The sequence below is a fragment of the Lissotriton vulgaris genome, chromosome 1_1 (assembly GCF_964263255.1).
Source record: "Lissotriton vulgaris chromosome 1_1, aLisVul1.2, whole genome shotgun sequence".
Classification (NCBI taxonomy): Eukaryota; Metazoa; Chordata; class Amphibia; order Caudata; family Salamandridae; genus Lissotriton; species Lissotriton vulgaris.
Window position 1 is genome coordinate 41687780 of NC_141685.1, and position 1153433 is coordinate 42841212.

General features: G+C 47.3%; 6 protein-coding genes, 2 long non-coding RNA genes and 1 pseudogene across 11 annotated transcripts; 6 read left to right on the forward strand and 3 right to left on the reverse strand.

Moving 5' to 3' along the window:
- Positions 1 to 134195: 134195 nt before the first annotated feature.
- Positions 134196 to 145357, forward strand: LOC147737123 (uncharacterized). The gene is made up of 3 exons (XR_015299300.1): positions 134196 to 134229; positions 137376 to 137493; positions 144622 to 145357. It is a non-coding gene; the product is annotated as an uncharacterized LOC147737123 (long non-coding RNA).
- A 171-nt stretch (positions 145358 to 145528) lies between these two features.
- On the forward strand, positions 145529 to 148223 carry LOC147737124 (uncharacterized; annotated as a pseudogene).
- A 77805-nt stretch (positions 148224 to 226028) lies between these two features.
- Positions 226029 to 317635, forward strand: LOC147737125 (uncharacterized). The gene is made up of 4 exons (XM_086934413.1): positions 226029 to 226169; positions 233873 to 233991; positions 265337 to 265406; positions 313861 to 317635. The coding sequence occupies exon 4, from the start codon at positions 315455 to 315457 to the stop codon at positions 316646 to 316648; it is 1194 nt and encodes a 397-aa protein (XP_086790539.1). The 5' UTR covers positions 226029 to 226169; positions 233873 to 233991; positions 265337 to 265406; positions 313861 to 315454; the 3' UTR covers positions 316649 to 317635.
- A 49462-nt stretch (positions 317636 to 367097) lies between these two features.
- On the reverse strand, positions 367098 to 748210 carry LOC147737126 (uncharacterized). Of its 3 annotated transcripts, XM_086965561.1 has the most exons (7): positions 747784 to 748210; positions 744329 to 744421; positions 707419 to 707510; positions 664327 to 664398; positions 663618 to 663670; positions 439442 to 439533; positions 367098 to 371069 (listed from the first exon to the last, which is right to left on the reverse strand). In XM_086965561.1, exon 7 carries the CDS (start codon positions 370348 to 370350, stop codon positions 369421 to 369423), a length of 930 nt encoding a protein of 309 aa, XP_086821687.1. In that variant the 5' UTR covers positions 370351 to 371069; positions 439442 to 439533; positions 663618 to 663670; positions 664327 to 664398; positions 707419 to 707510; positions 744329 to 744421; positions 747784 to 748210; the 3' UTR covers positions 367098 to 369420. The 3 variants fall into 3 exon arrangements, with proteins under 3 accessions (XP_086821687.1, XP_086821509.1, XP_086821592.1); XM_086965383.1 differs by lacking the exons at positions 367098 to 371069; positions 439442 to 439533 and adding an exon at positions 659350 to 663088; XM_086965466.1 differs by lacking the exons at positions 367098 to 371069; positions 439442 to 439533; positions 707419 to 707510 and adding an exon at positions 659350 to 663088 and having other exon boundaries at positions 747784 to 747913.
- Positions 487199 to 512525, reverse strand: LOC147737127 (uncharacterized). Its single transcript, XM_086964802.1, has 2 exons — positions 512336 to 512525; positions 487199 to 492557 (listed from the first exon to the last, which is right to left on the reverse strand). Exon 2 carries the CDS (start codon positions 491939 to 491941, stop codon positions 490745 to 490747), a length of 1197 nt encoding a protein of 398 aa, XP_086820928.1. The 5' UTR covers positions 491942 to 492557; positions 512336 to 512525; the 3' UTR covers positions 487199 to 490744.
- On the reverse strand, positions 550823 to 595839 carry LOC147737128 (uncharacterized). Its single transcript, XM_086965264.1, has 3 exons — positions 595668 to 595839; positions 561265 to 561329; positions 550823 to 554657 (listed from the first exon to the last, which is right to left on the reverse strand). Exon 3 carries the CDS (start codon positions 553939 to 553941, stop codon positions 552439 to 552441), a length of 1503 nt encoding a protein of 500 aa, XP_086821390.1. The 5' UTR covers positions 553942 to 554657; positions 561265 to 561329; positions 595668 to 595839; the 3' UTR covers positions 550823 to 552438.
- Positions 748211 to 748403: 193 nt separating the features above from the next.
- On the forward strand, positions 748404 to 954371 carry LOC147737129 (uncharacterized). Of its 2 annotated transcripts, XM_086965020.1 has the most exons (7): positions 748497 to 748568; positions 794856 to 794906; positions 802645 to 802762; positions 901901 to 901971; positions 933608 to 933677; positions 941686 to 941854; positions 942004 to 954371. In XM_086965020.1, the coding sequence occupies exon 7, from the start codon at positions 942913 to 942915 to the stop codon at positions 944911 to 944913; it is 2001 nt and encodes a 666-aa protein (XP_086821146.1). In that variant the 5' UTR covers positions 748497 to 748568; positions 794856 to 794906; positions 802645 to 802762; positions 901901 to 901971; positions 933608 to 933677; positions 941686 to 941854; positions 942004 to 942912; the 3' UTR covers positions 944914 to 954371. The 2 variants fall into 2 exon arrangements, with proteins under 2 accessions (XP_086821061.1, XP_086821146.1); XM_086964935.1 differs by lacking the exon at positions 901901 to 901971 and having other exon boundaries at positions 748404 to 748568.
- A 93838-nt stretch (positions 954372 to 1048209) lies between these two features.
- LOC147737130 (uncharacterized) lies at positions 1048210 to 1075269 on the forward strand. Its single transcript, XR_015309907.1, has 4 exons — positions 1048210 to 1048277; positions 1061065 to 1061115; positions 1064825 to 1064942; positions 1074543 to 1075269. It is a non-coding gene; the product is annotated as an uncharacterized LOC147737130 (long non-coding RNA).
- A 751-nt stretch (positions 1075270 to 1076020) lies between these two features.
- LOC147737131 (uncharacterized) lies at positions 1076021 to 1078512 on the forward strand. Its single transcript, XM_086965144.1, has one exon. The coding sequence runs from the start codon at positions 1076092 to 1076094 to the stop codon at positions 1077889 to 1077891; it is 1800 nt and encodes a 599-aa protein (XP_086821270.1). The 5' UTR covers positions 1076021 to 1076091; the 3' UTR covers positions 1077892 to 1078512.
- Positions 1078513 to 1153433: the final 74921 nt, after the last annotated feature.

A 1153433-nucleotide genomic window follows, 5' to 3' on the forward strand; every position in this document is an offset into this window, starting at 1 on the left:
GCGGTTGTTGAGGTACTTTGGGCCCATGTCGTGGAGAGCCTTGTGTGCGTGGGTGAGGAGTCTGAATGTGATCCTCTTGTTGACGTGTAGCCAGTGCAGGTCTCTCCGGTGGGTCGAGATGTGGCTGTGGCGAGGGATGTCCAGGCTGAGTCGTGCGGAGGCGTTCTGTTTGCGCTGGAGTCTTTTCTGTAGTTTGGCATTGGTTCCCGCGTAGAGGGTGTTCCCGTAGTCCAGTCGGCTATTGACGAGTGTCTGGGTGACTGTCTTCCTGGTTTCGGTGGGGATCCATCGGAAGATCTTGCGGAGCATGCGCAGGGTGTTAAAGCACGATGATGATACGGCGTTGACTTGTCTGGTCATCGAGAGGGAGGAGTCCAGGATGAAGCCCAGGTTTCGTGCATGGTCCGTTGGCTTGGGGGTGGTGCCCAGGGCAGGGGGCCACCAGGAGTCATCCCAGGCGGCGGGCGATGATCCCAGGATGAGGACTTCCGTCTTGTCTGAGTTCAGTTTTCAGGCGGCTGTTCTTCATCCACTCGGCGACGTCTTTCATCCCTTCGTGAAGGCTGGCTCTGGCGGTGGTGGGGTGGTTGGTGAGGGAGAGTTTCAGCTGGGTGTTGTCGGCGTAGGAGATGATGTTGAGGTTGTGTTGGCGTGTGATGGCTGCGAGGGGGCTCATGGAGACGTTGAAGAGGGTGGGGCTGAGTGAGGATCCTTGTGGTACGCCGCAGATGACTTCGGTGGCCTCGGATCTGAACGGGGGAGGCGGACTCTCTGGGTTCTTCCGGCGAGGAACGAGATGATCCACTCCAGAGCCTTCCCTTGGCTTCCGATGTTGCTGAGGCGCTGTACTAGGGTACGGTGGCAGACAGAGTCGAACGCCGCAGATAGGTCCAGGAGGATGAGGGCCACTGTTTCCCCATTGTCGAGCAGGGATCTGATGTCGTCGGTGGCTGCGATGCTTGCGGTCTTGGTGCTGCGGTTGGCTCGGAAGCTGGACTGCGAAGGGTCGAGGGATCCGTTTGTCTCGAGGAAGGCGGCGAGCTGTCTGTTGACGATCTTCTCGATGACTTTGGCAGGAAAAGGGAGGAGCGAGATGGGGCGGAAGTTCTTGAGGTCGGTGGGGTCCGCTGTTGGTTTCTTCAGGAGGGCGCTGAGCTCGGCGTGCTTCCAGCTCTCTGGGAAGGTGGCGGTGTTGAAGGAGATGTTGATGATGTCCCGGAGTTGGGGTGCGATGATGGAGTCGGCTTTGTTGAAGATGTGGTGGGGGCAGGGGTCGGTTGGTGATCCGGAGTGGATGGTGTTCATCATGCGGGTGGTGTCTTCGGTGCTGACCGTGGTCCAGTTGCAGAGGGTTGTTGTGGGGGCGTTGGTTCGGTGGTTGGGTGCGTGGTCTGTGCGCCGAAGCTGTTGTGTATGTTGGCGATCTTGCGGTGGAAGAAGGTGGCGAGTGAGTCGCAGAGGTCTTGCGAGGGTGTGATGTCATGGTTTCCGGCATTGGGGATGGAGAACTCTTTGACGATGCTGAAGAGTTCCTTGCTGTTGTAGGTGTTGTTGTCCAGTCGTTCTTTGAATGTTGTCCTTTTGGTGGTGCGGATCAGCTGGTGGAGTTTGCGGGTGGCGTTCTTGAGGGCAGTCATGTTTTCTGTGGTCTGGTCGTGGCGCCAGGCTTTCTCGAGAGTGCGGCAGTTTTTCTTGGATGTTTTGAGTTCGTCGGTGAACCAGGAGGCTTTCTTGCTGCCGGGTCTGCTGGGAGGGTTCTTCAGTGGTGTGAGGTCGTCGGCGCAGATGGTGAGCCACTGTGTGAAGGTGCTGGCTGCTTCGTTTGGGTCCGTTGCACTGGCAGGAGGGTTCAGGCTGAGGGATGTGGTAAGCTGGTCGGCGGTGATCTTGCTCCAGCTCCTGTGAGGAACCTGTTGTGGGTGGTGGTGGGTCGTGGTTCTTTTGAAGCTGAAGTGGACGCAGCTGTGAAAATAGGTGAAATAGGTGAAAATAAGCTGCATGTGGTCTGCGTAGTTGAAGATTTTCACACCCATCTGACGTAGACCTGAAATCAGGAGGCGTATATAGATATTAAATAAAATTGGCGAGAGGGAGGAACCCTGAGGAACGCCACAGTTCAGGTTTACCATTCTAGGTTTGAAGGGTGAGAGCCACACTGACTGTTTGCGGGCTTCCAGAAATGAGCTGAACCAGGCAAGGGCAGAGCCCCCGAGACCTTGCGCTCCAACAAGATTTTGTGGTTCAGGGTGTCAAATGCCGCAGACAGGTCAAGGAGGATCAGAGCCTGAGTATGGCCCATGTCGACCTGTCCCTTGAGGTCGTCCAGTACTGATAGAATCGCTGCTTCAGTTGAGTGTGCGGGACAAAAACCTGCCTGATGGTTGTCCAAGAATGTAGTGGTTTCCAGAAAAGAGCTGAGTCAAGTAGCCACATGGGTCTCCAGCACTTTCGCCGGGAAAGGGAGGAGAGAGATGGGTCTGTAGTTCTCCAATTTATTGGGGTCTCTGCCTTGCTTTTTCTGAAGTGGACCGACCACTGCTTCTTTAAAAGTAAGTGGAACAATGCCAAGGGACAGTGAATGGTTCAGTAGTTTAAGAAAGATATCGGGAAGGACCAATAGATTGCTTTGGAGACATAGATGGGGCAATCCTCCTTGGGTGAGCCTGATTTGCTCTTAGCTACAAGGTCCAGGAAACCGTTATTGTCCCTTAAGGGAAGGGAGTGGAGAACACAAGGATTGGAAGTCTCCCTGTTGTTTCGAGGGTCACAGTTAGTCGGAGCAATGGAATTTAGAATTTTCTTTATTTTGTCTAAGAAAAAGTAGTTCAGGTCATCGCAAAGTACCTGACTAGGCACAAACGATGGAGTGACACAGCTGGGGTTAGAGAGTTCTTTTACTATCTTGAAGATTTCTTTTGAGCCATTGTCGGAGTCGAGTACCCAGTTCGTAAAGAAGGCTCTCTTGGGCTCCAGTATAGCTGCCTTATACTGATGAAGAATGGTGGTGTAATCAAGTTTATCTGGTGCTTTGTAGGTTTTCCTCCACTTCCGCTCGGCTTGGTGTACTTGGAGTTTAATGTTTTTTAGATCTTTGTTAAACCATTTGGCGGCTTCATGCTGCCTAGGGCGGTAGGTTTTGGTCTGTAGAGGTGCATGGAGATCGAAAGCCTTCCTTTGCCAATCGATAATCTCACTCTCCCAGTTATCAGGATTGCCTTTTGGTACCAGCTGCTCCCTAGACAGAGTTTCTACTAGTTTATCCCACAACCTGATTCCAGTTTGTAAAAGTGCTTTTTGAGTGTGAGGGATTAGAGTTCAGTGGGGGGGGGGAGCAGATTAAAACTAATGATATAGTGATCAGACCAAGCGTAGGGTAGTACTGCCAGGTTATTCAAGTTAATATTGATTGACCTTAATTGATCAAGGGTGTGGCCCTTAATGTGCATAGGGGTATCAATATGTTGAGTAAGGTTTAGACAGGCAAGGGACTCAGAAAGCTCTCTGGAAGATTTTCCCTCAGTCTCATTGGCCCAGTAGTTCAGGTCACCGATAATCATTACTTTGTCATAGTGAATGATCAAAGATGCAATGTGATTAGCAAGGGTCTTGGCTTGGGGAAGTCAGGCATTGTTGCGGGGGGTCTGTATAATATCAAAAAAATAAGTGTGCTACTGTATAAAGTAAATGTAATTGCAAGAGAGTCTACTGATGAAATTACCAGGTGAGACAGGGCAGAGGGGGGAAGTTCTTTTTTCATAATTGCAGCCACTCCTCCCGCTCTCTTCCCTAGCGGCCTGTCTCTACGTAGGATATAGTAATTGTCGGGGAGGACTGCCAGGATGTCAGGTGACGACTCCTCTGTGAGCCAAGTCTCAATAAGTAGCAGGCAATCTGGTGCGTTCGTGTCTAAAGTATTACAAATTTCTAACTCGTGTTTGACCATGGAACGTGTATTAAGGTACATGATAGTGAGGTCTTTAACCAAGCCTCAGTCTGTGCCTAATGGGGATGACATCAGACGACTCACAGATCGTACACCCGGGGGTTGGATATCGTCAGCAGTCAGGGGCTTGGAGTTTAAAAGCCCAAAGGACTGTAGCTTTTGCCGTAAATGATCCTCAATCGTATAAAGTTTCTTGGGTGCCATATGTAGGAAACTGGCTATAGAATAGATGAATTTTTGGGCAGGGTGGCATGCCCCGTGTCCTGTACCGGCGCGGACGGGCGCAGACTGGCTTGCATTTGGGAAACCCACTGCGCCCGTCCGCTACGCATCTGCCCCAGCTTTGACTAAAAAGGCTGGCCGGCGCGGGAAGAGTGCCCGAGCTCCACCCACCAGGCCGGAAGTAAGAGCTAGCAGGAGGTGTGTCCGCCTCCCTTTGAGCAAAAATGCCAAGCCGCGTCAGACCGGGGAGGTGGAGACAGGAGATCAAGGCAGTGGAGTCAACATGTAAATAACAATGTGTAAAATGCAAACGAAATAAAAACACATCAATCAGCAAAATAATTAAAGGTTCTTGGCAGCCATTGCAAGATGAAATTAAGGCAGGCAGTAAGAATAATGCCGGTTCAGAACATAGGTTAAAAAGATTAAAAACTGTCTTCTAGCGCAGCAGAACCCGGTACTCACGTTTCTAAGCGCGTCCGCCTCAGGTTTGACTAAAAAGGCTGGCCGGGGCGGGAAGGGTGCCAGAGCTCTGCCCACCAGGCCAGAATGTGGGGATGGTTGCTAGGCCGTGGGCTGGAATAGAGACATTTGTCAGTCGGTCTTAGCTTGATGATGGATGGGGTCTCTGTAGCTGTGATGCTTGATTAAACATTTCTTGACCCCGTATGATCTACTCTGCTTTCTGGAGGGACACACTTCCACAGACGTACATGTTAAATCTAGCAGCGCACAACTGTTATGGCTGTCTTTTTGCTAGCTCTTTGGAGAAGGAGAATGATGGAGAGTGACTCCAGCCTATCACCCCCATAGCATAGGGATTAGGCCGATAGACAGGGACCCTGTCTTACATATATAAGGGCATTTTCGTATTATTTTCCTTAGAGTAAGGCTTATGAATTTAAGTTAGGGGATAGATATATAAATATTAGTCATGATTCGCTCATTTGCTAACATGCTGAGCTGTTTTTCATGGAGCTATGCATATTATGGGCTCCGTAGGCCTTAAACGAGACAGACTCCATTTTGCTTTCTGCCCGGTAGCTCGAGAAGGCCTTCTAGGTCAAGTGTAATGTTTTAGTTTCAAGCTGTTGTTCGCTTGGAGAGAACCGGTTCAGGCTGACCCTTATCGAAGGAATGTATTTTTCTCCACTCCGAAGACACAACTTCAGGCCGGCCGGCTGGGAAAGTGTCCTTGGTACGGGGAGGTACAAGAATTTGGTGGGCGGCAGGTTACTGGCCGTGAATTTCCATGAAGGAACGGGCTTTGATATTAGCGAAGGTGTTAGTCAGTTTGTCAGTTAGTCCGTAGGCGGCATCTAGCCGTTAGCATCTCCGCTATTATTCATCTTATGGTGGACAGTCGCCATCTTTGAAGTCCGAGAAAGATTTAAGACTGAAACTCTCTGAGAAAGACTGAACGAGAAGTAGCGCGGAGCGCACTGATACCGAGAGAGAGAGAGACGGTAGCTAATAATCAGCAAGGTTCCGGTGCCCTGGAAGCAAGCAGACGAGGTTGAGCCTAGCGGTGCAGACGTGTACTTGTGACGGCTGGGGTGTGACTGCAAGGAGAGCCAGGACACAGAGACGAGAAGGGAACCTAGATGACTGCCGAGTCCAGATTTCATATTAACCAGGTGATGTCCGTCCATTGCTCATAGATTGTGCACTCTAATCTTTACCTTTTTCTTTGCAAAAGTTATGCCGCATAGTAATGTGATGTGTGTTTATTGTTAATAAATACCCTAATTCATATAGAATTATCGTGTACCTGGTGCTTATGTTCAATCTTGGTAAACCGCACTTCTAGTCAGGAACTGTTTGGGTGAACGGATGAGAAATCCCGATCAGGTAAATGGTGATTGAATAAGGAGGGAGTGGGTGGACCTTCGATGCCAAGAGCAGGGAGTACACTATACAATCTGGAACCCTATTCAAAGTTATTATTGTAGTCCTATTCCAAGTAGACCACTGAGATAATACCCCAAATAATGGTTCATAGGAATGCGGTCGTCGTTGATATGCGGCGTTAGTGACAGCACTGGGTGGGAGACCAGTGTTAATACCCACTGGATTGTGGCTTGAGTAAGTGAGAGCGTTAGGAGGTCGAACTAACGTGTAGTTTCGCAGGATTGCGAACAGTTTGGAAAAGGGAGCATTGGGTTCTGCAGGCCCATGTGTAGACGCACCGGATTGTGTGTCAGATCTGCCCTAGGGTAGAACGGTCTGGGTCGGGGTGACCGCGAGACCAACTGATGTGAATAAGATATTGTAGAAAATCTGTACATACATATATTGTCATTCCCCATCCTTAGGTGCGACCTGTATATTTACCTGTATATCTACTCATTGTGAATACGATCTGAGGAGGGAAGGTGAGTACGTTTTGGCTGGGTCATAGGGGCCCCTGGGGGCTGATCCCATCTAAACAGAAAATCCAGCCATTACATCTGGCGTCACGAACTGTTTACGAAGCCTGTGTGCATTGTATTGTTTTAATCTTGTTGGTTTGCGCTCGGCTTGTACGTATAAAATTTGTTTATAAATTGTGTATATAATTTTTTTTTTGTGTCATTATGTTTGCGAAAAAATCATCGTCGGTTTTCAAGTTACCGATTCAGATTCCCGGCTGGGAATGTACGCCTTACGAGGCTTTGGCCCGTGAGTGGGCTGATTCTACTGGTTTAAGTGAAAATTTGTCTTCATGCTTGGAGCAGGCGGAGCCTGCTGATGTGGTTTCATGCCTACAGAAAGCGCCAGTAGTGAAGGGTGATGAGCTTCCTATTTTAGGACGCAGAGGGTGGATTGTTCTTAATGCATACAGAATATTGCATGAGAGGTTTGTTCAACTACAGAAACAGTTTAAAGATTCGGAAGGACAGTGTGTTGAGTTGCAAAATGCGCACACTTTGTTGCGTTGTCAAAATAAATTGCTTGCCGATAAACTTGAAACATATCAGACCATTGCCGAAAGAGCTGCGGTCCGTATTGCACGATACAAATATAAACATCGTCGTGGACGTGTGTCTTCCCGCAAAGTGCGTATGGTTGTAGCAAAAGCTGGAATGGATTGGAACCCCGATGAGTGGGATGGTAATATCTGGGATTCTCATACTTCTGACTCCTCGGCAGAGGAGGGTGACAAGCGCGAGTCTTCTCGCTCCGGACGTGATTGTAAATCTGCTTCATGTATTGATTCGACTCCTGATTGTGACCGTGCTCGTTCTTCCCGTGCGGATGACGTAGCTTGCCCTGATTGTGCTGTTAAATCTAAGATGCGGGCTTCCTCGGAAGCTCTTCCCGCAGTTTCCGCTCACCCGATTTTTCGACGAAAATTACAACAGGCCCCTGGTAATCCGGGTGGTATACCTCTTGATTGTATTGAAGATTTTACTCAGCAGGAGGTTAGTGACATTCTGCAACGATTTCGACAACGGCCTGGTGAGGCCTTGCTTACCTGGATGGTGCGTCTTTATGAGCTTGGCGCTGCTGGTATTATGCTCGATGCTGTTGATTGCTTACGATTTTGCTCTTTGAGTTCTGATTCTACGATTCAGGATCATTTTCGGAATTACAATGGTGCTGGTCAAATTTCTTTGCTCCAGCTTGCGTCTGATGGCTGTAATCATAAATATCCAACTGAATCTGATTGGCCTACTGATGAAAAACCGTGGTACACTCTGCGCGATGCGTCGCAACGTTTAAAAGAGGAAGTCATGAAAACGTGTATCTTTCTTAGTACTGCTGACAAGTTATTGGATGGTCTTTTAACATCTTCTGTGCGTAATCGCATAATCCGTGCTTCTCCTGTTGCTTACAAGCAGGTCATGATGACATTATTGATTAACCAAACTGGCAACCCTTTGTCTGTTGTGCTTGAGTCTGTTCGTCAGCTTGGTGAGCTGGGTGAATGGTTTAAACCTGAAAGACAATCTCGACCTGAGGGTCGTACTGGTGGGGACTATAAGTTCTCTAGACGTGACATGTTTCTTGCTCTCATTGCTGATGGTGTCAAAAGAGAAGACATTGATGGCGAGCCTAATAATCGCTTATGGGACATGTTTCGTAAGCGTGGTTTGGATCGAAAGGAGGGTGCCCGTCGTGTGCGAAAGAATGAGTATGATCGTGGTTCGGATGACAGTGGTGATGAGAGACGACGTGTGAATTCTGATCGCCGTGATGATCGGCGCCATGAACGTGATGGATCCCCTCGTCGTCATGATGGGAGGGGGAGAGAGGATGATCGTGAGAGGGGAAGAGATGATCGTGGTTCTAGCAGACGACGAGATGCAAGGAGTTATTCCCCTGACGTAAGAAATAGGGAGGATCGTAACAGACTCCCTGACCGCAACTCACAACTTTTTGAACCTGACACTAATCCGTTTCGTACTGGAGACGGATATGAACAAGACATTCTACTACCAAAGAAAACTGAGAACATTTACCCTGATTTGTCTTGGTTGACAGAACGCAGAAAAATGACTAGGAAATAGGTCAAGCTCCGGTACGCAAGTGGGCCCACAGAGATTACAGACCCTATGTAGATATTGAGATTTTTTGGAAACATCGTAATATCCAAAGGGCCCGAGCGTTGGTTGATACTGGGGCGGAGGCCACTTTAATTCATGGTAAGTCGAGAAAATTTAATGGACAGTCTTTTACAATTACCGGTCTGGGTGGTAAAGAGACACCCGCAGTTCAAACTGCACTCGAAATTAAAATTGGTAGAATTCCTCGTAGAGAATACTCTGTGTTGGTTGTGCCACTTTTGGAATACATTATTGGAATTGACATTTTGAAAGGTATGACTTTGCATTTGGATGATGGGTACTATCAATTTGGTACACGACAGTACATTTCGACCAGACCCGTACGGGTTGGCCGTTTACGCATGCCACCTATTAAAATACCTTTAGCAACGAAAGTGATTTCTCAAAAGCAATATTGCATCCCAGGTGAACATGAAGAAATTACCGCTACGATTCAGGATTTGGTTGACGCAGGAGTCATTACTCCGGTCACATCTGCTTGGAATAATCCCGTTTGGCCCGTGCGCAAAAGTGACAACTCTTGGCGCATGACTGTTGATTATCGAGAATTGAATAAACATACACCTAAATTGACTGTTGCAGTGCCTGACATTGTCACACTGATTCAGAGAATTCAAAAGCATCCAGGTACATGGTATGCTTCCATTGATACTGCTAATGCGTTCTTTTCAATACCAATTGCCCCCGAATGTCAGGAACAGTTCAGTTTTACATGGAATGGACGTCAAATGACGTTCCGGAGTCTTCCTCAAGGCTATGTACATAGTCCTACAATCTGTCACCGGCTGGTGGCGGAGCATTTGTCTGAAGTACCCACGAATCCACAAGTTCAGATTTGTCATTATATTGACGACATTTTGATTCAAGGTGAAACGCAAGACCAGGTACAGTCCCATTTAGATCAAATCATTGACTGTTTGCGAGCGAAAGGCTGGGAAATCAATCCTGATAAATTACAAACTCCATCCCAAGCTGTAAAATTTCTAGGAATTAATTGGCATGAGGGTCACAGAGAAGTGATTCCACAGGTTAAACGAAAAATTCTTGATTTTGCTGTTCCCAGGAACAGGAAAGAAGCGCAATGCTTTATTGGATTGTTTGGATTTTGGCGTCAGCATATTCCCCATTTGAGTCAAATCTTGGCTCCACTGTATCGAGTTACTCGTAAAAAGAATGCGTTTGAATGGGGTGAACCTCAACAGACTGCTTTTAATTTGGCTAAAGAAGCTATTCAGTATGCTTTGGATTTGTGGCCCGTGAGTGAAGGTGATGTGGATTTGAATGTGTCCGTGGAAGGCCTGTATGCCAATTGGAGTTTGTGGCAGAAGCAGGGCAGACAAAAAGTGCCATTAGGTTTTTGGACCAAAAAGTTACCCGAGGCTGGTGAGCGTTACTCACCTTTTGAAAAACAATTGCTTGCTTGTTATTGGGCTCTGGTGGATACCGAGCAATTGACCCTAGGCCATGCTGTGATTTTGAGGCCTGAAATTCCCATTATGCAGTGGGTTTTGAGTTCACCTAAGTCCCATCGAATTGGACATGCTCAGGAGGCTAGTGTGATTAAATGGAAATGGTACATTCAGGACAGGGCACGTGTGGGTCCGAAAGGTGTGGCGGTTTTACATGAGCGAGTGGCGCAGGCGCCCTCCAATGAGGCTGAAAGTGAGTGTTCGGTTCCCGTAGTGCAGGAGTCTCCCGTGAAGTGGGGTAAATCATTTGATGATCTGTCCGCGGAGGATAGAAAACATGTGTGGTTTACGGATGGTTCTGCGAAATTCATTGGTGACAAAAGACATTGGAAAGCTGTTTCATATAACCCGATTACACAGAAATTGTTGAGTACAACTGGAGATGGTAAGAGTAGCCAATATGCTGAACTCTATGCAGTTTACCAAGTTTTGAAACAGGAACTACCAGGTACATGTCATATTTTCACTGATTCCTGGTCCACTGCAAATGGACTAGCGGTGTGGTTACCTACGTGGCATTCTCATAATTGGGAATTGCATTCAAAGGAATTGTGGGGAAAAGAATTGTGGCAAGAAATTTGGGAGTTGCTCCCGCAGAGTACTGTAACAATCTTTCACGTGGATGCTCATACTCCGATAGACTCCCTTGACAAATTTTTTCATAATATTGCAGATGAACAGTCTAAAATTTCTGAGGCAGTGGTTGACATGCAAGATTCTGATTTGGCGGGATTGGCGAAGTGGGCCCATCAGAAAGCAGGACATTTTGGAGAGAAAGCCACTAGCAGGTGGGCTGCCGATAGAGGAATTCATATTCCCTTTTCTTTAATTAAAGATGTCATTCTACATTGTCCCATTTGCCAACATTCTAGGAAAAAAGAGGTGCCTCAGATTGTTCGAGGCCACTTACATCGAGGTAAATTGCCCGCCCAAATTTGGCAGATTGATTATATTGGTCCGCTCCCTATGAGCAGGAATTGTCAATATATTTGCACAGTGGTTGATACTTATAGTGGCCTTTTGGTCGCTTTCCCTTGTAAGAACGCTACCCAAGTGAACACAATTAAAACCCTGGAGCTCATTATTCTGTATTATGGTGTCCCATTCCAGATTTAATCAGACAATGCATCCCACTTTCGTGGAAGATTGGTGCAGGAATTCTGTACGGAAAATAATATTGATTGGGTGTTTCATATTCCATATTATCCACAAGCTTCAGGATTGATTGAGAGAATGAATGGCTTGTTGAAAGAACAGTTGCGCAAGTTGACTGATGATCGTTACAGCCAGTGGAGAGATGTCCTACTTCAAGCTTTGTTAATTTTAAATAATCGTCCTTTGTTACATGCTGAATCTCCTTTAATGCGTTTGTTTCCTCCACATGTTGATGCAAAACCAAATTCTATAGCGAACACTGTCATGTATTGGGAAATTACCCCCGGTGCTTTGGCTCCATGTAGAGCAACCCCAGGTTCTGCTGGCCTCGACCTGCATGCATTAAATGATGCACAATTTCCAGGAAAAGATCGAATCATTGTTGAAACTGGCATTGGTGTTTCTATACCTGCCGGTAGTTTTGGATTAATTGCCCCTAGATCTGGCCTGGCCCTGAAAGGTGTACAAGTACTCGGAGGAGTGATTGACAGTGATTATCAGGGAGAGATTAAGATTCTCCTGCTTAATAGCAGTGAGACGGATTTGTTCATCAAAAAGTCTGACCGTGTTGCTCAGTTACTGATTATGCCTGTCTTCAGTGGTGAGATCAAAAAAGGCTCTGCTCCAACGTTGCTAACTGTGCGAGGACAAAAAGGCTTCGGATCGTCTGATCTTCCTGGAGCTAAAATATGGGTGCAATCGCCTAAAAATCCTCCTGAACAGGCTGATATTATTGCGACCGGTCATGACAACACCGTTTTGGTGATGAAGCCAGGGAAAGATGGCTGGGAAGCTGTCCCAGCTGATAAATGTTATTTACGAGAATGATTAAGGCCTGTGTTTGTATTCTTCTAGATCATTCTTTGGATTGCTGCTGCAGGATGTGTCGGCGCTGGACTCCTTTTGGCCTGTTACGCCGGGAGAGGAGAGGATCTACCGACGCCGGTTGATGGGATAATACGAGCCCCGCGGTCTGCGTGGGCTGCTTCGTCTAACTTTTGGATCACACTCGCGAAGCGGGTGACGAACTCTCCGCATTTTTGCCTTACCCCCATGAAGAGCGTTACTGACATTTTAGCGACCTGTCTGGTAGCTGTCCCTGCATCCACTGAGACGCTTCACCATATTTTTAATTTTTCTAATGCCCGACCTAATGTGATTCTGGGTGACTTTGCAGCACACGAATTTTGTCCCTCATGTACTTTTATTCCAGACCTTGATGTCTCTATTAATTCCAGAATTACTACTTTTAATATTACCCCTGGAGATCTTTGCTTCATAATGACCTGTAACCCTAAAGCTATTACCGAGTGCCTGCGGCTGAAGCTCCAAGCCGCTACTACCTTTTCATTTCATCAACGCTTGTTATGTTCAAAGAGACTTCCGGATTCATGTCTTTCAGTTAAAAATAATATGACCTGTAAACGTTTAGTAGTAGCCACTAGCCATTATCGTCCAATGTTATTGCCAGCTGGATGGCTCTTTTCCTGTGGGAATTCATCTTGGCCCTATATTCCCGCGAATATTTCTGGTGGCCCATGTGCCATCACTAGATTAAGTTTGCTAATGTTTTCCTCACATCCTACTTCACATTCCCGTATTGTACGTGATTCGATGTCATTGCATGAAGATTGTGACTCCTCTGTTCATCTCTATTCTAGATCAGAGTACCTTGGTTTAGCTTTTTCTATTATTGGAGTGCCTGCATTGGCCGTTTATAATGCCAAAACAATCGGCAAAATGGCCTGCTGGATGGTCAAATCGATTAATCAAACGTCTACTGTTTTATCAGATTTATTATTAGACTCCCAAGGTGAACGTAGAGCTATTTTGCAGAATCGTGCGGCTATCGAATACTTATTGTTGAAACATGGACATGATTGTTCTGATTTTGAAGGTCTATGCTGTTTTAATTTGTCTGACCATTCTAAAGCTATCCAATCCCACATTAACAAACTCCACGACTTGACTGCAGAAATTAGAGAACATATAGATCAGGGTTTTTTTGACTGGCTTTTTAACTGGCTCCCTGACATGCATTTAATACGACAAATTTTAGGGGGGGTTATTCTTACTATTTGTATACTCATAGCTATTTGTTGCTTTATTCAGTGTATCCCTTCCCTGCTACAATTTCTTAGACTTAGTAAGGGTCGTAGATCAGTTAATTTTGTTTCATATTATTCGTCTACTGACGTTAGCTCCATTTAGTTTGTGGTTAATAGACTGGAGTCAAGGGGTGTAATGTTATGGCTGTCTTTTTGCTAGCTCTTTGGAGAAGGAGAATGATGGAGAGTGACTCCAGCCTATCACCCCCATAGCATAGGGATTAGGCCGATAGACAGGGACCCTGTCTTACATATATAAGGGCATTTTCGTATTATTTTCCTTAGAGTAAGGCTTATGAATTTAAGTTAGGGGATAGATATATAAATATTAGTCATGATTCGCTCATTTGCTAACATGCTGAGCTGTTTTTCATGGAGCTATGCATATTATGGGCTCCGTAGGCCTTAAACGAGACAGACTCCATTTTGCTTTCTGCCCGGTAGCTCGAGAAGGCCTTCTAGGTCAAGTGTAATGTTTTAGTTTCAAGCTGTTGTTCGCTTGGAGAGAACCGAATCAGGCTGACCCTTATCGAAGGAATGTATTTTTCTCCACTCCGAAGACACAACTTCAGGCCGGCCGGCTGGGAAAGTGTCCTTGGTACGGGGAGGTACAAGAATTTGGTGGGCGGCAGGTTACTGGCCGTGAATTTCCATGAAGGAACGGGCTTTGATATTAGCGAAGGTGTTAGTCAGTTTGTCAGTTAGTCCGTAGGCGGCATCTAGCCGTTAGCATCTCCGCTATTATTCATCTTATGGTGGACAGTCGCCATCTTTGAAGTCCGAGAAAGATTTAAGACCGAAACTCTCTGAGAAAGACTGAACGAGAAGTAGCGCGGAGCGCACTGATACCGAGAGAGAGAGAGACGGTAGCTAATAATCAGCAAGGTTCCGGTGCCCTGGAAGCAAGCAGACGAGGTTGAGCCTAGCGGTGCAGACGTGTACTTGTGACGGCTGGGGTGTGACTGCAAGGAGAGCCAGGACACAGAGACGAGAAGGGAACCTAGATGACTGCCGAGTCCAGATTTCATATTAACCAGGTGATGTCCGTCCATTGCTCATAGATTGTGCACTCTAATCTTTACCTTTTTCTTTGCAAAAGTTATGCCGCATAGTAATGTGATGTGTGTTTATTGTTAATAAATACCCTAATTCATATAGAATTATCGTGTACCTGGTGCTTATGTTCAATCTTGGTAAACCGCACTTCTAGTCAGGAACTGCTTGGGTGAACGGATGAGAAATCCCGATCAGGTAAATGGTGATTGAATAAGGAGGGAGTGGGTGGACCTTCGATGCCAAGAGCAGGGAGTACACTATACAATCTGGAACCCTATTCAAAGTTATTATTGTAGTCCTATTCCAAGTAGACCACTGAGATAATACCCCAAATAATGGTTCATAGGAATGTGGTCGTCGTTGATATGCGGCGTTATTGACAGCACTGGGTGGGAGACCAGTGTTAATACCCACTGGATTGTGGCTTGAGTAAGTGAGAGCGTTAGGAGGTCGAACTAACGTGTAGTTTCGCAGGATTGCGAACAGTTTGGAAAAGGGAGCATTGGGTTCTGCAGGCCCATGTGTAGACGCACCGGATTGTGTGTCAGATCTGCCCTAGGGTAGAACGGTCTGGGTCGGGGTGACCGCGAGACCAACTGATGTGAATAAGATATTGTAGAAAATCTGTACATACATATATTGTAATTCCCCATCCTTAGGTGCGACCTGTATATTTACCTGTATATCTACTCATTGTGAATACGATCTGAGGAGGGAAGGTGAGTACGTTTTGGCTGGGTCATAGGGGCCCCTGGGGGCTGATCCCATCTAAACAGAAAATCCAGCCATTACAACAACCCACTGAGCAATTCTTGCAGGTGTGATACTTGATGGCAAAGGTTTATTGTCACTGGTTTATGTCATAACGCCTAAAACATTGATATTTACAGCACATAATAAAACAATCACAATTCTGGTTCACTTAAAACGACTTAAGTACAGTACATATAAATACTAAACTTTGCGCATAATCCATGATCTGATGTAAATGCTAGTGCAAATGGATGACGTACATCACTATTAAAACCAATCAATTAGATAGCGCGGTCATTAGATCTTACAAAGCGTACCAGCTAACAAGCGCGTACCTAGGTGCAGATACCAGCACCTCCGTCTGCTTGTTGCCTACTTAGAGCAAGTAAACCCCTAGCAAGCCTAACAGCTGTCTTATAAACATCAGAAATAAAAGAAGAGCACAAACCTGCTGCGCAGACGTTACCTAATGTGTTAAAAAAACGAGGATTGACCAAATAATTACAGTTTTGCTGACAGCCCGATGGAAATTAAACCCTCAGATATGGGCCATAGCCAGCCAACACCTAAGCGAACATTTTATAAAGTGCAGGTACACGTAGAAATGTGCAACAATACCTCTGGATGCTCTGTCCAGTCAATAAGGTTCTCCAGGTTGTCCATTGTGCCCTAGTGCCTTTAATGCCAGAGTCGAGCCACGCTCCATTTTATGAGGGCCGATATATCAAAGGACGACCACAGCCCCCAGAGACAAAGGGAAAATGGCAAAACCATCACTACAGTTGGTTTATGGTTTGAACCCACTTCCTTCGCTGCTGTCTTTAGCAGGTCTGCATATACGAAGCAACTGCCTTACGATAAGTTCTATAACATAAGAGAAGTACCGCACTGCAGCATCTCAGATTACGTGTTAGAAAAAGTGAACGTGGGTAGTATCTTTGTATTTTAAGCAGCATATCACAGAGCAGCATAAAATGCATAAATGACTCGGGCCCCCTTATGTACGGTGACACGTGTCCGGTCCGCCTCCAGGGCCTTTACCCATGATTTAGTAAAGGTCCGCACCTGAAGAGTTACTAAACTGAACATGAGATATAAAGCCATTTTCTCAGCAGGGAACCGCAATTCCAAGAACTGCTCCAGGCGCGGTTCACATTTTACTTTCTAGTAATTAGTCGGAAGGATGCCTTTCCTGGCTTCTCGCTTGCTCCACATGAATGTCCAATATTTCTTTTTAACCAGTTCTAGGGTTGCATTTTTCATCAGTTTTAGATTATTCTATTGCTCTACTCAACTAGTGTATGTTAGAATGTTCTCAGCGTGCTTGAACCAGGGTAAACTATTGTAATTCTGCATCGTCGCAGTTCCTGCGGGACCATTCTATATGAGGCAAGAGATAGAGTCCACCACACTCGCACCCGGTGTCTTATGGGGTGAGATCCTCCAGGGAACCCCAGCTCAGCTCTTAATACTGTCATTGGGGTTCGAGGACCCAGGTTTAGTACATGTCACAAGAAGATGTTTCCCAGCTTAAGAAGAGCCTGAACTTTTGTAAAATCCCACAGTTCAGCACCATAAGGGCAGGCCACACGTGCATTTTTCTTGAATGCATCTGTGCTAGTTTTATTGGTCTCTCGCTGCTTGAGTTAGCAAAATGTAGAATAGTGGCGTCCAGTTTGTTTCCGCCTTCGCCACATGAGCTTTCCAATAGAAATGGTCATCCATTCGTATGCCGAGGTAGTCATGTTTTAAGTCGCTTAGTTGGTTTACCATTAATCCTGAATGTCAACAATAACTTTGATTTAGGAATAATTATCATATATTTTTCTCTTTATTGATTATTAACTTCCGTTCCTTACAGAATAGCTCGAAGCCTTCCAAAAGTTGATGCATTGATTTTACAGTACGCACTAATATTACTGCATCATCTGCAACCAGTGGGATCGGAATATTCACCTTCTCCAATAGCGGAACATCAAGACGAAGATTCCCGAAAGAATCAGGTCCATTGATGTGAATGTTGAATAAAGCTGGGGCAAGTACGCAACCCTGCACAACGCCAATGTTTATATTCAAACTCTCCGTGCATTCTCCTTTTACACCGACTCTTACTCTGGAATGATTGCTGCGGGGCAGATCCTTTCGGATACTCAAATAGTTGCTTGGGAACTTCCTTCCTCCAGAAGACTACGAAGGACGGAGCGGCGACAGAATAGAATGCTGTTTTTGTGTCTCTGAATACCAAGAAGAGCAGGGAGTTTCCAGGGACATGTACTTCATACAGATCATGTACAACCTCAGAGCCTGGTCGATTCTACTTTGGCCTTTTCAGGATCCGGCCTGAAGGTTAGAGGCAATATTGTTCTCCTCTGTCCAGGTCTCGAGTCGTGACTGTAAGAGTTTCCCAAAGTTTTTCCTGATGTTGCCTAATTGGTAAATTAACCGATGTAAATGTAAATGTATTGGCATTTATATAGCGCACTACTTACCCGTAGGGTCCCAAGGCGCTTCGACCGCTGCGAAACCCTTCCTGGCTTCCCTGAGAGATGGTCCCTTAATGGGATACCTTTTCCAAAATTGATTTTATCCACACTATGTGTGGGAGGGTATACTCAGACGTGAGTCCCTAGCTCATTGCACCATCAGGATTCAAGCAAGCCGGGCCGACGAGGCTGAAATGCCAGAAACCGGTCCCCGGTAGCTTGTCTCCTTCCCAGTTAAAGAATTGGCTTGGTAGTTTGGTTTGCCCTGTTCCCATCATGCACTGGGACAGGAACAGACTAATTTGCATATAGCCAGGTTCTGAAGCTGGGATGGTGCAGTGAGCTAAAAAACGGTGATGGATCAAGCCCTGATCTCTTGACTGGGTAGGAGTATTCTGCATCATTCAGAAACTCTGTCCATCACCTTTTCCAAAATTGATTTTATCCACACTATGTGTGGGAGGGTATACTCAGACGTGAGTCCCTAGCTCATTGCACCATCAGGATTCAAGCAAGCCGGGCCGACGAGGCTGAAATGCCAGAAACCGGTCCCCGGTAGCTTGTCTCCTTCCCAGTTAAAGAATTGGCTTGGTAGTTTGGTTTGCCCTGTTCCCATCATGCACTGGGACAGGAACAGACTAATTTGCATATAGCCAGGTTCTGAAGCTGGGATGGTGCAGTGAGCTAAAAAACGGTGATGGATCAAGCCCTGATCTCTTGACTGGGTAGGAGTATTCTGCATCATTCAGAAACTCTGTCCATCACCTTTTCCAAAATTGATTTTATCCACACTATGTGTGGGAGGGTATACTCAGACGTGAGTCCCTAGCTCATTGCACCATCAGGATTCAAGCAAGCCGGGCCGACGAGGCTGAAATGCCAGAAACCGGTCCCCGGTAGCTTGTCTCCTTCCCAGTTAAAGAATTGGCTTGGTAGTTTGGTTTGCCCTGTTCCCATCATGCACTGGGACAGGAACAGACTAATTTGCATATAGCCAGGTTCTGAAGCTGGGATGGTGCAGTGAGCTAAAAAACGGTGATGGATCAAGCCCTGATCTCTTGACTGGGTAGGAGTATTCTGCATCATTCAGAAACTCTGTCCATCACCTTTTCCAAAATTGATTTTATCCACACTATGTGTGGGTGGGTATACTCAGACGTGAGTCCCTAGCTCATTGCACCATCAGGATTCAAGCAAGCCGGGCCGACGAGGCTGAAATGCCAGAAACCGGTCCCCGGTAGCTTGTCTCCTTCCCAGTTAAAGAATTGGCTTGGTAGTTTGGTTTGCCCTGTTCCCATCATGCACTGGGACAGGAACAGACTAATTTGCATATAGCCAGGTTCTGAAGCTGGGATGGTGCAGTGAGCTAAAAAACGGTGATGGATCAAGCCCTGATCTCTTGACTGGGTAAGAGTATTCTGCATCATTCAGAAACTCTGTCCATCACCTTTTCCAAAATTGATTTTATCCACACTATGTGTGGGAGGGTATACTCAGACGTGAGTCCCTAGCTCATTGCACCATCAGGATTCAAGCAAGCCGGGCCGACGAGGCTGAAATGCCAGAAACCGGTCCCCGGTAGCTTGTCTCCTTCCCAGTTAAAGAATTGGCTTGGTAGTTTGGTTTGCCCTGTTCCCATCATGCACTGGGACAGGAACAGACTAATTTGCATATAGCCAGGTTCTGAAGCTGGGATGGTGCAGTGAGCTAAAAAACGGTGATGGATCAAGCCCTGATCTCTTGACTGGGTAGGAGTATTCTGCATCATTCAGAAACTCTGTCCATCACCTTTTCCAAAATTGATTTTATCCACACTATGTGTGGGAGGGTATACTCAGACGTGAGTCCCTAGCTCATTGCACCATCAGGATTCAAGCAAGCCGGGCCGACGAGGCTGAAATGCCAGAAACCGGTCCCCGGTAGCTTGTCTCCTTCCCAGTTAAAGAATTGGCTTGGTAGTTTGGTTTGCCCTGTTCCCATCATGCACTGGGACAGGAACAGACTAATTTGCATATAGCCAGGTTCTGAAGCTGGGATGGTGCAGTGAGCTAAAAAACGGTGATGGATCAAGCCCTGATCTCTTGACTGGGTAGGAGTATTCTGCATCATTCAGAAACTCTGTCCATCACCTTTTCCAAAATTGATTTTATCCACACTATGTGTGGGAGGGTATACTCAGACGTGAGTCCCTAGCTCATTGCACCATCAGGATTCAAGCAAGCCGGGCCGACGAGGCTGAAATGCCAGAAACCGGTCCCCGGTAGCTTGTCTCCTTCCCAGTTAAAGAATTGGCTTGGTAGTTTGGTTTGCCCTGTTCCCATCATGCACTGGGACAGGAACAGACTAATTTGCATATAGCCAGGTTCTGAAGCTGGGATGGTGCAGTGAGCTAAAAAACGGTGATGGATCAAGCCCTGATCTCTTGACTGGGTAGGAGTATTCTGCATCATTCAGAAACTCTGTCCATCACCTTTTCCAAAATTGATTTTATCCACACTATGTGTGGGAGGGTATACTCAGACGTGAGTCCCTAGCTCATTGAACCATCAGGATTCAAGCAAGCCGGGCCGACGAGGCTGAAATGCCAGAAACCGGTCCCCGGTAGCTTGTCTCCTTCCCAGTTAAAGAATTGGCTTGGTAGTTTGGTTTGCCCTGTTCCCATCATGCACTGGGACAGGAACAGACTAATTTGCATATAGCCAGGTTCTGAAGCTGGGATGGTGCAGTGAGCTAAAAAACGGTGATGGATCAAGCCCTGATCTCTTGACTGGGTAGGAGTATTCTGCATCATTCAGAAACTCTGTCCATCACCTTTTCCAAAATTAATCTCCAGGGTGAGACCAGGCATCCCCGGCGGTCTGGTGGGGCCGTTAGTGAAGATGAGGCAAGCTAATGCCCAGAGTTGCCGAGTGTGAACGCTGATCAGAGTGGGCACCGAGGCGAGAGAATTATCGAGTCCGCTGACCCTGGTCCAGAAACCTGCCGCGCTGGGGATCGAACCCTGGTCCCGGACCGTCCTCTGCTCTCGGGTCTGCCGCCTCTAACCAGTGAGCCACACTACCGATACACACACAACCGATAGTTGGAGGGGTCATCTCTCCCCCCTTTCTTGTGAACCACCACAGTTATGGAAGACTTCCATGATTCTGGAACCACACCAAGAGTCATTCCGGTGTTAAATAACGCTGTTAAAGACCCTGAAGCACTGAACGTCTTAACTGGCCCTCCCTCCTCTCCTCTGAATCCATGCAATAACGCTTAGTGAAGGTGTGGAGGAGGGAAGCCCATGTCACTGCACAGTAAATCTCAGCCACAGGAACACCCCTGACAAGTGCTGAAGCAGAGGGCTCTGCTCTGCAGGACTGAGCGCAGATTCCCTCAGTCAGTCCCTTTGTGATGCACAAGATGATGCAATGAGACATGGTCCTCTTCTGGGCAGAGGTGCCCTTCTTGCAGCCTCTACAGTCCGCACCTAGGGTCAATATAAAAATAGACTTCCTTTTGGGGTTCTTACTGATATGATCTCGCCTCTTTTGGGGGTAGAAGGTGGGAAAGGTGACAGATCGCCTAAGATGGAATGAGGTCACCACCTTGGGAAGGAGAGGCGATGTAGTTCTGAGGAATAATTCCTCCGAGATGAAGCATGTGAAGGGCGGCCGCAAGCTCAGTGCCTGTAACTCACTGATGTGCCACAACGAAGTGATGCTATAAAGAGAACAAAGGTATGCCCAAACTGCTAGAGCAGGAACCTGGGGGAACAGCAGATAACAAGTAGCAATGCTTCGCTGTAGACTGATTACTGAAAAATACCATCTCGATAATTGTGCGGATGTCGCTGCTCTCCACGAGCGGTCCATTTACCAGAAATGCACAGTTTTAACATTTGCTGACATGACTTCGACAATTTGGAAAGTACATTTGAAAAACAACAATAGAACAATCACACTTGGTTCATTCTATTCACGGAATTTAGCAAATGAAATCAGCCATAATAGTGAAATAAAGTGCTCAAGATGTGAACAGCTGCTCATGTGAATAAAGAAGTGAGGGTTGCATCGAGACAAAGTGAAGACGTATGACTCGACTCCTCGAGTGACTTCCAGGCACTATAGACACTCCACTTAATTGTGGACAATGGGCGTTATCACAAGTTGCAAATCGGTCACCTGAGGGGGTCCCAGAGGGCTAACATGTTCTTCACCAGAATCCAAAAGGAGATGCCGCTCGTGGTTGGCAAGATGAAGCCAACTCAGGCTGAGAGCTGACCAGATGGTTGGTACCTAGCCAGGTCCCATGCTGGTGCAAGTAGAACCCAGAGACTGGCACTTTTGTGCCGCCAAAACTTCACTTTTTTGATGTTCCAGTGGCACAATGTGCCACTGCATATTTATAAGGCCACGTAAAGCTTTTCATGGCCTTATGAATATGTGCCCCTTTCACGCAGAACACTGCATGAAACGGGCGTTACTGTGGGTGTTCCCAGACAACACTCCTGGAACCTGACGCATTCCCAGATTTACGAGAGATTGTGAACCCGGGAATACGTCGGAATCTAACGCCACCCCAGGGGTGGCGTTAGGGAGGCACAACTAGGAGGTTTATTATTACTTCCCCTCGTGCTTTGCTTTTTCTATTAGTGCTTCATTCCGCAGCACACATAGAAATAGGAAATAGCCTCTTGTGATTGACTTTGTGCAGGAAGGTCATCCTTTCTGCACAAAATCAATCAACCCTGCAACGCAGGCCCCCTTGCATTGCACCATGGAGAAAGGCTGCCTGTGTTGGCGCATGGCAGCCAATTGTGCGCCTGCGCTGGGGAAAAGGACAGGAATGCGCAGCATCACGTAGATACGGCACACTCCTGCCCTTTTGTTCTGACGTAGAGCAGTGCAGCAAGATTCCTTCTGGTGCTGCCTTACCCAAAACCTCATAAATGAGGCCCAGAGTCTGGGCTTCCAGAATGAGGAGGAGAGACCTGCAGCAGGACGGCATTGGATTGTTTTTTTTTATTTTTTTTTTTATTGGAGTTCATGGTGCAATAAGGAAATACATAAATACATTACCATATGCAAGGTTTAAGAACATCTGATACATATATGAACAATTAAAGAACACAGTATTGTAATGTAATGTGGAGGTAAAAAATTGAATAAAAATCAATCAATAAATATAGCAATACAGTACATTTCAGATTCTTATTCTATCATCCATCCACTTCTTAACCGGGGCCCATAATCGTCTTCCCATTTCTCTTTTTTTAGCGCCTTTAAATTCATAAAGGCTAGACTCAATATTATAAATAGCCAAGAATCTAGAGATCCACATCTGAAAAGACGGGGCTGTTACATCCTTCCAACCGGCCGAAATAATAATTCTAAGTACGGCAACTGACATAAAAACCAATGCGGCCTCGTCATCTGTTAAAACCAGTTTAGAATCTGAGCCAAATAGCATTAGTGTTGGGGATAGATCGATCTTATGACCTAGCAGCCCCTCCCAGTATTTTGTTATTCCATCCAGGACAGGGGTCAATCGTTCACATGTAAAGAACATATGTATTAGGTCTGCTTGTCCCTTATCGCATCTTGGGCAACAATCATCATTCTTGACACCCCAGGCAAATAATTTAGCCGGTGTATGGTATAGATTAAAGACTGTTTTGAAGTGTTGTGCTCGTAGATTGGATGCCCGAAAAATCTTTTTGTTCAAGATTAATGCTAGGTCCAAATCTACATCCGGGTTTCCCAATTTAATTGCCCAATCACTTTCCACTTTTCCTACATCGTCCTGTAATCTGGACACAAACAGATTGTACATATCTTTAATCTTCCTACATCTTCTTCTCATACCTTCAACCACAGGAAAATCTACAAGGGGTTTAAGCTTTGGTCTACAAGCATGTAAAATGCCGGAGATTTGGCCATATATAAGCCAATGATTTGAGGGGAGGCCATATCTCCTTTGCATGTCCTCAAACCCGCTTATCCTATCTCCTACCATTAGATCTCCAATAGTCTTAACCCCTAAATCCTTCCAGACTTGCAGTATCCCGTCATTGTTTAAATGAGAAAAGAGGCTAGAGTTAAACAAGAGAAGAGACGGATTGACTGTAGGAATATGAAAAAATTTTAAAATTGATTTCCAAACATACCATGCACCAAGCAGGACCTTAAATCGTGCCTTTCTATAAAACCTATATTCCAGTTCGGTTAACAGTAATCCCAAAGCTTTCTCCCCCATTAGTAATCGAAAGATGGAAGGGGGACCCTGGTTGTCTACAATAATTACATCAGTGTCAGATTGAAACAGAATTGGCATCTGGGTTAGGAGACAGGTCCAATGATATAGTCTCAAGTTCGGAAGTGCCATCCCACCCCTTTCCCATGGAAGAGACATAAGGGTCGTTGAGCGTCGAATCTTGCCATACTGCCATATGAACTTGATAAAGACAGACTCTAGTTGCTTCAGAATTTTCTCCTCAATATATAGTGGAATTGCTCTAAAAAGATAAAGCACCCTTGGGAACATCGCCATTTTTACAGCATTTACTCTCCCGCCCAGCGAAAGATGAAGGGCATCCATCCTTTTTAGTTCTACCTCTATGGATTTAATAAGGGGAGGGTAGTTCTCTTCCACTATCTTACCTACTGTAGCATTTATCTTAACCCCTAAATATAAAGCAGAATCAACATACCTAGGGTCGGGTCTTGATATGTTTCTAGAGCAAATTATCTGGGTTTTAGATTCATTCAGGAGATATCCTGAGCCTTTACCAAAACGTTTAGCCATCTGTACCAGTTCTGGGAGTGCTTGCTGCGGGTCTGTTGTGATAACCGCCAGGTCATCGGCATAGGCTAAAATCTTGTTTTCATAACCATTGTAGATCACAGGGGATATTCTGGGGTTCTCTAGAATCTTCTGAATAAGCGGATCGATATATAAAGCAAATAATATGGGGGAGCAGGGACAGCCCTGCCGTGTCCCTCTACTTATCTTAAACTTGTCTGTTTTCTCTCCCATTACCGTAATTGTCGCTTCTGGGTCAGTATACATAGCTTTAATAGCCCTAGCAATATTTGGACCAAACCCCCTCCCAGCCATAATCTTCCAGAGGAAGCTCCACTCCACCCGGTCAAAAGCTTTTTCTGCGTCGAGCAGAATCATGGCCATCCCATCCCCCATGACTTCCTGGGCATCAAACAGGGTTATTGCTCTAGATATGTGATCTGTCGTGCCACGCCCAGGGACAAAACCATGTTGCCATGGAGAGACAAGATCGCCTGGTTCACACTTGACTGGATTCAGTCAATCCAAGGACGGCATTGGATTGACTGAATCCAGTCAAGTGTGAACCAGAAAAAGATCGGATCACATTCTTTGGCCACATCTACACCAACACAAGATGTTTGGAAGAAAGAGTCAGACCACCCGGAGGATCATGAGACCACCATGATCTAGATCACCCATAGGATCATGAGACCACCATGAGCCAGACCACCCATAGGATCATGTGACCACCATGAGCCAGAATAGATTACCCCAGCCTTAGGGTCATGAGACCACCATGAGCCAGACCAGATTACCCCCACTCCCTACCATATGATCATGAGAACACCGTGAGCCAGACCTGATTACCCCACTCGTAGGATCATGAGACCACCATGTGTCAGACCAGATTAACCCCCCGCCCGTAGGATCATGAGACCACCATGAGCCAGACCATATTACCCCACCTGTAGGATCATGAGTCAACCATGAGCCAGACCAGATTACCCCACCCATAGGATCATGAGACCACTATGACCCAGAGCAGATTACCCCAACCATAGCATTATGAGACCCCCATGAGCCAGACCATATTACCCCACCTGTAGGATCATGAGTCAACCATGAGCCAGACCAGATTACCCCACCCATAGGATCATGAGACCACTATGACCCAGAGCAGATTACCCCAACCATAGCATCATGAGACCCCCATGAGCCAGACCAGATTACCCCCACAATCATAGGATCATGAGACCACCATGTGCCAGACCAGATTACTCCCCCACCGGCCGTAGAATCATGAGACCACCATGAGCCAGACCAGATTACCCCACCGAGAGGATCATGAGACCACCATGTGCCAGACCACCCATAGGATCATGAGACCAACATGAGACAGAACAGAACCCCACCCATAGGATCATGAGACCACCATGAGCCAGACCAGATTACCCCACCGAGAGGATCATGAGACCACCATGTGCCAGACCACCCATAGGATCATGAGACCAACATGAGACATAACAGAACCCCACCCATAGGATCATGAGACCACCATGAGGCAGACCAGATTACCCCCATAGGATCATGAGACCACCATGAGCCAGACCAGAGTACCCCCCTCCTGTAGGATCATGAGACCACCATGAGCCAGACCAGATTACCCCCCACCCGTAGGATCATGAACCACCATGAGCCAGACCTGAATACCCCCCACCCATGGGATCATGAGACCACCGTGAGCCAAACCAGATTACCCCCTCACCCATAGGATCCTGAGACCACCGTGAGCCAGACCTGATTACCCCCCCACCCATAGGATCATGAGACCACAGTGAGCCAGACCAGATTACCCCCAACCCATAGGATCATGAGACCACCATGAGCCAGACCAGATTACCCTGTAAAAATGTAAAACGACATAGATGAACATTACCGCGCCATCTTGCTTAGCGAGAGCCTCTGTGTGCGCGTAAGCGGCAACAATCTTAGACATTGCGGCCATTTCATACTCTGTTGGTCACCTATGTTTCACCCTGACCTCGCTGTCATCCCCTACACCGCATCATCAGTGCCAGTTGCTGCACTTTCATCCCTGATAACTCATCTTCCGTTTACAAGGCAATTGAACATCTTCACAGGCTGACATCAGAGATCCATCAGGAGCCAGAGACTTGGACACTTGGAAGCTGGTTTTGGGGCATTTTGAAAGAATGGGGTTGGAAAATAATGATGATCCTCTTAGTCCCAATCTTTGCAATATGTGTCTGCTGTTTGGGGATACACTGTATACCGCCCTTGTGTCTGAACTCTTTGTGCCCTAAGACTGTGGGCATTCAACTCACAAAAATGAGAGTAATGTATGACAGAGAGATAAAGGACATTGAAGTAAACTGACAAGCTGGCTAGGATATGTTCAAAGGGGCGACTGTAAAACGACATACATGAACATTACCGGTGCCATCTTGCTTAGCGAGAGCCTCTGCGTGCGCGTAAGCGGCAACCATCTTAGACATCGCGGCCATTTCATACTCTGCTGGTCACCTATGTTTCACCCTGACCTCGCTGTCATCCCCTTCGCCCTGACTAAGCACGGACAAGTATACTGGGGTTCTAAAACCTTGTCATTATGACATGGCCCCGGAGTCACTTTCCGCCCTACACCTGTTCATCCTTTCATCCTCTGTACACGGGCAAGCCCTTCTCATAACCTCCCTCACCGCACCTGGCTGCTCAATCCGGTCCCAGTAACTAACTGACCCTTGCGGACATAGTTTATTGCCCACACGCAGCAGGACTTGTTGCACCAACAAAGAGGCCTGATTTAATCAAAGGCGCGAGCCCTTAGACCTGGCCGATCCCACATGATTTTTGATTCTGGCAAAATATCCATCTGCGAGATAGCGATCATCTGTTAGATCTGGGTGGGGGAGGATTGCTGCTGGGTTTGAGTGGGAACCTGCTTGGGGCGGCGGAAAATCCGAGGATGTTTAACCTACCAATAAACTGATGTAAATGTGTATAAAAGACCGAGCCACGGAGATGCAGTTAGAGCACCTCCCGAAGACATTTCGGTGTCCGAGTTGATGTGTGCTCCTCTGGAGAAATAAACCTGTTTTTTGCCTTCCAAGTGCCAGCGCCTGCCTCGTTATTTGGATAGAAAAAGATAGTGAATCAAAGGTGTTTCGCGCCGAGCAGCATTGGTGGCCTTAGGAGAGTTGCTGCTTTTCACAATTGGTGTCCCAACGCGGGGCCCATCAGCGACACGTGGGTCCGGTAGAGAGGTCCTAACGACGGAGTGAACATCTAAACGATTGGCGTGCACCTGCCCGAGAAAGACCCTCCTCTGGATGCCGATCAACTGAACTTCACTGGTTCCGAACGGACCTCTCTCGAGTGACCTACGGTCCTGACTGAGACCTCACAGGAGTGCCCCAGTAAAATCGGAGTAGGAGGACAATCGGGCGCTGGAAGGGGAAGACGAAGAACTGTCCATAAGGTCTGGGTAAGGTCGTGAAAAACGACTGTTATTTAATTGTTTGATTGATTGTCTTGGAATTATTTTGATTGAATACTAGTATTCCGTTTTGAGTTATTTGAGACATTCCCTGCTTGCAAACAACAATGAATAGGAATATTCTCTCTCTATGCAGACAGCGAAGGATAGGTAGTGCAGACTTTTGTCTACTTGAGTTTGAGATATTCATTTTGACCGCAAATATACGTCATGCCTATCTTCTCTGGATTATTTGATAATTGGTTCGGCCCGGACCGTTTATTAGAGGTCAGTCATCCAGCACCACCGGAGGGCACCCCTAATAAGGACATGTATGTAAAATATGGATCAACCACTGTAGCTTATAGCAAACTGTGGCATAAACGCACTAGGAAGGACCGAGTACATCAGTGGCCACTGACGGAATCTTTCGACCCCGCTAAAATAAAAGCGCTAGAAATAGCCCTTCACAAAAGGAAAACTACACCAACTATGCTTGATAGCTTCGGTTTGTGGCAAAGAGAAGCAGCCCAACGAAAGAAAAGATACGAAGTTAGATTAGATAAGGAAATGCGAAAATCTGCCCACCTAGCTTGCAAAAAGTTAGAAGAAGACATAAAAGAAAGATAAAACCGCTAGAAAATAACAAGAGTCAAAGATTTCAGGTCAATACCCTGTTAGAGCACCCGTGACTCTTTACCCTGCGCTACCAGCGAAACAAAGAGTAGATGATGATTTGTTATTAGGCCTACCGATCATCTACATGCCACCTCCTTATGCCCCTACTCATCCTGACCTGTAGTACAACGCCAGGAATCCCAAAGCATAGCCGAAGGTAGCACCATTGCCTCGGTCTCCACGGCCTCTGCGCCAACCGAGCCTCTTATGCCTAATGCGTCATCAAAAGACACGTCAGTAGGAGTCAAATCAAAAGAGAAAGGGTTGACAAGGGTCCCACGATTGAGTAAGGACGAACGAGCAGGCATTGAGAAAATAGTTAAATCCCTCGTAGATAGAAAGGAGACAGAAGAGTACATAACCGACATATGCAATACCTATGTTGAGAATCACAAGCGACATTTTGTTGTACGTCTCTGTTACCACACTCTCACTGCTTACGAAGAAAAATACAAGGATGTAGGGCCCGAATGACTCATGGCTTTTTATAGGAAAGTAGATACGGGAGATGGAAATGACCGTGATGTGGCGGATCTCTTCTCGTACACACTAGAGGTATTCTGCCACCTCATGGAACAAGGACGGGTTGTTAAGGACAGGACATCTATAATGGCAGGGCCCCTGATAGAAAAACCAGATAACATGATGATGATAAAGGAAGCTGCCCCTTATTGGGTATCCCCTAGAGGGCAAGGGAATAACGATATAAACCACCAGGACGCTAAAGGAAGGGTGGTCTACAATTGGGTATATCAACCCTGGGACAGACAGTACATTCTGACGTTCCGTAAATCGATACCGGATTTACGAAAGAATCCCACCGCATTTTATACCGAGTTAGGTACCGCTCTGGGATTAACCATCATGACACTTGCCGACATCGACTTATTCTTTGGGCTATGTCTGCCAGCAGATGTGTGGAAACAAATTAGACCACACAGAGCTGCTCGGTCACACCTGGGAACAACTCGGTGTACTAGACAAACAACGAAACCCTGGTCAGAAACCGGTAAAAGCTATATTAGACCTCCCCGACAAGATAGTACAAAAAATTAAAACTATGATCCCGGAGAAAAAGATAGACTGGTCCATAGTAACTGCGTGCCGCCAGAACCCACAAGAAGATGTTTCGGAGTATTTCTCCTGATTCAAAACGGTGTTCTCCGATTACAGTGGACAAGACATGTCCACCGCAACCGGACACCATTTGTTCGTGCAGAATTATGTTAAAGGGCTGCTGCCGGAAGTATCACAGAAGCTACAGACCAGCGAAAGCAGTTGGGCAGCCTCTAAACCAGCGGCCATCCTCCAGATGGCCCAGTACTACGAACACCAGAAAAATGAAAATGATAGGGCTACAAAAAGAAAAAGAAAGACTTGAAGGAAAGAGTTATGATAGCGCAGCTTCAAGGGGTGAATACAGGAAGGGAGCAATACAAGGGAGGATATCCGAAGAATGCCTCTAGTGCGCAGCCACCCGGAAATGATTCATCGATGCCATACACAGGATGTAGGGACCTAGGACAGGATCAATGCGCGTTTTGTAAAGAATATGGACACTAGAAGTCCCAATGCCCGGTTCTGTTAGGAACTGGTAGGGGCAGAGGGGCGAGGGAAATAGTAAATGGACAGAGAGGAAGAGGACGCGGGAGAGGGTACATAAATGACGCTAGCGAAGAAAGGCCAGGAAGAACGAATGCATTTGATCATCCCAGACAGAATCAGTACCAACAGTCAGATTACGACCACACGTACGATTTTGCATAGGACAGCCAAGGGCAAGGGAGGGATACAGTCCAGCTCTATGTTGATCAGCAAGGCCCTTATGTTATCGCAAAGGTCCTGGGCACAAAGTCGCCATTTCTGGTAGACACAGGAGCAACACGTAGTGCACTATCCAAACAACGGATTCCAAGGGCACCCTTGTCTGGCTCACATGTGACCTCAATAGGATTTCCACCAACCCTTTGTCCGAACAGATCCCTTTTAATCTCGAAAATAATGTTATCGACACGACATTCCTTCTCTCCTCCAACACTACAGACGCCATTATGGGTCTCGATTTGTTGAAGCATTTCCGTGCGACTGTCAGATGTTCACCGGATGGGGTACGAGTCATCTTATATGACAACCACCAACACCAGAGAGATAATCCTTCCCAGCATATGTATCCCATTTCTGAGACAGACACATCCCTACTAGACACTCTGCCATCACACTTGTGGGCTAGGGCTGATTCAGACGTAGGACGAATGATGATTGACCCAGTACACGTGACAATACCACAAGACACAACACTACCGAAAGTACTGCAGTACAAGATATCACCAGAGGGTGAGAAAGCACTGACAGAAATCATACACTCACTGGTAGAGGCAGGGGTGGTAGAAGAGGTAGTGAGCAATGTGTGTAACAGTCCTATTTTGCTGATCATAAAGAGACAGAGATAGGGAGATGGGGAAACCTATCGCTTTATCATCGACCTGCGGGAGATAAACAAGATTGTAGTGCCTCAGTATCCAGTCGTTTCCGACATCACCACCATTCTGACCCTAATTCCGTCCACTGCTACCACCTTCACCGTCATCGATCTCAAAAACGCATTCTTTTCCAAACCTATTCACAAGGACAGCCGCTATCTTTTCGGATTTACCCTAAGACCACTCTCATATAGATTTTGTAGAGCACCCCAGGGGTACACAGAAAGCCAGAGCATCTATTGCCAGGCGCTCAAAAGACAGTTGGATGCCATACAATTACCAGACAGGGTAGCATTGATACAGTATGTAGATGATATCCTGCTAGCAGCAGACACCACTCCAATAGCTGTCGCAGCTACCATCCAACTACTACATTTCCTTGCCGAGAATAGTCACAACGTTTCCCGAAAGAAATTGCAGTTCTGAAAACCACAAGTGAAATATTTGGGTCACCTTTTATCGAAGGAAGGTAGGACACTCACGCCCGACAGGATCCAGACAATTCTAGACACTCCTGTTCCCAAGAATCAGAAATAAGTACGCTCTTTGATAGGCCTCACCTCATTCTGTCGACAATGGTTGCCGAACTTTAGCCCCATTGTCAAACCCCTTCTCTCCCTCCTAGCCAAAGACATCCTATTACCACTCCCATGGACACCCGAATGCCAGACGGCGATCAAAGAATTACGAGATGCCCTTTGTTCAGCTCCCGTTCTAGGAACCCCAGACTACTCCAAACCATTCTCCCTCTACACACACGAAAGGGAGGGATGCGCATTGTCCGTCTTAACACAGTCAATTGGCCCCTGTGCATATTTCTCGACCCTGTAGCTAGAGCGCTGCCGGCGTGCGTGCGCGCTGTAGCAGCTGCAGCAGTATCGATACGCCAGAGCGAAGGAATAGTGCTCTCCAACCCAATCACAGTCTTAGTGCCTCATGCAGTCGACACACTACTGAACCAGACCAAAACACAACACTTGACTAGCGCCCGACTGACAGGATACGAGTTGACCCTACTAGCACCACACATCACTCTGAAGCGATGCACCACCCTCAATCCAGCCACATTGCTACCCCTACCAGGGAATGACCCTGGTATATCTCCATTGCACAACTGTGTGACACTGACTGACGAACAAACAAAGAGCAGGGTAGATCTCCAAGACACAGCCTTTTCAGAACCAGATGGAGAACTATGGGTGGATGGCTCGTGCATCAAACTCCCCGATGGCACCACCTCCGCTGCATATGCTGTCACCACAGCCCGAACCATTCTAGAGACAGTCCGCATTGCCCAATGATCCGCCCAAGCAGCAGAGCTCATTGCCCTCACACGAGCATGTATTTTGGCCGCTGGAATGACAGTAAACATATACACCGACAGCCAGTACGCCTTCGGGGTGGTTCACCATTTTGGGCTCCTGCGGAGAGAGAGAGGGTTCTTTTTTTTTCCCAAAGACCTTTATTGCACAGTTATGTATTAACACAGCGTAGAGCCCCCTTAGGGCCGGCTGCATTATGTACAGATACCCATTACCATTATCGGAGTAACACAGCCCTTCAGCCGACATCCCGGAGGTCCGGCGGCGTGGTAAAGCAGGGTGTACACAGATTAGCCAGACTCATGTGTCGGATAGCTTATAGGTCTATGTTTTTTTTTCCTTATAAAACAAACGTTATTGTTCGAAGCAGAGGAAATATTTATAAAAACAATCACAGTTATAATCTCATCATAGAGCACGCACAGTACAGCAATAACGACAGTCACAATTACTGAGGGATAGTAGGCCTGGTCATTTCCATGTCTGCTGAGGGGGAAGTGCACAATTCGCCTCTATAGGTATTCCATCGACCCCATTTCGTATCCCAAACTTTGGGGCATCCCCTAGTTTTGTAAACCGTTTTTTCAGACAGCATGCACACGTCCATTGCGGCCACCCATCTAATCAGGAGCGGTTTGTGCGGTGAGCCCCACTGCATGGCTATTTCACGCTTCAATAAGAGGAAGCTTAGGGCTGCCCATCTTTGTTCTATCGCAGTTAAATCCGTGGGGTCCCACTCATTAAGAAGAGCACAGTTGGGGGTCAGAGGGACCGGCTTCCCTAAAGCATCAGTCATTTTCTGAACGGCGCGGTTCCAAAGATCTTGGACCGCTGGGCATTCCCACAGAATGTGATAGAAGGTACCTGTGAGGCCACAATTTCGAATGCAGAGGTCAGATGGGCGTCGGCCTATTCTGGCTAGAAGGGGACCGGACATGAATGTTCTGTGCAATATTTTTAGCTGTATTAACCTGAATCTATGATTGATGGCTGATTCGCGCGGGGACATCAATGCTGACTGCCACTCAACTTCATCTAGGACTCCAATGTCAATCTGCCATTTATCTCGCAGGAGGTGATAAGTGTTTGGCATATTGTTGCACAATTTACGGTAAGTGTAGGATATCGCTTTGGCCTGAAGGGGTTCTGACAAGAGTCTGTCCTCGAGGGGCGAGGACTGTGGGAGGGAAGCGAGGTCCGGGATATTGGAGAGTACGGCGTGTTTAATTTGGAGGTATCGGAAAGTCTCGGATTGTGCCAGGTCGTATGTAGTTTGCAGCTCCTTGAATGTCAGTAATTTGCCCTTTTGAAGCAAGTCGCTAATAGTGGAAATGCCTAGTGTGTCCCATTTATCAAAGCCTCTATAGTGACAAAGGGTGCCGAGTTTGTATGAGGTCCAGAGTGGGGTAGATAGTGTGAGGGTGTTGGCCCATCTGAGTCTTTTGTTTGTGCGGCGCCAAATGGATAACGTGTGGGACATCGGGCCGATATATTGGGTACGGGAGTGTTTGCCATAAAGAGCCTCGAGGTAGCCACCACGGGCTGTCTGGTATTTCTCTAAGTGAAAGGCAGAGTTTGTGGGCGATCCGTAAATCCATGAGTTGATGGCGACCAACTGAGTGGCCCAATAATAGAGGCGGACATTGGGGAGGGCAATACCTCCATCGTACCACCTTTGCATGAGTGAGATGAGTTCAATGCGAGGAGAGCCGCCATCCCATAAAAGGAGGCGGAGGTCTCCTTTGATTAGGTTGAAATACGAGTCAGCTATGGGGAACGGGCAATTTTGTAGGGCATATAGGAATCGAGGGAGTGCAAGCATCTTAAATAGGGCAGCTCTACCTGGAAGAGAGAGGGGGAGCGTTCTCCAATATGAGACGTCAGTATGGAGTCTCTGGAGTGGGCCTTTGAGGTTACATTCGTAAAACAATTGGGGGTCTGGAGTGACAAAGATTCCCAAATATTTAAAACCGTCTCGGGCGATTTCGATGGAGTAGCCTCGCAGGAGGGACGGGGGAGGACCATGCAGAACATAGAGCACTGATTTAGACCAATTAATAGAGAAGCCCGAATATTTGCCAAAGTTGGTGACTACGTGTAGCAGGCTGTTGAGGGAGGACTTGGGGGAGGAGATATAGACAAGGATGTCATCTACATACAGTGAGAATTTGTCGACCGTGTCAGCATTCCATCGAAGGCCTCGGATGGAATTGTCGGTTCTAATCCAATGGGCCAGGGGTTCGAGAGTGAGAGTGAACAACAAGGGGGACAGAGGGCATCCCTGTCTTGTTCCTCTGTGCAAGGGAAAGCGCCTGGACGTATGCCCGTTGACATAAACCTGCCCCCAGAGATCAGGGTAGAGTAGTCGGATCCACTGTATAAATTTGGGGCCAAAGCCATAACGGAGGAGTACCTCAAAGAGGTAAGACCATTCGATAGAATCGAAGGCAAGTGTTGCATCAAGGGAAAGGATAGATGCATCTTCTTGGAGATGTGGTATCCTACTCATGACATTGTGGACGCGGCGGAGATTAAGCGCACTGTTGCGGCCTGGTAAAAAGCCAGATTGGTCTTTGTGTATTAGGGCGGGGAGAACTGTCATGAGTCTGGTGGCGAGGAGCTTGGCAAGGACTTTTACTTCAGTGTTAATGAGAGAGATAGGTCGGTAAGAGCCGCAGTCAGCAGCTGGCTTATTGGGCTTACGAATAACTACTATCGAGGCCAACCGTTGATCTTGCGGCAAGCATCCAACATCTCGGCTTTCTTCGAACATTGCTTTAAGGTGTGGGAGAATCTCACCCGCCATACCCTTCAGGAACTCAATTGGGACGCCATTGGGGCCCATGGCTTTGCCTGATTGAATGGCAAACAAGGCATTTCCAACTTCCTCCGTCGTGAGGTCAGCCTCCAACTCTTGTATCTCGGGCTCGGAGAGAGTAGGAAGCCTCATTTCGTCTAGGAGCAGTTTGGATTCTTCCGAGTTGTAGTGGTCTCTGGCGGTGTAGACCCCTTCTAGGTGTGTGGCAAAGGCCTCCGCTATATCGCCCGGGTCTGTGACAGTAGATCGATCTGGCAGGGTCAATTCTGGGATCCAACGGGAGCCTTTTCGCGTCTTTCGAGCCACGCGAGCATTTTGCCTGCTCTGTCTCCTAGCTCGTAGACGCGATGGTGGGTGTTCAAGAGCTTGGCCTGCACCTTTTCAAGAGACAGTGCTCTATATTCTAACTGTTTCGCGCGAAGGCGAGCTGTTATGTCGTCTGTGAGGTTCGTGCTGTGGAGGGATTCCAAGTTAATAAGGTCTGTTTCTACTTGTATCAAGTGTTCGTTCTGCTTGTAGATGTATCCGTTCTTGAGGGCTAGCGCTTTACCCTTGATCCCATATTGTTATGGCCGAAGCCACGGAGCCCACGTTTTCGGCAAAGTAGTATTCGGTGTGTTCAAACAAGCAATCTTTTATATCAGGGATTTTTAGGAGCCAGGGTGTGATTATTATTGGGCCACGTGTCTTTTGACAGTGGTGCGTGAATTCCACAGTGAGTGGGGAGTGGTCGGAGATCCCACTAGGGAGCCCCTTTGGGTGGCGAAAGAATTCCAAGTCAGCTGTGGGAGAGAAAAGGTAATCTAAGCGGGAGCTGCTGTTATGAGCGTTGGAGTAGTGTGTATAGTAAGAAGTGTTCGGGTGGGATAGACGCCATAGGTCTTCGAGCCCCATTGTTTGTGTGAAGTCAGAGAGGTCCGAACTCGATTTGTGTGAAGGACGTTGGGGGTGCCGATCTCTGGCATCATCCATTGTCATATTAAAATCACCGCCGATAAGCAGGGGTCCCTGTGGAAGGTCAAGCATTAGCCGTTGTAGGGTCTGTAGTGTGGCTGTGCCTAGGGCTGGAGGGATGTAGACTGAAATGATGTTAAGTGGCTTGCCCTCCCAGGTGGCCTCCATCACGGCGAAGCGACCCAGGGGATCGGCCCATGTTTTGGTACACGTCAAGGCCACACCTCTCCGCACCAGAATACCGGTGCCCCTAGAACTAGAGGTGAAACCTGCGTGCACGAGTAGTTTATATCCACCTCGGTGTAGCGCTTGGCACGCATTGCCCATTAGGTGCGTCTCCTGGAGGAGAACCAGGTCTGGAGAATGGCATTTGAGATATTGCATGACCACCCCTCTTTTTATCCTATTGCCAAGACCGTTGATGTTCCACGTCATGATGGCAAGGGACATTATCGAGGGGGGTGTCATGGTGGCTTAAAGAAGTGAAATTGTGCGCGGATCAATGGATTGTGCTGTATTGAATGCAGTGTGTAGGAAATTACTTTAAGGGAGGGGGACTACTGTGGAGCTCTCGCGAGGTCTAGCAGAACTAAAGTCCAGGCAGTAAGTGTGTCGTGACGGCATGTGGTGTCGTAGAACTGGGTTTGCAATGAAGAAGTCGCAATAGGCAGCGCGTGAGGTCGCGGCGTGCTGCATAGCACGCTCCATGATCAAGAATTCTCTGCAACTAGTAAGCAATAACAAAAACAGAGACCAAAGTAGTCCCTTTAGGAACTTTCCAACATTTCCCAACCCTCCCAAACCCACCCCTTTACTGTTTCCCCCCAACAACCCCCCTCCCTGCGTCCCTGCCCGCGGACTTGAAACTATCCACTCCCCAACCAGGCAGAGTGCCTGTCGCCCCCCTGAACATTGATGAGGTGTTTGGAGAGCCGAAGGTGCCCTCGTCAGCTAGTGAAAGGATGATGTCGTCTAGTGCATGTAGAAACAACTGAGGTCAGCAGTAATAGTCACATAGTAGTAAGTAATAATAACACATAAGCGTAGGCTAGGCCTGTGCCCAGAGGCACATGGAGATCAGCCCAAGCGGAGGGCATCGTCATAAAACACCGCTTGGCATATTCTTGTGGTATTCAACAATTAACATTAGAGTGAGGGTCAGAATTTGGAACCATTTACATCGTTTGTAAGTCAATCACCTATCACCTCATAACATCTGAAAAGTGGCTTCCGGGGATAAGTGCCCCCCCCCCCCCTCCATACAGGTACTAGGGGATTGAGTGTCCCACCTAAGAGTGGTCAGTGAAACAGCGACATGCATAGGGCAATCAACAAACAATAGGTGTAGTGACCCATATTGGAAGAAAATCAGCAAAGGATACAGAAGAGTCAAGGCGTGATTCAGGTAAGAGGTGGATTGTGCTCCAGTCAAATGGGCCTCTGAGCAACAGGGTCCGATATGAAGCTTCAATCCAGGAGTAAAGTCTGAGGGCCGAAATAGAGAGCTCAAGGAGAGATGGTCTACCAGTCCGATCCAACTTGGGTTCTTGGGCCGTTACTCTTCCTGCACATTGTCTGTGAACAGTTCTTGACTCTCCGGTGGTACCACTTCGTCAGAGCGGTCAGCGGATTTCTTGCGCGGATTTTGGGTGGAAGTCGACTGGCGCCACCCCTCGAGCCAATCCCAAACATCAGCGGGGGATTCGAAAAACCAGGTTTTCCCATCCGATTCAATGCGGAGCTTCGCAGGAAATAACATAGAGTACTTGATGGATTGTGCACGGAGTGCCTTCTTCACTTCCAAAAAGCTGCGTCGACGGGCTTGTACTTTCATGGTGAAGTCCGGGAAGATCGTGATCTGTGCATTGTCTATTCTTAAAGGAGGTCCCGCTTGTGCCGTTTGAAGGATGACATCACGGTCACGGAAGTTGAATACACGGGCCACGATGGGGCGAGGGGGAGCGCCCGGCTTCGGTCTGCCCCCCGGGACTCTGTGGGCCCTTTCTATGGAAAAATAGTTGGAGAGGTGCTTTGGTTGGAGATGCTGTAGGACCAGTTTCTCCGCAAAGAGGTCAGTAGCCGGCTCCTCAAGGCGCTCGGGAACACCCAGGATGCGGAGGTTGTTGCGTCGAGCGCGTCCTTCGTAATCGTCTAGGAGCACCTCCGTCTGGTGATGTTGTTTCTGCAGTTGGGTCACCTGTTGTTGCAGCGTGGAGGTATCATCAACGAGCGCCTGGGTTTTGATTTCAATGACTTTCACCTTGGAGTCTATTTTCCGAAGGTCAGCACGTAGCAATGTCACTTCTATGTTTACCGAATCAATGCGGGTTTCCAGTGAGGAGCGGACCCCCGCAATTGCTTCCATGACATCGTCCAGCATGGGGGAGGGCCTCCCCTGTGGAGGGGGGGTCGCCGCTTTAAGGGTAGCATCTGGAGCCGTGTCTTTAGGTTCCCCCTTAGAACCCCACAATAGTTTATTGAGTTGCCTTTGAGTGGAAGGCCGATTTCCTTTATTGGAGGCCATCGTGGAGTTAGGCCTCACCGGGGGTCGTGATGGCTGCGGATTATGAGGCGTACTCGCTGGAGAAGGACAGGGGGGGGAGAGGGAGCCTCTCGCTGATGATCCGAGGGGAGACAGGGAAGCGCTCCCCACTATACTGTGACCTCAGATCCGGAAGGGGTCGTGGTTCCCAAGGCCTGGGTGGAGGTGACCATGCGGAACTGTGGGGTCAAGAGGAATCCCCCTCTGTGGGATCGGCAGGCTGGATGTAGGCCAACAGCAAGTGCCCCCCTGGGCAATTTGCAGGGTCGTCGAGGGGATCAAGCACCACAAAGTCTGGCCTCAGCCCCCATTAGGCTTCCCTGGCAATGCAATCAAGTCGTAATTGCAATGGATTAGGGGGGATCAGCGTCCGTTGTAGCGTGCCCCGGTAGGCCCCCGGTGAGAAGTTGTAGTGTCTTTGTGGGCTCTTGCAACTCACTGACCTGTCCACGTCGTAGCCTCTCGGACCAGGGCAAGGCGTGGATCAGGTGTGGATCCAGTCTTGGTCGTCTCGCCCGAGGGCGAAAGAAAACAGCGCTACCCGGTGCACATCAAGGGTTTCCGGCAGTAGGCCCAAAGCTGGGGGCTCGCCTAGGTGCTGGTGCCGGGCGGGTGGGGGAGATCAGTGTGTGCCGTCTCGCTCCCTACTCGTGGGGGCCACTGGCGCGTGGGCAGGCTGTACTGGTGGGCAATCGCCTCCCCTAAACTTGTCTAGGTGATTTGCAGGCGCCAGGGGTCCGCCGTTATGTGTGGCGGCCCCGGAGTTTCACTCGGGGGTTCGGCGAGTTGCGGCCGCCATTTTGGGCCGACACGAGCTAGGCGCCGGAATCTGGGCACGGCTGTCGGGAAGATCTAGCGGGCATGTGAGGGCGGCCGGGAGCTCCCGGAGGGGCAGTGGTGTGTGTCCAGTTGACCCCGGGCCAGGCAGCAGCACTAGCGGATGTCTGGAGGCCGGTTAGCTTCACAGGCCGAGGAGCCGCCTCACAGTGCGACCATCCTCTTCGGCTTCAAGCCACGCCCCCCGAGAGAGAGGATTCTTGACTTCACACGGTACACCCATCCTACATGAAGATCTAGTCTACGCCTTGACAGAAGCAGTCCTCCTCCCTAAGCAACTAGCAGTGATTAAATGCCAAGCACATAAGAAAGTGACAGATCTCATTGGACAAGGAAATGCACTAGCCGACGTTACTGCCCGAGCCACAGCCGTGGACAGAACCACGACGCAAATGTACATGACCAGGTCACAAGCAGAACAATGGACTGACACTAGAACCACTGTAAGAGAGATACAAATGACAGGCACACAAGATGAACTGACTGAGTGGACACGGGTGGGACTAAAAGACGAGGAAGGCTGCTGGAGGACTAAAGATGGGAACAAATGGCTATTACCCAATGCGTATCTGATCCTCATATTGACCATGGTACATTTACCTGCACACATAGGATCTGCCCCCATGACGGAACTAATCCTCAGAGTATGGCATAACGGCAGGATAGCAGGATCAACAAAATGCCTAGTGCAGTGATGCATAGTATGCCTACAACACAACCCAGGGACAGGGACAGTAGTACCACGGGGAGGGTTTGGAGTCCCCCACCACCTCTTCAAAATCCTCCAAATGGATTACATCCAACTAGAAAGGTGCCATGGTCTAAAATATGTTCTAGTGATCGTGTGCGCCTTTAGCAAATGGATGGAGGCATACCCCACCCGCGACAATACCGCCTTAGCTACTGTAAAGGTATTACTGAAGGAGTTTTTCCCCCGATTCGGCCTTTGTAGAATTTTATGGAGCGACAATGGCCCCCACTTCATAGCAGAAGTAATACAGAACATACTGAGGGGGTTGGGGATGAAACAAAAGTTCCATGCCGTCTTCCACCCCCAGTCGGCGGGCCTGGTAAAAATACACAATGCCACGCTAAAATTGAAACTGGCAAAGATAGTAGCAACGACTGGGTTGAAATGGCCCGACGCCCTCCCATTGGCATTGCTGTCAATGCGCTCCACCCCAACCAAACACCGATTGACCCCGTATGAGGTGATCTTCGGCAGGCCTATGAACATTTGGGCGGCAGCAAAACCAACCTCCATTAAAGATGTCCCGGACATATTAATGTCCAATTACTTGTATAAATTGATGAACGAACTAACACTTATCCACCAACAGGTGCAGCAAGCCATACCAGACGTATCCAGGTGCCCGGGACATAATATCAGACCTGGAGATTTCGTACTGATAAAGAACTTCCAGCGGACGAAGAGTCTGGAACCCAGGTGGACGGGCCCCTGGCAAGTCTTGATCACCATCCGAACTGCTCTTCGAGTGGAAGGAAAGCAAAACTGGCTTCATGCACATCAATGTACGGAGATCTCCCCGACACTGACAACCCGCGAGGAAGTGGACGTCCAAGAAGAGATCCTGACGAAAGATCGACCAGCCCTGAGTTGCTACCCACAAGCAGAGACACTTGAACTGGCAGAGTTTCCCGACCCCACAGTACTATCCAAGAAAGGGTGAAACTTGAGATCAACGAAAGGAGGGTGCCTCGACAAGCAGGCCACTAACTGAGTCAAAAGTCTCAGATCGGTAGCTAAATCTACAAATGCTACCAGAAGAATCGCTAGACAAAAGTATGTGTCCTACCAGTCTTCAAGCCCCCTTGAAGATGATGGAAGCACCCGGACGACCGGAGAACCACCGCAAAGACTCCAAAACTGCCAAATTGCACAGCACAAAGACAATCACACTTGTAGCAGCATCTCTCACCTTTCCATTGCTAATGGTCACAGTCTGGATCATTGAAGAGAGTGCTCCTGCATACAGAACAATCTCACCTACCCTGCAACCCACCACTAAGAAAGAACACTATCTGGTATCACTGTCACCACGCCTCCGAGAACGACGCAAAGAATTCTGTAATCATTATTTCGTACAGCTCTTGCACCAACACAATCTTGCCGCAAATGCCACCAATTGTTGGGTCTGTGGGCTGCTGCCACTGAACATTCCATTCCTTTCATCCCTCACCCTTTTCTGTTCATGGGTCCTGCCTCGCATGGTTAATGCTCCTGCAAGAGAGCTACAAAGACAATGCCGTATCCGATGGGACAATCAAGCAATTCTACGACGAGTTTTGGCTGAACAAAACAAGAAGAACGATCGCTCCCTTTTGCCCTCTCACTTCAAATGCAAAGTCAAAGTCAAAGTCAAAAAGCTTTATTTCGATAAAACAATTATCATAAAAGCAGCACAGTAGGTCAAATCGTACATGTAAAAACAGTAATAGATTAAAATAAAGATTTTGTTGTCTATGTGCATAACATTAAAAGTGACAGTGATTTCGGTAATAATTGTTTGTACAATCAAAAAAAACACTAGCCAATTAATTGGTTAGATTTTCACAGATTTCTTAATCAAGAAGAAAAAAGATGGCAGTTCATTCAGTTAAAACATTTTAGGTTTAAAGTATTTTATTAAGGCATAAAAAACACGGGGAGGGGAGCAGGAGGTCAGGCAAACATACAATACAAGAAGCAAAACGTTGCAGCGAGTCAGAAGAAGAAGAGGGAGGCAGGGTGCCCCAGAGGGTAACAAGGCAAAAAACATAAGGCAGTAAGGCACTGTAAACAACCCCCCGTAGGCCCCCACTCCCTAGGCAAGGCCAAGCCAGAATAGCACTCTGCGACACAGCAAAAGAGAAGCATACCATACCACCAGCCCCTCGACCCCAGAAAAGGAGAAGAAAGAAAAGCAAGGAGGAAAGAAAAGAAAACAACACCCCAACATCCCCGTCCGAAAAGCAGCATTAGAAGCATATAACCCCACTTCCCACCCCCAGCCCCCGGTCCCCAATCCGCACAATCACTCCGCCGCTGGCGCCGGCGGTGTCAGCCTAAGGAGGCGCAAGTACCGTGGGCACGTTAGCTCGCGAAATTCCGTGGACAGCAGTGCCAAAAAGGGATGCCAGAGCTCCTCAAACTGGTCAACATTCCCAGCCACCGTTAGCGATATCTTCTCCATACCCAGTACCTGCCAGAGCCTATGCAACCAACCAGTGATAGAGGGGGCATTGGGGGTGCGCCAAAGGACAAGTATGTTCTGAACGGCTGAGCCCAGCGCAATCGCAATCTGCCTGCCCCTGCGGGATTTCAGCGGGTACATCAAGTCATTGGGGAGGCCAAGCAAGACATACGCGGGGAAGCGCGGGAGCTCAATCTCAAAATGCCTATCCACCTCATCTAAGACTTCCTTCCAGTAGGCCGACAGCACCGGGCACTCCCAGAGAATGTGCGTGAGGGTGCCCTCCTGTCCGCAGCCGCGCCAACAACCCTTATCGCCTAGTTTGCGCATCTCGTAGAGCCGCTCCGGGGTGTAGTACCAATAGGTGGACACTTTAGTGAAGGTTTCCGTCAGCCCAGTGTGGTACGCAGAGTGCCTCGCCCGATACGCAATCTTGTCCCATTCCTTGTGGCTCAGGGTCCTGCCCAGTTCCCTGTGCCAGCGCTCCCTCCCTGGGTTATGGTAGTGAAACGGCGGGGGTTGGAGAAATTTATACAAATCAGTGATGAGTTTGGCATCCGAGGCCCGGGTCACCAACCATCGCTCATAGGGCGTAATTGTACGGGCGGCGACGTCACGCACTGAGGGTTGAAGAGCCCAGTGGCGGACTTGCATGTAACGCAGTCTGTCCCCCTCCGTCAGGCCAAACTCCTGCCGGAGCTGCTGGAAGGGGAGCACGCCCTCCGGCCCGTAGATCTGGAAAAGCGCTCTACATCCCGCACTCACCCAGTGGGAAAAGGCCCCCGGCTCCAGGCCCGGAGTGAAGTCCGGGTTGCCAGCGATGGGAGAGAACGGCGACGGAAAAGTGGTGAGCTCCCGTAGCTCACACACCGCGTCCCACACTCTTAGCGGGACCCGGGTGATAAAGGAGGCGTAGAGATTAGGCGGGCGGTGAACGCGCCGTAGGAACGGGACCTCCTGGAGGGTACGGCCCGCAACTGCCTGGTCTTGAAAGAGCCAGTGTTTGTCCGATTCCCACCGGCTCCACTCCACCAGGTACCGGAGCTGCGCCGCCTGAAAGTACTTCCGGAGGTCCGGGACCCCGAGACCTCCCGCCTCCGGGGCAAGCATGGAGAGGACCCGCTTCATCCGAGGCTTACGGCCTTGCCACACAAAGCGGGAGATGTCTGCCTGCGCCTGCCGTATCCAGCCCACGGGGGGCTGAAGAGGTAGAGCGCGGAAAAGATACAGGATCTGGGGCAGTATCGTCATCTTCACCGCCGCAATACGGCCCAGCCACGAGAGTAGGCCCTTGTTCCATCGGCCGAGTTCCTCCTTTATCTTTTTGCCTAGAGAGGAATAGTTAGCTGCGACCATGGCAGGCAGGGTGGGAGCAAGCAAAATGCCCAAGTAAGGCACCGTGGAGGAGGACCACTGCAAAGGGAAGAGACTTTGAAGGTCCCGTCTGGTGTCGGCAGAGAGCGACACATCCAGTGCAGCCGACTTAGTCATGTTCATTTTAAAGCCCGCAACGCGGGCAAAAGCGTTCAGCTCCTGGACACAGGCAGGGAGCGACCGCCTGGGGTCATCTAGGGTCAACAAGACATCGTCCGCGTATAGGCTGACAGTGTGTGTGTATTGCCCCATCTTCACCCCAATAGCGTCCGGGTTGTCGCGGATCCTCTGCGCAAACGGCTCCATATAAAGGGCGAAGAGGAGCGGCGAGAGAGGGCAACCCTGTCTCGTGCCGCGCTCAATGGTGAAGCTGCTGGAGCTGTGTCCATTGACACGCACTGACGCCGACGGTCTCCTATAGCAGTTAAAGACCATAGTGCGGAACTTCTCGCCGATCCCTAGTTTCCCAAGGACCAGCTCGAGGTATGGCCAATGAACCCTATCAAAGGCCTTCTCCGCGTCGACCGATAGCAGCATCCGCTCCCCCGGGACGCGTGAGGCCTTTTCCAGGACGTGCGTCACTCTCTTCGTGTTGTCGACCGTCTGCCTACCGGGTACAAAACCGGCCTGATCTGCCTCCATCAAACCTGGTAAGTGTAGACCCAGTCTGGCCGCCAAGATTCCGGTGTAAAGCTTGAGGTCCACATTTAGAAGCGAAATGGGCCGGTACGAGCCGCACAAGGTCCGGTCCTTCCCCGGCTTGGGGATAACCGACACAGTCGCCGAGAGGAGGTCCGGTGGGATGGCGCCCGGTTCGGAGAAGGAGTTGAACAAGCGAGCCAGGAGAGGAGCGACAGTGGGACAGAAGGTCTTGTAGAACAAGGCCGTGTAGCCATCCGGGCCCGGGGCTTTGCCATGCTTCAGCCGTGCGATCGCGGAGATGACCTCCTCCACGTGAATGTCCCTCTCTAGGTGGTCCGCCTGGGAGGGGTCCAAGACCGGGAGGGTCACGGATTCCAGATAGGCCTCAGCCTCTCCCGGTGGGGAAGATTCTGAAGCGTACAGTGCCTCGTAAAAGGATCGAAAGGTATCTGCCACCTCCGCGTCACCGGAAACCGGGATCCCATCCACTCCCACCAGCTCCTTCACCACATTGCGTTGCTGCGCAACCCTAAGCCTATGGGCCAGGAGCTTACCGCACCTGTCTCCGCCAGTGTAAAAGGCATGTTTCAGGCGCAGCGCTGCGTACTCCGCTCGATCTAGATCCAACGCAGAGAGGAGTTTTCGTGCCGCCTTCAGTTGCTTCCAAACCCGAGGTGCCCCCGTCCGGCGGTGGACCTGCTCAAGCTCCCTAACCTGCGCCGTCAGTTCTTCCCTCTTGCGCTGGCGTTCCTTATTTTCAGCCGAGGAAATGGAGATAAACTCTCCCCTGACGACTGTTTTCAAAGCCGCCCACTGTGTAGCCAGGGACGTGTCAGAGTTGTTATTGTGGGTCAGGTAGTCCTGGATGACCTCCTCCACTCGTTTCACCACCGATTTCTTATGGAGAAGCGTGTCCCGAAGCCGCCACATCCCTCTCGAGGGGGGGGGCGCCGGCCACGCAAAAACTCCGGAGACCGGCGCATGATCGGACAGAGACAAGACCCCGATGTCCGCCGCCGTGGCGGCCGAGCGAAGTGGGCCGCTCACCAAAAGATAATCCAACCGCGAATAAGTGCGGTGTGCGTGGGAAAAGTAGGAGTAGTCCCTATCGGTGGGATGCATGGTGCGCCAGAGGTCATGCAGGTCCATCTCTGCAATCTGGTCCCGCACCGCTTTAGAAAGCTCCCCTGTCTGCGGAAAACGCTGGGCAGACCTATCTAGAGTGGAGTCGAAGACCATATTCAGGTCTCCCCCCAGGATGACATGGCGATCGGGCGAGGCAGTAACGTCCACCAACACCGAGTCCAGGAAACGATCCTGGTGATCGTTTGGGCTGTAAACCGAACCAACCGTAAAGGTAACACCTCCTAAGCGCATGCGATACACTAGGAGCCTCCCCTTCTGCTCGGCATGTTTATACAGCACCTCCCCCCTAAAGGAGCTGGCTAGAAGAATGGCCACCCCAGCGGTCTTAGTCGCAGCAGAGGAAAAAAGTTGAGTGGGGAACTTGGCAGAGCGCAACCTATGGCAATCTCTGGAGAGTAAATGGGTCTCCTGCAGGAGGCAAATATCCGCCTGCGACCCCTCCAATAGGGAGAGGATCGCCCTACGCTTTACGGGGTTATTCAGACCCTTGACATTAAGGGTCACTACTTTCAGGGGTGGCATCGCCTCCAGGGAAACAGCGCGCTATGCAGCAGGCGGGGGATCAGCGGAGGGGGCGCGCGGGGCAGGGGCGCAGGGAAGGCCAGAGGCGGCATCGTACTCGTTCGGACAGCTTCGGACGGGACCCCCCCCACAACAAACCAACAATGAAACCCCCCCAAAAACCATTGATGGCAACCGGCCAAAACAAAAAGCAAAAAACAACACCCCATAGTCTCAGTCTAGCCCAAATGGGCGAGTCTGCAGAAAACAGTCAAGTGGACGTCCAGCCACACACCACCCCCCCCGCCCCCCCAACCCCCAGCCCAGCATCGTGAAAGCTAAGAGCCTCTCCCCCCGGAGAAAAATTAGGCCGTCAAGGCCACACCAGTAGATTCAGGCAAGTTCCTGGCCGCAGTCCTCAGGGCCTCCGCCATGTCAGCTCTGATGGTGGGCGAGTCCGGGCGACTCCCTGGCGCTGACGATGGGCGCCTTCTCGACCTCCGTCGGCCCCGCCGCTCGGGGCGCCTCCATGCGGGTGTAGCCCCGTCCTCCTCCGTAGCAGTAAGACCCAGCACCCCGCAGACATCTTGTAAGGAGCGCAGCTGATGCAGTACCCCATTCCATCGAAAGATAAGACGGAAGGGGTGACCCCAGGAGTAGGCTGTCTCGTGCTCTCGCAGAAAGTCCGTAGCGATGCGGAAAGACCTGCGCTTTTGCAGTGTGATGGCAGACAGGTCCTGATAGAGCGCCACAGGTCTTTCGCGGAAGGTCAATGGTTGCTTCCTACGGGCCTCAGTCATGATGCGCTCCTTTAGAGGGAAATCCGGCAAGAATGCCAGGATATCAGGCGGGGGTGCTGATGACTGGCGCTGGCGGCCCACCCTGTGTGCCCTGTCGATGCGGATGGGGAAATCCGCTCCCTCCTCCAAGATGTCACGGAACAGGTCCTGCAGATAAGCCACTAGGTCCGCACCTTCATCGGCGGATGGAACACCCCGGACCCGGATGTTGTTCCTCCTGGACCTGTTCTCGAGGTCCTCCGAGTGGGCCTGGAGCTCGACACATTGCTCCCGGAGGCGGAGGACGTCCTGTTGGAGATGGGTTATCTCCTCATCGCGGCGTTGAGCCGCCGTCTCCACAGTATCGACCCGTTCGCCCAGGCCCTCGACTTCCCTGCGCACCTCCCGGACCTCTCCAGCCACTTCGGTCTTAAGAGTCTGAAATTCCTCCTTGAGGGAGGTGAATAAGTCCTCCATGAAGGACCGCGTGACCGGCGGCTCGCCCGCAGTTGCGTCCGTTGATGCCCGGGAGGCCCCCGGGGACGGCTGCGTCCTGTCGCGTAGTTGCTGGGACCTGCCGAGCATTTCCGGCAAGGTGCGATCACCCCGTGCCGCGCCACGTCTTCCAGTCATCTTGGGGCCCGGCAAAGCCCAGGATTAGTTGCTGTAGGCGAGCGCCACCGCTCGCGGGCACCAGATGTGAGGCCTTCGCCGAGGACAAGGATAGTGCGTCACAGGCGACAAAATGGCGGTCCGGGCATGGGCAAGACGGCCCTCGGGCCAGCAGGGCAGGCAGCAATGTCCGAAGAGTAGGCCTCCCGTCTCGTGTTCCCAGGGAGGGCAGTAGATGAGCTGGCGCCAGAACGAGTCGAGGCTCCCGTGTGAGAAGGGCGCGGGCAGGGGCCACCGGGCTCAGCCACACAAAGACAAGATGGCGGGAGGGTGGGACCCAAGAAGGCAGCCCGGGCCAGCAAGTCCGTGGGCAACTCTCAAATGATAACGGGTCCGGAAAGTGCGAAACCGGTGCCTCCTCCCATCACCAGTCGATTGCCCGGCTCGGGCACTGCTCGAACTCCGCCATCCAGCGCCTCCGGGCGCGGAGTTCGCAAGGCGTCGCCCCTCGAGACCCCGGGTAGTGGGGGGATCGCCGGTACAGGGCTAAAGTCCGTCGCCCAGCAATGGTGCTTGCCACCAGGGCACCGCCAGGAAGCCACCTCGCTCCGCGGAGTCCTTCTAGTCCGCTCCTTCGGGATCTCCGGCGTTCCGCTTTTCAGCACTCGGGCCAGCCAAGGCGCGCGGACAGCGCCGCACTACGCTCCGCCTCCAGGCTCCTCTCCTCGGGGCGACCCGGGCTCTAGTCCTCGGAGCGATCTCCGAATAAACTTTTCGGGAACTTCCCCCGGGGCTCCAGAAGTCAAAGTGGCACCAAAATGTGCCCCAGGAACTCCGGCACAGTTCTCTCACCCGCAGTGCAGCCGCGGGGGGAGAGAGGCGCAGGAATCGGGGCTCAAGCTGAGCCGGGCCGGAGGAGCTACGGGAGGAAGCGTCCGCTCACCCCGCCATCTTGGCCACGCCCCCCCAGTTAAAACATTTTATAAAAATAGAATTAAACAGTTGATTTCAGCCTTTTGGCTCGAATAGCCCAAGCCCATGAGAGAAATTTGGCTAGGGCACAAGCATAGGGTACACTACTATCGGATATGAGTATCCTAATTGCCATGTCATGGCTCCTAGTCCCCAGCTGGCGGCATAAGTTTTTGAGCCAGACCCTCCTTGGAGTTGCGTACTCGCTGCACTCGAACATGAAATGTGCCAGTGACTCCGGTTTGGCAAGGCAGGCTGGGCATAGCTCGGACATTTCCATGTGGGATTTCCATCTTGCAGTAAAATTATTAAGTGGAAGGGTTCCCACTCTGAACCTAAAGTACAAGGCCCTATCAAAGGGTTTTCCAATTGCATCAAGGTACAATTCCCGTCTAGGACAATCTTTGAACTTCAAGAAATCCTCTGTGAGCCTGCCCAGGGTGGTACTAGAATTCCTTTGTGAACAGATCCAGTCCCAGTAAAGCTTTTTGAGGACTAGCTTCGGGGGTGATGTTCTACTTGACCATGATTCAATATGGCCCAACTTTGTTAGTAAGCTCTTCATGTCTCTCAGCCATTTGATTTTGTGCCAACTTGGCGATGACATGATTTCTGCTAGACCTCTGGCATATCCACTTAGTTCTTCCACCCGCCAGATGCGTGCCCATAGCAATAATGGACGGAATTTGGCAATATCGTCAATCTGGGGGCAGCCTAAGTCCAGCATTAGAGGAAGTGTAGGGGTGCCTTGAGGGAGGGACATAATTGCTCTGCAGAATTTGTTTTCAGATCTCTGCAGAGCATCAGTTGTAGATGAACCCCACCTTTAGCTGAATAAATCTCGAGGACTGTAGCTATAGGCCTTGTTGTACAGGATCGTTGCTCTTTCAAAAGGGCTCCTGTAATCCTTTTGTGACTCATCAGCATTTTATCTAAGTGTGGGGTCCAGTCCATTTTGTGCGATAGGCGTATCCCAAGATAGTCAAAGACCTTTACCCTTTCCAAGAGCTCGGCATTCAGAGTGGGAGAGCGCACATGTTGCTTCGGTGGATTCAGCACGAGGTACTTCGTTTTGTTTGTGTTTATTACCAGACCTCGTTTGGTGCAAAAGGATTGAAAATTGTCCAAAAGTCTCTGGAGTCCCATTGGGGATTTAGAAATTAAAAGCGTATCATCCGCGAAGAGGAGGGTCGGTATGCGTTCACCAGCCAGGGATGGTTCATCAGAAGGATGTTCGAGGAGATGCTCAACCACCCCATTGATGTAAAGAGAGAAAAGGGTGGGAGCCAGAACACATCCCTGGCGGACACCTCTCTCAACCGGAATACTACCCGTTTTCTCCCCTCCAGGGCCCCACCTGACTTGGGCAAAGCTATCTTGGTGCAACCTAACTAGTAGGGACAGCAAATAGTGTGGCAGCCCCATGTCAGCGATTACTTTCCATAGTGATTCCCTAGGTATAAGGTCAAAGGCAGTCTTTAAATCGATAAACGCGAGATAAAGACTGCCCTTGCCTATAACCACCACCTTCCAGTACACCATCATGAGCCTAAAAGCTTGCTCAATCGTCCCAGTGCTCACTCTGAAACCTGCCTGAAAGTCAGAAAGAATTTTGTTTTCTTTTACCCAATTTAGGATTCTAACTAACAGGACTTTACCGACAACTTTTTGGCCAATGTCCAACAAGCTGATCGGCCTATAGTTGGATGGATCAGCCCTCAATCCTTTCTTGTAGATAGGGACCACCTCGGCCCCTTTCCACGATGAGGGAATAGGGGCACCTTTACAAATGGCAACAAGGAGAGAATGGATCAATTTACCCCATTTTGCACTATCAGCCTTTAAGAGGTCACCAGGAATGCCATCCGGACCAGCCGCTTTTTGTGGAATAATAGTGCTTATTGCATATTTCACTTCCTTAACCGTAAAATCAAGGTCAATATGCCAAATTTCATGATTTAGAGTGAACGAAGGTAGGACCACCCCACCCTCATCAAGATCATCATGGCAAGTATAAAGTTTAGAGAAGTGATCGACCCACGCCTGGCTTGGGATATTACAAGTTATCAGATCACTATCTGGTCTATTGCGGGCTCTTATGGTATCCCAGAACCATTTTGAGTCTTTTTTAGAGCTAGCTTCTTTGAGAGTTGACCAATAGGCGTCTTCCCACTCCCTTTTCGCTAGCTCCAAAGCTCTTTTATGTTCTCGCCTAGCCGTCTGTATTAGTGGTTGAGACTTTCCTTTGACCGCCTCAATTAGGCGTGCTTTAGCTTTCCTACATGATGCAGAGTACCAGTCGTGTCTCCCTTTAGTTTTGTTTTGGGGCATGGTTTTCCCTGCAGTCCCTTTTACCCAAAAAACATCCCCTATTGTTTTTACGGCTGCTTCATAAATAGGAGTTACCCTGTCAGCTGCCATGAGTGGGTCTATGGAACTGATTTCCTCTTGTGAGCCTTTGAGCACTTCTTCGATAGTGGAGAGTTTGTCAACATTACCCGAGATTTTATTCCACTTAAGGCGTCTTCCACAAGAGGAAACAGTGATCCCCTGGGGACAGCTCGGAGGTACTAACGGCACTCCGGGGGACCAGGGATTCATTATGGATAAAGAAAGTGAATTATGGTCACTCTCTATGGTCGGAATAATAGCCATATCAATGACCGAACTCCAGAGCCCCCGATCCAACAGAATATAGTCAATCCTCGAGGAATGACCAACTCTGTTGAATGTTGGGGCACCCATCTGGTCAGAGGATGTGCGGCCATTAGCTGCCCTTAATCCGAACTCTAGAGTCAATGCATTAAGCTGTATTGCACTACGAGTCCAGCGCTTAATAGGAGGGATAGAGAGCGTAGGAATACCCCATCTACTATCCTCTTCTCCTAGATCAGGTATTCCTTCTAGGGGAAGTGGCTCATATGTGCAGTTAAAATCTCCTGCTATTATAATATGATCAGAATCTGTATGATCCCCAAGTTGGGCCTCAAGCTCGGATATTACGGGTGAAGTACACCCATTTTTGGAACCTCTAGCATAGACATCGTAGAGATCTACTGTTAATCCCCCACGATGGCCAGATAGAGAAATGCCAAGAATATCTGGGTTACCTGTCCGCTTAATGGTTATTCGGCAATTGAGCGAGATGCTTACCCAGATGATAAGCCCCCCTGATGGACGCCCCTTCCTATGCTTAGGTTTGTCAGCTGGTGCAAAGATGGTAACATACCCAACTCGATACAGTGGCTCAGTGCTCCAGGTCTCCTGGAATACACAGATCTTGTGAGCTTCAATCAGGACATTCCACTCAGGCAGACCTAATTTCCTAGTAATCCCCGCAAGGTTCCAACTAAGGATTTTTATTTCACCATGTGTTAGATTACCTCTAATGTTGGTGGTACTTTTGGGGTTAGTTAGGTCTTCACAATCCCTGGTTGGAGCATCGGATAGTGGTATAACAGCTGCCACTGTTGGAGATTCGGGACAAATAGGGTGAGGGATGGCTGAGGGAACATCCTCCATATCCCTATTGGTGTCAAAGTTTAGGGCTGGAGCTTCCGTGAGGTTAAGTCAATCTACCTCATCTAATACACAGAATCTATTTGGGTGAGCAAACTGTGAAAACAAGGGATCGAAGGGGGGGGGGGGGCAAATCTTGCCACAGCTGTTGCCACTGGTGGTTTGCAAGTTGTGTGGACTGTAGGGGTTGCTGCCACTGCTGAGCAGGATGATGAAGGGGTTGCGGAGGTTGGAAAGGTTGTTGCCACTGAAGAGTAGTATGCTGTGGAAATTGTGGGAAATGTAGAGGTTGCTGCCATTGTTTGGTGGTATGTTGTGGAGGATAAATAAACCCTCTGCTATTTGGGAAAACAGGCCGATGAGAGTTTAGTCTTGGGGGCATGGGAAGAAAATAGGACAAGGGGAGTGGATTGATTTGGGTAGCAGGTCCACTGTTGGGTGTGTTACATATATAGCTTGCTGCCCCTATATCCCTGAAGTTAACTGTGATTACATCGCCTGCTATAGTTTTCGTATTCCTGCCCACCCAATCCCCTCTACGCACAGAGAGAATTTCCCCACTCATATGGCTAGGTAGAGGCTTGTGTAACTGGAGCCACTGGGCGCATTTATTTCTTAACTCTACAAAAGTTTCTTTTACGCCCTCCTTCAGTGGCGGAACGGCCGTCAACACTACCACAAAGGGAGAGACTTCTGGTGGCAGGCTAATTGTCTTAAAGCGCGACCGTTTTGGCTTAGAACCTTGAGGCTTGTTTGAAGAAGAAGGTACTGTTGGGTTGGTGGAATTCCCATTTGAGTCTTTGGCTTGTAAATTGTCTGCTTTGATTAGACCAGTAGATGTTTGTGATGCTGGAGCAGAGCCCACCACATTAGGGGTAGGTAGGGATAAAGGTAAAGCAGGATTATTTCCTGTTAGGGTCGAGTGTAGTGTAGCTGGATCCTTACTGGCTAATGGGATATTAGCCTTGCTGGATGGGTCTTTTACGTGCTTAGTGCAAGGTGCGTTCTTGGAAAGTGCTTCTTTTGTCCCTTGCGGCTGAGTGGGCCCAACCCCACTCGTCTTATTAGCACATTTCGAGTTTATTAGCGACGTAAGTCTATCAAGTTTAGAAATTAAAGGCTTGATTTGCGCTGCTATTGTAGCTTCAAGGTCCAGTTTAAGATCTATTACCATATTTTCGACCCAACAGGGTATGCCTGATGCAGAATGCGGGGTGGGCGATACCAGGTTGTGATTCCTAGCTTTAGTCTTGGGTTTATCCTTGGTCTTAGTCTTAGGCGCAACCTTTGTAGGAATAGTGGCCCTTCTCCCTGAGTCGATCAATACAGGAGCCGCTCCTATGTCAGGTTGCCAATCAGCACTCAGATCTGGCTTATCAGATAGCTGGCAGGCTTCTAAATCTGGGGTGGCCTCCAGGTCAACATAGGACGGATCGGAGTCAGATTGAGTCACTGATAGATCGACAGCGTTCGGGACTGTGAACGTGCCAGCGGTAGTTAGGGGTAAGGGTAAAGAACAATGGTTCGAGGCTTGTTGGGAGGGAGATTTTGCAGTTGCAAGAGAGCCCAAAGACAAGCGCTTAGCGTTCATGAGATCCAAGGAAACTCTTTTTTCCAGCAGAATGATGCTCTTGTCGATGGTTTCATTTACCCGTGAAATGAAATGATCTATAGGACCAGTCACTTGTGCCAGGGCCATAGCTTTTTTTGTGCAACTTCTGGTTCCATTGCGCATGGTTGACATCTGCGCTGCGGGGCCTAATACAGCAAAGTGGTCCTCAGAAACAGTAAATATTAGGTTTAGTAGCCGGCCACTATATGCTGGAAGAAAGGGATGAGAATCACAATCACATTGCCGCCTACCTTGCCGATAGATAGCAGGCAGTGATGCAGGGGTTCAGGGCCAGGGCCGTCCTCTGCCGTCCTCGAACGGCCTCAAACGGCCCGCTCTTAGCCCGGTCTTCGCCCCGAGGCTGCGTCCCGCGCTGCGGGAGAGCAAGCAGTGTTTATAGTGTTTGAGAAAGGGCGTGGGGGCGGAGCTCCAGGGAGAGCGGACCGGAAGCTGACCACGGTCTCGCAGGGACACCTGGGTAAGGTAGTCCCTGCACGCTCGCAGCCCTGGGGTTCCCGAGTTCACCAGAAGTCACCCCCACCGAAGGCGGGCAGAGTCAGCACCAGCAGGAGATCCCTCGGCGAAGCGGCACCCGCGGAGCGGGTGCGGCGAGCAGCACAGCAGGAAACAAACGGTGAGGTGAGCGCTGATCCACAAGTGCGCTTGACAGCAAAACGATGTGCCCAAAGGTCAGGAGCAAGCCCAGGTGATTTTAACTGCCTTCTGATGGGCGGGGGGCGGAGCTCCAGGCAGAGCGGACCGGAAGCTGACCACGGTCTCGCAGGGACACCTGGGTAAGGTAGTCCCTGCACGCTCGCAGCCCTGGGGTTCCCGAGTTCACCAGAAGTCACCCCCACCGAAGGCGGGCAGAGTCAGCACCAGCAGGAGATCCCTCGGCGAAGCGGCACTTCAAATGCAACCTTCCCAATGAACATCCCCGCCAAAGAGCGAGTAGAAATGCAAGTGTTCAACAACCCAGCCAGTCCTACCTTTTCCTATCTAAAGAAAGGAACTGCCGCAACCATGACAGTGGGCCTATCTCTGGTGAACGTCTCAGGCCTTGTCTGCATCGAAGGCCACGTGGGTCACAGCACTTGCCAAATAATGAGAACTCTGAACACTGCCAACCCACCTTAATTTGTTGCATCACCACACATGTACTTCGTCTGTGGTACCAAAGCCTACACCTGGCTCCCAAAAGGCTGGGGGGCACATGCTACATCGACTTTGTTCTGCCTCCAACCTACACAGCACCTGCAGGACACCACCGAGAAAGGCGGTCCAAAGACACAGACCAAGCGGACTCTGCCGCATCCCAGTTCCTCGATGCACCAAAAGGACTTTTCCCGTTCTGGGGTCCAATGGCAAACAGCCGTGCCATCCGACATCTGTCTCAAGCAGTAGAGGCAGCCCTGAACATCACAGCTGGCATCCTCACCAACAACACTGCTGCTTTACAGAACCGCCTTGTTCTGGACGTGGTACTAGCAGACCCGGGAGGAGCATGTCGCATCATCAGTGCCAGTTGCTGCACTTTCATCCCTGATAACTCATCTTCCGTTTACAAGGCAATTGAACATCTTCACAGGCTGACATCAGAGATCCATCAGGAGCCAGAGACTTGGACACTTGGAAGCTGGTTTTGGGGCATTTTGAAAGAATGGGGTTGGAAAATAATGATGATCCTCTTAGTCCCAATCTTTGCAATATGTGGCTGCTGTTTGGGGATACACTGTATACCGCCCTTGTGTTCTCTTTGTCTGAACTCTTTGTGCCCTAAGACTGTGGACATTCAACTCACAAAAATGAGAGTAATGTATGACAGAGAGATAAAGGACATTATGGACATTGAAGTAAACTGACAAGCTGGCTAGGATATGTTCAAAGGGGCGACTGTAAAACGACATACATGAACATTACCGGTGCCATCTTGCTTAGCGAGAGCCTCTGCGTGCGCGTAAGCGGCAACCATCTTAGACATCGCGGCCATTTCATACTCTGCTGGTCACCTATGTTTCACCCTGACCTCACTGTCATCCCCTACGCCCTGACTAAGCACGGACAAATGTACTGGGGTTGTAAAACCTTGTCATTATGACATGGCCCCGGACTGGAGTCACTTTCCGCCCTACACCTGTTCATCCTTTCATCCTCCGTACACGGGCAAGCCCTTCTCATAACCTCCCTCACTGCACCTGGATGCTCAATCCGGTCCCAGTAACTAACTGACCCTTGCGGACATAGTTTATTGCCCACACGCAGCAGGACTTGTTGCACTAACAAAGAGGCCTGATTTAATCAATGGCCGAGCCCTTAGACCTGACCGATCCCACATGATTTTTGATTCTGGCGAAATATCCAGCTGCGAGATAGCGATCATCTGTTAGATCTGGGTGGGGGACGATTGCTGCTGGGTTTGAGTGGGAACCTGCTTGGGGCGGCGGAAAATCCGAGGATGTTTAACCTACCAATAAACTGATGTAAATGTGTATAAAAGACCGAGCCACGGAGATGCAGTTAGAGCACCTCCCGAAGACATTCCGGTGTCCGAGTTGATGTGTGCTCCTCTGGAGAAATAAACCTGTTTCTTGCCTTCCAAGTCCCAGCGCCTGCCTCGTTATTTGGATAGAAAAAGATAGTGAATCAAAGGTGTTTTGCGCCGAGCAGCATTGGTGGCCCTAGGAGAGTTGCTGCTTTTCACAACCCCACCCATAGGATCATGAGACCAGCATGAGCTAGACCAGATTACCCCCGTAGGATCATGAGACCACCATGAGCCAGACCAGATTACCCCCAGCCCATAGGATCATGAGACCACCATGCGCCAGGCCAGATTACCCCCCCTCCTGAAGGATCATGGGACCACCATGAGCCAGACCAGATTACCCCCGTAGGATCATGAGAACACCATGAGCCAGACCAGATTACCCCCCAGCCCGTAGGATCATGAGACCACCATGAGCTAGGCCTGATTAGCCCCCTCCCGAAGGATCATGAGACCACCATGAGCCACACCAGATTACCCCCTACTCGTAGGATCATGAGACCACCATAGCATTTGAGCAAGAAGCAACAGCTAAGACGCAGACATTCGCTGTATCAGAAGTCCACAGTGATGGATCGAGAAGATGCGGTCATGGAGTGACTCGCGTGTATTCTCTTCCTCAGTATTCTCTTTTTTGTGTTTTCTTTCCTTTAATTCTTCTCTTTCCTGTCTGTTTTTCTTCTTTCCCACCCTGCCTGATTGCCCTAAATTCTTTCATTTATAATAAACCAAGAGGTAAGATGTTGATTAAAGCTTAATTTGAGCCGGTGGTCGCAGGTGGGGCCCATCAGCACTCTCCTTTTGAGGGCCGGCATTTGTTTTTCCTCGTCAGACTTTGACACATAACAAGGGAGTGAAAAACACACAAGGGGGAAGATAGAGGAAGAGAAATATGAAAACAAGTGACAAAGGGAGAAAGCAGGAACCATTCAAGTGAGATAAAGGAGCCGAGAGTGTCTGGGGTTGGATTAAAGAGCCATTAGGTGGAATCAAGAGTGAGATAAAGTAGCCAAGAGTGTCTGGGGGTGGATTAAAGAGTCATGAGGTGGAATCAAGAGTGAGATAAAGGTGCCGAGAGTGTCTGGGGGTGGATTAAAGAGCCATGAGGTGGAATCAAGAGTGAGATAAAGGAGCTGAGAGTGTCTGAGGGTGGTTTAAAGAGCCACGTGGTGGAACCAAGAGTGAGATAAAGGAGCTGGGATAATCTGAGGGTGGATTAAAGAGTCATGAGGTGGATTAAAGAGTGAGATAAAGGAGCCAAGAGTGTCTGGGGGTGGATTAAAGAGCCATGAGGTGGAATCAAGACAGAGATGAAGAAGCCAAGAGTGTCTGGGGGTGGATTAAAGAGCCATGAGGTGGAATCAAGAGTGAGATAAAGGAGCCAGGAGTGTCTGGGGTGGATTAAAGAGCCACAAGGTGGAATCAAGAGTGAGATAAAGAACCCAGGAGTGGCTGATGGTGGATTAAAGCACCATGAGGTAGGATCAAGAGTGATATAAAAAAGCCGAGAGTGTCTGGGGGTGGAGTAAAGAGCCATGAGGTGGAACCAAGAGTGAGATAAAGGAGCTGGGAGTATCTGGGGGTGGATTAAAGTGTCATGAGGTGGAAGGAGCCGAGAGTGGCTGGTGGTGGATTAAAGAGCCATGAATCAAGAGTGAGATAAAGGAGTGACCCTTGACCCTGATCCAGGCAGGTTGCTCCCCACGCCACACAGCTCAACCTGTATGTGCCCATGTCCCTGCTCCCTGATCTCGCTGCTGCCGCGAGTTCAAGGCCCTCCTCCACCCACAGGCTCCCGCCTGCGCCTCATCCCTGCTGGTCCAGTGGTGAGTCGTAAGTATCTGTGTGCTTGCTCTGTCCCTTTTTGCCTGTTATTTGTCTGCTGTTGTATTACTTTTTGCGGTATCTGTTACCCACTGTTGTATTACTTTTTTGTATTCTGCTGCTGTATTATTTAGTGCCCACTGTTGTATTACTTTTCTTTGTATTTTGTACATCGTTCCAGCCTTCGTCTCCCTTCACGCCACTGCATCCCCTGCGGCTCCTCCCCCCGCTCACACATTCATCCCGCTCCCGCATCACAGCTGCTCCTCTCTCCCACCTCCCCTTCTTATGGCGGCCGCGCCGAAAGCTCCCAAATGCAAGCCCGCCTGCGCTCGTCCGCGCCTGGACCGTGCCAAGCACCAGACCACTGGCCCGCGCAAACGCCACGACGCCCGCCGCTATCATGATGCCAGCACCCTCCATGCACTCAATGCCGGCCGATCATACACCTGCTTCCTGGCCACCCCGAAGCGCACCCAAGGACCCTTTGTCCTTCCAGAGCTGCAGCTTCACCAGCCTCCAAGCCGCAACCTCGCCCACCGGGGTAGGACGCCACCACCTGAGATGCATACTCATTGAACTCTGGGACCTACCTGACTCATCCGCTCCGGACGTCGCCTTCCTGATGGAGATATGGATGAACCCATCCTCGTCACCCGACATCACCATAGCCATCCCGAACTGCTTCAAGATCACCCGCGGGGACCGTACCAACCGAGCAGGGGGAGGAATCACCATCGTCCACAGGAACACCCTCAAAAGCTCGACCAGCAGAGACGACACTCTCAGCGCCGCCGAACACCAGCACTTCCAGATCCACATCGACCCCAACACCACCCTCAGGGGAACTCTCGTCTACAGACCCCGGCCACAGTGCAGCGACTCCATCCCCGACTTCGTCAGCACGCACGCCCTTTCATCCACGGACTACATCCTCCTCAGAGAACTGAACTTCCACCTCAACAGCAACTCTACCACCCTGCTCGACAACCTCAGACTCAAACAGTTAGTCACGACTCCCACCCACTACGCAGGACACATGTTCAACCACATCTTCTCAGCCAGCCTCTACGTCCCCTTCAGCCACACCGTCCAACTCTGGGACCTACTCGACACTACAGAACCGGACCTCGCCTTCCTCACAGAAACCTGGATGAACGCCTCTTCAGCTCCTGACATCACCACAGCCATCCCGGACGGCTACAAGATCATCCGAAAAGACCGCACTAACGAAAAGGGAGGAGGCATCGCCATCGTCCATAAGAACACCATCCGCGTCTCAACAAGCTCAGACGACAACTTCACTATCGCCGAACATCTCCACTTCCAGATCCACATCGACCCCAAGACCACACTCAGAGGCACCCTCCTCTACAGACCACCAGGACCCCGCACACAATTCAGTGAAGACATAACTGACTTCATCAGCCCACACGCCCTCCACTCCGAGGACTACATTCTACTGGGAGACCTCAATTTCCACCTGGAAAAGAACAACAACAGCAACACCACCACCCTTCTGGACAATCTCGCTAACCTCGAACTCAAACAAATCATAAACACCCCCACCCACTACGCAGGACACACTCTTGACCCTATCTTCACCTCCAGCAAGCACATCTCCTTCAATCACACCACAGCTCTCCCCTGGACGGACCACAGCTGCGTCTACTTTGAGTACAAAAAAACCACAATCCACAACCACCCTCAACCAACACTGCGAAGAAACTGGAACAAAATCACCATCGACCAGATCTCCACATCGCTTCTTCAAAACCCCCCTGCCTATTCGTCGAACCCTAACCAAGCAGCCATCAACCTCACTCAATGGCTAACCCCCAGCGCAGACAACCTAGCACCCTTGAAAAAACGTCAAATCAAACCAGGCAGCAAAAACGCCCCCTGGTTCAACGATGACCTTAAGAAATCAAAGAAACTCTGTCGTTCCCTGGAGAAAGCCTGGAAAAAGAACCAAACATTAGGACTAGAGACGCCTTCAAAAACGCCACCCGTAAACACCACCAACTTATCAGATCAGCCAAGAAATCCGCATTTAAAGACCGACTAGACAACAACGCCCACAACAGCAAGGAACTATTCAACATCGTCAAAGAGTTTACCAACCCCACTGCCAACTCCAACGACATCACTCCCTCTCAAATCCTCTGCGACTCCCTAGCTTCATTCTTCCACAACAAAATCGCCGACATCCACAACAGCTTCGACAACCATCCCGGAAACCAACCTACCCAACCTACCCCCGATCCTAAACCCCCCCTGAACATCCTTCATGACTGGAACCCAATCTCAACTGAGGACACCATTCGCCTGATGAACTCCATCCACTCAGGATCCCCCACAGACCCATGTCCCCACCACATCTTCAACAAAGCAGACTCCATCATCGCACCCCACCTCTGAGACATCATCAACTGCTCACTCAACTCCGCCACATTCCCGGAAAGCTGGAAACACGCTGAGCTCAGCGCCCTTCTGAAAAAACCCACAGCAGACCCCTCCGAACTCAAAAACTACCGCCCCATCTCGCTCCTACCATTCCCGGCCAAAGTCATTGAGAAAGCCGTCAACAACCAGCTCGCCGCCTTCCTCGAAACCAATTAATCCCTCGACTCACAGTCCGGCTTCCGAGCCAAACATAGCACCGAAACAGCCCTCATCGCAGCAACTGACGACATTCGAACACTACTGGACAATGGAGACACAGTCGCCCTCATCCTCCTTGACCTATCCGCAGCATTCGACACAGTTTGTCATAGCACCCTTATACAACGTCTCAGCAACATCGGAATTCAAGGAAAAGCACTGGACTGGATCACCTCGTTCCTTACCGGAAGAACTCAAAGAGTCCGCCTCCCACCGTTTAAGTCAGAGGCCACCGAAGTCATCTGCGGCATGCCGCAAGGATCATCACTCAGTCCCACACTCTTCAACATATATATGAGCCCCCTTGCGGCCATCGCACGCCATCACAACCTTAACATCATCTCCTACGCCGATGACACTCAACTAATCCTTTCACTCACCAAAGACCCAAACACCGCCAAAACTAACCTACATGAAGGGATGCAAGAAGTAGCCGAATGGATGAAGCATAGCCGTCTAAAACTGAACTCGGATAAGACAGAAGTCCTCATCTTAGGTACTTCACCTTCCGCCTGGGACGACTCCTGGTGGCCAACGGCCCTAGGTAAAGCACCCATCCCAACGGACCACGCAAGGAACCTGGGCGTCATCCTGGACTCCTCACTCTCGATGACCAGACAAGTCAACGCTGTCTCATCATCATGCTTCAACATACTTCGCATGCTCAAAAAAACATTTCGCTGGTTCCCCACCGATACTAGAAAAACGGTAACCCACGCACTGGTTACAAGCCGCCTGGACTACGGAAACACCCTGTACGCCGGTACCACCGCAAAACGTCAGAAAAAACTACAACGCATCCAAAATGCATCAGCCAGACTCATACTAGACATCCCGCGCAAAGACCACATCTCCGGTCACCTGAAAGACCTCCACTGGCTTCCCGTCAATAAAAGGATAACGTTCCGCCTCCTCACCCACGCACACAAAGCCCTCTACGAACTTGGACCCGAATGCATCAACACACGACTATCCTTCTACACTCCCCCCCGCCAGCTTCGTTCTTCCAACCTTGCCCTCGCTGCTGTTCCACGCATCAACAAAACCACCATGGGGGGAAGATCCTTCTCCTACCTAGCGGCTAAGACCTGGAACTCCATTCCCATTCACCTCCGCCTTACCCAAGACCACCTAGCCTTCAGAAAACAGCTTAAAACATGGATATTCGACAAGTAATCCTGCACCCTTCCTCAAGCGCCTTGAGACCCTCTGGGTGTGTAGTGCGCTATATAAATTATTTGACTTGACTTGACTTGACACCACCGAACTCCACTGGACTGACCACCGCTGCATCCACTTCACCTTCGAGAAACCCACCATGCACCACCACACACAACAGACCCCCGCTGCAGCTGGAGCAAAGTCACCGAAGACCAGCTAATCGCCACCCTTGCCTGAAACCCACCAACTTGTGGTAAATTTAAATTACCTATTCTTAATTTATGCGGTAAAGTTCAATAAGAATAACTCAGTCAAAAATAAGAGGCAGAGTCCGTGGCATCTGAGTTTTATGAAGGTTTTATTCCTTAAAAAGGAATTGGTTCGAACCAGGTATCATGTTCCATCACCACAAGGGTTCAGGAAGGGAATGGACATGGACATGTACAATGCTTGATTAACAGAACATCATATATATAGTCAATGCATTACAGTAGTGATAGATGCAGAAGGCGTAACAGCTGAGAGAAACGAGATAAGAACACATGTACGTAATAAAGAGGCGTAACAGAAGGCGTGCACAGGGGCGTACACGAAGGTGTGTGCTAGACAACGTCATAGAGAAGAGTCACAGGTGGGTGGATCCATAGAAGAATCCTGCAGTGTCAGCAGAAATACATGGCAGAGATGCGCGCGCAGCAGCATGACGTGTGATTGACATGAAACTGGAGGGTGAAGGGGACTTGACATTTAGCCCTACATGAGGAGACAGAAGTCTGGGGTGTCAGAACAACCTAATCCCAAATCATATCTAATATCTTGTGTTTGAGGAACTGTATTATCTAGAAGGAAAGGTCTCTCGGGCAGAGGCTATTCTATACTGGCTGCTAGTGCGTGCATATGTGACTACGTGTCTGCATGAGATGCGAGGGGCCATGGGCCTACCATGGTAACAGGAGCAATGAATTACTTGCACTTGCACGGAGACAGTGAGGCCGGGCCCTTTGCTCTGCAGCTGGGAAGGATGTTTTCCTAAACTACTAGACAGGAATGTATTTTCGAGGAGCGGAGCAGATAACTTGAAGGCTGAATACAGTCTTGGCAGGCAAGCAGGCCGAGCCAGGCACCGCTCGCCGCACAGGGAGTAAGGCAGAGGTCAGGAAGCAGCAGACTGTAGTTTCAGAAACAGAAGGCAGAAAGGGCTCGATGGCAGGAATCAGGGCCTAACTCGCCAGAGCTAGTAAAACATGAAAGTGCACCATGTAAAGACGTTGGCAAGGCACACTTAGGAACCGAATATCCGACCCATTCATGGTGGATCTGAAAGAGGACATGTTAACGTTGGACGCAAATGTATTTGCGTCTTCATAGCTGGTTGTGGAGGGAACATACATGTACTTGAAGCACGTACATGGAGCCGTTGGGGTCTACGTTAGGGGACACAATTGACCATGAAAATTCATATTACCTCAAACTGACACCCCCGACACCGACACTGCTGCCCGCAACCTCAGGCAATGGATCAACGACTGTGCCAACACTCTTGCCCCGATCAAGAAACCCTCAAACAGACGTACTGACAGAATAGCCATCTGGTTCACCACCGACCTCCAGGCATCCAAGCAGACCTGCTGAAGGCTCGAGATGAAGTGGCCCCACGAACAGACACTGAACAGCAATGCCGCAGACACCACCAACTCACCCGAACTGCCAAAAGGACTTCCTTCAAGGAACGCTTTACAACAACGCACACAACAGCAAAGAGCTCTTCAACCACAGCTCCAACTCCAACTACATCCTGCCATCGCAAGACCTCTGTGACTCCCTAGCCACCTTCTTCCACCGTAAAATCGCAGACATCCACGACAGCTTCAACAACCAGGCCCCCCCGGCAGCCACCAACACCTCAGACTCACCGCCCACCAGGCACACAAACCCCCTGCTCTCCAGTACCCATGTCAACGACGACAACACCATCAAAATCATGAATACCATCCACTCCGGCTCACCATTAGACCCCTAGCCCGCACCACATCTTTAACAAAGCAAGCTCCACCATTGCACCCCATCTCTGCAAGATCAACAACAACTCCTTCGAGACCGCCACCTTCCCGAAGAGATGGAAGCACGCAGAGATCAACGCCCTACTCAAGAAACCCAAGGTGAACCCTAAGGATCTCAAGTACTTCCGGCCCATCTCCCTACTCCCGTTCCCGGTGAAAGGCTTCGAGAAGATTGTCAACAGGCAACTGACCCTCTTCCTCAGGAAAAACATTATCCTGGACCCATCCCAATCCGGATTCCGCAGCAACCACAGCACCGAAAGTGCCCTCATCGACGCCACCGATGACATTAGGAACCTGCTGGACAAATGAGAAACCACGGCCCTCATCCTCCTGGACCTTTTGGCTGCCTTCGACACCATCTGCCACCACACCCTACGCACACGCCTCTACAACACACGGATTCACGACTAAGCCCTGGACTGGACCACCTCCTTCCTCTCTGACCGAACCCATAGTGTCTGCCTCCCTCCGTTCCGAACTAAAGCCACCAAGATCATCTGCGGCATACCCCAAGGAACATCCCTCAGCCCGATACTCTTCAACGTCTACATGGCACCGCTCACCCACATAGCCCTGTTGCATGACCTCAACATCATCTCATATGCCGACGACACCCAGCTGATCCTCTACCTCACCAAGGCCCCCACCACCGCCAAAACCAACCTCCACGAAGAAATGAAGGCCGTCATCGAAGGGATGAAGAACAGCCACCTAAAACTGAACTCGGACAAGACGGCTACACCTCGTCTGCCTGGGACGACTCCTGATGGCCAGCCATGCTGGGAACTGCACCGACTCCCACCGACCACGCACGCAATCTGGGGTCCATCCTGGACTCATCACTGTCCATGACCCAGCAAGTCAACGCTGTATCCTCCTCCTGCTTCAACACCCTCTGCATGCTCCGCAAGATCTACAGATGGATCACCACCAGAACCAGAAGGACAGTCACCCAGGCCCTCGTCACCTACCAGGCCTGGTAGGACTACGCCAAAGCCCTCTACGCAGGAACCTCGGCCAAACTCCAGAAATGACTATAACGCATACAGAATGCCTTTGCATTCCTCATCCTCGACATCCCCGCCACAGCCACATCACATCCCACCTAAGAGACCTGCACTGGCTTCCCGTCAACAAGAGGATCACCTTTAAGCTCCTCACTCATGCTCACAAAGCTCTCCACAACAACGGACCAGCATACCTCAACAACCGTCCCTGTGTAGGTGAAATACCACCTCCGTCCTCAGACCCCATCCACTGAATGAGAGGCCCCTGTGTGGGTGAAATACCCCCTCCATCCGCAGACCCCATCCATGGAGTGAGAGACCCCTATGTGGGTGAAATACCCCCTTCATCAGAACCCATCCACTGAGTGAGAGACCCCTGTGTGGTGAAATACTCCCTCCGTTCTCAGACCCCATCCACTGAGTGAGAGACCCATGAGAGGGTGAAATACCCCCTCCGTCCTCAGACCCCATCCACTGAGTGAGAGACTCCTGTGTGGGTGAAATACCCCCTCCGTCCTCAGACCCCATCCACTGAGTGAGAGACCCCTGTGTGAGTGAAATACCCCCTCCGTCCTCAGACCCTATCACTGAGTGAGAGACCCATGAGTGGGTGAAATACCCCCTCCGTCCTCAGACCCCATCCACTGAGTGAGAGACCCCTGTGTGAGTGAAATACCCCCTCCGTCCTCAGACCCTATCACTGAGTGAGAGACCCATGAGTGGGTGAAATACCCCCTCCGTCCTCAGACCCCATCCACTGATTGAGAGACCCCTGTGTGGGTAAAATACCCCTCCATCCTCAGACCCCATCAACTGAGTGAGAGACCCCAGTGTGGCTGAAATACCCCCTCCATCAGACCCCATCCACTGAGTGAGTGACCCCTGTGTGGGTGAAATACTCCCTCTGTCCTCAGACCCCATTCACTGAGTGAGAGACCCTGTGTGGGTGAAATACCCCCTCCGTCCTCAGACCCCATCCACTGAGTGAGAGACCCCTGTGTGGGTGAAATACCCCCTCCATCCTCAGACCCCATCCACTGAGTGAGAGACCCCTGTGTGGGTGAAATACCCCCTCCGTCCTCAGAGCCCATCCACTAAATGAGAGTCCCCTGTGTGGGTGAAATACCCCCTCCATCCTCAGACCCCATCCATTGAGTGATAGACCCCTGTGTGGCTGAAATACCCCCTCCATCAGACCCCATCCACTGAGTGAGTGACCCCTGTGTGGGTGAAATACTCCCTCTGTCCTCAGACCCCATTCACTGAGTGAGAGACCCTGTGTGGGTGAAATACCCCCTCCGTCCTCAGACCCCATCCACTGAGTGAGAGACCCCTGTGTGGGTGAAATACCCCCTCCGTCCTCAGACCCCATCCACTGAGTGAGAGACCACTGTGTGGGTGAAATACCCCCTCCGTCCTCAGACCCTATCACTGAGTGAGAGACCCATGAGAGGGTGAAATACCCCCTCCATCCTCAGACCCCATCCACTGAGTGAGAGACCCCTGTGAGGGTGAAATACCCCCTCCGTCCTCAGACCCCATCCACTGAGTGAGAGACCCCTGTGTGGGTGAAATACCCCCTCCGTCCTCAGACCCTATCACTGAGTGAGAGACCCCTGTGTGCGTGAAATACCCCCTCCGTCCTCAGATCCCATCCACTGAGTGAGAGACCCCTGTGTGGGTAAAATACCCCTCCATCCTCAGACCCCATCAACTGAGTGAGAGACCCCAGTGTGGCTAAAATACCCCCTCCGTCCTCAGACCCCATCCACTGAGTGAGAGACCCCTGTGTGGGTGAAATACCCCCTCCGTCCTCAGACCCTATCACTGAGTGAGAGACCCATGAGAGGGTGAAATACCCCCTCCGTCCTCAGACCCCATCCACTGAGTGAGAGACCCATGAGTGGGTGAAATACCCCCTCCGTCCTCAGACCCCATCCACTGAGTGAGAGACCCCTGTGTGGGTGAAATACCCCCTCCATCAGACCCCATCCACTGAGTGAGAGACCCCAGTCTGGGTGAAATAATAATAATAATAATAGTACGGAATTTTCTAAAGCGCGATCAGCTACCTCACGAGGAGGTGTCCCGGCGCTATATGAACAAGATATTTTTGACCATGAGGCCTAGGGATGGTGACGTCTAGCGTGGTTGGGCAAACAGCCAGGTTTTCAGCAAACGCTTAAAGCATAATTCGGAGGGGGCCTCGTGAAGAGCAGGGTGCAGGAAGTTCCAAAGTTCCAAATACCCTCTCCATCAGACCCCATCCACTGAGTGAGAGACCACTGTGTGGGTGAAATACACTGTCCATCAGACCCCATCCACTGAGTGAAAGACCCCTGTGTGGGTGAAATACCCCCTCCATCCTCAGACCCCCTCCACTGAGTGAGAGATCCCTGTGTGGGTGAAATACCCCCTCCATCCTCAGACCCCATCCACTGAGTGAGAGACCACTGTGTGGGTGAAATACACTGTCCATCAGACCCCATCCACTGAGTGAGAGACCCCTGTGTGGGTGAAATACCTCCTCCATCAGACACATCCACTGAGTGAGAGACCCCTGTGTGGGTGAAATACCTCCTCCATCAGACCCCCTCCAAAGAGTGAGAGACCCCTGTGTGGGTGAAATACCTCCTCCATCAGACACATCCACTGAGTGAGAGACCCCTGTGTGGGTGAAATACCCCCTCCATCAGACCCCATCCACTGAGTGAGAGACCCCTGTGTGGGTGAAATATCCCCTTCATCCTCAGACCCCGTCCACTGAGTGAGAGACCACTGTGTGGGTGAAATACCCCTTCTGTCCTCAGACCCCATCCACTGAGTGAGAGACCCCTGTGTGGGTGAAATACCCCCTCCATCAGACCCCATCCACTGAGTGAGAGACCCCTGTGTGGGTGAAATATCCCCTTCATCCTCAGACCCCGTCCACTGAGTGAGAGACCCCCGTGTGGGTCACACCTGATTGTCAGTGTTTTGACTTTATTGTGACTACAACCTGCTTCTTTCCTTGTTTTATGGGTGATCCCCTGAAGGGGGAGGTGGACAGGAAAGAATCAGAGAAATGCAAACCCTGATGTGGTGCAAAGCAGCGGGAGAGAGTTGATTGTCGGAGGTAGTCATTGCGGCGAGGTCCGGCCCTTACAATTGCTGCTCCTCGAGAGGTATGTTTTCTTCAAAATGTACTTTACATTTTATTAATAGCGCTAGCGCGCTGCCAGTGCTGCCGTTCCTAATACTTTCAGTGCCAGTTTGTGACCTGAGTTGTTTGTACTAAATAGTAAAAGGTTGTGCTGCTTATTCACAGCGAAACACTCTTCTATGCAGCCCCGGCTATGTTTTTGCTTCCTGGAGGGGCATCGTTCAATAAGAATGGAAAATATCTTCGATTTGTAGCGTTCCTTAAAAAGTAAAAATGTCTTTAATTGCAAATTGTCCTTGATTTATGTGTGGTACAACGTTCTATCATCATCATAACTAGCGTGTGTGTGTGTGAGAATTGTCTAAGCTATTCAGCTAAGTTGTGCCAATGTATCGTTGTCTTTAGACTGAATTAATCTATTTAGTAAACAGGTTCTCTTGGTTTCTTCTAGCGAACTTAATTCAGCGCAGCTCACATGCTCAGTATCTATGTGGTAGCTCTCCGTGACAGCAACTTCTGAAAACAAATGTGTCCAGGGCCCTTCTGTTCATCCGGGCAGTGTGCGGGCTCTGCATTCACATATTAATGTTATGCATTTATTTCATAACCTGTTGCAGAGGCCTGCTTGGAAATTGTTTACAAGTGATACGAGTGTATTTAATACCGAACCTCTCTTGTTTTGCACATACTCCGGTTCTTAGCTACATGACTGCGTTTTTGTCTAAACAATTGCATTTTTTCCCATGGGCTGTTTCTTTAGTACATTGTGGCGTCTTGAGGTCACCTTATAGGGATTATGGGAGTTCTGTGCTTTGTCTTCATGTTACACCTGACCTAGCGCTGTCATCCGTACTGGAGTGTGCACGTGCCCTGCTCTGCACATGCGGTGCACATCTGTGTGCAATTTATATCCCATGAAGTTTTAAAACATATGCCTTCTGCTAGCAGGCCCCCTTCCTGTAACATTCATCATAGAAAGGGGCTGTAGGTTAGTAAGTTTGCAATTCAGGGGCTATGCAGAAGCCCCTTTAAGAACCTCTTTCCAAAGCTTATTACTGTTTCAAAGGGCGTCATTTTTGATACTATGCTTTTTCCATGGACTTATGTGTTTGGTTTTATTTCAGGGGGAAATGTCTCTGTCACTGAGAGCTGCAGTCATGCAGTCTGTCTCTGTCACTGAGAGCTTCAGTCATGCTGTCTCTATCTCTGAAAGCTGCAGTCATGTAGTGTGTCTCTGAGAGCTGCGGTCATGCTGTCTGTCACTGAGAGCTGCAGTCATGCAGTCTGTCTCTGAGAGCTGCAGTCATGCAGTCTGTCTCTGAGAGCTGCAGTCATGCAGTCCGTCTCTGAGAGCTGCAGTCATGCAGTCTGTCTCTGAGAGCTGCAGTCATGCAGTCTGTCTCTGAGAGCTGCAGTCATGCAGTCTGTCTCTGAGAGCTGCAGTCATGCAGTCTGTCTCTGAGAGCTGCAGTCATGCAGTCTGTCTCTGAGAGCTGCAGTCATGCAGTCTGTCTCTGAGAGCTGCAGTCATGCAGTCTGTCACTGGGAGCTGCAGTCACGCAGTCTGTCTCTGAGAGCTGCAGTCATGCAGTCTGTCTCTGAGAGCTGCAGTCATGCTGCTGTCTCCGGTTAGGGCCCTTCCTTCCATTTCTGCTGCTTTGCTGCAGTTTTGAGACCTTGTTAGAGTTTCTTTTTGCTCAAATGGGGGTCATTTCTGATATTTATCTGTTTCCCTCATCTTCATTACTTGATTTTGCCCGCCGCAAGAGAGTGTCACTCATAGTCATTGAAATGTCACTCATAATGTCACTGAAATGATGAAAATGTCACACATGGCAATCTGAAGCCTTGGCAGCAGTGGGCCCTCGTCACGTCCTGGAGTAGCCAAGACGAAGTGAGGTAAGGTGGTGGTCAGGCCAGAGAAACAGCGGGGGATTCAAGTGTTGGCGAGTCCTGCTAGTGGTTCACTGCTCCCTGCCCAAGAAAACCCGCGTTAGATCAGAGGTGCAAACAATGAAACTCGTGGCAGCGCTGCTCGCAGCATGACAAACGACCAGCGGCTCAGCAAACACGCCCGCACAGACCGGGGCAGCCCCCCATCATGCCCAGGCCGGGGTTTGCTGGGGCCCGTATGAAGAATCAATCGTGTCAGCAAAGTTTGTAAGTAGCGCCTCGAGAAGCATCTCTATGCTGCAAATTGCTTTATTAATGACGCGCCGCGGCGCTGCTTGTGCTAATATGATTGAGCTTGGATATTAACTACATGCAGCAATAGAGCAGGTCTAGGAACAACCAGGCCGGTTTAAACTTGATGAATTGCAGAGAAGGGCGGCACCATAAGAGTGGCTGTTCGCCCTCTGTCTCCAGAATGCAGCAGTAGGGGCTGCAAGGTCTGCATTGAGCAGGGGTTGCTGAGGTCAGACAGCAGCAGAGAAGGTACTGAGCAGCTCGTTTTCTGTGTTTTCGTGCAGTGCATGTTTCAGCTTTGGGCCGAATTTAACTGTGCGTCTTTATTTTTCTTGTTTCTGTTCATGTGCGCAGGCCTGCGCGCCAATACCCTCGATAACTGACTGTACATCCCATAGCAGTCTGTCTTCTCACTGACTGTAAGCTGTGTTAGTAGTGGCTGGCACCTGGGGCAGGTGATTGTGAGAGCCACTGTGGTGCTTGCCAACGTACCTTCTCAGCGCCCCAAGCATCACTGAGTCAGCAGAGCTTGTAGTGTATCTCTGTGTGACAAACTGCGAGTGGGGTGACGGTGCCACCAGCAGGGTTTGGCAGGTGCCGCCAGCAGGGCCAGGGCACACGGCTCGATAATACAGCTCGTGGATTATGATGTGACTCGTCTTAGAGGTCCTCGTTGCTCAAATGGGTGTAATTTCTGTCATTTATATATTTTTCATGTTTTCATTGCTAGATTTTGCTCGTGAGAAAGTGTCACTCATATTTGTTGAAATGTCACTCATAATTACAATGAATTTAAGAAAATGTCACACATAGCAATCTGAAACCTTTACAGCTATGGAGAGTGTCTACATTTTACATTTGAATTCACTCCTGAATGTCATGTCTGTTCCTTTGCCGAAGTTTAAAAAATGAACAAGTTGCTGGTATTTCACTGAGGGAGGGGGCAGAGCTGGCATGAGGGGCTGAATCTGAGGCTCCTCAAGAGCACACCATGCAGGGGTGAAGCCTGTCCTTGGACTGTGAGTGTTAGAAACACACATGTCTGTGACTTTACAGGCGCCAATGCTTGTTTCGCATTATGAGAATCTCTCATGGACTGCAAGTGTCTTACCCATGTCTGTGTCTTTGCAGGCACCAGTGCTTGTTTCCCTGCTGGAGGCGGTGGTTCCGTCAGCGGCCACCAGAGGGCGCTCCTCGCCTGCTGATGAAACCACTGAGCTGCACATTGGATGAAAGGGAGAAGGGTTTCCTCTTCCGGGTCAGCGGTGGCAGAGACAGCAGCAGCAGCTCTGGTGACATCAATTCCAGCCTCTGAAGAGGAGGGAGGACCCTGTGAGTCTGTGCAGTTATCTTCATCTTCAGACCCTCACAGACACCCCCTCAGACCCCAGATTTGCCCCCCTCAGACCCCAGATCTGCCCCTGCCCCTGCCCCCCTCAGACTCCAGGTCTGCCCCCCTCAGACCCCAGATCTGCCCCCCTCAGATCCCAGATCTGCCCCCCCCCAGCCCCAGGGGGAGGAGAGAGCCTGGACACGTCTGCACAGGTCTCTGCTCAGGTAGGAGATTGTCTGCACCTTCGGCTGCGTTTGTAGAAATAGACTGAATAATCCTGGAGGGAATCTCTGCAGGAGCCGGGCTGAGCTGGGCTCTTGTATCCGGGGCCCCTGGGGCTGAGCTGGGCTCTTCTATCCGGCGGCCCCTGGGGCTGAGCTGGGCTCTTCTATCCGGGGGCCCTGGGGCTAAGCTGGGCTCTTCTCTCCGGGGGCCCCTGGGGCTGAGCTGGGCTCTTCTATCCGGGGGCCCCTGGGGTTGAGCTGGGCTCTTCTATCCGGGGGCCCCTGGGGCTGAGCTGGGCTCTTCTATCCGGGGGCCCCTGGGGCTGAGCTGGGCTCTTCTATCCGGGGGCCCCTGGGGTTGAGCTGGGCTCTTCTATCCGGGGGCCCCTGGGGCTGAGCTGGGCTATTCTATCCGGGGGCCCTTGGGGCTGAGCTGGGCTCTTCTATCCAGGGGTCCCTGGAGATGAGCTGGGCTCTTCTATCCGGGGGCCCTGGGGCGGAGCTGGGCTCTTCTAACTGGGGCCCCTGGGGCTGAGCTGGGCTCTTCTATCCAGGGTTCCTGGGGGGCTGAGCTGGGCTCTTCTATCTGGGGCCCCTGGGGCTGAGCTGCGCTCTTCTATCCGGGGCCCTGGGGCGGAGCTGGGCTCTTCTATCTGGGGCCCCTGGGGCTGAGCTGGGCTCTTCTATCCAGGGTTCCTGGGGGGCTGAGCTGGGCTCTTCTATCTGGGGCCCCTGGGGCTGAGCTGCGCTCTTCTATCCGGGGGCCCTGGGGCGGAGCTGGGCTCCTCTATCCGGGGCCCCTGGGGCTGACCTGGGCTCTTCTATCCGGGGGCCTTTGGGGGGCTGAGCTGGGGTCTTCTATTCGGGGGCCGCTGGGGGGCTGAGCTGGGCTCTTCTATCCAGGGGTCTATCCGGGATCTGTGCGCTGCACTGCATCTTAGTGCACTATGAGGAAACTGTGTACTGCACTGCAGCTTACTGCATTATGAGGGATCTGGGCACTGCATCTTACTGCACTAGGTGGAATCTGTGCATTGCATCTTGCTGCACCATGAGGGATCTGTGCACTGCACTGCATCTTACTGCACTGTGAGGAATCTGCACTGCACTGCATCTTACTGCACTGTGAGAGATCTGTGCACTGCATCTGACTGTATTGTGAGGGATCTGTGCACTGCAGTGCATCTTACTGTACTATGAGGAATCTGTGCAGTGCAGTGCATCCTACTGCACTGCGAGGAATCTGTGCACTGCAGTGCATCTTAGGACACTATGAGTCTGTGCGCTGCAACTCATCTTACTTCCCTATGAGTAATCTATGTACAGGAGCTGCCTGTGAAGTAAAGGTGATGGGGTGGGATGGGGAGGGAGTCAACAGCCGACGACGAGGGAAAATTAAAATTTTAAAAAAGAAAACCGCTTACCTTGCGCTTGCTTATTTTAAATGGGTTTCCTTTTTAAATGTCTGGTACCTTTCAAATGCCATAGTGCTAAATTGACATTGTACCCTTGCACACAGAAGGATGCATCTGACACTATCAGTCTGGGAATGGATGGATCAGCCTTCTGTCATGTGAGCAATTATGCGTGAATATCTGTGAGCTGTGCAGTGCGGTCACCAAAGGTTTTAATTAAGTCTATAGTGGTTTGCATTTGCCATTTTCACATTTTCCCTGCATGCAGCACATGTCACGGAGTATTTCTGTGTCATAACAACCACAGGACGTGCAGAGCCATCTGTATAGAAGACTCTCTTATAGTCCTCAGTGGGTAAGATATTAGGAGCTCGTGGTATATTTTGTGTATAGTGCAGAAATTCTTGAATGCCGAGAGTCAGATCATACTTAAATGTTACATCAACTCCACTTAAAGATGCAAGCCATTGCGTCATCATCTTTTGTGGCCAGTATTATTCCTATACACTCCGCCCTGGTCATGTGTCGTTCCACATCATCATCTGTTGTGGCCAGTATTGTCACTGTACACTCCCCCCTGGTAGAGTGTTGTTCCGCGTCATCATCTGTTGCTGCCAGTATTGTCACTGTCCAGTCTGTCCTAGTCAGGTGTCGTTCTGCATCATCATCCCGTTGTGGCCAGTATTATTACTTTACATTCTGCCCTGGTTGGGAGTCGTTCCACGTCATCATCTGTTGTGTAAATGTTGTCAATGTAAGATGGCGCCTCTGGATCTTTCTGTAAGAGCTCCATAATGGGCTGCAAATAAACTAGGACTATTCTTGTAGCCACTGGCAATCATGTATAACAGAACTGAGAAAGAGCTTAGACACTCCCTTTCAGGCGCTATATTTTGTCTGAAAAGTCGATTGTACAGCTTATGAGAGTGTGTGTGACTTTAATCTAAAACTATTCTGTATGTTCAATCAGGTTTTAAAACTGGAAAAAGGGGATTATTCAATGTACAACCACAAGGCATTATAATGCTGTGATCTTCAGCTGACCCCAGATAGCTTTAATGTTGTGTTTGCTTCTGGCTTCGGAGGATATTGAGCCTGTGTTTGGGCTCAACCATGACCTGTAGAATAGATTCTTTATCCCACCCTTCTTGGTTTCCATACAGCGCTCGAGCCTGCTTTAAAGCTCACTCACACGCATACTTTTCCCTCAGGTCCCCGGGTTTGTAGGAGGAAAATGCTGACAATTTTACCTCCTCTTCTCCTGACGGCGCATCCCTTATAAACACTGGATGACTGTGACCCTCTGCAATAAGGATGTTGTCAGCAGCTGATAAATGCAGGTAGAATATTGCTTTAAACGTGCGTATATATCGCACTCAATTAGTATTTTTACAATCTGAACACTATCTGGAGGATTTACATGTCCATCAGAGTTTCAGACTGTATGTATTCTTCAGTCTGATTCGCCAACAGAAGTTCTCGAAGAGTCTGGTGCACTATTTTCACTTCAGCTGGGCTGTCCACCAGCGCCGTCACCCAAGTCCTGTTCCACAGAAGTATCCGTAGTTTGCAGGTCATTTTCTTTAGTTAATCAAGTTCCTTTCTTTCTTTTCAAAGTGAGTAATAGAGTTCAACCTTTCTCTTCCTTCTTTACACTAACCTCAGCGTCTTGGCCTGATTCGCCTTTCTGATTAGTACACTCACTTTTTCTGTGGTATTCGGTCCGTCAAGTCCTCTTGGCCCAAAAAGAATGAGAACTAATGCTATTAGAATACAGATGCCAGTCTGCCTTTTATATTTTTGTACGGCCCGTCAAATTGCATCCACCTTGGCTGGACTTCTGAGTTGGTGCAGTCTTGTACTCATTCGTTCTTTCCTTAGTTCATCAGGTAGTACCACCAATGACGGCGTGCCATGGGTAGTACGGTTGATACTTCATCTCATTCCTAGATCTAGGGAGGGTGCAGCCTTGTACTCATTTGTTCTTGCCTTAGTACATCGGGTAGTACCACCTATGACGGCGTGCCATGGGTAGTACGGTTGATACTTCAACTCATTCCTAGATCTAGGGAGGGTGCAGCCTTGTACTCATTTGAACTTTCCTTAGTACATCAGGTAGTACCGCCCATGACGGCGTGCCATGGGTAGTACGGTGGATACTTCATCTCATTCCTAGATCTGGGAGGGTGCAGCCTTGTACTCATTTGTACTTACCTTCGTTCATCAGGTAGTACCGCCAAATAGGGTGGGCCATGGGTAGTACGGTTGATACTTCATCTCCTTCCTAGATCTAGGGCTGGTGCAGCCTTGTACTCGTTTGTTCTTGCCTTAGTACATCGGGTAGTACCGCCCATGACGGCGTGCCAAGGGTAGTACGGTTGATACTTCATCTCATTCCTAGATCTAGGGAGGGTGCAGCCTAGTACTCATTTGTTCTTGCCTTAGTACATCGGGTGTACCACCAATGACGGCGTGCCATGGATTGTACGATTGATACCTCATCTCATTCCTAGACCTAGGGAGGGTGCAGCCCTGTACTCATTTGTTCTTGCCTTAGTACATCGGGTAGTACCGCCTATGACGGCGTGCCATGGGTAGTACGGTTGATACCTCATCTCATTCCTAGATCTAGGGAGTGTGCAGCCTTGTACTCATTTGTTCTTTCCTTAGTTCATCAGGTAGTACCACCAATGAGAGTGTGCCATGGGTAGTACAGTTAATACTTCATCTTATTCCTAGATCTAGGGAGGGTGCAGTCTTGTACTCATTCGTTCTTTCCTTAGTTCATCAGGTAGTACCACCAATGAGGGTGTGCCATGGGTAGTACAGTTAATACTTCCTCTCATTCCTAGATCTCGGGAGGGTGCAGCCATGTACTCATTTGTTCTTGCGTTACTACATCGGGTAGTACCGCCCATGATGGCGTGCCATGGGTAGTACGGTTGATACTTCAACTCATTCCTAGATCTAGGGAGGGTGCAGCCTTGTACTGATTTGTTCTTGCCTTAGTACATCGGGTAGAACCACAAATGAGGGTGTGCCATGGGTAGTACGGTTGATACTTCATCTCATTCCTAGATCTGGGAGGGTGCAGCCTTGTACTCATTTGTACTTACCTTCGTTCATCAGGTAGTACCGCCAAATAGGGTGGGCCATGGGTAGTACGGTTGATACTTCATCTCATTCCTAGATCTAGGGCTGGTGCAGCCTTGTACTCTTTTGTTCTTGCCTTAGTACATCGGGTAGTACCCCCCATGACGGCGTGCCATGGGTAGTACGGTTGATACTTCAACTCATTCCTAGATCTAGGGAGGGTGCAGCCTTGTACTGATTTGTTCTTGCCTTAGTACATCGGGTAGTACCGCCCATGACGGCGTGCCATGGGTAGTACGGTGGATACTTCATCTCATTCCTAGATCTAGGGCTGGTGCAGCCTTGTACTCTTTTGTTCTTGCCTTAGTACATCGGGTAGTACCCCCCATGACGGCGTGCCATGGGTAGTACGGTTGATACTTCAACTCATTCCTAGATCTAGGGAGGGTGCAGCCTTGTACTGATTTGTTCTTGCCTTAGTACATCGGGTAGAACCACAAATGAGGGTGTGCCATGGGTAGTACGGTTGATACCTCATCTCATTCCTAGATCTAGGGAAGGTACAGCCTTGTACTCATCTGTTCTTGCCTTAGTACATCGGGTAGTACCGCTCATGACGGCGTGCCATGGGTAGTACGGTTGATACTTCATATCATTCCTAGATCTAGGGAGGGTGCAGCCTTGTACTCATTTGTACTTTCCTTAGTTCATCAGGTAGTACCGCCAATGAGGGTGTGCCAAGGGTAGTACGGTTGATACTTCATCTCATTCCTAGATCTGGGAGGGTGCAGCCTTGTACTCATTTGTACTTACCTTAGTTCATCAGGTAGTACTGCCAAATAGGGTGGGCCATGAGTAGTATGGTTGATACTTCATCTCATTCCTAGATCTAGGGAGGGTGCAGACTTGTACTCATTTGTACTTTCCTTAGTTCATCGGGTAGTACCGCCCATGACGGCGTGCCATTGGGAGTACGGTTGATACTTCATCTCATTCCTAGATCTAGGGAGGGTGCAGCCTAGTACTCGTTTGTTCTTGCCTTAGTACATCGGGTAGTACCGCCCATGACGGCGTGCCATGGGTAGTACGGTTGATACTTCGTCTCATTCCTAGACCTAGGGAGGGTGCAGCCTTGTACTCATTTGTTCTTTCCTTAGTACATCGGGTAGTACCGCGCATGACGGCGTGCCATGGGGAGTACGGTTGATACTTCATCTCATTCCTAGATCTAGGGAGGGTGCAGCCTTGTACTGATTTGTACTTTCCTTAGTTCATCAGGTATTACTGCCAATGATGGTGTGCCATGGGTAGTACGTTTGATACTTCATCTCATTCCTAGATCTGGGAGGGTGCAGCCTTGTACTCATTTGTACTTACCTTAGTTCATCAGGTAGTACCGCCAAATAGGGTGGGCCATGGGTAGTACGTTTGATACTTCATCTCCTTCCTAGATCTAGGGAAGGTGCATCCTGGTACTCATTTGTACTTTCCTTAGTTCATCTGGTAGTACCGCCCATGACGGCGTGCATTGGGGAGTACGGTTGATACTTCATCTCATTCCTAGATCTAGGGAGGGTGAAGCCTAGTACTTGTTTGTTCTTGCCTTAGTACATCGGGTAGTACCACCCATGACGGCGTGCCATGGGTAGTACAGTTAATACTTCATCTTATTCCTAGATCTAGGGAGGGGGCAGCCTTGTACTCATTTGTACTTTCCTTAGTTCATCAGGTAGTACCGCCAAATAGGGTGGGCCATGGGTAGGACGGTTGATACTTCATCTCATTCCTAGATCTGGGAGGGTGCAGCCTTGTACTCATTTGTACTTACCTTAGTTCATCAGGTAGTACCGCCAAATAGGGTGGGCCATGGGTAGGACGGTTGATACTTCATCTCATTCCTAGATCTGGGAGGGTGCAGCCTTGTACTCATTTGTACTTTCCTTAGTTCATCGGGTAGTACCACCCATGACGGCGTGCCATGGGTAGTACGGTTGATACCTCATCTCATTCCCATATCTAGAGAGGGTGCAGCCTAGTACTCGTTTGTTCTTGCCTTAGTACATCGGGCAGTACCGCCCATGACGGCATACCATGGGTAGTACGTTTGATACCCATCTCATTCCTAGATCTCGGGAGGGTGCAGCCTAGTACTCATTTGTTCTTGCCTTAGTACATCGGGTAGTACCACCCATGAAGGTGTGCCATGGGTAGTACGGTTCATACCTCATCTCATTCCTATATCTAGGGAGGGTGCAGTTGTACTTTCCTTAGTTCATCAGGTAGTATCGCCAATGAAGGCATGCCATGGGTAGTACGGTTGATACTTCATCTCATTCCTAGATCTAGGGAGGGTGCAGCCTAGTACTCATTTGTTCTTGCCTTAGTACATCGGGTAGTACCACCCATGACGGCGTGCCATGGGTAGTACGGTTGATTCTTCATCTCATTCCTAGATCTAGGGAGGGTGCAGCCTAGTACTCATTTGTTCTTGCCTTAGTACATCGGGTAGTACCGCCCATGAGGGTGTGCCATGGGTAGTACGGTTGATACTTCATCTCATTCCCAGATCTAAGGAGGGTGCAGCCTTGTACTCATTTGTTCTTGCTTTAGTACATCGGGTAGTACCACCCATGAAGGTGTGCCATGGGTAGTACGGTTCATACCTCATCTCATTCCTATATCTAGGGAGGGTGCAGTTGTACTTTCCTTAGTTCATCAGGTAGTATCGCCAATGAAGGCATGCCATGGGTAGTACGGTTGATACTTCATCTCATTCCTAGATCTAGGGAGGGTGCAGCCTTGTACTCATTTGTACTTTCCTTAGTACATCAGGTGGTACCACCAATGAGGGTATGCCGTGCGTAGCAGTGTAGATACTTTCCCAGGTGTTGTACGCCTCTGAAGATGGCACCATTCCAAGGGGACGTCTCATCGCCACAATGCTGCTCCTCTGGTTGGTGTTGGAAGAGATCCAGAAGGCAGTCTTGTTGCTTTTACGGGCACTTTGCCCGTAGTGGCGCTTATAGTCCGTGGACAGATTGCTTGTATGGAACCCTGTGTCTGTGGTACAGGCCCCACTCGACCCGCTCTGCCTGCTTTGTTCTGCAATACCTACTGTCTGAATCACCTATATAGGACACTGTGTGTACTGAGCCAGTACGGTATCAGGTGCCTTCCGATTTAGGGAACCCTGACTGACATTCTGATGTATGTGGGGGGTAAGAGACCAACAAACCAATCTTGTGAACTGGATGGGTGAAAGGGTCCTCTGGCTATAATATGCTTGGGGCTGAGTAGGAACGACTGCATCTTTGTAGGAGTGGAAAGCGGAGAACCGGCATCTATAGGATCAAAGTTCACCCATGAATAAAACATTTCAAACGCATACACTGCATGTGCAAGTACAACAAATGTTACTGCACCCCTGTTTTCAGAGTTGCCTCTGTCTTCACAATGTTGTGTAACTTCTCCCCTAATTGACTCCTATCAAACCAGGAGGTCCATGTTTAAAGAACCATTTCAACTAACGAAAGATCCAATGTGCAAATACCACAGATTTGTTTGGATTACTAGTTTTGTGCTGAAAAATTCCCCTAATGGTCTGCTCTGGAAAATCTACCTGAAATGTCTGTTGACTGCTCACATACACCCCTTAAATGGTGGCCTTTCTCGCTCCCCCTCCCCCATGTGCTGAGCACTTTTTGGGCTATTTGGGGTAGCTCGTGCTTAGGGTCCATAAGTTATTTCCACAAAAGGTACCCAAAGCAAATTTGTGCCCTTTTTTTCTAACTCCCTGGGGAATTTAAAAGTACTGAGAATTGGGGGGGGGGCGTGGCTAGCCGTGCAGCGAGCTGGCCGCTCCGTGAGCGAGCTCCGCCGACCAGGGGAAAAATCCTGCCTTTATCCTGCACCTAAGCCTCTGCTGCCGTGCTCCTCCCGTGAAATGTCGGAGGAGACGTGGGTGCGTTGCTCGCTGGTGGTGCCGGGGACAAACAAGCTGTGCAGCCTTGGTATCCGGCGGCCGAAGTGGAAGCCGGGAGTGACTCTGTGCGCCGAGACAGGAGGGAGTGTGCCACTGAAATACTCGAGCCCGAGGTCGCGGTGTGCTCTGCAGGCCGCGACTGCTGGAGATGACGCCCGAGACCAGAAAACCCAGTACGAGCCGGTGAGGAGGTCGGCAAGACCCGGCGACGTACAGGGTTGCTAGTGGCAGCATGAAGGGATAGGACGGCAGAGTCAGCGGCCGGAGATATGCGGAGAGCGACAAGATGGCGCACCCCCAGAGGGGAAGAGAGCTGCAACGAGGCTGATTGCTGGTCGTGTGAGGCAGGAGGCAGATAGAGGAGGCGGCGGACACTCCTGGGGCCCTTAGCGCACATCCAAATGGAGAGGAGATTTACATGCGGCGCCCTAGACAGCGAGCTGGTGAGGTGAAGTGCTGACACTACCAGTTTATATGAGCAGCTGAAGTTTGAAGCAGGTACTGGAGGTGGAGGTGGGAGGCCGGCCATGTCCTGCTGCGTAGCTGGAAGCTGAGCCCCCCATGTGAGCCTCACTGAGCGGTGGAGTTGGTGCCAGGTGCAAGTGGAGGGAGATGGTGAACGCGTAGGGGCACATCCGTGGAAGGCGCCACTGCCAGCAACCAAGCGTCTGTGCCATTGAAGTGGCTTGTGGGTTGCGGACTGACTGCTGGGGGGTACCCACTGGGCGATTGACCGCACAACTGCACTGTCTTTGCCCAGGGTGCAGGAGGGCACCTAGTGATTGGACTGCAAGTTGACGAGACCTGTGTTGCTGGCACGAGGCGATTGACTATTGCTGCCACAGCCCAGACGGTGGTGGTCCGAGTGAGAAGTTGGCCTGATATATGATCTTCACTAATTCTAGTGATCACCTTGTATCAGTCCAAACAACCCTTATGGTGATTGGTTGTAAGTCAACCTTATAGACCAGCTATTCTAATGGTAGCATGGACAAAGCAGTCTTAGGCTAAACTCTTTTGGCATGTGAAGCCAGCTGTATTACCACATATAACCCCTTGAATACCAAATGAAAGGACACCACACAGGTAGTTATGAAAATAAACAAGATATTTATTAACTAACAAACACCTCTGAACTTTTTATGAGATCAGAGGGCTAAGCACATGACAAGACTCTTAAGAAAAATACGTTAAGTTGCACGAGTTACAATGTTGCCCTAGGGGCGCAAAAAACCATATACTAAACAAGTGGTATAAGGAAGTCAATAGAAGGAATGGAGCTGTCCAGAGGCCGTAGGATCGCTGGGACTACACTATCCTAACTTTAGGTAAGTAATAGGAGGCCCACGGAACGCGTGTGCAGAGTGTGAACTCACACGCGAGATGCGTAACAACATCTATGGACAGTACAGTTCAAGAAAAAGGTGAGTACGGACAATCCTGACTAGTTAGGACTAAAACGACTGGAAATCTGGACACTAGGAGAGTCAATCTACCCTTGAGCACCGAAATGCTCTTGTTACCTCACCCACGGGCTGCGGGTGCATAGGTGTCAAAGTGTGTCAGGTTTCCGCGTCGGAGTCTATTGAGCCTTGAAGAAAGATGCTGCAGGCGACCAGGAGGAAGATGTCCGGTGCGACCCAAGGGTGGATCGAGGAAGAAGAGGACCTGAAAGCAGAGGGGACAATGTTCAAAGTCACTGGCCAGTGACTGGAGTGGAACCAGGAAGGAACCAGATGCTGTCGTCGCGATCAGGTGAAGAGTGGACGCTTGACTCTGCAGCCACGTGGACCAGGGGGCGTATTCGACGACCAGGATGGAGGCACGAGCTGTCCCACGCAGGCTCTCGCTGTCGGCGGTGTTGGTTCTGGATTGGACGTCAACAGGCCTTGGCAAAGGCAACCCACGCGGAGGATGGAAAAGGCGTCTGGTGCGGACCAGGAGGGTCCGGGGTGCTTCTCCTTTGCAGGGAAGCAAGGGCCAGTCTTGAGCAACCAGACCAGCAGTGAAGTTTTCAAGGATCGTCGTCTAGGAGGCCACTAGCCTGCCGGCAAGTGACCAGACAACGCGTCGAGCAACAAACAGGCAGAAGGGCCCCACGCAGATCTCGTGGATGCTGGTGGGCTGGTCTTTGGTGCAGGAGCTGCTCGGGGCTGGGGCTTCTCAGTCCCCAAAGCACTTCGTAGAGGATACCTCAGAAGTCGTGCTGGAAGCGAAGTGCAGTTTCTTCAAGATGCCAGTCCCACGTGTCTCGTCGCATCCACGGATCTCAGCTGTGCTGCAGATGTAGGTAGAGGTCGGAGAGGTCTGGGAATCCGGGTCTCGTCGGGCTCTGAAGTCTGGATCCTCGAGGGAAGACGACAAAGTGAAGCCGCTGGACGCTTGATGGTGCCTGCTTGTGCAGGGTGGACACTCCTTGCCCACAAGGGAGATTTATTCAGTCTTCTGTAGCAGAAAGTCGAAGTCCAGAGTTTCTTCTTGTAGAGTTTCAAGTCAGGATTAATCTAATCTGGAATGGGACCAGCTCCTACCTTTATCCTGCTAAAGGGGGCTGTACTATCACTAGGTCCCTCCAATGGGAGGGACCTAGTGATATATGCCCTGACCTATATGCCCTGACTTCGTCAGATACGGTCGCTCCCACGCTCCCTGGCTCCTGACGGTATCGTTACCCTTACCTCAAACCATCTGTGTACCTGTGCATCTACATTTGTGATTTGTTTTGTGCATTAGCGCTTGTGATTTGAGATTGGCGATTTGTTATTCTGCATTAGCGCTTGTAATCGTGAATCTGTTTCAGCGCTAGTGATTTACTGCTCAGTCCGCTCAGTGTGTGGCACGTTTCAGGCATTCTGCAGCGCAACATAATTCAGGCCATTTAATTAGCGCGACGGAAACGGAGCTGCGCTCTACCTGGTTACTTCAATCTCAATCTGCTTGTTTAAAGCGCCTGTGACCTTTTTCTGTGCCCCAGCCTCACTCGACTTGTCTCTACCTCCATTTTGTTTGTTGTTGTTGCCCTGAGCCCTTCCTCCTCGCACCGCTCCCACCTCCCTGCTGCCCCTCCCACGCCCCTCCCCCCTCAAAGTGTATTAATGACAGATGGTCCCACGCGCAGCGTCCACGCCGAAGGTGCGCCAAAGGTAAGCCCGTCTACACCCGTCCGCGCCTGGACCGCGCCCAGCGCCAGAGCCCCTGGTCCTCGTAATGTCCACCCCTCCCGCATTACTTACGACGCCTCCACCCTCCTAGCCCTTAACCCCGGCCGTTCCCCCAACTGCGTCCAAGCCACTCCTGGACACACCCATGGACCTGAAGGACTGGGTTCTGTAAGACCCAGCGGTGCCAGGGCACAACACCTGAAACCTTCGTGGGTAACCTGCTCCGGCGTACAAGTCACAGAGACACGGGACACTTCCTTCGGCGTCAAAGATTCAAGGTTTATTTGCTGCAGGGAACACAGAGATCACGACAAGTACACAGCGTGCAACTTGGGGAGACTGCTTCAAATTGGTTCTGTAGATCGCTCCTTTTATACAGTTTTTACCCATAAGACAACATTGAACACAAAAGTTTACAACCCGGTTCCCACAATTATCCCCCAGAGGGGTCGCTTTGGTCACTTTGAAACACATGAGGTCCGAAACATAAGTGCGGAAACATTTGGCGGTTCCCAACTGTAATAACCCATCTTCCCACCATTAGCAAATTCCAATCAGCAGTAAAACAGATCGAAATTGGAACAAGGACAGGTGTAGAGGAAGACGGAGACAGTGGGGAGATCGGAAAGGGTGTAAAAGGGGAGGTAAAGGGAAACACGAGATGCAGGCATCAAAGGGACGTGCCTAATGAGATGCACGGCTGAGACAATAAGCCCGTGCGGCAAGATGAGCCTCAAGCGGCGTCATCTGCCTTACAGTAGCATCCCCTTCGTCATAAAGACACTTACAAAGAACATGTGGCTTCCGCAAATATCTTGGGAGTCCCAGGGTCGCGAAGCGGACAACGTCCGTTCGCTGGCTACTTGAGGGCAAGAGACAAAATGGATGCCGTATCTAAGATGGAACCCGTGGGTACAGATGAAAAACCCACATAACAAATGAACGGTTTAAGCTAGCACAGCGAAACTGCGCACACTTACTAAACTCGTCATTTGCGGTTCATAGATACCAGACTCGACCATATTCGTACGAGTCGAAAGCACCACTTACAATTGTCACGGAACCTCAGACCCTTCTCTTGCAACTCCTGCAAGTTCGACGGCACCAAGAACAACTCCTCATCTACGAACACACAAAAGCTATCCGACCCCAACCACCTACAATGCATCCTGCTCAACACCCGCTCGGTCCACAAACACGCCATTGACCTCTGGAAACTACTAGACACCATCTCGCCGGACGTCGCCTTCTTAACAGAAACATGGATGAACGCCTCCTCAGCCCCAGACATCACCATTGTCATCCCGGAAGGCTATAAGATCATTCGCAAGGACCGTACAGGCCACACAGGAGGAGGCATCGCTATCGTCCATAAGAAATCCATCCGCATCTCAACCAGCTCAGACGTCAATCTCGCCAACTCTGAACACCTTCACTTCCAGATCCACACCGACCCCAAGACCACACTCAGAGGCACCCTCCTTTACAGGCCACCAGGACCCCGCGCACAATTTAGGGAAGACATCACGGACTTCATCACTCCACACGCGCTCCCCTCCGAGGATTACATCCTTTTGGGAGACCTCAACTTTCACCTTGAAAAGAATAACGACCGCAACACCACCACCCTTCTGGACAACCTCGCCAACCTCGGACTTAAACAACTTGTCACTACCCCCACCCACATCGCAGGTCACACACTCGACCCTATCTTCACCTCCAGCAAACATGTCTCCTTCAGCCACACCACAGCTCTCCTTTGGACTGACCACAGCTGCGTTCACTTTACCTACAACAAGCCCACATCCAACAACCACCCCCAACCCACTCTGCAAAGAAACTGGAACAAAGTCACCATCGACCAGATCTCCTCATCGCTTCTTCAAAACCCCCCAGCCCACTCCTCAAACCCAGACCAAGCAGCCACCAACCTCACCCAATGGTTATCCAACAGCGCCGACATCCTAGCACCACTGAAAAAACGACAAATGAAACTAGGCAGCAAGAGGACCTCCTGGTTCAACGATGTGCTTAAGAAATACAAGAAACTCTGTCGATCCCTTGAGAAGGCCTGGAAAAAAGATCCAACCATCAGCACCAAGGACGCCTTCAAAAACGCCACCCGATTACACCACCAACTGATCCGGAATGCCAAGAAAGCCGCTTTTAAGGACCGACTAGATAACAACGCCCACAACAGCAAGGAATTATTCAACATCGTCAAGGAATTTACCAACCCCTCTGCCAACTCCAACGACATCACCCCCTCTCAAGCCCTCTGTGACTCCCTAGCCTCATTCTTCCACAACAAAATTGCAGACATCCACAACAGCTTCAACAACCGACCCGAAGACCAACCCACCCAACCCCCTGCTGGACCCCCACGCCCCCTGAACATCCTCAATGACTGGAAGCCAATCTCCACTGAGGACACCATCCGTCTGATGAACTCTATCCACTCAGGATCCCCCACAGACCCATGCCCTCACCACATCTTTAACAAAGCAGACTCCACTATAGCACCGCACCTCCGAGACGTCGTCAACTGCTCCCTCAACTCCGCTACCTTCCCGGAAAGCTGGAAACACGCCGAACTCAGCGCCCTCCTGAAGAAACCCACAGCTGACCCCACCGAACTCAAAAACTACCGCCCTATCTCACTCCTTCCATTCCGGGCCAAAGTCATCGAGAAAGCGGTCAACAACCAGCTCGCTGCATTCCTCGAAACCAACAAATCCCTCGACTCCTCACAATCCGGCTTCCGAGCCAAGCACAGCACTGAAACCGCCCTCATCGCAGCAACAGACGACATTCGAACTCTACTGGACAATGGTGACACAGTCGCCCTCATCCTCCTCGACCTCTCCGCAGCCTTCGACACGGTCTGTCATAGCACCCTTTTACAACGCCCCAGAAACGTCGGAATCCAAGGAAAAGCACTGGAATGGATCACCTCGTTCCTCACCGGAAGAACCCAGAGAGTCCGCCTCCCACCATTCAAGTCAGAGGCCACTGAAGTCATCTGCGGCATACCACAAGGATCGTCACTCAGCCCCACCCTCTTCAACGTATACATGAGCCCCCTTGCGGCCATCGCTCGCCAACACAACCTCAACATCATCTCCTACGCTGACGACACTCAACTGATCCTATCACTCACCAGAGACCCTAACACTGCCAAAACCAATCTGCATGAAGGAATGAAAGAAGTAGCCGAATGGATGAAGCACAGCCGTCTGAAACTGAACTTAGACAAAACTGAAGTCTTCATCCTAGGCACCTCCCCCTCCGCCTGGGACGACTCCTGGTGGCCAGAGGCCCTCGGAAAAGCACCTATCCCGACGGACCACGCACGGAACCTGGGCGTCATCCTGGATTCCTCACTCTCGATGAACAGACAAGTCAACGCCGTTTCTTCATCTTGCTTCAACATTCTTCGCATGCTCAAAAAAACGTAACGCTGGATCCCCACCGAAACTAGAAAAACAGTCACCCACGCTCTGGTCACGAGCCGACTGGACTATGGAAACACCCTCTACGCCGGTACCACCGCAAAACTCCACAATAAACTCCAACGCATCCAGAACGCCTCAGCCAGGCTCATATTAGACATCCCGCGTAAAGAACACATCTCTGGTCACCTGAAAAACCTCCACTGGCTCCCCGTCAATAAGAGGATTACTTTCCGGCTCCTAACCCACGCACACAAATCACTCTATGAAATCGGACCCGAATGCCTCAACACACGACTGTCCTTCTACACCCGCTCCCGCCAGCTACGATCCTCCAACCAAGCCCTTGCCACTGTACCTCGCATCAACAAAACCACCATGGGAGGTAGATCCTTCTCCTACCTGGCAGCTAAGACCTGGAACTCACTTCCCACTCACCTTCGCCTTACTCAGAACCACCTAGCATTCAGAAAGCAACTTAAAACGTGGATATTTGACAAGTAATTCCCCACCCTTCTTTAAGCGCCTTGAGACCCTCTGGGTATGTAGCGCGCTATATAAATGATCTGACTTGACTTGACTTGACATGGGTGGGACCAGGAAGGGGCGTGGTTACACCCCCTATCCTTTGTCCGGTTTCGCGCCAGAGCTGGGGCTGGAGTGCCCCAGCAACTGGTTTGAGCCGGTGTATGCACAGGGCACCTTGTGTGCCCCAGGCATGTCTCATTCCTTTCAGCCCTGTCCTACCTAATACACAAAATCCTGTCTGGGGTAGTGCTAGCACCTCCCAAGGCAGGAAACCCTTTGTCCCAGCCTCCCTCGCTGGAAGGACTCCCAGCAGCAGGAGGTCAGACTTGTGTCTGGCGTGGCAGCATCCATTTTGTGATGCTGAGGCTCAGGTTAACTTTAACTGGGGTTCACAGTTAGGTACATGTCGTGTCCCTCTAAAAGGGTGGCATGCTACCCCCGTCGCCAGAATTGGCGAGGGGGTAGTATTCCAATTCGTATGACACCTTACTCAACATGTTTTGATAATGCTATGCCAAAGTTAGCAATAACCGCAAGGATTATAATGCACTTAAGAGTATATGGTATAGCATTATCATGGAAACAGCTAAAGGACTTGGTTCCGAAAGCTGTAGGCAGGCTCAGCTCATGCCAGAGCACTATCTCACATAATTCCAAGCACTCTGCCTCCAGGATTGTTAAGGCCTGCCATAGGAGTGACTTATAGGAGGATATGTGTCCATTTTAGGGTTAGATATAGATATACTATATCTAAAGCAAAGGGTGATTACACCACCTTGCCCCACCTGATTGATCAGCCAGTTGTGTCAGATTTGGATGGCCAGGCAGGGGTGGCATAATACATGCTGCAGCCCCTGGTAGGCCCTGGGTGCACCTATGCCCTGGGTACCTAAGGTACACTGTACAGGGGCTGATAAGGTGACTCAGTATCCAATTAGATATGTACTTAAGGTACATGGAGTCCATTTTAACAGAGAGAGCAGGAAGACTGGGGTCCTGAATAGCAGGATCCCAGGCTAACTAAGTCGAAAATCAGCAAAACACTAGGCAAAAAGTTGGGGGCAACCATAGTCAGATATCAACCTTCCTACATAACCCCCCTCCCCCAAACGAAAGGAGATAAGGCTATCCTTGACCAGGTAAGCCTATATTGCCTGATTGACCATATGAGGAGGTGCATGCACTGGCATGGTTAACCCCTTTCTCATGGTCTACTAAGCAACCCCTCACCCTAAGGGTATCTGAGGGTCTCCCCCATAGGGAATCTCTACCTGTGGTGTGTTTTGGCAAAGTAAAAGGCTGGTGCTTCGATGGAGTACTGAAGTGAGGCTCTACTAATGTTCGGCTCAACTGCCTCCAATCACTATCCACCATATATGCCTTTCTTTCCAGGACTGAGTTGCTGTGAGCTCTCAGGGTCAACCTCTGGCTACCTAAAGCTGGAGGCTGAGTCCCTCTGTTTGGCTTACTGGAGGGACAGGTCAGGTTTGGGGCCCTTAGGTCCCAGGTTTGGCTGTACCCAACAGTGTCCATCTGTGGGAGGTCCCTAACTATGTTTAAGGGGGATCCCTCAGGAGTGTGTTTTATTTTCACTTGGCTAGGACTGCTAGCTTCAGTGCCTTTAATCTGCTGATTGTGGAGTTCTTTTGAACAGGGAGCCCTTTGGGGTCCACCACTGGCCTCCCTGACCTCTACAGCCCTGGGCTGACTGAGGCAGGGTAGAGAGGGGCAGGTTACCTGCTCCAGACTGGGTCCCACCTTGGAAGGGTCCACTGACATCAGGGGTTCTGCCAGGCTAGGCCTGACTACCTCTGGGGCAGTTTCTTCACAAGGGGTCAGATCAGTTCCCTGAGGAGGCTGATCCTTTCCTAAAGTCTGGTGGGAGGGAGATTTCTCTTCCTCCTCAATGCTCTCTGTTTGAGTGGAGTGATCCATAGTTTCAGGCTTCACAACACTATTATCTGTCTGAGTTTGGGCTGTGGCCATCACAACCCCACCAACCTTTTCAGGAAGGGACTCAGTTTGGGTATGGGCTGTTACCATCACAGCCCTGCTAACCTTTTCAGGGAAGGAATCTGTCTGAGATTGGGCTGAGACTGGCACAGCCCTCCTGACCTGTTCAGGGTGGACATCTTGGACTGGGGCTGTGGCCATCACAGCCTCACTAACCTTTCCATGGAGATTTACCATTTTAGAATGGGTTTCTTGCTCTACCTAAGCCCAGGCTGAGATCTCTAAATCATTCCCCAGTAGACAATCTACAGGCAAGTTTGGTGACACTGCCACTCTCTTGGGACCAGCGACACCTCCCCAGTTGAGATTGACCACTGCCATGGGATGATCTCTCTGTGCTCCATCAATGTTGGTCACCTGGTATGTGGCTCCAGGTAAAAGTTGCCTTGAGGGGACTAGGCTCTCAGTCACCATAGTGATGCTAGCCCCTGTGTCTCTATAGGCCTCAACTTTCAGACCATTGATGAGGGGCTCCTGTCTGTACTTGTCCAAAGTGTTGGGACAAGCAGTGAAGTTAGCAAACCCCATGCCAGTTTCACAGACAAGAGTATCTGTGGTAGGGGACCTGGTTAGGCGAGAGTCCACCTCAGTTCCCCAAGTAAACCCAGCCAAATTCTTAGGGGCACTCCCACCACCTGGGGGATTACTACTAGTAGTAACAGGAGGTGTTGGAGTATTACCTGGAGGAATATTATCCTTATTGTTGGCCTTTGGGCAACTGCTGTCAGTTTTCCAATGGCCTACCTGTTTGCAGGCATGGCAATAAGGTTTCTTTTGAGTGTTGGAAGGATTCTGGGACCCACCCTTTTCAGAGGATTTTTGGGGCCCTGATGTGGTTTGATCTGAAGATTTATTCCCACCCTTCTCTTGAGGCTTGGTTGATTCTTTCTTTTGGTCACCTCCCTGGTTCTTAGCCCTAATCCTGGTTCTGACCCATTTGTCTGCCTTCTTACCCAATTCTTGTGGAGAGGTCAGATCAGAGTCTACCAGATGCTGGTGTAATAACTGGTTCTGACAATTATTTAAGACTTGCTCTCTCATAATAAGATTGTACAATCCTGTGAAGTCAGTAACTTTACTTCCCAGTAGCCAGCCTTCCAAAGCCTTAGTGGCACAATCAACAAAGTCAGCCCAATCCTGAGACTGAGTTTTCTGGGTGTCTCTGAACATCAACCTGTACTGTTCAGTTGTTAAGCCAAACCCATCAATCGGTGCATTTTTCAGGACTGGGTAATCATTAGCATCCTCATCTCTAACAGTGAGGAGCTTATCTCTACCTTTACCTTCAAAGGAGAGCCACAAGGTAGCTGCCCACTGACTCTGGGGTACCTGCTGTACTTTGCAGGCCCTCTCCAAAGCAGTCATCCATTTGTGGATGTCATCCCCTACCTTAAAGGGGGCACTATTTTAATCAGGTGTCTATTATCAAAACTCCTGTCTTTATCTCTAGGGATAATGCTGCCACCAGTGGGTTCTAACCCACTCAATTTCTGCTCTCTGGCAAAGGCAAGTTTCTCTTTGGCAAGGGCAAATTCTTCCCTCTCAATCCTCAGATTCACTTACTTCATTTTTGCTTCATGTTCTCTTCTCTGAGGGGATGCCATCCCTCTCTGAGAAGATGCCTGAGAGACATGGGTGTGAATAGATCTGTTAGAGCCTCTGGAGGGAGACCTAACTCGTCTATTCCCAAGGTTAGGCCTGCTTGAGGATGGATATGGGGCTCCCGCAGTACCATCCCCATGTAGGCTTAAGTTGGCCCTGGTAAGTCTACTGACTCTAACTGGACCAGTGTCTACCTCTCCTTCAGATGATTATCCATCCTCCTCCTCTACATCTTCTGTTTCAGGGAGGTTAGAGTCATCTTCTACTGGGGGTATGCTTCCATCTGTTGGATTAGAGGGGCCTGGATTAGAAGCCCTTCTAGCATCATATGTCTCTAAGAGACCTATCAGAAAAGGAAGGTTAGGGTTAGAACCCTGTTTCAGTTTCCTGGAGGTACACAATTGTCTCATCTCCTGGAAGCTGAGGGCTGCATATCTTGAAATGACCTGTGGAGGGTCAATACCAACAAGGGGAGCCACTGTGTTCTCTCCTGTGATGGACATGCTTTCTAGTGAGGTGTAAGTGGTGCACTTACCTACACTACGGGTTTTCCTACTGATCCCTTGCTAAGAGTTGTAGTCAGGGTGTGCTACTCCCTTTCTACTAAAACAGCTGGTTCAGTAGAACTCAGAGCATTTCTAAGCTTTGTTATATGTACCTATGGTACCTTATGTGATCTTTCAAATGATATCTCAAGATTATATTTGGTAAAAACAACAGCAAGCTCAAATCCCAACCGCTGCACACGAATGTGAGAAGTTGGCCTGATATATGATGTTCACTAATTCTAGTGATCACCTTGTATAAGTCCAAACAACCCTTATGGTGATTGGTTGTAAGTCAACCTTATAGACCAGCTATCCTAATGGTAGCATGGACAAAGCAGTCTTAGGCTAAACTCTTTTGGCATGTGAAGCAAGTAGTTTTACCACATATAACCCCTTGAATACCAAATGAAAGGACACCACACAGGTAGTTATGAAAATAAACAAGATATTTATTAACTAACAAACACCTCTGAACTCTTTATGAGATCAGAGGGCTGAGCTCATGACAAGACTCTTAAGAAAAATACGTTAAGTTGCATGAGTTACAATGTTGCCCTAGGGGCGCAACAAACCATATACTAAACAAGTGGTATAAGGAAGTCGATAGAAGGAATGGAGCTGTCCAGAGGCCGTAGGATCGCTGGGACTACACTATCCTAACTTTAGGTAAGGAATAGGAGGCCCACGGAATGCGCGTGCAGAGTGTGAACTCACACGCGAGATGCGTAACAACGTCTATGGACAGTACAGTTTAAGAAAAAGGTGAGTACGGACAATCCTGACTAGTTAGGACTAAAACGACTGGAAATCTGGACACTAGGAGAGTCAATCTACCCTTGAGCACCGAAATGCTCTTGTTACCTCACCCACGGGCTGCGGGTGCATAGGTGTCAAAGTGTGTCGGGTTTCCGCGTCGAAGTCTATGGAGCCTTGAAGAAAGATGCTGCAGGTGACCAGGAGGAAGATGTCCGGTACGACCCAAGGGTGGATCGAGGAAGAAGAGGACCTGAAAGCAGAGGGGACAATGTTCAAAGTCACCAGCCAGTGACTGGAGTTGAACCAGATGCTGTCGTCGCGATCAGGTGAAGAGTGGACGCTTGACTCTGCAGCCACGTGGACCAGGAGGCGTCTTCGAAGACCAGGATGGAGGCACGAGCTGTCCCACGCAGGCTCTCGCTATCGGCGGTGTTGGTTCCGGATTCGGCGTCAACAGGCCTTGGCAAAGGCAACCAACGCAGTGGATGGAAAAGGCGTCTGGTGTGGACCAGGAGGGTCAGGGGTGCTTCTCCTTTGCCAGTTGTGTCAGATTTGGATGGCCAGCCAGGGGTGGCATAATACATGCTGCAGCCCCTGGTAGGCCCTGGGTGCACCTATGCCCTGGGTACCTAAGGTACACTGTACCATTTTAACAGAGAGAGCAGGAAGCCTGGGGTCCTGAATAGCAGGATCCCAGGCTAACTAAGTCGAAAACCAGCAAAACACTAGGCAAAAAGTTGGGGGCAACCATAGTCAGATATCCACCTTCCTACAGTCCGCGCTTTGGGTGTTCCCATCTCATTGGGGTAACAATGGGCAAACAAGACCCTAAACAGCCTAAGATCACGTTTGACCCCAGAAGGTCCATGAGGAACACAGAAGGAGGTACGGAGACGCAGGGGGGCGCTATTATGGAGATGGCACCTGGTGAAACTGGTGAGGACGTCAAAACACTGCTTCTTGAAATGGGCTCAAGCCTCAAGAGCATAGATTCCAAACTTGATACGTTAACTCAGCAATTGGACTCGGTCAAGACCCAGGTAGCTGTGCATGAAACGCGGTTATATGGGGTGGAGAATCGCCAGGTTGAGTTTCATGAATTCCAGACAGAAACCAAGGAGCAGATACTGCACATGGACAACCTATTGCGTGTTATTCGCGAAAAAAATTATGATTTAGAAGCCCGCTCTCGAAGGAGCAACCTACGGGTGACAGGTATTCCGGAGACGACGGCAATGTCTAAAATGGAAACCTACATGTCGGAATTGCTGCACACGCGGTTCGACCCGCACTTGTCGGCGGTATTTGTTGTGGAACGGGCTCATAGGACGCTAGGCCCGAAACCGCCTGTGGGAGGCACACCACGGCCCATTCTGATAAAGCTGCTCAACTACCGGGACAGGGACACTATCACTCATCAAGGGAACTCCATATCCTTTTACCCAGATTTCACTCCATTGGTGCAGGCGGCCAGGAAGGAATTTCTGCCGGCCAAGAAAGTGCTGTTGCAGGCGCAAATCCCGTATTCCCTGCTGTACCCAGCAAAATTGAAGGTGTCCCATGATGGCTCAGCGCACTACTTTATGGACGCAAAATCTGCTTTGAAATTTGCCAAACATTTTGCAGGCAAGGGTCCTAAAAAGAAAGGAACTGAAGTTGGGTACCAGTCTGGGAGACTAAGTGACAATGATTAAGATGTATACTGGGTCCTGGTCATGTTTCTATGTTTCCATAACTGGTTGTGAATGATGAGTGCTGAGAATTCCAAGGGTGCTCTCTGGCGTGAAGGTTAATTGTGGGCTAGGTGGGATGAGTGCTCGCTGATGTCGCTCCCTTTCCGGCACTGTATTTTATAGATTTAAGTTGATGTGCCACTGAGGTTGTGGATGTGCAGAGGCTGTTCGACCCTGGTCACCCGGCGAAAGTGGGGGAGTATGCCGGTATACCCTCGCCCCCAGGGGGAATTTCCCTATGCATCTCTTGCAGTTTCCAATTGTTGTGGGAGGGGGGTTACACTACAACCTGATTGGGGGGTTGGTGTGGGTGGTGGGTGGGGGTTATAGGTTTGGTCTGGTCACTGTGTCCTTGCTGTGCGCATAGCAAAGTAGCGCTGCTGTTTTTCTATTTGGTTTCGTGGAGTACATTCCTGGTTGATTGACGAATGGACGTGAGGTCAGGCAAAAGGACTTTGAACATCCTTACATGGAATGTCAGGGAACTAAATGATGGCCGAAAGGCGGGACTGACACATGCTTACTTGGTTAGACATGAGGTGGACGTTTGTTTCCTGCAAGAAATGCATCTTAATGTTTTACCCTCGCCCAGATGGACACATGGCCGCTGGGGAGAAGTCTATTCAGCTGTTTATTCAAGCTATGCTAGGGGGGTGGCAATTTCAATTAAGAGGGGTTCGGATTGGAAATGTGAAGATAAATGTGGGGATCAAGAAGGCCATTTTGTTCTGTTGCGGGGGAGGTTGGGTGGTGTGGTACTGACACTTGCTGCTGTTTACGGTACTAATACAGACCCCCCCGGATTTCTTTCATTCTTTATGGTCCAAGATCAGGCTCATGGGGGGCCAAACTGTGATATGGGGGGGGACGGACTTTAATGCTGTATTGTCAGATGAGGAAGACAGGCAAGGTTCTGCTACAGCACTGCACCCACAGACGCGAGCTGCATTGCATGACATAATGTTGGATGGTGGATTGGTGGATGTGTGGAGAGATCGACTCCCGGGATTGAGGGAGGGGACATGCATATCAGCTCAACATCGGGCCTGGTCCAGGCTTGATTTCTGGTTGGTGACTAGGGATGTGGCGAATTGGATGGTGGATGTGACTCACAAGGCGCGCTCCTTATCGGATCATGCACCCTGTATGCTGCGCTTGGCGGTGCCCCGAGCCCCATCTAGGGCTTTCACTTGGCGGCTGCCACAGAATGCGCTACTAGATGAGGCATTCAAAGAAGAGATAAGGAAAGACATAGACATGTATTTTGACATAAATGAGGGTACAGTGGAGTCGGAGGCAGTCCTGTGGGATGCTTTCAAAGCGGTCATCAGAGGGCAGTGCAATGCTAGGCAGTTCAAGTTCAGAAATTTGTATAGCGCACTACTCACCCAGAGGGTCTCAAGGCGCTTGAGAGAGGGGGGGGGGGTACTTATCAAATATCCAAGGTTTTAGTTGCTTTCTGAAGGAGAGGTGGTTCTGTGTAAGGCGGAGGTGGGTGGGGAGAGAATTCCAGGTCTTGGCCGCTAAGTAGGAGAAGGATCTTCCCCCCATGGTGGACCTATGGATGTGCAGAATTGCGGCGAGGGCTTGATTGGACGATCGTAGTTGGCGGGAGGGGGTGTAGAAGGACAGTCGTGTGTTGAGGCATTCGGGTCCTAGGTCGTAGAGGGCTTTGTGTGCGTGGCTGAGGAGACAGAACGTTATTCTCTTGTTGACGGGGAGCCAATGGAGGTCTTTCAGGTGGCCGGAAATGTGAGCTTGCCGAGGGATGCCCAATATGAGTCTGGCTGAGGCGTTTTGGATGCGTTGGAGTTTTTTCTGTAGTTTGGCTGTGGTTCCGGCGTAGAGGGAGTTTCCGTAATCCAGTCGGCTGGTGACCAGTGCATGGGTGACCGTCTTTCTTGTTTCGGTGGGGATCCAACTGAAGATTTTTTTGAGCATGCGTAGGATGTTGAAGCATGATGATGAGACGGCGTTGGCTTGTCTGGTCATCGAGAGGGAGGAGTCCAGGATGAAGCCCAGGTTACGTGCGTGATCCGTAGGTATGGGTGCGGTTCCCAGTACCGGTGGCCACCAAGAGTCGTCCCAGGCAGAGGGGGATGACCCTAAGATGAGGACTTCCGTTTTGTCCGAGTTTAGTTTTAAACGGCTGTTCTTCATCCACTCGGCTACTTCTTTCATTCCTTCGTGTAGGTTGGTTTTGGCGGTGTTTGGGTCTTTGGTGAGGGAGAGGATCAGCTGGGTGTCGTCTGCGTAAGAGATGATGTTGAGGTTGTGTTGGCGCGCGATGGATGCAAGGGGACTCATGTATACGTTGAAGAGGGTGGGACTGAGTGATGATCCTTGTGGTACGCCGTAGATGACTTCGGTGGCCTCTGATCTAAAAGGGGGGAGGCGGACTCTTTGGGTTCTTCCGGCGAGGAACGAGATGATCCAATCCAATGCTTTTCCTTGTATTCCGACGTTGGTGAGGCGTTGTATGAGGGTGCTATGACAAACTGTGTTGAAGGCTGCGGAGAGGTCAAGTAGGATGAGGGCAGCTGTTTCTTCGTTGTCCAGTAGAGTTCGAATGTCGTCAGTTGCTGCGATGAGGGCGGTTTTGATGCTGTGTTTGGCTCGGAAGCCGGACTGTGAGGGGTCGAGGGATTTGTTGGATTCAAGGAAGGCGGCGAGCTGATTATTGACGGCTTTCTCAATGACTTTGGCAGGGAATGGGAGGAGCGAGATGGGGCGGTAGTTCTTAAGTTCAGTGGGGTCTGCTGTGGGTTTCTTCAGAAGGGCGCTGAGTTCGGCATGTTTCCAGCTTTCCGGGAAGGTAGCGGAGTTGAAGGAACAGTTGATGACATAGCGGAGATGGGGTGCGATGATGGAGTCTGCTTTGTTGAAAATGATCATCAGGCGGATGGTGTCTTCGGTGGTGATTGGGTTCCAGGCGCAAAGGTTGTTAGAGTGCGGTTTTGGTTCGGAGGTGGGTGGAGTGGACTGGTCTTCGGACTGGTTTTCAAAGCTGTTATGTATGTCGGCGATTTTGTTGTGGAAGAATGAGGATAGATAGTCGCAGAGGTCTGTGAGGGAGTGATGTCGTTGGTGCCGGCGGTAGGGTTGGTAAATTCTTTGACGATGTTGAATAGTTCCTTGCTGTTTTGGGCGTTGTTGTCAAGTCGATCCTTGAATGCGGATTTCTTGGTGGATCGGATCAGTTGGTGGTGTTTGCGGGTGGCGTTCTTGAAGGTGGTCAGGTTGTCAGTGGTTGGGTTTTTTCTCCAGGCTTTCTCTAGAGTGCGACAGTACTTCTTGGATTTCTTAAGGTAATCGTTGAACCAGGGGGCTTTTTTGCTACCTTGCTTGATTAGATGGTTTTTCAAGGGTGCTAGTTCGTCGGCGCTGTGGGTGATCCATTGTGTGAGATTGGTGGCTGCTTGGTTTGGGTCCGATGATTTGGCGGGAGGGTTTTGGTGAAGCGATGTGAAGAGCTGGTCGGTGGTGATTTTGTTCCAGTTTCTTCGAGGAATAGGTTGTGGGGGGTTGTGGGTCGTGGTCTTTTTGTAGTTGAAGTGAACGCAGCTGTGGTCCGTCCAATGGAGAGCTGTGGTGTGATCGAAGGAGATGTGCTTGCTGGAGGTGAAGATTGGGTCGAGCGTGTGTCCGGCAAAGTGGGTGGGGGTGTTTACAAGTTGTTTGAGTCAGAGATTAGCGAGGTTGTCCAGAAGGGTGGTGGTGTTGCTGTCGTTGTTCTTTTCCAGGTGGAAGTTGAGGTCTCCCAGTAGAATGTAGTTCTCGGAGTGGAGGGCATGTGGGCTGATGAAGTCAGTGATGTCTTCGCAGAATTGTGTACGTGGTCCTGGTGGTCTGTAGATGAGGGTGCCTCTGAGTGTGGTTTTGGGGGCGGTGTGGATCTGGAAGTGAAGGTGTTCGGCGGTAGTGAGGTTATCGTCGGAACTGGTCCTGATGCGGATGGTGTTTTTATGGACGATGGCGATGCCTCCTCCTGTTTGGTTGGTGCGATCTTTTCGGATGATCTTGTAGGCGTCCGGGATGGCTATGGCGATGTCGGGCGCTGATGAGGCGTTCATCCAGGTTTCTGTAAGGAAGGCGACGTCCGGCGATGTAGTGTCGAGTAGGTTCCAGAGTTCAATGGAGTGTCTGTGGACCGAGCGGGTGTTGAGCAGGATGCACTTTAGGTGGTTAGTGTCGGAGCTCTGTTTGGAGTTTGTGGATTTGGAGTGGGTCCTGATGCAGACGAACTTGCAGGAGTGGCAGGTGAAGGGCCCATAGGTGTGTCCTGGGGCAGCTTGGTAGCATTGTGGTGTGAGGCCGGGGTTAAGTGCTGAGAGGGTAGCGGCGTCGTACGTTATGCGGGTGGAGTGGATTTTGCAGGGAACAGGGGGTCTGGCGCTGGGCGCGGTCCGGGCGCGGACGGGCGTAGATGGGCTTACCTTTGGCGCACCTTTGGCGCCCATGGGGCGTGACCGCTGCGCGTGAACGCTGCGCGCAAACGCATCTGTCATATGTAGATAGTGAGGGGGGAGGGGCGAGGGAGGAGCAGCTGGGAGGCGGGAGCGGGGCGGAGAGCTGGGCAGGGAGGCACAACAACAAACAACAAAATGGCTGCAAGCCAAAAGCGAAACAGGATTGGGGCACAATGTAAATAAACGCGATGAAAACAGCAGTGGCACCGGCACAGTCAGGCACAAATGATTTATTCAGGCAAAGGCAGCACAGCACAATGGAAATATTGTGAAAGCGCACTTACGCAATATAGTGCTGCAATACAAATATACTAAGCAATCAGGCACTAATAATTGTGGGAGCAATGCGAGCAAGCAGATAGCAATTTGGCAGTATAGCGCTACGATACCACAAGCGCCAAGCAGAGCAGGGAGCAGCGTGAGGAGCGACCGCTTCTGAAGGGATCAGGACGGTCACAGCGCTACAATTGGAGAGCAGAGCCTAAACTATCAGTGGGAGGGAAGAGCAGCTGGGAGGCGGGAGCGGGGTGGAGAGCCGGGCAGGGAGGCACAACAACAAACAATAAAATGGCTGCAAGCCAAAAGCGAAACAGGATTGGGGCACAATGTAAATAAACGCGATGAAAACAGCAGTGGCACCGGCACAGTCAGGCACAAATGATTTATTCAGGCAAAGGCAGCACAGCACAATGGAAATATTGTGAAAGTGCACTTACGCAATATAGCGCTGCAATACAAATATACTAAGCAATCAGGCACTAATAATTGTGGGAGCAATGCGAGCAAGCAGATAGCAATTTGGCAGTATAGTGCTACGATACCCCAAGCGCCAAGCAGAGCAGGGAGCAGCGTGAGGAACGACCGCTTCTGAAGGGATCAGGACGGGGTACTTAAGGCTATAAGGGGGACACTGGTCAGATTAGAAGCCGGCATCACAGCTCTGGAACAACAACTGTGTGTGAATAGTGACCGTCATACAGCGGGTCTGCTGAAGGGCAAGCTGCTGGAGTTTGAGGAAGAAGCTAATAGGGAGGTGAAATTTCTCGGGAAATATGCGGAGGCTAGGAAATATGGAGAAGGTGATAGGCCGGGGCGTACTCTGGCATCTATGGTTCGACCACTGAAGGGGGCGACGTACATACATGAGATCACCGACATCAAGGGGGAAGAAGTTCGGGGCCAAGAGGAGGTGGTGTGAGCCTTTCAGGAGTTCTATTCGACCCTGTATACTACAACTGGTGTAGAGAGTACAGCTAACATGTCAGACTTCCTAGATTCCATAGCTCTAGCGTGGTTCAATGACACCCATAGACGATATATGGATTTACCCATAACCAGGGAGGACGTAGCACAAGTGATTAAAAGTCTCCCTTTGAACAAGGCGCCTAGGCTGGACGGCCTCACTGCGGCCTTCTACAAGGCGTAGGTGGAAGAGTTAACCCCGAGACTGCTAGCGGTGTTCGAGGAGGCGATGGAGACTGAGGCCTTGCCTCAGTCGATGACGGAAGCAATGATTATTGCATTGTTGAAGCCTGATAAAGATGACACTCTTTTAGATTCATATAGACCGCTGTCTATGATAAATATTGATGCAAAGATATACGCCAAGCTTTTGGCCAAGCGGCTGAAGCCGCTACTGCCGTTGATCACCCTGCCTGATCAGTCGGGCTTCATACCGGGAAGGTCAACGGTGCATAATTTGCGCACGCTCTTCTCTGTTATACATTATCTGCACCCCAGTGTCCAGGCTGTGGTGATATTCCTAGATGCTACGAAGGCATTTGATTCCTTGGAGTGGCCTTATCTGTTTCTGATCCTGTATCGGATGGGCTTCAGCCCTCTATTTATCAAGCGTATCAAACTTTTGTATGAGAAGCCGGGTGCACGTGTCTGAGTTAATGGCTTAATATCGAGCCCCTTTGGCATATCCAGGGGTACAAGGCAGGGATGTCCCCTGTCGCCGTTGTTATTTGCGATAGCTATGGAGTTGCTGGCGGCACGAATACGACAGCACCACACGGCTAGAGGAATTGAATTCAGCGCCCGCAGCCTGGTTATCTCTCTCCATGCCGACGACGTCACAGTGTACATTATTGACTCTGCGGTAAATCTCGATCCAGTGTTAAGAGAATTCATCAGATTTGGGGGATTTGCCGGAATTACTATCAACTGGTCCAAATCAGTGATCTTCCCATTAACCGATGGCACGGAGGCGGTTTCTTCTGAATTCCCCCTTCGATGGGAGCCCTCTGAGGTCAAATAACTGGGGGTGTGGTTGAGCAGGAACCTACAGAACATATGGTGCCTTAATTTTGGGAGGGCCTACGAGTGGCTGACCGGGTAGGTAGCCTTGTGGTCCAAATTGCTTATTTCAGTAGCGGGCAGGGTGGCACTGTCGAAAATGATCATATTGCCCACATTTCTTTATTTGTTTGTAAATGTACCAATACCGCTCACCAAACATTTCTTTGGGCTACTGCGTTCACAACTGTTGTCCTGGGTGTGGGCGGAAGGGCAGGCCAGAGTGTCGTTGGATCTGTTGACTTTGCCTTTGAGGCAGGGCAGGCTGGGGGCCCCAGATATGGACTTATATGCATTATGCGCGCAGGCCCAGTTTCTTCATTTCAGCCGCATGTGGGGTTGAGAGAGATGCGGAGGCGCTGCACCGACCTGAAAACAGGCCCAGGGCAGACATCGACACTGCTGGCACGCTTGCTGGGTCTGGCATGAGCTGCTGAAGCGAGCGGGCTTGAAAATGTTCTATGCGCCGTCAATGCTGATGGCGGACAACCCCATGCTAGCGTGTATGGAGAAAGGAGTTAGCAAAAAGCTGACTGCTACATGGAAGCTCAATACATTTGCAGACCTGTACCCAGAGGAAACGTTCAAGTCCCCCCCCCTCTGGACACTGAGGATGCTGCACGGTTTCTATGTCACCAGATACGTACTGGCGGGATGGGGCGACCTTCCCGCATGTGGCCTGGGATTGCCCAAGACTCCAAACATTCAAGTGAACAAGATGGTAGGTAGGAGCGACCCACCCCGCTTTTGGGGCTACTTGGATATGTGCGAGATACTGTACCTCAGAGGAGGAAATGACATGCCCTCCTGTCGTTGTATGCCCGACACGTGGCTGTGCGATGGGACAGACGCTGTGTGCTCACCTTTGAGGCTTGGTTGATAGATGTGACATATGGCCATACCCAGCGGAAGCTTTCCTGGGAGCAGATGCCCTCTGCGTCACGCCCGAAAGATATATGGCAACCCTTTGTAGAATGGGCACGGGCTGTGGAGGACCAGGAGGTGCGGGCTGAGGAGGACCAGGAGGTGCGGGCTGAGGAGGACCAGGAGGTGCGGGCTGAGGAGGACCAAGAGGCGTGGGCTGAGGAGGACCAGGAGGTGCGGGCTGAGGAGGACCAGGAGGTGCGGGCTGAGGAGGACCAGGAGGTGCGGGCTGAGGAGGACCAAGAGGCGCGGGCTGAGGAGGACCAGGAGGTGCGGGCTGAGGAGGACCAGGAGGTGCGGGCTGAGGAGGACCAGGAGGCGCGGGCTGAGGAGGACCAAGAGGCGCGGGCTGAGGAGGACCAGGAGGTGAGGGCTGAGGAGGACCAGGAGGTGCGGGCTGGGGAGGATGGGGGAGGCTGGCCAGGGCAGGCATGTTATTCTTTTTATTGAGCTCCAGATGGACGGGGCAGGCTGACAATACAGGTCCCTCATTTCGAAATATTGTGAATTCAAGTGAGTAATAAACAGGAATGCATTGTAATGGAGGAGGTACTTGGAATAGAAAAGCCCCTGACAATTTGTAAAGTGCAGATGCCTGCCATGATGAAGGTACTCGGCTATCGACTGTGAACTGTACTATGCTGTGACATGCTATGCTATTATTTTTCTTGTGTGACTTATGAAATGTCTTTGATGTGACCGGCTATGTGTTGGCACTCTGTACCCAATTTGTTTTATGTTTGGAAAACAATAAATAAAAATTTAAAAGAACCCAGAATTTGTGGATTCCCTTGGCAAATAGGCAAAATATAGCCACATTTATAGGCGTTTTTTAAACTGGAAAAAAAATGATCCGGATAAAAATTTCTATTTTATTTCCTAAAAATGTCATCAACGAACATTTGCTGTGCTAAGGTCACCATCCTCCCAACTATTATGGACACAAACTAATTGTTACCACAGTCTCAGTCTATATGTCCTATATTTTGTTCTCACAGCCCACCGTTTTTGGTGGAAACCAGTGTGATACCCATGGTTGATCCAGGAAGGCTGCAGATTTCTGAAAGTTAGACAAAATTCGGAATTCAGAAAGGGTCATATGTGTAAATCCCTCAAGGTTTTCCCAAAGATGCTAACAGTTGAAATAAAGAAGTACTAAATATGAGTGTAAACATTTTTTACTACATTTTCATCTGTGAATTTCTGTCACAATGGCCAATTTACAAAAGTGTTATTTGTACATCTCTGAATTTGGGGGTGCCCATACGAGTATATGATTAGAAGGTATTTTTCCAAATGTCTGCTTTCTTAGACGCTGGCTGTTTTGGAAGGTACAAAATGTAGTGAAATTCAATTGTTAATAACAAATGTTTGACTATTCTATTCTCCCACATGTCTTCCCAAAACACAATGGATACATCACATTTTATCACTCAAACTGACCCTTTCGTTGCAATGTGCCTGGCTGTGGATTTTGAACCCCAGCTCAGCCAGCACCCAGGCAAACTTAGCAAATTAGACATTCTGGGGAACCCAGGATGGGGTGACTTGCATGGATCTCACCAGGTTGTTTTACCCAGAATCCCTTACAACTTCAAATGTTAACTAACACAACATGTAATCCTCACATTTCTGTGATGGAAAGTTCTGCAGTTTGTGGGGAGCCACACACCTCCTTCTACCCAACATTCCCCCAAGGCTCCTGATAAAAATGGTACCTCGGTTGTGTGGGTGGGGCTAGTGCCCACAACGGGAAATGGCCCAAAACCGAACATGAATACATTACATTTATTCAATCAAAACTGACCCATTTTGCTCTAAAGTGGGTAGCTGTAGGTTTTGGGGCCTAGCTCAGCATGTACCTAGGGAATCCTAGATACCGAGGGGTATCCAGGGTGGGGTGACTTGGTCAATTGGAGTCCCCTCACAAGGGCTCCCATTAACCCTGGTTTGATCCGTTTCTGCCTTGGGCACTAGGCCGAGCCACGCAGGAGACACACCGCTTTATCAGCACAAGTAGGGTATCGCTGGGTGCTAGGAATTTTGTGGAATCCTGCAGATTCCAGATGCTTCCATCAGAGAAATTTAATGAAAATGCGTAATTTCAGGCAAAGTATGAGGTTTGGAGGGCATTTTGGGTAAGAAAACGTATAGGATCCATACAAGACGAACCGCCTTGGAATTCCCTTGTTGTCTAGTTTTTGAATATTTCTGTAGTTTGTTGGTTTCATGGATGGCACCACAGCTGAGCCTCAAATACCACAGATAACCCTATTGCTTATCCATCAACGTAGCGCTTTTGTGCATTTGGTGTCATGGTTTCTTGACCCACCCAGACAAGTGGGGTACCGTTCTTATCGGGGACATGTGGGAACTCATGGTGGTTGGAAATTTGTGGTTTCCCGTGGACTTTTCCAGGCGGCAGCCTACCCATCCCAAAAAGTGCAGCCGTTCACCATTGCAAGTGGGATAATTTTGGGAGTTAGCCACACTCTTCTGGCCCACATGTAAAAACGACACCGGAAAGGATCAGATGCCCTCCCGCCTGCCATTGGGATGGGACGCTTCAGTCCGCAGTGGAGCAGAAAGACTGTTGAGCCTTTAGGGGTGAGGGTGGGGCCTGATGTTAGGATGGGCCAGTCCCAGGCCATTATTTTATTAAAAATATATATTCCTGTCATACATTGGGCTTTCTACGCCCCCCAGAGGCAAACTGGGGCAAACCTATCTGCCCCTAGTTGGGGGGGGGGGGGGGGGCAGAAAGGCTTGTGTGTGCCATTTGGGGTGGGGTTGTGTCTAATGCCAGTGTGCAAGACCTGCAACAGGTTCCTTCATCCTAATGTCAAAATCCCAGGCATCAGATGGACTTTCTACCTCTATATATCCACATATCTGGGGGATCCTTCTCAATTGGAACACACCTCTTACCTGCCCGCATGGAAACAGAAAGACACTGTTGCCCCTTATGGGGCAGGGTATGGCTCCATGCAAGGGTAGGCCGCCCCTTCCTTTTGTTTGTTTTGACTCTGTTTTGAATTGCCCCGTGTTTAGTGGGCCTTCTGCCCCTGGGGGCAGCAGATTGGGGTGAATACCCATATCATCCCACCATGGGGGAGCAGAAAGTAATTTGGGCTGTGGCATAGCAGATAGCACAGGCTCAAGCCTCCGGGTGGCAGAAAGCCCACATGGTATGGTATGGGTGACATGGTAATCACCCTCATCAGCCCCCAAGCCAGGACAAAATGACAGTACTTTTTTTGGGTGGGGGCATGGCCATGCCCATGGGGGGCTTCCACCACCCCTCAACATTTGTTTTCTTTCCAAAATGTTTCCTGTTGTTTTCTGCCCCCTCCCCCCCCCCGGGGCAGTTTGGAGGTAATCACCCCCATTCCTCCCCCAGGGCAGAAAAACTCATGCTGTAGTTTTTGGGGTGATGGCATGGCCATGCCCATGGTAGGCAGCCCCAACCCCTGCAAAAAAAAAATCCCAGGTGTCTAGTGGACTTTCTGCCCTCCTGGGTGAGCATATTGGGGATAATCACCTCCATCTGCCTGAGGGGCAGGAAAACGGATGCCATATGTTTTAGGTTAGGGGCATGGTCATGCCCATGGGGAGGTTCCATCACCCTAAATTTTCTTCCCCCCGCCCCCGGTGTCTAGTGGGCTATCTGACCCCCCTCACCATTAGAGGGAAGATCGGGGGTAATCGCCTATCCGCTACCCATGGGGCAGAAATATCAAGATATTTGGGGGTCGTAGGAGAGCACAATCACTTGCTTAATGGGCCGCTCCCAATGTCCCTGGGGCCTAGTCGATGTATCCCTGCTTGGGTATGGCTCTCCTGTGGCGATTCCCAAGGATGGATCCACTGGTCAGAGATATCAGTGGAAAGGGGAGGTTCTCTACTTTCCAACAACATCCCTCCCAAGTAGTCATTGCTCAGCAGGCTGATATATGCACCCTCTCTCTCCCCCCAAGCACTGATGCAGTGAAAGTTAAATGAGCCCATCGGCTTGAGTTACTTTCACTTTGCTGTAATGATGTCAGACCTCGTGATTGTGATGTAAAATTCACAAATTAGCATATGAATTCTGTTGCACACCTATTTAAACTTAATATGGATCCAAATCAAACCACTAAGATAAATGATATGACCTCTTTGTTGTAGCATCAAACGTATACGTTTTATGTTATGTTGTGCAGATATATAGAGCGCACTGTCACCTGGCAGTGTATCCTGGGGCTGCGCAGGTGTGGGCTTAGCCAAGCCTGGGGCCTCCTGGGACTACTCCAAAAGCCAGGTCAAGTGAGGAGGAGGCTCTTATGTGGAGTGACGGGTCGTTCCAGGCTTTAGGAGTAATGTACGAGAAGGCTCGACAGCTGGCTCTGGTCTTTTGTATGCGTGGGATGTCTGCAAGTAGGAGTCCGGATGGACTGAGCTGTCCGGAAGGTTTGTGAAAGCAGTTGTTATTGTTGAGGTATGCTGGGCCAGTAATATGTAGCGCCTTGAAAGTGTGGGTTAGGGGTTTGAATCATGGTAGTTTGTGTATGGGGAGTCAGTGAAGCTCCTTCAGGTGTGGTGAGTCAGCGGAGCTCCTTTATGTGTGGTGAGTCAGTGGAGCTCCTTCAGGTGTGGTGAGTCAGTGGAGCTCCTTCAGGTGTGGTGAGTCAGTGGAGCTCCTTTAGGTGTGGTGAGTCAGTGGAGCTCCTTCAGGTGTGGTGAGTCAGTGGAGCTCCTTTAGGTGTCGTGAGTCAGTGAAGCTCCTTTAGGTGTGGTGAGTCCTTCAGGTGGAGCTGCTCTAGGTGTGGGAGGCAGTGGAGCTCCTTCAGGTGTGAGTCAGTGGAGCTCCTTCAGGTGTGAGTCAGTGGAGCCCCTTCAGGTGTGAGTCAGTGGAGCTCCTTTAGTCAAAAAAAGTCAAACATTTTATTGTATGATTAATTAAAATCTTTACAATCATCCCAAAAAATAAAAGAATAGAAATATCTTTACAGTCACAATTAACACCAAAGAACGTTAAAAGTTACCCATCAGTTGTATAACTTGGGTCCATATGATTAGCTAGCGTATAAAATGTTATAAATACAATAATTAAGATTTAGATCTAGTCTAGCTTCTATGCTCCTGCCTACTAAGTAAACTCTCAATCTGTGTTACATTCAGTCCATATGTTGCGCGGTTGGTCCGTGGGGTCCATGCCTGGAGATCATTCTTCTCTGGGGTGTGTGTGTGGTTGTGTGTGTGGTTGTGGGTGTGGTTGTGAGTGTGTGTGTGGTTGTGGATAGTTTATAGTATACATTCTCTTAAACATATACAGTGCTGACCATTTGAGTGACTTAGAGGTCCCAAGATTAACTGGGCAGACGTCCCTTAAGCAGGACCCTGTGCCACTCTGCTCACATGTACCACCTAGTGAGTTTTACAATTCAAGACAACATATGCCACGAGCTCCTTCAAAACTGTTGCTCTTTTTTGAAGGTTGCTACTCATAAGAGTTTTCAGTCTACCTGAGATGAAATAGTATCCAACATTTCTTACAACATGGGCAACTACTGTCGCGGTGTAAGGCTGTGGCAACAAGTGAGAGGCGCTTTAAGGGTCCGTAATTTGATTTCCAACTTTGACCTTGAAATGAAACATCTTGGTAGTCTTTCTATGAAGCCCAACGCGTTTTAACGCTCTAGTCTATCATCATGACCCCCCTCTGCTTACGTGGGACCATCTATTTCTGCCTGTCCCTAGACGGTTCAGTATTACACCAGGAAGGGATGGTTGTGACGGAAGTACAGGAAAGACCACCATACGAGACCATGGGATGTCCGGACAAGCACCGAAGGATCTGGGGCAAGTGGTTTTGCCAGGTGGAATGGAAAATGCTACTTATCAGTATGCATCTGTTCTTGGCATGTAGAGCTGCAGAGTCACACACTGTGCATAGATCGCCATCTGGTGTTGGGCCCGGATGTTAGCACTTTAATATTGTCCTGGAAAAGTCTTTGGAAGTCACAAGATAGGTGACCCCTCCTTTGGACCATAATGCGCATGGGCATCGGCTAAACTGAGCCTGTCAGCGGATGGGTATGGGTAACAACGTATGCCTGTCCATAACTGGTGATATTAGTTCATAAATGTATCAAACAAAAAATGCATATCAGTGCTGTGTCGTTATTCCTGTTTTCCAAAATCAATCAAATTAGTTATCAAAAAAGGATTTTCCTGCAGTAAAACATCAGTTGGCAAACTCCTTCACGAAGACATCAGACCTCAGCATCCAAAATCATGCTGTAGTCAAACAAAAGCGTGGGAATCAAAGGATGAATTTACAGAACCTTGAAGCAAAATAAAGACACCATGAAGTTGCTAAACTCCTGTGGGTCTGTTCTACCTCAATCCAGTTCTGGACAGGCCAGCAGTTTTGAAAATAATTGAGAAGTTTTTTTCAAATAGACAATAAATGCACTGTAGCACTCTCCAGACAACCTTGAAATGTCTCCTATGAACATGGAGAGCTGTATTGTATAGAGCTCTTCTGGAGGCCAAACTTTAATCAAGTCTCCTTGGAGGGCAGCAGTTTTAAACAATTATACCAAGGAAAAGTTGTAGAATTAACTCCAATATTATCTAGAACGAAGAGAGATGACGGATTAGAATGTATTCTTAATCCAAATAGAAAAGAATATGGTGCCTTAGGGCCTTATTCAGTTTGGCAGACACCATCATAAACACGGCAGATGTAATATTATGTGCGCATTATTGTTAATGGCACTTCAAACATGGGCGGTGGGACACCCACCACATTTAGGAAGGAGTCCCCTGTCCTCCAAACTCTAAATAAGGCACTTGCTCAGCATTGGAAGCGTCTATTTTAAGTCTAGCTCTGAGTAGCTGATAGTTACCTGTGGTCGGCAAAATGTTATACAAGCTGCAAAGTTACACAGATCTCTGTTGAAACCAATAGTACAGACAGTGGAGGTAATAAAGAAACTGTACGGGCAGAGGGCAGGATTGAAATGAAATTAAATGAAATGAAAAAGGCCTTTATATAGCGCCTGGCTTCCCAGAGGCAGGAATAAAAGGGGTGGGAGGGGACCCTTAGGGGAAAAGCCAGGTCGTCAGCTGCGTCCGGAAAGCCAGGTGGTTAGATTCTTTCTGGAGAGAGATTGGTAGGGCATTCCAAAGTTTGCCCGAATTGTATGAGAAGAGGCAGCCACCTGATCTGGCCCTCATTATTCTAGGAACCTCTGCCAGGTGGCGCTCGTCAGAGCGAAGTCTTCTGGAGGCCTTGAGTGAGGAGAAGCAACCACCTGATCTGGCCCTCATTATTCTAGGAACCTCTGCCAGGTGGAGCTCGTCAGAGCGAAGTCTTCTGGAGGCCTTGAGTGAGGAGAGACAACCACCTGATCTGGCCCTCATTATTCTAGGAACCTCTGCCAGGTGGAGCTCGTCAGGGCGAAGTCTTCTGGAGGCCTTGAGTGAGGAGAGGCAACCACCTGATCTGGCCCTCATTATTCTAGGAACCTCGGACCAGGTGGCGCTCGTCAGAGCGAAGGCTTCTGGAGGCCTTGAGTGAGGAGAGGCAGCCACCTGATCTGGCCCTCATTATTCTAGGAACCTCTGCAAGGTGGAGCTCGTCAGAGCGAAGTCTTCTGGAGGCCTTGAGTGAGGAGAGGCAGCCACCTGATCTGGCCCTCATTATTCTAGGAACATCTGCCAGGTGGCGCTCGTCAGAGCGAAGTCTTCTGGAGGCCTTGAGTGAGGAGAGGCAGCCACCTGATCTGGCCCTCATTATTCTAGGAACCTCTGCCAGGTGGCGCTCGTCAGAGCGAAGTCTTCTGGAGGCCTTGAGTGAGAAAAGCCAACCACCTGATCTGGCTCACATTATTCTAGGAAACTCTGCCAGGTGGAGCTCATCAGAGCAAAGTCTTCTGGAGGCCTTGAGTGAGGAGAGGCAGCCACCTGATCTGGCCCTCATTATTCTAGGAAGCTCTGCCAGGTGGAGCTCGTCAGAGCGAAGTCTTCTGGAGGCCTTGAGTGAGGAGAGGCAGCCACCTGACCTGGCCCTCATTATTCTAGGAACCTCTGCCAGGTGGAGCTCGTCAGAGCGAAGTCTTCTGGAGGCCTTGAGTGAGGAGAGGCAGCCACCTGATCGGGCCCTCATTATTCTAGGAACCTCTGCCAGGTGGAGCTCGTCAGAGCGAAGTCTTCTGGAGGCCTTGAGTGAGGAGAGGCAGCCACCTGATCTGGCCGTCATTATTCTAGGAAGCTCTGCCAGGTGGAGCTCGTCAGAGCGAAGTCTTCTGGAGGCCTTGTGTGGTCTAACCAGGGCCTTGATGAGGGGTGGACCGTTTCCCTTCAGAGATTTATGGGCGACGCATAGAGCCTTAAAGTGGATTCTCTCCTGTACCGGGATTGGTATGTTACTGACCAAACTCACTGGAGAAAAGAGAGGATTAAAAAATAGGATCTACCATATGGGATGGACCAATCAAAAAGTGATTTAGATCTGCGTTTGACATAATCAGTAAACAGAACCAGATGAGCTGACAACCTGCTCATGCCAGAGTGAAAACAGAATCATGCGTAGGCTACTGCACATGCAGCAAATGAATATGGCCTACTCCAGACCACTATCAATTTCTATATTCATTCTATTGACCTCCCTACAAATTAAACAAGAAAATCTTGCCACAAACATAAATGCACTAAACACACAGTCTCTAGCTGCTGCTAATATCAAGTGCACATACTTTCAGTTTTGGCATTTTCTACAGCGGCTTTCACCAAGGCAGAGTAGAGTAGAGTAGCTTGGTCACATCACCCCGGTTGCTATTTGTAACGAACCCTACTTCTCTAAGGTCCTCTGTGCCAATGCTGCTGGAGCTTGCACATTTTGACATGGAGAATAGAAGTTGGGATCGATTTACTGCCTACCCCCTCCTGTTCTCCACCAATCAGCCTAACTAATGCCAACATTAACCCTCTGATTTGTGTCAACTCGCTCAACATTGCTTTTGACTGCTCCCCCTGGAACATTCTTGGCGAAGAGGACAGCCGTGGATTCAAAGAAACCCCAGAGATGTTAAATATGGTCTGGTTTGGGGAGGCTAGACCAACCTCGCCCATGGACTCAGAGGTTGGGTAGGCCACGGCACTTGACTCCTTGTCCGTCACATCCTTCCCCTTGAAATGTCTTCCCAAAAAGTCTTTGATTGAGTTAGACACTGATGAACTACCTTTTGCTATTTTTGGTTTTGCTGATTGCAGTGTTAGCATCAAGGATTGTACATTCCTTGCTACTTGTTTTTTACTTTCAGTTGGCTCACTCAGCGCCCCTTTTGATTTACCTACTCCGCTCCCTTCACCTACCACTGGAATGTTCATCTCATTCTTTTTCCCAGTTTTTATAGTCTTACGGGTTCTTGCTTTGGCCAGTGCCATCTTTTAGATTTCCTTCTTCGTTACTCGCACTCTGGTCTCAGGTCACTAATCCTATAGCCTGTTTGAAATGCTACTTCCCTATTCCAATCCTCCGCTGGGATTAGATCACGAGGCCCCTTTTGCCAATACCAATTCAATAACCTGTACCCATGTGACTAGCGCCGTTGCATTTGGGTTAGGTTTAATGTCCTTGATTATTAAGAGAAACAATTACAGCCCTTCCATATTAGAAACTTATTGTTGGACCTGGCAGATGGTGCCTACAGCACTTCATAGGGCCTACATTTTATTTTAAGTTTAATTTTAAGGTTAATGTACCGGTGCCGGGTGCCAGGGTTTCGCCGCCTCAAGCTACTCAGCTAAACTATGGACCTCCCCCCTGGTCTCCGGCTACAATTTTCGGCCTCCATCAGGGCGCCACGGCCCCCAGGTCCTCTATTCACTCAACGTTCTGCTCGACGTTCGCTCGGCGTTCAGCAAGAGCGGAGCGGGTGGAGGTACAGGATCCCCGGGACAAACGGTCACACGAACACAAGCGCATGCGCGTGAGATCCAATACGTCAGCTTCAGGCGTCCAGCGTCGAATGCTTCCTGGAGCTTCCTGGGGCGAGAGCAGGTACGATTGTGCGCGCGGTAACTGGAACAGAATGTATGGGGAGGGAACATGATCAGCTCTCTATGCCTCAGTACCTTATCCCAAATATTTAGTGTTAGGGCCACCGGAGTACTTTGGTGTACTTTTGGTGAGACACACACAACCACAACCTCACACACAACTGCACACACAACCACACACCCAACCACACAACCAACCACACACACAACCACGCATACACAACCACCCACACAACACCACACAAAACACCACACACACAACCACACACAAACAACCATACACACAATCACACACAACCACACACAACCACAACCACACATACAACCACACATACAACCACACACACAACCACAACCACACACGCACAACCACAACCACATACACAACCACACACACACAACCACACACACAACCTCACACACAACCACACACACAACCACACACACAACCACACACACAACCACACACAACCACACACACACAACCACACACAATCACAACCACACACACACAACCACACACACACACACACGCACACACACATAACCACACACAACCACAAGCACACACACAACACACAAGCACAACTCCCACAACCACAAACACAACCACACACACAACCACAAACACACACAACCACACATACAACCACACACACAACCACACACACAAACACAATCACACACACACAACCACACACACACAACCACACACACACCCACACACCACCACACACACAACCACAAACACACACAACCACACACACAACCACACACACAACCACACAGACACAACCACAACCACACATACAACGCACATACAACCACACATACAACCACACACACAACCTCACACACACCCACCACACACAACCACACACACAACCACACATACAACCACTCAACCATTGACCCCACCAGGTAGGTCGCTCACCCTCCGCACAGCACCGCCTGTCTTTCTGCCCCAGCTGTCGCTGCTGAGGAAGTTTGAGGCCCTTCACCACCTACAGGCTACCACCTGCGCCTCATCCCTGGTGGCCAGTGGTAGGCCATATGTAGGTTGTTCATCCTCCGCTTTATTGCTTTTATTGTATTGCCAATATTTTCATTGGTGTGTCTGTGACTGCTGTTGTCTCTCTTCCCCTGCTACCTGTACGTGGTCAGTGCCTCTTTTCTAGGTGTCGCCCAGCGATGCAGCGCCATGCGCTGCTCGCGAAGCGAGACTTATTGTCGCTGTGTAGCTATCGCAGTGGGACATAAGATGTGCACGAGCTTACCAACGCTATTGCATACAATGGCTGTGACCGCGCGCTTTAGGAGACATGGGCTGTGAACGTGCCCGTCTCCTCTCGCGCTCTTCGCTCTGACACGCTTACACTTTTGCGAGGGCGCCTGGACAGGCCAAAGTGTTGGGGCGATGAGAAGCTGTTAAAAGACATGGCTTGGCAGTTCGGGCTGGACTGTTCCCATGAGGCACAGGGTCAGACTGATTTGCATATGGCCATGTCTGAACTGGGGTGGCAGAGTGGGCTAAAGAACGGTGATGGATCAAACCCTGATCTGTTGACTGGGTGTGAGTGTTTGATTGGTTCAGATGCTCCGTCCATCACCACCCCCTTTTGTACCGCTTTGTTCGCCATAAGTTTGGCAGGGTATGGGAAGACATGGCTTGGCAGTTCGGGCTGGACTGTTCCCATGAGGCACAGGGTCAGACTGATTTGCATATGGCCATGTCTGAACTGGGGTGGCAGAGTGGGCTAAAGAACGGTGATGGATCAAACCCTGATCTGTTGACTGGGTGTGAGTGTTTGATTGGTTCAGATGCTCCGTCCATCACCACCCCCTTTTGTACCGCTTTGTTCGCCATAAGTTTGGCAGGGTATGCTCAGACGTGAGTCCCTTGCTCACTTTGCCACTGGATTCAAGCAAGCCTGGCTGAAGACGGCTGAAATGCCAGAAACCGGTCCTAGGAAGCTTGATTCCGGTCCAGGGAAGACATGGCTTGGCAGTTCGGGCAGGACTGTTTCCATGAGGCACAGGGTCAGACTGATTTGCAAATGGCCATGTCTGAACTTGGGTGGCAGAGTGGGCTAAAGAACGGTGATGGATCAAACCCTGATCTTTTGACTGGGTGTGAGTGTTTGATTGGTTCAGATGCTCCGTCCATCACCACCCCCTTTTGTACCGTTAAAAGACGCAGCACGTTGAAGCATATATGTGCACTCTGTTTTAACTACCTACTAGATGTGTGATCTTGGAGGGTGTAGTTTAAGCTCAGCATCTGTCGCTTCTTCGGCTCGCGTCTTACTTAACCGAGCCCTTCTTTCTAAGTTTCCACACTCTTCTTGCCAATTCTTCCTCTCATAAATTCTCCCTCTTTGCATTCCTCTCCTCGAATGTCTGTCTCTCCTCTAAACATACTCCATTGCTCAGACTCCATTCATTTTATAGCTACTAACAATGTCATGCGGCCACTTTCTCTGTCCTTTCTTCTTTCCACTTTCCTCTATCATACACTCCTCTCTTCGCGGCAGTTCTCTCATTTCCTGATTGATTTTTATTTTCCATTGGTGCCCCTCTCCCTCACGTTGAAGCCTCGGCTCACCTCTTGTCCCTCTCCCTCAGTCTCTTGTCCCAGCGGTTCACTGCATCCCTTGCCTTCGCGCACATCTCCTCTCGCCCGTCTCCTCTCACTCTCTGCGATGTTAGGAGATATGGGCTGTGAACGCGCCCGTCTCCTCTCTCGCTCTGACTCGCTTTCACTTTCGCACTTTCGCGATGGTGCCTGGACAGCCCATGTGCATGCTACATCGCACACCCGATACGAGCAGCCACAACCATTGTGCCCTGAAGACAGGGACTGCCCCCAGGGGCCCAATGAGACAACACGCTGGCAAGCGGGCAATGTACGGGCCGGCGCTGTGATCCTGCGGGGAGCTACAGATTTAGGAGCGGCCGGCGGAGGCTGGGGAAAACGCGCATGAAAGGCAGGAGCGGATATGTGAGGCGTGGTTGACTTCTTTCAGTGATCTTTGGTTTCATCTTGATATATTGCTGTTGTTTGATAAGCGAGGCAGTGTTATAACTTTTGGTTTCCTTCAGAATATACTATTAAGGGGGATCATCTCTTTTTATACTGCTCTATTTTTAGTTTCTTGTTTTCAACAGTTGTCCAGTGCGACTCGCTCCATATTTAGACAACTCTCCGTGTTTTTAAGGAATCTACTGTTTAATGCACTGTAAATGTAAATTAAAACCAGGAGCCATTGGACTGCTCGTACCGTTTGTCAAATACATATATTCAACCACATCCACCACCACCACCAGGTCCACCACCACCATGTCCACCTTCATGTCCACCACCACCACGTCCATCAACACTACCACTTCCACCACTACCACGTCCACCACCACCACGTCCACCACTACCACATCCACCACTACCACGTCCACCACCACCACATCCACCACCACCGCGTCCACATCCACCACCACGTCCACCACCACCGCGTCCACATCTACCACTACCACCATGTCCACCACCAACACCACCACATCCACCACGTCCACCCCCAACCACCACATCCACCACCACCGCGTCCACCACCACCGCGTCCACCACCACAATGTCCACCACCACCAACACCACCACATCCACTACCACACATGTCTGCTTATAACAAGCATTTGCAATGCAATAGGTCTCGCGTTACTGAATGTTTGAGCTATTGGTGTTGCATTATTATTAGCAATGCCAATAGCTCAAACTTTAATAATGCGAGACCTATTGCATTGCAAATGCTTGTCCTCCCTCTGTTCCCCTCGCTGTCCCCGTGCTCTCTCTGCCCGGTCTTTCCTACTGTACCCCTCGCTGCCCCCGTGTCTCTGCCCGGTTTTCCCATCAGTACCCCTTGCTGCCCCCGTGCCTCTCTGCCTTCTGTTATTAGCTGCGCCTGTACTTCTGTATTCTGGATTTTGCCTCTCTGCCACTCGTTTTTCCGGTATTTCTGTGCCCTTTTTGCCTTCTGTGCCACTTGTTTTACCCTTATTTTTGTGCCCCTTTTGCCTCTGTTCCACTACTTTTTGTGCCCTTCTGCCCTCAGTTCCTCTCGTTTTTGTGCCCTTCTGCCCTCTGTTCCACTCGTTTTATTTTGCCCTCCTGCCCTCTGTGCCACTAGTTTTTCCCTAGTTTCTGTGCTCCTTTTGCCTTCTGTTCCACTTGTTTTTTGTGCCCTTTTGCCTTCTGTGCCACTTGTTTTTCTCTCAATTTTGGGCCCCTTTTTCCTTCTGTTACCTTCGTTGTCCCTCACCGCCCCCGCCGCTGCGGCCCCGCTCTCCTGCCCACTGCCCATTCGCTACCCCCGCCTCTCGCCTCCCAGCTGCTCCTCCATCCCACCTCCCCATATATGCCGGCTGCTGGGTGGCCGTGCAGCTGGCGCGGCGAAGGCGCTCCTAAGTCAAGCCCATCTGTGTCCGTCCGCCCCTGGACCACGCCCAGCACCAGAACCCCTGGCCCTCGCACCCGCCTCGATGACCGCCGCCATTATGACGCCGGCACTCTGCACGCTCACAACTCCGTACGGAGCCACACCTGCTTTAAGGACGCCCCGAAATGCACACATGGCCCCTTCACCTGCTGGAATTGCAGCTACACCGGCCTCAGAGCCGGCGAACCACCCGCTAAGAAAGACCCCAACCACCTCCGATGCATACTCCTGAAAACTCGCTCCACACGCAAGCATGCCATCGAGCTCTGAGACCTGCTCGACACAACATCCCCGGACTTCGCCTTCTTGACAGAGACCTAGTTTAACAACTCCTCCGCACCCGACATCGCCATAGCCATCCAAGACAGCAACAAGATCACCCGCAGGGACCGCACCAACAAAGTCGGCGGAGGAAATCGCCATCGTCCACAAGAACAGCATCAGGGTCTCGACTAGCACCGACGACGCGCCCGGCACCTCCGAACACATACATTCCAGATCCACACAGACCCTAACTCCATCCTCAGAGGCACCCTCCTAAACTTCCCCCGGACCACACCCCCAGTTCAGCGACTCCATCGCCGACTTGATCAGCACACACGCCCTGACCTCCACCGACTACATCCTCCTCGGAGACCTGAAATGTCACCTTGAGAATGACAACAACTCCACAACCCTGATCAATAACCTCGCCAACCTCGGACTGAAGCAACTCGTCACAACGCCCACCCACTCCGCCGGCCACACGCTCGATCCCGTCTTCTCCTCAAGCCTGCACGTCTCCGTCAGCCACACCACAGAATTCCTCTGGACCGACCACCGCTGCATCCACTTCGCCTTCCAGAAACCCACCACACCTCACTGCACCCAACAGATCTCCCGTCGCTGCTGGAGCAAAATCACCAAAGATCAACTACAAGCAAAGCTTGCTCTCAGCCCACCCACCGAACCCTCCAACACCGACGATGCTGCCCACAGCCTCAGACGCTGGATCGAGGACTGCGCCAACACCTGTGCCCCGCTGAAGAAACCCCACCCCCACAGAGACAACAGCAAGAGCGCCAGCACTCATAGCCTTCAAGCAAGCCTGCCGGAAACTAGAGAAGAAATGGTACAGTGAACAAACTCCGGACAGCCACGCAGCATACAAGGACGTCATCCGCAACCACCACCACCTCATCAGGGCGGCCAAGAGGACCTCCTTCAAAGACCGCCTCGACAACAATGCACACAATAGCAAGGAGCTCTTCAACATCGTGAAGGAACTCTCCAACCCCAGCTCCAACACCAACGGCATCCCGCCGTCGCAAGCCCTGTGCGACACCCTCGCCATCTTCTTCTACCGCAAGATAGCAGACATCCACGGCAGCCCCAACAGACAGCAATAGAACACCATCGACCACAACCCCATGCTAGCCTGGGCCAGCATGAGCATCGATGACACCATCAAGACCATGCGGACAATCCACTCCGGCTCTCCGTCAGATCCATTCCCGCATCACGTCTTTAACAGAGCAAGCATCTCCATCGCACCCCACCTGCGCAACGTCACCAATCTCTCCCTCGAGACGTGAGCTTCCCAGAGATCTGGAAACAATTCGAGATCAACACCCTACTCAAAAAACCTAAGGCAAACCCAAGAGACCTCAATACCTTCCAGCCCATCTCTCTGCTCCCCTTCCCGGCCAAGGTCATCAAGAAAACCGTCAACAGACAGCTAACCCGATACCTCGAAGAAAACCAAATCCTGGACTCTTCCCAGTCAGGGTTCCGCAGCAACCACAGCACCGAGACTGCCCTCATCGCCGCCACCGATGACATCAGGACCCTGCTGGACAACGGTGAGACTGCAGCACTCATCCTCCTAGACCTCTTTGCCTCCTTCTACACCATCTGCCACTGCATACTACGCGTACGCCTCCACACCGCAGGGATCAGAGACAAGGCTCTGGACTGAACCACCTCCTTCCTCTCAGGCAGAACCCAGAGCGTCCGCCTCCCCCATTCCAAAGCCTCCGAGATCACCTGCGGCGTACCCCAGGGATCCTCCCTCAGCCCAACGCTGTTCACATTTATGTGGCTCTGCTCGCACACGTAGCCCAACAGGACGACCTCAACATAATCTCCTACGCCGACCACACTCAGCTGATCCTCTCCCTCACCAAGGACCCCATCACCGACAAAGCCATCCACCACAAAGGAATAAAGGCCGTCGCCGACTGGATGAAGACCAGCCATCTGAAGCTGAACTCGGACAAGACGGAGGTCCTCATCCTTGGCTCCAACCCTTTAACCTGGGACGACTCCTGGTGGCCGACGGCACTGGGGGCAGTCCCGACACCCACTGACCACACACGCACCCTGGGAATCATCCTCGACTCAACGCTCTCAATGACCAAGCAAGTCAACGCCTTCTCCTCCTCCTGCTTCAGCACCCTCTGCATGCTCCGCAAGATCTACAGATGGATCCCGACAGATACAAGAAAGACAGTCACCCAGGCCCTCGTCAGCAGAAGACTTGACTACGGAAACGCCCTCTATGCAGGAGCCCCGACCAAGCTCATCAAACGACTACAACGCATCCAAAACGCCTCAGCACGACTGATCCTTGACGTACCACATCACCCCCCACCTGAGAAACCTGCACTGGCTCCTCGTCAACAAGAGGATATCCTTCAAGATCCTCAGCCAGGCACACAAGGCACTCCACAAGACCGGCCCAGCCTACCTCAACGGACGGCTCTCTTTCTACATCCCCAACCGCCAGCTATGCTCCGCCAACCTCTCACTCGCCACCATCCCGCACATCCGAAGAACAACCACCGGTGGGAGATCCTACTCCCACCTCGCCGCCAAGACATGGAACACACTCCCACTGAGCCTACGACAGACCCAAGACCTGCTGACCTTCAGGAGGATACTCAAGACCTGGCTGTTCGATGTAGTGCGCTCTACAAATGATTGATTGATACAACCACACACATACACAACCACACATACACACAACCACACACACAGACAACCACACACACAACCATAAACACAGAACCACACACACAAAACAACAATCACACAACCACACACACAACCACACATACAACCACACACACACAACCCCACACTACCACACTCACACAACCACACACACACATTCACACACACACACACAACCACACACACACACAACCACACACATACACACACACAATCACACATTCTGTCAGAATTCGAAAACTTATATCAAGGCTTACCAAATCTTGCACAGTAACAGAGATGCTAGATACGTAATCCCTCTTGGCAATGCTAGGAGGTCTATTAACAGAACCTCCAAATCATTACCTTAAGGGACGGGGAATTGGATAAAATAATAAACAGAGAAGAGACTGGTCCAGAATAGGCTCCTTCCGTCTGCTACCTGCAGTTTCACCCTTTTTCTGCTGGCGTAATGGAACCTGAAAATTAATGTATAATTAAACTATACATTCCTACTTGTTCCTATCTCTAACTCTATTAAGAATGTGTACACTTATGTATCTTACCCAACCTTTTTAGGTTGGACCCTTGCCACTCTTCTTTTATTTTTTGATTTAGTGCTATCCTCCTTCTCTGGTTAGTCGTGTCTGGTTGAAAATAATAATGACTGTTATTATACCTTTTAATTCTTCCTTACGCTATTCAATTAATCTATTGTGCAATAAGTGCACTTACTTCACTAACTAGTAGAAGGTTCTTTTAAATGGGTTCTGTTGTCAATCTTTTTCTTTTGTGAATACTAAATATCTGCGACCGTTTCTAATGATGTTCTTTTCTGTTTTGCAGGGTTAAAGGTTGTCTCCAGTTTTCCAGTCACTGGTAAGTCTTACTTTTATATACACATATTTACATTGTTATTTTCTGAATACATTGTCTCTTGTAGTGCTTATCTTATTTTCCTTATTTTACTGCACAGTTCAGTCTCTCAAATTGACTTCTCACTCAGTATTGTGCTCTAACTCTCTTGCCTCAAAAAACGTCTTTTATTTCATTTGCATTTTCAACAAGCAGAGTTTTACTTAGCTCTGGAATTACTTCTTTTCTTCAAGCTGCACGAAGTCTTTCACTACTGAGATTTTCTTGCTCAAACTCCTCAGCGTCACCGAAGAACTCTCACTCTGTGGAAAGCGTCGGCTTTTCAGTTTCCGACACGAACTTCAAAAGGAAAAGCCGCCGCTTCTGTAAATGCAGAAAAAGACAAGCCGGTCTTCACTTTCATCTCATACCCGACTCCGGCTGCCTTAAACTTATTTCTAGGATTACTCAAGGACACTTCTCTCAGGAAAAGGGGAAAAAGGTAACTGGAACTCTAAGGAACATGTCCTCTACAGCTAGGGGCTTTAGTGAAGTGCGCAATCTGCCGGGCGCTCGCGCTTCACTTAGCCTTCAGCACAGCTGTGCATTAGAAGACATGGGCATTAATTCCATTTGGAATAACAAGAATCAGTCCTGATGAAGGTGTACTAAAGAAAGCCGAAACGCCGCGTCGACCTTTTGATTCTGTGATTTTATCAAAAATTATTGTGATGATCATGTCTATTGCTAAATGTTTTTAAAGTTGTTTTTAAGATAAACTGTAAATTTATGAAGTGTAATAAAATTTTTATATTGTTACCAAACACATGTGGTGATAAGTTTTAATTAAATTTGTAATACTTGTTAAAAAGTCGTAATCAGTTTTGTAATACTTGTTGAAGGTATCTGAAGCAACTGCGTAGAATCTGTCATTTACCCGTGTCTATTCTAGAGACTATAGTGCGCATTTTCTATAACTAATCATACAAGCTTGTACCTTTACCTTTCCCACGGAATTTACGCCCGTCCCATTTGACAAATATTATATCCTACAATTACCATGCCCATTTGACCAACACTAAAATAGGACACAATCCTTTCTGTCCACCGACTTGGGACGTTTGTTGTTTTTAAAGTCTGTTTTCCCCACGGTCCTTCATAATTCAGTGTGGGGTCCCCCTTATTTTTTTCCATCTCTGCACTAACGCTGCCCAAGAGCAAGCGTGTTGAGGGGCATGGCACATGTTAGCACTCTTGGTGCTACATATAGTACGAGCTGGAATTAGGGTTCTGACAGTACCCCCCAACAAAACAGTCTCTTTCTCCTTGGGTTTCATAGTGAAACGATGGTGGAAAGAGTTGATCAATCTAGGAGCGTGAACATCCTCACTTAGCTCCCAAGATCGCTCCTCAGGACCATAGCCCTCCCAGTCAATTAAGTAATACAATCTCCCTCTAGATCTTTTAGAATCCAGAATTTCCTTTACTTCAAATTCTGTTCCAGTTTCTAATTGAATTGGTTTTGGGGGGGATTGAACCCTCAAATTCGGAGAGGCTTTTTTTAACAAGGAAACATGGAAGACTGGATGAATCTTCAATCTAGAGGGTAACTTCAATCTGTAAGTCACTTGATTAATCTTTTCTTCCACAGGATATGGGCCAATAAAGCGAGGTTGAAACTTTCTGTTTCCTCTCAACCTTAAATTTTTTGTACTTAGCCAAACTCGTTCTCCTGCATTCAAGATAGGCCCTTCTCTTCTTTTTCGATCAGCATAACTCTTGTATTTTTCTTTAGCTGTTTGGAGATTCTCTCCTGCCTTCAGTTGAATTTGGCATAGATGTGATACTAAATCTTGAACTGCAGGGACTGAGAGATCAGATTGTCGAATAGTAGCATTCGGGTGTCTGCCATAATTTAAGAAAAAGGGGGAGTAGCCAGTAGAACGGTTCTTCGCATTATTATGGGCAAATTCTGCAGTCCACAAATAATCTGACCAATCACCCTCTTCCTTCAAAAGAATCAGTCGCAGATATTGTTCTAATTCTTGGTTTACCCTCTCGGTCTGACCATCGGTCTCGGGGTGATAACTAGTCGAAAATCTAACCTCTGTACCTAAACCTTCCATAAAGGCCTTCCAGAAATGTGACACAAACTGAGGGCCTCTGTTCGAAATCACAATTTTGGGTATTCCATGTATTTTAACTATCTGAGAACTGAAGTGGGCCGCTAGTTGTTTAGCTGTTGGAACCCCTTTTAATGCTGTAAAATGAGCCATTTTAGAAAAGGAATCAACAACTACTAGGATGGTATTAAAACCCTGACTGCCTGGTAAATCTGTGATAAGATCTAAGGTTACTGTGTGCCCTGGGTATGGGGGAGTGGGCAAAGGTTGCAAAAGACCCTTTGCGGCCTGCCGTTCCGACTTTCCCTGAGCGCAGACCTCACATGACTTAACATACCTCTCAATATCTGAATTCATTCCTGGCCACCAATAATGTCTCTTAATCAACTCCTCAGTCTTTGCTTCCCCTTTGTGCCCTGCCATTTTTTCATCATGACATTCGTGCATCACTTGTTGTTGCAACTCTTTAGTGGGAAGGTACAAGGCTCCTTGGTGATAGGGTAGTTGTGCTATAATTTCTCTTGTTGGATCTTCTTTCACCTACTCCTTCATTACTTCCATAGTCATGGCTTCTGTGACTCCTTTTTCCAAACTGATTGAAGTTGTGGCTCCAATAATTCGGGTGCTAGGTATGATGGGTTGGTTTTCTATGAAAGTTTTCTGTGTCTCTGTGCCAATTCTGGATAAGGCATCCGCCTTCCCATTTTGAGCTCCGGGGCGGTACGTGATCACGAAATCGTAATCTGCAAAATACAGGGACCATCTCAATTGTCTGGGTGTGAGGGTTCTAGCAGTTTTCAGGAACTTTAAATTGCGATGGTCCGTGAACACCGTCACTTGATGCTGAGCTCCTAACAAATAATGCCGCCATTCCTTAAAAGCATCCTTTATCGCCAATAACTCCTTCTCAGTGATGGTATAATTGATCTCAGCCGGGGTTAGTTTCCTGGAGCGATAAGCTACCGGGCAACTGGCCAGTGGTTTTGTGTCGCTGAGATCATACTCCTCCCACGGCTTGATCTGACGCATCGGTCTCGACATAGAAGGGTTCAGTAGGGTCAGCATGTAACAGAACTGGCGCTGTGGTGAAATCCCTTTTTAGGGACTGAAAGGCTTCCTCCGTTTCCTTAGTCCATTCGAACTTGATTCCCTTTCTCAGTAGCTTAGTAAGAGGAAGGATCTTCCTGGAGAATTCATTAATAAATCTTCGATAAAAATTGGCAAATCCAATGAAGCTTTGGACTTCTCTTACGCTCGTTGGGGATTTCCAGTCTGTAACCGCTTCTACTTTGCGCTGATCCATCAAGATTCCAGTTGGTGAAATAACGAAGCCCAAAAATTCCACTTGCGAGACATCAAAGGCACATTTCTCCAGCTTTACAAACAACTGATTCTCTTGCAGCTTTCTCAAAACTCCTTTCACCTGCTCATGATGTTTTGTCACATCGGATGAGTATACTAAGATGTCGTCGATATATACAATTGCACATTGATCGATAAATTCTTTCAAGACATCGTTAATGAAATGCTGAAAGGCAGCGGGCGCATTACACAATCCATAGGGCATAACCTGATATTCAAAAAGCCCAAATCTAGTCCGGAATGCCGTCTTCCACTCATCTCCCTCTCGCATCCGAACTAGATGGTAGGCACCCCTCAGATCCAATTTTGTGTAGACTTGAGCTCCCTTTACTTGATCCAGGAGTACTGAAATCAATGGTAAGGGATACCTGTTCTTCTTGGTGATTTTATTTATTGCCCTATAGTCGATACACAAGCGTAAATCCCCTTCCTTCTTTGGCACGAAAAACAATGGAGACAAGACCGGGGACTGAGAGGGTCGGATAAACCCATTGGCCAGATATTTTTCCAAATACTCCTTCAAATGATGATTCTCTTTTTCCGTCAAAGCGTAAACCCGACTACAAGGTAGATTCGAACCTGGTTCCAGCTCAATCTTACAGTCATAGATCCGGTGAGGAGGTAATTGTCCCGCCTCAACTTCATTAAACACCTCCACGAACTCCTTATATTCTTCTGGTATTTCTTGGTTGTTTATCACGCACATGGAATGCTCTGTTGTACATAAGGACAAGGCCAGATTGCTCTCTATGATTCTTTCTTCAGTTCCAAAACAATTTTCTCGACAATAACCGGACTCCATAGTCACTGTCCTAGAGCTCCAGTCGATGGTAGGAATATGCTCTGTAAGCTACGGAAGACCTAGAATTAACTGAAACTGGGGAGCATCAATTAAGTTAAACTGAATCTCTTCCTTATGTCCATCTGTCAAAGTCAGTTGAATTACTTCGGTATGGCTCACAATAGGTCCCGAAGACAGGTTTGTTCCGTCTACAGCCCGGACAGGCTCACTCTTTATCTTCTTGATGGCTTGAATGCCCACCTTAGTTGCAAATCTCAAATCGCAAAAATTTCCCGTGGCTCCGGAATCTATCATGACTGTCACATCCGTCAGAATCGTCTGCCTGAACCTCACTTCCATGGACAGGTTCAGATGTGGAGCCGCCGATTACAAGGTGTTCGCTACCAAGTGTTCTTGTGGAGTCTTCTCAGAGGTCGCACCCACCCGCTCCTCTCCATCCACGGGTGGTGCTGCTAGTTTTCCTTCGGCTTGTAGGTATTCTTGGGTTTCTTCGGACAGATTCTAACAAAGTGTCCACTTGCTCCGCAGTACAAACACAAATTGCTCGCCCTCCTCTTGTCTTTCTCTTCTTTAGATAGGGGACCTCGTATTGTTCCAATCTGCATTGGTTCCGTACCAAGTTGTTGATCTGAACTCCTGGTACCTTCAGATCGAACTCTATCAAACCTTGGTGCGATGGGTCTAAAATCTTTTTTCTTCTCACCTCTTCTTTCTCCCTGGCGAAAATCGATTTCTAAAACCAAATCTATCAAGGCTGATATTTCGGTGGGTCAATTGGGAATTTGAGCTAAGGTATCTTTCAGTTCATCTTTTAACCCACGATAAAACACTGCTGCCCTCTTGCTCTCTGGCCAATCAGTTTCCACCACCAACTTGTTGAACTGGGCTAAATACGCTATTAGGTCACGATTCCCTTGTCGCAGGTCGAGTAACTCATTATCCACCACTTGAGATATCCGTTGTCTATCGAATATCCGAAGAAATTCTTGTTTGAATGCCTCAAAGTTCCTTAACAAAGGATTGTTCCGAGTGACCAAAGGCATAGACCAAGGATCTGCGTCCCCGCTCAGATATGAGAGTATGAAAGCCACTCTGGACTGCGCATCTGGGAATATCGCAGGGCGACACATAAAGTGTAACGAGCATTGGGAGAGAAATATCTGCGCCTTCTGGGGATCCCCGTTAAATCTTTCTGGGGCTGCTAGTGGTATGACTGGGGAAAGAGAGTGAATAACTTGTGTGGTAGATCTATTAGTGATCTCTAGTGTGGGATTCATCGCTTCTCTATCTAAACTACTGGGGTGTCTTAACCTTATTGCTAAGTCGGCAGTCTCCTTCCTGGCACTAATTACTTCTTGCCTAAGGTTGTGATTCTCTTCCCTGACTGCTCCTAATTCTTTTTGTATTGCATCCAATATAGTTCCTAAAGATTGCAGATCAATTCCCTCCACCATCTCTGTTCGGGTGCGAAGGAAACTTGGGCACTTCACTCTGTCAGAACTCGAAAACTTATATCAAGGCTTACCAAATCTTGCACAGGAACAGAGATGCTAGATCCCTAATCCCTCTTGGCAATGCTAGGAGGTCTATTAACAGAACCTCCAAATCATTACCTTAAGGGACGGGGGAATTGGATAAAATAATAAACAGAGAAGAGACTGGTCCAGAATAGGCTCCTTCCGTCTGCTACCTGCAGTTTCACCCTTTTTCTGTTGGCGTAATGGAACCCGAAAATTAATGTATAATTAAACTATAACTCTATTAAGAATGTGTACACTTATGTATCTTACCCACCCTTTTTAGGTTGGACCCTTGCCACTCTTCTTTTATTTTTTGATTGAGTGCTATCCTCCTTCTCTGGTTAGTCGTGTCTGGTTGAAAATAATAATGACTGTTATTATACCTTTTAATTCTTCCTTACGCTATTCAATTAATCTATTGTACAATAAGTGCACTTACTTCACTAACTAGTAGAAGGCTCTTTTAAATGGGTTCTGTTGTCAATCTTTTTCTCTTGTGAATACTAAATATCTGCGACCGTTTCTAATGATGTTCTTTTCTGTTTTGCAGGGTTAAAGGTTGTCTCCAGTTTTCCAGTCACTGGTAAGTCTTACTTTTATATACACATATTTACATTGTTATTTTCTGAATACATTGTCTCTTGTAGTGCTTATCTTATTTTCCTTATTTTACTGCACAGTTCAGTCTCTCAAATTGACTTCTCACTCAGTATTGTGCTCTAACTCTCTTGCCTCAAAAAACTTCTTTTATTTCATTGGCATTTTCAACAAGCAGAGTTTTACTTAGCTCTGGAATTACTTCTTTTCTTCAAGCTGCACAAAGTCTTTCACTACTGAGATTTTCTTGCTCAAACTCCTCAGCGTCACCGAAGAACTCTCACTCTGTGGAAAGCGTCGGCTTTTCAGTTTCCGACACGAACTTCAAAAGGAAAAGCCGCTGCTTCTGTAAATGCAGAAAAAGACAAGCCGGTCTTCACTTTCATCTCATACCCGACTCCGGCTGCCTTAAACTTATTTCTAGGGTTACTCAAGGACACTTCTCTCAGGAAAAGGGGAAAAAGGTAACTGGAACTCTAAGGAACACGTCCTCTACAGCTAGGGGCTTTAGTGAAGTGCGCAATCTGCCGGGCGCTCGCGCTTCACTTAGCCTTCAGCACAGCTGTGCATTAGAAGACTAGCGCACCTATTTGCACAGCGCTTCGGGCGCTGTGGGGGCCATCTTAAGTCTCCATCTCTGCACTTTAAAAACAACAAAGGTCCCAAGTCGGTGGACAGAAAGGATTGTGTCCTATTTTAGTGTTGGTCAAATGGGCATGGTAATTGTAGGATATAATATTTGTCAAATGGGACGGGCGTAAATTCCCTGGGAAAGGCAAAGGTACAAGCTTGTATGATTAGTTATAGAAAATGCGCACTAAAGTCTCTAGAATAGACATGGGTAAATGACAGATTCTACGCAGTTGCTTCAGATACCTTCAACAAGTATTACAAAACTGATTACGACTTTTTAACAAGTATTACAAATTTAATTAAAACTTATCACCACATGTATTTGGTAACCATATAAAATTTTTATTACACTTCATAAATTTACAGTTTATCTTAAAAACAACTTTAAAAACATTTAGCAATAGACATGATCATCACAATAATTTTTGATAAAATCACAGAATCAAAAGGTCGATGCGGCGTTTCGGCTTTCTTTAGTACACCATCATCAGGACTGATTCTTGTTATTCCAAATGGAATTAATGCCCATGTGGAAGGAACTAGTTGGTTCAATGGAGAGTCCTTTTTAAATACGAACGGTTGGTAGGTCGCAATTTGCTGGTAATATTGTGCAAAATTGCGCTGTCTCTAGTATCAGAGGGGTAAATTCAATTTCCTCTAGTTTGAGAACGTTTTATTTATGCATTTCATAGGGGACTTGATTACCACTTTCTGTCCCTTTATATAGGCTACGGTCCTGCCGTATTAAGCTGCCAGAAGGAGCCACCGTTTTGTATATATTTTCGGCAATGTTCTCCCATAGGACCCGGGTGAACGGTTGCTGAGATCCAAACCCACTTTCAATTAGGTCAGGATGTGTCAGATACACGATCAATATGTTCGGGATTAGCCTCCTCAGGTTGTTGATCTCAATCTTACTGGTTACGGCCTCCCTGCTCCTTTCTTCCTGGCAGCCCGTCCTTGTTTTCACCTCACGGCGTTTAATAGTATTAAACCTTTTGATTCTGTGATTTTATCAAAAATTATTGTGATGATCATGTCTATTGCTAAATGTTTTTAAAGTTGTTTTTAAGATAAACTGTAAATTTATGAAGTGTAATAAAATTTTTATATTGTTACCAAACACATGTGGTGATAAGTTTTAATTAAATTTGTAATACTTGTTAAAAAGTCGTAATCAGTTTTGTAATACTTGTTGAAGGTATCTGAAGCAACTGCGTAGAATCTGTCATTTACCCGTGTCTATTCTAGAGACTATAGTGCGCATTTTCTATAACTAATCATACAAGCTTGTACCTTTACCTTTCCCACGGAATTTACGCCCGTCCCATTTGACAAATATTATATCCTACAATTACCATGCCCATTTGACCAACACTAAAATAGGACACAATCCTTTCTGTCCATGGACTTGGGACGTTTGTTGTTTTTAAAGTCTGTTTTCCCCACGGTCCTTCATAATTCAGTGTGAGGTCCTCCTTATTTTTTTCCATCTCTGCACTAACGCTGCCCAAGAGCAAGCGTGTTGAGGGGCATGGCACATGTTAGCACTCTTGGTGCTACATATAGTACGAGCTGGAATTAGGGTTCTGACAGTACCCCCCAACCAAACAGTCTCTTTCTCCTTGGGTTTCATAGTGAAACGATGGTGGAAAGAGTTGATCAATCTAGGAGCGTGAACATCCTCACTTAGCTCCCAAGATCGCTCCTCAGGACCATAGCCCTCCCAGTCAATTAAGTAATACAATCTCCCTCTAGATCTTTTAGAATCCAGAATTTCCTTTACTTCAAATTCTGTTCCAGTTTCTAATTGAATTGGTTTTGGGGGGGATTGAACCCTCAAATTCGGAGAGGCTTTTTTTAACAAGGAAACATGGAAGACTGGATGAATCTTCAATCTAGAGGGTAACTTCAATCTGTAAGTCACTTGATTAATCTTTTCTTCCACAGGATATGGGCCAATAAAGCGAGGTTGAAACTTTCTGTTTCCTCTCAACCTTAAATATTTTGTACTTAGCCAAACTCGTTCTCCTGCATTCAAGATAGGCCCTTCTCTTCTTTTTCGATCAGCATAATTCTTGTATTTTTCTTTAGCTGTTTGGAGATTCTCTCCTGCCTTCAGTTGAATTTGGCGTAGATGTGATACTAAATCTTGAACTGCAGGGACTGAGAGATCAGATTGTCGAATAGTAGCATTCGGGTGTCTGCCATAATTTAAGAAAAAGGGGGAGTAGCCAGTAGAACGGTTCTTCGCATTATTATGGGCAAATTCTGCAGTCCACAAATAATCCGACCAATCACCCTCTTCCTTCAAAAGAATCAGTCGCAGATATTGTTCTAATTCTTGGTTTACCCTCTCGGTCTGACCATCGGTCTCGGGGTGATAACTAGTCGAAAATCTAACCTCTGTACCTAAACCTTCCATAAAGGCCTTCCAGAAATGTGACACAAACTGAGGGCCTCTGTTCGAAATCACAATTTTGGGTATTCCATGTATTTTAACTATCTGAGAACTGAAGTGGGCCGCTAGTTGTTTAGCTGTTGGAACCCCTTTTAATGCTGTAAAATGAGCCATTTTAGAAAAGGAATCAACAACTACTAGGATGGTATTAAAACCCTGACTGCCTGGTAAATCTGTGATAAGATCTAAGGTTACTGTGTGCCATGGGTATGGGGGAGTGGGCAAAGGTTGCAAAAGACCCTTTGCGGCCTGCCGTTCCGACTTTCCCTGAGCGCAGACCTCACATGACTTAACATACCTCTCAAAATCTGAATTCATTCCTGGCCACCAATAATGTCTCTTAATCAACTCCTCAGTCTTTGCTTCCCCTTTGTGCCCTGCCATTTTTTCATCATGACATTCGTGCATCACTTGTTGTTGCAACTCTTTAGTGGGAAGGTACAAGGCTCCTTGGTGATAGGGTAGTTGTGCTATAATTTCTCTTGTTGGATCTTCTTTCACCTACTCCTTCATTACTTCCATAGTCATGGCTTCTGTGACTCCTTTTTCCAAACTGATTGAAGTTGTGGCTCCAATAATTCGGGTGCTAGGTATGATGGGTTGGTTTTCTATGAAAGTTTTCTGTGTCTCTGTGCCAATTCTGGATAAGGCATCCGCCTTCCCATTTTGAGCTCCGGGGCGGTACATGATCACGAAATCGTAATCTGCAAAATACAGGGACCATCTCAATTGTCTGGGTGTGAGGGTTCTAGCAGTTTTCAGGAACTTTAAATTGCGATGGTCCGTGAACACCGTCACTTGATGCTGAGCTCCTAACAAATAATGCCGCCATTCCTTAAAAGCATCCTTTATCGCCAATAACTCCTTCTCAGTGATGGTATAATTGATCTCAGCCGGGGTTAGTTTCCTGGAGCGATAAGCTACTGGATGCAACTGGCCAGTGGTTTTGTGTCGCTGAGATCATACTCCTCCCACGGCTTGATCTGACGCATCGGTCTCGACATAGAAGGGTTCAGTAGGGTCAGCATGTAACAGAACTGCCGCTGTGGTGAAATCCTTTTTTAGGGACTGAAAGGCTTCCTCCGTTTCCTTAGTCCATTCGAACTTGATTCCCTTTCTCAGTAGCTTAGTAAGAGGAAGGATCTTCCTGGAGAATTCATTAATAAATCTTCGATAAAAATTGGCAAATCCAATGAAGCTTTGGACTTCTCTTACGCTCGTTGGGGATTTCCAGTCTGTAACCGCTTCTACTTTGCGCTGATCCATCAAGATTCCAGTTGGTGAAATAACGAAGCCCAAAAATTCCACTTGCGAGACATCAAAGGCACATTTCTCCAGCTTTACAAACAACTGATTCTCTTGCAGCTTTCTCAAAACTCCTTTCACCTGCTCATGATGTTTTGTCACATCGGATGAGTATACTAAGATGTCGTCGATATATACAATTGCACATTGATCGATAAATTCTTTCTAGACATCGTTAATGAAGTGCTGAAAGGCAGCGGGCGCATTGCACAATCCATAGGGCATAACCTGATATTCAAAAAGCCCAAATCTAGTCCGGAATGCCGTCTTCCACTCATCTCCCTCTCGCATCCGAACTAGATGGTAGGCACCCCTCAGATCCAATTTTGTGTAGACTTGAGCTCCCTTTACTTGATCCAGGAGTACTGAAATCAATGGTAGGGGATACCTGTTCTTCTTGGTGATTTTATTTATTGCCCTATAGTCGATACACAAGCGTAAATCCCCTTCTTTCTTTGGCACGAAAAACAATGGAGACGAGACCGGGGACTGAGAGCGTCGGATAAACCCATTGGCCAGATATTTTTCCAAATACTCCTTCAAATGATGATTCTCTTTTTCCGTCAAAGCGTAAACCCGACTACAAGGTAGTTTCGAACCTGGTTCCAGCTCAATCTTACAGTCATAGATCCGGTGAGGAGGTAATTGTCCCGCCTCAACTTCATTAAACACCTCCACGAACTCCTTATATTCTTCTGGTATTTCTTGGTTGTTTATCACGCACATGGAATGCTCTGTTGTACATAAGGACAAGGCCAGATTGCTCTTTATGATTCTTTCTTCAGTTCCAAAACAATTTTCTCGACAATAACCGGACTCCATAGTCACTGTCCTAGAGCTCCAGTCGATGGTAGGAATATGCTCTGTAAGCTACGGAAGACCTAGAATTAACTGAAACTGGGGAGCATCAATTAAGTTAAACTGAATCTCTTCCTTATGTCCATCTGTCAAAGTCAGTTGAATTACTTCGGTATGGCTCACAATAGGTCCCGAAGACAGGTTTGTTCCGTCTACAGCCCGGACAGGCTCACTCTTTATCTTCTTGATGGCTTGAATGCCCACCTTAGTTGCAAATCTCAAATCGCAAAAATTTCCCGTGGCTCCGGAATCTATCATGACTGTCACATCCGTCAGAATCGTCTGCCTGAACCTCACTTCCATGGACAGGTTCAGATGTGGAGCCGCCGATTACAAGGTGTTCGCTACCAAGTGTTCTTGTGGAGTCTTCTCAGAGGTCGCACCCACCCGCTCCCCTCCATCCACGGGTGGTGCTGCTAGTTTTCCTTCGGCTTGTAGGTATTCTTGGGTTTCTTCGGACAGATTCTAACAAAGTGTCCACTTGCTCCGCAGTACAAACACAAATTGCTCGCCCTCCTCTTGTCTTTCTCTTCTTTAGATAGGGGACCTCGTATTGTTCCAATCTGCATTGGTTCCGTACCAAGTTGTTGATCTGAACTCCTGGTACCTTCAGATCGAACTCTATCAAACCTTGGTGCGATGGGTCTAAAATCTTTTTTCTTCTCACCTCTTCTTTCTCCCTGGCGAAAATCGATTTCTAAAACCAAATCTATCAAGGCTGATATTTCGGTGGGTCAATTGGGAATTTGAGCTAAGGTATCTTTCAGTTCATCTTTTAACCCACGATAAAACACTGCTGCCCTCTTGCTCTCTGGCCAATCAGTTTCCACCACCAACTTGTTGAACTGGGCTAAATACGCTATTAGGTCCCGATTCCCTTGTCGCAGGTCGAGTAACTCATTATCCACCACTTGAGATATCCGTCGTCTATCGAATATCCGAAGAAATTCTTGTTTGAATGCCTCAAAGTTCCTTAACAAAGGATTGTTCCGAGTGACCAAAGGCATAGACCAAGAATCTGCGTCCCCGCTCAGATATGAGAGTATGAAAGCCACTCTGGACTGCGCATCTGGGAATATCGCAGGGCGACACATAAAGTGTAACAAGCATTGGGAGAGAAATATCTGCGTCTTCTGGGGATCCCCGTTAAATCTTTCTGGGGCTGCTAGTGGTATGACTGGGGAAAGAGAGTGAATAACTTGTGTAGTAGATCTATTAGTGATCTCTAGTGTGGGATTCATCGCTTCTCTATCTAAACTACTGGGGTGTCTTAACCTTATTGCTAAGTCGGCAGTCTCCTTCCTGGCACTAATTACTTCTTGCCTAAGGTTGTGATTCTCTTCCCTGACTGCTCCTAATTCTTTTTGTATTGCATCCAATATAGTTCCTAAAGATTGCAGATCAATTCCCTCCGCCATCTCTGTTCGGGTGCGAAGGAAACTTGGGCACTTCACTCTGTCAGAACTCGAAAACTTATATCAAGGCTTACCAAATCTTGCACAGGAACAGAGATGCTAGACCCCTAATCCCTCTTGGCAATGCTAGGAGGTCTATTAACAGAACCTCCAAATCATTACCTTAAGGGACGGGGGAATTGGATAAAATAATAAACAGAGAAGAGACTGGTCCAGAATAGGCTCCTTCCGTCTGCTACCTGCAGTTTCACCCTTTTTCTGTTGGCGTAATGGAACCCGAAAATTAATGTATAATTAAACTATACATTCCTACTTGTTCCTATCTCTAACTCTATTAAGAATGTGTACACTTATGTATCTTACCCACCCTTTTTAGGTTGGACCCTTGCCACTCTTCTTTTATTTTTTGATTTAGTGCTATCCTCCTTCTCTGGTTAGTCGTCTCTGGTTGAAAATAATAATGACTGTTATCATACCTTTTAATTCTTCCTTACGCTATTCAATTAATCTATTGTACAATAAGTGCACTTACTTCACTAACTAGTAGAAGGTTCTTTTAAATGGGTTCTGTTGTCAATCTTTTTCTCTTGTGAATACTAAATATCTGCGACCGTTTCTAATTATGTTCTTTTCTGTTTTGCAGGGTTAAAGGTTGTCTCCAGTTTTCCAGTCACTGGTAAGTCTTACTTTTATATACATTGTTATTTTCTGAATACATTGTCTCTTGTAGTGCTTATCTTAATTTCCTTATTTTACTGCACAGTTCAGTCTCTCAAATTGACTCCTCACTCAGTATTGTGCTCTAACTCTCTTGCCTCAAAAAACGTCTTTTATTTCATTTGCATTTTCAACAAGCAGAGTTTTACTTAGCTCTGGAATGACTTCTTTTCTTCAAGCTGCACGAAGTCTTTCACTACTGAGATTTTCTTGCTCAAACTCCTCAGCGTCACCGAAGAACTCTCACTCTGTGGAAAGCGTCGGCTTTTCAGTTTCCGACACGAACTTCAAAAGGAAAAGCCGCCGCTTCTGTAAATGCAGAAAAAGACAAGCCGGTCTTCACTTTCATCTCATACCCGACTCCGGCTGCCTTAAACTTATTTCTAGGATTACTCAAGGACACTTCTCTCAGGAAAAGGGGAAAAAGGTAACTGGAACTCTAAGGAACACGTCCTCTACAGCTAGGGGCTTTAGTGAAGTGCGCAATCTGCCGGGCGCTCGCGCTTCACTTAGCCTTCAGCACAGCTGTGCATTAGAAGACTAGAGCACCTATTTGCACAGCGCTTCGGGCGCTGTGGGGGCCATCTTAAGTCTCCATCTCTGCACTAACGCTGCCCAAGAGCAAGCGTGTACAGGGGCATGGCACATGTTAGCACTCGTAGTGCTACATATAGTGCGAGCTGGAATTAGGGTTCTGACACATACCCAACCGCACATCCACACACACACCGCACCCACACACACAACCACACACAATCACAACCACACATACAACCACACACACAACCACACACATAACCACACACACAACCACACACAACCACACACACACAACCACACACGCAAGCACGAACACAAACACACACACAACCACACACACACACAACCACAACACCCACAACCACATGCACACAACCACACACACAACCACAACCACACACACACAAACACCGCACCCAACCACACAAAACCACACACAACCACACAGAAACACACACACAACCACACACACAACCACATATACAACCACACACACACAACCAGACTTCCACACAAGCACACACACAACCACTCATACAACCACACATACAACCACACATACAGCCACACACACAACAACAAACAGCCACAATCACACAACCACTCAACCACACACACACAACCACACACGCACACAACCACACACACACACACACAACCACACACAACCACAAACACAACCACACACACAACCACACCAAGCACTGGCATAGCCAATAGGTCTCGCCTTTGGGACCTTATAGTGTTTAGCCATGCAACAGTTGATGTGGTTGCACCAAGGAAATTGTGCTACATAACTAAATACTTAGAAGGTCCCAAAAGCGAGACCTATTGGCTATGCCAATGCTTGTTCTTGTAGGCTGTTACCTTTGGTTTAAAGGGAAAGATGTTGTAGTGTGTGACCTTAATGCTGCAGTTTGCATTTCATTACCATCATTTGCTTACCCTGGAGAATCGCCAGGGTGCAGGAGGGTTGCTGTTCCAGAGTTCTTTCCTCAGCTTCTGGGCAGTTGTCGCTCTGTGGCGATCTGTGGTCCTGTTTCTCTTCTCTTCTTGTAGTAGCTCCGATCAGAGCATTTTCCATCCGCCAACAATAATAACCAGCACACAACACAGTCTGTGATGGCTACGTATGTCTGCTCGGCGCAGTTAGAGCGTGGATAAAGTTCTCCGGATCTAACAGGCTTTGACTGTAACCTAAGGGCTTAAGATGAAATGTAGAGCTTACCTCCTTCCCGAGTGGCTCCAGACTGCTGTGTGCAGACCCTATAGCTGGCAGCACCCTGGAGTATGTATGTATAAATCAGATTATGTTGGAAGTGACCTGCGATGTAGTGGCAGGCAGCACCCTGCCAACAAGTAGGATTTCTCATAGTATTTTATTTCCTGGTGTATTAATGGAGATTGTCTTTTAACTGGCAGAAGAACAACACTGACCATACATTTTCCTGGGTTTGTCTTTAAAATGACGTACACATTAGGAATGGCATTTCGTTCTGCTGCAATAATAACACAAGTTATCTTGCACTCTGCTGTGATGTTGCATAGGTTGTTGGCTGCAATGCATTCCATGTTTCATTCAAACATGCTTTCTACAGGGCACATATATGATTTGCTGCTGTAGAGAAATAATGCTCCTGTGTACTGTGGCAGACTCAGAAATATTGAAAAACTTCATGTTTTCTCTTTCAGCACTTCATGTAAAATCTTTCACTTTTTGACTCCTACATTTAGCAGAAACTTAACTTAGTACCATTAAAATAGTTGTGATGGGGAACATCCATGTGGGGTTAGGACTGCCTCGACCAGAGAGCATGCTGACTTGGAGGAGTATGGAGTTGACCACCTTGCCTGGTCTGGTGTGGAACCAAGCCAGCGATGCTTTGCTGCAGGCTCATTTGCCCAGATAGCTGGTCAACAGCTTGAGGAGGAGGAGGTGAAGAGCTGGCTAAGTGTGCCATGAGGCTGGCATTTCAGTACATCCCAGAGAAGTGAGCTTTGAGTCGATGTAGTGTTTCTCTCATACCACATGCAATTCATCCTCTCTAAAGCCTCAAGAATTCCTGGGTGTGAAGGGCGGCTGATTGATAGTTTTCCAGAAACCCATGTTCTTGATTGTTCATGTTTGTCAGTAGTTAATTAAACACGTCCAGGGTTTTATCTCTTCAGTTGGCTCAAGCTGCAATAAAGGTTTCTTTGTCATTGCAAAAAAATATGAACGGCTGACGAGCCTCTATCTGTCAAAGAATGGAAGGGCTGAGGAACTGTCATTCATCTCACTGCTAAGCAGATCAGTGTCATGCTTCACCCTCACTCAGGCCTCTGATTTTAACTAACATCGCTTAGAACACTGGGACCTTAGAGACCATCCTTTTAATGAGAAAAACAAAACTACAAGTCCCATAAGCAATAGTGATGGAAGGTGTCACGCATGACCTGGGGCAACATCGATTCAGCACATCCAGTTCCATTTTTTAAGTTTTTGACATAATATTGAATTTATAACATTTGTTTTTTGTGGTCATGAGTCACCAGAATACTAAAAATTTGTCTTTTATTTTCTAGGTCAATTAAGGAATGGTCACCAGCTTGGAAGCTCCGTTAATTCTTCAGTATTTTTCATTGATCTCCACATGTGGCTGTATTGGGTCTGCCCCTGCATCGTTCCAGATAACTCGCACAGGTAAGGACACCTTGTAGAACCATCATGCTAACCCCATACTCGTCTGCAAGAAGTGCGCTCTGAGGCAGGTATCCGATCATTTTTGTGAAACAAGCAAGCAACAATATCTGCTATGTACATTTGTTAAAATAAAACAGTCAAATCACAGTATACTGTTCCGGAGGTTAGGTCCCAGAGACATTATCTGTAACTGAACGCAGACACCCTAGGAAGCATGTGCTTTTAAGACAAGTAGCGTTCACTCACCGACATCATTGGATTACACTCCTCACCAGGCCGGCGCTACAATAACTGGCGGGCACCACCAGAGGGCACTTTTTCAGAGATCTTTTATTAAGTATGCCGGATAAGCATAGTAGGACAGAGGATGGTGTGTATAAGATGTGAGATTGGTGAAAGTCTCAATATAAGATCAACTATCGACCAGTTGCAGCAATATAGTTAATGTGATCATCCTGGTCCATGTTGATATTAAAAACAGTGGCAGAGAAATTGAGGAACTAATGGCCCCTATCACTGTGTGAAAGTATCGATCACCTATGGACCTGCTGGTAAGCTGGGGTCTATACTTCAGGCCAACTTTTTTCATGCCTTGTGTAGTCATGGAGAAATCTGTTGGCATTTCATCAGGACCAAATATGGGAAAATGGGTAAATGTGACCTAATCTTCTCCAACGTGTGAGGAGCTCTGTAACTCAAAGCCCTGCACCGTGCATAGGTGATAAGGTGCCTATTAACATCTTACTACCACTGGTGAGCACTCTCTAACAGAGTGCACTAGTTACGGTAACCCTCCTAAAATTCAGGACATACTGACTTATCCAATAGCGAGGACGCCGCATCAGAGGGCAACTGGTTTGAAAAGCACATGCTTCCTAGGGTGCTCAGTTAGAGATAATGTCTGTGGGACTGAACCTCCAGAACAGTATACTGTGAGTTGATTTATATGAAGAATGTGTATACTGGACTGTTATTTTCCTCATCATCTCTTATGATATGTAAAATAAAACACAACACACCGGGAGGCCAACAAATCTATCATACATTTAATGCAAAAATAGCAAAAGGCCAAGCAAACTAACATGTGACAATTGTCTTTGCAATAGACGAGAGCATCCACCCTAAAGCAAGTTGGAGTATATAACGCTAATGCTCCCCATGTATTTTTATACACTTTTCTCCTAATACAAGTCAATGAAACATGAACACGTGATAGAAACTGTTACTGAAACAACACTAATGAGTAGGAGGCAGGATCTTCTTTCGAGAGGAATGTGAGGAGTCCGTGAGGTGCAGATAAAAGATACAGAGAACAGCTGCAGAATTCACTGTTTCTGGAAATAACACTTCTGTTTGTCAATATTCAATTTACTACAAGCTGCAGGAAAGTGTGCAGATGGACATCACTAAATAAAATGGTTCTCGGCCCTAATAGAATCATATAACTTTGCAGGCATATTAAGGCGAATAGACACATCAAATTATATAAGAATATTGTAATTTGGTAATGTAATATATCAATGCACGTTGTGGCATTCATGTGTAACCAATTTTCGGTATTAAAGAAACCAGTATATCCAGTTATGCTTTCTCAATTCCTTCTTCCTAGAGGCCACCACTGCTGCTATCCAGCTGTATTCAGCAGTGCCTCCTGTGACCTGGAATCCTGCATTTAATACCAAAGGTCGTCAATGCTTCTAGCCAGCTATGGTTACAGGTGACACTCACACCCGACTCCCCTGCACCTGTTATTCTTAGAGCCTGCTCCAGTCAGTAGTGGCCCCTTGGACTTGTATGTAAGCCTACTAGCCAGCTCCTGTTAGTACTGGCCCCTGAGACCTGTTATCATTCTAGCCAACTTGAGTCATTAGTAGCACCTTGGGACTAGTGATCATACTAACCAGCTTCAGTCAGTATTGGCCCCCTGAGATCTATTATCCTGCTTAGTAACTCCAGTCAGTAGTGACCCCTACCTTAAATCCTACAAATATTCAAAACCAGAGGTCAACTCTACTGCCAACCAGTTCCAGTCAATATTGACATGTATTGTTACCCTGTTTGTAATGAATACCAGAGGCCAGCGTTGTTGCTAGCCAACTCAGTCACCAGTGCCCGTCACATATTATCCTCAATAGGATCAATGCCCAAGGCCTGTGCAGCTGCTAACCTGCTCTAGTCAGTAGTGACCTCCCAGACCTGTTATTCTGCATATAATCAGCAAGGCTTCGGCCATAATAACACTCACCTCACATCCTTATGGTATATTAGCAATGTAATTTATTTACATCATACGGTAGGTGCTGCACTATATCACACGATCCCAAAAACAAAGAAATTCAAAATTTGCCTAACCGTTCAGCACGCCACTTTGTCAAAAATGACCAAATCACACCAAGCACTATAGCCTGCCACATCACATGGCACACTCAGCCACAACATGACCAGATACCACGGCAGGGATTTGGGGCCATTAATCCTCTGTTTGAGGCATGTGTGCTGTAGATGCACATGCTTTGCATACTCCTGCCATCTTGTGTTGGGTCCGGACGTTTGCAAGTTATTTCATTATTACCCTTAGATTTATATTCCGGCGTAAAAATTACCTGCTCCACTTAACAAATCTCTATTCATTTCATCCCCTCTGATACTCTCACTCTTTGCTCTATTTGTTTCCAATTGTGATGGCTTATTTTCCACCTGTTTATTACTTTCCTCCACTTGCAGCATTTCTAAGGACTGAATTTTCCCATTCTCTATCATTTTTATACTATCAGCTTGATTGTTTAGGCATTTATTTTTCATAACTGCTTGTACCTCCGATAGATCCTTATTAAATAGAGGGTAGAAGGGTTTTGTTGGAGACATTTGTTTACCCTCACCTTCACAATATGATATTTGGTCATGGTTGTTTCCAGTGTTCAATCTCACTATATCTGATGCATTTGTATTTTTTAGGTTTTGCCTGGCGTCCGCTGCACAGCAGCGTTCGCGCAGGCGAAATCTTATGTTACAACAGTACGGCTGTTGTCCCTCCTCTCTCTTCCATTGGCTAGCCTCATAAATGGAGGCTAGCCATTGGAAGAGAGATCTGCCCGTCATTGTCGGAGCAGATTTGTGGGCGTTCCCGAGATTTTTTCCCTCTCTGCCCCTTTGTGAACGTCATTCCGGCCAAAAACGCCCCCGAATACAAACATTTCACTCCCTTGCGGCTGCAATTTTGCTGGTCGAGCAGCGTCTTAACAGGACATGAGGTAAGCCTCTGCCCCCCCTGTTTGTGCCGTTCTTTTATCTGCTCTTATTTAATTCCTACTAATCTTTCATTCACCTCTTCATTGCCGATACCCGTCCCATCTGCTATGTGTCTCACTCGATCTCTGCTCTCAGGCCTCATCTGCCCCCGTCTCCCTTTGTTTTTGTTGACTCTCGCTTTCCTTCTGTCTCGGCTCTGTCTCTTCCCCTGGCCTTCCCTGTCTCCGCTCTCAGCACTCCTCCATCCCTGTTGTCCGTCTCCTCTCTCTCTGTGCTCCCAGCCTCCCTCTCCCCTGGCCCTGCTCTCCTCTCTACTGCCCAGCACCCTCCTCCCACTCTCTGTTATGGAGACGGTAAACGTGCCATTTGACCTATAACTCCGCACAAGGCTAATCTACTGACAGCCCCACGGGATGCTCGAGCCAGCGCTTGAAGTTTGCTAACCTAGTTTTAAATTTTGCTTTACAGTTTGTTGGCAAGCTTGTGCTTTTATTTGCGTGCAGATTAGCAAGCAAGCTGGGTGTGCCCTTACCGTTTTAACACCCAAGTACACAAAATTTGAAAATGAGGCCAATATATTCTGCTGCTTTTGTCAGAAACAACTAAGTGTTTAATTTAGAATTGCTGCAGTAACAGGGTCCCTTCTGAAGCAGTCTTTTCATTCATTAGCAACGGGTTCTGCAGTAGACAGTATTCTGTTTTGCTGCTCTCTTCACTCAGCTGTGACACTACCTATTAGCGTGCCGTTCGGATCACTCACTGAGCTGAATTTCATTTCTTGAAAGGCAGCATGACACGAGTTTGAGTCCCCTGGCAAACTCAGCTTCCCCCTCTCCCGTAGGTCTGTAAATTCAGCGCCATAATAACTGTGACAAGCTGTTACTTACAGTGCATGAAAAATTAGCGCTTTGTAAAATACAATGTTGCGTGTGTGAGGAAATGCCCCTCCCGTGCCGGTGACACCCGCCAAAGGCAGATGAGTTGACCGGTATGATTTCAACCTGTGTCTCTTTCCCCTCTTTCATATCTCTCATCTTCCATTATTTTTTCCTTTTTTTTTTTTACTTAATTCCTACTAATCTTTAATTCACCTCTTCATTGCCTATACCCGTCCCATCTGCTCTGTGTCTCTCTCGATCTATGCTCTCAGGCCTCATCTGCCCCGTCTCCCTTTGTTTTTTTTGACTCTCACTTTCCTTCTGTCTCGGCTCTGTCTCTTCCCCTGGCCTCCCCCTCAGTGCTCCTCTGTCCCTGCTGTCCGTCTCCTCTCTCTCTCTGCTCCTAGCCTCCCTCTCCCCTGGCCCTCCTCTCCTCGCTACTGCCCAGCACCTTCCTCCCACTCTTTATTATGGAGACGGTAAACGTGCCATTTGACCTATAACTCCGCACAAGGCTAATCTACCGACGGCCCCACGGGATGCTCGAGCCAGCGCTTGAAGTCTGCTAACCTAGTTTTCAATTTTGCTTTACAGTTTGTTGGCAAGCTTGTGCTTTTATTTGCGTTCAGATTAGCAAGCAAGCTGGGTGTGCCCTTACCGTTTTAACGCTTCCCTCCACTCTTCTGCTCAGCTCTGTTCTGCTCAATGATTGGTGTATACGTAAAATCAGGCAGCAGATCCCTGAGTTCTGAGGAATGATTGAAGCGTGCAATGTCGTACCATAGATGCGTCCATTCCTCATCGGAAATAAAATGGTGAATTAAGTCTTCCCACTTAAACATATACCGGGGGTGTAGGGAAAGCACTGTTTTAAGGAGGAAGCTATAGATAAATGAGATCACCCCTTTCATGTTAGCAGTCTTGGTGGAAAGGCCTCAAATTGTGTGAGAGGTCGAGGAGCAGCCTTCCGTATCTGAGGTGTGAGGGCCCAGGGTATCAATTGGATATACTGATATCTTTCCGTGTTCTTCCATTCAAAGTCCCTTTGACATTGATCAAAAGTAAGGGGATCAAAATTGTGGAACAAATGTATTATAGCTAAGCAGCCTCCCCTTCTCCAGGCATCAAAGGGTCCCTCATGCTGGGCCGGGGAGAAAGCTGGATTGAAATAGATTGGAGTGAATGGGGATGGAAAAGAAGTCCACCTGTCGTCGCCCGAAATTGAGTCCCATACTTTAAGAGTGGTGCGTGTGGGGCAGCTAAGGTCACCTTGGCAGCCGCCTGGAAGAGAAGGGAAGCTCCAGCTATTTCCCTATGGCACTCTCGTCTTTGGAGACTGCTTAGCCTAGAACGTATGGCTGATATTTTCAGGGATAATTATAAGAATTTCGAATTTAAATGGGGCCCCCTGGTCTCCATCCTCTCCCAGGGCCGTCCGTCTGCGGTGTGTCCCTCCACCATCAGAGCCCGCCATCTCTTCCAGTTTTGATCACAATCCCAGTGTCGATCAACCTCTCGTTAGTATGAACACACAGCCACCACGGGTGGGGGTGGATTTTTTTTGTGGTTTTTTTCTTTGTTCCTTGTTAGATTCATAATTACTTATCCCATGTTAGGATGAGTTTGTCCACGCTTTTTGGGTATTCCGCATACAACACCTCGGTGGAGCAACCTGGAGAAATTACCGTTACAGAAGGCTGTTAAGTTTCTTTAGACCTATCTGCTGGCTTAGCAAAGTTGCATGATTTTCTTCTTTTTTTTCTTTTTTATCTCTCTGTCTCAGCTCTGGGGCACTTAGAAGCTGTATCTTTCATTTGGCTGATGTAGTAAGAGGAGGAGCTGGTTTATATTGATCAATGCACTTTGTCCACCTGTTATAATTCTGTTGAGGCTTTCTGATCCCCTGCGTGGGACCAAGTGAGGATGTAATTTTTGCCTGTGGAATTAATGAACACATTTTTGACATAAATCAGGTGGCAGGCCAAGGCTCCTCTGTGCCTTGCAGCAGCTGCCACACGAGCAGCAACACAAGCGCCTTAGCACCGCGGTGCCGGCAGCGTCCGTTTCTGCCCCCAAAGCAGATTTGTAGAACTTAAAGCGCCCGTATAATAGGACGCGGGTGAAGCAGGAACCGGTCACAAAACAAACCCTGGCAGTCGTCCCAGGCTCTGCTCCGCTTGCTCGTCAACTCCTCCTCGGCTCTACCCCTCGGCTCTAATCGATACGCTCTGCACTCAACGCCGAATCACAGGCCGACAACAACTGTGAACACCAGCAGAGGGAAGAATTGTGTGTTTCCCCCAATTAGTGAAAAAAAACGGCATAAGTCTTGGCTGCTTCTGCTGCACCCAGAGTCTTGTGCGTCTTTTCAGTCAAATTTTTCAGTCTGGAAAAAGATTGTGTCCTGGTTTTCTGCACCCAGTAAATCCAGGTGCAGGAAAACCTAACAACTGATAATCAAGTGGAATAAAATGAACAAATGAAAGCACGCCTTAATTTCATTGCCCTTGATTCATACTCTGGACCATAGTTGAGGGATTGGTCTAGGCATAGTCCTCGCAGCACACAATAGGTTTGCTTGAGGCAGAGCCCAAAACTCAAAAGTCAGGAAACCAGATACAAGTAGGTGGTAACTCAGGGCAGGGGAAAACGCCTGTTGTCCGTGGAGGAGTCATTCCCTTCCCAGAAATCTGCATTACAAATTAATTAATAGAATATATTTTTTTAATATCTGTTTGGTGCCAGTCCATATGACTTTCATATCTGCCTTTGGGATTCTATGTTGCAACTCCATAGGGTACATGTATCCTTTGTGAGCTTAATAAAATGTTGAAAATTCTACAAATCCTCACTCCTACATCCAATTACTCTCATGCTACCATTCTACACTCTGCTCTGTCTGAAAAACAGCTCAGCATTTTCAAAATTCTGCATTGATTTGGCTTGTAAATTATATTTTTGGAAATGCACATGTATTAACTATTTCATTTTAATACTATAGGTGATTGAAATTACGGACGAAGAAAGCAAGATTTGAATGTCAGTGCCAGAAGAAGGATTATTTTGAAAAACTGAAGGACATCCAGCATTCTACGTTTAAACAATTTCCAAAAATCTAAGTGTGGCGAGGAAAGTACTATACCTGTAAGTGAAGTCTCTAATTTTGCATTTCATTAACCCAGAGCAAAGCCATATCTGTGCACACAGCATCAGAAATAATGTAGAAAGACCGCTTCAGCATCCTCATCTGAAATATTATCAGAAAGACAAATTGCCTCAGCATGACAGAATAACGTTCATCTAAAGCATCATGTAATTCTAGAGAGGAAGCACACACTGCATAAAAAGTTACAACTAAAGGTTTCTTCTGCATACCATCAAAGAAAAGACACTGAAAGAAGACTCCGAAGCTGACACGTTAACAACTAAGAGATTGGAAAATCGCCTTTGTTCAACAACCGTTTTAACCAGTTACGCAAGTTTGAGACTATCTGCCTCTGGATATAACACCTCGACCCACTCTGCTCACTCTTGCGAAAACCTTAAAAATTCACCACTTTATTGTGTTAATGACCATCTCAGTTTGTTTCCTTTTTATTATGTACTGTTCTGTAATTCTATGTAAATCGCCTCAACATTATCTGTTGTGCAGTAGTGATATGTAAAACTGTTAAATATAAAAATGGATTAAAGGAGCACAGTTGCGCTATAGCTAATGTAAATAAATCCTCATCTTCAGAACTACAAACCTTAACCTTACACCAAACATAGAAAGGGTAGAATGAACTGATGTTCTGCGACTAATGATCCACAATAGTACTCTGCACGTTCAAACGCCCTCAGTTACTGCCATTACATCAGTGCAAAAAGGTACTTATCAGTTTAATCATTAAATATCAGACTAACACCTTATTATTGCATTGCTAAGAACCCATACAAATCGATTTGAGAAAAACTTCAGTCACAAATTAAGTTGCTGCCGGAGAGGCTATAACCTAAAGACTATTATCTGCTAGGAAAATTTCAACAGGTGTTACAGGATTGTTCCCGACATTTTTTGCTCAATTCAAGTGTTGAGAAATTTACACACAATTTCTTTTAGAGATGAGTGCTGAACATTATCTAAACAAGCACGACTCTAAAATCGAGGCAAAATAACCGAAGTTGGGGAAAAAAGTTACCTGTGTCAAAAAGATACAGCCATAAATCTTATCTCACAGAATTTGACAGAATGCACACAGGGGTAAACCACTTTCAGTGCAAAGTATGCCAAAAAAGTTTCAGGCGTAAATCTTATCTCACTGAGCATATGAGAATCCACACTGGGGAAAAACCTTTTCAGTGCTCTGAATGTCAGAAAAGGTTTAGTTTCAAACTGAGTCTATATCGACATGCATTAACCCACTCTGTGGAAAAACCTTACCAGTGCGCTGAATGCCAAAAAAGATTCAACCAAAAATCTCATCTCACTGAACATATGAGAATCCACTCTAGTGAAAAACCTTACCAGTGCTCTGAATGCCCAAAAGATTTCAAACTTAAATCACTACTAACGGCACATGTGAGGTTCCACACTGGGGAAAAACCTTATCAGTGCTCTGAATGCCAGAGATGTTTTATTGACAAATGGAGACTCACTAAACATACAAGGACCCACTCTTGGGTAAAACGTTATCGGTGCACTGAATGTGACAAATGTTTCAGTGAAAAAAGCAGTCTCACTCAGCATATAAGAACCCACACTGGGGAAAAACCTTATCAGTGCTCTGAATGTTACAAATGTTTCAGCCAAAAAAGCAGTCTCACTGAGCATATAAGAATCCACACTGGGGAAAAACCTTATCAGTGCTCCGAATGCCAAAAATGTTTCAGCCGTAAATCTTATTACACTGATCATATGAGAATCCACTCTGGGGGCAAACCTTACCAGTGCTCTGAATGCCAGAAACGGTTTTTGTAAGAAACAGAGTCTATCTCGACATGCAATAACCCACTCTGTGGACAAACCTTATCAGTGCCCGGTTTGTCAGAAATGTTTCAAAGAAAAAAGCAGTCTCACTCAGCATACAAGCTACCACTCTAAGACTAAGGAAAAACGTTATCAGTGCTCTGAATGCCAGAAATGCTTCGGTAATCAAAGCACTCTGACTCAGCATACAAGAACCCACACTGGGGAAAAACCTCATCAGTGCACAGAATGCCAGAAATGTTTCATTGACAAAAACAGTCTCACTCGGCATACAATAACCCACACTGGAGAGAAACCATATCAGTGCACGGAATGCCAGAAATGTTTCAATGAAAAACGCGATCTCACAGTGCATATAAGAACCCACACTGGGGAAAAACCTTATCAGTGCTCTGAATGCCAGAAAAGGTTTTGTTACAGACAAAGTCTTTCTCAGCATGCAATGACCCATTCTGTGGAGCAACCTTATCAGTGCTCTGAATGCCAGAAATGTTTCGGTAATCAAAGCACTCTGACTCAGCATATAAGAACCCACACTGGGGAAAAACCTTATCAGTGCTCTGAATGCCAGAAATGTTTCAGTTTAAAAAGTAGTCTCACAAAGCACATAAGCACCCATACTGGGGAAAAACCTTATCAGTGCTCTGAATGCCCAAAACATTTCAACCGTAAATCACTTCTAACTGTACATGTGAGATTCCACACTGGGGAAAAACCTTATCAGTGCTCTGAATGCCAGAGAAGTTTCAGTGACAAAATGAGACTCACTACACATACAAGGACCCACACTTGGGTAAAACGTTATCGGTGCACTGAATGCGACAAATGTTTCAGTGAAAAAAGCTGTCTGACTCAGCACATAAGAACTCACACTGGGGAAAAACCTTATCAGTGCTCTGAATGCCAGAAATGTTTCAGGGGAAAAAGTAGTCTCACACGGCACATAAGAACCCACACTGGGGAAAAACCTTATCAGTGCTCTGAATGTCCAAAAGATTTCAAACTAAAATCACTTCTAACTGCACATGTGAGATTTCACACTGGGGAGAACCCTTATCAGTGCTCTGAATGCCACAAATGTTTCATCCATAAAAGCCATCTCACTCAGCATATAAGAATCCACACTGGGGAAAAACCTAATCAGTGCTCTGAATGCCTGAAATGTTTCAGTGAAAAAAGTAGTCTCACACGGCACATAAGAACCCACACTGGGGAAAAACCTTATCAGTGCTCTGAATGCCCAAAAGATTTCAAACTAAAATCACTTCTAACTGCACATGTGAGATTTCACACTGGGGAAAAACCTTATCAGTGCTCCGAATGCCAAAAATGTTTCAGCCAAAAATCTCATCTCACTGAACATGTGAGAATCCACACTGGTGAATAAAATTATCAGTGCTCTAAATGTCAGAAAAGATTCAGAGGTAGAGATGGTTACAAGTGCCATAAGAAAACACACTGTAGGAAGGTGGATATCTGACTATGGTTACCCCCAACTTTTTGCCTAGTGTTTAGCTGGTTTTCGACTTAGTTGGCCTGGGATCCTGCTATTCAGGGCCCCAGGCTATCGGCTCTCTCCTTAAAATGGACTCCATGTACCTTAGGTACATACACAATTGGATATTGGTTCACCTTATGAGTCCCTGTATAGTGTACCCTAGGTACTCCGGGCATAGGTGCAACCAAGGCCTACCAGGGGCTGCAGCATGTTTTATGCCACCCCTGGCTGGCCACCCAAATAGACACAACTGGCTGATCACTCAGCTGGGGCAAGGTCGTGTAATTACCCCTTGCTTAGGTGTAGTATTCCTATACCTACATACATATAGATACATAGTAACCTATAAGTCACTCCTATGGCAGGCCTTAACAATCCTGAAGGCAGAGTGCTTGGTTATATGTGAGATGGTGCTCTAGCATGAGCTGAGCCTGTCTGCAGCGTTCGGAACTACTTCCTTATAGCTGTTCTATGATATTGCCATACTATATACTCTTAAGTGCATTATAATCCTCGAGGTTAATGCTAACTTTGGTCTGGCTTTATCGAAACATGTCGTGTAAGGTGTCATACGCTTTGGAATACTACCCCCTCGCCAATTCTGGAGACGGGGGTAGCATTCCACTCTTCTAGACAGAGAAGACATGTTAGTTCTGACGATCACGGTTAAAGTTAACCAGAGCCCCGGCGTTACAAAATGAACGCTGCTGCCCCAGACACAAGTCTGGCCTCCTGCTGCTGGGAGTCCTTCCAGCTAGGGATGCCTGGACAATAAGTTTACTGCCTGGAGAGGTGCGAGCGCCGCCCCATACAGGAGTTTGTGTATTAGGACAGGGAGGGTTGAAAAGAAACACACTGTCTGGAGCACTCTAGGTGCTCCATGCATACCCCAGTTCAAACCGGTTGCTGGGGCAAGCCTGCCCCAGCTCTGGCGCGAAACTGGAGAAAGGAAAGGGTGGTTAACCACCCCCCTTCCTGGTCCCACCAATAGGAGGGACCTAGTAGGTAAACCAGCCCACTTTAGTTGTATAAAGATAGGAGCTGACCCAGGAGACTTTGGATTAATCCTGGAATCGAACTGAAGAAGAAACTCTGGACCCTTCGACATTCACCTGAGCTGAAGACTGAAGAATCTCCCTTGTGGCCAAGGAGTGACCACCCTGGGCAACCAGGCACCATCCAGCAACTTGAAGGCTTGCTTTGCCCCCGTTCCCGCCGGAACCCGAGCGCAGCGCCTGACAAGATCCTGACTCCCTGAGCCCTCTGACCCCACTGCACGACTCCAGCACAGCTGAGCACTGTGGACGGCGTTAGACCTTGTGGACCGGACATCTTGAAAAGTCCTTCTTCTTGCTACCAGCGCAGCTCCTGAGGCATCCTCGAAGCTGTGCACTGGGGACTGAGACACCCCGAGACTGAGCACCACCTGCACCGAAGATCAGCCCTCCGCATTCCATGTGTTCTGCGTGGGGCCCTCCTGTTTGTGTTCTACTCGATGCGTTGTCCCGGTTGCTGGCCAGTTGGCTAGTAGCCCTGAGACGACTATCCTTTAAGAAATCCATCGCTGGTCTGGTTGCTCCAGACTGGCACTTGCTTCCCTGAAAAGGTGAAGTACCTCAGACCCTCCTGGTCTGCACCAGAAGCCTTTTGTGTATCCTGGGTGGGTTACCTTTGCTTAGGCTTGTTGGCTCCGATCTTGAAGTCGACCCCTCCTTCTGCGAGAACCTTCGTGGGACAGCTCCTTGCTAGCGCCTGGTCGTCCTCGACCCCTCCTGGTCCGTGTGGCTGCAGAGACCAGCTTCAGAACAGCACCTGATTGCTCCTCGACGACGTCTGGTTTCTTCCTGGTTTCACCCGGTCACTGGCTAGTGACCTAGACTCGTCCCCTCTGCTTTTAGGTCCTTTTTCAACTTCGATCCACCCTTGGATCCACCCGGACATCTTCCTCCTGGTCGCCTGCAGCATCTTTCTTCACGGCTCCATTGGAATCAACGGCGAAACCCGACACACTTTGACACCTATGCACCCGCAGCCCGTGGGTGAGGTAAAGCGAGTACTTCGGTGCTCCTGCAGGGATTGACTATCCTAGTGTCCAGATTTGCTTGTAGTTTCCTCCTATCTAAACCGGAAGTGTCCTAAAACTATATTTACTTACCTTTTAAGTTCCCATAGACTTTCTATTGACTCCCGCGTGAGTGTTCCGACTCTGCACGCGCCGCCTGTGGGCCTCCTACTCCTAACCTAAGGGTCAGATAGTGTAGCCCCAGCGATGCCCTAGGCCTTCTCCTTTCACAAGTCGTGGTTCTTATACCACTTACTTAGTATATGGTTTTACGCGCCCCTAGGGCCTAACTGTAAATTGTGCTATTTAAAGTATTTCTAAGTGTAACTTGTTATGTGCTTTTGCTTCTGTCCTCATAAAGAGTTCAGAGGAGTGTGTTAGTGAATAAATACATATATATTTTATATATATCCTGTGTGGTGTCCTTTCATTTGGTATTCAAGGGGTTACGTATGGTAAAACAGCTGGCTTTACACGCCCTCTAGAGTTATAGCCTAAGACTGCTCTGTCCATGCTAGCCCTAGGATAGCTGGTCTATAAGGTGTCACGTGTTTGTAATTATACCTTCACACTGTGTTAAGTTAGCATGAGCGTTTTACAAGTTTAAAAGCCATTTTCCTTTTCTGCTGCCTCTGCACAAGGCACATTATGTTATTACAGCTTTTCGCCTAGTTGCATATTTTGTTTTACGCGAGAATAACAAGGTTTGCTTGATAATCTATGTCTGTACAGTGAGTGCCGAGGCCTTCAAGGTTTTTCAACACAGTGCTTGTTGTTCGAGTTGATCAGCGCACGGTCTAGACATAACACATTTGCAGCTGTGGCCAACTTTGGGTTTGAGCGGATTTAATAATGCACTGCACAGAGAAGTAAAACACACTTGATGGAGATTCGTATGCTGAGTGTTGGTGCCGGAGATGATGTGATCCGTTTCTGCTAAGCACAAGAGGTATGGGTCTGCCCTTCTAAACCCAAAAGAGACCTTCTTTAGATATAATATAATATACTGGCTAGGGAAGGTAAACTTACGTTTAATGTAACCTTTTACTATTAGCATTTTGACATGCTTTCTCCTTTTGTATTTTATGGAATAGTAACAATGCTGATAACCTTGTTCTTGATCATGTTTCCTTGTATTATCTAAGACACTGCGCTTAAGAACACGGCATTAGAAATAAACATTTCAAAATTGCACGTGTCTTCATTTACTCCTCGTTCTGGACTGATATGTTGGTATGACGAAAGAGTGTTCATGTATTCCACTTTACCTGAGGTGTTCTGAGTTCATGTTCTGGGTTGTCTTATCATTGGGGATGAGAAAGAACCAATGAGACACTGGTTGCTAGTCTGGTAGGGGATTTTGGATACTGAGGTGAGTTTTTGGCACACCCTCATTCACTGAGGTTCTGGGTCTCTATGCACAGTTCTGTATAGGTACGGAATCCCTGCTACAAAGGTTGAGTTTACAACCATCACCATAAGGGTTGTTTGGACTTGTGCAAGGTGCTCACTAGAAGAGTGAACATCATTTATGTGTATTCTGAATGTCAGATAAGGTTTAGTCTTGAATACAATGTCATTTCACATGAGAATTCACACTGGACTAAAGCTGTATACAGGAGGGGAAAGCCAGAAACGTTTTACTCAGAAAGGAGATCTCACTAAACATGAGAAATGCATCCACACCAGGTGAAAAGTAAGGTGTATCTTGAGTTGCAGAAAAGCTTCTAACAACCTTACTTTACATGAGAGAGCACATATTGTGGTTGCAATAGAATTCATCAAGAAACTCTGCATGATAACTTAGGCTGCCCACATGCAACCTCCAAAGAAATTTCAGGCCTGGAAATATTTTTAATTGCAACAGAATCCACAATTTGAGTATCTGAAAGTTACAAAACTCTCAAGGTCTTTACTTTACACAGAGAAGTGTTAGTGCTTGCAAAAATCAACTAATTGCCCCAAAAATCACAATAATAATGACTTACATTTTACTCCATCCAAAAGGTTTCGACTCACCCTTGTTTCTTAACATATGACTGATATCTATTTTTTCATGATAAGATTAAGCCTATGCGGAGTTCCTCAGTGAGAAAAAAACTCTGGTGGTGTACGCGGAGTTCCGCAAGCAGCGGAGTGCGTAAGGGTCATGCAGTTTGTGGTGATTTCATCCCATGTCGGAGGATCATTTGGCCTTTCAATTCCAGGAAGTTATGGATCTCTTTGTCAAGGGAGCTATCAAACGCATCCCTGTGCCAGAAGTAGGTCGGCATTGCTACTCCCACTACTTCTTGGTACCCAAGAAGGACAAAGGCCTGCGTCCTATCTTTTTCCTCAGGGACATCAACCGCTTCCTCCGAAAGGAGAAGTTCAAGATGTTAACCTTGGCTCATGTCTTGTCTGCCTTCGACCCTGGAGATTTGATGGTAGCGTTGGACTTGCAGGACACTTAATTTCACATCCCCGTCTTGCCTGCCCACCGGCATTACCTACGGTTCACGGTAGGCCACACGCATTTTCAGTTTACCACGCTCCCCTTTGGCCTTACCAGCCCCCCCCCCCCCCGGGTGTTCACGGAAGGGATGGCGGTGGTCGCAGCTCATCTGCGCAGATCAGGGGTTCCAGTCTTCCCCTCTCTCGACGACTGGCTGTTGAAGGTGAGCTCACCCAGGCTGTCGTCTCCCACCTCCAGACTACGACGGACTTCCTGCATTTGCTGGGGTTCACAGTTAACGTGCTGATGTCGCACCTGATTCCCTCCTATAAGCTCCTTTTCATCAGAGCGGTTCTGGACACAGCACAGTTTTGGGTCTATCCTCCCTAGCAGCAAGTCCAGGATATTCGGGCTATGATACCGATGTTTCAGCCTCCATCCCGGTGTTCTGTGAGAATGACCCTGAGGCTGCTGGGCCTCATGGCCTCCTGCATCCTGCTGGTGCATCATGCCAGATGGCATATACGTGCTCTGCAGTGGGACCTGAAGTTCAAGTGGGCGCAGCACCAAGGGAATCTTTCTGATGACTTTCAGATTTCGGAGGGGACTGCAAGTTAGTTGCAGTGGTGGTTCACGAACCAGGATTGGGTCAACGGCAGATCCCTCTCCCTTCCCCAACCTGAGTTCACAGTAGTAATGGATGCGTCACTCCTGGGTTGGGGCAGCCATATGGGAATGGCGGAGATCAAAGACCTCTGGTCTCTGGCGGAGTCCAGGCACCACATCAACCTTCTGGAGCTCCGGGCGATTTGTCTTGCACTGAAGGCATTCCTTCTTTCTGTCAAAGGAAGAGTGGTGCAGGTGTTCACGGACAACACCACCGCCATGTGAGACTGCAACAAACAGGGCAGGGTGGGGTCGTGGACCCTATGTCAAGAGGCTCTTCGCCTTTAGACATGGCTGGCACATCAGGGCATATCTCTGGTGGTTCAACGCCTAACAGGTTCACTGAATGCCAGGACGGACAAACTCAGCCTCCAGTGCATGATGGATCACAAATGGCATCTTCACTCGAAGGTGATGCTAGGTCTCTTTCAGTAGTGGGGAGAGCCTTGGTTAGATCTATTCGCCACCGAAGAGAACGCTCAATGTCAGCAGTTCTGCGTGTTAGAGTTTCCAAGACGGCTTTCGCTCTGCGACCCTTTTCGTTGCGAGTGGAGTTGCGGCCTCCTGTACCACTTCTGCCAAGATTGCTGAAGAAGATCAAACGCGTTCAGTCCCAAGTCTGGTACCCCGAGCCCTTGAGCATGGTCAACGATCCTATTGTTAACAGATTTTTGAAGTGCATTACTCTTCTCTTTCCTCCTTCTCCTTTCGTAATGCCCTAGTGGGAGTTGAATCTTGTCCTCACTTATCTTATGTTTGCTCCCTTTGAGCGCCTACATAATTGTCCTCTTCGCCTCCTTTGAAGACTGCTTTTTTGCTTGCCATCACCTCTGCTTGCAGGATGGGTGAGCTTCAGGCTTATCTTCCAGACCTCCCTTTCTTGCTGTCCATCCGAACAAAGTAGTCCTCCGTGTAAGCCCTCTTTTCTCCCCAAAGTGATTGCCTCTTTCCACATAGGTCTGACCATCAGATTACCTACCTTCTTCCCACCTCTGCTGTGTTTTTCTCTGCCAGGCGCACAACATATAGACTGTTCACACACTTTCTGTAGTATGCTTTGTTCTGGGCAGATAAACTCTAATCCCCACTCTACTTCTATCCTCGTGTTAGTGCAGCCCGATGTAAACAGTAATTGTAATGTATTTAGATTTACATAACACTTACTACCCCATACGAACTTTGAAGCGCTTTTTCGGCGAGTAGCACACTACTACTAGGATCCAAAAATGATTAGTGGTGAATTAGTGTAGGGAAATATAAAATGTATTTGAGAGCTGGACATGTTGGTCTGTTAGTTGGGTTGAAAAAGATAGTGGAGGGATAGAAGAGGGAAGGTTTTGCATTTATATAGCGCTTGCTGTGAGAAGTTGGCCTGGTATATGATGCTCACTAGTTCTAGTGATCACCTTGTACCATGCCAAGCAACCCTTATGATGATTGGTTGTAAGTCAACCTTATAGACCAGCTATCCTAGAGGTAGCGTGGACAAAGCAGTCTTAGGCTAAACTCTGTAAAGGCATGTGAAGCAAGCTGTTTTACCATATACAATCCCCTTGAATACCAAATGAAAGGACACCACACAGATATGTATTGAAAATATATATATATTTCTTTACTACAAGTATCCCCTATACTCTTTATGAGCACAGAAGCAAATGCGTTAAAACAAAACACTGTTTAAATATACAAAAGTTGCACAATATGGATAGGCCCTAGGGGCCACTCAACTCATATACTAAAATAGTGGTATAAATATCACTAATCGAAAAGGAAGTAGGCCTAGGGCCTTGGGAATCGCTGGAGCTATGCGGGAGTAGCATTGATGAAGTCGGGAAAGGCCCGCGGGACTCGGGTGCAGCACTTAAAGCACACGCATGCACCAATGCAAAGTCAATGGTGCGTAAAAAGTACAAAGTTACTGCAAAGGGAACCTTCCGGATGACCTAGAACCTAGCAACTTGGAACAAAGACACTAGAGGTGTATTGCTACACAGGAGCACCGGAGTGCCAGGGTTACCTCACCCACAGGAAGCGGGTGCATATGTCTCAAAGTGTGTCGGGTTTCGTCGCGCTGGTCTATGGAGCCTGTAGATGAAGATGCTGCAGGCGGGTCGTCGAGAAGAGTTCCGGTGGATCCAAGGGTGGATCTGAAGAGGTGAAGACCTGAAAGCAGAGGGGACAATGTTCAAAGCCACTAGCCAGTGACTACCGTGTAACCAGGAGGGAACCAGGCGATGTCGGGTGCAAACAGGTGAAGAAGTGAAGATTGTCTCTGGCGCCACGTGGACACAAAGAGGTCGAGGATGTCCAGGAGTCGATCACGAGCTGTCCCACGAAGGCTCTAGCTGATGGCGGTGTCGGCTTCTTGATCGGAGCAAACAGGCCTTGGCTAATGCAACCCACGCAGGAAACGATGCAAGCTTCTCACTCGGACCAGCAAGGTCAGAGGGGCTGCTCCTTTTTACAGGAGTGAGGGCCAGTCTGGAGCAACCAGACCAGTGGTGTTAATTTCGGATTTTTTTGCCAAGATGTCCACTAGCCAACGGGCCAGTAACCGGGATGACGCGTCAAGTGGCAAAATGCAAAAGGGCCCCACACAGATCGTGGAGATGCTGGGGGGCTGATCTTCAGTGCAGATGCTGCTCGGTGGCAGGGCTTCTCAAACCCCAAAGCACAGCATCGAGGGTGCCTCAGGTGCTGCGCAGTCAGCTCCTCGTGGATCTTCCAAGATGGCCGGTCCCACATCTCTCGGTGCCTCCACGGGTCTCTTCTTTTCAGGGACTGTGGATCGGGCTCTGAGATGTCTGAGAATCCAGGTCTTGTCGGGCTCTGGGCTCGGGCTCTGGCGGGGGGCGGCGGCAAAGCAGACGTCGAGTTGCTTGATGGTGCCTGTATTCACAGGGTGGTCACTCCTTGGCCACAAGGGAGATGCTCTTCAGTCTTCTGTGCAGCAGAATGTCGAAGTCCAGTATTCTCCTTAGTTTCAAGTTGAGTTCTGGATGATCTGAAGTCTTGGGACACAGCTCCTACTCTTATTCCAAATCTAGGGGCCGGATCACCTGCTAGGTCCCTCCTCTGGGTGGGACCAGGAAGCGGGGTGGTTACACCCCCTTTCCTTTGTCCAGTTATGCACCAGGACTGGGGCTGGAAAGCCCCAGCACCGGTTTGAACCGGCATATGCACAGGGACACCTTGTGTGCCCCAGGCATGTCTCAATCTATTCAGCCCTGTCCTACCTAATACACAAAATCCTGTCTGGGGTGGTGCTAGCACCTCCCAAGGCAGGAAACTCTTTGTCCAAGCCTCCCTCGCTGGAAGGACTCCCAGCAGCAGGTCAGACTTGTGTCTGTGGTGGCAGCATCCATTTTGTGATGCTGAGGCTCGAGTTAACTTTAACCGGGGTTCAGGTTATGTATATGTCGTGTCCCTCTAGAAGGGTGGAATGCTACCCCCGTCGCCAGAATTGGCGAGGGGGTAGTATTCCAATTCGTATGACACCTTACTCGACATGTTTTGATAAACCCAAACCAAAGTTAGCAAGTAACCGCGAGGATTATAATGCACTTAAGAGTATATGGTATGGCAATATCCCGGAACAGCTAAGGGAGTTGTTCCCGACAGCTGCAGACAGGCTCAGCTCGTGCCAGAGCACCATCTCACATGAAACCAAGCACTCAGCCTCCAGGATTGTTAAGGCCTGCCATAGGAGTGACTTATAGGTTACCATGTGTCCATATATGTTAGATATAGATATACTATATCTAAGTAAGAGGTGATTACACCAACTTACCCCAGCTGAGTGATCAGCCAGTTGTGTCAAATATGGAGGCCAGGCCAGGGGTGGCACAATACATGCTGCAGCCGCTGGTAGGCCTTGGAAACACCTATGCCCTGGGTACCTAGGGTACAATGTTACAGGGGCCAATAAGGTGAACCAGTTCCAATTGGTAATGTACCTAAGGTACATGGAGTCCATTTTCAGGAGAGAGCAATTAGCCTGGGGCCCTGAATAGCAGGATCCCAGGCAAACTGAGTCAAAAACCAGCTAAACACCAGGGAAAAAGTTTGGGGGTAATCATAGTCGGGTATCCACCTTCCTACACTTGCTACCCCTGATGAAGTGTTGAAGTGCTTTTCGGCGAGTAGCATGCTACTCCAGATCCCAAAAAGATGAATAGACAGATCAATTATGGTGGGGAGGCTGTTTTATTGTATACACACAACTGTACACAAATTAATAAAATTCTGTTGTAAAGTTTTATCCAAGAAGCAAGTATAGTCTCTGATAATAATGTATACAATACTGATAAGTTTTAAAGTGGCTTGCCATCAAGACTGATGCCCCGTAATGTTGATGCAAAGTCATCTGTGCTGGAGTATCTTAGACTCTTGTTTAATTGTAACATCCACCTTGTAGGTACTGCTATTCGTATCAGGTCCACGTTGTAGGCAGACACAAACGCCTAAATTGTGCACTATTTATATTAAGCATAATGTAAGTGAGCAGATGACAGTAACCACTGTACAAGCTGTATTAGGTGCTTAGAAGTAGAGTGACATAGAGGGCAATAAACACTCACTAAATCTTTTTTATTATTAATAACAGTCCTCATAAGACCATACAATTCATTACGATGTACAAATAGCCCATTGGGGAACAGTTCAGGCATCCTCTGGGGATTACACATCCGAGAAACACAAGTGTCTTTTAATGAATACAAATTGACTACTCCTCCAAGAACTGCACTGTATTATTGACACGGGCGAAGAGGCAAACAAGCAGTCAGGAGGCGCATTTATGTATACCCCCACCTGACAGGATGGTGACAGACCCCAACCACCTACAGGGAAAACGTGCCACCTCACTTAATAGCTGCCAGACGCTTTACTATGTAAGCAGACTGGTGGTTTACAACTGCGCCTACGTTGGGGCATCACATGTTTTTTCCATCATAATCTGGTGTGCTCCCCCTGTGTGGAATGATAGCACCCACTGAAAACTGCACCGTTGTGTAGTCTGGGACAGTGCATCTTCCATGTAATTCAGAACTGGGCCTTTAAATACGGTACTATTTTGTGTGCCTATTTAATTCAGGTATACAAAGAATGCGGTACTACTTGTATACTAGGGTAGGACAAGGAAGATTGAATTTCTAAGGTGGCAGAAATGTTTTTGTCAAAGTGCTTTAAGCCCTAAACTCTCTCCCGTACCCTGAACATAATGAGATTACGTAGAATACACCTCTGCGTGCCTAATACTGCCATTTGCATTTCAAGACCAGTGATTAATGTGGCTCTATCAAGTTCAAAGCCGTTAGGCGTTTCCGACCTGTCTGATATTTGCATATGGAAAAGATGGGTCATTTGAACCTAAAGATAGATAAACATATTCATAGGTCACGATTTATGTCTGCATCTAATATAAAAATGTACATTAGGAGAGGTGATAAGTTAGAAGTTAAAGGCAGCTGCTAATCGAGTTGCATTTGTACATAGGCCTTCCTATATTATGATATCTATTCCTGCTACAGTCTTTAATTGTAATGAGTACTTTAATACCCAGGCATGAAGTCATCGTCGAGCTGTTTAGATAATCCACCTGTCTCATCACTTCTTCCCGACTGCATCCTTAACCAGTGGCCTAGCCAGTGTGCCCTGGGCCCCAAGGCAAGAAAGGAAATGTGACCTCTCTGTGGAAAATAGCAATAATCATTGTTCTGTGGGCCCCTCAGGCCTCTGTTTGAACTGTGACAAACAGCAGTTATCAAGGTTCAGTGGGCCTTTAAGGCATCTGGGACCTGGTGCCACTGCACCTGCTGCACCAATGGGAAGCTAAGTCCCTGCCCTTAACAGCTTTTATTCTAGCCCCACTGGAGAACCAAAACAGCCAAGTACTGATCTGGCCATATATGCAGGCATGCAGCCGCCTCTTTTCACTGAAGGGATTTAAGTCGCATGAAAGCAGCATGCGGGAAACAACCATTTTCTGAGGTAAAGTCAACCAACACCTCGTCTGTTCCAACCTGAATCCATTTAAAACCAGGGACGAAAAAACGGTTCATCGTCATCCCTTGCTTTTGAGAAGGGTAAAACAGATTCATCTAACATTACAGTGTACCACATAACAAATTGTGATTCTGTTTACAAATTAAAACTAGCATGCATATAGGAGGGGGAGCCTTTGGCCAAAATAGCTTTTTTCCCAACCCATACTTTTAACAAATCTTATACAAAAAATGCTAATTACATTCTCATCCGGAAATAGTCATTAGCGCCTACTCATAACCAAATGTCACTTAGAATTGTCTTTCAATTCAAGCTTTCAAAGGTAAATTGATATAAAAGCAGTATTTAAATTTTTGACATTGTGTACTCTTATCAAAATTTAGAGCATCAATTTTATATGACACACCACAGAAAAAAGGAGTTGTTTATATATACTAAACCTCCAGAAACGTTTGATTAACCAGTTATAAAGTCATATCTAGCTTAGTTAGTTTATAGTCTTCTTTTTTTTCATAGTAATTATTTCACATTGTTACTGAATATGCATGGCTAAACACTTATAAGGTCCCAAAGGCGAGACCTATTGGCTATGACAATGCTTGTTATTGATTGAGTACATTGAGCGACAGAACCTTTGATTACGTCCTGATGAATGCCCCAAACACCTCTTTGGAGGGTTAATAGGCTGAAACATGTTGACCTCTTATTGACTCTAACAGTGCATATATATTTCTCCCACAGTGTCCTGCTTTTAATCCTGGCCCAGGGGCGTACAAATAATGCAAACCACATACCCTTTATCAAGTTTTAACTTTCACTCTGCTGCCCCCACTACCCTGAGCTCATTATTGTGGTATTTAGTATACCTTTCTCTATAACAAAATATGCCTGAACTCCTCTCTCTCCGTGAGGGGGTTGTTTCACGGTGCAAGGAGATTCCTAATAAGGAAGCATGCCAACTAAGGTGGGTGAGGGAAATTGTCCTTTTAAATGGATATTTCATCTTAGCTAGGTTTTCATTTGCAACAGTAATCCTCAGAGATCCAAGGGGATTCTTGATTGTGGTAGAAATGCATTTTTACTCCTTCATTGTACGTTCAAGCACAGACCATTGCATGAAATGTTGTGATCTATGTAGGGAAAATACTCTGTGCACTGACAAAATGTGTTAAAATAATAGAAAGTTGATAATCGCATTTAATAACTTCTCATACCTGGATTTATCTAAAAGAGAAGTCTGTTAATTCTAACAGATCTTTGATACCACAAGGTATAAGAAATTTGTGGATCATTATCTGATATCTTTATCAGTAAATTATCTGAAATTATTGAACATAAACTTTTCCAAGTATTATTTCTAAAGATTTAGGAATTGATCTTTTCTAAACTAACCCCAGTGTGTATGATTACAATAACCACCTCTCTCAAATCAATATTGTTCTTTGTTTAGTGAGAAAGCTAAATGATCTAGGAGAAACCAGGAACTGCGCGTCAGAATTATTCTTAGGAAGCTTCAAGTTAGAGAGTGAAAAAACATTTTAGAATGCCCCAAAAATTGTGATAAAGATATTTCAATATGTTTGACAAAAAGAATAGGTACATTTCATGACAATATTGAAAGGGAAACTAACTGGAACAAATATTTACACAACTATTAGAGACTAAATTTCAGCAATATAGGAAATACTGAGGTTCATGTACTAATAATCCATTTGGTAAAAAGTGGTTGCTTGTAGAGTCAGCACACTACTTTGTCTGTGATAGCTTTTAAATAAAGGCATTTTTAATGCACCCCATTTTACTTTCAGATTCACAAATGTCCCCTTGGGTTACTACCTCCTGCTACTGTTTTTCAGTCCACATATGGTTTCAAAGCTCAATACATACCTTAACAATGTATTAAATATTCAGAAGGGAAACTATTAACATTCCCCTTCCAAATTCTGAATTGTTAAGTGGGCTTAGTACATTTCAAAAAGGGGTTTAGCACTTGCAAACTCTGTGAATTACTGAAACAGTGGATTTTTTTAACAATAAAACATGAGGCCATTTTTCTCAATTCCCTCCAAATTAAGTTTGCTAAAAATGTTAGTTGGATGATAACCGGTGCATGTACCTATTTAGTGTTAGTGTTGCTTCAGATCAAATAAAAACCCTCACACATAACCCTTACACAATACTTAAAGACCGAATTTCTGACATCCAGCGTTAATGTTTTGTTAAATATAATTGCAAATGTCACTTAAACAGGAAACTAGCTAAAGCAGTCTCTGGACATAAAATAGGATGTAATCATAATCTTTAGATACATTTTCTGAGTTTCAGGAACAATGTGTGTCTTCCTGGTTTACTCTAAACCACTATAATAAACATATTCAATGATTTTAGATTTGATCTGTTTGTACTGGTTTCTATTGCAGACAATAATCTAGATTTAGACCAAGGATCAATTCCACCCATGGCTTTTAAAATCTATTTATCAATGATCTCTATTAGTGTTATCGCAACTAAAACTGTACTAGAACTGATCTGAGAGATGGACCTTCAAGTATTATGCTCAGTCAATTTATTGAACAAACTATGGAGTTAAAATATGAATAGATTAGATCCACAAGCATTGCCTGACCACTGTATTTTACATCAATAGATTACTTATCAGCACATTTTCTCTAAGTACAATTCAGTCATCTTCTATTTTTCGGTGAGCTCGTGCTGGGTCTGTTAGAACTCTTTCAAAAATACGACATTTAAATGTCCCAAAAATCAGGAATTCTAGTTTAAAGCCTCGTCCAACCTTAATGAATGCTACACCAAAATATGCCCTTGTGTTCCTACATTTTATTGTGCACCATGATTCAGAAATGGCATGTTTTTGCTTTCGGAGGTAAAATTCTAAATATATTTATTGTTGTTGCCAGCCGAAACATTATCACTAATTGGGAAGATAACAACAAGTGGTCTTGTGATGCTTGCTGGAATGGGAAGTGTTTAATCAAAAAGTGGATGGAATTCAAGTTTAGGAGACAATTTTACAAACGTGTATGGATGCTGTATATATTTCAAACTGTTGATCTCCAAAATGGCCTAAATCAATTAATTGAATTGAAATTCAAGTTTATCATTTGAATCCTATTGTTGGAAAAGATGTGATTTTGAACCCCATGAGGTGGTTCCTTTCCAGAAAGCATTCAGGTTGTAATCATGAGTCAAATAATGCTTAGAAGGATACAATATTCAAATTGAATTCTAATTACATATGAAATGTTCATTGTTCAATATATTTCTCTTAGTATTTTAATGTGAGGACTTTATTGCCTAAGCAAAATAATTAGTATTTGTTTTTCTATATGTAGGAAGCATTACATTAATGAAATCACTGTTTCCTACCTTCTTTGTTTTCTTTCCTGTTCTTTATGAACGTTTCTATTGTTGAACTTTAAGGATTGCCCGAAATTAGGAATTGTGCTCTACATAACTTTACTGTGTTACAGTATGTTGATTTTTATGTACTACTTTTGTCTCTTATGTGTATGGCAACTGATGTTTTGTTTTGCTTTAATAATCAGCTTATGTTTATTAGGTTTTATTATTCAATAAAATGTTTCAAACACAACAAATGGTAGTTGATATGTATTTACAACTGCAGCATTTTTATTGTATGGGCAGTTTCAAAGGGGCCAAAAATATGGTCTGTGGGATGACGGAGGACCACATTGGCATCAGCAGGGAGAGGTTTGGGCAGATTATTGGGGTATATGTAAGGTTGGAAGTAGGGGGAACAAAGCATGTACATTGTGTGGACTGTGACTCCTGGAGTTATTGTGAGGGATACCATGCTACCCTGTAAATGAATCCCCTAGTGATTATTATCAACAAACTTTATTCGGTTATATAAAAGAAAAACATCTTCCAAGTTACAGATTGATAAATATAATATGTCCAAGTTAATCAGAACACAAGTTAAAAATTCATGAATTACGGTAGTAGCATTTTGCGTCTGTGAGATCTCACTGAATGCCGTCATCCGTATCGGTAGCCGCTGGGGACAACATAGTGCATGGGCCGTTACTGGCTCAAGCAAAGTATCAACATCCGTTGGCATGACTGATGGGAGTGTGAGACATTTGTCTAACACTCATTCTTCTCCGCATAGCAGGCAGCGTAGAACAGGTAGGATGCAATCTTGCCAAATTGGCCTGAATGACAGAAACCATGTGGTATTTAATTCTCTTAGACGAGGTAGTCCCAACATTTGGACGATGCGCTCACGACACTTCATTGCTAGTAGAGTTGTCTCCAGGGAGAACTAGGTGTCGTTTGTGAAATTACTTGCCATATCGCAGCGATAGGAGCAAAAATAGTATTCCTGCAGCGAGTCCCAAAATGAGAGGCAATCCGCCAAACACTGAGTGCGCAAAGTTTGGAAATATTACTAGGACTGCTTCAAAAGGTGCTAACAGTCCAGAAATTACGGTCTTAAATACATGTAGAATACAACTCGTAACAGACATATTTAAGATACGACTTAACATTTCTGAGAAATGTATAGGGCAATTTGTAGTTAAGAGGGCATGTAACTCTGCAGAAGTCCTTGCGACTTGCAGATCATAGGTTTCTTTGGCCGAGGTCAGTCACACAGTTTTTAAAAAAAGAATGGCTTTCATTCTGCTTTAAAGATTGCCCGAAATTAGGAATTGTGCTCTACATAACTTTGCTGTGTTACAGCATGTTGACTTTTATGTACTAATTTTGTCTCTTATGTGTATGGCAACTGATGTTTTGTTTTGCTTTAATAATTAGCTTATGTTTATTAGGTTTTATTATTCAATAAAATGTTTCAAACACAACAAATGGTAGTTGATATGTATTTACAACTGCAGCATTTTTATTTTATCAATTTATTTTATCAATTTGTATAGAAGAGATGTTCAGTGAAGGCCAAAGTGGCGACTCCCGGCTGTCTTGGTTTTAGGAAACAATACTTGCATACAGCAAGTGACCCTGGCTGACACAGTTACTAGATATGGTAATCCTGGCAACATGCCACAGCAGCTGCGATCATTCAACGTAAGGTAACTCCCATTCGAGAGTTGTCTAAAAATTGGATCAATCACCGCGGCTGGTGAACCTTGCAGGTGGCAGGATAAGTTTTTAGAGGAACTATTGCAGGCCTGTGTAAGTTTATACCCTGACATAGGAGAGAACCGCTTGGTACATTTTCACAATTTTCCCCGCTAAGAAACACTTCACTACCCCCACTCCAACATCTGTATGTGTACGGCAATTCCCAGGATGTCTTGATGTATACTTTACCCAACCTTTTATATGTGCCTGCTGGTATATGTTGTAGGCAATTTTGAAAATAGAAAATTGTAATAGGCAGGGTGATTGTTCCATGTATAATCCATTCCATAACTGGCTTTTCAGTGACAGTAAATGACAATCTTTCCAGTTTTTCAATGCTCAGCACCGTATTGTCTGCTCCCCTTTGTGCCAATTTGATCTGTTTATCAGTGAGATTGAATTCTGAAAACAGTGACGTAGTATTGATTAAACGTCACGGCACATAGCCTGAATTATGATTTAGCAACGTCCAGCCTAATAGCATGATAGAACGTAAATGCGACTGACCATGTTGCAATATGACCAAGTCCTGTTCCATGATGTCTATGGCAGAAGACACTATGCTACATAAAAAATATATCCTGGACCACAGAGTCGTTAACCCATTGTCAACCACAGAGAGAGATTTTTCAAAATTAATACGATCAATTTCTCGTATTCGTTCTGCAGTCTCTGCTTGCGTAATTTTCCATGCTTCATTATAAGCAGCAAAGATACCGGCATATATAAAATGTTTATGACGTGATGTTCTTGGTCCTAGCAACAATTCCCTAAGATCAGCGCCATATTTAAGTAAAGATAAGTGTTGCTTTACATCCTTAAGTATAGATCTATGTATCCAATCAAGGCAAAGTTTCCCTACACTGTATGTTGTTACTATTCGTGGATGCTGTCTTTGAACATATCTTGGTTCTGGCCTAATGAATGTGAACCCCTTTGTTTTATTCAGGAATCTATCTTGACAGTTGTTTGTGTCTGTGGGCCAGATCAACCATTTATTCCAATCTGGATCTATTCTGTTGTGATGCAAAATAGTATGTACGTCGACTCCCCCCTCTGAAGTGTTATCACTAACAGGTGTAGGAATAGGTATAGACGGATTGTTCAAGCTTTTATCTTGGCTAACCCAAGACAAGACATCTGTTGGACAGTGTCATTCAAAAACATAATTTTCTCAGGGATGATGTGTAGGAGAGTAGGGTCTGCTATCCTATGGTCACCCCATTTTTTTTGCTTTTTGCTTCACTGGTTTTCGACTTAATGTGGCTGTGGGCCTGCTAATCAGACCCACAGCCCTGCTGTTCTCTCTCTAAATTCACAACCATGTACTTTAGGTACATCACCAATTGGGATTAGGTCACCTTATGAGCTCCTGTACAGAGTACTATAGGTACCCAGGGCATAGGTGCATCAAAGGCCTGCCAGGGGCTGCATCATATCTTTTGCCACCCCTGGCTGGCCATCCAAACTGACACAACTGGCTGATCACTCAGCTGGGGCAAGGTTGTGTAATCACCCCTTGCTTAGATATAGTATACCTATGTCTAACCTTATATCTGGACACATATACACCTATAAGTCACACCTATGGCCGGCCTTAACAATCCTGGAGGCAGAGTGCTTGGGTTTATGTGAGATGGTAGTTAGTCCGGAACAAGGGCAGGGAAGGTAGGGCATCTGTACACTTCAAAGTTATGCCTCTAGAAGTTTCTTCCACTTCAAAGGCACAACTGTGTATGAAAGAAGGACATTGGACGCCACCACTTCAGTACACTTCTGGATCTGGGGACCCTGCCAGGAAGAAGGACTACTGTGCTGCTACAAGGAGTGCCACTATGCTGGACTGATGCTCTATAAGTAACTGCGCCCTGCTATACTGACCTGCTGCACTCTTGTCTGGGGAAGAATATCTAGGTCTGCAACTCTATCTTGAACCCAGGACCCCCGAGTGACTCAGTGGGCTAGTCTTTTGGCCTCCTGATCTGAGCCTCAGGGACAAAACAAGCCCCAAAGCAAATTCTGGACCAGTCTTCAGCGCGTTCCTTGCTCCCAAATGATGATTCTCAGACCCTAGATCCTTGATGTGGTTCAGTGGGCTCCTAAAACAAGCTTTTGAACTCTTCATGACTGCAAATGAGCCTATTCGCACTGGAATCCCACTGCTCGCACGGAGCTTCAGCATGAGCCCCTGCCGCCTATCTCCTTGCACAGCAAGCATCAATCGATCTGGAAGACCACTAACGCAAAGCTCCAGTCCGACCGTCTGAAACACCCGGCCTGCTCTTCGTGCCATGTCCTCCACCGTCATCGATACTCTCCTTACTCCCTGCAACACTCTCCAATGGCGCAATAAGGCTATTAATGTGAGACGGCTATTGCGAATTCTGGAGAACTGCCAAGATTTGGCACTCTCGGCCTTGATTCGCTCGGTAGAGATAGAGAAAGAATTTGATTGTCTGGAATGGTAGTTGCTCTTCTAGGTTATGCGCAAGATGGGACTGGGAGCTGAGTTCGTGAGATGGACTTAAATACTATATAACTCAGCGACGCCCCAGATGCGAACGGGAAGGACGGTATTGGTGCCATGTTCAGTGGGACGGGGACGCAGCAGGGTTGTTCGCTTTCTCCGCTGCTGTTCGCATTGGTGGTTGAGCCCCTGGCGGTGTAAGCTAGATCGGGAGGCATTATACCGGGCTGGAGATGCGGGGAGACATGCATTATATCGCTCTACGCAGATGACCTGCTGATGTTTCTGGCAGCCCCTAGTGAGGACTTAACGGGGGCAATAGCACTGTTACATGTGTTTGGGGCAGCATCGGAGCTGTGCGTGAACTGGGAGAAGACTAACCTGTTCCCGGTGCGGCGAGCTCTGGGAGCTCCTGATAGACTGAACGGAATAAGATAGGAACCCAGCTTGCTTCCGTATCTGGGAACTAACATTTATCACGAGCAGGCGGACCTTTTGGAGGGTAATGTGAATAGGGCAGTGAGAGGGATCAAAGGGAGCATGGCATTCTGGAGTACTCTGCCACTCTCAGTGGCAGGAAGAGTAGCGCTTCTGAAAATGGTGGCTCTACCCCGACTATTATATTATTTCCGGACGCTGCCGATTTGGATCCCAGGCTTGGTGTTCAAGACGATTAGAACTATGATAGTGGGATTTCTCTGGGAAAGCGGCAGGAGGCGGGTGGCTTTGACCACGATGATGAGGCCTAGAGCAGAGGGGGGATTGGCAGTCCCAGACTTTGAACTGTACAATCTGGCGGCCCAGCTACAGTGGCTCACGCAGGAGGTTGCTCGAGAGTTCAGGGGGCCAAACGGCCCAGAGGACGAATAGTTTCCAAGACATGTTTTATCCTTTGTGATCTTGGGTCAGCAGTTGTGGGCCGATTCATTGACCTATGAGGAGAAAGCGATGAGGGTAAGCTGGAATAGAAGCAGGCGTAGGGTGGGTGGTATTCGCCCGTACGTACCGGAGATACCTCTTGCAATGTGCACAGCCTTCCTGCACGGAGGAGACTGGTCGGCACTGGCAGAGTGGGAAGGACTGGGGTTGCAGATGGTCGGGGACCTGTACAAGGAGGGAGCTGTCTTGCCTTATCAGACACTGCAAGAGAGATACTGCTTGCCCAGGGGTGACTTCCTGCAGCACGCCGCCCTGGGGTCAGCGATTCAGAAATACTGGGGGGAAGGGCTGCTGGAACCACAAACATCCCTGACATGCCAATATGTAATAATGACAGCAGGGACGATAAAGGCAGTAACGTGCCTGTGTAGGCGAATGGTAGAGGAGGGACTTCAGCCGCTGACTCAGAGGTGGACCTGGGTAAAGATATACCTGAATCGACTTGGGCTAAACTGGTGGAAAGGGCGTGGAAGGGTACGCGGAATGCTAGATTCCAGCTTATCCATTTCTATATCATATACAGGGCATACAGAGCAGATAAATAAATACTTTAATGTGGATTTGCCATGTTGCAGCAGACTTCCAGCATATGATGTGGAGCAGTCCGCAGCTTGGAACCTACTGGGAAGAGGTGGTTGAGGTCCTCTGCGGGTTGACGGATAGGCAGATGGAACCCACCCTGGGGGCATGCATACTGCACTGGTTTCCTCATACAGTGCGAACTAAGGTAACATGCAAATTCATAGATCAGGGGTTGCTGCTGGCCAAACGGAAACCAACGAGAAAGTGGAAATCCAAACAGGGCCCTAGTGTGGAGCGATGGAAAGTAGAATTCATGAGCTAGGTGGCCAGTGAGAGTATGGTCAGGATCCAACAGGCCAGAAGAGCGAACAACAAAAAGGCGATGGAAACTGCATAGGCATGGGAGGCCCTGGTGGCACTGTTGACATTGCCAGAACTGGACTAGGACTCTGACTCCATGGAGGCTAAGCAGGAAAATGTCAGAACACACCGAATATAGATAAGCTTGGGGTGGCTGTTGGGGAAAGGAAGCAAGTTCGAGCTTGGCAGAATTGGGAAACACCACACATGCAATAGGACACTGGCATACTCTGGCACGATGCTGATGATTGAAAATCCTGGTTTTGAATACTTGGAGCACACCGGTAGAAGTGGTTGGGGGGGGGGGGGAGGCAAATGACTGCGGGAGCACCAAGTTGAGCTCCCATTATATTGTGGGGTATTTTGGATACTTGCAATGGTGTTGACTGGTAAAAGGAGTGGAGGCTGGGAAGCTTATTGTGATACTGACTCTGAAACGACTGCAAAGCTCCACAGTAGAAGTTGACTCTATATATAATGTATCCAGTAAAGAGCCCATGCTGATGATGAACCTTGTATGGGGGGTTATGTATGGGTTGTAAATCAATAAAATACCGTTAAAAAAAATCACTCAGACCACTCATCACTCATACCAATCATCACTCATCACTCATACCAATCATCACTCATCACTCAGGCCAATCCTCACTCATCGCTCATACCAATCCTCACTCATCGCTCAGACCAATCATCAATCATCGCTCATACCAATCATCACTCATCACTCAGACCAATCCTCACTCATCACTCATACCAATCATCACTCATCGTTCAGACCAATCATCACTAATCGCTCAGACCAATCATCACTCATGGCTCATACCAATCATCACTCATCGCTCATTCCAATCATCACTCATCACTCATTCCAATCATCACTCATCACTCATACCAATCATCACTCATACCAATCATCACTCATCGCTCATACCAATCATCACTCATCGCTCATTCTAATCATCACTCATCGCTCAGACTAATCATCACTCATTCCACATTCCAATCATCACTCATCGCTCAGACAATCATCACTCATCGCTCATATCAATCATCACTCATACCATTCATCACTCGTCGCTCATTCCAATCATCACTCATGGCTCAGACCAATCATCGCTCATACTAATCATCACTCATCGCTCATTCCAATCATCACTCATCACTTATACCAATCATCACTCATACCAATCCTCACTCATCGCTCATACCAATCATCACTCATCGCTCAGACCAATCATCACTCATTCCACATTCCAATCATCACTCATCGCTCAGACCAATCATCACTCATCGCTCATATCAATCATCACACATACCATCCATCACTCAGCGCTCATACCAATCATCAATTATCGCTCATACCAATCATCACTCATCGCTCAGACCAATCCTCACTCATCGCTCATATCAATCATCACTCATACCATTCATCACTCAGCGCTCATACCAATCATCACTAATCACTCATACCAATCATCACTCATCGCTCAGACCAATCAACACCCATCGCTCGGACCAATCCTCACTCAGCGCTCATACCAATCTTCAATCATCGCTCATACCAATCATCAATCATTGTACATAGCATTCATTACTCAGCGTTCATACCAATCATCACTCTGCTCTCGGACCAATCATGATTCATCACTCATACCAATCATCACTCATCGGTCCTGCCAATCATCAATCATCGCTCAGACCAATCTCACTCAGCTCTCGGACCAATCATGATTCATCACTCATACCAATCATCACTCATCGGTCCTACCAATCATCAATCATCGCTCATACCAATCATCACTCAGCGTCATACCAATCATCACTCATCGCTCATACCATTCATCACTCAGCGCTCATACCAATCATCACTCAGCCCTCATACCATTCATCAATCATCGCTCATACCATTCATCACTCGGCCCTCATACCAATCATCAATAATCGCTCATACCATTCATCACTCAGCGCTCATACCATTCATCACTCAGCCCTCATACCAATCATCAATCATCGCTCATACCAATCATCAATCATCGCACATAGCATTCATCACTCAGCGTTCATACCAATCATCACTCAGCTCTCAGACCAATCATGACTCATCACTCATACCAATCATCACTCATCGCTCATACCAATCATCAATCATCGCTCATACCAATCATCAATCATCGCTCATACCAATCATCACTCAGCGCTCATACCAATCATCACTCATCGCTCATACCATTCATCACTCAGCGCTCATACCAATCATCACTCAGCCCTCATACCAATCATCAATCATCTCTCATAACATTCATCACTCAGCCCTAATACCAATCATCAATCATCGCTCATACCAATCATCAATCATCGCACATAGGATTCATCACTCAGCGTTCATAATAATCATCACTCAGCTCTCAGACCAATCATGACTCAACACTCATCTCATACCAATCATCACTCATCACTCATACCAGTCATCAATCATCGCTCAGACCAATCATCAATCATCGCACATAGCATTCATCACTCAGCGTTCATAATAATCATCACTCAGCTCTCAGACCAATCATGACTCAACACTCATCTCATACCAATCATCAATCATCGCTCAGACCAATCATCAATCATCGCTCATACTAATCATCACTCATCGCTCATACCAATCATCAATCATCGCTCAGACCAATCATCAATCATCGCTCAGACCAATCATCAATCATCGCTCATACCAATCATCACTCAGCACTCATACCAATCATCACTCAGCGCTCATACCAATCATCACTCTTCGCTCATACCAATCATCAATCATCGCTCATACCAATCATCACTCGTCGCTCAGACCAATCATCAATCATCGCTCATACTAATCATCACTCATCGCTCATACCAATCATCAATCATCGCTCAGACCAATCATCAATCATCGCTCAGACCAATCATCAATCATCGCTCATACCAATCATCACTCAGCACTCATACCAATCATCACTCAGCGCTCATACCAATCATCACTCTTCGCTCATACCAATCATCAATCATCGCTCATACCAATCATCACTCGTCGCTCAGACCAATCATCACTCATCGCTCATACCAATCATCACTCAGCACTCATACCAATCATCAATCATCGCTCATACCAATCATCAATCATCGCACATAGCATTCATCACTCAGCGTTCATACCAATCATCACTCAGCTCTCAGACCAATCATGATTCATCACTCATACCAATCATCTCTCATCGCTCATACCAATCATCAATCATCGCTCAGACCAATCATCAATCATCGCTCATACCAATCATCACTCAGCGCTCATACCAATCATCACTCATCGCTCATACCATTCATCACTCAGCGCTCATACCAATCATCACTCAGCCCTCATACCAATCATCAATCATCTCTCATACCATTCATCACTCAGCCCTCATACCAATCATCAATCATCGCTCATACCATTCATCAATCATCGCACATAGCATTCATCACTCAGCGTTCATAATAATCATCACTCAGCTCTCAGACCAATCATGACTCAACACTCATCTCATACCAATCATCACTCATCACTCATACCAGTCATCAATCATCGCTCATACCAATCATCAATCATCGCACGTAGCATTCATCACTCAGCGTTCATAATAATCATCACTCAGCTCTCAGACCAATCATGACTCAACACTCATCTCATACCAATCATCACTCATCACTCATACCAGTCATCAATCATCGCTCATACCAATCATCAATCATCGCACGTAGCATTCATCACTCAGCGTTCATAATAATCATCACTCAGCTCTCAGACCAATCATGACTCAACACTCATCTCATACCAATCATCACTCATCGCTCATACCAATCATCAATCATCGCACATAGCATTCATCACTCAGCGTTCATAATAATCATCACTCAGCTCTCAGACCAATCATGACTCAACACTCATCTCATACCAATCATCACTCATCACTCATACCAGTCATCAATCATCGCTCAGACCAATCATCAATCATCGCTCATACTAATCATCACTCATCGCTCATACCAATCATCAATCATCGCTCAGACCAATCATCAATCATCGCTCAGACCAATCATCAATCATCGCTCATACCAATCATCACTCAGCAGTCATACCAATCATCACTCAGCGCTCATACCAATCATCACTCTTCGCTCATACCAATCATCAATCATCGCTCATACCAATCATCACTCGTGGCTCAGACCAATCATCACTCATCGCTCATACCAATCATCACTCAGCGCTCATACCAATCATCAATCATCGCTCATACCAATCATCAATCATCAATCATCGCACATAGCATTCATCACTCAGCGTTCATACAAATCATCACTCAGCTCTCAGACCAATCATGATTCATCACTCATACCAATCATCACTCATCGCTCATACCAATCATCAATCATCGCTCAGACCAATCATCAATCATCGCTCATACCAATCATCACTCAGCGCTCATACCAATCATCACTCATCGCTTATACCATTCATCACTCAGCGCTCATACCAATCATCACTCAGCCCTCATACCAATCATCAATCATCGCTCATACCATTCATCACTCAGCCCTCATTCCAATCATCAATCATCGCTCATACCATTCATCACTCAGCGCTCATACCAATCATCATTCATCGCTCATACCAATCATCAATCATCGCACATAGCATTCATCACTCAGCGTTCATACCAATCATCACTCAGCTCTCAGACCAATCATGACTCATCACTCATACCAATCATCACTCATCACTCATACCAGTCATTAATCATTGCTCAGACCAATCTTCAATCATCGCTCATACTAATCATCACTCATCGCTCATACCAATCATCACTCAGCACTCATACCAATCATCACTCAGCGCTCATACCAATCATCACTCTTCGCTCATACCAATCATCAATCATCACTCATACCAATCATCACTCATCGCTCAGACCAATCATCACTCATCGCTCATACTAATCATCACTCAGCGCTCATACCAATCATCAATCATCACTCATACCAATCATTACTCATCGCTCAGACCAATCATCACTCATCACTCATACCAATCATCACTCTTCGCTCATACCAATCATCACCCATCGCTCATACCAATCATCAATCATCGCTCAGACCAATCATCAATCATCGCTCATACCAATCATCACTCATCGCTCAGACCAATCATCAATCATCGCTCAGACCAATCATCACTCATCGCTCAGACCAATCATCACTCATCGCTCAGACCAATCATCACTCATCGTTCAGACCAATCATCACTTATCGTTCAGACCAATCATCACTCATCGTTCAGACCAATCATCACTCAGCGCTCATACCAATCATCTCTCATCACTCATACCAATCATCAATCATGGCTCAGACAAATGACTCATCACTCATACCAACCATAACTCATCGCTCAGATCAATCATCAATCATCGTTCAGACCAATTATCACTCATCGCTCATACCAATCATCACTCATCGCTCATACCAATCTTCACTCATCGCTCATACCAATCATCACTCATCGCCCATACCAATCCTCACTCATCCCTCATTCCAATCATGTATGTATGTATGTATGTATAGGCATTTATATAGCGCACTACTTACCCGGAGGGTCCCAAGGCGCTTCGACCGCTTCGAAACCCTTCCTGGCTTCCCTGAGAGATGGTCCCTTAATGGGTATCTCCAGGGTGAGACCAGGCATCCCCGGCGGTCTGGTGGGGCCGTTAGTGAGGATGAGGCAAGCTAATGCCCAGAGATGCCGAGTGTGATCGCTGATCAGAGTGGGCACCAAGGCGAGAGAATTATCGAGTCCGCTGACCCTGGTCCAGAAACCTGCCGCGCCGGGAATCGAACCCTGGTCCCGGGCCGTCCTCTGCTCTCGGGTCTGCCGCCTCTAACCAGTGAGCCACACTACCTCACCTACCATCACTCATCGCTCATCCCTCATACCAATCATCACTCATACTAATCATCAATCATCGCTCAGACCAATCATCACTCATCGTTCATACCAATCATCACTCATCGCTCAGACCAATCATCACTCAGCGCTCATACCAATCATCACGCAGAGCTCATACCAATCATCATTCATTGCTCATACCAATCATCAATCATCGCTTATACCAATCATCACTCCGCTCTCATACCAATCATCACTCAGCTCTCATAACAATCATGACTTATCACTCTGATCAATCATTACTCATCGCTCAGACCAATCATCACTCATCGCTCAGACCAATCATCACTCATCATTCAGACCAATCATTACTTATCGTTCAGACCAATCATCACTTATCGTTCAGACCAATCATCACTCATCGTTCAGACCAATCATCACTCAGCGCTCAAACCATTCACTCATCGCTCATTCCAACCATAACTCATCGCTCAGACCAATCATCGTTCAGACCAATCATCACTAATCGCTAAGACTAATCATCACTCATTGCTCAGACCAATCATCACTCATACCAATCATCACTCATCGTTCAGACCAATCATCACTCAGCGCTCATACAAATCATCAATCATCGCTCAGACCAATCACTCATCGCTCATACCAACCATAACTCATCGCTCAGGCCAATCATTGTTTAGACCAATCATCACTAATCGCTCAGACCAATCGTCACTCATTGCTCAGACCAATCATCACTCATACCAATCATCACTCATCGTTCAGACCAATCATCACTCAGCGCTCATACAAATCATCAATCATCGCTCAGACCAATCACTCATCGCTCATACCAACCATAACTCATCGCTCAGACCAATCATCGTTTAGACCAATCATCACTTATCGCTCAAACCAATCATCACTCATTGCTCAGAACAATCATCACTCATCGCTCATACCAATCATCACTCATCGCTCACATACCTTCATATGTGCTTTCTCAAAATAACCAATACCATCAGGGATAGTTTACTCATGTGTCTCCTGTGTCGCTGCTACGCTGTGAATCAGTGGCACCGATATAATAAGACAGTATCTAAGAGGATACCAGCGCAGCCATTGACGTCTCAGCCTCAGCGCCCTCATCCACACTCACAAATAGCAGATGCAACTGAGAGCTCCTGACCGAACCGCTTTACCAATTTACACAATGTATAGTACCTTTGCTGTCATACTGCTGACAGCATGCACCTGGCTCCCAGGCCAGAACGTCACAAGAACGAGCACAATCAGATGGTTTAATGTACTCAGGCGCTAATCAGAGTGAAAAAAAGAGTACATTTATGCCCAAGTGTAAGTTTATCCTGGTGAATAGAGCCCATAATATCTGCTCTTTCACCGGCAGTTGTGTAAACAGTGAAGTTTTCTTGAAATTCGACCACTGGCCAGATTGTGCTTAAGTCCTATGCGTAACCAGTAGCTGGGTGAATAGTAATGCTTCTTTGCCGCCGCATGTCCGCCATCCAGATAGGATTCAATATCTGCCCCTCAGCCAGCGTTAATTATTGATAAGGAGCAGGTCCACAGTGCAGACGCTCCTGATAGCCAGCAGCCAGGAAAATTGTGAAGTTCTTTGCAGTTTCCACTGCCTCTGGCTAAGCCATGCATAACTTCTTATATTTAGCAGGCAGCTGGGTAAAAACTTACATGTATATGCTGTTTGCACAGTGCTGGTAAATAATGAAGCTTGTTTGCTATTTGCAAAACCACCAGTATAATTGTAAATAATCTCTGCTGTTCGTACAGTTGGCAGATGAATACCAGAGAAAATTAAATACATACCACTTATAGACAAGCATTGAAAATGCAACAGGTCTCGCCTTTGATTAAGTTAAAGCCATTTGCTTTTCTGATGGAACAGTATAGCAAAGCAAATGGCTTTAACTTAATGTAAGGCGAGACCTATCACATTTCTAATGCTTGTTCTTTCTATGTTTTAGGTGAGGTTATTTTACTGAGACTTTGGTTTTTTCATTTCCTTGGGCGGTGACAAGTGATGTAAGCCGCTTGTTTACCGGTGTCAGGCGCAATCGTATTGGGAGGATAGCTGAGTGCGGTGCGTGATTATTTTTCTGGAGGAAGTTAGTTTATCCACGTGCCTCAGAAGTGCTGTCCTACAAGAGTAAACAAAACTAAAAGGAACCGCGAACATGCAGAAATGAAGTCTGCACCGCAGAAAATCAAAACGCTTATGACAGACTACGTTTGCCCGTCAAAAGGTGAAAGAATGTCAGAGCTCAGATAACTATTCAGAGGGTTGTGGCTGCAGAGTCCAGATGTAACAAAGACACCGCACCCACCTGGGTCTCTCCTTGGTTATATGAGGCTATAACCACCAAGGCCACTGGAATTATGCGGCAGTGAAGGGAATCTTATGTGGCACGGTTGAGTAAATTATGCAGCAAGAAAAGACAAATTATGCGGCGCATTTTGTGACCGTATTACTTCATTATTTTATCATTTTTACACCTGTTAACACTGCGTGGCCATTGGTTGCACATCATTATTACCAGTCTAACACTCAAATATAATAGTAATAAGCAACATAAAGGTGACCAGTGAAGCTTTGCAAGAATCCTTCCACTGCGTAGTAGCTCGTACTGCTATGTTTATAGGAACTTTTGAACCATTTGAGCTGAAACTTTTTTTGTTAAAATTTGCAGGGGGTGGAATATATGGCAAATGCAGCAAATCTATAACTGTGGAAAACACAGTGGTTGAACAATCGTATAATTCCAGTGGTGCGAACCAATCAAAAAGATGGGCGGGACATCAACTACGCCTTCGAGAACTTTGAATTTGTATTGATGCCAAGAAGGTGAGACCTAAAATGTGCAGAAAGGACTTATAGAGCGAACGCCATCAAGCATTGGAACCTCCACTAGAGGGCACGAAAGGCACCTTTTCAGGAGGTCGAAGGTCTGAATGGATAGCTCTGGACCCTCGCAGTAGAGTAAGTGCACCTCACACGTGACAGGAGTCGCAATCCACAGCCTGATGGCCGCACCTTTCCAGACTGGGCCTTATGGAGAGTTAATCAACACTTCTATTGAGTCTGCGCAGGGTGGGCGTCTCGAGATGCTCAGCGCAGCCCGGCCCCACCCCCAGAGCGCCTTTGAAAAGTGCCTGGTTTGGGGAATATTTTGTGACATTGTACAGAAGGGGCTGCAGTGATGCTACTGTGTAGTGGCTTTTAATGCAACGCTGGTAGGAAGAATCTAGCAGCAGCTGGCACTGTGCCCAGCTGCCCGGTCACCTTCTATTTCCGGTCACCTCCTGACAGGGACTTTTATTAGAAAGGACTTTCTTTTTGGGAGCTCATGGTAATCGTAATCCGCAGATAAAAGCGGTGTCAGTGGATGGAGCCTGATGGTGTTGGTCAGTGTGGGCAGCTTTGCACCTGCATCAATGTAGCGCCTCAACCTTCCTTGCAGAGGCCGCGGCGCCTTCGATGCTCTGCAGAGACCGGAGCTTGAACTGGAGTTTACATCCATTCTGTGTAAGGCCATGTGCATTGCACATCAGGCCTTCTGGGATACGGGCCCCAGGATTACCTGGGATCTAATTACCCACTACCTCCCCAGCAGAAACCTCCGCTCCAGCCAGACTTTCTTGGCCACGATACCAAGAATAAAAAGATCCAGATCCGGCGGCAGGACGTTCGCCTACAACGCATCCATGGCATGGAACAACCTCCCCTGCACCTGAGAGCCAATTGCAATCTGCCCACATTCCGGAAACAGTTAAAAACTTTTCTTTTTAATCTGCCCCACTAATCCCAGTTAGCCCCCTCCGCAGGTCCCTGGTTATTCTAGCGCTTGGACGCCTTCTGCCAGCAATTTGCGCTCTATAAATCCACATCCATTCCATTCCATTCCATCCACGCCTGGTTTTATCAAAGGGTTGTTTTCTATGTCCCTCAATAAATAAACAAATCCCTCGACCCCTCACAGTCCGGCTTCCGAGCCAAACACAGCACCGAAACCGCCCTCATCGCAGCAACAGACGACATTCGAACTCTACTGGACAACGGAGAAACAGCTGCCCTCATCCTACTTGACCTCTCCGCAGCCTTCAACACAGTCTGTCATAGCACCCTCATACAACGCCGCAGCAACGTCGGAATACAAGGAAAAGCATTCGACTGGATCATCTAGTTCCTCGCCGGAAGAACCCAGAGAGTCCACCTCCCCCCTTTTAGATAAGAGGCCACCGAAGTCATCTGCGGCGTACCACAAGGATCATCACTCAGTCCCACCCTCTTCAACATATACATGAATCCCCTTGCATCCATCGTACGCCAACACAACCTCAACATCATCTCCTACGCAGACGACACCCAGCTGATCCTCTCCCTCACCAAAGACCCAAACACCGCCAAAACCAACTTACACGAAGGAATGAAAGAAGTAGCCGAGTGGATGAAGAACAACCATTTAAAACTGAACTCGGACAAAACGGAAGTCCTCATCTTAGGTTCATCCCCCGCTGCCTGGGACGACTCATGGTGGCCACAGGCCCTGGGAACCGCACCCATACCTACGGACAACGCATGTAACCTGGGCTTCATCCTGGACTCCTCCCTCTCGATGACCAGACAAGTCAATGCCGTCTCATCATCATGCTTCAACATCCTACGCATGCTCAAAAAAATCTTCCGCTGGTCACCCGCGCACTGGTCACAAGCCGACTGGATTACGGAAACACCCTTTACGCCGGAACCACAGCCAAACTACAGAAAAAACTCCAATGCATCCAAAACGCCTCAGCCAGACTCATACTGGACATCCCCCGTCAAGCTCACATTTCCGGTCACCTGAAAGACCTCCCCGTCAACAAGAGAATAATGTTCCGTCTCCTCACCCACGCACACAAAGCCCTCTACGACCTAGGACCCGAATGCCTCAACATGCGACTGTCCTTCTACACCCCCACCCACCAACTACGATCATCCAATCAAGCCCTCGCCGCAATTCCACGCATCCTTTGATCCACCATGGGGGGAAGATCCTTCTCCTACTTAGCGGCCAAAACCTGGAATTCTCTCCCCACCCACCTCTGCATTGCACAGAACCACCTCTCCTTCAGAAAGCAACTAAAAACTTGGATATTCGATAAGTAAAGTACCCCCCCCCCCCACCCCCAAGCGCCTTGAGACCCTCTGGGTGAGTAGTGCGCTATACAAATTTTTGAACTTGAACTTGAGCCGGGTTTGTATCGAAAGGAGCTGGATAGAGAATCTCTCAACACATTAAAGTGATATTTTCTGAAAATGCTTCCTGCGAAGTCTCCGATGATGAGCAGAGGGTGAGCTCCCATTGAAGGCTCCTGTAGATCTACAGGGGGTGGGGGTGCTCTGTCCGAGTCTCCCTCCCTGCAGTGGTGTCAGCAGCGCCAGGGGCGTAGGAGACACTACAATTCTGGGGGGGACAGGGACAACCTTGTGGACTTTCCGTTGACCCCATAAAAATCACCGCCCGTTAAACAAATACAGTTGCATAGATTTGAAGTGAAATATTGAGAAAAGCAGGCATGTTGTCATAGTTTGCATGTACGCTTTATTGTTATTTACATTCACATAGTAATCAGACCACATGTTAAAAAAACATGGTCTTGCATCTTCACGCACCAAGCAAGCAAAGGTCGCTGACTTCGGGTGGGGCGTCGTGTTTGTAAGTGCATTATGATTTGAAAAGTACCTGCTGCTGCATTCCTGGTCTCCAGCAATTTTCAGGCAACAGGAAAAATGTGAAGATAACTTTGGTGATTAATGTTTTTTATTGAGAGAGATCAGAGGTCTGATTACTGGAAGTTTTGACTCTTGGTAAGGTAGCCACACTGGGTTAAGATGGCTGCTGCATAGAATATGTAGCACGCAGATCACAAAATGCATATCATGTAAATTGGTCAGTGAGTTACTGCTTTTGTCTGAGAGATTATTTTGGTATTTGCAGTTTATAAGTTAAAATCCTAACATTGAACAGTGTGCTATTAACCGTCATCAAAGAGCTGCATGAAAACTGCAAGGTATAGATTAGAACGTTATGATTTTTCCCCAGTGTTTCCTTATCCTAAAGTTGGAAAATGGGTTCATTAGGATAGAAATCAATTCTGATTATTAAAGAGAACCCCCAACCATGGTGTTATGTTTTAAATTCTGAGTTTGTGCTTCTTTAGTGTTGCAAAGCCCTCCTGTGCCCTCCCCAACGTTTTGCTAACTGGTACTGGTGGTACCTGACTCAGACTGACCATGGCCTCTGCCTGAACAGGCACAGGGCCAATGCTATTCTGAAAGAGACACTTAAAGATACTGTGAAACACCTACATACACTAGGTTGCACTATGGATTAGGGAGACAGGGAGGGAGACAGAGACAGGGACAGACAGAGACAGATAGAGGCAGGGACAGGAACAGACAGATAGCTGCAGAGTGACAGGGAGATGGAGAGGTAGACGGAGGCAGACAGAGGGAGACGGGGGGATGGAAAAGGAGGGAAAGGGAGACAGAGGGTGACAGAGGGAGGGGGGAAGAGAGGGAGACAGAAAGGGAGGGGGAGGGAGACAGAGGGAGAGAGAGAGGCAGACAGAGAGAGGGAGATGGAGGGAGTCAGGGGGAGACAGAGGGTGAAGGACCAGGTTTTAGAACCTAGCGGCGCCAGGGAAAACGCCAGATGCCTTCGAGTTCCCCTGCCTCGGCAAACAGAGACACGTGATGCTTCTTGATGACGTCAAAGACCAAAGTGTATTGGCTGCAACCAGGAACAGAGGTCTACGAAGCACAACACGGGTGGTTCGCTAGAGACTGCACAAATTCAATGAGCGGAGCATGGTCTTTTATGCCAAAAATCACATTCCAAAGGTGGCATTGGTTACATACAAACTAACCAATCACTGAGAGTGACATTTCAAACATATCGCATGACGACAATCCCACTTTCCGTTGTCCAGCCCACCAGAAATGACCAAGCAAATTCCAATATCCTGTTTGGTCAGGCCAGACAAACCCATCATAAAACCTCAACCCAAATCAGTAATCATGTTGTAAAGGAAGGAGCAGAAACAGAATGGAAGCAAGATAGAAAGGTGGGTGCAGTGTACTGTAAGCTCCGGCACGTCCTGCTCTTTGATCTTTATCTGACCAGCGGCTTAACAAGGAACTGGCTCAGCGAGGTCAGCCTCGAGCAAGGAGTCAGTACGGCCAGGTCATTCAGAAGTCAGCTAAGGTGTACGTGTCTCAAAGACTCATTCGGCCGTAGTCATCGGCCTATGTGAGGGCAACCACACAAAATGGCTGCCGCACACAAAATGGAACCCAAAGGCTCAAATGAAATCCCTAAATACATAGTGTTCTCATAGATCGATTAATGCGTACATACCGCACTCGTGATTTGCGGTCCGCTGATGCCAAAATCGTCTATTTCCGACGACCTTTATTGAACGGGTTCGGAACCACCAAACCAGACCCTCAAACTACAGAACTACAAGGGAGGGAGACAGAGGGAGGGAGACAGAGGGAGGGACATAGAGGGAGGGAGACAGAGGGAGGGAGACAGAGGAAGGGAGGAAGCTAGAGGGAGGGAGCTAGAGGGAGGGAGATAGAGGGAGGGAGACAGACAGAAGGGCAATAGAGGGAGGGAGGGCGATAGAGGGAGGGAGGAAGGTAAAGGGAGGGAGGCAGATAGAGGGAGGGAGGAAGATAGAAGGAGGGAGGATTATAGAGGAAGGGAGGAAGATAGAGGGAGGAAGATAGAGGGAGGGAGATAGAGGGAGAGAGACAGAGGGTGACAGACAGATGAAGGGAGGCAGACAGAAGGAGGGAGACAGACAGAGGGAGAGAGACAGACAGTGGGAAGGAGGGAGACAAACAGACAGTGGGAGGGAGACAGACAGACAGACGGTGGGAGGAAGGGAGACAGACAGACGGAGGGAGGGAGACAGACAGACAGAGGGAGGGAGAAACACAGACAGACAGAGGGAGGGAGACAGACAGACAGACAGAGGGAGGAAGACAGACAGGGAGAGGGAGGGAGAGGGAGGGAGAGAGGAGACAGAGGGAGGGAGGAGACAGAGGGAGTGAAGGAGACAGAGGGAGAGAGACAGAGGGAGAGAGACACAGGGAGGGAGACACAGGGTGACAGAGGGTGACAGACAGGCAGAGGGTGACAGGCATGCAGACAGAGGGAGGGATACAGACAGACAGAGGGAGGGACACAGACAGAGGGAGGGATGGAGACAGACAGAGGGAGGTAGACAGACAGTGGGACACAGATAGAGGGAAACAGATGGAGGGAGACGGAGAGAGGGAAGGAAAGAGAAGGAGGGAGATGGAGAGAGAGAAGGAAAGAGAGGGAGGGAGACGGAGAGAGAACGAGGGGAGAGTCAGAGAGGCAGAGGGAGACAGAGTGAGACAGAGAGAGAGGGAAGGAGGGAGCGAGAGATAGAGGGAGGGGGACAGAGAGAGGGAAGGAGACAAAGAGAAGGAAGGAGACAAAGAGAGGGAGGGAGACAAAGAGAGGGAGGGAGAGAGAGAGAGAGAGAGAGAGAGAGAGAGAGAAAGAAAGAGAGATGTGTGTGTATGCTGGTCTGTTGGTTCAGTGGATGAAGGCGTCCGCTGCAGGGGCCTGAGTTCAACTTCATGGTCACAGTTTTTTTCCATCTAACCCCTCCCCCACTGACCCTGCCTCCACCGGTGCGGCCCTCGGCCACAAACCACACTGTAAATTCGGCCCGAGAGAAAGTTTGTGAGTACCCATGATCTAGGGTGTGCTTCTTCGTATGCCTGCTCGCAAGACTGGAGGTGAATTGCAGTATGGATTGTGGTGGACAGGCCTTCAAGGTTAACTCACACTTGCCACCATTAGGGTCCACCTGCGGGTGCTAAGACACCAGGGCTTCTAAGGTCTATCGGTCCTTCTAAGGTGTAGCATCGGAATGAACTCGGTCAGGAGTGCGGTCTGGTGGACTGGTCATGAAGGCTGAAAACGGTGCGCCAGTTCCAAATTCAGCAGCTCTGGCCAGAGTGCCACATCCTCTCCCACACTGAACACCATAGTGCCCCACTGAGAGAAACTCGCACTGCCTTCAGCTACAACTCAATTGTGCTGCAACTAAATTCAAATTATGCACTAGACAACAGTAAAATGCTGCCTGAAAAAAAAATGAAGAACACCTTGAAAAAAGCAAACACTCATAAGGAATGCAAGAATAAGCAAATCATGTGAAATGTATTCAGGAACAACATGGTTACCTTAACAGTTTTAAACTCATTATTCAGAAATGTAAGGGATTTTTCCTGAAAAATTCAGGACATGGCTACAGGACCAGGAAGGAACCCGTTTTAATGTCCATTGCTTATAGCCTTTCAAAATGTAAGCAGTTTGGTTTAAAAAAAATCACATCCCGGAACACAGAGCCACAGTACACATTTTATAAGCTAAAATAATTAAAACAGTTGAAAACGATTGTATTAAACATTTCCACTTCACCCATCAACCAGGTATTGCAGTCCCTTTATGAATGGTGCACTTCCCCACTCTGGGAAAACAATCTTGTTCAAAGAAAGAAGAAAAAAAGAAAGCGCTTTCACTGGAAAACTCTGTAAAGTGGTTCTAATATGTGTGGATGTAAATAATAATCTGGCCTGTCTGCTGACCACTCTGTATTGCTTAATTTAGGTATTTCATTTTTTTTCTCTCCGTCCCGAGGTTTTTCTTTGGATTATAAAACGGTCAGTATGAGGAAATATGAATTTTTATGGTCAATTATGTCCCCTATCGTAGACCCCAACGGCTCCATGTACGTGCTTCAAGTACATGTATGTTCCCTCCACTTCCAGCTATGAAGACGCAAATACATTTGCGTCCAACGTTAACATGTCCTCTTTCAGATCCACCATGAATGGGTCGAATATTCCGTTCCTAAGTGTGCCTTGCCAACGTCTTTACATGGTGCACTTTTCACGTTTCCCCTGGCTCTGGCGAGTTAGGCCCTGATTTCTGCCATCGAATCTTTTCCTGCCTTCTGTCTCTGGATGCTACAGCCTGGACCTGCATCTGTATCCCTGACCTTTGTCTTACTCCCTGCGCGGCTAGCGGTGCCTGGCTCGGCCTGCTTGCCTGCCAAGACTGTATTTTGCCTTCAAGTTATCTGCTCCGCTCCTCGAAAATACATTCCTGTCTAGTAGTTTAGGTAAACATCCTTCCCAGCTGCAGAGCAAAGGGCCCTGCCTTTCTGTCTCCATGCAAGTTATTCATTGCTCTTGTTACCATGGTAGGCCCATGGCCCCCACACTACATGTAGACATGTAGACGCATATACACGCACTAGCAGTCAGTATAGAATAGCCTCTGCCCGAGAGACCTTTCCCTCTAGATAATACAGTTCCTCAAACACCAGATATTAGATATGATTTGGGATTAGGTTGTTCTGACACCCCAGACTTCTGTCTCCTCATGTAAGGCTAAATGTCAAGTCCCCTTCACCCTCCAGTTCCACGTCAATTGCACGTCATGCTGCTGCGCGCGCATCTCTGCCATGTATTTCTGCTGACACTGCAGGATTCTCTTATGGATCCACCCACTTGTGACACATCTATGTGACGTTTCTAGTACACGCCCTTGTGCACACCTTCTGTTCCGCCTTTTTCATTACGTATATGTTTTCTTATCTCTTCTCTCAGCTGTTACGCCTTCTACATCCATCACCACTGTAATGCATTGACTATATATATGATATTCTGTCAATAAAGTATTGTCTATCCCTTCCTGAACCTTCATGGTGATGGAATATGATTGCCTGGTTCGAACCAATTCCTTTTTAAGGAATAAAACCCCTTTTAAAACCTCAGATGCCACGGACTCTGCCTCTTATTTTTTCTGAATTATTCTTATTGAACTTTACCGCATAAATTAAGTATAGGTAATTTAAATTTACCACATATTTGGCGCCCGAACAAGGACCCCTCCCCCACCTTACGCGCCGGCGGTGCGTTGCAGGCCCGGTCCCCTGCCACAGCCGGACGGACAACTACGCGTACCCGCAGGATTTCCTGTATCTCCCTCAGGCCAACGGAGGTGACTGAGGCTGCGATCGACACCCAGACGAGGCGGTGAGGAGTGCGGAGGATCCCGACCAGAGCCTAGCTGAGAGAGCAAGGTCCGAGGTATTCAGAGGCCCGCCAGGTTCCGAAGTCCCGAAGTACCTACGTCACGAGTCCAGTCCAGTCCGGTCCAGTCCAGTGTCAAGTTTCCGAGGCCTTCCGTTCCGTGCTTCCCGGTGAGTACCGTTGCTGGGGACGCATCTAGACGAGCGCATTAATTTGTGCCGGTCAAGACGGGTTTGGGTACACAGACCCGGTCTGCACTGTTTTAGCGGTGTATCTGTACTGTTTAGCAGTATATCCGGTCTGCACTGTTTTAGCGGTGTATCTGTACTGTTTAGCAGTATATCCAGTATGCAGTTAGCTAGTTTCATTCTAATTATTATTGTTCGTTTTTAAAAAAAATATTTCAGTGTGTTTTAAATGTCGTGGTATGAGTGATTGTTCGATCTTCATTACTGTGTTTATTGTATTTACTGTGTTCAAGTTCGAGTAAGTATCAAGTAGCACGGTTCAAGATGCCTTTATTTTCCAAACTAAGACAAATAAAAACTAGAAAAGGGATACTCGAGGAAGCTGTTCCCATCCCACCCAGGGACACTCCCGGATATTTTATGTACCATAAGCACGGCCTAGATGCCGTATTATACCTTGACTTGTGGGTGGATTACACCAAAGATTTAGAAGAGAATCAGAAATGGCCCGCTACGGGGACATGGGATGCCGACTGCATCATGAGAGTAGAAGAAGCATTATGGAAAAAGAAAGCCAGACAGTCACAGAAGGATGCCATTGAATTATGGCGTAAGGAATCACATAGACGCACAGAGAAAGCACTTAGAAAAGCAGAGAAAAGTAGAGAGGATTCAGACAAAGCCCGAGAAAACGTATTAGTGGAGGAAGGTATACGAGTTAAAGCAGAACAAGTAGACAGACAACGAAATACTCTTATGAATGGTATGTATCCTCTTCTGGCCGAGGGTTTACCTAAGGCCACCCCGGAAGTACCAAAAGATCTGCCACCTCCATTACTCCCGACTAAATTACACCACAAGACCGCAAAAGACATATTCCTTTCTTCCTATTTAGACGATGTAGCCCCCGAATATGTTAATATTCCGCCGCCACGCACACCACCTGCTGACGGCACCCCACCCCGAGATAATCTGCACCCACTTCCGCAACAACAAACTCCTCCTCCCGTTCCACATCCTGCGCCTGTTCCCCCAGCCCCAACCCTTCCTGCACCTATTATTCCTGGCATGAATCCACTAAATCCTTTTTTACCTGGCACCTCAGGAGGTGCGGCAGGAGGTTTCCAGACCCCGCCACAAACACATCGATTGACTTATAGGGATTTAGCACAACAACGTACACCTTAAACAGCGAGTTACGACATACTTAAAGAGCCTCTTACAGACTGTAGATATGATCCAGTACCCGGTAAAGACGACAGAATGATGCTATCATCAGTACGTCTACGACGAGTTGCAAACTATTTAATGTTACTACCAGGAATGATTGAGCATCTAGACAGAATATATCTTTTTGTCCAAACGGGGCAAGGCCCTGAAAGTATTGGCGAGGCCATGGCACACCAGAAAGTTGACACTCAAAGAATGATATTACGTTTCTTCATAAACTGCTTGATAAGAGACCAAGATAGGCCTGGTGTAGACCAGGAAGAAATGAAAGCACTTAACAAATGGGGTCAGAATATAGCAGACGGAAAACATGATAAACAGAGTTGTATAGAAAATATGTACCGAAGGATCCGAAAAGCAGTAGAACAAATATACGAAAGAAGACAGCCTGAAAGGGAAATAGATACAGACAAGAATGAATCCTCGGAGGAGGAACAACCAGAAACAACAACAGGAGCATTGCAGTTACCAGCTAATGATAGCATATGTAGGTAAGGGAAGACCCTTTAATAATTCAATACGTCCGGTACGTCCAGAAAGTAAGAGACTTTTTCAAGCAGCCATGTCAAACCCGAAGACCCCTGAACATCTGTTTCAGGCTACCGATAAAATACTTCAAGAACGAATGGGCTACCATGTACTCGATTCCATGGATGAACAAGAATTAGCCAGGTCAGCAGTACAATGGGCTGACAGTCCTGATAAATATAGTGATGACGCGTTAGCGCAAACGTTTTTGAATCTTTCCCCAGATGAACAGCGTCTAGCTGGTATGTACATGATACAACACCTCCTTATATTGTACAAAAGCCAACACTCTGATCCTGGTCCCCTACCTGATATATTAATAGAACTACTCATGAATAAATGGAGAGGCCTAGGTACCGATTTAATTAAAGTAATTCTAGAACATCGGCACAGATATAGTGCCTTCCTGTGTCCACAGTTTGATCCAGCTCCACCCATAGAAAGAAAAACGTATTACATAGACAGACAGAATCCCTTACGAGAAGTGCACCCAGTCCGGAATGATGATAATACTTTTAGACGCGTGTTTGTGTACACGCCCATAACTAAAATAGAACTATTGGAAATGAAGAAATTAGTGCCCAGCCATGACAAATATCCAGCAGGTTTTCACCGTGAAATAAAAGACATGTTACTCATGGGTGATTATACCTATCCCGACATCATGAAAATATTGAAAGTATTATTGCCTGCCGGTATTTACGAGAAACTCAAAGAAAAAGAATGGGAGGTGGGAGAGCAAAATATTGATTGGGCTGCATTAGAAAACGAAGAAAACACTCGAACTCCAGGCCTAGGGCTTGGGGACAAAACTAAAGCATTACCAGGATTGTTAGTACAAGTATTGCCACGATTATTAGCAACGAAAAAGGAAGACTGGGGTGCAATCTCAGCCTGCAAACAGAAACCCGATGAAGACACTAGTGATTTTTATTCCCGATTTGAGAAATGTTTTGGTATTAATAGCGGCCTGAAAGCAAGTAGCGAGTCATATCCGCATCTTTTTGTAACAAAATTAGTCGAGAATTCCCTGCCCCAGGTTAAGAACAGAGTACTGAAAGTCGAGAGCACCTGGCAAGCTAATACCCCTTCACAAATGTTACAAATGTTACAGTACCACCAGAATAGAATTAGAGAAGAACAAGAACACGAACAAAGACGTATGAAAGACACGAAAATGAAAATGCTAGTTGCTCAGTCAGTTCCAGCTGACGGTCAGAAAAAGGGTATGACACAGTCCAATAATTCAGCAGCTCCTGTTAAAGGGACATGCAACTACTGTAAACAGCCAGGTCACTATATAAACGATTGTGCAGTTTTGAAACACAATATCTCTACGGGTAAAACTAAAGAGAGACCGCGTCCACCTAGACAAGATCAGGCCCAACAACAAGTACCCCAGAATGTACAGCCTATGCATGCTTCACAACAGACAGTACAGACCGTAGCAGTACCACAGCCACAGCCCATTGCCGCAACACAAAACACGACACAACAGATGTACCAGTATGCACAAAATGATTATCCCGATTATCAGCGATACACATGAAACAGCCTAGAGAGGGAGGTTGGCTTGCCTCTTATTGAGGTTCCTGTAGATCAAGAGGGTCCTTATGTACATAGTCAAGTATTAGGGAAAGACAGAAAGTTTTTAATTGATACAGGGGCAAGCAGGACAACTATAAGTCACGACGAGGTTCCAGGGGCACCCCTCTCAGGCTCACAGAATGTTTCCCTTGGATTTTCAGGAAAGCCTATTGTTAATGAAGTATCGCAACCACTTCCCCTTGCAGTTGGTCCATTGACACGTACTATTTATTTATTTATTTATTTACGTTATTTTTATAGCGCAACAAATACCCTGGGGTGTCTCGGCGCTGTGGAGCTACTGGGGTCAGTCATCCTCTCACTGGTTAAATAACCACGTTTTTAAGAGCCTGCGGAAGCTCATCAGGTTCGGGGCAGTTTTGATGGAATGTGGCAGAAGATTCCAGAGTTTGGGGTGGCCACCAAGAAACGTCTATATCCCCAGGTGGCCGTTCTTGTGCGTGGCACAGTGAGGAGGTTGGTATTGGCCGATCTTAATTGCCGTCTAGGAGTGTATGGCTGAAAGGCTTCCGTCAGGAACCTGGGTCCTATGCCGTGTACTGCCCTATATGCAATGCAGAGGGCCTTGAATTTAATGCGGCTCTCTACTCTCAGCCAGTGGAGTTGACGAATGCCAAGAGTGGTGGAGTTGCGGCGAGGAATGCTCAGGAGAATCCTGGCTGCCGCATTCTGGATGGATTGCAGCTTTGTTATAACACGCTTCTGGGTATGGAGAAAGAGAGCGTTTCCAGATTTACTACTTACAAAATCATGTCCAGAAAACTTGTTAGGTATAAAGACACTGAAAGCTCTAGGAGCCGTTATTTGCTGTTCTCCGGAAGGAGTGAGATTGTTCCTACGTGACTTTAAGGGTCACTATGTGTTGAGAGATATTGATCCCAGATTACAGAATGTTCCTGCCCATTTATGGGCACAAGGCCCCACTGATGTAGGTTGTATGCACATTACACCATATCGAGTCACACTCAAGCCAGGAGTGGTATTACCACGAATTCGACAATACAAGTTACCCCCAGATGCTGTAGTGGCTTTACTGAAAATCATTGACGAGCTCATTGCACAAGGAGTGGTTGTGGAAACCGATTCCAATCTCTGTAATTCCCCCATCATTCCGATTCTTAAACGTACTGATCCAAATGCACCTCCAGTTTATCGATTAGTCATCGATTTACGCGAATTGAATAAATGCATTGTACCACAGTATCCCGTGGTCCCAGATATCTCTTCATTATTGACTGCCATTGATTCAGAAGCAACGTTCTTTACTGTAATTGACCTCAAGAACGCCTTCTTTAGTGTCCCGATCGATCCGGAAAGCCAATATCTTTTCGGATTCTGTTTAAATGGACGAAGCTTCAAATTTGCACGCGCACCTCAAGGATTCACAGAAAGCCCCAGCATCTATAGCCAAGCACTGAAAAGACAACTTGACAGTATTCACATGCCTGAAAACACTGCCCTGCTTCAGTATGTCGATGATCTACTGATCACCGCCCGAAGCGAACCTGAATGTGAACGAGCATCACTGACGGTTTTACATTTTCTGGCCGACAAGGGGCACAAGGTGTCCCCTTCGAAGCTGCAATTCTGTGTTCAGCAAGTTGTGTACCTTGGGCACTTGCTGTCCAAAGGGGGGAGACAGCTCACACCTGACCGCATCCAGTTAATTGTAAACATGTCACCGCCCAAGACACAAAAGGAGGTGCGGGCTTTCATAGGCCTCACTTCTTACTGTAGACAATGGATTCCCCAGTACGCATTTCTAGCAAAGCCACTCATACAGTTGACAACTCAGGAGGCAGCGTCTTCGACTGTCCTCCCTTGGACTCGGGAACATACACAAGCTTTTGAAGACTTAAAGAAAGCTTTATGCCAAGCACCTGTTTTAGCAACACCATGTTACAGCAAGCCTTTTACACTTTTTGTTACAGAACGTGAAGGTACTGCATTGTCAGTGCTCACTCAGGAACAAGCAGGTTCACACAAACCGTGTGCTTACTTTTCTAGTACATTAGATCCAGTAGCCCAGGCTCTGCCTGCGTGCTTGAAATCAGTAGCAGCAACAGCTCTAGCAATCAGACAAAGTGATTCCATAGTGTTAGGACACCAATTGACAGTGCAAGTTCCACATTCCGTGGAAGTTCTTTTAAATCGAACACAGACCCAGCACTTGACTATAGCACGACTGACAGGTTATGAATTGACATTGTTTCAGCCACATATAGAAATCAGACGCTGTAATACATTGAATCCCGCTACACTTCTGCCAGTAAGTGAGACAGACCCATTGGCACATGATTGTATTGAAATCATTACTAATATGACGAAACCCAGACAAGACTTGACAGACACTCCATTACCAGATCCAGACCTGACACTTTATGTGGATGGTTCATGCATGAGAACAAGTACAGGAGAGTTAGTGGCCGCCTACGCAGTCACAACAGAAACTGACGTTATAGAAACGAATTGTATTGACACCCTGTCAGCTCAAGCAGCAGAGCTCATCGCTCTGACACAAGCCTGTATTCAAGCCAGAAATAAGAGAGTTAACATATATACAGATTCACGTTATGCATTCGGAGTCGTACACGACTTCGGTGTCCTCTGGCGAGAGAGAGGTTATTTGACTTCTCACGGTGGCAAAATTCAGCACGGTCCCCTCATTCAAGCACTGTTAGATGCAATACATCTGCCTACAGCCATATCCATCATGAAGTGCAAAGCACATACGAAAGGCACCGATATCATTTCCCAGGGTAACGACCTGGCAGACCGAACAGCCAAGCAGACAGCTGAGAATCAGACTTACGCAACTGACTTGACAAAGACAATAGTTCCGACACACTGCATGACAGTTAGGGATCCCGCCCTTGATGTAATTGACATACAGACACATGCTACACCAGATGAAATCAAGAAATGGACTGAACTAGGAGGGATCCAAACAGATCAGGGATGGATGACGAAGGGAAAATCTACATGGTTTCTCCCCGACTCTATGGTTCAAGTTATCATTAATACAGTACATAGTCCAGCACATCTAGGAGAAAAAGCCATGTTAGACAGTATTCAAAACCTCTGGTTCAATAAACATTTACGAGCAGCAGCCAAACAGAAAGTGCGTACTTGCATGATTTGTTGTCAGTTCAACCCAGGTAAAAGCATCCCTGTAGAGCAAGGTGGATTTCATCCTCCCGATCACCCTTTTGAAGTCCTCCAGATGGATTATATCCAGATGGAACGTTGTCGAGGATTCAAATATGTCCTCGTAGTTGTATGTGCACTTTCCCGTTGGACAGAAGCATATCCAGTCCCAGATTACACTGCTCCGACCACTGCCAAGCAGCTGGTACGTGAATTCTTCCCCAGGTATGGTTTGCCCCGTATCGTATACTCAGATAACGGTCAGCCATTCTCGTCCGAGCTTGTGAAACAGGTTACACTCCTGCTCGGCTATCAGTGGAAGTTCCATTGTGTCCGACATCCCGAGGCAGCAGGTCTCGTGGAACAGCATAATCAGACTCTGAAAATTCGTCTTGCCAAAATCTGTAGAGAGAAAGGCGTCGACTGGATAGTAGCTCTACCAGTCGCACTCTTTTACATGAGAATGATCGCACACTCCAGAACAGGGCTATCCCCGTACGAGGTGGTCTTCGGTAGGCCACCAAATATGTGGGGGACGCCTCTGCCTCGAAAAATTACCGATGTTGACTGTAATATGCTGACAGATTACCTTGCCTCCTTGATGTCTGCACTACAATCATGTCGTTCACAGGTCGCTGCAGCCTTTCCCGACAACACCGAGGTGAAGCCCCATGAAGTTGTTCCAGGAGATTTCGTCTTCGTAAGGAATTTCGACAGGAGGAGTCCGCTGGAGCCCCGTTGGCAGACGCTGAAGCTAGTACTTTTGACCACAAGGACTGCTATAAAAGTGGAGGGCCGCAAGGGCTGGCTTCACTCGAGTCATATCAAAAAGTTCCATGGACTGCCGCCAGATTTGAACTCTCAGCCCTGCCCTCCTCCACAGACTGATTCAAAACTCCCCCTGGTCGAGAAAACTTCTTCCCAAGAATATAAGTTGAAATTGAGGTCTAGCAAGTCAGACAGTTTAATTGTTTAAGTCCTCCCCTAGGTGAATCGGTTAGACGAGTCTCTGACATGTATCCCCTAGACCCCAACAGAGAGAGAGATAGACAGAAACAGCTCAAGAAACGTGAATATTGTAAATCACTTCGTAGTCACTGTATTGTGACACTATTGATTATGTTTTTTCTGAGTCTTTTGATTATTGCTGCAAGTATACTGTTGCATATATACTACCCTATTTTCAAGCGTGCACATTCTCCCTTCAATGTTACTGCAGAGCACTCTTTCAGTGAATTACCCCCGCATGAATTATCTTACCGACTTGCGCTGCGCAACAACACATTCATTAGTATGTTACATCATTCCCATCAGACCAGCAACGCTACAAATTGTTGGATATGTGGCCGACTCCCTCCCTATCAGAAATACAAGGGAGTTCTGCCCCTCTTTCCGTACCCGTTCACATACAATGGTTCGTGTGGTGCATGGTTTAGTTTGATTAACTCCTTAGATTCCAATTCCGTAGTTTACCAGGGCAACTGGGTATGGGGAAATCTGAACACCGTTTTGCATAAAGTATGTTTCCCTGACAAGGAGGGTCTCCCCAAAAGGACAGGGACTGATCTAGAAAATGAAGTATATGGATTAGGTAACTTCACACTTAACCTCATGATTCTGAATGTAGAATCTGAAACCGCACCAGTCTTGCCTGCTATGTCCGTATTACCAGTCAAAGGTGAATTATGTGTTAGAAAGAAAGGTTCAGTACACCTGGGTCATAGTAAATGTACTACTGTGATCGAATTCAGTGATAAAGGCAAGTCTACGTTTAAAGCTTCCCGTCATTCCTATTTCATTTGTGGTCATACCGCATACATACGCTTACCTCCAGATTGGGATGGCACCTCTTACATTGCATTCCTTCTGCCACCTGTTTTCCTAGCCCCTCCTGATTATCATAGGAATACTCATCTAGTACACAATAGACCCCAGAGAGATCTCCCGATTGTCGACTACACTGAAACGGCATGGGAGCAATACACAGACTTCAATAAGGGTTTCTTTCCCTACTTAGGTGCTGTCTTTAATAGTAAACTGATACAAAAATTAACCAGAACCCTCGAAGCAGTAGTGAATGAAACTACTTCCGCCCTAGGCAACTTAACGGAGGAGCAGTCTGCGATGCGGATTGTTGTTCTTCAAAATCGTCTTGTCCTTGACGTCATCCTGGCCGATAGGGGCGGAGCCTGTAGGGTCATCGGATCGAGCTGCTGTGTTTTCATTCCAGAAAACGCGCCATCAGTATATAGAGCCATAACCCGTCTTCACAAGATTGCAAGTCAGATACACCAGAATCCAGGCACCTGGACTTGGTCCGGTTGGTTCTGGAGCGTGTTGTCAGCCTGGGGATGGAAGGTCCTATCCTTCCTAGGTATTGCCCTTCTCATAGTATTCAGTTGCTGCCTATGTTTACAATGTGGGCCAGCGATTTGCGGTCTGTGCGCCACATCATGTATTCCTCATTCAAGTCCACGTTCAAAACACCGTAAGAAGAAAGAAGAGCAAATGATGTTACATGAACAGATTGATAGATTAATGAGGATTGATATATCATGAAGGGTCCGTAGGGGACAAGGAGGGAATGAGGAAATATGAATTTTTATGGTCAATTATGTCCCCTATCGTAGACCCCAACGGCTCCATGTACGTGCTTCAAGTACATGTATGTTCCCTCCACTTCCAGCTATGAAGACGCAAATACATTTGCGTCCAACGTTAACATGTCCTCTTTCAGATCCACCATGAATGGGTCGAATATTCCGTTCCTAAGTGTGCCTTGCCAACGTCTTTACATGGTGCACTTTTCACGTTTCCCCTGGCTCTGGCGAGTTAGGCCCTGATTTCTGCCATCGAGTCTTTTCCTGCCTTCTGTCTCTGGATGCTACAGCCTGGACCTGCATCTGTATCCCTGACATTTGTCTTACTCCCTGCGCGGCTAGCGGTGCCTGGCTCGGCCTGCTTGCCTGCCAAGACTGTATTTTGCCTTCAAGTTATCTGCTCCGCTCCTCGAAAATACATTCCTGTCTAGTAGTTTAGGTAAACATCCTTCCCAGCTGCAGAGCAAAGGGCCCGGCCTTTCTGTCTCCATGCAAGTTATTCATTGCTCTTGTTACCATGGTAGGCCCATGGCCCCCACACTACATGTAGACACGTAGACGCATATACACGCACTAGCAGTCTGTATAGAATAGCCTCTGCCCGAGAGACCTTTCCCTCTAGATAATACAGTTCCTCAAACACCAGATATTAGATATGATTTGGGATTAGGTTGTTCTGACACCCCAGACTTCTGTCTCCTCATGTAAGGCTAAATGTCAAGTCCCCTTCACCCTCCAGTTCCACGTCAATTGCACGTCATGCTGCTGCGCGCGCATCTCTGCCATGTATTTCTGCTGACACTGCAGGATTCTCTTATGGATCCACCCACTTGTGACACCTCTATGTGACGTTTCTAGTACACGCCCTTGTGCACACCTTCTGTTCCGCCTTTTTCATTACGTATATGTTTTCTTATCTCTTCTCTCAGCTGTTACGCCTTCTACATCCATCACCACTGTAATGCATTGACTATATATATGATATTCTGTCAATAAAGTATTGTCTATCCCTTCCTGAACCTTCGTGGTGATGGAATATGATTGCCTGGTTCGAACCAATTCCTTTTTAAGGAATAAAACCCCTTTTAAAACCTCAGATGCCACGGACTCTGCCTCTTATTTTTTCTGAGTTATTCTTATTGAACTTTACCGTATAAATTAAGTATAGGTAATTTAAATTTACCACAAGTAAATGAGGAAATATCCAGCCAAAGTGTCAGCCTATTTCGGATCCATTTAACAGAGAAACAAATAAAGAAAGGGTGATGCAAGACAGAGAACATAAGGGCTCTTGAAGTCAGAACCTAAGCAGGAGCGAGACAGAGACAGAAATGGGTATGAAGGAAAAGACTGCATCATTCTGGGACACTAATAAGCGCCCCAAACCATGGCACAGTGGCTGCTGCTTATGCAATTCTCGTTATACATAGTCATCCATATTTATCCGTTTTCATCACTTTTACTCCATAGTTTAACTTTTTCATCCATCTTTACTCCGTATGCAAGGAAATGCCATTTCCTGTGTTTCTCATATTCAAGCTGGGCCTTCCGAACCTCTTCATGCAAGAATACGTACAAAAGCCAAGTTCATCTAAAAGCAGTTTATTCAAAACCCAATGCATTTCTGGGCTCCAAGGCCCCTTCGTCAGGGGTAACTGTAAAGTTAATTAAACAAGCATTGATTAGCAATCCGCCTCTTTGTATACTGAATAACATTATTATTAGATGCAATTCATATGAAACCTACATGTGATTTAATGATGTTGTGTGAATTAAAAAACGTGCTAATATCTCCCTCTTAGTGTAATCACTACTATAAAGTACATGCTTTTTTAATTTTTTAAAACTTTCCTTAGTAATCACCAGATCGCCTACACATTTTTGTGCTCTCGTGTCTATGAAATTCACCCCTCCCTTTATCCCCGTCATCAACAACCCGCTTCGACAAGCTCCCTCTCCTAACAATTCGCATTTCTATGCCTTTCTCTCCTAACCGCTATCGGAAACATGCTGTTCATTCTCTCTCTTAACACACCCACACATACCCCAATCATACTAGTTCACTACTAAATCCCCCGTTCATCTTACACTCTTCAGCTCAAGCCGTCCGTATCTAAATCCCAATTCAGCAGACATAATTACAAAATGTTTACAAATCCCTGCTTTCATAACACTTTCTCCCGCATCTCAACTTTCAAAACCGCCACACGTACCTGCTCAAAAAATATCTGTCTTCCTCACTGCGTGACAAAAGAGAGTATTCTCGGCATTCGAAACGCCCAACCTTTAAACCTTTAAACCTTTAAGGAAAAGAGACAGCATAACAAAGGGCAGAGGGCGGGTGGCCTCTTTGACTCCAGGCAGATCAAGTACAGGGCCATTAGGTAGCGCTTTCACGCGATAATGGACCTGCCACAGACAGGAGAGAGAGGGGAAATTCTTTTGTCCCCTCGTCCCCCCCACCCTTGTCCCCCGTGTCCCCCCCACTCCAAAATCTGGGGGGGGATACATCCCCTGCATCCCCCACACTTCCTACGCCCAGGAGCAGCGCCCCCCGGCCCCCCTGCTCTCCGCGTGGCCCCCCTCCTCTGTGACCTCAGACAGACCCGAGCCCCTCCACCCCCTGCAGACGCTGCTTCATTTCTGGCCCCCCCCCCGCGGGCATCATAGGAATCACATGACCCCGAGTGACGCACTCAGGCGCGGGGGAGGAAGTGACACGGACGCGACCCCAAGGCTCGGACCCGGGTCTGCAGCACCAGCATCGGAAGCTCTGGCCCACGCGCCACACCCGCTTGCTGACTCAAGGCTGCGACCAGCGTCCACGAGCACGGGGAGGGAGGCAGCTCTGCCTCCCAGGACACTCCGTCACATCCTGAGCCTCCTTAGACCCGCGGAGACCCCGACCGAGAGAGGACAAGACCCCGTCAAACAACACCATGAACACCCTCCCCAACTGTGGAACCGCACTCACTAAACAACCCCTCAGACACTGAAAGCACCGCCGACACCATCACACTACTGCGCTCAAGGCGCTATACTTGCACCCACATTGTTCAATCTCTATTTAGAACCACTGGGAGATCTCCTAAGTAAATCCGGGATCCACTATCATCTCTATGCAGACGACACTCAAATCTACCTCAAGGTCGCCTCCACTCACGATCTCTCCGTCCTAAGCTCTACTCTGGACTCCATTCAAAACTGGATGTCAACTCATCAACTGATTCTGAATCCCTCCAAAACTGAATTCCTCCTCTTCTCCTCCTCACTCTCTCCTCCCCCGGTGCAATCATGGATGGATCAGATGAATCTACTTAACAATAAACCCATCATTGTTGACAGCGCAAAATCCCTTGGTGTCATACTTGACAAAAAACTCAATATAATCTCCCACATCAATTCCATTGCAATGTCTGCACGATACCAACTGCGCCTTCTTTGGGGAATCCGTCGCTTCTTCCCGGAGCAGGACCTTATAACCCTGGTGCAATCGCTGGTCCTCTCCAGACTGGACTACTGCAATTCTCTTCTTACTGGCCTCCCCAAATCCCACTTGTCCCCCCTTAAATCTGTTCTCCATTCAAAAGCTCGTTTCATTTATGGGGCCAAAAGAAGCGACCACATCACACCAATGTTATCCACCCTCCGCTGGTTTCCCATCGAGGCTAGAGCTATCTACAAGACTGCTTGTATCACCCTCAAAGCCTTGCACTCCTCCTCTTCTCGCTACCTAGTGAATAAACTGAAACTCTTTGGAGGCTCTAGACCATGGGTACTCACAAACTTTCTCTCGGGGGCCAAATTTACATTGTGGTTTGTGTCTGAGGGCCGCACCGGTGGGGGAGGGGGCAGTGGGCAGGGCTAGAGCAACAAAAAAACTGTGACCGTGAGGTTGAACACAGGTCCCTGCAGCGGACGCCTTCGTCCACTGAGCCACCAGACCCGGCACACACACATCTCCCTCCCTCTCTCTCTCTCCCTCTCTCTGTCTCCCTCCCTCTATCTCTCTCTCTCTCTCTCTCTCTCCCTCCCTGTCTCCCTCTGTCTCACTCACTCTGACTGTCTCACTCCCTCTCCCTATCTCCTTCGCTCTCCTTCCCTCTCCCTCCCTCTCCTACCTCCCTCTCCCTTCCCTCTCCTTTCATCTCCTTTCCTCAGTCACCCTCACTCCCCTTCCCCCTCACTCCCCTTCCCCCTCATCCCCCTCTCCCTTCCTCATTCCCCTTCCCTCACTCCCTCCCTCCCCTTCCCTCATTCCCTACCTCCTTCACTCCCCTTCCCTCACCCCCTTCCCTCATTCCCTGCCTCCCCTTCCCTCACTCCCCTTCCCTCACTCCCCTTCCCTCACTCCCCTTCCCTCACTCCCGGCCTCCCCTTCCCTCACTCCCACCCTCACTCACTTCCTGCCTCCCCTTCCCTCACTCCCTGCCTCCCCTTCCCTCACTCCCTGCCTCTCTTCCCTCACTCCCCTTCCCTCACTTCGTTTCCCTCACTCCCTTTCCCTCACTCACCTTCCCTCACTCACTTTCCCTCACTCCCTTTCCCTCACTCCCTTTCCCTCACTCCCTTTCCCTCACTCCCTTTCCCTCACTCACCTTCCCTCACTCACCTTCCCTCACTCCCTTTCCCTCACTCCCTTTCCCTCACTCCCTTTCCCTCACTCCCTTTCCCTCACTCCCTTTCCCTATGCCTTCACTCTCCCACGAAATGTCTCTTGCTGTCGAGAATCCCTCCCCATCCAGGACATAGTTCTTTCTCGCTGTTGCCCTTCCTGTGAGGGTCTTCGGAAGATGAAACCGCCCCTCCAAGGAAAAGTTTCTCCCCTGAGCTTTTCTAGGGAGGGGTTCAGCAGCCCCCTCTCCCCCCACTTGTATTCACCATTAATGTTGTGACGAGAACCCCGCTCCCTCCACGGGGGTGGTCTCTCCGGCTCACCTCGGGTGGCTGTCTTCACCTCAGAGCCCTCCCCCTCTTGATATGTTCTCTGCGCAGTTCCATCATGTGAGGGTCTCGGGCTCCTCCAGTGAAAGAGCTCTCTATCATTCAAGTGCCTCACATGATTTTGGGCCTCCGAGGAGACTGCTGCTGCTTTTTCATGTTTATTTAAATCTAGATATATGTCTTCCTTAGCTGCTCCCGACACCTTTCAAACACCTCACTTCACTTCACGAGCTATTTATAATTCCTGCTTCTGTGTGACAGTTTTGTGGCCACGCTTCCAGGACGTTGCACAAACACAGACATCACTATTACTTAATAGGCTGCTTCCTCCATTCTAACCCTGCCTTCTGGACACAATCAGTAATTAAAATGCATAGAAGTGGAGCCCCGAGTTAGAAAAAAAACCAATAGTTAAATACTGGAGGAAAGCACTCTGTCACTCTCTGTCTCCCTCCCACCTGTCTGCCTCTCTCACCCCCTTCCCTCTCCCCCCCTCTCCCTCCCTCTGCCTCCTCGCCTGGCGTGCGTGTGCGTCAGTGGGGCTGAGACAGCTTCCCACCGCACCCGAGTACTTAACAGGTCTTTAAAAGACCACTTACTTGTTAATGAGGCTTTGTTGATCTTTAGCCCCTTCTTAGAGCCCCTGCAGCTCCACTCTGACCTTCGCTGGAATCGCCCGGCCCCATAGAGCGCTGCTGCAACCGGCAGTGTTTGCAGACACAGGACACTCTTACATTTTTCTTAATAACACTGGTAGGATGTCTCCATGGTCCGCGGGCCAGTGGCGGCCCGGCAAGCCTTCCCTGGCGGCCCGCGGACCATGGAGACATCCTACTATGAGTACCCCTGCTCTAGACCATCACGTAATGTGGAAAATCTACTGCTTGAACCTCCCACTTTCAAGAAGGAAAGAACGATGGCTCAATCCTTTTCAGGCAACGCAGTGAGAATCTGGAACTCACTTCCACCTCAGCTCCGGACCACCACCTGCTCCCAGGCCTTCAAAAGGTACCTCAAAGTTCTCCTCCTTCAAAGACACCTCCAAAAGTAATTCACGTCCTCTCTATTATCTGAAGGAAGACCTCCCATTACTGAAAATTCTATTCTCCATGACTATGGAAGTGCCTTCCCAGTGTGTTCTTGTGGTTGGAGTGTTTGCCATTTATTGCAGTATTATCCTTGTACTTGTGTTTGGTTCTCTTTTGTAATGTGCACACACCACTTTTCCCCTGTAACACACGGTTTGCTACCTCTCACATTTTGTTTGCCTTTGATACTTGCACAAGTGCCACCGTTGCCTACGTAGCGATTGTTTCTGTGCCTGAGTGTCTAGCATATATTGCATTATTATACCTCTAATTGTACTTTGTTTTCTCTTGTAACCTGCACACTTGTCACTTTGTCCTCATGTGCACTTTTTGCTACCTCATGTATTTTGTTTGCTCACAATTGTCACTTTACCTTATGTAACTTAACGTCTGCTTTTGTAATCTGTTCACGTGTAATTTTCTCCTCATGTATCAGTTCTGTTCCTATTGTGAAGCGCTCTGACGCCTTCGGGTAAAGTCAGCGCTATATAAAAATGCATAAATAAAATAAAATAAAATAACACCTTACAGGCGCCAATGCTTGTTTCCCTGCTGGAGCCTGGAGGCAGCGGTTCACCAGAGGGCGTTCCTCGCCTGCTGATGAACTCCACTGAGCATATATTGGATGAGAGGGAGAAGGGTTTCCTCTTCCGGGTCAGCAACGGTAGAGACAGCACCAGCAGCGGCGGTGACATCACTTCCGGCCTCTCCTGATGTGTCCAGCCTGCTGCAGAGGAGGAAGGACCTTCATCTTCAGACCCTCATAGACCCCCCCTCAGACCCCAGATCTGCCCCCCCAGCCCCAGGGGGAGGAGAGAGCCTGGACATGTCTGCACAGGTCTCTGCTCAGGTAGGAGATTGTCAGCACCTTCTGCTGTGTTTGTAGAAATAGTCCTGGAGGGAATCTCTGCAGGAGCCGGGCTGAGCTGGGCTCTTCTATCCGGGGCCCCGGGGGCTGAGCTGGGCTCTTCTATCCGGGGCCCCGGGGGCTGAGTGGCCTCTTCTATCCGGGCCCCTGGGGGCTGAGCTGGGCTCTTCTATCCGGGGGGCCCCTGGGGCTGAGCTGGGCTCTTCTATCTGGGGCCCCTGGGGGCTTTCCTTCCGGCCCTGGGGGTGTTTGTGGGCATCATGTTTGTTAAAGAGGAGATCTGTGCACTGCATCTTACTGCACTGTGATGACTCTGTGCACACTGAATTGCTGTCTATTGTACTATGATAAATCTGCATTGCACTGCATCTTACTATACTGTGAGAGGTCTACATCTCCAATCCACTCAACGACACTGTGATCCTTCGCTCCACATTACAAGACTTTTCTCCAACAAATCTTCTCTATGGCACTCTACTCCCCCACTTCACCCTACGACATTGTGATCCTTCACTCCACACTGCAACACTTTACTCCAACAAATCCTCTCCACTGTACTCTACTCCCCCACTCCACTCTACGACACTGTGATCCTTCATTCCATTCTACAACACGGTACTCCAACAAATCCTCTCTACGGCACTCTACTCCCCCACTCCACTCTATAACACTGATCCTTCGCTCCACACCACGACACTGTACTCCACCAAATCCTCTCTACGGCACTCTACTCCCCCACTCCACTCTATAACACTGATCCTTCGCTCCACACCACGACACTGTACTCCACCAAATCCTCTCTACAGCACTCTATTCCTTCACTCTACGACACTATGATCCTTCGCTCCACTCCACGACACTGTACTCCACCAAATCCTCTCTACAGCACTCTATTCCTTCACTCTACGACACTATGATCCTTCGCTCCACTCCACGACACTGTACTCCACCAAATCCTCTCTACGGCACTCTACTCCCCCAACTCCACTCTATGACACTGTGATCCTTCATTCAATTCTAGAACACTGTACTCCAACAAATCCTCTGTACAGCACTCTATTCCTTCACTCTACGACACTGTGATCCTGCGCTCTACTCTACGACACTGTACTCCAACAAATCCTCTCTACGGCACTCTACTCCCCCAACTCCACTCTATAACACTGATCCTTCGCTCCACACCACGACACTGTACTCCACCAAATCCTCTCTACAGCACTCTATTCCTTCACTCTACGACACTATGATCCTTCGCTCCACTCCACGACACTGTACTCCACCAAATCCTCTCTACAGCACTCTATTCCTTCACTCTACGACACTATGATCCTTCGCTCCACTCCACGACACTGTACTCCACCAAATCCTCTCTACGGCACTCTACTCCCCCAACTCCACTCTATGACACTGTGATCCTTCATTCCATTCTAGAACACTGTACTCCAACAAATCCTCTGTACAGCACTCTATTCCTTCACTCTACGACACTGTGATCCTGCGCTCTACTCTACGACACTGTACTCCAACAAATCCTCTCTACGGCACTCTACTCCCCCAACTCCACTCTATAACACTGATCCTTCGCTCCACACCACGACACTGTACTCCACCAAATCCTCTCTACTGCACTCTACTCCCCCAACTCCACTCTATGACACTGTGATCCTTCATTCCATTCTAGAACACTGTACTCCAACAAATCCTCTGTACAGCACTCTATTCCTTCACTCTACGACACTGTGATCCTGCGCTCTACTCTACGACACTGTACTCCAACAAATCCTCTCTACGGCACTCTACTCCCCCAACTCCACTCTATAACACTGATCCTTCGCTCCACACCACGACACTGTCGTCCAACAAATCCTCTCTACGGCACTCTACTCCCCCAACTCCACTCTATAACACTGATCCTTCGCTCCACACCACGACACTGTCGTCCAACAAATCCTCTCTACTGCACTCTACTCCCCCAACTCCACTCTATGACACTGTGATCCTTCATTCCATTCTAGAACACTGTACTCCAACAAATCCTCTGTACAGCACTCTATTCCTTCACTCTACGACACTGTGATCCTGCGCTCTACTCTACGACACTGTACTCCAACAAATCCTCTCTACGGCACTCTACTCCCCCAACTCCACTCTATAACACTGATCCTTCGCTCCACACCACGACACTGTACTCCAACAAATCCTCTCTACGGCACTCTACTCCCCCAACTCCACTCTATAACACTGATCCTTCGCTCCACACCACGACACTGTACTCCAACAAATCCTCTCTACGGCACTCTACTCCCCCAACTCCACTCTATAACACTGATCCTTCGCTCCACACCACGACACTGTCGTCCAACAAATCCTCTCTACGGCACTCTACTCCCCCAACTCCACTCTATAACACTGATCCTTCGCTCCACACCACGACACTGTACTCCAACAAATCCTCTCTACGGCACTCTACTCCCCCAACTCCACTCTATAACACTGATCCTTCGCTCCACACCACGACACTGTACTCCAACAAATCCTCTCTACGGCACTCTACTCCCCCAACTCCACTCTATAACACTGATCCTTCGCTCCACACCACGACACTGTCGTCCAACAAATCCTCTCTACGGCACTCTACTCCCCCACTCCACTCTATAACACTGTGATCCTTCACTCCACACTACGACACTCCACAGCACTAACTTTTAGACATCCTGAACAGCTGCCACAATGGTGCACAACATCACAAAGATGCATTGCCAAAGCCAATAGCTCTTATTCAGGCGAGACCGTTTGGCTTTGCCAATGCTTGCTACAAAGAGCAGTCGTAGCCATCCTTGTTGCTTATGCACGAGCGCATAGCAAATACAAACGATACGCAGCAGAGATTCGAGTTTGCAGTTGCACAAACTCCATCGCTTTGAGCGATCTTTAAGAGCCGCCATGAGGGTCTAAACTCCATTAAGGAAGAACATAGAGAGCGAATTTCAATAAATCGCGGTCTCACTGATCCGGCCAGGGGAGAAGAAAGGGGGACAATGTCTCACCACTGGAGCTGTCTGTCATGTAACCTGCGTAGTTCCTGCCTGACAATGCTTCTGTGCGCTTCATGGATGAAAGGGCTTTAACCTGTTATTTGTTTAAATAGAGGAGCAGCGGTATCTCTGGCCCATAGCAAGAAAGGTGTTTTTAAGATTGCCAGGGTCAATAGTGTAGATTAGAAGCTGTAGGAGCACACCAAAGTGGTCTAGGTGGGTTTGTTTATTGGAGTTACACCAGTCCAGCCATGGAACTCTGATGTTTGGAAAAGGGGGCAAGGTGCGGAACCCCTACAGCCCGATGCACAGCACATGTTATTGTGGGGTCAAAGGGCAACAAGTTTTCATGTTTATTTTCTCTAGTGAAAAAGTAGGTCTGACCCACAGCACCACAAACCCTTTAGAGGCCAGTTTACAGACCTGTTAAAGGAAGTCTGCCACTAGAGGTTGAGTTTATATGAATACGTTCTTTAAATTTGCATATATGAATAATTAAAATCAAAGCATTCGTTTCCAGTGTAAGCGCTCAAAAGACGTACATTGGGTCCAGTATTAAAACTTGTGCGCATGTTTCTATACTTTTTCTAATTCTTCGAGAAGTTCCCTCATTATATGGAAATACATCCATAAGCATAAAAGGAGGGGTTGTAATTGTTCACTTAAAAAAAACATACATAAAAAAGTTGCACTTTGAGAGACAATGTTTTCCTAAACTGCTGAGCAACTTTAAATACAATTCTGTGAGTAATCAATCATTCAGTAAAATATATGCATGCCAGTATAGAACAAGCATTGGCAAAGTCAATGGGTTTCACCTATGCAAGACTGATCGGCATATTCCAAGTTTTTTAAAGAGGTAAAACACGTTTATAACGCAACTTTTTGTCCGCATACATTCACTCCGCATACCATTATAACTACGCTACCATTACTCCGCAATACTTTTATAACGCATACCATTATACCTTTTATGCTTTTACCACGCATGCTTTTACAACGAAATTCGATGTAAAAGCATGAATGGTAAAAGTATATGCTTTTAATGTTTAAGTTTAAGGTAAGTATATGGTTTTATTTTGGGGGTGTTGGGGTATATGTTTTAGGGGTTTAGGGGTATTTTCAGGGTGTGTTTGGATTATGGGGTGCACAGTGTATTTTTAGAGTATGGTATTTTTAAATTATAGGGTTGGTTTTGGGCTACAGGGGTATTTTTAGGGTTCAGGGCTAGGTATGGGTTTTGGGGTACAGGGGTATTTTTAGGGTTCTGGGCTAGGTATGGGTTTTGGGGTATAGGGGTATTTTTAGGGTTCAGGGATAGGTTTGGGTTTTGGGGTACAGGGTATTTTTAGGGTTCAGGGCTAGGTATGGGTTTTGGGGTACAGGGGTATTTTTAGGGTTTAGGGCTAGGAATGGGTTTTAGGGTACAGGGGTATTTTAGGGTTCAGAGGTAGGTTTGGGTTTTGGGGTACAGGGGTATTTTTAGGGTTCAGGGGTAGGTTTGGAATTGGGGTACAATGGTATTTTTAGGCTTGAGGGATAGGTTTGGGTTTTGGGGTACAGTGGTATTTTAGGGTTCAGGGGTAGGTTTGGGTTTTGGGGTACAGGGGTATTTTTAGGGTTGAGGGATAGGTTTGGGTTTTGGGGCACAGGGGTATTTTTTAGGTTGAGGGGTAGGTTTGGGTTTTGGGGTACAGGGGTATTTTAGGGCTCTGGGGTAGGTTTGGGTTTTGGGGTACAGGGGTATTTTAGTGTTCAGGGGTAGGTTTGGGTTTTGGGGTACAGGGGTTTTTTTAGGGTTCAGGGCTATGTTTGGGTTTTGGACAGGGTATTTTTAGGGTTCAGGGCTAGGTTTGGGTTTTGGGGTACAAGGGTATTTTTAGGGTTCAGGGCTTTGTTTGGGTTTTGGGGTGCAGGGGTATTTTTAGGGTTCAGGGCTAGGTTTGGGTTTTGGGGTACAGGGGTATTTTTAGGGTTCAAGGAAAGGTTTGGGTTTTGGGGTACAGGGGGATTTTTAGGGTTCAGGGCTAGGTTTGGGTATTGGGGTACAGGGGTATTAATAGGGAACAGGGGTAGGTTTGGGTTTTGGGGTACAGGGTTATTTTTAGGGTCAGGATGGGTTAGTGTTTAAGGGTGCTGGGGTATTTAAAGTGACTAGGGTGGGATTAGTTTTTAGGGTGTAAAGGGTAATTAATACATTTAAAAAAATGAATATATATGAAAATATATATATATGTAATATTCACTGACAAAACCATAGATTTCACACCATTTATAGTTAGCTGGAAATTTTACTGACATAAAACCATTGAAATTCCCACGTTATAGTTAGTTGGACTCACTATAACTTGCGCGCCTGTAATGCACTGCTGATGACGTCACATATTACATCACTCATGACATGGTCAGTGACATCACTCATGACATCACTGATGACACCATCCAGTGAATGTGTGTCTTTCTGAAAAATAAATTTGTTTTATATATGTATTTGTAAAGGTCGATGGAAGAATAAATGTTTAAATAAGTGTGTAAATGGATGTTTTTTTTAAAAAAAATTGGTTGGGTAACTGGCTTATTACGTGTATCTTAGTGAATACATATATTAGCGAGTATTGTTTAAATATTTAAATGTTTGTATCAGTGTTTCTCTTTGTGTATAAGTGGCTGCAGGGGTTGGTGACTGACTCACTGTTTGTATGTGTTTTGAAGACAGCATATGTGCAGGACTGTATGGGTGGATGAGTGTGTATATGTGTGTGTTAGTGAGTGAATGACTGTCTCACTAGTGTCTTCATTAGTAACGACATATGTTTTAATCTAGTATATGTGAGTATTGATGTATATAAGTGAGTATAGTATATATAGTGAGAGATTGTAGGAGTTCCTGTTTAAATAAGTATGTGTTTCTATAAGTGATTGTTTAAGAGAGTAAGTATGGGTAAGTTTCCTTAGAAGTAAGGTGGTAGTGTGTGTATAAATGTATATGGAAATAAATGGATGTTCAATAGTTTATTTGCATGTGTGAGTATGTGTGTGAGTAACTTTTGGATGACTGCTGATGTGTAACAGGATGTATAGGTGTATCACTACATATGATGAGTGAGTATATATATGAGTGACTATATAGAACTGTTGGTGAATGAGTGGATGTGTATATAGATGGTGGAATTACTGAATTGGTTGTTGTTACTGGTTTGGGTATCTCCATTTTTTTGAAAATGTTTGTTTCTATTTTTGAATATGTGTTTCAAGCGTTACATTACACTGAAATTAGGTCTGTCACTCTGTCACAAGGATGGTGTCATCAGTGATGTCATGAGTGATGTCACTGACCATGTCATGAGTGATGTAATATGTGACGTCATCAGCAGTGCATTACAGGCGCGCAAGTTATAGTGAGTCCAACTAACTATAACGTGGGAATTTCAATGGTTTTATGTCAGTAAAATTTCCAGCTAACTATAAATGGTGTGAAATCTATGGTTTTGTCAGTGAATTTAATAGGTTTTTTAAATGCTAATTCCTAACTATAACTGGTGTGAAACCTATGGTTTTTTCAGTGAATTTCAAAGGTTTTTTAAATGCTAATTCCTAACTATAACTGGTGTGAAACCTATGGTTTTTTCAGTGAATTTCAAAGGTTTTTTTAATGCTAATTCCTAACTATATAAGACCTGAAAGCCCACCAGGAATCTCCAGTATGCGCCAGGGGACTGCATTGCAGAGAGGTGTAATGAAGCCACAACCCTTTTTACACCTCTCTGCAACGCAGCCCCCGTGCATGTTTGAAGAGGGGGAACTAATTCCCCTTGCATACTGGGGGCCCCTGGGGGCCAATTAGCCCACCAGGAACCTCCAGTATGCGCCAGGGGCTGCATTGCAGAGGTGTAATGAGACTATGCCCCTTGTTACACCTCTCTGCAACGCAGCCCACTGCCGCGTTTGCAGAGGGGGAACTAATTCCCCTTGCATACTGGGGGTCCCTGGGGTCAACTGGTCCACCAGGAGCCTCCAGTATGCGCGAGGGAGCTGCATTGCAGAGAAGTGTAATGAGGCCACACCCTTGTTACACCTCTCTGCAATGCAGGCCGCTGGCGCGTTTGTAGAGGGGGGACTAATTCCCCTTGCATACTGGGGGTCCCTGGATCATATCTGCCCAAACACCGATATTCCGAACTATTGTAAATTACTTTTCTTGAGAAACATTTGAATTTGGATTATCATGTCCTATACTTTGGAATTTTTGAAAGACTGACTTTGAGGATGCTATAAATTACTCAAGTCTGCCCGAATTGTGTGGGTAAAATTGATACCTAGTCACTTTGAATAAGAATATACTTATGTCTCGTCTAACATTTGGAAGAAATATCTAGTTATATGACAACTGGATACCGACATAACTTGAAGGAAATAAGAACGCCCTGAAGAAGTTCTGTTGTACAGAACGAAACCTTTCGGCTGGCTGTGGTACATAAACTTAAGGAAAATAAAAGCATTTGAATATACACCAAGATTCAGCGCTTCAATAAGGACTCTAAGTGATATGATTTGATTGGACTCATTGTGAAAGTGGTGCTGTGCCAAACTTTGGAATATTCTCCACTACTCTCTACTACTTACTCTCTCCTACTCCACTACTCTCAAATACTCACTGTCTACTACTCATTCTCTACTACTCTACTACTCTCTCTCTACTACTCACTCCCTACTACTCGCTACTCACTACTCCCTACTACTCACTATCTACTACTCTCTACTACTCACTCTCTACTACTCTCTCTACTACTCACTCTTTACTACTCACTACTACTCTCTACTACTCACTCTCTACTTCTCACTCTCTACTACTGTCTACTACTCACTCTCTACTACTCTCTCTCTACTAGTCTCTACTACTCACTCTACTACTCACTCTCTACTACTCACTACTATTCTCTCTGCTACTCATTCTCTACTACTCTCTACTACTCACTCTCTACTACTCACTCTCTACTACTCACTCTTTACTACTCTCTACTACTCACTTTCTACTGCTCTCTACTACTCACTCTACTACTTACTCTCTACTACTGTCTACTACTCACTCTCTACTACTCACTCTCTACTACTCTCTACTACTCACTCTACTATTCACTCTACTACTCTCTACTACTCACTCTCTGCTACTCTCTCTACTGCTCTCTACTACTCTCTACTACTCACTCTCTACTCTCTATTACTCACTCTCTACTCTCTACCTCTCTCTTCTTCTCTCTCTACTAATCTCTACCTCTCTACCGCTACCTCTCTACCTCTCTACCTCTACACCTCTACCTCTCTACCTCTCTCTACACGCACACATATACACATATATGCATATATATATATGCATATGCATTTATATATATATGTATGTGTATGTATAAAAAAAAACAACAAAACATTTTTTTTTTAAACAGCTACTTTTAAAACTGTCATTCTTTTTCCCCATGGTACACTCCCCGGTACGCTTACCGGTGCGCGTACCGGTGCGCGTACCGGGCGCTCACCCAGCGAAAATCAAAATTCTTTTTTATTTTTTTTTTGCTCCGCGGGGCCCTTTTATGGCCCCCACATCAAACCTAGGGGGTCAAGGGGGGTCTACTCTGCCCCCTTATGGTCATTTCCCTCTTTGTTTTGGCCACCTCTCGTGTCTCGATCCTACCGAGACACAAGATGGCGGCCGCTCCGGACTGTTTAGAATGTTTACAGACATCCCAGAGCCAATCAGCTTTCTGCGCGCAAGTCGCGGTAAGCGCCCGGTGCGCGTACCGGTGCGCGTACCGGAGCGCGGCTATAGATATATATATTTTTTTGAACCTTAATTACTCAAAATCCACTGGAGCACATATCTTGAGACATAGCAAAGGCACATCGGGCTACCAGTCCCTACAATTTTGCCAAGTTTGGTGGAAATCCATTCAGCCGTTCGGGCTAAAAGTGAAATCGACCGCCCTATGGAAATTAACATGGGGAAAACGCGTTTTGGGACCCCCCTTTTATCTCGGCCCCCGCTTGACGAATCCCCCCCAAACTTTCAGGGAAGGACCGGAACGCCGCGAGGCCATTTTGAGGAAATTTTCAGGCAGATTCGTCAACCGGCGCCAAAGTTATTCCAAATAGAATTTTCAGATTTAACATTGAAAAAAATCCTAACTATAACTACCTACTGGCGACCGCCAGTAGGTAATTAATATAGATATACATATAATACAATCTAAAAGAAATAATGTTTTATTTTAAATATATATATATATCTATACTACTATTATAAAGGAAGAACTTTGAGGCTTTGAGGCGGGTAAACCACAGCGCCAATCCATACATCGTTGTAATCCTCGGGGTGTGCAGATGGACATAGGCTATATAAAGTTAAAAAATACGTTATATTTAAAAAATTTCCATTATAAAAAAAGTAGTTCCCCCGAAGTAGCGCTGGCCGGGACCTGCGTGCTGACGTCAGGAGCGCCGGGAGGTGCGGCGTCCAGGAGCGCGAGGAGGAGTGGCGGACATGGCGCGGGGGAGGAGCGGTGGACATGGCGCGAGGGAGGAGGTGAGGAGCAGCGGACCGGCGGGAGGAGCGGTGCCCAGCGGTGAGGAGCGGTGAACTGAGAAGCGGCAGCTGAGGTAAGGCTCCGGGGGACAATGTCGGGCAGGCGGGGGTCAGGGCAGGCGGGGGACGGGGCTTACACCAAAACAGAAGGATAGAATTTAGATCGGCTGAGGTAAGGCTCCGGGGGACAATGTCGGGCCAGGCGAGGGTCGGGGCAGGTGGGGGACGGGGAGTTACAACAAAACAGAAGGGTACAATTTATATCGGCTGAGGAAAGGCTCCGGTGGACAATGTCGGGGCAGGCGGGGGTCGGGGCAGGTGGGGGACGGAGCGGCCGGGGACCGGGCTACTGGGCAATGTCGGGGCAGGCGGCGGTCGGGGAAGCCTGATTGCTCCCGGACAAGGTCGGGACGAGCTGCTAGTATATATATATATATATATATATTTTAATAAAGTACTTTTACAAAGTATATGACTTCACCACACATGCATTTGCGTTGCAATGGCATGCGTAATGAAGTCATACGCGTTGTAAAAGTTTGAGGAATTATGGCTTGCGGATTAATGCGGTATGAAAGAATGCGGGATATCATCATATATTCTTTTAAAGATGTTGCACAAGAAGGTGGGCTGCTGTGCAACATGGCTCAAAGCAAATGAAAATACAGTGCTAGGGTGCGGCAGCATTGGCCCCGTCATGGCGCATACTTAGTTTTTTTAGCCATGTTGCACAGCATCCCTTTCTATTGTGTAACTTCTTTAAAAACATTAACAAATCTAAATAGCTCAGCAGAAGCTCTTTGGTTTTGTTATTGTTTTTAAAGATGTTGCACAGCAGAGCAGTATGCTGTGCAATATGCCTTACAGCAGTGCTGGGTGGTAGGGGGAGTGGGTGGGAAGCAACCCTCTCCTTTGGGGAGAGGAGGTGGCATTGGAAATTCCCTTTACCTACACTCCATTTATGCCCACCCTGTAAAAAGTCTCACTCATGCACTTGTTAAGACATAGCATAATCAGAGAGCCTATTATTGGAGTCCTGGCATAAGAACACTGTCACAGCTTGTCACCTTACTGCATAAATCCAAAAGGGACCCGTGAATTAATAAATGAGACGAGTATATTTCTAAAGCGTCACATCCCAAGGACAAATGGATTTTTCATAACATTCCACACCCTTGACTGAATTGAGGGAACCTTGCTCCTGCAATGGAAAGGATGTGGATGCGTCTCACCACCAACAGGGTAAGTTAATCCTCAGGTGGGAAGCCTTAAACAAGAGGACAGGCAGGCTCTGGGGTCTGCAATAGACAAATCACAATCTAGAGGAAACCCACCATCTTGAGCAGTCATGCACAGAGAGTCCTGAATGGGCACACACCGTCCTTCCTACAGTCTTAAGAAGACAAGTGGAGCATGCTGCCACTCATGCATGCACACACCGTCCTTCCTACAGTCTTAAGAAGACAAGTGGAGCATGCAGACACTCATGCATGCACACACCGTCCTTCCTACAGTCTTAAGAAGACAAGTGGAGCATGCAGACACTCATGCATGCACACACCATCCTTCCTACAGTCTGAAGAAGACAAGTGGAGCATGCTGACACTCATGTTTGCACACACCATCCTTCCTACAGTCTTAAGAAGACAAGTGGAGCATGCAGACACTCATGCATGCATACACCACCCTTCCTACAGTCTTATGAAGACAAGTGGAGCATGCAGACACTCATGCATGCACACACCATCCTTCCTACAGTCTTAAGAAGAGAGGTGGAGCATGCAGACACTCATGCATGCACACACCATCCTTCCTACAGTCTGAAGAAGACAAGTGGAGCATGCTGCCACTCATGCATTCACACACCATCCTTTCTACAGTCTTAAGAAGACAAGTGGAGCATGCTGCCACTCATGCATGCACACACCATCCTTCCTACAGTCTGAAGAAGACAAGTGGAGCATGCTGCCACTCATGCATGCACACACCGTCCTTCCTACAGTCTTAAGAAGACAAGTGGAGCACGCAGACACACATACTTGGGCATGTGTACTTAATAAACGTGTATAGATGGACGGGGCAGCAGACTTTGTTCCAGTACTGTGGTAAAAAGCAGTGCAGGGAGCTTTAATTTTCTCTTTAGGCTGTAAATACCCTTCGTAGTTTACTCAAAAGCAGTACAGTTTGCACACCTTTCTCACTGTAGTTAGACGCAGTGCAGTTCCCACAGATCTGTGCAGTAAAAAGCACTGCAGTGTGCACAGATTTCCTGCAGTGCAGTGTGCCCAGATTTCCTGCAGTGCAGCACCCAGCAGTGCAGTGTGCACAGATTTCTTGCAGTGCAGCACCCAGCAGTGCAGTGTGCACATATGACTTGCAGTGCAACACCCAGCACTGCAGTGTGCCCAGATTGCCTGCAGTGCAGCACCCAGCAGTGCGGTGTGCACAGATTTCCTGCAGTGCAGCCCTCAGCAGTGCCGTGTGCACAGATTTCCTGCAGTGCAGCACCCAGCAGTGTGGTGTGCACAGATTCCCTGCAGTGCAGTGTGCCCAGATTTCCTGCAGTGCAGCACCCAGCAGTGCAGTGTGCACAGATATCTTGCAGTGCAGCACCCAGCTGTGCGGTGTGCAGATTTTCTGCAGTGCAGCACCCAGCAGTGCGGTGTGCACAGATTTCCTGCAGTGCAGCACCCAGCAGTGCAGTGTGCACAGATGTCTTGCAGTGCAGCACCCAGCAGTGCGGTGTGCACAGATTTCTTGCCGTGCAGCACCCAGCAGTGCAGTGTTCACAGATTTCCTGCAGTGCAGCACCCAGCAGTGCAGTGTGCACAGATGACTTACAGTGCAGCACCCAGCAGTGCGGTGTGCAGATTTCCTGCAGTGCAGCACCCAGCAGTGCGGTGTGCACAGATTTTCTACAGTGCAGCACCCAGCAGTGCAGTGTGCACAGATTTCCTGCACTGCAGCACCCAGCAGTGCGGTGTGTCCAGATTTCCTGCACTGCAGCACCCAGCATTGCGGTGTGCACAGATTTCTTGCCGTGCAGCACCCAGCAGTGCAGTGTTCACAGATTTCCTGCAGTGCAGCACCCAGCAGTGCGGTGTGCACAGATTTAAGTAAAAACCATTGCAGTTCATACAGATTTCTCAAGATTCATCATCCTCGTCTGCATTAAAAAACACTGCACTGATTACCGGTGCCTAAAGAATCCCTTTTAAATCTCTCTGTATTGGGCACTGGGCTGTTTATAACGTATGTAAATCAATCAATCAATCAGGGTTTTTTGAGAGTGCACTACTCACCCGTGAGGGTCTCAAGGAGCGGGAGATGGCTGCGAGAAGTGCGTTGGTCATTGGCACCAAGGGCAGTGCCCGAACGGTGGAGCTGCGCGGGGGGAGAGCAGTGACTCCGACCAGGAGGTCAGAGGTCCAGAGTATTTGTGCAAAAAGTCCTCTAGTGCTGCCATGGTGGTCTGCCGCGGTCTGCAGAAGCTAGTCTTCAGACTCTCCTGCCGTGGGGGAGGGCGTTCGTGGTACAAGGGGTGCATCTCTGGGACAGTTTTCCTGCCCGCGGAGCTTGGACAGTTTAGGAGGTTGCTATAAACCTGCTTGCTTACTCTGGAAGTGTTGGCAGTAGGAATGCCCTTCTTTTTCAGACAATAGAGAGCTTTAGAAATGAAGTAATAATAATAATAATTAGTGTAGTAAAAGCCAGTGAAGTGTGCACTGATTTTTCAGAGTGTAGTAAAAATCCCTGGAGTGTGCACAGACTTCTCGTAGGATAGTGATCAGAAATGCAGTTCACAGTTATTCTCAAAGTGTTGTAAACTGCCGTACAATGTGCAAAGATTCCTCACAGGGCAGTAATATGCAGTGCAGTGCACAGATCCCTCATAGTGCAGTAAAACGCAGAATAGTGTGCATAAACTCCTCATAGTGCAGTAAGATGCAGCGCACACACCTCTCATTGTGTAGTAAGATGCAGTGCACAGATGCCGACTTCTCACAGTGCAGTAAGATGAAGGGCAGTGTGCACAGATTCCTCACAGTACAGTAATAAGAAGTGAAGTGTGCACATACTCATCAGAGTGCAGTAAGATGCAGTGCACAGATCCCGTCTTTAACACAAATGATGCCCACAAACACCCCCAGGGCGGAAGGAAAGCCCCCCAGGCCTTCCGGATAGAGGAGCCCAGCTCAGCCCCAGAGCCCCCCGGATAGAAGAGCCAAGCTCAGCCCCAGGGGCCCTGGATAGAAGTGCCAAGCTCAGCCCCAGGGGCCCCCGGATAGAAGAGCCCAGCTCAGTCCCCAGGTTTCCCGGATAGAAGAGCCCAGCTCAGCCCCAGGGGCCCCCGGATAGAAGAGCCCAGCTCAGCCCCAGGGGCCCCCGGATAGAAGAGCCCAGCTCAGCCCCAGGGGCCCCCGGATAGAAGAGCCCAGCTCAGCCCCAGGGCCCCTGGATAGAAGTGCCCAGCTCAGCCCCAGGGGCCCTGGATAGAAGTGCCAAGCTCAGCCCAGGGGCCCCCGGATAGAAGAGCCCAGCTCAGTCCCCAAGTTTCCCGGATAGAAGAGCCCAGCTCAGCCCCAGGGCCCCGGGATAGAAGAGTCCAGCTCAGCATCCGTATCACGCATCAGGCGTTAGACTAACTCATTTCAGTGTGGTGGTCCGCATCACCGAACTGAAATGCATTGTCGCTCATAATAGCGCCTCCTGAGTTGTCACGCAGGAGCCCTAGTAATCATACACCACTGAGCAGTATTGAAACTAAAGATGAAGGGAGGAGTAGCAGCGCGCCCTGCACTCTGCTCCCGGGGCCGGCTCAGAGTCTACAGCTATAGCTGCTACTCTGTTACCATATAACATGAATGATGTACACGAAGATTTGCCACCAGCAGCGCAATTTGTTACATTGATGCTTCCGTGACTCAAAGTCAGGAGGTTAGGAAAAGTATTGTTGTAGCACACACCTCCTGCTGCCGCCAGTGGCTGGAGTGAAAGTTTCAGCATGCTGGCACCACGGTTAATTTAAATTAATTAATCACGCACTGGAGGGAGCCGACTCACCGCACCAGGGCGCGCCAGCAGTTGAGTGACCTGTCCGCCCGTGGCAGGGCGTAGCGCAGGAGTTGAGTGACCTGTCCGCCCGTGGCAGGGCGTAGCGCAGGAGTTGAGAGATCTGTCCGCCCATGGCAGGGCGTAGCGCAGGAGTTGTTTAGCACATAGGAGCACACCAGTCTCTCCACGCAGCTGCTGATTCTCCGAGGGTGGAGTCGTTGAAGCCACGGCGAGGGCAAAGTGAGTGTAGCCTGGAGAGTGAACTCTCTTTACTCTGCTTCATTATAAATATGCTTTCACTGTTATAAAGCGCTTGCCGCAACCTGTCTTCCTACTTCAACCGATCTGGGTTTTTATGATCCCTGCCTTCCTCCTTCACCCCCCTGTGTTGATCCCCATGTCCGCGCACCTCTCGCTTAAGTATTGTGCTTAACAGTGGATACAGGCCATCTCAAGGCTCCTTGCTAAGCCACGGTGCAATAGTCGGTGAATACCGGCACTCGTACAATGGTGCTTCCCCGTGCCTGGCCTCTGCTCTTCCCCGCATTTGCGGTTATTAATGGCAGGACCGACCCAGCGGCCAGCCTTCAGAGCCGCACCCTGAACTAAGACATCTGGGGACTGAGTCCTTGCATCTTGGAAATGCTGGGCTCAGCTACAGGTAGAGTGGGGATAGGGGGAGCAGGGTTTGGGGAGAGCAGGGTGTGAGTCCTTGCATCTTGGAAATGGTGGGCTCAGCTACAGGTAGAGTGGGGACAGGGGGGCGGGGTTTGGGGGAGAGCAGGGTGTGAGTCCTTGCATCTTGGAAATCCTGGGCTCAGCTAAGGGTAGAGTGGGGACAGGGGGAGCAGGGTTTGGGGGAGAGCAGGGTGTGAGTCCTTGCATCTTGGAAATGCTGGGCTCAGCCACAGGTAGAGTGGGGACAGGGGGAGCAGGCTTTGGGGGAGAGCAGGGTGTGAGTCCTTGCATCTTGGAAATGCTGGGCTCAGCTACTGGTAGAGTGGGGACAGGGGGGCGGGGTTTGGGGGAGAGGAGGGTGTGAGTCCTTGCATCTTGGAAATGCTGGGCTCAGCCACAGGTAGAGTGGGGACAGGGGGAGCAGGATTTGGGGGAGAGCAGCGTGTGAGTCCTTGCATCTAGGAAATGCTGGGCTCAGTCACAGGTAGAGTGGGGACAGGGGGAGCAGGGTTTGGTGGAGAGCAGGATGTGAGTCCTTGCATCTTGGAAATGCTGGGCTCAGCTACAGGTACAGTGGGGACAGGGGGGGCAGGGTTTGGGGGAGAGCAGGGTGTGAGTCCTTGCATCTTGGAAATGCTGGGCTCAGCTACACTTAGAGTGGGGACAGGGGAAGCAGGGTTTGGGGGAGAGCAGGGTGTGAGTCCTTGCATCTTGGAAATGCTGGGCTCAGCCACAGGTAGAGTGGGGACAGGGGGAGCAGGCTTTGGGGGAGAGCAGGTTGTGAGTCCTTGCATCTTGGAAATGCTGGACTCAGCTACTGGTAGAGTGGGGACAGGGGGGCGGGGTTTGGGGGTGAGCAGGGTGTGAGTCCTTGCATCTTGGAAATGCTGGGCTCAGCCACAGGTAGAGTGGGGACAGGGGGAGCAGGGTTTGGGGGAGAGCAGGGTGTGAGTCCTTGTATCTTGGAAATGCTGGACTCAGCTACAGGTAGAGTGGGGACAGGGGGAGCAGGGTTTGGGGGAGAGCAGGGTGTGAGTCCTTGCATCTTGGAAATGCTGGGCTCAGCTACAGGTAGAGTGGGGACAGGGGGAGCAGGGTTTGGGGGAGAGCAGGGTGTGAGTCCATGCATCTTGGAAATGCTGGGCTCAGCCACAGGTAGAGTGGGGACAGGGGGAGCAGGGTTTGGGGGAGAGCAGGGTGTGAGTCCTTGCATCTAGGAAATGCTGGGCTCAGCTACAGGTAGAGTGGGGACAGAGGGAGCAGGGTTTGGGGGAGAGCAGGGTGTGAGTCCTTGCATCTTGGAAATGCTGGGCTCAGCTACAGGTAGAGTGGGGACAGGGGGAGCAGGGTTTGGGGGAGAGCAGGGTGTGAGTCCTTGCATCTTGGAAATGCTGGGCTCAGCTACAGGTAGAGTGGGGACAGAGGGAGCAGGGTTTGGTGGAGAGCAGGGTGTGAGTCCTTGCATCTTGGAAATGCCGGGCTCAGCTACAGGTACAGTGGGGACAGGGGAGCAGGGTTTGGGGGAGAGCAGGGTGTGAGTCCCTGTATCTTGGAAATGCTGGGCTCAGCTACAGGTAGAGTGGGGACAGGGGGAGCAGGGTTTGGGGGAGAGCAGGGTGTGAGTCCTTGCATCATGGGAAATGCTGGGCTCAGCTACAGGTAGAGTGGGGACAGGGGGAGCAGGGTTTTGGGAGAGCAGGGTGTGAGTCCTTGCATCTTGGAAATGCTGGGCTCGGCTACAGGTAGAGTGGGGACAGGGGGAGCAGGGTTTGGGGGAGAGCAGGGTGTGAGTCCTTGCATCTTGGAAATGCTGAGCTCAGCTACAGGTAGAGTGGGGACAGGGGGAGCAGGGTTTGGGGGAGAGCAGGGTGTGAGTCCTTGCATCTTGGAAATGCTGGGCTCAGCTACACTTAGAGTGGGGACAGGGGAAGCAGGATTTGGGGGAGAGCAGGGTGTGAGTCCTTGCATCTTGGAAATGCTGGGCTCAGCCACAGGTAGAGTGGGGACAGGGGGAGCAGGCTTTGGGGGAGAGCAGGGTGTGAGTCCTTGCATCTTGGAAATGCTGGGCTCAGCTACAGGTAGAATGGGGACAGGGGGAGCAGGGTTTGGGGGAGAGCAGGGTGTGAGTCCTTGCATCTTGGAAATGCTGGGCTCGGCTACAGGTAGAGTGGGGACAGGGGGAGCAGGGTTTGGGGGAGAGCAGGGTGTGGGAGAACAGCGACCAGGGGTGATGCCGTTAGGTGTGGGTCAGGTGTGCGGGTTGAGAGGGAGGACTCAGCTGTGTAATTTAAGCGATGAGCCGTCCAACGCGTCTTGTAATAACAATTATAGCGCCTGTTGCGGTGCCTCAGCATTAGGCTTGCCTAATCAATCCCCGGAGGTGCTGCTGTCGAGTTAGCGTGTTTGGTACTGACTTTTGGGTGTTGATTCTATGTTATAAGATACGTTGCTGAGACCCAAGCACATCTGTGCTGCTGGCGGCATTGCGTGCAGGCCTAGGAAAGTATCCACTTTGGGCTAATGATTTATTTCGTTTTGGCCCGAGAGAGTAGTCATAGTTTTTATAAATAACTACACTTCCTGGCTGCCGACTCAGCTGTGACCCACCAATGTCACTAGTATGCATGACTAAGCCTTGCTTAGTCATGCATACTAGTGACATGCAAATAGAAGTGATGCAACATGTTTAGGTGCCATTCCCAGAGAACAGGAAGAATCACAATTTTGCAGCGTGCATTGATAATCTGTAGCATGGAAGCGGATCCATGTTGCTCTTTCTCACCCAGGCTCCCTCTTGCTGTCGTTCGTTTGAATGCTCCTCCCGATCCCACAGTATTCCTCTCCCTTGAGTGCTGCTCCCCCCTTCACCCCCACCTCAGTCCTATGTATTTTAATTACTGCTTTTTAATTTTATACTTGAAATAAAAAATTCGGGGAAAGCGCTTTTAAAAACATAGCGATTTACCGATTCCTCTCGTAACAAAATGTCAAAAAGAGGCTCTTTAGTCAATTTGGAAACATGGTCATGCACAAGGCCCTTGCATGATGGCACATATATAAGATCACGTCATGTGATCAAGACTGTGGAGACAGTCGAAACGCGTCATGGCGGCATGCTGAGCAGAATTATGCACAAATAAAGGCACCTTTGTTCTGGCACCAGATTGGGTTCTACTCATCGTCATCTTTTCCGGTTGAAACGATAACTGGAGGCGCTGCTAGCATCTGGCGAGGCTTTGTTCATATAAAGGATCACGTAGGCTCTATCACGCCTTTATTTCCTCTTTGTGCTGATGCTGTAAAGAGTACAGCATGATGGATTGGTAGAGCCAACAAGCCTCATAGACAAGACCGATTGCATTTGATGGGTTCCCTGAGGGGATCCAGTGGGGCCCAGTGGGCAAAGGCGGGCTGAGGGAGGAATCAAGTTGTTTTTCTTCTGCCCATCCTGCAACACTACTGAGGGCTGAGATGAGAATGTTGTTGGGGCCTTGCATCCTGTTTGGGCCGGGTCCCACGTGGGACAGAAAGGCCCTGGAGTCCACACTGTGATGATCTGCAACTGCACACCATAAATAGCCAGGGAGGAGTCAGGGGCCTAGTTGTCAAAGCCTGGCTATGGCAATATGTTGGTAATTGGCTTTTTTGTCGATCTGTCTGCTAACACATCAATCATTCCAACCAGGCAGATCTGGTGTCTGTGAGGGACGAAAGATGAAGGTAACTGCTCACCAGACATGGCTCCTTCCTCCACTGCAGCAGGCTGAACACACCAGGAGAGGCCGGAAGTAATGTCAGCACCGCTGCTGGTGTTGTATCTGCCGCCGCTGACCCGGAAGAGGAAACCATTCTCCCTTTCATCCAATGTGCAGCTCAGTGGGTTTCATCAGCAGGCGAGGAGCACTCTCTAGTGGCCACTGACGGAACCGCCGCCTCCAGCAGTGAATACATTTCACAAAAACAAGCACTTATACCTGTAAAGACCTGGAACTTCAGATGTAAGGGAGTGCAGCAGTCTGAGCCACCTGAGGCCTACCAAGCCACTGCTCACGTCAATCACAGACCCGTCCAAAGTCAGGCATGGCGGGGCCTCAGAGACAGACAGGGTTGAGAGTCTAGAACCCACTCTACCCCATGACTGAGAACTCATATAGCGCTTATGCCGTGATGCTGCTCTCATCGATCGTCTTCGCCGTGGGCATCATCGCAACCTGTCCATCATTTGCATTGTGTGGCATAACTAGTCCAGGTGCACTGCTGACCGGACGGTCCAGGACCAGGAAGAGACAGCAGTCTGAACTCGTCTAGTCCAAGTAAGTGTTACTTAAGTTACATCAGCCCAACGGGCAAAGTGATGTACGTCAGGCAGAGCCGTGACTGACTTAGAACTGTACAGTCAGTTTATTATTGTACTTTTGTGTCAGTACAGCTGCGGAGCGACAAGTCTGTCTGATCAACAGAAAAAATTATTTCACAAACAATAGCATCTGGATGCAGTTACGTGATTGCTGTTTAAACGCTGCCACCCGGCCCTCTGCATCCAGCACGCTCCCTCCTCACTTACTCTACTTAGACACTTACACACAGTCACACAGCAGAAGTGCTTCTGACTCCCCTCCCCCCCTTGGCCTCCCACTCGTAAATAATAATCGCATAAACTAACTTTGCCCGTCTGTGATTTAAATTGTCAGGAAATCCCTCAGCCCACTTGACCAATGTGCAAAAATTCCTTACTTAGTATTTACTTCATGGCAATGTCATTTTTGGTAAAGCCTCATGTTAGCCACAATTTCGTACCTTGACAATTGATGGGCAATTAATTATTACGTCATTTGCAGAGAAAATAAGAGTCTGTGTTTTAGAATAGGGCGGTTGAAATGAACCATCATTCTTTTCTGCACCAATAATAACACTCTCTGTGCAGCCGAGTACATGGGTGTCCGCAGGGGGGGGGCAATAGGGGGCGCTTACCCCTCCCCCCCTGGATTCTGGCCCGGTTCTAGAGGATGGGCCCACATACCTGGGTCGATTTTCCTTCCTGAAAGGCTGCTACAGCGCCGAGTGTGACTCTCAGCAGGTCACAGAGTGAGGCCGGTTCATTGTCATGGGCAGAATGGCAATGGGCCGGCAGAGGAGGCACAGCATGGAGCATCTCCGCCCATCCCAGGCCTCAGGAGGTAAGCAGCACAATTAGCAAGTCTTAGGCAGGGGACGGGAGCTTTAGTCTCTACTAGCAAGCCACAACAATCAGATAAAAAGTTACGGGGCGCGGGTGGGGGCGTTTGGGGAGCGGGGTTAGTGCAAACATTCGCAGTCTTAAAACTGTGAAGTGACAGACCGGATTTAAATTTAAACTTTATTATTAAATTCCATCCGTTTGTGCAATGGGGAGAATGCTGTATACAGCTGACAGTGAAAAAACTCTGCAAAAAAACACTAAGGACTGAAATAACTACATTTAAAGAACAATATGACTTAAAATGGAAAAAATATGAAAATTCGATTTTGATAATGTTGTAGTGAAAAATGTAATTTCTCCTCAAAGTTGTGGCCAAGGGAGATGAAGAGCAGAGGAGAGATAAAGAGAGAGACAGAGCCAAAAAGAAAAATAAGAGACGTAGTGGGGAGTAGAGACAAACGGAGAGGGGGAAAGGAAAGAGGGAGAAATGATTGATGAGAGAAGATAGGAAAAGAGGCGAGAGGGGGTGACATAATTATAGATAAACACAATGAGCGAAGGAGACAGAGGGAGATAGAGGGTGACAGACAGAGGGAGTAAGACAGAGGGAAGGGGGCGACAGAGGGAGGGAGACAGGTAGAGGGAGATACAGGGTGGGATACAGACAGAGACAGACAGAGGGAGGGAGACAGAGAGAGAAGAAAAGAGAGTGAGACAGAGAGAGAGGGAGACAGAGAGAGCGAGGGAGACCAAGAGAGAGGGAGACCGAGAGAGAGGGAGACCGAGAGAGAGGGAGACCGAGAGAGAGGGAGACAGAGGGAGGGAGACCGAGGGAGGGAGACAGAGGAAGGGAGACAGAGGAAGGGAGACAGAGGGAGGGAGACAGAGGGAGGGAGACCGAGGGAGGGAGACTGAGGGAGGGAGACAGAGAGAGAGGGAGACAGAGAGAGAGGGAGACAGAGAGAGAGGGAGATAGATAAGGCGGGAGACAGAGGGAGGGAGACAGAGGGAGGGAGACAGAGGGAGGGAGACAGAGGAAGAGAGACAGACAGAGGGAGAGAGACAGACAGAGGGAGGGAGACAGAGGGAGAGAGAGGGAGGGAGACAGAGCGAGACAGACAGACAGAGTGAGTGAGACAAATGGAGACAGAGAGAGGGAAAGGGAGGGAGACAGAGAGATAGAGAGAGAGGGAGGGAGCCAGTGAAACGGAGAGGGAGACAGGGAGAGAGAGAGGGAGACAGAGGGAGGGAGACAGACAGAGGGCGACAGACAAAGGGCGACAGACAGAGGGAGACAGACAGAGGGAGGAGGGCGACAGAGGGAGGTAGACTGAAAGAGGGAGAGAGACAGACAAAGGTAGGGAGGTGAGACAGAGGGGGGAGACAGAGGGAGAGATACAGAGGGAGAGAGAGGGAGGGTGACATGTGAGAGAGAGGGGGAGGGAGACAGAGAAAGAGCGAGGGAGAGATAGACAGAGTGAGGGAGACAGAGGGAGACAGGGAGAGGGAGGGAGACAGGGAGAGGGAGGGAGGGAGAGAGACAAAGAGAGAGGGAGGGAGTCAGTGAGAGAGAGAGACAGAGAGAGAGAGAGAGAGAGAGAGAGAGAGAGATAGAGAGAGAAAGAAAGAAAGATGTGTGTATGCCGGGTCTGGTGGCTACGTGGACGAAGGTGTCCGCTGCAGGGACCTGTGTTCAACCTCATGGTCATAGTTGTTTTTGTTGCTCTAGCCTCTCCCCCCTCCCCCACTGACCCCGCCTCCACCGGTGCAGCCCTCGGCCACAAACCACACTTTAAATTTGGCCCCTGAGAGAAAGTTTGTGAGTTCCCATGCTCTAGAACCGCATCAACCTTATTTAAAATGTTTTTGTTTTTTTCTGGTCATTTTTAGTTTTTTCCTCTGTTTTATTGTAGTTGCCAGGTCGTCTGCTGTGGCGCCTCACAATATGTTTTTCTTCCTCCTAAGGGTTTCTTTGATAATTTAAGCTCTTTGTCTTATTAGATTTTTTTTAATGTATTTAATACTTGTGCTCAATCATGTCGGAGGATGTTGATGAAGTTAAAATGTTGCCCCCCCCGGAAACATTTCTGCGGATGCCCATGAGCCGAGATTGAGATTTGTATAACTGTACCGAGCGCACATTTGCAAAAGTGATTCAGAATAACTGCCTCGTCTATATTTCTTGACGCACTGGCCTCTAAAACTTCCTTTTTGTCTGCTGCACAGTGTGCAAGTGTCTCTCCCAGACATGCCAACCCTCCCGATTCAGACGTGAGCCTACCGATTTGAAGGCTAGTCTCCCGCCTCCCGATTCGTACAAGCAAAAACCCGATTCGTCTAGGGTTTCAGCTGACAAGGCTTGGTATTGTGTAAAGTGCTAATTCTTCCAACAAAGAGTGGTGAGGCAGGGGCTCTCTAAGGGGTGAAAAACAAACAAAGCATCATTAACTTGGGGATCGTCTTTCAAAAACCTGCGAAGTACTTGGGGGGGGGGGGGAGGGGGGTGGTAAGAGCTGTTTTAGCCCGGGCTGCAACAGGGGGGTGGGGTGTGCATGCACTACCAACAATCTGCCAGGCCAGTGCCCAACACTTACATCGCCCTCTCTCTGCCTGCCATTATGCTCCATGGTTCCGGAAGGTAAGAAAAAAACGTGCATTTACGTTTCAAATGTCCGATCCTGCAGCAGCCACTTCCAAAGCCCATACATGCCAGTAACCCGATTCAAAGCCACATTCTCCCGATTAATTTTTTTAAATCTCCCACTTTGCTCTCCTGAAATGTTGGCATGTATGCTCTCAGCCCCATCACACTTCCTTCTCAGGTGTCTTCTTTGCCGCAATTAGTTTAAAAATGTAGTTATATTACAAAGAGGTTGTAGGTTAGTGACCTTTCATTACAGTAGTTTCCCATTATTTTCAAAATATGTTTAGAGCTTTTCATTGTTCAAAATATAGAAATTTCTGATATTTATTTCTTCCAATGCACTTCATTCGATGACTTCTCGAGCTCCGGTACAGGGGGGCAGTGTCTGTCCTCCACGCATGCTCAGCTGTTAACATAGGGCCCAAGAGCAGTGTCTGTCCTCCGCGCATGCTCGGCTATTACTATAGGGCCTGACAGCTGTGTCTGTCCTCCGCGTATGCGCAGTGGTTCACCCAACTCAGTAACCCTCCTTCGGGTGCTGCGCAGAGGGATCGTAGTGTCAGTACTCCGCGCATGACCAGTTGTTAATCAATAGACAATCTTCAACCCGCACTCGTGGCCGTCTCTGTCCTCAGCGCATGCTCAGGTGGTTTATCCAACAGACCCTCAGAAACCCTCGCTCGGGTGCTGCGCAGTGGAACGAAATGACGGAACTCCGCGCCTGCGCAGTTGTTAATCAATAGGCAATGTTCAGGCCTGGTCAGTCCTCCGAGCATGCGCAGTTGTTAATCAATAGGCAATTTTCAGGTTTGTCTATCCTCAGCGCGTGCGCAGTTAATGCAAAGCCTCTAACCTGCGCTGATAGGTTGGTTCACACAGGCGCCATTGACAGGTCACTGGGCGTCCAGGTGGGTCTGGGACAAGGTGTCTAAGTTTCTAGTTGCCCAGGGGGCCCCATGGCGGGTGTTTGAAGAGTGGATACTGTTAAACGGAATTTCAACGCACCTGGCTTCTTGTTCCAGGTATAGTTGAGTGCATTCGGTCTTCTCATTTTTTCTGCTAAATGTAACACAATGTTTACAGTAGGAACTGATTCTAGTGTTATTTCTTACAGAAAGTCGTTATAAAAAATAGCTCGATGTTTCCACAAAGCAAATGGTGCAAGCACATTAGTTGTGACAGTGTTCACAGCTCTGGGGCCTATTTCCTTTAAGTGCTTAACTCTACAAGATGTTTACACTGCATAGTTATCAACATTATTTAGATTCTAATGGTAGAACTGTGAAAGTAGTATGTTCTGCCTGGTATTTTCTCACTGGTGCATTGCCCCAACCCCGAGAAAGATGTGTGTTCACGTCCTTGGATTTGTAAGCGCTGGACATGTGTATTGACCCTTCAATCCGCCACCTTTTCAGGGCAGAGGTTGGGGCAGAGGAAGAGGGCGAAAGCGAGGAGGACAAAAGGGTGTCCAGTGGCAGGACCAGACGCCGGCACCGACAGCAATGGAGACCAGGAGCTCAACATCCAGAGGGAAACGAGCCTGATCGTCAATCTATCGAAGAGATCTCTTTCCCCATTGGAGATTAACGTCCTGGAAAGAGGCCTTGGCTTCGTGCCTACCCCCATACCAGACACTTTCCAGGAAATGATTGAGCTTAAGCAGTTCTTTAGGAAGATACGCCTTCGAGCATTTTTTGCCAATCATCCAGAACCCCCCAGTGAGGATACAGGTCTCAGGAAACCTTCTACTTTTACTCCCACTGATGGGATGATACCACCCGAAGTTTTGACCTTTGAGAGAGCGGTCCTGAGGAACTTGCAGAATAAACCATTCATAAAACCGTTCAATAATCTTTCTAATGCGGAAAGATTGGCAGCCAATACTCTGGGCAAGGACGCCTCGATTGTCATAAAACAGGCAGATAAAGGGGGAGCCACGGTCATACAGGACTACTACGACTATGACCTAGAATGTAAACGCCAATTGGCCAACACCACACACTACAGACCATTGACGGAGGACCCCACTAAACGATTGATCACTACCATCATGGCTCTGGTCATCGAAGCTGAAACCAATGAGTGGATCAGTAGGAAAGAGGCAGAATTTCTAGTAACAACAGACCCGGTAACTCCATACTTTTACACCCTCCCAAAAATACATAAGGGAACCACCCCGGTCCCTGGGAGACCAATCGTGTCGGGCATTGGTTCAGTGTTGGAACCCCTTTCCCAATTCTGCGATGCCTTCTTTCAACCCTTGGTCAAACTCATCCCGTCTTACCTCCAAGACACCAGAGATGTGTTACGCCTGATCTCCGACATGGATGGAAGGGAAGACATCGACCTCCTCCTGACACTTGACGTTGAAGCGTTGTACACAAACATCCCCCAACAAGCAACGCTGGAGGCAGTCGACTCTCTGCTGCGAGAAGAGGAATGGGTGTCACCTACCCCGATAGCCTTCATTATGGAGTTGGCACACATTGCACTCACTGAAAACTTTTTCAGATATGAGTCCAAACTATACCATCAAATACGTGGAACGTCGATGGGCTCGACTTTTGCACCGAGCCTAGCATGTATCTACATGGCGACATTTGAGAAGAATTGTATCTACCCCCCGGAACGAAATCCTTTCCGTGACAATCTAACCTGCTGGCGACGTTACATCGACGATATCCTGGTCTTTTGGAAGGGGGATCGGCCTTCCTGTGAGGCATTTTGTGTCTGGATTAATCAACAAGATCCTTTCTTGAAATTCACGGGCACCATACTCCGAAAAATCCATACCATTTTTGGATCTGACCATCACTCTTGAGCCAACAACTATCAGCACTACCCTCTTTAAAAAGGAGACTGATAGGAATAGTCTACTTCCTTATACTAGCCACCATACGAGGGCCCTTAGGGACAATTTACCCTTCGGCCAATTTCTTCGCCTCCGGCGAAACTGCAGTTCCATTGAAAATTTCAAGCAAGAAGCACAAACACTACAACACAAGCTAAGGGACAGGGGTTATCCTACACGATTACTGAAAACGTCAACCAAAAGAGCACTAAACAACAACAGAGAAGCTCTGCTTGAGGTTCACCCTAAAGAACAAGATGAGATGATCACGTGTGTAACCTCCTTTACCAAGCACTCAACATTCATTAAAAAGACTATCAATTCCCAATGGGGCATTCTCAACTCTGCAGGGCTTGAGCTCCCACGCCCGCGATTTGCATTCAAAAGGACAGCCAATTTAAAGGATACTCTGATCCATACCCGCCCCAAGAAGACCAGTACCCAACCAGGAAATACCCTTTGGGACCTTCCTCCGGTAACCGGGCATTACCGTTGTGGCTCCTGTGTGGTGTGCCCCCAGACCATCCAAGGAAAAACTATTACACTACAAAGAGATTTCACTTGGACATATAACAAGCACACCAACTGCAACAGCTCTAAATGTATCTACGCTCTCATATGCCCATGTGAGAAACTTTATATTGGGATGACAATGCGCCCTGTTAAACAGCGCATAATGGAGCATAATAGTAATATACGTTGCCTGAAAACCCACACCCGACTATATGAACATTGTAAAGAGCTAAACCATTCCATAGAAAGTATCCGATGGACTGTCATTGAAAGCCTACCATCAGTCAATCAGCACACCCTTTTTAGACTCGAACAAAGATGGATACACCGTCTCCATACAGATGACCTGGGCCTCAACGATGCGGTGCCATGGATGAGTTTAGCCAGATAGTATCTGTTTTTGGACTATATTGCCCTTCTCTAGCTATATTCATTTCACCTGTTATGTCCAATATGCCTTTTCCAAGATGGCGCCCGTATTTACAAAGTTCGTCCTAATACAGACTTCCTCGCTTTTTAACATTGAGACTGGGCTTCTATGCACCCAGTATTCATCCTAGTACCTCCATCCTCCAAGGGTTCCCTGTCTAAGATGGCGCTCAAGTTCAACCCATGAGCAGAGCGCCGGCTTCTTCGCTTTCTTGTAATTCTCTGAGTCTGTTGGGTGTTGCTATAGCGACTTTAGAGAAACGCCCCCTTATGCGCGCGCAACCCACGCTTATCTTCACCGCCGGAAGCCCCTTGGTGTTACCGGCTGTCCTGCACTCGGCAGTGACGTGGGAGGGGTAGGTGCCTAGAGGCTCTCCTCTAGCAACATACGAGGTAAGACAGGGGAAACTCTGCTCAAACGCTGTCCCCCTTGTTTCCCCCTCCCCTCTTCTCCCGCCCTGTCCCTAGACCAAGACGAGCGCTGGGCTTTACTCCCGGCGCCCGGTCTTTGACACGGCGCGTTTGCCGGCAGCAAGCAGCGCTTTGGAGTAATTGATTTCTCTCCCGCACTCCCTGTTAATTTGGTTTCAGGCTCTCCTCGATGGTTGTTGGCCCCACTAGGTCAGCCGAGGTGGCCTTCTCCCAGGGATTATCGGGTAAGTCTGTTAGATGTGCCACCTCCCACTCGGCAAGCATGACCAGTCGGCACCGATTATGTAAATACACCACGTCGCCAGTCAGTTATTGACGTTTTCCCAAAGAGTGTTTATCTGTCACGGTGTTTTCTGCGCTTGAGTGATTTACTTAGATTGGCTTTTATGACCACATTCCCTTCACTTCGCTACTATGCTGGGAATAGTAATAAGTAAATTTTGCTTTTTTAACAGGATAATTGACACATCAACATCTGATGTAGCGATCGGACATGGTACATTTAGACACCATGAAGCATGCCACCTACTTAGTAAGCATGCCACTTACAGGACGTAGCCACCCACGTTCTGTCCTTTGATCTGACTTTCTCTCACTCACGGACACACTTTTAATAAACAGGGGTTCCTGCCTGCCACACCCCTAGACCACTCAAGGACACCCCGCTCTCGGGATCATGTGTTGTCAACCAGCCCTAGAGTGAACAAAGTGAGTAACCACTTGTTTTGTTTCTTTCCCAGTTCCTGAGAGGTCCCCAAGGAATACATTAACTCTGCGACAACATACAGGTCGTATCTCCGATCTCTCTGAAATCAGAGGGACCGCCAGCAATTTATGAGCTTTATAGGTCCTGATGAATTGCCGTCCTGGCAAGAAACATGTTGACCAGCTTCACATTAAGGGTTGAATAAGGTTTGATCAGATTACCCATCACTCCTTAATACCCCTTATTCCCTTTTAACAAAGCAGTGAGCCACACTATTAAAAATTGCTTAATGGACTCAACTGACTTTTTTTAAAATTCACACTCACGCTCACAATTGCACTACACTTAGGCCCCTTACACTCACACACCCGTTGGCAGGGAAAAAAAGATCTCCACCAAAGTGTAGCCCTCCTGGGCTACCCGACGGGCATTGCACCGCCAGCCTGCCGTAGGAGCAGGATGCCAATGATGACGCTGGACGGTCACCGGATGGGATGACAGCTGTTGCCGGTTACTTGTGTGAGGTATCCTAAATTTTCCAACAAGGGTTCACACCATGCACTTTTGTGTTCTTAATTAGTGAGAGAATTGTCATTCTGAGCCACTTCTTTGGCCCCTTCTGGGAACTCTGCACAATTTTTTTGTTGACTACCATGTGTATTGACCTGCCATTTGCACATTTGAGTCTAGATGACCAACCTGTGGCCTGCTGAGTTATGTGCCACCCTCTTTGTTTTATCAAAAATATATGTATTGCTTTAGCACGAAAATGCAAAAGGTGCACCTGGAAAAGAGTTTGTTTGAAAAAGGTCGATATTGCTCATGGTAAATTGAAACTAGCATTTGCAATGCAATAGGTCTTGCATTTACCAGAGTTTCTTAAATACGACACCTATTGCATTGCAAATGCCTGTTTGTAAAAACGTAATGTTGGCCGGGCCCCTTTTCTTAGACGAGCCGTCTCTAAAGGGGTGGGCCGCCATTAAAGTGAAAGAGCAGTATGGGGCGCTTTTACAAAACAATCATTTGCAATGCAATAGGTCTCGCATTTACACGAGTTTGAGCTATTAACATTACAAATAACAATGCCTTTTATTTTTGATTCGTTTTTAAAACATAAATAAAAGGTATTGTCATTTACAATATTTATTTATTTATTTATTTAGCATACTTATAGAGCGCAGACCTGTCACCCAGAGGGCATCCTGGCGCTTTGATCAGAGAACCCCCACACTAAACAAGCACAAACGCACAACCATTACTTGGGAAAGAGATAGGTCTTTAAAGCCTTCCTGAATGGAAGATAGTCCTGGTAGCTCCTAAGAGTGAGTGGGAGAGAATTCCACAATTTGGCTGCCGCCACTCTGAATGAGCTGCCGCCCATCCTCACTCTTTGAAACCTAGGCACCACCAGAAGGTGAGCCGATGACGACCGCAAAAGACGTGGGGCAGAATACCATGCAAACATGTTTTGTAGCGGGATAGGGCCTAGGAGGTGTACCGCTCTGAACACCAAACAGGCCGCTTTAAATTGGACCCGTAGATCTACCGGGAGCCAATGTAGATCGCGAAGCGCAAGAGTAGAAGAGCTAGATCTGGGTCGTGAGAGGGCCAGTTTAGCAGCCATATTCTGCACCCTCTGCAGCTTCCCTATCAAGTTTTTTGGGGCCCCCAGGAGAAGACCATTACAGTAATCAAGCCGGCTTAGAATAGTCCCCCGGACTATTTCTGGCCTGGACTGGGCGGGGAGCAGAGGCAAAACTCTGCGTAGCATACGGAGCAGCATCATACATGTTCCCCAATAGCTTAAACTTGTGTAATTGCGAGACCTATTGCATTACAAATGCTTGTACATAGATTGGTAAACAGAAACAGGCTGTCTTTTACTCAATGCAAACCTGGAATGGAAGACAGATGTACTGATACAAAAACAGTCACACACATCAACACAGCTCCCATTTAACGTCACAGCTACACCTGCCAACATTTGGAATAGCGGTATTTCATTTATTTCTTTTACCAATCAAGTGGCATAACGTATGCAAAAAATGAAGCCGCATCTACTGTAGTTAACCCTATCCATGCTGATAACGGAACCGCTCCGTCATCAGCTGCGGTGGCGCTGTGCTGATGACGGAGCGGTTCCGTCATGGCCCGGCCGCCGCGCCTGTGCGGCGCTGATTTTTGCGCCTGCGCGGCGCGTTCTATTGAGCAGGTGGGGCCATGACGGAACCGCTCCGTTATTAGCACAGCTCAACAGCGGCTGGTGACGGAGCAGTTCCGTCACTAGCATGCGCCCGCTGCGCGGCCGCCCCGCCCCCTTAGCACTGCGGCGGAATAGCCACCGCAGTGAAGGCGTTAAATGAAGTAAGCCATCCCTTTGCTCGGGGCAGGAAAACAATGCAGCAGAAGAGAAATGCGCACATGCTGCTGCTGTTAACCTGCTGCTCGCGGGTGTCTCCGCTCCAGATACAAGCTTCCTAGGACTGGTTTCTGGCATTTCAGCCGTCTTTAGCCAGGCTTGCTCGAATCCAGTGGCAAAGTGAGCAAGGGACTCACGTCCGAGCATACCCTGCCAACTTATGGCGAACAAAGCGGTACAAAAGGGGGTGGTGATGGACCGCTTTGTTCAGCTGAAATGCCAGAAACCGGTCCTAGGAAGCTTGTTTCCGGTCCAGGGAAGGCATGGCTTGGCAGTTCGGGCTGGACTGTTCCCATGAGGCACAGGGTCAGACTGATTTGCATATGGCCATGTCTGAACTGGGGTGGCAGAGTGGGCTAAAGAACAGTGATGGATTAAATCCAGATCTGTTGACTGGGTATGAGTGTTTGATTGGTTTAGATGCTCCGTCCATCACCACCCCCTTTTGTACCCATTTGAAACCAGGCCTTTTTTCCCTTTATTACGCCACTCCCTTCATGGTGACATCACTCTTTCCGCATTTGCTTCCAGGGCGAGCAATATTCCTCGCCCCGGCCAGCACATGCGCAGGAGGTCTCTGACCTGCTGTGCCCTCGACATCGTCCGTCCCTTGACGAAAAAAAACAAAACAGTCAGAGTCAGACTGACTGAATTTAATTTGTGACACACAGGGCAGTGAGCAGTTCATTGATTTGACGCTGCTGCATTGCGTGCGTGTGGTACGTGTCTCTCTTGTCTTCCTCCCCGTCCCGACTCCCGAGGCTAGTGGGGCAACGCCCCATTCGCCCCTATGTACCAACGGCCACTGCTTATACCACGTGCAATTCATCCTCTCCAAAGCCAAGCCTCAAGAATTCCTGGGTGTGAAGGGCGGCTGATTCTGATTGAGTGCTTGATAGTTTTCCAGAAACTCATGTTCTTGATTGTTCATGTTTGTCAGTAGTTAATTAAACATGCCCAGGGGTTTTATCTCTTCAGTTGACAGAAGCTACAATAAAGGTTTCTTTGTCATTGCAAAAAAATATGAATGGCAAATGAGCCTCTGTCTGTCAAAGAATGGAACTGGGGAACTGTCATTCATCTCACTGCTAAGCAGAGCCATGTCATGCTTCATCCTCCGTCAGGCCTCTGATTTTGACCAACATAGCTTAGAACACTGGGACTTTAGAGCCCATCCTTTTAATGAGAAAAACAAAACTACACGTCCCATAAGCGATAGTGGTGGAAGGTGTCACGCATGACCTGGGACAACTTCCGATTCAGCACATCCAGTTCCATTTTTTAAGTATTTGACACAATATTGAATTTATAACCTTTGTTTTTTATGGTCATGACTCACCAGGATACTAAAAACGTGTCTTTTATTTTCAAGGTCAATTAAGTAATGGTCATCAGCTTGGAAGCTCAGTTAATTCTTCAGTATTTGTCATTGATCTCCATGTGTGGCTGGTTTGGGTCTGCCCCCTGCATCGTTCCCGATAACTCACACAGGTAAGGACCTTGTAGCAGCAACATGATACCCCCATACTTGTCTGTAAGAAGTGCGCTCCGAGGCTGGTATCCGATCATTTTTGTGAAACAAGCAAGCACCAATATCTGCTATGTACATTTGTTAAAATAAAACACAATCAAGTCAATTCAAAATATACTTTATTTGGCATAAACGAATACCATAAAAGTACAGTGTTAAAAAACAATATCTCATACATTATACAAGCACTGGCATTGCCAATAAGTCTCGCAGTAGGAAAGTTGGAGCTATTACAATTGCAAATAACAATGCCTTTTTTTTTGTTTTCATTTAAAAAACATAAAGGGCTTTGTCATTTACAAAACCAATAGCTCCAACTTTCCTACTGCGAGACCTATTGGCAACGCCAGTGCTCGTTTATTACAGTATTGAAAACCTGTGGTAGAATAGTAGTAAATGGTGGGCGTCATTCATCCATGGCAGAAGGGATGGTGATAGAGTGGAATTGTAGATTTTGATTTCGAGTTACCTTCCATACTAACATTGCCATGTAAGTGGAGCAAGTTATTAGCCAAAGACTCATCTGGGTTTTTTCCCAAATGGATACCTGTATTGTGCACAGACCTCTGTTACTTGGTTTCTAGTTCATAGACTTTTTGCGTTCCTAAATTCAAAAGTAGGAATGATTTCCCAAATCCCGATTCACAGAATCGAGAACTGAAGGTATCTGCTCCAGTAAGTGGAGATTGTGAAAGGAGAATCCACTAATATAACTGATTCTCTGAAGTTTGGAATTTTAGGACCGGGTAAACAGGGTCGTCCTCGTTGTAAGGGAGGGGTGGGGGCAGATTAGTTTTCAGGCATAATTCTTGGAAAATCCACTAAGTTAGGCTTTGTGACAATTCACAAACATTTGGCTTTACCATTCTCAACCTGTAAGTGCTCTTTAATCCACTCAATAAAAATATTGAAAATTGTATGTTTCTGAAGAGGAAATGCGAAGGGGTACACCCCCAGAGTATTTATTGACGGTTAGACCAAGTAGTCGCTTAATCGGAAACTCTGATCTGCATCTGTTTTCCAGTTGATATAAAGAAAAAAAGTGAAATGTGCAAGCGCACGTTTCTACTTAATGCATTTCTGTGGATAGCCCGCACAGCTGACAGTAGGTTGGAGTATGTTTAGTGGATGCATACCAGGGGCAGAGTCAGCACTAGGCACGAAATCCGGGCCGCATGGAGTGAACCTCCTGGCGCGACTCCGAGTCCCTGTTGATGCCAAAAAACTCAATCATAAAGCTTGGAAATTCCATGCCATCAGCAACCAATACCACGCAAATATTGTGTGTATTTCCTTGTAAATTTGTTTCTTGTCCTTGTCCTGACGAAAGCTCCCCTGACCCTGCAGGGCCCCGAGAGCTGAAACATGTCGACACCTTTTTTGAATACGATATAGTAGTTCATTAACTCGACTACTTAATATCACAACGTTTTTTAGTTTAGTGATTAGACTTTGTAAATAAAATTCACTCTTTTGATCTACTCACTATTTTTAACAGTTTTTTCTACCCACTTTTTATTTCTGGACACTTCTGCAAATACCAGAAGTAGCCTCTGGTGAGGCAGGCACCCTGCACGTTAATCGTTAACCCAATGACTATGCCATGACTCCTGAGGGGGCGGATAAAAGATATACCGCTACGACACGATTCCAGGAAGTCTATGAGGGTTCTCGATAAAAAACTATTTGGTTTTTGCGGATACCAGTGTCCATTCTCCTTTTGATTACTAGTTACTCACGTAGGGGAACTGAATGGACTCCGTTTCCTCTTCCCTCCCTTGTTGATTACGAATGCATGGAAATATACAGCCTCTAATGATTTATGCGGTGATTACTGTACATGTTCTTAATAGCCTAAATGGTAGAACTGTATTGAAATCGTAATTTTTTTTTTTTTGAAGTTCAACAAGATTTTTATTGTCGTATCTTAGGCATAGTTGACAAAGCCTTTGGCCTACAACCCTGGGGCCGGCCGCGAGGTGGAAAATCCCAGCTTCAGTAAACAACACAGCCTTACAGCTGGCAACCCGGGGGTCCAGCGGCGTATCTTTAGCAATATAGCAGCAATATATTGCATTCATTCGGAACTAGCTGACTGCTACTGGACATGCAACTTCATTTTTTGGGGGGGGGGTATTGAGCCCCCTTTTTACAGAACATGTATATAAACATCAACCTGAGAACCCCTGGGCAATTCTACACTCCGACCTCCTCCGTGTGCAGCATGGTGTAAGTGTGTGGAATGCAGGTCTAGGACATTGAGCTGTGCGAAGAAAAACATATCAGACTCGGTGCCTCAGGAGGTCAGTCACAGAAAGTCAAGCCGTGTCATACCTCCTCTTCATCCCCCCCAATGGTCAATAGATAGTCAGTCAGATAACACCAATAGTTCTTGGAGCGTGAGCGTCTGGGCAATTCCTCTTCGTAAGTTTGCAGCATGTCCCTGCAATAAGTCAGGTCCGTTAGCCATGTTTTAGAATCTGGAACCTTCTTCCCTTCCCAGCACTTGGATACTTGTCTCTTAGCAATTAGCAATGCCACAGTGCAAAACTTACGTTTCCCCGCTTTAACCCCGGGTAACAGACCCAACAAACAGTTTTTCATTGTACATTCCAATTCGATTCCCACCATATCACTCAGAATGGTCATGATCGTGTTCCAAAATGTATTAATCCTCAGACAGTGCCAAGCTAAATGGGCAAAGTCCGTCCCATCGTATCCACATCGCCTACACCTGGCGTCTTCCCGAAGCCCATATCTATGCAACCGGTGCGGTGTGTGATATGTTTGATGCAAGTACTTCAGGTGTGTAATGCGTAGGTTGCCATTTGAAGTAAGCAATTTAAGGAGCGTACAGGCGACAGACCATTCACGGTCAGTGAGGGCTTCCGGCAGCGAGTCGTTCCACCTTTGCCGGGCTTTGTCAGTATTTGTGGGAGCTCACTCTGCGCCACTTTGTACAGTCTAGAAACCATATGGGAAGTGTTCGATGTGGTAATTACAAATTGTAACGATTGCAAGGTGGGGGGTTCTTCTGGGTAGTAAGGGTACAGTTCCTGAATCGCCTTCTGCAGTCTAAAGTGCGTGAACCGGAAAAGGAGGGTCGGGTTGCTGATATATGTCAGATCATCGGCTGTGCAGAATACCCCCTCTTGATAAAGATCCCCAAAAGTGTCCATGCCTATAGATTTCAGTATGTCCATTCCCACTTTTTCGTTGGTTACAGATATGCGCGGGTGAAAATGCAATGGGAGTGCCGGGGCATAAAGCGGCAGCTTATGTGCCATCCTCCCTAGTGTTTCTATTTTCTATTTCTATTTAGGGGGTTTTATAGAGCGCTTGGTGACGCACAGCGGCGTGTCCCCGCGCTAAGGAGCTAATACCTGCTGGAACTTACAAGTGTGGAAAGAACTACTGTGTAAATAAAGCAGTCTTCAGCTTGGCTCTAAAGATTGATTCTGAAGGTTCTAATCGCAGGGCCATAGATAGTTTGTTCCATCTTGATGCTGCGAGGAACCTAAAAGATCTTCCACCCATCCGGGCTCTGGACACCTTAGGAATTGCCAGGAGTCCTGAGCCGGAAGATCTCAAGGATCGAGACGGCTCATAGGGTGTCAGCAGTCCTTTCAAAGGGAGCGGAGATCTCCCGTTGATGATCCGGTGGCACGTGCAAAGGGCTTTGAATACCACCCTGCTTCGGATCGGGAGCCAGTGCAGAGACCGGAGGGCCGCTGTGGATCCTGCTCTTCTGGGTAGTCTAAGCACTAATCTGGCAGCGGCATTCTGGAGAACCTGTAGACGGCTCAGATTCTTCTCCAGAGTTCCTAAGTAGAGAAGATTGCCGTAATCCATCTTTGACGTGACTAGTGAATGTACCAGGGTTTGGCGGGCTCTGATAGGTAAGAATTTTAATACCTTCCTGAGACTTTTGAGGGTCCCGAAGCATGATCCAACCACCTGATTGATCTGGGGGCCAAAGGTAAGGTCAGAGTCAAACCAGATACCCAAGTTCTTTGCTTTCTGGCAAGGGGTGGGTGCTGGACCTAAACACTGTGGCCACCACGCCGACGTCCACGCCGATCGGTCTCCCCCCACCACCAGCACCTCGGTCTTGCCTCCGTTGAGCTTGAGGCAGTTGGCGGACATCCAGGCCGCTAGGTCTTGCATGCAAGCTCTGAAGATGTCCGCCGAGGGACCGGGCGCACGTGACAGGGAGATGACCAACTGCGTGTCGTCCGCATATGACACCATTCGAAGGCCGTAACTCTCTACTAAGGTAGCGATCGGGGCAACATAAAGATTAAAAAGGGTTGGGCTAAGGGATGAGCCCTGCGGCACCCCTTGATCCAAAGAGATGCGCTCAGAGTACTGATCACCTTGCCTTACTTGGAAGCCTCGGCCTGCAAGAAATGAATAAATCCATTTCAGTGCTGCCCCTCTTACCCCACCTTTGCTCAGACACTGTACCAAGATGGAATGTGCTACAGTGTCGAACGCCGCACTTAGGTCCAGGAGGATTAAGGCCATGGTTTGTCCCTCATCAGCACCTTGCCTAAGGGTTTCGGTGGCCCTAAGAAGGGCAGACTCCGTAGAGTGACGAGGCCGAAACCCGAATTGCGTAGGATGAAGGAGGTTGTTTTCTTCCACAAATTTCATTAGCTGCTTATTTACCACCTTCTCCGCTACCTTAGAGAAATAAGGCAGCAAGGAGATGGGACGAAGGTTATCTAACTTCTCAAAGCTAATGTTGGGCTTCTTACGTAGGGGGAGCACCACGGCCTGTTTCCAGTCCTCTGGTATGGAGCTGGATAAGAAGGAGATATCTAACAAGTGTCTGATATAGGGTTCTAGTGTTTCCAGACTGTCTCCCAACCTTTTAGGGGAGGCGGGATCCCGAGGGGAGCCAGATTTAACAGATCTGCAGATTTTAATTAAATCCAGCGGTGAAGGAGTGGTGAAATTAAGTAGCAGATTTTGGTCGGCTTCATCATTCAATAAGTCTGCTGGCATTTCCGCTGCAGGAGGTATGTGGGGGAAAGCAGAGTAAATTTTGGACACTTTGTCCCCAAAGTAGTTCGCAATGCGGTTACATGCTGCTACTGAGTGATCTTCCTCTAAGGTAGAGGTTATTGGGGTGGCCAGAGTTTTATATATGCTGAACAGTTCCCTAGCCGAGTTCTCTGCCTCGTGGATTCTGTCAGCATAATATGTGGCCTTCTCTATCCGGATCTTGTTGTGATAGGTGCGTCTCTTAGCAAGATAGGCCTCTTTCATCCGGTCGTCATATGCCACTCTCCACTGCCTTTCTGCACGTTTACAGTCCCTTTTGGCGCAATGCAGCGCCTCGCCAAACCAGGGAGCCGTTCTTTGTCTCTGAACCCCTTTGGTAGGACGTCCCAGTGGGGCTGTGCAGTCCAGAGCAGCAGTAATACGGTCATTGAGCAACCTATTCGCTGTATTCACATCATTGCCTCCTGGGGGACCTTCCGCGGTGAGGGCCGTATTAAACTTTTGCAGGGAGAATCTTGCCCACCTACGCCGAGGATAGATGAGAGGGGTGGGGGCGTTAGCTTTATATTTTGGCAGGAAGATGGTAAATGGGACCAAGAAATGATCTGTCCAAGGCAGGGGCACTGTGGGAGCAACTGAGACGTCCTCCCAGTTAGCAAATATTGGGTCAAGCAAGTGCCCACGATTGTGTGTGGGAAGCAGCCCCTTTAGTTCCAGCTGTAGGGTGTGAAGTTCATCCCGGAACTCCACCGCTCCTTTATCTAAGGAGTCATCCAGATGTGTGTTTAAGTCTCCTAACAACAGAAACTTGTCCCTCCTGATCGCTGATTCAGTAACACACTCTAAAAGGTTGCCTTTGAATCTGGACATAGGTCCTGGAGAGCGATAAACTAGCAGACCCTTGATCGTCGTGCTCCCATCGATGTTTATGCTGAAAACACCTGCCTCGCAACCTGCCAAATTGACTCGTTCGAGTTTGCAAGCCCATTGCTGTTTGAAGGCGATCGCAATTCCCCCTCCTCTACCTACTGGTCTGTCCAGGCGCACCATTTGATAGTCGTCTGGTAAGGCCTGGACAACATCAGGATCAGAATTGGCATCTAGCCAAGTTTCAGTGATGAACAGCAGATCGAGATGTTTGTCAGTGAGGAGGTCATAAACATCGTGCTTATGGCAACTGAGCGACCTGGCATTAATCAGGCCGCAAGACAGCAAGGAGGTGCCAGCCCTGGAGTCAGCAAGCGTTGTACTAAAGTGGAATTGGCAGTGTTTACACCCTTCAATCTCCCCAACCCTTATACTGTGGAGGCCCGGGGTGCAAGTGTGTGAGGAGAAACTTACTAAGTCACTCCTACTCCAGGTAATTCTGCCATCAGGGACAGGGGTTGTGGCCCTGGGCCGTGTCCGGTCGCGGACGGGCGCAGACGGGCTTGGCTTTGGCGCGGCTTCGGCGCGCATCCGGCGCGCCCGCTGCGCCGTCTGGCCATGATGCACATTATATAGGAAATAGGGAGGGTGGGAGGCCAGCGCGACTAGAGCGCACCCCCAGCCACACCTAAAATGGCGCCCACCGCCGCCAGCACCGATACACAAAAGCGGCAAGGCGAGGTTAGGAAGAAGAATACAAGCGTGTGGAGGAAATGTCAGTGTTCCTAAATCAATGACCCATTTTAAAATTCAATTTAAAAGCCCCCAGAGTGAAAATAAAAATTCGATCTTTCTGCTTCCTAAAATATTTATTCTGCAAGTGTTCTTCCAACAATGATAGTTCCAGTAAAATGAGCTCGCAGCCCTAGTGTCTCTCGCTAGGGAGAGCTCCTAATAGGCAGCGTGCTCGAGAATTAACAGTCCTAAATAGCCAGGGAGGGCGGGGGGCCAGCGCGACTAGAGCGCACCCCCAGCCACACCTAAAATGGCGCCCACCGCCGCCAGCACCGATACACAAAAGCGGCAAGGCGAGGTTAGGAAGAAGAATACAAGCGTGTGGAGGAAATGTCAGTGTTCCTAAATCAATGACCCATTTTAAAATTCAATTTAAAAGCCCCCAGAGTGAAAATAAAAAATCGATCTTTCTGCTTCCTAAAATAGTTATTCTGCAAGTGTTCTTCCAACAATGATAGTTTCAGTAAAATGAGCTCGCAGCCCTAGTGTCTCTCGCTAGGGAGAGCTCCTAATAGGCAGCGTGCTTGAGAATTAACAGCCCTAAATAGCCTGGGAGGGCGGGAGGCCAGCGCGACTAGAGCGCACCCCCAGCCACACCTAAAATGGCGCCCACCGCCGCCAGCACCGATACACAAAAGCGGCAAGGCGAGGTTAGGAAGAAGAATACAAGCGTGTGGAGGAAATGTCAGTGTTCCTAAATCAATGACCCATTTTAAAACTCAATTTAAAAGCCCCCAGAGTGAAAATAAAAATTCGATCTTTCTGCTTCCTAAAATAGTTATTCTGCAAGTGTTCTTCCAACAATGATAGTTCCAGTAAAATGAGCTCGCAGCCCTAGTGTCTCTCGCTAGGGAGAGCTCCTAATAGGCTCCTAATGGTTCTCCATGCGCAAGCTGTGGTGTCAACCGTGTTGATATCTTTTGAGTGTAACGGCGGACGTTTGTGTGATACTATCGCATTCAAAGGGACCGGTGCTGCATCGCCCTCCTCTACCGCTGTATGGGTGAGGTAAGGGGTGGGGTGATACCAGTGCACTGCGTATTGGGCTTGCGCACATAAATAGTAAAGTCTAAAGTCTGGCACACAAAACCCTCCCTTTTCATAGGGTAGTGTTAACGTGTGCAGGTCAATGCGTGCCTGCTTACCCGCCCACGAGAGCTTGAGCACTAGGGATGTTATGTGCTTGAAGACTGTTTTGGGTGGTGTGATTGGTATATTATTGAATAAATACAAAAACTTTGGTAGTATATTCATCTTGACTATTGCAATTCTGTCTGCCAAGGATAGCGGTAGCTGTATCCATCTAGCCACTTTACTCTCCAATTCCGTAATCGCCCTTCCATAGTTCGTCCTGATCACTTCTTCGGGGTCCCGGCTGAACCATATGCCCAGATAGCGCGTGGGGTCTGTCTGCCAGTCTAATGGAAAATCAGGGGAATGTGGTGTAGTGGAATCAGTAAGTGGGATGATTAGTGACTTCTGCCAGTTAATCTGTAGTCCAGAATGGCTTCCAAATTTTACATATTCACGTAACAGTGGGCTAAGATTTTGTTCCGGGTCCCTCACATAGAGCAGCATGTCATCTGCATACAATGAAATGTGCAGTGGCCTCCCGGGGAAATGCAGAGCAGAGTGGTTGTGTGTCTGCCTAATTGTGCATGCGAGTGGTTCTAGGGCTAAAGCAAATATTAAAGGCGACAGTGGACAACCCTGTCTGGTCCCTCTAGCAATAGGGAAAGGCGTTGAAATATATCCATTCACCCGCACTCTCGCCACAGGTCTCGTGTATAGTAGAGTCACCCAAGATATATACCGCGCTGGAAATCCCATTCTCTGTAATATTGTGTGTACGTAGGACCATTCGATGGAGTCGAAAGCTTTGGCTGCGTCAAGCATGACGGCCACCTCTCTCGTCCGGGGGTTGAGATAGTGCGATAGTGCAAACAAAGTTCTTGTATTGTGGGATGTGGCACGTGTTGGTATAAACCCTGCCTGATCTGGGAGTATCAGGTTCGTCATTAGGGGCTGTAAGCGTTCAGCTAACAGTTTCGCTAATATTTTGGAGTCGACATTCAACAGGGATAGGGGGCGGTATGACTCACAAATGTCTGGTTGCTTGCCAGGCTTTAGGAGAGTGATAATCACCGCCTCGCGTAGAGATGGTGGTAGCACCCCCTGGTCAAAGGCTGCGCCATACATCTCAACCATGTGATGGGCAAGGATGTCAACAAAAGCTTTGTAAAACTCACATGTATAGCCATCAGGCCCCGGAGCTTTCCCATTTGGCAATGCATGTATAATGGCAGTAACCTCCTCTACTGTGATCGGTTGGGCCAGGTATTCACGTTGGTTGTCGGACAACCATGCTATCGCTATATCGTGCAGGTAGTCCCGTGTTTCCTGTGGTGGAGCAGGCTGGCGGGAAGTGTATAGGTCTGCATAGTGACGTACAAAGCTATCAAGTATTTCCCCGGGATGTGTGTGTAGGACGCCATCGCCGTCTTGTACTTGTGTGATGAACTGTGAGTCTCTCCCCATACATATTTTCTTCGCTAGCATCCTGCCCGGCCTACCACCCTCCCCGAACCGCCTGGCTAATGGCCGTTTATTCACGTATTTCAGTTCATCCTCTGCATATCTCTGATGGTCAATGAGGAGAAGCTTGATTTTCCCCAGCAGTTCCACATTGCCAGTAAGTGTGTATTCCCTCTCCAGAGCTGAGACCTCCTGTTCAAGCCTGGTTATCTGTGTCCATATGTCTTTAATTATCCCAGCTGTCGTACCAATGCAAGTGCCCCTAATCGTCGCCTTAAAGGCCTCCCATAGGATACATGGGTCGTCAACTGAGCCCTCATTTAACTGGAAGAATTCCTTTATAGCCTTCGTTATAGTAGTCACGTATAAGGGGTCCAGTAGTGTCTGTGCTCGGAAACGCCAGCTGAATGGAGGGGGAGTGTAGTGTGGTAGTGTAAGTTCTACTGGGTTGTGATCAGACAGCGTTCGCGGGAGCGCTTTTACCTGTGCAGACCACAACACTGCGCTGTCCGACCCCAACCAATAATCGATCCTAGACCAGCTACCGTGTGCCATGTTCACATGTGTCGCACCTGGTGTTGACGGATGCTGGACCCTCCAGATATCTTTGAGCGCAAGTTCGACCAATATGTCTCCCAGCTTGTCTCTGGCTTTCCTGTGTGGTTCTATGGAAGCAGTGGAACGATCAACAGCGTCCTGCAGTGCCACATTAAAATCCCCTCCCCAGATTATCGTTGTGTCAATAAACTCCAACAGTTGGTCCCACAATTCCTGAAAAAATTCTGGAGCATTTATGTTGGGCCCATACACATTTACAATCGTCACAACTTGCCCTCTCAACATGCCCAACACAATTACATATCTTCCATTCCTGTCTACAATGGAACGTGCTATTCTATAATTAGTGCCTTTTCTGTCCAGCGTCATAACTCCTCTGGAATAGGAGGAGTAAGCTGCCGAGTAGTTCGACTCTGCCCAGCGCGTGCCAATAGGTCTATGCACTCTGGGGTCGACGTGAGTCTCTTGAAGCAGTGCTATGTCTATATGATGCCTATCAAGACACGCAAAGACCTGTCGGACTTTCTTGGGGTTGGTGAGGCCCCTGACATTCCACGTTATTAACTTCAAGCGACTTCTATCTATGTTCACCCCGAGGCACTCCGCCTGCAACACATGAAATCCACCCCCCCACACTGTGCAGCTCAAGATCACGCAACATCATGAAGCAGATTATTGACCAATGAACAATATCCACACAACGGCGTGTGGCAGTGCATCTCGATCGCCCAGGTAGTTCAAAAACCAGAAACCCCAACAATCCCCATACCCACCCACTTCAGCAACCCAATTCTGCCGAAGCCATTGTACCCTGAGAACCAAGATTAACATCATAACTTGTCGGGGACTGCCCTAGTGGAGGTCCGCCGAGGACGCATTGCTCCACCCTAGTGAAAGGATGTGGGCGAATCCGTGTTGTGAGAATAGATCGCCTGGGCTTTAATGCAACACCAGCCTAAGTGCACATCCCTGGAACAATTGGTACTTAGAACAGGTCTGTAGCATAAATCAAATGGTACGTATATGACCCCTCCCGCTCACTCATATCATATAGAACAGCACAGCAGTGTAGGGCATGGTTAGACAGTTCATCATGGTCCACTGCCGAGCGCGTCGCGCCGGAATGTCTAATAAATGTCTAAATCACGCCAATTCACTGCATAGTGTCTCCAGCTTCCATTGTCTCTCTATACATTATAGTCTGCATTTATAGGAGTCACATGCTGGGAGCCGTGAGTCGCACAGAGTCTGGTCCTCCCTTTCCACGACCATATGTAGCGCAGGCTGGCACAGTCAATGCAGAGTTTAACAACAAGTCTTACCTTTCAATCTGACTCGTAGTGTCTGTCTCTACGATTGGACCGTTTACCTTTTGCAAACGTGGTCTTGATGAAGGCCATAGCAGCTTTTGGCGTCGAGAAGAACAGTGGCTTATCCTCCCAAGTGACTCGCAGGCGAGCTGGGTATAACATGGCATACGGGATCTGCAACTCTCGAAGTTTGGCTTTAACCTCGTTGAACTCTTTGCGTGCCTGTTGCACCGTGACAGTGAAGTCTGGGAAGAATTCAAGTTTATTCCCCTGATGGTGGATCTCGCCTTTTTCCCTTGCCAGCCTGAGCACGGTGTCCCTGTCGCGGTAATTCAGGACTCTTGCCACAATCGGTCTAGGCGCGGCCCCAGGCTTCGGCTTTGGCGCCAAGGAGCGATGCGCTCTCTCAATGATGAAGATTAATGAGAGGTGTTCGGGGCCAAACAGGTCTTTGCACAATTGCTCCACATAGGTCTCCATACGGCCAGTGTTTGTTGATTCCGGCAGACCCGAAATGCGTATGTTGTTACGCCTCGACCTGGCTTCCAACTCCTCAGCCTTGGCTTTGATAACATCAAGTACTTTCTCCATTCCCGTACATTTGGCCACCGTGGTGCGCGATTCGTCCTCTACCGCTGAGATCCTGTTCTCCGCCGTAGCCGAGCGTTCGCCCTGTTTGTCGAGTTTGGACGCCATGCTGTCCACACGGCCCGTCAAGTGGTCAAGTTTACTGTTTATGTCCTGCAGATTGGCCTGTATGGATTTTAGTATGGCTTCCATGACATTCCCATCTTGCGAGTCAGCTTCCGGGTCTTCCTCCGCAGCTCCGGTCTGGTTCTTCTGCGTCTTCCGCGTCTCAAACGTTAGTTTGGGCTGTTGTTTGTCCGGTTGCCCATGCTGTGTTATAGGGGGGTGTTGAGCTGGCGTTTCCCTGGGTCCCGTGTCACCAGAAGTACGTGTGCAGCGCCTGGGATCGAGAGGAGGGATCCTGGCCTCTATCTCCTGTTAATGGTACCAAGTGGGTAGATTTGGCCACTACATGTACGTGCTCGATTAGCATCGATGTCTCAGCATTGCCCCCAGGTGTCATTGATTGTTACTCTGGAATTGGCGAGGCGCATAAACACACTGTCACTACGCGCCAGAACCGGAATGCGTGTCGCCGATAATAGAGGTATGGAAAGGGAACCGGTCTGCAGCTGGGGACTCCCTCCCGTACTGTTAACGAGATTGGGGCGACGACAGCCACCCGTGAGAGGGCTCAGTGCAGAGCGATCAATGCCAGGAGGACCTTCGGAGGCAAATACTCAATGTTGAGGGATATTAAGTACACTCACAGCTTCATGTCATGCAGGGACGCCAGGCAGCAGGGACCGTGGTTTCCGGCGCGTAGAACAGCTCCCCAGCATCCGAGTCCGATTACGTCGCGTTGCGATCTCTTTCATGCCCTGGCGCCGCCATTTTGTGTCACAGTAGATATCAGTGTCCCCAGAGCCATCAGAGGGAAACCGCCGCCGGTGCTAGCATTGCGACGTCACATTCGGTATCCGAAATACCTGTTTGGTGCTAGGCTGCCAGTGAGTATGAACAGGGTGACCCGTGTTTATGTTTTGGACGCTCTCTGAGGCTCCCCAGCCCGGCAATGCACGCCGCCGCCGTTCCGCGCCTGCAATGCCGCCTCTGCACGTCCGGGTTATGCCGCTGATTTTGCCAGATAGTCAGCGTGGGCAGCACCCGCATAGCATGGGCGCCTCTGTCCCCAACTCACCCCGCAGTGATGGTCGCCCCTCCGGACGGCTCCGGCTCGCTCAGACCCCGAGTGGCGCCGGCCGAGCGCCACCCGCCATGGTGGACTCGGAGGTCATCGGGTCCCACTGACCTTGCGGCGTGTTCGGTGCTGTCTGGGTCCTCGGCAATTACTCTGTGCACGCCCGACCTGTTCCCATGCTGTCTGGTGTGCTCTTTGCCCCACGGCGATCCGATTTACTGCATTATGTCGGCGATTTTTTAATTCGCCCGGCGGAGCTGCACAGCTAGGCAGCCATTCCGCTGTGCGCCCACTAGCGTCTCTTGAAATCGTAAATTTATGTCTAGGATTCATAGATTTTTGACTAATAAGAAATCTAAAACTCGCTCTGAAGGGGATTGTTGAACCCTCGTTGAGAATTAAAAAACTCGATTCGCTCTAATTTGACAACAGCCTCTTTCCTTATGTGACCAGATGGCTGAGGGTAAGTGGATAGTGCTATTGAGTGTTAAAGGAAACTGGCCAGGCATGTTGCATTGTTTTAATTATGCTCCACGTGTGTGGTCAGGAGATTATTTGGTCTGGTGATCTTTGCCTGAAGCCCGAGCTCTCATTAATGTTACCATGGCCACATCCTGCCTGAGTGATCATTGGCTCTAATACACTGCCTCACAAGGGAGGGGGCGGGGCTGCCCACACCACTACACGAGGAAACGTGATAGCTGTGCCCTGTCTGTACTCTTCTCCTTGCTAATTGTGAAATACTTCCGTCGTAACTGTGATCACAGCGTTTATTTCCTGTTTTAGTAGCACCGTATTGTATCGCACATTACTTTAAAAAGTACATTTCTATACGTAGAAGGTGACAGTAAGGTATAAAAGCGTGTCTCTTACTGTAACTTTTTATTTTCTCAAGGCAGTTGAGCGCATAAACTTTTAATGTGGTCTTGCCTGTCGCTAATAACAATGGAGAAGGAGGCCTGGTGGGGGGCGGGAATGCCAGCGAGGGGAGGAGAAGTGTGGCAGGCAGATGCGCGGAGGGAAGCCGGATGGGGGCGGGCTTGGGAAACTGAAAGTACGGCCGGCCTGCGGCCGGCCATGAAGCAACAACAACAGAAACAAAAAACTGAGTCTCACATATTTTAGTGATGGGTAGTTCCTGCACAGCTGTGATCCCCTCTAATCGCATTAGGATGCCGAACAATACGAGTGGTGGGAAAGGCCGGCCTGCGGCCGGCCATGAAGGAACAGCAACAGAAACAAAAAAACTGAGTCTCACATATTTTAGTGATGGGTAGTTCATGCACAGCTGTGATCCCCTCTAATCGCATTAGGATGCCGAACAACACGAGTGGTGGGAAACTGAAATTACGGCCAGCCTGTGGCCGGCCATACATAATTAGGGGAGGAGAAGCTGCAGAGCACACGCTGGGCGAAGCCCTTTGATGTGCTGTGCGGCCGTGAATGCGCGTGCTTGTTTGGTCACGTGATTCACGCGAACTCTAAGAAAACCGCAGCGCAAGAAGCCCTTGGTTTGACGAGGATTTCGAGCACTTGAATTCTCGCTCCCTCAATGCGCTTGCGCGCATTGTAGGTCACAAGACCTAAAAAACCATACTAAAAACCTGTTTAACATCAATACATAAAATATAAATGATTCGGCAGGGGGGTCATCTTATAGAAATGACAAGGAGGTACCCGGTTAAAAATGTTTCATCCATAGTATAGTGCAAATCCGAGCAAATATTGAACACACATGACCATTATTCCTCCCCTCTACTGGTTCTGAGTTTCATCGCTAAACTTAGAAAATTTACTACACAGAAAAGCGTTAAAGGTTCTACTGACAATTTCAGAAACAGTAGGACCACCTTAGCTTGTTTGAACTTGGCCTTCCTTAAAATACCTTTTAAAAATAGTCGCCTAGGGTAAGCGTAAAATGGGCACAGTAGGACCAAATGGAGCGTATCCTGTGGAGACCGTTGGTCGCAGCCACAGGAGCCCTTACTCTCCAAATGCTTTGTATACCCTGCTGGAACCGCCAAAGTATGGTGTAACAAATCTAGCCTGAAATGGGTCATAAGAAATCTGTCTTGAGGATTGTAAATAAGACACAAATAAGGTTCCACGCCCAGGCACGACTTTGTTAACTGATGAGTTCTTACTGATGATTAGTCAGCTCTCTTGCTTCCCTATTTGACTTGGCTCTGTTTAAAAATTCTGACTTAATACGGCCCTTATCCTTAGATATCAATTTGGTCGGGTGGGTAAAATATTCAACACAACCCATGGCTAACAGGTTATCCTTGATGTGTCTGATCCAAGGAATATTGTAACCCCGTGCCCGTGCAATGCAGTCTGATATTATTTGTTGACTTAACGCCGCCTCTGGGTTTGTCCATACCTTAATCCAGCATGCGAGGGGCTTCCATTGCAGCCTATCGCACAGATGGGTTATACCCAGTTCCTCATGAACCATGTAGGAGGAAATGCTTTGTGGGACTTTCAGTACCCGCCTCCAATATTTGTTTCCTTCTATTTGTAACTTAAGCAGGTCTATAAAGCCCCAGACCTCACTCCCATTTAAAACATTGGCACAGCTTACAGAACTGTAGAAGTTCAGGATTTGTTCCGGAGCCCATCGGCCTAGCCTCTTTGCAAAATTCATAGTTGCCCCTGTTGAGTTAATTAGTTTATTGCATTTCTCCACCACAAGGGCTTTAAAACTAAGGCGACTGTCGAACATGATCCCCAGATATAAAAATGACTTGACCTTTTCCAGTCCCTGTGTGCCTATTGTATACTTAGTTTTGCTGGATGGTGCTTTCCTACCTCCATAACATATGATTTGGTGAGGTTCGGTGACAAATCTAAGCTATCCATAAAATGGACAAAGCCTTCTATGAGGCGCTGTAGTCCACGCGCAGTGTGGGCCAAGAGTACTGCGTCATCTGCATACAGTAACTCCGGTATCCCGCTCCTACCTATCTGCGGGCAGTCCACCCCTAGAGCTAACAGCGCCTGGGTCAAACCATTTATATATATATGTAAAGAGGAAGGGCGCCAAAATACATCCCTGCCTCACTCCCCTTGAGCATGGGACGTGGTCTGTGACATTTCCCTCCTTATCATATCTGACCTGGGCAGAAGTATTCTGATGCAGTGTCCGTAATATATTTACCAGACCAGGGTCAATTAATCAATAATAACATTTGTATAGCGCACTACTCACCCGGAAGGGTCTCAAGGCGCTTGGGGGAGGGGGTCCGCTATTGCTCGAACAGCCAGGTCTTGAGTTGTCTCCTGAAGGCGAGATGGTCCTGGGTCAGCCGAAGGTGGATGGGGAGGGAGTTCCATGTCTTGGCCGCCAGGTAGGAGAAGGATCTTCCTCCGGCGGTGGCTCTTTGGATGCGTGGTACGGTGGCGAGGGCGAGGCTTGTAGAACGTAGCTGGCGGGTGGGCGTGTAGAAGGTCAGGCGGTCGTTGAGGTACTTGGGGCCCAGTTCGTGGAGAGACTTGTGTGCGTGGGTGAGGAGCCTGAACGTAATCCTCTTGCTGACGGGGAGCCAGTGCAGGTCCCTCAGGTGGCCGGAGATGTGGCTGCGTCGGGGGATGTCCGGGATGAGTCGGGCGGAGACGTTCTGGATGCGTTGGAGTCTTTTCTGTAGCTTGGCTGTGGTTCCGGTGTAGAGGGTGTTTCCGTAGTCCAGTCAGCTGGTGACGAGTGCCTGGGTGACCGTCTTCCTGGTTTCGGTCGGGATCCATCGGAAGATCTTGCGGAGCATGCGTAGGGTGTTGAAGCATGATGAGGAGACGGCGTTGACTTGTTTGGTCATCGAGAGGGAGGAGTCCAGGATGAAGCCCAGGGTGCGTGCGTGGTCTGTTGGCTTGGGAGTGGTGCCCAGGGCGGGGGGCCACCAGGAGTCGTCCCAGGCGGAGGGCGATGGTCCCAGGATGAGGACTTCCATCTTGTCTGAGTTCAGTTTCAGGCGGCTGTTCTTCATCCACTCGGCGACGTCTTTCATCCCTTCGTGTAGGCTAGTTCTGGCGGTGGCGGGGTCTCTGGTGAGGGAGAGGATCAGTTGGGTGTCGTCAGCGTAGGAGATGATGTTGAGGTTGTGTTGGCGTGCGATGGCTGCAAGAGGTCTCATGTAGACGTTGAAGAGAGTGGGGCTGAGTGATGATCCTTGCGGTACGCCGCAGATGACTTCGGTGGCCTCGGATCAAAACGGGGGGAGGCGGACTCTCTGTGTTCTTCCGGCGAGGAACGAGATGATCCACTCCAGTGCCTTCTCTTGGATACCGATGTTACTGAGGCGTTGAACTAGGGTGCGGTGGCAGACAGTGTTGAACGCTGCAGAGAGGTCCAGGAGGATGAGGGCCGCTGTTTCCCCGTTGTCGAGCAGGGTTCTGATGTCATCGGTGGCTGCGATGAGGGTGGTCTCGGTGCTGTGGTTGGCTCGGAACCCGGACTGCGAGGGGTCGAGGGATCCGTTTGTCTCGAGGAAGGCGGCAAGCTGTCTGTTTACGGTCTTATCGATGACTTTGGCAGAAAAAGGGAGGAGCGAGATGGGGCGAAAGTTCTTGAGGTCGGTGGGGTCCGCTGTTGGTTTCTTCAGTAGGGCGCTGAGCTTGGCATGCTTCCAGCTCTCCGGGAAGGTGGCGGTGTTGAAGGAGGTGTTGATGATGTTCCGGAGTTGGGGTGTGATGGTGGAGTCGGCCTTATTGAAGACGTGGTGGGGGCAGGGGTCGGTTGGAGATCCGGAGTGGATGGTGTTCATCGTGCGGGCTGTGTCTTCGGTGGTCACCGTGGTCCAGGTGCAGAGGGTGGTGGTGGGGGGCGTTGGTTCGACGGTTGGGTGCGTGGATGGTGCGCCGAAGCTGTTGTGGATGTCGGCGAACTTGCGGTGGAAGAAATAGGCGAGAGGGTTGCAGAGATCTTGTGAAGGAGTGATGTCGTTGTTGCCGGTGCTGGGGTTAGAGAACTCCTTGACGATGCTGAAGAGTTCCTTGCTGTCATGGGCGTTGTTGTCCAGTCGTTCCTTCAGTGATTTCTTCTTGGTGGTGCTGATAAGCTGGTGGTGCTTGCGGGTGGCTTGTTTGAGGGTGGTTATGTTGTCTGTGGTCTGGTCGAGGAGCCAGGTTTTCTCGAGAGTGCAGCAGTTCTTCTTGGAGTCCTTGAGTTCGTCGGTGAACCAGGAGGCTTTCTTGCTTCTGGATCTGCTGGGAGGGTTCTTCAGTGGCGCGAGGTCGTCGGCGCAGGCGGTCAGCCACTGTGTGAAGTTGCAGGCTGCTTCGTTGGGGTCCGTTGTGCTGGCGGGTGGGTTCTGGCTGAGGGAGGTGGTGAGCTGCTCTGCGGTGATCTTGCTCCAGTTCCTGTGAGGAACCTGTTGCGGGTGGTGGTGGGTCGTGGTTCTTCTGAAGCTGAAGTGGACGCAGCTGTGGTCGGTCCAGTGAAGTCCGGTGGAGTGGCTGAAGGTGATGTGCTTGCTGGATGACAAGACGGGATCAAGCGTGTGGCCGGCGTAGTGGATGGGGGTGTTGACCAGTTGCTTGAGTCCAAGGTTGGCGAGGTTGTCCAGCAGGGCGGCGGTGTTGCGGTCCTTGTTGTTCTCCAGGTGGAAGTTGAGGTCCCCCAGGAGGATGTAGTCAACGGAGGGGAGTGCGTGCGGGCTGATTAAGTCCGTGATGTCTTCGCTGAAATGTGTGCGTGGTCCCGGGGGTCGGTAGACGAGGGTGCCTCTGAGGGTCAGTTTTGGGTCGGTGTGTATCTGGAAGTGGAGGTGCTCGGCGGCGGAGAAGGTGTCGTTGTCGTTGTGATGCGGATGGTGTTCTTGTGTACAATGGCGATGACCCCTCCAGTCTGGTTGGCGCGGTACCTTCGGGTGATCTTGTACCCATCTGGGATGGCGATGGCGATGGCGATGTCGGGTGCAGAGGAGGCGTTCATCCAGGTTTCTGTGAGGAAGGCGACGTCTGGTGAAGTTGTGTCGAGCAGGTTCCAAAGTTCGATGGCGTGTCTGAATGGAGCGGGTGTTGAGCAGGATGCACTTGAGGTGGCTGTTGTTGGTGCTCGGCTTGGTGGGTGCGGTGCAGGTCCGGAGGCAGGTGAACTTGCAGGCTTGACAGGTGAAGGGTCCGTGGGTGCGTCTCGGGGAGGCTCGGTGGCAGGCTCTCGTCGGGGGCCAGGGGTCCTGGCGCTGGGCGCTGTCCAGGCGTAGACGGGCTTGCCTGTGGCGCGCCTTTGCCGCACAATCGGCGCGCACGCTACGTGTGCCCGCTGCGCATACGCGTGCCCGCTGCGCATACGCGTGCACTCCGCCATAAATGGCGAAGTGGGAGGGAGGAGCAGCTGGGAGGCGGGAGCGGGCGGCGATTGGGAAGGGACACAAAAAAGAAGGGGGCGGGCAGCAGGGGAGCAGCGGCGGGGAGCCGGGAAAGGGCGGGAAACGCAGCAGGGGCTGGGCACAGCAAGTGGGGCAAGCACACGCTGGGCAACACAGGTAATCAACAAGAAAAGGCAAGATACAAAATACAAAACAAAAGTGTCAAGGCACAGAATACAAATGATCGGGGCACAGCTGCGAGCAGCGGCGGCACTTGGCGGGATCGGGGGCAGCTTGGGCTCACTCACGGGGAGAGTGCGCGGTGCGTGGGGTGACCAGCCCAGAGGGTCAAGGGTCAACTCCCAAGGCCCCCAATAGTCCCCACAATTTCTTCCAATTTACCCGATCAAATGCCGCGGTGAGGTCCATGAAAGCCATGTACACCGTCCCCTCACTGGCTACGGTGTACTTGGCTGCCAGAAGATATAAATTAAGGCATTGATCTGTGGTGGAGTGGCCGTACCTAAACCCATACTGGGTATCCGTAATGATCTCATGTTCCTCTGCCCAATCAATCAATCGGTTAAGAATGGCCCTACCTAGCACTTTCACGGTAACAACAATTAATGAAATAGGCCTATAGCATTGAGGGCTATTTCTGTCCCCTTTTTTAAATATGGGGACTATTGTGGCCGTAGACAAGGATATTGGCATCATTGTTTTCACTGCGGTATTTATTACTCTGGTAAGTATGGGCACCCAGAGTTCTTTCTGGCTTAAGAGGAGATCTGGTGGAATCCCATCAGGTCCTGGTGCCTTATTACTGGTTTACCCCTCAATCCCGCCTTTATTTCTCCCATGAAAAAGGTAATCTGGGGTGGGTTCACACTTTCCAGTTCTCAATGCTACAATGCTCAAGCCAAGTTTCTGGGAGGGTGTGGCAGGCCAGCTTGGGTTTATTTGAATCCTGAAAGCACGGTTCATTAACAACTCTCCAAAAAGCAGTCGAGCCCTTTGTCTCGGCAGCTTCTCTCAAGTTTTCCCATGCCTGGTTCTGCAATACGGTTCTGCAGCATCTTAGTGTTTTATTGTATCTAGCAATGCAGCTTGATACCTTCCCTCTGTCCCTAGGTACGCATTTCAGAGCCGATTTCAGGTCCCTCAAGGCGAGGGTGCAGTCATGATCAAACCACCTTGGTGCACTGTGTTCCTTGTTGACCTTCCTGCCCCTAAGTAAGCCATCTATTTCTTTGGCTGCTCCCTCAGATGCCTTGTTCAGGTCTGCCCCCTCAACCTCCAAGTCCAAACACTTCCAAACATTGGACTCGGCCTGTGTCAGTAAGATTCTGTAAAATGCCTCACTGTCCGTGTTGACCCACCTTAGTCTCCTCCATTGGTCAGTGGCTTTTATCAAATCTCCACCCCCTCTACGTTGTGATAGAATTACCTCATTTGGATCTATGATGCACAGGAGAAGCGGGTTATGGTCGCTGAAAATGCTAGCCTCTATCTCAAACTTTGTAAGGTGACACTTTAACATGGGTGTAACGAAAATAAAATCAATTATAGTGCCCTTCGCCCTACCTTTGAAAGTAGGGGTGACCGTGCTATTGCCCTCCCCACCAATCAAATCCATGGTATATGTTAGGGCATGCCTGCCCAGGATCTTATTCAGCGCTCCTCCTTCCCTTGTGTGATTCAGGTGCCACCCCTCTACAATCGGGCAAGCCGACCAGTTCCCCTCATTTATTCTTAGGAAGGGGCATGGGTGACAATTGAAATCCCCTGCTAATAATAGCTGGGAGCACAGTGCCCCTTGCTCCTCCATGCCTGCCAGCCGAGCCCCTAATTCATTTAGGCTTTGGAGAGTTCGTCCTGGAGTAATGGCATTATAGAAATTTACAACAGTTAAAGTAAAACCCTTATTACGATATGTGAGTCCCAGTGTTCAGTCAGAGGCCCATCTAAGTTCACTCCACCTTCCTGAGAGTCTGAGATCGACATAAATAGTCAGACCCCCCCTTTGACCTCCCCGGCGCTGACTTACGTGCTGGGACGAAAAACATTTTGTAGCCTTCTATTGCCTGGGTGTTACTATGTACCTCCCATGTTTCTTGTAGGAGGATTATTTGATGTTTCTTAATATACGTTAGCCAGTTTTGATTTTGAGGCTAAGCTCGCTACATTCCTGGATATGATCTTAATCTCTCCCACTATTTGATTGCCTGCCTTGACAGTTGTAGGGTTAGTGGGCATTACAGGAACTTCACCCAAATTCCCTGCATCTTTCTCCACATTTCTCCCACCGGGCTCTATAACTCTCACATTGGCATTGGAATCATCTGACTGTGTGCGCCCTGGACCTTCATTGTCTCCTATTATGAGTAACCCCTCCCCCCTCGTGCTTTCTCGTCTTTCAACCCCCCCACCAGTCAATCTATTTCATATAGGGATGAAGCACAGTGGAGAGGTGCAAATCGGTTAATGAGTGAAACTAGCTGCCCCCTCCCATCTGATTCAACCCTATTCCTCCTATGGTCACCTTGCACATTCCTATGGGCCTTATCCCTATAGAAAGAAGCCAAGGGGAGCAGTCTGATACTGGCCCCTCCATCCCCTTGGTATTGACCCCTGGATTGACTATGGAGGAGCTCATTGACTAACTCTGAATATCTGAAATTCAAAATCACACAATCACCCGCAAAGCTCTTTCTGCTACTTCCGATCCAAGCCACCCTCCTTGTCATCAGAATATGTCTGTGTTGTGTGATATTGAAACCCGTGTTTTTGACTAGCCAATGTGCTGTCTTGTTAATTAGAGTGCGCGGGGATTCCTCCCTCTATCTCCGTTAGTAGGAACCCCTACAAGGGCCACTGTGTAGGGGCTTGAGGCTGGGGGGAGATCCAATGTCGGTAAACCTCTAGTGCTCTGCACAGCGTCCGCTATTGTTAACTCCTCTTCACTGACTATTGCCCTTCTCCCCTCCGAGCCCCTCTGGGCTGTGTCAGGACAAACCGTATAAGGTGGCCCCATTCTGTTTATGCTTAGGGTAGTCCCACTCGTTTTACCCGCCAAGGCACCCTTGTTGGTGCCCTCACTGTCTTTGCCCAACCGCCCGCCTTCGCTGTGCCCCCCTCCTTTTTTTTTTTTTAAAAAAAACCTTTATTATATTTATGCACAGTACACAGCTGTCAGCCTACAACCCGGCGGGCCGGCCGCTATGACATTTGAACAGTATGACGTCTCGCAATGAGGCTCCCCAGTACCTTGTGTGGGGGTTAAGCGACCCGCCATATATTCATGTACATAACGTAGAATCAAAGGACAAGTCTTGTAGGTTTAGTTTTATACTTTTGATGAACTAAACTAACAACATAAAACACACACACATGGGAGTGAGCAATTACAGGGAATCAAAGGGAGAGGGCGGAGGAGTCCAACTAGCATACGATAATGAAGCATATGTCTCGGGATGAAGGGCGGTGAGGGGGTCGATGGAAACATACTATTACAAACATAAGTCCGGAACACCAACTAAGGGGACAGCGAGATATCAATGGTGTAGTCCTGTGGGGGAGTGCAAACATTTCCCCGGTAAGTGTTCCATTGGGACCAAATTCTACCCCATTTCCTAGGTCGGCCTCGGGCCACATAGACCGTCTTTTCTCTGAACATACACCAGTCCATGTTCTCCTTCCAAGCCGCTATCATGGGTGGTCTGTGGGAACCCCAAAGTTGTGCCATATCCCTCTTGGCAACCATGTTACCAAGAGTCGCCCAAAAAGTCTGGGCCGTGTTGTAGTCCGTCGGTTCCCAAACATTAAGAAGGCATCGTCTGGCCTCAGGCAATAGAGAGACTCCGGTGACTCTTTCCATTATCGCATGCACTCTAGACCAGAAGGCAGCCACCTCAGGGCACTCCCAAATGATGTGCAGGAAGGTACCACTCATACCGCAGCCGCGCTTACAGAGCCCATCAAGAGAGTAACCCATTTGCACCAGACGCGTGCTAGTTACATATACACGATGGAGGATCTTCAACTGCGGGTATGGCCACCTCCTTAGGAGAGGAGACGGCGGTTTGCCAATCCTCGTCATCTAGTTCCAAGCCGTCAGCGATCCACGACGCCCTGAGGCGCTCAAGCAAATCAGCCCTGTTATTGATGAGTTTTTTGTAAATCAGGGATATGGTACTGTCCGGCACATGGCCGTCAAGGATACGGTCCTCCAGCGGCGAGGATTGGGGAATCTCCGTCCCCGGGGGGAAAACGGAGGTCAAAGCATGTCGCACTTGAATGTACCTGAAGAGCTCCTTGTCGCCAAGCTCATATTCAAGTTTGAGCCCCTCAAAAGTCTTAATACTACCTTTGGACCAGAGATCCTCCACCTTGCTTATACCAATCATGTCCCATTTATCGAATCCTTTCGTTCTCCACAAATTGCCCAGACGGTCAGAATCATACAACGGTGTCACTCGGGTTAATCTATCACTCCACCCCATAGCAGCATTCGCGTCTCGCCACACTCTCATAGCACTTTTCGTGGGGCCAGTCAGGGCGTTAAATGGTTTCTTAGAATACAGTGCCCTGTTATATGCCCCCCTCCTTGACCCTCATAACTAGTTGTGGGCTTTGAGTATGATGAGGCTTCTGCTCCCTCCTCCTCCGGTCCCCTAATTATACCTGGCACACTATTCCCCTGATCGCATAGCCAAAATAGTTTTTCCTCAATAACCTTCATTCTCTCTAGCACCGGTCCCAAATGGGTGGAATAAAGGACCTCTAAGTTTGACCTTAATAGATCTTCCATTCCTTGTCCACTCCCCATCTTCCCACAGTTTGAACATTGCGTGCTACAAATGGGTCCCACGGCAGTGTTCACTCTGCTGATCTTTACGTCACCCTTCTGTTTTGATTTTGGCTTTGAAACAATCGGCCCCCTCCCCCCCGATCGTGTGCGCCGGGTCCTTGCGTCAGCTAGAGGTGATACCAACTGCGTAGTAGCTGTGTCTTTTATTGCACCTTTTGATCTTGTGATCACTTCTCCGCCCCCCTTACTATGGTTCCTATACCTGAGTTGGCCCTAGAGGCTACCAACTCTGATGGCCCTTTTTCTGGCCTGTCAATCACTGGAGTGGACGCGCTGGAATTCTTCTCCACCTCTTCAATACTAATGTGAGACCGGTCAGGGTCAGAATCCGTTATAAGTGGGTCATCAGGGTACATAAGTGACCCTCCCTCCTGTGTCATATGGGGAACATGAACCATAGCACTAGTGATGCTGCCACTATCTTGCTTTGATTGACCTTGGAGGATACTTTTACTTGGTGTTTTAGACCTTGCTATGGGGCCCATTGATGATCGCTTATGTTCTAGCAGTGTATCTAGGGACAATCATTTTTCTGTGAGCTGAATTTCGTGGACTAATAGGGATTCTGCTCTTTGAAGAAATGCATCAACGGTCCCCTTAACCCCGCCCCTACCCCAGGAATCACCTTCCGCTTACTAAGTGGTGTTCGATACTCCCACCGGTTACAGCGCAGATGTGCTATAGAACTATGGTCAGGTCCTACGTTACATACAATACGAAAGGCACTAAAAATTAAATAGAGTCCACAAAGCACAAGTCGCTGCCTCCCTAACTGCTAAAATTGATGTAATCAGCTATTACTTCCACTCATTCACTGGAGGACGTGTCCACAATGTGTATCCGGCGGTTCACTCACTGCCACTCTCGATCTAGCATCCGTCCCTATGGGAGGTGTCCTGTTTTCAGACTCAAGGGGGGTGGCCCTGCTCGGCCTCCACCGACCTTTGACGGGCCCGCCCTTGTCCTGTGCCGCGGGAGCCCCGACGCTAATTTATCCTCGCTTGCCCGATGGAAATGTCGTGAGAGCGCACTGCCTCCTGGGAACTGGAGTCCCGGCAGTCCAGCGCTCCGCGATGTAGATGGGGCGAAGTCCGTCAAAGAAGGCAGCCACAAACAACAAGCAGGTCCCTGCGCAGCACAGAGCAGCAAAGGGCAGGCAGAAATGGCCAGTAGGTCAGAATGGCAATCAAATCACAGTATACTGTTCCAGAGGTTCAGTCCCAGAGACATTATCTGTAACTGAACGCAGACACCCTAGGAAGCATGTGCTTTTAAGACAAGATGCGTTCACTCACCTGAAGGTGACATGCTTCATCATTGGGCTATACTCCTCACCAGGCCGGCGCTACAATGCCTGGCGTGCACCACAAGAGGACACTTTGTCGGAGATCTTTTATTAAGTACTCCGGATGAGCATAGTACGACAGAGGATGTTGTGTCATAAGATGTGAGATTGGTGAAAGTATGAATTTAAGATCAACTATCGGCCAGTTGCCACAATATAGTTAATGTGATCTTCCTGGTCCATGTTGAGATTAAAAACAGTGGCAGAGAAAATGAGGAACTAATGGCCCCTATCACTGTGTGAAAGTGTCGATCACCTATGGACCTGCTGGTAACCTGGGTTCTATACTTCAGGTCAACTTTTTTCATGCCTTGTGTAGTCATGGAGCAATCTGTTGGCATTTCATCAGGACCAAATATGGGAAAATGGGTAAATGTGACCTAATCTTCTCCACAGCGTGAGGAGCTCTGTAACTCAAAGCCCTGCAACGTGCATAGGTGATAAGGTGCCTATTAACTTCTTACTACCACAGGTGAGCACTGTCTAACAGAGTGCACTAGATACGGTAACCCTCCTAAAATTCAGGACATTTTGACTTATCCAATAGTACCGCATCAGAGGGCAACTGGTTTGAAAAGCACATGCTTTCTAGGGTGCCTGCGTTTAGTTAGAGATAATGTCTGTGGGGCTGAACCTCCAGAACAGTATACTGTGATTTGATTTATATGAAGAATGTGTATACTGGACTGTCATTTTCCTCGTCCTCTCTTGTGATATGTAAAATAAAACACAGCACACCTGGAGGCCAACAAATCTATCATACATTTAATGCAAAAAAAAAATTATTTTTTTCTTTTTTTTTAAAGTTTTCAAAAACCTTTATTGAGGAACAAAATCATGGCAGACACAATACACCGAGCAATGCCGCAGCTCACATCAGCAAGATACAATTCAAGTCAGTCATTTAGTAACAGGCAGATTACATTGAATACATTTAATGCAAAAATAGAAAAAGGCCAAGCAAACTAACAAGTGACAATTGACTTTGCAATGGACGAGAGCATCCACCCTAAAGCAATTTGAGTATATAATGCTAATGCTACACAATGTATTTTTACACACTTTTCTCCTAATGCAAGTCAATGAAACATGAACACATGATAGAAACAGTTACTGAAACTACACTTATGAGTAGGAGGTATGATCTTCTCTCGAGAGGAATGTGAGGCGTCTGTGAGGTGCAGATAAAAGATACACAGACAAGCTACAGAACTCACTGTTTCTGGAAGTAACACTTCTGTTTGTCAATATTCAATTTACTACAAGATGCAGGAAAGTGTGCAGATGGACATCACTAAATAAAATGGTTCTGGGCCCTAATAGAATCAGGTAGAAGAGGAGTTGAAGGGTAGTAGAGAGGTAGAGGGGTAGTAGAGGGTAATAGAGGAGTAGAGGGGTAGAAGAAAGGGAAGAGGTGTAAAGGGTTAGAAGAGGAGTATAGGGGTAGTAGAGGGATAGAGCGGTTGTAGAGGGGTAGAAGGGTAGAAGAGGTGTAGAGGTGTAGAAGAGGGGTAGAGGTATAGAAGAGAGGTAGAGGGGCAGAAGAGAGGTAGTGTAGAGGTAGAGGGGTAGAAGAGAGGTAGAGGCGTAGAAGAGAGGTAGAGGGGTAGAAGAGAGGTAGAGTAGAGGTAGAGGGGTAGAAGAGAGGTGGTGTGGTAGAAGAGAGGTAGTGGGGTAGAAGGGGTAGAAGAGAAGTAGAGGGGTAAAAGAGACTTAGAGGGGTACGCGGAGGGGTAGAGGAGTGGTACAGGGGTAGAAGAGGGATGGTAGAGAGGTAGAAGGGTAGTAGAGGGGTAGAAGGTTAGAAGAGGGGTAGAAGAGGGGTAGTAGAAGGGAAGAGAGGTGGTAGAGGGGTAGAAAAGAGGTAGAGTGGTAGAAGAGTAGAAGAGATGTTGAGGGATAGAAGAAAGGTAGAGGGGTAGAAGAGAGGTAGAGGGATAGAAGAGAGGTAGAGTGGTAGAAGAGAGGTAGTGGGGTAGAAGAGAGATAGAGGGGCACTAGAGGGGTAGTAGGTTACAGGGGTAGTAGGTTTGAGGGGTTGTAGAGGTGTTGAGGTGTAGGGGGTAGAAGAGGGGTAGAGAGGTAGAAGAGAGGTAAGAGGGGTAGAAGAGAGGTAGAGGCATAGAAGAGAGGTAGAGGGGTAGAAGAGAGGTAGAGGGGTAGAAGATAGGTAGTGTGGTAGAAGAGAGGTAGTGGGGTAGAAGAGGGGTAGAAGGGAAGTAGAGGGGTAAAAGAGAAGTAGAGGGGTAAAAGAGGGGTACAGGGGTAGAAGAGTGGTACAGGGGTAGGAAAGGGGTAGAGCGGTAGAAGAGAGGTAGTAGAGGGGTAGGCGAGCAGTGGTAGAGGGGTAATAGAGGGGTTGAGGTATAGTAGAGGGGTATAAGAGGGGTAGAGGGATAGAAGAGGGGTAGTAGAGGGTAGAGAGGTAGAAGAGAGGTAGAGGGGTATCAGAGGGGTAGTAGTGGGTTGTAGAGCAGTAGTAGAGGGGTTGCAGGGTAGTAGAGGGGTAGTGGGGGGTAGTAGAGGGGTAGACGAGGGGTAGTAGTGGGGTAGAGGGGTAGTAGAGTGGTAGAGGAGGGGTAGAAAAGGAGAAGAGGGGTAGTAGAGTGGTAGAGTGATAGGAGAGCGGTGGTATAGGGGTAGTAGAGGGGTTGAGGTATAGTAGAGGGGTATAAGAGGGGTAGAGGGGTGGGAGAGGGATAGACGAAGGGTAGAGGGGTAGAAGAGAGGTAGAGGGGTAGAAGAGGGGTAGAGGGTTAGAAGAGAGATAGAGTAGAGGTAGAGGGGTTGAAGAGAGGTAGAGGGGTAGAAGAGAGGTAGAGTAGAGGTTGAGGGGTAGTGTAGAGGTAGTGTAGAGGTAGGAGAGGGGTAGTAGAGGGGTAGTGGAGGGGTAGAATAGTAAAAAAGGGTTAGAGGGTTATTAGAGGGTTAGAGGGGTAGAAGAGGGGTAGAAGAGGGGTAGAGCTGTAGAAGAGGGGTAGAGGGGTAAAAAGGGGGTAGAAGAGGGGTAGAAGGGTAGTAGAGGGGTAGAAAAGGGTAGCAGTTTAGAGGGGTATAAGAGGGATAGAGGTGTAGAGGGGTAGAAGGGTAGAAGAGAGGTCGAGGGATAGAAGAGAGGTAGAGTAGAGGTAGAGGGGTAGAAGAGAGGTAGATGGGTAGATGGGTAGAAGGATAGAAGAGCAGTAGAGGGGTAGAAGAGAGGTAGAGTAGAGGTAGAGGGGTAGAAGAGAGGTAGAGGGGTAGAAGAGAGGTAGAGTAAATGTAGAGGGGTATAGGGGTAGAAGAGAGGTAGAGTAGAGGTAGAGGGGTAGAAGAGAGGTAGAGGGGTAATAGAGGGGTAGTAGGGTAGAGGGGTAGTAGGGTAGAGGGGTAGTAGAGGGGTACAAGTTGTGTAGAGGGGTCGAAGAGGGAAATTAGAGGGGTAGTAGAGGTGTAGAGGGGTAGAAGAGGGTTAGAGGGGTAGAAGAGAGGCAGAGTAGAGATAAAAGGGTAGAGGAGAGGTAGAGGAGTAGAGGAGAGGTAGAGGGCTAGAAGAGAGGTAGAGCAATAGAAGAGTAGAAGAGAGGTAGAGGGGTAGAGGAGAGGTAGAGGGATAGAAGAGAGGTAGAGGGATAGAAGAGAGGTAGAGGGATAGAAGAGCGGTAGAGGGGTAGAAGAGAGGTAGAGTAGAGGTAGAGGGGTAAAAGAGAGGTAGAGGGGTAGAGGAGAGGGAGCGGGATAGAAGAGAGGTAGAGGAATGAAGAGAGGTAGAGCGGTAGAAGAGAGGTAGAGTAGAGGTAGAGAGGTAGAGGGGTAGAAGAGAGGTAGGGATATATAGGCAAATGAAAAGGAAGCTATCAACTTCAGGAATGTGAAAGAAAACTCTCGTATTTTGAAAGCAGATGACCCATGAGGAAAGAGGAAAGCCAGAGAGCTCCTCTGCTCGTGAGCGCGCGCCCAAGCGCGTAACCGCAAGCTCTAGGCCACAGTGGTAGAATTTTCTGAAGCTCACTTACTTAAAGTCTCGCCAGTGCAGGGCATACGCTGGCTCAGGTGAGACCTAAAAAGGTTGCTTTCTGACCAAAGCACTACCTTTTTGCCAAATTTGGGGTAATTCCGTTCAGTAGTTTCGGCTGTAGCCTTGCACAAATTTTCCTATGGGAAATTGATTTATTTACTCTTATTTTTTGATTTTCTCAAAAACTACTGAACGGATTTACACCATTTTAAAAAAGGTCGTGTTCTGAACCAAGCTCTACCTTTTTTCCAAATTTCGGGTAATTCCTTTCAGCAGTTCGGGCTGTAGCTTGTCGCAAAATTTCCTATGGAAATTAACATGGAGAAAACGCTTTTGCTTACGCTTTTCCGCCCCTCCTGCTAATTCCATTTATAGTTTGGAAGCTCAGACAAATGTCCTTCACTGATCTTAATAGCCCCCACATGTTCTCGTCAACCTTGGTACTCTCATCCTTAGAACTCTCTGTGGTTCCACATCAAAAGCTACATCTCACATCTTGTCTCCTCACTCCGAGCCATTGAGAAATCAGACATCCAATTCCCAGAGAACTCAACCTAGCGATTTGGCTCCTGAAGTCATAGAGTTTGGTTATTTACAACTACAACCAGACTGTATGAATATTTTCAAGGAAGCTAGAAAGCCTACTACTAGAGCATGTTATGCAGCAAATGGAAACATTTTGTTGCCTTTTTTAACAACAACAATATCAATCATCTTGATGCGTTTGTGCAGAACATCATTTGATATCTGTTGCATTTACAGCAATGTGTATTCACTTACACATCCATTTGTTTTCACCTGGGAGTCGTAGCTGCACACTTGCAAAATAGACAACACCTATCTCTCTTCAGAGTACCAGTGATTAAAGTCTTCATGGAAGGATTAAAAAGGGTTATACCGCCAAGTATTCCCCCTGCTCCAGAGTGGAACTTAACAATAGTTCTTACAAGGCTAATGGGCCCGCCTTCTGAACCAATGCACAAATGTCCGTTACAATTCCTGTCATGGAAAGTTGTTTTCCTCATAACGATAACCTCACTAAGGAGAGTTGATGAACTTCAGGCAAGAGGTTCTACGTACCAATCCTAAATTTCTCCTTAAAGTAGTTTCTGTTTAGTGGTAATTCAAGTGCAATATCACATTAAAATAACATATCATTAGCATTTTCATTATTAATTTAACCATCGTAATTCTTGTATAGAATTTATGTGCTGCAATGATAATAGAGCAAAAGACACACAATTGATGGACGGAATGCAGAACAAATCAAAACATTCACCCCCAGTCAAGAAATCTTGGTTAAATCCATCATTATTTTGCTCACCATGCCACCCCAGTTTAGACCTGGCCATATGCAAATCAGTCTTGACCCTGTGCCTCATGGGAACAGTCCAGTCCGAACTGCAATGATAATAGAAGCAGATAAAAGTAATTAGCAAAATAAGCACATTGAACAGAATAAATAGTTCCACCATCTTTCTAAAACAATGTGCATATGCAAGCATATAAAACTGTATATAGCATTTTCCTACTATGCTTTCCTGTGTGTGTGTGTCTATGTGTGTCTGTTGGTCTCTGTGTTTCTGTCTCCCATTCCCTGTAGGCAAAGTATGTAGCTCCCCGTTGTAGAAGAGTCGGTCAAGAAGGAGCTCACTGCATTGATTAATTTCTTGGTATGCACTTTTTATTAGTATTACAAGCATATAAAAACTGTATATAGCATTTTCCTACTATGCTTTCCAGTGTGTGTGTGTCTATGTGTGTCTGTTGGTCTCTGTGTTTCTGTCTCCCATTCCCTGTAGGCAAAGTATGAAGCTCCCCGTTGTAGAAGAGTCAGTCAAGAAGGAGCACACTGCATTGATTCATTTCTTGGTGTGCACTTTTTATTAGTATTACAGGAAATCCTAATGATTGATTGTCTCTTTTGTATTCTTCTTTCCCACAGGTTCTTCCACTTCAGTCCCTCTGGTGAGCCTCGGCCGCCGTCGTCCCTCGGACAGAAGGAAAAGACTCAGGTAAGTGTTTTTGCTTTATGGTTTAGTCAAGGGAGGATGTGAGGGATAAATAATAGATATGCATAAATGTGAAGGGAGGGGATAGAGGTTGGAGCAACCAAAAGAAATAGAGTAGCCGATGATTTCTGCTCTTGTCTTTGTTTCCGTCTCACTTATTTCCTTTTCCCTGGGTCCCTTTCACCCCTCAGCCTCCCCTCCCGTCCCTCACTTACTCAGTTCCTTTCCAAAAACCCCGTAGACGCCCATGCACCTGGAAGAGCCACGTCTCTCCAGGGCCATGGCGTGGTGACTCAGCGTCCTTCAGTGAGGTCTGGTCATCTGTTTCGGCTTTCCCTTCTCCGCCAGGTTCGGGTGTTCTGCTCGCCGACAAGCTGTGACCTCCCCTGGGCTCGGTTCTCTCTCTCGTAAGGCTGTTAGTCCTTCTCTGTCTTTCCGGTCTTCCCCTGCTGATTTCTCCGCCTCGTGTTCCCATTCCGCGTGTAGCTGCACCAACTACTGACCAACCTGACATGCTCTCTGCCCCCGCCTTCTTCAAGTGTATATCCTCTGATGTCAGGCCTTAGCTCCGGCTGAAAGGGGCCGCCTGCCGATTCCCCTCTCTCCACTTCTTGATGACAGCAAAGCGGGCAACTGGCAAAAGGGGACTGTGAATATAGGAGGGGAGAAATATATGAAGGGATGGCATGGCACTCCTTATCCTCTATCCCATCGTCTACCACAGGGGCTACCTGACACACCCCAGCCCCAGACACACCCAAAAATAGCTTATCCTAAAAACCCACCTCCCAAAAACAAGATACCAAACAAAAGGAAAATCTTAGGAGCTTCAGGTGATGTCCCTAGTGTCTGATTACTGGTGTTTGTTTAGGTTTACAGGAGTCCAGATGTTACATAGCAAACCTTGTCCATGCATGCCGTGTATTTTTCATTCATTATTGTAGTATTTATGAAATCCACTCATCGCGTACCAGAAGGTAGATGTATTTGGCTACAGTTGTTTATATAGATCCAGACTAGATCAGGTCTGTGTCTCCTGCTCCATAGCTTGTACCCGTAAAAGTGCATCAATGTTTCCTTCCCTTGGAAGCAAATCCACTTGTGTTCCAGTTTAAGCATATTTATTCTCATAGAATCACTTTCAAAATCCACTGTTCCGCAAGTAAATTTAAATTCAGTCTGCCCAATACATTTTGGGGGTTCTTCCTTCATCAGGGGGCGCTCGTGAGGAATCTATGTTGTATGTTGTGTGCGGAAAATAGTGACATAAGAATTAACTTGCAATTCAATCTAATCCTACATATACATAAATTAATAGTTTACTACATGTCCTGGTAGAGCCGAACCGCATGTCTGCGTTTGTGTTATACCAGGGACTTCACCTTTTCGATAGTGAGAGCTACTTCTAATCGAGGAGAATCATCCTGATCTACTGCCTTTATCACGTGGCTTAGCTAAGGGTAGATAAATACCAAGCAACTTAATTGCTGCCCTAGAGCGCCCAGTCCTGCTGCAGTGAGCACATAGCATTTGTAGCACTGGGTTAGGAAAGGTTTACCTGTAGGGCCGTAAGCCTTTGTAGCACTGTTAGGTCTACCTGCGGAACCCCAAGCATTTATGGTACTGGTAGGAACGGTGTATCTGTGGGGTCCCCAGGGACGCGTTATGTTCATTTTATTTTTATTATCGAATCCCATCTGAGAGGTGAGTGTTTCGCTGAGGGTTGTGGTCTCTTTCTCATGCAATGCACGGGATGGCATTGTTCTCTCTAAGTGAGTGGGAAGACAGAAGACTTCTATTATCTGGTGAGTTGCCTTCCTGTTCATTGGCTCCTGTCTAGATCCTGGCCCTGCTTTAACAATTCAAGATTAATGTTCAGTAGTGGCAGTCACAGTATAAGGACTGTGAGCAAGACCTGCTGTAGAGTTTTCGCTGTTGTAGGAAACATGTCTCAATGTAGGAAAGGGTCTGTTTTGGACATGGTTAGCCTTCACTTTTTACCTGGAAAATGATATAGTATTTACTGGAAGTGGACAGGGTCCCTGCCAACCAGGTCCCCTGAGCCAGATCTCCTCCCCTAAAGTGTACCTGTCGTTTCCACGATTGGCACCGCATTATCTCACATATAAGTCCCTTGTAAAATATACCTCTGGTACCAAGGGCCTTGTTGTTAAAGAGGGTCTGCTGCAGCACACATTATGCCACGCTAAGGGACCCCTCACCAAGCACATACATACATACATACATACTGCCACTGCAGCTGTGTGTCTTGGTGCAGACAAAACTGAAGAGTCAACATGGCACACACCCCTGTATGCGATGCCCATAGGGACTGTCTGAGATATAGGTAAGACACCCCTCTAGCAGGCCTTATAGTGCACGCTGCTTTAGGGATATCTCCTGTGAGGGCATATGTGCAGGAGCAGATATGCCCCAGCAATATCCTTGTCGATTCCGGGATATTGCAAGTGACAAGGGAAGCTCTATAGCAAGTACATTGGCTGCACACTTGTCATTACGAGTTCCACAGCTCCATGAAGGTTTCACTGAAATATGGGATGTTTGCTACCAAACATCTCAGCATAATAAACCTGTGCCGATTGCAGTGTCCGATTTATTTAAAAATTGTACACAGAGTGCCCCATAGAGGGGTCCCCTAAGATCTACCAATCCTTAGTGTGATCATCGACTGACCTGAGCCAGCCTGCTACCACCAGACAGTGTTCTGTCCTCATGGAGACAGTGCCTGTGCACTCTGAGGTCGAGAACAATGCCTTTCCTGGGTGGAGGTGTTCACTCCTCCCTTGGTCAGGAAGAGCTATCTGTGGCAGGGATTTTCAAAGGACTTGCCGCCTTTGTAATGTGACCCCAGCCTCTCCTGTTAAAGGGAGCAAGCAATCTTCCTGTCCTCACACCCTTTTTGGCACGAGGACAGGTGGAAAACCTTAGATAAAAGATGGTGGGACTTATCCAATCAGGGCTAGGACTATGTCCCCTTCCCACAGGAGGTGGGCATGATAAGAGGGTGTAGACACCCCTGGAAAGTGGCCAATTGGCCACTACCTTTTACTCCCTTGTTTCACCGTTAAATCAAGATTTTAGGTGGCATCCTCAGACCCTAAATTTCAGTTCCTGGCGACCTAAGAAGAGCCGGGCACTGCAGCCTTCTCTGCTGGTGAGGCTCGGTAGAGAACTACGGACATGGTCCCAGCCCTACTGGCCTGCCTGCATCCCTGGATGATCCTGAACCAAAAGTCAACTCGTCTTGCAGCCCAGCAACCTCCAGAACCTTGGGAGGACTGCCTGCCTTCGATAAAGACCAAGGTCTCCAGAGAAAAGCAGACCTATTCACAAAGCAACCCTCTTCAAAGTAAAGACTCTGTGACCTGAAGAACTGTGCAGCCTGCCCCCCGCGGTTTTACCTCTGCACTCGATGCCACCAGCCCGAGTCCAAGTGGCCTACCAGTTCAGCAAGGTTTCCCTGCTCTCAAGAGCCCAACTCCACCATGAGCTGACCTCTCCTGGACTCCTAGAAGTTGCCTGAAGCTTCTGCAAGAAGACCCCTCAACCGCGACCTGCACTAGTTAGTCATTTCTGACACCAAAAGACACCCTTTCACTCGTCCATCCTGGGCCTTGCTGAAGAGGACAAAAGGTGGTCCTACGTTCCTGAGCATCATAACTTACCTCAATGGCTGTTGGTTTCTGTTACATTCTGCACTGTATACATGTATCCTTCTTACTTCCCCTTTAATGGCATGAGCCTTTCTCCCTGGTGTTCTGGTTCTCAGAACTTTCCTAGTGATGCATTCTGCATCTTAATGTCAGTTGTACTTGGACTTGAAGCTGTCTACATGATGCTGTGCTGCTCAATAAACCTACTTGGATTTTAACCTGTTTCTTGGATTATTACATATTTTGGCGACGAGGACTCCAGCCATCTACAGCACAGGAGCGGAGTGAACCCCATTTTATCTCTTTTGGAATTGTTTTGGGACTTTTATGCTACTTTCTTCTTTCTTCAGTTAAAGAAAACTGGAATCTTGCTTCTGCGCCCTTTTGGATTTACTTCTCTACCTGCTCCACTTGCTGTGTGCGTTTTTCCGTGTTTTTACTACAAATTTCATCGTTTTTAGACTTGTGCATCTTTCAAGTCTTTCACTGGCTTAGCGCGTTAAACCTGCTGCCTGCATTCCATTACGCGGAGCCATCAGCTGTACAGGCATTCTTGTTGCCTGGAAACGTCGACGCTTAACCCAGCTCAACTAACCGAGCGTCTCTGTGAACGCTGCCCAGCAACCAAGCAAACGGAGCTTCGCAACGCGTCATCGCCTAACAACATCGTTGCCCAGCAACCGAGCCTTCTGGGGAACGCGTCATCTCCTTTCTGATTCTACGCGTCTCAAACCCAGCAACGCGGCTCTTCAAGATACACGCAGCGTGATTAGCGTCTCACGTCACGCTGCGTGCAACGTGCCGCCATTTTGTTTATTTTGTTTATCTCATCGCCTAGCAACTATCGTAAGATTTTCTCCCTGCCGTTCTTAAACGAAGGAACCATTTCACGCGCTGATGTTTACCGCTGATGTTCTGACTTCCCGATTGCTGTTCAACGACGGAAAAACACAATTCTGACTGCCAATTACTGCTGTATGGTATTTACAGCGTACTCTTCAATATCCAGCTAACTATTCATTTCGTTTATTTTATTTATTTTTTTTGTTGTCTTCTTATGCAAAACCTCAATACCTGTTGCTTTCTATATATGATATTTTAGTGCATTTCAAAATTTTATTTGCTATTATTTCATATTTCACTGTCATTGAATTAACTAATATGCAGTTTGATCCTCCTGCTAAATTTTTGCAAGTCAAGGGTGATCCTCCTTTGCCTTGGGCAAGGTGGAAAGAAGAGTTCTTCAATTATATGAAGGCTATTGATGGGGAACGAATGGGGGCAGAAAGAAAAAAAAGTATTTTATTACATTGTCTTGGCTCAGAAGGGCAGGAAATTTTTAGAACTTTGCCTATTATTGTGCTACCTTCTGGGAGTGGTGATAATCTTAATGTTTACTCTGAAGCACTTGCCAGATTGGAAAAAAGATTTAAACCCACTGCAAATATTGCCCTTAATCGTTTCAAATTTTATACCAGGGCACAGAAACAAGATGAATCATTTGATGATTTTCTCACTGCTTTGAGGGCGTTAACTTTACGTTGTAATTTTGGCACAATGGCAGATGAAATGATTCGTGACCAAAGTATTGCTATTGCTAAGTCTACAGAAATGTCTGAAAAATGGATGAATATTGTAGAGAAACAAAGTACTAATCCTAGTAAAAGTAGTGTTGAGGAGGAAGTATGCCTTATTAAGCCTAAAAATGAAGGAAAGAATTTTAGCACTACACATTTAAGCGCAAAGAATGTATCATTTAGTAACTTCAAGAAACCTGATTTTAACAACAGTTCAGTTTCTTGTTTTAGATGTGGAAGTAGATCTCACATTGCTTCTTTCCAAGCTTGTCCTGCTCTTAATAGGACCTGCAATATATGCGGCAAAATGGGACATTTTGGGAATGTGTGTAGAGAAAGACGTTTCAATCCTCAAGGGCGAACAAGTCTTCCACGTCCTAGTTCCAATTTTTCTACTCCTGCAAAAGTTTCCTCTGTTAATGATGCTGAGATCTCTACACAAGAGCTCAACAGAGGCTATGTTGTCTCTATCATTCAAAGTAGTACTGTTGTTTCTATCAAAAAAAAATCACCTAAGTGCATGTTTAACATTTTGGGTATTGAAATAGAATTGATGGTGGATTCTGGATCCCCATGGACCATTATTACAAAGCAATATTTTGATGAAAAGTTACAGAATGTATGTGATTTATCTAAATTACAACCATCTGATATCCTAGCAGAAAGTTTTAATGGAGGAAATATTTCAATTGAAGGATTTTTGTGTGTTCCTCTAGCTTTCAGAGGTAGATTAGCCCACATTAAATTATATATTGCTATTAAAGGTGTGAATGTTCTAGGGTGGCAAGATCAGTGGGAACTTGGCATCAAATTAAATCCACGAGCCAAGGATCCTATTGAGCTTTGCAGTGATCAAGAAATGATTAATTCCATCACTGATGGGGAGGAGGATGTTACCTCATTGTGGAGCAGTAAATTCGACAAAGTATTTTGTGATCAACTAGGAAAGTTGAAAGGGTTTGCACACAAAATAGTACTAAAAGATGGAGCTATTCCGGTTAAGCAAAAATTAAGAGGTGTACCTATCAATGTCAGGTCCGAGTTGAAAGATATGCTGGATGATTTATTGAAAGATGACATCATTGAACCCATAGAGTCTTCAGAATGGGTTTTGCCCATTGTTCTGGTACGGAAACCGGATCAAAAGTTGAGAGTCTGTATTGATTTGAGGGCTCTTAATTCAAATATTGTCATAGATTGCCATCCGCTTCCAAATATTAATGAGCTTGTTTCCTTATTTGATGGTGCGCAGATTTTTTCTACTTTAGATCTTAGGTCAGCGTACCACCAAATTGAGTTGACAGAAGATTCTAAGAAATTCACTGCTTTCATTACTCCCATGGGTCTCTTTCAATATAAAAGAATGCCTTTTGGTTTGGCTTCAGCCGCTTCCGTTTTCCAGCGTGTAATGTTTCAAATGTTCAGGGATCTTGATTCATTCGTTAAATGCTTTCAAGATGATATTCTGATCTTTTCTAAAAATGTTATGGAACATTCTGTACATCTAGATGAAGTATGTGCCAGATTGCAAAACCATGGGCTTACCCTTAAAGCACATAAGTGCAATTTGTTCAAGAAGTCGGTAGAGTATTTGGGACACACTCTGTCAGGGGAAGGTTTGATCCCAAAGAAATCTAATGTTGAGGCAATTCTCAATGCTCCAGCTCCCAATAATAAGGAACAGCTTTTGTCCTTTTCAGGAATGTGCGAGTATTACAGCAAATTTGTTGCTAACTTTGCCACAAAAATGGAGCCTTTAAGGAAGCTGTTGAGACAGAAGAATGAGTTTGTGTGGACCATAGAGCAAGAAAAGGCTTTTACAGAGATTAAAAAGGATATTGTAAATTCTCCAACTTTAGGACCTTTCAGAATGGGCAAAAAGTGTATTATCACTACGGATGCGAGTTTGTATGGTCTGGGGTGTGTGTTGTCTCAGACAGATGGTGTGTCAGAGTGGAATGTTGCCTTCTCATCTAGGACCTTGAGTGAGACAGAACGCAGGTATGCTGTGATCGAGCGTGAATTACTTTCATGTGTGTGGGCAATTGAACACTATAGGATCTACATTTGGGGAAGCAAGTTTGTGTTAAGAACTGATCACAAGCCTCTTGTTCATATTCTTTCGGTGGGAGGAGGTTGGAACTCAACAGCGAGAATTGCGCGACTTACATCCAGATTACAGGAGTATAGTTTCACAGTAGAGTATATACCAGGAAAAAAAAATGTTACAGCCGACTGTCTATCACGTCTTCCATGTCTTAGTGTAATGGATGGTACTTCTGGGTGTAAGGATGTTGATTTTGTCTCTGGATTGCAAGATTTCGTTGGTACTCAATATCAAGATATTACTGAACAATTTTGGCTTAATTGTTAGGAGAAGGATGATAGGTTGAATACTTTAAGGAAATATTTGTTGGAAGGTTGGCCCAACAAAGCCAATGTCAGAGAGGATTTAGTTCCTTTTTTTAATGTTGCGGATGAATTGTTTTGCGAAGGGAACTTAGTCTTTAAAGGTGACAAGTGTATCCCACCTGTTGGCATTCAGGACCTGATACTTAAGTTAGCTCACAAGACCCATCCGGGAATTTCTGCTATGAAGTGCCTTATTAGGTTGAACTTTTGGTGGCCAGGTTTGGACAGATTTGTGGATCGTGTTGTCAGAGAATGCAATGAGTGTTGTGACAAGGATAAAATGTTGAAAGTTGTTGTTCCTCCCCTTAAGTCAGTAGTCTGGCCTGAATTTCCATGGAATAAGATTGCTTTTGACATCTCTGGCCCGTTCAGTATGTTACCTGAGTCTTCTCGTTTTGCACTAGTCATTGTTGATTATCATTCTAAATGGCCAGAGGTAAAGTTTGTTTCCAAAATTACTTCTGAGGTCATTATCATGTTTTTCCAGGAAGTGTTCGCTAGAGAGGGTTGTCCCTCCGTTTTGGTATCAGACAACGGTGTCCAATTGGTCTCGTCAGAGATGCAGTCATTTTTACAATCCTGTAATATTAAACATCTCAGAACTTCTCTCTATGAACCGCACGAGAATGGTCAGGTTGAGCGTTTCAACCGTGTATTAAAAATTTTTGTTATTGACTCCATCAAGGAAAAAGATAACTGGTTAAATGCTCTCAGAGAGAAACTTTGGAACTACCGTATAACTCCCCATACCACTACTGAAGTCAGTCCATTCAAACTACTAAAGGGAAGAGATCCAGCATCCGTCATATGCCCTTGGTGGTTCAAAGAGAAGTGCAAAGGTTTGGGTGAAGATACTGTTGATGTTAAGAGTCTTGCGGACAGAGTTTTATGCAAACAAAAGAAATCGGCTGAATGGTATAACAGGAGGTGGAAAGCAAGAGAGCATGGTTTGGCTGTTGGGGATTGGGTCAAGATCATGAGACCTTCTTTTATTGGCAAGGGCACGAGCAAATATAGCAGACCCATTCAGATCAAAAATGTTTTTAACAACACTGTTATCACGCAAGATGGAAAGGTCTGGAATGTGAGCAAAGTTGCAAAGTGCCCTGTCCAACATGATGTGAATACTCATGATGTGCTTCCTTCTCGTCTTGTGCTCCCTTCTGACACTATTGCCTCTAGGGTCAAGGAGGACTCCCGTTCTCGTAAGAAACCCATGTCTTTACGGGACTTTGTATGATATTTTTCTTCTGTTAACTTCTTGATTTTGTACATATGTTTTTCCTTGTTTTCCTTAGGGGGGGGATGTGTTACATTCTGCACTGTATACATGTATCCTTCTTACTTCCCCTTTATTGGCATGAGCCTTTCTCCCTGGTGTTCTGGTTCTCAGAACTTTCCTAGTGATGCATTCTGCATCTTAATGTCAGTTGTACTTGGACTTGAAGCTGTCTACATGATGCTGTGCTGCTCAATAAACCTACTTGGATTTTAACCTGTTTCTTGGATTATTACAGTTTCCTTCGATCGGCCTCCTGGCTGGAGCCTGCAGCCCTTTTCAGATTTGGCCTGCCTCCATTGCTTTTCATTGGGCACCCGATGCTGTGTTGGCACCCTGCATCCAGCCGCCCCTGTGCCGCTAGTGTTGTAGTGTTGGTGCTGTATTGGCCCCTGCTCAGTGTTAGCCTCAGCCCCGGCGACTGTTCCTCCAGGCCGCTGCTTCTTACCTGTAAGCACCCTCTGTCCGATTGCCCCAGTCTCCTTTAATTTGTATTCAGTGACTGACCTTGAACTTTCACCATGTACCCGCCCACCCCTTTGTCGCTTGTGGTGCACTGTTGGTGCTGAACTGAACCTTGCCCTGTACTGACCTTAACTTCCGAAGACTGGTCTTGTAAGTCAATGTTGCGTATACGTATGTTTAATGTTTTTCCTCCCATTGCTTAACATTGCAAAGTCTGAAAATTGCAGTGTGTCCACTTTTTATATTGAAAATGTATTCCTATTGCAAAAAATATTTACCTAAGACAAAGTTCTGTGGTTCTGCAAAATAAATCCAACCAAGTGTCATTTTTATGAATTGGTCTCAGATTTAATCATTGCGTGTGTGTCTCTTTTATTGCCACTGTGTGTACAACAAATGCTTACGACTACCCTCGGATAAGCCTAACTGCTCTTTCAAAAGGGAGCATTAGTATTATCTACTTGAGCCTCTGTAAAGCCTTTGGGGATCCACTGGACTCTCTGCACACGCTACCTCTTTTTGGTATAGTATATAGAGAGCCAGCGTCCTACACTGGTGGCGCCGCGGTAGGGTACACGACACACTCTGCCTCTTTCTGGTATAGTATATAGAGAGCCAGCTTCCTACACTGGTGGCGCAGCGGTAGGGTACACAACACACTCTACCTCTTTTTGGTATAGTATATAGAGAGCCAGCTTCCTACACTGGTGGCGCAGCGGGAAGGTACACGACACACTCTACCTCTTTTTGGTATAGTATATAGAGAGCCAGCTTCCTACACTGGGGGCGCAGCGGTAGGGTACACGACACACTCTACCTCTTTTTGGTATAGTATATAGAGAGCCAGCTTCCTACACTGGTGGCGCAGTGGTAGGGTACACGACACACTCTACCTCTTTTTGATATAGTATACAAAGAGCCAGCTTCCTACACTGGTGGCGCAGCGGTAGGGTACACGACACACTCTACCTCTTTTTGGTATAGTATATAGAGAGCCAGCTTCCTACACTGGTGGCGCAGCGGTAGGGTACACGGCACACTCTACCTCTTTTTGGTATAGTATATAGAGAGCCCGCTTCCTACACTGGGGGCGCAGCGGTAGGGTACACGACACACTCTACCTCTTTTTGGTATAGTATATAGAGAGCCAGCTTCCTACACTGGTGGCGCAGCGGTAGGGTACACGACACACTCTACCTCTTTTTGGTATAGTTTATAGAGAGCCAGCTTCCTACACTGGTGGCGCAGCGGTAGGGTACACGACACACTCTACCTCTTTTTGGTATAGTATATAGAGAGCCAGCTTCCTACACTGGTGTCGCAGCGGTAGGGTACACGACACACTCTACCTCTTTTTGGTATAGTTTATAGAGAGCCAGCTTCCTACACTGGTGGCGCAGCGGTAGGGTACACGACACACTCTACCTCTTTTTGGTATAGTATATAGAGAGCCAGCTTCCTACACTGGTGGCGCAGCGGTAGGGTACACGACACACTCTACCTCTTTTTGGTATAGTTTATAGAGAGCCAGCTTCCTACACTGGTGGCGCAGCGGTAGGGTACACGACACACTCTACCTCTTTTTGGTATAGTATATAGAGAGCCCGCTTCCTACACTGGGGGCGCAGCGGTAGGGTACACGACACACTCTACCTCTTTTTGGTATAGTATATAGAGAGCCAGCTTCCTACACTGGTGGCGCAGCGGTAGGGTACACGACACACTCTACCTCTTTTTGGTATAGTTTATAGAGAGCCAGCTTCCTACACTGGTGGCGCAGCGGTAGGGTACACGACACGCTCTACCTCTTTTTGGTATAGTATATAGAGAGCCAGCTTCCTACACTGGTGTCGCAGCGGTAGGGTACACGGCACACTCTACCTCTTTTTGGTATAGTATATAGAGAGCCAGCTTCCTACACTGGTGTCGCAGCGGTAGGGTACACGGCACACTCTACCTCTTTTTGGTATAGTATATAGAGAGCCAGCTTCCTACACTGGTGGCGCAGCGGTGGGGTACACGACACACTCTACCTCTTTTTGGTATAGTATTTAGAGAGCCAGCTTCCTACACTGGTGGCGCAGCGGGAGGGTACACGACACACTCTGCCTCTTTTTGGTATAGTATTTAGAGAGCCAGATTCCCACACTGGTGGCGCAGCGGTAGGGTACACGACACACCCTGCCTCTTTTTGGTATAGTATTTAGAGAGCCAGCTTCCTACACTGGTGGCGCAGCGGTGGGGTACACGACACACTCTACCTCTTTTTGGTATAGTATTTAGAGAGCCAGCTTCCTACACTGGTGGCGCAACGGGAGGGTACACGACACACTCTGCCACTTTTTGGTATAGTATTTAGAGAGCCAGCTTCCTACACTGGTGGCGCAGCGGGAGGGTACACGACACACTCTGCCTCTTTTTGGTATAGTATATAGAGAGCCAGCTTCCTACACTGGTGGCGCAGAGATTTGGTACACGACACACTCTACCTCTTTTTGGTATAGTATATAGAGAGCCAGCTTCCTACACTGGTGGCGCAGAGGTAGGGTACACGACACACTCTACCTCTTTTTGGTATAGTATATAGAGAGCCAGCTTCCTACACTGGTGGCGCTGCGGTAGGGTACACGACACACTCTACCTCTTTTTGGTATAGTATATAGAGAGCCAGCTTCCTACACTGGTGGCGCAGCGGGAGGGTACACGACACACTCAACCTCTTTTTGGTATAGTATATAGAGAGCCAGCTTCCTACACTGGTGGCGCAGCGGTAGGGTACACAACACAGTCTACCTCTTTTTGGTATAGTATATAGAGAGCCAGCTTCCTACACTGGTGGCGCAGCGGTGGGGTACACGACACACTCTACCTCTTTTTGGTATAGTATATAGAGAGCCAGCTTCCTACACTGGTGGCGCAGCGGGAGGGTACACGGCACACTCTACCTCTTTTTGGTATAGTATTTAGAGAGCCAGCTTCCTACACTGGTGGCGCAGCGGTGGGGTACACGGCACACTCTACCTCTTTTTGGTATAGTATTTAGAGAGCCAGCTTCCTACACTGGTGGCGCAGCGGTAGGGTACACAACACACTCTACCTCTTTTTGGTATAGTATATAGAGAGCCAGCTTCCTACACTGGTGGCGCAGCGGTAGGGTACACGACTTTGCGTTTGCTGGACCACTCTGACAATAAGTGACAACAAGATTCAATCTAGAAATCGCCTTTCGTTAAATTGTAGTTTTGCAAATTGACTATTTTTCCAAATTTTGAAATATGTCAGGGCCCTGGATCGGTCCCCTTGAGTACAGCTGTTTAAAAAGTCAAACTCTTGCTGTACTTAGGAAACCAGTATTAGGGTTTTTTCCTTTCCAAAAAGGTTCCCAACTTTGTAAAGACAATGAGAGCTAGAAGTAGTCACCCGGAAGAGCTGATACAGGTGGAGGAAATCAACCTCACACCTTATGTCTTTAAATATAAAATAGCTCAGAGGCTTGGGTAAAACCTATAGGCTCAGGACTGGGTCAAACCCTACCAAAGCAAAGCTCCAGGATCTTTTGGCAGAATATGACAAAGAACATCCAGAGAATGACTCTGATCTCACAGATCAAAATACTGACAGTAGGAGTGACCGTGTGACACCCCAAGACAAAGAAGCTTCTTCAGACGAAGAGCTTGCTCTGCAGAGACTAGCCAGGAGGGCAGCTCTAGAAGCCCAACTCCTAGCTACAGAAGAGAGAGAAAGGAGATTGGCCGAGGACCCATCTTTGGTGGCATCACAATCATAAATAAGGAGAAAGTAGATTAATTTGACCCTAAAAAACCCAAAGGGATTATTTATGTGATGATATCACCAAGTGGTTCATTGCTTTTGAACAGGCCTGTCTTAGCAGGCAGGTCCACAGGAAGCCGTGGAGTGCTATCCTGTGGGAAATGTTCTCAGAAAACTGCAGGGATAGACTCCTGACACTCAGTGAGAAAGAGGCTGAATCCTATGACCTCATGAAGGTTACCCTAAGTGAGGGCTTTGGATTCAGTACGGAGTATAGCACCAGTTTCAGGGAGGCTCGAAAAACCCAAAGCCAGGCCTGGGTAGGTTTTGTAGACTATTCACTGAAATCAGTAGGAGGTTGGTTAGTAGCTAAGAATGTGCATGCCTTTGAAGGGCTTTATCATTTGGTAATGAAGGAGCATCTGTTAAGTAATTGTTACCAAGCGATGCTAGATCAATTCCTGGTAGACCTTGGTCCACTTTCTCCTCAAGAGTTGGGGAAGAAGGCAGACCACTGGGTCAAAACAAGGGTGACCAAGACTCCTGCTGGTGGGGGGAGACCAAAAGAAAGAGGCCAGAAAGCGACCCTAGAGAAATGGGGGAACCCAAAAAAGAAAGATTCGACTTCAGGGCCCCAAAAACCTGTTCAAGAGAGTGGGCCCAGAGACTCTTGACAGCCAAAGGGTGGGTACCAGGGTAAGAACTGGGATCCTAAGATGGGCTTGGTGCCATGGCTGTAGATCACTTGGGCACTGACCTTGAGACTCTGGCTGTAAAAACAAGAAATATACCTCTGGACCACCTGCAGTACCTGCAGCTGCCAATCTCCAGATAGGATCTCAGGAGAGCAATGGCCATGCCAATGAGCTCTCTTAGGCGACTCAAGTAGGGATGTGGCCTTAACCACCTTAGCTGCCTGGCCCACTAACATGCACATGGGGTTAGGGTGGAGGCCTTGAGAGACACTGATGCCAGCATCACCATGGTGACTGAACAGATAGTTTCCTTGGAACAGTATCTGCCTGGAAGGACCTTTCCAGTCATCAATGCTGAAAATGTGACAAAAACCCATCCCGCAGGCGAGGGTGTTTTTTGATTTGGGAGTAGTTGCTGGCAACGAAGAGGTAGCGGTGTCTTCATCCATACTAGTTGAATGTTTTCTTGGCAATGATTTGGAGTCCTTAGCCTGGGCTGAGGCAGAACTGAGGATCCATGCAGAAATGCTTGGAACCTCACACTGGGTGTGTGTGTGAAAACCATAGCACAGAGCAGAGCCCGGGTGTAAAAGAGGTGCTGAAGTCTGGAATAATGCCCCAGTCCTCCAGGAGAAAAAGGCAGGAAAACTGGAGAACCAGCTTCTAGTCAGACACCAGACCGTTCTCCTCAGGAGGAAGAAGGGTCAGCCCCAGAGACAACTGAGCCTCAGGAGCTGAGGTTTTACCAGGATGAGATTTTGGCCCTGGGGCGACCCTCTAGGGAAGGTCTGTGCCAGGGACAGAAAACATGTCCCACTCTTGAAAACCTGTGACGGCAAGCTGCAGCACAGGAAGGAGGTGATGGCAGTGGTGCCCACAGGACGTATTGGGAGGAATCCTTTACACTGAGGCCAAAGACCCCAAACCTAGTGCCACTAGGAGAGTCGTAGAGCCTCAGGCATTTGGGGAGTTCCTGCACCTCCATTTGTGCATTATAAGCAGCCACATATACGACTTATTCTGTCCAGACTCTTTGAGATTATCAAAGAACGGACTGTTCTTCTCTGCTTTCCATGACAGAACTTCGGGTCAGAGTTGTATATGACGAATTGTTTGGCGTCTGTGCAGCCACATCTGCTTTAAGATCAGTGAAAGCAGCCACAAAGCATATCTGGATGAGAGTCTTGAAGGTAAGTAACTCTCAGAAGCTCTTGTTAAGCCATCTTCCCTTCAGTGGGGTAAACTTGTTTGTATCTTTCCTAGAGGACCTGGTTGTGGCATCCCCGTAGCTGGACACCTTGACCAGACCAGAACTAAAGGCCAGGGATGCACCAGGAGGTGAAGGAGATTTGTAACTCCTGGCCCATCTGTCAAGCCAGTGGCACGACAGGTGGGCACCCACAGGCCCCCTTAATCCTGCTTCCAGTTGTTGGCGTTCCCTTTGAAAGGGCAATGATTGACATTGCTGGTCCCCTTGAACCCCCTACAGCATCAGGGAACAGTTCTGCTGGTAGTAGATCATGCCTCCAGGTATTCCGAGGCTATTCCCCTCAGGACTACCACTGCCCCTGCAGTGGCTAGAGCCCTCATTAGCATCTTTACCAGGGTGGGCTTCCCTAAGGAGGTGGTGTCATACAGAGGTACCAACTTCATGTCTGGCTACTTGAAACACATGTCGAAGGAGTGTGGCGTGAATTACCGGTTCACTACCCTCTGCCACCCACAATGTAATGGCTTTGTTTTGTTTTTTTAGAACTTTATTTTAATTTTAACAACATACAACCTGGCAGTCAGAGTATACATAGGCATATCATACCAATATGTTCTACGTAAGTAGGTTAATCAAGAAGCAGTCAATAATTACACATGTACTAATCTGCTTTCCGATTCTCCAGGTGATCAATAAGTGTCCCATTCCCCTAATTGCAGTAGATCCCTCCTAAACTTCCGCTTGAGTTTTGGCCAACATCCCCTGCTACTCCATTGGCTCCTAGTAGCGCGGTACGTAATCTGGAAGTCATGGTTGACAACAAATTGACATTAGAAAACTGTCAACAAAACAGCTGGAAGTTGTTTTACTCTGATCAGAGCATTTCGGAAATTCCTTCCCATGTTCTCTTAAAAGAACAGAGCGCTGATAGTCCGGAGCACCATCCTCAGTAAGCTGGACTATTGTAATGCCCTGTTACTAGAATCCTCCCAATATCTGATTGAGAGATTGAAGAGAGTACAGACCATGGCGGACAAACTGGTACTACTGCAACCACTCTGTTCCTCCGCCTCCCGGGCACTCTCAGATTTACACTGGCTGCCAGTCTCGCAGAGGATACGATTTAAGGCACTATGTATAGTATTTAAGGCTCTACATGGTCAAGGGCACAAATCTCTGCAGGAGAAACTGACATGGTATGTCCCTTCATGAGCACTGCACTCCTCATCGGCTAATCTGGTGAGGGTGCCTAGAGTAGGAAAGTCAAATCAGGAGGTAGGGTCTTCAGTGCGGCAGCGTCCCACCTTTGGAATACTCTTTCATTTGATACGAGACAAATAGACAACATCCTGCAGTTTAGAAAAAGGTTAAAAACATCTCTACCCTCAAGTAGGCTCCTTGGCATCCTGTTAACACCTTCCGGGCAGGGGACATAGTCTCTCGGCCCTAAGCTAATCGCCTGTATCACAGCGCCAGGTTACCCGTAGGGTGTCAGTTGCGCTTTACAAATAATGATAAAATAAATAAATAAATAAATGTTCACCCTGTTCACTCTACACCAGAGCTGCTTCTGCCTTTTTTCTTACAAGTAGCAAAATCCGGCCTCTCTCACTCTACCCTGAAGGTTTTTATGGCCGCAATTTCCAGATTCCGGCAGGATGGCTCCAATTCTCTTTATTCTTCAAGAATTATTCAACAATTTTTCAAAGGCTCATTTCAGATGTTCCCTCCAATTCGACACCCGCCTCCGCCTTGGCATCTGAACATTGTGTTGGCACAACTCATCAAGTCCCCATTTGAGCCCATTCGTAGGGCTGATCTTAAATTCATCTCCTGGAAGACATCGCTGCTTTTAGCTCTTACTTCGAGTCAGCGAGATACAGGCTTTTACTATCAAACCACCTTTTCTTCAATTCACCAAAGACGCTGTGGTGCTCCGCACTAATCAGGCCTTAATTCCTAAAGTTCCATCTGATTTCAACCTGAATGAGCCAGTCATCTGAAAGACTTTTTTCCCTAATCCACAGTCGGCAGCAGAAAAGACTTTACATTCTCTAGATGTTAAGATATGTTTGAAATTTTATTTGCAAAGAACAACCAGTAACCGTAAAACTGATAAGCTCTTCATAGCCTACGGCAGGATGCATAAAGAACATCCAATTGCTATACATACTATTGCACGTTGGATATCTAGAGAAATTTCCTTTTGCCATCAGTAAGCAGGCAAGACACTTCATGCAACGATTAAAGCGGACTCTACTTGAGCAGTCTCCTCTTCTACTTCTCTCTTTGCTGGTGTGCCTCTTCATCAGATTTGCAGAGCTGCGACCAAGCATTACTGTCTGGAAGCTGCCAACAATCCTGACACTGCTGTGGGGCAAGCGGTGCTACGTAATCTTTTTAAGTAAGGTGAGCCTCTGTTTCTTATCTCCTCCTGCACACAATGTATATATGTATATATTTCTGCTTTTGCAGATGTGCCCATGTTTACTGCTATACTGTAATATACGTATATGTTTTTTCTCGTACTCTGTTTACGATTTACCATCCACATTTCTCGAATTACTTCTATCTACCCTGATTCAGGCATGTGAATCTATGAAAGATACCCCAAAACTGGAGAAGAACATAAGTTACTTACCTGAAAACTGCGGTTCTCCAGTATTGGTATCTTTCATAGATTCACATGCGACCCACCCACCTCCCCTCAGAGGCTCCCCTCTTCTCCTTGGCTCTTATGCCACACTTGTGCTTGGAAATCTGAGAGCGTGAGCCTCTGAGGAGAAGGTTCCAGAGGGTGCTGTCGCCTGATTGGCTGGAGTTTGGACCATATCTAATGACTTGGACAAGTTATTAAAGTGACAAGTTTTTTCCTATTAACATCCATGTTACAATACTTCCTATTGCTCTTTTAGCTATGCTTTCGCTATACTATTGCTATATTGCTATTCTATGTACCATGGGACTCCCACTTCGACGACGGGGATTGATTCAAGCATGTGAATCTATCAAAGATACCAATACTGGAGAACCACAGTTTACAGGTAAGTAACTTATGTTCATCTTCCTGATCTTCCGGAGCGGAAAAAAGCAGGTAGAGACCACCGTCCCAATCTGGGTTTAATCCATCACCATTCTTTAGCCCACTCTGCCACCCAAAAAGAACGGTGATGGATTAAGCCCAGATCTTTTGTACCGCTTTTGGCCGCCATAAGTGTGGCAGGGTATGCTCAGACGTGAGTCCCTTGCTCACTTTGCCACTGGATTCAAGCAAGCCGGGCTGAAGACGGCTGGAATGCCAGAAACCGGTCCTCGGAAGCTTGTTTCTGGTCCAGGGAAGACATGGCTTGTCAGTTCGGGCTGGACTGTTCCCATGAGGCACAGGGTCAGACTGATTTGCATATAGCCATGTCTGAACTGGGGTGGCAGAGTGGGCTAAAGAACGGTGATGGATTAAACCCAGATCTTTTGACTGGGTGTGAGTGTTTGATTGATTCAGATGCTCCGTCCATCACCACCCCTTTTGTACCGTTACTTACCTGTAAGCAGCTTCTGTCCGATTGCCCCACTCCCCCTTAGTTTGTATTGGGTTTCCAACCTTGAACTTGCACCTGCACCTGGGCGCCCCATTGCCGCTGGTGGTGCACTGTTGGTTCTGAACTGAACCTTGTCCAATACTAACCTTAACTTCCGAAGAATGGTCTTGTAAGGAGATTTTCCCTGTATGTACGTTGAATGTTTTCTTCACCCCATAGGTTAACATTGCAAAGTCTGGAAATTGCACTAATTGTCCACTTTTTATATTGAACAGAATTTCTATTGCAAAACGTATTTACTCTAGATGAAATTCTGTGGTTCCACAAAAGAAATGTAACCAAGTGTCATTTTATAAATTGGTCTCAAATTTATTCATGAGTGTGTGTTATTTATTGCCCCTTTGTGTACAACACTGTGTGTCATGTATTGCCACTGTGTTTACAACAAATGCTTAACACTACCCTCGGATACGTCTAACTGCTCCCCCACACTACCACAAAAGAGCATTAGTATTATCTACTTGAGCCTCTGTAAAGCCTCTGGGGATCGACTGGACGCTCTGCACACTAAACCTCTTTTGGCATAGTATAGTGAGAGCCGACTCCCCACGCTCAAGTACTCACACTCAGACATAGACAGACAGACACACACACACTCTCTCTCCTACACACACATTCTCACACATACCCTCCCTACCTCACATAAGAAACATATGTTTAGCTTCTGCATGACACCTTCAACTAGGACCATTAGTAAATAGGTTCATGCAGAATGCAGAAGATCCTACGAGTAAGGAGATCTGTGCAGTCATCCCCGTGACAGGAAAGAAGAAATGGAAATGAATAAATAAAATGCTTTAGGAGGCTAAGCATTCTTAAACTAAGAAATGAATGAAAGATAAACCAGGAATAGAGAGAAACAGAAAAAGAAATAAGAAAGAGAAGAAAGAGTAAAATAAAGATAATGAAAACAAGGGAGATAGAAAGTACGAAAGAAAGAAATGAGGCTCCCATATATTATATTCAGTAGTGCTTGTAATATGGCGGCCAAGATATCCGTCACGTTTGTGTCTGAGTAACCCGGCCAGCGAACTCTAAATCAGGCTCTTGACACTTTGCAATGTTGCTGCTGTTAACTGTGCACCATTACTTCCTCAGAAGTCACGGGCAAGAGGCTCCTGGTCGCCTGTAACATACTTTTTATAATTACAAGGGTGTGACAACACCACATAACACTGCATAAACAACAAGTGCAGATTAAACCACAGGGTTCAAATAAACCCCCACACACACCGTAAGATTAAACCACACAAGCCTCAGTAACAGGTAGATAATACAAAGACTGATGGACATAATGAAGCAGACCTAGAGATACATGCATAGCACAGAAAGGAAAAAGGTCTTGATTTAGAGTTTGATGAGCAGGGTACTCCTTCACAAGCGTGGTGGAGTATCCTGTCCAACAAATGGACGGTCTGCCTGATCTAGTGCAAGTCAGGTGGATTGTCATGTGTCCAGCCTTTCTTGGGTGGCGTCGGTGTAAATACATCGGACGCCATTCCTTTTCAGATCACGCAGTCTGAAGTATTTTTTCTTTTATTCAGGACCACCAGGGAATACTTGGCAGTCGTGATGAGAATTTCTTTTTAAATGAACCCCACTTCCTGGGGGAAAATTAATCAGGGAGAAAGTTCCAAGGGTGTGAGGGTGATAAGTTATTGGTTTTTAAAAACAAACTCCAGCTTTGGAAGCTTGTTTTTGAAAAACACAAAAGTTGGTGAATAGTCGCCTGAAACATGGCAGCCGCTCACCACCCCTGCTGTGCCTTCAGAGGAGCCACCATGGCTGCTGCTCCTCTGAAGGGCCAGAGAGCGCCACAGGGCCAGCAGAGATCTCTAACAAGTCGGGTGACCCTTTGGACTTTAAATCAAACCCATAGCCTTGACAAATGACAAATAGAGGAGTGGAGAAAATAGAGAGTTAATTAGAATGCTGCCTATATGTGATTTCTTATATGTGAATAAGTAAATGACAATGCGCTGCTGTGTTTCTTACCTTAACAATGCCTTTTTAAAAACAAATCTGCTATATAAGTCGCATTGGTTTATCTCTGCAATGTCAGCTTAACAAGTTACTGGTTATGTTAAATCATGTCATACTGGAAAAAGATAAAAAGCAAATAAAAGAATTGTTGTCTAGAAAACATAAAAGGACCAAACTTCAGCTTGACAAAGCAAGCGAGTTTCAGTCCCGCCTCTATATTCAATCCAGTTCCGGGGCCAAGGGATGGGCGGGGGCTACTGGATTGAGGTCACTTTCCTTTGATGTTACAAGACCTGACCAAGTAAACCCTTATCTGAAAGAAACAGGTTAGTGTTAGATTCCTTTCCTTAGAATATCCCCAGGCGTAAGGCTGGATCTGGAAAGTTTTCCTCAGCAGTACCCCTGCACATCGCTAAGCGCCGTCTGCGGCTCCGCGTCCGTCGTCGGCGTCGTGATCGCCAGGATGACGTCGTCGGAGTACTTAGACGCCGCTCTCGCGCGCTGACGTCAGTTCTTCTTTTTGCCACGCCAGCATGCGCAGATCTGGGAAGAGCAGTACTCTAGTAATTTTTTTACTAACTTTTTGATCTGTTTTGATCACTTTTTCGAGTAGACTTCGACTCGCAGTGCCAATAGGGATGCCTGGGTTTAAGCCTTGTGACACCTGTCACCGCCTGATGTCGGTGACCGACCCACACCGTCGGTGCCATTACTGCCTCGGGCCCGACCACGATGACAAGTCGTGCCCCGACTGCCGGGCCTTGACCTCGAAGGCTAAACGGGAGTGGTCCTGTAAGCTGCTCGAGCTCCTGTTGTCGGCTCCACGCCGCTCGAGGTCCCGGTCGAGGAGGAAGTCGAGGGACTGGTCGCGGAGCCGCAGTCATCGCCGCTCGTCGAGTTACCACTACTCGTCGGGCTCCAAGTCCTCCGGTAAGTCGAGGCATTCGAAAAAGAAGTCGAAGAGACGTCATCGCTCTTCCGACTCCCCCCGACGCTCGCGTGACGCGGCTTGGGGTTCGGGCGACACCCCCCCGCGTGGCTCCACCGGAGCCGTAGGCGCAGCGTCCAGCTTCATACCCTCCGGTCCCTGGGCTGCATGCGACGTCGGAGGAGATACCTGATTTCATCGTGGCCATGAGGACACACTTCCCTCCGTCGGACTCTGTCGAGGCACCTTCGGGTCCCGCGGATCTGACTGGGGGACCTAGAATGGCAGGTGGCTCTGGCGCCGTCAGGTGCTTCGGCCCCGGTGCCGTCGTCGACTCCGGTCCCGACGCCGCAGGGCCCCGCATGATCCAGGCCTGAATCCGCGTCGTCACCAGTCGACCTCACTACTCCTCCGCTGGCGCCGAACCCGAGGGTGTCGCTCCCGGTGCCGTCTTCGGACAACACCATCCACGGTTTTAGCCCCGGTCCGGGTGCGATGCCGGAGCGGCGCCGTCTCCGGCACCGATGGGTGACCAAATCACCTACAACCCGGCTCCATAATTTTTGCCTGGTTTCCAGGACATGGATGACGGGGAGGACTGGGAGGGGTCTGAGGACCCTCTGGCACGGCAGTGCCAGTTAAGCCAGGACTGGGCAGATAAGCTAGGGGAGGCCAGTGGTCTAGACACTTCACCTGACACTGGATTTGTCTCTCCTCCCTCCGTGGCCTCGGAGGAGGCTTCTACTTATAGCGTGGTATTGAACAGGGCAGCTAAGGCCTTGGCTCATGAGCTCCCTGTCGCGGCCGTGAGGACTAACCTCCTCACTGAGGTGCTCAAACCGCAGGCAAGCTCCTCGGAGCCTCTGCTGCCGTTTAACGAAGCCCTCACCGATGTTCTGATGGGCACCTGGTCCAAGCCCTTTACAGGTCTCCCTGTGGATCGGAACGTGGTCCGACACCACCGCCGGGCTCCGGGCGACCCCTGCTTTCTGTCCTCCGGATCGGGAATCCAAAAGGTATGATCAGTTTGGAAAGAAATTGTTCTCCTCTCTGAGTTTGGGGCTGCGGTCTGTCAACACCGCCTGCCTTTTGGGGCGTTACACCCACTCTCTGTGCGATATGGTTGCGGACGTGCTGCCACAGTGTCCGGAGGAGGCCCGGACACGGCTCGCCCAAGCCCTGGCGGGTGGGTGGGATGCGGCACGGTACTCCATCAGGTGTGGATTTGACACCATGAACTCGCTGGGCAGGGCGATTTCCATTGAATAGAAAAGGAGAGTACCCTGCCTCAAGATATAAAGGCCCTAGTTAGAGGGTCCAAGAGATATACATAGAGGGGTGATTGACCTAGGGATTGACACTGAACATCACAATCACATGGTCAAATCAAATGGACTAAACAGTTCATATTGAAAAATATATATTTTTTATTTTTTGTTTTCTGATCACACAGATATAAAAAGTTTCTTCTTAGAGTATAGAAATATATTTTTTAGTATATCAATAGTGCATATATATCATAAATAAAACAAACATATACATAGAGACAATGACAGAGGGGAAATTTGTCCTGCCCAGTAACGGCCAATACTTAACACACACCATATCATTCACACTCAATCCTTCCTTACTCTAACTAGTCTAGTATCATACATCATTCATTCTACCAATCAATTTTCTACTCCTTGCAGGTATAGCACAACGATGGTTCATGTGCTGAATATGTCAAGGTGTTAATCCAGATAGGTGGTTTTAACTACGGGTCCTGATGTAGTGTGGACAATAACCGTATTCCTGGAGACATACGCCGACGCGCGTTTCGGTGACAGGCCAATAAGGCCGCACCTTCGTCAGGGCAAGGGGCAGTATACTGGGACGGGCACAAAGATAAAATTCTGCAAAATAAGGAGTAAAACACGCATTTTACTTTCATATATGTACATATACTTTTCAGATTACAGTTCAGTGCTAACATTTAACATTCATCATCCTAAATGGGTTACTACATATTTCAGACATTTAAAGAGACTTTAGCCTGTTATTTTGTCCATCTGATAAACATTGGAGCAATGCTCCTACACCTGACCGTAGGTTGCCATGCAGTGTCAAACCTTCTAGAGACACTCCCTAGGATAGATTCCCCGAAAGGTGGAACCTAAAAGGCATCATGATAGCCTTGACTGTATGGACCAAAGAGCACATTCAATACCACACAGATTCTTTACTCACACGTAAGTCTATACCTTTCAAGACAGTTCATAGTCTCTCTCAGCACTCCTCTCTTTTGTACACGCATGATTCTGTAGTATAAATCAAGGACCGAGTCCAGAGTCAACAGGTAGTTCAGCTAGTCATTATATGTTAGTATAAATCCCAGCTAAGACCAGGTAGTCTAGTATAACCATGCCCACAGTTGTTTAATTATTTCTAGGCTTTTCACTTCTTTGTTTTATCTGATCTTGGCTTTATTATTCAAGAATATCAGGCATCAGGCAGTGGTTTTAATTATTTCTAGGCCTTTCACTTCTTTGTTTTACCTGATTTTAGCTTTGTTATTCAAGAATATCAGGCATCAGGCGACTTCTTAGCAGGTATAGGGGCGCCGATGCTGCTGGTAATATCCGAAGCCAGGCTTCAGGCCGTTCAGATTCTGTCAGGGGGATAATTAGATTACCTCTTATGTCAACATTTAGGGGTGCTTCTAAACAGGTCAGATTTTTATGGTTAGCCCATATCCTTTATAGTATCTGTGCTTATAGCCATAGGGCATCAAAGAGGTCTTTCAGGTGTCCATCTCTACAGTTCTCTTGTTTACGGAGATCGTGATTACCGGGTTAGAATAATTTAAAAGAGCTTGTTATAGCCTAACAGACCTAGTGCTATAAGTTTAAGAGATACCTACCAGAATCGGTCGGCACCTTGGCGTGGTAATTTTATTCCCCTTTCCTGTTTAGGCGGTCCTATCAGGTCTGAATGATAATAGACAACAATGGAGCCTGTCAAAGAGAGCGAGGCTAAATCAGTAACATATCATGGCCAAGACAGTAGTTAATTAATCTTCCTATAGGGAAATAACATGTTTCAGAAGTGTTGGACCCGGCCCTTTGGGCAGGTTCACCCCTAGACTTTTTGCTTTTTCCTAGCCTGTTTCTGGAACCTGGTGTTGGTGATTCTAGGCCTCTGCGCACTTTTTTCACTGTGGTACAGTGTAAAGTGCTTGAGCTCTCTGTATGAAGAGTGAGTGACCTGCCCTCCCATAGGAATGAATGGGAATATGTATGCCCATGGTAGTTCCTGTTGTGTGGGGAGTGCAGGGGTCGAGTTTGATATGTGTGAACTCTTGAGAATGAATGCTGCAAAATGATGTATGCAGCATGACTGTGTCTAGTCTAGAAGTACCACTTTTGGAAGTTGGCATAATTGTGTAAGTTGGTGCTAGCGTGTGATTGGCTGGTGAGTCTGCCCAGGAGTGCCTGGACCTGCTGGTGGATGGACTGTCCGGTTTGAGTAGGACAGGGTCTGCAGGGTCTGCAAGGCCCCAGAGGAGGGGGTCTGAGTCAGCCGTGGATGAAAGGCCCCTCTGCTGTCAGGGATGGGAGGAAAGAGCGTCTGGTGGTGCCGGGCCGTGCCTGTCACCCACCCTGCTAGCTCTCCTTCCTGACGGCCCACTGTCACCTCTGGCCCTGAAGCTGTCAGGAAGACGAAAACCGGAAGCATTCCAGCACTCAGGGTCCCTTGCACGAAGTACTTCAAAGGCATTTCTGGCTATAAGAAGGGGATGAGTCTCCTTCCAAGTTGTTCTTGTTCTAGCTCTTGTGGCTGACTTGGATCTACCAGGGGTGGGCGCTGCCCAGCCCCTGGGTGCCTGGATTCCTGGACTCCTGGGGGACCCTTCTGCCCTGCCTGGGCTGAAGGGGGGACTTGGCTTTGCCCCTGGGGAAGCTCTGGGACCTTGGCAGCATGGAGAAGCTGCCTTTTCCTATGGAGAGCGCTGGAGTTGATTTCTAGCGCCTGGAGGCGCTGTGCTTCGCCTTGAGCTCCTGGGAGCGCTCTGCCTGTTGCCATAGCGCTTGGGAGCGCTGGATCTGGCCTCCTTAGCGCTTGGGAGCGCTTTTTGCTTTATGGAAGCGCTTTATCCTGCTGGGAGCGCTCTATTTTCACTTATAGCGCTGAGAGCGCTTCATGTGCCTCTATAGCGCCTGGGAGCGCGTTGCTGCGGGAGGCCGGCGGATCGGCGCGGGAGCCCACTCCGCTGATGGTGCCGACTTGGACTTGCCCAGTTTTCTCTGTAACTAGCGAGTGTCCACCTCGCGATCTCTGCCCGCCTGCCTACCTAAGGAGAAGGGCCGCTGCGCTGCCCGCAGCGACCCGGAAGTACCTGGCCGGCCGGCCAATCCCAGCGCGGCCGGCCGGAAGTCCCGCCCCGCAGCCTGGGAGGCGGAGAGAGGAGGAAGAAGGCGCGCGGGAGATGGCGGATGGTGGTGCCGGTGCCGGGCTCCCATGCGGAGGGAGCCCTGGAGGAGCGGAGCGGTAGCGGAGGGGGCGGGAGGCACAGAGTCGGTGCCAGCCCCCACCGCGAGCGAGGAAGAGCCGCCGCCCGGAAGAGCCCCGCCCCGAGAACAGCCCGGTGAGTCAAGAGGGCCGGGGGGGGGCTCCGCGATGTTGCTGCTCCGCGAGGGAGCAGATGAGTCCTGTTGGTGCCGGTCGAGGCACTGAGGAAGGGCGGCCCCGAATGGCAGTGGGTCGCCCCACCGTGACTAAGGAGCCCGCGAGGGGCTCTTGCGAGCGCGCCTGTTGTCAGCACGAAGCCACGAGGGCTTCAAGGACGGCCCCAGTTGGCAGTGGGTCGCCCCAACGTGCATGAGCCTAGAGAGGCTCGGAGGAGCCATGTGATACCTACAAGCCCGTTTAGCTCCAGAGAGGGCCATATTCGAGAGGGAGGGCTTCGGGGCATATTTTCGGTGCTCGTCCCCCCCTGCCCCGAGTGTGGGGGCATCATTGTTTTAAGAGCCTGTGTGGCTCCAACGGTTGGCATGGTGCTTTAGAGCCTCGGTGGCTCCAACGTCTGGGGCATGTGTGTTATGCCCAGAGCCTGTGTGGCTCCAGCAGTGGCACAGTTGGCGCCTAAGGGCCAGTGAGGGCCCTGGCGCAGTTCTGTTGTTCTCCGGGTGCCCAGCACTTAGTGGGCACCTGCCACGTTTAGGCTTTTTGAACTTTGAGACTGGCACCCTGACACTGAGACTCAGGGCGTCTGAGCCCCAACAAGGCCGTTGGCCTAGGGACTGCCACAGGTGGTGGCTTATGTGAGTTTGCGCAATGGTATGGTTATTGCACCTCTGAATGTTTTGCATCATGTGTTATTCCTGCACCTCTGAAGGTTTTTAGGCCTCATGTGATTTTTGCGCTATTGCTTTACTCTTGACACCTCTGAATGTTTGATGCATTATGTGTCTTTCTTTTCATGCGCTGCACCTCTGAATGTTTAGTCATCATGTGTCTTCTTGCGCTGCACCCCTGAATGTATTGTGATTACATCATGTGCTCTGTCCTTAACACCGCTGAATGTGTAGGTCTATACATCATGTGTTTTCTTTCTTTACTGCTCCTCGGAATGTATATTCATGCATCATGGGTAGTGTGTTCTGAGTTATACCCCTAAGTGGATTTCATCCTTAGGTGGTTGTTCTTTCTAGTACAGGTGGTCCTAGTGAGGTCCTGGGTACCGGCGTGACATGCTCCTAAGGTGTTTAGGGTTGCGTAGTGTGAACTTACCTGTTCCCAGTAGTTACTGGATGTGATTCATAACTGTTACTTTGTGCTACAGTGATTTTATATGCTTATTCTAAGTTCTGACAGTATTTCGTTTCTACTAAGTGCTGATTGTGACGGTGGCCCTGGTGGCCCTGTCTTGTGAATAATCCCATGTGAATATTGCCCGTGCCAATTGGCACCATGTATATGTGTGATTTTATCTGATGTGCTTTTACAATACAAAAGGTATTTTTATAATAACCTTGTGTGGAGTCTCTTTTGTGGTGTACCGAGTATGTTGTTGCTGTTGTGCGCTGACGCAAATGCTTTACACATTGCCTCCGAGTTTAGCCTAGACTGCTCGTGCCAAGCTACCAAGGGGGTTAGCAGGGGTTATCTTGGCGTGTGACTTCCTTGCCCTGACTAGATTGGTGGTTTCTGCCTGGCTTTGGCGTCAGCCTTAGCCTACCAGAAATAGCCAGTTCTAACAAGAAGGTTACTTAACACCACGCCTCGCTGTTCCACCGTGCTATTGTAGCTACCAATACATACCGGGGAGGTTGGCTCGTAGGGCTGGAGTTCTCCTTTTTAGTATTAAACCGGCACTGGATGGCACATTAGCCTCTGGTGTTCCTACAGATAAAGATGGCACTTCGGTAAAGCTACAGAGCCCAACTCCTGCAGTTTCATGTTACATATCTATTTTCCACCGTTATTTACCTTTTATAAAAAGAATTCTTTTTGTTCTTAACAGGGGGTTCCAGTAGTGCTGTACTATGTCATTTTCCTAGTATAGGTATACGAAGTGGTCCCAGAAGGATAGAGCTGCCTCAGTGATTTGCTGGCTGCTGCTGTACCTGGAGCACGGGGACATAGAGAATGCTAAGAAACTGGTCTCTCTAAACAGGTTTCGTAATTATGGAGCGCTCGATTTTCAATGCTTACCTTCGTCTCGCGGGCAGTCTTCCTTAAGATGGGATTCCGCCGACCCGGTCTGTCGGCCGATGAACGGAGATTAGATTCTCAGAGGTAGTTTCCGGCGTCCTTATCACGGATCGTCGTTTTCGCGCCCACTATACCAAATCGGCTGTTCCTGATTTCGTAAAAAGGATAGACGGACTATTTTGTCCCCCCTGTATTCAGTCGCCATCTTGGGTATGCCAAACAGTAGATGGAAACGCTGTTTAAGATTTCATTTGAGGTGCTGTGGCGGCCATCTTACTAAAACCGATCGTCAATTCTCATTTTCTTCATCGAGATACGATTTTTTAAGGCATGAAGTGTATAATATAGATATAATATGATAGTATATATATTTATAGATAGGCAATTTAAGATTTTCATCGTTTATTTATATATATAATAATAGTTAGATCTTCCTTCAGGAAGTCGGTGGTGGACCATAGAGTGATGTCGAGTCATAAATAGTTACAGTTGATATATAGGCTTTTTTCACTCACCGAGAAGGAAAGAGGTTAGGTGCATCCCCTATATTGGACGTCGGTGCACATTCTTCCAAGGATCAAGTTATTCAGATAGATTCACAGCCATTTAAGTTCACTCCCAGTTAGTATATTCAGATAGATTGACAGCCATTTAAGTTCACTCCCAGTTGGTATATTCTGAATCAGACTCCACTCGATGGCCCCGGAGTCTCCCCTTTTGATCGGGTAAAACACTTTCCCCATAGCTGTTAGTCATACTTTTGCCACTAATCATGTCAGTATTAAAGGGGAAAGTGACCCTAGATTAGCTTAGCCGAATTTTGAGAAGTAGATTCATCATTTTTTGGCATAGAGGTCCCATACTGTTGTTACAAAAAAGCCTGATGCCAGGGGCATTCCTCGTTCAGTCCTTTTTCTACAGAGTCAAGGAAAAAGATCCAAAAGACCTCCCGTTTTTTTCGGAGGCATGTTGGGTCAGTTCCAGGGTTGGCCTTTATCTTTTTCCAAGATGAACCAGCGAATTTCTGTATCTTTGTGGTTTTTCTCTAGCCAGTGGGCCACAATAGGGGCTGTCATTTTTTTATTTCTTATGTTTGACTTGTGCTCTCCTATCCGTACCCGGCATTCCCTTCCAGTTTCTCCAACATATGGGAGATTGCACGGGCACAGTATGAGGTAGATGATATTGCTGGTGCGACAATTAGTTAGCGTGGTATTCCTGCTAACTGAGATCGTACGCGTGTTGGTGATGACAGTATCACCTATAATGGCTTGGGGGCAAATATGGCATGTTCCACACTTGTGATTGCCATATATTGGATCCATTCCTGTCATGGTGGTCTGTTTATTCATTGAGGGTTCTTGCATTCTCCCCTTTACCAGATGATTTTTCAAATTCTGGTTTTTTTTTTAAGCAAAGATAGGTCGTCTTAGGTGTGTTTTTTCGCTTTCCAGATTTAGGATGTGCCAGCTTGAATTCACAGCCTGTCTGATCTTATGATTCATCTCGGAATGACTAGTTACACAAACCAGTTGGTTTGGTTTCTCCGATTCTTTTTCCGTGAACATTGCTTCCCTGTTGGTGTATCTGGCTCGTTTAAAAGACTCTCTGATCAATCTCGGGGGGTATCCTCGGAACCGCAGTTTTTTCTGAAGTATGTCAGCCTGGGTTAAAAAATCTTGAAGGTCAGTACAGTTCCTCCTAATCCGAAGGAACTGACTGTAAGGGATACTGTCCCTCTGGCTGCGTGGATGGAAGCTGGCATATTGCAGCAAGGTGTTGCGAGCTGTCGGTTTGGTGTACAGGGATACTTTGATGGTGTTATTCTGATGTTCAATCCAGATGTCTAGAAATTCGATTCTAGATCTGCTGGTGTGGCTAGTAAATTTAAGATTGTTGTCTGCCAAATTGAGCCATTCAATGAATTCAGTCAGTTGTTCTTCTGCCCCCTTCCAAATAAAAAAGATATCGTCGATGAACCGTTTCCAGTTCATGACGTTCTCGAAAAAGGGGGCCATCTCATTAAATATATTTGTCCTTTCGAATTCCGGGGAATCTATCCTAGGGAGTGTCTCTAGAAGGTTTGACACTGCATGGCAACCTACGGTCAGGTGTAGGAGCATTGCTCCAATGTTTATCAGATGGACAAAATAACAGGCTAAAGTCTCTTTAAATGTCTGAAATATTTAGTAACCCATTTAGGATGATGAATGTTAAATGTTAGCACTGAACTGTAATCTGAAAAGTATATGTACATATATGAAAGTAAAATGCGTGTTTTACTCCTTATTTTGCAGAATTTTATCTTTGTGCCCGTCCCAGTATACTGCCCCTTGCCCTGACGAAGGTGCGGCCTTATTGGCCTGTCACCGAAACGCGCGTCGGCGTATGTCTCCAGGAATACGGTTATTGTCCACACTACATCAGGACCCGTAGTTAAAACCACCTATCTGGATTAACACCTTGACATATTCAGCACATGAACCATCGTTGTGCTATACCTGCTAGGAGTAGAAAATTGATTGGTAGAATGAATGATGTATGATACTAGACTAGTTAGAGTAAGGAAGGATTGAGTGTGAATGATATGGTGTGTGTTAAGTATTGGCCGTTACTGGGCAGGACAAATTTCCCCTCTGTCATTGTCTCTATGTATATGTTTGTTTTATTTATGATATATATGCACTATTGATATACTAAAAAATATATTTCTATACTCTAAGAAGAAACTTTTTATATCTGTGTGATCAGAAAACAAAAAATAAAAAATATATATTTTTCAATATGAACTGTTTAGTCCATTTGATTTGACCATGTGATTGTGATGTTCAGTGTCAATCCCTAGGTCAATCACCCCTCTATGTATATCTCTTGGACCCTCTAACTAGGGCCTTTATATCTTGAGGCAGGGTACTCTCCTTTTCTATTCAATGGTTTTTTCCCCCCTATTTCCTGCCATATCCTTAAGCTACCCACGGGGAACCCCCTTCTTTGTTCACTTGATTCCCAGCCTTGAGCTGTGGGGGTTAGTCGGGTTCTTCTGACTGAATGGACCTAGAGAAAGTGTATCTGAAGTATGATTGGTTGTGGATGAGTGTCAGGATAGTATATATGGGTTTGAAGATTGATACATGCATGACCTATATCTAAAAAAATAACTGTGCCTTAATAAACTGCATAGAAAGAATAAAATAAGTATCAGATTTACTACCTAAAGTCCACCTAAAGCTGCTTTACATCTATTCCCTCCGTAATAAAAATTAAAAAGAAGAAGAATGGAGTCTATAAAAACGTTTGGCTTTACGGACGATGACTTCGCTAAAATGCTTGGCCTCCCAGTGGATGGCAATCAAGATTTTACTGTACCAAAAGGACTACAATAACAGATGAAAGTCTAAAGCAGCAGGGGCCCTGATGGGAAATAGGGGAGGTGGGAGCATTCACTAACCAACACCGGCGGCCGCCGCCGACCCAGGGCCGACGGGGAGCACGGTAGAGGTAGCGCCGCTGGGGTGGGAGCGGAAAAGGAGACAGACAACCAGGGGGGCCCAAATGTCGACAGGGCGGGACCTGGCAGGCATTAAATCCCAAAACTCAGAGAGGAGTCTGGCATCGAGAGACATCCTGCAACCAACTCTCGACCCTAGGAGCAGGCCGCCGACCCCAACACATGGCCACCCTACGTCTGGTGAGGACCAAAAGCATTGAAACCAGGCGGCGGGAAGCATCAGGGAAAAACTTAACAAAGCCAAGAAGGCACAGGGGAGGGTCTGGGCGCACTGCAGTACCGGTGATGTCAGAGACGGTGGAGCACACCGCCTGCCAGAACTCAGAGATCTTGGGGCAGAGCCAAGCTAAATGGAGCAGCGCAACGTATACAAGTATCTCCAGGGGTGAGCCCGAACCGGTGGAGCAGCAATGGGGTGCGGTACAGTCTGTGCAAGTACTTGAAGTGGATCAGGCGGAGCCGGTAATTAGGGGACAACTTTTTGGTTTGATTACAGCAATACAACCAGTCGGCCTCCGAAATGTCAATTCCAAAGTCTGCGCACTCCGATGAGATAGGGACAGACCCCAAGGACAAAGCGTACAGTTTGGTGACTAACTTGTGCGGCGACGTGGAAGTATGAATGAAGTCCAGAGCCGGGAGAGTGGGCGGGGGCTGAGGCAATGTGGAGTGCCATTTGCGGCAAGTGGCACGTAACTGATAAAATAGTAGCGTGTCCTGCAACCCCGGAGACTCTGGAAGAGTGTAAAAGGAATTCTCCGGGTAAAGATCCGCCACCGTTCTCAGGCCCAAGCGTGCAGCGTGTCGGGACATGCTGGAAGACTGGAGTGAAGGGAAATCTAGGTGATCCGAAAGTCAGGCGCATCCATCCCACCGGCAGACATAGGGAGGGTGAGGATATCGTAGGCCACCCTGGGTTGTTCACCTGCCCAGATAAGCGAAATGACTAGAGAGCGAAGTTTGCGAAACAAATGAGAGGTGAGGGGGATAGGTATGTTCAAGAAGAGATAGAGGAATTTAGGCAGGACCACCATTTTTGGTATGGCGATACGGCCAGCCAAGGATAGCGGCAGTCGGCTCCACAAAGGGATTCTGGATTCAAGCCAATCAACAGCACGCCCTAAGTTTGACCTCCACAATTCATCCAAATCCCTAATTAACCAGATGCCCAAATAGTGTGTGGGGCCAGATGCCCACACGAATGGAAAGTCCGGTGGGAAGGGGACAGTAGCATCAGTCAGGGGAAATAGGACCGACTTACTCCAGTTCATCTGGATGCCCGAAAGCCCGCCAAAACGTATGATTTCCCGAACCAGGGGGCTAAGGTTTTCCTGGGGGTGGCTGACATATAGGGTGACGTCATCCACATACATTTAGACCAGGAGAGAGCGGGAAGAGAAACCAATGCCCCTGTGTGTATGGTGCTGCCGTAGCCTGGCAGCCAGGCGCTCCATGGCGATGGCAAAAAGCATGGGCGATAACGGACACCCCAGGCGAGTGCCACGGGCAATGTTGATCGGGTCGGATACCTGACCATTAATGCGGAGACGTGCGGAGGAACTGGTGTAAAGGAGATTGATATTACGCAGAAAGTGAGCACTGAAACCCATACGCGGTAGAATGCTGAACGGCCACTCCAACGTATCGAATGCCTTGGTGGCGTCGAGCAGTGTGGCCACGGGCGGCAAGTTAGGGTTAATTTGATGCCGGACAGAGAAAATGGTACGAAGATTATGTGAGGTTGACCTGCCAGGTATTAAGCCAGATTGATCCGGGAGATTTGGCAAAGGTTTTATTATCTATGTTTGTTAGGGAAAGAGGACGGGAGGAGTCATGACGGTCGGCAGGAATGTCAGATTTAAGGAGCAAATTTATCAATGCTTCGTGCAGGGACTGCGGGAATAGCCCGTGTCGAAAGACTCATTATACATGGCCTCCAGATGCGGTTCCAGGATGTCAGCGAACGTTTTGTAGAACGAGGCAGGCAGGCCATCCAGGCCAGAGGCCTTGTCACTAGGTAAGCTGTTGATGGCTGCCAATATTTCTTCCCTGGAGAATGGCTCAACAAGAAATTTTCAATGGTAGTCTTCGAGCCAGACGAGGGCGAAGGACTCAAAATATTGGTCGAACTCCTCCCGTGGCAAGGGAGTGCCGACACAATAGAGGTGAGAGTAAAAGTCGAGAAAACGGGATTTAATATCTTCCGGAGAGGTGGTCCTGTCCAGGCTTTATCACTGAGAGCAGTTATATAGGAGGCAGCGAGCAGTGGATGTAGGAGGTTAGCAAGGGTACACCCCGGTCGGTCTCCCTCCCCAAACCGGCGCGCTTGACCCTCTCTACCAAGGAAGGACAGTTCATCCGAGAATTCGGTGTGCTTTTGGCAAAGCAGCGCCAGCGTCTCAGGGCTGGGGCACGCCGCCTGGGCGGCATCAAGCCACAAGTTTTTCACTTCCATATACGGTTCGGGGGCAATTTTGCTTTTATTACTTTTATTAATGGGGTATAAGTTGGGCCTCCCAAGAAGCTATAAAGTAGGCGAAAAGCCCCTTGTAGACTTTTGGCTCTTTCCTTCATCTCCATTTTATGGTATGAAAAAGATCCTTTCTCGTCATACAGTATCCCAAGATATTTATAACATTGAACTTTTTCTAGCTCTCGCTTTTTGTGTGACCATTTGTATTGACTGCCCTTCCGATTCTTGGTACTGACTTCCATTACTTTTGTTTTGGTTTTGTTTATTGTCATTTTGTTCTCAATTGAATACATTGATGTTTTGTTTATTAATTGCTGCAGTCCCACCCTTGTTTGGCTTACCAGGACGACATCATCAGCGTATAATAAGTTCATTGCAAGGGTAAAGTCTGATAAAAATAGATTAAATAAATAGGGAGCTAAAACACACCCTTGCTTTAGGCCTTGAGTTTTTTTTATTTTCCTCGAAAGCTTTGAACCATTCCCTAGCCGGACTCTTGTCCAGGTATCAGTATATAACAATTGTATTGCATTTAAAAGGCTGGAGCTAATGCCATAACGATCCAGTTTCCTCCATAAAATCTGCCTATTTACGCAGTCAAAGGCAGTTTTAAAATCAACGAAACATAAATATAATGGCTGTTTTCTTGTTTTATATTTTTCCATTAAAATTCCCAGTGTTAACACATTTGTTGTTGTACCTTGACCGTGTACAAATCCTGATTGGTTCGGTGGAATTAAATTGTTTTCATTAGCCCAATCAATTAACTCCTTAAGTAGAACGGATGCAACTAATTTAGCTACAATATCTTGGAGCGTAATTAATCTGTAATTGGAAGGGAGGGACCAGTCCCCACTTTTTTATATAGGAGAAATTATAGATCCGTTCCATGCCTCGGGGACTGTTCTTTATTGGAGAGCATGATGAAATACTGGTGTTCGATAGCTCGACCAATATGATGCTTTCTCCTTATACAACACAGCGGGAATCCCATGTGGGCCTGGGGCACCATTGGATCTCTGATTCTTTATTAATTTACATACTTGGTTTTCTGTTATCTCTGTTCAGTTATTATTCTTTTCTCCTCCTATTCTATTTGTAGCCCAATCACTAGAATTCACAGCCAAGTTAGGAGTAGGATTCAAATGCATATCTATAAACAATACCCATTCAGATTCAGTTACTGTTGATGAAGTAGATTTCCTACTAGATCTACTCAGTTTGTTTACTAGAATCCAGAAGCCTCTTGACTTACTCCTTTTGCAAGCATATAGAGCTTTTGCCCACAACTATTGCGTTTCTTGCATTTTGTCCTTCCAGACCATTTTCCTTACACCTGTATTTATCTTTTTAAGTTTTACTCTGTAAATTAAATTAACTGGGAACTTTTTTACCAATCTCAGGATTCTGTTACGTCCTTTTTTTAATTGATGGCTTTCAAATGAAATTTTCACCAATGAACATGCTGTTTTTTTCATCCACTGACCTTTATTAGCATATTATTGAGATTGTGGTAATTAATTGCTTTGTGAAGACAGACCATTTTTCGACAGCATTCGAATAATCTCCTTCGAAGTGAAAATCCACAATTGCCTGCGCAGTGTTTGTAATAGAATCTTTGGTGTTATCTGACCAATAAAGTTTCTTATAATTTACTGTCGTTATTTCTCCCGGAAGTGTCCTATAGTTTTCAAATCTTAGGTCATTTAGGTTTAACTCAATTATTTGTTGATCGTGGTCGTTTATATATATTCCCTCTTTCCGATAAGACAACATTTTATGAAATAGATTCAACGATGCTATAGTATAATCTATTCTAGCACTATGATCCCCTGCTTGAAAAGTCCATGCTGGTGGCGAATCTTGAGGAAATCGCCCATTTTGCCATCTTAGACCTATGGTTCCTAGTTCTTATACAAGAGCCTTGCCGATGTTTTCATTCTTTTGTTCCCTCATACCCATTGTTGATGAAAAACTTGGAATTGACCATAAGTAATTTTGCCATTGTATTTCAACATCTCTACCGTAAGACCATAGCATATTCATGTTACAATCACCGGTAATAATAATCTCAGGTTGGGTGTCATTGTCCAGTTGCTGCAATATCATAATTATCAAATTATCAAATTGGTCGCCATTGTTCTTCGTAATTCTATACGTTGATTACTACCAGTGATGTAATTATATTTTGTTCCTTGTATCTTATTTTGACAATTAGATAATCCTTAGATAATCCTTTTGACTTGGGACGTCCATTTCACTTTCCATTTTTAGCTCAGTTGATATAAAAATATCCGAACCCCCAAAAGGTATGCCATAGTTAATTGTTCTCTTAGCTAATGAGTAATAACCCTATACCCTTCCAATCTAAAAGGAACTAAAGCCCAAGTCTCTTGTAAACAAATGATTTGAAAACAGCACAAATTAGCGAGTTGGTTATTCTGAATCTTTGCTTGAACCCCATTTATATTCCACGAACATAATCTGACCCTTTTATTCATAATTGTTGACCCCCTTAAAGGAACTTCAGATTGTAGATGTCAATCCTGCCTGACATTATGGAGGGCTGCTGTTAGCCAACCTAATTTGACAGTGTCAAATAATAGGTCTACTTTTTTTACCACTAATAATTTTAAAAGATGCCCGTTGGTCATACCTGTGGGATTTTTAATATTGAGTATTTCTTATTAATATCGGTTCTCATTGGTTATGATTTTGTAATTTTGTTAAAACAAAAGGGCTAGGATAGGAAAGTTGCAGGGGAGTTGTTATTTTTATTCCCCAGTCCTGAAAGAGATTATGTTCTTGCATAATAAGGCTGGCGGCAGTAGAAGATGTCCAAATTACTAATGTTGATTTGCGATTATTATTCTTGATGTGTGGAATTTAATTGATTCTATGTCGGTACATTTAATTTCATTAATGAGGGTACTGCATTACACAATTTTAATATGTTCCCAGGAGTCATGATATCATTATTACCCCTAGATTTATATTCCGGCGTAGAAATTACCTGTACCACTCCTTCTTTTTAATTTAATTTGTTGCAGGCTATTTTCACCTTGAGCATGCTCAATTAACCTTCCATTATGATTATTAACAATTTGAGACCATGATTGCCGATGTTTATGTAAATGCTTCGTTTCGGTTCCCAGATCTTGTGGTAATTTAATATCCTTCCAGGTTTTTAACAAATCTCTATTTGTTTCATCCCCTCTGATATCCTCACTCTATGCTCTATTTGTTTCCAATTGTGATGGCTTATTCTCCCCCTGTTTATTACATTCCTCCACTTGCAGCATTTCTAAGGACTGAATTTTCCCATACTCTATCATTTTTATACTATCAGCTTGCTTGTTTAGGCATTTATTTTTATAACTGCTTGTACCTCCGATAGATCTTTAATAAATAGAGGGTAAAAGGGTTTTGTTGGAGACATTTGTTTACCCTCACCTTCACAATATGATATTTGGTCATGGTTGTTTCCAGTGGTCAATCTCACTATATCTGATGCATTTGTATTTTTTTGTACTTTTATAAGCTTTATTTCTTGCTTTTCATAGTTTTTTCCTCTGATTTTTTGATAGTTAAACTTCCAGAGCGGCGTCTGTCATTGTTGATTGTGTCGAGTATAGGTTTATCACTTCTTGATCTTTTTTTTAAATCATCTATTTTATCTTTAACAACAACATTATTGTCTTTACATTATATTGTATCTTTAGAGGGGCAGTCGGTCTTGATGGGTTGAATTCCCACATTAGGAAAATTCCCTTTTTACATCGTCAATTATTGTTTTTAAAATATCCGGAATGGTAGCCAGTTTGTTAATTAGTGGGGCACAACTACACTCTGCATATGTAGATATTGGCTGAGATTGTGCCCTTACTATTAGATTATTTTGTGTTATCTTCTGCTCAGTTCCGGAAACAGAGGATGCCGTAGCACTTAAGAGATCTATTTGGACCTCTTTTTTGTTGGACTTATATGTTAAAGCTTCCAGAGTTAATTGCGAGGTTTTGAAGAATAAATCCCAAATTGCTCCTGCGTTACCACTTCCTGGTACCTGAGTACCTGGGTTATGGTGTTGCCCATTTATGAATGATAGGTCCTTATACTCCTCTTTTGGTGGTCCTTGAAAATCATGTCCCTCGTCACAAGAATTAATGAATTGTTGACTACTATTCAAAACGTCTTTTTGATACGGAGTACTCCAACGCTGCAGAGTTTCTGGGTTGCTGTTGTATTCGTCCTCATTAATTTGAGATCCGTTATTTTGATTACATTTCGGCTGGTCCTGTTTTTTTTGTTTTTTTTTAAAAACCTTTATTATACCTTCACAGTTTTACACAGCTTGTCGCCTACAACCCTAATGGGCCGGCCGCTAATCAAGGTGTCAAAGAAAAACGTTCTTTACAATACATTTGTGCAGGTAGTTGCCGAAGTCATGAAGGTAAAGATCGGTAAACAAGTGGTGAAGGTTAAATACAAATGGTCCATGCTTGGTGAACGAGGTTTTCATTTTCTGTTTTGTACCTAAAGAAAGAACATTCAAAACTTTGGGAAGTCACAGCACGATCAATGAGTATGCTTATTGCCAGTTAGACGTGAGTTTACTCCCGAGTTGAAACCAACCTCATGCACGCCCACAAGGCAAGGTAGGGTGCGAGCGAACCATCTTTACCCCCCCATCCCCCCCGGAAGTACCCCCCCACACTAATCAGCCCTCCTCATCCCAACCCGTCTTCCTCGTCTGAGTCCAGTGGGTCATCTTCAGGTAGCGGATCGCAGATGTCGCCCCGGTATGCGTTCCATGGGGACCACACCTTGTTCCATTTGGCCGGACAAGCCCTGTTCAAGTAAACTGCCCGTTCTGTGATCATGGCCCTGTCCATATTTACGCACCATTGTGAGGCCGTCGGGGGGTCCGCCACCCCCCAGCGCTGCGCGATGTCTCTCTTGGCCATCATCATCCCCAATGTTACCCAGAGGCGGCCATGCCGGGACAAGTCAGTTGGCTCCCACACATTGAGGAGGCATCGCCGCGGCTCCGGCAGCACCGAGACCTCCAGCACCTGTGACACAGTGCGCATGACCTGACGCCAATAGGCGTGTATAACTGAACAATCCCAGAATGTGTGGAAGAGTGTGCCCTCCTCCCCGCAGCCTCGCAAGCAGAAGGGGTCAGGGGATCGTTGTATGCGGTGAAGCAGAGTCCTGGTGTAATATGTTCTGTGTAGAACTTTGAGTTGGACGAGCCTCATTCTAGTCGATATGCCCGCTTCCTTAGGGAACGCCAGTGCCTCGTTCCATTCATGTTCGTCTAGCACGCCCACCTCCTGCTCCCACTTCTCCTTAAGAGGCACTAGCGGGTCTGGGGAATTGTTAAGGAGTTTTCGGTAAGTGAGGGAAGTGGCCTTTTCTATCATGTAATCCGTCAGAAGGCGATCTTCTAGCGGGGAGGACTCGGGGAGAGTCGATCCCGCCGGGATAGCTGCCAGTAATGCATGACGGATTTGGACATACCGGTAGGTTTCATGCGGCCCTAGGTCATAGATTTCCTTCAGACGGGCGAAGGTAATGACTTCCCCACGCTCCCACATGTCCCCCACCGTAGAGATGCCGATATCGTCCCAACTGGAGAACCCCTTACTGGTCCGAAGATTGCCTAGGGCTCGTGTGTCCCAGAGTGGAGTGAGCTTAGTGAGTGTGTCTTTCCACCCTAGCGCAGCGGTGGCTGCGTGCCAGGTGGCCACTGTGAGCCTAGTAGGGCCCTTCAGCGGTCTGAGTTTCCGTCTATCATAAAGCGGTGCCAGCAGGTTATTGGTGCCCAGTTGGGCCCTGTCTGCCTGGAACGCTGGATCCGATTGCGATGCATGCAGCCACTGGTTGATCGGTCTGAGCTGTGCCGCCCAGTAGTAGAGATAAAGGTTGGGGAGTGCGATGCCGCCCTCGTACCAGCTCCTACATAGCTTGGCGTGTGCTATACGCGCCGGGCGGTTGCCCCACAGCAGACCAGAGACCACTGCCGCCACTCTCTTGAAGTATTTTTGGGGTACAGCAAATGGGGTATTGTCTAGGATATATAGGAAGCGGGGCAGGGATTTCATCTTAAACAGGGCTGCTTTCCCTAGCATCGTCAACGGTAATCCCGCCCAGAAGCTTGCATCTTGTTTGAGGCGGTCCAGCGGTGGCATGAGGTTCAGTTTTTCGTGTTCTGCCGGGTCACCCGTGACTTGGATACCAAGGTACTTGAATGAGGAGCCGGCCAACCGCAGAGGGCAGTCCGGACCAAGCGTTGGGTGACCACCCGTCAGGGCGTACAATTCTGATTTACTCCAATTAATCGTGTAGCCTGACATCTCTCCGTGGTCATTACAGAGGCGCAAGAGGGCCGGTATGCCTTGATCGGGGTCCGTCAGATATACCAGCATATCGTCCGCGTAAAGCGATATGCGGTCCTCCCAGCCCTCCCTCCATTTAATCCCTTTAAGTAAAGGGGTAGTCCTGATGCGGATAGCCAGAGGCTCCAGTGAGAGTGCAAAAAGAAGGGGGGAAAGAGGGCATCCCTGTCGGGTGCCACGCCTGAGTGGGAAGGAGCGTGAGATGTGGCCGTTCGCTACCACGTGTGCTACCGGTGCAGTGTACAGCAATTTGATCCAGGAGATGAAGACGGGTCCGAATCCCATATATTGAAGAACCTCAAAGAGATAGGCCCACTCCACCATGTCGAAGGCCATTTTCGCGTCAAGCGCCAATATAGCTGCAGGTTCGCCTATGTCATCCGCTTTAGCTAGCACCCCGTGCACCCGTCTGAGATTGAGCGAGGTGTTCCTGTGGGGCATGAACCCTGACTGGTCCGGGTGAATAAGATCGGACAGATGAGGCATGAGACGATTTGCCAGAAGCTTTGCTAGAATTTTACTTTCTGCATTGAGCAAAGATATAGGGCGGTACGAGGAGCATTCCCCAGGGGGCTTACCGGGCTTAGGAATAGCCACGATCGTGGCCGTCCGTTGGTCCAATGGGAGCATCCCCTTATCATGACACTCTTCATACATTTGGAGCAGGTACGGGCTAAGAACGTCTGTGCGCGCTTGGAACCATTCGACTGGGATGCCGTTTGGCCCCAGCGCTTTGCCCGTACGGAGGGCCCCAATGGCTATCTGCAGTTCGTCGGCGGTAAATGGTGCCTCCAGCTCGGTTACGGCCTCCGGTGGCAGTGTTGGGATGTTTATGTCATATAGTGCGCTTTGGGCTGCAATCGCGGTGATGTCCCGTTCCGGAGTGTATACTTTTTCAAAATGGGTAGCCAGTGCCTCTACCACGCGATCCGGGTCTGTCTGAGTGCTTCCCCCCTCGTCTTTCACCTGCTGGATCCCTCTGGAGCTACCCCCTCTCTTGTCGAGCCAGGCCAACATCTTTCCCGCTTTGTCTCCAACATCATATATTCGATTCTGTGTATCTGAGATGTGGCCTTGTGTGATGAGCCGAGCGTGGTCTGTATATAGGCGCTGAGCAAGTGCGAGTGCATGTGTTGTGTCATCCGTGGGGTCTGCTTCATGGGCAGTGGTGGCTTCACGCAGTCGGAGCTCAAGGGCCGCGTGTTCAGCTGCCTGTTCTCTTCTATGTGACGTTATAGAACTGATAGCTTGCCCCCTCAAGACTGTCTTGTAGGCCTCCCAGAGGACCTCAGCCGAGGCTGCGGTCGGTTCGTTTTCCATGAAGTAATGTGTCGTGGCGGTCTGCAGGGCCTTCCTGACCTTAGGGACCTTAAGATAAGAGGCGTGTATAGGGAAGACGCGGCGGCGTGTTCGTGTCCGTGAGGTGATGGTGAGAGTCAGTGGTGAGTGATCTGAGATGCCCCTAGGGTGTATGAGCACCTCCTCTACGCGCTGCAACCCATCCCCTAACGCCAGGAAGTGATCAATGCGGGATAGACTATTGTGGACGGTGGAGTGGAATGTATACTGTCGCAGTGTAGGGTGAACATGGCGCCATACCTCTACCAGCCCTAGTGCCTCTGTGAAGCGCTGAAACCTGGAGGGACCCCCCGGGAGGGCAGTTGCTGGGAACCTGTCGAGTTGTGGGTCTGCAGTTGCGTTGAAGTCCCCGCCTAGAAGCATGTCTCCCTCGGGGAGGGACAGTAAGAAGTCACCCAGGGCTGGTAACATCACCGAGTGTAATGAAGGTGGGATGTAAACTGAGACTATTGTTAAGGGGCGCCCGTCCCATTGTCCTGCCACTGCCGCAAAACAGCCCTGTGTGTCAGTCCTAGTGCTAAGGGTGATGAAGTTGGAAGATTTTCTGAGTAGGATACCTGTACCCCGGGACCCAGTGGAGAATTCCGAGTGGGCTAACATTTTATACCCCCTTCTGTCCAGGGCCTTAGTAGCGCTACCCATTAGGTGGGTCTCTTGGAGGAGTATTAAGTCAGGTTTGTGACGTTTCACCTCGGACAGAACGAGGCCGCGTTTCACTTTATCACCTAGGCCGCGCACGTTCCAGGCAAGAAGTTTGAGGGCGGAGCCGCCCATTCGCGTCTCCTCCGCTCTTATTACGTTAGGCTGTACATCCACCATCAGTAAACATCAGAAACATAGACCATCGGAATAGACTCCACCTCCCCAGCAACATTTCAATAAGCATCATAGCACTTTGTACAGTTTGTGATCGATTCTGTGAATGTCCCATAAAAACGAACAAACCCCCCCCCCCAACCCCCCCCACCCTGCCTCCCTGCCAAACGGACTCAGAACTGCCCGCCACCCCAACTTAGCAGAGCGCTTATCCCATGCCAAAAACAGAGTACTTGCGCGTCAGGGGAGAGTGTCCCTCAAAGCAGGCGGTCCCTCTGCTGTCCTCGGGCTGTCCGGGCCAGCGTCCAAGAACGACTTGATGAACGATCGTAGTGGGAGTAAAGCCCAGGTCACACATTCAGTCCCTCATGGTAGTGTCATTCGCCTCCAGCGGCCCCCACGTGGTCCTGCGATGGCGATCCATTTGCGCTGCCCCTGGTCGACGATCGCGAGCCCGGCCGGCTCTCCTCTCCCGTCCTGTTGCGTCATCGGTTGGAAGCGCGGTCCACCGTGCGCCATCCATCCAGCCATTCTCTTGCGGACTCCGCCGAGTCAAAGAACCAGACCTTCTTATCTGCCACCACTCTCAATCGGGCCGGAAACAACATGGAGTACGGCAGTTCTTGGTCGCGGAGTGATTTTTTAACCTCAAGGAAGGTCCTCCTTCTGCGGGTGACCTCCGCTGTGTAGTCCGGGAAGAAGGATATCCGTGAATTTTGGATTTGGATGGGCGGTGCCACCCTGGCTGCCTGGAGGACTACATCGCGGTCTCTAAAGTTAAAGAGTCTTGCCAGGATGGGGCGCGGGGCGGCCCCCGGCGCAGGTGTCCCTCCAGGGACCCGGTGGGCCCGCTCTACTGTAAAGAAGTTGGAGAGTCCCTTCGGGGCCAGCTTTGTCTTTATAAGGTCTTCAACATACAGATCCATGGCTCCCTTTGTTTCCGACTCCGGAACTCCCAAGATACGGACATTGTTGCGTCTGGAACGCCCTTCCTGGTCGTCCAGCTTGCTTTTAAGAAGTTTATTGTCCGCCTGCAGTCTCTCCATTGCCACTTGTAGGTCGGAAACGTCCTCTATCAATGATTTAGTCACCACCTCCACCTGCTTCACCCTTTCGCTCATTTTCTGGAGGTCGGATCTAATAAGGGTAACCTCGGCCGCAGTCGAACCCACCGTGGCCTGTACCTGCTCCAGTGCTTTCAGTACATCGTCCAGCGTGGCTTTTTTTGTCCCGTCGTTGTCCGCGCCCTTTCCCAGTGATTTGCGCTGCTCAGGTTGAGTGGACGTCTGGTTGTCATAAGCATATTTTCCGAGCTTCGCCCGAGCGGCGGTCTGTCGTGGCCCCTTCCCCGCCATTTTTCCTTTGCGGCGAGACACCGTTTATGATGGAGCGGGCCGGACGCCCGTAGCCGTCTGCTTGGGGGGAGGGGGGGGCGGTTATGTAGAAGGTTCAGACTGGGTACAGGCCAGGGGTCGCTGACGATGGCAAGGTGCTGCCGACGGCCGCGGAGCTGTTGCGGTCTCGGCAAGTTCAGGCAAGATGGCGACTGGTGCCCCGCAAGTCCCACGGTGTATGTCGAGTGCAGCAAAGGGGGCACCACGGCGTAGCGCCACTGGATATGCCGCGTGAAGGGTGAAGTGGTCGGCGGGAAGGATTGCCAGCCGGTGGTGTCGAGTGCTGTCGTCAGCGGCTACTTCCGGTTGGTCGTGCCGGGGAGGGTAGACTTCCGCCCGGCCCAAGGTTCCACTCGACACCGGTGCTCGCCTCGTGCCACCAGGCCTTTCGTCCGTGAGGGGCGCGGACGAAGTTTCGTCCCGTTGCTGGGGTCTGAGCGCTCCCAAATTTCCCTTGCGTGCGCCGTTCGGTCACCGCACCCAGAACACCCCTTCTGGAATGATCAGTGAGCGGATAGGCATGCGGATTGTTGCGGGATGCCGCCTTGCTACGGGAGCCTCTCTAGGTTGCTGCCGCCATCATCGGCTGCTAGCCACGCCCCCCCCTGGTCCTGTTTTTTAACTGAATTTATTTTAGACAGAGTAAGATCCGATTTCAGTGGGGTATTGGCTTCCCTTATGATTTTCACCCCACCATTTAGTTCATTTGGAGCTTCTTGCTCTCGTTGATTTATTTGTCCCAAATTAGATGGCTCCCGTATCCCGTTAGCTGTTCTGATTTTTACTTGCACTTCTATTGGCATTGGATGCCTAGTTGGTAGTAATTGCTGAGTATCTCCCGTTGTTAGATTTGTGCATTTTGCGTCCTCTTGTTGTGAACGACCAGTAAGTGGAATAGTTAACATCTCTAGGTCTGTTATTTGACCCCAATGGTTGACTTGGTCCTTAGTTGAATTTGACATTCGTTCGACTTCAGCTTCAGACTCAGGGTGGCCTGGTTCACTTACTCCTTGCTTTGGGGATATAGTATTTGTTCTTCTCAGTGGTTTAATCGGAGTTTGAAGATCACATGGGTTAGTTAGCAATGTTAGCATAGCACCAGTTGGATCTTTCATAAAATCAAACTTTGACGGCAACTTTCCCAGTTTCCCAAATGTATGGACCTTAGATGATTTAAAGGACTATACGTCACCTGTCTGTTTTATTTTAAACATATCTAATATTAGTGTTTGTTGTATTTTTCTTTTCCTTTTGATAGGAGGGAAAGGTGGCCGCTCCTTTCCTGACCTCATAATACACCTTCTAAGGTGAAGAAGTCTTGCTTCTTTCATGGAATCAAACGGAGCAGTGACAAGACCAAATGGTGCTTTGATTGGATAAAAACACCTCCTAACACCTCCAAGGGAAAACACCCCCAAAGCACACCTCAGTACAGAATCCGCCGGTGCTGCTGGTTACTTATTTAATTAACTAATTAATTATTCAATTGATTAATATCCGGGCTCCGGGTAGGGCTGTTGTCTAGGCATGCAGATTAATTCAGGGGTCGAGGGGTGCTTCATCTGGGTCAAAGTCGATTGTCACTTTCCCCTTTGCATAATTTCTCAGATTTTGTATTACAGGCTTATTACAGACTGAAATGGCTCAGCGACTTACGGACCGATTAACCTTAACTACTCGCCATATGCCACACAACGCTTGGCACTTGTCACTCACCACTCACTGTTCATTGCTTGTTCGTTGCTATTCATTGCTGTCAAGAGTACAAGTGAGAATGCTGGCAATCGTTCAGGAGCAGGAGCGGGATCCAGAGCCAGTCCACCTACAGACGGCAGATGTAGGCACTTCCCTCCACTCCTCTGCTCAGCTCTGCTCTGCTCAATGCTTGGTGTATACGTAAAATCAGGCAGCAGTTCCCTGAGATCTGAGGAATGATTGAAGCGTGCGATGTCGGACCATAGATGCGTCCATTCCTCATCGGAAATAGGACGGTGAATTAAGTCTTTCCACATAGACAGATACCGGGGGCATGTGCAAAGCACTGTTTTAAGGAGGAAGCTATAGATAAATGAGATCACCCCTTTCATGTTAGCCGTCTTGGTGAGAAAGGCCTCAAATTTTGTGAGAGGTCGAGTAGCAGCCTCCCGTATCTGAGGTGTGAGGGCCCAGTGCATTAATTGGATATACTGATATCTTTCTGTGTTCTTTAATACAAAGTCCCTTTGACATTGATCAAAAGTAAGGGGATCAAAATTGTGGAACAAATGTATTAGAGCTAAGCAGCCTCCTCTTCTCCAGGCATCAAAGGGTCCCTCATGTTTGGCCGGGTGGACAGCTGGATTGAAATGGATTGGAGTGAATGGGCATGGAAAAGAAGTCCACCTGTCGTCGCCCAAAATTGAGTCCCATACTTTAAGAGTGGTGCGTGTGGGGCATCTAAGGTCACCCTGGCAGCCGCCTGGAAGAGAAGGGAGGCTCCAGCTATTTCCCTATGGCACTCTCGTCTTTGGAGACTGCTTAGCCTAGAACGTATGGCTGATATTTTCAGGGATAATGATAAGAATTTCGAATTTAAATGGGGCCCCCTTGTCTCCTTCCTCTCCCAGGGCCGTCCGTCTGCGGTGTGTCCCTCCACCATCATAGCCCGCCATCTCTTCCAGTTTTGATCACAATCCCAGTGTCGACCAACCTCTCGTTAGTATGAACATGCCGCCACCATGGGTGGGGTGGGAAGTGTTTTTTTATTCGTTTTTTTTCTTTGTTCCTTGTTAGATTCATAATAACTTATCCCATGTTAGGATGAGTTTGTCCACGCTTTTTGGCTATTCCGCATACAACACCTCGGTGGAGCAACCTGGAGAAATTACCGTTACGGAAGGCCGTTGAGTTTTCTTTAGACCTATCTGCTGTCTTAGCAAAGTTGCATGATCTTCTTCTTTTTTTTCTTTTTTATCTCTCTCTCTCTCTAAGCTCCGGGGCACTTAGAAGCTGTATCTTTCATTTGGCTTATCTAATAAGAGGAGGAGCTGGTTTATTTTGATCAATGCACTTTGTCCACCTGTTATAATTCTGTTGAGGCTTTCTGATCCCCTGCGTGGGACCAAGTGATGAAGTAATTTTTGCCTGTGGACTGTGGAAAAAAAATGTATAAACACATTTTTGACATATAAGGTGGCAGGCCAAGGCTCCTCTGGGCTCCTCTGTGCTCCTCTGTGCCCTGCAGCAGCCGCCGCACGAGCAGCACCAACAGTGCCTTAGCACCGCGGTGCCGGCAGCGGCCGTTCCTGCCCCCATCGCAGATCCGTAGAACTTAAAGCACCTGTATAACAGGACGCGGGTGAAGCGGGAACCGGTCACAAAACAAACCCTGGCAGTCGTCCCAGGCTCTGCTCCGCTTGCTCGTCAACTCCTCCTCGGCTCGGCCCCTCGGCTCTAATCGATACGCTCTGCACTCAACACCGAATCAAAGGCCGACAACAACTGTGAACACCAACAGAGGGAAGAATTGTGTGTTTCCCCCAGTTAGTGAAAAAAAACAGCATAAGTCTTGGCTGTTTCTGCTGCACCCAGAGTCTTATGTGTCTTTTCAGTCTAATTTTTCTGTCTGGAAAAAGATTGTGTCCTGGTTTTCTGCACCCAGTAAATCCAGGTGCAGAAAAACCTAACAACTGATAATCAGGTGGAATAAAATGAACACATGAAAGTACGCCTTAATTTCATTGCCCTTGATTCACACTCTGGACCATAGTTGAGGGATAGGTCTAGGCATAGTCCTCGGAGGCACACAATAGATTTGCTTGAGGCAGAGGCCAAAACTCAAAAGTCAGGAAACCCGATACAAGTAGGTGGTAACTCAGGGCAGGGGAAAACGCCTGTTGTCCATGGAGGAGTCATTCCCTTCCCAGAAATCTGCATTACAAATTAATTAATAGTATATATTTTTTTAATATCTGTTTGGTGCCAGTCCATATGACTTTCATATCTGCCTTTGGGATTCTATGTTGCAACTCTATAGGGTACATGTATCCTTTGTGAGCTTAATAAAATGTTGACAATTCTACAAATCCTCACTCCTACATCCAAGTACTCTCATGCTACCATTCTACACTCTGCTCTGTCTGAAAAACAGCTCAGCATATTCAAAATTCTGCATTGATTTGGCTTGTAAATTATATTTTTGGAAATGTACATGTATTAACTATTTAATTTTAATACTATAGGTGATTGAAATTACAGACGAAGAAAGCAAGATTTAGCACTAAGCAACTGAATGTCAGTGCCATAAGAAGGATTATTTTGAAAAACTGAAGGACATCCAGCATTCTACGTTTAAACAATTTCCAAAAATCTAACTGTGGCGAGGAAAGTACTATACCTGTAAGTGAAGTCTCTAATTTTGCATTTCATTAACCCAGAGCAAAGCCATATCTGTGCACACAGCATCAGAAATAATGTAGAAAGACCGCTTCATCATCCTCATCTGAAATATTATCAGAAAGACAAATTGCCTCAGCATGACAGAATAACGTTCATCTAAAGCATCATGTAATTCTAGAGAGGAAGCACACACTACATAAAAGAAAGTTACAACTAAAGGTTTCTACTGGATACCATCAAAGAAAAGACGCTGAAAGAAGACTCCGAAGCTAACACGTTAACAACCAAAAGATTGGAAAATCACCTTTGCTCAACAACCATTTTTAACGAGTTTCGCAAGTTTGAGACTATCTGCCTCGGGATATAACACCTTGACCCACTCTGCTCACTCTTGCGAAAACCTTAAAAATTCACCACTTTATTGTGTTAATGACCATCTCAGATTGTTTCCTTTTTATTGTGTACTGTTCTGTAATTCTATGTAAATCGCCTCAACATTATCTGTTGTGCAGGAGTGATATGTAAAACTGTTAAATATAAAAATGGATTAAAGGAGCACCGTTGCGCTATATCTAATGTAAATAAATCCTCATCCTCAGAACTACAAACCTTTAAACTTACCCCAAACATAGAAAGGGTAGAAGGAACTGATGTTTTGCGACTAATGATCCACAATAGTACTCTGCACGTTCTAACGCCCTCAGTTACTGCCATTACATTGTGGAGAAGTGTGGCTCAGGGGTTAGAGGCGGCAGACCTGGAAGCTGAGATCGGCCCTGGACCAGGGTTCAATTCCCCGCCCCGACGGGGGTTGGGCTCAATAATTCCACGGACTCGATAATTCTCACTCCGGTGCCTACTCGACTCACGGGTTCACACTCTGCGACTCTGGGCAATAGCTTGCTTAATCTCCACAACGGCCCCTCGCGGCGGGATGCCTGGCTTTCACCTTGTGGATACCCTGCCGGGGTATCTCACAGGGGAATACCAGGACGGGTTCCCTAAGCAAAGCGCATAGATGCCTGCGATGTGGGCGATTTGCGCTATATAAATACATGTACATTTACATTTACATTTACTTATCAGTTTAATCATTAAATATCAGACTAACACCTTATTACTGCATTGCTAAGAACCTATACAAATAGATTCGAGAAAAACTTCAGTCACAAATTAAGTTGCTGCCGGAGAGGCTATGACCTAAAGACTATTATTGTTAGAAAAATCTCAACAGGTGTTACAGAACTGCTTCCCGACATTTTTTGCTCAATTCAAGTGTTGAGAAGATTACACACAATTTCTTTTAGAGATAAGTGCTGAACATTATCTAAACAAGCCCGACACTAAAATCGAGGCAAAATAACCGAAGTTAGGGAAAAAAGTTACCTGTGCCCAAAAAGATACAGCCATAAATCTTATCTCACAGAATTTGACAGAATGCATACAGGGGGAAACCACTCTCAGTGCAAAGTATGCCAAAAAAATTTCAGGCGTAAATCTTATCTGACTGAGCATATGAGAATCCACACTGGGGGAAAACACTCTCCGTGCAAAGTATGCCAAAAAAGTTTCAGGCGTAAATCTTATCTCACTGAGCATATGAGAATCCACACTGGGGAAAAACCTTTTCAGTGCTCTGAATGTCAGAAAAGGTTTAGAATCAAACTGAGTCTATATCGACATGAATTAACCCACTCTGTGGAAAAACGTTATCAGTGCTCTGAATGCCAGAAATGTTTCAATGAAAAAAGACATCTCACGCTGCATACAAGAACCCACACTGGGGAAAAACCTTATCAGTGCTCTGAATGCCAGAGATCTTTCAGTGACAAAAGGAGACTCACTAAACATACAAGGACCCACACTTGGGTAAAACGTTATCGGTGCACTGAATGCGACAAATGTTTCAGTGAAAAAAGCCATCTCACTCGGCACATAAGAACCCACACTGGGGAAAAACCTTATCAGTGCTCTGAATGCCACAAATGTTTCAGTCATAAAAGCAGTCTCACTGAGCATATAAGAATCCACACTGGGGAAAAACCTTATCAGTGCTCTGAATGCCAGATAGGTTTCATTCAAAAAAGCAGTCTCACTCAGCATATAAGAATCCACACTGGGGAAAAACCTTATCAGTGCTCTGAATGCCAGATATGTTTCAGTAAAAAAAGCCATCTCACTGAGCATATAAGAATCCACACTGGGGAAAAACCTTATCAGTGCTCTGAATGCCAGAGATGTTTCAGTGAAAAAATGAGACTCACTAAACATACACGGACCCACTCTTGGGTAAAACCTTATCGGTGCACTGAATGCGACAAATGTTTCAGTGAAAAAAGCAATCTCACTCAGCACGTAAGAACCCACACTGGGGAAAAACCTTATCAGTGCTCTGAATGCAACATATGTTTCAGTGAAAAAAGCAGTCTCACTAGGCATATAAGAATCCACACTGGGGAAAAACCTTATCAGTGCTCCGAATGCCAGATATGTTTCAGTGTAAAAAGCCGTCTCACTCAGCATATAAGAACCCACACTGGGGAAAAACCTTATCAGTGCTCCGAATGCCAAAAATGTTTCAGACAAAAATCTCATCTCACTGAACATGTGAGAATCCACACTGGTGAATAAAATGATCAGTGCTCTAAATGTCAGAAAAGATTCAGAGGTAGAGATGGTTACAAGCGTCATAAGAAAAGACACACTATCAAAATAATCAGTTCTCCGAATGCCAGAAAAGCATACATTTTAAACTCAATCTCACTCTACATGAGCAGACGCACACAGGGGGGAAAACATTACCAATTTCTGTGAATGCCAGAAATTCCTATTTGATAGGCACATCCTCACTAACCATAAGCGACTCCGTACTGATGAAAAACCTTATGAGTGCTCTGAATGCCAGAAAAGCTGAAGAGAAAAACGCTATTTCACCATGAGAAACTCCACACTAGAGAAAATCCTTATGCCATAAAAGGTTGAATCTGAAAGACAGTGTTATGCTTCATGAGCGATCTCACTCTGGGGAAAAACCTTATGAGTGCTCGAAATGCAAGCAATGGTTTGGGTACAAATTACTTCTCACTTGACATAAGCGAACTCACTCGGGGGAAAAAAGCCTTATGTGTATTCTAAATGTCAGATAAGGTTTAGTCTTGAATACAATGACATTTCACATGAGAGAATTCACACTGGACTAAAGCCATATACAGGAGGGGAAAGCCAGAAACGTTATACTCAGAAAGGAGATATCACTAAACATGAGAAATACATCCACACCAGGTGAAAAGTAAGGCGTATCTTAAGTTGCAGAAAATCTTCTAACAACCTGACTTCACATGAGAGAGAGCACATATTGTAGTTGCAATAGAATTCATCAAGAAACTCTTGCAGGATAACTTAGGCTGCCCGCATGCAACCTCCAAAGAAATTTCAGGCCTGGAAATATTTTTACTTACAACAGAATCCACAATTTGAATATCTGAAAGTTACAAAACTCTCAAGGTCTTTACTTTACACAGAGAAGTGTTAGTGCTTTCAAAAATCAACTAACTGCCCAAAAAATCACAATAATAATGTCTTAAATTTTACTCCACCCAAAAGGTTTCTACTCACCCTTGTTTCTTAACATATGACTTATATCTATTTTTTCATGATAAGATTAAGCCTATGCGGAGTTCCTCGGTGAGAAACTCCGCAAAGTGACAAAAAAACTCTGGCGGTCTACGCGGAGTTCCGCAAGCAGCGGAGTGCGTAAGGGTCATGCAGTTTGTGGTAATTTCATCCCATGTCGGAGGATCATTTGGCCCTTCTCTTCCAGGAAGTTATGGATCTCTTTGTCAAACGCGTCCCTGTGCCAGAAGTAGGTTGGGGATTCCTACTCCCACTACTTCTTGGTACCCAAGAAGGACAAAGGACTGCATCCTAGCTTAGTCCTCAGGGACATCAACCGCTTCCTCCTAAAGAAGAAGTTCAATATGTTAACCTTGGCTCAGATCTTGTCTGCCTTCGACCCTGGAGATTTGATGGTAGCGTTGGACACTTACTTTCACATCCCCGTCTTACCTGCCCACCGGCATTACCTACGGTTCACGGTAGGCCACACGGATTTTCAGTTTACCACGCTCCCCTTTGACCTTACCAGCCCCCCCCCCTCCTCCGGGTGTTCACGAAAGTGATGGTGCTGGTCGCAGCTCATCTGCGCAGATCAGGGGTTCCAGTCTTCCCCTCTCTCGACGACTGGCTGTTGAAGGTGAGCTCGCCCAGCCTGTCGTCTCCCACCTCCAGACTACGACGGACTTCCTGCATTTGCTGGGGTTCTCAGTTAACGTGCTGAAGTCGCACCTGATTCCATCCGATAAGCTCCTTTTCATCAGAGCGGTTCTGGACACAGCACAGTTTTTGGTCTATCCTCCCTAGCAGCAAGTCCAGGATATTCGGGCTATGATACCGATGTTTCAGCCTCCATCCCGGTGTTCATGAGAATGACCCTGAGGCTGCTGGGCCTCATGGCCTTCTGCATCCTGCTGGTGCATCATGCCAGATGGCATATACGTGCTCTGCAGTGGGACCTGAAGTTCCAGTGGGCGCAGCACCAGGGGAATCTTTCCGATGACGTTCAGATTTCGGAGGGGACTGCAAGTCAGTTGCAGTGGTGGTTCACGAACCAGGATTGGGTCAACAGCAGATCCCTCTACCTTCCCTAACCTGAATACTTTAATACCCAGGCATGAAGTCATCGTCGAGCTGTTTAGATAATCCACCTGTCTCGCCACCTCTTTCCCACTGCATCCTTAACCAGTGGCCTAGCCAATGTGCCCTGGGCCTCAAGGCAAGAAAGGAAATGTGACCTCTGCCCTTTATTTGGAGTGTGGAAAAGAGCAATAATCATTGTTCTGTGGGCCCGTCAGGACTCTGTTTGAACTGTGACAAACAGCCGTTATCAGGATTCAGTGTGCCTTTAAGGCATCTGGGACCTGGTGCCACTGCACCTGCTGCACCAATGGGAAGCTAAGCCCCTGCCATTAACAGCTTCTATTCTAGCCCCACTGGAGAACCGAAACAGCCAAGTACTGATCTGGCCATATATGCCGGCATGCAGCCGCCTCTTCCACGGAAGGGATTTAAGTCGCATGAAGCAGCATGCGGGAAAAAAACATTTTCTGAAGTAAAGTCAACCAACACCTCGTCTGTTCCAACCTTAATCCATTTAAAACCAGGGACGAAAAAACGGTTCATCGTCAACCCTTGCTTATCAGAAGGGTAAAACAGATTCATCTAACATTACAGTATACCACATAACAAATTGTGATTCTGTTCACAAATTAAAACTAGCATGCATATAGAAAGGGGAGCCTTTGACCAAAATAGCCATTTTCCCTACCCATACTTTTAACACATCTTATACAAAAAATGGTAATTACATTGTCATCCGGAAATAGTCATTAGCGCCTACTCATAATCAAATGCCACCTAGAATTGTCTTTCACTTCAAGCTTTCAAAGGCAAATTGATATAAAAGGAGTATTGAATTTTTTGACGTTGTGTACTCGTACCAAAATTTAGAGCATCAATTTTATATGACACACCATAGAAAAAAGGAGTTGTTTATATATACTAAACCTCCAGAAACGTTCGATTAACCAGTTATAAGTCACGTCTAGCTTAGTTAGTTTATAGTCTTCTTTTTTTTTTATAGAAATTATTTCACATTGTTACTGAATCAGCATGGCTAAACACTTATAAGGTCCCAACGGCGAGACCTATTGGCTATGAAAATGCTTGTTATTGATTGAGTACATTGAGCGGCAGAACTTTTGATTAAGTCCTGAAGAATGCCGCAAACACCTCTTTGGAGGGTTAATAGGCTGAAACATGTTGACCTCTTATTGACTCTAACAGTGCATGTGTATTTCTCCCACAGTGTCCTGTTTTTAATCCTGGCTCAGGGGCGTACAAATAATGGAAATCACTTACCCTTTAGCACGTTTTAACTTTCATTCTGCTGCCCCCACTACCCTGAGCTCATTATTGTGGTATTTAGTATACCTTTCTCTATAACAAAATATGCCTGAACTCCTCCCTCTCAGTGACGGGTTGTTTCATGGTGCAAGGAGATTCCCAATAAGGAAGCATGCCAACTATGGTGAGTGAGGGAAATCGTCCTTTTAAAGGGATATTTCATCTTAGCTAGGTCTTCATTTGCAACAGTAACCCAAGGGTTTCTTGATTTGGTAGAAATGCATTTTTACCCCTTCATTGTACGTTCAAGCACAGACCATTGCATGAAATGTTGTGATCTATGTAGGGAAAATACTCTGTGCACTGAGAAAATGTGTTAAAATAACAGAAAGTTGATAATCGCATTTAATAACTTCTCATACCTGGATTTATCTAGAAGAGAAGTCTGTTAATTCTAGCATATTTTTGATACCACAAGGTATAAGAAATTAGGGGATCTTTATCCGATATCTTTATCAGTAAATTATCTGAAATTATTGAACATAAACTTTTCCAAGTAATATTTCTAAAGATTAAGGAATTGGTCTTTTCTAAACTAACCCCAGTGTGTATGACTACAATACCCACCTCTCTCAAATCAATATTGTGCTTGTTTTAGTGAGAAAGCTAAATGATCTAGGAAAAACCAGGACCTGGTGTCAGTATTTTTCTTAGGAAGCTTCAAGTTAGAGTGAAAACACTTTTAGAATGCCCCAAAAATTGTGATAAAGATATTTCAATATGTTTGACAAAAAGAATAGGTACATTTCATGACAATATTGAAATGGGAACTAACAGGAACAAATATTCACACAACATTACAAAAATATTAGAGACTAAATTTCAGCAATATAGGAAATACTGAGGTTCATGGACCAATAATCCATTTGGTAAAAAGTGGTTGCTTGTAGAGTCAGCACACTACTTTGTCTGTGATAGCTTTTAAATAAAGGCATTTTTTAATGCACCCCTTTTTACTTTCAGATTCACAAATGTCCCCTTGGGTTACTACCTCCTGTTACTGTTTTTTAGCCCACATATGGTTTCAAAGCTCAATACATACCTTAACAATGTGTTAAATATTCAGAAGGGAAACTATTAACATTCCCCTTCCAAATTCTAAATTGTTAAATGGGCTTAGTACATTTCAAAAAAGGGTATAGCATTTGCAAACTGTGTGAAATTTTTTAACAATAAAACATGAGGCCATTTTTCTCAATTCCCTCCAAATTAAGTTTGCTAATAATGTTAGTTGAATGATAACCGGTGCATGTGCCTATTTAGTGTTAGTGTTGCTTCAGATCAAATATTGACCATTACACATAACTCTTACACAATACTTAAAGCCAGAATTTCTGACATCCAGCTTAATGTTTTGTTAAATATATTTGCAAATGTTGTCACTTAAACAGGAAATCAGCTAAAGCAGTCTCTGGCTTTAGATACATTTTCTGAGTTTCAGAAACAATGTGTGCCTTCTGGGTTTACTCTAAACCACTATAATAAACATATTCAATGCTTTTAGATTTGATCTGTTTGTACTGGTTTCTATTACTGACAATAATCTAGATTTAGACCAAGGATCAATTCCACCCATGGCTTTTAAAATCTATTTATCAATGATCTCTATTAGTGTTAGCGCAACTAAAACTGTAATAGAACTGATCTGAGAGATGGACCTTCAAGTATTATGCTCAGTCAATTTATTGAACAAACTATGGAGTTAAAATCTGAATAGATTAGATCCACAAGCATTGCCTGACCACTGTATTTTACATCAATAGATTACTTATCAGCACATTTTCTCTAAGTACAATTCAGTCATCTTCTATTTTTCGCGGAGCTCGTGCTGGGTCTGTTAGAACTCTTTTAAAATATGATATTTAAACGTCCAAAAATCAGGAATTCTAGTTTCAAGCCTGGTCAAACCTTAATGAATGCTACACCAATAGATGCCCTTCTGTTCCTACATTTTATTGTGCACCATGATTCAGAAATGGCATGTTTTTGCTTTCGGAGGTAAAATTCTAAACATATTTATTGTTGTTGCCAGCCAAAACATTATCACTAATTGGGAAGATAACAACAAGTGGTCTTGTGATGCTTGATGGAATGGGAAGTGTTTAATCAAAAAGTTGATGGAATTCAAGTTTAGGAGACAATTTTACAAAAGTGTATGGATTTTGTATATATTGCAAATTGTTGATCTCCAAAATGGCCTGAATCAATAAATTGAATTGAAATTCAAGTTTATCATTTAAATCCTATTGTTCGAAAATATGTGATTTTGAACCCCATGAGGTGGTTCCTTTCCAGAAAGCATTCAGGTTGTAATCATGTGTCAAATAATGCAGAGGAGGTTAAAATATTCAAATTGAATTCTAATTACATATGAAATGTTCATTGTTCAATATATTTCTAATAGTATTTTAATGTAAGGACTTTATTGCTTAAGGAAAATAATGAGTATTTGTTTTCCTATATGTAGGAAGCATTACATTAATGATATCACTTTCTTTGTTTCCATTCCTGTTCTTTATGAACGTTTCTATTGTTGAACTTTAAAGATTGCCCGAAATTAGGAATTGTGCTCTACATAACTTTGCTGTGTTACAGTATGTTGATTTTTATGTACTACTTTTGTCTCTTATGTGTATGGCAACTGATGTTTTGTTTTGCTTTAATAAAATCAGCATATGTTTATTAGGTTTTATTATTCAATACCATTTTTCAAACACAACAAAAGGTAGTTGATATGTATTTACAACTGCAGCATTTTTATTGTAGGGGCACTTACAAAGGGTCCAAAAATATGGTCTGCGGGGTGACGGAGGACCACATTGGCATCAGCAGAGAGAGTTTTGGGCAGGTGATTAGGGGTACATGTAAGGTTGGAAGTAGGGGGAACAAAGCATGTACATTGTGTGGACTGTGACTCCTGGAGTTATTGTGAGGGATACCATGCTACCCTGTAAATGAATCCCCTAGTGATTATTATCAACAAACTTTATTCGGTTTTATAAAAGAAAACCATAAAAGTCATACATAAAATGATAAAACATCTTCCAAGTTACAGATTGACAAATATAATATGTCCAAGTTAATTAGAACACTAGATAAAAATTCATGAATTACAGTACAGAAGTTAATCGCAGCTTGACCTGAGTCTAACAGCGACCGATAGAAAGTTAAGTGTATGCAAAACAGTGTCATTACAGAGCAGTTGTAAAAAGATAAGAGCTGGTCTCACCCGCCTAAAACCCACTTTTTTGAGAATGGGAATAATAAATAACTTTCTAGGGACAGCATAAAAACTACAAAACATAAAAAAAAGTACATCATATCCTGAGGAGACTCACCATTGCAGCCACAGGGCATGAGGCACTGGCCTCTGTGGAAGCCGCGAGGGTGTACCATGAGGTAATGGAAGAGGTTGAGCCAAATCCGGGTCAATAGAAAATGATCATGGATGCTTTTAAGCCCTAGAAGATAAGGTTCGGTGGTTGGTACAGTTTTTAACACAATGTACTTACACACACTAGGCTTACACAGCTCATTTCCCTCTCTATCACAGCAGCTCATTCTTTAAAAAACAGAAAGGGCCCATCGCAGGAAAGAGTTTGCAGCACTTTGCACTGCCCCTACCCCAATGTGGCCCCATATCTCACTTCCGTAACTAACCTTTGAGATATATATTTTTTTGCAGAGTTTTATATAGCGCGAACTTGACCCGAACCGAACCGGGTATCATAGCGCTTTACATAGTACCAGTTACATTACATGAGGACACACATTCATTTTGTTAGGCATGGGGACATTAAGTGATTTCCCCAGAATCACAGGAGGTTTAGCGACATTACCGAGACTCGAACCTGGTTCCCCAGGTACGAGGTCGAGCGCCCTAGCCGTTAGTCCAAATCCTCTCCCCTAAATTTGTTTTCATGTGTCTTCAAAAGAGCCCCTATTGACTTCCCTCCTACTCTGCTGGCAAAATTAAAAACAGCTGCAAAAGCTTTCACTAGATCCCCTTTCTTCCAAATAAGCAAAGGCCACCAACTCAAGGAATCGTCAAACACAACTCCCAAATAGGAAAAAACATTGGTCTTCGGTATTGACGAAAGTTCGAATTTAAAAGTGAACTGCTTAGCTTTACGAGGTCCCACCTGCATAATGAACGACTTGGAATGATTAAACGAAAGGTCCAAGTCCTTCATAAAAAGGGCAAAAGAATTCAGAAGAAGCTGTAGGCACCTAGATGTCCTCGCCCAAGGACTGCGTCGTCTGCGTATAGGAGGACTGGCAGGCTACGCTTGTCTACCCTGGGGACAATCAGCATTTGTGGCCAAAAGGGTCTTCTCTAAAGAATTAATATATAGGTTAAAATGAAATGGTGCTAAAATGCATCCCTGACACACCTCTCTCTTGATGTCAAGCTGACTAGACACTTTCAGGTCCTTTGAATAGCAGACAACAGCAGTTGAATCACGGTGAAGATCCCAAAAAAATAAAACGATATTACTATCAATGCCAATGGAGGACATCAACTGCCACAGCTTGGACCAATTGACACAGTCGAAAGCTGAGGACTGGTCCATGAAGGCTAGGTATATGGGGCTGGAACAAGCCACAGTGTATTTGTTCAGAACCATGTACAGGTTTAAAACACGGCTCCACAGTGGAACGACCTGGGCGAAAGCCTTATTGGATATCGGATAAAAAGTTGTTTTCATCAACCCAAGATACAAGTGTGTCAAGTACCATGTGGGCCACCACCTTCACCACAGAGTCCAGAAGAGAAATGAGCCTATAACAATAGGTACTGTACCGATCTCCCTTTTTAAATACCGGGACTATAATCGATAAAGCCCAAGAATCTGGCCAACCTGGACTGCAGCATTGCTAACAGCTGTGAGGACAAGCACCCAGGTTTCTACGTGGGCGACGTAGAGATCTGGCGGGATCCCATCTGGCGCGGGGGCCTTGTTTTTAGACAGACCCAGAATACCGGCTCTCACCTCTTGCGTGGTGAAAATAAGTTCTGACTTGCCTTCCAACCTTTCCTGCCCCTCAGTTGACGGGGTATCCGACTTTGAGGTGCCGGGTTTTAGAGACCCGGTGGTGCCAGGGGAACACACCCGAAGACCTCTAGGTTCTCCCTGTTCTGGCCTACAGAAACACAGAGTCTTCTAGTTGAAGTCAGAGATCAAGGTTTATTGGTTGCAACCAAGTAACATGCGTCCTAGAATTACAACAACACGGGCTGTAAGTTCTCAGGAGACTGTTCGTTTTTACAGAACCAGCCTTCTCCTTATATACATAAATAACAGCTGCGGGCAAGAATTCTTGAGTTTATGATATGGTTATACACATATTTTCACAACAATACAATGAGCGAAGTCATGCTGGTCAGCACATATTTTAGATGTCCGGATCGTGATGGATTACCCCGCCAGACCCAGAATTCCCATCAGATATCGATGAAACACCAATAAGGTCGGGCACCCTCCCATCGTAAAACTGGTCATAAACAAGAATCATGGACAGGTGTATGTGTATGGAAAACATGGTCTGTATGTAGTGAATGGTTTATGGCATGTTGAGCCTTGATGATATCTTACTCGGCCACTGGGCGAGGAGCTGCCCAAACAGGTTTGGCTGGAGGCAGGGGAGTCAGCTCGGCCAGGTCATGGGGAAGTCAGCTACGGTGGACGTGTCCTTTCAGATCAAACTCGGCCTTAATCAATTGACTATATGAGGGCAAGTCATAAGATGGATGCCGTTTCAAAATGGAGTCTGAGGGTTCCGAACGGAAACCACGATTTAAGGGTGTTAGCATCACTCGATCATGACGCAAATGCATAGGGATAATGTCCTAATTATTACCGGTCCGTCGATACCAAATTCGTCATGGTACGACGATATTTTGTGATACGAGTGTGTGGACCCCGATACTGGTGGAACGGCAGGGTCCGGAATTGCAGTACCACAACTTGAAGATACCCTCGAAATGATGTACTCAATTGTCCTCAGTGATATGGGCTTCCAGTAAATTAGCATTGTTTCCAGATAGAAATGGGCTGTTAATAATGCCCCAGAACTTTGAGCTATTACGTAGTGTACTCGCCGCCACTAAATCGATCCAGGGCTCCATCTTCAGGGCCAACTCACGAGTTGCTAGAGCAGCCTTATATGCTCTTCATGAGCTTTGAGAGCCACCCGGTCTCGGGGCTTAACATCCAAGACCTGTCTTAAGTTCCTGGAAGCCTGGGAGCACGCCGAACCATCGTGGACCTGGTGCATATAGCCCCCACCTGAGGCCCGTAATAACTTCCTTATGACAGTAGACATGGATCCAAATGCACCCATGATGTCCATCGAGACAGGTTGCAAACTTCCTGCAACACTGGGTTAAAAAGGACTCGTGGAGTAGCTCTGGGACAATACACACCCACTTTATGCTCTTTCCCGCTTCCACCACTTTAAGAGGGAAACCAGTATCCCCGCCCACCCCCCACCCACCTCAGTATGTCCGAGTGTTCGGGTCTAGCCTGTTAAGACACAAATGGGGTTGTGGTCACTACATTCTCTCACCTTCACAGACAAATCGGTAACCAGAGAATAAGGGGGGTAGATACAAAGGTGAATTCAATAAAGGTCTCACACCCTCTCCCAATAAAGGTGGGAGTAATGTCTGTTTTCCCCGGAGGCAGCTTAAGCTCAATACCCTGGGGAGTATGTTCCATGTGTAAGCCTGCTTGTTGTGCACGACCCATAGCTTCCACTTCTCTTTGCCTGATGTCCCCACACATGAGTTAAAATCCCCTGTTAGAAAAATGTAGTGATAACTCTGACCTTTCAAGATGCTATCCTGAACCCCAGCAGAGTTATATAGCCCTCATCCAGGTGTGTAACTCCCACGTTGTAAAAGTTTAACAGAAGTAGCTTGCTCTATCCACTGGACAACAACATCACATGTAAATTGGGAGAGACCTTTAGTGAGGTAGCGGAGATGCCAAGGACAGCTAGATAAACAAAGGTGATAAGCCTCCCCTTGGCTCTCCCTGTCCTGGATGGGGTAGCTGTAATGAAGAGGGTTTTGTAGCCATCCAGGTGATAATTATTGTCTACAGCCCAAGTTTCCTGGAGGCATATCCCATCAAAACTCTTAACAAGTGCCAACCATTCGGTGTTCTCAATCTCGCTATCCAGCCCGCGATATTCCAAGAAAGAAATTTACACCCTCCATTCACACTCAATACCTGTTCTGGGGGCGATACATTACCCTGGGATGCAGGTGACACAGGGTCCGAGAGACCCACACATCATCAATCGCAATCTTCCAATGAGCTCAGAGGAGTAAACCTATTTGCTGTGCTTACCCCTATCATCCCCTCTGCACAACCCCTATGGCCCACCTCTTGGAGCCACTCGTTCTGGGACCGTAGTTGGTAATAATTCGGTCTGTAGAAGTGTCGAGATTGCTGAGTTCCAACACCTGTAGTTAGACTGGGCAACCGTGCTTGAGATGCGGCTTACCATGACTGGATTGTTAAAATTGATGATAATGCAGTCCCCCCAGCCAGGATTTCTTGGCGCTACCAACCCACAGTGTCTAGCGCACCATGAGAATTTGGTTTTCCACCCTAAGTCCAGGGGCAATGTTGAAATTGAGCCAGTGCACCACCTTAATGTTCAGCTGGTAAAAGTATTCCTTGGTCCCGGGGTTGAGGCATGGTACTCTAGCTACCACCACAACAAGCGTAGTGGACTCAGGTAGGAGATGAACAGAGCCCAAACTAGGAGAATAGTTATTCTAGTCCCCGGGGGCATGGCTTCCAGCCCTTCCCACCTATCATCGGAACTGTACAATCCGCCCACTTTGAAACCCTGAGATTGCAGAGACTCAAAAGATACTGAGTTCTTGGTGACCCCTGCCCCCCTCCGGTTGGCTGTACGGTCTTTAGGGTCAGTCCTGGGCATAATAGGTGCCGTTGTATCTCCTACCATGTGACTAGGCAGCTTCGTGATAGACACTGCTCTGTCTCCTGCCCCCGTGCCACTACCACTGGGACTAGAAATGGTGGTCGAGATCGTAGGCCTTGTAGGAGGGATACTTGTGGAGAGAAGGGCACGGTCCCTTTGCAAGTAGCTATCAGTGCAGACAGGTTGCTTTCCAGTGCAGAAAGTTGTAGCAGGATGGGGTCCAATTTAGTTCCAAGTGCTGACAGCAAGGCTGCTTTGAGCATGTCTAACGAAATATCATCCAGGTTAGGCACTACTGGGTGGACTGCTGAAGATGACTGTGATCCAATGTTCTTTCTGTGTTTACAAGGGCCCCCAACCAAAGGGTGCTTCCTCTTAGCGCCTCCTGGGCCCAACCCATTGCCAGGGGTCATGTCAGTAGCTGACCTAAAAATTGGCGACTGGGCACCGACTCACGTGACAACAACTGGTGTAAGGGGGGGGCGATACCCCCAGCCTGGTCTTGAGGCATATTTTGTGGTATGTCCACCAAGCCTACTTGAGGGGACTGAGGCTGAGTATGGGAACCGGCATATGGAGCAACAGAAGAAACCACTAGGGAAGGGTGGGAAGGTGAGCGAGATAATCGTCTAATAGCCAATTCAATATCCTTGTCCAGACCCCAGCAGGCTGCTGCAAAAAAGCATCCTATGTATGACTTTTATGTTTTTTTTCTTTTTTTAAACCAGATACATTTTGTTGAATCCCCTAATGTTTAGAGGAAACATAGATTAGACAGTACTGGATCTTAAAGTAAGCGTTTTCTGTCTGCTATTGCTGCATTTGGGGAGCCAAGTTTACACAGGCTGTAACTTGATTGGTATGAAATACAATCTTAGGCATCGCTATCACCTTATTCCTTGACAGCTAGATTCATGAAGAACACATTTTGCGATTCCTTAATAGCGAAATTTACCGATTCACTACTAAGGAATAGCAAAATGCTATTCATCAAGAAATCACTCAAGAAATAGCGATTTCTAATTATTCCTTAATTGAGACTCGCAAATTGCGAGTTGCAATTAAGGAATATCTCCCCATTCATTCCTATGGGCCTAGAGGCCCATAGGATTGAATGGGAAGACACTCGCAATTTGCTAATCGCAAATAGCGATTCGCAAAATAAAATTGCGATTTCAAGGGTGCAGGGGTGTCCAAAGGACACCCTGTAGCACCCCTGAAATGTGAATTTACACTGATGTTGTGCACACACATGTCCAAAGGACATGTGTGTGTGTGTAACATGCAACTTAGAAAAATGCATTTAAAAGTTTTCGCTATTTACCACAAGGTTTGACTTCGTGGTAAATAGCGGTCCTAAATTGCGAATTCGCAATTTTTAAATGTTTCATGATTAGCATTTAAGGAATCTCTAATAGAGATTCCTTAAATGCTAATCCTTGCAAATTTGCGAATTCTTTATTAGCGATTTTTGCATTTGGGATGATGAATCCCAAATGCAAAAATTGCACTCGCAAAGGGCCAGATTCTCAGAATCTGGCCCTTTTGCGAGCGCATTTCGCTTGATGAATCTGGCAGTTAGTCTCTTATCTGTAAACACTTTGAGTGCTTGGAAACGGGCTCTGTTAAAGTACAGAGTGCTTTAAAAAATCCAGAGTTGGGCAGCCACAAACCTCACCCATTTATTCCTGGCTTGACCTCTTTGCCAAAATATTGTGGTTGAGAACTCTCTATTAGAGGTCTGGGCAGCTCGCACTCAGTGTCATTTCATTGATAAGAACAGTCCCGGTCTCACCATCACAGACAGTGACATCCACGTTGTGTAACAAACAAGATGGAATCTATAAAACCAGGAGATTTGTTTTTACAGCCTCCCCTTGTGACAAATTGTGTTCTCAAGATCTATCTCTTCGTTTTTAACAGTTACAGGAATAACTTAAATCAAAGAAAACATTTGAAGTAAGATTGTGATAGAAAAACAGGACTGTAACCTTGGGTAGTCTTAGATGCATACTTCGTATCATCCCACTTGTACCATACAGCAAGCGGCAGCTAAACCGACACTCAACTGATTGACCATCTTTAAACACTGTAAAAACGTGCATGTACACGCTGGGGCTGCCAGCTGCATCCCGCTTATGTTGTAGGTCTTCTCTGCCGTGTTTCGTTAACCAGAAGCGCGGAGAGAAGCCACAATGATTTATTTGTTCCTCAGAAATCGAACGTGGAGTTTTGAAACTTCTAATGAATATATGAATCTTTTACTTATACTTTAGGTTATTAGACTCTAAGGGCCAGATGTAGGTAAATAGTATTTACCAATTCTAAAATACCGACTCTAAGTTCCCTGACTAATTGTAACAAAATGTAAATTTTAGCAAGGACAAGTGGATACTGTCCTTATAGAATCCCTTTGGGATCATAAAGAAGTGCCACACTCAGCGCAACTCCCGGCAAATTCGTTTTTCTACTGCCCTGCACTGAAAAACTAGGAAAGATTGCATCAAAGATGGCATTATGAACTTTGCCACTATATCTTGTATAGCGATCCTAATTTTTTTTTTTTTTTTAATTTTTGTAAACCTTTATTGTGCATGTAAGGATAACAAATACGGGCCTACAACCATCAGGCCGGCCACAAGACTGTTGAGCACAGAAGCAAGCAATATAATTTCCCAGCGGCAGCAGGGTTGATAAGCAACAATCAATTAACCGTACACTGAGTAAATTAGTGTCGCCGAGAAACAGTAGTAATGAAGGTTTGTTTTAAATTTTTTTGGACGTAAATATAATGCAATAAAGAATAGAAGCCAAGGAGAACTGAGTCCGTACGATTATCACACAGCATGATCAGGCAGGAGCATAACGTGAAACCATCCGTGAAAGTTACTACCCAGGCAGTATGGCGGTCAGAGGAAAACAACAAGATCATCATGCAGTGATTTTACGCCATTTACAGCTCAGCCCAGTCCCTCCTAATCCCTATATCAGACCCAGAACAGAAATTAGATAAGAAAGCGCAGAGAGATGAAAAAAATAAGGCCCATAGAAACCAATGTATAAAACTAAAAGTCTCCCCCCACCCTACACCATTGCGGAGGCTACGGCCTACCCCCCCCCAGCAAAGTGTCTGTCGCCCGCTAAAGAACCCGAAATATAGACAAAGAAAAAGAAAAAGAGGGAATAGTCCCTGATAAAGAAAAAGGAAAAATGAAGTATAACTCCTGTGATATAGGGAGGAAGAATAGAGAAATCTAATCTATACCTCCCAATGAAGAGAAAATGGGGGGAGGAGCCAAACGAATCCTAAGTCTTCCGGACACCCCAACCATACAGGAAGTCCCTCCCTTTATATCTCAAAGCAAGTAAAGAATATGTAATTAATTCATTTTCCCAATTAGGTTACCTTGCCCCGTGGACAAAACATTGATCCACAGTTTTCATCTCATCCCGGCTGGGAAGTGAGTCTTAACATGCTTTCTACATTTGACTACCCTCCAGATTTAAATAACATTAGGCTAAGAGGGCCTTTTTTTCCCATTCAGAGGCCTTTTTAGGTCTCGCTTAGGTAGCGCTTGCGTTGTCCCTTTGAGACATGCTGTATTCAGGATATGGGAGTGTAGCTCCTCTCTCTTTCTGCCCTCTCTTTTTTATTGTCTCCTTTTACTGTCAATTGTAAATGGTGGCTTTTCATTGGTCAATCGAATTCACCCAGTGTATGGAACGCACTCCCTAGAGTCCTCCGATGCCACTGCTCCTTCTCCTGCTTTAAAGGGAACCTGAAACTCCTCCTCAACAAATACCTCCCACACATGCCAACTGAACTAGTGCAATAGCTCACTCTCTCCATGACTCGGCCGTTTGGGATAGTTAGTTATTTGATTGTTTCAGCTGTCTAGTATGTCATTCACTTCTATAATTTATGCTCTTCTAATTAGTCTGCTCACTGTAAACACTCCTTTTTTTGCCTTATTCTCTTTATCTCTATTTATGCTTGCTCGTTAATCTAAGTATATAGCATCCTACACAGAACTACTATTCTATTTCTCATTGTATGCATCCTATGTAAAGCTGCAATATGCTATTTCTTTTTATCTAAAGCGCTCTGATACCTTTACGTCTAGCTTACACTATATAACATTTATAAATAAATAGGATTAGTACTCCTTTAGAGCCACCTTTTCTCATGTTGTAACCTCCCATTGGGACTGCCCCCTTACATGTGTTGCTGCGCTGTATGTTTTATTTACAATCTGGAGCACTATTTCCCTAAAAGACTTTCCCCAACCTGCTGTTGCAGGTATGACACGCTCACCCTCAATGTAATGACTTTTTTTTTACAATGCAGCATGCCCTGCTTGGACTTTAATAATGGCGGCCGCTCGACTTTTCTTTTGTTGTGCGTGTCTCACCCAACTTCTTTTTTGAAACATTGTACAACTTTTTTCTCCCAGCGCGGCATAATGCTAATGGAGCCCATGTGTCTTCTTTTCAAAATGTGCGGCTCTACTGACTTGCCCCTCTCATGAAACTTGATACTTTATCAAAAAACAAATATATTATATATTTTTTTTTCTTCGTAAAACGTGTCTGTCAGTAAGTGGGGGGTCTGCACCAATAAAGTATTTCATACTTTGAAAATTGCTCCTGTGAGATCTTTCCGTATGGTATTAAGATATCAATCGTACCTTGTTGGAGCATATATATATATATTCACTGAAAAAAACATAGGTTTCACACCAGTTATAGTTAGGAACTAGCATTTAAAAAACCTAGTAAATTCACTGAAAAAACCATAGGTTTCACACCAGTTATAGTTAGCTGGAAATTTTACTGACATAAAACCATTGAAATTCCACGTTATAGTTAGTTGGACTCACTATAACTTGCGCGCCTGCAATGCACTGCTGATGACGTCACATATTACATCACTCATGACATGGTCAGTGACATCACTCATGACATCACTGATGACACCATCCTTGTGACAGAGTGACAGACCTCCTTTCAGTATAATGTAACCCTTGAAACACATATTCAAAAATAGAAACTAAAATGTTCAAAAAAATAGAGATACCCATACCAGTTACAACAACCAATTCAGTAATACCACCATCTATATACACATCCACTCATTCACCAACAGTTCTATATAGTCACTCATATATATATTCACTCATCATGTGTAGTGATACACCTATACATCCTGTTACACACCGACAGTCATCCAAAAGTTACTCACACACATACTCACACATGCAAATAAACTATTGAACATCCATTAATTTGCATTTACAGCTATACACACACTACCACCTTACTTCTAAGGAAACTTACACATACTTACTCTCTTAAACAATCACTTATAGAAACACAAACTTATTTAAACAGGAACTCTTACAATCTCTCACTCTCACATATACTCACTTATATACATCAATACTCACATATACTAGAATAAAACATATGTTGTTACTGATAAAGACAATAGTGAGATGGTCATTCACTCACTAACACACACATATACACACTCATCCACCCATACAGTCCTGCACATATGCTGTCTTCAAAACACATACAAACAGTGAGTCAGTCACCAACCCATGCAGCCACTGATACACAAAGTGAAACACTGATACATACATTTCAATATTCAAAAGTTACTCGCTAATATATGTATTCACTAAAATACACTTAATAAGGTAGTGAACCAAACAATTTATTTATAAAAAACATAATAGACATAAACATCCATTTAGACACATATTTTACCATTTATTCTTCCATCAACCTTTACAAATACATATATAAAACATATTTATTTTTCAGAAAGACACACATTCACTGGATGGTGTCATCAGTGATGTCATGAGTGATGTCACTGACCATGTCATGAGTGATGTAATATGTGACGTCATCAGCAGTGCATTGCAGGCGCGCAAGTTATAGTGAGTCCAACTAACTATAACGTGGAATTTCAATGAAAATGAAATGAAATGAAAATGGGATTTGTGGAGCGCTACAGTTGCCCTGAGGCGTCCAGGCGCTGAAACTCAAACAGAAGAAGCCCTCCAGAGGTTACTACTTACTGAATAAAAAGGTTTTGAGTTGTTTCCGGAAACTAGTTAGGTTGGAGTTATCTCGTATCTGCAGAGGGAGGGTGTTCCACAATTTAGAGACATTGTACGAGAACGAACGTCCTCCTGCTCTGGCTCTAAAAATTCTAGGGATTTTGGCTAGCGATGCAGATGAGGAGCGAAGTGCTTTGTTGGGCAGATATGGAGAGATCAGGGAGCGGTTGATCTCTGGACCCATTTTCCAGAAGGTCTGGTGGGCAATGCATAGAGCTTTAAACTTCACTCTGTCCCTAACAGGTAACCAGTGTAGAGTTCTTAGGCCAGTTTTTATTGAGGTCCTCCGCGGGACTCCCAATAGCGCACGGGCAGCACCATTTTGAGCGCGCTGGAGTTTCTGTAGAGTGTAGTCTGGTGCTCCAAGATAGAGGGCATTATTAAAATCCAGACGGGACTGGACAAGGCCCTGTATAATTATTTGTCTGGCCTCAAATGGGAGAAGGGGAAGATTTTTTTTAATCACCCTGAGGAGGCCAAAACAAGTGACCGACACCTTAGTAGCCTGAGTGTTAAGGCTCAGTGATTTATCGAGCCATACTCCCAGACTTTTGATGTTTTCTCTCGGGGGTGGGGCCGCACCCATGCTTATGGGCCATATCAGCTCCAGAGTGGGGGGGGCGCTGGGCCAAGGAGCATGAGCTCGGTTTTGTCGTCGTTGAGCTTCAGACATGAGCTCATCATCCAACTTTTTACATCCTCCAGGCATGCTGCTAGATTGGGCGGTGACTGGAGGCCGCTCTTCTGTGCAAGGGAGACCACCAGCTGGGTGTCGTCCGCATAGGAGATGATGTTGACACCATGCGGACGAACGATCTCAGCCAGCGGCCTCATATATGCGTTGAAGAGTGTGGGGCTCAGGGAAGGCCCTGCGGGACTCCGCACCCCAACGGCCTACTGGATGATACGGATGTGCCATCAAAGACCCGGAAGGTTCTGTTCGATAGTAAAGACTCGAACCAAACTAGGGCTTCTCCGGACACCCCTAGGTCGGCGAGACGGCTCAGCAGGATTTTGTGATGTACTGTGTCAAACGCGGCACTCAGATCGAGGAGGATCACTGCCACTGACCCCCCCCCCCCCGATCCAAGATCCGTCTCGCCTCCTCAGTTACGGCCAGTAGAGCGGTCTCTGTCCCATGTTTTGGGCAAAAGCCCGTCTGGGAGTCATCAAGAAGATGGTTTTCCTCGAAGAATTTCGTCAGAGTGTTATTGACGTGCTTCTCCAGGATCTTAGATGCCCATGGGAGCAGAGAAATCAGGCGGTAATTGCCTGGGTTTGCTGGGTCAAGGGACAGTTTTTTTAGTAGGGCCCGCACCATTGCCTGTTACCAGGTCACTGGTACCATCCCACTCAGTATGGAGGAGTTCAGCAAGTCCAGAAGGGTAGGGAGGATGGTTTTGCTGACCAGCCCTAGTGAGCCTGGTGGGGCCGGGTCACATGGAGAGCCGGTTTTTATTTTTTGAGCTAGACTCTCTAGTGTGTCCAGTTTCAACAGCGGAATAGACTCCAGTCTATTGTTCCTGTCCAAGGCTGAATCCAGACATTGAGGGGGTGGATTAGTAGATGGATTTGGGAAGGAGAGGTAGATTTTGTTCACTTTTTGAAAAAAGAAGTCCACCAACTCGTTGCATTTGGATGGTGAACTGCTGTTATCTGTGGCCGGCAGTGAGGGTTTTATCAGGGAGTTTTCTATGCGATATATTTCTTTTGGCTTAGATTTTGCCGATGTTATTTTATCATTGTAGTAGGCTGCTTGCGAAGTTTTTATGGCCAGTTTGTAGTTCCTAATGGATTCCCTATAGGTAGTTTTATCAAGAGGGTTATAGGTCATGCGCCATTTCCTCTCTTGTCTCTTACAGAGACGCTTTTGATTTCTGAGGTCTTCTGTATACCAGGGGGCAGATTTGCTTTGCCTCTTTGACCTAGATGGGTGTGAAGGGAGGACCAAGTCGAGAGAGGTGGTTATCCACTCGTCATATTTAGTGTTGTTTACCATCGGGTCATGGGAAAGTGTAGGTCTGGTAGTGCTAAGAGCATTTATCCAGTTGTCGATAGGAAGTTTGGACCAGTTTCGGGTGTTCCGTGATGTAAAAGAGAATGGGGGGGGTTTGCTCGTGGTCCAGGTGAAGGCCATCAGGAAATGATCCGACCATGGAAGACTACTCATGGTGCCCACTTTAAGCTGGTCGCTGTTGCTAAAGATCGGGTCTAAGAGATGGCCCTTTTCATGCGTGGCAGAGGGGACTCGTTGCTCCAGTTGAATGGCAGCCAGGCTTGATATCATATCTAGTGCCGTGGAGTCCAACAGGTTGTCAAAATGGATGTTAAAATCTCCCAGTAAGGTAAAGTTAGAGGGGGAGACAACCAGTTGGGATGCCACCGATAGAAGAGAGGTGTTAAATTGTCCGATAGAACCAGGGGGGCGGTAAATGAGTATGCCAGTAAAGCTGGAATTAGGGGACAGCTCGATCTCAAAAGAGAGATTTTCGCAGTCCTCAATCTCCTCCAAAAGATAGCGGCAGATGTAGCTCTCCTTGTGAATAATCGCAAGGCCGCCACCTCTGCCCAATGGTCTTTCAGCTCGCGCTATCTGATATCCCGGAATAATGGCCTGTGCCAAATCCGGTTGAGAGTCTTGATTTAACCAAGTCTCTGTCAAAAAGATTACGTCCGGTGAGTGTTCCTCTAGTAGCATGGAGATTTCTAAACAATGTTTCACTAGAGATCTACAGTTAAGCAGAAACATAGAATAGTCCTTTACCTCAGGTCTGTCAGTGGTGGTTTTGATAGGTAGCTCAGATTTACAATGTGTGCAGCAGCGCGGGATCTCCAGGGGGTGTCTAGGAGGGCCACAACTGAGTGTAGCCGGAGGACGCAGCTGATGTAGGAGGCTTGAGCTGTATATATGTCTTTCATCCCCGGGAGAGCCAGGGGGCATGGCCCCTGGGCCCGGGCGAGCGCGGACGAGCGGAGGCGAGCTTGCCTTATGCGCGCCTTCGGCACGCAATCGTCGCGCCCGCTGCGCTCGTCCGCTGCGCTTCCGGAACATGCACATATTTGTAGGGAGGAGACAGTGCAAGAGGTGTGGCCTCGAAGTGGGCGTGTCCCAGTCAGGGAGAGGGGAATGAAGTTGGCGGGAAAACTGCGATTTTGCCCTTACCAATGCTCGTTTTTCAGCAGGAAAGGGTGCCTGCACACTGTAGTGATGTGACAGGGAAGGTGAGTGATTTTAAAAGCAAAGTGAAATTTTACAGTTTTAAAACAAAGTTGTGCTCAGTTTTCCTTGCTACTCCCGGCTGTGCCTCAGGAGGGTTCAAAAGTTATCTAAAGCGCTAGTAGTCAGCGCGTCTTTTATAACTTTGAAGAGGGGGGCGTGGCCTCGAAGTGGGCGTGTCCCAGTCAGGGAGAGGGGAATGAAGTTGGCGGGAAAACGGCGATTTTGCCCTTACCAATGCTCGTTTTTCAGCAGGAATGGGTGCCTGCACACTGCAGTGATGTGACAGGTAAGGTGAGTGATTTTAAAAGCAAAGTGAAATTTAACAGTTTTAAAACAAAGTTGTGCTCAGTTTTCCTTGCTACTCCCGGCTGTGCCTCAGGAGGGTTCAAAAGTTATCTAAAGCGCTAGTAGTCAGCGCGTCTTTTATAACTTTGATGGGGGGGCGTGGCCTCGAAGTAGGCGTGTCCGAGTCAGGGAGAGGGGAATGAAGTTGGCAGGAAAACGGCGATTTTGCCCTTACCAATGCTTGTTTTTCAGCAGGAAAGGGTGCCTGCACACTGTAGTGATGTGACAGGGAAGGTGAGTGATTTTAAAAGCAAAGTGAAATTTTACAGTTTTAAAACAAAGTTGTGCTCAGTTTTCGTTGCTACTCCCGGCTGTGCCTCAGGAGGGTTCATAAGAAGCCCAACATCGTTCCTGCTTGGTTTGCCATTGCCGAGGCTTGTTTGCTCCAATTCTGAAGCCAACTCCGCCGACAGCTAGAATCTTCGTGGTACAGCTGATGCCTGGCTCCTGGTTATCGTAGACGTCCTCGTGTCCACGTGGCTGAAGAGACAAGACTTCTATCTTCACCTGTTGCAACTCGACATCGCCTGGTTCCTTCCTGGTTCCACGTCGGTCACTGGCTAGTGACTTTGAACACTGTCCCCTCTGCTTTCAGTTCTTCACCAACTTCGATCCAGCCTTGGATTCACCGGAACTCTTCTCGTCTTGTCGCCTGCAGCATCTTCATCTCCAGGCTCCATTGAACTGCTCCAAGAAACTCGACACACTTTGGCACCACTGCACCCGCTTCCTGTGGGTGAGGTAACGCTGACACTCTGGTGCTCCCGTGTAGGCAGACACTCCTAGTGTCCTAGTTTTAAGGGACTAAGTCCTAGTACATCCGGAAGACTCCCATTTCTTAAACTTTGTAACTTTTACGCACCCATTGTTTCCAATAGGTGTACGTGTGTTGCTTTAGACACTGCAACCAGATCCCGTGGGCCTCCTAGTTCCTAATACTTGCTATCACAGCTTAGCCCCAGCGATTCCCAATGCTCTGGGCCTTACCATTGTTCGACTCGTGGTTCTCATACCACTTACTTAGTATATGGTTTTAGGGGCCACCAGGGCCTATCCATATTTTGAGCAACTTTGTATATCTATCGATCAATTCAATATCCTTGTCCAGACCCCAGCAGGCTGCTGCAAAAAAGCATCCTATGTATGACTTTTATGTTTTTTTTCTTTTTTTAAACCAGATACATTTTGTTGAATCCCCTAATGTTTAGAGGAAACATAGATTAGACAGTACTGGATCTTAAAGTAAGCGTTTTCTGTCTGCTATTGCTGCATTTGGGGAGCCAAGTTTACACAGGCTGTAACTTGATTGGTATGAAATACAATCTTAGGCATCGCTATCACCTTATTCCTTGACAGCTAGATTCATGAAGAACACATTTTGCGATTCCTTAATAGCAAAATTTACCGATTCACTACTAAGGAATAGCAAAATGCTATTCATCAAGAAATCACTCAAGAAATAGCGATTTCTAATTATTCCTTAATTGAGACTCGCAAATTGCGAGTTGCAATTAAGGAATATCTCCCCATTCATTCCTATGGGCCTAGAGGCCCATAGGATTGAATGGGAAGACACTCGCAATTTGCTAATCGCAAATAGCGATTCGCAAAATAAAATTGCGATTTCAAGGGTGCAGGGGTGTCCAAAGGACACCCTGTAGCACCCCTGAAATGTGAATTTACACTGATGTTGTGCACACACATGTCCAAAGGACATGTGTGTGTGTGTAACATGCAACTTAGAAAAATGCATTTAAAAGTTTTCGCTATTTACCACAAGGTTTGACTTCGTGGTAAATAGCGGTCCTAAATTGCGAATTCGCAATTTTTAAATGTTTCATGATTAGCATTTAAGGAATCTCTAATAGAGATTCCTTAAATGCTAATCCTTGCAAATTTGCGAATTCTTTATTAGCGATTTTTGCATTTGGGATGATGAATCCCAAATGCAAAAATTGCACTCGCAAAGGGCCAGATTCTCAGAATCTGGCCCTTTTGCGAGCGCATTTCGCTTGATGAATCTGGCAGTTAGTCTCTTATCTGTAAACACTTTGAGTGCTTGGAAACGGGCTCTGTTAAAGTACAGAGTGCTTTAAAAAATCCAGAGTTGGGCAGCCACAAACCTCACCCATTTATTCCTGGCTTGACCTCTTTGCCAAAATATTGTGGTTGAGAACTCTCTATTAGAGGTCTGGGCAGCTCGCACTCAGTGTCATTTCATTGATAAGAACAGTCCCGGTCTCACCATCACAGACAGTGACATCCACGTTGTGTAACAAACAAGATGGAATCTATAAAACCAGGAGATTTGTTTTTACAGCCTCCCCTTGTGACAAATTGTGTTCTCAAGATCTATCTCTTCGTTTTTAACAGTTACAGGAATAACTTAAATCAAAGTAAACATTTGAAGTAAGATTGTGATAGAAAAACAGGACTGTAACCTTGGGTAGTCTTAGATGCATACTTCGTATCATCCCACTTGTACCATACAGCAAGCGGCAGCTAAACCGACACTCAACTGATTGACCATCTTTAAACACTGTAAAAACGTGCATGTACACGCTGGGGCTGCCAGCTGCATCCCGCTTATGTTGTAGGTCTTCTCTGCCGTGTTTCGTTAACCAGAAGCGCGGAGAGAAGCCACAATGATTTATTTGTTCCTCAGAAATCGAACGTGGAGTTTTGAAACTTCTAATGAATATATGAATCTTTTACTTATACTTTAGGTTATTAGACTCTAAGGGCCAGATGTAGGTAAATAGTATTTACCAATTCTAAAATACCGACTCTAAGTTCCCTGACTAATTGTAACAAAATGTAAATTTTAGCAAGGACAAGTGGATACTGTCCTTATAAAATCCCTTTGGGATCATAAAGAAGTGCCACACTCAGCGCAACTCCTGGCAAATTCGTTTTTCTACTGCCCTGCACTGAAAAACTAGGAAAGATTGCATCAAAGATGGCATTATGAACTGTGCCACTATATCTTGTATAGCGATCCTAATTTTATTTTATTTTTTAAATTTTTGTAAACCTTTATTGTGCATGTAAGGATAACAAATACGGGCCTACAACCATCAGGCCGGCCACAAGACTGTTGAGCACAGAAGCAAGCAATATAATTTCCCAGCGGCAGCAGGGTTGATAAGCAACAATCAATTAACCGTACACTGAGTAAATTAGTGTCGCCGAGAAACAGTAGTAATGAAGGTTTGTTTTAAATTTTTTTGGACGTAAATATAATGCAATAAAGAATAGAAGCCAAGGAGAACTGAGTCCGTACGATTATCACACAGCATGATCAGGCAGGAGCATAACGTGAAACCATCCGTGAAAGTTACTACCCAGGCAGTATGGCGATCAGAGGAAAACAACAAGATCATCATGCAGTGATTTTACGCCATTTACAGCTCAGCCCAGTCCCTCCTAATCCCTATATCAGACCCAGAACAGAAATTAGATAAGAAAGCGCAGAGAGATGAAAAAAATAAGGCCCATAGAAACCAATGTATAAAACTAAAAGTCTCCCCCCACCCTACACCATTGCGGAGGCTACGGCCTACCCCCCCCCAGCAAAGTGTCTGTCGCCCGCTAAAGAACCCGAAATATAGACAAAGAAAAAGAAAAAGAGGGAATAGTCCCTGATAAAGAAAAAGGAAAAATGAAGTATAACTCCTGTGATATAGGGAGGAAGAATAGAGAAATCTAATCTATACCTCCCAATGAAGAGAAAATGGGGGGAGGAGCCAAACGAATCCTAAGTCTTCCGGACACCCCAACCATACAGGAAGTCCCTCCATTTATATCTCAAAGCAAGTAAAGAATATGTAATTAATTCATTTTCCCAATTAGGTTACCTTGCCCCGTGGACAAAACATTGATCCACAGTTTTCATCTCATCCCGGCTGGGAAGTGAGTCTTAACATGCTTTCTACATTTGACTACCCTCCAGATTTAAATAACATTAGGCTAAGAGGGCCTTTTTTTCCCATTCAGAGGCCTTTTTAGGTCTCGCTTAGGTAGCGCTTGCGTTGTCCCTTTGAGACATGCTGTATTCAGGATATGGGAGTGTAGCTCCTCTCTCTTTCTGCCCTCTCTTTTTTATTGTCTCCTTTTACTGTCAATTGTAAATGGTGGCTTTTCATTGGTCAATCGAATTCACCCAGTGTATGGAACGCACTCCCTAGAGTCCTCCGATGCCACTGCTCCTTCTCCTGCTTTAAAGGGAACCTGAAACTCCTCCTCAACAAATACCTCCCACACATGCCAACTGAACTAGTGCAATAGCTCACTCTCTCCATGACTCGGCCGTTTGGGATAGTTAGTTATTTGATTGTTTCAGCTGTCTAGTATGTCATTCACTTCTATAATTTATGCTCTTCTAATTAGTCTGCTCACTGTAAACACTCCTTTTTTTGCCTTATTCTCTTTATCTCTATTTATGCTTGCTCGTTAATCTAAGTATATAGCATCCTACACAGAACTACTATTCTATTTCTCATTGTATGCATCCTATGTAAAGCTGCAATATGCTATTTCTTTTTATCTAAAGCGCTCTGATACCTTTACGTCTAGCTTACACTATATAACATTTATAAATAAATAGGATTAGTACTCCTTTAGAGCCACCTTTTCTCATGTTGTAACCTCCCATTGGGACTGCCCCCTTACATGTGTTGCTGCGCTGTATGTTTTATTTACAATCTGGAGCACTATTTCCCTAAAAGACTTTCCCCAACCTGCTGTTGCAGGTATGACACGCTCACCCTCAATGTAATGACTTTTTTTTTACAATGCAGCATGCCCTGCTTGGACTTTAATAATGGCGGCCGCTCGACTTTTCTTTTGTTGTGCGTGTCTCACCCAACTTCTTTTTTGAAACATTGTACAACTTTTTTCTCCCAGCGCGGCATAATGCTAATGGAGCCCATGTGTCTTCTTTTCAAAATGTGCGGCTCTACTGACTTGCCCCTCTCATGAAACTTGATACTTTATCAAAAAACAAATATATTATATATTTTTTTTTCTTCGTAAAACGTGTCTGTCAGTAAGTGGGGGGTCTGCACCAATAAAGTATTTCATACTTTGAAAATTGCTCCTGTGAGATCTTTCCGTATGGTATTAAGATATCAATCGTACCTTGTTGGAGCATATATATATATATTCACTGAAAAAAACATAGGTTTCACACCAGTTATAGTTAGGAACTAGCATTTAAAAAACCTAGTAAATTCACTGAAAAAAACCATAGGTTTCACACCAGTTATAGTTAGCTGGAAATTTTACTGACATAAAACCATTGAAATTCCACGTTATAGTTAGTTGGACTCACTATAACTTGCGCGCCTGCAATGCACTGCTGATGACGTCACATATTACATCACTCATGACATGGTCAGTGACATCACTCATGACATCACTGATGACACCATCCTTGTGACAGAGTGACAGACCTCCTTTCAGTGTAATGTAACCCTTGAAACACATATTCAAAAATAGAAACTAAAATGTTCAAAAAAATAGAGATACCCATACCAGTTACAACAACCAATTCAGTAATACCACCATCTATATACACATCCACTCATTCACCAACAGTTCTATATAGTCACTCATATATATATTCACTCATCATGTGTAGTGATACACCTATACATCCTGTTACACACCGACAGTCATCCAAAAGTTACTCACACACATACTCACACATGCAAATAAACTATTGAACATCCATTAATTTGCATTTACAGCTATACACACACTACCACCTTACTTCTAAGGAAACTTACACATACTTACTCTCTTAAACAATCACTTATAGAAACACAAACTTATTTAAACAGGAACTCTTACAATCTCTCACTCTCACATATACTCACTTATATACATCAATACTCACATATACTAGATTAAAACATATGTCGTTACTGATAAAGACAATAGTGAGATGGTCATTCACTCACTAACACACACATATACACACTCATCCACCCATACAGTCCTGCACATATGCTGTCTTCAAAACACATACAAACAGTGAGTCAGTCACCAACCCATGCAGCCACTGATACACAAAGTGAAACACTGATACATACATTTCAATATTCAAAAGTTACTCGCTAATATATGTATTCACTAAAATACACTTAATAAGGTAGTGAACCAAACAATTTATTTATAAAAAACATAATAGACATAAACATCCATTTGGACACATATTTTACCATTTATTCTTCCATCAACCTTTACAAATACATATATAAAACATATTTATTTTTCAGAAAGACACACATTCACTGGATGGTGTCATCAGTGATGTCATGAGTGATGTCACTGACCATGTCATGAGTGATGTAATATGTGACGTCATCAGCAGTGCATTGCAGGCGCGCAAGTTATAGTGAGTCCAACTAACTATAACGTGGAATTTCAATGGAAATGAAATGAAATGAAAATGGGATTTGTGGAGCGCTACAGTTGCCCTGAGGCGTCCAGGCGCTGAAACTCAAACAGAAGAAGCCCTCCAGAGGTTACTACTTACTGAATAAAAAGGTTTTGAGTTGTTTCCGGAAACTAGTTAGGTTGGAGTTATCTCGTATTGGCAGAGGGAGGGTGTTCCACAATTTAGAGACATTGTACGAGAACGAACGTCCTCCTGCTCTGGCTCTAAAAATTCTAGGGATTTTGGCTAGCGATGCAGATGAGGAGCGAAGTGCTTTGTTGGGCAGATATGGAGAGATCAGGGAGCGGTTGATCTCTGGACCCATTTTCCAGAAGGTCTGGTGGGCAATGCATAGAGCTTTAAACTTCACTCTGTCCCTAACAGGTAACCAGTGTAGAGTTCTTAGGCCAGTTTTTATTGAGGTCCTCCGCGGGACTCCCAATAGCGCACGGGCAGCACCATTTTGAGCGCGCTGGAGTTTCTGTAGAGTGTAGTCTGGTGCTCCAAGATAGAGGGCATTATTAAAATCCAGACGGGACTGGACAAGGCCCTGTATAATTATTTGTCTGGCCTCAAATGGGAGAAGGGGAAGATTTTTTTTAATCACCCTGAGGAGGCCAAAACAAGTGACCGACACCTTAGTAGCCTGAGTGTTAAGGCTCAGTGATTTATCGAGCCATACTCCCAGACTTTTGATGTTTTCTCTCGGGGGTGGGGCCGCACCCATGCTTATGGGCCATATCAGCTCCAGAGTGGGGGGGGCCGCTGGGCCAAGGAGCATGAGCTCGGTTTTGTCGTCGTTGAGCTTCAGACATGAGCTCATCATCCAACTTTTTACATCCTCCAGGCATGCTGCTAGATTGGGCGGTGACTGGAGGCCGCTCTTCTGTGCAAGGGAGACCACCAGCTGGGTGTCGTCCGCATAGGAGATGATGTTGACACCATGCGGACGAACGATCCCAGCCAGCGGCCTCATATATGCGTTGAAGAGTGTGGGGCTCAGGGAAGGCCCTGCGGGACTCCGCACCCCAACGGCCTACTGGATGATACGGATGTGCCATCAAAGACCCGGAAGGTTCTGTTCGATAGTAAAGACTCGAACCAAACTAGGGCTTCTCCGGACACCCCTAGGTCGGCGAGACGGCTCAGCAGGATTTTGTGATGTACTGTGTCAAACGCGGCACTCAGATCGAGGAGGATCACTGCCACTGACCCCCCCCCCCCGATCCAAGATCCGTCTCGCCTCCTCAGTTACGGCCAGTAGAGCGGTCTCTGTCCCATGTTTTGGGCAAAAGCCCGTCTGGGAGTCATCAAGAAGATGGTTTTCCTCGAAGAATTTCATCAGAGTGTTATTGACGTGCTTCTCCAGGATCTTAGATGCCCATGGGAGCAGAGAAATCAGGCGGTAATTGCCTGGGTTTGCTGGGTCAAGGGACAGTTTTTTTAGTAGGGCCCGCACCATTGCCTGTTTCCAGGTCACTGGTACCATCCCACTCAGTATGGAGGAGTTCAGCAAGTCCAGAAGGGTAGGGAGGATGGTTTTGCTGACCAGCCCTAGTGAGCCTGGTGGGGCCGGGTCACATGGAGAGCCGGTTTTTATTTTTTGAGCTAGACTCTCTAGTGTGTCCAGTTTCAACAGCGGAATAGACTCCAGTCTATTGTTCCTGTCCAAGGCTGAATCCAGACATTGAGGGGGTGGATTAGTAGATGGATTTGGGAAGGAGAGGTAGATTTTGTTCACTTTTTGAAAAAAGAAGTCCACCAACTCGTTGCATTTGGATGGTGAACTGCTGTTATCTGTGGCCGGCAGTGAGGGTTTTATCAGGGAGTTTTCTATGCGATATATTTCTTTTGGCTTAGATTTTGCCGATGTTATTTTATCATTGTAGTAGGCTGCTTGCGAAGTTTTTATGGCCAGTTTGTAGTTCCTAATGGATTCCCTATAGGTAGTTTTATCAAGAGGGTTATAGGTCATGCGCCATTTCCTCTCTTGTCTCTTACAGAGACGCTTTTGATTTCTGAGGTCTTCTGTATACCAGGGGGCAGATTTGCTTTGCCTCTTTGACCTAGATGGGTGTGAAGGGAGGACCAAGTCGAGAGAGGTGGTTATCCACTCGTCATATTTAGTGTTGTTTACCATCGGGTCATGGGAAAGTGTAGGTCTGGTAGTGCTAAGAGCATTTATCCAGTTGTCGATAGGAAGTTTGGACCAGTTTCGGGTGTTCCGTGATGTAAAAGAGAATGGGGGGGGTTTGCTCGTGGTCCAGGTGAAGGCCATCAGGAAATGATCCGACCATGGAAGACTACTCATGGTGCCCACTTTAAGCTGGTCGCTGTTGCTAAAGATCGGGTCTAAGAGATGGCCCTTTTCATGCGTGGCAGAGGGGACTCGTTGCTCCAGTTGAATGGCAGCCAGGCTTGATATCATATCTAGTGCCGTGGAGTCCAACAGGTTGTCAAAATGGATGTTAAAATCTCCCAGTAAGGTAAAGTTAGAGGGGGAGACAACCAGTTGGGATGCCACCGATAGAAGAGAGGTGTTAAATTGTCCGATAGAACCAGGGGGGCGGTAAATGAGTATGCCAGTAAAGCTGGAAATAGGGGACAGCTCGATCGCAAAAGAGAGATTTTCGCAGTCCTCAATCTCCTCCAAAAGATAGCGGCAGATGTAGCTCTCCTTGTGAATAATCGCAAGGCCGCCACCTCTGCCCAATGGTCTTTCAGCTCGCGCTATCTGATATCCCGGAATAATGGCCTGTGCCAAATCCGGTTGAGAGTCTTGATTTAACCAAGTCTCTGTCAAAAAGATTACGTCCGGTGAGTGTTCCTCTAGTAGCATGGAGATTTCTAAACAATGTTTCACTAGAGATCTACAGTTAAGCAGAAACATAGAATAGTCCTTTACCTCAGGTCTGTCAGTGGTGGTTTTGATAGGTAGCTCAGATTTACAATGTGTGCAGCAGCGCGGGATCTCCAGGGGGTGTAGCCGGAGGACGCAGCTGATGTAGGAGGCTTGAGCTGTATATATGTCTTTCATCCCCGGGAGAGCCAGGGGGCATGGCCCCTGGGCCCGGGCGAGCGCGGATGAGCGGAGGCGAGCTTGCCTTATGCGCGCCTTCGGCACGCAATCGTCGCGCCCGCTGCGCTCGTCCGCTGCGCTTCCGGAACATGCACATATTTGTCGGGAGGAGACAGTGCAAGAGGTGTGGCCTCGAAGTGGGCGTGTCCCAGTCAGGGAGAGGGGAATGAAGTTGGCGGGAAAACTGCGATTTTGCCCTTACCAATGCTCGTTTTTCAGCAGGAAAGGGTGCCTGCACACTGTAGTGATGTGACAGGGAAGGTGAGTGATTTTAAAAGCAAAGTGAAATTTTACAGTTTTAAAACAAAGTTGTGCTCAGTTTTCCTTGCTACTCCCGGCTGTGCCTCAGGAGGGTTCAAAAGTTATCTAAAGCGCTAGTAGTCAGCGCGTCTTTTATAACTTTGAAGAGGGGGGCGTGGCCTCGAAGTGGGCGTGTCCCAGTCAGGGAGAGGGGAATGAAGTTGGCGGGAAAACGGCGATTTTGCCCTTACCAATGCTCGTTTTTCAGCAGGAATGGGTGCCTGCACACTGCAGTGATGTGACAGGTAAGGTGAGTGATTTTAAAAGCAAAGTGAAATTTAACAGTTTTAAAACAAAGTTGTGCTCAGTTTTCCTTGCTACTCCCGGCTGTGCCTCAGGAGGGTTCAAAAGTTATCTAAAGCGCTAGTAGTCAGCGCGTCTTTTATAACTTTGATGGGGGGGGCGTGGCCTCGAAGTGGGCGTGTCCGAGTCAGGGAGAGGGGAATGAAGTTGGCAGGAAAACTGCGATTTTGCCCTTACCAATGCTTGTTTTTCAGCAGGAAAGGGTGCCTGCACACTGTAGTGATGTGACAGGGAAGGTGAGTGATTTTAAAAGCAAAGTGAAATTTTACAGTTTTAAAACAAAGTTGTGCTCAGTTTTCGTTGCTACTCCCGGCTGTGCCTCAGGAGGGTTCAAAAGAAGCCCAACATCGTTCCTGCTTGGTTTGCCATTGCCGAGGCTTGTTTGCTCCAATTCTGAAGCCAACTCCGCCGACAGCTAGAATCTTCGTGGTACAGCTGATGCCTGGCTCCTGGTTATCGTAGACGTCCTCGTGTCCACGTGGCTGAAGAGACAAGACTTCTATCTTCACCTGTTGCAACTCGACATCGCCTGGTTCCTTCCTGGTTCCACGTCGGTCACTGGCTAGTGACTTTGAACACTGTCCCCTCTGCTTTCAGTTCTTCACCAACTTCGATCCAGCCTTGGATTCACCGGAACTCTTCTCGTCTGGTCGCCTGCAGCATCTTCATCTCCAGGCTCCATTGAACTGCTCCAAGAAACTCGACACACTTTGGCACCACTGCACCCGCTTCCTGTGGGTGAGGTAACGCTGACACTCTGGTGCTCCCGTGTAGGCAGACACTCCTAGTGTCCTAGTTTTAAGGGACTAAGTCCTAGTACATCCGGAAGACTCCCATTTCTTAAACTTTGTAACTTTTACGCACCCATTGTTTCCAATAGGTGTACGTGTGTTGCTTTAGACACTGCAACCAGATCCCGTGGGCCTCCTAGTTCCTAATACTTGCTATCACAGCTTAGCCCCAGCGATTCCCAATGCTCTGGGCCTTACCATTGTTCGACTCGTGGTTCTCATACCACTTACTTAGTATATGGTTTTAGGGGCCACCAGGGCCTATCCATATTTTGTGCAACTTTGTATATCTATCGATTGAATTGTTTTAACGTGTTTGCTCCTGTGCTCATAAAGAGTTCAGGGGACTATTTGTAGTGATAAATACATATATATTTTCAATATATATACTGTGTGGTGTTCTTTCACTTGGTGTTCAAGGGGTTACATATGGTAATACAGCCGGCTTCACATGCCAAAAGAGTTTAGCCTAAGACTGCTTTGTCCACGCTACCATTAGGATAGCTGGTCTATAAGGTTGACTTACAACCAATCACCATAAGGCTTGTTTGGACTGATACAAGGTGGTCACTAGAACTAGTGAACATCATATATCAGGCCAACTTCTCACACTGGTGAGCAGCGGTTGAGATTTGAGCTTGCTGTTGTTTTACCATTGTAATCGTTGCCAATACCTTGTGAAAGATCATACAGGTACATATAGGTACATATAAAACAAGATAGTATATTTAAGTTCTACTGAACTTAGTGTTGTAGAGGATAGGGCTTAGCACACCTTGACTACAACTACTAGAGAGGGTTCAGTAGGAAGAACACTTAGAGTAGGTAGATTGCAACATATCCACCTCACTAGAGCAAATGGCTGGCACAGAAGGATCCAGTGGACTTCCAACTGTGGAGAGTGACCTACCCAAGGCACCATCCAGATTTGCTATGCTCACCTTTCAGGAGTTGAGAAACTTGTGTTCTACCAGGAAGCTGAAACAAGGGTCTAACCCTACCACTCAGCATCTCTTAGAGCTTTTAGAAGAGTCTGAAGCTCTAAAAACCTCTGACCCATCCCCTACAGGGGATGATGAAGAGGTCCTGACTCCAACAGATGATACCAGGGGTCCCAAGTCCTCATTGACGATGATGATGACATTCCTGATGATGAAGATTCAGATGAGGGGAAGGATGATTCTGAGGGAGAAGGGCATAGCCATGTCCAAGTCAGGAGGCTTAGCCAGGCTAACCTAAGTCACCTTGGAGCTGAGAATGGGACAGCCCCATTCAGGCCCCCAAGTGGACTTAACCAGGGATACAGGAGAATCCCAGCACTCCAATGCCTCTAATGGCCCTCAGGTGCCTACTCAGAGGAGGATGACTTCCCCTCAGAGGAAAGTGCATGAGGCCAAGATGAGAGAGGCTCAACTTAGGATTGAGAGGTAAGAAATAGAAGTTGCCTTAGCTAAGGAGAAGCTTGCTCGTGCTAGAGAGCATAGAGAGAGTGGATTAGATTCCACTGGTGGCAGCAATATCCCTAAGGATAAAGACAGGTCCTATGACAATAGACACCTGAGTAAGATTGTGCCCCCCTACAAGATAGAGGATGACACCCACAAGTGAATAACTGCTTTGGAGAGGGCCTGCAAAGTACAGCAGGTACCCCAAAGTCAGTGGGCAGCAATCCTGTGGCTCTTCTTTTCAGAAAAAGGCAGAGATAAGCTCCTCACAGTCAGTGATAAGGATGCTAATAACTACACAGTCCTGAAGAGTGCTCTGATTGATGGGTTTGGCCTAACCACTGAACAGTACAGGTTTATGTTCAGGGATACCCAGAAGACACAGACTCAGGACTGGACTGATTTTGTAGATTGTGCTACTAAGGCTCTGGAGGGCTGGTTGTTGGGCAGTAAAGTTAAGGACTATACAGAATTGTATAATTTGATGACGAGAGCGCAAATACTTAATAACTGTCAAAACCAGGTTCTACACCAGCACCTGGTGGACTCAGATCTGACCTCTCCACATGAATTGGGTAAGAGGGCAGACAAATGGGTCAGAACCAGGATTAGGCTTAAACATCAGGGTGGTGACCAGAAGAAAGATTCTACCAAGCCTCGAGAGAAAGGTGGGGATACATCTAAAGAGAAGACTTCCCCAGGGCCCCAAAACTCCAATGAGGGGGGTGGGTCCCAAAACACTTCCTCTAACCAGAAGAAACCCTATTGCCATGTCTGCAAACAGGTAGGCCATTGGAAAACTGACAGCAGTTGCCCAAAGGCCAACAATAAGGAGAACATACCCCCAAGTAATACTCCCAAACCTCCTGTTACTATTAGTAGTAATCCCCCAGGTGGTGGGAGTGCCCCCAAGAATTTGGCTGGGTTTACTTTGGGAGTTCATGGAGACTCTGGCCTAACCAGGTCCCCTAACTTAGCTACTCTTGTCAGTGAAAATGGAATGGGGTTTGCCAACTTCACCAATTGTCCCAACACTTTGGGAAAGTACAGACAGGAGCCCCCTATCAATGGCCAGAAAGTTGAAGCCTACAGAGACACAGGGGCTAGCATCACTATGGTAACTAACAGTCTAGTCCCCTCAGGACAACTTTTACCTTGGTTCACCTATCAGGTGACCTATCAGAACATTGAAGGAGTGAAGGTAGATCATCCCATGGCAGTAGTCAATCTTAGCTGGGGAGGTGTCACTGGCCCAAAGAGAGTGGCAGTGGCAGCAAACTTGCCTGTAGATTGCCTACTGGGGAATGATCTAGAGATCTCAGCCTGGGCTGAGGTAGAGCAAGAAACCCATTCTAAAATGGTAGGCCTTCCCCAAAAGGTTAGTGGGGCAGTGGTAGCCATAGCCCCAGCCCAAGAAGAATTCCTTCCTGACAAGGTTGGAAGGGCTGTGATGGTCACAGCTCAAACTCAGGCAGACTTCCCAGAAAAGGTTGGCAGGGCTGTGATGGTCACAGCCCACACCCAAACTGAGTTCCTTCCTGAAAAGGTTGGTAAGGCTGTGATGGTCACAGTTCAAACTCAGACTTATTTTTGTGTTGTGAAGCCTGAAACTATGGATCACTCCACTCAGACAGAGAGCACTGGGGAGGAAGAAAAGTCTCCCTCCTCCCAGACATTAGGTGAGAGCCAGCCTCCTCAGGGAACTGATCCTACCCCTTGTGAAGGAACTGCCCCAGAGGCAGTCAACCCTAGCCTGGCAGAGCCCCTGATGTCAGTGGACCCTTCCAAGGTGGGACCCAGTCTGGAGCAGGTAACCTGCCCCTCTCTACCCTGCCTCAGTCAGCGAGCTGTAGAGGTCAGGGAGGCTGGTGGACCCCAAAGGGCCCCCTGTCCACAGGAACCCCCCCATCAGCAGATTAGGGGCACCAAATCTAGAAACCCTAGCCAGGTGAAAATTCCAAGAACTCCTGAGGGATCTCCCTTACAACTAGTTAGGAACCTCCCCCAGATGGACTCTGTTGGGCACAGCCAAACCTGGGACCCAAGGGCCCCAAACCTGACCTGTCCCTCCAGTGAGCCAACAGAAGGGACTCAGCCTCCAGCTGTAGGTAGCCAGGGGTTGACCCTGAGAGCACAGTGCAACTCAGTCATGGAAAGGCATATATGGTGGATAGTGATTGGAGGAAGTTGAGCCCAACATTAGTGGAGCCTCACTTCAGTACTCCAACCCAGCACCAGCCTTTTACTTTGCCAATACACACCACAAGTAGAGATTCCTTATGGTGGAGACCCTCTGATACCCTTAGTGTGAGGGGTTGCTTAGTGGACCATGAGACAGGGGGTAACCATGCCAGTGCAGGTACTTCCTTATATGGCCACTTAGGCAATATAGGCTTACCTGGTCAAAGATAGCCTTATCTCCTTTCGTTTGGGGAGGGGGGGGGCTTTGCGTAGGAAGGTGGATACCCGACTATGGTTACCCCCAACTTTTTGCCTAGTGTTTAGCTGGTTTCGACTTAGTTGGCCTGGGATCCTGCTATTGAGGACCCCAGGCTATCTGCTCTCTCTGTAAAATGGACTCCATGTACTGTAGGTATATACCAAATTGGATATTGGGTCACCCCTGTGAGTCCCTGTATAGTGTACCATAGGTACCCAGGGCATAGGTGCACCCAAGGCCTACCAGGGGCTGCAGCATATATTATGCCACCCCTGCCTGGCCACCTAAATTGACACAACTGGCTGATCACTCAGCTGGGACAAGGTCGTGTAATCACCCCTTGCTTAGGTATAGTATCCCTATACCTACCTTATATATAGACACATAGTAACCTATAAGTCACTCCTATGGCAGGCCTTAACAATCCTGGAGGCAGAGTGCTTGGTTACGTGTGAGATGGTGCTCTAGCATGAGCTGAGCCTGTCTGCAGCTTTCGGAACCATGTCCTTATAGCTGTTCTATGATATTGCCATACCATATACTTTTAAGTGCATTATAATCCTCGCGGTTAATGCTAACTTCGGTTTGGCTTTATCCAAACATGTCGTGTAAGGTGTCATACGCTTTGGAATACTACCCCCTAATCAATTCTGGCGACGGAGGTAGCATTCCAACCTTCTAGAGGGAGAAGACATGTTAAAACTACTGTACCCGATTAAAGTTAACCAGATCCACAGCATCACAAAATGGATGCTGCTGCCACAGACACAAGTCTGACCTCCTGTTGCTGGGAGTCCTTCCAGTCAGGGAGGCTTGGACAATAGGTTTCCTGCCTGGGGAGGTGCGAGCACCACCCCAGACAGGACTTTGTGTATTGGGACAGGGAGGGCTGAATAGGTTGAGACACTGCCTGAGGCACACTAGGTGCTTCATGCACACCCCAGTTCAAACCGGTTGCTGGGGCACTCCAGCCCCAGCTCTGGCACGAAACTGGACAAAGGAGAGGGGGTGTAACTGTGAGAAGTTGGCCTGGTATATAATGCTCACTAATTCTTAGTGATCACTTTGTACCATGCCAAGCAACCCTTATGATGATGGTTGTAATTCAACCTTGTAGACCAGTTATCCTAGTGGTAACGTGGACAAAGCAGTCTTAGGCTAAACTCTGAAAGGCATGTGAAGCCAGCTGTTATACCATACACAACCCCCTTGAATACCAAATGAAAGGGACACCACACAGATATATATTGAAAATATATATTGATTTATTAACTATAAAATCCCCTGGACTCTTTATGAGCACAGAAGCACAAGCGTTAAATCACAAGACAGTTTAAAATACACAAAAGTTGCACAATATGGATGAGCCCTAGGGGCCACCTAAACCATATACTAAGAAAGTGGTATAAGAGATACCAATAGGAAAGGGAAGAGGCCTAGGGCCTTGGGAATCGCTGGAGCTATTCGAGACTAGCAGTAACTAAGTCGGGAGAGGCCCACGGGACTCGGGTGCAGTGTTCAAAGTGCACGCACTTTCCAATACAAAGTCTATGGTGCGTAAAAAGTACAAAGTTAGAAAGTTAGGAACCTTCCGAGTGACCTACGGAGTTAAAATTTAAGACACAGGCCCTTGAGATGTGTACCAGTGCAGGAGCACCGGCGGAGCTGAGTTACCTCACCCACAGGAAGCGGGTGCACAGGGTCGAAGTAGTGTCGGGTTTCGTCACGCTGGTCGATGGTGCTTGGAGCTGAAGATGCTGCAGGCGGCTCGATGTGAAGAGTTCCGGTGGATCCAAGGGTGGATCTGAAGATGTGAAGACCTGAAAGCAGAGGGGACAGTGTTCAAAGTCACTAGCCAGTGACTACCGTGGAACCAGATTGGAACCAGGCGATGTCGGGTGCAAACAGGCGTTGTCGGGTAGCTTCTTTCTGCAGCCACGTGGATACCCGGGGTCAAGGACGTCCAGGAGTCGGTCACGAGCTGTCCCACGCAGGCTTCTCGCTGTTGGCGGTGTCGGCACCTTGATCGGAGCAAACAGGCCTTGGCAAAGGCAAGCCAGGCAGAAGTTGAAAGATGCTTAACACTCGGACCAGCAAGGTCAGAGCGGGTGCTCCTTTTCACAGGAGCTTGGGTAGGTCTGGAGCAACCAGACCTGCTGTGTAAATCTTCGGGTTCGTCGCCAAGATGGCCGCTGACCACGTGGCTAGTGGCCGGGATGGCGCGTCGAGTGGCACAATGCAAAAGGGCCCCACGCAGATCGTGGAGATGCTGGAGGGCTGATCTTCGGTGCAAGGGCTGCTCGGTGGTGGGGGTTCTCAGTCCCCAAAGCACAACGTCGAGGATGCCTCAGAAGCTGCGCAGTCAGCTTTTCGAGTGTCTTCCAAGAGGTCCGGTCCCACGTCACTCGGTGCCTCCACGGGTCCCTTCTTTGCAGGGACTGTGGATCGGGCTCGGAGAGGTCTGGGAGTCTGGTTCTTGTCGGGCTCTGGGCTCGGGCTCCGGCGGGAGGCGGCGGCAAAGCAGACTTCGAGTTGCTGGTTGGTACCTGTGTTCACAGGGTGGCCACTCCTAGGCCACAAGGTAGATTCTCTTCAGTCTTCTGTGCAGCAGAATGTCGAAGTCCAGTCTTCTTCTTCGTGTAAAGTTGATTCAGGATGATCTGCTGTGCAATGGCACTGCTCCCACTCTTATTCCAATCTGAGGGGTGGATCTCCTGCTAGGTCCCTCCCCTATGGGTGGGACCAGGAAGGGGGGTGGTTACACCCCCTCTCCTTTGTCCAGCTCCTCGCCAGGACTGGGGCTGGAAAGCCCCAGAACCGGTTTGGGCTGGCTTATGCACAGGGACACCTTGTGTGCCCCCGGCATGTCTCAATCTATTCAGCCCTGTCCTACCCAATACACAAAACCCTGTCTGGGGTGGTGCTCGCACCTCCCCAGGCAGGAAACCCTTTGTCCAGGCCCTCCTTGCTGGAAGCATTCCCAGCAGCAGGAGGTCAGACATGTGTCTGTGGTGGCAGCATCCATTTTGTGATGCTGAGGCTCTGTTTAACTTTAACCGGGGTTACGGCTACACACATGTCGTGTCCCTCTAGAAGGGTGGAATGCTATCCCCGTCGCCAGAACTGGCGAGGGGATAGTATTCCAATTTGTATGACACCTTACTCGACATGTTTTGATAAAGCCAAACCAGAGATAGCAAATAACCGCGAGGATTATAATGCACTTAAGAGTATATGGTATGGCAATATCCCGGAACAGCTTAGGGAGTGGTTCCCGACAGCTGCAGACAGGCTCAGCTCATGCTAGAGCACCATCTCACATATTTCCAAGCACTCTGCCTCCAGGATTGATGAGGCCTTCCATAGGAGTGGCTGATAGGAACATATGTGTCCAGTTTAGGGTTAGGCACAGGCATACTGTACCTAAGTAAGAGGTGATTACACCAACTTACCCCAGCTGAGTGATCAGCCAGTTGTGTCAAATATGGAGGCCAGGCCAGGGGTGGCACAATACATGCTGCAGCCCCTGGTAGGCCTTGGATACACCTATGCCCTGGGTACCTAGGGTACACTACTACAGGGGCTCATAAGGTGAACCAGTTCCAATTCGTAATGCACCTAAGGTACATGGAGTCCATTTTAAGGAGAGAGCAATTAGCCTGGGGCCCTGAATAGCAGGATCCCAGGCCAACTAAGTCAAAAACCAGCTAAACACCAGGCAAAAAGTTTGGGGGTAACCATAGTCAGATATCCACCTTCCTACATAACCCCCCCCCCAAACGAAAGGAGATAAGGCTATCCTTGACCAGGTAAGCCTATATTGCCTAAGTGGCCATATAAGGAAGTACCAGCTCTGGCTTGGTAACCCCCTGTTTCATGGTCCACTAAGCAATCCCTCACCCTAAGGGTATCTGAGGGTCTCCACCATAGGGAATCTCTACCTGTGGTGTGTCTTTGCAAAGTCAAAGGCTGGTGTTGAGATGGAGTACTGAAGTGAGTTTCCTCTGTAGGGCTCAGCTTCCTCCAATCACTCTCCACCATGTGTGCCTTTCTTTCTCTGACTGAGTTGCACTGTGCTCTCAGGGTCAACCTCTGGCTACCTAAAGCTGGAGGCTGGGTCCCTTTGTTTGGCTTACTGGAGGGACAGGTCAGGTTTGGGCCCTTAGGGTCCCAGGTTTGGCTGTGCCCAACAATATCCATCTGGGGGAGGTCCCTAACTACTTTTAAGGGGGATCCCTCAGGAGTTTTTAAAGTTTTCACCTCACTAGGGCTACTAGTTTCGGTGCCCCTAATCTGTTGATGGGGGTGCTTTCTTTGACAGGGGGCCCTTTGGGGTTCACTGTCCTTCTTGTCCTCTGCAGCCCTGGGCTGAGTAAGGCAAGGTAGAGAGGGGCAGGTTACCTGCTCCAGACTGGGTCCCACCTGAGAAGGGTCCACTGCCATCAGAGGCTCTGTCAGGCCAGGCCTAACAACCTCTGGGGCAGTTCCTTCATCAGGGGTAAGATCAGTTCCCTGAGGAGGCTGATCCTTTCCTAATGTCTGGGGGGAGGGAGATTTCTCTTCCTCCTCAATTCTCTCTGTTTGGGTTGAGTGATCCATCATTTCAGGCTTCACTACCCATGTATCAGTTTGAGTTTGGGCTGTGGCCATCACAGCCCCACCAACCTTTTCAGGAGGAGACTCAGTTTGGGTATGGGCTGTTACTAGCACAGCCCTGCTACTCTTTTCAGGAGGGAGGTTATCTAAAGATGGGGCTGAGGTTTGCTCAGCCCTCCCAACCTTTTCAGGAAGGACATCTTGGATTGGGGCTGTAGCCATCACACCCCCACTAACCTTTCCATGGAGATTTACCATTCTAGAATGGGTTTGCTGTTCAACCTCAGCCCAGGCTGAGATTTCCAAATCATTACCCAGTAGACAATCTACAGGCAAGTTTGCTGACACTGCCACTCTCTTTGGGCCAGTGACACCTCCCCAGCTAAGATTGACTACTGCCATGGGATGATTGGTTTCTATGCCATCAATGTTTGTCACCTGATATCTGGCATCAGGTAAAAGTTGCCTTGAGGGGACTAGACATTCAGCCACCATGGTGATGCTAGCCCCTGTGTCTCTGAAGGCCTCAACTTTCAAGCCATTGATGAGGGGCTCCTGTCTATACTTGCTCAAAGTGTTTGGGCAAGCAGTGAAATTGGCAAACCCCATGCCAGTCTCATAGACAAGAGTATCTGAGTTAGGGGACCTGGATAGGCCAGAGTCCACCTGTCCTCCAAAAGTAAACCCACCCAAATTCTTGGGGGTGCTCCCACCACCTGGGGGACCACTGCTAACAGTGACAGGAGGTGTTGGAGCCTTACCTGGAGGTATATTCTCTTTATTGCCATTCTTGGGACAACAGCTATCTGTTTTGTAATGCCCCACCTGTTTACAGGCATGACAATAAGGCTTTTTCTGGGTTGTAGAAGTGTCTTGGGACCCACCCCCATTCTTGGAGTTTTGGGGCCCTGGGGAAGTCTTTTCCCTACTTTTATCCCCACCCTTCTCTTGAGGCTTGGTAGTCTCTTTCTTTTGGTCACCACCCTGGTTCTTAGGCCTGATCCTGGTTCTGACCCATTTGTCTGCCCTCCTACCCAATTCTTGTGGGGAGGTCAGATCAGAGTCAACCAGGTGCTGATGTAGAAGCTGATTTTGACAATTACTTAAGATTTGCTCTCTCATAATTAAATTATACAATCCTGTATAGTCAGTAACCTTACTTCCCAGCAACCAGCCCTCCAGAGCCTTAGTGGCACATTCAACAAATTCAGACCAGTCCTGAGTCTGTGTCTTCTGGGTATCTCTGAACATTAACCTGTACTGTTCAGTGGTTAAGCCTAACCCATCAATCAGAGCACTCTTCAGGACCATGTAGTTTCTAGAATCCTCATCACTAACTGTGAGGAGTCTGTCTCTGCCTCTACCTTCAAAGGAGAGCCACAAGATTGCTGCCCACTGCTCCTGAGGGATCTGCTGTACCATGCAGGCTCTCTCCATTGCAGTAATCCATTTATGGATATCATCCCCAGCTTTGTAGGGGGGCACAACCTTACTCAGGTTTCTGTTATCAAAAGACCTGTCTTTATCCTTGTGGATATTGCTGCCACCAGTGGGTTCTATTACCCCACTCTCTCTAGGCTGTCTTGCTCTAGCAAGTTTCTCCTTGGCCAGGGCAACCTCTAACTCTTGCCTCTGGATCCTAAGCTCAGCCTCTCTCATCTTGGCCTCATGTTCCCTTCTCTGAGGGCTAGTCATCTCCTTCCTGGAGTGACCATGAGAGCCTCTAGAGACATGGGAGGTATTGGATTCACCTGAGTGACTCCTCCTCCTCCTATGTCCCTGGTTAAGTCCACCTGGGGGTCTGAATGGGTTGTTACCTGATTCATTCCCAAGTAAGCTTAAGTTAGCCTGGTTCAGTCTACTGACCAGCACCTGACTATCTCTGTCATCATCTGACTCACTGCTTTCCACCTCCTCCTCCTCTTCTTCTTCCTCTACATCTACCTGAGGAGCTCCAGTGGTGGAGGCCTCCTCATCTACCAGGATGATAGGGGCAGGGGTGTCTACAGTGTCATCCTCGGAAGGATGGCCTCCTTCAGCATTCCCTGTGGGGTTTGCCTTAGAGGGCTTTAGAGTCTCAGACTGGTCTAAGAGCTCTCTTAGGTGGTCTGTAGTAGGGGAAGGCCCTGTCTTCAGACCCCTTAAGACACAAAGCTGTCTTAATTCCTTAAAGGAAAAAATAGCAAATTTGGATGGTGCCCTTGGAGGGTCACTCTCAACAGGAGTAAGTCCACTGGACCCCTCTGCTCCAGACATTGCTCTAGTGTGGGTGGATGTGTTGCAATCTACCTACACTGGTGTTTACCTACTAAACCTATCTAGTAGTTGTAGCTAGGGTGTGCTACTCCCTTTGCTCTACAACAACTAAGTTCAGTAGAACTTATGTATACTAGTCTTGTTTTATATGTACCTAGCAGGTACCTGTATGATCTTTCAAATGATAATCTCAAAGATTGTAATGGTAAAACAACAGCAAGCTCAGATCCCAATCCACTGCTCACCAATGTGAGAAGTTGGCCTGGTATATAATGCTCACTAATTCTTAGTGATCACTTTGTACCATGCCAAGCAACCCTTATGATGATGGTTGTAATTCAACCTTGTAGACCAGTTATCCTAGTGGTAACGTGGACAAAGCAGTCTTAGGCTAAACTCTGAAAGGCATGTGAAGCCAGCTGTTATACCATACACAACCCCCTTGAATACCAAATGAAAGGGACACCACACAGATATATATTGAAAATATATATTGATTTATTAACTATAAAATCCCCTGGACTCTTTATGAGCACAGAAGCACAAGCGTTAAATCACAAGACAGTTTAAAATACACAAAAGTTGCACAATATGGATGAGCCCTAGGGGCCACCTAAACCATATACTAAGAAAGTGGTATAAGAGATACCAATAGGAAAGGGAAGAGGCCTAGGGCCTTGGGAATCGCTGGAGCTATTCGAGACTAGCAGTAACTAAGTCGGGAGAGGCCCACGGGACTCGGGTGCAGTGTTCAAAGTGCACGCACTTTCCAATACAAAGTCTATGGTGCGTAAAAAGTACAAAGTTAGAAAGTTAGGAACCTTCCGAGTGACCTACGGAGTTAAAATTTAAGACACAGGCCCTTGAGATGTGTACCAGTGCAGGAGCACCGGCGGAGCTGAGTTACCTCACCCACAGGAAGCGGGTGCACAGGGTCGAAGTAGTGTCGGGTTTCGTCACGCTGGTCGATGGTGCTTGGAGCTGAAGATGCTGCAGGCGGCTCGATGTGAAGAGTTCCGGTGGATCCAAGGGTGGATCTGAAGATGTGAAGACCTGAAAGCAGAGGGGACAGTGTTCAAAGTCACTAGCCAGTGACTACCGTGGAACCAGATTGGAACCAGGCGATGTCGGGTGCAAACAGGCGTTGTCGGGTAGCTTCTTTCTGCAGCCACGTGGATACCCGGGGTCGAGGACGTCCAGGAGTCGGTCACGAGCTGTCCCACGCAGGCTTCTCGCTGTTGGCGGTGTCGGCACCTTGATCGGAGCAAACAGGCCTTGGCAAAGGCAAGCCAGGCAGAAGTTGAAAGATGCTTAACACTCGGACCAGCAAGGTCAGAGCGGGTGCTCCTTTTCACAGGAGCTTGGGTAGGTCTGGAGCAACCAGACCTGCTGTGTAAATCTTCGGGTTCGTCGCCAAGATGGCCGCTGACCACGTGGCTAGTGGCCGGGATGGCGCGTTGAGTGGCACAATGCAAAAGGGCCCCACGCAGATCATGGAGATGCTGGAGGGCTGATCTTCGGTGCAAGAGCTGCTCGGTGGTGGGGGTTCTCAGTCCCCAAAGCACAACGTCGAGGATGCCTCAGAAGCTGCGCAGTCAGCTTTTCGAGTGTCTTCCAAGAGGTCCGGTCCCACGTCACTCGGTGCCTCCACGGGTCCCTTCTTTGCAGGGACTGTGGATCGGGCTCGGAGAGGTCTGGGAGTCTGGTTCTTGTCGGGCTCTGGGCTCGGGCTCCGGCGGGAGGCGGCGGCAAAGCAGACGTCGAGTTGCTGGTTGGTACCTGTGTTCACAGGGTGGCCACTCCTAGGCCACAAGGGAGATTCTCTTCAGTCTTCTGTGCAGCAGAATGTCGAAGTCCAGTCTTCTTCTTCGTGTAAAGTTGATTCAGGATGATCTGCTGTGCAATGGCACTGCTCCCACTCTTATTCCAATCTGAGGGGTGGATCTCCTGCTAGGTCCCTCCCCTATGGGTGGGACCAGGAAGGGGGGTGGTTACACCCCCTCTCCTTTGTCCAGCTCCTCGCCAGGACTGGGGCTGGAAAGCCCCAGAACCGGTTTGGGCTGGCTTATGCACAGGGACACCTTGTGTGCCCCAGGCATGTCTCAATCTATTCAGCCCTGTCCTACCCAATACACAAAACCCTGTCTGGGGTGGTGCTCGCACCTCCCCAGGCAGGAAACCCTTTGTCCAGGCCCTCCTTGCTGGAAGCACTCCCAGCAGCAGGAGGTCAGACATGTGTCTGTGGTGGCAGCATCCATTTTGTGATGCTGAGGCTCTGTTTAACTTTAACCGGGGTTAAGGCTACACACATGTCGTGTCCCTCTAGAAGGGTGGAATGCTATCCCCGTCGCCAGAACTGGCGAGGGGATAGTATTCCAATTCGTATGACACCTTACTCGACATGTTTTGATAAAGCCAAACCAGAGATAGCAAATAACCGCGAGGATTATAATGCACTTAAGAGTATATGGTATGGCAATATCCCGGAACAGCTTAGGGAGTGGTTCCCGACAGCTGCAGACAGGCTCAGCTCATGCTAGAGCACCATCTCACATATTTCCAAGCACTCTGCCTCCAGGATTGATGAGGCCTTCCATAGGAGTGGCTGATAGGAACATATGTGTCCAGTTTAGGGTTAGGCACAGGCATACTGTACCTAAGTAAGAGGTGATTACTCCAACTTACCCCAGCTGAGTGATCAGCCAGTTGTGTCAAATATGGAGGCCAGGCCAGGGGTGGCACAATACATGCTGCAGCCCCTGGTAGGCCTTGGATACACCTATGCCCTGGGTACCTAGGGTACACTACTACAGGGGCTCATAAGGTGAACCAGTTCCAATTCGTAATGCACCTAAGGTACATGGAGTCCATTTTAAGGAGAGAGCAATCAGCCTGGGGCCCTGAATAGCAGGATCCCAGGCCAACTAAGTCAAAAACCAGCTAAACACCAGGCAAAAAGTTTGGGGGTAACCATAGTCAGATATCCACCTTCCTACAGTAACCACCCCCCTTCCTGGTCCCACCCATAGGAGGGACCTAGAAAGTAAACCAGCCCCTTTTAGTTGTATAAAGGTAGGAGCGGAGTCCTTAGCTTTTAGATTAATCCTGAACTGAAACTTGAAACAAAACTCTGGACCTTCGACATTCTGCTGAAGCTGAAGACTGAAGAATCTCCCTTGTGGCCAAGGAGTGACCACCCTGGGCAACCAGGCACCATCCAGTAAATCAACGGCTTGCTTTGTCAACGTTCCCACTGGAACCCGAGCACACAGCCTGACAAGACCCAGACTTCCAGACCTCTCTTCACGACTGCAGCACAGCTGAGCTCCGTGGAGGCGACGAGACACGTGGGACCGGACATCTTGAAAAGCCTGCAACTTGCTAACAGCGCAGCTCCTGAGGCATCCTCAAAGCTGTGCACTGGGGATTGAGAAACCCCAAAACTGAACTCCACCTGCACCGAGGACCAGTCCTCCACACTCCATGAGTTCTGCGTGGGGCCCTTCTGCTTGTGTTCTGCTCGACGCGTTGTCCGGTTGCTGGCCCGTTGCCTAGCGACCTCTGTGACGACAATCCTTTTTATCTACATCGCTGGTCTGGTTGCTCCAGACTGGCCCTTGCTTCCCTGCAAAGGTGATGTACCTAAGACCTTGCTGGTCTGCACCAGAAGCCTTTTGTGTATCCTGCGTGGGTTGCCTTTGCCAAGGCTTGTTGACTCCAATCCAGCAGTCGACCCCTCCATCTGCGAGAACCTTCGTGGGACACCTCCTCTCCAGCACCTGGTCGTCCTCAACGCCTCCTGGTCCGCGTGGCTGCAAAGACAAGCTTCAAGACAGCACCTGATTGCTCCTCAACATCGTCTGGTTCCTTCCTGGTTCCACCCGGTCACTGGCTAGTGACCTAGACTCTGTCCCTTCTGCTTTCAGGTCTTCTACATCTTCGATCTACCCGCACATCTTCCTCCTGGTCGCCTGCAGCATCTTTCTTCAAAGGCCCCATAGGAATCAACGACGAAACCCAACACATCTTCACACCTATACACCCGCCGTCCGTGGGTGAGGTATCGCGAGTACTTCGGTGCTCTCAAGGGTATTGACTATCCAGGTGTCTAGGTTTCTAGTTGTTTCCTCCTAGCTAGACCGGAAGTGATCTAAATCCTTTTAAATCTAACTTCGAGATTCCCATTGACTTTGTATTGACTCCCGCGTGTGTGTAAAGACACTGCACGCGCCGCCTGTGGGCCTCCTACTTCTAAACTAAGGTTTAGATTGTGTAGCCCCAGCGATTCTCTAGGCCCTAGGCCTTTCCTTTTCTCATGACGTGTTACTTATACCACTTTCTTAATATATGGTTTCGCGTGCCCCTAGGGCCTAGCTGTAAATTGTGCTATTTAAAGTATTTCTTCTAAGTAATTTGTTGTGTGCTTTGACCTCTGATCTTATAAAGAGTTCAGAGGAGTGTGTTAGTAAATAAATACATATATATTTTATATATATCCTGTGTGGTGTCCTTTCATTTGGTATTCAAGGGGTTACATATGGTAAAACAGCTGGCTTTACACGCCCTCAAGAGTCTTTTAGTCTAAGACTGTTCTGTCCACGCTACCACTAGGATAGCTGGTCTATAAGGTTGACTTACAACCATCACCATAAGGGTTGTTTGGACTGGTGCAAGGTGATCACTAGAATAGTGAACATCATATACCAGGCCAACTTTTCACACTGGCTCCTTGAACGCCTCCATCCCCTGAGCCATGACACTCTCTAGCATTGGGAGATACTAACTCCTGGTCTGTGTGGGGAGTAGGGTCTCGAATAAAAATTCAGATTTCTGCTTTTCCTCGTCCAGCTTGACCCCCAATGCCGTTGCCGCGTTCTTCATGACTATATTGTATGCCCCAATGTCGTCTGGCGGCGAAGGACTCTAAGGGTACGTGTCTACGCCCTCTTCTGGACTTTCGGTGTCGTGGTCCTGCCATTCCAGGTCCTGTGTCCCGAGGATGCCGACCCAAGGATTGTCCGTTGGTCGTCGTCACCCTCCTCCTCATAGTAGAACTCCTCATCCTCCTGGTGTTCTTGAGCTTCAGGGCTTTTCGGCGGCTCTTCTGCCTCGAAATCCTCCTCCTCTTCTTCCTCTTCGACGATTACTGTTGGTGTTTTTTACGGAATCGTGAATTGTTTGAGCCTTTCGTCGAACTCCCTTTTCCTTTGTAGGATGTTATCCATTTCAGCCTCGAGCCTTCTCTTCTTTCTTTCCAGTTCGGCGGCCTGTTCGGCGTTGGAGTGTTCGGCTGGTCTTTCCGTCGAAAATTTCGACGTCGACGTCGAAATGGGCTTCGGGTCCTGTGTCGATGCCGAGGCGGTCTTTGGGGCCCTTTCTTTCGAAGTCGAACGTTCCTTCTCGGGGACGTGCTTCGACGACCTTGGCTTTTCGCTGGTCTTCGCCGACTGGGAGTCCTTCTCGAAGGATCCGCTGGGCTCTTTGTCCTTGGATGCAGCTGCGGCCGTGGAGGTTTTCGGCGCCAGTGCTCCCTCCGAGGACTTTGACTCATTTTTTCGACAGTCTGATGCAGACCTTCGATGGTCTGTCGGGGGTTTAGGGGTCGACGACTCTCCTACCTCTTTAGAAGTTTTCTTATTGTTCTCTACGACCGTGTAGTCATAGTCTTCTACGGTGACGTTATCTTCTTCGTCGGTCGATAGTCCCAGGTCTCAAAGGGACGGCGGTTGGCCCTTCCCCTGCATGGTGTAGTTGGCCCTTCTCTGTCGTTCTCAGACGTGGAGGGTCTTCGGTGTGAAGGCAGAGCAAGCTTTGCAATCCTTGCTTTCGTTGTCGACCGGTAGGCAGAGGTTGCAAACCGGGTGCTGGTCCTTCTGCGCGTACTTGTGGTGGCAGTTACGGCAGAATTTAAAAGGTGTGTTGTCCATTTCTTGCGTTCAGGGGGCCCCCCGAGTCCGCATTCTCCGTTGGACATCAAAGTTTTCGAAGTTCTCCTTCCTCTTCGTCGTCCCGGCTTAAGTTTGTTCTTTCCTCGTCGTCTTCTCAGTCTTTTCCTGCAAGTTTGACTCTTCTCTCGTCTTTTCCCGTCCAAAACTCTGGAGCCTCTCGGGAACGATCCAGACCCAACGGCGGAAAAAAGAGTCTGAAGATGGCGCCCAAGGGTGGGAGCTTCCGCAGGAAGCATGCCGAAGTCACGGAAGGACACCAAAAGGTGGGATGTCGACGCCCACCTGGGCTACGAAAGAAAAAAAAAAAAAAGAAGGAGACTACCATTCCACACCCAACCACTAGACCGCGGAATAATGCACAGCATAGTGAATCCAGAAAGAGTCACACTGCAAAATCCTTATTAATGAGTATGTAGTCTATGGGACTACACCTCAACCCACTTCTATAAGTGGGGGAGCCATGCTTGTCAGATTTCGCCCTCCCATGGACCGCCCTTAATCCATGCTCCAAGCAGAGCACGGATTCGGACCGAGTAAGGAAGGCATCCAAAGTCCCTGCCACTCCCACCCCCTCTTTGCGTGTGTTCTTACTCATTTCCAAACTGAATATGTAGTGCCAATTATATTAAAAGAGTCTGCTTGTTTGCATATATTGATGCTGCGGGAGGCACGAAGGTCTTTTAAACGCCTCCTGGCACTTTGTAGTGATGCTGGTGGCGTGCGCCACTGAGGGATGCCGGGAGATGTAGTTCTCGGCCGTCCGCGTCTGGGCCAGCAGGGCCAGCGGTACGGCCGCCAGGTCCAGGTGATACAGGCAGCAGTACGGGATCCAGGGGTGAGTGCCAAGTAAGTCAAGACCCAACAGTATTATGACCAACAAGTGAAAAACACGTCCCGATATTTGTTTACATATAATATCATATATGTCTGATTTATTATTCCTATTACAGCGCCTTCTACCTTGAGAAGGCCCATCCTAGACCAGTGTGTGGAAAAACCCATGCCGACAAATCAAAGACAAAGGGATTGGGACATGGTCTAGGGACACTAACAACAAATCCTACATCAAACCTCACATTTAACTGATGGAGAGCTATGAGCGACCTGAAGTGTAATACTGAGAAAAAGTAACCTGTAGAATTGTTGCAAATTAAAGTAAATTAAAAAAAAGTAATAAAGAACTTATATCCACCGCTGTGTGACATGGAAGCCGATTATTTCTCAATACAGCCCTTGTTTGTGATTACCTTACAGTGCTTACATTATCATCCACGCTGGAAGAGATGGGAGCCTGGGATGTCTGGTCACAGAAGCTCATTTACATACAAAGGGGGGTGACAGCCTGTTCACAACGCACAGCACAACTTGTTTACGTAAAGTGCTTGTACACAGAACAGGGTAAAGTCTTGTGTCTCTTTTTTCATTTTCTTTAATATATCCTGCACCTCGCTCTCTTCTCCTCTTTCTCTCATTTCAATTCATCATAAATTACTCAAATTCACTATTGCTTTATCAGCACGGCACAAGTCGGGGGTAGCCACAGTTTAAGGGGTCCTCCCACTATTATCTAGAAACAGGACTCAGTTCCACCTAGCTCCTTAGCCTGCGACTGATAATTGTTACTTTGTGCCACAGCACTGCAGACACAGGCATCTGAGTGTTTGTTTGTGTTAGTGGTGCAAGAGACGAACAGAGAACATGACAAAATTAGCCCTTCTATTGCTTAATACATTGTAAATGTGAAACACTTTGGGGCTTAGGGGCTGGATAAAGAATAACGTCAGGAAACAAACGCAAATTAAAAGCATATTTTATTTATTCGCTGAAAACTGTTTAAAAATTTAATTTATAAGTTCCACATATCTATTTAAAAATATTTATACTTTCAGTCATTTCCGAGTTTAGTTACAAACTAATTGTGGGAAAACACATGATGTATAAAAACTGAAACCAAAAACTTATTTTTACATTATTTTATGTTTCTTGTTTTTACAACAGGCCCTCAACCTTTCACGTGAAAATTATTATAAGGGCCTGACATCACTTCTTGTGATGTCACTACATGTGACGTCACTGTGATTTGCATATGATAATGGGCTCCTTCACTATTTTCCTTACTTGTGCCCTGTTTATTGGCATGACATGGGTCTAGAGGTATTAAAAATAAACATATAAATTCATAGGTGTTCAGCCCATTTCTCTGGTGATGTCACACATTGACATGTATTCGGCTGCTTCTTCTATTTTTAGGTAAGTACAAATAACGTGTCGTTCCCCCTCCTTCCATTTCTCTCTTTTTCTCCCCCTTTCTTTGTCTATCTCGCTCTCTTTATCTCTCCCCCTCTCTATTCCGACACACTCCTGTTAGCATTAGCTTCATGAATCTCACTGCCACTTCTGGCATTCATACGACAAATCCTTCAGAACATTTGAGAACAAGGGACAATCAGTGTGGAAGACGAGTTGCTGGGAGTGCAACTGATTGTCCTGGCACATATATGCTTTTGATGTGAAATTTCACTATTTCACCACATTCTTCAAACAGAGTCTACTGCTTACAATGGCTCAATTCTGGTAAAAAGTAGAGTTTGGCAAGTCACAAAATGAATAGGGAGAGCCAAGTCGGGGAGGAGCCACGGGTTACACTTAGCTATAAGGCCCGAGGCACGAGCTGATCCAACAACCGATAACAGTCTGTGAAAGATGCACCAAACGTTACTTAAAAACAAGGTATATGCTCTTTTATATCTAAAAATAGGTTATTTCTTGAACACTTGTGCTTCACTTTAGTTCATTATATATGCTGCTGTGGCATTTGTTAATAGTAATACATGCATTTTACGAATGAAGCTTCCCATCGCCAGAGCCCTGACGACATGTCCACTCTGGGTGTGTTGCGTTTATAGGTTTTATCACTAATCCGACAGGTTAGCTGAAAATACCATTGTTAGTCCCAGTATTGTTCAGTGTTGCTTTTACAGGTAGTGTGGTCAGGTGCGATTGAATATTTTTCTTTTTATCTCTTCTTCACCAAATAAAAATCAACAATGTTTCTTTTCTTTTAATCCACATTGTGCTTGTCTCCCACTGTGTTTTCCGGTACAGCATGTCACTTTGCTATGTGTACGGAAGTGAACAATCACTGGAAACAAATACTTTTATAATTCTGCAAATACTGTTATCTGTTTTTCTTCTTTACTGCTATTAGGGCCTTCTATCATCTGGCATTTCATGTCCCACAGTTTGAATGTTATCTTTTTTCCGTAATTCATTCTTCTCACAATAACTGCACTGTTTAGCTCTTGTCTATGTCCTCAGATGGGTCAATATTATTTTTGATGTTCTTAAGTTCTTTCCGGAATCTCTGCATCTCTAGGATTATTTCCATGTGAGTTAAATGAAGGAGTGTATTGACTGAGGGCTGTGTGGGATCGAAAATTGACAAAAGCCCTTCTCACTTTCAGTGCCCTTCTATGTTTTCCCCGTGTGTTTGCTGATGACTTTGTAGCTCTAATCGTCGACTAAAGCTCTTCCCACATTCATTGCACTTGAGTAGCTTTCCCCCTGTGTGTGTTTGTTGATGTTTTCGTAGGGTTGATAACTGACTAAAGCTCTTCAAACATTCACAGCAATCATATGGTTTTTCCCCTGTGTGTATTCGCTGATGTCTTTGTAGGTCTGATAATTTACTAAAGCACTTCCCACGTTCATTGCACTTGAATGGTTTTTCTCCTGTGTGAGTTTGCTATGATACCTTAATACTGAAGTGAAGCAAAAACTACTGTCACATTCACTACAATGATAGGGTTTTTCCCCCGTGTGTGTTCGCTATGTGTTTGGAGGTTTGATAATAGATTAAAGCTATTCCCACATTCACTGCACTTGAATGGTTTTTCTCCTATGTGTGTTCGCTGATGTCTTTGTTGGTCTGATATTTGACTAATGCTCTTCCCACATTCATTGCACTTGAATGGTTTTTCTACTGTGTGTGTTCGCGGATGATAACTTAATGCTGAAGAGCTGCAAAAACTACTGTCACGTTCACTACAATGATAGGGTTTTCCTCCCATGTGTGTTTGTTGATGACTTTTTAGGTCTGATAACTGACTAAAGCTCTTTACACATTAATTGCACTTGAATGGTTTTTCACCTGTGTATGTTCGCTTATGTCTTTGAAGGTGTGATAACCGACTAAAACACTTTGCACATTCACTGCACTTGAATGGTTTTTCCCCTGTGTGTGTTTGTTGATGCTTTTGGAGGGTTGATAAGTGACTAAAGCACTTTGCACATTCACTGCACTTGATTGCTTTTCCCCCCGTGTGTGTTCGATTATGACTTTGAAGGTGTGATAACTGACTAAAGCACTTTGCACATTCACTGCACTTGAATGGTTTTTCCCCTGTGTGTATTCGCTTATGTTTTTGGAGGTTTGATAAGTGACTAAAGCACTTTGCACATTCACTGCACTTGAATGGTTTTTCCCCTGTGTGTATTCGCTTATGTTTTTGGAGGTTTGATAAGTGACTAAAGCACTTTGCACATTCACTGCACTTGAATGGTTTTTCCCCCGTGTGTGTTCGCTGATGACTTCTTAGGGTTGATAAGTCACTAAAGCTCTTTTCACATTCACTGCACTTGAATGGTTTTTCTCCTGTGTGTGTTCGTTGATGACTTTTTAGGTGTGATAACCGATTAAAGCACTTTTCACATTCACTGCACTTGAATGGTTTTTCCCCTGTGTGTATTCGCTTATGTTTTTGGAGGTTTGATAAGTGACTAAAGCACTTTGCACATTCAATGCAATGATATAGCTTTTCCCCTGTGTGTGTTCGCTGATGACTTTGAAGGCTTGATAAGTGACTAAAGCTCTTTACACATTCACTGCACTTGAATGGTTTTTGTCCTGTGTACGTGTGCTGATGAAGCTGGAGCAGTGATGACAAACTAAAGCTCTTGCTGCATGTGTAAGATTCTTTTTTCTTGGTTAGTGTCTGTGGGTCGGGTATACATTTGCCTACATCACATGACTGCATTTCCTGATGGGCCAACATGACTGATAAAGCGCTTGTGTTTTTTCTCACACACTTTATATGTGTGCAGTATTTTGCACATTTGATTTCTGTTTGAATAACAAAATGCGATAGCCACCAAATATTTGCCTCACTCCTAATATGTAGAAGGTGTCTATGTAGCCGATTGTGCCTTTAGATTGGATTATGGCAATGCACACTTGTGGGTAAAGATGTATCTTCCTTCTGGCAGGTGCAAATAGGGACAGTCTGTTGTATTTTAGATAGAAGAACTCCTCTTTCATTTACCTGTCAATTGTCTGGCTCCGTTCTGTTGTGCTTTTCTCTGGTTTCTGTGGTTTGGCCAGAAAGAGTTTAAAATTCACCTAGAGCACTGAATGATGGCTTGTCGTCATTTTTTAAAACAGAGCACTGCGGTAATCACACTATATCGATCCCATGATCAAATCTGGTGTTGGACACTTGTTTATACAGGATGCGGTTTGTTATTGTTGTTGCCTTAATTTTCCGAAGGTCATTTCTTCATCTTGTGGCATGCAGGTGCACAGCTCAGCCTCTTGCAATCACTGAACTGCCCTTGATGCTTCATCCAAGATCTGTCAGTTTGTGTGCAGGTTCCTCTGTCGCCGACTGCGCTGATGTTTTCCTGAATACTGTAGCTCAATATTTCTGCTATTATTGAACATTTACAGCATTAGCTTTGTTATTGATGGTCATTTCATACATTCAAGGCTTGTTTTCTGTTGGATGTAAAGATATTGAAAATTACAAAATTGAAACATAATGTAATGAGAATTCACAATGTTTAACTGGTTGTAAAAGACATTTCAGGGGAGATTTACCAAATCTCCACACAATGCAGTGCAGCCCTCCCCCCGCGAGGCTGCGCTGCGCAACAAAGAGGGAACAGGAGAGCACCATATTTTCAAAGATATGGCTCTCTCCTTCCCTTTCCCTTGCACCGGCACTGATTACAGCGGCCCTGTGACATGCACACACCTTAGCACCAGAGCGCTAGGGTGTGCGAGTCCAGCATAGGTTTTGTACAGGAAGGACACCGTTCCTGTACAAATTACTATGCCTAGACATGATGGAAAGCTTTTACCATATTGAATACGTGTTGCACAGTGCAGCACATATGCAAAGTCAGAAAAGGAAGGAGAAATGAAAGCATTTCTCCTTCCTTGCACCTAGTTTTGTGGTTGCACGGGAACGCCCTTGCACCACCCTTGGTAGGCACCCATGGCACAAAGTAATGCGACACAATGCTATGCGCAGTGTCACATTACTTTAACGCTATTTCCAGCACTAAACAAGTTTAGCAATGGAAAGTAAATTAGGAAAAAAAGATTTTGCGCCATTTTGTGCACTTTTGTGCCGCAAATACAGCGCAAATTCTTAGTAAATCTCCCCCTTCTTCTTTATCGCTTTTGACGCTTAGCAAGGAATATTTCATCATACACAGATATTTAACTAAAAGTTTGGTTGATCAGGTGACATCTTATTACATTTACAGAGTAACTTAGCAAAGTAAGGGCGCTCACGGAGCACCCAAGTGCTTGAGGTATAGCTTAAGATAGAGGCATATGGCGAAGATTTCATTTAAACAACGATAGAGTTTAGAAAAAGAGATGGATCAGGCTGGGCTGCAAAATTTCCAGTAACTCTGCACGAAGTATACAACAAAAGTAACTACATTCATACACTTCTTCTCGTTCTTCCCTATTCACTTAAGATCATCTCAAATACCAACTCCTGTCTTTACCTCACTGTTCATAAGTCACCTTTGACACTTTCAACAGCTCCCTTGGTTTAAGCATTTCTGGTTTCTTCTAACCTGGAAGATTGGAACATTATTGTGGGTTGAGGGGGGTTTCCTATCGCCATAACATCTGTCCATCGTCCTGAAACTAGTGCAGCTTACAGCACCCGGTTCTGGCCCTGAAAGATAACTTTAAAAAGCAAGTCTTTAGTTCTTCCTAAGGTGGATAAAGTTCTGTAAGATGCACCTCCTTCCAGAGCTTTTGTGTAAAACAGAGCAAGGGGTTCACTGTAAGGCCCGTCCTTTACATTATAAGCGCAGATAAGGTAAACAAATATTGATTCATATAATTTAATATTCAATGATATCAGTCATTTAGTACTTATAGAGAATCCATCACAACCAATAATTTACCTGACATATCCCTGCAGCAGATGTGCGCCTATTACTCTTTCCCCCCCCTTTTCCAACATTACATAGCATCTGGCATGATATTGTCCTTTTGGGGCCCAGGATGCCATTTGTGACCGGATGGGCATTTGGAAGAATGGGAGGAGGTGTCAGTTATCCAAAGGTGATGCGGCATTTCTACCTTTCCATATTTCTCATATTCAAGTTTACCTAATTTCATGGCCTTCGGCCCCCCTACTGCCCACTGTCAGCACACTCTGTGGGGTTCATCAGAAGTCAGATAACTGCCTCATGCTCACAAGGCCAAGGATCTCACTTCTTCTACAACACTTATTGCAGACATAGGGCCTAGTTAGGAGTTTGTCCAACAGATTATTGCCCCAAAACTAGGGGTGGGTGAAGAATTCCGCTCTGCCAGCGGAGCTCGTGAAGTTTTGCCCACTCTGGTCCAAAAAACTCCATGCAAAACGGAGTTTTTTTCTCCAGCGGTTCGCCAACGGTAAAGTGGTGAGCACTTGTGAGAAAATATAATGCGCTAGACCTCCTACTGGAGAGATTTCTCATTGCAGGAGGTCACAGCAGGTCGCGACCACTCGAGTGTTAAAATCTGCCATTCTCGTTGATGAAGCTACCATTCGATTAGAATATCAATTAGAGCGGCAGAAAGCATCATCGCCCTCTGACACGACGCATAGTGCTGTCCTTGCTGTTCGTGCTGATTTTACAGTGGGGGTTAAACTCCTGGCACTAAACATCTGTGAGTGCAGTGCAACTTAACAAACTCTGCCACTTGTGGAAGTCTGCAGAGTGCGGCGGAGTTTCCCTGGCGCTTTGTGGAGTTCAGCGGAGTAAAACGCTGCAAACTGCACCAAGGCATTATCAAAACATGACAGATATCCTGTCTGCCTTATTATAATTGCTATAGGATGCAATGCATTTTTAATGGGGCGGGCAGGATACATGTCACATTTGTGATGGAATAAACCATCTGCTGAAACCTAAATCAGGCCTTTGGTGTACATTGCGTCCGGTGTGGCTAGCTGGGCTTGACGGATCTTGTGGTTTGTGGGTCTCTCACTGCTTTGAGGTCACCGCCAGGCAGACCTTCTGTCAGCTGTGCCCTGTGCAGATCTTCCTTCCAGGCAGGACCTCCATCAGCTGCACCTTGTGCAGATCTTCCTTCCAGGCAGGGGCCTCAGTTAGCTGTGCCCTGTGCAGATCTTCCTTCAGGCAGGACCTCTGTTAGCTGCATCTTGTGCAGATCTTACTTCCAGGCAGGGGCTTCTTTCAGCTGCGCCTTGTGCAGATCTTCCTGCCCAGCTGGACTTCTGTCAGCTGTGCCCTGTGCAGATCTTCCATCCGGGCAGTACTTCAGTCAGCTGTGTCTCGTGCAGATCTTCCTTCTAGGCTGCACGTCTGTCAGAGGTGCCCTGTGCAGATCTTCCTTCGAGACTGGACTTCTGTCAGCTGAGTTTTGTGCAGATCTAAATTTCAGTCAGGACCTCTGTCAGCTGTGCCTCGTGCAGATTTTCCTTCCAGGTAGGGCTTCGGTCAGCTGCACCTTGTGTAGATCTTTTCCAGACAGGGGCTTCTTTCCTCAATGATCAGTTCAAAGGTCAGAAGAGGTAGAACTGGTCCAGGTCATCTTCTTTATTACAGTTCTACTGGTCAAGCCACAGACCTCGTGCTCTGAGAGGACAGAGAGTCTGGATTTTCTGAGCTCCGTAGAACATTAAGACAGTTCTACCCCATCCAACACATACTACAAGACTCCAAGAGTCAACGCTACAAGTGCTGCTCCAAGGTTTAATTCAACCACTGTATCTGAACATCCCCTGGCAAATGCCAACTAGAGAATAAACATCCTGCCTGCACCAGCAGACTGCAGAAAGCTTTTCAAGAATATCGAGGTACCTTGACTTTCTCCATCTGTCGTAACTGAAGATGTTAAACCTTGGTAACATCTATCGCCTTTGGACAAGGTCCTCCATTTTGCTATCAGAATGTAACTCATCCTGCGCCGACACAAATCCTCTAGTCCGTATTGCATGAAGCTGGGTGGTTCTCACCCAAAAGAAGGCCCTCCACAAATTGCTGACATTTCTTACACCCCCTGGACAGCCGTGGCAACACACAGACTAACTACACCCCCTCAGGGATCACCAGTCTATCTGATAGGATCAAGACTCAGATCTTTCAACCTTCTCTGTTACCGTCTTTAGAACGGCCTGTCTCTGGGATTCGTGGAAGCTCCACACTCAGTGAGCTCAGAGTTGCCTTGTAAAACCATCTCATGAGAGTGGAAGAAAAGCGCACTGCACAGAAGTGTAAATAAATCTACTATTATCGTTCCATGTACCGTTGTCCTACTGCTGTTGTTTTGACATGGATGTTTTGCCGTCTATCACAGCAGCTTCTTCATTTAAAATCTTACTCAGTTTGTTTTGCATCATACCTACTTACCTATTACTGTTTCTGACCCTACGACATCTCTGGCTGACATGCTGTGCTTTCTGTTGCTACATAAATAGGAAGTAGATTGCTACTGCAGGGAGAGTGCAGTGTCCTTTCAGTCAGATGCACTTGATTGGGATAAGAGGTACCATGTTTGTTAGAAAAGCTGCAACTATTAGAATAATAACATACCAAAAGCAACACATATAATGCAATAACAGACCAGGTACTAGAAAAACGTGACGCAAACAATGCAATAACACTGGCTAGGCACAAGGAAAACATGATGCAAACAATGCAATAACACAGGCCAGGCATTAGGAGAATCTGGTTCAAACAGTGCAATAACACAGGTCAGGCACAAGGAGAAACTGATGTAAACACTGCAATATCACAGGCCAGGCACGAGGAGAATCTGATGTAAACAATGCAATAACACAAGCCAGGCGTTGGGAGAATCTGACGCAAACAATGCAATAACACGGGCCAGACACTAGGAGAATCTGATGTACAAAATGCAATAACACAGGCCAGGCATGAGGAGAATCTGACGCAAACAATGCAATAACACAGGAAAGACACTAGGAGAATCTGATGTAAACAATGCAATAACACAGGCCAGGCACGAGGAGAATCTGACGCAAACAATGCAATTACAAAGGCCAGGCTGGGCGGAGCTAGCTCGCAACCAAGATGGCTGCTTGAGCCGTGAGCTCCCCCGTCTCGTGTAACTATCCTACATCAATCCTGCGTGCTATTCCACTATCAGCTGCCCTGACTAGACGGACCGAGCCCCAGGACTGCTGTGGTCCACGAACGGTATGGGTCCGGATCCCGCCCCCCCTTCACGCTGAGCGAGCCGCGTGGGCCTGCGACGCCGGCTGCAGCGGGAGCTGCAGCGGAGGAATTAACTGCAAGGGGCGGATGCTCTGACAAGGCCACTGTACAGCAGCGGCTGTCGATCCCGCGTTTGGCGGGAAACGTGAAGAGCGATAACCCCGCCTATTGAGATCATGAGTCAGCCCGGGTGGTGTGTGGACTGAGGAGCGGTGCAGGAGGCGGCGCTACCAGGCGGGGAGGTGAGCACGCACCAGTGAGGCCTTCAGGTGGACTCTGGCGCGGAGGCTGAGCCCGGGGCCGCGAGTGCCAACACCGTGACTGCGGGGGGCAGAGTGTGCTGTGTAGCGGCTGGAAAAGTAAGGAGCGAGTGCCCCCCCTTGCCGCTGGAGACCGCAAGTCTGCCCGGGTAGAGCTTGGTCCCGAGGAGCGGCGCGGGAGACGGCGAAACCAGGTGGGGAGGTGAGGGCAGCCCAGTGGGGCCTAAAGAGCGGCCCCCGCTGGGGACTGGGCCCGGGCCGTGAGAGCCAACACAGAGACTGAGGGGGGCAGAGTGTGCTGTGTAGCGGCGGAGGTCGATTCCACGGTCGGCAGGAAATGTGAGGTGCGAGTGCCCCCCTTGCTGTTGGAGACCGCGCGTCTGCCCGGGTAGAGCGCAGTTCCGAGGAGCGGCGGGGGAGATGGCGGAACAAGGCGGGGAGGTGAGCGTGGCCCAGTGGGGCCTAAAGAGCGGCCCCAAGTGGGGACTGGGCCCGGGCCGTGAGAGCCAACACAGAGCCGGAGGGGGGCAGTGTGTGCGGCCGGGAGAGGCCCCCACGGTGTACTGTGCCCCGGTGATGGGCTGGACTGGGATCCCCCTTGTGGGGGGCTCCTCGGCCCCCTTCCCCCTGAGGAAAATTTAATTTTGCCCTGCTATGTGTCCCCTACGTGTATCCCATTGTATAGTATATGTGCATGACCTCCATGCATTTTCCCTCCATGGCCGAAAATAAAGACGCATTTGCATTTGCGTCCAACGTTAACATGTCAGTTATCCAGTCCTCCGTGAAAGCAACGTGAATTAGGCTTCTAGGCCTATGTTGCCAGCGTGTTTACATGCTGCACGTTAAATTATCGAGATGCACTCGTTTCTAAGGCTCCACAGGGCCCGGACACAAATCCAGGCCTCAAGCCTCCTGAAACACTCCGAAAGATGCAGCCCCGCCTGCATCCCTGACCCTTCCCTTACTTCCTGCCAAGCAACGCGGTGCCCGGCTCAGCCCGGCCTGCCTGCCAAGATGGTGTTATGCCTACAGTTATCTGTTCAGCTCCTCGGATCCACATTCCTAGCTAACGAACAGGATAAACATATCCTGCCTGCAAAAGATATAGTCTAGTCTTTCTGTCTCCATGCAAGTGATTTACTGAACCAGTTTCCATAGAAGACTCACAGCCCCATGCAATACATAAAGAAATATATGCATACACTAGTCTTTAGTGACAAGCAGCCTTTGCCCTGATGGCCTTTAGAATCAAGCAACATGTACTCCAAACACAAGATATCAGATATGCTATAGGTACAGGTCGTTCTGACATCCCAGACTTCAGTCTCCTCTACTCATGTTAGAAGTCAGCGCCCCCCAGCTCTCCTCAGTCACACGTCATGATCAGTTTTGCGCGCACAAGTAGGTTAAAGGTTCCAGATGCCCATGTAACCCCCTCCATGTGTCCACCCACTTATGACACTTCTGTGACGTCTACATCACACACCTCCGTGCACGCCCTGTGCACGCCTTCTTTTACGCCCATATGTTCTTATCTTTTCTTTTTACTTGTTACGCCTACTGTATTCAATGCAACTGTACAGTTTTACTATATATATTGTATGATGTTAATGAAATGTTGAATATCCCTTCCTGAACCTCAGTGGTGATGGAACCCGATGTCCATTGGCTCGAGCCACTTAATTAAAGCCCGTAAGACTCAGATACCACGGACTCTGCCTCTCATTTTATTGAGCTATCTTTATTGTTATTTAATGCCCAGAAAAATAGTCCCGGTAATTTTATTTACCACACCCCAACGGCAATTAGGAGCAGAGGTGCCCGCTGCAGGAGAGGAGGTGCAGCGGGGGAGGTGGCCATAGAGCAGTACGGCGGAGGAGAAGGACACAGCAGCTATGCGCGGAGGCAGGACTACATTGGGATGCGGAGGCCCCTCTAGACCCTAATCGGCTCCCCCAGCCTCCAGAGTAAACGGTTGGAAGTGCTGCCAGCAGGGTTGAGGCACGTAGGGGTGCGACAGCTGGGGCTACACAGTGCGGGAAGCTGGTCGCCTCTCCTCACAGGCACAGAGGCGCCAAGGGGCCCTGCACTGCTGCCTTTGAGAGTATCCTAGCAGAGACTGAAAAGGGTCTAGAGCGAGGCGAATGATGGGCCAGATTAAAAAGTTGTGGTGGCTGTAACCCAGGTGATCCGCAAAGTTACAAGCTCCCCCGAGGGACAAGGCACGCTGTATCTGTGTGGTTGCCTGCGGTGCTCGCCACATTTCTGCGCAAAGGCTTACCACGGGGTGGGAGCTGCGGCAACCCCGGCACTTGGACACTAAGGCCCTGACTATACCCGCTGTGATAGGGGGACACACAGCGACAACAAGATGGGACGGACGGACCGGAACCAGCCTAAGCTGATGTTTGACCCGAAGAGGCCCAAGACTGGCGAGACCACACCGGGAAGAGGGCCTCGGAGAGTTGGAACCTATCGAAGAGCCCCCGCAGCAGGATATCCACAGCCTTTTGCTCGCCATGGAGAAGAGCCTGCATGGGGGGGATTGCATCCTTGGGATCCAAGATGGACGTGCTCGCCTATCGAATAGACCGCATGGCGGAGAGTCTCGATAAACAGGCGGAACGAATAGACATGTCCAAACGTCGCCTGATGAAAGTAGAAGAGGCACAAACGACCCGGGACTCGGAGCACAAACAACTGGGCAGAGTGATTTTACAGGACAAGACGGAGGATTTAGGGGCGATGCAATCTCCGTAGTACGGGTCTCCCGGAAACCACGCAAACGGGGAATATGGAGGTGTTTGTGGAAAGCCTACTGAAGAAGATACTAGGGGACACAGCCTTCTCTGGAATGTTTGTGGTTGAGAGGGCCCACCGATCTCTGGGCTCGAGGCCGAAACCTGGGGTGCCTCATAGACCTATAATTGCAAAGTTGCTAGATTACAGAGAACGTGACGTGGCGCTGAAGCTCGCCAGAGAGAAACAGCCGCTACATTACGAGGGTCCGGAGATCTCATTGTTCCCGGATTTTACAACAAAAGTTCAGGAAGCAAGGAGGCAGTTTGTACCGTTGAAACGACAGATGCGTGAGTTGGGAACTGACTCTGCGATGCTGTACCCTGCAAAACTGCGGGTCAACAGACAGGGGAAGTCTATGATTTTCACTGACCCTAAGGCGCTCCAGAAGGCCCTCAGAGAATGGTGCAAGGACATGCGGTCCTCCCTGAACAGAGAGCTACAGGACGAAGCAGCGGGAAGCCCCCTGGATGAATAGGACTAACTAAGATGCACAGCTGCGGGTGGCTGAGTATGTGTTCTGACTGTTGGACGTCCTGGGGCGGTGGTGCCAAAGAGTAGGTGGAATGATCTGGCCCTTGTGTGCCCTTTTCCTGAGGTTGCCCTTAAATGGCTTTGTGTTGCGGGATGGGGGGGTTGAGGGGATGGGAGGGGTGAAGTTCAGCCTGATTCTCAATGGGTTACGGTCCTGAAGTACATTGTGTCACAAAGTTATGATAAACAGTCGCACAATGAGGTGGGGCTATGTGCAAGTATATTAATTATGAGTCAATGGAGGAGGAGGGGCCCTGTGGATAAAGGAGTTAGAGCTACTGCAGAATGTATGGTCCCGTAGGAGTGTGCATGGCACAGACTTGGTTCAGGGGTACACATATGCAAGATGCTGTTACACGCGAACTATACTTGATATGAGACGGGGATGGGTGGTCACTAGGCATAGTACTGTACTGTGATTTTTCTGCTGGATACCTACGTCCCCGCGTGAATTACACTTTTCTACATTTTTTGTTTGCTGTTATTGGGGGATGTGGAGGGGAGAGTGTGTGGTCTTGCAGGGGTGGGGGATTTCAGCAGGCTATTTGGGGTAGGGCAGGCATGGGAGGGCGAAGGATAGGGGAGTTGCAGCACTTTCGAGTGCCACTTGAACAGGGGTGGGACACTGTGCTGTTGTTTGGTGGTTTTTGTTTTTTGGCACAGATGTGCCAAGGCATGGCGGGATCGTATACGTCCAGGACACATCGCTGGGGCCCATACACCGGCCGCTTACATACAGATGACACCAATCAGGGAGCCCCCAAATACACTGACGCTGATGACCTGGAATGTCAGAGGTCTCAATGACCATCGTAAGGTCAGGAAGGTCCTACAATATCATTCCAGACATAGAGGTGATGTTGCGCACTTACAGGAGATGCACCTCCTCCCAGGCAGTCCTATATTATGATCCAGGGGTTTAATGGGTAATGTACACACCGCGGGATTCACATCACATGCTAGGGAGGTTCTGACGTGGATTAACCCTACTGATGTTGACACCACTGGAGACAGACAGGGAGGGACGGTACACTATCTCGAAATGCTGTGAGAAAGGCATGGAGATCTGTATAGTTAATACCTACTGCCCTAACTACGACCACCCTGCCTTTTATTCAGATCTGACAGATAAGGTTCTGGCGAGCTCGGGGGGCTACGTCCTTTGGGGGCGCGATTTTAATATGACAAGACAACCCAATATAGACAGATTGGACGGCCCTGATAGACGCCCCTCGGCTTCTGCTAGGGCGCTAGAGGCATCAATGACACAACTGGACCTGAGAGACATGTGGAGATACTGATACCCAACTCAGGGAGGCTATACTCACTACTCAGCACCACATAATATACACACTAGGATTGACTATTGGCTAGCCTCTACTCAAATAACTCACCATGTGCAGGGTTGCACGATATTGCCACGCATATATACGGACCATTCACCTCTGTTGTTGACAATTTCCACACCTAAGAAGCGCCTTACACCATTTGCTTGGCGCTTCCCTCCTTATTCCCTGCTGGGCGACTCCTTTAAGGAGGAGCTGGCCGCGTACATCGAGCTGTTTTTTTACACCAACGTGGGTACAGTCAACTCATTCCATAAGTCTGGGAGGCCTTTAAGGCATATATGAGGGGGGTCGCCAAATCCAAAAATGCTGGGGTGCTCAAATCGATCCGGGGTCGGCTGGAGACCCTGGAGAAAAAGCTTAAAGAGCTGGCGGCTCGGCACCTAACAGACTGTAGTGATGCCCTCACGCAGGAACTTGCCCGAACACTGCGCGAATTTCACAAAGAGGTGGACTCTGAAGTAAAACACCTGGGAAAGTATGCCATTGTGAGAACCTATGGTGGGGGGAGCGCACCGGGTCGGTTCCGGCGCAGATAGCCAAACAATGGAGGAACAGAGTAGTGATACTGGACATGAGGTCCTCACCGACAGACGACCCGCTCTCTGAGGATCAGGTAGCAGAAAAGCTCTGTGAGTATTACACAGCTCTGTATGCCTCCCGAGGGCCCGCCCCGGAGGAATGCATACTAGATTATCTTTCCCACATTGAGCTGCCTTGGCTGTCTAACCTACACTGGGAATTTTTGGTTCGTCCGATCGAGCGAGAGGAAGTCGTATGGGCTCTGTCTCCTTCTATAAGGCATTTGCGGATCTTTTGATACCTCGGTTGCTCTCGCTGTTTGAGGACATAGCGGACTCCGGAGCAATGCCGCCCACTAGGAGCGAGAACATACTAGTTACAATTCTTAAACCGGGGAAACCCCCGGGAGATTGCGCCTCGTACCGACCGCTGTCGTTACTGAACGTCGATGTGAAGATATTCGCCAAGTTGATAGCAAACCGTCTCAGTCCCATGGTTAACTTGGTGGTTGCCCGTGAACAGGCAGGCTTCGTGCCCAGTAGCAACCTCAATTATAATCTCAGGACGGTGTTCGCAGCTCTCCAACATACGCGCCCGGAGGTCCCTGCAGTAGCAGTATTTTTAGATAGCGAAAAGGCCTTCGACTCAGTCGAGTGGCCTTTCATGAGACAGGTCTTAAGCCGAATGGGTGTGGGTGCGCCGTTCCTTCAGCTTTTAGCGACACTGTACACTTCACCCACGGCCCGCATCCTGATTGGAACTTTGACCACAGACCCTATACAAATCAGCCGGGGCACGAGACAAGGATGCTCAATATCCCCTATACTTTATGCACTCACGGCCGAGCCTCTTTCATGCGCCCTACGGGGATACCACAGGCACAGGGGCATACGATTCCCCACATACAATCTGATTGTGTCCACGTATGCGGACAATACCTTCTTATATGTTCGGGACCCGGAGACGCACCTTTCTGCGGTGCTACGCGAGGTGCTCTTGTTCAGATCTCTTTCGGGTATCCATATGAATTGGAACAAATCTATTATGTTCCCACTAACACCGGCTACGAGGAGGGTAGTTCCGGAATACCCACTTCAGTGGACTACTGAAGCGGTGCGATACCTAGGGATTCGTCTGCATACAGACTCGGAGGTAGTACTGAGGGATAACTACGGCGTGGTCATCTCCAAACTGGAGGATGATATTGAAAAGTGGATCGCTCCGCCATTGTCACTGATGGGACAGGTCTCTCATAAAAATTATGGTATTACCTCGCTTCCTGTTCCTGTTTAGCAATATTCCTAAGGTGCTGTCCAATTCATTTTTCCTGCAACTCCACTCGTTAATGATTTGTCTGGCTTGGGCCGGGACACAGCCCAGGGTGGCACGGAAAATTCTCACTCGGCCGTATGCAGAGGGCGGCCTGAATGCCCCGGACCTGGAACTTTATTATCGGGCTGCACAAAGCGCGCATGCCTACCACTGGATCCATGGCCAGCGGACATCGCGCATATACGCATAGAATCTATTGTTGCAGCCCCTGTCCCCATCCCTGCGTTGTGGTCCTGACCTCGGGATCGCCGTACTGGTATTCTAGACTCGCTGAATACGGTCACACACGCTTGGCGCCATATGATGGACGTACAGGCTTGCAGCCTGTTGTATGCCCCGAAGGCTCCCCTCGCCTGGTGCTCTTGGCTGGCCCCATGTAGGGACAAGGGGGTGCTGGCTGCGATGGGTTCATTGAATATACACAATATGGGGGATCTTTTCTCGTAAGGCACCGCACGCTCATGGGAAGAGTTTGAGACGAGGGACGTTCCCCATCCGCTGTTGCCGTGTTTTCAGTTCCACAGGGTGACGCATGCGCTTAAGGAACTTCTAGGGGAGGATATGACAGAGCCCCGGGTGGTTACGGCATTAGCTTACATTATTAACGCTAAGTCCCCCGCTAAATTGGTAACCAATCTGTATCGCATTGCCCTCTCAGAAAGGACGGTGGAATATGCTAAACCTCGCTTGGCATGGCAGAGCGACTTGGCTATATACCTGACAGACGTGAAATGGCAATACTGCTGCTCAAGCACGAAGAGAATATCACTCACCGGCCGTCACAGGTTGATACATTTTAACTTCCTAAACAGGGTTTACTATACCCCGGAAAGACTTCACAGATACGGTCTGCGAGAGAGCCCTCACTGTGATAGATGTAGAGCGCGGGTGGCGGATTTCCTACATGTGGCATGGTCTTGCCCGGGGATCTCATCCTTTTGGTGCAAGGTATATGAGGAAGTGAATAGGGTCACTGATTTAACTCTGTCTCCGGATCCCCTGTTGGCTATTCTGGGTTACTCTAAACCTCTCCAGAAGGATCGTAGAAGGCTGGTTGATATGGCCTTCCTCCTAGCCAGAAGGTTGTAGCGCTCTCTTGGGTGCGAGGCCCTGTACTGACACTGTCACAATGGACTAACGAAATGATATATTGCAGCACGCAAACCGAACTATACATCGAAATGTTGCCCCAACGCAACAGACATAAGAACGTTTGGTCACTGTTTCTAGACAAGAGGCCCACACAGGACACTTCAGATGAGGAGGGTGCAGACACATATACACGGGTTGAGGTTTTAACTGGGGACACATAATTCCTTTCGAGGAGGAACTACACCAAGCGCTCCATACGCCATGTGGACAGGCTGCATACTTGAGGATTGACTGTGCAGGCCCCGGGTAGGGTCCAACGACCGAGATGCTCTGACCTCTGTGGGTCTTTCATTGCCATGCTATGATGGTCTACACTCTTACTGTGTTTATGCAATGGGTGTTATCTGTTGAAGGTTTGCTTTGATACTCAAACGATGTATGCATTATCCAATGTCACTATTTGATGCCAATGTCTTCTGTTCCTGTTTATTTTCTGAAATGCCAATAAATAAATTTACAACAACAAAAAAAACAAAGGCCAGGCGTTGGGAGAATCTGACGGAAACAATGCTAATAGCACAGGCCAGGCACAAGGAGAATATTTCACAAACAATGCAATAACACAGGCCAGGCAAGAGGAGAATCTTATGTACCCCTACAGCCCCTAATTGTGATCACTGAAAGGACCCTGGGGTGTGAGATCCATCCCCGCAGCAGGGGTGCCTTTGCGATTGGAGCCCTCGGCTGACTGAGGACTCCGAGACCGGGAAATGTGCATGGGAACGGGCTCTCCGCGGGGCCCCGCCCCTTCGGGAGTAGCTGTGCACAAAAGCGTCGATTCCACATTCAGCGCTCACATCGTAGGTAATGATTCAAAGAATGATACACGCAGCGCCAAGGTTCTGAACCAGCACTTCCCTCTACCTCCCTCTACTTCCAATGGGTCGCACGATGTAACCTGCAACTTTGTCTTTATTTGTTTCAATCGAACTCCAGAGACGGCATAGCGCTCTGCACAAAGGTACCTTTGGATTTGTTTATTTACTACCTCTCTTGAATGTCTCCCTTTTATGTAACTAAGCATTTTCCACGTTGGCAGTGGCACAAAATGGCTGGGTTCATAAACTACAACCCCAACCACTGACCGGTACTAAGCAGGGTAATAGCTTTGTTTTTGACCTGTGCCCCCCAAAACGGAAATAGTACTTGACTCCTCTTCTTCTTGACCTTATCATCCAAACTGAAATAGGACTTATCTCCTCACCCCCAGGATAGGAAGCGAAACAGGACAACACTCTATCGCATATCTCATGGAAACAAACAGAGGACTACATAGCCATTCTGTAGCTCTCCTAAGGAGTCGGCCATCTTCAGCTACCGACCTCACCTCCTGTACATATTAGATCATAACCTCAGTGCATTCCACTCCTATTTTGGCTCAACCTGTCCCTGCTGGTATTCAGGAATGCCCGTACTTTAGATTGACTCAACCACTTTCATATCGCTATTACATTAGCCCCTATTCAACACTGACCCCAGATCCCCCCACTTTTGGCTCAATCTGTCCCTGCTGGTATTCAGGAATGCCCATATTATAGACTGACTCAACCACTTCCACATCCCTATTACATTTGCCCCGACTCAACACTTACCCCAGCCAGCCTTGACTCTCTAGCCTACACCACAACACACACCACAACACACTCCCCTCACCTCCCCACAGCTCAAAGCATGGAATACAGTCACTCACACCTACAAAATCATTTACCTCCCCAAATTCACTAAAAAATCTGCCAAACGCTTCAAGCACAACTTTTTAAAATCTCACCCAGAAACGCCCTTTGCTGACCCATATTTCTCACTACACAATGGGATCACGACCACCGATATCATTTTCTACACTAAACGTAGAGCTCAATGGAGGAAAGCCTTCTTAGTCTTATTCTCGATTTCCTCCAGTAGGAAATCCGCACATGGTCTAATGATCTACACTGCACCATCATAACTCTTCCATGCGACTGCAACCATCACCATTTACAACAATGGAACTATTCTCATTCAGTCCACGGACCGTAGTCTATACCTATTTGATAACATCTTCCCGATTATTAAAGAGCATGTATCTAACCCACCGACTGCCACCCAACAGACCCTCACACCTAGCACCCCAGACACCACAACTCCTACCCCCTATTCCACCCTCCCACCCCTTACCCTCCTGCCACAAAAGAGCTCTGAGCCTTACACCTCCCTCAACCAGTCGACCCTACCCTGCAACACACGTCTCCGCTCTTCACCTAACCCTCACATACTTCCAACTTGCACGACCCTAACAACAAACTCACCCCTTACCCAATCTGTTATATCCCCCACAACGACCATAGCCCCACACCTCTAGTCCCTCCTCCTCTGTCACCATCCTTCCCCCTACCTCCGCCCAGCCTCACAACAACACCTTCTTCCTCCCCCAACCCAGTACTGAACCTACTCATTCACCAACTATACAAGTTGTTCCCCCACCGGTTCCAATCAGAGATCTCTTCCCCTCTAACAGCTCTCCCACCTTAACTCTCTCTTCCTCTAGTCCTTCCTTATTCCACTTGGTCACCTCAAACTCTGAACCCTCCCATCCCAATCAACACCCTTGTGTTCACCAGGTGGTTTATAAAAACTCTCCCCACCACGACCACTCAATGATCGTCCCACCACCCTCTAACCCTCCTCTAGAACATATCCCATCCCCTATTACTCCTCCCACGCTCCCTACCAAACGCAACCACTACCCAGTTAGCTGCAACTACAACTCTCTTAATCACACACGCTACACCCTCTCATACATTTCCACTAACTCATACACCAGAGCATACTACACTCCAGGACACTTCCACCACACCCCTTCTCCCACCACCAATCACTCCAACTACCCATACATCCATGCCTACGATATGCCTAACCCTCTCCTCATCACCCCCCCTTCTTCCTCCTCGCCTTCATCAGATCTCACACCGAACCGAGCCAAACCCCCTCAACTCACACCTTAGTCCAACTCCACTACCATTCCAAACACCACTTTGGACACTCTTCTCCAAATTTAAGACGAACTGCAAACCTTCAAAGAGTTGATCTCGAATCAACCCAGGCACCCCACACCCCCCAAAACCCTCCCACCCAACAAGCCCACTACCCTTCCTCTACTTCCACACAAACATAATCCTCCTTACTGGACCTCAATTCCCTCCCGTAATTCTGCCACTCGTCCTCTGCATCAATCCACTCTTGGTGTACGACATACGCTCCCTCCTGCACTCTTATGATCCCACTCTCACGACCCACATAGTCCCCACACACCTTCCCATCTCTACTATCCACCCCAACCCTCACCGTTCCTCCACACAAAACGACAGAGGTATCGTTGCCAATAATCTTAAAAAAGTTACACTCACTCTAGACCCCTCCTCCTCCCTTGTCACTCCCCGGCTTAAATGCACACCCCTGAACTGTAGATCGGCCCCCAGACACGCATCAGACATTGCCGACCTCATTATCGCACATGACCTAGACCTGACCATACTCACCAAAACCTGGTTAACAGAATCTTCCTCGCCACTCAGTGACATTCTAGTACCCCCTAATTATCACTTCATCAGACTGGATAGGAGTGGCAAGACAGGGGGGGGAATCGCATGTATTCACTGGAGCAACCTCTCAGTAATTAGAGCCATATCCCCTATATTCTCCTCCTGTGAACACTTCTGCCTCGACATCAACAGCGTTGGCAATCCTGTATGCTCCCTACATATTATCTACCACCCACCAGGGGACAACCTCACCTTTACTGAACACCTCATGGACATGATCACAACGAATTCTGGACGGCAACACACACAAATATTCCTTGCCGATTTCAATCACCACTGGAACGATCACAACGACTCTGTGGTCATTAGTCTCAAAAACTTCCTCAGCGCTCTAGACCTCACCCAAATTTGCAACAGCCCTACTCACAATAAAGGCTCTATCCTGGATCAAATCATTTCCAAAGACAACTCCATTCAACTCGAGTCAATCCAACCCTGTTACTGGTATGACCACCACATTATCACATTCTTCATCAATGAAAACGTAAAATCTAACCCGGTAAACCAAATATCTGGAAGCGAGACCTGAAGAAACTCAATCTCAACTCATTACCTTCTCCCAGCTACAATCTTTTCCTACCTGCGCCTCTGACGTACAGGTTCTCACCGACCACTACCTCAAGTCGATGACCTCCATTATCAACGAGGGTACCCCCCTTCAATTAAAGAGAGTTTCCTCTAAAAACATTAAACCATGGTACGACAGGCTGCTTAACGAAGACAGACGAGCTATGAGATTGGCGGAACGCAATTGGAGATCAGTCCCTTCGGCTATGCACCTCAAAACACTAAAGAAAAAAAGAAACGCTTACTTTAGAAAAATCAAATGCTCGAAAGCAGATTGCTTTAGCCACCAGCTTGACCAAGCGAGAAACCGACCAAAAAAACTGTTTGAGCTTATCAAAACTCAATCCAAGGATGAACCTCAACGACTACAAAAAAATTCTTGCACACTACCAACCTATGAAGAATTCGCCACTTTCTTTAATCTAAAGACAGACAACATCAAGAAAGACCTCCTCACTGATCTAAGCCTACACTCTAGCCCACACAGCAAAACGCCCCTCAATCTAAAAAACAATGCTACATGATCTTCCTTCGAAACTTACTCGGAAAAATATATAGGCAAGATTCTCAGCACATTGAAGCCCTCCAATCACCTCTACCCGCAAACGCTGTAAAAGACTAAATCCCACTGCTCCTCCCGCTCTGGACCAAAATCATTAATAGCTCACTTCAACAAGGATGCATCCCGGACTCCCTCAAAGTGGGATAAGTATCGCCCATACTAAAGAAACCCACAGCAGACCCCACAGATCTGAACAACTTTCGCCCTATCTCCAATATCCCTACCCTTGCTAAATTGTTAGAAAAATGTGTACACATCCAACTGACAAAACACATCGAGCACTTTGACCTCCTCAAATCACACCAATCAGGCTTCCGATCAAGCCACAGTACGGAATCAGCAGTGACACACATAATTGATGACACGCTTCAAATTCTTGATCAGAACGGTACTTGCCTCCTCATCCTACTCTATCCCTCATCAGCCTTTGATACGGTCAAACACTAGAACTTACTCGATCTGCTGAGTCTCAGGATGGGTCTATCAGGGACAGTACTCAAGTGGTTTACCTCCTTTCTACATAATCGGACTCAGAAATGTAAGATTAACAATACTATGTCCATACCCGTTCCAGTAACACTAGGTGTTCCACAAGGATCCTCCCTATCCCAAACATTGTTCAACCTAGTCATGGCACCACTCACCGCACTACTTCAAGCATCTAATGTGCAATATCACATGTATGCATACGATACCCAACGCTACCTTAAAATACACATCCCTGAAGACATCAAACTACTCAACACAACACTTAGGAACACACAGACTTGGCTGGCAGAGAATCATCTCAAACTTAGCGCTCTAAAAACAGAATTCCTCCTAATAGCACCTCCCACCAAAGTCCACATCACTCAGGCTTGGCTGAATCATCTCACTGCATTCAACGTGCAACCAACCATTGTGGACTCAGCGAAATCTTTAGGCATAACCCTCGACTGCAATCTCAATATGTAGCATCATATCAGCATTGCAACGAAGGGAGCTAATTTCCAAATCAACACATTGAGGAAGCTGAAACCCTTCCTTCCAGCCAATGACTTCAGGACTACAGTCCAAGCCCTAATTATCCCTCGAGTAGATTATGGAAGTATCGCCCTCTGTGGCCTCCCTACATCGACAACCGCACCCCTAGGAGCCTCTATTAATGCTGCAGCGAGACTCATCACTGGCTCAAAAAAACACTCTCACATCACTCCCGACCGAAAATCCTTGAACTGGCTGCCATAAGAAGCTAGAATACACCTGAAAATCGCATGCATGACACACAAGGCTATACACCACAACTCACCCAGTTACCTCACTCGGAAACTGACAATCTTGGGTGGCTCAAGAATAAGCATGGGCGAATTTTGCGAATCTCGCGTTCGCGAATTTTGCGGATTTGCAAACTCGCAATCCGCAAAATCCGCAAATTCTTGCGGATTTTTTTTTTTGTGTTCGCAAGGATTTCTGCCAGTTCGCGAGGGTTTCGTACCAGTTCGCAATTGCGAACTTACATTTTGGCGCGCAACGGTCGCGATTATGTTGTTTCTACGTCTGGTTCATCATCACAGGTTCCCAGCACCCTCTGTTTCACCACTGCAACCCTCTGTTACATCAATGCCACCCTCTGGTTCATCATTACTGTAGATTATGGGGGGGAAAAGCAAGCACACCAGCCCTGCTTCAACTGAGATGAATTAATTTGGGGTTAGTTTATTAATGTGTCACTGTTTTAAAATTCCAGTCTGGCACCTGCTTCCTTATCTGTAATTTTGCTTTCTGTTGCAGTGCATTTTTTTCCCCAGGACCTTTGTGGCCTACTTGTAGCTATTCTATGAGCCTGCTGTGAGGGTCAGAGCAGGGTCATACAATTGTTGCAACTAGCAACTGAATTCTGGAGGGGCCCCAGTCAGGAAGCACTACAGGGAATTGTTACTAATGAGGAGTTTGAACTCTTGCCCCTGCCGAGTGCTTTCAGTTTTGAAAAACTCGTTTTTCTGCAATTTCGCGGGGTTCGCGGGGCGCGAACACGCGCAAGATCGGATTCGGAAGCCGCAAATTTGTGCGAATATGCAATTTGTTTTTTTTGCGGCGTGTTAGTTGGCAAGGTTTTGTGCGTTTTTGCGAGCCGCTCGTAGCGCAAGGCGCGAAGTTACCCTCGCGGTCGTTCAAGGGCGCAGCCATCTTGTTTGCCTGACGTATTTCCGTTTCCGGGCGCGAAGTGTAATCTCGCAAAGTCTGCGGCTTGCCAGTACAGTTTCGCGCGTGTTCGCAAGGAAAATCTTGCGCGAACTTACCCGCGCGGACGTGAACGGGCGCGGCCATCTTGTTTCTCATTCATTGCTATGGTTCTGGGCATGGTCTTTGTATCCTCTGTCAATCTCTGCCATCCTTTGCTTGTTTGAAGTTTTTTTTAATCTATTTTACTTATTATCTATCCCTCTATTTTTCTAGCCCTATATTTTTGTGTTTACTGCTACTTTTGGTTAATTTTAAACTACTTTTGTAAACTCTTTTCTTTTCTTCTCTTCCCTATTCTATTTTCTTTATTCCTTTCCGCCCAGACCATGGTGAAGGGAGCCGGGAAGCATCCCGAGAAGGGGAAGGGTCCCGCACCCCGTGTCCGGCTCCCGTGCGGGCGTTTGAGGGGGGAGCTAGTGATGCCACGGGAGATCTTTACCCCGGAGGAAGTGGGCCAACTCGTTTTTTATGTTCAGCGCCGCCTCCCCAGGACCATCATGGGAGGCGGCAAGATCAGTGCCGGGTACGGGGCCCGGGAGCGCCGGAAGCGGTGGGAGAAGGTGTGCCAGGCCATTTACCACCACTCTCGGGTCTGGCGCACCTACAACCAGGCCACCCACCGCTGGACGGATGTCCTGACCCGTGAGCAAGATCTGCTCGACCTCCTTGGCCTTGAGATCCCCGGGCTTGGTGAGTAGTAGTAGCTATGTCTTTACTACTATGTTTTCTCCTGCTGTGTTATTATATTGCAAATTTTTGTTTTTTACCAAGAGCAATAATGCTGCTCATTACATTGTAGGTAAATTATATTTCAAAATCTTCTGTGCATTTCAGGTACACTGCTCTCCTTCTTCTCAGTAGTGTTGCTACTATGCTTATTTGTTTTAGATTTTGTGTTAATTTCATTGGCCTGTGAAATTATGTATGAGTGTAGTTTAAAGAACTGCATAATGCTACACCCTAAGGTTCAGATTTTTAATTACCGGCGCATCCCTGCAAAGTAGCAGGGATGCGCCAGTAATTGTGCGTCACGCCACCATCACCCATGGTGCGCCGTATTTACAATGCGGCGCACCATGGGCCCAAAACGTCACCAAAGCGTTACGCATCTGTGCCGTAAAGGCGGCGCATTGCTGGAGTTGCGTCGCAACGATGGTGCAGCTCCATCAATGCTCTGGGGTGCCCTATCTCCCCAATGCTGCGTCAAGCCGTACGTGTGCTTCAAGCAGGCGCAGGGTTTGAGTCACGCATCATTGTCCTCAAAGTGACTGATTGAAATCTTGTAGATTTCCCTCAGCCACTTTTAGGATGCGTTCCTGCGCAGGAACGCCCTCCCTTGCGCCGGAACGCCCCCTATTGGCGCAGGGCTTTACAACGTGATGCATCTCCCATATGCGTCACGTTGTTAATCTACGCCGCACCATTGCGCCTCTTTTGTGCTGTCGCCGCGTCACAAAAGTCACGCAACAATGGAGCAAAAGAGCCGCAAGGGCCTTCTAAATCAGCCCCTACAGACTCAAGTCCAGTCCTTCCTTTGTACACATGGCGATAAGAAGAAATAGTGGTGGTGGATTAATAGTTTGTGTATTTTAATGACTGGTTAATGTAGTAGGAAACTTTAGTGTTGTCGCTGATCTTCAATCACGATGGACTTTGGCTGTCACTTTGCGTGCTGCGGACTGCTGCCTGCCAATCCTAGGCAAACCTGTTTAGTACTTTGTTTAGTGAGTTACATAGGGTAGTTTCCAATTCGACGGTCCGCAAATCAAGCAATACTAAAGTAATGACGTAGTCGACCACATGAGATTGGTCAATAATATATCCCGTGGAGTCGTTCCCTATTTGCTATTTCGCAAAAATATTTTGTTACTTTGTTAGTTCTTTTGAAATGTTTGATTTGGTTGAGAAATATCATCCATGTTTTCTGTTTTTCTTTCTTTCATGTTGTACATCAGCTTCCCCCAGGGGCAAGAGGAGGACACAGGAGGAGGAGGAGGAGGGTGCTGTTGACGATGCAGGCCAGGACCGGGCAGGCGAGGGCTCCTTTGCTGGCCCCAGTAAGTTTTAATTTTAATATAGAGTACTTATTTTTTCCTAGCGTTCCTCTTTCGATTTTTTCTAAATCGTCTTTGATCTTCTTGTAGACAGGATCTAAATTCTTATCCTGCCTCGACTATGACTCCGTGTGGTATTACTAGATTATTCTTATTAGTCTGTCTGTGTAGCTAACTAAGATTGCACATTTGGCATTTCCATTGGACTCCCATTCTACTCAGCAATAGCTCTATGCACTGAGTGCAGTCCTCTGGGATTGTCCATAATGTCTTTTCAAGTATTCTAAATGTTTATGCTTTGACCATTGCCAACAATAAAAAGGTGAATGACCACCAAGAAAGAATAAGATACTACTTTACTTTTGGTTTGGATAGGAGGACAATCCATTCTACTACTGTTGCAGGGACAAATCTGCACAAACAGAACTATGGACACTAAATAATGCATCGCTTAGCTTATCAATTATAATAGGTGCTGTATTATAATTGATAAGCTAAGCGATGCATTATTTAGTGTCCATAGTTCTGTTTGTGCAGATTTGGGGGCTGGCGGATCCAAGATGGCGGAGTGAGGATCCGCGTTGGTGGATACACCCGTGAGCTCCGCTCTCCTTCACTAAACTTTGCAGAAAGAGCGACCTTTATGGATTAATCTTCGCCTTCTTCAGCTTTGAGCCTTAAAGAACTCTCGAGACCCCCTTCGAAGACGACCGGTTCTGACATTTTGAGACAAGCTGATGCCGGCGCTTTCTATCTCGGTAACCACCCGACTACTGCAGCGGCTGCTACGAGGACGGGTCGGCAGCTCCGGGATCGGTTGGTTGGGTCTTGCAGTCAGTCAGCGTCTGAGCGCCGGTGTCCTTTGGCTACGGAGGATGTCCCCTAAAAATCCTAACCCGTTGCCGCCGAGACAGACCCGGAACAGCAAACAGGCGGTGGCCACAGCAGCGGCGGCCACGACGACAGCAGCGGCAGCGCCAGCACCCCCGGTAACTTTCTTTCCCGTCTCTGCTCCTACCGCTGCTACTATTGCTGATGCACCCCAAGTTACGGCGCCAACCATAGCGACGGCAGCGGCCGCTCCCCCACAGATTTTGGAGTTGTCAGAGAACAATGGGAGCAATGAGGCGATTGTGTGCACCTTTACTCAAGCGCCTGCTTCAGCTCCTGTTTCAGCTCCTGCGGGGGAGAGGAAGACTACCAGCACCAGCACCGTCGCATCGAAACAGGTACTGAGACCTTCTGTTTTTCCAGCTGGGCCGCAGAATAAGGCAGACAGAAAGGGGGCTAAAGCATCAGCAGCAGCAGCTTTGAGGGGGGCACCGGGAGAGATAGCCCTACAACCCCCACAAGCCTTAAAGAATACTTCCACTAATCCGATACAACAGACGGAAGGAATAACAATGCCCCTATGCTACCAAGGTGCGGAGTCAAATTTAAGCCCCGAAATAAGTAGGGACGCAGACTCTAGCGACTCCTTAAGTGTACAGAATTTGATCATGGAGCCCGATGTTAGTAAAATAAACAAAATCTGTCCCAAGTCACCTTCTAAGATAATACTAAAGATACCCCCCCTAATGACATTAATCCAAGTAATCTGGTGGATTTAACAGAAGCCCATGGGGGCGAACTTGAGGTGCCTGAGGCGACTGAGGAGACGGAGGAGAACCCAACACATATTCTGCTACCCGTAGATAACGAGATTGATTCTTACGAGGATTGGGAGGCGGAATCTGAAGCTGAAGAAGACAAGACCCCAAAAAATAAAGGAAAGGGCAAGCAGAAGGTTAAGAAAAACAACAGGGGCGGTGCTATCTCTAAACGACCAAAATTAAAGACTGGTAGTAACCCACCCTTGAGAAAACACACATTGGAAAAAAGCCCGCTAAGAAGCTGGATTGTTACAAAGGGTCTGGTTAAAACTATGACACTGCGGCTATCTGGCGGGAGCCCTACAGACACTCTTTCAGTAACGATACCCCCGGGGAATAGCTCTCCAATTGATCTAGATAACTTACCCATGGTGGAACAGACCGAAGGGCAACAACCTCAAGGACAAGTACAGGAACAAGATCAAGACCAAGACCAAGACCAAGACCAAGACCAAGACCAAGACCAAGACCAAGATCAAGAGCTGGTGAAGGAGCCTTATAATGGGTTGGAATCAAGCTTATCGGATGAGGCGAGCACTAACTACTTGAACATCGACCCCACCGCTCTACATTCAACTACTCATTTATCTACTCATTTATCTACCCAACTGCACAACCATGCAGCAGGTAACCCCTCTCCTACAACCGAGATATGTGGGGATTCTCCCTCGACCCCCCAAACTACCGACCCAACTAGAGAAAGAGCCGGAGTTGGTACATCCTCTCTAGACGAAATACTTATCACGCTGAGCAAACAATTGAGCAACCAGCGGGCAGAGGCACAGGAACACTACCTTCAGCTTAGGGAGGATAACAACAAGATGCAATCTTCCTTACAGGACCTTACCACCAAAATCGGGGGGGGTTTCCCAAGAAACCATAGAACTGCAGGAACGTGTGGTTCAGGTGGAGGAAATAAACATCAAACTTGAAGGAGCAGTAGGAAAACACGATGACCAGCTGAAGGCACTGCAGCTAAAGGTCGAAGATTTGGAGAATAGACAAAGACGATCCAATCTACGACTTTTTGGTATCCCGGAGAGATCAGAGGGCGCGGACCCCAGAGCTTACATAGTGGGGGTATTTCAGAAGGCCTTCCCAGACCTAGCGGACTGGGACTGGGACTCGCAAATCCAGAGAGCCCATCGCTTGCCCCTGTTCCAGAGGAATAAAGGAAACCAATTCCCTCGCCCTTTTCTCATATATTTTGGCAACTTCCTTCTACGACAAGCGGTTTGGCAGAGAGCTCGCCCTAACTCCCCGATTGCGGTAGGAGAGCTATCGCTTTTTGCACGCTCAGATCTTAGCAGGGATACTATGGAAAGGAGGTGGCAACTCCGGAAACTCATGGACCCAATTAAAGATCACGGAGGGCAGGTATTTCTTCAAGAGCCCGCACGCCTCAAGGTTATAAGAAACGGACATACGTATTCCTTTAACGATGTAAAAGAGGCAGAGAACTATCTCTCTAGTATTAGCTCTAATCAGAGCTAAAAACGCAATATAACAGCATTGTCACTATTGATGAATTGGGTACATGAGGGTACATGAGGGAGGCCGAGGGGGGTTAAACACACGGTATACACACGTGGGGGTGGAGGGGGGGGGGGGGGGGGGGGGAAAGGGAAGGGGAAAAAACAAAACAAAAAAAAAAGGTGTGGGGGGGGGGGAAAAATTCACGCAAATTTTTACAGTTTGTATCATGAAGTTTGCTTATGGAAGTGGGGGGGGCGGGAAGACTCATGGGTGTGTCACCATACGTGCTGCCTCACCAACGGCGGCAGTTACTGGAGGGTGGTTCTTCCCCGGCTGGGGAGAGAGCCAGGGGGAGGGGGATGGGAGGGGGGTGGGGCCCCTTCTCCGCAGGTTGGGGGCAAGGGGAAGGGAAGGGGGGGGGTTATAGTAAAAACTGTTGGCAGGATGACAGGGGGAATCAATTCGATAAAGTTTGCAACCTTTTACTGATTTCTGATGGTATCATTTTGTGTTATAGAGGCTCTAGAGAACTAGCTTTCTTACATGGTTATTTGAAGAGGAGCGTAGTATTTTCACTGGCATTAAAATGCATTTTATAAAATGTTTAGCTTGGAACGTGGCAGGGCTGAATAGCAAAAATAAAAGATCCTTAGTAGCAGAAGAGCTGAAACTACATAACCCCCATTTTTGTTTATTAACAGAAACTCATATTATTTGGAAAGATAGGAAAATCCTAAACCAATTAGGGTATGATGTTTTGGTTTGTTCCACTTTTGTGAATTCTACGAGAGGAGTGGCTATACTTAAGGATAAACGTTTTAGGGTACAAGTACTCCAAACTGCTCACGATAAGGACGGCAGATGGGCTATAGCGCAAATCAGCTATGCAAACGTTAAATATGTCCTATGTGCTGTTTATGGCTCAAATGTAGACGAACCAAAGTATTTTGACCAACTAAACGTGAAACTTCTGGATTGGGCGGGGGAGATAATTGTAATGGGAGATTTTAATTGCATTCTAGACTACAAAATTGATACAACTAAACCTCACGTACATCAAAGGATGCATAGGACTAGATCATCAATATTAGATTTATGTCAGATACATAACATTAAAGACGCTTGGAGGTATTTATATCCAACCCTACCAGGATATACGTACTATTCTGCTCCCCATAAGATGTGTAGCAGATTAGACATGGCTCTAGTGAGCGATAATTTATTACGGACAGGTTATTTGATCCTCTGTCCCCGGATCACATCTGACCATAACGCGCTAATATTGACATTTAATACACAAAGTACCAGGACACCACCTAGGCCATTTTCTTTTCCAAGATATCTAATTTCAGACACTACTTATGTGACACAACTTAAGACTCATATAAATGAATTTATTAACATCAATAGGAATTCAACCGGGTGCTGTATGGTTTGGGATGCTTGCAAGGCAAGCATTAGGGGCTTTACCCAGGCGTATGTTTTTAGGCAAAACGCAGAACAAAAGCAACATAAGATTACAGTACTAGAGAACATAACCAACCAAGAAGACTTATTAGCTAAAGCTTTACAGATCAATTCTCCATCGGCAATGGAAATTAACATAAAACTTAGCGCACTGAAAAATGATATAAAAGCCAATCTTATTCGTAAAAACAGTGCAAGGATCCAGAAATTTAAATTTGCCCAATATGAGGGTGGAGACAAGATTGGTAGAATTTTAGCCTACAAGGTGGCGGAAAAAAGAGCTGACACACTAATTCCTAACATTCGAGGACTGGGGAACAAGATATATAACCGACCACAAGACATACTAGACCAATTTGCATCATATTACGAAAACTTATATACCCCGGACAGCCCCGTAAATATAGATCAAATTAAGGAATATTTGAACGACTACACAGTAAACACAGAGAATTTATTAGGTTTGGATGCACTCTCCAACGACATACAACTGATCGAACTTCAACAGGCTATCAATACATTACCAGCAGGAAAAGCGGCAGGGGAAGATTCGATACCTCTAGAACTGTATAAAATCTGTAGACTAGAACTAGAACCACTTCTTTTAGAAGTAATTCAATCAATCGGAATAAATGGAACAACCCCTAAATCCTGGAACCGGACCAAAATAATTTTTTTTTTTTAAAAAGGGAAGCCTAAAGAGGAGAGAGGGTCATATCGACCCATCTCTCTAATAAATACGGATGCCAAAATATTCGCCAAGATCATCGCACACAGACTTGCCCCACACATGCCTAGAATTGTAAACCCGCAACAACACGGCTTTATCTCAGGGAGAGACACAACGATACACGTAAATATGGCAATAACGGCATTTGATATTGCGGAGATTGAATCCACCCCACTCGGTATGATACTATTAGATGCTGAAAAGGCTTTCGACCGGGTGGGGTGGACTTATCTCTGGTGCGTACTGTCTAAAATGGGCTTTGGGGGCAGCTTCTTAAAGGGTATAAAAGCGCTCTATGATAAACCTACCGCCTGTATTAGTTATGGGGGCCTGACCTCATCAGAATTCCCAATAAAGCGGGGGACCCGGCAGGGGTGCCCTCTTTCTCCCCTTTTATTTGCTCTTACACTGGAACCTTTCTTATCTGCCCTTAACTCCCAAATATTGATTGCTCCATTTAGCTCCAGTTCACAGGAACTGAAAATGACAGCTTACGCTGACGACATTGCAGTATACACCACAGATGTGGCCAAGGCATTGAAGGGGATATATATTGAGGCTGAGAAATTTGGGAAGGTGTCAGGCTATAAGCTTAACCAGCAGAAGACGCAAGTTATAGCCAATTATTCTCCTACCGCACCTATTCCTGAGATATGTAAAGAGGCCACTTATTTAGGGGTGAAACTAACAGCCAGAATACAAGACATCAATAAGATAAACTATAATGACTTGACTAAAAAGACTACTCTCATATTGAAAAAATGGAACAAACTCCCTTTGAATATGATTAGCAGGATAAACCTTATAAAAATGAAAATACTCCCTAAATATGTTTATTTATTCCGATCGATTCCACTGGCATTAAATAATAAATTCTTCCAACATTTAGATGGGATTTTTAGTAGCTTTATTTGGGGTTACAAAAAAGTCAGAAGGTCACTAAAAATGCTGAAAAACAATATAAATAAGGGAGGGTTGAATGCCCCAGACTTCAAACTATATTTTTGGTCTTCATTTATTACACGCATACGCTCTTTACTGCATGGGGGTAGTACACTTTTTTTTCATTATTTTATGCTAAAACAAGACTCATTATCCTTTTTGTTCAGAATCAACGACCCAAATTACTACAAAAGGGTAAGATTTAAGACTGCTAGAGATATCATTAAAATATGGGAAAACATATTAAAATTTTGTAAAACAACTTTTTTCCACCCAAAATTACCATTGTGGGGCAACCCAGGTCTCCCGGCTATATTTACAGATTCCACCATCAACAGCTGGGCTTCTTCAGGGATTAATATTTTAATGGACTTATATGGCGGGCAAGGGTTTCTAGATTTTAACATGCTTAAACAAATATATGATTTACCTGAAACTTCAAGATTTAAATATATGCAAATCCACGATTATTTGATTAATAAAAAAAAGATACAAACTTTGTCTGAATGCGATATATGGGCATGTCTTTATACAAATAGGAACAAATCCACTATCAGTGAAGCTTATCGAATATTCAGCACATTCAAAACAAATGATAATGACAAACTGGCTTTGAAATGGAGCATACAATTAAATCTAAATGTTACGCCCAAGCAGATAGAGAACTCTCTTACTAACATTAATAAACTGGTACGCTCATCTAGCCTTAGGCTCCAACAATATCGAACGACTTGTATGCTCTACTACACACCTGAAAGGATCGCTAGATGGTCTTCGAACCCTACTTTTAGTAGCCGTACCAAATGTCCCAAATGTTCGGCTGTAGCAGCTAATCTAGTTCATATCTTGTACTCATGCCCCAAACTTAAGAGCTTTTGGGATGATATACTGAGGGTTTTAAGAATAAAAAATATCCCACTGCCCACCATCACGGCCGCTTCGGTTCTGATAGATTTTAATTTATCTACATCTCCACTATCTCCTTTAACGACTATATTGTTTTCATGTGCTAAATTAACTTTAGCTAGGGCTTGGATAGATCTAGATACTCCGACGGTCTGGAAGTGGTGGACATTGGTAACAGAGGTACATGCTATGGAACTGGCTCTAGCTAATCTCAGGGGAGCACGATCTTTAAAAAAATTCGATAGAATCTGGGGTAGCTTCATAGATTAAAATCAGGAATTTGTTTTCATACTGTTGAAATGTGAAACTCTCATGTATTAAAAATGTAACTGCAACTTTAATTAAGATGACCACACACCATAACTAATCTGTTTTTTTTTTTTTTTTAAATATTTAATTTCGCTAGCTTCCTTTTTGTAAACAATTTATGATTGTCTTACGAATGTTTGCTGATTTTTGCTTTCTTGCTTTTTTTCTGTCACCCTGTCAACATCAATAAAAATAAAAAAATAAAAAATATATATAATAGGTGCTGTAACTGTTAGACTTTCCACATACCTCAGTGATAACAGACTTTGTAGTTGAACCCCCAATCTCCTTACTGACTAGATAGTGTGGCAGAGTCATTTAGCTCCCAAAGTCACCGATGGCAGAGGCACGGACTCATGCTTGCAAAAATTCGAAAACCTTTAGCTCATCCACTCTAGTCTGGAGGACCAAAAACCACAGAGTCTATTTAAGTTTAAAAGCTTTATTACAAGTAAACACATTTATTAAATTCAAGTTTGTCATAAAAGTGAACGTGTAACTGAAAATGGAAAAGTGCTTAGTGCTGACGATTAATTGGACACATTTCTTGTGGGCGAGCCGAGCTCTCACCTGGTTTGAACTTGATCCTGCTCGTGTTCTTAGAAGTCAAGCTTCTGTCTGTTAGGAGAAAAAGTGGTGCACTTGCTGGGGAGGATAAGGTGATAGCAACAGGCTGGTGAAGAAATCCGAGGATATATTCTTACTCTGATTGACAAAGACCAATGGCTAATGTCAAAGAACTTCAACCGAATTGGTTATACTTTAACATTTGTTAGGCTACAATGTGGCACTGTTCTAGTGTACTTCTGTCACCTGCTATATTCTCTATTGTACCGTTGTATTGCTAAGGAGGACAAACCAGATTTCATTTTCTTTTTTTTCATAGGCATGCAACTGCCACTGTGTCACACCACTAGTACCACTGCTATGAGGAAATTTTATCCGCCCAGGATTGCCAACCTTATTCGCTGTTTCCCGTGGAGCCAGCCCTGGGCCTAGCCCTACTTGCAAACATAAATTACAGGTAAGATAGGCGTTTGGTTGGAGGTAGTATAATGGAGTATTAGGAGAGACGAGAGATTGGATTGACGGTAGTACTACTAAAGTCCTAGGACTATTCAGGAAAACAAACTTACTGTTAAACCCCCACCCACCAGACTCAAAAGCAGTAAAAAACAGGTATGGTCAGATAAAGTTTCAAAAAGTATATTTTTATAGCCCTAGCAAAAGAATCTCCCGCAAGACCCTCCCTAACCCCAACGATTGTCCTTCAAAAGTCCCCAAAAATCCCAACTCCCAATTACCACCCCCCAAAAGTCTCTAAAAAAGGGGCAAGGGACACTATGGCAGGGTGCTGTTGGAATTAGCAGCCAGGGCATCATGCTCCTTGCGGAGGGTGGCAAGTTCGAAGCAGAGGCCCTCCACCACGTTCTTATAGTTATGAACCTCCTGCTCCAGGTAGGACAGTCTGAGGGATAAGCGGCGCCGGTGTGCCTTGCAAATCCTGTGAGGGGCAGCTGCTTTCTTTGCTGCTCGGCGGTGGCGTTTGGCTTTGGTAGCCCGGCTCCGTACCGCTGGAGCACTGCGCTGGCTGGCAGCCCGCACGGAGGAGGATGCAACTGTCCCAGTGGACGTTGTTGTACCAGACTGCGTCTCCTCCTCCTCCAGGGCCACCAGCCGCCGATATTCAGCGACAGTGGCATCCAGCCTCCTTTGCCGGGCCATTCGAGCCAGCTCCTTCCTCCTTGATGGTGTCTTGGATTTGGAAGGAGCAACTACATGAAAAAAGAAAGACATAGTCTGTAACCAATGCTCCTTAAGATTAACACAAAATGATTGAGCAGAAAGTTGTCACAGTACAAGTAGCAAATTGAAAGCACAGTACATAACTATTGAGGACAGTATCTATGTAACCTCCGACTTCTTCATCCTTGCTCTAACATTAGTGGGAGTTTCAGGAACAAATTCTACGAGCACTATGGACTTCCATTACAGTCGACTATGACAGTACACCACTCTTATTCTTCTTCTTCTCTCTTGTTTAGGAAAATTGGTACGCTATCGTATGCAAGCCGGCATAATGCCAGCGCAGTGAACTTGCACCCGAGAAAAACAGACGCACACCATGGTGAGTGAGACAGACTTGCGTTACTGTACCGGTCCAGTACATGCAGGTGGTGAAGCTCTTACTTTTCTATTACGGGTGGCACTGAGAATACTCTGTTAAAAGGGCTACTGCTTAATTAATTTAGCTTTCACCCTACAGTGCAAATGAGTATTAGAAAAGGAAAATGAAGAAGCTAAATTATCTGATTATCTATCACTTCACATGGGATGTATTTGATGACATATGGGATGACTTTAGGTGCTTTGCTTATTATTGAGTGAACAGTGATACCCCCACACATGAATGACGTACTACTACTAAACTAAAGTTATTAAGAGAGGTAGAAGGTGTCCACCGTAATAACCGGATATATGCTGTGCTTGCAGTTGCAATACAAACTACTGCTACTATTCATGGTAGTATTTGGACAACGTTACAACTTCTTTTCCTTGCCTTTCCTACACTGGAACGGACGTGCGGGTGCGGTGTTACATGCTCTTCAAAGTAACACTTAGTTCATCCAGTGACCGTCTACTCTCTCTAGATACACATATGCTATCTAAGAGTCAGATAGTACCATGAATGATCCAGGCATCCATCCATTCAAAGTATATGCACACATACAGTTTCTGTCTCACCCACCCAGGCTGTTCTCCTTCCACCCATCCTTGCTTCATCATTCACCCAGCCATGCACCATACCATTTTCTTACCTTCCCAGCCACCTCGGGGACCAAGCAAACACATATCATTCTTCTTTGCCAGTCATCATTACATTTCTCGTGCCTCCACACTTACTTACACCCTTCTTTCGCTTTTCGTTCATCCCATCCATCAAGTTCACCTCAGATCTGATTGGGATTCTTCTCGCCAAAAACTTCACAGCTAAGTCGAAGTACATTTAGAGGTGGCTACTACCTGCTTTTTTTATAATACACCCGTGCAGAAAGCACACTCTGCAGTCTTCAATCTCAATGACTAAGGAATGTATAGCTTACCTCTGCCCGCCACCACCGTGTGAACCCTCACAGGCATGTCCTTGTCCGGCACTTGCACCGCCTCCTCCCCAGAGTTGTCCTCCTCGTCCAATGCCACCACCACCTCCGCGCTGGCCCCGTCTCCAGATGTTCCACCTACAAAGTACATTTAATAATGTTAGAATACACCACTCACTACTATATAATATTTGGTCTAGGAGGAAGAAAGAAATGTGAAAAAAACAGTATAAAATTTAATAATTTATGACTGTGTACTCTACAGTAAAAATGCCCCTTTTTCCAGGGAAGGCTGTTGTCTTGCTGCACTTTTTGGCACAACTGATGAATGTTTGCTTTTTACTTTTTAACAATCGTTGGGGTTAGGGAGGGTCTGTTGCTATCACCTTATCCTCCCCAGCAAGTGTGTGGATTTATTGCTGTAATTTAGTCACACATCAATGAAAACCACACAGCCCGGGGGAAGAGGGTTAGGGTTTGAAAAATGGATGGGTACGGGGGGTTTTGGGAAAGGTTTTGGGAGACAAGAAAAAATAGCACAGCATGGACAAACAATTGTGAACATAAAGAAATCTTTGGGTACAAACCTATCCATCAATCTTTGTAAGTGCATGCACTACTGGATGTATGTCAGTGAAAAGTAAGTAGTACTTTCGACAACTGTGGAAGAAAGAATGCGACAGTACAGGGCGTGTGTGGAATTATTGATAACTATCTTTAACATAAGGTCTCTGTTGCCAGATACCTGATAGCCTTGCTGGTCACTATAAATCCATTCACAACACTCAATGGGGTTGGTCTGGAAGGTATAGTAGATAGAAAAGGAGAAATTGCTATTTTTCTAGGTGTCCCCTCACTCACCAGGGTTGCCCCTTGGTGACATGCTTCATCATTGGGGCCATCCCAGTCCTCTACGGGCTGGGGCGTGCTGCGCCTTGCGAATTACGTAGGAGCACTTACAAATGACTATGTGTGGTGCAGATGTGATAGTGGAGTGGACTAAGTGATGTGTTAAGGGACCAATTTAGAAGCAGAGAGAGATCCAAGAAATGCAGTCACAGTCAGAGAAAAAGACAAAGGATACTGTATCTGTATGTTGTTGTAGTTGTCCTGTTGAATTTGGTAAGTAAGTTGCCTGCAGAAAAAAATCCTCTTATTAGCGGCACTCCTCCATTGCAGCCGACGCTTCGTCCATCGATGTTGGTCACCACCAGAAGACACCCTGTAAAAAAAGCACAGCATGGACAAACAATTGAACATAAACAAATCTTTGGGTACAAACCTATCCATCAATCTTTGAAAGTGCATGCACTACTGGATGCATGTCAGTGAAAAGTAAGTAGTACTTTCGACAACTGTGGAAGAAAGAATGCGACAGTACAGGGCGTGTGTGGAATTATTGATAACTATCTTCAACATAAGGTCTCTGTTGCCAGATACCTGAGAGCCTTGCTGGTCACTATAAATCCATTCACAACACTCAATGGGGTTGGTCTGGAAGGTATAGTAGATAGAAAAGGAGAAATTGCTCTTTTTCTAGGTGTCCCCTCACTCACCAGGGTTGCCCCTTGGTGACATGCTTCATCATTGGGGCCATCCCAGTCCTCTACGGGCTGGGGCGTGCTGCGACTTGCGAATTACGTAGGAGCACTTACAAATGACTATGTGTGGTGCAGATGTGATAGTGGAGTGGACTAAGTGATGTGTTAAGGGACCAATTTAGAAGCAGAGAGAGATCCAAGAAATGCAGTCACAATCAGAGAAAAAGACAAAGGATACTGTATCTGTATGTTGTTGTAGTTGTCCTGTTGAATTTGGTAAGTAAGTTGCCTGCAGAAAAAAAATCCTCTTATTAGCGGCACTCCTCCATTGCAGCCGACGCTTCGTCCATCGATGTTGGTGACCAGAAGACACCCTGTCCACTGCCTGCCTGATGCTGAATTGTGGCTCGCTAATGTGAAGCCTGACTCCATCCTTTTTTCCCCATTGCACAGACTGAAACCCGGCCTGTAATTATTCAACGAAAAACAGGAAGTGATATAATATTACAACACCACTGATAAATAAATATAAGGTATGTAGGCTGTGTAGTGCAAAAAGTCACACTTTGATTTTCCTAGTAGACAGTACAATATTTTTGAAAGTGCGTACTCTGTCAGAGTCACCTTTTGAAGGATAAATAAGTATGGGCAAATTAATGTAGCGGATCTTTCCCCTCAAGCTAGGTGTCCTGTAAACTGTGTTTTAGAACAAAATTAGATCTTCCCAGCAGTGCTCCCACCCAGACCCTTACTAAAGCCAGTCGCAAAAATGTAGAAGACCCCCAATCAAATCTCAAAAAACTAGGCCTAGCAGAAAACTGGTGACAAAACGTACTTTGAAAGTAAAAGTAGGCCCAAGTACCCCCTTACCCACCGTGGATTGCATTCAAACCACTTGCAAGCAACCAAGCAAAAGTATCCATAGCCAGCATCGCTCCAAGACTAGAAACCCCCCCCCCACCCAAACACATGCAATAGAAATACTGCTAACCCTAACGAACCCTAAGTTAAGAATAGTGGCAAAGGCTTTCTTTAACTATGCCAAATCCCCCCTTTCCCACCATGGATTTTCTTCAAATGACTTTCAACCAAAATTACACATTCTCACGAGTGCTCTAAGACCCCATAACTCAGTTGCAAAAATCTAGAACACCCCAAAACACATGCAATCCTGCTGCTAGGGCTAACCCTAATGAACCCTAAGTTACAAAAAGTGCCAAAAGGCTTTTCCGCGAGGATTTTGTCCCAACCACTTCTACCCGGTATTAGACCTTCCCAGGAATGCCCCAAGACCGGCCAACCCACCCGCCAAGAAGCATAACAACCCCAAACAGGCCAAAAGCAAAATCTCATACTTGCAATATTTCTCGGCCTTCGGTCCAAACGCGCTGCGTAGCTAGGCCATAAGTCGGGGTTGCCACCACGGATTTCCTGAAAAGCAAATGCAATCAAGATTAGAGTGTCCCAGCATTGCTCCCAGACCCCGAAACTCACCCACAAACACCAGGAAGCCCCCCAAACAGGCCCCCGAAAACGCTACATTGAGCAAAATGTCAGAAATAGCAAAAAAAAAATCGGCCTGGATTTTGTCCCAACCACTTCTACCCGGTATTAGACCTTCCCAGGAATGCCCCAAGACCCGCCAACCCACCCGCCAAGAAGCATAACACCCCCAAACAGGCCAAAAGCAAAATCTCATACTTGCAATATTTCTCGGCCTTCGGTCCAAACGTGCTGCGTAGCTAGGCCATAAGTCGGGGTTGCCACCACGGATTTCCTGAAAAGCAAATGCAATCAAGATTAGAGTGTCCCAGCAGTGCTCCCAGACCACGAAACTCACCCACAAACAGACGGAACCCCCCCTAAAAGCACCTCAAAGGCAAGCAAGTCATCAAAAACACAAAAAAATTTCCGCCTGGGATTTGGTCCAAACCACTTTTATCCGGTATTAGAGCTTCCCAGCAATGGCCCCAGCGCCGTCAACCCAGGAGAAAACGAGTAGAAGACCCCCAAACAGCCAAAGAGCAAAAGTACAAAAATGGGGACTTAGTCAGTTTTTCCCAAATTTCCCAAATCACTCCGCGCGCGCTCTGCAGCTAGGCCCTAACTCCCCTCTGCCACCATGGATTTGCTTCAAACCTCTTGCAAAGTAAAGTATATATAGCCAGCAGTGCGCCCAGACCCCGAAACCCACCCACAAACACCAGGAAGCCCCCCAAACAGGCCCCCGAAAACGCTACATTGAGCAAAATGTCAGAAATAGCACAAAAAAAATCGGCCTGGATTTTGTCCCAACCACTTCTACCCGGTATTAGACCTTCCCAGGAATGCCCCAAGACCCGCCAACCCACCCGCCAAGAAGCATAACACCCCCAAACAGGCCAAAAGCATAATCTCATACTTGCCATATTTCTCGGCCTTCGGTCCAAACGCGCTGCGTAGCTAGGCCATAAGTCGGGGTTGCCACCACGGATTTCCTGAAAAGCAAATGCAATCAAGATTAGAGTGTCCCAGCAGTGCTCCCAGACCACGAAACTCACCCACAAACAGATTGAACCCCCCCTAAAAGCACCTCAAAGGCAAGCAAGTCATCAAAAACACAAAAAAAATTCCGCCTGGGATTTGGTCCAAACCACTTTTATCCGGTATTAGAGCTTCCCAGCAATGGCCCCAGCGCTGTCAACCCAGGAGAAAACGAGTAGAAGACCCCCAAACAGCCAAAGAGCAAAAGTACAAAAATGGGGACTGTCAGTTTTTCCCAAATTTCCCAAATCACTCCGTGCGCGCTCTGCAGCTAGGCCCTAACTCCCCTCTGCCACCATGGATTTGCTTCAAACCTCTTGCAAAGTAAAGTATATATAGCCAGCAGTGCGCCCAGACCCCGAAACCCACCCACAAACACCAGGAAGCCCCCCAAACAGGCCCCCGAAAACGCTACATTGAGCAAAATGTCAGAAATAGCAAAAAAAAAATCGGCCTGGATTTTGTCCCAACCACTTCTACCCGGTATTAGACCTTCCCAGGAATGCCCCAAGACCCGTCAACCCACCCGCCAAGAAGCATAACACCCCCAAACAGGCCAAAAGCAAAATCTCATACTTGCAATATTTCTCGGCCTTCGGTCCAAACGCGCTGCGTAGCTAGGCCATAAGTCGGGGTTGCCACCACGGATTTCCTGAAAAGCAAATGCAATCAAGATTAGAGTGTCCCAGCAGTGCTCCCAGACCACGAAACTCACCCACAAACAGACGGAACCCCCCCTAAAAGCACCTCAAAGGCAAGCAAGTCATCAAAAACACAAAAAAATTTCCGCCTGGGATTTGGTCCAAACCACTTTTATCCGGTATTAGAGCTTCCCAGCAATGGCCCCAGCGCCGTCAACTCACCTGCAAAGAGGTAGAACAACACCCCCACACGTGCTGAGTCTTTCTTCATTGGGCGTAAACCAGCCCTCTGGTTTGATGGAAATAGGAGTCTGGAGGAGGAGGATAGAGGAGCATGTTCTTCTGAACTTTTGAACCTGAGGAATGCAGACTGCGGCAACGTCAAATCAATTAGCAAACCAGTGAAGACAGTTCTGCTGATGGGCTTGTTTTTGTGATTATCTGATTAAAGTTTGAAATATATTAACTGTGCACAACAAAGAAAGACAGACACACAGGAATAAAAGTGAATAAGGACGAAAAAGAAAGTTATTGATTCGTTGTCTCATTTTCAGGGCTCGGTATCACGGTCCAGGAATGAGAATAAGGCTTCGTCAGCATACTCTGCGAATTCAGGCAGGGTGAGCTCAGTGTCACCTGACAGAGTAGAAATTCCCTCATATATGTTGCTGGCCACCTCGTCTTCATCCGGCGCGCTTTCTCGTACTCTGAAATCTGGTGGTATGAGGTGCTGATTCATCTTGATCATTGTTAACCTCTCCACATTTTTGGGCGAGAGGCGGCTCCGTTTGGGAGTTACAATGCCACCAGCAGCACTGAAAACACGTTCAGAAGACACGCTTGCGAGTGGGCAAGACAAGTAGTTTAAAGCCAGGTTGGTGAGCTGTGGCCACAATTCTTTTTTCCCATGCCAATACGCCAATGGGTCAGAATTAACATAGACCTCTGTTGAGTCATTCAGATAGTCCTTCACCATCGACTCAAGGTCCTCATCCAAGGTTCCTCCACTTTGCTTAGCTCTTGCTGTGCCTCTGACCTTTTGAGAACCAAACCCACGCAGAGCTAGCCAATCCTCTACAGCCTCCAATGTTTCTGTTGTGTCTGGTGCAGATGATCCGGTTGCCGGTGTCTTTAACGGCTGAGAGGTCACTTGTGCCACAGCCACAGGTGCAGAAGTGGATTGTTTTGACTGGGGATGGCCTGCTGATGTACTGTCATTTCCTTCAATTTCCAGCCATTCTCTTTCAAACCTCTTGGCTGACAAGGCTAGCCAATGTTTGTACTTTGGAACATGTTCATCATCAAAAGGAAAGAATGCTTGGCCTGCCAGCGCCTTTTTGTAGCGTGGATCCAGAATAGTAGCACAAATGTAATGCTCTTCTGAGTGGATCTTTTTAAGACGTTCATCACCTTGTAGGAGCTCTAATAATTTTGCAGCCAGAACAAAAGAGTCTTGGTTTTTTACATCTTTTTCAAATACAGAACACACCTCCTTCAGTTGGTCCTCCAGCATGTACAACAATGGGATAGCTTTTCCCAAATTACAGTCCTCCTTGCTGACTGCACGCGTGAAGAACTCAAAAGGACGAAGCATGCGTGTCAGGCTTTGAACTATGTTCCATTGCGCCGCACCCATCCTCAGGTCCTCTGTACCCTCTGTAAAGAAATATTGATTGAGTACCGTATACTGCTCATACAGACGCTCAAGCATGTAGAAGGTTGAGTTCCAACGTGTTACCACCTCCTGGATGAGTGCTTTCACTGGCAATTGACGTTGATATAGCAGGGTCCTCAGCTGCTTCCGGGCCTTAAAAGAATGGCTGAAATGGTTGCACATTTTTCGGCAGGTGTCCAATACTCTGTACGCTGCACTGGCTTTATTACCCAAGAATTTTTGGACAACCAGGTTTATACAGTACGCCAAACACGGCACTCTGAAATAGTAACCATCCTTCATGGCCTTAACTATATTGGCGCCATTGTCCGTGGAAACATAACCAACCTGGCGTTTTTTTGGGGACAGCCAGTTAAGGACCTTTGTGTTAAAGACCTCCAAAATGTTTTCTGCTGTGTGACGTTTCTCCAAACCAAACATGGCTAGTGTTGCATGTTTCCGAGCAGCTTTAAAAACAATGTCCGCGTCAACACCTGAGTTTAGCTTTGCTTTAGCCCCTGAAAAAGAGACCCAGTGTGCAGTGATGCACATGTAATCAGCGCCTGCGCCACTGGTCCACATGTCTGTTGTCAGATGTATAGTGTGAACAGCACTCTTCTGCAAAGCTGCCCCAATCACCTTCAGAACATCTTCATGTAGTGCTGGAACCGCAACTCGGGCAAAATAGAACCGGCTAGGAACCTTCCATTTAGGGCAGAGCGCTGCCACTAATTCTAGAAAACCAACCCCTTCTACAAAAGAAAAAGGGAGAAGGTCCAGAGCTAGCATTTTAGCCAGCTTAGTGTTATACAGACGCGTCAGTAGGTGGTTGCGTTCATATTGCGCTTCTGTAAACAACATCTTTTTAATGTTGCCCTGGACCAAGGATTTACGGGATGATGATATCTTCGACCCAGTTACGCTCGCTGATGAACTTTTCCGCATTGATGTCTCACTCTCTCCCACACTCTTAGTGTGGCTCACATGGGGTGTGCTGCTGACAGGGGTACTGGGTGTAAGTGAAGTGTTTGAATCGCCTTCTTCCTCCTCGTCATCATCAGATGAAAAATCAACGTTTTCATTACGTGCAATTCGGGCTTCCTTGACCGCATCTAGGTGCGCAAACCATTGGAAAGCGTGCGTTCTCCTAAGATGACCTCTCTGGCCTCCGGTACCATAGTTGGTACCAAACTTACCACGACTAACTCGAAGCTTACAAATGCTACAAATGGCTAAGTTTTCCTTTTTTGGGCAAACACTAAAGAAGTCCCAAACTGGAGACTTGAAATGTCTTTGGGGGCCGGAGGAGGCGGCGATACTGGTGGTGGTGGTCCTGCTGCTAATGCCAGATGAAGTGGAGGATGTGGATTGCCGAACTTCAGTACGTTTTGCACTTTCACCACCACTAATTGAGGTCGAGGTGGATGGAAGTCCCTTCTTGCGAGGAAGAAATATGGAAGCGGTAGGTGTTGGTGTACTAGTTAACTCCAAATCCAATGATTGTTGTGTTTCTATTGACTCCTCGTCGACATCATCATCACGCTCAGCAGCTTCTCGGGATAGGGTCAAAATGTCTCTTTGCTGCATGCCTGCTGGGGCTGCAGTGACCATTGTGATGACTGGATCGTCGTCGTGAAGGGCTTCATCAGCAGCAGTATGCATCCCTTCTTGTTGAGCCTCACCACACTCCATAGCTATGAGTTTTTCGACGACCTTCCTTTTACGCTTAGGTATCTTTGTCAGATCATGGTGTGCCTCACTCTCAGGCTGCCGTGGTGGTAGTGGTGGTACCCATTCGTCATCCAGATCATCAGTAGGAGGTGAGCTTGAAGAAGATGTAGACACCCCCCTTGATCTTTTCCTTGCTAGGGATGTGGAAGACAGTGAATGATCATCAGGAGGAGTGGCTTCCTCAAATGATACCTCGGTCTGATTGTCAATTTCCTGATGTGCCCCTATTTCGGGAGGAACAACTATTGTGGGCACTTGTGACCCTCCATGCACCTCTGCTTGCGCATCTCCTTGCGCTGCCTCTCCTTCCACATGTACTTGGGCTTGTACTACTTCCACATGTTGTTGTTGCGGCTGTGGTTGTTCCACACTTGTCAGATGAGTTACAACAACCTGTGTTGATTCAGGGACATTGCTGCTACTTTCTTGCGATGAGCCAACATCACTGGTCGATGGTGATTGGACAACTATACTGGCTGCCTCTGCAGCACTCAAGGGCTTGGACTTAAGTTGGCGTGGTGGTGGAGGCACTGAACCCAATGGAGCGGGGGTGCTGCTCCCAGCTTGGTCCCCAGCAGATCCTGCTGCTGCAGGCGTACTTTTTTTTTTGCTCCCAAAAAACATGGCGGTTGGCACACCAGCCTCCTTGGTAACTTGCTTCTTCTGCTCCTTACTAGCAACTTTCTTGCTAGAGGAGCTACGGAGACCTTTTTTTGGGGCCATCTTCTTCAGAGCAGGTCAGACAGCAGGCCGCAGTTGCACGAATTGTAGAGTTGTCTGAGGCCAGACGTGACGTCGCGTGACGTTATGCTGCACACACACACCGCTGCAGGACTTCTTCCTGGCACTGGTGGTTCTCTGTCTTGTGCACCTAAAAACAATGGAAGACAGAGGAACATCAGTTCAGTTATACACCCCAAAAAAATCGAAAAAAACCGCTGCAAAATCAGCACAATCCTATTCCATCCATGCCCTCCATGATGTTTAAGTTCAAGACACCCCACAGAAAGACTAGGCCCATGCAAGACTCAATACCCCTGGTGAAAAGGCCACAAGTACAGCCCCAAAAAACGAAAATCACTGAAAAATCAGCACAATCCCATTCGATCCATGATGTTTAAGTTCAAGACACCCCACAGAAAGACTAGGCCCATGCTAGACTCAAATACCCCTAGTGAAAAGGCCACAAGTACAGCCCCCAAAAACGAAAATCACTGAAAAATCTGCACAATCCCATTCCATCCATGCCCTCCATGATGTTTAAATTCAAGGCACCCCACAGAAAGACTAGGCCCATGCAAGACTCACTACCCCTGGGCATAAAGGTTGAAAAGTAGGCAAAATGGTTGCAGGACTAACAACAATGCCTACATTCAAAATGGCCACTTGCCTCCCAGCACATGGCCAGGGCCTGTAGCAGCACTCAAAATGGCCCCCAGCCACATGCCCTGTCCCTCCCCATGAACACCCCCAAAAATCGAAAAACACTGCAAAATCAGCACAATCCCATTCTATCCATGCCCTCCATGATGTTTAAGTTCAAGACACCCCACAGAAAGACTAGGCCCATGCTAGACTCAAATACCCCTAGTGAAAAGGCCACAAGTACAGCCCCCAAAAACGAAAATCACTGAAAAATCTGCACAAACCCATTCCATCCATGCCCTCCATGATGTTTAAATTCAAGGCACCCCACAGAAAGACTAGGCCCATGCAAGACTCACTACCCCTGGGCATAAAGGTTGAAAAGTAGGCAAAATGGTTGCAGGCCTAACAACAATGCCTGCATTCAAAATGGCCACTTGCCTCCCAGCACATGGCCAGGGCCTGTAGCAGCACTCAAAATGGCCCCCAGCCACATGCCCTGTCCCTCCCCATGAACACCCCCAAAAATCGAAAAACACTGCAAAATCAGCACAATCCCATTCCATCCATGCCCTCCATGATGTTTAAGTTCAAGACACCCCACAAAAAGACTAGGCTCATGCTAGACTCAATACCCCTGGTGAAAAGGCCACAAGTACAGCCCCAAAAAACGAAAATCACTGAAAAATCTGCACAATCCCAATCCATCCATGCCCTCCATGATGTTTAAGTTCAAGACTCCCCACAGAAAGACTCAGTCCACCCACCACTGAGTACCCCTGGGCAAAAGGGCCCAAAACAGCCCAAAAATCGAAAATTCCAAAATAGTAGTTGCAGCAACTGTAATGCCCCAAACAAACTTACTTGTAAAATTTCTAATCCAAAAGTGATCCAAAGAAAGTCAAAAAGGCCTCAAATCCAAATATCCAGGAGCATCCACAAAAAGTAATCCTTCCAGCTCCAGATCCAGATGAAAAGTGACCAGGAGATGGACAAAGCACTGGGAGGAGCCTGCTGGACAGGAACAGGAAGTTGAAGACTGTGGGGCACTTCCTTCCTCCTCCCCCCCTCCCCAAAATGGACTCCTCGCTAAAAAAGTGCAGGCAAATGTCAACCTAAGGAGTTATTCAGATAAAAATCATCATTTCAAGAAGGTTTATGCTGCTTGCTGGTGGATTTCTTGTGCAGAATTGCAAATTTTATATTTTCGCTTGTGCGAGATTGTTGCTGCTCGCCGCATCTCAAATCTCGCAATTGCGAAGTACCGCGAGACGTGATCTCGCCGTACTCGCGTTGACAAACTCTCGCTGTGCAAGTTGGCAAGCCGCGATGACGTAATCGCGCTCGCCAAATTCCCGCGGGATCCCACAGCAAGATCCAAAATGGCACAGCACTCGCAAAATACCGAGAAAAACAACTCGGCAAACGATGATAAACGCCGCGCGCCGCAAAAATTGTATCACCAACGCCGCGCGCCGCAAAAAAAATCCGCTTCGTGCGAATTTGCGGATTTTGCGGGAAATTCGCAAATCTCGCGGATTGCGAATTTACCGAAAATCCGCAAAATACGCGAGCGTAACGGATTTTCCGCCCATACTTACTCAAGAACCACAAGAAGCCCAGAAAATCTTCTTTTGAAACCTCAAAGATTCCACAAGAAAAATACATATAAACGCTCCTTCTCAGGGATGGCGCCCAGGATCTGGAACGCCCTCCCTCCAGAAATCAGACTTATCTCATCCACGGCATCCTTCAAAAAAATCACTCCTCTTAGCTAAACTCACCTGAATATAGACTAAAGAAATCTCTGTAAGGATCTTGTTTGCGCTCTATAAAACTTTGCAAATAAATAAATAAAATAAATAAACAATGCAATGACACAGGCCAGGCGTTAGGAGAATCTGACGCAAACAATGCAATAACAGGTCAGACACTAGGTGAATCTGATGCAAACAATGCAATAACACAGGCCAGGCACTAGGAGAATCTGATGTAAACAAAGCAATAACACAGGCCAGGCCCGAGGAGAATCTGATGTAAACAATGCAATAACACAGGCCAGGCGTTGGGAGAATCTGACGCAAACAATGCAATAACACGGGCCAGACACTAGGAGAATCTGATGTAAACAATGCAATAACACAGGCCAGGCACGAGGAGAATCTGATGTAAACAATGCAATAACACAGGCCAGGCGTTGGGAGAATCTGACACAAACAATGCAATAACATAGGCCGGGCACGAGGAGAATCTGATGTAAGCAATGCAATAACACAGGCCAGGCTTTGGGAGAATCTGATGCAAACAATGCTAATAACACAGGCCAGGTACAAGGAGAATCCGACGCAAACAATGCAATAACACAGGCCAGGCGTTGGGAGAATCTGACGCAAACAATGCAATAACAGGTCAGACACTAGGTGAATCTGATGCAAACAATGCAATAACACAGGCCAGGCACAAGGAGAATCTGATTAAAACAATGCAATAATGCAGAGCAGGCACTAGGAGAGTCTGACGAAACACTGCAATAACACAGGCACAAGGAGAATCTGATGCACACAATGCAATAACACAGGCCAGGCACAAGGAGAGTCTGACGAAACACTGCAATAGCACAGGCCAGGCACTTGGGTTGAAGCAAATAATGCAATAACACAGGCCAGGCACGAGGAGAATCTTATGCAAACAATGCAATAACACAGTCCAGGCACGAGAAGAATCTGATGCAAACAATGCAATAACACAGGCCAGGCACGAGGAGAATCTTATGCAAACAATGCAATAACACAGGCCAGGCACGAAAAGAATCTTATGCAAACAATGCAATAACACAGTCCAGGCACGAGGAGAATCTTATGCAAACAATGCAATAACACAGGCCAGGCACGAAAAGAATCTTATGCAAACAATGCAATAACACAGGCCAGGCACGAAAAGAATCTTATGCAAACAATGCAATAACACAGTCCAGGCATGAAAACAATCTTATGCAAACAATGCAATAACACAGTCCAGGCACGAGAAGAATCTGATGCAAACAATGCAATAACACAGGCCAGGCACGAGGAGAATCTTATGCAAACAATGCAATAACACAGGACAGGCACCAATGGGTTTGCACCCAGTGGACTTGCTAACAGAAAGTGTTCAGTGTCTACTAGCAGAAAAACCTCTATTCTGTCTGTAACTTCTCTTGACAGGTGAGCATGTAATAGCTGGCGGGTTCCAGGGTACTGTGTGGACAAGAGGGTGAGAAAGCAAAGACTAGTTTCATATGGACTGAAGCATGGGCAAAATGAGCAATATTTCAAGGAAGTATCACCATATAGTAAATAATGCAGTCTTTGGTTTTTTGGAGGTCCAAGTTTGGGATATTACGTACCAAGGAATGTCAGAGAGATTATAATCTTCCCTACAAGGGTAATCTGCTTTACAAATAATTTTAATACGAAGAGTGACTCTAAAAAGCAGCAGCGGGACATGCAGTGAGAGGAGAGAACGCAGATTGTCACTAACGTTATGGAACAGCACACAACTTTAGAGGCTATGTAGATACAAGGGAGATACCTGAAATGGGCTCTGTACCTCACATGAATCCAGTACACGAAAGCGCCTTTACACAGAGACCAATCATCCTTGGTGGGTCCGAGGGGAGGAGGAGGGGCTCAGAACACAAACATAGAAGGAAGAGCTAGTAGGTGTTCAGGGACACGTTAGTGGAAACTGACTACTCTAGTTAGTAGTGTCATGGACTGGTTGTGGAGACAGTAGTCCCCGAAAACAATCAGCTTTGCTCCACGACGAAAGGATAAGGTCTCAACCCTCTTACATGAAAATATTGGTAGACAGTCACTTATAAATATGCTCAATACATCTACCAAATGCTGTAAAAAAAAACTTGACAACCCTTAACGAGGTAGACAATTCACTGGTGTGTGCACATACCATGTAAGTCTAGAGAAAATCCCTGGAATAGTCTTAGAGATTACAGCAAGTAAGGGACAAAAGTACTTACTACATTCACACAGCCCTTAGGTCTAATATAAAGGGACACACCAATTATCAAAGTATAGCGTTTACAATATTTTATTAAAAAGAAAAAAAAATTTTGACTGTCTAATGTTAAAAATTTCAGAGGAGAATCAGGCAGTTCTTCTGAACGCATACAATCCGTTTAAAAAGAATTATACAGTGTCAACAAAGTAAATTACATTTCATACTAAAACCGTTTTTGTTAAAAAACACATATATAACATATTCAAAATTTAAAAAGAAGAACATATAGAAATCTGGACATGAATCATATGTATTACAGTACAGAAATAGCACTGACACAGAATAAACAAGACAAAAGAACAACAACCCCACTAGTAACACTAGTACGAATCTTGTGTCAACTGATCTAAGGGATCCAATAGCCTTATTAATTTGCAAAGTTATACCACAGTTATTAAATTTTGTATACGACTGGTATCTTCTAGGCTTTCTTGGATTCTCAGTGTTTTCCGGGCGTCAACGCGTTTCGGTGTTAGTACCCCTGATACGGTTACACCTTCCTCAGGACAATTATTATTGGAGTCCAGGGTTTCATAAGGTAAAAGTGGATTTCCCTGTATTAAAGAGATATCTATCATTATTGTTCACCTAGAAAGATTACATATTCTATACAAAAATACCAATTGCCTCTGCATTTTTGTACTAACATGCATTTACTCTTTCCATGCTACAAGAGAACTGTTATCTGTATGCGATTTCAAATCTCTATAGGCATCACATGTGTCCATTTCACATTTTGTACGGGTTCCTTAACTCTCCACATTGTACTTATCTACATCACAACATTGGAAGAGAAGGGCAGTTCAAAAATACCATTCGCTTGTATACTTTCCCACTCTGCAGAATGTTTATAAATGCATGCAATCTTACAGAGGACCATCCCTTTATGGGTATCCTCACTGTACGCAATACTTTGATCAATGGTATCGGTGGGTGGAATTTGTAGGGGAAGCCTTAGACCCAGACTTAATGATGGTCCAAGTATCTCCATAGTTCATTGGTGCTAAGTATTGACAGCAGCGCACTATTGGCTATCTGATTTCTGATATCTTGGTATAGTGCATATAACATACTGACCTATCGGGATTTTGGCCGAAAGGCCCGCCGAAAGGCCCGCTGGTGTCTTGACGTTTTCCCTCAAATGCAAGATTCTCTGGGTTACTCTGATCTGGAATCGCTTTGGGAGGTATTGATCATTACTGTCTGTCAAGTACAATAATTACGCCAGTTAAGTTTACGTTTTCTTTGACCTATTATTCTACTTATTAGTGTATCCTTATACCTAGCTTACCTTCTGTGGAAGAATTTAGTAGGCTAAATTTGGTTCAGATGGTGGTAGATTAAATGGTGATTCATCCTTTTCTTCGGGATCCACGCCTGGCTAATTCGTGGGCATCTGTTGTTTAAAATTCAATATAAATCTGACTTATTTCCTATTTCTATATACGATCCGTATACAGCCCCATTCCCCTTAATTAATACCATTTTGCTCAGTGGCTTACCTGTTTTTAAATTTTGATACGTTAGCCCACAGAAAAAGCCTTGATTACAGGGGGTGGCTGGTATTAGCGTTTGTCTGCGGATTCAGTACCTGATGTGGTCTAAAGAAGGGAGAGGAAGAGGGATAGTAGTATCTCAATTCATTATGACGGTGCACATATTGTGTCTCATATTCCTCAACTGCTACGTGAAAAGACCTCTCTCATGTTCCCCTATTACATAGTGACATGTTTAATGCTTCCTGATACTGGATTAGAGAGTTCTGTCATTAGGGATTAAGTAATTGTAACCCCTCCTACTGCAACCTCGTTCCACACGCTTGAGTTTAAACTTGCTCCAAAGCCTCCAAGTTAAAGAGGGGGCATTTCCTTTCTTATATCAGTATGCTCCCTTCGCGCTGCCGTACATTACACCTAACCTGAGGGCGCCGGTAGGGTGTTAGTTGTCACTGATCAATATTACCCACTTAAATAAAGCCCATAGCTCCTAGTACAAGGGTCTCGCTCTGACTTTAAATCCACCCACGGCCTCGTTTTTCCCGTTCATAAACTCACCTGCCGTCTTCTGTTGTGTGCTTCCCCTCCTGTATGCCGGTGTTTGAGAAATGACCCGACTCGTCGATTTACCTCTATTTAAACCGCAAAGCATAACGCGGTTCAGCTGGGCTATGCTCGGGAACTCTTTACTACATTACCGCGCATGCGCGAGGGTTGTGCACTGCTTTACCGCTCATGTGTGGTGCTTCTACACTACACTTTTGCGCATGCGTATTGTCCGTCCTGGGGCGCATTTTTATATTGCGACCGTCTTGTAAAGGCGTTCGATTGTGATGTTATCACGTGATCGTTTCTATTACAAGGCGATCTTTATGTTCATGACATTTAATTGTATTAACTATCTTTTACAGATACGGACTCGCAATTTGTAAATTTTGTTTACGTGCTAGTGTCATTGATTGCCCGTGTAGCTCGAAACAGTAGATCTTTTTTTGTGGACATTCCCACACTAGGGCAATCTTAAAAAGGGTTTTTTAGTATGGTTTGCGGTGATTTTAACTCCATTAGTTTATTTTATCTCCTGCTTTCTCTTACCTTGCAATACAGCAGTGTTATGGCTTACATCCTATTTATACATGATCGGATCATATTAACAGACTAGATTTTGTGCTTCTGTGCAACTTGAACTCCACCATTTATTAGCAGTAATGCTTTAAACTCTGGAGGCGTTTGTACCTACAGTTTGAGATTATCTCATCTATATGATAGCTAAAATTTATACCCATAATTATATGATATTCGCTTACAGAAAGCCCGAATTCTGCAATTATGTTGGGAACTTCGGACTTTCGTAAATTTCTATTCCGAGGCCGCCTATCATAGTCTTTCAACCAGTTATGAATTGGAAGGCCTGGAGGTAATTCATTTACACTGTCCTCTACTCTATCAGCCCCTTTTATTTACAGATGGTTAATATTTATATATTTACTTTGTATCCATCTATGTGCAAGGGTGCGGAGGGTTAAATTATATACACCTGATATTCTAGTCTTGTCTAGGTTTGGTTATTTCTTTCTTATGTCTATACATCTACCAAATGCTGTAAAAAAAAAACTTGACAACCCTTAACGAGGTAGAGAATTCACTGGTGTGTGCACACACCACCACTAGACATAACATCTAATCCCGGCTTTACCACTTTACCTAAAGATGCTGGAAATAAACACCAAATGGTACTTCTCAACAGGGCCCCTGTACAGGCCATTATCCTGGGATAGTAGTCCCTCAGCTGCTCCCTCACAATCTCCACCACCCCACGTGTGGTTTACTGCACTAGGAAACTGTGCAATCAGGAGACTCTGTGTTTAAACCTGACCTACCAATTTGTGAAATAGTGCGCTTCGGGAATCACTAAGTAAATTTATGCTTCTCTTCCCATTTTTGTCCAAGATCAGGGGTATTTACAACCATGTAAAGTTGAAAAATACATATAAACGCTCCTTCTCAGGGATGGCGCCCAGGATCTGGAACGCCCTCCCTCCAGAAATCAGACTTATCTCATCCACGGCATCCTTAAAAAAAGAAGTAAAATCACTCCTCTTAGCTAAACTCACCTGAATATAGACTAAAGAAATCTCTGTAAGGATCTTTTTTGCGCTCTATAAAACTTTGCAAATAAATAAATAAAATAAATAAACAATGCAATAACACAGGCCAGGCGTTGGGAGAATCTGACGCAAACAATGCAATAACAGGTCAGACACTAGGTGAATCTGATGCAAACAATGCAATAACACAGGCCAGGCACGAGGAGAATCTGATGTAAACAATGCAATAACACAGGCCAGGCACGAGGAGAATCTGATGTAAACAATGCAATAACACAGGCCAGGCGTTGGGAGAATCTGACGCAAACAATGCAATAACACGGGGCAGACACTAGGAGAATCTGATGTAAACAATGCAATAACACAGGCCAGGCACGAGGAGAATCTGATGTAAACAATGCAATAACACAGGCCAGGCGTTTGGAGAATCCGACGCAAACAATGCAATAACATAGGCCGGGCACGAGGAGAATCTGATGTAAACAATGCAATAACACAGGCCAGGCTTTGGGAGAATCTGACGCAAGCATTGCTAATAACACAGGCCAGGTATAAGGAGAATCCGACGCAAACAATGCAATAACGCAGGCAAGGCACTAGGAGAATCTGACACAAACAATGCAAGAACACAGGCCAGGCACGAGGAGAATCTGATGCAAACAAGGCATTAACACAGGCCAGGCACAAAAAGAATATGATGGAAAAAATGCAATACCACAGGCCAGGCACGAGGAGAATCTGATGCAAACAATGCAATAACACAGGCCAGGCACTAGGAGAATCTGATGCAATCAATGCAAGAACGCACGTAAGGTGAGAATCTTGGATAAGGGCAAAGGTGCTCCTTGGTTCAATGATGCTCTTAGGTTACTGAAACAATCTCTCCGCCAGAGCGAGAGAGCCTGGCGTAAAGATTATGAACCTAGCACCCAGATTGCCTACGCAACAGCGTTCACCACCTATAAACAGGCCATCATGTTACGGAAGGCTGAATTCTATGAGGACAGAATTGCTGCTGCTAGCAAACCCCAGAAAGAAACTTTTAAGGTCCTGAATGAGTTAAGGAAAAATAAGGGGCACCCAGGAAGACTGCCACACATTTCAGTCTTTTTTTACTAAGAAAATAAAGGATCTCCTGTTGGAAGTTCATCGCACCCCGAGCCTCCCCTGTCCCACAAGCCCCACCCCCTCACCCCCTATGATTGCCCATCCTTTAACCACCTTGCCACTACTCACTAAAGAGTCGCTGGCAGTCCTGACCAGGCTGGTGAAATCAGGGTCACCAGTGGATCCCTGCCCACCCTTGATTTTCAAGATGGCCCTTCCAGGAATCGATGAAGACGTAATCACTCCCTGGAAACAGGACTTGTCCCTGCCAATTTCAAGGAGGCTCGTGTTATCCTGCTCATAAAGAAACCAGGCGCTGACACTAAGACTCTGAAAAATGTTAGACCAATATCGCAGCTGCCTTTCCTTGCCAAAGTAATTGAACAGCATGTTCTCCCTTTTCTCTCCCGTCATCTTGAAGACAAACACCTCCTCAAACTCAATCAGGCTGGTTTCAGTGCCCATCACAGCATGGAATTGGTCATGCTTTCCGTACTGGATGAACTGAGACTCAGGGCAGACAAAAAAATGCCTTGTCCCTGGTGCTGTTAGACCCCTTTGCGGCATTTGACACAGTCAAGCACGACCAACTACTGTTGCGGTTGGGGGACCTTCCCATTCAGGGCACAGCCCATGCCTGGCTCACTTCATTTCTAAAAAAAACCGCTCAGAGAGTTTAACTGGTAAATCTGGTATCCAACCCAGCAGCCCTTCCATGCAGAGTCCCCCAAGGATCATCACTTTCACCCCTCCTCTTTAACGCTTATCTACAGCCCTTGATCTCTGCACTAAACCAGATGGAATGTCGGATCTACAACCATGCCGACGACACTCAAATCATTATCCAAATCGACAGCTCTCCAACAGCACATGTAAGAATTCAAAACATACTAAAACTCATTGTCAGCCAACTCATTAAAAATAAACTTTTATAAAACAGATGTACTTGCGGTTACCTCAGCTTCCAGTCCATGTAATGACCTCTTCTGGCCAAAAGAACTTGGCCCTTTTCCTGAACCGGCAGTGGCCGTGAAAAGCCTGGAAATCAAAATCAATGACAAACTTTCTATGACACAACAAGTCTCAGCAGTCATAGGTACTTGTGTTGGCCTCCTGAGACAACTGCGAAAACTGTCTCCACTCCTCACCTTGGCCACGCTCAGACGAGCGGTCTCAGCAATGATCCTGTCGCGTCTGGACTACAGAAACTCCCTGTACGCTGGTCTCCCCCAACAACTGTTGGACAGACTACAAATCATCTCGAACGATGCAGCAAGACTAATTTTTAAAAAACCAAGATGGATGCACGCCACACCCCTGCTACGCGATCTCCATTGGCTCCTAATCAGGCAGAGAATTACATTTAAGGGTCTCTGCATTACACACAAAACCCTGTACGGCAAAACCCCACGTTATATCAAGGACTGCATTGTCCCCTAGGTCCCCAGTAGGATACTGCAGTCAGCAGAGGCCAACCTTCTGGTCTGCCCCCGCTTCAAACTGTCCTCCGGGGGAGGGCGAGCGTTCTCAGCCGCAATCCCCCTGACCTGGAATAGCCTTCCAGTGAGCCTACACAAGGAAGTGAATCTCCTTCCCTTCAGGAAGAAGCTCAAAACCGTGCTCTTCCTGGAAGCATGGGGTACGACTTAGCAGCCTTACCTCCCCTCTCTCCACCTAGTCCAGTGGTTCCCAAACTTTTTTGACCACCGGCTCCATTGATCAACTGGCCATTGACCGCGGCTCCCCATTAAATGTTTTGTGTGTGTGTGCGTGTAATCCCGGCCTCAGTAGCACTTACATTTTAATCCCTGAAAGTAATTGGGATGAAGGTAGGGAGAATAGTGCATGCAATGCAAAGATATGTCTACTCTCACTTTTCACAATACTTGTGCGCCCTCTAGCCATACAGTGGCTGCATCTGTTTGCGATTAAACTGAAGCTGGACACTTCCAGCTGAATCCAGGGGCACTGGGGGCTGCGGGCACAGTTTGGAAACCACTGCTATAGTTCCTTACATGTGCGAGTTAATGATCTGTATAGTATACAATGAGGAATTGCAAAGGCTTGTTCGCTTTGTAATTTTCCTTTCACATTATGCCAGGTCAGTAACCTACCACTGAGGTTCATTTGGACGCGGAGTCCACTCAGATGGCTTACATGTGTCCAGTTCAATTCCAGTAGTAAAGGACTCTCTAATCATGTCAAGAAATACAAAGCCTATTTTTGTAGCCAAGGCATTCAGAGTACTGCTGGTGCTATACCTCCAGTTAAGGAAGTTAGTGCTGTTAAATACTGTCTGCCTATTCAAACCACTGTAATTAGCAGCAAAACATCAGCAATAACCACATTATGGAGTACTTTTGTCATCAAGGAGAGCGACTGGATTCGAATTACACAGGATTGTATTCAGTGCTAAGAAAGTCAAACAGTGAAGGTATCAGATGGCAAGATGGCCGCGGACGGGTTGTGCTGAAAGGTCGCACTGAGACCTCTCTCCCATTATCACCTATGCATATCGACTTATGAGTCGATATGACCCCTGATGGCTTCCGAGTGGTTGTGGCAGATACAAGCCTTTTCTTCTGTTAGCGGCATACTAAAAGTCCGGTTTTTGGAAGAGTATCTCTGGCTGAAAGTAAAACTTACCGCTCTGATGAGCTCCCTTGGCGCTAAAAAAGCTCCGCAGCAGCAGCTGCCTAAAATGCCCCCGCGCCCTGCTAAGACGGACAAAGTGAAAGATAAAACAAAAGAGCAACCAGACGCAGGGGAGAGCATTTCGACCGAAGAAGTCACCCTTCCTGCCAAGAACCCTGGGGCAATTAGGAAGACAACGGCCCCACAACAGAAGAGGAAGATCGAGCAGCGGGGAAAACCCAGCATGAACTCCGGTCCTGACTTGAGCAGCCCAGCAGAGACGCGCTCAACGTTACTTGGAAAGGCGACTGATAGAGCGGAAGGAAGGCAATCAAAGGAGACTTCATTCCGACAGCCTACCCTGTCCGAGGTTTTCTCCGCTTGTTCCACGGGGCAAAGTGAGGACGCTCCAAGCAGGATCAGCGATAACAAGTCGGGAGGTCTGGGCAATAGCGGAGGCATCCTCGAGGTCGCTGCAGACGCAGTGAACGCATCCCTGGTTGTTGCTAGGCAACCGCCCAGCCGGAGCATGGCGTGCGGTGAGATCAGCGCTTCTGGGCCCCAGGAAGCAGGTCATCTACAGAAGCAGGAAGAAGTAGCTCCTGTCTCAAATTCAGGGGGCGCGGTGCCAGCGCTGGTAGGGAGCACACTCAAAGGTGAGAGTGGGAATGCGGATATGCTGAGTGCTATTATGTCACTCGAGGAAGAGCTGCGGGCAACAAAAAACACTAAGGCCACTTGGGGGAGCTCAGTTAGTCTTGCAAACAGTGATCTCTGTACTGCTGAGAGATTAGGAACCCATGTAATAGAGAAGAAAGGGGATGTCGGCTCAGCTGAAGGGGAGCACTTTTTTTCACTAAATGAAGATTCTGACTCGGTACAGCCTAGTGAAGAGCCCTCTGAAGAGGAGGATGACGCTGAGGTAGATATATTGTCAGACTCCAGTTCTTCAGGCACAGACAAGGGCAATGACACCACCCAAAAGAGAAGGCAGACCAAACCGAGCAGACGAATGATGGGTTCCCCAGGGGGTACCGAGAAGCGGCTCCTCTGGGATTATTCAGCAACCTCTCAGACATACCAGGAGGAGGACTTAGCGGGCTCCTCTAAGCACAATGCTCCATTTGATCTCTTGTTTAACATGCTGAAGCAAATGCAGGCTGAGGCTAGAACAGTCAGCCGGAAAGCAAGACAGGACTCTAAAAAAATTCAATTGACCCTAAAGAAAACAAATAAACTCTATGATGACTTAGTGGGGAGAGTAACAGAGGTTGAAGAGAGAACGGGCAAGCTTGAAGATGATCTGGGGAACTGGCAATCCTTTAAGTCAACACAGGAAAAGCTCTCAGAAGACCTCCAGTGGAAAATGGAGGACTTCGAAAATCGCCAGAGGCGTAACAATGTTAGACTGCTGGGTGTGGCTGAGGGGCTGGAGGGGCAAGACACCAGGCGCTATGTGGTAAATTTACTTGAGGGGGCATTTTCGGAGTCCCAGTGGCAGTGGGACAAGGAGATTCAGAGGGCACATAGGTTCCTCTTCGTGCAAAGGAAAGCGCAAGGAGCAGGAGGAGGTAGTCAAGCATCGCTCCCCAGAGCTATTCTAGTTTATGTAGGGAATTGTTTGTTACGACAAGAAATTATTGACAAGGCAAGGCCCGATAGGAAGAGATCTTTTGAGGGTACTACATTTTTTGCCAGGCCAGATTTTTGTCACGTGACAATCGAAAGAAGGTGGAGGCTGAGGCAGCTGATTTCGCAATTTCAAGCCCTGGGATCAGAGGCCTACTTACTATTTCCTTCTAAACTGAAAGTAGTAACGAATGGGAGAGTCAGAATGCTTCTATCAGAGATCAAAGCAATGCAATACATGGAAGAACTGAAAAAATAGGTAGTATAAGGAATAGGGCAGTAACAAGAGTAGTACTTGGGGCTTGGTAGGATACCTAGAGTGGATCAGGCTGGGGGGTGCTACGAGTTGATGTGTGGTGATGGGGGAGGGGTGCGACTGTTGCAACCCAGAAGCGGTCACACATAGGTCATTTCTGACCTATTTGCATGTAGTGGGGGGGTGGGCACACAGGGGAGGGAAAGGCATGGGCGGGGGAGGGGGCTGGGGGTTTTAAAATGGTTTATTATGTTGGTTTTTCTGTTGTTATAACGCACATTTTCACTGAGTTTTGGTTACAATATAAGCAGTATAGGCAATGCATAAAGAAAGTAGAACGTTGTTTGGACATCTTTTACATCTTTTCTATTCTAGGAGTAGAGACATGTTTGATGTTTTTTAATGTCTTGCAAGATTCTTTCAATTAATGTATGCGGTCTTAACGATGCAAATAAGAGAGTAAAAGTTGCAGGATTGTTAAGAGCTCTCCAACTGGATTTGGTATGTCTCCAGGAGACCCATATTGAGGCTAAGCAAGTATACCTTCTGGACCAGTTGGGTTTTGCAGTCTTAGCAGCCAGTAAACAAGGTATGAGGACAAGAGGGGTGGCAATTCTGGGGAGGAATAGAGATGTGGTGGTACACAGGAAGAAGGAGAATCAATGGGGTAGATGGACGATAGTGGAAATATGTTTGAAAGGGGTGAGGTTTACTTTGGTCACAATATATGGCTCTACTGATGATGATCCTGATGTTTGGCAGTGGCCAGAACCCATTGTATGCTGTGGGGATTTCAACATTCATGATCCCGAAAGTTCCTTCACAAGGCCGGGTGGTAGATATGTAGGGAGGAAGAAAAAGACATACTGCGCCTTAGCCAATATGGTGCAACATAATTCTTTAATTGACCCATGGGTAAAACAACACCCCTTTGTGGATGGTAGTACCTTTTTTTCTGCCCCTCATAAGACTTTGGTTAGATTGGATTATTTTTTAGTTTCTAATTGTTTAAGTTCTACTGTACAAGTCGAAAAACATCCTAGGATTACTTCAGACCACAGCCCCCTGGTGTTAATATTTAATATTCCTAGGGCTCACACACAGTGGACTTTTGAACGTGTTCTACTAAAAGATGGGGCTTACCTGAAGCATATGGAAGCTTGGATAAAGTTTTTTTGGGATATAAATAGAGGCTCGGCATCCCCAGGGGCGGTCTGGGACTGTTTTAAGGCCGGCATAAGAGGGGAGACAATGAGTTATGTGCTGGCGAAACGAAAAAGGGAAAGAAATAAGATTGAAGAAACTCGACAAAGGCTAATTGTAGAGGAAGGAAAATTAGTTATAGCCATAAGACAGAATGCATCTTTAGAGCCCTTCCTGCTTAAAATTATAGCCCTCAAAGGGGATGCTATAGAAGGCCTCAGTAGCAAAGCAGCTGAGAATTATCTGGTAAAAAAACAGGAAGTATATGAACTGAGCGAGAGGGTCAGCCACATCTTGGCAGTGAGAACCAGGCAGCGGACAGCTGCAACCGATATAAAGGAGATCTTAGATTTACAGGGGACTTCTGTTACAGAGTCAGACCAGATAAGGGAAGTCTTTAGGAAACAAACAATGCATTAACACAGGCCTGGCACAAGGAGAATCTGGTGAAAACAATGCAATAATGCAGAGCAGGTACTAGGGGAGTGACGAAACACTGCAATAACACAGGTCAGGCACGAAAAGAATCTGGTGCAAACAATGCAATAACACAAGCCAGGCAAAAGGAGAATCTGATGCAAACAATGCAATAACACGGGCCAGGCACGGGGAGAATCTGATGCAAATGATGCAATAACACAGTCCAGGCATAGGAGAATCTAAGTCGAGCAATGCAGTAACACAGACCAGGCATGAGGAGAATCTGAAGCAACAATACAATAACACAGGCCAGGCACCCGGAGAATCTGATGCAAACAATGCAATAACACAGGCCAGGAACTAGGAGAGTCTGATGAAACACTGCAATAACACAGGCAAGGAATGAGGAGAATATGATGTAAACAATGCAATAACACAGGCCAGGCACTTGGATTGAAGCAAATAATGCAATAACACAGGCCATGCACGAGGAGAATCTGATGCAAACAACGCAATAACAAAGGCCAGGCACGAGGAGAATCCGATGCAAACAATGCAATAACACAGGACAGGCACCAATGGGTTTGCACCCAGTGGAGTTACTAACAGAAAGTGTTCAGTGTCTACTAGCAGAAAAACTTCTATTCTGTCTGTAAGTTCTCTTGACAGGTGAGCATGTAATAGCTGGCGGGTTCCAGGGTACTGTGTGGACAAGAGGGTGGGAAAGCAAAGACTAGTTTCATATGGACTGAAGCATGGGCAAAATGAGCAATATTTCAAGGAAGTGTCACCATATAGTAAATCATGCAGTCTTTGTTTTTTTGGAGGTCCAGGTTTGGGATATTACGTACCAAGGAGTGTCAGAGAGATTATAATCTTCCCTACAAGGGTTATCTGCTTTACAAAGAATTTCAATACGAGGAGTGACTCTAAAAAGCAGCGGAAGGACATGCAGTGAGAGGAGAGAACGCAGATTGTCACTAACGTTATGGAACAGCACACAACTTTAGAGGCTATGTAGATACAAGGGAGACACCTGAAATGGGCTCTGCACCTCACATGAATCCAGTACACGAAAGCGCCTTTACACAGAGACCAATCATCCTTGGTGGGTCCAAGGGGAGGAGGAGGGGCTCAGAACACAAACATAGAAGGAAGAGCTAGTAGGTGTTCAGGGACACGTTAGTGGAAACTGACTTCTCTAGTTAGTAGTGTCATGGACTGGTTGTGGAGACAGTAGTCCCCTAAAACAAGCAGCTTTGGTCCACGACGAAAGGATAAGGTCTCAACCCTCTTACATGAAAATATTGGTAGACAGTCACTTATAAATATAATACATCTACCAAATGCTGTAAAAAAAAACTTGACAACCCTTAACGAGGTAGATAATTCACTGGTGTGTGCACACACCACCACTAGACATAACATCTAATCCCGGCTTTACCACTTTACCTAAAGATGCTGGAAATAAACACCAAATGGTACTTCTCAACAGGGCCACTGTACAGGCCATTATCCTGGGATAGTAGCCCCTCAGCTTCTCCCTCACAATCTCCACCACCCCACGTGTGGCTTACTGCACTAGGAAACTGTGCAACCAGGAGACTCTGTGTTTAAACCTGACCTACCAATTTGTGAAATAGTGCGCTTCAGGAATCACTAAGTAAATTTATGCTTCTCTTCCCATTTTTGTCCAAGATCGGGGGTATTTACAACCATCCGAAAGTTGTGCTTTAGGATGCTTTTTAAAATGGACCCAGACTGTGGTGATGCGTCTTTAACTAAACATTCATTCCTGCGGCTCCTGGACGGTTGTCGATGCATTGCCAGGAGTGTTGTTGATGCGCTGCCAGGAGTGTTCCCGAAAATTATGTTCCTGGTGCAGTTGGATGAGTGTTGAATAAATCTTACCCTTAGCCTACCGATGACACGAGAGTTTGATTACCACATAGACATTGCCTAGAGGGGGGGGGGGGGGGGGGGGGATGCACATCGCCCACTCTCATGGACTATTCACCAGAATGTAACATGTCCAAGTAATAACCTTTGGAAAAAGTTGTTCTGTGTTCATCCAACTTAAACTGTTTAGTACTAGGTGAATCCTACTCTTTCTGTGCCTCTGTCCCCTTAGATGGATGGAAGAAATAAACATGAAAGGCATGTTCCCAGCACAAACCACCAGCATGGATTTCATTCACTCGTTCAGAGCTGCTTAACTGCAGGTGTCCACACTCCATATCAGCATCTCTAAAGGCAAACACTGTTGAAGCAAAGGGAGGGAGAGAGCCCGTATAATCCTATAGAGCCTAGGCCGCTCACTAGAAAACGACGACGATGGACAGGACAACAGGATAAACCAATCCAACTCAAATATGAGGTCAACGTATTATTTATCGCCTTAATGGTGCAAAAGTCACTCTGGAATTAAATCAATACTATTCGAATAATCAAGGTTCGATTTAGAATAGAGACATTGCTGTGCTGCAATAAAAGAAATCACCGGGAACAATAGCTATTCTCACAACAAAGTGTACTTATTTCAAGTTTGGTTGCATATTTTACAAGAAGGGGATAAAGCGACAACTGATAGACAACATTATAAAGCTTACCGACTTGCCTTATAAAGGTTACTGGTACTTTTAGAACAACACAAAGGTTAAGGAAAAGCAGAAGTATCAATATAGACAGAGTATACGCAATGACGGACAATAACCCCTTATTAATAGGGACCACATAACAACCGTCTCCAGGTAGGAGCGCCTAATTACAAAAGACCTGCTAATACGGTGAACGACTACAGTGACTATGACATTGGTCTATCAAAACATTTGAGTTCTGCGCTTGTTCTTTTCGTTAGGTGTTGATCCTGGTATGATGGGTTTCGGGCTTGTGCTTTATGCACGCTTCAGGAATTTGCGGTAGGAATTTCACCCAAACATTGTACCATTTGAGGAGGCCATTGGGGTGAAAGTTAGTTGTGTAAAATGGAGCGCTACAGGGGTTACTAGCTTCTCAAAAGTGCATGGCCTCTGTTTCGATAGCTGTCCAGAGTGCCAGAGACCTGGGTGGGGCCATAAATGTAAGCAATGGCCTAGAGCCGCCATGGTTAATTTGTAACTCCTGGGTCAGTTTGCTTGTGTGGTGGCAGCAAAGATTCGTAGTATGCTGAAATGGTTGGGTTGCGAACACGGTTGACAAACTGGCATGTGGACACTCACTACAGGATCCTTACTGCCTGGCAGCTCCTGCCACCCAGCACCAAACAAGCAGGACTTTTATAGCTGAGCTGTGTGCGCCCTCCAGGCTGTTCCAGTTGTGCTGGGATCACCGAGCTGCACTAAATGAGTGCAGGCAATGGAGCAGACCACCCGAGGGCACGATAAACCTGAAGAGTCACAATAACAAAAAGAAATTATTTTTAAGATTACTGTGAGGGTGTTCCCAGTACTTCTTTAATGCAGTATTTTCATGGAAACCTTAAAAAAGGTTAACTCTAGCTACAGTATGATTGTGTTTACTAAAAATGTAACATCTGATAGCACAGTAAGCATTTACACGTTCTCTTTTTTTGCAAATTATGCTCGACTGATCTTACTCTGTACAGCTCATCCTATAATTTGTGTAGCGTATTGTATATTTAGTTTAATTCCTTCTTTAAACTATTGGCTTTCATATTCAAAGTGCTGTCTGTCACGGGCAGGGACGACATAGCACTGTAAATATACAAGTCACTATTCCCTTGTGCACCAACCAGGATTCAAATTAGAGACCCTCCAGTTTGAGACAAAGACATCAGAAATTCTAACACTAAGCCCAGTGCCCCAGGCGATCTGAATAATGTCTGAGTTGAGCCCATTTACGTAAACGCAGGCCATCGGCTGTGTGTCCAGCAGCTTCATACGTGATCTCAAACTCCCTGACATAGCAAGCCGCCTAAACGTCTCGATCATAAAAGACTCCAGGGAGTCAAAAGCCTTATCGCCATCAGCTGACTTCATGTCTGGGTTTACCCGATGCAGCACTGCGAATGCTGCGAATACGGTCTGTAGATGAACCGCTGTAGATCTACATCGGACAAATACCGACTGTACTGGGGAGACTATTTTCTCTAGTAGGAGGGATAGCCGAGTCGCATCACCTCAGGCAGAAATGTATTGTCATTGTTACCCAGTGGCAGAGGGCAATAAGATAATCACTTAAAGGGTCTTTTCCAGGCTTAGGGGGCACTGATATGACTGCATTACTTATAGGCGACACACCGCCCTTCAATGCCTCAGGTATGCGGCTGGTATTTGTTTGTAAAACTCTACACCAAACCTTCAGATCCCAGAGCCTTTCCTCCTCCTACGGCGTCTATAACGGCAACAATCTGTGGCCCAGAGAGCGATGGCTTATGATGGGATGTGAGAGCCAATTTATATAGCGCTACACAGCTAGTTCGGAAAAGAAGTGTCATGGCGCTAGTATGAGCACATAAGTATCAAAATCCCACAGCCCCTGAACACGAACAGAAAGGTTTTGATTTGTTTCCTGAAAGAACTCATGTTTTCTTGGTTGCACAGGGCAGGTGGGAGGGCATTCCATTCCAGGTACCTGCAGTCACCACAGGCAGAGAGCAGCCATCTATTCTGATTTTTATAAACTTAGAGACTTTACGCAGCAAAGCATGATGGGATCTCACCCTTCGGCCAGCTGATACCAGGCAAAAAGAAAGGACAAATAAGAATGAACCCTCTGACTGTAGAGCGTTTATGACATTTAGGGGCATATGTATGAACAAGCCCTTCTGCGATTCCTTAATTGCAATTTTTAGCGAATTGCTATTACGGAATCGCAAAATGCTATGTATGTAGGAATCACAATAATAATTGCGATTCCTTAATATTCCTTAATTGCGAATCGCGATTCGCAATTAAGGAATATCTTCCCATTCATTCCTATGCGCTAGGAGGCCCATAGGAATGGATTGGAAGACATTCTCAATTTAATATTCGCAATTAGAGAATCGCAAATTGAGAATGCAATTTCAAGGGTGCCAGGGTGTCAAGAGGATACACTGTTGCACCCCTGAAATATGTATGTGTACACATGTGACGCTCATACATGCCCCAACGGCATGTATGTGCGCCACATGGCACTTTCAAAATTCAAAAAAGTGCATTTGTCAAAGAAATCGCAAATTACCACCAACTTTAAGTTGGTGGTAATGGCGATTTCTTAAGGGCAAATTGCACTTTTGCAAAAACAACAGTTGATGGACAGAATGCAGAACAATGTCATACATTCACCCCAGTACAGAGATCTGGGCCTAAATCCATCGGTTTTTTTGCACTTCACACCACCCCAGTTCAGACATGGCCATATGCAAATCAGCCTTGACCCTGTGCCTCATGGGAACAGTCCAGCCCGAACTGCCAAGCAATGTCTTTCCTGGACCAGAATCAAGCATCCTAGGACCGGTTTCTGGCTATCAGCCATCTTCAGCCAGGATAGCTTGACTCCAGTGGTGTGGAGAGCATGGGACTCACGTCTGAGCATACCCATCCCACTCGGGGTGACAAATGCAAAAACAACAGTTGATGGACAGAATGCAGAACAATGTCATACATTCACCCCAGTACAGAGATCTGGGCCTAAATCCATCGTTTTTTTGCACTCCACACCACCCCAGTTCAGACATGGCCATATGCAAATCGGCCTTGACGCTGTGCCTCATGGGAACAGTCCAGCCCGAACTGCCAAGCCATGTCTTTCCTGGACCGGAATCAGGCATCCTAGGACCGGTTTCTGCTATCACCCGTCTTCAGCCAGGATAGCTTGACTCCAGTGGTGTAGAGAGCATGGTACTCACGTCTGAGCATACCCATCCCACTCGGGGTTACAAATGCAAAAACAACAGTTGATGGACAGAATGCAGAACAATGTCATACATTCACCCCAGTACAGAGATCTGGGCCTAAATCCATCGTTTTTTTGCACTCCACACCACCCCAGTTCAGACATGGCCATATGCAAATCAGCCTTGACCCTGTGCCTCATGGGAACAGTCCAGCCCGAACTGCCAAGCATGTCTTTCCTGGACCAGAATCAAGCATCCTAGGACCGGTTTCTGGCTATCAGCCGTCTTCAGCCAGGATAGCTTGACTCCAGTTGTGTGGAGAGCATGGGACTCACGTCTGAGCATACCCATCCAACTCGGGGTGACAAATGCAAAAACAACAGTTGATGGACAGAATGCAGAACAATGTCATACATTCACCCCAGTACAGAGATCTAGGCCTAAATCCATCGTTTTTTTGCACTCCACACCACCCCAGTTCAGACATGGCCATATGCAAATCAGCCTTGACCCTGTGCCTCATGGGAACAGTCCAGCCTGAACTGCCAAGCCATGTCTTTCCTAGACCAGAATCAAGCATCCTAGGACCGGTTTCTGGCTATCAGCTGTCTTCAGCCAGGATAGCTTGACTCCAGTGGTGTGGAGAGCATGGGACTCACGTCTGAGCATACCCATCCCACTCGGGGTGACAAATGCAAAAACAACAGTTGATGGACAGAATGCAGAACAATGTCATACATTCACCCCAGTACAGAAATCTGGGCCTAAATCCATCGTTTTTTTGCACTCCACACCACCCCAGTTCAGACATGGCCATATGCAAATCAGCCTTGACCCTGTGCCTCATGGGAACAGTCCAGCCTGAACTGCCAAGCCATGTCTTTCCTAGACCAGAATCAAGCATCCTAGGACCGGTTTCTGGCTATCAGCTGTCTTCAGCCAGGATAGCTTGACTCCAGTGGTGTGGAGAGCATGGGACTCACGTCTGAGCATACCCATCCAACTCGGGGTGACAAATGCAAAAACAACAGTTGATGGACAGAATGCAGAACAATGTCATACATTCACCCCAGTACAGAGATCTAGGCCTAAATCCATCGTTTTTTTGCACTCCACACCACCCCAGTTCAGACATGGCCATATGCAAATCAGCCTTGACCCTGTGCCTCATGGGAACAGTCCAGCCTGAACTGCCAAGCCATGTCTTTCCTAGACCAGAATCAAGCATCCTAGGACCGGTTTCTGGCTATCAGCTGTCTTCAACCAGGATAGCTTGACTCCAGTGGTGTGGAGAGCATGGGACTCACGTCTGAGCATACCCATCCCACTCGGGGTGACAAATGCAAAAACAACAGTTGATGGACAGAATGCAGAACAATGTCATACATTCACCCCAGTACAGAAATCTGGGCCTAAATCCATCGTTTTTTTGCACTCCACACCACCCCAGTTCAGACATGGCCATATGCAAATCAGCCTTGACCCTGTGCCTCATGGGAACAGTCCAGCCTGAACTGCCAAGCCATGTCTTTCCTAGACCAGAATCAAGCATCCTAGGACCGGTTTCTGGCTATCAGCTGTCTTCAGCCAGGATAGCTTGACTCCAGTGGTGTGGAGAGCATGGGACTCACGTCTGAGCATACCCATCCCACTCGGGGTGACAAATGCAAAAACAACAGTTGATGGACAGAATGCAGAACAATGTCATACATTCACCCCAGTACAGAGATCTGGGCCTAAATCCATCGTTTTTTTGCACTCCACACCACCCCAGTTCAGACATGGCCATATGCAAATCAGCCTTGACCCTGTGCCTCATGGGAACAGTCCAGCCCGAACTGCCAAGCCATGTCTTTCCTGGACCAGAATCAAGCATCCTAGGACCGGTTTCTGGCTATCAGCCGTCTTCAGCCAGGATAGCTTGACTCCATGTAGAGCGGGTGCAGGCCAAGATCTCTCAGAAATAAAACATTTATAGCTCAGTAATATTCAAAGATATAGAAGCGGAAAGTAGGATGCTGGCTTCCAATAACACAGCACTGAGCACTCCACCTCAGCCAATCTTAATGACTGTTTGAAGAACAGGGCAACAGGAAGGTGTTTTAAATGCCGACCATTAACCTTTCACCAGCTGCACATGGGGGCCAGGATTGGCTAGATGAACGCTGTGCTCCTGGATCCCTCGATTCCAATTCACTCAATTTAACTACACACATTACAGTTAACACTCCCCCCACCGTATCAAGAGCGCGTTTCCTGATTCGACACTAGAGTGTCCGTGCTGTAAACTGGCTGATGCTGGTTTCTAACATATGGTGTGGGAGTGCCCACCACTACAGGTGTCATGGCTCGAGGTTTCAGCCACCATAGCAGAACTTGCAGACCATATACTGTCAACTACCCCTGAATCCTGCCTGCTAGGCATTAACCCTAAAGCAAAGAGGGGGCAAACACTTACACAGGTTCAAAGACCTTGCATACGTACTTTTCAAGTGACGAATAGCAATTTCTTGGAAAGCGACCTCTGTGCCGGACACTAAGAGGTGGCTGCATACTCCCCTGCACTGTGCACGAGCAGAGGACAACACACTACACATGCTACTCTCTAGAGGAGTGGGGAGAAGGGGTGGGGGTGTGGGAAAGTAGGATCTGCTTTCATGGTTAATAGGGGTAGGGGTAATAACCCTATCTGCCCCTGGCAGGGACAGATCGATTGTCCCTTTTGTTTTGGGGAGTAGAGACATTAGCATGCCCATTCTGGAAATCACCCACTCCTCTTTCAGAGAGGAAATAAAATCCCTGGCGTCTAGTAGGGTTTCTGCCCCCGGGGAGACTGATCGGGGGTAATAACACCCATCTACCTCCCAGAGGGGCAGACAGACTGTCCCTGTTGTGGTTGGGGCATGGGCATACACAAAGCAAGAAGGGTGTTCCTACAGTGGCCGTATCATTCAATAATGTGCGTACATCTCTGAGTAATCAAAAAGGCAGTGACAGAAGGAGGTAAAGTGCAAACAAAGTTCATTCAAAAAAATATTTATTTGTTCTTTTTTTATAGGTATAAATTCATATAAATACTATTGTTGATCAAAAAATCTTTTTTTATATAATGGGTGATCCATATATTAATTGAAAAAGTGGAGAAGTGTGGCTCAGGGGTTAGAGGCGGCAGACCCGGAACCTGAGATCGGTCCTGGACCAGGGTTCAATTCCCCGCCTCGGCGGGTCTTGGGCTAAAAATTCCACGGACTCGATAATTCTCGCTCCGGTGCCTTCTCAGCTCACGGGTTCACACTCTGCGACTCTGGGCAATAGCTTGCTTAATCTCCACAACGGCCCCTCGCGGCGGGATGCCTGACTTTCACCTTGTGGATACCTGCTGGGGCTATCACACAGGGGAATATCAGGACGGGTTCCCTAAGCAAGCGCTGGGACACCCACTGCGGGTAGCTGTGCGCTATATAAGCTCAACTACATAAAGAGCACAAAACAGTCATAAAAACAGCAGCAAATTAGCAGGTCCCCTGAAAAACAATCATACACAGCAACTCGCTCACGTGCTAACAGTCATTCTACATTCACACCACATACAAAGATGGAGAAGGAACTGGATTCCAAATAGCAAGATGACTACGCTAATGTGATCCAAGGGCACCAAGGTGTAATTGTTGGCCCTTGTGGCGGGTCTACGCGCGTTTCGGTGGATCAAGCCACCTTCATCAGGACCTTGTTCATCAAATTGTGCAGATAACAGGGGATCAGACAAAAGGAAAAATGGCCTAAAAAGAAAAAACAAATCTGTCACTATCACATACACAAAAAATTATTTACAAGAGAGCATTAATACATTCACTGTTGGGTTGGAACCCGGGGTTCATCACTGTGGCTAGAGAAAGTAAATCTACATTATGGAGTGGCAGACAGGAGAGTCTAGTCATGAGAGAGCAAGGTGCTGACGCTAGGTGACTAGTCACTCTGAGAGTTAATGATGCAGGGACCAAATGTACAAAGAGATTCCTATTTTGCATAAGATGTTATCTAAGAGGGTACTACATTTGGGGTATGGGCATAAACATAGCCATTGTGGGCAGCCTCCACCCCTCTTTTATTTAAAAAAAACAATAATCCCTGGTGCCTAGTGGGCTTTCTGTGACGGTTGGGGAGCATTATAGTGCCCATTTGGGCAGCCCGCATCCCTAAGTAAAAAGAAAAAAATAAACACTTGGTCTATAGAGTGCCTTCCGCCCCACCTCCCCGGGGAGGAGTGGGGGAGGCGAAAGACTAAATTTGGCCAAATTATTATGGGGGAGTAAAGCCCCTTGCCCAAGGGGCTGCTCCCCCCTCCCTGGTGTCTAGTGATGGACCCCTGATTGGGGATTGCCCTCTTACGGTGATGCACAAGCTGAGATCCACTGGATTCTCCCCTTTCCAATGATACCTCTCCTGTCGGGCCTACGTGCTTGGGGGTGAGATAGCCCGAGGAGCATGTAGGCAGTGAAAGTGAAATGAGCCGATCGGCTTATTTCACTTTCACTATAGTGAAGTCAGCACGCCATGCGCGCCGATTGTCCGCACACTGGAAAAAAAGTGCCTCGGGCAGCTGGAGTTCAAAATAGTGGGCCTTGGATGTAATGGTTACATCCTTGGCACCGGAGCGCCACAACCTTGGACGTAACCGTTATGTCCAAGGCATGGAAGGGGTTAGTAGATCTTGCTCTGACACTGATGTAATTAGCAATGCTTCCCAACCATGAGGTGCTCTACATATGCCACATATATTTGTAGTGAGGGTGGGGTTCTACTTGCACACATTGCTATGTTAGCATAAGCGTTTTAGAAGTTAAACGCCATTTCGTCACTTTTCCGCTTTTTGCACACAACACTGTAGGTTGCTGTTGTTGCAAATTAGAATGCTTTATTTTTCTTCATATGAGAATGGTCTGCTTTCCACATCCTTAGACTTACACTGCGACCTTAGTCTGCACACTGCGTGCAGAGGTCTTCAAGGTCAGAACAACAATGTCTGCTGTGATTCAGGTTGATCAGCCCACAGTTCTAGACATAACATGCACACAGGTGCACTCAACTGAAATCCTAGTGCTTTAATATTGCAATGCATGCACGATTCAAGCACTTGGAAGAATATCGTTTCCAGAGTCAGAGAGCTTTGCTGATCCTGATGTGATCCTGCGGTTTCTTTTCAGCGCCGGGACACCTCCTCGCGAGGTAGCTGTTCGCGCTTTACAAGAATCAGTATTATTATTATTATTATTCACCTCTGCTGGTCTTGGAGGTATGGGGTTCCTCATTTAAGCCTAAGAGACCTTCTATTATTATAAAACCTAGTTCTTAGCAGGGGTGGGTGGTACACAAGGCGCTATAGGACCTGTTTCAACTATCATTGTAATATGATTTCTCCCTTTCTGTTTTATGGAATTGTAACAATGCTGACTGTTTAATTTCAGTTCATATGCCTGCTTACGTTAGCCAAAGTACTGTATCTTAGAGCACGTAGTTCAAAATAAACATTTTAAACTTTTCTGTGTCTCTAATTACTCACGTTGTGGACTGGTATGAGAACAAAACGAAAGAGTGTTCTTGATTCCCACCATTCCTGAGAGTACCCTAAGTTGCATGTTCTGGGTTGTCTAATCATTGGTAGCTTCGCTCTAGGACGGAGAGCTAATGAGACACTGATGCTAGTCGGATAGGGGTTCTGGGTTCTGAGGTGAGTTTCTGGTCCACCACAATTCACTAAGGTCCTGGTTTCCTATGCATAGTTCTGTGTATAAACAGAATCCCTGCAACATATTATGTTATTGATGTTCCCTGCAACCTGTATCACTCAAAGAGTTTCCACTTGTTGATGTTTTACAAGAATAAAAAATGCAATCAATTATTGATGAAACAATGAGATGCAAACATACCTCCACCCTGCACATCCTGGGACAAGACTGCTGGAAAGAGATCGATGGGAAATGAGAAAGGTTTGGAGGTGAGCAAAACACTGAAACATTACCTGAAAGAACAAATAAAAAAAAATGAAAGAAGATAGATGGATATTTGAAATTACAATAGGGACAAGCAAGAGAAGGAAATAAACTCACTAGCCCTGTGATTTTTTACAGAGCAAAAACAAGTAAAAAAATATTTTAAAAGTTTGCAAAACACTGAAAAAAAACCACAATTTAGAACCCATAGAAACTGAAAACAGAAGCGCCTATGAATCTTATTTTCAATGCCTATGATCAGAGAAGAGGACTTATTGCATGTATGGGAGTATTAACAACGAGACCTAGTGTGTCATGACGGTGCACCAGGTGTGGTTTTCTGTAGTCATGCATTCCAATGGGCTCTGGGAAGTGCAGTCTTTTTGTAACTGTGTTTAACTTGGAAGCTGATAAAGCTATGGATGAAGTGCATAATTGTCGAGACTTTCTGAATCTGTACACTTAGGAAAACCTAGGTTTTGAGCATGCATACAACACATAATGTGAAGTGTGCATTTGGATTAGAACACACAGATGGCAGACAAAAATAAGTGAGAGAAAGAATCACATTAGTCCTGGCATTAGGCAGGGCCATCCCCTTTCACCCATACTCTTCCTGATAGCCCCAGAGCCCCTCACATTCAGCATATGCTGCTCAGAAGACATTTGGGGAACTGAAACCAATGCCGGCAACCTGGAAATTAAGCTGTATACGGACAACATACTCCTCACTTTACCCTCTCCAGAACGTTCGCTGTCAGCACCGACGTTCACCATATCAGACTTTACAGCATTTTTCAGGTACAGAAGGAAATGGACCAAAAGTGAAGTCTTACCCTTGATGGTCTATACAACGAGGGAAGCCCTCCATGCACATCCATTTCGGTAAATCGCCACCAAGATGAAATATTACGAGTATTGATTATTGATTACTACCGATTTCCCAACTATGATCAAAGTCAATATGACTGCACTGACTGATCAAATGCACAGGGGTTTCAGTAAATGGATCAAACCGCAATTGTCGCTGTGAGGACAAGTCCAAACTGTGAACATGGTGGTAGCCCGAGGTTTAACTACATTTTCTGCATGCTGCCTATACTGGTCCCGGCATCAGAACTATGCCTAATAGACGCAGCCATTAAAACATACTTGTGGCAAAGTGAGACATGCGGACTGGCCATGTCCAAACTCCGAGCCACTACTACAGGCGGACTGAGACTTCCAAAGATGCAAATATACCATATGGCCCATCAACTCTCACAGGAAGCATATCATTCTGCCACAGATCTCGAACGCACCAATTGGGTACTCCTGAAACAACAACTGTGGGTGGGCACAGGGACCGCAGGTGATATAGCTGCATCATCCCTCACATATACCTCAAACAGAACTGCTTTGGGGGCCTCAAGCTGCAGAAGCGATGAAGGGGGAAATCTTCACCTTCATCTACTCTGCCATTGGTGAGGGGTGCTAGTTTTTATCCTTCCTTCCCTGTTTCTCTCACAGATCGAGATCATAAACCCAGAAGGTCGCAATGTGATATTAGCAGGCAAACTAGATGGCAAAGATATAGCCTGTGTGAACACTCATGCCCCCAATGTGGGCCAAACTATCATCCTATTCTCCCTAATTTTCTCGTCACCCGAATACATCATTACCCTATGTTACTCGGAGGAGATTACAATTGCATGGCTGATGTCACTTTAGATAGATCACACCCCCACTGCCCACATCCCCGCTACATAAAACTGCCCACGCATTTCGATGATGGATTAACGATTGAGGATTTGTTGATATCTGGAGAACCTCAACTTCGGAGGGCGGCTTAGACTCTTATTACTCGGGTACGCACAAGCTATCGGTGCACTTAAATACTTTCTTATGCTCGGCCAGGGTACATGCGAGAGCTAGAATGGTCGAATATCGGGTGAAAAATACTGCGACAACCACCCGTTATTACAGATTCTGGCCTGGGCGCTGTCCAGACCCCGCACTGCGACATGGAAGCTCAATACTGCAAAGCTGATGACCCAGTCTTCAGACCTACCCTAGGGAACGTGATCAGTAATTACTTTATGGAAAAAAAAAGGGTACGACTTCCTCCCCACTAGCGGAGTGGGAGGCATTCAAACTAGCGGTACGTGGTTAAGGCATCTCAGCAGTAGTAAGGACTCAGTCCCAACTTCATACTGAGATCAATCACTTGGAGCACCTCTTAATAAAACCGGATCTACCGACGGAGGGAGCACAGGTGCTGCATGACACACTGAGAGCAGAAAAGGAAAAACTCCTCAAACTAGTGGAGCGACTCCCGGCATACGATCATCGAGCATATATAAAACTAGGGCACACATAGAATGTTATAAATCCGGCAGATTACTAGTGTGGTTGGCCAATCCTGATAGACAGGGTTCCCAAATACTGCAGATGCAAAACAAGGGGAAGGTGACCTTGTTTACAGGTATGCCGCGATTAATACGGTCTTTGCTGTCTATTATTCTAACATCTATGGGTGCTCTGATGTGGCCCCACCCAGCCCATGCAGGATTATGTTCTATCAGCAAGTACGAAGCAAATGACACAGGCAGTAGCTGCATCCGTAGGAGGTGACATCACAATCCAGGAGGTGAGGGGGCGAGTAAAGCCCTGGGCAAGGTACCAGGCTCAGATGGCTTGACCCTGGAATTTTATGCATTTTGTGCAGACTCGCTTGCCCCAGTCTTGGCTACATTGTATAATGCAGGAAGAGCAGCGGGGGTCTCCCACCAACCATGGGCGAGTTCCTGTTTGTTCCACTCCACAAAAAGGGTAGAGTGACAAGGTAACATCCTAAAGACTGCTCTCCATATTAAATGTAGATTATAAACTGCTTAGATAAAATGTTGGTGACTGGGCCGCCATCTAGGTGATCTTATTCACACGGATCAAATGGGTTTCATACCTAAACCCAGTTTGATCCCTAACATTCGCCTAATGTTCCATACCCCATTAGTGGACTATCCTAAAGCACTAGTGATCGGCACTGACACAGAGACAGCATGTGACTATTGACGCTGAGACTTTCTTGATGCTACTCTGGCCAGCATGGGACTGCGGAATAGCTTCCTCACCTGGACACGTCTGCTATATTTGCCCCTGATGTCTCCGGTCCGAAATGGGGTGTGATATCAGCACCCTGTAGGGTAGAGGCTGATGCCACACAGGGTTGCCCGCTGTCGCCAGTGCCATTTGACTTGGCTGTTGAGCCCCTGGTCCTGATGCTCTGCACCACCCATCATTATCAAGGAATAGTGATTGACGAACACCCTATCTATACATCCCTATACGGGGATGATCTATAAGTGTACCAGTGTGGGGAACACGCAAATGTGGATCACGCATTTAGCGCTTTGGATGATTTTAGCCAGACGTCGGGAGTCCAGGTGAATTGGGATAAGTCAAATGCATTCCTGATACACGTCCGAAAACAGCCACCATTCTGCCAGAAATGGGGCAGGATCTCTGCTCGGAACCAGTCACATTATTCTACCTGGGCATTCATATTTACTACAATTTGGCCGATCTTGGTCAATCTTCAACTGGCACTGATTTTTGCAGACATCCATACATTTCTGGCTAATACTTCCTCTATCAGTCGCAGGCAGGGTGATACTGCGAAGATAGTTTTCCTTCCCAGTCTCTTGCTTTACTTTGCAGCTCGCCCAATTTGGCTCACAAAATCCATCTTTTGGGAGATTAACAGCCTATTGATATACCTCATATAAGGCACAGGACGTCGTAGACTGGCATTAACCAAAATCCGGCTCTCCACTGATGGAGGTGGGTTAGCGGTCATTGACTTGGAGCTTTATTGCCTGGCGGCGCACCCGAAATGGGCATCTTACTGAAGACATTGTTGATGGGGGAGGAGGGGCGTGATAGTGACTGGCGTACACTTTCTCTCCACCAGTACCATGCTATAGGCCAGATTGATTTGTCATAATGCTCAAACAAGCGTTAAATATTCTGGTCTCTTCCTGGATACCCTGCAATTTCAATGGGCTGGGTCTTGCACCGAACACAAATGATGGTTCCGTATGTGAAGTACCTCACACTGTAGACATTACTACAACTCTCGCATGAGGGATATTGGTCAGGGTTGCTGGAGAGAATGGGTAGGAATATGCTATGGAACTAGTAACAGGTGGAGAACCAAGGAACTTTGTGGAACTCGCAAACAAATATACCCTACCCTCGCATCAGTGTTTACTGTATGGGGCAGTGGCAGCAAACATGTGGAGGAAATGGCAGGGGACAGGTAAGAACCCCCGAAACAGAGGGGAGAAACCATGTGGAAGTAACGCCAATCCACAAGGTGGGGGTGGGGGGATAGAGTTCTGAGAAGGTCCTGAAGAGCCAGTTACACAGCTGTAAAAGGCCCAGTGGATCCTTGCATCTATAACACTATTCAAACCATCAACTAAGAAATTCCATAACAGAACACAACATGACCAATGTCTGTACACTGCTATATTACATCAAAGAACAATAAACAGTAAAGGCATCCTATCTACAGAGGCTACACATCTTCTCATTTTTTAACACCACACACACACACACACACACACACACCCACACACACACGGTGAACCACACACCCTAAATATCGATTCCAAAATATAGACTGCCCAAAATATCGAATCAAAAATATAGACTGCCTAGAATATCAAATTACCACAATATAGTAAGTCAGAATATCGAATTTGGGGTATGAAATATCGAATTCCATAATATCGAATTTAAAATATCGATTTCCATAATATCGAATTTTTTTAGTGTATGGTAGTATATGTATTCAAATTATGTATTAAATTTGTAATGTATGTTTAATTTTGTTATAGTTAATTTTTGCGTGATTTAATTCCGTCGCGGGTTGTGGGGTTATAGGGGAATAGGTTGGGAAGTGATTTAATTATAGTAAATTAAATATCAATTTTTATTTATATGTATTGATAATTAATTGATAATTAATTAATAATTAGTAATTAATTGTAATTAATTGGAAATTATTTTTTTTAATTTGTATTACATTTTTATTAATTCATAATTAATTTTTTTAATTGGTAAGTCATTTTTATTTATTGGTAAATATCTTTTATTAATTGATTAATTGATAATTGTGTTAATTTTATTAATTTTTGGGAGCGGGTTGTGGGTTTATAGGGGAATAGGGTGGGAAGTCATTTAATTGTAATAAAGTAAATATTTATTTGTATTTATATAATAATAATAATAATAATAAAATCTTTATTCGGCTTGTTCACAATGGAAAAACCATAAAAGTACACAAAATAGCAAACACAGTAAAAATACACATGTTACATATATTTCTAATAAAATTCATTTCATGGTTAAAAAGAGAAAAGTTAATCAAAAATTGTGCAAAGTACCGCTTATTCTCAAACTGACAAGGTTTTTAAAGATTCGTTCTGTGTTTCATGATACACTTTAAGAAGCTACTAATAAAATAACAGACGTTTGGTGTTTCCAACATTTGCAGTCTTAAAAGGGCGGGTCTGCATTGTCGCAATCCCCAGGATTTTAGTATCGGTAAAAGCCAGATCTTTCTGTGGGCTTGGTGGTATTTACAAAGCAAGATCACGTGCAAATTCGACTGCATTGATATACCGTCACAAGGACAGGGCGGGAGTATAGCATCCCAACAGTTTTGTGACGGGAAGGTGACCATTCTGAAGAAAATATTTAGCCTAAATCTTGTGATGAGCATTCTCTCGTAAATTGGTATTTGGAGTTCTAAGTACGGGTGAATGACAAAGGCTACTTGGATCATATTTGAATGGATCACTGCCGTTTTTGTCGAGTTGGATGCGAGTCTTAACGACTCCAAATGGCATAGTGCTTGGCGTTTAAGAACTTTTTTTGGAATGTCCGTTATGGATGTCGGGTCTGAATAGTACTTCTCAAGGCCTAAATCAGTAAAGAAGTTCCTAACATATAGGAGCCACTTTATTTTTGCAGAGTTGTCCATATTCATTGAATCTGTGATGATGGCTTGAGTCAGAGCATTTTTGTTTGATTTCCAAATGCGGCGCCACAGCATCAGAGGTTCAATTTTAATTAAATCCTCTAGATAGGGTATGGCCAATTCTAGGTGCATTGCGTAAATTGAGGTGCCTTTGGGGGTAGCTAGCAAGAATCTTAAGAAGGTGTTTTCCACCCTCTGAATAGGGCTAACATCAGTATACCCCCAGACTCCTGCACCATATGTTGCTATTGCCTGGTATTTGGCGTTGTAAATCTTAAGGAGCTCTACTGGAGGCCTCTTGCCTAATTTCTGAGAGAAAGCTGTTAGTGCTGCAATTGATCTCCTGAATAAAAGTGCCCTTGTGCTCACTGCTTGCTTCCAACAGAGTTGGTCATCTATCATAACCCCCAAGTATGGATAGTGTGGGGTAGGTTCAAGCTTTTGGTTATTAAGGACTATAGGATAGGTACTTTTTCGGTGTCTGCCAACAGTCATTACGAACGTTTTTTTTACGTTCACTTTTAGGTCTAAATTGCCCATGAAGGACGTGTATCTGTTCACCGCTTTCTGCAGTTCTTTGGGTGTTCGCGCTAGGATGACGGCGTCATCCGCGTAGAGCAGGGCTGGGATCAGGCGGCGGTTTATGCGTGGGAGGTCCTGGGCCCCCCTCAACATCTCCCCCTCCAAGCCGTTGGTGTAGAGTGAGAAGAGGAAGGGGGCCAGGACGCATCCCTGCCTGACCCCACGCCCTACTCTAAACGGGGACGTCAGCTCACCATTGACGCCAAAGCGTACTCTGGCTGTGGCCCCAGTGTAAAGCTCTTTGAGAAAATCTAGAAGGGGTGGATCTACTCCCAGTTGAGCTAGGACCCTCCACAGCTTTCTGTGCGAAACGCAGTCGAAAGCTGCGGAGAGGTCAACAAAGACCATATATATCTTGGTAGGGATGGCCTGTGTATATTTCCCCATGATTAGGGTAAGGTTGAGGACCTGCTCTAGGGTACCAAAACCTTCTCGGAATCCGAATTGGATATCCGAAATTATGCCCCGGTCCTCAGTCCACTGCTGGAGGCGCTCTAGAATCACTCTCCCCACTACTTTCCCGAGAGAATCCAGCAGTGATATGGGCCGGTAGCATTTTACATCTTGTCGGTCCCCCTTTTTAAAAATGGGGACCATTATTGATTTTGTCCAAGATGTTAAGATTCCCTCACTTGCTGCTGCTGTACATACTCTAGTTAAGATGGGGGCCCAGAGGTCTTGGTTACTTTTAAAAAGGTCCACCGGGACCCCGTCGGGTCCTGGTGCCTTGCCTGTTTTACTACTCTGCAGAGCGTCTATAAGATCTGAAATGTCAAAAGGGACCAGGATAGGGTAATTTACCTTGGGGAGAGGGGATTCTGTTGGAAGGGTATTCTTAAAAATTTCCTCAAAGTGGGAGACCCAGGTGTTTTCGTCGATAGCGACTTCTATTTTTGGGGTATCTCTTTCTGTGAGGTATGGGGCTCTGACCGTGCGCCAGAAAAGCTCACTGTTTTGTGAGACTGCACCATGGTGGAGATCATCCCAAAGCTTTTGCTTTAGTTGTGCAGTTCGCAGCTTTCTTTCCCCTGTGTATTGGCGCCTAAGCAACTGGATCTGAGCCGCATCACGTGGATTATTTTTGAGGGCGGATTTCAATTTTGATAAGGCCGCTGTGCAGTTATGATTAAACCACTTTGGTTTTGAGGGGCGGTTTATTTTAGGTTTTGTGGTGAGCAAGTCTTTTATAACGTCTAATATTAAGTTAAAATTTCTCAAGACTTCTTTATGGCTAGTTGTAAGATCCAGGCATTTCATTATGTTCGAGTAGGACTGCGTTACTAATTTTTTCATTATGTCAGATGGGTTAATTTTAGCCCATCTGATTGTTAGTCCATTACGTTTGCTGACCTCTATCTTGTTCTGCCTGAGAGTGGTCGCCATCTCTGATTTATGTGAAAGGTTGGCAGGCATGGGCATAGTTAGTATTAGGGCTGCATGATCGCTATAGGGAGTGACAATGACTTCAAAGTTTTTAAATTTCGACATTAGGGTTTGGGAAAGAAAAATGAAGTCTACTGTTGTCTTGTGTCCTCTACCCACATAGGTCGGTATGAATTCGTTTGGATCTGCTTTTACGTGATTGGCAATCTGGAGATCCAGATCTGATAGGGCGATGTTAATTATGTTTCCCAGTTTAGAGTGTGCGAGGTGTGCTAGTGGAACATTAAAGTCGTCCACGATCCCACAACACAGTAAATTGGGAGCTGTGCAAGGATGAAGATTGAAATCGCCTCCCCAAATTAAATGGGTTGCTTTATTTGCAGGGCTCTGATTGAGTGCTTGTTTTAATTTATCGGTTATAGTAGTGAGGAGAATTATAAAGTTTTCTTCTGACAGATTATTATATGTGTTGGTCAGAATGATAATATCTTTGTTGGGAAGGGTAAGTGATAAGATTTGATGATTGGCGTCCTGAGAAAGTGTGGTCACTTTATTAAGGGGTAGAGAATTTGAGATATAGATTGCTAACCCACCTTTTGGTCTGCCCATTGTACTGGTTAGGGCTGGAACATTGTAAGTTTTGTAGCCTTGTAGATGAAGTTCTTCTACGGACCATGTCTCCTGGAGACAAATTATTTGGCATGAGGCTAGAAACTTCTGCGCAGAGCCATCCTCGATTTTATTTCGGAGGCCCGCGATGTTCCAATAAGAGGCTATGAGAAGTGAAGGATCATCGGTAGATTCTACTTCTGGGGTTATCGTGTTCTTGCTACTGGTAAGCGAGGCGGTAGTATTGGGCTGCAAAGGGGGAGATAGTTGGGTGTCAATGGGAGGAATTTCTATTGATGGTCAGTCGACCATTTCTAGGCCGCTAAACCTATTGCTTAGTGGGATGTTTTGCCATGGGTCCCATCGTGATTGCTCTCTATGTGGGGGCCAATGTGTATAAGGTCTTCTGTCGTCCCACCTTCCTCCTTGGCGGCGTTGTCTCACTGGGTGCCAGGAGTAGTCTGGCTCATATTGATTATGAGGGCCGTTATAAGTGGTGTTTGGAAAGTCATCCTGCCTGGGAAATGGGACGGACCAAGGGGGCTCCTGCTCCTGTGTATAACTGTCTATTTGCCTGAAGGGGTAAAAAAAGGGGAGGGACTTGATCTTGATTCCTCCATTTGGGGTGATGTCTTCCCAGGCACAGACATAATCCGCTATTCGAGGGTCCTCGAAAGTGATAGTGATACAATCCCCGGGAATGGTTTTTCGGGTGTTGCCCACCCATGGTACCCTGGCTACAGATCTAATTCTACCGCGCCAAGAGGATGGAATTGGGCGATTGGTCTGGAGCCAATGCTGAACTTTATTTTTTAGGGACCAGACCGGTTCTGGAGTAAGGTCTGTTAGTTCTGGCACTCCAGCCATGACTGCCACATAGGGTGAGGCCTCTGGAGGGAAGTCTGCTGAGAATCTTGGAGGACCAGGATTCCCCGCAGTGTTTCTCTTGGGCCTGCCCGCAGGTGTTTTTGGTGGTACGGATGGGGGGGGTAAGGTTTTTATTGTTGCATTATGCGTGGTTTTCCCTGAGGTTTTATTGGCTGTACTGCTCGGTGCCGTCGGAATTGCGGCAGTAGTAGCAGACACAGTTGTCGCAGGCACAGCTGGGGAAGTCAAAACAGTGGTCTGTTGTGGGTTACTAGTAGAGCTTTGAGCTGCTACAGTTTTTGTTGTTTTGGTTGAATTTGAGGTGTTTTTATTGGTCGACGGATTTGGAGTAGTTATCCTGAGGGTCTTTTGTTGTGGATTGGGTAAAGATGGGTTGGCGATTGATGCATTGGAACTTATTGGTTTTTTGCTATTATTTTGTGATGGTTTTTGAGGACATTGTGGTAGAAGTGACTGCTGGTTTTTTAGAAGCTTGGAAATTTGCAATTCTAAGGTTGCTAACTGATGTTCTAAGGGTTGTAGCGCATGTTTGACTACATTGGCTATGCTAGAGAGTGTTAGTTCCTGAGCCTCAACAGCGTTCAGATCCACCGGGGTTTGTTTTGTGGGGTAGGGGTCCAAAACTATCAGGGAGGGTGGCTCCTTCTCTGCCTGATGGACTGACGCTAGGATCTCAACATGTGTCGCCCTATCATCCTGAATGTGTGGGATACTAGATGATATTACCAAGTTTTCTAGGGTAGTTGGATTTCTTGATGCCCTTTTCTTACTAATTGCTCCCTCCCTCCTACCCCTTTCTAATCTTTTTTCTGACGAGGAGATTTCTGGAGGAGTTGTTGGAAGCAATTCGGGGGTTTTTTCTAAGTCAAAGCTGAGTTGAGAGTCCGCTAGCTGAGATACCGACAGGTCTACTGTGTTTGGTAGGCTGCGTCTCTCTCTAGTTGGGACCAACTCAGCATTTAGGACTCCTAGCGCTGGAGATCTGGCTTCTGCCAGGATACCTAATGAGGATCTTTTCGCAAATGCTAGATCTAGAGAGACCCTTTCTTCAATGAGTGTTATGCTTTCGTCTATGAGTGTGTTCGCCTTCGCTAGGAAGTCGTCCATGGGACCAAGCAATTTACCTGCAGCGCTGGGGGCTTTAACTTTAGTTGTATTCCCTCTCGTAAGAACCATTGCTATTCTTGTTAGGTTGTGGGGGTGAGGTGAGTCGTGAGAATATTGCTATAAAAGGCGATAAATCGGATAATAATGTTGGGGTCAGGGGGGGTGGCCCAGTCCAGTCTCTACCAGCCTCTAACGGCCTAAAACGGCCCGGTCTTTGCCCGGGTCTTCGCCCCGGGCTGCGACCCGCGGCGCGACCCGCGGCGCGTTAGAGACTGGCTAGATATGGAGGAAGAAGGGGGGCGTGGCCGCCGGGGGAAGAGGCGCCGGCTGCAAGGAGCGGTGGTTTCTGGGCCTCGCAGTCCCCCGGTGGGCTGTTCCTGGACACAACCAATGCACTGCTACCTGGGCGGGTCGCGCTGAGAGCGAGATGGTGAACTGCCGATTGCAGTGACGCTCCCACCAGCCGACCTCTGCTCCAGGGAGTACGGTTCAAGATTTGGGCGGTAAAGCAGTTCCTCGTTTGTGGCACAGAGAAGCAGGTCAGTGAGCGGCACCCGCGCAGCGGGTGTCGCGAAAGGTTATGAAGCAGCGTTCCAATCAGTGGGCGTGGCCGCCGGGGGAAGAGGCGCCGGCTGCAAGGAGCGGTGGTTTCTGGGCCTCGCAGTCCCCCGGTGGGCTGTTCCTGGACACAACCAATGCACTGCTACCTGGGCGGGTCGCGCTGAGAGCGAGATGGTGAACTGCCGATTGCAGTGACGCTCCCACCAGCCGACCTCTGCTCCAGGGAGTACGGTTCAAGATTTGGGCGGTAAAGCAGTTCCTCGTTTGTGGCACAGAGAAGCAGGTCAGTGAGCGGCACCCGCGCAGCGGGTGTCGCGAAAGGTTATGAAGCAGCGTTCCAATCAGTGGGCGTGGCCGCCGGGGGAAGAGGCGCCGGCTGCAAGGAGCGGTGGTTTCTGGGCCTCGCAGTCCCCCGGTGGGCTGTTCCTGGACACAACCAATGCACTGCTACCTGGGCGGGTCGCGCTGAGAGCGAGATGGTGAACTGCCGATTGCAGTGACGCTCCCACAAGCCGACCTCTGCTCCAGGGAGTACGGTTCAAGATTTGGGCGGTAAAGCAGTTCCTCGTTTGTGGCACAGAGAAGCAGGTCAGTGAGCGGCACCCGCGCAGCGGGTGTCGCGAAAGGTTATGAAGCAGCGTTCCAATCAGTGGGCGTGGCCGCCGGGGGAAGAGGCGCCGGCTGCAAGGAGCGGTGGTTTCTGGGCCTCGCAGTCCCCCGGTGGGCTGTTCCTGGACACAACCAATGCACTGCTACCTGGGCGGGTCGCGCTGAGAGCGAGATGGTGAACTGCCGATTGCAGTGACGCTCCCACCAGCCGACCTCTGCTCCAGGGAGTACGGTTCAAGATTTGGGCGGTAAAGCAGTTCCTCGTTTGTGGCACAGAGAAGCAGGTCAGTGAGCGGCACCCGCGCAGCGGGTGTCGCGAAAGGTTATGAAGCAGCGTTCCCATCAGTGGGCGTGGCCGCCGGGGGAAGAGGCGCCGGCTGCAAGGAGCGGTGGTTTCTGGGCCTCGCAGTCCCCCGGTGGGCTGTTCCTGGACACAACCAATGCACTGCTACCTGGGCGGGTCGCGCTGAGAGCGAGATGGTGAACTGCCGATTGCAGTGACGCTCCCACCAGCCGACCTCTGCTCCAGGGAGTACGGTTCAAGATTTGGGCGGTAAAGCAGTTCCTCGTTTGTGGCACAGAGAAGCAGGTCAGTGAGCGGCACCCGCGCAGCGGGTGTCGCGAAAGGTTATGAAGCAGCGTTCCAATCAGTGGGCGTGGCCGCCGGGGGAAGAGGCGCCGGCTGCAAGGAGCGGTGGTTTCTGGGCCTCGCAGTCCCCCGGTGGGCTGTTCCTGGACACAACCAATGCACTGCTACCTGGGCGGGTCGCGCTGAGAGCGAGATGGTGAACTGCCGATTGCAGTGACGCTCCCACCAGCCGACCTCTGCTCCAGGGAGTACGGTTCAAGATTTGGGCGGTAAAGCAGTTCCTCGTTTGTGGCACAGAGAAGCAGGTCAGTATTTATATGTATTGATACTTAATTGATAATTAATTATTAATTGGTAATTAATTTTTAATAATTTGTAAATAATGTTTGTATTTGGTAATACATTTTTATTAATTGGTAATTATTTTTAAATACCAACAACAAGGATAGCAATGGGTCAAAAAACTAAAAACAATCTGTGTGTCTATAGGGTACAGCCGTGAAATCCACTTAAAGTATTTCGTGGTGAGAAAATTATTCCCATCAGATTTCCGACCTACATCATTTGGGATCCTTCACCATGAAGGCAAGTGGTTTTACCCACAGTAGATTTGGCAGGTTGTAGCCTAATCTGATGGATATGTCTCAAATGTGAGTGTGGTATACTGTAGTATCAGGTGGTAATCTGACTAGCAGTGCTAACTGTGATAAACTAATATGTGCATAATGTGAGAGAATCTTAAAATTGGGTAGTGAAAGTGGAGAAAAAGAGCAATTTTAATGGGTTCCTATCCACTCCCAAAATAAAATCAGTGCATAGTAGTGTAAACAAATAACTACTAAAATAGATGTTTGGTCGATATGTTTCTGCAGTAAGGGCGGAGCCAGTTGGTCTCCTACTGCTTCTTCAGGACCTTAACCTATGCTACTGCTTAGTGTAAATTAAATCAGTGGAAATAGTGAAAAATAAAGGAGATATTTTATATCACCTGAAATTCGCCTGTTGTGATGGTCCGAATGTCACCCAATATCAACAAACAAAAATACACAGAAAGACACACAGAAGATTGAATTATGAACATACATCAAAAACATATGTATTACATTGTAATTTTAGTGCCAACTCGTTATGCTGGTCACTGCATGCAGTATTGATGAGTTCTATCAGAGTAACCCAGTAGATGTCATGTTTACTGATTAGTAGTAGATTAGAATTTTCACTCACCTAGGTTTTAGGGAATGTATGCCCCACCTCACCTGGCCACAGCGCAGGTAAAACGGAGCACCACTCTATTGAGGGGAAGAGAAGGTAAGTAAGGGAAGGACTTATATGCTGCATTGTTTATATTAGATGAAAAGCCCTGATGTCGGGGTCATCAAATATTTGATAGTAATTAGCGCGAAAAACGCCTCTTAGCTCCGTATTCTTTGCCATTAATACAACCCCGAAATCGGGCATTGACGTAGTCGTCACATATATGATATGAAATTGAAATTGATATGAAAATAGTGCCAAAAGCAGCTTGTGGCGCCGTGTTTGTAGCAATTACTGCAAATCCTTTGTAGTTGTTAGGTCAGGGATTGCTTGCTGTGCTACCCAGTAATCATTACGTAAGGAATAAATTTTAAAAAAATGAAACGCGTGGTTAAAATTAAGCAATCAGCGCGTTGCACTCAACAAAGCCCACTGGTAATGGGCACGGACCTACTGGACAGAACCTTTGCCTAGAGCCGGGTAGGTCGAGTTAAATACTCAGTCTGCGAGTAAAATATCGGTGTTAGAGCTAGGTGCTTAGCAGTCCGTCGGTACCCCGGACGTCCGTCTACGCTGTCTATGGGGAGGTACCTGACAGGACAGGAAGCTATCATTAGTACACGCTGCAATGTGACAACGTGACACCCGCTGCACGTGATCTTGCATGCGGATGTAAGGGACACCTGGAAATTGTAGTTTGTTTTCCTGCGGCTTCGTAGTAAACCAACTACTTAGTCGCTGTTTGCCGGTCGCCATTACAGAATGTGTAAACGCTCAAGGAACAATGATGATGCCTCTATTAATGTACTCTTTGCATCATGTTGCTTCTATGGCCATTTATTCCCTGTTCTCAAAACTAATAATCAATAATAATGGAATGTGTGTGCAATTCGGAATAAGTACGCTTTCGACTGGAATTGCATATGCAAGTCTCCATGGGACGGCTACTACCAACTCATAGAATATTCTTAAAGTAACCGTGGTAATCGAACTACTTAGTCACAGTTAGCCAGTCGCCGTTGGTGAATGTCTGATTACTTGGAGAACAGTGGTGATGCCTCTATTATCTCGCTCTCTTACGTATATTGGCTAGAATCCCATATATAGTTTTACAAGGGACAGCTACTGCCAAATCTGTCAAATCTGCAGATACTCATAAGCCAGTACGTAAAAATGGCCTCTATAGATTTTGCCCACCATTAATAAGGTAATGCTAATCAGAATGTCAAATGTTGGTGGCATTGATGTAATGGTATCATCAGTGACTGTATACAGAGGTCAGCAGACGACTAGATAACATATATAGTGCAATTTTATCCTTGAAGGAAGAAGTCTATTTTGCGGGATGACTGTCTGGGTGATACAGAAGCTAATATTATAGCGACATCCACGGAATGTCCTCATTTAATCCCGTCTTGTCTGTCTGTAATCTGTAGACCCATTTCTGTTCTCGTTTAAATAAAATGGCACTGATATCCGTAATGTGAGGCGATATCATTGGCTGTTCTAGTACAGTCCAGCGCAAATCTGTTGGCAGATGTTGTGCCTGAATGAAGTGGTTAGTGAGTCTTGTGGCTTGTCTCGAGCATCGTATAGAGCTTTTATGCTCAGATATCCGTAGCTTGACTTTCCGAGTCGTCATTCCCACATACTTCCTATTGCACGGACATGTGATCAGGTAGATGAGGTTCATACTATTGCAGTTGGTGAACCTGCGCTGCTGCCATGGTCGATCTGTCCCGATGTCGATGGTCACCGTTTTTGATGTTTGTGGGCAGGCGGCACAGTGGCCACATGGGCGGTGACCTGTTACTGCGGGCATGTCCCATAAGGTTCCCACAGCTCGTGGGATCTCACTTTTTGGTCTTGTGTGGACCAACCGGTCCTTTAAATTCTGTCCCCTTTTGAAAGCAAATAGTGGGAAGGGCAAAGTATCCTTGCCTGTGTTCAAAATGCCCCAGTGTTTCTTTACAACCTTTTGGATTTGGTTGGACTGTACACTAAAGGTACTGGCACAGGTTATGCGATCTGATTTTGGAGGCAAGATTTCTAACAGACTAGCTCTATTGTTATTTGCAGCTCTTTTCTTCAATTGCCAAATCAACTTTTTAGGATACTCTTTGTCAGCTAGATCTTGTGCCAAGCTATTGGCATGGACTTCAAAAGTTGTTTTCGTTGAGCAATTTCTTTGAATATGTAAAAATTGCCCATAGGGCAAATTGTCACGTAGTGACTTCGGGTGACAGCTGTTATAGTTGAGCAAGAAATTCCGTGCCATTGGCTTGCGGTATAGTTCTGAGGCAAGACCAGACGGAGAACTTGAAATTAGCAGGTCCAGGAATGCCAGTCTGTTATTATTATATTCCATGGTGAATTTGAGGAATTGATTCCTTTGGTTGAGCCAGTCGTGGAAGTCTTTCAGTTGGTTCTCTGTACCTCGCCACACAACGAAAATATCAGCTATGTAGCGCTTCCACGTTCGCAGACACCTAAGATGTGGGTTGGTGTCTGCGAAGATGTGCTCTTGCTCAAACCTGTGTACGTACAGATTAGCGAGACTAGGGGCAAAATGCTAGTCCCGCTAATCTGCAAATACAGAGAATCTTCGAACTGGAAGAAATTCTCAGTCATCGCCAGAGTGGCAAATGTCATAATCAGTCTGACTGGGGTTATTGAATTGAGCTCTCTTGTTGCTAGAAGCCCCTCGACAACCTCTAAGGTCTCCATTTGTGGTATCGATGTATACAAACTTTCAACATCGAATGACACCAAGATGTCAGTTTGTATGTTGTATTCAATGTCAGGCAACAGCCTGAGAACATCTTTGGTGTCCTTTATGAATGTTGGGATTTCTATTACCATGGGCTTTAAAAAGAAGTCGACAAATGTCGACAGGGGCTCCAATAGAGACCCCATCCCTGATATTATGGGACGTCCTGGAGGGGGGCGCTGTGTTTTGTGTATTTTAGCGAAAGCATACCGTAAACTTACATCAGATCCTACTGAAAGACTAACAACTGAAATTGGACATATTGTTGAGGAGGCGCTAACAGAAGGGTGGATCACAACCAAAGAAGGGCAATATCTTCGTACATCAAACACTAAGACACCCTATTTTTATCAATTGGTGAAGGATCCCAAATGATATAGGGCGGTACAGGTCGGTAATCTGATGGGAATAATTTTCTCACCACGAAATACTCTAAGTGGATTTCACGGCTGTACTGTATAGACACACAGATAGATTTTAGTTTTTTGACCCATTGCTATCCTTGTTGTTGGTATTTATAGTTGTTAGGGGTGATAGTAATGCTCGGTCGGTAAATATCCCCTAGGACCCTCCTCCGTTTTTTGTAATTATTTTTAATAAATTTTTTATTGGTATTGATAATTAATTTAATTTTATTTTAATATTGAATCATTACTTTCCCTACTGTTGCACTCTCTGGAGTGGGAATAGTATTTTTACCCCTACGCTAATCAACGCTTTCCCTACTGTTGCACTCACTAGAGTGGGAACAATAATTTTTATCCTCCCGCTATCTAACGCTTTCCCTACTGTTGCACTCTCTGGAGTGGAAATAGTAAATTTACCCCCAGCTATCCAACGCTTTTCCCACTGCTGCACTCTCTGTAGTGGAAATAGTAATTTGTATCCCCACGCTATCCAATGCTCTCCCTACTGTTGCACTCTCTGGAGTGGGAATAGTAATTTGTACCTCCCCCCCGCTATCCAATGCTTTCCCTACTGTTGCACTCTTTGGAGTGGGAATAGTAATTTTTACCCCCCACTATCCAACGCTTTCCCTACTGTTGCACTCTCTGGAGTGGAAATAGTAATTTTTACCCCTACGCTATCCAACGCTTTCCCTACTGTTGCACTCTCTTGAGTGGGAGTAGTAAATTTTACCCCTACACTATCAACTCTTTCCCTACTGTTGCACTCACTGGAGTGAGAATAGTAATTTTTACCCTTCCGCTATCCAATGCTTTCCCTACTGTTGCACTCTCTGGAGTGGGAATAGTAACTTGTACCCCCCCCCGCTATCCAACGCTTTCCCTACTGTTGCACTCACTGGAGTGGGAATTGTAATTTCTAACACCCCCCCCCCCCCCCCCCCCCCCCACTATCCACCGGTTTCCCTACTGTTGCACTCTTTGGAGTGGGAATAGTAATTTTGTACCTACGCTATCCAATGTTTTCCCTACTGTTGCACTGACTGGAGTGGGAATAGTAATTATTACCCCTACGCTAACCAGCGCTTTCCCTACTGTTGCACTTACTGGAGTGGAAATAGTAATTTTTCCCTCTCACTATCCAACAAATTCTCTAATTTGTTTTCTCCCTCTCATGAGTTTAAAATGTGCTTTATCAGAGACCAATTGAGAGACACAACGAGGACACCACTTTTCTACCTCTCATTAGTTTAAAAGGTGCTTTACCAGAGATCGAAAGAGGGACACAACGAGCACACCTCTTTTCTCCCCATCCTGAGTTTAAAAAGTGCTTTACCAGTGATCGGATGAGGGATACAATGAGGACACCACTTTTCTACCTCTCATGAGTTCAAAAGGTGATTTACCGGTGATCGAAAGAGGGACACAACGAGCACACCTCTTTTCTAACTCTCATGAGTTTAAAAGGTGCTTTACCAGAGATCGAAAGAGGGACACAACGAGGACACCTCTTTTCTCCCCGTCATGAGTTTAAAAGGTGCTTTAGCAGAGATCGAATGAGGTGTAGATCTATTAACGCACACTAAATCGCTGGTTGTTACTTCACAGTCAACTCTGGATGTCACCATGCTCTGAATACACTCCACTAGAAACCTGTTGAATCTCTCCACTTTTCGTTGGCCTGAGTGTGGTACAATGGCGTGCGAAAATGTTTCACTCCACATTTGCCTAAAATCTCTATCATGGTGGAAGAAGTAAATTGAACTCCATTGTCAGTGAGCAGCTCCTCGGGAGTCCGTTCTTTAGCAAACACTTCACAAACAAAAGGAATCAAAGAGTTTGTGTTGGGTTCAGCTATACCACGTACTTCCACCCGCCTGGAAAGATGATCCATCATGACAATAAAGTGTCTCATATTGGAAGGTAATACATGAAAAGGGTCGAAAAAAAATCAACCACAACTCTCTGCCACACCTTACCAGGACATGAAACAGGCACAGCAGTGTACACAGAGATCACCAAATGTTTATCACTCAAACAGCATGGTGCACAATTTCTCACTAAACCTTATACCTCCACATCCACTCCAGGGCACCAGAAATCATTTCTTATCCTACGCTTAGTGGCACTCAAACCCAGATGGCCTACATGAGCTGTCTCCAAAATCTTTTGGTTGAAACATCCTGGGGGAATTAACTTATCACCTGGGGAGACGTTGTTGATACTTGCCTGGAGACTTCCTGCCCACTAAGGATCTTTGCCCCGCTGCTTGCTTCGCGCTGTGAGTGCGCGGACACCTCGGCTGTTGGTCCCCCCGCTGCTGCCCATAGCACCATTGCGCGGCCGCCGAGCGGGGGGACTACAGCCCCCAGAATCCTCTGCGGGATTTCCCCGCCCACTCACGCCCACTTCCACGCCCGGAGGCGCTGAAAACACCGGCGCTCCCTCGGTGGAGCAGGAGACGTTGTTGATACTTGCCTGGAGACTTCCTGCCACTAAGGATCTCTGCCCAGCTGCTGCTTCGCGCTGCGAGCGCGCGGACACCTCAGCTGCTGGTCCCCCGCGCTGCCGCCCATAGCACCATCACGCGGCCGCCGAGCGGGGGGACTACAGCCCCCAGAATCCTCTGCGGGATCTCCCCGCCCACTCATGCCAACTTCCTCGCCTGGAGGCGCTGAAAACAACGGCGCTCCCTCGGTGGAGCGGGAGACGTTGTTGATACTTGCCTGGAGACTTCCTGCCACTAAGGATCTTTGCCCAGCTGCTTGCTTCGCGCTGTGAGCGCGCGGACACCTCGGCTGTTGGTCCCCCCCGCTGCCGCCCATAGCATTAACACGCAACCGCCGAGCGGGGGGACTACAGCCCCCAGAATCCTCTGCGGAATCTCCCCACCCACTCACGCCCACTTCTGCGCCCAGAGGCGCTGAAAACACCAGCGCTTCCTCCGCGTCGCGGGACCCACGCGGGCGGCGCCGGGCTAACCCCGGGACAAGGGCGGGACCGTCTGTGGCCGTCCAAGGCCAGACGAGGCTGGGCTGGGACACCCCCTTTACATCTGCTCTTCGGGACACTAACAGTAAGACTCTAATAGTGACATTATTTACTAGACTCATAATAGTTCGAACTGTGTAACAATACTGCTATAATTACCTCTCCGCTATCTTGAGATTTTTGTTGTATCTGATTCTAGCCCTGTACACACACGTCACAGAAAGATGAATTCACGTCCCAGCAAAGGCAGGAAATCCTTGGTGGGAGGGTCTGTTAGAGGGACATTAGACCAGTTTATAACCAGGGCCGCCTCAGTGTTAGAACGCGAGATAGCTATCACTGAGTGTCGTCTGTCTTCAGAACTCCTGTATAATAAACGTTCGTCCCTGTGTCCGATCCAGCTAGCGACCACCCCACCAAATGAAAGTATGGAAAAAGATTTAATTAGTGACATCAGTGTCCCTTTACAGTTACAAGATCTAACAGCATCAACTGAATTAAACAGGGAACATAACACCAATGATTTAAATATAGAACCACCATTAGAAATTACAGCAGAGGAGCTCATATCAATAACACCTCTTAAGCCCACCCCAAGAAAGAAAAAACAAAACAAATCATCGGGCCAAGGGCTTGGAAAAAAAATAAAGCGCAGGGGGAATTGTCAAAATGGTAGGTGCGCAAAAACACCTAAAATACTCCTGAGCCCCTTAAAGGGCCCAGGAACAGCTGTAAGGAAGACCCTGCCTGACCATTTTGCCCCACATTCTTATCCCACGCAAGATCTAATGGGAAATATTGAGCAACTCGTTAAATCCCTATTATTACCACTTGTGGAGAGGGTGAAAAGAATGGCAGAACAATTAGGGTCCATAGAAGAGGCAATTATAAGCAATACCGAACGAACTAGGGAACTGACAACTCACAGGCAGAAACAGCCCACATGTGCTGTATCTACAGGGCTGAAACCAACTAACGTAGCAAACAGCGAGGATTTATTACCCGTACCAAAAGAAAACATACTGGCATCCTCGATATTAGATAAAGGTCATAAGATCCATAGGGGTGAAAGAGCGGGTGGTCAAGTCATCAACTCAGATAATACCCATGGAAACACTGTCAGGATGCTCCCCTCTGATAAGAACACAAGGGAAAATCCACAACACATAGATTTGCCGGAGGCGGCACCCTATGTTGTGGTACTTACCAGGGTCCCGGAACTAGTAGCCGGGAAAACAGAAGGATATCTAGAACTCAAAAATAAAGTAGTACACTGGCTGAGAAAGAATAGGCCATTACCCCCCAATATTGATGGTGAAATCCTGCACGTAAGAAGACTAGGCTGGGTGGGGCACAGACCGAAGGACATACAAGGGGATGCTATTATTATCAACTTTAGGGATCGCAGGGTAATTACACATATTGGATATTGGTATACTGAGAGAGGTGGGGGAGGAATTTCGACACATGACTTAAGTTACTTCTACCCCCAATCCTTATTGACTAATCCTTCAAGACACCGGACCCCATACATGTCCAATATAGCAGGCCCCAGTTTTAACATTCCTACCTTTAATCGTTTTGCTACGTCTTCCGGACTGGAAGGAGTAGATTGACTCTCTAGTCTGGCGCCCAGGGATTGCTATGCACCCAAATATTCAGAAATGCTAGCGGCCCCAAACGGTGGACTTGAAGGTGAACAGATCAATCCAATGGATCCCAGTAAATTCCATATGGAAACAAAAGCCATTGAATGGGATGGCTTAAAGGGAGGGAGCATATAAGGGAAGAACACATAAGCCATAAAGATACCAACTTGGCAACGATCTCAGGCACTTATGACGTACTTGTAGGAAAAATCAATCTGAGAGAGACAAGTAAGATGGCACAACAACCTATACGGTTTAATCAGACACTGACTGAATCAAACGAGCTGAAGGGAAAGGACCCTGTAAACATCAAGGACTCAGATATGGCTACTATCATCTCCCCTCTAATCTGTGAGTTTATTAATCCGAATACCCTACCGTCAGTTAACACCCCATTAATTAAGTCCGTAACACACCATAAGGAGCACAAATTGCACCTTAGCTCCCCACTACCCCCGGGCACAATGGAGGGTTTAACAGTAAGGGCGGATAGCCCCGTTTCCATCACAGAGGCTCAAACTACTAACAACTTATTATGTTGGAACGTGGCGGGTCTATCTGACAAAATCTCTAATCCTCGATGGCTGGAAACCGTGACCCAATACAGTATCGTTTGTATACAAGAAACATGGACAATCAATGAGATTCACCTCCTGGGTTACAAGACTTTCCATACTCCAGCCATGCCTAGTTTGAATGGCAGAAATAAGTGGGGATTATGTGCACATATTTCAACCAATATAGGACCCACAGATGTAAAGTTCACATCCACAGAGTTTCACCAAATTATTGTCACCTCTTGGGGGGCTTTAAACAATCTTACATTGGTAAACTTCTATAACAATATTCCAACTTTATTAGCTGAAACAGTTGGTAATAACCTTAGGGTAAACCTATCGAAAATAGAGGAGCAGACGGACGGAGACATGGCCCTTTTATGGGTAGGGGACTTTAATTGCCCTTTGTGTCCCCGGGGCAAGGCGGGCATTTGTGGATTAGGAGATAAGAAGGAAGATGCTCCCACGCATTTCTGTCACTATAAATTCGGGGACCTTTTGAATAGTCTAATCTCCCATTTTGTTTTGTCATATGTTAACGAACTTTGCTCCCCAGTTAAGCTCTTCCGTCCCACCTTTAATGGGAGAGGTTGCAATTCAACCGTTGATTATATACTTTTATTATCAAGGTACTCAGGGACAATACTCAATTGGAATACACTAGATATCGCCCTAAGTGACCATTATCCCATTGATGTGATTTTAAAATTAAACGATTCACCAAATAAAATGAATAGTTTTTTACATAGTCCGCAACTAAAACTTGCTAGTACCAATGGGTACTACATAAAATGGGACAAAGTGGTGCCTGCGGACTTTTTACAAACTCTAGTTAAAAATACTTATGAGGCTATCCAGACTTGCCGCTCGACCAAAGACGACCACCAGCTAGTTATGAACTCGTTTACTAAAATCCTATTAGAGATAAAAAGACTTTTGACAAGGGCACCTAGACACGCCTCTCAAAACAGACAAGGCTGGTTTAATGAGAGTTGCACTAAGGCACTTTATGCACTTAAAGAGGCCTTACACATCATCCCAAGATCACAGGTAAAAATCCGGACAGCCAGGCAATCTTACCGTGCTGCCTTAACAAGCAGGAAAAACAACTCAAGAAGGATGCATGGCTGGTACTTCAGGAGGCAACCGACAGGAGGGACAATACAGCCTTTTGGAAGGCAGTAAATGCTCCCTTCCTGCAAAGCAAACAGGCTGCTAAAATAGATCTAGTAATACCTGGTGACACCTGGGTCACACACTTTAGTAGCTTATATGATAAAGCGGAACCTATGGATCCTGGGAAAGTACAGAGAACTGACTATAGTGCATCTACAGGGCAAAAAATACCCAGTCCATTTCCGTTAGGTATTACATTTGAATGCGAGGAAGTCCTTATGGCATTGAAGGAAAGTCCTTCATGGAAGGCCCACAGCCCGGACTGTGTCCCCTTAGATGAATACAAATCAATGATTGATCTGTGGGCACCCCTGCTCACTAACGTGCTAAACTCTTTAAATACCTCCGGCTTTATCTCAACCTGGCCAGAGGCTATTTTAGTGCAGATTTTCAAGAAAGGTGACAGGAATGACCCTTCCTGTTACCGTCCAATTTCACTACTCGATGCCCTGATGAAGGTTCCCAGGAGGATTATTTTAAACAGAATACAGGAGTGGACAGAGGAGAACGATGTAATCTCGAATTTACAATATGGTTTTAGAGCAGGCAAAGTAACCATAGAACAAGGCTTAAACCTAGCCTTAATAATAGGCAAATACACTCAGGCAAAAAAAGGAAACCTCTTTGTGACCTTCGTGGACTTAAGTTCCGCATTTGATTGCGTAGACCATGAGCTGCTCTGGGCGATACTTTCTGGGATCGGCTTAGATAATCACATCCTCCTGTTCATTAAAGAACTCTACAGGGGGGCAGGAGCACGAGTCAGATACGGAAGGGGGGATGAGTGCTCTGATAAGTTCCAGATCCGCAGAGGAGTAAGACAGGGGTGCATCTTAGCACCCCTGCTCTTTATCCTATACATAAAGGCAGTTGGCCAACATCTTAACGGAGCCTACCACGACTACCCTACCATTAACGGGATTTCAATCCCCATACTACTATATGCGGATGATGCCGCTATAATGTCACAAACAAGGGTAGGACTACAAAGGGCAGTAGGGAAGTTCACAGAGTTCATGAAAAATAGAGGTCTACATGTAAATGTATCAAAATCTTTTACCATGTCCTGTGGAACTGGGACTAGAAAGAAACAATGCCCAATTTTCCTGGACGGTAGAAAAGTGGAGAACACAGATAGGTTTTCATACTTTGGCATCAATTTTGGTAGAAGGGGCACTTGGCAGGCAGCCGTAATGGCAAGGGGCCTAGCGTTCTCCAGGGCTACGGGCGCACTGACTAATTATGTGAAAAAATTGGGTGGATGGCTGGTTAAAGCCCTCTTACAGATCTATAAAGCCAAATGTATATCAACTGGTACTTATGGCGCTGGGACCTGGGGGATCGAGCATGCAGACAGTCTGCAACGTTCCGAGAACTTTTTCCTTCGTTACCTCCTAGCTGCTCCTCGGGGGAACAGCAACATATGTGGCCTACAGTGAATTAGGTCTTACATATATCACGGACACCATCAATTCCTCACCTATTTCACTGTGGCACAATGTCTGGGCAAAGCAGGAGACTAGCTTGAACAGGGAAGTTATAAAAGATTGTCTCAGCTTAGCCGGTGCTGATAATATCAAGTGGCTTAAATACGTGAGAAATACGCTCAATGACATTGGGCACCCGGAATTCTTTACTAATCCGGCAACCATGAACACCCTGCCCAGAGCTACCCTAAAACATTGGTCTTACAGTACCTGGATAACAACAGATGTTCTGTAGAAAAGGGTAAGCGTATGGTCGCAGAGCATCAATTGACCATTAACACTGAAGGGGTACAAGTATTTAACCTTAGAACCATCCCCCTTCACTCGTATGCTCTTGACCCGCTTTCGTACCGATACTTTTTTTAGATTAGTCACTTTCCCACAATGTAACAATTGGACTAAAAATATAGAAAACTGTCCGTGTGAGAACATCTCACCCCAGTCTAACATCCACTGCATATTATTCTGCAGGTTCTATTTGCTCCCGAGGGAAATTTTCTTGAAACCCCTACTGAAGTTTCGGGGCATACGAACCTGCAGAGTGGCCTATTACAAACTGAAAACCCTAGAAAATGCATATGTCATTAAAGTTGTATCTACTTACCTAAAAGCGGTTGTCAGGGTCAGGACCTCGATGCAACCTTAGAACAACCGGTAAATAACTAGATTAGCAAATGTTATTATCTGTTTTAAACATCAATTTATTCTGTTTTTGTGAGTAAGTGTCCCGAGTACTGTATTACTTTTTAGCTATTTTTAATGTATCTATTTTTATATGCCAATCGCATTTTATCATGCTGTTCTTAATCTGTATGCTTTTATGATTCTGTCTTTACAAATCGAATAAAGCTTTATGAATTTGAATTTGAACTTATCACCTCTTACCAACAATCCACCTTTCAAAGATAACTCATCCGCCACCTTGCAATAAGATTGCAAAGAAGTCTCCAAAGTTTTTTCCCTCGGCCCCCCAAATTTCCCAAAATTCATGACCTTGTTCAATACAGTATCCTTCCTCAACCGATCACACAATTCCATTAAATTGGAACAAATTACCAAATCTTCAACTAATGCAATGATACATGCTTCAATTTCTTCCTGTAAATCTACTGAACACAAATCTAATGGTAACCAGGACAGAAAGTCTATTCTAATGTTCTTTCCTCCTGTAATATGAAGCACACTAAAACTCCAATAATTTGATAGATAATCTGGCCGAAGATCTTAATCTGGATCCTAGACAAAATAGCAACGAGTGGTCTGTGATCGGTCCTAAAGCTAAATTTTCTTTTCAAGAGATATGCCTTACACTTGCCGTCACCCCAAACTCATTCCAACATATCACTTTCTATTACATATATTGTGTTTCCAAATCTTTCATGCTTCTGGAAGCAAACCTTACAGAGACTTCCATCCCAGCCATTACTTGTAGCAAAAAAGCTCAATGCTATATTGTAGGAAACTGGCTATAAATATACTACATAAAAATGAGTTATAGTGTGTATAGAGACCAAGTGAACACAGAGGTAGGATGAGGTTAAAGTTAGATAGAACCTTACTCTCTAAAGTGGTAGCTTGGTCGAGCAGTAAGGCAGTATCAGAGGACAGTGTTAAGCATTTGATGTACACACTCAGCAGATGACAAATAAACATGGCACAGCTATGCATTAAATACTTTTCAGTAATAAGTTACTGGATATAGAACAGTTTGAAAATGCAATAGAAATTGTACTTTGATTGATTTACAGGGTATGCAGAAGGATGCAACAGTTAGCAAATACAGTACATTGAAATGAATATGCTTTTTCAGTAAATTACAGGTAAGTTACTTTCTACGTTACTTTTCTTACTCAAAGCTGGATACCTAGATTCAGCACATGGACATTTCCTGGAAACAGGTACGTAAATACGTTTTGGTTATTCACATGATTTTTAAAGAATATTTTTATGTTTCAAAACTTCACACTTAGAAACTTTTTGGAGAAAAAGTGTCAATGTTATCCTATGGAGAGAAAACAGGTTAACAGTCCATAGGTAAGTAATCGACTGTGGGAGTTAAGGTTCTGGGGTTAGACGCAGGGGTCCCCCATGGTCAGTGTTGTACTGTTGTTACACCCTCGGCACTGGGGCGGCGGGGTGCAGAGTGTTGAGGCCCACTGTTATCCAAAGGGGGATAGGGGGTCTCCGGTTGGTGGCTGCTGGCAAGCAGGTCAATGGGTTGTGAGAGCAAAGCTCCTAGGGTTAAGGTCAGAGCAAATGGGGAAACAAAGTAGCACAAAAGGTGCACCCTCAGCGGCACTGGGGCGGCCAGGTGCAGAGTGCTGATTCGACATTGGGCACCCTGTTTTTTTCTATGGAGAACCTCAGGCAGGGAGACGAAGGACTTCTGAGTGCGACCACCACTGGGAGAGGTAAGTTGGGAAGTTAAGGATTGGTTAGGCACTGTCGGTTTGTGCACACAAGGCCGCGGGGCGTCGGGTGCAGGGGTGACTTCTGTGGTCGGATCTTCTTACCAGCTCTTGGTCGCGTTTAAGGGGGGCTTCTGGATTTAGGCTGCATTCATCAGCTGGAGGCTTGAGGCAGGTCAGGGGTCACCGGATCTCGGGTCAGGATCGCCGGGGTGACCTCCTTGTGGTATTTTTCCACTTGAATTCGGGCCTGGTTCGGCGGGTGCAGAGTGGGCTGTATTTACGGTCCCTGACTGCTGCCAGGGGTTGCTGTTTGAACAAGTCCAGTGTTCACGGGAGATTCAGTCTTTGAAGTGTAAGCAGGTCCTCCATGGTTTTGAGGTTGCTGGCTGCAGGACACACCGGGATTTTGCAGGAGCAGGTTCGAGGGGAGACAGGCCTGTAGGACTGGGGCAAGTTAGTGGGCGCTGTCCTCTTGTTAGCTCTGAACGGCTCTTCAGTCCTTCTTCTTATCTTCTTTTCTTGTCGTTTCTGGATCTGAGGAAGCAAGGTTCAGGGTGCCCCCTTAATACTAGATTTAGGGATATTACAGGTAGGTAAAGGTCATGGACCATTGGGTCCATTCCCTGGGGTGGGAACATAGGGTACACCCCCTATTCTGCTACTCTCCAGTGGGAGGGCGGCTGAAGCCTGTCCCTGGTTGGCTGGGTCCCTCATCCTCAAGATGTCGGGGACTCGAGGCTGTGCTTCAACCCGCTTCCCCCACCTGAGGGGTAGAGATGGCAACACCCCTCTTCCTCACTTGTTTTTCCCGTCCAACGTGGGGGGTAGAACCACTAGGGACCAGTTGCTGAAAGCAGCAAATTGTCTGGAGAGGCTCACAAAGGCGATATGCCTTTGAATCTTCTCCTTCGTGAACCCTGCCCATCCTGGGGGAGGAGGCTTGGTACCTCGTCTCAGGATGTGCATTGTTTCAGGTCCCCGAGAGCAGCAAGCTCTCGACCCAGGGGTCCCGAAACATGCCAGTTGGTGGCAGCCTAAGCAGCCACTCAGTCAGGTCACTAGGAGTTGGTCGAGTTTCAGGGACATCTCTAGGATTCCCTCTTTAAGGCATTTTACATTAAATCCCACACTGGCATCAGTGTGGGTTTTATGTGCTGAGAAGTTTGGTAACAAACTTCTCAGTCTTTAGCGTAGCCATTATGGTGTTGTAGATTTCATGATGACAAACTCCCAGCACCATATACTCTTAATGGCACTGGGTACCGTAGGGGCACAGGGCTCATGCACTAGTACCCTCACCACTGGCATAGGGCAGCCAGCTAGAGGGGTGACTGATCTACGCCAGGGCAGTGGATTGTGGGCATGGCACACAGGGATGTGTGCCATATCGACTCTTCACTTTGTTCTGCACCAAGACACGCAGCCTGCAAGGGCAGTGTGTGAGTGTCAGGGTACAGGGTCCCTAAGGGTGGCACAATAAGTGCTGCAGCCCTTAGGGGTCTTCGCTGGTCACAGTTCCCTGGGTACCTGTGGTACCATTTACAAGGGGCTGACATGTGGCCAGAGATGCCAATTGGGGTTAGGCTTCAAAACAGTTTTAGGGAAGAAACATAGGCCCTGAGAACCTGATTAGCAGGAGCCCAAGGCACACTCAGTCAAATACCATCAGCAATTCATCAAAAAGTGGGGGCATACCATGCAAGAAAGAGGGCACGTTCTCACACAACCCCCCCCCCCCCAAACGAAAGAAGATTAGACTAACCTTTCCCTAGAAAGTCTTCATTGTGTAAGTGGAAGAACCTGGAAAGTCCATCTGCATTGGCATTGGCAGTCCCCGGTCTGTGTTCCACTTCAAATTCCATTCCCTGTAGGGAGATGAACCACGTCAACATTTTAGGATTTTCTCCTTTTATTTGCATTAGCCATCTGAGAGGTCTGTGATCAGTTTGAACTAGGAAGTGAGTACCAAACAAGAATGGTCTCAGGGACCACACCACAGCAAAGGCCTCCCTCTCAAAGGCACTCCAACGCTGCTCCCTGGGGAGACGCCTTCTACTTATAAAAGCAACAGGTTGGTCTTGGCCTTCATCAATGGTCTGGGATAGGACCGCTCCTTTCCCTAGCTCAGAGGCATCAGTCTGCACTATGAACTGCGTAGCATAATCTGGAGCCTTCAGAATTGGTGCTGAGCACATTGCTTCTTTCAGGGTGTCAAAAGCCTTTTGGCAACTAACTGTCCAGTTTACCTTTATGGGCATTTTCTTGGAGGTGAGTTCTGTGAGGGGAGCCACAATGGACCCATATCCCTTCACAACCCTCCTGCAGTACCCAGTCAAGCCAAGGAATGCCCTGACTTGGGCCTGGGTTGTTGGAGATGCCCAGTCCAGGATTACCTGGCTCATGGGCTGTAAGGGTTGTACCTGGCCTCCACCAACAAGGTGGCCCAACTACACCACAGTGCCCTGCCCTAGCTGGCATTCGGATGCCTTGATGGTTACACCTGCAGTTTGCAGGGCTTTTAAAACCTTCCCAAGGTGGATCAGGTGATCCTGCCAGATGGAACTAAAGATAGCAATATCATCAATATAAGCTGCACTAAAGGACTCCAACCCAGTCAGGACTTGATTCACCAACCTCTGGAAGATGACAAGGGCATTTTTTAAACCAAAGGGCATAACAGATTTCTCATAGTGCTAATAGTGCTCCAACAGTGTAGCAGACAAGCAGTGAGGTACGCACACATTACTAATTGATCAGGTCAAATCTCAGTAGTGTTAAAAGATTTTTCAAAGAGGGGCGTGATCTGGACGCCGAGCAAGATGGCCGGCTAGCTGCAGAGCTCCGCCGCACCATCGGACCTCCTCACAGATTCCCGCATGTAACGGGAACCGCTTCTCATGCGGTTTGCCATTTTTAGGCGTCGGACATCACGGAGAGCCGAGGGGTGATCTTTGCAGCCATTCTCAAGTCTCCCTGTGCAGGAATTCGCGACGCGAACATCGCGCATCCGACGGCCGCCATTTCATGACGTGCCGCGGCTGATTGCAGAGCAGCGGCTTCCTCACGGGCATATCGGCGCCTCCTCAAAGGTTGATCCTCCGCACCGACGGCGCTCCCTGTGGCTCTCCCAAGGTAATACCTCGACCTATGAGGTGAATATGACCTGCAACGCCTATCCCCATTGCACCCTATTATGGTGAGCCTTTCTTTCTTCACAAACTGCGCAGTATTTTAACAAATACCTCTCCTGCCATCCTACACTATGTTTCTTCAACAGTAATTCCAGAGACTTCCATTTACTTACCTTGTGATGGTTTGTTGGGCCCTTCTATAACCCTCAATTATATTTTTCATTGAGTTCATGACGCATCCTCAATATTGTCATAGCGCCTTGGTGGAATGGCAGCATTTTTCCATTTGTGAGGGCTGTTGCTTTGTGTGGTGGCCCCCAGCCTCTCAGAGTGACGGAGCTCTACAGTGTTGGCGTTTTGTTCCTCTCATGGCGGTCCGTGCCTCCCCCATTTTATGACTCTTCTTTACGCTTCGCACTGCTGCTCTCTTCTACACCTCAACGTCATACGTTGTGCTCTGTTTCTGGCTGGACTTTCTTAAGGGCCCCATCATCATCCTCGGACAGCTGTCTCTTCTGTGGTGGTTTGAGCTTATAGCGGCTAATTTGGACTGGATTTTCCTGGACGAAGTGTCACTTCCACACTTCTAATTCTCGTTCCATCACTGAATTGGTCTCTCACTCATGGTCAGACTCCGCAAACCAAAATTTGTCTCCCTCTACGAGTGTTCTTCAAAGTCCTTCTACTAGGCTGGACACACCCTCACAAGTTGTCACAATGGCGACCTCTGCTCCCCATCGTTCCTCTACTGTGCAGTCCACTTCAAGCAAATCTTCACCTCATGCATCCTCTTCCAAGAGACTAAAGCAGGATCCTCTTTCACCATATAAGTCTTCTTCTCCAACCTCCATTGACTTGATTTTGGAAGAAATCCGCGCATTGCGGCCATTTATTGAGGAAACGAGTAAAGACATGCAACTCCTAAAGGACAAATGGTCGATCATGGACGTCCGAATCTCCTCACTCGGACGGCAAATTCCTGACGTACAAGCCAACTCACAACGTATTGCTTCTTTGGAAAAAACTGTTCTATCTCTTCAACAACATACGGAGGACTTGCAAAATCGCAACAGGAGGAACAACCTCCGTATTTATGGCCTTCCTGAATCACTTGAGGGCGACGATCCAGTCACCTTCTTCACATCATTTCTCCCCAAACTTTTGGACATGCCGCCATCTACGTCCATCAGCATCCAAAGAGCCCACAGATTGGGTCCACGCACAACTACCTCGACGAAACCTCGTGGTGTCATCATCCTCTTTTTGAAATTCACGGACCTTCTCTCCATACTTACTGCAGCTAGAGCCAAGCGTCAGCTTTCCTGGCTTGGTCAACGTGTATTCCTGACCCAGGATGTCTCTAATGCTACTGCCTCTAGACGAAAGGAATTCCTAGCTCTTCGTCCCTCCTTGCGCTCCATTGGAGCACGTTATGGCTTGTTCCACACTTGTACTTTTAGAGTCCCCCACCAGAACAAGACTTGGACATTTCACAATCCTGATGAACTACGAAACTTCATCCTCTTGCAAAATAACGGAGGAATGGAAACTTCCCCTTCTACTAGTTGCTGACCGAACTTGAAGAAATCTTGATTTCAGTTTTGGATGCTCTTTTAATCCTTGTGTTTGTTTTATCTTTATATGCTCCCATTATCTTTCATTAGTTCCTGTTGCATTATTTATTTATTTTTTCTCAATAGCTCCTGTTGTTGCATTTCTACTCACCTTTCTTTAATATTTTGTTATTGTGTGTCTTTAGTTCAAATGCTGTATAATGTATTGTTTTATTGTACCTAACCGTCCTCTTTATTCCCTCTTGTAGGTATCTCCGACCGACCCCTGCCCTCACCACGTCTTCAACAAGGCCGACGCTGTCATCGCACCCCACCTGCGGGACATTATCAACACCTCCTTCGACACCGCCACCTTCCCCGAGAGCTGGAAGCACGCCGAACTCAGCGCTCTACTCAAGAAACCTACAGCAGACCCCACCGAACTCAAGAATTACCGCCCCATCTCGCTACTCCCGTTTCCAGCCAAAGTCATCGAGAAGACCGTCAACAAACAGCTGGCCACCTTCATCGAGACGAACGGATCCCTTGACCCCTCACAGTCCGGCTTCCGAGCCAACCACAGCACCCAGACCGCCCTCATCGCCGCCACCGACGACATCCGAGCCCTGATGGACAACGGAGAAACAGCGGCCCTCATCCTCCTAGACCTCTCCGCGGCCTTCGACACGGTCTGCCACCGCACCCTAGTGCAGCGCCTCAGCAATGTCGGAATCCAGGAGAAGGCACTGGAATGGATCGTCTCCTTCCTCGACGGAAGAACACAGAGAGTCCGCCTACCACCGTACAAGTCAGAGGCCACCAAAGTCATCTGCGGCGTCCCTCAAGGATCCTCGCTGAGCCCTACCCTCTTCAACGTCTACATGAGCCCCCTCGCGGCCATCGCACGCCAGCACAACCTCAACATAATCTCCTACGCCGACGACACCCAGCTGATCCTCTCCCTGACCAACGACCCCGCCACCGCCAGAGCCAACCTGCACGAAGGGATGAAAGAGGTAGCCGAGTGGATGACGACCAGCCGCCTGAAACTGAACTCAGACAAGACGGAGGTACTCATCCTGGGCTCCTCGCCCTCCGCCTGGGACGACTCCTGGTGGCCCCCCGCCCTGGGCACCGCACCCAAACCGACGAACCACGCACGCAACCTGGGCTTCATCCTGGACTCCTCCCTCTCCATGACCAGACAAGTCAACGCCGTCTCCTCGTCGTGCTTCAACATCCTGCGCATGCTACGGAAGATCTTCTGGTGGATCCCCACGGAGACCAGGAAGACCGTCACCCAGGCCCTCGTCACCAGCCGACTGGACTACGGCAACGCCCTCTACGCCGGAACCACCGCCAAGCTCCAGAAGAGACTCCAGCGGATCCAGAACACCTCAGCCAGACTCATCCTCGACATCCCACGAAACAGCCACATCGCCGGACACCTGAGAGACCTGCACTGGCTCCCCGTCAACAAAAGAATCACCTTCCGTCTCCTCACCCACGCACACAAAGCCCTACACGATCAAGGCCCGAGCTACCTCAACAACCGGATCAACTTCTACGCTCCCAAACGCCACCTCCGATCTGCCAGCCACGCCCTCGCCGCCGTCCCACGCATCCGTAGAGCGACTACAGGAGGAAGGTCCTTCTCCTACCTGGCCGTCAAGACCTGGAACTCCCTCCCGGCCGACCTGCGCCTGACCCAAGACCACCTCTCCTTCAGGAAGAAGCTCAAGACCTGGCTGTTCGAGCAGTAACGGCACCCCCCCCCCCCCTAAGCGCCTTGAGACCCTACGGGTAAGTAGTGCGCTCTATAAATGTCTTTGATTGATTGATTGATATTCCTTGTTCCCATCATCCTGTACCATTCCTGTCTGTGGTTCTGTGGGATCCCGGTGCGGTTGTGTCTCTGCTCCTGGCCTGACTCGTCTTGTTACGCGTCACCACTTCCCCATCTTGCTTGTGTACTCCCCTTTCAGGTATGTTCCTTGCAGTCATCCTGATGGATTTGTACTGTCTTCTTTGGCTTTTTCCTCTCATTTCCCTCGCTAGTTCTATTTCCTTTCCTTTATCCCGTCTCTCCCTTTCCCCTTTTTCATTCATCTTCCATCTTTCTTCTTTTCTAGCCTTTTAATGATGTGTTCGTTATTATTAAAGTATTGTTTGCACTTTCTGAATTTAACATGTATACCCAGTTTTAATATTTAGAGTTGTTTCATGGAATGTGAAAGGTTTTAATAACCCCATTAAGCGGCAGAGAGTACTTTCCCATCTGTCTTCTTATAATCCCGATGTTGCCCTTCTCCAAGAAACCCACCTCTCTGACCTCAAATCCCTGAAGTTGAAAAGGAATTGGGTTGGTACTGTTTTATTTTCTCCGGCGCCTCATAAAAAGAATGGGGTTGCTGTTTTAATTCATAAAAGACTTAAATGTAAGATTGTACTAGAAGAAAAAGATACCGAAGGTCGTTGGGTTTTAGCTAAATTACTTATTAATGCAATGCCAATTACTGTGTTTAATGTTTATGGTCCCACCAATTTTGATCCTTCCTTTTGGCCCTCAATCACTGCCAAATGCATTCAATATAAAGATGGCTGTTTTCTTCTAGGTGGAGACTGCAATCAGATAGTTGACCCTTTTTTAGATCGCAAGTCCTCTGTCCGCTTTGTTCCCCATAAACCGCATAAGCAGTTTTTGGACACTATCTCCCAAACACACATTGTAGATTCTTGGAGACTCACTCACCCAGACACTTTAGACTTTTCTTTCTTCTCTCCTCCCCATGCTTCTTTTTCTCGTCTAGATTACATCTTTCTATCCTCTTCCTTATCTCAAAATCTTTTGTCCTCCTCTATTGAACCTATTGTAATTTCAGACCATGCTCCTATTATTACAGATTTTGACTTGCTTCCTCCTCTCCCTAAATCCTCTCGTTGGCGATTCAATTCCTCCCTGCTTACTGATCCCAAGTTTTCCTCTTCCTTCCGTTCTTTCACTAATGAGTTCTTCCATCTCAACTCTGATCCTCACATTTCCCCCATGTCCTTTGGGATTCTTTTAAGGCCACAGCTCGAGGTTTCATTATAGATTTCGTTCCTAAGAAGAAGAAACAGTTTCTTCAAAAGCGGAAGGTTGCCTTATCCCATATCAAAATCTTGGAACATCGCTTCTATACCTCTTCCTCCAATCACATGTCCCCGGAGCTTCTTCGAGCCAAACTTGCCTTCAACAAACTTTCCACTGACTCGGCCTCCTCCTTTCTCCTTTGAAGTAGTGCGCTCTACTACGGTGGTCGTAACAGATCGGGCAAACTACTTGCTAATTACCTTAAATCTCGTAAAGAACGTACCTTTATCGAATCTATCTATTCCCCCACGAATACTCTCCTACATACAGATAAAGATATTCTAGATCAATTTCAAGCCTTTTATCAATCTTTATACACTCCAGAACACCCCCTACTCCTGCTCTTCTCCAGTTCTACCTTGATAGTTTACAGAAGCCTGAAACATCTCAACTTCATTTCTCAGACATCGAAACTGATTTTTCCCTCCATGAACTTTCCACTGCTTTGTCCTCCCTTACAAAAGGCAAAACACCAGGTCCTGATGGATTTCCGGTAGAATTCTATTTGCATATCTCTGACCTCCTTTTACCTAAACGTCTTTGTCTTTTCCAATCATTTTGTTCTTCTGGTCTTGCTCAGGGTTCTTTTCAAGACGCTACCATTTGCCTAATTCCAAAAGAAGGTCGCGATCCCAAGTTTTGTAAAAATTACCGACCAATATCCTTAGTTAATGTCGACTATAAACTCTTTGCTAAATTGCTCGCACTACGTCTCAATCCATTCATGTCACATCTTATTGGGAAAGAGCAATGTGGTTTTGATAAGGGTCGCCTTACCTCAGACAATTCTAGACTGTTCCTCAATGTTCTAAACAAAGCCGTTTCTCTTTCTATTCCCCGAGCGGCTATTTCAGTAGACGCTGAAAAAACTTTTGATCGGGTGGATTGGTCTTTTTTGCTTGCCTCCCTGAAATGGCATGGTTTTGGCCCTAAGTTTATTTCCTTTATTTATTTGATATATACCATGCCCAAAGCTTCAGTTCTTGTCAATGGTCAACTCACCTCCTCTTTCACGCTCCAGCGTGGAGTTCGTCAGGGGTGTCCCCTCTCCCCTCTTCTTTTCGTATTAGCTCTTGAACCTTTCCTTTCCTCTATTCGCAATAACTCCTCTATTTCTGGTTTTCCATACGGAGAACAGCAACTCAAACGATCTGCTTATGCTGACGATATTCTTTTATTTATCTCAGATCCAGTCTCCTCTGTTCCTGCATTGTTAGCAGAATTCGAGAAGTTTTCTCTAGTCTCAGGTTAGAAGATTAATTCTGATAAAACGGAGATTCTCCCATTAACTAAGTTTTGTCTCCCGCACTTTTTCACGTCTACTGGTTTTACTTGGCATAACACTAAAATAAAATATCTTGGTGTTCTATTCTCTTACTCTATTTCGTCTTCTATCAGACTTAACATGAATGCAGTTATTTCTAGAATTGAACATTTGGGTTCTTCCTGGAATCCTCTATTCCTTTCTTGGTGGGGTCGTCTTGATTCTGTCAAGATGATGATTGCTCCCATTTTGATTTATTTACTCTCCATGCTCCCCGTTCATATTCCAGCTCTTTATTTTAATCGTATTGACTCTGTTTTATCCAAATTTCTTTGGAAACAGAAAAAAGCTCGGATATTCCTCTCAGCCCTTCGCAGGGCCAAATCAAATGGAGGGGTCAATTTTCCTGACTTTCGTCTCTATCATAAATCCTTTTCTTTGCGTCAAGCCTCTCGCTGGTTATCGCCAGAGTTGTCGCCCTTTTCCCCCCTTTGGCTCCATATTGAACGTTCTTTAATATTACCTTTTTCATTTCAAGATGTACTCTGCTTTACTTCTAAATCCCCTTATACTGTTCCTCCACTATTTAAGCATACTTCCTCTCTTTTGAAACCCTTGCTTTCCCCATCTACTGTCTCCCGGGAATCCTTCCTACTCTTGCCCATTTGGTATATCTCCCTTATTTTAATAAAGAATAGGCCAATCGCTTGTTCTTCATGGAGGTCGAAAGGCATTATCTGGGTCCAGCAGCTTTTTGATGGTTCGTCGCCTTGCTCTTTCCCTCAATTTCAGGCACAATTTCATTGCCCTCATTAGTTTGCGCAGAAGTATTATATGCGTAGGGAAATTGTCCTCGACCGTTATTACTCTCTCCCATCTTCTGAATCGCCTCTTCCCTCTTCACCTCTCCTCGCCATTCTTACCACTCTTCCTAAAGCTTCTCTCGTTTATCGCTTCTTTTCGGCCCCCGATCCGGCACGGTCCAAGACTAAATTGGAGCTCTCTTGGGAGTCAGATCTTGGCTGTTCCTGGTCTGTTCTTCTCTGGGACAAATTATGGTCTAAATCCCTGAAGGCTTCTCGTTCTGCTTCCCTCACTCAATCCTTATTTTTCCTCTATCATAAACTTTATCTCTCTCCCCTTTCTCTCTCTCGCTTTCTTTCTTCTTCCAACTCTAACTGCTGGACATGTAGCGCCCCTGATGCTGATCTCCTTTATCTTCTTTTTCTCTGTCCTTCTGTAGCCACTTTTTGGAAGCAGGTTTGGTCTTACATTTCACGTATTTTTGCACTCTCTGTACCTTACTCCAACTCCCTTGTGTTTTTGGGGAGTCTGTCGGACTCTTTGAATCTCCAATCACTCACTTGGTCTCTTTGGCCTTATGTTGGCCCTTGCTTTTCAGCACATTGCCTCTAATTGGAAGTGCCTTACTAAACTTTCCAGCCGATGTTGGTGGAACTTACTGTGTAACTTCCATAGACTTGATGTGGCCTTTGCGTCCTCCTGTAAGCCTTCTCGCAATGTTGAACTTTATTGGTTACCCCTTACCTTGTTTTTAGATCAATCTGTCAAAAGAAGCTACACCCCCCTTTCCTCTGACAACTTTAAACCCCCCTGAATGCTGGTACTCTTGCCTTTAGTTTTACTTCTTAGTATTCACAGTTATAGTTTTTTGGGTTTGGTTCCGTTATACACCTTTATCTAGGATGTATCTCTTTTCGGTCTTGTGCATTTATCGATCTGCCAACAATTGTTCTTATATATTTATATACTCAGATATTAATATGACTTGTTTAACATGATTCCTTTCCCTTTCCTCCCTCTCCCTACCCCCCCTTAAAATTAGAAAATGCTTTGATTCTTAATGTTGACATCAGTAGTCTACAATTATATTTCCTCGTGCATTTTGTTTCTCTTTTCTGCTGGTGCCGCCTTGATGTTGTATATCTTTTTATTCCAATAAAGCTTTCAAACAGAAAAAAAAAAAGATTTTTCAAAGTGTATTAAACAGCAGTTCAGAATGCACAATCCATTGTGCACATATTTCTCATACAGCAGCATAGTGTGTACAGATTCCAGAGTACAGTAAACATCACAGAAGTGTACACAGATTTCTCCTCGAGTAGCGTCCTATTATTTCTCAAGGTGTAGCAAACAGTAGTGCAGTGCGCACATATATCTCATTGTGTGGTAAACTACTGCATGCAATGCTTTATCATAGTCAATTACAAGTAATGAAGTGTGTACACAGAGCATAGTAAAAAGCAGTGCAGTCTGCACAGATTCGTCAGTACAACAAAAAGCAGTGCAGCCCATATATTGCCGTCACACAGAAAAAACAGTGTGGTGTGAACAGATTACTCAGTGTAGTAAATGCAGTGCAGTGTGCACAGATCCCTCATATTGCAGTATGATGGAGTGCAGTGTGCACAGATTTCTTAAAGTGTAGTATGATGCAGTGCAGTGTGCACAGATCCCTCATATTGCAGTACGATGCAGTGCAGCGTGCACAGATTTCTTAAAGTGTAGTAAGATGCAGTGCAGCGTGCACAGATCCCTCATATTGCAGTATGATGCACTGCAGCGTGCACAGATTTCGTAAAGTGTAGTAAGATGCAGTGCAGTGTGCACAGATCCCTCATATTGCAGTATGATGGAGTGCAGCGTGCACAGATTTCTTAAAGTGTAGTAAGATGCAGTGCAGCGTGCACAGATCCCTCATATTGCAGTACGATGCACTGCAGCGTGCACAGATTTCGTAAAGTGTAGTAAGATGCAGCACAGTGTGCACAGATCCCTCATATTGCAGTATAATGCACCGCAGCGTGCTCATATTTCGTAAAGTGTAGTAAAAGCAGGGTGGATAGATTCCTCAATGCAGTAAAAAGCAGTGCAGCCTGCACAGGTGTCTCTCAGTGCAGTAGGATGCGGTGTAAAATGCATGGATAGTGCAGTCCAGATCAGTGCAGTGGCACTGATTCCTCACAGTGCAGTAGTATGGCGAGTAGTGTGCACAGTTTCCTCACAGTGCAGTAAGATGCAATACTGTGCACAGATTCCTCATAGTGCAGTAAAATGCAGTGCAACATTGCAAGGATCCCCTCTTTAACAGAAATGATGCCCACAAACACCCCCAGGGCCGGAAGGAAAGTCCCCAGGGCCCCCCGGATAGAAGAGCCCAGCTCAGTCCCATGAGCCCTGGATGGAAGAGCCCAGCTCAGCCCCAGTGGCCCCCGGATAGAAGAGCCCAGCTCAGCCCCAGGGGCCCCCGGATAGATGAGCCCAGCTCAACCCCAGGGGCCCCCGCATAGAAGAGCCGAGCTCAGCCCTTGGGGCCCCTGGATAGAAGAGCCCAGCTCAGCCCTCCAGGGCCCCCGGATAGAAGAGCCCAGCTCAGCCCCAGTGGCCCCCGGATAGAAGAGCCCAGCTTAGCCCCATGAGCCCTGGATAGAAGAGCCCAGCTCAGCCCTCCAGGGCCCTCGGATAGAAGAGCCCAGCTCAGCCCCAGGGGCCCCCGGATAGAAGAGCCCAGCTTAGCCCCAGGGGCCCCTGGATAGATGAGCCTAGCTCAACCCCAGGGGCCCCCGGATAGAAGAGCCCAGCTCAGCCCAGGGGTCTCGGATAGAAGAGCCCAGCTCAGACCCTGGGGCCCCTGGATAGACGAGCCCAGCTCAGCCCCATGGGCCCCTGATAGATGAGCCCAGCTCAGCCCCAGGTGCCCCCAGATAGAAGAGCCCAGCTCAGCCCCAGGTTCTCCGGATGGACTGCCCCGCTCAGCCCCAGGGGCCCCCAGGTAGAAGAACCCAGCTCAGCCACAGAGGCCCCCAGATAGAAGAGCCCAGCTTAGCCCCAGGGGCCCCCGGATAGAAGAGCCCAGCTCAGCCTCAGGGCCCCCCCGGATAGAAGAGCCCAGCTCAACCCCAGGGCCCCCAGATAGAAGAGCCCAGCTCAGCCCCACGGCCCCCGGATAGAAGAGCTCAGCTCAGCCCCAGGGACCCACTGATAAAAGAGCCCAGATCAGCCCCCAGGGGCCCCGGATAGAAGAGCCCAGCTCAGCCCCCAGGGGCCCCCAGATAGAAGAGCCCATCTCAGCCCGGCTCCTGCAGAGATTCCCTCCAGGATTATTCAGTCTATTTCTACAAACACAGCAGAAGGTGCTGACCATCTCCTACCTGAGCAGAGACCTGTGCAGACGTGTCCAGGCTCTCCCCTCCCCCCTGGGGCTTGGGGGGGTAATGAAGATATCTGCCCACCAGACAGGGCTCCTTCCTCCTCTGCAGCAGGCTGCACACACAGTGAGAGGCCGGAAGTGATGTCAGCACCGCTGCTGGTGCTGTCTCTGCCACCGCTGACCCGGAAGAGGAAACCCTTCTGCTTTCATCCAATGTGCAGCTCAGTGGATTCATCAGCAGGCGAGGAGCGCCCTCTGGTGGCCGCTGACGGAACCGCCGCCTCCAGGCTCCAGCAGTGAATACATTTCACACAAACAAGCATTTATACCTGTAAAGACCTGGATGTTTTAGATTTCTAGATGTGACAAACAGGGTTGACACCTAAAACCATCTGAGATGGCAACCCTAGTCACAGACATGGATGGTCTTAAGACACACAATACAAATACGGCATTTGCAATCCAGCGCGCTACACAGATGTGGCATTACTAGGCTGCCAGGGCGATGGATATGCAGTTTGTTTTAATTGCAGGAATTATTTATTTTAGGGAATCTCGGTTGTTTTAATGTATTTTTATAATTGCGTTGGCTGGTCTGTTTTAAAGCGGGTTTGAGTGGGAGCCTGACTCGTGCACAAGCTAATATTTAAACACAGAGTTACATAATATTTGTGTTGGGTGAGTGTCCCAGATGGTATTTATGTATTATGTATGTACAACGTGATTATGAGAATGCTTGCATTAATTCAGGATTGGAGTTTTAAGTGTGATTGTATATTTCATGGCGTAAAAGATTTGTTTCAAAAGGATTGAACATTTCTGAATCAAATACCAATTGTGAGGATGGATTTTGGATGGAACTGACCAGGATTTAACTACTTGGATGTTTCATAGGTGGGGACATTTCCACAGGTACACTGGACAGCTTGTGGTGTTCTCCATGCCCAGGGGCTCCAGGTGTTGTACACTTTTTGGGGTGTCTTTTTAGGTCTCGCCTATGCAGCGCACATGCGCTGCATAGGAGACCTTTAGCCGTCGTTCAGCTCTTTTATAAGCACTGCACTCGTGCTTGTGGCGGCATACACCTTGCGGGAGCACGTAGGGGCACGCCACAAGCACGAGTGTGTCCTTCGAAAAAGAGCAGACTACTCTCCAAAGTGCGCACCTCGCTCCGCCTCTCCATCTTGCTCACGCTTCTTGCTTCACTTTCCCTTTGTTTGCACTTTAAGGTTTATTCTTTGCGGATGCATGTTTCATATGCTTAAATTATTCTTTGACGTTTGCAGATTGAGATATTTCAGATTTCAGATAGAGGTGCTGGAGCCTTCAGATGTTGGGGACTAGCTTCAGGTGAATGATTATTCCCCCCCGGATGGGTTGTTGTTCCCGGGACTTGTGTTAGTTAGAGCGAAAGATGCCTCTGCGCGTGCATGGAGGAATTCCAGTCAACTTTAGTTGGATCCTCAAGTGGATGGCATGCACAGCTGCCTATCGCTTTACCCTCTGTCGCACTTTGAAGGACCGTGTTCAACATTTTTGCCATTCCCTGGCATTTGAATGGACTATTCCGTGTTTCTGGCATTGCTGTTGCGAACTGTACAGTGTTGTTCTGACTGTCAGGGTTTTGGTCATGGATAATTGTTCCTATGGTTTTATTTGGCGATGATCCATTCGCTGTCATTGTAGAATGTAGTTCGATAGCTTTTGTGGCCCTAGGTGCTCCCTGTGTTGGTATCCCGGGCTGTTCACTGGAGTCCTTTGAACCCAGGGAAGTCGTGTTTGTCTCGATGGTTTTCATTTTGGGTTTTGAAGACGGGTTGAAGATGGGAAAATAAGGGGGGCCCCTTGATTTAATGGCTAGCATACTGGATACCACTGACCCTTCAAGCCCCACTCTCCTTTTCGCTAAGCGTTGTTTTTTTGATTGTTTTTTAAATTTCTTTCTCTCCCTCCTTGACAATGAAGGTTTCATTGGAAGATTGGTGGAACTGTCGGTCGAATCATTGTGGTGAGTGTCATTGCAGTCCGGTTGCGTGGTTACTAACTGCGCTGTTGTTAAACAGCTAGTGTCCGTGAGTTCTGAGCCCACAATGGGGTGGCCGGGGCTCGTTGCCGATAGCAAACAGTCCGAATTTGTAGTGGCTGTGTCGGCAAAGGGGGGAGTATTTTTTCTCCCTAGTGGTGGACCGGCTGGTGTAGTGGAGCTTAAAGGCTCTTCAAAGGTGAATGGAATTTGAGTCTCTTGCGTGGACTTAGGTGATCCATTTCCGTTAATGTGACACTTCACGCTTTTCATGATTGCGCCCAAGATTTCGGGGAGAGACGAAAGTTTATTGATTATTGGAGAGCAAGAACAGGAAGTCAAGTTATCCATTGGCCCCGCCGAGCCCTCAAGAGAGCTTATCCTGGAACCCAAGTCCGACAGCGCTGAAGCCAGAGTTTGCATTAGATCGATCTGCAGTTCCATTTTCTGCGACTACAATAGCGTGGCTTTAGCGATTGCATCTTGCTTTGCATGAAGAGATGTCAGTGAGACCAAAATAGAGTTTGTGTGATCCAAAGAGGCAAACACAGGTGATTCCTGATCCTCTAATAAAGTTCTAAAGGAATTTGAATGCAGGTCAAAGCCCGGAGAGTGAGCGAGTGATTCTTCCATTCGGGTTTCTAAGGAAGCCAAGAATCGATTGGATAATTTATTAGGTGACAAAGGGCGTTCATAGTTTGGGCTCTTATTTTAGGATGAAGGGTCATTGGGGCTGATTGAGGGTGCCCCTGGACGTAAACATAGGCTATGTTGTGATGGGGGCTTCGGTGATAAATCAACCGCGTTGCAATTGTCTGAGTGTTCTGACGGTATAGACAAGACGCTGCCATGGACTTGAGCTTGGACTTGGAGCTTCATTGCGGTGTTTAGTGCGGTGATGTTTAAGGAATCAGAGCCGGAGACTCGTGAGGGAGGGAGGATTTCCCAGGGCTGTAGTGGAGGCACTTAATGAGACGAAAAAACTGTCCTGGGTCATAGTCACGTTTTCCTGGGAGAGCGTATGCAGCTGGTGAGACTCATGTAAAGCAGAGGATTTTGGCGAGGGTAGAAGGGGATTATCCGGGGTTGGGCTTTTAATGTAGGCAGGGTTGGGAGAGCAATGATTGTCAATCTGGATATCAGCATTTGAGTCCACATCGTGCTGTATTATTTGGGCAGAGGGAGAGCGATTTTGGAAATCAGGTTTACCAAAGAAGTTGCTGATCCGAGGTTGCGATGTTGGACCACCAGAGTAGGACGTTTTGTCTTGAGGTGGTGGTGGTGACTCCTGTTGACCCCCCCCCTCCCCCCCCCCCCCCCGGGGGAGGCGGAACGGAGAGTAGTGCCCTTTCTCCGTGGTAGTTTTCTAAGTTGCTTGGAGGTATCAATGGTGGGCAGACGAGGTATTATTTGCGGGCTTAACCGGGGCTGGGGCGGGGCGTACACACCCCCTGTCCCCTCTCAAGAGTGATGGAAGCCCAGAAATGATGGCAGGGAACTGCAAAAACAGCGACAGCCCAAGAACAGTCTTAACTGGGTTCCATCTCGCAGCGCAATTAAGAATTGCCAGTTGTCGCTCTTTCTTCCAGCCCTATAAATGCCTACCCACTCAGCAATGGTAACCGCAGCTCGGACCCTCTATTCGCACAGCCGTACAGCACCTCCCCAATAGCACCGTCCTCTCTGAGTCTCTGAGCGGTGCAAGGGAGTAGACCAGTTGAGGGCTGAAGGTCCTGTGAGCTGCCTCGGCTCGGCTCAGCTCGCCGAAGCAATGGCGATCTAGCGTTCTGGCGTCTGGCGTTCTAGCGACCTACGTTGTGCTCTCTCTGCTGCGCTCTAGTAGTCCAACTCAACAGCGCTGAGTATCGAGCTGGCAGTAGTGAAAAGGATAATGCAAAATGTTTGGTGTGATTAGTTGGTGTGATTTGTTGGTGAGCCTGGTTAGGGCGAGGAGAAGGCTGTTGTTGATGTACCTTGTTACAGCCCTCCTCGCATCTCGCAGTCACTTAATCACTGCTCCCCCTCTGCCTGTGGTCACGGGGGGTGGGCAGCGCTGTCAGGGAGAGTTGCTGCAGTGTGGTGAGGCGAGATAGTACAGGGGCAGTATGACAGGGTGGCTCACCTTGCTTCCCTTGCTTCCCTTGCAGCACTCGTCTGGAGGAGCCTGAAGGAGCCCCGTGGGGTAGCGGACCAAAGATACCACAGCTCTCGCCTCCTCGCATGAACGCCGCTCGAGTGCTGCGCTCTCCGCCGTGCTCCTCCGTTTTCCGATTTCAACGCACCAAACGCCAAGCTCTCATCCGCACTCTCCGACTGCACGCCGGTGCTAGTGCCACTGACTGTTTTTGGTTGTGGTTACTCTATTAATAGTACTTTTGGTAGATTTTGTTGGTAACTTTTTTATATGATGCATGGTTTTCCAGCACCAATGAATTTGTATCAAGAAAAAACACGTGTTGTCTAGAGGTCTAATAAAGAAGAATTTGAACATCAACAGTGACTTGACTATCATACATCGACCTACTGTAGACTTGGAGTGCTCGAAGGATAATTGCTGAACTTTAAGAAACATTATGGTTAGGCTTGAGAATATTATCTTACTTTACGTTAAAAAAACTAGGAAATTCACTGTGCAAAAACTATAGGTTAAATTAATAGTTAGATGATAATGCCAGTTATAATGTTACATTTGAAACTTAGAAATCACTGAAATTCACCAGGTATAGTTTACTGAGCTAACTATAACTCTCGCCCCTACCAATCACTGCTTAAGATCTCAGATATTACATCACTTATAACATGTTAAATGACATCATTGATGACATCTAAAATAATGAATCCACATTTTTTTAATTAACTTTTCACCAGGCGTTGGAATAAGTTTAGAGTATCCCTAACCTGCCCCTTATGTACTTTATTTTATGACATGCAGGGCACAGGAACCGAGTCTCTATGTCCTGTAAGTGCGGCCGCAACATTTCTCTTGATGTTGAGTCCAGACAGTCACATCGCTCACCCCCACGGGACCAGTCTCAAGTTGACCAACAAGAAAAAAAAGCCATCTCAGCCAATTAGAATACTTTTTTAACATTCCCAGTAGATCAGGATTCCCCCCAAACCAAATGTCCCGATATCAAAATTACCCAACAAATTTGCACCAAATCACAACATGCTTTGACAAAGCAGACCGGTCATGCTTGCATTGTGTGTCCTGGCTCATAAATTTAAGAAAAGCCTGCTGAAGTGAAAAAAACGAAATAACAATGATTGCGTTCAGTACACAATGCATTTATGAGATTTAAAAAAAAATATTTGAAAATTAAATATACTTTTCAGATGGTGAAATAGTCCGCCAAGCATTGCAAGGAAATATTCCATAGGAGGAAGAATAAACACACTAAAGAGCCAATAGCATGAGGTGAAAAGGATATTCTCCTTTGGGTGGAGCCAAAGCTCACTCAACAACAGGTGCAGCCGCGGTCCGTGCAGGTAACAACGGTGGGCGGTGAGATCAGGTTGGGGGGGATTTCGAGGGACGATGCTGAGGGAAAATTAAATAAATAACGAATTTTCCTTCAGCAACGTCCCTCAAAACCCCCCCAACCCGGCCTCACCGCCCCAACGCTGTTACCTGCATGGCCCGCGGCTGAACAGGTGTGCACAAACCAGCACCATCAAGCTAGACCTAAAAAGCATAAGACACCATCATGGGTAGTTGTTCAGGGGACTTATGTCTGGGTAAAACAAACCCTAATTGAAGAACTTTATTATAAATAACACATATAACAAATTATTATAACTCATTCACCTCCATACAGAGTGTATTCAGTAGCCAAGCTACTCTAACTATAACTTGCCACTCTACCATACACTCTGTTCTCACAAAAGATTTGATCTGCAATGTCATTACTGTTCTTGTAAACACTATTATTTTAGACAGTATAAGTGAGATAATATAAAACAGTAGAAGTAGTTCATGGAGAAGGCAGGAGGTATAGTTACTGTAGTGTGTCTACTGAATCAAATACTCTGGGCCCGATTCACACAGGTAATCCGAGACAAAATTCTAACTTTACGACTTTTGGTATTCACGGAGGTAATTTACGAGTCGTATCTTTTCGTCCGCAGTTGGTCAGGAACAGCGTACAACAGCAGGGTTTATGTAAAATGAGGGTTCCGTTTTGCTCATAAACAAAACACTGAATATTATTTGTGTCAGAAATACATATCATTCATGCTCCTTCGATTCTGAATCCAGATTTCAGTTCTAAGCCAAGGGACCAGAACTGTAAAGCAGAGAGCCAGTAGTTCTGCATTCCAGCTTCTAAGCACTGGAATTCTTTACTGTTCAAGATTCAATTTTTACCTAGCCGTCAAGCTTTCAGAAACCTGTAAATAACAAAAATTTTTCAACATCTCCGTGTCCTCGGATTTGATTGAATGATGATGGAAGGGTTCTACATCAGAGCTTCAGAGGTAAATGTCATGCACTGCAAGGGTTAACCCAGAGAGCTGCAGCTCACATTTTTCTGCTTTCACTTCTTCTGCTTTCTACACTGTTCTCTAGCCACTGTCACAGAATCATCAATGATGAATAAAATTAACAAACACCACAATCCGATCTGAATATTCTCCATTAGGAGCTTGTTAAATTGGCATGAGTGCGTTGGGCGTTTGTGTTTTATCACTAATCTCTCAAATTAGCTGAAAATACCCTTTTAAATCCAAGCATTGTTCATAGTGTTGCTTTTACAAGTAACACAATCAGGTGTGCTTGGATTTTTATTTTGTCATAACTCTCTCACAGAATAAAAACCAACAATGTTTCTTTCCATATAGGCTCCCAAATGTTTTCTGGTATTCCATATTTTACCCCCAAAAGTAGGGAAATGATCAACAGCAGAGAAAATACTCTTTTACAATTTTTTTATATATTTGTTGTTCTTCTTTCTTACTAGTTCAGTCTTCTAATATCTGCTTGTTTCAGCTAGTATGTGAATGTCCCAGATAATTGTAATGATATAATTTTCTATAATGCCTTTATTGGAACTGGAGGTCCCTATCGCCTAGAGCCGACACCAAATGCTGGAGGCGTGCGTGTCCGGACCCTTGCTTCATCGTTAGGCTAAGTAAGGACACCATCTGAGATAGCCCTGCTCACCCCCTTAGAAGCTTGGTAGGAGCAGCCAGGCTTACCTCCATGGCACGAGTGTTCAGTATGCGCAACCAAGCTCACAGTAACCCCGTGATGTCATCGCAAATAGACTCCACACGAGTATTGATGAAAAGGAGTATAATCTTTATATAAGCAATTATACGCTCCAACCACATGATACAAAATCAACATATAAGAATGGGTAGTATTCTTTCCGGTGGGTGGGTACGTTCTAATCCCAACCACCGCTTCTTAACCAACAGTTAAGCTCACTTCTAACCGTTTCGCAAAAGGTTATGCAAGTCGTATTGCTAGAATCACACACGTTGCAAAAGGAAACAATACTGCAATGAGTGACGATATTCTCTTATACAGTGCAACAGAGAAACAATGCCATACGTAGCACCACAGTCATGTACTTGCAAATTAAGGAATAATGCAATGTGTATCACCATCAGCATGCCCTGTACCAGGAAGAAACAAAGCAATGCGTCATGCTACAATCCTGTACAGTGCAATATAGAAATAATACTCTGTGCCACGTTATACTCAGATACTGTGCACTGAAGAAATAATGCAATTCGCCACATTACAATCAGGTAATATGCAAGGGAGAAATAACGTAGTGCGTAGCGCACCAAGCATAAAGTTTGTCATGCACAAATGTGGTCAGGCGTCATACGACGGTTCGATAGTTCGTTAGCAGCAATTAGGTAAAGTGTAATACAGCGGTTTTACGTGCTCCGTTAACAGTGCCCCCGCTATGGATCAAATGTTGACACAAAAAGTACTGCTTCCCACTCCGGTCCCAGTACTGCCCCATCCTGGGTCAGCCCGGGCCAGGATCAGAGCCGAAGCAATGGCTCGCGCAGCTGACTGAAGTGGGAGGCCAGGAGAGTGTCCCTCCGGGCCCACACCCCACCCCTGGTGTTAATCCACGTTACCTGAGGGGGCGCAATCCCATTCTCCTCCCCGACGTCAGCGACTTAGGCCGTGATCCAGAACTCCTTCACGGGTTGTGGCGGACTCGGGCCAGTGGCTCAGTTCTTTTGTGGCTGCCGGTTTGGGCTGCTGCTGATTGACTCTGAGGACCCCAATGACTTGGTCCTCACTCCGGCAGTCTCAGTTCACACGAAGACCCACCCTCAGCACTGTGGAGACTTTACTTCAATTCGGGGCACACTCGAACCCGGCACTCCTCGCTAGCACCTCAACACGCACACCGTACATCCGAGACTCGCCTTTTCTTTGGTGCTCACAGCGATCCAGCACTCTTCACCAAGGCTCCGCTTGCACATCAACACGCACCCTGTGCGTTCGAGCCTCTCCTCTTCTCCCGGTGCACACAATGTCCAGGCACTCTTCACCAATGCCTTGGCAGCACCACGACACGCACTCCTGCACGTCAGAGATTCACTTCTTCTTTTGGTGCCTCTGAGACCCAGGCGCTCCTCACCAACACCCGGGCTGCACCACAACACGCGACCAGCGCGTCTGTTTTTCCCTTGGAACTCCAGGTGCCCACGATCACAGGGCACAACTTGCGAAGGTCTCAGGCTAGACAGTGCACCCACACCCACGCTGTATCTGAGAGTCTTCTCTAGAAACTTTTATATTCCTGAGTTTCCAAAACAGGGTGCCCGCTCACCTCGGGCCCTTGGGATTTCAAGACACAGCACAAACTATAGTCTTTTTTTCAAGCAGGGGGACCCAGCACCTTTAAACACTGTCCCAACAGCATCTTCCTTAGTTAGAAAAGCAAACTGCAGACCAGCCCCAGATCACGAAACAAGGATTAGACTTTCCCCTGCAGTCTCTTCAGTTGCTCCTTCTTTAGCAGAGGGTCCTCTTGACAACAAAATGGGTCCAAGCCTTTTCAGTCTCAATCCATATCAGTTTCATTCCAACGGTCAGGGGTTTTAGCTCTCATAGTTATACCCCTAACTGTCTTTGAAGTTTGTATGCGCTCAGGGGTCCCTGACCCCTTCCCTAAATCAGTTCTGGGTGTGTCCCTCCCAGTGTCACCTCTCTCCCTTTGGTACTGGGGGTCTGGAGCCTTAATCCTTCAGCAGGAGATGGGTCAATTGGTTTACAACACCAGCCAGGCCTTTTCACCTCCAGGGCTTCTCCTCCCCCTACTCTCCAGATGCAGGGCAGCCTGGTGCCAGCTAAACCCCTCCCTGGGTCAAGGCCTCTCCCAGCTCCTCTCAACTTTCAATTCCAGACAGACAATCCACATTTCAGAGACACACAGAAATGCTCAGACTACAAACTCAGACACTTTCTAAAAGAGTGGCTTTAAACACACAGTGACAAAACCACCTACACAGAAAGATGCATTATTACACTGTGAGTCCATACAAAACAAACTTCACATCTCCATTATAAACTGACTGAAAACTAGGCTAACAAACACAAGACCCAGCCTCCCCCATTCTGTCCTATGGGCAGAATGGCCTTTCAACAGTGAAAAACGAAATGGTGAGATTTTCAGTTTCAGAAAATAACACACACACAGTTTATGTTCTGCCTTTTACCTACACTGCACCCTACCCAGGGGTGCCCATGTGTATGTAAAAGGGAAAGGCAGGCCTGACAAGTGGTTACATTTGTCAGGACTAAATGCTAACTTAGCATTCTGCACGCAGGCCCTACACTAAAGGCCTGAGTTCCCTTCTCTGCGCACCCTTGCATTACTAGCCCTTTCACACACAGTGCACATCACTAGGGACTTTTACTAGTAAGGCAAGATACCCATCATGGCCAACCAATCACCATTACAGTTTACATAGGGAACGCCTGTACTTTGAAACTGATCAGCAGTGGCAAAGTACCCAAAGCATCTAAATTGGCAACTCTATGTCAGGAAAATAGTCTAGGGGGAAAGCAAAGAGTTTTGGGAACCAAAAAGGCCAAGTCCTACAGCCTTCATACCACAATAACTGCACTTTATTTGCTTCAGTGTACGTCCACAGAAGGGTTAGTATTATTGTTGAAGTACTTAAATTCCTTACCAAATTCACTGCATCTCTATGTTTTTTTCCATGCGTGTTGAGTGATGGTGAGTATTTGCTGATGCCTTTGTAGGGTTCAAAATTGGCAAAAGCTCTTCACACATTCACTGCTATGCTATGGCTTTTCATCTGTGGCTGTTCACTAATGTCTATGTAGGTTTGATAAGAAATAAAAGCTCTTCACAAATTCACAGCACTTGAAAAGATTTTCTCGTGGATGTGTTCACTGAGGATACCTCAATGCTGAATAGTAACTAAAACTACTTTGACTTTCAGTGCATTAGAATGATTTTTCCTCCAGTGTGTGTTCTCTGATGCGGTTTTAGGTGTGATTATTGACTAAAGCGCTTCCCACATTCACTGCACTTGAATAGTTTTCCCCAGTGTGTGTTCACTGATAACTTAATGCTGAAGAGTAACTAAAACAATTTACACATTCACAGCAATTGTATGTTTCTTCCCCTGTGTGTGTTTGCTGATTAATCCTTAATGTTGAAGATTCACTAAAACTACTTCCACATTCGCTGCACTTGAACGATTTTTCCCCTTTGTGTGTTCTCTGATGCTGTGTTAGTCTTGACAAGTACATAAATCTCTTCCCGCATTCACTGCAATTATATGGTTTTTCTCCAGTGTGTGTTCTCTGATGCTGTTTTAGGTGTGATAATCGACTAAAGCTCTTCAGACATTCATTGCACTTGAATGTTTTTTCCCCGGTGTGCGTTTGCTGATGAATCCTTAATGTTGAAGATTCACTAAAACGACTTCCAGATTCACTGAACTTGAATGATTTTCCCCTGTGTGCGTTCTCTGATGCCGTTTTGTGTCTGATGATTGAACAAACTTCTTCTTACATTCACTGCACTGGTATGGTTTTTCTCCGGTGTGTGTTCGCTGATGAATCCTTAATGTTGAAGATCGACTAAAACTACTTTCACATTCAGTGCACTTGAATGATTTTTCCCCTGTGTGTGTTCGATGATGAATCCTTAATGTTGAAGATTCACTAAAACTACTTCCACATTCGCTGCACTTGAATGATTTTTCCCCTTTGTGTGTTCTCTGATGCTGTTTTAGTCTTGATAAGTACATAAATCTCTTCCCACATTCACTGCAATTATATGGTTTTTCTCCAGTGTGTGTTCTCTGATGCTCTTTTAGGTGTGATAATCGACTAAACCTCTTCACACATTCACTGCAATGATATGGTTTTTCCCCTGTGTGTGTTCTCTGATGGTGTTTTAGGTCTGATGATTGACTAAAGCTCCTCAGACATTCACTGCACTTGAATGGTTTTTCCCCTGTGTGTGTTCGCTGATGCTTCCTTAATGTTGAAGAATCCCTAAAACTATTTCCACATTCACTGCAATGAAAGGGTTTTTCCCCAGTGTGTGTTGCCTGATGCCGTTTTAGGTGTGCCGATTGACTAAAGCTCTTCACACATTCACTGCATTTGGATGGCTTTTCCCCTGTGTGTGTTTGTTGATGCTTCCTTAATGTTGACGAATACATAAAACTACTTTCACATTCACTGCAATCATATGGTTTTTCCCCTGTGTGTGTTTGCTGATGTTTTTGGCAAGATGATAACTGACTAAAACTCTTTACACATTCAGTGCAATGATATGGTTTTTCCCCGGTGTGTGTTCGCTGATGTCTTTGTAGGACTGATAATTTCTTAAAGCTCTTTACACATTCAGTGCATTTGAATTGTTTTTCTCCTGTGTGCATTTGCTGAGGGTGCATTAGTTCTGATGACCAACTAAAGCACGCACAGCATGTGTCTGATACTTCTCTCTTGGTTAGTGTCTCTGAGTTGGGTATATATTTGTTTACATACCATGACTGTACTTCCTTATGGGCCAACATAGCTGATAAAGCATGTGTATTATTCTCGCATTCCCTGTATATGTGTGATATTTTGCACATTTGCATTTCAATTTAACAAAAAAGTTTAATGGTCATCAACTACTTGCCACACTTATAATGTGTGTAAGGCTTCTTTGTGGGCAATTGTGTCTTTAGATATGTTCTCCTTCTGGTCGGTGAAAATTGGGACAGTACTCTGTATTTTAGACAGAATAACTCCTCTTTACTTTAACTTTCAGTTGTTTGGCTCCACTCCATTGTGCTTTTCTGTGGTTGCTATGGAACGGCCTGAAATAATTTATAATACACCTCTAGCACTGAATAGTGGTTTGATATCACTTTAGAAATTAAAGCAGTGCTGTAATCACATCCTACATTCGCACAATCAGAGCTGGCATTGGACAAGTTTCCAAAGGAGGTGGTTTATCAGGGTTGTCTTAATTTTCTAGAGGTAATTTCTTCATCTTGAGGCATGGAGGTGCACAGCTGAGACTCGTAGAATCACGGAATTGCCCTTGTCTGCTTCATCCAGGATCTGTCCGTTTATGTTCAGAATCGGCTGTCTCCGGTGGCACTTATGTTTTCCTGAACAATGGAACTCAAAATTTTGGACTGCGTTTTTGCAGCTTTACAGTATTATCTTCATTGGTCTTAAAAATTTTGTAAATTCAAGGATTGTTTTCTGTTGGATGTAAAGAGAGTTAACATTACTTCAATGGAAACATATTGGAACGTGCATAGACATTTTAATTGTAAAAGCATCTCTTCATTGCCATCTCTGAAACATATGAAGGCACACAGTACCTTCGTACGTATACCGTACACAGATATTTAACTAAAAATTCTGTTGAACATGCCACATCTTATTTATTTCAGCAAAGGTGGTCATTTACCAGTGTTAATGGAGCAACTTAGTAAAAAAAAACTAAGATGTATTTATTTTAATTTAGTAAAACACTGGAAAAAAACAATTTAGAACCCAGAGATACTGAAAACAGAAAAGCCTGTGCATCTTGTTTTTAATGTTCATTATCAGAGAAGAGGACTTGCTTCATAACATAACACAACATAACATAACATAAAAGGTGTATTTGTAAAGCGCACGATTACCCGAAGGTTTCCTGGTGCTGAATAACAGATGTTTGTTGTTACCCAACTCAATGGTACTCATTGCACGGGAGGATTAACTATGAGACCTAGTGTGCCATGACAGTGCACCAGGTGCAGTTTTCTGTAGTCTTGCATTCCAATGGGTTCTGGGAAGTGCAGTCTTTTTGTAACTGTGTTTAACGTGGATGCTGATAAAGCTAGGAATGAAATGCATAATAGTCTAGACTTTCTGACTCTTTAGACTTAAGATAATCTCAATTCTGAGCATGCATACAATACGTATGTCAAGTGTGCACTTGGAGTGTTTTTTCAGATAATGAAGGCGGTTCCCCTAGCACATGTGGAGTTTGATGAGAAGCTGCTGTGGGAAGTCCAAATGTCTCCATGGGCCTACGGTGAGCAGACACAGGCGACCAATACGTTGTGAAATGCATCACGTAAAATAGTAACCCCAACCCAATCCCACCCCCTCCCACAACATGAGCCCAAACCCACTACAGACAATCACTCTACCCTCACACGCCCCCCAAAACACCCCAACGTCGGCATAAAACCCTATGACTCAAACCACAAGTATAGTTACAGAGTAGGCGGAAGAGATGAGAAGATAATACGAAGAAAGACAGAAGGCAGAGGATCAGCAGAGGTAGAGGTTGCGAGTAGTCGAGCCATTGCACCTTAGTGAGGCCTCGGATACAGGAGGAGAGCAAGTAGGGAACAGTAAACACAAGAGGAAGGCGGTAGAGGAGAAGGAAGAGTAATAAAGTAGTCTCTAATGGGTATCCTTCCGGGGTATCACAAAAGGGCAGTGTTGGTCCTCCTTCAGTTAACAAGGGCGTCCAGGACAGTTGTTTGAGGCCCCAGCCGGATGGCCTGGAATGCAGCAAATCAGCTTCTGCTGCATTAGCAGTAGAGCATCCATGTCTGGCCATATGTGGAGCACGATTCAGATTTCCTTAAGTGATATGTGCATGGGAAACGCTCGCAGAACTGGAGGCAGTAGCAGTGTTTTGAAGCAGCAGAGGGGCACACGAACACGGGAGAACCACGCTCCCCAGAAGACAGCGGGGCCACGACCAGCTACACCGCCACGCCCATGCACAGGTGCCTAAATACTTCTTGCGTGTCCCGCTTCGCGGCAAACGCTTGCAGACCTGGAGGCAGTAGCAGTGTTTTGAAACAGCAGAGGGGCACACGAATCCGGGAGAACCACGCTCCCCAGAAGACAGCAGTGCCACGACCAGCTACACCGCCACCCCCACGCATAGGTGTATTTAACGAGCATCCTATTTACGTCCCACGGAAGGCGTGCGGGCGCGTGCCGGGCGCATTCCGGGCCAAGGGCGGGCCTGTTTGAGCCCGCTCGAGGCCGGGTGAGGACGGGACGGGCCCACCCTCTTTCATCTTCACCGCAAAAGTCCAAGCCAAGGTTGGTGTGATTTAATTTTGATTGTTTCAGCCCTCAACCCTCGGCAGAGTTTTGTAGTGCCCGCTTTATTTCATTGCCCTTGATTAAAAGTACTGTGGCTTCCAAATCGGTTATGGCGGGCACAAAAGTGGGAAAGGGTAGAAAATCGATCCCTGGTGGGTCGTTTTTTGGAACTCTTGACCAATTTCTCACTAGGGCATCATCTATGCTGGCCCAACAGATAGACATTACTGAAAAAAGGCTATCTCTGGATCCCAATTTCGACAAGCGGTCTCCTCTGGGTCGGTTGGCACAGGTCCCGTCACCTATTAGGTTGGCATCACCTGAAACATCTAACAGGGAGGGCGGTGGAGAGGGTCCTCCTCACCAGGTGCAAATAGAAATAAGACATCAGGTATCCTTAGTTGAGGAGGACGCTCTATCTTCTGTGCAGGATACATTGGCGACCAGGATTGAAGCCCCGGATCCTACCTCCAGGAACCTCCAAACTCGCTCCGCAACCAGTCAGAAGAGAGGTGCAGAGGCTGCGGTAGCATCAGCCAAAAGGAAGCGGGGGGCGCACCCATGAACAAAAGGAAGGCAAAAATGCAAAAATTTAATGGCGGGGGAAAGGACCAATTGCCAACGGTCGTTGTGAGTCCATCAGCGGACCAGCGGCCAGATCATGCATCTAGGGCATCCTCAGACTTTAATGATGCCTGCCAAACAGACTTGGGTGAAGATTTCTGGGCCAAAATGGAAAATATATTTGTCAAGACTTGTGGCCCTTTGCACGATAGACTGAATGCCAATGAAAATAGACTCACATGCTTGGAACAATTGCACTCTGTCGTCCTAGGGGAGGGGAAGGTTTTTGATTCATTAGCAACTAAGGACATTCCATTGAGGCCATCTGGGTTGAATAATGCGTCCTGTAACCCCCCGGTACTGCCAAAAGACAAGCCCATAGACCTGCTACCCCAGAGACTCCAGGTGCGTAGTCAGGAGGATCTAGCTGGGGAGGGCACCGTTGGGCATACAGAGGGGCATAGACCCCTTGAGCAGGCGAGGGGTGGTGTGCTCGCCAATCCCCATACTATTCCTTCCAGGAGTGTAACTCTGAATCCCCCATCCTTTATTTTAGAAACTAATTGTCTGGATCTTCCACCTGAGTCCGCCCCGTATGTGGTTGTCCTTTCTGGAGTGCCAGCCCTGGGCCAAGAGAGCAGGGAGGATTATGCCATCCTTAAGAATACATGTATACATTGGCTCAACTATAATAGGCCATTGCCACTGCACGTATCGAGTGAAATTCTTTTTGCACAACGTGTAAGTTGGGTAGGGCCACGGGTGAAAAACATAGAGGGAGACTGTATAGTCATAAATTTCAGGGATAGTAGGGTGGTGGACTATATCTATAACTGGGCCTCAGGGTGTCCCGAATCACAAGTTCAATCTCTTCACCTGACTTATTTCTATCCCACGTCAAACAGGGTGAGAGGGTCACAGAACAGGGGTGACCAGGGTATTCTGGACCCTAGTCCACATGATACCCGTATCCCCTGGATGAGGAATAATAACAACAGCCCTAGGAGTGATCTGCTCGCCCTCACCAATAGATTTAGTGTGTTAGACCAACATGATTGACGCCCCTCTAGGGGGCGCAGGGCGGCCCCCTTCGGGCGGAGTGGAGGGCCAGTCTATTGCCGCCTCGGAGGCTGAGGATGGGCCCATAGACAGTGAGCCACCTAAGGCAGGGCAATCACTCCCTACAAACACACCAGAGGAGGGACCTGTTTGGGGAGACACCTTAAACCTAGTGGTCTCCGAAAACAGGGAGGGGTTGGGAAAAGATTCTATTAAAATTCTCTCCTGGAATGTGGCTGGAATTAAAACAAACTGTTGTGCCCAGACTGGGGAGCTTTTGTGGAAAGTAATGATGTCTGCCTATTCCAGGAAACTTGGGCACTGGTAGGCGAACAAAGTTGCGGGTACTCAACCCTTAGCGAACCAGCAGTTAAGAAGGGGAGGGGTAGACCTTCTGGGGGCCTCAGCATTTGGGACGACACACACCTGGGGGCACAGGCTGTCCAGGTTCCCACTGAGCCCCGAGATGTGCAATGTGTGTTACTTACACTCCCTTGAAACAGGCAAGCTGCGCTAATTAATAGCTACTGGAGACCCACTGTAAGTGGGAAAGAGTCTCCAACTATAGATCAACTTGTGCAGTTCATTCCAACTCTGGACCCAGCAGTAACGCTAATTGTGATTGTGAGTGGTGATTTTAATTGCCAGTTCGAGCCACTCACTGACTCATCCCACGACGGCCCAGACCACTCTCAGAGCCTATAATGGGAGGACCAACTCAGATAGACCAGCCCAAATGACATTTAATAGGGAGGGCCAAAATTCCCTTCTGGATTATATCCTGGTGGAAGCTAGAACCTGGGGTATGGTCTCAGACTTCAAAATCTTTCCTAGGAAAGACAGTGACCACAATCCCCTGGTCATGTATCTGAAACCTGGGAGCCTGGGCCTGTCTAACCCAGGTTCCGATCCAAATTTAATCGCCCCTCCGCTATCCTTAACTAATAACAGGCGGAGAGTTAAGTGGCCATATATATTGAGTTCTCCTAACAAACTGGCTGATGTCTATCAAAGGGCCCTGCCCCACCTTTGCGGTATGGCGGAGGTGGAGGAAATTCCAGTAGTCAGCATGGAGCCCCTAATTATCCACCAGGGGCTCATGTGGGACCTTGGTGATGTGGTCTACCCAGAGGGGAGATCTAGGGCAAAAACAGCTACAGTCCAACCATGGTACAACGCCAACTGTAGGAAAGCTAAAAATGAACTGGTCTGATAGGTCAGGCTCCAGGATAAAGACAAGATCAAGCTTTACCGGCGTTTGTACAAGTTGGCTATAATGAGGGCCAGGAAGGAGTGGGAGGTGGACAATTGGGAAGACTTAAGAACTGCACTCAAGGCCAAAGACTCTAAATCCTTTTGGTCAATTGTTAGTTGTGGGAGCAAGGAAGGAAAACTGACGAATGAACCCAACATAGCTGCTTCGGCTTGGGAGATACATTTTAGGGGGTTATACTCCCTCGACTGAATGGGGCCTGGGAGATAACACCTGCGGAGGTTGAGTCTGCCATTCTGAACCTGTCCCCAAATAAAGTCCCTGGCTTGGACAAGCTACCGGGTGACCTGTACCGCTCAGAGCCGAACATATGGGCCCCCTATCTCTGTATGTTATATAATGTATTTTATATAATGCCATTCTAAAAGGCATGGATCCTCCGGACTCATGGCGGGGTGCCGAAATCGTCCCTATTTATAAAAAAGGTTGCCCTTTGAAACCGTCCAACTATAGGCCAATCAACCTTATAGACGTCACCCAAAAACTGATGGGACGCATCATCCTGGGTAGAATATAGACTTGGATGGAGGAACATGAGGTCTTGTCTACCTATCAGGCTGGTTTCAGGCAGGGAACATCAACTGTGGACCAGTATTTAGACTCCAGGTTCTATACTGGAGAACAGTGACTGTAGAGGGTGGCAGCTTCTACATGATCTTTGTAGACTTGCGGTCAGCGTTTGACTTGGTGCCCAGAGCTAAACTTTGGAAGGTGTTACATGAGTTGTGTTTACCAGGTTACCTCCTCAATGTTCTAGCTAGGCTCCACACTGATAACTTCGCCCAGGTGAGGTGCGGAAGGCAGGGTAAACTGTCTCCACGTTTCCCGGTCAGGCAAGGGGTCCGCCAGGGCTGTGTACTGGTGCCCACCCTTTTTTGCCTGTACATCAACGGCCTGGTCGATAACCTGCTTGGGATCGGAAACATAGATGCCCCGAGGCTAGTCACAGGCCGGGTGCCCGCTTTGATGTTCGCGGACAACACTTTGCTGTTGTCCAAGACATCGACGGGCATCCAGCACATCTTGGATGGCTTCGCGGACTTTTGTGTATTGCTGGGATTGGAGATAAACCTGGACAAAACCAAGTTTATGATCTTCAATCCCCCGAGGCAGACACGCCCGAACCCTCTGTTGGGAGGAACTCCTCTAGAGAGAGTTAAAATCTTTGAATATTTAGGCATTACACTGGGTGAACACTTCCAGTGGGATCCGCAGTTGGCCAAAGCTACACTTAAACTAAAAAGAGAGGTGGGGGGATGCAGCAGCTCCATAGAGAGTCTGAGTTCAAACCGGTGGCCCCAGTCATAGAAATTTATAGTGTGCAGGCCAGAGCAGCAGCCCTTTTTGGGGCCGAACTCTGGGGGCATCAAAACTCCCCCAGTTTAACGAAGGTTGAACACACCTTTCTAAGGAACATATTGGGCCTCCCTGTGAGCTCTCCACTCGTCCCACTTCGTCTGGACCTAGGGTTGCCCCCCATTGAAGAGGTTATGTCATCACACCTCTAACATTTTGGAAAAGATAATGGTCCATCCCGGAACTTGTGTCCTATAGAAATGAATTCAGGGATATATGGGATGCCTTGAGTCGCAAGAACATTAGTTAGCTATACAATTATATCATCGAGCAATCAAAGTCCATAAATTTATTTCAAGGTCCATAAATTTATTTTTCAGATAGAGTAGTTATTTATATTAATTTTCCTTGAGATATTTCAATTTTCATCTTCATTGAAACAATCTTCAAATACATTCTTCAACATACGTGCAGCCAACACTTGTTTTGTCTGGTCTATTCTGACCCAAGACTTCCTCAGGGCTGCAACCCAAACAAAGTATAGTAAAATATTACATCCTTATTAAGCCAAATTAAGTTTTATATATGGCAAAAAAGTTCAAGTTGGAATCTGGTATCTAAGGGACACATCCCCGAAACACACCTGTGCCCAATAGTGAAAAAGAGCTAAAAGGTGTCTGCTCACCACCAATTTCATAACTTGAAACACCCAGTAAATTACTATTGTCAGATGAAATATGTAGCTTCTACCTAGTTTGTTCGTTTTTTATCCAAAAAGTATAGTAATGTAGTAAAGATTAGTACAAAGTAACACGATGCAGCTAGACTGCGAGGCATCCTACCTATATTCCTCCACGATGGTCAATTCAGCTTAATATATTTCCAATATCCGTAATGCACAAGAAGTCTGTAATAATATTTTAAACATTAATACCTTACTCAATAAGTGTTATCAGTTCACACTCAATATTAGGTGTGGCATAATTTATATATGCTTGCAGTAAGCAGGTTAGTTCTCTTACCTCTACCTATAAGTGTGAGTCTCCCAAAAGGTATCGAGCTGTAGCTTCTAGGTGCCGCTGTCTGTCACCTAAAAAGCCGGGGACTCGTATTAAAAAAGAGCATAATCTAAACTCAGTCTTTTTAAGTGATTAAATAATCTCAAGTTATTATCGCAGTTGTACAGATGTTTCTCACAGAGTAAAAAGTATCACATACATCGGATCGCGTTTCTCCGTGTCAGCATCCTGTTTGCGCGTAATCTTGCTTATTCTTCTTATACACACATGAAGGCAGGGGGCGCCATCTTGGTATAGTCCGTAAAGTAAATTTAAATTGAATTATGTCTAATCTTCGCGACTATATAGACAATATCTCCTCTCTATTTATAATATATATTACTGTAATATTAGAGAATAGCGATGAATACATGTAAATATACATATATGATTATCAGTACTAGCGAGCAGTAATAAACTACATATGTATCTAATGATTTTAAATTTAACAATGTTAGAATCCACAATCAACTGTTATTATTATTTACCTCAGTAAAGAGGCACATATCAATAGTTGTGAGGTAATGCACGCATCCGAAAATTCAGGTCCTAGCTGTCTTATATAAAGTACATTAGTAGTAGGATAGGCTTACCTGAGCTTTGGGAGACCCTGGATGTTGCCATTATAAGAACTACAATCTAGCCACCCTTTAGGCGAGCTCTGGAGTGGGAAGACTGCCCACAGAGTTCCTTGAGGTCAAGGCAGAATATAAAAGAGAAGAATTCTTGGATGTGGTATTCCCTGCACCAGCAAGAAAACTCCATATGCAATTCAGATTGGGCACCTTGCCTCTTAGATTTTTCTCCGGTAAATGGGACAAAAACAACCAGAAAGAATGCCCCGTTTGTGGATATTCCTTGGGAAATGACATACATGTCTTTTTCTATTGCCCAGGGTATCAGGGCGCACGCAAGTACTGGCTAATCCCTATTTGTAGAAACATGGGATTTCGCCAGTGCTCACGCGCAATGAGAGTCCTAAAATACGACACCCACCCCCCTTATTGTCTTTGCTGTGTCGTGTTTCCTGAATGCAATGTGGCATCGGTGTAGGAAATTGATTAGCGGCTAGTATGTACTCCTGCCACAATCAAATGTAAGTTCGATAATGAAATATAGTTTAATCTTATTTTACTATGTATTGATTCTATTGTATACTTATTTTAGAAGCATTTCATATTTATGGTCTTAATATTTGTATTGTACATATTTCTATGCGCTTTGAGGCTGAAATAAAGTTATCGAGCGATATGTCCATGCAGAAGCAATGATTCAGGGCTAATTAAGTAGATGATGTTTTAAGCGTTTAATCTGGTGTGTGGTCTGCCAATTCGTTTCCCCTCCCCTGCCAGGTTATAGTTCATCTTCAAAGGTGAAGCAGCTTGACCTGGTTCTGATATAGGGGATGTGGATCTGATCCCAGGCAACTCCAATGTGGTCGGAGGCGAATTGCAAGGAATAGGTCGTAAGAAATTTGTGACATGCTGTGAGTTGGTGACAAAATGCTGCTTCCCCTGGTGGGTAATTTCAAGGCAAGCAGAGTACGGCATTGCATAAGTGATGTTGGTTGTTGAAGTTTTCTTTTGACCGGGAAGAACTTTTTTCGGGCTTCCTGGACTGCCAAAGTAAAGTCAGGGTATATGGTTATTGTGTTGCCTTCAAAGGTGAGTGTGCGCCACTCCTTGGCTAAACGGAAGGCTGAGTCACGATCGTTTAAAAATCTAGCCACAATGGGCCGTGGGGTGGTGCCCGGAGGAGGACGGGCCATCAGCAAGTGATGAGTCCTTTCCACCACCAACAGTGGAGAGAAAGCGTCAGTTTCAAAAGGAGTGGTGAGCAAGCGTTCCATGTACTTCTCCATTTTAGCTGTATTGATGGACTCTTGAATCACTAGAATTTGTATATTTTTTCTGCACGACCAAGCCTCCAGGTCCTCATTCTTTGCTGCTATAGCTTTTAGTATAAGTTCCATATTAAGGACTTGGTCTTCTCTCTGCGAAGAGGAGTCTCCCAATTCCGTTACTCTGTGCCCTGCCCCCCCAAGCCATTGGTTGTTTTTTTTTAGGGTTTTATATAGCGCGAACTAGACCCGAGAGATTGGGTATCAGAGCGCTTTACATGAGCACCAATTTTCTTACATGAGGACACATTCATTTTTGTTAGGCACAGGGAGATTAAGGGATTTACCCAGAGTCACAGGATGTTGAGAGTCGCTGCCAAGACGCGAACCCTGTTCCCCAGCTTCGAGGCCGCTGCTCTAGCCAGAAGGCTACATCCTCTCCACAACTCTTGGGTGATAAAGTCTATGCATGTTCACATGGAGTCCATCTTGGATTCTATAGAGGTGAGGCTATGCTTCATCATGATGAGGAGTAATTTCATGAGATCCTCGCTGGATTATTGGCCCGTCCACATCCACTCGGCCATTGTGGGGTCTGCATCGTTGCTATGATTCTGGATGATTTGCAGGACTTAAAAGGTAGCTTTGATTGTTTCCCCTCCATTCTGCTCATCTCGGAAGGGTGTGTAGCAAGTTGCCCCGCGATACGGGAGGCCAGGGCCGGCGAGGCAGGTGCAATCCTGATCTGAGCCCCCATGCTACTAGTATCGGTGATCCTCAGTTTATAGTCCCCAGGTTCCGCCTCACCCTGTCAAACCCTCCAGAGGGGGCACAAGCAGACCCACACACTTGATGTGGTCTTCATATGTGCAGGAAGGCCTACAACAGCACTGGAGCGTAGGCCGGTCACACTACAGGCAAATGGGAGGGGGACAGGGTGGCTGAGGGTAGTATGTTTAAGTACGCCACAGGTATGTAGGCCCCTCCACTCACGCAAGGTGCTGGGGTGGTATAGCACTCGTCCCTGGTCTGGGCCACAAGCTATGCGACTGGGGTTAAGGATGTCTTGTGGGCCTGCAAAGTCTTTTGGTCTTGTAGAAATGCAGCAGCTTCGCCCTTCTCTCACCTCCGGGCTGCAGCAGCCTCCGCAACTCGTTCCCACATCCAAGCCATCAGCCAGCCCGCCCTCTCCTCAGGCAGAGCCCCGCATTGAGATCTCAGCAGTCTGCAGCAAACCCCCAGCGCAAGGATCATCCAGCTCTCACCACCCACATCTGCCAGGCAACCTGGCACTCACTCAGTGGAGCGGTCGCGGCATCTCATTGTCCCGCTCCTGCGGCCGCCATCTCAGGATTCATGAAGGCACCACAAGTTCGGAGGCCTCTCTGATCGTCAGGCTCTCCGCCTGAGGTTCCACAGATAAGAAGCCAACCAGGTACATTGCGGCACCTTACAATGTGCAGCATGTTAGCAGGCTATATGGCCAGTGTGATCACAGTGATGTTTAGTCCCATGCAGCAGGAGCCTTACTCGAGTGCGGCCATGTTGCTAGTCCGCCCTCTGGCTCTCCAGTACCCGACAGGGTTGCCCCCTGTCGCCGGTGCCATTTGCAATGGCTGTTAAACCTCTAGACCTGATGCTCTGCACCACCCATCATTATTGAGGAATGGTGATTGACGAACACCCCATTGATATCTCCCTATATGCGGATGATCTATAAGCGTACCACAGAGGGCTAAGCTCAGATTTGGAGGGTGCGTTTAAGGCTTTTGATGATTTTAGCCAGATGTAAGGACTGTGTGAATTGGGATAAATCAAATGACTTCCTGATAGATGCTCCGACAACAGCTTTTTTTCCCGTTTTGGGGAAGGATCCAGTAGATAGACCTTGGAGTCTCAGAGACCCCTCTGAGAGGGTCCAAAGCGTAAAGGGAGCCTCTAGCAATGGAGATGGGGGAATGATACAACTTCCCCTGGGATCACAGCTTACTGGACTTTGGACGCAGCTATTACTCGTCTACCGGTTTGTGCCCCCATCACCCTCCTCCTCCTCTTTCAGGTTTTGTCTCATACTACCCCCCTTTCCCTCCTTTGTTCTCTGTCTACATCCCCTGCTCCTACCCCCTCTCCCTATAATCTCTCCCTTTGCCTGCTTTTTCCCTTACGTGTTTGTCTCGACCTAACATGTAACTATGTAGCTATGCTCTAAAACTGTGTAAACTTCGTAACGATGTAACCTTAAACTATGGTCTGATACTCATGTAAAGCGCTCTGATACCCCCTGGTCTAGCCAGCGCCATATAAAACTTTTCAAATAAAACAGCTAATATTGGGTATTATTTTCTCTGCCGCAACTGTCCTCATGAGGCCTAATTGATTAATGTCGAAACGTGCCAACCCAAAGATACAGAGGAGTCCGCCAAATGTGGATTAACATAAAATAATTGTGTACATGTTCTTGATAAAGAAGTGAGGGTGAAAAATTCCCTTGAATGTGTTTTGGATTTATTCTAGTGACGGATGGTACAGAAATGTCTTGGTTTGGTAGATTTCCAAAGATGGTCGCTGAGCCCGGGACTAAAAATGCAGGTGACTGCCTAGCAAAACCAGGTAGTTTTGCGAGAGATAAGTTTGAGGTCTCCATAGTACGTTTTGGGCCATTACCTGTAGCGGGTACCAGGCCTACCCACACAAGTGAGGTACCATTTTCATTGGGAGACCTGGGAGAATGCTGGGTGGTAGAAAATTTGTAGCAGGCCTGTTATCCGACAACTTGAACACATAGAAAAGCGAAGAAAATGTGATAGTTTTAGCTAAATTTTAGGTTTGCAGACGATTGTGGGTACGAAAATATTAGGCGATCCACGCAAGTTGCACCTCCCTAGACCCCCTGGGTGCCTAGTTTCCAGAACTGTTGGGTTTTGGTAGGTGTCCTAGATGGGCTTTTACCTACATCTGCCTCCTGGAGGGTGGGGGCTCTGAAGAGCTGTGAAAAATGTTTTAGAGGGTGAAGGCATTGGCATGCCCATTCTGGGCTGCCCTCACCCTTCAGCTATAAAACAACTGTCCATGACTGCCTAGTGGGTTTTCTGCCCCCAAGGGGGAGGCAGATCAGGGGTACTAGCCCCCATTCCCCTCCCCCCAGGGCTGAAAGAGGGAGAAGATTGTTTGGGGGTGTGGGGGCATTGGCATGCCCATTTGGGCAGCCCCCACCCCTATATACACAGATATCAAATCCCTGGTGCCTAGTGTACTTTCTGCCCCCCGGGGGCAGATTGGGGGCTATTGCCCCACCGTTCCCCCAGGGGGGCAGAAAGACTGACTGTATTTAAAACTTTTGGAGGGAGCAAAAGTCCTTGCCCAAGGGCCTGCTTCCCCCTCCCTGGTGCTTAGTGGGTAGATCCTTGCTTGGGGAACACCCTCCTGCAGCAATCCAAAGCAGGGATCAACTGGGGAGGGGTACCGTTGGAAAGGGGAGATTCTCCCCCGTCTCCCGAGCCAAAAAAAGGGAAATCCCCCTACTGTTTACAGCAGAGGGATTTAGTACTCGTTTGCACATGTTGCGCATGACAGTGACCATTCCGTCATGTACACGGAAAGGGTTAACCCGGAACTTTGACCATTCCCTGCAACAGACACTTGCCTGTCACATACTGACATTTGTTTTTCACTTTCATTTGTCACATTTTCCATTTCTAGCAGCTCTTGCCATATTCCACCATTGCCCATTTGAAACACGAACAGCTTTGCCTCTAACATTGATGACTCTAAAGGGATCTTTACATTTCGAAGAGCCCTTTCTTAACAAAAGGTGCTTTATCAGTGATCGAATGAGGTGCAGATCTATAAGCCAACACCAAATCGCGGAGAGCTACTTCACAATACTCTGTATTTCACAGCACTTTAGATAAACCTTTCAAATAAAACAGCTAATATTATGTCAGGAACGGGCCAGGATCTCTGCTGGGAACCAGTCACATTTTGCTTCCTGAGCGTTTGCATTTATTAAAACTTGACTGATCTCATTGAGGGCAATTTTCAAATGGCAGTGACTTACCTGAGGACTCCAATACATTTCTGGCTAACACTTCCTCTATCCGTCGCGGGCAAGGTCTGTGGGTAACTTAAGCAACCCTTTTAAGTCCCTGGTAAATGGTACCCCTTTTACCTAGAACAAGGAGCCTGAAGAGGGTCCTCTAGGGTTCCAGCACCAGCTGTGCCAACACAGACACCCCTCATTAATAATACATGAGCTGCCACTGCAGCCTGCATGTCTTGGTGCAGAGAAAACTGAAGAGTCGACATGGCACACATCCCTGTGCGCCATGCCCACAGACCGGAGCTCAGCACGGAAGACGCTGTAGGATTCCTTTTCCTGAGCAGTGGAATACGGAGGCAGGAACCCGTATTTCCAGAGGACCTTAAGAGATTTCCTTTACCCACAACTGGAGACGTACGCTCTAGGTTGACAGAAGATCTTCTCAGACCTTTTTGGCAGCTACGTGCAGTTGAATCAGTCGTTACGATGCTAGTGCATAGTAAGATTATGGGCAACAGGAGGAAGGTTTCACCACCCACTTTGAACCCAGTTTTCCTTGTGCATACCAATTGGATAATATTTTCTCTGCCGCAACTGTCCTGATGAAGCCTAATTGATTAAGGTTGAAACGCGTCAACCCCAAGATACAGAGGAGTCCGCCAAATGTGGATTAACATAAAATAAATGTGTACATGTTCTTGATAAAGAAGTGAGGGTGAAAAATTCCCTTGAATGTGTACAGGACTTCCTCGTTTTGGATTTATTCTACTGACAGAAGGTACAGAAATGTCTGGGTTTGGTAGATCTCCAAAGATGGTCGCTGAGCCCGGGACCAAAAACGCAGGTGACTCCCTAGCAAAACCAGGTAGTTTTGCGAGAGATAATTTTTAAGTCTCCGTAGTACGTTTTGGGCCATTACCTGCCGCGGGTACCAGGCCTACCCACAGAAGTGAGGTACCATTTTCATTGGGAGACCTGGGAGAATGCTGGGTGATAGAAAATTTGTAGCAGGCCTGTGATCGGACAACTTTGCCACATAGAAAAGTGAGGAAAATGTGATATTTTTAGCTAAATTTGAGGTTTGCAGACGATTGTGGGTAGGAAAATATTAGGCGATCCACGCAAGTCTCACCTCCCTAGTCCTCCCTAAACCCACCTGGGTGCCTAGTTTCCAGAACTGTTGGGGTTTGGTAGGTTTCCCTAGATTGGCTTTTGCCTCCATCTTCCTCCTGGGGGGGAAGGGAAGAGGCTCTGAAGAGCTGTGAAAAATGTTTTAGAGGGTGGGGGCTTTGGCATGCCCATTCTGGGCTGCCCTCAACCTTCAACTATAAAACAACTGTCCATGACTGCCTAGTGGACTTTCTGCACACAAGGGGGAGGCAGATCAGGGGTACTAGCCCCCATTCCCCCTCGTGGTCTGAAAGAGTGAGAAGGTTGTTTGGGGGTGTGGGGGCATTGGCATGCCCATTTGGATAGCCCCCACCCCTATATACACAAATAACAAAGCCCTGGTGCCTTATGTACTTTCTCCCCCCCCCCGTGGGGCAGATTGGGGGCTATACCATATGCCACCATTGCCCATTTGAAACACGAACAGCTTTGCCTCTAACATTGATGACTCTAATGGGAATTCTACATTTCGAAGAGCCCTTTCTTAACAAAAGGTGCTTTACCAGTGAACGAATGAGGTGCAGATCTATAAGCCAACACCAAATCACGGATAGCTACTTCACAATACTCTGTATTTCACAGCACTTTGGATAAACTCCACTAGAAATGTGTTGAATCTCTCCATATTTTTGTTTGCCTGAGGATGTGTAAATGTTTCACTCCACACTTGTCTTAAAAATTCTGTCACGGTGGAAGAAGTGATTTGAACTCCATTGTCCATGACCAGCTCCTCAGGAGTCACTTCTCTAGCAAAAACTTCACACAAAAAAACAAATCACAGAGTCAGTGTTGAGTTCTGCTACACCACCCACCTGGAAAAACTATCCATGTTGAAAATTAACTTTCTCATATTGGAATGTAATATATGAATAGATCTCAAAAATAAGAACCACAATTCTCTGCCACACCATACCAGGACTTAAAACAGGCACACCAGTAAGCACTGTGGTCACCAAATGTCACCAAATGTTTATCACTCAAACAGCATGGTGCACAATTTCTCACTTATCCTTCTACCTCCACATTGACTCTAGGCTACAAGAAATCCTTTCTTATCCCATGCTTAGTGGCGCTCATAGCCAGATGGCCAATACGAGCCGTCTCCAAACTCTTTTGGTGGAAAACTCCTGGTGGAATAAACTCATCACCTCTTACCAATAATCCTCCTTTCACAGATAACTCACCCGCCACCTTGCGATGAGATTGCTGAGATGTAGCATACGTTTTTTCCCTTGCTGACCAAAATTTCACAAAATTCGTATTCTTGTTGAATACAGAATCCTCCCTCAACCGATCCCACAATACCATCATATCGGAACAAATGACCAAATCTTCAACTTTGGCAATGAAACATTCCTTGATTTCTTCCTGTACATCCACCCCACAAAAATCTCCATCAACTAGTAAACGAGACAGAAAGTCCGTTTTAACACTCTTTCCTCCCACAATGTGAATCACACTAAAAATTGAACTCCACTAATTTAATAATCTGGCTGTGGCTTTCTTAATTTTTTTTCCAGGCAAAATATCAACGAGTGATCGCTGATCTGTCCGTAAACAATATTTTCTTCCCAGAGATATGGATTAAACTTGCCAACACCCCAAACACATGCCAACATTTCTTTTTCCATTACAGAATATCTTGTTTCCAATCCTGTCATCCTTCTGGAAGCAAACCTAGAGTGACTTCCTTCCATCGTTCACTTGTGGCAAAACAGCCCCCATGCCATATGCTCTAAAAGCACAATCACAAAAATATTGCGTCCTTCCACATAAGGCTGTAGTGCAGGAGCAGCGTCAATACTTTGTTTGATGAGATCAAAACTTTATTGACATTTTGCAGCCCATTCAAATTCTACATTTTCTTTAAAATAAATGCCTAAAGCACCAGTCAAGTCCGCAAAGTTGTTTTAGAAACTTTGCACAGAATTCACAAAGAACTAAAAAAAAGCCAAAGTTGCTCCTTATCAGTGGGATGGGGTACATTTACATTACGATCAACAATGCACGGTTTGGATTTGACCCATCAGATATCAACACATGGCCTGGGTGCTCTACTTAATTTACTCCAAAGATACATTTTGTCTTCTCTGATAGTAACCCCACTGGATTCGAAGGTGGACAACACTCTTTCAACATATTTGTCATGAACTTCTTTCAAATTAGCAAATCTTAAGATATCATCCTGAAATATTACTACCTTTGAGAAGTTCTCGAACATTTTCCTCATGACCTTTTGAAACACAAATTCAGGGAGGCCAGAGGAGAATGGAGTGATGAAGGCACCTGATGACGCGCTGCTCTAGGGTCCATTTGGACTGACCTGTGCACATACTTCCTTTTTTGTAAGCTACACATATGAAGTGAGTAGAAAGCAGTGCATTGTATACAGATTTCTCATAATATGGTAAAAAGCAGTACAGTCAACATATGTACTTTGTGTATTTCCCTTGTAGTATAGTAAAAAGCAGTACAGTGTAGAGATTTTTAAGTGTGGTAAAAAGTAGTGTTGTGTGCACATATCCTGGTTAAGCTGTAAATACCTCTCATGCAGTAAAAAGCAATACAAGAGTTACAGTCTGTACAGCAAAAAGCAATGCAGTGTGTTATTAGTGTTCTAACAGTGTAGCAGAAAGGCAGTGAGGTATGCACACATTTTGACTGTGCAGAAAAAATCTAGGTGGCGTTAAAAAGATTTTTCACTGTGTATTAAACAGCACTTCAGAATGCACAATCCATTGTGCATATATTTTTCACACTAAACAGCAGCGTAGTGTGTACAGAATCCTCAGAGTACAGTGAACAGCACTGAAGTGTACGCTGATTTCTCTTCGTGTAGTAAAAAGCAGCGCAGCGGCCCCTTATTTCTCAAGGTGTATTAAACAGTAGTGCAATATGCACATATTTCTCAGTGCACTAAACAGCAGCATGCAACGCTTTATCATAGTCTCGTAAAAGTAATGAAGTGTGTACACAGAGTGCAGTAAACAACAGTGCAGTGTGCAAAAATTCATTAGTGCAGCAAAAAGTAGTGCAGCCAACATATTGCTGTCACACAGAAAAAACAGAGTGTTGTGAATGGATTACTCTGTTTAGCAAGATGCAGTGTGTTCAGAGTTTTCATTATGTAGTAGAAAGCAGTGCAGAGTACAGATTTCTCAGGGGAGTAAGAATTAGTGCAGTGTGCACAGATCCCCCATATTGTACTATGATGCAGTGCACTATGCGCAGATTTATTACAGTATAGTCAACAGCAGTGCTTTATGTACAGATTCCTCAGTGCAATAAAAAACAGTGCAGCGACTCCTCATTGTGCAGTAAGATGCAGTGCACAGATTCCCTCTTTAACACAAGTGATGATCTCAAACACCCCCAGGGCCGGAAGGAAAGCCGCCAGGGGCCCCGGAAAGAAGAGCTTAACTCAGCCCCAGGGGCCCCGGAGAGAAGAGCCCAGCTCAGCCCCAGGAGCCCCGGATAGAAGACCCAGCTCAGCCTCAGGGGCCCCGGAGAGAAGAGCCCAGCTCAACCCCGGGGGCCCCTGGATAGAAGAGACCAGCTCAGCCCCAGGGGCCCCCGGATAGAAGAGCCCAGCTCAGCCCCAGGGCCCCCCGGATAGAAGAGCCCAGCTCAGCCCCAGGAGCCCCGGATAGAAGACCCAGCTCAGCCTCAGGGGCCCCGGAGAGAAGAGCCCAGCTCAACCCCGGGGGCCCCTGGATAGAAGAGCCCAGCTCAGCCCCAGGGGCTCCCCGGATAGAAAAGCCCAGCTCAGCCCCTGGGGCCCCCTGATAGAAGAGCCCAGCTCAGCCCCAGGGGCCCCGGATAGAAGAGCCCAGGTGCCCTGGATAGAAGAGCCCAGCTCAGCCCCAGGGGTCCCGAATAGAAGAGCCCAGCTCATCCCAAGGGGCCCCCAGATAGAAGAGCTTAGCTCAGCCCCAGGGGCCCCTGGATAGAAGAGCCCAGCTCAGCCCCAGGGGCCCCCAGATAGAAGAGCCCAGCTCAGCCCCCAGGGCCCCCAGATAGAAGAGCCCAGTTCAGCCCCAGGGGGCCCGGATAGAAGAGTCCAGTTCAGCCCCAGGGGGCCCCGGATAGAAGAGCCCAGCTCATCCCAAGGGGCCCCCAGATAGAAGAGCTTAGCTCAGCCCCAGGCGCCCCTGGATAGAAGAGCCCAGCTCAGCCCCAGGGGCCCCGGATAGAAGAGCCCAGTTCAGCCCCAGGGGCCCCCGGATAGAACAGCCCAGCTCATCCCAAGGGGCCCCCAGATAGAAGAGCCCAGCTCAGCCCCAGGGGCCCCGGAGAGAAGAGCCCAGCTGAGCCCCAGGGCCCCCGGATAGAAGAGCCCAGCTCAGCCCAAGGGGCCCCCCGGATAGAAGAGCCCAGCACAGCCCCAGGGGCCCCCCGGATAGAAGAGCCCAGCTCAGCCCCAGGAGCCCCCGGATAGAAGAGCCCAGCTCAGCCCCAGGGGCCCCGGAGAGAAGAACCCAGCTCAGCCCCAGGAGCCCCGGATAAAAGACCCCAGCTCAGCCCCAGGGGCCCCGGATAGAAGAGCCCAGGTGCCCTGGATAGAAGAGCACAGCTCAGCCCCAGGGGTCCCCGGATAGAAGAGCCCAGCTCAGCCCCAGGGTCCCCTGGATAGAAGAGCACAGCTCAGCCTCCAGGGCCCCCAGATAGAAGAGCCCAGTTCAGCCCCAGGGGCCCCGGATAGAAGAGCCCAGTTCAGCCCCAGGGGCCCCCAGATAGAAGAGCCCAGCTCATCCCAAGGGGCCCCCAGATAGAAGAGCTTAGCTCAGCCCCAGGGGCCCCTGGATAGAAGAGCCCAGCTCAGCCCCAGGGCCCCTCCAGATAGAAGAGCCCAGCTCAGCCCCCAGGGCCCCCAGATAGAAGAGCCCAGTTCAGCCCCAGGGGCCCCGGATAGAAGAGCCCAGTTCAGCCCCATGGGCCCCGGATAGAAGAGCCCAGCTCATCCCAAGGGGCCCCCAGATAGAAGAGCTTAGCTCAGCCCCAGGGGCTCCTGGATAGAAGAGCCCAGCTCAGCCCCCGGAGCCCCTGGATAGAAGAGCCCAGTTCAGCCCTAGGGGCCCCTGATAGAAGAGCCCAGTTCAGCCCCAGGGGCCCCCAGATAGAAGAGCCCAGCTCATCCCAAGGGGCCCTCAGATAGAAGAGCCCACCTCAGTGCCAGGGGCGCCGGATAGAAGAGCCCAGGTGCCCTGGATAGAAGAGTGCAGCTCAGCCCCAGGGGCCCTGGATAGAAGAGCCCAGCTCAGCCCCAGGGGGCCCTGGATAGAAGAGCCCAGCTCATCCCTAGGGCCCCAGGATAGAAGAGCCCAGCCCCCTCCCAGATGCCCCCGGATAGAAGAGCCCAGGTCAGCCCCAGGGGCCTCCCAGATAGAAGAGCCCAGCTCAGCCCCCAGGGCCCCCGCATAGAAGAGCCCAGCTCAGCCCCAGGGCCCCCGGATAGAAGAGCCCAGCTCAGCCCCCAGGGCCCCCGCATAGAAGAGCCCAGCTCAGCCCCAGGGCCCCCGGATAGAAGAGCCCAGCTCAGCCCGGCTCCTGCAGAGATTCCCTCTAGGATTGTTCAGTCTATTTCTACAAACACAGCTGAAGGTGCTGACAATCTCCTACCTGAGCAAAGACCTGTGCAGACATGTCCAGGCTCTCTCCCCCTCCTGGTGCTGGGGGTGGGAGAGGGGCAGATCTGGGGGCAGAGGGGGCAGATCTGGGGTCTGTGAGGGTCTGAAGATGAAGGTAACTGGCCACCAGACAGGGCTTCTTCCTCCTCTGCAGCAGGCTGGACACACCAGGAGAGGCCGAAAGTAATTTCACCACTGCTGCTTGTGCTGTCTCTGCCGCTGCTGACCCGGAAAAGGAAACCCTTTCATCCAATGTGCTGCTCAGTGGATTTCATGAGCAGGCGAGGAGCGCCCTCTGGTGGTCACTGAAGGAACCGCATCCTTCAAGCTCCAGCAGAGAATACATTTTACACCAATAAGCATTTATACCTGTTAAGACCTGGGGGTTTTAGGTTTTTAGATGTTACAGACAGGGTTGACACCTAAAACCAGCTGAGATGGCAACACTAGTCACAGACATGGATGGTCTTAAGACACACAATACAAATACAGCATTTACAATCCTGCACGCCACACAGATGTAGCATTACTAGGTAGATGGTGCCTCAGTACATATGTTGCAGGAATGGATCCGGAAAGATATGCAGGTTGTTTTAATTTAAGGAATTATAATTTTAAGGAATCTCAGTTGTGTTAATGTATTTTTATAAATGGGTTGGTTTGTTCTTTTATATCAGATTTGTAGGGTAGCCGACACGTGCACAAGCTAATATTTAAACACAGAGTTAAGGTAATAATGTCAGTTATAATGAAACATTTAAAACGTATAACCCATTAAAATTCACCAGGTATAATTTACTGAGCAATAATTCTCAGCCCCCACCAATCACTGCTTAAGACCTTTGCATATTACATCGCTTACAACATGTTGAATGGCATCATGGATGGCATATCAAATAACACCCCACTATTTAATTTTTTATTAACTGGGCACTGGGCAGGGGGGGATTAGGGTATCCCTACCCTGCCTCCATATGTACTAGTTTTTGTGGAATGCAGGACACAGGGTTCGAGTCTCTATGTCCTGTAAAGGCGGCGGAACATTTCTCTTGATGTTGCGGCCAGCCACTCAATTCGCTCACTCCCATGGGAGCAATCTCAAGTTGACCAACAGAAAAAAAGCCTTGTCGGCCAATTAGAATGTGTTTTTTTTGTTTCCCAGTGTTGTGGGACTCCCACCAGACCAACCGTACAGATATTACAAATTTTTGAATTTGAGAAGAGTGGAGGGAAGTATCATAGAGTAGAGTGGGCTGGCAAAGTGTACAGTGGAGTATATTGTTATACAGTATAGTGGCATTATGTATGGTACAGTCGCCTGGGGTGCGATAGAGTGGACAGGCATAGCATAGAGGTGAGTAAATTGTTATATACTGGAGTGGCATTTTTTGCAGTACAGCGGAGTGGTGTGTCATAGAGTGTTGGAAAGTGTCATAGAGTGGAATAGAGTGTTGTACAATGGGTTATAAGGGCATACAGTGGAATAGATGATTGTACAGAGTAGTGTTGTGTAGGGTCATACAGTAGAATACAGTGGAGTGCAGTGTTGCATGACCAGGCAAGTCAATGCCGTCTCCTCGTCCTGCTTCAACACCCTCCGAATGCTCCGCAGGATCTTCAAATGGATCCCGCCCCACGCGAGAAAAACCGGCACCCAGGCCCTCGTCACCAGCAGACTCGACTACAGGAACGCCCTCTACTCAGGAACAACAACCAAGCTCCTGAGACGACTACAATGAATCCAGAACACCTCAGCACGACTGATCCTCGATGTCCCCCGACGCAGCCACATCACACCCCACCTGAGAGGCCTGCACTGGCTCCCCATCAACAAGAGGGTCACCTTCAAGCTCCTCATCCACGCACACAAAGCACTACACAACACCAGACCATCCTACCTGAACAGCAGACTCAGCTTTCACACCCGCCAGCTCCTTGAGACCCTAACGGGTATGTAGTGCGCTTTAGAAATGCAGTGATTGATTGATTGATTGAGTGGCACAGAGTGGAGTTGGGTCTTGTAGAGCGGGGATGCATTGGATAGATTAGAGTGTGCTATAGTGGAGTGTTGTACAGTGCCATAGAGTGGGATAAAGTGCCGTACAGTGAAGTATAGTGTTATAGAGTCCAGTGGAGTGGTGTAGCATAGAGGGGACTAGTGTGTTCTAGAGCACAGTGGCATGGAGTTGTGTACACTTAGTGGCATAGTATAAGGTGGAGTAAAGTGCTGCAGAGTGGAGTGGTGTTTGGTATAGTGGAGTGGGCTGGTGTGCTGTAGAGTGTCTAAAAGTGTCATAGAGGGGGAGCAGAGTAGAGTGTCACAGCGAGGATTAAAGTGTTGTACAGTGAAGTGACATCGAGTAGAGTGCGGTACAGTATGTAGAGTTGAGTGGCATAGAATAGTGTACAGTGAAGTGGTGTAGAGTAGAGTGCGGTACAGTATGTAGAGTGGAGTGCAATAGACTGTAGAAGAGTTGAGTGGCATAGAGTAGCATACAGTGCAGTGACGTAGAGTACAGTAGTGGAGTGGAGTGGATTACACTGAAGTAGTGTCTCATAGAATAGCGTCTATTAACTGGGGTGGAGTGGTGAAGAGGGAGTTGCACAGAGTGTCAGAGTTGAGTAGACTGTCCTAAAGTGCAATAGCATAAATTAGAGTGCTGTACAGCAGCACTGAGAGGAGTTCATTGTTGTACAGTGTAGTGGTATACAGGGAAGTATAATGTGGCACACAGTGCAGTAGAAGTGCAATGATGAGGAGTGGAATAAACTAGAGTACAGGGGCGTGGTGTAGAGTGGAGTGGAGCGGTGTACAAAGGCATAGATTAGAATTTAGTGACAGCCAGTGGATTAGCGTACAGTATAGTAGTATACACTGAAATGGGGTACAGTGGAGCACAGTAGAGTGGTGTGGTGTACACTCGAGTGCCTTAGAGTGCAGTGGCATATAGTGGAAGAGGGTACACTGGAGGGGAATAGAGTGGAGTGGCAGAAGGGTGGAGTGGGGTAGAGTTGATTGGCATAGAGTGTGGTAGCGTACACTGGAGTGTGGTAAAGTAGAGTAAGGTACAAGATAGTGGCGTACAGTGGAATAATGTACACCAGGGTGGAATAAAGGAGAGTGGGGTAGCGTGGAATAGCATAGAGTGGTGCACAGTGTGGTGAAGTGTTGTACAGGGGAGTGGGGTAGACTATAGTGCCACCTAGAGTAATAGCGTACTGTGGAGCGGCATACAGTGGAATAGCGTACAGTGGCGTGGTTAAGAGGAAAGTGGTATTGAGTGGAGTGTCACACAGTGAAATAGCGAACAGTCCAGTGTTGTACATTGAAGTGGCGTAGAATGGCACAGAGTGGACAAGCGTAGAGTTAAGGGTCATAGAGTGGAGTTGCCTAGAGTAGAATATTGTACAGTGGAGAGTTGTGGAGAGGAGTGGGGTAAAGTGGAGGGTGGTACAGTAGAATAGCGTACAGTGGGGTGGTCAAGAGGAGAGTGGCGTAGAGTGGAGTGTCACACAGTGAAATAGCGTAGAGCCCATTGTTGTACATTGAAGGGGCGTAGAGTATAGGGGCATAGCGTGGACATGTTTAGAGTGTTAGATCGTAGAATGGAGTTGCATTGAGTAGAATAGCATACTGCGGAGAGTGGAGTAGTGTAGAGTGTAGTGGGGTAGAGTGGAGTACAGTTGAATAGCATGGAGTGGAGAAGGGTATAGTGTATTAGCATACATTGAGGTGGCAAAGCGTAGAGATGAGGAAACTTATGAATTAGAGTGGCGTCTCATACAGAAGAGAGGAATGCTGTGTTGTACAGTGTCGGAAACTGTTGTAGAGTGTAGAGGAGTGTTGTACCATGTATGGGGAAATAGTTGAGTACAAATTTGGACAGTGGAGTGTACAGGAATAGAGTGGAGTACGGTCTCATAGAGTGGCATAGAGTGTAATAGAGTTGTGTAGAGTGGAGGAGAGTACACTGGGGTGACAAAGAATGGAGTACAGTATAGTGGAGTGGCATACAGTCGAATTGCGTACACTGGAGTGTCGTAGAGTGGAGGAATGCTGTGTTGTACAGTGTCGGAAACTGTTGTAGACTGTAGAGGAGTGTTGTACAATGTATGGGGAAATAGTTGAGTACAAATTTGGACAGTGGAGTGTACAGGAATAGAGTGGAGTACGGTCTTATAGAGTTGCATAGAGTGTAATAGAGTTGTGTAGAGTGGAGGAGAGTACACTGGAGTGACAAAGAATGGAGTACAGTATAGTGGAGCGGCATAGAGTAGAATGGCGTACACTGGAGTGTTGTAGAGTGGCGAAGCATACAGCGGAGTAGCGTACAGTAGAGTGGAATATAGTGAAGTGGCATAGAGTGGACAGTTGTAAAGTGGAGTGGCATACAGTGTAATAGTGCATAGTGTTGTAGCAAACAGTGGAGAGGTGTACAGTGAAATGACTTCCAATGGAATACCATAGAATAGAGTAGCGTAAAGTGGAGAGGTGTCGAGTGAAGTGGCGTCCAATGGATCAGCATATAATGGAGTGGTGTAGAGCGGAGAGGGGCACAGTGGAGTGGAGTTCCATACAGTGCTATAACGTAGAGTGGAGGGGCATATCATTGAGTAGAATAATGAATACTGTAATCTTCAGAGATTCCACAAAGTGCTCTATCAGTTGTCCTTTTAGGGTTGACCCAAGGACATTGAGTAGGAGCTTCTTGGCCTAAACCTGTGGGACATACCTGTGCCTGCTCCTCCGACCATGCCTGACCCATGCAGACCTCGCTCCTTCGCGTTGCGGGGCTCCCTATCTCCTCTCCTCCTGTTTCTCTCCGCTGTCGCTCTAACACCTCTCTCACTCTTGCTCTGCTCACTCTCCATTTTCTGGTGCTTGCTGCTGTTTCTCTCTTAGTGTCTCACTTTTGTTTTTGTTTTGTCTTTCCTTTGACTCTGTTCCATCTGCCTGTGTTTGCGCTTCTACCTCGCTTATTTTTTTAATCTTAAAGCTTTACCTTTATCTTTTTTGAATTTATTGCATGGTTTTCGGCCTCTCTGTGCCCTTTTTGCTCCTCTTTCCCTGGTTTTGCTGTGGCTATCACTCTTTTTCTAAATCTCTTTTTTGCTCATCTCGCTTGTTTTCCACTCATTATTTTCTCCAATTTCGCTCCCCTCACCCTGGACGCAAGCCCCTTCATCCTCCTTAGAGACCTACATTTCCACCTGGAAGACAACATCAATCTGAACACGTCTTTGCTGGAGGACTTGGCCAACCACAGCCTCCCCAGACATGTGGAAGGGCCCACTCAGGCCCCTGGACACCTAGTGCACCCAATATTCACCACCTTTAGTGACATCACGATAAACAAGCCTACTATGATCACCTAGTCTGAATCTCCCTTGTCACCTTCAGCCCATTTCCACATATAAATGTAAATGTAGTGCATTTATATAGCGCTCCGAATCACCCCCGAAGGGGTCTCTCAAGCGCTGTGCACATACCGCTGTGGAACCCTTCCTGGCCTTTCCCTGTGAAGTGCCCACTCCTGGGCACCCCCAAGGTGAAGCCAGGCATCCTAGAGCTGTTGGGGCCATTGTGGAGATTAAGCAAGCTATTGCCCAGAGTTGCAGAATGGGACCCATGATTAGAATAAGCACCGAGACGAGAATTATCAGGTCTGGGGAAATTGAGTCCAAGAGCCGCAGAGGCGGGAATTGAACCCTGGTCCGGGCCAGACCTCTGCCTCAGGGTCTCCCGCTCTAACCATTGAGCCACACTTCTCCACATACAAATGCTGCCGCCAAATCCATATATACCAAGACTATAATAAGGTCTCAAAAGAATCCTGGATGTCTAAGCTCCAACTTCAATGACGACCACGCATGTGCTGATAACTTTGCACCTCTCAAACCAAACATAAAAGGAGCAGCTGCAAAGCAGCTGTACATGCAAGAGGTCAGGATGAGTGAGCGCCACAGCCAGCAATGAGAATCAGCTCTCTGACTTCCACCGGCGATACAGCCAGCAATGAGAATCAGCTCTCTGACTACCACCGGCGATACAGCCAGCAATGAGAATCAGCTCTCTGACTACCACCAGCGATACAGCCAGCAATGAGAATCAGCCCTTTGACTACCACCAGCGATACAGCCAGCAATGAGAATCAGCCCTCTGACTACCACCAGCGATACAGCCAGCAATGAGAATCAGCCCTTTGACTACCACCAGCGATACAGCCAGCAATGAGAATCAGCCCTCTGACTACCACCAGCGATACAGCCAGCAATGAGAATCAGCCCTCTGACTACCACCAGCGATACAGCCAGCAATGAGAATCAGCTCTCTGACTACCACCGGCGATACAGCCAGCAATGAGAATCAGCTCTCTGACTACCACCGGCGATACAGCCAGCAATGAGAATCAGCTCTCTGACTACCACCAGCGATACAGCCAGCAATGAGAATCAGCCCTTTGACTACCACCAGCGATACAGCCAGCAATGAGAATCAGCCCTCTGACTACCACCAGCGATACAGCCAGCAATGAGAATCAGCCCTTTGACTACCACCAGCGATACAGCCAGCAATGAGAATCAGCCCTCTGGCTACCACCAGCGATACAGCCAGCAATGAGAATCAGCCCTCTGACTACCACCAGCGATACAGCCAGCAATGAGAATCAGCCCTCTGACTACCACCCGCGATACAGCCAAGTCAAGTCAAGTCAGAGAATTTATATAGCGCACTACATACCCAGAGGGTCTCAAGGCGCTTAGGGAGGAGAGGACGCTTACTTGTCAAATATCCAAGTTTTAAGTTGCTTTCTAAAAGCTAGGTGGTTCTGGGTAAGGCGAAGGTAGGTGGGGAGTGAGTTCCATGTTTTAGCTGCCAGGTATGAGAAGGATCTGCCTCCCATGGTGGTCTTGTTGATGCGGGGAACAGTGGCGAGGGCTTGGCTGGAAGAACGTAGTTGGCGGGAGGGTGTGTAGAAGGACAGTCGTGAGTTGAGGCATTCTGGGCCGATGTCGTAGAGTGATTTGTGTGCGTGGGTTAGCAGTCGGAAAGTGATCCTCTTATTGACGGGTAGCCAGTGGAGGTCTTTCAGGTGGCCAGAGATGTGTTTGTTACGTAGGATGTCTAATATGATCCTGGCTGAGGCGTTTTGGATTCGTTGGAGTTTCTTCTGGAGTTTAGCGGTAGTACCTGCGTAGAGAGTGTTTCCGTAGTCCAGTCGGCTCGTGACCAGAGCATGGGTGACTGTTTTTCTGGTTTCGGTGGGGATCCAGCGAAATGTTTTTTTGAGCATGCGAAGAATGTTGAAGCAGGATGAGGATACGGCGTTGACTTGTCTGTTCATTGAGAGTGAAGAGTCCAGGATAACGCCTAGGTTCCGTGCGTGGTCTGTCGGGATGGGTGCTTTTCCAAGGGCTTCCGGCCACCAAGAGTCGTCCCAAGCAGAGGGGGATGTACCTAAGATGAGGACTTCTGTTTTATCTGAGTTCAGTTTCAGACGGCTTTGTTTCATCCATTCGGCAACTTCTTTCATTCCTTCGTGTAGGTTTGTTTTGGCGGTGCTGGGGTCATTGGTGAGAGAAAGGATCAATTGAGTGTCATCCACGTAGGAGATGATGTTGAGGTTGTGTTGGCGAGCGATGGCCGCAAGGGGGCTCATGTATACGTTGAAGAGGGTGGGACTGAGTGAGGATCCTTGTGGTACGCCACAGATTACTTCAGTGGCTTCGGATTTGAATGGTGGAACTAAGGCGGACTCTCTGGGTTCTTCCGGTGAGGAACGAGGTGATCCATTCGAGTGCTTTTCCTTGTATTCCGATGTTTCTGAGGCGTTGTAAAAGGGTACTGTGGCAGACTGTGTCGAAGGCTGCAGAGAGGTCGAGGAGGATGAGGGCGACTGTGTCTCCATTGTCCAGTAGAGTTCGAATGTCGTCTGTTGCTGCGATGAGGGCGGTCTCAGTGCTGTGTTTTGCTCGGAAGCCAGATTGTGAGGAATCGAGGGATTTGTTGGCTTCGAGGAAGGCGGCGAGTTGGTTGTTGACAGCTTTCTCGATGACTTTGGCTGGGAATGGAAGAAGCGATATGGGGCGGTAATTTTTGAGTTTGGTGGGGTCCGCTGTGGGTTTTTTCAGAAGGGCGGTGAGTTCAGCGTGTTTCCAGCTTTCTGGGAAGGTGGCGGAGTTGAAGGAGCAGTTGATGACGTCTCGGAGGTGCGGTGCTATGACGGAGTCTGCTTTGTTGAAGATGTGGTGAGGACATGGGTCTGTGGGGGATCCTGAGTGGATAGAGTTCATCAGGCGGATGGTGTCCTCAGTGGAGATTGGGTTCCAGTCGTTAAGAGCGTTCAAGGGGGGAGAATGTTCAGCATATGGTTGGGTGGGTTGGTCTCCGGGTTGGTTGTCGAAGCTGATGTGGATGTCTGCAATTTTGTTGTGGAAGAATATAGCCAGGGAGTCGCAGAGGGCTTGGGAAGGGGTGATGTCGTTGGAGTTGGCCGAGGGGTTGGTAAATTCCTTGACGATGTTGAAAAGTTCCTTGCTGTTGTGGGCGTTGTTGTCTAGTCGATCCAGCCAGCAATGAGAATCAGCCCTCTGACTACCACCGGCGATACAGCCAGCAATGAGAATCAGCCCTCTGACTACCACCAGCGATACAGCCAGCAATGAGAATCAGCCCTCTGACTACCACCGGCGATACAGCCAGCAATGAGAATGAGCCCTCTGACTACCACCGGCGATACAGCCAGCAATGAGAATCAGCCCTCTGACTACCACCAGCGATACCTCCAGCAATGAGAATCAGCCCTCTGACTACCACCGGCGATACAGCCAGCAATGAGAATCAGCCCTCTGACTACCACCGGGGATACAGCCAGCAATGAGAATCAGCCCTCTGACTACCACCAGCGATACAGCCAGCAAAGAGAATCAGCCCTCTGACTACCACCGGCGATACAGCCAGCAATGAGAATCAGCCCTCTGACTACCACCAGCGATACAGCCAGCAATGAGAATCAGCCCTCTGACTACCACCAGCGATACAGCCAGCAATGAGAATCAGCCCTCTGACTACCACCAGCGATACAGCCAGCAATGAGAATCAGCCCTCTGACTACCACCGGCGATACAGCCAGCAATGAGAATCAGCCCTCTGACTACCACCAGCGATACAGCCAGCAATGAGATTCAGCCCTCTGACTACAACCAGCGAAACAGCCAGCAATGAGAATCAGCCCTCTGACTACCACCGGCGATACAGCCAGCAATGAGAATCAGCCCTCTGACTACCACCAGCGATACAGCCAGCAATGAGAATCAGCCCTCTGACTACCACCAGCGATACAGCCAGCAATGAGAATCAGCCCTCTGACTACCACCGGCGATACAACCAGGAATGAGAATCAGCCCTCTGACTACCACCAGCGATACAGCCAGCAATGAGAATCAGCCCTCTGACTACCACCGGCGATACAGCCAGCAATGAGAATCAGCCCTCTGACTACCACCGGCGATACAGCCAGCAATGAGAATCAGCCCTCTGACTACCACCAGTGATCTGAGCAACCAAACGCTGCCCGCCTGCAGACCGGAGGAAGTAACTAAGTACAGTTATTATGCATGATTAATTAAAACCGTTGCATACACACGATAATAAGATTTCATAATAATACATTAAATAAAATAGTGCTTCAAAGATCATCAAAGTGTATTATTTTTAAAGCTCGCATTTGGAGGTGGCTCTCTTTGACTATTCCAAAGTGCAGGGGCTGTACCAATTTTAGCGGTCATAGTTTTATGTCCTATGAAAGGATGCGTTTCTTGTGCTTACAGTCTTCGCCGAGTCGGTTATGGTCATATGTCCATGAGGTGCAGTGGTGGGAGCTGACTAGGACAAGGGGCGATGACCGACCAGCCCATCTCTTTTTCATTAAGGCAAGGGCCACTTGCGATGCATGTTTGAGTCTCACAGTTCATATGTCAAAGAATGTTGTGAGCCGGCAGTTTAGCTGCGTCTCAGCTGGATAAAAGCATTGTTTTACTTCCTGCCTATACGTCCTGATTCCATTCTGCTTGAATATTGGTCCAAGTAGGATTCTTCTTATGTCCTTTAGGTTGGGGCAAATGCAGATGACGTGCACCAGATCTTCATCTCCTCTTGCGCATAAACTGCAGGATTGCGGTCCTGAGCGCCTTTCCCATGGCGGACGGTGCAGGAGAATCGGATAATTGTCCAGTCGCAACTTTAGGATTTTTCTTTTGTCCTTGCTTTGATTCCCACTTTCAAGTAAGGTTGTGGTTTGAGAACTTCGCAGTCACTAAGCACTATCCAACCATGTGCCTTGTCTTCTAGAAAAGATCCGTTCTTTGTTACCTTTGTCACAATCTTTTTATACGCTGGTGATCTGTGGGCGTATCCCAGAGGTTGATCAGTCCCAGTAGCTTTAGGGAGTCAAATAGGAACGTCCTAGCAGGTAATTTTTTTGTGATGAGATAGCTCGCTCCAAAGGTGCAAGTTTAATAACCTGCCCCTGCGCTACATATATTGTGCCAACTTTTTATGTATGCGCCTCTCCTTTACACAATTTTTTTTTCTCCAAAACAAATTTTATTAAGTTTGCATGGTACCCCCGCCCTGCATATAATAATAATAATACGGAATTTTGTAAAGCGCGAACAGCTACCTCGCGAGGAGGTGTCCCGGCGCTAGATGAACAAGGTAGATTTTGACCATGCGGACTAGAAGTGGCAACGTCTAGCGCGGTTGGGCAAATAGCCAGGTTTTCACCAGGTATACACATTACCACATCGGATAAGTCAAGAGTACAAAGTTCGCATACCTGATCAATGTCATTGGGAGGGATGTTCCCTTCCATAGTTGTGCCACATACCTCTTAGCTACGGTCAGGGTCAGGGATAATAAATGTTGCTTATACTGATTTACCGCAATCCCATTGGTGCTGTGCAATAAAAATAACTTGGGTTCGAATGAGAGATCCCAGGACAACACCTCACCCAAGCAGGCCACAACCTTATGCCAGAAATGCTGTAATGCGGTATTGCTGTACAGTCTCATACTGTTTGAAAAAACGTCCCCTCATCTCTGCCGCAATGCAGACATTGGGCGATTGGATGACTCCCATCGTCTTAAGGCGGAGACGGGTATAATGCACTCGATGTACGTATTTAATTTGTATGAGGCAGTATTGAGAGGAGACAGCGGTGCCCCGCAGACTAGCAATAGCCTCTTTGGGATCTGTGACCCCGAGATCCACGGGTGAGTCATAAACAAGCATTTACAATGCAATAGGTCTTGCAATTACATTGTTTTGAGCTATTGGCATTGATTTTGTTTCCCCTTCGTAAAGCATTAATCAAGAAATGGCGTTGTAAATGACAATGTCTTTTACCCCCTTTGACAATGTTCAATTGTACATCCAATCAGGTTACCTACCACTGACGTCAGTCTGGAGACCACTAGGTTTTACTAGCTAGCAACAGCCACACAGGTTGCAAAAATCCTTTCCACTGGGAGCAAGCGCATCACGGAATAGGGTTCAGTGTACGGTGTCCGTGAAAGAAATGAGTCCCTGCCTGCAATAAAGGCGAGGTGTGAAAATGCGCCCCTGTGCCCTTAAGTATCAATCACGGGCGACGCAGAGCAAAGATGAACCCGCATTATCACATCACATCGACGGACACTCGCACCAAGAGTGCGCGGCCAGCCTTGGGTTTGCGGGGCTTTTCATATCCAATGTTCACAGATGGACACTGCCCGCTGATCTCCGCAGGGTAGCTGATGCCACGGTCTACATATAACAGACGCAAGAGTGCACACACTGCGTCGATTCATATCAACAAATGATGCTTTCATCCGTCTCTTTCGCGGGGGTCTCAAAAATGGGGTCAGTTGGGTTTTCTGCATTCCGCTACCTACCAAACATTGCTGGCAGCTCACGCCCGTGCAATGAAAGTGTTTTTTATTGTTGTCCCTGACGGGTTATATGCTAAATGCTGCGGGTCCAAATGTTTTGTGACACTGCTGTTTTCTGCCATTAAAACAGTGCAATATCAGGGCACATTATACTTGAAAACCAGCAAAAACACTTATAGTTTTCTAAGTGTGCATATGGGGACCCCTAGTGGTCATGTCAGGGTCATGCATTGCTCTTACCTGAAGCTGCGTCGTAGGATGCTTGTTCTCAGAGGCTTTGCTGTTTCTGCGGGGTCCCTGCCGCAGCAGTGACAGACATCACTCAGGTGTCTGCGGTGAGGGGCTGCTGCGGGGTCCCTGCCGCAGCAGTGACAGGCATCACTCAGGTGTCTGCGGTGAGGGGCTGCTGCGGGGTCCCTGCCGCAGCAGTGACAGGCATCACTCAGCTGTCTGCAGTGACGGGCATCACTCAGGTGTCTGCGGTGAGGGGCTGCTGCGGGGTCCCTGCCGCAGCAGTGACAGACATCACTCAGCTGTCTGCGGTGAGGGGCTGCTGCGGGGTCCCTGCGGCAGCAGTGACAGGCATCACTCAGGTGTCTGCGGTGAGGGGCTGCTGCGGGGTCCCTGCCGCAGCAGTGACAGGCATCACTCAGGTGTCTGCGGTGAGGGGCTGCTGCGGGGTCCCTGCCGCAGCAGTGACAGGCATCACTCAGGTGTCTGAAGTGAGGGGCTGCTGCGGGGTCCCTGCCGCAGCAGTGACAGACATCACTCAGGTGTCTGTGGTGAGGGGCTGCTGCTGGGTCCCTGCCGCAGCAGTGACAGACATCACTCAGCTGTCTGCGGTGAGGGGCTGCTGCGGGGTCCCTGCCGCAGCAGTGACAGGCATCACTCAGGTGTCTGCGGTGAGGGGCTGCTGCGGGGTCCCTGCCGCAGCAGTGACAGGCATCACTCAGCTGTCTGCAGTGACGGGCATCACTCAGGTGTCTGCGGTGAGGGGCTGCTGCGGGGTCCCTGCCGCAGCAGTGACAGACATCACTCAGCTGTCTGCGGTGAGGGGCTGCTGCGGGGTCCCTGCCGCAGCAGTGACAGGCATCACTCAGGTGTCTGCGGTGAGGGGCTGCTGTGGGGTCCCTGCCGCAGCAGTGACAGGCATCACTCAGGTGTCTGCGGTGAGGGGCTCTTTCAGGTGTCTTCGGTGAGGGGCTGCTGCAGGGTCCCTGCCGCAGCAGTGACAGGCATCACTCAGGTGTCTGCGGTGAGGGGCTGCTGCGGGGTCCCTGCCGCAGCAGTGACAGGCATCACTCAGGTGTCTGCGGTGAGGGGCTGCTGCGGGGTCCCTGCCGCAGCAGTGACAGGCATCACTCAGCTGTCTGCAGTGACGGGCATCACTCAGGTGTCTGCGGTGAGGGGCTGCTGCGGGGTCCCTGCCGCAGCAGTGACAGACATCACTCAGCTGTCTGCGGTGAGGGGCTGCTGCGGGGTCCCTGCCGCAGCAGTGACAGGCATCACTCAGGTGTCTGCGGTGAGGGGCTGCTGCGGGGTCCCTGCCGCAGCAGTGACAGGCATCACTCAGGTGTCTGCGGTGAGGAGCTCCTTCAGGTGTCTTCGGTGAGGGGCTGCTGCAGGGTCCCTGCCGCAGCAGTGACAGGCATCACTCAGGTGTCTGTGGTGAGGGGCTGCTGCGGGGTCCCTTCTGCAGCAGTGACAGGCATCACTCAGGTGTCTGTGGTGAGGGGCTGCTGCGGGGTCCCTGCTGCAGCAGTGACAGACATTACTCAGGTGTCTGTGGTGAGGGGCTGCTGCGGGGTCCCTGCTGCAGCAGTGACAGACATCACTCAGGTGTCTGCGGTGAGGGGCTGCTGCGGGGTCCCTGCTGCAGCAGTGACAGACATCACTCAGGTGTCTGCGGTGAGGGGCTGCTGCGGGGTCCCTGCCGCAGCAGTGACAGACATCACTCAGCTGTCTGCGGTGAGGGGCTGCTGTGGGGTCCCTGCTGCAGCAGTGACGGGCATCAATCAGGTGTCTGCGGTGAGGGGCTGCTGCGGGGTCCCTGCCGCAGCAGTGACGGGCATCACTCAGGTGACTGCGGTGAGGGGCTGCTGCGGGGACCCTGCCGCAGCAGTGACAGACATCACTAAGGTGTCTGCGGTGAGGGGCTGCTGCGGGGTCCCTGCCGCAGCAGTGACAGACATCACTCAGGTGTCTGCGGTGAGGGGCTGCTGTGGGGTCCCTGCCGCAGCAGTGACAGGCATCACTCAGGTGTCTGCGGTGAGGGGCTGTTGCGGGGTCCCTGCTGCAGCAGTGACAGGCATCACTCAGGTGTCTGCGGTGAGGGGCTCCTTCAGGTGTCTTCGGTGAGGGGCTGCTGCAGGGTCCCTGCCGCAGCAGTGACAGGCATCACTCAGGTGTCTGTGGTGAGGGGCTGCTGCGGGGTCCCTGCCGCAGCAGTGACAGACATCACTCAGGTGTCTGTGGTGAGGGGCTGCTGCGGGGTCCCTGCCGCAGCAGTGACAGACATTACTCAGGTGTCTGCGGTGAGGGGCTGCTGCGGGGTCCCTGCTGCAGCAGTGACAGACATCACTCAGGTGTCTGCGGTGAGGGGCTGCTGCGGGGTCCCTGCCGCAGCAGTGACAGACATCACTCAGCTGTCTGCGGTGAGGGGGTGCTGTGGGGTCCCTGCTGCAGCAGTGACGGGCATCAATCAGGGTCTGCGGTGAGGGGCTGCTGCGGGGTCCCTGCCGCAGCAGTGACGGGCATCACTCAGGTGACTGCGGTGAGGGGCTGCTGCGGGGACCCTGCCGCAGCAGTGACAGACATCAGTAAGGTGTCTGCGGTGGGGGGCTGCTGCGGGGTCCCTGCCGCAGCAGTGACAGACATCACTCAGCTGTCTGCAATGAGGGGCTGCTTCAGGTGTCTGCGGTGAGGGGCTGCTGCGGGGTCCCTGCTGCAGCAGTGACAGACATCACTCAGCTGTCTGCTGTGAGGGGCTGCTGCGGGGTCCCTGCCGCAGCAGTGACAGACATCACTCAGCTGTCTGCTGTGAGGGGCTGCTGCGGGGTCCCTGCCGCAGCAGTGACGGGCATCACTCAGGTATCTGCGGGAGGGGCTGCTGCGGGGTCCCTGCGGCAGCAGTGACAGACATCACTCAGGTGTCTGTGGTGAGGGGCTGCTGCTGGGTCCCTGCCGCAGCAGTGACAGACAACACTCAGCTGTCTGCGGTGAGGGGCTGCTGCGGGGTCCCTGCTGCAGCAGTGACAGGCATCACTCAGCTGTCTGCGGTGAGGGGCTGCTGCGGGGTCCCTGCCGCAGCAGTGACAGACATCACTCAGCTGTCTGCGGTGAGGGGCTGCTGTGGGGTCCCTGCTGCAGCAGTGATGGGCATCAATCAGGTGTCTGCGGTGAGGGGCTGCTGCGGGGTCTCTGCCGCAGCAGTGACGGGCATCACTCAGGTGACTGCGGTGAGGGGCTGCTGCGGGGACCCTGCCGCAGCAGTGACAGACATCACTAAGGTGTCTGCGGTGAGGGGCTGCTGCGGGGTCCCTGCCGCAGCAGTGACAGACATCACTCAGCTGTCTGCAATGAGGGGCTGCTTCAGGTGTCTGCGGTGAGGGGCTGCTGCGGGGTCCCTGCTGCAGCAGTGACAGACATCACTCAGCTGTCTGCTGTGAGGGGCTGCTGCGGGGTCCCTGCCGCAGCAGTGACAGACATCACTCAGCTGTCTGCTGTGAGGGGCTGCTGCGGGGTCCCTGCCGCAGCAGTGACGGGCATCACTCAGGTATCTGCGGGAGGGGCTGCTGCGGGGTCCCTGCGGCAGCAGTGACAGACATCACTCAGCTGTCTGCGGTGAGGGGCTGCTGCGGGGTCCCTGCTGCAGCAGTGATAGGCATCACTCAGCTGTCTGCGGTGAGGGGCTGCTGCGGGGTCCCTGCTGCAGCAGTGACAGGCATCACTCAGGTGTCTGCGGGAGGGGCTGCTGCGGGGTCCCTGCTGCAGCAGTGACAGTCATCACTCAGGTGTCTGCGGTGAGGGGCTGCTGCAGGGTCCATGCCGCAGCAGTGACGGGCATCACTCAGGTGTCTGCGGTGAGGGGCTGCTGCGGGATCCCTGCCGCAGCAGTGAGAGACAACACTCAGGTGTCTGCGGTGAGGGGCTGCTGCGGGGTCCCTGCTGCAGCAGTGATGGGCATCACACAGGTATCTGCGGTCAGGGGCTGCTGCAGGGTCCCTGCCGCAGCAGTGACGGGCATCACTCAGGTGTCTGCGGTAAGGGGCTGCTTCAGGTGTCTGCGGTGAGGGGCTGCTGCGGGGTCCCTGCTTCAGCAGTGACGGGAATCACTCAGGTGTCTGCGGTGAGGGGCTGCTGCAGGGTCCCTGCCGCAGCAGTGACAGACATCACTCAGGTGTCTATGGTGAGGGGCTGCTGCGGGGTCCCTGCCGCAGCAGTGACAGACATCACTCAGGTGTCTGCGGTGAGGGGCTGCTGCGGGATCCCTGCCGCAGCAGTGACAGACATCACTCAGGTGTCTGCGGTGAGGGGCTGCTGCGGTGTCCCTGCCGCAGCAGTGACAGACATCACTCAGCTGTCTGCGGTGAGGGGCTAATGTGGGGTCCCTGCTGCAGCAGTGACGGGCATCAATCAGGTGTCTGCGGTGAGGGGCTGCTGCGGGGTCCCTGCCGCAGCAGTGACGGGCATCACTCAGGTGACTGCTGTGAGGGGCTGCTGCGGGGACCCTGCCGCAGCAGTGACAGACATCACTAAGGTGTCTGCGGTGAGGGGCTGCTGCGGGGTCCCTGCCGCAGCAGTGACAGACATCACTCAGCTGTCTGCAATGAGGGGCTGTTTCAGGTGTCTGCGGTGAGGGGCTGCTGCGGGGTCCCTGTTGCAGCAGTGACAGACATCACTCTGCTGTCTGCTGTGAGGGGCTGCTGCGGGGTCCCTGCCGCAGCAGTGACAGACATCACTCAGCTGTCTGCTGTGAGGGGCTGCTGCGGGGTCCCTGCCGCAGCAGTGACGGGCATCACTCAGGTATCTGCGGGAGGGGCTGCTGTGGGGTCCCTGCGGCAGCAGTGACAGACATCACTCAGGTGTCTGTGGTGAGGGGCTGCTGCTGGGTCCCTGCCGCAGCAGTGACAGACATCACTCAGCTGTCTGCGGTGAGGGGCTGCTGCGGGGTCCCTGCTGCAGCAGTGACAGGCATCGCTCAGCTGTCTGCGGTGAGGGGCTGCTGCGGGGTCCCTGCTGCAGCAGTGACAGGCATCACTCAGGTGTCTGCGGGAGGGGCTGCTGCAGGGTCCCTGCTGCAGCAGTGACAGTCATCACTCAGGTGTCTGCGGTGAGGGGCTGCTGCAGGGTCCCTGCCGCAGCAGTGACGGGCATCACTCAGGTGTCTGCGGTGAGGGGCTGCTGCGGGATCCCTGCCGCAGCAGTGAGAGACAACACTCAGGTGTCTGCGGTGAGGGGCTGCTGCGGGGTCCCTGCTGCAGCAGTGATGGGCATCACACAGGTGTCTGCGGTGAGGGGCTGCTGCAGGGTCCCTGCCGCAGCAGTGACGGGCATCACTCAGGTGTCTGCGGTAAGGGGCTGCTTCAGGTGTCTGCGGTGAGGGGCTGCTGCGGGGTCCCTGCTTCAGCAGTGATGGGAATCACTCAGGTGTCTGCGGTGAGGGGCTGCTGTGGGGTCCCTGCCGCAGCAGTGACAGGCATCACTCAGGTGTCTGCAGTGAAGGGCTGCTGCCGGGTCCCTGCCGTGGCAGTGACGGGAATCACTCAGGTGTCTGCGGTGAGGGGCTGCTGTGGGGTCCCTGCCGCAGAAAAGACAGGCATCACTCAGGTGTCTGCGGTGAGGGGCTGCTGCGGGGTCCCTGCCGCAGCAGTGACGGGCATCACTCAGGTGTCTGCGGTGAGGGGCTGCTGCGGGGTCCCTGCGGCAGCAGTGACAGACATCACTCAGGTGTCTGTGGTGAGGGGCTGCTGCGGGGTCCCTGCCGCAGCAGTGACAGGCATCACTAAGGTGTCTGCGGTGAGGGGCTGCTGCGGGGTTCCTGCCACAGCAGTGACAGACATCACTCAGGTGTCTGCGGTGAGGGGCTGCTTCAGGTGTCTGCGGTGAGGGGCTGCTGCGGGGTCCCTGCCGCAGCAGTGACAGACATCACTCAGCTGTCTGCGGTGAGGGGCTGCTGCGGGGTCCCTGCCGCAGCAGTGACAGGCATCACTCAGGTGTCTGCGGTGAGGGGCTCCTTCAGGTGTCTTCGGTGAGGGGCTGCTGCAGGGTCCCTGCCGCAGCAGTGACAGGCATCACTCAGGTGTCTGTGGTGAGGGGCTGCTGCGGGGTCCCTTCTGCAGCAGTGACAGGCATCACTCAGGTGTCTGTGGTGAGGGGCTGCTGCGGGGTCCCTGCCGCAGCAGTGACAGACATCACTCAGGTGTCTGTGGTGAGGGGCTGCTGCGGGGTCCCTGCTGCAGCAGTGACAGACATCACTCAGGTGTCTGCGGTGAGGGGCTGCTGCGGGGTCCCTGCTGCAGCAGTGACAGACATCACTCAGGTGTCTGCGGTGAGGGGCTGCTGCGGGGTCCCTGCCGCAGCAGTGACAGACATCACTCAGCTGTCTGCGGTGAGGGGCTGCTGCGGGGTCCCTGCCGCAGCAGTGACGGGCATCAATCAGGTGTCTGCGGTGAGGGGCTGCTGCGGGGTCCCTGCCGCAGCAGTGACGGGCATCACTCAGGTGACTGCGGTGAGGGGCTGCTGCGGGGACCCTGCCGCAGCAGTGACAGACATCACTAAGGTGTCTGCGGTGAGGGGCTGCTGCGGGGTCCCTGCCACAGCAGTGACAGGCATCACTCAGGTGTCTGCGGTGAGGGGCTGTTGCGGGGTCCCTGCTGCAGCAGTGACAGGCATCACTCAGGTGTCTGCGGTGAGGGGCTCCTTCAGGTGTCTTCGGTGAGGGGCTGCTGCAGGGTCCCTGCCGCAGCAGTGACAGGCATCACTCAGGTGTCTGTGGTGAGGGGCTGCTGCGGGGTCCCTGCCGCAGCAGTGACAGACATCACTCAGGTGTCTGTGGTGAGGGGCTGCTGCGGGGTCCCTGCTGCAGCAGTGACAGACATTACTCAGGTGTCTGCGGTGAGGGGCTGCTGCGGGGTCCCTGCTGCAGCAGTGACAGACATCACTCAGGTGTCTGCGGTGAGGGGCTGCTGCGGGGTCCCTGCCGCAGCAGTGACAGACATCACTCAGCTGTCTGCGGTGAGGGGGTGCTGTGGGGTCCCTGCTGCAGCAGTGACGGGCATCAATCAGGTGTCTGCGGTGAGGGGCTGCTGCGGGGTCCCTGCCGCAGCAGTGACGGGCATCACTCAGGTGACTGCGGTGAGGGGCTGCTGCGGGGACCCTGCTGCAGCAGTGACAGACATCAGTAAGGTGTCTGCGGTGGGGGGCTGCTGCGGGGTCCCTGCCGCAGCAGTGACAGACATCACTCAGCTGTCTGCAATGAGGGGCTGCTTCAGGTGTCTGCGGTGAGGGGCTGCTGCGGGGTCCCTGCTGCAGCAGTGACAGACATCACTCAGCTGTCTGCTGTGAGGGGCTGCTGCGGGGTCCCTGCCGCAGCAGTGACAGACATCACTCAGCTGTCTGCTGTGAGGGGCTGCTGCGGGGTCCCTGCCGCAGCAGTGACGGGCATCACTCAGGTATCTGCGGGAGGGGCTGCTGCGGGGTCCCTGCGGCAGCAGTGACAGACATCACTCAGGTGTCTGTGGTGAGGGGCTGCTGCTGGGTCCCTGCCGCAGCAGTGACAGACATCACTCAGCTGTCTGCGGTGAGGGGCTGCTGCGGGGTCCCTGCTGCAGCAGTGACAGGCATCACTCAGCTGTCTGCGGTGAGGGGCTGCTGCGGGGTCCCTGCCGCAGCAGTGACAGACATCACTCAGCTGTCTGCGGTGAGGGGCTGCTGTGGGGTCCCTGCTGCAGCAGTGACGGGCATCAATCAGGTGTCTGCGGTGAGGGGCTGCTGCGGGGTCTCTGCCGCAGCAGTGACGGGCATCACTCAGGTGACTGCGGTGAGGGGCTGCTGCGGGGACCCTGCCGCAGCAGTGACAGACATCACTAAGGTGTCTGCGGTGAGGGGCTGCTGCGGGGTCCCTGCCGCAGCAGTGACAGACATCACTCAGCTGTCTGCAATGAGGGGCTGCTTCAGGTGTCTGCGGTGAGGGGCTGCTGCGGGGTCCCTGCTGCAGCAGTGACAGACATCACTCAGCTGTCTGCTGTGAGGGGCTGCTGCGGGGTCCCTGCCGCAGCAGTGACAGACATCACTCAGCTGTCTGCTGTGAGGGGCTGCTGCGGGGTCCCTGCCGCAGCAGTGACGGGCATCACTCAGGTATCTGCGGGAGGGGCTGCTGCGGGGTCCCTGCGGCAGCAGTGACAGACATCACTCAGGTGTCTGTGGTGAGGGGCTGCTGCTGGGTCCCTGCCGCAGCAGTGACAGACATCACTCAGCTGTCTGCGGTGAGGGGCTGCTGCGGGGTCCCTGCTGCAGCAGTGATAGGCATCACTCAGCTGTCTGCGGTGAGGGGCTGCTGCGGGGTCCCTGCTGCAGCAGTGACAGGCATCACTCAGGTGTCTGCGGGAGGGGCTGCTGCGGGGTCCCTGCTGCAGCAGTGACAGTCATCACTCAGGTGTCTGCGGTGAGGGGCTGCTGCAGGGTCCATGCCGCAGCAGTGACGGGCATCACTCAGGTGTCTGCGGTGAGGGGCTGCTGCGGGATCCCTGCCGCAGCAGTGAGAGACAACACTCAGGTGTCTGCGGTGAGGGGCTGCTGCGGGGTCCCTGCTGCAGCAGTGATGGGCATCACACAGGTATCTGCGGTCAGGGGCTGCTGCAGGGTCCCTGCCGCAGCAGTGACGGGCATCACTCAGGTGTCTGCGGTAAGGGGCTGCTTCAGGTGTCTGCGGTGAGGGGCTGCTGCGGGGTCCCTGCTTCAGCAGTGACGGGAATCACTCAGGTGTCTGCGGTGAGGGGCTGCTGCAGGGTCCCTGCCGCAGCAGTGACAGACATCACTCAGGTGTCTGTGGTGAGGGGCTGCTGCGGGGTCCCTGCCGCAGCAGTGACAGACATCACTCAGGTGTCTGCGGTGAGGGGCTGCTGCGGGGTCCCTGCCGCAGCAGTGACAGACATCACTCAGGTGTCTGCGGTGAGGGGCTGCTGCGGTGTCCCTGCCGCAGCAGTGACAGACATCACTCAGCTGTCTGCGGTGAGGGGCTAATGTGGGGTCCCTGCTGCAGCAGTGACGGGCATCAATCAGGTGTCTGCGGTGAGGGGCTGCTGCGGGGTCCCTGCCGCAGCAGTGACGGGCATCACTCAGGTGACTGCGGTGAGGGGCTGCTGCGGGGACCCTGCCGCAGCAGTGACAGACATCACTAAGGTGTCTGCGGTGAGGGGCTGCTGCGGGGTCCCTGCCGCAGCAGTGACAGACATCACTCAGCTGTCTGCAATGAGGGGCTGCTTCAGGTGTCTGCGGTGAGGGGCTGCTGCGGGGTCCCTGTTGCAGCAGTGACAGACATCACTCAGCTGTCTGCTGTGAGGGGCTGCTGCGGGGTCCCTGCCGCAGCAGTGACAGACATCACTCAGCTGTCTGCTGTGAGGGGCTGCTGCGGGGTCCCTGCCGCAGCAGTGACGGGCATCACTCAGGTATCTGCGGGAGGGGCTGCTGTGGGGTCCCTGCGGCAGCAGTGACAGACATCACTCAGGTGTCTGTGGTGAGGGGCTGCTGCTGGGTCCCTGCCGCAGCAGTGACAGACATCACTCAGCTGTCTGCGGTGAGGGGCTGCTGCGGGGTCCCTGCTGCAGCAGTGACAGGCATCACTCAGGTGTCTGCGGGAGGGGCTGCTGCAGGGTCCCTGCTGCAGCAGTGACAGTCATCACTCAGGTGTCTGCGGTGAGGGGCTGCTGCAGGGTCCCTGCCGCAGCAGTGACGGGCATCACTCAGGTGTCTGCGGTGAGGGGCTGCTGCGGGATCCCTGCCGCAGCAGTGAGAGACAACACTCAGGTGTCTGCGGTGAGGGGCTGCTGCGGGGTCCCTGCTGCAGCAGTGATGGGCATCACACAGGTGTCTGCGGTGAGGGGCTGCTGCAGGGTCCCTGCCGCAGCAGTGACGGGCATCACTCAGGTGTCTGCGGTAAGGGGCTGCTTCAGGTGTCTGCGGTGAGGGGCTGCTGCGGGGTCCCTGCTTCAGCAGTGATGGGAATCACTCAGGTGTCTGCGGTGAGGGGCTGCTGTGGGGTCCCTGCCGCAGCAGTGACAGGCATCACTCAGGTGTCTGCAGTGAAGGGCTGCTGCCGGGTCCCTGCCGTGGCAGTGACGGGAATCACTCAGGTGTCTGCGGTGAGGGGCTGCTGTGGGGTCCCTGCCGCAGAAAAGACAGGCATCACTCAGGTGTCTGCGGTGAGGGGCTGCTGCGGGGTCCCTGCCGCAGCAGTGACGGGCATCACTCAGGTGTCTGCGGTGAGGGGCTGCTGCGGGGTCCCTGCCGCAGCAGTGACAGGCATCACTAAGGTGTCTGCGGTGAGGGGCTGCTGCGGGGTTCCTGCCACAGCAGTGACAGACATCACTCAGGTGTCTGCGGTGAGGGGCTGCTTCAGGTGTCTGCGGTGAGGGGCTGCTGCGGGGTCCCTGCTGCAGCAGTGACAAGCATCACTCAGGTGTCTGCAGTGAGGGGCTGCTGCGGGGTCCCTGCCGCAGCAGTGACAGACATCATCAGGTGTCTGCGGTGAGGGGCTGCTGTGGGTGCCCTGTCCCGGCTCGGACTCCTCTCTGTTGGTACCGGCCCCAGCGTCACCTCAGCCGCTATTCCGTGCTCCGTGCAAGGGGGTGTGTGCGCTCCCCCCACCCACCTGCACTTTAACGTCTTGTGCTCCGCTGAGCCGTCACCAGCGGCCTCTCTACCTACACTCAGGCCACCTCACTAACCACGTAGTAAACACAGGCACCTGTTTTAAAGTGGAGGAGGTGATGAGGAGGAGGAGCAGGAGGAGGAAGGCTGACGCAGCCTCCGGACAACCCGATCCGAGGTGTTACATCAAGAGAAGAGAGTGAGGGAAGAGATTGGTTTATCTCTCACACATAAAAGGGTCCCTTGGAGCATTTACTTTTAAGCTAACAGAGTTTGAGAGTCGATACACACCTGTCGCATGGATCTCTGCTCACATAGAGACCTGTGTACAGAGCATTAGGACATTAGTGAATTATGGTGCGCCAAAAACTCACCTCCGTGCCTAACAAAACCCTTACCAGCTAGCTATCAGTGTCACATTAGAACTTTGTCCTATAGCAAAGAAACTAATGATTAGACTATCCAGAACATGCAACTCAGGACTATCTCGGAAATAGTGGGAAGTGAAGACACCTTTAGGTTACACTCACAAAGGTTCGCAACGAAAGGAATAAAAGGACACTGTAAGGTTAAATTCTTTAATTTAACGTTGTGTTCTCATGCGCAGTACTTTAGATAACACAAGCAAACATATTACTAATAATATTGTAATAAGCAGGGTTACAATTCCATAAAACACAAAAGTTGGAACCATATTACAATAGTCATGCAAACAGGTAAAATATACTGCCTAGTTTTACACCTTCCCTATCTCTATCGTTTCTATATTAAAAGATAGAAGGGCTCATGGGTATTTCGGGGGACCCCATTTACCTCGCCTCTCAGTAAGTGTAAATTACATCGGGTTCAGCTAGGTCTCTCTGCATCCCTGGATTCTTCCAAGTGTGTGAGATCATGCTCTGTGTGCTAAGATAAACTCAGCAGTATCTCACTCAGCTCGCAGCTGCCAGATATTGTGTCTAGAAAGTTACATGGCCATGCTGAAAAACAGGCTCATACATTATGATGTCCTTGACGGACTAGCACTCACTGTACAGACTGTGGATATGTTGTATGTCTGGGGAAAGGGAAAACAAACTCTCTCCCCTGTGAGAACCTTCTGAAATGCTAACTTGCAAAACACTCAGCATTTGTAACGTGCGCAAAAAAGCAAGCAAGGAAAAAGATGGCGTTTAAACCAGAAAAGCCATGCTAATACAACATACACTCATAAGATGGCCCGAATCCACACAACACACCTTGCCTGGTGTGTGTAGGATGGAACAATGAAATCTCAATAGTCCAATAACAAAGTCACAAGGAAAGCAAACAGCCTGAGGTTCATGGCTGTCAATCATTTCCAGCGGAGAATCGCACTATCCACCCATCTGAAGGGGCAGCACACCCCGGGCACATGGCACACTCTACTTCTGAGAATGCAGCATTTCACAAATGCCTCAAAAGTGTAAGCCTCGTTTTTTTTAAAACCTCGATAAATAAACGCAGTTTGGAAAAATGCGATTTCTATAATGAACATACAGTAGGAAATGTAAAGACACAAACATTCAACAGTACACAATTCTATAGGCTTCACCCCCTTCACTATGCAGTGCATGTAGAGCACTATAAGTAAAATGCTTCTTATCTTTATGGGGTCATATGTTTGGCCCCATAAAGATAAGAAACCATTTACGGCAGAAGGAAGTCAGACGAGCCCATCCAAGTGGACCGTCTGTGAAAGAGAAAAGTGTACGTCACACTAGCCTCTTTCCCAATGGCTGGCCACCGTTTAGCATTAACAGTGACGCTGGCCAATGGGAAAGAGGGGCGGGGCTTAAAGCACAATACTCAAAGCCCCTCTAAATCATAAAATCTCGCCAGCGATTCTGCGCATGCGCAGCCTACGCAGGCGAGACCTAAAAAAAGAACGTTGTCCTCATAAGGTGCAGTCTGATCAGATTGTGACCGAGGCCACTCGAATCCCCCTAGCACCGGATCTCTGCGTACCTAGACCGCCAAAGGTACAATCGCCAAGTTGAAAAAAAGAAGGGACAGAGACCAACCCTGTCTCATGCCCAGACAAATGGAGAAGGGGACCGAAAGGTGACCTGCAAAACGCACTGAGGCAGTTATTTGTGTATAAAGTAGATGGGTATATGCTACGAACCATGGGTCGAGGTTGACCGCTTCCAGGTGTTGAAAAGGGTACTCCCAGCTAAGGCAGTCAAATGCCTTATCAATGTCGGCAAGCAGTATGGCTGCGGGTCATGCCAGTTCCGGGGCCTCCACTAATTGTTTTTGAAGCCCAAACTCTAGGCGTATTTGGGCAGGTGAGACGTATTTTGGGAGTTGAAAAATAGCTCTGTATGTGTAGGGTATTATTTTGTCCAATACCGCAGCGTCTCTCCCTTTTAACGATTCACTCCCATACATTAGTGTTGGTTGCAATTATGCAATTATCACCTGCAGTAAGGGATCAAAGGTTAGGTCGGGCAGCATCTTTTTCAGGGGCACAGCATTCATGACCAGAGCATCTGTAGTTTGGATTATGTTGTTTATCTTAAATTGATCTCTACGAATGTGGGGGGTATTTCTCGAATACTGTCGCCCACCATAGGCGTTAATGGAAAAACATCTTCATGGGTACCCTGCTGCACGGGCAAAAGATTTGGTATAAACCACTGCTTTGACCAAGTCACATTCTTGACTTGGGTAGGTTTCAGCCAAGTGCAACAAGCATTATTCCCTCTCATTTCTCTGTTTGATTGAAGCCTGCAAGTGAACTTGGCTTTATGAACAATACTAGAGGGAAAGGGTAATATAAGGAGCAGAGCAGGTGGAAGGGAATGCAGCTAATGCTTCACTAATCACAGACCCCATTCAGGGGGAGGGGAATAGAGCCAGCAGGGCTACTGGGCTCAGCTATGGGCCCGGAGGTGTTTGCTCTGATATCCCTGAGTCCATCCTGCAATGAGTCTGCAAACTTGGCCACGTCGCACACCTCCAGCATTTGAGTCTCGTGGAAGTGTAGACGAAGAGTCACAGGCTTCTAAGGGAGAGAGTATGGGGGCAGGCTTCTAAGGGAGAGAGTATGGGGGAAGGCTTCTAAGGGAGAGTATGGGGTGCAGGCTTCTAAGGGAGAGAGTATGGGGGGCAGGCTTTAAGGGAGAGAGTATGGGGGCAGGCTTCTAAGGGTGAGTATGGGGTGCAGGCTTCTAAGGGAGAGAGTATGGGGGGCAGGCTTTAAGGGAGAGAGTATGGGAGTGCAGGCTTCAAAGGGAGAGAGTTTGGGGGCAGGCTTCTAAGGGAGAGAGTATGGGAGTGCAGGCTTCAAAGGGAGAGAGTTTGGGGGCAGGCTTCTAAGGGAGAGAGTATGGGGGGCAGGCTTTAAGGGAGAGGGTATGGGGGCAGGCTTCTAAGGGTGAGTATGGGGTGCAGGCTTCTAAGGGAGAGAGTATGGGGGCAGGCTTCTAAGGGAGGAGTATGGGGTGCAGGCTTCTAAGGGAGAGAGTATGGAGGGCAGGCTTCTAAGGGAGAGAGTATGGGGGCAGGGTTCTAAGGGAGAGTATTGGGTGCAGGCTTCTAAGGGAGAGAGTATGGGGGCAGGCTTTAAGGGAGAGAGTATGGGGCAGGCTTCTAAGGGAGAGTATGGGGTGCAGGCTTCTAAGGGAGAGTATGGGGTGCAGGCTTCTAAGGGAGAGAGTATGGGGGCAGGCTTTAAGGGAGAGAGTATGGGGCAGGCTTCTAAGGGAGAGTATGGGGTGCAGGCTTCTAAGGGAGAGAGTATGGGGGCAGGCTTCTAAGGGAGAGAGTATGGGCTGCAGGCTTCTAAGGGAGAGAGTATGGGGTGCAGGCTTATAAGGGAGAGAGTATGGGAGGTAGGCTTCTAGGGGAGAGTATAGAGTGCAGGCATCTAAGGGAGAGAGTATGGGGCAGGCTTTAAGGGAGAGAGTTTGGGGGCAGGCTTCTAAGGGAGAGTATGGGGTGCAGGCTTCTAAGGGAGAGAGTATGGGGGCAGGCTTCTAAGGGAGAGAGTATGGGGTGCAGGCTTCTAAGGGAGAGAGAATGGGGTGCGGGCTTCTAAGGGAGAGAGTATGGGGGCAGGCTTCTAAGGGAGAGTATGGAGTGCAGGCTTCTAAGGGACAGAGTATGGGGGTACAGGCTTCTAAGGGAGAGAGTATGGGGTGCAGGCTTCTAAGGGAGAGAGTATGGGTGCAGGCTTCTAAGGGAGAGAGTATGGGTGCAGGCTTTTAAGGGAGAGTATGGGGTGCAGGCTTCCAAGGGAGAGAGTATGGGGGCAGGCTTCTAAGGGAGAGTATGGGGGCAGGCTTCTAAGGGAGAGAGTATGGGGTGCAGGCTTCTAAGGGAGAGAGTATGGGGGCAGGCTTCTAAGGGTGAGTATGGGGTGCAGGCTTCTAAGGGAGAGAGTATGGCGGTACAGGCTTCTAAGGGAGAGAGTATGGGGACAGGCTTCTAAGGGAGAGAGTATGGGGTGCAGGCTTCAAGGGAGAGAGTATGGGTGCAGGCTTCTAAGGGAGAGAGTATGGGGGCAGGCTTCTAAGGGAGAGAGTATGGGGTGCAGGCTTCTAAGGGAGAGAGTATGGGGGCAGGCTTCTAAGGGAGAGAGTATGGGGTGCAGGCTTCTAAGGGAGAGAGTATGGGGTGCAGGCCTCTAAGGGAGAGAGTATGGGGGGCAGGCTTTTAAGGGAGAGAGTATGGGGGGCTCAATCTCTGAACTCAACAACCACCCGGCACCAATTGATTGATCAACTCAGTGCTTATCTTTAGTAAAAAGACAGATCTTCATTACACTAAGAAAACACAATACTACAAATTGCAACATGCAGATCTGGGTATCTCCCTGGTGAGGGTTCACTGGACCCTGGCGGCGGAGAGCCCTGCTAAGGTATAAGTAGGGCTTCAGGTTTTATAGTATTCCGTTTTTTAAACAATTACGTTTGCATTTATCCATATTTATTTTTCACTCATCTTGTTGGTACTAATCCATATTAAGTTTGTTTTAAGAACAAGCAGAGTGATAAATGGTATATTTATAACATTTATTTAACTGATAAACATGTGCTCATACTTTGATGCCGGTTGAGTTTTAGAAAATTAAGTAGAAATATAGAAAAACATTACATCCACATATATATTTGAGCTTATAATGCAAATATATGTTAAGAAATGTTTGTATTTAAGGAAATCTCATCCTGTTTTGTGACTCCCTGTGCTGTCTGTCTGCTCAGGTATTGGCCTGGAATCCACAAAAGACAGCATGGCGAGTCATTCACAAGTAGCACAATTTTCAGTATTTTTCCGCTTTTACAAATAAATACAGATAGGAAACACTTTGTTTTCTGTCTGTATTTATCTGTGTGAATCAGTAAAAACAGAAAACTGGAAGCCCTAGGTTTAAGGCACAGGTGCAGCGTTATCCCCTCCACTTAAACCTGTGCAATCAGTCACTTATCTCAGTCTCCATGCTCTTATATCTCACTGATGCAAAGCTCCATGGAGGGGCCATTCCAGGGCTTTGGCAGACATGCCATAAGTCTTGCTTTTGACAGCCAGTCTTTCTCCTGTGTCAATCTCAAGAAGAAAAACTGTTGGTGATCTTGGAGTCAATGAGAACGCTTTGGAAAATCATCCCATGTACCTCCCACATTATCTTTGCTGCTCAGGTGTGCACTCAGGTGTGCACTCAAGGGTGCACTCAGTGGTGCACTCACGTGTGCAATCAGGGGTGCACTCACATGTACACTCAGGGGTGCACTCAGGGGTGCACTCACATGTACACTCAGGGGTGCACTCAGGTGTGCACTCAGGTGTGCACTCCGGGGTGCACTCACATGTGCACTCAGGGGTGCACTCAGGTGTGCACTCACGTGTGCACTCAGGGGTACACTCACATGTACACTCAGGGGTGCACTCAGGGGTGCACTCACATGTACACTCAGGGGTGCACTCAGGGGTGCACTCAGGTGTGCACTCACGTGTGCACTCAGGTGTACACTCAGGGGTGCACTCAGGGGTGCACTCAGGTGTGCACTCAGGGGTGCACTCAGGTGTGCACTCAGGGGTGCACTCAGGTGTGCACTCAGGGGTGCACTCAGGGGTGCACTCACATGTACACTCAGGGGTGCACTCAGGGGTGCACTCACATGTGCACTCAGGGGTGCACTCAGGTGTACACTCAGGGGTGCACTCAGGGGTGCACTCACGTGTGCACTCAGGTGTACACTCAGGGGTGCACTCAGGGGTGCACTCAGGTGTGCACTCAGGGGTGCACTCAGGTGTACACTCAGGGGTGCACTCAGGGGTGCACTCGGGGGTGCACTCAGGGGAATGCTGTACTCATTCCATAGATCCATCCTTTATAACATTATGCAGTATAAGGTTCTGGAAGAGGCTTGCTGTCTTCTTCATATTACTCTGCCCAAGCATAATGTTCACTGCGCTATTTCTCCAGGAGTAGGTCTTCAGCCGGTTCACATGGAGCACCCTTTGAGGTTAGAGTGTGTTACCTGTGTCCAGTAAACAGTTCACATCAGACACTTTCCTCTTCCCTTTGTATGTTCCACACCCCTTATCCTCCAAAGCTTTCAGATATATGAGCTTTCACACCAACACCGCCAGACCCTCCTAATACCCAATCAGCATTGCTTTCTTGAAATATCATTCCTTTTATTAGCTCCTGACTAGCCTGAAGGTTTTTCATCGCCTGATCCATGTATTGCCCCATCAAACTTCTGAGGCCAATCCCATAGTCGACCACATCATTTTGTAAGAACTTGGAAGTTCCTTCCACCCTCTGCTGTTCAACCTGTGTGGACCCCAGACTGGGTGCTCACACAGAAGTCAAAGTGACTGAAATCCATGCCCTTGTCGGGAATCTCCTCGTTAGTGAATAAGAGACATGGCAGGAGAAGATCCAACTTCCACCTTAAAGTTCTATTTACAATTTGAAGGGTTCTGTTACATCTCTCCCCTATACCCTTCATTTGGGGATGGTATGCAGCGGCGAAATGATGTCACAGCAACTTGCTATCATATATGAGAGAATATGAAATGGGTTCCCTGGTTGAAATTCACAGACTTCGAAAATATGGCATAGAAAAGATGACTAGGACAGACCTAGCAACCACCTATGCAGTTGTGTTTTTCAAAGGTGCCAATTCTTGACACTTGGTGCCATGATCCACCGCAACCAAAATATACCGATGCTGAGGGGAGGTGTATGGAGCCTCTACCCGGGGCTGCTGGGTAGTTCATCAGAGTGCAGAGAGCTGAAGGGGACAGACCTGTGTAATCAGCTCTACTCGAGTGGGGTGAAGTGGAGAGCCATCTCAATGGAAACCTTGGGGTTTGCCTTAAGGTTTCAAGAGTAATCATAGCACTTTGCTCTTGCTGTTCCCTACACCCCAGGGCAGAACTAGAGTGACCAGCCTTGTGGTAAATTAATTCAATATTACCTCAGCTCAGAATTTCTATACTTAATAATCATAATTTCAGTCAAAGCAAAGAGAGGAGTCCGTGGTGCTCGAGTACAAAAAAAAAGGTCCAGTAACTCGAGTTAAGGGGAGAGCTCCAGCACCAAGCGGGTACAGGAGTGGTCTGCAGCTTTATTCACACATCAGAATATTTATACAGTTTTCAGTCAATAGGAAAAAGAAGAAAGGAGAAGTGACAAGAAAAAGGGAAGTGACAAGCAGTAATTTCCAACAGAATTGTCAAGGTAGGGGCGTGTCTTGTGTCTCATGAGAGGGCATGTGATGTGTGGAAATGTGTTCTCTTTCAGTTGAGGGCACATCCTCATTCAGGGGTTTATCTCTAGCTTAGAGTCAAGAACAGGAACCATCTTGTGTAAAACAGGAACTATCTTGCTGGTTCTGGGATTTGGCTGAACCACAAGAGTCAAAAAGAGGAACTATCTTGTGTAAAGCAGAGACCATCTGCTCTCTGGCTTGCAGTCAAGAACAGGAACTATTTCTTAAAACAGGAACTATCTGCTGGTTCTGGGAATTGGCTGAAGCACATGAAGGGGTGGTCAATGAACTAAGATGCCAGGTGCAGTATGTCTTACAGCTAAGGACAGGAACTATCTGCTGCTAGTTCCCAGAATTGGCAGAACCACAGAAATGTGTGGTCAATGAACAGGGATGCCAGAGGCAGGGTGTCTTGCTTGTGGGTCTGAAGACAAAATGGATGTCACACACAAAATGTGTGCTTGTCTGAATGAGAAAAATGGCTGTCAGGCAGAAACAGGGAAATGATGGGGCACAATTGTCAATTTTATTTCCACATTCCCTCCTTGCGCTGTACCTACATTATATCTCAATTTGCATGAGATCATCTATACATTCTTGTAGCATAATTCTTTCCCTTTCTCTCTGCTGGACAAGTGGTTTAGGAATGCAGTTTGCAGCGCATAGACCGCACAGGGCAGGACCACATTGGATGCAAAGGCAGCATCCAGTTATTATCAGGAAAAATATACCTGCTGCTGACAGCAGTTGCCATCTCCAGGACGATATTATCTTCCAGAACCAATCAGACCACGTCCAAGTGCCAGGTTCTTGATGTAAACTTACGGCTATCTTGTGTAATTTTGTTATGGCCGTGTAAACAGATGGGGAATTATCAGGAATAAATATACAGCAGCTAGAGCCTATAATTTTACAGGCTCCGCCTCTGTCAGCCAGGATGATGTCAAGAACAAGGCGATTTTGGAGAGTAACCAATCGTATGGCGGACTGCTCCTGGGTTAAGCTCCCTAGGGCAGACGCCATCTGGTTTACAACAGCCTCTAAGGTCCTTGCCAACCTGCGTATAAGCTTGCTGTTCTGTACAGGGCCAACAAAGAAGAAGAACCCTTTGTTAAAATCTGTATACTGTTCCCATGAGGTTTCTGTTTGGTCAACCAAGGAGGTATCGACCGTTCTTATTTGTCTGACATGGGGCACTAGGAGGTCTCAGTGGTAAGTGGATGGGGCCACAAAGACAGGGGGTAACAGGAATGCTATATAGCAAGTTCCCCCCCAGTTCAAGGGCAGCTGCACATAGGCTGTTTAGCCACAGACGAAATAAGTATGGCGAGATGCTAGAAATGAGGACTTTCCTCTGTCTTTAAAGCTTATAGTGATAAGACAGTCACTGTGTCCTAATGGAACAGAGCCATTTTTCTGGATGCACAGGTGTCCTTTTACTGGTGAGACCGAGATGGAAGGGGGACCAGCATTCTTTTTAGGTTTGGTATTTAACATCTTGTGGGACATGGTCATGTTCCCTTGCTTGTATTCTTCACTTTCTAGGACCGTACCTGTCGCCTGAGAATTTCCATCCTCATTTGGGTAACAGGCAGCATTAAGTACCTTGTTTAAGTCCCCCCAAGGCCACCTATTCTTGCATGAATTATTTCCGTCAGGGCAGGAGGTGGGGGTAGTATCGTCAGCTGTTATTAGGGCGAACCAGGCTTCATAAGTCCCATTATAGGAAAATGGAAAGGGGAAAAGAGTCATCCCTCCCTTTTTCTGATGAGGTGAGAGAAGTCAGAGGAGCTCAGGCTGAACATGGAACAATGCGGGCACAGTAGGATGAGCTAACACCTCACCAGATGGGCACACTATCAGGGGTTCAAGGCCATGGTGCTGGGTCTCAGCATCTCCTTAACGTGGGAGCAGAAACCTCCCTACAGATAAACATTACACACCGAATGACTTATTCATAAGTACATTAGAAAGCGGCCTTGGAAAGGCAGGCAGAAATAATAATGAAATGCAGTATTCTGCTGAGGCAAGCAACGCAAACATTTTGCGGCCTACTTCGGGTCTAGTTAAAGCAACCTAATAAGAACTGCAAAAGCTAATGGAATCACAAGTATACATAGGGGCCTACTCATTACTCAGATAGCTCAGTGGGTTTTACAACATGAAATGCAAATTATATCTATTTGGCCACGCAATGCTAACCTAACATACTTATGGCATCATGTGACAGGAAGCATTACACAAATAGGGATTTTGAGACTAAAAGGACCAGTAGCCTGTTCCCTAAAAACCATGGGTTGCGTCCAGGACTTCAATATCCTGTCACAACCCGCACATTCAGCACATTAGCGTACCAACCTCTCTACATGTACATCTGTTGTAAACAAATCTCTGACCCTAGTATAAATTTCCCGATTCATGCCCTTATATAGGTATACTTTATCATATCCTTATAGAGGCATAGAAATCATTACCATATTTGGCCCAAACCATACAGCCCAAATACGGCAGGGACACTTCCACTAAGCTCCAAGAATTAACAACGTTTTCTTGGAAAAACGCGCCTTCAGCAGCTAGGTACTTCCCCCTGCTTGAATATTAAGTTCTCCTTGAACTCTCGGCCTTTTCCAAGAATTGAGACTTGAGTGACGTTATTAAGTCCAAATAGGCGTCAAACTCGGCACCTTCAAAGTATAAATATGCCTTGATTTGCCCAAGCAAACACACGGTGGTTTGGAGCAGATTGACTATCTACTTGCCCGATGCCCTGCAGCAGCAAGTGCCAAAGGAAGCCGACCCTCCAGCAGACGCACTGCGAGAGACTGTCATTTCTCTTGCCGAGAAATCCAGCTCCAGTGTTTCCAGGCTACCCTTGCGGGTATCTGGGAAATTGAGTCCCGAGAACGAGATACAATACCTCCTTCATTCTAAAACCAAAGTACAGAGCTGATGAGCCCTCTTAGAGAATTCTTGGAATTAGATTCCTGGCAGAAAAAACCCTAGACTTAAACTCCTCCTCGTACTAGACTTAGGTTAGGTACACCGGGGTAGGCGTATTTCAGAAGCACCAGTTGAGTACTTTTAGGCATCTTTTATTACTGTATGTATTTTATACATTTTATACTTTTTATGCACTTTATGGCTTAACACCCATATCATACTTTTACAGTACTATTTTATAATACTGTTCGTATTATATGCATTGTACTTCATAGTAAGCTTTACTATTGTAGCAGTTCATTTTCAATGCGTGAGAAAGAAGACTGTTCTATAAATAACCTCTTTTATTGAAAACGCCCGTCTCTCTATTTTCTAAGCCGCTCTGGTGAAACGAAGCATGCATGATTGACTGAGTGAATTAGCTATCTATTGTTTCCGCGACTCTAGAAATTTGATTTCTTATTCTTGGGAAACAAAGTTGTCATGTTTATGTGGTTGTCAGAAACGAATCCCTTCTTGTGAATACAAGAAAGTTTCTAGTGACCTCAGAGCTAGATGGCACTCACAATTAAGTTTAATATATTCGGTAGAGACCTAGTAGACCTCAGTCCTACGTCTAAACTACAGTATATATTATTCCAATGCACAGAGCCTATTGGGAATATAGGAACTACACTACACATCCATGGCAGCCCACCAATATGCTTCCCTGATCCTTTCCTTTGTCATGGCAATGCTCATGTGCGAGGTGTGAGCATTCTTTACTAGCTTATCCCTTACTGCAAGGGGTGCAACCAACTTACTACCACGCATGAGGAGACCATCCTCCACCGTCAGATCTTCCCTAACTCGCCAAAAGCCTTTGAGGACCTCTTCACAGTCCATCTTCTAACACTAGCCACCTGTAACCATAGTTAGGACTTTCTGCAAGTCTAAATTGATCATGTGATGTTCCCTCCACTCTCTCTCGGAAATCAACCCTTCAATAATCAAACACACATTAATTTCTTCCCCCAGTTCTTAACCTAAACCAGTCAACATCATCTGTCGTTTCACACTCCACACCCCGAGTCTTGACAGACAGTCTGCCAGAACTGTGGAGCCACAACCCACTTCCGTATCCCACGGGAGACAAAGTTAATGCCTTTCTTGGAGAAGACCTCCCTAAGAGGTTTGCGGTCAGTATGAATTCTGAATCTTTTCCCCCACAAATCCTTTCTCAGCTTGCGCACTGCCCAGGAAAAACCCAGAGCTTTTTTCTCCACAACAGAACAGTTGCATTCAGCACCCCTCAAGGGCCTAGAGACGAAAATAATCATTTTAACCTCCCCATCAACCTTTTGCAAAAGAACTGCTCCTAACCCCTTTGAGCTGGCATCAGTGATGAGATAAGATTCCTTTGTGGGGTCAAAACTTCCTAGACAAGGTGCTTCATTCAGATGTTTCTTAATGCACTCAAACTCTTCCTCACAGCCCTTGGACCAAACAAATGTGCCTCCCTTCTTGAGGAGAGACCTCAAACAAGAGATTTTCCCTGCAAAGTTCGGAACAAACTTGTGATAAAATTCAGCCATGCTTAGAAACTTTACAAACTCTTCTTTGTTCAAAGGGTTGTGCAAATTACAAAAGGTGTTTACCCATGAGTGTTTAGGTTTGATGCCTGCAGCGGACACAAAATGCCCAAGGTAGTCTAATTCTTTGACATCAAATTTGCACTGCTCAGCCCTAAGGGTGAGGTCAGCATCACATAACTTCTTCAATACTGACCTCAGCCTCCCATTATGTTCCTCAAAATCCACACCAAAGATGAGCACATCATCTGGGTACACCTTGACACCCTGAAGGCTTCCAAGAATGCCCTTCATCGCCCTCTGAAAAACTGAGGCCGCAGAAATCAGTCGAAAGGCATTCTTAGAAACCTAAAGGTACCAAAGGGTGTTACCCAGGAGGTAAGGCCCTGTGAAGAGGAGTGAATGCTCTGAATGTTCTGAAGAGGAGTGAAGGCCTGCCTGAGGAGGTAAGGCCCTGGGAAGAGGAGTGAATGCTCTGAATGTTCTGAAGAGGAGTGAAGGCCGGCCTGGTGATAGGCGGAGGTCAACTCCAAGGAAGAAAAATGCCTTGCCCACTCAAGAGAACACAGCATTTTAGTTATGTGGGTGAAAGCATAATGATCAACAATAACTGCTTTGTCGAGCTCCCTCGAGCCGACACAGAGCCTAGCCTCCCCATTGGTTTTGCGGGCCATTAAAACAGGAGAGACCCACTCCGTTGCTTCAACTTCTTGAATGATAAACTTGGCTAAGAGATTGCCTAATTCAACTTTCATGCTCTCCCTTACTTACAGAGGGGCATTTCTGACCTTTGCTGTTTTTGGAACAGAGTTAGATTTGACCTTTATCCAATGTACATAGTTTTTTAAACAAACACAGTCCACCAGCAAAGACCTCAAGGAATTCCTTGATCCAGTCTCGATTAGCATTACTAACAACCCTAACTGGTGGTAATTCGATTAGGCAGACAGATCTCATTGGGATAAAGGCAGATATGTAGATCACGTTGATGGAAGCAACTTATGAGCGAGTCCCGCTTCATCAAGACATAGATTTTACCAGGGATGATTCTCCCTTTGAATTCAATTGTGCCCCAGAAATAACCCAGCAACTCAATAGTCACTGTACCTTAACCTTTTGGTCTAATGTCTGGCTTCAACAGGGTGAGTTTGCCCAGCAGATTACACTCATAAAATGTTTTGGGGACCCAAAGTCGAAGAGCATGCTCACTGGAGCATCATTGATAAAAACTAGCTCCTGAGGGCAATCTCTAGCATTCCCTGTGACAGGGAGAACATTGATTCCTTCCAAATCTTCTTCATAAAGATAAACTTCCCTGACTTTTTTATGCCCGTGGCCCATTCTGCAGCTCTTTGAGATGTAACCTTTTCTCTCACAAGTTTTGCACATGGCCTTCCACCCTGGGCAGTCCTTAACCCGTTGACTGTGGCACGAATTTCACTGCTGTGCGGGCATAATAATGAGTGGGTGCAGTTCGGACAGCCCCTAGTCGTCCTCCGCACATGCCCCCTGTGACGTTAGGGGGTCGTCTGATGCACGCAACGGGTTAAAGTTGGCCATATGGCCAGAGTTGCCACACCTGAAGCACTTCACCTGAAAATTATTTGTGTTAAAGGGCTTTGAAGTGGGGCTCAATTTGGGTTTAACAAATCTATCCACCACCACCTTGACATTAATGTTCTCCTTTTTATCACCTGAACTGTCTTTGGGTATAATATCAACACAAGCTTTTGAATGCTAGTGACTTTTGGCTAAGGTCAGCATTTCTGGAAGTGATGGTGTGTCTTTTTGCCACAGGGCATGTCTCGTTTTGTCGAGGGCGCATCCTAACATAAACTAATCTCTTAAGCAATCCTCTAAAGCGGCACCAAAATTGCACGTGGAAACCAATTTGCGCAAGGTAGTTATGTACTGTTTGACCGACACATCCTGCCTTTGCATCCTTCTCCCGAAGTGATATCGTTCAAGGACAGTACTCACTTTGGGGAGGTGGTGCAAGTCCAACTTTTTGAAGCAGATCTCGTATTCATTAAGAATGGCAGAGTCACTATCAGAGAGTTCTGGAAGGTGTTCAAAGAATTCTTGTCCCTCAGAGCCCAAACAAGGCTTTCCTCTCTGCTTAAGGAAGTGCCACAGACACGAGCATAATGTGCGGAAACCTTCTTCCACAAGAGAGGAGGAACTTCTGGAGATGTCAACAAGAAGGGAGGGGCAGTGACTTTTTGCATGATGTACGATGTTTTGACCTAGTTACTACTTAAGGGTGAACTTCAGTGATCTTTGTACAGTGCACAATATCCACAAACCTTATAAGCCGTGCGCATCAGCGGAACTGCGTGAAACTTTAGCAATTAAAATTTAGGCCAATGCGCACAATGCCAGAAACTGTATTTGCTGTGAGCATCAGTAGAACGATCAGCCCGATTACTGATGGCACATATTTATACAGGGAGGAGTCACTTTAGTCTGGTGCTCAATTACATGTGTAGATGTGAGTCTGGTGATGCCTGATAACTGAAAGGCACACATTTGTTTACATACAATTTCATATATGTCTGATTTATTATTCCTATTACAGAGCCTTCTACCTTGAGAAGGCCCATCCGAGACCAGTGTGTGGACAAAACCCATGCCGACAAATCGAGGACAAAGGGATTGGAACATGGTCTAGGGACACTAACAACAAATCCTACATCAAACCTCACGTTTAACTGATGGAGAGCAAAGAGCGACCTGAAGCATAATACTCAGAAAAAGTAACCTGGAGAATTGCTGCAAATTAAAGTAAATAAAAAAACTAATACAGAACTACATAACCACAGCTGTGTGACCTGGAAGCCGATTGTTTCTCAATAAAGCCCTAGTTTGTGATTACCTTACAGTGCTCACATTATCATCCGCGCTAGAAGAGAGGGGAGTCTGGGGTGTCTGGTCACAGAAGCTCATTTACATACAAAGGGGGTGACAGGCTGTTCACAACGCACAGCACAACTTGCTTACGTAAAGTGCTAGTACACAGAACAGGGTAAAGTCTTGTGTCTCTTTTTCTCATTTTCTTTAATATATCCTGCACCGCGTTCTCTTTCTCTCATTTCAATTCATCATAAATTACTCAATTTCACTATTGATTTATCAGCACGGCACAAGTGGGGGGGGTGGTAGCCACAGTTTAAGGGGTCCCCCCACTATTATCTAGAAACGAGACTCAGTTCCACCTAGATCCTTAGTCTGCAACTGGTAATTGTTACTTTGTGCCCCAGCACTGCAGACACAGGCCTCTGAGTGTTTGTTTGTGTGAGTGGCGTAAGAGAGAGACAGAGAACTTGACAAAATTAGTCCTTCTATTGCTTAATACATTGTAAATGTGAAACACTTTGGGGCTTAGGGGCTGGATAAAGAATAACGTCAGGAAACAAGCGCAAATTAAAAGCAAATTTTATTTATTCACTGAAAACTGTTTAAAAATTAAATTTCCAAGTTCCACATATCTGTTTAAAAATATTTACACTTTCAGTCATTTCCGAGTTTAGTTACAAACTAAAAGCGGGAAAAACACATGATGTATAAAAACTGAAACCAAAAACTTACTTTTACATTATTTTATGTTTCTTGTCTTTTGTTTTTAAAACAGGCCGTCAACCTTTCACGTGAAGATTATTATAAGGGCCTGACATCACTTCTTGTGATGTCACTACATGTGACGTCTCTGTGATTTGCATATGATAATGGGCTCCTTCACTATTTTCCTTACTTGTGCCCTGTTTATTGGCATGACATGGGTCTATAGGTATTAAAAATAAACTATATTCACATATAAAATAAATTCACAGGTGTTCAGCCCATTTCTCTGGTGATGTCACACTTTGGCATGTATTCGGCTGCTTCTTCTATTTTTAGGTGAGTACAAATAACGTGCTGTTCCCCCCTTCCATTTCTCTCTTTTTCTCCCCCTTTCTTTGTCTCTCTCGCTCTCTTTATCTCTCCCCCTCTCTATCTCACACACACTCCTGTTAGCGTTAGCTTCATGAATGTCACTGCCACTTCAGGCATTCATACGACAAATCCTTCAGAACATTTGAGGACAAGGGACAATCAAGTGTGGAAGATGAGTTGATGGGAGTGCAACTGATTGTCCTGGCACATATATGCTTTTGATGTGGGATTTCGCTATTTCACCACATCGCCAAGTCGGAGAGGAGCCACGGGTCGCACTTAGTAATAAGGCGCGAGGCACGAGCTGAACCATCAACCGATAACAGTGTGTAAAAATGCACCAAACGTTACTTAAAACAAGGTATATGCTCTTTTATATCTGAAAATAGGTTATTTCTTGAACACCTGTGCTTCGCTTTAGTTCATTACATATACTGCAGTGGCATTTGTTAATAGTAATACATGCATTTTACCAATGAAGCTTCCATCTCCAGAGCTCTGACAACATGTCCACTCTGGGTATGTTGGGTTTATAGGTTTTATCACTAATCCGACAAGTTAGCTGAAAATACCGCTGTTAGTCCCAGTATTGTCCAGTGTTGCTTTTACAGGTAGTGTGGTCAGGTGCGATTGAATGTTTTTCTTTGTATCTCTTCTTCACCAAATAAAAATCAACAATGTTTCTTTTCTTTTAATCCACATTGTGCTTGTCTCCCACTGTGTATCCTGGTACATCAAGTCACTTTGCTATGTGTACGGAAGTGAACAATCACTGGAAACAAACACTTTTATAATTCTGCAAATACTGTTATCTGTTTTTCTTCTTTACTGCTATTCAGGTCTTCTATCATTGGTATTTCAATGTCCTACATAATTTGAATTTGATCTTTTTCCGTAATTAATTCCTCTCACAATAACTGCACTGTTCTGCTCTTGTCTATGTCCTTAGACGGGTCAATATTATTTTTGATGTTCTTAAGTTCTTTCCGGAATCTCTGCATCTCTAGGATTATTTCCATGTGAGTTAAATAAAGGAGTGTATTCACTGAGGGCTGTGTGGGATCGAAAATTGACAAAAGCCCTTTTCACTTTCAGTGCCCTTCTATGTTTTCCCCCTGTGTGTTCGCTGATGACTTTGTAGCTCTGATCGTCGACTAAAGCTCTTCCCACATTCATTGCACTTGAGTGGCTTTCCCCCTGTGTGTGTTTGTAGATGTTTTCGTAGGGCTGATAACTGACTAAAGCTCTTCAAACATTCACAGCAATCATATAGTTTTTCCCCTGTGTGTGTTCGATGATGTCTTTGAAGGTGTGATAACTGACTAAAGCACTTTGCACATTCACTGCACTTGAATGGTTTTTCCCCTGTGTGTGTTCGCTGATGTCTTTGAAGGTGTGATAACTGACTAAAGCACTTTGCACATTCACTGCACTTGAATGGTTTTTCCCCTGTGTGTGTTCGCTGATGGCTTTGAAGGTTTGATAAATGACTAAAGCTCTTCCCACATTCATTGTACTCGAATGATTTTTCTCCTGTGTGAGTTCGCTGATGATACCTTAATGCTGTAGTGAAGCGAAAACTACTGTCACATTCAGTACAATTATAGTGTTTTCCCCCTGTGTGTATTTGCTGATGTCTTTGTAGTACTGATAATCGACAAAAGCTCTTGACACATTCACTGCACTTGAATGGTTTTTCCCCTGTGTGTGTTCGCTGATGATCCTTTAATGCTGCAGAGAAGCGAAAACTACTGTCACATTCACTACAATGATAGGGTTTTTCCCCTGTGTGTGTTCGCTGATGTCTTTGAAGGTTGGATAACCAACTAAAGCTCTTCCCACATTCACTACACTTGAATGGTTTTTCCCCTGTGTGTGTTCGCTGATGACTTTGGAGGTTTGATAACTGACTAAAGCACTTCCCACATTCACTGCACTTGAATGGTTTTTCCCCTGGGTGTATTCGCTGATGTGTTTTAAGGCTTGATAACTGACTAAAGCACTTCCCACATTCACTGCACTTGAATGGCTTTTCCCTTGTGTGTGTTCGCTGGTGTCTTTGTAGTTCTGATAACCTACTAAAGCACTTTGCACATTCACTGCACTTGAATGGTTTTTCCCCTGTGTGTATTCGCTGATGACTTTGAAGGCTTGATAAGTGACTAAAGCACTTTGCACATTCACTGCACTTGAATGGCTTTTCCCCTGTGTGTGTTCGCTGATGACTTTGTAGTTCTGATAACCTACTAAAGCACTTTGCACATTCACTGCACTTGAATGGTTTTTCCCCTGTGTGTATTCGCTGATGACTTTGAAGGCTTGATAAGTGACTAAAGCACTTTGCACATTCACTGCACTTGAATGGCTTTTCCCCTGTGTGTGTTCGCTGATGACTTTGTAGTTCTGATAACCTACTAAAGCTCTTGACACATTCACTGCACTTGAATGGTTTTTGTCCTGTGTACGTGTGCTGATGAAGCTTGCGTAGTGATGACAAATTAAAGCTCTTGCTGCATGTGTATGATTCTTCTTTCTTGGTTAGTGTCTGTGGGTCGGGTATATATTTGTCTACATCCCATGACTGCATTTCCTGATGGGCCGACATGGCTGATAAAGCACTTGTGTTTTTCTCACACACTTTATATGTGTGCAGTATTTTACACGTTTGATTTCTGTTTTAACAATAAAATGCAATAGCCACCAAATATTTGCCACACTCCTAATATGTAGAAGGTGTCTTTGTAGGCGATTGTGCCTTCAGATTGGATTATGGCTATGCACGCTTGCGGGTAAAGATGTATCTTCCTTCTGGCCGGTGCAAATTAGGACAGTCTATTGTATTGTAGATACAAGAACTCCTCTTTCATTTACCTGTCAGTTGTCTGGCTCCGCTCTGTTTTGCTCTTCTCTGGTTACTGGTTTGTCCAGAAAGAGTTTACAATTCTCCTAGAGCACGGAATGATGGCTTGTCATCATTTTATAAAACAGAGCACTGCAGTAATCACATCATACCGATCCCATGATCAAAGCTGGTGTTGGACACTTGTTTATACAGGAGGCGGTTTGTTATTGTTGTTGCCTTAATTTTCCTAAGGTCATATCTTCGTCTTGTGCCGTGGAGGTGCACAGCTAAGCCTCTTGCAATCACTGAAATGCCCTTGATGCTTCATCCGGGGTCTGTCAGTTTCTGTGCAGGTTCCTCTGTCGCCGACTGCGCTGATGTTCTCCTGAATACTGTAGCTCATTATTTCTGCTATGATTGAAGATTTACAGCATTCGCTTCATTATTGATGGTCATTTCATACATTCAAGGCTTGTTTTCTGTTGGATGTAAAGATATTTAAAATTACTAAATTGAAACATAATGGAATGAGAATTCACAATGTTTAACTAATTGTAAAAGACATTTCGGGGGAGAGTTACCAAATCTCCACACAATGCAGCGCAGCCCTCCCCCCGCGAGGCTGCGCTGCGTTGCGCGACAGGAAGGGAACAGGAGAGCACCACATTTTCAAAGATATGGCTCTCACCTTCCCTTTCCCTTGCGAGATTACAGCGGCCCTGCATCACGCACACACCTTAGCACCAGAGCGCTAGGGTGTGTGTGTATGTGAGTCCAGCATCGGTTTTGTACAGGAAGGACAACCTTCCTGTATAAAATATTGTGTCAGACACGAGGGAAGGCTTTTCCCACTTTGTATGTGTGTTGTGCAGTGCAGCACGCATGCAAAGTCAGAAAAGGAAGGAGAAATTAAATCATTTCTCCTTCCTTGTGTCTAGTTTAAAAGGGTGCAGTTTTCACACGATAAACGCAATCTACTATATTTGGTAAAATTAAAAATACCTTCACCAAACTTAGTGTATTATTTATTCCTTCATACCGACTGTTGGTTATTCCTACTATTTCTGATATCCAGATTTAGAAGGGTTATTTGGGTATATCCCTGTTGGTTTTGAACTACTGTAGTGTAGTTCCTATATTCCCAATAGGTTCTGCGCATTGGAATAATATATCCTATAGATTAGACGTAGGACTGAGGTCGACTAGGTCTCTATTGAATATACTAAACTTAATGGTGAGTGCCAGCTAGCTCAGAGGTCACTAGAAACTTTCTCGAATTCCCAAGAAGGGATTAGTTTCTGACAACCGCATAAACATGACAACTTTGTTTCCCAAGAATAAGAAACATATCTCTAGAGTCATGGAAACAATAGATAGGTATTTCACTCAGTCAATCTTGCATGCTTCGTTTCAACAGAGATTGAAGAGAAATAGAGAGATGGGCATTTTCAATAAAAAGGTTTATTGAACAGTCTTCTTTCTCATACAAGAGAAGTAAACTGCTACAATCGTTAAGCAGACTGCAAAGTATAATGCGTACAGCGAGAATAGTAATATCAAATAATACTGTAAGAGCATTGTATGGTTTCTGAGCTATTTAAAAATACATACATAAATACAGAGACTAAAATACTCAACTGGTGCTTCTAAAATACGCCTACCCCGATGTACCTAGCCTAAGTCTAGTACAAGGGAAGAAGTAAGTATTGTGTAGCATAGGTTGAGTTTTCTTTGCCAAGAATCTATCCAAGATTTCTCTAGGTTCTAATCAGCTCCATACCTTAGTTAAAATGAAGGAGGTCTGGTATCTCTGTCTCGGGACTCGATTTCCTAACACCCCGCAAGGGGAGCTTGGAAACACTGGAGCTGGATTCTCGGCAGGAGAAGAGACAGCTTCATGATCAGTGCTGGAGGGTCGGCTTTCTTCGGCACTTGCTGTAGCGAGCTCCGTCGTGCAAGTAGATAGTCGAACTGCTCCAAACCACTGTGTCTTGCTAGAGCAAGTGGAGGTATATTTATACCTTGAAGGTGTATAGGAATGCCATAGTTTGACATAAAGTCGGGCATAATAACGTCAGAAAAGAACCCCTAGGGAATAGTTGTTCTTTGGAAAGTACATGAGTTCTTGGACAAATCAATATTCGAGCAAGGGGAAGTTCTCTAACTGCTTAAGCCGATTTTCCAAAAAATCGTTGTGACGTTTGGTACGGGTAGAAATAGCCATGCCTGTATTTGGTCTGCATGGGCTATGTCTAAATAAGGACTTGATTTCTATGCCTATATAAGGGCAATGTGAATCGTACCTATATAAGGGCAAAAATCGGGAAAATTCACTCGGAGCCTAAAACGCCACACAACACCCACTCCACTTTATTATGTACGACATTACTAAGTTCTAATCACATAAAACATATCTAAACATGATGTGTTAAAACCCACCCAAAAAACATAAAATTTCATTGGCTGTACATGAAATAGAGCATTTGTGCTGTACGCATTTTAAAGCAATGTTTCATTCAAAGCATATATTTTTGACATTTGAAAATGCTATCCGAATGAATCATGAAAATACATTTATGAAATGGCTCTTCAATACAGAAAAGAAGTCGAGCAGATTATATGAACTGTTTGTATGAGGACAAGGTCAAATATTGTCTCTTGGAAGTCTATCAAAGAAATCTAGTTCTCTATGAATAGTTCTTCTTTAAGCAGATTACTTGGTGCCAAAAAATGAAAAAATAAGAATTTGGAAAAACAAAAATTATTCACAGAAAAAATAGAGTCCCAAAGTTAGAACTTTGTTTTGAAAAATGAAGGTCAAATTCAGAGTCTCTCAGAACACTGCCTGCCAAATCAAAAGTCAGTGTTAGGGCTTGGAGAAAACATCAAGTCTTCTAAGTCTGTAAAGAATTTGTCTACCATTGTAGGTGAAAGTTGTATTACCTCATTAAGCAGATTAACTGCACATAGATGTGAACCATCACCGTCAGCGTCGGTCGCTTTAGCAATGTTCAAAGTAGATGGTACCTGTGCGCCTGTTGTTCCTCGTACCTCACCTTTAGCATGTTGCATCTGTGAGATCTCAATGAATGCCTTCATCAGGATTGGTAGCCGCTGGGGATAACACAGTGCATGAGCCGTTACTGGTCCAAGCAAAGTATCAACTTCAATTAGCATGACTGATGGGAGTGTCAGACAGATGTCTAGCACCCATTCCTCTCCACATAACAGGCATCGTAGAACAGGTAAGATGCAATCTTGCCATATTGGTCTGAATGATAGAAACCATGTGGTACTCAATTCTCTTAAACAAGTTAATCCCATAATTTGGATATGCGCTCACAACACCTCATCGCCAGAAGAGTGTTCTCCAAGGTGATCTGGGCATCGTTGGTGAGTTGGCTTGCCATATCGGAGCAGAAGGAGCAAAAATAGTATCCCTGCTGCGAGCCCCAAAACGAGAGGCAGTCTGGCAAACACCGAGGGCACGAAGTTTGGAAATATGCTTAGGACAGCTTGAAAAAGTGCTAACAGTCCCGAAAAAAACTGTCTTAAATACATGTACAATACCACTCACATCAGACATGTTTAAGATATGACCTAACATTTCCGAGAAATGTTTAGGGCAGTTTGTTGTTAAAAGGGCATGTATATCTGCAGAAGTCCTTGCAACTTGCAGATTATACGTCTCTTTGGCCGAGGTCAGTGGCACAGTTTTCTGTAAAAGAATGGGTTTCAGTCTGGTTAAAGTATCAATTCGTATAGAAGAGATGTTCAGTGACGGCCATAACGGCGACTCCCCGTCTGTCTTTGTTTTAGGAAATAATACTTGCATACAGCAAGTGACCCTGTCTGACACAGTTACGAGATAGGCTATTCCTGGCAACATGCCACAGCAGCTGTGATCATTCAACACAATATAACTTCCATTAGAAAGTTGCCTAAAAATTGGATCAATCACCGAAGCTGGTGAACCTTGCAGGTGGCAGGATAAGTTATTTGTGGAACCATCGCAGGCCCTGTGCAAATTAATATCCCGACATATAAGTGAACCGCATAGTGCATTTTCCCAACCTGGGTGTATGGGTAGACTCGGACCTTACGTTCGAACCTCAGATCATACGTGTGGTGGGGACTTGCTTTGGTGTCCTCAAAGGTCTACGCAAAACTATGGACCTTCTCCCTATAGAAGCTGGAGGACGCTGGTGCACGCTTTTGTCACCTCGCGATTAGATTATAGCAACTTACTGTATTTAGGTGCCAGGGTCAGGAGTCTTGACCGGTTGCAGGTGTTGCAAAATGCAGCGGCTCGTTTGGTACTTAGGCTCCCTAGAAGGGCGGCTTCAAAAAGGGCCCTGGTTGCTCTTCACTGACTTCCTGTCAGGAAGAGAATTGTGTTTAAGGCCCTCTGTACGTGCCACCGGATCATTCAAGGCATGGGGCCTAGGCACCTGCAGAACCTCATCACTATCTACAGGCCCGTCCGGTCCCTTAGATCCACTGGAACTGGCCTGCTGGTGATCTCTAAAGTCAAGAAGGCCCGAATGGGTGGCAGATCTTTCCGACTCTTGGCAGCTAGGAGCTGGAACGAACTCCCGCCTGAGCTTCGGTTGGAACCCTCTGAGACCAGGTTCAGAAGAGAGCTCAAAACACACCTGTTCCTTCACTAAAGAGCCTGGGCGCCTGAGTCTGGGTAGGGGGCTCTGGGATTCTCACTCACCACAGCGCGGGGACACGCCGGTGGGCATAACCAGGCGCTTTACAAGCTTCCCTATTATTATTAATATTATTTGTACCACTAAGAAACACTTCTTTCCCCCACTCCAACATCTGTGTGTATAAGGTAAATCCTAGGATGTCTTGATATATTCTTTATTCAACCTTTCATATAGTCCTGCTGGTATATGTTTTAAGCAATACTGAAAATGGAAAATCGTCATAGGCAGAGTAATTGTACCATGTATTATCCATTCTGTCGCTGGTTTCTCAGAAACAGTTAATAGCAATCTTTCCAGTTTTTCAATGCTCAGCACCGTATTTTCTGTGCCCCTCTGTGCCAGTGTGATTCGTTTATCTGTAAGGTCAAATTCAGAAAACAATGACGTGGTGTTGATTCGACGCCAAGGCACATAGCCTGAACAAAGGTTTTGCAACGTCCAGCCCAGTAGCATTATAGAACGCAATTGTGATTGACCAAGTTGCAACATGACTAAGTCCTGTTCTATTATGTCTATGGCAGAGGATAGTATGCAGTCCAAAGAATATATACTGGATGACAGAGTCATTAACCCATTGTCAACTACAGAGAGAGATTTCTCTAAGATAATACGATCAATTTCTGGAATACGTTCTGCAGACTCTGCTTGCGTAATCTTCCATGCTTCATTATCAGCAGCATAGATACCGGCGTATATGAAACATTTATGACACAGTTTAGTAGGTCCTTGTAAGAAGTCCCTTATATCAATGCCATCTTTAAGTAAAGATAAGTGTTGTTTCACTTCCTTTAGTGTAGATCTGTGTAGCCAGTCAAGGCGCAGTTTTCCCACACTGTACGATGTTACTATCCCTGGATGTTGTCTCTGGATATATCTTGGATCTGGCCTAGTGAATGCGAACCCTTGTGTCTTTTTCTGAAATCTATCTTGACAGTTGTTTGTGTCTGTGGGCCAGATTACCCATTTTTTTCCAAGTAGGATCTGTTCGGTTTTGAAGAAAAATAGTATGTACGTCGACCACCCCTTCTGTAGTGTTTTTACTATCAGGTGTCAGTGTAGGTATGAACAGATTGTTTAAATCTTTTATCTTGGCTAACCCAAGACAAGATGTCCCTGAAAGGGAAGTCATCTGCAAACAAATAGCCACACAATTCAATCAAAGTGTTATTAAGATACATGGCATTCCAAAGGTTTTGATCACAGATCGTGGATCTCAAATTCTATCCTATTTTTGGAAGGCTTACACAAGGGGTTTGGGAATTGAGACACGTTATTCAACGAGTTTTCATTCATAAACAGATGGTCAAACTGAAAGGGCCAATCAAGAGTTAGAAAAGTATCTCAGACTGTTTCTCTTGGATCAAAAGGGAGAGTGGCTTGATCGAGTTTTCACATAATAATGCTAAGAATGCCTCTACTGGTTTTTCCCCTTTCTACTTGTATTATGGAAGGCATCCAAATACTATGGCTTCCTCTCAAGAAGTGTCGGTGCCTGTAGCACAAAACTTTGTACAGCATCTTAGCAAGGTACACGAGTCTGCCACCAAGAACTTAATGAAAGCTAAGGAACGCTACAAGCAAAGTGCAGATAAAAAAAGAAGGCCAGAACTAGATTTAAGTAAAGGGGACAGGGTTTGTTTAAGCACAAGAAACCTAAAGCTTAAAGGAAATAGAAAGTTTCAACCCCGATTTATAGATCCATTTCTTGTGGAGCAAGTAGTGAATCCAATGACTTTCAAACTAAAACTACCACCACAGCTACAAATACACCCAGGGTTTAATTTTTCTCCTCTTAAAAAGGTTTCACCCCATTTGAAAGAATTGAGAAACAGAGACCCTATTTTAGTGGAAGGACAAGAAGAATTTGAAGTTAAAACAATCCTAGTTTCAAAGTCCATTTAAGGGAAAATCTTCTATCTTGTAGACTGGAAGGGTTTTGGCCCAGAGGATAGGTCAAGGGTGGAACAATCAGATGCTCATGCTCCCCGATTAACTAAGATTTTTCGCTCGTAAACTCCTCACAAACCTCAGCCCGGAGGCTAAACCTTGCGAGGGGTTACTGTCAGGGTGCAGGAAAAAGGAATCAAAGCTCTTCATTGTCCCGCAGTTGCTGGTCTAGTCCTGTTGTCCTGGACACGGGCGCGAGGTCTAGACAAGCTGTGAAGTGCGCCGGTTGATTTTAGAACCACGCACTCACCAACGGATTTTCTGTGGTCTAGTTAGATACAAATAGTGCAGTTTTGTGCCAGGCTTTGGCGCAGGTTAGAGCGCTTTGGTGCCCCAGTTAGTTAGGTAATTTAGAACTAAAAAGAAATACCAATTTAAAGTAAATAGAAAAAAATATATAAATAGAAGAATTAATACTTACCCATTGAATACTTCAGTTCCTGATTTCTTCGTTGCTTGGTTGAGGGCAGAGCCTCCAGAAGGTTCCTAAAGGAGAAGTAACAAGAATTCAGAAGATAAGAAAGTAAGAAAGTAAGAAAGTAAGGCAGAGAGTGAATGAATGAATGAGTGAAAAAGAATAAATGAACTCACAGAGTTAAAGGGTGCTAAAATGTTATTTATAATGCAGGTTCCCAAAGGATAAAATACTTATATTGTAGAATAGAAGAGGAGCAAAAGCCATAGGCACTCTGGGTAAGGAAATAGAGAGAGAGTATGAAAGTGGAGAAGGAATTGAAGGAAAATAGTAATGGTGTGCTTTTCTTTTACAGTGTTTCCACTCATGTTTAAAGAAAGAGAGGGAGTAAGAGTCAAGTCAAGTCAAGTCAGAGAATTTGTATAGCGCACTACATACCCAGAGGGTCTCAAGGCGCTTAGATAGAGGAGGAGGTTTACTTGTCAAATATCCACGTTTTAAGTTGCTTTCTGAATGCTAGGTGGTTCTGGGTAAGGCGAAGGTAAGCGGGGAGTGAGTTCCATGTTTTAGCAGCCAGGTATGAGAAGGATCTGCCTCCCATGGTGGTCTTGTTGATGCGAGGTACAGTGGCGAGGGCTTGGCTGGAAGAACGTAGTTGGCGGGAGGGGGTGTAGAAGGACAGTCGTGAGTTGAGGCATTCTGGTCTGATGTCGTAGAGTGATTTGTGTGCGTGGGTTAGCAGTCGGAAAGTGATCCTCTTATTGACGGGTAGCCAGTGGAGGTCTTTAAGGTGACCAGAGATGTGTTCGTTGCGTGGGATATCTAATATGATCCTGGCTGAGGCGTTTTGGATTCGTTGGAGTTTCTTCTGGAGTTTAGCGGTAGTGCCTGCGTAGAGGGTGTTTCCGTAGTCCAGTCGGCTCGTGACCAGAGCATGGGTGACTGTTTTCCTTGTTTCGGTGGGGATCCAGCGAAATGTTTTTCTGAGCATGCGAAGAATGTTGAAGCAGGAAGAGGATACGGCGCTGACTTGTCTGTTCATTGAGAGTGAAGAATCCAGGATGACGCCCAGGTTCCGTGCGTGGTCTGTCGGGATGGGTGCTTTTCCGAGGGCTTCCGGCCACCAGGAGTCGTCCCATGCAGAGGGGGATGTCCCTAAGATGAGGACTTCTGTTTTGTCTGAGTTAAGTTTCAGACGGCTTTGTTTCATCCATTCGGCAACTTCTTTCATTCCTTCGTGTAGGTTAGTTTTGGCGGTGCTGGGGTCATTGGTGAGAGAGAGGATTAGTTGAGTGTCATCCGCGTAAGAGATGATATTGAGGTTGTGTTGGCGGGCGATGGCCGCGAGGGGGCTCATGTATACGTTGAAGAGGGTGGGGCTGAGTGAGGATCCTTGTGGTACGCCACAGATGACTTCAGTGGCCTCGGACTTGAATGGTGGGAGGCGGACTCTCTGGGTTCTTCCGGTGAGGAACGAGGTGATCCATTCAAGTGCTTTTCCTTGGATTCCGATGTTTCTGAGTCGTTGTAGAAGGGTGCTATGGCAGACTGTGTCAAAGGCTGCGGAGAGGTCGAGGAGGATGAGGGCGACTGTGTCTCCATTGTCCAGTAGAGTTCGAATGTCGTCTGTTGCTGCGATGAGGGCGGTCTCAGTGCTGTGTTTTGCTCGGAAGCCAGATTGTGAGGAGTCGAGGGATTTGTTGGCTTCGAGGAAGGCGGCGAGCTGGTTGTTGACAGCTTTCTCGATGACTTTGGCCGGGAATGGAAGGAGCGAGATGGGGCGGTAATTTTTGAGTTCGGTGGGGTCCGCTGTGGGTTTTTTCAGAAGGGCGGTGAGTTCGGCGTGTTTCCAGTCTTCCGGGAAGGTGGCGGAGTTGAAGGAGCAGTTGATGACGTCTCGGAGGTGCGGTGCTATTATGGAGTCTGCTTTGTTGAAGATGTGGTGAGGACATGGGTCTGTGGGGGATCCTGAGTGGATGGAATTCATCAGGCGGATTGTGTCCTCAGTGGAGATTGGGTTCCAGTTGTTAAGGGTGTTCACGGGGGGAGAATGTTCAGCAAATGGTCGGGTGGGTTGGTCTCCGGGTTGGTTGTCGAAGCTGTTGTGGATGTCTGCAATCTTGTTGTGGAAGAATGAGGCTAGGGAGTCGCAGAGGGCTTGAGAGGGGGTGATGTCGTTGGAGTTGGCTGAGGGGTTGGTAAATTCCTTGACGATGTTGAAAAGTTCCTTGCTGTTGTGGGCGTTGTTGTCAAGTCGATCCTTGAATGCTGTTTTCTTGGCCTTTCGGATTAGTTGGTGGTGAGTGCGGGTGGCGTTTTTGAAGGCGTCCTTGGTGCTAGTGGTTGGGTCTTTTTTCCAGGCCTTTTCAAGGGAGCGGCAGAGTTTCTTGGACTTCTTAAGATCATCGTTGAACCATGAGGCCTTTTTGCTGCCAGGTTTGCTTTGACGTTTTTTCAGTGGTGCTAAGGTGTCGGCGGTGTTGGATAACCAAAGGGTGAGGTTGGCGGCGGCTTCGTTTGCGTTAGAAGAGTGGGCTGGGGTGTTTAGAAGGAGCGATGCGGAAATCTGGTCCGTGGTAATTTTGTTCCAGTTTCTTTGCAGAGTTGGTTGGAGGTGGTTGATGGGTTTCGGCTTGTTGTAGGTGAAGTGAACGCAGCTGTGGTCAGTCCAGAGGAGATCCGTAGTGTGGCTGAAGGAGACATGATTGCTGGAGGTGAAGATGGGGTCGAGTGTGTGACCTGCGATGTGGGTGGGGGAAGTGACTAGTTGTTTAAGTCCGAGGTTGGCGAGGTTGTCTAAGAGGGTGGCGGTGTTGCGGTCGTTGATCTTTTCAAGGTGAAAGTTGAGGTCTCCCAGAAGGATGTAGTCTTTGGAGGGGAGCGCGTGTGGGGTGATGAAGTCCGTGATGTCTTCACTGAATTTTGCGCGGGGTCCTGGTGGTCTGTAGAGGAGGGTGCCTCTGAGAGTGGTCTTGGGGTCGATGTGGATCTGGAAGTGAAGGTGTTCGGAGTTGGCGAGGTTGGCGTCAGAGCTGGTTGAGATGCGGATGGATTTCTTATGGACGATAGCGATTCCTCCTCCTGTATGGTTGGTGCGGTCCTTGCGTGTGATCTTATAGTCTTCAGGGATGGCAATGGAGATGTCTGGGGCGGAGGAAGCGTTCATCCAAGTTTCTGTTAGGAAGGCGACGTCTGGAGAGATGGTGTCTAGTAGATTCCATAGGTCAATGGCGTGTCTGTGGATCGAGCGGGTGTTGAGGAGGATGCACTGTAGGTGGTTGGGGTCAGGAATCTGTGTTGTGGTCGTGGCGGAGATGTTGTCGGTGCCGATGAATTTGCAGGAGTAGCAGGAGAAAGGTCCATGGGTGTGACCAGGAGCGGCTTGGACGCAGTTGGGGACGCGACCGGGGTTAAGGGCTAGGAGGGTGGCGGCATCGTAGGTAAAGCGGGGGGGCTGGGAGGCGCGAGTGGCAGGGGGTCTGGCGCTGGGCGCGGTCCAGGCGCGGACGGGCGTAGACGGGCTTACCTTTGGCGCACCTTCGGCGGGGTTGGGTGCGGACGCTGCGCGTGAACGCTGCGCGCGGGAACAACTGTCATATATGGATAGTGGAGGGGGAGGGGCGAGGGCGTCTCAGCTGGGAGGTGGGGCGGGCTCCAGAGGGCGAGCACAACAACCAAAATGGCAGCGGAGGGGTCAGCGGAGCGGAGCGCTTGGGGCGAAATGCGCAGATACAGATAAAATAACTATAGCGCTTTTGAAATGCAATTAAGAAAAGCGGCAAGCAGGGCAGACTGCAGAACAACAATAGGAGGCAGTTCAATGAGAAAAAGCGGAGCAACGAAATGCGCAGATACAGATACAATAACTATAGCGCTTTTGAAATGCAATTAAGAAAAGCGGAAAGCAGGGCAGACTGCAGAACAACAATAGGAGGCAGTTCAATGAGAAAAAGCGGAGCAACGGTACCACTGTTCGCCAGGGAGGCAGGGGAGCGACCACTCAGCTTGGGAGCAAAGCGAGTCACAGCGCGTTTAGCTCACGGAGCGCTGTTTGTAGGCAGTGGGAGGGCGTCTCAGCTGGGAGGCGGGGAGGGCTCCAGAGGGCGAGCACAACAACCAAAATGGCAGCAGAGGGGTCAGCGGAGCGGAGCGCTTGGGGCGAAATGCGCAGATACAGATAAAATAACTATAGCGCTTTTGAAATACAATTTAGAAAAGTGGCAAGCAGGGCAGACTGCAGAACAACAATAGGAGGCAGTTCAATGAGAAAAAGCGGAGCAACGAAATGCGCAGATACAGATACAATAACTATAGCGCTTTTGAAATGCAATTAAGAAAAGCGGCAAGCAGGGCAGACTGCAGAACAACAATAGGAGGCAGTTCAATGAGAAAAAGCGGAGCAACGATACCACTGTTCGCCAGGGAGGCAGGGGAGCGACCACTCAGCTTGGGAGCAAAGAAAGAAAGGAATTAATCGGAGTATGGCGGAAAGGAAGAAGTAGAGTGGAAGAGCCAGAAGGTCAGGCAGTCTCTTCTCTGTCCCATTACCCTTTCCTCCAGCTGGGTTCGCACCGCCACTAGTTAACTCTTCAGTTGGTGGCTGTGGGAAAACCAGTGGTGGAATTTGGAAAATCTCATTGTTCTGCTCCTGGGAGTGTCTGCACTGTCAGTAAACACAGCCCTTGACAACAGGCCTCACCTCCTCTGCACCCCCTGGACAGGCCTCACCTCCTCTGCACCCCTTTAGACAGGATTCATCTCCTCTGAACCACCTTGGACAGGACTCTCCTCCTCTGCAACACCTTAAACAGGCTCACCTCCTAATGCTCAGCTCCTCTTCTCCTGACTGGCCTCACCTCCTCTGCACACCTAGACTGGCCTCACCAACTCTGGACCCCCTGGACAGGCTAACCTCATCTGCACCCCCTGTACAGGCCTCACCAAATCTGGACCCCCTGGACAGGCCTAACCTTGTCTGCACCCCCTGGATAGGCCTCACCTCCCCAGCTCCCGCTGGAGAGGCATCTTCCCTGCACCCCTCAGGACAGGCCTCACCTCCTCTGCACACCTAGACTGGCCTCACCAACTCTGGACCCCCTGGACAGGCTAACCTCATATGCACCCCCTGGATAGGCTTCACCTCCCCAGCTCCCTCTGGAGAGGCATCTTCCCTGCACCCCTGGACAGGCCTCTCCTCCTCTGTACCCCAGGACAGGCCTAACTCCTGTGAACCCTGATGGAGCGAGCTGGAGTTACAAAATTTTGTATACCCCTTGTGAAGTCATTACCTCATAATAGTAATCTTTATTAATTGTGTGAAGTGGTTTAACTAATCAACAAGAGTATAATGTGCAAACACAAATACACGTGGGAGTACTAATCTGCTTGAATGGCAAGATATAACTGGCTAATCAATGTTGTTGTCATGTTGTGAGACTAATGCAAAACTTTTGAAATAATAAAAACGGCATGAATGTGCTTTTGTCTATGTAATTGTGGCATCGAGAAAAAGGATAAGTGAGTATAAAACGCGTACATGTCGCTTATTTGCTAGGTAACAATTAACAGGGAAACCTTAGTAAGGGGGAGGTAAACAGAAAGGCTAAATTTCTATAATTAACGTTTATTTGTGTTTATTTCTATGATAGTTCCCGTTTTGGCCTGTGAGGCCTACAAACAAAATCGCTGCAGTACCAAACTGCGAGTGAGAGCCGGAATGCGCATGTGCGCTTTGACAAATATAAGACCCGCCTGCTGTGTGTTATATACCCTTGTTTATAAAAAGTCTGAATTTATTCGGTGCGCTGAGGCTAAAGTTTATCGCGGTGTGATCGTGGACACTAGACCGCGTAGTGTGATAACACACCGAATTTGATGTTTGTATACGATAAAATCATTCCATGCACACTGCTTACCTATCCGTCGGTGTCTCCCGACAGTCATCCGAGCTGTCTGGGGGGGCACCGATTGTGCGACTCGCTTTGTGTTTTATGCAGTTGTTTCTGAGGACCGAGTCACATGACCGGCTACAATCACGTGGTCACTAATAATGCCGGGAATTGTAGTTCTGGGTACGGGTTGTTGTAGTTCTGGTAAATCTAGTATAACCTAGCATTAGTACCTATTATACGTGATCAATATAGTGTGTCGGGTATAAACAGTGATGACAGCAAGGAATATTCTAGGTATATATCTTGAAAACTGAAAGGTGCTTTAGTTATTAAAGGGACATCCACGGTATTGGCTCATTAAGTCCCGCCTTATCGCTGTTCAGTCTGTAAACCCATTTCTGTTCAATTTTGAACAGAAAACGGCTGGCATCTGGACAGGATTCTGGAATGGGTGGTTGTTCTAAAACTGTCCAATGGAAGTCATTGGGACTATGTCCCTTTTCAAGGAAGTGTGCGGTTAGGCGGGTCGCTTGTTTACGGCACCGCACTGTGCTTTTATGCTCTTGGATTCTCGTCCTGACCTTCCTAGCCGTCATGCTAACGTATTGGAGTTTACATGGGCAGGTAATCAGATAGATCAAGTTGCTGCTATTGCAATTTGTGAACTTGGTCTGGATCCATGGTCGGTTGGTGCCTATGTCTACACTTGTGGATTTACAGGTTTGGGGACATACAGTACATGCCCCACAGGGGTGATGGCCTTGAACCGGTGGTAAGTCCCATAGAGTGCCCACTTGTCTGGGTTCTTTATTGCGTGGGCGTGTATGGACTAGCTGGTCCTTTAGGTTTTTTCCTCTTTTATAAGCAAAAAGAGGTAAAGGAATGCCGTCTCCACCAGTTTTTAAGATCGACCAATGTTTTTTCACGATCTTTTGGACTTGATTAGATCTGGTATTGAAAGTATTTACAAAGGTCATGCGGTTGGTTTTCTCTTTCGGTGGCTGGATCTCAAGAAGAGATTCTCGATTGTTATTCGAAGCCCTCTTTTTGGATTGACGAATTATTTTCTTGGGGTAGTCTTTTACAATCAGTTGTTGTTCCAAGTTATTTGAATGGTTTTTGAAGGCTTCTTTGTTCAAGCAGTTCCTTTGTACTCTCAAAAATTGGCCAAACGGTAAATTATCTCTTAGGGCACGAGGATGACAGCTATCATATCTTAGGAGGGCATTGCGCGCCATGGGCTTACGATAGAGTTCAGACTCCAGACCGTTGGGAGTTGCGTTGATTCTCAAGTCCAGGAAGGCCAGTGATGTACGACTGGACTCAATGGTGAACCTTAGATATGTATTTCAGGTGTTCAGCCATGCATGTAAGGAAATTAGATCTTCTTCAGTCCCCCGCCACACCACCAGAATATCATCGATATATCGCTTCCACACATGTAGCGACTGTAGGTAGGGGTTGTCAGGCGTGAAGACCTCCTGTTGTTCGAAGATATGAACATACAGATTCGCTAGGCTCGGCGCAAAGACACTGCCCATGCTGGTCTCAGATGTTTGTAGGTAGGTAGTGTCTTCAAAGCGAAAGTAATTTTCTTTCATAGCGATTTCTGCAAGGGTCATGATGAACCGTATTGGTGTAATCGATTGATGGTCACTTTGTTCAAGTAGACTCCCTACAACCTCCAGTGTCTTGGTCTGTGGGATTGAGGTGTAGAGTGACTCTACATCAAACTATACCAGTATATCGGTATCGATATTGAACAATATGTTCGGAAGGAGTCTCAAAACGTCCTTCGTATCCTGAAGGTACGTGGGCATGGCCTTTACCATAGGATTTAGAAAATGGTCAACAAAGGTCGACAATGGCTCGAGTATTGACCCAATCCCCGAGATGATAGGCCTCCCTGGTGGCGGTCTCTGTGGCTTATGAACCTTCGGTGGACAGTAGAAGTAAGGTATGGTAGGATGGTTCGTGAGGAGATATTGTCCCTCTTGTGGAGTGATCCAACCTTCGGCAGTCGCTTCTTCTACTAAATTGGCTATTTTCACCTTTAGTCTCTCAGTTGGATCCTCATTTAGAGGCAGGTAGGATCTACGATCGCTCAGTTGTCTAAGGCACTCGTTTCTGTATGTCTCGGTGTCTAGGATCACAATAGCCCCGCCCTTATCGGCTGGTTTGATGATTATTTGTTCATTGGAGGATAATGAGCGCAGAGCCGATTGTTCGTCTCTTGAGAGGTTCATGAAAGGTCTGTTTTCGGTTTGGTAGAGATGCTTAATGTCATTTTCTACTGCTGTTTCAAAAGTTAGAACTTTTGGCGGTAAACCAACACTTGGTGGGTTGAATGTGGATGGTTTTTTTAGGCCTGTGTTCTTGTCCAACACAAGAGATTCCGTGTTTGCTGGTTTCAAGAAAAAATGATGTAATCTTATTTTCCTGAATAGTTTAGCCAGTTCCACCTGTGCTACGAAAGGATCTCCTTTTTGGGTTGCCACAAAACCAAGACCTTTGTTTAAGAGACGTTCCTCATTAGGGGATAGGGCGTAGGAGCTAAGGTTCATTACGAGGCTGTTGTGTTGCTCGTCCCTGCGGTTTCTTGTGGGACTTTCTTCCCGCTGCGAAGATCCATCCTGGATTGCGGCGTAGTGTTCCAATGGACTTGAGGTGTTGTTCCTTGTCTCCTCCTGCCCCTGCCTCGACTCTGGCCAAACCCTAAAAAAGGAAAAGCTCCGGGGCCTTGTTGTAGTTGGGGTTGACCGAAAGGACCCATTTGAGGGGGGTACGACGGCCCAAACATCCAGGGGTTAGCCGGCCACCATGGTTGATAGCTGTGAAAGTTTTGAGGATGTTGTCCACCCCTCCAGTTTCTGCGATTCCCACGTCCTCTCGGAGTGTTGTTTGTAGACCCATTGATTGAAGAGTCTGAGTCACTGGATGCTCCTTCTGAGCTGGATGTTCCATATGTCGAGCCACCTTTCTTGCCACCTCGATTGAATGTGGGTGCTGTGTATGACTCACTAGTATAAGGGTATACTTTCTCAGTTGAAAATTTGGCTAGGTCCTTTTTAAATTTTTCTAATTTCGTGAAAAGAATCGATTCCTTGATGATAAGGGTTTTCTCAAGGATTGGTCGATGATTGCCTGGAGGTGCACAAGGGACTGGCTGGTCCTTATTATTAAACCTGCAAAAAGAGTAGCAGACAACATACTCATTGAAATCCAAGTACTAGAGGGCCAGATTAAAGCCACATTAAAAAGTGGCCTTTTCAAGAAAGGACAGGACGATAGTGATAAGAATAATAAGGATTTTAAGGAATCGATTCTTTTCACGAAATTAGAAAAATTTAAAAAGGACCTAGCCAAATTTTCAACTGAGAAAGTATACCCTTATACTAGTGAGTCATACACAGCACCCACATTCAATCGAGGTGGCAAGAAAGGTGGCTCGACATATGGAACATCCAGCTCAGAAGGAGCATCCAGTGACTCAGACTCTTCAATCAATGGGTCTACAAACAACACTCCGAGAGGACGTGGGAATCGCAGAAACTGGAGGGGTGGACAACATCCTCAAAACTTTCACAGCTATCAACCATGGTGGCCGGCTAACCCCTGGATGTTTGGGCCGTCGTACCCCCCTCAAATGGGTCCTTTCGGTCAACCCCAACTACAACAAGGCCCCGGAGCTTTTCCTTTTTTACGGTTTGGCCAGAGTCGAGGCAGGGGCAGGAGGAGACAAGGAACAACACCTCAAGTCCATTGGAACACGACGCCGCAATCCAGGATGGATCTTCGCAGCGGGAAGAAAGTCCCACAAGAAACCGCAGGGACGAGCAACACAACAGCCTCGTAATGAACCTTAGCTCCTACGCCCTATCCCCTAATGAGGAACGTCTCTTAAACAAAGGTCTTGGTTTTGTGGCAACCCAAAAAGGAGATCCTTTCGTAGCACAGGTGGAACTGGCTAAACTATTCAGGAAAATAAGATTACATTATTTTTTCTTGAAACCAGCAAACACGGAATCTCTTGTGTTGGACAAGAACACAGGCCTAAAAAAACCATCCACATTCAACCCACCAAGTGTTGGTTTACCGCCAAAAGTTCTAACTTTTGAAACAGCATTAGAAAATGACATTAAGCATCTCTACCAAACCGAAAACAGACCTTTCATGAACCTCTCAAAAGACGAACAATCGGCTCTGCGCTCATTATCCTCCAATGAACAAATAATCATCAAACCAGCCGATAAGGGCGGGGCTATTGTGATCCTAGACACCGAGACAGACAGAAACGAGTGCCTTAGACAACTGAGCGATCGTAGATCCTACCTGCCTCTAAATGAGGATCCAACTGAGAGACTAAAGGTGAAAATAGCCAATTTAGTAGAAGAAGCGACTGCCGAAGGTTGGATCACTCCACAAGAGGGACAATATCTCCTCATGAACCATCCTACCATACCTTACTTCTACTGTCTACCGAAGGTTCATAAGCCACAGAGACCGCCACAAGGGAGGCCTATCATCTCGGGGATTGGGTCAATACTCGAGCCATTGTCGACCTTTGTTGACCATTTTCTAAATCCTATGGTAAAGGCCATGCCCACGTACCTTCAGGATACGAAGGACGTTTTGAGACTCCTTCCGAACATATTGTTCAATATCGATACCGATATACTGGTATCGTTTGATGTAGAGTCACTCTACACCTCAATCCCACAGACCGAGACACTGGAGGTTGTAGGGAGTCTACTTGAACAAAGTGACCATCAATCGATTACACCAATACGGTTCATCATGACCCTTGCAGAAATCGCTTTGAAAGAAAATTACTTTCGCTTTGAAGACACTACCTACCTACAAACATCTGGGACCAGCATGGGTAGTGTCTTTGCGCCGAGCCTAGCGAATCTGTATGTTCATAACTTCGAACAACAGGAGGTCTTCACGCCTGACAACCCCTACCTACAGTCGCTACATGTGTGGAAGCGATATATCGATGATATTCTGGTGGTGTGGCGGGGGACTGAAGAAGATCTAATTTCCTTCCATGCATGGCTGAACACCAGAAATACATATCTAAGGTTCACCATTGAGTCCAGTCGTACATCACTGGCCTTCCTGGACTTGAGAATCAACGCAACTCCCAACGGTCTGGAGTCTGAACTCTATCGTAAGCCCATGGCGCGCAATGCCCTCCTAAGATATGATAGCTGTCATCTTCGTGCCCTAAGAGATAATTTACCGTTTGGCCAATTTTTGAGAGTACAAAGGAACTGCTCGAACAAAGAAGCCTTCAAAAACCATTCAAATAACTTGGAACAACAACTGATTGTAAAAGACTACCCCAAGAAAATAATTCGTCAATCCAAAAAGAGGGCTTCGAATAACAATCGAGAATCTCTTCTTGAGATCCAGCCACCGAAAGAGAAAACCAACCGCATAACCTTTGTAAATACTTTCAATACCAGATCTAATCAAGTCCAAAAGATCGTGAAAAAACATTGGTCGATCTTAAAAACTGGTGGAGACGGCATTCCTTTACCTCTTTTTGCTTATAAAAGAGGAAAAAACCTAAAGGACCAGCTAGTCCATACACGCCCACGCAATAAAGAACCCAGACAAGTGGGCACTCTATGGGACTTACCATCGGTTCAAGGCCATCACCCCTGTGGGGCATGTACTGTATGTCCCCAAACCTGTAAATCCACAAGTGTAGACATAGGCACCAACCGACCACGGATCCAGACCAAGTTCACAAATTGCAATAGCAGCAACTTGATCTATCTGATTACCTGCCCATGTAAACTCCAATACGTTGGCATGACGACTAGGAAGGTCAGGACGAGAATCCAAGAGCATAAAAGCACAGTGCGGTGCCGTAAACAAGCGACTCGCCTAACCGCACACTTTCTTGAAAAGGGACATAGTCCCAATGACTTCCATTGGACAGTTTTAGAACAACCACCCATTCCAGAATCCTGTCCAGATGCCAGCCGTTTTCTGTTCAAAATTGAACAGAAATGGGTTTACAGACTGAACAGCGATAAGGCGGGACTTAATGAGCCAATACCGTGGATGTCCCTTTAATAACTAAAGCACCTTTCAGTTTTCAAGATATATACCTAGAATATTCCTTGCTGTCATCACTGTTTATACCCGACACACTATATTGATCACGTATTATAGGTACTAACGCTAGGTTATACTAGATTTACCAGAACTACAACAACCCGTACCCAGAACTACAATTCCCGGCATTATTAGTGACCACGTGATTGTAGCCGGTCATGTGACTCGGTCCTCAGAAACAACTGCATAAAACACAAAGCGAGTCGCACAATCGGTGCCCCCCCAGACAGCTCGGATGACTGTCGGGAGACACCGACGGATAGGTAAGCAGTGTGCATGGAATGATTTTATCGTATACAAACATCAAATTCGGTGTGTTATCACACTACGCGGTGTAGTGTCCACGATCACACCGTGATAAACTTTAGCCTCAGCGCACCGAATAAATTCAGACTTTTTATAAACAAGGGTATATAACACACAGCAGGCGGGTCTTATATTTGTCAGTAGCGTAATTCCCAAACATAATCGGCAAAGACAGTGATTGTCCTTAGATAAAATCCATTCACCATCGATGGATTCTGAATGAGCGATGATTGTCTCTTTTCTTTCATTTTAACACTCCCTCTGTAGAGCGGTGCTCCTCATACCTGAGCCGCAGCCAGGTGGGGTGAAGCTCCTCAACCATCATTTATGGGTGAGTGTTGATAATGGAATCTGTTTTCCTTCTATATATATAAACAACAACAAAGGAGTTTATAAAGCCCCTGGTGACGCCATCACGGCGTGTCCCCGCGCTGTGGAAAGAAGTCAAGTACAGAGTGGGGAGTTACAGGGAAAACAGGTGGGTTTTTAAGCTTTTCCTGAAGGCGGTCTCCGAGTCCGCTAGTCTGATCTCCATAGGGAGAGCGTTCCATTCCCTGGCGGCCATAACCCGAAAAGAGCGGCCACCCATTCTGGCCTTCCTGATACGAGGTACAGTGAGAAAGCCAGTTCCCCCAGAGCGAAGAGTTCTATTGGGCTCATAGGGAATGGCTAAGTCATTCATATAGGGAGGAGCTTTTTGGGAGATGATCCTATGGCACATTAATAGTGCTTTAAACAGAACTCTTTTTTTTATGGGTAGCCAGTGGAGGGTATCTAGAGCAGGTTTGGATGGAGCTCTCTTGGGAAGTCTGAGGACTAGACGTGCTGCTGTGTTCTGTAGGACTTGAAGTCTCCTGATGTTATTTTGATGGATTTGGTACCGTATTTTGCAGGTTGTATATGGCATTGTCTCAGAAAACCGCGGGAAAATGAAATACTGATGTTCTCCCATTTTTGTTGTTTGTTTGTCTTTCTCTGTGGATCCTATGTTCTGATGCGATGCGATAACAGTCCTTGGTTGAGCATAACCTGATCTTTGCAGGTGATATATTTTACTTTTCACTAAAAGCAGTAGTTTTAAAATCTTGGTCCTGAGGAATGCATGAAAAATCTTTTTCAACTAATGCAGAAACATGTCGACCACTACTCAACGCGGCTATTATTTCTAAAACCGCATTTGCACTTATCTTTTAAACTTTAGGGACTGGGAGACACTAATAAATGTTGTATTCTCTACCCAGTTCACCTAATTTTATACTCACTTTCTCTTCTTTTCACTCTACACTGCTTTTCTCCATAAAATTCTTGTGTTACTCTCCTCTCACATCTCCATTTCGGCACAGGTAATGTCTGACCGGCCGTTTTGTTTTGTCTCCTGGGCAAGGAGATCCCAAATGATGTAAAAGAGGGCAGTACAGTTTGGCTTCTGATGGGAATTTTTCCATATGTCCTTGAGTCCTAACTTGGCCAATTCTACACTTTAAGAAGCAGGTGTGTTGTGTTCCTTTGGGTGTTATCTGCACTGCACTTACGTTGTGATTCCGGATGATTGACTCCCTTGACCACTAAGTACCATTGGGTGTTTAGATATTGCTTTCTGGGGCATGTACCTTGGTGGTCGTTAAACTTGCCCTTGGGCCCTCCTCAAAATTTTGTTGTGTATGGAATTAACTTATCACCTCTTACCAACAATCCTCCTTGCAAAGATAACTCATCCACCACCTTGCAATAAGATTGCAAAGAATTCTCCAAAGTTTTTTCCCTCTGCCCCCAATATTCCCAAAATTCATGACCTTGGTCAACACAGTATCCTCCCTCAACCGATCAAACAATTCCATTAAATTGGAACAAATGACCAAATCTTCAATTTATGCAATGATACATGCCTCAATTTCTTCCTGTAAATCTACTGAACACAAATATAATGGTAACCAAGACAGAAAGTCCACTCTAATGTCCTCTCCTCCTGTAATATGAAGCACACTAAAACTCCAATAATTTGATAAATAATCTGGCTGAGGATCTTAATTTGGATTCTAGACAAAATAGCAACGAGTGGTCTGTGATCGGTCCTCAAGGTAAATTTTCTTTTCAAGAGATATGGCTTACACTTGCCGACACCCCAAACGCATTCCAACATATCACTTTCTATCACAGAATATTGTGTTTCCAAATGTTTCATTCTTCTGAAAGCAAACCCTACAGAGACTTCCGTCCCATCCATTACTTGTAGCAAAAAAACTCAATGCCATATTGTAGGAAACTGGCTATATATATACTACACAAAAATGATGTATAGTGTATATAGAGACCAAGTGAACGCAGAGGTAGGCAGAGGTTAAAGTTAGATAGAACCTTACTCTCTAAAGTGGTAGCTTGGTCGAGCAGTAAGGCAGTATCAGAGGACAGTGTTAAGCATTTGATGTACACACTCAGTCAGCAAATGACAAATAAACATGGCACAGATATTCATTAAATACTTTTCAGTAATAAGTTACTGGATATAGAACAGTTTGAAAATGCAATAGAAATTGTACTTTGTTTGATTTACAGGGTATGCAGAAGGATGCAACAGTTAGCAAATACAGTACATTGAAATGAATATGCTTTTTCAGTAAATTACAAGTAAGTTACTTTCTACGTTACTTATCTTACTCAGTGCTGGATACCTAGATTCAGCACTGGGACATTTCCTGGAAACAGGTACATAAATTCGTTTTGGTTATTCACATGATTTTTAAAGAATATTTTTAGGTTTCAAAACTCCACACTTCGAAACTTTTTTGAGAAAAGTGTCAATGTTATCCCATGGAGAGAAAACAGGTTAACAGTCCATAGGTAAATAATCGACTGTGGGAGTTAAGGTTCTGGGGTTAGACGCAGGGGTCCCCCATGGTCAGTGTTGCACTGTTGTTACACCCTCGGCAATGGGGCGGTAGGGTGCAGAGTGTTGAGGCCCACTGTTATCCAAAGGGGGACAGGGGGTCTCCGGATGGTGGCTGCTGGCAAGCAGGTCACTGGGTTGTGAGAGCAAAGCTCCTAGTGTTAAGGTCAGGGCAAATGGGGAAACAAAGTAGCACAAAAGGTGCACCCTCAGCGGCACTGGGGTGGCCGGGTGCAAAGTGCTGTTTCAACGTCGGGCGCCCTGTTGTTTTTTATGGAGAACCTCAGGCAGGGAGACGAAGGACTTCTGGGTGTGACCACCACTGGGAGAGGTAAGTTGGGAAGTTAAGGATTGGTTAGGCACCGTCGGTTTGGGCACACAAGGCCGCGGGTCGTCGGGAGGAGGGGTGACTTCTGGGGTCGGATCTTCTTTCCAGCTCCTGGTCGCGTTTAAGGGGGCCTTCTGGATTTAGGCTGCATTCGTCAGCTTGAGGCTTGAGGCAGGTCAGGGGTCACCGGATCTCGGGTCAGGATCGCCGGGGTGACCTCTTTGTGGTATGTTTCCACTCGAGTTTGGGCCTGGTTCGGCGGGTGCAGAGTGGGCTGTATTTACAGTCCCTGACTGCTGCCAGGGGTTGCTGTTTGAACAAGTCCAGTGTTCACATGAGATTCAGTCTTTGAAGTGTAGGCAGGCAGGTCCTCCATGGTTTTGAGGTTGCTGGCTGCAGGACACACCGGGATTTTGCAGGAGCAGGTTCAAGGGGAGACAGGCCTGTAGGACTGGGGCAAGTTAGTGGGCGCTGTCCTCTTGTTAGCTCTGCACGGCTCTTTGGTCCTTCTTCTTATCTTCTTTTCTTCTCGTTTCTGGATCTGAGGAAGCAAGGTTCCGGGTGCCCCCTTAGTACTAGATTTAGGAATATTACAGGTAGGTAAAGGGCATGGACCATTGGGTCCATTCCCTGGGGTGGGTACACCCCACATTCTGCCACTCTCCAGTGGGAGGGTGGCTGGAGCCTGCCCCTGGTTGGCTGGGTCCCCATCCTCAAGATGGCGGGGACTCAAGGCTGTGCTTCAACCCGCTTCCCCCACCTGAGAGGTGGAGTTGGCAACACCCCTCTTCCTCACTTGTTTTTCCCACCCAAAGTGGGGGGTAGTCAAGTCAAAGTCAAGTCAAAGAATTTATATAGCGCGCTACATACCCAGAGGGTCTCAAGGCGCTTGAGGAGGGGTGGGGAATTACTTGTCAAATATCCACGTTTTAAGTTGCTTTCTGAATGCTAGGTGGTTCTGGGTAAGGCGAAGGTAAGTGGGAAGTGAGTTCCAGGTTTTAGCTGCCAGGTAGGAGAAGGATCTACCTCCCATGGTGGTTTTGTTGATGCGAGGTACAGTGGCAAGGGCTTGGTTGGATGATCGTAGCTGGCGGGAGGGGGTGTAGAAGGACAGTCGTGTGTTGAGGCATTCTGGTCCGATTTCGTAGAGTGCTTTGTGTGCGTGGGTTAGGAGCCGGAAAGTGATCCTCTTATTGACGGGAAGCCAGTGGAGGTTTTTCAGGTGGCTAGAGATATGTACTTTACGCGGGATGTCTAATATGAGCCTGGCTGAGGCGTTTTGGATTCGTTGGAGTTTTTTCTAGAGTTTAGCGGTAGTACTGGCGTAGAGGGTGTTTCCATAGTCCAGTCGGCTCGTGACCAGAGCGTGGGTGACCGTTTTCCTAGTTTCGGTGGGGATCCAACGAAATGTTTTTTTGAGCATGCGAAGAATGTTGAAGCAGGATGAAGAGACGGCGTTGACTTGCCTGTTCATCGAAAGTGAGGAATCCAGGATGACGCCCAGGTTCCGTGCGTGGTCTGTTTGGATGGGTGCTTTTCCAAGGGCTTCTGGCCACCAAGAGTCGTCCCATGCAGAGGGGGAGGTACCTAAGATAAGGACTTCTGTTTTATCTGAGTTCAGTTTCAGACGGCTGTGTTTCATCCATTCGGCTACTTCTTTCATTCCTTCGTGTAGGTTAGTTTTGGCGGTGCTAGGGTCATTGGTGAGTGATAGGATCAGTTGAGTGTCATCCGCGTAGGAGATGATGTTGAGGTTGTGTTGGCGGGCGATGGCCGCGAGGGGGCTCATGTATATGTTGAAAAGGGTGGGGCTGAGTGAAGATCCTTGTGGTACGCCGCAGATGACTTCAGTGGCCTCTGACTTGAATGGTGGAAGGCGGACTCTCTGGGTTCTTCCGGTGAGGAACGAGGTGATCCATTCTAGTGCTTTTCCTTGGATTCCGATGTTTCTGAGGCGCTGTAGAAGGGTGCTATGGCAGACTGTGTCGAAGGCTGCGGAGAGGTCGAGGAGGATGAGGGCGGTTGTGTCCCCATTGTCCAGCAGGGTTCGAATGTCGTCTGTTGCTGCGATGAGGGCGGTCTCAGTGCTGTGTTTTGCTCGGAAGCCGGACTGTGAGGAGTCGAGGGATTTGTTGGCTTCGAGGAAGGCGGCGAGCTGGTTGTTGACAGCTTTCTCGATGACTTTGGCCGGGAATGGAAGGAGCGAGATGGGGCGGTAGTTTTTTAGTTCGGTGGGGTCCGCTGTGGGTTTTTTCAGAAGGGCGCTGAGTTCAGCGTGTTTCCAGCTTTCCGGGAAGGTGGCGGAGTAGAAGGAGCAGTTGATGACGTCTCGGAGGTGCGGTGCTATGATGGAGTCTGCTTTGTTGAAGATGTGGTGAGGGCATGGGTCTGTGGGGGATCCTGAGTGGATGGAGTTCATCAGGCGGATGGTGTCCTCAGTGGAGATTGGGTTCCAGTCATTAAGGATGTTCGAGGGGGGTGAAGGTCCAGCAGATGGTTGGATGGGTTGGTCTCTGGGTTGGTTGTGGAAGCTGTTGTGGATGTCTGCAATTTTGTTGTGGAAGAATGAGGCTAGGGAGTCGCAGGGGGCTTGAGAGGGGGTGATGTTGTTAGAGTTGGCCGAGGGATTGGTAAATTACTTGACGATGTTGAAAAGTTCCTTGCTGTTGTGGGCGTTGTTATCTAGTCGGTCCTTGAAGGCGGTTTTCTTGGCCTTTCGGATCAGTTGGTGGTGTATGCGGGTGGCGTTTTTGAAGGCGTCCTTGGTGCTGGTGGTTGGGTCTTTTTTCCAGGCCTTCTCAAGGGAGCGGCAGAGTTTCTTGGATTTCTTAAGATCATCGTTGAACCAGGAGGCCTTCTTGCTGCTAAGTTTGCTTTGTCGTTTTTTCAGTGGTGCTAGGATGTCGGCGCTGTTGGATAACCATAGGGTGAGGTTGGTGGCGGCTTGGTCGGGGTTTGAGGAGTGGGCTGGGGGGTTTAGAAGAAGCGATGAGGAGATCTGGTCGATGGTGATTTTGTTCCAGTTTCTTTGCAGAGTTGGTTGGGAGTGGTTGTTGGGTTTGGGCTTGTTGTAGGTAAAGTGAACGCAGCTGTGGTCAGTCCAGAGGAGAGCCGTAGTGTGGCTGAAGGAGACATGATTGCTGGAGGTGAAGATAGGGTCGAGTGTGTGACCTGCGATGTGGGTGGGGGAAGTGACCAGTTGTTTAAGTCCGAGGTTGGCGAGGTTGTCCAGAAGGGTGGTGGAGTTGTGGTCGTTGTTCTTTTCAAGGTGAAAATTGAGGTCTCCCAGAAGGATGTAATCTTTGGAGGGGAGTGCGTGTGGAGTGTTGAAGTCCGTGATGTCCTCACTAAATTGTGCGCGGGGTCCTGGAGGTCTGTAAAGGAGGGTGCCTCTGAGTGTGGTCTTGGGGTCGATGAGGATCTGGAAGTGAAGGTGTTCAGAGTTGGCGAGATTGACGTCAGAGCTGGTTGAGATGTGGATGGATTTCTTATGGACGATAGCGATTCCTCCTCCTGTGTGGCCGGTATGGTCCATGCGTATGATCTTATAATCATCTGGGATGGCAATGGTGATGTCTGGGGCGGAAGAGGCGTTCATCCATGTTTCTGTTAGGAAGGCGACGTCCGGAGAGATGGTGTCTAGTAGATTCCATAGGTCAATGGCGTGCCTGTGGACCGATCGGGTGTTGAGCAAGATGCATTGTAGGTGGTTGGGGTCGGGAATCTGTGGTGTGGTCGTAGCGGAGTTGATGTCGGTGCCGATGAATTTGCAGGAGTTGCATGAGAAGGGTCCATGGGTGTGTCCAGGAGCGGCTTGGACGCAGTTGGGGGAGCGGCCGGGGTTAAGGGCTAGGAGGGTGGTGGCATCGTAGGTAATGCGGGAGGGCTGGGCAATGCGAGGGCCAGGGGGTCTGGCGCTGGGCGCGGTCCAGGCGCGGACGGGTGTAGACGGGCTTACCTTTGGCGCACCTTCGGCGCGGATTGGGCGCGAACGCTGCGCGTAAACGCTGCGCACGGGAACAACTGTCATATATGGATAGTGGAGGGGGAGGGGCGAGGGCGGCTCAGCTGGGAGGCAGGGCGGGCTACAGAGGACGACAACAACAAACAAAATGGAGACGGAGGGGGGAGCACAGCGGAGCGCTTGGGGCAAACGTGCAAACAGAGTGAAAGCAACAGTTTTAAATTAGAAAAGTGCAAATAAAGCAAAGCGGCAACCAGGCGGACAGCAGGCAATAATAATTAGGCAGTTTTAGATAGCAATGCAGCACAACGATACCGAATGTCTCAAAGGGACACTGGGGAGCGACCACTCAGCCCGAGAGAGCGGAGCGAGTCACGGCGCCTTCAGGTAAGGGAGCGCTGTTTCTAGTCAGTGGGAGGGCGGCTCAGCTGGGAGGCGGGGCGGGCTACAGAGGACGACAACAACAAACAAAATGGAGGCGGAGGGGGGAGCACAGCGGAGCGCTTGGGGCAAACGCGCAAACAGAGTGAAAGCAACAGTTTTAAATTAGAAAAGTGCAAATAAAGCAAAGCGGCAACCAGGCAGACAGCAGGCAATAATAATTAGGCAGTTTTAGATAGCAATGCAGCACAACGATACCGAATGTCTCAAAGGGACACTGGGGAGCGACCACTCAGCCCGAGAGAGAGGAACCAATAGGGACTAGTTGCTGAAAGCTGCAAATTGTCTGGAGAGGCTCACAAAGGCGGTATGCCTTTGAATCTTCTCCTGACCTTCGTGAACCCTGCCCATCCTGGGGGAGGAGTCTTGGTACTTAGTCCCAGGATGTGCATTGTTTCAGGTCCCCGAGAGCAGCAAGCTCTCGACCCAGGGGTCCCGAAACATGTCAATTGGTGGCAGCCAAGCAGCCACTCAGTCAGGTCACTAGGAGTTGGTCGAATTTCAGGGTCATCTCTAGGATTCCCTCTTGGTGCATTTTACATTAAATCCCACACTGGCATCAGTGTGGCTTTTATGTGCTGAGAAGTTTGGTAACAACCTCTCAGTCTTTAGTGAAGCCATTATGGTGTTGTGGATTTTGTGATGACAAACTCCTAGCACCATATACTCTTAATGGCAGCACTGCACTTACAGTGCCCTGGAATGGCCCTGGGTACTGTAGGGGCACAGGGCTCATGCACTTGTACCCTCACCACGGGCATAGGGCAGCCAGCTAGAGGGGTGACTGATCTATGCCAGGGCAGTGATTTGTGTGCAGGGCATACAGGGATGTGTGCCATATCGACTCTTCAATTTGTTCTGCACCAAGACATGTAGCCTGCAAGGGCAGTGTGTGAGTGTCAGGGTACAGGGCCTCTAAGGGTGGCACAATAAGTGCTGCAGCCCTTAGGGGCCTTCTCTGGTCACAGTGCCCTGGGTACCGGTGGTACCATTTACAAGGGGCTGACATGTGGCCAGAGATGCCAATTGGGGTTAGGCTCCAAAATAGTTTTAGGGAAGAAGCATAGGCCCTGGGTACCTGATTAGAAGGAGCCCATTGCTTCTTTCAGGGTGTCAAAAGCCTTTTGGCAGCTAACAGTCCAGTTTACCTTTATGGGCATTTACTTGGAGGTGGGTTCTGTAAGGGGAGCCACAATGGACCCATATCCCTTCACAACCCTCCTGCAGTACCCAGTCAAGCCAAGGAATGCCCTGACTCCGGCCTGGGTTGTTGGAGATGCCCAGTCCAGGATAACCTGGCTCTTGGGCTCTAAGGGTTGTACCTGGCCTCCACCAACAAGGTGGCCCAACTACACCACAGTGCCCTGCCCTAGCTGGCATTTGGATGACTTTATGGTTAGACCTGCAGTTTGCAGACCTTTTAAAACCGTCCCAAGGTGGATCAGGTGATCCTGCCAGGTGGAACTAAAGACAGCAATACCATCAAGATAAGCTGCACTAAAGGACTCCAACCCAGTCAGGACTTGATTCACCAACCACTGGAAGGTGACAGGGGCATTTTTTTAAACCAAAGGGCATAACAGATTTCTCATAGTGCTAATAGTGCTCCTACAGTGTAGCAGAAAAGCAGTGAGGTACGCACACATTACTAATTGAGCAGAACAAATCTCAGTAGCGTTAAAAGATTTTTCAAAGTGTATTAAACAGCAGTTCAGAATGCACAATCCATTGTGCACATATTTCTCATACAGCAGCTTAGTGTGTACAGATTCCAGAGTACAGTAAACATCACTGAAGTGTACACTGATTTCTCCTCGAGTAGTAAAAGGCTTTGCAGCGTCCCATTATTTCTCAAGGTGTAGCAAATAGTAGTGCAGTATGCACATTTATCTCATTGTTTGGTAAACTACTGCATGCAATGCTTTATCATAGTCAATTACAAGAAATGAAGCGTATACACCGAGCATAGTAAAAAGCAGTGCAGTGTGCACAGATTCGTCAGTACAACAAAAAGCAGTGCAGCCCATATATAGTATTCACACTGAAAAAACAGTGTGGTGTGAACAGATTACTCAGTGTAGTAAGATGCAGAACAGTGTGCACAGATTTCTTATAGTGCAGTAAGATGCAGAACAGTGTGCACAGATCCCTCATATTGCAGTATAAGGCGGGGCGGAGCTAGCCGGCGTCGATGGCGGATGTGTGAGCTTTCGGCTCCTCGCAAAGCCCCGGAATAATCCTGTTAAATTATCCTTAATTGTGCCGAACATGCCATAGCGGGCTCTCGAACATCTGCTGGCACCCCCAGCTGCCTTTGAGGAACTTTTGGACCGATTGCGGGCGAGCCTGCCCAACCATTCGAGGGTGCTGTCCCCGACGGCACGGCAGTGGAGAACTAGGCCGGCAGCCGCGCACTATCCTGGAGAGGCGGCCGGGCGACGTCACCGGACGTGCGGCCTCAGCGCTGGAAGTGGTCGGGCTGAGCGCGGACCGACTCGCAGTTTTGATCTGTCACTGACCGAGGCGTCCTCTCCTTCCTAGTCGGCGACCGCCCCATGAGAGAAGGGCCTGGAGGCTCTGCGGCGTGGGGAAGCGAACAACACTGAACTCCTGCGTCACGAGGTGGAGTGCCCGTCAGCTTGGAGCCATAGCCTATCTGATTCCCCGCAGCGCCGTACCGCTATCCCGACGTCCCCCAGCCAAGATGGGGCGAGGTTGACCGGGGCTGGAACTGTGGTCCTGACTGCCTCCTGGGCTATGAGGTTGCGAGACTTGCTGAAGTGAAAGGAAGACCTTCGTCCGCCATTGCAGACACCATCTTGGGCGCGTCGGACACCCGGAGTCTGGTGGCAGTACTTCGATTACCTACGGAGACCTGGGGTTGCATGTGCGACCTGCTCCCCTGTTCTGAACTATTACACATTAGAGACTGCGATGGGGAAGAACGACACGGCCCAGGGGAAGCTCTCCTTTGAACGGCGCCGGCCGAAAGGGTCGGAGGTGGCGGCGCCGGACACATCGCCGAAGGGAGCCGCGGCGACGGCCCCGGCATCCACGGAGCTCCGAGACATGTTAGCCGCAATGGAGAAGGGCATTCAGGATAGCATTGCATCTGTGGGCACCAAGATAGACGCTCTGTCCTACCGCATGGATCGAATGGCGGAGCGTGTGGACAAACATGCAGAGCACCTAGACATGGCGGAGCGCCGTCTCACCGAAGCTGAGGAGGCTCAAACGGAGTGGGACAAAGAAAGAAAGCAGTTCGATAGACTCCTACATGTTATCAGAGACAAGACAGAGGATTTGGAGGCGCGCTCCCGCAGATCCAACCTCCGTATCACAGGAGTAGCGGAAACTACACAAACGGGGAAGATGGAGTTATACGTAGAGAAACTGCTGAAACTGCTACTGGGTGAGGAGGTGTTTTCCCCATGTTCATTGTGGAACGCGCGCACCGCACGTTGGGCCCACAACCTCAGCCTGGCGCGCCTCCTCGCCCCATTATTGCGAAGCTACTTAACTATCGCGACAGAGACACAGCTTTGCGAGTGGCGAGGGAGAAGGGCAAACTACAACATGAGAGTATGGATATCTCCATCTACCCGGACTTCACAGCCAGGGTGCAGGAAGAAAGGCGACAGTTTGCGCCATATAAGAAACAACTCCGAACTCTGGGCCTGGACTACGCGATGTTGTATCCCGCCAAGCTCCGTATAAACACCGGTGGGAGGTCGTATTATTTCACGGACCCTAAGGAACTTCATAAGTCCCTGAAGACTTGGACGCAGAAGCGGAAAGAGGCCCAGCGAGGCCAAGAAGACGAAGCCGGCTCGACATCAAACCTGGAAGAACAAGACTAGAGGCTACTATGGCGTGGTTTGAAACTCTTTACTGAAGGTAGTCACCTGACCCTGGCACCACGAGGACTCCATGTTTGCAGAGGCGCAAGAGGCCTACATTCGCTTCACTAGGGCCTTTTTTGTTGCGGGTGGAGACACTGATCGGACGCTGGCCTCGCGCACTGCTGGTAAGGTAGTAGTTGAAGCGGGGGAGAGTAACCTGGACAAATGCGGCAGACTTGGGGGGGCCAGTATGGGTGGGAGAGGGCTGTAACACTTGATATTCGAGGGGCACTGCCAAACAAGTGGGGCCGGACTGAGGCGCTGATCAGACATTCCTTCGGAACAGTTAGTGGTGCTCTATTTTGGCGCGCTCTGCCCTGGTGCCTTTGGTTGTGTTACTCTCTGAGGGGCTAGTGCTGGACTATTGAACACTACACTTATTGAGGGTTGATGGGGGGGGTTCTTGGGGCCTGTCTGACCAGGTTGGGGGAGGTCGGCTGTGGGTGGGTTGGAGCTCTAGGGGTGGGGACTAGGATTTGGTAGAGTTGTTGCCTGGGGTTGTTTGTGGGGTTTGATTGCGCGGAGTGTGAACTGCAGTGTGGCGCTGTACCTGTTCGGAAACGCCGGCTGGCGATTTTGAGATTATGTGAACTGCTGTGTCCTGATTTGCTTATCCTAGATAATTATGCACAAGTGAATCCTGGTAATGTCTAATGTTGCACCGAATTTGCTTACACATGCCCCGGATAAGCTGAAACTGATGACTTGGAATGTGCGGGGCCTGAACGACTTCCATAAATTAAGGAAGGTCCTCACTATCTTAGTAGACATCACGTAGACCTCGCCCTGCTACAGGAAACGCACTTACCACACTCCAGTAGAATGTCTAAAATCTAGGGGTCTGGCTGGGAACATAGTCGCCGCGGGCTTCACAACGCATGCCCGTGGGGTGTTAATCTGGGCCAATCCCTCGTCACAGCTGAGGCTCATTCCAGTGCACTCTGACCCGGAAGGCAGGTACGTCCTGGCAAGATGTGTGGGTAAGGGCCTGGACCTATTGGTGGTGAATGTTTATGGCCCCAATTATGACCACCCTGAATTCTACGCGACTCTGTCTGCTCTTGCCAGATCATATGCACAGCCTTGGACGTTATGGGGCGGGGACTTTAACTTTGTATTCGACCCAACTATGGACCGTTCTGCGGGCACTGTTTGGCGCCCTGTGGCTTCGGCCTCATATATGACAGCTGAAATGACCAAATCTGACTTGGCGGATGTTTGGAGGGAGAGGCACCCAACGAAGGGCGGTTTTACACATTACTCGGCATTCCACGATGTCCACACTAGGATAGATTACTGGTTGGCGTCCCCCCTGGTACTTGGTAACATTAGCGCATGCGAGGTCCTTCCACGCACACTCTCGGACCACTCCCCTATTCTCCTACACCTCTTAACAGCCAGGAAGGGGATCCCGGCCTTCACTTGGAGGTTCCCCCCTTTTGCGCTGTTGGATGACGCATTCAGGGGGGAGCTCGCAGAAGACATAGAACAATACTTTGTGACAAACATAGGTACAGTAGACGACTTCTTTACGGTCTGGGAAGCTTTTAAGGTATACATCAGGGGGGTGGCAATGTCAAAGCACTCGAGTGTGTTACGCGCCATCAGACGGGACCTCACCACTCTGGAGAATAGGATAGCGGAGCTGGAGGCTAGGCGACTGCAGTCAGGCGGCGATACTGAGGGACCAGCGATCACCCAACTTCTGTCCGAGTTTCAGGCTCTGGCGGACAGGGAGGTCCTTTATATGGGCAAATATGCCACAGCCAGACAGTACGGGGAAGGGGAAAGGCCTGGCGCGTTACTAGCGCGCATGGTCCGAAGCACTAGACGCCCACTGGTCGTTGAGGAGCTGAGGACTCCGGAGGGAGACACAGTCACAGATGAGGAGCAGATACTAGAGACCTTCAGGAGATACTACGCAGAGTTATATCAGTCCAAGACGCAGGGAGTAGAGGACGAAATGGAGGACTATTTAGATCATATTGCTATGCGGTTCCTCAAGAACTCGGATAGGGAATTCTTGATGGCCCCCTTCCACCAGGACGAAATTCTGGAGGCTCTAGCGAGTATGAGATCGGGCAGTGCGCCGGGCTCGGATGGCCTCACGGTTAGTTTTTATAAAGCCTTTAAGGACTTACTGCTGCCACACTTGGTTGCCCTCTTTGATGCCATTTGTGAGAATGGCGAAATGCCGACTACTATGTGCGAAGCGCTTCTCATCACTATACCCAAACCGGGGAAACCGCCTGAACTTTGCGGCTCGTACAGACCAGTCAGCCTGCTGAATGTCGATGCTAAGATTTATGCAAAGGTCATAGCCACTCGACTGGCCTTACTGGTCCCTGAACTGGTCGCTCCGGAGCAATCCGGATTTGTCCCGTGCAGAAATTTAACCTACAACATACGCACGGTACTGGGCACTATGCAGCATGTCAAGCAGGAGAACAGCGCGCTGGCAATCTTCCTTGACATGGAAAAGGCGTTTGACTCGGTTGAGTGGCCCTTCATGGTACGTGTACTGCGAAAGTTGGGTCTGGGCGAGCCGTTCCTGCAGCAGATTGGGGCGCTGTACCATCAGCCCTCTGCCAGGCTACGTCTGGGCGATAGGGTGATGGAGCCGATATACATTGGAAGGGGTACGCGACAGGGGTGCCCCCTGTCGCCGTTGCTCTATGCACTGGTGGCGGAACCCCTGGCGTGTGCCATACGGGAGTACCACAGCCTAGAGGGTATTAGCTTCCCCACCTATAAAATAGGGATATCGACTTATGCAGATGATACGTTATTGTATGTTAGATACCCGGAAGCCAACTTGGCCGCGGTGCTTCGCGAGGTGGTCCGCTTCGGCTCACTGTCGGGCCTGAAGGTGAACTGGGATAAGTCGATTGCTTTCCCGCTCACCCCGGTGACACGGCCGTTCGCTATGGAGTACCCGCTGCAGTGGTCCTCCGACTCGGTTCGGTACCTGGGCATTCGCCTTCATACAGATCCTGAGATCCTAATTCGGGACAATTACGGGGTGGCTTATAGCAAATTGGTCGACGACGTTGATAACTGGATCAGGCTTCCGCTCTCCCTTTCGGGCAGAATCGCTTTAATGAAAATGGTGGTGCTTCCCCGATTCCTGTTTCTCTTCCTGAATTTGCCTGTGGTATTGTCGAAGGTCTTCTTTAGGCAACTAACCAAAGTAATGGTGCGGCTAGCTTGGGGTGGCAAGCAGCCTAGAGTCCGATGGACGACCCTGATTCTCCCCTGCGAGATGGGGGGACTGGGGGCACCGGACCTAGAACGCTACTATAGGGTTGCACAGGCATCGCATTTACACTCGTGGATACATGGTGATGCTCGGACCCCGCACCTCATATTGGAGCGGTTGTTTGCGGACCCGCTTCCTCTGCCTGCCACTGTTTGCCTGCCCACGGATCACACGGTTGGCCAGATGGACTCGCTTAAAGCGACCAACCATGCCTGGAACTACTTGGTGAGCTCTCGTGTCTGTACATTACTATACTCCCCACTGTTGCCTGTTGAGTGGGCCCTTTGGCTTGACCCGCTGGGGGAAAAAGGAGTGATTAAAGCCCTGCGGACTCTTGGCATAGTAAGAATGGACGACCTATTCGCGGATGGCATACTTAAAACCTGGGACCAGTTGACTACCACCGAGTCAGGCCACACCGTGCTACAAAAGTTCCAATATCACAGACTCCGCTCTGCGTTCCGTGAGATATTGGGCCCAGACCTGGAGGAACCGGAGGAGGTCCTGGAACTGACCTATGTACTCAAATCCACCTCGTCGGCGAAGCTCATTTCGCAGGTTAATAAGTTGGGTGTAGCGCAGCAGCGCCTGCGGCCTTCTAAGGCCAGGGAGGCCTGGCAGGTTGATTTTCAGTCCCCCATAGATGATGTAATGTGGCGATACTGCTGCTCCAGCACGCGTAAGATTTCCTTGAACGGCAGGCACCGGCTGTTGCATTTCAAATATCTACCGCGGGTGTACTATACACCTGAGCGTCTGCACCGCTATGGCCTCCGTCCCACAGCTGAATGCGAGCGCTGCCGGACAATGGTGGCGGACTTTTTCCATTTGGCGTGGTTATGTCCTGGGGTGCAGGCATTCTGGGGGAAGGTATTTGCCGAACTAGACCAGATTCTGGGGGAGCCTCTGCCCCGCACTCCGGCGCTCGCGCTTATTGGTTATTCTAAGCCACTGGCCCAATCTCTGCGTCGTCTGGTGGACATGGCGCTGCTGTTGGCGAGGAGGCTGGTGGCGGCTTGCTGGATGCGAGGGCCCCTGCCAACCAAAACAAGATGGATGCGAGACCTACAGTACTGCTGCACCCAGACAGAACTATACAGCGACCTGCTACCGCCCAGGAGTTGGCCCAAGAATTTCTGGGATCTTTATAAAGAGCACTTACAGAAAGGGGAGGAGGACAGCTCTGACACATCCGAGGCGGTGGAACTACAGGATAGGGTGGAGGAGTAAGGTTCTGACTGTGTTCATCGCGAAACAGAAGAGGGAAGGGCTGGGAGTGCTCCGAGTTAAGTGGGGGCTGCTGTGAGGACTCCGAGTAGAGGTAGAGTGGGAGTTGCCGGGGGAGGACCGTTCACTACGGGGGGATAGGCACTGGACACAGAGTAGGTACACATGGGGACATGATAGCTGGGGCTGGGTTGGCAGACACACAGACACACTCTAGAGGGTGGGGTGGGAGTTTAGTGGGGGTTGTTTTTCTTGAACTTGTCTCGATACTAGATCTGTTGACCGCAATTGCAGAAGTAGATTGCCAGTTGCCACACCGCACCAACAAGTAGCTTGTGACATAACACTTTTAATGGCACAGTTATACAATTGCTGCATTACCACGCCGCCGGGCCTCCGGGATGCCGGCTAAAAGGCTGTGTACGAACTAATACTTTGCTGCTCATGTGATTATCGTAATGTATGAGGAGGTACACTGTGCTCGTGTACATTTGGTGATGTCAATGGCTTTGCTATTAATAAAGGTCTTTTTAATAAAAAAATAAAAAAAATATTGCAGTATAAGGCACCGCAGCGTGCTCATATTTCGTAAAGTGTAGTAAAAGCAGGGTGGACAGATTCCTCAATGCAGTAAAAAGCAGCGCAGCATGCACAGGTGTCTCCCAGCGCAGTAGGATGCGGTGTAGAATGCATGGATAGTGCAGTACAGATCAGTGCAGTGGCACTAATTCCTCACAGTGCAGTAGTATGTAGAGCAGCATGCACAGATTCCTCACAGTGCAGTAAGATGGAGAGTAGTGTGCACAGTTTCCTCACAGTGCAGTAAGATGCAGTGCAACAGTGGATCTCCTCTTTTACACAAATGATGCCCACAAACACCCCCAGGGCCGGAAGGAAAGCCCCCCAGGGCCCCCAGATAGAAGAGCCCACCTCAGCCCCAGGGGCCCGGATAGAAGAGCCCAGCTCAGCCCCAGGAGCCCCAGGATAGAAGAGCCCAGCTCATCCCCAGGGGCCCCCAGATAGAAGAGTCCAGCTCAGCCCCCGGGGCCCCGGATAGAAGAGCCCTGCTCAGCCAGGGGGCCCCAGATAGAAGAGCCCAGCGCAGCCCCTGGGGGCCGGATAGAAGAGCCCAGCTCAGCCCCAGGGGTCCCAGATAGAAGAGCCCAGCCCCAGGGGGCCCCAGAGAGAAGTCAAGTCAAGTCAAGTCAAAAAGATTTATATAGCGCGCTACATACCCATAGGGTCTCAAGGCGCTTGCGGAGGGGTGGGGAATTACTTGTCGAATATCCAAGTTTTAAGTTGCTTTCTGAATGTTAGGTGGTTCTGAGTAAGGCGAAGGTGAGTGGGAAGGGAGTTCCACGTTTTAGCTGCCAGGTAGGAGAAGGATCTGCCTCCCATGGTGGTTTTATTGATGTGAGGTACAGTGGCAAGAGCTTGGTTGGAGGATCGTAACTGACGGGAGGGGGTGTAGAAGGACAGTCGTGTGTTGAGGCATTCAGGTCCAAGTTCGTAAAGTGCTTTGTGTGCGTGGGTTAGGAGGCGGAGAGTAATCCTCTTATTTACGGGGAGCCAGTGGAGGGTTTTCAGATGACCAGAGATGTGTTCTTTACGCGGGATGTCTAGTATGAGCCTGGCAGAGGCGTTCTGGATGCGTTGGAGTTTTTTCTGGAGTTTTGCGGTGGTGCCGGCGTAGAGGGTGTTTCCGTAGTCCAGTCGGCTAGTGACCAGTGCGTGGGTGACCGTTTTACGAGTTTCGGTGGGGATCCAGTGAAATTTTTTTTGAGCATGCGAAGAATGTTGAAACAAGATGATGAAACGGCGTTGACTTGTCTGGTCATCGAGAGTGAGGAGTCCAGGATGATACCCAGGTTCCGTGCGTGGTCTGTCGGGATGGGTGCCTTTCCAAGGGCCTCTGGCCACCAAGAGTCATCCCAGGCGGAGGGGGAGGTGCCTAAGATGAGGACTTCTGTTTTGTCGGAGTTCAGTTTCAGACGGCTGTGCTTCATCCACTTGGCTACTTCTTTCATTCCTTCGTGTAGGTTGGTTTTGGCGATGTTAGGGTCTTTGGTGAGTGAGAGGATCAGTTGAGTGTCGTCAGCGTAGGAGATGATGTTGAGGTTGTGTTGGCGAGCGATGGTTGCAAGGGGGCTCATGTATACGTTGAAGAGGGTGGGGCTGAGAGAAGATCCTTGTGGTACGCCACAAATGACTTCAGTGGCCTCTGACTTGAATGGTGGGAGGCGGACTCTCTGGGTTCTTCCGGTGAGGAACGAAGTGATCCATTCCAGTGCTTTTCCTTGGATTCCGAGGTTTCTGAGGCGCTGTAGAAGGGTGCTGTGACAGACTGTGTCGAAGGCTGCGGAGAGGTCGAGAAGGATGAGGGCGACTGTGTCTCCGTTGTCCAGAAGAGATCGAATGTCGTCAGTTGCAGCGATGAGTGCGGTCTCAGTGCTGTGTTTGGCTCGGAAGCCGGATTGTTAGGAGTCGAGAGATTTGTTGGTTTCGAGGAAGGCGGCGAGTTGATTGTTGACAGCATTCTCGATGACTTTGGCAGGGAATGGAAGGAGTGAGATAGGGCGGTAGTTTTTGAGTTCGGTGGGGTCAGCTGTGGGTTTCTTCAGGAGGGCGCTGAGTTCGGCATGCTTCCAGCTTTCCGGGAAGGTGGCGGAGTTGAGGGAGCAGTTGATGACGTCTCGGAGGTGCGGTGCTATAATGGAGTCTGCTTTGTTAAAGATGTGGTGAGGGCATGGGTCTGTGGGGGATCCTGAGTGGATAGAGTTCATCAGGCGGATGGTGTCCTCAGTGGAGATAGGGTTCCAGTCATTGAGGATGTTCAAGGGGGGTGGGGGTCCTGCAGAGGGTTGTGTGGGTTGGTCTTTGGGTCGGTTGACGAAGCTGTTGTGGATGTCTGTGACTTTGTTGTGGAAGAATGAGGCTAGGGAGTCGCAGAGGGCTTGAGAGGGGGTGATGTCGTTGGAGTTAGCCGAGGGGTTGGTAAATTCCTTGACGATGTTGAATAATTCCTTGCTGTTGTGGGCGTTGTTATCTAGTCGGTCCTTGAAAGCGGCTTTTTTGGCGGTCCGGATCAGTTGGTGGTGTATGCGGGTGGCGTTTTTTAAGGCGTCCTTGGAGCTGGTGGTTGGGTCTTTTTTCCAGGCCTTCTCAAGGGAGCTGCAGAGTTTCTTGGATTTCTTAAGATCATCGTTGAACCAGGAGGCCTTCTTGCTGCCTAGTTTGATTTGTCGTTTTTTCAGTGGTGCTAAGATGTCGGCGCTGTTGGATAACCATTGGGTGAGGTTGGTGGCTGCTTGGTCTGGGTTAGAAGACTGTGCTGGGGGGTTTAGAAGAAGCGATGAGGAGATCTGGTCGATGGTGATTTTGTTCCAGTTTCTTTGCAGGGTGGGTTGGGGGTGGTTGTTAGAAGTGGGCTTGTTGTAGGTGAAGTGAACGCAGCTCTGGTCAGTCCAAAGGAGATCTGTGGTGTGGCTGAAGGAGACATGTTTGCTGGAGGTGAAGATAGGGTCGAGTGTGTGACCTGCGGTGTGGGTGGAGGTGGTGACAAGTTGTTTAAGTCCGAGGTTGGCGAGGTTGTCCAAAAGGGTGGAGGTGTTGCGGTCGTTGTTCTTTTCAAGGTGAAAGTTGAGGTCTCCCAAAAGGATGTAGTCCTTGGAGGGGAGCGCGTGTGGAGTGATGAAGTCCGTGATGTCTTCGCTAAACTGTGCGCGGGGTTCTGGTGGCCTGTAAAGGAGGGTGCATCTGAGTGTGGTTTTGGGGTCGATGTGGATCTGGAAGTGAAGGTGTTCAGAGTTGGCGAGATTGACGTCTGAGCTGGTTGATATGCGGAAGGATTTCTTATGGACTATAGAGATACCTCCTCCTGTGTGGCCGGTACGGTCCTTGCGTATGATCTTATAGTCTTCCGGGATGGCAATGGTGATGTCTGGAGCTGAGGTGGCGTTCATCCATGTTTCTGTTAGGAAGGCGACGTCCGGAGAGATGGTGTCTAGTAGGTTCCAAAGTTCGATGGCGTGTCTGTGGACCGAGCGGGTGTTGAGCAGGATGCATTTAAGGTGGTTGGTGTCGGATCTCTGTTTGGTATTAGTGGATGAGGAGTTGGTCTTGGTGCCGTCATACTTGCAGGAGTTGCATGAGAAGGGACCGTGGGTGTGTCCAGGAGCGGCTTGGACGCAGTTGGGGGAACGGCCGGGGTTAAAGGCTAGGAGGGTAGTGGCATTGTAAGTAATGCGGGAGGGGTGGGCATTACGTGGACCAGGGGGTCTGGCGCTGGGCGCGGTCCAGGCGCGGACGGGCGTAGACGGGCTTACCTTTGGCGCACCTTCGGCGGGGTTGGGCATGGACGCTGCGCGTGTGGACATCTGACATAAATGGAGAGTGGAGGGGGCGGAGCGTGGGAGGGGCAGCAGCTGGGAGGCGGTAGCGGGGAGGAGGGGCGGGTCAGGGAGCTGCTACAGACAAAATGGAGGGTCAAAGGGAAGGTGAGGCAGGGGCAGCAAATGGACCAGCGCTCCTACTGTTCTGTTAAAGCGCCAGCAGGCACAGAGAGCAAATGTCGTGCTACAGAAGATAGAGCTGAGAGAGCGGCGCTAGTCAATTACAATTATAGTGGCACTTGGAAGACGAGCTGAACGAGCACAGCGCTAGTCAATTACAGTGGCACTTGGAAGACAAGCGAGTCAAAAGCAAAGTCCCTCGCACAGCGCTATTCAATTACAAATATAGTGGCACTTGGAAGACAAGCGAGTCAAAAGCAAAGTCCCTCGCACAGCGCTATTCAATTACAAATATAGTGGCTTTTGAAAAACAAGCGAGTTAATTACCAAGCCCCTCGCACAGCGCTATTCAAATATAGAGGCTCTTGGAAGGCAATCGAGTCAGTTTCTGAATCAAGGTAACGATACCAAATGAAATCAGCAGCGTCCACAGTGCGTGAGACCACCGGGGGAGGGAGGGAGCGACCGTTCAGGAACAAGTCCGGGCGGTCACAAGAGCCCAACTCAGCCCCAGGGCCCCTGGATAGACTAGCCCAACTCAACCCCAAAGGCCCCCGGATAGAAGAGCCCAGCTCAGCCCCAGAGGCCCCCGGATAGAAGAGCCCAGCTCAGCCCCAGGGCCCCCGGATAGAAGAGCCCAGCTCAGCCCCAGGGCCCCCAGATAGAAAAGCCCAGCTCAGCCCCAGGGCCCTCGGATAGAAGAGCCCAGCTCAGCCCCAGGGGCCCCGGATAGAAGGGCCCAGCTCAGCCACCCAGGGCCCCGTGGATAGAAGAGCCCAGCTCAGCTCCAGGGGCCCCCGGATAGAAGAGCCCAGCTCAGCCCCCCCAGGTTCCCCAGATAGAAGAGCCCAGCTCAGCCCCAGGGCCCCGGATGGAAGAGCCCATCTCAGCCCCAGGGGCCCCCGGATAAAAGAGCCCAGCTCAGCCCCAGAGGCCTTCGGATAGAAGAGCCCAGCTCAGCCCCAGGGGCCCCCGGATAAAAGAGCCCAGCTCAGCCCCAGGGCCCTCGGACAGAAGAGCCCAGCTCAGCCCCAGGGGCCCCGGATAGAAGGGCCCAGCTCAGCCGCCCAGGGCCCCGTGGATAGAAGAGCCCAGCTCAGCTCCAGGGGCCCCCGGATAGAAGAGCCCAGCTCAGCCCCCCCAGGTTCCCCAGATAGAAGAGCCCAGCTCAGCCCCAGGGCCCCGGATGGAAGAGCCCATCTCAGCCCCAGGGGCCCCCGGATAAAAGAGCCCAGCTCAGCCCCAGAGGCCTTCGGATAGAAGAGCCCAGCTCAGCCCCAGGGGCCCCCGGATAAAAGAGCCCAGCTCAGCCCCAGGGGTCCCCGGATAGAAGAGCCCAGCTCAGCGCCCCCAGGTTCCCCAGATAGAAGAGCCCAGCTCAGCAAAAGGGGCCCCAGATAGAAGAGCCCAGCTCAGCCCCAGGGGCCCCCAGATAGAAGAGCCCAGCTCAGCCCCATGGGCCCCGATAGAAGAGCCCAGCTCAGCCGGGCTCCTGCAGAGATTCCCCCCAGGATTATTCAGTCTATTTCTTCAAACACAGCAGAAGGTGCTGACAATCTCCTACCTGAGCAGAGACCTGTGCAGCCATGTCCAGGCTCTCTCCTCCCCCTGGGGCTGGGGTGATGGGGGGGGCAGATCTGGGGTCTGAGGGAGGTCTGTGGAGGTCTGAAGATGAAGGTATCAGCCCACCAGACAGACAGGGCTCCTTCCTCCTCTGCAGCAAGCTGGACACACCAGGAGAGGCCAGAAGTGATGTCACCACCGCTGCTGGTGCTGTCTCTGCCGCCGCTGACCCGGAAGAGGAAACCCTTCTCTCTTTCATCCAATGAGAGCTCAGTGGGTTTCATCTGCAGGCGAGGAGCGCCCTCTGGTGGCCGCTGACGGAACCGCCGCCTCCAGGCTCCAGCAGTGAATACATTTCACACAAACAAGCATTTATGCCTGTAAAGATCTGGATTTCAGATGTCACAGGAGTGAATGTTTTTAAGGGTCAGACAGTTCAAGTACAGGCCTCACACTTGGCTGCTGCTGTAAAAAGGTATTTGTAGCTTTACTTCATATGAGCATCTTCCAAACGCTGATGTAAAGGACTAAAGAGTATTTACAGAAAGGTGACAACTGGAAGTGATAGTTTGTATTTCAATGAATATATCTGTATTTCAATGAATATATCAGTATTTCAATGAATATATAAGTATTTTGGGGAGTTTTGCAATTAAACTGGACAGCGTATTCATTTTTTTACATTATTTATTTGCAGTTTTCTTCAAATCCACAGCGTGGTACGTAGGAAAGTAAACAGAGGAAAATACCAAGGAGTTTTAAACACCAGATCAGTGACAATGCAGCACAGGTCATGTATCAAAGCGACAATTAAAGAACATAGCTGCCAAGGTTTCATATTGCTATGTGTGACATTTTCATATTTTCAGTGTGATTATGAGTGACATTTCAATGACAATGAGTGACACTTTTTTCGCGAGAAAAAATCAAGCAATGAAGACGAGGGGAACATATTTAATTAAATTAAATTTGAGCAACAAAAAAATCTTTAAACTGCTGCAAAGCACTTGAAACGCATTAAGCCTCAGGCTGAGGCGCAGAGAAGTCTCAGGCAAAGCCAACAGCTAGTGCGCTGTAGTGTTTATAATTTTATAAATGAGTCTCCCTCAACATTTACACATCTGTTTCGAAGTATTTCAAGGAAGGGCTTGTTCAACTCAAGGCAGCTCAGCACGAATTAGTAAATATACAAAATAAACTACCTGTTCTATTTTCCATCCACATGCTCCAATAATTGGTGTATTTTTGCTGCACTTTAGATTAGCTAGCATTCATGTACCACACGTATACTTCCGGGTACGAGCTGCCTCACAAACATGGGCACTACCTTCGAGAGACACCTACCAGCCTCTTGAGAGCGCTGAATTTAATTTCCTATCATCACCCAAGTAAAGCACAATTTGCTGTTGGCTCACCAGGATAAAGTCAAGTGAAAACTAAGGGGGGGACAGACTGGAGCAGTAGCACGCACCCCAGGCATTTTGGTCGAGGCAGCCTCAGGCTCTTTGAAGCACACACTCAGAGGCTCATTATGATAGCGGCAGGATTGCCACCTCCGGGACGACAGTAGCGATCCTTCCGCCTTCAAATATTGATTTACCCACCGCCAAATTATGATGGCGATGGGTACCGTGGTGGACGGAAAGTCCGTCCGCTGCATTTCTGCTGGTGGCAGTCATCACAATTGTCTGGCAGACAGAGCAGGGGCACTAATATGATGGCACTCCCTATGAGGCACCGTCCGCCGTATTAGGATGTGGGATATTAAAGGCCTTCCCATGGCGGCATCGGGGATTGGGTCTTGGGGCCCGTTGAGGGCCCCCCATGTATCTGGGGGAGGTGGGGTGCCCTTGGGGGTATCTTTAGTACCCCCCTACATTTCGCTGCACCTGGTGCCAGGCACCGTGTGGTGCCTGCAATGTGGTGCAGGGAAATGTTAGACATGCGATTTTAACATCGCAGTGGGTACTGCTGTCAGCAGCACCAGCTGCAATGTTAAATTGGGGAATGCAACCGCCAAGGTGGTGGTCGCAAACTAATTTGCGGTGCGGGACCGCCGCAGGTCTGGCGGCCAGTCCCAAAACCGCAGGGATGGCTGGCAGACTCAGGTCAGCACGCCATCCTAATGACCCCCTTAGTCACAGCCTCGTGGAGCCAGTGGGCAATTATGTGGAAGATGATAGATCAGGTGTAGTGGCATTAGTAAACAGTGTCAAGTGAGCATTCGGGCCAGAGAAATCATGTTAAATCAGCCGGCCTGAGAAAGATGTTCTGCCATACATGTTGTGTGTGCGTGTCACTGACTGGCTGCTAGGTGAAAGTTTGTGTTTGACTGCAAGTTTGGGTGTGACTCGTGTGTGTGTGGCACATGGAGGTCAGAAGGCAAGTCAAGCACAGATTTGCAAATTGGTTACTGGCAGCAATTGTTATTTTATGGCCCTCACTGACTCCTAGCAGGGTTAAGTAAACACTTACTTGAAATTAATTCAGTGGTGGCCAGCTCAGGAGCAGCTGCATTTCACGTGATGCCTGCCACCTGGCTTCCCTCTCTCGGGCAGTGGACTCAACTTCGCAGTCATAGGTCCCAGTGATCTGGGACAGCGAACTAACCACTCCATCAACTGCAGTCAGTCAGTCAGTTCTAAGTGACTCCACCACCACCCAGGGATGTGGTGAGACCGGCTGAGAGTTGGTCAATCGCAATGCAGCGAGCCGCTGAGTTTCATTACCACACCAGCAGCAGAGAGCACGTTTCACGGGAGGCAGCCCACGACAAGTGAAAGTAAGCTGCGTTACTGCGCAGTTATTCAAACCAGTCTGTACATTGTATCAAGCAGGCAGCTCAGAGCCCAGCTCCCAAGCAGTCTTCTGAATAGCGCGGGCTGCCTGCCTCGCCCACTAACACTAGTATTATTAAAAGACCAGCCTCCACTCGGTCCACGGCGCTTGACTGGCACATGCGCTTTATGCGTGACTTCACATTTCAGTGCGGGGATGCGGACCACCACACTGAAATGCGTTAGTCTAGCGCCTGCTGCGTGGTACTTGGCAGGACTGAAAGGAACAGCTTATTTCTAATTTTCTGTCAATGTGGCTTATTCCTTATATTTGATATGATTTTATATCTTTGCACAAGACTGACATTTAGGCCCTAATTAGGTTTTGAGTTTCTGATTTAAGAGCACAACTGTCTCCTAAAATATTAAGATAGCGGACTCTTCCAGGCTTTGGTGTTTTGTTTACAGTAACCACCATCCTCTCTCAAAAAAGATTCACTGACAAACAATAAAGTAATTTATCTTTGAAACAATTAATTCCTAAGATAGTGATATCAAGTATGAACCAGAAGTTTCTGACACAGTTTGCATTGTATCATAAAAATGAGTGGGTGTTACTGGTCTGAATGTGTAAATGTAAATGTATAGGCATTTATATAGCGCACTACTTACCCGTAGGGTCCCAAGGCGCTTCGACCGCTGCGAAACCCTTCCTGGCTTCCCTGAGAGATGGTCCCTTAATGGGTATCTCCAGGGTGAGACCAGGCATCCCCGGCGGTCTGGTGGGGCCGTTAGTGAAGATGAGGCAAGCTAATGCCCAGAGTTGCCGAGTGTGATCGCTGATCAGAGTGGGCACCGAGGCGAGAGAATTATCGAGTCCGCTGACCCTGGTCCAGAAACCTGCCGCGCCGGGAAATCGAACCCTGGTCCCGGGCCGTCCTCTGCTCTCAGGTCTGCCGCCTCTAACCAGCGAGCCACACTACTTCACTAGAAGAACAGGGGAGGGGCATTTCACTACTCAAAAATATTCTACTCCTTCACATAGGCCCCTATATCATAGTACGCTCGTCATCAATACACCGCTGATTAGTGAGTGCGTCAACTCTTTGTAGCATTGTCATGCAAGCAACCTTGAGAGCCTCGACAGTGACATTAGTTTGGACGTGCATACATCAGAGCCCTGAAGCATCATCCATCATGAGTGACACTCACACATTTGGAGGTCGGTCTGAAGTCTCACTCAAACCTAGCCCATTCTTCAAAACTATGGGGTTTAACAAGAACTTCACACGTAACTACGCAGCACGGAGCAGACCCTCTGTCCTACATTTTGTTGGCAAAACTTTTCTCATATTTCACCATGAGTACTGCACACAGTTCAGTGGAATGTTACATTGAATCTCTATTTTAGTGAGACTTGGTTGTCAATCTTATCGCTTTGCATGTGTTCTGATCATGTCTATAAATTCAGTAATGTCTCTTCCTTTGGTATTGTCAAAGTCAAATGTTAAGTGACAGCACTCCCTTCGTCTATTTTTTATACCTCATTTCATTATTGATTTTTCATATACAATGAGCATATAACAGGTATGAAAGTTTAATCGATTCAGCAGAGTCCAAGATACTGTGTAAACTAGAACTTGTGAGAAGACATTGATAACCGGAAAAACAATAAATGAAATAACCCCCCTAGATAGAGGTGATGTGGCTCAGAAGATCCCGCAGATGATCAGGGAAGGAGGATGAGGGGGAACACAAGGGAATGCACATGGCAACAGGAAAATAAAATGTCAGGGTGCCGGGCCGCATGGTCGCCCCCCAAAAAGACAACTCCCACTACGAAGGCCATAGACAGCTAACTCTTCCAATGGTGGGTTTAAATACTGGAATATTTACATTTTGTGAAGCAAGGTCAGACGGGCCATGAATTGTGGTGCCACCCCTAGGTTGATGATTAAGGTATCCAAAATGGAGCCCCAGTAACACAAAGTACCGTACAGTCCGCAGGAAATGTAAAATGTCACAGGCAACTGTGCCACACCGTCAGCACCTCCAGCACTTGGAATCGTCTGCCGTATGTGCTTTATAGATCCCCTCCGGCGTCCAGTTCCAGTGGTGTAGGAACTTGAAATAACTGAATTTCAACCTGACCTCCTGGAGGAAACTTCCATGGTCTTTCCAAAGGTCGTGCCCATCCTGCTCAGACAGTGAGAGGCACAGCCTCTTCTCCCACAAACAGCATCAATTGCGGGCAATGGTGCTCGAGAAAAGGCTGTCTACAGCTGTAACTTACAATCCCACCATGGGGTCCTTATATCCTTTTCACATCAGGATATAATGCAACATTGGGTCAGTCTGTGCTGCAAATTTGATGAACTATCAATTCCTGATTGTGAAGCTGCAACTTTTAAACGAACTCTGACACCACAGTTCACTCTGTCTGTGCTACTAGCGTATCGCCCTCCAAGCCCTGCTGGTTCATGGGCTTCTAATTTCCCTGACGTTGTCGCCCCGCTTCTGTTACGCTCAGCTAATTTCACAATCATTGGTCTACGGCTCCCCACTGATGGAGGTGGGTTAGCGGTCCCTGACTTGGAGCTTTATTGCCTGGCGGCGCACCTGAAATGGGCAGCTTACGGACGACATTGTCGATGGGGGAGAGGGGCATGATAGAGACTGGCGTACACTTTCTCTACGCCAGTACCATGCTATGGGCCAGATTGATTAGCCCTAATGCTCAAACAAGCAAATATCTGATCTTTTGCTGGACATCCTGCAATTTCAATGGGCCTGGGTCTTGCAGCGAACACAAATGAGGGTTCCGTGTGCGAAGTACCTTACACTGTCGGCATTACTACATCTCTCGCTTGAGGGATATTGGTCTAGGTTGTTGGATAGAAAGGGTATGATAGTGGTATGGAGTGGGTAATAGGTGGAAAACTAAGGAACTTTGTGGAACTCGCAAACAAATATACTCTACCTTCCCACCACTATTTACTGTATGGGTCAGTGGCGGCAAACATGCGGAGGCCATGGGGAGGACAGGCAAGAACCCCCGAAACAGAGGGGAAGAAACCATGTGGAAATAATGCCAATCCACAATGTGGGGGGCGGGTGGGGGTAGAGATCTGAGAAGTTCCTGAAGAGCCAGTTGTTACACAGCTGTAGAAGGCCCAGCAAATCCTTGCATCTGTAACACTATTCAAAGCATCACATAACAAAATTCCATAACAGAACACAACATGACCAATGTCTGTACACTGCCGTATTACATCATATAACAATAAACAGTAAAGGCATCCTATCTGCAGAGGCGACACATCTTTGCCCCTTTTTAACACCACACACAGACATATACACACACAGAACCACAGTGACACTACCACACACAAAATAGGACAATAAATCACCACAGTGACACTACCACACACAAAACAGGACAATAAATCAACTCAGAGAACCAGAAAAAAGCAATACCCAAGGAAAATATGAAAAACTAACCAGATGCCACTCAGTCAACATGTAAGAGGAGCTTATCTTTTAGGCACTTTGATAACACGAGAACTCCTTCTTAACCAAGAACTCTGCACCATTCCCTGCAACAGACACTTGGTTGTCACTTACATGTTTTTCACTTTCATTCTCACATTTTCCATTTCTAGCCACTCTTGTCATATTTCACCATTGTCCATTCGAACCACGAACAGCATTGCCTCTAACCTCGAAGACTCTAACAGGATCTCTAGATTTCGAAGATGCATCTCTTAGCAAAATGGTGTCTTCCTGACACGTGCCAAATCAATCATTGCGATTTTGACCTCCTGGACATATTTTTCCTTACACCTCACGTCCCTTTGACACCGAGCAACACTGTTTGTCACTCAATTTCCCGGCATCATCACTTGCTGTAGACATTCATCACATCCTTGATCCATCACCTCCATCTTCAAAAAGGACACAATGAGGACACCTCTTTCCTCCCCGTCATGAGTGTGAAAGGTGCTTTACCAGAGATCGAAATAGGGACACAACGAGAACACCTCTTTTCTCCAAGTCATGAGTTTAAAAGTTGCTTTACCAGAGATCAAATGAGGGAAACACAGGGGACACCTCTTTTCTCCACGTCATGAGTTTAAAAGGTGCTTTACCAGAGATCAAATGAGGGACACAACAAGGACACCTCTTTTCTCCCTCTCATGAGTGTAAAAGATGCTTTACCAGAGATCGAGTGAGGTGTACAGCTATAATCCCTCCCTAAATATCTGGTAGTTACTTCACAGTCAACTCTAGATGTCACCGCGCTCCGGATACACTCCACTAGAAACCTGTTGAAGCTCTCCACTTTTAGTTGGCCTAAGGGTGGTACAATGGCGTGCATAAATGTTTCACTCCACATTTGCCTAAAATCTCTGTCATGGTGGAAGAAGTAAATTGAACTCCATTGTCAGTGAGCAGCTCCTCGGGAGTCCGTTCTTTAGCAAACACTTCACAAACAAAAGGAATCACAGAGTTTGTGTTGGGTTCGGCTATACCACGTACTTCCACCCGCCTGAAAAGATGATCCATCATGACAATAAAGTGTCTCATATTGGAAGGTAATACATGAAAAGGGTCGGAAAAAAAAATCAACCACAACTCTCTGCCACACCTTACCAGGACATGAAACAGGCACAGCAGTGCACACAGAGGTCACCAAATGTTTATCACTCAAACAGCATGGTGCACAATTTCTCACTAATCCTTCTACCTCCACATCCACTCCAGGGCACCAGAAATCATTTGTTATCCTACGCTTAGTGGCACTCATACCCAGATGGCCTACATGAGCTGTCTCCAAAATCTTTTGGTGGAAACATCCTGGGGGAATTAACTTATTACCTCTTACCAACAATCCTCCTTCCAAAGATAACTCATCCGCCACCTTGCAATAAGATTACAAAGAATTCTCCAAAGTTTTTTCCCTCTGCCCCCCAAATTTCCCAAAAATCATGACCTTGGTCAATACAGTATCCTCCCTCAACCGATCACACAATTCCATTAAATTGGAACAAATGACCAAATCTTCAACTTATGCAATGATACATGCCTCAATTTCTTCCTGTAAATCTACTGAACACAAATCTAATGGTAACCAAGACAGAAAGTCCACTCTAATGTTCTTTCCTCCTGTAATATGAAGCACACTAAAACTCCAATAATTTGATAGATACTCTGGCTGAGGATCTTAATTTGGATCCTAGACAAAATAGCAACGAGTGGTCTGTGATCGGTCCACAAGCGAAATTTTCTTTTCAAGAGATATGGCTTACACTTGCCGACACCCCAAACGCATTCCAACATATCACTTTCTATTACAGAATATTGTGTTTCCAAATCTTTCATGCTTCTGGAAGCAAACCCTACAGAGACTTCCGTCCCATCCATTACTTGTAGCAAAAAAAATCAATGCCCTATTGTAGAAAACTGGCTATATATATACTACACAAAAATGAGGTATAGTGTGTAGAGACCAAGTGAACCCAGAGGTAGGAAGAGGTTAAAGTTAGATAGCACCTTACTCTCTAAATTGGTAGCTTGGTCGAGCAGTAAGGCAGTATCAGAGGACAGTGTTAAGCATTTGATGTACACACTCAGCAGATGGCAAATAAACATGGCACAGGTATGCATTAAATATTTTTCAGCAATAAGTTACTGGATATAGAACAGTTTGAAAATGCAATAGAAATTGTACTTTGTTTGATTTACAGGGTATGCAGAAGGATGCAACAGTTAGCAAATACAGTACATTGAAATGAATATGCTTTTATAGTAAATTACAGGTAAGTTACTTTCTACGTTACTTTTCTTACTCAAAGCAGGATACTTAGATTCAGCACTGGGACATTTCCTGGAAACAGGTACGTAAATAAGTTTTGGTTATTCACATGATTTTTAAAGAATATTTTTAGGTTTCAAAACTCCACACTTGGAAAGTTTTTGGAGAAAAAGTGTCAATGCTATCCTATGGAGAGAAAACAGGTTAACAGTCCATAGGTAAGTAATTGACTGTGGGAGTTAAGGTTCTGGGGTTAGACTCAGGGGTCCCCCAGGGTCAGTGTTGCACTGTTGTTACACCCTTAGCGGCACTGGGGCGGCGGGGTGCAGAGTGTTGAGGCCCACTGTTATCCAAAGGGGGACAGGGGGTCTCCGGATGGTGGCTGCTGGCAAGCAGGTCACTGGTTTGTGAGAGCAAAGCTCCTAGGGTTAAGGTCAGGGCAAATGGGGAAACAAAGTAGCACAAAAGGTGCACCCTCAGCGGCACTGGGGTGGCCGGGTGCAGAGTGCTGATTCGACGTTGGGCGCCCAGTTTTTTTCTATGGAGAACCTCAGGCAGGGAGACAAAGGACTTCTGGGTGCGACCACCACTGGGAGAGGTAAGTTGGGAAGTTAAGGATTGGTTAGGCACCGTCGGTTTGGGCACACAAGGCCGCGGGGCGTCGGGTGCAGGGGTGACTTCTGGGGTCGGATCTTCTTACCAGCTCCTGGTCGCGTTTAAGGGGGCCTTCTGGATTTAGGCTGCATTCGTCAGCTGGAGGCTTGAGGCAGGTCAGGGTGTCACCTGATCTCGGGTCAGGCTCGCCATGATGACCTCCATGTGGTATATTTCCACTCGAGTTCGGGCCTGGTTCGGCGGGTGCAGAGTGGGCTGTATTTACGGTCCTTGACTGCTGCCAGGGGTTGCTGTTTGAACAAGTCCAGTGTTCACAAGAGGTTCAGTCTTTAAAGTGAAGGCAGGCAGGTCTTCCGTAGTTTTGAGGTTACTGGCTGCAGGACACACCGGGATTTTGCAGGAGCAGGTTCGAGGGGTGACAGGCCTGTAGGACTGGGGCAAGTTAGTGGGCGCTTTCCTCTTGTTAGCTCTGCATGGCTCTTCGGTCCTTCTCCTTATCTTCTTTTCTTGTCGTTTCTGGATCTGAGGAATCGAGGCTCAGGGTGACCCCTTAATACTAGATTTAGGGATATTACAGGTAGGTAAAGGGCATGGACCATTGGGTCCATTCCCTGGGGTGGGTACACCCCCTATTCTGCCACTCTCCAGTGGGAGGGTGGCTGGAGCCTGTCCCTGGTTGGCTGGGTCCCCCATCCTCAAGATGGCGGGGACTCGAGGCTGTGCTTCAACCCGCTTCCCCCACCTGAGAGGTGGAGTTGGCAACACCCCTCTTCCTCACTTGTTTTTCCCACCCAAAGTGGGGGGTAGAACCACTAGGGACCAGTTGCTGAAAGCAGCAAATTATCTGGAGAGGTTCACAAAGGCAGTATGCCTTTGAATCTTCTCCTTCGTGAACCCTGCCCATCCTGGGGGAGGAGGCTTGGTACCTCGTCCCAGCATGTGCATTGTTTCAGGTCCCCGAGAGCAGCAAGCTCTCGACCCAGGGGTCCTGAAACATGTCAATTGGTGGCAGCCTAAGCAGCCACTCAGTCAGGTCACTAGGAGTTGGTTGAGTTTCAGGGGCATCGCTAGGATTCCCTCTTTGGTGCATTTTACATTAAATACCAAACTGGCATCAGTGTGGGGTTTATGTGCTGAGAAGTTTGGTAACAACCTCTCAGTCTTTAGTGAAGCCATTATGGGGTTGTGGATTTCGTGATGACAAACTCCTAGCACCATATACTCTTAATGGCAGCACTGCACTTACAGTGCCCTGGAATGGCCCTGGGTACTGTAGGGGCACAGGGCTCATGCACTTGTACCCTCACCACTGGCATAGGGCAGCCAGCTAGAGGGGTGACTGATCTATGCCAGGGCAGTGGTTTGTGAGCAGGGCACACAGAGATGTTTGCCATATCGACTCTTCACTTTGTTCTGTACCAAGACACACAGCCTGCAAGGGCAGTGTGTGAGTGTCAGGGTACAGGGCCTCTAAGGGTGGCACAATAAGTGGTGCCGCCCTTAGGGGTCTTTTCTGGTCACAGTGCCCTTGGTACATGTGGTACCATTTACTAGGGGCTGACATGTGGCCAGAGATGCCAATTGGGGTTAGGCTTCATAACAGTTTTAGGGAAGAAACATAGGCCCTGGGTACCTGATTAGAAGGAGCCCATTGCTTCTTTCAGGGTGTCTAAAGCCTTTTGACAACTAACTGTCCAGTTTACCTTTATGGGCATTTACTTGGAGGTGGGTTCTGTGAGGGGAGACACAATGGACCCATATCCCTTCACAACCCTCCTGTAGTACCCAGTCAAGCCAAGGAATGCCCTGACTTGGGCCTGGGTTGTTGGAGATGCCTAGTCCAGGATAACCTGGCTCTTGGGCTCTAAGGGATGTACCTGGCCTCCACCAACAAGGTGGCCCTAGTACACCACAGATGCCCTGTCCTAGCTGGCATTTGGATGACTTGATGGTTAGGCCTGCAGTTTGCAGGCCTTTTAAAACCGTCCCAAGGTGGATCAGGTGATCCTGCCAGGTGGAACTAAAGACAGCAATACCATCAAGATAGGCTGTACTAAAGGACTCCAACCCAGTCAGGACTTGATTCACCAACCACTGGAAGGTGACATGGGCATTTTTTAAACCAAAGGGCATAACAGATTTCTCATAGTGCTAATAGTGCTCCAACAGTTTAGCATAAAAGCAGTGAGGTACGCACACATTACTAATTGATCAGAACAAATCTCAGTAGCGTTAAAAGATGTTTCAAAGTGTATTAAACAGCAGTTCAGAATGCACAATCCATTGTGCACATATTTCTCATACAGCAGCATAGTGTGTACAGATTCCAGAGTACAGTAAACATCACTGAAGTGTACACTGATTTCTCCTCAAGTAGTAAAAGACTTTGCAGCGTCCCATTATTTCTCAAGGTGTAGCAAACAGTAGTGCAGTGTGCACATATATCTCATTGTTTGGTAAACTACTGCATGCAATGCTTTATCATAGTCAATTACAAGTAATGAAGTGTATACACAGAGCATAGTAAAAAGCAGTGCAGTGTGCACAGATTCGTCAGTCCAACAAAAAGCAGTGCAGCCCATATATTGCCGTCACACAGAAAAAATAGCGAGGTGTGAACAGATTACTCAGTGTAGTAAATACAGCACAGTGTGCACAGATTTCTTAAAGTGCAGTAAGATGCAGTGCAGTGTGCACAGATTTCTTAAAGAGTAGTAAGATGCAGTGCAGTGTGCACAGATTCTTCACATTGTAGTAAGATGCAGTGCAGCGTGCACAGATTTCTTAAAGTGTAGTAAGATGCAGTACAGTGTGCACAGATCCGTCATATTGCGGTATAATGCACCGCAGCGTGCTCAAATTTCGTAAAGTGTAATAAAAAGCAGTGTGCACAGATTCCTCAATGCTGTAAAAAGCAGTGAAGCATGCACAGGTGTCTCACAGTGCAGTAGGATACGGGTAGAATGCATGTGCAGTACAGATAAGTGCAGTGGTACTGATTCCTCACAGTGCAGTAGTATGTAGAGCAGCATGCACAGATTCCTCACAGTACAGGAAGGTGCAGTGGAACATATTTACCATAGTGCAGTAATATACAGTCCAGTATGCCGAGATTCATCAGAGTGCATTAGGAGGCAGTGCACACAGATAACTTACAGTGCAGTGAAATACAGTGCAGCACGCACAGACTCCTCACAGCGCAGTAAGATGCAGTGCAGCAGTGCAGGGCTCTTTAACACACATGATGCCCACAAACACCCCCAGGGCTGGAAGGAAAGCCCCCTAGGGGCCCCGGATAGAAGAGCCCAGCTCAGCCCCAGGGGCACCGGACGGAAGATCCCAGCTCAGCCCAGGGGCCCCCGGATAGAAGAGCCCAGCTCAGCCCCATGGCCCCTGGATAGAAGAGCCCAGCTCAGCCTCAGGGCCCCTGGATAGAAGAGCCCAGCTCAGCCCCAGGGGTCCTCAGATAGAAGAGCCCAGCTCAGCCCCAGGGGCCCCCGGATAGAAGAGCCCAGCTCAGCCCCAGAGGCTCCGGATAGAAGAGCCCAGCTCAGCCCCAGGGCCCTTGGATAGGAGAGCCCAGCTCAGCCCCAGGGGCCCCCGGATAGAAGAGCCCAGCTCAGCCCCAGGGCCCCCGAATAGAAGAGCGCAACTGAGCCCCAGGGCCCCCGAATAGAAGAGCCCAGCTCAGCCCCAGGGGCCCCTGCATAGAAGAGCCCAGCTCAGCCCCAGGGGCCCCCGGATAGAAGAGCCCAGCTCTGCCCCAGGGCCCCTGGATAGAAGAGCCCAGCTCAGCCCCAGGGGCCCCCGATAGAAGAGCCCAGCTCAGCCCCAGGGGCCCCGGATAGAAGAGACTAGCTCAGCCCCAGGGGCCCCTGGATAGAAGGGCCCAGCTCAGCCTCTGGGCCCCCGGATAGAAGAGCCCAGTTCAGCCCCAGGGGCCCGGATAGAAGAGCCCAGCTCAGCCCCAGGGGCCCTTGGAAAGAAGAGCCCAGCTTAGCCCCAGAGGCCCCCAGATAGAAGATCCCAGCTCAGCCCCAGGGCCCCCAAATAGAAGGGCCCAGCTCAGCACCAGGGGCCCCGGATAAAAGAGCCCAGCTCAGCCCCAGGGGCCCCCGGATAGAAGGGCCCTGCTCAGCCTCAGGGCCCCCGGACAGAAGAGCCCAGCTCAGCCCCAGGGGCCCCCAAATAGAAGAGCCCAGCTCAGCCCCAGGGGCCCCTGGATAGAAGTGCCCAGCTTAGCCCCAGAGGCCCCCGGATAGAAGAGCCCAGCTCAGCCCCAGGGGCCCCCAGATAGAAGAGCCCATCTCAGCCCGGCTCCTGCAGAGATTCCCTCCAGGATTATTCAGTCTATTTCTACAAACACAGCAGAAGGTGCTAACAATCTCCTACCTGAGCAGAGACCTGAGCAGAAACCTGTCCAGGCTCTCTCCTCCCCCTGGGGCTTGGGGGGAGGGGCAGATATGAGGTCTGGGAGGGGGCTGATCTGGGATCTGAGGGGGGGGGCAGATCTGGGGTCTGAGAGGGTCGGAAGATGAAGGTAACTGCCCACCAGACAGGGGTGATTTTCCAGCTCTGGAGCAGGCTGAACACACCAGGAGAGGCCGGAAGTGATGTCAGCATCGCTGCTGGTGCTGTTTTTGCCACCGCTGACCCGGAAGAGGAAACCCTTCTCCTTTCATCCAATATGCAGTTCAGTGGGTTTCATCAGCAGGCGAGGAGCGCCCTCTGGTGGCCGCTGATGGAACAGCTGCCTCCAGGCTCCAGCATTGAATATTTCACATAAGCAAGCATTTATACCTATAAAGAACTGGGGTTTTAGATTTTTAGATGTTACAGACAGGGTTGACACCTAAAACCAGCTGAGATGGCAACACTAGTCACAGACATGGATGGTCTTAAGACACACAATACAAAAATGGCATTTACAATCCAGCACGCCACACACATGCAGCATTACTAGGCTGTCAGGGCGATGGATATGCAGTTTGTATTAACTTCAGGGATTATTCATTTTGGGGAATCTTGGTTGTGTTAATGTATTTTTATTATTGCATTGGCTGGTCTCTTTTAAAGCGGGTTTGAGTGGGAGCCTGACTCATGCACAATCTAATATTTAAACACAGGGTTATATAATATTTGTTTTGGGTGAGTGTCCCAGCGTGATTGCGAGAGTGCTTGCATTAATTCAGGAGTGGAGTTTTAAGTGTGATTATATATTGACATTTTCTGTATGAAATACAGATTGTGAGGATGGATTTTGGATAAAACTGACCAGGATTCAACCACTTGGAAGTTTCATAGTTGGGGACTTTTCCACAGGTTTCTTGCAAAATAGGACCGGCTGGGTACCTTCCATTTAGGGGAGATGGCTGACACAAATTTAAGGAAACCCACCCCTTCCATAAATGAAAAAGGGAGAAGGTCCATTGCTAACATTTTAGCAAGCTTCACATTGTACAACCGTGCCTTTGGGTGGTTGCGTTGGAACTGCCCCTCCAACCTAAGCATGCTGTTAATGGTAGGATGGATTACTTTCCTTTGTGGTGCTGTTGTTTTCATTAACCCACTTAGGCTCATGCTTCAAAAGAAACTGAGATCTCTGCCTGTCTGGATGCGGGCCAGCGTGTTGGTGTAGAGGAGATTTATCCAGTGCAGTATTTATGAACCTAGTTTCACGCACATCAGCACTTTCGTTAAGTAAAACTACCCCAACTCAACCCATTGAAGTTGGGCATGAAGAATCAGGGGACGATATTATTGCGGTAGAAGGTGAAGAAGAGGGAGGCATTTCTAGACCTGTCCCCAGTAGTGTAGTGGTACCGCCCACATCCTCCTCAGCAACATCTGAGTGGCACCGCAGTAAGAGCCATACTCAGGCTGAGACACTACCCTTAGTCATGGACCTGTTCGCTGGCCTGTTTCGTTCGCAGGACCCAGCAGTCGGTATACGGAGTGGGCCAAATTGAGAGGCCATATCAATGTATGCTGATGATGCATTTGTGTACCTCAGGAATGTGCAGGCGATCTACCACAGGTGATGGATGTTCTAGACGTTTTTGGTAGGACTTCTGGACTGAGGCTAAATTGGACCAAATCCAACTTATGTTCAATGTGCAAACTCACAACTTAGAACAGGAAGTGCTGCCCCAATTAGCACTGGGTTGGCACCCTGACATCTTCAGGTATTTAGGGGTGAACTTACCACACCGATGATGAACTTATACTGGGCAATTTAGGTGATGTCCAATGTTAGCAGCTCCCTGTCGTTTTGGGGCTCCCTGCCACTATCGACCCATGGGTAGAGTGGAAGTTGCAAAAATGCTGTTAATACATTTATACTGATTTTCGACACCTCTAGTTTACCCGCCTCGGCGCTTCTTCAGGACATTGGACTCTGTTTCTGTTCTTATGGACTTAATCTGGGGAATGGGCCACAAGAGAGTCGTGCTTCGCAAACTATACTCTACCTTGGAAGGGAATGGGGGAATGTACATATAAAAGACAAATAAAGAACTACAAACTACTGTGTGACGGAAGACAATTATTTCTCAATACAGCCCTTGATGGTGATCTTGTTACAGTTCTTACATTATCATCCGCACTAGAAGAGATGGGAGTGTAGTGTAGTTCCTATTTTCCCAATAGGCCCTGCACATTGGAATAACATAAACAGTAGTATGGACGTAGAAGTGCGGATCTTCCAGGTCTCCACTGACTATGCTAAACTTAATTGGATTTGTTACCAACTAGCTCAGAGGTCACTGGAAACTTTCTTGACTGAATAGGAAGTGATCAGCTTCCCTGGTACAGACAAGAAGGGATTCAGTTTTCCAACAACCGCATAAACATGACAACTTTGCTCCTCAGAATAAGAGTCAATCTCTAGAGTCGTGTGATACAATAGACAGTTATTTTACTCAGTCAGTTTTGTGCAGATTATTTTCACCAAAGTGCAGAGAATAGAGAGACGGGCGTTTTCAATAAAAATGTATTATTTATTGAACAGTCTTTCTTCTCATACAAGAGAAATGAATTGCCACAATTGCAAGACTAGTTATTATAAAAAGTGCGTACAGTAAAATGAGTATTGCGAAATAATACTGTAAAAACATTGATATGGTTTCTTAGCCATACAATGGTTTAAAATTAATAAAACATATATACATTCATATATACATACATTCATATATACATACATTCATATATTCTAACTACGCCTACCCCAGTGTACCTGACCTAAGCCTAATACTTGGGAGGGAGTAAGTAAGTAGCAGTTTTAGTTAAGTTGGTTTTGCCAAGGTTTGCTTCAAGAATTCTCTCTAAGGGTTTAGTCAACACCATACCTCTGGAATAGAATGTTGGAGGTCTTGTATCTCCTTCCAGGACTCGATATCCCAGTCACTCGCAAGAGTGGGCTGGAAACGCCGGAGCTGGATTTCTCGGCAGGAGAAAAGACAGCGTCTCTCTCAGCGCATCAAGGAAGAGGAGGAGGGGCAGCGTCTGTGGGCAGCTAGTATCTGCTGGGCTCTGCAGGGGGACAGCTGTTCTGCTCCTATGTTTATCACACCATCGCTATCATCGATGTCGTTGAGGCAGCGATAGCATCAGCATCAGCGTTTGCTTAAGGCAACGTTGGTAATATTTATACCTGAAAGGTGCCTGGTTTGACGTAAGTTTTTGGACATAAGACGTCAATAAAGATGTCACTAGGAAGTGATCGTCTCTTCGTGCTCATTAGAGTTCTATTACTAATCAAAACATAGCAAGCGGGGCTTTCCCAGGTTGCTGAGTTTTTATCTTGTTGAAGAACTCGGAGTGCAATCTAGGAATCTTAGATAGTGGCTTCTGCTGTGTCATTTGCTCTAATGAGCTGCAGAGGAAGCTGCAGAGGAAGTGATTCTGAAATGTGGCTCTGATCGTGTGAGGCCGGAGACGAGTTTCTGAATATTGCATTTGATCGTTTATGCCAATATCGGGGAATAAATGGATTATTGCCGTATAGGGGCATAAGGTCACAGTATTGATCAGGGTCCTAGATTAGAACGCGACACCCACTCCACGAATTTATGCCCGTCAATTTACTAAAACTATAGCAAAAGATGCATGTGTAACATTACCCACCCCAAAATACATATATGCATTTGAAATGGCGTATTTGAAATACATGGAATGTACTGTACGTCTTTAAGCATAGAAATCATTCAAAATTATAGCATATGTAATCAGTGAACGATTTTGCGAAAAAATGACACATGAAATATCTCTGAATACAGAAAAGAAAGGCAAGATAATTTCATCACATATAAATGCATTTGTTATAAAATGAGCTAAAGGCTGATGTAAAGTTATTATGTCTCTAGATTTATCTAAAAATAGAAGCTTCTGTTCTTTATGAATAGGTCTACTTTAAGCAAAGAATATCGTGCCAGAAAAAGGTAAATATATATTTTTTTAAAAGTGTTCAATTCAAAAAAGTTCTTGTTGAACGGGGGAATAGAGTTCCAACGCTTTTCAGCAGTTTTTGTTGATCAAAACTGAAGGCCGAATTCAGAGTTCATGGGAACGCTGTGTGTCGGAATGCTTTTCAAAATTATTGTTTCTGTTCGGGGGAGAACATCATATCAGACAGGCTCTCAAAGAGTTGGTCTACAAAATCAGGTGACAGTTCGACCAAGTTCGATAGTGCTGTAACTTGGCAGGTGTGAGAATGATTGCTATCATCAAAGTCTGGATCAGCAATGCTCACAGAAGGTCGTACCTGGGTGATGTTGCTTTTATTTCTCGCTCCACTGTTACCACCTAGTCGTAGCACAGGAGTCTCAACGAATGCGGTCATCAGGATTGGTAGCCGCTGGGGACAACACAATGCATGAGCCGTTATAGGACTTAGCAAAGTATTGATATCCATTGGTACTGCTGATGGAAGTGCAAGACAGATGTCCAACACGCACTCATCTCCGCATAGCATACATCGAAGCACAGGTAAGATGCACGTCTGCCATATCGGTCTGAACGAAAGAAACCAGGTAATGTTTAGATCTCTCAGCCTGGCCAATCCAAGGACTCTAGTTATTCTGTCCCAGTAGCGGATTGCTAGGATCGTTTCTTCCATCCCTGTCGGAGTCATGTCTGAGTTTTGGCTTGCCATATCGGAGCAGGAAGGTCAAAAATAAAATGCCTGCTACAAGTCCCAACAATAGGGGTATGCCGCCAAAGACTGAATGGACAAAATTAGGAATGATTCCCAGAATTGCTTGAAATGGTGTTAGCAGTCCCGTAAAAATTGTCTTAAATATGCCTTGGATGCCTGTGGCACTAGACATGTTAAGGAGTTGGCTAAGCATTTCTGTGAAATGCACGGGGCAATTTGTCCATAAAAGGTCATGAATCTCTGATGTTGTCCTTGCAACTTGGAGTTCATACGTCTCTTTTGATGACGTGATGGGCACTGTTGTCTGTAAAAGCACTGACTTCATTCTGCTTAAAGTATCAATTTGTATAGAAGAGAAATTCAGACAAGGCCATATGGGAGTCTCAGTGTCTCCAGGGCCGTTTGGAAACAATGCTTGCATACAGCATCTGACCATGGATGTTACGCTTACGAGATAGGCTTTTCCTGGCAAAGGCCACAACAGCTGTGATCCGTTATTAGAATGTAACTCCCATTTGCGAGTTGCATAAAGAAAGGCTCTATCTGCGTTGCAGGTGTGACATGTTGGTGGCATGAAAGGTTGTTTGAATTACCTTCACAGGCTCCGTGTAAATTAATACCCTGGCACAAAAGTATACCGCTTAGTAAATGTTTACAGTTTTCACCACTAAGAAATACATTTTTGTTGCTGTCACTATAGCATGTGTGTGTGTATGGTAATTTCCATGTTGACTTAATGTATCCTTTACCCAATCGTTTATACTGGCCAGTAGGTATGTATTCAAGGCAATTTTTAAATTGGAAAGTTGTTATCGGAATTGTGATAATCCCGAGTATTATCCATTCAATGACAGGGCTTTCTGACATTGTCAAAGGTAATCTCTCACGTTTTTCGATGCTCAGGATTGTATATTCTGCTCCTTTCTGTGCCAAGCTGATTTGTTTATCAGTAAGGTTAAAGATGGAAAACAATGACGTTGTGTTGATTAAACGCCAAGGCACATAGCCTGAACGAAGATTTTGCAGCGTCCAGCCTAACTGTAAAATAGAACGCAATTGTGACTGGCCATGCTGTAACATTAGCAAGTCTTTGTCTATTATATCTATGGCAGATGATACAATACTGTCCAGTGAATATATTCTGGAGGACAGAGTCATTAACCCATTGTCCACTACAGAAAGTGATTTTTCCAAATTAATACGATCAATTTCTCGAATTTTTTCAGCTGTTTCAATTTGTGTGACTTTCCAAGCCTCGTTGTATGCTGCATAGATGCTGGTCGCTATGAAACGCTTTTGACGCTGTTTGCGTGGTCCCAGAATGAAATCGCGCAAATCAGCACCATCTTTAAGTAAAGATAAGTGTTGCTTAATTTCAGCCAGTGTGGATGATTCTAGCCATTCCAGGCACAGCTTCCCTACACTGTATGTTGTTACTATCCCTGGATGTTGTCTCTGGGAGTATCTAGGGTCTTGTCTGGTCATTGTTAACCCCTGTGTTTTATTCAGGAATCTATCTTGACAGTTGTTTGTGTCAGTAGGCCAGATTAACCACTTTTTCCAATCAGGATGTGTTCTGTTTAGATGTAAAATTTTAGATACGTCTATCTCAATATCTATTGTTGCATTATCAGGTATTGGCTTCGGAATAGACGGTTTGTTAAGGTCTTTGATCTTAGCTAGGCCAAGACAGGTTGTTTGTTGAATTGTTTCATTTAAAAACATTATTTGCTCTGGGATCATGCAGGCTCGAAATAGTGCTTCTAGGCCTTGTACCTGCCAATCTTTTGTACCCCATATTGTTTTTGTTTCAATGTTATTTTTCCAATAATCAAAACCAAACGTCATCATTTTTTCATAAAATGCTTCTGAATATATCAATTTAGTATTTGTCAGCATTGTTTTCAATCCTGTTTTATCTAACAGTTTATAATAAAACGTTTCTGCATCACTGGTGTTAAACCCTGAGAAGTACTGGAATTTCTCATAGAATGTTTTAGAACTGCTTTTAGGTGGTGTAGCACAATGTTCCCATTGGTTATACTTAAAAACATTTCTAGGTTGTGCAGATTTATGCAAGTAATGATCACCATAGTGTGTGTAGCAGAACATCTGTTCATTACTAGACGAACCTTGTAAATAATCATGATCTGTAAAACTTGCTGACATTACTAAATCAGACATCATATTATTAATACCTTCAAAGTCCCAATCATCAGAGAATGTACTAGGTTTTACAAAGTCACTTAAGGAAACCTTGAATTGATGAGGATACTTCAGGATTTCGACCGGACCATATATTTCATAGTCAGTTTTGTCCCATACTACCCCACCGGGTATTGGGATGGCTGTGACATTTACTGTTGACAGTTCTCTTTTCTTCACGTGGGATGATCTGTGTGGTTTGAGGACTAAGTTGATGTTCTGACTTGCTGTGTCCATTGTATTGTATTTTCCTTCAATAAATTTTCCCAAACAAAGTACCATGATGAGCCAAAGCAGAAGGAAAAATATACCTAGACCAAACCAGAAGTCTAACCATGGAGAAATAAGATAAATTTCCTTGAGTTGATGAAAGAGTTCTGTTGCTTTTTCTTTAAAAGTCTTTTTTGTTTCTGGCATCACCTCTGGGTTGCTTTGATCCTCAGAAAAGTTATCGAAGTTGATGAAGTAGCCAGAGGCAGTTCTGTCAATTGTTGGAATTGTTCTTTCAATTTGTCTTTCGGTAGCACATTCTAATGCCGCATCATTGTAGACTGGTGTTTCTTGACGAACTGTTTCAATCTGTGTCTCAAGAGGCACGAGTTCCATGGCATTATTGCGTAGTCCCTCTCTGTGCACTGCAGTGTGGTTCTGAAAATTATGGGCTCTGCTATAATATGGTATCGAGGTCCAACACCCGTGTCAGAAAATATCATCATACCATGACGAATTTGGTATCGGCAGACCGGTAATGATCAGGTCATTATGCCTGTGCATTTGTGTCACGGTTGAGTGACGCAAACACCCCTAAATCACACTTCCTGTGTTGAACCCTCGGGTTCCATTTTGTGAGCGGCATCCATCTTGTGGATTGCCCTTACATAGTCAATTGATCTGAAAGGACACGTCCACCTCTGCTGACTTCCCCATGACCTGGCCGAGCTGCCTCCACTGCCTCCAGCCAAACCTGTTCGGGCAGTACCTCGCCCAGTGGCCGAGTAAGATAGCATCAAGGCACAACATGTCATAAACCAATCACTGCATACAAGCCATGCTCTATCATACACACACCTGTCCCTATTTCTTGTTTATGACTAGTTTTATGATGGGGAGGTGCCCGATTTTATTGGGGTTTCATCGATATCTGATGGGAGTTCTGGGCCTGGCTGGGTGATCCATCACGAACTGGACATACGAAATGTGGGTTTGCCATCATGACTTCGCTTTTTCATTGTTTTGGAAATATGTATATGACCGTACCATAAAGTAAAGAATTTTTGCCCGCAGCTAATATTTTTGTATAAAAGGACAAGGCTGGTTCTGTAAAAACGAACAGTCTCCTGAGAATATACGACCCGTGCTGTTGTACTTCTAGGACGCTTGTTACTTGGTTGCAGCCAATAAAACTCGATCTTTGACATCACCTAGAAGACTCCGTGTTTCTGTGTTCCAGAACAGGAAGAATCAAGAGCTCTCTGGGTGTTGTTCCCCTGACACCACCGTGTTCCTAAAAACCCGGTACCTCAGTTTGGCGCCCAACTCGGGGCGGTATCAAGCGGTGTCGGTCCAAGCCAGATGTTCGTGAGGAGCTTCTTGTGAAAATTCCAGAGGACGGCCAGCCACTTCAGCGACCCCTGTTTGTCGACGTAGTTCCGAAGGTCTTTGCTGCGAGGTTCCCCGCGTCCCGACGGCTACGAAGGACTGCTGCCCTGACTATCGCCCTGTTTTGGACCCATCGATACTTGGTAGAGCGAAACGATAGACGAGTCTTCTAATGATGTCATCGATCATCAATACTTCAGTTAAGTATAAGTGGAGCGTCTCCCAGTCCTTAGTTTTGTTCTTAGTTTTGGTATCCTTGTGATACGCCTTGATTTGGAACTTTCAAGCGCCAAAGCCGAGGGACTCGTGTATTCACGAGAATATCGTATTCGATAATCCTTTGAAGTTTGAAGCTAGACTAGTGAGCGAAGATGCCTGGTCTTAGCAGACTTGGAAACTTGTTTTGTCTTGGTTGTAATAAGGACTCCCGATTGGAGGATTCGTGTCCGGTTCCTCCAATTGGAACTCCAACATATGAGCTCTATATCAAGCACGGAGTAGGCCCCATCAAGTACAATGACGTGTGGCTAAAATACACCAGAAAAGATGGTGTTGTAAAATGGCCCCAATATGGTAGCTTTGACACAGAAATCTTAGATAATCTCGAGATCAAATTGTTCAAGAAGAAAGCCAGGCCGGCGATGTTTGACTCTTTTCGCTTATGGCGCAAAGAAGCCAAACAGAAAGAAATGAAATTAGCAAAGAAAAATAAAAGAGGTATGTCAATGGTACAAGCTGCCGTTGCATACAGGGATAATGAGGAAGAGCAAGAGAGTGAACAAATGCTTAGAAGCAAGAAGTTAGCAGTACATAAATGCTACCCAATGTTGCCACGTAGAGGACAAGGATCAACGGAGAAAATTGATAGCGATCCTCTAATGTCCCACTTGTTGAGTTCACCACCCCCCTATGCACAAGATGCTACTGCACCCCCGCGGCGGTTTGTTATACCGCGCCCCGGTGCACGAACGCCAGTTCTTACACAAGCACCAGCTCCTCTTCAGCTGGTTTCTACTCCTCCGGCGCAGCCCTCTCAAGGGCCGCCGCCTTTGCTACATACTCTATCTACTTTTTCTACGACTTTGCCTACTGCTCCAACAATTTCTCCTGATACTTCTTCTGCTATTGCCTCGACTTCTGCTTTCCATCAGCCTGGTTATTCTGACGTTTCTGCCTTTCCACCTGCTTCCCCTTCTGTTAGACACAGAGTGACAAACACTGTCACTGGTCTTTTCTCCCCTTTCTTTGGGTCGCCTAAGACGACCCCTAAAACTGGACGTAGACAGCTACGAAGTCGACTGCCTGATTATCAGGAAAGAGAAGTGCTGAATGAGTTAGCACGTAAATGGGTTACTGATACTGTAAAGTATGATGTTGAGTCTGTTATGGAAGTTTTCAGTCAGTGGGAAGCACCTACACAGAGATATGTATTCGAAGAGATGTGTGTATATCTCTGCGAAGATTTGCAGACAAATGATCCAGAACGCAACATGAAGGAATTATTCCGTATGCGTTTCAAGTTCTATGAAGGCATGATTGTAGGAGCCGATGTTGAACGAGCAATAGATCTGTTGTATCTTACAGGAGTAAGGGGAACAATTCTAGGTCATTGTATGAGGATGACATTCCAGGTAGGAAAAAGGCACGACAGTATCCCATGAGAGAGGTTCCTCCAGTTTGGAGGGAAGGTGATGCGAATGCGAATCCAGCGATTCCCCCGCATTTCCAGTGTGTATGGGTACATGTTCCATGGAAAAGATCTGAAGTTCTAGCGCTAAAACAGACATTGCCTGATCCTCGCAAAAATCGGCAGGATATTATAAGGAGTTATCACAGACTGCCAGCTCATGTATAATGAATTTAGCGGATGTAGACATGTTGTTTGGAAATGTTGTCCCACAGCCTTTATGGAGTAAGATTCGTCATACAGATCATGACCAAGAATTAGGTGACACATGGGCTCATATCACTGCTGCTGATGCTAGACAAGTTGGTGGCTCTAAGCCTGAGCCTTTAGTAGCGGAACATCCTGGCAGGATTATCACATATATGAAGACTTTAATGCCTGAATTACGTGTGAATTGGGACAAGTTGTCTGCGTGCAAGCAGAAGAAAGATGAGAATGTGTCTGACTTTTTCACGAGGTTTGAGGAGACTTTCGTCGATCATAGTGGTCAGGATATGGCTACCGAGGGTGGCCAAAGATTGTTTGTAGACAAATTCGTACATAATCTGCTTCCCGAACTGTGTAATAAATTGAAAGATTCAGAGTGCTTGGGCTGTTTCCATGTCAGTGCAGATTCTAGCCACAGCCCAGTACTATGAAAATAGGCGCAAAGACGAGCTAGAAAAGGCAGACAAAAAGACTAAAGATTTGAAAACTAAGGTCCTTCATCCAGCAAACTTATCCACCTCGTAATAATAATCAGCAAGATTATCAGCAACCACAGCAGTATTCGAGAAGCTCGCAAAGAAATTAGTCTTCTCAGCAGCGTTTACCGTATGGTCCGAATCAGTGTGCGTATTGCAAAGAAGAGGGTCATTTCAAGAGTAGTTGTCCAGCTTTATCGCGACGTTTGAATGGTGTTTCTGGTGCAAGAGGTAGAGGTGTTCAGCAGGCTCCTAGGGGTAGGGGTCGTGGAAATTTCCCCAAGAATGCTACTTCTTTTCCGTCTCAAAATTCCATGAACAGCTTTGATCAACAGAATAATGCGCCTTCTAGGACAGCTCAGTACTATGTTGATGACTACTATGCAGAGAACGAAAATGAGGGTAATAATTGCTAGGACAGCCATAGACAAAGAGAGGGAGTTGTTTCAGTTCCAGTAGATCAGAATGGACCTTATGTTGAGGTGATTACATCAGGTGTGTTAGAACCCCTTCTGCTGGATACTGCTGCTACAAAAAGTTCTATTATGCACTCGAAACTTCATGGCGCACCTTTGTCTGGTGAAATGAATGTTTCAGTAGGTTTTTCTGGCGCCCCGGTTAGGAACCCGATTTCTAGTCCTATGTCACTTTCTGTTGGGCCATGCGAATTGGAAGCACCCCTCATTCTTACAACAGGTTGTGGTGAAAATTTGTTGGGATTGGATCTGTTAAAGAGATTATATGCAACCTTGTACTGTTCTCCTTCGGGAGTACAACTTACCCTAGGTAAGGAAGTGGTTTCTCCAATGTATTTGTCGAGAGAGAATATCCCAACAGAATTGTCGTTTCTTCCAGATATACTTTGGGCTACTGGTTCTAATGATGTGGGTCTTCTGGAGATAGCGCCATATGTCATAACATTGAAAGCCAATGTTAGGTTGCCACGTATTCCCCAATACAAGATCTCTAGCGAAGGTGAAAAAGCGTTGTTAGCTATCATTTACGACCTGATTGAGAAAGATGTCATTGAAGAGACAACAGGCAACATTTGTAACAGTCCTGTTTTGCCTGTCTTAAAGCGTACTGACCCTTCACAGCCACCTGTCTATAGATTCGTGATTGATCTTAGAGAAGTGAACAAGATTGTTGTGCCACAGTTTCCAGTTGTTCCTGATATCACTGCGCTATTAACAATGGTCCCAGCTTCAGCCACTTGGTTCTCGGTAATTGACCTGAAGAATGCTTTCTTCAGCATCCCTATTGCCGAGGGAGTGCAGAGATATTTTTGGGTTCAATTTAGGAGGACGAAGCTTCCGCTTCAAACGCGCTCCTCAGGGCTACTGTGAAAGCCCATCTATATTCAGTCAAGCTCTGAAATCACAACTTGACACGATTGTCCTACCAGATGGTGCAACTCTCATTCAGTATGTAGACGATTTGCTAGTCGCTGCAGATACTGAGGAGATTTGAAAGCAAGCCACATTGTCATTGTTGCGTCATTTATGTGACATGAAGCACAAAGTCTCTCTTTCAAAATTGCAATTTTGTCGACAAGAAGTGACCTACTTAGGTCACATCTTATTGAAGGAGGGAAGGAGATTGACCCCAGAGAGAATACAGGCAATTGCAAAATTGGGTGTCCCAAGGACACAGAGAGAAGTGCGTGCGTTCTTGGGCATTACATCATATTGCAGGCAATGGATACCAAATTTTTCATTGTTGGCAAAACCTTTGGTGGCATTAACTTGCAAGGATACACCGGAACCCATTCCATGGTCTGACGATTGTCAGAAAAGCTTTCACGAGTTGCCTGATGCGTTGTGTTCGGATCCTGTGTTGGGCACCCCTGACTACAGTAAGCCTTTCACATTATATGTGCATGAGAAGGAAGGTTGCGCATTATCAGTCCTGACACAATCCTTTGGGGACAAACAGCGTCCATGCGCGTACTTTTCAACAACTCTAGATCCCGTAGCTAAGGCATTGCCAAGTTGCTTGAGGGCCACTGCGGCAGCAGCTGTCTGTATTCGACAGTCTGCTGGGATAGTAATGAACAATACACTAGTCGTTATGGTCCCACATGCTGTAGACATTTTGCTAAACAGAACAAGGACACAGCGCTTAACTAGTGCTCGACTGTCAAGCTATGAGCTGACACTGTTAGCGAGTCACGTACTCATAAAGAGGTGTGATACTCTCAACCGAGCCACGTTATTGCCCATTCCAGCAGAGACAGATGAGGTTGAACGACATGATTGCTGTTTTAGGACAGAAGAAGAGACAAAAGGGAGAGTAGACTTACAGGGCACTCCCCTTCCTGAATGTAATGATGCTTTATGGGTTGATGGTTCATGTTTCAAGTTGCCGAATGGTGATACGACTGCAGCATATGCTGTAACGACTTTGCACACGATTGTTGAAACTGAGCGTATACCACATAATTCTGCGCAAGCAGCAGAGTTAATTGCACTTCCAAGAGCATGTGTGTTGGCAAAAGGGAAACGGGTGAATGTGTACACGGACAGCCAATACGCCTTTGGCGTGGCTCACAGCTTTGGGCGATTGTGCATGAACGTGGGTTCTTGACATCGCATGGCACGAAAATCCAACATGGTCAGCTGGTAAATGAGCTTCTCGAGTCACTGACATTGCCACTACAAGTACGATTGTGAAGTGCAGTGCACACAGAAAGATTCAAGATGATGTTGGTCGTGGGAATGCATTTGCAGACGAAGTTGCGAAAGAGACTGCAAGGAACGTGATGAGCCGAATGTATGTTGCACGTCCTGCGAGATGGGTTGATGATGTTGGAATGTGTGAGGACACAATTGAGAGTGTGAAGTCCATACAATCCGAGGCCACTGAGAAAGAGGTGAATGAATGGAGAGAAAGCAAGGGAAGATTGGATGCGAATGGTTGTTGGGTCGAATTGTCAGAACATCAGAAATGGTTGCTACCCGATGCATACGTGCTTGCAGTTGTGACAATGGCTAATGGAATGGCTCATATCAGCGTGAAAGGGATTTGTAAGTTGTTGGCTCCAGTGTGGCAGAATAGTGGCATCCCAAAATGTGCAGAGAATGTAGTCAAAAACTGTATGGTGTGTCTGAAATACAATCCTGGTAGGGGAACCCCAACTCCAGCTGGTCATTTTGCGCCTCCAACGTATCCGTTCGAGGTCTTGCAGCTAGACTTCATCCACATGGAAAGGTGCACCAATCTGAAATACGTACTTGTTGTTTGTGCCTTCTCCAGGTGGGTGGAAGCGTACTCTCTTAAGGACAATACTGCCTTGTCAACAGCCAAAGCCCTGGTCAAAGAATTCTTTCCCCGGTTTGGAATGCCTCGAGTGATCTGGAGTGATAATGGGAGTGAATTCGTGGGACGAGTGATGAAGAGAGTGTGTGAGAGTGTAGGCATACACCAAAAGTTCCACGCTGCAAATCACCCCCAATCAGCTGGATTAGTAGAGTGCTACAACGGCACCATAAAACAAAAATTAGCCAAGATTCAAGCCAGCACAGGTCTTAAATGGCCAGACGCCCTGCCTTTGGCACTCCTATCTACCAGAATGACTGTCTATTCCAGACTGGGACTTAGCCCACACGAAATCGTGTTTGGCCGCCCGGCCAACATATGGGGAGTGCCAAGGCCCAAGAAGCTCAGTGAGATAGAGCACCCTGTACTGCTTGACTATTTGCACAAATTGACAACTAAATTGCGTGTTTTACACCAACAGGTCCACAGTTCCTCTCCGCCAGCGTCTGATGATCCAGGCCACGCAATTGAGCCCGGCACCTGGGTTCTCGTGCGGAATTTCCAACGAACAAAGAACGAGCAGTCTCGCTGGTCCGGACCCTTTCAGGTGTTGCTGGCTACCCGCTCTGCAGTACGTATCCACGGAAAGAAGAACTGGGTGCACGGCACCCATTGTAAAAGGGTCCCGTTACCCCTCCCTTATGACCGGTGGGTCCAGAAGGGAATTGCTGACTCAGAGACCGAGACCGTCCCTCGCTTCTTACCTTTCAGTGATGCCCGTTTGAAAGGAACTGCTACAGAAAAGGAGAGTGACAATATTCTGCAAGGATTTGTGCCACCGTCAATGCAGTTGGACACTACAGAACCTGAAATCTTGTTTGAAGACCACACCATACCAGGGAAACAACGATATAATCTAAGGCCAAGAAAAACGAACTAATAAAGTTTTCCTTTCCCCCAAGAACTATTTTTGATTATGCAGCTCTCTCATCCAGGAAATTTGCTCATTTTTGATTTTCGAACCGCCATCTGGTTCTGCTGCTAGGGTCGCGGTTGCCGAAGTCTAGGGAGTGCAGCTGGAGACGGTTAGGTCAACAGTTCTGGTTTGTCTAAGGGAATTACCCTGGAGTGAACAGAAGCACTCTTTAGCAGAATCAATCTCCCACCGCGGGCAGCAACATAGAGGATGGAGTTTCCAAAGATGGAGAGACCTGCTAGATCTACGAATTTTGAAAAGACAATATGCACTGTGATGGCAAGGAAAAGATTTTTATTAATATGCATTTTAATGTTGTGTAGCATAATGATGTTTTTGGTGGGTTATGCTCTGTTCACCTTTCGAGTCACATTTGCATACACTGCGCAGCCCCCACCTCCTCCTACTATTTCCCCACACTCCTTTCACCCTCTGCCTGAACACGAGTCTGCCAGAAGATTAGAATTCGGAAATAACTCATTCGTCCAGCTCTTACACCAGCACCAGTCTGTAATGAACACCACGAATTGCTGGGTATGTGGCCTCATGCCACACACAACAGACAAGGGTATACCGTATTTTGTCCTGCCATTTGGCTACCATGGTTCTCTGTGGGCATTTCGAGCGATGTTCCTGTTTGCCCTCGAACCATATGTCCCAGAAAAAAACTCAAGCAACAAGGCACTAGTAGCGGGAATTAGAAATATGAGTAGGGATGTCGACACCTATAAAACGATTCCCAGAGATGAATTGACGCCCTACAGCAGATGGAATGTAACCCAATATGGAATTTCCTTGGCTGAGAGTCAGAAATCAAAGAAATCCTCCCCCATCTGGATAGTACCCCATCAGGGTCACCTGTGTCTGCAGGGAAATGGTAGAAGAGCTCAGTTGGGGAAGAGTGTCTGCACTGAGACTTATGTTTTCTCGTCTCAGACCTCCCCCTCATTCCTAGCAGCTAAAGGCACCTACTTTGTCTGCCACGATAGAGCGTATACATGGTTACCCCCTGACTTCTCGGGCACATGTTTTATTTCGTTTCTGCTGCCACCCACCTACACGGCCGAGGCAGATTTCCACGGGACAAGGATAGTTAGGGGCGTCGTGAGTAAAGACGACACTGCGGAACAGGAGTTTGGAGATTTCGCAAAAGGTTTTCTGCCATTTTGGAGGCCTATGGTGAACAGCAGGAACATTCGCCAACTGACGAGGGTAGTTGAATCCGCTGTGATTGAAACGGCTGGTGCCCTTAGCAACTTGACTGCAGAGCTCCAGTCGGACCGCCTTATGACTCTTCAAAATAGGGTTGCCCTGGATGTCATACTTGCAGACCGTGGTGGGGTATGTAGAGTGATCCAATCCAGTTGCTGTATTTTCATCCCTGATAATGCTCCGACAGTAAACCAGACCATCTCCAAACTGCACAAGATCTCTGAGTCCATCCACGTGGATAAAGGGGACTGGTCATTATTGGGGTGGTTCTGGGAACTGATATCTGCCTGGGGGTGGAAAATTCTGATATTCATTGGAGTGATCTTAGCCATTCTGTTCTTATTCTGCCTGTGTGTACAGTGCGCTCCTGCAATATGTGGCCTCTGTGCTACATGATGTGTAAGGAAGCCTGTGTCCAGGGACGAACTGAGCAACAGGATGATGCTACAGCAGCATCTCCATGACTTCATGAATATAGATTTGGACTCAGATTAGCATGAGTTATTGCCTATATAAGGGCAAAAGGAGGGTCTGTGGTTCTGAAAATTATGGGCCCTGCTATAATATGGTATCGAGGTCCAACACCCGTGTCAGAAAATATCATAATACCATGACGAATTTGGTATCGGCAGACCAGTAATGATCAGGTCATTATGCCTGTGCATTTGCGTCACGATTGAGTGATGCAAACACCCCTAAATCACACTTCCTGTGTTGAACCCTCAGGTTCCATTTTGTGAGCGGCATCCATCTTGTGGATTGCTCTTACATAGTCAATTGATCCAGGCCGAATTTGATCTGAAAGGACACGTCCACCTCTGCTGACTTCCCCATGACCTGGCCGAGCTGCCTCCAGCCAAACCTGTTCGGGCAGTACCTCGCCCAGTGGCCGAGTAAGATAGCATCAAGGCACAACATGTCATAAACCATTCACTGCATACAAACCATGCTCTATCATACACACACCTGTCCCTATTTCTTGTTTATGACTAGTTTTACGATGGGGAGGTGCCCGATTTTATTGGGGTTTCATCGATATCTGGTGGGAGTTCTGGGCCTGGCTGGGTGATCCATCACAAACTGGACATACGAAATGTGGGTTTGCCATCATGACTTCGCTTTTTCATTGTTTTGGAAATATGTACCGTATTTTCCGGCGTATAAGACGACTTTTTAACCCCGTAAAATGTTCTGGAAAGTCGGGGGTCGTCTTATACGCCGGGTACCAAATTTTATGGTATGTTTTCATGCGCTTTTTCATAGCGAGGACTTCACTCGAAGGTGTCAGACCGCTTCACAATACAAAATAACAAGAAACAACAAATTAAAAAATACAGCCACCGGCACTGGCAACGTCCCCTCCCAGGCCCCGCGCCATGAACTGTGCAAGTATCGAAAGCGAGCGTTTTTTTTCATAGCGAGGACTTCACTCGAAGGTGTCAGACCGCTTCACAATAGGAAATATGTAACAAGAAACAACACACCTTATGTTAAAAAATACATCCACCGGCCCTGGCAACGTCCACACCCAGGCCCCGCGCCATGAACTGTGCAAGTATCGAAAGCGAGCGTTTTTTTCATTGCGAGGACTTCACTCGAATGTGTCAAACCGCTTCACAAGCGAGCAAATGGCGCCATGAGTCATACCTCGACTGCCGCTGCCGCTGTACATGCGCCTCCAACAGCTTGCACATCCCCAGGCAGACGAGGCAGCAGGACGAGGCAGCAGGACGTCCGAAATACGGTATATGGTAACGGGCAGCCAGCGCCGAAGATGGCAGCGCCCGGTGTGTTGACACGTTTGGCACGTTTGGCACGTTTGGCACGCGCTCCTCTCTCCTTGACATGGGCTTGGGCATAGAAAGGGGACTGTAGAATGTTCCCGAATGTTCCCGAAGGCAGTAGAGCACTTGCCGCGATTGGCTGGTTGTTGCGAAGAGGAAAGGCAGTCTGGTGAGCAGATACCGTATTTGCCGTACCGTACATGTGGTGGTGAAGACAGTACAGCACAGCACCAGTCTATGCACCTGTTCATACTGTACATCACCAGTGCATCCAGTGCAAATGGCTGACAGTCAAGAACCCGGCAAGGCTCCAGCAGCACATCTAGTGCAAATGGCAGACAGTGAAGAACCCGGCAAGGCTCCAGCAGTACATCCAGTGCAAATGGCTGGCAGTTTAGAACCCAGCAAGGCTCCAGCAGTGGCAAGAAGAAGGAAATATGAAGCCAGTTACAAACTTAAAGTTGTGGATTTTGCCATGGAACATAATAACTGTGCTGCTGCAAGACAATATGGAGTGACAGAAAAGATGGTTCGGGCCTGGAGAGCAAATGAGAAAGCATTACGGAGTATGCCAAGGGGCAAGTGTGCATTAAGAAGAGGCACCCCACATTGGCCAGAACTGGAAAAGCATGTAGCAGACATGGTGGCCGAGCATCGGCAAAGCGGTTATGTCGTGACCCGAAATAAAACCCGATTGGTTGCACTTCAGTGGGCCAAATCTAACCCAGATCTCAGCAACAGATTTAAGGCCACTGTATCCTGGTGTACCAGATTCTTGGGAAGGCATAATCTGGTATTGCGGCAAAAGACAAAAATTGCCCAAAAATTACCTGCGGATCTTGATGCCAAAATGCATAGCTTCCATCACTACGTTATTAGGCTGGGCAATGAACATGGCTATGCGCTAAGTAGCATCGGAAATATGGATGAAACTACAATGAATTTCGATATGATTGCCAATAAAACTGTCCATCAAAAAGGTGAAAAGACAATCTTAATAAAAACAACAGGACATGAGAAGTCCAGTTTCACAGTGGTACTAGCATGCACAGCTGATGGCGCAAAGCTGAGACCAATGGTTATTTTCAAAAGAAAAACAATGCCGAAACTCAAATTTCCTGTTGGTTGTTTTGTGCATGTGAATGAGAAAGGATGGATGGATGAAGAAGGGGTAAAGCTATGGCTTGATAATGTATGGAGCAGGCGACCAGGTGGACTTCTACAAAGACGTAGTCTACTGGTGTGGGATATGTTCAGGGCTCATTTAACTCCAAGCACCAAGCAAAGGCTGGCAAGACTAAAAACAGATGCTGCAGTTATACCTGGAGGATTGACATTGTTGGTGCAGCCACTGGATGTGTGCCTAAACAAGCCATTTAAAGATCGAATCCGAGAACAGTGGAATGAGTGGATGGTTAGCGGTGAAAAAACATTCACAAAAGGAGGAAACATGCGTGCTCCACAGTTGGATGTTTTGTGCACCTTTGTTATAAAGGCCTGGAACGACATTGATGCAGAAACTGTAATAAAGTCTTTCAAGAAGTGTGGCATATCAAATTCATTAGATGGTATGGAGGACGACTATTTGTGGCAAGATGAAGAGGATGCCGAAGAAGAGACCACATCATCTGATACGGAATTGGTACCAGATCCATACGATGACTGCCTTACAGATGTACCACAAGATCTCATTGACTTACTTATGAGATCAGATGACGAAGAGGAAGATTTTGAAGGCTTTTAAAGGGAACGTTGTAAATCCTGTAGAAATCGCTTGGATTTATGAAAAGTTATGGAAAGTTTAATCCACTTGCACTTTTTCATGCACTAATTTATGTTTACCGTACCGTACAGTTTTTCATATGGTTCTAAATAAAAATATTGCGAGTAAAGCAAGATTGTTTATACAACCAATTTGTTTGAGTTCAGTCTTTGAGTTTGTAAAATAAACGCTTAGGTAACACTGTCCACTGATAAAGCCTTACTGCTCACCCACAGGGAGGAGGATTAGAATCACTAATACGGTAAGTTCAAAATACATTCTCGGAATGGCTATGCAGGACTGCCTTGGACTGCGCTGGAAGTGGGGGTCGTCTTATACGGCGAGTATAGCACAAAACCTAAATTTTATCAAGCAAAGTAGGGGGTCGTCTTATACGCCGGGTCGTCTTATACGCCGGAAAATACGGTATATGACCGTACCATAAAGTAAAGAATTCTTGCCCGCAGCTAATATTTTTGTATAAAAGGACAAGGCTGGTTCTGTAAAAACGAACAGTCTCCTGAGAATATACGACCCGTGCTGTTGTACTTCTAGGACGCTTGTTACTTGGTTGCAGCCAATAAAACTCGATCTTTGACATCACCTAGAAGACTCCGTGTTTCTGTGGTCCAGAACAGGAAGACTCAAGAGGTCTCTGGGTGTTGTTCCCCTGACACCACCGGGTTCCTAAAAACCCGGTACCTCAGTTTGGCGCCCAACTCGGGGCGGTATCAAGCGGTGTCGGTCCAAGCCAGATGTTCGTGAGGAGCTTCTTGTGAAAATTCCAGAGGACGGCCAGCCACTTCAGAGACCCCTGTATGTCGACGTGGTTCCGAAGGTCTTTGCTGCGAGGTTCCCCGCGTCCCGACGGCTACGAAGGACTGCTGCCCTGACTATCGCCCTGTTTTGGACCCATCGATACTTGGTAGAGCGAAACGATAGACGAGTCTTCTAATGACGTCATCGATCATCAATACTTCAGTTAAGTATAAGTGGAGCGTCTCCCAGTCCTTAGTTTTGTTCTTAGTTTTGGTATCCTTGTGATACGCCTTGATTTGGAACTTGCAAGCGCCAAAGCCGAGGGACTCGTGTATTCACGAGAATATCGTATTCGATAATCCTTTGAAGTTTGAAGCTAGACTAGTGAGCGAAGATGCCTGGTCTTAGCAGACTTGGAAACTTGTTTTGTCTTGGTTGTAATAAGGACTCCCGATTGGAGGATTCGTGTCCGGTTCCTCCAATTGGAACTCCAACATATGAGCTCTATATCAAGCAAAGAGTAGGCCCCATCAAGTACAATGACGTGTGGATAAAATACACCAGAAAAGATGGTGGTGTAAAATGGCCCCAATATGGTAGCTTTGACACAGAAATCTTAGATAATCTCGAGGTCAAATTGTTCAAGAAGAAAGCCAGGCCGGCGATGTTTGACTCTTTTCGCTTATGGCGCAAATAAGCCAAACAGAAAGAAATGAAATTAGCAAAGAAAAATAAAAGAGGTATGTCAATGGTACAAGCTGCCGTTGCATACAGGGATAATGAGGAAGAGCAAGAGAGTGAACAAATGCTTAGAAGCAAGAAGTTAGCAGTAGATAAATGCTACCCAATGTTGCCACGTAGAGGACAAGGATCAACGGAGAAAATTGATAGCGATCCTCTAATGTCCCACTTGTTGAGTTCACCACCCCCCTATGCACAAGATGCTACTGCACCCCCGCGGCGGTTTGTTATACCGCGCCCCGGTGCACGAACGCCAGTTCTTACACAAGCACCAGCTCCTCTTCAGCTGGTTTCTACTCCTCCGGCGCAGCCCTCTCAAGGGCCGCCGCCTTTGCTACATACTCTATCTACTTTTCCTACGACTTTGCCTACTGCTCCAACAATTTCTCCTGATACTTCTTCTGCTATTGCCTCGACTTCTGCTTTCCATCAGCCTGGTTTTTCTGACGTTTCTGCCTTTCCACCTGCATCCCCTTCTGTTAGACACAGAGTGACAAACACTGTCACTGGTCTTTTCTCCCCTTTCTTTGGGTCGCCTAAGACGACCCCTAAAACTGGACGTAGACAGCTACGAAGTCGACTGCCTGATTATCAGGAAAGAGAAGTGCTGAATGAGTTAGCACGTAAATGGGTTACTGATACTGTAAAGTATGATGTTGAGTCTGTTATGGAAGTTTTCAGTCAGTGGGAAGCACCTACACAGAGATATGTATTCGAAGAGATGTGTGTATATCTCTGCGAAGATTTGCAGACAAATGATCCAGAACGCAACATGAAGGAATTATTCCGTATGCGTTTCAAGTTCTATGAAGGCATGATTGTAGGAGCCGATGTTGAACGAGCAATAGATCTGTTGTTATCTTACAGGAGTAAGGGGAACAATTCTAGGTCATTGTATGAGGATGACATTCCAGGTAGGAAAAAGGCATGACAGTATCCCATGAGAGAGGTTCCTCCAGTTTGGAGGGAAGGTGATGCGAATGCGAATCCAGCGATTCCCCCGCATTTCCAGCGTGTATGGGTACATGTTCCATGGAAAAGATCTGAAGTTCTAGCGCTAAAACAGACATTGCCTGATCCTCGCAAAAATCCGGCAGGATATTATAAGGAGTTATCACAGACTGCCAGCTCATGTATAATGAATTTAGCGGATGTAGACATGTTGTTTGGAAATGTTGTCCCACAGCTTTTATGGAGTAAGATTCGTCATACAGATCATGACCAAGAATTAGGTGACACATGGGCTCATATCACTGCTGCTGATGCTAGACAAGTTGGTGGCTCTAAGCCTGAGCCTTTAGTAGTGGAACATCCTGGCAGGATTATCATATATATGAAGACTTTAATGCCTGAATTACGTGTGAATTGGGACAAGTTGTCTGCGTGCAAGCAGAAGAAAGATGAGAATGTGTCTGACTTTTTCACGAGGTTTGAGGAGACTTTCGTCGATCATAGTGGTCAGGATATGGCTACCGAGGGTGGCCAAAGATTGTTTGTAGACAAATTCGTACATAATCTGCTTCCCGAACTGTGTAATAAATTGAAAGATTCAGAGAGTGCTTGGGCTGTTTCCACGTCAGTGCAGATTCTAGCCACAGCCCAGTACTATGAAAATAGGTGCAAAGACGAGCTAGAAAAGGCAGACAAAAAGACTAAAGATTTGAAAACTAAGGTCCTTCTCCAGCAAGCTTATCCACCTCGTAATAATAATCAGCAAGATTATCAGCAACCACAGCAGTATTTGAGAAGCTCGCAAAGAAATGAGTCTTCTCAGCAGCGTTTACCGTATGGTCCGAATCAGTGTGCGTATTGCAAAGAAGAGGGTCATTTCAAGAGTAGTTGTCCAGCTTTATCGCGACGTTTGAATGGTGTTTCTGGTGCAAGAGGTAGAGGTGTTCAGCAGGATCCTAGGGGTAGGGGTCGTGGAAATTTCCCCAAGAATGCTACTTCTTTTCCGTCTCAAAATTCCATGAACAGCTTTGATCAACAGAATAATGCGCCTTCTAGGACAGCTCAGTACTATGTTGATGACTACTATGCAGAGAACGAAAATGAGGGTAATAATTGCTAGGACAGCCATAGACAAAGAGAGGGAGTTGTTTCAGTTCCAGTAGATCAGAATGGACCTTATGTTGAGGTGATTACATCAGGTGTGTCAGAACCCCTTCTGCTGGATACTGGTGCTACAAAAAGTTCTATTATGCACTCGAAACTTCATGGCGCACCTTTGTCTGGCGAAATGAATGTTTCAGTAGGTTTTTCTGGCGCCCCGGTTAGGAACCCGATTTCTAGTCCTATGTCACTTTCTGTTGGGCCATGTGAATTGGAAGCACCCCTCATTCTTACAACAGGTTGTGGTGAAAATTTGTTGGGATTGGATCTGTTAAAGAGATTATATGCGACCTTGTACTGTTCTCCTTCGGGAGTACAACTTACCCTAGGTAAGAAAGTGGTTTCTCCAATGTATTTGTCGAGAGAGAATATCCCAACAGAATTGTCGTTTCTTCCAGATATACTTTGGGCTACTGGTTCTAATGATGTGGGTCTTCTGGAAATAGCGCCATATGTCATAACATTGAAAGCCAATGTTAGGTTGCCACGTATTCCCCAATACAAGATCTCTAGCGAAGGTGAAAAAGCGTTGTTAGCTATCATTTAGGACCTGATTGAGAAAGATGTCATTGAAGAGACAACAGGCAACATTTGTAACAGTCCTGTTTTGCCTGTCTTAAAGCGTACTGACCCTTCACAGCCACCTGTCTATAGATTCGTGATTGATCTTAGAGAAGTGAACAAGATTGGTGTGCCACAGTTTCCAGTTGTTCCTGATATCACTGCGCTATTAACAATGGTCCCAGCTTCAGCCACTTGGTTCTCGGTAATTGACCTAAAGAATGCTTTCTTCAGCATCCCTATTGCCGAGGAGTGCAGAGATATTTTTGGGTTCAATTTAGGAGGACGAAGCTTCCGCTTCAAACGCGCTCCTCAGGGCTACTGTGAAAGCCCATCTATATTCAGTCAAGCTCTGAAATCACAACTTGACACGATTGTCCTACCAGATGGTGCAACTCTCATTCAGTATGTAGACGATTTGCTAGTCGCTGCAGATACTGAGGAGATTTGAAAGCAAGCCACATTGTCATTGTTGCATCATTTATGTGACATGAAGCACAAAGTCTCTCTTTCGAAATTGCAATTTTGTCGACAAGAAGTGACCTACTTAGGTCACATCTTATCGAAGGAGGGAAGGAGATTGACCCCAGAGAGAATACAGGCAATTGCAAAATTGGGTGTCCCAAGGACACAGAGAGAAGTGCGTGCGTTCTTGGGCATTACATCATATTGCAGGCAATGGATACCAAATTTTTCATTGTTGGCAAAACCTTTGGTGGCATTAACTTGCAAGGATACACCGGAACCCATTCCATGGTCTGACGATTGTCAGAAAAGCTTTCACGAGTTGCCTGATGCGTTGTGTTCGGATCCTGTGGCACCCATGACTACAGTAAGCCTTTCACATTATATGTGCATGAGAAGGAAGGTTGCGCATTATCAGTCCTGACACAATCCTTTGGGGACAAACAGCGTCCATGCGAGTACTTTTCAACAACTCTAGATCCCGTAGCTAAGGCATTGCCAAGTTGCTTGAGGGCCACTGCGGCAGCAGCTGTCTGTATTCGACAGTCTGCTGGGATAGTAATGAACAATACACTAGTCGTTATGGTCCCACATGCTGTAGACATTTTGCTAAACAGAACAAGGACACAGCGCTTAACTAGTGCTCGACTGTCAAGCTATGAGCTGACACTGTTAGCGAGTCACGTACACATAAAGAGGTGTGATACTCTCAACCCAGCCACGTTATTGCCCATTCCAGCAGAGACAGATGAGGTTGAACGACATGATTGCTGTTTTAGGACAGAAGAAGAGACAAAAGGGAGAGTAGACTTACAGGACACTCCCCTTCCTGAATGTAATGATGCTTTATGGGTTGATGGTTCATGTTTCAAGTTGCCGAATGGTGATCCGACTGCAGCATATGCTGTAACGACTTTGCACACGATTGTTGAAACTGAGCGTATACCACATAATTCTGCGCAAGCAGCAGAGTTAATTGCACTTCCAAGAGCATGTGTGTTGGCAAAAGGGAAACGGGTGAATGTGTACACGGACAGCCAATACGCCTTTGGCGTGGCTCACAGCTTTGGGCGATTGTGCGTGAACGTGGGTTCTTGACATCGCATGGCACGAAAATCCAACATGGTCAGCTGGTAAATGAGCTTCTCGAGTCACTGACATTGCCACTACAAGTCGCGATTGTGAAGTGCAGTGCACACAGAAAGATTCAAGATGATGTTGGTCGTGGGAATGCATTTGCAGACGAAGTTGCGAAAGAGACTGCAAGGAACGTGATGAGCCGAATGTATGTTGCACGTCCTGCGAGATGGGTTGATGATGTTGGAATGTGTGAGAACACAATTGAGAGTGTGAAGTCCATACAATCCGAGGCCACTGAGAAAGAGGTGAATGAATGGAGAGAAAGCAAGGGAAGATTGGATGCGAATGGTTGTTGGGTCGAATTGTCAGAACATCAGAAATGGTTGCTGCCCGATGCATACGTGCTTGCAGTTGTGACAATGGCTCATGGAATGGCTCATATCAGCGTGAAAGGGATTTGTAAGTTGTTGGCTCCAGTGTGGCAGAATAGTGGCATCCCAAAATGTGCAGAGAATGTTGTCAAAAACTGTATGGTGTGTCTGAAATACAATCCTGGTAGGGGAACCCCAACTCCAGCTGGTCATTTTGCGCCTCCAACGTATCCGTTCGAGGTCTTGCAGCTAGACTTCATCCACATGGAAAGGTGCACCAATCTGAAATACGTACTTGTTGTTTGTGCCTTCTCCAGGTGGGTGGAAGCGTACCCTCCTAAGGACAATACTGCCTTGTCAACAGCCAAAGCCCTGGTCAAAGAATTCTTTCCCCGGTTTGGAATGCCTCGAGTGGTCTGGAGTGATAATGGGAGTGAATTTGTGGGACGAGTGATGAAGAGAGTGTGTGAGAGTGTAGGCATACACCAAAAGTTCCACGCTGCAAATCACCCCCAATCAGCTGGATTAGTAGAGTGCTACAACGGCACCATAAAACTAAAATTAGCCAAGATTCAAGCCAGCACAGGTCTTAAATGGCCAGACGCCCTGCCTTTGGCACTCCTATCTACCAGAATGACTGTCCATTCCAGACTGGGACTTAGCCCACACGAAATCGTGTTTGGACGCCCGGCCAACATATGGGGAGTGCCAAGGCCCAAGAAGCTCAGTGAGATAGAGCACCCTGTACTGCTTGACTATTTGCACAAATTGACAACTAAATTGCGTGTTTTACACCAACAGGTCCACAGTTCCTCTCCGCCAGCGTCTGATGATCCAGGCCACGCAATTGAGCCCGGCACCTGGGTTCTCGTGCGGAATTTCCAACGAACAAAGAACGAGCAGTCTCGCTGGTCCGGACCCTTTCAGGTGTTGCTGGCTACCCGCTCTGCAGTACGTATCCACGGAAAGAAGAACTGGGTGCACGGCACCCATTGTAAAAGGGTCCCGTTACCCCTCCCTTATGACCGGTGGGTCCAGAAGGGAATTGCTGACTCAGAGACCGAGACCGTCCCTCGCTTCTTACCTTTCAGTGATGCCCGTTTGAAAGGAACTGCTACAGAAAAGGAGAGTGACAATATTCTGCAAGGATTTGTGCCACCGTCAATGCAGTTGGACACTACAGAACCTGAAATCTTGTTTGAAGACCACACCATACCAGGGAAACAATGATATAATCTAAGGCCAAAAAAACCGAAATAATAAAGTTTTCCTTTCCCCCAAGAACTATTTTTGATTATGCAGCTCTCTCATCCAGGAAACTTGCTAATTTTTGATTTTCGAACCGCCATCCGGTTCTGCTGCTAGGGTCGCGGTTGCCACAGTCTAGGGAGTGCAGCTGGAGACGGTTAGGTCAACAGTTCTGGTTGGTCTAAGGGAATTACCCTGGACTGAACAGAAGCACTCTTTAGCAGAATCAATCTCCCACCGCGGGCAGAAACATAGAGGATGGAGTTTCCAAAGATGGAGAGACCTGCTAGATCTACGAATTTTGAAAAGACAATATGCACTGTGATGGCAAGAAAAAGATTTCTAGTAATATGCATTTTAATGTTGTGTAGCATAATGATGTTTTTGGTGGATTATGCTCTGTTCACCTTTCGAGTCACATTTGCATACACTGCGCAGCCCCCACCTCCTCCTACTATTTCCCCACACTCCTTTCACCCTCTGCCTGAACACGAGTCTGCCAGAAGATTAGAATTCGGAAATAACTCATTCGTCCAGCTCTTACACCAGCACCAGTCTGTAATGAACACCACGAATTGCTGGGTATGTGGCCTCATGCCACACACAACAGACAAGGGTATACCGTATTTTGTCCTGCCATTTGGCTACCATGGTTCTCTGTGGGCATTTCGAGCGATGTTCCTGTTTGCCCTCGAACCATATGTCCCAGAAAAAAACTCAAGCAACAAGGCACTAGTAGCGGGAATTAGAAATATGAGTAGGGATGTCGACACCTATAAAACGATTCCCAGAGATGAATTGACGCCCTACAGCAGATGGAATGTAACCCAATATGGAATTTCCTTGGCTGAGAGTCAGAAATCAAAGAAATCCTCCCCCATCTGGATAGTACCCCATCAGGGTCACCTGTGTCTGCAGGGAAATGGTAGAAGAGCTCAGTTGGGGAAGAGTGTCTGCACTGAGACTTATGTTTTCTCGTCTCAGACCTCCCCCTCATTCCTAGCAGCTAAAGGCACCTACTTCGTCTGCCACGATAGAGCGTATACATGGTTACCCCCTGACTTCTCGGGCACATGTTTTATTTCGTTTCTGCTGCCACCCACCTACACGGCCAAGGCAGATTACCACGGGACAAGGATAGTTAGGGGCGTCGTGAGTAAAGACGACACTGCGGAACAGGAGTTTGGAGATTTCGCAAAAGGTTTTCTGCCATTTTGGAGGCCTATGGTGAACAGCAGGAACATTCGCCAACTGACGAGGGTAGTTGAATCCGCCGTGATTGAAACGGCTGGTGCCCTTAGCAACTTGACTGCAGAGCTCCAGTCGGACCGCCTTATGACTCTTCAAAATAGGGTTGCCCTGGATGTCATACTTGCAGACCGTGGTGGGGTATGTAGAGTGATCCAATCCAGTTGCTGTATTTTCATCCCTGATAATGCTCCGACAGTAAACCAGACCATCTCCAAACTGCACAAGATCTCTGAGTCCATCCACGTGGATAAAGGGGACTGGTCATTATTGGGGTGGTTCTGGGAACTGATATCTGCCTGGGGTGGAAATTTCTGATATTCATTGGAGTGATCTTAGCCATTCTGTTCTTATTCTGCCTGTGTGTACAGTGCGCTCCTGCAATATGTGGCCTCTGTGCTACATGATGTGTAAGGAAGCCTGTGTCCAGGGACGAACTGAGCAACAGGATGATGCTACAGCAGCATCTCCATGACTTCATGAATATAGATTTGGACTCAGATTAGCATGAGTTATTGCCTATATAAGGGCAAAAGGAGGGTCTGTGGTTCTGAAAATTAAGGGCCCTGCTATAATATGGTATCGAGGTCCAACACCCGTGTCAGAAAATATCCTAATACCATGACGAATTTGGTATCGGCAGACCAGTAATGATCAGGTCATTATGCCTGTGCATTTGCGTCAAGATTGAGTGACGCAAACACCCCTAAATCGCACTTCCTGTGTTGAACCCTCGGGTTCTATTTTGTGAGCGGCATCCATCTTGTGGATTGCCCTTACATAGTCAATTGATCCAGGCCGAATTTGATCTGAAAGGACACGTCCACCTCTGCTGACTTCCCCATGACCTGGCCGAGCTGCCTCCAGCCAAACCTGTTCGGGCAGTACCTCGCCCAGTGGCCGAGTAAGATAGCATCAAGGCACAACATGTCATAAACCATTCACTGCATACAAACCATGCTCTATCATACACACACCTGTCCCTATTTCTTGTTTATGACTAGTTTTACGATGGGGAGGTGCCCGATTTTATTGGGGTTTCATCGATATCTGGTGGGAGTTCTGGGCCTGGCTGGGTGATCCATCACGAACTGGACATACGAAATGTGGGTTTGCCATCATGACTTCGCTTTTTCATTGTTTTGGAAATATGTACCGTATTTTCCGGCGTATAAGACGACTTTTTAACCCCGTAAAATGTTCTGGAAAGTCGGGGGTCGTCTTATACGCCGGGTACCAAATTTTATGGTATGTTTTCATGCGCTTTTTCATAGCGAAGACTTCACTCGAAGGTGTCAGACCGCTTCACAATACGAAATAACAAGAAACAACAAATTAAAAAATACAGCCACCGGCACTGGCAACGTCCACACCCAGGCCCCGCGCCATGAACTGTGCAAGTATCGAAAGCGAGCGTTTTTTTTCATAGCGAGGACTTCACTCGAAGGTGTCAGACCGCTTCACAATAGGAAATATGTAACAAGAAACAACACACCTTATGTTAAAAAATACATCCACCGGCCCTGGCAACGTCCACACCCAGGCCCCGCGCCATGAACTGTGCAAGTATCGAAAGCGAGCGTTTTTTTCATAGCGAGGACTTCACTCGAAGGTGTCAAACCGCTTCACAAGCGAGCAAATGGCGCCATGAGTCTTACCTCGACTGCCGCTGCCGCTGTACACGCGCCTCCAACCGCTTGCACATCCCCAGGCAGACGAGGCAGCAGGACGAGGCAGCAGGACGTCCGAAATACGGTATATGGTAACGGGCAGCCAGCGCCGAAGATGGCAGCGCCCGGTGTGTTGACACGTTTGGCACGTTTGGCACGCGCTCCTCTCTCCTTGACATGGGCGTGGGCATAGAAAGGGGACTGTAGAATGTTCCCGAATGTTCCCGAAGGCAGTAGAGCACTTGCCGTGATTGGCTGGTTGTTGCGAAGAGGAAAGGCAGTCTGGTGAGCAGATACCGTATTTGCCGTACCGTACATGTGGTGGTGAAGACAGTACAGCACAGCACCAGTCTCTGCACCTGTTCATACTGTACAGCACCAGTGCATCCAGTGCAAATGGCTGACAGTCAAGAACCCGGCAAGGCTCCAGCAGCACATCTAGTGCAAATGGCAGACAGTGAAGAACCCGGCAAGGCTCCAGCAGTACATCCAGTGCAAATGGCTGGCAGTCTAGAACCCAGCAAGGCTCCAGCAGTGGCAAGAAGAAGGAAATATGAAGCCAGTTACAAACTTAAAGTTGTGGATTTTGCCACGGAACATAATAACTGTGCTGCTGCAAGACAATATGGAGTGACAGAAAAGATGGTTCGGGCCTGGAGAGCAAATGAGAAAGCATTACGGAGTATGCCAAGGGGTAAGTGTGCATTAAGAAGAGGCACCCCACATTGGCCAGAACTAGAAAAGCATGTAGCAGACATGGTGACCGAGCATCGGCAAAGCGGTTATGTCGTGACCCGAAATAAAATCCGATTGGTTGTACTTCAGTGGGCCAAATCTAACCCAGATCTCAGCAACAGATTTAAGGCCACTGTAACCTGGTGTACCAGATTCTTGGGAAGGCATAATCTGGTATTGCGGCAAAAGACAAAAATTGCCCAAAAATTACCTGCGGATCTTGATGCCAAAATGCATAGCTTCCATCGCTACGTTATTAGGCTGCGCAATGAACATGGCTATGCGCTAAGTAGCATCGGAAATGTGGATGAAACTACAATGAATTTCGATATGATTGCCAACAAAACTGTCCATCAAAAAGGTGAAAAGACAATCTTAATAAAAACAACAGGACATGAGAAGTCCAGTTTCACAGTGGTACTAGCATGCACAGCTGATGGCGCAAAGCTGAGACCAATGGTTATTTTCAAAAGAAAAACAATGACGAAACTCAAGTTTCCTGTTGGTTGTTTTGTGCATGTGAATGAGAAAGGATGGATGGATGAAGAAGGGGTAAAGCTATGGCTTGATAATGTATGGAGCAGGCGACCAGGTGGACTTCTACAAAGACGTAGTCTACTGGTGTGGGATATGTTCAGGGCTCATTTAACTCCAAGCACCAAGCAAAGGCTGGCAAGACTAAAAACAGATGCTGCAGTTATACCTGGAGGATTGACATTGTTGGTGCAGCCACTGGATGTGTGCCTAAACAAGCCATTTAAAGATCGAATCCGAGAACAGTGGAATGAGTGGATGGTTAGCGGTGAAAAAACATTCACAAAAGGAGGAAACATGCGTGCTCCACAGTTGGATGTTTTGTGCACCTTTGTTATAAAGGCCTGGAACGACATTGATGCAGAAACTGTAATAAAGTCTTTCAAGAAGTGTGGCATATCAAATTCATTAGATGGTATGGAGGACGACTATTTGTGGCAAGATGAAGAGGATGCCGAAGAAGAGACCACATCATCTGATACGGAATTGGTACCAGATCCATACGATGACTGCCTTACAGATGTACCACAAGATCTCATTGACTTACTTATGAGATCAGATGACGAAGAGGAGGATTTTGAAGGCTTTTAAAGGGAACGTTGTAAATCCTGTAGAAATCGCTTGGATTTATGAAAAGTTATGGAAAGTTTAATCCACTTGTACTGTTTCATGAACTAATTTATGTTTACCGTACCGTACAGTTTTTCATATGGTTCTAAATAAAAATATTGCGAGTAAAGCAAGATTGTTTATACAACCAATTTGTTTGAGTTCAGTCTTTGAGTTTGTAAAATAAACGCTTAGGTAACACTGTCCACTGATAAAGCCTTACTGCTCACCCATAGGGAGGAGGATTAGAATCACTAATACGGTAAGTTCAAAATACATTCTCGGAATGGCTATGCAGGACTGCCTTGGACTGCGCTGGAAGTGGGGGTCGTCTTATACGGCGAGTATAGCACAAAACCTAAATTTTATCAAGCAAAGTAGGGGGTCGTCTTATACGCCGGGTCGTCTTATACGCCGGAAAATACGGTATATGACCGTACCATAAAGTAAAGAATTCTTGCCCGCAGCTAATATTTTTGTATAAAAGGACAAGGCTGGTTCTGTAAAAACGAACAGTCTCCTGAGAATATACGACCCGTGCTGTTGTACTTCTAGGACGCTTGTTACTTGGTTGCAGCCAATAAAACTCGATCTTTGACATCACCTAGAAGACTCCGTGTTTCTGTGGTCCAGAACAGGAAGAATCAAGAGGTCTCTGGGTGTTGTTCCCCTGGCACCACCGGGTTCCTAAAAACCCGGTACCTCAGCAGGCTGATCGAATGTGATTAGTCTTTCAGTTTGAACCTCTTGGATTGTTGCAAGTTTGGGTATTTTGTTGTTTCTCGGGAGTCCACTGGGCCTACTGTTGATTATAGGCCACATGCTTGTGGTTTTACCAGGTCGATTGATACAACTCTGTTCTCCTTTTTACCAGCAAGGGGCAGTAGTACTACTGATCTTGTTCCATTGTTTGCTAAGACAGGTACTGCTTTTCTGTAAGAAGGCCCAAATTCCTTCTTCACCGCTATTTTTTCTCTGACTAGATCCCCAATCTTTGGAATCCAGACAGGCCTTGCTGGGGCTGGTGGTGCCTCGTCAGTGGTAGCTGGCTGTTGCTTTAACTTTATGTTGCTTAAGGATTTTCTTGTTTCGTTCAAGTCCTGTAAAACAGCAAAACGATCTTTGATGTCAAAGTCTGTTTTCTTATCTTTTACCACTGATACCTGACTATCTAAGTCCTGAATTCGCATTCTAGTTCCGAACAATAGTTCGTATGGGCTGAAACCTTTTAGAGAATTTCTTGGCAAGTTGTTTAGGCTTAACTTAACTCTTATTAAATGTTTGACCCACCCAGCACCTGAACCTAATACCTTCGCTGTTATAGATTGCTTTATGTCCCGTTTTTTTCTTACTACCACACTGTTCCCTTCGGGGTGTGTCGGACAAGAATACCGCAAGCCAACGCCCATGCCGGCCATGGCCTCCTTATAAGCTTGAGAGCTGAAAGCAGGACCTTGGTCAGAATGGAACATGGCAATTGGTATGTGCCGATAAAGACTCGCAGATCTTTTATAACCGTTCTGGCGTCAGCCGAGCGCTGGGGCCACATTTTTTTAAGTGGATTTAGCCTTAATGATTAATAGGACGCTGGGTGGCATGTAGACAGCATTACGCTGTTTCTAATTGGTAGCCGGGCAACAGACTGGACCAGTTCACTACTGCGATCCCTGTCACAATTTGGACAGTTCTTTACATATATTTGATGTTGCACGCTCATTCCCGGCTACCAGTATACTGATTGTAATTCAGTCAGAGATTCCTTGATCTTCTTGTGCCTAGGACCTTCACCCATGTGTGTGTCTGCTATTAATAACTTTCTCCGGTTCATGTTTGGAATTACTCTATCCCCCACTCCAGGGATTCGAGCAAAAGGAACGGAGTTTGCATCAATTACGTATGCATAATTGAGTGGATAGTTAACGGGTAGTGCTGCACAGTCGCCTTTTACGGACGTTTTGACTGCCAGCATGGTTTCCCCGTCTATGTGTTTTTCTGAACCCTTTTTTGTGGCTACGGAAGCCGGTTTAGTTGCTTCCGCTGTGGCTGTATAAGCCAATGAATTCCCTGCAACGTGAACGCCATCACGTTGATGACTCAGAGTGTGTATCACGTGAGTCTTTTGTAGTTCTTTCTGTAAAAGAGCTACCCGTTTCCAAAGCATTTTATCCTTTATTGTGGCACCTGTGTCATCTTTGTAATCATTTTCAATCCAGCTCTGCAACTTATTATTGTAAGAGTTGACGCAAAAATGAGAATCGCACACGATTAGTGTCGGGAATTCACGTTCTGCATTTTCAAGCGCCATCTTTAAAGATCTGATTTCAGCTCGCTGAGCCGAACAGTACCTCACTGATTCAGTTTTTGTTATTTTCGGTCTGAATTTACCGCACAGCCAGCGACCTTTAATAATCGCGTATGCTGCATCGTAGGATTTGTTCTCTACGTTGAAATGCTGTACAAATCTATCTGTATAGATTATACAGGCGTACTGTGGGAGAGGCAGAAGTTCGATTGGCAGAGGATATTCTTCTTCATATTCTAAATCATTCAGTTTTTCGAATTGCGGGGCGGAATAGTATTTCACATATTCCGCTCCAAGAGAATCTACACACTGTATCCATTTCGGATCCAGTGACACTGTAGGCAGGTTTACTGGGCTGAATAGCGCCTCGAAGGCGGATTCCGCTGTGAGGATATTGATCCTTCTACCATGTGCTAGTTCTCGTTCATTCGCTAATGCAGTTTCTACTGCTTTCACTGTATTTTCTGTTGGACTGAATGTTTTTTCTGCTTGTGTGTACAAGTGAGATTTAATTGAAATTGGTACCCTTTCTCCCTCATTAGAGGTCAGGTACGTGAATCCGCATCTTCCTGGGATGACTCGGATTACAAGATTGCGTGTGTTGTCACGTGTATCTAATTTTGTTTTTGCTAACATGTCTGTTTGCAGTGATCTCACAATTTCTGTGTGTTTTTGAGTCCAAGTGATTGCTTTAAAATCAGGTTTAATTAATTCGTAGAGAGGCTTAACCCTCTCCGCGTAATTTAGAATGTAAGTTCTTCCGAAATTCAGAAAGCCTAGAATCGATTGTAAGTTTTTCAGCGTTTTTGGAGCTTGGAGTACAGCGCACTTCTCTAAGAAGTTGTCCGCTAGGCTTTTTCCTTCACTTGATAATTCGTATCCTAAAAATAATACTGTCAGATGGGCAATTTGAGACTTTTTAAAGTTGAATTTGTAACCCTATGCTGCGAACCCAAGTATAATGGTGTTCACTCTTTTCAAGTGAGTCTCCAAGTCGTCGTCTGTGAGATAGATATCATCTACGTAAGATAATGCCTCATCATCATATATTTGTAGTAACTCTGTTACTCTGGCTGAGAATAGTCCTGGGCTGTTCTTGAATCCCTGTGGGAGCCTACAGACATTTTTCTGAGACCACATTACTGAGAAAGCGGTCAAGTATCTGCTTTCTGGTGCAATGTTTTGACAAAAGAAACCATTAGATATGTCTAATGTCGTTTTATATTTTTTCCTAACTATGTTGTTCATTAGTGCAGCACTATGCGAATTTTGTACTGCAAATGTTTTGCAACATGCGTTAAGGTGTCTGTAATCCAAAACTAGACGATATGAATTGTCTGGCTTGGAGACAGGAAACAAAGGATTGTTCATTTGAGAGGTGCATGTTTCAATCACCCCCTGGTATTCAAGTTGATCTAAAATCTCCCTGACTTGTTTTTTAGCTTCTTGCTTAATGGGATACTGCCTTTGTGCAGTCGGTTGACTTTTTAACTGGATTTTGTGAGGAGGAGAATCCTCATCCCATCCTACATGATTTTTATATAATGCTGGTGCCTGGGCTACTGCCCATTTCCTTGCATAAGTATATTTTTTGTGAATCGGAATGTGATTCGAGAAGGCAGGCATAATCATTTCTTCGCCACGAGGGCACTCCCTGACAAACTCTGGGGGCCAATCTTTTTCAGCTAACAGAATGTCATAGCCTTTTGAGAGTTTATCCCAAAATAGACCCCTTATTTTCCTAGTCTTATCACCCTCTATACGCAGTGTTATTTCGTATATCTTATGGGGCTTGCTAAGTCTGGTGTCGGCAGTTTCAACCTGAATGTATTCATTCGTGTCCACTGTCTCCAGATGACTCATCAGGATCTTGCGGGCTATACTGATTTCTGCTGCACTGTCTAGCATTGGCTGTGCCCACTCCCCGTTTTTCAACTGTGTCCTCAGTATTCTCGGCATGTTCGATTACTCTAATACTGGCTACCTTCTTTTTTGGAAATTGTGATTTTTTACTATGAACAGGTTCCTTGTCTTTGGACTTGGTGTGCTCTCCTGGGTCTGACCGTCCTCTTCTTTCTGATTTCTGCGAAAAAGATCGAAAGGGACGTGTATTAATACTTTGATATCTATCAGGCTTCTTCAAATTATCCCTATTTCTAAGGTTATATCTTTTCTCAGAGGGCTCCCTCTGGGGAGACTGGTGTTTTCGAGTCGGAGTTCTTTCCCTCCGTCGAGGAGCCCTTCCTCTGGACTGGAAAACTTTTTCCTTGGGAGTGGATTGTTTATTTCCATCCCAGCTCTTTTTAGGAGTGTTTGAATTATTTTTTTTTTTCAAAACCAATTTTATTGAGCAGAAGAGTATCAAGAATGTGGTATCTTCACATACCAAGATCCCCACAACAGTATCAATGCACAGTGGTATACTCGTCAATCTATGAATCAAATGATGAAGCTCAGTTTTAAAGACGTCCCAACTGCCCACCCCAACCCCAACTACTCCCCCACCCCTACCCAACACCCCCCCCCCCACCACACACGTACAGAGGCAACATAAAGACGGTACACATAAAAGAATCAGGTATGACGCAACCAGGGCTTTGCCATTCGGGCCAGGAGTGTCACTGCGATCAAATGTCCTCCTCCTGTTCCACTGGGGGTTCCAAGGACAGGCCGCGGTAGTCGGCCCACCGCTTCCAGATTTTGAAATGTTTGCGCGGGCAACCTCGCGCTTCAAAGACTGGTTTCTCAAGGCCCATGAAGTAGTCCAGCCCAGCCTTCCATGCAGACAGGGGGGGGGGCCTCACAGATTTCCAGGCCCGAGCCAGGTCACGCTTAGCCACGACCAGGCCCAGGAGCAACAAGTGGCGCTTATAAACGTTACCTCCTACCCCTTCCATAACGTGCAGCAGGCCTAATCGGTGGGTACGAGGAAGATCCCATCCCAGGACCTCAGCCAGACAACTCCACACTCCCCTCCAGAATCCAGCCAGGCGACCACACGACCACACCGTATGCAACAGGGAGCCAGGCACCTCCCCACAACGCAGGCACTCCGAGGACGCAATCAAACCAGCCTTCCACAGGCGTTCACGTGTGTAATAGGCACGATGCAGGTATTTGAATTGTATCAGGCGGAGCCGAACCGCAACAGCGGTGCCACGTGGGGACTCCAGTGCCTCCCTCCAATCATCCTCGTCTAGGGCGCCCACATCCACCTCCCACGCCTCCCGAAGGGAGCTGAGAGTGGAGGAGCAGTGTGTAACAAGGGACTGATAGATCCTAGAGACCTTCTTGTCTCCCAAGTCGCCCATAAACACTTTCGCCTCAATGGGGCTGAACTCTGGCAGGGAGGCGAGGCCGGCGATACTCGGGGCCAGGGCATGCCGCAGCTGGAGGTAGCGGAAGAATTGGGAGTGAGGCATCTGGAACTCCGCACGGAGGTCCTCAAAGGACTTGAGGGTGGTGCCCGACATGACCTGGCCCAGTTGTGTAATGCCAATCGTCTCCCAGCCCTCAAACCCGGCCAAAGCCGCCAATTCCGGGAGCATGCCATTGTGCCACAGCGGCGTTTCGGCTGTCAGTTTGCCCCACCAACCCATACGGCGCAGGGACTGCCGCCACACGGCAAAGACTACTTTAGTGACCGACGGCAACCCACGGCGTATACGAGCTGAATAAAGAATGGTGTGAAGCGTGCGATCACCCATGAGGTGTCTCTCTAGGGCGTAGGCCGGATCACTCCTATCTCCATACCACCAGTCATTGAGGACAAGGAGATGCGACGCCTGATAGTAGGAGAGGAGGTCGGACGTGGCCAAGCCCCCACAGTACGTGGACAGAAAGCACGTTCTCAGGGCCACCCTGGCTGCTCCGCCATCCCACAGGAAGCGGCTCAGCACAGAGTTCACCTGACGGAACCACTCCATGCCAATAGGGTGTGGGAAGTTCTGGAGTTGGTACAGCAGCCTCGGCAGCGCCACCATCTTAAAGATGGCCGACCTCCCATAGATCGTAATGGGCATCCTGGACCATGTTTTGACATCGGTTTGGACTCGGTCCCATACCGGTAAGACACTGCGTGTCCAGGCCACGGCCCGCGAGGTCGAGAGGAAGACGCCCAGGTATTTCAGGCCATTTGTCGCCACGCGCAAGTCGGCGGCCCAAGGATCGGCAACCACTCCGCCACGCAGAACCCACAGGGTTGATTTAGACAAGTTAAGATGAAGCCCCGAGACCTCGCCAAACCCACGCATGATCTCCAGGACCCGGGGACCCGAGCGCCGCAAATCCGTAAGGAACAGGAGGACGTCGTCAGCATAGAGTGCAATCCTATCAGTTAGATGGTCGTTCCAGACAAAGCCACGTAGATGGGCATCCATTCGGACCCGCGCCGCCAGGGGCTCCATGGCCAGGGCAAACAAGTAGGGGGAAAGTGGACAACCCTGTCGGGTCCCACGACCGATCCGGAAGCGCCCAGAGACCGCGCCGGCGACACGGACCGAGGCCGTGACATTGGTATACAGGAGGCGAATGTAGGACAGGAAGACCGGCCCTAGATTGAGGCGGGCCAGCAAGGTGAACAAATATGGCCAACTCACCGAGTCGAAGGCTCGGTCCATGTCCGCAAGAAGGAGTGCAGCCTGTTCATCCCTGGCTCCCATAGCGTCAATCGCTGCCTGTGCCCGGCGGATATTATGCCGGGTAGCCCTGCGCGGCATGAACCCGGCCTGATCAGGGTGGACCAGGTCGGCAATGTGGGGCAGCAAGCGATTCGCAAGGGCTTTCGCCAACACCTTGGCCTCGATGTTGAGGAGGGAGATCGGCCTGTAAGAGTCGTGCCGATCCGGTGCCCTGCCCGGTTTCAAAAAGACCACAATCTCGGCGTGGCGCCAGTCAGGTGGCAGCTCGCCCCGAGACCTCGCCGCCTCCAGAGCGTTGCGGAAATGGGGACCCAGTTGAACGTGGAACTTCTTGTAGAATTCGGCAGGATAGCCACTCGGGCCGGGCACCTTCCCGGTGTTCAGCTGGCCAAGGGCCTCGCCAAGCTCCTCGGAGGTGAGCGGGGCCTCCAGGGCCGTTCTAGTCTCATCCGGGACCGCCCGTGGGAGCAGGTCATCCAAATATGAGGCTATGTCGCTCTCCACCACCGGGTCTCGGGGAGCATACTGTGCCGCGTAGTAGCGGGCAAAGCTCGCCGCCAGTAAACCCGGGTCGGACATGACCGACCCGTCCTCCGCCGCAAGGCCGGGCAGTTCTAGGGGCTGGAAGGTCGCCTGGCAAAGCCTATGTAACATTGTGCAGGACTTGTCGCCCCACTGGTACACCCTGCTACGTGTGGCGAGCCACGCCTGTCGGGCCTCCTCGTATAGAACCGAGGCATACGTCTGCTGGGCCTGCAGGAGCCGTCGCACGACGCCCTCGTCGCCCCCGAGTCGGCTACGCTGCTCCAGGTCCTCCACTCGGGCCGCGGCAGTAACAATGGCCTCCCGATGCTCCCGCCGAGCGGCCGCACACCAAGCTATATCAATGCCCCGTATGGTAGGCTTTAGCGCTTCCCACACAACAATGGCATCGACACCCCCCACCAGGTTCTCGCGCCAAAAATGATCGATCTCTTGGCGTATATGCGTCACGTATTCCGGCCTCTGTAGCTGCCAGGCGGACATGCGCCATCGAAATGGCGGCCGTTGAGAGGGAAGGGTCACGGTGGCCAGGACAGGGGAATGATCCGAGAGGCCCCTGGGGAGTATCGCTGCATCCCTGACACGGCTCAGACAGGCACCCGGCACAAACAAATAGTCGAGCCTAGAGAAGGACCCATGCACCGCCGATACATACGTGTAGGCCCGCTCCGCGGGGTGGAAATGCCGCCACACATCAATCCAGCCCAGACTACGCACTGTCGCACACAACCGGGTGGGGGCAGCCGCGGGAGGGGGGTCAGGCACCACAGGCACCCGTCGCTGGCGGTCCAGGCTCACATCCATGACTTCATTCCAGTCACCCCCCACCATGGTCAGGACCTCGGGGATTTCGTCCCACAGCGCAAACAACCGCTCAGACAGTGCCCACTGCAGGGGGGGAGGGGCGTAAACACTTCCAAAAACCACCGGCTCGGAGCCCAGCAGGCCTTGAATAAAAACAAATCTACCCTGAGGATCAATCCACTGTTTCACATGAACATAGGCCACCCTACGATGAACTAATATGGCCACCCCCCGTGAACCCCTCGCAAAGCCAGCATGGTAAACCTGTTGATAGCCGAACCTTTGGAGGCTGAGGGCCTTGGAGCCCAGCATATGAGTCTCCTGGAGCATGAGTACATCCACCATCTCCCTCTTCCCCCATCGCAGCACAGCCCCACGCTTGATCTTGTCCAGGATACCCCGCACATTCCATGTCACCACCCGCAGGGTTTTCGAAGGAGACATAAGCGCAGTATCAGCCATTGTCGATATCCAGTCCAAAACCTGGCCCTCCCTCCCACCCAGGTGCAACCCGCAAACCGACAAAAATCAAAGCCTCAGACATGTGTGGACCCTCCCCCCCAACCCACAAACACAGCGCCCCCTTCCCGACCCTGAACCCCCCCAACCAGTACAACTCCAAAACTCCCCCCCACACCCCACACCCACCACCCCAATACCTCAGAAAACATTGAAGTATCTGTCGCGGCATGGAGAGACCCGGGCCCCAAACAGAGGACCCAGGACCCACCATACCAATGGATCCCAACAACCCCACAATGACACACACACCCCCCCCCCAACAACACTCACAGCTGTGAGGGTCTGAGGCCCACAAGTGGTACCCCCCACGCCCCACTGCACCCCCATGACAACAACTGAAGTCTTCACAAGGGAAGCAACCGGCACATCAAGGACAGTATGAAGCAGTCTCACCGGCCAAAGCAGGGCAGTTCAGGATGGAACCTACAAAGTGCGTGCAGATCTAGCAATGTTCAGCTGCCTGCGTCGGAGTGCTCCGAGTCCCGGGCATCACCCGGCCGCGTCGCGCTGGCAGAGGCCGATCTCTTCTTGGAGCGGGACCTCCGATGGCGGCCCTTCCTGTTCGGGCGATCTGTGCGCTCCGGCGACGAACCCTGGGACCTGCCTGGATCCAGCCCCGGCTGGGCATGGGGCCTGAGCCGCACCGATTCATCAGTCCAGCGGAACACCTCCTCCGGCGAATCGAAGAAATGGGTCCGAGACTGATATATGACTCGCAGGCGAGCTGGATACAGAAGCGAGTATTGAATCTTGAGGCCCCTAAGTTTAGCCTTTGCGTCCATGAAGGATTGCCGCTGTTGCTGAACCATCTTCGTGTAGTCCGGGAAAATCATGATAGTGTGATTCTCAAAGGCGAGGGAGCCCTTGTTCCTTGCCTCCCGGAGGATAACATCACGGTCATGGTAGTTCAGCAGCCGAGCGATAACAGGCCGTGGGCGCTCGCCTTCCGGTGGTCGCTGGGTCAGAGCCCTGTGTGCCCTCTCAACCACGAAGCACGTAGACAGTGCCCCTTCGGGGAGCCAGCTCTCCAACCACCCGGTCAGGAACCGCTCCATGTTGTCCTTCTCACATCGTTCAGGAAAGCCGATGAAGCGGAGGTTGTTGCGCCGCGCGCGCCCTTCTGCGTCTTCCACACGGGCCGCCAGCGTCTTCTGAATGCTCTCCACCTCCGCCAGTCGCTTCTTGAGGCCACTAATGTCCGCTTCAGTCTCCGTTATACGGGTCTCAGCCCCGGCAATCCGTTCCACAGCGTTGCGGAGGTCTTGGCGCAGGAGCGTGACATCCGCCCCAACCGCCCCAATCTTGGCATCGAGCGTGTCTCGGGATTGGGTGATGGCCGCCAGTAGAGCTGCATTGTCCGGCCCAGGGCCACCGCTGCCACCAGCCGCCCCGGCGCCACCACTCGGCCCAGTGAATTTGTCGATAGGGCCATGTTTAGGCGGGCCACCTCCCCTATCCCTGGTCATGGCACACGCCAGGCAGGGCGGACACTACCTCCGAGTCTTCGGACACTGTCACAAGGCGCTAGCGGAATGGCCCAGATGAGGCCCCAGAGAGGAAAGCGTGCCGGCCACAGTAATCGGGCGTCTCGAAAATCGAGGCCCCGGCGTCACCCAGGCGGGACAGGCCGCACCCGCGCTCGTCCCCACGGGCAGCTGTCCAAAGTACCTATTGAAGGATCTGCGAGTCCGTGGTCTGTGGGCCGCCGCAGCAATGGGCCAGGCCAGGATGGGCAGATCCGATGCCACTGCCGTCTGCCAGGTCGTCACCGGCCGCCTCGGGGCTCAGGGACCTCCGCCACCAGACTGTCGCGGGGCCACGCCTCGCCGCCTCCGCTCGTCGGCCTCACAGGGAAAGAACCGATGGGTAGGATCCGATGGCCCGTCTCGATCCTTCAGGCGAGTGCAGTCAATGAGATGAGCCAAGGCCGGCGCGGCGGATGCCACCCGCACCCGTTAGATCGCCACCACCGCCAGGCGTCGCGAAACTCGAGGACCCCGGCCTCCGGCCGGCCACCAGGCCGCACTTCGCCGCCGCCTCCCGCCGATCACAGGAAGGGTAGAAATGCAGGATCAGCGCACCAAAGTAGGCAGGAGACCCCACCAGATCTAAAGCAAGCACTGGGTACCAGTAGCGGGCTCGGGGGTCAGGATAAATGATCGGATTAAGTCCGGGCCGGCGGGAGCTCTACAAGGCTGCGACCGCCATCTTCGCCCGCCAAGCCACGCCCGTTTGAATTATTTTTAATAAATAATTTTTCAGGATTTTCGAGCAGTTGGGGCTTTACTGGTTTTCCACCCAAGCTGTCTTCATATCATTTTTCTATAATTCTGGTAAGCTCAATTGGTTGATCTGTTATATCTGTTTCCTTCAACTTCTGGCGGATCGCCACAGATGCTGCTTCTCCTTTTATATTGGCTAGTAATATAGCCGAGACCTGCTTGAAGTCTTTCAGTAATTTCATACCAAGAGTTAAAGCAGGTTCTGGTCCGTATTCATTTTGAATCTGTTTTAGCACTTCTGGTATTACCACCATTGATGGAACACCATGTGTTTTTGAGTAAATGGAAGCAAAGACTGTACCCCAAGTGTCACAGTCCTCCACGTGTGGTGCGACCCCCATTGGAAGGCAGATGGTCAGGATCCTGTGTTTCTCAATAGGGGCAGTATTCGGAAATACTGCCTCTATTTGAGTAATTTTCTGCACTAACCAAAAAGGAATTTGTTCCCTTTTTATGGGTGTTTTACCAAGACATGACTGTATGTTCTGTGGTGTAATTTTATTGGTGTTCCCCTGATGAGGGGTCAGCTGTGGTACATTAACAGCTGATTGGACTGTAGCAGTCCGCATTACATATTGGACTAATTGCCCATGTATTTTAATTAATGTTTTTAACTGTGCTAAAAGTTCTTCTCTAGACATTTTTGCAATGTCTGGATGTGGTGTGTAGCTGGCTAGAACCGGCCACATTGCTCCTGGTCTACCTAGTGGACCGAGCCTGGTAATATGATCATTGTGTTTTAGGGCGCCTTTAAACCAGAGCAAATGCTCTTGGAATTTTAATGGGATTTCAATCTCCTCGAAAGGAGCGTACTCTTCCGGTGGATCCCCTACTATATAGTAGTGGAACTCGTGTGTTGCAGCGTTTGCCACTGGAAATTTTATCCAAGAATAGAATACCTCTGTCTGCCGATATTTGTGTGCCTCTATCACGAAGACGACTGTGCCACCTTGTGTGGTCAGTCCATTTTCTATCAATTTTGACGTTATAGATTTTCTTAAATGTGCCGGGATGATTATCGCACCCGGTTCAGTAGTCCCGTCGGGACCCTGCTGAGTCGCATCTACTGCGGTATCAGTTCCGTTGTTTTCTACTGACATTTTATAAATGTAGGTTTTGCAGAGCAGGTCTCCAAGGAGACAAAGATTAGGTGCACAATATTTTGGAACACTGTATCCTTCAACGTTGAATAAACCAGAGCTTTACATAGGAATCTCTTCCTACTAAGGTCGGGCGGATTTTAACCTTTCACCCACTCCAGACGTCTATTGGAGTATTTACGGGAGAAAGGGGTCTGTGTGAAAAATGCACGACTGAGTTACTCTAACGTCTTGCGTTAGTTTTATCGCCTTACCAAACGTTGGGCGCCATGTAGTGTAGTTCCTATTTTCCCAATAGGCCCTGCGCATTGGAATAACATAAACAGTAGTATGGACGTAGAAGTGCGGATCTTCCAGGTCTCCACTGACTATGCTAAACTTAATTGGGTTTGTTACCAACTAGCTCAGAGGTCACTGGAAACTTTCTTGACTGAATAGGAAGTGATCAGCTTCCCTGGTACAGACAAGAAGGGATTCAGTTTTCCAACAACCGCATAAACATGACAACTTTGCTCCTAAGAATAAGAGTCAATCTCTAGAGTCGTGTGAAACAATAGACAGTTATTTTACTCAGTCAGTTTTGTGCAGATTACTTTCACCAAAGTGCAGAGAATAGAGAGACGGGCGTTTTCAATAAAAAGGTATTATTTATTGAACAGTCTTTCTTCTCATACAAGAGAAATGAATTGCCACAATTGCAAGACTAGTTATTATAAAAAGTGCGTACAGTAAAATGAGTATTGCGAAATAATACCGTAAAAACATTGATATGGTTTCTTAGCCATACAATGGTTTAAAATGAATAAAACATATATACATTCATATATACATTAGGCTAACGTACTCAACTGGTGCTTCTAACTACGCCTACCCCAGTGTACCTGACCTAAGCCTAATACTTGGGAGGGAGTAAGTAAGTAGCAGTTTTAGTTAAGTTGGTTTTGCCAAGGTTTGCTTCAAGAATTCTCTCTAAGGGTTTAGTCAACACCATACCTCTGGAATAGAATGTTGGAGGTCTTGTATCTCCTTCCAGGACTCGATATCCCAGTCACTCGCAAGAGTGGGCTGGAAACGCCGGAGCTGGATTTCTCGGCAGGAGAAAAGACAGCGTCTCTCTCAGCGCGTCGAGGAAGAGGAGGAGGGGCAGCGTCCGTGGGCAGCTAGTATCTGCTGGGCTCTGCAGGGGGACAGCTGTTCTGCTCCTATGTTCACCACACCATCTCTATCATCGATGTCGTTAAATTTGAATTTTGAATTTAAAAACATTTATTCAGCGCTCTTTTACCAGGCGGTTTCATGGCGCTATGTGTGATGCAGTGGACAGCGGCAGCTGGAAGAGGCTAGGCAGTGTAGGCTCGCACAAATAGGAAGGTTTTAAGATCCTTCCGGAACTGTAAATAGGAAGGCGATGTGCGAAGGGCAGCAGGGAGGGAGTTCCAGAAGACTGGAGCAAGAACAGCGAATTTCGCTCCACCAGCCTTCTGTTTTTTAAAACGGGGGGTAGCTAAAAGAGCCATATGAGTGGAGCGAAGTTCTCTGCCCGGAAGGTAGGGCTTGATAGCTGAGCATATGAACTCGGGGGCAGTACCCGACCTGGCCTGAAAAGTGAGGCAGCCAAGTTTGAAGAGGGCGCGCTCTCTCACTGGGAGCCAATGTAGTGCTTTGAGCAGTGGAGTGGCCCGATGGTACTTAGGTAGGCCATGAATCAGGCGGGCAGCCTGGTTCTGTACCAACTGCAGGCGGTGGATCGCATAGGCAGGGGCCCCATTATAGATTATGTTGCCATAACCAATGCACGATAGTACCATGGCCACCACGATAATTTTTAAAGCAGAGGGGGAAAAAAAACGGGAGACTTTCCTAATTATTCTGAGGGAAAAGAAACAAGAAGAGACCACTGAACCAACTTGTGAATGAACAGAAAGTTGTGAGTTAAGGAGAATCCCAAGAGTTTTAACTTTAGGTACAGGGAGTGGAGGGACACCAAGTGATGAGGGCCAGAAAGAGGGGGACCACGGACTGCAACCACCTCCGGTCAAGACCAGCTCGGTCTTGTCCGGGTTGAGTTTGAGGTGGTTGCAGTTCATCCAGTCCTGAATGAACGTCATGACTGTCTGGACATTCTGGGCGGATGAAGATGAGTGGGAAAGGTTGAAGATTAGCTGGAGGTCATCGGCGTAATTAAACACCGTGACCTCCAGCTGCTGTAGCATAAAAATAAGGGGGTAAATGTATAAGTTAAACAAAAGAGGGGAAGTGATGAACCCTGGGGGACCCCGCACTCCACTTTGCGGGAGGCCGCGGTGAAGCCAGCCAGTTGGACCGCTTGAGCTCTCCAGGCTAAGAAGGACTCAAGCCATGAGAAGGCCAAGCCCTCTATGCCCGCCGCCCTGACACGGTTGAGGAGGATGGAGTGGTCCACTGTGTCAAAAGCGGCGGACAGGTCCAGGAGGATCAGGGCTTGCGGAAGGTTGATGTCAATACCTTCACGCAGCTCGTCCATTACTGAAATCACCACCTTCTCCGTAGAGTGCAGGGGGCGGAAGCCGGCTTGGCAGGGAGAGAGGCAACGGTTTGCCTCTACGTGGGTACTCAGGGTGGTCGTGACGTGGGTTTCGAGAACTTTTGTTAAGTAGGGCAGGAGGGAGATAGGGCGGTAGTTGGAAGGGGAGGATGGATCTGCGTCAGGTTTTTTTATGATAGGGATGACAACCACTGATTTGTGTGGACTGGGGACAATGCCATTTCTAAGCGAGTCGTTGAGAAGAGTCAGGGGTGGGGTAGGGCAGGCCAGATAGATTTCCCTAAGGATATGAGCTGGGGCAAAGTCCAGGGGGGAGCCCGATTTAACCCGATGGAGCAACGGGGGAAGCGTGTCGTTGGTTAACAGCAGAATAGTGTTCAATTTAAGGGCCGTAGGGGGTGGAGAGGGATTGACAAATGTAGGGAGGGCGGAGGAATATTGAGTTTGATTTTGACAACTTTGTCAATGATGAACTCGTTAAGCGAGTTGCAGAGGGACTGGGAAGGGGGGATAGTGGCCGTAGTTCTGCTAGATGATGCCAGTTCGTGGACAGTAGAGAAGATTTCCTTCGAGTGTGACTCTGCTGCCATTATTCTGCTCGTATAGAACTCTGTTTTGGCCTCAAGGATACCCTTTTTATAAATTTGTAGAACAGACAAGTAAATTGTCTTTTGCGCAGGGCTATAGGTTCTTCTCCAAGCCCGCTCGGCTCTCTTTGCAGCTAGTTTCTTTTCTTTTAGGTCAGGGGTAAACCACTGATTAGCTGCATGGGCCCGCTTGACTGTGAGCCGCCTCAGGGGAGCGAATTCGTCACCCGCCAGGGTCAGCCAGTTGTTAATAGCGGCCAGCTGGGAAGTAGCTGCAAGGCCTGAAAGGTCAGGGCTAGTATTGGCCAAGGTCGAGCAGAGAGAAGGCATGTCAGTTTTGCCCCATTTCCTGACCCAGGTGTTCTTGGGGAGCTGAGGTTTGCCCATCAGGGCTAAAGCAAGGGAAAAAGTGATGTTGGAATGATCTGACCAGGTGCACGGGGATATTGTAGGGGATGTGGACGGGACATTCAACACCCAGATTTGGTCTAACGTGTGGCCGTGTATGTGGGTGGAACTGTGGATGAGTGATGAGAAGTTCAGACTGATCATGAGGTCGGTGAACTCTTTGGATTGAAGACTCTCAGCAGGGTCATTAGGCCAAAAGTTGAGGTCCCCTAGGACTAGTACTGATGAGTTGTTGATCACCAGAGTAGCCAGGAGAGTCTGAATGCTTGAGAGAAAAGAAGGAGTTGGTTGGGGAGGACGGTAAATTAAAACAAAAGTAAGGGGTACCTGGTGGGAAGTCGAACGGGCTACAAGGTAGTCTACGTCGGGGTTTGGGGGGAGGGGAGAATCTGAAAACTGAAATCAGTACGGGCTATTAGGGCCACTCCACCGCCTCGCTTACCCTCTGGGCGGTCCGCCCGAATGGCGGAATATGAAGGGGGTAATGCGGCTAGCACATTGGGCAGGGAGTCAGCCTTGAACCAGGTCTCAGTTAGGAATAAGAGATCTGGTTCATGGGTGTCGATGTAATCGAATAGCTCGTACTGATGGTTGACTGCAGACCTAGTGTTAAGGAGTGTGGCCGAAGTGTTAAATACCGGGACAAGGGGGACAAATGGTGGTAGGGGAGTGAGGAGAGGAGTAGTAGGTAACGAGGCTAAGTGTGAAACGATCCAGGGAGGGAGACAAGGGGAGGGGGTGAACAGACCAAGATGTATCAAATGAGTAGTTGCTGAGGGGGAAATGGTACCTGAGGCCCAATACGAGCAAAGCTGTGATGGTGAGTACATAATTGGACGGGCAGCATCTCGTGCCCCTAGCCCCGGGCGGACGGGCTTAACTCAGGCGCAATTCCGGCGCGCCTACGTCGCGCCCGCTGCACTCGTCCGCTGCGCTGACTCATACTGCCCGTTTAAATAGGGGCGGAGCGGTGGGGGAGTGGCAGGGCTGGGATAGGAAATCAGCCCAACAGAAGATGGCGCCCGCTGCCGCTGGGAGCCCGCAAACACGATCAGCCCCAGCCGGCAGCTCACCTCTGGGAACAGAAATCAAGTCTGAACCTGCATAAGTTTAAAAAAGGTTAGTTACAGTTTAAAATACAGTGCGCGATGTTGTAGCGCCTCCGCTCGCATTCAGCGGGGCGAAATGCAGGGAAGTGCAGGCAAAGCTCTCCAAGCGTTCACCGGTCAGCCCACTGCCACCGGTCCACTGGCAAACACAAGGGGAGAGAGGATCGCGCTCCTAAATAGGGGCGGAGCGGTGGGGGAGTGGCAGGGCTGGGATAGGAAATCAGCCCAACCGAAGATGGCGCCCGCTGCCGCTGGGAGCCCGCAAACACGATCAGCCCCAGCCGGCAGCTCACCTCTGGGAACAGAAATCAAGTCTGAACCTGCATAAGTTTAAAAAAGGTTAGTTACAGTTTAAAATACAGTGCGCGATGTTGTAGCGCCTCCGCTCGCATTCAGCGGGGCGAAATGCAGGGAAGTGCAGGCAAAGCTCTCCAAGCGTTCACCGGTCAGCCCACTGCCACCGGTCCACTGGCAAACACAAGGGGAGAGAGGATCGCGCTCCTAAATAGGGGCGGAGCGGTGGGGGAGTGGCAGGGCTGGGATAGGAAATCAGCCCAACCGAAGATGGCGCCCGCTGCCGCTGGGAGCCCGCAAACACGATCAGCCCCAGCCGGCAGCTCACCTCTGGGAACAGAAATCAAGTCTGAACCTGCATAAGTTTAAAAAAGGTTAGTTACAGTTTAAAATACAGTGCGCGATATTGTAGCAGCGATAGCATCAGCATCAGCGTTTGCTTAAGGCAACGTTGGTAATATTTATACCTGAAAGGTGCCTGGTTTGACTTAAGTTTTTGGACATAAGACGTTAATAAAGATGTCACTAGGAAGTGATAGTTATCAGTTGCTCATTAGAGTTCTATTACTAATCAAAACATAGCAAGCAGGGCTTTCCCAGGTTGCTGAGTTTTTATCTTGTTGAAGAACTCAGAGTGTAATCTAGGAATCTTAGATAGTGGCTTCTGCTGTGTCATTTGCTCTAATGAGCTGCAGAGGAAGCTGCAGAGGAAGTGATTCTGAAATGTGGCTCTGATCGTGTGAGGACAGAGACGAGTTTCTGAATATTGCATTTGATCGTTTATGCCAATATAGGGGAATAAATGGATTATAGCCGTATAGGGGCATAAGGTCACAGTATTGATCGGGGTCCTAGATTAGAACGCGACAGGACCATGGTGTGTAGGTAGAGCAAAACAGTGGAAGTCACACATTTCAATACAGTTTATTAAAAATGGACAAGGAACTTTAAGATTAAAACCAAGTTTAGATCAAAAAGAATATTTAATAATTATTCAGAAGCAAAATCTAAAGGTGGGCTGTGATGTAAGAATCATTAATTAGCAAAAACAACTGTCAAAACCAAACAAAAAGGTAAATGAATAAAAAACAAGCAGATCCATTGAATCAATCAGGAAGTCACCTACAAAATTGTAAATGACTTCGGTAGCTATGCTCGAGAGGGCAAAGATAAGTTTAGTCTATGGTGACGATTAACACTGGAATTTGATGCAAGGTTTTTGGCTGAATCAGTCTCAGAAGGTGATGAGCTGCACAGAAGTGGCTTGAAGTGCAAAATTCCCACAGAGTAGAGTTGGGTCATCAAGTTGAACCTGAATCCACGGCCATCAAAATGTGTCAAACTTCAAGCAATTACAACAGCTGCCAAGTTATGGAGATGGTTCAAGGTTGATGATAAGAGCCAAAGCATGGAACGTGGCAGGCCTGAGGCATGGTTAAAGGGATAGCAGGTTCTATTTGAAATAAAAATAAGATGGAAAGAGGCCAATCATGTGGATCTTTGTAATACGAGGCCTTGTCCCATTGGAACTGAAATCATTAGGACTATTTAGGGCGGGCCACGAATGGTTTGGATATGGTTGGCCTTGTCTTTAGTGGCACAGAGAATAGAAAATGATGTGGCGGGATGTTGCCAAGATTAACTACCAGTCCATCCATCACCTTTAGTTTTTCTCAATGATCAGCCCTACGTGTTACAGGCATGAACAGATATTGGTCCCATAGAGACCTACGACAAAGGGACTTCTGCTGCAGCCCCCTGGTGAGGCTCGTTAACACTGGAAACAGTTTGAAGTTACTTGCATTCCAGATCCTAGCAGCATGGCCTCAAAGTTCAGGATCGAATGGCCTTTGTGGGTCAGTCATTGCTTACAAACACTCAGGGAACAAAACACACTGAATGGAATGAGGCCACAAATAGTTACAAAAGAATGAGGTTAATTCAAGCATTTCCATCCCTCGCTGTGCGCTGTTCTCAGTACACAGTTTGTTGGACAATCAATGGATTGATGTCTTTGTGGCTGCTTCATGTAAATGTTTTGCAATGCTGAAAGCTCCTCCTCAGGGTTGACAGTGAGCACCTTTTATTCTCCCACATTGTCTCTCTTATGTGGAAAGTTACATTTACAGCTGAAGTTTTTGTCACATTGAGAGCACGGGTCATTTTCTTTCACGTTGTGGGTTCTCTCTTGTTGAATGAAACTGAATCTCCATCAGACCCTTCCCTGGCATTTAGAACAATTACAAGGATTTTTCCAGGTAAGTTCTCACAGGTTGAGTGGGACCAGATTTCCGACTGAAACTTTTCCAGCATTCAGAGAGCTAAGAAAGTTTTTCCCCAGTGTGAGTTCTCTCATGTCTAGTGAGAGTTGTTTTCAATCTGAAGCTTTTGTGGCATTCAGGGCACTGATATGGTTTATGCCCAGTGTGGGTCCTTTCATGCACAGTAAGGTTGGATTTCTGACCAAAGCTTTTTTGGCATTCAGAGCACTGATACTGTTTGAGCCCAGTATGGATTCTCTCATGTAGAGTTAAACCGGATTTGTGATAGAAACCTTTTTGGCATTCAGAACACTGATACCGTTTATGCCCAGTGTGGGTTGTTTCATGTACAGTAAGGTTGTATTTCTGACTGAAGCTTTTGCAGCATTCAGAGCACTGATAAGGTTTTTGTCCAGAGTGGGTCCTTTCATGTGCAGTAAGGCTGGATTTATGACTGAAGCTTTTACAGCATTCAGAGCACTGATAAGGTTTTTGCCCAGTGTGAGTTCTCTCATGGTAAGTGAGAGTAATTTTCCGACTGAAGCTTTTCTGGCATTTAGAGCACTGATAGGGTTTGAGCCCAGTATGGATTCTCTCATGTTGAGTTAAACCGCGTTTGTGATAGAAACCTTTTTGGCATTCAGAACACTGATACGGTTTCTGCCCAGTGTGGGTTCTTTCATGTGCAGTAAGGCTGTATTTTTGACTGAAGCTTTTATAGCATTCAGAGCATTGATAAGGTTTTTGTCCAGTGTGGGTCCTTTCATGTACAGTAAGGCTGGCTTTATGACTGAAGCTTTTATAGCATTTAGAGCACTGATAAGGTTTTTGTCCAGTGTGGGTTCTTTCATGTGCAGTAAGTCTGGATTTACGATTGAAGCTTTTCTTACACTCAGAGCACTGATAAGGTTTTTGGCCAGTGTGAGTTCCCTGATGGTGAATCAGACTGCAACTAAAGCTGAAGCTTTTTTGGCATGTGGAGCACTGATACGGTTTATGCCCAGTGTGGGTTCTTTCATGAGAAGTGAGATTGGATTTGGTACTGAAGCTTTTACAGCATTCAGAGCACTGATATGGTTTAAGCCCAGTGTGGGTTATTTCATGTACCGTAAGTCTGGATTTGTGATTGAAGACTTTCTGGCATTCGGGACACTGATAGGGTTTTCGTCCAACGATAGTTTTCTCATCTTTAGTGAGGTAGGATTGATGACTAAAGCTGGTCTCACATTCATTGCTCTTATTAGAGTTGTTTGTTTCTTTAAGTTGGGTTTGTTCCTGGGAACATGCCATCTTAAGACTAAATTTGATTTCTGATTGTGTACTTGTTTATGTTACAACTCAGCATTAACTTCTAAAATACATTTCAGATGCTCTTCTTAACATATGTATTCAACTAATTATAGTTTTTACCTGGAGATCATGTTCCTACCTTTAAAGGCACCTATCTCACTTGTCTTATTAACTTTCACTGAGGAGCCCCTTGTATTGATTAAGAGACCTCTCATGGATTCATTTTCTCCAAGTTATGCCTGGGTGAATTCTCTCAAGTTTAATTAGTCTCATTTAGTGATTCTAGTTTATCACATTTGATTTCATGAGTTTTAAAAGCACTGATAAGGTCTTTGGGCTTTAGTGTTTGACTGTTAGGTATGTTTTTTCATACAACTAGGGACAGATGCTTAGGGCATGCCAGGGTGGGTTATGAATTATCAATAGCGTAACACTGGCCCCTTTTATACTTTCTGTTAGTATATGCTTTTTTGCTCAGTGACTAAGACAGGTACATGATCCACTTTGGAGTTACAGGACCCTTTGAAACCACTGGGATCAACCTCAAGAGACAGAGTTGGTGGGGGAAAATCTTCCTATATTGGAAATGGTAAGCCAGCATCTTTGGTGAATTGACATCTGAGAAAGCGTATTTACAATGACTTTCTTTTAAACAACCTTTTCTCTCCTCTCATCTTCAGGAGACAGAGACAAAAGATTGCTCTTGTAAACCGAGGATATTAGTCTTTTTGACGGTTCTGTCACATCACAACACGTCTACGGATGCTGATCTGTTGTGGAGGGTTTGCGTCTCCAAAGCATTTCTCATAAACCATCAAACAGAATTTACAACACTGAGTATTCCCATGCGCACTGCGTGGGCATCAATTGTGGCCAATGTTCTCCTCAATCTCAGTTACTGACACTTGCTAAACATTTATGGTCATTTTCCTTTAGGGATTTGACAACTTTCACATTCACCAGTTTCTTCTGCTCCAACATCCTCACCATTCCTGGTACATAGAATGTGTTTCTTCTCAAGAGCTCAAGAATGTTTTAACTTTCCTTGTGTTTCTCTAAATTTAAAATTTCTTTTTTCTGTTCATGCTTCAGTCACCTGTAGAAACGGAGTCAGAAATTGTAAATGAACACAAAGAAAAAATATTCATGACCTTATACTTTGCACAAAGAATATATTGACAAAAACAAGCCAGGAAATCAGTTGAGTATCATTTCTGATAGTGGTGAAACAGCTCGGGGACACTGTAAATCGGGAGCTTCGGATCACTGGAGCTCATGGATGTGAGAGAAAACGTAATTACTATTTAAGAAAGAAACACAAGTTGCACATATATTGTGACACAGATTCTCAGCAGCAGCCAACACTATCAATTTACAATTTCTGTGGCAAAGGCTGGCATCACAATGAGATATTTGTAATACTTTTAATCAATTATCTCCTGTCCACCTAGACTGTTAATCTATTCCTTTTTCCAGTGCTCTAGGAAGGGACATTTTATTGAAGAAAAGAATTCGCTTTGTTGTTATCACTTCTTTAAATGCCACTGTAGACTGACGCTGTGTCCAGTTAGCTCAGTGGAATATCATCCGCACTATTTCAAATTGTGCGGATGATAAGGACTTACTTGGTGCCCAGAACTCATCACACTCCTCCGACAGGACCCAGGCACTGCAACACCTGAAAAAGAGAAAAAAACAGCACAACAGTAAAGGAAACAAAAAAGGGTCTAGAAAAGAAAAACACAAAAGAGAAGGAAGAGATAAAAGGCTATCTTCCACTCTCACCACATGTTCCTGCGCAGGAAACTGTGCAGCAGATGCTTGTAAACCCATAAGTTACTTCTAAAGACAGTGCCCCCAAGGTCAGCACTAGGTGCAGCTCCACCGGTTGTATCACCCTAAAGTAAGCCTTGTGTGCATGTGTCTTCACACACATATACTGTGTCTTTTGCTTGTAGTAGATAAGACAGAAAAGGATAGTTTAGGAGGACATAAAGAGATGGAAGTTAGATCAAGAGAGAAAAGACGCCGAAAGAACAGTCAGGGGGGAGAGTATCACGTGGTGTAGAGGAGGAGACAAATATGCCAATAGTTAAGGAACTGCTGGGCAAAACCAACCTAAAAAGGAATCGGACCTGCACTACACCCCCAACATTTCCAGGAGGAATGTGGCTCCATCATATTATTATCAGAAGTTTGATAACAACAAGAATAGTGTACAGAGGGAGTCAAATGTTGAAGCTGAAGAGACAAAATCAAAACAGAGATCAAGAAAGGGAATAGAGAAAGAAGAAACCGGGGACAAGGAAACGTAAGAGTTATAGGAATCCTTACCTGACAGTTATATTATATTTTGTTCCTTCAAGGGTGGCAGCCACGCTGCACTGCCTGGTCATCCCGGAATACCTTGAAAGGAAGTAAAGAAATAGTTTTGCATCAGACGACTATCACACTTCATCACATTTTACAAATAACCGTCCTGAACTTACAACACAAAAGAATCTCTTGTTCTCTGGAGGCCATTGTGAAGCAAATATGGGTATGAATAAATACTTTTTTGGTTCACCAAGAACCATGATCCCTTGCTGGAAAAGGTCTCTGTGAATATGGAGTGCACCCACAGTCTCAGAGAACAAACCCCAACAACACAGTCCACGTCTTCATAACCCCCATCTTTCCATTTACAGACCATGAAACTTGCAAATCAAAACAATCTGGTTTGCAAAGGTATGTTAAAGTCCTTGAACATAATTCTGCCCACACTTCATAAATCAACCAGACTCTTATATTTATTCAAACCATGCTCTCTGAGCATCTGCAATTCAAGGTCAAACTGATGCAGAGTTTGAATGCCAAGCAATGGAAGTAACAAAGCATCAATGTGTTGGCGCTTTTTATCTATAACTTATCTGAAGGGATGATGCGGAGGGTCAGCATAAATAAATCCTTCACGAGACAAAACTTGGAACATTGAAATGTTTAGATCTCCATTGAAGACAACAAAGCAGCAGCAGCCTATACAACCTGATATAGGCCAGCTGCTCTCAACATTACAATGTCCTAATACACAGCCTCTGCCTCTCTGAAATATATGGATTGGACAGGAGAAAGCAGAAGATAGAGCCTGCAGCAGGGCACACAGGAGCCTCCCCCCTTCCTCCTCCCGTAGCTCGCAGTGTCACTGGCATCTCGGAAGGAGGGGGGGTTCTGCTCATCTCCCGTATCGCCTGACTCACCTGAATGATGAAAAGCAGTTTAGCCAAGCCCAGGGAGAACCAGGGGCTGACTTCAGCCTCCTTTCACAGCGATTGCTGTGATTGTTCAACAATTAACCCCTGTGATCCAGCATGCGGCTGTTAACTGTTCAACATTCACGCTTACAGCAGTTCGGAGTACCGAAGGTGTTTCAACCCCCTGGGTCTCTGGGACACCGTTGTTTTATTAAGTAACACATTCTGCAGTCACAGGTCAAACAGTGTAAAGACCTTATAGTCAGCCGTAGCAGGCAATACTGCCCATTAAAGGACTGCTCTCTTGGTAAAGGCCCTTGCCTTTGGAGCTACAACAAGCTACAAAGCTATATTAAAGGTTTCAAATAATTACTGAAGGCATAAACATGGTTACTCAATCAGAGAAATAATTATCATAATATTTGCAGGAGGATCACATAAAGGTAACCTCTAAAGTATATCAAAAGACAGACTCAGAAATAGCTCTAGCTGTAAAGTCAGTAGACAGACCAGCACAACAAATGTGTGCTAAGAAATAAGAAAACTTTTTTTATAATATCAAATAGCAAACTGACTAGAACCTGCTTAGTTAGAAATCAAGGAAACGTTCTTACGTTTTTAGACAGAGAGAACACATTATTAACATGGTTCATGATGAGGTAAAAATGACAGCAATCAATGAATGTTCATGAAAACATGGCACAACAAAATGTAATTTAATAAACCACACCCACAAAATGAATAATGAATTGTGACTCTTCACCTAAAAGTCACCCATCATTTTACAAGGTTTTTCCCTAACATAATAACTAGATCTTAATCACAGTTTAAGTTTGTGGCCATTCATCAATGACTTAATTTGTATGGGAACATTTGCTGACAGCTTATTAGTTGTTTATTAGAAATGCCTACAACTTGGATTTGTTTCCCAAGAGGGGTGGGTTGGGAGCTCCCGTCAGTCTGACTGTGGAACGGGAGGCACATTTATTGATTAAAAGAGATGCTGGATTCCCATTTACTTATTCTACAAAAGGGCCCTCTAGGTGACCTCTAGGACTGCACCAAGCACGCAATCCTTCTTCCATCTCAGGCGCCGTCATTGTGTCTGATTCAGTCCAGTAGAAACTCCTAGTGTAGATGCAAGTTGTGGAAAATCCTTATTAATCACTAAAGGATTTTGTTGAAATCTTACATTTGTTGAGAATTTAGCGTTCTATTCTGCACTGGGCTGCGGGGCCATCGGGACTGAAGGCATGTTCCAATTATCTGCCTTTGATTCTCCATGCTCGGCACACAGGCCAGTTGGGCTGGGACCACTGACTGTGACATCCCATTCTGTGTCATCTGATTCATGTTCCATTTTCCCAGGTTCCTGCAAACATCGCAAGGATCATGTCTTATTCTGCACATTATTAGTGTTTGAATTATTTAAATTGCCACTGTCAGTAAAACCTACACCCCGAGCAGGGCCGGACTGGCCGTAACGGGCTTCCAGTGGTTCCCCGGTAGGCTGAAAGAGTGGGGGCAGATTCTTCAATGCTGGGAAACATATTTCTTACTGGGGGCGGTTTTGCTGTGGTGCTGCTATATCGCCCCCAGCAACAAAAGAGGCAGGGAGCTGGTCCGTCAAAATTGTCAGGCCTGGTTTGGGTTCTCAGTCCGGCCCTGACCCAGAGGAACAACATTTCCTCTTTGCACATACTGAACATCATTACTCTGCACACCAACGCCGTGCATATCCAAATTCACACCAGCAACAAACCCAGAATCAAAACGAGAATACAATCGGTGAGAACCACTTTTGTCACCCTTCTGGATAATTTTTGACTGAGCCATCATTATTATTATTTTGATCTTCTTCTGCTTAGTAATAGAATTGTCACTGGAGTACTTTGGTTACAACAAAATCTCATCCAGAATATTAGTCTGCAGCCCCTCACATTAAGCACTAACATCTGGATGCATAGCTAAAAGATGCGCCCTCTTTTACCCGGTCTTCGACTTTGCAATATTGTCTGTAAATCTGCATTAATCTCTTGTATATATAACAAAGTATTCTGAGGCGCTTCACTCTGTGGCTCTTCAATTGGCCAGTTTACAAACAACTTACACTCATTCCACAAATCTCTTGGGACAACAATTAACAAACTTAAACTCAGCTCTCGACCACCCCGCCTGGACGAACATGCCTCATCTCCACTGCATCCCTCCTGGACAGGCCCACCTTCTATGAACCACCCAAACACAGGACAGGCCTCACCTCATCTGCACCCCTGGAGAGGCCTCACTTCCTCTGCACCCCTGGACAGGCCTCACCCCTCTGCACCCCTGGACAGGCCTCACCCCCTCTGCACCCCTGGACAGGCCTCACCCCCTCTGTACCCCTGGACAGGCCTCACCTCTTCTGCACCCCTGGACAGGCCTCACTTCCTCTGTACCCCTGGACAGGCCTCACCTCCTCTGACCCCTGGAGAGGCCTCACCTCCTCGGACCCCTGGACAGGCCTCACCTCCTCTGCACCCCTGGACAGGTCTCACATCCTCTGACCGCTGGACAGGCCTCACTTTCTCTGCACCCCTGGACAGGCCTCACCTCCTCTGACCCCTGGACAGGCCTCACCTCTTCTGCCCCTCCTCTGGACAGGCCTCTCCTCCTCTGCCCCCCTGGACAGGCCTTTCCTCCTCTGCCCCCTGGACAGGCCTCAACTCGTCTGCCCCTCCTCTGGACAGGCCTCTCCTCCTCTGCCCCCCTGGACAGGCCTCATCTCCTCTGACCCCTGGACAGGCCTCTTCTCCTCTACCCCTCCTCTGGACAGGCCTCTCCTCCCCTGCACCTCTGGACAGGCCTCTCCTCCTCTGCACCCTTGGACAGGCCTCTCAGTGAAGGATTCTCATTAAGGACAGAGGAGCCCAGAGTTCATTCCACACCATACAGCGCCTCTGACTCCGCCCTGAGCCTCGGGGCGCTATCCACAGGCCCCAAAGAGAGACACTGCTCCCCTGGACCTGCCCAGAGGCGCCCCCGGGGGCAGGACTGTGGCTCGGACCGAGGCGCTTTAATACCACACACCAGACACGAGGCGCTACACACGAGGCACGTGTTCATCACTCAGAATGAGGAAAATGAAGGAAATGTCCTGATCCATTTCCATCTTTCAGCCCCGGGGCCTGGTTCGGGTGATGCTGCTGCCCCCCCCAACACCCCTCAATGATCCGTCCCCAAAAAGTGACTTTTAACCATGAAATGTCCTCTCCGGAGGGGGTAGATATCTTGGGTATTTCTGACTTGTGTTGATGATCGTGTCTTGTGCAGCTGACACTGCACCCCACTGTGCCCCACTCCTGATGTCTGTCCCTCTGGGGGTGTTATACTGTGTGTATCTCTTCTTGTCACAACTTGTGATAATAAATGTTTAATCCGAGGCGGCTTGGCTCCCCCCCCCCCCCGTTCACGCTTTATAAAGATCCTAAAATAAAGACAGAATAATCCCTTCCCTGAGCGACTTCTGCTGCCTCCCCCTGGGGACCCCTGTAGAAGGATAGGAGGGGCCCCTCTGCTTCTCCATATGGGAGGGGCCCCTCGGCTTCTGCTTATAGGAGGGGCCCCTCTGCTTCTGGGAGGGGGTCCTCTGCTTCTCTTCTGGGGGTGGGAGGTAGAAATTAGATGGATGGAAAGAGAGGAAGAGGAGGGGGAGGCTGGTATATCCTAAGGATTGTGAGGGCCCTGGGCCAAACATTTTGGGGCCCCTGCACAGACCAGTTGTGGGTTCCTGATCCAATCAGACTGCTCCAGAAGTGTGTCCAATGACCCAGCAGCAGCTCACTGACACTGCGCACAATCCCTGCCACCCACCTGTAATACAAATGTATGAAAACAAACTGTGTTTAAAAACCATTCAAGGTCATCAGGGCAGGGCTGTGTGGAGAACAGAGCCAGGTCTATCAGGGGCCCCTAAAAGGCCGGGCCCAGGGCCAGAGCCCACTTTGCCAAGGCGGTCAGAGATGGAGGAAAGAAGCGGAGATGGATGGATGGGTGGGTAGATGTGTCAGTGGGTGGATGGATGGGTGAAATGGATGTGTCAGGGTGGATGGATGATTAGATGGATGGATGGTTAGATGGATGGGTCAGTGGCTGTGTGGGTGGGTGGATGGATGGTTGGGTGGGTGGATGGATGGGTGGGTGGATGGATGGATGGATGGGTGGGTGGAAGGATGGATGGATGGGTGGGTGGAAGGATGGATGTGTTGGTGGGTGGATGGATGGGTGGATGGATGTGTGAATGGAAGTGTCAGTGGGTGGTTGGATGGTTGGGTGGGTGGATCGATGGGTTGGTGGATGAGTGGGTAGATGGATGGATGGTGGATGGGTGGGTGGATGGGCGGATGGATGTGTGTTGGTGGATGGATGGGTGAGTGGATGGATGGGTGGGTGGATGGATGGGTAGATAGATGGATGGATTGATGGGTAAAAGTCTGATGAGGAAAAATAAGTGCCAGCCCCCAAAAAGAGAGTGCTGAAGGGCCCCACCTCCGACCACCGGCTCAAACTAAGCTCTAATCTACATCTTACCACTTGGTTGACAAATGAAAGAATTTTGGGCCATAAGGTGGGGTGAGGGGAAGAAAATCTGAAAGGAAGGAGAAGAATGAAAGAAAAGAAAACACGAAAAAGAGAATGCTTGAGGAAGAGAATACACGCGAGTCACTCCATGACCACATCTTCTCGACCCATCTCTGTGGACTTCTGATACAGCGAATGTCTTCGTCTTAGCTGTTGCTTTTTGCTCAAACGCTATGGTGGTCTCATGATCCTATGGGTGGGGTGGGGGGGGTAATCAGGTCTGGCTCATGGTGGCCTCATGATCCTACGGAAGGGGGGTAATCTGGTCTGGCTCATGGTGGTCTAATGATCCTATGGGTGGTCTGGCTCATGGTGGTCTAATGATCCTACGGGTGGTCTGGCTCATGGTGGTCTCATGATCCTATGGGTGGGGTGGGGGGGGTAATCAGGTCTGGCTCATGGTGGCCTCATGATCCTACGGAAGGGGGGTAATCTGGTCTGGCTCATGGTGGTCTAATGATCCTATGGGTGGTCTGGCTCATGGTGGTCTAATGATCCTACGGGTGGTCTGGCTCATGGTGGTCTCATGATCCTATGGGTGGTCTGGCTCCTGGTGGTCTCATGATCCTACCGGTGGTCTGGCTCATGGTGGTCTCATGACCCTCCGGGTGGTCTGGCTCTTTCGTCCAAACATCTTGTGTCGGTGTAGATGTGGCCAAAGAATGTGATCTCTTCTTTTTCTAGTTCACGCTCGACTGGATTTAGTCAATCCAATGTCTTCCTGCTGGAGGTCTCTCCTCCTCAGTCAGGAAGCCCAGAGACTCTGGGCCTAATTTATGAGGTTTTGGGTAGGGCAGCACCACAAGGAATCTTGCTGCACTGTCCTACGTCAGAACAAAAGGGTATGAATGCACCGTATCTATGTGATTCAGCGCATTCCTGTCCTTTTCCCCAGCGCAGGTGTAATGCAAGGGTGCCTGCGTTACAGGGTTGATTGATTGTAGGGAGACGTTCTTGCACAAAGTCAATCACAAGAGGCGATTTCCTATTACTATAGGTGTGTAGCAGAATGCAGCACAAATAGAAAAAGGAAAGCCCGAGGAGAAATAAAAAAAAACATCTTCTGGTTGTGCCTCCCTAATGCCACCCACAGTAACAACTATGGATCACCCGTTCCATGCAGTGCTCTGCGTGCAAGGGGCACATATTTATAAGGCTATGAAAAGCCATGTAAGGTGGCTTCACGTGGCCTGATAAATATGCAGTGGCACATTGCGCCACTGGAGCTTAAAAAAAGTGAAGTTCCTGCGCCGCAAAAGTGCCAGTCTCTGGGTTCTACGTGCACCAGCATGGGACCTGGCTAGGTGCCAACCATCTGGTCAGCTCTCAGCTTGAGTTGGCTTCATCTTGCCAGGCACGAACGGCATCTCCTTTAGGATTCTGGTGTAGAACATGTTAGCCCTGTGGGACCCCGATTTGCAACTTGTGATAACGCCCACTGTCCACAATTGTGTGTCCTTCAGTTTACACTGTGGGAAATGTTGGGGAACACATTTCGGTTGAGGTGGGGTTTTCCGCTTCACTACACCTTTCTTCCCATATCCTTAATCCCTCCCGCTCTCAGGAATATTCACCATGACTGTTCTGAAGCAATTTTTACCACCCATCACTGGTCAGAAAGGTGTGGTACATGGCCTGCCTGCGCCTCTCCATGTACCACCTGCCACATCTGCCTCGAGTGGACCTTCTTTCCCAATTGGAAAGTCTGGAGATCGAGAGGGGGAGGAAAGGCACCTCGGTCTCCAGAGCCTCCACCTTCATGTCTGGAGTTTGAAAGGGGCATCGGAGCTCCTTCCAGCTGCCAATGGAGGCGGTCGATCTAATTTTATCAGCTTGTTGCCCCTCCACCTAATTAGTATCTTCTGGAAGATAAAAATCATACATCGTCTGGCGTGTTGATCATAACGTGGACTCTTTGAAAGCTCTCCTTTCAGAAGGTTTCCAATGTGCTCTGTCGCTGGTCCTGCAGGGTTGAGCAGTAGACAAAGGATACTTTGATTCCCTGTCCAGCATGCCTCATGCAATCTCCAATCATAGATATTTGAGGGGAGAAAAATATTGTCTCTAACCTTCAGGCCGGAATCTGAAAAGGCCAAAGTAGAATCGACCAGGCTCTGAGGTGTCCCTGGAAGCTCAAGGCAAGTCCCTGGGCTATGTACTCACTTAGGAACCCTAGTATAGTTCGCGTGTACCAAAAACGCTATGCCCCAATGTTTAAATATACATTCGTGATTACACCATATTACACCATATTTGTACACATTATAAAGCAGAAATGCGAAAATAAGAACCTTAAATGTTGTTTTGTCATAAAAAATGTACAGTTTATTACAATATTCTCAAGGTTAAAAACATCATTATGCACAGATAAAAATTAATAAAATATCGCAATTAAATTAAAAACAATGAGTTTTCAGGAGTCACAGTTTGTTTTCGTTTGTTTGTTTCGACAACGAAAACAAACTGTGACTCCTGAAAACTCATTGTTTTTAATTTAATTGCGATATTTTATTAATTTTTATCTGTGCATAATGATGTTTTTAACCTTGAGAATATTGTAATAAACTGTACATTTTTTATGACAAAACAACATTTAAGGTTCTTATTTTCGCATTTCTGCTTTATAATTTGTACAAATATGGTGTAATATGGTGTAATCACGAATGTATATTTAAACATTGGGGCATAGCGTTTTTGGTACACGCGAACTATACTAGGGTTCCTAAGTGAGTACATAGCCCAGGGACTTGCCTTGTGTTTTCCTACTCAGTCCTCCTTGTCCCTTATCACCACACAAAGGAGGCCTCCCTTTCTTTTTTGCATTTGTCCCTGGAAGCTCCCCACATACCCGGGCAGACCATTTATATTGGAAAACTCATCGGGCGAAGTTGGAAACAAACTTGACGCCACAATTCTACATTTTGCTAACTCAAGCAGCAAGAGACCAATAAAAGGAGCACTGACGCATTCAAGACAAACGCACGGGTGGCTTGTTCTTCTGGTGCTAACTGTGAGATTTTACGAAAGTTCAGGCTCTTCATAAACTGGGAAACATCTTCTTGTGAATTTTACTGAACCTGGGTCCTGGTACCCCAATGGCAGCATTAACAGCTGACCTGAGGTTCACCACACTGAAGGATCTCGACCCCGTAAGACACCGGGGGCGAGTGTGGTCGACTCCAGCTCTTGCCTGATATAGAATGGAGCTGCAGGAACTGCGATGATGCAGGAACTGTAATAGTTTACCCTGGTTCAAGCATGTTAAGAACATTTTAACATCCACTTGTAGGGTGGAGCAATATAATAACTTGGGACTGATGAGTAAGGTAACCCTAGAACTGGTTACAAAGACATATTGGTCATTCATGTGGAGCAAGCAAGGAGCTGGGAGAGGCATCCTTCCGACTAATTACCAGAAAGTAACATGTGAACGTCACTGGGGACCGTCTTAGACTTGCTGTTCCCTGCTGAGAAAATGGCTTTATATCTCATGTTCAGATTAGGAACTCCTTAGGTGCGGGCCTTTACTATATCACGGGTAAAGCCCCTGGAGGAGGATCTGACACGTGCCCCCCGAACATAAGGGGGACCCGAGTCATTTATGCGTGTTATGCTCTTGTATGATATGTCGCTTAAAATCCGAAGGTACTACCTACGTCCCCTTTTGCTGGCACGTAAACTGAGATGCTGCAGTGCAGCACTATCATTATGTTATAGAACTGATCGTATGGAGATTTACCAGGCAGTTCCTTTGTATATGCAGACCTGCTACAGACAGCAGCGAAGGAAGTGGGCTCAAACAATAAACCAACTGCCATTTTCGGTTTGTCTCTGGGGACTGTGGTCGTTCTTTGACATATCTGCCCTCATAAAATGGAGCGTGGCTCGACTCCGGCATTAAAGGCACTAGGGCACTATGGACGACCTGGAGCCTCTTATTGACTGAACAGAGCATCGAGAGGTATTGTTGCACATTTCTACTTGCACCTGCACTTTATAAAATGCTCGCTTAGGTGTTGGCCGTCTATTGGCCCATATCTGAGGGTTTAATTTCCACCCGGCTGTCAGCAAAACTGTAATTATTTGGTCAATCCTCGTTTTTTTACCACACTAGGTAACATCTGCGCCACAAGCTTGTGCTCTTCTTTTATTTCTGTTGTTTATAAGACAGCTTTCAGGCTTCCTCGCAGGTTTACTTGCTCTGAGTAGGCAACGAGCAGACGGAGATGCCGGTATCTGCACCTAGGTACGCGCTTGTGAGCTGGTACGCTTTGTAAGATCTAATGACCGCTCTATCTAATTGATTGGTTTTAATAGTGATGTACGTCATCCGTTTGCACTTGCACTTAACGTCAGATCATGGACGATGCGCAAGATGTAGTATTTATATCAACTGTGCTTAAGTTGTTTTAAGTGAATAAGAATTGTGATTGTTTTATTATGTGCTGTAAATATTAATGTTTTAGGCGTTATGGCATAAACCGCTGACAATAAACGTTTGCCATCAAGTACCACACCTGCAGGAATGCTCAGTGGGTTGTGCGCTTCTAGATTTAAAATGGACTTCTGTGGAAGTGTGTCCCTCCAGAAAGCAGAGTAGAACATACAGTGGAAGTCAAGAAAGGTTTATTTAAGTATCACAGCTACAGAGACCCCATCCATCATCAAGCTAAGACCGACCGACAAATGTCTCTATTCCAGCCCACCACCTAGCGACCATCCCCACATTCCAGAGTATCTTGACACAGGACGTCACCCCTTCTCCCCCCCTTACACATTCTAAACTTGAAGAAAATAAAAGGAAACTTAACTATGAATGCAAAGAATGCTGAGAACATAATAGAGAATGCAGTTACAATCTTTGAAGAACTCAACAAAGCGATTTCATAGGCAAAGAGAAAACTGGGGTGCATGGCAAATGGGAAAGCAATCACTTTAAGAAACACAATCGTGCAAACATCGGGGAATACCTTTCTCGTGCAACAGGCTCTTCCACCTCAGAGCCCGAATCAGGCCCACCAGTTGCGATGCTAGTATCAAAACTAGAACTAGCCTGACACTTTGCCACGCAACTCAAATTCCAAATTCTATGGTCCCTGGTCTTTATTGCAATTTTGAAAACCTTGATAACGTTAAATGGAAGAGTGAATTTGGATCTGCCTCCGCCTTTCCTGGGAGACTTAATCTTGCCCTAGTCTCCCACGTCGACCACTGTTCTCTTCACAGCCATCCTTTTATCACACAAGATCCTTCTTTTTTTCATCACCTCTTTCTCTCTTTCCAGCCCTCCATGCTGCTCACCTTTTTATCCACTAAGGTTCTTTTGGTCGTTACCCACAACCGAGTGACCTCCGTGTTGGGGACCCTTCCTTTAAATAAACGAAAGGGAATTTCAACAGTGGACGATCAAGAAGTGTACCTATACTCGCGAACCTTCTTCCTCATGACTGCAGGTCAAGGAAGTCACCCGCCAAAGATAACCCCTGCTCACCCCCTTGGTAGCTTGGCACGAGCAGTCAGGCTTATCCCGGAGGCAATGTGTGAAGCGTTTGCGAGTGCACCCAGCAACAACACCCAAGGCCCACCACAAAGGAAACTCGACACAAGGTTATATATAAAAATAGCCTTTGTATTATACCAAACACATTAGATAATAAACACACAATTTACACTGTGCCAACTGGCACGGGCAGAATTTACAGGGGATTATATACACGGGACAGGGCCACGTGAACCACTGTCAGAAAATAAGAACTTTCAGGACTAGCACTTGGTAGAAATAGCACTTTGTAGGAATAACACTTAGAACATAGAATAATTGTAGCACCAAATAGCACATGTAGCACACAACCAGTAAACACTGGTAAAAGGTAAGTACACACTACGCAACCCTAACCACGGTAGGCATATATCACGCAGGACACCATGAATTCACTAGTATAACTATACTAGGTAAAACAACCTCCTAGGCATACAAATACATTTAGGGGTACAGGCAAAAAGCATTGCATATTATGCAGAAATCACAGTAGGTAAGTAATCACACATTTGCGCAGAAAACCATATATCTGACCCCAGGCCAGCTTGGCCTCTCAGCGGTTCACAGGCCCAATGTCCAGAATGTCTGGGCTGGCTGCGCAGGCAGCCAAAGAAGATTGCACAAGGCCTAAACGATGCAGCTGCCCACTAAGTGCTGGGCAGCTGGTGAACTGAGCCTGGCTCTCCTCTGGGGCTCTGAATATAGGAATGTGACCAAACACGACGTGGGAGCCACGCAGGCTCTAAGCTCCAAAATGCCCCCTAATACAACGTGGGGCCTCGTGGGCTCTGAATACAAAATGCTCGCTGAAGCCTCGTGGGCTCGAAATGAACGGGGCCCCAACATGTTGGAGCCTCTTGGGCTCTGAAACAAAATGTGCCCGGGTTACGTTGGAGCCACGTGGGCTCTAAAACAAAGGTGTGCCCAAGTCACGGTGGAGCCTTTCAGGCTCGAAACCACAATACCCCCAGGAGCCTCTCGGGCTCTAACTAAAACAATGCCCCGAAATCAGGTGGAGCCTCGTGGGCTCTAAACAAATGCCTCCTTTAGCAGAGGAGCGACTCGCCGAGACGCCCGCACTCACCGGCTGTTGGGAGGTGGCGTCTCCGCTGGCTTCCCTTCTCCTTCCTGCGGCGGTTCTGCGGGGCTGCAGGCGGTGTCCCGGAGAGCCTCCCGGACTCCGTGGGGGCTCTCCGGTCTCTCCATTTCCGCCGCGGGTCACAGGCAGTGCAGCCTCACCTAGGGGAAGCACCCCCTGGATCGAGGTACAGGCTGGCTGGGCGGCCAATCACTGCGCGCCCCTTCCGACGAGCCTCTAGGCTCCGGGGCACTTGAACCCATGGCAGCGCGGCCCGGGAGACGAACCTTCAGGCTCTGGGGCGCGCTAGCCAATGGCGGTGCAGCCCTCTCGATGAGGCCCCGGGCTGCGGCGGTGAGTCCCTTGGCAAGATACGGTGTAGGCTCCAGTTTAGAGGCAAAAGTCCCTGGGGGGTGGGCACCCGCTAGGGATTTCAAATCAACAGATGCGCGGAGGAATCCTGGTCTATCTCCGATGCGGCTGGTAAGATGGGGTGGACTCCCGTGCCGTAATTAAGCTGCCAGTCACCACCCACGCGGGGTAGGCACCCGCTTGAGACACAGGAAGCGGGGTGGCACCCGCAAAGAAGCGCCAAGTCTCTGGCGGGGTGGGCACCCGTCAGGGGCACAAGACGGCACAAAGGCAGGGGGTCCCCATGCCGGGGACTCCCTCTGCAGGACGATCGCAGCTCCGTGCTGCAGTAAAAAGCAGAAGCACTCCCTGGAGGAAAACAAAGCGCTGTAAAGAAATAAAGGCAAAGTGCACCCAGGCGCTTGAGGTGCACAAAAGTCCAGGGCATTTTACATGGGGTCACAGCCCCCTTTTATACACATAACTCCTTTGTCTGAGGCTGCAGGGTTAAGGGAAAATCAGACGCAGCTGGTTTCGGAGCACTTTGTTGTGCTCAGCCCCTCTCCCCATTCACTAGTCAGGCTAGGGACATCAGGCGCTCCACAGGGGGTGAAGCCAGCATTGTGTAGGGAAGGCCCAGCCCTATTCAGGTCCCAGGTGCACTCCTCACACCCATCTGGCTGTCAATCTCTCTATTCACCACCGGGGCAGACCCATCCCGACTCCTGGAGCCAGCCAATCACAAGCCAGACAGTCAATTCATCTTTATTACACAGACCTGCCAACTTCTAGTTGATCACACGAGTCCGCACATATCAACTCGACCCTGCACTCCCCACACATCAGGAACTAACATGGACACACACATTCCCCTTGCATTCCTCTGGGAGGGCAGGCCAATCTCACCACACGCACTCAAGAGTGCTCACGCACGTTACACTGGGACACAGTGAAAGTGCGCAGAAGCCCAAAAAATCTAACACCAGGTCACAATTAAAAGCAAAAAGTTTAGGGGTAAACCTGCCAGAAGGGCCAAGTCCAACAATGGCCCAGTCCCAACTTTCACCACAGGCAACAGCTTGTTGCATAGTCTCTTTAAGAACCTTGACAAACCTTTCCACCACACTATTGCTTTGTGGATGGTACAGGGCCGCGTTCTTATGCTTGATCCCCCTGGAACTTAGAAACTCTTCCATGACTAAGGATGTGAACTGAACACCATTGTCAGACAAGAGTGTTAACGGGAAACTCTAGAAACTCAATCACTACACCAGACTCAACGGAATTAACAATATTGATATCAGGCCAAACGGAAAACATATCAATACACACGATCAAATAGCAATCCTGAGTCTTCAACTTCACAGGTCCCAAAATATCGATTGAAAGGTCCGTCCACAGACCAGAAGCCTGTTCTCTAATAACCATGTGTTGCATCCTGCACTTCAATATCCTGTCACACCACGCACATTCAACACATTCACGCACCAACCTCTCTACATGTACATCCATGGCAGGCCACCAATATGCTTACTTGATCCTTTCCTTTGGCATGGCAATGCCCATGTGCGAGGTGTGAGCACTCTTTACTAGCTTATCCCTTAGTGCAAGAGGTGCAACCAATATACTACCGCGCATGAGGAGACCATCCTCCACCGTCAGATCTTCCCTAACTTGCCAAAAGCCTTCGAGGACCTCTTCACAGTCCTTCTTTTCACACCAACCACCTTGTGACCATGGTTAGAACTGTCTGCAAGTCTAAATCGTTCATCTGAGGTTCCCTGTACTCACTCTCAGGAACCAACCCTTCACTAATCAGACACAAATTAATTCCTTCATCCAGTTATTCACCTCCAAACCACTCAACATCATCCGTCGTTTCACACTCCTCACCCCGAGTCTTGACAGATAGTCTGCCAGAACTGTAGAGCCACAACCCACTTCAGTATCCTACGGGAGACGAAGTCAATGTCTTTCTTGGAGAAGACCTCCCTAAGAGGATTGTGGCCAGTAAGATTTCTGAACCTTTTCCCCCACAAAACCTTTCTTAGCTTGAGTACCGCCCAGAAAACACCCAGAGCTTCTTTCTCCACAACAGAACAGTTGCATTCAGCACCTCTCAAGGGCCTAGAGACAAAAAGAATGGCTTTATCCTCCCTATCAAGCATCTGCAAAATAAGTGATCCTAACCCCTTCGAGCTGACATCAGTGATGAGATAAGATGCCTTTGTGGAGTCAAAACTTGCTAAACAAGGTGTTTCATTCAGATGTTTCTTAATGCACTCAAACACTTTCTCACAGCCCTTGGACCCAACAAATGTGCTTCGCTTCTGGAGGAGAAACCTCAAACAAGAGGTTTTCTCTGCAAAGTCCGGAACGAACTTTTGATAAAATTCAGCTATGGCCGGAAACTTTACAAACTCTTCCTTGTTTAAAGGGGTGTGCAAATTACAAAGGGTATTTACCAATGACACTTTGGATTCGATGCCTGCAGCGGACAAAAAGTGCCCTAAGCTGTAAAATTTGCACTTGTCAGCCCTGAGAGTGCGGTAAGCATCATGTAACTTCTTCAATACTGACCTCAGCCTCCCATCATGCTCCTCAAGATCCACACCAAAGATGAGCACATCATCTGGGTACACCTTGACACCCTGAAGGCCATCAGGAATGCCCTTCATCGCCCACTAAAAAACTGAGGCTGCAGAAATCAGTCCAAAAGGCATTCTTAGAAATCTAAAGGTACTAAAGGGTGTTTCAAAGGAGGTAAAGTCCTGGGAAGAGGAGTGAATTTTCTGAATGTTCTGAAGAGGAGTGAAGCCTGGCCTGGTGAAAGGGAGAGGTCAAGTCCAAGGAAGAAAAATGCCTTTCCCCCTCAAGAGAACACAGCATTTTAGTTATGTTGTGTAAAGGGCAATGATCAACAATAACTGCTTCGTTGAGCTCCCTCGAGCCGTCACAGAGCCTTTCCTCCCCATTGGCTTTGCGGGCCATAACAACAGGAAAGGCCCACTCCGTTGCTTCAACTTCTTGAAGGTTTCCCTTGGCTAAGAGATTGTCTAGTTCAACTTTCATGCTCTCCCTTACTAACAGACGTGCATTCCTGACCTTAGCTCCTTAGCTGTTTTTAGAACAGCGTTAGATTTGACCTTTATCCGATGTACACAATCTCGATTATCATTTCATTTCATAAATCTTTATTTCAGTAATTTTATCACCATAAAAGATACACAAGATACAATTCATAATTATTAAAATGATAAAACATTTAAAAACATCACAATTCATCCGGATGCATAAAAGTTTTACGATATACAAAGTTTCAAGTTTTATGGTAGAGTCAGAGAGTGATCAGTAACCAGCCTTAAGGCACTGTATCCTCAGGGACCACATTGCACCTAAATATTTGGCCACAGCAAAGACAATGTGATCAGTCATGTCTGTTTTCAGTACTCTGAATGCGGCCAAGCACTCCACAAACCCCAGGCACCTGCATATGGGAACAATTCATTTCTTGCGGGGAGCTTTATAGGCCGGGCAGAAAAAGATCATGTGGAGCTCTGATTCATTGGCCACTCTACAAGCCGGGCATAAACTGATTGTTGAATCACTCCACCTACTAGTTAGAGCTCGTAGTGGAAGGGACCCATGCCTCCATTGCAAGTAGAGTTTTCTGAGTAGAACAGGATATATTTTATCCAGGGCTGGTTCAAAACTATAATAGTCCTTAATACATAAAAATGATTCCGTAAGTGTCCCCAGAGTTGCCTGGCGACAGAGTGCCGCTAGTTTGCTGTTGGGGTAGACCTTTGACAGCCTTTTTTTGGAAATTAATGGGCATGCGGTCGAGGGATCAGACCAGAGTGTCGATAGGCCTAGGCCCTCTAGCTCAGTTTTGATAAATTTTAGCCATTTAATTTTCCCAGCATTAGGCATGGCTAGGACCTCTTGTAGACCCTGTCTATAACTGATCAGTTCCGGGACTACCCACAGCCTCCGCCAATAGACCAAGGGACGCAGTGCCAGTTCTTCGCTTAGAGGTCGCAGCCCTAGATCTAACCTTAGTGGGACAAGGGGCGTACTGGGCGGAAGTCGAGCCACCTGCCTAATGAACTTGTTCTCCTCTCTCACCAGGTCTAGGGAGGCTACGTGACCCTGTCGTAATTTGACGATGGCTGGGTTAGCGCTTAGCTGTGCTACACGTTATTCTCCTTAACTTGACCATACTAGAAAACGCCATGTTGTACGTTACGGCGGCCATCTTAGATCATGAGCGGCCTCGTGGCCAGCGTGCCCTTTAGTCCGTTGTCCGTACCACTGACCACTCGAGTTTGCCCAGCAACAGGCTATTTTTAGTAACGGTCAAGCCTGTACATGCGCAGTCCCAACTGACCAGCCGTCCCTCAGGAATGTGCCGCCAAACTGACCAGTGGGGTTGTAACCCCTCCCATGAGCTGGCTGTGTTCCAAAAATGACCATATATGTACATAAAGCTCTGTAACTTTGTACCGCCTATCTTTTTATTACCTGTAAATTGTATAAAAGAACGAGTCACATCGATGTTCGGTGTGATACTTCTTGCATTACCGAAGGGTGCTGTAGGAATGTACCACCACCCCATGGGGTCTTAATAAACTTGTTCTTTGTACTTTTCAGTTTCCGTGCCAACAGTTCTTTCAGTGTAAGTGGGTTATCTACGGAGCATGTAGGCCTTGGGAACCCGATACCACAAATTGGCGACCACGAAGGGACTCATTGGCGACTCGGATGCCCGAAGGAGAGGTCGTGACGAAGGATTGGACACTCGCCATGGACGCGTACGCTGCCACCGAGTGACCCGAGTCTTGGCACCCACGGTGTTTCTTCCTTTCCTTCTGATCTGACCTTCCAGGTGGCGCCGGTCTCCGACTGAGTTCTTGATCGTCTGCGTTGCTGGATAGGTGCCGTTTGGCTGATTCGATTAAAGACCTTGGCAGTTGGAATCTGGACCTTTTGAGATTTGGGTAAGATTTGTGATCGGTAAGGTAGTCTGCGGACGCTTACTGAGGTTCTATGATTTGTGATCGGTAAGGTAGTCTACGGACGCTTGCCGAAGTTCTGCGACTGTGACTTTGATTTGAGTTAGCTAACATTTGTGAATTTGTGAACTTTGAATTTATATGTGTAGTGCACTTCACATAGGCAGGCATGTAGAGATGTTTCTCTAATCTTGTTTTCTATTTTGAGCGGCACATTGGTGTGAAGTACTGTTAGTGCCATTTTGTACGGTATCACGCTTTCGTGATACTTTTTGAACATGCCTGTTTTAAGCACACTCCGAGGGATGTGCTGTCTTGGGAATGGTACCACAATTAGGTTAGCGGAATCACAGCCGGCTCCCCCAGAAGGAACTCCAAACCGTGAAATGTACATCAAATTCGGCCTTCCCCCTATAATGTACAGTAAATTATGGCATAAATACACCAAAACCGATCCTGAATTGCAATGGCCACTACATGGGTCGTTCGATTTGCGAAAGGTTCAGTTTGTGTAGCAGTGTTTGTTTCAACAAAGGTCTAGACAAAATATGTTTGATTGTGTGCGAATGTGGGAGAAAGCGGTGCGTGAGCGAATGAAACGTGAGGTTGCCTTGGCGGACAAAGAGCAGCGCAAGGCTGCTCGTGATAAGGCTTTACAGCTTGAGGAAAAGGAGGCTCAGGAAAAGAGAGAGAGGGAGGAACGGGAACGTAAATTGCAAACGACTGGTCAATTCCCTATTCGTCGACCGCTTTATCCTGTCCTTAATAATGAAATTGATGATTTTTCGTTACTAGATCGATCGCCGCCTCCGTACGTTCCACCTACGGCTCCGACAGTGGACTCGGACGATGACGGACAGGATAAGTCGGGAAAAGGGAGCAAGTCGAGTGTCAGGTTATCTGCGGAAAGATCCGCGGATTTGCGTAGTTGGGCCCGTAAATTGAATACAAATTTTGTAACTGTGGTTGAAGTTATTGCCGAGAGGGGTAACTGGACAGAACAAGAATTGATGTGTTTTTTGTCTACTCTGGCTGATGAAGTTGTTATCGCATTTCGTAAATATTCGGATACATTAGAACCTAAGGCTGTATCGGTTCATCATGAGAATCTAGATAAAGGTATATTTGTTCTTGCAGATGTTGATACATTTTTCAAGCAACTGATCCAGCTGCGGGATGAGACTTCCAGATTACGGGACGAGCGGAAAAAGAATAAGGAGTCCGGGCCGGAGTCCACTGGGCAGTCTAAGGAGTGTTCTCTCCGGGGTTCAGATAAGAGTTCTAAAATGCATGTCATGCCTATGCGTGAAGCTGCGCCTTTGTATGTTCCACCTAAAGGGGATGGTACAGACGATGATAAAACATCGAAGGATGGGAAGGGGTATTTTATATATAATTGGGTGTATACGCCTTGGAATAGAGCAGATGTTATGGCGTTGAAAAATTCTTTGCCTGACCTTCGTAAAATTCCGGCAGCATTCTATGAAGGGGTGGAAGGGGCTATTTCGTCCTGTGTGATGACTCTTGTCGATATAGATTTGTTTTTTGGGTTAATTCTTCCGCCTGATATGTGGAGATTAATTCGTAAAAATAATGATGAAACAATACTTGGGGGAACGTGGAAAGAGATAAACGAAGCAGATTTAGAAAGGGAACCAGCATGTAAGCCATGTCAGTTGATTCTAGACCTCCCGGCGGCTATTTTGATTAAATTAAAAACGCTCGTTCCTTCTAAAAAGATCGATTGGACCATGTTAGCTTCGTGCAAACAAAAGTCAGATTAAACGGTTTCAAACTTCTTTACACGCTTCGAAGAAGCGTTTCACGATTACAGTGGTCAATCATTAACAGATGATACGGGTAGGCATTTGTTTGTAGATAAGTATGTGGCTAATCTCCTACCGGAGATTGCAAAACGATTAAAATCGAGTGAAAGTTCCTGGGCCACGGCGACCCCTGCGTCTTTGTTAACTATGGCTCAGTATTATGAGCGGCAGGAATTGGAGGCTAAAGAAAGTGTTGATAAGAAAGCGAAGGAATTGAAAACGAAGGTGATGTTGGCACAGGTTCATGGAACACAATCTAGAGGGAATGATAGAGGCAGACGAGGTGGAAGTAATACGTCGTATGGTCGTACGGATATAGCGGAGGATCAATGTGCCTATTGTAAAGAGTTTGGGCATTGGGCTGAAGATTGTCCGGTACTTCGCGAACAACGTAGTCAGCGTGGTCGAGGAGGTGGAAGGTCGAGGAGCAGTTATTCGGGGGCGAGAGGTGGCGGAGGTGATCGTGGTAGGGTTGAAGAGAGGGGCCGTGGCCAGGATGAACGAAATACTTTTGATAGACAAAATCAATATCAGATATCGGAGGGCGAGAATGTGGAGCATCAGGATTATGTGCATGCATAGGACTGCGTAGGATGGGGTACGGAATCAGTTGAGGTGCCGGTAGATCAGAGAGGTCCATATGTGTCAGCGGGCATTTTGGGTTCTACTGATCAGTTTTTAGTCGACACAGGAGCTACTCGTAGCGCTTTGTCAAAAAACTTGGTTCCGAGGGCTCCCCTGTCTGGCGAAATGATAACATGTGTAGGGTTTGATGGCACACCCTCCCCTAGCCCACTGTCAAAACCCCTCGCACTTTGTCTTGACAAATTTTTTAGTTTTGGTCAATTTTTGCTGTCGCCCTATACACCAGATAACATCTTGGGCATTGATTTGCTTAAATATTTTCGAGCAACGATACGTTGCGCTCCCGAGGGAGTGCGGGTTATTTTGAATGACAATTACCCTGAATCGGACAGGTTTTGCACTATACAAGACACTGCAGCTTTGGCCTCTCTCCCGCACACGTTATGGGCGATCTCAGATACGGATGTGGGAGAGATGCGTATTCCACCTATTCGAATTACTGTAAAGGAGGGAGTACCTTTGCCACGTGTGCCACAGTATAAGATTTCCAGGGAAGGTGAAATTGCCCTGACACACATTGTCCAAGATTTGATAACTGCAGGAGTAGTGGAGGAGGTTCCTTACAATGTTTGCAACAGCCCTATTCTCCCGATCCTTAAGAAAGATACTGACGACAAGGTCTATCGTTTTATTATTGATTTGAGAGAAATTAACAAGATTGTCATTCCCCAATATCCGGTGGAGTCTGACATCACAACATTGCTTACACTGGTGCCACCAACGGCAACAACATTTAGTGTTATTGACTTGAAAAATGTGTTCTTTTCTATCCCTGTCCACCCTGATAGTAGATATTTGTTTGGCTTCACGTTAAATAATAAATCGTATAGATTTTGTCGTGTTCCTCAAGGTTACACTGAAAGCCCTAGCATCTACAGCCAGGCTTTGAAAAGACAGCTTGATTCCTTTGAGTTACAGTCTGGGGTTGTCCTTATCCAGTATGTCGATGACCTTTTGCTAGCTGCAGACTCTTATGCACAATGTGAGGAGAGTACAATTGCTTTGCTTTCCTTTTTGGCACAGAACAATCATAAGGTTTCCAAGAAAAAGCTTCAATACTGTAGACCCAAGGTGACCTACCTCGGTCATCTTTTGTCTAAGGAGGGGCGTGCATTAACATCAGATCGGATTCAGGCGATTTTGGACACACCAATTCCCCGCACTCAGAGAGATGTACGTGCTTTCATAAGTTTGACGTCCTTTTGCAGACAGTGGATCATGGGGTTTTCGCACATTATAAAACCTTTGTTAGCGTTACTGTCCAAAGCAACACCAATGCCCCTTGAATGGACAGATGAATGTCAAAATGCCTTAGAACAATTGAGACAAGCCCTTTGTTCTGCACCCGTGTTAGGTACACCAGATTATACAAAGATTTTCACGTTGTACGTGCACGAGAAAGATGGGTGCGCGTTATCAGTGTTAGTGCAAGCACACGGGGACAAACAAAGGCCATGCGCATACTTCTCGGCGGTTCTTGACCCTGTAGCACGAGGGTTACCAGGGTGTTTTCGAGCAGTTGCAGCAACAGCGGTAGCTATACGACAGAGTGAGGGAATAGTTCTGTCGCACAAATTGTTGGTGTTAGTTCCCCATGCAGTTGATGCCCTGTTGAATCAGACGAAAACTCAGTATCTCACGAGTGCACGTTTGACAGGATATGAGCTCACACTTCTGGCCCCACATATCACACTGAAAAGATGCGCTACCCTGAACCCTGCCACTTTATTGCCCTATCCGGTTGAGGAGGGTCAGGAAGAAAAACATCATGATTGTGTTTTCCTGACCGAGGAACAGACAAAGGGTCGTGTCGACTTACAGGAATTGCCACTTCCAGATGTGGATGGGGAACTGTGGGTTGATGGATCGTGTTTGAGGCTGCCAGATGGTACGACTTCCGCAGCATACGCGATCACGACACTTAAGACAGTGGTAGAAACAGCTAGAATACCACAGAAATCGGCTCAAGCAGCAGAGCTGATAGCCTTGACAAGAGCCTGCGAATTGAGCGCTGGCCTATGTGTGAATATATACACAGACAGCCGGTACGCCTTCGGAGTAGCGCATGACTTCGGGCTACTCTGGAGAGAGCGTGGGTTTTTGACTTCTCATGGAGTACACATTATGCACGGAGAACTAGTGCGTGATCTCTTAAACACGTTGCTTTGTCCAAAGAAAGTAGCGATAATTAAATGCAGTGCCCATAAAAAGATCACTGATAAAGTGGGTCAAGGAAATGCTTTTGCAGACAGCATAGCGAGACAAACGGCTATGTCTCGAACTGACTCCCCCATGTACGTAACACAATCACAGGCTGAGCGATGGTATGATGCTAGAGCAGAGATACTAGATATTCAGAAATCAGCTACTGAATCAGAACTTGCGGCATGGGCAGCAGAAGGGGTGCTAGATGATGAGGGTTGTTGGAGAAGCAAGGATATGGAGAGATGGAAATTGCCCGCAGCTTACTTGCAGGCGATGGTTCAAATGACACATGGATTGGCGCACATGGGAGCTCTTGCAATCACTCGATTGTTAACACGAGTTTGGGAGCATCCCGAGATTGCCAATACTGCCAAGAGAGTAGTGCAGACCTGCCTGATATGTTTACAGCACAATCCTGCAAAGGGGACCCATACTCCGAAAGGAAGGTTCGTTCCACCGTCTGCACCATTCGAGGTACTCCAAATGGATTATATCCAGCTTGAGCGCTGCAATAACCTTAAGTATGCCTTAGTGGTGGTGTGTGCCTTTAGCAAATGGGTTGAGGCCTTCCCCACGAAAGATAATACAGCTTTGACAACGGCTAAGGTGTTGCTCAAGGAGTACTTCCCTCGATTTGGAGTTTGCAAATTTTTGTGGAGCGATAATGGGCCTCATTTTGTCGGGAAAATTGTGGAGTATGTGCTGAAGGGGTTGGGGATCCAGCAGAAGTTTCATGCTGTGTTCCACCCTCAGTCAGCAGGTCTTGTCGAGCGGTATAATGCCACGTTGAAACTAAAACTGGCTAAGATTGTAGCATCTACGTCATTGAAGTGGCCGGATGCTTTACCGCTAGCATTGCTCTCTCTCAGATCAGTGCCCCACTCTCGAACAGGCCTCACACCGTATGAAGTGGTGTTTGGAAGGCCTATGAATATTTGGGGAGTGCCTAAGCCGCGATTGATACATGATGTGCCTTGTATAATGATGAACGATTATTTGGCACGATTAACAAATGATTTGCTTTCTATTCATCAACAGGTTCGAGAAGCGCTCCCCGAAAATTCTACTGGAGAGGCTCACAATCTTCGTCCTGGAGATTTTGTGATGATCCGGTCGTTTGAGAGGGCGAACAGCTTGGAACCGAGGTGGCGTGGCCCCGAGCAGGTCCTCCTGGCTACTCGAACAGCTGTACGAGTGACCAATAGAAAGCAGTGGGTGCACTCAACTCACTGCCGTCGTGTTTCTCCTGATCTGGTGAATCCTGCCGTGCTGACTGACTACAAGGAGATTCTGGATAAAGAAAAGAGCCCAGCTGTGACATCGGCCGAAGTCGAGGGAGCCTTCCCGGACCACACTGTTTCTGGACGACAGCGTTACGATCTGCGGCCACGATAAGGAGAAGATTTTTTTTTGGTTTTCGAGACTGGTTGGTTACCGCTCTGGGGTTTGTGAAACGGAAGCCGGGAATCTCAAGGGGGGGGGATCAGTTCTGCCAAGAGTAGCGACACCCGTCTTGACCCCGGAGAAGAAAACAACGGCTACCTCGGAGCTCAGCACCGTATTTTTCCTTTTTAGGTATACATATATGTACATTTGAGACTTTGTGAACTCTTTGGACTATTTGAGACTTTGCGAACTCTTTTGAACTATGGCGTCCACTGCAGCGCGAGACAAAAGAATACTTGGTGCCATCTTATTCGTCTTGACAATTGTGGTAATAGCAGTGATAGCTTGGGTAGTTGAACTCGTGGTGCCTGCACGTGAACATTTGCTGCCGACTACCCCGGCTCCATCTGAACATTTTCACTTCACCTTGCCCTACCATGAAGAACGGCACCGACAGACTTATTTGAACAATAGCTTTATTCAGATCCTGCATCATACTCATAACATGACGAATACTTCCAATTGCTGGGTGTGTAGGATGTTGCCTGGGCATCAGAAGAAAGGGGGCACTCCACTCATTCCACTCCCGTTTTCACAATAATGGATCCTGCAATGCCTGGTACACTCTTCTATTCACTTAGCGATGGCCAACGAAAGGGGGGGTGCTTTTCCGTTTGAATAAGATTTGCTACCATGACCGGGATGGGTATCAACGAGCTGAGGGTACTCGATTTGAATGGGAGGAATATCGCCCCGACAATGCATCTGCACCCCGTGTTTACAGCAACCAAAGGAACATCAATGTATCCAGTTCACATGTTATTAATGTTATTGCCACTAAAGCTGATTTGTGCATACGTAATAAAGGTACAATCCCGGTTGGGAAAAGTGAATGCAACACTACACTTACATTTGACAGCCCGAATGGCATATCGTTTGTAGCATCTCGTAATACTTATTTTATTTGTGGAACGAAAGGCTATCATCAGCTCCCGTTGGGATGGTTAGGCACTTGTTATGTATCCTTTGTATTGCCCCCTGTATTCATTGCCCCACCAATGTATCATAATGACTATGTACTTTATCACGACTTCGTGTTGAATCGTGTTAAACGTACTGTTGTTCTGGACGACATCGACCAGACTGATACTGCTTTGCAACAATATGTGGACTTTTATTTGGGACAGTTCTCCTTTGTGGGGGCTGCTTTAAATAGTCGGAAAATACGACGATTGACCCGTGTTGTTGAGGCTGTAGCCAATGATACTGCTATTGCACTAGGGAATATTACTGAAGAACTTCAGATTTCTAGGATTGTTACGCTCCAGAACAGAATGGTCCTAGATGTGGTTCTAGCTGACAGTGGGGGGGCATGTAGAATCATCGGAAGCAGCTGCTGTGTATACGTACCTGATAATTCACCATCTGTTTATGATGCCATTTCGAAGTTGCACAAAATAGCCGCCGAAATACACCCAGACAATGGAACTTGGACTCTTTCAGGATGGTTCTGGTCAACGCTTACAGCTTGGGGTTGGAAATTATGAACAATTCTATGTGTCATTATTGGAATACTGTTCTTCGTATGCTTATGTATACAATGTGGTCCCGCCCTATGTTCCATGTGTTTATCAGCCTGCATCCCGTCCAGACGTACTCTTGCTCAGAATGAAATGGTACTGCATAAAGAAGTTGCTCAAATAATGTTGATTGATATCGAATATGAATACCCGGACTATGTCCACTATGAGGTAGCTTCATCTAAACGCTAAAAGGGTCGTCCGTCGTAATTTGACGATGGCTGGGTTAGCGCTTAGCTGTGCTACACGTTATTCTCCTTAACTTGACCATACTAGAAAACGCCATCTTGTACGTTACGGCGGCCATCTTAGATCATGAGCGGCCTCGTGGCCAGCGTGCCCTTTAGTCCGTTGTCCGTACCACTGACCACTCGAGTTTGCCCAGCAACAGGCTATTTTTAGTAACGGTCAAGCCTGTACATGCGCAGTCCCAACTGACCAGTCGTCCCTCAGGAATGTGCCGCCAAACTGACCAGTGGGGTTGTAACCCCTCCCATGAGCTGGCTGTGTTCCAAAAATGACCATATATGTACATAAAGCTCTGTAACTTTGTACCGCCTATCTTTTTATTACCTGTAAATTGTATAAAAGAACGAGTCACATCGATGTTCGGTGTGATAATTCTTGCATTACTGAAGGGTGCTGTAGGAATGTACCACCACCCCATGGGGTCTTAATAAACTTGTTCTTTGTACTTTTCAGTTTCCGTGCCAACAGTTCTTTCAGTGTAAGTGGGTTATCTACGGAGCATGTAGGCCTTGGGAACCCGATACCACAACCCCATAACTCACAGCCATACATAGCGGCCCCCCTTGCCTGTGCCTTATAAATCTGGAGTGGTGGGCCGAGGGGTTTGATAGATGACCTGTTATTCCCTATTAGCCTCAAAACCCCTCCCGAGTACTGGGTCAGTTTAAGTAGTGCTTTCTGTTGGTGTGTACACCAAGTCATTTTCTCATTTAACATGACCCCTAGATACTCAAAAGTGTGCACCCTTTCAAGTCTGCTCTGGCCAATGGTAGGGGTAAATCATAGTTTAGGTGGGGAATTAAAGACCATAAATTTGGTCTTTAAGGTATTGATTTCTAAGCCATGTTCCCCACAAAAATCCACAAAACCATTTAGGACACGCTGTATCCCCATTGGGGACTTTGAGAGCAGCAGGGTGTCGTCGGCGAACATAATCGCTGGCACCCTGCTACCTGCCAGCTTGGGAGCGTCTAAGTTCGCAACCCCATTGAGCTGGGCGATTACCCCGTTGACGTAGAGGCAAGCACACAACCCTGCCTTACCCCCCTGTCAACGGGGAATCGATTTGACAACGCCCCCTCCTTGCCGCACCTCACCTGAGCAAAGTTGGCAGTATGGAGACGAATGATCATCTCCAACAAGCCCCTCGGGACCCCCAGTTTGGCCAGCACCCCCCAGAGTTTTCTGCGGGGGACCAGGTCGAAGGCCGCCCTCAGGTCCACGAATACAGTGTAGAGGCTGCCACCCTCCAGCATTACCGTTTTCCAAAAAATGAGGAAGACCTGGTCTGTGGTGGAGATCTTCCTTCTGAATCCCGCCTGGAGTGGACTCAGAATATCGTTATCCAACATCCATTCCGACAGACGATCCAGTAGTAGCCTGGTGAAGAGTTTCTGAGAAACATCTATCAGGCTTATTGGCCTATAGTTGGCTGGGAGCAGAGGCGAACCCTTCTTAAATATAGGTACTATCTCTGCCCCCAGCCAAGTTGGGGGATCATCATGCCGTTCAGGACTGCGTTGAACAGCACCCTCAAGTACGGGGCCCAGATCTTAACTTCGTGCCTATAAAGATCGCCTGGGAGCTTGTCCAGGCCTGGCGCCTTTTCAGCCGCGAGGCCCAAAATTGCCGTACTAAGTTCTCCCAGGGTAAACCCATCCATCTGGGGTAGGCTTTCGGGGGGTCGGTCCATTACAGGTTCAGGTGGGTTCCCTAATTGGCCCTGGTCGGACACACTATACAAGGATTTAAAGTGGTCCTCCCACACAGTGGCAGAAATATTTACATTAACTGCCACTATTGGTTCAGCTGAACCATGCTTGACGATCTGCCAGAATTTACGGGCATCTTGGACTGCTAGGGCAGCCGTCATTTCCGACCAGTTGTCCTGGTCCCATGCTATTTAAGCATTGCAGATGGTAGACTTATAGGCCATCCATTTAACCCTGATCTTGCTAGGAGTTTCCCATATTTTAAGAGACTCCAAGAGGGCAGCCTTTGCTCTTCTGCAAGCAGCATTGAACCATGAGGCTCTTCTCCCCTTGGCCTTTTTCGTCCTGGCCACCGGGTTCAATACTTCTGCTAGATTGGTACAGAGCTCAGAGTGAATATCCCTAAATGCACTGAACTTATCGGGAGTGGGTGACTGGGGAAAAAGATCCCTAACCTTTTCAAGGGCAGGGACCACTGCCTTATATAGCCTCTGAATGTTTTGTGGGTTCTGTACTAGCGTTGGCCATCTGATTCTGCGTCTGTTGCTGGTTGCAACTAGACCCTCCGGGAATGCCGAATTTTTATCTGTGTTTGCTATTGGGATACCCTGGACAGCAAATCTCATTGACAGTGCATTATGGTCACTGTCGGTCCTTCTGAGTATTGTGAAGTTCCTCACTTTAGCCCAATCCTTTATCGGCACCAGGATCTAAATTATCCGTGATTCGTGCCCTGGTCTGTTAAAGGTGGGCTGGGGTGGGATGTCTCCCTTAACCCGCCCATTGCAAGCCCTCAACGAGTGGGATAAGGTAAAGGATAGTATTTGAGTGGCTAAAGGTGACCATGATTTTACAGGTGGGCACGACAAGGTGGGTATCTCCCAGAGATCATCCTCTTCATTGGTTACCCCTTCCAGGTGATCCGGGAGGGGCTCATACTGGATGTTAAAGTCCCCCCCAATTACGAGTGATGGACAGAGGGTAGTACAATCGATAAACACAGATAAGTCCTCAATAGTTCCCGAAGTGCCCGTAATGCCAACTGGTCTGGAGTATACATTTATTAATGCTACTCTCACACCGGATGCCCACTCTAGGACAACACACTGCAAGTCCGGTGAGTTGGTTTCGAGGTTTCTTGCCCTGCATCCAAGATGGGAATCTACCCAGATCGACAGACCACCAGACGGTCGGCCCTTCCCACCCCATTTTGCCACAGTCTCAAAGGTTGCATACCCTGTACGGGAGTGTTGTTCTCTAGCCCATGTTTCCTGGAACAGACATATGTCATATTCCTCAATGAATTCTACCCACTCTGTGGAATCCAATTTATTAGCCAACCCGGCCACATTCCAAGAAAGTATCAAAAGTGTACTCGGTGCCCCCCGCTCCTCGGTAGAATTGAAAGATAGTGGACGCCTACTTATCCTAGACTGGGTGTAGTTAGAAGAGGACAAAACCTCTAGTACCGGTGAGCAGGTTGCATTCAGCACCTCTAGGAGGGCTTTATCCTTGTTGGTATGAACAGCTAGGCATGTGTTGGTGATATCATCTACATCTTTTATATGCTCAGTGGGTGTGCCCCCCTCGGAATAGTCAACGGCCTTCTCCTCCATATACTTAATATCGCCTGTGATTTGCTTACAGTCTCCAGGGAGATACGGTGCTGATGGTGTGACCAAGCATGGGGGGGAACAGTGTGAGTATGCCAGTGTGTCGATAATCCTATGAGGTGTTGGTGAAACAGAGACAGAACTAGGTGAGGGGTAAGACAGAGAGCTATGTAAATCTACAGAGGACGAAGTGTCAGTTGCCCTATATTGAAGTCAGTCCAAATCCTCAAGGCATCCAAATCTATTGTGGGTGGGAGCCCCGTTCCACCCTCCATATATGTCTTGCCAGTAGTTGGATAACCCACCCTGCATGCAGTTTCGTGCCGGCATCGGGTTCCAATTCCAGTTTTCCCCCATTTAAGAATGGGGGAGCAGGGGATAGAAATAAGTTAATGGTCTAGTTGCGATAGGTGAATTAGCTCCGTGATTACTCCATGAATGGATAAAATGTGCGGTATTGGAATCTTCGAATGAGACGATAACACAATCACCTGAGATAGATTTGTGCGAGGTGCCTATCCAAGGGACCCGTCGCACCATGAGAATTTTACTTCTCAGGTGATTGGGTAATGGCCTATTCTCATTGAGCCAATGGATGACCTTATTTTTTAAACACCCAAAGTCCTCCTGCTGTTGGTATTGAATTTCTGGCACCCCCGTGAGGACTACTACGTATGGTCTTACATCTGGGGGAAGGTCAACATAACCCCTATGGTGGTTTTTAGGTTTAAAGCATTTTATTAAGACAAAAAACATAGGGAGAGGGAGCAGGAGGTTAGGGTTACATACATTCAAGCGAAGAAGATGAGCATGACACGATGAGTGCAAGGTGGACTAGTCCGCTGTGGAAAAGGAAGCAACAGCAAATGAGAAAAGCTAAATATAAGCAACACCTCCAATCTGAGCATAGTCAACACCATCAGTCTGAGCAGAAGGAAATAAGCAATAACATAAAAAAAAACAACCCACCATCCCCTAGAACCCTTCCCCTTTAACACCCCAACTCACCCCAACTCCCCCCCACCCCCACCGTCCAATGTACCGCTAATAACACTGCCCGCCCTCCCACCGCGCCCCCCCTCCACCAGCCCAGCCCCGCTGCCCCTCCTAGTCAGCTGGAATCACAGGTGGCGTTAACCTTAGAAGCCTGAGGTACCTCGCACAGGTGAGTTCCCTAAATTCCGCGGTTAGAAGCGCATGAAAGGGTTGCCACAGCTCATCAAATTGGTCCACCTCCCCCGCTACTGTGAGTGACAATTTTTCCATACCCAGCACATGCCAGAGCCTGTGCAACCAGCCAGTGATGGAGGGGACTGTGGTGGTGCGCCAGTGGATTAGGATGTTCTGAACCGTGGAGCCCAGCGCTATCGCGATTTGCCTGCCCCTGCGGGACTTCAGCGGGTACATCAGGCCATTAGGAAGGCCCAGCAAGACATACGCCGGAAAGCGCGGTAATTCGATTTCAAAATGCGTATCTACCTCATCGAGAACTTCCTTCCAATAATCAGCCAACAAGGGACAATCCCAAAGAATATGTGAAAGGGTCCCCAACTGACCACAACCTCTCCAGCACTCCCTCTCGATATGCCTGTTCATCTCGTGCAGTCTCTCCGGGGTGTAGTACCAGTATGTGGACACCTTGGTGAATGTTTCAGTGAGGCCAGTATGATATGCCGAGTGTCTCGCACGGTGTGCAATCTGGTCCCAATCCTTATGGCTAAGTGTCCTACCCAATTCCCTGTGCCAACGTTCCCTGCCCGGATCATAGTAGTGAAACGGAGGGGGCTGTAGGAACTTGTAGAGATCGGTGATCAGTTTAGCGTCGGAGGCGCGGGTCACCAGCCACCGCTCATATGGTGTTATCTGACGATCAGCGGTGTCCCGCACCTGGGGCTGGAGTGCCCAGTGCCGGACCTGCATATATCGCAGTCTATCCGACTCCGGCAGTTGGAACTCCTGTTGAAGTTGCTGAAAGGGGACCACTCCCTCCGACCCATAAATCTGAAAGAGCGCTCGGCAGCCCGCCATCCTCCAATGGGAGAAAGCACCCGGCTCCATCCCAGGGGAGAAATCAGGATTACCCGCTATTGGCGTAAAAGGCGAGGGGAACGTGGTGAGTTCCCGAACCGCACAAACCGTGTCCCACACCCGCAGGGGGACCCGCGTGACAAAGGAAGCATAAAGGTTGGGGGGGGGGGGCGGTGAACCCGGCGCAAGAATGGAACTTCCTGGAGGGTACGCCCTGCCACCGCCTGGTCCTGAAAGAGCCAGTGCTTATCGGATTCCCACCTGCTCCATTCCACAAGGTAGCGCAACTGCGCCGCCTGAAAATATTTCTGGAGGTCCGGGATACCGAGGCCCCCCGCCTCCGGGGCGAGCGTGGAGAGAACCCTCTTCATCCGCGGCTTGCGGCCTTGCCAGACAAAGCGTGAGATGTCAGCTTGCGTGTGCCTGATCCAACCCACTGGAGGCTGGAGCGGCAAGGCTCGGAAAAGGTATAGAATCTGGGGCAGAACCGTCATCTTGACCGCAGCAATCCTGCCAAGCCAGGACAACAGGCTCTTGCTCCAGCGGCCAAGCTCCTCCTTGATCTTCTTACTAAGAGAGGCGTAATTAGCCGTTACCATCTCTGGCAACGTCGGCACCAACAGAATCCCCAGATATGGCACCAGGGATGATGACCACTGCATGGGAAAGAGCCGCTGAAGGTCCCGTCTAGTATCCGCAGCCAGAGACGCATCCAGAGCCACCGACTTGCCCATGTTCATTTTAAAACCGGCCACTCGCAAAAAAGCATCCAATTCGTGGATGCGGGCAGGAAGGGACCTCCTGGGATCGTCCAGGGTCAGCAGGACATCATCCGCATAAAGACTGACCGTGTGAACATACTGCCCCATCTTGATCCCGATCGCATCCGGGTTTTGGCGGATCCTCTGGGCAAACAGCTCCATGTAAAGAGCAAAGAGGAGTGGGGAAAGTGGGCACCCCTGCCTAGTGCCCCGCTCGATTGCAAAACTACGGGAGCTGCACCCATTGACCCTCACGTGCGCTACTCGTTTAGTATTGTCGACAGTTTGTCTGCCAGGCACAAAGCCAGCTTGGTCGGCCTCAACCAGACCCGGGAGGTGCAGGGCCAGCCTGGACGCCAGAATCCCCGTGTACAACTTAAGGTCGACATTCAGGATCGAGATTGGCCTATATGAGCCACATAAGGCCCGGTCCTTCCCAGGCTTCGGGATCACGGAGACCGTCGCTCTCAGGAGATCCGGTGGGATGGCCCCTGATTCGAAGAAGGAATTAAACAGCCGGGCGAGGATAGGGTATTTTGACAAAATGGGGTAACCCTGTGTCCCTCAGAACCTGGGTATATGCGATTGACAAAAAAGTGGTTCTGTTGGGTATTGTACAATCTCTTTGGGTTAGGCTAAGGACAGCTCTAAAACACAAACAAGCAGAACTCTCTGATATTCAAAGTTTTTATATATATTAAAAACAAGAACCAATGAAACAGTAAAATGGAATTACTTCATTCCACTACATTACTAGCAAATATTTATCAAACACAAGTGCAGTGACTGTGGTGATTCAAGTGACAAATGTGAGACATGTAGTGACACTTATATACAAAGACGTTAAATCAATACAATTTACAAAAAGGGGGGGAGGACCGGGGAAAGTGTAGAACGATGTATTTTTTATCGTTTTGTGGCCAGTTTCATCATAGTAAAAGTTCCAAGGAAAAGAAGGAATTATTGTCCATATTCCTGGAATTATCTTGGCCAAAAGGAAGAGCGTCGACGTTTCGACCCAGGTTGCGCCCCAGTTGGTGGTCGCGGCGGGTCTTTATCAAGACAAAAGGGGGATGGGGAATGTTCAAAAGTTATTATATTCCAGAGGGTAGCCCGTTGGTCAACCCTCGATTCGTTGTCATCAGCGTGGAAGCCTCCGCGATGTGGGAAACGGCGATCCGAATGTGAACGCCAAACCGAGCTCTCCGAGTGAAGGCGCTGGTACGAGCGCCTTCACTCGGAGAGCTCGGTTTGGCGTTCACATTCAGAGAGTTCTGCTTGTTTGTGTTTTAGAGCTGTCCTTAGCCTAACCCAAAGAGATTGTACAATACCCAACAGAACCACTTTTTTGTCAATCGGGCGAGGATAGGGGCCACAACCGGGCAGAAGGTTTTGTAAACAGGGACGTATAACCGTCCGGGCCCAGGGCTTTCCCGTGCTTAAGCCTGGCTATCGCGGAAATCACCTCCTCAACATGGATATCGCGCTCAAGGTATTCCGCCTGGGCGGGGTCCAGCGCCGGAAGGGTCACGGATTCCAGATATTCCACGGCATCCCGCGACGAGGGGGGCTCCCCGGCATACAGCGCCTCATAGAAACTACAAAAAGTTTCCGCTACTGCCGCGTCACCAGAAACCGCCACCCCGTCAGCACCCAAGAGTTCCTTCACCACGTTACGCTGATGCGCGACACGAAGCCTATGTGCCAAGAGTTTGCCACACCTATCTCCCCCTGTGTAGAATGCATGTTTCAGACGTAACGCTGCGTATTCCGCCCTGTCCATGTCCAGCGCCGACAGGAGCTTCCTGGCAGCCTTCAACTGCCTCCAAACCCTTGGAGCTCCCGTACGGCGGTGGACCTGTTCCAGCTCCCGGACCTGGGAAGTCAACTCCTCCCTCTTGCGCTGCCGCTCCCTATTTTCTGCCGAGGATATGGAGATGAATTCCCCCCTGAGAACCGCCTTCAGCGCCGCCCACTGTGTCGCCAATGAAGTGTCTGAGTTACTGTTGTGTGCCTGGTATTCCCGGATCGCCTCCTCAATATGTTTTACAACAGTTTTTTTGTGCAGAAGGGTGTCCCTAAGGCGCCACACCCCCCGAGAGGGGGAGGTCGCCGGCCACGCAAACGTGCCCACGACCGGCGCATGATCAGACAGTGTCAGGACCCCAATGTCCGCTGCCGTAGCAGCGGCACGCATCGGTCCACTAACCAAAAAGTAGTCCAACCGTGCGTAGGTCCGGTGCGCATGTGAGTAATAGGAATAATCCCTATCTGTAGGGTGGAGGGTGCGCCAAAGGTCATGCAAATCCATGTCGGTGATTCGGGCCTTCCCGGCCTGGGAAAGTTCCCCAGTCTGCGGGAATCGCTGCGCTGATCTATCTAATGCAGAATCAAAGACTATATTTAAGTCACCCCCTAGTATGACATGACGATTGGGGGAGGCAGTTACGTCCACCAGCACCGAATCTAAAAAGCGTTCTTGATGGTCATTCGGGCTATATAAGGAGCCAATAGTAAACGACGTGTCCCCTAGGCGGAGGCGGTATGCCAAAAGCCTCCCCTTCTGTTCAGCAAATTTATACAACACCTCCCCCCTGAAGGAGCTCGACAGCAGAATAGCCACCCCCGCCCTCTTGGACGCAGCAGAGGAGAAAAACTGGGTGGGAAACCTGGCAGAGCGCATTCTGTGACAATCACGGGACAACAAGTGGGTTTCTTGCAGGAGGCATATATCAGCTTGTGTCCTCTCCAGCAGAGACAAAATCGCCCTTCGCTTGACAGGGTTATTTAGACCCTTAACATTAAGGGTTACCACCTTCAGGGACGACATACCTCCCAGGGTCTGGAGACGCTACGCCGCGGGCAGGCAGCTGGCGGGGGAAGGGCGCAGGGCAGCAGCGCAGGACAGGCAAAATAGGACCAAGCGTTCACATATGAAATACCGGACGATTCCTTCCCCGCCCCTGAACAACTCCCAACCTCAACCCAAACGAACCAATGGCAACTAGTCAAATTCCCACTCAAACACAAACAACCCATTGTCCCAGTCAAGCCCCAAAACGGACAAGTCTGCAGAAAGTACCAAAAGTGGACGTCCGGCCACTCGCTCTTCCCGCTCCCCCCCGGCCCTCCCCCCGACCCCCAAACCTGGCACCGAAGAAGCTATGTCCATCTCCCCCCGGAGTGAGTCTACGCCGTCAAGGCCACACCGTTCGTGGTGGCCGAGTCCCTGGCCGCTTCTCTCAAAGCGCTGGCCATGTCCGCTCTGATGGTGGGCGAGTCAGGTCGCCCAGTGCTCGCCGCTGATCTCCTCCTCACCGATCGCCGTCGTCCTCCTCTGTCCGAGCGCCTCCAGGACGTCGTTGCTCCATCCTCCTCTGTAGCCGTGAGACCCAAGACGCCGCAGACATCCTGCAAGGAGCGCAGCTGATGCAGTATCCCGTTCCAGCGGAATATCAAACGAAAGGGATGCCCCCAGGAGTACGGTGTCTCGTGCTCGCGCAAGAAATCGGTTGCAATCTTGAAGGACCTGCGCTTCTGAAGCGTGATGGCAGACAGGTCCTGATACAGCGCCACAGGTCGCTCTCGGAACGTCAATGGCTGTTGCCTGCGGGCCTCGGACATGATGCGCTCCTTCACCGGAAAGTCAGGGAGATAGGCCAAGATGTCCGGCGGAGGAGCCGCCGACTGTCGCTGTCGGCCGACTCTGTGGGCCCTGTCGATGCGGATCGGGAAGTCCGCGGCCTCTCCCAGAATCTCCCGGAACAAGTCCTGCAAGTAGCCCACCAGGTCTGTTCCCTCATCTGCAGACGGTACACCCGGTACCTGTATATTATTCCTCCTCGACCTGTTCTCCAGGTCCTCGTTATGGGCTTGGAGTTCAACATGTTGCTCCCTGAGACGGAGAACGTCCTGTTGCAAATGGACAATCTTGTCGTCCCGACGTTGGCCCGCCGCCTCCACCGTCTCCATCCGTTCGCCGAGGCCCTCCACCTCCCTGCGGACCTCGCGTACTTCACTGGCCACCTCCTGCTTCAGCGTCTGGAAGTCAGCCTTAAGCGAGCTGAACAGTTCCTCCATGAAGGACCTCGTGACGGGGGGCTCACTCCCGGTCGGGTCCGCAGCAGCCCGGGAAGAGCCCGGAGACGGTTGCGCCCTGTCTCGCTGTTGCTGGGCCCTGCTAAGTATGTCCGGCAGGGTGCGATCCCCCTTCCTCGATCCACCTTTTCCGGACATTCGTGCCCCGTATGCTGTCGCACTCAACTGAGGCAGGAACACTGGCTTCGGCCACCTGCAATAGGATCGGCCCTCGATGAGTCACCAATGTTCGGTAGAGCTCCTCCAGAGGGAAAACCCGGCCAGATAGGGGCACCAGGGGATCCGCGCCACAGATGACAAAATGGCGGGCCAGTCCAGTCACAAAGGGCCGCTCGGAGCCCAGCCAAAATTGCAACAGAGACCCCAGCGAGGGGAGCCCCGGCTGGCGCGTCCCGCAGGAAGGGAGAGCTGTGCAAAAGCAAGGGTGTAGGAGACGGCCTCAAGCGGCACTGAAGGAGGGCTGCGTCACCGTCGCCGTGAAGACAAGATGGCGGTAGGGCGGGGCCGGGTAGATCGTCCAGGCTCGGCAATGCCACCAGGGCCACTCTAAGAGCCAGGTATACAGAGGAAAGTTCCATTCAAAGCCGCCCGGCTAGAGAAGAGAAACAGTAGACCTGGCTTCAATCCTAAGCATTGTCGCCAACTGGCCACGGGGCCGGGGCCCGCACAACGCGAGAGGCCACCACCGCAAGTCCATGCACCGCCACGATCACACGGCAGGGACCTCGCTCAGCGATGTCACACAGCAGTTGTCCCTCCGACAATCCCCGTCGAGTACCGGGGCGAGCTCCACTCCAGATCGCTAGACATCAGCACCAGGCCACAGCCGAGGCACCTGGACAGTGCCCCGCTCTGCTCCGCCTCCAAGGTGCTCCACCGTCCGGTTATCGGTCTCCTAGCGTGCTTCCGCCGGAGCGATCGGGGCCAAAGTAGCATCAATGTGTGCCCCAGGGTCTCCGCCACCCGTCTCTCAGCCGCTGAGCTTCAGCGGGGGGAGAGAAGCTGACGAAAAAGGGCTCAGGCCTAGTGGGGCCGGAGGAGCTGCGGGAAGAAGCGTCCGCTCACCCCGCCATCTTGGCCACGCCCCCCTATGGTGGTTTTTAAAAGATTTTTGTCTCTGTGGGTTAGAGTAGTGAGTATCGCGGTCTTTAGGCCTCGGGGCAGCCAGTACTTTCGGAGCTGATACAGATGGAGCCGGCAAGTCGTTTGCACTTCCCGCTACACTGTTGACGTTGGTGGTTACAGGGACCTTGTACCGGGGTTTTGGGACAGGTTTAATAGCCGGAGGTACTGGTGGAGTGACAACAGCTACTGAAGGAATGTTGGTCGCAGCAGGTTGGCTAGTTGGTTTATTACCAGGCATAGTCAGGGTGGCAAGATTTAGAATGCTTTTTTCAGTCTCAAGGAGCTGGGTTTCTATCCGGGAAAGTCTGAGTTCTAAAGGGGTGAGCAGTTTTTTCAACGTTTCCCACACAATCGTTAAAAATTCCACATCCTTTCCTTCAATCATACAAAGTGGTACCCCACCATTCTCACTTTCAATTACGAGGTTCTCGTATTCCCCCATCGACTTCACTGGGCTAGATTCAGGAACTGGGGGGCAACTATTCACGACGGGATAGAGTATGTGGGATGACTGGGCTAGTACCTGAGAGGGTAACTGGGTCTTTGCAACCTTAGCCTTTTTCCTGGAATAGGCAGTAGCGCTTTCATTTTTGGTTGGAGCCCTTTGGGGGGTTAGGGGAGATTCTCGCACTCATGGCCTTACAATTGGCAATTGATGGTGTTTCCAAGGGGGGCCCGTCTACCCCTCCCACCCTGGGCAGTGATGTGGGGGCTTCATGTGGAGACCCGACCTTCTGTACTAAGGCTAAAGGAAGCGAAACTGGTGGGTGGTGGATAACTACCTGTGTTAGATTTGATGGTGGACACATTGTGCGGTCCGGTGTTTTAGCAAAAGCAAAGTGACCCAAAGAGGATTTCTTGGCATTGGCCATCTCCTGGGATAGCCTTCTAGCTGCATCGAGTTCAATGGAGACCCTATGCTGCATCTTAGTGATCTCCATGTCTATAGCAGTGTCCGTTCTAGTGATAAAGTCATCAAGTGTTCCATTTTGCAACTTCCCCTTAGCTGCCCTGCTTCTGTACTCACGTGTGGCCATTGCGCTTAGTCCTCTGCGTGCGCCACTAACAAATGTAGATTCAGCAACAATAGAAATAAGGCCAGGGAGTGTAGCCCGGACCGGACTCTCCCGTACTCGAACGGCCTCAAACGGCCCGCTCTTTGCCCCGAGCTCCGTCCCGCGCGCGTCCCGCGTCGCGGTGGAGAGTGCGCCTGTAAAGTACGTGGAGGCTGGGGGCGTGGCCGCCGGGGAAAGAGGCACCAGCTATGCAAAGTGGAGGATGCTGGTCCTCGCAGTCCCCCGGTAGGCTCCACGCGCAGTATTCTACCCAAAGTCCTCTACCTGGGCTGTGAGTTGCTGGGAGCGAGTGTGGAGTCCGCCGACTGCGGAGCCGCTCACACCAGCTGTGAGAGCCTCAGGGAGCGGGTAAAAACAGCCGTGCAAACAAAGTCCTCGTGGCAGCAGTGATGGTCAGATTGGATCAGTGAGCGGCACCCGCGAAGCGGGTGTCACGAAAAGTTATTGGAGCTTGAACAGCCTCAAGGTGCAGGGAAGAATCAGCAATCCGGAACAATCCTCGTGGCCAAAGAGAGATTTGCTCAGTGAGCGGCACATTACTAACAACCCTAATTGGTGGTAATTCTTTTAGGCAGGCAGATCTCATTGGGATCAACGCAGATATGTAGAACCAACTTATGAGCGAGTCCCCTTTCATCAAGACATAGATTTTACCAGGGATGACTCTCCTTTTGAAGTCAATTGTGCCCCAGAAATAACCCAACAACTCAATAGTCACCCCACCTTAACCTTTTGGTCTAATGTTTGGCTTTCAACAGGGTGACTTTGCCCAGCAGATTACGCTCATAAAATGTTTTGGGGACTAGCGTTACCTTCGCCCCAGAGTCGAAGAGCATGTTCACGGGAGCATCATTGATCAAAACTAGATCCTGAGGGCAATCATCAGCATTTCCTGTGACTGGGAGAATATTGATTTCTTCCAATTCTTCTTCATAAAGATCAACTTCCCTGACTTTTTTATGCCTGTGCCCTTTCTGCAGTTCTTTGAGACATGACCTTTTCTCCCACACATTTTGCACATGGCCTTCCAGCATGGGCAGTCTTTAAAGTTGGCCATATGGCCTGGTTGCCACACCTGAAGCACTTCCCCTGAAAATTGTTTGTATTAAAGGGCTTTGAAGTGGTGCTTGATTTGGGTTTAACAAATCTATCCACCACCACCTTGACATTAGTGTTCTCCTTTTTATCACCTGAACTGTCTTTGCGTATAATATTAACACACGCTTTTGAATGCTTGTGACTTTTGGCTATGGTCAGCACTTCTTGAAGCGATGGCGTGCCTTTTTGCTACAGGGCGTCTCTCTTTTTATCGAGGACTCATCCCAATATGAACTACTCTCTTAAGAGCTCATCTAAAGCTGCACCAAAATTGCACGTGGAAGCCAATTTGCGCAAGGTAGTTATGTACTGTTCTACCGACTCATCCTGCCATTGCATCCTTCTCCCGAAGTGTTATCGTTCAAGGAAAGTACTCACTTTGGTGAGGTAGTGAAAGTCCAACTTTTTGATGCAGATCACGTATTCATTAAGAGTGGCAGAGTCACTATCAGAGAGTTCAGGAAGGTGTTCAACGACTTCTTGTCCCTCAGAACTGAAGGAAGTGGCCCTTAGGGGCCACCCGGGTTACTAAGAACCACCTGCTATGCCTTCCCAGGAATGAAGAGTCGGTCAGACAGTAGAGAATATAAACAGGATTTATTATCAGTTCTCGGCAGAGAGAGATCCGGTCAGACCTGAACCCTAAGATGGTTGCTGAGTGGACTGCCTTCCAAACTGGTTACAGTAGGTAAAGAAGCTTCCCAGCCATCTCCAACCCCGCCCACCATGGAAATGTACTGGCTCGAGCTGGACCCGAACAATGGGGGTACAGAGAGATGCGCTACTACTTGCGAGATGGGTACACCTTATCGGCAACTCACGGTTATCGTGCTGGGCCTCAGCGTCTCTAAACGTGGGAGCAGAGCTACACGCTCAGTTTGGTATTTGAAGGGAGAGCACCTTATTCATTAGCAAGTCGAGAAACAACCTTGGACATAAAAGAAAATAACAGTGAAATACAGTGTTCAGCTGAGGCAAGCAATTCTGGATACATGGGCCTAATGCTGGTGCAGCCTATGCAGTCTAAATAAGGATTACAAAATACAAAATGGAGTCACACTTGCTAACTGAGACTTGCACATTACGGGGATAACTCAACGGGTTGCATACAAATGTGGTAGCGGCAACTAACTTAGCCATATAATGCTAATCTATTATAGCACAGTTCAAGGATAGCAAGGGATTTTTCAGACTAACAGACCCTCCTTTTAGCATTATATGCTAATTAGCTTTATTTGGCTATCCGGTAGGGTCTTTACAATGATAAGGGGAAAAGGATATAGTTATCTATCCATAGTAAATGTGAAAAGAAAGCGAATGCAAACATCATAAATTGTAATCAATATTCGAAGACTCCCTCGTCGATTAACAATATTGACTGTATTTCTTGCATCATCATGAGAGTGTGCTTATTATTACTTTTTGGTAGTGAGACACTGGGAATGAGTCTGCTTATGCAATACGTGCAGCAAGCTGGGTGGCAATTTATGCATAGACAGCATGTGAAAACAAACCCTGCAATAGCTATCAGGAAAAGGACTATTTTCCAACCCCATAATGTCAATATTCCCCAGAGCCATCCCGAGAGGGACCAGGTACCATTGTCTTCGTGAATTTCTGAAGCCAGTCTATACAATTTCTGCATTGCAGACTTTACAGTCGGGGCACTGACATGTATGTACACGCAGCAGCTGCTACTGACGATGACATGGCAGGCTCCACCCCTGTCAGCTAAGATAAAATCTAAAACCATCCGATTTTGAAGCGAGACACGTCTCGTAGCTTGGAGCTCAACTGTAATATTAGTCAGTATACCTGCGGTGGTGTTAAAGACTCCCTCATCTATTCTAGTCAGGCTTCGGATATTGCGGGAATTGAACATCGGACCCCAAAACAGTATGATACCCTTCATTATGTGCAATTTCTTTTTTAGCTTTTTTAGTTGGCCAGTATTATCCACAGGAGTGGGAGATCGCCGGCTGGACTAGGAGACTGAGCTGAGCTAGTCTGTTGTTGAGTTGTCCCATGTCTAACTTTAGAGCTTTGTGACATAGCACACCAGCTTGGCTGTCTACTAGTTGAACACTAGGGTGCATCTGTGTAGCGAGTGCATGGATGGTGCGCCAAAGCCTGTTAACATTCTTTCACTCCTGGACCATGCCCAGCACGTGAAACACTCTCTTAAAAACATCTCTTAAGTTAAATGGCTCTGTCCAGAAGTCCTACACCTCGGCTGCCCTCCACTCTTTCATCCATAAAGGTAGGCCCGGTTCTGACATTTATTCACCTGCTCCACACATGCATTGCCCTGCTATCAACATGCTGAGGCCTGTGAACAAGATTTTCAAACCATGTATTTCCCATGACTTTTCATGGATCTCTCCTCCTACTCATGCTTTTCATCATCACCTGTACAAACCACTGTGGCCACATTTAATGGAACAATACTGAGGTGCGCTCATTCTTTCCACAAGATGTAGAATGCTCCCCAACAGTGCACGCTGCACATAACACCTAATAAATGCCTTCTGCGACTCTCACACATGCCCGACAAGTACACAGCCCATACCCAGCTTTTACAAAGGCCCACATGCTTAGAACTGCTTTACAAATACACAAAATGCCCAAGGCACAGCTCCACAATGTAAAATAAAAAGAATTCTCAGTGTGAAACACACCAGCAAATGATACAACGCGTGCTGCATGCCACAAGGGTCTTTATTATATCACTGCTTCATCCAGCAGCACAGCTTAATGGCACCAAACCGTTCTTCCTTGGAAAAAGGTGCTATGCATGTGGTGTTTGTACAGCACAAACCTCACCTAAAAGCAGCTGAGCTCCCTATCGGTCCAAGGCAGGGACAGAGTCAACGAGTGATAGGTGAGGCAGCTGTATAGTGGAATAGTTACTGCATTGTGATCAAAGGGCCTGAAACTAGCAGCATGTGTGCTAATTCCTCAGCAGTTTCTCCTCTATGACAGGTAGAGCGATGCAGGCCCAGATCAGACAGAAATGATACATTTATAGATATGTAGTATTTTGAGATAAAGTACTGGGTAATAGGACGCTGGCTTCCAATAAGACAGCACCGAGCACCCCACCTCAGCTGCACATGGGGACTGCATTGGCTAGATGAACACCGTGCTCTTGCAACCGCTCAAGTCATGCCTGCGGGCGCTACAACATGTTAGCGAAGGGTTACTTGAATCCTCGATTCCAATTTACATAATTTAACTACACACATCACAGTTCTCTCCCCTCACCGTATCCAGCGCATGTTTCCTGACTCGACACCAAAGTGCTGCGCGGTAAACTGGGTGACGCCGGCTTCTAACATATGGTGTGGGGGTGCCCATCACTACAGATGTCATGGCTTGAGGTTACAGCCACCATATCGGAACTCGCAGACCATACACGGTCACCTGCTCCTGAATCCTGCCTGCTAGGCCTTCGCCCTAAAGCAAAGGGGGGTAAACACTTACACCAGTTTACAGACCGTGCATAGGTACTTTTGAAGCGCCAAATTGAAATTTCTTGTAAAGCAACATCTGTGCTAAGAGGCAGCTGCATACTCTCCTGCAATGTGCACGAGCAGAGGCCAACACACTACACATGCTACTCACTAGAGGAGTAGTGAGTGGATGGGGGGGAATATGGATATCCTTAGCATAGAAGCCAAAAACGATTTTCGACCACCATGAAGGAACTATGGCCGGGACCTTATGAATGCATAACTTCTGTACAATTGTACCAAAGTATGATGTATATCCTCCTGTCCATGCAATTGGCGTTCCCCTGAGGACGGGAGCCACGCCGGCATATGGCAAGGATTAGACATCATGTTGATCTACCCTTATGTGTTCGATGCAGTCCCCCCCTTACACCTGCTTCCTTATTTTTAATTTTTTTAGTGATGCGCTGCCTGCGATTAGGATTGGAATGTTTTATTGTCCTCCTTGCCTTGTGATCACCCTTTATCTTAGTAGCTCTTGCTCCGTCACTGATGTAAATGGCAATGCTGCCGAACCATGATGTGTTTACATATGTCACATATATTATGTCATTGATGCTGCCTGCAACCTGTATCCCTAATTGAGTTTCCTCTTGTTGATGTTTTAAAAGAATAAAAAATAAAAAAACTTTCACCAGCTGCAGTCAAATGTTTGTGAGATAATGAGATGCAGGCATACCTCCATCCTGCACATCCTGGGACTAGACTGCTGGAAACAGATCAATGGGAAATCAGACAGGTTTGGAGGTGAGCAAATCAATGAAACATTACCTGAAAGAGCAAATTCAAAAAAGAGAGTTAGGAGAAGATAGATGGATATTGGTAATGGCACTAGGGACAAGCAAGAGAAGGAAATAAACTCAACTTTCTTTGGAAAAACACCAGCCGTGTGAATTTTTACAAAGCAAAAATGTTTTAAACGTTTGTAAAACACTGAAAAAACACCACAATTTAGAACCTATATAAACTGATAACAGAAAAGCTTATGCACCTTGTTTTCAATGTGCATTATCAGAGAAGAGGAATTGCTGCATGCACAGGAGGATTTAAAACGAGACCTAGTGTGCCATGACGGTGCACCAGGTTCAGTTTTCCGTAGTCATGCATTCCAATGGGCTCTGGGAAGTGCAGTCTTTTTGTAACTGTGTTTAACTTGGATGCTGATAAAGCAAGGGATGAAATGCATAATAGTTGAGACCTTCTGAATCTTTACACTTAGGAATTCTGAGCATGCATACGACACATAATGTGAAGTGCACACTTGGATTAGAACAAACAGATGACAGACAATAATAGAAGTGGAGAAGAGCAAAAGGAAGAGAAAGAAGCTCATTGAACGCGGCATGAGGCAAGGCCGTCCCCTTTCACACATACTCTTCCTGATAGCCCCAGAGACCCTCACATTCACCCTATACTGCTCAGAAGGCATTTGGGGAACTGAAACTAAAGCCGGCAACCTGGAAATTATGCTGTAAGCAGACGACATACTCCTGACTTTAGCCTCTCCAGAACGTTTGTTGTCAGCACCGATGTTCACCATATCAGACTTTAAAGCGTTTTCCAGGTACACAATGAACTGGACCAAAATTTGGGAAGCAGAGACAAGTTACATTAATGACGCAACAGGGCATAACATAGTCAAATCCAATTCTCCAGCACCTTGCCTCCCACTATGAGTCGAGAACACAAACCGGGGAGACTGGTTTAAAACATGGATTCCAGACAGAGAGCTATCCCCCTGCTTTAATATAGAGAGGACTCACAGGACGCAGGCCCCAAGTCAGCCTAAGTCATCATCACCTGGAGAAAAGTATCCTTTTTGGATGGTGATCCCCAATCTTTTTGCTCCAGATACTGCTGGTTAGGACTCAAAGTGCACTGGAGCAGGCTGAAATTGCTACATGTGAATTGGCATCCCCAATTGGCAATGACTTTATCACCCTTAGAAGTCCCTAATATATGGTACCAATGGTACCCAGGGCATGGGTGTTAAAGGGGTCACCAGGGACTGAAGCACTATTTATGCCACCCTGAGTAGCCTAAGTAAACTACTCACAGGAGGACGGCCAATGCAGACTGCAGAAGAGTGTAAACTGCTTGATCCCAACTCTGCCTTTACCATGTGTGGCAAAGTCAAACACTATTTTTAATATATATCAGTCACCCCTAAAGAAGGCCTCCTGTGGCAGACAAGTGGCTTGGCTTGCTTTGGCCCGAGGATCCGAGTAAACTCCAAGCAGAGCTAAAGCCAGGCGTCCTTCACTGGCTCGCCCACCTCTATAAAATAACGTTATGTTATGTTATGTTAAGGATATTTATAGAGCGCATGGCTACCAGAAGGTGTCCTTGTGCTAGCAGAGATTTATGGCAGGCCACACCAGCTTAGTCGGTGGGTTTTTGGAATAACCAGATTTTCAGACGTTTACAGAAGGAAAGGGGGTTGGGTTCTGAACGTAACTGGGGGGCCCCGGGGGCGGGGGGCGAAGCTAGGTAGAGAATGGATAATCAGAGGCATCTGTTAGGACAGTAGGGGGAGATGGTGGATCGGAGGATGGGGGGCCTTTTTTCCAGAAAGATTTATGAGCAATACATAGGGGCTTGAATGTTATTCTTTCCACAATCAGGAGCCGGTGCAAGGTTTTCAGGGCAGGTCTTGCAGAGTGGCTGTTGCAGATCTTAAGAAGCATGCATGCTGCACAATTCTGAATAACTTGCAGTTTGTTTGTTGTCACCCCTGGAGCTCCTAGATACAGAGCATTTTTGTAGTCGAGGCGGGAGAGGATCAAGACCTGGGCCATGAGTTTCCTTGCTAAGAGGGGGAGGAGCGGGTGGACTTTAAGGAGCATCTGTAGGATGCCATAGCAGGATGCGGCCAGTTTCGTCGCCTGATAATAAATTGTCAGTGACCGATCTAGCCACATGCCGAGACTTTTGATCTGATTTTTGGGCGTGGGTGGAGAGCCGAGACAGTTTGGCCATGCTAAACCGATATCAAATGTGGGTGACTTACCCAGCAACATAATCTCCGTTTTATTTCCGTCCAATTTAAGGAAGGAGGGTGCCATCTATTTGGGAACTCTCTCCAGGCAGGAGCCTAGGCATTGTGAGGAGTTTTCTGGATGATTTAAGGCCACCACTAATTGGGTGTCATCAGCGTAGGTGACAATTTCTATCTCAAAAGGGAGAACAATCTTTGCCAGGAAGCTCATATAGATATTAAACAGCATCGAGCTCAGAGACTAGCCCTGAGGAACACTGCAGTCAAGTGGGATCCGGTTTGAAATGTTACCCCCTTCAAAGGCTTGGAAGGTTCTATTCTCGAGAAGAGATTGCAGCCAGGTGATAACACTGCCTGATAGTCCGACATTCCTCAGTCTATGGATCAGGAAGTCATAGTTAACAGTGTCAAAAGGGGCGCTGAGGTCCAAAAGGATGATAGCTGTCAATTCACCTTTGTCGATAATTATTTTGGGCTTTTCAACAAAGCCAATAGCACGGTTTCAGTCCCATGTTGGCGGCAGAACACGGTTTGCAAGGGGTGAAGTATGTTGTGAGATTCGAAGAAGGTGGAAATAGCTGAATCAACATGCTTTTCTAGCATTTTACTGAACCCAGGAAAGGAGGGAAGTAGGGCGGTAATTCCCAAGAATGTCGCGGTCAGCGTTGGGTTTCTTCAGTAGGGCCTTCACCAGGGCGTGTTTCCAAAGTGGCGTACTAGTCCGGTCAAGATGGAGGAGTTAATTATCTTTAGTAACACCGGGAGGACTACTTCCTCAGCCTTGCTTAGGAATTGAGGGGCTGCCCGGTCACAGGGAGAGATGGATTTTACTAAGGCACAGATGTTCAATAGGGTGTCCATAACCATAAAGGGAATTTCCTTGAGAGCATGCTCATCGGGCACGGAGTTCCCCATGGAAAGCCGATTAACAGTGGAGACCGGAGGGGGAAAGAAATTGTAGATAACCTTGATTTTATAGGAGAAGAACTCTGAAAGTGCATCACACCATGCGTGCGAGCCCTCAAGGGGGGCATCCCTCATCGGTAGCTTTAGCTTTAGCAATTTAAAAAAAATTGTGTGAGGAGTTTGAAACAGAGTTATGTTATGTTATGTTATGTTATGTTATGTTATGTTATGTTATGTTATGTTATGGAGCTTTTATATAGCGCACGGCTACTCGAAAAGAGTGTCCCGGCGCTTTCCACCTGCAACTCAGAGTAAAAATAACACAATACAGCGAAAAAGAGGAAACAGAAAAAAAAGAAACATTAGAACCAGCCTAAAGATTAAAAAGCTCTTCCTGAACTGGAGCAGATTGACAGTGCTACGGAGCGAGAGGGGAAGCGAATTCCACAGCTGGGGAGCTTTACAGCTGAAAGAGCGCCCTCCCGCGTGGGCCTTCCTCACCCGCGGGACCACCGCTTTATAAAGGGATTACGAACACAAGGAGCGGACTGGTCGATAGAAAGCCAGTCTCTGCCGCAGATATCCAGCCCCTGATCCAAACAGGGCTTTGTGCATCAATGTCAGGGATTTGAACTGAATCCGCTTCCGGATGGGCAGCCAGTGTAAAGCCTGTAGCAGCCCAGAGGCTCGGGCTCGTCTGCGCAGGCCATAGATCGCCCGGGCGGCGGAGTTCTGCACCACCTGTATAGAAAGCCAGTCTCTGCCGCAGATATCCAGCCCCTGATCCAAACAGGGCTTTGTGCATCAATGTCAGGGATTTGAACTGAATCCGCTTCCGGATGGGCAGCCAGTGTAAAGCCTGTAGCAGCCCAGAGGCTCGGGCTCGTCTGCGCATGCCATAGATCGCCCGGGCGGCGGAGTTCTGCACCACCTGTAGACGCTGAACCAGGTAATCAGGGAGGCCAAGAAAGAGGGCATTGGCATAGTCTAACCTTGAGCCAACAAGAGCCTGCACAGTAATCCGCCTGTGCTCCTCAGACAGCAGGGGCAGGAATTTACGGAGCATTTTCAAGATTCCATAGCAGGTGCCAGCCAGACCAAGAATATGTGTTCTCAGCGACAGCTGGTTGTCCAGCTTGACACCCAGATTTTTAGCCACCGAGGAGGACTGTGCAGGAGGACTCATGTCGGACGGCCACCATTGCTGCCACTCTGGATCATCGACGCAACCAAAGAATAGAAACCCCGGACTTACTTGAGTTGGCCCTCAGACTGTTCCGCTGGAACCAGTCGAAGACCAGTGCAAGACAGTCCCGAATTCTCTCTCCATCAAAATCCTGGTCTTTCCCGCATGTGAAGGGGAGTTGCGTATCGTCGGCGTAGGAGACGATCTGAGCCCCATATGCCTCCACCAAGGCCGCCAAAGGGGACATAAAGATGTTAAACAGCGTGGGGCTCAACACAGAGCCCTGTGGAACCCCAACTCCCAGTGGCGGCATCTCGGCAGAACTCTGGGAAACCCAGACCGTCTGGCGGCGGCCTTCAAGGAAAGATGTGAACCACCTGAGCACCGTCCCCCTGAGGCCGATGTCATATAGCCTAGCTAAAAGCGCCTTATGGGGGACGGTGTTGAAAGCCGCCGATAGGTCTAACATGACCAGCATAGCCCTACCGCCGACATCCAAGGTCTCCCTGATGATCTCAGTGACCTCCAGCAAAGCCGTTTCCGTACTAAAATTAGTTAATTCTTTCCTCATAGTAGGATGCTTGTGCATCCTTCACTTTGGTTTGATACATTTTTATGGAGTCCCTGTATTTCAGTTTACCTGTTGCGTCGTAGTTTCTTCTCCATTTCCTCTCAAGTCTTTTTCAGGTTTGTTTGTACTCATGCAGCTTGGGGAAGTTCCACGGAGCAGGGTTATTCCTAGTTTTTTATGAATGTGTTTCCTAGTTATGACTAGGTCCAGGGAGGAATCGATCCAATGGTTAAATTTGTTATTCGGGACAGGAATCTAAAGAAGGTATGGAGTTTTCCAGAGCTGAATTCCAAGAGTTCAACGGAAGGTTGGACAAAGAGCATTTCCAGCTACTGGTCGTGCCGGTGGTAAGAGCGGGTTTCAGCAGACCCCGGGAGAAAGGGGCCAAAAAGTCGTCAGACCATGGCACTGGGACCGGGTCTCCTACTGAGAGTTCCTTCCAATTGGAAAAAATGGGGTCTAGGAGGTGCCCTTTTTCATGGGTGGGGCTAGTAACACTTTACTTCATCTGGATACCTAGGAGATTCTGGATTAGTTCAGTCACTACTGGGTCCGAGTGATCGTCAAAATGCAAGTTGAGATCCCCTAGTACAGTGAAATTGGAGGGGGAGCTTGCCATGTTGGAGACAATTTGTGGTAAAACTTTGAACAATTGTCCATGGGGTCAAGGGAGGTGGAAAATCAGAATACTCGAAAAGGTGTGGGTGAGGGAAAGCGTGATGGAGAAAGAACATTTTTCACAATCCGGTAGGATGTTGGAGACGATGTGACATTTACAACCCTCTTTTAAAATAATGGCAATGCCTCCTCCCCTCCCCTGTTACCGGTCACTCCTCAGGACGTAGTATCCCGGTATGAGACATTGGGAGTTCAATCCATTGACTCCAGTCTAAGAACGAGAGTTCAATCCATGGACTTATCATTACAAGGATCCTAAGCCTGTGACCCTATAATCAACAAACTGAGCTCCCTACCGGCGGTTCTAGAACAGATAATCAGTATTAAACAAGCATTGGAAATGCAATAGGTCTCGCATTAGAAAAGTAGGAGCTATTGGTCTTGTAAATGACAAATATTTTATTTATGTGTTGGTTTTTAAAATAGATAAATTGATAGCTTTGTCATTTACAATGCCAATGGTTATAACTTTCGCAAATGTGACACCTATAGCATTTGTAATGCAACATGTTTTGTATTTATGTGACTTAGATGACAGCTCTGGCCGTTAGGCCACATCTCTAGAGAGATGTACGAAGTACTGAGGAAGACAAGATAAACTGCACTTCAACAATGATGTCGAAATTAAGTTAGTACCTCTTTGATCGTTTTACTGCAAAATTGTGAAAATTATGAGACTCTAGTTCAGAACAGTTCGAATTTAGCTGTAGGACAAGGCAACGCAAGAAGTGCCAGTGCAAAGTGTTGGAAGTAACTGTGGCCAAGCATCTACTGTAAACAGAGGCCACGTTGTCAGTAAACTTGGGAAAATATATAGCCTGGCCCAACATTAAAAGTGTTTCAGTCACTGGGAGTAGGCAATTAAAAGCCATAAAAGCCTTTGATGCAGCAGGGGGCGGAGCGGGAAGAGCTGCTGGCGGCACCAAGCTGGACAACAGAAAAGGAGACACGGCCTGGCGGCCGTGAAACTGAAAGCACGGCCGGCCGGCCGTGAAAGCCTTTGATGCAGCATGGGGTGGAGTGGGAAGAGCTGCTGGCGGCACCAAGCTGGGCAACAGATGGCTGGCGATTTGATGCTGTGCACGCGCATTTTAACTCATTGTGCTTGCGCATTGAGCTAAAAGCGCACATGCACAGCATCAAATCGCCAGTCTAGTTAAACTCTGTTTAAGCCCCTATAGTCTCGCAAGCTCAATGCGCATGCTCATTGACAGGCGAGACCTAAAAAGTCAATCTAGCTAACACTGCTTCTACCATCGCTAAGCAAAAAGAACACTTCAGACCCATCACAAAGCGACATGGGTCACTTACAGAGACACAGCAACCAACGGAAACACTAAGCGACTTACAAAGACAACTGGAAATAAGGTCAGCACTGCCAGAGATCCCGCAAATCACCCCAGAAAGTAAATATGGTAGAGCACAAAACTCACTGACTCGTCTTCAACCGTGCATGGTCACTCCAAACATGCCGCTTTGTAAATTAACGATAAGCGACTACACGGTCTTGAGCACCTTCGCTTTGGCCGTTGCCTTTTTTAGATTGCGGTCACGGAAGTCTACATTTGGGTACGGCTTCCGGTTAGTCCCTTTTCTACTTCCTTTAACCCCTTGGGTGTGGCCGCAATTCTGCGCCTGTGCGGTGTTTTTCGAAGTGGGCGTGTTTATGACGGCACCCAGCCGTCATCAGCACACGAGCACCATGATGCATGACGGCTGGGGGCCGTCATCAGCATTGAAGGGGTTAATTACGTTGGAAATACAGCCGTGAAACTAACTGTCCTGCATGCCAGTGCATACAGACACATTGATTTAGCCGGTTCGTAATGGAACTGTAAGAGACTGCGTGGTTAGTTTCTTTAGTTTACTTTATCCCCATAACGACAAGTTCGGATCGCTTCAGCTCTGGGCAGTTTGATTTTCATTTTTATCACAAACGGAAAACTTTAAGCTACCGCACTTTGGTTCCACACTTTGCTTAAATTTCACATTTATATTCTCCTGAACACCTTTGATCTGGGCTGTTTTGAGCATGTGCACTAATGTTGTTATGCCTCATTTACGTTGCACTTAAATAATGTGATGTAGGCGTCCAGTGCTGATTCCTTGCCCATATGTTCCCATGCTCATACTTTGGTGGTGATATGATGATGCAGGGATGTCTTCCTTCTAGACCTTGTGCGTAGGTCCCATGCGACTGGTGTGCATTTACGCCTAGGGAGGAGCCTCATGATTTATGCAAATGTGTGGAGGCCCTTGCACTGATGGTCGTTGTGCATAATATGCTTCTAACGTTCACATGTTTATGCCCACAGGTGTATGCCGATTGATAATGCTTTATGTTTATGGCAATGTTGCTAAGGCTAGGCATAATGGACTTATGATAAGGCTGTGGTGTTATGCTGATAATGTTTTTCCCCTAAGGCTAAAGCTGATGGACTCTACATTTATTCCTTAGACGTATCTGATTGGCCCTGCCTAGTAAATAGACCCATGTGAATTATTACCTAGTGCCAGCTGGCACAGTTTATCTGCACCTGTGATTCCCTTCTGATGTGTTCATTCGACAATACACATACTGTTTTCCACCTAACCTGGTGAGGAGTCTTTTTGTAGTGTGCCTTGTGTGTTGCCTGTGTGTGCTGCGCGGATGCTTTATACATTAGGTTTCATCTACAAGAGCGTGCCACAATCCACAGATTCATTTTGCATCTCTTTAACTACCAGGACCGCGACTACATTATGCACGTCCCCAGGTCCATGGGCCCCAGGCAAATTGCCCAAGGCTGAGTGACCATCCATCCAGACTACACTACAGAAGCACAGAGACTGAGAGGTTCATTCTTGCTGGTCAAACAGGCCTGGAATGAACTCTTATGTACATGGCTACATTGCTCCTGGTGGACTCTGAAGCCATGTTATTTTTCACAAAACCGCCAGATGCCCAAGGCTGGCTGGAGACGAAAGAGGTGTTGCCAGCGCCTACATTCAACCGAATACAGACTAGAAACATCCAGATCACAAAGGCATGAGCACAGGAGCAGGCCCTCCAGCGAACAGGCGGTTCAACAACGCACTGTTAACATTGGAAAATACGACATCAATGCACGTCATGATACATGTACGTAAAATAAGAAACTCGCGTCACCACCACTCTCTTGGGCAGAGATACAAAGGGAAACACGTTTATCGCATTTAAGCGCAGAGAGTTTTAACTTGAAAGAAGGTTGGGCACTTTGTCCAATCATAATCTCAGGGATCACACCTGCGGGTTCGCGGAAGTCTTTAGGACTCAGTAGCTCTTCTTATAATGTTAATAAATAAAACTAGTCAAGGGGGAAGTGGTGCCAAATAGAAACTGGACACCTCATTGGGTCTGTCCCCTGCTACTGTGTTTCCAGTTCAAACACCTCTTAGCCAATAAAATAAAATGAAACCTGCCAGGTAATTCTTAACCAGGCATGCGTATAATTGCACAATCGTAAATGCAGCGCACGCGTGGCTTGCCTTCTCAGTTTGTGAATGGCCACTAGCTTGCAAGTATATGAGCATTCACAAACTCAAATCGGACCTTTCCCTGCGCTGGAAATGGTTAATTCTACTGCAGAAAAGGATGAAGAAACTCTCAGTGGCTGGGAAACCTGGCGGTGGCATCGAAGGGGCATATCATGGGAAAATGGAGAAATAACAATGGGCACAACATTTCCTCAACAATTAACTAACTAAAACCGACAATGACCATATATGGCCATAAGGAAACCTTAGTCATGCAATTAACTAATTAACTCCAACCCGGGAAAAGGTATAAAACCCCGGTTTCAAAATTACTTCTGGCATTATCACCGGAGCCACGTAGGGATCGATCGGGAGGTATTTCCTCGTAGAAATCGTGAGTAGAAAGGTCTGATGATTGTGAGCACTGCCACCACTACATGAATGTAAGTTAAACCAAGACCTGAATATGCCTTTCTTTCTCAAACAGGTTCTAGTTAGCACACCAGATCCTGACGTTTTGGCTCATGAGGTTTATCTACAACTCCAAAACAGTATGTTTTAAATATGTAATGGCATGAAATTGACATTTTTCCTCCTCACTTTACAGGGATATAACACAAACTTTGTCCTTTCCCTCTTTACCAACAATAGTGTTGGAAATGATTTGAAAACATCTGATCAAAAATTTCCTCATTAAGTGTGTGTGCTCTATGTTGTGTGTCAGTGAGTCTAGTGTGTTTTTGGTAAAATATTTTTATCCCACTATAAGCACTGGAATACAGCTATAATATGTCACCTGTAACCACTGAACATTTTACCTATGGATATGGAGAGAGAGACCACCCCAAAAAAATTTTTTGTCTTCTTTCCTTTACAGGTTGATCAATAGACAACGTCTTTTTTTTAGGTACATTACTTTTACCTGCACTGTAATTTTTCCTCACTTTTATTAGAAAATTCTGGTATTAGTTAGAGAAACGTGAGTAAGGTGGGGATTTGTGCACCCCGTCCTGAAGAAGGTGCTTCTGGCACCGAAACATGTTGACACACACAAAAAGGAGGTAACGCACATTGTCAGCGTAGTGACCTCCCACCCTCATTTTTAACAGCACCAGCCCGGGGGCTTATTAAATAATTTTTAGTCACCCCACGAGCCAGGTTCTTTTTAACTATCACTATTTCCCAAACCCCACAATACACTCACATTTATTCAAAATACCCCCTCACCAACACCACACATAGTCTAACAAGTGCTCCCACGTCTCCGTAGGTCGCAGCACGCCGTACCCCGTAGAGGGGTACGATGACCCCGATGATGAAGCATGACACGCCTGAGGCAAAACAGCAGGAGCCGTTGAGAGGGTGAGTGTCTCGGACGGGGCCACAGCTGGTGCAGAGATAAGCGGGACACCCGGGACCCTGCGAGGGGAAATTGAGGAACAGCGAGAGGGCCACACTGAAAGACGCCCAGCCGGGTAGCGGCGGAGGAACAAGGCTGAGGAGGCCGCAGGCAGTGGGAGAGCACCTGGGGGAAACTCACAACACCCAGCGGTGGGAGGAGACCGGCCGGCGGGGTGCCCGGACGCTGACAACCCGAAGAACCATGGGGAAAAAGGAGACTCTGCCGAAAGGACCCAAACAAAGCCCGATGGACAACTTTGCGGCACCGCGCCAGGGGCGGAAGGTCCACCCGCGCCCTCGAACACGCATTCAGACACTGAGCTACTGATGGTGGCAATTCAGGCCTCCCGCACAGACATTCAGGAGTCCAGGGCGGCACTGGAGGTCAAAATCGGCGAGGTGGGCTCGGAAGTGACACTCTTACGACAGGACTTCCGCAATCTATCTGACAGGGTCACCGCTGCGGAGGCTCGAGTGGGAGAAGCCGAGGATTCGATCACAACTCTTCGAAGAGACATGGCGGAACTGCAGGCCACGAATCGCCAGCTCACCTGGAAGGTGGACGACGCCGAAAATAGGGCCCGGCGCAACACCCTACGCTTTGTAGGATTCAGAGAAGGAATTGAAAAGAACGGCATGGTATCCTTCCTTCATGCGTGGCTACGAGAAACATTCCCCCTGGCGCAATTCTCACCATGCTTCATAATAGAGAGGGCACACAAAGCACTCCTCGCGAAACCGCCTGAGGGAGCAAGACCGCGTCCGGTCATTGCACGTTTTTTGAACTTTGCAGACAGAGATTTGATACTGAGGGAGGCGAGGAAGATGGGGGAGATTCGTCTGGAAAACTCGCATGTTATGATCTTCCCGGACTATAGTCAGGAGGTGCAAAAGCAGAGGCGATCCTTCGACTCAGTAAAGGCTAAAGTCAGAGACTTCCGTACATGTTACTGTTCCCTGCGAAGCTTAAGGTGATATTCAATGAGCGGACACTCTTTTTCGTACACCCGGAAGACGCTTGGCAATGGCTGGAGGAGCGTCTGATCCTCAACAGCAGGGAGAGTGACGTGCTAGATAGGTCACGGAAAAATGCGACACACTGGGAACATACGAAACCTCAATGACTGAAATCCAGGCGATCTAAGAGGCAAACCCCAGCGACGCCATACAGAAGTCGCGGTACAGGACAGGCAAGGAAAGGGCGCTTCGCTTCTCCAAGAGGTGCAGCTGCATCCGGGTCGAGAGGCGCGGCGTTGCGCACCACTGCACGGTCGGAAGGCGAGGAGGAGGAGACACTGGACAGCCACTTATCTGGCGGAGAGGGAGAGGAGGATGACGGACAATCAGACCATCCGCTGGTGAAGGAGATATGGGTCATGGAACATGACCTATCAGGACAGCACAGTGCCCCCGAATCTGAAATTCCAGACTCCAAATCCTGACGGAAGAGAGACTGCTGCACAAACTACGTTCTGAGTCTGGAGCCATGGGGAGTTAGGTGAAATATCGTTCATTTGGAGGACTGGGAGGTCTGGAGTGGCAGCCTGCCAAAAGGAAGCACGCAAGTTAACACGCCCACTTTATTGTGCTTTGTTTGACACGTAGGTAGGGTTGTTGGGTGTTTACTAGGGTGGGTTAGCGGGTGGGCGTCAGGCCTACTCCTTCGGAAAGCTATGTCCTGTGTAAGGACACATCTGGAAGGGGAGGGAGGTGGGGTGGGGGAGGGGGATGCTCAAGTTGGTGGGGATGCAGGGGGGAGGGCATTACAGTTATTTGTATTTCAAATTTGTTGGGGCAGGGTACGGGGAGGGACTCAGGTGGGAACACTGAAGACTCGGGTAGAAAATCACTTCAGCAATTTATGTCTTCGCAACACTGCCAACCGTAAGTGTTGGGTCACACATGGTCACTGCACTCTTCCATGGCCGGTACCGTAGAAGCATCACACGTGGCTGGCAAGAGGTTGAACAAGTAAGTAGCTTTAAGTTAAGTTGGTTTTGCCAAGGTTTGCTTCAAGAATTCTCATCTAAGGGTTTAGTCAACACCATACCTCTGAATAGAATGATGGAGGTCTGGTATCTCCTTCAGGAGGCACTCGGTATCCCAGTCACCCGCGAGGGCAGACTAGAAACGCTGGAGCTGGATTTCTCAGCAGAAGAAAGGCAGCGTCTCTCTTCAGCGCGCCAGGAGGAGGAGGGGGACAGCATCCGCGGGCAGCTTGGCATCTGCTGGGCTCTTCGCAGAGGGACGGCTGTTCAGCTCCTAAGCTCACCACACCATCGTTCGCGCTTTAGCAGCGATAATGGTATCAGTAGCTTCACCACCAAAGGGACAGCAGCAGCATCAGCGTACTGCATACAGCATACAACAGCAATGGGACACCAGCAATTGCTTAAGGCAACGTTGGTAGTATTTATACCTGACAGGTGCCTGGTTTGACGCAAGTTTGCTGGACATAAGACGTCAATTAAAGATGTCACTAGGAAGTGATAGCTATCAGTTGCTCATTAGAGTTCCATTACTAATCAAAACACAGCAAGCAGGGATTTCCAGGTTTGCTGAGGTTTTATCTTGTTGAAGAACTCGGAGTGTTAATCTAGGAATATCAGATAGTGACTTCTGCTCTGTCATTGCACTAATTGGTTGCAAAGGAAGTGGCAGAGAACTATTCTGGAATGTGGCTCTGTTCGTGTGAGGCCAGAGATGACTTTCTGAATATCGCACTTGAACGGTTCCCATAGGAAGGCAGATTGTCAAGATTCTGTGTTTCTCTATAGGGGTAGTATCAGGAAATACTGCCTCTATTTGAGTAATTTTCTGTGCTAACCAGAAAGGAATTTGTTCCCGTTTTACGGGTGTTTTACCAAGACATGACTGTATGTTCTGTGGTGTAATTTTATTTGTGTTCCCCTGATGAGGGGTCAGCTGTGGTGTATTAACAGCTAGTTGGACTGTTGCAGTCCGCATTACATATTGGACTAATTGCCTATGTATTTTAATTAGTGTTTTTAGCTGTACTAACAGCTCTTCCTTTGACATTTTTACAATGTCCGGATGTGGTGTGTAGCTGGCTAGAACCGGCCACGTTGCTCCTGGTCTACCTAGTGGACCGAGCCTGGTAATGTGATCATTATGTTTTAGGGCGCCATTAAACCAGAGCAGGTGCTCTTGAAATTTAAGTGGAATTTCAATCTCCTCGAAAGGAGCGTACTCTTCCGGAGGTTCCTCTATTTTGTAATAGTGAAACTCTTTTGTTCTAGCTTTTGCCGCTGGAAAGTTTATCCATGAATAGAATACCTCTGTCTGCCGATACTCGTGAGCCTCTATCACGAAAATTAATGTACCACCTTGAGGTGTCAGTCAGTTCTCTATAAGTTTTAATGTTATAGATTTTCTTAAGTGGATGATAATTGCACCCGGGTCTGTGTATTCGGGGCCTTGCTGAGTCGCATCTGCTGCGGCCCCAGTGGTTCCGTTTTCTCCTGGCATTGTTAAAATGCAAGGTTTGCAGAGTTGGTCTCCAAGGAGACAAAGATTAGGTGCACAATATTTTGGAACACTGTATCCTTCAACGTTGAATAAACCAGAGCTTTACATAGGAATCTCTTCCTACTAAGGTCGGGCGGATTTTAACCTTTCACCCACTCCAGACGTCTATTGGAGTATTTACGGGAGAAAGGGGTCTGTGTGAAATATGCACGACTGAGTTACTCTAACGTCTTGCGTTAGTTTATCGCCTTACCAAACGTTGGGCGCCATGTAGTGTAGTTCCTAGTTTCCCACTAGGCCCTGCGCATTGGAATAACATAAACAGTAGTATCGACGTAGAAGTGCGGATCTTCCAGGCCTCCACTGACTATGCTAAACTTAATTGGGTGTGTTACCAACTAGCTCAGAGGTCACTGGAAACTTTCTTCTCTGCATGGGAAGTGGTCAGCTTCCCTGGCACAGACAAGAAGGGATTCAGCTTTCCAACAACCGTGCAACATGACAACTTTGCTCCTCAGATCAAGAGTCAATCTCTAGGGTCCTGTGAAACAATAGACATGTATTTCACTCAGTCAGGTTAGTGCAGTTTACTTTCACGAGATGTAGAGAACAGAGAGACGGGCGTTTGTCAATAAAGGGTTAACATTTATTGAACAGTCTTTCTTCTCGTACAAGAGAAATGTATTGCCACAATTGCAAGACTTGTTATTATAAAAAGTACGTACAGTAAGATAAGGATTGCGAAATAATACTGTAAAAGCATTGATATGGTTTCTTAGCCATACAATGGTTTAAAAGTAATAAAACATATATACATTCATATATACATTAGGCTAAAATACTCAACTGGTGCTTCTAACTAAGCCTACCCCAGTGTGCCTGACCTAAGCCTAACACGTGGAAGGGGAGTAAGTAAGTAGCTTTAAGTTAAGTTGGTTTTGCCAAGGTTTGATTCAAGAATTCTCATCTAAGGGTTTAGTCAACACCATACCTCTGAATAGAATGATGGAGGTCTGGTATCTCCTTCAGGGGGCACTCGGTATCCCAGTCACCCGCGAGGGCAGACTAGAAACGCTGGAGCTGGATTTCTCAGCAGAAGAAAGACAGCGTCTCTCTTCAGCGCGTCGAGGAAGGAGGGGGGACAGCGTCCGCGGGCAGCTTGGCATCTGCTGGGCTCTTCGCAGAGGGACGGCTGTTCAGCTCCTAAGGTCATCACACCATCGTTCGCGCTTTAGCAGCGATAATGGTATCAGTAGCTTCACCACCAAAGGGACAGCAGCAGCATCAGCGTACTGCATACAGCATACAACAGCAATGGGACACCAGCAATTGCTTAAGGCAACGTTGGTAGTATTTATACCTGACAGGTGCCTGGTTTGACGCAAGTTTGCTGGACATAAGACGTCAATTAAAGATGTCACTAGGAAGTGATAGCTATCAGTTGCTCATTAGAGTTCCATTACTAATCAAAACACAGCAAGCGGGGATTTCCAGGTTTGCTGAGTTTTTATCTTGTTGAAGAACTCGGAGTGTTAATCTAGGAATATCAGATAGTGACTTCTGCTCTGTCATTGCACTAATTGGTTGCAAAGGAAGTGGCAGAGAACTATTCTGGAATGTGGCTCTGTTCGTGTGAGGCCAGAGACGAGTTCTGAATATCGCACTTGAACGGTTATGCCAATATAGGGAATAAATGGATTTATAGCCGAATAGGGGCATAAGGTCACAGTATCGATCAGGAACCTAGATAAACACGCAACAAACATACTGACGTGGAATGTCAATGGGTTGGGATCGAAAATCAAGAGAGGGCTGGTAAACGCATACATTAAAAAGACTGACCCCAACATCATTTTTCTGCAAGAGACGCATCTTAGGGGTACTCAGTGTTCCTTTGTTGCTAGGGGCAAATACAGGATGTTGGTCCATGCGGGTTACACTTCAGACTCCGAGGGAGTGGCAGTCATGATTAAAAAATCCCAACCTTTCGCCATCACATATACGTGGCTTGACCCACAGGGTACCTATGCGGGAGTTCAGGGCAGCTGGAATAGGCACACGTATACCTTGATCTCTGTTTATGCACCACCTAAGCTGCAGTCGCGCACAAATGCCTCAGTCGCGAACATCCTCTTAGACACAGCAGACACGATACAGGTGGTGGGAGGGGACTTTAATTATGTCATGGACGTTGCCCTCGACAGATCAGGCACCACAGTTGACGGCGGACATAGGACTGCATTGTTTGATCTGATGTCCTCCTTGGGGCTGACGGACACATGGCGGTGGCTGCACCCGACGCAGCGCATCGGACGTTCTCCCGTCTTGATTATGTTTTCATGCACAGGCAATGGCTGGAAGTAGGGGATGTAGCTGACTACAGAGCCAGGGGCATCTCTGACCACTCACCTTTGTATGTTAGAGTAGGGCGTGACAGAGCTGAGGATGCGGGGTACTGGCGACTCACGGCCTGGGACTTCCAGAACGCAAAATTACTGAAAGATGTGAGGACAGACATAAAGATATACCTCGAGGACAATGTCAAAAATCACATTATGGGAGGCCCTGAAACCAGTCATGTGCGATAGGATTAGGCTTCGACTAGGGGAAGACAGACGGCGACTTCAGGCAGAGGTAGCAGCCCTGGAACAGTCTATTATAAAATAGGAAGGCGAATACCTAGCCCATAAGTCCGAAAACTCCCTGCGGCGGTTACTTGATGTTCAGAAGCAATATCGGGAATTGGTGGCTAACGAAGCCAAGACCTAATCACAAGCGACCTACACAGATTGTATGACGTGGGGGATAAGTCAGGAATATTACTGGCATGGCTCAGCAAGAAGGAGAGAGCAGAGAGGTGGATAGATGGCATAGCCACGATGGGAGGTAATGCGGTCAAAACTGACGTAGAAATAGCGGAGGCTTTTGCTACCCACTATGAAACATTATACAAAGCGTGCGACCTGGCGACTTACGAGGAGGCCCTTCAGTATCTGAACAACACCACCTTGCCGGTCCTTCCACCGGAAGACGTGGACACATTAGAAGCGGACATAACGTTAGAAGACATCACGACCGCTATTGCCAGACTCCGACCGGGTAAAACACCGGGCCCGAATGGATTCCCAGCAGAACTCTTTAAACGCACATCAGACCTGCTGACCCCCCACCTTCGGGCCTCCTAGTAGACGCCCTTGAGATAGGAGAACTCCCTCCGGATCTTACTATGGCCACAATTATAGCATTATACAAGGAGGGTAAGCCACGAACTGAATGTGCCTCCTACCGGCCGATATCTCTACTCAACACGGAAGTAAAAGTGCTGGCGACCATCCTAGCGGTTCGTGTGAGGGCGGTCATAACAGGTCTGGTACATATGGACCAGTCAGGTTTCCTACCTGACAGGGCAACGAAGCTAAATCTCCGCAGAACTCATAACTGGCTCCAGGAGGTAAAGGAGAGGGAAGACCCACACTGGTTCCTCTCCCTGGACGCTGAAAAAGCGTTCGATGCGGTAGATTGGCCCTTCCTGTTTGCAGTGCTCCGGAGATTTGGATTCGGTCCAAAGTTCACAGCGTGGATCAGACTACTCTATACCGGCCCAAGGGCTAGGGTGAGGGTTAATGGAACGCTCTCCCGAATATTTCCTATCCAGAGAGGTACTAGGCAAGGATGCCCCCTGTCTCCACTTCTCTTTACACTTGTAATAGAAGCCCTAGTGGACAGGGTCAGACACAATGCAAATATCCACGGCTTCACTGATGGGGCGACGACGCTCCCCCCCGAAAACATTTCGCTTTACGCGGATGACGTCCTGCTCTATATAACAGAGCCTGAGACGACCGTACCGGAGCTCTTCCGAGAATTGGAACAATATGGGGAGATGGCGGGCCACAAAATAAATTGGCACAAATCAGTACTATACGACCCGAAGGGGAGAAATCAGTGGGGGAGTTTACCAAGGGAACTGACGACGACAGCAGAAGGGTTCCAGTACCTGGGGGTTTATATTACGACGAACATCCCTCTCTCGTTCCAAAAAAACGTGGAGCGTATCATCGTGAACGCGGTGGCGGATATGGACCGTTGGAGACGCCTCCCTTTAACACTCCTGGGCATGGCGGCCATGTATAAAATGGTTGTCCTACTGAAATTTCTATACACCCTCCAAAACGAGTACTATCCGCTGCCAACTACGGTCTTCTCCAGGATCCATGCAGATTTGCGATCTTTCCTCTGGCTCGGGAAACAGGCGAGGGTGGCCCTGGCCACACTACAAAGACACCAGTACAACGGGGGAATCTCGCTTCCCAATTTGGAAGCCTACTATTGGGCGGAACATCTGACTCCAATCAATGATTGGCTCCATGCGGCGGCGGACCACCCGACATATTCCCTGGAAAGAGCTAAGCTGGCGCCCAGAAATATACTGCAGTATCTCTATGGGGATGCGAGGAGAGTCCACCTTCTCCCTGCTACATCCATAACGCTAAGGGCCTGGACGAAAGCTACAAAACGCATAGGGTGGGAACACAAACCTACAAGGCAGACACCACTGTGGTTTTGTCGCTGGCTACATGAGTTACATAAACTACGTGGATTCCAGAGATGGGACGACATTGGCATTTCTACTATTGGAGATGTAATAGCCAAGGGGGAACTAAAGTCGTTCAGGGCCCTCCAAATGGAGTTCGGGTTGCACACCACGCAACATTTCAAGTAGGTACAGCTGTGCCATGCCTGGCAGACCCAGAATATCTTGCTGCTTGATATTCCCGAGTATGCACCACTGGAGGGGAGACTGCTCCAGGAGCACATGGTTGGACAGGCGGTGTCCCTCACATATAAAACACTGACGAACCATATGTTGGGTGACTTAACAAAACTTAGACAGGTATGGGAGCCGGAGTTAGGGGAGATGGAAGACCTGGACTGGGAGATAGTCTTGACACACCCCCCGGCAGTGGCCATCAAGTCCAGGCTGCGACTGATCCAATTTAACTTTCTCCACAGAACATACTTCGACAGGGTACATCTATACAAAATGGGGAGAATAGAGGGACCAAGATGCCTTAGGTGCCGGCGGGAGGAGGGGGACTTCTTTCATACAGTATGGACCTGTTCTGTCATACAGAGGTACTGGTCGCAGATCTTTCAGGAACTTGAAGAAGTCCTCGGGGCCCCCATCCCTATAGACCCTAAGTTGGCGCTGCTTGGTATGACGACCGAAGTAGACCTGACCAGCCCACTACTCATTTTCCTGGTCCTGGCATTAGTAGTTGCCAAGCGGGACATTGCAAAACATTGGGGAGCGCCAGAATCCCCGGACCTAGAGGAGTGGAGGAGAGGTTTAGACCTGTATATGGCAGCGGAGAGGGTCACGTACAAGGCGAGAGGTTGTCCCCGGAAATTCAGGAAAGTTTGGTCTAAATGGAGACACTATCATGGATTGGATGGGGGGTTGTAGTGGGATGTGAGAGGGTAGAGGGATTGCGTCACTGCTTTTGTCCGGTTGGGGTATAGGAGGGACTGAATGGACATGCTTTCAACCGCACGAGGAGTAGAAGGTCACTGATCATAACAAGCTCCGAACAAATGTATGTACCTGGCTGATGGTGGGAGGGAGAGGGAGGGAGAGGTATGCGAAAATTATACGTTTCTGTAAACTGCTTGTATATTGCTGAATTCTATCTTGAGTTTTTTAATGTTTGACCGCCGTGGGTTGAGGGAGGGGGGAGGGAAGGGGACAGTTTCAATACTTACAACAAAAAAGAAAAAGCGGAAACTTGGGTAGCCTAAGACTGATCATGGCTGGCAACCTTGGGAGTAACTGAGACACTGACGACGCGCGCCGCCCGACCTCCGGGGGTGGGCTGAATGGCCGTGTATCTTTCAGGGTGCGAGGTAATAATAGCTACTGTACACAGAGTTTCGCTGACAGATTGTATAATGGCCCCTTGTGTATCTGCAATAAAAATAAATTTAAAAGAAAGAAAGAATGATAATGTTCTAACAGCATTAAGAAGGTTTCAGATTGCATATAATGTTTTGTATGGGACGTTATATGTATGATGTTAAAGTATAGCATTTAAATTAACGTGATGAATAAAATGTGATTTTATCAAAAAAAGAATAGAATTTAATTCTGTACATCTTTATAGGGAAAAGACCAATAACCCAGTCAGAGACAGACAAAACGTACTTGTCTTGAAAAAGATGGTGTAAAATTTTCAAGCCATCGAAACGCGTCGACGCATTCACCTGTACCATCCCATTAAGCAACATTTCAGTCAATCATCAAATATTTGAAAGTGGATGACATTATGTGGCAGTAACATATATGAGATGTACAAAGAGGAATGACAAATTTAAGTCATATAACATGTTCTGTCTTGTATAAATTATGCTGGTCATAATTGTATGATTGTTTTTATGTATTTTTATCTATGCTCTTACATTGTGGGGATTAAGAATTGCATATATTTCTAATGATTTTATGTTAAGATGTATTTCCAATACATTTTGAAATCATTTATTTATTTACGTTGTTATATTATATTGTTGTATGTTGATTGTGTATTTATATATCACGGTCCAGGGAAACTCTGCTCTCTATTGGTTTAATGAAAAGGGAAGACCACTCGGTCCCCCCCGAACGTATGGATGGGTGCCCCGATCCCCCCGGGAAACCGTTGTGGGCGGGGGCGTGTCTCGGCTGGTATGCCCAAAGCGGCGTAGCCGGAGCACGCCCTTTCCCGCCCAGAAGGGGTTGTCCTAGACACCCGCCCGGAAGTCCGCGCACGGAGGGGCGTACCTGAGGCGGGCCCCCGCCCTCCCGCAGATGGATAAATAGAGCGGGAATCCAACGAAGCATCCTCTTGATCCAGTACTCTGAAGGCTGCACCACTCGTCGCTTGTGAGCCCTCGAAGGAACAAGCGGCAATTTTGAGAACTTGTAATCTTTCTTGTTTTTTTTTTCAGTGTCAGGCGTGTGGAAGATCTAGACTGAGAGCATGTCTGGCAAGAAAGCGGGAAAGAGCTCCGAGATGGAGAAGATGCTACGCACTTTGGTAAACCGGGTAGCGGTGATCGACCGGAAAATGGGTAAAGTGGACGTAATCGGTCGAGGCTTAGCGGACGTCAAGAAGCAGTTGGCAGCCCAGAACACCCCCTCGGGACGGCCAAAAAAGGTAATAGGGCCGGCCTTGCCGGATGTCGCCCCGAAGGGTAAGGGTAAGAAAAGTAGGGGCCGGGCAGGTTCTAGGGAGGCCCCAGTCCCAGAGATGCCTCCACCGAGCCCAGTCGCGCCGGTGGATAGCCCGGTACCAGGTCCAGATGTGGGTTTACCAATCCCCGTAGTAGTAACGCCAGTCGGGGATGACCAAATGCCCCCAGAATTGGCCCTTCAGTTAGCGGCAGTACTACCTTGGCTGAAGAAGGGAGCAGGGTGAACAGTGGCTGCGGGTGATCCGACGGAGGAAGCCAGACTAATAATTGAGCAGTTGCGGCAGTCAAGGGATGCCGGGACAGCGAATGTACCTTGTATTTCCCCACAGGTTGCGACGGGGGTCACGACGGATGATGGTCGAACGAAGACAACGGACACGGCGGCCGAACCCGGTAAGAGACCATTGCCATTGGCAGGGGAGAGTTCAGTGCCTTCGAGGCGGGAACGTTTGTCTCAGCACATTCCGGCGGCCACGAAGGAAATGATATGGGGGGACAAATACATCAATATGTTTTCCCTTTTGACTGACCATCGAGAGATGGAATATGCAAAGACCCAGAAGGATTTATGGCACCCCAGCGTATGGCGGGCCAAGATGGCGGAATTCAGGGTCGACTAGACCATGGTGAACTGGGTATGGGGGAGCGTAGACCTGAAGTGTTGCCCGACTTAACATGTTATCAGAATAGGATCATGAATTTCTATGCAATGTACGGGGGAAACGAATGGAAGGGATATGACGTTAATTTTAGAAAGGCGAAGGAGTTTAACGAGGCTTTAACATGGGATTGTCTGGACACGGTGTCCTGGCATAATCAGCTGTTGCCGGGACCTGCGGGTACGTCAGTGCCGAGCATGAGCGTCTCTGGGACATTCCAACAGAAGCCGGCACACTCCTTTCGGACGAACGCCGGGGGGGAGCCGCATCCCAGGTCCGGCGGGAATGGAGGCAAGCGGGGGGTTTGTTGGGGATTCAACAAAGGAACCTGTACCAGGCCTCAAGGAACGTGTAGGTTCCGGCACGCTTGTTCGGGCTGTGGGAATTCCTCACACACTGAAACTGGCTGCCGCTCCAAGTCCAATGGGGCGGGAGGAAGGGGGGGATCCAAGCAGGATTGAGGTGGTGCCTTGGAAGCAAACATCTTCGCCCATCGATATCTTGGCTTTGACCCCCTGGCTGAACCGCTACCCAGATAATGTATCCGCCGGGATTTTGAGGAATGGCTTTCTGTATGGCTTCAGAATCCCGGCGGGAAATTTTCGGGGGAGCCCCGTCTGTAAGAACCAACTGTCTATTCAACATAACCCGGCAGTGGCCGCCAAGAAAATAGCGAAAGAGGTCAGCTTGGGACGGGTGGCAGGGCCATTTGCAAGCCCACCAGTGGCCGAATTTGTGTGTTCACCTCTAGGAGTGGTCCAGAAGGACCCGGGGGAGTACAGACTCATTCACAATCTGTCGGCCCCGAAGGGGGCCTCGGTGAATGAGGCCATTGACCCTGAAGTGTGCTCAGTTCGATACGCATCGTTCGATGATGCCGTCGTTCTGCTGAATCGCCTGGGTCCCGGTGCACTGTTGGCAAAATCAGACATCGAATCGGCATTCAGGTTGCTCCCGGTACATCCTCAGGACCAGCGCTTGTTGGGATTCACGTTTCAAGGGAAGTATTTCATGGATAAATGTATGCCCATGGGTTGTTAAATTTCATGTGCCAATTTTGAGATGTTCAGCTCCTTTTTGGAATGGGCGTTCACCGAGGCCACGGGGCATAGACGGGTGATGCATTATCTTGATGACTTCCTTTTTCTAGGTCCGGCGGACACTGCGGAATGTGCGCAAACACTACGGGACTTCTGCACGCTCATGCGCGAGTTTGGGGTCCCATTAGCGCCAGGTAAGACGGTGGGGCCATCTACCAAAACTCTAGTTTTTGGGGATTGAGCTCGACTCAGTGGAAGGATGTTTCCGTCTGCCAATTGAAAAGGTGGCCAAGTTCAGGGCTTCCTTGATACAATGTCTCAGTAAGGACAAGGTGACCCAACACCAGTTGCAACAGACAGTGGGTCAGCTTAATTTTGCCTTGAAAGTGATACCGATGGCTCACCCGTTCTCACGTTCCATTGCGCAAGCTATGGTAGGCCTCAAGGAGGGTCACCACCGCACTAGACTGTCGGCAGAGGTTCGCCAGGACATGCACATTTGGTTGGCATTCCTGGAGGATTTCAACGGTCGAGTGGCGTGGAACAAACCCCCAGCATCGTCTGACGAATTGGGTTTGTGGACCGACTCGGCTGGGAGCGTGGGATTTGGCGCAATTTTTGGTAACCGGTGATCGGCGCAAACATGGCCGTCGTGGTGGCACTCAAGTGGCCTAACAGGTAACATTGGGTTCTTGGAGCTATTCCCCATCTGGGTGGCTCTGCTGGCATGGCCGGAAGACTTTAGGAACCGCTCAGTGGTGTTCTGGTCGGACAACATGACGGTGGCCGAGAGCATTAATCACCAGGCAGCACGCTGCAAGTGGATATTGAGATTGTTGAAGGAAATTGTATTGCGATGCATGAGATTGAATGTACAGTTCAGGGCAAAACATGTGCCGGGTGTACTGAATAATGCAGCTGATGCACTCTCTCGTTCACACATGCAGGCTTTCAGGGGTTATCTACCCACAGCGGAACTAGTAGCGGCACCATTCCCGAAGCACTATGGCAGATCGGTGCCCCGGATTACAAGACCTCGTGGCAGCCAGCTTAGCGCCCAGGACGAGGAAAGCTTATGAGGGAGCGTTTTGTTCATACTGCGCCTCTTTAGGGCCGGTGGGGAGCCATAGCTGGGGGCAGGAAGAATCCTTCCTCGGGTTTTTGGTGGCACTTCATAAGGAAGGCCGATCGGCGGCAACTGCCAACAGATATAGGGCAGCCATATCATTCATGGCGCAACTCCATGGGGTACGGGACCCAACGGGTTCCTTCTTAGTCTGGAAAGCGCTCCGCGGATGGCAGCGCCTAGAAGGTCGCAGACAAGATACAATGCACCCGATTGGGCTAGACAGGTTGTCCCTGCTACTAGCAAAGCTGGATGAGACATGCTCCTCGCCCTGCGTGGTAATTCTGTTCCGAGCGGCTTTCGCATTGGCATTCCACGGGGCCATGCGGGTAAGTGAACTCGTAGAAAGGAACAAGAAGGATGTTGGGGGAGGTCTAAGCAGGGATCATGTTCAAGTACAAGGTGATTCCCTGCTGATCTCGATCGCCAGGTCCAAGATAGACCAGGAGGCTTTGGGGAATAGTGTGGTTTTGCAGCGCGCCCAAAGGAGCTCCTGTTGTCCCATAAGGTACTTAGAGGACTACCTGGCTCAGAGGTCGACAACATGGGGGGGGGCCTTCATTAGACACAAGGATGGCACCCCGCTGACGAGATTTCAGTTCCGGAGGGTGCTGGCAATTACGATTGCTGCGTCGGGCTTGAACCTGTGCGATTTTGGGACCCACTCATTCAGGATAGGGGACACTACTGAGGCTACGGCTCGGGGTCTGGGTGCGGAGGAAGTGAAGCAGTTAGGCCGTTGGTCCTCGAACTGTTTCAAGAGGTATGTGCTACTGCACATGTTGTAAAAGACTGATGAAATGCACTCACGCTTGTTATCTTTTGTTTGGATTACAGTTTCGCGAGCCTGTGACGCGGGCGGAAATTGGGATCGACCCAACATCAGAGGACCAGCGGTCAAGGATCACCGACTGGAGATCAAGTGGTATGGGTCGTGGGCCACTCATACGTGAGGCGTGCCGGGGACGTATTCAAGGCAGGTGACGCGATTCACGCATCTGGGGAATACGGGTTCAGAGTGACCTTCCATGGGAAGGGAGGCCTCTGTTTTGACCAATTTCAAACCTTTGTGGAGGAACTCTTAGGGCGGCAAAGGTCACCGCCATCTGTAATCATAGTGCACCTGGGGGGCAATGACTTGGTAAGACTAGGAAGACGGGTGTTAGTAGAACACATATTGTCGGCAGTCAGCTGGTTGGCTAGGAGGCTCCCGGGGTGTACGATTGCATGGTCCCACATGATCCCCAGAAGAATCTGGCGGGGGGGTATCTCTGTGACGGCGTTGAACCACTCGGTAAAGAGGGTCAACAACAAAATTGAGAAATTGTTTCGATCCACGCATTTGCAAAGCATTCCCCATGGGTGTATTCTGGGTGATCACTGTTACTTGAATGATGGGGTTCACCTGTCCAGGGCTGGAAATGATTTACTCATAGGAGACTTCATAGCATGGCTAGTGGCATTGAGGAGACATGACCTTTAGGAGGTGTGGGGGGGCCGGATAGTCGGTCAACTATCCGGCCTGTGGCGGTAAGGTCATGATCGGTGAGCAGTGATTTCAAGGTCCCTAGGGGGGGCGCCACCCAGTACGGATGGGAGCGCCCGGGGGGAGGTGGCCATTGGCCCCTCCCACGGGGAGGCGGCACCCACTACGGATGGGTCGCCATGGGGGAGACGGCCATAGGCCCCTCCCAGGGGGAGACGGCTATATGCCCCTCCTACGAATTTCCCGGGGGCCGGATATCCGCTCCGGCGGAAGAGAGTGTGGGGAAGGGAGGGGAGTCCACGCTGTCCTTCTTACGGATACCTCGCACGAGAACTCGGACGACCTTTAAGATGGCGTCGAGTGAAAAGGGGCCCCCACGACAAGGGGAAGTTACAGTTGGCAGCAAGGGTAAAGTCCTCTGCGCATGCGCCACTCACACCGTGAGGGCGGGAATTTGGTAGTAGGGATCTGACACCGGTTAAGACCTTGCCGTTGGCCCTTAATGCTAGGATGTACAATTTTATTTTAGAATGTTATGCATTTTCAGGATGCTAGACTCGGCTAGGAAACCTTTGTATTAGAGATTTGTTAAGGTTGGCTCCCGGTGCATCTGCGAGTGATGTACAAGGCCGCGTGTTTGGTGTTCAAGGCCGTACACCAACAGGGCCCAATACCACTTCGTGACATGTTTGCTTGGTATGCTGCCTCGCGGCCCCTTCGCTCATCTTCAGCCAACTTGTTGGCGGTCCCGAGGTTCCAGAGAGTCAGGATGGGTGGCCGCTCATTTAGTGTTGCGGCGGCCAGACTTTGGAACTCCCTTCCTCTCTCTCTGAGAAGCCACAAGGATTACCTACCATTTAGGAAAGCGCTGAAAACGCATTTGTTCCCGAAAATTGTCTGAGCAGTGAGTTGTGTGTCTGCCGAAGTTCAAAGCGCCAGGATGCCCTCTGGGTGATAGGTTGCGCTTTATAAGTATACAAAATAAATAAATAAATAAATTAGCCAAAGAACTTGTCTTCATCAAAATGTAATTGAAGTAAAATTGTACATGATTCATGAAACGTTTTAATTTAAAGTTTTAAATTTTGTTTCATATTTTAATAAATACGGCCGGGGGGGTGACTCCCCCCCGCCTTCCAAAAGTTCAAACTTGTGTCTGTCTCCTCCCATGGGGAATTGGTGTTGGGAGGGGGTGGCGGGCATCCTGGCCCATATGGAAAGGGAAGAACACTCGGTCCCCCCGAACGTATGGATGGGTCCCCCGATCACCCCGGGAAACCGCTGTGGGCGGGGGGCGTGTCTCGGCTGGTATGCCCAAAGCAGCGTAGCCGGAGCACGCCCTTTCCCGCCCAGAAGGGGTTGTCCTAGACACCCGCCCGGAAGTCCGCGCACGGAGGGGCGTACCTGAGGCGGGCCCCCACCCTCCCGCAGATGGATAAATAGAGCGGGAATCCAACAAAGCATCCTCTTGTTCCAGTGCTCTGAAGGCTGCACCACTCGTCGCTCATGAGCCCTCGAAGGAACAAGCGGCAATTTTGACCCACCCACCATCCCCTTTTTGCAATGTTTTTTGAATAAAGTAATTGTTGGTGATATTCGAATGTATTAAAAAGATACAGTGAAATTTTTGCATCATGGATGTATGCCTTTGATTGAATAAATGTTGGTAGGACTTTTTTCCTTTGTAGAAACGGAGAGTGATGGATCAAGCAATATTTGTCTTGTGCTTTAGGACTTTTTTTCCTTTGTAGCAATGTCAAAGTTGATTAATTATCAAGCTGTTGCAGATTAGGTGTATTTTCTTCCTTAGTAGGTAAAACAACTGTCGTATTTATTCTTGGTCGGGCGGTAAGGTCATGATCGGTGAGCAGTGATTTCAAGGTCCCTAGGGGGGGCGCCACCCAGTACGGATGTGAGCGCCCGGGGGGAGGTGGCCATTGGCCCCTCCCACGGGGAGGCGGCACCCACTACGGATGGGTCGCCTAGGGGGAGACGGCCATAGGCCCCTCCCAGGGGGAGACGGCTACATGCCCCTCCTACGAATTTCCCAGGGGCCGGATATCCGCTCCGGCGGAAGAGAGTGTGGGGAAGGGAGGGGAGTCCACGCTGTCCTTCTTACGGATACCTCGCACGAGAACTCGGACGACCTTTAAGATGGCGTCGAGTGAAAGGGGGCCCCCACGACAAGGGAAGTTACAGTTGGCAGCAAGGGTAAAGTCCTCTGCGCATGCGCCACTCACACCGTGAGGGCGGGAATTTGGTAGTAGGGATCTGACACCGGTTAAGACCTTGCCGTTGGCCCTTAATGCTAGGATGTACAATTTTATTTTAGAATGTTATGCATTTTCAGGATGCTAGACTCTGCTAGGAAACCTTTGTATTAGAGATTTGTTAAGGTTAGCCAAAGAACTTGTCTTCATCAAAATGTAATTGAAGTAAAATTGTACATGATTCATGAAACGTTTTAATTTAAAGTTTTAAATTTTGTTTCATATTTTAATAAATACGGCCGGGGGGGTGACCCCCCCCCCCCGCCTTCCAAAAGTTCAAACTTGTGTCTGTCTCCTCCCATGGGGAATTGGTGTTGGGAGGGGGTGGCGGGAATCCCGGCCCATATTACCCTATTTCTCTTGACATTCCCAAGGGGTACCTCTCTCACTCTAAATCTCCATATACTTGTATGCAGAATCCGAATTAGGACTTTGGGACACAGTTACTAATATTACTGGGGAAGACGACGCCACGTACAGCGTTCCGCCTTCTCCCACATCGACTTACTACGATCCTTCTGAGACACACGCAAGGTATCTATACGAGCAGTTTTGTGCGTAGATTTACCTAATATATGGATTACCATGGGTTACAGTGGTTTATATTACTAAACGCAGTATAAGACTTAAGCTCGTATAATAATAATGCATGCCAAGTTTAGAACTGATAGATATTTCCCATGATAATCTGGTACAACAGATGAGATATCTATAATTTTAATAATACAGACAGGTTTAGTCTGTAAAATGGGATCAGCACAGCGATTCCATAACTAATAGTTGTGACGTAATCCACTGCCGTTTTTAAGGATAAGACGATACACAATAGGTTGGAGATTGATTTGGAGGAGTCGGTAATGGATGAGTAATATGGTGCTCGATGGAAATATTATGAAGACTGGAAATAATGGACAGCTATGATTCTGTTTCTGAATTTCTGAGCATACGACATAAGATACCTACATCCTCACCCAGGCCGACAATTGGCTGGGACGGAATTACAATCGGTCAGAAGGTAGGCTCTTTTGGTGACATTTTGATTATATGTCAACTAGTAAGGAGTGATTACGTTTTCTGATGTTTGCCCGAATACTCATATTGGTCTTATGAATTACAGGCCAGCTGATCTCGATTCCAGTCTCTCAGGTATGCCAATCCTGGGGTATACACTGTAAGCGCTACAGATAGCATGAATAATATAGACACTATATACAGGAGATATGACCCCTAATATTATTTGCATAATACCCCTACCACTGGGACACAAAGGGAATAGAGAAATAAATTATCTCAATTTTGAATGCAACACAACCAAAATTGTGCCATATTTCTGTCTCACTAAACTCACACTTTTGGGGTGCTTATCCTCTACCTTAAAAGGGGACTGAGGGACTATGTACACATATGCATAGATCTTAATGCAAAACATATGTGTGATGTTGTTACATCGCATTGTATATATGTTTTACAGCCCTGACGAAGTCGCGGGTGAACTACCCAGGCAGCAACGAAACACGTGTTGGCAACAACTACTGGAATAAAGAAAAGAAAATATGAATACAGAGATTGTTTACTGCTATTTTTTGTTTATATATATGAACAAAACGGAATAAGGGTTTATGTGTGCTAGGACATTGTAACAAAATTTGTACAGTTCTCATGTGGAGTACTGAATGGTGAGGTCAAGGATGAGGACCCCCTCCCTAAGCACCATAACACACTAAACAGTATAGAACAGATACACCGATAATCAAGTGAGGCGCCACTATCACTAGACTATACTCATCATCCCGAGAAAGAATATAGCAGCCATGGTTGCTGCTTTTTTATTTTATGCAACTAACAACCATAGACAAAGCCAATAGTTCTGGCTTGTTACAGAAACACCTGATGGCAGTGGTACACAACAGCCAGCACCTCCGTAAAAGGTTGCCACAAAGTTAACAAGATGAAGCGGATTTTCTCCAGCGTGCTCAATACCAAGCACTGTGCCATCCACAGTGCTAATCTATATGTAGAAAATCTTCATATAGCAAAACAATAATCTGAATGACAGAGCACAGCTCAAACAAGTTATAAAGGGGACTCAAGTGGGCCCACAGATCTCAGAACAATAGTAGCACAAGTCCAATTATATATGTAACAGAAATATTTTATTCATAAGTCTTCTCAAATGTTGACACGTAGAGACAGAAACAAGAACAGCTGACACGTGTTGTGTCTTGGGACGACTTTTTCAAGGCTGTTTAACAGAAAAATACATTTCATTCATAACTTTTTAATAGTTATTCACAAAAAACGTTTTTGTATGTAGAAAAATCTATTAAGTTTCTAATAAAAACATGCCTGTAGAAGAAACAAGAAGGGGTAGAAAGGAAGGTCTTAAAAGTGTTGGTTAAAAAAGGGAAACGAAGGGAAAATGTTGGAAATATCCAGTGAATCACAAAGACACCCAAGTATACAAATTGAAGCTCCAAGTGAAAGAAAGAAAAAGTTAATTAAAATGAAAAATAGACCCAATCTCCATATAGTACGCCAATTCCAAATCCAAGGATAATTGGTGAAGTGAAACAATTCCAGAGAGAAACATATATAAATACCAAAGTTGAGAATGTTATAAATATCATATGAGGCGCTTCTAAGCTTTTCAAAGGGTATTCTGATGAGGTAGTATGGCTGCCAAGCTAGAAGATGTTCTGCAGATATGTAGAATGTATACTAAAAATAAAATAAAGGCGAAAATCCACGAGTTATTCCTATACAATCTTCTTATATGTTTTACAACTAGCTCCTCAAAGTCCTGATTGATCTCGTCAAAACATAGATCCACATGACCTTTCATACCAGCTAAAAAATATATTTAATGGAAAGGTATATATGTGATGTAGTGTAGCAAAAAAAAGAAATATATATATATAAATATATATATATAATGTAACTAATGCAAGATACAATGAATGGTTTAACTCATGTGGGCTGCTTAGTAACAAGCCAAAACTTACTAAATCCAATGAAGATTACTGGGCCTGCAGTCTAATAACCAGCAGTAAGATGGAGCATCCGAAATATGAGACCCCTCACAGCATAAATACCAGCAGCTAAAGAGATCAGTATAGGTGATAGTAAATGTAAAGTATCAAAAGATGACTTAAATCACCTATCTCTAAAAGCCAGCTATATAGTGACCCTAACAACCTCTCTTCCCAGCACTTACTTTAGAGAGGAGTATCTGTGGCCCAAGTAGTCGGTCAGAAATATTTTCTCTGTGTCGAGTGAACCTTCGTAGTAGTTATACGTAAGTAAAGAGTCCTGGAACGACTAGTAAGTAGAAACCAGAACAGAAAATTTTAGCAGCAGAGAACCAGTCCAAGGAGATATTTTCCATCGTCCATAACCTGGCGTTCTCGGACAGAACTACTCTAAAACCAGCCCCGTCCGAAGATCTCTGCCTCTCTCTCAATAATTATTTTATTCACAAAGTTTCTACCATCAAGGCCAACATCCCTCCTCCTTCCCCATCTTTTGTTGATCCTCAATGTCCTCCCCCTAAAGGCGCACTGACCACCTTTCCCCCTATCACTCGGGAAAGTCTGAGCTCTTTGGTACCTCTGATCAAATCTGGCTCCCCGCTCGACCCCTGCCCTGCCCACATCCTCCGTCACATCTTTGTTTCTTGCCCAGACCCTCCCCTTCACCTCCTCAACAGTTCTCTTTCTCAAGGCATAGTCCCCAGCTCCCTGAAATCTGCGGTAATTGTGCCCATTCTGAAAAAACCTGGGGCAGATCCTTCTGTCCCGGCCAATTTCCGCCCCATCTCCCTTCTGCCATTTCTGGCTAAGGTGCTCGAGCGCCATGTCACCTGCGCCCTGAGTTCCTTTGTGGAGAAGCACGGAGCCCTTGCCCCCCGCCAAGCCGGCTTCCGCCCCGCACACTCTACGGAGTCTGTTGTCATGTCGGTTCTTGACACCCTCAGGGAGGGCATGGACACCAATCAGCACCAGGCCCTTGTGCTCCTCGATCTCTCAGCCGCCTTCGATATGGTGGATTATAACATCTTACTTTCCCGAATCAGGGCGGCGGGGATCGGGGGGACTGCCCTGGTCTGGTTATCCTCCTTCCTGAGCGAATGCACCCAGGCTGTCCGCCTGGGTGACTTCACAGCGGACATCCGGAAAGTTCAGTGCGGGGTCCCTCAAGGTTCCTCTCTCTCTCCCCTCTTGTTTAATTTGTATATTGCCCCTCTGATTTTCTCTCTTCAACAGATGGAGGTCGCCGTATTTAACTATGCGGATGACCTCCAGCTAGTCTTCAATCTTTCCTCTCCCTCTGCTGTCCTTAATTTTCAAACTGTCATGCGTCATATCAGGGACTGGATGAACCACAACCACCTTAAACTCAACCCTGATAAAACCGAGCTGGTGTTGACGGGTGGTTCATCCAGTCCCTGGTCCCCTCTTTTTTGGCCCCCCTCTCTTGGTCCTTCTCCTGTCCCCTCCTCCTCAGTCAAAACTTTAGGCATAAAACTTAACTCTCAACTCACCCTTCACTCCCAGGTTAGTTCTGTGGTATCTTCTTCCTTCCTCTCACTGCGTACCATACGCAGGGTGTCCCGCTTCTTCACTTTCTCTGCCCTCAAACTTATCATCTTGGCCATGGTGGTGTCCCGCCTGGACTATGGGAACGCCCTGTATGCCGGTATCCCTGCATACAGTTTGCGTCGCCTACAACAGATACAAAACCAGGCAGCTCGCCTGGCTTTCAATCTCCCTAAATTTCACCACTCTACCCCACTCCTGAAATCACTTCATTGGCTCCCCGTGCGAGCTAGAATTCAATTCAAGCTCGCATCCATCACTTTCCTGGCCCGATCGGGTTTGGCGCCAGCCTTCATCTCCTCCGAGATTGTCTCATACGTCCCCACCAGGGCTCTACGTTCCTCCTCCCAGTCCCTCCTCACCATCCCACGCTTCCGGAGAAAGAAGTGGGGTGGATCCAAATTTGCTATCCTTGCCCCCGCCCTCTGGAATTCCCTTCCCTTCGAACTTCGCTCCATCACCCTCTATTCACAATTCCGCAAATCCCTTAAAACCCACTTATTCACAAAGTCCTTTGAATAAATGCTCCCTCTGTCCTCCCTACTTCTAACCTCAGTTCCCGTTAGCTATAGGGCCAAGAAACCGCTGGTATACGTGCGCTCTAAAAGTACTTTCAAACTCAAACTCAAACTGGTATGCAAACTATTGGACAACAGGTAGTTGTAGGAAGGTACATCCTGACTATGGTTGCCCCCAACTTTTTGCCCTGTGTTTTAGCTGGTTTTTGACATAGTCGACCTGGGGCCCTGCCAATCAGGACCCCAGGCCTACTGCTCTCTCTTTAAAATGGATTCCATGTACCCTAGGTACATTTCCAATTGGTACTGGGCCACCTTATCAGACCCTGTAACTCAGGGCATAGGTGTACCCAGGGCTGCCAGGGGCTGCAGCATGTATTATGCCACCCCTGGCTGGCCTCCTAAATTTGACACAACTGGCTGCATGACAGCTGGGGCAAAGTCGTGTAATCACCCTTTGCTGTAGGTGTAGTATACCTATACCTAACCCTAAAATGGACACACAGATTCCTATCAGTCACTCCTATGGCAGGCCTTGACAATCCTGAAGGCAGAGTGCTTGGAATCGTGTGAGATGGTGCTCTGGCATGAGCTGAGCCTGTCTGCAGCTTGCGGAACCAAGTCCTAATAGCTGTTCCATGATATCGCATACCATATACTCTTAAGTGCATTATAATCCTCGCGGTTAAATGCTATCTTTGGTATTGCTTTATCAAAACATGTCGAGTAAGGTGTCATACGAATTGGAATACTAACCCCTCGCCAATTCTGGCGACGGGGTTAGCATTCCACCCTTCTAGAGGGACACAACATGTATGTAACTGTGAACCCCGGTTAAAGTTAACTGAAGCCTCAGCTCCACAAAATGGATGCTGCCACCACAGACACGAGTCTGACCCCCTGCAGCTGGGAGTCCTTCCAGCGAGGGGAGCCTGGACAAAGGGTTTCCTGTCAGGGGCGGTGCTAGCACCGTCCCAGACATGGTTTTGTGTATCCTGGGTAGGCAGGGCTTTTCAGGAAGGTGACTGCTGAGTGGCACCCCGGTGCTCACTACGCATAGGCCGGTCTGAACCAGTTCCAGGGGCACACCAGCCCCTGGCCTGGGGAAGTCCGGCATGGCAGAGGGGTGTAACCACCCCCCTCCTAGTCCCACCCATAGGCAGGACCTAGTCACCGGGTCAGCCCCCTTTTTTAGTATAAAGATGGGAGCGGCCCCCTGTTAAAATTAGATCATCTTTGGAATCAAGACACGACTTTCTTCGAAAGGACTTCACGATTTCTTCTTCAAGATTCTCCCTTGTGGCTAAGGAGTAGTCACCCTGCATCAAGCGGGCACCATCCTCGGAACACTGCGGTCTGCTGCAAGTCCTTCTTCACGAATCCGACGACCCAGCTCGACGAGACCCGGCTTCCCTGGCACCTCTGACCTCTACTCACCTCTACAGCAAAGCTGAGAACCGTGAGTGCGACGAGACCTCGAGGGACCGACGATCGCCAAGACTGCACGACTTCTGCATAACAAGCCCACCGAGTCTTCCACTGGTGAGTGCTTTGGGGTCCGAGAAGCCCCAACCCTGCGCAGCTCCAGCACCCAAGATCAGCCTCCCCGCATCTCCACGATCGGCGTGGGGCCCTTCTGCTGTTTGCTGTGCACCGCGTTGTTTGGCTACTAGCCGGCTGGCTTGTGGCCTTCTGAACGACGCCCGACGACATCACTGCTGCTGGTCTGGTTGCTCCAGACTGGCCCTTGCTTCCTTCTTTAAGAGAGGCACCCCGGACCCTCCTGGTCCACTCCAGACGCCATTTTAGGTCCACCGCGTGGGCTTGAATATGCCAAGGCTTTGTTGCCCAATCCTGGGTCCAGCGACGCCGACAGCTTCTATCTTCGTGGGACAGCTCGCTCCTCCATCCTGGTCGCCGACAACGCCTCCTGGTCCGTGAGATCTCCGAGCACAGCGTCACCCACTCACCTTGTCGAGGTGGCTACCATCCGGTGCCCTCCTGGTGCCCACTGACTACTGGCTAGTAGTCTCGAACTTGGTCCCCTCTGCTTTCAGGTGTCATCTTCCATCGATCCAGGCTTGGATCCACCGAACTTTCTTCACTGGTCGCCTGCCAGCAACTTCTTTCTTCCAGGCTCCTGGTCCGTCAACGAGGATTCCCGACGCCTATGCAGCTGCAGCCCCTGGGCTAGGTAACTTCGGCATTTCGGTGCCCCAGCATAGCCTCAGTATCCAAGGGTCAGAATCTACTTTCGTTTTCTCCCTACTAGGTCGGGTTCGCCCGAGAACACTAACTTTGCAAATTCTAGCTACCATAGACTTTGTCCCGCATCTCGCGTGAGAGTGCACACACTGCACCCGAGTCCCCTGGGGCTCCTAGAAGTAATCTAACGATTCTATAGTCAAGATCTAGCGATTCCAAAGCCTATTAGTACTGTACTTACCTGCTAGTAATTCCGCATTCCACTTTTCAAGTATATGGTTTTCCGTGCCCCTCGGGCATTTGTATATACTGTGCTAACTTAAGTATTTTTGTAAGAGTTTTGGTTTGTGCTTAGTACCCTGTCCTCATAAAGAGTACAGGGCTGTTGTGATCTTTAATAAATAACTGTTTATTTTCATAACACTTGTGTGGTGTCCTTTCACTTGGTGTTCAAGGGGTATATGTGGTATAACAGCTGGCTTAACACGCCCTCTCGAGTCTTTAGCCTTAGACTGCTCGTATCCACGCTACTAGGATAGCTGGTCTATAAGGTTGACTTACAACCAATCATCAATAAGGGTTGCTGGACTGATACATAGTGTTCACTAGAATAGTGACCACTGATTATCAGGCCACCTTCTCACAGTAGTGTGCTCTTGCACTTGCCCTAATCGTCAAACATCGAAAAGCCTGAAGAAGCCATCAGATACAGGGAACACTTACTCATAAATATTCAGAACGATCTTCCACTTCAATATTGGTGAGAGCGCCATGATAGCGAGCATAAACCACTTAGTAATGGTATGGTCAGAAAGCCTCCGGGCAGCTAAATGGAAAAACATTTAAATAGGCCATTAGGTCAGCTGTAGTATCGAGCATATAGAGTGCCTTGAACACACCAGGTTGAACAAGCAAACCAATGTTGAGACAAAACAAGAACAATGCAAACTTATCATAGAAATAATAAGTAGATGTTACGTCCTCTGTAGTTGTGTCCCTCCGTGGACACAGTTCTGCCATTGCTTTTTTGATGTCCCTGTGCGGATACCGTACCAGCCGTGAGGTCATCAGCTGACAGTTGACAGCTGATCACTGCTTTGACAAGTCACGCTAGAGCTCCCCTGGAGCCTGTGTTGGCGATTATAAATAAAGGACTTCTTCGCTTATTATCTGGTGTGTATCGGAGTTCCTTACAAAGTGGCGACGAGCACCAACACGAGAACTCAGCACTTAAGGAAATTTACAAGGATACAGTCATAGAAGATAAGCGATTTCAAGTACTTCGTGTTAGGTGAATTCCAAGATTTGCAAAGAATAAATTGATGTCGTTAACATCAGTGCACTTAAGGTTGGAGAACAGTCAAATATGTAATTAAGGTGAACACAGTAAACTCAAACGAGTAAAAATTCAGAAGAAAAAGAAACTTGATAAAATTTGAACATGCAGAAATGAACTTTGGCTAAAATACTTACTTGGAACTTGCGATCGAAATAAGAAGTAACAAGGAAAAATTATCGGAAAAAAACGTACTACAACAAAGAAACCAACAAGAATTTTCAGCGAGCCACAAGCCAAACTTCATCTAAAAGTCTAAACAGCAAGTAAGCTTCGAGCAACACATTTCAAGGTAATTTTAAAAAATGTGACACTTTCTCTTCAACTTTTAATATTGCTGGAATTACATTCTGACTGGAAAATACACTTGCTGAGGTACACAACTGCCTTAACGAACACTCACCAACTGCCGCCTTGAATTATTCTTCCTACGTCATCAGTCCATCTGTGTAAACTTCAGCGACGAAGACGGATGCCTCTAACGTCAAGCGGCCACCTTTAAAGTAATAAATCAGCAGTCCAGTTTACCTGCCTTGTACGTCAGCGAAATTTTAAAAAAATAAAGAAGGAAAAATAAACACTTCTCATCCACACAGCCGGAGCGTAATTAAGAAGCATCTTACTAGCAGAAGGGATCTTCAAGGATATATAAATAAAGAACTTCTTCGCCATTATCTGGTGTGTATCAGAGTTCTTTACAGTAGATCTCTGGTGGAACAGGTCACCCACCCCACCCCCATCGAGGAGCGAAAATCCTTAGTCACTTGGCAGAACTTTGCCGCCATCTCAGAGGTTGATCTCCTCAAATGCATCCGCGAAATCAAACCCTCCAACCATTCTTCTGACCCCATACCCAGTGGCATCGCCATTAATTTCTATACTGACACTCTCTCCTACTCGACCAGGCTAGTCAATCTCTTCCTCAGTCAAGGATCCCTCCCAATTGTCCTCAAAACTAGACAGGTTTCCCCCCTTCTAAAAAAACTCTCTGCAGATGCAAATGACCTCAATAACTTCCGCCCCATCACCAATCTCCCTTTTCTTTCAAAGATCACACAAAAATGTGTTGCAAAACAACTCTCCCAACACATTATGGACAATAATCTCCTCAACATGTTCCAGTCGGGCTTTATTCAAAACTGCAGCACTGAAACAACACTGCTGCTAGTGATCGATGATGCGCTGCATATTCTCAATTCGGGGGAATTGTGCCTTCTGATTCTTCTTGACCTCTCTGCACCTTTTGACACTGTTAATCACGACACCCTCCTTAACATTCTCCGACAGAGAATGGGCGTGGAAGGCACAGTACTCAAATGGTTTGCCTCTTTCCTCGCGGACAGATCCCAAATGATCAAGATTGCGAACAGTCTGTTGTCTCGACTGGTGGTTGGTCAAGGTGTACCTCAAGGTTCTATCCTTGCTCCCACTCTGTTCAAACTCTACTTGGAATCATTATGGATCCTTCTAAGCAAATCTGGAATCCTCTACCATCTTTATGCGGATAATACCCAAATCTACCTCAAGGTGTCTTCCCCTCATGATCTCTCACTACTCAGCTCTACTCTCAACCCTATTCACAACTGGATGTTAGCTCACCAAGTAATTCACAATCCCTCTAAAAAGGAATTCCTCCTCTTATCTAGCTCTCTCCGCCTCCTGTTCAATCCTGGATGGATCAATCAAATCTACTCAACAGTAAACCCATCATTGTGGACTGCGCTAAATCCTTAGGTGTCATACTTGACAAAAGACTCAACCTAACCTCACACATCAATTCCATGGCCAAGAGCGCACGTTAACAGCGGTGCCTTTTATGGGGGATTCGCCGGTTCTGCCCGGAGAATGACCTAAAAACCTTGGTCCAATCGCTAGTTCTCTCTAGACTGGACTATTGTAATTCTCTTCTGACTTGGCCTTCCCAAATCTCACCTCTCCCCCCTCAAATCCGTCCTCCATTCAGCAGCTCGCTTCATTTCAGGGTCCAAACGAAGTGACTACATCACTCCTATCCTATCTTATCTTCTCTCCGATGGCTTCCCATCAAGGCTAGAGCTATCTACAAAACAGCGTGCATCACCCACAAAGCTTTGCACTCTTCCTTCCCTCGCTATCTGGCGAAGAAACTGAAATTGGCTGGAGGCTCAAGACCTTCTCGCAATGCGGAAAAGTTCCTGCTTGAGCCCCACCTCCATCAAAAGGGAAAAATTGATGGCACAATCGTTCTCAGGTAATGCTGTGAGAATCTGGAACTCGCTTCCTCCTTCGCTCCGCTCCGTGCCATCACCTCCATCCAGATCTTCAAAGCGGACCTCAAATCTCTTTAATTCCAAAGACACTTTCAGAACTAATTCCCTCCTTCTCAGTAAATTCGTCACTTATATTTATATTTTTGTTTGTACATCCTGTGCTTGCTGCGGTTAATATTGTGTTTTTTTTACCTGCGTTGTTTTGATTCTATGGCCTGCTATTTTTCGTCAGTAAGTGCTTTAGTCATTGTAAAATTTGTCATATATATTCATATTTTTGCTTGTACAGTCTGCGCTTGCGATTGTGTGCCTTTTTCCTGCGTCGCTTTGATTCTATGGCATGCTATTTTTGTTTGTTCCATTCCTGTAACCGTTCTCTCATGTAACGTAACTGGTTCTATAGTAAAGCGCTCTGACACTTTCGGGTAAAGTCCGCGCTTTATAAAAATGCATTAACCCTTTCCGTGCACGTGACGGAACCACTCCATCACGAGCTACGGACGCGCTGTGCTGGTGACGGAATGGTTCCTTCATGACCCGGCCGCCGCGCCTGCGCGGCATCAATTCCGCGCCTGCGCGGCGTGTTCTATGGAGCAGGCGGGCCGTGACGGAACTACTCCGTCACAAGCATAGCGCGCCCGCGGCTTGTGACGGAGTGGTTCCGTCACGAGCATGGCGGCGCCGCGCGGCTCCCCCCTAGCGCCGCCGTGGAATTACAGCCACGGCCAAGGGGTTAAAAAAATAAAATAAAATAAATAAAAACAAACACCAGTAATCAGACACCAGGGACATTACTTGGTATTCCACAAATACACACACGGTGAATGGGATTATATGGAATTGTTTGACTATGGCGATGACGTTCATTGTCTCTATTTTGTTCTTCATAAATAACAACAACAAAAACAACAACAAAAAACATAAGATCCACTAAAAATATTATTAAACACACACACATGATTGGGCGCTTTGAGGACACCTCTCACATGTTTTTACCTTTGATACTTGCACAAGTGCCACCTTGCCTACGTAACGCCTGTTCTTGTGCCTAGCACTTATTGCAGTATTATACCTCAAATTATACTCTGTTTTCTCTTTTAACTGCACACTTGTCACTTTTCCTCTTGTGCACTTTTGACTACCTCATGTATTTTTGGTTGCTCACAATTTTTACTACCTCATGTTTTTTGTTTGCTCACAATTGTCACTATTACCTTTACTACCTCATGTATTTTTGGTTGCTCACAATTTTTACTACCTCAAGTATTTTGTTTGCTCACAATTGTCACTATTACCTTTACTACCTCATGTATTTTTGGTTGCTCACAATTTTTACTACCTCATGTTTTTTGTTTGCTCACAATTGTCACTATTACCTTTACTACCTCATGTATTTTTGGTTGCTCACAATTTTTACTACCTCATGTTTTTTGTTTGCTCACAATTGTCACTATTACCTTATGTAAGTAACGTATGTTTTAGTAATCTGCTATTCTGTAATGTTTCTCATTATGTTTCATTTCTGTTCCTAATGTGAAGCGCTCTGACGCCTTCGGGTAAAGTCCGCGCTATATAAAAATGCATAAATAAAATAAAATAAAAACCTCACCTCTCCTTGTGCACCGCTCAGTGGGGTTTGCAGGGCCTGGGAGGGAGGGGGCACACCGGGGGCCCGGCCCGCCTGAGTCCGGCACCGAGGGCCCGGCTGCCTGTGAGGAGTGGGGCCCGGTGTGTTATTCCCCCGAACGAACAGTAGATGGCGTCTCACGGTTGCGCAGGCGCAGCACCGCGCGTCACAGCTGCGCTCGTGCGGAGCAAAGACACTACTCCCTATCGCAGAACAATCAAAAAGTGTTGGGCCCTTACACTGACTGCAGACTGTGAACAGCCCTGGACAGAGGACGCTCAGCGTCACTGCGCCTGCGCAGAGGAGAGACACCCCCCCATAGAGGAGCCGGACAGAGGAGCTTTGCACTTCAGTACATCTCAGCGCGTGCTGTATCTCATTCAATGTGACCCTTCTCGGACCCCGTCCCACCTGCACTTGTACTGACGTGGAGCCCTTTACTGCGCCCCGGGCCTGTGCTGCGCTCCGTGCTGTGAACTAAATAAAGGAATATTTCTTGCAAAGACTTCTGGTGTTCGATTGCGAACACCATGTCTGTCCTTAGCGCATGCGCAGTTGTTAAGCCGAAGCCTCTTTTACCCACACTGTCGGAAGCAGTGTCTATACTCGGCGCATGCGCAGTTGTTCACCCAAGACCTAAGCCCTTCCTGAACTCGGGCTCCGTGGCAGGAGGCAGTGTCTGTTCTCGGCGCATGCGCAGTTGTTCATCCGAGGCCCTCTTTTAAACCGACCCCAGCAGGGCCCGCAGCACCCACAAGAAACCCCAGGTGAGGCCATGAGATACAAAGATTGTCTGCTGCTGGAGGGTCTCGAGCCTGCTCTCCGGGAATCATTTGTTCTTGTTGTTGTTGTATTGAAGGATGATTATTTTGTATCAAAAATGCTCGTTGGCCCTCAGTGGTGGAGTTGGGTCACTCTTTTGAGGGCCTCAGCAAACGGTGACCAGTCTGTGTGATGAGACGATCGACTTGAATTCTGTTTTTGGCTTTCACCAGAGTGAAGGGGGCAGCCCCGCCAACTGAAAGTGAAAGATCACACTCCCAGGCAGCACTGACTGCGCCTCATTGCTACCTGGGCCTGGGCCTGCACAGCATCATCTGATGAGGCTAAAACTCCCCCAAATATGTCTCAACCTCACTAGAGCCTCAGTAACCAGGCAGCAATCATTTCATTTCATAAATCTGTATTTCGGTAATATTATCACCATAAAATACACAAGGTACATTCATCATTGATAAAACAATAAAACTTTAAAACATCACAGTCCATTTTAGTCATCAAATTAACGGTTACAAGGTTCGGGATCAGAGTACACTTAGTGACCAGCCTTGAGACTCTGTATCCTCGGCGTCCATATTACGCCTAGATATTTGGCTACAGCAAAAACAATGTGGTCAGTCATATCTGTCTTTAGTACTCTGAACGCGGCCAGACACTTAGCGAACCCCATGTTCCTACATATGGGGACAATCCATGTCTTTCTGGGAGCTTTATAAGCTGAGCAAAAAAAGATCATGTGGAGCTCTGATTCAGTGGCCACTCTGCAAGCCGGGCATATACTGATGGTTGGGTCTCTCCACTTACTAGTTAGCGCTCTTAGTGGGAGGGTCCCATGCCTCCACTGCAAGTAGAGTTTTCTGAGTAAGACTGGGTACATTTTTTCCAGGGCTGGTTCAAAAGTATAATGATCCTTAGTCTTTAAAAAATCATCCGTAAGTGTCCCCAATGTTGGCTGGCGACAGAGTGCCGCTAATTTACTGTCACGATAGACCTTTGCCAGCCTCTTCTTAGAAATTGATGGAGATACAGTCAAAGGATCAGACCAGAGTGTCGCTAGGCCTATAACCTCCAGTTGAGTTTTAATGAATTTTAGCCATTTGATTTTCCCCGCATTCGGGATGGCTAGGACCTCCTGTAAACCCTGCCTATAGCTGGTCAATTCCGGGACAGCCCACAACCTCCTCCAGTAAACTAGGGGGCGCAATGCCAGTTCTTCGCTTAAAGGGCGCAGCCCCAGATCTAGCCTCAATGGGACAAGGGGTGTACTAGGCAGTAGTCCCGCCAACCGCCTAATGAAATTGTTCTCCTCTTTCACTAAGTTTGGGGAGACTTCATGACCCCATAGCTCAGAGCCATACATAGCAGCCCCCCTTGCCTGTGCCTTGTAAATCTGGAGTGGTGGACCAACGGGTTTGATAGATGACCTGTTATTCCGTATTAACTTCAGAACCCCTCCCGAGTACCGGGTCAATTTAAGTAGTGCTTTCTGTTGGTGTGAGCACCAAGTCATTTTTTCATTTATCATGACCCCAAGATACTCAAAGGTGTCTACCCTTTCAAGACTAGTCTGACCAATGGTAGGTGTAGTGCGTAGTTTTGGTGGGGGATTAAAGACCATAAATTTGGTCTTTAAGGTGTTGATTTCTAGTCCATGTTCCCCACAGAAATCTACAAAACCATTTAGTACACGCTGTATCCCCATTGGCGATTTAGAGAGCAGCAGGGTGTCATCGGCAAACATGATCGCGGGCACCCTGCTGCCTGCCAGCTTGTGAGCGTCTAGGTTGGGAATTCCGTTGAGGTATGCCAATACCCCGTTGACGTAGAGGCAGAACAGGGTCGGTGCAAGCACACAACCCTGCCTTACCCCCCTGTCAACGGGGAATCGATTAGACAGCGCCCCATCCTTGCCACACCTCACCTGAGCGAAGTTGGCCATATAGAGACGGATGATCATCTCTAACAGGCCCCTCGGGACCCCCAGTTTGGCCAGCACTTCCCAAAGTTTACCGCGGGGGACCAGGTCGAAGGCCGCCCTCAGATCCACGAATACAGTGTAGAGGCTGCCACCCTCCAGCTGTACCGTTTTCCAGAAAATGAGGGCAAACCGGAAGACCTGGTCTGTGGTGGAGATCTTCATTCTGAATCCCGCCTGGAGTGGGCTCAGAATAGAGTGGTCCATGATCCAGTCCGACAGACGATCCAAAAGTAGCCTTGTAAAGAGTTTCTGCGAAACATCTATCAGGCTTATTGGCCTGTAGTTGGCTGGGAGCAGAGGCGAACCCTTCTTAAATATAGGGACGATCTCTGCCCCCAGCCAAGTTGTGGGGATCGTCATGCCGTCCAGAATTGCATTGAACAGCATCCTTAGGTACGGTGCCCAGATCATTGCTTCGTGCTTGTAAAGATCTCCTGGGAGCTTGTCCAGGCCTGGCGCCTTTTCGGGCGCGAGACCCTGAATTGCCATTTTAAGTTCATCCAGGGTGAACCCGTCCATTTGGGCTAGGATTTCGGGGGTTCCGTCCAGAGCGAATTCAGAAGAGTTACCCACTTGGCTCTGGTCGGGGGGACTATACAAAGATTTAAAATGGTCTTCCCAAACTGTGGCAGAAATGTTTGCATTTACTGCCGCTAGTGGTTCGGCTGATCCATGCTTGACGATCAGCCAGAACCTACGGGCGTCATGGACTGCTAGGGCAGCCGTCATTTCTGACCAGTTATCCTGGTCCCATTCTATTTTGGCTATACGTATGATGGACTTGTAGGCCATCCGTTTATCCCTGATCTTACTAGGAGTTTCCCATGTCTTGAGGGACTCCAAAAGGGCAACCTTTGCTCTTCTACAAGCAGCATTGAACCAGGAGGCTCTTTTCCCCTTAACCTTTCTCACCCTGACCTCCGGGTTCCCTAACCTTTTCAAGGGCGGGCACCACTACCTCATATAGCCTTTGGATATTTTGGGGGTTCTGGACCAATGTTGGCCATCTGATTCTGCGTCTGTTGCAAGCTGCAACTAGGCCCTCCGTGGGTGTTAAATTTAAATCTGTATTTGCTATCGGGACACCCTGTATAGCTAGTCTCAGTGACAATGAATTATGGTCACTATCGGTCCTACTAAGTATTGTAAAGTCCCTCACTTTAGCCCAATCCTTAATTGACACCAGGATGTAATCTATCCGTGATTCGTGTCCTGGTCTGTTGAAGGTGTTCTGGGGTGGGATATCTCCCTTAAGCCGCCCGTTGCAAGCCCTCAACGAATGGGATAGGGTGAAGGATATTATTTGTGTAACTAAAGGTGACCATGCTTTTACAGGTGGACCCGAGATGGTGGGTATCTCCGAGAGAACATCCTCTTCATTAATTGCCCCTTCCATGTGATCCGGGAGGGGCTCAAACTGAGTATTGAAGTCCCCCCCAATTACGAGTAATGGAGAAAGGGTCATGGAATCAATAAATACAGATAAATCCTCGATCGTTCCCTAGGTGCCCGTAATGGCAACTGGTCTAGAGTATTCATTTATTATTGCTACTCTTGCTCCGGCTGGCCACTCTAGGAGAACGCACAGCTAGTCCGGTGAGTTAGTTTCGATATTTCTTGCCCTGCAACCAAGATGGGAACCCACCCAGGTTGATAGACCGCCCGACGGTCTGCCCTTCCCACCCCATTTGGCCATAGTCTCGAAGGTTACATAACCTGTGCGGGAGTGTTGTTCTCTTGCCCACGTTTCCTGGAACAGGCAGATATCATATTCCTCTATGAATTCTGCCCATTCCTCGGAATCCAACTTATTTGCCAACCCAGCCACATTCCAAGAAAGTATCGAAAGTGTACTCGGTGCCCCCCGCTTCTCTCTAAGATTATGGGGGTTTCTGCGCCTACTTATCCGGAGCTGGCTAGGGTTTGAAAAAGGCAAAGCCTCTGGTGTCGAACGAGAAATTACGTTGCGCACCTCAGGGGAGGCTTTGTCCTTGTCAATATAGCCAGCTATACATGTGTTGGTGGTAGTGACTTTATCTTGCTTAAGTTCAGTGGATGTGCCCCCCTCCAGATGATCATTGGGCTGCCCCTTCACATACTTATTGTCACCCATGATTTGATTATGGTCTTCCGAGAGAGACGATTTCGAAGGTGTGGCTAAGCATGGGAAGGAACAGTGTCCCGGTGGCAATTTCTCAGTAGTCCTATGTGTTGGTGATGATACAGGGACAGAACAGGGAGGGGGATCAGACAAAGAGCTGTGTGAGTCTAGTGCTGACAAGGTGACATTTGCACTATATAGAAGTCAATCCACGTCCTCGAGGCATCCAAATCTATTGTGTGTAAGGACCCCATTCCACCCTCCATGTGCACCTTGCCAGAAATTGGGTACCCCCTCTGCGCACCGTTCCGTGCCGACATCGTGTTCCAATTCCAATTTCCCCCCGTTTGGGCTTGAAGATGCGGGGGCTAGAAGTAGGTTAGTGATCTAGTTGCAATGGGAGAATTTGCTCCATGATTACTCGATGAAAGTATGAAGTGTGCGATTTTAGGATCTTCAAATGAGACCATGACACAATCACCTGTGATGGATTTGTGCGATGTTCCTATCCAAGGGACACGTCGCACCATGAGAATTTTACTTCTCAGGTGATTGGGTAGAGGTCTGTTCACATTGAGCCAATAGATGACCTTGTTTTTTAAAGATCCAAAATCCTCCTGCTGATGGTACTGAATTTCAGGCACCCCTGTGAGCACTACTACGTATGGTCTAACCTCTGGGGGGAGATCAACATAAGCCCTATGATGATTTTTCGAGTATTTATGTCTGTGAGCATATGTATCGTGATCTTTATTCCGCGGGGCAGCCGGTGCTTCCGGAGCTGTTGTAGATGGAGCCGGCACCTCATTTGCTCTTCCCGCTACTCTATTTTCATTGGTGATTGCAGGAACCTTATGCCGAGGCTTTGGAACAGGTTTGGTTACCGTAGGTACCGGCTGGGAGGCAACCACTACTGGAGGAATATTGTTCGCTGGAGGTTGGCTAGATCATTTGTTACCAGGGATGGTCAGGGAGGCAAGGTGTAGGATGCTTTTTTCCGTCTCGAGGAGCTGGGTTTCTATGCGGGAAAATCTGAGTTCTAGAGGGGTCAGCAGTTTTTTTTGCGTTTCCCACACAATCGTCAAGAATTCAACATCCTTCCCTTCAATCGTACAAAGTGGCACCCCACCATTTTCAATTACAAGGTTCTTGTGTTCCTCCATCAACCCCACTGGACTAGAATCTTGGACTGGGGGAAAACCATTTACCTTGGGAGCAGATATGTGAAAAGGCTGAGCTAATGCTTGAGAAGGCAGCTGGGCCTTTGCAACCTTGGCCTTTTTCCTGGAATAGGCGGTATTGGTATTCCGCTTCCGTTTTTGATTGGGGCCCTTTAGGGATATAGGCGGGGTACTCGCGCTCCTGCCCTTAAGTTCTGTAGTTGGTAGAGTACCCATGGGTGGCCCGTCTACCCCTCCCACCCTGGGTAATAGTGTTGGGGCTTCCTGTTGAGCTTCGGCCTCCAATACTGGAACTGCAGGAGGTGAGGCTGGTTGATGGTGGATAAGTGCCTGTGTGAAATTTGGTGCTGGACCCACTGTACGGTCCGGTGTTTTCGCAAAAGCAAAGTGACCCAGAGAGGATTTCTTGGCATTAGCCATCTCCTGGGAGAGCCTTCTGGCAGCATCTAACTCAATGGAGACCCTATGCTGCATCTTATTAATCTCTTTGTCTATTGCAATATTGGTTCTGGTGATAAAGTCATCAAGTGTTCCATTTTGCAGTTTCCCCTTAGCTGCCCTGCTTCTGTACTCGCGTGTAGACATCACACTTAGCCGCTGCGTGCACCGCTGGGTGGGGTGTTGGCTGAAGAGATGGAAGTGGGGCCAAGGTTTATAGCCCGGACCGGACTCTCCCGTACTCGAACGGCCTCAAACGGCCCGCTCTTTGCCCGGTCTTCGCCCCGAGCTCCGCCCCGCGCGCGTCCCGCGATGCGCGTTGGCAGGCCCGCTTTTAGTTGACGAGGAGGCGTGGCACTGGGAGGGGGCGCGGCTCGGGCGGGAAGAGGAACCAGCTGCGGATGTTTTCAGGAATGCCGGTCCTCGCAGTCCTGCTCGCCGCGCCTCGCACCTCCTCTGCGGCCACGTAAAGGTGTCAGGACCCTCCTCGCTAGTCCAAAGGCAAGAGTGACCTCGAAGAGCTACTCCAGTAGCAGGGAACAAGGTATGGCTGTGCAAAACCTCTCACGAGCGGCGCCCGCGAAGCGGGGGCCGCGAGAGGTAAAGAGCTGTCAGGAAGGAGGCGTGGCACTGGGAGGGGGCGCGGCTCGGGCGGGAAGAGGAACCAGCTGCGGATGTTTTCAGGAATGCTGGTCCTCGCAGTCCTGTTCGCCGTGCCTCGCACCTCCTCTGCGGCCACGTAAAGGTTTCAGGACCCTCCTCGCTAGTCCAAAGGCAAGAGTGACCTCGAAGAGCTACTCCAGTAGCAGGGAACAAGGTATGGCTGTGCAAAACCTCTCACGAGCAGCAATCAGCAAATACCCATCAGGTAAACAAGTATTGGCATCGCCAGTACGTCTCGCTTTTGGGACCTTAAAGTGTTTATTTATCCAGCACAATATCCTTGGTGCAACAACATCAACTGTTGCATGGCTAAACACTTATAAGGTCCCAAAGGCAAGACCTATTGGCTATGCCAATGCTTGTTTTCATTGGTTCCTTTTTGTGCCTTTTTAGAGATGCATGCTTCTATTTCGTCTTCTTGTCTAACTACTCCCGCCTTTTGTTGATCTAGATCATGGTACTCACATTTTCCCGGGGGCCGCAAAGTTTGGTCTATGGTGTGACCGAGGGCTGCACTGATGCCAGCGGGGGTGTTAAGTCTGGGTAGGGGAAACCCGATTAGGACCCTAAGGTCATCAGAGGATCTTCTTATGCAACAGGGCAGAATAAAAAGAGCAAGATGGGGAGGAAGGCCCTTCAAGCACTTGGTTCCTAAAATGTGGAACACCCTACCAAGGGACATGCGCATGATAACCAACAAATTAGCATTCAGGAAAAGACTCAAAACATTGCTCTTTCCCTAAAAACTCCAGATCTCAGGCAACTTGACTTAGTCCACCGTAGTTATGTTTCTCTTAGCGCTGGGAAGCCTAAGGGCAGCTATGCACCTTACAAATACATACACATCTTCTTTGAGCCTCTTGTCACAATGCATTTAAGAATAAACAGACTCATGGAAGAAATGTTGCAAAAATGTAACTGACTCACTCAGTAACCAAGAATGACTCAGTGAGCAGTAAATGAAAGTATGCACATAAAAAGCAAGTTACATTGCTATATTGTTTAGACAAAGAAGGTTCAAAACAATATTACACTTAGCCATGATTAGAATGTGAAGCATGATAATACAAAACAATATGCAGTTTGAGGTTACAATTTGATTTCTTGACATCCTTCATTTAATTCATTCTGGCCTGAGAGGTCCTGACAGTCTGGGGAAGGAGGGCGTCCATGTTTATATGCAGGGGGGGAGTGGGGGGAGGGCTCAAGTTTTGTTACACTACTGACCTGCACAGAAACGTAATACACAAAACGTTGTGACTCAGCTCTTGTCACTGTGCCTCTCAGAGAGCCCTCAAACTTGGAAATTAATTATCTACTAGCTGCAGGAACATGAGTTATCCACAGAGCACTGTCAGGGAAAGCCATAAGCAGCAGCCAACCTAAAGAAACCCTTCTAATCCCATTCAAGAGTGAGAGGACTGAATGTAGCCAATCCAATCCCAATCCAAAAGACTTTATTCAGATAGCAACGTATCCATAAAAGTAACACATGTACAGGATAAAAACCATTAGAAAAATAAATCGATAGCGCTCCATTACCTGGTGCTCTACTCGCTGTTTGACGTCCCTCCCCGTCGTAGCAGGAAACCTCGACCTCCACAGGCCGAATCAGTGGCACACCGAGCTGACTATGATCCCAGGGTATCGATTTAAGAACGAGCCACCGTCACCGATCCTGTCACATTTTGTGACGTTGTTGCCCGTTTCTCTGAGGAGGAGTGGAAGGTTTTACAGCTCTGGCAGAAAGATCTTTACAGGAAAGTGATGAAGGAAATCCATCAAGTCTTGATTGCTTTTGGTCGTTTGATTGTGACCTCTGTCTTTTCCTTAAAACCAAAAAAAAGCAAGGCCTGTGTCCTCAAGACATTCAAGACTTATACGAAGGAGACAGAGGTAACCCTTTTTCAGTTCGTCATACAAGTAAAAATATACCAGTCCTGGTTTGCCCTTGCTAGCCCACGATCCTCCTGCATCAGACACAGCCCGTGGGGGCTGCACCGACTATCTTCCCGCAGCAGAACAGCCCGTGGGGGCTGCACCGATCATCCATTGAGTGGGGGACTCCATTACCCAGAGTCCCCTAGTGATGCCTGAAGCGAGCGTCATCTCTTAGCCCCAGGGGGCGTGTCAAAACCGGAACAGGGATCCCGCGGCATGGGATGCGCCAGGGCCAGGGGCGGGCCCATCCGCGCCCGTTTTAGCCTGGATAAGACTGGGCTGGGCCACCTCCTTGAAATCACATCCAGTGGTCCCGAGTGCCTCCTCTGTCTGGCAAGAGAATGAACTTGAGAGAGATTTCAGGCTTATGGCTAATGGAACAACGTGCAATAACTTTTTTCGCTGAAGAATCATCTTACGGGACTTGTTGCTACCGTATAGGCAAATTTCAATATGTTCATGCACCCATCGAGGGAAGACTGTTTTGAATTCTTAATGATCTTGTGCATGTATTGTTTTGTACCCGTTAATGGTAAACTGTGCTAGATAGATACTTGGTACTTGATCCATACTTGGCGTTTAGGAATCCATATTTGTATGTGAAAGACACTACTAGCACCTAGGAGCTTGTCGTGCACATTTAAGCACTCCCTTACCCCCTGCGCAGATTCACTACTAGCGTTAAACGTATACCAACAATGGGCAAAAGGAAAGCAGCGGAAGCTATCTGTCCCGAGGGTACTGGGACGTTGGGGTTTGCACTCTGGGTTGTCGGTTCTACCGATGGGGGTGAGGAAAAGAGGAACACAGGCGCCTTCAATAACGGTTTTAACGAAGGCTTTATTGGGACACAAGTCCTTTTCATTAAACTCAGTCTTTAGAATAGAAACAAGGAAAGGAATCCTCCGGTTTTAAACTCTTCGACTTCGGGGCGTCAGGTGGTCAAGGTCCTCACCGAGGATTCGTCGGTTGGTTCCGCTCCGGTACCGGTAAAGGAAAGAAAACAAGGATCAGGACCAAATAATAACCTGATACGTTCTCAAGGGTCAGGGAGTGAGGGAGTAACCGTCGTGAGTTTGTGCTATACTTCGTTACCCCTATCGGTGGAGGAAAGAGAGAAGTGCTCGTGCCAAGGTAGGGGAGTTGCAGAGGTAGAGGATAGAGGGCTTCGTTACAGAAACGTTCACTACTGTTTCTTACGCCCGACCCAACCCGCTACCCGACCCCGTACCTCTTGAAGCCACGCTCCTCCCGTGGGAACGTGGCGGGGCGAAGCGTGAAACCGTTGGCCTCCTGGCTTGTCGTTCTCCTTTGGCTCCGCGTCTTGGGACCTCCTGTCGTCCTCCACGTGGGCTTCCGCTCCTCAGGAAACGCCGTCCGACGAGGTTTCTGCTTCTCCGTCTTTTGACCTCGCTACGCCCACATGGGGTGGAGTCTCGTTACCTGGCTCAAAAGATTTAAAGGGGCCTTCCGAAGCATTAATCGGAATCCAGCCTGAATCATCCTCTTCACTCAATGAGGCCGCGGTATTCTGTGGGGACAAGGGGCAGGGTAAAAGAGGTGTGGCTGTCCACCATTCTGCAGTAGTCTGAGGTTCCGGCTCCCGTGCCCCGTCACACTATCACAGGTAGGAAAAAAATCCCAAGGACACAGAAGCTGCCAAAATCAGCAGCTGAGAAATGCACGCTTGCAGCCATTGATAACCTAATTGAAGAAGTAGAGAATATGTTGTCTAATGGTAAGGAGCCTAGCCTTAAAGGAAGTAATAAAATCTTTTCATACTATGGCAAAAAGTATAAAACCATAAGTGGAAATACCAACAGCCATATAGTTACAGTCCATCGGAGCAATGGAAAGACCCACCCCCTTGTAACATCAGTTCCTATCCCCCAAGAAAAAGGGATTAGCATAAATAAAACTAATACCAATAGTAATGAAATATTAGACAACCTAGATAATAGTGTTGGTTCTCATGATGAAATTATAACCATTGAGTGCTCCAACAAATACTCAGTGTTAGTAGAAAATCCAGAAACGATAGGGCCTTATTCGGGGGGATCAATTACATAGCAGAAGGCTGCCCAAACCATCCCCACCATATGCCCAGGTGCAAACTCACGCCATTGACACACACAGCTTGTTGTTAGCACTGTCCAATAAATTAAGTACTGTTGAGGAGGAGGTCAGAGCGATTAAAAATATGATAGAAGCTCTAACCAGCAATCTCTGTATATGTGATAAGGGTCTAGCTTATACACCTGATGTGACTAAACCTGTAGAGATATGGATGGAAAATATTACTACTGGATCTGATAGGCCCAAAGAGCAAACAGAAAGAGCAGAACATTCCCAAACTGATAACCTCCATGGGCGGCAAAACACAGGTTATACCCGTAGCCTAAGACCAAACCTAGGACATCCGGTGACCACCCCACAGGAATGGCATATATCACACAGAGTGCAGCAAATCCCCCCCACACAAGAAAAGACCCCTGGGTAGTCTACCACCCGCAAGCTTACGATAGGGGGACAGGGAATGAGGGGAACAGAGGGAGAAAAGAAGCACTTCAACAAGCACCAGAAACGGTGGTCCCATGTGCGTTTTCCTTGTCATAACATTTTTCTTACAAACGTCCCTAGATTGAAACCAGGAACCAGGGAGGATGGGGACTCCCTGCTTAACAAGGTTATACATTGGATAAAGACCAAGCGCCTCTGCCTTTCTGTTATCAAATCTGACATAAAGAGCGCCGAACGGCTACAGCAAGAAGGAGGGGGCTTAGATGATATTAGGGTAACCTTGTATTCAAAAGTTATAGCTGATAACTTAATAACCTTGAACCTAAGGACTCACTCATTATTCAATTCTAACATTTCCATTCGGCAAAATAAAGCTGATAGAATGAGCTGTGGTTCCCCCCTAAACTCTACTGTGACCAAAATTAACCCTGGAGTCCATGGAACCAACCTGATTCCCCAAAGCGGTCTCGAAGCAGTAGATTGACTAAATTCATCTACTGACCAGACACCAACAAGTCTAGGGACACAGCGTCTCTGTTGGGGAACTCACGAGACAACAAGTTTGAACAGGGAAATTGCTTATGATGATGATGATTCTAAGGGCGGACCCATCTTTGGTTCAAACCAAGGATCAAACTTAGTTCCGGATAGTGGGCTAACTAGAGAAGAGATTAGTGCCCCCAATATAAATGGTGTTAAATTATTGTCCTGGAACATCGCTGGTTTAACAAAGCAACACCTGGAATCTGACTGGCAAGACTATATAGATAAATATGACCTATGCCTCTTCCAAGAGACCTGAACATTGGAACCCCTATATAAGGTGGGATATCGAACATTCAGTATCGAGGCAATTCAACCAAAAAAAGGCAGACCCTCAGACGGGCTCTTAATATGGGCTAAAAACCAAGTAAATGCCAAAATAGTTGTCCAGTTCAGATGATATCCAGGGTGTATGTTTAAAGTTCTCCAACACATCTATGATCTCTCTCCTTAACATATGCATAAGACCAAGAGATCATTCTAAAGAATCACCATTAATTATCCAACTAGGAGGGATTATTGATTCTATTTCAAATAATAACCTCATTGTAATTGATGGCAATTTTAATTGTTGTTCAGAACCACTAAGGGGCATGGAAACCATACTGGAAGAAGAAGAAGACCTTGCATTGGGCATCCCAATACTCAGCTCTGAAAGACCAGCGAGGTGCACCGCTTCAGCCCTGCAGATCTTTAACTTAACAGTAGAAAAAGGGCTACGGGCTTGGAATGGGAGATGTCCCTCTGATTTTGAGCCCACAAACACTTTTCTGAGGGGCCAATCGTCTTCAGCTATAGATTATATCATGATAAGCGCTGCGCACTCGGCATACGTGACTGATTTTAGAGTAGCGGCTAGGAGGGAAAGTGACCACCTCCCCCTATGCCTAGAACTAGCAGCAAAATATTTCCAGCATCATCCTAGATCAGGCTTGCAGGTATCACAGCCTATGTTGTGCAACAATAGAAGGGCAGTTAGATGGGCAATCATTTTAGGGAAACTTGAATCCCTTACTTCCAATTATAATATTTTTAGTGACCTTCTATCTTCTTTTCTTTTTAACGAGAATATAAATCCAATCCCAATTACCCAAACCCACGTAGCATTAGTGGAAAAAATTGAACCTCATCTTACTAGAGCAGTGATGGGTAAAACCTCTTCAAAGGATAAGCTGATGCCAGTCAATCCCTGGTTTAATGAACTATGCAGAGAAGCAAAGAAGAACCTAATCAAGGCCTTGGAGTTGAAAGAACCGATTTAAAATTAGGCAAGAAAGGAAAATATACAATCAGATTCTAAAACAAGAACATAAAATTGGGAGGACTCTGGTTGGGAAGACTTGCTAGCCGCAGCAAGGGAAGGAGATCAATCACTTTTTTGGCAGATTGTTGCAAACGGCAATAAGTCGAGCAAGCCAGCCCAGGACTACCATCTAGATCCTAAACCATGGTTCAAACACTTTGCACATTTATATGCATGCCCGGGTTCCCCTTCAAGCGAGAACCTATGCATAATCAAAGAGCTGACAATGTCCAAGGAGTTTGAACCACTATATTTTAGTATCTTAGATACTAAGTAGGCTATAGCCGCCATTAAGGCGACCAAAGCGCCAGCCCCAGATATTATCCCGGGAGACCTCTTTAGACATGACCCAGAGGTATGGGCACCGTATATCAACTTACTGTGCAATGCAATTAGCAGAGGGCAGCTATCCCTATATCATGGAAGGGCGCGGAGATCGTCCCTATATACGAAAAGGGCAGTAGGGACGATCCCGCTAATTATAGACCTATCAGCTTGATAGACATTACCCAAAAGGTCTATTCAAAGCAGATACTGGACAGGCTAAACAACAGGCTAGTTGACAATGACATATTATCCCCATGCCAGGCAGGGTTCAGAAAAAGAATCAGCACCATAGATCAGGTGTTTAGGCTGCTAACCATTGCCTGGAAGTATACTAAACTAAGATCCGGCAATTTGTATATGGCCTTTATTGACCTAAAGGCCGCTTTCGATTAAATTCCAAGAGATCTGCTGTGGATACATTTCCTAAATCAAGGGGTCCCAAAAAACGTACTGGTGCGTCTCATAAAATTACATGAAGATAATTTTGCAAAAGTGCGCTGGGGTATGGGTGGGGAGTTGACAGAGGAGATACCGGTGAGGAGAGGGTCCGCCAGGGCTGTGTCCTGGCGCCTACCCTGTTTCTCCTCTATGTTAATGATATGGTAGATTTCATATTGGACACAAACCACGATTCCCCAAAGTTAGGTGGCTCTCATGTATGTGCTCTGACATTTGCGGATGATACCATCCTCCTCTCACAGACCCTAGTGGGACTGCAAAATCTTCTGAATAAGTTGCTGGTGTACTGTAAACGAAAAGGATTGGAAATAAACCCATCAAAAACAAAATACATGTCCATCAGCCCGCACAAAAGTTTTAAGAAAAAGATGATGCAACAGTTTGTTTATTCAATTCCCTTTCTAGTCTTTCCGCGCTATAAAGGGCGTACAATGCTGTCTTTAAAACTTTTTTGTCCATTGTTACAGCTGTGTTCGAATTGGCAAACAGTCTACCAAGGTTAACGCTTTCCAGACTCTTGACTACCCCAGGAAGCCATGGAATATCCATCCCTTTCTCACAGCGAAGACTATAATCTATTATGTCCCTTGTGAGAGAAGCCTCGGGATTCTTCATTATGGATAGCCAAAATAGTGTGGGGCGGGCCCTTATGATGTCTTCAATGTATCCAAATTTCAGTTCGCCTTGACATATGTACAGAGGGGTGGAGATTGGAGCGCCAAGAGTTTTCTACAAAATCTATTTTCCTCTGATTGGACGCAAGAGCATTTGGCAACACTCCATACCTCTGCCCCATAGGTAGCTATTGGTACACACTGGATCTTAAAAATCTTTAAAAAGGCTGGAATTGTTCTCGATCTTTTAGGGCGGAGGAGACTGAGGATTGAGTTATAATCCCTCGAGAACTTACTTTTACAATATGCCAAGTGTTCACACCAGGTTCCGTTCGCAGCGAAGACCATTCCCAGATAAGGTAAAGTAGCAGTGCAAGTTAATTTTTGGTCACCCACAGAGATAGAATTTAAAGGACATTTCCTTGGCCCACGAGGCATTATAAAAGATTTTTTAAAATTTGTGCATAAATCTAAGCCAGATATAAAATCTGTGAAACCTCGAACTAAAGTGCATAGTGCATTTGGTGTGCGACCAATTAAAACCGTATCATCTGTGTATAAAAGCAATGGGAGAGGTTTGCCTTGAATTCTGGGAATATCATTAGTTAGTGTGATCAGTGATTTATGTTAATTGTTTATATATATGATAACTAGAAAAGGAGCCAGAACACACCCCTGTGTGACCACTCTCTCTACACTGATGTAAGGGGAAACTTCTCCCCCAACAACAATCCTGACCCACGCTTTCAGGTCCGTATGGAGATAGGCCAAAAAATGAACACGGGTCTCATCCAGTCCATATTCTAAACTGTTAGACCTGGCACCTTGGCGTGAGTTTCCCTTCCACTTTTTGCTGGTGTGCCTCCGATGTTTTGCTGGTTTTCCGATACTCAGGGCACTGCGCCACGGCCGACCCGTGCCGCAGTGCAAGTGCTCCCTACTGTAAATTGTACATGTGATTGGTGTCCATGATTGGTGCAGTGGATTTACTGTTAGTCCCTAGTAAAGTGCACTAGGAGTGCCGGGGCTTGTGAATGCCACTACTGCTAGTGGGCCTGCAGCGCTGGTTGCGCCACCCACAGAAGCAGCCGTAAGATGTGTCTGGGGTCCGCCATTGCAGACCCCACGTGCAGTCTCGTACTGTCATGCCAGCTGGGCAAGTGCACCCACTCGCCAGCCCCTGAACCTTCCCTTGACTGCATATTAGTCACCCCTATGGTAGGCCTACGGGCAGGGTGCATTGTAGGTGTAAGGTAGGACATGCCCAGATGTGCGTGGCATGTCCTAATAGTGAATTACTGCCGACCTCGTATTTCACTATTGCAAGGCTACCTGCTTCCGTTAGGCCAGAATGGGCTGCTGGAATTATTACACTCTATAATCCCAGCAGGCTCAGGGAGCATGGTAGAGAGTCATGTTTAGTATGCCTGAACTCAGAATAATAAAATATTTCTTTTAGTAAAGGTTATTTTAATATCCTGTGTTTGCAAATGCTACTTTTAGAAAGTTAGCATTTGCTTGCCTAACCATTTCAGCCCGCCTCTGCTGGTATGTGTATCTGACTGTCTGGGATGTGTGAGTGACAGGGCTGGGGGATGACAGGTGGTGAATGCGCAGATTACACCTTAGTGGGAGGTAGGAGTGGCTCTTGACTCTGAATCTTGCTGTGCTCTGCCACCACAATGCTGGCTCCACCCTCCTGGGGAGCGACTGATGACTCAGCCGACACCTGGCCCAGGAAGGGCGGAGCCCCATCAACAAGGTACTTCTGGCTGCCCCTGTCCACACAATGCTGGCTCCACCTCCTGTGGGGCGTCTGATGCGCCTGCCCCTCACACTGAAAGCAGAAGCCGGATTACACCCACCAGAGTACTCAAGGACTGAAAGTGGCTATGCAAAGGCCCCCCTGGCCTGCAAGAACAAAAGAAATGCAGTATAAAAGAAGGAGCCCTGCTCCTTGTAAATTAGATCCTGTTTGGGCTACAGAAGGAACTCTGCCCGACGAGAAGGACCGGGAAGGACAAGGAAGAGTGCTGACTCTTGCCTGTGTCTGGTGCCTTGCTGCAGAAGGAGAGGAAAAGGAAAGACTACAAGAAGACTTTTGATTTATGAAACTTTGTGCCAAACTCTGCTAAAAGATCTCCAAGGGCTTGCTGCTGAACTTGCCCCCTGACCAGCGCCCCAGGACCAGTGGGCGCTACATCCTGAAGGAAGCGACTGTGTGTGCTGCTTATCGCCGCAGTACTGACAGAGGAGTCTACTCCAAAGCATCGACATCCCCCCAAGCACCGTGACCGGGGCCCAAAGCAACTGCGAGAGCAAAGTGAGGTCCAGCCGCCGCTGGCCCGAACACCGTGAGCGCATCTGCACCGGGAGCCCGAGAGCAAAGTGAAAGAAGAACCCGTCCGGTCCAAGCTCCCGAATTGACTGCGCCTCGAGCCGTCAATCCACTTGCGAAGACGGACAGTCGCCGGTGAGAACCCCCCTCTGGTCGGTACCCTGCCCGACAGCTCAGCTGTGAGTGCACAGCTGCAACCGACACTTGGCTGGGTACGTCCTGCACTTGGGGACCGTACTGCCACTTGCCGCCACCACACAGCCGCCGACTCCAGGGTCGGAGCGAACGACGAAGGAAGGATCCTGCCGCCACTGAACATCGCCGCCCCGGACGACCCGTGACCTGCCCGGCTGAGAGCCGCAGCGAACAGCGACGCCGGAAAAGCAACGCGACGTGAGACAGCTCCCCGCCCCTAGAAGCCGCCCGCTCCACAAGACTGGAAAGGTACTGTGTTGTATCCTCACGGGGCGAGCATCCTGCAACTCGCACTCGCACCGCGCTATCTGCTCCCAACGCGAGCCGCCTCTAGAACCGAGGCTCGATCTCCTCCCGGAAGCGAGCGGAGACAGCGGAACGCGCATTGAGGCGCTGCGAGACACTGAACCTTTCGAAACACGGGCAGAAGGCCCAGAAGATTGCGTATTGCTAAGAGAGAACTGTGGCAACTTGAAACTAAGTAAACTGGACCCGCTATTGAAAGTTTGACAACTGTATTTACAAGCCTGCTTGAAATTTATATAAAGATATATATTTTTACAAATACAGTTTGGTGTCATTGTGTGGTGGGTTGGTTGTGATGGTGTAATACTGCCAATGTTTAACCCCATGTGCCCCAGAGATTAGCCTAAGACTGCTTAAGCCACACTACCTAGAGGGTAAGCAGAGGTTGTCTTAAAGGTAACCCTCAGCCCTGACCAGGAAGAGAGAGTCCCTGCTTGTCGCCAGTGCCGCACTGCGCCGACTAGAGACTCCCCCTTCCAACATTGGACGCAGCGGTGAGGATTTTTCGAACTTACATTTGCAGTATCTATACCTTAACTTCCGACCATTGCACAGTGATTTCAGTCCAGTTACTTGGCCACAGGATTGGTTGTAATTTTGCCGAGAAAAGATCCCTAGCGAAGAAACCATGCCGGGCACGAAGAGCCTGGATGGAGCGGAGTCCACGACCTCTGAAATGTTGGAGGTGGAATGGGACGCAGCAAAGCTGGACAAGTACTCGAAGAATGAACTGAAGTTTTTTTGCAAGAAACTCAAAGTTCCGCACGCCGGTTGCAAGAACAAACCAGAGCTCTACAAGGCCCTGAAAGCCTGGATAGAGTCCCGAAAGCCCACAGAGGATCAAGATGCCACAGAGGATCAAGATGCCACTGAGGAGCAGAGGGCACCCGTGGATCTGGTGGATCTAGAAAGGCAAGACAGCGTGCACAGCTTTGGTAAAGGCCTGTCGCCAGAGGAGCTGGCAGACCGGAAGGAAAAGAGGGATCATGAAAGAAAGCTGGCAGAATTAAAAATCCAACTGGAGCTTGAAACCAAAAGGATGGCGCTGGAAGAGCGAAAGCACCAAATGGATTACGAATTGAAAATGAGGGAGATGAGTCTAAAGGAGAGAAACTTGGATCATCCTCCCTCTGGTGGCAGCACAACGCCGGTGCAGGTAAAGTCAAGAGTGCACATCCCCAAAGATGTAGTTAAAGAGTTCTTTAAAGGGGATGACATAGGACAATGGTTTAGGGCATACGAGGTAGCCATGTCCTCCCACCGGGTCTCTGACAAGGATTGGGGAGCGGGGTTGTGGGGAAGGTTCCTTAGCAAAGGGCGAGATACCCTGCTAGATTTGCCCGTTGAAAACCAGAGGTCCTATTCCCACATGAAAGAAGCTTTAATAAACAGGTACGGGCTTACCCCTGAAATGTATAGACAGAAGTTTAGGGGATGTACTAAGCGGCCTGGGAATACGTATGTGGAGTATGTGACTTTTTTTTGCAGAGCACTGGATGGTTGGGTGAAGGGTAGCAAAGTGAATGATTTTCAAGGTCTCTTTGATTTAATTGCATGGGAGCACTTGTCTGATCACTGTTTTCCTGAGTTACGCCAACACCTGATCGATAGCAAGCTGTCCAACCCGAGGAAGCTTGCTGAGGAGGCGGACCGCTGGCTCAGCACCAGGGTCCACAAGGGTCCAGTGGGAGACTCCGCCAAGGGTGGGCAGGGTCCCCAGCAGAAGAGTGGGGGGGACAAGGGAAAACAGAAAGGGTTCCAAAAAGGCCCCCAAAGTAATCCCCAAGGGAACCAGCAGCAAGGTTCTCAGCCTCCCCCACCCCCAAAGCAGAATGGGGCCCCGACAGGTAGACCTGTTCCAAAGGGGCCCTTCAATTGTTTCAAATGTGGTGAGCCGGGGCACATCTCCAGTGACCCCAAGTGTCGCCTGTTTGGAAAACCCGCACCCACTGGTGCTCCGCCCCGTCAAGTGACTAGTGTTCACTTAGGAGAAGAAGCGATGGTCCCGGGGGGTGGAGGTCCCGTTCAGATGACCCTAGTCTCACTAGGAGACAGTGAGATGGTCCCTACAAACTACCTGCCCTCTAACACTAAGAAATATGGGCAGGTGGTGATCATCAATGGCAAGGAAGCTGAGGCTCTTAGAGATACAGGAGTCAGCGTGACTGCAGTGAGGCAGCACCTGGTGTCTCAAGAGCAGGTTGTACCCCATGCCTACTGTAGGGTTATCAATGCTGATAATTCAGAGAGTCAGTGTCCGATGGCTCAGGTTCCCTTCAAGTGGGGGGGGTCTCTGGTACTCTGCAGGTCTGTGTGAGGAAAACCATGCCTGTTGACTGTTTGCTAGGGAATGACTTGGAGCACTCCCCTTGGGAAAAGGTGGAGAAAACGACTCACCTGAGGATGGTGGGTCTACCTGACTGGGCGTGCGTGACCACCCGGTCGATGGCAGCCAGTAGGGGTGATCAAGAGGTCCTGGGGCCTGAAGGAGAGGCCCAGGAACCGGCCTTAGGGAGAAGGCGCAGGGGGCACGGGAAACCGGCCCCCGAAGTTCCCACGGTCCAGGAAGAAGCAGACCTTGAGGGGGATGCCCTGGAGCCTACTGGGGAACAGATTGCCGAGCTGGGGGACCTGCTTTAGCTGACCCATTGGCAGCAAGAAGGAGGCCCCTCCAGGGAGGAATTCTGCAGGGAGCAGAAAGAATGCCCTTCTCTCGTGGGTATGCGGCAGCAGGCTGCAGACCAGGCCAATGGTGTTCAGGCCAAAACACATTATGTGTACTGGGAGAACGACCTCCTGTATTCAGAGCCTAAGGCTGCTGAACCTGGGTCAGCCCGTGTGCTGGTGGTACCCCAGAAGTTCAGAGCCTTCCTACTGTGGCTGGCTCACGATGTGCCTTTAGCAGGACATTTGGGGATGGACAAGACCTATGACAGGCTTGTCACCCACTTTTACTGGCCCCAAATGCACAAGAGCTCAGATGCTCATTGTAGGACCTGTCCGACTTGCCAGGCAAGTGGGAAGAGCGGAGGGAAGAACAAGGCTCCCCTCCAACCCTTCCCTGTGGTCGGTACGCCATTCCAGCGAGTGGGTATTGACATTGTTGGGCCTCTGGACCCCAAGACAGCCATGGGCAACAGGTTCATCCTGGTCTTGGTGGATCATGCCACCCGGTAACCTGAAGCCATCCCTCTGAGGACAGTGACGGCCCCCGTGGTGGGGCGTGCACTGATGGGTATTTTCTCACGAGTAGGATTCCCTCTAGGGGTGGTGAGCGACAGGGGGACCAACTTCATATCCAAATATATGAAGTCCCTTTGGCAAGAGTGTGGTGTAACCTACAAGTTCACCACACCTTACCATCCCCAAGGTAACGGGTTGGTTGAGAGATTCAACCGAACCCTGAAAGGCATGATCATGGGCCTGGAAGGTCCGATGAGGCGTAAGTGGGACATCCTCTTAACATGCCTACTCTTTGCGTATCGCGAGGTACCACAGAAGTCCCTAGGGTTCAGCCCCTTTGAACTGCTGTACGGTCACCCCGTGAGAGGACCACTGAGTTTGGTAAAGGAAGGCTGGGAGCAATCTCCCAGGAAACCTCCCCAGAATGTATATAGCTACATGCTGGCCTTCAGAAACCATACCAGGCGCTTCAGACAACTTGCCGAAGCAAATCTGGAAGCCAGCCAGGAGGAAATGAAGCGGTGGTATGACCAGAATGCCACTCTGGTCGAGCTTCAGCCTGGACAAGAGGTGTATGTCCTGGCCCCAGTGGAACCCTGTGCCTTTCAGGATAAGTGGACAGGTCCATTTGAGGTTGTGGAGCGCAAGAGCCCAGTGACATACTTGGTGGACATGAAGACGCCCAGGAACCCTTTGAGGGTCCTACATGTCAACCGCCTCAAGCCCCACTTAAGAAGGTCCGAAGTGGGCATGTTGTTGGCAACTGATGATGGAATGGAAGAGGAGTCGGAGCCTCTTCCTGACCTCTTAGTGGCCTGTGAGAAAGACGGGTCAGTGGATGGAGTTAACCTCTCACCCACCCTGACCCCTGAACAACAGGAAGACTGCCGCCAGTTGCTGGGGCAGTTTCCAGATTTGTTCTCCCTGGTTCCTAGTGTCACAGATTGGTGCGTCCATGATGTGGACACAGGAGACAGCTTACCTGTGAAGCATAAGGCTTACAGAGTGACTGACAGGGTCAGGGCCTGCATCAAGGAGGAGGTCTCCAAGATGCTTGCCCTTGGAGTGGTTGAGTCTTCCAGCAGTCCTTGGTCCAGCCCCGTGGTCTTGGTCCCAAAGGCTGCTGCGCCGGGAGCCACACCTGAACTCCGGTTCTGTGTGGACTACAGAGGACTCAATTCAGTCACCAAGACTGACGCGCACCCCATCCCCAGAGCTGATGAGCTCATTGATCGGCTAGGGGCTGCCCGGTTCCTCAGCACGTTTGATTTAACGTCTGGGTACTGGCAGATCGCCTTGACCGATGGGGCAAAGGAGAGGTCAGCATTCTCTACACCAGATGGGCATTTCCAGTTCCGGGTTATGCCATTTGGAATGAAGAATGCCCCTGCCACCTTTCAGAGATTGGTCAACCAGGTGTTGGCTGGGCTGGATGAGTTCAGTGCCGCCTACCTGGATGACATCGCGGTGTTCAGTGGCACCTGGCCAGAACACCGGCGACACCTCTGGGAAGTGTTGATGGCCCTGCGCAGAGCAGGCCTCACAATCAAGGCAAGCAAGTGCCAGATTGGGCAGGGCTCAGTGGTGTACTTGGGACACCAAGTGGGGAGTGGCAAGGTGGCACCCTTGCAACCCAAAATTGAGACCATCCTGGCTTGGGAACCCCCCAAGACCCAGACTGCAGTGAGAGCCTTCCTGGGGCTCACTGGGTACTACAGGAGGTTTGTCAAGGGCTATGGCACAATTGTGACCCCCTTGACAGAGCTGACTTCGAAGAAGCAGCCCAGGAATGTGATTTGGACTGACACCTGTCAGAAGGCTTTTGACACCCTGAAGACTGCCATGTGCACGGCGCCCGTGCTCCTGGCTCCTGATTTCTCCAAGGAATTCATAGTGCAAACAGACGCTTCAGAGCATGGTGTAGGGGCTGTTCTCTCACAGATGACTGAGGAGGGCTTTGACCAACCCGTAGCCTTCATCAGTAGGAGGTTACTTCCACGGGAAAGTAGGTGGAGTGCAATAGAGCGTGAAGCATTTGCTGTGGTCTGGGCGCTGAAGAAGCTAAGACCCTACTTGTTTGGGTCTCACTTCCGAGTTCAGACGGACCACAGGCCCCTCAGATGGTTGATGCAAATGAGGGGTGAGAACCCGAAACTGTTGAGGTGGTCCATTTCTCTACAGAGTATGGACTTTACGGTGGAACACCGCCCTGGCACAGATCACGCCAATGCTGATGGTCTGTCCAGATTTTTCTGCCTTAGTGATGTGGAACTCCCTGGGGAAGGGTAGTTCCCCCCACATTTCAGCTGGAGGGGACACGTGTTAGACCTGCCACCTTGGCGTGAGTTTCCCTTCCACTTTTTGCTGGTGTGCCTCCGATGTTTTGCTGGTTTTCCGATACTCAGGGCACTGCGCCACGGCCGACCCGTGCCGCAGTGCAAGTGCTCCCTACTGTAAATTGTACATGTGATTGGTGTCCATGATTGGTGCAGTGGATTTACTGTTAGTCCCTAGTAAAGTGCACTAGGAGTGCCGGGGCTTGTGAATGCCACTACTGCTAGTGGGCCTGCAGCGCTGGTTGCGCCACCCACAGAAGCAGCCGTAAGATGTGTCTGGGGTCCGCCATTGCAGACCCCGCGTGCAGTCTCGTACTGTCATGCCGGCTGGGCAAGTGCACCCACTCGCCAGCCCCTGAACCTTCCCTTGACTGCATATTAGTCACCCCTATGGTAGGCCTACGGGCAGGGTGCATTGTAGGTGTAAGGTAGGACATGCCCAGATGTGCGTGGCATGTCCTAATAGTGAATTACTGCCGACCTCGTATTTCACTATTGCAAGGCTACCTGCTTCCGTTAGGCCAGAATGGGCTGCTGGAATTATTACACTCTATAATCCCAGCAGGCTCAGGGAGCATGGTAGAGAGTCATGTTTAGTATGCCTGAACTCAGAATAATGAAATATTTCTTTTAGTAAAGGTTATTTTAATATCCTGTGTTTGCAAATGCTACTTTTAGAAAGTTAGCATTTGCTTGCCTAACCATTTCAGCCCGCCTCTGCTGGTATGTGTATCTGACTGTCTGGGATGTGTGAGTGACAGGGCTGGGGGATGACAGGTGGTGAATGCGCAGATTACACCTTAGTGGGAGGTAGGAGTGGCTCTTGACTCTGAATCTTGCTGTGCTCTGCCACCACAATGCTGGCTCCACCCTCCTAGGGAGCGACTGATGACTCAGCCGACACCTGGCCCAGGAAGGGCGGAGCCCCATCAACAAGGTACTTCTGGCTGCCCCTGTCCACACAATGCTGGCTCCACCTCCTGTGGGGCGTCTGATGCGCCTGCCCCTCACACTGAAAGCAGAAGCCGGATTACACCCACCAGAGTACTCAAGGACTGAAAGTGGCTATGCAAAGGCCCCCCTGGCCTGCAAGAACAAAAGAAATGCAGTATAAAAGAAGGAGCCCTGCTCCTTGTAAATTAGATCCTGTTTGGGCTACAGAAGGAACTCTGCCCGACGAGAAGGACCGGGAAGGACAAGGAAGAGTGCTGACTCTTGCCTGTGTCTGGTGCCTTGCTGCAGAAGGAGAGGAAAAGGAAAGACTACAAGAAGACTTTTGCTTTATGAAACTTTGTGCCAAACTCTGCTAAAAGATCTCCAAGGGCTTGCTGCTGAACTTGCCCCCTGACCAGCGCCCCAGGACCAGTGGGCGCTACATCCTGAAGGAAGCGACTGTGTGTGCTGCTTATCGCCGCAGTACTGACAGAGGAGTCTACTCCAAAGCATCGACATCCCCCCAAGCACCGTGACCGGGGCCCAAAGCAACCGCGAGAGCAAAGTGAGGTCCAGCCGCCGCTGGCCCGAACACTGTGACCGCATCTGCACCGGGAGCCCGAGAGCAAAGTGAAGGAGGACCCGTCCGGTCCAAGCTCCCGAATTGACCGCGCCTCGAGCCGTCAATCCACTTGCGAAGACGGACAGTCGCCGGTGAGAACCCCCCTCTGGTCAGTACCCTGCCCGACAGCTCAGCTGTGAGTGCACAGCTGCAACCGACACTTGGCTGGGTACGTCCTGCACTTGGGGACCGTACTGCCACTTGCCGCCACCATACAGCCGCCGACTCCAGGGTCGGAGCGAACGACGAAGGAAGGATCCTGCCGCCACTGAACATCGCCGCCCCGGACGACCCGTGACCTGCCCGGCTGAGAGCCGCAGCGAACAGCGACGCCGGAAAAGCAACGCGACGTGAGACAGCTCCCCGCCCCTAGAAGCCGCCCGCTCCACAAGACTGGAAAGGTACTGTGTTGTATCCTCACGGGGCGAGCATCCTGCAACTCGCACTCGCACCGCGCTATCTGCTCCCAACGCGAGCCGCCTCTAGAACCGAGGCTCGATCTCCTCCCGGAAGCGAGCGGAGACAGCGGAACGCGCATTGAGGCACTACGAGACACTGAACCTTTCGAAACACGGGCAGAAGGCCCAGAAGATTGCGTATTGCTAAGAGAGAACTGTGGCAACTTGAAACTAAGTAAACTGGACCCGCTATTGAAAGTTTGACAACTGTATTTACAAGCCTGCTTGAAATTTATATAAAGATATATATTTTTACAAATACAGTCTGGTGTCATTGTGTGGTGGGTTGGTTGTGATGGTGTAATACTGCCAATGTTTAACCCCATGTGCCCCAGAGATTAGCCTAAGACTGCTTAAGCCACACTACCTAGAGGGTAAGCAGAGGTTGTCTTAAAGGTAACCCTCAGCCCTGACCAGGAAGAGAGAGTCCCTGCTTGTCGCCAGTGCCGCACTGCGCCGACTAGAGACTCCCCCTTCCAACATAAACTATATAGACTGGACCTATTGACAAAATCGAAAGCTGAGGAAAAGTCCATAAAAGCTAACTAAAGTGGCGAGTGCTGTGCAAAAGTGTACTTCCCTATGATCAAATTAAGATTAAGACATTGCTTGTTCTTGCCAACTTTACCCCTGAAACCTAGTTGGCATTGTTCTAAAATCGTTTTGTCCTCTGTCCAGGTTAACATTTTTGTGTATAAAACTCTGCCTAAAATGTTAAGGGTGTTATCTATGAGGGAGATCGGTCTACAGCAACAAGGTTGTGTGCAATCGCCCTTTTTAAAAATGGGAACGATCGTGCTAGTAGACCATGTCTTAGGCAGTGGGGCATTGGTTAGAATATTAAAAATATTTAACAGCAGAGGGGCCAAAAAATCTGGTTTATATTTAATAAGATCGATGGGCAACCCTTCAGGGCCTGGAGTTTTATTGCCCGCACTCTGACGTCTATCCTCCTCAACCTCGTTTATTGATAATGAGACTCCAGGTGCCACCCTTTTCATAAAAGGGTCGGATTCAAAAGCAGGCTCTTGGTAAATAGTGGAAAAGGGACTTTCCCAGGTAGCGCTCATTATGTTGCAGCTGATGGGAGTTAACGGTTGTCCCATTGATCCTAACTCTTTAATGGTAGTCCAAAATATATTCCCATTATTTAAGCTGGCAGCATTAATGAGCGCATCCCAGTGCTCACCTAATAACTGTTCCTTCCTATTAGCAATAGCCTGCTTATATGTCAACCTTAAAGACTTGACCAAATCATTAAACCTAGGGCTTTGAGATAGGGCCTTTCGGAGCTTCCTGTTGGCAATTGAGCACTCCTGATTGAACCATCTAGGTTCGTGCAGTACTGTACAAATGGGTTTAGACAGCAAGGATTTAATGGCTCCACTGAGTTCTGTAAAGGCGCTGATAGCCACTGGGTGAGGAACAGGGCCTCTAAGCAGATGTTAATAAGATTCATGTTTCCCCTAATCATAGAACTGAATAGGTCTGCGTTATTAATGCCTCGCCATACCAGTCTGCGGTTATCTATGGACGGTGATAGATCTCCAGCACCACATTCTGTCTGAGGCGTTGGAACTAGAGACATCTGTAACGTTACTTGTATTGGGTAATGGTCCCCAAAGATTGTGGCCATAATTTCGGCTTTAAGCAAGCTTGCATCTAAAGCGGGGGAGATAAAAAAACATTATCCATTGTAGATGAACAGCCCCTCCCTCTGAATGTCGGTTCAGGGGGGGCATTATATTTTGTAGTTGCATCAATTTCCATAACATTAATTAAGTTATGGGTGTTCAAATGGTCCATTAGCTCTCTACCCCTATTGCATGTTTGTCTGCTGCTGTGTGAATATTCGCTTGACCATGAGTAAGATAGCTTAGCATTAAAATCGCCCCCAGACAGATTCCTACTGAATTGAAAGAGTCTTTGGATTTTCCAATAGGTGCAATAAAATTAAACAAATTTATAAAATGCATATTTGGAACAGATTGAAAATAATTGTTATAAAAATTAATTATGCAAAAGGAAATTCCCCTATTAAATAATATGCCTAGAAAACTATTGTTATCTGTATGTACAGTTTTTATGCATCCCCCTGTCTTAATATTGACCCAGATTAATAAACCCCTAAATGGTCGACCCTGCTTGGGGGTTGTTGCTAGGATATTATGGCATTCAAACCCCTCAATATGCAATTCTTGTGTGGCCCATGTTTCCTGAAATAAAAGGATATCTTGGTCTTTAATAAGTTGTACCCAGTCTGGCTGGTGAAGTTTAGAGTACAACCTTGCAACATTCCCGCTTAAGATACGGATGTCTGAACTTGCTGAGGCCTTCATTTGCATAGGGGGCATAAGTGGGGTGTGGGAATAGTACACTCAGTTACTGGCAGGGCATGAGGTAACCTAATAGCAGGATCAGTATTTTCCCCAAAAGTCGATAGTCAGTCTTGGGTCTCTAATCCAGACAAGGCCTCGAACCCATTAGAAGTAGTAATCAAGAGGAATTGTTCATGAAAGGAGCATGACTTGGTTTGTAGAAATAAACAAGGGGTAGTGCGCATGTGTTAGTGCTATTAGGTGTAATGAATTAGCAAGCCCTTAGTAGGTGTCTCACCAAAGAAGGTCTGCAAAAGTTAATTAGAATACTGTCCACTTCGATATTTTTTGTAGATGCACTGACTCACCCAACCCTGCGTGCCATAATAATATCCTTTATTTCGGGTACATGGTGTGAGAAGTTGGCCTGATATATAGTGATCACTATTCTAGTGATCACTGTGTATCATACCAAACGACCCTTATTGATGATTGGTTGTAAGTCAACCTTATAGAGCAGCTATCCTAGTAGCATGGACAAGAGCAGTCTTTAGGCTAAACTCTAGAGGGCGTGTTAAGCCAGCTGTTATACCATCACATATACCCCTTGAACACCAAGTGAAAGGACACCACACAAGTTGTTATGAAAAGAAAGGATATTTATTTATAACACAAAAACCCTGGACTCTTTATGAGTCAGGGAGCTAAGCACAATACAAAACTCTTATAAAAATACTTTAAGACGCACAATTTACACAAATGACCGAGGGGCACGAAAAACCATATACACTAAAAGTGGAATGCGAAATACTAGCAGGTAAGTAACAAGATCCAGAGGCTTCAGGATCGCTAGGACTACACAACTGAACCCTAAGGTTAGGAGCAGGAGGCCTAGGGAGATCGGGTGCAGAGTGTGCACTCTCACGCGGGATGCGGGACAAAGTCTATGGAGGCTAGTATTTCTTAAGTTACTGTTATTGGACGAATCCGACTAGGTAGACTAAAAACGAAAAAGGATCTGGACACTTAGATAGGGAACCTACGTTGGAGCACCAAAATGCTCGGGATACCTAGCCCGGGGGCTGCGGCTGCATAGGGTTCAAAAGACGTCGGGAATCCTCGTAGTAGTCTATGGAGCCTGAAAGAAGAAGTTGCTGGCAGGCGACCAGTGAAGATGTTCGGAGTGATCCAAGCCTGGATCGGTGATAGCGATGACCTGAAAGCAGAGGGGACTCAGTTCTTAATCACTAGCCAGTGATTGTGTGGGCACCAGGATGGCACCGGATGAAGTCACCTCGACCAGGTGAGTGGGCGACGCTGGACTCTGCTGTCCCTCGGACCAGGAGGCGTTGTCGGCGACCAGGCTGGAGGTGCGAGCTGTCCCACGAAGGTGTCTGCTGTCGGCGATGCTGGGACCAGGATTGGAGCAACAAGCCTTGGCAAAGGCAAGCCCACGCGGTGGAGTCAACATGGTGTCTGGAGTGGACCAGGAGGGTCCGGGGTGCTCCTCTTTTGGAAGGGAGCAAGGGCCAGTCTGGAGCAACCTGACCAGTGGTGAAATCGTCGTGGTACGTTGTCAGGAGGGCCACTAGCCAGCAGGTAAGTGACCGGACAACGCGGTGAGCAGCAAAGAGCAGAAGGGCCCCACACAGATCTCGTGGATGCTGGGGGACTGGACTTCGGTGCTGGAGCTGCTCAGGGTTAGGGCTTCTCAAACCCCAAAGCACTCACTCGAGGATCCCTCGGCGGTCGTGCTGGTTAAGCGTCGTGCCGTTTTGAAGATGGTCGGTCCCTTAGGTCTCGTCACACCCACGAATCTCAGCTGGGCTGATGATGCAGGTAGAGGTCAGAGATGCCAGGGAATCCGGGTCTCGTCGAGCTGGGCAGTCTTGGTCCGGAGGATGGACTTACAGCAAACCGCGATGCTTAGATGGTGCCTGCGGGTGCAGGGTGGCTACTCCTTAGCCACAAGGGAGAGTCTTCAGAAAAAGTCAAGAGTTCCTTTCGTGGAAAGTAGTTCAAGATTCAGAATTATCTAATTTGGGAAGGGGGCCTGCTCCTACCTTTATTCTAAAAAAAGGGGCTGGCACGCGACTAGGTCCTGCCCATGGGTGGGACCAGGAGGGGGGTGGTTACACCCCTTTCCCTTGTCCGGACTTTCCCCAGCTCAGGGGCTGGTGTGCCCCTGGAACTGGTTTAAGCCGGCATATGCACAGTGAGCACCGGGGTGCCACTTGCAGTCACCTTCCTCTCAGCCCTGCCTACCTGGGATACACAAAACCCTGTCTGGGATGGTGCTAGCACCGCCCCTGACAGGAAACCCTTTGTCCGAGCTCTCCTCGCTGGAAGGACTCCCAGCAGCAGGAGGTCAGACTTGTGTCTGTGGTGGCAGCATCCATTTTGTGATGCTGAGGCTCGAGTTAACTTTAACCGGGGTTCACAGTTACATACATGTCGTGTCCCTCTAAAAGGGTGGAATGCTAACCCCGTCGCCAGAATTGGCGAGGGTTTAGTATTCCAATTCGTATGACACCTTACTCGACATGTTTTGATAAAGCGATACTGTTGGACAGGCCACAGGAAAGGCCGCTCTCCCCCGGCCCGACCAGGCCCGAGCCCGGTCACGCAGGTACCACACACCACCATTGCACGTCCTCCGTCCCCTCAGGGACCCCTGCCCTCGAGCATGTCGACCTCGTGGGTCCGATCCACTGCCGGCCCGCGCGCCCATCCTGGGGCGCCATCTTGGACACTCCACCACGAGGCCGCCTGGCCCCCGATCGACCTCAACCCTGGGCCTGGCCCGGCCTCAGACATCCCGGCACCACCATCCACCCAGGAGGTGAGCGGGCTACTTGGCAAGTCAATGGGAGAAAGAGGTGTCGATGGCTCTCCCCCGCCAAGTGCCGCTCGCCCATCGCCTCCCCGGGCGCTGACTCCACCCCCCTGCTGGGTGTCTGGACTCCCTCATCCCGGACCTCCCGACCTCCAAGTGCGAGGGTCCGGACATCAAAGCACACCAGCCCTATAACTGGGGCAGCTCCAGAGCAGGAAGGCAGTTGTATCTTGGAGTCGAGAGACGCAAAGAAGAACTCATCCTGGACGGACTACTGGCGCTGCCGTAGCTCTGTCTTGTGCACCATCGTCTTGCCTGCTGGCGCTGCCGCAACCTTTGCAACCTTCATATCCTTCATCGTCGTCGGGACCTGCTGGCGTGGCCGCGGACCGTTTGTAACCGTCATCTTCATCGGGACCTGCTGGCTCCGCCGCGGACCGTCGCTTCCTTCGTCCATCTCGGGACCTGCTGGCTCCGCCGCGGCCCGATCATCTAGAACGCCGAGCTCGAGGATTGAGAGCTATTTCCATCTTTTGGTGATAAGACTGTCCCGCTACCCTTTTCCCAAACCAGAGACCAGAATCGAGGGGACCCCTGAGTCCAGACCTCCTTGTACCATTTCATCGTAACGTAAAGAATTGCCTATAAAGTCTCGTTGAACTTTAACCTTGTGTGGTGTCCGTCTGTGGGGGGGAAGTTACTTGTCTGTACGATCGCTGGAGACGGCTCTCCCCGGAGACCTCTCCCCTTATCCTCGGCCGACCTTCCCGGTCCGTCTAACATTGGTGGCCAGCGGCGCGATCCGAATCACCGCATAATCGTACAGAGAGTAGCTCACCCCACGACGAAATCACGATGACAACTAAAGAAAGCGGAGCAACCGAGAAGTTCCAGATGGAGAAATTGGACGAGTACAGCCATCGTGAACTAAAACAATTCTGCATCGAACTAGGTATCGCTACCACCGGACTAAGTACCAAAGACGATTTTAAGCATGCCCTAGAATCTTGGGCAGAAACCGGGGCTGCCGGAACCCCCGATCAAAGCACCGCAGCAAAAACCACCACGGCCCCTGAAGGGCGAAGAACGGGTCTCTCGCAAGACGAGATCCAGGAAAGAGAAAAAACCCGACTACACGAGCTGGAAATGGCCCGACTCAAAATGGACGTTGAACTTAAGCTGGCCGAACAAAAAATCAAGTGAAAGACTATGGTACTATAGTGGGGCCCCTCACAGAACTCACGTCAAAAAATCAACCCAAGAAAGTCAACTGGACCCCAGAGTGTCAAGCAGCATTTGAACAATTGAAAGCCGCCATGTGTTCCGCCCCTGTACTCCAGGCCCCCGACTACAGCCGGGAGTTCGTCGTCCAGACGGATGCCTCCGACCATGGCATTGGGGCAGTCCTGTCTCAAGTGAACACCGAAGGCCTTGATCAACCAGTGGCCTTCATCAGCAGGCGACTCCTACCACGGGAACAACGCTGGAGCACCATAGAGAGGGAGGCCTTCGCTGTGGTATGGGCCCTCAAGAAGCTCCGGCCCTACCTCTTTGGCACACACTTTCGGGTGCAGACCGACCACCGACCCCTGCAGTGGCTGATGCAGATGCGGGGGGAAAACCCAAAGTTACTACGCTGGTCCATCTCCCTACAAGGTATGGACTTCACAGTTGAACACCGGCCTGGGCCAGATCACGCCAACGCGGATGGCCTGTCCCGGTTCTTCCGCCTCGACGAGGAGAGTCCCCAAGAGGATGGGTAACTCTCCCCGCCTTCAGCTGGGGGGGACGCATGTTGGACAGGCCACAGGAAAGGCCGCTCTCCCCCGGCCCGACCAGGCCCGAGCCCGGTCACGCAGGTACCACACACCACCATTGCACGTCCTCCGTCCCCTCAGGGACCCCTGCCCTCGAGCATGTCGACCTCGTGGGTCCGATCCACTGCCGGCCCGCGCGCCCATCCTGGGGCGCCATCTTGGACACTCCACCACGAGGCCGCCTGGCCCCCGATCGACCTCAACCCTGGGCCTGGCCCGGCCTCAGACATCCCGGCACCACCATCCACCCAGGAGGTGAGCGGGCTACTTGGCAAGTCAATGGGAGAAAGAGGTGTCGATGGCTCTCCCCCGCCAAGTGCCGCTCGCCCATCGCCTCCCCGGGCGCTGGCTCCACCCCCCTGCTGGGTGTCTGGACTCCCTCATCCCGGACCTCCCGACCTCCAAGTGCGAGGGTCCGGACATCAAAGCACACCAGCCCTATAACTGGGGCAGCTCCAGAGCAGGAAGGCAGTTGTATCTTGGAGTCGAGAGACGCAAAGAAGAACTCATCCTGGACGGACTACTGGCGCTGCCGTAGCTCTGTCTTGTGCACCATCGTCTTGCCTGCTGGCGCTGCCGCAACCTTTGCAACCTTCATATCCTTCATCGTCGTCGGGACCTGCTGGCGTGGCCGCGGACCGTTTGTAACCGTCATCTTCATCGGGACCTGCTGGCTCCGCCGCGGACCGTCGCTTCCTTCGTCCATCTCGGGACCTGCTGGCTCCGCCGCGGCCCGATCATCTAGAACGCCGAGCTCGAGGATTGAGAGCTATTTCCATCTTTTGGTGATAAGACTGTCCCGCTACCCTTTTCCCAAACCAGAGACCAGAATCGAGGGGACCCCTGAGTCCAGACCTCCTTGTACCATTTCATCGTAACGTAAAGAATTGCCTATAAAGTCTCGTTGAACTTTAACCTTGTGTGGTGTCCGTCTGTGGGGGGGAAGTTACTTGTCTGTACGATCGCTGGAGACGGCTCTCCCCGGAGACCTCTCCCCTTATCCTCGGCCGACCTTCCCGGTCCGTCTAACAGATACCAACGTTGGCAAATAACCGGGAGGATTATAATGCACTTAAGAGGATATGGTACGCGTTATCATGGAACAGCTATTAGGACTTGGTTCCGCAAGCTGCAAACGGGCTCAGCTCATGCCAGAGCACCATCTCACATAATTCCAAGCACTCTGCCTTCAGGATTGTTAAGGCCTGCCATAGGAGTGACTGATAGGAATACATGTGTCCATTTTAGGGTTAGATATAGGGATACTATATCTAAAGCAAAGGGTGTTTACACTCCTTGCCCCAGCTGTCGTGCAGCCAGTTGTGTCAGATTTGGATGGCCAGCCAGGGGTGGCACAATACATGCTGCCGCCCCTGGTAGGCCCTGGGTACACCTATGCCCTGGGTACCTAAGGGACACTGTACAGGGACTGATAAGGTGACTCAGTATCCAATTAGATATGTACCTAGGGTACATGGAATCCATTTTACAGAGAGAGCAGTGGGCCTGGGGCCCTGAATAGCAGGGTCCCAGGTCAACTATGTCGAAAAACCAGCAAAACACCAGGCAAAAAGGTGGGGGTAACAATAGTCAGATATCCACCTTCCTACACATGGAAGCTTCTATGCCTTGATAGCCAGTCCGCACATTTATTGCGTAGCTGGTCCCATGACTCTTGCTGATCCCTCTTTAAAGTAGGTACTCCTGCCAGCACCAACACATAAGGGCAAGCAGCAGGCGTCAGACTCAGGACATCTTAATTAGCCATTCATACTTGGGCCGGCAGGAACATTAATCAGGGGTGTGGAATTTAATGAAATATGTACTTGTCCATGGGACAAGTAGCTTCATAAATCTACTTGTCTTGTAACAATATCCACTTGTCCCTTTGGTGCCACGTAGTGCGCCGTCAAATAATGGCAGCAATCTCATTACAGAAGAGCTCTGATAATAGCCTCTCTGGTTATGTCAGGCTAATACTATAGAAGGATTTGAATTTTGCAGTTTTTCACCAGCTCTTCTCTAATCTTTCCCATACTGAGAATAGTCAGAAATTTACCCCCGACAACGGCAGAAGTAAAGTTTCTTCCAGGGCTGGGAAAAATGTGGTTGGAGAAAAAGTGAACTTGTAAACACTCAACAGATTTCCTCTGGGGCACATTCATATTTGCTCATGCTAAGATGCAATTCACAAATATTTTCTAGGACTACGGTTTCCTGGCCTACTTATGGAAATTCATGTGACTTGAAAAAAATGTAAATCTGCATTAATACAAAGACATATATCATAGGTGAACTTTTGTGACTTTCTTTAACATTTGAGCCCCTAATTAAATCAGAGTTGACCAAGACCTTTTGTTTTTATTAAAATGCTATCTCTTCCTATCTATCAGCTGGCTTCATTGCGTGTGACCGCATTCTGCTCTTTTTTCAGTGCCAGGAATTTCTATGGCAATGTAGCTTTTATGAGACCAAATACTGGGGTCTAGTAAGAACACGCTGGCAAACACTACCTTATAATCCCCAGGTAGAGAAAGGAGCATAGTGTAGGCCAAGTGAGTAACCAGAAGATTAAACTACCCCCCACTTTGATCCAAAGTTCTTATTACACCAAGCAAGCAAAAAAAGTCATTGGAATCCTTTCCAGAATAGCTCTCTTGTCTCTTCCATCTAAGCATCTATCCATTCATCCTTTCACCCACTGATATCTAGCATTTCACCATTACATTGTCACCCATTCATTCTTTCATCCATTAGCCTTTTACCAATCTGTTCGTCCATCTGTTTATCCGTCAGTCCATCCGCTCACCCATATCCAAACCTACCCATCTATCTAAAACCTATCCATTTCAACCATTCATCCATCTGCTTATCCATACACCCACCCTTTCACTTCATCTATCCACCCTCCCTTTCACTCATCCATCCATCCATCCTTCCTTTCACTCATCCATCCATCCATCCTTCCTTTCACTCATCCATCCACCCACCCTTCTACCCATCCATCAATCCATCCTTCCACTCATCCATCCATTTATCCTTTACACTCATACTTCCTTTCGCTCTCTAATCCTTACGCCCTGTAACCCATCCACTCATTCACCCTTTCCTTCATTATAACATCCATTGTCCATTCACCATCCCGTCACTCAACCATCACTGTCGCCAATTCATTCATCCATCTAGCCACACTTACACTCCCTCATCCTTTCACCCACACATCCACCCATCCTTTCACTCACACCCTTTCACATTAATTACGAGTGTTTGTCTGCCGAGCAGCAGACAGAAGAGGCCCATCAAGAGCTCCACCTCTACTGTTGCTACTAAAGCGGGGCGTTTACGAAGCCCCTGTTCAAAGCTATCCTTCCATCTCCAAACCTATCAATCAAACTGATCCATCCCACCTTCCTTTCACTCATCCATCCTTTTGCTCATCCATCCATCCTTTCACCCCACACATCCTCCTTTTCACTCATATTCATCCACCCTTTCACTCATCCCTCCATTCACACCATCTATTCACTCCCTCCATCCTCCTTTCCACTCATCACTCCACCTACCCTTTCACTTCCTCCATTTATGCTTTCGCTCATCCATCCACCCTTTCACCCCATTCATCTTCCGTTTTGCTCATATATCCATCCACCCTTTCCCTAATCCCTCCATCCACCTCTACACTCAACTCTCCACCCACCCATCCATCCATCAATCTATCCATCAACCCTTACACCCACCCATCCCCCTACCCACTCAGCCATCCATTCATCTACTCTATCTCTCACCCATTAATCCACCCTTTCAATAAGCCATCCATCCTTTCACTCATGAATCCACTTTCAACCCATCCATCCACTCACCCATCCCTTCATTTACCCTTGCACTTAACCTACTATTCTTTCACACATCCATCCTTTTACTCATTCATCCACGCATCTATCCATTCACCCTTTGACTTCACTCATTCATCCATCTATCCATCCAGCCTTTCATTCATTCATGCATCTATCCATTCACCCTTTAACTCATTAATTTATGCATTTATCATCCACTTGTGAACGTATTCATCCACTCTTTCACTTATTCATGCATGCAGCTATCCATTCACACTTTCACTCATTCATCCATGCTTCTGTTCATCCAACCTTTCACTCACTCACCCACCCACCCGCCCTTTCAGGGCCATTATGGGCCTTTGTCTGCGGACCTGCATACTGAAGAGGCCCATCAAGAACTCCACAGCTGCTGTAGTTGCTACTGCGGTGTGTTCACAATGCCTCTGGTGGAGACACAAAGTGAGATGAGAGGCCTAATGCAAGGACAGAATTGGGGGGTGGCCTTCAGCCTGCAAGAAAGCCTCATGGGGAAACTAATGAGTTTGAATGTAAGCCCTCGATGATGAAAGATATGAGAGGCCAAGGTGAGCAGGGCAGGGATGTCCGAGAGGGCGGCAGAGGGTGGGGGTGGGGTTAGCAGGTTCAGGCACCGGGTGTAACATAAGGTCTATAGGAAAGGCAAAGTGCAAAGGAGGGGTTGCATGAGAAGGGAAAGCAAAGTGAGTTTAAGATGAGCAGGGATATTGGGGCCCTATGAGGCCCAGGAGTGGAGCAGAGCATACAAGGCAGGGATCAGACAGTTCAAGTCAGAGCAAGGGGCCAAGAGGCAGCTAAGGCAGCCTCTTACATGCCATTGCTGTTAGTGTACTGGAGCTGCAGAAGCTGGATGTTTGTCTCATGCTTGAGGAAAATAAAAGGACCAGGAAAGGGCCTAGAAGCCACACGAGTGCAGGCAACAGCTTTTGCATTAACCCTTTCACTGCCAATAAACTGCTCAGAGCAACTTATTAACTGGCTGTGACCTACAGGGTTGAACAGCTGTGTATCGGATTACCATAAAACTGTCTACTTGTCCTTTGGACAAAATACAAATTAAAACCTCTTGCACTCCTAGGAAATCTAGATGTCTCGGGCGTCGGGAGATAGGAATTCCCCACCCCTGATTAATGCACGAGGTACTAGACAACCTGTTCTGATTCGAGCCCCTGGGCCTGTTTAACCTATTAGCACCATCCCTGGCGGGGTTGGTATTTGAAATGGTTATTGGTATAGGGGGGTGGGGAGAGGGGAGGACCCATTTCTATCTATAGGAAATTGAGGCAGCCCCTGGATTTATCGTCTATCGGGTGAAGTGTGATTGCGGGAGCTGTAACTCTGGCGGTTTGCGACACAATTTCGGCATCTAAAATACTCATACCAACACCTACACTATCGATGGCCCTGCTCCCATCAACCTCTTTGATTTCGGCCACCTTTTCCCCCAATGTCCCCTTAAAATATTTGGCTACTAAAATAGCCACCCACCTTCTTATCCAGGGTAGATGAAAAGAACTGCTGGGGAAAGAGCCGTGACCTCATTCTATGCCAATCTTTGGAGAGGAGCTGTGTCTCCTGGAGGAGGCACACGTCTGCCTCCATGTTACCCAGGTAGGAAAGGATGGACCTCCTTTTATTGGGATTGTTGAGACCTCTCTCATTGAGATAGAGAATTTTCAGTGTGGGCTGGGAAATACTGTGTCATAGTGAGTGCACCAGCATTGGCCAGTATTTGGGTCCCTGTGATCCCTCTTCCCCCTGAGCTCCCAACGTCTGCCCAGCCTCCATTGCGCTTTGATCCTCTCTTCAACGCCTTTAACCTGCATACCAGTTCTCTTGTTGTTGTTGTTGTATAGCTTTATTTCGAAATATTTCATTTCATAAAAGCATTACAATAAAAATCAATGTGAACATAAAAGCAGTTATACAATTTGGCCATCAAAACTGACAGATCTCAAAAGGACAATGTAAAATATACAACATGGTAAGTAACATCCATTCTAAAAACATTTATACAAACACGTAATTATCATCTTTGGAAAAAATAAAAGAAAAGGGACACAGCAATAAACAGCCGGGCCAATAAAGTGTAAGTTGGCACCCTTACTGGAGGATCATTCTCCTTGCGGTTCTTATCCTCCAAGCCCACCCCAAGAATTTTGCCAGGCCACAAGCAAGCAGTGGGTGAGGGTCTGATCTTAACAGCTGTAGGGCCTCCGAGTGTGACCGAGTGCCCAGCCTCGTGCAGAGCGGTTTCAACCATCTGCGACGAGGAGCAGCATAGGCTGGGCATTCGAACATCAAATGGGGAATGGATTCCTCCCTGGTCGCACAGAAAGGGCAAGTTTCTATGGTTTGCCAAGGTGGTTTCCATTTAGCTGTCCTTGTGCCTAAAGGCAAAACCCCAACCCTAAATTTAAAATACAACGCCCTGTCTACTGGATTCAAAATCACATCAAGGTAGGGTTCTCTAAAAGGACCGCATTTGATAGCCACAAACTCTTCAGCGGATCTGCACAGATTCGAATGAGTCACTCTCTCATTATCCACCCACATCCAGAATATTTTCTTTAACAGCTGTTTGGGTGGTGAAGATCTATTGGCCCAAGCGTCATCCAGGCCTAAATCGCAAAGAAGGCGCTTTATTCCCAGGAGCCAACCGATCTTATGCCAACCCGGGGTTGAGAGAAGTTCGCTTAGTGCATCCGCATAACTTGAAAGTTCAGGGACATTCCATATACGGGCCCACAGAAGGAGGGGACGTAACTTGGCCTGATCGGCTATGGATCGTGTTCCTGTATCAAGTAGTAGAGGTAGAGTGGGAGAGCTGTGGGGGAGCCTCATTAGATCTTTGTGGAACTTGTTCTCCAGATGGGATAGAGTATCAAATTTCTGGGTACCCCACAACTCAGCCCCATACAATGCCGCACTCACAGCTTTTGCCTTGTAGATATCAAGTATCACCCCAATGGGTTTCAGGGATGAGGCGCGATGTTCTTTTAGGAGGGCGCCCGTAACCCTCCTATGTGTCAAGATGATTTTTTGGTGGTGCGCCTTCCAACTCATGGAATCACAAAGTCTGATTCCTAGGTAATCAAATTCCCTAACCCTTTCTAGTGGAACTGAGTCTAAAGATGGCGGGTGGACTGTCTTCCTGGGGGGATTCAGCACAAGGAACTTGGTTTTACTGATGTTGATAGCCAAGCCCCTTGCGTCACAAAAGCCCTGGAACCTCGTTAACAGGGTTTGGAGGCCCGTCGGGGATTTCGAAATCAGCAGGGTATCGTCTGCGAACAGGAGCGTTGGTATCTTCCTGCCCGCCAGGGAGGGAGCATCTGCATACCAGTTCTCCACCCTCTCCTCCCTAACCCCAACTTAGAAACCCATTAACCTCAAATTGTCCAGGGCCCGCCATTCGTGCGTGCGCGTCCTTGGAAGACGGAATAGTTGGGAACGTGTGTGGCCAGTTCCCTGTGTCTCTACACTCCCGTGTCTCTACGCTCCCCGCAGACTTCTTCGCCGCCCACCCAGCCATGCCAATGTCACTTATCTGTCTCTCAGTTGTTCACAGTGTCATCATGGGGGAATGTCTCCTTCGACAATGGCCTCCGGTTTCCTCTGACTTGGCAGTCAGCTTCAGAGAGACGAATCCATGCCCGGGCTTCTCATCCATCGTCACCTTGTGATTCTTACAGCGTTACTGTTCATATCTCTTTCCCCTTATTGGATTTTGTCATTTTAGTGTCATTTTGTTCAATACATTTTACTTTTAATTTTTCTATTTCGGTTTGGGTTTTTATTGTTTTGCATTTTGACTTTTACCTTTTTGGTTTCTGCATAAATATTTTACATATTACCTTAAGTTAAGCCTGCCTGTTCGGTGCTTAGGTACCAGGGGGTTCATCCTAGGTTAATTGAATGGCTTTGAAAGTTCACTCTGACAACGGTTGTGATTGTTCCTCATCTACCGCAAATAATAATTCAGTTTCTTACAGAAACGATCTGAAATTATCTGCAAAACTGCAATTGATAACCTACCAGGATTGAAACACCCTGTGGACAAACTGGAATATGGGACTAGTATTGTGTGGCAATAGAACCTCTAAAAAAATTCAGCTTGCAGATGAACCAAGAATCACGCTTGAATGTCACACCTTTTTCAAACAAGATAGCCAGGAAAGTGTGAGAAATATATTGCAGCTCTTTGCATTTTGACAGCCCTAAGCAAATTTGAGAACAGAGTGGATGTATGTAGCAGAGGCGAGTCTGTTCACCCAATGGGAGTGGTCAGTGAGGGGGGGTGCTGGGTTCTTGCCTTCACCGGTTTTTGATGCCTGCTTGTGATGTTCTGCCAATTTCTTTTTTGTTTGGCTCCTGAGGTCATAAAATCGTTTTTTCAGGTCCTCTGTGTCTCTGGTGGTCACCCCAACTGCATTTACTTTGTCCAAAATGTCCAGCCAGATTTTTCTTTTGGCAGATTCTGCCACAGTGAGGGACTGCCTGCCAAACAGTTTGTGGTGCACCTTCACCACCTCCTCCACAAGGACCTTCAACTCCATGCTGCTGAATTTGAGTTTTCCCCTCCTCTCAGGCTGCTCTTTATCTTTGCTGCTTGACATTTTGCAGTTTTAAAAGTGCACCAAACCCTTTCTGCTGCTCAGTGACTCAGCTCAGCTCCAACTGCCTTTCCAGAAGCTTCTAATTAGTTGCAGCTGCCTGTGTAGCCACTTCCTGGTAGGGAGGGGGGTAGCACCTGATTGGCTGCCTACTCAAGTTTCACTTTTGTTTGCTTTCCGAATCGGTATTTACCGATTCAGTCGGTAAATACAGAATCGGTGAATACAGAATCGGTAAATACATAATCGGTAAATACCTATTGGGTATTTTCCGATTGTCCGATACCGAATTTTACCGAATCGGTATTTTTTACCGATTTTTTTTTTCTACATACCATTTACCAATTCTAAAATATCGATTCGGTAAAATTCGGTATTTTAGAATCGGTAAAATCGGATTACCTACATCTGGTCCTAGATGTCTTCTTTGACTTCTACGGCTAATTCCTGTACTATGTGCTTGCAGGCCATGGTCTCCGGTTTCCTCTGACTTGGCAGTCAGCTCCAGAGACTAATCCATGCCTGGGCCCCTCATCCATTGGCACCTTGTGATTCTTACAGCGTTACAGTTCATATCTCATTCCCCTTATTGGATTTTGTCATTTTAGTGTCATTTTGTTCAATACATTTTACTTTAATTTTTCTATTTCGGTTTGGGTTTTTATTGTTTTGCATTTTGACTTTTACCTTTTTGGTTTCTGCATAAATATTTTACATATTACCTTAAGTTAAGCCTGCCTGTTCGGTGCTTAGGTACCAGGGGGTTCATCCTAGGTTAATTGAATGGCTTTGAAAGTTCACTCTGACAACGGTTGTGATTGTTCCTCATCTACCGCAAATAATAATTCAGTTTCTTACAGAAACGATCTGAAATTAAAACTGAAATCAAAACTGCAGTTGATAACCTACCAGGGTTGAAACACCCTATGGACAAACTGGAATATGGGACTAGTATTGTGTGGCAATAGAACCTCTAAAAAAATTCAGCTTGCAGATGAACCAAGAATCACGCTTGAATGTCACACCTTTTTCAAACAAGATAGCCAGGAAAGTGTGAGAAATATATTGCAGCTCTTTGCATTTTGACAGCCCTAAGCAAATTTGAGAACAGAGTGGATGTATATAGCAGAGGGTAGTCTGTTCACCCAATGTGAGTGGTCAGTGAGGGGAGGTGCTGGGTTCTTGCCTTCACCGGTTTTTAGGTCTCGGCTAAAAGACGCGCGGAAGCGCGTCTCCGTCGAGATCTTATGTCAGCGACTATCATTCCCAGGAGACAGTCCTGGCCACGCGCATCCTTCCAGGCGATTTGTAACTGGAACGCGCGCTGTGGCCAGGCGCTGTCTCCTGGGAAGCGCAAGCACCCCACACGCATGCGCATACACACACACACGCGCCCATGCACGCACGCACATACATACATACAGAGACACCACCCCTGACTCATACACACACGCGCGCACACACACAAGTGCACCGAGGCCCCCCCTCCCCCTCCCCCGCCGTCACCGTCACGCACATACATACACACACACACACGAGCATACACACACACAAGTGCACCAATCGCGCTCCAGAACTTACCTTACCTCAGCACGCGGCGCCCAACCTCCTGCTGGCGCGGCCCCGGGGCTCTACACCGCTCACAGGAGCCCCGGGCCGCGAGACGCTACGACTCCGCCTGCCTCCTCTTCCGGTGTGAACGTGGCCCCGCCCCCGTCACAGGCGACCGTGCCTGACTTCCGGGGCGGCCGCGAGTTCAATGAAATGCAATAAATACCATAAATGCAATTGTATTCAATAGCTGATTAATAGGTTTTCCAAGCCCTCACCTAACGGTGTTTAAACAGGATTTAAATTAATGCTTACAATTCTGCCCGGAGCATCCTGCTCCTGCTTCATTCTAAGAACAAAGTTACCATAACTCCTTGCTAAGCAAAGCTCAGCAGTTGTATGCACCCGTGTTTCATCTGCCAACAATTTACATGTTTAAATTATGAATGGTTGAGTATGCAATCATCCCCTTTTGTACAACACAAATACAACACAGGCAACGTTCCAGGGATTCGCTGTTAGTTCTCAAAATGGACACTGATGAAAGACGCTTTGTTTACATCACCCATTGATTGAACTCATGCAAGAAAATCGCTTGCCGTACTGCCAAATTCTGTCTCTCTCTCGTTGAACCCGCATCAACATTTTGGATTAAAGCATACAGTGAATTCCAACAGCCCTCAAGCCAACGTGCGATAGAATGTGAACGTTTATATTCAAACATATTCAGAAGGACGCGACCACAGAGTTAAAAACAAGCATTGGAAAAGCCAATAGGTCTCGTCTACATAAGGTATTGGGTTTGTCAATGCTTGGTGGTGGTGAGTGGTGAGTGCAGAGTGGTGAGGGCAGAGTGGTGAGGGCAGAGTGGTGAGGGCAGAGTGGTGAGTGCAGAGTGGTGGTGAGTGCAGAGTGGTGGTGAGTGCAGAGTGGTGGTGAGTGCAGAGTGGTGGTGAGGGCAGAGTGGTGAGGGCAGAGTGGTGAGGGCAGAGTGGTGAGGGCAGAGTGGTGAGGGCAGAGTGGTGAGTGCAGAGTGGTGAGTGCAGAGTGGTGGTGAGTGCAGAGTGGTGGTGAGTGCAGAGTGGTGGTGAGTGCAGAGTGGTGAGTTCAGAGTGGTGAGTGCAGAGTGGTGAGTGCAGAGTGGTGAGTGGTGCAGAGTGGTGAGTGCAGAGTGGTGAGTGCAGAGTGGTGAGTGCAGAGTGGTGAGTGCAGAGTGGTGAGTGGTGCAGAGTGGTGAGTGGTGCAGAGTGGTGAGGGCAGAGTGGTGAGGGCAGAGTGGTGAGTGCAGAGTGGTGAGTGCAGAGTGGTTGTGAGTGCAGAGTGGTGGTGAGTGCAGAGTGGTGGTGAGTGCAGAGTGGTGGTGAGTGCAGAGTGGTGAGTGCAGAGTGGTGAGTGGTGAGTGCAGAGTGGTGAGTGGTGAGTGCAGAATGGTGGTGAGTGCAGAGGGGTGGTGAGTGCAGAGTGGTGAGGGCAGAGTGGTGAGGGCAGAGTGGTGGTGAGTGCAGAGTGGTGAGGGCAGAGTGGTGGTGAGTGCAGAGTGGTGGTGAGTGCAGAGTGGTGGTGAGTGCAGAGTGGTGAGTGCAGAGTGGTGAGTGGTGAGTGCAGAGTGGTGAGTGGTGAGTGCAGAATGGTGGTGAGTGCAGAGTGGTGGTGAGTGCAGAGTGGTGAGTGGTGAGTGCAGAGTGGTGAGTGGTGAGTGCAGAATGGTGGTGAGTGCAGAGTGGTGGTGAGTGCAGAGTGGTGAGGGCAGAGTGGTGAGGGCAGAGTGGTGGTGAGTGCAGAGTGGTGAGGGAAGAGTGGTGAGGGCAGAGTGGTGGTGAGTGCAGAGTGGTGGTGAGTGCAGAGTGGTGAGGGCAGAGTGGTGACGGCAGAGTGGTGAGTGCAGAGTGGTGGTGAGTGCAGAGTGGTGGTGAGTGCAGAGTGGTGAGTGCAGAGTGGTGAGTGCAGAGTGGTGAGTGCAGAGTGGTGGTGAGTGCAGAGTGGTGGTGAGTGCAGAGTGGTGGTGAGTGCAGAGTGGTGAGTGCAGAGTGGTGAGTTCAGAGTGGTGAGTGCAGAGTGGTGGGTGCAGAGTGGTGAGTGCAGAGTGGTGAGTGCAGAGTGGTGAGTGCAGAGTGGTGAGTGGTGCAGAGTGGTGAGTGGTGCAGAGTGGTGAGTGGTGCAGAGTGGTGAGGGCAGAGTGGTGAGTGGTGAGGGCAGAGTGGTGAGTGGTGAGTGCAGAGTGGTGAGTGCAGAGTGGTGAGTGCAGAGTGGTGAGTGCAGAGTGGTGAGTGCAGAGTGGTGGTGAGTGCAGAGTGGTGGTGAGTGCAGAGTGGTGAGTGGTGAGTGCAGAGTGGTGAGTGGTGAGTGCAGAGTGGTGAGTGGTGAGTGCAGAGTGGTGAGTGGTGAGTGCAGAGTGGTGAGTGGTGAGTGCAGAGTGGTGAGTGCAGAATGGTGGTGAGTGCAGAGTGGTGGTGAGTGCAGAGTGGTGAGTGGTGAGTGCAGAGTGGTGAGTGCAGAATGGTGGTGAGTGCCGAGTGGTGAGGGCAGAGTGGTGAGGGCAGAGTGGTGGTGAGTGCAGAGTGGTGAGGGCAGAGTGGTGAGGGCAGAGTGGTGGTGAGTGCAGAGTGGTGGTGAGTGCAGAGTGGTGAGGGCAGAGTGGTGAGGGCAGAGTGGTGAGGGCAGAGTGGTGGTGAGTGCAGAGTGGTGGTGAGTGCAGAGTGGTGAGTGCAGAGTGGTGAGTGCAGAGTGGTGAGTGCAGAGTGGTGAGTGCAGAGTGGTGGTGAGTGCAGAGTGGTGGTGAGTGCAGAGTGGTGGTGAGTGCAGAGTGGTGGTGAGTGCAGAGTGGTGGTGAGTGCAGAGTGGTGAGTGGTGAGTGCAGAGTGGTGAGTGGTGAGTGCAGAGTGGTGAGTGGTGAGTGCAGAGTGGTGGTGAGTGCAGAGTGGTGGTGAGTGCAGAGTGGTGAGTGCAGAGTGGTGAGTGGTGAGTGCAGAGTGGTGAGTGCAGAGTGGTGGTGAGTGCAGAGTGGTGGTGAGTGGTGAGTGCAGAGTGGTGAGTGCAGAGTGGTGGTGAGTGCAGAGTGGTGGTGAGTGGTGAGTGCAGAGTGGTGAGTGCAGAGTGGTGAGGGCAGAGTTTTATTTTTGATTTAAAGAAAAAAAATGTCATGAGCAATGCCAATAGCTCTACCTTTAATGATGCCGAGACCATTGCATTGCAAATGCTTGTTGATGCCTGCTTGTGATGTTCTGCCAATTTCTTTTTTGTTTGGCTCCTGAGGTCATAAAATCGTTTTTTCAGGTCCTCTGTGTCTCTGGTGGTCACCCCAACTGCATTTACTTTGTCCAAAATGTCCAGCCAGATTTTTCTTTTGGCAGATTCTGCCACAGTGAGGGACTGCCTGCCAAACAGTTTGTGGTGCACCTTCACCACCTCCTCCAAAAGGACCTTCAACTCCATGCTGCTGAATTTGAGTTTTCCCCTTCTCTCAGGCTGCTCTTTATCTTTGCTGCTTGACATTTTGCAGTTTTAAAAGTGCACCAAACCCTTTCTGCTGCTCAGTGACTCAGCTCAGCTCCAACTGCCTTTCCAGAAGCTTCTAATTAGTTGCAGCTGCCTGTGTAGCCACTTTCTGGTAGGGAGGGGGGTAGCACCTGATTGGCTGCCTACTCAAGTTTCACTTTTGTTTGCTTTCCGAATCGGTATTTACCGATTCGGTCGGTAAATACAGAATCGGTGAATACAGAATCGGTAAATACATAATCGGTAAATACCGATTGGGTATTTCCCGATTGTCCGATACCGAATTTTACCGAATCGGTATTTTTTACCGGTTTTTTTTTCTACATACCATTTACCAATTCTAAAATACCGATTCGGTAAAATTCGGTATTTTAGAATCGGTAAAATCGGATTACCTACATCTGGCCCTAGATGTCTTCTTGGACCACTGTGGCTAATTCCTGTACTATGTGCTTGCAGGCCATGGTCTCCGGTTTCCTCTGACTTGGCAGTCAGCTCCAGAGACTAATCCATGCCTGGGCCCCTCATCCATTGGCACCTTGTGATTCTTACAGCGTTACAGTTCATATCTCATTCCCCTTATTGGATTTTGTCATTTTAGTGTCATTTTGTTCAATACATTTTACTTTAATTTTTCTATTTCGGTTTGGGTTTTTATTGTTTTGCATTTTGACTTTTACTTTTTTGGTTTCTGCATAAATATTTTACATATTACCTTAAGTTAAGCCTGCCTGTTTGGTGCTTAGGTACCAGGGGGTTGATCCTAGGTTAATTGAATGGCTTTGAAAGTTCACTCTCACAATGGTTTTGATTGTTCCTCATCTACCGCAAATAATAATTCAGTTTCTAACAGAAACTATCTGAAATATCTGCAAAACAGGCAGTTGATAACCTACCAGGGTTGAAACACCCTGTGTACAAACTGGAATATGGGAATAGTATTGTGTAGCAATAGAACCTCTACAAAAATCAGCTTGCAGATGAACCAAGAATCACGCTTGAATGTCATCCCTTTTTAAAACAAGGTAGTCAGGAAAGTGTGAGGAATATATTGCAGCTCTTTGCATTTTGACAGCCCCAAGCAAATTTGAGAACAGAGTGGATGTATGTAGCAGAGGCGAGTCTGTTCACCCAATGTGAGTGGTGATATCTTCTTTGCTGATCTGCCTGAAGTTATGATGCTGCTGACAGTAGCGTGTCTGCTAAAAGCGTGACTGTGGGAACTATAAAGCCAAATAAAAGAAAGTTATCTTCCGACACCGCAGTCTTCATGACTGAGACCAGTAACACTGAAGACTCTGAGACTCACAGCAGTAATTTCTCCTTTCAGAGCGTTATTGCTGCAGATGGAGTGAAGCCAAGAAGTAAGCACATTACTAAGGTACCAACAAAGTTTAATATTGTTCATTTGTATTAACTGTATCTCTTTTGCAGCATTTGGAAATGTATTTTCTAGTTTTGTTGCTTTTTCTTTAGTTTTTTATTGTAGGCTGTTATCTTCATTTTAAAGGGAAAGATGTTGTAGTGTGTGACCTTAATGCTGCAGTTTGCATTTCATTACCATCATTTGCTTATCCTGGAGAATCTCCAGGGTGGAGGAGGTTTGCTGTTCCAGAGTTCTTTCTTCAGCTTCTGGGCAGTTATCGCTCTGTGGGGATCTGTGGTCCTGTTTCTCTGCTCTTCTTGTAGTAGCTCCTATCAGAGCTTCATCCTCCCGCCAACGATAATAAGATGTCAGGCATCACCCAGCACACAACACAGCCTATGAAGGGCTAAGTCCATCTGCTCGGTGTAGTTAGAGCGCGGATAAAGTTCTCCGGACCCATCAGGCTGTGAATGTAACCTAAGGGCTTAAGATGAAATGAAGAGCTTACCTCCTTCCTGAGTGGCTCCAGTCTGCTGTGTGCAGACCCGATAGCTGGCAGCACCCTGCAGTATGTATGTATAAATCAGATTATGTTGGAAGTAACCTGCAATACAGTGGCAGTAGCACCCTGCCATAGAGTAGGATTTCTCATAGTGTATTGTTTCCTGGCACATTAACGGAGATTGTCTTTTAACTGGCAGAAGAACAACACTGACCATACATTTTTCTGGGTTTGTCTTTTAAATGACGTACACATTAGGAATGGCACTTTGTTCTGCTGGAATAATAACAGTTATCTTGCGCTCTATGTTGTTGCACGGATTGTTTTTTTTTTTTTTTGGAAAACCTTTATTTGAAAGTCAAGGCACACAGCTATTCAGCCTTACATCCCAGAGGCTAGGCAGCATTATAAGAGACGGATATATGGTGTACACAGTACAGGTTGAAAAATCGTATCAGGTTTAATTTTATAATACGGTAACAATAAACCTATAAGATAACAACCTAAAGAAACACTAAGAAAGGGTAAAGAGGCAAGGAAAAGTACGAAAGCGACAATACCCAATTCCAGGGGGTGGGCAGGGTCATAAGCCCACAAAGTGCAACTAAACTGTGTAAATTAAACGACAACGGGGGGGAAAGAGTCAGGATGTCAGTGGAACAACAAGTAGGTTGGAAGTGAGGGCTAGGGGGAAAGTCGAGCTTCCAGTGGGTCAGCGTCGGGAGGTAGGCAGATATCACCTCTATATTCATTCCATGCCCCCCAAACCGTTCTCCACCTCCTAGGCTTGCCCCTGGCCACATACACCGTCTTTTCACGGACCATGCACCAATCCATATTGGTCTTCCATAGTTCCACAGAGGGGGGCGAAGGGGCCCCCCACTTCTGGGCTATGTCCCGCTTCGCCACCATATTCCCCAGGGTAACCCATTGGGTTTGAGCATTATTGTAATCCGTGGGGCCCCACACATTCAACAGGCAACGCCGGGCCTCCGCCGACAAAGCCACACCAGTCACCGCACGCATCACCGCATGAACTTGCCTCCAGTAAGAGGCTATAGCGTGGCACTCCCAGATGATGTGCATGAATGTGGCTAGTTCTCCACATCCACGCCTACAAAGACCATCCACTGAGAGTCCCATATGGATCAGTCTGGGGCCAGTCACGTAGACTCTATGGAGAATTTTCAGTTGGACCAGACGTAATCTAGCTGGAATTGCCACTTCCTTAGGAGAAGACACCGCACACTGCCAGTCCTCATCATCCAGTTCCACACCATCACGCACCCATTGTTCCCTCACCCCCGACAGGAGGTCCGTGCAGACATTGATCAGTTTTTTGTAAATCAATGAAATGGCACTGTCCGGCATATGGCCGTTCAGTACCCTGTCCTCCAGCGGGGACGATTCAGGGACCTTCTCTCCCACCGGCAGCACCGCCATAAGAGCGTGTCGCAATTGGGCATATCTAAAGTATTCTGTCGCCCCCAGTTGAAACTCCGTTTGTAAAGCGGCAAAAGACTTTATCTCGCCCCTGACCATCATGTCATCCACTTTAGAAATACCAATGAGGTCCCACCGATCAAACCCCTTTGTGTGCCACAGTTTGCCCAGCAAGTCAGAGTCATAAAGCGGAGTAGCCAATGTAAGCCTGCCCTGCCACCCCTGCGCCTTTGTGACGGCCCTCCAAATATGTACAGCTGTCTTACTGGAACCTGTCATGCCTCCATCCAGAGATCTCGAATATAGCGCTCTGTAGTACTTCCCATCGTCGAGGAGCCACCGATCCATGGCGTACCCCGGATTATCAGCCGATCCGTAGAAACCGTGGTTAAGGGCGGCCAACTGGGAGGCCCAGTAGTACCGCCGGATATCCGGCAAAGCTATACCGCCGTCGTACCAAGGGAGCATTAATTTGGTGATAGCAATCCGCGGCCTCCCCTCCCAAAGGAGGGTCCGCTGCAACCCTTCAATCTCCCTAAAGTACCCGGAGGGAACAGGGTCCTGTGTGGTCTGGAGCACGTACAAGAATCTGGGCAGGCACATCATCTTAAACAATGCCGCACGCCCGAGCAGGGACAGCGGCAACTTGCGCCACCCCTCCACATCGCGCCGAAGGCGTGCAAGAGGGGGAAGCAAATTATTGGAGTATCGCATCCGGGCATCGGTTGAAATATAAATGCCCCGGTATTTGAACCCCTGCCTCGCGATCTGTATAGCGCAACCCCTGGGAAGACGCGGAGTCTCCCCGTTCAGTACATAAAGGTGAGATTTAGACCAGTTTATAACCAGGCCCGAATATCTACCGAAAGTATACAGAACATCACAGGCCACAATCAAGGATTTACAAGGGGAGGTGAGGTAGAGCAGAATGTCGTCCGCGTACAATGACACGCGGTCCTCAAAACCGGGTGACCACTTCATCCCACAAATATCTGGGTGGGTCCGTAACCAGGCGGCAAGAGGTTCAAGCGCCAATGCAAAAAGCAGTGGCGACAAAGGACATCCCTGTCTGGTGCCTCTTCGCAAAGCAAAAGAAGCTGACACCCGCCCGTTGACCGTGACGTTGGCCATTGGGTCAGCATATAGAAGTCTGACCCATCTGATAAATTCAGGGCCAAACACGAACTTCATCAGTACTGCCCACAGGTAATTCCACTCAAGGGAATCAAATGCCATCGTCGCATCCAAAGAAGCCAAGACGGACGGCTCCCGGAGTGTGTTGACCCTTGACATAACCGCATGGAGTCTCCTGAGGTTGAGGGCAGTGTTACGATGAGGTATAAAACCCGATTGGTCCGGGTGAACCAGGTCGGCAATCACACCCACCAACCGGTTGGCCAATAACTTAGCCAGGATTTTAGGCTCGGCATTCAACAGGGAGATCGGGCGATATGACCGGCAAAGGTCTCTAGGCTTCCCATCTTTATGAATGACCACAATAGTGGCCAGTCGCTGGTCCGGAGGGAGCTCACCCGCCTCGCGCGCCTCCAGGAACATGTTCCGCAAAGGCAAAGCAATGGCATCGGCCTTTATTTTGTAAAGCTCTACCGGAAGTCCGTTGGGGCCGGGAGCTTTGCCAGACCTTAAGGAGCGTATCGCAAGCGCCACCTCATCCACTGTAATACCTCTGTCTATGTCGTCACGTTCAGTATCAGACAAGCAAGGAAGTTCAATCCCTGCAAGGAGAGAGGCAGAGTCCGCCTCAGTCATATCAGAGGCCGATGTGTATACAGACTCAAAGTAGTCGGCAAAGACCGTAACTATAGCACTGGGGTCAGTGACAACCGGTCCGTCTTCACCCTTCACCTCGGGAACCACTCGGGAAGCCGTCTCCTTCTTGTCAAGCCACGCAATAAGCTTGCCTGCCTTATCCCCTACATCATAGATCCTCCCCTGCTGTTCTCTGCCCATCCCCTTGGCTGCGTCAGTAACAGTGGCTCGGTACTCCGCCTGCTTGAGCGAGAGAGCATGTAACAGGGCAGGCGTCGGATCAGTCTTCAACTGGGAATCAAGATCCTCAATCTCTGATTCCAGCCGCACCACATCCTCATCCCTGCGTCTGCGCACCTCGGCTATTAAGGAGAAGGCCTCTCCTCTCAGGACAGTTTTAAAGGCCTCCCATAGAGACGAGGCCGACGTCACAGAGCCCGTATTTTCGGAAAAATAAAGGTCAATGGCTTTAGCCAGGAGGTCTCGAGTCTTGGGGTTACGGAAATACCACGGATTGACCGGCGCTACTTTAGAGGCCACTACGATGTCAAAATCAAAGGACACCCAGACCGGGGAATGGTCCGATATGCCCCTGGCCATCAAGCGGGCCTCAGAGACGGCTGACGCATGGGCAGCCAAAGCCAGTACGTAGTCAATCCTGGAGAGGCTGCCGTGCGCTCCCGAGTGAAAGGAGTATTGCCGCTGAGCGGGATGGAGAAGTCTCCAGCAATCGACAAGCCCCATGGTGTTCAAAAAATCGGGAAGCCAGGACTGCGAGCTGCGAAGATCTCTGGATGGAAAACGGTCCAAGGTCCCAGACCCAACTGCATTGAAGTCCCCACCAACTATAAGCAAGCCCCCTGGCAAGCCCAAAATGGCGCCTCCAAGATCTTGAAAAGTAGTCGTCTGTAAGCCAGGGGGGACATAAACAGAAACCAAAACCAGGGTACGTCCCTCCCATCTGCCCGTGACGGCGACGTAGCATCCCCTCTCATCGACCACACTAGTCTCCACCTCAAACGGGAGAGACATGCGCACCATGATCCCCGCCCCGAGGAGAACCCTGAGTGTGCCACCATTTTAAAGCCTTTTCTGTTGAGTGCGTGGCATGTATTGCCAATGAGATGAGTTTCTTGTAACAAAATGACATCAGGCATGCATCTTTTAAACATTTGCAACATGTCCCCTCGCTTAATGCGATCACCCAGCCCATTAACATTCCAACTCAGAATATTTAGCTTCTTACCCCCCATCGTCGATGTACAGGCCCCCGCCAACCCCACAGGGAACAGCCGCTATAGCATATTCATCAGAAGGATAATTACCTTGCCATGGGAAAGAAAAGAGAAAGAAAACACACAAGAAACAGTTATACCAACCACCCCCCACCCTGCACCCCTGCATTAGACTAAAAAGCCCCCCCAACTAGCAGTGTGCCTGTCGCCCCAAAAAACTAATCTACGAAAAGCCCTTAGAGGAGTAAGGAGTCAGCCTATCCCCCCCGTATCCCCCGTTCCCTGAGAAAGAATGTCAGCAAAACACAATAGTCCGTGACTAACTGCCTGAGCAGACTCATCGTCCGAAGATGGTCCGAAGGGACCTCTCACTCCTGAAGATCGGGGCCGCCCGACGCCCCTTCCGACTGTTCCTCGGGCACGCTCCGGTGTTGGGGAAAGTGTCCAGCCAGTCCCCAGCCGCTTCTGGCATGTCGAAGAACAATGCTCGGCCATCATGTTCGATACGCAGTTTCGCTGGGAATAGCATTGAGTACTTCATCCCCAACTCTCTCAGCCTACGCTTCACGCCCATGAAACTTTGCCTACGCTTCTGCACCGCTTGGGTGAAGTCCGGGAAAAAGTTGATGTCAGCGTTCTGAAACTTTAGCGGCCCACCTCTCCTCGAGGCCTTCAGGATAGCGTCTCGGTCCCTAAAATTGAAGACCCTGGCGATGATTGGGCGCGGAGAGGCCCCCAGTTTCGGTCGGCCTCCAGGTAGTCTATGCGCTCGCTCAACCGAGAAGACCTTGCTGAGTCCACCGGGTGCTAGATGGTTCTGAACCAAGTTCTCGACAAAGAGATCAGTAGCATCCTCCTCCGCACCCTCCGGAACTCCAGTAATACGGACGTTCTGGCGCCTGGCCCGTCCTTCAAAGTCATCAAGCCTGCGGGCAAACAACATGTTCGCAGCTTTTAGGTCGCGGATCTCCGACTGTAGGTCCGTCACGTCAGAGGTTAAACTCGACGATTTTATGTCGAGCGACTTGACTCTGTTGTTAGTCTTGCCGAGATCGGCCCTGATCAAATTGATCTCGATGGCTAGTGTATTGACCTTATTTGTTAACACCTCATGTTGCTTATGCATCTCAGCCTTGATGCCCGCAATGGCTCCCATGACGTCCCGGAGGGTTGGATCTGAGTCATCCGGCGACACATCTCGCTGCATGTCTTTAGGCCGTCCTGTGACTCCGGGCGATCCCTTTGGGAGGGCGTAGCGATCGGAGATAGGGTTGAGAAAGGGACGTTTTCCTGCTGACTCTAGGTTTTCGTTTGTCTGAGTCTCCTCTGCCCGCCATGTTGGGCAAGAGGGTCTTTCAATCAGGAAGACTCCCCGGTCGTCGTTGAGGCCCCAAGTTGGTAGGCGTTAGCATCCGCCCCCACCGCTCATCCAACACTTCAGTCCACAGGATGACCTGGCCAATGCCTCAGAATGGGGCGGCCTTCCTCTCCCCAGACTGCCACCTTGTAGCAGCGCTGCAGTCGCCCACCTAATTCCGGGCTATGATGGCGTCGTCGTCCCCAACTTTCAACACGGTGTAACTTCACCTAGAAGACTCGGATCCTCGATCGGAGAACGAGTCCAGCGTCAGCAGCAGTTCAACAGCATGTTCCCACTACTGTGGGGCAGGATAGGCGACAGGATTAATTCGGAGGATCGGAGGGTCTTCGGAGCTCCGAGCTCACGCGGCCATCTTGGTTGCCCGCGAAGCTCCTCCCTCATTGCACGGATTGTTGGCTGCAATGCATTCCATGTTTCATTCAAACGTGCTTTCTACAGGGCACATATATGATTTTTTGCTGTAGTGAAATAATGCTCCTGTGTACTGTGGCAGACTCAGAAATATTGAAAAACTTAATGATTTCTCTTTCAGCACTTCATAGTAAAACCTTTCAATTTTTGACTCAGTCATTTGGCAGAAACATAACTTTGTACCATTAAAATAGTTGTGATGGGGAACATTCATGTGGGGTTAGGACTGGCTCGACCAGAGTGCTTGCTGACTTGGAGGAGTATGGAGTTGACCACCTTGCCTGGTCCGGTGTGGAACCAAGCCAGCGATGCTTTGCTGCAGGCTCATTTGCCCTGATACCTGGTCAACAGTTTGAGGAGGAGGAGGTGAAGAGCTGGCTAAGTGTGCCATGAGGCTGGCAGTTCAGTGCATCCCTGAGAAGTGAGCTTTGAGTCAATGTAGTGTTCCTCTTATACCACATGCAATTCATACTCTCCAAAGCCTCAAGAATTCCTGGGTCTAAAGGGCGGCTGATTCTGATTGGGTGCTTGATAGTTTTCCAGAAACTCATGTTCTTGATTGTTCATGTTTGTCTATAGTTGATAAAACAGGCTCAGGCGTTTTATCTCTTCAGTTGACACAAGCTGCAATATAAGTTTCTTTGTCGTTGCAAAAAAATATGATTGGCCAACGAGTCTCTGTAGGTCAAAGAATGGAAGGGCTGGGGAACTGTCAGTCATCTCACTGCTAAGCAGAGCAGTGTCATGCTTCATCCTCCGTCAGGCCTCTGATTTTAACTAACATCGCTTAGAACACTGGGACTTTAGAGACTATCCTTTTAATGAGAAAAACAAAACTACAAGTCCCATAAGCAATAGTGGTGGAAGGTGTCACACATGACCTAGGACAACATCCGATTCAGCACACCCAGTTCCATTTTTTAAGTATTTGACACAATATTGAATTTATAACCTTTGTTTTTTATGGTCATGAGTCACCAGAATACTAAAAACGTGTCTTTTATTTTCAAGGTCAATTAAGTAATGGTCACCAGCTTGGAAGCTCTGTTAATTTTTCAGTATTTGTCATTCATCTCCACATGTGGCTGGTTTGGGTCTGCCCCTTCATCATTCCCGATAACTCGCACAGGTAAGGAGCTTTTAGCAGCAACAGGATAAACCCATACTCGTCTGTAAGAAGTGCTCTCCGAGGCAGGTATCCGATCATTTTTGCGAAACAAGGAAGGGCCAATATCTGCTATGTACATTTGTTAAAATAAAACAGTCAAATCACAGTATACTGTTCCGGAGGTTAGGTCCCAGAGACATTATCTGTAACTGAACGCAGACACCCTAGGAAGCATGTGCTTTTAAGACAAGTTGCGTTCACTCACCTAAAGGTGACATGCTTCATCATTGCGCTATACTCCTCACCTGACGGGCTCCACAAGAGGGCACTTTGTCGCAGATCTTATATTAAGTACGCCGGATGAGCATAGTAGGACAGAGGATGTTTTGTCATAAGATGTGAGATTGGTGAAAGTATGAATATAAGATCAACTATCGGCCAGTTGCCGCAATATAGTTAATGTGATCTTCCTGGTCCATGTTGAGATTAAAAACAGTGGCAGAGAAATTGAGGAACTAATGGCCCCTATCACTGTGTGAAAGTGTTGATCACCTATGGACCTGCTGGTAAGCTGGGGTCTATACTTCAAGTCAACTTTGTTCATGCCCTGTGTAGTCATGGAGCAATCTGTTGGCATTTTATCAGGACCAAATATGGGAAAATGGGTGAATGTGACCTAATCTTCTCCACAGCGTGAGGAGCTCTGTAACTCAAAGCCCTGCACGTGCATAGGTGATAAGGTGCCTATTACCATCTTACTACCACAGGTGAGCGCTGCCTAACAGAGTGCACTAGATACGATAACCCTCCTAACATTCAGGGCATACTGACTTATCCAATAGCGAGGACGCCGCATCAGAGGGCAACTGGTTTGAAAAGCCCATGCTTCCTAGAGTGCCTGCGTTCAGTTAGAGATAATGTCTGTGGGACTGAACCTCCAGAACAGTATACTGTGAGTTGATTTATATGAAGAATGTGTTTACTGGACTGTCATTTTCCTCAGCATCTCTTGTGCTATGTAAAATAAAACACAACACACCAGGAGGCCAACAAATCTATCATACCTTTAATGCAAAAATAGCAAAAGGCCAAGCAAACTAACAAGTGACAATTGTCTTTGCAATGCACGAGAGCATCCACCCTATAGCAATTTGGAGTATATAATGCTAATGCTCCCCATGCATTTTTATACACTTTTCTCCTAATCAATGAAACATGAACACGTGATAGAAACGGTTACTAAAACAACACTAATGAGTAGGAGGCAGGATCTTCTCTCGAGAGGAATGTGAGGAGTCCGTGAGGTGCAGGTAAAAGATACACAGATAAGCTTCAGAATTCACTGTTTCTGGAAATAACACTTCTGTTTGTCAATATTAAATTTACTACAAGATGCAGGAAAGTGTGCAGATGGACATCACTAAATAAAATGGTTCTGGGCCCTAATACAATCATGTAACTTTGCAGGCATATTAAGGCGAACAGACACATCAAATTAATATAAGAATATTATAATTTGGTAATGTAATATATCAATGCATGTTGTGGCTTTCATGTGTAACCAATTATCGGTATTAAAGAAACCAGTATATCCAGTTATGCTTTCTCAATTCCTTCTTCCTAGAGGCCACCACTGCTGCCATCCAGCTGTATTCAGCAGTGCCTATTGTGACCCGGAATCCTGCATTTAATCAATTCCAAAGGTTGTCAATGCTTCTAGCCAACTCCGGTCACTTGTGCCACTCGCACCCCACCACCCTTGGGCCTGTTATTCTTTTAGCCAGCTCCAGTCAGTAGTGGCCCCTCGGGTCTGTATGTAAGCCTACTAGCCAGCTCCTGTTAGTACTGGCCCCTGGGACCTGTTATCATTCCAGCCAACTCGAGTCATTAGTAGCACCTTGGGACTAGTGATCATACTAACCAGCTTCAGGCAGTATTGGCTCCCTGAGACCTATAATCCTGCTAAGTAACTCCAGTCAGTAGAGACCCTGTATCTTTAAATCCTGCAAATATTCAAAACCAGAGGTCAACTCTACTGCCAACCAGATCCAGTCATATTGACATGTATTGTTACCCTGCTTGTAATGAATAACAGAGGCCAACGTTGTTGCTAGCCAGCTCCAGTCACCAGTGGCCCGTCACATATTATCCTCAATAGGATCAATGCCCATGGCCTGTGCAGCGGCTAACCTCCTCTAGTCAGTAGTGACCTCCCAGACCTGGTATTCTGCATATAATCAGCAAGGCTTCGGCCCTAATAACACCACCCCAATAATTTATTTACATCATACGGTAAGTACCGCACTATTTCACACAATCCCAAAAACAAAGATCAAAATCAAACCGTTCAGCACTCCACCTTGTCAAAAATGACCAAATCATACCAAGCACTATAGCCTACCACATCACATGGCACACTCAGCCACAACATGACCAGATACCACGACAGGGATTTGGGGCCATTAATCCTCTGTTCGAGGCATGTATACTGTAGATGCACATGTTTTGCATACTCCTGCCATCTTGTGTTGGGTCCGGATGTTTGCAAGTTGTTTTTCTTTGAAGAAGTCTTTCAAGTCACGCGGTAAGGTGACTCCTCCTTTCGGTGATAGTGCGCATGGGCATCGACTCCATTGTTAGATTGTTTTTTATCCCCAATGTGTTCGGATGTCTACTGCTGCGCTCTAAAACCGCTCTTCGGGTTCCCCTCAGTACGCAGTCCACTCTACCCTCAACGGTAATGTTTCAGTACCCGTTTACCTGTTCTCTGCGTTTAAAATAGATCGACAAACTCCCCATTTTCAATAAAAAACCTCTAGGGCAACTGTCGGGCCTTGCTGCATAGGGCCAGCCATCTGCAAATGGAACGGACTCCATTTCATTTCTGTCCTGGGTGCCACGCCAAATACCCTCACACTGACCTACATCAAGTTTGTAACTTGTGCCTCTCTCCAGCGCACAAGGAGGAAGACTGTGACACTTGTCCAAGAGGACTCTACCCGATCATCAGGCTCGACGATGAGAGAGGCTGCGTCAAAGCATTCAACACACTTTGCATATCTTCGGGGAAGAATCTGACCAAGACGAGATAGAAGCGTCTGCCGCAGAAGAAGAGGCCCATCTCTATGCCAGAGCGCAATCGATGGGGCATGCTGTTGCGGCCATGTGATTGCAATTCTACGTCATGCCAGTACCATAGGCAACTGACCAAATGTATAGGTTATCTTGTGCTCTTCTGGCATCTAAAGAGGCCTAATAAATAGCATTTGGGTGTCAGCTCAATGCTTAGTTGTGTGGCATGCACCATTTCTTCGACAGCTAGTTGCCAGAAGGAGTGTATTTCATCGCAGGACCATGGTTAATGTAAGAAATCGGCCCCCACAGTGTTTCAGCGCTAGCATATATCTGGGCAAGACCCGACCATTCGATGAAGGTGTTGTGGCGTTAAGTAGGTTCTTTGCAGAAAATTATAATGTATTAATCGAAAATGGGCATTACTAGAAACCATGCGTATTAGTTCACAGGCCCGCTGCCAGTCTTGATCTTCCATTGGAAGGTAAAAGTCTAAATTCCAGGCCTCTTGGGTCCGTATGTAGTGTCTACTGTATGTGTCGCATTGTTCTGTAAAGATGCATAATTAGGTGTCTACACGCTCCATAGGTTAGCAGTACCTCAAGGGTTTGAGTATGTGGCTGAGCTGTCGGATAGCATGGCCAAGTGTGCTTAGTTGTGTCTGCCAAGCACGCATATTATTTTTGTTTTTAAAAACAAAGAGCTTTTCTGGCTGGATCCAAAGCAGACTACTATCTTTATTCACCCAAAGACTGGTCACATAGTCACAAAGCCAACAACAAAGAGGAAACCAGACCATTTACCACAAATTCCAGTTCCTCCAAAGAAGATTCATATAGCGACTAACACTTCACCGCCACCACCTGTTAACCCTAATTTAATTATTTCGCCACCATACTCTCCAGAGTCAGAGGATAGTGACAATTCACAAGGGCATGGGCAATTGGATGAAAACATAATGCCATTAGATCCTGATGATTCACCACACGAACCAGACCCATGGCATGATTTTAGTACTGATCCCGATCTAACAAATGATCCGCACTTCTACCCCTCAAAACCATCCCCACCGGATGACAATGCGGGGTTTGCCCAACTAATCAACAGAGCTGCTACATATCACATGCTCAAGCTTCATTTAGACCCCTTAGAAGAAGATTTTTTCTTATTGGAGACTTTTGCCCAACCACATAAATCTACTCATGTCGTACCCATGCTACAAGGCCTCCTTAGACATGCTCCTGAGGTGTTCAAAGACCCAGTTAGAGCTGCTAGGGGTCTTAACCCCAGAGTAGATAAAAAATACAAGGCAGCTCCCAGTGACCCTATGTACATTAAGGGCAAACTTCCCTTAGAGTCACTAGTAGTTGCCAATGCATGCAAATGTGCAAACTCCCAAGGGTCAGGTGACACACCTCCTCCTGACAAAGAATCCAAGTTATTAGACGCGTCAGGTAAACGTATGGCGTCTCAAGCTGCTAATTCTTTGAAAATAGCAAACACACAAGCCCTTCTAGCAAGATACGATAGTGCTCACTATGATGAGCTGGAAAAAGCTCATTCAACATCTGCCCCAAGAATATAAGGACAAAGCCAATGACCTTATACAAGACGGCAAACTTATAACCAATACCTCAATCAAATGTGCGCTTGACGCAGCTGACACCGCGTTACGTGCAATAAATACTAGTGTTCTGCCATCATAGACACGCCTGGCTCAGGGTATCTGGATTAAAGCAAGAGGTGCAAAATACGATCCTAAATCAACCATTTGATCAACAGCACCTCTTTGGACCTGCAGTTGACGCATCTCTAGAAAAAATAAAAAAAGACACAAACAGCAAAGTCTATGGGAGCCTTACAGTCACCATCTGCCAGAGGCTCCTTTCGTCGCTCCTTTTATACACCCACATCATCCTATAAATGTCCCAACCAGGGCTCCTTTTCTAGGGGATACAATAGAGGAGGTTACAGAGATAACAACAATAAGGGTAGAGGCAGAGGTAACAACACCCGCATCTCCCCTAACAATAAAGAGTGACTTCCCTGTGCTTCCCCCCGATCAGCTCACTCCTGTCGGGGGACGCATCTCACAGTTCCTACCTGTCTGGAATTCCATCACAACAGACAGGTGGGTAAGACAAATTACTGAGTATGGTTATTGCCTGGCACTCACTTCTACTCCCCCCAACATTCCTCCAAGACCGTGTCCAATGTCATTAGAACACCTAACGCTCCTCAAACAGGAAGTGTTAGCAATGTTGCAAAAAGATGCAATAGAGCCAGTTTCGATAATTCATCAGGGGACAGGAGTCTACTCCCTTTTTTCCTAATCCCAAAAAAAGACGGCTCTCTAAGACCAATACTGGACCTCAGACCGCTCAACTTTTACATTCAATCAGACCACTTCCTTATGGTCACTTTACAACAAGTGCTTCCACTACTACAGCAAAGCAACTTTCTCTCCACTATAGATCTAAAAGATGCCTACTTCCACATTCCAATACATCTCGCTCAAAGGAAGTATCTCAGATTTGTGGTAGATGATCAACACTACCAGTTCAAGGTGCTCCCATTCGGAGTCACCACAGCACCCAGGGTTTTCACCAAATGCCTTGTGGTAGTTGCAGCCCATCTCAGAAGACAACAAATTCATGTCTTCCCCTATCTAGACGATTGCTTCATAAAAGCAAACTCCCACAGCAGCTGTGTTCAACACACACTCCGGACAATACAGTTGCTTCACAGTCTGGGATCCACAGTAAATCTAGCCAAATCCCATCTCCAACCGTCTACAATGCAACAATATCTAGGGGCAGCAGTGAATACTTCCACAGCCCTAGCATATCCCATTCCCATCAGGATAAATGCTATATAAAACCTAGTTCAAAGATTTCAGCCACAACACTATCAGCAAGAGTGTTCATGCAGCAAATAGGTATGATGGCATCTTTCATTTTCTCGTCCCTCATGCAAGATTGTAAATGTACCCATTACAAGAATGTGTAGTACGTCAGTGGAACCAAGCTCAAGGTCAACTAACAGATCTGGTGTTGGTGGACAACCACACCCATCGCTCTCTGCAGTGGTGGATCACAAAAAATCTTTCCAAAGGACGGTATTCGTGTTGCAGATCGGCCGTGCCGTTTCACCTCCTAAATGACAATGCATGTTTTATTATTTATTTGAAATGAGTGGAAAGTAATTTCGATCAGAAGCATCAAACAAAAGGGTAAATGTGGTACCTAACCTGATAGGCAGATATAGTCAGTAACATAAACCAAAGTGAGTGGGTGTGGGGCAGGCTCAGATCTCAGTGAGTGAGTGGATGTGTGGGCAGGCTCAGATCTCAGTGAGTGAGTGGATGTGGGGCAGGCTCAGATCTCAGCGAGTGAGTGGGTGTGGGGCAGGCTCAGATCTCAGTGAGTGTGTGGGTGTGGGGCAGGCTCAGATCTCAGCGAGTGAGTGGGTGTGGGGCAGGCTCAGATCTCAGTGAGTGAGTGGGTGTGGGGCAGGCTCAGATCTCAGCGAGTGAGTGGGTGTGGGGCAGGCTCAGATCTCAGTGAGTGTGTGGGTGTGGGGCAGGCTCAGATCTCAGCGAGTGAGTGGGTGTGGGGCAGGCTCAGATCTCAGTGAGTGAGTGGGTGTGGAGCAGGCTCAGATCTCAGTGAGTGAGTGGGTGTGGGGCAGGCCAGATCTCAGTGAGTGTGTGGGTGTGGGGCAGGCTCAGATCTCAGTGAGTGAGTGTGGGGCAGGCTCAGATCTCAGTGAGTGAGTGGGTGTGGGTCAGGCTCAGATCTCAGTGAGTGAGTGGGTGTGGGGCAGGCTCAGATCTCAGTGAGTGAGTGGGTGTGGGGCAGGCTCAGATCTCAGCGAGTGAGTGGGTGTGGGGCAGGCTCAGATCTCAGTGAGTGAGTGGGTGTGGGGCAGGCCAGATCTCAGTGAGTGTGTGGGTGTGGGGCAGGCTCAGATCTCAGTGAGTGAGTGTGGGGCAGGCTCAGATCTCAGTGAGTGAGTGGGTGTGGGTCAGGCTCAGATCTCAGTGAGTGAGTGGGTGTGGGGCAGGCCAGATCTCAGTGAGTGTGTGGGTGTGGGGCAGGCTCAGATCTCAGTGAGTGAGTGTGGGGCAGGCTCAGATCTCAGTGAGTGAGTGGGTGTGGGTCAGGCTCAGATCTCAGTGAGTGAGTGGGTGTGGGGCAGGCTCAGATCTCAGCGAGTGGGTGTGAGGCAGGCTCAGATCTCAGTGAGTGAGTGGGTGTGGGGCAGGCTCAGATCTCAGTGAGTGAGTAGGTGTGGGGCAGGCTCAGATCTCAGTGAGTGAGTGTGGGGCAGGCTCAGATCTCAGTGAGTGAGTAGGTGTGGGGCAGGCTCAGATCTCAGTGAGTGGGTGTGGGGCAGGCTCAGATCTCAGTGAGCGGGTGTGAGACAGGCTCAGATCTCAGTGAGTGAGTGGGTGTGGGGCAGGCTCAGATCTCAGTGAGTGGGTGTGGGGCAGGCTCAGATCTCAGTGAGTGAGTGGGTGTGGGGCAGGCTCAGATCTCAGTGAGTGAGTGGGTGTGGGGCAGGCTCAGATCTCAGTGAGTGAGTAGGTGTGGGGCAGGCTCAGATCTCAGTGAGTGGGTGTGGGACAGGCTCAGATCTCAGTGAGTGTGTGGGTGTGGGGCAGGCTCAGATCTCAGTGAGTGGGTGTGGGGCAGGCTCAGATCTCAGTGAGTGAGTGGGTGTGGGGCAGGCTCAGATCTCAGCGAGTGAGTGGGTGTGGGGCAGGCTCAGATCTCAGTGAGTGAGTGGGTGTGGGGCAGGCCAGATCTCAGTGAGTGTGTGGGCGTGGGGCAGGCTCAGATCTCAGTGAGTGAGTGTGGGGCAGGCTCAGATCTCAGTGAGTGAGTGGGTGTGGGGCAGGCTCAGATCTCAGTGAGTGAGTGGGTGTGGGGCAGGCTCAGATCTCAGCGAGTGGGTGTGAGGCAGGCTCAGATCTCAGTGAGTGAGTGGGTGTGGGGCAGGCTCAGTTCTCAGTGAGTGAGTAGGTGTGGGGCAGGCTCAGATCTCAGTGAGTGGGTGTGGGACAGGCTCAGATCTCAGTGAGTGAGTGGGTGTGGGGCAGGCTCAGATCTCAGTGAGTGGGTGTGGGGCAGGCTCAGATCTCAGTGAGTGAGTGGGTGTGGGGCAGGCTCAGATCTCAGTGAGTGAGTGGGTGTGGGGCAGGCTCAGACCTCAGTGAGTGGGTGTGGGGCAGGCTCAGATCTCAGTGAGTGAGTGGGTGTGGGGCAGGCTCAGATCTCAGTGAGTGAGTGGGTATGGGATAGGCTCAAATCTCAGTGAGTGAGCGTGTGTGGGGCAGGCTCAGATCTCAGTGAGTGAGTGTGGGGCAGGCTCAGATCTCAGTGAGTGAGTGGGTGTGGGGCAGGCTCAGATCTCAGTGAGTGGGTACGGGGCAGGCTCAGATCTCAGTGAGTGAGTAGGTGTGGGGCAGGCTCAGATCTCAGTGAGTGAGTGGGTGTGGGCAGGCTCAGATCTCAGTGAGTGAGTAGGTGTGGGGCAGGCTCAGATCTCAGTGAGTGAGTGGGTGTGGGGCAGGCTCAGATCTCAGTGAGTGAGTGGATGTGTGGGCAGGCTCAGATCTCAGTGAGTGAGTAGGTGTGGGGCAGGCTCAGATCTCAGTGAGTGAGTGGGTGTGAGGCAGTCTCAGATCTCAGTGAGTGAGTGGGTGTGAGGCAGGCTCAGATCTCAGTGAGTGAGTGGGTGAGGGGCAGGCTCAGATCTCAGTGAGTGAGTGGGTGTGGGGCAGGCTCAGATCTCAGTGAGTGAGTGGGTGTGGGGCAGGCTCAGACCTCAGTGAGTGGGTGTGGGGCAGGCTCAGATCTCAGTGTGTGAGTGGGTGTGGGGCAGGCTCAGATCTCAGTGAGTGAGTGGGTGTGGGGCAGGCTCAGATCTTGGGAGGCCGTGGGGTCAAACGATGAAGTCCTAGAAGGTGGAATCGGAATGATGCAGAGTGACTTTGGGTGTGATAATAGGGTTCGCTTTGGCAATTCTCCTACATGACTGCCACATGTATGTTTTTAGGTAGTCCACAGAAATGCTGAGGGGCGCTTTGAATATGATTTTCAACAACTTGTAGAGAGTGTTCTTTGCTTTCGGCGAGAGCCCTGCAGCTCCGTGGTGAAAGGGTTTGGTCGTAGTATTGGGTCTTATCCAGTGGGGAGAACGGATACTGAGAGACTTCAACAGCAGTGGTAGTAATCCAATCTGCTGTTGAGCAGTGAGTGAATCAGTGCATTAGTAGCGTGGAATAGTAGACGTGGATATATATTATTCATCGATGTGTTACTTGGTTTCATCCTGTGGTGACGGTGATAGTAATGAGCGCTGTTATACACAGTGAATGGTTGAGAAGCACTCCTCAGTTTCTAGCAGAAGAGGAGGACAAGGTACGAGGAGAGACGGGGACCAGGAGAGAGTTACGTGAGGTGATGGTAGCAGAAGAAGAGGTAAAGTAGACCTCTGTTGAGGATGAGTTCAGCAAAAGGGTCCCAAGGGCTGTCAAATGTTGAAGTGCATTGAGACATGCTTGATTGGATGTGGGAGGACAGGCAGTTGTGGCACTTCCGCTAAGGCAGAGGGACGTTGCCCCACTGCTGCCAAGCAATGAAAGAAAGAACAAATACATTGATAATAACTTGAGATTATCGTTGTATTTGTTTCTGCTGGGCAGTTTTGTGGTACGGGCGGGGCTGCTCTGCTCTCAGAGCAGGGGAGGTAGGGTTTGCCCACTCCCAAGTGCACAATGACTGTTTGGCCGGCCTCTCGGGCCGGTAAAACAGTCATTTTTTTGTTTAGGTTTGTTTATTGGGTTTTAGCATTCATTATGACAGTTATGGTTCAGTACATTAGTGCTATGCTGTGAATACACAACAACAATAATCACCAGATAAACATTCTTCTACATAAGCATTGCATTGTCCGACCTCCCACCATTCAAGTCAGAGGCCACTGAAGTCATTTGCGGCGTGCCTCAAGGATCTTTACTCAGCCCCACCCTCTTCAACGTTTACATAAGCCCCCTCGCGGCCATCGTGCGCCAACATGACCTCAACATCATCTCCTACGCTGACGACACTCAACTGATCCTCTCACTCACCAAAGACCCTAACACCGCCAAAACCAACCTACATGAAGGAATGAAAGAAGTAGCCGAGTGGATGAAGCACAGCCGTCTGAAGCTGAACTCAGACAAAACAGAAGTCCTTATCTTAGGTTCCTCCCCCTCCGCCTGGGACGACTCCTGGTGGCCAGAGGCCCTTGGAAAAGCACCCATCCCGACGGACCACGCACGGAACCTGGGCGTCATCCTGGACTCCTCACTCTCGATGACCAAACAAGTCAACGCCGTCTCATCCTCTTGCTTCAACATCCTCCGCATGCTCCAAAAAACATTTCGCTGGATCCCCACCGAAACTAGAAAAACGGTCACCCACGCACTGGTTACAAGCCGCCTGGACTACGGAAACACCCTGTACGCCGGTACCACCGCAAAACTTCAGAAAAAACTCCAACACATCCAAAACGCTTCAGCCAGACTCATACTAGACATCCCTCGCAAAGACCACATTTCTGGTCAACTGAAAAACCTCCACTGGCTTCCCATCAATAAGAGGATAACATTCCGCCTCCTAACCCACGCACACAAAGCACTTTACGATCTTGGACCTGAATGCCTCAACACACGACTCTCCTTCTACACCCCCTCCCGCCAGCTGCGCTCTTCCAATCAAGCCCTTGCTGCTGTACCTCGCATCAACAAAACCACCATGGGAGGAAGATCCTTCTCCTACCTGGTGGTTAAAACCTGGAACTCACTTCCCACTCACCTTCGCCTTACTCAGAACCACCTAGCATTCAGAAAGCTTCTTAAAACATGGATATTCGACAAGTAATTTCCCCACCCTTCCTCAAGCGCCTTGAGACCCTCTGGGTATGTAGCGCGCTATATACATTTAATTGAATTGAATTGAACTGTTTGGTCCGTGTTTACATACATCCTATGCCTGTATCGGCCATGTTGTGCACCTTATAATTAAGACCGGTCGGGGGCAGTTGACACCTCCCTTCCAGCGCATTATCGCGTACTTGACGGGTTCAATGTAATGTGCATCTCATGTTGTGGTCCTGTCTTGTTTGTCAAAATGCCTCCCCCCCCCCAAAAAAAACTCTGGTGGAGTACCCCTTTCCAACTGAGCCTTGGTGGGCTGTCCTTCAGCTGCCGTGAGGTGCAGGGCTGTGGCAGCGCGTGTTATGTGGAGGGGGTCGAGGATTCGAGTCGTTGTGGTGATCCTTACTCTGTCAAGGGGTGGCCATTCTGTATGGGTTCCACTCCAGATTGGGCTCGGGGTGGCGGGCGTTGTTGTGCTTCCTCTAAAATAGGGGATGCCGGAACAGCGGCTGGGCCTGTACGTGGGCCTGTGAGGCTATGGGTGTCTCCGGTGGGTTTGTTGTCTGTGTAAATTTGTGCATTAGTTGTGCCCATTCCAAAGAAATAGGGTGTTTGCGGACTCCCTTCAATTCTTCCTCCCGATGTGTCTCTTCCTCAGCTTTTCCCCATTTGATCATGGCGCCTATCCAGGCTGCTTCCGGAGGTCCCGTAGGGGATCTCCAGTACATGGCTTTCCCCTTTTCGCCAATAGGATGGCTAGGGACATGAAACGACATTGTACTTTCTCAGTTTTCCGCCTGCTGAAAATCCCGAGCGTACCTGCCTCCCATGTGGACATTGTTGTGATGTTGGTAATTGCTGTGAGTGACCGATGAACCCGGTCCCAAAAGCCTATAAGTGTGGGGCAGTCCCAAATCATGTGTTTGAAGTCTGCTGCTGGGGCTTGACAGCGGAGGCATGCAAAGTGTGTATCTGGGAAGAATTGATGAAGGCGGTGCGGTGTGAGGTAAGCTCTGTGGAGGATATTTAACTGTATGTTCCGGAATCTCGCGTTTCTTGAGACTTTTTTGGGGTATTCCAGAGCTGTGTTCCATTCTTTATCATGGACTACCCTCCCTATGTCCGTTTCCACTTTTGACGTAGGGGCTGAAGGGATGGAAGGATTAGTTTGCGCACTGCCTTGTAAAGCCAAGTAACCAAATGGCACCTCACTCCCTTGTGTAGTATTGTGTGAATTACTGGGTGTGTTGGAGGTTCCCCTGTGTTAGGATTCCAGTATCTACGGCTGCTATCTAAAATTTGCCTATGCATTAGAAATTGCCCGGGTGGGAGATCATACTGTTCCATCATTTGGGCATATGTCTTCAGCTGTCCCTCTTCAAAGAATGATTCCATCTCTGTGACCGCCAGATTCGTCCATGCCTGGAGGGCGCCCGTTGTGTAGTATGTGTCTCCTTTTGGAAACCTCACTGGAGGCAGTAGGGGCGAGTACGGCAGCCGCGTCCCAGACATACGATGTATTCTCATCATACAGGTGCAGGCTATGGACACCTGCAGTGGCCGTGTGCGTATGGGTTTAGTACCCGGCAGTAGTAATCTGTGGATTGCCTGTTGCGGCACGGGGGCCCACTATGGTGATAGTCTCTCCTATATGGCGCCCCGCCGTCCAATACGATAGCCATTGGAGCTGTGCCGACAAGAAGTATGCTTCGAATGCTGGCGCTCCCAAGCCCCCCTCCGTCGTGGGTAGGTGTAATGTGGATAACGCAACCCGTCGCCGCCCTCCTCCCCATATAAGCTCAGTGAGGAGACTATCCAGTTCTTTAATGAATGATCTCGGTGGGACAACTGGGAGGTTGGTGAAAAGATACAATAGTCGAGGGACCATTATCATTTTTGCTAGTGACATGGGAGCCAGAGGTAACGTTTTCCAAAACCTCACTGCCGACCTAAGTCCTGCTAGCGCCTTACAATGGTTCCCCTCGTACAGATCCTCTGGGGTGTGGTGCAGCCGCACTCCCAGATCCTTAAGGGCCTCTGTGTTCCATATGAGAGATTGGGTCCTGATCCTGGCCTCGAATGGGGCCAAGGGATGGCTCAGTGGGTAGAGCGAGGATTTCTCCCAGTTCACCTTAAGGCCTGAGACTTCCGCAAAATCTTTTAGTGATCTCCAGATGGCCGTCAGGTCTCTAGTGGCGTCCCGGACATATATTAATAAGTCGTTCGCATACAAGGTCAAACAGTCATGCGCACCTCCATGTTCTTATTCAGGCTGCATTACAGCCTGCGTGGAGAACATGCCCGGCCCCCATTCACTGGCGAGCACCGATCCACGGCGCTCAGCCCAATTACAATGCTGCATTTCAGTATTGTGATTGGCTCAGGGGAGGGAGCATGGCTGCTTCCTGTTCCGGGCCCCAGAGAGACAACATGGGAAAGAGCAGAAGAGGAGAGAGGAGGTATGGTCCCTCCCCTTCCTCCAGCCTGCCTGACGATCCCTGATCCGTGCAAGCTGCTACTGAGAACAGGGAAGGAAAAAGAAGCAATTATTTGGGTTCTCAATGTAGCAGTGTCAGGAGAAGTTAACTGGCATTGGCAAAAAAAATAGGTTTCGCCTATGTGAGATCTGTTGGCTATGTCGATGATTTTTTAGACCTGTTGTAACGGTGGTTAGTAAAAGTTGCTAAACCTTTATCTTTTCAAAATACTGAACAAGCATTTGCAATGCAATAGGTCTTGTATTTTTTAAAGTTAGAGCGATTGGCGTTGAAAATAAGAATGTTTTTTGCTTTTGTTTTTTAATTTGCAGTGGAGTTGTTTATCTGCTTAGCACTATTACCAATGGTCTAAAAAAGCAAGAGAAACAAAATTGTCATTTTCAACCCCAACAGCTCCAACTAACAAATACAAGACCTATTGCATTGGCAATACAATCGGTCTCGCATTTGTTGGAGTTGGAGTTATTGGCAATATAAATGGCAATATTTTTCACCTAGCCATGTTGCAGGGTGTCGTACCATATGTGGCCAAAAGTGGGCCCATGAGACCTCTTTTGGCCACATATAGTACTGCACCTGGCAGAAGATATGGTAAATCCTCGCTACTACATTGCATGTAAGACAGTGCCACGAGTACATTCAAATAGCTATGCCCATATATACAATTAGTAGCTCTAAAATGTGACAAAAGAATTATTATATTAATTCCGGGTTAGGTTGACTCTGTGTTGTTTTTTTATCTGCAGTGGAGTTATCATATTTGCATACCACTATTGTCAATGGTATAAAAAAGCAAAAGTAAAAAACACTGTCATTTTCAACTTTATCAGTTGGGGGATTAAGTCCTGTCGGCTTGTCAATAGAAATAATCACACTTTGTCTACAGAGTGAAAACAACTCTTGAAGCGAAGCTCTTCACTGTAAGAACCCACAATAGTCTGCTATAGAGCATGTCCAGCTCTTACACATTAGGCACCGAGCCTGGGCTCGACAAGGCACACTCAGGAGCGACGTTTATAATGTTTACATGTTAGATTACTATCCTACTGCAGGATATTAAGTTTCATACAGCCAAAGCACAATGGTGACCCTGGAGCCACGCTTTTACAGTTAAACATGTAGGTGTGCAAATGTACTTTGCAGCCCGCGCACAGTGGAAGGCCCCTTGTAAAGTTTGACTGGTTTCATTTATTTTGCGATCTTAACCCCTTTTAGATCACTGCAGTTTGAGGATCAGGGCCCTAAGGTGACACTCGGAGTTAGGAGGTCGAGTTTTCTCAGTTTGAGACCTCCGCTTCAAATAGATGGCGTCATTGCAGATCATGCCTGTCTTAATTAAAAAATAAAAACACGGCTATTTCAGTTGAAGTGCAGTGTATGTTTCAATGAGGTCCTCAGTGGCAGCACCAAATAGTCCTAGTTAAAGTAATCCCATCAGCCGAATAACGTGCACATTACTATTCATCAAATTATCGGGCCATCACTGCATCTTGATTATAATTCCTGCCTCCATGTTCTGAGTGCAGATAGGACAATTCACGTAAAATTTAGCTTAAAGTAATGCAGGCACTGTTAGCAGCAGTCGTAGCAGAAGTCCATAACCAACTGCTGAGTGAAATCAGAAGCTTGCACATCATCTATAGTCACTTGCATATAAGGTAAAACTCAACCAGTCAGCTCAACGCCCACTGCTACAAAAAGTGAAATTCCATAATAAAATAAAGTTGCATTGATCCATTACATAGATATTATAAAAGAAGCTCTGGCAGCATAAGTAAGGATGTACTTGTTCAAAGCTGTCCCCAGGGTTAGCCATTGCAGTCAGGCAAACCCGAGCCTCATTCTCATGATAGCACGGATATAGAAAGTACAGTATTTAAAACAGAACATTTTTGCATATGATAGCATAGAAATCAAAAGTATAGTATTTAAAACATAACATTACGAATGCTGATCATAGCATGGAAATCGAAAGTATAGTATTTAAAACATAACATTACGAATGCTGATGATAGCATGGAAATCGAAAGTATAGTATTTAAAACAGAACATTACGAATGCTGATGATAAGAAAACTTTGATGCAGGCCTTGGTGCTTAGTAGATTTGACTACTACAATGCCCTCCTATTCTCAGCTAATCAATCTGCCATAAAAAGACTTCAGGTGGTGCAGAATATCGCTGCCCGACTTACTGTCAACGCCCCAGCTAGAACACCCTCTGCACCTCTCCTGAACCAACTCCATTGGCTCTCTATAGGAAAAAGGGTAACATTCAAAATAGGCTGCATTATTCACAAAGCCCTCAATGGTCAAGGCCCTTCGTATCTTGCAATTAAACCCTCTGCTTACACCCCGGCATGAACTCTTAGGTCATGCTCTGATCATCTGAGTCAAAAAGGCACGTAGTGGTGGGAAAGCATTCTCTCATCTTGCTCCAGCATTTTGGAATAATTTACCCTTTCACCTGCGCTCTGGACTTACTCTGGCTCAGTTCAGAAAGATGTTAAAAACCCACCTCTTTCAATCTTTCCTTCGTTTCTGGTATTCCCCACTGTCTTAAGCGACGAGATACCCTCATGGGTGATTCAGCGCTATACAAGTCAATAAACTTCAAACTTCATATAGGATATACATGAAAAGACAGGGTCTGTGGAGCAAATACCTATAATGACAATAGAAATTTAACTAAAACACAATATTCAAAAATAACAAGTAACACACCAGGGTTGTCAGCTGTGCCCACAGATCCTGGCGATCAAACCGGACCCGGCAAGATGGTAACAGCAAGGGTGAAGAACTAAATATACAGCCACAATAGACAAAGAGTTAGCAAGGAGGAGTGCTTAACAGGAAAGAATTGAAAACAAAGGGCACACTTGGCAGAAAGTGAGAAGCGAAAACCACTAGGATACAGGAAGCTAAGACTAAAGGAACAGGAAGACAAGAAGGTAGGAACTGGAATAAGAGGTAAATTTTCAAAAAAAGGCAGGGACTCGGAATAGATAAATACAAACGGAGAGAGACTAAGGGTGCACTAAATTGTACTGGTTCAGGAATCAAGAAAAGAAGGTAGCACTGAAGGCAGTGTTAGTTCAAGGAACAAGGAATTAACTCTATCTCAGAAATCAAGGAATCAAAGTACAGAAAAAAAGGGGAAGAAATTGCACACTTGGCAGAAAGCAGGTAACAAGCATACAGGGGAAACCAGTAGCAAGACCGTAGGCACAGGAAGACAGCAAACTTGGAATGGGAACAAAGGTAATGGGAGGGGAAGCAAGGACTGGCAAAACGGAAATACAGTAGGGAGGCTGCAGGGGTGCACTAAACAGTACTGGTTCAGGAATCAAGCAAACAAGAAGTAGCTAAGGCTCAGGAGTGAAGATAGCCGTGAAAGCAGTGCTAGTTCAGTAACAAGGAATCGCTATAGCTCAGAAAGCAAGGAATAGGTATAGCTCAGGAACTTTGGAAACATTGATAACAAAAGCTCAAGAAACAAGGGTCGGCCTCGCAGGAACACAGCTACAGTGACCAACACTGGACTGAAGGGAGCTGGGGCTTCAAAGAGCTCACAGTATTCACATGCAGCAGGTGTGAACAGGCTACCAGTTGCCAGCTACAGGTGTGCTGTATTCCTCCACCCATGCTTGGCCTGCAGGGGCGAAGAGGGAGTAGTGAGCAGGGCATTATAGGTAATGGAGTTTCAAGCATGATCAGAGAGACTGGCTTCACAAAACCCGGCATGGATTGGGAATGGATGGGAAGTTCCAAATAGCATCAAAATGGCTGGAGGTCAAGATATGCATAGATGGGAAGGTCCAGAAGCTTATTAAAACACTGGAGAGTCTCACAATTCAGCACAATGGTGGTGGGCACAAGAGAGCAGGGAGCGAGTCATGACATTTAGCATTTGGACCATGAGGACTGGAGTCAGTTGGCCAGCGTCTACGCCAGGAGGATAAGGGACCAGGACAACAAGGGTATGCAGGACTGAGAAGACAGAGGGAGCCATAACCAGCGAAGACTAGAACCAGTAGTCTCGGCTACAAGAACAAAGACGAGGAGGACAAAGAATACTAGGACATGGCCCAGAAGCACTTTGACCTCAAGAATGAGCTGCAGCGACAGCAGGACCAGTGGGCACTTGAGGACTAGGATCAGGAGAAAAAGCAAGAACATATGGACCAAGACCTGGATATCCAGATGTTAATGGTTGGGACCCGGCCTTGAGGACCAGATCTAGGAAAACCAAGGATCTAGATTAGTGAGACTAGAATGAGTTCCAGCTGGACGACTAGTGTTGTGATATCCCTCTAGGGATGGGTGTTGCGCTCTATAAATACAGTAAACAAAATAGAACCATGACTGCCAAGTGTACAAGTACCAGCGCCATGGAGGACAAGGAGAGCCTGTGGGACCAGACCGAGAAGGACCAGTTCCTGAAAGACCAGGACTAAGTGACTTATACTGCCTGGTGCCCACCAGACTTATACTCTTTCCAAGTCAGTGCCTGCCCCCCCTCGCCCCAACTCCACCTCCAAAAGATAGAAATTAGTGCTGCTGCTTTCACATTTATCCGGGATCCAGCAGCACGTCAAATACCTGCTTCCAGGCGATATATTTTGGCAGAAAAATCCATTTGAGATATCAAGTTTGGTTTTGTATTTTTTCCACACAATGTTGTTTATTAGTGCGACACTATGTGTATTTTGTACTACAAATGTGCGACTTTCTGTGTTCAAGTTTCTGTAGTTTAACACTAGACTATATGAATGATCGTATTTCATCACAGGAAACAAGGGATTATTCATTGATGAGGTGCAACTTTTTATTACACCCCGGTACTCAAGTTCTTGCAGGATTTCCCTAACTTGTTTTTTAGCTTCATGCTTAATGGAGTATTATCTTTGAGGTTATGGAATTGTCCTCAGTGGTACTTCATGGTAAGGGCAACTGTCATACCACCCTCAGGGTTGGGGTATAACGTAGGAGCTAGTTCTAGTGCCCACTCCTTGGCATACAAGTGTATAACCGATGCTTGAAAACTTGAGCGCGTATGGAGGAAAAATTGGTCAACGGAATCCAAAAATGAGTACAGAGCCGCTATCAAGCTCTACAAGAACTCCATAAAAATTACACAGGCCACCTTCTTCGAAGGAAAGATTGCAGCAGCGGCCAATTCTGCGAAGGAAACTTACCGCATTGTACGCCTCCTGACAAAAATCCAGGATCCCCTACCACCGCCAGACCCAGAGGGCGTTAGATGCAATCAAATGGCCGACTTCTTCTCCGCAAAAATCAACAAAATACTTACTTCACTCCCTATACCCATTGCCCCTCACCATGCCACCGCACCTCCCCTTCATCCTGAGGCTCCATACCTACGAGCCTTTGATCAGATCACCACGGAGACTTTCTTAGCCACCCTGCAAACTGTGAAAAGTGGCTCCCCATCTGACCCAGCCCCCATCAGCAAGTTAAAACTGGTTGCCCCCACGGTAGCCCTACCCTTCACCAACCTCATCAATGCCTCTTTCAAAAAGGGCACCGTTCCAGCCAATTGGAAGAAGGCTACCGTCAAGGCCCTCTTAAAAAAACCCCACCTAGACCCCACGGATCCCAATTTCAGACCCATCTCGCTCCTCCCCGGGATCAGCAAAGAGGCCGAACGAATAGCTAACCAGCAACTTTCCAACTTCCTGGAGTCGAATCACTTACTACGCGACTCCCAGACCGGTTTTAGACCGGGGCAAGGCACCAATACCGCCCTCCTGGCAGTTGTCGAAGAGGCGAGAAGCATCATAGACGCAGGAGGATCAGTGACAGTGATCCTCCTCGATCTAAGTGCCGCCTTCGACACGGTGGACCACGCCATTCTGGTCCACCGGCTAAGTCGAGTGGGAATCACCGATTCTGCCCTTGCCTGGATTAAGTCCTTCCTTGAGGGAAGATCCTTTCAGGTGTCAGATGGCACTTCCACGTCCAAAGCTCTGCCCATGCAGTGTGGGGTTCCCCAGGGCTCCTCCCTGAGCCCCACACTTTTTAACGTCTATATGTCCCCCTTGCAGACGTTATCACTCTTTTCGGCGTCAAGACAGTGATGTACGCTGATGACACTCAGCTGGTGGTCTCCATCAATCAATCAAACACCAGCCTAGAAAATCTCGCCAGATGTCTCGAAGGAATCTCACAATGGATGTGTGATTCTCGACTAAAACTTAATGGTGACAAATCGGAGATCCTTCTCCTTGGCAACTCGAACAAACTACCTACCAATCTCTCCTGGCCACCCTGCATGGGTACCTACCCAACCCCAAAAACCGAGGTCAAAAGCCTAGGCATCTGGCTCGACCAGGACCTTAATTTCAAAACCCAGGCTAGAAAAACCTCAGGGTCCTGCTTCGGCCTTATTCGCATGTCCAGAAAAATCCTCCACCTGATCCCCTTCCAGTCCAGGAAGTTACTGATGCAGGGGCTGGTCAACTCCAGGTTAGACTATGGTAACGTCTTGTACCTAGGAGCCCCTGCAGCAGTCATCCAGAAACTTCAGGTGGCTCAGAACGCGGCAACTAGAGTCCTTACAGGAACCAAAGCGAGATGCTCGGCGAAACCAGCCCTCAAAAGCCTACACTGGCTCCCAGTGAAGGAGCGCATCACCTTCAAGACACTATGCATCTCGCACAAAATTATGCACGACAAAGGCCCCCCAATTCTCAGACCCCTGATGAAGCCCCACCAGTCTACCAAAAATCTAAGATCTGACGCACTTGCCCTTGCCAACATCCCAAGAATAAAAAAGTCAAGATCCGGCGGCCGTTTGTTCGCCTACAACGCGCCAAAGCTCTGGAACACCCTTCCAGTAGCCATGAGGAGAGAACACAACCTCTTCTCCTTCCGGAAACAATTAAAAACTTGGCTCTTCCCTTAAAACCCTGTCTTCCCAACCGTCCCCCTCCCCCCTGGAAAAACTAGGTCCTCTCAGCGCTGGGATGCCCAAGGGTAGCTATGCGCTCTACAAATCCAATTCCAAATTCCAAAATTGAACAAGCTCGGAAAAGGCAGGTAAAATCACAGTTTCTCCGTTTAGGCAATCCATTACGAAATCAGGTCGACAATCCTTTTTAGCCAAAAGAATATTCTTAACCTTTAGTGAAGTCCTTCCAAAAGAGAAAATTAATGTTTCTAGGTACCTCCCCCTCCAATAGAAGTTGTATTTTGTATAAAAGATGGGGGACGCTTAACCTAATATCGGTACGAGCATCATGGCCTCTGGGGTCTCTTCCTCCTGGTGAGAGAGCGCGGAGCAGTCAGCCACCGGAATTCAAACGAGAGAGGAAGTGTAGCGCTGCGAAGCACATCAAGCAACTACAGCGCATTTGGCTATTTCTCCCCTGAGGCGGAAGCCGGGGGCGCTCTGTACTATCCCTGTTTACTCGTGAATTTCCCGTTTTTAAAAACTGTAGATATTTTAATCTGTAATTTTTAATTACCTAGTCATCCGTACTTCGGGGCGAGATTTGCGTCGCACTGAAGGCACCAACACCTCGTTTCCTCGCACGGCGCAGCCGATTCAGGCGCTGACACCGTGACTTGATCCACCTTAGCCGCCATCTTGCTGGGAGGAAAGGGTTGCGGTCCAGTTGTTGGACGCCTCCCACCCTCCTCTAACATGTATAAAAACACCTGGCCTTCCCGTCTGCGCCCGTCCGCGCCTGGACCGGGCCCAGGGCCGCTACCCCTGGTCCAGACGCCCCAGCTCCACGTGTCTAATACTCAAACACTATGCTGCACAAGTTGCGCCCACGCGATCATAATGACTGCCTAATGCTTGATCCTATATTCATCTCTGGTCCATCCATGCAGTCCTGCCCCCATTGTAAGGCCTCCATTCTTCTGGCAAATAAAACAATTCTCTCCGGCAACAAAAATACCCCTAAGAGCACACTGATAGCCCTTACCAATGTCCGTTCACTTGGTAAACATAGACAGGATATAGCAGACCTGATAGAGGATCGGAAATTAGACATATTATTCATGACTGAGACATGGATGGACAGCACATCTGACCCAGACTTAGTCATTGCGGTCCCAAGAGGCTTCACGGTTCATAGACAGGATAGACAGCGCAAAAAAGGGAGAGGACTAGCCATCATCGCTCGCGACACATTTAATGTGAGGACCTTCGCTATCTCCTCATCCTCTTGTGAAGCCATGCAATTTGCCATCAATCTATCCCCCTCTAATAATTTCAGAGGGATTCTCGTATACAAACCACCAGGACCATGGTCAGATTTCCTCACTGATTTAAGCTCTATCCTTGAGTCTCTTGCACTTGAAGAATCACTAACAGTACTGGGTGACTTTAATTTTCACTTAGACAAATTAGAGGACAGGGACACGTCCTCCCTTCTCTCGGACATGAACACCCTTTGTCTCCCCCTATTGGTCAATTCCCCCACTCACGACGGCGGTCACACTCTGGATGGCATTTTCTCCAATTTGGAGGATTTTCATATAACTCACATCCTCCCACTCACATGGTCGGATCACAATGACATTCTGGGCTCAATCACCATCTATGAAACACCTACACCCAAAGTACCCATTACCTGCCACCAACCTTTTAAAGCCTGGAACGACATAGATAGCTCAAGCCTAAAAACTTTACTCGATAATTCCCAGCCTGTATTTTCTACTGACCCCAACACAGCCACTAAGCAATTCCAGGATTGGCTGGGCACTGCCACTAATTCATTGGTTCCTCTCAAACATGTGACCAGAAATAGATCGGCCCCCTCTGCCCCTTGGTTTACCGAAGACCTAGGGACCCAGAAACAACACTGTAGGAACAGGGAGAGGCACTGGCGGAAGTCCTACAGCGAAGAAAACAAAATTTGCTATAAGGAGACGTTGGTCAAATACAAATCCATGATCACTGAGGCTAAGAAGAAGTACTTTAGCGAACGGATAGAGCTAGCCAAGAATTCCTCCAAAGAACTTTATGATACTACCAAGTAGCTAGCAGGGTACTCCCCTGATCTAAACCCACCTCCCTCTCAATCCCTCTGTGATGCCTTGGCCACTTTCTTCTTTACAAAGGTCAACAACATTTTTTTCAGCCTTTTCGGATAATATCAATACCCCCTCAAGTACCACTAACCTCAAACACCCTGTTCCCAAATTTACTCACTTCAAAGACATCACCGACGCTCAAATAGCGGATATCATCACCACGATCAAAACTGGTTCTGCATTAGACCCATGCCCCTTTAAAATTTTCCCACCAATCATGGATTCCCTGATACCCGCCATTACCCAAATCTGTAATGCCATGTTTAGATCAGGAACCTATCCAGATTCACTCAAAAAAACTCTCCTTAAACCATTATTAAAAAAAACACATCTTGATAAGGACGAACTGAAAAATTACCGGCCAATAGCAAGCCTCCCATTTCTGGCAAAAGTCGCTGAAAAAGCTATGAACTCACAGTTATCTGAATTCATAGAAGAACATCACCTACTTGACAACACCCAATTTGGGTTCTGTAGGTTCCATGGCACTGAGACCGCCTTGATTAAAGCCGCAGATGACATTAGAACTATCGAGATCAGGGAGGAACAGCAGTACTAGTACTACTAGATTTATCTGCAGCTTTCGACACGGTCGATCATTCGATCTTGGTCGACCGTGTCGAAAAAATGGGCATTCAGCAAACAGCTAAAAAACTATTGGCATCTTTCCTGTCTGAAAGAACTCAGGCTGTTATACTGGGATCGTTCCAATCGTCCAACCTGTCTCTGCCATGCGGGGTTCCACAAGGCTCATCCCTGAGTCTGACACTCTTTAACATCTATGTGTCAGACCTAGCTAACATCATTCGAGCACATAGGATGAGCCTAACCTCATATGCGGATGACACGCAGTTAGTCCTGGCCATCAAAAACAACGGCGACAAGGTGGCCGAGAGTTTTAAAGAAGGAATGTTGGCAATTGGGGACTGGATGGCCTCCAATTGTCTAAAACTCAACTCCAAAAAGACGGAAGTTGTCATATTTGGACAACTTACTCCAAGTTGGTCCCCCGCATGGTGGCCAACGGCTTTCGGAACCCTGCCTAAACCTGCCCTCAAGGTAAGGAACCTGGGAGTTGTCTTTGACGACCACCTCAACTTCGTCTCCTATGCCAACCAAATCGCCTCCTCAGCCTTCCACTAATTACTTAATAAAGAAAATCATCCCCTTCCTTCCTGAAACTGCCGGTAAAACCTTGGTGACCTCTCTAGTGCTGTCCACTTTGGACTACTGTAATGGTCTTTTTGCAAACGCTCAGGTCAGGGTCATCAAAAAAATGCAGACTGTTCAAAACTCAGCAGCAAGACTACTTGCTAGAATCCCTAAATACAAGTCTGCGACTGACACCATCAGAAACTTTCATTGGCTCCCTATCAGAAGCAGGATTAAGTTTAAAACTCTCTGCATTGTATACAAGGCACTGCATAAACAAGGACCCTTGTTTCTCAAAGAACAATTAATCCCTTATTGTCCATCCAGATTGCTTCGATCTACCACCCTCAACGATCTAGTGGTCCCCCGCACCAAAACTGTTTCTTGGGGAGACCGCAGGTTCTTGGTCTCGGCACCTAAATTGTGGAATACCTTACCCCAGTCAATCAGGACCAGTCCCACTCTCTGGTCCTTCCGTAAACAGCTAAAGACCTGGCTGTTTAACCAGTAACACCGGAACACACTTTACGCAGCAGGAGAATTATTTGCAGATGTTGCAGCGCCGAGACGCCCACGGGCATTTGTTCGCGCTTAATCAAATGTCATAAAATAAATAAAAAATAAATCGGGTGTCTCAACGGTGATGTACTCACTCAGCGCTACTTCTACTAGACAATCCATCAGGTTCTGGCGAACTATTGTGACTTCTGTTGCGCGTTTTAGCATGGTCACTGCCCATTCCCTGCTCAGAAGCAGTGTCCTGAATATGCGGGGCATCCCTGACTGTAAGTCCAGCTACTTTCATCTTTTTGAATTGAGGTTTGGAAGGTTTAACTTGTTTAACCTGTTTAATGATGTAGTCAGATGAGCATTGGGATCCTTCGGTTTCACGTTCTCCTCCGATCTGGGCTTTGACCGTCCACCTCTCTCCAAATGTTTTTCGGATAACTCCTGAAAGGAACGAGATGAACATGCATCAGTATCCTGATACCTCTTAGGTGGTCTAATGTTATCGCAGTTAAGCAGATTGTAGTTTTTTTCAGTAGCTTCCTGTGTAGGACACCCACCCTGTAGTTTATTTTATATTTGTTTTTCTTATTCTCCTACTACTTCTTTGTTGAAAAGTCAGGTGCTTGTTTAGAGTTATCATTTGCAGAATAACTCTTCATTGTGGTTTACCAGGTCTGGCACTCAAATTATCTCTATCCAGCGTAGCTTATGTTTCTTCGATAATTATAGGAAATTTGCGCTCCTGCTATGCAGGAGCCAAATCCTTAAACGCTGGCATATCGCCAACGCTGCTGCTTCCCTCTTTATGTTAATTAACATTATGGAGGACATCGTTGCAAAATTGCCCATCAGTTTTATTCCCAAGTCCAGGGCAGGTACTACCCCGTACATTCTGGATCGGTTTAAGCACTTCTATCAAACCAGCCAATGAAGGGGAACCATGTGTTCTGATATATACTGCAGCAAAAACTATACCTCAAATTGTACAGTCTTCTAGTGAGGGAGCCATCCCCATTGGCAAGCTAATTGTTAATATTCTATGTTTTTCTAGTGAGTCCGCATGGGAAACACTGTCTTGAGCTGTCTTGTTTTTTGTACTCGCTGCCGTAGACAACATCCACACCCTCCTCGACCAAAGGCACACTGCAGCTCTGATCCTACTCGATCTCTGTGCGGCATTCAACACCGTCTCCCACTGCACCCTCACCGGCAGACTTTATGACGCCGGCATACAGGGAACCGCCCTTGACTGGATCTGCTCCTTCCTCACTGGCTGAACCCAAAGAATCAGACTGCCACCCTTCCTCTCCGAACCCACAGAAATCAATTGCCGAGGACCTACAAGGATCGTCGCTCAGCCCCACGCTCTTCAAAATCTACATGGCCCTCCTCGCCACCATCATCAAACAGTACGGACTCAGTATAGTATCCAACGCACATCCAGGTCATCCTCCCTCTCACCAAGGACGCTACACAATCAGACAATAGTACATCTACTTAACCAGTTGGGTTTTACAATCATTGCACAAAAATCTCACCTGTGTCCGGCACAAGTGCAATCCTATCTGGGTGCTTCCATCAACACTCTCAAAGCTCTAGCCACTCCTAATATAGCCAGGATTCACAATATCCAGGCCACACTATTACAATTTCAACCCCACCAATCATTACCAGCTAGAGTCTTCATGCAACTGCTGGGAATTATGGCATCCTGCGTTGCAATCGTACCTCATGCAAGGCTTACATGCGTCCTCTGCAACAATGTCTAGCAAGTCAGTGGAATCAGTCACAGGGGACCAGATGTACGACGTTATTTTGCATGCGCAAACGGGTTTGCGAACCCGTTTGCACATGCAAAATCACTGTTGGCCATGTACAATTCCAAAATAGCGAGTCACAGTTTATTTGCGACTCGCTATTTAGGAATTGAGAGTCACAGTTAGTTAGTCCCTTCCTAATTGCGTTCTCAATGCTATGTGTGAATGTATTGCAACCACAATTGCGGTCGCAAATTACCACCCTTTTCAAGAGGGTTGCTCCCTCCTTGCTCCTCTCCCTGTACTGCTGCTATCTTCCTGGGGATCGCACTGCTGAATCAACTTCACGGTATCGCCTGCATTCTTTATTTCAGTGGTATCGCCTGCATTAGACTAAATAGCGCCGTGTTTAAAATCGGCTCGCCTGCATTTCACAAATTTGCGCAGTGTTTTGTTTAATCTCATAGCTCTCAGCGCTTGTGACTATAGCGCCGCCCGCCCTGCACTGCATTTAACTGTATTGGCCCACCTGGCAGCAACGTGCATAATTGGATTTATTTTCGCTGGCGACCTACTGCCCCTGCCTCGCCTCCCCTCTGACCTCCATCTTGTTTGCTGTTGTTGTTTTCCCTGCCCCTCCTCCCCGCTACCGCCTCCCAGCTGCTGACCCTCCCACGCTCCGCCCCCTCCACCCTCCATTTATGGCCAATGTCTCCACGCGCAGCGTCAACGCGCTTCGGACACGCCGAAGGTGCGCCAAAGGTAAGCCCGTCTACGCCCGTCCGCGCCTGGACCGCGCCCAGCGCCAGACCCCCTGCCCCTCGCGCTGCCCTGCCCCCCCCCGCGTTACCTACGATGCCGCCACCCTCCTAGCCCTTGACCCCGGTCGCGCCCCCAACTGCGTCCAAGCCGCTCCTGGACGCACACACGGACCGTTCTCCTGCTTCTCCTGCAAATTTAGCGGCACCGACAACATCTCCGCTACGACCACACCACAGATTCCCGACCCCAATCACCTAGAATGCATCCTTCTCAACACCCGCTCGGTCCACAGGCACGCCATTGACCTTTGGAACCTACTAGACACCATCTCTCCTGACGTCGCCTTCCTAACGGAAACATGGATGAACGCTTCCTCCGCCCCTGACATCGCCATCGCTATCCCTGATGACTATAAGATCACACGCAAGGACCGCACCGACCATACAGGAGGTGGAATCGCTATCGTCCATAAGAAAACAATCCGCATCTCAACCAGCTCTGATGCCAACCTCGCCAACTCCGAACACCTTCACTTCCAGATCCACATCGACCCCAAGACCACACTCAGAGGCACCCTCCTCTACAGACCACCTGGACCACGCGCAAAATTCAGTGAAGACATCACGGACTTCATCACCCCACACGCGCTCCCCTCCAAAGACTACATCCTTCTGGGAGACCTCAACTTCCACCTTGAAAAGATCAACGACCACAACACCGCTACCCTCTTGGACAACCTCGCCAACCTCGGACTTAAACAACTGGTCACTTCCCCCACCCACATCGCAGGTCACACTCTCGACCCCATCTTCACCTCCAGCAACCATGTCTCCTTCAGCCACACTACGGATCTCCTCTGGACTGACCACAGCTGCGTTCACTTCACCTACAACAAGCCGAAACCCATCAACCACCCCCAACCAACTCTGCAAAGAAACTGGAACAAAATCACCACAGAACAGATCTCCACATCACTCCTTCAATCCTCCCCAGCCCTCTCTTCTAACGCCAACGAAGCCGCCTCCAACCTCACCCTTTGGTTATCCAACACCGCCGACACCTTAGCACCACTGAAAAAACGTCAACACAAACTTGGCTTCAAGAAGGCCTCATGGTTCAACGACGACCTCAAGAAATCCAAGAAACTGTGCCGCTCCCTTGAAAAGGCCTGGAAAAAAGACCCATCCACCAGCAACAAGGACGCCTTCAAAAGCGCCATCCGTACTCACCACCAACTGATCCGAAAAGCCAAGAAAACAGCATTCAAAGATCGACTTGACAACAACGCCCACAACAGCAAGGAACTTTTCAACATCGTCAAGGAATTTTCCAACCCCTCGGCCAACTCCAACGACATCACCCCCTCTCAAACCCTCTGCGATTCCCTAGCCTTTTTTTTCCACAACAAGATTGCTGACATCCACAACAGCTTTGACAACCAACCCGGAAGGCAACCCACCCTACCATCAGCTGACCATCTTCCCCCCGTTAACTCCCTTAACGCCTGGAACCCAATCTCCACTGAGGACACCATCCGCCTGATGAATTCCATCCACTCTGGATCCCCCACAGACCCATGCCCTCACCACATCTTCAACAAAGCAGACTCCGTCATAGCTCCGCACCTCCGAGACGTCATCAACTGCTCCTTCAACTCCGCTACCTTCCCAGAAGACTGGAAACACGCTGAACTCACCGCCCTTCTGAAAAAACCAACAGCAGACCCCACCGAACTCAAAAACTACCGCCCCATCTCACTTCTTCCATTCCCGGCCAAAGTCATCGAGAAAGCTGTCAACAACCAGCTCGCCGCCTTCCTCGAAGCCAACAAATCACTCGACCCCTCACAATCTGGCTTCCGAGCCAAACACAGCACTGAGACCGCCCTCATCGCAGCAACAGACGACATTCGAACTCTACTGGACAATGGAGACACAGTCGCCCTCATCCTCCTCGACCTCTCTGCAGCCTTCGACACAGTCTGCCACAGCACCCTTCTACAACGCCTCAGAAACATCGGAATCCAAGGAAAGGCACTGGAATGGATCACCTCGTTCCTCACCGGAAGAACCCAGAGAGTCCGCCTCCCACCATTCAAGTCCGAGGCCTCTGAAATCATCTGCGGCGTACCACAAGGATCCTCACTCAGTCCCACCCTCTTCAACGTATACATGAGCCCCCTCGCAGCCATCGCCCGCCAACACAACCTCAACATCATCTCTTACGCGGATGACACTCAACTGATCCTATCTCTCACCAAGGACCCCAGCACCGCCAAAACTAACCTACACGAAGGAATGAAAGAAGTCTCCGAATGGATGAAACAAAGCCGTCTGAAACTGAACTCAGACAAAACAGAAGTCCTCATCTTAGGTAAATCCTCCTCTGCATGGGACGACTCCTGGTGGCCGGAAGCTCTCGGAAATGCACCCATCCCGACAGACCACGCTCGGAACCTTGGCGTCATCCTGGATTCATCACTCTCAATGAACAGACAAGTCAGCGCCGTATCCTCTTCCTGCTTTAACATTCTTCGCATGCTCAGAAAAACATTTAGCTGGATCCCCTCCGAAACAAGGAAAACAGTCACCCACGCTCTAGTCACGAGCCGACTGGACTACGGAAACACCCTCTACGCAGGTACCACCGCTAAACTCCAGAAGAAACTACAACGAATCCAAAACGCCTCAGCCAGGCTCATATTAGACATCCCACGCAACGAACACATCTCTGGTCACCTTAAAGACCTCCACTGGCTACCCGTCAATAAGAGGATTACTTTCCGACTGCTTACCCACGCACACAAATCACTCTACGACATCGGACCAGATTGTCTCAACTCTCGACTGTCCTTCTCCACCCCCTCCCGCCAACTTCGCTCTTCCAGCCAAGCCTTCGCCACTGTACCTCGCATCAACAAGACCACCATGGGAGGCAGATCCTTCTCATACCTGGCTGCCAAAACATGGAACTCACTCCCCGCTTACCTTCGCCTCACCCAGAATCACCTAGCGTTCAGAAAGCAGCTTAAAACGTGGATATTTGACAAATAATCCACCTCCCCTTCCTAAGCGCCTTGAAACCCTCTGGGTATGTAGTGCGCTATATAAATGTTATGACTTGACTTGACTTGACTAATGCAGTTGCAATTTCGAATGGGTCCCCTTACTTTGTGACTGTGTCTAAAAATATTTTTTAAGAGCAGGCAGTGGTACCAGGGACCACTGCCTGCCCTTAAAGTATGAAACGAAAACGTTTCACTTTCTAAAAATTAAATGCATCCCGTTTTCCTTTAAGAAAAACGGGATGCATTTTAAAAAAAAAAGCTGCTTCATTAAAACGCAGTCCCAGAAGTGGTGGTCTGTTGAGCCCACCATCCGTGGCCTGCTGAGCTGGGGAATTGCGAGAGGCTCATTAATATTAATGAGCCTCGCAATTTACAAGCCCATTGAGAACCGCTAATTAGTGTAATAACAACAACTGTGCATTTCATTTAGCGCCTCACAATAAGTCGCAAATTGCGAGGCTCAAAATGAAAGGGTCGTACATCTGGCTCAGGGTCTATTAACTGATCTAGTGTTGGTAGACCGCCGCAACCATCGCTCGCTGCAGTGGTGGAACCCTCAAAACTTAGCAAAAGGACAGCCTTTCATAGACCCGATTCCACAGACACATCAATAACCGGTTGGGGTGCCCATCTTCAACATTACAGAGTCCACTGGCTGCGGTCGGACAAACACAAACGTCTCCACATCAACTACCTGGAACTTCTAGCAGTGTTCCTGGCACTCAGCTTTTTTAACCCAACGCGTAGGCAAGACTGTCTTAGTGTGCACTGACAGCATGACAGCAATGTACTACCTACAGAAACAGGGAGGGACTCACTCTCTCCAGCTGTCGTGCCTTGCACAAAGCATTTGGTATTGGGCGATTCACCAGAAAATCAATCTCCTAGCAGAACACCTCCCAGGAGAAGACCATCAGATGCAGACCTGCTCAGCAGACACAGGCAGCAAGTCCACGAGTGGGAACTTCATCCCCACTTCTTCTTCCCTACGTGCAAAAATGAGGTTTTCCACAGATCTGTTTGCCACATTGCACAACGCAAAATGCCCAAACTCTGCATCCAGATTCCCACACCCAGCATCCAAAGGCAATGCCTATGGACGATTTGGTCAGGGATATTTGATTACGCTTTTCTGCCTCTCCTGCTAATTCCATTACTAGTTCGGAAGCTCAGACAAATGTCCCTCACTGATCTTATTTGCCTCCACATGTTCTCGTCAACCTTGGTACTCTCAACCTTAACACTATCAGTGGTTCCACATCAAAAGCTACATCTCACAACGGGGCCCCTGCGGGAGAAGTGGACGCATGATTGTGGGAACATTGAGGATTCGGAGTGGCAAGAGGCGATTGCGTCCCCGAAAGAATTAGGCATCCCCTCACTTCTCCGCTTGGTACAACTACGCATATTACATAGATCATATCTCACTGGTTAGAGGCGGCAGACCCGAGAGCAGAGGACGGCCCGGGACCAGGGTTCGATTCCCGGCGCGGCAGGTTTCTGGACCAGGGTCAGCGGACTCGTTAATTCTCTCGCCTCGGTGCCCACTCTGATCAGCGATCACACTCGGCAACTCTGGGCATTAGCTTGCCTCATCTTCACTAACGGCCCCACCAGACCGCCGGGGATGCCTGGTCTCACCCTGGAGATACCCATTAAGGGACCATCTCTCAGGGAAGCCAGGAAGGGTTTCGCAGCGGTCGAAGCGCCTTGGGACCCTACGGGTAAGTAGTGCGCTATATAAATGCCTATACATTTACATACATTTACATACACTGCATAAGATGAGACGAATAACACATCCTTACTGCCTGCGGGGTTGTGGTGAGGAAAGGACCTTCTATCACACTATATGGGACTGCCCGAAAATTGCACCCTACTGGACACAATTGATGCGAACCATGTCTCAATCGGAGGGGTTCTCAGTACTACCAGATCCTAGACTTAGACTAGACTATCGCTATCAAAATCCCCCCCCCCCACCCTGCCTCCCTGCCAAGCAGATACAGAACCATCCACCACCCCCAACTGAGCAGAGTGCTTACTTCCCAGAACAAAATGTAGTGTTCTTGAGGGTGAGACTACCGTGACTGCTATAGCCTCCTTCCCACCCATCAATGTCCATGCAGCGATACCAACATCACGGTAGGTCCTACCTGTAGGAGTCTTCATAACTTGCCTGTGTATCGCGTCCTTAATCGACCCATTGTAAGGAAGGTCAATGTAACAGTACCCACCACCTTGTGCTCACCGCCCAATCTCGGGCCGTGTCCATATCATAGTCTCCTACTGCGTTGTTGTGAAGCGTGGCAGCCTGTGAGTTCCTTAATCCTTAAAAAGCCAAGTCATAGCGTCGCTTCTGTGATGCAGTTTGTTGTGGGCTTCTGTCTTTTCCATTATCGGTTATTATGTCTTGCGTCCCGGTTCCTGGGTTTCTCTGTCTGCCGCCAGCCCTCCAGCCATTCTTGCGCATCTTTGGGGGATTCAAAAAACCAAGTTTTTCCCTCCGCGTCAACACGCAGCTTCGCTGGGAAGAGCATTGAGTATTTGAGTTCCCTAGAACGGAGTTCCCTTTTCACTTCCGTGAAATTTTGTCGTTGTTGTGCCACCGCTGCCGTGTAGTCTGGATAGAAGGTGACCTCTGCGTTGTCAATTTTGACTGTTGGAGCCATTCGAGCTGTCTGCAGGATGGCATCGCGGTCGCGAAAGTTGAAGATCCTCGCTAAGATTGGACGCGGTGGTGCCCCTGGTTTCGGTTTCCCCCCTGGCACCCGGTGGGTACGTTCCACTGAGAAATTATTTGACAGGCCCTTCGGTTGCAGCGTGGTTTGGATCAAGTCTTCTACAAATAGGTCCAACGCAGGCCCCCTGTTGTTTCCGGTACACCCACCAGGCGTACGTTGTTGCGCCGTGAACGGCCTTCCTGTTCGTCAAGTTTCGCCTTTAATAGCAGATTGTCATCTTCCAGTTTCTGTACTTTGTGTTTCAAGGCCGCCGTGTCGTCAGTTAGCCCCGATGTAGCTTTTTCCGCCTCAATCAAACGGTCTGACAACTTGGAGAAGTCCGCCCTTAGCAGGGAGATATCAGTGGAGATAGTGCCCATTGAAGTTTGCATTGTCTGCAATGCCGCCATGACGTCTTTCAGGGTGACCTGTTCGGCGTCACCAGGCGGGTTGGTCGTCTGGGATGATGTGCGTGGCGCTTTGCTTTCGAGTGACCATTCTGGGGTTCTTTTACATAGGCATATTTTTCCAAGCGCGGAGGCTGTTGCACCTTGGGCCCCTTGCCCGTCATGGTACTTGATCGCAGTGGACACGCACCCAAAAATTCGTGAGGACAGGAGAAGAGCCCTGTTTGTCAACTGTTCCTCGATGTGTTGTACAGTGTGTTCCTTGGTGACTCCGGGAATGCGTGTGGGCCTGCGCTGCGCTGGGCTGGTCCGCTGTGTAGGACCAGCGGCCTGTGGTACCTCCAGCTCCTGTCTTTCAGCCTTGGAACTGCTCCCTATAGCCCCCGCTGAGCTCGTGAGACTGCGCCAGTTGTCTTCTCACAGTGCTATCTAGGGTATGCCCCTTAAAATGCCTGCTGGTGTCACTGATTTGCAGCTAGTGCTTCGTGTGGGGCAGGTGAGCAGGCTGGTATGCTCAGCGGCGGTAACAGAGAGGCCGGTGGTTCCAGGATTAAGCCGCCATTTTGTGCCGCCATTTTGTGCTGCCGTACTGCGGCGTCCCCAGTCCCTGCCCGGTAACATCGGGTTTTCACTCAGAGCCCCCTCGCTGCCTCCTCTAGCAGTCGCCAGTACCTTGTAGTCCGAGGATGTCCTGTGCGCGCAGCCGCGTCCGTTTTGGTTTTCGCCGTCTTTATTCTGTGTTCAGGAGCAGTTCTTGTCGGGTCATCTGTATGCCGGGCCGCCGTGAAACTTAAGTCCCCGGCTTCCGTAGTGCTGTTAGGCCTCGGTTGCACTGTCTCGTAGCCGCTTGAGTTTTAGGAGTCTGGAGTAGCGGATTGCTTCACCGGGAACCAGAAGATCTCCCGTTTTTATACAGCCGTAGCAGCGCCTGCTGAAGTCAGGATTATTGTGCGGATTGTCGAGGAAGGTGCCCTGCAGTCACGGAGCTCTGCTGGAACGCGGCCATCTTTCTCGGCCGGTAGCCACGCCCGGAAGTGGTTTTTTTATTAGTTTTTTTTCTTTGTTTCTTGTTAGATTCATAATTACTTATCCCATGTTAGGATGAGTTTGTCCACACTTTTTGGCTATTCCGCATACAACACCTCGGTGGAGCAACCTGGAGAAATTACCGTTACAGAAGGCCGTTGAGTTTTCTTTAGACCTATCTGCTGGCTTAGCAAAGTTGCATGATCTTTTTTTTCTTTTTTATCTTTCTCTCTAAGCTCCGGGGCATTTAGAAGCTGTATCTTTCATTTGGCTTATCTAATAAGAGGAGGAGCAGATTTATATTGATCAATGCACTTTGTCCACCTGTTATAATTCTGTTGAGGCTTTCTGATCCCCTGCGTGGGACCAAGTGATGATGTAATTTTTGCCTGTGGAAAAAAAAATTAATAAACACATTTTTGACATAAATCAGGTGTCAGGCCAAGGCTCCTCTGTGCCCTCTGTGCCCTGCAGCAGCCACCGCATGAGCAGCACCAGCAGCGCCTTAGCACCGCGGTGCTGGCAGCGGCCATTCCTGCCTCCATCGCAGATCTGTAGAACCTAAAGGGCCCGTATACCAGGACGCGGGTGAAGCGGGAACCGGTCACAAAACAAACCCTGGCAGTCGTCCCAGGCTCCGCTCCGCTTGCTCGTCAACTCCTCCTTTGCTCGGCCCCTCGGCTCTAATCGATACGCTCTGCACTCAACACCGAATCACAGGCCGACAACAACTGTGAACACCAACAGAGGGAAGAATTGTGTGTTTCCCCCAGTTAGTGAAAAAAAACAGCATAAGTCTTAGCTGCTTCTCCTGCACCCAGAGTCTTATGCGTCTTTTCAGTCTAAGTTTTCTGTCTGGAAAAAGATTGTGTCCTGGTTTTCTGCGCCCACTAAATCCAGGTGCAGAAAAACCTAACAACTAATGATCAGGTGGAATAAAATGAACACATGAAAGTACGCCTTAATTTCATTGCCCTTGATTCACACTCTGGACCATAGTTGAGGGATAGGTCTAGGCATAGTCCTCACAGCACACAATAGATTTGCTTGAGGCAGAGGCCAAAGTAGGTGGTAACTCAGGGCAGGGGAAAACGCCTGTTGTCTGTGGATGAGTCATTCCCTTCCCAGAAATCTGCATTACAAATTAATTAATAGTATATATTTTTTAAATATCTGTTTGGTGCCAGTCCATATGACTTTCATATCTGCCTTTGGGATTCTATGTTGCAACTCCATAGGGTACATGTATCCTTTGTGAGCTTAATAAAATGTTGAATATTCTACAAAACCTCATTCCTACATCCAAGTACTCTCAGGCTACCATTCTACACTCTGCTCTGTCTGAAAAACAGCTCAGCATATTCAAAATTCTGCATTGATTTGGCTTGTAAATTATATTTTTGGAAATGTACATGTATTAACTATTTAATTTTAATAATATAAGTGATTGAAATTACGGACGAAGAAAGCAAGATTTAGCACTAAGCAATTGAATGTCAGTGCCATAAGAAGGATTATTTTGAAAAACTGAAGGACATCCAGCATTCTACGTTTAAACAATTTCCAAAAATCTAAGTGTGGCGAGGAAAGTACTATACCTGTAAGTGAAGTCTCTAATTTTGCATTTCATTAACCCAGAGCAGAGCCATATCTGTGCACACAGCATCAGAAATAATGTAGAAAGACCGCTTCAGCATCCTCATCTGAAATATTATCAGAAAGACAAATTGCCTCAGCATGACAGAATAACGTTCATCTGAAGCATCATGTAATTCTAGAGAGAAAGCACACACTACATAAAAGAAAGTTACAACTAAAGGCTTCTTCTGGATCCCATCAAAGAAAAGGCGCTGAAAGGAGACTCCGAAGCTGACACGTTAACAACCAAAAGATTGGAAAATCACCTTTGTTCAACAACCGTTTTTAACCAGTTATGCAAGTTTGAGACTATCTGCCTCGGGATATAACACCTCGACCCACTCTGCTCACTCTTGCGAAAACCTTAAAAATTCACCACTTTATTGTGTTCATGACCATCTCAGATTGTTTTCTTTTTATTGTGTACTGTTCTGTAATTCTATGTAAATCGCCTCAACATTATCTGTTGTGCAGGAGTGATATCTAAAACTGTTAAATATAAAAATGGATTAAAGGAGCACCGTTGCGCTATATCTAATGTAAATAAATCCTCATCCTCAGAACTACAAACCTTAACCTTACCCCAAACATAGAAAGGGTAGAAGGAACTGATGTTCTGCGACTAATGATCCACAATAGTACTCTGCACGTTCTAACGCCCTCAGTTACTGCCATTACACCAGTGCAAAAAGGTGCTTATCAGTTTAATCATTAAATATCAGACTAACACCTTAATACTGCATTGCTAAGAACCTATACAAATAGATTTGAGAAAAACTTTAGTCACAAATTAAGTTGATGCCGGAGAGGCTATTACCTAAAGACTCTTATCTGTTAGAAAAATTTCAACAGGTGTTACAGGACTGCTTCCCGACATTTTTTGTTCCATTCAAGTGTTGAGAAGATTACACACAATTTCTTTTAGAGATAAGTGCTGAACATTATCTAAACAAGCCCGACTCTAAAATCGAGGCAAAATAACCGAAGTTAGGGAAAAAAGTTACCTGTGCCCAAAAAGAAACAGCCATAAATCTTATCTCACATAATTTGACAGAATGCACACAGGGGAAAACCACTCTCAGTGCAAAATATGCCAAAAAAATTTAAGGCGTAAATCTTATCTCACTGAGCATATGAGAATCCACACTGGGGGAAAACACTCTCCGTGCAAAGTATGCCACAAAAGTTTCAGGCGTAAATCTTATCTCACTGAGCATATGAGAATCCACACTGGGGAAAAACTTTTTCAGTGCTATGAATGTCAGAAAAGGTTTAGTATCAAACCGAGTCTATATCGACATGAGTTAACCCACTCTGTGGAAAAACTTTATCAGTGCTCTGAATGCCAGAAATGTTTCAATGAAAAAAGACATCTCATGCTGCATATAAGAACCCACACTGGGGAAAAACCTTATCAGTGCTCCGAATGCCCAAAAGATTTCAAACTTAAATCACTTCTAACTGCACATGTGAGATCCCACACTGGGGAAAAACCTTATCAGTGCTCTGAATGCCAGAGATGTTTCAGTGACAAAATGAGACTCACTAAACATACAAGGACCCACACTTGGGTAAAACGTTATCGGTGCACTGAATGCGACAAATGTTTCAGTGAAAAAAGCAGTCTCACTCAGCATATAAGAACCCACACTGGGGAAAAACCTTATCAGTGCTCTGAATGCCACAAATGTTTCAGTCAAAAAAGCAATCTCACTGAGCATATAAGAATCCACACTGGGGAAAAACCTTATCAGTGCTCTGAATGCCAGATATGTTTCAGTCGTAAAAGCAATCTCACTGAGTATATAAGAATTCACACTGGGGAAAAACCGTATCAGTGCTCTGAATGCCAGAAATGTTTCATGTACAAAAATAGTCTCACTAAGCATATAAGAATCCACACTGGGGAAAAACCTTATCAGTGCTCCGAATGCCAGATATATTTCAGTGTAAAAAGCCGTCTCACTCAGCATATAAGAACCCACACTGGGGAAAAACCTTATCAGTGCTCCAAATGCCAGATATGTTTCAGTGTAAAAAGCCGTCTCACTCAGCATATAAGAACCCACACTGGGGAAAAACCTTATCAGTGCTCCGAATGCCAAAAATGTTTCAGACAAAAATCTCATCTCACTGAACATGTGAAAATCCACACTGGAGAAAAAAATTTATCAGTGCTCTAAATGTCAGAAAAGATTCAGAGGTAGAGATGGTTACAAGGGCCATAAGAAAACACACCATCAAAATAATCAGTTCTCTGAATGCCAGAAAAGCATACATTTTAAACTCAATCTCACTCTACATGAGCAGACGCACACAGGGGAAAAACATTACCAATTTCTGTGAATGCCAGAAATTCCTATTTGATAGGCACAGCCTCACTAACCATAAGCGACTCCATACTGATGAAAAACCTTATAAGTGCTCTGAATGCCAAAAAAGCTGCAGAAAAAACGCTATTTCACCATGAGAAACTCCACATTAGAAAAATCCTTATGCCATAAAAGGTTGAATCTGAAAGACAGTGTTATGCTTTATGAGCGATCTCACTCTGGGGAAAAACCTTATGAGTGCTCGAAATGCAAGCAATGTTTTGGGTACAAATTACTTCTCACTTGACATGAACGAACTCACACGGGGGAAAAAAGCCTTATGTGTGTTCTGAATGTCAGATAAGGTTTAGTCTTGAATACAATGTCATTTCACATGAGAGAATTCACACTGGACTAAAGCCATATACAGGAGGGGAAAGCCAGAAACGTTATACTCAGAAAGGAGATATCACTAAACATGAGAAATGCATCCACACCAGGTGAAAAGTAAGGCGTATATTGAGTTGCAGAAAAGCTTCTAACAACATGACTTTACATGAGAGAGCACATATTGTAGTTGCAATAGAATTCACCAAGAAACTCTTGCAGGATAACGTAGGCTGCCGCATGCAACCTCCAAAGAAATGTCAGGCCTGGAAATATTTTTCATTGCAACAGAATCCACAATTTGAGTATCTGAAAATTACAAAACTCTCAAGGTCTTTACTTTACACAGGGAAGTGTTAGTGCTTGCAAAAATCAACTAATTGCCCAAAAAATCACAATAATAATGTCTTATATTTTACTTCACCCAAAAGGTTTCTACTCACCCTTGTTTCTTAACATATGACTGATATCTATTTTTTCATGATAAGATTAAGCCTATGCGGAGTTCCTCAGTGAGGAACTCCGCAAAGTGACAAAAAAACTCTGGCGGTCTACGCGGAGTTCCGCAAGCAGCGGAGTGCGTAAGGGTCATGCAGTTTGTGGTGATTTCATCCCATGTCGGAGGATCATGCGGCCTCGTGTACCACTTCTGCCAAGATTGCTGAAGAAGATCAAACGCGATCAGTCCCAAGTCTGGTACCCCGAGCTCTTGAGCATGGCCTTCGCTCCTATTATTAACAGATTTCTGAAGTGCATTACTCATCTCTTTTCTCCTTCTCCTTTCGTAATGCCCTAGTGGGAGTTGACCTCACTTATCTTATGTGTGCTCCCTTTGAGCGCCTACATAATTGTCCTCTTCGCCTCCTTAGAAGACTGCTTTTTTGCTTGCCATCACCTCTGCTTGCAGGATGAGTGAGATTCAGGCTTATCTTCCAGACCTCCCTTTCTTGCTGTCCATCCGAACAAAGTAGTCCTCCGTGTAAGCCCTATTTTCTGCCCAAAGTGATTGCCTCTTTCCACATAGGTCAGACCATCAGATTACCTACCTTCTTCCCACCTCTGTTGTGTTTTTCTCTGCCAGGCGCACGACATATAGACTGTTCACACACTTTCTGTAGTATGCTTTGTTCTGGGCAGATAAACTCAATCCCCACTCTACTTCTATCCTCGTGTTAGTGCAGACCGATGTAAACAGTAATTGTAATGTATTTAGATTTACATAACACTTACTACCCCATACGAACTTTGAAGCGCTTTTTCGGCGAGTAGCACACTACTCTAGGATCCAAAAATGATTAGTGGTGAATTAGTATAGGGAAATATAAAATGTATATGAGAGCTGGACATGTTGGCCTGTTAGTTGGGTTAATAAAGAATGTGGGGGGATAGAAGAGGGAAGGTTTTGCATTTATATAGCGCTTGCTACCCCTGATGAAGTGCTTTTCGGCGAGTAGCATGCTAATCCAGATCCCAAAAAGACGAAAAGACAGATCAATTATGGTGGGGAGGTTGTTTTATTGTATACACACAACTGTACACAAATTAATAAAATTCCGTTGTAAAGTTGTATCCAAGAGGCAAGTATAGTCTCTTATAATAATGTATACAATATTGATAAGTTTTAAGTTGGCTTGCCATCAAGACTGATGCCCCGTAATGTTGATGCAAAGTCATCTGTGCTGGAGTATCTTAGACTCTTGTTGAATTGTACCATCCACCTTGTAGGTACTGCTATTTGTATCAGGTCCACATTGTAGGCAGACACAAACGCCTAAATTGTGCACTATTTAAATTAAGCATAATAAGCATAATGTAAGTGAGCAGATGACAAAAAGCACCTTACAAGCTGTATTAGGTGCTTAGAAGTAGAGTGACATAGAGGGCAATAAACACTCACTAAATCTTTTTTATTATTATTAACAGTCCTCATAAGACCATACAATTCAATACGATGTACAAATAGCCCATTGGGGAACAGTTCAGGCATCATCTGGGGATTACACATCCGAGAAACACAAGTGTCTTTCATGAATACAAATTGACTACTCCTCCAAGGACTGCACTGTATTATTGACACGGGCGAAAAGGCAAACAAGCAGTCAGGAGGCGCACTGATTGTATACCCCCCACCTGACAGGATAGTGACAGACCCCAACCACCTGCAGGGGAAACGTGCCACCTCATTTAATAGCTGCCAGACGCTTTACTATGTTAACAGACTGGTGGTTTACAACTGCGCCTATGTTGGGGCACCACATGTTTTTTTCAGCATAATCTGGTGTGCTCCCCCCTGTGTGGGATGATAGCACCCACTGAAAACTGCACCGTTGTGTAGTCTGGGACAGTGCACCTTCCATGTAATTCTGAACTGGGCCTTTAAATACTGTACTATTTTGTGTGCCTATTTAATTCAGGTATACAAAGAATGTGGCACTACTTGTATACTAAGGTAGGGCAAGGAAGATTGAATTCCTACGGTGGCGGCAATGTTTTTTGTCAAAGTGCTTTATGCCCTAAATACTCTCCTGTACCCTGAACATAATGAGATTACATAGAATACACCTCTGTGTGCCTAATGCTGCCATTTGTATTTCAAGACCAGTGATTAATGTGGCTTTATCAAGTTTAAAGCCATTAGGCGTTTCCGACCTGTCTGATACTTGCATATGGAAAAGATGGGTCATTTGAACCTAAAGATAGATAAACATATTCATAGGTCACGATTTATGTCTGCATCTAATATAAAACTATAAATTAGGAAAGGTGATAAGTGAGAAGTTAAAGGCTGCCGCTAATCGAGCTGCATTTGTACATAGGCATTCCTATATTATGATATCTATTCCTGCTTAAGTCTTTAATTGTAATGAATACTTTAATACCCAGGCATGGTGCCATCGTCGAGCTGTTTAGATAATCCACCTGTCTCGCCACCTCTTCCCGACTGCATCCTTAACCAGTGGCCTAGCCAGTGTGCCCTGGGCCCGAAGGCAAGAAAGGAAATGTGACCCCTGCCCTTTATTTGGACTGTGGAAAAAAACAATAATCATTGTTCTGTGGGCCCCTCAGGCCTCTGTTTGAACTGTGACAAACAGTAGTTATCAGGGTTCAGTGGGCCTTTAAGGCATCTGGGACCTGGTGCCACTGCACCTGCTGCACCAATGGGAAGCTAAGCCCCTGCCCTTAACAGCTTCTATTCTAGCCCCACTGGAGAACCGAAACAGCCAAGTACTGATCTGGCCATATATGCAGGCATGCAGCCGCCTCTTCCATTGAAGGGATTTAAGTCGCATGAAAGCAGCATGCGGGAAACAACCATTATCTGAGGCAAAGTCAACCAAAACCTCTTCTGTTCCAACCTGAATCCATTTAAAACCAGGGACGAAAAAACGGTTCATCGTCATCCCTTGCTTATCAGAAGGGTAAAACAGATGAATCCAACATTACAGTGTACCACATAACAAATTGTGATTCTGTTTACAAATTAAACTTGCAAGCATATAGAAAGGGCAGCCTTTGGCCAAAATAGCCATTTTCCCTACCCATACTTTTAACACATCTTATACAAAAAATGGTAATTACATTGTCATCCAGAAATAGTCAATAGCGCCTACTCATAACCAAATGCCACCCATAGAATTGTCTTTCACTTCAAGCTTTCAAAAGTAAATTGATATAAAAGCAGTATTGAATTTTTTGACGTTGTGCACTCTTACCAAAATTTAGAGCATCAATTTTATATGACGCCATAGAAAAAAGGAGTTGTTTATATATACTAAACCTCCAGAAACGTTTGACTAAACAGTTATAAAGTCACGTCTAGCTTAATTAGTTTATAGTCTTCTTTTTTTTAATAGTAATTATTTCATATTGTTACTGAATGTGCATGGCTAAACACTTATGAGGTCCCAAAGGCGAGACCTATTGGCTATGACAATGCTTGTTATTGATTGAGTACATTGAGCGGCAGAACTTTTGATTAAGTCCTGAAGAATGCTGCAAACACCTCTTTGGAGGGTTAATAGGCTGAAACATGTTGACCTCTTATTGACTCTAACAGTGCATATATATTTCTCCCAAAGTGTCCTGTTTTTAATCCTGGCCCAGGGGCGTACAAATAATGAAAACCAAATACCCTTTAGCAAGTTTTAATTTTCACTCTGCTGCCCCCACTACCCTGAGCTCATTATTGTGATATTTAGTATACCTTTCTCTATAACAAAATATGCCTGAACTCCTCCCTCTTAGTGAGTGGGTTGTTTCATGGTGCAAAGAGATTCCCAATAAGGAAGCATGCCAACTATGTTGGGTGAGGGAAATCGTCCTTTTAAAGGGATATTTCATCTTAGCTAGGTCTTCATTTGCAACAGTAATCGTCAGAGACCCAAGGGTTTCCTGATTGTGGTAGAAATGCATTTTTACACCTTCATTGTTCGTTCAAGCACAGACCATTGCATGAAATGTTGTGATCTATGTAGGGAAAATACTCTGTGCACTGAGAAAATGTGTTAAAATAACAGAAAGTTGATACTCTCATTTAATACCTTCTCATACCTGGATTTATCTAGAAGAGAAGTCTGTTAATTCTATCATATTTTTGATACCACAAGGCATAAGAAATTAGGGGATCTTTATCTGATATCTTTATCAGTAAATTATCTGAAATTATTGAACATAAACTTTTCCAAGTATTATTTGTAAAGATTAAGGAATTGGTCTTTTCTAAACTAACCCAGTGCCTATGACTACAATAACCACCTCTCTCAAATCAATATTGTGCTTGTTTTAGTGAGAAAGCTAAATGATCTAGGAGAAACCAGGAACTGGCGTCAGTATTTTTCTTAGGAAGCTTCAAGTTAGAGAGTGAAAACACTTTTTAGAATGCCCCAAAAATTGTGATAAAGATATTTCAATATGTTTGACAAAAAGAATAGGTACATTTCATGACAATATTGAAAGGGGAACTAACAGGAACAAATATTTACACATTACAAAAATATTTGAGACTAAATTTCAGCAATTTAGGAAATACTGAGATTCATGTACTAATAATCCATTTGGTTAAAAGTGGTTGCTTGTAGAGTCTGCACACCACTTTGTCTGTGATAGCTTTTAAATAAGGCATTTTTAATGCACCCCATTTTACTTTCAGATTCACAAATGTCCCCTTGGGTTACTACCTCCTGTTACTGTTTTTCAGTCCACATATGGTTTCAAAGCTCAATATATTCCTTAACAATGTATTAAATATTCAGAAGGGAAACTATTAACATTCCCCTTCCAAATTCTGAATTGTTAATTGGGATTAGTACATTTCAAAAAGGGGTTTAGCATTTGCAAATTCTGTGAATCACTGAACCAGTGTATTTTTTTAACAATAAAACATGAGGCCATTTTTCTCAATTCCCTCCAAATTAAGTTTGCTAATAATGTTAGTTGGATGATAACCGGTGCATGTACTTATTTAGTGTTAGTGTTGCTTCAGATCAAATAAAAACCATCACACATAACTCTTACACAATACTTAAAGACAGAATTTCTGACATCCAGCGTTAATGTTGTGTTAAATATAATTGCAAATGTCACTTAAACAGGAAAGCAGCTAAAGCAGTCTCTGGACATAAAATAGGATGTAATCATAATCTTTAGATACATTTTCTGAGTTTCAGGAAAAATGTGTGTCTTCTGGGTTTACTCTAAACCACTATAATAAACATAATGATTTTAGATTTGATCTGTTTGTACTGGTTTCTATTGCAGACAATAATCTAGATTTAGACTAAGGATCGATTCCACCCATGGCTTTTAAAATCTATTTATCAATGATCTCTATTAGTGTTATCGCAACTAAAACTGTACTAGAACTGATCTGAGAGATGGACCTTTAAGTATTATGCTCAGTCAATTTATTGAACACACTATGGAGTTTAAATCTGAATAGATTAGATGCACAGGCATTGCCTGACCACTGTATTTTACATCAATAGATTACTTATCAGCACATTTTCTCTAAGTACAATTCAGTCATCTTCTATTTTTCGGTGAGCTTGTGCTGGGTCTAATAGAACTCTATCAAAAATATGACATTTAAATGTCCAAAAAATGTCCAAAAAATCAGGAATTCTAGTTTCAAGTCTGGTCAAACCTTAATAAATGCTACACCAAAATATGCCCTTGTGCCCTTGTGTTCCTACATTTTATTGTGCACCATGATTCAGAAATGGCATGTTTTTGCTTTCGGAGGTTAAATTCTAAACATATTTATTGTTGTTGCCAGCCGAAACATTATCACTAATTGGGAAGATAACAAGTGGTCTTATGATGCTTGCTGGAATGGGGAGAGTTTAATCAAAAAGTGGATGGAATTCAAGTTTAGAAGACAATTTTACAAAAGTGTATGGATTTTGTATATATTTCAAATTGTTGATCTCTAAAATGGCCTAAATCAATAAATTGAATTGAAATTCAAGTTTATCATTTGAATCCTATTGTTGGAAAAGATGTGATTTTGAACCCCATGAGGTGGTTCCTTTCCAGAAAGCATTCAGGATGTAATCATGAGTCAAATAATGCTGAGGAGGATACAATATTCAAATTGAATTCTAATTACATATGAAATGTTCATTGTTCAATATATTTCTCTTAGTATTATAATGTGAGGACTTTATTGCCTAAGCAAAATAATTAGTATTTTTGTTTTTCTATATGTAGGAAGCATTATGTTATGTTATGTTAAGTTGGTTTTATATAATGCTCAGCTACTCCGAGGAGCAGCAGGGGCGGACAGACCGAACATAAGACTATTGGACAAAGGGCCAGGACTTTAGCTCCCTCCTGAAACCCAGAAGATTAGTGTTCAATCTCAGGGAGACAGGCAAAGAGTTCCAAAGTTTAGGAGCAAGATAGCGGAAGGAACGACCACCAATTCGGGCTCTTCTGATAGATGGAACATGTGCCAAGGCCAGAGAAGCTGACCTCAGAGTCCTCGAAGGCAGGTAGAAATCCAGTCGGTTTCTGATGTATTTTGCTCCTTCGCCATGGAGAGCCTTAAAGGTCAGTGTGAGAGCCTTAAAGGCCACGCTTTTTTTGATGGGAAGCCAGTGAAGTTTTTTTATTAATGCCGTTGCGCTTGTTCTGCTGTGAAAGCCAAAAATGGCTCTGGCAGCAGCATTCTGCACAACCTGCAGGCGAGAGAGGAGAACCTCCGGCAGGCCCAGGTAGAGAACGTTGGAGTAATCCAGGCGCGGACCTATCAAAGCCTGAACAGTCACTTTCCAGTGACAGAGAGAAAGCATCGGAAGAAATTTCCTAAGCATCTTGATGATGCTGAAACACTTGCCGACGAGGCCCAAGATCTGGGGTTTCATCGTGAGGCCATCATCGATCTGCACTCCCAGATTCTTGGCCATGAGGGAGGCAGCCGTGGGGGGAAACATGGCCGGCGGCCACCAAGATTGCCATCTGGGGTCAGAAGGACAGCCGAAAAACAGCAGCTCCGATTTATCGGAGTTGCATTTAAGGCTATGTTGTTCAAACCACTTGAAGACAGGCCCCAGACAGCCTGTGATCTGCCCGCCATCGAAGTCTGCACCCTTCTGACCGGTGAAGAGAAGCTGGGTGTCGTCAGCGTAGGACACGATCTGGGCGCCGAAAGACTCCGCCAGAGCCGCCAGGGGTGCCAAATAGATGTTAAACAAAGTAGGGCTCAAAACAGAGCCCTGGGGCACCCCTACCTCCAATGGCGGCATCTCGGCCGAGAAGGGGGGGGCCCAGACCGTTTGGCGGCGGCCAGCTAGGAAGGACTTAAACCAATGGAACACCGCTCCCCGCAGCCCGATCTCCCTTAATCTGAGAAGGTGACCGTCGCGGGGAACGGTGTCGAAGGCCGCCGCCAGGTCCAACATTACCAACATGGCCTTGCCTCCTGCGTCCAGCACCTCTCTGATGGCATCAGTGACCTCCAATAATGCCGTCTCCGTACTCATATTGGCACGGAAACCCGACTGGGTATCATGCAAAATGTTATTGTTTCCCAGGAAGTTTGAAAGAGAGGGGTGGACGTGCTTCTCCACAACTTTAGCCAAAGCCGGGAGGAGGGAGATAGGCCTGTAGTTAGCGTGCAGCAAAGGGTCTAGATTAGGCTTCTTCAAAAGCGGTAGGATCAGGGCATGCTTCCAGGCCTGAGGGACCACGCCCGTGCTCATTGAACAGTTGAGCACCGGGTTGATAAGATCATTGATCACTGGGGCCATTTTTCCCAGGCACTTTGCAGGACAAGGATCCAGAGGTGAGCCAGATTTGAGTTTAGAAATCAGATCTAGAGAAGAAGTCGACGAAAGAGGGGAAAAGTTGGCCAGAAAAGAACCATCATCAGGAAGGAACATAGAGGAAGGGGCACCTATTTCAGACGGAGTTGTTAAAGTGGTAGGGGGAAAGGAATGGTCTTGATTTTAGAAATGAAGAATTTGGCCAGTTGAGACACCCAGGGTTCAGAGTGATGGTGCGTGGGCAGAACAGAGCTAGGTACAGTAAATTCCTTAACAATAAGGAAGATTTCCTTGCTGGCAACAGCTGCGGCCTCAATTCTTTTAGCGAGATATGCTTTCTTTTCTAAAGTGATGCTGCAGTGATAGAGCTTGATGGACTCCCTATATACATTCTTGTCCGAAGGATCATAGTAACGGCGCCAGACTCATTCCGCTTTCTTACAGCTACGCCGCATATCCGCAAGAGAAGCTGTAAACCACGGGGCAGAAGCCCGTTTACAGTTTTTACGTGAGGTAGTAGTGGGAGCTAGTTCGTCAAATCTCTCAACCAGCCAGCTTTGTAGGAGGTCTAGATAGGCTTCGAGGCTGCCAGTCAGCTGGCAGGGGTGGGAAGAGAGAGCTTGCACCAACATATCCGGGGATACTCGATTGAAGGCTCTCGATGTTTGACGCGAGCATTCTAAAAGTCGGGATGGATGTTTATTGGCCAAAGAGATCTGGAACTTAACAAGATAGTGGTCCGACCATAAAACGGGTTTGGGGGGAAACACAGCAATGGAGGTGGTGGAAAACACTTGGTCCAGGGTGTGTCCTTTGTTATGTGTGGGAGTAGTGATGAAAGGGACCAAACCCAATGGGGTGCTAACGTCTAATACCTTGATGGTATCAGCATCAGTGCCTGAGTCCATGTGTATGTTGAAGTCCCCCAGCAGCAGACACTGGTCCGTTTTAAGGCACAGAGCTGTCACAGCTGTGTAAAGCTCTTAAAAAAAAAGAGCCTAGGGGTCCCGGGGGTCTGTAAACTAGAAGCCCAGCCCAAGTTTGATGAGGGGATAAGGAGAGAGAAAACCCCAGGGATTCACAGCCCGCAATATCGTCGGTGGAAATGATAGTGCAGGGAAAACGTTTATCGACTATTAGGGCTAAGCCGCCTCCTCTGCCCTGAGCCCTATCTTTCCTGAAGATAGCATAGCTGTGGGGAATGGCTGACGCTAGGTCGGGTCCCGAACATTCACCCAATCAAGTCTCTGTAAGAAAGAGACACAGAGGGTTTGTGTCGGCCAAGAGATTGTAAATGTCCAGGGAGTGTCTAGTAAGGGACCTAGTATTAAGAAGAAGACAAGACAGAACTATGGGCTAGTCACGAGGAGATGACACAGGAGGGCCACCCGTACCCCATCCGCAAGCCGGACAACGTTTTTTACAGACATGTCTTCTGGGGAAGAATCTGTAGCAATTACTAGACTTTCCTCTTAAGGAAAGAAGCTCCTCAGAAGTGTATGTGCGCATGCTGTAAGAGGCCTAAGACCAAAAAGGATGAAGCTCCGCCCGCACCCGTCCGCCTATGGGATGCTGACGGGCGCAGACGGGCTTACCTTAGGCACTCCTTTGGCGCGATAGTAGGTGCACCCGCACCGCGCGTCTGCTGCGCGGAGATGAGGGCCTCTAAATTTATAAAAAATCCGACGAAGGTGAGGAAGACCGCACCACTGGTCCGCCGACCAGCGTGCCAGAAATCCTCCTAAGATGGCCGCTGAATACAGAATGCAGCCTACTAGCCTACTGGTCCCAGGATACCTTGCGGCCCCTAGTCAGCCGGGCAGGTATGGGGAAATGAGCCAGAAAATCCACTGCGATGCTGATGCCACCCAGCAAGACGGGGAAAAGAGGTAAGGAAAAGATACGAAAGTCAGGAGCAGGAGAACACCCGGCTTTCCGCCCCAGGTGGTGAAAATGAGGAGAGCAGGAAAAAAGATGTACCGTCAGGTAGGCAGTGACACACAAATGAAACCAGCGCTAGCAATCAGCACGCAGAAGGTACAATACAGCACTAGAACAGCTATCTGAAGCGCTAGCAATCAGCGCGCAGTAGCAATAATGCACCAAAACAACAAAAAACGATTTAAAAAGTTTTAAAAGGCGCTCTAAGTCAGCGCAAGTAACAGTTGCATTAATGAAATCACTGTATCCTACCTTCTTTGTTTCCTTTCCTGTTCTTTATGTACATTTCTATTGTTGAACTTTAAAGATTGCCCGAAATTAGGAATTATGCTCTACAAAACTTTGCTGTGTTACAGTATGTTGATTTTTATGTACTACTTTTGTGTCTTATGTGTATGGCAACTGACGTTTTGTTTTGCTTTAAAAATCAGCTTATGTTTATTAGGTTTTATTATTTAATAAAATGTTTCAAACACAACAAATGGTAGTTGATATGTATTTACAACTGCAGCATTTTTATTGTATGGGCAGTTTCAAAGGGGCCAAAAATATGGTCTGTGGGATGACGGAGGACCACATTGGCATCAGCAGGGAGAGGTTTGGGCAGGTGATTGGGGGTACATGTAAGGTTGTAAGTAGGGGGAACAAAGCATGTATATTGTGTGGACTGTGACTCCTAGAGTTATTGTGAGGGATACCATGCTACCCTGAAAATGAATCCCCTAGTGATTATTATCAACAAACTTTATTCGGTTTTATAAAAAAAAAAACATCTTCCAAGTTACAGATTGACAAATATAATATGTCCAAGTTAATCAGAACACAAGATAAAAATTCATGAATTACAGCAGTAGCATTTTGCGTCTGTGAGATCTCAATGAATGCAGTTATCAGAATCAGTAGCCGCTGGGGACAACACAGTGCATGGGCCGTTACTGGTTCAACCAAAGTATCAACATCCGTTGGCATGACTGATGGGAGTGTGAGACATGTGTCTAACACACATTCTTCTCCGCATAGCAGGCAGCATAGAACAGGTAGGATGCAATCTTGCCAAATTGGTCTGAATGACAGAAACCATGTGGTATTTAATTCTCTTAGACGAGGTAGTCCCAACATTTGGACGATGCGCTCACGACACTTCGTTGCTAGTAGAGTTTTCTCCATGGAGAACTAGGTGTCGTTTGTGAAATGACTTGCCATATCGCAGCAATAGGAGCAAAAATAGTATTCCTGCAGCGAGTTCCAAAATGAGAGGCAATCCGCCAAACACAGAGTGCACAAAGTTTGGAAATATTACTAGGACTGCTTCTAAAGGTGCTAACAGTCCAGAAAATACGGTCTTAAATACATGTACAATACCACTCGTATCCGACATGTTTAAGATACGACTTAACATTTCTGAGAAACCTATAGGGCAATTTGTAGTTAAGAGGGCATGTAAGTCTGCAGAAGTCCTTGCGACTTGCAGATCATAGGTTTCTTTGGCCGAGGTCAGTGGCACAGTTTTTAAAAAAAAGAATGGCTTTCATTCTGCTTAAAGTATCAATTTGTATAGAAGAGATGTTCAGTGAAGGCCAAAGTGGCGACTCGTGGCTGTCTTGGTTTTAGGAAACAATACTTGCATACAGCAAGTGACCCTGGCTGACAGTTACTAGATATGGTATGCCTGGCAACATGCCACAGCAGCTGCGATCATTCAATGTAAGGTAACTCCCATTCCAGAGTTGTCCAAAAATTGGATCAATCACCGCGGCTGGTGAACCTTGCAGGTGGCAGGATAAGTTTTTAAAGGAACTATTGCAGGCCCCGTTTATACCCTGAAATAGGAGTGAACCGCTTGGTACATTTTTACAATTTTCCCCGCTAAGAAGCACTTCACTACCCCCACTCCAACATCTGTATGTGTACGGCAATTCCCTGGATGTCTTGATGTATTATTTACCCAACCTTTTATATGTGCCTACTGGTATATGTTGTAGGCAATATTGAAAATAGAAAATTGTAACAGGCAGAGTGATTGTTCCATGTATAATCCATTCCATAACTGGCTTTTCAGCGACAGTAAAATGGCAATCTTTCCAGTTTTTCAATGCTCAGCACCGTATTGTCTGCTCCCCTATGTGCCAATTTGATCTGTTTATCAGTGAGATTGAATTCTGAAAACAGTGACGTAGTATTGATTAAATGTCACAGCACATAGCCTGAATGAAGGTTTTGCAACGTCCAGCCTAATAGCATGATAGAACGTAATTGCGACTGACCATGTTGCAACATGACCGAGTCCTGTTCCATGATGTCTATGGCAGAAGACACTATGCTACATAAAGAATATATCCTGGACCACAGAGTTGTTAACCCATTGTCAACCACAGAGAGAGATTTCTCAAAATGAATACGATCAATTTCTCGTATTCGTTCTGCAGTCTCTGCTTGCGTAATTTTCCATGCTTCATTATAAGCAGCAAAGACACCGGCATATATAAAATGTTTATGACGTGATGTTCTTGGTCCTAGCAACAATTCCCTAAGATCAGCGCCATCTTTAAGTAAAAATAAGTGTTGCTTTACTTCCTTAAGTGTAGATCTATGTATCCAATCAAGGCAAAGTTTCCCTACACTGTATGTTGTTACTATTCCTGAATGCTGTCCTTGAACATATCTTGGTTCTGGCCTAATGAATGTGAACCCCATTGTTTTATTCAGGAATCTATCTTGACAGTTGTTTGTGTCTGTGGGCCAAGATCAACCATTTATTCCAATCTGGATCTGTTCTGTTGTGATGCAAAATAGTATGTACATCGACTCCCCCCTCTGAAGTGTTATCACTAGCAGGTGTAGGAGCAGGTATAGACGGATTGTTCAAGTCTTTTATCTTGGCTAACCCAAGATAAGACATCTGTTGGACAGTGTCATTCAAAAACATAATTTGCTCAGGGACGATGTGTAGGAGAGTAGGGTCTGCTATCCTATGGTCACCCCATTATTTTTTGCTTTTTGCTTCACTTATTTTTGACTTAATGTGGCTGTGGGCCTGCTAATCAGACCCACAGCCCTGCTGTTCTCTCTCTAAATTCACAACCATGTATTTTAGGTACATCACCAATTGGGATTGGGTCACCTTATGAGCCCCTGTACAGAGTACTATAGGTATCCAGGGCATAAGTGCATCCAAGGCCTACCAGGGGCTGCAGCATATCTTTTGCCACCCCTGGCTGGCCATCCAAACTGACATAACTGGCTGATCACTCAGATGGGGCAAGGTCGTGTAATCACCCCTTGCTTAGATATTGTATACCTATGTCTAACCTTATATCTGGACACATATACACCTATAAGTCACTCCTATGGCCGGCCTTAACAATCCTGGAGGCAGAGTGCTTGGGTTTATGTGAGATGGTGCTCTAGCATGAGCTGAGCCTGTCTGCAGCTTTCGAATCCATGTCCTTATAGCTGTTCTGGGATATTGCCATACCATATACTCTTAAGTGCATTATAATCCTCGCGATTAGATGCTATCTTTGGTTTGGCTTTATCAAAACATGTCGTGTAAGGTGTCATACGCTTTGGAATACTACCCCCTCGCCAGTTCTGGCAACGGGGGTAGCATTCCACCCTTCTAGAGGGAGAAGACATGTTACTAACCTTAATCCCGGTTAAAGTTAACCAGAGCCTCAGCATCACAAAATGGACGCTGCTGCCACAGACACAAGTCTGGCCTCCTGCTGCTGACCGAAACTCTGGCAGGGGAGGCCTGGACAATAGGTTTCCTGTCACAGGGAGGTGCTAGCACCACCCCAGACAGGAGATAGTGGATTGGGGCAGGGAGGGCTGAATGAAACCAGACACTGCCTGGGGCACACAAGGTGGCCCATGCATAGCCCAGTTCAAACCGGTGCTGGGGCACTCCAGCCCCAGCTCTGGCGCGAAACTGGACAAAGGGAAAGGGGTGTAGCCACCCCCTTCCTGGGTCCCACCCGTAGGAGGGACCTAGCAGGTAATCCAGCCCCTTGATTTGGAATAAAGGTAGGAGCTGTGTACATAGACTTTAGATAATCCTGACTGAAACTTTGAAACGGAACTCTGGACCCTTCGACATCCTACTCGACGTAGAAGACTGAGGAATCTCCTTTGTGGTCAAGGAGGGACCACCCTGTGCAAGCAGGCACCATCAAGCGCTCAACGGTTTGCTTTATCGTTGCTCCCGCCGGAGCTCAAACAACAGAGCTGAAAAACCGGGCCTTATGGGCCTGACGGCGCAGGGCATGCCTAAAATCTCCGGGTTCACCTGCCTTGTCGGACGGAGACACGAGACACTCCGTTAGGCGTAAAAAAACAGGTTTATTAGCTGCAGCTGAGCACAGTTGTCCCAGAAGTACAGAGTAGGTTCTCAGGAGACTGCCACTTTGTGGCGCACAAGCTTTTATAGCACACATATTTACAACATATACTCCCAATACATACAATGGTAACCAATAGGAAAAGTTGGAAAACAAGCTATCAAGTGTCCCAAATACGCCCTTCTTTCAGGCCCTGTGTGTTACCCCTCCCCACAAGTTAATCAGTGCTAGTGCCTACAATCCAATTTGCAGGTGGCGGGACGTATTCGTGTGCCTCAAAGGATAGTTGTGTAATGAGAATACAAGAAGAGAATAGCGAAGGCCAGTCGGATAAGATAAAGTAAGGGAAGAATTGGGAAAGCCAAACAGTAAGTCAAGACAGGGATCAATCAGCCTAGAAATTGATTAGTGGACTTGGACAGACCCTGACATCGGTTTCCTAAACCAGGGCAGGGGATTACTTTTTAACAGAAAGACACATAGCAGCTGGAAAAGGCAAAAACACTCAGTTCGCCGCTTCGCCTGAGTGAGGGCAACACAAAATGGTGACAGGACACAAAATGGCGGCCGCATAAGGCGATGTCGGAAACCAAAGAACCTCAGAGCCTGACAAGAACCGGACTTCCAGACATCCAACAGCCCGATCCACAGCCACAGCAAAGCTGAGACCCGTGGAGGAGACGTGAGACGTGGGACCGGCCATCTTTGAAAGCCAGCTAAGTGCTTTCTGTGCAGCTTCTGAAGCACCCTCAAAGCTGTGCATTGGGGATTGAGAAGCCCCAGCCCCGAGCAGCTTTTGCACCGAAGATCCCCTCTCCACACTCACCGAGTGCTGCGTGGAGCCCTTTTGCATTTTCCTGCTCGATACGTCTGTCCGGTCACTTGCCCGTTGGCTAGTGGCCTCTGTGACGACGAGCCTTCGAATTTTCAATGCTTGTCTGGTTGCTCCAGACTGGCCCTTGCTCCCCTGAAAAGGAGCAGCCCATCAGACCTTGCTGGTCTGATCCAGAAGCCATCTTCGAATCCTGCGTGGGTTGCATTTGCCAAGGCCTGTTGACTCCGAATCGAGAACCAACACCGCCGACAGCGAGAGCCTTCGTGGGACAGTTTGTGTCCACCACCTGGTCGTCGTTGACACCTCCTGGTCCACGTGGCAGCGGAGACAAGCTTCACGACATCACCTGATAGCAACCCGACATCACCTGGTTCCTTCCTGGTTCCTTCCTGGTCACTGGCTAGTGACCCAGACTCTGCCCCCTTTTCTTTCAGGTACTCTACATCTTCGATCAACCCATAGATCCAAACGGACTCTTCTCTCCTGGTCGCCTGCAGCACCTTTTCTCCAAGGCTCCATAGAACTCCACGACGAAACCCGACACACTTTGACACCTATGCACCTGCTTCCTGTGGGTGAGGTAACGCGAGTACTGTGGTGCTCCTGTAGAGATTTACATCCCTAGTGTCCTAGTTTTAAGTGGTTAAGTTCTAGTCCAGCCGGAAGACTTCCAAATCTGCAACTTTCTAACTTTACGCACCCATTGACTTCTATAGGTGCACCCATGTGCATTTAGACACTGCACCCGCATCCTGTGGGCCTCCTGCTCCCTAACTGCTGTTAGTCCAGTGTAGCCCCAGCGATTCCCAAGGCCCTAGGCCTTACCATTGTTTGTGACGTGGTTCTTATACCACTATTTTAATATATGGTTTTAGGGGCCACCAGGGCCTATCCATATTTGTGCAACTTTTGTATGCTATATTAAGTGTCTTGTTATACGCTTGTGCTCCTGTGCTCATAAAGAGTTAAGGGGATTTGTTTAGAAATAAATACATATATATTTTGAATATATAACCTGTGTGGTGTCCTTTCATTTGGTATTAAAAGGTTTGCATATGGTAAAACAGCTGGCTTCAATGCCCTCTTGAGTTTAGCCTAAGACTGCTTTTGTCCATGCTACCACTAGGATAGCTGGTCTATAAGGTTGACTTTAAACCATCAGCATAAGGGTTGTTTGGACTGGTGCAAGGTGCTCACTAAAATAGTGAACATCATATACCAGGCTAACTTCTCACATGATGCAGGCTCTAAATAAAGCTTCTATCCCCTGCACTTGCCAATCTTTTGTGCCCCAGACAGTTTTTGTCTCAATATTGTCTTTCCAAGATTAAAAACCTAGTGAAGACAGTTGAGCATAAAAGGCTGGAGAATAAATTTGCTTGGTATTTGTTAACATACTTTTCATTCCTGTTTTTGTTTACATTTTTTTAGTGAAATGATTCCGGATTGGATACATTGAACTCTGAAAAGTACGGACATTTTCTAAAAAACGTTTTTGAGCTACCCTTTGGTGGCGTAGGACAATGTTCCCATTGGTTATACATTAATAAATTTCTAGGATTTGCATATTTGTGCAAGAAATGATGACCATAGTGATTATAACAATACATGTGTTCATAATCTGATGAACTTTCTAAGTATTCATGATTTGTAAAGTCCGACATCATATTATTAACAGTCTCGAAGTCCCAATCATCAGAAAATTTACTAGATGAAACAAAGTCATTCAAGGAAATCTTGAACTGGTGTGGAATCTTCAACAGCTCTGACGGGCCAAACATGTCATAATTAGTTCTGTCCCAAGCTATACTCCCTGGTATAGGACCCGCTGTGATGTTCACTGATGACAAGTCTCTTTGTTCACGATGAGATGATTTGTGTGGCTTGAGAAGTAAGTTGATGTTCTTACTTGCTGTGTCCATTGTTACATATCTTCCATTTATCAGCATTCCCAAAGTTATTACCAGAGTCAACCAAAGTAGAATAAAAAGCACACCCAACACAATCCAAAGTTCAATCCATGGTGAAACCAAATAAGTCTTTTCCAGGTGATGAAAAAGGTCTGTTGCTTGTTCTTTCAAAGATCTTTTTACTGGCGCAGTTTTAGGTTCGCTTGGATCCTCGGAAAATGTATCAAAGTTAATGAAATAGCCAGAGGCAGTTCTGTCAATTGTTGGGATTGCATCGGGATTCGTTGAACTCGCTGGAACCTCAGGATTACTTGTAACATTTGTGCAGTCAGATGCTACTTCATTGTAGACAGGCGTTTCTTGACTAACTGTTATTTGGGTTTCAAGAGGTACAAGTGCCATAGCTTTGTTGCTTAGTCCTTCATTTCGCACTGCAGATTCTTCAAAGGTGATGAGTCTCTCAGTTTGAATCTCTTGGATAGGAGCCAGAGCTGGGCGTCTGCTACATTGGCGGAGTCCACTTGGCCTACTGCTTATGATCGGCCACATGAGGTGGTTTGACCAAGTTGATAGACACGAACCTGCTCTCCTTTTTTCCAGCAAGGGGCGGCAGTAATACAGTTCTTGATCCGTGGATTGCTAGGACAGGTACGGGTTGTCAGTAAGAATGCCCAAATTCCTTCTTGTCCACGATCTTTTCTCTGACCAGATCACCAAGCATTGGGATCCAGAAAGGCCTTGCTGGGACGGTCCGTTTCTCTTCAGTGGTGGTTGGCTTCAGGAACACATTACTTTGTTTTCTTCTTATTTCATTTAAGTCCTGTAAGACAGCCAAACTATCTTTGATATCAAAGAGTTTTTGGTCTACCATTAAAGTCTGACAATCGAGGTCCGCTCATCGACGCAGGCCGTTGGGGCTATCCACGCCGTGAGGCCCACACCTCATGGAAAGGATGCCATTCAAGAAATGCCCTGTGTGTGAAGCAAAGTTTCCATGCAGTGACCACCACGAGGTCTGTAACCTGTGCTTATCGCCAGAACACGACGAATTCAGCAGTACAGCCTGCGCGTCCTTTCGATCCAAGAATACCATCCGAGATCAGAGAGCCCGTCGACACGACATGCAGAGATCAGCTCTGGAATCGGTGGATATCTTCGACGAGGAGGTACCGCTCGTTCCTGAAGAGGATTCCGATGATCTCCAAATCGAGGCAGACGACTCGGATGACTCCATACATTGGGTCAGTGCATGAGTACTACTGCCCCTGCACCACACACAGCACCCAAACCGAAGGCAAAGGTCAACACTCCGCCTCCGGGGCCCAGTCGAGACCGAAAAATCACTTCGAAAGCCCCGCCATCGAGCCCGGCTCCGAAGAAAATAAGTAAGCCTTCCGAGCAAGCTGCACGTGCCGATCCCACCAGCTCCATCGGCAACGAAACCGAAAGTAGTCTCTGCTCCTTTGACTTCTAAAGACAAAGGTGCGAAGCCAGCATCTGAAGCCTCGAAGCCGACGAGACCAGCTTCCACTCCGAAGCCATCTCCTTCGGTATCGAAACCGACTAGGTCTGATTCGGATGCACCCAAGCGCTCGAAATAGCCTACCACACCGAAAACAACACCTTTGGTGCCGAAAACTACGCCAAAGGACACTGTAACACCTCCTAAGGCTAAAGACAAGCAGCAACCTCGTTTGGATCCGAAAAAATCGGCGCCGGCAAAGGTTACACAAGGAGAAGAACTTTATCAACCTGATCCTCTGCAAAAGAAGATCTACATTGATCCAAAGACAGGTGCTGTATCCACCATACCACACAAGAAGAGGAAGGCAGATACAACACCCACTGTAGTACCTACCAAGAAGAAGGACTCTGCCACATCTCCTGTGCACCGTTCTTCTCCTATACTTCCTTCTCCTTCATCCCCTGTTCCTCTTAACAATTCAATATAGTAATACCAACAAAACAATCTGGTGGTCTATGATATCTAAAAAACCAAAGGAGAGAGGAAACATAGAAAGAAAATGTTGGTACTTACAGACAAGTCGAATTCAAATTTAAACAACCTAAGAAATACGCACAACCCTATTCAGGGAAGATGAAAGAAGGATTTCCATCAACTGCCCTTCGTGGCCAGTGTCATCATTTGGAATCCTAGCTTCCCTGTCACATCACCCCATTAACTCAGGGGATGATACCGTGATCTGAGATTGTGACCCAGAGAGTCAGAACATCTTACACGACAATGTTAGATGACTAAAAACCTATAGTCCCAAGTACTCAGATTGAAACAAAAAATTGCAGTGCAGTGTTAGTGAGAGAATTTAAAAAGAGCATAGTAGTGAACCCAACAATTTTATTAATGTCCACTCATATGCCTTTTAAAAACAGTGCAGGTGCTGCGTTTCTAACAAATATGCCGCAGGTCTTAGGTCAACTAGTTTCAGCCAATAGAGCACACTGCCCCGGCTTTCTTCAGGACCTTCTTATATATTAGCTACTGCAACAAATAAAACAATAAAGAAATTGTGAAAAAAAACCATAATCACAGTGTTCACATTTGTGAATACCACAAATACCTCTATACAGGATGGAGGATTCCCACACACCTACAGAGGAAGAAACACAACTATACCTTTAGATTAATCATGAACTGAGTACCACACAGTCCCCTCTCTTCTCCAATATAAAACTTGTAAGTAGGTACACTCACCTATCCTGTGTAGGGTTAGGCCTCACCTCACCTGGCACAGACTCAGGTTTTGCAGGAGACCCCGCCCTAGAAAAGAATGTGATGATAAACTCTCATTCACATTAAAACACATAAAAGCTATGTATGAACCACAGTGATTGCCTAAATGACGATCTCTGATACACTGTGATCTCTATCCTGTCTCCCTAACCAGCTAGACTGTCTGTCCTATTCTGTCAATGTGTATATACAAGGCATCCACAAGGTTTGATTTTAAATCCTGTGTCTTGTAAAAATGGAAGAGCTCGATTAATTGTGTGGAAAATGGTGTCACGAGGATTTCAAAGCGCTTCCCTTGTCAAACGGAGCCTGATTGACTCGGAAAAAGTAACCTGCCAACTGAGCTCAGACATTGCTCACGGCATCACCAGAAACACATGCGTGAGTGAGAACCCAGCTCCCAAGAATATATTAACCACAGCTTCATTATGCCGATTTGGGTCCCAATCCAAAAATAGAAAGCTGTAAAAGGAATATGAAATGCTACACCGAACTGAAAGAAAAACAAGGCCTGAGGAATATGTTAAATATGTAAACCACAGCTCCATTCTGCCGGTTTTGGTACCACCCCAGTTACCAAGTGCTGTCCCAAAAATATGCGATGCTACACAAAGCTACAAACCACTTGACCTAAGTAATTTATCCACCCTGCTTACCTTTCCGTCGGTGTCCCAGTCTGTCTTCTGAGCCCGGGGAAGGTAGCAAACACCAGCAAGCGGCCATTGTTAACTTTGAGTACGAGTCACATGAGACCAGTCACGTGGTCTCAAAAAACAAGACAACTACAAAATGACATCATCGCCATTCAAGGAGTAGTTCATTTATTATTCGAAACACCCTCACTGATCATAAGTACAGATCTTCAATACCCGCTCTATGTCTAATGTGCGTGGTTCGTAAAGGACCAAAACGAAGTCCAAAAGTCATGTTTATGTAGACTAAAAGAAGAAATCTAAATGTTCATAACCCTATTGCAAACGGCAGAAGCAGAAATTCTTACTGTTGCCAATTCTTAAGGTCACATTTAGGCATTTGTATGTTGATAAACACAAGCTGTAATTCATTTTGCCACATTCAGTCTGTTACTCCTATTTCTAGTTTGAAACACAGACTGCTCAATATCGTCGTCATGTCGTGCACTGTAATTGCCCAATATCGAGCTTCCAGAAATAAAAAGATATTTATTAAGATATTTATTTGAAAAAGCGAGGTCCAAAAACTTTGTGCTAATGTGGCCCTATCTTGATGTCTTAATGTTGCCTGCCTACCCCTAGGTAATCCATGTCGATATTTTGCTGTTAATAATTCCTAAGAGTGCATACACACATTTGCATGGTGATAAACATAGAAAAGGGGCCTTTTGCCAACTACAGTATGATACTCCTATTCTGAGGATAAGCCACTCATTGACCTCATCATATCGTAAACTGTAATTTCCAAATTTAGCACACTTGGAAGAACCCAGAAACTCGATAGTTGTACCACGCCAGCGCGGTTTAGCAGTTGTCTATCCTTCTAGCATCTGCAGCTGATAGATCTTCGATCCATCTCCATAAGATAAAGTTTAATGTGCCCACCACTAGAGTGGAACTAAAACATTGGGACGAACAGTGTCTATATGGGAATCAAGTGGCCCTCATAATAGGGTCCAAGGAATCTATGCAACCCCTACTAGTCTGGCAAGTGAACTATTCCGTAAATCAATGGCATGTAAATCACTACTGCAATATGACAGCCAACATCCCAAGTCTTTAAGGGACAATTTACCGTTTGGCAAATTTTTGCGCGTGAGGCGCAACTGTTCCACTATGGACAGGTATAAACATCATGCCAGTAACTTATCGATACACCAGATTGTTTTGTTGTTATTAAGTAGAGGATTGGGGGATTCAATCTGCTGTAGGTCTTTAAATATGTTCTTAATGACCCTTACTTCATAGAGGATTTGTGTTTGTGGCAATTGTGTGCAGCTGATGGCTGCGGGTCTTTTATTTCACATTATTTGTTACCGGACAAGTACACACACGTGGGTGTATTGTTTTCTGTCCTGGTTCTCTAAAAGTAAGAGCCAGTTGATCTCTATATCCTGTCTTCCTTCTATTTGTGACTAGAAGTTTTTATCCTGTTCCAATCTTGCTGATCAAGACGTCGTCTGATCATGGCGGAGTTCAGCGGTTTGGCATTTGATGATGCCACCTATCAGAGTATACTTGATAATACTCCTAGTATATTAGACAACTTTATCAGTCCATCTACATCTGCAGCTGATGACTGGGATTCGGTTACCACCCTGAAGAAATCCCACTCACTCACCGTCATACATGGTGCCATTATGGCGAAGTATTTGCGCGGTAATTGCGCACCTCCAGGATTGATTGTGACCAATGCATCCAGGCTACTTTTTGCAGGACAAAGCAATTCGCAAGCATTGGTCCCTAATAGCCTGGGGGGTGTATCAGGGACTGGTTACTTTTAATTATATGCACTGCCAAGAGGATAGCTGATGCTATTTTGATGGAAATACAGGTGATGGAAGCCCAGATAAAGACCAAGGTCACTAGCATTATCTTCAAGAAAAATCAAGAAGAATCCAACAAAGCCAACAAAGATCTTAAAGATTCCATTCTTAAATCCAAAATTGATCAATTCAAAAAGGACTTGGCAAAGTTCAAGCATGAGGTGGTGTATCCTTACACCAGTGACGATTATGTGGCACCTACCTTTAACAACAGGGGTAAACGCCTGGGCTCTACATACTCTGGGAGTAGTTTGGATGGGATTCAAGTGATTCTGATCTCACAGTTAATAATTGTCAAAAGTATAGAGGCGGGTGGAGGAGATCTTTTAGGAGAGGATACAGTGGCCCAGCTTATCAACATTGGTGGCCACCGACCCCATGGGGTTTTCCTCCTCATTTTCAACCACCAGGCCCTTGGCAGTCATATCAACCGGAATTTCCTCACCAGCCTTTTTTAGGGGCAGGCCAAGGCAGATCAAGGGGCCGATGTTGGAACCAACAGAATTATCAAACACAGGTCCATTGGAACCAACCTCCGGAAGTACCCAACCAGATTGAGACCCGCTCCAAAACCAAACAAGGCCAGAATCAGGAGTAGAGGGAGGGACAATGCAACAAGATTTGATAGTCAACTTGAGTAAGAGGGTACTGACACAAGATGAGATCGCAGTCCTGAACAGGGGCCTGGGTTTTGTGACAACTAATAGTGGAGATGATTTCACAATACATTGTGAACTAGCACATTTTTTCCGCAAGGTTTGTTTGCACCATTTCTTTAAAGATAAAAACAGCCTGAAAATGAACAAGATCTTATCAATACGGGGCTGAAGAATCGGTCTACATTTAACCCTCCTCTGCACAGTGTGCCCCCTCAAGTACTAGCGTTTGAAAGGGTGGTACTAGAAGAAGTCAAGACCCTCTGTGCCAACAAATTGGCTTTTGTAGTTTGGTTTGCCCTGTTCCCATCATGCACTGGGACAGGAACAGACTAATTTGCATACAGCCAGGTTCTGAAACTGGGATGGTGCAGTGAGCTAAAAAACGGTGTTGGATCTAGCCCAGATCTCTTGACTGGGTGAGAGTTTTCTGCTTAATTCAGAGACTCTGTCCCTCACCACCCCTTGTTGTAAATATTTTTGTCCACCCTAAGCGTGGAAGGGTATACTCAGACATGAGTCCCTTGCTCATTGCACCATCAGGATTCAAGCAAACCGGGCCGAAGACGGCTGTAATGCCAGAAACCGGTCCCCGGGAGCTTGTTTCCTTCCCAGTGTAAGAATTGGCTTTTGTAGTTTGGTTTGCCCTGTTCCCATCATGCACTGGGACAGGAACAGACTAATTTGCATACAGCCAGGTTCTGAAACTGGGATGGTGCAGTGAGCTAAAAAACGGTGTTGGATCTAGCCCAGATCTCTTGACTGGGTGAGAGTTTTCTGCTTAATTCAGAGACTCTGTCCCTCACCACCCCTTGTTGTAAACATTTTTGTCCACCCTAAGCGTGGAAGGGTATACTCAGACATGAGTCCCTTGCTCATTGCACCATCAGGATTCAAGCAAACCGGGCCGAAGACGGCTGTAATGCCAGAAACCGGTCCCCGGGAGCTTGTTTCCTTCCCAGTGTAAGAATTGGCTTTTGTAGTTTGGTTTGCCCTGTTCCCATCATGCACTGGGACAGGAACAGACTAATTTGCATACAGCCAGGTTCTGAAACTGGGATGGTGCAGTGAGCTAAAAAACGGTGTTGGATCTAGCCCAGATCTCTTGACTGGGTGAGAGTTTTCTGCTTAATTCAGAGACTCTGTCCCTCACCACCCCTTGTTGTAAATATTTTTGTCCACCCTAAGCATGGAAGGGTATACTCCGACATGAGTCCCTTGCTCATTGCACCATCAGGATTCAAGCAAACCGGGCCGAAGACGGCTGTAATGCCAGAAACCGGTCCCCGGGAGCTTGTTTCCTTCCCAGTGTAAGAATTGGCTTTTGTAGTTTGGTTTGCCCTGTTTCCATCATGCACTGGGACAGGAACAGACTAATTTGCATACAGCCAGGTTCTGAAACTGGGATGGTGCAGTGAGCTAAAAAACGTTGTTGGATCTAGCCCAGATCTCTTGACTGGGTGAGAGTTTTCTGCTTAATTCAGAGACTCTGTCCCTCACCACCCCTTGTTGTAAATACTTTTGTCCACCCTAAGCGTGGAAGGGTATACTCAGACATGAGTCCCTTGCTCATTGCACCATCAGGAATCAAGAAAACCGGGCCGAAGACGGCTGTAATGCCAGAAACCGGTCCCCGGGAGCTTGTTTCCTTCCCAGTGTAAGAATTGGCTTTTGTAGTTTGGTTTGCCCTGTTCCCATCATGCACTGGGACAGGAACAGACTAATTTGCATACAGCCAGGTTCTGAAACTGGGATGGTGCAGTGAGCTAAAAAACGGTGTTGGATCTAGCCCAGATCTCTTGACTGGGTGAGAGTTTTCTGCTTAATTCAGAGACTCTGTCCCTCACCACCCCTTGTTGTAAATATTTTTGTCCACCCTAAGCGTGGAAGGGTATACTCAGACATGAGTCCCTTGCTCATTGCACCATCAGGATTCAAGCAAACCGGGCCGAAGACGGCTGTAATGCCAGAAACCGGTCCCCGGGAGCTTGTTTCCTTCCCAGTGTAAGAATTGGCTTTTGTAGTTTGGTTTGCCCTGTTCCCATCATGCACTGGGACAGGAACAGACTAATTTGCATACAGCCAGGTTCTGAAACTGGGATGGTGCAGTGAGCTAAAAAACGGTGTTGGATCTAGCCCAGATCTCTTGACTGGGTGAGAGTTTTCTGCTTAATTCAGAGACTCTATCCCTCACCACCCCTTGTTGTAAACAACAATAAGCATGCATATAGTAACATCCCCTCCAAAGAGTTGAAAGCCTTGACTGCACTGACCAAAGATCAGACCATTACAATCAAACCCGCTGATAACGGCGGGGCCACGGTCATCATGGACACTGAGATGTACCGGGCTGAGTGTCTACGCCAACTGAGCGATAGAAGGTGCTATCGCCCCCTCAAAGAAGATCCTACTCCCAAGCTAAGCAGGATAATAATGGATTCTGTGGATGAGGCCCTGAATGAAGGATGGATCACGAGCCAAGAGTCGACTTATTTACAGACAAGTCACCCTGTGATGCCCTATTTTTATATCCTTCCAAAAGTGCATAAAGCACAGAGGCCACCACCAGGAATACCCATTATATCAGATATTGGCTCATGTTTGGAACCATTGTCTACCTTTGTAGATTTTTTCCTGAGACCCATTGTACGGAATATGCCCACCTATTTGCAGGACATAAAGGATGTGCTGAGGCTTTTACCAAATGTGGATTTCGACCCTGAATGTGACCTTTTGGTTTCATTCGATGTCGAATCCCTCTATACCTCCATACCCCAGGACGAAACCCTGGAAACTATTTCAGACATTCTAAATAATACTGAATTGAATTCCATCACCCCAGTAAGTTTCATTATGTCATTAGCATTTTTGGCTATGAAGGAATTTTTTTTCCAGTTTGAGGACACGTACTATCTTCAAGTGTCCGGCACGAGTATGGGTAGTGTTTATGCGCCCAGTTTGGCGAACTTATACGTGCATAATTTTGAACAGAACCATGTGCTGACAAACACCAACCCCTTCCACAAGACGATTAGACTGTGGAAACGTTACATTGACGATATCCTGGTGGTATGGCGATGCAATAAAGACTCTGTACAATCATTTCACTCGTGGCTAAATGCACAGAGTGACTACCTGAAATTCACCCTAGAGGTGGATAGGTCCAAAGTCTCTTTTTTGGATCTGTCAATCTATGCAACCCCTACTGGTCTGGCAAGTGAACTATTCCGTAAATCAATGGCATGTAACTCACTACTGCGGTATGACAGCCAACATCCCAAGTCTTTAAGGGACAATTTACCGTTTGGCCAATTTTTGTGCGTGAGGCGCAACTGTTCCACTATGGACAGGTATAAACATCATGCCAGTAACTTATCGAAACAACTGAATGATAAAATGTATCCTCATAGATTGATCAAACAAGCGTGCAAACGGGCCTCTAACAACCACAGACAGGTTCTTCTCGAACGGAAAGTGGAGATAACTCCTCTGGGCCGGATGACTTTCGTAAACACCTTCAGTACCCTGAGTAATGGGATACAGAAATGTATCCGGAGAAATTGGCGGTTTCTGAATACTAGGACAGAAAAAATTCCAATGCCCCTGTTTGTTTTTAAACGCGGACGGAATCTGCGTGACACCCTTGTACATACCCGTCCAAGTATCCAAACACAAATTGAACCTAATACCCTGTGGAACTTGCCTCCGGTGCAGGGGCACTTTCCAAGTTGAAATTGTTCTGTATGTCCCCAAACAAGACAGTCGAAAACGGTAGACATTGGGACACCAAGACCATGGATACAATCGCATTTCTCGAATTGTAATAGCAACAATTTGAAATACGTCCCTTTCTTCCGGAATCAGCCATTAAAACATTGGTCACCTCTCTTGTCCTCTCTGCTCTGGATTACTGTAACGGCCTTTTCCTCAATGCCCAATCCAGAGTAATAACCAAACTACAGACAATCCAGAACGCAGCAGCACGTCTGCTCTCTGGTAAAACAAAATACGAATCAATATCCAAAAGTATAAAGGATTACCACTGGCTCACCATTCGAAACAGAATCCATTTTAAGTCCCTCTGGATCGTGTTCAAGGCGCTTAACAACCAAGGACCCCACTTTCTGAAAGAACAGCTACAACGATACAGACCTAGCAGAGTTCTACGCTCAAATACTCTCAGTCAACTGGTCGTTCCTCGCACAAAAACGGCATCTTGGGGCAATCGTCGCTTTTTGGTGGCTGCCCCAAAGCTCTGGAACACCCTACCCCTAAACATCAGGGAGAGTTCCTCCCTCCTTCAATTCCGCAAGCTCCTAAAAACATGGCTCTTCGATCAATAACTGCTCCTTCCTCACGCTAATTATCATAAATAACTGGTTTTATTAGCGCCAAGACGCCTGAGGGTATATGATGCGCTTTACAAATACCAAAAATAAATAAATAAATAAACATGATCGAGTGTCCCTGTAGAGATCGTTATGTGGGAATGACTACCCGTAAAGTGCGTCAGCGGATGTTGGAGCACAAAAGCACCTTGCGCTGTAGAAAGTCCAACACTAAATTGACAAAACATTTTACAGAGGCTAATCATAGGCCAGATGACTACCAATGGACGGTGTTAGAAAAACCCTGTATACCACCCCATGTTAAAGATAGAACCAAGTTCCTATTCCAAATAGAACAAAGATGGGTTTTCAGGCTTAATAGTGATACCCTAGGTCTCAACGACACGATTCCTTGGACCCTATTATGAGGGCCACTTGATTCCCATATAGACACTGTTCGTCCCAATGTTTTAGTTCCACTCTAGTGATGGGCACATTAAACTTTGTCTGATAGAGATGGATCGGAGATCTTTATTTTATTTATTTATTTATTTTATATTCTTGTAAAGCGCCAGACTAGACCCCCAAATGGGTATCTCCGCGCTATTGCTGCAACAAGGAGAGTTCTGATTTAAATTGTCCAAACTAAAATAAAAAGCTACAGGGCATTATTTGCTAGGGTACAAATAGGTTTTTAAAATTTTCCGGAAAGTCAGGTGACTAGAGAGAGATCTTAATTCCGGAGGCAGAGAATTCCAGAGTATTGGTCCGGCATGGGCTAGTGCACGGCCGCCTTGTCTGGTCTTTTTTACTCTGGGTACTTGCAGTAACTGCTGATGACTTGAGCGCAAAAGGCACCCTGGGGTGTAGGGCTGGAAAATTTTGGTCATGTATTTCGGGCCCTCCCCTATCATACTCTTATGGATAGTACATAGCGTTTTAAACTGGACTCGTTTCCTCACTGGGAGCCAGTGGAGTCTCATCAGCAGGGGATATGAGGGTGTCCTTGGAGGGGCATTCAGGATAATCCTTGCAGCTGTATTTTGGATTACCTGCAGTTTACTAAGTTGCTCCTCGTTAGCTCCAAGGAGCAAACCATTGCAATAATCAACCCTGCTGATGACAAGAGCCTGTACAAGCGTCTTTCTATGATGGTCCGGTATGAAGGGGAAAACACGTCTTAACATACCAATAGCCCGAAAGCAGTTTCCAGCAACTTGGTTAACGTGGCCTTTGAAAGTAAGTTGCTGATCAAAAAGCACTCCCAGGTTCCTGACTGTACTCTTGGGAATAGGGACAGGGCCCAGCTCTAAGGGCCACCAGTCGGATGCCCAGTGTGTCGCCGCTTGCCCAAAACACATGACCTCCGTCTTCCCTACATTACACTGCAGACAGTTAGATGACATCCACTCTGCAATGGCTCTCATGCCATCTGCAAAAATTCTTTTTATTGCAGGTGTAAGGTTTTTGAAGGGAAAAAGGAGTTGGGTGTCGTCGGCATACGACACTGGGGTGAAGCCGAAAGATCTAGCTAAGTTGGCTAAGGGGGCCACATACACATTGAAGAGTGTAGGACTCAAGCACGAGCCTTGTGGCACTCCCTTATTGAGCTCCCTAAGAGTGGATTTGTGGGAGCCCAGCCTAACTTCTTGATAACGACCAGTCAAAAAGCTCTTCATCCATGCCAGAGCCTCTCCCTCTACACCCACCTCGCCTAGGCGGCTGAGGAGCACCGTGTGAGACACCGTATCAAAAGCGGCGGAAAGATCCAACAGCACCAGAATCATTGAGCTGCCTTCATCCAGTGCCATTTTGATGTTGTTGGTCACCGTCTGAAGGGCTGATTCTGTGCTGTGGTTTGGCCTGAACCCTGATTGCGAATGGTCCAGGCCGTCCGTCGCCTCAAGATGTTGAGAGAGATAGGTGTTCACATGCCTCTCCGTAACCTTGCCCAGGTAGGGTAGGAGGGAGATAGGTCGTAAATTGGAGAGGTCTGTCCATGGGGAAGATGCCTTTTTCCTAATCGGGTTCACCACCGCCTTTTTCCAGTCTGCTGGAACCTGACCTTTAGTTAGTGAAATGTTCACCAAATCTAATATGGGAGGTCCCAGGAGGGAAGTCATGGGGCCAATCATCTTGGCGGGAATAAGGTCACTTGGCGATCCTGATTTAATTTGGCTGCAAAGGGAGAGGAGCTCTGTATTAGTAATTGGGGGAAAGGATGTTAGAAGTATTTTATTGTTGTTTGTTGCCGGGGTCAGAGGATGACCATTGGTAGTTTTATTTATAGCGCTGTTGGCTGCTACTATTTTTTCATAGATGTTATTTATTTTATCCTCAAAAAATGTCGATACTTCATCACATAGGTCTTGTGAGAAGTCCTCTGAGCTCTCACATGCGGTCGGTTTAATGAAGTTCTGAAGAATATTAAAAAGCTCCTTAGAGCAATTGCCTGCTTGTGATATCTGTAGCGTTATGTGCTGTTTTCTGGCAAGTTTAATATTCTTGTAGTACTTTGATTGAGCGTCTAAGAAAACTGCTCTGCTACTCTCGGTTTTCCTTTTTCTCCAGGCTTTCTCAGCTCGCCTACAGTTTTGCTTTTCTGCTCTCAGTTCGTGGGTATACCAGCTATCTTGTTTGGACACAGGATATTGTTTATGCTTTTTTAAGGGGGCTACAATGTCGATGGCTTGCTTTATAGAAATGTTAAGTTTAGCTAAAGCCGTATCGGCTGTGTCTGTTGCCAAAATTTCCGGATCTTTCCAGAATTCCTGGATTTTGTTAGCAGTGACTTTGTGCCATTGTCGTCGCCAGATGGGAGGAAGAGAGACACTCTTAGCAGTACTTAATGGAGTTACTAATAAAAATTCTAACATTGAGTGGTCTGTCCATGATACTTCTTTTGCTGGAGAGCAGATGACTTTGGCACAATTAGAAAAAAGTAAATCCAGCATATGTCCTCCTCTATGAGTGGGACCTTGGTTTTGTAATTCTAGACCTAGATTAGAAAGGTCAGTAATCAGGTCAGTGGATTCGGAAAGTGTGGGTAAGTCTACATGTATATTAAAATCACCCAAAAGAAGAAAATCTTCTTTAAATTTAATGTGAGGGGCTAAAATTTCCTGCAGAGTAAGTGCAAATTTAGGGTTAGGTCCTGGGGGTCGATAGACCAGAGCACCTTTCCAGGTGATGTGGTTAGTAAGTGTAAGTTTAAAAATCATTGTTTCTAGCTGTGGGTGCATATGTTGTTCACTAATAGTCACTTTTATACAATCTTTATATATAATAGCAAGACCCCCTCCAGTTTTAATGTCTCTGTCTAAATGTTTGATTTTATACCCAGAGGGAATCCCCATAGCGATGGCAGTGACTGTGTGGGGTTTTAGCCATGTTTCAACAAGAAAACAAATATCTGGCTGCATAGTATGAATTAGATCCCAAACCTCATGTTGATGTTTGGGTAAAGATCGCACATTTAGTAGAAAGCTCTTAAGGCCCGGTAAGGGGGATTTAGGGTCTGAGGGAGGTATGTCATTCTTTGCAAGACGCCGACATTGCAAACAGGAGAAGGCTCCCTCTACACGGTGCCATGGTATTTTGGTGCTACATAGCAACGGTGGTCTAAGGGTCAGTAGCGTTTGGCGGGAATACGTAATTAGCCGTGAACCCTTACCGGTAGAGGCATTTTGCGAAATATCATAGTCCATAGCCCCTCGCCCCGTCCTGTCGCGGACGGGCGCAGACGGGCTTTTCTTCGGCGCTTCTTAGGCGCGCTTCTTAGGCGCCCCCTGCGCGCAACCGCTGCGCGCTTCCTGGAAGGGCGTGGCTAAATAGCCTGGAGTGAGGTAGCCACTAGAGCGCTAACCTCAACTCCGGGACAACCGGAAGTGCTGCCTGCCTGGCTCTGCCTGTCCGCCCTCCGCTCAACGGCACTGGTTGTCGAGTCGGACCGAGGCGGGCAGGCGATGGAATCGAGCCCAGGCTATCAGCTGCAGATGCTAGAAGGATAGACAACCGCTAAACCGCGCTGGCGTGGTACAACTATCGCGCTTCTGGGTTCTTCCAAGTGTGCTAAATTTGGAAATTACAGTTTACGATATGATGAGATCAATGAGTGGCCTCGGGATAAGAGTATCATACAGTAGTTGGCAAAAGGCCCTTTTTCTATGTTTATCACCATGCAAATGTCTGTATGCACTCTTAGGAATTATTAACAGCAAGAATATCGACATGGATTGCCTAGGGGTAGGCTGGAAACATTAATCATCGAGATAGGGCCACATTAGCACAAAGTTTTTGGACCTCGCTTTTTCAAATAAATATCTTTTTATTTCTGGAAGCTCGATATTGGGCAATTACAGTGCACGACATGACGACGATATTGAGCAGTCTGTGTTTCAAACTCGAAATAGGAGTAACAGACTGAATGTGGCAAAAGGAATTACCGCTTGTGTTTATCAACATACAAATGCCTAAATGTGATCTTAAGAATTGGCAACAGTAAGAATTTCTGCTTCTGTCGTTTGCAATAGGGTTATAAACATTTAGATTTCTTCTTTTAGTCTACATAAACATGACTTTTGGACTTCGTTTTGGTCCTTTACGAATCACGCACATTAGACATATAGCGGGTATTGAAGATCTGCACTTATGATCAGTGGGGTGTTTCGAATAACAAATGAACTACTCCTTGAATGGCGATGATGTCATTTTGTAGTTGTCTTGTTTTTTGAGACCACGTGACTGGTCTCATGTGACTCGTACTCAAAGTTAACAATGGCCGCTTGCTGGTGTTTGCTACCTTCCCCGGGCTCAGAAGACAGACTGGGACACCGACGGAAAGGTAAGCAGGGTGGATAAATTACTTAGGTCAAGTGGTTTGTAGCTTTGTGTAGCATCGCATATTTTTGGGACAGCACTTGGTAACTGGGGTGGTACCAAAACCGGCAGAATGGAGCTGTGGTTTACATATTTAACATATTCCTCAGGCCTTGTTTTTCTTTCAGTTCGGTGTAGCATTTCATATTCCTTTTACAGCTTTCTATTTTTGGATTGGGACCCAAATCGGCATAATGAAGCTGTGGTTAATATATTCTTGGGAGCTGGGTTCTCACTCACGCATGTGTTTCTGGTGATGCCGTGAGCAATGTCTGAGCTCAGTTGGCAGGTTACTTTTTCCGAGTCAATCAGGCTCCGTTTGACAAGGGAAGCACTTTGAAATCCTCGTGACACCATTTTCCACACAATTAATCGAGCTCTTCCATTTTTACAAGACACAGGATTTAAAATCAAACCTTGTGGATGCCTTGTATATACACATTGACAGAATAGGACAGACAGTCTAGCTTGTTAGGGAGACAGGATAGAGATCACAGTGTATCAGAGATCGTCATTTAGGCAATCACTGTGGTTCATACATAGCTTTTATGTGTTTTAATGTGAATGAGAGTTTATCATCACATTCTTTTCTAGGGCGGGGTCTCCTGCAAAACCTGAGTCTGTGCCAGGTGAGGTGAGGCCTAACCCTACACAGGATAGGTGAGTGTACCTACTTACAAGTTTTATATTGGAGAAGAGAGGGGACTGTGTGGTACTCAGTTCATGATTAATCTAAAGGTATAGTTGTGTTTCTTCCTCTGTAGGTGTGTGGGAATCCTCCATCCTGTATAGAGGTATTTGTGGTATTCACAAATGTGAACACTGTGATTATGTTTTTTCTTTTTACAATTTCTTTATTGTTTTATTTGTTGCAGTAGCTAATATATAAGAAGGTCCTGAAGAAAGCCGGGGCAGTGTGCTCTATTGGCTGAAACTAGTTGACCTAAGACCTGCGGCATATTTGTTAGAAACGCAGCACCTGCACTGTTTTTAAAAGGCATATGAGTGGACATTAATAAAATTGTTGGGTTCACTACTATGCTCTTTTTAAATTCTCTCACTAACACTGCACTGCAATTTTTTGTTTCAATCTGAGTACTTGGGACTATAGGTTTTTAGTCATCTAACATTGTCGTGTAAGATGTTCTGACTCTCTGGGTCACAATCTCAGATCACGGTATCATCCCCTGAGTTAATGGGGTGATGTGACAGGGAAGCTAGGATTCCAAATGATGACACTGGCCACGAAGGGCAGTTGATGGAAATCCTTCTTTCATCTTCCCTGAATAGGGTTGTGCGTATTTCTTAGGTTGTTTAAATTTGAATTTGCCTTGTCTGTAAGTACCAACATTTTCTTTCTATGTTTCCTCTGTCCTTTGGTTTTTTAGATATCATAGACCACCAGATTGCTTTGTTGTTATTAAGTAGAGGATTGGGGGATTCAATCTGCTGTAGGTCTTTAAATATGTTCCCATTGACCCTTACTTCCTAGAGGAGTTGTTTTTGTGGCCTCTTAACAATTCACCACAGATTTCCCCTTCACATTCTCCTCTTCTGTCTTCACACTCACCTGAAAATGATGATGAGTATAGTTTAGGAAGAGGGATAGACCCAGATGAGCCTTTCCCATACCCTATAGATGATACAGACTGGGAGTACCCGGACCCACAGGATGCACCAGATATTCCTGACCCACAGTCATACCCATCAAAACCTTCTCCCTCAGAAGATAATATTAGTTTTGGACACCTGCTGAACTGAGCTGCCATTTACCATGGAGTCACTATGCACTCTGATGAGGCAGAAGAAGATTTTCTTTTAGACACATTTTATTAATCGCAAAGGTCTGTTCAAATTCTTCCTATGATTAAAGGGGTCATCAAACACGCTCCAGAGATATTTAAAGACCCTGTACGTACTAGGATCCTAAACCCTAGAATTGAGAAAAAATATAGGCCTGCACCTGCAGATCCAGCCTACATTAAAGGACAACTACCATTAGATTCACTAGTTGTATCAAATGCTAGGAAAAGGGCAAATTCACAAACGTCAGGTGAGAGACCCCCACCTGACAAAGAATCTAAAGTAATAGATGCTTCAGGCAAAAGAATAGCTGTGCAAGCTTCGAACATATGGCGTATAGCTAACACACAAGCCCTCCTTTCAAGATATGATAGGGCTCACTATGATCAGTTAGAGAAAGTACTGGAACATCTACCTCACCAATATAAGGTGCAGGCAAACAACCTTATACAAGAAGGCAAGCTAATTTCCAATACCTCAATCAAGTGTGCACTTGATGTGGCAGACACTGCATCCAGAGCTGTCAACACTAGTGTCATACTTAGAAGACATGCGTGGCTACGCATTTCAGGATTTAAACAGGAAGTGCAAACTACCATTTTAAATCAACCATTTAATCAAAAACAATTGTTTGGACCAGAGGTAGACACATCACTTGAAAAGATGAAGAAGGATACAGATACTGCCAAATCTATGGGAGCTTTACAGTCCACACAAGCTAAAAGTTCCTTTCGTCGCTCCTTCTACAGAGAAGGTTCCAAATAGTCTGGAGCAGACAATACAACATCCTTCAATACAAACACACAAACATCCTCTTACAAAGGATATTTTAGAGGAGGATATAGAGGAAACAACAACAAAGGAAGAGGTCGGGGTAACAACAATAATCGAACCTCCTCCAACACAAAACAGTGACTTTCCTCTGCTCCCCAACAGCATTTCACTCCTGTGGGGGGGCAGATTAACACAGTTCCTACCTGTCTGGAATTCCATCACAACAGACAAGTGGGTAAGACAAATTATCCAGTCTGGCTACTGCCTGGAACTTACAGCAACCCCTCCACACATACCACCCAGACAGCGTCCAATGTCGGCAGAACACCTTACGGTGCTCAAACAAGAATTCCTGTCACTTCTTCAAAAGGACGCAATAGAAATAGTTCCTTTACAACACCAAGGAACAGGGGTTTACTCACTGTATTTTCTAATACCCAAGAAAGATGGGACTCTAAGACCAATTCTAGACATCAAGCCCCTCAATAATTACATACAATCAGATCATTTTCACATGATCACTTTACAAAAAGTGCTCCCACTGCTGCAACAAGGCGATTTCCTTACAACACTAGATCTAAACGATCACATTCCTATGCATCCTGCTCACAGGAAGTATCTAAGGTTTGTACTTGAAGGACAACATTATCAATTCAAAGTCCTTCCATTCGGAGTTACAACAGCACCAATAGTATTTACAAAGTGCCTAGCAGTAGTAGCAGCACATCTAAGGAGACAACAAATACATGTCTTCCCTTATCTAGGCGATTGGCTCATAAAAGCCAAGTCATTCAATCAGTGTGTTCAACATACACATCAAACAATTCAAACATTGCACGACTTAGGGTTCACAATCAACTACACCAAGCCACACCCTCTCATACACATCAGTATCTAGGGGCTACAATAAACACGTCAACAGCTCTAGCGTATCCCAGTCCAGCAACGATACAGAGCATTCAGTCCTTAGTCGCAGTCTTCCAACATCAACAATCTCTGCAAGCCAGAGTGTTCATGAGACTGATAGGCATGAAGGCATCTGGCATTTTCATAGTACCATATGCAAGGCTGCAGATGCGTCCGTTACAAGAATGTCTAGCACAACAATGGAACTAGGCTCAAGGGCAACTAACAGACCTAGTGTTGTTAGACAACCGCACACATCGCTCTCTGCAGTGGTGGAACACCAAAAACTTGACAAGGGGGCGGCCGTTCCTCGAACCAGTTCCAGAAATAGTACTCACAGCAGACGCATCTCTCACAGGATGGGGAGCTCATCTCCTACATCATACAACTCAAGGGCAATGGACCACTCAACAAAGACTGCTCCATATCAACCATCTAGAGCTGCTAGCAATATTCCTAGCACTCAAAACATTCCAACTACAAGTACAAAACAAAGCTGTCTTAATCCGGACGGACAACATGACAGCCATGTATTATATACAAAAACAGGGGGGGGGGACGCTCTCTACAACTGTCCCAGCTCGCACAGAACATTTGGAGATGGGCCATCCCACAAAACATATATCTGATGGCAGAGCACCTTCCAGGAGTTCACAATCAGATAGCCGATCTGTTGAGACGGCAGACACAACAAATTCACGAATGGGAACTACATCCGCAAGTTCTTCAACCATTCTTTCACAAGTGGGGGCAATCAAACATAGATGTGTTCGCCACACATGAAAATGCAAAATGCCCACTCTTCGCCGCCAGGTTTCCACACCCGCTGTCCAAGGTCTATGCGATATGGATGAACTGGTCAGGCAGATTTGCGTACGCTTTTCCGCCAATACCACTAATACCACTAGTAGTACGCAAGCTCAGACAACAGTCTCTCAAATTAATCCTGGTAGCTCCCACATGGGCATGCCAACCATGGTTCACCACACTGTTAGAACTCTCTCTAGTTCCACACCAAAAGCTACGTCTCACACCATCTCTGCTAACGCAGAACCATGGAGACATCAGACATCCAGACCCAAATCATTTGAATCTGGCGATCTGGCTCCTGAAGTCTTATAGTTTGGTTATCTTAACCTACCACCAGACTATATGAACATCATTAAAGAGGCCAGGAGACCTACTACTAGAACTATGCTGCTAAATGGAAAAGATTTGCCATTTATTGCACCAATAACCACATTGATCCTTTGGATGCTTCTATCCAAATATTATTTGTTACCTTCTACATTTACAAAGATGTAACTTGTCACATTCATCTATACGCCTGCACCTATCAGCAATTGCAGTATATTTACAAAACAGACAACATCTGTCTCTTTTTAGAGTACCTGCTATTAAAGCATGGATGGAAGGATTAAAGAGAATCATTCCCCACAGGTTACCACCTTCTCCAGTGTGGAACCTAAACGTTGTTCTTACAAGGCTCATGGGACCACCTCATGGGGCCACCTTGTGAACAAATGTGAACTGCAATTCCTCACATGGAAAACAGCTTTCCTTATTGCTATTACCTCTCTTAGAAGAATTAGTGAGATTCAAGCTTTCACAATACAAGAACCATTTTTACAACTACATCGTAACAAAGTGGTTCTAAGAACTAATCCCAAATTCCTTCCAAAAGTCATTACTCCTTTTCATTTAAACCAATCTGTAGAGTTACCTGTGTTTTTCCATAACCCTGACTCTGTAGCAGAAAGAGCTCTACAAACACAAGATGTTAAACGAGCTCTTCTCACCTATATAGATAGGACTAAATCTTTTTGAAAAACAAAACAATTGTTTGTATCTTTCTCTCCACCGCATAAAGGCAACCCCATCTCAAAGGGTGGAATTGCAAGGTGGATTGTAAAATGTACACAAATATGCTATCAAAAAGCAAAATGTACATTAACAGTTTCTCCTAGAGTGCACTCCACACGCAAACTAGGAGCCTCTATGGCTTTCTTAGGGAACATCCCCCTAGAAGACATATGCAAGGCAGCAACATGGTCTACAACACACACCTTCACTAAACACTACTGTGTTGATGTGCATGCCAAGCAGCAAGCTGCAGTAGGCCAAGCTGTCCTAAAAACTCTCTTTCTAACTACTGCAACAGATACAGGTGACCACCGCTAGGGTAGACACTGCTGCACAATCGATGCAAAGTGTAGTATCTGCAGCTCATATGCCTGGAACGGACAATGCTACTTACCAGTAGGCATCTGTTCTTGGCATGTAGAGCCTCAGATTACTGCACGCCCTCCCGCTTCCCCGGGACCTGTATCTGTTCCAGTTTTATCTTATTTAGATGGACATCCTTTTCTTTACTTCTGCTAACTCCATCATTTCCCATGGCGAAAAACAATCTAAGGATGGAGCCGATGCCCATGCGCACTATGCCCAAGGGAGGAGTTACCTATCTCCTGACTACAAAAGACTTCTTCCAAGACGACGACGACATGCAATCATCTGAGCCCAACACCAGGTGGCGATCTAATGCAAAGTGTAGTAATCTGCAGCTCTACATGCCAAGAACAGATGCATACCGGTAAGTAGCATTTTCCTTCTCCCACATTGCCCCGATTTTAATCCTGGTCCAGGGGCGTACAAATAATGGAAACCACATACCCTTTAGCAAGTTCTAACTTTCACTCTGCTGCCCCCACTACCCTGAGCTCATTATTGTGGTATTTTGTATACCTTTCTCTATAACAATACATGCCTGAACTCCTCCCTCTCAGTGAGGTGGTTGTATCACGGTGCAAGGAGATTCCGAATGAGGAAGCATGCCAACTATGGTGAGTGAGGGAAATCGTCCTTTTAAAGGAATATTTCATCTTAGCTAGGTCTTCCTTTGCAACAGAAATCCTCAGAGACCCAAGAGTTTTTTGATTGTGGTAGAAATACATTTTTACCCTTCATTGTACGTTCAAGCACAGACCATTGCTTGAAATGTTGTGATCAATGTAGGAAAAATACTCTGTGCACTGAGAAAATGTGTTAAAATAACAGAAAGTTGATACTCTCATTTAATACCTTCTCATACCTGGATTTATCTAGAAGAGAAGTCTGTTAATTCTAGCAGATTTATGATACCACAAGGTATAAGAAATTAGGGGATCTTTATTTGATATCTTTGTCAGTAAATTATCTGAAATTATTGAACATAAACTTTATTTCTAAAGATTAAGCTCTCAAATAAATATTGTGCTTGTTTTATTAAGAAAGGTAAATGAACTAGGAGAAACCAGTAACTGCGCGTCAGTATTTTCCTCAGGAAGTTTCAAGTTATAGAGTGAAAACACTTTTTAGAATGCCCCAAAAATTGTGATAAAAATATTTCAATATGTTGGACAAAAATAATAGGTACATTGCATGACAATATTGAAATAGGAAATAAAATAACAAGAACAAATATTTACGCTACATGACAAAAATATTAGAGACTAAATTTCAGCAATATAGGAAATAATGAGGTTCATGTACTAATAATCTATTTGGTAAAATCGGTTGCTTGTGGAGTCAGCAAACTACTGTGTCTGTGATTCAAATATAGGCATTTTTTAATGCACCCCATTTTTGGGGGGGAAAACAGATTTTATTAGTCAAGTAGCACATATCAAGCAGCACCCTGTAACCCAGAGGCAACTGCACAATCATTACAACAAAGTCACAATTGCCCTTGACTGTTCGGTTCAAAGTCTTTCAGCCCCCCAGGAATTTCTGTCCCCAAAACAATAGCGTACAGAAACCCCCCCTCCCATACTCCCAACTCCCCCCCAAACATCCCCCCCAGGTCACTCAAGTTCACAGTTCCATAATCATAGTTATACAGAATAACCATATACCACAAGGCACTCACAGTCCACCCCACCACTCCTTCGGCACATTCCTTTGTATTCGCCTGCAATCTCCCCCTAACCCGGCAGTAACTGCTCATCAGGAGGGTCCAGCCACAGTCCCCGATATTCTGCCCACCTGTTCCAGATTTTATAATGCTTGTGTGGACACCCCCTCGCCACAAAAATAGGCTGCTCCAGCCCCATGCAAAAATCTAGATAATTTTTCCAGACTGCTACTGATGGGGCCCTTGTCGGTTTCCACGCCTGTGCAATGTCTCGTTTTGCTAAGGTGAGTCCTAACAATAAGAGGTGCCGTTTGTATCTGTTACCTCCCACCCCCTCCATATGCACCCCATTTTACTTTCAGATTTACAAATGTCCCCTTGGGTTACTACCTCCAGTTAATGATTTCAGCCCACATTTGGTTACAAAGCTTAATACAAACCTTAAGGATTTACTACAGTATCCTGAAGGGACCCTATTAACATTCCCCTTCCAAAGTCTGAATTGTGAAGTGGGCTTAGTACATTTCAAAAAGGGGTTTAGCATTTGCGAACTCTCTGAATTACCGAACCGGTGAATTTTTGAACAATAAGACCCTTGGTACATGAGGCCATTTTTCTCAATTCCCTCCATATTAAGTTTACTAATAATGTTAGTTGAATGATAACCTGTGCACGTACCTGTTTTGTGTTAGTGTTGCTTCAGATCAAATAAAATCATCACACATAACTCTTACACACTACTTAAAGACAGCATTTCTGACATCCAGCTTTAATGTTTTGTTAAATATATTTGCAAATGTTGTGACTTAAACAGGAAAGCAACTAAGGCGGTCTCTGGACATGAAATAGGATTTAATCATAATCGTTAGATACATTTTCTGAGTTTTAGGACCAATGTGTGTCTTCTGGGTTTACTCTAAACCACTATAATAAACATATTCAATGCTTTTAGATTTGATCTGTTTGTACTGGTTTCTATCGCAGACAATAATCTAGATTTAGACCAAGGATCAATTCCAACCATGGCTTTTAAAATCTATTTATCATTGATCTCTTTTAGTGTTATCGCAACTAAAACTGTAATAGAACTGATCTGAGAGATGGACCTTCAAGTATTAGGCTCAGTCAATTTATTGAACAAACTATGGAGTTAAAATCTGAATAGATTAGATCCACAAGCATGTATTTTACATCAATAAATTACTTATCAGCACGTTTTCACTCATCTTCTATTTTTCGTGGAGCTCGTGCTGGGTCTGTTTGAACTCTTTTAAAATATGACATTTAAATGTCCAAAACTTCAGGAATTCTAGTTTCAAGCCTGGTCAAACCTTAATGAATGCTACACAAAAAGATGCCCTTCTCTTCCTGCATTTTATTGTGCACCATGATTCAGAAATGGTATGTTTTTCCTTTCGGTGGTAAAATACTAAACATATTTATTGTAGTTGCCATCTGAAACTTTATCACTAATTGGGAAGATAACAACAAGTGGTCCTGTGATGCTTGCTCGAATGGGAAGTGTTTGATTAGAAGGTGGATTGAATTAAAGTTTGGCTGACAATTTTACAAAAGTGTGTGGAATTTGTATTTATTTAAAATTGTTGATCTCCAAAAAGGCTTAAATCAATAAATTGAATTGAAATTCAAGTTTATCATTTGAATCCTGTTGGAAAATATGTGATTAGGAACCCCATGAGGCGGTTCCTTTTCAGAAAGCATTCAGGTTGTATTCATGAGCCAAATAATGCTCAGGAGGTTGAAATATTCAAATTGAATTCTAATTACCCATGAAATGTTCATTGTTCAATATATTTCTCTTAGTATTTTAATGTGAGGACTTTATTGCTTAAGGAAAATAATTAGTATTTGTTTTTCTATATGTAGGAAGCATTACATTAATGAAATCACTGTATCTCACCTTCTTTGTTTCCTTTCCTGTTCTTTATGAACGTTTCTATTGTTGAACTTTAAAGACTGCCCGAAATTAGGAATTGTGCTCTACATAACTTTGCTGTGTTACAGTATGTTGATTTTTATGTACAACTTTTGTCTCTTATGTGTATGGCAACTGATGTTTTGGTTTGCTTTAATAATCAGCTTATGTTTATTAGGTTTTATTATTCAATAAAATGTTTCAAACCCAACAAATGGTAGTTGATATGTATTTACAACTGCAGCATTTTTATTGTATGGGCACTTTCAAAGGGGCCAAAAAGATGGTCTGCGGGATGACGGAGGACCACATTGGCATCAGGAGGGAGAGGTTTGAGCAGGTGATTGGGGGTACATGTAAGGTTGGAAGTAGGGGAAACAAAGCATGTACATTGTGTGGACTGTGACTCCTGGAGTTATTGTGAGGGATACCACGCTACCCTGTAAATGAATCCCCTAGTGATTATTATCAACAAACTTTATTTGGTTTTATAAAAGAAAACCATAAAAGTCATATATAAAATGATAAAACATTTTCCAAGTTACAGATTGAAAAAATATAATATGTCCAAGTTAGTCAGAACACAAGATAAAAATGTATTAATTACAGTACAGAAGTTAATCGCAGCTTGACCTGAGTCTAACAGCGACCCGTAAAAAGTTAAGCGTATGCAAAACAGTGTCATCAGAGCAGTTATTAAAAGATAAGAGCTGGTCTCACCCTCCTAAAGAGGGAATGGGAATAATAAATAACTTTCTAGGGACAGCATAAAAACTACAAAACCTTAAAAAGTGCATCATGTCCTGAGGAGACTTCCCATTGCAGCCACAGGGCATGAGGCACAGGCCTCTGTGGGAGCCACGAGGGTGTGCCAAGAGGTAATGGAAGAGGTTGAGCCGAAACAGGGTCAATAGAAAACGATCATGGATGCTTTTAAGCCCTAGAAGATAAGGTTCGGTGGTTGGTACAGTTTTTAACACAATGTACTTACTCACACTAGACTTACACAGCTCATTTCCCTCTTTCACAGCAGCTCATTCTTAAAAAACACTCTTTGACCAGAGAAAGGTCCCTCTTACGTATGCACTCGGTTTAGCAAATAGTTTCTACCTACCCTGGAGAGACCAACTCTTATAACTGGAGCCATCGGATGCTTGAGACATGATCAAGTGAAAGTCATTCCGTAGGACATCTTTGCAAGTGTATTTTCTTAAACCCTTGGCTGCAGGGCATATTCCCCTGCTGTGCCGGGGGAGGGGAGGGGCGCGCACAGTGTTCCAGTGCTCATGACGAGCTCAGCTCGTCATAAGCCACGGTTCTTGTGTGCTCATGACGAGCTGAGCTTGTCACAGACACGCCCGTTTCAATAGAACGCTCAGCACAGCAGGGGAATAATCCCCGGGTGTGAGCATTCTAACGGCCGTGACGAGTTCAGCTCGTCATGAGCACACGGGAACCGTGGCTCATGACGAGCTGAGCTTGTCATGAGCATGGGAGGGGTTCATAAGCCCAAATATTAAGCCACAAAGACAGGGGACGGAAAGCCAGTACATCTGAGAGGAAAGAAATCCCCAACTCTTCGTGCATGACATAAAATGGGTTGCTTTGTGGGCAAGTCGCTGGAAAGAGTTTTCAACACTTTGCACTGACCCTACCCCAATGTGACCGCATATCTCACTCCCATAACTAACCTTTGAGATATATTTGGCTTCATATATCTTCAAAAGAGCCCCTATTGGCTTCCCTTCTACTCTGCTGGCAAAGTTAAGAACAGCTGCAAAAGCTTTCACTAGATCCCCTTTCTTGCAAGTCAGCAAAGGGCACCAACTCAAGGAATCGTTACACAACTCCTAAATAGGAGAAAAAATTGGTCTTCGGTATTGACAAAAGGTGAACTGCTTAGCTCTACGAGGTCCCACCTGCAAAAATGAACAAATTGGAATGATTAAACGAAATGTTCAAGTCCTTCATAAAAAGGGCAAAAGAATTAAGAAGAAGTTGTTGGCCCCTAGTTGTCCTCGCCCAAGGACTGCGTCGTCCGCGTAAAGGAGGACTGGCAGGCTACGCTTGCCTACCTGGGGACAATCAGCATTTGTGCTTTGCAACATCTACATGAAGTCATTACCGGTACTGATCATTCAATTTCACCTCACGTGCTATAACTATGCAGACGACACACAAATACTCCAACTGGAACACCCCAAAGACATTGGAAAATCCCCAATTTTCTGTTGTCTCAGAGCTGTGGATCAGTGGATGACTTGGAGCCATCTCAAATTGAATGCTTCCAAAATGGAAATACGCAAATGTGGCGATTGGAATCATTATGATCGCTTGCCGCCTGGCCTGATGAACTGGGATCACCGCTTAAAGTATCGAAGGAAGTTAGAAACCTCGGAATGACCATAGACTCCAAGCTATCAAAGAATACCCAAGTGGACAAACTAGCAAGATCAAGCTTTGTCACTATAACAACACTGCAACAAATTTTCCCTCATTTGGGATTTCCACACAAGGTCCAAGCTATGATCTCCCTTGTTCTGTCCAAACTCGATTACTCCAATAGCCTCTACCGCGGATCACATTTAATGACCATGAAAGAACTACAACGGATCCAGAACTCGGTTGCCAGACTACTCTTGCATATCAAACCAGGAGACCACATCTCATCTGCCTTGAAAGCCCTGCATTGGTAACCGGTTGCCAGAAGATTCACATTCAAGCTACTTTGTATCACCCACAAAGCACTACATGGAATGGGACCGCTCTTCATTAGGAATAAAATCACCAAACATATTCAACAAAGGAACCTCTGCTCTAAAGGGGGTTCTTGCCTCAAAATCTTAAGATACCAGAAAAAAACATGGGTGGCACATCCTTCTCTGTTCAAGCAGCCAAACTATGGAACTCTTTACCACCCTGAAGGAGGTAGACTTGAATGTGAACTCTATACCAAACCAATGGCGAGGAACTCTCTACTTGTTTTCAATAGTCACCACCCACGGGCCCTTACGTGAAAACCTCCCCGTCGGCCAATTCCTGCGGGTAAGAAGAAATTGCTCCTCCAAAGCATTGTTTGATAAACATGCAAAAACTCTATCCATGCAACTAAAAGAGCGACAATATCCTAAACATCTGGTCAAAAAGGCTTGGAAACGGGCATCCAATAATAACCGAGAGGCCCTTCTGGATAAGCGGCCTGAGAAGGCTCCACTAGACAGGCTCACTTTTGTAAGCACATTTAGTGCCCTCTCAAATAAAATACAAAAAGCAGTACGTAGGCACTGGGGCATCCTCAATGTAGCAGACACTAGCATACCTCTTCCTTTGTTCTCCTTTAAGAGAGCACCGAGCTTACGTGACAGCCTGGTCTATACGAGACCTAGAGTACAAACAATGGACAGCACCAATACACTTTGGAACCTCCCACCAGTCCAGGGTCACTATCCGTGTGGCTCTTGCAGCGTTTGTCCACAGACCTACAAAACAGATAAAGTAGACCTCTGAATGGGAAAACCTTGGCTACTCAAAAAACATACGAATTGTAACTCAGAGAGAGTTATTTATATGATAACTTGTCCCTGTTCACTTGGGTACATTGGTCATACAACCCGTAAAATTAAGCTTAGGATTAGTGAACACAAAAGCACTATCCGGTGTCACAAACAATCCACTCGCCTAACGAATCACTTCCTGTCCATGAAACATACACCTGAAGACATGAGGTGGGTGGAAATTTTTAATAACAGAATTTGTGGCTCCTGAAGAAGGCGTCCCTTGAAACGCCGAAACTCGCGTTGAGAAAGCATTGATTGCCACTCCTTGGTTCTTTTAAATATTATGTGATTATATTGCTGTAAAATTGTATAATCTGTTTTTTCTGGTCTTTGTCTAATTCTATGTAATGTTGATGTATGTGATATTTGGTTTTAACATGAACACTTATTAAATGAAATAGAGTTTTTTGTATCTAATTGAATTTGTGGTTCTTTTTTGCAATTACCCTTCCCTTCTGCTTGCCATGATTATTCTGTGATATACGCATTGTTTATAAACAGACACAACATTGGTGGGCAACTTGCAAGATCAAAAGATGCCTTAAAGATAAGCAGCAAAATTTGATTTATTCACCGTTTCAGTACAATTCGGTGATTGAGTTCACCACCTATCAGTATAAACATGTATATTGTAGAGGTATCATTGTAAGCCGCCAAAAACAAAGGCACTGGATGTAACCACTTGGTAGCAGGGCTCGGAGAACAGAGTAGCACAGCCCTGCCACTGCTGCTTTGTCTAAAAATAAAGAAAATGTCTTTACAACCAATTGATCTTCAATAGCCCAGTACGTCAATACAGATACATGGCCTAGAATACTCAAGTCGTTCTAATCTTACTGGCACTAGTCCTTTGGTGTAAGCTGTAAGACCGTTGTGCATTATAAGCAAACATCCAATTCATACATATGCCAACAGTCAGTTTGGGCTCCCACAGGGACTGAACAACCATATATCTGCAGTGGGGCACTCAACCTTTGAGTGAAAGACGGGAAGGGGGCCAGAAATGCTGCCCAATTTCCCATTCAGGAATACCCACCCTACACCATCAACCAGGTACTGGGCTGTGCCATCTGTGCCCTCTCTGTTTGCACCTGTGGCCCCTGCGCTGTACTGCCTTCACTGCCTACTCAGCTCTCCCCTACTGTGCCCCCTTGAGAAGCACTGAGGTCCTGGAAGCTATTGTGCCGTGAAGCGCTGTACCTGAGAAGCGCTATTACTTAGACTGCCTGTCCTGCTAGAACTGCTGTGACTGCCCCCATAGCGCGTGTCACCCAAGCGCTGGGCCCCCAGGAGAAGCGCTGCGTAGCCTTGCTAGCTCTGTGCTTTGAAGCGCTGAGGAGAAGCGCTGGTGGCCCCACTCACCGCCGTGGCCCTTGCCGCCCCGCCAGAGCCTCAGGCGCCGTTCGCGGCCTGTGCAGGCCCAGAAGCGCCGACCTCATCACCCCCACGGTGGCTCCCGGGGGCCAGGAGAGGACTGCCGAAAATCTTAGTCAGGCCGCGATCTGAGGAGAGGGCCGCGCTAGGCCCTGAAGCCTGCCTCCACCATCACGTCACAGGGGCATCGTCCTGGATCCTGCCCCCGTCAAACGCCACACAGCCAATGGTCCCCCACACCGTTGACATCACGACAGGCCCGGGAACCAGCAGCTTCACCATCGGAGGGCTCCGGAAGAGCCTGAGAGCCCCTCCGAGTTGTGACGCCCTCTGGGCCGGCCCTACCATCAGCGCGGGGCCCGTGCCGCCCTGCTGTGTCTGCAGCCGGTCCCTCTCACCCAGAGGCCTGCTGACATCGCCGCAAGGGGCCGAGGAGGCCTGAAGAGACCAGGTAACACCCAGGGAGGAGGGAGGAAGGCTATTGGAGGCCCCTAGTTCACCCCTCCCCTGGGGAATACTGTTGTTGGGCCCCGTTGGCCCTGTGAAATCCTTCCAAAGTACTGGAACTGGGCCGGAGCCCCAAGAGACACCTTTGGGGCCTAAGTTGGTCCAAGTTAACCCCTGGTTGGGCAAAGTAGTTGGTTACAGGTGACTGTTAGACCCTACTACCAGGAGTGTGGTGATTGCCTTACATAATGTTACTCCTGAGTAAGGAAATGTTTATACCTGCCGAAAGAGGAGGTTCACGCTGATTTAAGGATGTTGCCTAGTTTTCAATGGAAATGTCTATCCTGGCCTGATGTAATGTTCATACTGCTTATTTATTGAGAAGCTGATTGTGACCTCATGCACCAGATCTGCCCCTGCTAAATGCAATATTGAAGGAGGTTCCCACTAGTGAATTCCTTGAAGGGGGTGATACGATCTAATTTTGAAAAATAAGTTATTACCGTGTATTTTCTTACAGGTACTGACTAGGAGCAAGGCTGATGCCAGGCCTACAGTTATTTACTATTTAATATTTATTTATTAATCTATTTATGGCTGAGAAATGAAAAGTATACTCTTTCAAGGAAATGTGAATTGAGTTAATGCTATTGTTATAATTCCTAAGTTTTTATGTACATATTACACGTTGCTACAATTGCTACAATTGCTACAATCCACAATGTATTTATATACATGTTATAGGTCGCAAATAATCCTTTTATTAAGGTTGGCTATGCGCTAGCCCTACACAGGTTAAGGTATGTATTTTAGGTATGATGTTATTAATTACTTGGTATCTTCCTCCACCCCTCCCTCTCATTCCCCGTTGGAATGTTCCTTAGCCCTGGAGGCTGCTTTACAATGTTGACAGCCAGGAGTTGGATCTTGAGGAGAGCGATGTACTGAAGGGTCCTGTTATACTGGTGGCACTGTGGAGGCCGTGATTAAAGAAGAAGTTTAATCAGCTACCTGTCTGGTTTACTTTTTAACACTGGCGACATCTGGTCTGCATGAGGGAGCAGAGCGGCCATCCTTCCCTTTTTTATCATCCACCAGCTAACCTTGTGGCCCGCAAGGTTAAGATATTTTTATATTTCAATGCCATTGGACATTTCCTCTGCTTCATCAAGATATTAAGCAGTAGCAGCAGTATCAGCGCTGTAAATTATATTTTTCCTGAAGTAAAGCTGCCTTTGGAATAAACTGTCTTAGAGGTTAATTGAGACTTTGACATTTCCCTGCATTTAACACGCTCGAGAATTAAAGGCTTGTTGTTTCTGGCTATTGTCATTAATAGATCCAGTCTTTTTTTTTTTTCTTTTTTCTTTTTTTTTGTGTCCTCATATATGCCACCAGAAAGTATCAACTCTAGATGGGATCTCTCAGGGCCACTGGACAAACCAATTTTGATTCCGCCCCTGGATTGAGTGCTAGGCCTACAGAGGTCACCCAGAGTTAGGCTGTCTCCTTGTCCAACTCCCAATGCTCCCTCAGAGGACCGGACCACAAACCTCTGGCATAATCATATTTTTCGGACCATGCTTTCAACGCAGACCAGACCTTAATAGCACTCTCTTCCCTACATAACATATCAGACTGACTAATAGCCATGATGTTTCTTAGGCAATCGGCAAATCTTGGGGGGGGGCTCAGATTTCCACTCTCAGCATATCTCCCTCCTTGCAATGACAAAAACATAGAATAGAAACTGTGAGGTGCTGTCTCTGATGTTATATCCATGTGGCAGGCCGAAGAGGATCAATCTTGAACTGCAAGTAACTGGTGTTAATAATACCTCCTCTAAAAACCCACACACCTGCCGCAAGTAACTAGTAATTTCTGGGCAGTCCACAAACATATGTATATCGTCGGCTGTAGGGAATTTACATCTTGGACAATAATATGAGTTCGCTGAAATCTTTGAAAGATTTCCGGGAGTCCAGTATACCCTACATGCAGTGAACAGGTGGTTCCTTCTGAGATTAGCAGGTTTTATGATCTATTGTGAGATTATAAATGAGTCTGTCCAGACCTTCAACATCTCATCAATATTGTCTATTAACAAGTTATCCCAAAGTTTCGTAATTTCAGACTATACTATCCTTTGCACCCACTAATGAGTTGTACCAAAATGAGACTTCCCCTTTCCATCCTATCCCTCTATTGACTGAGTCTAAGATCTGGATCTCCTCCTCTTTCCCCCAGCACTGCCTCCCCCACCAAGAAGACAATTGATAGTATTTAAATCTTGTGAGGGACCCCCCGTTAAGTTTGATAAAGATTCCCAGTCCATTAGTTGAAAATAATCGCTGAGGTCACCCCATTTCACAAAGCCTGCCTCCCTCAGTGGGAGAGCCAATCAACATTCTGGGGTGCCTGGGGAATCCCATATTGGGGCTTGGACATTATAGTACGGGATCCCCATAATCTTGCACTTAGACTGCCAGTTCTTAAGTGCCGCCTGTAAAAGCTTCAAGCGGACCTTTTTGTAGTATTTTTGGTCTCCAAATTGTAGAGGAAAAATTCAATGCCTTGTGGCTTGTCTGATAACATTGCTCGAAAGAGACGGCCATGCGAGGAAGGGTCCAAGTTATTGGCGAGGAGTCTGAAATTTTTAAATTGAAAAGCATAACAATAAAAGAGCAAATCAGGGAGAGCCAGACCCCCCAATTTTAACCTCCTTCTTAATTTCCTCCACGCTATCCTACGGGATTTAGTGGCCCAAATAAAGGACCCGATCTTCCCTTGAAGATTACTGATGTCTTTATGATTAAAGATCAGGGGAATATTGTTGAATAAGAAGGTGATTTTAGGGAGGATGATCATTTTGATCAAATTAATTCTACCATAAATATTCAAGGATAAACTGCCCCATCTGATTAACAGCTTGCTTATCTCCTTTACCACTGTCTGCCAACTAGTTTTTGAAACGTCCACTAATTTCTGGGTGAGGTATATGCCCAATTATCTGATTTTTTGTTTGGCACCTGGTATCGGGGTCGGAATATTCCAACTCATTATGTCAGTTTTTTCTTTGTTTATTTTATATCCTGACACTGTGCCAAATTCTTCTGCTAGCTTAAATAATCTGGGAATAGCCTCAGCGGGGTTGGCAGTGTAGAGTAGAAGATCATCAGCATATAATTCAGTCTTTAATTCTAATTCTCCCAATTTAAATGGTATGATTACAGGATCTCGTCTCAAGGAGCAGACAAAGGGCTCAATATATATATCAAAAAGAAGCGGGGACAGGGGGCAGCCCTGCCTCGTTCCTCTGGAGATATTAAACCAGTTGGTTAAGCCGCCATTGATCAAAACCTTGGCACAGGGGCTCCTATATAGTGATTTTACTCCTTCAATAAAGGAAGATGGGAACCCAAACTTTGCCATAGTCTCCCATAGAAAGACCCAGTTGACTTGATCGAATGCTTTTGCAGCATCAATCGCTACAATGGCAAGTGGCAGTCCTCTCTCCTCAGCTACGTCTATTGCTCCAATCACCTGAAATGTAAGCTCGTTTAGCTGCCGGCCAGGTATGAATCCCCTCTGGTCTGAGTGAATTATGGTCTTGATCACTTTAGCCAGTCTAGTTGCTAATAATCCAGAAAATATCTTAAGATCAGAATTAAGGAGGGAGATAGGTCTAGAGGATTCGATCTTTTTAGGGTCTTTGTTTGGTTTTACTATCAAGGCGATGGTGGCTTCTGACCATGAAGGTGGAATATCACCTCCCTGTCGAAGAATTCTATTAAAGAGTGACAATAATACAGGTAGAATTTCCTCGAGATTGTCTTTATAAACCTCAGTCGGTAACCCAACCGGGCCTGCAGCCTTACTTCTACTCATCTTATTCACTTGTGCTCTCATCTCCCCCTCAGTGAAATCACTGGCTAAAACAATTTTATCAGACTCGCTCAGTTGGGGCAGTTCCCTCGAGTTCCACCACTGCTCCAAATCCTCAACTCCCAGACAACTATTTTCTTGATATAGTTCCTTCATAAAACCTCTTGCTTCTTCCCTGATCTCTTCATCATTCGTTAGCAACACGCCGGTGTCTCGCTGGATTAAAGAGTTGATGTTATTCCTACTCCTCTCAGATCTTGCTTTCCAGGTGAGAAGAGCACTGCATTTCCATACTCAAAGTTCCTAAGGTTACTGATCTCCCATCTGTCCTTGATTAATTTTTCCGCTCTTGCTTTGAATCGTGACTGTAAATCTAAAAGTTCCTTTTCTAATTTCGGGATTTTTTCTCTATTCTCCAGGACAGCCAGCTGTAACTGTTGTTCCTTCTTTTTAATAGAATCAAGGTCGTTAGAGTCCCTTTCCTTGATAGATCTTCTTTTATAGGCCATCTGAGAACTCAAGATTCCTCTCATATAAGTCTTGAATGATTCCCAGACTATTTGTTCTGTAGCTGTGCCTATATTAAATAAAAAGAACTCAGTTGCACTATCCTTGACCCTGACTATGATTTCCTCATCTAGAAGGAGTGTTCTATCCAGAGTCCATCTGCAATCTAGAGGTCTGGCCTTAGAAGTACCCTTTAATTCTACCACTGAGTGGTCAGGGAGACCTACTGGGATATATGCGATTGATAACTATGTCTGGTATAAGCACACGGTCTACCAAAAAATAATCAATTCTGGAATATTGCCTGTACTTTTTGCTGTAAAAGGAATATTCCCTTAAAGCTCCATGTTTAGCTCTCCATACATCTTTCAAGTTAAACTCCTTCATGATATTATTAAGAGCCAGAAAAGAGTTTCTTGGAGCATTATGCTTAGCTTTAGAGGTACGATCCAACTGACTGTCAAAAACTAAATTAAAATCGCCTCCAAATATTAGTGGCGCTGTGTGCTGTATCAAAATTGTAACTTCAGAAGGAAGCTGGAATTATCGTCATTAGGGCCGTAATATACTGCACACGTATAGGATAGACTGCCAAAAAAAGGACTGCCACCAACCATCTTCCAGACTGGTCAGTATCCCAACTCTGGACCCTAATCCCCTTGTTTGCTCGAACAATTAAGGCTACCCCCCTTTTTATTCTTTTTTTGCCTGGAACATAACACATCCTGAACCCAACTGAGTTTCGCGAAAACTTGATTACATAACTCGGCTTCTAGATGTGTTTCCTGTAATAAATGGACGTGGGCTTGAGTATTTTTTAGAAATTCACAGACCATTATTTGTTTTTTACAGCTCCCCATACCATTTAAGTTCCAGGAGAGAAATGTATTATTTATTAGTATGCTAACAGCCATTATCTAGTTTAATCCAACAGGTGGCCCCTCTCTGTAGTTTAAACTGCTGGCAGAACAAGTTTTTTCAAGTTTCAAGGCTTTATTCAACAGCATTGTCATAAAAGCATTTTTGCCCTACTCTATACATAATAAATACTTTTCTAATTTGCAACAATTAAAATACACATTAAACAAAAAGTGCTGTCGCAAACATATTAAAAGGTGTACAACCGATTTAAAAGTAGAAACCTGATACACAAAATGGATAAAAAAAGTCATCTACAGACGTTCTACTAGTTTTAAACACAATTCATTAAGATAAAGTGCGGGTGCGTAAGATCCATGCCCAGCCCAAATATTTGGCTAGTGCAATGGCGAGACAAGGAGAGCAATTTGTTCTTAAAATTCTAAGCGCTTCTTGATATGTTCTAGTCCCTAAGTTTCTACATACAGGTTTTAACCATCTTTGCCTTGGAGCCGCATAAAGAGGACAGGCGAACAAAAAATGTGGAATGTCCTCAACAAAATCCTTGCAACGAGCACAGATGTTAACGTTACCAGGGGACCATTTTAATGTAAATGCATTAAGTGGTAGACAACCCACCCTGAACTGAAAATACAGCTTTCTGTCCAACGGTTTTGTAATCAAGTCCCAGTAATGTTCACAAGTTGGGACTAATTTATGTTCCAAATACTGGGTTGTTAACACCGAAGGCTGGTTAGATGACAGAACCGAGCTGAGTATCATGTCCCAGTACATTTTCTTTAACAAATCCTTGGAGGGAAAAGCTGCAGGGTCAGTAATGGTCCATAAGTGGTCAAGATGCAACTTGTTTAATAATTTCCTGATTTCTTTTAACCACGTGATTGTATGGAACGGTCAGAGTTGACAATGTCCATGAGTGCAGCAGCGTAGTGGCCCAGTTCAGGCGTGGTCTTTATGCGCCTCCAAAATAATAATGGGCGCAGCCGAGCCTGGTCCTCGGTTTTTTTCCTCCCTAGATCATAGAGGAGAGGATGGATGGAGTGCTCTGCCGAACGCCAATCAGCCTACGTAGAAATGTATTCTCTGCAACTGTCAACTCATTGATATTGGCAAACCTCTATAATTCTGCTCCATAAAGACATGCACCAAGAACTTTCATGCTATAAATCTCCATAACCGGTTGGATAGGTTTTGTCAATGAAGATTTATGTTTCAGCGCTATAGCCCCTGACAGCTGATTGAACTTTAAAACCGCGGAAACAATATGCAATTTCCACTGCATGTTCCCTTGCAAATTAATACCCAAGTATGTAAAGGCATCCACCTCTTCTAGAACGGCCCCATTAAAATACATAGCTCCCTTAAACGACTTGGCAGGGTTCATGTTCATGAACTTGGTTTTTGCAGTATTTAGTTCCAAACCCCGAATCCTACAAAAGTCCCCAAAAGCGTTAATTGTCTTTTGTAGCCCACTAGGCGTTCGCGATATCAGCAGGGTATCATCCGCGAACATGAGTACCGGGACCCGCACCCCATCTAAAATAGGGGCATCAGTTGGTGATTTTCTAAGATGGTCCACTACTCCATTGATATAAAGAGAGAATAAGGTGGGGGCCAGGACACATCCCTGTCTCACCCCACGTTCTATGGGGAAGGGATCAGTGACTTCGCCCTGTGTCCCCCATCTAATCTTGGCGTAGTTACCCTCACGCATACGCACTAGTAATGACAATAGTTCAGGGCTAATTCCAAGTTCGCCTAGCACATTCCATAGTTTTTGCCGCGGAACTAGGTCAAATGCCTGTTTTAAGCCTACAAAGACAGCAAACAATGGGCCATCTGCAATAGTGACATTTTTCCAATACAGGGTTAGGAAGTGGAAAACCTGGTCAATTGAGCTGGTTAGGGGGCGAAAACCAGCTTGGTATGGCGAGAGAACTCTGTTTTCATCTATCCAGTCTTGTATTTTATTTTGAATCATTCTACCCATCAATTTTTGCGCTGAATCGATAAGGCTGATGGGTCTATAATTAGATGGTAGGGCCTTATCTCCTTTTTTAAAGACTGGAATGAACTCTGCGCCTTTCCACGAGGCCGGTATTGCTGCTCCTTGTGCTATAGAGTTTGCAAGCCAGGAAAAGTACAGGCACCAATTATCCCGGTCCGATAAAAATACGTCGGCCGGTATGCCATCAATGCCCGGTGCCCTCCCTCTTGTCACCCTGTCCAGTGCTACACTTACATCGTTTTTTGTAAATACTTCCTCTTTGTAGAATACTGTGGGCGGGGTAATTTGACACTCAGGGGCATTGTACAGGAATATTGCGGCTTAAAGAAGTCAACCCAACATTCATTTGCCACATTGTTTTTTGGGCATTCAGCTATTCCACCCCTATCCCATTTTATAATTGACCAAAATTCTTTTTGTTGTTTAGCTGCACAAGCATTCTTTAAATCCTGCCACTGGCTTTCATCCCACAATCATTTTGCCCTGTTCTGGGCTTTTCTGTACTCGTCCCTAGCCTTCAGGACTTCTCCTCTATTTTTACTTCTTAATACCACGCTTAGATTCTGTCTCGCCCTTCTGCAGGCTTGATCATACCATCCTACCATTTTTAAAGGATACACACCCTTTTTCTGCTTGGCTTCCTTTAAAAATAACCCCTGTATCTTTAAGAAGAATTTGGGATGTGCCTCTTCAATTAATTTATAAAAATCGGTGTCATTGCATCGGTCCTGCAAACCACTCACTTCGTTTGCCACCACCGCTTTTAAATCTTGCAGTTTTTCAGGCCTATCTAACAGTGCAGCCCACTTTATATGGCGTAGATTGTTAGTGGAGATTAGATCCAGGGGCAGGAAGCCCTTACCCAAACCTGGCACTGATACCCCGTGATTTAATTGGAAGAGCAAGCACAACGGGTTATGGTCACTCTCCACTCTAGGGGTGACCCTAATGTCCCTGACCCTGTTCCAGACTCTGACATTTACAAGGATGTAATCAATCCTGCTACTTGCCCTGAGGTTATCAAAAGTAGAAGCACCATGTTGGTCTGAAGGAGTGCGTCCGTTTGCAGCCCTCAACCCCCTGGCTAAGCACATGCTCTTCAATTGAACGGCTGCCTCAGACCACTTCTTTATCGGAGTAAGTCTAGCTGCGGTATTCCCCATTTGGCATCCTCTTCTTGGGAAAGTTCACTATCTTCAGGACCCAAGGGTTCAAATGTGGTATTCACATCACCCCCCACCATGATTGTAGTATGCTGTGGCAGGACTTCCATGTTGTTATCTAGTGCTGTTACCACATCTGAACCTTTCCCCCCAGGAACTCCCCTGGCATAAATGTTAAAAAGGGCCATCTCAGAACCATTCCCCCAAGTAATCACAACTGATATTATGTCACAGTTATTCACTGGCCTTACTTTTATGGTACATTGTAAAGATTGCCGTACCCATATGATTAGCCCGCTGATGGACACCCCTTGGGGTTCTTTTTTGCAGGAATAAAAAAATGTAGAAACCCTTGCCGATGGACAGGGAGCACTGCCCAGGTTTCCTGTAACATGATTATATCATGGAGCTGGATGAACTCCCCCATTCTGAAGACTCTATTTTGCTCAGGATTCCCGCCAAGTTCCATGATAGAATTTGGAGGCCCTCTTTAGCTAAGCCAACCCTCTCTTCTGGTGACAACAAATTGTGACTACAAAGAGGATATTGTAAATTAAGTGGAGGGCTACACGCCCTACGGTCATTGGGACCGCTGGCAGCAGAGGCTAAGTACCTAGCTGGGCCATGCACCACCTTACCCCGAGAGTGTTTACTCCCTTCTACTGATTTGATGGCAGGTAGGGGGATGAATTTAGGTACACTCCTCTCTACAATGACAGCCTCTCCAGATGGAATGTTGGCTGTGCGATCCATCAAGTCACTCTCCCTCTCATGCAGTCAAGCACACTCGTTTAGGCCTGATAGGGCTGAGAATCTGTTCTCCAAGGGCATACCCCAGCTACTTTTTGCGTCAGAAGGCTTTCCTCTCCGTACCACCGTGTTCCATTTCGTTCTCAGCACAGAGGGATTAAATGTATTACCTCTCCTTGCATAAAAGAAGTCCAAAGTTAGGGGGACTATCTCTGTAGATCTACGCTGTGGGGGATATATATTAGCCAGGACATTTGGCAACACCTCTGGATCGGAGAAGTGTAATACCACACAGTCCCCTCTGTATTTTTTGTTACTTCCCCCGATCCACTCTACTCTTCTAGCCTTTACCACCTCTTGGGCCAGTTGATCCATACCCCCCAGGGAAAAGGCCATATTTCGCGAAAGCCAGTGCAGTGATTTATTTATCAGAGAAGATGGATTCTCTATGTGCCCAGGTTCCAGATGAGGGACATTGGCAAGGACAAATACTAGTGGCGAGGCCTCGACGATCAATTCTACTGGGCCCTTTTCTATATTACACTCTTCGGATCTATCCCTTCTCCCCAACTCTTCAAAAGCCCCGCTTTCACCCAGTCCTCCCGGATCCTCCCCTCCAAGAGCATTACCCAGCGTGGACATAAGGGGGATGTTAACCAAGGGTTCTAGCCTGTGGGGTGTCTGGGTTTCTTTCGTCTCCACTCTCAGGATCTCCTGTCTAGGGGGATTTTCCTTTTCCTGAGTTGCTTTATCCAGGAGCCCCCCTAGTCTAATTACCTCTTCGGTTAGGTAGTCATTTTTGGTCAGGAGGGGTTTAGTTATGTTCTTAATTTTAATTTCTAGGGCACGCTTACCAGCCTCTTGAATTGATCATCGTCCAGCGTTGCCTTCCTTTCAGTAATATCTCTTTCATCTTCTCTACTCTTTTTACCTGGGGAGATGTCAGGACGTTTTTTGCCTGATCGGAGCCCGCCCCTCTTTGGCAGATTTTTGTCCCCCCCCTTAGTACCTCTAGGGGCTGGAACCGGTACTGGGGGCTCATCTTCTAGTAGAATGATTTCTTCATCTGGTATAGCATCAGCATCTACCTCAGCTAGGACCGCTACTAGCTGTGTCAGAGAGTTATTCTCCTGGGATGGCTGATGGAGTACCGTGCTACTAGTGTTAGGATCAGATGTAACAAGAGGCAAAGTTTCTAATGATGGAGTTTGGGGTGTTAAACTCAGGCCCAGGGAAGATCTCCTATCGTTATTTATCTTAGCGACAACTTGGACGAGATAATTGTCAAGTGTATTAACAGTTTGGGGTGTTTTGGGTTTTGACATTTTCAATAGATATTTCACTATGTTACCACAGTTATAACCCTTAAATGTAACAGAAAGGAAAACGCTATGTCCAAAGTCGAACAGATATTACGAAATGTGATTAATAGAGGTGGAGACTCACAGATGAAGAGTTGGGCAGAGTCCCTGGCCCAGTCCAGTACCGGCTGGTCCGGGACTGTCATAGACTGTCCCGCCCTTGTCCCGGGCTTAGTCCGGGCGCTCCCGCGCTCGTCTCGCGGGGTGAGAGGGCGGACTGTCCTTAAATGGCGCCTCCGGGCGCCCTCTGCGCGTCACGAGCGCGCCGCCCCAGAGGCTGCTGGGGGATGTGGTCCTGCGGGGCTGGGAATCTCCCGGCGCTCCCTCTCTGCCAAGGGTAGATGCAACCTGGTGCAGCCGCCGCCGTTTACCTCACGGCTCCGCCGACCCCAGAAGTCAGGTCAATCAGGGCTGGGACCTCCGAGCTGCTTGCAGGCGAAGACAAGTAAGTGGTTCGCACCCAGGGGCTCCTGGGCGGACTGTCCTTAAATGGCCCCTCCGGGCGTTCTCTGCGCGTCACGAGCGCGCCGCCCCAGAGGCTGCTGGGGGATGTGGTCCTGCGGGGCTGGGAATCTCCCGGCGCTCCCGCTCTGCTAACGGTAGATGCAACCTGGTGCAGCCGCCGCTGTTTACCTCACGGCTCCGCCGACCCCAGAAGTCAGGTCAATCTGGGCTGAGACCTCCGAGCTGCTTGCAGGCGAAGAGGCGAAGACAAGTAAGTGGTTTGCACCCAGGGGCTCCTGGGCGGACTGTCCTTACATGGCGCCTCCGGGCGCTATCTGCGCTTCACGAGCGCGCCACCCCAGAGGCTGCTGGGGGATGTGGTCCTGCGGGGCTGGGAATCTCCCGGCGCTCCCGCTCTGCCAAGGGTAGATGCAACCTGGTGCAGCCGCCGCTGTTTACCTCACGGCTCCGCCGACCCCAGAAGTCAGGTCAATCAGGGCTGGGACCTCCGAGCTGCTTGCAGGCGAAGGCAAGTAAGTGGTTCGCACATTTATACAATGTTATAATTTGAATGTTAAATGTGGGTTGTATAAAGCTTGGGAAAATGAAATTAAGGGGAGGGAACATAGAATCACGAATTTAAAGGAATGACTACATTAGTATGGTGTGGTGACCTCACCTCATCTTCTTGTCCAATCAGAATGGGGGAATACACGAATATTGAAACATTGAGGGGTGGTACATACACTAGAAAAGGGTATAACTAAGGTAAGGTTAGTTAGTTAGATGTCCGACTTCTCACAGACCTGTCACTGACCCAACTTGCTGTAGAAAAAGTGGATGTCGCTGAGGTTAGAGGGCTAATCGAGCACTCTGGAAGAAGAATCGAGTGAGGTAGAGGGAGAAGAATCATTGAATGCAGATGAGGAATCGATCCACTTAGAAGGGGAATCGTGAGAGTAGCATCAGAGAGGGGTGTAACGCTGGTGTTGCACTTAGAAGAGGGAACCTGTCCTATCCTGTACCTGTCCTGATCTCGGCTCCTTCAGCTGAGGAGTCTTACTTTGCAACCCTTGGACAGGGGTTGATCACCGCATTATTCTAGGTAAATATAAATCTGTGTGGTATGTCCTTGTACTGTTTCCTTTTCTCACCCATCCTAGGTGCCACTGTCATGAGAGTTTACTAAGTCATATTTTTGCTTTTGAAGTAATATGTCCTCTTAAATCTTGGTGTTTTGACATGTATTGGTATTTGACTCACAAAATATTTTGCATAGATAAAGGTTTTAAAAATCTCCTGCGTCTGTGATTATTTAGAGAAATATGATAAATGTTTTTTTATGCCTATTATTCTAACTACTTGATCCATTGACCAGAGGAAATCGAGACTAAGGATTGATAAGAAACAGGTATAAATAAATCCTTCAAATTGAGGAAAATTTGTTTTCTGATCATAGCGTGGTATGGCCAGCTTATGTATGAATGTTTATGGGCCCAGGTGAGTATGGTGTATTAAATAACCCAAGCTGGCATCAGGTGCCCTGTCTCTTCACTCAGACCTTGGTCAGCCTGTGGGTTCACTGTATGTTCACTCAGACCTTGTTCAGCCTGTGGGTTCACTGTATGTTCACTCAAACCTTGTTCAGCCTGTGGGATGTTGTATGTTCACTCAGACCTTGTTCAGCCTGTGGTCACGCTGTATGTTGACGCAGACCTTGTTCAGCCTGTGGGTGCGCTGTATGTTCACTCAGACCTTGTTCAGCCTGTAGTCGCGCTGTATGTTGACTCAGACCTTGTTCAGCCTGTAGTCGCGCTGTATGTTGACTCAGTATTTACAACAAGGGGTGGTGAGGGACAGAGTCTCTGAATTAAACAGAATACTCTCACCCAGTCAAGAGATCAGGGCTAGATCCAACACCGTTTTTTAGCTCACTGCACCATCCCAGTTTCAGAACCTGGCTGTATGCAAATTAGTATGTTGACTCAGACCTTGTTCAGCCTGTAGTCGCGCTGTATGTTGACTCAGACCTTGTTCAGCCTGTGGTGGCGCTGTATGTTGACTCAGACCATGTTCGGCCTGTAGGTGTGCTCTATGTTCACTCAGACCTTGTTCAGCCTGTGGGATGTTGTATGTTCACTCAGACCTTGTTCAGCCTTTGGTCGCTCTGTATGTTGACTCAGACCTTGTTCAGCCTGTGGTCACGCTGTATGTTGATTCAGACCTTTTTCGGCCTGTTGGTGCGCTGTATGTTCACTCAGACCTTGTTCAGCCTGTGGTCGCTCTGTATGTTGACTCAGATCTTGTTCAGCCTGTTGGTGTGCTGTATGTTCACTCAGACCTTGTTCAGCCTGTGGTCACACATTATGTTGACTCAGACCTTGTCAGCCTGCGGGCGCGTTGTATGTTCATGCAGACCTTTTTCAGCCTGTGGGCGCGTTGTACATTCACTAAGACCTTGTTCACAAGGGATCATGGTTCATGCTGTGTTCATTGTAGTGCAAGGTTTGGATTTGGAGGAAGTTGTGTGTTTCGTCGTAAATACCAGGAGAATAAAATAAAAGGTTTTTAAAACAATTCTATTTAGCTGTAGACCAAAGGCGCTTTACACTGGTTTTGCTGATAAAAAGTGTTCCTTTAGCTTTGTAAGTTAAGGACGGTTGTTTGAAAGACAGGATGAAGTGTGATTCATGTTTGATGCAAAAAAGCTCTGGTTGAAGCGTCTCTACTTCCTTTTAAGGTATTCTGGGACAGACCAGGCGGTGCGGTTGCCTCCCTCAGGGGGGCAATCAAAAACAAAACAACCGTCAGGTAAGCTTTCCTTTTACCTTCTGTTTCCTTTTCTCCTTTTTCTTCTCTAATCTGTCTCTCTCTCTCATTTTTAGGTCTCGCCTACGCAGCGCTGCTTAAGAGCAGTCCTTTAGCCATTGGTCCCCTTTTTAAGCCACAACTGTGCACGCGTTCCATTGCCTTCAATGGCAACGCGTGCACGTGTGGCTATTCCCTTGCGGGCTTGAGCGCTGACACCATATGTTTGTAATTAAATTGCAAACATATGGTGTCAGTGCTCGTTCCCGTAAGGAAAGCAGGCGCAAGCCCCCTCCCCTCTCCCTCCCCCTGCTGCCAGCGCGAGGCGCAGCGCGCTTGTTTTTTTATGTCAGTCCCCCCGAGGCACAAGCAGGCATCCGCTTCTGTCCTTTTGTCTGCGATCAGCTGTAATGACAAAAGTGGATGCCTGCTTGTGCGCCCGGGGAACTGCAGGACTTCAGACACAGCTGCACATGCACAAACAACAAAAGTGCGTGCATGCCTGTCATCTGTATTCTTGTGTAGTTCATATAGCATGCGCGGACTCACCTCCAGGCACAATCTTCTGTTCAGATTTCTTTCATGCCTTCCCCAGGGACCGCCCCCAAGCCCTCCGATGGCCCGTGTACCGAGCCCAGCGCCGTGCTAGATCTAGCAGGGCCCCGCCACGCGCAGACTGTGCGCCACGCACCACACCGAGTGCAGCCGGGCACTACCTCCATATTTAATATTCTGATTATCGCACCCTCTTTATTGTAGACTCTCCGTGGCATTTATCACAGTTTAGATGGTGATCTAAGGGGGGTTGGACGTGTGCACTTAAATACACAAATTAATTCGTTTTTCAGTATATTTTATACTTTACTTTACTCAAAATTATATTTTTGCATTAATGAATGTGTATATCCATGTGTGCCTTGGTATGTTTGTATGTGTGTGTGCATACACATATATATGTGTGCGTGTTGTAGTGCGTACACGCACAAGTGCCAACTGAATTATACGTTTCCAATTATGTATATTCAACCATTGGTTATATTCTGTAATACACAATATAATTTCTATTTAAAAACAAACACATGCCCATACATTTTCGCGTATACAGATTTATGTGAATGTAGGCGTATGCACGTTATGTTATGTTAATAACAACTTCTAAAGCGCACGGTCACCTGTAGGTTTCATGGCGCTAATCATAAGGAATGTCGCAGCGGAGCGACTTTGCATAGGCCTGCTCGAACAGCCAGGTCTTCAAGGCTTTCCTAAAGCCCAGGAGGTTGTCACAACTCCTAAGTGCTAGGGGAAGAGAGTTCCAGAATTTTGGGGCGAGGTAAGCGTAACAGCAACCTTCTTGCCGTTTCCGTTTAAAAGAGGGGGTGGTGAGCAAGTGGAGGTGGGCCGATCGGAGACTTTGTAAGGGTACATGCTTTAAGATCATACTATTAATAAATCTGGGGCTTTTACCGTGTAGGGCTTTGAAGGCTAAGCAGCCAGTCTTAAAGGCAACCCGCTGGGCCATCGGTAGCCAATGGAGTTTCAACAGCAAGGGTCTGGCAGAGAGCCACTTTGGCTGTTTGTGAATAAGTCTTGCTGCCTGATTTTGAACTATTTGCAGGCGTTTTAATAGAAAAGCTGGCAGGACGAGGTAGATTGAATTCGAGAAGTGAAGCCGCGAAATGACCAAAGCTATCACCACCTGCATAAGGGCGAGTGAGTCAACAAATGGGCAATTTTCTTGATTTTATGTAATTGATGGAAGCTTGAGGAGATCATCGCTCCCACCTGTCCTCTGAGAGAAAGATCTGCATTGATGGTAACCCCTAGACTTTTCAACGAGGGGGAGGGAATAGGAGGAGGCCCCAGTTCCACCGGCCAATAATGCGGATCCATTCAGCGCTGGATGTGAAGCATGGTGGCCTGGAACTCAGCAGCGGAGTCAGCGGAGTCCAATGGGAATACAAGCTGAAGTTTGTCAGCATAGTTGAAAATGGTGAACTTTATATTTTTTAAAGCGTGGATCAGGGGCCTGAGATAAAGATTGAACAGCAGCGGGGAAAGCGAGGAGCCTTGTGGGACTCCACACGTGGAGGTGAGCTTGGGGGCAGTGAAAGCCTTACTGATTGAGCACGATCAGCGAGGAAGGATTTGATCCAGCTAAGTGGGGGTCCTCGCAGGCCTGCCTTCTCAACGCGGTTCAGCCGGATGTTATGGTCGAATGTGTCGAATGCGGCCGACAGATCCAGGAGCACCAGAGCCTGGTGGATACCCCCGTCTGCATTTGCTCTGATAGTGTCCATGACTGCCAGAATCACAGCCTCGTTGAGTGCGCTGGACGCAAGCTTGCTTGATTTGGCTCTAAGTATTCTGGTAATTCAATGAAGCTGGACAGGCAACTGGCCACATAGGCTTCCAGTATTTTGGCCAAGAAGAGGAAGAGAGAAATAGGACGGTAGTTCGAGGGATTTGCAGGGTCGGCACCTGATTTTTAATAAGGGGAACAACCATAGCATTCTTTAAGGAGGAAAGGGAGTACACTGTGAGGCATAACGGAAAAGATGTCTTTTAAGACATGAGGGGGGCAGCTGTCGTTAGGTGACCCAGATCTAACACGGGTCATAAGCTCTGATAGTATTTCGGGGTCAATAGGTGGAAAAAAGTCTAATGTGGATTGGTTACTGGACATATCTTCCAGAGGTTCCAAGCTGGCGGTATCAGGCATGCTGACTTTGATGGCGGAGATTTTGTCCAGAAAGAAGTTGTTCAGGGAGTTGCATAGCTCTTGAGTAGGTGCCTGTGTGGGCAAGGTTCTCTCGTCATTGCACAAATCATTAACTATCTTAAAGATTTCCTTAGATTTATTGTGAGGGTTAAGTATTCTAGTACAGAAGTAGGCCACTTTAGTGTCCAAAATGGCTTTTTTATACTCTCTACGAGCTTTCGAGTACTGCTCCATGTCTTCAGTGGAGTATCTTAATCTCCATTTCCTCTCTATTTGGCGCAACCCGAGTTTTTGTTTTTTGAGGACGGAAGTGAACCATTTGTGGGCTTCTGTGTGGCGGGTGCGGGAGAATTTAGCAAGTGGGACGTGTACATTACATGCTGACAGTAGCCATTCAGAGATCTCCTCTTCCATAGATTGACACCAGAGCTGAATGTGAGTAGAGAGCTGGCTAGGGTGTTGATAAATTCAGCTTATTAAAGGACTTCCACTTCCTTGTCACACCACCCGCCGAAGTAAAGGGCTTGTTCTGACCACAGATAGTGATTGTGAACTGTATTAAGTGGTGATCCGACCAAATGCAAGGGGTGACTGTGGGCATTGAAAGTGAGAGATTGTGGGACCAAATTTTATCCAAAATGTGTCCCTCTACGTGTGTAGGAGTGTGTAGATGCTGTGCCAGGTTCAAGTTGGAGAGGAGCTCGGAAAGTTCTGCAGCGGGGGGGCCTGCCCGAGGCATCATTGAACCAGTAGTTCAAGTCTCTAACGAGTAGAACCTTGTCATGATTTACAACTAGGGTGGCCATTTGCTCACTTAAGGAGATAGGGAAGGTGGGCATTGCCAGAGGTGGTCGATAAATAAGTACTAGCGCTAATGACCCTGTGACAACAATATTCTCAACCTCCGGAATGATAAGGGAGGTAATGGTGGTAAATTTGTGGTCTTTGTGGATTATGGTGGCAACACCGCCACCCCACTTCCCTGGGGGCCGGTTAGCCGACAGGATGTAGTAATCCGAGGTGAGCGCTGCTAGGATGTTGGGCAAGGAATCCTTGGTTAACCAGGTTTTGGTAATTAGGAGAACATCAGGTTTGTCCGAGGTAAACAGCAAGAAGATGTCGAGTTGGTGCTTTACCAGGGAGCGTGTGTTGTGGTAAAGAAAGCGGAGGATGGTTTGACTCATTGTTGTGAGATCAATAATTGATGGGGGATGAGGGCTGGGAGTTGGAGGAAAGACAAGCTCCGGCTGAATTTGAAGGATGCCGTTAGCCAGTATACGACTGTATGAAGCAGGGTCCTAGGGAGGGCAAGATTGCGTGAATGATCTTAGCTTCCTGGAGGAGTAGTTGGTGATTTCACCATAATCCGGTGATGGGCTGGCCTTTGGCGTGACATCGGTGCACCCACTGCGCGCGTCCGCTGCGCTGCCCCAACATGACAGCGTTTTATACCTAGCCCCGCTTCTAGCTCCTCCTCCTTACAGCCGATTGGCTAAGGCCTAGGGGATGGAGAACGGGCAAGGGACGCCAGGGCTTAGCAGTAAATTATTGCAGTTTTAGTTTCAATTCTATGTTTTAATTCTATGCACAGGTAATTTTAAAACAAAGCAAATTACGAAGAGATTAATGCGATTTTAAAAACAAACGCTGGCAGACAAAGGAACTCGCAGCAACATTCAATTCAATTGCCCGTTTCCCGCGCTGCAGCCGCTTTTATACCTAGCCCTACTTCTAGCTCCCCCTCCTTACGGCCGGTTGGCTAAGGCCTAGGGGATAGAGAATTGGCAAGGGACGTCAGGGTTTAGCTGTGAATTATTGTAGTTTTAGTTTCAATTCTATGTTTCAATTCTAAGCACACGTAATTTTAACACAAAGCAAATTACAAAGAGACTAATGCGATTTTAAAAACAGACGCTGGCAGACAAAGGAACGCGCGGCAACATTCAATTCAATTGCCAGCTTCCCGCGCTGCAGCCGCTTTTATACCTAGCCCCGCCTCCAGCTCCTCCTCCTTACAGCCGATTGGCTAAGGCCTAGGGGATGGAGAATGGGCAAGGGATGTCATGGCTTAGCGGTGAATTATTGCAGTTTTAGTTTCAATTCTATGTTTCAATTCTATGCACAGGTAATTTTAAAACAAAGAGACTACTGCATTTTTAAAAACAGACGCTGGCAGACAAAGGAACGCGCGGCAACATACAATTTGATTGCCCGCTTCCCTCGCTGCAGATGCTTTTATACCTAGCCCCACCTCTAGCTCCTCCTCCTTACGGCCGATTGGCTAAGGCCTAGGGGATGGTGCATGGGCAAGGGACGTCAGGGCTTAGCGGTGAATTATTGCATTTTTAGTTTCAATTCTATGTTTTTATTCTATGCACAGGTAATTTTAAAACAAAGCAAATTACAAAGAGACTAATGCGATTTTAAAAGCAGACGCTGGCAGACAAAGGAACGTGCAGCAACATTCAATTCAATTGCCCACTTCCCGCGCTGCAGCCGCTTTTATACCTAGCCCCACCTCTATCTCCTCCTCCTTACGGCTGGTTGGCTAAGGCCTAGTGGATGGAGAACGGGCAAGGGACGTCTGGGCTTAACAGTGAATTATTGCAGTTTTAGCTTCAATTCTATGTTTGAATTCTATGCACAGGTAATATTAAAACAAAGCAAATTACAAAGAGACTAATGCGATTTTAAAAACAGACACTGGCAGACAAAGGAACGCACGGCAACATTCAATTCATTTCCCCGCTTCCCGTCTGTTTCTTGTTTTTGTCTGTCAGATTCCTTCTGACTGTGGTGAGTTTTTGGATAGCGAGGCAGTAGCCTCATTACTCCATATTCATTTTGAATTTTTTTAGTCGCTGTTTAGGTTGTCCTATTGATGTGTGACGCTTTGTCACAGTTTAGGTTGTATCACAAGGTCAGCTCAGTGATGGCCCGCGCTGCAGCCGCTTTTATACCTTGCCCCGCCGCTAGCTCATCTTCCTAACGGCCGATTGGCTAAGGCCTAGGGGATGGAGAATGGGCAAGGGACGTCAGGGCTTAGCGGTGAATTATTGCCGTTTTAGTTCCAATTCTATGTTTGAATTCTATGCACAGGTAATTTTAAAACAAAGCAAATTACAAATAGACTACAGCGATTTTAAAAACAGACGCTGGCAGACAAAGGAACGCGCAGAAACATTCAATTCAATGAGGAGCAGCAGCTGTCGTCTCACGCACTCGGGGCACACACCATGCCCGGGGTTCTTTTGCAGCTCACTCGGGGCGCACGTGCACTTGTGGCGGCCGATTGTGCTGCAAGCAGGCGCGGTTCCTCCATTGGGGCATGGGGGCGAAGCCCCCTCTGCCGCCTGCAGCTCCCTCTGCATTTTTGAGTTAAGACTGACAATCATGTCAATGAATCAACATGACGTCAGACCGCCCTGCCCCTTCAGAGTCTGAAGGGGTGGGCGGTCTGGCGTCATGTTGATTGATTGACATGATTGTACAGTCACCAGGCAGGCAGCAACACAAGTGCGCATGAGTGGGGACAGAGGGTGAATTTTTACTCGTGCCCACTCATGCGCACTTGTGTTTCTGGTTCGTTACGCATGCCCATTAGTAGCCCTAATGGGCGTGCTGCGGGCGAGAAGGTACCTGTGCCCCTGGCGCCAGGATTGGCCGAGAGGGGCTGTGAGTCACAGGCTCAACCCCTCTCGACCAATCCTGGCAACAGGGGCGCTGTGAGCCTGTGACGTGAGGGGAGCAGAGCCCAGAGGTGGCGCGGACTGGGACCGGCTGTAAGATAAGAGTGTGTGTTTTTCTTTTATTTTAGGTTTAAAGTATTTTATTAAGGCATAAAAAAACACGGGGAGGGGAGCAGGAGGTCAGGCAAGCATACAATACAAGAGGCAAAACATTGCAGCGAGTCAGAAGAAGAAGAGGGAGGCAGGGTGCCCCAGAGGGTAGCAAGGCAAAAGACATAAGGCAGTAAGTCACTGTAAACATCCCCCCGTAGGCTCCCGCTCCCTAGGCAAAGCCAAGCCAGAATAGCGCTCTGCGACACAGCAAAGGAGAAGCATACCATACCACCAGCCCTCGACCCCAGAAAAGGAGAAGAAAGAAAAGCAAGGAGGAAAGAAAAGAAAACAACACCCCAACATCCCCGTCCGAAAAGCAGCATTAGAAGCATATAACCCCACTTCCCGCCCCCAGCCCCCGGTCCCCGATCCGCTCAATCACTCCGCCGCTGGCGCTGGCGGTGTCAGCCTAAGGAGGCGCAAATACCGTGGGCACGTCAGCTCGCGAAATTCCGTGGACAGCAGTGCCAAAAAGGGATGCCAGAGCTCCTCAAACTGGTCAACATTCCCAGCCACCGTTAGCGATATCTTCTCCATACCCAGTACCTGCCAGAGCCTATGCAACCAACCAGTGATAGAGGGGGCAGTGGGGGTGCGCCAAAGGACAAGTACGTTCTGAACGGCTGAGCCTAGCGCAATCGCAATCTGCCTGCCCCTGCGGGATTTCAGCGGATACATCAAGTCATTGGGGAGGCCAAGCAAGACATACGCGGGGAAGCGCGGGAGCTCAATCTCAAAATGCCTATCCACCTCATCTAAGACTTCCTTCCAGTAGGCCGACAGCACCGGGCACTCCCAGAGAATGTGCGTGAGGGTGCCCTCCTGTCCGCAGCCGCGCCAGCAACCCTTATCGCCTAGTTTGCGCATCTCGTAGAGCCGCTCCGGGGTGTAGTACCAATAGGTGGACACTTTAGTGAAGGTTTCCGTCAGCCCAGTGTGGTACGCAGAGTGCCTCGCCCGATACGCAATCTTGTCCCATTCCTTGTGGCTCAGGGTCCTGCCCAGTTCCCTGTGCCAGCGCTCTCTCCCTGGGTTATGGTAGTGAAACGGCGGGGGTTGGAGAAATTTATACAAATCAGTGATGAGTTTGGCGTCCGAGGCCCGGGTCACCAACCATCGTTCATAGGGCGTAATCGTGCGGGCGGCGACGTCACGCACTGAGGGTTGAAGAGCCCAGTGGCGGACTTGCATGTAGCGCAGTCTGTCCCCCTCCGTCAGACCAAACTCCTGTCGAAGCTGCTGGAAGGGGAGCACGCCCTCCGGCCCGTAGATCTGGAAAAGCGCTCTACATCCCGCACTCACCCAGTGGGAAAAGGCCCCCGGCTCCAGACCCGGAGTGAAGTCCGGGTTGCCAGCAATGGGAGTGAACGGCGACGGAAAAGTGGTGAGCTCCCGAAGCTCACACACCGCGTCCCACACTCTTAGCGGGACCCGGGTGATAAAGGAGGCGTAGAGATTAGGCGGGCGGTGGATGCGCCGTAGGAACGGGACCTCCTGGAGGGTACGGCCCGCAACTGCCTGGTCTTGAAAGAGCCAGTGTTTGTCCGATTCCCACCGGCTCCACTCCACCAGGTACCGGAGCTGCGCCGCCTGAAAGTACTTCCGGAGGTCCGGGACCCCGAGACCTCCCGCCTCCGGGGCAAGCATGGAGAGAACCCGCTTCATCCGAGGCTTACGGCCTTGCCACACAAAGCGGGAGATGTCTGCCTGCGCCTGCCGTATCCAGCCCACGGGGGGCTGAAGAGGTAGAGCGCGGAAAAGGTACAGGATCTGGGGCAGTATCGTCATCTTCACCGCCGCAATACGGCCCAGCCACGAGAGTAGGCCCTTGTTCCATCGGCCGAGTTCCTCCTTTATCTTCTTGCCTAGAGAGGAATAGTTAGCAGCGACCATGGCAGGCAGGGTGGGAGCAAGCAAAATGCCCAAGTAAGGCACCGTGGAGGAGGACCACTGTAAAGGGAAGAGACTTTGAAGGTCCCGTCTGGTGTCGGCAGAGAGCGACACATCCAGTGCAGCCGACTTGGTCATGTTCATTTTAAAGCCCGCAACGCGGGCAAAAGCGTTCAGCTCCTGGACGCAGGCAGGGAGCGACCGCCTGGGGTCATCTAGGGTCAACAAGACATCGTCCGCGTATAAGCTGACAGTGTGCGTGTATTGCCCCATCTTCACCCCAATGGCGTCCGGGTTGTCGCGAATCCTCTGCGCGAACGGCTCCATATAAAGGGCGAAGAGGAGCGGCGAGAGAGGGCAACCCTGTCTCGTGCCGCGCTCAATGGTGAAGCTGCTGGAGCTGTGTCCATTGACACGCACTGACGCCGACGGTCTCCTATAGCAGTTAAAGACCATAGTGCGGAACTTCTCGCCGATTCCCAGTTTCCCAAGGACCAGCTCGAGGTATGGCCAATGAACCCTATCAAAGGCCTTCTCCGCGTCGACCGATAGCAGCATCCGCTCCCCCGGGACGCGTGAGGCCTTTTCCAGGACATGCGTCACTCTCTTTGTGTTGTCGACCGTCTGCCTACCGGGTACAAAACCGGCCTGATCAGCCTCCACCAAACCTGGCAAGTGTAGACCCAGTCTGGCCGCCAAGATTCCGGTGTAAAGCTTGAGGTCCACATTTAGGAGCGAAATGGGCCGGTACGAGCCGCACAAGGTCCGGTCCTTCCCCGGCTTGGGGATAACCGACACAGTCGCCGAGAGGAGGTCCGGTGGGATGGCGCCCGGTTCGGAGAAGGAGTTGAACAAGCGAGCCAGGAGAGGAGCAACAGTGGGACAGAAGGTCTTGTAGAACAAGGCTGTGTAGCCATCCGGGCCCGGGGCTTTGCCATGCTTCAGCCGTGCGATCGCGGAGATGACCTCCTCCACGTGAATGTCCCTCTCTAGGTGGTCCGCCTGGGAAGGGTCCAAGGTCGGGAGGGCCACGGATTCCAGATAGGCCTCAGCCTCTCCCGGTGGGGAAGAGTCCGAAGCGTACAGTGCCTCGTAAAAGGATCGAAAGGTATCGGCCACCTCCGCGTCACCAGAAACCGGAATCCCATCCACTCCCACCAGCTCCTTCACCACATTGCGTTGCTGCACAACCCTAAGCCTATGGGCCAGGAGCTTACCGCACCTGTCTCCGCCGGTGTAAAAGGCATGTTTCAGGCGCAGCGCTGCGTACTCCGCCCGATCTAGATCCAACGCAGAGAGGAGTTTTCGTGCCGCCTTCAGTTGCTTCCAAACCCGAGGTGCCCCCGTCCGGCGGTGGACCTGCTCAAGCTCCCTAACCTGCGCCGTCAGTTCTTCCCTCTTGCGCTGGCGTTCCTTATTTTCGGCCGAGGAAATGGAGATAAACTCTCCCCTGACGACTGTTTTCAAAGCCGCCCACTGTGTAGCCAGGGACGTGTCAGAGTTGTTATTGTGGGTCAGGTAGTCCTGGATGACCTCCTCCACTCGCTTCACCACCGATTTCTTATGGAGAAGCGTGTCCCGAAGCCGCCACATCCCTCTCGAGGGGGGGGGCGCCGGCCACGCAAAAACTCCGGAGACCGGCGCATGATCGGACAGAGACAAGACCCCGATGTCTGCCGCCATGGCGGCCGAGCGAAGTGGGCCGCTCACCAAAAGATAATCCAACCGCGAGTAAGTGCGGTGTGCGTGGGAAAAGTAGGAGTAGTCCCTATCGGTGGGATGCATGGTGCGCCAGAGGTCATGCAGGTCCATCTCTGCGATCTGGTCCCGCACCGCTTTAGAAAGCTCCCCTGTCTGCGGAAAACGCTGGGCAGACCTATCTAAAGTGGAGTCGAAGACCATATTTAGGTCTCCCCCCAGGATGACATGGCGATCGGGCGAGGCAGTAACGTCCACCAATACCGAGTCCAGGAAACGATCCTGGTGATCGTTTGGGCTGTAGACCGAACCAACCGTAAAGGTAACACCTCCTAAGCGCATGCGATACACTAAGAGTCTCCCCTTCTGCTCGGCATGTTTATACAGCACCTCCCCCCTAAAGGAGCTGGCTAGAAGAATGGCCACCCCAGCGGTCTTAGTCGCAGCAGAGGAAAAAAGTTGCGTGGGGAACTTGGCAGAGCGCAACCTATGGCAATCTCTGGAGAGTAAATGGGTCTCCTGCAGGAGGCAAATATCCGCCTGCGACCCCTCCAATAGGGAGAGAATCGCCCTGCGCTTTACGGGGTTATTTAGACCCTTGACATTAAGGGTCACTACTTTCAGGGGTGGCATCGCCTCCAGGGAAACAGCGCGCTATGCAGCAGGCGGGGGATCAGCGGAGGGGGCGCGCGGGGTAGGGGCGCAGGGAAGGCCAGAGGCGGCATCGTACTCGTTTGGACAGCTTCGGACGGGACCCCCCCCACAACAAACCAACAATGAAACCCCCCCAAAACCCATTGATGGCAACCGGCCAAAACAAAAAGCAAAAAACAACACCCCATAGTCTCAGTCTAGCCCAAATGGGCGAGTCTGCAGAAAACAGTCAAGTGGACGTCCAGCCACACACCACCCCCCCGCCCCCCCAACCCCCAGCCCAGCATCGTGAAAGCTAAGAACCTCTCCCCCCGGAGAAAATTTAGGCCGTCAAGGCCACACCAGTAGATTCAGGCAAGTTCCTGGCCGCAGTCCTCAGGGCCTCCGCCATGTCAGCTCTGATGGTGGGCGAGTCCGGACGACTCACTGGCGCTGACGATGGGCGCCTTCTCGATCTCCGCCGGCTCCGCCGCTCGGGGCGCCTCCATGCGGGTGTAGCCCCGTCCTCCTCCGTAGCGGTAAGGCCCAGCACCCCGCAAACATCTTGTAAGGAGCGCAGCTGGTGCAGTACCCCATTCCAACGAAAGATAAGGCGGAAGGGGTGACCCCAGGAGTAGGCTGTCTCGTGCTCTCGCAGAAAGTCCGTAGCGATGCGGAAAGACCTGCGCTTTTGCAGTGTGATGGCAGACAGGTCCTGATAGAGCGCCACAGGTCTTTCGCGGAAGGTCAATGGTTGCTTCCTACGGGCCTCAGTCATGATGCGCTCCTTTAGAGGGAAATCCGGCAAGAATGCCAGGATATCGGGCGGGGGTGCCGATGACTGGCGCTGGCGGCCCACCCTGTGTGCTCTGTCAATACGGATGGGGAAATCCGCTCCTTCCTCCAAGATGTCACGGAACAGGTCCTGCAGATAAGCCACTAGGTCCGCACCTTCATCGGCAGATGGAACACCCCGGACCCGGATGTTGTTCCTCCTGGACCTATTCTCGAGGTCCTCCGAGTGGGCCTGGAGCTCGACACATTGCTCCCGGAGGCGGAGGACGTCCTGTTGGAGATGGGTTATCTCCTCATCGCGGCGTTGAGCCGCTGTCTCCACAGTCTCGACCCGTTCGCCCAGGCCCTCGACTTCCCTGCGCACCTCCCGGACCTCTCCAGCCACTTCGGTCTTAAGAGTCTGAAATTCCTCCTTGAGGGAGGTGAATAAGTCCTCCATGAAGGACCGCGTGACCGGCGGCTCGCCCGCAGTTGCTTCCGTTGATGCCCGGGAGGCCCCCGGGGACGGCTGCGTCCTGTCGCGTAGTTGCTGGGACCTGCCGAGCATTTCCGGCAAAGTGCGATCACCCCGTGCCGCGCCACGTCTTCCAGTCATCTTGGGGCCCGGCAAAGCCCAGGGTTAGTTGCTGTAGGCGAGCGCCATCGCTCGCGGGCACCAGATGTGAGGCCTTCGCCGAGGACAAGGGTGGTGCGTCACAGGCGACAAAATGGCGGTCCGGGCATGGGCAAGACGGCCCTCGGGCCAGCAGGGCAGGCAGCAATGTCCGAAGAGTAGGCCTCCCGTCTCGTGTTCCCAGGGAGGGCAGTAGATGAGCTGGCGCCAGAACGAGTCGAGGCTCCCGTGTGCGAAGGGCGCGGGCAGGGGCCACCGGGCTCAGCCAGACAAAGACAAGATGGTGGGAGGGTGGGACCCAAGAAGGCAGCCCGGGCCAGCAAGTCCGTGGGCAACTCTCAAATGATAACGGGTCCGGAAAGTGCAAACCCGGTGCCTCCCCCCATCACCAGTCGATTGCCCGGCTCGGGCACTGCTCGAACTCCGCCATCCAGCGCCTCCGGGCGCGGAGTTCGCAGGGCGTCGCCCCTCGAGACCCCGGGCAGTGGGGGGGGGTCGCCGGTACAGAGCTAAAGTCCGTCGCCCAGCAATGGTGCTTGCCACCAGGGCACCGCCAGGAAGCCACCTCGCTCCGCGGAGTCCGTCCAGTCCGCTCCTTCGAGATCTCTGGCGTTCCGCTTTTCAGCACTCGGGCCAGCTAAGGTGCGCGGACAGCGCCGCACTACGCTCCGCCTCCAGGCCCCTCTCCTCGGGGCGACCCGGGCTCTAATCCTCGGAGCGATCTCCGAATAAACTTTTCGGGAACTTCCCCCGGGGCTCCAGAAGTCAAAGTGGCACCAAAATGTGCCCCAGGAACTCCGGCACAGTTCTCTCGCCCGCAGTGTAGCCGCGGGGGGAGAGAGGCGCAGGAATCGGGGCTCGAGCTGAGCCGGGCCGGAGGAGCTACGGGAGGAAGCGTCCGCTCACCCCGCCATCTTGGCCACGCCCTCTTTTCTTTTATTTTAAAGTGTTTGGTGCGAGCGTGCGTGTATGCATGAATGTTTGGTGGAGAGTGTTGAGAATGGATGTGTTTGTGTGTATGCGTGTGTGAATACATTTCTTTGAGTGTTGTGTATGTGTGTGGGTCCTGTGGGGGATGTATATGGGGGCTATTCTGATACGTGTCCAAACGGGCCCTAACAGTCAGTACTGGGGTCGAGCGAGACAGCCGGAAGGTAGAGAGTATAAAGGGGATGACGCCCTACTTAATCTCTAGGAGGCAGGATAGATTTTTTGGGGGGTGGGGGCTGACGATTGATCACTGACTCGGAGTTCTTGAAGTGTATTTGACATCCGACCAAACAAACATATCAGGCGCCCACTCACCTGTCTACAGGCACCTGGAACACTCAGCAGGAAACGGGATTTACAACTGACAGATGAATAAAAGGGTACAATTAAATCGTTGTTTTCTCACAGAGTGTGAAGGGACCCGGAAAGCCCCTTAGCTCTATCCACACAGAGCACACGAGGTTTCGGGATGTTTACCATTAGTGCGTATTGATCTTTGAAGGGCAGCGAATCCTTTCTGACAGCTTACACAAATGTGCCTGCGCAGTGTTTTCAAAATACAAGTCGAATATGTTTATGATGATGTATCTATCTTATCCAGAGGTCTGCATTTGTGCACGTTTTTGCAAATTGCATTTTGAACATGAGCATTTCAAACCAGACAGCAGGACTTGTCATTAAGTGCATTTCTGTCAGAGTGTCGTGGGCCCTGAGGCAAACCCAAAACATTGACGGAATGGACAGTATTCATTGCATGCAGGCTTGCTTATCCGTTGGGTCCTCTTTAGTGAGGGAAGCAAACAGGCCATAAAGCAGAGGTGATCGGAGGGGCTTGTCATTTCTGCTGGAAACTTTTGTTAAATGGTGATATTGGAATAAGGCTTAATGTCGATTAAAACGCATGTTTAACGGTGCAAGTTTGCCACTATCCATGTGTGCTATCTTCAAAGACATTGCACCGGCTCCAACCGCTAGCTTTATTGGAAATTGGAAATGCAAATGTCACTGGAACGAAAAGTTGAATAGTAAACATAAAGAGAATACTAATTGAAGAAAGGCTGTTCTTTTATTTTTCAAGGGAAATACTTCCTGACAATCTTAAACAGTGATTTGTAGAGCTGCTTATCAAGTATGGTGATTTTTAGGTTTGGCCTTCGAGAGGACCTTTTATTTTAAAGAAAACTATATATACTATGCATGCTTACTTATGGGGCTGTCAGTCAGCTCTCTTCATCCACTGGCCTGCTGTATTGTTACTCACATTTTGCTTCCACCCACCACAGCATACCGCATGGGTTACAGCATCAGCATGGGTTACAGCATCAGCATGGGTTACAGCATACCGCATGGGTTACAGCATTAGCACGGGTTACAGCATCAGCATGGGTTACAGCATACCGCATGGGTTACAGCATCAGCATGGGTTACAGCATCAGCATGGGTTACAGCATTAGCACGGGTTACAGCATTAGCACGGGTTACAGCATCAGCACGGGTTACAGCATCAGCATGGGTTACAGCATACCGCATGGGTTACAGCATCAGCATGGGTTACAGCATCAGCACGGGTTACAGCATCAGCACGGGTTACAGCATCAGCACGGGTTACAGCATCAGCACACTTGCACCATTGGCTTACCTGACTGTGAGTGACCGCATCCATTTCTTGCACAAAGTGCACATCTACATCTAGCCTGTGCGTGTGTGTGTGTGTGTGTGTGTGTCTGCATATATATATATATCTATATCCAATGCTGGTTTTACTTAAGCAGTGGACAATAGCTCCCCCCATCACGGATACCGGGACTCTTGTGTGAAAATATATGAACTAAATAAGCAAAGCCCAAAGGTCGGCAGCTAATGCCAATCCAGCTGGCTTTGCCAATGTTTGTTTTAGTTTTACACATACTTAAATGCATTGAGGTTGCTGTCTGCTTGTGTAGCCAAATGATATCTAATTCGTGCAAGACAGTTTGTTGATACATAGGAAAATGCAACCCATTACCTTTACTTGAATGAGCGTTCATAGGGCATCTTATTAGTTCAAAAAGCAGAGGCACATTTTTCCTTGTGTTTTTTTCTAAAAGCATTCCTCTTCCCTGTTATTGTTGGCTATGAACCGTGTGCACATTTTGTTTTCCATGCATGCGGTGTTACTGTTGGTCAATGGATGTCTCATGAATGGTTTAAATGCTACATTTCTGTAGATTGGTATAACTAAGACTCCGAGGGGCATATTATCAAGGGGGTTTATCTCCGCTTTTTTGGCTTTAAAAGCCAAGAAAGCGGAGATAAAATTATCTCCCTATTACCAAGCTGTCGCTAACACCAGTTAGTGACAGCTAATAGGAGATAGCGACCATCTTGGGCCCCGCTTTGCATGTCAGTGATATTTATCACTAATGACATGCAAAGTGGGTGTGCCAAGATGTTAGCTACTGGAAACAGTCCCTAACATCGCTATCTCCTATTACCAACTTTTGGAGATATTCGCGCTAAGCGCGAATATCTCCAAAAGCTAACACCTGCCCTGAGCAGTTCTTAGCCATGTTATCCAATGGGAGGTGGATAACATGGCTAAGAGCATTTGCTCGATAATGCATGAATATCGCTGACTTTTCAGCGATATTCATGCATTGCGGCCGTTTTTTATCGCATTTGCGATAAACCTTGCTAATAGCAAGGTTTATCTGCGATAAAAATCGCCGATGTGCGGCGATAATTTTTGTCTCTAAACAAGTTAGAGACAAAAATTATCGCTAGTTGTTGGTTATATGCCCCTTAGTCTTTTGGCCACACACTTATAATAGTGTGAGTGTGCCCCGTCTGCCCCAGTGGAACAGGGGGCAGAAAGACAAACAAGACGTTATTTGCAATGGCGGGTTTTAGAACGGGTTATGGGGTTTCCTGTCCTCTTATGTAGAGGGTCCAATCACCGACACTACAGGCCACATCAGCGCTGGATAATGTCACCATCATTCCAAGCTATTCGCTTAACAGAAAAGGCCCCTCAGTGCTCATTAGTCGATGAGAGGGCCATCTTCCCTGCATCTCAGCAGCACAATTAGTCTGACACCTGCATCTATTGATGTGAAGGGAAAATACTGCCATTCTAGCCTACCAGGGTATATACGTCTCGCATTCCAATGTACAATTCATATAGCGCTTCATGCCCCTGAGCTTGCAAAGCTCTCCAGTTCGTATCGGGTCCCTTGTTTATTTTATCACAGCAGTCGGTGCTGCAATCATGGCGCTTCTCGGCGCTGTGAGTCGCAATGTTGCCTCAGGAGGGTGGCTGAATCTAGCCTATGGTCTTCAGGTTTCACACCGATCTCTGCAGCAGGGGTATTATCCCACTGAGATATAAGAGCACAGCCAGAGCCACTGGAGGACAGGCAAGGTCTTCCTGCAGTACCAGTCATACGGGGAAGCAACTTGTCTGTATATAGTGTTTGCTGTGAAAGTCCCGTAGGTTCGCAGCACCATAAAAATGCTACAACACACTAACAAAAGCATGCACCCTAATATGACAATTCTCCTTGCATTTTGAATATACTAGTGTATTTGTTTTTTGAAAGAAGTAATTCTAATGCTTGAGAAAAGGTCAATGCAAGGAGAATTGGCATATTAGGGTGCATGCTTTTGTTTTTAAAAATGTATTACTACCCGGAAGGCCGGAAATATCATATTATGTAAATTATTTGTTTTTTCTTACAGCGTCTTTACTTAAGTTACCATGTATTTTTGGGTATGCATTTGCAATTTGTTATTATCTAGACCGTTAGATCAAACTAGTTTCCTAAATTTCTTTCAATTTGTCTGCGCAGGCTTTAGCAACTCTGCTGATTGCAGCTCATACTTAATGACTTTTCATTCAAGCGCCACCAGGTATTGCTTGGTGCTATGCTCATCCCTTTCTTCTGACATTTTCTCATCGTTTATGAAGGAGCAAATCTTCTTTCTTTCTGTCATTTCCTGAATACATTGTTGTTGTGTGTCTTTTCTCGGCCTCTTTAGCTTAGCTGGGAGCAGGTTTTTGCGCAGGTCACAAAGTAGAAATAGAGCAGGATTTTTATACGAATCCTTGCTCAAACCAGATACATTACTGGCATCCGTTTCTAACACTTACATCCCTGTAAGAACAGAGAAGCACCAATTTTGCATTTTTTACATCCATGGTATGGATCAGAACTCCCTCATGAGGTCAGAGCACTGCCAAAGCCAGCAACCGCCCTGCCATCCTCAGGCACACCTTCTTCAACTTGCCACGGTCCACCCAAAGATGCACAGAGTACCCTTACAGCCAGGAACTGGCTCCAGATAGCAAAGCACAACCACCTTGTCACCGGTCAACCTATCTGATAACCAGGCACACCCCATTCCTGTCAAGGAAGCCAATTTGACTTGGAGAGAGCACTTAAAAATGCTCTCTAATGGGAGTGATCAGGGTGTTTGAAATTCTAGAATTGTCACTTTTCAGTGGTAGCAGGACCACAAGAGTATATTACCTTAACATCGAGTATTTGAACAGCTAAACTCTGATGACAAGATGGACCCAATGAATGTCTTTTCTGTTAGGGCTATGTATGTGCTCACTCTCCAGGCCCTCAAGCAGTGTCTGTTTCAGTGCCTCCAGCAACCTCTATGGCACAGTATTTGTGAGAAGTTGGCCTGATATGTAGTGTTTCCAATTCTGGAACCACTTGGTATCAGTCCAAACAAACCCCAAAGATGTCTGGTTGTAAGTCAACCTTGTTAGACAAACTATCCTAGTGGTAGCATGGACTAAGCAGCCTTAAAGGCTTAACTTAAGAGGTCGTGTTAAGCGAGCTGTTTTACCACATACAATCCTGTAATCAAATGAAAGGACACCACACAAGTATATATTATAAAAATATATGTGTTTATTTCTAAAATAATCCCTAGTACTCTTTATGAGGAAAGGGGCACAAGCGTTAAATCAAAAGCACAGTATAACATACAAAGTTGCACAATTTTGGATGAGGGCCGGTTGCCACTCAAACCATATACTAAAAAAATGGTATAAGAGATACCAATCGAACAGTGGTTAGGTCTAGGGAATCGCTGGGAGCAGTCAAGACTAGCAATGCTGAAATCGGGAGTAGCCCACGGAATTCGGGTGCAGCACGGAAAGTGCGGCTTACACCAATGCAATGTCAATGGTGCGTAAAAGTTACACAAAGTGAGTTTAAAGATACTTCCGCTGAACCTAGAGGAACAAAACCTAAGACACAGACCCTAGAGGTGTGTACCAATGTGGGAACACCGACGTTGCAATGTTACCTCACCCACAGGAAGTGGGTGCACAGGGTCGAAGTGGCGTCGGGTTTTGACACGCAGGCTCTTGGTGCTTGGAGCTGAAGAAGCTGCAGGCGATGTGAAGCAGAAGTGTCCGGTGTGATCCAAGGGTGGATCGAAGTCGAAAAGTACCTGAAAGCAGAGGGGACAGAGTCTGGGTCACTCAGCAGTGACCAGGGTGGAACCAGGACGGAACCAGGCAATGTCGGGCGCAATCAGGTGGTTGTCGAGAGGCTTCTCTCCGCTGTCACGTGGGCTCTGGGGCATCTGCGACGTCCAGTAGCAGGTCACGATCTGTCCCACATAGGCTCTCGCCGTCAGCACCGTCGGCTTCAAGATTGCAGCAAACAGCACTTGGCAAAAGCAATCCACGCGGAACCGGGAGATTGCTTCTCACTCAAACCAGGAGGGTCAGAGTGGGGGCTCCTTTTCACAGGAGCTGGTGCAGATCTGGAGCAACCAGAAAAGCAAGTCGTATTCAAGGTTTCGTCGGCACAGGGGCCACAAGCCAGCTGGCAAGTGACCGGGCCAACACGTCGAGCCAACACAAGCAGAAGGGCCCCACGCAGCCCTCGTCGAGTGTGGAGGGGGTAGCTTTGGTGCAAGTGTAGCTCGGGGTGGGGGCTTCTCAAACCCCGGTGCACAGCTTCGAGGGTCACTCGTGGGCTGCACGGTCAGCGTCTCGTGGCCTTTTCAAGATGGCGTGCCCCACGCTTCCGGTCGCCTCCACTGGTCTCAGCTCTGCAGGGACTGTGGATCGGGCTGGGAGAAGGCAGGCAAGCTTGATCTCGTCGATCTCTGTCGCTCAAGTTCCGGCGGGAACTGCAACAAAGCAAGGGTCGAGGGCTGGATGGTGCCTGTTTGCACAGGGTGGTCACTCCTTGACCACAAGGGAGATTCTTCCGTCTTCTATGTTGAATAGAATGTCGAAGGGTCCAGAATTCGTTTCTTATGTTTCTTCAGGATGATCTGAGTTGCATTGGCACTGCTCCCACTCTTATTCGAATCTGGTGGGCTGGACATCCTGCTAGGTCCCCTCCTATGGGTGGGACCCAGGAAGGGGGTGGTTACACCCCTTTCCTTTGATCCAGGCCGCGCTGGGACTGGGGCTGGAAGGCCCCAGAACCGGTTTGGCCGGATTATGCAAGGGGCAGCCTTGTGCTCCCCAGGCAGTGTCTGGTTTCTTTGAAACCTCCCTGCTGCAATCCACTATCTCCTGTCTGGGGTGGTTTGACACCGCCCTGCGACAGGAAACCCTTTGTCCAGGCCACCATTTGCTGAGTTTCGGTCAGCAGCAGGAGGCCAGACCCGTGTCTGTGGCAGGGGCATCCATTTTGTGGATCTGAGGCTCATTTTAAATCAACCGCGTTTCAGTAAAGTAACATGTCTTATCCCTCTAGAAGGGTGGAATGCTACCCCCGTCGCCAGAACTGGCGAGGGGGTAGTATTCCAATTCGTGTGACACCTTACACGACATGTTTTGATAAAGCCAAACCAAAGTTGCTATATAACCGCGAGGATTATAAGGCGCTTAAGAGTATATGGTATGGCATTATCCCGGATCAGCTTAGGGAGTTGTTCCCGACAGCTGCAGACAGGCTCAGCTCATGCCAGAGCTCCATCTCACATAAAACCACGCACTCTGCCTCCAGGATTGATGAGGCCTTCCATAGGAGTGGCTCACAGGCTTATATGTGTCCAGATATAGGTTTAGATATAGGTATACTATATCTAAGCAGGGGTGATTACACCCACTTGCCCCCAGCTGAGTGATCAGCCAGTTGTGTCAATTTAAGAACCAGCCAGGGGTGGCGAAAGCTATGCTTCAGCCCCTGGTAGGTCTTGGTGGCACCTATGCCCTGAGCACCTATAGTGCATGGTACAGGGGCTGACAAGGAGTCCATTTCCAATTGTGGTATGTACATATAGCACATGTATTATAAATTTAGAGAGAGAACAGCAGGCTGGGGGTCTGATTAGCAGGCTCACAGCCTCAGTAAGTCGAAAACCAGTGATGCAAAAAGCAAAAATTGGGGTGACCATAGGATAGCAGACCCTACTCTCCTACACAACCCCCCCCCCCCCAAACGCAGGGACATTAAACTTAACCTTGACCAGATAAGTCTTCATGTTCTAAGTGGAAGTACCTGGAGAGACCATCTGCATTACCATGGTCAGTCCCTGGGTGGTGCTCCACTGTAAAGTCCATCCCCTGTAGGGAAATGGACCACCTGAGCAGTTTGGGGTTTTCACCCTTCATCTGATTTAGCCACAATAGGGGCTTATGGTCTGTCTGAATTAGGAAGTGAGTACCAAACAAGTATCGCCTCAACTTCTTCAGGCCCAAACCACAGCAAAGGCCTCCCTCTCAATAGCTGACCAACATTTCTCCCTGGGGGTCAGCCTTCTGCTAATAAAAGCAATGGGCTGGTCTTGACCATCTTGATTAAGTTGTGAAAGCACAGCTCCCACCCCCAACTCAGAAGCATCTGTCTGTACAATGAACTGTTTGGAGTAGTCAGGACTCTTCAGGATAGGTGCAGAGCACATGGCCTTCTTCAGGTCATCAAATGCCTTTTGACAGCTAACTGTCCACTGAACCTTTTTGGGCATCTTCTTGGATGTCAAGTCATTCAATGGTGTCACAATGGACCCATAGTTCTTTACAAATTTTCTGTAATACCCAGTCAGGCCCAAGAAGGCTCTGACTTGTGTCTGGGTAGTTGGAGGAGCCCAGTCCTGTATGGCCTGGATCTTGCTCTCCAGTGGTTGAACTTGACCCCCACCTACTAGGTGGCCCAAGTACACAACCTTGCTCTGCCCTATCTGGCACTTGGTAGCCTTGATAGTCAGGCCTGCCTTTTGCAGGGCCTCCAGAACCTTCTTCAGGTGGATCAGGTGATCTTCCCAGGTGGAGCTAAAGACAGCAATATCATCTAGATATGCTGCACAAAAGTCATCCAACCCAGCAAGGACTTGATTCACCAACCTTTGGAAGGTGGCAGGTGCATTCTTCAAACCAAAGGGCATTACCACAAACTGATAATGCCCACTAGGGGTAGAGAATGCTGTTTTGGCTTTTGACTCTTCAGCTAGTCTGATTTGCCAGTAGCCAGCTGTCAAATCAAATGTGCTCAGAACCTTGGCAGAAGCCAATTTATCAATGAGCTCATCTGCTCTTGGAATGGGATGTGCATCTGTCCTAGTGACAGCATTGAGACCTCTGTAGTCCACACAAAACCTCATTTCTCTCTTCCCATCTTTGGTATGAGGTTTTGGCACAAGGACCACTGGGCTAGCCCATGGGCTCTCTGATGGCTCAATCACTCCAAGCTCCAACATCTTTTGCACCTCAGCCTTTATACAATCCCTGACATGGTCAGGTTGCCTGTAGATCTTATTCTTCACAGGCAGACTGTCACCAGTGTCCACCTCATGGGTGCACCAATTTTTCTGGCTGGGTGTGAGTGAAAACATATGTCTGTGGGCCTGCAACACTTGTCTGCAGTCCACCTGTTGCTGATCAGTGAGGCTGCCTGCCAAGGCTACTCCATCAACTGAACCATCATCAGGGTTCTGAGAAAGCAGGTCTGGGAGAGGGTCACTCTCTTCCTCCTGATCCCCATCTGTGGCCATGAGGAGACTCATGTCCTCCCTGTCAACAAATGCTTTCAAACGATTTACATGGAGCACCCTGTGGGGGCTCCTAGGGGTGCCAAAGTCAACCACATAGGTGACTTCTCCCTTTTTCTCAATGATAGGGTAGGGTCCAGTCCATTTGTCCTGGAGAGCTGCTGGGCCCACTGGGTCCAACACCCACACCTTCTGCCCTGGCTGGAACTCAACCAGAACAGCCTTTTGGTCATGCCAAGCTTTCTGTAATTCTTGACTGGCCTCAAGGTTTTTGGATGCTCTCTCCATGTATTCAGCCATCCTGGAGCGGAGACCAAGTACATAGTCCACAATGTCTAGTTTAGGCTTTTTGAGAGGTAACTCCCATCCTTCCTTCACCAAACTCAATGGACCCCTCACAGGGTGGCCAAACAAAAGTTCAAAAGGGCTGTAGCCAACCCCCTTCTGTGGGACCTCTCTGTAAGCAAAGAGCAAGCAGGGTAAAAGGATGTCCCATTTCCGCCTAAGCTTCTCTGGTAAACCTTTTATCATTCACTTTAGGGTCTTGTTGAACCTTTCAACAAGCCCATTGCACTGTGGATGGTAGGGTGTGGTAAACTTATAGTTTACTCCACACTCTTTCCACATTGCTTTTAAGTATCCAGACATAAAGTTGGTACCTCTGTCTGAAAGAACCTCCTTTGGAAAGCCCACTCTTGAGAAAACTGCAATGAGGGCTTTTGCCACCACAGGTGCTGTGGTGGTCCTCGGGGGAATTGCCTCTGGGTACCTGGTGGCATGATCCACTACCACCAGTATAAATCTGTGCCCAGATGCTGTTTGAGGATCCATGGGACCCACAATGTCTATTCCAACTCTTTCAAAGGGTACCCCCACCACAGGTAGTAGTATCAGGGGGGCCTTTGTTGTGCCACCTGACTTACCACTGGCTTGGCAAGTGACACAGGAGCGACAAAACTCCTTGACATTTTCTGACATGTGAGGCCAGTGAAAGTGTGGAACAAGCCTGTCCCAAGTCTTATTCTGGCCTAAGTGTCCTGCAAGGGGAATATCATGGGCCAAGGTAAGAAGGAAACCCCTAAACTTCAAAGGTATAACTAACCTCCTGGTTGTGCCAGGCTTGGGGTCTCTAGCCTCTGAATAAAGGAGTCCTTCATCCCAATAAACTCTATGGGTACCTTGAGCATTCCCTGCAGCGTCAGCAGCAGCTTGCTGTCTGAGGGGTTCAAGTGAAGGGCAATCTAATTGGGCCTGCCCCAGGTCTGCCCTTGAGGGTCCCCCTGTCCCCAGAAACTCAACCTGGTCAGGTTCAAGCTCCTCTGAGACAGTCTCCTCTTGGACTGCAGAATCAGTTTCCTGTGAAACTTGATCCTCAACCTGGGGCAAGTGGGAAGGCACAGCTTTAACCCTCTTGCTCCTTCTCTTGGGTTGTGGTTGGTCTATTGTTTCAAGATCCACCACTGGTTCAGGAAGGCACTTCTTAGCCTGAGACCTTGTCACTGCAAGGACATGAGCTGAAATCCCTAGCATTTCTGCATGAGTCCTGTACTCCACTTCTGACCAAACTGAGCTTTCAAGATCATTGCCTAACAGACAGTCTACTGGGAGGTCTGCACTCACAACAACTTTCTTTAGGCCATCTACCCCTCCCCAGGAGAAGTTCACAACAGCCACACTATGTGAAGTAGTGGAGTTGCTTGCATTGGTCACTAGGTAACTTTCACCTAGTACAATCTGACCAGGGTCCACAAAGTCTGGTGTCACCATAGTGACACTGGCACAAGTGTCCCTGTAGGCCTGAGCCAGTTTCTCATTGATTAAGGGAGTCTGCCTATATTTGCCCAGGTTACTGGGGCTTACTGCAGTGGTCAAAGATAAGTCCACATCATATAGGAGAACTGCCTGTGTGGGGATTCTGACTAGGCCAGATTCCACCTCAGTGCCCAAGGTTAACCCTACTATCCCCTTAGGTTGTGTACTACCACTACTGACTGTACTAGGGGGTGCAGTTGCTTTAGGAGCTGCAGTGGTAGGAACTGAATTTTTCTTAGTGCATTCACTGCCCCAGTGTGAAACTGATTTGCAGGTATTACACCAAGGTTTCTTTGGGCCATCATTCTTCTTTTTCTTGTTTCCATTTTGGGAACCCCCCTCCTTATTGCTAGTTTGGGGGCCTGAAGACTTCTGGTCCTTTTCTTTGTCTTTCTGATTCCCACCCTTCTGGTCTGTTTTCTTCTGGTCACCCTGGTTCTGGTTTTTCTGCTTAATCCTTGTTCTGACCCATTTGTCTGCCTTCTTTCCCAATTCTTGGGGAGAGGTCAAATCAGAGTCAACAAGGTATTGATGCAACAGCTGGTTCTGACAGTTATTAAGGAGCTGCTCTCTCATTATAAGATTGTACAATCCTGTATATTCTGAGACTTTACTTCCCTGCAGCCAACCCTCCAGAGCCTTAGTGGCACAATCAACAAAATCAGTCCAGTCCTGAGTCTGTGCTTTTTGGGTGTCTCTGAACAACAACCTGTATTGCTCAGTGGTTAGGCCAAACCCTTCAATAAGAGCACTCTTCAGGACAGAGTAGTTTTTGGCATCCTCAGGTCTAACAGTGAGGAGCCTATCCCTCCCTTTCTCAGAAAAGGAGTACCATAAAATTGCTGCCCACTGGTCCCCAGGGACCTGCTGTACCATGCAGGCCCTCTCAAGAGCAGTCATCCATTTGTGGATGTCATCCCCTTCCTTGTAGGGGGGCACAATTTTTGTCAGGTTTCTATTGTCCTAGGCCCTGTCTTTTTCTTTAGGAACTTTGCTGCCACCAGTGGCATCTAAGCCACACAATTTTCTTTCTCTTGCTAAAGCAAGTTTAGCTTGAGCCAAGGCTACCTCTTCCCTTTCTATTTGGAGTTGGACAGCCCTCATTCTGGCCCTATGCTCTTTTCTCTGGGAGGGAGTCATCCCTCTTTGAGATTCTCTTGAGGTACTAGAAACATGAGAGTCCCTTGATTGAGATCTCACCCTCCTGTTGCCTGGGAGAATTAGGTTATGAGATCTGGGGAGGTGCTGGCCCTCTCCATTCCCATGTAGGTCTAGGTTGGCCTGGTTAAGCCTGGCAACCTGTACCTGGGTCACCCTCTGATCCTGATCTTCAGGCTCTTCTACATCTGAGCCTTCCTCTTCCTCTTCCTCCTCCTCTTCTTCTTCATCTGGAAGATCCTCATTCTCAGGGGAGTTTATCCCCTCACCTGAATCTAAGGGAGCCTGACTCACCTTATCTAAGTCATCCTTTTCCAGTATAGCTATCAGGGAAGGAATGGTAGGGCCTCTGCCCTTTTTTAGCCCCCTTGCTGTGCACAAGGCACTCAAGTATTTGTGGCTAAGGATGTCATATCTGGAAGTTGCCTTGGTAGGGTCAACTGCTACAGGAGCAGAGCCTGAGTCTCCACATGTATCAGACATGACTGCTAGTGAGGTGTAAGTGGTGCACTTACCTACACTAAGTGTTTTCCTACTGTACCTTGCTAGTGAGTTGTAGTCAGGGTGTGCTAATCCCTTTTATCTACAACTACTAAGTTCAGTAGAACTTAATATGCTAAGCTTTTGATTTTATATGTACCTAAGGTACTTGATGTGATCTTTCAATTTGATGTAAAGATTGCAATGGTAAAACAACAGCAAGCTCAAATCCGCACCGCTGCACACCAATGTGAGAAGTTGGCCTGATATGTAGTGTTTCCAATTCTGGAACCACTTGGTATCAGTCCAAACAAACCCCAAAGATGTCTGGTTGTAAGTCAACCTTGTTAGACAAGCTATCCTAGTGGTAGCATGGACTAAGCAGCCTTAAAGGCTTAACTTAAGAGGTCGTGTTAAGCGAGCTGTTTTACCACATACAATCCTGTAATCAAATGAAAGGACACCACACAAGTATATATTATAAAACTATATGTGTTTATTTCTAAAATAATCCCCAGTACTGTTTATGAGGAAAGGGGCACAAGCGTTAAATCAAAAGCACAGTATAACATACAAAGATGCACAATTTTGGATGAGGGCCTGTGGCCACTCAAACCATATACTAAGAAAGTGGTATAAGAGATACCAATCGAACAGTGGTTAGGCCTAGGGCCTAGAGAATCGCTGGGAGCAGTCAGGACTAGCAATGCTGAAATCGGGAGACGCCCACGGAATTCGGGTGCAGCACGGAAAGTGCGGCTTGCACCAATGCAATGTCAATGGTGCGTAAAAGTTACACAAAGTGAGTTTAAAGATACTTCCGCTGAACCTAGAGGAACAAAACTTAAGACACAGACCCTAGAGGTGTGTACCAATGTGGGAACACCGGCGTTGCAATGTTACCTCACCCACAGGAAGTGGGTGCACAGGGTCGAAGTGGCGTTGGGTTTTGACACGCAGGCTCTTGGTGCTTGGAGCTGAAGAAGCTGCAGGCGATGTGAAGCAGAAGTGTCCGGTGTGATCCAAGGGTGGATCGAAGTCGAAAAGTACCTGAAAGCAGAGGGGACAGAGTCTGGGTCACTCAGCAGTGACCAGGGTGGAACCAGGACGGAACCAGGCAATGTCGGGCGCAATCAGGTGGTTGTCGAGAGGCTTCTCTCCGCTGTCACGTGGGCTCTGGGGCATCTGCGACGTCCAGTAGCAGGTCACGATCTGTCCCACATAGGCTCTCGCCGTCAGCACCGTCGGCTTCAAGATTGCAGCAAACAGCACTTGGCAAAAGCAATCCACGCGGAACCGGGAGATTGCTTCTCACTCAAACCAGGAGGGTCAGAGTGGGGGCTCCTTTTCACAGGAGCAGGTGCAGATCTGGAGCAACCAGAAAAGCAAGTCGTATTCAAGGTTTCGTTGGCACAGGGGCCACAAGCCAGCTGGCAAGTGACCGGGCCAACGCGTCGAGCCAACACAAGCAGAAGGGCCCCACGCAGCACTCGTCGAGTGTGGAGGGGGTAGCTTTGGTGCAAGTGTAGCTCGGGGTGGGGGCTTCTCAAACCCCGGTGCACAGCTTCGAGGGTCACTCGTGGGCTGCACGGTCAGCGTCTCGTGGCCTTTTCAAGATGGCGTGCCCCACGCTTCCGGTCGCCTCCACTGGTCTCAGCTCTGCAGGGACTGTGGATCGGGCTGGGAGAAGGCAGGCAAGCTTGATCTCGTCGATCTCTGTCGCTCGAGTTCCGGCGGGAACTGCAACAAAGCAAGGGTCGAGGGCTGGATGGTGCCTGTTTGCACAGGGTGGTCACTCCTTGACCACAAGGGAGAGTCTTCCGTCTTCTATGTTGAATAGAATGTCGAAGGGTCCAGAATTCGTTTCTTATGTTTCTTCAGGATGATCTGAGTTGCATTGGCACTGCTCCCACTCTTATTCGAATCTGGTGGGCTGGACATCCTGCTAGGCTCCCTCCTATGGGTGGGACCCAGGAAGGGGGTGGTTACACCCCTTTCCTTTGATCCAGGCCACGCTGGGACTGGGGCTGGAAGGCCCCAGAACCGGTTTGGCCGGATTATGCAAGGGGCAGCCTTGTGCTCCCCAGGCAGTGTCTGGTTTCTTTGAAACCTCCCTGCTGCAATCCACTATCTCCTGTCTGGGGTGGTTTGACACCGCCCTGCGACAGGAAACCCTTTGTCCAGGCCACCATTTGCTGAGTTTCGGTCAGCAGCAGGAGGCCAGACCCGTGTCTGTGGCAGGGGCATCCATTTTGTGGATCTGAGGCTCTTTTTAAATCAACCGCGTTTCAGTAAAGTAACATATCTTATCCCTCTAGAAGGGTGGAATGCTACCCCCGTCACCAGAACTGGCGAGGGGGTAGTATTCCAATTCGTGTGACACCTTACACGACATGTTTTGATAAAGCCAAACCAAAGTTGCTATATAACCGCGAGGATTATAAGGCGCTTAAGAGTATATGGTATGGCATTATCCCGGATCAGCTTAGGGAGTTGTTCCCGACAGCTGCAGACAGGCTCAGCTCATGCCAGAGCTCCATCTCACATAAAACCACGCACTCTGCTTCCAGGATTGATGAGGCCTTCCATAGGAGTGGCTCACAGGCTTATATGTGTCCAGATATAGGTTTAGATATAGGTATACTATATCTAAGCAAGGGGTGATTACACCCACTTGCCCCCAGCTGAGTGATCAGCCAGTTGTGCCAATTTAAGAACCAGCCAGGGGTGGCGAAAGCTATGCTTCAGCCCCTGGTAGGCCTTGGTGGCACCTATGCCCTGAGCACCTATAGTGCATGGTACAGGGGCTGACAAGGAGTCCATTTCCAATTGTGGTATGTACCTATAGCACATGTATTATAAATTTAGAGAGAGAACAGAAGGCTGGGGGTCTGATTAGCAGGCCCACAGCCTCAGTAAGTCGAAAACCAGTGAAGCAAAAAGCAAAAATTGGGGTGACCATAGGATAGCAGACCCTACTCTCCTACAGTATTGGACAAGGATGTAATGGGATTCTATGTGCCATTTGCACCCGAGAGTCCGTATCCCAGTCAGCAAGGTCTTAGAGCTGAGATTTTCATGAAAGTCTTATAGTCTGAATTCAGCACCTGAGCGTAATAGGACGGAATGTATGAAGCTCTGTGGTTATACTGAATAAGCAGCTACCTATGTTATGTCATCTATTAATGTAATAACTGCACTTTTCACAATTGCTTTATTAACCTTCCTGGTATCTCAAATTTGCTTGAAAATTCATGATTTTTCCCCCCCAAACCCCCCTTATGGGGTTCGGGCTCGCTCGCTACTGTGCAGTATGCACATCAGGTTGCGTCTCACCACTTTAAAATGTCACCAGCCGCCCCTGTTCACATGCAACAATGTCTAGTGAGTCAGTGGTGAGTCAGTGGAATCAATCACAGGTGACCAGATATATGACGTGATTTTGCATGCGCAAACGGGTTTGCGAAACCATTTGCACAAGCAAAATCACTGTTGGCCATGTACAATTCCAAAATAGCGAGTCGCAGTTTATTTGCGACTCGCTATTTAGGAATTGCGAGTCGCAATTAGGAAGGGTCATTTCCTCCCTAATTGCGTCCGCAATGCTATTTGTACATGTTTTGTGACCACAATTGCGGTCGCAAAACACTTGCAAATGACCACCCTCTTCAAGAGGGTGGCATTGCAGTCGCAATTTCGAAGGGGTCCCCAGGGTACCCCTTCCACTTTGTGACTGTGTCTAAAAATATTTTTTAAGGGCAGGCAGTGGTGACTGCCCTTAAAGAATGAAACAAGAACGTTTAATTTTTTAAAAATGCATCCCGTTTTCCTTTAAGAAAAACGAGCTGCATTTAAAAAAAAGAAAAAAAAAAAGCTGCTTTATTAAAAAGCAGTCCCAGACATGGTGGTCTGCTGAGCCCAGCAGGCCACCATCCCTGGTAGGGCTGGCATTCCCTATGGGCTCGCAAATTGCGGGATGCTCATTAATATTAATGAGCCTCGCAATTTGCGACCCCGACCTAGTGTTGGTAGACAGCGGCAACCATCGCTCGCTGCAGTGGTGGAACCCTCAAAACTTAGCAAAAGGGCGGCCTTTCGTAGACCCGATTCCACAGTAACCGGTTGGGGTGCCCATCTTCAACATTGCACAGTCCAGGGGCTGCGGTCGGACAAACACAAACGTCTCCACATCAACTACCTGGAACTTCAAGCAGTGTTTCTAGCACTCAGCCTTTCTCACCCAACTTGTAGGCAAGACTGTCTTAGTTCACACGTACAACATGACAGCAATGTACTACCTACAGAAATAGGGAGGGACTCACTCTCTCCAGCTGTCGCACCTTGCACAAAGCATTTGGGATTGGGCGATTTGCCAGAAAATCTATCTCCTAGCCGAACACCTCCCAGGAGTAGACCATCAGATTGCAGACGCAGGTAGCAAATACACAAGTGGGAACTTCATCCCCAAGTTCTTCTCCCTAGGTTCAAAACTGAGGTTTTCCAGGGATAGATCTGTTTGCCACAGTACACAGCGCAAAATGCCCAAACTCTGCATCCAGGTTCCCACACCCAGCATCCGAAGGCAATGCCCTATGGATGATTTGGTCAGGGATATTTGCTTACGCTTTTCCGCCTCTCCTGCTAATTCCATTTATAGTTCGGAAGCTCAGACAAATGTCCCTCACTGATCTTAATAGCCCCCACATGTTCTTGTCAACCTTGGTACTCTCATCCTTAGAACTCTCAGTGGTTCCACATCAAAAGCTACATCTCACATCTTGTCTCCTCACTTAGAGCCATTGAGAAAGCAGACATCCAATTCCCAGAGAACTCAACCTAGCGATTTGGCTCCTAAAGTCATAGAGTTTGGTTATTTACAACTACAACCAGACTGTATGAATATTCTCAAGGAAGCTAGAAAGCCTACTACTAGAGCATGTTATGCAGCAAATGGAAACGTTTTGTTGCCTATTGTAAGAACAACAATATCAATCATCTTGATGCGTTTGTGCAGAACATCATTTGTTAACTGTTGCATTTACAGCAATGTGGATTCACTTACACATCCATTTGTTTACACCTGGGAGTCGTAGCTGCATACTTGCAAAATAGACAACACCTACCTCTCTTCAGAGTACCAGTGATTAAAGTCTTCATGGAAGGATTAGAAAGGGTTATACCGTCCAGTATTCCCCCTGCTGCAGAGTGGAACTTAAACATAGTTCTTCCAAGGCTAATGGGCCCGCCTTCTGAACCAATGCACAAATGTCAGTTACAATTCCTGTCATGGAAAGTTGCTTTCCTCATAACGATAAACTCACTAAGGAGAGTTGATGAACTTCAGGCATTAACTATACAAGAGCCTTTCTTTCAACTTCACAAAGATTGAGTGGTTCTACGTTCCAATTGTAAATTTCTCCTTAAAGTAGTTTCTGCTTAGGGGTACTTCATGTGCGATATCAAATTAAAATAACATAACATTAGCGTTTTCATTATTAATTGAACCATCATTATTCTTGTATAGAATTTATGTGCTGCAATGATAATAGAGCAAAAGCACACAATTGATGGACGGAATGCAGAACAAATCAAAACATTCACCCCCAGTCAAGAGATCTGGGTAAATCCATCATTAGTTTGATCACCAAGCCACCCCAGTTCAGACATGGCCATATGCAAATCAGTCTTGACCCTGTACCTAATGGGAACAGTCCAACCCGAACTGCAATGATAATAGAAGCAGATAAAAATAATTAGCAAAATAAGCACATTGAACAGAATAAATAGTTCCACCATCTTTCTAAAACAATGTACATATGCAAGCATATAAAAACTGTATAGAGCGTTTTCCTACTATGCTTTCCCGTGTGTGTGTGTCTGTTGATCTCTGTGTTTCTGTCTCCCATTTCCTGTAGGGAAAGTATGTAGCTCCCCGTTGTAGAAGAGTCGGTCAAGAAGGAGCACATGCATTGAATAATTTCTTTGTATGCATTTTTTATTAGTATTACAGGAAGTCACAATGATTGATTGTCTCTGTTATATTCTTCTTTCCCACAGGGTCTTCCTCTTCAGTCCCTTAGGTGTGCCTCGGCCGCCGTCGTCCCTCGGACAGAAGGAAAAGACTCAGGTAAGTGTTTTTGCTTTATGGTTTAGTCAAGGGAGGATGTGAGGGATAAATAATAGCTATGCATAAATGTGAAGGGAGGGTGTAGAGGTTGGAGCAACCAAAAGAAAAAGAGTAGCTGATGATTTCTGCTCTTGTCTTTGTTTCCGTCTCACTTATTTCCTTTTCCCTGGGTCCCTTTCACCCCTCAGCCTCCCCTCCCGTCCCTCTCTTACTCAGCCCCTTTCCAAAAGCCCCGTAGACGCCCACGCACCTGGAAGAGCCACATCACCCTGGGGCCGTGGCGTGGTAACTCCGCGTCCTTCAGTGAGGTCTGGTGTTCTGCTTAGGCTTTCCCTCCTCTGCCAGGTTCGGGTGTTCTGCTCGCCGACAAGCTGTGACCTCCCCTGGGCGCCGGTTCTCTCTCTCGGAAGGCTGTTAGGCCTTCTCTGTCTTTCCCGTCTTCCCCCGCTGGTTTCTCCGCCTCGCGTTCCTGTGCTGCGTGCAGCTGGATCAACTACTGACCAACCTGACGCGCTTTCCACCCCTCCTTCTTTAAGCGTGTATCCTCTGATGTCCGTACTCTGCTTTGGCTTAAAGGGGCTGCCTGCCGATTCCCCTCTCTCCACTTCTTGATGACAGCAAAGTGGGCAACTGGTAAAAGGGGACTGTGTATATAGGAGGGGAGAAATATATGAAGGGATGCCATGGCACTCCTTATCCTCTATCCCATCGTCTACCACAGGGGCTACCTGACACACCCCAACCCCAGACACACCCAAAAATAGCTTATCCTAAAACCCCACCTTCCAAAAACAAGATACCAAACAAAAGGAAAATCTTAGGCGCTTCAGGTGATGTCCCTAGTGTCTGATTACTGGTGTTTGTTTAGGTTTACAGGAGTCCAGAGGTTACATAGCAAACCTTGTCTATGCATGCCGTGTATTTTTCATTCATTATTGTCGTATTTATGAAATCCACTCATCGCGTGCCAGAAGGTAGATGTATTTGGCTACAGTTGTTTATATAGCCCAGACTAGATCAGGTCTGTGTCTCCTGCTCCACAGCTTGTTCCCGTAAAAGTGCATCAATGTCTCCTTCCCTTGGAAGCAAATCCACTTGTATTCCAGTTTAAGCATATTTATTCTCATAGAATCACTTTCAAAATCCACTGTTCCGCAAGTAAATTCAAATTCAGTCTGCCCAATTCATTTTGGGGGTTCTCCCTTCATCAGGGGGCGCACGTGAGGAATCTATGTTGTATGTTGTGTGTGGAAAATAGTGCCATAAGAATTAACCTGCAATGCAATCTAATCCTACAGATACATAAATTAATAGTTTACTACATGTCCTGGTAGAGACTAACCGCAAGTCTGCGTTTGTGTTATACCAGGGTCTTCGCCTTTTCAATAGTGAGAGCTACTTCTGATCGAAGAGAATCATCCTGATCTACTGCCTTTATCATGTGGCTTAGCTAAGGGTAGATAAATGCCAAGCAACTCCATTGTTCTCTCTTTGTGAGTGTGAAGACAGAAGACTTCTATTATCTGGTGAGCTGCCCTCCTGTTCATTGGCTCCTGTACAGATCCTGGCCCTGCTTTAACAGTTCAAGATTAATGTTCAGTAGTGGCAGTCACAGTATAAGGTCTGTGAGCAAGACCTGCTGTAGAGTTTTCCCTGTCCTAGGAAAAATGTCTCAATGTAGGAAAGGGTCTGTTTTGGACATGGTTAGCCTTCACTTTTTACCGGGAAAATCATATAGTTTTGACTGTAAGTGCACAGGGTCCCTGCCAACCAGGTTCCATGAGCCCGATCTCCTTCCCTTAAGTGTACCTGTCGTTTCCACCATTGTCACCCCATTAGCTCACTTATAAGTCCCTTGTAAAAGATGCCTCTGGTACCAAGGGCCTTGTTGTTAAAGAGGGTCTCTAAAGGCTGCAGCACAAATTATGCCACCCAAAGGGACCCCTCACCAATCACATTACATACATACATACATACACACATACATACTGCCACTGCAGCTGTGTGTCTTGGTGCAGACAAAACTGAAGAGTCGACATGGCACACATCCCTGCATGCGATGCCCATAGGGACTGTCTGAGATATCGGTAAGACACCCCTCTAGCAGGCCTTATAGTGCCCGCTGCTTTATGGATATCTCCTGTGAGGGCATATCTGCATGAGCAGATATGCCCCTGCAATATCCTTGTCAATTCCGGGATATTGCAAGTGACCAGGCAAGCTCTATAGTAAGTACATTGGCTGGACACTTGTCATTACGAGTTCCCCAGCCTCATGAAGGTTTCTCTGAAATATGGGATATTTGATACCAAACATCTCAGCATATTAAACCTGCATTGATTGCAGTGTCCGATTTATTAAAAATTGCGCACAGAGTGCCCCTTAGAGGGGTCCCCTAAGATCTACCAATCCTTAGTGTGATCATCGACTGGCCTGAGCCAGCCTGCTACCACCAGACAGTGTCCTGTCCTCATGGGTAGAGTGCCTGTGCATTCTGAGGTTGATAACAATGCCTTTCCTGAGTGGAGGTATTCACACCTCCCCCTGGTCAGGCAGAGCCATCTGTGGCAGGGATTTTCAAAGGCCTTGCCGCCTTGGTAATGCGACCCCAGCCTCTTCTGTTAGAGGGAGCAAGCGATCTTTCTGTCCTCACCCCCTTTTAGGTGCAATGACAGGTGGGAAACCTTAGATAGAACAGGAGGTGTGCCCCCCGCCGCCTCTGTTAACTCCATCCCTCAGGTGCTGGAGGCGAGGTGAAGTACACTTTGTAGTGCCCACTATCCTGAAGATGATGGGACTTATCCAATCAGGGCTAGGACTGTGCCCCCTTCCCACAGGAGGTGGGCATGATAGAGGGTATAGACACCCCAGGAAAGGGGCCCATTACCTGTCACTGCCTTGTAACACCCTTAAATCAAGATTTAAGGTGGCATCCCCAGACCCTGAATTTCAGTTCTTGGCGACCTAAGGGCACTGCAGCCTTCTCTGCTGGTGTGGATCTGCAGGGAACTATTGTCTTGGTCCCAGTCATACTGGCCTGTCTGCATCCCTGGATGATCCTGAACCAAAAGTTAAGTCGTCTTGCAGCCCAGCGACCTCCAGAACCTTGGGAGGACTACCTGCCTTCGATAAAGGGCAATCTAGTTTTATGTAGTGGGATTTGGCCAGGGAGTGTCAGGACAGGCCAAGCTATGCTACTCACTCTATATTTGCAGACTTTGTGTTTTTGGTCTAATCACTCTCACTAATGTGCACCGTATTTTCGGTGTCAACACCATCGATTGAGCACTAGTTCAATAAAAAGAGATTTACAAAGTACCTGTGTCTTGGCAAGATAAGCAGCGTGCTGATCATTTATTAAATCGAGTCTGTTGTTGAGCTCTGAGTTCAATCTGCCCTTTAATGTAAACAGGGTCATTGATTTGGCAGTATCAGTATCTGCAGTTAAATTAGACAAAAATGAGTTCTAAATGCCTCCTCCCTAGCATCCTGAATGGCCTCCACCCAATCGCCATCGCCAAGCGTGCCTAGATCCCTCTCCCACACAGCTCTCTGCGTCCCCACGGCATCCAGAGAATTGTAGATCAACTTCCTATAGATGGTTGAGATTGCTTTTTCGGTTGGGGATTAGTTAGCAGCTGGTCCTCCAGTCGGGATGCATCAGGCAACTGCCCCCCTTCCCGGATGTGACTTTGCAGAGCGTGGCCACCTGCAAATGTCAGAACTGTTTTTAGTCACCTAATTTATACTTTTGTTGTAGGATCGTGAAGGACACAAGTGCCTGTCCCCTCCACACATCGCCCGGCCGTTATAAGCTAATCAATCCCCATTTTATGAAGCCCTGCAATCCTCCCACTGCACTTAAGATATCACCATCATACAGTGGAGTAATTTCAGTCAGCTTACCTTCTCAGCCTAAATACTTGGTAGCCTCTTTCCTCACCCTTACCAATGTTTGGGTATGAGTAGGTAGGGTGCACTCATACTTTCTTCGATACAGCACCGGGGTGGGGTAACCTCTCTTGCCCATGGCCAATCTATCTACCCGGTAAGCAGGTTCCTCACAGTCCGCAAAAACCCAGTTGTTGACTGCCACCAGCTGCGTGGCCCAGTAATACTTGTGAATACTCCGGACCGCCGGTCCACCTTAATAAACTCCCCACTGCAACTTACTCAGCGTGACGTGCCACCATCCCACAACAGAAGCTGAAGTTCTCAGACTACCTTTTGAAAAAAAATGTCTGGTGGGAACTTAAAGGACATTTTTTGCACAATGTACAGGAGACCCTGGAGGGTCATCACTTTAAATAGGGCCACCTGGCCCAGTAAGGAGAGCGGGAGCGTCCGCAAGTGTGGGGCATCCCAGCGAAGACGGTCTAATTTCGGGAGTATGTTCCTGCCTGTGCTCTCTTGTAATGAATACAACCAAATAATTAAAGCCATGTAGTGCCCCCCGAACTGTGCACCTAGACTGCAGCCGCAGGGTCCCTGCCACCAGCAGGAATATTAAGGACTTCTTCCAGTTGATAATATATCCTGATCACGTGGAATACCCCATTTGAGAGGTCCTGGTGAACCCAAACAAGTGTGAAGAGCATAGGAGACAAGGAACATCCCTGTCGGACGGCAAAGACTCGGTAGACTGTATTATTGAGGCGCATGCTCGCTAAAGGGGCCACATACAAGAGCTTAATAGCAGCGCCACTGGTTCAGCAAAGGAATCCCCTGTTGCATGTGGTACTCCATTAAGGTGTCGGAGATTTAAGCATGTTCCCTGGTGTGGTATAAAGCCCGATTGATCAGGATGAACCACTGTTGCAAATACAGTCCGCAGGCAGATTGCCAGGGCGTTCGCAAGGACCTTAGTCTCAATATTAAGTGGGGAGATAAGTCTATAAGACCCACACTCAGTTGCCGGTTCGTCCTTTTTGGGATGACCGCCACCTCAGATGTTCTTTGGTCCTCCGGGAGACACCCTTATTTTCATATACTCTGGAGGTACTCTCTGATTTTATCCATCATGCTTTTATATAATTCTAACGGGAGCTAATCAGGTCCAGTCGCTTGCCCTGTTTGCAAGGTTCCTATTGTGTAATTTATTTAGTCTACTGTCAGGTCTTGGTCTAGTGCGTCTAGGTCTTTATTTGTTAGCATTGGCAGGGTCAGGTCTTTCAGGAAGTCTCTTACAGTATTTCCGTCCCCTTGTTGTCTGTGTCCTCAAGGATCCAGTTCCGTCCTATGTCTTGTCTCTCTAACCATGTAAGCAACTCATTGGCTTTATCACCGACATCATAGAAACAATGCTGGGTAGCCAGCGCATGAGTGCCCGCTTTTTTCCATTAGTGCTCTTAATGTGTGCTGCTACAGTTGATGGTGTAATGGGAGAGAAACTGATTCCCCACTTACCAAGCGAACCTCCAGGAAAGCATATTCCTTGTCCTGAGCCTCGCACTTCAATTTACGTTCCTTCGACATTCTCCCAATCAAGGCTTGTGTCTCGCCTCGAATCACTGCCTTGAATTCATCCTATAGCACGCAAGCTGATTCAACAGGCCGCCCATTCTCCTTAAAATAGAATTCTGCTCTATCTCTCATATGAGCTTTGAACGTCTTGTCTTTTAAATATCACGGATCAACCCTTGGGGGTAGGATGAAGTCCACAACCGGACCATCAAGTTGCACCTCCACCAGCGAATGGTCTGAGATTCCCCCTGCTATGTGCGTAGCAGCTCTAAAATCAACTTTATGGCTAGTCTGGGTGAAAGGATGGTGCAGGCATGCCAGACTACCATGTGCTGCAGGCAGGTGCGTCTGGTTCTCATACCCTCTTCTCCTCTAGGGGCATTTAGGAGTATCATGAATATAGTATAGGTGCAGTTCTGTCACTCCAGTCACCCCAATGCGTGTATGCTCTGTCGTAAGCGTCTTATCCTTCCAAAGGATGAGTCAGTCTTGTCTGGGTCTCTTTCCTGTTTCCCGGCACTTGAATGGCACGCCCGAGCACTCAAGAGAGCAGTGACCGACCAGCAGACTATTGTGGAGCGCTTTTGTCCTGGATGTAAGGCTGCATACAGTAGGGCACTGACTCTGTCTTTTCTTTGCCTTTGCCTGAAGATCAGCAGTCCCAAGGTAGCAGTCACACCTGGCCTGTCGGTAAGTGCAGCCCCTCTGGAGGCCCGACCGTCAGCAATTAAGCCCACACTGTGGCCGGCTGGACCACAGGCGTAAGCTCAGACAGGGTGTTCGACACTGGAGTAGTTGTAGTCCCTCATGGGCCTCTGACACAGAGTAGTCAGAAATTTAGCAGCTAAAAGCCCAACACAGGCTCTTCAGGAAGCCAGTAGATTCAGACCCTGTTGTGTTAGGAATTTGGCAAATGCAACCTTGAACGGGCCTGTTGGCAGCACACAATCGTCCTACTGGGCCTCAACAATCACGTTGTTGTAGAGTTTTATTTTCTGCCTTGAACTGCTGGGAGAGTCTTGGCATCCCTTAGACTTGCTGGTCCTGCTGGATGGCTCTCCGGCCCGCCCTACAAGTACCGGGGATGTGTCAGACCTGCTTCTTCCAGGACAGCCTTGTCCTCCTGCTGGATAGTCAAACTCCCTTCCCTTTCTTACAAGACAGGCAAGATTCTAGGCAGACTTCTAGGCTCTTCAGGACAGATACACAGCTTCTCTATTAAGTAATTCTGCCTGCAGGTGATGTCCCCTCGACTTAGATAGACTGTCAGGCTGACACAATCCCTAGTGGCACAGCAGGCCCCTGAGTACTTTGTAGAGCACATTATTCCTTGGTAACAGAGGACTTTGAACTAGGGTTTAAAAGAGGGATAGATGGTCCCACTTGCATACACAACTGGCAGGCAGGAGATGCGGTTTATCCTGTCGCACTCTCACATTGCTTTTATGCTACGCACACGAACACCCTAAACACACACTTGATGTTAGTGCAAAGTCTGGGCACAGGCATAGAAATGGAGCATTACATACGTGTGTCAGTAGGACGCCACTCCACTAACCATGATGCAAAGATCTCATCAGGCTATTGATCCTTACAACAGGATTCATTGCCATCACCGCTCTAGCTGTTAAACCCATGACAGTCCTCTGCCTTAAATAAGGGCACACTTGGTGTGACCCTCCAGGTCACAGGACCGGTCCAAGACTTCTCATAGTCCCTTGTTCGAAGTTGCACAGTACTGGGGTGTCAGAAAAATCTCATGTAATTGTTTTGTTTTTTTACTTTGTGGTACATTTACCCCAGTAACGTGCAGTCACAAGTTTGACGCCATGGACTGGGGAGTTGCCACGAGGAACAGATTCTTCTGCCTGTCAAACCACATGCCATTCTCTATTTCATAGTGTTTTTCTGCTTTTATTTACCACTAGTTTTAAGCAGGTGGTAGATATATGCATGTGGTTGGTTGGGGGGGGCGATGGGTGAAGCAGGGGAGGAAAGGGTAAAGAAATGTCCAACAAAGGGAAGAATTGTGTGTTTCTCCCAGTTTGTAAAACAACAGCATAAGTCTTGGCTGCTTCTGCTGCACCCAGAGTCTTGTGCGTCTTTTCAGTCTAATTTTCCTGTCTGGAAAAAAATTGTGTCCTGTTTTTCTGCACCCGGTACATCCAGGTGCAGAAAAACCCAACAACTGATAATCAGGTGGAATAAAATGAGCACATGAAAGTACTCCTTAATTTCATTGCCCTTGATTCATACTCTGGACCATAGTTGAGGGATATGTCTAGGCATAGTCCTCGCAGCACACAATAGATTAGGTTGCCTTTGGGAATCTATGTTACAAGTTCATAGGGTGCATGTATCCTTTGTGAGCTTAATAAAATGTTGAAAATTCTATAAATCCTCACTCCTACATCCAAGTACTCTCGGGCTACTATTCTACACTCTGCTCAACATTTTCAAAATTCTGCAACTCTGCATTGATTTGGCTTGTAAATTATATTTTTGGAAATTTTCATGTATTAACTATTTAATTTTAATACTATAGGTGATTGAAATTACTGACGAAGAAAGCAAGATTTAGCACCAGGCAACTGAAGTCAGTGCCATAAGAAGGATTATTTTGAAAAACTGAAGGACATCCAGCATTCTACGTTTAAACAATTTCCCAAATCTAGGTGTGGCGAGGAAGTGGAAGACGAGGAAAGTACTATACTGTAAGTGAAGTCTCTAATTTAGCATTCCATTAACCCAGAGCAAAGCCATATCTGTGCACAGAATAACCTTCATCTAAAACATCATGTAATTCCAGAGAGGAAGCACACACTGCATAAAAGAAAGTTATAACAAAAAGTTTCTTCTGCAGACCATCAAAGAAAAGACGCTGAGAGAAGACTCCGAAGCTGACACGTTAACAACCAAAAGATTGGAAAATCACCTTTGTTCAACAACCAAGACTATCTGCCTCTGGGTAGAAAACCACGACCCACTCTGCTCACTCTTGCGAAAACCTTAAAAACTCACTACTTTATTGTGTTCATGACCATCTCAGATTGTTTCCTTTTTATTGTGTACTGTTCTGTAATTCTATGTAAATTGCCTCAACATTATCTGCTGTGCATGAGGGATATGTAAAACTGTTAAAGATAAAAATGGATTAAATGCGCACCGTTACGCTATAGGTAATGTAAATAAATCCTCGTCTTCAGAACTACAAATCTTAACCTTACACCAAACATAGAAAGGGTAAAAGGAACTGATGTTCTGCGACTAATGATCCACAACAGTACTGTGCACGTTCTAACGCCCTCAGTTACTGCCATTATGTCAGTGCAAAAAGGTACTTATCAGTTTAATCATTAAATATCAGACTAACACCTTATCACTGCATTGCTAAGAACCTATACAAATAGATTTGAGAAAATTTTCAGTCACAAAATAAGTTGCTGCCGGAGAGGCTAGACCTAAAGACTATTATCTGCTAGAAACATTTCAACATGTGTTACAGGGCTGCTTCCAGACATATTTTGCTCAATTCAAGTGTTAAGAAGATTACACACAATTTCTTATAGAGATAAATGCTGAACATTATCTAAACAAGCTAGACTCTAAAATCAGGTTCCCTCTTACCGTGGCATATAAGCAAGAGAAAACGAAACATAGAGATATTAACTCTAGGAATACACCTTATAAAAACAATGACTGTGAGAACAAATTCAGTGTTCAAAACCGCCTCAATCAAGGTAAAATAACCTAAGTTGGGGAAAAAAGTTACATGTGCCAAAAAAGATACAGCCCTAAATCTTATCTCACAGAATTTGATAGAATGCACACTGGGGGAAACCACTTTCAGTGCAATGTATGCCAAAAAAGTTTCAGACGTAAATCTTATCTCACTGAACATATAAGAATCCACACTGGGGAAAACCCTCATCAGTGCTCTGAATGCCAGGAAAGGTTTTGTAACAAAGAAAGCCTTTCTCAACATGCAATAACCCACTCTGTGGAACAACCTTATCAGTGCTCTGAATGCCAGAAATGTTTCAGTGTAAAAAGTAGTCTCACACGGCATAGAAAGATCCACACTGGGGAAAAGCCTTATCAGTGCTCTGAATGCCACAGATGTTTCAGTGAAAAAATCAGACTCACTGAGCATATAAGAACCCACACTGGGGAAAAACCTTACCAGTGCTCTGAATGCCACAAATGTTTCAGTAAAAAAAGCGTTCTCAATCAGCATATAAGAACGCACACTGGGGAAAAACCTTATCAGTGCTCTGAATGCCCAAAAGATTTCAAAATTAAATCACTTCTAACTGCACATGTGAGATTCCACACTGGGGAAAAACCTTACCAGTGCTCTGAATGCCACAAATGTTTCAGTAAAAAAAGCGTTCTCAATCAGCATATAAGAACGCACACTGGGGAAAAACCTTATCAGTGCCCTGAATGCCACAAATGTTTCAGTGATAAAAGCGTTCTCAGTCGGCATAAAAGATCCCACACTGGGGAAAAACCTTATCAGTGCTCTGAATGCCAGAAATGTTTCAGTGAAAAACGCGAACTCACGGTGCATATAAAAACCCACACTGGGGAAAAACCTTATCAGTGCTCTGAATGCCAGAAAATTTTCCGAAACAAAGGAAGTCTTTCTCAACATACAATAACCCACACAGGGAAAAAACCTTATCCATGCTCTGAATGTCAGAAATGTTTCAGTTACAAAAGCAGTCTCAATCAGCATATAAGAACCCACACTGGGGAAAAACCTTATCAGTGCTCTGAATGCCACAGATGTTTCAGTGAAAAAATCAGACTCACTGAGCATATAAGAACCCACACTGGGGAAAAACCTTATCAGTGCTCTGAATGCCACAAATGTTTCAGTTACAAAAGCAGTCTCAATCAGCATATAAGAACCCACACTGGGGAAAAACCTTATCAGTGCTCTGAATGCCCAAAAGATTTCAAACTTAAATCACTTCTAACTGCACATGTGAGATTCCACACTGGGGAAAAAACCTTTCAGTGCTCTGAATGCCAGAAATGTTTCAGTGACAAAATAGAACTCACTCAACATATAACAACCCACACTGGGGAAAAACCTTACCAGTGCTCTGAATGCCACAGATGTTTCAGTGTAAAAAGCAATCTCACTCAGCATATAAGAACCCACACTGGGGAAAAACCTTATCAGTGCTCTGAATGCCAGAGATGTTTCAGTGAAAAAATCAGACTCACTGAGCATATAAGAACCCACACTGGGGAAAAACCTTATCAGTGCTCTGAATGCCACAAATGTTTCAGTGAAAAAAGCAGTCTCACTCAGCATATAAGAATCCACACTGGGGAAAAGCCTTATCAGTGCTCTGAATGCCACAAATGTTTCAGTGAAAAAAGCGGTCTCAGTCAGCATATAAGAATCCACACTGGGGAAAAGCCTTATCAGTGCTCTGAATGCCACAAATGTTTCAGTGAAAGAAGTGGTCTCAGTCAGCATATAAGAACCCACACTGGGGAAAAACCTTATCAGTGCTCTGAATGCCACAATTGTTTCAGTGAAAAAAGCAGTCTCACTCAGCATATAAGAATCCACACTGGGGAAAAGCCTTATCAGTGCTCTGAATGCCAGAAATGTTTCAGTGAAAAAAGCAATCTCACTCAGCATATAAGAATCCACACTTGGGAAAAACCTTATCAGTGCTCCGAATGCCTAAAATGTTTCAGCCGTAAATCGCATCTCACTGGACATGTGAGAATCCACACTGGTGAATAAAATTATCAGTGCTCTAAAGGTAAAGATTCAGAGGTAGTGATGGTTACAAGCGCCATAAGAAAACACACCATCAAAATAATTCAGTGCTCAGAACGCCAGAAAAACATCAATTTTATACTCAATCTCACTCTACATGAGCAGACTCACACACGGGTAAAACATTACCAACGCTGTGAATGCCAGAAATTCCTATTTGACAGGCACATCCTCACTAACCAAAAGCGACTCCATACTGATGAAAACCTTATGAGTGCTCTGAATGCCAGAAAAGCTCCAGAGAAAAACGCTATCTCACCATGAGAAACTCCACACTTGAGAAAATCCTTATGCCATAAAAGGTTGAATCTGAAAGACAGTGTTATGCTTCATGAGAGATCCCAACCGGGGGATAAACCTCATGAGTGCTCGAAATGCAAGCAAAGTTTTGGTTACAAATTACTTCTCACTTGTCATGAGCAAACTCACAAGGGAGAAAAAAGCCTTATGTGTGTTCTGAATGTCAGATAAGGTTCAATCACGAATACAATGTCATTTCACATGAGAGAATTCACACTGGACTAAAGCCTTATACAGGAGGGGAAAGACAGAAACGGTATACTCAGAAAGGAGACCTCACTAAACATGAGAAATGCATCCACACCAGGTGAAAAGTAAGGCGTATCCTGAGTTGTAGAAAAGCTTCTAACAACCTGATTTTAGATGAGAGAGCACATATTGAAGTTGCAATAGGATTCATCAAGAAACTCTTGCAGGATAACTTAGGCTGCCTGCATGCAACCTCCAAAGAAATTTCAGGCCTTGAAGTTTTTTTAATTGCAACAAAATCCACAATTAGGTAGAGTTCCTCAATGAAGAAATCCCGCAAAGTGACAAAAAAACTCTGGCGCTCTACTCGGAGTTCCGCGAGCAGCGGAGTGCGTTAGGGTCATGCTCTTCTTGGTGATTTTGATCCAGGGGTGTTTGTCCCGCCCTGTAAAAATAATCGCGAAAGGCACCATGTGTAGCGCAAGAGGGTGCAGTTGCTTCTACTCGAGCTGCAGCTTTGTCAATGTGAAGGAAGGTTTCTCAATGCGAGTGGTTGTGACCTGCCGCACCCACTTGCATTGAGAAATCCGACGACCAACTTTGAGAAATCTCGCCAGGAGGTTGATTTTCCTTGCCAACTAGACCTTGCTACGCCCCATGGAGCTGAGTTTTTAGGACTCTACGAGCTCCGCTGAGTTCACCACCCAGAATTAGATAATATACAACAGCAGGAAAACATAACAAACCAGTTACTTGCCTTCGGTAACGCTCTTTCTGGTGGATACTCCTTTACCTGCAGATTCCTCACCCTGTGAATATTCCCCACACACCAGACTGGATCCTCAAACTTTAAAGCAGTCCTGCTACATGCAGTAGGAGACATCATGCAGCTCAGTGTCGATGTCATTCTGCTCCAGAAGTGACAAGCGTAGACGCATAGAAGCACTTCCCATGTGCACTGTGAACAAATACAGGGGTCTGTGAGTTCATTATCTCACAGGTCTGTATCACATATACAGGCCCTGGCCAGATATTAATTCACAATTTTTATCATGATTTGAATTCAAATGAGGCCTTTTCATTTCCAAAAATTCTAATTGTATTCTCTGCAGCAAGTGTATATATAAAGTGTTGAGTGATGACTGCGCAGGGCTCAAGATGAAAGTGATATGATGATAAAACCGTCCGATCCACATTTTGTTCACAAAAACAGGGCTGAAAATACTTTCGTACAATAGAAGTTATGCAAAGGCGATTCTTAGAAGACATAATTTATATGAAATAGTCCCTGTATAGTCAATGTTTCGACCGTTCCAGTTAATTACCGTGGTCTCATCAGGACGGTAGATCGCCGCCTCTCCAATATGCTTCTCAACTATATTCAATACAACCCAGTACGGATTCTTCTGTATCTCGGGGCACCGTACCTGGGAGGAACTCACATTCAACTAAGCAGTTCCAGCGCCCGTTCGTCGGACCAAACAACTGCAGCAGGTGAATCCTCGTCTCACTGTCAAACAAGTTCAAGTGTGACACTTCCTAATGAGGCCATCGTCATTGACTGTCTTGTCTGTGAGAAGCTGCACCAGCCCTCCTGTGATGGTGGTCCGGAAGACCTTCACCGCCAAGTGAAATGCTCGCAACTCCAACAGCTTGTTGTGGAGTTGGGTCTCTGCCGGTGATAAGGGTTCCCTAGTCTCTGTCTCCCATATGGCCTTCCCAACCCAGAAGTGATACATCCGTCACCACTGTTAAGTCTGGGTGGAATAGGGAGAGGGGTCTGCCACTGGCATGATCTAATTCACTGGAGAAAATGTTGGATTCTGCCAACAATAGGGTGAGTCATCGTCTGGAAGGACACAAACAGGTTTTGCAGCTGCACCAGTTGTAGCAGCAGGTCACTCAGTGGCATGATATCCCGGACTTTGCCTTTATGTGCCATGGCCATGAAAGAACTGGGAGACCTGTTGGGTTTGCAGCAGGGTCTGGCGCTGGCAGTGTTGAAAAACCCCTCTGTAGCCAAAAGGGGACGAGATTTGTGATGAAATTGCGTGGCGGAGGGAGACAAGCAGTAAGGAGGCGCACTGATTGTATACCCCCCACCTGACAGGATGGTGACAGACCCCAACCACCTGCAGGGGAAACGTGCCACCTCATCTCATAGCTGCCAGGTGCTTTACTATGTAAGCAGAATGGTGGTTTACAACTGCGCTTACGTTGGGGCACCACATGTTTTTTCCAGCATAATTTGTTGTACTCCCCCTGTGTGGGATGACAGCACCCGCCGAAGACTGCACCATTGTGTAGTCTGGGACAGTGCACCTTCCCTGTAATTCTGAACTGGGTCTTTAAATATGGTAAATTTTCTGTGCCTATTTAATTCAGGTATACAAAGAATGTGGTACTACTTGTATACTAGGGTAGGTCAAGGAAGATTGAATTTCTAAGGTGGCGGAAATGTTTTTGTCAAAGTGCTTTATTCCCTTAACACCCTCCCGTACCCTGAACATAATGAGATTACGTAGATTACACCTCTGTGTGTCTAATGCTGCCATTTGCATTTCAAGACCAGTGATTAATGTGGCTTTATTAAGTTCAAAGCCATTAGGCGTTCCCGACCTGTCTGATGGAGCTGCATTTGTACATAGGCCTTCCTATATTATGAGATTTATTCCTGCTTCAGTCTTTAATTGCGATGAATACTGTAATACCCAGGCATGAAGTCATCGTCGAGCTGTTTAAATAATCCATCTGTCTTGCCACCTCTTCCCCTCTGCATCCTTAACCAGTGGCCTAGCCAGTGTGCCCTGGGCCTCAAGGTAAGAAAGGAAATGCGACCCCTGCCCTCTGTTTGGATTGTGGAAAACATCAGTAATCATTGTTCTGTGGGCCCCTCAGGCCTCTGTTTGAACTGTGACAAACAGCAGTTATCAGGGTTCAGTGGGCCTTTAAGGCATCTGGGACCTGGTGCCACCGCACCTGCTGCCCTAATAGGAAGCTAAGCCCCTGCCCTTACCAGCTTTTATTCTAGCACAACTGGAGAACCGAAACAGCCAAGTACTGATCTGGCCATATCTGCAGGCATGCAGCCTGCCTCTTGCACTGAAGGGATTTAGGTCGCATGAAAGCAGCATGCGGGAAACAACTATTATCTGAGGCAGAGTCAACCAGCACCTCGTCTGTTCCAACCTGAACCCGTTTAAAACCAGGGACGAAAAACAGTTCATCGTCATCCCTTACTTATCAGAAGGGTAAAATAGATTCATCTAACATTACAGTGTACCACATAAAAAAATTTGATTCTGTTTACAAATTAGAACTAGCATGCATATAGAAAGGGGAGCCTTTGGCCAAAATAGCCATTTTCCCTACCCATACTTTTAACACAGCTTATACAAAAATGCTAATTACATTGTCATCCGGAAATAGTCATTAGCGCCTACTCATAAGCAAATGCCACTTAGAATTGTCTTTCACTTCAAGCTTTCAAAAGTAAATTGATTTAAAAGCAGTATTGAATTTGTTGACATTATGTACTTTTACCAAAATTAAGAGCATCAATTTTATGAGACACCATAGAAAAAAGGAGTTGTTTATATATACTAAACCTTCAGAAACGTTTGATTAACCAGTTACAAAGTCACGTCTAGCTTAGTTAGTTTATAGTCTTTTTTTTAACAGAAATTATTTTACATTGTTGCTGGATCTGCATGACTAAACACTTATAAGGCCTCAAAGGTGAGACCTATTGGCTATGCCAATGCTTGTTAGTGATTGAGTACATTGAGCAGCAGAACTTTTGATTAAGTCCTGAAGAATGCCGCAAACACCTCTTTGGAGGGTTAATATGCTGAAACATGTTGACCTCTTATTGACTCTAACAGTGCATATATCTTTCTCCCACAGTGCCCTGTTTTTAATCCTGGCCCAGGGGCTTACAAATAATGGAAACCACATACCCTTTAGCAAGTTTTAACTTTCACTCTGCTGCCCACACTACCCTGAGCTCATTATTGTGGTATTTAGTATACCTTTCTTTACGACAAAACATGCCCGAACTCCTCCCTCTCAGTGAGGGGGTTGTATCACAGTGCATGGAGATTCCTAATAAGGAAGCATGCCAACTATGGTGGGTGAGGGATATTTCATCTTAGCTAGGTCTTCATTTGAAACAGTAATCCTCAGAGACCCAAGGGTTTCTTGATTGTGGTAGAAATACATTTTTACCCCTTCATTGTACGTTCAAGCACAGACCATTGCATGAAATGTTGTGATCTATGTAGGGAAAATACTCTGTGCACTGAGAAAATGTGTTAAAATAACAGAAAGTTGATAATCGCATTTAATACCTTCTCAAACTTGGATTTATCTAGAAGAGAAGTCTGTTAATTCTAGCAGATGTTTGATACCACAAGATATAAAAAATTAGGGGATCTTTATCTGATATCTTTATCTGTAAATTATCTGAAATTATTGAACATAAACTTATGCACTTATCTATACTAGTATTATAAAGAGAGAACTTGCACCTTTTGGCCAGGTAAACTCGGGAACCACAGCACCAATCACAACACCCAATACAGCGTTGGAAAGGGCACTTGCAGCAGAAGGACATAGGCTATGCAGACGCCCACCATATACATTTAAAATGTAAAAGAACCGTGCCAGCAAAGTAGTCCCTTTTGGGCGTGTCTTCATTGTGCTGTGGGTGTGTGCTGGGGGCGTGACAATCGCTGGGGGCATTCCGTCACGAGTGTTGTTTTTTCTTCCCAGGTTCTATACATTCCTGCTCCCTTTAAATAGTAATTCAGTGGTGGTCCCATTCTCTTAGAACCACCCCAAGCACAGTTATGGGCAAAAATACAACTAAAAGACCCTGCAAAGCATTATGGGATAAGCTTAGCATAATTTTTAGCATTCATGAAAGGGTTTCAATGTTTTTGAATTTTACTCATCAGGGACATCTTGGGACGACGAGGTGAACTGCAGCTTGATGTATAATATTTTAAATGCTATTGCATTTGCCTCATCAGGGACATCTAGGGACGGCGAGGTGAACTGCAGCTTGATAAATAATATTTTAAATGCTATTGCATTTGCATCATCAGGGACATCTAGGGACATGAGGTGAACTGCAGCTTGATGTATAATATTTTAAATGCTATTGCATTTGCCTCTTGGGGACAACTGGGGAGAACGAGGTGAACTGCAGCTCTTTGTAGAATTATTTGGATACTATAATATTCACTACCCACTGCTAATCTCGTCCCATAATGGTTTGCAGGGGCTTGATCTCAAAATCATCACCTCTCTCACTGCTTGCTGGAAGCTAATTTCACTCTTGTGAAATGACTATATGCATTTTAGCATGTAGAAATACTTGTTATTTTACCTTGAATATATGAGGTTTCTGTTTAAATAATTGGAAATCTGACTGAACGAAATATTGCGGATTTATTGTACCAAGTTTGCGCCAATTCCGCCCACCCCTACTTTAAATACCCCTGCACCCCATAATCATAACCCACCCTTACTCTATAAAAAACCCCAACACCCTTAAACACTAACCCATCTTAACCCTATAAATCTACCCTGTACCCCAAACCCAAACCTATCCCTAAACCCTAAAAATACCCCTGTACCCCAAAACCAAAACCTAGCCCTGAATCCTATAAATACCCCTGTACCTCAAAACCCAAACATACCCATGAACCCTAAAAATACCCCTGTACCCCAAAACCAAAACCTAGCCCTGAACCCTATAAATACCCCTGTACCTCAAAACCCAAACCTACCCCTGAACCCTAAAATACCCCTGTACCCCAAAACCCAAACCTAGCCCTGAACCCTAAAAATACCCCTGTACCCCATAACCCAAAACTATATCTGAACCATTAAAATACCCAAACACCCCAAAACATATACCTCAGTACCCCAAAACATATACCCCTATACCCATTCTTGCCTTATCCAAACATTTTTTTAAAATATGCTTTTACCATTCATGCATTTATAACAAATTTCGTTGTAAATGTATGCGTGGTAAAAGCATATAAAATGTAATGTCATGCATTATAATGGCATTGCGGAGTCATGGTACTTTCGTAATGAAAGTATGCAGAGTGATGGTATGCGGAAAGAAATTTGCGGAATAATGGGTGTTTACCCTCCCCCGTAAGTACATTGGTGGCACGGCGGCCCACATCTCCAGCAGCATACTCATATTTTTTCACCACCAATTGGAAAAATGCACAGGTCTCTCTCATTGATGCCCATCACCGACATACACTTTTAGACACACCTCCCACCACAAGTTCTAGAATTGCGAACTTTAGAGATGGGGAGCTACGTTAGAATCTCGGCATCAGCTCAACATCCTGTGATTCCAAGCAAATCGCTTTGTCTCCCCGTGCCTGCCACAAATCAATGTGTTCTTCTGTAATGTAAATTGTGCTCATGCCATGTTGTCGAGTTCGCGCTATATAATATTGCAAGGAAAATAAAGTAGGGAAACTCGAGTTCACACACTACTGAACGCGCACTCTTAAGTGCATCAGCAGTGCACTGTGAATCGGAGCGTTTCACAGGCCTGTCACAGATAAGAAATGCTATCAAAACGAAATCCTACGAAACAATATACTACTGGCCGGCAGCAATTCATACCCGGACAACGTCGGGACGGGCTGCTAGTTATTTCTAAAGATAAAGGAAGTTCTATATTTCTCTTTTCTAAACTAACCCCAGTGCGTATGACTACAATACCCACCTCTCTCAAATCAATATTGTGCTTGTTTAGTGAGAAACCAGGAACTGCGCATCAGTATTTTTCTTAGGAAGCTTCAAGTTAGAGAGTGAAAACACTTTTTAGAATGACCCAAAAATTGTGATAAAGATATTTCAATATGTTTGACATAAATAATAGGTACATTTCATTACAATATTGAAATGGGAAATAACAGGAACAAATATTTACACAACATTACAAAAATATTAGCAATATAGGAAATACTGAAGTTCATGAATTAATAATCCATTTGGTAAAAGTGGTTGCTTGTAGAGTCAGCATACTACTGTGTCTGTGATTGCTTTTAAATAAAGGCATTTTTAATGAACCCCATTTTACTTTCAGATTTACAAATGTCCTCTTGGGTTACTAACTCCTGTTACTGTTTTCAGCCCACATATGGTTTCAAAGCTTAATACATACCTTAAGGATGTATTAAATATTCAGAAGGGAAACTATTAACATTCCCCTTCCAAATTCTGAATTGTTAAATGGGCTTAGTACATTTAAAAAAGGGGTTTAGCATTTACAAACTCTTGTGAATTACCGAACCAGTGGATTTTTTAAACAATAAAACCCTTGGTACCTGAGGCTATTTTTCTCAATTCCCTCCAAATTAAGTTTACTAATAATGTTAGTTTAATGATAACCGGTGCACGTACCTATTTAGTGTTAGTGTTGCTTCAGATCAAATAAAAACCATCACACATAACTCTTATACAATACTTAAAGACAGAATTGCTGACATCCAGCTTTAATGTTTTGTTAAATATATTTGCAAATGTCGTCACTTAAACAGGAAAGCAGCCAAAGCAGTCTCTTAACATAAAATAGGATGTAATCATAATCTTTAGATACATTTTCTGAGTTTCAGGAACAATGTGTGTCATCTGGGTTTACTCTAAACCACTATAATAAACATATTCAATGCTTTGAGATTTGATCTGTTTGTACTGGTTTCCATTGCAGACAATAATCAAGATTTAGAGCAAGGGTCAATCCCACCCATGGCTTTTAAAATCTATTTATCAATGATCTCTATTAGTGTTATCGCAACTAAATCTGTAATATAACTGATCTGAGAGATGGACCTTCAAGTATTATGCTCAGTCAACTTATTGAACAAACTATGGAGTTAAAATCTGAATAGATTAGATCCACAAGCATTGCCTGACCACTGTATTTTACATCAATAGATTACTTATCAGCACATTTTCTCTAAGTACAATTCAGTCATCTTCTATTTTTCGCGGAGCTCGTGCTGGGTCTGTTTGAACTCTTTTAAAATATGACATTTAAATCCAAATGTTCAGGAATTCTAGTTTCAAGCCTGGTCAAACCTTAATGAATGGTACACCTAAAGATGCCTTTCTGTTCCTTCATTTTATTGTGCACCATGATTCAGAAATGGCATGTTTTTGCTTTCGGAGGTAACATTCTAAACATATTTATTATTGTTGCCATCCGAAACATTATTACTAATTTGAAGATAACATCAAGTGGTCCGGTGATGCTTGCTGGAATGGGAAGTGTTTAATCAAAAGGTGGATTGAATTCAAGTTTAGGTGACAATTTAGCAAAAGCGTGTGGATTTTGTATATATTTAAAATTGTTGATTTCCAAAAAGGCCTAAATCAGTAAATTGAATTTAAATTCAAGTTTATCATTTTAATCCTATTGTTGCAAAAGATGTGATTTTGAACCGCATGAGGCGGTTCCTTTCCAGAAAGCATTCAGGTTGTAATCATGAGTCAAATAATGCTGAGGAGGTTAACATATTCAAATTAAATTCTAATTACGCATGAAATGTTCATTGTTCAATATATTTCTTAGTATTTTAATGTGCAGACTTTATTGCTTAAGGAAAATAATTAGAATTTGTTTTTCTATTTGTAGGAAGCATTACATTAATGAAATCTCTGTATCCCACCTTCTTTCCTTTCCCGTTCTTCATGAACGTTTCTATTGTTGAACTTTAAAGATTGCACAAAATTAAGAATTGTGCTCTACATAACTTTTCTGTGTTACAGTATGTTGATTTTTATGTACAACTTTTGTCTCATGTGTATAGCAACTGAATGTTTTGCTTTAATAATCAGCTTATGTTTATTAGGTCTTATTATTCAATAAAATGTTCAAACACAACAAATGGTAGTTGATATGTATTTACAACTGCAGCAGTTTTATTGTATGGGCACTTTCAAAGGGGCCAAAAATATGGTCTGCAGGTTGACGGAGTACCACATTGGCATCAGCAGGGAGAGGTTTGAGCAGGTGATTGGGGGTATATGTAAGGTTAGAGTAGGGGGAACAAAGCATGTACATTGTGGAGACTGTGACTCCTGGAGTTAATGTGAGGGATACCATGCTACCCTGTAAATGAATCCCCTAGTGGTTATTATCAACAAACTTTATTCGGTTTTATAAAAGAAAACCATAAAAGTCATACATAAAATGATGAAACATCTTCCAAGTTACAGATTGACAAATATAATATGTCCAAGTTAATCAGAACACAAGATACAAATTCATGAATTACAGTACAAATTCATGAATTACAGTACAGAAGTTAATTGCAGTTTGACCTGAGTCTAACAGCGACCCGTAAAAAGTTAATCGTATGCAAAACAGTGTCTTTAGAGAGGAGTTGTAAAAAGATAAGAGCTGGTCTCACCCGCCTAAAACCCACTTTTTTGAGAATGGGAATAATAAATACCTTTCTAGGGACAGCATAAAAACTACAAAACATTATAAAGTGCATCATTTCCTGAGGAGACTCACCGTTGCAGCCACAGGACATGAGGCACAGGCCTCTGTGGGAGGCACGAGGGTGTACCAAGAGGTAATGGAAGAGGTTGAGCCAAAACCGGGTCAATAGAAAACGATCATGGATGCTTTTAAGCCCTACAAGATAAGGTTCGGTGGTTGGTACAGTTTTTAACACAATGTACCTACGCACACTAGGCTTACACCACTCATTTCCCTCTCTATCACAGCGGCTCATTCTTAAAAAAAACTCTTTGACCAGAGAAAGGTCCCTCTTACATATGCGCTTAGGGTTAATAAATAGTTCCTACCTACCCTGGAGAGGCGAACTCTTATATAGTGGAGCCATCGGATGCTTGAGACATGGTCAAGTGAAAGGCATTCCCGTAGGACGTCTTTGCTACGTGTATTTTCTTGCTCAGCCCAAATATTAAGCCACAAATCCAGGTAACGGAAAGCCAGTAAATCTGAGAGGAAAGGCATCCCCAATTCTTCATGCACGACATAAAACGGGCTGCTTTGTGGGACGGAAAAGGCCCATCACAGGAAAGAGTTTTCAGCACTTTGCACTGCCCCTACCCCAATGTGCCCCAATATCTCACGCCCATAGCTAACCTTTGAGATATTTTTGGCTTCATATATCTTCAAAAGAGCCCCTATTGGCTTCCCTCGGACTCGGTTGGCAAAGTTAAAAACAGCTGCAAAAGCTTTCCCTAGATTCCCTTTCTTCCAAGTAAGCAAAGGGCGCCAACTGAGGGAATCGTCAAACACAACTCCCAAATAGGAGAAAACATTGGTCTTCAGCGTTGATGAAAGTCCGAGTTTAAAAGTGAACTGCTTAGCTTTACGATCTTCCACCTGCATAATGAACGACTTGGCATGATTAAACGAAAGGTCCAAGTCCTCCATAAAAAGGGCAAAATAATTCAGAAGAAGTTGTAGGCCCCTAGCTTCCCTCCTATAGGACTGGCAGGCTACGCTCGTCTACCTGGGGACGATCAGCATTTGTGGCCAAAAGGGCCTTCTCTAAGGAATTAATATATAGGTTAAAAAGAAAGGGTGCTAAAATGCACCCCTGACACACCCCTCTCTTGAAGTCAAGCTGACTGGACACTTACAGATCCTTTGAATAGCGGATAACCGATGTTGAATCACGGTGAAGATCCCTCAGAATTAAAACAATGTTACTGTCAATGCCAATGGAGGACATCAGCTGCCACAGCTTGAACCTATTGACACAGTCGAATGCTGAGAACTGGTCCATGAAGGCTAGGTATATGGGGCTGGAACTAGCCACAGTGTAATTGTTCAGAACCATGTATAGGTTTAAACACTGTTCCACAGTGGAACGACCTGATCGAAAGCCGTTTTGGATATCAGATAAAAAGTCGTTTTCATCAGCCCAGGATACAAGTGTGTCAAAAACCATGCAGCCCACCACCTTCACCACAGAGTCCAGAAGAGAAATGGGCCTATAACAGTAGGTCCTGTCCCGATCTCCCTTTTTAAATACCAGGACTATAATCGATAAAGCCCAAGAATCTGGGCGGCCAACCTGGACTGCAGCATTGCTAACAGCTGTGAGGACAGGCACCCAGGTTTCTACGTGGGAGATGTAGAGATCTGTCGGGATCCCATCTGGCGCGGGGGCCTTGTTTTTAGACAGATTTTGCGTGGTGAAAATAAGTTCTGACTTGCCTTCCACCCTTTCCTGCCCCTCAGTTGGCGGGGTTTCTGACTGAAGATGCCCTTGAAATGATGTACCCAATCGTCCTCTGTGATATGGGCATCCAGTAAATTAGCATTATTCCCAGATAGAAATGGGCTGGTAATAATGCCCCAGAACTTTGAGCTATTACGCATTGTACTAGCCTCCACTAAATCGATCCAGGCCTCCTCCCTCAGGACAGACTTGCAAGTTGCTAGAGCAGCCTTATATGCTCTTTGTAGGCCTTTGACCGCCACTCGGTCTCGGGGCTTAACACCCAAGGCCTGTCTCAGGTTCCTGGAAGCCTGGGAGCACGCCGAGTCAAACCATTGTGGACCTGGTTGCTAACGGCCGCAACCCGGGTCCCGTGGTAACCTCCATATGACAGTAGACATGTGTCTGAGTGTTAGGGTCCAGCCAGTTGAGACACAAATGGGGTTGTGGTCACTGCATTCACTCGCCTGCACTGAAAAATCGGCAACCAGAGAGTAAAAGGGGGTTCATACAAAGGTGAAATCAATAACGGTCTCACACCCTCTCCCAATAAAGGTGGGAGTAATGTCTGTTTTCCTCAGAGGCAGCTTATTTATTACAGATGTTAGATCAAATTCAAGCAAGATGGAGTTAAGCTCAACACCCTTGGGAGTATGTTCCATGTGTAAGCCTGCTTGTCGTGCACAGCCCATAGCTTCCACTCCTTACATGATGTCCCTACACAGTTATATTTCCCTCATCCGGGTGTGTAACTCCAGCGTTGAAGAAGTTACCAGAGCAGCTTGCTCCTTCCACTGGACAACAACATCACATGCAAATTGAGAGAGACATACAGTGAGGTATTGTAAGAAACTGGCTCTGTATACTGCACCAAAGTGAGGTACAGTGTGTATAGAGTCCAAGGGTCTCCAGAGGTCTGTACACTGCTCCAAAGTGAGGTACAGTGTGTATAGAGCCCAAGGGTCTCCAGAGGTAGGCGGAGGTTAAAGTTAGATAGAACCTTACTCTCTAAAGTGGTAGCTTGGACGAGCAGTAAGGCAGTATCAGAGGACAGTGTTAAGCATTTGATGTACACACTCAGTCAGCAAATGAATTCACACACTCAAGAACTGAACTCTAGGCCAATTGTTTTTGTATAAAAAAATATACTGTTGTTTTATTTCTAGAACCAAGCAAGCCTGGTACAGGTAAGCATAAAATACTTTGCGGTAATCATTTACTTGTATGAACACAGTTCAAGTATGCAGTAGAAATTTTACTTTGTTTGATTTACAGGGGAGCAGTAGTATGCAACACTTAGCAAATACAGTACATTGAAATGAATAGGCTTTTTCACTAAATTGCAGGTAAGTTACTTTTTGCTTTACTTTTCTTACTCAGTGCTGGATACCTAGATTCAGCACTGGTACATTTCCTAGAAACAGCTAAGTAATTAGGTTTTGGTTATTCGCATGATTTTTAAAGAATATTTTCTGTTTTCAAAACTCCACACTTGGAAACTTTTTTGAGCAGTACATTGAAATGAATGGGCTTCTACAATACACTGCAGGTAAGTTACTTTTCGTGTTACTTTTCTAACTCAGTGCTGGATACCTAGAGTCCGTCCATCATGCCCTTTTGTATCGCTTTGTTCGCCCTAAGTTGGCAGGGTATGCTCAGACGTGAGTCCCTTGCTCACCTTGCCACTTGATTCAAGATAGCCTGGCTGATGAGGGTTATGAACCTGAAACCGGTCCCAGGATACTTGTTTCCGGTCCAGGGAAGACATGGCTTGGCAGTTCGGGCTGGACTGTTCCCATGAGGCACAGGGTCAGACTGATTTGCATATGGCCATGTCTGAACTGGGGTAGCGGAGTGAGCTAAAGAATGGTGATGGATTACATCCAGATCAGTTGACTGGGGGTGAGTGTTTAGTTTGCTCAAACGCTCCGTCCATCATCCCCTTTTATATGACGTTGTTCACCGGAGTTGGCAGGGTATGCTCAGACTTGAATCCTTTGCTCACTATGCCACTGGATTGAAGAAAGCCTGGCTGATGAGGGTTATGAACCCGAAACCGGTCCCGGGATGCTTGTTTCTGGTCCAAGGAAGACATGGCTTGGCAGTTCAGGCTGGACTGTTCCCATGAGGCTTAGGGTCAGACTGATTTGCATATGGCCATGGTGAGTGCTTTTATTGTCAACGCTCCATCCATCATTTCCTTTGGTTTTGCTTTGTTCGCCATAAGTTGGCAGGGTATGCTCAGACGTGAGTCCCTTGCTCACTTTGCCACTGGATTCAAGCAAGCCCACCTGAAGACGGCTGCAATGCCAGAAACCGGTCCTGGGCAGCTTGTTTCCGGTCCAGTCAAAGTCAAATAATTTATATAGCGCACTACATACCCAGAGGGTCTCAAGGCGCTTGAAGAAGGGTGGGGAATTTACTTGTCGAATATCCAGGTTTTAAGTTGCTTTCTGAATGCTAGGTGGTTCTGAGTGAGGCGAAGGTGACTGGGAAGTGAGTTCCAGGTTTTAGCTGCCAGGTAGGAGAAGGATCTTCCTCCCATGGTGGTTTTGTTGATGCGCGGTACAACAGCAAGGGCTTGGTTGGAGGAGCGTAGCTGGCGGGAGGGGGTGTAGAAGGAAAGTCGAGTGTTGAGGCATTCGGGTCCAAGTTTGTAAAGTGCTTTGTGTGCGTGGGTTAGGAGGCGGAATGTTATCCTCTTATTGACAAGGAGCCAGTGGAGGTTTTTCAGGTGACTAGAAATGTGGTCTTTACGCGGGATGTCTAGTATGAGTCTGGCTGATGCGTTCTGGATGCGTTGGAGTTTCTTCTGAAGTTTTGCGGTGGTACCGGCGTATAGGGTGTTTCCATAGTCCAGGTGGCTTGTAACCAGAGCGTGGGTGACCGTTTTTCTAGTTTCGGTGAGGATCCAGCGAAATGTTTTTTTGAGCATGTGAAGAACGTTGAAGCAAGATGATGAAACGGCGTTGACTTGTCTGGTCATCGAGAGTGAGGAGTCCAGGATGACGCCCAGGTTCCGTGCGTGGTCCGTCGGGATGGGTGCTTTTCCAAGGGCCTCTGGCCACCAAGAGTCATCCCAGGCGGAGGGGGAGGTACCTAAGATAAGGGCTTCTGTTTTGTTTGAATTCAGTTTCAGCCGGCTGTGCTTCATCCACTCGGCTACTTCTTTCATTCCTTCATGTAGGTTGGTTTTGGCGGTGTTAGGGTCTTTGGTGAGTGAGAGGATCAGTTGAGTGTCATCAGCGTAGGAAATGATGTTGAGGTTGTGTTGGCGTGCGATGGCCGCGAGGGGGCTCATGTATACGTTGAAGAGGGTGGGGCTAGGTGAAGATCCTTGTGGCACGCCGCAAATGACTTCAGTGGCATCTGACTTGAATGGTGGGAGGCGGACTCTCTGAGTTCTTACGGCAAGGAACGAGGTGATCCATTCCAGTGCTTTTCCTTGGATTCCGATGTTTCTGAGGCTTTGTAACAGGGTGCTATGACAGACTGTGTCGAAGGCTGCGGAGAGGTCAAGGAGGGCGCTGAGTTCGGCGTGTTTCCAGCTTTCCGGGAAGGTGGCGGAGTTGAGGGAGCAGTTGATGACGTCTCGGAGGTGTGGTGCTATGATGGAGTCTGCTTTGTTGAAGATGTGGTGAGGGCATGGGTCTGTGGGGGATCCTGAGTGGATGGAGTTCATCAGGTGGATGGTGTCCTCAGTAGAGACTGGGTTCCAGTTATTAAGGATGTTCAAGGGGGGTGAAGGTACGGCAGAAGGTTGGGTGGGTTGGTCACCGGGTTGGTTGTCGAAGCTGTTGTGGATGTCTGCGATTTTGTTGTGGAAGAACGAAGCTAGGGAGTCGCAAAGAGTTTGAGATGGAGTGATGTCATTGGAGTTGGCAGTGGGGTTGGTAAACTCTTTGACGATGTTGAATAATTCCTTGCTGTTGTGGGCGTTGTTGTCTAGTCGGTCTTTAAATGCGGCTTTCTTGGCAGTCCGGATCAGTTGATGGTGTATGCGGGTGGCGTTTTTGAAGGCGTCCCTGGTGCTGGTGTTTGGGTCTTTTTTCCAGGCCTTCTCAAGGGAGCGACAGAGTTTCTTGGATTTCTTAAGATCATCGTTGAACCAGGGGGCGTTTTTGCTGCCTAGTTTGATTTTACGTTTTTTCAAAGGTGCTAGATTGTCGGCGCTGTTGGTTAGCCATTGAGTGAGGTTAATGTTTCTTGGTTGGGGTTTGAAGAGTGGGCAGGGGGGTTTTGAAGAAGCGATGAGGAGATCTGGTCGATGGTGATTTTGTTCCAGTTTCTTTGCAGAGTAGGTTGAGGATGGTTGTGGGTTGTGGTCTTTTTGTAGACAAAGTGAACGCAGCTGTGGTCCGTCCAATGGAGAACTGTGGTGTGACTGAAGGAGATATGTTTGCTGGAGGTGAAGATAGGGTCGAGTGTGTGACCTGCGTAGTGAGTGGGGGTATTAACAAGTTGTTTGAGTCCGAGGTTGGCGAGATTGTCCAGAAGGGTGGTGGCGTTGCTGTCGTTGCTCTTTTCCAGATGGAAATTGAGGTCTCCCAATGGAATGTAGTCCTCGGATGGGAGGGCGTGTGGGGTGATAAAGTCAGTGATATCTTCATTGAATTGTGCGCGGGGTGCTGGTGGCCTGTAGAGGAGGGTGCCTCTGAGTGTGGTATTGGGGTCGGTGTGGATCTGGAAGTGAAGGTGTTCGGCTCTAGCGAGGTGGACTTCTGAGCTGGTTGAGATGCGGATGGAATTCTTATGGACGATAGCGATGCCTCCTCCTGTTTGGTAGGTGCGGTCTTTTCGGATGATCTTGTAGCCTTCCCGGATGGCAATGGTGATGTCTGGGGCTGAGGAGGCGTTCATCCATGTTTCTGTTAGGAAGGCGACGTCCGGAGAGATGGTGTCTAGTAGATTCCAAAGGTCGATGGCGTGTCTGTGGACCGAGCTGGTGTTGAGCAGGATGCATTTTTGGTGGTTGGTGTCAGATCTCTGTTTGGTGTTAGTGGATGAAGAGTTGGTCTTGGTGCCGTCATACTTGCAGGAGTTGCATGTGAAGGGTCCATGGGTGTGTCCAGGAGCGGCTTGAGCGCAGTTGGGGAGTCAGCCGGGGTTTAGGGCTAAGAGGGTGGAGGCGTCGTATGTAATGCAGGTGGGGTGGGTGGGACGGGGGCCAGAGGGTCTGGCGCTGGGCGCGGTCCAGGCGCGGATGGGTGTAGACGGGCTTACCTTTGGCGCACCTTCGGCGCGAATGGGGCGCGACCGCTGCGCGTGAACGCTGCGCGCAAAGACATATGTCATATGTGGATGGAGGTGAGGGGAGGGGCAAGGGCGGGGCAGCTGGGAGGCGGGGTCGTGGTGTGGAACTGGGCTGGGCTGGGGGTTAAACAACAAACAACAAAATGGCTGCGAGCCAAGAGTCTACCACAACAGATGAGGGCACAACCTGAGTTAGGCTAGGGAAAGGGCAATGGCGCCAGCACAATCAAGGCAAAATCGATTCCACAGTTTAAAGGCACAAGGCGAAAATTATACAACACTCTGGTACACGTGGAAATGGCAGTAGTTTATTTATTTTATTTATTTAGAAGTTTTCTATAGCGCTAACAAGACCCGAAGGTAGCAGAGCGCTTTACAATAGAGGGAATGACAGGAGAACAAAATGACACAAACCCAATAAAAGCGATCAGCGAGCGACAATTTGGAATGCGGAAATGTTCGGACAGCAGGACTTCTTGGTAACAGGATTCAATGTTACCGCATGGATTCAGGGGCCGCTTGCTGATCCAGGTAACCCGCAACCAAGGGAACGGATAAGGCACAAGGATTTGAGTTGGCTCTTGAATTCTGAATAGGACGGTATAGTTCTGATGTGCGGGGGATGGCGTTCCATATTTTGGGGGCATTTCCTGAGAAAGAGCAGTCCGCAGTTCTCTTCTTTCCGGTTTTTGGTAGGATGAGCAGCAGGGAGTTGGAGCTTCTCAGGTTTCTGGCTTGGCCTGCTTTTTTGAGCTTGTTTGCCAAGTATTCCGGTTTGCCGGTGTGGAGGGCCTTGTGGGTGAGGCAGGCTGTTCTGAAGGTGCTCTGCATTTCCGCAGGGAGCCATTCGAGTTATTTGAGTGCCGGGGAGATGTGGTCAGATTTTTTGCAGTCTGTGATCATTCTCGCTGCCGCATGAAGTGTTGTTTTTAGTGGGGCCAGGTGCGATTTGGGGATGCCTGTTAGGATTGAGTTCCCATAGTCCAGTCTTGATAGAACTAGAGATTGCGTGGCTAGTTTGAGGTCCTTGTTGGGAATGTAAGGTTTGATTTTGTTCAGAAGTCTGAGGTTGAGAAATGCGCTTTTCGCCGAGTTCTTAATGTGGTTTGTCAGGGTTAGTTTGGGGTCTAGGGTGAAGCCCAGGGATTTGACGGAGTCGGCTAGCGTGAGGTTACCTTTGAGAGCATCGATCAATTTTAGCCACTCAGTAATTTGAGGATTGTCTTCTTTGTTTGAGATGAGGAGTGTTTCTGTTTTGTCGGGGTTGAGTTTCAGGTGATTCTTTGTCAGCCAATGTTGAACTTCATTTAGGACATCGTTAAGTCTGTGGATGTCTTTAAGGGAAGAGGTTTCCAGGTAAATCTGCGTGTCATACGCGTAGAGTTGGAAGTGGATGTTGGCGTTCCTGAGTAACTTGGCGAGCGGTTCCATGTAGATGTTAAAGAGCTGAGGAGAGAGCACTGATCCTTGAGGGACACCCTTGTTGACCTGCTGGGTTTCGGAGGTGAAGTTCTTCATTTTTATTATTTGCGTACGGTTATGTAAGAAGGAGGAGAACCACTTGAGAACTACCTCGCCAAGGCCGGCTCTTTCTTGAAGGGTCAAGATGAGGAGCTTGTGGTCCACCGTGTCGAACGCTGCGGAGAGATCAAGGAGTATGAGGAGGTAGCAATTGTCTGCGTCAAGAGAACCATGAATGTCGTCTATGATGTTCAGCATCGCGGTTTCTGTGCTGCGGCCTTGTCTGAAGCCGGATTTGAGGGGGTCCAGGAGGTTGATGTGGTCCAGATGTTGCGTTAGTTGCAGGAGTACGCAGCGTTCAAGTGTTTTCGAAAGCAAAGGGAGGTTGGATATCGGTCTGAAATTGTTCAAGTCAGTTGAGTCGAGACCGGGTTTTTTCAGCAGAGGAGTGACTTGCCCTATATTTAGACAATCAGGGACCACTCCGCTTTGTAAGGAGCTGTTTATGATTCTTCCCCAGATGGGCGCTAGGGTAAGCTTCATTTTTTTGATTAAAGAGGGGGGAAGAGACGTGTGCTGATGGTTTGGAGGTCGAGATCAGAGAGATTATCTCAGTTTCCTGGACGGGGCGAAAGCTTAGCCAGGGGGAAGGAAAGGAGTCGGATGGGATTGCCAATGGGAAGGCCGGGTTGCTCTTCTGGAGGTGCGGGTTGTTGATGTCTAGAGACAGTTCGATTTTTAAGACCTTATCGTTGAAGAAGTTGGCAAAGTTATCACAGAGTTCTTTGGATGCCTGCAGGGATGAGGGCCAGGGCTTGGATGTTTGTTGTCTGATTATGTTGAAGAGCTCTTTGGGTCTGTTTTTGGATTTGACCAGTGCCTCGCGGAAGAAGCTGGATTTTTTGTTTTTGATATGGTTATTGTACTTCCTGCGGGCAGATTTTAGTTGGAGGCGGAGAATGGCGGTTGGGTTGTTTCTCCACTTTCTTTCTTTGGCTCTCAAGTTTCTTCTTTCTGCGTTGAGGTCCGCAGTGAACCAGGTTCTAGATGGAGTGGCTCGGCTTCTTTTGAGCTTTAGAGGAGCTAGATTGTCGAGTATGGAGACTAACCCCGCGTTGTAGTGGTCGACGAGATCATTGGTCGAGAGGTGCAGTGTGTTATTTGGAAGAAGTGAACTTAGCTGACCTTCCAGGATATCTTGGGGTACTTGGGAGAGGTTTCTCGACCATTTGGGGGGTCTTGCGGAGGTTTAAGTGAGATGATGGGGTGATTGATATGAAATAGGATCATGTGGTGATCTGACCAGTCAACGGGTAGTATGTGGTTGACCGTGATAGAATTCTTTTGGGCAATGATGGCATCCAGTGTGGCTCCTTTGTAATGAGTCTCCTCGGTACAGTGTTGGATGAGGTTGTTATCATAAAGGAGGCTAGATAGCGATCTGATTAGAGGGTTATGGGTCTCATTCCAACGGAGGTTCAGATCACCAAGAATTAAGATTTTGGAATCGCCAAGTGCGTCTTGAGCAATCAGGTTTGATAGTTGTTCTCCAAACTCATTATTTCTGCCCGGGGGGTGATAGAGTAGGTGGCACAGTAGAGAGTCGTTGTCTTTTGTCTTGATGACGGTGGATAGACATTCAAACGAGTTGTACTCGAAGGAGGAGGTTTCTGTGATGCTCCAGCTATCCTTGTGGATGATAGCGATCCCACCTCCTCGTTGTTTAATCCTGTCTTTGGAGATGAGGGAGAAACCGGGTGGAACCAGCATGTCTAGGCAGGGAGGGGATGTCTTATTAAGCCAGGTCTCCGTGAGGAACGCAACGTCAATGTCATCTGTGAGGATGGCTTCAGCTAAGTCTGTTGCATGTAGTGAGGCCGATCTGCAATTGATTAGGAGGCAGTTGGTGAATTTCTCTTGATTGCTGGTGGTTCTATCTTTAGTCTCTCTGGGTATAGCGGTGAGGACTGGTAATCTCTGTGGTTTGACGATGGGTAGGACTTTCCGGTGACCTGTGATAACTTGGATTTTGGATTTAGGTGAAGCAGCAATGGGGGAGTCGTAGGTGGCGGCTAGTAAGGCTGCTTCCCTGTCTGACATGGGAGCTTCCGATCTAAGCGGCCTGGATGTTAGGTGTTTTGAGCCCGCTGGAGTGGGAGAAGAAATGGAGAACAAGGGTCTGGTGCAGGGGGCTCTTGTTGTTTCGGGTTTTTTTAATCGGAACCCTGGACCTTGGGGAGGGGATCGAAAGGCTGGGCACTGAGGGCTTTTAAGGGCCCTTGGGAGATGATGGTATTGGCGTGGAGGGGGGTCTGGGGAGAGGGACTATGGGGGTTACAGACTATACCAAGGTTAGAGAGGATTTCTGATAAACCTTGGGTGAAAGTGTCGACCTGGTTTTCCAGGGCTGCGAGCCGTTTTGTTATGGACTCAAGGGAGGGGATGTGGGCATCCGGAGTGGGGCCGAGTGTGGTAGGGTTCGCGAGGGAGGGTTGGGCGATAGGGGTCAGGGAGAAGGACGGAGGGGGATTCAGGGGGGGGCCGGGAGGAGGATTAGACAAAGGGGAGGTAGGGAGGAGGACAGGAGGAGGTTTGGGCATGGGTGGTTTGAGAATTGTAGGGAGATTCGCGGGGATGAGGCTCGTTGGCTGAAGGCCGCCTGTTGGCGTGGGGGTGATTGTCGTAGGAGGCTGTCGGAGACTGAGGCTGGGGGAGGTGAGGTAGTTGGAGGAAAGGGTAGAGGGAGGGGATTGGGTGTCCTGCTGATGTTGGGTGGCTGTGTGTGGGGGGTGAGGTATGGCTGGGTGGGGGGGGGCCTGTCGGGCTGAATAAGGATCGCAGAAGGTCGTATTGAGGTCTTCTCTGTTAGTTGTGGTCTTGGTCGGAGGCGGCGTTGGGGCGAGGTTAGAGGGGGTTGGGAGGGCTGACCTAAGTGCGGGAAATATGGAGTCGAAAGCTTCCAGGTTCTCGTTGTTGGCTTGGATGACGACCGTGCCATTGGTGAAGATGGTCACAGTTATATAGCCTCTACCAGCTGATCTGAACGGGAGAATCGTGAGAAGTGCGAGCAGAGCGCTACTTCAGTCAACAGTCATGCACAAAGTAAAGCGTCAGTAGTGCTATCAGAGCGGGAGCCAAGTTGACTCTGCAGTAGTGCGAGCAGCTGAGATGTGAGCAGAGCGGGCACAAGAGCGCTACTTCAGTTAAACAATCACGTGTATAGTAAAGCGGCAGTGGTGCGAGCAGAGCGGGAGCCAGAATAAAGCAGCACTAATGCGAGCAGCTGAGATGTGAGCCGAGCGGGCACAAATTAGGTCTGCAGTGATGCGAGCGCTAATAAATTAGATTTCAGCAACAATACCAGCTTCTGGGTCTGGGACAGGTCAGGGAGCAGCGTTGGGAGCGACCGCTTCTGGCGAATCCAGGACGGTCACAGCGTTAGTGCACGACGGTAGAGCCTGACTATCAGTGGAAGGGCGAGGCAGCTGGGAGGCGGGGTCGTGGTGGGGAACTGGGCTGGGCTGGGGGTTAAACAACAAACAACAAAATGGCGGCGAGCCAAGAGTCTACCACAACAGATGAGGGCACAACCTGAGTTAGGCTAGGGAAAGGGCAATGGCGCCAGCACAATCAAGGCAAAATCGATTCCACAGTTTAAAGGCACAAGGCGAAAATTATACAACACTCTGGTACACGTGGAAATGGCAGTAGTGCGAGCAGAGCGCTACTTCAGTCAACAGTCATGCACAAAGTAAAGCGTCAGTAGTGCTATCAGAGCGGGAGCCAAGTTGACTCTGCAGTAATGCGAGCAGCTGAGATGTGAGCAGAGCGGGCACAAGAGCGCTACTTCAGTTAAACAATCACATGTATAGTAAAGCGGCAGTGGTGCGAGCAGAGCGGGAGCCAGAATAAAGCAGCACTAATGCGAGAAGCTGAGATGTGAGCCGAGCGGGCACAAATTAGGTCTGCAGTGATGCGAGCGCTAATAAATTAGATTTCAGCAACAATACCAGCTTCTGGGTCTGGGACAGGTCAGGGAGCAGCGATGGGAGCGACCGCTTCTGGCGAATGCAGGACGTTGCAGGAGGGCATGGCTTGGTAGTTCGGGCTGGACTGTTCCCATGAGGCACAGGGTCAGACTGATTTGCATATGGCCATGTCTGAACTGGGGTGGCAGAGTGGGATAAAGAATGGTGATGGATTAAACCCAGATCAGTTGACTGGGGGTGAGTGCTTGTATTGTCAACGCTCCGTCCATCATTTTCTTTGGTTTTGCCCCATCTTTGATGAAAGCCCGATGTCCCGGAGGAAGATTCTGAGGAACTGGAAATCGTGTCTGAAGCCGACAACTCCGACTCAGACCACCCCATCCCTCCAGATCAACAAGTGAGTACCACTGCTGCAACCCCAACCCCATCTGCAAAAAAGAAGGCCCTGGTCAAGACTTTGCCTGTTGGCCCCAGCCATGACCCAAAACAATGTTCAGAAGCCCCGCCCCCGGGCTCGGCTACAAAGACAAAGGACAAGCCTTCAGGTAGCTCGTGATCGAGCAAGCCGCATGTAAGTGTCCCACAGGCCCCATCGGCACCGAAGTCTGGAGCACAGCCTACTCCCAGAAATAAATCAGCATCGACCACCCCGGCACCGAAAGAAAAGGCATCTGATCCGAAACCAACACATTCTGAACCGAAAAAGACTTCCGCCTCCACATCGAAGCCGAAGGATCCAAAAACACCTACAAAGGCTCCGGAGCAGAAATCCAAACCTCGCTTGGACCCGAAAAGATCGGCACCGAAAGAGTCTACCGAATAGGAAGAACTTTTTCGACCGGATCCTATCGATCTGAATAAAAAAACACTCCACCATAGACCCTAAAACCGGACATGTGTCTACTGTTCCACACGAGGAGAAAACTGGATACACCAGGCATTCCTGCAGTGCCTGTTAAGAAAAAAAACTGTGCTACTAAACCCATACAACCCTCTTCTCCTGTTCTTCCTACCAATCCTATCTCTCCTCCACACTCTCCTATACTTCCACCAAACTCACCATTACCACAGGTCGATGATGATTTAGGGGATGTGGGAGGCAACAATGACCCTTTTACAGACCCTGATACCAACACAGACGTACCACAGGATGACTGGGACGATTATGACGACCCGGTCGACCCTCCAGACCGCCCTGATCCCCAGGCATACCCAACAGGCATACTCAACAAAGCCATCTACCCCAGAAGACAATATTGGTTGAAGTCAGTTGGTAAATAGGGCAGCTACAAACCATGGTGTTTCAATGCATTCAGACACTTTTGAGCAGTCACTGAAGACTGTACAAACCCTGCGAATGTTCAAAGGTGTCATTAAACATGCCCCTGACATATTTAAAGACCCTGTAAGGGCTAGAATTCTCAATGTGAGAATTGACAAAAAATATAAATCTCCTCTCAATGATCCCGCCTACATCAAAAGTCAACTCCCTTAAGATTCCCTGGTGGTAGCTAATGCTAGAAAACGGGCTAATTCTCAGACCTCTGGTGAGGCACCACCTCCGGCAAGAAGTATAAATTATTAGATGCTTCCGGCAAACGAGTTGCTGCTCAAGCAGCTAATCACTGGCGGATAGCCAACACACAAGCATTACTTGCTAGGTATGATAGGGCTCACTATGACCAACTGGAAACCCTATTGCAAAATTTACCAGATCAATACAAGAACAACGCCAATGATCTCATCCAAGAGGGTAAATTAATTACCAATGCATCAATCAAGTGTGCCCTTGATGCAGCAGACACCGCTTCTAGGGCCATTAACACTACCATGTTACTCAGACAACATGCTTGGTTGCACATTTCTGGCTTCAAACCGGAGGTACAAACAACTATCCTCAACCAGCTGTTCAATCAGCAACAACTTATTGGACCGGCTGTAGACACCACTCTGGACAAAATAAAAAAGGACACGGAGCCTGCTAAATCCATGGGAACATAACAGTCTCCATCCACACGTGGTTCCTTTCGCCGCTCTTTCTACAGAGGATAATCCAAGAACATTGGTACAGACACTACTTCCTCTTCATACAAAAACACCACACAAACATCTACCAGTAGGGGATATTTTAGAGGTGGATACTGGGAAAGTAACAACAAAGGGAGAGGTTGAGGTAACAACAACACTTGCACCTCCCCCGCTAGTAAGCAGTGACTTCCCTCCAGCCCATTCCACTCCGGTCGGAGGGAGACTTATTATGCCATTTGATCAGTAAAATCTGTGTAGTCTCCAAATAGAACAAACACTACAAAACTTTTAAAAACAGAGATAACAATGCATTTCTGAGTACCTCAATCAGTATTTTTTTTAATCATCAAACAAGTAGCAGCATTCACTTTTTGTAAATGAAATCCGCATGTCTGTCTTTCAGTGTAGCAAACTTATCAATTACTTTCAGGTTGAAGTCCGGTATTTTTTAAACCAGCTTGCTCTCTACAGAGAGCATCGCCAAAGCATTAAGTCTTTCCTCAAGCATGGTGTTCCTGAGGAATGTCTTTATTCGCTTTAAGGCTGAAAAACATCGTTCAGCTTCTACTGCGGTCATAGGCGTCGTAATCACAATTTTTATTAAAGTCACTGTCTGTTAGTGAGTTTTCCATATGGAGTTTATGAATTAAACTCAGCAAAGTCAAGGCGCTTGTGGCCTTCCGGTACACAGGCATTCCGTAGAGTACACTTAACTTAGTCCTCAGCTGCTCTTTTTTGAGCATAGGATATGCTTCCACAGCCTGATTCAGAGCACCCTCAGGGAAGGATTCATCATATTGTGCAAACTCTTTACTTTGCAATAAAGTGGCACTCACCAAATGTTTCGTGAATGAAAAACGTTCTTGTGCCTGCACAATTACAATGTCACATATCTCCTTTCCAATTTGAACCAGAGAGGTGATGTTTTGCCTGCGGCTTGCAAAAATAGAATGCTCCGGCAGTTTGCTCTCTAAATCGTCAACCCCATCTCTCACTTTCTTTATCTTTTGTACAAATGTCTTTTCGTTGTAACTGATCGTATAACGCATCAAAATGACGCATTATGTCATGAAATAAAAACAGTAAGAACTGAAACTCTTTGTCTTGTAGTGTTCTAATAAAGCCATGGGCTTCATTCTGACTTGTGTGATCAAAGTCTGTCTGGATCCTATGGCGACAAAACATTTCTCAAGGTCCTTCCTATGTTCAAAGATTAAGTTGACTGTACGAATGTGAAAGTACCAACGAGTTGAGGATCCCCTCGGAACACTTTTGTCCACAATCTCATGAAGGGCTTCTGTTCTTTTGGGGAAACGTGTGAAGAATACTGCTATGCCTCCGATATCCTGAAAGAAAACTCGTGTCTATCTGATCTTTGATACCGACTGTTGCATAATAAGATTGAGTTGGTGGGCGTAACAGTGCACAAAATGAGCATTAGGGTACACATCTCGAATTCGTTTCTGTACTCCGCCAAGGCTTCCACTCATTATGGACGCACCATCATAGCTTTGTGCGATAAGTTTTTGTTTTTGAGGCAGGTCTGGGAAAATTAAGTCCAGTTGACACAGTACAGCTTCAGTGACGGTTGCTGCACTAGAGTCTCTTAAATGTGTGAAACCATAGAACCTCTTCACAACGTTTCTGTCACTATCAAGGTACAGAAACACTAACACGGACTGTGTTTTAGTGGCCACATCAGTGGTGTCATCAGCCTGAATAGCCACAAAGTCTGTGTTTCGCAACTCTTGCACAATATGGCTTTTTATAATTTCGAGCATACAGTCAAGGAGTTCATTTTGTATTGTATTAGAGGTGCCCTTTTTGACTGTAGCACGTGCTAAATGTGTTTCCAATCCTTGTCTATGGTTGACATTAAATCCACTAGGCCTCGGAAGATCCCAGGTTTTGAGGAAGTTTCTGATTCGTCATGGCCTCGCAATGCCAGTTCGAAAGCACCACAGAAATGAATGCAATCAATGATCTTGGATAGATTTTGTCTGTTCTTATCAACAGCTTCATTGTGTTTTTGAATGGATTTGCGATATGCATCATTTATCTGCTGCTCAATTGGTGCGTCTTCCCCCAACATTCTCAGTCTTGTCAGGTTTTCCAGATGATTTCTTGTGAGTGCATGCTTCTTTATTTTTTGAGATATAGACTTCAAGTCAACCATTCCTTGACGTGTCCAAGGAAAGTCACCACCAAACAGCAAGCAGGGGAAGCAGAACAGAGACTTTTGTATAGGGCACCCTGCAAGCCAAATCGCTTTTGTGTACCAGGCATTTGAGAATGTACGTTTTGACATTTTTCCTCTGTCCTGTGTAGTTTGCTGTAGGTTTATTTCAGGCTGATGAGGTCCTAATTGCTTTGTCTGTAGTTTTTTTCAAGTGGCCGTGCCTGGAATGACCTTGCAATCAGCTCTTGTACTGTATTCATGATGGTGTGTTGCTGACCTTACCAATATATATATTAAAGAAACCTGTCAATAATCAAAGTACAACTTATAAGGTGCAGTGCAATAATATCAAATTTCAGTATAAATACATAGATCTTGTGCACTATCGTAATGCATCTCAAATGACTGCTAAAAATACAGCTGTACTGCCTCCTGCCTCTCTGTGCCATAGTGGTTGCTGGAGGCACTGAAAGAGACACTGCTTGAGGGCCTGGAGAGTGACCACATACATAGCCCTAACTCCCATGTAAAAAAATATAGCATCAGTTTGCTTACCTTCAACACTGGTGTTTGCTGGGTGGTAGCCGGGGTGAAAGAGCAGCAAAGGAGGTTGGGGTCCTCTTGTTGTTTGCTGAGAAATGGCACCAAAATGCGGTAATGTTTCAGGTTGTCAGGTGCTGAAAATGAAAAGATAACAATTTATTTTTGAAACAGTAGGGTAATCAAACAAAGACTGTGGTTAAAAAACATAACACTCCAATTTTGTCCTTGCAGTTTGCATCCAGCTCTTAGATGACAGTTAATAGCTCGCTGTTGTATGTTAGGATTTTTACTTAGAAACTGCAAGTAACAAAAGGATCTCTCTGACAAAAGCAGTCACTCACTGACCTATTTACATCATGTGCTCCAACCGGGGATCAATAAATTCTCCCTGAGGATGTTTGGCAGCCAGAAAGCTGTGCTCATTTCATTTTTGAGACCCACTAGATACATAGACTGTATTTTATGTTTGTAGATAAAGTAGTACAAGACACCAGCACAATGTTATCAGCAAGTGTTTCATTTTAGGGTTAAGGGCTATGCACAGAAGTCTGAGTTATTTCTACAGACTGTAGGATTCGATCAGGTAAATTAAGAAATTATGTGGACATTTTTCCAGCTAGACATTTTCAGGGCATACTTTTTAAAAATATTCAAAAAACAGACTAGCGTACAGAACTTTCCTGTTGTGCAAGTCATGTGCAAAATGTTCATAGCTTGATACTGGCTCATGTCCCTTTGATTCTGGTGCTTGAAGTTGTACATTTTTAAGTAAAGTCAGAATTAACAGGCACCAGCATTCTAAGAGCTCTGTACTACAAAACCAGGCCCAATGTCCCACATCAGGTATGAGACAACTTAGGGGCACTAGCAGTTTGACACAATGCAAAATACAAGTGTCCGCAGCAGTGTTCATTGTGTCAACTACTAAATGGCATGAAACAGTCGCAAACCTGCCTGGAATCTGAGCCACTGGACCTTTGTGACCATAGAGGGCCAGAGTATGTGGCGGGCTGACTAAATTATGCTGGAAGAAAAGGTAAATTATGCTGTGTGATGCAGCATAGTTTGTGATAGTATCTGTTTAATTTAGTTTTTTGTTTGCTCATTGGTTTCACCTCATTAGCACTAGCTTAACATCCCCATGTCACAATAAGCAGTGGGAGCAATAATAAGTGCAATATGCAGTGGGAGCAATAATAAGTGCAATAAGCAGTGGGAGCAATAATAAGTGCAATAAGCAGTGGGGGCAATAATAAGTGCAATAAGCAGTGGGGGTGGTGTATATGCTGGCAGTGGCAGCTCAAATCTATAAATTGTGTTTGCTCTTCCCGTTCCGTTCCAAGTTACTTCATGGAACATTAAGGGATTGAATAATCCCATTAAAAGGCAAAGGGTGCTATCGCACCTGGCTAGACTTAATACTGATGTCACCCTCCTTCAGGAGTCTCATCTCTCGGAGGCAGAGGCGGGTAAGCTTAAACGTTGTTGGGTGGGACATGTTTTCTGTTCCCCCTCTGTTGCAAAGAAAAATGGTGTTTTAATTTTGTTGCACAAGAAGTTGAATGTTTCTTCCATTTCCCATGAATGTGACATTAACGGCCGTTGGGTTATTGTTGATTTGCTTATTGATAACATTCCGCTGACTCTCTTTAATGTTTATGCACCCACGGGAGTTGACAAGTCTTTCTGGCCCTCGATTTCTGATAAACTGGCCTCTCTCCCTGGGAATTACATTCTTCTCGGTGGGGATTGCAACCAAATTATGGACCCCTTCCTAGATCGCCATCCAAGGTCAAATTTGTTCCATCCAAGATGTATTCCCAATTTGTCAAAGCTACCCAAAACAATGCCATGGTTGATATATGGAGGTTATGTAATCCTGACCTGAGGGAATATAGTTTCTTCTGCCCTCCACACCAATCTCAATCCCGCATTGACCATGTTTTCCTTAGTAGATCCCTTTCTCAACATGCCATTCGTTCTGAAATAGGCTCCATTTTGATCTCTGATCATGCCCCTGTCTTTGTGGACCTGGATCTCCTCCCTTTTTCCCCTCACTGAGGCAGATGGAGATTCTATAATGCTTTACTCCAAGATCCCGCCTTTTGCTCCGAGTTCTCCACCTTTGCCTCTGAATTTTTCCTTCTTAACCATACCCCTGACTCCCCTTTCGTTATGATTTCGGACTCATTTAAGGCGGTCTCTAGAGGTTTCATTATAGCTTTTGTGGCAAGACGGAAGAAACTAAGAGAGACCAAGTCCGCCCAAATCCTTGCCGATATCAAACGCCTGGAGCTTGCTTATCACTCTTCCAACTCAGATTCTTCCCTTAAGCAGCTCATTGACGCCAAAATCTCCTTTAATAAATTCACAACCGAAGCGGCTTCCAACCTTCTTTTAAAATGTAACTCTCGCTATTATGGAGGCAAGAATAAAATGGGGAAGTTACTCGCTAATTACTTGAAGATTAGAAAACAACGTACCAAGATCGAATCTATTAAGACCTCTAATGGCAAAACTCGGTTTAAGGATGCAGAAATTCTTGCTGAATTTCAAAAGTTCTATGACAATCTTTACACCCCTGAGAAGGTTCCCTCCACAGCGGATCTCCTCTCTTACTTCCAATCTCTTCCCTCCCCTCCTACATCTCATGTTGATTTGACCTCCCTTGATGCTGACATCTACCTGGATGAATTATCACGCGCTGTGTCCAAATTAAGACATGGTAAAGCTCCCGGCCCGATGGTTTCACCATTGAATTTTATACCCATTTCTCTTCTCTTCTCCTTCCTAAACTTCTTCTTTTGTTTCAATCTTTTCTTTCAGCAGGGTCTTCAAGTGGTTCTTTTCAACAGGCCCTAATCTGTTTAATTCCTAAAGAGGATAAAGATCATACTCTTTGTAAGAATTTTTGCCCGATCTCTCTAGTCAACACGGACTATAAGATTTTAGCTAAGATTCTCGCTTTACGGTTGGACCCTCTTCTACCTGATTTAATCGGTCCCGAGCAGTCGGGTTTTGTTAAGGGCGTCTCTCCTCTGACAATTCTCGGGTATTCCTTAACATAATTAGTCGAGCCTCCCAATTAGAACACCCCTTCGCAGCTATCTCTTTAGATGCTGAGAAAGCCTTCGACAGGATTGGTTCGGATTTCATGTTCCAAGCTCTCCGTTGGATGGGACTGCCTTCTAGTTTTATTTCTATTGTTTCCTTATTGTACTCTAATCCCCAAGCTTCTATCTTTCTTAATGGAATTTATTTATTTATTTATTTATTTATTTGAGTATTTTGTAGAGCGCACAGCGGCCCCAAAGAGGCGTCCCGGCGCTGACAACTCTGAAAATTGAGGCTAGAGGGTCCGATGACAGGAATCAAGAGGAGAATAGAAGAGTTTTCAGAGATTTACGAAAGGCTGGTTCTGTTGGGCAAGTGCGTAGGGCAAGGGGAAGCTTGTTCCAGTGCTGGGTGGTACAGACCTCAAAGGTTTTTTCACCTGCGCGGGTGCGTTTAAATCTGGGAGTTGCCAGAAAATGGAGAGTATTGGAGCGTAGAGTTCTTGATTTGGTATAGGGTCGCAGAATGTTTTTCAGATGTGCCGATCCACTGCCTTTGGATGCTCGGAAGGCCAGTGTCAAGGCCTTAAACACACATCTTTTGGCTATGGGCAGCCAATGCAGTTTACGGAGATGGGGAGAGATGTGGTGTCTGACAGGGATTCTCTCAACTAGACGAGCAGCGGCATTCTGGACTGTTTGAAGTTTTTGGCAGAGGCCTGCTGTGATACCAAGGTAGATGGCATTGGCGTAATCGAGATGGGATGTTATCAGTGCCTGGATCACAGTCTTACGGCAGTCCGCCGGCAGGTAATTGATAAGACGTTTTATGGTCTTGATCTTTGCGAAGCAGGAGGCAGCTACGGTTTGTACCTGGGAGTTAAAGCTAAGTTGGGAGTCCCAGCGTACTCCCAGGTTTCTTACCGAGTCTTTGGGGGTGGGGGCTAGACTCAAGTCTTCTGGCCACCAGATGCTAGGATCCAGAGGAGATGGTGAATTGAAAAACAGGATCTCTGTTTTTCCAGCATTGAGACGGAGGGAGTTGGCATCCATCCAGCTCGAGATGTCTCTGAGACAGGATTTCAATGGGTCAAAGACGGAAGCGGAAGGGGAATCAAAAGTGAAGAGAAGCTGGATGTCGTCAGCGTAAGAAGTCGATTTGATCCCCGTCTGGGCGATTAGTTTGGCCAGGGGGGTGAAATATACATTAAAGAGGAGCGGGCTCAGAGAGGAGCCCTGTGGGACTCCCCATTTGAGTGATCTAGCAACAGAAGTGTATGGAGGCATGAAGACCTGCTGTGTGTGGCCAGAAAGGTAGGATGAGAGCCATTTCAGGACAGCACCGCCCAGCCCTAGATCCTGCAGTCTTCTCATCAGGATATTATGAGAGACGGTGTCGAATGCTGCTGAAAGATCCAGCAGCACTAACACCGCCCTCGATCCTTGATCAAGCGTCCATCTCACCGAGTCGGCCTTTTCGATAAGGGCCGACTCGGTGCTGTGGCCTGACCTGAAGCCATGCTGGGAGTCGTGGAGTAACCCGTTAGTTTCGATGTAATTCGATAGCTGTGAGTGAACCAATTTTTCCAGGATCTTGGCTGGGGCGGGCAGGAGAGAAATCGGCCTGTAGTTGCTGGGGTCTTCTGGGTCCAGGTTGGGCTTTTTGAGGATGGGAACTAATGAGGCATGTTTCCATTTGGCCGGGAAACAGCCTGTTCTGATTGAGACGTTCCAAATGAAGTTGAGATGGGGATTGTTAGACACGGACCTGGAGGGTCGGCCGAGGACAAGGGGAGAGGCCTCCGGTGAGGGCCGTCTCCAGCGATCGTACAGACAAGTAACTTCCCCCCCCACAGATGGACACCACACAAGGATAAGGTTAACGCTCTTTATGCCGTTCTTGAAGTAAGGTAGTATGGTACAATGAGATTAGGACACGAGGGTCCTCTGAATTCTAGTCTCTGGAAGGGAAAGGGGGTAGCGGGACAGTCTTGTTACCAATCTGGTAGTTGAGATGAGATGATGGTAGCTCACAATCCTCGAGCTCGGCGTTCGGGAAGGTCGGGCCGCGGCAGCGCCAGCAGGTCCCGAGGTGGTCGTAGGTAGCAGCGGGCCGCGGCAGCGCCAGCAGGTCCCGAGGTGGTCGTAGGTAGCAACGGGCCGCGGCAGCGCCAGCAGGTCCCGACGAGGATGATGGTTGCAGAAGGCCGCCGCAGCGCCAGCAGGCAGGACGACAGTTCACAAGGCAGGGCTGCGGCAGCGCCAACAGTCCGTCAAGGATGAGTTCTTCACGGTGTCTCTCGACTCCAGGATACAACTGTCTTCCTGCTCTGGAGCTGCCTCAGTTATAGGTCTGGCGCCCTTTGATGTCCGGACCCTCGCACTTGGAGGTCGGGAGGTCCGGGATGAGGGAGTCCAGACACCCAGCAGGGGGGTGGAGCCAACGCCCGGGGAGGCTGGGGGCGATCGGCACCTGGCGGGGGAGAGCCATCGACACTTCTTCCTCCCATGACCTGCCAAGTGGTCCGTTCACCTCCTGGGTGGATGGTGGTGCCGGGATGTCGGGGCCTGGCCAGGCCCAGGGTTGGGGTCGAGCTGGGGCCACGCGGCCTCGTGGTGCAGTGTCCAAGATGGCGGCTGGGTCGGGCAATAGTGCTGACGGTGGCCCGGGCCAGTGATACAGGGATATCCGGGGGCAGGCGTCCCGTAGGGGACGGATTTCGGGTGGCTTCTGTGGGTAGCACCTGGAGAGCCGGCGTCCGGGCCCTGTCATGCGGGGAGGGAGCGAGCCCTTCATGGGGCCTGTCCAACATGCGTCCCCCCCAACTGAAGGCGGGGAGAGTCACCCATCCTCTTGGGGACTCTCCTCGTCGAGGCAGAAAAAGCGGGACAGGCCACCCGCGTTGGCGTGGTTTTGGCCAGGGCGATGCTCCACAGTGAAGTCCATCCCCTGCAGGGAGATGGACCATCGCAATAGTTTGGGATTCTCCCCCCGCATCTGCATTAACCATTGCAGGGGGCGATGGTCTGTTTGCACCCGAAAGTGGGTACCGAAGAGGTAGGGCCGGAGCTTCTTAAGGGCCCATACGACGGCAAAGGCCTCCCGCTCGATGGTGCTCCAGCGCTGTTCTCGGGCCAGCAGGCATCTGCTGATGAAGGCCACTGGTTGGTCGACTCCCTCGGGGTTCAGTTGGGAGAGGACGGCCCCAATGCCATGGTCTGAGGCATCCGTCTGGACGATGAACTCGCGGCTGTAGTCGGGGGCCTGGAGCACAGGGGCGATGCACATGGCGGCCTTCAGCTTCTCGAAGGCCGCTTGACAGTCGGGAGTCCAGTTGACTGTTTTTGGGTGGTTCTTGGATGTGAGTTCCGTGAGGGGTCCCACAATGCTGCCATAGTCCTTCACAAACCGCCGGTAGTATCCGGTGAGCCCCAAGAAGGCTCGGAACTCGGTTTGGGTGACGGGTGGCTGCCAGGACTGGATGGCAGCGATCTTGAGCTGGAGGGGGGCCACCAGACCGCTCCCCACTTGGTGTCCGAGGTAGGTCACGGACCCCTGGCCCATTTGGCACTTGCTGGCCTTGATTGTGAGGCCGGCCTGTTGGAGGGCCTGCAGGACCTCTCGGAGGTGGCGGAGGTGGTCTGACCAGTGGCGGCTGTATACCGCGATATCGTCCAGGTAGGCGGCGCTAAACTCTACGAGGCCCGCCAATACCTGGTTCACAAGTCGTTGAAAAGTGGCTGGAGCATTCTTCATGCCGAATGGCATCACTGTGAAATGGTAGTGTCCATCCGGGGTGGAGAAAGCGGATCGTTCTTGGGCCCTGGGGGTGAGGCCGATCTGCCAGTAGCCTGCTGCCAGGTCGAAGATGCTTAGGTGGCGGGCAGCCCCCATGCGGTCGACCAGTTCATCTGCTCGGGGGATGGGGTGAGCGTCGGTTCGGGTGACAGCGTTCAAACCCCGATAGTCGACGCAGAATCGGACATCGGGGGTGGTGCCCGGGGCAGCAGCCTTGGGGACCAGAACGACTGGGCTGGCCCAGGGGCTGTCCGAGGGTTCGATGACTCCGAGTGCGAGCATCTTGGAGACTTCCTCTTGGATGCAGGCGCGCACCGATCTGGTACTCGGTACGCCCGGTGTCTGATAGGGGGGCTGTCCCCAGTGTCCACGTCGTGCAGGCACCAGGGGGTGACTCCGGGAGTGAGGGAAAAGAGATTTGCAAATTGCAACAGGAGGGTCCGACAGTCTTGGCGCTGTTCCGGGGTCAGGGCATCGGAAAGTCGGACCCCGTCCACTGAACCATCTTTTTCCCGGGTTCTCAGTAGGTCCGGGAGGGGCTCGGAGTCTTCTTCCGCTCCACTGTCTGTAGCCATCAGCAGGCTGAGCTCCGAGCGCACGAAGTGTGGTTTGAGTCTGTTGGCGTGCAGGACCCGGAGGGGGTTCCGGGAGGACTCCATGTCAATGAGATAGGTGACGGGGCTCTTGCGCTCGACCACTTTGAAGGGCCCCGTCCACTTGTCCTGCAAGGCACAAGGCTCGATGGGGGACATCACCCATACCTGCTGACCACGCTCGAACTCGAGGGAGGAGGCATGTTGATCGTACCATTTCTTCATGTCCTCCTGACTGACCTCAAGATTGGCTTTGGCGATCTCTCTGAATCGCCTGGTCTGATTGCGGAGGGTGAGGAGGTACTTGTAGACGTCTGGAGGGGTCTTCAGGGGGGCCATTTCCCATTCTTCTTTAACTAGGCTGAGGGGCCCTCGAACGGGGGGTCCGTACAGGAGTTCGAAGGGGCTGAAGCCGAGGGACTTCTGGGGGACCTCTCGGTAGGCGAAGAGGAGGCACGGGAGCAGCACGTCCCACTGGCGTCGTAGGGGTTCTTCCAGCCCCATGATCATCCCCTTGAGAGTGCGGTTAAACCGCTCGACTAGTCTGTTTCCTTGCGGGTGATAGGGGGTTGTGGATCGGTAGGTGACTCCGCACTGCTGCCAGAGTGATTTCATATACTTCGAAATAAAGTTTGTGCCCCTGTCGCTGACGACCTCCCGGGGGAAGCCCACTCGAGAGAAGATCCCCATTAAGGCTCGGCCTACCACTAGCGCTGTTACAGTTCGAAGGGGAACGGCTTCGGGATAGCGGGTGGCGTGGTCCACCAGGACCAGGATGAATCAATGCCCTTGTGCTGTTCGGGGGTCTAGGGGCCCCACAATGTCTATGCCCACCCTTTCGAACGGGGAGGTAACAACAGGGAATGGTTGCAGGGGTGCCTTGAGTTTGCGGCCGCTCTTCCCGCTGGCCTGGCAGGTGGGGCAGGACCGGCAGTGGTTGGAGACGTCATTTCTCATTTTTGGCCAGTAAAAGTGGGTTACCAGGCGGTGGTAGGTTTTGTCTTGCCCCAAGTGTCCAGCCAGGGGGACATCATGGGCTAAGTTCAACAGGAAGTCTCTGAAGCGGAGGGGCACCACCAGCACTCGACTGGCCCCCAACTCCGCGATTCTTTGTTCGCTGTACAATAGGTCAATGTCCCAATAGATCCAGTGGGCCCCGGCGGGGTCTCCCGCGCTCTGGGCGAGTGCTTGCTGTCGCAGTCCCTCGAGGGAGGGACAGGTCTTCTGCTCTTGCCGGAATTGCTCCTGGGTGGGTCCCCCTTCTTAACGCCACTGAGCCAGGTCTGGAAGGTCTTGGGGCTGAGCGGGCCCTTCTTGGGTTTGTTCCGGGGGGTCGGTATGGACGGTGTCTACCTCTGGAGCGAGCGGTGGAGGAGGTGCTGGCCATTCGGGTTCTTCGGGTTTGGGGATGGTGCGGGCGGCCATGGACCGGGTTGTTACGCACGCCCAGTCCGGGAGGCCCAACATCCCCAGGTGCTCTCTTCTTTCAACGGCCGCCCAAGGGGAACTCTCGAGATCATTTCCCAGGAGGCAGTCCACGGGGGCATCATCCCGGACAGTCACTTTTAGCATACCGGACACTCCTCCCCATTCGAAGGGGACGCAGGCCATCCGACACAGGCTCTCAGAATTGTCGGCCGATCGGACGGGGCAAAGAACGTTTGGCAGGATTTGTTCTGGGGCCACAAGGTGACAGCGGACGGCCGTCACACTGGCCCCCGTGTCACGCAGGGCTTCGGCCTTGCGCCCATTTATGTTCACCCACTGGCTGTATTTCCTGGTGTTGGCGGGTAGGGGAGCCCGCGGGATCATGTCTCTTCCCCCTAGGCAAGCCAGGACCATGGCGGCAGGTTCCCACTCGGGCTGCTCCTGTTCGTACTCTTCATGCTCTTCGGATATTTGCTCTTCTCCTAAGGCGGCGGCAGCCACCTGGCGGGGCCCAGGAGTCTGGTTCTTGGGGCAGTTCGGGTCACTGGCATAGTGGCCGACTCTCTGGCATCGGTGGCAAGTAACATTGGTTCGGAACCCCGGGCGTATCGGGGGGTTGCCCCGGCCGGCCGGGGGCGGGGTGTTGTTCGCGGGAGCGGCCGGGACGGCGTCTCTGCCCCGGCCCTGGCCTCCTCCTCCTCCTCGGGGACGATGCTGACCTTGGTTGGTTCTGTTCTGCTCGTTGGGCCCACTCCGGGCCACTCGGGTGCTTTCCCACCGGTCAGCCTCAGCGGCGAGCTGCCGTGGTTCAGTCAATTTACTGTCGAGGAGGTGCTGCCTGAGCTCGACGAAGCAGTTGTTGGAGAGGTGCTCCCACACAATGAAGTTGAAGAGCTGCTCGTAGGTTGTTACGTGGCTACCCTTGATCCATCCCTCGAAGGCTCGGCTGAAATAGTTCACATATTCTACCCAAGTCGTACCCGGGATCCGGGTGCAGTCGCGGAACCTCTGGCGGTACATTTCGGGCGTCAGCCCATATCGAGTGAGGAGGGCGGCCTTCATGTGGTCATAGGACGTCATTTGATGGTCCGGGAGCTGTAGCAGGGCATTGCGTCCTTCGTTGACGAACCTCCCCCATAGACCGGCTCCCCAGTCACTTCGATCGATCCGGTGGGAGGTCATGGCGATCTCGTAGGCTTTGAACCACTGCTGTATGTCGTCGTTCCGAAAGTATTCACGGACCACATCCTTGGGGATGTGCACCTTTGGTTCGGTGGTGCCCGGGGTGTGCGGGCGCTCGGGCACCCCTAGATCTTTATTCTGTTTCCGGATTTCTATCTCTGCTAGCTTGCGCTCGTGTTCGTATGCCAGTCTTTTTTCTTCTAGTTCTCTCTGCCTTTGCTTTTCTTCCCGCTCTTCTCGGAGCCGTAAGTGTTCTAAGTTTATCTTTTGTTCGGCTAGTTTCAGCTCTCCGTCCAACCGGAGCCGCACCAACTCCAATTCATGGAGTCGGCTTTTCTCTCGTTCTTGGGTCTCTTCCGGGGAGAGACCCGTCCTCCTTTCTTCCGTCGGAGTGGTGGTTGTTTCGGGTGGCTCGCTGTTTCGGTTCCGGGGTGCAGCCGCCCCCGTTTCTGCCCAAGATTCTAGGGCGTGTTTGAAGTCCTCTTTTGTGCTCAGCCCGGTGGTAGCAATGCCCAGTTCCATGCAAAATTGCTTTAGCTCTCGATGGCTGTAATCTTCTAGCTTTTCCATCTGGAATTTCTCTGCAGGTCCGCTCTCTTTTGTTGTCATTGTGGTTGAGTCGTGGGGTGAGTTACTTTCTGTACGTTACGCGTTGATTCGGATCGCGCCGCTGGCCACCAATGTTAGACAGGGACCTGGAGGGTCGGCCGAGGACAAGGGGAGAGGCCTCCGGTGAGGGCCGTCTCCAGCGATCGTACAGACAAGTAACTTCCCCCCCCACAGATGGACACCACACAAGGATAAGGTTAACGCTCTTTATGCCGTTCTTGAAGTAAGGTAGTACGGTACAATGAGATTAGGACACGAGGGTCCTCTCAATTCTAGTCTCTGGAAGGGAAAGGGGGTAGCGGGACAGTCTTGTTACCAATCTGGTAGTTGAGATGAGATGATGGTAGCTCACAATCCTCGAGCTGGGCGTTCGGGAAGGTCGGGCCGCGGCAGCGCCAGCAGGTCCCGACGAGGATGATGGTTGCAGAAGGCCGCGGCAGCGCCAGCAGGCAGGACGACAGTTTACAAGGCAGGGCTGCGGCAGCGCCAACAGTTCGTCAAGGATGAGTTCTTCACGGTGTCTCTCGACTCCAGGATACAACTGTCTTCCTGCTCTGGAGCTGCCTCAGTTATAGGTCTTTGATGTCCGGACCCTCGCACTTGGAGGTCGGGAGGTCCAGGATGAGGGAGTCCAGACACCCAGCAGGGGGGTGGAGCCAACGCCCGGGAAGGCTGGGGGCGATCGGCACCTGGCGGGGGAGAGCCATCAACACTTCTTCCTCCCATGACCTGCCAAGTGGTCCGTTCACCTCCTGGGTGGATGGTGGTTCCGGGATGTCGGGGCCTGGCCAGGCCCAGGGTTGGGGTCGAGCTGGGGCCACGCGGCCTTGTGGTGCAGTGTCCAAGATGGCGGCTGGGTCGGGCAATAGTGCTGACGGTGGCCCGGGCCAGTGATACAGGGATATCCGGGGGCAGGCGTCCCGTAGGGGACGGATTTCGGGTGGCTTCTGTGGGTAGCACCTGGAGAGCCGGCGTCCGGGCCCTGTCATGCGGGGAGGGAGCGAGACCTTCATGGGGCCTGTCCAACAGGGATTAAGAACGGAGGCAAGATTTTTATACTGCTTGGCTGGCCAAGGGTCTTTCGGAGAGCCCGATTTGCATTTAAGAAGTTCAGCAATAGAGTCAGTTTCTGATATAGTTGCAAATTCAAGTAGGGTGGGCTGCTGAGGAGAGGGAGTGGTGGGTTCCTCTTTTTGCCTTACAATATTGGCAGTGGGGAAGGAGGAGTAGATAGCCTCGATTTTATCAGAATGACCTCTGATTATTTCTCTTTGCACCGAGGTGTTCGCCAGGGTTGCCCCTTGTCCCAACTCCTATTTGTCTTAGCCTTAGAACCTTTCCTTACGAAAATTCGTCAAGAGGATAACATTTCCGGCTTTGGTTTTGGTCCACGTCAGGTTAAGCTTTCGGTATATGCCGATGATATTCTCTTCTATTGCTCCGATCCTCTCTCTTCGCTACCTCCCTTTTTACAACAAGTCTCTTCTTTCTCTGATGTTTCTGGCTATCGCCTAAATGTCGATAAATGTGAAATTCTCCAGTTAAATTCTCTTTGTAAGAAACACCTATTTGCTCATACTGGTTTCTCTTGGCAGCCTTCTAAAATCAAATACCTAGGTGTCTGGTTCGCTCCCCGCTTATCTGACACCCTCAAACTGAATTTTACTTATGTCTCTAAAAAATTGGAAACGGCAATTACTCGCTGGACCCATCTCTTTCTATCCTGGTGGGGCCGCCTAAATTCTATTAAAATGATGCTCTCTCCCCTTCTTCTGTATACTATTTCCATGCTTCCATTACTCATTTCAGCTTCTTTTTTCAAAACAATTGACTCATTGCTTCTCAAGTTCCTTTGGAATGGCAAACGTTCTCGGATTGCGATTGCTACTCTTCGTAAGGATAAAAATCAGGCTGGTGTTCGTTTTCCCGACTTTAGAGTCTACCATAGAGCTTTTACCCTAAAACAATCTATCCGCTGGCTCTCCTCGGATTTTCCTTTTCACTCTCCCATTTGGCTTACCTTGGAATCCTCATTTATCTCTCCCTTCAACTTCCGGGAACTCTTGTCCTTCACGTCCTTGCCAATCCGTCTTCGTACTCCTATTATTTCTCACTGCCGCACTCTTCTACATCCCTTCTTATCCTCGTCGTACCCCTCCCTCCTTTCCTTCCATGAACAGTCTATCTGGTACAATTCTCTTTTAAAAATTCGCAATCATACTCTTTATTGGAGGTCTTGGCATTCCTGAGGCCTGTATTGGATTTCTCAGCTCCTCTCTCAGGATCTACCTCTTTCCTTTTCAGATTTTCAATCCTCTTTCTCGTTGCCCTCCAGCGCTTGTACCCAATATGACTCATTGCTTCCTGCTCTCACAGTTTACCTCCAAACGTTGCCTCCCTCTACTAATATCCCTACGGAATACGCGTCCACATCCACATTACTGGACTCACAGCCTTCTGCCTCATCTTTGTATAATTCTTTCCGGTTCATGCCTACCAGGACGAAGTCAAAGACTGAGATTGCTTGGGAATCCAACCTTGCCCTTGATCTGTCAATTCCTCTCTGGGACAAGATCTGGTCTAAGCTACATAAATCCTCTAGAGCCGCTCAGAATACCCAAACCTTATACTTTATTTATAACATGATCCCCTTTACCCCACTTACTCTGTCACGTTTTTCCTCTGATACTCCTTCTACTTGCTGGTCCTGCCCTTGCCCCTCAGCAGACCTGAAACATATGTTGTTTGATTGCCCTCCTATATCCAGGTTTTGGAGCTCAGTCTGGATCCAATTACAAAAGATTTTTCATTTTCTCATCCCTTTTTCTCCCGCTGATGTCTTTTTAGGCTCCCTCTCCCCCCATCTACCCCAATTTCCTCACCACTACCAACTCCTTGATCTCCTCATAGCAGTCGCATTCCACACTATCACTTCTAACTGGAAAGAGGCCACAAAAGTTTCCTATAATGCTTGGTGGAGCGCAGTCTGTTTCCATCATAGGTTGGACACTAATTACGTTTCCCCTATTTCCTTGGCAATCAAACGTGATCTCCTTTGGTTACCTTTAGTTACCTACCTATCTTCCTCTGCCCCATCACGACCATTCCTAACTCCAGACGTAGTTGAAGTCCGCAAACCACCATGAATCCTCCCCTTCTGCCTTTTAATTGTTAATTATAAGTATAATTACACTTCCATCTATGCTTATGCTTGTATTTTGCATTATATATTCTATTTCTTGTTTTGACTTCAGTTTTCATGTATTTCATGCTCATTGATGCTTAATTCATATGCCTTCTCGAAATATTGCCAGTATTCTTTACCTTAATCAGTTGATGTACTGTACTACGATGCATTTCAATGCTTTACCCACTGCTCTGTTTTTTCCTCCCCTCCCCCACTCTTTTCCTTTTTTCTTCAATAAAACTCAAACTTTAAAAAAAATCTATAAATTGTAATTATACGAAATTTTTAGAACCTTTTGATCCATTTGAGCTAGAAATATTATTTTGTTAAAGTCAGCAGATTATGCATGTGCTGGCGATCCATGGAATGAGGACTAACAAAAGGATGCAAGAGGGAGGTTGCTGTACTGTTCCTATGTTGAGGAGGGGAAAAGTTTAGCTGGCATGACCAAAGGTGTTTGAATGGCACCTTGGGGCATCCATTGTGTTGGATGTATTTGCCTCACACACCCCGAAGGATGTCATGCTTCATCATCGGCGTTTGCTCCTCGTCGGGGAGGCGGTGCAATCCCCGACGGGCTCACCTCAAGAGGGGCTCTTTGGCGGAGATCTTTTATCCAACAGCCTTATGGTGAAGTGATGGCTCGGGTAGTCCCTGCCCTATAGGTGAGTAGGGATTACATACTATGTAGACAGAGCATTCTGTTAAGCGTGTGCTTGTGATTCTTTGTCTGGTTCTTGCCATAGACATGCAATATAATACTTACCTTTTCTAAGGGTGCCTAGACTACTCGCACTATATATGATTTAAGTCTAAATGGGTATTACACCCCTCCTAACCTGCTGCTCTTTTAATCACTGTTTTTAAAATATCACCCATCCACACCACTACTGCCCTATTTTCACACAGTTTCTGAGTGTGCCCCGTCCGAATCACCGAACATCGCAGCAATTTTCGCTGCAGGAAAACCCATACAAAAATGTGCAAACATTTTGTGGACTCTAACCATAGTCTTCTCTAGTGTCACTCAACCTTATCTGTTGACACCTAGCAAGCTAGCCACACGTTTTAATTGCAGCCAGGGGACCCCCAGAATAAAGTGAATTCCGGTACCCCTAGCTACATTTTAGCAACTACATCATCATCACATACCACCCTGCCCACACACCCCCACTTCACCATAAGGCTGTTGGATAAAAGATCTCCGCCAAAGAGCCCCTCTTGAGGTGAGCCCGTCGGGGATTGCACCGCCTCCCCGACGAGGAGCAAACGCCGATGATGAAGCATGACATCCTTCGGGGTGTGTGAGGCAAATACATCCAACACAATGGATGCCCCAAGGTGCCATTCAAACACCTTTGGTCATGCCAGCTAAACTTTTCCCCTCCTCAACATAGGAACAGTACAGCAACCTCCCTCTTGCATCATTTGTACTAGATACGGACACAAGCTGTTACTGGACCTTCCACCACTCTGAGTGGTAATTAGTGTCCGTTGATCAAGTGATCAATCACTCTCCCTCCTTTTGATAAATATGACTAACAAAAGGAACCAGTACTTAGTGCACTGGGCCGCTGTAGGTGGGGGAGGCAGAGCAGCGGGTGTCCTCAAGGCCTCCCTTAGTAAGCTCGGATCAGTCAAGCGCAATGACCCCAAGCGCCACCGTTTTACATGTTCATCCCTCCTCAGGCTGATTCCTCTCAGCCCCTCCCTCCTCAGGCTGATTCCTCTCAGCCCCTCCCTCCTCAGGCTGATTCCTCTCAGCCCCTCCCTCCTCAGGCTGATTCCACTTGATCAGTGCAGCGGGACACTGACCTGCTCCCTTTTCTCCCTTTTTAGCCCCTGGGGTGCTTCACCAATGTAACTGTCCCTTCTTTAGGGGCAGTCAATTATGGCCTGGTCCCTTGTCCTGTCTCTCTGCAGGAGGGGAGTGAGGACCACCCCGCCACTCAAACACGTGGCTCTGGAAGAGAGCTCAGGCCCCATCACAAACAGGGTGAGTTCCATGCTCTTCATGGGTCTGCAGAGTGCCACACCATCTCGCAGCAGTCATCAGGGGCACAGCGGAAAGTTTTATAGTTTATTTATAGAAATTGTGTCATGATTTTTCTAAAACACATGGATTACAGGGGTGTTCTTGCTATTATCCCTGTTCATTTCACTGATATTACCACCAACTAACGAGAGTTGCAATGTTGGACTTGGCCTTTCCCCCAAATATTTTCGCTTTTTGCCCCCCTAATTTGAATGTCTCCCCCATGGTATTAAATATGTATGGACCATGTGTGGTAAGAGTTGCCCTGTTGTAAAATTAAATGTTATTAAATGGTGTGCAGAAAATATTCCCCCATGTTAAAAATGCACCTGACTGAAATGTACTGTGTTTTTAAAATGGATGCCATGGCCCTGGGTAGTGCCACCTGACTGCGTCAGGTTGGCGGTCTAGTTATTATTACCCAGCCACCCCTAGCCTTTGGAGGGAAGCCTGGCACCCAGGGTGCTCAACCCCTCCCCTTGAGCCAGTGTGAACCAGTTTTCCCCAACATTCCGGAAGGTTCTGGCACTGTGAGGGAGGAGGGTATAAGTAGGGGGAAGTGCCACCAGAGGGAGAGACAGAGCTGGGACAGGGACGTGAGGGGACCTGCTGCAAGGAGACACCGCCACATGGGCCTGTGAGCTGGGCCCTGCACCCCTAAACCCCCCCCTCTGCTGTCCCCAGGGCCCCTAACAAAGGAGAGCCCCCTAGGTCCCTGACGCTGTGGGACCTTGAACTACGCCAGCGCTGAGGGAAAGAGGTGCCCAGAAGAGGAGGAATGCTGTGGGTTTGAACCCCTCCCCCCAGGAGGTGAGGAGTGTGCCCCTGGGGCTGGCTGCGGAACTGTTCGCCCACCTCCGTGAGGTGTGCCTGCCAGACGCTGTGCTGGGGAAGCGCTGTTTTGAAGAGGTTGGTGCCCCCAAGGAAGCTGTGGCCCCTTTGCCAACTGTGTGAGGAGCTGTATGAGGAGCTGTCTTGTGCCCCCGAGGAACTGGTACCCTTTGAAAGCGCTTATCTGCCGTGTTTTGGCGCGCTTTCTGTGAGAGGACTACTTAACAAGAAAGGGAGCCTACCCCTTGTCCTGGCCTCGCGCTGTGTGGCAGCGCCGAAAATCACAGCCGCGGCCCGGCGCCGCCTTGAGGAGATCCCCTGCTGGGGTGTGCATCGTTGCGGCAGCCCCCGATGCCAGGAGGGGGCCGCCGAAGTGGGGAGAGGGCCGCGCTAGGCCCTGAAGCCGTCCGGGCCCGTGTCATGTGACGGGGGCGCCTGACGGCGTCATTGGCCACGCCCCCAGCCATGCCGCGCACGGATTGGCTGCGCGGCCGGGCCCCCGGAAGGCCGCTCAGCAATTGGCTGCCGGCCCGGCAGCCAGAGAAGGAGCGGAGGACCAAAGTCCCGGGTCCCCGTGAAGAGCGACCGGTCCGGGAGGCCACCCCGCCGGTCTGTGCAAGCCCGCCGCAGAGGAAGCGGGAAAGAAGCCGGCCGAAGGTGCCACGGGGCTCCCCTGATGAGGAGGGAGCCCCGGGATTGTGAGGAGCGCCGTTGCGGGGCCCCTGTAGCCTAGAGGGAGCCCGGGTGAGAGTGACCGGAACGGGAGCCCACCCCGCCGGTCAGGACCTGGAGGAGGCTGGGAGCGCGAGCTGTTCTCGGCGGGGCCCTCGGAGACAGCAGGAGAGCCCCTCTTGTGTCCCGCCTTTGTCCCTCCGCCGCCTGCAGAGATGGCAGCAAGAGGGAGCCCCGAGTGAAGAGCCCGGAGGGAAGGAGGGGGCCTCGAGGCACATTGCCGGTGCCTGCCCCCTCCGCTTTGAAGTTCGGGTTAGGGAAACCCCCCCACGAGATCGGCACATCGCCTGCAGGGCTCCCAGTGGAAGAGGAGCCCTGCCCTCGCGGGGAGAAGCGGACGGAAGTGTCAAGTGGCTGCTGGGCTCCCGTGAGGAAAAGGGAGCCCGATTGTGGTGCAGAAGCTCCAGGAGAAGACCGCGTGGAGCCTCCTGATCGCCCCCGTGACAAAGGGGCCAGCAGTGTAGTTGGAGCCCGGACCCAGCAGCCTAGAAGCAGCCAGTGAGTGGGGCTGCTTATAGTGGAGTTAGGGGGTGTGTCGGGGCACAGGGTCGGTGCCCGCCCCCAGGACAAGACTAGCTTTCCAGGTGCCCCGTCTGGCAGTGGGCACCTGCAACGTTGGGCCTGAGCGGAGCCGAGGGCCCCAGCAGACTGTGCCAGTTGTAGGGGGCCCGAGATCTAGCCCATAGGGTCCCCCAAGGGATTATTGATGCCCCCTGAGTTAGGGCCATATCTCAGGTTAATTGTGGGCATCCCCATGCGTTATGCTGCTAAGGCCGACTGCCCCCCTAGGGAAGTGTTAGTCGCCTGAAGAGGTATTTATGGTGGCCCTAGTGAAATGTTTATTCCTGCACAGTGACCAGGTAACAGGAAATGTTTGATTGGTTGTGACTAGTTACTACCGTTACTGATGCCAATGTATGTTGATGTTTCACGCCTGTTAGGTGATCCTACGCTGATTCCAGGCTGTTATGCAACTAAGGTTGTGGGCCCCTGCGGATGTTATTTACCTGCCTAAGTGAGCCTAATATACGCACTGGTGAGGTGCGCAATGTGTGGGAAGCCCAGGGTATTGCTCAGGAATAATGCGCCAGTGTTGAAATGCTTATGGTTAAATGCCTAATGTCACAGCGTAATGTGTATGCCTAATGTTTATCTGCATGCGGAGGGTTGGCTGTTGTATACCCCCTGATGGTTTATGCTTATGGTTTTTTGGAACGCAAGGTGCCACTTACCTGATGAGACGGTCATCTCCCTGACCTAATGTGGTGTTGCTGGTTGCTAATGTAGTGATGCTCCTGGAAGAGTGCAAGCATCACAAGCTCCGCCTGATGTTTTATGTCCACAGGTTGAGGATGGAGTAAACCGTGGTGTGCCCTTTTATTGCAGGTGTCCTGCCCCTATGCTGGCCTGACGAGTTATTCCAGGCCCCTGTTCATGCCCCAGGTTTAGGAGCTGCTGTACTGATTTATTCTAGGTGTTCCTGTATATTGTATGCCGTGATACCCTGTTGTTATTCCCTTACAGGGGTGGGGATTGGCGTATAACGCATGAGATGTATGTGCGCTAATGTGGGATTTTGAAATTACAGCCACCCCCTAAGGAAGAGAGCCTGAGTTGGCCCCGCCAGATTGGCCCCAGGTCTACTGATAACTTAATCACATTCTTCTTTATTTCAGCTATGGACTCATGGACTCAACCCTTTCGTCCCATGTAAATAATCCCCCCTGATCTACTTGGCTCTGGCGCCAGTTGGCGCCTTGTTGTGATTACCACTATTTTGTTCCTTTTTACCTTGCAGGTTGGAGATATCACTAAACTTATTCTTTTTCCAACCAAAGGTAGTGTTGTGACTCTTTTGTAGTGTGCCTGGTGTGCCGTTTGTGGTTACTAGGTGAGTGTTTCACATGTCCTCTGTAGTTTAGCCTGCCCGCTCTGCTCCATGCTACCCCCCTTGGAGATTTAGTAACCCCATTTCTTACATGCAATTATTTCACTGCTCATTTAATTAAATTTCTCTTAGTATAATTGTCATTTTGTGTAACTAAATTGGACCATTGAATGTATGTAATGCAGAACTATCGGTTCGAAATTCCATCGGGGCAATCTGTGTAATTATTCTACGTAATCAAAAATCCCGTCTGCATCTGAACGCCTGACTTCGTGCCGGTGCTAAGTGACATCATTTAATAGGAGTGTTTTGGTAGTTTTGAAAGGACAAAAACTTAGTGCGGCCCACTGTTCATGAGGACGATAACAATGTAAATATTCTTATGTTAGTATCAATTGTTCTCTAATACACGTTCCATTAAAAGAAATAATAAATTTCAACTAGTAGTCTAATGTGTTTCAGATATGAAAGTAGTACATGTCCATAGAAAGGCAAAATCTATGATGCCCATGGGATTCTAGTAAAGCTAGCTGGTGAATCACAAGGGATAAACATTAAACCATTTTTAACTTCATTCAAGAATTGCTTTTCCCTCTCCTATTCAGATTGCTTTTGATGGCTGAAGTGGGAGCATTAATGTAACTTTACGTGGAAAATACTGTCATCGCAGAATCACATCATTCTGGTAGCCCTGACTATGCCTCACCGTAAAATACAACTTCTCATAAAAACATGCTGTACACCTTGTTGGCCAATATGAAGCTACTATGCACTATGCAGGGTACACGATTGTGCCACTGAGTAGCCACTGTCATCTCATAACAAATGACACTCCCTCGACCACAATGAATGCTTCCGACCGTGCTCTCTGTCTGTCACTGCGATCATGCCAGGCCCGGCCCGGCCGTGCTCTCTGTCTGTCACTCTGACCATGCCAGGCCCGGCCCGGTCGTGCTCTCTGTCTGTGCTCCCTGTCTGTCACTCTGATCATGCCAGGCCTGGCCCGGCCGTTCTCTCTGTCTGTGCTCTCTGTCTGTCACTGCAATCATGCCAGGCCTGGCCCGGCCGTGCTCTCTGTCTGTCACTCTGACCATGCCAGGCCAGGCCCGGCCGTGCTCTCTGTCTGTGCTCTCTGTCTGTCACTCTGATCATGCCAGGCCCGGCCCGGCCGTGCTCTCTGTCTATGCTCTCTGTCTGTCACTGCGATCATGCCAGGCCCGGCCCGGCCGTGCTCTCTGTCTGTGCTCTCTGTCTGTCACTCTGATCATGCCAGGCCCGGCCGTGCTCTCTGTCTGTGCTCTCTGTCTGTCACTGTGTTCATGCCAGGCCCGGCCCCGCATCAATCACGACAAACGGCTGCAGGGCACCATAGTGCGCTACAGCTTGACCATGTTTATTTTTTTATGGAACTATGTCGCAATGATGTCCTTGGCAATAGCAGGTTAAAACAGGCGAGGTGCAGTGTTGTTGAAGAGTCAACAGAATTTATTTTCACATTGGAGGCCTTATTGAGTGAGCAGCATTTCCCTAAAGCGCTATAACGCCGTGTCAGGGGCAGTAGTAGGCGTTGTATAAACACATACAATAAGTACAATACAACAAGTGTACATTGCCTTAAATGTCACCTTTATATTGCCCCTTCACAGCTCTTATTTTATAACCAGCTCACATGATCGACACACACACCGAAGGAGGCAGTCGCCTGCACCTGCTGCTCCTCGAGTACAACAGCCCGCTGTGCACTGCTCAGAAACCGTCCATTTTTGTTTGCAGAACGGAAGTGTGCTCGGGGGAGTTTGACGATTGTCCCAGCCGCGTGCACGTTGTTTGTGCTGGACAGGGAGAAGGGATTGGCTGTTCTCTTGAGAGCCACGTGCTATGACAGCCTGAAGCCTTCATTCATCATCGGCGAGAGTCGTCTGTAAAAAGTTAGATTACTCACTCTTAGGAAACTTTTCGACAATCCGCCCCTTTCACATACAAGGCGCTCTCTTCCTCACAATCACTTCATAAAAATCATTCAACCATTCCCAATGCAATTACCAACGCCTGCCGTCATCTCCTGCGTCTAGTAGCAGCGCTTTGCGGTGTCATTCCAGCGGCATAGGTGCTATAATACAAAAAATGACACACCACGGTATCGCCTCTTTCATTTCACTTAGCAGCCCCTGGTTTGTTTCCCTGTGGTTTGCTTCTCTGTTTCTCATAAAATACATTCTTTACATGGCAGGCACGTGCACAGGTCCTGGGCCCGCACATATCTTTTCCACAAAATGTCCGCTTGTTATTGCAACCACGGCAAGGTCCCGGTCTGACTGTCGAAGGAGAAGGGTCGGGAGAGGCCTCTTTGACATTCAGTCACTCACTCGCGGATGATGCAGGCAGAAGGCCGCCGCCTCACTCAGTCAGGCAGGCCCTGGCTTACACACGCTATAGACGGTCAGTGTTCAAAGAAGCGCCCCCCTGCTCCGCGGCCTCCCCCCTCACTCGGACTCAGTCAGGCAGGCCCTGGCTTACACACGCTACAGACGGTCAGTGTTCAAAGAAGCGCCCCCCTGCTCCGCGGCCTCCCCCCTCACTCGGACTCAGTCAGGCAGGCCCTGGCTTACACACGCTACAGACGGTCAGTGTTCAAAGAAGGGCCCAACTGCTCCGCGGCCTCTCCCCTCACTCGGACTCAGTCAGGGAGGCCCTGGCTTACACACGCTACAGACAGTCAGTGTTCAAAGAAGGGCCCCTACACTCCGCAGCCTCCCCCCTCACTCGGACTCAGTCAGGCAGGCCCTGGCTTACACACGCTACAGACACTCAGTGTTCAAAGAAGGGCCCCTCCGCTCCGCGGCCTCCCCCCTCACTCGGACTCAGTCAGGCAGGCCCTGGCTTACACACGCTACAGACGGTCAGTGTTCAAAGAAGGGCCCAACTGCTCCGCGGCCTCTCCCCTCACTCGGACTCAGTCAGGGAGGCCCTGGCTTACACACGCTACAGACACTCAGTGTTCAAAGAAGGGCCCCTCCACCCCGCGGCCTCCCCCCTCACTCAGTCAGGCAGGCCCTGGCTTACACATGCTACAGACAGTCAGTGTTCAAAGAAGGGCCCCTCTGCTCCATGGCCTCCCCCCTCATTCGGACTCAGTCAGGCAGGCCCTGGCTTACACACGCTACAGACAGTCAGTGTTCAAAGAAGGGCCCCTCCGCTCCGCGGCCTCCCCCCTCACTCGGACTCAGTCAGGCAGGCCCTGGCTTACACACGTTACAGACGGTCAGTGTTCAAAGAAGGGCCCCTCCGCTCCGCGGCCTCCCCCCTCACTCGGACTCAGTCAGGCAGGCCCTGGCTTACACACGCTACAGACACTCAGTGTTCAAAGAAGGGCCCCCCGCTCCGCGGCCTCCCCCCTCACTCGGACTCAGTCAGGCAGGCCCTGGCTTACACACGCTACAGACAGTCAGTGTTCAAAGAAGGGCCCCTACACTCCGCGGCCTCCCCCCTCACTTGGACTCAGTCAGGCAGGCCCTGGCTCACACACGCTACAGACACTCAGTGTTCAAAGAAGGGCCCCCCGCTCCGCGGCCTCCCCCCTCACTCGGACTCAGTCAGGCAGGCCCTGGCTTACACACGCTACAGACAGTCAGTGTTCAAAGAAGGGCCCCCCGCTCCGCGGCCTCCCCCTCACTCGGACTCAGTCAGGCAGGCCCTGGCTTACACACGCTACAGACACTCAGTGTTCAAAGAAGGGCCCCCGCTCCGCGGCCTCCCCCCTCACTCGGACTCAGTCAGGCAGGCCCTGGCTTACACACGCTACAGACAGTCAGTGTTCAAAGAAGGGCCCCTACACTCCGCAGCCTCCCCCCTCACTCGGACTCAGTCAGGCAGGCCCTGGCTTACACACGCTACAGACACTCAGTGTTCAAAGAAGGGCCCCTCCGCTCCGCGGCCTCCCCCCTCACTCGGACTCAGTCAGGCAGGCCCTGGCTTACACACGCTACAGACAGTCAGTGTTCAAAGAAGGGCCCCTCCGCTCCGCGGCTTCCCCCTCACTCGAACTCAGTCTGCTGTCCGGCCCTGGCCTCAGTCATCATCACATCAAGCCATGATTGTCATCATTATATATATAAAATTATAAATACGCCTGCCCTGCCCCCAAGCGCGAACTACTTTTTTTTATAGTATTCGAAAATTTCAACTCAGAGTCTAAGTGTCGCCGTCAGAAGGACGTGCTGCTGGTGCTGCCTGGCCTGCGCGCACAAGACAGAGAGGGAGCCACGCCCCCTACTAGAAACTTAAGAGTACAGTAGTAGTACACAGTCACAGCAACGGCACGGCGCGCACGTCCCCAAATGGCCAATCACTGAATGGCTTCACATGCTGAAGTCACAGTGATTAGCCATGATTGATAAAGTGCTGAGCCTAGCCAGTGTGCCACCACCCACGCGTGGCATCCAATAATGGATTGCCTGTCCTTCCGCGCGGTGGACCAGTCAATCCTGGCGTTGCATAAGTGCCAGGATTGGCTAGGGGGGCACACAGACTACTCGCCCTGGCACCTTTAAAATGACGGGCCCGGATAAAGCAGCACCACCACTTGGCCCCTTCGGTCCTTCTCAGCCTCTAATGGGAACTTCACGCTAACGCGCATGCATGGGCAAGTTTCTGCCCGAAATTCCTCATGCGCAGGCTGCAGACCACCAGCCAGCCAGCCCGGCAGCCCCACCCCCTGCGCACTGCCTATTCCATCGGGTGTTTCCCGCAAGCGGATTGAAGCGGCGCTTTATTTAATTATCGGTGCTCTCACAGTGTGTCACGCAGCGCAGGTGCGTCCACCAGGCTTAGTAGGGCTACGCCCCAATGGACGCACCGCTGCTGACTATGATATAGGGTCCTATGTAAAGGAGTAGAATATTTTAGAGTAATGAAATGCCCCTCCCCTGTTCTTCAGACCAGTAACACCCACTCATTTTTATGATACAATGCAAACTATGGGAGAAATTTCTGGTTCATACTTGATATCTCTATCTTCGGAATTAGTTGTTTCAAAGATAAATTGTTTTATTTTTTGTCAGTGAATCTTTGTTGGGAGAGTGAGGTGGTTACTGTAAACAAAGAAACAAAGCCTGGAAGAGGCCGCTATCTTAATATTTTAGGAGACAGTTGTGCTCTTAAACCAGAAACTCAAAACCTAATTAGAACCTACAATTCAGTCTTGTTCGAGGATATAAAACCGTATCAAATATAGGGAATAAGCCACAGACAGGAAAATTAGAAATAAGCTATTCTTTTAATTGTCGCTTTGACACATGACCTATGACACATTTGATTTGATCTGGTGTTTAAAACTCCATGGTATTTACCTCTGTTTTCTTTGCTATGTAGCAAGTTGTGGATTTGAAAAACTGCAAATAAATTATTTAAAAGAATAAATAAGCTGCCCAGTTTAATTGCAAAACTGACCGAAATACTCATATATTCTTTAATATACTGATATATTCATTGAAATACAGATATATATGTTCATTAAAATACAGATATATATTCATTAAAATACTGATATATTCATTGAAATTCAGACTGTCTCTTCCAGTTGTCGCCTTTCTGTAAATACTCTTTAGTCCTTTACGTCAGTGTGTGGAAGATGCAATCTGAAGTGAAGCTATAAATACTTTTTTCAGCAGCAACCAAGTGTGAGGCCCTGTACTTGAACTGTCTGACCCTTAAAAACATTCAAGTCTGTGACATCTGAAATCCCAGCTTTTTGCAGGTATAAATGCTTGTTTGTGTGAAATGTATTCACTCCTGGAGCCTGGAGGTGGCAGTTCCGTCAGGGGCCACCAGAGGGCGCTCCTCGCCTGCTGATGAAACCCGCTGGACTTGCACACTGTATGAAAGGGAGAAGGGTTTCCTCTTCCGGGTCAGCGGTGGCAGAGACAGCACCAGCAGCGGTGGTGACATCTCTTCCTCCCTCTCCTGGTGTGTCCAGCCTGCTTCAGAGGAGGAAGGAGTCTTGTCTGTCTGTATTTGCAGTTACCTCCATCTTCAGACCCCCCCTCAGACCCCAGATCTGCCCCTCCCCCCCCAGATCTGCCCCTCCCCCCTCAGACCCCAGAACTGCGCCCCCCCCCCCCCCCCCCCCCACGAGGAGGAGAGAGCCTGGACAGGTTTCTGCTCAGGTAGGAGAGCTGCCAACTCACTTGGCTGCAATTTATTTATCCATGGATCAGATTCCCCCCTCCCCCTCCCCTTCCCCCCCTGACATTCATGGTGAGGTCAGGAGAGCTCAGCATTTCCTGATGATGAGCCTGAGTGGGGAGGAGGTGAAGCCTGTCCAGGGGCAGAGGAGGAGAGGCCTGTCCAGGGGTGCAGAGGAGGAGAGGCCTGTCCAGGGGCGCAGAGGAGGTGAGGCCTTTCAAGGGGTGCAGAGGAGAACCCTGTCCAGGGGTGCAGAGGAGGAGAGCTCTGTCCAGGAGTGCAGAGGAGGAGAGGCCTGTCTAGGTGTGCAGAGGAGGAGAGGCCTGTCCAGGGGTGCAGAGGAGGAGAGCCCTGTCCAGGGGTGCAGAGGAGGAGAGGCCTGTCCAGGGGCAGAGGAGGAGAGGCCTGTCCAGGGGTGCAGAGGAGGAGAGGCCTGTCTAGGTGTGCAGAGGAGGAGAGGCCTGTCCAGGTGTGCAGAGAAGGAGAGGCCTGTCCAGGGGTGCAGAGGAGGAGAGGCCTGTCCAGGGGTGCAAGGAGGTGAGGCCTGTCCAGGGGAGGGGCAGAGGAGGAAAGGCCTGTCCAGGGGCAGAGGAGGAGAGGCCTGTCCAGGGGTGCAGAGGAGGAGAGGCCTGTCCAGGTGTGCAGAGGAGGAGAGGCCTGTCCAGGGGTGCAGAGGAGGTGAATCCTGTCCATGGGGGTGCAGAGGAGGAAAGGCCTGTCCAGGGGTGCAGAGGAGGAGAGCCTTGTCCAGGGGTGCAGAGGAGGAGAGGCCTGTCCAGGGGCGCAGAGGAGGTGAGGCCTGTCCAGGGGTGCAGAGAGGCCTGTCCAGGGGCGCAGAGGAGGTGAGGCCTGTCCAGGGGTGCAGAGGAGGAGAGCCCTGTCCAGGGGTGCAGAGGAGGAAAGGCCTGTCCAGGGGTGCAGAGGAGGAGAGGCCTGTCCAGGGGCGCAGAGGAGGTGAGGCCTGTCCAGGGGTGCAGAGGAGGAGAGCCCTGTCAAGGGGTACAGAGGAGGTGAGGCCTGTCCAGGGGTGCAGAGGAGGTGAGACCTGTCCAGGGGGATAGAGGAGGTGAGGCCTGTCCAGGGGTGCAGAGGAGGAGAGGCCTGTCCAGGGGTGCAGAGGAGGAGAGGCCTGTCCAGGGGTGTGGAGGAGGAGAGGCCTATCCAGGGGCGCAGAGGAGGTGAGGCCTGTCCAGGGGTGCAGAGGAGGAGAGCCCTGTCCAGGGGTGCAGAGGAGGTGAGGCCTGTTAAGGGGGGCAGAGGAGGTCAGGCTTGTCCGGGGGGCCGAGGAGGTGAGGCCTGTCCAGAGGTGCCGAGGAGGTGAGGTCTGTCCAGGGGCGTAGAGGAGGTGAGGCCTGTCCAGGGGGGAGAGGAGGTGAGGCCTGTCCAAGGGTGCAGAGGAGGTGAGGCCTGTCCAGGGGGTGCAGAAGAGGTCAGGCCCGTCCAGGGGGTGCAGAAGAGGTCAGGCCTGTCCAGGGGTGCAGAGGAGGTCAGGCCTGTCCAGGGGTGCAGAGGAGGAGAGGCCTGTCCAGGGGTGCAGGGGAGGTAAGGCATGCCCAGGGGCGCAGAGGAGGTGAGGCCTGTCCGGGGGTGCAGAGGAGGAGAGGCCTGTCCAGGGTGTAGTATAGTTCCTATATTCCCAATAGGCATCTGCGCATTGGAATAATATAGACACCAGTGTAGACCTAGGACTGAAGTCGACTATATTAGACTTAATTATGAATGCCAGCTAGCTCAGAAGTCACTAGAAACTTTCTCGAATGTACAAGAAGGTTTTACGCTTCCTATTTAGACAAGAAGGGATTTGTTTCTGACAACCATACAACATGACAACTTTGCATCTCCATGAATGAGGAGGGAATCTCCAGAGTCGTTTTACATTTTAAATTTTTACGTGCATGCTTCGTTTCACCAGAAGTGTAGAGAAAGTAAGAGACGGGCGTTTTCAATAAAAGGTGTTATTTATTGAACAGTCTGCTTTCTCACACATGAGAAGGGCATTGCTACAATCCCAATACTTGTCGTAAAGTAAAGTGCGTACAGTACAAAGAGTATTATAAAATAATACTGTAAAAGCATGATATAGTTTCTAAGCCATAAGATGCATCTAAGACGGTTTAAAATATATACAAAGATAAAACACTAAACGTACTCAACTGGTGCTTCTAAGTTAGGCCTACCCCGGTGTACCTAACCTAAGCCTAGTACTGGGATGAAGTAAGTGAGAAGTACTTTAAGTGAAGTCATTTTGCTAAAAGTCTAAAACCAAGCATTCTCTTAGAGTCTAATCAGCTCCGTACCTTGTTTAGAATGCGGGAGGGCTTGTATCTCTCTCTCTCAGAACTCAATCTCCCGGCAACCTGCAAGGGCAGCTGGGAAACACTGGAACTGGATTTCTCAGCTGGACGAAAGACAGCGTCTCTCTCAGTGCGTCAGACGGGAGGGTCGGCTTCCTTCAGCACTCGCAGACAGCAGGGCGTCGGGCAAGAAGTCAGTCGATCTGCTCCAAACCACTGTGTGTCTGATTAGGCAAACCTGGGCATACTTATACTAAAAAGGTGCCTGGTTTGACGTCAAGGGTGGACATATTAACGTCACTAAAAGCATGAAGTCATGTCTCAGAGCCTGTTGTACTTTTCTAGGGGCTTAGTGGCAGAGGAAACGCCATGTTAGGATTGTGTTGACTCTGACTAAATATGGCCATGATTCTAATGTCCATATAAGGGTATAAAAGGTTAGATCCATATTTGGGCATGAATCAGGAATTAAATATTAGGGTCCTAGATTCCTTCACAACACCCACTCCACGTTGAGATGTTCATCCTTACTAAATACTAAGTAACTAAACATATCTAAGCATGTCTAAGCATTTCTAAGCATGTCTAAGCATGTGTATACAATCCCACCCAAAAATACAAAAAAAAACATTTTTCGCATTTAAATCATGGCATGTACACATTAAATAGCATTGTACTGTACTGTTTCGAAAGCATTGATCTTGCTCACAGAAATTCATATCTCATATTTAAAAGCATTCACAAAACATATACAATAATGAAACGTCTCTTAGTACAGAAAAAAGGTCGAGATCATTTCATCACAATACTGAAAATGCAAAACTGCACACATGCTAGAGGCTGAGTGTAAAATGTGTCTCTATTTAAGGACTAAATCTTGTTCTTTAAGAATATTTCTACTTTGAGCAGAGTATCAAGTGCCAAAAGGTAAATATTTTTTGGAACGGGGAAAGATAGTTGCTTCAAAGCAGAAAAAAGTCTCAAAAATAGGAGTTCTGTTTTGAAAGTTTCTGAAGGCCAAAGTCAAGGTTTCAGTGAACTCGCTGTACTGCTACTTCAGTTGTTTTCCTCGTCGCTAGGCGAGAACATAGTTTCATGTAATTCTTTAAAGAATTCTTCTATCATAGTAGGGGAAAGTTCTGTCAAGTCTGAAAAAGCGGAAATAGTGCATATGTGCGGTGCATTACTGACATTGTTGTCATGATCAGCAATGTTTGGAAAAATTTGTACCTGTGTGCCGCTTTCATCTCGTACCACACCTCCAGATTGAAAGTGTGTGGTCTCAACGAATGCCGTCATCAGAATCGGTAGCCGCTGGGGACAACACGTTGCATGAGCCGTTACAGAACCAAGCAAAGCATCGACGTCCTGTGGTACTGCTGATGGGAGTGTAAGACAGATGTCTAACACGCATTCTTCTCCGCACAGCAGGCATCGTAGAACAGATAAGATGCAATTCTCCCAGATTGGTCTGAAGGACAGGAACCATGAGGTATTAAGGTCTCTTAGTCTAGCCAATCCGAGCACCTTAGCAATTCTATCTCGGCATTGCATTGCAAGTAGCGCTTGTTCCATTGTGAACTGGGTTGCTTCTGTGGCTGGACCCGCCATAACGGAGCAAAAGGAATAAAAATAGTATTCCAGCTATGAGTCCAAAAATGAGAGGCTGACCTCCAAACACAGAGTGTACGAAGTTCGGGAAAATGTTCAGGATTGCTTCAAAGGGTGCTAGTAGTCCCGAAAAAATTGTCTTAACCCCTTCGACGCTCATGACGAGCTGGGCTCGTCATGAAGCACACTGCTTGTGTGCTGATGACGAGACCAGCTCGTCATGAACAATGCGGTTTCGCAAAACTCAGCGTACGAGCGGAAAAACCGCTTCACACATGTGGTTAAATACATGTGTGTTGCCACTGGTATCAGACATGTTTAAAATTTGGCTCAGTATTTCTACGAAATGTACAGGGCAGTTGGTAGATAATAATGAATGTATCTCGGCAGAGGTCCTTGCGACTTGCAGATAAAAGGTCTCTCTAGACGAGGTCAAAGGCACAGTTTTCTGTAATAGAATACTTTTCATTCTGCTCAAAGTATCAATTAGAATAGAAGAGATATTCAAGGAAGGCCATAATGTTACCGCCTTGTCTGGTTTTACATTTGGATACAATACTTGCATACAACAAGTGACCTTGGACGACACGGTTACAAGATAACGTTTTCCTGGCAGCATGCCACAACAGCTGTGATCACTAAGTAAAACATAGCTACAGTGGGATACCTGTCTGAAAAAAGGCTCTATCTGCAACGCAGGGGTCCCATGCATATGGCAAGAAAGTTTATTCGAAGAACCATCGCAGGCTCCATGCAAATCTATTTCTTGACACAGCATTGTACCGCGTTTTCACAATTTTTTTCACTAAGAAATACTGCCTTGTTGCCCCCATTCATACATTTGTGTGTGTATAGTAACTTCCAAGATGATCTGATGTAGCCACTACCCAACTTTTCATATTGACCTGCTGGTATATGTTTTAAACAGTATTGAAACTGAAAAGTTGTAATTGGAATTGTTATTGTTCCATGTATAATGAACTCGGTGACAGGTTTCTTTGATACCGTCAGTGATAATCTTTCTAGTTTATCAATGCTTAGCACCGTATAGTCTGCTCCCCTTTGTGCCAAAGAGATCTGTTTATCTTTAAGATTAAATGCAGCAAACAGTGACATGGTGTTAATTAGACGCCATGGCACATAGCCTGAACGCAGGTTTTGCAACGTCTAGCCCAGCTGAAAAATAGAACGTAATTGAGACTGCCCGTGCTGTAGCATTAGCAAGTCCTGTTCTATTATATCAACAGCAGATGATACAATGCTGTCCAAAGAATATATTCTGGAGGACAGAGTCGTTAACCCATTGTCCACTACAGAAAATGTTTTTTCCAAATTCATACGATCAATTTCTCGTATTTTCTCTGCAGTTTCAATCTGTGTCTCTTTCCAAGCCTCATTGTACAAGGCGTATATACTGGTCCATATGAAACTTTTTGACGCTGTTTGCGAGGCGTCAATAAGAAATCTTGCAAGTCAGCACCTTCTTTAAGTAATGTCAAGTGTTGCTTTATTTCGGGAAGTGTGGATTTCTGTAGCCATTCAAGGCATAGTTTTCCTACACTGTATGTGGTGATTATCCCTGGATGTTGTCTCTGGGAATATCTTGGGTCTGGCCTATTCAGAGTGAATCCTTGTGTCTTATTCAGGAATCTATCTTGACAGCTATTAGCGTCTGTGGGCCAGATCAACCATTTTCTACATTCAGGATTTGATCTGTTGTGATTTAAAATATGTGTTACGTCTATCTCTTCATCTGTAGTGGTGTTACTATCAGGGAAGGGCTGTGGTGTAGACGGTTTGTTTAAATCTTTTATCTTGGCCATGCCAAAACATGTAGTTTGCTGAATTGTGTCATTCAAAAATATTATTTGTTCTGGGATAATGCAGGCCCTAAATAGTGCTTCCAACCCTTGCACCCGCCATTCTTTTGAACCCCAGATCGATTTTGTGTCTATGTTTTCTTTCTAGAAATCAAAACCAAATGTTGCTAATTGTTCATGGAATTTAGCAGAATATATCTGTTTTGTATTGGTCAACATATGTTTCATTCCTGTTTTATTCATCATCTTAAAATAAAACGTTTCTGGGTCTGTTATGTTATACCTGAGAAGTATATGAATTTCTCATAAAATGTTTTAGAACTACTCTTCGGTGGTGTGGGACAGTGTTCCCACTGATTATACAGTAAAACATTTCTAGCATTTGATGATTTATGCAGATAATGATGACCATAGTGATTAAAACAATACATTTGTTCGTAATTGGAAGACCCTGTAAGTAATCATGGTTAGTGAATTTCATAGACATTTCTAAATCTGACATCATATCATTAATTGTCTCAAAGTCCAAATCATCAGCAAATATGCTTGGTGCTGCAAAGTCACTCAATGACACTTTGAATTGGTGTGGATATCTCAGGAGTTCCACCGGGCCATAGATGTCATAATTCGTTTTGTCCCATGCTATACCTCCTGGTATCGGTTTGCTGTGATGTTTATCAATGACAGTTCTCTTTTTTCAATGTGGGATGATTTGTGGGGCTTTGGAACCAAGTTGATGTTCTGACTTGCATAGTACTCTATTTTCCAGCAATCATCCTGCCTAAACACAAGACTAAAATGAGCCAAAGCAGGAGGAAAATTGCTGATAATACAATCCACAATTCAATCCTTGGTGAAATCAGGTATATTTCTCCTAGTTGATGAAAGAGTTCTTTAGTTCTTTAGTTCTTTCTTTGAAAGTTCTTTTCTCTGGCTTTTCCACAGATTCACTGGGATCCTCTGAAAAATCATCGAAGTTGATAAAGTAGCCAGATGCAGTTCTGTCAATTGTTCCAATGGCTTCTGTATTGCCTGTGATATGATTGTTCAGTCTGATTGCTAATTAATTGTTGGGGTTTTCTTGAGAAATACTTGTGTATTCAGATGCCACATCATTGTAAATTGGTGATTCTCTTTCTTTCGATTCAATTTGGGTTTCAAGAGGCAAAAGTTCCATTGATTTATTGCATAGTCCTTCATTTTTCACTGTAGATTTGTCAAATGTGATTAGTCTCTCAGTTTGAACCTCTTGAATTGTAGCAAGGTTAGGGCTTCTGCTATACCTTTGGAGTCCACTGGGCCTACTGCTTATGATTGGCCACATGATTGTGGTTTTACCAGGTCGATTGATACAACTCTGTTTTCCTTTTTACCAGCAAGAGGCGGTAGTACTACTGATCTTGTTCCTCGAATTTCCAAGACAGGCACTGCTTTTCTGTATGAAGGCCCAAATTCCTTCTTTACCACAATCTTCTCTCTGACCAGATCCCTAATCTTTGGAATCCAGACAGGTCTTGCTGGGACAGGTGGTTTCTCTTCAGTGGTCTTTGGCTTTTGCTTTGTGTTACACAGACTTCTTCTTTTTTCGTTCAAGTCCTGTAAGATAGCCAAACGATCCTTCACATTAAAAGTCTTTTGTTCCACCACTGAAGTACGACAATCGAGGTCTTTTATCAGCATTCTAGTGCCAAACAGCAGTTCATACGGAGTGATTCCCCCTAGAGAATTTCTTGGTAGATTGTTAAGACTACGTTGGACACTTGTTAAATGTTTGACCCACCCATCACCCGAACCTAATACCCTGGCTGTTATGGATTGCTTTATGTCACGTTTTTTTCTTCTAACCACCATACTTCCCTCAGGATGGAAGTGAAGAGAATACGGCAAAGCGCCACCTAAACTGGCCTGGCCTCCTTGTAAGCTCGAAAGCTCACAACAAGGTCTGGTCTGAATGCAGTATGCCTATTGTGTATCTGCTGTTAATGACTCGCTGATCCTTTACAACAGTTTTGGCGTCAGCCGAGTGCTGGGGCCTCATTTAACTATGTTTTGTCTTAACACTGACGGGATTGCTTTTTTCCTTTCGGACCTTTGCATGTAAACATCCTTATGCTCTCTAACAGGGGTGTAGGGGCTGGACTGATGATATCGGTGTTAGTAATCTGGTCCGGTTCACCACTGCGATCTCTGTTGCAGTTGTCACAATTATTTGTGTAGATGTAAGCTTGAACGCTCATCCCCAGCCACCAGTACAATCAGTCTAATTCATCAATAGTGTCTCGAAGCCCCCGGTGAAGTGAACCCCATCCCATGTGTGCATCCTCTATCAAGATCTTTCTCCGATTCCTGTTTGGAATTACTCTGTCACCCACTCCAGGGAGTCAAGCAAAAGGAATGGAATTTGCATCAATAATGTATTTATTTTTTGTTGGATAGTTCAACGGTAACGCTGCATAGCTGCCTGACATTGATACTCTTGTGGCTAATAACGTTTCCCCGTCTATTTGTTTACTGGTACGCCTTACTTTATATGCGGGACCCTGCTGATAGGTTGTCCCTGTGGCTGTATCAGCAAATGAATTCCCTCCAACGTGAACCCCATCACGTTGATAACTCAGCGCGTCAGTCACGTGAGCCTTCGGTAGTTCTTCCTTTAAAAGAGCTACTTGTTCCCAAAGTTTTTTATGCTTTATTGTATCACCATTCGTATCTTTGAAACCATTTTCAACCCAACCCTGCAAATCTCTGTTGTAAGATTCTGCACAGTAGTATGATTCGCACACTATAAGTGTGGGGAATTCGCGATCCGTATTCTCCAATGCCATCTTCAATGCCTGTAGTTCAGCTCGCTGAGCTGTACAGTAGTTGTGTGTTTCATGTTTAGTGATCATACGTCTGAATTTACCATTGTGCCAACGACCTTTAGTAATTGAGTACGTACCCAGACAGGCATATTTGATGCTTCCCGAAGGAAATCCCATTGCGTTGGTATAATTAATATTTCTGTATGTTTGCAGAGGCAGAGTCTCAACTGGCATAGTATATTCATCTTCATATTCTAGATGCTTTAGTTCTTTTAACCTTTCGTCAAAGAAGTGTTCAACCTTCTCTGTAGCAAGTGTGGTAGCCCATTGTAAACATTCCTCATCTAGGACCACTCCCATTCCTGAGATATGTCCTGTTAATGCTTCAAGAGATGGTATAGGAGAGACTAATCTTATTCTATTCCTCCCCATTAGTGCTCTCTCATTCTCTACTGCAGTCTGAAAAGCTCTTATGATCTTCTCTTTTGAAGTGAGCTTCTTTCTTCTTCTGTGTATACATGTGATTTGTATGCTATTGGTACCATTTGACCATCATTTAATGTTAGGTACATGAATCCATATTTCCCTAGGATTATTTGGATTCTTAGGTCATATTCAACATTTCGTTGTATCAGATTCGTTCTAGTTAACATGTCTGTATGCATGGAACGTAATATTCGTGTATGGTTTTCTGTCCAATTTTCTTGTTCAAATGTGGGCTGATCTAACACTTTTAAGTGTGAAACCCTATTGTCATAATTTGGAACGTAGTACTTCCCAAAATTTAAAAAGCCTAAATTGATTGTAAGTTTTTCAGTGTTTTAGGTGCTTGTAATACTGCACATTTTTCTAAGAAATTATCTGCCAGACATTTACCTTCACTTGATAACTCATATCCCAGAAATAGGACTGTGAGGTGGGCAATTCTTGATTTCTTGAAATTGAATTTATACCCCTCAGATGTGAACCCAAGTATAATGGTGTTCACTCTTCTTAAGTGTGTCTCTAAGTCATCATCTGTAAGGTAGATGTCATCCACATATGATAATGCTTCATCATCATACATTTGTAGTAACTCTGTTACTCTCGCTGAAAACAGCCCTGGGCTATTCTTGAATCTCTGGGGGAGACGACAGAATTGTTTTTGGGCCCCCATACTGGAGAAAGCCGTCAAATATCTGCTTTCTGGTGCAATGTTTTGACAAAAGAACCTATTGGAGATGTCTAATGTCGTTTTATCCTTTTTACGCACAATGTTATTCATTAGTGCTGCACTGTATGAATTTTGTACTGCAAATGTTTTGCAACAAGTGTTTAAGGGTCTGTAGTCCAATACTAGACGATAACAGGAAAGAGACAGGAAACAAAGGATTATTCATTGGTGAGATGCATGTTTCAATCACCCCTTGATATTCAAGTTGATCTAAGATCTCCCTGACTTGTTTTTTAGCTTCTTGCTTAATTGGGTACTGCCTTTGTGCAGTTGGTTGATTTGTTAACTGTATTTTATGGTGAGGGGAATCCCCATCCCATCCTACATGATTTTTGTATAGTGCTGGAGCTTGTTCTACAGCCCATTTCCTAGCATAGGTATGTATTTTATGAATTTGAACATGTTTAGAGAAGGCAGGCCTAATTATTTCTTCGCCACGTGGCCACTCCCTAACAAACTCTGGTGGCCAGTCTTTCTCTGCTAGCAGGATATCATAACCTTCTGATAGTTTTTGCCAAAAGAGTGTTTTAATTTTTCTAGTCATGTCCCCCTATATGCGAAATGTTGTTTCATATAATCTATGGGTAACACTCACTCTCATATATCTGCAGTTTCCACTTGAATGCATTCATTCATGTCCACTGTCTCCAGAAGATTCATCAAGTTCTTGCAAATTATCGTTACCTCTGCTGCACTGTCTAGCATGGTCAGAGCCCATTCTCCGTTCTTGAGTTGTGTCCTCAGAATCCTCGGCATTTTTCACCCTCAGGCTTGCTACCTTCTTTTTTCAAATTTTAATTTTTTACTTGGTAGAGCAGGTTCCTTGTCTTTGGACTTCACATGCTCTTCTTTATGTTCTGACCTTCCTCTTCTTTCCGATTTCTGCAAGGAAGTCTGAAAGGATCGAGAGGAACGTGTATCAGTATCTTGATATCTGTCAGGTTTTTTCAAATTACCCCTATTTCTAAGATTGTATCTTTTCTCAGAGGGCTCCCTTTGGGGAGACCTATCCACCCGTTCTGGAGATCTATTCCTCCTCCGGGGTGACCTTCCTCTGGCTTTGAACTGTTTCTCCCTGGGATCAGTTTCTTTATCACCTTCCCATTTCTTTTTAGGACTATTTATACTAATTTTTAAAAAAGGTTTTTCTGCATTAACAGGTAGTTGTGGTTTCAGTGGTTTACCACCTAGACTATCTCTACCTAATTCTTCATAGCATTTTTCCATTATTCTCGCTAGTTCAGAAGGCTGATCTTCTAATGCTGTTTCCCTCAATTTCTGGCAGATGGCCACAGATGCTGCTTCGCCCCTTACATTAGCTAATAGTATAGCTGAGACTTGTTTAATGTCTTTCAGTAGGGGGCGGAGCTAGCCAGCAAGCATAATGGCCGCTTGAGACCGGAGCTCCGTCGTGTGCAGACTAATTATCCTGTAGATATCCTTTCAGAGCGGCATTAAAACCCGCTTGCCTCCTCTTCAGTCGACCAGAAGCAGCGCCGACAGGCGATTCCCCGAAAGTCCGGCGAATCTAGTCCTCGGAGAGAGCAGCAGACTGGTGATCCCTCGGCCCGGGCAGGCCGCCAAGCCGTGGACTCTAGTTCAAACCGTGCCCGGACGACGTCGAGCGACGTGCGGCCACCACACAGAGGGGGTCCCGGTGCTCTGGAGGCCCATAGGAGGTATCGGAAGCGGACCGCTCTGCCTGTGGATGAGGGTTCAGGGCATGATCAGCGGCAGTGGCGGAGTGTTGTCCCATTCATGCGGTGCACTCCCACTCCATTCCTTCGACTGCTGAGTAACTGAAGGTACGCCTGGAGGTATAGTGGGCCTCAGCCCACTGGCGTACAAGTGCGGCCTCAGGAGGTTAGTGGTCTCCCTGTGCCTGGCCTCTCGACGATCGGGGGCTTCCCATTAAATGACCGGTGAGCCATCCGCTGCTAATAACGGGAGGACTGGGCTTCCCCCCCCCCTGCAAAGGGATCGGAAGCCGGTTAAGGAGTGCAGTAGTAAGGAGGCACGAACGCTGTATGAGAGTGATCAGGTCTGTGCATAAGGGTCGCTTAAAGGTACACGCTGCTTGCGGGGGGCTCGTCTCATCCTAAGACTCGGCAGTTGCACAAATCGACCCGGGGACCCCAGGAGGGCGGATGGACATTCCCCCCTTGCCTGGAAAATAACCTGGCAAAAGTTCCCAGGGATACCTGAGGTGCGGTGAATATCGCTGATAGACCTCGCCCCCCTATTGTTCAGACTTGAAGGCGAGTCTGGGCCCTGCGTCGGGAGCTCCAGCACGCACCAAAATTGGAGGGTGAGGAGGTGTAGGCAACCCGCGCTCACGGAGGCGCCGCTTGAGGGTAGCAAGAAGTACAGCGGAGATACCCTAGTGGAGCTGCCTGCACTGAGCCCACATCACATCCTACAGTGGAGCAGCTCTCTTACGGAGTGGTGGTGGATCCTGGAATAATAACTCACGGTGGTTTGACTAAGGCTCGTGGTGAAGTCACGGCTGGTTTGCCCAGAGAGTCCTCCCCCTCCCTAGTGTGTGGAGCAATGGTGCCCTGGATTGCGGTGCAGCAAGGACCTACGACAGTGGGCTACAGGTGTCTCTTGGTACAGAGAGAAGAACATGGGACTCCGCGGATGGCGTATGATCCACTGAACTCAAGATGGGCAAAGGCGACAAGACCCAGAGCAGACTGCCCTTTGCACAAAGGAGACTGCAACAGCATAGCCCGCCCGCAGAGAGCAGGGCAGAAGCGCTACCAGTGGACTCACATGGGTCGAGCTCAGACATTAAAGATTTGCTGCTGTCTATGGAGCAGAGCCTCCAGGCTAGTATCTCGGCATTGGGCACAAAACTGGATGCCATGACTTACAGAATGGATCGAATGACGGATCGTCTGGAAAAACATGCGGAAAGATGATATGACGGAGAGAAGGATGACGGAAGCGGAGGAAGCGCAAACGGACCTAGACACGGCGCATAAAAGGATGGAGAGGATGATGCAGGTTCTACAGGACAAGACTGAGGACTTGGAAGCGCGGTCACACCGGAGTAACCTGCGCATCACGGGCCTTCCGGAAAGTACTCACACGGGCCCTATGGAGCAATTTGTGGGGAAGCTACTCAAAACTCTCCTTGGAGAAGATGTGTTCTCGGACATGTTTATAGTGGAACGAGCGCACAGGTCTCTGGGCCCGCGCCCCAAACCTGGAGCGCCTCCTCGACCCATAATAGCAAAGCTTCTTAATTATAGAGACAGAAACACTGCCCTCAGGCTGGCTAGGTCCAAACAAGACCTGCAACATAAAGGATCGGCCATATCTCTGTACCCGGACTTCACGGCAAAGGTCCAAGAGGAGCGCAAACAGTTTATTCCACACAAAAAATGTCTTAGGGAGATGGGCCTGGACTATGCCCTTTTATACCCAGCTAAATTGCGTGTCAACAGAAGAGGTCACATATTTACAGACCCAAAAGAACTACAACAGGCTATGAAGCGTTGGTCCCGGGACAAGAACTCGGACAATTCAGAAGAGCCGGACGTCGGTGCAAGCGGAAGTCGTCTGGACGACCAGGACTGAGAACTCCTATGGTACAACATTGACTATGACATGCGGCAAGGAAACTGAAACTAGCGGTCAGGACTTCGGGGAATGAAGACTACTACAGATAAGTGATTAGGGGCGAAGGGGGGGTGAGGGGTTGATGACTCTGACACTTCGGGGATGTATCTTTTTATTGCTTATTGCTCCCTGTTTCAGATGCTTTGCTAGGACTTAAACCGAACAATGTCGTTGGTAATGCAGAACTTTAAGTGCTAACAGGAGCTTTGGGGATGCTATCATCACAGCTTTAAAGATAAGTACGTGTCGCTCTGATTACACAAGCTGTGCATGGCGGAAGCAGGTGTAAAGCTGAACGAGATGCTTGAGTTTCGTGTAGGGACTATGTTACACGGCTACCTTGGCCCCAGCGCGTTCAGCATGGTTCTGTGGTTGGTAATCACAGTTGGGGTTTTGATTGCGGGAGGGGGGGTGGGGGCCAGATTTCTGATAGACCAGGTTGGGGTGGGTCTGCTGTGGGAGAGGGAGGGGTGAGTTGGGAAACAGTTCAGACAACTATTGCTAGTTCCGCCTGTTGGTGAGGTGCCTGCTTGCTGCATTGCGACTGCCTCCAAATATCGCATATCCCTATGGCGCGGATGACCAGTATATCAGAAGTGTACACCGGAGATACTAGGGAAACCCATAGAGCTCTCACTTGGAATGTGAGGGGGTTAAACGATCATCGGAAACTCAGGAAAGTGCTGAACTACTTGCAGAGACATCACATTAATTTAGATCTTATTCAGGAAACGCATCTCCCACTCAATAACAAAATGCTTCTATCAAGGGGTCTAACGGGTAGATCCAAGCTAGAATTGGGTTTGTTATAAGCGGACACATATCTGATTTCGAGATGTAGGGGGAAGGGGTATGATTTCATTGTGGTTAACGTGTATGGGCCAAACTATGACTCCCCAGACTTTTATGAGACATTAGCTAGATGTTGCCGAGAATATTCCACAGTGCAGATGCTTTGGGGAGGTGACTTTAACTTGGTGATGGACCCGGACATGGACAGATCTTCAGGCCCTCAGCGAAGACCCTCAGCCGCTGCTTTAGCACTACAAGCTGAATTATTAACGCTAGACCTGGTTGATGTGTGGAGGGGCATGAACACTGGCAAGGGGGGATTCACGCATTACTCAGCATACCATGACATTCACACCAGGATCGACTACTGGCTAGCCTCTTTTTCAGTCTCCAGACATATACTATCATGTGCGGTTCTATCACACACCCTTTCCGATCACTCGCCACTCCTATTAGTGCTGGAGACCCCGGTAGCTCGTATTCCTCCTTTCATGTGGCGCTTTCCCCCGTACTCGCTACTCGACGAGACCTTTAGGGGAGAACTAGCCGAAGAGATTGACTCCTTTTTTGAAACAAATATAGGCTCCGTAGATAGCTTCCAAACTGTTTGTGAGGCGTTCAAGGTCTTTATACGCGGTGTAGCCATGTCAAAGCACTCGAGTGTACTAAAATCGATACGGCAGCGCTTGAAGTACTTAGAGTCACAGCTGGCCGAACTAGAGAAGCAACAGCTCAACGGCCCCAATCCCACAATTGCAGAAGACATTAAGACCCTTATTGCAGAATTTAACGAGGAAGCGGACAGGGAAGTGTGCCACATGGGAAAATATGCGACTGCAAGGACATATGGGGAGAGTGAGCGCCCTAGTTCTCTTTTAGCCAAGATACTGCGCAACAGCAGGTGTACTCCGAAATTATCTGAGCTGGCAACGTCTACTGGTGACACTGTCACGACAGACGATGAGATCTTGAAAGAGTTTAGAGATTTCTATTCAGGGCTGTACACGTCTAGGATGGAGAACATGGAGGCTGATATGGAAGATTATCTAGAACATATACAATTACCCTTCTTAACTAATTCACAGCGTGAGTTCTTAATGTTCCCTATACAAAAAGATGAGATATCGGACGCTTTGGCTAGTATGCGTGCGCACAGCCCTCCTCGGGCGGATGGCCTGACGGTGGGGTTCTACAAGGCATTCAAAGATAAGCTGATTCCTCATCTTTCTACTCTCTTTGATGACGTTTGTATGGAAGGTAGTATGCTTCAGTCGATGCATGAGGCTTAATAGTTACCATATTGAAACCTGGCAAACCTCCCAATGCTTGTGGGTCGTACAGACCATTGTCTCTACTAAATGTGGATGCGAAAATTTACGCCAAAGTTCTAGCCACTCATCTGGTGTTGTTGGCCCCTGAAATGGTAGCCCCTGAGCAGGCAGGATTTGTGCCAGGGTGGAATCTTACTTACAATATTCACACTGTCTTGGGTCCATACAGCACGTTAGGCAAGATGTGAAGGCCGTGACTAGCTTCCTGGACATGGATAAGGCCTTTGACTCTGTGGAGTGGCCGTTCATGTTACGCGTCCTTCGACGGCTGGGTCTGGGTGAACTGTTCCTCCAAATGATTGGTGCTTTGTATTGGAAGCCAACGGCCAGACTACGCATGGGTAACCGTGTTTCGGACTCCTTTGAGATAAGTAGGGGCACAAGACAAGGATGCCCTCTCTCGCCTTTATTGTACGCGTTGGTGGTGGAACCACTAGCCTGCGCGTTAAGAGAGTATCACTGGCACCGGGGGATTAGATTCCCAACGTATAAAATTGTAATCTCAACTTATGCGGATGACACCTTACTTTATGTGCGCAATCCAGAGGTGAACCTAACTCTAGTGATGAGGGAGGTAGTCCGATTTGGTGCGCTGTCCGGGCTTAAAATAAACTGGACTAAATCGGTGATGTTCCCGCTGACCCCAGCAACGGAACGCTTTGAAATGGAATATCCACTGCTGTGGTCGTCGGACCCGGCGCGATATCTATGCATTATGATACACACGGATGCCGATGTCCTGTTCGGTGAGAACTATGGTGTAGCGTACAGTAAATTCGAAGATGACATAGAAAAATGGTGCAAGCTCCCGCTGTCCCTGATGGGCCGCATTGCCATTATGAAAATGGTGGTGCTGCCTAGGTTCCCATTTCTATTTAATAACTTGCCTTTAGTGCTGTCGAAAGCTTTCTTCGGGAAGGTATCCACTCAGTATCATGTGTATCACGTATACAGACAGTATGCAACAAAAGCAATAGCAATGTATTAACCAATATTTGCATGGAATGGTATTAAGCACAATGCAATAATCTTCATATTTTTCATATTTTCTCCCCAAAAGAAATAAAAAAAACAATAGCAATTTCACAGTAACTGATGCGAGTGTCAGACCAAATATACATAAAAAGAATATCAACACCAAATAAAGAAAACCCCCTATCTATTCAAGCGTGTAAGCGATGGAGAACACAAGAGAGCAGCACAGTTGGTACATCAAATGCAAAATCACAAGACTACCACCCAGTAGGAGTACGCAAATTCTCGGTCTGTGTCAAGCCAGGCCGTAGTGAGTTCGGGGTCTGCAAGTATCATCGGTCATTTGAATACCAAACGTTTCACAGGTAGCTTCCCAGACAACCATGCATCACACTGCTTATATTCGCTGCTTCGTCACATGCAATGTCCAAGTACTCGGCAACCTGTCAATGATGTAGCCCGGAACAGTGCAACCAGTGTAACATGCTAGCCCACCCCCACTTGTACAATGGAGTTAATCGCTTTCGTCTGCTGTTCCTGCATGATCTTCTCTATGTATGTGCGAAATGGCCCCCAAATGTCAAGCGGCCGTGAAGTCACAGGGATCTGTTCGGAGTTATGTTATGTTATGTTATATGGTTTTTGTATAGCGCACGGATGCCGCAGCAAAGTGGCGTCCCGGCGCTTGGAGAATAATAACACAACACGACAGAAAAAAAGGAGAGGATAACAGTGGGGAAAGAGAAGGCCTAAATTGTAGCAAAAAGGAAAGTTTTAAGAGCCTTCCTGAAAGGAAGCAACTCAGGAATGGAGCGCAATGGAGCAGGCAGAGAGTTCCAAAGGGATGCTGCCATCACTGAAAAAGAGTGGCCGCCCATCCTAGATTTTTTAAAACGTGGCACCATAGCCAGATTGGATCCGGCAGAGCGAAGAGCTCTAGCAGGGACATAGTGCTGGATGGTCTGAGCAAGGATAGGAGGGGAGGCTGTTTTGAGAATTTTAAAGGTTAAGCAAAGAGCTTTAAACTTAATTCTCTGCCCCGCCGGCAGCCAATGAAGATCCTGAATGGTCCGACGTGCCGAGACAAACTTTGGAAGGCCAACAAGCATTCTAGCCGCCGCATTCTGAACCCTCTGAAGGCGAGACAACTCAGCCTGGTTTAGGCCCAAAAACAGGGAGCTAGCATAGTCCAGTCTGGTAAGAACCAGGGCTTGAACAATAATCTGTCTAGTCTCCGCATCGAAGAACTTGAAGATTGGACGGAGACACTGCAGAGTCCCAAAGCAAGTACCGGCCACACGCTTTGTGTGGGAAGTGAAAGAAAGCTTATTGTCGAACCACACCCCGAGGTTTCTAACCTCTGTCACAGGGGAGGGGACAGGGCCAAGATCGGAAGGCCACCACTGATCTCCCCATAATTCACTTTCCCTACCAAAAATAATGACCTCGGTCTTAGAGGCATTAAGTTGAAGCCGATTGTTTGCCATCCAGCCTGCCACAGCTTTTAGGGCTGACTGAAAGGTGGGGGCATCCATGTTGGAGTCGCCATTAAGTGCCACTGCCAGCTGCGTGTCATCGGCGTATGACACTAAGGAGAGACCAAAGCTGTGGGCTACCTCCGCTAATGGCTGGACATATAAATTAAATAAGGTAGGGCTTAGGGCCGACCCTTGGGGGACACCCTGAAGTATGGGGCGAGAGGCAGAAACAAAAGGGGGAGTGGAAACCTTAAAGGCACGATCTTTAAGAAAGGAGCGAAACCACTCGAGTGCCACCTCTCCGACTCCGGCTTCCATCAGGCGATGTAGCAGAATCTGGTGAGACACAGTGTCGAATGCGGCACTGAGATCCAAAAGGATCAGTGCCGCCGTCTGACCCAGATCCAACATATGCCTGATGTGTTCCACCACAGCCAGAAGGGCAGTTTCTGTGCTGTGGCCTGCACGAAACCCATTTTGGGAGTTATCCAATATATTAGCTTCCTGCAGATGAGAAGATAAAATAGCATTAGCGTGAGCTTCTGCCAATTTAGCTGGCCAAGGAAGAAGGGATATAGGGCGGTAGTGTTCAGGCTTGGTAGGATCGAGGGCGGGTTTTTTAAGAATTGGAATAACCGTCGCCTGTTTCCAAGCTTTAGGAACACTACCTGTGCTGAAGGATAAGTTAATAAGGCCATGTAGAGCCGGATAGCAGCCTTCAGCAAATTCCCGAAATTGATTGGGTTTCATGGGATCGTCCGGGGAGCCGGATTTAACTTTAGTCGTCAGGGCAGTGAATTCATCCAAGGTCGGGCTAGGAATGACCAGTAATGGTTTATGAACCAGTGACGTAGAGCTAGTCTCCACAATAGGAAACTGAGCGAATGACTTGTAAATAGCCTCCACCTTTTCGACAAAAAATGAGGCTAAGTCCTCACAGTGTGTCATAGAAGGTTGGAGAGCGGCAGTATCAGTCCTTTTACTAGTAAGGTCCTTACATACCCTGAAAATAACCTTGGTGGGGTTGGTACTGTTCTTTATCTCCAGGGAGTAAAACGCAGCCCTGGCCGTGCATATGGCCCGATGATACACTCTAGTGCAAGCCCTATAGGCTGCCTTGAGGTCAGTATCATAGGTTTTACGCCATGCGCGTTCTGCCTTTTTACAGGAGATTTTGAGTGCTTTAAGAGAATCATTGTACCAAGGGTTGGAAGGACGAGATCTAGTCTTACTCCACTTAGCCGGGATTAGTAAATCTAATGAGTGATTTAACCACTCACAGAAACTGTCGTAGCCGCTGGAAACTTCAGTAGGGGGTGAAGGATGAAATTTCAGCAGGAGCTGATGGAAATGCTCTAAATTTAAGTTTCTCCAGGGGCGTCTAAGACTGGCAGAAGAATTATTCTTTGGCGGAGAAAAGGAAGTAGTGATACGAATTTCAATAAGATAATGATCAGTCCATGCCATGGGTCTGGGATGGAGTACTGAAATGTTCGTAGAGAGGTTCGTCAGAACGGGATCTATTCCACACTGTTCACATTGCAGTGTGACATGCTGCGGAGCCAAGCCTGCGTCTGGCCCCCATAATAATGCAACCTCCCTCTTCGCCAGGAGCAAGCCAATGGCCGCCAGCTTGCGTGCAGGACACGGGAAATTAACAACATAGCCAAGCAGCGCAACTTCAGGAGTTGGCATCAACTCCAATTCCAACATTTCCCCCAACATTCGGTGTACCTTAAGCCAGTATTCATGTAATCTCGGACATGTCCAAGAAAGATGGGCAAAGTCAGCCTGCGGCGCCCGGCATTTAGGGCAAGCATGCAACCTATTTGGGTCAATCTTGTGCGCTAGAACAGGGGTGTAATACATTCGTCTCAGGAATTTAAAATGTATAAGCTTGTGCCTATTATTCAAGGACACGTCTCTAGTGACCGCACAGCACGCCGCCCATTGATCGTCTGTAATGGAATTCCCCAGATCTCTCTCCCATGCAGCGCGTACCGCTGCATCCAGGGAAGGAAGAGCGGTCAGACATAGCTTATATAATTTAGAGACAACATGTGATCCCGTCTGACTCTGTATTATGAACGTGAGCATCGCAGCTTCTTCAGGGGGGAGCGGTAATGTGTTAAATTCTGCTCGGAGCATGGATCTAAGTCTGGTCAGTGTGAAAGAGTCCATGAAGGTACGGTCCGCAAAGCGCGGATCCTCCGTCACAGAGAAAACATGCCCCTCCGGGAAAAGATCCCCAATTGTTTCTAATTTAAATTTGGACAGTGTGCGCTGTACCACTTTTTCGCTGGTGATGGGCAGCCAGTGGGAATTGGGCTGAGGCAGGGCGGGAGAGTATAGTGTGTCAATGTGTAGCAGTCTGCGCATTTTATCCCAAGCCCAGCATGTGGTGGACACCGTTTCTATGTCCTGCGGGTCCCGGGGAAAGCCTTTGAGGAGGAGCGTCCTAAGGGAAACCGGCAATACAAGGTCATCCTCTTGTTTTAAATGTAGAATTCTGGCATCTGGATGGAACCAGTAATAAGCATAAGAGGACTGTGCGACTTAATACTACAGGTAAAAATCGGGCACGCCGAATCCGCCATGCTCATAAGGGAGCGTCAAGGTGTGCCAAGACACCCGTGGGTTCCTGCCGCCCCACACCAACCTTAACAGCAGTGTAAGAAGTTGAGTGAAAAAAATCTTGGTCAGGGGTATCGGGATGTTGTTAAATAAGTACAAAAACCGTGGAAGCACAATCATTTTTATTATGGCAATCCGGCCCGCCATAGACAAAGAAAGGCGGAGCCATCGCTCCATATGATCCTCCAAAAAATCAAGAGCGCGCTCATAATTTAAGCGGACGATGGACACAGAATCGAGGTGCACATGAATCCCCAGATATTTAATGGAGTCCGTATTCCACTCCAGAGGAAAGGCGCATGTCCATTCGGAGGTGGAGGGAGTGAGTGGGAAAATGACCAACTTGTGCCAGTTAATGCGGAGGCCCGAATATTCTCCAAAACAGGCGATCTCCACCAGCAGCGGCTCCAGGTTTGTCTGTCGCATACGGACATACAATATCGTGTCGTCTGCATAGAGTGAGACGAAGAGAGGACCAGTACGAAACTGAAGCCCTCTGTGCAGATGTTTCTCCTTAAAATGTCGCACCAAAGGGTCCATCGCTAGGATGAACAGCAGCCGTGATAATGGGCACCCTTGCCGGGTGTCCAGCGAAAGTGAAAAACTGTCCGTGATGGTGCCATTCAGATGTATTCGTGCTGTAGGTGCCATATATAATAACTCCACCGTAGTTACAAACATCGTGGGTATCCCCATTCGTCTCATAATCGACAAAAAAAAGGGCCACTCCAGAGTGTCAAACACTTTTTCTGCGTCAAGAAACACAGCTGCAGCAGGGAGAGAGGGGTCCATCCGGTGTATAATGGAGAACAACGTCCTCAAGTTAAAAGAGGTGGATCTGTGTGGAACAAATCCGGACTGCGCCGGGGAATTAATGGACTCCATTAGAAGTGATAAGTGTATCGCAAGAACCTTGGCAAAAATCTTATAATCCAGGTTCAATAGGGACAGTGGTCTGTATGATCCACAAGAAGAGGGGTCGCGCCCCTCCTTCGGGAGTAGCACAATTACTGCTTCCCTAAGCGTAGGGGGCAGCATGCCGGCCTCAAGGGCCTCTGCATAGACCTCGACCAGTCTGGGCACCAATTCCTCCTTATACTCCTTGTAAAAGTCGGCTGAAAAGCCATCTAGTCCCGGAGCCGAGGATCCTCTCAAATAATCAATGGCTTCCACTATAGAGTCTGGGGTGATTGGAGAAGCAAGAAATTCCTGCATGTACTTCTCGAGATACACCATGGCAATCTCGTTCAAATAGGGTCCAGGGTTGCGGTGTTCGCCCTAAGTGTCGACGTGTAGAGAGTTCGGTAGTATGACAAAAATGTGTTGCAAACCTCAGGAGTGGAGTGATGTCGGGAGCCCTGCATGTCTACTATGTCTGTAATGTAAGCCGCTTGTCGAGGGGGGCGAAGCAACTGCGCAAGAAGCTTCCCTGGTCTATCTCCCTCCCCGTACTGACGCGCCATGTGATATTTACCCATGAATTTCAGCTCTCTATCAGCAGTTTCCCTGAATTCCAACAGCAATTCCCGCCACTTGGCCTCTGACGCCTCGGACGGGCCCCCAGGTAGCTCCCCATCGATCCTAGCAAAGTCTTTTTCAAGACGGGTTAGCGTGTTACGAATCTCCCTCAGGACACCCACATGCTTGTCGATACACACCCCACGAATGGTGGCTTTGAATCCCTCCCACAACGTGGCCCAAGTGCTTACAGAACCGGTATTTATATCAGAGTACTCTTCAATAGCGCTGCGAATATCCTCCTTAAAAACCAGGTCTAGTAGGGCACTTCCCGGGAATCGCCACTGTGTCTCATAACCACCCTGCCTAGGAATTAGCAGGGTCAGTACAATGGGGGAATGGTCCGACAAAGTTCGCGGTAGAGCAGAAAGGGTATCCACCCATCCAGCAACTCCTGGAGAGAGCAGCCAATAATCTATTCTAGTGCTAGTTCCGCGGAACCCAGAATGATGTGTAAACTCTGGCGCATTGGGGAGCATCCTGGCTTCTATGTCTATCAGGGAGAAGTGTGAGAAAATATCAACGAGCACCTTTCTGAACCGGGCTTTGGAATCTGGGGAGGTGGAAGTACTATCCCTGTCTGGGTTCGGCACCACATTAAAATCGCCCCCCATGATGAGCAGCTCTATGTCAGAATTGAGGAGTGACAATTGAAGTTCCTGGAAAAAGGCTGGGGAATCTGCATTAGGCCCGTAGACTCCAATCATGGCAATCTTGAACCCCATCAACACTCCAGTCAGCAGCACATATCTACCTTCCCTGTCAGTGACACTTCCAGTTAGCACAAATGGAACACGCTTATGTATAAAAATTGCAACACCCCTAGCATAACTGCTAAAATTGGAAATAATTCTGTGTGCACCCCAACTCCTAGCCACCGAGACATTAAACAACGGTGCCAAATGTGTCTCTTGAAGAAAGAGGACATCCACCCTGTGTCGCGCTGCATAGTTCAATACTTGTTTGCGTTTCCGTGTGGTGTTCAGGCCCCGAACATTCCAAGACATCAATGTAAGTCTGGACGGGCCAGACTGCCTACCTATCCTGGCCATGGCACAAAACCAACAACGCTGTCTAGTGGCAAAGCTCCCAGCATCTCGCTCCCAACATTCTCACAAACACTTACACAAAAAAAGATCTTGAAAAACATATCATGTCCCTCCCCCTAACCACCACCCAGCCTCCCAACAGCCCAGAAGAGGCAATCCCCATGTGCGCACAATCGTAACCAGCGAATCTTCAAGAACAATAACCATGTCGTGAAGCAATAACATTTCCAACAAAAGAAAACCCCAGTAAAGGAAGACCAATAAGGCATGAGCCATAGGGGTAAGCAGCGCCACCCCATGCGGGCAATCCTACTAGGCGGCTCGATTGGCATCGGCCAATTAACTATCCACTGATCAACCATATCAACTTTGAAACAACATCAGCAAAGTCAAGCCATTAAGCACATGAATGTTATCAGCCCTGACCAGTTTCTGCAAAAAGGTCCACACTGGTCTGCAAATCAGCACCTTCATTAAGCAATGTTAAGTGTTGTTTAATTTCAGGCAGTGTAGATTTACCTAGCCATTCAAGGCACAGTTTCCCTACACTGTATGTGGTTACTATTCCCGGGTGTTGTCTCTGGGAATACCTTAGGTCTGGCCTAATCTTCCAGAAAGCAAAACCTAGTGATGACAATTTTTCATAGAATTCACTAGAATATATTAATTTAGTATTTCTCAATAAAGGCTTTGTACCAGTTCTGTTCACCATTTTAAAATAGAATATTTCTGCATTGGTAACATTATAACCAGAAAAATATGAAAACTTTTCATAATACGTTTTAGAGCTACCCTTTGGTGGTGTAGGACAATGTTCCCATTGATGATATTTTAAAACATTTCTAGCATTAGCAGTTCTATGCAAATAATGATGAGCAAAGTGGTTGTAACAATACATTTCCTCATTATTTGAAGAGTCCTGTAAGTAATCATGATTAGAAAACCTTGCAGACATTTCTAAATCTGACATCATGTTAGATACAGTCTCGAAGTCCCAATCATCAGTATATGATATTTATTGTTGCAAAGTCACTTAAGGAAACCTTTAGCTGATGTGGATACCGCAGCAACTCAACCGGGCCATAGATTTCATAGTCAGTTGTATCCCATGCTATTCCTCCTGCGATAGGCGTTGCTGTGAGTTTCACACTCGAAAGTTCTCTCTTTGTGATGTGGGAAGACTTGTGTGGTTTCAGAGTCACGTTGATGTTCTGACTTGCTGTGTCCATTTTAACGAATGTTCCATCTATTATTTTGCTCAAGCATAAAACTGATATGAACCAAAGCAAAAGAAAAAATGCACCCAGCACAATCCAAAATTCTGTCCATGGTGAAATCAGGTACACTTCTCCAAGTTGTTGAAGCAAGGCCTTTATTTTGGATGAACAAGTCTTTTTTCCAGTTTTTACTGATTCACTTTGATCTTCAGAAAAGTCATCAAATTTTATGAAATAACCAAAGGCAGTTCTGCTTATTGTCCCAATTGCTTCAGGATTTGTCGAATGATAGACACTTGTTTCTGGTTCTTCATTTTCGGCTGAGATTTGTTGACAAATGTTTTTTAATTCTGTTTTCATATAATTTAGAATTGGAGTGTCTTTTTCTTTAATTTCGGTTTTGAGAAGCAACAGTTCCACAGCTTTAGAGCATTTTTCATATTCAGCTTCTGTGATCTCATTGAACTTTGTCGGTGTCTTATTTTCTTCCTCTCTGTATGTAGCAAGATTCTCAATTGTAGTGCTTCTTGGGACTCCAGTAGGTCTGCTACATATGATTGGCCACATTCTGTGGTTTTATCAGGTCGATGGATACAACCCTGTTTGATTTTATACCAGCAAGAGGCGGTAGTGCAACTGATCTTGTTCCACGAATTTCCAAGACAGGTACTGCTTGTCTGTAGGAAGGCCCAAATTCCTTCCTCACCGCAATTTTTTCTCTGACTAGATCCCCGACTTTTGGAATCCAGACAGGTCTTGCTGGGACTGGTGGTTTTTCTTCAGTGGCGTTTGGCTCGATCTTAGTGATGCTCAGGATGTTTCTTTTTTTATTTAGGTCCTGTAAGATAGCCAAACGATCTTTCACATCAAAAGTCTTTTGTTCTTCCACTGAAGTCTGACTATCGAGGTCACTCACGCACATTCTAGTACCAAACAACAGTTTATACGGAGTGATTCCCCACAGAGAATTTCTTGGCAGATTGTTAAGACTACGTTGGACACTTGTTAAATGTTTAACCCACCCAACAACAGTACCTAATACCTTCGCCGTTATGGATTTGCAATACGCCTAGGGTTTAACTTTTCACCGCCCGCTTCCCTCAGGAGAGTAGTGAAGAAGCGTACCACAATGCCATATCATGAACTGGCCTGGCCTTCTTGAAAGCTAACACAAGCTCTCAACAAAGTCTGGTCTGAGCACAGCACAACATTTGCGTATCTGCCTTTTAAACTCGCCTAATCCTTTATAACAGTCCTTGCGTCAGCCTAGTGAGGTGTAAACTTTTTACTAGTGTACCGTCCTAACTTTGACAGGATCTTTTCTTCCCTTTTTGTGTGAAAATTCTGAAGGTAGGAAACACGTTCGATGGGACATTTTTGTTGTTACCTGGTTTAGTGGTGTGGTCTGGGGAGGCTGTGCCTGATTGTTTGCAATGGAAGCAGTCATTTTTATATATATTTGCTTCAGCCCTCATTCTCGGCCACCAGTATCTTTCCTCTAATTCAGTTATGGTGTCACAGGTATTACGGTGACAAATGCCCCAACCTTCGTGTGCATCTTGTATCAGATTCACCCTCTGATCCCTGTTTGGCATCACTCGGTCACCCACTCCTGGGATTCGAGCGAAAGGGATCGAGTTTGCATCAATTATATATTGATTTTCTATTGGATAGTTTGACGGTAAAGCGGCTAGATTGTTTGTTAATGACACTCTAACGGCTAATAAAATTTCTCCGTCGATATGTTTACTGTTATGCACCATATTATTTCCGGACGCTTGGTGATTGGTCGTCCTTGTGGCTGCTTTAGCCAATGAATTCCCTACAACGTGAACGCCATCACGCTGTTGGCTCAGTGCGTCAATCACGTGAGCCTATGGTAGCTGTCGTTTTAAGAGAACTACCTGTTCCCACAGTTTTTTGTGCGGTATTGTGCAACCTTTGCGATCTTTAAAATTCATCTCTGCCCAATCATCCAGATCTCTGTTATAAGACTTCGCACCGTAGTACGATTCGCACACTATAAGTGTGGGGAATTCTCGATCGGTACATTCTAGTGCCATCTTTAGCGAGTGGACTTCAGCTCGCTGAGCTGTCCCGTATTTGTGGATTTCATTTTTGGTGATTATCCGTTGGAGCTTCCCATTGTGCCAGCTTTTCTTTGTTACACAACTGGTACCTCTACCTACACCTTTCATGAGTCCTTGTGGAAATACCTCTGAAACTGTGTAAATCCATTCTTTATACTGTTGTGGTGGGAGAGTTTCGGTCGGCATTTTGTATCTTTCTTCATATTCTAGATTATCTAGTATTTTTAATCCTTCGTCAAAGAAGTAGTCAACATTTTCTGTGGTCAGTGAATCAATTGATTCTAGCCAGTCCTCTTCCAGGACTGCTGTGTACCATTTCACAGGTCTAGTTAATAATTCAAGCGACACCATGGATGAGAACAGTCTTATTCTGGTTCTCCCCATCAAATGTCTTTCACTGTCCACAGCCGTTCGAATAGCTCTTATGACTTTAATTCTTTTTGGAAATTTCATTTCTTTTTCAGTGTATTGGTGGGACCATCTCTCCATCATTAAATAATACATACATGAATCCATGTTTATTCAGAATGAGCTGGAATCTCCGATCATAGTCTGTGTTTCTTTTTTGTAGATACATTTCTGCTAACATGTCTGCATGCATCGATATCATTATTTCTGTATGGACACTAGTCCATAATTCTGGAACAAAACCTGTGAATTTTGTACTGCAAATGTTTTACAACAAGTGTTTAAATGTCTGTAATCTAAAACTAAACGATATGTATTGTCTGGTTTAGACACAGGAAACAAAGGATTGCTCATTGGTGAGGTGCATGTTTCAATCACCCCCTGGTATTCAAGTTGATCTAATATCTCCCTGACCTGTTTTTTAGCTTCCTGCTTGATTGGGTACTGCCTTTGGGCAGTTGGCTGAGTCTTCACCTCGATTTTATGTCGTGGGGAATCCTCATCCCAACCAACATGGTTTTTTTTTTTTTTTTTTTTAATTTTTGAAAACCTTTATTGAAATCAGAGCACACAGCTATTCAGCCTGACATCCCGGAGGCAAGGCAGCAGGAAGAAAAGGAGAGAAGTAGTGTCAAACAATTGAGACATAATCGTCGAAGGTTGATTTTATAATAAATGAATACAACAACAAGGCGCCCACGGGCGCGAAAGTGGCAGTGTGAATAGTGTGACGCTGGGTGTCAGGGATGGGTAGGGAAAAGAGGCAGGGAAACGCGCTTCAAGGATAGGTTACAGAATGGGAAGGAGGAGGGAGGGGGAAGGTGACAGGAGAATATAGTACAATAGAGCTCAGTTGGCGTCACAGGCTAGGGAGAAACATTATCATGCTGGCTGATTGGTTCAGGCGGTAAGCACACATCTCCCCTGTATTCATTCCATGCTCCCCAAATTTTAGTCCAAGTTCGAGGCCTCCCTCTGGCCACATAGACTGTCTTCTCCCTGAACATGCACCAGTCCATGTTGGCCTTCCACTGTACCAGCAGGGGGGCCTCGGCCGCACCCCACCTCTGGGCTATGTCCCTCTTAGCTACCATGTTCCCAAGGGTAACCCACCTAGTTTGCGCAACGTTGTGGTCGGAAGGCTCCCATACGTTCAGAAGGCATCGACGGGCCTCGGCGTGGGCAGCCACGCCAGTCACCTCCTCCATAACGCGGTGCACTCTTCTCCAGTAGGAGGCGATCACCGGGCAGTCCCAGAGGATGTGCAGAAAAGTGGCAAGAGCTCCACAGCCCCTGCGACAGAGACCGTCAGGCGAGAAACCCATGTGCATCAATCGAGGCCCTGTCATATACACCCGGTGCAGGATCTTAAATTGCACGAGGCGAAGACGGGAAGAAATGGCAACCTCCTCAGGGGAGGAAACTGCGCTCTGCCAATCCTCGTCGTCCAATTCAAGGCCATCCGCCACCCACTGGTCTCTCAAACTAAGGAGGAGGTCCGTGCGTGCATTGATCAATTTTTTATATGAGAGGGAGATTGCGCTGTCCGGCATGTGCCCATCTAGTATCCTGTCTTCCAGTGGGGAACTCTCGGGAATGACGCCGTCCGGCGGAGAGGCCGAGAGCAGCGCATGTCGCAGTTGAGCGTAGCGAAAAAACTCCGTCACGCCCAGCTGGTATTCGGTTTGTAACTGGGGGAAGGTCTTAATCGAGCCCTTGGAGAGCATGTCGTCAACCCTGCTGATGCCGATAAGGTCCCACCTATCAAATCCCTTGGTGTGCCATAGTCTACCCAGGATGTCGGAGTCAAAGAGGGGAGTGAACCTCGTGAGTCTGCTCTGCCACCCTTGTGCCTTATTAACCGCCCGCCAAGTGCGTACCGCCGTACGGGTGGGGCCCGTCAACCGTCGGTCAAAAGACTTCGAGTATAGGGCCCGATAATAGTTACCATCGCCCATCAGCCATCTATCCATGGCATAGCCGGGGCTCTCCACTGGGCCATAGAAGCCGTGGTTGAGGGCAGCTAGTTGCGAAGACCAATAGTAACGGCGCACATCTGGGAGGGCGATGCCCCCGTCGTACCAGGGGAGTGTGAGTTTGTGAAAGGCAACGCGGGGTCGACCCTCCCAGAGGAGGGTCCGGAGAAGGCCTTCAAGATCACGAAAGTAGCGCGCCGGAACCGGGTCCTGAGCGTTTTGGAGCGCGTATAGGCACCTGGGCAGGGCCATCATCTTGAATAGAGCGGCACGGCCAAGAAGGGAGAGCGGCAGTTTACGCCAGCTGTCCACATCTCGCCGTAACCGCTGAAGAGGAGGAAGCAGGTTGTTGTCATGCCTCAACTTGGGATTACCAGAGATGTAAATGCCCAGGTACCTGAAGCCGCGCGTGGCAATCTGAATACCGCAGCCTCTGGGGAGACGCGGAGTATCCCCCTTGAGGACATACAGGGAGGACTTGGCCCAGTTGATAATCAGACCAGAGTACCGCCCAAAAAGTCTGATCACATCACAGGCCACAATGAGGGACCTGCAGGGGGAGGTCAGATAAAGCAGAATATCATCGGCATACAGGGAGACCCTGTCTTCAAAGCCAGGGGCCCATGTAATGCCTCGCAGGTCAGGATGCGCACGCAATAAAGCTGCAAGTGGTTCAAGGGCCAAGGCAAACAGAAGGGGGGACAGGGGGCAACCCTGTCTAGTACCCCGACGTAGGGGAAATGGCGCCGAGAGGCGACCGTTGACCGCAACATTGGCCATCGGGTCCGCATACAAGAGCTTCACCCAGCGCACAAAAACAGGCCCGAACCCGAGTTTGGTCAGCACCGCCCAGAGGTATGGCCATTCGAGCGAGTCGAAGGCCATAGTGGGGTCGAGAGACGCTAGGACAGCCGGCTCTTCGAGAGTGTGGGCCCTGGCCATGACGCCATGGAGGCGACGTAAGTTGAGGGCAGTGTTTCGGTGAGGGATGAATCCCAACTGGTCGGGGTGCACGAGGTCGCTAATGACGCCAATCAAGCGGTTGGCAAGCAGCTTGGCGAGGACCTTGGGCTCCACGTTAAGGAGAGAGATAGGACGGTACGATCGACAGACGTCCCGCGGCTTACCCTCCTTGTGGATGACCACGATGGTAGCTAGTCGTTGATCCAGGGGGAGAGAGCCTCTCTCAAAGGACTCCAAGAACATTCTACAGAGGTGCGGGGAGATCGCGTCCGAACGGATTTTGTACAGTTCCACCGGTATGCCGTTAGGCCCGGAGGCCTTTCCGGTCCTTAGGGAGCGGATCGCAAGGTCAATCTCTTCAGCGGTGATGTCCCTATCCAGGTCCTCTCTCTCTTCCTCGGAGAGGCAGGGCAGGTCAATATCCGAGAGGAAGGCCGATGAGTCCGCCTCCGAAAAGTCCGAGGCAGACTCATAGACCCCCTGAAAGTAGCCAGTGAATGAGTCAACGATAGCGCTAGGATCCGTAAGGACCACACCGTCGTCCCCGAGGAGTTCGGGTACTACACGGCTGGCCATCTCCCTTCTGTCTAGCCAAGCCAACAACTTCCCGGCCTTATCGCCCACGTCGTAGATGCGCCCCCGCTGTTCCTTGGCCAGGACGAGAGCGGCATTAGTGGCCAGGGCGTGATACTCCGCTTGTTTCAGCGAGAGGGTATGAAGGACAGAGGGGTCCGGCTTGGGCCCCAACTGGGCCTCGAGGCCCAGTACTTCCTGCTCGACAACCAGCATGTCAGAATCCCTAGTCCGGCGGGTCTCAGAGATGAGCGCCTGGGCCTCGCCACGGAGCACCGTCTTGAAGGCTTCCCAGAGTGTAACGGCCGACCTCACCGAGCCCACGTTCTCGGAGAAGTAAAGATCAATGGCTTTGGCCAGGAGGGAACGGGTTTTGAAATTCCGGAAATACCACGGATTGACCGCTGCCGGTCGCTCCGACAGGACCACCCCAAAGTCAAAGGAGACCCATAACGGGGAGTGATCGGAAATGCCCCGCGCCAGAAAGCGGGCTTCGGAAACGGCCAGTGCATCCGAAGCCAGTGTGAGGACATAGTCGATACGCGAGAGACTCCCGTGTGCACCCGATAGGAAGGAAAATTGACGGAGCGCGGGATGCAGAAGTCGCCACCCGTCCACCAGCCCCATGGACTCAAGAAAGGATGGCAGCCACATCTGCGGGCTGCGTAGGTCGCGGGGCGGTTGGCGATCAAGCAGACCGGAGCAAACTGAATTAAAGTCACCCCCCACTATCAAACGGCCAGCCGACATAGACAAGATGGCACCACCAAGGTCATGAAAGGTACTAGATTGGATCCCCGGGGGGACATACACAGAAAACAACGTGAGGGAACGCCCTTCCCATCTACCAGCTATGGCGGCGTACCGCCCCCTATCATCAATCAAAGTGGTCTCTATCTCCAGGGGAAGGGACGCGCGCACGAGAATGCCCGCCCCCCAGGAGCCGGAAGAGAACCCCGAGTGTGCCACCATTTTATATCCCTTACGATTCAGAGCCTTACAAGCGTTGCCCACCAAGTGTGTCTCCTGAAGAAGGACAATATCTGGCATATGCCGTTTAATCAGTTGTATCACCACCCCTCTCTTGATTCGGTCACCCAACCCGTTAACATTCCAACTGAGAATTCTTAACTTTCTACCCCCCATCCCTCCACTGCCCGCCCCACCCAAAACCCAAAGACACCCGCATCAAAAACAGTTCAGAAGCACCAAAGTCCCATTGCCACACAAGAGAAAGAAAGGAAAAAACAACACAAAGCGTAACTGTACCCAACAAACCCCCCACCCTGCACCCCTGCATTAGACTAAACAGCCCCCCCAACCAGCAGTGTGCCTGTCGCCCCATTAACTACTCTACAAAAGACCCAGAGGAGTAAGGAATCCCCGTGAAATCGTCCCGCCACCCACCATGTAAATGAAGGAGAGAATATTAAGTAACAAAAAACCAGTCCGGCGGTCATTCGAGGCGGGGGTAGCATCAGCCCCTAGTTCATTCTTGCCGCTCCGCTCCGCCCGAGGCGCCTCCAACTTCATCCTCTTGCTCATCACGCGCCGGCGAAACAGTGTCCAGCCATTCACTGACATTTTCAGGATAACCAGCATGGTTTTTATACAAGGTTGGAGCTAAAGCTACAGCCCATTTCCTTGCATAAGTGTGTATTTTATGTATTGGAACATTTTTAGAGAATGCTGGCTTAATAATAACTTTGCCTTGTGGGTACGCCCTCACAAATGTTGGTGGCCAATCCTGTTCTGCTAATAGGATGTCATACCCCTGGGACAGTTTTTCCCAAAAAAGTGACTTTATTTTCCTAGTTATCTCTCCCTCTATACGGATTGTAGTCTCATATATTTTATGGGGGACACTCACTCTTGTGTCAGCTGTTTCGACTTGAATGAACTTATTCGTGTCCACTGACGTCAGATGATTCATCACGCTCTTGCGAATGATGGTAATCTCTGCTGCGCTGTCTAGCATTGTCAGGGCCCATTCTCCTTTCTTGAGCTGAGTCCTCAGGATCTTCGGCATCTTTGATTTGTATGCTGGCTACCTTCTTTTTGTCGTATTTGACTTTTTTATTTTGTTGAGCTGGTTCCTTGTCTTTGGACTGGTTCTGCTCCCCTTTCTGCTCTGAGTTCTCTCTCCTTTCCGATTTCTTTATGGAATTCTGAAAAGATTCAGAGGAACGTGTATCATAAGTTTGATATCTATCAGGCTTTTTCAGATTATCTCTATTTCTAAGATTATATCTTTTATCAGAGGGTTCCCTCCTGGGGGACCTATCTACCCTGTCAGGAGTCCTTTTCCTTCTTTTGGGTGATCTCCCTCTTGTTCTAATTTCTTTTTCCCTGGGTGTAATATTTTTATTACCTTCCCATTTATTTTTTGGAGAATTTGAAGTGTTTTTTACAAATGATTTTTCTGTGCTATCTGGTAGTTGAGGTTTTAGTGGTTTCCCACCTAAACTATCTCTACCCAGTTCTTCATAGCATTTTTCCATTATTCTAGCTAGTTCCTGGGGCTGATCCTCCTGATCTATTTCTCTCAACCTATGGTGGATTGCTACAGATGCTGCTTCACCTCTTACATTAGCTAATAATATAGCTGATACCTGTTTAAAATCTTTCAGTAATTTCAAACCTAAATTTAAGGCTGGTTCTGGGCCATATTCATTCTGAATCTGTTTCAGAATGTCTGGTATTACCGCCATAGACGGAACACCATGTGTTTTTGTATAGATTGAAGCAAAGCCTGTACCCCAAGTGTCGCAGTCCTCTACATGTGGTGCAATCCCCATTGGTAGACAGATGGTCAGAATCCTATGTTTTTCATGAGGCGTACTGTCAGGAAAAACTGCCTCTATCTGAGTGATTTTTTGTGCTAGCCAAAATGGTATTTGTTCCCGTTTAGTGGGTAACTTTCCAATTACTGACTGAATTGTTTGTGGTGTGATTTTATTTGTAGTCCCCTGATAAGGGGTTTGTTGTGGGAGTCCTACTGTCGGTTGGACCGTTAGAGTCCTCATGACATATTGGACTAACTGTCTGTGAATTTTAACTAGTTCTTTTAGCTGGTTAATCACCTCCTCCTTAGACATTTTTCTTATGTCTGGATGGGGTGTGTAGCCGGCTAAAACTGGCCAAGTCGCTCCCGGTCTCCCTAATGGACCGAGCCTTGTTATGTGTTCACAGTGCTGTAGGGCGCCTTTAAACCAAAGCTCATGCTGTCGGTACGTTAGTGGAATCTCGATTTCCTCATGGGGAACGTATTCCGTTGGTGTTTCACCTGGTTCATAGTAGTGAAACTCTTTTGTTATTGAATTTACTTCTGGGAATTTTATCCATGAATAGAACACCTCTGTCTGCCGATACTCGTGCGCCACCACAACAAACACGATTGTTCCACCTCTTGGTGTTACACCGTTGTTTATTAATTTGTAAGTTAAATTTTTCCTGATATTTATAGGAATAAGTTTTGCATCCGCATTAGTTTGTAAGATGCTTTTATCAGCTTCTAATAGCTGTCTAGCAAGTTCTCTTGCATTTTTATTTTCGTCGTCCGACATTTTTTATTCAGAGTAGAATTCAAGGGAAACAGAGATTAGGTGCACAATATTGTGGAACACTGTATCCTTCAACGTTGAATAAACCAAGAGCATCCCTGTAGGAGTTTTTCGTCCTACTCGACTCTGGCGGATATTGCCCTCTTACCCTCTCCAGACGTCTATGGAGTATACTGAATAATATGAGGGGTTGAGTGAAAAAGCATGAGTGAGTAACCCTGTTTCTAGCGTTAGATTATCACCTTACCAAACGTTAGGGCGCCATGTAGTGTAGTTCCTATTATCTCTATAGGCATCTGCGCATTGGAATAACATCAACAACAAAAGACCAGTAACTGAGGTTACAAAGGGTCCCCTGCTGACAATATTAGACTTAAGGGTTTGCCAGCTAGCTCAGAGGTCACTAGAAACTTTCTCGAATGTAGGATAAGGTATTATAGTGCCTACTTAGACAAGAAGAGATTTAGCTTCTGACAACCATAAAACATGACAACTTTGTATCTCCATGAGTTAGGAGTAAATCTCCAGAGTCGTGAAAAATAATAGAATCGGTTTTACTCACTTAAACATGCATTCTTAGTTTCACTCGAAAGTGTAGAAAAAGAGAGACGGGCGTTTTCAATAAAAGGTGTTATTTATTGAACAGTCTGTTTTCTCACACAGGAGAAGTGAATTGCAATGATAGCAACACTTATAATAAAATATAATGCATACAGTAAAAAGAGTATTATAAAGTTAATACCGCAAAAGCATGTTCTCGTTTCTTAGCCATAACACGCATCTAAAACATACCCTAAAATCTATACAATAGAAAGCTAGCTAAAAAGAGCTAAACTAACTCGACTGATGTAATCTAACTTATGCCTACCCCGTGTTCCTAACCTAAGTCTCGAACGGGAGAGGATAAGTAAGAACTTCAGTTAAGTTTAAATAATTTCTCTACCAGATTTATTCTAAGACCAAGAATCATTCTCTGTGGCTAATCAGCTCCATACCTTTGTTTAGAATGTTAGAGGTCTGGAATCTCTTGGACTCGATATCCCGGCAGCCGGCTGTGGCACGCAGGGAACACCGGAGCTGGCTTTTCTCGGCTGGAGAAAACAGGCAGCTTCTCTTGTCAGTGCGTCAGGAAGGAGGGTCGGCTCTCGTCAGGTCTGGCATCTGCTGGGCTTGGGACGAGGTCAGTGGATCAGCTCCAGAAAACCACTGTGTGTTTGACTGGACCAACCTGGCTGCTTTTATACTAGCTAGGTGACTGGTTTGACGCACAAGATTGGACATATGGACGTCACTAGGTGCATGAAGTACGCACTGCTGTACAGGGGGTTTGGGACAAATCAATACTGAAGTGCGTAAGGCTCTCCAGGTGTTTGGACAAATTAAACATGAAGTGCGTAATGCTCTCCTTGGCTTTGGGACAAATCAATACTGCAGGATTAGGTGTTCTCCCCTGAGGCTTCAGTATGTTCGTCATGTCCCAGAGCCGGTTTGTATTCTCTAGGGTCCATGTAGTCATGTAGTAAGAGGATAACGTAATGTTATGTCTGTGGTGACTCGGACTATATATGGTAGGGATTATTATGACCATATAAGGGAATGACTGGTTTAGGACCATATTTGGGCATGAATCTCTAAATCTAGATTTGGGGCCTAGATAAATACATAACAAATTCAATAAGTAATTGTTCAACAAAAGTGTCAAAACGCCCTGTCGCTGGTGTCTCCGCCACGCCAATTATGCGTAGATTGTTGCGTCGGCTACGCACTTCCAAATCCTCATTTTTTATAGCCACATCTTTAAGAATTTTCTCCACACGTTCTAGCCTCTTAAGCGTTGTGGCCGCGCCATTCTCAACGTCCGACACCCTAGATTCCACTACATCCAGGCGTCTGTCATGGGCCTGCACCTTGGAGCCCATGTCCGTAAGTTTTTGTTCTAGCGTGTCAAAGCGCGTGTCTAGAGCCTTGAAGCCCGCTCGCATTTCACCCATCATGGTGGCAACCATAGTAGCGGCATCCCCCCCCTGCGGGGCGCCTGCCGCCCCAGCATTGGAACTAGGCAGAGGGTCCGTCACCAATAGCGAAGTTTTGTCGAAGCTCAGGTTCCTCTGGTTAGGATCTCTTTTCCCCACGGCCACAACCAAGGAAACCGGAATATTGTGAAAAGCGCGATAACCGCATATACCTCGTGTACGGCCGGGAACCAGGTGGAGCACGGTCAGGGTGCAATGCCAAACGTTTATGGGGAGCGTAGGACCAGCTTAGATCTAGCACGCAGGGTTGCACCAGGCCATGCAGTTCAGTGAAAAGGGAAGGAGCATTTCAGATCACGTGTCCATCCTTAGAATATCACTTGTGGTGTGCACCAGTCAGGGGCCTCATATGAAAGGGGCAGCATTCCGAGAGTCAAGTCGCCAGAAGGGAGTGCACCCCTTCAGCAATCCATGGCAGTGTCCAAATTGCGCTGCCCCAGAGCCTGTGCCATCACCATAGCCTGTATGTTTGCCAGCATTGCAGGAGCACATGGGGGAATGCTCAGTCTGTCCGTGTGTTGCTAGGGCGGGGCCGCCAGTGATACCAGGGAGGCCTCCCCAGAGCCCCGACCACCCTCGCCCACAGCCCCTCCCCCCCCGCCCACAAGCCCCTCCCCCACCAAACAAGCACCCCCGCCCGCCGCGCCGGCCCTACCGCAAGCCTCCAAATCGAGGCCCCCGGCTCCGAGTCGCGCCTAGGCCCGAAACGCCCCGGCGACGCACAAGAGCCCGGAACCACAACCCAAAGGCCTACGGAGCCCCCACCGTGAGCGCGGGAGCCCGCAGGCAGAGCGTAGAGGGCCCGCAGGGTCAGCGGCGCGGCCCAGAGCGGCACTCACCCGATACCAGGTGCAGATAGGGAAAGATGGTGCCGAGGCCCGCCGGCCTCAGCTCCCCTCCGCCGATGCGTCCACACCAGCCTGTTCCCGCTTCTCAGAAGCCGCCAGGATGGTCAGGGCAGCTCCGTTTGTCGGATGTGTTGTCGATGTGGGGCCGAGGAGCGTTTTTCACATTATTTTCAGCCGCCTGCCTGAGCCCGCATGGAGGAGCTTCACAGCGAAGCAGCCATGCCGGTTGCCGCCCCCTAACTGATAACTCACTTATATAAAGCGATCGCCTTGCATAGAGGCCAGGAACCCTCGAAAGCTAGGCTCGCATGGCAGAGGGATTTACAGATTACTATAGATGACACAATGTGGAAATACTGCTGCACGAGCACCAAGAGGCTGTCGCTGAATGGTAGACACCGGCTGATCCACTTTACATTTTTGCAAAGAGTGTACTACACTCCAGAAAGACTACACCGCTATGGTCTTAGGCAAACCTCGGAGTGTGAAAGATGTCATGCGCTCAACGCAGACTTCATACATTTGGCGTGGGGTTGCCTTAGAATACATATATTCTGGGAGGAGGTCTTTGCGGAGATGGGCGAAATCCTTGAAATAGAGTTGCCAACTGACCCAGCCCTGGCGTTGCTTGGTCACTCCAGGAGTCTACCAGTGGCGGTTAGACGATTGACAGACATGGGAATGCTGTTGGCTCGCCGTACAGTGGCACAATGCTGGATGAGGGGCCCGCTTCTCACAAAGAGAAGGTGGGCTCGGGACATGTTATATTGCTGCACGCAAACGGAGCACTACAGTGAGTTGCTCCCCCCCATGAGTCGCCCTAAGAATTTCTGGAGTTTATATCGAGTCTTCAGGAGCACTACGGAGGACACTACTGTCACACAATCCGATGGACAGGAAGGTACAGAATAATTGCGGCACAGAATCCACTACTTTACTCCCTCTATAACAGTACGGACCGGAAGCTAGACACCACAAGAAGGATTGTAGCATCCCTGGACAGGATGGACCGAGTAGAGGTGACACAGTCATGCACTATACGGGCGGGCACACAAAAGGGGTCGGGACATGGGGGTGGACAGGTCATGCAGCTGGTTTGATAGTAGGCAAGTAGGCTAAGGAACTAGATTTCTAGTTGGGTACGTTAAGGGGGGGTTCAATTTTAGGGGGGGGCAGTTTCGGTGGGATGTACACAGAATAGGGTTGATACAGATTGCACAAAAAATGCACCTCAGCTATCATTGTTCCAGTCCATGTTCACTGTGGTTCCGGTTCTTCAGTCTCTATAATACACAGCTGATTATAATTACAGTGCAGTAACTGTCGTGGCAAGTTGTAATGTTAGAACAGATCGTTGGACGCCCGTTGTCCTCAGGGATGTCGGCATAATGGCTGTGTAATATCGGACTGCTCTGCAGCCCAGCTAATTATGTTTTGTGCTGCCGGCCCTTGGGGTTGTAGGCTGCAAGCTGTGTATAACCTTAAGTTTGCAAATAAAGGTGTTTTAAAAAAAATAAAGTCTTTCAGTAATTTCATACCTAGATTTAAGGCTGGTTCTGGACCATACTCATGCTGAATTTGCTTCAGAACCTCTGGTATAACCGCAATAGACGGAACACCATGTGTTTTTGAACAGAAAGAAGCAAAGACTGTTCCCCAAGTGTCACAGTCTTCCACATGTGGTGCAATCCCCATTGGTAAACATATTGTCCGAATCCTATGTTTCTCATGAGGTGTACTATCAGGGAATACTGCCCCTATTTGAGTAATTTCTTTAGCCAACCAGAATGGAATCTGTTCTCGTTTAGCTGGTAATTTACCAATGACTGACTGTATAGTCTGTGGTGTTATTTTATTTGTGTTTCCCTGATGAGTGGTGTGATGTTGAACTCTTATAGTCTGTTGGACTGTTAGAGTCCTCATGACATATTGAACTAATTGTCTGTGTATTTTAATCAGTTCATTTAACTGAACCAATAGTTCATCACGTGCCATTTTTTCCCAGTCAGGATGTGGTGTGTAACCGGCTAATATTGGCCATGTTGCTCCTGGTCTGCCAAGTGGACCGAGCCTGGCAATGTGATTGCTGTGCTGTGGGGCGCCATTAAACCACAGCTCATGCTGTTGGTAAGTTAGTGGAATTTCAATTTCCTCATAAGGAACATATTCCGCTGGAGTTTCACCTGGTTCATAGTAGTGGAACTCTTTTGTTGTAGCATCTGCTTCTGGGAATTTTATCCATAAATAGAATACCTCATGTGCCTCTTTTACAAACACAACTGTACCACCTGTAGCTGGTACTCCGTTGTTTATCAATTTGAAAGTCAATTTTTTTCTTATATTTACTGGGATGAGCTTTGCACCCCGTATTGTTAGTATTACAGTGTCGCCACCAGTCCTCTGCTCGTTGGCATCATCTTCGTCGTCTGTTCCTGTCATATTTTGACCCAGAACTCTTTCAGAGCAAGTTTCAAGGAAACAAAGATTAGGTGCACAATATTTTGGAACACTGTATCCTTCAACTTTGAATAAATCAAAAACGTCCACATAGGATTCTTATCCTACTCAGTTCTGGCGCATATTACCCTTTCACCCACTCCAGACGTCTATGGAGTATTACGGAAAGGGGGTCTGAGTGAAAAGCACAACTGAGTTACTCTAGCCTCTAATGTTAGATTATCGCCTTACCAAACCGTTGGGCGCCATGTAGTGTAGTTCCTATATACCCAATAGGCATCTGCGCATTGGAATAATATAGACACCAGTGTAGACCTAGGACTGAAGTCGACAAGGTCTCTGCTGACTATATTAGACTTAATTATGAATGCCAGCTAGCTCAGAGGTCACTAGAAACTTTCTCGAATGTACAAGAAGGTTTTACGCTTCCTATTTAGACAAGAAGGGATTCGTTTCTGACAACCATACAACATGACAACTTTGCATCTCCATGAAAGAGGAGGCAATCTCCAGAGTCATGAAAAACAATAGAGGGATTATTTTACTCAGTCATACGTGCATGCTTCGTTTCACCAGGAGTGTAGAGAAAGTAAGAGACGGGCGTTTTCAATAAAAGGTGTTATTTATTGAACAGTCTGCTTTCTCACACATGAGAAGTGAATTGCTACAATCCCAATACTTGTCGTAAAGTAAAGTGCGTACAGTACAAAGAGTATTATAAAATAATACTGTAAAAGCATGATATAGTTTCTAAGCCATAAGATGCATCTAAGACCGTTTAAAATATATACAAAGATAAAACACTAAACGTACTCAACTGGTGCTTCTAAGTTACGCCTACCTCGGTGTACCTAATCTAAGCCTAGTACTGGGATGAAGTAAGTGAGAAGTACTTTAAGTTAAGGCGTTTTGCTAAAAGTCTAAAACCAAGAATTCTCTTAGAGTCTAATCAGCTCCGTACCTTGTTTAGAATGCGGGAGGGCTTGTATATTTCTCTCTCAGAACTCGATCTCCCAGCAACCTGCAAGGGCGGCTGGGAAACACTGGAGCTGGATTTCTCGGCTGGAGAAAAGACAGCGTCTCTCTCAGTGCGTCGGACGGGAGGGTCGGCTTCCTTCAGCACTCGCAGACAGCAGGGCGTCGGGCAAGAAGTCAGTTGATCTTCTCCAAACCACGGTGTGTCTGACTAGTCAAACCTGGGCATACTTATACTAGAAAGGTGCCTGGTTTGATGTCAAGGGTGGACATATTAACGTCACTAGAAGCATGAAGTGCGTAACTCACTCCAGGAGTCGGGTACAAATCAATACTGGAGGCACGGGTAATTTCCCCCGGGACTACAGTAGGCTGATCATGTCTCAGAGCCTGTTGTACTTTTCTAGGGGCTTAGTGGCAGAGGACACGCCATGTTAGGATTGCGTTGACTCTGACTAAATATGGTCATGATTCTAATGTCCATATAAGGGTATAAAAGGTTAGATCCATATTTGGGCATGAATCGGGAATTTAATGTTAGGGTCCTAGATTCCTTCACAACAAGGGGTGCAGAGGAGGTGAGGCCTGTCCAGGGGTGCAGAGGAGGTCATGCCTGTCCAGGGGTGCCGAGGAGGTGAGGCCTGTCCAGGGGCACAGAGGAGGTGAGGCCTGTCCAGGGGAGCAGAGGAGGTGAGGCCTGTCCAGGGGAGCAGTGTCTCACTTCGGGGCCTGTGCCTAGCGCCCTGAGGCTCAGGGCGGAGTCAGAGGCGCTGTATGGGGTGGAATGCACTCTGGGTTCCTCTGTCCTTAATGAGAATCCTTCACCGAAAGGCCTGTCCAGAGGAGAGGCAGAGGAGGAGAGGCCTGTCCAGGGGAGGAGAGGAAGAGAGGCCTGCCTAGGGGTGCAGAGGAGGAGAGGCCTGTCCAGGGGTGCAAACGAGGTGAGGCCGGTCCAGGGGTGCAGAGGAACTGACGCCTGTCCAGGGGTGCAGAGGAACTGACGCCTGTCCAGGGGTGCAGAGGAACTGACGCCTGTCCAGGGGTGCAGAGGAGGTGAGGTCTGTCCAGGGGTGCAGAGGAGGAGAGGCCTGTCCAATGGTGCAGAGGAGGAAAGGCCTGTCCAGGGGTGCAGAGGAGGAGAGACCTGTCCAGGGGTGCGGAGGAGGAGAGGCCTGTTCAGAGGTGTAGAAGAGGTGAGGCCTGTCCAGCGGTGTAGAGGAGGTGAGGCCTGTCCAGGGGTGCAGAGGAGGTGAGGCCTGTCCAGGGGTGCAGAGGAGATGAGGCCTGTTCAGAGGTGCAGAGGAGGTGAGGCCTTTCCAGGGGTACAGAGGAGGTGAGGGCTGTCCAGGGGTGCAGAGGAGGTGATGCTTTTCTGGTGGGGGTTACATTACATTACATTACAAGAGGCCTGTTCTGTGGTGTGGTGCCGTGCAGAGGAAGTGAGGCCTGTCAGGGAAGGGAGTTGCTGCAGGCGAGGCCTGTCCAAGGTAGTGCAGAGGAGGTGAGGCCTGTCCAGAGCTGGGGGGTGCAGAGGAAGTGAGGCCTGTCTAGTGGGGTGCAGAGGAGGTTAGGAATGTCCAAGGGGTGCAAAGGAGGTGAGGTCTGTTGAGGGTTGCAGAGGAGGTGGAGCCTGTCGTGGGAGCTGCATTGTAGGTGCGGCCTGTCCAGGGGGGTGCAGTGGAGGGGAGGCCTGTCCAGGGGGGTGCAGTGGAGGGGAGGTCTGCCTAGGGGTGCAGAGGAGGTGAGGCCTGTCCCGGGGTGCAGAGGAGGTGAGGCCTGTCCAGGGGTGCAGAAGAGGTGAAACCGGTCTAGGGGTGCAGAGGAGGTAAGGCCTGTTCTGACCAGGGGGTGCAGCCTAGGTAAGACCTGTCCGCGTGGTACAGAGAAGGGGAGACCTGTGGGGAGGGGGTGAGGGGCAAAGGAGGTGAGACCTGTGGAGAGGGGGGGGGGCAGAGGAGGCGAGACCTGTCCTGTCGGGGGGGAGGTTAGAAGAGGTGAAGCCTGTCCAGGGGGAGGCACAAAGAAGGTGAGGCCTATCCAGCAGGTGCAGAGGAGGGGAGGACTGTCCATGGGATGTAGAGGGGGTGAAGCCTGTTTGGAGGTAGGTGCAGAGGAGGTGAGACCTGTCGGGGGGATGCAGAGGAAGCAAGGCCTGTCCAGGGGGCTCAGAGGAGGTGAGTGAGGCCTGTCCAGGGGGGTGTAGAGGAGGTGAGGCCTGTCCAGGGATGCAGAGGGGGAGAGGTCTGTTCAGGAGGGTGTAGAGGAGGAGAGGCCTGTCCTGTGTTTGGGTGGTTCAAAGGAGGTGTGGTCTCTCCAGGAGGGATGCAGTAGAGATGAGGCCTGTTCGTCCAGGCGGGGTGGTCGAGAGCTGAGTTTAAGTTTAATTGTTATCCCAAGAGATTTGTGGAATGAGTGTAAGTTGCTTGTAAACTGGCCAATTGAAGAGCCACAGAGTGAAGCGCCTCAAAATATTTTATTATATGGTACAAGAGATTAATGCAGAGTTACAGACAATATTGCAAAGGCAAAGACCGGGTAAAAGAGGGCGCATCTTTTAGCGTTGCATCCAGAGGTTAGTTCACATATCCAGCAAAATGTGAGGGGCTTCAGACTAACATTTTGGAAGAGATTTTGTTTTACGCAAAGTTCTGTAGTGAGAATTTTGTTTCTAAGCAGAAAAATATCAAAGAAAAAATAATGAGCGCTCAGACAAAAATGTTCCAAACGGGTGACAAAAGTGGTTCTCACGGATTGTATTCTCGTTTGATTCTGGGTTTGTTGCTGGGGTGAATTTGGATATGCACGGCGTTAGTGTGCAGAGTAATGATGTTCAGTATGTGCAAGGAGGAAATGTTGTTCCTCTGGGTCAGGGCCGGACTGGGAACCCAAACCAGGCCTGACAATTTTGACAGACCAGCCCCCTGCCTCTTTTGTTGCTGGGGGTGATATAGCAGCACCAGAGCAAAACCAGCCCCCAGTAAGAAATAAGTTTCCCAGCACTGAAGAATCAGCACCCACTCTTCCAGCCCCCCGGGGAAACACCTGACGTCGGTTACGGCCAGTCTGGCCCTGCTCAGGGTGTATGTTTTACTGACAGTGGCAATTTAAATACCTCAAACACTAATAGTGTGCAGAATAAGACACGCTCCTTGCGATGTTTGCAGGAACCTGGGAAACTGGAACATGAATCAGATGGCCAGAATGGGTTGTCACAGTCAATGGGCCCAGCCCAACTGGCCTCTGTGCCGAGCATGCAGAATCAAAGGCAGATATATTGGAGCATGCCTTTAGTCCCGATGGTCCCACAGCCCAGTGCAGAATAGATCGCCAAATTCCCAACAAATTCAGTATTTCAACAAAATCCTTAAGTGATTAGTATGGATTTTCCACAACTTCCTCCTACACTAGGAGTTTCTACTGGACTGAATCAGACACAGACAGTGCCTGAGATGGGAGAAGGATTGCGTGCTTGGTGCAGTCCTAGAGGTCACTGAAAGGAAGACGACGCTCGGTGAGTTGTAGGAGCTTCCTTTATTACACCCGATGCACAGCAGTCCCGGCAGCAACTGCCGACAGATCATTCCCCCATTCCACAGCACGAGCAATCCACATTCTACAGCACGAGTCCAGAACACTCGTGCTGACCACTAGTGCGTATCACAACACATCCCCCTCCCTTCATTTAAACAAAAGAGATAAACCCCCCCCACCCAATACTTAGCAGAACAAAATACAAAGCAATATTAAAAACAACCTAAATAAAGGAAAAACAAAATGATCATTCAATATGTATCAAAATCACGATATTTGATATGAGTGGTTCTATTTCTTAAATAACCTGGACGAAGAACAACATTGTCATTTGATGCAGAAACACTAGAACTGATAATCTTGGTAGGAAGAATCGAATCACAGGATTACACCAAATTTATCTTTTACAAATTCAACCTTTGACTTGGGAACAATGGAAATGAGAGATTTGTTCCAAATTTTCCCATTCTCCAACACAACAACATGATCTTTGACACGGACAGGAGCAGAAAATCGAGAATGACCCTTGCGCACAAGGATAGGTTTCTTGATTCTTACCCAGTCACCCTGACACACAGGAGACACTCGGATGCTATCATGTGCGTATTTAGCTTGAGCTGCAGCTCTGACATCAGCCACTTTCCCAATTTTATCTACATCAACCTCCTTCCTTAACATCCAATCCTTATTGAGCGTAGAACCAGCTACTCTACCTCTGAGCAAAGTCAAAGGTGAAATACCTGTACTAGCATGAGGAGTAACCCTCATAGCCCACAGCATGTCAGAAATGACTTGTTTCCAGTGAAGACCATTAATGGAAGCCAATTGCAATTGGTCTTTAATCACACGGTTCAGACGTTCAACTAAACCATTGCCAAAAGGATGATAAAGAGAAGTGAGAATATGTTTAATTCCAGGCACTATAAAAAAATCTTGCATTTCTGCAGAAACCAACTGAGTACCATTGTCAGATACTAATTCCTCAGGAAATCCTTCACGAAGAAAAATATCCTTGTAAAAATTAATTACCGTGGCAGAATTGATTACTTCCACAAATCTATCTTCTGACCATTTCGACATGTAATCAATTAAAACTAAAGCATATTTAGGAGTACCATCTAAATCATTGAATGGACCAGCCACATCAAACGCTAATTTATTCGAAGGTGATTCTTTCAATAAGATGGGTTTGATGGCAGAAGTACAAGTAACCTGGGTTTTGTCATTCAAAATACAAGGTCCACAATCTCAAACACAATGTTCAATGGCCCTATCAACACCCGGCCACCAAAAATCTTCACATACTCTCCGTTTCATAGCACGAATGCCCAAATGACCAACATGAGCCAGCTCCAAAACTGGTTTACACAGTGATTTTGGAACAACCATTAAACCACCCCTGCGCAAAATTCCATCTACTAAGGATAATTCATCTCCAATTCTTTTGAAAGGAACTAACTCAGAAGGAAGAACCTTATCATCCGGCCAACCCTGAGTTAAAAAACCAATTACTCTACACAAATCAACATCTTCAGAAACCGCAAGTTTCCAATCTGCTTCCGATAAAGCAGCACCAGTATTAAGTACAGTACTAACAGCACACACCATCTCCAACTGATCACACTCCGGTTCCAAAATAGCATGGGGAAGAGGTAACCTAGATAAACAATCGGCTACACAATTCTGCACACCGGGTACGTACTCTATTTATTTATTTATTTATTTATTTTGCAACTTGTACCGCGCAAACTAAAACCCGAAGGTGTCAAGGCGCCTAACAAAAAGATCAAAAAAAGCGGACAGTCATGCACTTACATGTACGCTTGAACAAAGAGGCGTGTTTTAAGGGCTGCTCTGAAAGTTTGGAGGGTGGGGAGGGACCTAAGTTCTAGTGGAAGGTCGTTCCACAATTTAGGGGCCAAGAGGGAAAAAGCCTTACCACCCCATCTAGCTTTCCGAGTACGGGGGATGTGGAGGAAAGAGTGATTAGAGGAGCGGAGGCTCCTGCCAGGGTTGTAGTATGTCAGGATGGCTCTGATCCCTGTGGGGCTGCTTTTGGCCAAGGCTTTATAGACCATACACATGGACTTGAAAACAATCCGCTCCTTAATCGGAAGCCAATGCAGCTGCTTCCTGGCCAGCGTGGCCGAAGAGCGGTAATTAAACTCACCAAGTCTGTACTGCCATTTGGCAATGCGAGGTGTGGCTCTACCCCCACCCTTAGTTCTAAAGAGATCCACCAAGGGTTTGTGATCAGTTTTGAGAACGAAGTGATTACCCCACAAGAAATTCCTATAGTATTGCACACCCCACCATAAAGCCAAAGCTTCCTTTTCGATCGTGGAATAAGTCTCCTCAGCACCTCGGAGTGTTCTAGAAGCGAAAGCAATAATCTCTTCCCTATTGTCAGACCTCTTCTGCATCAAAACAGCACCGAGACCCACATTACTGGCGTCAGTGATAACCATACATTGATCCCTAATGTTGAACAATTTCAGTGGACGTGCCAGAACAATCGCTTCTTTCAAGGAACTAAAATCGTTGGCACACTGTTCAGACCAAATATACTTAACATTTCTTTTAAGAAGATTACGCAAGCATATAGTTCTATCAGAGAAATTTGAAACAAACTTTGCATAATATTCGACCAGCCCCAAGAAAGGGCATAGCTGGTCCTTGTTTTGGGGTTCAGGTGCATTCTGGATGGCATCAAGAAGTTTCATTTTAGGTTCCACCCCCTTAACTGAAATGTGATTTCCCAGATAATCCACACCATTCCTAAGAAATTTGCATTCATCCCTTCTTAGAGTTAAACCACTAGACTTCACAATATCTAAAACAGTCTTGACTCTGACATTATGTTCTTGTACAGTCCTGCCGTATATAAGAATGTCGTCCTGAAAGAACACAACTCCTACAGTGTCCGTAAATAAATTGCCCATGAGACGTTGAAACACTGCAGAAGCCGACGCCAAACCGAACAGCATTCGTAAATAGCGAAACGCACCTTCAGGAGTCACAAATGACGTGAGGTGCCTTGAATCTTTGCACAACTCAATTTGATGATAAGCCGAAGATATGTCAAGAGACGAAAAATATCTGCCACCTTCCAAGGTAGACAACATTTCATTGATGTTGGGCAAAGGTTGTCGATCTATCCATATGCAAGAATTCAAATCGCGCAAATCCACACACATCCCCAGCGATTTATCAGCCTTGCGCGCCAAAACTATGGGAGACAGCCACTCAGAACCTACGATTGGTTCAATCACTCCCAAAGCACACAATCTCTCAAGTTCCTGCCCTAGCACCCTCCTTCAAAACAATGCGATGTTGAAATCCCTTAAGTTTGCCAAGTTTATCACTGAAGACTAGAGGATAACTGTGGATCCAATCATTCCCAACTGATGAACTGGCACTGACAGAATGTACCGACCCAACGTCAGGAAGATTAGCATAACACTGTTTAGCTTCCCGTCTAGATAAAACCATATCTGCATGATTAGGATCAAGGATGATTCCGAGCTCACCTTGTTCATGCCATCCTAATAAGTTGGCACCCTATTTAACAACATATACTGTACATGATGTACCATCGCCCTTGTACTCCAATTTACCTTTGAATTTGCCTAAGACCTCTACTCTTTTACCCCCATAAGCAAAGATTTTAATGGATGATTGCGTCAAAGAAATTCCACCTAAAGTGTCAAAATCCTTGACATTAACCAAGGTAACAGGGGAACCAGAATCTGCAAGAAATTTGGTGTTAATATCATTCAGACTGATAAGACACACAGGAGATTTCCTTCTCTGAGGCTCATCAACAGACACTATCTCCAACACACCCTCAAACTCCATAGACGAGGTAGATAACATCAATAATTCATAACAAGTCTCATCATCATTATACTCCACATTGTGATCCTCTATGTTTTTTACTGTGTGTGACGGTCCCTTCTGTGCTAAAGTTGCTTTGCACATACGTGCCATATGCCCTTTCTTTCCGCACTTGAAACAAGATTAGTTTATGGCGAAGCTGACCTTAAAATTTCCCAGGTGAGATCTGCTACCACAACGATAACATGACAGTCCATGACCATCGTTTCTTGTTCTGGTGACTGACGTAGAAGAAGTTCGAGGAATGTCCATGTTGACAGCTTTGGATGATTTTGCAGAAGACTTGGTACTGACCAGATTAACTTCATTTGGTGAAGAAGATGATGCAGGTGCCCTCAGCTCTTTCATACAAAACTGAGAATGTTTAACAGACTTAGCTAAAGTCAGAGCAGTTTCCAAATCCGGATCATCAGAAGATAAAAGTCTTTCTCGAACTTTCTTGTCACAAGTACTTTCAATGAGCTGATCTCAAATAATTTCATCCCTAAATTCTCTGTAGTTGCAGTTTAAAGCTCATATTCTCAAAGCCGCAACGAAATCTTCAATAGATTCACCAGGCATCTGTGCACGTTGTAAAAATGTATGCCCTTCCAGCACAATATTGCGTTTGGGACTGAATCTTTTATCAAGTGTTTTTATGAGTGAAGCGTACTCATCAATGACTTGAGAATCACCACCATCACCTGTGCTTGCACTTATCTTCACCTCCTCAAGAGGCAAGGTCTCCAAAATGGACCTACCTTCAACACCCAAATTATACACTAGTAGCGCTTTCTTCTTTTTGGAAGTGAAAGTATCGCCGTCAATTGCTTCAATGTAAGCTTAAATTGTAGCCATCCACTGTTTCCATAACATGGGAGGAGGACCAGGTGATTGTAAAAAAGGGAGGCGGTGTCACTACCTTTTCCATTTGCGTGGGTTAGTTGCTGCCCCAAAAATGAAAAGTAATTAAAATGAAAAGTAATTAACTACAACAGTGACAATGTCTTCCACAAAAATGTTAAAGTGTTTGCCTTGAACACGCTATTGATTCAATGCTAAAATGCCTTTCATAAACCTCATGAAAGAAAAAAAACAGTTTCTCTTTAATTATTAAACAATACAGTTCATACTGAGTAAATGTCCAATACGTTTTGCACACCGAAATTACAACGCGATGTAAATGCGTGTACAAACTGTAAAGATCGTCTCTTTAAAACAAGCCTTCAGAGCGAATGCATCGCACCGGAGATTGATGATCAGAAACCATGGCAATGCGTGTAAACGTCAGCACGTCAGCTTCAGGGAACGCCCACGCACTAGTGTAGGAGGCAACGAGAGACGTTAAGGGCTCGGGCATCAGGCTAAACAGGAAACACAATAATAAAAAAAAATGAACTCCTCACCAAGAAAAATCCATCTGAAGAACCCACCGCATAAGTATGCCAGTGGCAGTCGGCACACAGCGGCTAGCATCAGCACTGGAGAGGTTTCCAAGCTTCACTCGACGCAGCAGTTGCCTCGAAGTGGATTAATCCGACCACGACGTCCAGCAACACCTCTGGGAAACAGCTGACACCGGACCATCCTGTCACCAAGGAAAGGAAGACGACGCTTGGTGAGTTGTAGGAGCTTCCTTTATTACATCCGATGCACAGCAGTCCCGGCAGCAACTGCCGACAGATCCTTCCCCCATTCCACAGCACGAGCAGTCCACATTCTACAGCACGAGTCCAAAACACTCATGCTGACCACTCGTGCGTATCCCAACAGTCACAGGCTCTTTTGTAGAAGAAGTAAATGGGAATTCAGCATCACTTTTAATCAATAAATGTGCCTCCCATCCCACAGTCAGACTGACAGGAGCGCCCAACCCACCCCTCTTGGGAAAGGAGTCCAAGTTGTAGGCATTTCTAATAAACAACTAATGAGCTGCCAGCAAATGTTTCCGTACAAATTTGGTCATAAATGAATGGCCAGAAACGTTTACTGTGATTAAGATCCAGTTATTATGTTAGGGAATACCTTGTAAAATGACTTGTGGCTTTTTGGGGCAGAGTCACAATTAATTATTCATTTTGTAGGTGTGGTTTATTAAATTACATTTTGTTGTGCCATGTTTTCATGAACATTCATTGATTGCTGTCATTTTTACCCCATCGTGAACCATGTCAATAATGTGTTCTCTCTGTTTAAAAACTTAAGAACATTTCCTTGATTCCTAACTGAGCAGATTCTATATCATTTTGCTATTTGATATTATAAAAAAAATGTTTTCTTATAACTTAGCACACATTTGTTGTGGTGGTCTGTCTATTGACTTTACAAGTGGAGTTATTTCTGATTCTGGCTTTTCATATACTTTAAAGGTTCCCTTTATGTGATTCTCCTGCAAATATTATGAAAATTATTTCTCTGACTGAGTAACCATGTTTATGCCTTCAGTAATTATTTGAAACCTTAAATATAGCTTTGAATCTTGTTGTAGCTCCAAAGGCAAGGGCCTTTACCAAGGGAGCAGTCCTTTAAGGGGCTGTATGGCCTGCTACGGCTGACTATAAGGTCATTACACTGTTTCCCCCATGAGGGCAGAATGTGTTAATCAATAAAACAGCGGTGTCCCAGAGACCGAGGGGGTTGAAACACCTCCGGTACTCTAAAACCTTTGTTTCAAAGCTGTTGCTGTGAAACTTGAACAGTTTACAGCCGCATACAGGACCCCAGCGGTTAATTGTTGAACATTCACAGCAATAGCTGTTCAAGGAGGCTGAAGTCAACCCCTGGCCCCCCCTGGGCTCGGTTGTTTTGTAAATGCAGGACGGTTATTTGTAAAATGTGATGAAGTGTGATTGCCGTCTGATGCAAAATTATTTCTTTACTTCCTTTCAAGGTATTCTGGGATGACAGGCAGTGCAGCGTGGCTGCCACCCTTGGGGGAACAAAAACAATATTTGTCAGGTAAGCATTCCTATAACTCTGTTTCCTTTTCCCCTGTTCATCTTTCTCTCTTCCCTTTCTTGATCTCTCTTTTTTTTGTCTCTTTACTTCAACTTTTGACTCTCTCTGTGCACTATTCTTGTTGTTATCAAACTTCTGATAATAATATGATGGAGCCACATTCCACTCCTGGAACATGTTGGGGCTGTAGTGCAGGCCCAGTTCCTTTTTAGGTCAGTTTTGCCCAGCAGTTCCTTAACTATTATCACATTTGTCTCCTCCTCTACACCACGTGATAGTGGTTCACCCTGATTAGAGTTGCCACTCTGTTGCACTGCTACTGCGTTTAGAAAGTGACTGTGATTTTAAAATGTTATTGAATCGTGTGCGTTCTAGTGGGGGAATATTTTTAAAGCTATTTTAATTGCTTACTTGTGTGGGATTACTGCATTCTTTCCAGGCACTCTTCTGCTTTTTTTCTTCATCTCAGGGGGGTGGGGGGGCTTGTGGGGGTCTTTTGCTCCTTCCCCGGTCCACCACGGCTCGCCAATTGTATGGAGGGAAGTGAGTGTTTAACTCTTGCTGCTGTACTCCACTTCCTGTCCCAGATCGATGGGCAGCGCTCTGGTTGTTCCTGAATGACCCAGCTATTTAATCTGAATGGCGGGCCGGACGCGTAGTGAACGCACGCAGCAGGCGCGCCAAAGGCACGCCTGTCTGTGTCCGTCTGTGCCAAGTTTAGGCCTTGTGCCAGGGACGCTGTCCTTTTTATTGTAGACCCTGGTAAGCCCCTTGTTTACCCGAGAGGACAGCTCTTGGAGCTTCATGGAGAGAAGGATAGAAGGATGTGCAGTGCAGGTCGATGAACTGTGAGCATTGGGCTATATGAGTGTGTTAACTGTAAGACAGTCATTCCATTGGGGGTAGCTTTAAAACCCCAGGGGAAACGTGTCAGCCCTACCCTTATCCATGAAGCAGTCCTTTTCAGGGTATCTTCTGATCTCTAATTAAACACAGAGCAGAATTTAATGATTTTGTCTCCTCCCGTAGGCCTGATTGGGTATTTATTACTGAAACCTAGGCTAGAGATTGCTCAGGGCCTGACTTGGTGGAGACCATCCCCTCAGGGTATGCTCTGTCCAGACTTGATAGGGGGGTTTGGGAGTACTTTATAAAGACACCTTCTCGTGCTTCACTGAGGCCCTCACAACTCCCTCAGATCCCTATCAGGCCCTATATTTCTCCTTGAAGATCCTACCCTCTTATAGCTTTGTGGGAGTGGTCAGCTACCGGCCTCTCGGTCCCAGAGGAATGTTTAATCAGGAAACGCAGGTTTTCCTGGAAGCTATGGACTCCTGTGGCCTTCCTCAGCTGGTGAGGAGCCCCTCTCATACGGCGGACACATTCTGGACGGGATCTTCTCTAACGATCCAAGGATGGAGGTGAATGATCTCATCCCACTCTCTTGGTCTGATCATTACGCCATTCCATTTTTTCTGCGAATTGCCGAATCCCACCCAGATCCCAATTTTAAGAACAGGGTGGAGATGAAGAGAAACCGTAGCCGCATATATAAGGAGGGTCTTCTAATTAAGCTTAGTACTTATTGCTGTCTCCCCCACCTGGTTGTTAATCAATCTATGATAAATTTTCCAACTGGCTCTTGGCGGCTCTGGAGCATTATGTGGCCAGAAAATGCCCTTCAGCACCCTGGTTCACCAAAAGGTTGAGAAACCGTAGGCAGGTATGCCGACAGCAGGAAAAAATATGGCGCCGTGAGCTTATCCCAGCCGAAAGGGACCTGCATGAACTCAGATTGAAGGAATATAGGCTAGCTATTAATGAGGAAAAGTTTATCTACTATTCCAAGATGACGGAATCCATTAAATCCCAGAGGGAACTCTTCAATGTGATTAATTCCCTCCTAGCCCCCTCGGCCTCTGCCAACACCGAGGTCTCCCAGGAGCTATGTGATAAAAAGGCATGCTTTTTATGACAAAATCAAGGACATATATTCCTCCCTGGAGATATCCAATGTCGGAGGGTCAAACGCCGATCGTCCTTGGATTCTCTGGTAGCTCCTCCAAAAGATTGCCGCTTGAGCACCTTTCCCCCTATACTTCAAGAAGACACGGAGCGGATGTTAAGTGGAGTTAGATCTGGCTCCCCTATGGAGCCCTGTCCCCTGAAGATCCTGAAACTAGGAATGGAGGCTATTGTTCCTACTTTGACCGTAGTTCTTAATGCCATTATTACTTCTGGCCAGTACCCCACTGCCTGGAAAACGGCTGTGGTTAAACCTCTCTTAAAGAAGCCCTCTCTGGATCCGGCGGAACTAAAGAACTACAGTTCAATTTCCTGTTGCCCGTCCCAGCTAAAATGTTGGAGAAACACCTGAACCTCCATCTTAGCACCTATCTGGAGGATCATCAGTTGCTCGATGGCTCGCAACATGGGTTCAGAAGTGAGCACAGTACCGAGACGGCGTTAACTGTTGTTTTTAACAACATTCGACAACAGGTCGACACAGGTCACACCACCTTACTGACCCTTCTGTACCTATCGGCAGCCTTCTATACCATCTCTCCCCTTAGATTGGCTGGGAGGCTCCGGGAAATAGGGATTGAGTGCTCTGCCCTTAATTTGCTTACATCTTTCCTTACGGAACAGGCTCAAAGAGTTACGATGGGTCAATTCCTTTCTGCTCCTAAACGGCTGTTCTGCGGAGTTCCCCAGGGATCCTCATTGAGTCCCACCCTTTTAACCTTTATGTAGCCCCACTTGCCAAGGTTGTAAGATATTTAGGCCTAGAAGTGTTATCCTATGCTGATGACACTCACATCATGATAAGCATCACTGAGAGTGTTGAAGCTTCATCAGTAAATTTTAAAAGCGGCATGCAGGCTGTAGCAGCATGGATGGTAGAGAACTATCTAAGACTCAATGGGGATAAAACTGAGATTTTAATTTTCTGAGACAATCAGGAGATTTGGTCCAGGGCCTGGAGGCCAGATACGCTTGGATCTTGCCCTCGCCCTGGCCTCAGTGCCAAAAACTCAAGGCATCATAGTTGATACCTCCCTCTCCTTGGGCCCCCAAATAAATAGAATTCTCCACCTGCTTCGGAAAGATAAGAACTCTCAGAAAGATATATCAATTTCTTTCCCCCCCACGCGGAAACTGGCAGTGGTGGCCCTTGTGTTGTCCAGATTGGATTACTGCAATGCTCTTTGTAGGAAGGTGGATACCCGACTATGGTTGCCCCCAACTTTTTGCCTGGTGTTTTGCTGGTTTTCCGACTTAGTTGGCCTGGGACCCTGCCAATCAGGACCCCAGGCCTACTGCTCTCTCTGTAAAATGGATTCCATGTACCTTAGGTACATATCCAATTGGTACTGGGCCACCTTATCAGACCCTGTAACTCAGGGCATAGGTGTACCCAGGGCCTACCAGGGGCTGCAGCATGTATTATGCCACCCCTGGCTGGCCATCTAAATCTGACACAACTGGCTGCACGACAGCTGGGGCAAGGTGGTGTAATCACCCTTTGCTTTAGATATGGTATACCTATATCTAACCCTAAAATGGACACACAGATTCCTATCATTCACTCCTATGGCAGGCCTTGACAATCCTGAAGGCAGAGTGCTTGGAATCGTGTGAGATGGTGCTCTGGCATGAGCTGAGCCCGTTTGCAGCTTGCGGAACCAAGTCCTAATAGCTGTTCCATGATAACGCATACCATATACTCTTAAGTGCATTATAATCCTCGCGGTTATATGCTAACTCTGGTATCGCTTTATCAAAACATATCGAGTAAGTTGTCATACGAATTGGAATACTAACCCCTCGCCAATTCTGGCGACGGGGTTAGCAATCCACCCTTCTAGAGGGACACAACATGTATGTAACTGTGAACCCCGGTTAAAGTTAACTCAAGCCTCAGCATCACAAAATGGATGCTGCCACCACAGACACAAGTCTGACCCCCTGCAGCTGGGAGTCCTTCCAGCGAGGGGAGCTTGGACAAAGGGTTTCCTGTCAGGGGCGGTGCTAGCACCATCCCAGACAGGGTTTTGTGTATCCTGGGTAGGCAGGGCTTTAGAGGAAGGTGACTGCAAGTGGAACCCCGGTGCTCACTATGCATCTGCCGGCTAGAACCAGTTCCAGGGGCACACCAGCCCCTGAGCTGGGGAAAGTCCGGCATGGGAGAGGGGTTTAACCACCCCCCTTCCTGGTCCCACCCCTAGGGCAGGACCTAGTCGCGTACCCACCCCTTTCTTTAGGATAAAGGCAGGAGCGGGGACCCTTCCAAATTAGATCATCTTTGAATCAAGAAACTACTTTCTACGAAAGGAACTCTCGACTTCTTCTCAAGATTTCTCCCTTGTGACTAAGGAGTAGTCACCCTGCACCCGCAGGCACCATCTAAGAACACTGCGGTTTGCTGCACGTCCTTCCTCCGGAATTCGACAGACCAGCACGATGAGACCCGGCTTCCCTGGCACCTCTGACCTCTACCTACCTCTACAGCTAAGCTGAGAACCGTAGGTGCGACGAGACCTCGAGGGACCGCCCATCATCAGAACTGCACGACTTCTATCCAGCACGACCGCCGAGGGATCCTCTGGTGAGTGCTTTGGGGTCCGAGAAGCCCCGACCCTGAGCAGCTCCAGCACCGAAGTCCAGCCCCCCAGCATTCACGAGATCTGCGTGGGGCCCTTCTGCTTTTTGCTGCTCACCGCGTTGTCTGGCTACTAGCCCGCTGGCTTGTGGATTTCCCGACGACGACCGACGACATCACCACTGCTAGTCTGGTTGCTCCAGACTGGCCCTTGCTCCCTTCCAAAAGAGGAGCACCCCGGACCCTCCTGGTCCACTCCAGACGCCATTTTAGGTCCACCGCGTGGGCTTGAATTTGCCAAGACTTGTTGCCCCAATCCTGGGTCCAGCGACGTCGACAGCAGCAACCATCGTGGGACAGCTCGCACCTCCATCCTGGTCGCCGACAACACCTCCTGGTCCGTGAGACTGCAGAGCCCAGCGTCGCCCACTCACCTGGTCGAGGTGACTCCATCCGGTGCCATCCTGGTGCCCATCTAATCACTGGCTAGTGATTCAGAACTTGGTCCCCTCTGCACACAGGTGTCCTCCATCTTCGATCCAGGCTTGGATCCACCGAACAATCTTCACTGGTCGCCTGCCAGCAACTTCTTCCTTCAGGCTCTATAGACTGCAACGAGGATTCCCGACGTCTTTTCAGACCTATGCAGCCGCAGCCTCTGGGCTAGGTAACTTCAGCATCCAAGGGTCCAGATCCACTTTTGTTTTCAGCCTAACTAGTCGGGTTCGCTAGAGAACACTAACTTTGTTTTTACTAGCCTCCATAGACTTTGTCCCGCATCCCGCGTGAGAGTGCACACTCTGCACCCGAGTCCCCTAGGCCTCCTACTAGTAATCTGAAGGTTCAGTAACGTAGTCCTAGCGATTCCAAAGCCTATTAGTCCAGTACTTACCTGCTAGTAATTTCGCATTCCACTTTTGTAGTATATGGTTTTCCGTGCCCTTCGGGCACTTGTGTAAATTGTGCAACTTAAAGTATTTTCGTAAGAGTTTTGTTGTGTGCTTAGTACCCTGTCCTCATAAAGAGTACAGGGCTGCTATGATCTAAATAAATACACTGTTTATTTTCATAACACTTGTGTGGTGTCCTTTCACTTGGTGTTCAAGGGGTATATGTGATGGTATAACAGCTGGCTTAACACGCCCTCTAGAGTTTAGCCCGAAGACTGCTCGCATCCATGCTACTAGGATAACTGGTCTATAAGGTTGACTTACAACCAATCATCAATAAGGGTTGTTTGGACTGATACAAGTGCTCACTAGAATAGTATATATCAGGCCAACTTCTCACACCCTTTATGTAGGGATAAATAAAGGTCTGCACAAGACCTTTTATAATATGGGATCAGAAGGCATCAAAAAACTGTTTTGGAGATATGGCCCTGGTAAGCAGTTAAGATCTTCCAGCAAGAATTCGGTGACTGTGCCTAGATTCAGAAAATCTAGATGGGGGAAGGTCCTTTTCGCTTGCTGCGGACAATTTGCTGAACTCCCTTCCTCTTTCAATTTCGATTCTGGAAACTCATTCCGTAAGGCCTTGAAGACCTGGCTCTTTATCAATATGAATCTGTACGCACTCTATCTATGGACACCCCTAATCATGACACTGATTGTAAAGGAGTGCGGGGGTAACCGCAGATAGACCGTGAGATGGTACGGGAAAGTTCTGATAAAACGCGTAACGCGGATTATAATCATGCTTTTAAATAGCCAACGAACACTAGTCACGGTAAGCGGGTATGGGGATTAATTATTCGATTGCTTAAACTGGAACAGAGATTAGATGGAGGGCTCAGGGGGAAACTGGGGGTCTTCATGTACTCTAAAGTTTTCTCAAAGGATGCGATTGCCAATCCATTAACATGTAAATTATATTAACGGTTTAGTTTTCAACATCAAAAAGGGAGCTACGTGATGTATTAAATTGAGGAGGGTATTGTGACCGAGCTGTGGAGTTTGAAAAATGAGCAATGAAATGTTGCACACTGTTTGACTGTTGTACTAGATAGCACTGATAAATGACGCTTTACACTTGGCTTGATGCTTATGTACAGAAACTTAGAAGTTGGATTTTATTGATAGTTGTGTATATATTTTCCCCCGGATAAACCCCTGGCGAAGGGTAATCCCGAAATGCATTGGGTGTTCTTGAATAAATTGTGACCTGTGGAAACACGTTTCTCCTGTGTTGTTGTGAAAAGACGTTGACAAAGAAAAGAAATGAGTAAAATAAATCCAAGAAAAGAAAGGATAAAAAGATTGATAAACATGGAGTAAATATGGATTAACGGAAGTATAACATGAGTTTGATTTATTGGACTTTTTTGAAGGCACGGCTGTGCAGCTTGGCGGGGGCATAATTGGCTCCTCTTCAGTTTGGTTTCACAATTGCAGTGCAATGGGCGGAGCGCGGAGCAAGCTTGCACGCCGAACAAAGGTTGAAAATGAATGAATATGGAGAAAGCTAGAAGGTGTGCATCTCACCAAAACTGTCTTTGCAATGAATGCTCATTGACCCTCATTTTTGGAGCTGGGTAACTATTTTGAAGGGCCTCAGCAAACATTGACAATTTCTTCGCCTGAAAAGTCTGTGTGATGAGAAGATCGACTTGAATTCCGTGTTTGGCTTTCACCAGAGTAAAGGGGGGCAGCCCCGTCAATTGAAAGTGAAAGAACACACTCCCAGTCAGCACTTCCGACTGCGCCTCATTGTACCTAGGCTTGGGCGTGCACAGCATCATCTGATGTGGCTAAAACTCCCCCTAATATGTCTCAACCTCACTAAGCCCTCAGTAACCAGGTAGCGGTTGGCACATGCCCATCAGGTAAACAAGCATTGGCATAGCCAGTAGGTCTCGCCTTTGGGACCTTATAAGTGTCTGACCCCTCTATCTACACTGATGTAATTGGAAACTTCTCCCCACCACCAATCCTGACCCGCGCCTTCAGGTCCGTATGGAGATAGGCTAAAAAATAAACAAGGGCCTCATCCAGTCCATATTCTAAAAGGAAGGACCATAGACGGGACCTATTGACAAAATCGAAAGCTGAGGACAGGTCCATAAAAGCTAAGTAAAGTGGCGAGTTCTGTGCAATAGTGTACTTCCCTATGATCAAATTAAGATTAAGACTTTGCTCGTTTGTACAAACTTTATCCCTGAAACCTAGTTGGCATTGTTCTAAAATCTGTCCAGGTTAAAATTTTTGTGTCTAAAACGCTGTCTAAAATGTTAAGGGTGTTATTGATGAGGGAGATCGGTCTACAGCAACAAGGTTGTGTGCAATCGCCCTTTTTAAAAATGGGAACGATCGTGCTAGTACACCATTTCTTAGGCAGGGTGCATTGGTTAGAATATAAAAAATATTTAACAACATTGGGGCCCAAAAATCTGGTTTATATTTAATAAGATCGATGGACAACCCATCAGGGCCTGGAGTTTTATTGCCCATACTCTGACGTATAGCCTCCTCAACCTTGTTTATTGATAATGAGACTCCAGGTGGCACCCTTTTCATAAAAGGGTCGGATTCAAAAGCAGGCTCTTGGTAAATAGTGGAAAAGTGACTTTCCCAGGTAGCGCTCGTTATGTTGCATATGATGGGAGTGAACGGTGGTCCCATTGATATTAACTCTTTAATGGTAGTCCAAAATATATTCCCATTATTTAAGCTGGCAGCATTAATGGGCGCATCCCAGTGCTCACCTAATAACTGTTCCTTCCTATTAGCAATAGCCTGCTTATATGTCAACCTTAAGGACTTGACCACATCTTTACACCTAGGGCTTTGAGATAGGGCCTTGCGGAGCTTCCTGTTGACAATTGAGCACTCCTGATTGAACCATCTAAGGTTGTGCTGTGCTGTACAAATGGGTTTAGACAGCGAGGATTTAATGGCTCCACTGAGTTCGGTAAAGGCGCTGATAGCCTCTGGGTGTGGTACAGGGCCTCTAAACAGATGTTAATAAGATTCATGTTTCCCCTAACCATAGAACTGAATAGGTCTGTGTTATTAATGCCTCACCAGACCAGTCTGCGGTTATCTATGGATGGTGATAGATCTCCAGCACCACATTCTGTCTGAGCCGTTGGAACTGGAGACATCCGTAACGTTACTTGTATTGGGTTATGGTCCCCAAAGATTGTGGCCATAATTTCGGCTTTAAGCAAGCTTGCTTCTAAAGCGGGGGAGATAAAAAACATTATCAATTGTAGATGAACACCCCCCCCCCTCTGAATGTCGGTTCAGGGGGGCATTATCTTTTGTAGTTGCATCAATTTCTATAACATCAATTAAGTTAAGGGTGTTCAAATGGTCCATTAACTCTCTACCCCTATTGCATGTCTGTCTGCTGCTATGTGAATATTCGCTTGACCATGAGTAAGATAGCTTAGCATTAAAATCGCCCCCAGACAGATTCCTACTGACTTGAGTCTTTGGATTTTCGAATCGATGCAATAAAATTAATCACATTTATAAAATGCATATTTGGAACAGAATGAAAATCATTGTTATAAACATTAATTATCCAAAAGGAAATTCCACTATTAAATAATATGCCTAGAAAATTATTGTTATCTGTATCTACAGTTTTTATGCATCCCCCTGTCTTAATATTGACCAAGATTGATAAACCCCCAAATGGTCGACCCTGCTTGGGGGTTGTTGCTAGGATATTATGGCATTCAAACCCCTCAATATGCAATTATTGCGTGACCCATGTTTCCTGAAATAAAAGGATATATCGGTCTTTAATAAGTTGTACCCAATCTAGCTGGTGAAGTTTAGAGTACAATCTTGCAACATTCCAGCTAACGATATGGAGGTCTGAACTTGCTGCGGCCTTCGTTAGCATAGGGGGGATAAGTGGGTTGTGGGAATAGTACACTCAGTTACTGGCAGGGCAAGAGGTATTTTCCCCAAAAGTTGATAGTCAGTCTTGGGTCTCTAATCCAGATAAGGCCTGGAACCTATTAGAGGTAGTAATTCAAGAGGAATTGTTGGTGAAAGGAGCATGACTTGGTTTGTAGAAATAACCAAGGGGTAGTGCGCATATGTTAGTGCTATTAGATGTTATGAATTTGCAACCCCTTAGTAGGTGTCTCACCAAAGAAGGTCGGCGGAAGTTAATTAGAATACTGTCCCCTTCGAAAATGTTTGTAGATGGACCAACTCACCCAACCCTGCGTGCCATAATAATATCCTTTATTTCGGATACATGGAAGCTTCTATGCCTTGATAGCCAGTCCGCACATTTAATGCGTAGCTGGTCCCATGACTCATGCTGATCCCTCTTTAAAGTAGGTACTCCTGCCAGTACCAACACATAAGGGCAAGCAGCGGGCGGCAGACTCAGGACATCCTGATTAGCCATTCATACTTGGGGTGGCAGGAACATTAATGCACGAGGTACTAGACAACCTGTTCTGATTCGAGCCCCTGGACTTGTTTAACCACCATCCCTGGTGGGGTTGGTATTTGAAATGGTTATTGGTATAGGTGTGTGAGGGGGGGGAGGAGCTGTTTCTATCTATAGGCAATTGACGCAGCCCCTGGATTGATCGTATATCGGGTGAAGGGTGATTGCGGGAGCAGTAACTCTGCCGGTTTGCGACACAATTTCGGCATCTAAAATACTCATACCAATACCTACACTATCGATGGGCCTGCTCCCATCAACCTCTTTGATTTCGGCCACCTTTTCCCCCACTGTCCCCTTAAAATGTTTGGCTACTAAAATAGCCACCCGCCTTCTTATCCAAGGTAGATTAAAAGAACTGCTGGGGAAAGAGCCGTGATCTCATTCTATGCCAATCTCTGTGTCTCCTGGAGGAGGCACACACCTCTATGTTATCCAGGTGGGAAATGATGGTCCTCCTTTTATTGGGATTGTTGAGACCTCTTGCATTGAGAGTGAGAATTTTCAGTGTGGGCTGGGAAATAGCATGTCATAGTGAGTGCACCAGCTTTGGCCTGTATTTGGATCCCTGTGATCCCTCTTCCACCTGAGCTCCCAACGTCTGCCCGTCCTCCATTGTCCTTTGATCCTCTCTTCAACGCCATTAACCTGCATACCAGTTCTCCTCCCTCCCCTCCCTAACCCCAACTTAGAAACCCATTAACCTCAAATTGTCCAGGGCCCGCCATTCGTGCGTGCGTGTCCTTGGAAGTCGGAATAGTTGAGAACGTATGTGGCCAGTTCCCCGTGTCTCTACACTCCCTGTGTCTCTACACTCCCCGCAGACTTCTTCGCCGCCCACCCAGCCTTGCAAATGTCACTTATCTGTCCCTCAGTCGTTCACTGTGTCATCATGGGGGAATGTCTTCTTCGACAGTGTCTCCAGCACTGCCAGTCTTTCTTGTGCCATGGTCTTGGGGTCCGGTCTCGTCGCTCGCTCTGTGCTTCGCCTCCCGTAGACCTTATGCCATCTTTCTCGAGGAGTTTTGGTCGGTCGGCCTCTCCTCCTGGATTGGATTTGCGATGCCCAGCACCTGGCAAGTGTCGTGCATGGATCTGAGCTGGAGGAGTTTGCCCTGCCATATGAAAATCAGCCAGAAAGGGTGACCCAAAGAATACGGTATTCCTTGATTTCGAAGACGTGTGGTTGCCACTCAGAACACCCAACACTTTTGAAGGGGTATTAGAGCCAGGTCCTGGTACAAAGCTATGGAGTGGTCCTGATATCTTAGTGGTTGTTTGTCCCTGACAGCACGTAGTATACACTCATTTGGTTGAAAGCCTGTAATGTAAGCCCAGGGGCGCCCGTGGGGGCGCCCAGTATGCTCCTGAAGAGACCCTGCAGGTATTGTGTGATGTCTAACCCTTTCTTCTTTAGGTGGAACTCCCTTAACATGGATGTTGTTCCGCCAAGACCGATTCTCCAGGTCTTCTGTGTGTGCCTGGAGATCGCTCTGTTGAGCCTTGAGCCGGAGTATCTCTGGCTATAGATGCTCCACCTCCTCTTCCCGGGCTTGCTCCTGATCCTCGATGGAGGCCACACGGTCCCCAACGGCATCAACGTCCCGTCTTATCATAAGGCGGGGCGTTGATGCAGTTTGGGAACGTGTGGCCTCCATCGGTTATCTCCTTCATCTCCCCCGCTATTTCCCTTTTCAGTGTCGGCAAGTCGTCCCATAATGCACCGAATAGGGACTCTCAATAGGCGTGGGTAACTGGGGCTTCAGAGGTGTCCGCATCTTGGCTGATTTGTGTCATTGGGGAGAGCCTCCCTTCTCCGCTGCCGGTCATCAGGAGCTTGGTCAGCATCTTTTTTAGATTCTGATCCTACTTGCTTCTCGCTGAGGACATGGCTGCTATATCTCTTACCACATCACCAGACCGGCCTGCCTTGTCGTGGGGTCCCAGCCCCAGTAGGAGGCTGTCAACGGGTTGTCCTCCTGCTGAGCTCCACTACGCTATTGCATGATGGACAGGGCCAGAGGTGTCACTCCCTTTCAGTCTCGTCCGGGCCTTGCTGCCTTCGACCGTCTGCTATTGCCCTACTGGGCATCTGCTGCTTGTTCTCAATACTCTAAGCACTTTGTGCCCAGACCTGCCATGAATCCCCCTGTAGGCCAGCAGCCCTATCTGATCCTGGAGCACTAGATGTATTTTTGGACCACTGTGGCTAATTCCTGCACTATGTGCTTGCAGGCCGTGGCCTCTGGTTTCCTCTGACTTGTCAGTCAGCTCCAGAGAGACTAATCCATGCCAGGGCCCCTCGTCCATTGGCACCTTGTGATTCTTACAGCGTTACAGTTCATATCTCATTCCCCTTGTTGGATTTTGTCATTTTAGTGTCATTTTGTTCAATACATTTTACTTTATTTTTCTATTTTGGTTTTTTTTTTTTTTATTGTTTTGCATTTTGAATTTTACTTGTTTGGTTTCTGCATAAATATTTTATATATTACCTTTTGGCAGCCCCAAGCAAATTTGAGCACAGAGTGGATGTATGTAGCAGAGACGAGTCTGTTCACCCAATGTGAGTGGCGATATCCGCTTTGCTGATCTGCCTGAAGTTGTGATGCTGCCGACAGTAGCGTGTCTGCTAAAAGCGATGGCATGACTGGTGGATCTATGAAGCCAAGCAAGAGAAAGTTATCTTCCGACACCACAGTCTTCGTGACTGAGACCAGTAACACTGAAGACTCTGAGACTCACAGCAGTAATTTCTCCTTTCAGAGCATTATTGCTGCAGATGGAGTGAAGCCCAGAAGTAAGCACATTACTAAGGTACCAACAAAGTTTAATATTTTTCATTTGTATTAACTGTTTCTCTTTTGCAGCTTTTGGAAATGCATTTTCTAGTTTTGTTGCTTTTTGTTTAGTTTTTTCTTGTAGGCTTTTACCTTTGGTTTAAAAGGAAAGATGTTGTAGTGTGTGACCTTAATGCTGCAGTTTGCATTTCATTACCATCATTTGCTTATCCTGGAAAATCTCCAGGGTGTAGGAGGTGTGCTGTTCCAGAGTTCTTTCTTCAGCTTCTGGGCAGTTGTCGCTCGGTGGCGATCTGTGGTCCTGTTTCTCTGCTCTTCTTGTAGTAGCTCCTATCAGAGCTTCATCCTCCCGCCAACGATAATAAGATGCCAAGAATTACCCAGCATACAACACAGCCTATGTTGGGCTAAGTCCATCTGCTCGGCGCAGTTAGAGTGAGGATAAAGTTCTTCAGACCCATCCGGCTGTGAATGTAACCTAAGGGCTTAAGATGAAATGTAGAGCTTACTGCCATCCTGAGTGGCTCCAGTCTGCTGGGTGCAGACCGATAGCTGGCAGCACCCTGGAGTATGTATAAATCAGATAATGTTGGAAGTAACCTGCAATATAGTGGCAGGCAGCACCCTGCCATAGAGTAGGATTTCTCATCGTATTTTATTTCCTGACACATTAATGGAGATTGTCTTTTAACAGGCAGAAGAACAACACTGACCATACATTTTTCTGGGTTTGTCTTTAAAATGACGTACACATTAGGAATGGCATTTTGTTCTGCTGGAATAATAACACAAGTTATCTTGCACTCTGCTATGATTTTGCATAGATTGTTGGTTGCAATGCATTCCTTTTTTTTTTTTTAATTATTTTTATTATCAGCACATAATGAGAAGTCAAACACAAACAGTACAACTATACCAACATTATCTATACATAGAGCTATACAGAAAGGCATAAAAATAGAAACTAAAAAAAAAAAAAATTAAAAAGTATACAAGAAAATTCATACAGTAGGAAGAAAAGAAGATAATGTCCCTGCAAAGAAAAGTTTTACAGAAAGTTGCCCCAAATTTTCTCAAATTTAAGAAGAGAACTGGTACCCCTTATTCGAGCTAACCCAGCTTCCATATTGTGGATTTCATTAACCAAAAACTACCATTGCATAATCTGTGGTGGCTGTGGCGATATCCAAGCCCTAGCTACTATAAGTTTAGCACAGGATAGCAAAATAGTGACTAAAGCTTTTTGGGGTAAGGTAGTACCGTGTATATCTAAAAGTATGGCAGAGGCTGACAGTACCGGTGGTCTTGCCAATTTAAATTTCAAGGCTTTATCCAAATTGTGCCAGAAGTCTTTCAGTTGAGGGCATGAAAATAGCATATGTTCTATATTTGCACCCATAATATCACATTTAGGACATTTGGTACGATCTGTATATAGTGGATTTGAAGACCATTTAAGAATCACTTCCGGGGTGTGATATAATAAACAAGAAGTTTTGAACTGTTGCAACCGAAGGCTAGCTGAGTGAACCAGCCTATTTATATTAGAGAGGGAGTGTGAGATCTGATCCGGATAGACCGCCAAGTTTAGAGCTCCATTTCTCCGCTAGTTTGGAGCAATCTTGTTTTACATAAGAGTTTAGACAGTTATAGCCAGTGCTTATTACTGATTTAATTTTAGATGAGTAGAGGCAATCCCAAATATCGGATTCTGAGATAGTTAAGATTTTCATACGACGTATCAAAAAGTCGTGGATCTGAATATATTTAAACCTCATAGACTCTGTCAGATGGTACAGATGTTTTAATGTCTCAAAATCTAAAAAGCCATTAGTACCATACAAGTCCCCTAAGGTTGATATACCCTGTATTGCCCAAACACTAGCCCTGCTGTCATTAAATATCCCCGGAAGTCCTGGGTTGTCCTATAGCCTTAATTTTGAATGATAGAAGGAAGTTTTACAAAAGGACATCATACCAAACCAAATCTTAGCAATGTCTCGGGCTGTCTTAAATTTCACTCGTTTGTAAAAATTTGGGTTGTTCAATCTGAGCAGAAACATTCTTGCATCTGATTTCAACATTATAGTATGAAAGAAAAAATGATTAAGCTCGGGATTAAGTAAGGAACGAAGACGTCTTATAAAAGTTGCCCAAAAGTAAAGTTTAAAGTCTGGGAAGCAAAGGCCTCCCATATCAGTAGATCCTTTTAGTGAAGATAAGCTTTTTCGAACTTTCCTGTAACCCCAGATAAAGCTGCTAAATATTCCGTCTAGCTTTTTAAAAAAAATATTGTTCAGTGCCAAAGGAATAGAACGGAAGAAATAAAGAAATTTCGGCAGGATTTTCATCTTAATTAAGTTAATTCTACTTATAATATTTAATGGTAGTTTATGCCATTTTTTAAGAAGCTGCTTAGTTGATTTGACCAGCACATCATAGTTAATGGGAATTATATCGCTAATCTTGGATGAAATGTTAACCCCACTATCTGAGTTTTGTTCGCATTTAGTTTATAGCCAGATACATTGCCAAATTTTTCCGGTTCCATCATTATACCCTCTAGTGCTGTTGTAACATTTGATGAGTATACCGCTATGTCGTCCGCGTAAGCGGTAATTTTCAAACAGTGGGGTCCGGAGCTAAATGGGATTATCTTGGGCTGAGCCAGGAGCGCAGCTAGGAATGGCTCCATAGAAATCGAAAAAAGCAGAGGGGATAAGTTGCAATGCATTCCATGTTTCATTCAAACGTGCTTTCTACAGGGCACATACATGATTTGCTGCTGTAAAGAAATAATGCTCCTCTGTACTGTGGCAGACTCCGAAATATTGAAAAACTTCTTGATTTCTCTTTCAGCACTTCATAGTAAAACCTTTCAATTTTTGACTCAATCATTTGGCAGAAACATAACTTAGTACCATTAAAATAGTTGTGATGGGGAACATTCATGTGGGGTTAGGACTGGCTCGACCAGAGTGATTGCTGACTTGGAGGAGAATGGAGTTGACCACCTTGCCTGGTCCGGTGTGGAACCAAGCCAGCGATGCTTTGCTGCAGGCTCATTTGCCCTGATAGCTGGTCAAGAGGTTGAGGAGGAGGAGGAGGTGAAAAGATGGCTAAGTGTACCATGATGCTGGCATTTCAGTACATCCCTGAGAAGTGAGCTTTGATCGATGTATTGTTCCTCTTATACCACGTGCAATTCATCCTCTCCAAATCCTCAAGAATTCCTGGGTGTGAAGGGCGGCTGATTCTGATTGGGTGCTTGATAGTGCTTGATAGTTTTCCAGAAACTCATGTTCTTGATTGTTCATGTTTGTCAGTAGTTAATGAAACACACCCAGGCGTTTTATCTCTTCAGTTGACAGAAGCTACAATAAATGTTTCTTTGTCGTTGCAAAAAAATATGAATGGCCAACGAGCCTCTGTAGGACAAAGAATGGAAGGGCTGGGGAACTGTCAGTCATCTCACTGCTAAGCAGAGCAGTGTCATGCTTCACCCTCACTCAGGCCTCTGATTTTTACCAACATCCCTTAGAAGACTGGGACTTCAGAGACCATCCTTTTAATGAGAAAAACAAAACTGCAAGTCCCATAAGCAATAGTGGTGGAAGGTGTCACACATGACCTGGGACAACATCCAATTCAGCACATCCAGTTCCATTTTTTAAGTATTTGACACAAGTCACCAGAATACTAAAACTGTGTCTTTTATTTTCAAGGTTAATTAAGTAATGGTCACCAGCTTGGAAGCTCTGTTCATTCTTCAGTATTTGTCATTGATCTCCACGTGTTGCTGGTTTGGGTCTGCCCCTGCATCGATCCCGATAACTCACACAGGTAAGGAGCTTGTAGCAGCAGCATGATAACCCCATACTTGTTTGTATGAAGTGCGCTCCGAGGCAGGTAACGGATCATTTTTGTGAAACGAGCAAGCGCCAATATTTACTGTGCGACTGAACCTCCGGAATAGTATACTGTGAGTTGATTTTATTTATTTATTTTGCGATTTCTAAAGCGCCTGTTGACCTGTAGGCATCCCCGCGCTGTAAATCTGTGAAGACCAGGGGAGGGGGGAGAGGAAATGAGCTATTTGGGAAACAGGAGGGTTTTGAGTTTTTTTCGGAATAAGGCGTGAGAGGGTTCCAGACGTAGACTGCGTGGGAGTGCGTTCCATCCTGTGGAAGCTCTGACCGAAAAGCGATGACCACCGGTGCGAGCCTTCCTGAATTTTGGTACAGTGGCAAGATGTTCGGCGTCGGAACGAAGGGGTCTGAGGGCTTTATATGGAGTAACCATGTCTCTCAGAGCGGCTGGACCAACACCATTGATGAGCTTATGGGTGGTGCACAGGGCTTTAAACTCTACTCTCTGGCGGACAGGGAGCCAGTGTAGGGCTTTGAGGGCAGGCTTGGCTGAAGCTCTGGGTGGGAGGTTCATAATGAGCCTGGCCGCCGCATTTTGGGTGCGTTGGAGTTTGGCCAGGGTGGATTCTGGTGCCCCAAGATATATGGCGTTGCTGTAGTCGAGCCGGGCTAAGATAAGTCCCTGGACCAGTAATTTTCTGGATAGAGGGGGGAGAAGAGGGAGAATCTTGCGCACGGATCGCAGGAGACCAAAGCAGGTGCCTGCTGTTTTAGCAGCCTGAGTCTTCATTGTGAGGTCAGGTTCCAACCATATTCCTAGTGTTTTGATCTCTTTTTTTGGTGAGGGAATTTCACCAAAGGTGTCCGGCCAAACTGATGGTGGGATGGACGTCCATTTGTTTCCCAGGAGCATGATCTCAGTTTTTGCACCATTCAGCTTCAGGGTGGAATCACACATCCAGGTGTGGATGTCCTGGAGACAGTTCAGCAGGCTGTCTGGGTGGTTATCCAGGTGAGATAAGGAGACGACTAGTTGAGTGTCGTCTGCATAGTTTATTATTTTTATCCCGTAGGGGGCCACTACATCTTCCAGGGGGGCCATGTATACATTAAACAGGGTGGGGCTGAGCGATGACCCCTGGGGAACTCCGTTCTTGAGTGATAGTGGTTCAGAGCGTGAGTTGCCGTCCCACACCTGAAAGGAGCGGTTGGATAGAAAGGATTCGATCCATGCTCGCGCCGTTCCCACAATTCCTGCCTTGGCCAAGCGGTGTAAAAGGACACGGTGATCCACCGTATCGAAGGCGGCACTGAGGTCCAGGAGGATCACTGTCACTGATCCTCCTGAGTCCAGGATACACCGTGCCTCCTCGATGACGGAGAGGAGAGCAGTGTCCGTGCCATGGCCGGGACGGAATCCTGTTTGGGATTGACGCAACAGATTGTTTGTCTCAAGGAATTGAGACAGTTGCGAGTTCACTAGCTTTTCCGCCATCTTGCTGATACATGGGAGCAGCGAGATAGGTCTGTAATTGGCCATGTCGTCCGGGTTGAGATGGGGCTTTTTCAGCAGGGCCTTAACGACTGCGTTCTTCCAGTTGGGGGGCACCGTTCCTTGGGAGAGAGATGTGTTGATAAGGTCCGTGATGGTGGGGGCAATGTTGGGGGACACAGTTTTTAGGAATCTAACCGGGGCTGGGTCAAGGGGAGAACCGCTTTTCATTTTATCCAGCGTGGAGGTTACCTCTGTGAGGGAGACTGCTCTAAAAGTGTCCAACTGTGGGCTGTTGTTGCAGGCCACTATGTCCGTGGGGGTAGGTGGACTGATGGTTGGGAGGGAGTCAAGTATCCGCAGGATTTTAGAGTCGAAGTAGTTGGCCAGATCCTTGCTTCTGTCTGGAGGGGGGGAGTGAGGGGAAGGTGCTATTGGAATGTTTAGTAGTTCTTTGACTATCAGGTATGATTCTTTTGAGGAGTTTGTCGCAGTTTTTTTTCTGTTGTCATAGAATGCAGCTTTGGCTAGCTTTAAGGCTGCTTTGTAGCGTCTCACCGCGCTATGGTACATGTCTTTGTTGCTATGGAGCCAATCTTTTCTCCACAATCTCTCGGCCTTTTTACACTCTTTACGGAGCGCTCTGAGTTCGAAATTATACCATGGAGCATGGTCCTTAGTCCTATGTTTGTTCTCCCGATTTTTGATAGGAATGATGCTGTCGAGGGAAGAGGAGATCCAGTCTCTGAACTGAGTATCAGCAATGGAGGGGTCAGCTGTGAGACTGGGGGTAGTGGCGTCCAGAGCAATGGCCCAGTTTTCCACCGAGAGTCTGGCCCAGGCTCTGTCCTTGGTGTAAGTTGTGGGTTTTTGGGGTTTCTTGAAAGACCCAGGAAGATGGGCCAAGACAAGGAAATGATCCGTCCATGGGAGGGGGAGGGACTTAGTGAACTGAAGGGAAGGAATGTTCGAGAACACAGGGTCGAGCAGGTGTCCTTTCGAGTGCGTGGCTCCTGAATTGACAAGGGAGAGGCCAAGGGCTCCCAGGTCACAGATTAAATCAGAAGCCCCTGTGTCTAGTGGATCATCAAAATGTATGTTGAGGTCTCCTGTAATCAGGAAGTTAGATGTTAAATGGGCCAGGGATGAAACGGTTTCCAGGAAAGCGGCAGAGAAGGGGCCGAAATGCCCTGGGGGCCGATAAACCAGGAGGCCTGACAGGGAGTTGGTCGGGGAAAGCAGTAGCGTAAAGAGGCAGCTCTCCGACTCCTGGCTCTGAATATCGCTGGATCGACAGGTGAAGTAGTCACGATAAATAATGGCTAATCCCCCTCCTCGACCAAGAGGGCGGGGTTGGGACATGATCAAAAAGCCCGGGGGTAAGGCCAAGACTATGTCGGAGTTAGAATATCCAGTGATCCAAGTTTCGGTTAGGAAGAGTATGTCCAGATCGAGATCGACGATCAGATGGTTGATGAGTAGGGCGTGCTTGGGGAGCGATCTACAGTTGAGTGTCGCTATTTTGAGGCCTGGGAGTTGGACAGCCCGACTGGGAAGGAGTAGGTTCCCTGGTTTACAGATATTACATCTAGTGAAAGGTACATTGGGGTCGTACATTACATGGCAGGTGCTGTTCCTGGTGGGTCTGAGGCTGAGAAGATCTCGACGAGAGTAGCTTATCCTTGTGGCGGTAGGGTCCGGCATAGAGACTGGCCCTAGGCCCGGTCGTATATGAAGAATGTGTATACTGGACTGTCATTTTCCTCATCATCTCTTATGATATGTAAAATAAAACACAACACACCTAAGGCCAACAAATCTATCATAAATTTAATGCAAAAATAGCAAAAGTCCAAGCAAACTAACAAGTGACAAGTGTCTTTGCAATGGACGAGAGCATCCACCCTAAAGCAAGGTGGAGTATTTAATGCTAATGATTCACAATGTATTTTTATGCACTTTCCTCCTAATACTAGTCAACCAAACATGAACACGTGATAAAAACAGTTACTGAACAACACTAATGAGTAGGATCAGGATCTCGAGAGGAAGGTGAGTCTGTGAGGTGCAGATAAAAGATACACAGACAAGCTGCAGAATTCACTGTTTCTGGACATAACACTTCTGTTTGTCAATATTCAATTTACTACAATAGAATCATATAACTTTGCAGGCACATTAAGGCGAACAGACTATTGTAATTTAGTAATGTAATATATCCATGCACATTGTGGCGTTCATGTGTAACCAATTATCCGTATTAAAGAAACCAGTATATCCAGTTATGCTTTCTCAATTCTTCTTCCTAGAGGCCACCACTGCTGCTATCCAGCTGTATTCAGCAGTGTCTCCTGTGACCTGGAATCCTGCATTTAATCAATACCAAATGTTGGCAATGCTTCTAGCCAACTCCGGTCACTGGTGCCATTCGTAACCCCACCACCCATGGGCCTGTTATTCTTTTAGCCAGCTCCAGTCAGTAGTGGCCCCTTGGACCTGAATGTACGCCTACTAGCCAGCTCCTGTTAGTACTTCCCCCTGGGACCTGTTATAATTCTAGCCAACTTGAGTCATTAGTAGCACCTTGGGACTAGTGATCATACTAACCAGCTTCAGTCAGTATGGGCCCCCTGAGACCTATTATCCTGCTAAGTAACTTCAGTCAGTAGTGACCCCTGTACCTTAAATCCTGCTAATATTCAAAACCAGAGGTCAACTCTACTGCCAACCAGTTCCAGTCAATATTGACATGCATTGTTACCCTGCTTGTAATGAATACCAGAGGCCAGTGTTGTTGCTAGCCAGCTCCAGTCACCAGTGCCCATCACATATTATCTTCAATAGGATCAATGCCCAGGGCCTGTGCAGCTGCTAACCTGCCCTAGTCAGTAGTGACCTCCCAGACCTGTTATTCTCCATATAATCAGCAAGGCTTCGGCCCTAATAACACTCACCCCCACATCCTTATGGTATATTAGCAATGTAATTTATTTACTTACATCATACTGTAGGTACCGCACTATATCACACGATCCCAAAAACAAAGAAAATCTAAATTTGCCTAACCGTTCAGCACTCCACCTTGTCAAAAATGACCAAATCACACCAAGCACTATAGCCTGCCACATCTCATGGCACACTGAGCCACAACATGACAAGATACCACGACAGGGATTTGGGGCCATTAATCCTCTGTTCGAGGCATGTGTGCTGTAGATGCACAAGCTTTGCATACTCCTGCCATCTTGTGTTGGGTTCCGGATGTTTGCAAGTTGTTTCATTGTTACCCCTAGATTTATATTGTGGCGTAAAAATTACCTGCACCACTCCTTTTTGATCTGGGTTATTTAATTTAATTTGTTGCAGGCTATTTTCACCTTGAGCATGCTCAATTAACCTTCCATTATGATTACTAACAGTTTGAGACCATGATTGTCGATGTTTATGTAACTGCTTCGTTTCGGTTCCCAGATCTTGTGGTAATTTAATATCCTTCTAGGTTTTTAACAAATCTCTATTCGTTTCATCCCCTCTGATACTCTCTCTCTTTGCTCTATTTGTTTCCAATTGTGATGGCTTATTTTCCACCTGTTTATTACTTTCCTCCACTTGCAGCATTTCTAAGGACTGAACTTTCCCATGCTCTATCATTTTTATACTATCGGCTTGATTGTTTAGGCATTTATTATTTATAACTGTTTGTATCTCCGATAGATCCTTATTAAATAGAGGGTAAAATGGTTTTGTTGGAGACATTTGTTTACCCTCACCTTCACAATGTGATATTTGTTCATGGTTGTTTCTAGTGTTCAATCTCACTATATCTGATGCATTTGTATTTTTCATACTTTTAGAAGCTTTATTTCTTGCTTTCCGTAGTTTTTTCCTCTGTCTTTTGGATATATGAACTTCTGGAGCTGCGTCTGTCATTGTTGATTGTGTCGAGCATAGGTTTATCACTTCTTGATCTTTTGTTTTATCATCTATTTTTTCTTTAACAACAACAGTATTGTCTTTACATTTTAATGTATCTTTATTGTATCATCAGTCGGTCTTGATGGGTTGAATTCCCACATTAGGAAAATTCCCTTTTACCTTGTCATTTATTGTTTTTAAAATATCCGGAATGGTAGCTAGTTTGTTAATTAGTGGGGCACAGCTACACTCTGCATACGTAGATATTGGCTGAGATTGTGCCCTTACTATTAGATTATTTTGTGTTGTTATCTTCTGCTCAGTTCCGGAAACAGAGGATGCCGTAGCACTCAAGAGATCTATTTGGACCTCCTTTTTGTTGGACTGATATGTTAAAGCTTCCAGAGTTAATTGCGAGGTTTTGAAGAATAAATCCCAAATTGCTCCTGCGTTCCCACTTCCTGGTACCTGAGTACCTGGGTTATGGTGTTGCCCATTTATGAATGATAGGTCCTTATACTCCTCTTTTTGTTGTCCTTGAAAATCATGTCCCTCATCACAAGAATTAATGAATTGTGGACTACTATTCAAAACGTCTTTTTGATATGGAGTACTCCAACGCTGCAGAGTTTCTGGGTTGCTGTTGTATTCGTCCTTATTAATTTAAGATCCGTTATTTTGATTAAATTTCGGCTGCTCCTGTTTTTTAACTGAATTTATTTTAGACAGAGTAACATCCGATTTCAGGGGGGTATTGGCTTCCCTTATGATTTTTACCCCACCATTTAGTTCATTTGGAGCTTCTTGTTATGGTTGATTTATTTGGCCCAAATGAGATGGTTCCCCTATACCGTTAGCTTTTCTGATTTTTACTTGCACTTTATTGGCATTGGCTGCCTAGTTGGTAGTAATTGCTGAGTATCTCACATTGTTAGATTTGTGCATTTTGCGTCCTCTTCTTGTGAACGAACAATAAGTGGAATAGTTGACATCTCTAGGTCCGTTATTTGACCCCAATGGTTGACTTAGTCCTTAGTTGAATTTGACATTTGTTCGACTTCAGCTTCAGACTCAGGGTGGCCTGGTTCACTTACTCCTTGCTTAGGGGATATAATATTTGTTCTACTCAGTGGTTTAATTGGAGTTTGAAGATCACATTGGTTAGTTATCAATGTTGGATCTTTCATAAAATCAAACTTTGACGGCGACTTTCCCAGTTTCCCAAATGTATGGACCTTAGATGATTTAAAGGACTATATGTCACCTGCTATTTTATTTTAAACGTATCTAATATTAGTATTTGTTGTTTTTTTCTTTTCCTTTTGATAGGAGGGAAAGGTGGCCGCTCCTTTCCTGACCTCATAATACGCCCTCTAAGGTGAAGAAGTCTTGCTTCTTTCAGAGACTCAAACGGGCCAGTGACAAGACCAAACAGTGCTTTGATTGGACAAAAACACCTCCAAACACCTCCAAGGGAAAACATCCCCAAAGCACACCTCAGTACAGAATCCGCCGGTGCTGCTGGTTACTTAGTTAATTAACTAATTAATTAATCAATTGATTAATTGCCGGGCTCCGGGTAGGGCTGTAGTCTAGGCATGCATAGTAATTCAGGGGTCGAGGGGTGCTTTAACAGGGTCAAAGTCTGTTGTCACTTTCCCCTTTGTATAATTTCTCAGATTTGGTATTACAGACTTATTACAGACCCCATTGGCTCAGCGACCTACGGACCGATCAACCTTAACTACTCGACACATGCCACACACCACTTGCCACTTATCACTCACCACTCACTGTTCATTGCTTTTTCGTTGCTATTCATCGCCGTCAAGAGTACAAGCGAGAATGCTGGCAATCGTTCAGGAGCAAGAGCGGAATCCAAAGCCAGTCCCACTACAGACGGCAGATGTAGGCACTTCCCTCCACTCCTCTGCTCAGCTCTGCTCTGCTCAATGCTTGGTGTATACGTAAAATCAGGCGGCAGTTCCCTGAGTTCTGAGGGATGATTGAAGCGTGCGATGTCGGACCATAGATGCGTCCATTCCTCATCGGAAATAGGACGGTGAATTAAGTCTTTCCACATAGACATATACCGGGGGCGTGTGCAAAGCACTGTTTTAAGGAGGAAGCTATAGATAAATGAGATCACCCCTTTCATGTTAGCAGTCTTGGTGAGAAAGGCCTCAAATTTTGTGAGAGGTCGAAGAGCAGCCTTCCGTATCTGAGGTGTGAGGGCCCAGTGCATTAATTGGATATACTGATATCTTTCCGTGTTCTTCAATTCAAAGACTCTTTGACATTGATCAAAAGTAAGGGGATCAAAATTGTGTAACAAATGTATTAGAGCTAAGCCGCCTCCCCTTCTTCCGGCATCAAAGGGCCCTCATGTTGGGCCAGGGGTTGAAATGGATTGGAGTGATTGGGGATGGAAAAGAAGTCCACCTGTTGTTGCCCGAAATTGAGTCCCATACTTTAAGATTGGTGCGTGTGGGGCAGCTAGGGTCACCCTGGCAGCCTCCTGGAAGAGAAGGGAGGCTCCAACTATTTCCCTATGGCACTCTCGTCTTTGGAGACTGCTTAGCCTAGAATGTATGGCTGATATTTTCAGGGATAATTATAAGAATTTCTAATTTAAATGGGTCCCCTTGTCTCCTTCCTCTCCCGGGGCCGTCTGTCAGCGGTGTGTCCCTCCACCATCAGAACCCGCCATCTCTTCCAGTTTTGATCACAATTCCAGTGTCGACCAACCTCTCGTTAGTATGAACACGCCGCCACGTCGGGTGGGGTTTGTTGTGTGTTTTTTTCTTTGTTCCTTGTTAGATTCATAATTACTTATCCCATGTTAGGATGAGTTTGTCCATGCTTTTTGGCTATTCCGCATACAACACCTCGGTGGAGCAACCTGGAGAAATTACCGTTACAGAAGGCCGTTGAGTTTTCTTTAGACCTATCTGCTGGCTTAGCAAAGTTGCATGATCTTCTTTTTTTCTTTTTTATCTCTCTCTCTCAGCTCCGGGGCACTTAGAAGCTGTATCTTTCATTTGGTTTATCTAATAAGAGGAGGAGCTGGTTTATATTGATCAATGCACTTTGTCCACCTGTTGAGGCTTTCTGATCCATGCGTGGGACCAAGTGAGGAAGTCATTTTTGCCTGTGGACTGTGGAAAAAAATTATTAATAAACACATTTTTGACAAAAATCAGGTGGCATGCCAAGGCTCCTCTGTGCGCCTGGGTGCCCTGCAGCAGCCGCCGCACGAGCAGCACCAGCAGCGCCTTAGCACCGCGGTGCTGGCAGCGGCCGTTCCTGCCCCCACAGCAGATCCGTAGAACTTAAAGCGCCCGTATAACAGGACGCGGGTGAAGCGGGAACCGGTCACAAAACAAACCCTGGCAGTCGTCCCAGGCTCCGCTCTGCTTGCTCGTCAACTCCTCCTCAGCTCGGCCCCTTGGCTCTAATCGATATGCTCTGCACTCAACGCCGAATCACAGGCTGACAACAACTGTGAACACCAACAGAGGAAGAATTGTGTGTTTTCCCCAGTTAGTTTAAAAAACAGCATAAGTCTTGGCTGCTTCTGCTGCACCCAGAGTCTTATGCGTCTTTTGAGTCTAATTTTTCTGTCTGGAAAAAGATTGTGTCCTGGTTTTCTGCACCCAACTGATAATCAGGTGGAATAAAATGAACACATGAAAGTACGCCTTAATTTCATTGCCCTTGATTCACACTCTGGACCATAGTTGAGGGATAGGTCTAGGCATAGTCCTCGCAGCACACAATAGATTTGCGTGCGGCAGAGGCCAGAGCTCAAAAGTCAGGAAACCAGATACAAGTAGGTGGTAACTCAGGGCAGGGGAAAACGCCTAAATTAATTAATAGCATATATTTTTTTAATATCTGTTTGCTGCCAGTCCATATGACTTTAATATCTGCCTTTGGGATTCTATGTTGCAACTCCTTAGGGTACATGTATCCTTTGTGAGCTTAATAAAATGCTGAAAATTCTACAAATCCTCACTCCTACATCCAAGTACTCTCGGGCTACCATTCTACACTCTGCTCTGTCTGAAGAACAGCTCAACACTTTCAAAATTCTGCATTGATTTGGCTTGTAAATTATATTTTTGGAAATGTACATGTATTAACTATTTAATTTTAATACTATAGGTGATTGAAATACGGACGAAGAAAGCAAGATTTAGCGCTAAGCAACTGAATGTCAGTGCCAAAAGAAGGTTTATTTTGAAAAACTGAAGGACATCCAGCATTCTACGTTTAAACAATTTCCAAAAATCTAAGTGTGGCGAGGAAAGTACTACACCTGTAAGTGAAGTCTCTAATTTTGCATTTCATTAACCCAGAGCAAAGCCATATCTGTGCACACAGCATCAGAAATAATGTAGAAAGACCCCTTCAGCATCCTCATCTGAAATATTATCAGAAAGACAAATTGCCTCAGCATGACAGAATAACGTTCATCTAAAGCATCATGTAATTCCAGAGAGGAAGCACACACTGCATAAAAGAAAGTTACAACTAAAGGTTTCATCTGGATACCATCAAAGAAAAGACGCTGAAAGAAGACTCCGAAGCTGACACGTTAACAACCAAAAGATTAGAAAATCACCTTTGTTCAACAACCGTTTTTAACCAGTTACGCAAGTTTGAGACTATCTGCTTCGGGATATAACACCTCGACCCACTCTGCTCACTCTTGCGAAGACCTTAAAAATGCACCACTTTATTGTGTTAATGGCCATCTCAGATTGTTTCTTTTTTATTGTGTACTGTTCTGTAATTCTATGTAAATCGCCTCAACATTATCTGTTGTGCAGGAGTGATATGTAAAACTGTTAAATATAAAAATGGATTAAAGGATCACCATTGCGCTATAGCTAATGTAAATAAATCCTCATCTTCAGAACTACAAACCTTAACCTTACACCAAACATAGAAAGGGTAGAAGGAACTGATGTTCAACGACTAATGATCCACAATAGTACTGTGCACGTTCTAACTCCCTCAGTTACTGCCATTACGTCAGTGCAAAAAGGAACTTATCAATTTAATCATTAAATATCAGACTAACACCGTATTGCTGCATTGCTAAGAACCTATACAAATAGATTTGAGAAAAACTTCAGTCACAAATTAAGTTGCTGCCGGAGAGGCTATTACCTAAAGACTATTATCTGCTAGAAAAATTTCAACCTGTATTACAGGGCTGCTTCCAGAAATAGTTTGCTCAATTCAAGTGTTGAGAAGATTACACACAATTTTTAGAGATAAGTGCTGAACATTATCTAACTAGCCCGAAGTTGGGGAAAAAAGTTACCTGTGCCCAAAAAGATACAGCCATAAATCTTATCTCACAGAATTTGACAGAATGCACACAGGGGGAAACCACTCTCAGTGCAAAGTATGCCAAAAAAGTTTCAGGCGTAAATCTTATCTCACTGAGCATATGAGAATCCACACTGGGGGAAACCACTCTCCGTGCAAAGTATGCCACAAAAGTTTCAGGCGTAAGTCTTATCTCACTGAGCATATGAGAATCCACACTGGGGAAAAACCTTTTCAGTGCTCTGAATGCCAGAAAAGGTTTAGTATCAAACCGAGTCTATATCGACATGCATTAACCCACTCTGTGGAAAAACCTTACCAGTGCGCTGAATGCCCAAAAAGTTTCAACCGAAAATCTTATTTAACTGAACATATGAGAATCCACTCTGGGGAAAACCCTTATCAGTGCTCTGAATGCCAGAAAAGGTTTTGTAACAAACAGAGTCTATCTCGACATGCAATAACCCACTCTGTGGACAAACCGTATCAGTGCCTGGAATGCCAGAAATGTTTCAAAGACAAAAGCAATCTCACTCAGCATATAAGAATCCACACTGGGGAAAACCCTTATCAGTGCTCTGAATGCCAGAAATGTTTCAAAGACAAAAGCAGTCTCACTCAGCATACAAGATACCACTCTAAGGCTAAGGAAAAACGTTATCAGTGCTCTGAATGCCAGAAAAGGTTTTGTAACAAACAGAGTCTATCTCGACATGCAATAACCCACTCTGTGGACAAACCGTATCAGTGCCTGGAATGCCAGAAATGTTTCAAAGACAAAAGCAGTCTCACTCAGCATACAAGATACCACTCTAAGGCTAAGGAAAAACGTTATCAGTGCTCTGAATGCCAGAAATGTTTCAGTGATCAAAGCACTCTGACTCGGCATACAAGAACCCACACTGGGGAAAAGCCTCATCAGTGCACAGAATGCCAGAAATGTTTCATTGACAAAAACAGTCTCACTCTGCATATAAGAACCCACACTGGAGAGAAACCATATCAGTGCTCTGAATGCCAGAAATGTTTCAGTTGCAAAAGCAGACTCACTGAACATACAAGAATCCACACTGGGGAAAACCCTTATCAGTGCTCTGAATGCCCAAAACATTTCAAACTTAAATCACTTCTGACTGCACATGTGAGATTCCACACTGGGGAAAAACCTTATCAGTGCTCTGAATGCCAGAAATGTTTCAGTATAAAAGGTAGTCTCGCACGGCACATAAGAATCCACACCGGGGAAAACCGTTATCAGTGCACTGAATGCCACAAATGTTTCAGTCAAAAAGGCTGTCTCACTCTGCATACAAGAACCCACACTGGGGAAAAACCTTATCCATGCTCTGAATGTCAGAGATATTTCAAAAAGAAAAGCAGTCTCACTCAGCATATAATAACCCACACTGGGGAAAAACCTTATCAGTGCTCGGAATGCCACAAATGTTACAGTGATAAAGGCTGTCTCACTCGGCATATAAGAACTCACACTGGAGAGAAACCATATCAGTGCTCTGAATGCCAAAAATGTTTCAGTTTCAAAAACAGACTCACTGAACATACAAGAACCCACACTGGGGAAAAACCTTATCAGTGCTCCGAATGCCAGATATGTTTCAGTATTAAAAGCCATCTCACTAAGCATATAAGAACCCACACTGGAGAAAAACCATATCAGTGCTCCGAATGCCAGATATGTTTCAGTGTAAAAAGCCATCTCACTCAGCATATAAGAACCCACACTGGGGAAAAACCTTATCAGTGCTCTGAATGCCAAAAAGATTTCACACTTAAATCACTTCTAACTGCACATGTGAGATTCCACACTGGGGAAAAACCTTATCAGTGCTCCGAATGCCAAAAATGTTTTAGCCAAAAATGTAATCTCAATGACCATATGAGAATCCACACTGGGGAAAAGCCTTATCAGTGCTCCAAATGCCAAATATGTTTCAGCCAAAAATCTAGTCTCACTGAACATGTGAGAATCCACACTGGGGAAAAACCTTATCAGTGCTCCGAATGCCAAAAATGTTTCAGCCAAAAATCTCATCTCACTGAACATGTGAGAATCCACACTGGAGAAAAACATTATCAGTGTTCTAAATGTCAGAAAAGATTCAGAGGTAGAGATGGTTACATGCACCATAAGAAAACTCACCATAAAAAATAATTCAGTGCTCCGAATGCCAGAAAAGCATCAATTTTAAACGCAATCCCACTCTACATGAGCAGACGCACACAGGGAAAAAACATTACCAACACTGTGAATGCCAGAAATTCCTATTTGATTGGCACAGCCTCACTAAACGACTCCATACTGATGAAAATCCTTATGAGTGCTCTGAATGCCAGAAAAGCTGCAGAGAAAAACGCTATCTCACCATGAGAAACTCCACACTGGAGAAAATCCTTATGCCATAAAAGCTTGTATCTGAAAGACAGTGTTATGCTTCATGAGAAATCCCACTCTGGGGAAATACCTTATGAGTGCTCGAAATGCAAGCAAAGTTTTGATTACAAAATACTTCTCACTTGTCATGAGCGAACTCACACGGGAGAAAAAAGCCTTATGTGTGTTCTGAATGTCAGATAAGGTTTAATCACAAATACAATGTCATTTCACATGAGAGAATTCACACTGGACTAAAGCCTAATACAGGAGGGGAAAGCCAGAAACATTTTACTGAGAAAGGAGATCTCACTACACATGAGGAATGCATCCACACCAGGTGAAAAGTAAGGCGTAGCTTGAGTTGCAGAAAAGCTTCTCACAACCTAATTTTACATGAGAGAGCACATATTGTAGTTGCAATAGGTTTAATCAAGAAACTCTTGCAGGATAACTGAGGCTGCTTTTATTGCAACAAAATCCACAATTTGAGTATCTGAAAGTTACAAAACTCTCAAGGTCTTTACTTGACACAGAGAAGTGTTAGTACTTGCAAAAATCAACTAATTGCCCAAAAAATTACAATATTAATGTCTTAAATTTACTCCACCCAAAAGGTTTCTACTCATCTTTGTTTCTTAACATATGACTGATATCTATATTTTCATCATAAGATTAAGCCTAGGCGGAGTTCCGCAATGAGGAACTCCGCAAAGTGACAAAAACACTCCGGCACTGTACGCGGAGTTCCGCGAGCAGCGGAGTGCGTAAGGGTCATGCCGTTTGTGGTGATTTTGATCTCCGGGTGTTTGTCCCGCCCTGCAAAAATAATCGCGAATGGCACCATGTGCAGCGCATGAGGTTGCAGCTGCTTCTACTCGATCTACAGCTTTGTCAATGCGAACGGAAGGTTTCTTAACGCGATTGGCTGTGACCTGCCACGACCACTTGCATTGGGAAATCCAACCACCCGCTTTGAGAAATCTCGCCAGGAGGATGATTTTGCTCGCCAACTGGACCATGGCGAGTTAGAGCAAGGTGCTTGACGTTAAAGAGCACAAGCATGGGAAAAAACCTTGCTATGCTCCACGAAGCGGGGTTTTTAGAAACTCTGAAAGCTCCACAGAGTACGGAAAACTCCGCGAGCGGAGTTCACCACCCAAAATTAGATATTATACAACAGCAGGAAAACATAACAAACCAGTTAATTGCCTTCGGTAACGCTCTTTCTGGTGGATACTCCTTTACCTGCTGATTTCTCACCTTGTGAATATTCCCTACACGTCAGACTGGATCCTCAAACTTTAAAAAGTCCTGCTGCACGCAGCAGGAGACATTGTGCAGCTCAGTGTCGACGTCATTCTGCTCCAGAAGTGAGAAGTGGAGACCCATATAAGCACTTCTCAAGCGCACTGTGAACAAATACAGGGGTCTATAAGTTCATTATCTCACAGGTCTGTATCACATATGCAGGCCCTGGGCAGATATGAATTCTCCATTTTTATCATGATTGGAATTCAGATGAGGCCTTTTAATTTCCAAAAATTCTAATTGTACTCTCAGCAGCACGTGTATATATAAATCATGTAGTGATGACTGCACGGTGCTCAAGATGTAAGTGATATGATGATAAAACAGTCGGATCCACATTTTGTACACAGAAACCGGGCTGTAAATATCTTTTTGTCGAATACACGTTAAGCAAAGGCGATTGTTGGAAAACATCATTCTTATGAAATAGTTCCTGTATAGTCAATGTTTTGACCGTTCCAGTTAATTACCATGGTCTCAACAGGATGGTAGATCGCCGCCTCTCCCATATGCTTCTCACACTATATTCAATACAACTGAGTACCTGGGAGGAAGTCAAATTCAACTAAGCAGTTCCAGCGCCTGTTCATCGGACCAAACAACTGCAGCCAGTGAATCCTCGGCTCACTGTCAAACAAGTTCAAGTGTGACTCTTCCTGATGAGACCATCGTCATTGACTGTCTTGTCTATGAGAAGTTGCACCAGCCATCCTGTGATGGTGGGCCGGAAGACCTTCACCGCCAAGTGAAATGCTCGCAACTCCAACAGCTTGATGTGGAGTTGTGTCTCTGCCGGTGACAAGGAATTCCTAGTCTCTGTCTCCCATATGGCCTTCCCATCTCAGACGTGATACATCCGTCGCCACTGTTGAGTCTGGGTGGAATAGGGAGAGGGGTCTGCCACTGGCACAATCTAATTCACTGGAGAAAATGTTGGATACTGCCTACAATAGGGTGAGTCAGTGTCTGGAAGGACACCAAGAGGTTTTGCAGCTGCACCAGTTGTAGCAGCAGGTCACTCAGTGGCATGATGTCTTGGACGTTGCCTTTGTGTGCCATGGCCATGAAAGAACTTGGAGACCTGTTGGGTTTGCAGCAGGGTCTGGCGCTGGCAGTGTTGAAAAACCCTACTGTAGCCAAAAGGGGATGAGATTTGTGATGAAATTGCGTGGCCGAGGCAGACAGACCCAAGGAATCTGTCTGGGGCCCAGTCCGCTTTCTTGCTTAAAAGGTGAGAGCCATTGAACAGCTTGTCCATTAACGATGCTTGGGTATCTTTAGAGAAGCATATAGACCTAATCCAGGCTATGCACCGAACTTCCACACTCATGCCAATTGCCTGACCCAAGCAATAGGCTATATCCAAGTCACAACATAGTACTGACTGCTGCAACACATCTATCCTGAATAGCTTGTGTTCCCCGGCAGAGTTTGGGCCACTGTATCCCACAGTGGTACAAAAGGGGGTTGTGAAGGATGGAGCATCTGAACCAATCAAACACTCACACCCAGTCAACTGATCTGGGTTTAATCCATCACCGTTCTTTAGCCCACTCTGCCACCCCAGTTCAGACATAGGCATATGCAAATCAGTCTGACCCTGTGCCTCATGGGAACAGTCCAGCCCGAACTGCCAAGGTATGCCTTCCCTGGACCAGAAACAAGCTTCCGGGGACCGGTTTCTGGCATTTCACCGTCTTCGGCCCGGCTTGCTTGAATCCAGTGGCAAAGTGAGCAAGGGATTCACGTCTGAGCATACACTTATGGCGGCCAAAAAGTGGTAAAAAAGGGGGTGGTGATGGACGGAGCATCTGAACCAATCAAACACTCACACTCAGTCAAGAGATCTGGGTTTAATCCATCACCGTTCTTTAGCCCAAGCATCTGAACCAATCAAACACTCACACTGTATCCCACAGGGCATGATTATATTGGGGAGCATTGCCATTCAGACCCTCCAGGATATAGCGATGTACAAAACAAAATTGCCAGTTTTGTAACAAGTCTGCACTTTTCATAAAAATGCCAGTGAATGCTACCTCGTCCTTGCATTGATCCAGCGCTTGCCAATGGGCCAATAAAAGGAGGAATCTTAGCAGCAGGCAAGTGATGTGTTCTTTGTTTATTTACTCCACACCGGCCTGCCTGCTGTTTTGCAATGATTTGGAGGGCTTTGGACTCCACCACCTGCCGCCGGACCTTCCTGGCTACAGCTTGGACTCTTCTGCAGCCAGAAGAGAGAACAGATTGTACGTCGGAGAACGGGGAACCAAAAAGAAGATCAGGTAGGTTATACTGGCATGCTGAAGCAGTATCCATCTGTCGCCTCCACTCCTACAGCTTGCTCGTTCTTCCTGGGGCTGTGGGTGCCCTAGGCAAGGAAATGGAAGGGGGCATGGGAAAACCAGCATGGTGGCCCCTGAGAGGGGGCAGTATATTAATGCAGGGGTCCAGCTCCCATGCGGGATGTGGTGGGACCGGGGACAAGACAAGATTTAAATGCAGTGAAACGCCGGGCCCAGTGGGACAATATTTTTCTAAAGGGTCCCACCAAACGTGCCAGTGCCCCGTCCACTGCTTAAAAAAAACAACTGGTTGAGCCCTCTGGCCGTTCTTTGGTGGCTCCCACTCACCCCTTCTCATCCAGCCTTCCCTCCCTAGTGTTTTGGTGCTGGAGGTCCAGTGTTTTCAGGATACATTGGTGAGTGTAGAGGCTAGTGTTTGGCAATAGGGACAATGGTAGGGTAGGGGTCAGTTTGGGAGGGGGTGGCAGGATAGAGGGCAGCGTTATGGCAGAAGCAGACAGCCATTTAGTGTTTAGAGTGTAGGTGGCAGTGTGGAGCAGTAGGTGTAGGGCAAGCAGAAAGGGCCAGTGTTTTGTGGGAACGGATGACGGCAGTGTTTTGGGGAAAGGGGCTATGGTTTTCAAGGTTACTGTGGTGGGGTTGGTGGCAGTGCTGTGGGGTAGGGTGTTTTTTTGTGTGCATTTTTCAAATTATTTGATTTGGGGGATATTAAGTGTTTACAACAGGGGTATTCAACCTTTTCTGAAGTGAGAGCTACTTCTGATCAGTGAAAGTCTTGAGCTACTCAAGGCTAATCATCTCGCACATTGTTTCCAGTCAGTTTGTCAAGTTGGGCCTTTTAGATTGAAGATTAACCATCTGTCTGCGCCTTCCGCGCCATGGTACTCCTATGATCTCAAGAAATGTAAAAGAAAATGTAGGCACCAATAACAATTTGGGAGGAAGAGTTACAGCGTATTTTCAACAAAGTTAAATCACTTTCATCCTTTGATTATAAAAATGTAGCAACTCCCAGCCGAAAAGCTGTAATGAACTAGCCGAATTCTTTTTTCCAAAGTAAATAAAATATTCCTGGAATTTAAGATAACACCTGATAATCTTTAGGGACAGATACAGTGGAGTAACGTACGGTGAATAAACTAACTTACCATTTCCTGGTAACGGTAACTCTTATCTTATCAACACTATGAAATTTGGAGCCCTCCATTCAGTTTCAGCTACCATTTCTACTCATCTCACTTTGTTATTACAATGGTGCTCAAGTCCTGATTTTTCCCAGATGCATTCATTTTACCATTTCTGAAGACTCTTTCCCTCGATCCCTGTGTGGGATGACAGCACGTACTGAAGACATTGCCATTGTAGCAATTCACTTCTCTTGCACAACCGTTGTGTAGTCTGGGACAGTGCACCTTCCATGTAATTCTGAACTGGGCCTTTAAATACGTTACTATTCTGTGTGCCTATTTAATTCAGGTATACAAAGAATGGGGTACTACTTGTATACTAGGGGAGGACAAGGAAGATTGAATTTCTAAGGTGGGGGAAATGTTTATGTCAAAGTGCTTTATGCCCTCAACACCCTCCTGTACCCTGAACATAATGAGATTACGTAGATTACACCTCTACGTGCCTAATGCTTCCATTTGCATTTCAAGACAGTGATTAATGTGGCTTTATCAAGTTCAAAGCCATTAGGTGTTCCCGACCTGCCTGATACTTACATATGGAAAAGATGGGTCATTTGTAACCTAAAGATAGATAAACATATTCATAGGTCACGATTTAAGTCTGCATCTAAAATAAAACCGTAAACTAAGGAAAGGTGATAAGTGAAAAGTTAAAAGGCAGCCGCTAATCGAGCTGCATTTGTACGTAGTCCTTCCTATATTATGAGATCTATTCCTGCTTCAGTCCTTAATTGCAATGAATACTTTAATACCCAGGCATGAAGTCATTGTCGAGCTGTTTAAATAATCCACCTGTCTCGCCACCTCTTCCCCACTGCATCCTTAATCAGGGGCCTAGCCAGTGTGCCCAGGGCGCCAAGGCAAGAAAGAAAATGTGACCTCTGCCCTTTATTTGGACTGTGGAAAATAGCAATAATCATTGTTCTGTGGGCCCCTCAGGCCTCTGTTTGACCTATGACAAACAGCAGTTATCAGGGTTCAGTGGGCCTTTAAGGCATCTGGGACCTGGTGCCACTCCACCTGCCGCACCAATGGGAAGCTAAGCCCCTGCCATTAACAGCTTCTATTCTAGCCCCACTGGAGAACCGAAACAGGCAAGTACTGATCTGGCCATATATGCAGGCATGCAGCCGCCTCTTCCACTGAAGGGATTTAAGTCGCATGAAAGCAGCATGCGGGAAACAACCATTTTCTGAGGCAAAGTCAACCAACACCTTGTCTGTTCCAACCTGAATCCATTTTAAACCTGGGACGAAAAAATGGTTCATTATCATCCCTTGCTTATCAGAAGGGTAAAACAAATTCATATAACATTACAGTGTACCACATACAAAATTGTGTTTCTGTTTACAAATTAAAACTAGCATGCATATAGAAAGGGGAGCCTTTGGCCAAAATAGCCATTTTCCCTACCCATACTTTTAACACATCTTATACAAAAAATGCTAATTGCATTGTCATCTGGCAATAGTCATTTCGCCTACTCATAAGCAAATGCCATTTGTCTTTCACTTCAAGCTTTCAAAAGTAAATTGTTATAAAGGCAGTATTGAATTTTTTGACATTGTGTACTCTTACCAAAATTTAGAGCATCAATTTTATGTGACACACCATAGAAAAAAGGAGTTCTTTATATATATTAAACCTCCAGAAACGTTTGATTAACCAGTTATAAAGTCACAGCTAGCTTAGTTAGTTTTTAGTCTTCTTTTTTATAAATTATTTCACGTTGTTACTGGATCTGCATGGCTAAACACTTATAAGGTCCCAAAGGCGAGACCTATTGGCTATGCCAATGCTTTTTATTGATGGAGTACATTGAGCAGCAGAACTTTTGATTAAGTCCTGAAGAATGCCGCAAACACCTCTTTGGAGGGTTAATAGGCTGAAACATGTTGACTGTAGGAAGGTGGATACCTGACTATGGTTGCCCCCAACTTTTTGCCTAGTGCTAGCTGGTTTTCGACATAGTTGGCCTCGGATCCTGCTATTCAGGGCCCCAGGCTTCCTGCTCTCTCTGTTAAAATGGACTCCATGTACCCTAGGTACATATTTGATTGGATGCTGGGTCACCTTATCAGCCCCTGTACAGTGTAACTTAGGTACCCAGGGCATAGGTGTACCCAGGGCCTACCAGGGGCTGCAGCATGTATTATGCCACCCCTGGCTGGCCATCCAAAACTGGCACAACTGGCTGGTAGTACAGCTGGGGCAAGGTGGTGTAATCTCCCTTTGCTATAGATATAGTATACCTGTATCTAACCTAAAATGGACACATAGATTCCTATACGTCACTCCTATGGTAGGCCTCATCAATCCTGGAGGCAGAGTGCTTGGAAATATGTAAGATGGTGCTCTAGCATGAGCTGAGCCTGTCTGCAGCTTTCGGAACCATGTCCTTAGGCTGTTTCCATGATAACGCTATACCATATACTCTTAAGTGCATTATAATCCTTGCGGTTATTTGCCAACTTAGGTATAGCATTATCAAAACATGTCGAGTAAGGTGTCATACGAATTGGAATACTACCCCCTTGCCAGTTTTGGCGACGGGGGTAGCATTCCACCCTTCTAGAGGGTCACGACATGTACAGAACCAGAACCCCGGTTAAACTTAACCAGAGCCTCAGCATCACAAAATGGATGCTGCCACCACAGACACATGTCTGACCTCCTGCTGCTGGAAGTCCTTCCAGCGAGGGAGGCTTGGACAAAGGGTTTTCTGCCTGGGGAGGTGCCAGCACCACCCCAGACAGGACTTTGTGTATTAGGGAGGACCAGGCTGAATAGAATGAGACATGCCTGGGGCACACAAGGTGTCCCTTGCATACACCGGTTCAAACCAGCTGCTGGGGCACTCCAGCCCCAGCTCTGGCACGAAACCTGACAAAGGAAAGGGGGTGTAACCACCCCCCTTCCTGGTCCCACCCAGGGGAGGGACCTAGTCATAGTGCAGCCCCCTTTAGACGGATAAAGGTAGGAGCTGGTCTCTTAGAAATTAGATTACTCTTGACAACTTAAGAAGAAGAAACTCTTGACCCTTCGACGTTCTTCTCCTCAGAAGACGGAAGAATCTCCCCAGCTCGACGAGACCTGGATCTTCAGACCTCTCTGACCTCAACCTGCCTCCACAGCACAGCTGGGACCCGTGGATGCGACAAGACACTTGAAGCCGGCCATCTTCACAAGCCTGCATTGCGCTTCCAGCACGACCGCCGAGGGATCCTCGAGTGAGTGCATCGGGGTTTGAGAAGCCCTACACCTAAGCAGCACCTGCACCAAAGACCAGCCAACCAGCATCCACGAGATCTGCGTGGGGCCCTTTTGCCTGGTTGCTGCTGACCCGGTTGTCTGGTCACTTGCCGGCTGGCTAGTGACCTCTAAGACGACGACCCGAAGAAATCAACACCGCTGGTCTGGTCCCCCAGACTGGCCCTTACTTCCCTGCAAAGGAGAAGAACCCCGGACCCTCCTGGTCCGCACCAGACGCCATCTTTGCTCCATTGCGTGGGCTTGCCTTTGCCAAGGCCTGTTGTCCAGATCGACGATCCAACACAGCTAACAGCAGAAGTCTTCGTGGGACAGCTCGTGCCTCCAGCCTGGTCATCGAGAACACCTCCTGGTCCGCGCAGCTGCAGAGTCAAGCGTCCACTCTTCATCCTGATCGCGACGACAGCATTTGGTTCCCTCCTGGTTCCGGCCCGGTCACTGGCTAGTGACTGAGACTCTGTCCCCTTCTCTTTCAGGACTTCTTCTTCCTCGATCCATCCTTGGATCACTCCGGACACCTCCATCTGGTCACCGGCCAGCAACTCTTACTTCAGGCTCCATTGGGATCAACACAGAAACCCGACACACTTTCAGCCCTATGCACCCGCAGCCCATGGGTTAGGTAACTAAGGCATCTCGGTGCTGAAGTCTGTGTCCACTATCCTAGTGTCCAGATCCACTGTTGTTTTTTCCTTAACTAGTTGGGTTCGTCCGTAATCCGTAACTTAACAAACAGTACGATCCATAGACATTGGTACGCATCCCGCGTGTGAGTTTCCACTCTGCAAGTGGGTCCCGTGGGCCTCCTGCTCCTTACTTCTTCAGTTGGTAGCGTAGTCCCAGCGATCCTCTAGCCTCTGGATCCTCTCACTGTTCTTCTTTCTTCCCGCATTCCATTTATTGAGTGTATGGTTTGTCGTGCCCCTAGGGCACTTGTGTAAATATTGTGGATACTCTTATTTCTTTTTAGCAATTGTCATGTGCTTAGGCCCCTGACCTCATAAAGAGTTCAGAGGTAGTTGTTATTAATAAATAGTTTATTTTCATAACAACTTGTGTGATGTGTTTTCATTTGGTATTCAAAGGTTATATATGGTAAAACAGCTGGCTTCACATGCCATTCCGAGTTTAGCCTAAAGACTGCTCTTGTCCACGCTACTAGGATAGCTGGTCTATAAGGTTGACTTACAACCAATCACCATAAGGGTTGTTTGGACTGATACAAAGTGATCACTAGAATTAGTGAGCATTATATATCAGGCCAACTTCTCACATTGACCTCTTATTTACTCTAACGGTGCATATATATTTCTCCCACGGTGCCCTGTTTTTAAATTTTAATCCTGGCCCAGGGGCGTACAAATAATGGAAACCACATACCCTTTAGCACGTTTGAACTTTCACTCTGCTGCCCCCAATACCCTGAGCTCATAATTGTGGTATTTAGTATACCTATCTCCATAACAAAACATGCCTGAACTCCTCCCTCTCAGTGAGGGGGTTGTATCACGGTGCAAGGAGATTCCCAATAAGAAAGCATGCCAACTATGGTGGGTGAGGGAAATCGTCCTTTTAATGGGATATTTCATCTTAGCTAGGTCTTCATTTGCAACAGTAATCCTCAGAGACCCAAGGGTTTCTTGATTGTGGAAGAAATAAATTTGTACCCCTTCTTTGTACGTTCAAGCACAGACCATTGCTTGAAATCTTGTGAACAATGTAGAAAAACTACTCGGTGCACTGAGAAAATATTTTAAAATAACGGAAAGTTGATAATCGCAGTTAATACCTTCTCAAACCTGGATTTATCTAGAAGAGAAGTCTGTTAATTCTAGCAGATTTTTGATACCACAAGGTATAAGAAATTAGGGGATCTTTATCTGATATCTTTATCAGTAAATTATCTGAAATTATTGAGCATAAACTTTGCAAGTATTATTTCTAGAGATTAAGGAAGTTCTATATTGATCCTTTCTAAACTAACCCCAGTGCGTATGACTACAATAACCACCTCTCTCAAATCAATATTGTGCTTGTTTTAGTGAGAAAGCTAAATGATCTAGGAGAAACCAGGAACTGGCGTCAGTATTTTTCTTAGGAAGCTTCAAGTTAAAGAGTGAAAACACTTTTTAGAATGCCCCAATGATAAAGATATTTCAATATGTTTAACAAAAAGAATAGGTACATTTCAAGACAATATTGTAATGGGAAATAACAGGAACAAATATTTACACGACATTACAAAAATATTAGAGACTACATTTTAGCAATATAGGAAATACTAAGGTTCATGTACTAATAATCCATTTGGTAAAAAGTGGTTGCTTGTAGAGTCAGCACACTACTTTGTCTGTGATTGCTTTTAAGTAAAGGCCTTTTTTAATGCACCCCATTTTACTTTCAGATTCACAAATGTCCCCTTGAGTCCTCCTGTTAAGGTTTTTCAGCCGACATATGGTTTCAAAGCTCAATACATACTGTAACGATGTATTAAATATTCAGAAGGGAAACTATTAACATTCCACTTTCGAAATCTGAATTGTTAAATGGTCTTAGTACATTTCAAAAAGGGGTTTAGCATTTGCAAACTCTGTGAAATACTGAACCAGTGGATTTTTGAACAATAAACCCTTTGGTGCACAAGGCCATGTTTCTCAATTCCCTCCATATTAACTTTGCTAATAATGTTAGTTGAATGATAACCTGTGCACATACCTATTTAGTGTTAGTGGTGCTTCAGATCAAATAAAAACCATCACACAACTCTTACACAATACTTAAAGACAGAATGTCTAACATCCATCTTTAATGTGTTGGTAAATATATTTGCAAATGTTGTCACTTAAACAGGAAAGCATCTATAGCGGTCTCTGGACATGAAATAGGATATAATCATAATATTTAGATACATTTTCTAAGTTTCAGGAACAATGTGTGTCTTCTGGGTTTACTCTAAACCACTATTATAAACATATTCAATGCTTTTAGATTTGATCTGTTTGTACTGGTTTCTATTGCAGACAATAATCTTGATTTAGACCAAGGATCAATTCCACCTATGGCTTTTAAAATCTATTTATCAATGATCTCTATTAGTGTTAACGCAACTAAAACTGTAATAGAACTGATCTGAGAGATGGACCTTCAAGTATTATGCTCAGCCAATTTATTGAACAAACTATGGAGTTGAAATCTGAATAGATTAGATCCACAAGCATTGCCTGACCACTGTATTTTACATCAATAGATTACTTATCAGCACATTTTCTCTAAGTACAATTCACTCATCTTCTATTTTTCACGGAGCTCGTGCTGGGTCTGTTTGAACTCTTTTAAAATATGGCATTTAAATGTCCAAAAGTTCAGGAATTCTAGTTCCAAGCCTGGTCAAACCTTAATGAATGCTACACCAAAAGATGCCCTTCTGTTCCTACATTTTATTGTGCACCATGTTTCAGAAATGGCATGTTTTTTGTTTTCGGAGCTAAAATGTATTATTGTTGCCAACCGAAACATTATCACTAATTAGGAAGATAACAACAAGTGGTCCTGTGATGCTTGCTGGAATGGGAAGTGTTTAATCAAAAAGTGGATTGAATTCAAGTTTAGGCGACAATTTTACAAAAGTGTATGGATTTTGTATATATTTTAAATTATTGATCTCCAAAATGGCCTAAATCAATAAATTTAATTGAAATTCAAGTTTATCATTTGAATCCAATTATTGGAAAAGATATGATTTTGAACCCCATGAGGTGGTTCCTTTCCAGAAAGCATTCAGGTTGTAATCATGAGTCAAATAATGCTGAGGAGGTTAACCCCTTCCATGCTCATGACGAGCTCAGCTCGTCATGAGGCATGGTTGAGCTGTGCTGATGACGAGCTGAGCTCGTCATGAACAATGGGGTTCATCCAGGATCAGCACAGGAGGGGAAAACACCTAGCAGCCAAGGTGTTAAAATATTCAAATTGAATTCTAAATACATATGAAATGTTAATTGTTCAATATATGTCTCTTAATATTTTAATGTGAGGAATGTATTGCTTAAGGAAAATAATTAGTATTTGTTTTTCTATATGTAGGAAGCATTACATTAATGAAATCACTGTAACCCAACTTCCTCGTTTCCATTCCTGTTCTTTATGATCGTTTCGATTGTTGAACTTTAAAGATTGCCCAAAATTAGGAATTGTGCTCTACATAACTTTGCTGTGTTACAGTACGTTGATTTTTATGTACTACTTTTGTCTCCTAAGTGTATGGCAACTGATGTTTGGTTTTGCTTTAATAATCAGCTTATGTTTAATAAGGTTTTATTATTCAATAAAATGTTTCAAACACAACAAATGGTAGTTGATATGTATTAACAACTGCAGCATTTTTATTGTATGGGCAGTTTCAAAGGGGCCAAACATATGGTCTGTGGGTTGTCGTAGGACCACATTGGCATCTGCAGGGAAAGGTTTGGGCAGGTGATTAGGGTACATGTAAGGTTGGAAGGAGGGGGAACAAAGCATGTACATTGTGTGGACTGTGACGCCTGGAGTTATTGTGAGGGATACCATGCTACCCTGTAAATGAATCCCCTAGTGATTATTGTCAACAAACTTTATTTGGTTTTATAAAAGAAAAACATCTTCCAAGTTATAGATTGACAAATATAATATGTCCAAGTTAATCAGAACACAAGGTAAAAATCCATGAATTACAGTACAGAAGTTAATAGCAGCTTGACCTGAGTCTAACAGCGACTCGTAAAATGTTAAGCATATGCAAAACAGTGTCATTAGAGAGCAGTTGTTAAAAGATAAGAGCTGGTCTCACCATCCTAAAACCCGCTTTTTTGAGAATGGGAATAATAAATAACTTTCTAGGGATAGCATAAAAACTACAAAACATTAAAAAAAAGTGCATCATGTCCTGAGGAGAACCACCTTTGCAGCCACAAGGCATGAGGCACAAGGCCTCTGTGGGAGCCACAGGGTGTGCCAGGAGGTAATGGAAGAGGTTGAGCCGAAACTGGGTCAATAGAAAACAATCATGGATGTTTTTAAGACCTAGAAGATAAGGTTCCGTGGTTGGTACAGTGTTTAACACAATGTACTTACTCACACTAGGCTTCCACAGCTCATTTCCCTCTCTATCACAGCATCTCATTCTTAAAAAACACTCTTTGACCAGAGAAAGGTCCCTCTTACATATGTGCCCAGGGGTAGTGTTGGACTTGGCCCTTCTGGCGTGTTCACCCCTAAACTTTTTGCTTGTACTTGTGAATTGGTGTCTACGTGACTTAGATGTATTGATATTACAAATAACAATGGCTTTTAATTTTTTTAAATACATAATACTTAAATAAAAGTTATTGTAATTTATAATGGCAATATTAACATCTTTGTGACATTTGTAATGAAGCTTGAAACATTGAGAGAACATATTTGAACCAGTTGATGTTGAATGGTGGCACAGATTGATACTGTGGTGGCGACGAGTAATGCTGTGGCGTTCAGTGATGCTGTGGTAGCGCATATTGATGTTGTGGTGCCCCTGAGTGATGCTGTGGTGCCCCTGAGTGATGCTGTGGTGGTGCTGAGTGATGCTGTGGTACCCCTGTGCACGCCCTCACTCACACACTCGCACTCTCACACACCCCTGAATGATGCTGTGGTAGTGCGCTAGATAGAGTGAGTGAGGGCAATAGATAGAGTGAGTGAGGGCGATAGATAGAGTGAGTGAGGGCGATAGATAGAGTGAGTGAGGGCGATAGATAGAGGGAGTGAGGGCTATCGATATAGAGGGAGGGCAATAGATAGATCGAGTGAATGAGGGCGATAGATAGAGGGAGTGAGGGCTATCGATATAGAGGGAGGGCGATAGATTGATAGATCAAGTGAGGGAGGGCGATAGATTGATAGATCGAGTGAGGGAGGGCGATAGATAGGTAGAGTGAGTGAGGGCGGTAGAGTGAGTGAGGGCGGTAGTGAGTGAGGGTGGTAGAGTGAGTGAGGGCGGTTGAGTGGTAGAGTGAGGGCGGTAGAGTGGTAGAGTGAGGGCGGTAGAGTGGTAGAGTAAGGGCGGTAGAGTGGGAGAGTGAGGGCGGTAGAGTTGTAGAGGTATGTGAGAGGGTGAGGGTGTGTGAGAGGGTGAGGTTGTGTGAGAGTGAGGGTGTGTGAGAGTGAGGGTGTGTGAGAGTGAGGGTGTGTGAGAGTGAGGGTGTGTGAGAGTGAGGGTGTGTGAGAGCGAGGGTGTGCGAGAGCGAGGGTGTGCGAGAGCGAGGGTGTATGAGAGCAAGGGTGTGTGAGAGTGAGAGTGTGTGAGAGTGCGAGTGTGTGAGTGAGGGCGTGCAAGGGTGAGGGTGAGGGGGTGCGAGTGGGTGAGGGGTTGTGAGAGGGTGAGGGTGAGGTGGTGTGAGAGGGTGAGGGGGTGTGAAAGGGTGAGGGTGTGTGAGGGTGAGGGGGTGTGTGAGAGTGAGGGTGTGTGTAAGAGTTAGGGTGTGTGTGAGGGTGAAGGGGTGGGTGAGACATTGAGTGAGGGTGAAGGTGAAAGGGTAGGTGAGCATGGGTGAGATGGTGAGTGAGGGTGAGGGGGTGGGTGAGGGGATGTGTGAGGGTGAGGGGGTCTGAGGGTGTGAGGGAGGATGAATGGGGTGTGAGGGTGAGGGGCGTGAGGGTGAGTGGGTGTGAGGGTGAGGGGGGTGAGGGGGTGTGAGGGTGAGGGGGCGTGAGGGTGATGGGGTATGGGTTGTGGGGATGAGTGAGGGTGAGGGTGTTTGAGGATGTGTGAGGGTGAGGGGGTGTGAGGGTGAGGGGGCTTGAGGGTGTGAGGGGTGCAAGGGTTGTGGGGGTGTGTGAGGGTGTGGGGGTGTGTGAGGGTGTGGGGTTGAGGGGGTGAGGGGGTGTGAGGGTGAGGGGGTGTGGGGGTGTGAGGGTGGGTGTGAGGGTGGGTGAGGGTGTGAGGGTGGGTGAGGGTGAGTGAGGGTGGGTGAGGGTGGGTGAGGGTGAGAGGATGTGATGGCGAGGAGGTGTGAGGGTGAGGGGTGTGAGGGTGATGATGAGTGGGTGTGTGAGGGGGTGTGAGGGTGAGGGTGTGAGGGAGTGTGAGGGTGAGGGTGTGTGAGGGGGTTAGGGGGTTAGGGGGTGTGAGGGTGAGGGTATGAGGGTGACTGAGGGTGTGTGAGGGTGAGGGGATGAGGGTAAGGGTGTGTGAGGGTGAGTGGGTGTGTGAAGGTGTGTGAGGGGTGAAAGGGTGAGTGAGGGTGAGTGAGGGGGTGTGAGGGTGAGTGAGGGGGTGTGAGGGTGAGTGAGGGGGTGTGAGGGTGAGTGAGGGGGTGTGAGGGTGATGGTGTGAGGGTGACAGGGTGTGTCAGGGTGAGGGTAAGGGTGTGTGAGGGTGAGGGGGTGTGAGGGTGGGAGGGTTGTGAGGGGGGTGAGGGTGTGAGGGTGAGTGAGGGTGTGTGAGGATGAGGGGGTGAGGGTGAGTGAGGGTGCGAGGGTGAGGGGTGTGAGGGTGAGGGGGTGTGAGGGAGGGTGAGGGTGTGAGGGTGAGTGGATGTGAGCGTGTGTGATGGTGAGGAGGGGTGACCAGAGACAGACAGAGGCCACTGGAGACAGTCAGAGAGCAGCCTAGACAGGGGAGAGAGAGCAGAGAGAGGGAAGAGAGAGCGGAGAGTGAGAGGGAAGAGAGAGTGGAGAGTGAGAGGGGAGAGAGAGCGGAGAGTGAGAGGGGAGAGAGAGGGGGGAGAGAGAGCGGAGAGAGAGAGGGGAGAGAGAGCGGAGAGAGAGAGGGGAGAGAGAGCGGAGAGTGAGAGCGGAGAGTGAGAGGGGAGAGAGAGCGGAGAGTGAGAGGGGAGAGAGAGGGGAGGAGAAAGTGGAGAGTGAGAGGGGAGAGAGAGCGGAGAGTGAGAGGGGAGTGAGAGGGGAGGAGAGAGTAGAGAGTGAGAGGGGAGAGAGAGTGGAGAGTGAGAGGGGAGAGAGAGCGGAGAGTGAGAGGAGGAGAGAGTAGAGAGTGAGAGGGGAGAGAGAGTGGAGAGAGAGGGGAGAGAGAGTGGAGAGTGAGAGGGGAGAGAGAGTGAGAGGGGAGAGAGAGTGGAGAGTGGGAGGGGAGAGAGAGAGGGGAGAGAGAGCGGAGAGTGAGAGGGAAGAGAGAGTGGGAGTGAGAGGGGAGACAGAGCGGAGAGTGAGAGAGAAGAGAGCGCGGAGAGTGAGAGGGGAGTGAGAGGGGAGAGAGAGGGAGGAGAGAGTGGAGAGTGAGAGGGGAGAGAGAGTGGAGAGTGAGAGGAGAGTGAGAGGAGAGTGAGAGGGGAGAGAAAGCGGAGAGTGAGAGGGAAGAGAGAGCAGAGAGTGAGAGGGAGAGAGAGTGGAGAGTGAGAGGGGAGACAGAGCAGAGAGGGGAGACAGAGCGGAGAGTGAGAGGGAAGAGAGAGCAGAGAGTGAGAGGGGAGAGAGAGTGGAGAGTGAGAGGGAAGAAAGAGCAGAGAGTGTGAGGGGAGAGAGAGTGGAGAGCGAGAGGGGAGAGAGATCTGACACGGAGATGAGAGCGGAGAGTAAGGGGGGAGCTCTGACACACACTGAGACGAGAGTGAGAGAGGTCTGACACTGAGACGAGAGTGCAGGGACGGTGACAGCAGAGTGCGCTCTGACTCAGAGGTGACAGGCGGGTGAGTGCGCCGGAGGTCGAGTCTCCGGCGATGGTCGGGGTCCGAGATGAGACAGAGGCCGGGACTCAGCAGTGCTGCCCTCTACCTGTTGCCATCTTCATATGAAAATGCCAATAAAGCGATTTAAACGGTAACATCAAATCCAAAGTATTACAAAGAAAGGCTGAGGATGATCACATTTTTCCCCAAAAAAAGGCATCAAGAATCATTACCAGTCTTATCAGTCTGATTATATAGTTGTGGCAAGAAGACATTGGGCTCATGTAGTTATTATGATGCCATGATTAATTACAAAAACACTGACTTTCACTAGCGGTTGATGTGGGGGAGAGAGATCAAAGCAAGCCTCGGTCTCGAGGGAGCATGAGCAGTATGGCTGCTTCATATGAAATGGACTATACAGGAACACGTGACTACTGCTATTATGACTGAGATGAATCTGTATGGCATCTTCTGTCAATGGCCACATTCCTTAACAGTTTAATAGTCCTGAAGGCAAGCCACTGAATCAAAGAACATAATTAGAACAAGGTACAATGCAGCAGTAATGAAAACTTCTTCTGTGCACCTATTACATACATGCCAACATTTCAACTACAATAAGAGGAAGAAATATGCATGGGTGTGGCCACACCTCGGACTCCGCCCACTGATCCAATCCTCAAGTTATTCCCACCCTCTGATTCTCCACCCACATTTCCCTACATTTTTCCCCCACTTCAACTAGTGTGAAGTGCGACATTATGAAAAAAGATCTGAAAATATAGACTTCAGTAAAGAAAGAATGATGTTAAGAATACAAGACCAACAGCGAAAATTAATTTCACTCAGAAAGAAGAAGCCTGCTAGTAGGATGCAGAGCAAAAGCACTAGAAACACCTGCACTTGGGTGGCCTAAGAGAAAGGTAGCTTTCAGGGTACCAATACCAGTGCCAACATCTTCCAGCTGATAGAAGGGCAATGCAGCACATGTCACCTTCCCATTTTAGACGTGATGAATAGAAAGGGTATGTGCAGATCTCTACTGTACTTTAAGTGCAGACAACCCTCATGTGAAGTATCCAACATCCAATAACACATGTAGGCAGAAGCAGGAGATATTTAAATTGAAAGGTTTATTCCAAGTATCGGCATCACTCGGGAGTGCTGCTGCCTTGAAGTTGGACCAACAGCTGAATGGCTTTACCAACAGCTGTGATCCTAACTGGAAGGCAGCCCCACGAGAGATGCATCTTCAAACATAAACATGTTTGATGATACACTCTCTGCGAGGATGCAACATGTGGAACCTCGAACTCAATGAAGGATTCCATAGACAGTGAGCCTGAAACAAAGAACATAAAGAAAAGACTATACACTACACCTCATTACTGAGTAGAACCTTTGCACCAGGGGTCTTCTTCGTATTCTGTGACCAAATAAAAATGTATGTTCCAGTTGATTGCTCCACATTGAAAGGACGAAAGACTGCACTGCCACCCATCGCTCAGCCCGGGTGTCGGTTACGCACAAAAGCTAACTGTAAGGTGAGATAAAAAGTCCATGGTAAGGGATGGGGCAAGGTAGGGCAGAAGCCCTGAGAGACATTAAAGCTTGCATCTATATTTGTCAAAGGATCGATTTGTCAAATTTAATTTAATCATTGTGAATTTGTTATGAACGTTTTGTCACCTATGAATCCTCTACTACAGCACAGATGTTCAAAAGAGCCAGAAGGTCTGTGTTTGCTCAATAATCTTACAATAATATTTTGTGGGTCTATGTGTTGGGCGCTATAACAAAAAATATAATGATGAAAACAGGTAGAACAACGGATATCAAATAAGTAGCGCCTAACATGATACCAGGTTCAACGCTGGTTAAATAATGTTTATTTAAAAAATGCTGGCATGTAGCGTAGTTTCCAGCAATTTTAGCCTCATAGGTAATGGTTCACAATAGTGTATTTAATGGTAGATCGCAGCTTTACCAGAGGGGCGATTAGGTTAAAAAGCAGACTTTGTGAACATGTCATGTTAAATATTGGAAGTTAAATATATATCAGATTTCACACAATGTAATTCAAACTAGGTAATGATGTATTTAGCTGTACATTTAAAGACATATTTCTCTTTAGCAAGTGTATGTTAGGAAACCTATTGTGAATAGCAAGGACCCCCTGGGTAGTAACGATCTATAGACTCCTAGGGCAGGGAAGCAACATATGTGAAAAATTCTAGGACGTCTAGACTAATGGGTGTACAGATAAGGCAAGCCGGTTATCAAGAAGGAACAGTAGGGAAGGATTAAAAAAGTTTTGTAAAAAGTATATCTTTATTTTGTATATTTAAAAAATCATATTAGAAATGACTGGGGGTCAAACCAACATGACGGGTATTAAAAAGGATTTTTCAAATTTTACATACAGTAATCATAGCAAATTAACATAAAATTCATAGAACATAAGATACACAAATATATTGGCAAAGGCATACAAATAATCACATCAATAATAAAACAGACATAAGAACTCGACGCGCGTTTCGGCGAAGGACCGCCTTCTTCAGGAGACACAATTTCAATTCCTGAAACACAGTTTAAAAGAGTATCCATGTTATCTAGACATCCATGGGAACATATATAATTATCATTCCAAAATACATTTGTTTTAAAAACCTACATTCCTAGCTTGAGGACTGACCTTGACTCTTGTTATGTACACTCAAGGCCAATGATGGGCACAATTTTCTAAACAATTGTACAGTATCTGACTCTTTTTATGTTACCGGCCTTGGTTGTAGCGGGCAGCTCCTTCATATGAAGAGAGCTAACTTTAGGTCTCTTTCTTAAACACTAAAAGTAGAATCATTTATAGGTTATTGTAGTGGTGAATCTTAGTAATTCATTGCATGTGATAGATTCATGACATATCGTTCAAAATAACTGTTTGTTGAAAGAATTTAAGCAACATTACAATTTCTAAGACAACAGTGCTCTGTTCATTAGTCATACTTACAAAGGTAGACTTCTATCCATACAGCAAAAACACCCAAGTGGAGTCTTCATATAGATGTAAGATGTATAGGGAAAAGATTAATGGTAGGGAGATTCCTAATGATGAAATTTACATAGTTAAAGGGTAGTCGTATAAACTGGTTCTTCCTACAGACAAACACAATTGGCATAATACATTGCTCTTGACATGTGGAAGGCACTACAGGATTTATTTATCTCATGATGATGGAACAGAATATTTTGCCTGTTCATACACATGGCGACTAATAGGTGACTCTGTCTTAAAGCACTAGTCGTATTGCATGGATCAAATAGCATCTTAGGTGATTGCTATGAAGTTACAGGTACACTCTATTTTCTCCTAAGTGAATTGAAACTATTGGAAAATAAAGGAGGGACAGGTATTGACTAAATGACACTGTCAGATAATATAGTGCACAGTAGCGCAAAGGAAATGAAGATGACAAATTAGTACCTTAAGATTCCACGGTTGATGAATGAATATTGCTGGCGAAATTATTCATTAGATAGGTACGTGATGACCATATTCGAGGTGTCCAAGTACAATGTATATTATAAAAACACTATGGGTGAAAAGCGGAGAAAAAAATATATATACTCATTCCTCATATACTATGACCAGGGTCACTGCAAAAGGTGACTCAATGGTCCAGACATGTGCATATATGTATAGACATAAAAGGAAATAGTAGTTACCTATAGTTAGAGCCTACGTTGGATGGTAGACTTTACGTGCGGAACAGGGATGCTGTAGATGGCACCCTAAATAGTTGATGGTCTAACAGGCTCTAGAAAGATGAATTAGAGATTTATAAGTAATGCTAATAATATATCTCCAAGTTGGTAGCATATTAAAATACTGCTCTACACATCCGTGTAGTATTGACTCTACTAACTCATCCATATAAAATATTTAGTTAGGGTTACCTTGATAATTCTTAAGGCGAAGTGGTGCCTGTGTTCGACTTAAAAATCGCGCCTTGAAAAGCGGAAAGATACGACACTCTGGAAGATATAAATTCAGAGTGCTCGATTAGTTACTAGTAGAGCTCGTTACACACTAGTAACAAATACCTGCACAACGGAAAGCTAATCGCGATCCGTGTGTGTTACCGGACTATCCTATCTTCGGGACTTACCGTGATGTGGCTCAATATCAGCAGACAGCACGATGTAGCTGTTTCGTCTTCTTCGTCATCCGGCGTGTGGGGCGGCCTCGTCCTCCCGCGAGATACAATGTATCTAGCATTTGGAGAACTCCCATATTTAAGGGCAATAGTTAGCGCGCGAAAACGATCACGGGGGATGCTAGAAGTCAGATCGAAGAGGGACTACATTCCCATAATTCGATCCTGTTGAAAGATGGCGCTCACGAACGGCGCGACTAGTATCCATAGCTCGAAAGAGCCCATACACTTAATAACAGTATCTATAGGTCAATGCTCCCTTATATTTAATAAGAGGTTGCTGTGGCGATGCAACGTTAACAATATATATGCACATGTAACGTGGGGAAATCGGATAAAGGCAATTATAGTGTGGCATGTACTATTAGTTCCAGACTCGAATTATGAATATTATTTGATTATTACTACCGTGGCACATGATTTCATTACTAAGGTAATGTGGTACACTGCAGATATTTTTAATATATATGGAAAAAGTATCACGGACGCTAGAGGGCAAGTCGAGGAGGGACTATGTTCCCAGAACTCGATCCTGTTTCAAGATGGCGCTCAAAGAAAAGGGAGGGCGTAAACAGTGTCCATAGTTCGAAAATATCTTTATATTTACTACGTGGTTGCGATTGTTATGCAACAATACAGATATATACGCATATAGGATGTGGGAAAATCCTATGATGCAACGAAGGAAATGTAAATAGTATGGCAGGTTTATTTAATTCAAACCAATTTATAAGTATTATTACTTGTTACCACGATGGCACCTAGTTAGATTACCGAGGTAATGAGAGGCACTACATTTGTTTTAAATATATACAGTGTATATTTCAAATTCACATAGCTATATACATCAACAGTCCATGTTTGGAACTAGTATGACCTAACTAGAGATATAGGATATAACATCTATATGATATATAGTCTATTGTGTATACTGTATAAAGGTGACTACATTGGTTACCGTGAGGACATCCTAAGCTAGAGATATCCCAATGTGTTTTTAAATCATATTATTTTCATCATAAAAGTAATCTAAGGGTATGCGAAAACCTGTAAAGCATTCAATCGGGAAGATTAATTCAGAAGTTGAAATTGCAGTGTCTAGAGGATAGCATTCTCCCAGGGAATTTCAGCATTGAGGCCTCTCTTGAAGGTCCCAAGGGAGAAGATCCAGAATACTTCCCTCTTTTTCCTGATTTGGTCACCTCCTTTGCTACTGGGAAGTCTAATTTTCTCCAGAATGCGCCATTTAAAATCATCTGGGGCATGATTGTTTTCAGAAAAGTGCTTCACTAAGGGCGCTAGCTGTTTGTTAGTCCGAATGGCTGACCTATGTTCTGTCAACCTTGTTTGTACGGACCTAGAGGTCTCACCCACGTAACCCAGCTGGCATGGGCACAAGATAAAGTATATACAGTTAGTAGTCTTGCAATTCCACATGTCAGTCGCAGAGGTGTGGCAGCCATTGTGTTCGAAAGACTCACCTTGTATGATGTTGCTGCAGGATTTACAGGCTGAACATTTAAAAGTACCTTTAACAGGATGGTTGTTATTAATTGACCTCTGTATAAACTCTGACTGCGGATTGGTGGTCGTGAATCGTGAATGGACAACCAGGTCTTTGAGATTTTTATTTCTCCTATGTGCAAAGATTGGTTTCCCTATTTTTTCACTGGAGGGATTCGAGTTCAGAATATGCCAGTTCTTGTTCACGATATGCCGTATCGTATTATCTAAAGTCGAATGTCGGGTTATGCATACTAGTTGGTCGTTGGTTGCTGGAGGTTTTGTTCTAAGCAGGTGGTCCCGGTCATAAAATCTCGCTCGTTTATATGACTCCCGGATCAACCTGTGTGGGTAACCCCTATTGAGGAATTTTTGTCTCATGACTTGAGCTTGGGCATCAAAGTCCACCAAATTCGAACAGTTTCTTCGCACCCGTAGAAACTGTGAAAACGGGATACTCTCCTTTTGGCACCGTGGATGAAAACTCTTAAAATGAAGAAGAGTATTCCTAGCTGTAGGTTTAACAAATAAATCTACAATAAGTTTGTTGTCTTGGTTCTTGATAATTATGTCCAAGAATTCGACTTGAGTATCGCTGTACTGTGCTGTAAATTTCAGATTCGAGTCAGTGAGGTTGATCCACTCCAGGAATTCTAAAAGGGAATCTCTCCCACCGGTCCAGATAAAAAAGATGTCATCAATATATCTGGACCAATGGGAGATAGATTCGTAGAATGGCGCAATCTCGTTATGTACAAATCTCCCTTCGAAAGCCGCCATGTAGATGTTAGCAATGGAGGGAGCCACAGACGCCCCCATACTTACGCCCTTTGTTTGGCGAAATAACAAGTTGCCAAATTCAACAATATTTTCAGATAACACAATCTGAAGCAGTTTTAATAAGAAATCCTTTGGGCATACAATATTGAAGGTGTCGATAAACCAGCTCGTTGTTAATAGGGCTTCTTTTTGAGGGATATTACTATATAGGGCTTCAATATCCATTGTAACCAAAAGGTTGGTAGTGGGGTTAAAGGGCAGATTCTCTATTTTTGTTATCATGGCTCCCGTGTCTCTAATGTAGGAAGGGATATTGGGTATATGGGGTCGTAAATAAAAATCAATGAATTTGGAAAGTGGTTCTATATTAGTACCAATTGTCGAGACAATTGGTCTATAGGGGGGGTCAGTCTGATCCTTATGTATCTTGGGCATGCCATATATACATGCAGTCTTATGTTGGTGGCTATTCAGGTACTCAAATTCTTTCTGATTAATGTCTCCAGATGTAAGGGCTGTACGGGTAAGACTCAAAATTTTCTTCGAAGTTGCGACTAAAGGGTTAGTGTTAATTTTCGAATAGGTGGTGGTATGGGAAACCTGACACGGCCAATTAACCACGTTTCTAGACAGAGATTTCCTGGATCTTGTCTCATTCTTACGTGGATTTTCCTCTTTACACCGTTTGCAGAGCGGCCAGAATCCCACTCTGAATACCTGTGCACTCCCCTAAAGACCTAAAGCTTTGGCCTTTTCAAACCATTGTAACGTAGTAAGCCATCATACTGTTTAGAGTGTAGTCTTCAAGAGTTACAGCTTCTTAGCACATGGACACGTGCATTGCCTGTAATATGAGACTTTGAATGCAACCTGTTAACCTAAAATCCCCCAACTCGAAAATGTCTTTATTCTTGTCATGGCATGAACAGAAACTCTGGTCTATCTTTGAAACATCCCATTAAAATGTGTTTTAGATATTTTGCAGCCTAGAGCAGCAGGTACCCTAATTAGTGCTGGCATCGGGTTTCTAGGTGTATGAATCGGCAGGCGGGAGACTAGCCTTCAAATCGGTAGTCTCATGCCTGAATCGGGAGGGTTGGCATGTCTGCTATTACTAACAGGCTGCCTCACCCACAGCATTCACAACATCAGCTTGAGCCTTATGGTGGTGAAAGTCTCCCTGATAATAATGTAAGCTGTGACCCATAAGCCTCACCCAGATCTCTGCAGGCGGCCATAACCAGCTGAGCTGACTTGCAAATGAAGAGACCAGAAATCACACCAAAAACGTTGGCTCTCTCCCATCTTCAGCCTTCCGAGGACGTGACGAAAATAAGACGTGACATAAGCAAATTCAATTACTGTAACCCATATATTAGTAACAGATAAGGGAATGCTAACAATTTGCATGGCTGCCACAAACATGGAATCAAGCTAACCAAATTATAGTAACAACTAACAGACATGAGAGGCGAAAAAAATGAATGTAAACAATAAAAAATGCAACAGGTAAAAATGTCATCACAGAGGGAGAGGAGACCTTAGACAAGTGAATCGACAGCTGCCTATGCTCTCTATTGCCCAAATCCAGCCAGGAACAGACTTGAACCTAAGAGATCTCTGCTTATAATGTTTTAAAGCTGGCCCCACAAAGCCATAAGCACCCATTGTAAGAGTACTATCCATTTAAATATGAGAAAGGTAACATAAATGTAATGTCCCTGCCCTGTTCTTTGAGAATACCAAGTATTTCAGTCTTTAAAGAGGAAGATCGGAACACGCCTCACTTTCTGCGGGGATAACTGCACTTGACGGTTCTTTCAGGGGTCGAGAACCTTCTGGTATATGCGCACCTGTGAAATAACATTCTGAAAAATCACCTGCGTGGATGGAGAGACATTAAAATCGGTGGCCCGTGCCACTGGTGGAGTGTCCTGTATGGAAGGGCCCTGCCTCTCAAAGGTTGAAACATCTGATACAAAAGTCATGCATGTCACACTAGGACCCTGATGATGTTGGCAGAGCTCGGGAAGTCGCATTCATATACACGACTAAACCTTAATTTTTTTCGCCACTCCCAGCTCTTTTGGGGGCACCGTCGTTGTCCATATGAGATATTTCTACATGGTTTGCATGGAGTTTTCTTCTGTAGTCTCTCCTCCCCCCCCCCCCCATCCTTGGCTGCTGCTTATTCAACAAGAACGACTCCCGCCTGTTACTGGTGGGAGATGGACTTGAAACAAGTTTGAAACGAACCGGACTCCGGAGGTGTGGGGGGAGGTGGGGCCTTGCTGCTCCGGAGTTTTTCACTGCTCAGTGCCCAGCAGCTGGCCTGGTTCCTCCTCTGCGGCGATGCCTCGCTCCTACCTCAGACGCAGCTTCCCTCTGACGGTCTCGGACCTGTCCCCAGTGGCCGGCGGTGGAATTGCAGCCCCTGCGCCAGCAGCAACACGCGTTCGGAGCCAGGAAGGGAGCACGCGCACGCTGACAATCTGCGCGTTCACAGACCACAATCTGCGCGTGGCGGGAGCGCTTCGCCCTCCAACACCAGCGAGCCCTAAACAAGCGAAGGATAACGTCATGAGGGTGCGAGCATGCACCTCAGCTGTACGGGCGGGCGCACACTCAAAGTCACGCTGCGCATCTCCATGTGCCGTGAGCGTGCACCTCGGATGTCTATGAAACTCGTCATGGAGAGCCCCGCCTGCTGCCGAGCCTGAGCCGCTGACCCTACACACCTGAGGAGGAAAGACCGGCCTGGAGAACAGCGGGGGAGTCCTGAGTCAGCCCGGTGAGTAGGGGGACTGTTTTTTGGTGCATTAGGCTAGCGAGACAGGAGATGGGCACTTCGAGTGTGTGGATGCACGTGTGTGTGACTGTGTTTGTGTGTGCGCCCGTGAGTAGATGGGGGGGTGTGTGTGTGAGCGTGTGTATGCAGTGTGTGTGTGTGTGCCTGCATGTGTGTGTGCGCGCGCGCGACTGAGAGAGGCATGGCTGACTCTGACTGAGATGTGCACGGCTGGGGGGGGGTCTGGGCGTGCGCGTTCACGATGGGCAATCGGCGCTCGTCCCCCAGTCTAAGTCCCTTCAGACCCATCTTGGCAGCAATAGGTCTCGAGCGAGACCTAAAAAACCAAAGGAAATGATGGACGGAGCGTTGACAATACAAGCACTCACCCCCAGTCAACTGATCTGGGTTTAATCCATCACCGTTCTTTAGCCCACTCTGCCACTAAAAATGACAGCACGCAATTGGGCAGAGGTACGTGCATGTCCAGCTTTTGCTCTGTCCACGGCCTATTGCTTGCGGTTACTAGCAGGGGCACTCTCATTGCCATCTGTTCGGATTGGGATTTCAAAGGCTTCGAGTCGCGTTCACTTTGTGGCCGCGGATGCATGGCAAGGCACTCTTTTCTGTAAACAGTGCTTGTTTTCCTTGCTGGAAGTCTGCCGCTCGAGCCTTGCTGTTCCTGATATCTTAAATAATTCTGATTTTCAAGGTCATCTGCCCGATTAGCTGCGATCCGTGTCCGCAGCATTCATAAGTTAAGGTTTGCAGTATTCTGGAATGCTAGAGGAGCGACAGATTACAGCTATTCTTAGTGGCTCCACCTGTTGTTTAATTACAGATACGAAGTCTTTAGCATTGTTCTATTTTAATTAATGGCGTGTATTTGTTGTGCGTCACGATAGTACCTATTAAGTTAGCTCAGGCAATATAAATATAATTTGATGTTTATAGAGCGTTAGTGTACGTCCATGATGAGGGTTTGACGTATATTTTAAGGTATAGTGTAATCTGACATATATCCTTGTCTTAGTTTGAAAGTGTTTCATGTAATAATGAGTGATTTAGCGTCACCGCTGTGTTGGTGATTGGCCACAAATAAAACTCCAATGTCGGGGGGCGTGGCTTGCGCGCCGGCGATAGAGGACGTCTCTCCCGTGAGCTCCGTCTCGGACAACCCGCGGATGCCGTGAGAAATCGTCTAACCGTCTTTCGGACGGTTTTTCTTGCCAAATTGCAGTGTCGGAAGGTGGGAACTCAGCAATGCAGCGCTTTGCCAACCGAAACGAGCGCAGTTTCAAGGACTATTTCCACTGGTAAATATCTCTTCACTTCAAAGCACGAACGGCCGCCATTTTGTATGCCGCCGGTTCGTATGTTTTATCTGCGCTATCACTGCTCTCTCCCCTTTCGCTCTTGCGCTAGCTTGGCTCTGCTACCAACTTAGGATGCTGCACCATTGATGAATTGCTGTGGACTCTTTTTCACTTCTGGCGATGTTCCTGCTTTCAATTTAAGTGCGCAGTTCTTTCTATGTGGTGGAGCGACCGCCATTTTGTGTTTCTGGATGCCTAGCTTTTTACTACTGATATATTCAAGGAATGTGCTGACTGCCTCAACGCCATTTCAAGTTTCTTGTTCTCCTGACCTCTAATGACCATCGGTCTCCTCCATTTCCTCAATGCACTGTCTATGCTCACCTTTGAGTGTTTTGGCGCTTTCTTTCATCTAGTCTGGCACTCCATACTGGCATGATGGTCTATCACAATGTCAATATTTTGATCTAGTGGATGCCTCTTTTTTCATAACGTGTGGCTGTTACTGAATCTTCACACTGATAAATAGTGTGTCATTGGGCTACTCCTTTTTCTCATTGTCCTATTTTTGCCACAGGGTGTGCCCCTATCACCTTTGTGCATCCACATTCTATTTCATATTATACAGCATTATTGGACACAGCTCCCTTTTGTCATCCTGCATCATGGCAAATGTCTCTACTTCGCCGAAGTTATCGCAAACAGGAACAAAACCTAAAAGACCAAAAAATGTTCCACCCTCCCCCATTAACTCTTCGACTAATCCTGTTCTGGACTCCATCCTTGAGGAGGTGCGTGGTCTCTAACCCTTTATGACTGCTACCAATGCTAAACTTCAGCAGATTGAGGAGCGCTGGGTGGTTATGGAAAATAAGGTTTTGAACTTAGAACAACGTGTAAGCGATGTCCAGGACCTCTCAACTCGAATTCCACTTTTGGAACAAGAAATCCACAAACTCAAACTACATACCGAAGATTTGGAAAATCGCAATAGACGCAACAACCTACGCATTTATGGTGTTCCGGAAAATTTGGAGGGGTCTGACATGGTCTCTTTTATTCGGAAACTTCTTCAGGAACTTTTGGAACTCTCGCCATCGACTCATCCTCTCAACATCCAAAGAGCACATCGTCTTGGCCACCTCAATTCCAATGCAACCAAACCACGTGGAATCATCATGTTATTCTTGGAGTTCACAGAGCTAATGGCTGTTTTGAAAGCCGCCAGGGCCAAACGTCGTCTCCAGTGGTCTGGTCACAACATCTTCATTTCCCAAGACCTCTCTTCTGCTACCAATGCTCGACGTAAGGAATTCCTGAACCTTCGACCCACGATGAGACAACTCAACATTCAGTATGGAATTCTCCATCCCTGCTTCTGCAAGATCACACACAATGGGCGTACCAAGTCTTATGATGATCCCCAGAAACTTCGCGACTTTTTGATGAGTGTCTCACCTTCCACCATGGACACTGCTAGCTAATGCCTTTTGGTTTTTCCATGTTTTTCTTTTTCTACAATTACTACTCTAATCTATCTAACTTCTCTTAACTTATCTTACTTTACTATTTTGTTTTAACATTTTTCTCACATCCTTGTGCTTATCCTTTCTCATGATGTCCGTATCAGGTCTGCTCGTGGGACATGTCCTCTCCCAGGCGTACCCGCGTCTCACATGTTTTGGTTACTGTCTTCTTCTCAGATCAAGCCTTTGTGCCTTGACCTGTTTCCTAATTCTCTTTCCTTCTTTATGTATCTTTCCTCTCTCTCTCTTTTCTTTCTCTTTCTTCGCTTCCTTCTTCTCAAGTTACCTCTACTGTTTTCTTTACTTCTCCGTTTATTCTTTTCTTGCTGCTTGATTCTTCTTTCCCTTCTTGAAATGAGCGTTCTACTACTCCAATGTTTAACTATTATTTTTTGTCTTCCCCTATGTAGTGATCTCCTTGCTGTGTGTCGCTTCCACTCTTCGCCCATTCTTCCCTCCTTCCAACATGTGTAATTTTGTCTCTTGGAATGTTCGTGGTCTTGGTCATCCTGTCAAGCGTCAGAAGGTATTGTCTCACTTAACCAAATTTCATTCACAGGTTGTTTTTCTTCAGGAAACTCATTGCTCTGACATTGAATCCCTTAAACTAAAGAGACATTGGGTGGGTCAGGTTGTGTTTTCTCCTGCGGTCAACAAAAAAGGAGGGGTTGCTATATTATTTCACAAGGCTTTAAATGTACAAATTATCTCCTCTCAAAATGATGATGAAGGTCGTTGGGCAATGGCAAAGGTTGTTATTCACAACAAGACGATGGTCTTATTGAATATTTATGGCCCTGTACGTCCAGACCCCAAATTTTGGAAAGACATTAAATTGCTTATTGCATCCATTGATTGCCCTAATTTTATCGTTGCTGGTGATTTTAACCAATGGTTGGACCCTTTTTCAGATCGGTTATCTTCGAGTAAATTTCAACCTGATAAAACCCATTGCTTCTGGGCCTATATATGACTCGTGGAAAGTGTGTAATCCTGATTTATTGGAATATACTTTTTTTTCTAATGTCCATCATACACGTTCAAGGATTGATTATATTATGATTAGTAAGTCTCTTCTTCCCTCCATTCAAAAATCTGTTATTGGTTCTATTTTTATTTCTGACCATGCCCCGGTCTATACTACCCTTGATCTTTCCCTTAGCTCCTCTAAATTTAGTCGTTGGAAATGTAACTCTTTTCTTTTATCGGATGCCACTTTTATGAAAAAATGTACTGCGTTTTTTAATGAATACTTTTCCTTAAATGACCCCGTTGATACCTCCATTCCTAACACTTGGGATGCTTTTAAAGCTTCTTTTCGAGCTTTTACGATTTCCTATGTTTCTGCTAAAAAGAAGCTTAATAAGCAAAAATATGAAGATCAACTTAAACAGATTAAAACCCTTGAACACACATATTTCTCCTCCAAATCCCCATCTGACCTTCAGGATCTGATTCTTGCCAAAACAACTCTTAATAAAATTATAACTAATGAAGCCTGTCATACCCTCCTTAAAATAAAATCTAAATATCATGGGGGTCAGAACAAAGCAGGTAAAATGTTGGCCAATTATTTGAAAATCAAGTCTGAACGCAAAGCTGTTGATCCAATTTTTAATGATTCACTCAACAAACTGGTTACCTCTGATGAAGACATTGCTGAAGTTTTTCACAACTACTATCAAGCCCTATATACAGACGATACTCATCCTTCTGATGCAAACTTAACAACATTTTTTGAAGGCCTTCCCTCCCCCCCTGCCCTTCCTGTTGACTTTTCACACCTAGAACGTGAAATTACTCTCTAAGAAATTACCTCAGCTATTCATTCCCTTAAGAAATCAAAAGCCCCTGGCCCTGATGGCCTACCAGTTGAATTTTACTCCTCCTTTCATTCCTCTTTTGCTCCCAAACTCCTTCAGTTATTTAATTCTTTTATTTTGGAAGCTAAGGCCTCTGGGTCCTTTTTGGATGCCCTCATTGTAATCATTCCAAAACCTGATAAGGATCATTCCCAATGTAAAAATTACCGCCCCATATCCTTAATTAATTATGACTGTAAAATTTTTGCTAAAATTCTTGCCTCTCGCCTTGATTCCATTATCCCTCGCTTAATCAACACAGACCAGGTGGGTTTTGTTAAGGGCAGACTCGCTGCTGATAATGCCCGTCTTTTTTCCAATGTCCTCTCTCACAGTAAAAATGTCAAAACCCCGTTAGCAGCCCTATCCCTAGATGCTGAAAAAGCTTTTGATCGTATTAATTGGCAATACATGTTCCGAACCCTTACTTGGTTTGGTTTTGGTCCAAATTTTATAGCGTTAGTTAAACTCCTTTATTCATCCCCCCGTGCCAGCATTTTTGTTAACAATCAATTTTCCAGATTCTTTTCTTTAACCAGAGGCACAAGACAAGGTTGTCCCCTTTCCCCTTTATTATTTATCTTATGCCTTGAACCCTTTCTACAACGCATTCGTTCCAACCCCCATATCACTGGTTTAAAATTCTCCTCTGTCGAAACTAAACTCTCAGCGTATGCTGATGATGTCCTCATCTACATGTCCAATCCCGAATCATCCCTCCCGCCCTTTTTAGATGAAGTTCAGTTATATTCTTCAATATCAGGTTATAAGCTCAATTTATCCAAAACGGAAGTGCTTCCCCTTAACTCTTTGTGTTTTCAATATATGTTTAATAATACTGATTTTGCATGGTGCCCTTCTAAAATTAAGTACCTTGGCATATGGTTTTCTTCCTCTCTAAAAGATACCCTTAAAATAACATTTGATTCGTTAATTAAGAAAATTCAATCCCTTCTGCAGATTTGGTCTCCCCTATTTCTTTCTTGGTGGGGTAGATTAGATACCATCAAAATGATGATTACCCCTCATGTTTTATATACAGTCTCTATGCTCCCCCTCAAAATCCCTAAATCCTATTTTTCTCGTATCAATTCTATATGCACAAAATTTTTGTGGAATAATAAACATCCCCGCATTGGGTTACATAAGTTAATTCGACCTAAAAATGAAGGTGGTGTTCGTTTCCCTGATTTTGGCTCTTATCATTCTGCCTTTTTCATCAAACAATCCTTCACCTTGGCATATGATTTCCTTGATACTCCTGTTCCTAAGTGGGTTCTTCTAGAATGCTCTTTTTTAAAAGATTTCTCCTTTCAACATGTTCCTTTCATGTCAAATTGTACCTTTATATCCAAGTATCCCATTCTGAAATATTGCCAATCTACATTGCAAAATATTTTTTCCTCTACCCTTTCCCCTCTACAATGTTTTTTATCATCTGTAGTTTGGTACAACAAATTTCTTAGATATAAAGGTAAATCATTCTATTTTAAACACTGGAAAGAAAAGGATATAATGTTTGTACACCAGTTTTTCCTTGATTCCACTCTTCTTTCTTTTACAGCTTTACAAAATAGGTTTAACTTGCCCTCCTCATTTCTTGCTGAATATTCTATTATAATCTCTGCTATTCAATCTCACTTATCCTCTTTATCTTCTTCCTCCGATGATTCCTTTTCCTCTTTCACTCCTGTCACTCCACTTTATCCTCTCTTTTCTACTCAACAACCAAAAGCTGCTCTTGTATATTCACTTTTACTGTCTAATTGTTCTGTTCGATCTAAATCTACAGTAGAGACTGCTTGGGAAACTGATCTTGATGTCTCTTTTGACACTGCATTATGGGATCGTTTATGGTCTAGACTCTTCAAAGTTTCTGTTGCTGCACGCATTACCCAATCCTTACTTTTTATTTACCACAGAGTTGTTATTACCCCGGTTACTATTCATACATTTTCTCCAACCTCTTCTCCTTTATGTTGGTCCTGTTCCAAAGTTACTGGTACTCTACAACACCAACTATACCATTGTTCCCCAGTTTTATCTTTTTGGACTGATGTTTGGAATATATGTATGAAAATGTTATCTCTTTCTTCACAATTATCTTTTATACACATATTTTTAGGTTCTTTATCTGATGATATTGATATTGTTACACCCTCTTCTGCTAAGTTGTTAGACCTATTTATTGCACTTGCATTTAAAGTTATTTTATCGTGTTGGAAAGATAATTCAAAACTCTCGGTCCACACATGGTGGAATTATATTTGTGATGAACATAGAATTTCTATAGCCTCTTCTACCTCTGTCCCTTTGAAAATTAAATCTGACTTATTATGGCTTCCCTTTACTTCCTATCTCTCTTCTAATCCCTCTCCCTTACCGCGTGCTCCATGTCCCTTATGATCCCTTAGTTTTACTTCCTTATCCTCCTCTTTCTCTCCTCTTCTCTTTCCTTTTCTTCTGCTTTCCTCCCTTTCTTTTTTCTTTCTTCTATCTATCTCTTCATACCCTTCTTTTTTCTATATAAATTCCTATAGATTGATGTCTTTTAATTATTATTATACTCATATGTACTTTTTTCAAATTTTTCATGACATGCTTCTTGTATCACTTTTCAATGCTTAATAAAAATTTCTTAAACAGAAAAAAAAAACTCCAATGTCTACCTTCTGGGTCCTAGTGAGAGCTTGAAGTCAGGGTGTAAGACATTAAAAACTTTAGATTTGTTCAGCACAGCATTATAGAAATGTTCCTCTCCAAGAGTCTCGCCCACACTCGAGTTTCATTTTTAACGAATAATCTACGTTGGAACTGCCCCTGCAGCTACTCCGTATTACCTTGATTCATTAATTCATGCATTCATTCACTTGTGCATCCATCTGTCCGTTCGCCCTGACAGGGATGGTCACTTAGGCTCTCATATACTGAGCCTGCCTCTGCAGAGGCAGCCTTAGAGGTACCGGTTCTTTCCTGCCTCCTCTTTTAGGAGCATCGGCCAATGATTGCATAACACCCCCATTTTAAATATTTCAGGTTTTCAAGGTCATCCGCCCGATTAGCTGCGGTCCGTTTGGCGCAACATTCATAAGTTAAGGTCACAGACATTTCATCTGTCCGGCCTTTGGTTTGACAGTGTTGACAGATGTTATAAAACTGGTTTCAAGGCTTAAATAGTGTCGCACAAAGGCACTCAGGCGAGGCTTATTTTAAAGCTGTTGGTTGGTTTACATGAAACATTCCCGGCCCCGTGAGCCGTTCCCTGCTGTCAGGCCGCCAGTGTTCTCCGGGGCTTATCGCCCCGCTTCATATCTCGGAGTTGTTCTGCTTTGAGGGAGTCCCATCTCATGAAAATCAGACCAGCCTTCTCAGGTTTTTTTTCAATTTCGTGCAGTGACGTCATAATAAAACAATCATATTTCTTTTGTTCAGTTATTAGTTGAACTTAATCTTCACCGACTTAACAAAGGTATTTGCAGGGTCGCTAGAATAATGTGGCATGAGAGGGCCACATTAGGCGGCAGGATTACCTGAATTATACAGCACACTTGGGTTCACGATGCCCCGGAACCCAAATGTACGAAGCATAAAGCTTTCAAGATTCGAAGGTCAGTGCGTGAGTAGCTGACCCAGTCTACGTTTATTCTTTGCATTCTGGAAACTGTGGTCCTAAATTTATAATGGGATAAAAAAACTCCTGCAAATAAAACAATGCAAAAAAAAACCTAGCCTGGATACGCTACTCATATATTGAATCGGTAAGCTTGAAAGTTCTGACAGCAACAAACATTTATGGCGATGTAGATCTGCTTTGTTTCCTTGAGTGTTTACTAGATTTAGTTGCTTTTTCTCTACCTAAAAACGTTTCCAAAAATGTTGGAAAGGGGCGGGGGAAATCTTATTGTCCCACTGTGGGAGCCACTATTTCCTCACATTTCCTCATCCAAATATTTACTACCTGAGGTGTACCACCCCCTCAACCACAGCACGAGGTGACATAGCTAAAAAAAAAGCATTGGCATAGCCAATACGTCTCGCCTTTCGGACTTTATAAGTGTTTAGCCATGCAACAGTTGATGTTGTAGCACCAAGGATATTGTGCTGCATAACTAAATACTTATAAGGTCCTAAAACCGAGACCTATTGGCTATGCCAATGCTTGTTTATATTTGCAGCTGGGCCCTCTCTTCAGGATTTGCTGATTTCCATCTAGTAATCGCATACATATTATGCGGGGAAGCCCAAAACAGAAAGAGCATCACCTCTCTGGACATCTCCTGTCATGATGCTGCTGTTTAATGTAGTAAGTTACTATGGGGTAACCCAGTATCCCTCAAAACCTGGGCATTATACACAATATCAACAATGGTTTTGTTGGGCAGAAGATTTCTTCTAGTTTTCATGTATTATTTCATTAGTTTCTCAATTTGCAGTATCAACTTGCTTTCAATTTATCAACAAATGAATATGAAAAACGCAAATCCAAACAACCAATAGGGTATGAAACTATTATTTTATGAATTCAATGTCATTCTTAGTAACCCTACATTCAATATATACATTTATAAATTCTACAAAAATGGCGCATCAGAATAAGGTGATAGTGACATTTTGTGCAGTGATTTAACATGCAGTGAGGTTGTGAATAGTGAAATATATACAAGTGAAGGGACAATTAGGTATTAAAAGGTGGCCAAAGCAGTATTCAATTGGAAATATTCCTATATGCCACTACGGTTAGCAATTGTTGTGGAATATTCCGTGTTGGTCCACGGGCTTCTTTATCCGTCGACGTTTCGACCCTAATGACGCCTAATTTATGGGTCACAGCGGGTCTTCATCAGGACTGGGGGGATTGTAAATGGCTGATGTCGCCTGTTAATTTAATTGGGATGAGGTCAGGATTTGCTTATAATTTGTGAGCCAAGAAGCATAGTTAATCTTAATACTCGACTCACCTCTGGGGTGCCCGTGTGTACTGTGGGGGATGGACCCAGACTTCCAACGGTTTGATAGCAGTTTACTCCGGTTCCTGTGGGTATCTAAGAAGACATATGGACCTAATTACTGTATGTCCCCCAACAAATTTCTAGGTGGTCCTAGGTATTGAACTGGACTGTTGCTTACCCTAAATCGTAATTCAAATGCGCAGACTCTTCATGTGTGTATCTTCTGTACCTAAAAAAAATATATATAGGGGGTCCATTAGTTACATCCACCCCACGCAATATTTTCCTAGTGCATGCACAAGCTTCGTCAAAATAGTAGCGAAATGTTGTGCATATTAATCATGCGTATAATAGGAGCTGGAAGCGATTTTAAGGTCATTCTCCCACTAATGGTTAAACTTAATTACTGACATACATAACCGCCGGGCATCTCGTGCAATTGTTCTTACGGTGATCTTAAGGTCATTCACCCACTAATGGTTAAACTTCATTACTGTCATACATAACCGCCGGGCATCTCGTGCAATTATTCAGCGTTAGCATGTTAATGGGCCTAAGGAGCTCTAAACTACCTTTTGCGATATAATCGTTCAGATCAGCGTTGCAGCGTCCCGTTTCCTTCCTGCTCGCAGCGCGATCCATCCGTCATTAAGCTCTCGGCTTGTGAAACCATTTACTTCCGGTAACCACAGCCTCGAGGACATCTCTACGTGATTCTACGGGGATGGTCGCCTAGCAACCATACGCCACCCGAGTCAATCGGGAAATGCCTTCTCCCCCCCGGGCGTTACATTAGCAGTAAACCGGCATCTATTATTGTTGTAAATAAATATGTAGCTAGTTTGATGCAAATCATTTGGACCGTGTATATTAATACATTGCTTATGCAAAATTGCTGTGTGCTTTTCGGAAACATGATTGCATAAACACCTAATGCATTGTCTTAAGCATATTCCAGTGTTATCAGAATGAAAGAGACTGCTACCTCGGGGGACACACCTATAACAATACATGCAATTTAGCCAAATCAAACTTGATTTCAACAGGGCACATTACTCTATGTATTAGACACAGTGATTACGTATCCACCTCTCTGCATGGCAGGTCTTTTTTGGCAGTTCACATTAACACATTACTTACAGACCAACGCTTTACCGATTTTACAACATGATTAAATAGTCACATATAGTCATACATATAATGTATTATCCCACACGTCCTTTTCCCGGCATCTTATACTCCAGGACCCAGGTAAGGAAGAAATTATTACTTCCGGGGACACATTTAAAGCAAAATCTGCAGTTGCCCAACAAAATTGCATTTTTAAATCATTCTGATGACACTGGAATTAAATTGCTATATGTGAATTGGCATCCCCAATTGACAAGGACTTTAACCCCGTATAAGTTGCTAGTACATGGTACCAATGGTACCCAGGGCATGGGTGTTAAAGGGGTCACCAAGGCCTGAAGCACTATTCGTGCCACCCTGAGTAGCCCAAGTAAACTACTAACAAGAGGACGGCCAATGCAGACTGCAGAAGAGAATAAACTGCTTGATCTCGACTCTGCCTTCACCATGTGTGGCAAAGTCAAACGCGATTTTTAATATATGTCATTCGCCCCTAAAGAAGGCCTCCTGAGGCAGACAAATGGCTTGGTTTGCTTTGACCTGAGGATCCAAGTAAACACAGAGCAGAGCTAAAGACAGGCGTGCTTCACTGGCTCGCCCACATCTGTTAAATAATGGAAATTAAGGGCACAAAGACATAGTAAGGATATTATTTGACTATCAACAAAACAATTTAGTGAAGCAGGAGTACCAACACCATGGAGCAGAACTCCTTGTTTCAGGATTCATAACTTTCTCACTACATCATATTTTAGTGAGTGTATTATGAGACTGGGTGTTCTCTCCCCAAGGGTCAAAAGAAATGATCATTGTTTTGCAGCGCAGTTTTATCATCACACACTTACTACCAGTGTTTAGTTTGATTCAAGTTTCCATCTGGGTCACTACACAACAGTGTTGTGAGTTGTTCTGATGGTTGGACTCAGGAACTCCTCTCACCAAGAGATATGCCACTGTGCTGTGGAAACTGTCCAGGCTAAGTATAGATTACACAACCAGCATATTTTGGTAAAACGAAGATTAAATGCCAAGCTTCATCGTGAGATGGCTAAAACTTTTGCACTGCCCATGTCTTGCGGTGCAGGTTGGGTGTGAGAGTCTGCTCACCACAGAATAGAATAGGATTAGAGTGCGAAATCAAAAAAGCATAACGCTTCAAAACCAAATTCAAGCAACAGAACTGCCCATAAAGAGTAGTTCATAAGACTGAGCCGACCCCTGACCTTTTGTCCTTGAACTGGCTGCCCAATGAAGCTCGGATACAATACAAAATTGCATGCATGGCACACAAAGACTTCACTTCAACACCCCTCTGTACCTCATTCAGAAACTGGAGCTCTCATGCGGTGCGAGAGCCTCCAGAAGCTCCAGCACACTATTGCACAAACAAATAAAGTCAAGAGGAAAAAAACCTACAATCGAGCCTTCTCTGGTATAGCACTGAAGATTTGGAACTCCCTCCCCCTGAAGTCAGGGTGAATCCTTCCATTTTCCTCTTCAAAAAGGAAGTCAAAGGGCTCTTGATGAAGAAATCTCTGATCTGACTGGCTATTCCAGTGGACACTTAAGTCACAGTTGCTGATCTGTGGCCCAGCTTCTATGTGGTGAGAATCCCTTGACTCTTCATTATTGTGTATTTTTTGCTTTGTTGGTTCCGTTTCTGATTGCTTGTTCCCCTCTTCTTATATAAACTGTAAAGCACTCTGATACCCAAGTTGGTCATGTTTGCACTACAGAATACTTTCAAAATAAATAAAGTGTAACAGGCTTCTTCCTTCACAGGCCAATAGTGTTATGCTTAGATATGCTTGTTTGGATTCCATACAGAATCCCATGTGTTGTCATGGAGCTTCTCTGTGTCTAAGATCCATGAAGAGTCAGTTGGTGCCTCTCTTCTGTCGTGAGAGCAGCGGTGGCTCGTTGTTCCCACGATTAAACTATTCAGACTACTTAACTGTGTCTTGTTGTGTTACTGCGCCTTGGAGGACACAACATAATTTTTGGTGGCCTTCTATGGACAAAGACATAGAAGGGAGGGTCAAGGAGTGTGTTGTCTGTAGTGGAGCAGAAAAGGGTTTGAAAGTTGTTACACCTCCTCTTCAACCCATCTCTTTTCCTACCAAGCCATGGCTTAAGGTGGGCATTGATTTGGTTGGGCCATTCAATTTTCTTCCCCAAAACGTACGTTTTGCGTTTGTACTAATGGACTTTGAAGTATATCCAATAAAATATAGAAAAAGATTCAGAAATAAAGAAGAATTTTTTCTGCTACAAGCACAGTACTTCATCAGCTGCAGGTCTCCAAATAATATGAGAATTCTCTATGCCTGCACAGTTGAACAGAACTCTCACAAAGCAGCATGTGCCATAATCAAATATATACAAGCTCTTAAAGGGGAAATATACACAGGAGATACTATGAGCTTAAAAGGGAAATAACAATATAAATAAGATGTATGAAAATGCAACACATCTCTCCCCTGAAGGAAAAATAAACTTAGTTATTAACACACCTTGTAACACGTCTAACATTCCACACCATACCATCTTGTGGACAATACTATTCCGATTGACTTTAACGATTTTAATGGGTTTACCAAACCTATGTTCACCTTTGGAAATGATCCTAGGTTTCCGGATCCTCACCCATTCACCAACACTGAAAGAGCCTTCATACGTACATAATAATCACACTTGCTCTTATTTTGTTTAACTTCTACCTTATAGGCAATATCATTGATCAGAATTTTAGACTGCTGACTATCTCTGGTCCTTTTGAACCACCACAGGCATAACTTTGAAACAGGATCTCTACCTCTTAACAAACGTAAAAAAGGTGAAACCTCCGTTGTGGATTAATGGGTAATCCTGTACATCCTCAGTTTCTCTCTTAACTTCTCCTTCCATTGACTACCAAAATTCCTTGCCCACAAAATGTTTTGTTTGAGCACTCTGTTGTACCTTTCCACTTGCCCATTAACTCATACAATGCTGTAGTGACATGTTTTATGTTATAAAACCTCAACAATTCTAACATTTCATTAGATCTGAACTGCACGCCATTGTCTGTAACAAGGACCTCCAGAAAAACTTCCCTTGCAAATATTTCCTTTAAAAATAGTAAAACACTCTCAGTAGTAGGATGAGATACCAATTTCACCTCAGGCCATTTAGAATGGTAATCCACAACAACAATAGCGAATCTTAAATCTTGGGATAAAAAATTGAATGGTCCTGCAATATCAAGGCCTAATTTTTGCCAAGGCTGATCCGGCCACTTAACGGGTATTAAAGGAGGCGGATCACATTTGCACATTTTGTCAGTACTGACGCACTCTGAACACTGTCTAACAACTTTATCCACGAACCTATCAACCCCAGGCCACCAGAAACATGACCTGATAAGTCGTTTCATTGAAGACATTCCTAGATGACTTTCATGGCTTATAGACAAAGTGACATTGCGAATGGAAAAAGGTGGAATACACTTTTCACCTCTAAAAATCAAATCTCCTTCACTGACCAACTCACTAGGGACATTCCAATATGGAATAATTTCATTCTTAGAGGGCCAACCTGACTTGATGTATTCCAAAACGTTACCTAACACATAATCCTCACTCATGCTTTTCTTCCACATCTCTCCTGAAATAAAACCACATTTTTCTGAAATAATTTCTGTGATACCAGCAACTACCACCTCGTCTTTACACTTCAACTCACTGGGACATGGAAGTCTGGATAAACAATCAGGCGTCGCATTAATCTTTCCAGGAACATATTCAATGTCAAAATTGTACTCTTGCAGACGTGACATGAGTCTGGCAATCCGAGCAGTAGCTCTGAGAACACCACCAGGGGACAAAATGGTAACCAAAGGTTTATGATCAGTTCTCAACCTGAATCATGCTCCCCAAATGTAATTGCGAAAGTGTTCCATACCCCAAACACACGCCAACAAATCTTTCTCAATCACAGCATAATCTCTCTCAGTGACACTCAAGGTACGGGAGGCGAAAGCAACGTTCCATTCTTCTTTTCCAGCACATTGTGATAACACACACCCGATCCCATACAAGCTAGCGTCAACCGTTATAATACACAACTTATTTGAAGAATACGGTTTAAGAGTAGGTGCAGCTAACATCTCAGATTTATGTTATCAAAAGCTTCCTGTTGTCTATTGCCCCAAACAAAATCAACATTGTTCCTGGGTAACTCTCTCAGGGGCTGTATCTTTGTAGCAAAGTTCTCAATGAATTTTCTGTAGTATTTGCATAGTCCTGAAAATGAAAGCAATTTGTCTTTGGAATCTGGAGCCGGTGCTTTCAAAATTGCATCTATCAACGATTTCTTTGGTGACCACCCTCCTTTGACACTGTATGTCCCAAATATTCAACGGAACCTTGATAAAATTTGCATTTTTTGCTTTTGATGGTGAGACCAAAATCATTCAAAACTTAACACACATTTCTTAAATGACCTGTGTGCGTTTCCACATTTTTTGAGAAAACCAGAATGTCATCTTGAAAACAATTTACATAGGCTTGCATATCTTTGAAAATATGAAACATAGATCGCTGGAACACGGATGCCGCCGTTGCAAGTCCAAAAGGCACCTTGGCGTACCATGTGAGGCGGACACGATCGAGGACCTCCACTGTGGAACCAAAAATTACTGCATTCGGGATACTGTTCTCTATTAAGGACCTTTTTTTGCCTAAAACTATGTTCTATACATGAGGATGTGCAGTAAACTGTTTCAAAAATTACCTGTTCTGAACATATGAATGATTGTCAAATTGAACACTTTGTATTAACTTTTTGAGCCCTGAAGAAGTCCCTGGAAGGGACGAAATGCGTTGGCGGTTTCAAAAGTGGTGCTTTCAAAAGTTTTTAAAGAATGAAAAATAAAGAATAAACTGAAATCGAACATCGACTCGTCTATGGAACAAAATCCTTTGAACTGTTTTTTGAATTTGTTACAAGTTGTATATAAAGTGTGCCGGGCTATCATGTATGTGCATATTGTTGAATGCTAGGTTCTTTGAATCAGCTTCTAAATTTGGGAAGCATAGGGAATTGTGCTTCCAGCCCGTGGTTTGCACCTTTTTTCTGCCATTAATACTGACAGGGATTACAAGACTAGTGCAGGCAATTTATGCTTTGATTCCCATTTCTTTGTTCTTTTATCCTTTTAAAGTGTAAAAAAGTGTTATTTGCATAATTAGTTAAAATTGTTACAAAATTCACATAATAAAATAACCGTACAAAATGTATTAAAAATACTGAAGGTATTGTCTCTCGGTCTCTATTTTTGTTGGGGACAGGGCGTGTAAGATCCAGGGTTAGGGTGACCCTGTTGGGCCGCCAACTTTGTGGTCCTCCTGTTCTGTTAATTCTAAGCATTTTCTTGCTTCTGCCAGGAATTCGACTCCACGGCATGCCAGAATTATGGAGGAACCTCCGAGCCAGCTTGTGACTGCATGCCTGCAAGAACGAATGTTTAGCGCGTTGAAAATGGGTTTCAATAAGAGTCGTCTCTGACTTGTCAGGGCCGGACATATACAGAAAAGGTGGACATGGGTTTCGATTTTGTACCCGCAGAGGCGACATTGTTTCGTCTGGTGGGACGGTTTCCAAGCCGGTAGTAAATCCTTTGTGACGTGCATCCCCATCCGATAGGCTATAAAAGCCTTTTTTAGATGACCACTGAAGTGGGGTACTAGATATACATGTGGTTTTGGGGTTTAAATTGGAAGAACCCTTGTGGTGAAATAAATGCAGTCAAATGCCTCAATTCCTCTGCCAACTCCACCTGATGATATGCTGATCTAAGATCAAGTGTAGAAAACACTTCTGCTTCACCCAACATACTCACCATTTCATTTATATTTGGTAATGGGTGACAATCCATAATTATATTAGCATTCAAGGCTCTCAAATCAATGCAGAGTATCAGTGATTTATCTGGTTTCCGTACAAGAACCATCGGAGAAACCCATTCCGACGATTCTATTTCCTCGATAACTCCATTATTCAACATTTCTCTCAAAGCATCACTCAGCTCCTCCTTGACATTAATAGGAACATTTCTTAACTTCTGTTTCACTGGCAAAACACCTTGTTTGAGCTTTATAGCATGTGTGAAACCTTTCAATTTTCCAAGCTTCTCACTAAAAACATCCGGAAACCCCATCGCTAGGTCAGTTTCACCAACATCTTCCTCTACAACCATCACCGGATCATCTTTCCGAGGATTAAGTATTATTTTCAACCTCCACTGATCTCTCCAACCCAGTACGTTGACTCCCTTTTTTGCCACATAAAGTTTGATATGTGCAGACCTTCCCTGAAATTGAATTAATGATGCTATGTAGCCTATAAAATCTATTTTGGATCCATCAAACCCATGTGCAATAATATCTGGTGGATTTAGATCATCAATGGATTTACATGCACCATATTTCTTGTTAAAATATTTCTCCGTCACAATTGTCCACGGAGAACCCAAATCTGCCAAGTTCAAGATCTACATCTAAAAATTTTACCAAGCACCTTGGAGAGTTAAGTGTCTCACTCTCAACCACACAAACATCGTTAAGAGAAACCACCATACCTCTCTCCGTGATAACAGTTCTCTCAGATGAGTGTTCACAATTCACACAAGTATCCTCATGATCAGAATCAGTCCTTACATAAGATACTTCATTGCTTTTGTGATTACTGTTGCTTTTGTCACTGAACTTCTTCCGAATATCCCTGCAAGCTTTAGAGAAATGACCTATCCAACCACAATTGTTGCACTCCTTTCCTATTGCAGGTCAGAATTTAAAAGAAGCTACGTGGTTGTTGCTCCCACACCTAAAACACACAACATTCCTATGATTTATTATACTATTTTGAGGATTCCTGTTAACATTATTCATAGCACACACCTCATCACACGCTTTTTCACTCCTTTCACCCTTTGCTCCTACTTCCTGTATAGTTTTCGTCCATTTATCTGACTGCTCAAACGCTTTTGCAGTGGCAATAGTATCATCTAAAGTAGGATTCCCAAGAATCCACAACTGTTCTTGAGCCTTTTTGCTTCTTACATTGACTATAATTTGAACCCTTTTCATTTCATCCGATGTTGCTCCAAAAATTCATGAAAATACAAGAGCTCTAAGTGCAGTTAGGGAATCGTTAAAAGACTCAGATTCTCTTTGTGCCCTTGTATAAAATTTGTATCGATTCAGAGCAATACTAGTTCTTGGTTTGAACCTGGTTTCTACACGTAACATCCCTTCATCAAATGTACCCAAATCTCCTGGAATAGTGGGAAGAGTTCTGAACACAGCTTGACCCTCTGAACGCAAACAGTGAAGGAAGATATTTTTTCCTCTCATTTCCCATCCTTTCCCCATCAATGGCCTTTAAATATGTGATCAATTATTCCTTCCACTTGGTCCAGGGTATTGGTGGATCACCCTTGCATTGAAGGAATTTACTGGGAGGTTCAAATTGCATTTTTGTAAAAAAAAAACAGTTTAAAGCAATTAAACATTGTACTTCTAAATGCTCCCAAGCAAACTTGGTGCCTAATATTAAATGTTCAAGTAAAAATAACATATGGAGATGTGTGAACTAGCATTAAATTAATGCACTTATATAGAAAACACTCGATATCTCTTAACAGTTGTGCTTCTGAGCACTATGCACAATGATGATTTTAACTGTGCACATCGTAGTTTGTTCGCATGACGTGTTGGCAAAAGCTGTGCACATCAGCGTCATAGAATTTCACAATAGATTGTCAAAATCATTAGCCAAATACCTCTCGATTGTATCCATAACCTTAAAATTTCAATCCAGTGTTCCGGTGTTCTTTACAAAACTTTGTTCACGTAACGGAGCAAATCCAAAATGGCCGCTAGTGATGCAATGACGTTGCGCTGTCACGTACGTAATCGTGATGATGTTGGCACGTCAGCGCCAAGCAGCAACTGGAATCAAAAACGGCACAGTTTGCTTTGAAAGAATACCTTGCGTTGTCAAGGTAATGACAACACTTCAGGATCTTCGTTTCCAAACAATGATGACTCGTTCCAGGTTCTCGAGATAGCTATCTTGCACGCGTAAGTCGTTATTACTTTGAAAGATGCCGTCTATATGAAAAAATTGGAAAATACCTTAAAATCTCCACTGGGACTTTAAATTGTGTAGAAACATACGTTTTTCAGAAACGGCACTGTTCAGTTTATATCAGTCCCAGAATTTTCTTGCGATGGCACAGTTCTAATAATCCATATAGAAAATTGTAGTTGTAAGTTAACAATTTGTGGAATGGCACCACTAATTCATCCAAAATTCCAAGATTTCAGTACAGCAAAGTGAAAAGATGCTGATAGTTTGTAGGTAGTTTATAAATTAGCAAAATGAAATAATCAAATTAAATACAATCCATACAAATCCAAAGTAATATAAACTGCTCCTGTGCTGTTGAAGAAGTAGCAAGTATAAGCCCTCGTTGCCAATTTTGTAGTATTTCCAATAAAATATAGAAAAAGATTCAGAAATAAAGAAGAATTTATTCTGGTACAAGCACAGTACTTCATCAGTTGCAGGTCTCCAAATAGTATGGGAATTCTCTATGCCTGCACACACAGTTGAACAGAACTCTCACAAAGCAGCATGTGCCATAATCAAATATATACAAACTCTTAAAGGGGAAATATACACATATACACATATGAGCTTAAAAGGGACATAACAATATAAATAAGATGTATGAAAATGCAACACACTTTCACAGCAAGTGACCTGAAGTCAAGTTTGTGCGTCTCCCACTACTAGCAATGCCATACTATTCCTTAAAGAGATTTTTATGAGGGAAGGGTTTCGGAGGCAATAGTTTCAGATAGTGGCATGCAATTTGTTAATCAGGAAATAAGTGAGTTTTTAAGTGAATCTAGTGTGAAGCATTTAAGAAGTTGTTGGACACCCACAAACCAATGGTTTAGTTGAGAGAATGAACAGAGTAGTAGTGGAATGTTTCAAGTGGGCTAAACAACAGTTTTGATGTGGAGGGTGCAGTCAGATCCATGTTGTGGTTTTATCGCACAACGCCACATTCACTTACAAAAATTGCACCTTTTGTTTCACTTAAAGGTAAAGTACCTACTTCAACTCTTTATCCTGCTTGGTTGTTAAGAACCGTTTCTAACAAAGTTTTGTGTTGTGTGTATAATGTTGCTTTGGAGTCTAGTGTTAAAGTAGCGCAGAAGAAGATGTCTGGCAGGTATAATCTGAAGAAATCTGCAAAGACAGTTGGATTGTCTCCTGGGGACATGGTTCGTATTAAAAACACAAATTTTGTGAGAAAAGGTGGCATGTCCTTTGGTGAACCCATTTGTGTAGAGAAAGTCTGGAAAGGGGCGACCAATCGGTCCCCCCGAACGTATGGTGGAGTACCCCGATCCCCCCGGGAAGCCATTTTGGGCGGGAGGCGCGTCTCGGCTGGTATGCCCGAAGCGGCGTAGCCGGGGCGCGCTTTTTCCTGCCCAAGAGTGGGTTGTCCTAGACACCGAAGCCGTCCGCCACGTCCCTGGAGGCGGGAAGAGGCGGGTTTACGCCCGCCCAGAGAAGAATAAAAGGAGCCACAAGCCAAGGAACCATCCTCTTGTTCCTGTGCTCTGAAGCTGCACCTCCTCGCTGCACGTGAGCTCGAGACGGAACGAAGAGCCAATTTTGAATTTAGTAATTTCTCTCTTTTCTCTTTCAGCATTACAAATCGCGTCAGGACCTTTCACCTACGTGGGAAAAATGCCGGGCAAGAGAGTCGCAAAAAAGGTCAGCACCGACCAGATGCTCCGGATGTTGGTGAAAGACATGGCAGAGATGAAGAGAAAAATGGCGGCCGGGGACGGTGCGGGAAGGCCAAAAAGACCCAACCCGACGGAGGCCCCGGCCGGAAGAAGGAAGAGGGCCAGGAATGGGTCAAATGAGGACGAGGTCCCAGTTCCGGAGGCTCCCCCGGCGAGCCCTCCTAGACCAGCGGAGATTACCGCGCCGGCTCCTGCCGAGGGCCAGCGGATCCCCGTTGTGGTTACCCCAGTGGACGAGGGGGACATGCCCCCGGAGTTGGCCGCCCAGTTGGCGGCATGGCTGGGTAATAGCAGCGGGCGTTCCGTGGCTCCGGGGGACACGGCCGAGGAGGCCAAGCAATTAATGAGGCAGTTGCGGCAGTCTCGAGAGGCCGCGAAACCTCCTTGTCCGTTTGTTTCCCCGCAGGCTCCAGTAGAGCAACCCGCAGCTGGCACGAGTTCGGCGGCAATGGCGGTTACAGCTTCTAGCTCAGGTAAGCAGCTAATGCCGATTGCGGGGAAGGGGTCTGTACCCTCGAGAAGGGAGAAATTGGCTCAGCATATCCCGATGGAAGTCAAAGAACGGATATGGGCTGAGAAATACGTAAACATGTTCTCCTTGCTAACTGATCATTATGAGATTGAGCATGTGAAAGTTCAGAAAGAACTTATGCATCCGAGTGTTTGGCGCGCCAAAATGGCCGCCTTTAGAGTCGATGAGACGATAGGTAACTGGGGTAGAGCATTTGGCATATTCACTTCGATTATGGGGGAACGGAGACCTGATTTGTTGACCGAGTTACCTGTGTACCAGTCACGTATTATGGAATATTCTCAGACATATGTTGGCAATGAGTGGTTTTGTTATGATAATATTTTTCGTAAGGCTAAAGAGTTCGATACGTGCCTGACGTGGGATTGTTACGACTCCATTTCTTGGCAAAAAATGGAAAACTCAGGCATGTTAAAGGCGCCATTGTTGGGGGGGGCGGGGGTGAGCTTTCCCGCCAACCATCCGGGGCGCCCTTTCGGACAGGGGCAAGTAATGAGCATCACCCAAGGCCGAACGGCAATACAGGTAAAAAAGGGGTATGCTGGAACTTTAACAGGGGAAAGTGTACGAGGCCCCAGGGGTCATGCAAGTTTAGGCATGACTGTGGGGGTTGTGGACAGTCTTCGCATCCCGAGACCATGTGCAGAGCCAAAACGGGTGATAACGGAAGTAGGGCAAGCGCCAAACAGGTCTGACATAGTCCGAGGGGCGGCTTTACCTACACCGGTTGATACCATGGCAATGATTCCTTGGCTCAGCGAATACCCTGATCATGTCTCCGCTGGGGTGTTGCGAGACGGTTTTTCTTATGGTTTCCGCATCCCGGTGGGGAATTTTCAGGGTAAAGCACAGTGTAGGAACCAACTTTCGGTCCTGCATAATACGGCAGTGGTGCAAGCGAAGATTGGGAAAGAAGTAGCCCGGGGTCGGGTGGCGGGACCATTCAACATGCCACCAGTTCCAAATTTTGTTTGTTCGCCCTTGGGAGTGGTCCCCAAGAAGGACCCGGGTGAGTTTAGACTGATACATAATTTGTCAGCCCCGAGGGATTTGTCAGTTAATGATGCAATAGACCCAGAGCTTTGTTCGGTGCGGTACGCATCCTTCGATGATGCAGTCGCCATGTTGAATCGCCTGGGGCCCGGAGCGCTGATGGCCAAATCTGACATCGAGTCCGCGTTCCGGTTGCTCCCGGTACATCCGGACGATCAGCGTCTCCTGGGCTTCATGTTTCAGGGGCGCTATTACATGGATAAATGTATGCCAATGGGCTGTTCCATATCGTGTGCTTATTTTGAAAAATTCAGTTGTTTCCTGCAATGGGCATTCACAAGGATGACGGGTTTTCAGCATGTCATGCATTATCTAGACGATTTTCTGTTTCTGGGGGCAGCCGGGGACACAGAATGTGCACAGGCTTTAAAAGAATTTTGTGATCTGATGAGACAGTTTGGTGTGCCATTGGCGCCAGGTAAGACTGTGGGGCCCTCAACTTCGCTCGAGTTTCTTGGAATAGAGCTCGATTCCGAAGAAGGTTGCTTCCGGTTGCCAGAAGAAAAAGTGCGGAAATTCAGGGCTTCGCTTGAAGCATGTATTAGAGAAACTAAGGTGAACTTGCACCAATTGCAGCAGACTGTGGGGCAGTTGAATTTTGCCCTTAGGATAATGCCAATGGCCCGCCCCTTTTCCCGCTCGATTGCACAAGCCATGGTCGGTCTTAAAGAGGGGCGCCACCGCACAAGGCTCTCGGCTGAGATTCGCCAGGACATGCACATTTGGTTGGCATTCCTGGCGGACTTCAATGGTCGGGTTGTCTGGACGAAGCCGGCGGTGTCCTCCGAAGAGTTGGGGCTGTGGACAGATTCGGCGGGGAGTATAGGCTTTGGCGCCATATTTGGCAATCATTGGTCGGCGCAAACATGGCCGTCATGGTGGCACGAGTGTGGACTTACAAGTAACATTGCTTTTCTTGAACTGTTCCCTATTCTGGTGGCTTTGAAAACATGGCCTGAGGGGTTTAGGGATCACTCTGTGGTGTTCTGGTCTGATAACATGACCGTGGTTGAGTGTATCAATAGTCAGGCAGCACGATGCAAGTGGATCCTGAGGTTGCTCAAGGAAATTGTTTTACTATGTATGCAATTGAACGTGCTCTTTAGAGCGAGGCATGTGCCAGGGGTACTGAATCAGGCTGCTGATGCGCTTTCTCGTTTCCGTATGCAGGCCTTCTGGGGTTTTCTGCCCACAGCGGACCCGGTGGCGGCACCATTTCCCGAAGCTCTCTGGTCTCTCGGTGCCCCGAACTACAAAACCTCGTGGGAGAGAGTTTAGCACCCAGGACAAGGAAGGCATATGAAGGGGCGTTCCGTTCCTATTGGTCCTTTTTGGGTTCTGCTAGGAGGGAGTTTTGGGGCCAGGAGGAATTTGTCATAGAATTTTTACTGTCATTACGCAGGGCAGGCAAATCGGTGGCTACGGCCCAGAGGCATCGGGCCGCCATCACCTTCATGGCGCGGGCCCATGGTATCCAGGATCCTACAGCGTCTTTCGTAGTACAGAAAGCGCTGCGGGGGTGGCAACGCCTTGAGGGTCGCAGAGTAGATGAAAGGCACCCGATAGGTCTGGATAGGTTGGCCCGGTTACTGTCCGTACTCCCTACAACATGTGCATCCCAGTCGGAAACAGTGTTATTCCGGGCCGCTTTTGCATTAGCATTCTATGGGGCTATGCGGGTAAGCGAACTGGTGGCAAGAAACAAGCGGGATACGGGGGGGGGGTTTGTGCCGAGAGCACATTCAAGTAAAAGGGGAGACGATGATTGTCTCGTTTGTCAGGTCCAAGACCGATCAGGGAGCGATCGGGGACAGTGTAGTAGTCCAGCGGATTCCTGGATCTCCCATGTGCCCGGTGGCATGCGTTGAGGAGTATTTGGCGCAGAGGGCGGCATCATGGGGGGGGACATTGCTGAGGCACGCAGATGCCACCCCACTGACAAGGTTTCAGTTCCAGCGGGTGTTTGCAATGGCAATTTCGGCCGCGGGCTTGAACCCGGGCGAGTTTGGGACTCATTCCTTCCGGATAGGGGCTGCTACAGAGGCTACAGCCAGGGGTCTGAGTGTGGAAAAAGTAAAACAGCTGGGGCGTTGGTCCTCGAATTGTTACAAAAGGTACGTGCGGTTGCACATGTTGTGAAGCTGATATCATGTACTCACGCTTCTTGTCTTTGTTTGGTTACAGTTTCGCAAACCTACGAGGCGGGGCGGACTGTGCAGTCGACCCGACACCTGGGAACCAGCGGTCAGAGATCACCGGCTGCGGAAAGAGTGGTGTGGGTCGTGGGCCACTCATACGTGAGGCGTGCCGCGGACGTATTCAAAGCAGGTGACATGATTCACACAGCTGGGGAATACGGGTACAGGGTGACCTTCTACGGAAGGGGCGGGCTCTGTATTGACCAGTTTCAACAGTTTCTCGAGGGTTTGTTAGGGCGGACAAGGTCACCGCCATCTATACTCATAGTACATCTTGGGGGCAATGATTTGGTGACCACTGGTAGACGACTACTTCTCGAGGCGATACTATCCACAGTAAGTTGGTTGGCGAGAAGAGTTCCAGGGTGCACGATTGCATGGTCCCATATGGTTCCACGAAAGGTATGGCGAGGGGCTAATTCAGTGTCTGCTATAAATCATTCTGTGAAAAAGGTGAATAACAAGTTGAGTAGACTGTTCCGTACCAGTACATTGCATTCGATTCCTCATGGTTGTATCAGGGGGGACAATATGTATCTAGAGGATGGGGTCCATTTGTCCCGGGTGGGGAATTGTTTACTCATAGGAGACTTCGTAGCCTGGTTAAGGAGTTGACAGCATGACCTTTAGGTAGGAGTTTTGTGGGGGGTCCGGATAGCCGGTCAACTATCCGGCCTGTGGCGGTAAGGTCATGATCGGTGAGCAGTCATTGGAAGATCCCTAGGGGGGGGCGTCACCCATTACGGATGGGAGCGCCCGGGGGGAGGTGGCCATTGGCCCCTCAACGGGGAGGCGGTCCCTTCTAAAGGACGGGACGCCTAAAGGAAAGGGAAGGCGGTCAAGGCCCCTCCCTGGATAGGAGGGGCTACGGGCCCCTCCTGGGAATTTCCCGGGGCCAGGACATCTGCGACGGCAGATGTGGTAAGTTGTGTAGGGTGGGGAGGGGGGTCTACGCTACCTTCTAGACACCTCACACGAGTCCTCGGACGACCACGTACATGGCGTCGAGTTAACAGGGGCCCCCGTCAAGACAAGGGAAATTGGTATGGCACACGAGGTGCAGTCCTCTGTGCGGCCGCCCCTCACAAGTGAGGGGGGAGTTCTGGTTTAGGGATCTGACACCGGTTACGACCTTGCCATTGGCCCTTAACGTTAGGATGTACAATTTCAATTTGAAATGCATTTTGGTAAGGATGTTAGTATCGGCTAGGAGAACCTTTGTATTAGATATGTGTTAAGGTTAGCCAAACATCGTAATGTGGATAAGAAATTGTACATGATATGAAACTGTTATTTTAATGTTTTGATTTTGTTTCATATTTTAATAAATACGGCCGGGAGGGTAACTCCCTCCCGCCTTCCAAAAGTTCAAGAACTGTTTCCGGTTTCCCAATTCTTGGGGATTGTGTTGAGAGGGGGTGGCGGGTATCTCAGCCATATGGAAAGGGGCGACCAATCGGTCCCCCCGAACGTATGGTGGAGTACCCCGATCCCCCCGGGAAGCCATTTTGGGCGGGAGGCGCGTCTCGGCTGGTATGCCCGAAGCGGCGTAGCCGGGGCGCGCTTTTTCCCGCCCAAGAGTGGGTTGTCCTAGACACCGAAGCCGTCCGCCACGCCCCTGGAGGCGGGAGGAGGCGGGTTTACGCCCGCCCAGAGAAGAATAAAAGGAGCCACAAGCCAAGGAAGCATCCTCTTGTTCCTGTGCTCTGAAGCTGCACCTCCTCGCTGCACGTGAGCTCGAGACGGAACGAAGAGCCAATTTTGAACCCACCCACCATCCCCTGAAGACAGCAAGTTGTTGTAGTATAAAGTCCTTTTACGTAGTAGTTGTTTTCTTGCAGGTTGTTTCTGAATAAAGTTTGTGATTCGGTTGCAATAAAGTGGATAACTCTGTGCAGTATGCTTTATTAAAGACTTTCATCAGAGTGATTAGTAATGTTTTAGATGTTTTAGAGGGTTGAGACTTGATCTGTTTTAAGTAGGAATGTCTCTTTCTTTTAGTCATTAATCTTGTCGTATTTATTGTTTGGTCGGGCGGTAAGGTCATGATCGGTGAGCAGTCATTGGAAGATCCCTAGGGGGGGGCGTCACCCATTACGGATGGGAGCGCTCGGGGGGAGGTGGCCATTGGCCCCTCAACGGGAAGGCGGTCCCTTCTAAAGGACGGGACGCCTAAAGGAAAGGGAAGGCGGTCAAGGCCCCTCCCTGGATAGGAGGGGCTACGGGCCCCTCCTGGGAATTTCCCGGGGCCAGGACATCTGCGACGGCAGATGTGGTAAGTTGTGTAGGGTGGGGAGGGGGGTCTACGCTACCTTCTAGACACCTCACACGAGTCCTCGGACGACCACGTACATGGCGTCGAGTTAACAGGGGCCCCCGTCAAGACAAGGGAAATTGGTATGGCACACGAGGCGCAGTCCTCTGTGCGGCCGCCCCTCACAAGTGAGGGGGGAGTTCTGGTTTAGGGATCTGACACCGGTTACGACCTTGCCGTTGGCCCTTAACGTTAGGATGTACAATTTCAATTTGAAATGCATTTTGGTAAGGATGTTAGTATCGGCTAGGAGAACCTTTGTATTAGATATGTGTTAAGGTTAGCCAAACATCGTAATGTGGATAAGAAATTGTACATGATATGAAACTGTTATTTTAATGTTTTGATTTTGTTTCATATTTTAATAAATACGGCCGGGAGGGTAACTCCCTCCCGCCTTCCAAAAGTTCAAGAACTGTTTCCGGTTTCCCAATTCTTGGGGATTGTGTTGAGAGGGGGTGGCGGGTATCTCAGCCATATGTGGTGGCGTCGTTATGTAAGGGGTGGACATTGGTGGAATCTGGGAAAAGTTGTCAAAGTTTAGTCTGCAGTTAACAAACCTTCTGCAGGCAATACCAATTTTCCAACGTGACCAGCAAATATATCTTCTTCTCCGATAGGACCTGCAAATGTTTCCGTATCTTCTTCTCCGACAGGAGCTGCAAATGTTCCTGTATCTTCTTCTCCGACAGGACCTGCAAATGTTTCTGTATCTTCATCTCCAACAGGACCTGCAAATGTTTCTGTATCTTCTTATCTGACAGGACCTGCAAATGTATCTCCAAGTAATGTCTCTGAAACCAATGCGACAAGCCAGGTGCCAAGGAAGTCTATGCATGTTAGACGGCTTCCCTGGGAGCTGCGTTGAACTTTTCAGTAATCACTTGCAATCTTCTTTATGTGTATGGTCAACTTTGTGGCATTTTTCATGCTTCTCATGTTTATGTTTTGTGCATAATCTGAATTAACTGTATTCTACCATACATTTTTCTTGTTTTTTTATGCTTACCGCTTTCTCTCATTATTTGCTATGCATTATATTGTTTGTTTCCTTTACAAAAAGAGCTAATATGTTATACTTAGATATGCTTGTTTTGGATTCCATACAGAATCCCATGTGTTGTCATGGAGCTTCTCTGTGTCTAAGTTTCATGAAGAGTCAGTTGGTGCCTCTCTTCTGTCGTGAGAGGAGCGGTGGCTCGTTGTTCCCACAATTAAACTATTCAGACTAATTAACTGTTTCCTGTTGTGTTACTGCGCCTTGGAAGACATACAAATAGGATGGCAGGATTCTTCAGTAGCAAACTCAGTTCCACAGTTCCAAAGTAAATACAGGCAGCTGATACTTTTAGGTCTTGGCCTGATCCAGCGCATGCGCTGGTCCGGCCGAGACATTTAGTAACTGCTTTGAAAAGTGCTACTTTCCCGGAGACCAGCTTACTATCACGCGCACAAGCACGCGCGTGACGTGCACAGCTACCATCTGGCTTGCTGTGCACGTCGCGCGCGCGGGTATGCCTAATAGCAAGCTGGTGGCCGGCAACTCACATATGTAATCGTATTTTCGTGCATGCCTTTTTAAAATTATGCACGGAACCCCTGTGCCACACAGCAGCGTGCTACTTGCATTTTTATTTTCAAATTTGCTCCGTGTGTGAGGCCGCTGACGCTGCCACAGCTAACCCCTCTGCATTTCAGGAGTCGAGCCCCATCTCCAGGACCACGAGCTCTGTGTGTAAGGCTCACCAAGGCCCGGATCAGCGGCTCCCATCTGGGAAAAGTTGTCAAAGTTATGGGTATTACCCACTGTGCTGAAATTCTCTAGTACCACAGAAGCAAGTATTTGCTAGTTGCCCGCCCCACCACCCCTCCCAGGTTGCTGCTTGAACACCTCCCCCATCATTGCTGCTCACCTCCTGCTCCCGCTCTCTCTCACACACGCACCACTTGCGGGCTTTGTTGTATTTTCAGCCAGCGCCCTTTTCCTAAACCCTCCCTACCTTCTCTCTCTCTCTCCCCGGTCTCCGAGTCCCTCCTTCCTCCGCACAGCCTCTCTTCGCACCCCCCTCCTTTTCACTCACTCTCTTTTGCCTCTTTTACTTTCCTTCGACAATTTGTGCTCCTGCCCGCCTTTCCGCTCTTGTTTTCCACCCATTGCCTCTCCCCCTCTCTAGCTACTGCCTCCTTATGTCTGGTAGTTTCACATGTTCCCTTCGTACCCCCTGTTTTTCTGATTCACTTAAAGGGAACAAAACTGTGTTTGACCCACTGGATGGATACATTTAATGTTTGTTTTCCCGCATTTTGCTCCCACCCCAATCCCATGTCCCCTTCTATATTCTCTCCTTAGCACTGCCCTATCTTTCCCCCAAACCCCGCCCCATCCCATCCACACATTCTTTCGTTTCTCTTCTTCTCTCTATCCCCAGTCATACTCCGTCACTTCATTCATTCGCTCATTCTCCCTCCTACGCCTCACCACTCTTACTTCGTCCCCTGTCTCTCACCTCATCTTTCCAATATGTCCCTCCCTCTCTCCTCGTCCATGGCTCCTCGCCCTCTTTCGGCCCTTGCTCCTTTCTCCTATCATGTTTTCCTTCTGTTCTTTTCCCTTTCACTGGTATTCCTATGAGAACACACCCCACAAAAAGGTGTTTGTGTGTAGTAGATCACACTGAGATAGGAGGGGGCGAAGCCGCTCTCCAAAGGTTACAGTAAATATTGCCCCTCTGAGGTGAACGCATTATGGATTGGAAAAAGCTTGGCGCCCCACCGAGGCACTTGAACCCTGACTGCAGTCTCCTGGCCCCCTTTGCCTGGCTGGAGATATTGTGCTTGTGACCGCTGCCCACTCTTGGTTCTTTATATTCTTTTTATCGTCTCTGTCAGTCCTACATGCTGTATTGCCTCTTTCTTCCTTTGACACTCACAAACCCCTCTCCTTATCTCGCTGCCCTTCCCTACCCCTCCTGCCCCCACCAATCTCTGGCTGATAATCCCAGGGTTAAACTCTCATGACTCAGTAATCACTTTTGATATAATCTTCCTTCAGAGAGGTGCTGTACTGCATTCGCCGGAGCACTGAAGCAGAGGCAGTTGCGCCACGGACCGCGGCGATCAATTCCCGCCGGAACGTAGGACACCGAATATTACCGGATACACTCCCGCTCCTAATTGAACTCACTACCTCTGCAATACAAATAAATGGACCGTTACTGACTCTAAGGAAACCACCCTTCTTGAGCTTGAATTAGCCTAGAAATATGAATAAGCAATAATTCTTGGCACCTTAAACATAATTGGACCGAATATATCTCCAACTAACTCGGAGTATCAACTTCCTAACCGTTGAGCCAGATAAATATAGCCATCACAACGCGCAAAGAAAGCTCACGTCCTGATGATGATCTAAAGTCATGTTAGATCGAAACGCCGTCGACCCTTGCAAGAAAAACTCCCCTTCCCTATTGTACATATTTTTTGGGGGACTACCCTTGCTTGTGACACCCTGTATATAGCTTTTTTAATATTTCACTCAGTCACTATAAGCACTTTTTGTCACATGTGTGAGCACCTGATACAAAGAAAACTTAACTGTGTAAGCCTTAATAAAGCCCTTTGTTTGTAACCTTACCAAACTGTCTCCCAAGTCTAACTTATCTACCAGAAATAATTTCCCCTTCTTGGACTTTGTTAGCCAACCTAGAAATAACTTTTCAACCAGGACCTTATCAGGCCACTCATGACCATTGTTTTCCTTAACCGTACTGCACCATGTTGCATCAGCTGGCCACTCCCGGGCCCAACCCTAAGCAGTTTGGACAAGCAAATTGTCTTATCAATCTGGTGAATCACGGGCAGGGTGCATATGTGGTAAATTTAAATTACCTATGCTTAATTTATGCGGTAAAGTTCAATAAGAATAACTCAGTCAAAAATGAGAGGCAGAATCCGTGATGTTTGAGGTTTTAAAAGGGGTTTTATTCCTTAAAAAGGAATTGGTTCGAACCAGGTTAATCACACTTCCGTCACCGCGAAGGTTCGGGAAGGGACAGACAATACTTTATTGACAGTTAATCATATATATAGTCAATGCATTACAGTAAAGGCAGATGCAGAAGGAGTAACAGCTGAGAGGAGAGATAAGAATACACATACGTAATGAAAAGGCGTTACAATAGGCGTGCATGAAGGCGTGTACTAGAAACGTCTTTAAGAGGATGTCACAAGTGGGTGGATCCATAAGAGAATCCTGCAGTGTCAGCAGAAATATATGGCAGAGATGCGCGCGCAGGCAGCATGACGTGTGATTGACGTGTAACTGGAGGGTGAAGGGGACTTGACATTTAGCCCTACATGAGGAGACAGAAGTCTGGGATGTCAGATCAACCTAATCCCAAATCGTATCTAATATCTCGTGTTTAAGGAACTGTATTATCTGGAAGGAAAAGGTCTCTCGGGCAGAGGCTATTCTATACTGACTATTAGTGCTTGTATAAGCGTCTACGTGTCTGCATGAGATGCGAGGGGGCATGGGCCTACCATGGTAACAGGAGCTATGAATTACTTGCACGGAGACAGTGAGGCGGGGCCCTTTGCTCTGCAGATGGAAGGATGTTTACCTAAACTTTACTAGACAGGAATGTATTTTTCGAGGAGCGGAGCAGATAACTTGAAGGCTGAATACAGTCTTGGCAGGCAACAGGCCGAGCCAAGCACCGTTAGCCGCGCAGGGAGTAAGACAAAGGTCACGGATACAGATGCAGGTCCAGGCTGGAGCATTCAGAGGCAGAAGGCAGGAAAAGGCTCGATGGCAGAATTCAGGGCCTACCTTGCCAGAGCTGAAAAACGTGTAAAGTACCCCACATAAAGACGTTGGCAAGGCATACTTAGGAACGGAATATTCGACCCATTCATGGTGGATCTGAAAGAGGACATGTTAACGTTGGACGCAAATGTATTTGCGTCTTCATAGCTGGAAGTGGAGGGAACATACATGTACTTGTAGCGCGTACATGGAGCCGTTGGGGTCTAAGATAGGGGACACAATTGATCATAAAAATTCATATTTCCTCATTCCCTCCTTGTCCCCTACGGACCCTTCATGATATCGATCCTCATGAATCGATCAATCTGTTCACGTAACATCATTTGCTCTTCTTTCTTCTTATGGCGTTTTGAATGGGAACTTGAATGTGGAATACATGATGTGGCACACAGGCCGCAAATCGCTGGCCCACATTGTAGACATAGGCAGCAACTGAATACTATGAGAAGGGCAATGCCTAGGAAGGATAGGACCTTCCATCCCCAGGCTGTCAACGTTGTCCAGAACCAACCGGACCAAGTCCAGGTGCCTGGATTCTGGTGTATCAAACTTGCAATCTTATGAAGACGGGTTATAGCTTTATATACTGATGGCGCGTTTTCTGGAATGAAAACACAGCAGCTCGATCCGATGACTCTACAGGCCCCGCCCCTATCGGCTAGGATGACGTCGAGGACAAGACGATTTTGAAGAACAACAATCCGCATAGCAGACTGCTCCTCTGTTAAGTTGCCTAGGGCCGAAGTAGTTTCATTCACTACTGCTTCGAGGGTTCTAGTTAATTTGCGTATCAGTTTACTATTAAAGACAGCACCTAAGTAGGGAAAGAAACCTTTATTGAAGTCTGTGTATTGCTCCCATGCCGTTTCAGTGTAATCGACAATCTGGAGATCTCTCCGGAGTCTATTGTTTACTAGATGGGTATTTCTATGATAATCAGGAGGGGCTAGGAAAACAGGTGGCAGAAGGAATGCAATGTAACAGGTACCATCCCAATCTAGAGGTAAGCGTATATATGCGGTATGACCACAAATGAAGTAGGAATGACGGGTAGCTCTAAATGTAGACTTGCCTTGATCACTGAATTCGACCACAGTAGTACATTTACTATGACCTAAGTGTACTGAACCATTCTTCTAACACATAATTCACCTTTGACTGGTAATACTGACATAGCAGGCAAGACTGGTGCAGCTTCGGATTCAACATTCAGAATCATGAGGTTCAGTGTAAAGTTACCTAATCCATATACTTCATTTTCTAGATCAGTTCCTATCCTTGTGGGAAGTCCCTCCTTGTTAGGGTAGCAGGCTTTAAGCAAAACTAAGTTCAGGTTTCCCCAAACCCAATTTCCATCGTAAACTACAGTATCTGAATCTAAAGAATTAATCAAACTAAACCATGCACCACATGAACCATTGTGTGTGAACGGGTACGGAAAGAGGGGCAGAACTCCCTTGTATTTCTGGTAGGGAGGGAGTCGGCCACATATCCAACAATTTGTAGCGTTGTTGGTCTGATGGGAGTGATGTAACATACTAATGAAGGTGTTGTTGCGCAGGGCAAGTCTGTAAGACAATTCATGCGGAGGTAATTCGCTAAAAGAATGTTCGGCAGTGAGGTTGAAAGCAGAATGTGCACGCTTGAAAATAGGGTAATAGATGTGCAAAAGTATACTTGCAGCAATAATCAAAAGACTTAGAAAAAACATAATCAATAATGTCACTATACAGTGACTACGAAGTGATTTACAATATGCACGTTTCTTGAGCTGTCTCTGTCTATCTCTCTCTCTATTTCGGTCTAGGGGATACATGTCAGAAACTAATTTAACCGATTCACCTAGGGGAGGACTTAAACAATTAAACTGTCTGACTTGCTAGACCGTAGTTTCAGTTTATACTCTTGGGAAGCGGTTTTCTCAACCAGGGGGAGTTTTGAGTCAGTCTGTGGAGGAGGGCAGGGCTGAGAGTTCAAATCAGAAGGAAGTCCATGAAACTTTTTAATGTGGCTCGAGTGTAGCCACCCTTTCCGGCCCTCAATTTTCACGGCGGTCCTCGTCGTCAGAAGAACCAACTTCGGTGTTTGCCAGCGGGGCTCCAGCGGGCTTCTTCGGTCAAAATTCCGCACAAAAACAAAGTCCCCAGGGACCACTTCATGGGGCTTCACCTCGGTGTTGTCGGGAAAGGCTGCAGCTACCTGAGAACGACAAGATTGTAGTGCAGACATCAAGGAAGCAAGGTAATCTGTCAGCATTATACAGTCAACATCCGTTATTTTACGAGGTATAGGCGTCCCCCACATATTTGGTGGCCTACCGAAGACCACCTCATACGGGGATAGCCCTGTTCGAGAATGCGCTATCATTCTCATGTAGAAGAGCGCAACTGGCAAAGCTACTATCCAGTCAACGCCTTTCTCTCTGCAGATTTTTGAAAGTCGGATTTTCAGAGTCTGATTATGACGCTCCACGAGACCTGCTGCCTCGGGATGCCGGACACAGTGGAATTTCCACTGATAACCTAACAGGAGTGTAATGTGTTTTACAAGCTCGGATGAGAATGGCTGACCGTTATCTGAGTACACGATACGGGGCAAACCATACCGTGGGAAGAATTCGCGAACCAGCTGCTTGGCAGTGGTCGGAGCAGTGTAATCTGGGACTGGATATGCTTCTGTCCATCGGGAAAGTGCACATACGACTACGAGGACATATTTGAATCCCCGACAGCGTTCCATCTGGATATAATCCATCTGGAGGACTTCAAAAGGATGATCGGGAGGTTGAAATCCACCTTGCTCTACAGGAATGCTTTTACCTGGATTGAACTGACAACAAATCATGCAAGTACGCACTTTCTGTTTGGCTGCTGCTCGTAAGTGTTTATTGAACCATATGTTTTGAATACTGTCTAGCATGGCTTTTTCTCCTAGGTGTGCTGGACTATGTATCGTGTTAATGATGACTTGAACCATAGAGTCGGGGAGAAACCATGTAGATTTTCCCTTCGTCATCCATCCCTGATCTGTTTGGATCCCTCCTAGTTCAGTCCATTTCTTGATTTCTTCTGGTGTAGCATGTGTCTGTATGTCAATTACATCATGGGCGGGATCCCTAACTGTCATGCAGTGTGTCGGTGTCGGAACTATTGTCTTTGTCAAGTCAGTTACATGAGTTCGATTCTGGGCAGTTTGCTTAGCTGTTCGGTCTGCCAGGTCGTTACCCTGGGAGATGGTGTCGGTGACTTTTGTATGTGCCTTACACTTCATGATAGATATCGCAGTAGGCAGATGTATTGCATCTAACAGAGCTTGAATGAGGGGACCGTGTTGGATGTTGGCACCGTGAGAAGTTAAGTAACCTCTCTCTCGCCAGAGGACTCCGAAGTCGTGAACGACTCCGAATGCATAACGTGAGTCAGTGTATATGTTGACTTTCTTATTTTTGGCTTGAATACAGGCTTGTGTCAGAGCAATGAGCTCTGCTGCTTGAGCTGACAAGGTGTCGATACAATTTGTTTCAACGACTTCGGTGTCTGTCGTGACTGCGTAAGCGGCCACTAATTCACCTGTACTTGTTCTCATACATGAACCATCCACATAAAGTGTCAGGTCTGGATCTGGTAATGGAATGTCTGTCAAGTCTTGTCTGGGTTTCGTCGTAATAGTAATGACTTCAATACAATCATGTGCCAATGGGTCTGTTCCACTTAATGGCAAGAGTGTAGCAGGATTTAATGTACTACAGCGTCTGATTTCTATGTGTGGTTGAAACAATGTCAATTCATAACCTGTTAGTCGTGCTATAGTCAAGTGCTGGGTCTGTGTACGGTTCAAAAGAACTTCCACGGAATGTGGAACTTGCACTGTCAATTGATGTCCTAATACTATGGAATCACTTTGTCTGATTGCTAAAGCTGTTGCTGCAACTGATTTCAAGCACGCAGGCAGAGCCTGGGCCACTGGATCTAATGTGCTATAAAAGTAAGCACACGGTTTGTGTGAACCTGCTTGTTCCTGAGTGAGTACTGACAAGGCAGTACCTTCACGTTCTGTGACAAAAAGTGTAAAAGGCTTACTGTAACATGGTGTTGCTAAAACAGGTGCTTGACATAAGGCTTTCTTTAAGTCTTCAAAAGCTTGTGTGTGTTCCTGAGTCCAAGGGAGGACAGTCGATGTCGCTGCCTCCTGGGTTGTCAACTGAATGAGTGGTTTTGCTAGAAATGCATATTGGGGAATCCATTGTCTGCAGTACGAAGTGAGGCCTATAAAGGCCTGCACCTCCTTTTGTGTCTTGGGTGGTGACATGTTTACAATTAACTGGATGCGATCAGGTGTGAGCTGTCTCCCCCCTTTGGACAGCAAGTGACCAAGGTACACAACTTGCTGAACACAGAATTGCAGCTTCGAAGGGGATACCTTGTGCCCCTTGTCGGCCAGAAAATGTAAAACCATCAGTGATGCTTTTTCACATTCAGGTTCGCTTCGGGCGGTGATCAGCAGATCATCGACATACTGAAGCAGGGCGGTGTTAACAGGCATGTGGATACTGTCAAGTTGTCTTTTCAGTGCTTGGCTATAGATGCTGGGGCTTTCTGTGAATCCTTGAGGTGCGCGTGCAAATTTGAAACTTCGTCCATTTAAACAGAATCCGAACAGGTATTGGCTTTCCGGATCGATTGGGACGCTAAAGAAGGCGTTCTTGAGGTCAATTACAGTAAAGAACGTTGCTTCTGAATCAATAGCTGTCAGTAATGAAGAGATATTTGGAACCACGGGGTATTGTGGTATAATGCATTTATTCAATTCGCGCAGATCAATAACTAATCGATAAACTGGTGGTGCATTTGGATCAGTACGTTTAAGAATTGGAATGATAGGAGAATTACATACATTGGAGTCGGTTTCCACGACCACTCCTTGTGCAATGAGCTCGTCAATGATTTGCAGTAAAGCCACTACAGCATCTGGAGGTAACTTGTATTGTCGAATTCGTGGTAATACCACTCCTGCTTTGAGTGTGACTCGATATGGTGTAATGTGCATACAACCTACATCAGTGGGGCCTTGCGCCCATAAATGTGCAGGGACATTCTGTAACCGGTGATCCATGTCTCTCAATACATAGTGACCTTTAAAATCTCGCAAGAATAATCATACTCCTTCCGGAGAACAGCATATTATAGCTCCTAGAGCTTTCAGTGTTTTTATACCTAACAAGTTTTCTGGGCATGATTTTGTAAGCAATAAATCTGTAGTCCGTGTCAAAGGACCAACTGCAAGAGGAAGAGGTTGCGATACTTCGTTAATAATAGGCTTTCCTGAAAATCCAAGGGAAACATTCTGTGAGCCTGAGAGGGGTGCCCCTGGAACCTCATCGTGACTAATAGTTGTTCTGCTTGCCCCTGTATCAATTAAAAACTTTCTGTCTTTCCCTAATACTTGACTGTGTACATAAGGACCCTCTTGATCTACAGGAACCTCAATAAGAGGCAAGCAAACCTCCCTCTCTAGGCTGTTTCATGTGTATCGCTGATAATCGGGGTAGTCATTTTGTGCATACTGGTACATCTGTTGTGTCGTGTTTTGTGTTGCGGCTATAGGCTGTGGCTGTGGTACTGCTACGGTCTGTTGTGAAGCTGGCATAGGCGGTATGTTCTGTATATTCTGGGGTACTTGTTGTTGGGCCTGATCTTGTCTAGGTGGACGCGGTCTCTCCTTGGTCTTACCCGTGGAGATATTGTGTTTCAGAACTGCACAATCGTTTATATAATGACCTGGCTGTTTGCAATAGTTACATGTCCCTTTAACAGGAGCCGTCGAATTACCTGGCTGTGTTGCACCCTTTTTATGACCGTCAGCTGGAACTGACTGGGCAACTAACATTTTCATTTTCGTGTCTTTCATACATCTTTGTTCGTGTTCTTGTTCCTCTCTAATTCTATTCTGGTGGTACTGTAACATTTGTAACATTTGTGAAGGGGTATTAGCTTGCCAAGTGCTCTCGACTTTCAGTACTCTGTTCTTAACCTGGGGCAGGGAATTCTCGACTAATTTTGTTACAAAAAGATGTGGGTACGATTCGCTACTTGCTTTCAGGCCGCTGTTAATACCAAAACATTTTTCAAATCGGGAATAAAAATCACTAGTGTCTTCATCAGGTTTCTGTTTGCAAGCTGAGATTGCACCCCAGTCTTCCTTTTTCGTAGATAATAAACGTGGCAATACTTGAACCAACAATCCTGGTAATGCTTTAACTTTGTCCCCAAGTCCTAGGCCTGCGACTCTGGTATTTTCTTCATTTTCTAATGCAGCCCAATCAATCTTTGCGTCTCCCACCTCCCATTCTTTTTCTTTGAGTTTCTCGTAAATACCGGCAGGCAATAATACTTTCAATATTTTCATAATGTCAGGATAGGTGTAATCACCCATGAGTAACATGTCTTTTATTTCACGATGAAAACCTGCTGGATCTTTATCATGGCTGGGCACTAATTTTTTCATTTCAAATAATTCTATTTTAGTAATGGGCGTGTACACAAACACGCGTCTAAAAGTATTATCATCATTCTTAACTGGGTGCACTTCTCGTAAGGGATTCTGTCTGTCTATGTAATACATTTTTCTTTCCATAGAGTGTGCTGAATCAGGCTGTGGACACAGGAAGGCACTATATCTGTGCCGATGTTCTAGAATTACTTTAATTAGATCGGTACCTAGACCTCTCCATTTATTCATGAGTAGTTCTACTAATATATCAGGCAGGGGACCTGGATCGGAATGTTGGCTTCTATACAATATGAGTAGATGTTGTATCATATACATACCAGCTAAACGCTGTTCGCTTGGTGACATATTCAAAAACGTGTGTGCTAGCCCATCATCACTATATTTTTCAGAACTGTCAGCCCATTGTACTGCTGACCTGGCTAATTCTTGTTCGTCCATAGAATCGAGTACATGGTACCCCATTCGTTCTCGAAGTCTGTTGTCAGTGGCCTGGAATAAGTGTTCAGGAGTTCTCGGATTAGACATGGCTGCCTGAAAAATTCTTTTACTTTCTGGACGTACTGGACGCATTGAATTATTAAAGGATCTTCCTTTACCTACATAAGCTATCATTTCTCTAGCTGGTAATTGTACTTGTCCTGTTGCCGTTTCTGGTGTTTCCTCCTCCCCTGAGGATTCAACTTTGTCTGAATCTATTTCTGGTTCTGGCTGTCTTCTTTCATGTATTTTTATTACTGCATTTCTGATCCTTCGGTACATGTTTTCTATACAACTCTGTTTATCATGGTTCCCGTCTGCTATATTCTGACCCCATCTATTAAGTGCTTTCATTTCTTCCGGGTCTGCACCCGGCCTATCTTGTTCTCTTATTAGGCAGTTTATGAAAAACCGTAATATCTTGCCTTGAGTGTCAACTTTTTGGTAAGCCATGGCCTCGCCAATACTTTCAGGGCCTTCCCCTGTTTGAACAAAATGATATATTCTGTCTAGATGATCAACCATTCCGGGTAGTGTCAATAAAAAGTTTGTAACTCGTCGTAATCGTATTGATGCGAGCATCATTCTGTCGTCATTCTTTTTACCGGGTACTGGATCATATCTACAGTCTGCGAGACGTTCTTTATATATGTCATAATCGGCTGATTGAGGTGTACGTTGCTGCGCTAAATCCCTATAAGTCCATCGGTGTGCTTGTGGTGGCGTTTGGAAACCTGTCGCACCTCCTGCCGCACCTCCTGAGGTGCCGGATCCAAAAGGATTCGTTGGGTGTAAAGTGGGGAGAATAGGTGCAGGAAGAAGTGGAAGAACGGGCGGAAGGGTTGGAACGGGAGGAGGAGTAGCTTGCCGCGGAGGTGGGGGTTGATTATCTCTGGCTTGAGCGCCGCCAGTAGGGGTTGTGCGTGGCGGTGCGACATTAACATATTCGGGGCTACATCGTCTAGATAGGAAGAAAGGAAAATGTCCTTTGCGGTTTTGTGATGCATTTTAGTCGGGAGCAATGGAGGTGGCAGATCTTTTGGTACTTCCGGGGTGGCTTTAGGTAAACCCTCGGCCAGAAGAGGATACATACCATTCATAAGGGTGTTTCGTTGTCTATCTACTTGTTCTGTTTTTACTCGGATGCCTTCCTCAACTAATACATTTTCTCGGGCCTTGTCTGAATCCTCTCTACTTTTCTCTTCTTTTCTGAGTGCTTTTTCTGTGCGTCTATGCGATTCTTTACGCCATAATTCAATGGCATCTTTCTGTGACTGTCTGGCTTTCTTTTTCCATAATGCTTCTTCTACTCTCATGATGCAATCTGCATCCCATGTCCCAGCAGCGGGCCATCTCTGATCCTTGGTGTAGTCCACCCATAAATCAAGATATAATACAGCATCTAGGCCATGTTTGTGGTACATAAAGTACCCTGGAGTGTCCCTAAGTGGAATGGGAACGGCTTCCTCGTGTATCCCTTTTCTAGTTTTTATCTGTCTTAATTTGGAGAATAATGGCATCTTAAACATCTGGCTACTTGATCCTTACTCGGACTTAAACACAATTAATACAATAACCACAATAATGAAAATCGAACAATCACTCATACCACGACATTTTGATACACATTAAAACATTTTTAAAACGAACTACAATGATTAGAATAAAACTAGCTAACTGCATAATACTAGATGTACTGCTAAACAGTACAGATACACTGCCAAAACAGTGCAGACAGGATATACTGCTAAACAGTACAGATACACTGCTAAAACAGTGCAGACCAGGTCTGTGTACCCAAACCCGTCTTGACCGGCACAAATTAATGCGCACGTCTAGATGCGTCCCCAGCAATGGTACTCACCGGGAAGCACGGAACGGAAGGCCTCGGAAACTCTGGACTGGACTGGACTGGACCGGACTCGACTCGACTCGTGACGTAGGTACTTCGGAACTTCGGAACCTGGTGGGCCTCTGTATACCTCGGATCTTGCTCTCTCAGCTAGGCTCTGGTCGGGATCCTCCGCACTCCTCACCGCCTCGTCTGGGTGTTGATCGCAGCCTCAGTCACCTCCGTTGGCCTGAGGGAGGTACAGGAAATCCTGCGAGTACGCGTAGTTGTCCGTCCGGCTGTGGCAGGGGGCTAGGCCTGCAACGCACCTCCGGCGCGTGGGGTGGAGGAGGGGTCCCTATTCGGGCGCCAATTATGTGGTAAATTTAAATTACCTATGCTTAATTTATGCGGTAAAGTTCAATAAGAATAACTCAGTCAAAAATGAGAGGCAGAATCCGTGATATTTGAGGTTTTAAAAGGGGTTTTATTCCTTAAAAAGGAATTGGTTCGAACCAGGTTAATCACACTTCTGTCACCGCGAAGGTTCGGGAAGGGACAGACAATACTTTATTGACAGTTAATCATATATATAGTCAATGCATTACAGTAAAGGCAGATGCAGAAGGCGTAACAGCTGAGAGGAGAGATAAGAATACACATACGTAATGAAAAGGCGTTACAATAGGCGTGCATGAAGGCGTGTACTAGAAACGTCTTTAAGAGGATGTCACAAGTGGGTGGATCCATAAGAGAATCCTGCAGTGTCAGCAGAAATATATGGCAGAGATGCGCGCGCAGGCAGCATGACGTGTGATTGACGTGTAACTGGAGGGTGAAGGGGACTTGACATTTAGCCCTACATGAGGAGACAGAAGTCTGGGATGTCAGATCAACCTAATCCCAAATCGTATCTAATATCTCGTGTTTAAGGAACTGTATTATCTGGAAGGAAAAGGTCTCTCGGGCAGAGGCTATTCTATACTGACTATTAGTGCGTGTATAAGCGTCTACGTGTCTGCATGAGATGCGAGGGGGCATGGGCCTACCATGGTAACAGGAGCTGTGAATTACTTGCACTGAGACAGTGAGGCCGGGCCCTTTGCTCTGCGGCTGGAAGGATGTTTACCTAAACTTTACTAGACAGGAATGTATTTTTCGAGGAGCGGAGCAGATAACTTGAAGGCTGAATACAGTCTTGGCAGGCAACAGGCCGAGCCAAGCACTGTTAGCCGCGCAGGGAGTAAGACAAAGGTCACGGATACAGATGCAGGTCCAGGCTGGAGCATTCAGAGGCAGAAGGCAGGAAAAGGCTCGATGGCAGAATTCAGGGCCTACCTTGCCAGAGCTGAAAAACGTGTAAAGTACCCCACATGAAGACGTTGGCAAGGCATACTTAGGAACGGAATATTCGACCCATTCATGGTGGATCTGAAAGAGGACATGTTAACGTTGGACGCAAATGTATTTGCGTCTTCATAGCTGGAAGTGGAGGGAACATACATGTACTTGTAGCGCGTACATGGAGCCGTTGGGGTCTAAGATAGGGGACACAATTGATCATAAAAATTCATATTTCCTCACATATGTGAGTGTTGGGGGTTGCCTACTACACAACAGGTTACAAAGAGCAATGTTAGACGGCTTGCATGTGTGTGTGTGTCAGGCGCGTACACCCATTGGACTTAAAGGGCTTCAGCCCCCCCCGTCGTGTGTGGCAGCCCGGGATGAGACAGCTTCCCTGGCACACACACAGCCCCACCCGAGCACTTCACTGGTCTTTAAAAGACCATTTGCATGTTAATGAGGCTTTGTTGTTGTTTCACCCCTTCTAATAGCCCCTGCAGCTCCACTCTGCCTATTGCTTAAAGTTTCAGCCCCCCCCCCCCCCGAATTGTTTTCTTACCCCCACCCCGGATTTTGGCACTAGTTGCGCCTCTGGTGTGTGTTGTGTAACTGTGTATTTACATCTCTGTACAGCTGTTGGCAACGTGATTAGCCTGTCGAAATCTGTAGCCTGTGTAAATGTCTGGTGGCACATGTGCGTGTGTTTTTAACGTCGGAATTAAAGCACTTATAATAGGATAGCTGTGTGCCCAACTGTCTCTATTGTGGCACCCACGTGGGTGCCTCTCCCTGTGCATACATATGTCTGTGTCCAACTATGTGCCCATAAGTATGTCTTCCTGTCTAACTTATTGTGTGTGCGTTTATGTATAATTGTCTATCTTCGCGAGGGTTTGTATTAAGGTATTTGTGTTTTGGTTGGTTTACCTCCGTAGATGTGTGTGTGTTGTTCGGGTTTTTGTTTAGGCTGTGATATGTGACTGTATGTGTGTTTGAGGTCTTGTGCTTTTCAACCTTTCTTCATACCTAGCCTATTTGAGTTGTGGTGCGTGATGAAATTTAGCCTTCTCTTGCCACATAATTTACTTAGCTCTGTCTACGGAGCCGGGGATCGAACCGTGAGCCCCAGCGTCCAGCATCAATCACCCTGAATCGCGGCAGCACACCTCAGAAACATAAGGCACGGTTCCCATTGGTCTCAAACTCTAATCGACCTTCTATATCTCTACTTGTTTCAGTGCAAGAACAATAAATTAATAACAAAATGAGCCTGATGCGAAGACAAACATGAAGGCGATGATCGATCCGATCAAAGAAACAGTATGCGTCCAGTTCTGTTCAGAGACCCATTGAGGAACAAATCATCACATCGTGATTCATTCACAACTTTTTTGAAGCTTCAAGCACTGTTCATTATTAGCTAGGAAAGTCAACTAAAAAAAAACTGCAATTTGTCAGAGCAACGATTATAAACACCCACCTTCCTCCATTTGGAACCACAAGGAACAGCTTGGTGGGCCAAGTAGACAAAAGAAAGAATAAAAAAGAAAAACGACCCTCCCCCACCCCCTCACTCGATGGTAAAGAACTTCCAGGGTGTGAAGGTCACTATTGATTTTGTTTTACCAAAAGACTTTACCCTAAGACTCAACCCCTGTCTTTGCTGTCATTGCCCTAGGGGAGATAGATACATAGTATATCCTGACAGCATAACTGACGCCCATTGACTCAAAGGAGTTCTTCTAAGGTACTGTTTATTACTACTGTCAGCAAGTTAGGGACTCTTCAAAGCCAGATCATGGCGAAATGTAAGCCCACACAGTCTAGGGTGGGGGGAGGAGTGAAGGGTACCCTGTACGCTTTTATTTCAAGAGCAGAATCAATCCTCACACACGAAATACAGCAGACGGAAAAAAGATTGTCATTGGACACACTAATCGCACGGAAATGATCTTCTATGGGTAAAATAGCGATGTGCCCGTCTCCAAGAGCTGGCGCTCCCTTAGATCAGGCTAACCCTGTGCATACTACACCCACTACATCCACTCACTGCACTAAGGCACAAGTTCATACCAACCCACTAGCACAAGGGGTTGGTGAGTTAGACAAACCAAATGAGAGGATCGGAAATGATCCAAACCCAGCACAAACCCCTATAGGTGAAAGAAAAGGGCATGCAGTTATCCCTCCAGGGTTGGTGGAGATGAGCGAATCGGGGGAAGGGACAGCCCTAACAACATTGGAAGTGGGTGAATCAGATTCCTCACATATCTCAGTTAGGGAAGTGGTCACACGCTCCAAAAAGTCTCTACTCACCACAAACTCTACCCCTTTAGTCGCCCCATTAGTCGTCACTAAAGCCACTGGTAACCCAGCCAAGGGGGGATCACACACAACAAGACCCAAAACCACATCCAAACGGAAAGGGGGTGATAAGACTAATAAAGATGTGGAGGGGGAACCGTGAGCACAGTGTGTCAAAGTTGCCCAAATTGTGGAGGAGTGGATTGGTACCAGGGAACTGCTACGGCATTAGAGTCAAAACTGGAATCTCTTTTAACTGTACACGTAGGGCCGGTGCTTGAAGAAATAAACAGATTGATTAGAAGGGAAAATCTGTAGGGTAATAGAGCAAGATAGGGGACAACCAACTGTGATCAGTGCACGGGTGGCGGATGAGAGGATAGGTTCCTTGCATCGCCCGGAGTCAGCTAGTACCAATAAGGGAATAGTGGGGGGAAACTCTCATGTTGCTAAGTCTACAGGGGGGAAAGAGGTGGCTAAGGAGGGACCTAGGGTAAACACCAGGAGCACAATAAGTTTGGGGTCAAGTAATACCCTCAACCCCTCTGCAGCCACCACACACAATGTGGGAAGGAAGGAGACTGTCATCATCCCAAACACAAATTCAACTGACCATGCATGTAGTACCCAGGGCCTTCATACACTGGACCTACCTCCGGCATCCTGCCCCTACATTATAGTATTGACAGGGGTCCCAGCATGTAGCAAGGATAGAGAAGAAACAACAAGAACCCTGATTAATAAGGCAGCACATTGGTTGGCAAAAAATACGAACGCAAGCACACTCCATCACAGGCACATTCTCATGGCTAGGAGTGTGGCATGGATAGGAGCTAGCCAGTATAGGCGATCAATGCCCCACAGTAATTAGCGAATTGAGCATTGTGGATTATACCATAATAAATACAACTAACATGGACCAGCCACCTCCCACAGCTATGTTGGCTGGGTTTCAACCCTTGGTCACACATGCAGTGACACATGTGGTGACAGTAACAAGTGATCTAGACCCAGTGATTAATCTATCTGATTACACTCTAACCAATGTGGAGAAAGGCATCTTAGCGAGAGGCTTGTCCTTCGTCCCAACAACTATTCCTGACTCATTCCAAGTCAAGTTGGAACTACAGAGATTTTTCAGAAAGATCAGGTTAAAATATTACTTTGCAAAGAATATTTCAAAACCAACACAAACAGCCACTTCCTTCAGACCAGTATCGACGTTTACACCAGCTTCATTCATGATGAGTGAGAGAATACTGGCTTTTGAGAAGATAGTTTTGGAAGAGACAATGCAAATGATGGGTGCAAGAAAATACGAGCAAGGAAGAGAAGGAAGCCTTACACACACTCACAATGAATGACGCGATTGTGATCAAGGCGGCGGATAAAGGAGGTCAATACTTTGTTGATGTACGGCTCCCATCATCCCAGGAATCTAAGGGATAACTTGCCCTTTGGGCAATATCTGAGATTAAGGAGGAATTGCTATATGAGGAAGGACTACTTCAGGGAAGCTGAATAATTGACACTGCGACTGAAGAAGCGAGGATACCCATCTGGGTTGTTAAAGCGTGCGAAAAAACATGCCGTGTACCAACCCCGTAAACAACTACTGGAGACTAAAGAGCATCCAAATGAGACCAATGGTATAGTCTGTGTGACCACGTACAATACAAGGAGCACAGACATAAAGAAAATCGTATTGAAATATTGGAATCTGGTGGCATCTGAGCTACAGATAAAGGATCAGCCGTGATTTGCCTTTAAACGTGGAAAAAACATCAAGGACACAGTCACTAGGGCTTTCCTGGGACCGTCAAAACCACCGGATGTGAGGAGTATGCTGAACCTAACCCCACTGACTGGGCACCACAAATGTGGGACTTGTAGGGCCTGTGACTCATGTCAAGAGGGATCCAGTTTTATACATGCAACTAGGACCTACATGTTACCGCATTTCACGAACTGCAATAGCATGCATGTTATATATGCCATTACCTGCTCGTGTGAAAAGGTATACGTAGGGCAAACATCTCAGAAAGTTAAAGCGAGGATCTTGCAGCACATGAGTCAACTAAGGTGTAACACATTTGGCGCTCCCCTGGTGGAACATTACAGTGCACTAAAACATAAACCAAGTGACATAAGGTGGAGGGTGCTAGAAAAGGTAATCCCAGGAGCCAGAGGTGGTTCCCTTTCAAAGACTTTGAATTACAAGGAATGTAGGTGGATTCACTCTCTGAATACAGTGCAGGAAGGTCTGAATGAAAGGGAGGAGACAGCAAGGCAGATGGGACGGTTATAATATGTTGAACAGGTCTTAACACTAAAAATGTTATTGTTACTATGAAAATGGCAAAATGTGTGAGATGTATCTATTGTGTCTTCTTGAGGTACTGAAATGAAGTTTCAGGTCATTTTTCTTTATATGATGTGCTATGAATGTAGCGTTATAAAGCCATATGTACTGGTTGAATATATGTTTATTTATGATGTACTGAAATGAAGGTGAATGACAGGAGGTGCCATAATTGTAAAAAATGCCACACTAACTTTTACAATGAATTAGGAACGGCCCCCAGCCTTATCTCCCCCGAGATATGAAAGATCGGTGTCATCGACGTGAGGCAATGTCTTAATGAGTGCATCTCCATAGAGATAGTACATTACAATTCCCATCAGTTAGATAATATAATATAAGCCTCTTGGGCTTATGAGAATGTCCGATTAAGCCTCTCGTTTAGCCATTAATGCCATATCATTCCATGAGAGTTTGTACTTAGAACGCAGCATTGCAGATAAACACGCCTATTGGAGCGTACTCATTCCGCACGTAACTGACGCGTGCTCCTGACGCGTGCCGAGTCTTTGGGCTGCGCTCAAAATGCATGATTGCGGGTAAACACGCCCATTAGCACACACCCACGTCACTGAAGCACGTAGTTTGTTGTAGGCGTCGTTGCCATGTTACAAGTCCACGCCCATGACGCATGCTGATTGCATCGGCCGCGTCACAGACTTTTTCATGAGAACGCCCTCGAGGCGAGCTCTAACAACGCGCCGTCGTTAGTTTGGTCAGTGATAAAGATTACGTGCCGGCCTTAGGGTGAGTACTCAGGATCAGCCACTTATTTCCTTAGTCAACTGGGGTGGGTTGACTCGAGTATCTGCATTAGAGCCCACACCAATAACTCTTTTATTAACATTTCAGATGACCAGAGTAGAACGGGCTGCAGCATAACGACTAGCATTTCTCATTGGTTTGAATTACAACGTATTGGTGAGTGCAGTACCCGAAATTAAGAACAACCTCCCAGACTATCGTATGTTTAGCTTGGTTATAAGTAGGATTGTCTCATTTGTTTTTTAGATCGCCCTAATTATATGGGCATACTACATGTCATGACGCTTTGGAATAATATACGTTACGCACTGGATTAACATAACAGTGGAGATGACAGCCCCATGAGGTGAGTGGCACACCATGGTGCTACTAGGTATGGTGTGGGCATTAAATGTGAGGGGTGTTCCTTATGTCCATAACTTTATATCTAACAGATTAATCGCCTGGCAAGAATAGGAGCCTTTTGAGGATTACTTCCAATATTAAAAGAATTAGGTGAGTTACTTACCTGCTCATGCTTACTCCCTAAATAAGGTTTCAATCTTAAATGCATTTCCAACCTGATGGCTTTTCCATCTTAAATTCACAGGCACCATTTTTTCACTTCCCCTCCCCCGTCCTGAAGAAGACCCGTCCAAGACCTACAATTTAGGCGTCAGCAGGGTCAAAACCTCGACGAATCTTTCCAATAGGACCAGTTGTGCTGGGGTCAAATAACTTGAGTCTATTAGGGTGGCTTACTTGACCAAAGAGGCATCATTTGGAAACTGGCCTTAGGATAAAATAATTTTCCTTTTTCCCTTTTCACATTTGTATATAGAGCACTATTTATGTCACTGAAGTCACTATTCACCTTTTATATTGTTGCGCCGTTTAGTAGGAAGTATCAATTGCTTCTTTTGTCTTCAAAGTATTTATAGAGGGTCTATCACATGTAAGATATGAACTATAAATTTAACGACTACAGTGATTAAAACTGCTTATGACCTTATTCTTTTGGTTGGTTTTGCATTTGGTGAATTGTTCTGAATTTGTTCTGAATCTTTCGAGATGAAAACAAAGGATATGTTGATTTATAACGCATATGTTTGTTGAAAAGATTTGCTTCTTATTTGAAAGTGAGATTACCCGACGGAACCATTGTTTGTATCTAAACAGTATTGCCCAGGTTCAGAGGAATACTGGGTTACCCCATACTACGTTTACCACCAGCTCTGTCAGCATAGCGTCGCTGAGGCAAGCGCGGCGCGGAGACACTTTTTCTTCAGAAGGGTAGTCAGTTTCTTCTCCGAACCTGCGTAACTGCAGCCCTGTCGGCGGAAGCGACGCTGAGGCAAGCGCGGCGCGGAGACACTTTCTCCTCTAGGAAGTTATTCGGCTTCCTTCCCAAGTGGAGCACATCAGTTTACCAGCGCACCAGCAACATAGGAACCGGCCAGGTCATCCAGCATTCTTCCTTTTCAGTGTTACGGTGAGATTTACCATCTGCGGCAAATTTCCAGTTCTTTGTGAATCCTCAGTGGTGATACACACACCAGCTGTTCTGCAAAAAAAAAATAACTTTCTTCAATGCTGACACTCTGAGGAGTACCTACCCCTACAGCGCTTCCCCAAGGGTGTGAGCTTGGAAATCTTCAAGTACGGTACAACTTAATAACTTCCTTTAATATATTTTACACCTCCCTTATTGGTTTGTGCAATTTGCATTCACTTCCTACGGTGAACATTGTCAAGTAAGACTTTTCCTTTTTGCTTCTGGGATAGGATGTCCCACAAGGTATTTCCTCTCCTGTTGTGTGTCTCTGCTATCCACTGTGATACACACACCTTCCATGCTATTATATTGGATTTTAATTCCCGCTGTGACACTGTGTTGAACTTCTGGACCCATTCTTGTTCGTTTATCATTGAACCCCTGGGTTATTGGGCCTATATATATATATATATATACACATATACATGCTTTGCGTTCCCTGCATTGGCTTCCAATAAAGGAACGCATCAAATTTAAAACCATGTGCATTACCCATCGCATAGCTCACAAAAAAGCACCTTCATATCTCCAGGATTTGCTTCCAATCTATCGTCCTTCGCGCCTTCTTAGGTCGATGGGCAGCATGCTATTAGTGGTTCCCCGGATCC

What these genes read in the sequence shown, in the direction of transcription:
- LOC147737126 (XM_086965383.1), bottom strand. Translation starts at nt 661,992, where the DNA reads ATGGCATGTTCCCAGGAACAAACCCAACTTAAAGAAACAAACAACTCT.
- LOC147737127 (XM_086964802.1), bottom strand. Translation starts at nt 491,941, where the DNA reads ATGCAAATGTGCAAAATATCACACATATACAGGGAATGCGAGAATAAT.
- LOC147737128 (XM_086965264.1), bottom strand. Translation starts at nt 553,941, where the DNA reads ATGTCGGCCCATCAGGAAATGCAGTCATGGGATGTAGACAAATATATA.
- LOC147737129 (XM_086964935.1), top strand. Translation starts at nt 942,913, where the DNA reads ATGTGCCAAAAAAGATACAGCCCTAAATCTTATCTCACAGAATTTGAT.
- LOC147737131 (XM_086965144.1), top strand. Translation starts at nt 1,076,092, where the DNA reads ATGAGAATCCACTCTGGGGAAAACCCTTATCAGTGCTCTGAATGCCAG.
- LOC147737125 (XM_086934413.1), top strand. Translation starts at nt 315,455, where the DNA reads ATGCATACAGGGGGAAACCACTCTCAGTGCAAAGTATGCCAAAAAAAT.